General features: G+C 46.0%; 1 protein-coding gene across 3 annotated transcripts; it reads right to left on the bottom strand.

Moving 5' to 3' along the window:
* Positions 1-189,380: 189,380 nt before the first annotated feature.
* SLC37A2 (solute carrier family 37 member 2) lies at positions 189,381-1,117,929 on the bottom strand. Of its 3 annotated transcripts, XM_078682150.1 has the most exons (21): positions 1,117,818-1,117,876; positions 1,117,265-1,117,356; positions 1,054,010-1,054,091; positions 1,000,324-1,000,414; positions 926,991-927,069; positions 788,864-788,999; positions 702,591-702,667; positions 653,404-653,570; positions 611,606-611,643; positions 546,500-546,517; positions 545,804-545,971; positions 524,540-524,630; positions 466,518-466,580; positions 454,734-454,819; positions 453,761-453,809; positions 367,681-367,754; positions 354,841-354,919; positions 327,718-327,815; positions 285,969-286,024; positions 284,796-284,870; positions 189,381-189,766 (listed from the first exon to the last, which is right to left on the bottom strand). In XM_078682150.1, exons 2-20 carry the CDS (start codon positions 1,117,321-1,117,323, stop codon positions 284,822-284,824), a joined length of 1,560 nt encoding a protein of 519 aa, XP_078538276.1. In that variant the 5' UTR covers positions 1,117,324-1,117,356; positions 1,117,818-1,117,876; the 3' UTR covers positions 189,381-189,766; positions 284,796-284,821. The 3 variants fall into 3 exon arrangements, with proteins under 3 accessions (XP_078538276.1, XP_078538275.1, XP_078538274.1); XM_078682149.1 differs by lacking the exon at positions 284,796-284,870 and having other exon boundaries at positions 1,117,818-1,117,929; XM_078682148.1 differs by lacking the exon at positions 1,117,818-1,117,876 and having other exon boundaries at positions 1,117,265-1,117,470.
* Between the last annotated feature and the right edge of the window lie 35,504 nt (positions 1,117,930-1,153,433).

Here is a 1,153,433-nt window from a genome sequence, read left to right as displayed (position 1 = left end):
CCTCACTAGCCAGTCGGCCCAAGGGTAGTGAGTGGTGCATGGGCCTAGTCTTTCTGTGGGGTGTCTTGAATGTAAACCTTATGGCATTGGATTGTGGTGATTTTTGTGTGTTTTTCGATTTTTAGGGGTATTGATGGGGCATGGCCATGTGGGTGGGGGCCATTTTGAGGACTGGTACAGGCAGGGCCCGGCCATGTGGTGGGGGTCAAGGGGCCATTTTGAATCCAGGCAGTGTGCTTTGTGCCATAGGCCTGCATCCAATGTGCCTTGCTTTCATCCATTATGCCCAGGGGTAGTGAGTGGTGCATGGGCCTAGTCTTTCTGTGGGGTCTCTTTAATGTAAACATCATTGAGGGCATGGATGGCATTGGATTGTGGTGATTTATATGTGTTTTTCGATTATTGGGCTGTTGTTGGGGCCTTTTGCCCAGGGGTAGTGAGTGGTGCATGGGCCGAGTCTTTCTGTGGGGTGTCTTGAATGTAAACCTCATGGAGGGCATGGATTTTTTTATTTTTTTTTTTTAAACATATTTTTATTGCAGAGTTAGAAACCACAGGATACAAACAATCAACCCGTGCCCCCGCGACACCCCACTGTCCAATAATAAATCCAAACTGTACACAGCCATTCAGCCCGCATCCCGGAGGCCGGGCGGCATGTTGATCCAAGCAATAGGAGAAAATCACAGTGCAAGTCCCACAGGGACCATGGTCGAAAAGCCATCGTACGTATCTGCTTTTTACCCCCCCCCCCCACGACAAAATCTCCGTCAGCCATCCCAAAACTAATGCAGTAACATCCCGCGCTTCGGGGCCCCCCTAAGCGCCCCCGCCCCAACTCGCCTGGCCGCTCCCCCAGCCCTCCCCCACTGCCCCAGCACGCAACCTCCCTAATAGAGCCTAGGCACCCAGGCTAGCCACCCCCTAATGGCTTCCGTCCCACCCCAAGTCCCATAAACCAGTCCCCCCCAAGGCCCCCCCCCCCTGGCAACTGCTAGGAGTACCCCTCGCCCTGTCGAGTTGGATGGATCCACCACAGCGCGGAAATTAGCTCTTCTGTGTGCGCCCCGTGGTGTCCACCGGCTCAGTTCTCTCCATCCCCGTCATCCACCATAGAGTCACGCAAGGCCTGCACCACCTGCTCCCATGCACGCGCCGCGTCCAGAACCCTCTCATTCCCCAACTTAACAGCCTGTTTCATCCGGAGCACACTCTCGCAAGCAGACCACCGCAGCAATTCATTCCTCCACCTACGCAGCGAGGGCCCCCCCCTGGACTTCCAGTGCCACGATATCTCCCTCTGCGCCAGTATCAGACCCAGGTCAATAAATTTGCTCGTCACCTTGGTGCGTTTGGTGTGTGGGAACCAGAGCAACAGGCACGCCGCCATATCAAAGTCCACCTCCCTGGCAGACACTTCATTCAGGAGTTCCCCTACCTCTGCCCAGTAGGTCCCCAATTGCGGGCACCCCCAAAACAAATGATCCATGTCCGCACCCAAAGACGAACACCGTGGGCATCGGGCATCCGGCACCCGGAAGTACCGCTGTAATTTCTCCGGGGTTAAATAGGCCCTATGAAGCACATAGAAATGCACTTGTTGAAAGCGCGCATTTCTCGTGCCCTTCCACGTACGCCGCAGGATGTGTCCCCACGCCGTATCCGGTATGGGGCGGCCCACACTCTCCTCCCATTTAGACTTGAGCCCCAGGAGCGGCTCCAGACCCTCATGCAGCATCCTATTATGGAGGCACGTCACAGCCTTAACCGTACCAGCTGCCATCACCACATATTGGCACGCCATAGTCGTCGTTGGTTCTACGAGCCCCCCTTTCCAGTGCTTCTGTACGGCAGCCACTACTGCCGCGTGTAGGAGGAACCCCCCGTCAGGCAGCCCAAACTGGTCCCGGAGCACCTCAAACGGTGCCAACGCCCCATCTATGTACAGGTCGCCCACCACCTGCAATCCCATCTCTTCCCAAGCCTGCAACGGGGACCAATCACCCCCGTGCGGCAAGGCCGTCAGCATGCCGATCGGAATCTCCGGTGCATAAGGCCGCGAAGCCCTCGCTCTCCGAAGGCTCCTCTGCCAACACAAACGGAGCGTCCTTTCCTCCACGGTGAGGGCCCGCAACTCAAGCCTCTGCTGCATGATAATATAGGACAACACATGGCGTTGCATCCCCCGATCCCGGTCCTCCTCCGGACCCCTGAACACCCTAGCCACGTTCTGTGTTAGAACCTGCAGCTGTGCCGCTAGGTAATACAGCTCAAAGTCAGGCACAGCCATACCCCCTTCCATCTTCGGGCGGAGGAGCGTGGTCAGGGCCACTCTACGGCGGCCATGCCCCCACAGAAAGCCAATAATCATCGACCTCAGGTCTCTGAAGACCCCTTGGGGAATCCATATGGGCAGCGTCCGGAAATAATAGAGAAAGCGGGGGAGTGCCACCATCTTCAGAAGGGCAATCCTGCCTAGAACCGTCAGCGGGAGGGTCGACCAGAAAGACAAGCTGCCCCGCAGTGCCCGGACACAACGACCAATGTTGCCCTCCAATAGGTCTGCGGTAGCGTGGTAAATGCGAACACCCAGATAGGTGAAACAAGATGGTTCCCACACCACGTCCAAGTCTCCGTCAGGAGCAGGTGAACCCGCTCGCAGCGGGAACACACAAGTCTTCGCCCAATTGACCTTAAGGCCCGACAGCCGGCCGAACTCCGACAGCAGCTCCATAGCACCGGCCAACGCCCGGGAGGTGTCAGCCAGGTACAGGAGCAAGTCATCCGCATAAAGTGATATATAATGCCACTGCTCGCCCCTGGCTATCCCCAAGTACACGACACCCGACCTCGCATGGACCGCTAAAGGTTCCATTGCCAGAGCAAACAACAGGGGAGACAGAGAGCACCCCTGCCGCGTGCCCCTGCCCACCGGGTACGCCGCAGACACCAGGCCGCCCAAACGTACTCTCGCCGTCGCCGATGCATACAAGACCCTTGTCCACCTGCGGAACCCCTCGCCCATACCAAACCTCTCCAAAACTCCGTCCAGGAACGGCCATTCCAAACTATCAAAGGCCTTCTCGATGTCTACAGATAGGACCGCAGGGGCACCTTCCCCGTCCAAGATGGCGTCCATTATCCCCACCAGTCGGCGAACATTCAGCGCCGTGCTCCTCGTGGGTATGAACCCGGCCTGGTCCCTATGTACCAGGCCCGTCATATACGGGGCCAGCCTGGTGGCCAGTATCCGGCTCAGAATCTTATAATCCACCGTCAGCATGGACAGCGGGCGGTAAGACCGCACGTCCGCTGCGTCCCGGCCTGGCTTCAGGAGCGGCACAATCAAGGCCTCCCGCATGGATCCGGGCAGCGCCCCAGCCTCGAATGCTTCAGCATACACCGTCAGCAGTCTGGGCGTCAAAATATCCGCATACAGCTGATAAAATTCAATCGGTAATCCGTCCACCCCGGGCGTTTTGTTGCGGGCCATATGCTTTATGGCCGCCCGTATTTCCGTGAGCGTTACCGGGCCGCCCAGTTCCTTCGAGTCCTCCTCAGCAAGGACCGGAAGCTGCCTCTCCCCCAAGTATTCCACAATGTCCTGGACCCCCACCTCCAGCTGACTCTGGTACAGTTCCTCATAGTACCCCCTAAAGCACTCCAATATCGCTGCCTGGTTGTACACCATCTCCCCCTGCGCAGTGCGAATGCCGAGGATCGGGGAGCCCCTAAGTTCCGGGTTGGCCAGTCTGGCCAAGAGGGTACCCACCTTGTCCCTTTCCGCATGCGCCCTGACGATATACTGCTTATAGTCATAGCATCGCAAACGTTCCGTCTCAGTGGCAACCACCTCCTTCGCTTCTAATAGCTGGGCTTGTAAGTCCGGTCTAGCCGGCCTGCGGCGCTCCAGGTCCCTCAACCTATCTTCCGCTGTCACGAGGTCATTCAACACAGCCGTGCGAGCATTCGAGAACCTGCCCAGACACACTCCCCTCGCCACCACTTTCATTGCATCCCATTCAATGGACCTACTCGTGGCCGTGCCCGCATTCATTCCGAAATAGCTATCAATGCCTTGCCGAACCACGTCTTGGAAGACAGGATCCTCAAGTGTCTCCGGCCGAAGCCGCCACGTTGGTATAACTGAGCGCTCCCTCTGCCACTGAATGTGCACCAATAGGGGATTATGATCTGAGATAGTCCTAGCTAAGTACTCCGCATGGGAGACCAACGGAGCTAGGGATCCACCACAGAGCACCGAGTCAATCCTGACATGCAGGTCATGAAGCGCAGAGTAAAAGGAGTAATCCCTGGTCTCCCTGTGCCGCTCCCTCCAGACATCCAGCAGCCCCCACCTATCCTGCCAGTCCTTCCTGTGCGCGGTCAGCCTGCGCACCGGGGAGTCCACCAGAGGGGGATGGGACCTATCCAGAGCCACATCAGTAATCGAGTTAAAGTCCCCCCCTAGCACTATCGGGCCCGCCAGGAAGGAGGCTAACACCCCTGAGAGGCTATCAAGATATCGAGCTTGATCAGTGTTTGGCGCATACACACAGCAGAAAACCACATCCCGGCCATATAACCTCCCCTCCACCGCCACAAACCGGCCATCCGGATCCACTACTTGATTCGGCAATTGAAAGGGTATCCCCGCCCTCACCCAGATCAGCACCCCCCTGGCATACGCTGAGTAGGTGGTGCCAAACACCTGGCCCCGCCATCTTTTCTGCAAGGCAGTACATTCCTTCTTAGTGAGATGAGTCTCCTGAAGCATAGCAATCTGAACCCCCCTGCGTACAAGATATGCATGGACCTTATGACGCTTCACCATAGTTCGCAGCCCCCGGACATTCCACGTTAGGCATTTCAGATTAGGTAATGTCCCCATTCCAACTTCGTACAGTCCAAATCAAATAACGAATGTTCATAACCCCCCCAGTGCAGTTGCCCCCCCCAAACACACCCAAAACAGAAAAACTTCCCAAACCCCGCTCCCCAGGACAGAGCACACGAACCCAATGTCCGCCCCCATCCAAACCTTGAAACAACTTCTCACACTCATAACCCTGTGGTCTCCACCACAGGCGGCCTTAAGGGCCCAAGGGGGGTGAGTCACCGCCGACCTCAGCGAGCGGAGCCCACGCCCCGCGCCTCCATCCCTCTTGAAGCACAGATCCCCCCCTCCCGGCGTCCCGGCCCCCTATCAACAGGATACCACCCCACCATGAAGTCCCGATCTAGCTCAATCCAACCCAATGTCAGCCGCAAAAGATACCATCCGAGGTCTGTGGGGTCACCTCCGGCCCCTTCGAACTGTCCGCTTCTGAAAGTTCCTCTCCCGACCTGCCGCCTTCTCCTCCCGAGTCAGTGTCCGCACGTTCACTGTTCTGTTGCGACCCCGTAATGGCCGCCGTCGCTGCGAGTGCATCCCTCTTTTCCGCCGCCATTTGGGCCTCCCGCCTCTCCCGTTGGCGCCTGTTGCGGGATCGGATGCGTTGCGATTGTCTCACCCGGGGCTGCTTGGGCTCATCTCGCCTGCTTTTATGCGATCTGTCCGTACCCGCCCTGTATAACTCCAGCCATTGCCAAACCTCGTCCGGAGTCTGAAAAAAGTGCGTAGACCCATCCAACATGATCCGCAACTTAGCTGGGTAGAGCAAGGAGTACTGAATGCTTTCCTCCCTGAGCTCCTTTTTCACTGCCAGGAACGACGCCCGGTTTTTCTGGACCATTTGGGTGTAGTCCGGGAAGATCGTAACCCTACTATTCTCCACGTCATAGGGGCCCGACATCCTGGCCCGCTGAATGAGAAGATCCCGGTCTTTGTAGAGGAGGAGTTTCACCACCATCGGGCGGGGGGGGCGACCAAGCCCCGGTGGGCGAGCAGGTACCCGGTGGGCCCTCTCTAGCGTAAAGAAAGGAGTGAGCCCCTCCGGCGCCACCACAGTGCGGAACCAGTTCTCCATATAGGCCACTGCATCCTCCCCCTCAATCCGTTCCGGAAGGCCGACGACCCGCACGTTGTTCCGCCTATTGCGGCCTTCTGCATCCTCCGCCCTCCGTTCCAACGCGTCCAACCGGGCCAACATATCAGTGATCTTATGTTCCGCGGCCACCACCGACGGTTTCAGGTCCAGCAATAGTTGGTCATGGTCCTTAACTTTGTCCGCTAGCTTCGCGTGATCTGCGCGCAGCAGCCCCAGGCCCACGGCCACTTGGGCGATGTCTTGGTGCAACACGTCCTTAGTCGAGGCGATCGCATCAAGTATGGCATCTAGTCGCTGGTTCAGCCGTTGGTCTCGATCGAGCTCCGAGGAGGGACTCTCGCCCAGCTGGGTGGAAGTTGCCGAGTCCCCCTCAGTGCATCCCGCGGCCATCGACCCACTCGTCGCCGCCATTCCAGGGTGCTGCGTCACAAGTCCAGGAGCTCGGTTACCGTCAGCGCCCGTGGGCAGCACCGGTCGCCGGCAGTGCAATGTCTACACCGACACTCACAGGCACAAGAGCCACGGCCTGCGACGCCCACTCCACTCGGCCGCCCCCACGGGAGCCTGAGGGGAAGAGGAGAAGTCCCAAGACGGTATCCAGCTAGGGTCCCCAAGCTCCGGACGAGCCAAGGCAGCGCACCACGGCCTCAGATCACAGTCCCGCCGACCCTAGCGCCCCAGTCAGCGGCTTGCAGGATCTCTCGCCAGGGTCCCTCGCCAGTCGGCGACAACTCGGCTCAGGGCTGAAGTTCGGGGCCTTCCGACCTCCCCGCCGCCATTTTCTTCGCACCCTCGGCAACACCTCAGCCGCTGCTTCAGCACGGTCTCCTCGGGGGCGGCAGTCCCCCAGCAGTTCATCAAGTGCACCCAGCTGTCCCCTCACACTTCAGAGGGCAGGAGAGTCGTCTCCGGGCCGCCCAGGGTTCCGAAAACAGGAGAATTAGCGGGATCCTGCGCGGAGCTACGAGCTCACGCCGCCATCCCGATCGGCGTCCAAGCCACGCCCCATGGAGGGCATGGATGGCAATGGATTGTGGTGATTTTTGTGTGTTTTTCGATTTTTAGGGGTGTTGATGGGGCATGGCCATGTGGGTGGGGGCCATTTTGAGGACTGGTACAGGCAGGGCCTGGCCATGTGGTGGGGGTCAAGGGGCCATTTTGAATCCAGGCAGTGTGCTTTGTGCCATAGGCCTGCATCCAATGTGCCTTGCTTTCATCCATTATGCCCAGGGGTACTCAGTGGTGCATGGGCCTAGTCTTTCTGTGGGGTCTCTTTAATGTAAACATCATTGAGGGCATGGATGGCATTGGATTGTGGTGATTGTTATGTGTTTTTCGATTTTTGGGCTGTTGTTGGGGCCTTTTACCCCGGGGTAGTGAGTGGTGCATGGGCCTAGTCTTTCTGTGGGGTCTCTTTAATGTAAACATCATTGAGGGCATGGATGGCATTGGATTGTGGTGATTTGTATGTGTTTTTCGATTTTTGGGCTGTTGTTGGGGCCTTTTACCCCGGGGTAGTGAGTGGTGCATGGGCCTAGTCTTTCTGTGGGGTCTCTTTAATGTAAACATCATTGAGGGCATGGATGGCATTGGATTGTGGTGATTTTTATGTGTTTTTCGATTTTTGGGCTGTTGTTGGGGCCTTTTGCCCAGGGGTAGTGAGTGGTGCATGGGCCGAGTCTTTCTGTGGGGTGTCTTGAATGTAAACCTCATGGAGGGCATGGATGGCATTGGATTGTGGTGATTTTTGTGTGTTTTTCGATTTTTAGGGGTGTTGATGGGGCATGGCCATGTGGGTGGGGGCCATTTTGAGGACTGGTACAGGCAGGGCCTGGCCATGTGGTGGGGGTCAAGGGACCATTTGGCAGTGTGCTTTGTGCCATAGGCCTGCATCCAATGTGCCTTACATTCATCCATTATGCCCAGGGGTACTCAGTGATGCATGGGCCTAGTCTTTCTGTGGGGTCTCTTTAATGTAAACATCATTGAGGGCATGGATGGCATTGGATTGTGGTGATTTGTATGTGTTTTTCGATTTTTGGGCTGTTGTTGGGGCCTTTTGCCCAGGGGTAGTGAGTGGTGCATGGGCCTAGTCTTTCTGTGGGGTGTCTTGAATGTAAACCTCATGGAGGGTATGGATGGCATTGGATTGTGGTGATTTTTGTGTGTTTTTCGATTTTTAGGGGTGTTGATGGGGCATGGCCATGTGGGTGGGGGCCATTTTGAGGACTGGTACAGGCAGGGCCTGGCCATGTGGTGGGGGTCAAGGGGCCATTTTGAATCCAGGCAGTGTGCTTTGTGCCATAGGCCTGCATCCAATGTGCCTTGCTTTCATCCATTATGCCCAGGGGTACTCAGTGGTGCATGGGCCTAGTCTTTCTGTGGGGTCTCTTTAATGTAAACATCATTGAGGGCATGGATGGCATTGGATTGTGGTGATTTTTATGTGTTTTTCGATTTTTGGGCTGTTGTTCGGGCCTTTTGCCCAGGGGTAGTGAGTGGTGCATGGGCCTAGTCTTTCTGTGGGGTCTCTTTAATGTAAACATCATTGAGGGCATGGATGGCATTGGATTGTGGTGATTTTTGTGTGTTTTTCAATTTTTTGGGGTGTATAACTGATGTTCCTCTGTCTTCCATTGCTTTTAGGTGCACAAGAGAACCACCAGTGCCGGGAAGAAGTCCTGCAGCGGTGTGTGCAGCACAATGTCACGCGATGTCACGTGTGGCCACAGACAAGACAACTCTGCAACTCGTGCAACTGCGGCCTGCTGTTCTGACATCTGAAGAAGATGGGCCCAAAGAAAGGTGGCCGTAGCGCCTCAGCGAAGAAAGTTGCCAGTGCCACTGCCAGTAAGAAGGAGCAGAAGAAGCAAGTGGCACCCCCTACCAAGGAGACGGGTGTGCCCACCGACACCTTTTTTGGGGAAAAAAAACTACGCTTGCAGCAGCAGCAGGGTCCGCCGGGGACCAAGCTGGAAGCAGCACCTCCGCCTCATTGGGGTCAGTGCCACAACGCCAAGTTAGGTCCAAGACCATGAGTGCTGCTGCGGCAGCTACTTTAGTTGTTCAATCACCATCGACCAGTGATGTTGGCTCATCACAAGAAAGTACCATCCAATCAACGGCAGGTGTAACTCAGCTGACGAGTGTCCAACAATCACAGCCGCAACGACAACCACAAGTGCAACTAGTACAAGCGCAAGTACATGGGCAAGGAGAGGCGCAAGTACATGGGCAAGGAGAGGCGCAAGTACATGGGCAAGGAGAGGCGCAAGTACATGGGCAAGGAGCGGCGCAAATACATGGGCAGAGAGAGGCGCAAGTACATGGGCAAGGAGAGGCGCAAGTACATGTGCAAGGAGAGGCGCAAGTACATGGGCAAGGAGAGGCGCAAGTAGAGGTTCATGGAGTGGCACAACTGCCTACAACGCTTGTTCCTCCAGAAGTAGGGGCACAGCAGGAAATTGATATTCAAGTGGAGGTATCATCCGAGGAATCCACTCCTCCTGATGTTGATCCATTGTCTTCCAGATCCCCAGTAAGAAAAAGGTCAAGGAGGGCTGCTACTACTACAAGTTCTTCTTCAAGCCCCCTTCATTCTGATGACCTTGATCTTGATTGGAACCCACCAATGCAGTCTGACAGTGAGGCACGCCATGAGCGGACAAAGGTAGCTAAGCCGAAAAGGAAGGTTCCCGCAAGGCTTCGACTTATGGTTGCTGACGATGAACAAGAAGTGGTGCCTTCTGCTGCTGATGAAGAGTCTGACGATGACCCAGTCATCACAGATGTCACTCCAGCCACAGCGGGCATGCAGCAGACAAACATTTTAACCCTAGCCCAAATGGCTGCTGAGCAGGATGAGGGCGGCGCGGCACTGGTGATACCACCACCAACGCAGTTAACTACAACACAAACAAGACCTACAGCTTCCATATTTTCTCGTCAGAAGGGCCGGTAGGGACCTCCATCCAGCTCGACCCCCATTACCTCAAGTAGTGGTGCTGTAAGTCAACTACAGGGAAAAATTCAGCCACGCACAACCTACACTTCATCTGGCATTGGAAGTCAAAGTAGCACGTCCTGCACCACCAGCAGACATCTCCAGTCCCCAGTTTGGGACTTCTTTACTGTTAGCAAAAAGGCGGTAAACATGGTTGTTTGTTCAATTTGTAAAGTATCAGTTAGTCGGGGTAAGCTTGGTACCAACTATGGTACCGGAGGCCAGAGAGGTCATCTCAAAAAACACCACCCTATCCAGTGGTATAAGCACCTAAGTGACATCGATGAATCCAAAACAAATCCAAATGTATCCCTTGATATTGCATCTGATGATGTTGAGAGGCTGATCGTGCAGGGGGGGAGTGAAGAAGCGACAGGCATTTTTTCTGGTACACCCAGTACCCCTGGCAGCAGCACTGCAGTGGTAGCGCCCACACCCTCTACCCCTGCAACATGTATGAGGCACACTAAGAGTCTGGAACACACCAATGCAAAAAAGTAAATCAATGAGCCTAACTGGTTTGAAGTCTGCATCAACATCATCATCATCACGTAAAACGGTCCAGCGCACCATTAGCAGCATGTTTTGGTCGGATCCGCCATTTGAACGCAACCACCCAACGGTGCAAAGCTGGCTAAAATGCTAGCGCTGGACCTTCTGCCTTTCTCTTTCGTGGAAGGGGTGGGTTTTCGTGAATTGGTGGTAACAGTCTGCCCTAAATGGAAGGTTCCTAGCCGGTACTATTTTGCAAGGGTTGCTGTTCCAGCACTACATCAAGATGTGCTGGAGGTGATTGGCGCAGCTATTCTGAAGAGTGCTGTTCACACTATCCACATGACAACAGACATGTGGACCAGTTGCCAAGCCCTTGATTACATGTGCATCACTGCACACTGGGTCTCTTTTGCAGGGGTCGAAAGACAGTTAAAACACAAAGATGTTGACACGGAGGACGTTTTTCAAGCTACTCGCAAACATGCAACAGTAGGCATGTTTGCCATGGAGAAATCTCACTGCACCTAACCTTTTGGAGGAGTTTAACAGGAAGGTCAATAAATGGTTGCATCCAAGAAACCGCACAGTCACAGTTAGTTATGTTTCCTCGGATAATGGCAGTAATATAGTTAAGGCCATGGACAACGGTGGCTATTTCAGAGTGCCGTGTTTGGCGCACAGTATTAACATCGTGGTGCAAGCCTTCTTGAAAGCAGTAGAGCCAGTTGTCAATGTACTGACCCGGTGCCGAAAAATCTGTACCCATTTCAACCATTCTTTTAAGGCCCGGAAGCAGCTGAGGAGCCTTCAATATGAAAGTAAACTGCCAGTCAAAGGACTAATCCAGGAGGTGGCAACACGTTGGAACTCAACCTTTTACATGCTTGAGCGTCTGTCTGAGCAGTGGGAGGTAATACATGAGTTTGTCTTTAAACTGGGTCTGTTCACAAAGACTTGATGCTAGAGTTGGAGGAATGGAAGCTAATTGCAAGCCTGACAGACATGCTTCGTCCTTTTGAGCTCTTCACGCGTGAAGTCAGCAGGGAGGACTGTTCTTTGACCAAAGCTATCCCATTGTTGCGCATGCTAGAGCACCAACTGAAGGAGGTGTCTTCAACATTCCGAGATGATGGTGAAAAGCGAGAAGCATATGGTTTGGCGCAGAAGTTATTATGGCACCTACTTGACAATGAAAGGCTTAAAAAGATACATACAGAACAACATTACATTTGTGCCACTATTCTTGATCCACGGTACAAAAAGGCACTGCCCACCAATACTTTCTTTCCTTTTTCGGAAGCAGAAGTTTCAAAGTACAAACATTGGCTAGCTGTGTCAGCCACTCGGTTCGAAAGAGAGCGGCAGAACATTCAAGGAGGCAGCACAAGTACAACTGAATCAGCAGGCCATCCGGCGTCAAGTTCCACTTCTCAATCCGTGGCCGAAGGGAGTCACTTTCCCTCACAGCCGTTAACGACACCAGCAACCATATCATCACCCTCACCTGCACCAGGCCGCAAACAAATATTGTCGTTAGGGGATTGGCTAACTCAGCAAGGGTTAGCTCGGTCCACTGATGAAAAGGTCTCAGATGGTACGCAAAGTGGATCAACCCTGGAGAACCTTGAGTCGGTGGTGCAGGCCTATCTGGATGACCCAACAGAGGTCTGTCATGATGAGAACCCACTGAGATATTGGTATACGAAAAGCTCAAAATGGCCACTGATCACCAACCTGTCTCTAAATTATTTGTCTTGCCCACTCGCAAGCGTGTCTTCTGAACGTGTTTTCAGTGCTGCTGGTGCCATTGTTACTTCAAAAAGGACCCGCCTTTTGCCCAAAAATGTGGAGAGGTTAACAATAATCAAGATGAATCAGCACTTCATACCACCCGATTACAAAATACGTGAATGCACGCAGGAAGAAGAGGACACCGACTTAGGTGATGACGACGACGGAAGTTCTTCTCGGTCACCAGACCTACTCCCGTCTCAATTCATAGACTTGGAGGACGAGCTCTGCTTCCCTGACAACGAGGACTGAAAATTGCTTCCTTTTTTTCCTTACTTATTCACTTTTATTCCTGTGTGTCTTTCTTTGTTTTGATACTTTTACCACAACAAAACTCTAATCAACTAATCACAATAAGTCTATCATCAGCACTGTCTTCATCTTATTTTCCGTATTGATTTGAAGGTGCCACAGTCTGCATTCAGATGTTCACATGTTCACAACTCCATTATGCTCCTCTATCCTCCTCCTCCAGACTTCCCCTATTCATTTTCCTCAAGGCAGATGGATGGATTATGGAGAAAAAACAAACTTTGTCTTCGTAGACGAGTCCCCTCAAGTGGGACTGAAATAACTGACTGACTGACTACATGCTTGCTGATTGTTGACAGACCTACTTCTGAAATTTACAGGAGAGGCTGCCCTGTGGGCCCTCACTTTCCGAGGAAGATGCGGACATAAAGTAGAACAGGTAATGAATAATGAGAAGATGGCATGCAGTGGACAGCAATGGCTGTCTGTCTCTGTTGAAACCAATTGCTGTTTGTTTTTTGTGAACAGCTCAATTTGCCATGTTTCCAATATACCAGTATTGCAGGTTTTTGGGGGTTTATTTGGGGGTGTTCTAGATTTGCGGTGCTGGGTCGGGGGTCTGGGAGCACTGCTGGCACAGTCTAATGTTGATTGCATTTGTTTTTCAGGAAATCCATGGTGGAAAACGGGAGTTATGGCCTAGCTGCACAGCGCTTCTGGAGTGATTTTGGAATGAGGCCTAAATATTTCTAAGTGTGAGCTTTTCCGGTTTTGCTTTTTGCCTGTTTGGGGGTCTTCGACTTGTTTCCGCCTGGGTTGACGGGTCTGGGGCCATTGCTGGGAAGGTCTAATACCGGATAAAAGTGGTTTGGAGAAAAGACATGCTGAAAAGCGTTTTGTCACTTTTTTAACTTAGGGCTCGTTAGGGTTAGCACTGGCAGCAGTATTGCATGTGTTTGAGAGTGTTCTAGATTTTTGCAACTGGGTTCTGGGGTCTTAGAGCACTTGTGGGAATGTGCAATTTTGGTTGCAAGTGGTTTGAATAAAATCCATGGTGGGAAAGGGGGGATTTGGCCTAGTTAAAGAAAGCGTTTGCCACTATTCTTAACTTAGGGCTCGTTAGGGTTAGCAGTATTGTATTGCATGTGTTTGGACGGGGGTTCTAGATTTTTACGACTGGGTGGGGTCTTGGAACACTTGTTGGAATGTCTAATTTTGATTGCACGTGGTTTGAAGATAATCCATGGTGGGAAAGGGGGGTTTTGGTCATACTTTCTGAGTGCGTTTTGGCACAATTTGAAATTAGGCCTCTGCGAGGTAGCAGCAGTATTCTGCAAGTTTTTGGGAGGGTAATGTGGGGTGTTCTAGATTTTGGGGATTGTCATCTCTGAAAGTGACAGTATAATTTTTGCACTACACAGCGTGCCTTATATATTTTTTTTCTCCGAGGTGTCTTTAACACTTACTGTTGTGTTTTTCCATCATCAATTACAGGCAGGCTTTTACCCTGTGCCATCGATGTACTACTCAGGTTTACAATTATCGATCCGCAAATCCGCATCAGCCAGGCAGTGGACAGTCAGTGTGTCTGGTCACCAAGATTGATCGACGGAGCATTCGATGGAATGAAGGAGTACCGCGAATAAGAGGAATGGCTGGATGCATCAACTTCACAAATTCAACGGGACAACTACAAAAAACAGTAACAGTATCCAAAATTCTCCTTATCTTTTCAATGATATTCTTGTGAACTTGAACTTACTTCTACGAGTGTGACTCTGTGCGTTTCTTTGATCTCTGCTTCAAATTCATCCCTCCAGCTATTTGATACGTCTTTGCTATGTTTAACACTAATTTAATGTTCTAAGTGTTTATTGTCTGAGGGCAGAGAGGCAAGTGAAATTGCGTAATGACTGCAGCCCTGTACTGCCAAGTTTGCCAACTTGTTCCTTCGTAGTTACTAGTAAGTTGCAGTAAGTAGTAGTACTACTTTTCAGTAAGCTAACTATCCATTTACTAAACAACTTCTGGCATGCAGTAGTGCACTTCCTTTATGTCCCTTTAAAGGTTTATCGATATCTTCAAATCCAAAGATTTGTTTCTCTTCATTTGTTGTTTGACTGTCCATGCTGTGTTTTTTTCATCTCTACCAAACTTTCCCAAAAAACCCCATTCCCATCCAATTTTCAAACCCTAACCCTCTTCCCCCGGGCTGTGTGGTATTTCACTGATGTGTGACTGACAACAACAATAAATTCCACACACTTGCTGGGGAGGATAAGGTCAAAGCAACCAGAAGTTCATGTGCGCCATCGTGGATTGATAATTAGAACATCCTCCTCCTACACGACGTGAACAATCTAATGCTTAATGCTTACCTTACGTTGGCACTGCTTAGGCTACAATTTAGGGCACTGTTCTGTACCATACTATCTATTGTACAGTTTCTAATGCTATGCTCAGGCCACTCAATGTTTAATTTCCTCTTTTTTTCATATGGTGATACTGCAAGTGTGTACCACTACTGCCACCAGCACAACAATGATATTGCATCCGTCGAGGATTCAAGTCAACAACCAACCTTAATCACCATTTGCAATGCAGCCAGCCCTGGGGCTACCCCGATTCTCAAACACGAATCGCAGGTAAGATAAGCATTTTGGAGAGGTAGAATAATGGGCTAGGACTGGGAGGAGAGCAGAGATTGCCAGTACTACTAGTAAAGTACTAGTAGGGCTACTGAATTCACTAACTCGGTTACTGGCACTTTGGTACATTTCAGGACTAGATGTTTCATTCATGCTGGTAAGTTGGAAGAAACCAAACGTCCAGTAACCACCGCCCACCCCCACACAAAATAATATGAACGCATATACTATGTTTTGGTATGAAAAATAATTATTAAGAAATATATTGAGGTAGTCAAAAAATTAACCCAACTCACCCCCCTACCTAACCCCAACCAATGTCCAAAAGTCCCCTTTCCCAAACACCCAATTCCCACCCCCCCAACAGTCTTTAAAAAAGGGGCAAGAGACAGTCACTTCCTCCGGTGGCGTAGTTTTGCAAGCTGTTGCTTCATGTCCCGCTGCTTTTTGCGGAGGTACCGGAGCTGGCGCTGATGTTTCTCGGCCAACCGCTCCAGGTAGTCCACTCTTTTGCGTAGTCGGCGCACACAAATGATCCAGGATCTGGGCGGGCCGCTGATGTTGTTGCTGCTGTGCGGCGGCGGGGGGAGGCTGTCGGGCCACGGCTCCGTTTGTCTGGAGGCTTCTGGCTGGTGGACCCGGGGGCAGTGGAGGAGGATGTAGATGTTGATGTTGTCTCCTCATGCTCCCGAGCCCACAACCGCCGATACTCGACACAAATAGCCTCCAGCTTACGGGCCCTGGCCCGGACAGCCATCTCCTTACGGGTGAGCTTTTTGGGAGTAGCATCTATGAAGAAAGAAAGAAAAATACTGTAGCCAATAGTCCTTAACAAAGTCAAAATAATTCAACGGAAGGTTGACACTCAGTAACACCAGCAAGTAGTAAACACAGTATAACATTTTGGCCTGTACATTTCCGCCGTCTTTGTAAGCCTGTGACACTGTGAGTTTCAGGAATTCCACTAGCAGCACTATAGGTGGACTCACTACTAGTACATACATAGTCAGATAGTACTAAAAAATGCCTTTTGTACTTTTCTTCTCTTGTTTTGCAAAAGAAATTACTGGTACGTGAACTTGTGGTGGCCACCATAATGGCAGCTCACTCAGCTTTAACCCAAGAAATACAGACACAGGCCATGATGATGCAGACTCGCAGTACTTTAAGCAGTACATGCAGGTGGGAATAGGAATGTCTTACTTTTCTATAGGGGTGGCACTGCCACTGGCCATACTTCATCCACTCAGCGTCTGCTCTACTACATCATACACCTCTGCTATCGACGAGGAGGATAAAGAAGATAACATCCAGGCTTCCAAAGTACGTCTATGATTCTTCTTAATGTCTCAAATGTACCAACATTTCTTTTTGTCAACAACCAACTAACACCCTTTTCATTATATTTTGGAAACCGCCGTCTTCTTTCTTATGTTTAAGTGCATTCAACAAAACCATTCTTTACAGTCATAAATAAATATTAAGACTCGCTCGTCCTTCGTTTAACCCTTCTTTAACTTTTCGTTCTTCACATCGCTAAACTACATCTGATCTGATATGACTTGGCTTCACAATAAAAATTTGCCAGCTGAGTTCAAGTGAAATAGAGGGGGCCATTGGTTACCAGAGAAGTACCGCCGCTAATGCTATTACAAGTCAAGGTTGACTGTCTTCTCCGTGATAGCCCAAAAAGTAGTTATAAATTAGTAAATGTTCTTGACAGTACAGTGTACTTATAGTGTACTGTGTACTACTGTACAGTACATCATACATCCTTTACGAGCCTACTCAAAAAACTTCAATAAGTAAGGAGTATAATAACTTACCACCATCGGCCGCCGCTGAGTCTTCCCCCCCAGCTCCTCCTGTTGGCGCCACCGCATCCAGAGTGGACCCCTCCGCACTGCTGGCCCCGGCACTGGTGGTCATCTGTGCCGCATCAGATGTTGTGACGTCTAGGAAAAACATGTCATATTTTCAGATGCCATACACAACACCCTATTTTGTCTCGTAATGGAAGGAAATGTTACATAACACATTTTTTATTACTGGGATTGAAAAAAGTAACGGTTTTGGGGAGGGTGTTAACCTTTTAGATGCTTATTCCATTAAATGCTACACTTCTTCTTATGACAACGGATGAATGCTTGCTTAACGTGCACCATTTTTCTCATTACAGAAAGAAGATTCCATTGCCCTTCTGCCAGACGATTCACCAACTACTACTGAGTCACCACCAGCAGTACTTTAAAGAAGGTGGGGGCTCACGCACAGTTATTCTACTAATTTCCTGTGTCTGTTACTGTTAACTATTATTAAGTTTGAGCCATACTAATTTCATTCATGGGAATGTTGTTTAAACTTTAACGTCATCTTTATCCATAAGAATACTACGCTATTAAAAATAAAGAAACAATGTTTTCATTTCTCAATTGAAAATAAAACTTTAAAACTAACAAACACTGTGTGGTTTTTGTTCACGAGTGAGTGAGCGGAAAGGTTTGAACTACTGCACTTGGCAGTCATGTTTCAGTGACTCAGATAGGCCGGGACTCGGAGGTAGTCTTCTTCTGTTCTTCTGGGTCGTAAAATCATTGGTCAGACATTCTAGATAGTCGGTCAGGGGAATGGGGGTTCAACTTCTGGTCAGACTGAGGTATGTAGTCGAACTGCACCTATCATCAACAATGTCCTATTTATCTTGTCCATACTTCTTTGTGTGCAGAATAGTCCCTGAAACACTAGTGGTATGGGATGTGCTCCTCCCAAATCAAAAAGGCAACTGCTACCTTTTACTTGGTGTAAAGAATGACATTTTGTTGGAAATTGTCAAAGCACTTACATTAAGAAGACTGGAATAGACAGCAAGGGCAACCCAGAGGACTGCACTCAGTGCCTAGAGCTATTGCTGTATCAGAGTTTTGTTTCACACCATTTGCCGAATGGGCAAGCTTAGCTACCTACACAGACCGACTCATAATTGTAAATAGTAGTAGCACAGAGAGTGATGGTAAAGGCAGGATAAGAATGTAGAAAGTAGTCTACATTAGAAGAAGATCAAAGACTATTTTGTAAAACAGAGAATTATTAGGAACCACTTTGTAATGAATAGGAGCTGTGAAAGTTAGGGAAGTATAAGTATTAATATAACAATAGAACAACTTACTGGGGCCAGCAGAAGAGCCTGCAAGGGACTGAGCCTCTCCACCTTCTGCCACCGGAGTCTCTGTCGCCGCCGCCGCCTTGCCCCTGGGAGGTCCTGGTGATCATGAAATAATGAAACACAACATGGATGATTGTTTTTTGGGAAATATTTGATTTCTTTGTACTGAATCGAAAATTATGTTGGGGAAACAAATTAACATCAATTGCATCTGATCTGGTCAACTAGGAGGATAGTAGTACAGTTTTGCAGGATTCACAGACCATCTAATAGGAAAGTTATGTAATTCACTAACTACATCAACAACAAAAAGGTTCCACTACGACTGCCATCACTCAGCAGCACGAGACGTCGCGTGACAGACACAGTCCGTCATCATGATTGCAGACCACTAACAAATGTCCTATAACAAGTAAAAAATAATAAACTCAACGTATCAATCCATCACTATCTCATCAAAGTGGCAGCAGCAGGAGTACAAAGAAGGACTATACTTGAGTCTACTGTCTCTAGCATTACGCAGTAATGCTCTCAAGTGACTAAAAAGTTGCAAACAAGTAAGCATAGTAGCAACGCCAATAACCAGGCGAGCACCTGCAATGACAGAAGCTATTTAAACATTAATTTACCTGCAATGTAATCGAATCAGCAGCATTCGTACTTTTCAGGAAAAAAATAGATTAGCAATATAACAGAGCAGAAGGAAAAAAAGTAGTTATTAAATAGCTACTTACCAAGGCCAGGGATCTCCACACCGAGCAGGTCGACCATGTCATGCTCCCGGTCCAAGATGTCACTCTACCGGTGCGTCACTTGCTGGTAGGTGCGCCGGACCCCAGACTCCTTGTACATGCGCCGGCACACCTTCTCCCACAGCTGGCGACGCTCCCGGAGGCCGTAACCGGAAGCAATCCGCCCACCTGCTGCCACGGTTTTAGGGAGGTGGACTTGCACAAACACCATCAAGGCGGCCACCTCCACCGTGGAGAAGATCTCCCTGGCCTGGACTTCCTCGCCCCTCAAACGCCCGCAAGGGAGCCGGGTACGGGGTGCTGGGCCCTTCCCCTTGCCCTTGTCGCCTCCCTTAGCCATGGTCCTGGGCACAAGAAGAAGGAAAGAAGAATAGGTGTGAAAAAAAATAAGAGAGAGAGCAAAAGAAATAAAGTAGGTAATAAAGTAACAAAAAGTAAAAAAAACACAAAATATAGATGTAGGAAATTGAAGAGAGAGATAATAAGCAAAAAAAGACAAAAAAAGTTCAGAAAAACCTAGGATTACGAAGATGTGAGATGGATAGAAAGGTAGCATGCCCAAAACCATAGCAGTGAATAAAAAACAAGATGGGCGCGCCCGTAGAGGACCGCGTGGGTAAGTTCACGCGATATTTTCCCCGCGAGCACGCAAAAACGCCCATGAACACGTAATCGCGCGCCGCATACATCGCGAGCATGCAACAAGCGCCCGGAAATGGAAACACATCACGCAAACAAGATGGCCACGCCCATACACGACCGCTTGGGCAACCTCGGTGTCGGTGCGCTGCAAGCGGTCCGCAAGTAAGCAAAAAAACGCGCGAACACGCAAAAAAAAAGAAATGAGCAAATTCGCACGAATTTGCGGATTGCAAGTTCGATTTCGCATGAATACGTGCCCCCCCGAATCACGCGAAATGGCAGAAAAACGACTTTTGGAAAACTGAAAGCACTTAGCAGGTGCAAAAGTTCAAGCTAATCTGTAACCATTCCCTGTAGTGCTTCCTGAGGGGCCCCTCCAGAGTTCAGTTGCCTACTTGCAACTATTCTCTGACCCTGCTCTGACCCTCAAAGCAGGGTCAGAGAATAGTTACAAGCATGGCACAATGCTCCTGTAAAAAAATAACTGCAACAGGAAGCACTTACAGCTAAGGAAGCAGGTGGCAGTGATGAACCAGAGGGTGGCAGGGATGAAGCAGAGGGTGGCAGTGCTGAACCAGAGGGTGGCAGGGATGAACCAGAGGGTGGCAGGGATGAACCAGAGGGTGGCAGGGATGAAGCAGAGGGTGGCGAGGGTGGCAGGGATGAACCAGAGGGTGGCAGGGGTGAAGCAGAGGGTGGCAGGGGTGAACCAGAGGGTGCAGTGAGGAACAAGAGGATGGCAGGGATGAACCAGAGGGTGGCAGGGATGAAGCAGAGGGTGACAGGGATGAACCAGAGGGTGGCAGGGATTAACCAGAGGGTGGCAGTGCTGAACCAGAGGGTGGTAGTGATGAACCAGAGGGTGGCAGGGATGAAGCAGAGGGTGACAGTGCTGTACCAGAGGGTGGCAGGGATGAAGCAGAGGGTGACAGTGCTGTACCAGAGGGTGGCAGGGATGAAGCATAGGGTGACAGTGCTGTACCAGAGAGTGGCAGGGGTGAACCAGAGGGTGGCAGGGATGAACCAGAGGGTGGCAGTGATGAACCAGAGGGTGGCAGTGGTGAACCAGAGGGAGCTGTGATGAACCAGAGGGTGGCAGTGATGAACCAGATGGTGGCAGTGGTGACCAGAGGGTGGCAGTGGTGAACCAGAGGGTGCTGTGATGAACCAGAGGATGGCAGTGATGAACCAGAGGGTGGCAGTGGTGAACCAGAGGGTGGCAGTGATGAACCAGAGAGTGGCAGGGATGAACCAGAGGGTGGCAGGGATGAACCAGAGGGTGGCAGTGATGAAGCAGAGGGTGGCAGGGGTGAACCAGAGGGTGCAGTGATGAACCATAGGGTGGCAGGGATGAACCAGAGGGTGGCAGGGATGAAGCAGAGGGTGACAGGGATGAACCAGAGGGTGGCAGGGATGAACCAGAGGGTGGCAGTGTTGTACCAGAGGGTGGCAGGGATGAAGCAGAGGGTGACAGTGCTGTACCAGAGGGTGGCAGGGATGAAGCATAGGGTGACAGTGCTGTACCAGAGAGTGGCAGGGGTGAACCAGAGGGTGGCAGGGATGAACCAGAGGGTGGCAGTAGTGAGTGCTGAACCTGAGGGTGGCAGGGGTGAACCAGAGGGTGCTGTGATGAACCAGAGGGTGGCAGTGCTGAACCAGAGGGTGTCAGTGGTGAACCAGAGGGTGGCAGTAGTGAGTGCTGAATCTGAGGATGGCAGGGGTGAACCAGAGGGTGCTGTGATGAACCAGAGGGTGGCAGTGCTGTACCTGAGGGTGACAGTGATGAACCAGAGGGTGGCAGGGATGAACCAGAGGGTGGCAGGGATGAACCAGAGGGTGGCAGGGATGAACCAGAGGGTGGCAGGGATGAACCAGAGGGTGGCACTGGTGAACCAGAGGGTGCTGTGATGAACCAGAGGGTGGCAGTGGTGAGTGCTGAACCAGAGGGTGGCAGCAGGTGTGAACCAGAGGGTGCTGTGATGAACCAGAGGGTGGCAGTAGTGAGTGCTGAACCAGAGGGTGGCAGTGGTGAACCAGAGGGTGGCAGTGATGAACCAGAGGGTGTCAGTGGTGAACTGGAGGGTGGCAGTGGTGAACCATAGGGTGGCAGTGATGAACCAGAGGGTGGCAGTGATGAACTAGAGGGTGGCAGTGGTGAGCCAGAGGGTGCTGTGATGAACCAGAGGATGGCAGTGATGAACCAGAGGGTGGCAGTGGTGAACCAGAGGGTGGCAGTGATGAACCAGAGGGTGGCAGTGATGAACCAGAGGGTGGCACTGGTGAACCAGAGGGTGCTGTGATGAACCAGAGGGTGGCAGTGGTGAGTGCTGAACCAGAGGGTGGCAGCAGGGGTGAACCAGAGGGTGCTTTGATGACCCAGAGGGTGGCAGTAGTGAGTGCTGAACCTGAGGGTGGCAGGGGTGAACCAGAGGGTGGCAGTGATGAACCAGAGGGTGTCAGTGGTGAACCAGAGGGTGGCAGTGGTGAACCAGAGGGTGCTGTGATGAACCAGAGAGTGGCAGTGGTGAACCAGAGGGTGGCAGTGATGAACCAGAGGATGGCAGTGATGCACCAGAGGGTGGCAGGGGTGAACCAGAGGGAGCTGTGATGAACCAGAGGGTGGCAGTGATGAACCAGAGGGTGGCAGTGGTGACCAGAGGGTGGCAGTGATGAACCAGAGGGTGGCAGGGATGAACCAGAGGGTGGCACTGGTGAACCAGGGGGTGCTGTGATGAACCAGAGGGTGGCAGTGGTGAGTGCTGAACCAAAGAGTGGCAGCAGGGGTGAACCAGAGGGTGCTGTGATGAACCAGAGGGTGGGAGTAGTGAGTGCTGAACCTGAGGGTGGCAGGGGTGAACCAGAGGGTGGCAGTGATGAACCAGAGGGTGGCACTGGTGAACCAGAGGGTGCTGTGATGAACCAGAGGGTGGCAGTGGTGAGTGCTGAACCAGAGGGTGGCAGCAGGGGTGAACCAGAGGGTGCTGTGATGACCCAGAGGGTGGCAGTAGTGAGTGCTGAACCTGAGGGTGGCAGGGGTGAACCAGAGGGTGGCAGTGATGAACCAGAGGGTGTCAGTGGTGAACCAGAGGGTGGCAGTGGTGAACCAGAGGGTGCTGTGATGAACCAGAGAGTGGCAGTGGTGAACCAGAGGGTGGCAGTGATGAACCAGAGAGTGGCAGTGGTGAACCAGAGGGTGGCAGTGATGCACCAGAGGGTGGCAGGGGTGAACCAGAGGGAGCTGTGATGAACCAGAGGGTGGCAGTGATGAACCAGAGGGTGGCAGTGGTGACCAGAGGGTGGCAGTGGTGAACCAGAGGGTGCTGTGATGAACCAGAGGATGGCAGTGATGAACCAGAGGGTGGCAGTGGTGAACCAGAGGGTGGCAGTGGTGAACCAGAGGGTGCTGTGATGAACCAGAGAGTGGCAGTGGTGAACCAGAGGGTGGCAGTGATGAACCAGAGGGTGGCAGTGATGCACCAGAGGGTGGCAGGGGTGAACCAGAGGGAGCTGTGATGAACCAGAGGGTGGCAGTGATGAACCAGAGGGTGGCAGTGGTGACCAGAGGGTGGCAGTGGTGAACCAGAGGGTGCTGTGATGAACCAGAGGATGGCAGTGATGAACCAGAGGGTGGCAGTGATGAACCAGAGGGTGGCACTGGTGAACCAGAGGGTGCTGTGATGAACCAGAGGGTGGCAGTGGTGAGTGCTGAACCAAAGGGTGGCAGCAGGGGTGAACCAGAGGGTGCTGTGATGAACCAGAGGGTGGCAGTAGTGAGTGCTGAACCTGAGGGTGGCAGGGGTGAACCAGAGGGTGGCAGTGATGAACCTGAGGGCGGCAGTGGTGAATCAGAGGGTGTCAGTGGTGAACCAGAGGGTGGCAGTTTAAACCAGAGGGTGCTGTGCCCACATACACAACCGCATGGGTAACTTCGCAATGCAAGCGGCCCGCGAACACGCAAAAAGCCCCACAACACGCACAAATGGCCGCGAACACGCAAAAAAACAAAAATTTGCAATTTCGCGATTTATGCGGATCGCGAATCCGCTTTCGCGCGATTTCGCGGACCGCGATTTCACTGATTTCGCCCATACTTACTGACAACACTATCCCTTCACTCTGACGTATGGACACAGCTGTTGCTGCAACTGAACGGAAGCATCCAGGCAATGCACGAGCAACAGAATCAAGTACTGCTGAAAAATATGCACAGGGACGCTGCTTCTCACCATGTGTCTGCACTAAAACTGACAATGCGCATCCATCTTTCTCATGTACATAAAGTGTAAAACCCTTTGTGTAATCTGGAGTGCCTAACGCTGGTGCAGAACAAAGAGCTTGACGTAACTGATGAAAAGCATTCTGACATTCATCTGTCCATGGAAGGGGCATTGGAGTGTCTTTAGTCAAAAGCGCTAACAGGGGTTTAACAATGTGTGAAAATCCTAATATCCATTGCCTGCAAAACGAAGTCAGACCAATGAATGCACGGACATCTTTCTGAGTAGAAGGTACTGGTGTATCTAAAATTGCTTGAATGCGATCTGAGGTAAGTGCACGGCCCTCCTTAGACAGAAGGTGACCTAAATAGGTAACCTTCGGTCTACAATATTGTAATTTCTTCCGTGACACTTTGTGATGGTGCAATGCAAGAAAAGAAAGCAAAGACAAAGTAAATTTTTCACATTGTTTAGGCGTATCGGCTGCCAACAAGATGTCATCGACATATTGTATGAGAGCCACTCCTTCAGGTAAAGCAAAAGAATCAAGCTGTCTTTTCAATGCTTGGCTGTAAATGCTGGGACTCTCAGTATACCCTTGAGGAACTCTACAAAATCTGTACGATCGATTATTCAAAGTGTAACCAAACAAATATCTGTATCAGGACGAATAGGGATCGAAAAGAAAGGGTTCTTCAAGTCTATCAGAGAGAATGTAGTCGCTGTCGGAGGAACCAAAGTAAGAAGTGTTGTTATGTCAGAAACCACCGCATATTGTGGTATTACAATCTTGGTAACTTCTCGTAAATCAATAATGAATCTGTAAATCCTAGTGTCAGTATCTTTTTTAAAAATGGGAAGAATAGGACTGTTGCAAACATTGTAAGGTACTTCCTCCACAACCCCCACTTTAATTAAATCATGAACAATGCATATAAGTGCTTCTTCGCCTTCCTGTGAAATTTTGTATTGAGGCAAGCATGGCAATGAAGCGCCCTCCTTGACACTAATATGCACTGGTGGAATAACCATTTGCCCTACATCAGTGTCTGAATTAGCCCACAAAGTACTAGGGAGTGAAGCTAATGCTGTATCCTCTTTAACAAGACAAGATCTCTCAATTGTGGGGTAATTGTCATTCAAAATAACACGTACTCCTTCAGGAGAACATCGTATCGTAGCCCTGAAATCCTTGAGCATGTCAAGACCCACAATATTGTCTGGTGTATTCGGAGAAAGCAAAAATGGACATGGAGCAGTAAACTTATCAACATGGAATGAGAGTGGTTGGGACAATGGGCTAAGGGAAGGTGTTCCATCGAAACCTAACGATGTAATGGTTGAGCCAGACAGGGGAGCCCTTGGAACCAATTGTTTAGATAAGGCGCTACGGGTAGCTCCTGTATTAACCAGAAACTGAACAGTAGAACCCAAAACATGTGCTGTAACATAGAGACCCCTCTGATCTACTGGAACTTCAACTGATTCCTTACCCCATCCTAGGCAATCCTATGCATAAGCAGAATCTTGAAAATCAGACGGCACATAGTCAGACATTTGATATTGGTTTCGTCTATCAAAAGTGTTAAACCCATCCTGTCCACGTGTATTAGCATCAAACCTAGCACGATCGTTCGTGCTTCGTGCTTCCTCTAGGCCCTGAATATCCTGAACGACTTCTGCTGAGGACGCAGTACTGGACAATCAGAAACCCAATGTCCAAATTTCTTGCAATATGCACACTGGTCAACAGACAAATTCGAACGAGTATATGAAGGAAAAGACGAACCATAAGATCCACGTCCACCTCTATCATTACCTCTAGAAGGTGGACCATAAGCCTGAGCCAACATAACCTTTGTTTTTAACTTTTTAGTCTTTTTATCCTCATTGCCCTTCGCTTCTAATTCCTGACGTTCATAATACTGAGCCATAGTCTAAAGAGAAACCGGAGAAGCCGTAGTCCATGAACTCTCACTGGCCTTTAGGCGACTAGCTATTCCTGGCAACAGGTTTGCGACATATTTATCGACAATTAGATGCCTACCCATATCATCTGTCAATGACTGGCCACTAAAATCGTGGAATGCCTCCTCAAATCGTGTAAAAAAATCCAAAACTGATTCATCTGCCTTCTGCTTACACGACGCTAAGACAGTCCAATCTATCTTTTTAGGGGGAATAATCGTTTTTAACCTAACTAATATAGCTGCAAGAAGATCTGAAATTAATTTACACAGTTTCTGTGCTGGTTCCCTCTCTACATCCATTTGTTTTAACTCTTTCCATAACGCCCCCAAAGTCGCACGATCATCAACTTTATGCACAGTTCTCCACATGTCAGGCGGTAATATCAACCCAAAAAACATGTCGATGTCGGGCAAAGTCATAGTACAAGAGCGAATAGCTCCCTCAACTTCCTCATGAAAAGCGGCTGGATTCTTCCGCGGATCAGGCAATGCATTTTTAAGAGCCATAACATCCGCTCTGTTCCAAGGAGTATAGACTCAATTATAAATAAAATAACAATTAGCATCGACAGAACTCTTATCATCATCTGTTTCCTCGCCTCTAGGAGGAACATACAAAGGCGTGGCTTCCCGCATGGGTTTCACATGAACTATCATAGTCTTATCTGTTCCGAAGATAGAAGCTTGTGCCACGCCGGTCTGAGATGTTTGTGCAGCTGCTTCTAGTGCCTTTTTCTCCTCTCGCAAACGGACTGCATCAGCACGCAGTTTAACCAAATGCCTGATTGTATCAGCCACCCGAGAAAATACAAAAAGGCCATCACGCATTTGTTTACAATCCTGTGCTACATCATCGAGCTCTAATTCATCAGAATGTTTCCTAAACCGCTCAACAACTTCTGCGGCAAATACCTCAGTAAAATATATTTGCTCCCTTTACTGCCAACTTTTTATGTCATCTAAAAGCTCAGAAGCAGGGGCAGTACTGCGAACGGCTTATCGGGCAGCAGACCTAAGCTCAGACGAACGCTGAACGGGTAGCATAGAACGAGTTTCCCTTGCTTTCTCCTGATCTGTAGAAAAGTCCTCACCGGACTCATGAGTAGAAGAAGGGAAAATATACGGAGGTGGAGAACGATCTAATAACAAGAAATCATCTTGCGGTTTATGAAGGATGGGATAAAGGGGTTGCCTAACAGTGTATTGGCCAGTTACCTGCAAATGGCGCTCCCTATCCTCTCTATCTTTCAGTTCTTTTATGTCCTTATTTTTCAACTCTAATGCTTTCACATAAATGTTTTTTCGCTGTTCTTTTTCAATCAAGGCTTGCTCACGCTTCATTCGTTCACACACTTCTTTCTTCCACATTCGTGCACAGTCAAACATATCTTGCCTAGTCTTCCGCTTAAACATACATTGTTCCACATACTGAATATTTCGTAAATCAAATGACCCATGCATAGGCCAACGCAACTCAGGATCCTTACGAGTATATTTATTCCATAACGTGCTGTACATTATAGAAGAAATACCATGCTTAATATACATGTCCCTATTAGGCGTCCCCTCCGGGGGGGCCGGTTGTGCTTCATCGAGTCTCAAACTGGTACCACTACAAAAGCAACACATCCTACGAAGTGAGCTAGAAACAGGCATGCCAAAAATCGTGCAGAATATGCAGTATTATAACCAAAGTAGCGCTTAAGGTAATCTTTGTATGTTACGCCGTTCAAATCAATTCAAAACAGAGAAAAATCTCCTCATTACCTGTCTATATAAATTGAAATTTATATATTACACATTTCCAAATACAAATATTGGCCAATCATACACATCCAAAGCCACAGTAAGCATTACTAAACTACCTTACCAATCCCAGGCATCAAAACCAACAGCAAGTGCCGTATAACGACTCTTACCAATCACTTGGTGTCCAGATTCAAACTGCCAAGTTCTCAAATCGACCAAATGGTCACTGCACGGCGAATCAACAGAAGAGATCTCAGTCGAGGACCGGCACCACCTGGAGGGTCAGATCAGAAAGAAAGGAAAAACGCCGTGGTTGCCAAGACGCGGGTTTCCTCGGGCAGCGATCGTTCAAAGCGAGATTCCAATCCTTTGTTTCGACCACTCCTTCGGGCATCCAAGCCGCCTATGAGCCCCTCGATGGGCGCCAATTTGTAGTCGTGGGCCTCAGCAAGGCCTACCAGTGCTAGGGGTTCGCCCTTCTCTACACAGAGTCCTCAGACCATAGATTAGAAGTTGGCACAGAAACTGGAATAGAAAATACAAGATTTATTAAACCTCATGAGGTGGAACTACAGTCACACAACACCCTTCGTTAATGTATGAAGTAGCACACTGAATGGAAGGAGATTGGTCCTTTTGTACCCACACAGGGGCTCAAAAGAAGGCGGTACAAGTACAAGAAGAAGGTGTGAGGTGCATATAAGGTCATACAGAAAATGCACAGTCAACAAGTGGGAGGAGCTAACAGTTGCTAATTCTGGTGAACACATCCTGACAGTTACAGACTAACAGCAGCTGCATGGACAGCTGCAAGCTCAACTGAGCATGTGCGAAGCAGAAGAAACTAAATAAAATCTGTCTCTAGGCAGATTCCAAGAGCAGACAACAGCAAGGTAGGACAGAGCACATGGCATGCACGTGGTATCACATGGCAAACAAGATGGCTGCCAGAAATACAAAATGGATTCCACAAAACGGATAAGATAACCTCTAAATACAGGATGGCTTCTGCTAATGCTAACCCAATCGCTGCCAAATTACAACAGATTTACAACTCAGATACACTTCTATGTACACCTTCTTTGCCATGTAGGATTTAAATGTATACACATAATACACTGTAACCTCTACGAGTGCAAATGCTGGTATAATGCCAATTTATTATCCCTTCTCTCTTCCCTTTAATCCCTGTTTTATCAACTTTTGAAACATTAGACACTGTATAGCTAGTATTAGATCACTCGCCACCACAAGCCTACTCTGATGTTTTTAGCCATGGGGTTGGGGGGGCGGTGGGTGGGTGGTTGGGCGGGACTTGCTTGAAATGGCTCTTTATCTCTGTACTATGACTTTTGTACTTTCAATAAAAGAAAAAAAGGAAAGTAATATTCATAGTGGCCCTTGTCATAAAACATACTAAGCAACAAACTACAAGTAATGCCATGCGTCAAAGGAAGATGATGCTATCTAATACCTTCCTCCACAGATGCAGGCAACTGCATTCACACATAACAGTCTCTCACATCCATCGTAGCCACATATTCATATAGCAGCTTCACATGTGCATTATGCGGGTAATCGCCTCCAGACAAACCTACATGCAACATACGACTAGTTTGATCTAGCATAGCTTTTTCAGCTCCTACGATAACCTCTTTTGTGCTAGAAGTAGGAGGTGTGGACGTCCCTTGAGCTCCCACTTCCCCAACATCTGCCTCCTGTGAAATGATTACAGATACAACAACAACTACTTTTTCTACTATCACTCCTACAATAAATGTGCCTATCACACAGACCTACGGTTCGCACTTCCAGACTCCATCTTCAACTTGTCGGTTCAGCTCAATGAGAGGATACACAAAAGGCTCTTCTTTCCAGGGGCGTAACACAGGCCCCCGTAGCCCCCGTGGTGCGGGGGAGCCACAAGATCAAGGGGCCCCCTCAGCACTGCACTCTGGCCAGAGAGCTCCTTATTGAGCCTGGAGGGGGTCCCTCTTCGTATCGTGCAGGGAGGCCCCCTCAATTTTCATTACACCAGTGCTTCTCTCCAACACAAGTTGCTGCTCAAGCAGTTCAAACACAGTTCATTGAAGTTCTGGAAAATCATTCACAATTCAGTTCCTCTGACCTTATTTACACAGTCCAAAGAGATTTCCCTAGCCCTCTTTCTTCTTCTACAGGAAAAACCCTAAATGTATTCTTCTTAAACTCGGACCTATATTATCTTCTTTGAGACATTTATTCACAGTTCACAGTTCATTCACAGTCTCTCACAAGCTCAGAAACAATTTCGATTAACACACGCTGCAATATTTCATGACGAACAGCTACGATCTCCTGAGCTGGTGGCCTATGTCCAAAAGTCGGAAAAGACAATTCCTGAAGGATCAGAATCCGCACTTTGCTCAATATTGGAGGTCTTTGGACGGTTATTGTCAACACTCCCTCTATTTCCAGCCCAGGAACTATCAATCCCACCTCAATTTTCAGTTAGGGTGTTCTGTTGATCACTCATGAAGACCTCAGTCTTCCAGTCCCCACGACTCCTGGTATCTGTTCCAAGATAAGTCCACTCTGGGGTGGCGCATTTTTGACAAGACACTCTTACTCTCCTCGACCTTCTTGGATCCTCCTGAGATTGCTCTACTTCACTCAGCTCGGATTCAGAAGTCTCTGACACAGGAGCAAGATCTCTCTTAGGAGGTAGTCTTAAATTCAGCCTTCCTTGTCTCAGAGGCAACGATTCTTCTAAAGCCTCAGCTTTTCTCCTCTGCCCCCGACCAGCTTGCACACCAGTTACTTCAGCTGAATCTGACTGTATACCATTTGCAATGTTACCTTCTCTCTCAGAGTCAATACCTGGATCTTGTGTAGCGTAACCCTTCTCAGCTTGTTCTGGTGGACCAGCTTTGTCAGCAACCCCCACAGCTTGGCTTGCCCTCTCAAGTGGCCTTGCTGCCACAGCTGGATTTCCTTCTACGAGAGGGGCTGTTTCTTCCAGGGGGTCTGAAACTCTGCGAGTATGGGAGGCATGTATCCATTCCGGCAAGCCTCCACACTTCACCACTGTATTTCTCACCAGAATTACCTGGTAAGGACCTCTCCAATGGGCATTGAGGCAACTTTTCCCCACATGCTTACCCAATCACCTGGGCACAGGTCATGGCATAGGTCCCTCGAGGTTGGGTCAGTTGCAGCTTCCTCCTGGTGAGACACAGAACGGACCACATCAGCCAGTCCTTTGCAATAGTCAAGGATCAAATCCTCGTTGATGTTTATCAAGGCTGTAAATGGCACTGCTGGTAACAGCATAGCCCTCCCCATAAGGATCTCGTGGGGTGAAAGGCCAGTCCTCCTATCAGGTGTACTACGAACACTAATCAACACCAGTGGCAATGCATCCATCCAATTCAGAGATGTAGACGAAGACACTTTTGCCATCCTCATTTTCAAAGTCTCATTAATCTGTTCCACAATATCAGAAGCCTCTGGTCGATAGCTACAATACAGTCTCTGGTCAACATTTAAGGCAGCACAAAGTAACTTCATGATTTCACTGTGGAAATGTGTTCCTCTATCCTACTCCAATGAAACTGGAAACCCAAACTGCGGTATCAACTCCCTAAGCAACAACTTTGCCACTGTAAGGCTATCACACCTTCTCGTCGGGTAGGCTTCCACCCATGGTGAGAAAACACATACCACAACCAAAATATACCTCAGACCATTACAGCTAGGCATCTCAATAAAATTGAGCTGTATTCGAATTGAAAGGCCCTACAGATATCCCAATATGACTCAATGCAACCACAGTCTTCTTCCCAGCTTTTATCTGCTGACACGTGACACACCTATGACACTGCTTCCGCAAATGCACGGAACCGTGGATTGTACCACATCTGTCTGAACACTCGCACCATAGCATCCCTTCCAAAGTGCACTGCTCCATGAATCTGTCTTGCCATAGGACTCAATAAATCATCTGGCAACACTGCTCGACCATCATTTGAAACAACCCAAATCCCTTCATCTCCTTTCTCACATCTTGCTCTGCCACACAGCTTTTTCCTCTTCTTAGCCTATCCCTGTAGACACTTAAGCTCATTCCATGTGTCTGCCATGGCTAACATCTTGCTGATCTCGGTTCTTTCTGTACTCTCTCCCGTATAATCTCCAGTAAAAATGCACCCTTGTTCAGCTCAAAAACGTGCAACTTCATCTGCATACCTATTCCAAAGAGAAACAAAGTCATTTCCTCTCCCATGGACTGCACATTTCACCACAGCAATTTCTCGTGGACGTTGTAAAGCTTCTAACAATTGTCTTACATATTCCCCATTCCTAATGGGAGATCCTGATGACATTAGGAAACTTCTCTGTGACCATAGATGTCCGAAATCATTAACCACACCAAACTCACCCTGACTGTCGGTGTAAACAGTGACTCAGATTTGATCAGCAGCCATACAGGCACGAGTCAGAGCAATGATTTCAGCTACCTGTGTGGAGTATAATCCCTGTAAACAAGCAGCTTCCACAACTCCAGAAATGGTACACACAGCAAATGCTGCTCTCAAGTGACCTACATTGTCTCCTAAGCATGAACCATCTACGAAAAAGACTTCATCAGACTCAGTTAGAGGTCCATCTACAATGTCAGGCCTCGGTTTGGCGCAAAATTCAGTCACATCGAGACAGTCATGGTCCTCACAATCAAGAGCAAATAAGGTACCCCCTACTTGCTTTCAGAGGAGGGGGAAGTAAAAAAGGCTAAGAAAGGACCTCTATTCTGACGTATTTTATTTTACCATTGGCTAAAAGGCTCATACAAGAGACATGTCCCCAAATCATCTTCTTACAACATTTTCTGTTTCATAGAAATGTGTTTTATTATTTATAAAAAATATTTTTTTTCATTTTTGTATATATATATATATATATATATATTCGTTTTTGCATATGCGTCTACTTAGTCATCATAAATAAACATACATATACTTACAAATTCATGTACAACAAATCAGAATACAAACTTAAGATACAATTTACACAAGCATGAATAACCCCACAAAAAATCATCAACCTACACTCTCACCTACCAAACCTATTCAACCACACTGATATTCATACAGCACAAAAATAGAGGAATCATGGGAACACGCTGAAGGAACTCGGCTGCTACCAGAGTTAATTGCACGGACGATTTCTAAGAGCTTCTTGGACCTTAGGAACACATGGTTTCATTGCACCACGGCTAAACTATGACGAGAACTAAGATATGATTTGCCCTCCTCTTTGGATAGAAGAGGTTCATGCATAAAAAATCCTTTTAATGAATAAAAATCTACATAAAGAAAACGTACGGATGTAGTCCAACAACTAGTTGGCAACCATTTTACATTCAATTCGGATAAAACCTGCTAGCAAAGACTGGAACATGCAAATGCAGGGCCTCATACGGTCTGTGATTCAGATACGTCTCAGCCACATATATATCTGCTGAGAGCTAGACAGAAGTATTCAGATAACCCGTCCTCTTTATCTTTGATATCAAACTGATTCTGTAGTTGGTCCTGATGAAGGTGGTCTGAATCATTCGCCACCGAAACGTCCGTAAACCATTTCCAGATATATGGGAATCCTACCAGAGGCAAAGACAAGAGAAGAGTTTGATGTGACGAAGAACTAAATACTGAAGTGTCTTTTTAGAATCCATATAGGCTCCCGTAGATGCTTTGAATTTTTCCTTCATTCTTGTGTTGTATTAATGTCAGTGTGGTTGAATAGATTTGGTAGGTGAGAGTGTAGGTTGATGTTTTTTTGTGGGGTTATTCATGTTTGTGTAAATTGTATCTTAAGTTTGTATTAGGATTTGTTGCACATGAATTTGTAAATATATGTATGTTTATTTATGATGACTGGGTAGACGGATATGCAAAAAAAAGAATATATATATATATATTCACTGAAAAAACCATAGGTTATAAACCATATATAGTTAGGAATTAGCATTTAAAAAACCTTACTTTACTCACACAAAACCATTGAAATTCCATATATAGTTAGTTGTACTAACTATATATCGCGCACCCGCAATCCACTGCTGATCATGTCACATATTACATCATTCATGACATGGTCAGTGACATCACTGATGACATCACTGATGACATCTCAAATGACATCACTGATGACATCACTGATGACATCTCAAATGACATCACTGATGACATCACTGATGACATCTCATTTGACATTACTGATCACATCACTGATGACATCATTCATGTGATAATACGATGAACCTCTTCAGACTCTAATATAACCTTAGATACACTCAGTGTAAACACAGACTCACAGATTGTCACTCATCCATGAAGTTACACACACACCTAGTCAGTCATGCAAACAATCAATCACACCTCCATTTCCTTAACTATACAGTTAAACACACCTTACTTATTCAAACATATACTAAAACATATTTACTCACTTATACAATCCTGGATACAAGTTCACAATGATCCATACAGCCACTCACACATTCACTGGCTCTTATGCACAGTTATTTATATATGTCAACTCTCACATGTACTGTATTTTACATATGTACTTACTTTGACATGTAGCACTGAGATATCTATTCACTCACCAATACAGTCATGCACACAGTCAACCGCCCATACAGCTGTTTCCACATGCACTTTTGAACCCATACATCTATGCAGAGAGTCATACACCTCCCAGCCACCCATACACACTCTCAGTCTCCCATACAAATACTTGGGCAACCAATCAATAACCCATATAGTTAATCATATAGCTACTGATCAACACATGCAGCAGTTTACAGAACAACAGACATAATGATGCACAAATTAAGACAGTTTAGTCACTAACCCATGCACTCAGTGAGACACATTTAATCACTCACTCATACAGTCAGTCATGCACCTACTAAATCCTTTGTTCAGACACTTCTACATCCACTCATTCTTCAATATGTAAGACATATTTTAACTTTACAGAAACATACAGTCACTGGATGTTGTCATCAGTGATGTCATCAGTGATGTCATTTGAGATGTCATCAGTGATGTCATCAGTGATGTCATTTGAGATGTCATCAGGGATGTCATCAGTGATGTCACTGACCATGTCATGAATGATGTAATATGTGACATGATCAGCAGTGGATTGCGGGTGCGCGATATATAGTTAGTACAACTAACTATATATGGAATTTCAATGGTTTTGTGTGAGTAAAGTAAGGTTTTTTAAATGCTAATTCCTAACTATATATGGTTTATAACCTATGGTTTTTTCAGTGAATTTTCAAGGTTTTGTAAATGCTAATTCCTAACTATATATGGTCTATAACCTATGGTTTTTTCAGTGAATATATATATTCACTGAAAAAACCATAGGTTATAAACCATATATAGTTAGGAATTAGCATTTACAAAACCTTGAAAATTCACTGAAAAACCCATAGGTTATACACCATATATAGTTAGGAATTAGCATTTAAAAAACCTTATTTTACTCACACAAAACCATTGAAATTCCATATATAGTTAGTTGCACTAACTATATATCGCTTACCCGCAATCCACTGCTGATGATGTCACATATTACATCATTCATGACATGGTCAGTGACATCACTGATGACATCACTGATGACATCTCAAATGACATCACTGATGACTCCACTGATGACATCTCATTTGACATCAATGACCACATGACTGATGATATCATTCATGTGACAATACAATGCATCTCCTCACATTTTAATATAACCTCTGTTTCACCCAGTGTTAAATACAGAGTATAATTTTTGAAACCATTGACACACCAATACTAGTTACTACATATGTACTCACTGATTCCTACGTCTACACACACATTCACTCATTCACCCATACAATCATTCATACATACAATCACTCATCTTTACAACACTATCATATGCACTCATACACCTATACAGACACTCACACTCTGCCACTCATCCATGGAGTTACTCACACACCTAGTCAGTCCTGTAAAGAATCAATCACACTTCCATTTTCTTGTCTATACAGTTAAACATAGAGCACCTTACGTTTTCAAACATATACTAACACATACTTACCTTGTTATACAATCATTGATATAAGTACACATTGATCTGCACAGAGTCACACACCTCCCAGCCAGCCACACACACACTCAGTCTCCCATACAAATACTTGGACAATCAATCAATAACCCATATAGTTACTCATATAGCTACTGATCAACACATGCAGCAGTTTACAGAACAACAGACATAATGATGCACAAATTAAGACAGTTTAGTCACTAACCCATGCACTCAGTGAGATACATTTAATCACTCACTCATACAGTCAGTCATGCACCTACTAAATCCTTCGTCCAGACACTTATACATCCACTCATTCTTCAATATGTAAGACATATTTAAACTTTACAGAAACATAAAATCACTGGATGTTGTTATCAGTGATGTCATTTGAGATGTCATCAGTGATGTCATCAGTGATGTCACTGACCATGTCATGAATGATGTAATATGTGACATCATCAGCAGTGGATTGCGGGTGCGCGATATATAGTTAGTGCAACTAACTATATATGGAATTTCAATGGTTTTGTGTGAGTAAAATAAGGTTTTTTAAATGCTAATTCCTAACTATATATGGTGTATAACCTATGGTTTTTTCAGTGAATTTTCAAGGTTTTGTAAATGCTAATTCCTAACTATATATGGTTTATAACCTATGGTTTTTTCAGTGAATTTCAATGGTTTTTTAATAGCAAATATCTATAGCTGTAAAATGTATTCTTATTTAAATCCAAAAATATATTTTATATGTTTATTAATAATTTTTTTTAAATATTTTTTTTGTTTCGCTCCCGGTCCGCGGACCGGGAAGCTTCCCGTTAGCTCAATTTGATGCCGCGACCCGGTCCGCGAACCGGTAAAAAATCAACATAGTGACGGTATCGCGTTGCCGCGTAATGCGTCTTATGACGTACTGCGTTAGCGCACCCGGAAGTGCCCCGGGGCGCGGACCGAGGCGCGAAACGCAGCTCCCCGGAAGCGATCCGCGGCGCGTCGCGAAAACGCGACGTATCGCGTTGCCGCGTAATGCGTCTTGTGACGTACCGCGTTAGCGCACCCGGAAGTGTCCCGGGGCGCGGACCGGGGCGCGAAGCTTAGCGACCCGGAAGCTAACCGGGGCGCGTTCCGCAGCGCGTAACATGAGCGTGAGAGGTCATGTGACTTGTTAATAAAACTTTTCATTGGTTCATTTCACTTTTGGTTTCATAATGATGTAGGGCTAGGTCAGGTGACCTAAAAATAACACTTTTCATTGGTTGAGAAGTATTGTTTTTCCCAAATGATGAAAACCCCTCCTTCTTTCCTCACTCTGACTTTCATCATTGTGAGAGGAAGACCTATTTTGCTTGTTGGAAAATGGCTTCATTGGTAGCTTCAGCTGGTGGACCCCCACCACCACCTCCACCTCCTCATGGGAAGAGAGGACCACCTCCCCAGGTCATTACCAACACTGAGGAGGAAGATGAAGAAATGGATGAGGAGGGAGAAGAACCACAGTTCTTAGAAGAGGTGCCCCGGGTTTCCAGAAAGAAAGCCAGTTTCATCTGGCAGTTTTATTCGATCCCTCGTGGCCAAAAAAAAGTCAATGCGAGGTATGTAACGATTACAGTATACAGGTGGCGGTGTGTGTGTTGGTCGCTGTATTGCCATATTGTTTTAAGCTGTACCTTTGCTGATTTTAAAGCATTTATGATGAACATGTAACTTTGCCTATTTGCACATTCACTCTTCAGTCCGCGGCTGATTTTAAAAGCGCGCCGGACTGATCACTTTTAAAACGCTTATTCTTACCTTTTGTTTGCAATACCGCATTTCCTACACTTGATTGCCCTCGTGGTCCCGGTCCGCCCCGGCTTGTGCCGTTTGTTGCGGAGGACCAGTCCGAGGTGCGCACTTCCTGGAGCCTGACACCACTTCCGCCCTGCGCTAGTCCTTGCAGGTGAGCGGTCTAGTGGTCCCTCGCCCTTACTACTTAATGGGGGAATGGAGGAAGCGCAGCGGACGAGCGCAGCGGGAGCGCCGACTTCGCGCCGAAGTCGCGCACAAGTCAAGCCCGTCTGCGCCCGTCCGCGCCAGTGCGTGCCCAGGGCCCAGCCTCGCTGCCCCAAATGGTGTCACGTATTCCCGTACTGCTCTATTGCGGCTGCGGCGTCCCCCTTGTACCTCGCACCTTGTGTTTAACTGTCACAATGCGCCCATTTCATGTCCTTCCTGCAATCTGTCACTGGAATCTTCATCCTCGCGGATAGACTCTATGTCTTCTACCTTTTGGAACCCTGCCCCCCGGCGCAGTTCTCTCCCTTTTAATCTACCCAAGCCCGGTCCCCTCCTGAAATTTATTAGTATTAACTGTCGTTCTCTCGCAAAACACAAGAGAGACATTTTTGATCTTCTACAGACAGTTAGCCCAGCGGCCATGTTTCTAACGGAAACATGGTTAAATGACAGCTCTGGCCCTGATATCGCCATGGCTCTCCCCAATGACTACACCTACGTTGGGCGTAACCGGCCTCTTAAAGAGGGCGGGGGAATTGCCATAATTTTCAGGAGAGAATTCTCCTGTAAATGGGAAGACCTTGAGTTCCCTAACTGCGAAGCTGGTCTTTTTAAATTATCACTTTCCCCACACTTCACTCTAACCGGCACGCTGATTTATCGTCCCCCTGGTGCAGCGAGTAACTGGGCTTCTTCCCTCCCGGATCTTGTTGCCCCACTCCTTGCACAATCCAATAATTTTATGGTTATTGGAGATCTTAATATTCATTTTAATTCTGCTTCGTGTGCCATTTCCACACGTCTTTTACAGGATCTGGCAGCTTTAGATCTCCATCTCCACAACTCTGACCCCACTCATAAGGCCGGCAACCTTTTGGACCCTATCATTTCTAACCTTTCGACCATTTCGTATCAATCCTCTATGCAGGTCCCTTGGTCGGATCATTTTATTGTAAATTTTTCTATTGAAATGGCTTCCTCTAACCCTTCCATGCCCACCCATCCCCATAAAGACAGTAGGAACTGGAAACGCCTGGATACAGACAAACTTAATCTGTATCTCTCTAATTCCAAGTCTTCATTGTCCACTAACTTGTCTACCAAGGAGCTACCCTCTGTTAAACGTTGGTTGACTAATGCTTTGGATTCCTGTCTCCCAACGCAAAAGAACAAATTACATATTCTTCATCCACCTGCTCCCTGGTTTACTGACGTCCTTCGCCTAGAAAAGTCCAAATGCAAAAAATTGGAACGCATATGGCGCTCCAATTATGATGCTGGTCAGAAAGCGGAATATAAGGCCGCTCTTAAAAACTACCATGCGTCATGTGATAGTGCCAGAGCTTCCTTTGCGAACACCACGCTCCTTACGGCACAGAATAGACCTAAGGCTCTGTTCAAAATCGTGAAGGAGCTGTCAGGTGCATCTACTGTACCCAAGGCCCCTACGCTCGATACCCCCCAGTGTGAAGCTCTGGCCAATTTCTTTGTCGAAAAGATCGAGAAGATCTATGATTCCTTTAATTCCTCTCCTGCTGTGTCCACCCATGTTGTTTTACCTACATGTATTCCCCCACTTGTCACCTCTGCCTATTGTACTTCCTCGCCTCCCCAACTCCTTGCTTGGGATCCCATTTCCCCTCTGCTTCTAGGGAAATATTTACAGGACATAAAATCTGGGTCTCCGCTTGACCCCATGCCCCCTCAAATCCTGAGCTCTTTGGACCCTACCCTACTCCTTATTATTTTGAAGGTCTTGAATGCTTCCCTTTCTGAAGCTATCGTGCCCAACGAATGGAAGCACGCCATGGTGGTCCCACTATTAAAAAAGGCCAACCTAGACCCTAACAACCCATCTAATTTTCGCCCTATTTCGTTACTTTCATGTTTCTCTAAAATCTTGGAGAAACATGTTAATTCTCTGCTTAATTTTCATGTGGAATCCTCTAACTTTCTTCATGGCTCTCAATCCGGGTTCAGGGCTGGCTTCTCGACTGAAACCACTCTCTTAGGTGTGTCAGAATCCATCAGGCAAAAAGTGGACAACGGGGAGACTGTGGCACTCATCTTGCTTGATTTGAGTGCCGCATTCGACACCGTCTCCCATTCCATCTTGTTGTCCACCCTGAGAGAGGCGGGTGTTGATGGTGCTGCCCTGGCCTGGATCGCTAACTTTCTATCTAATCGCACGTTTCAAGTCTTTTCCTCTACTTCTGTTTCTTCTACCTTTCCCTCTAATCACGGTGTTCCACAGGGTTCTATTCTCAGTCCTCTTTTTTTTAATTTATATGTGAGACCTCTTGCTTTTTTGGCGGAACAGGCAGGTCTCTCTATATATTCCTACGCTGATGACACTCAAGTCATCTACTCTCTCTCCACCAACAAGCACCTCCCTTTCTCTTCTCTTCAAGCTGGACTTAAACAGATTTCGGCATGGATGTTGGAGCACAAATTAAAATTAAACGGGGAGAAAACAGAACTGCTTCTGTTTGGCCCTGACATCCTGCTCTGGGGCCCACAACATTGGCCGCCGGAGATGGGCCCGCTTCCCGCGCCAACTCCTGCTGCCCGTAACCTTGGGGTCCTCTTGGACAACCAATTGTCTTTCAGGCAGCACGTCGTGAAAGTCTCTGCCACCTGTACTACCATCATCAGGTGGCTTAGGAAAATCTCATGGATGCTGCCGGTTGACACCTTGAAATCTGTAGTCCAGGCGCTTGTCATCTCACGCCTGGACTATGGTAACATCTTACTTTTGGGTGCCTGTAAGGAGGTCACTAAGAAGTTCCAGGTAGTACAAAATATGGCTGTTCGCCTTATTTGTAATCTACCCGCCAGATCCTCAGCCTCTTTCCACATGCGTAACCTACATTGGCTGCGGATCGAGAGCAGGGTTAAATTTAAGGCACTATGCTTCATGCATAAAATCATGACCGGAAAAGCTCCTCCTTACTTATCTAGTTTGGTGCAGCAATATCTTCCACCGCGCACACTTAGGTCTTACGCCCAGAATAAGTTCAGGATACCACGCATCAAGAGAGCAAAAATGGGAGGTCGCTCATTTTCTCTGTTAGCTCCCTCTCTTTGGAACTCTTTACCCCTCCCTCTGCGTTCTGAAATGTGCTTCCTTACCTTCCGTAAGGGAATCAAGACCTGGCTTTTTAATATGTAAGTTCGCTGATTTGACTCCATCCCCATTTTTGGCATACTGTTTTATACTCCCAGCGCCGGGAAACCCACGGGTAGCTGAGCGCTTAAGAAATGTAATAATAAATAAATAAAAAATAAATATGTCACCTGCCGCATATGCAAAGAACAATTGTCCAGAGGGACGGACAAAAAATATAGCTATGGAAATCACACAATGCACAGGCACATGACAAGGAAACATCCACTAAATTACAGCCGGGCGGAAATAAGGGATATGCTTGACAATCCAAGACCAACTCCTGTGGCCAGACCAACAATACCGATTTCTCTAACACCAGAAGAGGCACGGGAAACTGTGCCAAATATTCAAGAAAATTTTGGGCACATGATTCATTTATGTATGCACTGTCGTGCATTATTAGCTTGTGGCAACATGAGCATCAATGCACTCAATCTGGCGTATGAACACCATGATTGCCCTAACCGCCCCCAGTAATTTTTTTTTGCTCCTGTTGAGCCCTTTTCAACGCCTGTTTTTTGTTGTTTCCCCCCCCCAAAAAAAACCAAAAAAAAATATAAAATCGTTCAAAAAATACAAAAAAACCAAAAAATGTTCAAAAAAAAAAAAAAATATAAAACAACAAAAATATTTAAAAAAAAGTTCTTTTCAGAACTACCTTCCCTTTCAAAAAAAATTGCTAGAATGTTTAGCACTCTGGCAAGCTCTATTTCTTTTGGTTCGCTCCCGGGTTAGCTTCCCGGTACGCGGACCGGGAGCTAACCAAAAAAATTAAAAAAAAAAAAGTGTAAGTATAAGGAAAGTAAACAGAGTGATGTTAAAAGAAAGACAGCTATAGGGAGTAAAGAAGAGATACTGTTTAATAGATCTATTTACCGAAGAAAAGACAGAAGAGGGTATAATTGTGAAAAACAAAATAGATAACGAAGTGAAAGAAAAAAAAAGAGAGTATAACATTAACAAAGAAGAGTTTCTTGGAGAATGTGAGTGAATGTTCAAAATAAGATTAAAACATGAGGAATAACAGAGAGAAAAAATAGAAAACAGAAAACAAAAAATAACAGAAAAAGATTAATTGAAACAGCAAAGAAATGTAAGTAACATAGAGCCATATCATCAACATAGGCAATAAAAGTTTTGCAGCTTTTATTGGCAGAAATGTGTCGCTAAAGCTGCTTTTGTGGCAGAAAACTGCCGCTAAAACCACTTTTGCACCAGTTTTCTGCCAATAAAAAGAGCAATAATTTTATTGGCTGTGTTCATAATATTCCCCTTAGTGTGCTTCAACTACACAGAGAAAGCATTATGAACAAGTAGTGATAGAGTGATCAGTCAAAGACACTAAGAGTAATAGAGACGGAGTGAGTGAACAAGAGTGAGGAACTATGAGAAGAGAGGGACTGAGGAAAAGAGTGGAAGGAGTTGAGTAATTAGGTAATAGAGAAAGGAATGAGGAAAGTAGCAAAGGCAGGAAACTGAGGGTTAAAGAAATGAAGCTGTGGAACTAATAGTAGGTGAATGTGATAGAAATGTAACGAAAAGAATACAAAACATTTACCTTATAATTGTCGTTAAATTACTCACTTTTTGTTTTTATACTTTCAATCTGTGAAAGAGAGAACAAACATTTGAAAAATATTAAAACATGTATTTAAAAATTAGAAAAGACAAGGGAAAAGATTGAAGGACAAACAGTTTTTCAACAACTTTGACACTTACAGAAGCTTCTGCTTCTCCAGGCCCCCTACACAGTCCTAAAGATATACATTTTAAACTAACAGTATCTTGATGCAGATGAAGTGAGGCCTATCTTAAAACATGGTGCATCTTTTGCATTGCTGTTGTTTCAGAAAAGTGTCGCAAGACACTAAAATTTTAAATAATTGCTTCAGGATGCCAATAAGATGTCTACTATCCAGAGGTTTGTTTGAGGTGAGGCCTACTCAGGGTTGCAGATGAGATTTACACTTGTTGAAGAGTACAGAGGAGATAATACATGTGAAGGTCTACCAATGAAGTGAGTCATGTCCACTGCACTCTTCAACAAAGTCCAAACCTCCTATGTTTCCCTGGACAGACCTAAACTTGATCTGCACAATGTGATTCGTAATGATAGGAAACACAGGTGATGTAAATGAAATACGTGCAATTTATTTTGCTCATTTCACAATCACATCACTTGTGTTTCCTTTGCTTAGGTATCTCATTGTGCAGATGTAGTCCAGCATATGAAAGAATACGCAGAAGTGCAGCACTGCATGCAACAACTTTGACACTTACAGAAGCCTCACCTTCTCCATGCCTCCTACACAGTTCTACATATACATCATAAATGCAAACAGTACAGAATTAATTATACATGTTAAATGGTTTATTTTTGCTGTTCTCAGAATGTATCAAAATTCACTAAAAACAGTGACTTGAAGGTATTCATCATATAACAGCGGGGAAAAAAAAACACAATCAAAATGATTGTGTTTAAAAAACCCATACAACATAAGAAATCAAAATTCAGAACTCCTTAAAGTTAACTTACTTTCCATGACGTCCAAGGATGTCCTATGAACAGCTTACACTCTTTTGTGCTGTTATTACTTTCAGCCCGCCACTTTCTGAAAGAAAATCTCCATCGTTTTTAAAAACACGTTACATGCAATAAATGACTTCTTGCTCTCTACCACAAGTTTCCACAAGGCCAAATCTGGTCAGAGCCATTTATAACTCTTGGATTTCTTGTAAGCCAATCCCGTCATTTGGCATTTCCGCAACTTTCAGAATTAAAATGTTGAAGATCATTTTCACAATCCTGGAATAGTAATATCTTCCCCTTCTTGCTCAGTCATGTTCTACATTTCCTATGACACTGATACTGCTTACTATGAAGCAGACTTACACTACCTCTATGACTACTACAATTATTTAATTCTCTACATCACTTTTAATCACAACGCAATGTAAAACAGTAGACAGCATTGCAGACTTACATTCCCTCTACTCCATGTTTTGATTGGCTGCTTCAATTAGCTTATAAAAAGAAACAGTTTTTCTGAACTCATTCAAAGTGCACGTATTTCTCCATGACGTCCAGTCCTATGGTTAGAAGTTATGTCTCTGAACTACACTTATCCTCAAGGCCAAATTGTGTAGGAGCCATTAGAACTTCTTGAAATTCCACAGAGCACATCCCGAGATTATTTCCCTAAAATTTTGGTTTTAAAAACACCAGGTAAGAGTTTTTAAGGTCATACGGCAATTTTTTTGTGAAAATTAAAACAGAATCATTGCAGAATGACCAGCCATTTCTAGACTTTAAATAAGCTGTGTAATGTCCTGATGTTATTGAAGGGCCGTCATGATATATAATTGCTGCAGTTACAAAAGTCCTTCCTGATATTGACAACTGCGAAGCTACAAAATTTTTAATTAAAGTTGTCAATTTTGTTCCATCAGGCCTACATCGTTGGAACATTAAAATGACATACTGGCCATATGTTCGTATAAATAATGTGGACATCATTTCAGATTTACATTGGCTACACTCCATGTTGTGATCAGCTGCTTTTACTAGCTTATTAAAGGAGACTGATTTACTGTCTGGCAAAGTTAAATATATAAATCTTTCTGAGTCTACACTAGTAGTACTTGATACCATACAGTTCTCGCAGTCATGCTGCCATTGATAAGAAAGCCCAAACAGCTGATCTACATCTACACCTTCAGCATGTAATACATCAAGCATATACATTAAAAACTCCTGACAATCTTGCTGAATATTTTGAGAGAATTGTGTTTGGCCTGAACATCTGTCTAACAGATTTCGAATTTCAGACACACTTTCTATGTTTCTTCTATCAGTGCTACATTTCTCTAACACAGAATTTAACAAACTGCAAAATCTTTGATCAGAATTGACCACAATCTCTTCTTTTACATTTTCTAGAGAAAACAAAACATTAACCACTACATTAGCATAGCAGTTGACACCAGAACTGTTTTCAAATTGAAAACCAACAACATCTTCAACAGAATCCTTTTTGTTTCTGCTTGTAATTTTAGGTTCATCGACTTTTCGTCTTTTTGCTACAACCTCCCCAGTATTGGTCACATTTCTTCGTTTCCGGCCTACCACACGTTTCTCAAACAAAGGATACTGAGGCAAATGTGGTGTATACTCTCTTCTTAACCTATTGTATTCCTTAACACAATCTAGATCAGCACAAATGTTTGTGACATCACACTCAATCAAGTACAATCCCGATAAAGTTCTAACTCGTGACAATGCCACATATGCCATACCCTCCTTGAACACAGAACTGCCAATATTCACCAATGCACTGTCTACACTTAAACCTTGCGATTTATGGATTGTCACCGCATATGCCAAGCAAACAGGAAACTGCTTACGGCGAACATATAAGTCTTTTACAAGCAAAAATCTAGCAGAGCAACGACCAATTAGCTGTACTTCCTCAATGCCATCAAATTTAATTTTTAAAAATTCAATTCCATCTCTATTTCTGTATTTTACAAAATCAACAACATTACCCATTGATCCATTTACCAGACCTCTTTCAACATGTAAATTCCTTCTTAAAATTATACGGCAGTTCAAGCACACATTCAGAGTCTTTTCAAAACCTGCAGTTTTAGATATACTCTTCTCTAATGAATCCAATTTTGTTTTCAGATTCTCAGACAAAATAATTGTTGATCCCATATGCTCTACTCTGTCAATAGCTTCCAGTTTCACAATCTCTTGCTTTTCTAAATGCAACATTTTGTTGTTGAATTTGGCACATTCTGCAAGAGTTGGCATCAAACATATTCCAGATTTCTTATCAGTAATTTTCTGAAAAATATTCTCAGGCACAACATCTTGTTCTGGATATAAATTTGACAGTAATCGTGCATGTAAAGCTTCTTTCCCATGCTCGGTCACTTTTCCAATTCTAACATCTTGTAGAATAGTCTTGTAAACTTCATCCTTCGCCTGACGCATATTTTCATGCAGTTCAGCATAATTGAAGTTTAACCATATATTGACGTTGCCAATGCTGCCTAGGCACTTCCTGGTATCTTCATGCGTGAGCATTTTGAACACAGGTTGCCCTTTCACTGGTGTCAGCTGCAGAAGATCTCCGAAAACAATGATGTGTTTGCCACCAAATAACACATCATACTCTGTTTTGAGAACTTCTTGCATTCTCAAATGCACAAAGGCAAGCATGACATTGGAAACCATGCTTACTTCGTCAATGATAAGAAGTTTCATTTTCCTCAAGATTCTTGAAACTTCAAAACAAGCATCTCTAGATAGCTTGTGATATTGTAATTTGTTGTCATGCTCCACTGGCAGCATCAGTAAACGATGTAAAGTAATCCCTTTAATGTTATGTGCTGCCAGTCCAGTTGGAGCGGTGACAACACAAGACAGCGATGACTCTGTCCTTTCCTGCAAATAGCATGAAATTGCTTTAATGAGGAAACTTTTTCCAGTTCCCGCTTCTCCACTCACGTACAGTCGGACAGGCTTCAACGACGTACATGAGCACTCGTTCTTGTCATGACTTAATCCATGATCAATTTGCATGGTAACTTCGTCATATATTTTCCTCTGCTCAACGTTGAGTTGTCTTTCCAACTCTTCTAAGTTAACCGCATCCTCCTGAGCATGTGCCATGGCTCTTTCCACTTCATTCATGGCAGTGGCAGCTTCATTTTCGATAACAGGTCCTCCTAGTGGATCCTGACTCAATGAAGCAGAACTCTGACTGTCCTGAGAACTGTCTCTGGCAATCTCGGCTGCAATCGTTGCTTCCTGCTCAATTTCCGCATTCAACATTTCTACATATTTGGGAAAAGCAGGACATTCTATGGTCTCCTTGGCGGCATTGAAAGAGTCTTCGTAACAGAGGAAATCTCCAAGCAGTTCCTCTTCTGCACGCCAAGGCTTGAAAAGTTGCAAAAGTGCTAAATAGAAAAACTCCTTTTTTTCAGGAGATTCGCCACTCAATTTTCGATGGTTTACCAAGTGGCATTTTCTTTGCTTGACGAGACATCCCTCACTTCCTATTACAGCATACACTCCTTTCTCAGCATCTTCTTTGATGTTCCTCTTGAATATGTAATTTTGAAGAACCTCATACAGACAAACATTGTCGAGGTGACTGCTTCTATTTGGATAATATGTATCCAACATGTTGGTCTTCAAAATGTCGGTACTGTTTGGCTCCTTTTCCGCCAAATACTCAATTTCCCGCACAGGTTTCAGAACTCGATTACGCGTTGCAGCAAGACCAAGACTCGCCCAAACGATACTCCTGGACTTGGCATAGAGACTTGCTGAAGACAACCGGTCAGAGCATTCGTAAGCTCCAATTTCTCGATGCGACAACATCTTCAGACTGAAACTGTACAACTTCTTGCTGAGGCTCTTTTCATGGGAAATGTCCTCCCACATATCCTTCAATTCTGTCTTCTCTTTTTTGGTGATGTAAGACGTCACATACCGAGCCACAGCCATACAGTTATCAGCCACAAACTGTATATCCATGTTAGCATTCCACATGGACAAAATCACCGGGTTGTAGTCGTTGATGTACTTGGACTCTTCGTTCCTCTTCAAATTGTATGTGTTTTTAGGTGATTTCTTCATGACATTATGTCGCAGCGAAGACATCAAACTGTTTACTCTTCCTTTAGAAATCACCGGTCGTGGAAAACCGAAACGACATTTGGTGTAGAACTTGTCCTTGTTTCGGAATTTACGACAGCAGTACTTTCCACATCGATGGCTTTGGAAACGCAGAACTTTTTCTCTTAGGCTTTTCTTCTCCTTTGCGTTTGGAACAGCACACGTAGAATACTGTTGGATGAAACTCATCACTGAGTCTTCTGGATCCGTTCCAAATTTAGGTGCATCCTTGATCCACAGCAACATATGTATATGAGGAGCACCTCTTGCTTGGTACTCCTTTCTCCAGAAGAAATCCAACACCTCTCCAAGAGGTGGATTCTTCTTATTCATGATGAAAGACATCATAGCTTCAAATCTATGATTGAAGTACCTACATACATTGACTGGATCCAAAGAGCACAGTTCTCCGGGTGTCTTGAATTCGATGTTATCTACGTTAGCATTTGCCTCTCGTAGAAATTCAAGTAAGTCTTCCCAGCCATACTCGGCACAGCTCAGAGTGAGGAACCATGTGGGAGTACCTAAGTTCCTCAGCATACATTTTAAATCACCATGACGACGGTACCAGTACTCATTAGTACCACGCTGACACGCCATGAGATTAATCAGGTGAGAATCCAAAATACTGTCTTGGACATTGACTTTATCCATAAAGTCACTTGCCGAGATGTTTTGCATGTGTATACCACTTTTCAAGATGTGGTTCACTGCATATGACAGTCCAGACAGATCGCTTTCAAACAGGAGATGAAACAAATAGGGAATGCATTGTCGAAACCTAGCATCTCCTGCATACAATCGCAAAGTCCGGTATTCAGAAGCAGGAATTTGATGAGGTCGCTCATCATATCTTCCTCCCTGACCTGTTGGAAAAAGCTGTGGGAAACACCGAGCTTCCAAACTTTCCAAACTTTCCTCCCAAACACTAATGGGACTCCCTTTGGCTTGTTTCATTTGAAACAACTCAATAGCATTCCCCATGACTTCCTTGGAATGCAAAGGATGAACACTATAATGTTCATATATTTCTTCACTAGTAGAGGGTTCTACTTTCTCAATTTGACCAGCACACAAATCGCTATCCTCTTCCTCACTTACTTCCTCTTCTGCAACATATACATTCTTATAGTATTTATTATTTTTTTTCAAATACAATGTTGCCTTTTTAACTTTCCTAACATCTACTAAATCTTGCCATATTTTCTTATTCTTTGTCGGAACCCCATTAACTAAGATAACCAGAGGTTCCTCTTCCACTTTTTCTACTCCAATTGTGTTAATGTTTTTCTTCAAATCTAGAGGCAAATAAACAACTCTTCCCTTTAATCCTCTCTGTAAATCTGATGGAGGCAATTTCCCTGTCTTTGGCTCCATTCTTACAATAGCCTGAAAGGTATGGATACTTTGAATCAAAATAGATTCATAAGTATTTAAATCCTTCAATTCAGAAGGAATCTCAACCAATTCCAGATTATTATGAACTGCTCTAGCAGGCATCTGGTTTTGATTTAATTTGCAACAACAATAAGTACACACACGTTGATCCAATCCCAAATCAAAACAATTTTCTACCATCAAGTATGTTGCGAAATCCTTCCATTCACTATTATCTTTCCCTTTCACTTTTTGCATATAAATCCACTAACTTAGTCTGATTCTTATAATAAGTGCGTCGACAACACACACAAGTGAAATTAGGCCTCTCACTTGATTTCACCTCAAACGTCGCAATTTCCCTCTGGAAATTATCTGTACTGGAAACCTGTACACTATCTTCCACATGACCCTCTTCTTCTTGCTCAATTTCAACATTCTCCTCTTTACTTCCAAAGTAACAAAACTCAATTTCTTCACATATATTCTTCACATCTATTTCAGAACCATGCAAAAGAGCAGCGCATAATTGTTTAAGCATAATTGCTGGACTCTTAGCATAATACAACATTCTAACTAATTTCCTCACTTTTCTTGCAACAACCTTATTTTCTGCTTCAAACTTTTCTTATTAAATGACCGTACAAAATCACAAAGCAAATTGATGGAATCCTGTCGCAAACTGCAAATACTACTACACTTCCAGGTGTACACAGGACCCTTAGCACGTCTTCCTAAAACCTCATTACCTAACACCTCTTCTGCCTCTGTTGTCACAAGTTTTTCTTTTTCAACTGGACAACCATCTTTCACTTCATAAGCACGACCACTGGTGTCAACTGCATGCACCAAATCATTATCCTGGAAATAACTCTCCTCATTAAAAAATGCCTCACAGCTTGAACTATGCATCCATTCTCCAGAAAAAACTTCACAAAAATTACTACGATTAACTATTCTCTTCCATCTACTATTTCTTTTGAAATCATAAATTGCCTTGTTTAGCTTCCTAATTCTATTGATTATCAAAATAAATAACTTACGTTTAATTTCAAATGCCTGATCAATAACTTTCTCAACTTTTTTTTTTCTCTTATAAAAAACCAGTTTCTGTTGACCTTTCTTAATATTTTTTAACAAATTGCCAATTATCCTGTTGCGGAACATTCGTTTACGAATCTCCCTAAACTGTTGTTTCCTTCTACTATCATGCACAGAGTTATCTCTTGCTCTAGCAGTAACATTTTTGATTGGCCTTTCCTTTCCATTTGAATTCCTTCTCGTTTTATGGACTGAAACATTTTCTGTAGTAATATTTTTTTTACTACACATATTTCTTATGAAATATTTTGTGCTCTTACCCGGTGCTTTCTTCGTGACTTGACAAATCTTTTTGTTAGAGGACTGCTGCTTATTTTCTTTCACCTGCTGTCTTTGACGTTTTGCAGCCTTTCTCTGTCTTTCTATTGTTGGCATGGTGAAATCTTGAAATGATCTGCAGTTGAATCTGTGGTAAAATATAATAAAAAATGTTATTAACCATTATTACCAAACAGTAAAACAATAACAGTGATCAAAAACTTAACACACTACTTGACATTTTAAATAGAAGATTTTTTAGTCCTTGCAAATTTACAATACAGAAATAGCAGAAAAGAAATGACATTTATATTTATGTTACCTGTGCTATTTTATATGTGAATCTGATCTAATTTTATGAGCATATTTTAATATTTTATTGAAGACACTACACATAACCTGCTTTTGAAGGTGTCTTTATTTTTAAATTAAACGGTTTACCTTTTTAATTTTTATTAATTATAAATTTTAAAAATAAATGTTTATATTTCCATAGGCTCAAGCAGGTCAGCTTCCCATCCTATGTCATATAATTCGGACAAATCTGCATCCTCATCACGCTCTTCTTCATCCTCAGGATTTAAATCATCCAAGGGATCAACATCCACTGATGTTTCAATTACAAGTTCAATGATGAGGTCAAAATCAACTGATTGCAGATTGTCGCTCATGTTGAGGTTGTCTTTATCTTTAAAGAAAGATAACAACAATGAGATGTTGCAGAGTAAGAGACAAATCTCAGAGATTATAATAGTAAAATTGTTTAACAAGAGTAATATTTTGCAGCTATTATTTAGCCATGTCCAGCAATGCTGAGCAGGTGAAGACTATGTCTAAATTTTCAGTGAACAGGACTCATCTCTTCTTAACCTTGGATAAGCCTCACCGACTCTGTGTGTCCTGCACATACTTAAATGTAAAGGGGCAGATTTATGTTAAATGGCACATCCCCAGGCATGCACCAGTTAACGTGCACCACTACTCTGCCACCCATGGTGTGCCGTATTTACAATCAGATAGGAGAAAGCTTCGTCAAAACCCTGCGCCTGCTTTAAGCAGGCATAGGTCTTGACGCAACATTGTGGAGATGGGGCACCCCTGAGCCTTGCTTGAGCTGCATCGCACTTGCGATACAACTCCAGCAATCACTACCTTTACAGCACAGATACGTCACGCATCTGTGCCATTTTTGCCCCATGATGCCCCGTATTCTAAATGCAGCACACCATGGGTGGCGGAACAGCGGCGCAGGATGACTGACACATCCCTGGTGATGCACCAGTCATCATAAATCTATCCCTAAGCTTCTTATCTTGTTACAGATGAACCGCCATATGTAGCATGAAACTATTTTGCATTTCCTAAATAGCGAATTTTAAGGAATAAATAGCAATTCTTTACCATTCCTAATTTGCAATGAGCAAATTGCTAATTGCAAGTTACCCATTCATTTCCATGGGCTAGGAGGCTCATAGGAATGAAGGTTTAATTTGCGATTAGCAATTTGCTCATCACAAATTAGGAATTTTTCCAAGGGTGCAGGGGTGTCTCAAGAACACCCTGCTGCAACCCTGAAAAAGAAATTTGGGGGCATATGGCACACATACATGCCCTAAGGGCATGTGTTGGCGTCATATGGCACCTTTTGTTTTTTTGAAAAAAAGCTTTTTGAAAAGAATTCACAAATTACCACCAATTTACCACAATAGTTTCCAAATCCTTAATGTCATTTTTTACATATTTTTTGTTTGATACATTGCATTTAAGTAGTCACAAAATTTGCAAATCCTTCAGTGCAATTGCAAAATAAGGAATAGCAAATTTTGCTACTCCTTATTTTGCATCAAACTTGTTTGATACATACCATTTGTCTAATTAACATTCGCAAAGGCCGAAATTCGTAGAATTTTGATCTTTGCGAATGCTAATTAGCTTGATACATATGGCCCCAAGTGAGGCCTGTCTTGCGACATGGTGCATCTTTTGCATCACTGCTGCATCGGTTTCATGTGGTACATTTTTTTTACACCATGACATATCTGCCTAAATGCATCAATTTGTAATGTTGTCGCCTCATAGCAAATCTTTTGCACCGCCGCTGCATCATAAAAGTGACGCACAGTGGCACAAAAGAGGCATACACCTATCATAAATCTGTCCCTAGCATTTTAAAAGATTAATCCAGGATGACGATAAGGTGTGGCCTATCCAGAGGTTTGTTTAAGGTGAGGCCTACTCAGGATTGCAGATTAAAGTTACGCTTGATGAAGAATACAGAGGAGATAATACATGTAAAGGCCTACCAATGAAGTAAGTAATGTGCACTTTATTGCGCCAGTCATCATAAATGTATCCCTAAGCTTCTTATCTTGTTACAGATGAACCACCATATGTACCATCAAACTATTTTGCATTTCCTAAATAGCAAATTTTAAGGAATAAATAGCAATTCTTTACCATTCCTAATTTGCAATGAGCAAATTGCTAAATGCAAATTAGCACCGCCGCTGCATCATAAAAGTGACGCACAGTGGCACAAAAGAGGCATACACCTATCATAAATCTGTCCCTAGCATTTTAAATGATTAATCCAGGATGACAATAAGGTGTGGCCTATCCAAAGGTTTGTTTAAGGTGAGGCCTACTCAGGATTGCAGATTAAAGTTACGCTTGATGAAGAATACAGAGGAGATAATACATGTAAAGGCCTACCAATGAAGTAAGTAATGTCCACTTTATTGCGCCAGTCATCATAAATGTATCCCTAAGCTTCTTATCTTGTTACAGATGAACCACCATATGTACCATCAAACTATTTTGCATTTCCTAAATAGCAAATTTTAAGGAATAAATAGCAATTCTTTACCATTCCTAATTTGCAATGAGCAAATTGCTAATTGCAAGTTACCCATTCACTTCCATGGGCTAAGAGGCTCATAGGAATGAAGGTTGCAATTTGCGATTAGCAATTAGCTCATCACAAAATAGGAATTTTTTCAAGCGTGCAGGGGTATCTCAAGAACACCCTGCTACACCCCTGAAAAAGAAATTTGGGGGCATATGGCACACATACATGCCCTAAGGACATGTATAGGCGTCATATGGCACCTTTTGTTTTTTGGAAAAAAATGCTTTTTGAAAAGAATTCGCAAATTACCACAAACTAGAAGTTGGTGGTAGTTTCCAAATCCTTAATATCATTTTTTACATATTTTTTGTTTGATACATTGCATTTAAGGAATCGCAAAATTTGCAAATCCTTCAGTGCAATCGCAAAATAAGGAATAGCAAATTTTGAATTAAGGACATTTTAAGTAATTTCCACATGTGCAGTGTTTTCAAATTATGATTTGAAAATCGTTTTTGGGGAAAAGTAATGGTTTGCAAATTTATGACAAGGACATAATGGTGTATGCTTCTCTATAAGGCATTTCAGTGTCTCTGATGTCATTTTTCCCATATTACATTATAAGACCTTTCCCCATGGAGCACATTCCTTGTAAATATGCTCCCACCTGTGCATGGTGAATTTAGATTTTGACTGTTTGAGTCACATACCCATGTTAAAAGTCACCCCAAAAAATTGCAAACGCTTTAAAAAAACACATTCATGTGTCTTAAGGACATTTTAAGTCATTTCCCCGTGGACAGTGTTTTGTAAGTGGCGCAAAAGAGGCATACACCTATCATAAATCTGTCCCTAGCATTTTAAATGATTAATTCAGGATGACGATAAGGCGTGGCCTATCCAGAGGTTTGTTTAAGGTGAGGCCTACTCAGGATTGCAGATTAAAGTTACGCTTGATGAAGAATACAGAGGACATAATACATGTAAAGCTCTACCAATGAAGTAAGTGATGTCCACTTCATTGCGCCAGTCATCATAAATGTATCCCTAAGCTTCTTATCTTGTTAGACATCAACCGCCATATGTATCATATAACTATTTTGCATTTCCAAAATAGCGAATTTTAAGGAATAAATAGCGATTCTTTAACATTCCTAATTTGCGATGAGCAAATTGCTAATTGCAAATTACCCATTCATTTCCATGGAGCAGGAGGCCCATAGGAATGAAGGTGCAATTTGCGATTAGCAATTAGCTCATCGCAAATTAGGAATTTTTCCAAAGGTGCAGGGGTGTCTCAAGAACACCCTGCTGCACCCCTGAAAACGAAATTTGTGGACATATGGCGCACATAAATTTTAACAACATTCCTTTACCTCAAAAACGATTTTCAATTCATAATTTGAAAACACTGCCCACAGGGAAATTACTTAAAATGTCCTTAAGACACATGAAAGTGTTTTTTTATTGCCTTTCCAGCATGGTTGGGTCACTTTTAACATGGCTATGTAACACAAACATTTAAAATCTAAATTTCCCATGCACAGGTCGGAGCATATTTACAAGCAACTTGCGCCACAGAGAAAGGTCTTACATTAAAATGAGAAAAATAACATCAGGGACAGTCAATTGCCGTATAAAGAAGCATACACCATTATGTCCTTGTCATAAATTTAAAAACAATTCCTTTTCCCCAAAAACGATTTTCAAATCATAATTTCAAAACACTGCACATGGGAAAATTACTTAAAATGTCCTTAAGACACATAAAAGCGTTTTTTGATTGCCTTTGCAGCATGTTTGTATCACTTTTAACATGGCTATGTAACACAAACATTCAAAATCTAAATTTTCCATGCACATGTGGGAGCATATTTACAAGCAATTTGCGCCACATAATTCATAATTTTCTCCTAAAAGCACACTATTCTCTATCTAAATTAAAGAAATATTTTCTCACCTTAGCAAATACTTTGAGTTTGAAAACAGTCTCAGAAACACACCAATTTGTCTTCAGCAGAGCAAAAGGTATGCACTCCAGAGTCTGCAGCTATCAAAAGCACAGAAATGCTGTAATTCTTCACACATATCTCTCATGTCACCCAATCAAAACTCTTCCCTCACTTTTTTTCAAATGAAAACCCTTCCCCCCTCTGCCCTTTCTGCCTTTTCTGCATGGCAACCACCTCTTGGAAGACTTCTGGTGTTTGCAAGTTCACACAACTTTGTTGCAATTGAACTCTGAACTCTCAGTGCACCTGCATATCCAGTGCATTCTTTCATTTAATGATTTTTTATTGACCTTTCAAAATACATCTTTCAAAGAACACATCCGTGCACCCTAACTTTCTGTTTTCAGCAATCAAAATCCACCAATCACTGTTACTGCTTCATGAACACAGAAACTCCACAGTTTTTTTCATTTTAAACTCTCATTTTTTCAACTGCCATTTCATTGCCACACTTCATCTGACTGCAGGAGAACCTTCTCTCACCATGTTTTCTGTCTGGATTGTTGGACATAGTTATATTCACTGGGCTCAAAGGTACGTTGAAAACAGGAAATTACCTAACCTCAATTTACAAGATGTGGAAATTAAGTGGTTTGGCCACAGAGGATTAAAATGTCACCAATTGATACCATTGGTGAAAACCTTTATGCATTTGCCCAAACCTGACCTGTTAATTGTGCACTGTGGAGGTAATGACTTGGGCACTTTGACTGGTGTAGGTCTGGAAATGCTTTTAAAGGACACCTTTGAGCAATTAATGGCACTTTTTCCTCAGACTGCCTTGGTATATTCAAATATATGCCAAAGACAGAAATGGAGGTGGTCAAACCAATTTTGTCCACAAATTGAGAAGTCGAGGAAGCATGTAAACAAATCTGTTTCAGCTTACATGAGAGACCATGGAATGGGCTCCCTGTACAACAATAACTTGCGTTACTACATGCAAGATATCTACAGAGGAGATGGAGTTCACTTCTCAGATGAGGGCAACAGAGTTTTCACTCTGAATTTAAGAATGTGCATTGGTACCTACTTATAAGTACCTAAATGTACCATAAACCCAAAAGCTCTTCTCAGAGCTACCCTACATCTGATCACTCACAATTATTATTTTACTCTAACATTTTTCACTAATTTCCAACAAAGTACGCTCCCTGGGGCGCTACCCGGTACGCGAACCGGGAGCTAACCTCGCGAAATTTTTTTTAAAAATGTTTTTTTTTCGCACATATAAGCCTCCTCAGCCACCCTCAGAAAACCTAGGGGGTCAAGATAACTCTACCGTGCCCCCTTCTACCCATTCTGAACATTATTTGCCCTCCATCTTGTATCTTAATTCGACCGAAACACAAAATGGTGGACTCCCGGAACGCTTAAGGTTCGCGAACCGGGGCGCTCAACGGTTCGCGTACCGGGTCGCTCTCTGGGAAGCGCACCATCAAAAAAGGTGGGAAAGTAGTTCACAGAAAAGCCACTGGAGACAATTTCACCAAATATAGATTAGCTCATACTACATACCAATCCCTACCATTTTCACAAATTTGATTGGAATTCCATTTAGTCATTTAGCCTGTAGACCTCTCTAAATACCCTGAGGTAAATTACTTCACAAAACACATCTGAAGTGTTGGAATTGACAACCAATGAAAATGTTACTTTCATTTTCTACTTTTTTTACCTGACATTTCATTGGTTATATACCTGAATATATATAAAGGAAGAGAAGAAAACACAGCCATTTTGACTACTACTTCTTGCTGTACATTTCAATAGTATTTTCACTAATTCCTTCAACTTCTTTCTAAAGGTAAGTTTTTATTTTTAAAACTGAAGTATATTGTGCACTATAAGTTAATATGGTAAAATTTTTCTGATAGATATATACTATCCCTCTGTAGTAGTTATAGATTTAGAGAGACTTCTCTGTTATAGTTATGGATGGAGTTAGGCTTCTCTTGTATAATTATGAATTTACTTACGTTAAATCACATACACTTTTTTATATTCCTACTTCCACTCTGATACTATACACTGCCCAAAGATAAATTCACTGATAAAAAATGCCTATCTAAAATTATTCCCAACATTGCCCTATCTCTACTAATATATATTTTTTTAATCCAAATTTCAGGCAAAATGGAAGGCGAAAACCAAGTTTCTTTTGAAATGGACCTGCAAGAGAGCAGCCAAGAATTGATTGATACAATTGATCAAATTGACATTGAATTTTTCGATGAAACTTGGGACAATGAACTACTGCAATGTGTACAAGCAGTAGATAACCTCCTTGCAAATGAGGACATTTTACACCCTCAGAGACTACAATGTATATTCCATGATAATTATGAAATTTCTGACAATGAAATGTTAGAAAGTTTAATAAATTATGAAACACAATCACAATAAAAAAAAATGCTTAAAAAATAAAGAAAATAAAAAATAATCAACAAAAACAACAATCAATTAACATACAGCATTTGAAAAGTCTATCATTCATTTTTCATTGCAGTACGCTGCCCAGAACGCTTCCCGGTTCGCGGACCGGGCGCTCCCCACGCAAAAAAAACAAAAAAATGTTTTTGTTTTTTTTGCCCCGCGGGGCCCTTTTAAAACCTCCACATTAAGCCTAGGGGGTCAGGGAGGATCTAGTATGCCCCCTTATGGTCATTTTCGCCTTTGTTTTGGCCTCCTCTTGTCTCTCAATCCTACCGAGAGACAAGATGGCGGCCGCTCCGGACTGTTTAGAATGTTGACAGACACCGGAGAGCCAATCAGCTTAGCTACGCGAAGTTCCGGTACGCTTAAGGTCCGCGGACCGGAGCGCTGCCCGGAGCGCGCTTACAGATATATATCTTTTTTTAAACGTTAATTTCTCAAAATCCACTGGAGCACATATATTGAGACCTAGAAAAGGCACATCGGGCTACCAGTCCCTACAATTTTGCCAAGTTTCATGCAAATCCATTCAGCCGTTCGGGCTAAAAGTGAGGCCAACCGCCCTATGGAAAACTCAATGTTAAAAACACGTTTTGGGACCCCCCTTTTTTCTCGGCCCCCCCTTGACGAAACCCCCCCAAATTTCCAAGGGCTGCTCAGAAACAAAATGTTCCATTTTCCAGAAAATTTCAGCCAATTCCGTCCACAAACGCCAAAGTTATTAGACATAGAATTTTCAAAAATCCCATAGGGAAAAAATCCTAACTATATATACCTACTGGCGACCGCCAGTAGGTAATATATATATATATATATATATATATATATATATATATATATATATATATATATAACATTTCTATGGCAAAATGAAACCCCTTATTTTGTTCCTTTTCAAATTAAATGTATTAAGTGTTACCACTTTATTCCAATCAAGATGACTTCAGGTGTGCCATACTTTTGTCATAAGTAAGACTGTTAGCGTTCTAGTTGTTCTTTAAAACACTCTGGGACATTCTGTCACTGGGCTATAGTTGGGCTACATCTGGCTGATATTTGGGCTACATTTGTTTTTTTTTGTCTCTGGCGGCCATCTTTGGGCTACATTGGGCTTCATTGGGCTTCATTGGGCTACATTGGGCTACATTTGGGCTCCAACATATATATAGCCCAATGTAGCCCAATATATATTTTTCAAAGTTAATTTTCGTAAAAACCACTGGAGCATATATCTTGAGACATAGCAAAGGCACATCGGGCTACCAGTCCCTACAATTTTGCCAAGTTTCGTGGAAATCCATTCAGCCGTTCGAGCTAAAAGTGAGTCCAACCGCCCTATGGAAAACTCAATGTTAAAAACACGTTTTGGGACCCCCCTTTTTTCTCGGCCCCCGCTTGACGTAACCCCCCCAAATTTTCAGGGGCTGCTCAGAAACAAAATGTTCCATTTTCCAGAAAATTTCAGCCAATTCCGTCCTCAAACGCCAAAGTTATTCAACATAGAATTTTCAAAAATCCCATAGGAAAATAATCCTAACTATATATACCTACTGGCGACCGCCAGTAGGTAATATATATATATATATATTATATTCACTGAAAAAACCATAGGTTATAGACCATATATAGTTAGGAATTAGCATTTACAAAACCTTGAAAATTCACTGAAAAAACTATAGGTTATAGACCATATATAGTTAGGAATTAGCATTTAAAAAACCTTATTTTACTCACACAAAACCATTGAAATTCCATATATAGTTAGTTGCACTAACTATATATCGCGCACCCGCAATCCACTGCTGATCATGTCACATATTACATCATTCATGACATGGTCAGTGACATCACTGATGACATCACTGATGACATCTCAAATGACATCACTGATGAGATCACTGATGACGTCATCCAGTGACTGTATAATTCTGTAAAGTTAAAATATGTCTTACATATTGAAGAATGAATGGATGTATAAGTGTCTTGATGAAGGATTTAGTAGGGGCATGGCTGACTGTATGAGTGACTGATTAAATGTGTCTCACTGAGTGCATGGGTTAGTGACTAAACTGTCTTAATTTGTGCATCATTATGTCTGTTGTTCTGTAAACTGCTGCATGTGTTGATCATTAGCTATATGATTAACTGTATGGGTTATTGATTGGTTGCCCAAGCATTTGTATGGGAGACTGAGTGTGTGTGTGGGTGGCTGGGAGGTGTATGACTCTCTGCATAGATGTGTGAGCAGTTGATTGACTGGATGTATGGGTTCAAAAGTGCATGTGGAAACAGCTGTATGGGCGGTTGACTGTGTGCATGAGTGTATTGGTGAGTGAATGGATATCTCAGTGCTACATGTCAAAGTAAGTACATATGTAAAACACAGTACATGTGAGAGTTACCATATATAAATAACTGTGCATAAGAGCCAGTGAATGTGTGAGTGGCTGTATGGATCATTGTGAACTTGTATCCAGGATTGTATAAGTGAGTAAATATGTTTTAGTATATGTTTGAATAAGTAAGGTGTGTATAACTGTATAGTTGAGGAAATGGAGGTGTGATTGATTCTTTGCATGACTGACTAAGTGTCTGAGTAACTCCATGGATGAGTGACAGTCTATGAGTGTCTGTTTACACTGAGTGTATCTAAGGTTATATTAGAGTCTGAAGAGGTTTATCGTATTATCACATGAATGATGTCATCAGTGATGTGATCAGTAATGTCAAATGAGATGTCATCAGTGATGTCATCAGTGATGTCATTTGAGATGTCATCAGTGATGTCATCAGTGATGTCATTTGAGATGTCATCAGTGATGTCATCAGTGATGTCATTTGAGATGTCATCAGTGATGTCATCAGTGATGTCACTGACCATGTCATGAATGATGTAATATGTGACATGATCAGCAGTGGATTGCGGGTGCGCGATATATAGTTAGTGCAACTAACTATATATGGAATTTCAATGGTTTTGTGTGAGTAAAATAAGGTTTTTTAAATGCTAATTCCTAACTATATATGGTCTATAACCTATGGTTTTTTCAGTGAATTTTCAAGGTTTTGTAAATGCTAATTCCTAACTATATATGGTCTATAACCTATGGTTTTTTCAGTGAATTTTCAAGGTTTTGTAAATGCTAATTCCTAACTATATATGGTCCATAACCTATGGTTTTTTCTGTGAATTTCATTGGTTTTTTAACAGCTAATATCTGTAGCTGTAAAATGTATTCTTCTTTAAATCCAAAAATATATTTTATATGTTTATGAATAATTTTTTTTATAAATATTTTTTTTTCTTCGTTCCCGCTTCGCAAATCGGGAAGCTTCCCGTTAGCTGACCTTGATGCCGCGAAATAGACCGCGAGCCGGTAAACGTTTCTTTACCGCAAGTGCCGCGTTACAAAACAACATCGTGACGCCTCCCGTCCGCATGACGTTTCACGTTGTCGCGTGATACGTCATATGACGTACTACGTTAGCGAACTGGTACGCGAAGCGAGTCGCAAAGCGCAGGTTTCTGGAAGCAAACCGGGAGGCCCTGCAAAGCGCTTAACGTAAACACAGCAAGTCATGTGACTTGGTAATAACACTTTTCATTGGTTCATTTCACTTTTGGTTTCCTAATGATGTAAGACTAGGTCATATAATCTAAAATGAACACTTTTGATTGGTTGAGAACTCTTGTTTTTCCCAAATGATGAAAATCCCTCCTTCTTTCCTCACTCTGACTTTCATCATTGTGAGAGAAAGACCCTTTGTGATCACTGAGCAATGGCTTCTTTAGTAGCTTCAGCTGGTGCTTCCCCACCACCTCCACCACATCCAAGGAAGAGTGGACCACCTGCTCAAGTTATAATTCAACAAGAAGAAGAAGAAGAGGAACAGGAGGACGAGCACGAAGAGAGGCAGTTTTTGCCTGAGCAGCCCAGGACGTCTCACCGGAAAGAAAACTTCATTTGGCAATTTTTTAAAATTCCCAAAGGTCAGAAAAAAGTAAATGCAAGATACGTAACTTGCCTTATATGTCAAGATAGACTGTCCAGAGGGACCGACAAAAAATACAGTTTCGGAAACTACACAATGCATCGCCATATGACTAGGTGGCATCCTAACAACTACAGTGCTGCACAGTTTCGGAACGACCTAGATAATCTCCCTATTATGGCCAGAAGATCTGTTGTACCAGAAGTAACGGGACCAGAGGGCAGGGAGATGGTGCCAAATATACAAATGAGATTTGGTGATGTAAAACACATCTGCGTATTTTGCGATGGATTCATTTCCTACGGAGAAAAAAGCATCACTCTGATCAACAGAGCTATTGACTATCATATGCAAGTTTGTACGAAACGCCCAAAATAATAAATACTTCTTTTTTTTGTTTTGTTGCTCCTGTTGAGCCCTTTACAATGAATCGTTTTCATTGCCCCCTCCAAGAAAAACCCAAAAAAATATAAAACTGTTCCGAAAAATTCAAAAACAGTAAAAAAATGTTCAGAAAAATAAAAAAAAATGTTCTTTTCAGAACTACCTCCCCGTTATTAAAAAATTGGTACAATATTTGGAACTGTGCCAACCTCTATTTCTCTTAGTTCGCTTCCCAGTTCGCTCGCCGGTATGCGAACCGGAAGCGAACCAAAAACAGTAAGTATAAGGGAAGGAAACAGACACTTATGTTAAAAGAAAGACAGCTATAGGGGAGTAAACTAGAGATACTATTACCCGTAATCCACTGCTGATGATGTCACATATTACATCATTCATGACATGCTCAGTGACATCATCAGCAGAGGATTGCGGGTTTTTTGGCAACATGCCTTATCCACGGTTTAATAACGCTGCCTTTTGCTTTATATAAGTTTTCAAATTGTATGAAATATATACCAATAGGTCGTTATGAACCTTTAGGTAGTGCTTTTCTTCATGAGGTCTGGTCGCTTCCATACACATACAGATGTTTCAAAGATGATCAAGAAGTTTATCTGAATGGAGAGGAATGCACTGAGACGCCAGATCATTCACTAATGTGTAGGCACATACAGTTACACGGTTCATGCAACAAACACCGACCAAATATGGCTTGCGTGTTGCAAGGCACGCCATTTCCTGCTATCATCCCCACGTTCAAGTTGTTGGGAAATGGTAGTTATTTGATGCTCAATAATGAAGATTGTTCTGAGTTAATTAAAAGTATTCCTTTTATCGTAACAGTAAGTGAACGGGTTATTTGCTGCAGAAATGTTCTATTTCCTCCCACACATGAACATAGGGAGTTTTCAATCTGGCCACAAATACCAACCTTGGGACACGTTTCAACGGCATGGCAAGAATAAGAGCTCTTTTGTCTCAGAGAGAGGTGGCCTTGAGTTCGGCCCGTGAAACTTTCGTACTTCACATAGCGAACACCCGTACAGAGGTGCACACCCTTTTCAATTAAGATTTGCCTTTCAATTTCAGCAACATGTTTCCGACTATCTTTAACGCATCCTCCACAAAGTCCCTGGCGCACTTTTTTAAAGTTGTTACCAGTGGTCTCGTGACTTCATTTGAGAAAATCTTTGGAGTCATCCCTGCTTCCTTTCATTCTATTTTCTCCACTCTGGTTCGTGGATTGGCATTTTTACTTGCATTACCAGCGGACGCTCTTGTGCTTTTTTACATTTTTAAATATGGATGTCCCTCCTATGCAACCTCCCACCCTGCAGCTGCTGACACTGTTCCGCAATCGCATGCTAGAATATTATGGCACAATGCCGTTGGCGATATTAAGCACGGCATATGGATTATCTTTTCGATTCTCCTACTTCACCTGTGTCCAGCCTGTATTTCACTGCCTGACCTGTGATTTCGATTGGGCCATTGATTTGTGTCTCTGCGGACCGGTTTCTCCTGACGTCGACTTTAATCAGCTGATGACTCCTATCATTACTCACGAGTTGGTTTGTCCTGGCGAAAGGATTATGGCTGTGGCATTGATGCATGGACTACTTGGTCCCTGGAATTTACTGGCGGCAGCACAGTCTTTCTTGGAACAGAGCTTTCTTGAAAACCCACCGAGCTGTCCTCTGATGGTGATAGAGGATCCGGTGCTGGGAGAGCACGTATGTTCTTTTCCGCTTTTAAATTGGATGGCTGAACTGTTTTCGGATGAAGACGGTGACTTCCTATTGGAGGCTGTTGCAGCTTATTTTGCATACACAGTTATGTCATAGACCTTTTTCATGTTTGATATGCTGAGTACTAGCATTTCATTGACAATTCATTGACTTATTTGTCAAGTTTTTATTATTTACCTTGCCTATTGGCTTAAGACTCGATAAAGTACTTGGCTGTTTTATTTTTCTTTAGCATTAAATTTTCCTAGTTTTTAATGCTTTACCTTGCGGACCGTCCACATATAAACTTGCAATCTGCTCTCATGAGATGGCACTTCTATTATCTTATTCAGTTCGTTTCCGGATCATGGGGAGGTGTCATCTAGGTCCTGGATATCTTTACACCGTGTTAAGTTAGCATGGGCTCATTACCGGTTTAAACGCCATTTTTCCTTTTTTGCAACTTCTGCACACGACACTTAGTTGTTGCTTTAGCTTTCCACCTAGTAGTTCATCGTGGTTTACATGAGAATAATATGTTATTGGTCTACTATCTGCTTTACTTGTTAAACTATATCTGTACAGTGAGTGCTAAAGTTTCAAGAACAACACGATACAGAATTGTTATGAGGTCTGATCTCCACGACTTCATACTCATAACATAAGTGCAACTTCTGCCAATTCTGGGCATGAGGCGGGTTTTATATTGCTTTGCCGAACACACATACACAACAGTTGATGCGGTTCACATGAAGAGAGAGCTGGTGTATGCTGATGTGATTCCTTCAAATCTAAGACACTAAAGTATGGGCACGCCCTAAACCAACACAAAGAGACCTTCTTAGCAAATAATATAATATGTGTATTAGGGAGGGTGAGATATAAGCAGCCGCGGGCCGTGGAGGGAGTTACGATGGGGCAGGGAGGCGGGGAGGGGGAGAAGCAGGGTGGAGCCCTCTCTACCTTGCCCCTCCCCCTCCCTGCCTCCCTGCCCCACCGTAACTCCCTCCACGGCCCGCGGCTGCTTATAAGTGTTGCTAACTCTTATTCATTTACAGCATGTTAACATACTGTCACCATTCGCTTTTTATGTACTAGTAACTATGCTGGTAATTTTGCTACTGATAATATGTGTACTTGTATTCTCCACCCTGCTTCTCCCCCTCCCCGCCTCCCTGCCTCACCGTAACTCCCTCCACGGCCCGCGGCTGCTTATAAGTGTTGCTAACTCTTATTCATTTACAGCATGTTAACATACTATCACCATTCACTTTTTATGTACTAGTAACTATTCTGGTAATTTTGCTACTGATAATATGTGTACTTTTATTATCTAAGGTACTACGCCTGAGAAGACGGCATTAGTAAATAAACATTTCAAATACACATCTGTTCTTCTTAACTCCATGTTCTGGTTTCTAAGAAATCTATAACGACCGACTGTTCATGAGTTCCACGTATCCTGAGGTACTATAAGTTCATATTCTGGATTGTCTAAACATTGAGAGTTTGTTATATCCAATGTGACACTGTACCTAGCTTGCTAAGGAGTTTTTCATTACTAACGTGAGTTTTGGGACACCCTAATTCGCCGAGGTTCCAATCCTCTGTCCACAGTTCTGTGTGAGAACAGAAACCCTGCGACAGGGGCACCCCCGACCCTTGCTGGAGCTTCATCACACTTGCGATACAACTCCAGCAATGCATTCGCCGAGGTTCCAATCCTCTGTCCACAGTTCTGTGTGAGAACAGAAACCCTGCGACAGGGGCACCCCCGACCCTTGCTGGAGCTTCATCACACTTGCGATACAACTCCAGCAATGCGCCACCTTTACGGCACAGATACATCACGCATCTGTGCTGTTTTTGCCCCATGATGCGCCGCATTGTAAATGCAGCACACCATAGGTGACGGAACAGCGGCACAGAATGACTAACACATCCCTGGTGATGCGCCAGTCATCATAAATGTATCCCTATGCTTCTTATCTTGTTAGAGATGAACCGCCATATGTATCATCAAAGTTTTTTGCATTTCCTAAATAGCGAACTTTAAGGAATAAATAGCGATTCTTTACCATTCCTAGTTTGCGATGAGCTATTTGCTAATTAGCCGAATGTAGCCCAATGAAGCCCAATGTAGCCCAATGTAGCCCAAAGATGGCCGCCAGACACACAAAAAAACAAATGTAGCCCAAATATCAGCCAGATGTAGCCCAACTATAGCCCAGTGACAGAATGACCAATCAGCTTCGCAAACCTCCGTTACGCGAAGCGGAGCGCTGTTACAGATATATATCTTTTTTTGAACGTTAATTTCTCAAAATCCACTGGAGCACATATATTGAGACCTAGCAAAGGCACATCGGGCTACCAGTCCCTAATATTTTGCCAAGTTTCGTGCAAATCCATTCAGCCGTTCGATTATTATTATTATTATTTTTTTTTGCCCCGCGGGGCCCTTTTAAAACCTCCACATCAAACCTAGGGGGTCAGCGAGGATCTACTATGCCCCCTTATAGTTATTTCCCCCTTTGTTTTGGCCTCCTCTTGTCTCTCGATCCTACCGAGAGACAAGATGGCGGCCGCTACGGACTGTTTGGAATGTTGACAGACGCCGGAGAACCAATCAGCTTCGCTTCACAAAGCTCCGTTACGCGTAAGGTCCGCGAACCGGGGCGCTGCCCAGTCCGCTGTTACAGATATATATCTTTTTTTAAACGTTAATTTCTCAAAATCCACTGGAGCACATATATTGAGACCTACAAAAGGCACATCGGGCTACCAGTCCCTACAATTTTGCCAAGTTTCGTGCAAATCCATTCAGCCGTTCGGGCTAAAAGTGAGGCCAACCGCCCTATGGAAATTAACATGGGAAAAACGTGTTTTGGGACCCCCCTTTTTTCTCGGCCCCCCCTTGACGAACCCCCCCAAAAGTTTCAGGGGCTGCTCAGAAACAAAATGTGCCATTTTCCTGAAAATTTCAGCCAATTCCGTCCACAAACGCCAAAGTTATTAGACATAGAATTTTCAAAAATCCCATAGAGAAAAAATCCTAACTATATATACCTACTGGCGACCGCCAGTAGGTATATATAGTTAGGATTTTTTCTCTATGGGTTTTTTGAAAATTCTATGTCTAATAACTTTGGCGTTTGTGGACGGAATCGGCTGAAATTTTCAGGAAAATGGCACATTTTGTTTCTGAGCAGCCCTTGAAAATTTGGGGGGGGTTCGTCCAGTGGGGGCCGAGAAAAAAGGGGGGTCCCAAAACGTGTTTTTAACATTGAGTTTTCCATAGGGCGGTTGGCCTCACTTTTAGCCCGAACGGCTGAATGGATTTGCACGAAACTTGGCAAAATTGTAGGGACTGGTAGCCCGATGTGCCTTTTGTAGGTCTCAATATATGTGCTCCAGTGGATTTTGAGAAATTAACGTTTAAAAAAAGATATATATCTGTAACAGCGGACCGGTTAGCGCTCTGGTTCGCGGACTTTTCGCGCAACGGAGCTTTGTGAAGCGAAGCTGATTGGTTCTCCGGCGTCTGTCAACATTCCAAACAGTCCGTAGCGGCCGCCATCTTGTCTCTCGGTAGGATCGAGAGACAAGAGGAGGTCAAAACAAAGGGGGAAATAACTATAAGGGGGCATAGTAGATCCTCGCTGACCCCCTAGGTTTGATGTGGAGGTTTTAAAAGGGCCCCGCGGGGCAAAAAAAAAACAAAATAATAATAATCGAACGTCTGAATGGATTTGCACGAAACTTGGCAAAATATTAGGGACTGGTAGCCCGATGTGCCTTTGCTAGGTCTCAATATATGTGCTCCAGTGGATTTTGAGAAATTAACGTTGAAAAAAAGATATATATCTGTAACAGCGCTCCGCTTCGCGTACTTTTCGCGTTACGGAGCTTTGCGAAGCTGATTGGTTCTCCGGCGTCTGTCAACATTCCAAACAGTCCGTAGCGGCCGCCATCTTGTCCCTCGGTAGGATTGAGAGACAAGAGGAGGCCAAAGCGAAGGGGGAAATGACCATAAGGGGGCATAGTAGATCCTTCCTGACCTCTTAGGTTTGATGTACCATTTTGCCAAGTTTGGTGTAATTCCGTTCAGCCATTCAGGCTGTAGACGTATGTAAATGTCCTATGGAAAATTGCATGGGGAAAACACATTTGAAAGTGTTGAAATTTAGAACCAATTAAAATGTTACTTTGGTTTTGTATTTGTGTGTGATGAAAGTTAATTGGTTATGTATATATGTCAAATGAGAGGAAACCACAGCCATTTTGTGATACTACTGTCTGAGGTACATTTGTGAGGAATTTTTGGTGGTGAATTTCTGGTGTTTGATTTACACAGTACTAACACTTCTGCTACTTTTAAAAAGGTGAGTTGTTAATTTGTAAGGGGAACTATGTTGTACACTTGAAGATAATTTGAAAAATGTTTTCTGTTATTTATTTGCAGTCCTTCTGTTATACTAAATACTTGATGAAGTTAGTTTTATATTATGTATTACTAAAAACGATAAATGAAAGTGATTATTTTTTTCTGCAATTTACAGCAAGCAATTTCAAAATAAAATGGCTCACAATGAAGAGACCGTGGCAATTTCTTTTGAATTGTCCACTACATTGATTGAAATTGAGAGCACCAATAATGAAATATTGTCACAAGGAGGACATGACTTGTATGATTCCATTAGATTGATTGAAATGGACAGCACCAAGAATGAAATATTGTCACAAGGAGATGACTTGAATGATTCCACTACATTGATTGAAATTGAGAGCACCAATAATGAAATATTGTCACAAGGAGGAGATGGCTTGTATGATTCCATTAGATTGATTGAAATGGACAGCACCAATAATGAAATATTGTCACAAGGAGGAGATGACTTGAATGATTCCACTACATTGATTGAAATTGAGAGCACCAATAATGAAATATTGTCACGAGGAGATGACTTGAATGATTCCACTACATTGATTGAAATGGACAGCACCAATAATGAAATATTGTCAGAAGGAGGAGATGACTTGAATGATTTTTTTGATCAATCTCTTGATGGCGAATTTATCGAGTGTTTGGAGACCATAGAGTTACAAGAATCATCATTGCAGACTTTTAATGAGGAGATTCCAGATGAGATGATTGAAGAGGAAATTACTGATGAGGACATGTTACTAGTTGTTTCAAATTTAGAAAATTCTGAAGAATAAATTTATATTTAGAAATCAAAAATTGTTTGAGACATTATTTATTTTTATTTTTAATTTATGAGGTTGTAGCGAAGTGATTGTAGTATAAAATGAGACTTATAGTATAGAGTGCAACATTTTTATGTTACATGGTAAGTTTACTCATATTTACTTCCCTTCTGCCACTATATTATCTCCAATGTGTATTTGACATGTCTTCTTCATCTCCGGCCTCCTTTCTCTCACTGTGTGTCTCCGATGCATCTTATCGCTGGTATTTTGTGTAATTACAGAAGAGAGTAAAATAAAATAGTTCGGAACGTGAAAAGGGGGCAAAGTAGAGTACTCCTCACCCCCTAGGCCTTTTTAGGCGGTCCCAAAAGGATCAGTTTCTGCTTTCCTGAGAGATTATGGTATGAGTTCCATATACCACAATAACTTGCATTACAACATGCAAGATATCTATCTCCTATTACCAACTTTTGGAGATATTCGCGCTAAGCGCGAATATCTCCAAAAAGTAACACCTGCCCTGAGCAGTTCTTAGCCATGTTATCCAATGGGAGGTGGATAACATGGCTAAGAGTATTAGCTCGGTAATGCATGAATATCGCTGACTTTTTAGCGATATTCATGCATTGCGGCCGTTTATTATCGCATTTGCGATAAACCTTGATAATAGTAAGGTTTATCTTCGATAATTTCTGACGATGCTTAGTGGTAAAAAATTGGTTGGTAAGCATCGTTAGCGATAAATATCGCTTAACTTTGGTAATATGCCCCAACGTCTGTTAACGTTCGATTCGAAGGAAATGAGGAAGTGTTGAAAAACATTGTCTGCGCCATCTTGCCTTTTTTGAAATGCCACACTTTTGTCGTGCACGGCAGCCATTTTAGATGTCTTGACCAGACCCACTCTCTGCACGCTGTCGATTCGTAGCATGGCTCCTCACCCTCGTAAGCATCTCCCCCAGGCACTGGTCACCACCGCTCTCTGTCTTATGCATGGGCAATAAACCTTCCCCCATCTGCGCTGCTCTTCCCTGAGAATCACACTCTGTGCCCGCCCGACACCTCCCTTTCGCCCTATTCACTACCGCACCCTCTGACACTCCTCTTCCTCTGTGTCCGAATGTCCAGGCCGGTCCTAGGCTATCAGCTAGCCCTGCAGATGTAGTTTATGGCCCCAGCTGTAAAGAATCACCCCTCTTCAAAGGAGTTATAGTAGATCAAGGCCCACACCCGATGTGATCCGTCACAGCACACGCGTTCCTACTATCTGAAAACCATCCTGTATTGTGATTGGGGAGGGGACCGAGCCTGAAGCGGAAGATTCCAGGAATGACTCTTTGTACATCAAAGTTTTTACAATTATGTGTCACATTAAAAATATATAGCACTCCAACAAAGTAGTAGGAATATAAAACTTTAATAACATATAAATATATACAACAAAACAAAAACAGTAAAAACATTTAAACAACGAAGAGACCGTGGCAATTTCTTTTTAATTATCCAATAGATTTATTGAAATTGACAGCACCAATAATGAAATATTCTTGTCAGTAGCGGTCTGTTGTGCGAATAGTTCCAAGGCAGCAGAACGCGCTGAAATCTAGATGGCACGAAAGTGATGTCTAGTAAGTTGCCGCCCAGCAAAAAACGGCGTGGGGCGCCGCGGGGGTGAGTGAGTCCAGTAGGCACCACAGCTATTCTTACCGGCATTGCAGAATTACTGCTGGGGACAATGCCTGTGCTGTAGCAGGGTCACAGCAGAAACAAAAAGGATTCTGTTGAAGATGTTGTTGGTTTTCAATTTGAAAACAGTTCTGGTGTCAACTGCTATGCTAATGTAGTGGTTAATGTTTTGTTTTCTCTAGAAAATGTAAAAGAGGGGGAGGCAGTCCAAAGTTCCGTTAAAAGGGCAAAGGAAAGGATCGGTGGTTTGAACTATCAGTCAAAAAGGGGAGGGGGTGCAATAATTTTTCCTACCGGGTCACACTGTGCTTTCACCGGAAGTAAGGTCTGCAGGATTGTAGTAATTCAAAGTGAGGCTGGCGCCAGCATGGGAGCGCCGACGTCCCGCGGATACAGTTTCGTCACTCCACGGGCGATCATGGCAGTCATTCCCCATCGGGGGTCGGAGACTCCCGCGGCTCCTCTAGAATCTTCAAGGTCGTGGAGGACTACGGTGGTGGAGTCAACCAGTGACCGGGCCATTTCTTTATGTTGGGCCCGCTCTTGCCAGGTCGACCGCCATTTTGAGAGTTCGGCAGCTACCGGCGATCGCGGGGTCACATGAGCGGACGGGCTCCACCCTGCCGGGCGAGACGTTGCAGCATGGCCACAGTGGAAGAACCGTTATCTAGGTCGTTCCGAAACTGTGCAGCACTGTAGTTGTTAGGATGCCACCGCCTGGAGCGCTGAGGGTGCAGCTGGGAAGCCTCCACCTGGGGAGGCGGGAGAGGCCTGTTCGCACCGTCTCTCCCTCCCAGTGCACCCCACGGCGTCTCGCTTGAGATTTGTTATGGCCGGACCAGGCGATGAGGACGAGGGGGGGGTCGGAGGCATGTGCAAGACATCCCCCTCCAGTGTTGTCGCAGCCATTATAAAAGAAAGAAGTGTCCCGTCCGTCTTCGGGCCGGGCTTCCGGTGGATGTCGGCCGGACGCCCCTGGCTCTGGCCCCATGAACGGGTTTCTTGGTTTATCGGCTGCAGCCGGATCCCGTCGGCCTCGGCCCCCCGACCGTTGGTGGTCGGACCGGAAGAGCATGTGGCGGGACTACCTGCAACTCTCAAGGGCCACCGCGGCCGGACTGGGAGAGAGAGGGGAGGGTCGAGGAGACATTCCCCCCCCCTGCAACTGTTCAGCGTTGTAAAGGCAATCCCCTGGCCGGGTCCCGCTGGTCTCGGCCTCTCCTCCGGCTACACCCTACGTTAGGATCTCCTGGCCGAGGCGTGGCAGCAGGACCTGCCTTATATGGGCTGCTCCCGGCTGGGCGTAGCCGGAACCCTGCCCCACCTTGGAAGTTTCCAGAGTGGGGGTGGATGTTCTACTGACTTGCATTTTCCCTAGTCTATCGATTTTTTTGGCGTGGCAGGCGGTGGGACAGCGAGGGGTGATTTGGTTTCTCTTACTGTTTTTCTGGTCTCTCACCACTGGCATATTTTAACGTTTTCTTGTTTCTAGGACATTAATAGGTTTTATCATTACGTTATGTTATCGTTTCTTTGTTCGTTGTTTAATAAAAGTTCATGTTCATCAGTGGCCTACTGATTTTCGTTTTCCTATTTTTTTCTTTCCAGGTTGTTTCATGGTAAAGTTTCTGTTAACAGGATACAGTGATCACTTCGTTATTATTGCATATGTCCTTTTCACTAGGGGTGCTCTCTGGTCGGGCCAGATGACGTATCTCTAGTAAATGGTCCGGGTGAAAAAGGTGCATCAATCAGTGGGGAGTAGATAGGCATGACAGATTACAACGGGGGAGAACGGTCCGCATTACGTACCCTTTCACTACTTGCAAAGATTTTCCTACGTTTATTTGCAAACAGGGAATACCTCCAAAAAGAACTAATTCCCAAACAGTCAATGTTCGGACAATCAATCAATCAATGAGGAATGAAATAGGTACGACGTGTTAAAGGCTTGCGTTACCTACCCTTCACTATCTGCAAAGGGAGATAGAATATTCCTATTCTTCCTCGTTTGCAGGTAGAGAAGATCGTTAAGAGAATTAACTTCGAACAATTCAATGCTCGATTGAAACAATCAACAAGGGGTACTGTGAACACAAATGAACGCCGCTTATATACATACGCATTGCTATTTTCAACAGGTTGTTCCTAATGTTTCTATTTTAGCGAGGTCAAAAGAGATCCCATTAGTGGCCTACTGATTTTGCTCGATTCCTTTTGTTTTTTTACACGATTTTTCGCTATCTGCAAAGACTAAACAGAGTATTGCGACTCTGTGCTTGTTTGTAAATAGAGAATGAACCAAAGAGAACAATCAATCAAATGGAGAGAGAAGCAGGCACGACGGATTACAAAGGGGGAAAGGGCTGCGTTAACTACCCTTCACTATCTGCAAAGAGAGAGTACTCCTAATAGAAATGAGGGGTGGGGGGCAGCAATCAAAGCAGATCAGTGTGCATAAACACGAAAAAAACAATTCTTACCACGTACTTGACATTCGACAGCTTATGATATTTGCTATTAAAAAACCATTGAAATTCACTGAAAAAACCATAGGTTATAGACCATATATAGTTAGGAATTAGCATTTACAAAACCTTGAAAATTCACTGAAAAAACCATAGGTTATAGACCATATATAGTTAGGAATTAGCATTTAAAAAACCTTATTTTACTCACACAAAACCATTGAAATTCCATATATAGTTAGTTGCACTAACTATATATTGCGCACCCGCAATCCACTGCTGATGATGTCACATATTACATCATTCATGACATGGTCAGTGACATCACTGATGACATCACTGATGACATCTCAAATGACATCACTGATGACATCACTGATGACAACATCCAGTGACTATGTTTCTGTAAAGTTAAAATATGTCTTACATATTGAAGAATGAGTGGATGTATAAGTGTCTGGACGAAGGATTTAGTAGGTGCATGACTGAATGTATGAGTGAGTGATTAAATGTGTCTCACTGAGTGCATGGGTTAGTGACTAAACTGTCTTAATTTGTGCATCATTATGTCTGTTGTTCTGTAAACTGCTGCATGTGTTGATCAGTAGCTATATGAGTAACTATATGGGTTATTGATTGATTGCCCAAGTATTTGCATGGGAGACTGAGTGTGTGTGTGGCTGGATGGGAGGTGTGTGACTCTGTACAGATCAATGTGTACTTGTATCAATGATTGTATAAGAGAGTAAGTATGTGTTAGTATATGGTTGAAAACGTAAGGTGCTCTATGTTTAACTGTATAGAGTAGAAAATGGAAGTGTGATTGATTCTTTACAGGACTGACTAGGTGTGTGAGTAACTCCATGGATGAGTGGCAGAGTGTGAGTGTCTGTATAGGTGTATGAGTGCATATGATTGTGTTGTAAACATGAGTGATTGTATGTATGAATGATTGTATGGGTGAATGAGTGAATGTGTGTGTAGACGTAGGAATCAGTGAGTACGTATGTAGTAACTAGTATTGGTGTGTCAATGGTTTCAAAAATTATACTCTGTTTTTAACACTGGGTGAAACAGAGGTTATATTAAAATGTGAGGAGATGCATTGTATTGTCACATGAATGATATCATCAGTGATGTGATCATTGATGTCAAGTGAGATGTCATCAGTGATGTCATTTGAGATGTCATCAGTGATGTCATCAGTGATGTCACTGACCATGTCATGAATGATGTAATATGTGACATCATCAGCAGTGGATTGCGGGTGCGCAATATATAGTTAGTGCAACTAACTATATATGGAATTTCAATGGTTTTGTGTGAGTAAAATAAGGTTTTTTAAATGCTAATTCCTAACTATATATGGTCTATAACCTATGGTTTTTTCAGTGAATTTTCAAGGTTTTGTAAATGCTAATTCCTAACTATATATGGTCTATAACCTATGGTTTTTTCAGTGAATATATATATATATATATATATATAACATTTCTATGGCAAAATGAAACCCCTTACTTTGTTCCTTTTCAAATTAAATGTATTAAGTGTTACCACTTTATTCCAATCAAGATGACTTCAGGTGTGCCATACTTTTGTCATAAGTAAGACTGTTAGCGTTCTAGTTGTTCTTTAAAACACTCTGGGACATTCTGTCACTGGGCTATAGTTGGGCTACATCTGGCTGATATTTGGGCTACATTTGTTTTTTTTGTCTCTGGCGGCCATCTTTGGGCTACATTGGGCTTCATTGGGCTTCATTGGGCTACATTGGGCTACATTTGGGCTCCAACATATATATAGCCCAATGTAGCCCAATATATACTTTTCAAAGTTAATTTTCGTAAAAACCACTGGAGCATATATCTTGAGACATAGCAAAGGCACATCGGGCTACCAGTCCCTACAATTTTGCCAAGTTTCGTGGAAATCCATTCAGCCGTTCGAGCTAAAAGTGAGTCCAACCGCCCTATGGAAAACTCAATGTTAAAAACACGTTTTGGGACCCCCCTTTTTTCTCGGCCCCCGCTTGACGAAACCCCCCCAAATTTTCAGGGGCTGCTCAGAAACAAAATGTTCCATTTTCCAGAAAATTTCAGCCAATTCCGTCCTCAAACGCCAAAGTTATTCAACATAGAATTTTCAAAAATCCCATAGGAAAAAAATCCTAACTATATATACCTACTGGCGACCGCCAGTAGGTAATATATATATATATATATATATATATATATATATATATATATATATATATATATATATATATATATTACCTACTGGCGGTCGCCAGTAGGTATATATAGTTAGGATTTTTTCTCTATGGGTTTTTTGAAAATTCTATGTCTAATAACTTTGGCGTTTGTGGACGGAATTGGCTGAAATTTTCAGGAAAATGGCACATTTTGTTTCTGAGCAGCCCCTGAAAATTGGGGGGGGTTTCGTCCAGGGGTGTCGAGAAAAAAGGGGGGTCCCAAAACGTGTTTTTAACATTGAGTTTTCCATAGGGCGGTTGGCCTCACTTTTAGCCCGAACGGCTGAATGGATTTGCACGAAACTTGGCAAAATTGTAGGGACTGGTAGCCCGATGTGCCTTTTGTAGGTCTCAATATATGTGCTCCAGTGGATTTTGAGAAATTAACGTTTAAAAAAAGATATATATCTGTAACAGCGGACCGGGCAGCGTCCCAGGACGCGTACTTTTCGCGCAACGGAGCTTTGTGAAGCGAAGCTGATTGGTTCTCCGGCGTCTGTCAACATTCCAAACAGTCCGTAGCGGCTGCCATCTTGTCTCTCGGTAGGATCGAGAGACAAGAGGAGGCCAAAGCGAAGGGGCAAATGACCATAAGGGGGAATAGTAGATCCTCGCTGACCCCCTAGGTTTGATGTGGAGGTTTTAAAAGGGCCCCGCGGGGCAAAAAAAAATAAAAATAATAATAATAATAATCGAACGGCTGAATGGATTTGCACGAAACTTGGCAAAATTGTAGGGACTGGTAGCCCGATGTGCCTTTGCTAGGTCTCAATATATGTGCTTCAGTGGATTTTGAGAAATTAACGTTCAAAAAAAGATATATATCTGTAACAGCGCACCGCTTCGCGTACTTTTCGCGTTACGGAGCTTTGCGAAGCGAAGCTGATTGGCTCTCCGGTGTCTGTAAACATTCCAAACAGTACGTAGCGGCCGCCATCTTGTCTCTCGGTAGGATCGAGAGACAAGAGGAGGCCAAAGCGAAGGGGCAAATGACCATAAGGGGGCATAGTAGATCCTCGCTGACCCCCTAGGTTTGATGTGGAGGTTTTAAAAGGGCCCCGCGGGGCAAAAAAAAAAATAATAATAATAATCGAACGGCTGAATGGATTTGCACGAAACTTGGTAAAATATTAGGGACTGGTAGCCCAATGTGCCTTTGCTAGGTCTCAATATATGTGCTTCAGTGCATTTTGAGAAATTAACGTTCAAAAACAAGATATATATCTGTAACAGCGCTCCGCTTCGCGGAGATAAAATTATATCTGTATTACCTAGCTGTTGCTAACACCAGTTAGCGACGGCTAGTAGGAGATAGCGACCATCTTGGGCCCCACTTTGCATGTGAGTGATATTTATCACTAATGACATGCAAAGTGGGCATGCCAAGATGTTAGCGACTGGAAACAGTCGCTAACATCGCTATCTCCTATTATCAACTTTTGGAAATATTCGAGATAAGCGCGAATATCTCCAAAAGCTAGCACCTGCCCTGAGCAGTTCTTAGCCATGTTATCCAATGGGAGGTGGATAACATGGCTAAGAGCATTAGCTCGGTAATGCATGAATATCGCTGAGTTTTCAGCGATATTAATGCATTGCGGTCGTTTTTTATCGTATTTGCGATAAACCTTGATAATAGCAAGGTTTATGTGCGATAATTTCTGACGGTAAAAAAATCTTTGCAATGCATCGTTAGGGATAAATATCGCTTAACTTTGGTAATATGCCCCAACGTCTGTTAACGTTCGATTCGAAGGAAATCAGGAAGTGTTGAAAAACATTGTCTGCGCCATCTTGTCTTTTTTCAAATGCCACACTTTTGTCGTGCACGGCAGCCATTTTAGATGCCTTGACCAGACCCACTCTGTGCACGCTGTCGATCCTTAGCATGGCTCCCCACCCTCGCAAGCATCTCACCCAGGCAGTGGTCACCCCCGCTCTCTGTCTTATGCATGGGTAATAAACCTCCCCCCATCTGCGCTGCTCTTCCCTGAGGATCACACCCTGTGCCCGCCCGACACCTCCCTTTCGCCCTATTCACTACCGCACCCTCTGACACTCCTTTTCCTCTGTGTCCGATTGTCCAGGCCGGTCCTAGGTTATCAGCTAGCCCTGCAGATGTAGTTTATGGCCACAGCTGTAAAGAATCACCCCTCTTCAAAGGAGTTATAGTAGATCAAGGCCCACACCCGATGAGATCCGTCACACCACACGCGTTCCTACTATCTGAAAACCATCCTGTATTGTGATTGGGGAGGGGACCGAGCCTGAAGCGGAAGATTCCAGGGATGACTCTTTGTACATCAAAGTTTTTACAATTATGTGTCACATTAAAAATATATAGCACTCCGACAAAGTAGTAAGATTATAAAACTTTAATAATTTATAAATATATACAAGAAAACAAAAATAGTAATAACATATAAACATTTTTAGGGAAAAACAACGAAGTAGCGGTCGGCTGTGCGAATAGTCCCAACGCAGCACAACGTCCAGATTTCCGGCGTGGGGCGTCGCGGGGGGTGGGTCATCAGTAGCAAACTGTTGTGCGAATAGTTCCAAGGCAGCAGAACGCGCCGAAATCTAGATGACACGAAAGTGATGTCTAGTAAGTTGCCACCCAGCAAATAACGGCGTGGGGCGTCGCGGGGGGTGGGTCATCAGTAGCAAACTGTTGTGCGAATAGTTCCAAGGCAGCAGAACGATGGCACCAAGGTGATGTCCAGTAAGTTGCCGCACTGGTTTTGGTATCCTACAATGCTGCTCCGAATAACGGCGTGGGGCGCCCCGGGGGAGGCGGTGTGAACGGGCCTCTCCAGGTGGAGTGTCATCTGTTGTAGTGGGGCGCCCCTTTACCGTTTCAGTTGCCATTCCGTCCGTTTTTGGTCCACTGTGTCAAAAGCCGCAATTCAGCTGAGTTGCGCCCACTCTTGCGGTGCAGCGATAGGCGGCTGTCACAGGACTCTCAAAATGGCGGCAGGCTCTTTCCTTTTTGGGCCTGGTCCACTGAAATGGCCCTGGGACACCTTGGAAATCGGACGCTTGTCTGCTAGGTCTTGGACCCCATTCTCGAAAGCGTCCCCTCCGCATTGAGAATTCATCAAAAGTTTTGGGGGCCCCGACTCCTGCAGGCTTCTGGTGGGGAGCGGCTGCCATGATTGCTCGCGGAATGACCACGACGGAGCTACGAGATGGTGGTGCTCTCATGCTGACGCCAGCTTCAGTCTGAAACATCCAGAAACAAGGTGGGGCTTTCATCGTTTGGGAAAAAAAAAAAGTTTTCATCCAATGAAAAGTGTTGTTTTTAGGTCATATGATCAAGCCTTCCATCATTAGGAAACCAAAAGTAAAATGAACCAATGAAAAGTTTTATAAACAAGTCACATGACCTGTTATGCGGCATAGGGTATAAAATGCGGAGAAAATACGTTGGCACGTGAGGCGGCGTCAGTAGCGGACCGATGTGCGAATAGGCCGAAGGCAACACAACGCGCCAAGATCCGGATGGCACCGAGGTGGTGTCCAGCAAGTTGCAGCACTGGTGTGGCCATCCTACAATGCTGAAAGTCGGCGTGGGGCGCCCCGTTGGCCTGTGAGTTTGCGTCAGTAGTGGACCGATGTGCGAATAGGCCGAAGGCAGCACAACGCGCCAAGATCCGGATGGCACCGAGGTGGTGTCTAGTAAGTTGCCGCACTGGTGTGGCCATCCTACAATGCTGAAAGTCGGCGTGGGGCGCCCCGTTGGCCTGTGAGATGGCGTCAGTAGCGGACCGATGTGCGAATGGGGCCAAAGGCAGCGCAACAATATATTCTGAATTGAAGACACCACAAGGCGCTGAGATGCCAAGTTCCAGATGGCACCGAGGTGGTGTCTAGCAAGTTGTGGCACTGGTGTGGCCATCCTACAATGCTGAAAGTCGGCGTGGGGCGCCCCGTTGGCCTGTGAGATGGCGTCAGTAGCGGACCGATGTGTGAATGGGGCCGAAGGCAGCGCAACAATATTTTCGGAATAGAAGACACCACTAGGCGCTGAGATGTCAAGATCCGGATGGCACCGAGGTGGTGTGTAGCAAGTTGCCGCACTGGTGTGGCCATCCTACAATGCTGAAAGTCGGCGTGGGGCGCCCCGTTGGCCTGTGAGTTTGCGTCAGTAGCGGACCGATGTGCGAATAGGCCGAAGGCAGCACAACGCGCCAAGATCCGGATGTCACCGTGGTGGTTTCATAGTTGAGAGGCACTTCATCTGCAGTGGGGCGCCGAGATCCGGATGGCACCGAGGTGATGTCTAGCAAGTTGCTGTACTGGTGTGGTCATCCTACAATGCTGAAATGTAGTGGGGCGCCCCTTTACCGTTTCAGTTGCCATTCAGCTGAGTTTCGGCTGCTCTTGATGCTACAGCGACAGGCGGCTGCAAGAGGACTCTCAAAATGGCGGCCTGTTCCTTGGATTTGGGCCTGGTCCACTAAAATGGCCCTGGGACACCTTAGAACTCGGACGCTCGGTACGTTACACGCTTCATCTGCCACGATGAACTCTCCAGAGGAACCGAAAAAAAATATAGTTGTGGTAACTATACCATGCATCGTCATATGGAGAGGTGGCACCAATTAATTATAGTGCTGCATAAAAGAGAGATTTGGAGGAGAACCCCTGACCTGCTAGTACATTCATCAAAGAAGTGGCACTGAGAGCTTCAGAGGCAAGGGAGACGGTCCCAAATATTTAGAAGAACTTTGGAAAGATTAAAATGACATGTTTAGATTGTGGCAAATTAATTTCATGTGGACAGATGAGTGTTACTCTAATAAATACAGCATATGAACGTCATCATAGTCGATGGTTGGTAGAGACATTTTGACTATATCCTGGACCTGCCCGTCCTCGCCCAAAATGGCGCCGGAATAAATGGGACTCGTAACTCCTTGTTGTGTACTGGTTGCAGAACCTTGAAATCACGAGATACGTATGCAGTTTTGAAGCACATGGCGGGTGGGGACGAGAATTGATTGAATATTTCGACATCCCTATTGATATTAAGTTCTGATGTGTTATTGATTACTGTACTGTTGAAAGTTCGAATTAACGTCACCCATGGTACTTGCCCGCAAATGTATATCTAGATAATTTTATTGTAACTGGCCCTGTCGTATTTTAATTATAAAATGTACGTCCACCGATTCCGTAACTGTTAGACACCTTAGTTCTTGCAACCTAATGGCCCGCCCGTTACGTTCCTCTACAGTGTAAATGTCTATTCATCAAATACGATTACAGTTTGCTCTGTGGCAGGCCCACGTGGTTATAGGCTCGTATTTGTATAATGAAATTTTCACAATAAAGGTTTTTAAAAGAAAACATGGTAGTAGTATATACATTGGTAAAGTTTTTAATAATAGTCACTGTTTTAGAATCATTAAAAGGCAAGTGAAATAAAGCAGACCAATTACATGAAGGGTAAAAGGTATAATACGAAGGAACGCAGTAAAGATAAATGGTCAAGGGCTGTTGTGTTTTCTATTCCTGCAACATAAAGTGATCGATAAGAATCTCATATTCAGGCGTATCGGCGACTAAGACAGCAGATCGACCCTCTTTTGCTCAACGGCTCCGTCATGGGACGAAGAAACGCTCTTTTTCTCAAAAAAAGAATATATTTTACTTGCAGGACAGTTGTAAATTTTCCGGGAAAGTACATTAGCCTGGAACATTATAACATATATTTAAGAAAAAATAATGTTCGGAAGTAATAAAAAGCGTAATTTTTAGGTCATATGACCAAGCCTTTCATCATTAGAATAAGAAAAGTAAAATGAACCAATGAAAAGTTTTATTAACAAGTCACATGACTTGTTATGCTTACGTTACGCGCTGCGCGCCCCGGATGACTTCCGGATGCGCTAACGCGGCGCGTGATATGACGCATTACGCGACAACGCAGGTCCAGAATATAGTCAAAATGTGTCCACCAACCAGCGGTCGGAACACAACCCCTTTCAGCAGGCTAAATAGTTCTGTTAAATGACAACAGAAGGGACAGGCAACAAGAACCATTAGTCAAAGAGGGGAGGGCTAGTTCTTCTCTACCGGGTTACATTGGGGCGCTACCAGAACTGATCGAATTGGTAGTCTACAGTGTTTCTGGATGTTTCAGACTGAAGCTGGGGTTAGCATGAGAGCAGCACCATTTCGTAGCTCCGTCGTGGCCATTCCGCAACCAATCATGGCAGCCGCTCTTTATCGTTATTTTGGGCGGGGTGGGTGGCGGAGCCGAGCTGTTTTGCAGCCATCATTGTGTGGAGTTCAGTTCATTTCACTAGTTTTGTATTTGTCATGAGGGGTTGTTCCTAATGTTTCTATTTTAGCGAGGTCAAAAAGAGATCCCATTAGTGGCCTACTGATTTTGCTCGATTCCTTTTCTTTTTTTTTTACACGATTTTTCGTTATCTGCAAAGACTAAACAGAGTATTGCGACTCTGTGTTTGTTTGTAAATAGAGAATGAACCAAAGAGAACCAATTCTAAAACAGTAAATACTTGGATAACAATCAATCAAATGGAGAGAGAAGCAGGCACGACGTATTACAACGGGGGCAAAGGCCTGCGTTAACTACCCTTCACTATGTGCAAAGAGAGAGTACTCCTAATAGAAATGAGGGGGGGGGCACCATTCAAAGCAGATCAGTGTGCATAAACACGAAAATGTTTTCACTTACCACGTACTTGACATTCGACAGCTTATGATATTTGCTATTAAAAAACCATTGAAATTCACTGAAAAAACCATAGGTTATAGACCATATATAGTTAGGAATTAGCATTTACAAAACCTTGAAAATTCACTGAAAAAACCATAGGTTATAGACCATATATAGTTAGGAATTAGCATTTAAAAAACCTTATTTTACTCACACAAAACCATTGAAATTCCATATATAGTTAGTTGCACTAACTATATATCGCGCACCCGCAATCCACTGCTGATGATGTCACATATTACATCATTCATGACATGGTCAGTGACATCACTGATGACATCACTGATGACATCTCAAATGACATCACTGATGACATCACTGATGACATCTCAAATGACATCACTGACGACATCACTGATGATATCATTCATGTGACAATACAATGCATCTCCTCACATTTTAATATAACCTCTGTTTCACCCAGTGTTAAAAACAGAGTATAATTTTTGAAACCATTGACACACCAATACTAGTTACTACATACGTACTCACTGATTCCTACGTCTACACACACATTCACTCATTCACCCATACAATCATTCATACATACAATCACTCATCTTTACAACACTATCATATGCACTCATACATCTATACAGACACTCACACTCTGCCACTCATCCATGGAGTTACTCACACACCTAGTCAGTCCTGTAAAGAATCAATCACACTTCCATTTTCTTGTCTATACAGTTAAACATAGAGCACCTTACATTTTCAAACATATACTAACACATACTTACTTTCTTATAGAATCATTGATACAAGTACACATTGATCTGCACAGAGTCACACACCTCCCAGCCAGCCACACACATACTCAGTCTCCCATACAAATACTTGGACAATCAATCAATAACCCATATAGTTAATCATATAGCTACTGATCAACACATGCAGCAGTTTACAGAACAACAGACATAATGATGCACAAATTAAGACAGTTTAGTCACTAACCCATGCACTCAGTGAGACACATTTAATCACTCACTCATACATTCAGTCATGCACCTACTAAATCCTTCGTCCAGACAGTTATACATCTACTCATTCTTCAATATGTAAAACATATTTAAACTTTACAAAAACACACAGACACTAGATGATGTCATCAGTGATGTCATCAGTGATGTCATTTGAGATGTCATCAGTGATGTCATCAGTGATGTCACTGACCATGTCATGAATGATGTAATATGTGACATCATCAGCAGTGGATTGCGGGTGCGCGATATATAGTTAGTGTAACTAACTATATATGGAATTTCAATGGTTTTGTGTGAGTAAAATAAGGTTTTTTAAATGCTAATTTCTAACTATATATGGTCTATAACCTATGGTTTTTTCAGTGAATTTTCAAGGTTTTGTAAATGCTAATTCCTAACTATATATGGTCTAAAACCTATGGTTTTTTCAGTGAATATATATATATATATATACACAAAAATAAAAAAAGATTTTTTATAAATAATAAAACACATTTCTATGAAATAAAAATGTGTTAAGAAGATAATTTGGGGAAATCAATTAAAAAAAAAATTTAAAAAAAAGAAGATAATTTGGGGACAGGTCTCTTGTATGAGCCTTTTGGCCAATGGTAAAATACAGTAGGTCAGAATAGAGGTCCTTTCTTATCCCATGGTCTTCACAATCTTCATCATCAACATTTGTCAAAGGCATTAAAGTAGCTGGATTTAGGACAGAACAATGTTTCAAAGTCCCATTCACTCAAGCAAGTATAGCCTGCTCATAGCGTGTGAGTCTATTGTTCGTCATATGCTGTGTCTTAGTACTCGTCATCAGGAGCTCAACTGAATGTAGAACAAAAACAGTAAATGGATGACCCATAACAATACTCTCACATCTCTCAATGCTGACACCTGTTGCAGCAACGGATTTGAGACATCCGGGCAACACTGAAGCTAATGGATCTAAAGTAGCTGAGAAGCAGGCAACTGGTCTACGGACTCCTCCATGACTTTGAGTCAGTACTGACAAAGCACAACCTTCTCGCTCATAACAGAACACTGAAAAGAACTTGGTATAGTCTGGCATCCCCAGAGCTGGAGCACGACGTAGATCCTCTCTCAACTCCAAAAATGCTACTAGACTGTCATGATCCCCCGATACTGGATCGCTCACATCCTTGTGCGTCAGCCTCGGTAAAGGCTTCACCTTTAAGGAAAAGTTCGGGATCCACTGACGACAGTACCCAAGCATTCCCAAAAACATCCTGACTTCCTTCTGTGTGGTGGGCACAGACATTTTCATAATCGCCTCAATCCGATCTGGCGATACTTTCCTTTTTCTATTCGATGACCCAAATACTGAACCTCAGTCAATCAGTACTGTAACTTGTTCGGGGACACCTTGTGTCTATTTTCTGCTAGATGGGTCAGTAAGACAACAGTATCGATCCAGTATACCCTAGATGGTGCAATTCAATTTACACAAAAGCTCATGACCCAACCACCAGACTGGACTTGAGTTGCATACCACAAATTGGTGTTGATCATGAAAGGGCCCTATCATCACAGGCATTGGTTCAGTCAATGGATTAGTCATTTTCTTATTCGCTACTCCTACGACTTGAATCCATTGTTCCGAGAGGGGTAAGTTGGGAACTACTGCAGATCTCACAGTAGAACTGGTAGCACCAATATCAACCAAAAAGGTAGTTGGGTGACCATCAACATCTGCCTCTACATACGGTCCTCTCTGATATACCTCCAACACCATGTTAACTCACGATCTTCCAGTCGGAAAGCAAATAAAAATTGGCTCTCCGCATGTAATGGGATCAAAAAGAATGCTTGACACAAATCAATCACAGTAAACCATTCAGCTTCACATGGGATCTGGAATAGTATCACCAATTGATTCGGTACCACGGGACAACATGGAACCACGATTGTGTTAACCTTTCGCAAGTCCTGCTTGATCCTATACTTCCCACTCGGTTTTTGCAGTCCCATGATTGGTGAGTTACATGAACTCCCCATTATTTCTTTCAGAATTCCCTGTTCGATCATAGACTTGATCACAGGCTTGATTCCTGCAATTGTCTCCGGTGACAGATTATACTGAGGTGTTCTCAGAAACTCAGCATTGGGTTTGACTTGGATCTTTACTGGCTCAATCCTTTGATTAGTCCTATTTCTTCCCCCATGAAATCCCATACGTCCAAAGAGACAGAGTCCCTCAGGTCGAGTGGGAGTTCCTCAACTGTCAACATAGGAAATTCCTCTATACACAAATTCTGATTTACCACCTTAAATGTAGCATCATCATCACTAGTCTGTAGCTCTACTCCCTTGGGCATGCAATAGAGGGTGCAATTCAATTTACACAAAAGCTCATGACCCAACAAACAGACTGGACTTGAGTTGCATACCACAAATTGGTGTTGATCATGAAAGGTCCCTATTATCACAGGTATTGGTTCAGTCAATGGATTAGTCATTTTCTTATTCGCTACTCCTATGACTTGTATCCAGTGTCCCGAGAGGGGTAAGTTGGGAACTACTGCAGATCTCACAGTAGAACGGGTAGCACCAGTATCAACCAAAAAGGTAGTTGGGTGACCATCAACATCCGCCTCTGCATACCGTCCTCTCTGATATACCTCCAAGACCGCTCCAAGGGTACAGTCTTCCTCCCCCTCAGACACCGTCATTGCAATGGGTCTGAATCAAGTTCATAAAAGGTCTCAATAAAGGGCATCTGCTGGTAAGTCTGGTTCCCCTGTGGGATTCTCGGTGGCTGGGGAACTTGTACCTGCAGACCTATTGACACCCCTTGTACAGATCTGGGTCTCGTCACTGTATTGATGACCTCAGACGTCTGTGCCCCTTCCTCCTGCTGAATCTGATTAGCTGGATTCGATCTACACTCATGCTTCCAATGCTCAATCTTGTGACAATTATGACATGCAGTGGTATTCTTTAGCGTGGCAATATCTATTCCTGTTTTAGGATCTATGGGTTTCCCTTTTTCCTGACCTAATGTATTCTGAGTCCCTCCTTGATTATTTCCCTGTCTTCTTCCTAACGTTCCTCCGTTTGACTGTGTCTGACATTCCTGTTCATCATTCTGCATTTGGACCAGCATCAGCTTATCCTTAAGCTTTTTACGGTTCCTGTCCACTTCATCGCTACAGAATCTGGCATACCGCAGGATTTCATCCACTGATTTATTCTGCCAACAAATCAAGTGCTGTTGGATCATAAGGCTAACTTCTGGTCCCAATCCCAACACAAATTTGAAGACGAACTGTCCCATATCCTTTGGGTCAAGGGTATCCAACCCACTGTACTGCTTGAAGGCTTGCAAGAGCGTCTCATAGTAGGCATGTACAGTCTCCTTTGGCTCCTCAACAGTTCTGTCTATCTTAACCCAATCAATATCTTGTGACGAAAACTTTGATTGCAACCATGTGACTATCTGCTCATACTTTTTCATAACCACAGGAGAAGGACTATGTGTAACAGAATATCACTCAGGCTCCGAAGACGACGAATCAACAGCAATTTTACAAGCTGACCACAAATCATTTGGTACCACAATATCAAACAATGTATCCAAATTAATCCACAGTACTTTGGAAATTTTTACAAACCGATCATCTTGTTTTTACCACTCAACAGGTTTTTCCTTCAGCCGAGGAAAATCATTGGTAAACACTGCTAAGTCACCTCTACTCTAAGGCACATGCACATACCCTTCGCTCGGTACCTCTTATGATGGAAAGGGCTCTAATCTCATTGTTGAACGTCCCTGAGGTGGCTTTTCTCCGATGCTCTCCCTGGCACTCTTCTTCTTTGAGCATCTTTCTTCCCACTTGTCAAGCATACTCCACGCACATATCCCTATGATCAATTCTCGATTGTGTGTTTTCAAACCTATAACTCTTTTCTCTTCTAGTTCCTGATCACTGTAATTTAACCTGTGATTTCCCTGTAACATCATCATTTTAGACAAATCCACATCATACCTCTGTGCCAACTCTGTCAATTTCTCATGTGCTTTCCTTGCCTTGCGAGTTACATCCTTTGCCACAAACAACAAATCATCTGGCTCATAAAGTTCGATCCTTTCTAAAGGCAAGTTCCCACTAATTATCTCCTCTACTTCTGCCTTTAATCTCACTACAGCCAGTACCTTGGCCCGCAGATTTTTTTAATTGTTTTTCGACTCGACGCACTACTCGATTCTCCACTCTCGCTACCCTGATCTTCCAGCTAATTCCCTTCCATTAAGTTCCGTGAGACAGGTTGACTCCCCGAAACTCCTGGACTACTACTACCTCCCATCATCCTTGTACTAGGGCCTCTCACTGGGGGTTCCCACATCCTCAAGTCAGAGCGTGAATCAGCCAAGGACCCTGTCTTCGCTGTTCTCTGTTCCACCTGTCCCCTAGAGGAATCTGCTGTGGCTGGCAATGGCGTACTTGATTCTATGGGCCTTGAAGGGTGACCACTTCCACTTGATGTACCATTCCCTCCAGAACCAGTACCCTCTCCCATTACTGACCGTACTAGACTTCCATTTCCTGTCTGATCTTGATCGTATACTGACACTATAGGACCAATGGTAACCGGTACTGTAAGAGCTTCCGGTAAGCTGGTAACTGTGTTAATCTCATTTGCCTCCATTCCTCTCAGTGGTTGTATCCCCATTCTTTCTGTTCCCTCTGAAATCCCCTCCTCTTACTCCCACAGTAGAATTTGTCGATGGAGGTGGAGGCACTGTCAAGAACCTCTCCAAAAGACTGTCATCTGTGTCGCTATAATCTTCCTCTTCTCTTTTGGGCATCTCCCACCTTTACTAACAAAGGAAAAAACCTGGCTTCCTCGATGGTGTCTACCCTCCATCTTTTCATCAATGCATGAACGGCCAGCCAGTCCCGTAAATAGTAGATAGAATCCAATCACTCGATTTTATACACACAGTAACCCACGACCTGCGTTGGTCACTCAAACATTCACTCTTTCTCCTATCTGGGTCGGGTTTGTCGATGACGTCTCATGACTCCCACAATCAATGGTCGACAATTACGGCTCTGGGTGTCTTCTACACCATAATCTATCTATCCCAGGATCTTAGGCTACTCATCGAGCCTGACATAAAGAAATCACATGGACCGCGCACGCTAACAGTCCAAGACCACAACCACTCAACTCTCATTTCCCCTCCACAAGACATCACACAATAAAATCATCCCCACAATCTAACAACATCCCTATTCATATTCACTCCTCTGCGAACTGCTGCTTCCGCCACACCATCACTCTCCGTCGGTCTCCGTCAAACACGTTGTTCTCCTCTCTCGATCTTCTGGACAACCATCTCTTGGGCTCTATGGGGTTTTCCAAACCTTTCCCTAACTTCTCCCCTTACTACAGAGGTAACTGTCCTCTCTCTACCAACTGATAAGGCTTGGTTTCCCTACAGAAATTTTAACAAGGAACCTCAGGTCGATGTCGACGAAGTCGACCGTGGGACCAGAATCTTATTCCGCGGACGTTGCCTATTTTATTAATTAAAGTATTAAATGTATCTGGTGCAAGAAACGTGAGCACGTGTTAAGAATTTGAACTGTGAGAAAGCAGGATGAACAATAAGGTGAGTAAATTGTACTTGAAGTCACCATGATGTGACAGAGCCACCCCCAAAGCCCACCAATCATTTGCTTAGATTTTGGTAATGTTTCAGTTTATGTGGGACGGACATGTACGTTTGAGGCAATAACTGGGGTGCCTTAAGGGATGTGGTAGAGACTTGCATGGAGGCAGAGTAGACGGGTGAATGTGTCGCTGTTCATTGGGTTGGAGAGAGGAGTAGCAGTGTACCTTCCCCTGTTCTACCTTTGGGTCTAGAAATCTTTGTTCTTTGATCCTATTACAGGGAACCCCATTATCTCCTAGGATGAGGGGGTGGTTTTCCACAAACCAATAGGTTTGTATTCTGTCTCTGATTCATATATGCAAATTGTTTGCAAAAGTATTTTATTCCTGTACTTTTTGTCTCTCCACCTATCCACTCCGTTTGACAGATTGAACGTATTATTTTAAAGGAAACTATTGTCTCTTCATCCATCCCCTCCATTAGGTGTATTCAGTTTTTGCATATTATTTTGCTGAAACTTCTGTCTAATAATCTTTCCACTCCTTCATGCATAATGTCATTGATTTAAGAGATGTTTGTATTTCATTTTATGTTGCTGAAGGGTATCTTTCCCTTTGTGAGTTTCATTATTTGCATTTTTGACTGTATGCATTGAGCAATCCGCATTTATATCAAGATAAAGCTTCATAACTTTCCTGAGTGTGTAGTTAACTGAAAGGATAATTTAGATAAGATAATCATTATCATCAACTATTCAACTAATTGGTCCATCGACCAAGTAGAAGGAAAGTTGATTAATTAAACTAGTAGGTATCCTAAATGATGTTATACATGGTGTACAGAAAAGAAAAGCATTGAACTTAAACAAATTGACCCCAGCGCATCAGGGATTCTGGGTGAATGTGTGTGGGCCATTGTAATTGTATGAATTGAGTATTGATCCCGGTTTCAGGTATTCAACTCGCGCTGGATCTGTTTCTTGGTAGCTGAGCATGGTTTAATTATTGATTAGTTTGGTAATGGTTATTAAATATATGTTATAACATGAAAAGTTAGTATCTTGTTTTATGTTGTCTAGAAGTTCAGGTACAGAGATATCTGAGGAATCCCAGGAATGGAATTTAGCCTGAAGTAGGCAGAAGAAAAGTGTGGTAATGAAGCCACACTGCAAAACTACATTGTCTGTTGTAATAATACCTAAAAGCTATGGAGGGCTGTAGGTGTTATATTAGGGAAATTTTGTATATAAGTGAAGTGTCTGGAATACTGAAATGTCCACTTCCGAAACTCTAACCTTATCCCCAAGACAGTAACAAGACCCCTTTTCAAGCCAAAAAGTCCTATTGTGAAATCTTGGCCTTATACCTAGAGGAGTAATAGGTCCACCTGGAGCTTGTGTGAAGAGTAAAATAATGCTGGTCGTTATTAGGACTCGTAGTGAAGGAAAGTCTCAGAAAAAGGGAAAACTATCTCTTTTTTTAGTGGAACAGACAATGTAGCATTATTTTTGTGTTGTTACTAACAGAAAATTTTAATTAAGAAAACATTGCTGTATTATTTTGTGAATGGAGGGTCAGTAGAAGGAGCAATACTGTCGTCAGAAAAAGGTTGTGCTGACATTGGTCAGACAGCGGGCGTGTATTGAGCTGTGGTTGGTTGGTTAGTGTGAGCCACGCTAGCTTTGGTTGAGACTTTGCTTACGTAGCAGTGCTCTGATTGGTTGGTTGGTGTGAGTCGCGCTACCATAGGACGAGAGCTGACAAATAGAATACTTAGAATTACGGAAAGTTTCCTTGTTTATTTTAGTGAGGAATGTTGGTGTTAAGGATTAGAAAAATGAAGCTGCTAAAGAAAATAAATATTTTTTTCAATAAGGACAAACCGGTTGTGACTAGAGAGGGAATTCCGATTCCGCCCCCAAAAATGCCTGCTTCTTATATGATGTTGGAGCGAGGATATCATACGTGTATGTGGTTAGAGAATTGGGAAGAGTATACAAAGCATGATGGTGTCATAGCATTTCCACAGCATGGTACATTTAATGTAAGGATATTGCAGAATCTGAGGAATTGAATGAATGCACTAGAACCAAATTCGAAACTGACACAGTAGGTAGCTTTAGAAGGATGGGAAGTTGAGACATTTGAAAGAGAGAAATATAGGGGAGGTAACAGGAGATACAGGAATTGGGATGTATGGATATCCTCTTGAAAGTAGAGAAGAAAAGTTGAAAAGATGGAGGAGAGCCGTAGTAACAGAAGATTTGTATCCAGTTTTAGTTGCTGATGATCAGACAGGAGGAAAGTGTAAAGAGAAAAAGAAGAATATAGAGACTTCTAGTTTTAGGGATGTCCCGAATAATTCTGAGGATGATGAGTTGGTGGAGGATATGATGACTAAAAGGATATGGAGGATATGATGAGGATATTGAAGGATATGATGTCATAAGAGGAAAATTCAGGGGAAATAACCCCAAGTGCTCCACAGATGGAAACCCCACTGACTCCCCAGGTTACCGAAATAGCTAGAGTGGTAAGAGAAAAAGAAACACATTTGTTGAATAAGGCAAGACCGGAGCAGGTTCAGAAAACAAAAAAGTTAAGCCTGAATGTGGAAGCATTGACAGTATCAGTGAAAATTGGTCCTGTAGTTCCTTTGTATGGGGAAAGACAGAATATGTGAAAAAGTGAGTTAATCAACAGTTCCAAAAAGTGGTAGCAGGAGTGGAGTGGCGACAGTAATGACTGAGAATGGTGAAGGTGATCTAAATAAAACAATATTAGATCTTCCAGTATGTGAGCTGATAACGGAGACCCCCCCAAAGAGGTTATACAATTAGATCCGAGGAGAATACTCCAGTAGCAGGAAGTTTAGCAGGTCCTTCACCAGAAGAATTCAATGATTGGATAAAGGAATTGACAAAGCCAAGACCACACCCATGGAGTAATAATGTGAGTCAATTAAAAGTAGATTTGGAAGAAATGATCATCGGGACAATAAGTCCAGGCAGGTTAGGGACTTATCGAGATGATGAACTGCTGTTTTTGTGTAAAAGCATTACTTGGAGAGCAAAGAACTTAGATGAAAAGATAACTGAGGCTGATAGTGAGTACGGAGTAGACATAGAAAAATCGAAAAAGTTGCAGAAGTCATACAGGTTGGCTTTCACTGATAGGACTTAGATAGTTTGAATGCGTATGGAAAAAGACTACATGTAAAAGAATTGATTAATATTCTGAAAAAATGGGGAGATGTAGATCGATGGAAAATTAGATGGGCGAAAAAGAAGGAAGAAGCAGCTAGTAAAAGAATATCTATGTTTCTGTTAAAAGAGACAGAAGAGGTTAAAAGGGTGTGTCCGATGAGAGAAGTACTAGGTGTTTGATATGTTCATGTCCCATGGTCAAGACATGATATGTTGTCCTTCACAAACAATTTTGCCAGGTTGAGAGAGAAACCAGTTGAATGGTAAAAACAGGTAGAAAGGTTTGTGAAAGTCTTGAAGGTTTAGTTAAAGGAGTTAGATGGATTGTTTGAAATTGTTGTTACTGCAGATCTGTGGACAGAATGTCAGATCACTGTAGATTGGCCAAAAGAAGAATATCCCAGGGACCCAAAAACAGGTGCACAATCGGATGAAGTGATGAAAAATTATAACCAAGTAATCATATATCTGAAAGGGAACATTTCCCCAAAAGAAACAGAATGGGTTAAAATCGACAGAACAACCCAAGAATCAAAGAGTCAGTACATGGCTACTACAAAAGGTTGTTGCAGGTATTTAAACAGTATAGTGGATTTGAAAATATTGGAGACAAGGATATGGGACATTTTGTATATCGATTTGTGTTTGGATTAAAACCAGAAATTAGTAATATGATTCAACAGCATTTGATTTGCTGTCAGAGCAAAACGATATACAAAATTTTGAGATAGGCCAAGTACTGTAGTGATGACATAGAATCGAGACATAAAAAGTTAAAAGAGAAAATGATGTGGGCACAGGTAAAAGTGGCAGAACAGCAAGAGATGAATAATAGCTCTCAAACTGGTAATCAGACGGGTGGTCAGAATCAAAATGGGCAAAATTCCAGTGGAGGGAAAGGAAGAGGAAAAATGGATAGAGAGGAAGCTATGAAGAAATTTCCTTGTGATGCATGCGGAAATCTTGTAACATCAGAAGAACGAGTGTAGATCTGCTAAAAAGATTAATGAGGGAAATAAAACAATTTGATTCCACAGATACATAATGAGGTTGGTGTAAATCAACAGCTGCAGCAGCAGATAGTTACTCAGCAGTTACAGGTGCCACAAGCTCCCATGCCAAATATTGTGAATGCTCAAGTGCAGAGGTTCAGTGTGAGTACTGGACATCGCAGAGGTGACCAGATTGGTAAGAATTCAACTGTACAAATGGTTCCATAATATTGATTGCAGGGCAATGAGAATGATTCAGACTCATCTCAATGACGGTGCCTGAGGGTGGAGGAGGAGTGTGTACTTGGCACATCCTTGGCTGTAGATCAGTCAGGTCCATGTGTTGACAGAAAGGTGGAAGGGAATGACATTACATTCTTGGTGGACCCATGTGCTACCCGTTCTACTGTGACAGCAGCTGAAATTCCAAACCTCCCTCTCTAGGGAGAAACTATCCAAGTTGCAGGAGTCTCAAATAAGCATATTAGAATGCTAGTCACAAATCCAATAGAAGTTCACATTGGTAACTTCAAAGACATGCATCGGTTTGTGGAATGTGACTCGAGTCCAGTAAATCTCTTGGGAAGAGATTTGTTATGCAAAATGAACTGCACCATCTATTGTACTCCAGATGGAATTGCATTTCAGACACCTGATTAGGATGTTGAATCTAAAATTATGTTAGTGAAGCAAGGAACAGAGGTGGATTAGTTGTTTTCTTTCACTTCTTACAAAAGAGAATCTGCCTGAAGAATTAAAAAGTGCAGTGAGATCAGATACGTGGGATTTTTCAGGAAAGGAAATTGGCCTAATGACAAATGTAGATACGATTCAGATTACTGTGAAAGATGGTGCTATATACCCAAACACACCTCAGTACAAAATGAGTCCAGAAGTAATTGCAGGAGTCACTCCTGTTAGTGACCAAATGATTGAACAAGGAATTGTAAAGGAAATAATGAGCAGTCCTAGTAATTCGCCTATCATAGGTATCAAAAAGCCCAGTGGGAAATACAGAATAGTGCATGATTTACATAAAATTAATACAATTGTAGTACCTCGTTGTCCAGTGGTATCGAATCCAGCAGTAATTCTTTACAAAATTCCCTGGGATGCTGAATGATACACAGTTATTGATTTGTGCCAAGCATTTTTCTTGATTCCATTGCATCTGGAAAGCCAGTATTTGTTTGCCTTCTCGTTCGGAACCCGCGTATTAGCATGGTGCCAAGTTCCTCAAGGGTACACAGAGAGTCCCTCAATCGTCAATCAGATCTTCAAAAAATGTCTGGAAACTTTAGTCATACCAAGAAATTTGGTTTTGGTTCAATACATTGAGGACCTACTAGTGGCATCAAAGTCACGAGAGGCATGTGTGACAGACACAGTTACTTAATTGAACCACCCGGCACAGGAAGGACATAAGGTGTCCCCAGCAAAACTGCAATTTTGTAAATAAGAAGTCCAGTACCTAGGACACAAGATAGAGAAGGGAGTTATAAAGGTGACACCAGAGAGAGTTAAAGTGATCAAACAGATGAGTCCACCCAAAACACAAAAAGAAGTACTGATGTTTCTGGGAATGGTTGGATATTGTAGGCAGTGGATCAGTGGTTTGTCACTGATTGCAAAACCTCTACAGAGCTTAACGCGGAAGGATGTGAAAGATCCGATTGCTCTGGATGATGAAAGTATGGAAGCTTTTGTAAAATTGAGAAGCTGTCTTTCTCATGCACCTGTATTGGAAATGCCAGATTATACCAAGGAATTTGCGTTGTATTGTTTTGAGAGAGATGGGTGCGCACTTTCAGTTCTAACTCAGAAACATGGAATGGCATGATGTCCAGTATCATATTTGTGAGAAGTTGGCCTGGTATATGATGTTCACTATTCTAGTGAGCACCTTGCACCAGTCCAATCAACCCTTATGGTGATGGTTGTAAAGTCAACCTTATAGACCAGCTATCCTAGTGGTAGCATGGACAAAAGCAGTCTTAGGCTAAACTCAAGAGGGCATGTGAAGCCAGCTGTTTTACCATATGCAAACCTTTTAATACCAAATGAAAGGACACCACACAGGTTATATATTCAAAATATATATGTATTTATTTCTAAATTAATCCCCTTAACTCTTTATGAGCACAGGAGCACAGGAGCACAAGAGTATAACAAGTAACTTAATATAACATACACAAGTTGCACAAATATGGATAGGCCCTGGTGGCCGGCTAAACCATATACTAAAATAGTGGTATAAGAACCACGTCACAAACAATGGTAAGGCCTAGGGCCTTGGGAATCGCTGGGGATACACTGGACTAACAGCAGTTAGGAAGTGGGAGGCCTACGGGATGCGGGTGCAGTGTCTAAATGCACATGCGTGCACACATAGAAGTCAATGGGTGCGTAAAGTTAGAAAGTTAAAGATTTAGGAGTCTTCCGACTGGACTAGAACTAAACCACTTGAAACTAGAACACTAGGAGAGTTACTCTTTACAGGAGCACCGCAGTACTCGCGTTACCTCACCCACGGGAAGCGGGTGCATAGGTGTCAAAGTGTGTCGGTTTTCGTTGTGGCGTTCTATGGAGCCTTGGAGAAAAGATGCTGCGGGCGACCAGGAGAGAAGAGTGTTGGATCCAAGGGTGGATCGAGGATGAAGAGTACCTGAAAGCAGAGGGGACAGAGTCTGGGTCACTAGCCAGTGACCAGGAAGGAACCAGGCGATGTCGGGATGCAATCAGGTGATGATGTGAAGGGAAACAACTCTTACAACGCAACTATTACACCGCACACCGTTACAACGCACACCATTACAACGCAGGATCCGTTACAACGCATGCCTTTACAACGCATGACATTACATAGCAGATGCTATTACAACGCATGCCATTACAACGTAAGTATTGGTAAGTATGTTATTTTTTTAAATCATTTTTTTAAAATGTAAATTAAATAAATTAATTTAAGTAATAGTATATATTTAATTTTGGATTATGGGGTACAGGGGTATTTTTAGGTTTCAGGGCTAGGTATGGGTTTTGGGGTACAGGGGTATTTTTAGGTTTCAGGGCTAGGTATGGGTTTTGGGGTACAGGGGTATTTTTAGGTTTCAGGGTAAGGTTTGGGTTTTGGGGTACAGGGGTATTTTTAGGTTTCAGGGTTAGGTTTGGGTTTTGGGGTACAGGGGTATTTTTAGGTTTCAGGGCTAGATATGGGTTTTGGGGTACAGGGGTATTTTTAGGTTTCAGGGCTAGGTATAGATTTTGGGGTACAGGGGTATTTTTAGGTTTCAGGGCTAGGTATGGGTTTTGGGGTACAGGGGTATTTTTAGGTTTCAGGGTTAGGTTTGGGGGTACAGGGGTATTTTTAGGTTTCAGGGCTAGGTTTGGGTTTTGGGGTACAGGGATATTTTTAGGTTTCAAGGCTAGGTTTGGGTTTTGGGGTACAGGGGTATTTTTATGTTTAAGGGCTAGGTTTGGGTTATGGGGTACAGGGGTATTTTTAGGTTTCAGGGCTAGGTTTGGGTTTTGGGGTACAGGGGTATTTTTAGGTTTCAGGGTTAGGTTTGGGTTTTGGGGTACAGGGGTATTTTTAGGTTTCAGGGCTAGGTTTGGGTTTTGGGGTACAGGGGTATTTTTAGGTTTCAGGGCTAGGTTTGGGTTTTGGGGTACAAGGGTATTTTTAGGTTTCAGGGTTAGGTTTGGGTTTTGGGGTACAGGGGTATTTTTAGGTTTCAGGGCTAGGTTTGGGTTTTGGGGTACAGGGGTATTTTTATGTTTCAGGGCTAGGTTTGGGCTTTGGGGTACAGGGGTATGTTTAGGTTTCAGGGCTAGATTTGGGTTTTGGGGTACAGGGGCATTTTTAGGTTTAAGGGCTAGGTATGGGTTTTGGGGTACAGGGGTATTTTTAGGTTTCAGGGCTAGGTATGGGTTATGGGGTACATGGGTATTTTAAGGGTTCAGGGTAACGGGTATTTTTAGGGTTCAATTGTTAAATAAATAATTTTAAATAATTTAAATAATTAATTTTTATAATTTTATTATTTTTTAATATTAGTTCTTTAATACTAATTATTTTTTTTAAATAAACTATTTTTTAAAGTATATATATATTTACAAATTAATTATTAAAAAATAATGTAATTTATTAAATTAAATAAATTTTAATAAATTACATTTTTTTTAAAAATAATATACTTACATATACTTACGTTGTAATGGCATGCGTTGTAATAGCATCTGCTATGTAATGGCATGCGTTGTAAAAACATTCGTTGTAAATGTATCTGCGTTGTAAAAATTGCGTTGTAACGGTGTGCGTTGTAAAAGTTCGCGATGTAACATCATACATCCGTTGTGAAGCTTGTCTCCACTGCCACGTGGACCAGGAGCTGTCGATGACAATCAGGAGCTGGATACTGACTGTCCCACAAAGGCTCTCGCTGTTGGCGGTGTCGGATATCGATTCGGAGTCAACAGGCCTTGGCAAATGCAACCCACGCAGGAATTGAAGATGGCTTCTGGATCAGACCAGCAAGGTCTGATGGGCTGCTCCTTTTCAGGGGAGCAAGGGCCAGTCTGGAGCAACCAGACCAGCATTAGAAATTTAAAGGTTCATCGTCACAGAGGCCACTAGCCAACGGGCAAGTGACCAGACAGACGCGCCAAGCAGGAAAATGCAAAAGGGCCCCACGCAGCACTCAGTGAGTGGGAGAGGTGATCTTCGGTGCAGTTGGTGCTCGGGGCTGGGGATTCTCAATCCCCAATGCACAACTTCAAGGGTGCCTCAGAAGTTGCACGGAAAGCGATTCGCTGGCTTTCCAAGATGGCCGGTCCCACATCTCTCATCGCCTCCACGGGTCTCAGTTTTGCTGTGGCTGTGGATCGGGCTATTGGATGTCTGGAAGTCCAGTTCTTGTCAGGCTCTGTGTTCAAGCTCCAGCGGGAGCAACGACAAAGCAAACCATTGAGCGCTTGATGATGCCTGCTTGCACAGGGTGGTCACTCCTTGACCACAAGGGAGATTCTTCAGTCTTCTACGTCGAGTAGGATGTCGAAGGGTCCAGACTTTTGTATCAGAGTTTCAGTCAGAATTATCTAAAGTCTAAGGACACAGCTCCTACCTTTATTTCAAATCAAGGGGATGGATTACCTGCTAGGTCCCTCCTATGGGTGGGACCCAGGAAGGGGGTGGTTACACCCCTTTCCCTTTGTCAAGTTTCGTGCCAGAGCTGGGGCTGGAGTGCCCCAGCACCGGTTTGAACTGGCCTATGCATGGGACACCTTGTGTGCCCCAGGCAGTGTCTCGTTTCATTCAGCCCTCCCTGCCCCAATCCACTATCTCCTGTCTGGGGTGGTGCTAGCACCTCCCTGTGACAGGAAACCTATTGTCCAAGCCTCCCTCGCTGGAAGGGCTCCCAGCAGCAGGAGGTCAGACTTGTGTCTGTGGCAGCAGCATCCATTTTGTGATGCTGAGGCTCTGGTTAACTTTAACCGGGATAAATGGAAGTAACATGTCTTCTCCCTCTAGAAGGGTGGAATGCTACCCCTGTCACCAGAACTGGCGAGGGGGTAGTATTCCAAAGCGTATGACACCTTACACGACATGTTTTGATAAAGCCAAACCAAAGTTAGCAATAACCGCGAGGATTATAATGCACTTAAGAGTATATGGTATGGCAATATCCTGGAACAGCTATAAGGACATGGTTCCGAAAGCTGCAGACAGGCTCAGCTCATGCTAGAGCACCATCTCATATAAAACCAAGCACTCTGACTTCAGGATTGTTAAGGCCTGCCATAGGAGTGATTTATAGGTGCATATGTGTCCAGATAAGGTTAGATATAGGAATACTATACCTAAGCAAGGGGTGATTACACGACCTTGCCCCAGCTGAGTGATCAGCCAGTTGTGCCAGTTTGGATGGCCAGCCAGGGGTGGCAAAAGATATGCTGCAGCCCCTGGTAGTACAAAAACAAAGTGGAATCCACTAGGGCAGTTTGAGATGGTCCCTATTGTGGTAGGGAACACTCAGTGTTGTTTAAATACCCCTCACACACCAACAGGCCCCTTGGTGTCATGCTTCATCATCGGGGTCTTCGCACCCCTCTACGGGATGCGGCGTGCTGCAACCGACGACTACGTCATCGGGACCAGGCAGCAGCGCGGACCACAGCGGCATGTTTGCAGGTAAGTCGGCGGTTCGGGGGGAAGCGGGGCATCCTCTCACAGTGACGAAGGGCAACAAATATGCTGACGAAATTGCACTTTTCTGTGCTCAAAACGAATTGGCTTTAAACAGATCAATTGAAAGAGGGAATACCGAATGCCATCTTCTGTTTACAGCAATATATGAAACTTGGGAAGAAGTTAGACAGATGCAGGAAGAAGCAAGTGAAGAGGAAAAAGAAAGATGGAATAAAACAGGCTGTAGCAAAAGAGCAGAAAATGAACTATGGAGACCAGTGTTGCCAGATTCTTTTATTTCCCACATGGCCAGAGTTTACTATGGAATTGCTCAAGCTGGAAGAGATGAAATGATCAGACTTTTCAAGCAGTCATGGTACAACCCAAAATTCAGGGTCATTGCAGAGAGCCTTTGCCAGAGGTGTATCTCTGAGGCCAATCCCACAAGAAGAAATAATAGCCTTACTGAGGCTAAACTGATTTTGAAAGAACTGATTCCTAGGTTTAGAATTCCAGTCACTTTAGAGACAGATAGAGGAACACATTTTAATAATGAGATAATTCGGCTGATTTGTGCAGCATTTAAAATTTAGCAGAAGCTGCATTGTGCCTATCAACCCGAAGCATCTGGAGTGGTTGAGCAACTCAATGACACTATAAAATCCAGGTTAGGGAAGGTGTGTGCATCCACATCACTAAAATGGCCTGACGCTTTACCCCTTGTACTGATGAGTCTAAGAAGCATACCTGACAAAAAGACGGGATTAAGTCCTCATGAGATCCTCACGGGAAGAGCAAAGAGACAAGCATACATACCAGAAAACAAATTGATGAGTTTATCTGATGATCTTGTAATCGATTATTGCAGCGGATTGGTTGACCTGGTACATTTTGTGACTCACCAGGTTGGAGAAGACGCCTCTACGACACAGCCAAAACAAGCTCATGATCTGAGTCCAGGCAAGTGGGTTTGTGTCAAGAAGCACGTAAGGAAGACATGCTTAGAACCCCGGTGGAACAGACCTTATCAAGTCGTATTGGTGACAACAACGGCAGTGAAGTGTGGTGGTTTACTAAATTGGACTCATGAGAACCACACCAAATGAGCCTTAGGTCCACTTGAAAGACAAGGAAAGCAGCTACTGGTAAGACAAGAACAAACACCAGTGGTTGAAGTGTGTGAAGCTGATGAATCTAGAGTGACAGATTCTAATGATCAACCAGATGATGAACAGCCAAGCACAAGTCAAATAAAATAGACACCAGACACTAGGTTTCAAAAGACTGCTGTTGAGCCAGAAGAAAGTGAGTTCACTGCTAATCAAGAACCTAGAGAGTTCACAGCTGATCCAGAAACAAGTGAAATTGCTATTGAACGAGAAGGAAGTGAATTCACGGTTGAAAGAGAAGTTACTGTCGAGACAGCAGAATTTGCTGAACATCAGGAAGAAGAACAAATCAAAGAAAGGCCAAATAAAAGAACTTGTAAACCAGACACAGAAGGAGAAAAAGTAGTTCAAACCAAGAAAAGATGATAATTGGCCATGTGAGGAGAAAAGACTGAAATACACCCTAGTGAGAAGAAAGTCAAGAAGAAGACCAGAACAAAGTAATGGGGTCTCAAGTCAAACAGAGTCAGGAGAAGAACTAGTACGAAAACCCAGAAGAGTGAGAATTCCAAGAAGAAAATACAAGGCACCAGAATGAACCTACGTTACTTTGGAAGAAATTGAAAGTTCTGATCCGAGTGAAGAAAAAGACAGTTCTGACACTGAGCAAGTTGATGAAAACAGATTGAGACCACCTTAAAAGAACTTTTGGAAATTAAAGAATGGTGAAAATTGTCAACTAAAAGAAAAACTGAATGACTCACAAGACCAAAAGAAAATAATATAAAAAGAAGGGGGTAAAGAGGAAAGCCAGTAGGTGTAGGATTACACCATTATTATTATTTTTTCCAGAATTTTTATTAGTATTCGTAAGTTTCAATAGATTTTAATTTTTTAATCTAGTCTAAAACGTAGATGTATTAAAGCTTGCTTATGTAGTGCCTTGATGTTAACATTATGTGCATATTGCTAACTGTCCTTGTACCTATTCTAATCATAACTAATGATGGAAACAATACTAATGATGTAACAAGAGAAAGCATGAGTGATGTCACTAATGAAAACCCTCACACTGAACTAGAACCCTTGGATGGAAGCATTCTCCATCATGATAAATCAATTAGTGATTTCTCGTTGAATGTGTTTACCAAGTTGTTATATGAATGTATAGAAACCATGAACGTAAGTGATTGTTATGTGTGCATGCAATTACCTTTGTCTGTCTCAGAGGGGGTGTTCTATCACCACCTACATTTAACTTTTGGTGTGTCTTGCAGTGTATTAACCAGCCTTTTTTACATAACAGGGAAACTTGAGTACCACTAGTCTAACATAGATTTATTATTTTCAGAAATACCGGTGATTAAAGAGCTGAATAACGTCTTCAGTGGCACAAAAGCACGATATATTGAGTTCTTCCATATCACTGAAACTTGAGATGTAGAATATGCTAATAGGAATAACTTGATCTGTAGTTTGCAGGTGGAAGAGATAATTTTCATAGAAATGATAGAAGGAAGAAGAGAAAGTTTCCAAAGAAAGGCTGCTGAACAGAAGTCACGGGTACCTCCGTGGGCTTTTAGAGAAGGAGATTATGAGAAAGGTGAGACATACCCTGCAATGTCCCTGGACTGGGCCCAGAAAGGAAAAAACATGTTTGCTTATCACAAAAACTATTTATAACAATTACTTTATTGGTGGTAGTGAAAGTGAGCATACTTTCCAAATTACTGTAGGTTGGGGATTGAAAGGTGGAACTTTGGCAAAAACTGGATGGCTGGGGGATACCTTCCCCTCTCCTAGACCAATTAAAGAACCTGCACACTAATAGATGGGTCAGGATAAAGCTTAGCGAAGGTCTACATGCATCAAAAACAATCTCTACCACTAAAGTGCTAAAACAAGGGTGCGTTCTAGCCCCCTTGCTTTTCAATCTTTTCTTAGCGTATCTTCCAGGGGAGTTGAATAGTAGCGCAGCCCATGCACCAAAACTAGGAAATACGACTTTGTCAAACTTGCTTTACTCAGACGACTTAGTTCTGATAAGTCGGACCCCAATTGGACTTCAGCATCTACTGGTTACAACTCACAGATTTTCACAACAAAATGCACTAAAAATAAACTTCAATCAAAAAAAACTTGGCAGCCAACTAACACAAGATGAAATATCTTAATTGGTTTCTCGATTTCCATTGTTTGGACCAAGTAGCAAGTATCTAGGGGTAATACTGGATCAAAATAACTAGTCGAAACTGCAAATAGAGTCTTTGCAGAGAAGGTGGGTAATGATCTATCTAGCCATAAAGCACTGAAGAAGCTCTTACCTGACCTGACGCTCAACCCTTTGCTAAGCGTCCTGCAAGCTAAACTTCAGCCAACAATAACTTATGGGAGAGAAACGATGAAGGGTAAAGACGCAACAATCCTCGACAATATAATATCCAACTCTTACAGAGCGATCTTTCAACTCCCCAGAAACGTTTCCCCAGCCCAAATACGGTTGGAATTTGGGCTTCAAAAACAGTCACTGGAACGAAGAGGAGCATATGTGAAATGTTGGCATAAGATCAAAGGCGATGAGGAAGGATCCCTGAATGACCAACTCTGGATGGAACTGTCTCGCTCAGGAAAAGTGCCAGCAAGAGATTATCTCCAGGAATCCATAAAACTTCTAGGTCTAACAGACTTGTGGCACACCTCGATGAATCATCGCGCTTTAAAAAAAACTGTAACTAAAGTAACACGCTTATTATCCGCTATAGAGCATAAAAAACATTAGCCAAACGATCTCACGTCTGAGTGGTCCTAAATACGTACAAAGCAACTCTACTTGAAAATGGGAATACAAATTAATATCAAGGAAAAATTCCTAAAACTCCGACTGGGGGTTGGGCCCTTTAATCAATCACTACCTCCTTCGGGAGACAAAAGGAGGAGACCAGCCGTGTCGTTTATGCGGCTGTGGTGTTGAGGATGTTATCCATGTTATATGTATCTGTAACACGCTAAACGATATAAGGATATCCTTGTTAAAGCCAGTGTTTAGACAGTATGGAGCTAGGTCTGTAGACTGCGATGTGTAATCATTACTTCTTTGGCGCCGGGAGACCCCCTGTGGGTAGCTGCGCGCCCTATAAATTCAACTACAATACAATACAATACAATACAATACAATACTGTTGTGTCAGCTAATTAAATTCCTTGACATAACCGCAAAAAGATTGAAACACCGGACTGAGTTGGCCAAGGACTAATTACTACATTAATAGACATAATTTCTACAAGAACGGACACAGTTGAAACAAAACTTATAGTCAAACATGTCCAATGTGCAGAGCAGACATTTTTAATATTTTGAGCATTTCTTCTAATCATCTGAATGACTTTATTTTTATTACTTGTTTTTGATAAATACTGGGAATTTTTAATAATGTTTTTTATCATAAAAGTGTAAGATAATCTATTTTAAAAGAATCAGTGTATGCAATGGTTTCAATTAATCAAGCATAATAAAAATAAATGTCAAACTTCAGGTGGAACTGATCCTATCTTTCCAGGAGTCTATTATGTGTATAACCTATTATAGATTACCTGCACACTGGTAAGGACGTTGTTATTTTACTATTGTCTTGCCTAAGATCTGTCATATGGACCGAAGTAGTAATCAACTCAACAAACTAAAACAAGGACTAACAAGCACTAGAAGAGCAAGTTTCTCAGAAATAGTAGGTGATATTTTGGTGCACTGATACCCTCAGTTGGAGTGGTCCTGAATTCACACAAAATTTGAAAATTGTCCACAGTGGTTGATCGTTTATCAACGGATACTGCTGGTGGGTTTTTGATGATTGACACTGAAATTACTGTTGGTTATGTGCAAATGCTTTACACACTGCCTCTAAGATAAGCCTGACTGCTTGTGCCAAGCTACCAAGGGGGTGAGCAGGGGTTATTTTAGGAGTGTAACTCCCTTATCTGGACCAGAAGGAAGGGTCCCTACTTGGACAAAGATGCAAACCCTTTCCAAATCGAGACCCTTATTTCTAACAAGAGGCATGTTGAGTCCTAGATGCTTTAAAACTACTTGTTCATGGGAAAAGACCTATGCCGACAGGTGAATTGGGCCTCAAAATATAAAATGAACGCCTTAGTAGAGGTGCACTGTGTGCCTTATAAACGTATGCCTTATAAACAAAAGACCCTAAGTCCTGTTTCTGACACAACCTGGACTCCTCAGTCCAACCTAGTAAGCACGAGTCTCACTTAAAACATTTTTTATTTCAATTTCTCCCTCACTGAAACACAAAATGGATGTCACTTTTAGAGTCAAGTTGTATGTCTTATTATCAAGAATAACATGGGGCGTGGCTAAGCGAGCCACGATGGCGGCCGCGGTCTGCTGAGGCTCCACGACCGGGCCGCCTAGAAGTTCGTCCCACCTCGTTGTCCAGGGGAATGAAATGAAATGAAATGAAAAGAAGTTTTATAACGCGCAAACTTAGCCCCAAAGGGCATCAAGGCGCAAGAAAACAAACATAAAATCTCAGACTGCCGAATGCAAGGCCACTAGTACGCCTGAGAAAAACGCCAGGTCTTTAGGAGTTTCCGAAAGACCACCAGAGAAGACTGACTGGAAAGTTCCGGAGGGAGGGAGTTCCAAAGTTTGGGGGCCAGGGTGGAAATGGCTCTACCTCCCCACCTTGCCTTCACAAATCTTGGAACCGAAAGCAGCTTCTTGGAGGCTGAGCGGAGAGTTCTACTGGGAGTGTAAACACACAAAAGGGACCTAATACCCTCTGAGCCTGAGCCATATACAGCTCTGTGGGCCAGGCAAAGAAGTTTAAAGGAAATCCTGGAGAGTATCGGGAGCCAGTGGAGATCCTTTCTGGCCTGAGTTACCGAAGCTAGCCTAGGAAGGTTCAGGACCATCCTGGCCGCGGCGTTCTGCACCATTTGGAGGAGATGGATGGAGCTCTTTTTAATGCCGCTGTAGAGGGCATTACAATAATCAAGCCTAGATGAGACCAAGGCAACTGTTGCTTGTCTCCGTGCTACATGGGACAGATACGGGGCAATCTTCCTCAGAGTTCTTCTGATGGCACAACAGGTGGACACCGTTCTGTTGACCTGAGAGTCAAATGATAGAGCTGAATCGATTAACACTCCGAGGTTTCTAGCGGAAAGAGTAGGATGAGGGCATTCCCCTAAGGAGGGTGGCCACCAGTCCTCAGACCACAGGTTCTGATTTCCTCCAAAAATCATAACCTCCGACTTTTCCCCGCTCAATTTTAGGAAATTTCGCACCATCCATTGGGAGACTGCCGCCATGCATGCTCTAAATTTAAGGGCTGAATCGCTTGCTGACTGAGTGATGGAAACCATAATCTGGGTATCATCGGCATGCAATAGCACCTCAAAACCGAAAGATCTCACCTCCTTAGCGAGTGGGGTAACATAGATGTTGAATAATAGAGGACTCAACGAAGAGCCCTGCGGTACCCCACAAAAGACATCACCCTGACGGCAGACTCCTCGCTGATCCCATGGATGCTGACAGCAGGCGCCCTTCCACGTTATCCGCGGAGATATGGCAGATGGCATCTGTTCCTGAACTTGGTCCCAACATGGCAGACACCCGATGTTAGCCCGGACTGACCTGTGGAGTGAGGCAGGGCCTGAGATATCCCGCCGGAGGTGGCTCTGACAAGCGCTGGACACCTGAGCGGTGCGTGGGACTCCTGCGGCGTCCCTAGCTGCCACCTGCCATGACACTGCTGCATACCGGGGGCAAACCGGAGAAGGCCGGTGGCCGACGGTGGCGGCCGGTGCTGCCGACGGTGCCGCCGCGAGACAATCTTCGTCCACCAACTTCGGAGGCCATACGGCCATGTCAGCGGGAGACGGACCTGGACCCGAGTGCATTGACGTGCCCCCCCTTGCTGGATGCACCGCTTCGCACCAACGATGGCCTGACACCAAGATGGCGCCCGTGAGGACACGCTCCCTGTGACCGATAGCCTCAGGCTCCAGGGACAACAACGAGTGAAGGCACGGCGGGTAAGCGACACGCCACAGACTCTCCGCTACTCCTGCAACCCCCTCCTATCCAGCCACGCCACTCAAGGGGCCAGAACACAGCCGACTCCATCCGGACCAATGCGGATTCGTCCCCGGCAGGAACACATCCCAGAACATCAGACGAACGTTCCACATTCAGGATCAGGTAGGGGACACTTTCCCCATGCGGCCTGTATTATCCTTGACCTTGAAAAGGCCTTTGACACCCTAACCTGACCATACTTATTTGCTGTCTTGCATCGGGCGGGGATAGGTCCCACCCTTCTGCGATATACCAACCTGTTATACACGAACCTCACGTTTCGGGTCCGGCTGGGTCGACACATTTCATCCCCACTACCGGTCAGGAGGGGTACTAGGCAGGGCTACCCCCTGTCCCCTCTGATCTTTGCCCTGGCAGTGGAACCCCTGGCGATCTGCCTACGTCAAGAGGGAGCCGCCTGGGGTATACCCATAGCGGACACGGTCCACTGCGTTTCCATGTACGTGGACGACCTCCTTCTATATATTAGGGATATCACGGTGGATCTGACACCCATATGGACGGCCTTGTCGGAGTTCGCGGAGGCGTCTGGGACAAATCCACAATCTATCCCCTCCATCACTCCCTCACCCCACGAGAGATACACATCGGTCCACAAACTTTGCGCTGGAGCACGGGCGCTCCCCGTTATCTCGGGGTCCGCCTATACCACTCTCCCACTGACATCTACGAGGGCAATCACCGTCAGGTGTTGGCAGGCATTCGATCATCAGTGGATTTTTGGAGACGCCTTCCGATGGCACCGATTTGTAGGGTGGCCTTAGCCAAGATGATCATCGTTCCTCGGCTATTATATTACTTTACAAATCTGCCAGTTGTCCCACCCGGTAGCTTCTTCCGTGAATTAGATGCACTCCTCCGGGCACTCATATGGGGGATGGGCCGACACCATATCGCACTCACCAAACTACAGCTGCCTACCACCCAGAGGGGTCTGGGCGCCCCCGCCTTTGAATCGTATTTTCTGGCCGCACAGCTTCAGTGGTTGTCGTACTGGATGGCGGGTCGTCACACCGGGGAGACCCTCACTATGCAGGGCCCTATTCCCGTCCCCAAGCTCCGTCGGCTGTTACTCCCGGGCACCAACCCCCACCGGACCTATCCCTTGCAGGTATCGGTAGTCCGCCGATGTATGCAACGGATCAATCGCATCGCGGCAGGGGCCCCGTGCTACTCCCCACGGCTGCCGCTGGTCGGCTGGCCAACCGGAGAAACCTACTTCACGCCCGTAATGCTTTGTGAGTGGACGGCAACCAAGATCACGGAGGCGGAGGGGTTGTTCGCGGACGGACAGCTTCGTCCATACGAACAGATCATGGAGGACTATGACCTCCCCCCTGGACAGTTTCTAACCCACCGACAACTTATCCCGGCCTTTCGCCCACATTGTGATCTTCACCTCGGCGAACCCGCAACACACCCAGTCATCCACTCTATCCTGTACATGGGCATAGGCAGACATCTTGTTACCTGGCTGTATAAGTCAATATACGCGAGCTTGCGCACAAGCCCTTACTCACTTTGAGAACCACCTGGGAGGATAAATTCGGACGCCAGTTACATGATGGGGAGTGGGCCAGAGCGCTAGAATTCCCTAAGAAGGTGTCCAGAAACGCGAGATTCAAGAACATTCAGTTTTACATCTTACACAGAGCATATCAGACACCAGCATGACTCCAGCGCTTCTACCCCGATACGCAATTCCTCTGTCCTAGATGCCATTCACCAGATGCACACTTCCTACACATGTTTTGGAGCTGCCCGGCTTTACAGTCGTATTGGTCCACCATCCTCGCCTCTGTCCGCACACTCACGGGACTCGCAGACTTAGACTCCTGGGAACTAGTTGCCCTGGGTATATTCCGTAGACCAAAAACACACAAAGTACAGGTCCGCTTTGCAGCATTATCCCTGCTTCTAGCTATAAGAAACATCGCCATGCAATGGCGAGCAACTTCGGGACACCCTTTGGAGGCATGGGTGGGGGCAGTACAGAAATGGGCGCTAGCGGAAGAGGAACTCCTGCGAGAGGAGGAAGCCAAGGGCCACCGTAAACACCCCATATCCCTGGAGTGGGCCATACTGTCTCACCCGTTTAAACAGGCCGTGCACGCCCTACCATCGATGCCTCCCAGCCCACTCCCGCGCGCCAGACAACACCTACACCGCAATAGGGTCCAGTGGCGGTTATTGCTGTTCGCGCCCCTCCCCCGTCCACGCCCACCAGCGGTCACCTGAAAGCTCCAGTGTGCGCCGCCCGCTGCACCCTGATTGAAGGTACACTCTAACAGATTACAGCTGTATGCTTTATGCGCCCCCCTCCTGGCTCGTAGCGGCTGCTGTCCAGACATTATCCATGATCCTGCATCCCGAACCTTGTCTCCACCCCTCTTCTTCTCCCCCTCCCTCTTCCTCCCCATACCAAGGCCATGGTTTATTCCCCCCAGTTTTTTCCTTGGACTCGCATCTGGACAATGTCAATTGTACTAGCATCGTTATCGCTCCAGGCATGTGGAAACACTCTATTTGTTTGTCTTTCTTTCATGGTGTATTCATCCCACTGTGATGCCACCAAATGCCTCATGATGTACTGTGAGTACTTTGAAAATGTTAATAAAAAATGTTACAAAAAAAAAATCAAGAATAACGTAGTCATGTTCCTGACAGTCATGCGCACCTGTAGTAAAATTGCTTGGTAACAATTTCAGCATTAATTCTTTCACCCAAAATCTACATGATGCATGCTTATAGTTAATCTATAAATTGGAATAACTAGCGTAACAATAAACCTATGGTTAGTGATAATCAAATCACAAAGAAGTAAGAGTGTACTCATCTGAAAAGGAGCAGACAATAGAAGAGGAATGTAGCTGTGTGACATGGACATATATACTGTGTTTAAGATTCTAGAATTTAACTTTTAACTTTGTGATGTGTTTAAGTTCTTTAAATGTCTGCATTGAGACAGCAATAAAAGATTATTGCATGGCGTGGCCAAGCCGAGCACCAAAATGGCTGCCTAATCTCTCGGCTCCGCCTACCAAGTACAAAATCCGTTGAAAATCCATATTAATCTGCCTAAAGTGGGGCTCTGAAACATGATCTGCAAATAGGAAGGGCTGCTGCACACTTTGTTACCTCCCGCGGCCAGTAAGGAGGCTTGGAACCTGAACGGCAAGAACTATGCCATCGGGCCAGACTGAGGCGGGGCGCAGCACCGCGGTCTGTCGACCAAGAGGATTGCCTGTGGCGCACTCCCATCGGTGCAACTGCCTCTGGGAGTGGGGTAGGAGAGCGCCTGAATCGACACCTTGCCGAACTCGGAGGGAAGACCCAGGCCGCGATTGCCGCCATCTGCTTGCCGCTGATACTCCGGGACGCGAAGGAACTCAGAGCGGAGTGAGGACCCGGGAGGCCGGCATGTACGCCATAACTATATCAGCTTCGGATGCAGCGCTGACCTCCGTGGGAGCGGACCACACACCTAAAGTGCCTGGGGGGTGGAGTAGGCCGTCATCGACTGGGAGGAAAGAGCAGTGCTGGGTAGAACATTAGACCGTTAAAGGGTCATTAAGACTTCACGCATCAACAAAAGCAGGGGGCCGGAAGCGCGGCGCCACAGTGCTTTAAGATCCGTAACATGGCCGCATGGTTGCTGTAACTGCTCCTCCTTATGGATAGGTGGGATCTCAGGCTGATCTCCTTATATATTTTACATCAGACAAAAGGCTCACAAATCAGGGTGCTGCTGTGATCCTCCACGGGTGCCTGGTAACATTATGCTGCCGTCCCGCCCTACCACCAGCATATAGGTGCGACGCACGAGAGCACTGCTGCCTGCCAGCACACGCCTGCGGGGTGGACCTCCTTTCCTTCCCAGCATTGCCTTCTGTGCAGAACTGAGGAGCGTTTCTGGTGCAGTCTACTACGTGCTTGCTCACTCCCTGGTGTTAGAAAGGATCCCAGATGCAGGATATCAGAGGCCTGCTTTCCTGCACTCACAGGGCTGCATTGTGCAGAAAGGCGAACTTTGGAGGTTCTACTGCTGACTGCTGTGCGTAGTGCCTGACACCAACCGCAAGAGAGCCCCGGGAGGGATCTGCATACATCATGGCAGGGGCACGCAGTTCAAAGGCATCCCTCCAGGCCAAAGTGACGAAATACACTTGGGAGGGAGACCCCGGCACGAGCCTCAAAGGGGGGTCAACCACGACCGACAAATCTAAGCCCGGTGGGAAGCAGGAGGACCCAACGTTACAAGATATTCTTGAAGCCATCACCACTGTCCCCACGTCACTGGAGTTGCGTATTGACACAGTGTCCACCGAAGTGTCTCTTATCACAGAAGATATGGGCTCAATTAACTCGCGATTGAAAGACGTCGAAATCAAGGCGACCTCCCTGGTGGAAGACATGTCCGAGCTGCAGAAAAAGATGGAGGAGCTACAAGCACACGCTGCAAAGCTAGAAGCACAGTTGGATGACTATGGGGGACGCTCCAGATGCAACAACGTCCGTATAATTGGCATACCTGAACAAGCGGAGGGACCATCGGCGGATCTATTCGTGGAGGAGCTGATCACTACTTATCTCAAGCCAAAGGGAGTCTCCAATTTCTTTTTGGTGGAACGAGCACACTTCTTGCCAGAATCTTCAATTTCCGTGTCAGATTTCATTGAAAAACTGCTCCTAACTACCATGGGAGCTGAGGCATTCTCCGCACATCTTATCGTGGAACGCGCACATCGTTCCCTTGGGCCGAGGCCGAAACCAGGCACTCCTCCGAGGCCCATCATTGCGCGTCCACTGAATTACCGCGACCGCGATGTGACACTGCGTGCAGCACGCGTCAAACAAACTCTGGTGGATCATGGGGTGTCCTTCTCGATCTTTCCGGACTTTACTCCAATGGTGCAGGAGGAGCGGCGCAAGTTCATTGAGGTAAAAAAGAAACTACGTGCACCACAGATCGATTATGCCTTGCTATATCCAGCGCGCCTTCGGGTGACTCACCAAGGGAAACAACGCTTCTTTACAAACACACAGCAAGCTGAGGACTACTTACGATCGCTGAAGCGGACGCAGCGGGGAGTAAATGGACGGGACGCAGGCCAACAAGAACATGACCAAGGCACGGAGGAGGAAGCCGGAACTGGGGCAACCACCAATTGCTTTCACTTCCTAAGCACTGCTGTTGGCAATACTAAAGTGAATTACGAAAAAGGTGATGCCACGGTATTTTCTTCAAGAAAAATTAATTATGAGGACAAAAACTATTAATTATCTGTCTCGTCACAACATAAGTTGTATGGTATATATCTGTCATCAATTATAACGTTCATCCAATGGTTATTACCAACAATTATAAATACAAAAATAGAGAAGGAAAAACACACAATAAAACAAAAATTCAATTTGTAAATTATTTTTTACAGATCCTTTTTCATTTTATACATTATTAATACATATCAGCCTACCAAACAATATTCAATCTTGTGAGGAATGACGTTTTAGAATCCAAAAACCAAATATTTTATTCTAGATCTAAGCGGTCCAAATGTCCTAATGTTGTGGACCCTTAATCCAAGTGTTGTGTAAGAAGCCCAATGTTTTATTTACAAGGAAAAAATGGCAGTGTCTTTTCTTAGACTAATTTCCTTTTCGAACACCAAAATAACAAGGAGCATAAGAAGCCAAACAGGTTTTTGTGGCTCCAAAACTAAATGATGCTCCTGGGGAATATATCCACGCAATCTCCAAATCAAAACAGGTGTCGAAATTAATGATAACTGTCGACGCGTTTCGGCCTTTCAAACAGTTTTAGGCCTCATCAGGACAAAGGGCAACAAAATTCATTTAAATGATCCTACAAAAAACAAAAATTAAACACAATCAATAATAATCAACTTGTAAAAAATTAGAAATTTGACAGTCAGTTCCACGGACACAGGCACCCATAGGGGCCACTCCCACTATAAGAAGAAAAAATACTCAAGGTTTTGGTATCGGAAAGACTATTTACACACCGGAAAAAGAAAACGTGATCAGAAAACCATCACCATAGATTACTATTCTTATTTACACTCATTCTGTAAAGAAGTCATACAATAAGAAAGCCCTTTCATCACCGTTTCTAATGCCAAAGTGTAAGGATACACGAGTGAATAGACCCAAAAATGTTGGACTAGCCAAGTCCTCTTTACATACCAGTAGGTCATTATCCAAATACAAAGGCCAATTTCAGATAGGGTGGTCGAAGGCTGCGGATATAATTCGGAGATATACCTAAAGCCAGGAAGAACTTCCTTTATTGTGCACATCTGTGCTTATCCACATTTCGTTCTATTCTCAAAACTGTGATCCAATCACCTAAATCAATAGATATTGAAGAATTTGTCATAAATGGCCCTCAGCCGCTCCACCAAATTAGTACAGTACTCAAAAAATGCCACACTAGTCGAAAGTAAAGCTGTATACTAAGTGAAAAGTGGCGCTTAACATTCAAATTCACAATGCTCAAAAGTCGCCCCATACTAACGGTTACGCCCGGATAGAATACCAAATATTAGCGTAACCATCTACAATACTAAAGCCTGGTGAGAAACTGTAACTGAGATCGAAGAGTGGATAAGTATCCCAGAAGGACTGCTGATGTTCCAGTGGTAATGTATTCCGGGACCCGCTACCCCCACCTCAATTGGAGCCTAGAGGTCGCACAGGTCCAGAGGCTCGAGGTGGGGAGGGCGGCGGTGTAACCCTCTAGAATGGCCCCCTACGGGTATTCCCCTGAATTGGATTGTATTTGTTGGGGAGGGACTGCGTTCATGTTGGGGGAAAGGGGTAGTGGGTGGGTAGACTGGTCTGGCAAGTTGGGGCTGCTTCAGTGGGTGGGGGTAGGGTTGGGGCTGGGTGGGGGGACGAGGGGGGACATGTTAACTGTGTTCTAGTCAGAGCAGATGCACAAGATGGCACTATACAGGACTCTGATATGTGGGCAGAGGTTGACGAGATGCGGACTGGGTGGTACTGCCTGCTCATTATTGCTTCTATTTGTCACTGGTGAACCACCTAACAAACCTTTAATGGTCATAATCTGGAATATTAGGGGTCTTAATGATGCTCGTAAATGTAGGCAAGTATTTTCTTACCTGGATAGGCACAAAGCACAAGTCATGTTACTGCAAGAAACACACATTCCCCCGCAGGCTAGTCCTTCCTTTGCCAACAGATGGGCTGGTGGTAGGTATTTCTCATCCTATTCTTCCTACGCCAGGGGTGTTGCAATATTAATTAAATGAGCTGTTCCATTCACATCCCTTGGTCAACTGGTCGATTCAGCCGGGCGTTATGTGATAGTGTTGGGGAGACTGGGAGACGGGACGGTTACCATTGTGAATTGCTATGCTCCCAATACTGACGCTCCGGAATTTTTCACAATGTTATGGGGTAAGATCCTGGATATTGAATCCACTCACGTCATCTGGGGAGGGGACTTTAATGTGGCACTAATACCTACACTGGACAGGGCGGATGGTTTGGCACACTATCATCCTAAAGCAAGGGAGGCCATGCAGGGTATAGTGGAGGAAGGATCCTTAGTTGACAGCTAGAGACATAAACATCCTATGACACTGGAGGGCACGCACTTCACATCAACAGTAATCTAGACGTGCCCATGTACCTGTATATGACGTGAAGTGCGTGCCCTCCAGTGTCGTAGGATGTTTATGTCTCTAGCTGTCAACCAAGGATCCTTCCTCCACTATACCCTGCATGGCCTCCCATGCTTTAGGATGATAGTGTGCCAAACCATCCGCCCTGTCCAGTGTAGGTGTTAGTGCCACATTAAAGTCCCCTCCCCAGATGACGTGAGTTTAGCGGTTGGTGTGGCTGCTGCAAAACATCTGGCCCGCCCTTACTCTGATCATTGTCCTGTATTAGTCACACTGACGGTGCCTGGATTTGACTGCCCTAGGCCAACCTGGCGGTTACAGCCCACTGCTTTGCTTGATACAGCCTTTAGAGAGGAGTTGCGTGACGACATACAGGACTTCTTCCCACGCAATAAGGGTACTGTCGACAGCGTTGAAATGGTATCAGAGGCCTTTAAGGTCACAGTACGCGGGTGGTGCATAGCAAAGGGGTTTGGAGTACTCCGTGACATCCAACGCACAATACAAAAACTAGAGGTTGACCTGAAAGAACTAGAGAAGAGGATACAAGAGGGAGACAAGGCTGATGCGCAAAAAGAGTTTCGAAACCAAGCTGTCGGAATATGATGAGGAAGCCAACCGGGAGTCAAACTTCCGGAGTAAAGACTGGATTGCTCGAAAATATGGGGAGGGTGAACGCCCAGGAAAGGTCTTACCTGAAATCATACGAAATACGCGAGGCACTAATACTATACTCGAACTTTCTGACAGTAATGGGGAGGCTTGTAGAGATAATGCACGCATCATGGAAGTACTTACCGGGCAATACCAGAGCTTATACACTACACGGGTCGCAGGCACTGTCGATTTTGATGGCTTCCTGGGAGACGTGGCCTTATGTTGGCTGAGCGATGTACACAGACAGTTTCTGAGTGCACCACTGGAGTTGGATGAAATCAGGGAAGCGATTATGTCTTTAAAAAATGGGAATGCAAAAACAACAGTTGATGGACAGAATGCAGAACAAGGTCATACATTCACCCCAGTACAGAGATCTGGGCCTAAATCCATCGTTTTTTTTGCTCACCATGCCATTCCAGTTTGAACCTAGCCATATGCAAATCAGTCTTGACCCTGTGACCCATGGGAACAGTCCAGCCCGAACTGCCAGGCCAGGTCCTCCCTGGACTGGAAACAAGCATCCAAGGACCGGTTTCGGGCTTTCAGCCCTCATCAGCCTGGATAGCTTGATACCAGTGGCATGGAGAGTACGGGACTCACGTCTGAGCATCCCCTCCCTGTCCCACTCGGGGTGACAATGCAAAAACAACAGTTGATGGACAGACTGCAGAACAATGTCATACATTCACCCCAGTACAGAGATCTGGGCCTAAATCCATCGTTTTTTTGCTCACCATGCCATTCCAGTTTGAACCTAGCCATATGCAAATCAGTCTTGACCCTGTGTCCCATGGGGACAGTCCAGCCTGAACTGCCAGGCCAGGTCCTCCCTGGACTGAAAACAAGCATCCAAGGACCGGTTTCGGGCTTTCAGCCCTCATCAGCCTGGATAGCTTGCTTCCAGTGGCATGGAGAGTACGGGACTCACGTCTGAGCATACCCGTCCCACTCGGGGTGACAATGCAAAAACAACAGTTGATGGACAGAATGCAGAACAATGTCATACATTCACCCCAGTACAGAGATCTAGGCCTAAATCCATCGTTTTTTTGCTCACCATGCCATTCCAGTTTGAACCTAGCCACATGCAAATCAGTCTTGACCCTGTGCCCCATGGGAACAGTCCAGCCCGAACTGCCAGGCCAGGTCCTCCCTGGACTGGAAACAAGCATCCAAGGACCGGTTTCGGGCTTTCATCCCTCATCAGCCTGGATAGCTTGATTCCAGTGGCATGGAGAGTACGGTACTCACGTCTGAGCATACCCGTCCCACACGGGGTGACAATGCAAAACATGGCTTGGCAGTTCAAGCTGGACTGTTCCCATGAGGCACAGGGTCAAGGCTGATTTGCATATGGCCATGTCTGAACTGGTGTGGAGTGCAAAAAAACAATGGATTTAGGCCCAGATCTCTGTACTGGGGTGAATGTATGACATTGTTCTGCATTCTGTCCATCAACTGTTGTTTTTGCATTTGTCACCCGAGTGGGATGGGTATGCTCAGACGTGAGCCCCATGCTCTCCACACCACTGGAGTCAAGCTATCCTGCCTGAAGACGGCTGATAGCCAGAAACCGGTCCTAGGATGCTTGATTCCGGTCCAGGAAAGACATGGCTTGGCAGTTCAGGCTGGACTGTTCCCATGAGGCACAGGGTCAAGGCTGATTTGCATATGGCCATGTCTGAACTGGGGTGGTGTGGAGTGGAGTGCAAAAAAACGATGGATCTAGGCCCAGATCTCTGTACTGGGGTGAATGTATGACATTGTTCTGCATTCTGTCCATCAACTGTTGTTTTTGCATTTAAAAAATAGGAAGGCGCCGGGACTAGACGGAATACCGTCGGAATTCTACAAATCTTATATAGGCATTATGGCACCGGTATTGCGCGAAGTCTTCGAAGACGCATTGGAGGGAGGTACACTACCACAATCCATGCAGAAGGTACTGATCACTTCTCTTTTGAAACCAGGGAAAGACCCCATGGAGTGTGATTCCTACCGCCCCTTATCCCTAATTAATTGCGACGCGAAGATTTTGGCCAAAGTACTGGCTACACGGCTGTCTTTGCTGATGACTCAAATAGTGCTTACGGATCAATCGGGGTTTGTCCCGTTGGGAGCGACCAGTCATAATCTCTGTACCCTGTTTTCACTTACACAAACAGTAGCACCGGAATTTCCGCTTGCTCCTGTGTTCTTGGATGCCTCCAAGGCGTTTGATTCCGTGGAGTGCGAGTGGTGCTACCTTTTTACTGTACTGCAAAAGATGGGCTTTCCACCTATATTTCTCGCGTGGGTGCAACTATTATATAATAAACCCACCGCCAGAATACTAGTGAACGGTCATCTTTCACCCACGGTGTCTATAACCAGAGCACACGGCAGGGGTGCCCACTATCCCCCTTCTCTTTGCCATTGCAATAGAGCCTCTGGCATGCAGGATACGACAATTACATAGGGACAGTGCATTCCGATGCCTCCAAAGACAGATCTCGGATGACGTAACTCTGTATGTCACTGACCCGCAGCACAGACTAAACGCCCTGTGAAGGGAATTTTTGGTTTTTGGCAGACTGTCGGGCATAACTGTAAATTGGAGCAAATCGCAGATTTTTCCACTGACCCCAGCAGTGTTCGAATTCCCATTAGATTTTCCTATTGAATGGTGCCACTCCGACCTAAAATACCTGGGGATCCGGGTTTCGAGAGACAAGGATGAGATATTACGGAAGAACTATGGCACAGCTATGATGAAACTTAAGGACACCATTACCCGCTGGAATGCGCTGCCCTTATCAATGGCGGAAGAGCCTCGCTTATTAAAATGGTTGTGTTACGCGAAGATTCTTCTTCCTTAATATACCTTACCACCCCGGGCATTCTTTTTCAAAACTTTGAAATCAGAACTGATCAGGCTGGTCTGGGAAGGGAAGCAACCGAGGCTCCAGTGGGCTGTCATGGCACAGCCATATAGCAAAGGGGGCTTCGATATCCCTGATTTCGAAGCATATTATCTTAGCGCTCAAGCGCATTATCTCTATCGCTGGGTCAGGCCCACACGTTATATGCCGCAGATAGTAGCTGAAGACTGGATTGCACAGCCTCTGCCCCTAAGCGGGGCCGTTCATGGACCTGCCACTATTCTCGAGACACTGCCAACCATTGTGTCGTGCACTATCGATGCTTGGCAGAGGATATCGCACAAATTGCAGATTCCCATATTGTATGCACCGCGTATGCCCTTGACGTATCACCCCAAGGTGACTGTGATACAAGAATCTGGATTTCAAAAATTATGCAAACGTCTTCACTTGGCAACGCGGGGAGATTTGTTTGTAAATGGAGAGTTTCGAACTAAGGAACAATTCTTTGGAGATACTATCTCTAGTCCCCTAGAACTCTTTCATTAAATACGGCTACGGGAGGGAATGTAGGCTCTCCTCTCCGATTATCCACGGGAGCCGGACGGTATACCGCCCCTGAATGTCCTATTGGGCTGCACCTTGTATCCGGCATATACAGTAGCCTTCGTATTCACACCCCGGAGGTGGTGGGTTCGGCCAGGCAACACTGGAGTGAAGACCTAGGGCGAGAGATAACGGACGAACAATGGGAGTATTGTTGTGATGTAACAGGACGTATCACTTCCAGTTGTCGATTTAAAATTATACACTATAAATTCCTGCACAGAGTTTATTACACACCTGCCAGGAAGTATAGATTCAAGCTCTCTGACACAGACCACTGTGAAAGATGCAGGCGACCGGGGGCTGGTTTTTACCATCTGGCCTGGGAGTGTCCACTGATATGGTACTATTGGGAGCAGATACATGAAGCACTGAAGAGCATGTTGACTTTGAGCTTTGAGAAGGACCCGATCACTCAACTTCTAGGATACACAGCACACATACCTTAAGGCAGCAGGAAATTCATAGATATTGCTCTATTGCTAGCTAAACGGAAACTTGCATGCCGATGGGGGAGGGGGAGAGCCCCTAAGTTCAAGGAATGGTTACAAGATATGATATATTGTCAGGGACAGGTTGGAATCTATGCTGAAACACAACCAGTGACCTCGAGGCCCAAAGACATATGGGGACCGTTACAGGACTATATGCTACAACAGGGACACACTGATGAAAATGGTGAGGGTGAGAAGGGTGAGGCTGGGGAAACCTCCAATTGGCACTGAAATTTACCTGAATTCAATGTTGATTGTTAAGGATGAGGCTGGGTGCGAGGGCTGATACTAGTAGAGCTCCTATGATGACTTTTGACGGGCCATTCCATTATGTATAATATGCCACTACTCACATCATGTCTCGGATTCAGAGACCCTGTAGGATTCGTTTATGGTCTATTTATGCTATTGTCATGCGTGTAATGTTACAACTCTGCTCACAGTAAGGTGATCAAGTAACAGATTTTGTACTGAGCTGTCTACCTGCTACTTGCGCTGTCATTTTGAATTGTAATTTTAAAATGTCAAAAATAAAGTTTAAAAAAAAAAAAGATTGTGGAGTCTATTTGGTAGATAAGGATGCTCTGACAAGGTGATCTTTAATGTTTCTGTTATTTTGGAAATCAAAGAGTTCCAGTGTCATGCCGTCTGCATTCAAGACTGACCGGTGCATTTCTTAACTTGGTTTGAGACTGGGGAAAAGGTAGTGACACAAATCAGGCGACAGCTGTCTGGTTTGGAGTTAGGGCACAGAAGTGCCTCACAGGGACAATACTACGCAGGCTTGAGCGACCTTTTAATGAGTTTGCGTGGGTAGCCCCTACTGATGTGGTTAGTGGACAGGATACCTGGTTCATCAAAATAGTCCTTTTTTAGAGAACTATTCCTCCTTATTCTTGAAAATTGAGAGATGGGCAAGGAGTCTCTCAGCACATGTGGGTGGTGACTGTTATAAGCCAGCAAAGTATTTCTCTCAGTGGTTTTGCAGAACAGTGTGGTGTATCTTGGGACGCCTCCAAAACCGGGGGCAATAAGCAATGATCATTAGGTCAAGGAAAGCTATATGTTTGTGGTAATGTGTAAGTGTAAATTTTAAGCCGCTGCAGTGTGCATTCAGCCACTCATGAAACGTGATGAAGCTAGTTTCGGGGCCTTTACAAATCAACAAAATGTTGTTGATTGATCTCTTTCATTCTACTACATTGGAAATTAATCTATTGATTTCAGTTAGGATCCTGCTTATTTCTAACCACTCCATATACTGAAAGGCAAAGTTCGGGGAAAAACAGCACCCATTGATGTAACCTTAATTTGTTGGTAGAACTTACCATCAAACGAGAAGAAATTACGGGTCAGACAAATCTTGAGGACTTGCAGAATGAATGAATGATGTTGGGAACCCTTCTGCTTTACCTGCCTCTGTAAAATTGATAATCAGGGCTTGGATTTTCTTAGTGGGGTCTGACGCCAATCTCATATAATGTTCTGTGTTTGACAGTTGCCAGAGTATTTCATATTTGTATGTGTCAATGTCCTGTAGGAGGATACCACCCCCCTTATCATCAGTTATAATGATCAAATCATCATTCAGTTTCAATTTCTTCAGAGCACTTTTCTCATGAAGTGGAAGATTGTGTGAAATGAATCTGCGTTTCTGTTCTAGCCCAAGAACGTCTTTTAATACAAGTTTCTCGAATGCTGGTATCTCTGCCTGGATGCTACTCTGTGGTGGAGAAAATGTCGAGGGTGGACACAATGAAGTGTAAGCTGTGTTGGTGAAAGTAGGTTTATCCTGAAAGAAAGCCTGTAATCAAATCTTTCTGAAGGATCTGAGTAATTCAGTTTGTAGGTCCAACAAATTAGGTCTGACAGTGGGTACTCATGAGAGGCCTCTTCTCAATAATGAAATTTCTTCATCAGATAGTTGGTAGTGAGAGAGGTTGAAAATAGGTATTGTATTTCGGTCAGTCATCTCGTTGGTGCTAGTAGTGGGTGCATTATTACTGTTTACCACTGGTAATACCTCTGACTTGTTTTTCGGTCTCCTGGGGCGCTGTACCGTCTGGGTTGCCGGCCTTGCCCCCGGTTCTGGGGGCGTCCCAAGTCCTTCTCTAAAAAATTGTTGTTGCTGATGTTTCTATTTTTAGAGGTACTTGGTCCTTCTCCTAAGTCTGAATTTTCTGAGGATTCCCCATAGGTGTCTGAGAAACCCACAATGGTGGTTGTTTTGTTATATCTACCCCACAGGTGTGGGGTTTTGCGGTTTGTGTATGCCCTATTGGTGTAGAAGTCTTCAGTTAGGTAAGGGTAAGTTCTTTCAACCCTATACATTTTTATCTCCCTTTTGACTTTGGTAGTTTTCCTATTTTATTCTATCGTGTGAAATTCAGAGACTGTTTTCTCTACCTTTTCAATGAGGCTTTTTGCATCTGCGATGTTGCTGTCTGCTTTTATTTCTTTTTCAATATTCTCTATCTCGACTAAGATTTAGCTAATCTCTTCCGTAGCTATATCTAAACCAACCACCATCCAGTGCCTCAAGCAGGTAGTTCCAATGTAACTGAAACCATTCAGATATTTTTGTCGTCGGTAAAGACCCCTGGAATATTCCATACTTGGAGGCCAACTGGTATTGTGTCTGCTTTGAGATATGTGGTATGCATGCATACCATCAACGGAAGTCTTATGAGCTTTTTCTTCGTTTTTTCTAATTGCTCAAATATTGAGCTGTCTGTTGAGTTAGAGGCTTCTGTTGTCTCTGAGAAGAGTGAAGGGCCCTCAATGATTTTTTTACTGTAGTTATCCGAGGACAAAGGAACATGGTGTGTCATACTCTATGATTGTGTGGGTGAGCAGGAGAGGGAAGAAGAGGGGGGAAAAACCAGGGGGAAGAGGGGGGGAGAAAAGGAGGAAACTTACGAGCCGGGAAGGGGGGGGGGTGTGACCCACTAAAACATAGTAGGTGCAGGATATGGTTAATCCCTACAATCTATTGATTGCGCTAGAAGCAGATTATAAAGAGAAATGTAACATACTGTATACATGTTGGAAGACATGTGCAACTAAGAATCCAATCCATATCTTATTTTTAGGTCGAGGGACCTATAAGCTGCGAAGCAGCTTCCGGTCCGGAGATTTAATGTGACTTAGTAGGGCTTCAGAACCCGCCTCCCTGCTCTGTCTCTCCACCATTGGCTGGCTTCCTAAACAAAGGCCAGCCATTGGAGGAGAGAGCCGTCCCTCCAAAGAAGCCCCGTCTTTTTCGGATTCGGGGGCGTAAGTTTTGCTGTTCTTAGCTCGTGACGTCGTCCGTCACTCAGGACAGCAAAACACGCCCCCGAATCCGAAAATGTTTCGAGCTTTGAGGCCGCCATTTTGCTGTTTGTTAAAGATGAGGTAGGTCGCCTGCTCCCGCTGTCCTCGTTCCCGCCGTGCACTGCTCCCGCTCTCCGTGGCTCCCGCTGTCCTCGTTCCCGCCCCCTCCCTCTGTTTGTGTCCTCTGTAGCTCGTGTGCGCTGTGTATCCCGCCATCCCCGTTTGCGCAGTGTGTCCCGCGCCATGTGTCCTGCCACGTCGCAACGGGGGCACAGGAGCCTCTAAGCCTTTTAGAATTGTGCTTTACATCAGTGCTGCAATGTTTTAAAATACAGAACTCATGCGTTCTGCTCCACGCTATGCTCCACATAGCGCCATGTGTACGCTGGGCCAGCGATGAGCTACGTTCCACATAGCGCCGGGCGTGCAGCCTCTGTGCCCTATCCTGGCACGCGGCGATAGGAACAATGTTCCACTTAGCGCTGTCTGTGTCCTGTCCTTGGGCCGTCAAGGAGCTACGTTCTGCAAAGTGCCGTCTGTGCCCTATCCTGGACCCGATGCCATCAGCATGTGACCAGAAACCTGCCCTTTAATGAGAGCTCAAACTTGCGCAGTGTTTCTCTCCCGATAACATTACACGCCCGGGGGGCTCGAGGGGCTAAGCGTGGGCGTGGGTCCCCAACGCAGGGAAAGAAGCATACATATCCGTTTTAATAGTATTATTTTAAAGGCATTGTATACCGTCATGTCAGCCATTTTAATTTTCAAACCCCTAAAAGCATCTAATGTACAAGATACATATCCCTATCTGAGGACCCCAGTTTTGGGGTCCAGGAGGGAGCCGCCCCACACTCGCTCTGTTTATCCTAAATTACAGGCCGTACCCCTGTTCCAGCACTTGCTTGTTCTGCATTATGGCTCCCCGGGGCCCCCCTCACACGTCTGTTTTCTGTGTCTCACAAGGAGTACAAAGTGCCTTGACATTGTGATGGCCGTTTCCTGTGGATCCTATCCCGCCCCCTCACCCCTCCCCCTACTTGGAGTGACCCCTGGCCAGGGGCGTAATTTAGGCTCCTGCAGTTTATGCTGCCGCAGAGGGACCCAGCCGCCAACCCCCTAATTCTCCCGCACAAGGAGTTTGTATAGCTGTGTCTTAAAACATATCTTATATCGCCGCTCCTCCACAGTCACCCTGGCTTGCACGCGCTGCTATTATGGAATTTGCTCTATGCATTTATTAATTATTAGCCATCTCTCAAAGTAAAGCAATGTGAAGTGCGATCTGTGTACCCTGTCAAAAGGGAAGCATTAAACACATCTTTGTTGCAACCCGAATGATCGCGGCCTCTGCGGGCACGTGGCAGGCCGGATACCCAGGTCAGCCTGCAGCGGGGCCCATCCTTTTCACTTGACCAGCGCGAAATGTAGCAAGGAAGGCCAGCATTCGCAGTTTGTCTCCTCCGAGAGATGTCAAACAAATGCTGGCTTCTCTAGCAGACCCGCTTACATAAGACAAAGAAGGCGGGCCTTCCTGACGCTCCGCAAGGGAGATGTAAAACGCCAGCTTTCCCGGCGTTCCACAATTTAAATAAAATGTCAGTTTCGCCAGTGGACACTGGGATTTTAAATGACAGGTTTTGTGTTTCAGCGTGCCAATGGCACCAGACTCGTTTTTTCGATGTCAGGTGTAAACCGACGGATACTTTAGTGGTTCTGCCCTCCCTCTCCCTTCTGCCCTCCCTCTCCCTTCTGCCCTCCCTCTCCCGCCTGCCCTCCCTCTCCCGCCTGCCCTCCCTCTCCCGCCTGCCCTCCCTCTCCTGCCTGCCCTCTCCCTCCTGCCCGCCCTTTCCTCCTGCCCGCCCTTTCCTCCTGCCCACCCTTTCCTCCTGCCCACCCTTTCCTCCTGCCCTCCCTCTCCATCTCTCTCTCCCTCCTGCCCTCTCTCTCCCTCCTGCCCTCCCTCTCCATCTCTCTCTCCCTCTTCCTCCCCCTCTGTCATCTCACTGTGTGTGTGTCTGTCTGTGTCAGCCTTCAGCCCGGGCTGAGACAGCTTCCTCAGCGCGCACACCCAGACAGCTGCACCAAAGTACTTAGCATATCTTTAAAAGACCATTTACATGTTATTGAGGCTTTGTTGTAGCGCCCCTGCATCTCCACTCTGACAATCACCTCTCGCCCGGCCCCACAGAGCAGAGGCTTTGTCGTATTTTACCTCTTAGCGCCCCTGCATCTCCACTCTGCTTTGTGGGGGCACTGGGAGCAGTGATTGTCAGAGTGGAGATGCAGGGGCGCTAAGAGGTGAAATACAACAAAGCCTCTGCTCTGTGGGGGCCGGTGGAGCGGTGATTATCAGTCTCGGAGTCGTCTTAGTCAAGCGCTGCTGATTATCAGTCTCGGAGTCGTTTTAGTCAAGCGCTGCTGCGGCGGTGTTTGCTAACATTATTTTTTTAAGCACAGGTATGATTGCAAGGTCCGCGGGCCGCCAAGGAAGGCTTGCCGGGCCGCTGGCGGCCCGCGGGCCGTACTATGAGTACCCCTGCTCTAGAGAATCCTTAAAACTGCTGAAGTTTACTTTGTATGGCATGTATTTTCTTTCCTTATCATTTCTTGGGATCCCTGACAGTGGTTGAGTACAAACTCATAGATAAAAGCACATTTCATATCTGCAGGGTAGGGTTTCGCCAAAAAAGGTTAGGTTAATCTCAATTTGTGAACCATGATTAGTGAGAACAATGAATAGATGTTTGAGCACTCACCCAGCCCCCTCTAAGCATAGTGGTGTAACACAGGCCCCGTGGTGCTGCGGCCCACAAGCTGCAGGGGGCCCACTCAGCACAATACTCTGGCCTGTGAGCTCTGGTGTGCACACAACATAAAAGAAAATAGCTACTAGCTTTTTTTAAACATACTTTTATTGGTATTATTCATGTAATCATTACAATCGAGCATAGCATTATTATAGGTTTCAGGAATCATCAACATAATACACAGTTGGTCTTCCAATCTTACATTCAGTGACATATGACTTTTCCACTGTACTTGCTATAGTCAAACAGTGTATGTATGTATTTTATGTATGTATTTGGTGTATTTCAATGTAGCTTTCCAATATAGGATGGCTGTTTTGAGCAACAAGGGTATTTTAGAGACAGGCAAAAGCAGTCTGTGCTTGCTCCCATACTCCCTGGCTGTGCTTGCTTCCCCACCCCCTGGCTGTGCTTGCTTCCCCGCCCCCTGGCTGTGCTTGCTTCCCCGCCCCCTGGCTGTGCTTGCTTCCCCGCCCCCTGGCTGTGCTTGCTTCCCCGCCCCCTGGCTGTGCTTGCTCCCCTGCCCCCTGGCTGTGCTTGTTTTCCTGCCCCCTTGCTGTGCTTGCTTCCCTGCCCCCTCGCCGTGCTTGCTCTCCTGTGTGTGTGTGTGGCTCTGGGTGTGTGTGGCTCTGGGTGTGTGTGTGTGGCTCTGGGTGTGTGTGCGTGTGTGGCTCTGGGTGTGTGTGGCTCCGGGTGTGTGTGTGTGTGGCTCTGGGTGTGTGTGTGTGTGGCTCTGGGTGTGTGTGTGTGTGGCTCTGGGTGTGTGTGTGTGTGTGTGTGTGGCTCTGGTTGTGTGTGTGTGTGGCTCTGGGTGTGTGTGTGTGTGTGTGGCTCTGGGTGTGTGTGTGTGGCTCTGGGTGTGTGTGTGTGTGTGTGTGCGGCTCTGGGTGTGTGTGTGTGTGTGGCTCTGGGTGTGTGTGTGTGTGTGGCTCTGGGTGTGTGTGTGTGGCTCTGTTTGTGTGTGTGTAAATGCAATAGGTCATGCATTTGCGAGCGATTAACCTATTGGCATTGCAAATGACAATGCCATTTATTTAACGATTAAGCTATTGGCAATGTAAATGACAATGCCATTTATTTAAGATTAAAAAAAAAATGTCATGAGCAATGCCAATATCTCTACCTTTAATAATGCCGAGACCATTGCATTGTAAATGCTTGTTCTAATTACTTCTTGTGAATCGAACGAAAGTAACGGTTAGTCCCAAAGGAATACTCAAGAGCTGACACTGATGATTCTGCTTTCTTGTTCTTTCTATTTCAATGGCTGTGTATCTTAATGGGTGTGCTGTAGGATCACACTTTGATTCTTCATATCACATTGGTTCCAAGAATGACTTCCGTATTCATTATTGTAGCTTTTCTCGCGTCCAAATACTTCTGTTCTGGATGCTCTCTGCGTAGCTGACTCGACTGTGTTGCCTCTCATTAGTTTAATGCATACTACCTTGGTTGTGCCAAGAACCACTTGCATTTATATTGCACACGCAATTGTTGTGGGGTATTTTTAAGGACTGGAACACACTGGGGCTCTGGTATGTTTACTGCTGTTAACTAATTTCTACACGTGAGACAGTAAGTGCCCTTTATTAATGAGATGGTTATCTCTTATGTTGGGAAACTACAATGCTGGCTAATGCGACTCAGTGACAAGCGCTTTGCGTAAACACACTCCCTTACGGCTATTACGCTTTAGAGACGCGTCCTGTTACTTATGTGGAGTTTCACCACAGCAGCTGCTTCAACTTTTCAGGATAGGAGCTGGAAATTAAGTTGCATTGGGTAAGTCGCCATACAAATGATTTATTCTATATTTGCAGCGGGCTGCTAACATATCCTTACAGCCTATTACCGTTACATTACAGATTTCAACTGATGTCCGTTACCACTTAGAGGCTTGACATTTTGGCTTCTGACTCGTTTATCAGGACGATTTTTCCAGTTGACCGGCTTTACTTCTAAGAACGTTTTTACATTTGAATAGTATTAGTTACTTGGAGCTTGTATCAATTTTCATTTGTTGGATTACGGTAATATTTCTCTACTTTTGTTAATATTTATTGCTTATGGAGTACGTATTAGGGATAGCCAAACAACTGTCTTTTAGTTCTTGGCACAGGTTGTTCACTGTCGGTTTGCGTTTCTTTCTTCTTGGACTCCAGCTAGTTACTGAGGCTCTTTTAAGTACAGCCAATTTTAGTACTGCCGCCTGATGTATTGTTTGACTAACTTTGTGGTCAACGTTTTTTAAACTTGAGGATCCCCTATTATTATGTTATTACATTTTGAAACGTAGCAACTACTAGTTTTGAGAGGGGTATATGGAAGACAAATTTTTCACTGTTTATATGTGTCTTCCTTTTAGCGACTACTTGGGTATATTGCGACATTCATATTCATATCGAAATTGCTACACACCTTTGATCGTTCGCATTGGGGAAGACTTGATTGTTTATTACTGATATTTCTGCATACAAATGTCAATCTAAGGTACTTGCAGAACACATTTTCCCCCCCTCTTTTTTCCCTTTTTAGGTCGAGCCTGTCTCATTCCGCAGGAATGGATAGGATCGAATTCATGTCGGCAAAATCCTCTTCAAACTAAGGGGTTTCAGCCCGGCGTTTTCTTGCAGTTCACGTGAACATGCACGAGCATTCACGGCCAGGGCTTCTCCTCCCCTAGCAGCACTCCTCCCACACCAGCAACTCCCCCCTCCCACACCAGCACCTCCCCTCTCTCTCCCCGCAAACACAGCCTTGCCGTAGCAGCACTCCTCCCACACCAGCACCTCCCCCCTCCCACACCAGCACCTCCCCTCTCTCTCCCCGCAAACACAGCCTTCCTTTCATTTCTCCTCCCCCTCCCCAGCCAGCTTCCCCCAGGCCGTGTTCCCTCAGATATGCTATTGCATATCGTTTGCTACCTCTTGTATTTTGTTGCTCTTGATCCTTGCACAACTGTCACTATTGTCTCATGTAACGTAACGTTTGCTTTTGTAACATGCTCACTTGTAATTTTGGCTTCATGTATCTAAAAACGCCTCCCTCGCGCTCCTTTCTCCCTCTCTCCCGCTGCCTAGTCCTCCCACCCCCTCCCTCTCCAGCGCGCGCTCCACTCGCATCTGTCTGCTGCTCCCCCGCCCACCCCCCCACTCCCCCAACCAGCAATTCACACACAGCAACACCACTCACACACGCAACGCAACTCATCCACGCAACCCCACTCATCGACGCAACGTCACTCATCGACGCAATGCCACTCACACACGCAACGCCACTCACACACGCAACGCCACTCACACACGCAACGCCACTCACACACGCAACGCCACTCACACACGCAATGCCACCCACACACGCAACGCCACTCACACACACAACGCCACCCACACACGCAACGCCACTCACACACGCAACGCCACTCACACACGCAACGCCACTCACACACGCAACTCATCCACGCAACCCCACTCATCGCCGCAACCCCACTCATCGACGCAACGCCACTCACACACGCAACGCCACTCATGCACGCAACGCCACTCACACACGCAACGCCACTCACACACGCAACGCCACTCACACACGCAATGCCACTCACACATGCAACGCCACTCACACACGCAACGCCACTCACACATGCAACGCCACTCACACACGCAACTCCACTCACACACGCAACGCCACTCACACACGCAACGCCACTCACCCACGCAATGCAACTCACCCACGCAACCCCACTCACCCACGCAACCCCACTCACCCACGCAACCCCACTCACCCACGCAACGCCACTCACACATGCAACGCCGCTCACACACGCAACGCCACTCACACACGCAACGCCACTCACACACGCAACGCCACTCACACACGCAACACCACTCACACACGCAACGCCACTCACACACGCAACGCCACTCATCATATTGTGCTGCAAAACTAAATACTTATAAGGTCCCACAAGCGAGACCTATTGGCAATGCCAATGCTTGTTTCTTCCTTTTTCTTTCTTTCTCTGTATCTAACTCACATAAATTAGGTCTTCAAAAGGGAGAACTCACTTGGGTGTTTGCTTGGATTATGGTTCACTCTTTTTATTCTAGTTACACGCTGGTGATCTTATGATCTTGTGATGTGGGTTTACTCTGAGAACATTCACAGATTTTCTCTCTTACACATGGATTTCAACACTTCTGCTTGGATCTAGCCATTTTCTGGCTCCTTTTCCAGTGTGCAGTTTTCCACTTTTCCAGTAATGGAGTGTTTGACTTTGGTAGACTGTAGAAATGATTCCCTCTTGTATTGACATCAAACAACGTGTCATACTATTTTGTCAACAGCCTTGAGAAAGCCGTCTAACGATGAAACACGTGTCGGCTGTGTATTTGCTACATCTACGTGTCAAAATTTTGGAGAATAGTCCACTATTGATCAAGACTACTCGAAACTGACTATTTTATCTATTGCTGAGTTTGAAATTAAACACATTACTGGCTTTTGTCGGTCAGTTGGAACTTTTTAGTGCTGTGCTCTGTCGTTCAATTTTCAATGATTAATGTGTATGGAGGAATTGTCTATTTCTCTTTGTATTGAGTGGCACTCTGGATGGCAAGTTGTTTTACATTGAGCACGCATAGGGACATTTTGTGATCTACATCTGCAAACAAAACAGAGGTGCTGACTGTCTTTCTTTGAAACCACTGCTATCATTTCTTTACATTACCCATCGTAGAGTAGGCAGCAAGTTGTTTCTGGATAAGACTGCAGGCAGACGCATACGCAATCTCACCAACAGATACATCAACTGTAAGGAAACCATCTCCTAAAATACACATTAGGAAGGAAATGTATTTAGCTTCATCGAGAAAACTGTCCCATTCCCTGGAACATAACATTTGGAGTCTTATCACTGTTCCCTGAAGCCAAACCCTTCCTCATTAATCCTGATGTTGACAAAGTTTAGACTATCGTTTCACAGTGCAAAAGATGACCATGTGCTGGTAAAGGCCATCCCGTTTGCTGAGCTAGATCTTCTGGCCCCTCTGTTTCTGCAACTCCAAGAGGAGCATGTTTCTGTAGGCTTGCAGATTCTGGTGACACTGAAACAGTGCTTAATTTTTGCCGGTGGTTGCCAGTGCTCAGCACAGGTACTTATTTGGTTTTCGGTGCTCCGCACCAGCACTTAATTGTAAACACCCCACTTAGGACAGTCTAACACATGATGGCGCTGCTCATGTAATTTAGAGATGAGCAGAACAACGGTTGTTTATAAATACAATTTACATTAAAAATTATTTATACCTGCCTCTCCAGTCATTCCTTTCGCTTTGGGGACCTAGAATAATATGAACTGTTGCACTTTCAGGTGAGAGAAATGGTTAGTAGTTGTTTTGGCAGCGATGACAGATGTGATGGATGGTGCAGGCAGCAGTGACCTCCTGTTCAGGGCCCTGGCACTTATTATTTTACAAATTAAAAACTGCTCTGAGCCAAACATGTGCTGCCACCCAAAAAGAAGTCAAAGCCTGACAAGATATTGTTCCCTATTTGGTCAGATCCTCCCTCAGTACAGATGCACACACTGTCCACAGAGGCCACTGCACCTCCATCGTTGAAGTCTACCATGCCTGCAGGATGCTCTTTGTGTGATGAGGGAATAAGGTAAGGTGAACTTTATTGATGTTCTATTGGCAAAACACTGCCATAGAACTCTAAGAATTGTCTTGGTTAAGGAAGATGTTTGGCTCTAACTCAGACTTACTCACAATCCTGTCAAAGAAAATGGTCATACAGAGTGCGATGATTCAGAGGCTGATAACCTGATACTGATGCTGATCTATCTGGGATTGACCTTGCCCTCTGTAGAGGCAAAGTCTAACATTTTGACTTAGATCTTACAATCCACTTCTTCACTTTCAAAGACCTTGCTTTTTTTCAATGATTCCTCCTGGATCACGTCATAGCTGTGTGGCACAAACCTTTTTCAGGTACACAATCCACAGTTTGCCAGATGGAATAGACCTGCTCTGGAAAATCCAAATTTTTTGCCCTCTTACCAGTCACTTGAACGTCTGGTTGTTCATAGGCCGTCCACTACGCATAACCTAAATGTCTTCCCTATGGTGCCACTTGGACGGGAGTGGAAGCAACATGACTTGATAAGCTGAAAAGAGTTTGCTTCTGGTATTCTGTACTTCAACAATGCTATTTCCGCCTACCTCTTGGGTTGATATGTTCCTCAATGTAGAAATTGGTGAAATACAGACTTTTCAGCTTGCCATTTTACTTGGAAAAGCCATTTCTGTCCGTAGTCAATTATAGCTTGGATGCATCAAACAAATCTTGAAGTGTGGACTGGGCTCTGCGGAAACCCTGGTTTCATCTATGGACCCAGCTGTTATGCTGCGATGACACACTTGGATATGTTTCACTAGATTCCCTGGAGATATCCTTGCCATGCTCACGGACATGCCCTTTATTGTCGAACAGCTGTCAAGTAGAAAGCAGACTCCTACCTAGAGTGCTTCAAAATAGTAAAGATCCAGTTCATATGTTGGGCATTGCTTTCCCAGTACATCAGTTCTCACAAACAAAACAGGATGTTTTGTAGCCATTTCAGGTTTATGGAGTTGCAGCAGAGACAAACTCCTCCCCGCATCCAGACACACCAGCAGACCTACAGCTCCTTTCGAAGTGGGGTGGAGGGATAATCTAGGGGATGAAACAGCACATGATGCAGTCTCCCCTATCCTCTGCCAGCAGTGATACCACAAAACCTCTCTGGCTCCCCCTCACATTATCTTTCAGTGGGTGGCGAGAGTCTACCATTTCTGAGCCCTTCAGGAAGAGAGCAGGACAGATCACAGCCATGCAGCTAATCCGAAGGGCCTAAGCCCTACCCTTCATTTCGATGCCTTCATTCTGCCCTCCTACAATGATGTGTTCTCTGGGACACACTTTAAATTGTGAGGCAGAGATTCTTGCACTGTTGAATAAAGCAGCCATAGAGGTGATGACTCTGGAAGAAAGTGGCATGGGGTTCTATGTTGTTTACTTGTTGGTGCCCAAGAAGGACGGAGGTCTGAAACTCAGCCTGGATCTTCACCTTATGAACCTGTTCATACCACAGGAAAAGTTCAGGATGCTGTCCTTTGGCCTTTGGCCTGATTGACATTAAATGCAAGAGGTTAGTTGCTGGCCCATGATCTTCAGGATGCCTACTTCTAACTTCTCCAAAAGATGTTACCTAAAGCTCACAGTGGGATTTCGGTGCTATCAGTTCCCAGTTCTAATAGTTGGACTGACAACCGTTCCATGTGTCTTTATGAAAATGCTGGTGATTGTGACGACTTCATGTATTTCTGCCCTTGCCCCACTATCTAGTGAAGTCCGAGTCCCCTGAACTGTTTAGAGAGCACCTCCAAAGGACGATGACTTTCCTTCACCACTTTGGCTTTGATATCATCTCCTACAGTTCCACCTCTCTCCCACGCAGAGGCTCACCTTCATAGGAGCCATATTTAGACACTTTTTCTCCACCCAGGGATTGGTATAGTCAGGAGATGATACTGAGATTTCAGACTTAGGCGTGGATCTAGATTCTACAAGTCTTGCGCCTGCTTGGCCCTACTGGTACCAGAAGGAGGATGAGAGCCCTTCAGTTGTGTAGGAGTCACAGTGGTTCCAGCATCAAGAGAGTCTCGCGGCTCAGTTCCAGATCTTCCACTCTCTTCATCTGGCTCTGCACTGGAGAAGGAACACCCCACTCTTTGGAATGTCTTTTCATTCATCAGCAGGCTCATGCTACCATGGTCACAACGCCTCCTTGTGAGTTGCCCTTGTAAGTGATTTGATGGGGTGGGCCTTTGGTCAATGCAAAAAGTGTCTGCACATAAGTGTTCAGGTCCATGTTACAATGAAGGCGTTTCTCACTTCCATCTCAGGCAGCACTATTGTGTATATAGAAAGTTTTTGTCGTTATATGTGACACGATGCAGACACTGTTGGACAAAACTACCACTGCACATTGTATCTACTCAGAGGGCTGTGAAGGATCATGAAATATGTGTTCAGAGGTGATTTGCCTGTGGAAGTTGACTGTATAACATAGAATTTCCAGGGCGTGGCTCACCCAGAAGGCTCTCTCAGTGCGAGGGCTGATGGCCTCAGTTACCTCTAACTAAATGACCACAAGTGGAAACTTCACCCTGAGGTGAGAGATGCTGTCACTACAGTGGGATTTCAATTCGTGGATCTATTCACCACAGCCTGTAACAGGACATTGTTCAGTTTAATGCTGTACACCCCACTTTGACGGATTCACTGGAGGGTGCTGTCAGGTTCAACAGGTCTCAGAGCCTGCTGCAAACATTTGCGTTGATCTTGCTTCTGTCAAAAGTACTGCAGAAGTTATAGAATAAAAAACAAAAGATTCTGATTGACCCAGACTTAGCTTTGAGATACTTGGATGCAAACCTGTCGGCACACAACATTCAGCTTCTGCTTTCGTGCAGTGAAGACCTGCTTGTTCACCCTGATCCCTTGACACTACTGTTGTATTCGGGGAAGCCCACTTTCAAAGCCACCTCTGCAGGTCTCTGGGCTAAATTCATTCAGGGATGTGAGACGAAGGCATCATTCCGCTTTAATCTCACCTTTCAAATGTATTGCAATATGTGTTGAGCCTTTCACAGAAGGATCTAGTGGGGACTAAAAATAGTAGCTATCTGTCTGCTTTATCAACCTTTCTATTTTCGATCAACACTAGTGCCATATGTTTTGAATGTTAGCTTTTTTGTTTCCTAATACCACGTTCCTCACTTGCATTTGAATTTGAATTTTATTTTGACTTTCTTGATGGCTTTCTCATTCCTGCCGATGCATAGTTGCCCAATTGCATTTCTTACCAAGGCAATTGTGTTGGTAGAAATTACTTCAGTGTGTAGGGTCGAAGAATGTCAGGCACTAACAGTTCATCCACATTGTACAGTTTTCCACCAAGAGAAGTTGGTTTTTAGGACCTCCCATACTTCTTACTCAATGTGGATCTTGCATTTCATATGGCTATTACATGCCTGTCTTTTTTTTTATCTCCTCTGTATTCAACCAAGGAGGAGGAACGACTGCACAGACACGACCCCAGGTGAGCAGTGTCTTTACTGTATTGACCACAAATGTCAGAGGGTAGTGTGGATAATGAGGTTTGTACCTTTTTGTGAACTGCCCAGAGCTAAATAGTACAAAGCAGTGACCAAACTCATCATTTTGTTCTGGGTTATCTTCTGTATCAAAATCTGTTACACGCTGTCCAAGAAAGGTCATTTGAATTCACCTCAGAGCTGTAGCTGCTCCTTGACTCTCTTGAAATCTATTCTAGTTGCAGACATCTGCCAGATGACTACATGGTCATCTTTGCATACTTTTGCAAAGCAATACAGACATGCAGTTATGGGAACTTTGCCTGAATTGTGTTGCATGAACCACTTGGCTAACTACCAGTATCCCATCCTACTTCCCATGGAAATTATTACTTTAGGAAATATTATGGAGGCCAGAAATCTGCAAAGAAGATTCAGCAGAAGTAAAAATGTTATTCCTTAAAGTATCATATCTTCAGTAATAATATTTCTGGTTGATATATAAACCTTCCCACAAATTTCTCACAGCCCACAATCACCCCTGAAAAGTTAATGTCATGACAAATAATACCCCCCCCCCCCCAATGTGTTCCTCCCCACTCGCCCCACGGAGTGCGGAGAAAGTTCAGGAACTGATGCCAGTATGCCTAATATATATGGTGTGGTTTATCATGTCCCAAGAGAAAGTTGTGGCTAAAACTCTATGGTGCCACCTGGCAGCAGTGGAGAGCTATTGCTTGGGATAACCTTTATAGACCGGTCTGAAGCTATAAAAGCTGACACAAAGACATGATGGATGGAGATCTGAAACCTTTCAGACACTCACCCCCAGTCAAAGATCTGGGTTGATTCCATCATCATTCTTTAGCTCACTTTGCCAGCCCAGTTCAGACCGAGCTCTATGCAAATCAGTCTTGAACCTGTGCCTCATGGGAACAGTCCAGCCTGAACTACCAATCCAGGTCTTCCCTGGACTGGAAACTAGCATCCTGGGACCTGTTTCGGGGTAACACCACTCATCAGCCATGCTAGCTTGAATCCAGTGGCAAAGTGAGCAAGGGACCCATGTCTAGGCATACCCTGCCAATTTAGGGCAAATAAAGCAAACACAAAGAGATGATGAACAGAGCACTGAAACTTTACAGACATTCACCCCCAGTCACAGATCTGGGTTAATCCATCATCGTTCTTTAGCTCACTTTGCCACCCCAGTGCAGACCCAACAATATGTAAATCAGTCTTGACCCTATGCCTCATGGGAACAGTCCAGCCCGAACGGCCAAGCCTGAAATCGCCTGGAATAGGAAAGTAAACTTCAGGAGCGTTGACATTTTCACCAGATTTTCTTTCCCTATAATAGTCAATGGGAGATGGGACCAACTTAACATCAGGTTGAAAGCTTCTTTCATTACCTTAGAGAAAGTTTCCCCCAGAAGATCCTTGATGTTCTGGGTAATCTTCTCTTTTCTGCAGGTGTTTGGATTTGTCTCCAAGTTCCAAACCATGCTAATTTTTTGCCCAGTTTACTGAATACCCTGCAATAAGGCCAAATTGTAGGGTTAAGTGATTTAGTAGCGGAACCACTGCCTTCAGGTCTGATGTATAAACCATCAAGTCACCTTTTTCTCCCAACTCTTATATCTAAAAGGGCGTATACGGCTTGTTTGCCAAAGGTTCAATATATACATTAAAAAGAAAAGGGAATAAAGGGCAACCCTGTCTTGTCCCCCTTGATATACTAAAGGGCATCTAAAGATTACCATTTGCCAAAATTCTAGCCCGCGGTTTTCTATATCTCATGGCCAAGTTCCTACAGAAATATTCACCTAGATTATACAGCATTAGGAAGCAAGATGGCGGCCGTGACCTCGGCCGAGTAAGCTGGTGTTCAGCTCCTCTGGTCCATGGCTACCCTCCTGTCCTAGCGATTTCTACAGAATACCTTTGCCATTAAAAGATTCTCAATATAGATACCCCTCCTTATGGCGCTCACCTCTCGACTGGACTCTGTGAGATCGGGTCTTGCTGTTAAGCTATTCTGGATTTGGCGGGCAGCTCTTTACTCCTGTCCGCGCGCACCTGGTTTGGCGTCCCGGGTAGATCAGCAGATATACGGGAGTAGCTGCTCTTCGAGCTACGACTCCACGTCCTCATTGCACAACATGCCCCCGAAGCTTCTAACAAAGGCGGCCGCCGCAGCTCTGAAGACCCGCGGCTCCGCCCGAATCAACACAGAAGCCGAATCCAAGGCTTCCGTCTATGCGGGGGCAAGCGAGAAAGGACGTTTGGCGGCTGCCGCGAAATCTTCTCCTCCATCATCAAAGAAAGAACAAACGCTGCCGTAGCTCTTTGATCGACTGGGATCAAAGGAGAAAGTAGCAACCTCGCAAAGCAGCCCGGAAGGCATTTTGAAGTCGCAGGCTGCTTTAAAAGGATTAAAGGCGAGCAAAGATTCTGGCGGTAAGGAGGGGGCTCCTGCGGTGGTTATTGTGCCCCCAGAGTTGGTGCAAACGGCCCAACGGCAACAAGCAGCTACAGCTCCTGATTTAGATGTGACTGTTATTGATGCTGCTTTACAGATGGGTGCTGAAACTGTTCATGCAGTGTTAAAACCTATAGCTGATCCTCTATTACAAACCACTGTGCTCTCTGACTCTAATAATCATTTGGAGGGTTTATCAGAGCAGATATTAAGTTTAGCTTCTGCCAGTTCTTCAAACTTTCTCCCCCAATGCGTTCTGGGAAATGTAGGCCAGGCTGGCAATCAGCTCATTTCTGCTCTAAAGCTGAGTGTCAATTCAATGACCCCCCCACTTTAATAATCTTTCGGCCGAGCGTTACTTAGATACAAGGGGATCGGAGATTAGCGAGACCACTGATAAATTCTATTCAGTCTCAGACCATTCCGTATCGGAGGAGGACGAGGATGCTGAGCCCCAATGGTCGGATTTTCATAGTGAATCTGGTGATTGACGCCTTAGCGAGGCTTCAAGGGCTCTGAACGCAGTTGACCCCACTGGTACAGTTCTTAAAGCTTCTGGTGCTAAAGCATTGGCATCGGTAACTGATATAAGTTCGTATAACACCTCACCAGAAGATTTTGCAATCAATAATGGCCCTACAGCTGGCAACTCCCAAGGTCCTGCAACAGAAGCTTTTGAAGAGGTATCCCTCTCAACAATCTATCAAACTATCATCATGCATAGGGAGGCAACAAGGCAGGAGAATATGCGTACACAAGGTGCCCGTCGTAAAATGCAGAATTCTCTTCGCCGAGTCATTAAAACATGCACAGACACCTCAGCAAGTGTTGGCGAAGCCGAGGAGCGGATCTCGGCTTTAGAGGATGCCGCAGTAGCCCAGAAGGAACTTGTTACGGAGATTAAAGAACAGCGTAAGGATATTCTGTGGAAACTCTCTGATTTAGAGAACCGAGCAAGAAGAAATAACCTGCGAATCTTAGGTATTGATGAAAATAAAGAAGGCGAGGACGTTCGGCAGTTCATAGTGGGAGATTTTTACTGAGGCCTTCCCAGAAGTCACCCAATGGGACTGGAACTTAGAAATACAACGAGCACATAGGTTTCCATTCCACAAAAAACAGTCCTCATCTAGTAGTAACAATGCCTATCCTCGCGCCATCTTAGTTTGTTTTAGCAACTTTCTTGCTCGGGAAAAAATATTCGATTTAGCCAGACCAAATAAGAAGCGTATGGCCAAGAATTGTCAATTTTTTGTCTGGCCCGACTTTTGTTCAGAAACAGTGGATCGTCGATGGCATCTCCGTCAGCTGATATCCTCATTTCAGGCTAAGGGAGCCCAGGCATTTCTGCTCTTCCCAGCAAAGCTAAAAGTTCTCTTCAAGGGCCAAACAAAGTACTTTCTCTCTGAGATATCCGCAAAGGAGTTCTTGGACACAATCTAGTTTAAAAGGCCTTATGCATCTTATTCAACTGGGATAGGAACACCTTTTTTAAATTCGCAGAGACTTAAGATTACCTGATTGTTCCATATTTTTTCTTTTCAGTATTTTTATTTTTTAGATTGCAGGGTCATCTGTAATGTTCAGACAGGGGGGACCACGGACACAGCGGAGTGTGGGTGCTCACCAACTTAACCATCATAAGGACCATGGTCCTGCTGCTCCACATGGGGGGTGAGGGGAGTGGGGGGGAGGGGTGTGTGCTTTGGGGTGGGGTGTGGGGGGTGGTGTTTTGGTGGTGGTCAGGAGACTGTTTGTTTTCATAGGAATGTGCTCAAGCTCTGAAAGCTTGCTCTATATGGTCCTAATTGAAATATCGTGCAAATTCATGCTTGTAGAATAAAATGTTCTCTCTACTAGTAAAGTGAGTTTTCTAGGCTGTTGGTTCTTGATAATTTCTAATGGGGGGGATCGACTCAGTTGTGCGACTTGGAATATCTGTGGGCTGAACGACCCTAAAAAACGCAGGATCTTCCACAAAATACTCCAAATTATGCAGATAGACTTAATCTGTCTGCAGGAGACCCATATTCCTTGGAGTAGTCGAGGTCATTTAAGATCTCCTAGGTATGATTTAGTCGCTTGTACTCGCCAAACATCTACAATTAGGGGTGTTGCTATCCTGCTAAAAACAGGGGTTGGGCTGGTTAAAAGAGTGAAAGAATACAATTGTGGCAGATGGGTTGTTCTTGAATTGGCGGTAAATAACCGTCTTCTGTCTATATGTTCGATTTACGCTCCTAACCTGGATGACCCCCAAATCTTCAGGAATTTAAATGTAGAATTGGCAGGGTGGCCCCACCCAATGTTGTTTTGTGGTGATTTCAATATCAATATCTCCAGTCAAATCAATATATCAATGCATCATAGCTATGTAGGTCGGAAGCCCCAAGTTTTTAGGGCTCTTCAGACCCTCCTTGTGGAACATGGCCGGATTGACGTGTGGCAGTATCATCATCAAAATAAGGACAGACATACATTCTATTCCATTCCGCATAATAAAATGGTGCGGCTTGATTATATTTTTATGTCCGATCAATCTGTCGGATCTGCTAAGATTGAAATCACTCCCAGGACCATATCTGATCACAATCCCATAACTATTAACCTCCCATGGGATCGCCCTATCAAACAGATCAGATCATGGACCTTCGAAAGGAAATTGCTCTTAGATTAGCAATATCAGGAACAGATGACTGCTTGGATTGTAGAATTTTTTAATTTTAATAGGGGCACTGCTTCTACCTGTGTTGTCTGGGACACATTTAAAGCTGCTTTGCGTGGAGAAACTAAAAGACTTGCTTCTTACCGCTGGAAACAAGCGCAGCAGGAAATTAAACATAGATTAGAAACACTTCGCCAAGCAGAACTTGATTTAAGCTCTAATATTCGGCTGGGTCAAGATGTGGTCAGCAGCCAGAAAATGGTCGCAATAGCAAAGTCTAATCTGTTAGAACCACTTTATAAAGATCTTGCAGTTAAATATATCCAATTTCGAACCTTAATGTATGAGTTTGGGGAAAACTCAGGCAAGGTCCTGGCAAAGAGATTACAACAAAGGGCCATGGCCAATCGGATTGTTCGAGTTGTCGATCAATTTGGTACCGTTCAGGAAACTCCTAGTGGTGTCTTAATGTTTTTGTGAATTTCTATTCTAGCTTATATACAGAAGATCCTACCATTACCCTGCAACAACAAGCTAATATGGATCCATTTCTTTTACCCTTTAGACACTCTGAGGGTCACAGCAGAGCAAAACGAAGTTTTGTCTGCACCTATTAGCTGGGAGGAAGTTAAAATTGCTATAAAATCCCTTTCCAACGGCAAAGCAGCCGGTCCTGATCTTATTCATCTAGAGTTCTATAAAACTTTTTCATCAGTACTTAAGCAAGAAATGTTAGATGTTTTTAGGTCTGCGCAAGCCGGGGTCGTTCCTGACTCTTGGTGACTGGCGATAATCGTCCTTTTTAAGAAAAAAGGCAAGGATGAGTTGAACCCATCATCATATCGGCCAATAGCACTCATCAACACCGATAGCAAAATCTATTCTAGAATTCTAGCTTTTAGATTAGCTCAAATTATTTTCCCTTTGGTCTCGCCTCGTCAACGCGGGTTTATTCCCGGTAGGGACACAACCGATAATATTCGGTGTGTCATCGCTCTGCTTGATTGGGCTAAGGCCCCGGGCTCTCCTCTTGAGGTGATCCTGTTGGACGCCGAGAAGGTGTTCGACAGGGTCTCCTGGGGATACCTGTGGGCCGTCTTACGTTGGAAGGGATTCTCTGTTAACTTTATTCAGGCCCTTCAAGCCCTGTACCTGGCTCTATCTGCTGCAATCCGTATTTCAGGGAGGGAGTCAGAGTACTTCGCTATTAGCAGGGGGACTGGACAAGGTTGTCCCTGCTCTCCCCTCCTTTTTGCCTTGTTCATTGATCCCTTCCTTAGTATGATCGAAAGGTCCCAGGGCATCTCTCCTGTCAGGGTCCAGGGAGTTGAGTACAAGTCATTGGCATATGCCGACAACATTGTTGTGTTAACTGATAATGTTGGTTCGTCGATCAGCGCATTAGAGATTCTTGCGGGGCGATTTGGCGCTATATCTGGCTATAAGTTAAACGTCGCAAAGACCCAAATTGTTCAATCTGTAGCTATGCCCTTGTCACAGGCTCCTGTAGTTCCAGAGGCTACATACTTAGGTGTGCAAATTTCGGCCGATGTAGATCAGATCCCTGATCTGAATTATTCTCCTATAATTGATTCACTTCACATTAAGTTAGAGAGATTGGATCATCTACATATTTCGCTTTTTGGACGTTGTAACATCTTAAAAATGCTCGTCCTCCCGAAATTTCTATATCTTTTTAGATCTATACCACTCCTAATTCATAAGGCAACATTAACAAGGGCAGAAAGGATATGCCAAAGATTCTTATGGGGTTATCGCAGACCAAGAAGGGCGGCAAAGTGGACTTGTTTACCACGTGAGTGTGGCGGCTGGGCAGTTCCGAATCTGTTATTTTATTACTGGGCCGCTCTGATACAACATTTTGGCGTTCCCTTGCTGGGTGATTCAGTTGATACTCCTGTTCATATGTCCTCATCTATTTATGCAATATCGCTCGGCGATGCTGCCAAAGGAGTTCTAACTCGGGTCCTCGAACCAAGCTATTACAAAAAAACGAAATGTAAGGTTTGTTGGATCCTATTTTCGGTCTGGCAAACAATTCGTCACCACTTTCTTATTTCAAAGCATAATTATTATACTCCATTTAATGCTCCAGGATTATTACCCCCAATATTTCAAGAGGGTGTGACCATAAAATGGAGCTCTGCTGGCTGGAAGGAAATTGGGGATCTGGCTCAGTTAGGCCAGATGGCTTTATTTTCCTATTTGAAGGAGAAGTTTAATTTACAATCTAATAATTTCTTTAAATATTTACAGCTTAGAAGCTTCCTTGATAAGAATCTTCCTAGAAATCCTAATATGTTCGATAATATTACCATTGTCGAATTAATACGAAGAAAGTCTAGTTTAGGTGCTTTGTACCAGTGTTTTCTATCTCAACTCCCTGATGATCTAGATTTTCAGAATAATAAGTGGGCTGTTAAATTCGGGGTCCCATTTGTAGATTTAAAAATTCCGTTAGAATTAGCCAGGTCTGTTTTGGTTTCTGGCACGCTTCGTACTCAAAGCTATATGTCAATGTTTAATCTTTACCATACCCCTGCCAAACTAGCCAGTTGGGGAGTTGTCAGAGGTGCTAAAGGATCCTCCTGTGCTAGATGTAAATTGTTCTCTGCTGATTCTATCCATATGTTCTATGCATGTCCGGGTTTAAGTCCCTTTGTAAATGAAATTGAAGTTTTTATTAATCAGTTAGTTCAAATTCCTGTCAAGATCTCAGCGGAGCTAATAATAACTGGGTATGAACATTCAACGCCCCCTGAAAGAACGAGACACACTCAAGCTTTTTTGCTTATTGCAATGGCCATGATCAGACTGTGTATCACATCACAATGGTTGAGCGCTGTGCCCCCCATTTTCTCTCATTGGAAAGCAAGGATGCTTGCATGGCATAAACTGGAGACGTCGGTCCAGTCGCTGAGAGGGAGGAGAAAGCGTTTGCTTGCCTCTAAAAATTGGGCACATTTTGAGAACTGGCTTTCTAACTAAAAAATTACTTTATTGTATTGTATAACCTTTACTTTTCTTTATGTTCCTTTTTATGACATCTCTGGTGTTTTTCTTTATGTATAATTCTATGTTTTACAGTCTCCTGCCATCATGTTTTCTCTAAAGGAAAAAATAAAATTAAGTTAAAAAGAAAAAAAGATTATACAGCATTAACAGTCTGCAGGTAGGCCAAATTTACTTGATCAAAGGCTTTGCTGGGGTCTAGTGTAATAACTGCTAGAGAGACTTCGTAGGTACAAGCTATATCGGCTGCCCCTATTACATTATATGTCAGTTCATGTAACCCTTTCTGATCTACATACCGCGCCATTCAGTCTCTCTGCCAAAATGTTTGCAAAACTCTTATAGTCGCATTTTAATAAAAAGGTGGTCCTGTAGGAGTCACATAATTTTAAGGGCTTTACTGGTTTCCGAATTACCATTACAGAGGCCTCATCCCAGGATGCTGGCAATTCTGCTCCATTCTCAAAATATTCCACAAATAATTTTGTCATAAATGGCAAGAGAACCTCCTCCAATAGTTTATTTCTAATTGCAACCTATCCAGTCCTGCTGCTGTGCCCGACATCCCTGCCCTGATTGCATTCTTAATCTCTGTGGTAGTTAAATTGCTGTTTATCACTGTGTTAGTACTTTCTCAAATACTCTTGGGGAACATCCTGATCCTCTCTCTCAGTAACTACTAGCTCCTCCTGATATAACTCAAAGTAGTTTTGAAAAGCTGCCCTTAGTAAGAGTTCTACCGAAGGCTCACACCTGACTTCTATATTAAAAGACCTTGCTTGTTCTGTCTTGGCTTTCCATGCTAGCAGTTTTACACAGCCCTCTCTATACTCAAAATATGCGATTTTGCTTGCCTGCCACCTTTTGTTTAACCTGTCTTCTACGAGACCAGACAAATCCGCTTTTACAGCTTGCAGAGAAGCTTGTAGAGTTAATTTCTCCCTTTACCCCACAACACCTAAATAACTCCTTCTCCTTCTGCTTGAATACTACTTTCTAGCTAATTTACTTTAACTATAAACTTTTACCTCCTGAGTATTTGCAGACTGGTTATTCTTCCCCTCAAAAAGCCCTTATAAGCATCCCATACTATTCCTGCTGGAGCACTATCTATATCTGTGGAGAAAAATTCCGTAGACTCCATTTTAAGCACCTCTATCGCTGCCTAATCTAACAGCAGAGTACGATCCATTGTCCACCTTCTTTGTGTTAATCCAGTAGACACAGACAGGAAAAATGAAACTGCAGAATGATCTGATAGATTGTAGTGTAGTTCCTATTATCCCAATAGGCTCTGCGCATTGGAATAATATCTTCAATAGTATAGACCTAGGGCAGAGGTTAACTAGGTCTTCTACCGACGATATTAGACTTAAGTTTTGTGTTTGTGCCAGCTAGCTCAGAGTTCACTAGAAACTTTCTCGAATAGGCAAGGAGGATTTTAACCTCCCTGGATAGACAAGAAGGGATTTAGTTTCTGACAACCATAGAACATGACAACTTTGCTCTCCCCTAATCAAGAGTGTATCTCTAGAGTTGTGTGAAAACAAAAGACAACTGATTTTACTCAGTCAGTTCAGTGCATTCTTAGTTTCACCAGATTGTAGAGAAAAGGAAGAGACGGGCCTGTTCAATAAAAGAGGTTATTTATTGATCAGTCTCTTTTCTCATACAAGAGAAATGAATCGCTATTATTGCAATACTTGTAGTTAAGTAAAGTGCATACAGTAAAGACAGAATTATAAAATAATACTGTAAAAGCATTGATATGGTTTCTGAGCCAAAAGATACTTTAAAATGGATAAAATATATACATACATATATACATTTGGCTAATCGTACTCAACTGGTGCTTCTAACCACGCCTACCCCAGTGTACCTGACCGAAGCCTAATACGTGGGCGGGAGTAGATAAGTAGCAGTTTAAGTTAAGTTTGTTTGCCAAGGGACTGATTCGAGAATTCTCTGCAAGGGGTTATTCAGTTCTGTACCTGAGATCTAGAATGATGGAGGGCTGGTATCTCTTATCCCGGGTCTTGATATTCCAGCTGCCTGCGAGGGCTGCTTGGAAGCGCCGGAGCTGGATTTCTCAGCAGGAGAAAGGCAGCGTCTCGTTCTCAGCGCGTCAGGAAGGCGGGGCAGCGCCTGTGGGCTTCGCTCTCTGCTGGGCTCCTCAGCAAGTCTCGCTGCTCCGATCTCGTCACCACCGCATGTGTTTGCTTAAGGCAATGTCGGTAATATTTATACCTGAAAGGTGCCGAGATTGACGTAAGGATGGACATATATACGTCAATAAGGATGTCATATGAACGGGCTCGTTCGCACATTCTTTTGCTGAAGTTCTCGGTGAAATCAAAACAATGGTTATGGGAATTTCCCAGGTCGCTGTAGGTTTGATTTGTTTTGAGAACTCCGTATGCCTTATCAGGGGCTGGAGGAATATCGCTTGTCTAATTAGATGGCATGCGTTATGACCTAATCAGATAACGCGCTTCTGTGCCGTGGTGTGGCTTAATCAGATAACGGTTTTTGCACCGTTAGATGGCTGCTAGTTAATTATTAACCAGACCAGGGTCAGGAATAGGGGAATCGATACAGTACCTATAGGAATACATCACACCCACTCCACGTAGACTATGTCCATATTTACAAATCTAGGCATAGTGAAACCAGTAGCGTTTGTGTATATCGTACCACCCCAAAATACATTCATATGTATCCTGAAAATTTTGAAACATAATCACATGTACTATCACGTGTACTATATGCACAAGCAGTCTAATAATGCTAAACATATAACGCATATTTCTAAATTCAGCATGAATAAATGCGAAAACCACACATGAAATGGCTCTTAATACAGAAAAAAAGTGCGAGACCATTTCATCACAATCATAAAGTTATGTATAATAGTGCTAGAGGATAGCGAATGTCTCGTGACTACCTAAAATAGAAATTTAGTTCTCTAAGAATAATGTCTACTTTAAGCAGAAGATAAGTGTCCCAAAAATCGTAAATATTTTTGAATTGGGAAAAAAGGTTCTTGCAGTCTGAAAAACTGATGAGAAAAAATTTTCATATCGCTTTTTAAATGTTGAAGGCCAAATTCAGGATGTAGGGAACTCCGAGTTCTAGTTTGCTCAAAGTTATTCCTGCTGCTCTGGTGAAAACATCATATCATTTAGACTGTTGAAAAAACTGTCAACAGCTTCTTGCGTAAGTTCCACTAATTCGGAAAAGGTTGTTACCATGCATTCATGAGCCTGAGCATGATTGCCTCCATTGATGTTTTGATCAGCATAGCTGACTGAAGGTCGTACCTGATCGATGCTGCTTTCATCTTGTACTTCACTACCCCTCAATCGCAGTGGTGAAGTCTCCACGAATGCCGTCATCAGGATTGGTAGCCGCTGGGGACAGCACAATGCATGAGCCGTTACCGGACCCAACAAGGTATCTGCGTCCATTGGCACATCCGATTGTAGTGCCAGACAGGTGTCCAACACGCATTCTTCGCCGCATAGCAAGCACCTTAATACAGGCATAACACAACTTTGCCACATTGGTCTAAATGAAAGAGACCAAGTCATGTTCAGGTCTCTAAGCCGGGATAGTCCAAGGATTTTAGTTACCCGGTCCCGGTAGCCAATGGCTAGGATCATTTCTTCCCTTGTCGCAGGTGTTTTGTCTGTGACATGGTTTGCCATAGCGAAATAACAGGATCAAAAATAGAATACCCGCTACTAGTCCCAAAAGGAGTGGAAGTCCGCCAAAAATGGAATGGACAAAGTCTGGAAAAATACCCAGGATGGCTTTGAATGGAGTTAAAGCACCCGAAAACACTGCTTTAAATACACTGGAGACACCAGTGGTATCAGAAATATTTAAGATTTCGTTCAGTATTTCTGCGAAATGTATGGGGGAATTAGTTGATAATAATGAATGAATCTCTTCTGTTGTCCTTGCAACTTGGAGATCATACGTTTCTTTTGATGACGTGAGCCTGGTCGGCGTCTGTAGGAGCACAGTCTTCATTCTGCTTAAAGTATCTATTCGAATAGAAGCAATTTTCAAATCGGGCCATAACCTTGCCTCCCTGTCTGGCGAATCGTTCGGGAACAAAACTCGTTCACAGCACATGACCTTCCTAGTCACGGTTATGAGATAAGGTTTTCCGGGCAGCAAACTACAACATCTGCGATCTACTATTAGAATGTAACTCCCGTTCGAGAGTCTCCTAAAGAATGGTTCTATTCGTGTTGCAGGTGTGCCTAGCTGATAACATGAAAGGTTATTTAAAGTCCCTTCACAGGCTCCATGCAAGCTAATACCCTGACACAGAAGTGTACCACTTAGTGATCTTGCACAATTATTGCCACTGAGAAACACTTTCTGGCCTTTATTACTGACACATTCGTGTGTATAGGGCAAGTTCCATATTGACTTAATGTATCCTTTACCCAACCTTTCATACTGGCCTGCCTGTATATATTTTTGGCAGAATTGAAACTGGAAAGTAGTTATCGGAATATTTATTATTCCATGTATAATCCATTCAATGACAGGTCGTTCTGACATTGTCAATGGTAATCTCTCAAGTTTTTCAATGCTCAGAATTGTATAGTCAGCACCCTTCTGTGCCAAACTGATTTGTTTATCAGTAAGGTTAAAGATATTAAATAATGACGTTGTGTTGATTAAACGCCAAGGCACATAGCCAGAACGCAGATTTTGTAACGTCCAGCCAAGCTGTACAATAGAACGCAATTGGGACTGACCGTGTTGTAACATCAGTAAGTCTTGCGATATTATATCGATTGCTGAAGACACAATGCTGTCCAGAGAATATATTCTGGAGGACAGTCATTAACCCATTGTCCACCACAGAAAGTGATTTTTCCAAATTAATACGGTCAATTTCCCGTATTTTTTCTGCTGTCTCAATTTGAGTTACTTTCCAAACTTCGTTATAAGCTGCATATATAGAGGCCGCTATGAAACGTTTTTGACGCTGTTTGCGTGGTCCCAATATGAAATCACGCAAGTTAGCACCTTCTGTAAGTAAAGTTAGGTGTTGCTTAATTTCAGCCAGTGTGGACGTTTGTAGCCATTGAAGGCAGAGCTTGCCCACGCTGTAGGTGGTTACTATCCCTGGATGTTGTCTGAGAATATCTAGGGTCTGGCCTAGTCAATGTGAACCCCTGTTTTTTGTTCAGGAATCTGTCTTGACAGTTATTTGTATCTGTGGGCCAGATCAACCATTTTTTCCATTCAGGATGTGTTCTGTTTTGGTTTAATATATGGTTTACGTCTATCTCATCATCTATAGAGCTATTACTGTTCACTGTTGGCTTTGGAATAGACGGTTTGTTCAAATCTTTGATTTTTGCTAAGCCAAGACAGGTAGTTTGTTGAATAGTGTCATTCAAGAATATAATTTGTTCTGGGATCATGCAGGCTCTAAACAATGATTCTATACCTTGTACTTGCCAATCTCTTGTACCCCAAACAGTTTTTGCTTCAATATTATTGTTCCAGAAATCAAACCCAAATGTATTCATTTGTTCAAAGAATGAGTCGGAATATATCAATTTTGTGTTTGTAAGCATGGTCTTCATACCTGTCTTATTTGTCAATTTGAAATAAAATGTTTCTGGATTACTTGTGTTAAACCCTGAAAAGCATGAATATTTATCATAAAATGTTTTTGAGCTGTCTTTTGGAGGAGTAGCACAATGTTCCCATTGGTTATAATTTAAAAAATGTCTAGGTTGAGCAGATTTATGTAGATAATGGTTACCATAGTGGTTATAGCAGAACATCTGATCATAATTAGACGAACCCTGCAAATAATCATGTTCTGTAAATTTAGCAGACATCACAAGATCAGACATCATATCATTAATACTTTCAGAGTCCCAATCATCAGCAAATGAGCTCGGTTTTACAAAGTCACTCAATGAGATCTTGAATTGGTGCGGATACTTCAGGATTTCAACCGGACCATAGATTTCATAATCAGTTTTGTCCCATGCTACACCGCCTGGTATAGGATTGGCTGTGAAGTTCACCGAAGAAAGTTCTCTTTTCTCGATGTGTGAAGATGTGTGTGGTTTAAGGACCAAGTTGATTTTCTGGCTTGCTGTGTCCATTTTAGCATATTTTCCTTCAATGAAATGTCCCAAGCATAGTACCATGATGAGCCAAAGAATGAGGATAAATGCACCTAAGGCCACCCAAAATTCAATCCATGGAGAAATCAGATAGGTTTCTTTCAGCTGTTGAAGAAGTTCCTTAGCTTTGTCTTTGAAAGTTTTTGTTGATGGCTGTTTCTTTGCTTCAATCAGGTCTTCAGATGAATCATCGAAGTTGATGAAGTAGCCGGATGCTGTTCTGTCAATTGTTCCAATTGTTTTTGGATTTTGCTTTGTTTCATTAGCAAAGTCTGCAGTTACATCATCATAGGTTGTTGTTTCTTGATGAAAAGTTTTAATTTGGGTTTTAAGAGGTTCAAGTTCCATTGCTTTGTTGCATAGTCCTTGTTGATTCACGGTAGATTTTCCAAATGTGATCAGTCTTCCAGTTTGAGCCTCTGTATTCGTAGCAAACATTGGTGTTCTGCTACTTCTTGGTAGTCCACTTGGCCTACTGTTTGTTATCGGCCACATGATTGTCGTTTAACCAGGTCGATCGATACAACTCGGTTCTCCTTTTTACCAGCAAGGGGCGGTAGTACTACTGATCTTGTCCCGTTGACAGACAAGACAGGAACTGCTTTTCTGTAAGAAGGCCCAAATTCCTTCTTTACCGCGATCTTCTCTCTGACTAGATCCCCGACTTTTGGAATCCAGACAGGCCTTGCTGGGACAGGTGGTTTCTCTTCAGTGGTTGTTGGCTGTTGTTTCAACTTTATGTTGCTCAGGTCTTTTCTTGTTTCATTTAAGTCCTGTAAAATAGCCAAACGATCTTTGATATCAAAGCTTTTGTCTTTAACCACTGAAGTCTGACTATCAAGATCTTGGATCATCATTCTAGTCCCGAACAATAGTTTGTACGGACTGAACCCTTTCAGAGAATTCCTTGGCAGGTTATTTAGACTACGTTGGACACTTATTAAATGTTTGACCCACCCAGCACGCGAACCTAATACCTTTGCTGTTATAGATTGCTTTATGTCACGGTTTTTTCTTTCTACGATTCCGTTTCCCTCGGGATGAAATGGACAAGAGTACCGCAATGCAATGCCCATGCTGGTCATGGCCTCCTTATAAGCCCGGGAGCTAAAAGCAGGACCCTGGTCAGAATGTAGCATGCCAATTGCGTATGTGCCGATAAAGACTCGCAAATCTTTTATAACAGTTCGGGCGTCAGCCGATCGCTGGGGCCACATCCATATGAATCTCGTGCATGAATCCACTGCGACCAAGATATATTTATAGTTACCATCCCTTTGTAAGGGACCACAGTGGTCCAGGTAAACACAGGCTAATGGTTTATCTGAGATTAGAAGGGGCGTCTGTGCTGGTCGTTTCACCGTTGATACTTTCATTCTTTGACATGTTTCACATTCTAGAACATAGTTCCTTGTTTGTCTTCTCATTTGTGGCCACCAGTATCTCTGTTTTAATAATGATACTGTGGATGAAACGCCAGCATGTACAGAAGCAAGCCCTTCATGTGCCGCTATGATGAGTCCTAACCTATGTTCCATGTTTGGAATTGCCCTATCCCCCACTCCAGGGATTCGAGCAAACGGAACATTATTTGCATCAGTTATGTATGAGTACTTTACTGGAAAGCCTTTCGGGAGTGTTTCTATCGCATCTTTTACTGTAGCGCTGACAGCCTGTAATATTTCGCTGTCTATTTTTGTTTTTGACCGGGTGATAGCAGCTACTGAAGCCGTTTGCACTGCTGCCTTCGCTGCTTCGTCAGCCAATGAATTCCCTGCAACGTGAACGCCATCACGTTGATGACTCAGTGTATGTATCACGTGAGTCCTTTGTAGTTCCTTTTGCAAAAGAACTACTTGTTCCCAAAGCATTTTATGTTTGATTGTGCAACCTTTTGCATCTTTAAAACCATTCTGAACCCAGATCTGCAAGTACTCATTGTAAGATTGGACGCAGTAATACGAATCGCACACAATAAGTGTGGGGAATTCTCGATCGGTATTTTCAAGCGCCATCTTGAATGCTAGTAGTTCTGCTCTTTGAGCTGTACAGTCTCCTAGAGATTGCGTTTTAGTGACCACAGGTTTAAATTTTCCTTCGTGCCAGCGACCTTTAACAATCGCGCACGCAGCACTGTAGGCTTGCTTACCCCCCACTGCAGGTTGTGCTGATCCGTCTGTATATATTATACAGCCGTAGTGTTCTAGAGGCAGAATTTCGGTCGGCGGAGGACATTCGAATTCATATTGGAGAAATTCTTGTGTTTTTAAATTGGGATCAAATTTGTATACCACGTCTGTTGCAGCAAGAGAGTTAGCCCACTGTATCCATCTTGGATGGAGTGCTTTAGCATTCGGAATGCTTGCCTTGGTTACCGCCTCTAGAGCTGGTATAGGTGTCACGATGATTATTCGTTTACCCTGTGCTAGGGCCCGCTCCTTTGCTACAGCAGTCTGTACCGCGGTCAGAATTTTTTCCGTTGGGCTAAATTTCATTTCAGCTTTTGTGTACAAATGTGATTTGTATGCTGTTGGTACCTTCTCTCCCTCATTAGAGGTCAGGTATGTGAATCCGCATCTTCCTGGGATGATTCGAATCACAAGGTTGCGTGTGTTGTCACGTGTTTGTAGTTTTGTTTTAACTAACATATCTGTTTGTAAAGATCTCAAAATTTCTGTGTGTTTTTGAGTCCAATTGATTCTTTTAAAATCTGGTTTTATTAGATCATAGAGAGGTTTAATTCTCTCTGCATAATTTATAATGTAAGTTCTTCCGAAGTTTAGGAAGCCTAGAATTGATTGTAAGTTTTTCAGTGTTCTAGGTGCTTGGATTACAGCACATTTCTCTAGGAAATTGTCGGACAGGCTTTTGCCTTCACTTGATAGTACATATCCTAAAAACAGGACTGTTAGATGGGCAATTCTTGACCTTTTAAAGTTGAATTTGTAACCCTCTGCTGCGAACCCAAGTATTATGGTGTTCACTCTCTTCATTTGAGTATCCAAGTCATCGTCTGTTAGATAGATGTCGTCGACATAAGATAATGCCTCGTCATCATATGTTTGTAGTAATTCTGTTACTCTCGCTGAGAATAATCCTGGGCTGTTTTTGAACCCCTGGGGCAAACGACAGAAATTTTTTTGCGTGCCATTTATTGAGAACGCCATCAAATATCTGCTCTCTGGTGCTATATTTTGACAAAAGAATCCATTAGAAATGTCTAAGGTTGTTTTGTATTTTTTGCGCACTATGTTATTCATTAGTGCAGCACTATGCGAGTTTTGTACCGCAAATGTTTTGCAACATGAATTAAGGTGTCTGTAGTCCAAAACAAGACGATATGAATTGTCTGGCTTGGAGACAGGAAACAAAGGGTTGTTCATTTGTGAGGTGCAAGTTTCAATCACCCCCTGGTATTCAAGTTGATCTAGGATCTCTTTTACCTGTTTTTTAGCTTCTTGCTTAATCGGGTACTGCCTCTGTGCAATAGGTTGTGATTTTAACTGGATTTTGTGAGGAGGAGAGTCCTCATCCCATCCCACATGATTTTTATATAAGGCAGGGACTTGAGCTACTGCCCACTTTCTTGCAAGTGTATATTTTTTATGAATTGGAATATGGTTTGAGAAGGCAGGCATAATTATTTCTTCGCCATGTGGGCACTCCCTGACAAACTCTGGAGGCCAGTCTCGTTCAGCTAGAAGGATGTCATAGCCCTTGGAGAGATTATCCCAAAATAGACCCCTTATTTTTCTAGTCTTATCCCCTTCTATACGCAATGTTATTTCATATATTTTATGAGGTTTGCTAACTCTGGTATCTGCAGTTTCCACCTGAATGTATTCATTCGTGTCCACTGTCTCCAGATGATTCATAAGGACTTTGCGAGCTATGCTCACTTCTGCTGCGCTGTCTAGCATTGTCTGAGCCCATTCTCCGTTTTTCAGCTGTGTCCTCAGTATTCTCGGCATTGTTGATTACTTTAATACTGGCTACCTTCTTTTTTGGAAATTGTAATTTTTTATTCAGATGAGCAGGTTCTTTGTCTTTGGACTTGACGTGCTCTTCCCTGTGTTCTGATCGTCCTCTTCTTTCCGATTTCTGCGAGGAAGTCTGAAAAGATTGAGAGGGACGTGTATCAATATCTTGATATCTATCAGGTTTTTTTATATTTTCCCTATTTCTAAGGTTGTATTTTTTTACAGAGGGCTCCCTTTGGGGAGACTTGCATCCTTGATCAGGAGATCTTTCTCTCCGCCGAGGAGACCTTCCTCTGGACTGGAATCTTTTTTCTTTAGGATTGGATTGTTTATATCCATCCCAGCTCTTTTTTTGATTGTTTAAATTATTTTTTATAAATACCTTTTCAGGACTTTCAACTAGTTGGGGTTTCACTGGTATTCCACCCAAACTATCTCTTCCTAGTTCTTCATAGGATTTTTCTATGATTCTGGCAATTTCAGATGGTTGGTCTGCTATATTTGTCTCTTTTAACCTCTGGCGAATCGCCACATTTGCTGCTTCTCCCTTTATGTTGGCTAATAATATTGCAGAGACCTGCTTGAAATCTTTCAGTAGTTTCATACCGAGAGTTAAAGCGGGTTCTGGACCGTATTCATCTTGAATCTGTTTTAGCACATCTGGTATTACTGACATGGATGGTACACCATGTGTTTTTGTGTAAATGGAGGCAAAGACTGTTCCCCAAGTGTCACAGTCCTCCACATGTGGTGCGATTCCCATTGGGAGACAGATAGTCAGAATCCTATGTTTCTCAACAGGGGTGGTATCTGGAAACACCGCCTCTATTTGAGTGATTTTTTGTGCTAGCCAGAAAGGAATTTGTTCCCGTTTTGCGGGTACTTTACCTAGACAGGACTGTATGTTCTGAGGTGTAATTTTATTTGTGTTCCCCTGATGATTGGTCAGCTGTGGAATTTTAATAGCTGGTTGGATTGTTGAAGTCCGCATTACATATTGGACTAATTGTCTATGTATTTTTATTAATTGTTTTAGCTGTGCTAAAAGCTCTGGTGCAGGCATTTCTTCAATGTCTGGATGTGGTGTATATCCGGCTAGGACCGGCCACGTTGCTCCTGGTCTAACCTAGTGGACCGAGCCTGGTGATGTGATTATTATGTTTTAGGGCGCCATGAAACAAGAGCAGGTGCTCTTGGAATTTGAGTGGTATTTCCACTTCCTCGAAAGGAGTGTACTCACTAGGAGGTTCCTCTATTTTGTAATAGTGGAAGTCCTTTGTTACAGCGTTTGCTGCTGGAAAGTTTATCCATGAATAGAATACCTCTGTCTGACGATATTCGTGTGCCTCAATTACGAATATGACTGTACCACCTCTTGGTGTCAGTCCATTTTCTATAAGTTTTAGGGTTATAGATTTCCTTATGTTGACCGGGATGAGTATTGCATCTGGGTCATTTTCCAGCAGAGTATTGTCTGCTACTAGGAGTTCAGCTGCTAGTCTAACTGTCTCCCTTTCTTCTTCACTTTCTGTCATTTTACTGACAGGAAGGGTATTCTGTTTGTTTGCAGATCAGGTTTCTATGGAAACAAAGATTAGATGCACAATATTTTGGAACAGTGTATCCTTCAACGTTGAATTAACCAAGAACCATACATAGGAGTCTCCTCCTGCGAGGTTTGGCGGATATGACCTTTCACCCACTCCAGACGTCTTTGGAGTATTATGGGAAAAAAGGGGGTTCTGTGTGAAAAAGCACGACTGAGTTACTCTAATGTCTTGCGTTAGTTTTATCGCCTATCCAAACGTTTGGGCGCCATGTAGTGTAGTTCCTATTATCCCAATAGGCTCTGCGCATTGGAATAATATCTTCAATAGTATAGACCTAGGGCAGAGGTTAACTAGGTCTTCTACCGACGATATTAGACTTAAGTTTTGTGTTTGTGCCAGCTAGCTCAGAGTTCACTAGAAACTTTCTCGAATAGGCAAGGAGGATTTTAACCTCCCTGGATAGACAAGAAGGGATTTAGTTTCTGACAACCATAGAACATGACAACTTTGCTCTCCCCTAATCAAGAGTGTATCTCTAGAGTCGTGTGAAAACAAAAGACAACTTATTTTACTCAGTCAGTTCAGTGCATTCTTAGTTTCACCAGATTGTAGAGAAAAGGAAGAGACGGGCGTGTTCAATAAAAGAGGTTATTTATTGATCAGTCTCTTTTCTCATACAAGAGAAATGAATCGCTATTATTGCAATACTTGTAGTTAAGTAAAGTGCATACAGTAAAGACAGAATTATAAAATAATACTGTAAAAGCATTGATATGGTTTCTGAGCCATATGATACTTTAAAATGGATAAAATATATACATACATATATACATTTGGCTAATCATACTCAACTGGTGCTTCTAACCACGCCTACCCCAGTGTACCTGACCTAAGCCTAATACGTGGGCGGGAGTAGATAAGTAGCAGTTTAAGTTAAGTTTGTTTGCCAAGGGACTGATTCAAGAATTCTCTGCAAGGGGTTATTCAGTTCTGTACCTGAGATCTAGAATGATGGAGGGCTGGTATCTCTTATCCCGGGTCTTGATATTCCAGCTGCCTGCGAGGGCTGCTTGGAAGCGCCGGAGCTGGATTTCTCAGCAGGAGAAAGGCAGCGTCTCGTTCTCAGCGCGTCAGGAAGGCGGGGCAGCGCCTGTGGGCTTCGCTCTCTGCTGGGCTCCTCAGCACGTCTCGCTGCTCCGATCTCGTCACCACCGCATGTGTTTGCTTAAGGCAATGTGATATTTATACCTGAAAGGTGCCGAGATTGACGTAAGGATGGACATATATACGTCAATAAGGATGTCATATGAACGGGCTCGTTCGCACATTCTTTTGCTGAAGTTCTCGGTGAAATCAAAACAATGGTTATGGGAATTTCCCAGGTCGCTGTAGGTTTGATTTGTTTTGAGAACTCCGTATGCCTTATCAGGGGCTGGAGGAATATCACTTGTCTAATTAGATGGCATGCGTTATGACCTAATCAGATAACGCGCTTCTGTGCCGTGGTGTGGCTTAATCAGATAACGGTTTTTGCACCGTTAGATGGCTGCTAGTTAATTATTAACCAGACCAGGGTCAGGAATAGGGGAATCGATACAGTACCTATAGGAATACATCACAAGATGAGCACCCACATGTGCAATTTTTCACATGGTTTCTAAGCCCTTGGTGCACTAAGAAAAAATAAATTCTCGATTGATGTCTATATTTTTAATTGTTGTACGTAAAACCCTTCCTGACTCCCATCCTCTCCCTCCATGTATCACATAATCCCAAGTGTGCAATGGAGACTTTAATTAGGGACATCTTACTGTAAGTAAATGTTTATTGTTTAGTTAATTAAAACCATAACAATGTAAAAGCATTATGTTTACAAAACAGATTAAAAAAGAATCAAACAATATATCCGTTTTGTTGCTACTATACACCCATAAAATGTCATTGTTAAAATTCAATAGCCATGGGTTTGTCCATTTTTCTTTTACCAGAATTCTGATCCTTTTAACAAAGCTTTGAAAAAAACTTTGAGGAATTTGATCAGTCTACCGTTCAGTTGTGGGTCTGAAGGATTTAGGCACGCAATTATAGCAGCTCTACAGGACCTAATGCCTCTCACATTAAAACTTTGTTTGAGCAGAATGTCTCGTTCATTGTGAAGTTTATTGCAAGTACAAATTACGTGGATGAAGTTCTATTTGTAGTAATCACAAAGCCTGCAGGATTTAGGACCAGAATGCACCCAGGTCGGCTGATCTGCTATGGATGGTAATTTTCCAAAACGTAATGTCATTAGTTGTTTTTTTATGTCAATTGAAAATTTCAAATTCAGGTATGACGCCGGTGCAAGAGACTTGTAATTGTTTATCACCATCCAACCATGCGACCTTAACCTAAAGATGTTTTTGTCGGTTTGTGCTGAATGGGTTTTAGCTGCTTTGTTTATAGCTTGTTTGAAAGACTGGTACGGCACATTTTTGTTCCATAAATCAGTTGTACAGGTTATTAAGAGAGATTTATACAGGTATTGATTAAAAGGAGAGTTTCTGTCCTCGTTTACTTCGGTCCATAGGGCCTCATTAATTTGAGATGTGGTTGCATTTTGTTTCAGCCAATACCAGGTTTTTACTGTAGCATATATTCTCCCTATTTCTTCATTTATTAAGCCGAATTCAAGCCGGACCTGTGCCGGCGAAGCCGACCTTTGTATCTGGAAAACTTTTTTATAAATGGATGCTGTTAATTGGTTTAAAACCTCTCCGTCTTCTCCATGAAACGCAACGCTAGCATACGTTATCGATGGTAGGATTTTCGCCGTCATTACTGCGAGCAGTGGTTGGTATGATGGGCCCTTCAACTTTTTTGCCAGTTGACTGAAGGCGAATATGAGGGCACTGGCTCTCTGAATCATGTACTTTTTTTGTTCTATATGATTTTGTGAGTTGTCATCATAGAATCCCAGGTACTTATGTGTTTTAACTTCCTCAAGTTGGTTGCCGTTAAGCCAGATTGTCTGCTTACATCTCCGCTGACTGCCAATCACCATGGTTTTGGTCTTTGATGTATTTATTTCAAGTTTGTTTGCTGAAATGTAATCTGATGTTTCATTTAAAACTCTTTGAAGACCGATCTTGGTCTGACTCATTAACACCACATCGTCGGCATATGAAAGGTGGGTGAGTACCAGTTTGCCAAGTTTCGGCGGGTGAGAGTTAATGCAGTCTAGCCTCTGTGATAGATCTGACATGAACAAGTTGAAAATATGTGGGGCCAGAACACATCCTTGCTTGAGGCCTCTGGTTGTTATCAGCTTCCTTGAGAGTCTGGACCTATCACCTATCTTAATTCTCAACCAGGTGTTAGAGTAAAATAACAGTATACCTTTTAGTAGCCTTTCAGGTATGTCCCATGCTTGCAACTTTTTCCACAGGAGGTGACGATCAACACTATCAAATGCTGCCTTTAGGTCTATAAAGGAGAGGTAAAGTTGTTGTTTGCTCTGCTTACACTTTTTAGCTATTAGAGATAGAGCTAAGATGTTCGTTATCGTCCCTATTCCTTGCCTGAAACCTGTCTGGTTAACCGGGATAAGGTTGAGGTTGTCAGACCAATCCTTCAGGTCTTCTAGCATGAGTGTTGCATAATATTTGGCTTCAACGTCCAGGAGTGCTATTAACCTATAGTTTGATGGATTAGTTCTCACTCCTCCTTTAAAAATAGGTGTCAATATCGAGCCTTGCCAGTTCGATGGTATGTAATTTAGCAGCTCTATTTCTTTGTATAGGTTAAAAAGATGATTGCCCCAGAACGAGGTGTCATGCTTAAAAATTGCTTGAGGGATTCCATTAGGGCCAGGAGCACCGTCACTTCTGCCTTTCTTTATTATACGTATAACTCCTTCACTTGATATTGATGAATGGCTTGTCGCTGTTATCGAGGGATGAATGCCATTTTTCCCCAGCGGCTTCCCTTCTTCCTCAATTTGCTTTGCCTCAGCGAATTTCTTTCCTCTCGTGTGAGGTGTAGTGTCCTCCCCAGAGCCGTTTGGTTCAGTTTCGCCTTTGGATATATCTTTTCCATCGGCCTGGGCCTGGGAGTTTACATCTGGCGTGTCTTGGGTGACAGGTTCTGTGAACTTCGTAGTTAGAAATGAGAGTGCGTTCACCGGCCTGTGTAATTTGTTGATAATTTCCCAGAACTTGTTTGAATTCGTTTTCTTAGTGCTACAAAGCAGTTCGGCCCAAAATTTATCGTTGCTCGCTCGTTTTTCTTCCCATAGCTCCTTTTTATAAATTTTCCTTAGCTGCCGTACCCTCTCCCAGGATAATTGGTCGGGAACTGTTCTTTTTAGCCTCCTAATTGCTTTTTTAAGTTTGCATTTCAAGGCTCGCAGCCCAGCCTTTGTTGTTTTTTTTATTCGGGTCTTTTTTTTTTACCATGAGTTTTAGTCTGGTGTTGTCCAGTCGGCATTAATGTTATAAGGTCTGCCGTAAATTGTACCCAAGCTTGAATTTTATTCTGGGCCTCAACTTTACTTGCCGTTATCTAAATTTTTATTTCGGACTGTAGTGTATCGATTGTGTCGTTTGACCATTTTAGGCGTTTTAGGTCAACTGTGTGTAAATTTCCTTCAATTGTTGTGTTTACCTGATGTTTGGTGATTTTTAGCCTGAAGTGTATGTGCTGGTAGGAATGGTCACTCCTGGTTGTATACTCTATTGAAAAATGGGAGAGGAATGGCATCAATGATACTGAAATTGCTGTATAGTCCAGTCTTGATCTAGTCTTTCCACCATGAAATGTGTGTTTCGGTGGGAAATCGTCAGTTGTTCTGCCATTTATTACTCTCAGCCCAAGAAACTCTAGAGCATTTACCAGCCCTTGACCAACGTGGTCCGCTGTAGGTCTCATTGGCTGATATTGCTGTGGAACATTCCAATATATATTGTCAGATTCTAACATGTCATCTTCGTCCGGGGTATGTATTAAATTGGAATTAAAATCCCCTGTAAGTATCAAATCCCATAAGGGGTTCATACTCCTTATGTCTGTGATGATTGCAATCAACTGAGCATTGTGGGCTGATTTTTTCCTTACTAGGGGATGTGTATATGTATTGATCAGCAGGACGGTTTTTGTTCTACCTACTGGCCCAGATGTTAATTTGATCAGTTGAATATTAGGTCCCGCTGAAGCCAGCTGTTCAGTGTCAATTGTTAGCTCTATAGCTATATAGACTGCCAGTCCCCCTTTGGGCCGTCCGTAAATTTTCATTTTAATAGCTGGAACTGTATAGTGTATGTAATTAGCCAGGGGGAGGGCTTCCAGAGCCCAAGTCTCCTGGAGGGCTATTATATCATATTTGTCCCAATTGTTTGGTTGACACCCATTTTCTAGCCATTTCTTGGCCCCTGCTATGTTCCATGAGAGCATTTGTATGTTTCTTAGGTCTTGTACGGCTGATGTCTTTTCCAACGGTCAATGGCATAAATTCGAACTTAGCGCTCCTGGCAGCCAGTGCCAACTGTCCTGGACCACATCCTTTCCCGTTGCCAGATCGTTCTGTATGTCTCTTGGAAGGTTGCTGCCTATTGCTCCTTTGAAACTGTATGTTTGTTCTGCATAATTTCTCTTTGATTTTGACCATAGCTTTTGTTATAGTTAGAGATAATGGTTAAAGGGCCAGGATAGCGTGATGTCGTCGGTCTTGACAGTTTTATTCCCCAAGCTTCAAATTGTGATTTGGAGTTCCTAATGTGCTGAACATCTTCTTCGGTCTGCCATTTGGTCAGTGTTTGTTCCTTGTTTTTTTGGTTTCCCTTTAATATGAATTTTACTGCCAGTAAGTTCTGCGAGGTCAGATATTTTAAGGCTGGAATATTCGCTGTTAATTTCAATATATTCCCCCTGTTCAGTATGTCTTGTGGCCCTTTTGAGTCGTATTCAACGTGTTAAGAGTAATTGCTGTTACGGAAGCAAGTTACAATGAACTATCTGTAACGTTGGGTCTTCATTAATGTTATCGACTGTAATTTGTTTCTTGTCGTCTTTTATTTCAACTTTTAAGTTTACATATTGGGTCTTGTTTCCCGATGTAGTGTTTAGAACCTGTTTGTCTACCGAAACAATGTTCTCCTGTAGGCTTTCTGCATTATGGTTAGTTACTACTTCCTGGTCCAAGTTCCATCGACTGATATCACCTATCTGATTCAGTTGTGGTTTCAATGGAATTTTCACCATTTGAATATTTTCCCCAGTACCAAACACATAGGTCTCAAGGTTATCCGTTGTCTGTCCTGCTGACAAGCTGTCTCTGAGTTTTTGGGTCTCTGGCCTTGAGCTGTCTTGTTTTTTGTGTACCATTTTTGGCTCTCGCCACCCAACCTCACGCGTTTCCGTGGGAGAATGATCCTTTTTTTCCCCTCTATGGTTGTTTGCAACCTTGATCTCCACAGTTGTTTGAATAAGGGCGTAGAGAGCTGTAGGATTGCTAGTAGTTGGACCTGTTTGTTCGTGGCTTATCGGATCTTCCTTTTTGGGGTCGGTGCCTTGCCTGCTTTTGTTCTGAGGTTCTATGGATTCCTTTATCTTGGTCGTTTGTATGTTGCCAGTTTTGTTCTATACTTGGTTAGATTTTTTTTTGGTCCATGTTTATTATCTCCTTTTCTCTTCATCGTCTTCTGTGAGTCCTCAAGATTTGTGACTTGTACCGAGTTTATGTCACCTCCTGATCCCGAGTTATGATTTGCTTCTGCTGGTATATCCTTCTCTGCCTTTTCTGGCTTATTGCTGCTGGGCCGATGATCATCTGTAGCACAACTGTCTGTTGCTACATTACTCGTCCTAACAGCGCAAAAAATTGGGTATACCTTAGTAGTGAGCTGCGTCGTTAGGAAAGACGTTTTATTCCTAGCTTTCCTGTCGCGGTTATTTTGTTTCCGCGACAGCTTTGGTTCTTTGTTGTTTTTTATCCTGATTTGTTGCTTCATTACTTTTTGTTGTTTGATAATCTACCTCAGCTTTGCGAGGAGCCGGGCTTAAATGGACTTGTGTGTTTTCTGGATTAAATTAAATGTGTTCATCTTTGTTAACTCTCTCTTCCAAAGTTGATTTATTGATTAAAATTATCTGTTCCAAAAGTTTTGGCAGAAGACTTAATTTATCAATTATTGGGCTACAGGCACACTGAACTGAATATTTTGCTTGGGCTCTTGTACTCAAATTATTCATATTGTCCAGTTTGGTGTTGACCCCTGCTATTTGAAGAGCTATGATATTCATTAAGTCTATTTTTATGTCCATTTTGTCCGTTTGCATATTAAATGCCTTTATTGTGGTCTGCAATGTTTGTAGTAGAGATTTAAAAATCTCCGAAAAACTACTTTGGTCATTAAATGTCTCTCCTTGTCGAAGCTGTGATTTTGATTCATGGTTAGATTTTCGATCTTGATTAAACAGATAACTAAAGGCGTTATTATTGGTGTTTGTTTGAGTGGTTTTTAATTCATGTGAGTCCAAGTTGTCTTGAGTATTAACGTAATGCTTGCCCCCCGTTGGGGCGCTTGTTTAAAAAACAGATGTTTGCATGATGTCTTTAGTTGGTACAGACATTGTGTCTAACTGCCAAGGGTTATTCTTGCCTTCTGGGTCTTCTTGGTCTACCTGATGGACCTGTATGACTGTCTGTAACCTTGTGGTTCTAACGTTGTTGGTTGCTGGCTTAGGGGTAGAGGATGAGAGGTTTCCCTGGGGTGTTTTAAAGTTTGTTTTGGGGGAGTTTGATTTTTCCCTGCGTCTGAGCACTTTTAGATCGTAAAATTGCGAACCTACTAATGGGTTCTTGTGGTCTAATCTTTCTTCCTCGTTGTTTTTTATGTTGTCTAAACTATTTGTCCTGTCGGATGGAAGCAGTTCATTGCTCAGGAATATTTCCTCTTTAAATGTCATTCCTAGACCGGCTTCATTGTTCATCTCTACTGGGACCACCCGATTTAAACCAGATGTATCCGTATCCTGAGTCGGTTTGTGCGTGAACCATTAATTGATTGAACCGTTTAAGTTTTGTATGGAGTTGTTTTGTGGTTTTTTTTCCCCATTAAGAGCTGAGGTGGCTGTCCGTGGGGCTAGAGGAGTCATGAGACCTGGTATCTCTGCTGTTGTCGAGTAAATAGCTGCACCAGGGTCTTTGAGTAGTGAGAATCTGTCACTCGAGGCTGACTTCCTTTTGGTGCCTTCCTCTATGTTTCTAAACATTGTTATTAGTGGTGATATTAATGGGCTTTTTTGCTTGAAGTCACAGCCTTCTGATTTAGTCGGTTGCCTTTTTCTTTTACTTAGCTTTTCGCTCTTGGTCTTCTGGGTTAGGGTCTGTCTGACTCTTCCTGATCTCATTTCACCCTCTCTGTTTTCTCCACAAAGGACCGAGCCAGCCACTGGCACTGTTGTCACGGGCTCCCCCACCTCCTCCCCTGCTGGACGTACAGCCGAGTGTGTGGGTCCTGTTACCCAGTTGCCCTGTGGGTGTCTATGGGCACCTGGCCTCGTAGCCTCCAGGCAGCAAGCAAACTGCTTTAATAGCTATGTGGCAGCTCTGAATGTGAGCACTGTGGCGGGCAGGGGGCCGCTTGCCCTGCACCCTGTGCTGTGTGTCTTATGGCCACCTATTGATGCCGCGGCCTTCCTGCTTCTTTCCAGCAGCCGTTCCCCGGAAGTGCTTCCGGCTGGGGCAGGGCTGAAGCAGTCCGTGCGATAGGCTCAGAAGAGGGCTCAACCTTAGAGCCTAGAGCACAGGTTATGTTGAGAGATTGTTTGGATTGTTAAAACAGTGATAAGGTTTGCAACTCTGTAGCAGCTCCGTAGCGGCTGTGTAGCACTGTAGCGACTTCAGTGATAACAGCAAAGAGATTCTGATCTGGCAGCGGAAGAAGGATTGAAGTGGGGGCAGAACTGCAACGGGTGTTGGTGTGGTCTACCCGCTTCACCGCTCGCTGTTCACCCGCTATCTCCTCCGCTCCTAAATCTCAGTTCCCTGTGGGCGGGAGGAGGGCGGCAGCAGCGCAGGCTAGCAAAACAGCTCGCAAAACTGTGCGGTGCAGGAGGGGGCGGCTCACCATGCTTTCCTCGCTGCTTGGATTCCGTCTGATGGTGCCTGTGCAAGGCACAGCAGGCCACGGCAGTCGCAGCGGCAGTGGCTGGCCTCCCAGCGGGGCTCTCCCCGCAACACTGCAGCCGATCGGCCGCTCTTGTCACTCACACCGTGCTCACTGTGCTCCGGTCCGCACTCTAGTCTCGCTACTCCAGACTGGGCTCACCCCAGACGCCGCGCTCACCTCCGTGCCCCGCCGTGCTCCTCCTTCGATCGCAGAGCTCCGAAGCCGCGGCAGGCTGCTCCACGGAACCCGCCCCGCTGGGCAGAAAGATAGAGGCGGCTCCTGCCGCACCTGGAGGCTCCCCGGCGGCGCCAGCTGCTGCAGGCTTCTCCGCGGCACCAGCCTCGTCGGGTGGAAAGTTAGAAAGATAGAGGCAGCTCCGGCTGCACCGAAGGCTCCCGGAGGCTCCAGCCACCACGGACTGCTCAGCTGCTCAGCACAGCAGCTCCGGCAGCGTGTGCGGCGGTGTGCACACTCCCGGCGCTCTCTATCTCGTCCTTCTCGCGTCTGGTCTCTCCCAAGCTCAGAGACTGCAGCAACTGTGCTGTAGCTGTAGGTGGTGATATCCGGGGTTGCAGTATCAGTGCTGCAGGTCTCTGGGGGTTACTGCATGCGTGCTCCAGGCGCTGTCATCTTACTGTTTATAGCTGACCTACTGCTGACGGAGCGATCCAATGAATTATCTAAAATCACATTAGAGAGATCAGCGGCGAAGGAGTGGAGACGAAGAGGACGGCGCACAAGAGCAGGAATAAGAACTAACATTATTGCAGGTGGTGTTTGACCAAGCAGAGGGGTAGAGACGGTCTGAAAAGATTACGCAGACAAGTCAGTTGTAGACACTGTTTGACCAGGTCTGAAGAAACGTATGGGGATGGGCGGGAAATCGGGGGTCGTACTCCTCCTCTGGGTTACTTTTCAATAGTTTAGTAGTTAGAGTATGGGGCGACAGGCACACTGCGAGTTGGGGGCGGATGAACACCGTGAGCAGGGGTGCGGGGAGGGGGGTGGTAAACGGGGTTTGTTTGGGGTGGCATTTTCTGTTATTTTTTTGTATTGTTGGTTGTAGGCATTGCATTTCAAGGCTTCGTTCAGAATAGTAGCATGTTTAAGGTGCAGGCACTACAGAGGAGACTGACTCATTTCATGTTTTATGATGGGGGTAAGGGGCTGAAGGTATTAAGTTGGAATGTAAATGGGTTGGGGGGCAAAATTAAACGTAGTGTGGTTCTTCAATTTCTTAGACGTCACGCCCCGGATGTAGTACTGCTTCAGGAGACACATTTGGTGGGGAACTAATGCAGGGCAATGCACAGAATGGGTTACCGATTAGTGGCGCACGCGGTATTCACTTCAGGGTCCAGGGGTGTGGGGGTTCTGTTTAGAAAAACACTCCCGATGGTGATTGACTCTGTTAACGAGGATGATGGGGGCAGATATATAGGGGTGTCAGGTCGATGGGAGGGGCACACCCTCTCCATGATGTCGGTGTACGTTCCCCCAGGTATGCAGGCAACCACATTTGTAGATTCATGAAAAGTCCTTCTGGACCTCCCGAGGGGTCCTTTGATTATGGGAGGTGACTTTAATGCTGTGGCTTCCTGAATTCATGGATGCATTAGGTTTGGTCGATGGTTGGAGATTGCTTCACCCGGACAAACGACAGTTCACCTTCCACTCTGGGGCACATGGTAGTCTCCCATGCATTGATCACTGTTTAGTGCCGGCGGCCCAGGCATATTGCATCTAGAGGCTACACACCTAGCTAGAGGCATATTAGATCATTCGCCACTCTGGGTCAGATTCAATATGACCTCGGGATCGGGCGGTAGGATAGCCCCCATTAATCCCTGGTATATGCGCAATCCTACCTGCTGAAGGCGTTGGAACGCTATTTTCATGAGAGTGAGGGATCGGTGTCGGCTCCACTTTCGCTGTGGGAGGCTTTTAAGACAGTCATAAGGGGCCAGGCTTTGTCACTGATGGCAGGAGCAAAGAAGGATCGGAACGAAGAAATTGTAAACATAGAATCTGAGATTGCTCATATTGAGGCGGAATTGGAGCAGGAGGTGACCGGTGCTAAACTGCATGTCCTTAATCTCAAGCAGCTTGAGTATAGAGCGTTAATCACTGAAAGTGCCAAAGCCCTAAGTAGAGAGCAGCAGGGCGGTTATACGATGTCGGAGATAAGGCCAGGAAGCTTATCGCCTGGTTATATAAGAAAGACAGCTGATCGGGTGGTTCCGGAACTTGAGACGACGGAGGGAGAGCTAATACCAGACCCCCAGGGCAAAGTGGATACTTTTGCAGAATATTTTCGTATAGTGTATACCTCGGTCGCTGGGCGGCCTGAGGAGGACTCTCACTTGTTATTGCGTGATATCAAACTCCCAGGCATGACTAAGGAAGACCGTGATTTTATGGATAGTGCCCTCACTATAGATGAGGTGGCCCTGGCAGTGCGCTCTGGTAAGGCATTAGGCCCTAACGGACGCCCAATTGAGTTGTATAAGCTTAGGCCCGATGGGAATGCCCCTTATCTTAGAGATATGTTTGTAGCAGCACAAGAACAGGGAGTATTACCGTATGATCAGAGAGTGGCGTCTATCGTAGTTATCCATAAGGAAGGGAAAACAAAGACCCAATGTGCCTCCTATAGGCCTATCTCTTTATTGAATGCGGAACCGAAGATTCTTGCTAAATTATTGTCCAACAGGCTTGTTAAGGTTAATAGTGGTCTGATACATGCTGATCAATCGGGTTTTATTCCCCATAGAAATACTGCTTTAAATCTTCACAGGTTACACGGGGTGTTGGCCAGAGCTCATACCCTAAAGGAACAGGCTATAATAGTGTCACTGAACGCAACAATGGCCTTCGACACAGTAGAATGGCCGTTATCTGTGGGCAGTTTTAGCTAAGTTTTGGATTTGGACCGGAGTTTATTAGTTGGGTACGTCTGTTATATACTGAACCTCTTGCGCAGGTGGTAGTGAATAACCGAGCTGCGGCGACATTTTGTCCGGGGCGAGGCACCCGACAGGGGTGTCCGCTCTCTCCCCTTTTATTCTCACTGGCACTTGAGCCCTTGGCGGCCTGGATCCGCTGGGAGCCTTCAATTCGTGGTATTCGATAGTCCCCTCAGGTAGAGGACCGGATCTCCTTATACGCGGATGACATTCTGCTTTATTTAACCTCACCCAGAAGGTCCTTAATTGTCGTCAGTGATGTTTTGGCCTCCTACGGTAAGAATTCGGGGCTCACTATAAATTGGGGGAAATCCTATCTGTATGTTCTGAGTGGTGACACCCCGATTCCCCCACGAAATTGCCCGATTCAAATCGCTACTGATGGGTTTAAGTATCTGGGGATCTTTATTACAATGGATCCCACATTTCGATACGAGAAGAACCTCCTTCCCCCTTTAGTTAGATTAAAAAGCGACGCAAACAGTTGGAAGAAGCTGCCTCTTTCCCTGTTGGGAAGGGCGGCCCTCTTTAAGATGATGTCCCTACCTCGTTTTCTTTACGCCCTCCAGAATACATTAGATATAGTTCCGGACAGTTATTTCCGTGAGGTGGAGGGGGTGCAGCGTAGTCTATTATGGGAGGATAGACCTCGTATTCCTTTGGCTAAATTGACGTTACCATGGTATGACGGTAGTATCGCCCTCCCTGACATCAGAAGATACTCTTTGGCTTCTCAATTGGCAGCCATAAATCAGGGCACTTATGGGCCTGGTTCGGACCCTGGATATGCAATGGATAAATGGCTACTTCCGGGTGGAAATTATAGTAGAGCTTTCTATGCCAAGTCGGCAGGGAAAAGTTTGACGGGACCGACAAAGGTAGGGGTTCGGATATGGCACGATGCCACTAGCTCTTTGGGGTGGAGAGGCCGCCTTACGCTGGCTACTCCACTATTTGACTCGGACAGACTGGGAAAGCTTTGGTACACAAAGGGTTTCGATAAGTGGGACTTGATAGGGATTGCTAAGATTGGCGATATTTGGGTCAAGGGCAAGATTAAGACGTTTGCTGAATTACAAACCGAATTTGAGTTGAATGGAGCGGAGTGTTTCCGCTATGCGTAAGTTAGGCATGCTCTACAAACGCCGATACCGGCGGAAGAGGAGATACCCGAGGCCTTGCCATTGGAGAATAGAATATTGGATGGGCATCTGCCGGATAGGACCATTTCCCTCATTTATAGGAAGTTGATCAACCACAGAGCAAACCTCCTTGTAGAGTTGAGGGATAAATGGATGAGGGACGGTATTGAACTAGATGATGAAGACTGGCAATCGGCCGTGTCCTCCCCGCGGGAGGTTGCGATTCCAGCGCGATTGAGGCTAGTCCAGTTGAAAATACTACACAGGGTGTATATCACAGGTCCACGCTTGGTCCGGATGGGGCTATCTGAAGAAGGTTTGTGCAGGCGAGGGTGTGGGCAGGTGGGCACGTTCCTGCATATCCTCTGGGAATGTCGCTATATGGTGGATTACTGGTGTTCGATATATGATGTTATGCGAGAGGTATTGGGGGTGACAGTGTTACCAGAGGCTCGGAGATGTCTCCTTAATATCTGGGAACCTACAGATCTAAACACAGCACAGACCAGGTGGGCCACTCTAGGGGCAATGATAGCGAAACGAAATATAGCACAGCAGTGGGGATCCAAGAGACCGCCCACACTTGAGGAATGGAAAGGGAGCAAGGACTGGTGTATGTTTCAGGAGAAGACTGTCTATCTGGCTAGAGGCCGACCTCGTAAATGGGTGACTGTTTGGGGGTTGTGGAATCGATACAGGGGGGAGATTTGTGTACCACCGGTTGACTCTATTTTGGATATACTTGCATCCCCGTGACCCTTGTATGTAAAAATATTTTGGTCCCCACCCCTCCTTTCTTTTCACATCCCCCCAAGTATTATTGATATGTTGTAATGATGTGTGGGAACCTCTGTTCTATGCACTCATTTGAATGCCTTGTATTAATAAAAATAAATAAATGTAAAACAATTTAAAAAATCACATTAGAGTCGCCGGCCACGATGCCAGGATCCGAGAAATTCAATAATTCTGTCAACAAACCCCTAAATGGCCTTGCATCATCAATATTGGGGCCATAATACCCAACCAATGTATACCTTGGATTATACATTTTTCGCCTCACTATCACCGATTTGCCTGTACTGTCCACTATACTGTGTTCTATAATAATATATAGATGTTTCTTCATCAGATGTGCCACCCCCTCTATCGTCAACTAATGAGTAGTGCACACCACCTTCTGAACACAACCTCTGGCTTTAAATAGTTTCCTCAATTCACCCTCTGTAGGTGCATTTCTTGTAGGATGACGATCTGAGCTGGAACATCTTTCAAATACTGCAAGATCTTTCACACTTCGGCCATTGACATTCCATGATAGTATTTCTACTCTAAATCTCTGGTCGCCAGCCATTCTCTATTCAATATTATCCCAGAAGTGGAAGCTCCATAACCAATTTCTAGTCGATGAGGATTGTTTTTTATTTTGACCCCTCAACGCTCCCCACCCAGTGCCCCTGTCCCTAACTATACCAAAAAACCTCCCCCTCAGCCTGGAGAACCCTCCTTCCTTCCTCAAGGCTTAAGCCTAAGGGGCCTCTGAGTAGGGATTATCCTTCATGAAATATCCACTTCAGTTTTACCTTCGGGACATATAACTCTTTCCTAGTAACTAACCCTATGAATAAGTAAATGTGAATAAGTAAATAGAGAGGTGTGATACAGAAACAAACAAAAAATCTGCAGTGAAAAAGAAAAAAGGAAAGAAGTAGGGGAAGGAACACCCCTGACCATGATATATAATTAACTACCATTGACGCTGGAGATATTTCTCATAAATTATTCAACTTCCTCAGGTCTCCTGAAATTCTGCATTTCATTCTTATGCATCACTCGTAATGTGGCTGGGAATTTTAACTGTGCTGTAGCTCCTAATTGCTTCAAATTTCTCCCTAATTCCCATTATTTGTTTGCAGTGATCTGAGAAATGTTTGACGTTATCCCATCCACCTTGAGAGAATTCAATTTTAATGCCTTGGAGCAAATGTCTTCTTTAATTTTATATGTTTGAAAGTGAACTAGGATTTTCTGGTCTCCGTCGTTTGGGTTTAACTTGAAAGGATCTCTATGTATCCTATGAATGTCATTAATAATATCCTGTCGTGAGCAGTCAACTTGTGTCCCAACTATAATCAATTTTGCCACTAAATTGTTTAAGGTGTCCCCTTCAACCCCTTTCTGGAATTTTCAACAAGCTCAAATCATTTCTTATTTGATTATTCTCCAAAGACTCCAGCTTTTCCTGCATGCTAGCCCCACTTTCTTTCAGGAGTCCAATGCTTTCCTTATTTGCCCCGGTTTGCAGTTCTAAATCCTTAACTGCAGACTCCAACACTTGGATCCTAATTGCTAGGTCCTCAAACTGTTTTTCCAAATTGTCACAGGCCGTCCTTTTATCCTTTTGATTTGTCTCTGAAGTCTCAAATATACTCATTATTTCCATAGTTAGTGTCTGGAACAGCTCTGCAACTAACTGTGCTGAGGCGTGTGTTTGAGATACTTCAGCTGCCTGTACTTGTGGCATCTCAGTCTGTCAATCTATCCCCCTGTACTGAAAAACGGTTTAGACTGCCACCAGGTCAGCTTTTCCTGAGGCTGCATTTTGTATATCAGGGTTGTCCTCCTCTAAATTCATGCCCTTTGATTTGTCTACAGTCAGAGACTGAAATCTATTCAAACTTAACAAGTCCGACCTCCCTAAATTTGCCATATCACTTTTCAGTCTTGGACTATGTGCAGCTACAGCCTCACTCATCAAATTGTCCTGGGACTCTCCCTGTTTTTCCTCTTCCCCTTTTTTCCCGAATCAAGGTTTTGGGCATCACTTTAAAAAATGTTCGTAACGAGGGGGTAATCTTAAACTTTTGCCCTTGGACCTCTGGCCTTTTTAGGTCTCGTGACCTTAAATGCGCGCAAGCGCATTGAGGAACGAGAATTCAAGTGCTCAAAATGCTCATGAAACCACCAGCTTTTTGCTGGCGTTTTCATGCAGTTCATGTGAACCACGTGTTCAAACATGAACGCGCATCAGCCTCCCTCCATTTGCCGCACAGCACATCAAAGGGCTTCGCCCAGCGTGCGCTCTGCGGCTTCTCGGCTTCTCCTCCCCTAACTTCCTTGCATTTCTCCTCCCCAGCCAGCTTCCCCCAGGCCGTGTTCCCTCATCCCTCGCACCCCCTCCTCCTTCAGCTTATCACATTCTTCAAACTAAAAATGCGTCCCCGCTTGTAGCATGCAGGGGCCTAAAGTGATTGCATTAACCAAACTAGTTTTCCTACCCAATTTTTTTTCCGGACAGATAAAGGTAAGTTGCATTTATATTTTCCATTTAAGGTATGTGCGTTGTATTGTGTATGTCTGTACGTAAACATGTACCAAAATCCCCCAGGATCAGAGTTCACTTACTTTTATTTATGCACTTTGACTGCTGCCCAGATCAGTGATGAGTGCTTGGCAAAGAATAAATAGTAATAATAAAATACATTTTCATGCAGATTTTAATAATGCTAATCAGTAAGTGGCCACATCAAAGGCTCTGTGCCACTTTCACCCACACAGCAACACTTACAGACACGCAACGCCACTCACACCCACGCAAGCCCGCTATCATCCACGCAACACCACACTCACCCACGCAACGCCACTCACCCAAACAACACCACTCACACACGCAACGCAACTCATCCACGCAACCCCACTCATCCACGCAACCCCACTCACACACGCAACGCCACTCACACACGCAACGCCACTCACACACGCAACGCCACTCACACACGTAACGCCACTCACACACGCAACGCCACTCACACACGCAACGCCACTCAGACACGCAACGCCACTCACACATGCAACGCCACTCACACATGCAACGCCACTCACACATGCAACGCCACTCACACACGCAACGCCACTCACACACGCAACGCCACTCACACACGCAACCCCACTCATCCACGCAACCCCACTCATCCACGCAACCCCACTCATCGACGCAACCCCACTCACACACGCAACACCACTCACACACGCAACGCCACTCACACAACGCCACTCACACACGCAACGCCACTCACACACGCAACGCCACTCACACACGCAACGCCACTCACACACGCAACGCCACTCACACACGCAACGCCACTCACACACGCAACACCACTCACACACGCAACGCCACTCACACACGCAACGCCACTCACACACGCAACGCCACTCACACACGCAACGCCACTCACACATTTACAATGCCAATAGCTCAAACTCTCACAACTGCGAGACCTATTGCATTGAAAATGCTTGTTTGTAATCTTACCCTATTACTCCTCGTACTTTCGCCTTTCAATGTCTGAGCTGCTAAGGGCTCCTTTATACACTTTAGTGTGCTCTCTTGCAGTGGTCTAATATCAGGGGTAAACAGCTCCTTAGTGTACCCCTCAGCTGTTGCACTTCCCTAAGCTTATCTTTTGAATTTAATAACTTCTCTTGTTTTTTCTAAGAAAGTGGTCCCGGTGCTTGTGCGGTTACTATATTTCCCTCCTCCAGGTTAGCCAGTGGTATTTCCCCCCCACGCCCCCCCCCACTACGCCTTGCACTTGGCTGCCGAGTATTTCGGTTTAAAGAGTGTTGGCTGCATCCACTTCCCTTGACCTTCTTTCTTAAAACTGCCTCTGAATCGGTCTTCAACACCACGCTTTCTACCTCCTTCTCACCAAAGTCCTCCCAACAATCTAGGCTGCCTGTACTGTCTCTGCCCCTCCTTACCTGGAGGGAATCCACACCGCAGCCCTGCTGCCCCTATGGAGCTCTTGCGCGGCTTTGATCCAGCACAACTTAGCGCCTGGAGGCTCGGTGTATGCTGTGATCAACGTTACTGAAGGTGACTTTAAGGACCCCTCCATCAGCGGACCACAACTCACCCTTGTTCCCTACCACAGCAGGTAGGTTTAATTATTCAACACTAACTAGTCCCCTGTGCCTGATTTTACTCCCGACTTCGGGAGCGCCCGTGACGCGCCGCTAGCCAGCCGCCATGTTCTCCATGACTCCCCCTCGCTTGTGCTGTGCTTGTGAAATCTATTGTTTTTAATATCAACTTAAAAGGGGCTCACATCCCGCCTCCCCTCTTTCCTATCTTTTCATTTGTTCACTCCATTTCTATTGGCTGTAGCATATCCCCTACATTTACCAATGTGTGTTCCTCATCTTCTTTATTTCCCGTGGCCGAAATACTGTTAACATCCACTTTGATGGAACTATTTATTTATGAAGTTTTGCCTCTTCATGCTTTTTTTCGTCTTGCAGCAGTTTTATATAGTGCAATTTATCACCCAGAGATATTAAGGGATTTGCCTAGAATAACAGAATGTGGACCACTGAGGCTCGAATGGGGATTCGCAGCTCTCGAGTCAGCAACTCTTCCCCCTGCACCACATCCTCTCCACTCCTGTGATGCTTGTTCTATTTGGGTTTCTCTCTCTTTTCTACATAGTCTTCTTTCTTTCCTAACTCTCGTGGCAGGTTTAGCAAGTCCTCTTTTTACTGCTCCTTAGTAAAAAGACAGTTCATTGTCAACGTTTACATTTTTTTATCCCAGTCCAATGCCTGATTTTATTTCCGTGCCAGATCACAGATGTATATTTTATGTTGCTTCCTAAGAGAACCTCCAGCTGTCCCTGACTGCTTTCTCGTACATAGGGATATGCATATTTGTTACTTGCTTTTTAAACTTGCTTTTCGGTAAAAGTTACATTTTATCAGTGTGCTTCGAAAATCAAATCTAGTACAGCATATTCAGAAATAAGGTAAATAATAGTGACCACACTTGATGTGAAAAATGCAGGGCTGTGGAAAGAGAAATTTGCCACTTACGTGAATTCAGTCAGTCAAAAGTACTTTATTCGGTTAATTTAAAAACCATAAAAGCATTCTATACACAAATTTGAATTAATGAGACAATAATTAGCAGCAAAAATATCAAACCTTAAATAGTGATCAAAAACGATCAATGACATTATAAAAGCCTCAAGTTCTTTTAAAATGTATTAATAAAAACTAGATCATAAAAATCATTTACATTTTTTCCTACTTATTCTAACTGCTGCAGTAAGAAAGCTGGCTATACTAAAAATCTCCCAAACATTTGATAACAGCTGTAAATACAAAAGTGCTGGTTTAACTTGTAAAAAACCTTTATCTTTTAAGATTGGGAGGATAAAACGCTTCGAAATGTGCAAAAAATGCTCACAAAAGAAGATAAAGTGCAATGTATCCTGGGTGGAAAAGTCATCACATGAACATCAACCCAAATCCTCCACCCTCCTCCATCCCGGGGGATCAGCAAGAAAAAAATGTAGCTGATTCAACCTAAATCTTACCAGGAGAAAGCGGTGGTTAGGATTGGATACTACATTCAGGTAGGGTTCAGTTGCACAGGATGTATTTAACAATTGGTGAGCACATACAGTTGGTTTTGCCAGCTCCCATTCTTCTCTTTCCATAGAAGCCATGAATAAATAAGATTCCTTCGCCCATTTCATATCACCTTTTACAAGCTTATCTGGTGAGTTAAATAACTCTGGCCGTCCCAATTTCACTGCCTGCCTGTGGACGTAACTCAGCCAGGGGATACGATTCACATGATCCAGAGCCAGACAATCTCTCATGACTTCACGGTTCAATGCTAATTCAGGATTTAACCAGGTGGAAATCCATTTCAGGAGAGGTGCTATAGAAATTAAGTCTTCCACAAAACCAGTACCAGTCTCCTGATGAATTATATAGGCTGGCGTACATTGTGGGACCGATAACATGTTTCTTAAGAACTTATTCTCAGCTACTTTGATTTTCCGTTGCGTCTCTAAACCCCCAAATATCAGCGCCATATGTTGCAAGAGAGATACATTTTGCTCCATATATTTTTAGCAAAGCTTGCATTGGTCTGGCCCCTAACCTGCGTGCAAAGCCTAAAACTGCAGATGTGGATCTAGCCAAGACATTTCTCTTAGCATGTATTTGCAGGATCCATGTACCTCGATCATCAAATATGATGCCTAAATAAAGGAAAATAGTGACCCTGGTGATCACATTACCTTCAAAATGGAGAGTTTTAACCCTTTGAGGCTTTGGGCCAATTATCATAATATGAGATTTTGAGAAATTGATACTTAAGTCCAGGGATTTCATAAAAGCAGCAATAGAATTTAAAGGAGTTGTAACACGACCACCGTTCTTGCTAAAAGGGCAGCGTCGTCCACGTAAAATAGTGCCGGGATCAATCGTTCCCCCACACGCGGAATGTCTTTACTTGCTTCCCCTAGAATTTGATCCAAATTATTAATGTAAAGGGTAAAAAGTAGGGGGGCCAAAAATGCACGGGGGGCAAAGGCCAGGTACTGGGGGGTCGAGGCAGAAGGGGAGCACAAGCGACATGGCAGACACACTCGCCACGCATTATACGGAGCAGAGGCAGATCCTGTCAGAATTATGGGCAGAGAACATATTGCAAGCCACTCATAGCAATGATATTGTGGTCAACCTGTCCTCTTATGAACTCACACCAATTGAACGTGGAGTGCTCAATAAGGGACTTGGGTTTGTCCCCACACCCAGACACGACTCCTTGCTATGTAGGATTGAGATTTCTGAGATGATGAGGAAGATTAAGTTACACAAATTCTTTGCTGAGAAAGAAAAAACTCCCTTGTCATTATTCGATACCAATTAACATCGTCCATCTACTTTCTGTCCGCCTACCTCTCTCCTGGGTCCGGAGGTTGCGGTATTTGAACAACGAATTGTACAGGAGATAGAATCTCTTGAACAGCATCAAGAGCGCCAGCAGGGTCATAATATGACCAAGGAAGATTGGCTGGCCGTTAGAGCTTTACAACAGAACACTGCTATTACCATCAAGCCGGCCGATAAAGGCGGGGCCGTAGTCGTGTTGAATACCAAGGATTACGAAGCAGAGATACTTAAACTGTATGTCCGAATGAGGTCGCACACTGCTCGTCCCAAGCGTGTGACCCCGGAGCATGATGGTCGAAGTAGTCGGTATCAGCGGGTGCGCTTCTACCCGAGTGTTGAGTCTTGAGGGTGTTCACTGGTGTGCTTGCCATCCCTGGACACGTGTTTCGCGTTCATTAACGCTCATCAGCAGGGATTAGGCGTGTGCACGGGGTTGCTGCGTGGGCTGCCGAAAATATTCGTAGGTCCAGATACCTCTTAAGGCGCGCAGGTGCGTTATCTCGAGGTCGTCACCTCCACCGGCTCCAGGGAGCCTGTATAAATAGTTTGTCCGAATGAGGTCGCACACTGCTCGTCCAATCAGCGTGTGACCCCGGAGCATGATGGTCGAAGTAGTCGGTATCAGCGGGTGCGCTTCTACCCGAGTGTTGAGTCTTGAGGGTGTTCACTGGTGTGCTTGTCCAGGGATGGCCAACGCAACAGTGATTTTTTGCTCAAGACCCTGGCAGAGGCGCACCCGCTGATGCTTACTTCATGGATCACAATGCTTTGGGGCAACACGCTGATAGGACAAGCAGTGTGCGACCAATTGGACTTTCTTTTATATTCAAGCTCCCTTGAGCTGGTGGGGCTGACGAGCCCGGGTTACGCACCTGCGTGCCACGAGTGGTACCGGACCTGAGGATATTTTTTGGCAGCATACGCAGCACCCCTACATATATGCCTATTCCCTGCTGACGAGAGGTAACAACCTCGAAACACGTGTCCAGGGATGGCCAACGCAACAGTGATTTTTTGCTCAAGACCCTGGCAGAGGCGCACCCGCTGATGCTTACTTCATGGATCACAATGCTTTGGGGCAACACGCTGATAGGACAAGCAGCGTGCGACCAATTGGACTTTCTTTTATATTCAAGCTCCCTTGAGCTGGTGGGGCTGACGAGCCCGGGTTACGCACCTGCGTGCCACGAGTGGTACCGGACCTGAGGATATTTTTTCGCAGCCTACGCAGCACCCCTACATATATGCCTATTCCCTGCTGACGAGAGGTAACAACCTCCAAACACGTGTCCAGGGATGGCCAACGCGACAGTGATTTTTTGCTCAAGACCCTGGCAGAGGCGCACCCGCTGATGCTTACTTCATGGATCACAATGCTTTGGGGCAACACGCTGATAGGACAAGCAGTGTGCGACCAATTGGACTTTCTTTTATATTCAAGCTCGCTTGAGCTGGTGGGGCTGACGAGCCCGGGTTACGCACCTGCGTGCCACGAGTGGTACCGGACCTGAGAATATTTTTTGGCAGCCTACGCAGCACCCCTACATATATGCCTATTCCCTGCTGACGAGAGGTAACAACCTCGAAACACGTGTCCAGGGATGGCCAACGCAAGAGTGATTTTTTGCTCAAGACCCTGGCAGAGGCGCACCCGCTGATGCTTACTTCATGGATCACAATGCTTTGGGGCAACACGCTGATAGGACAAGCAGTGTGCGACCAATTGGACTTTCTTTTATATTCAAGCTCCCTTGAGCTGGTGGGGCTGACGAGCCCGGGTTTGCGCACCTGCGTGCCACGAGTGGTACCGGACCTGAGGATATTTTTTGGCAGCCTACGCACCACCCCTACATATATGCCTATTCCCTGCTGACGAGAGGTAACAACCTCGAAACACGTGTCCAGGGATGGCCAACGCGACAGTGATTTTTTGCTCAAGACCCTGGCAGAGGCGCAACCGCTGATGCTTACTTCTTGGATCACAATGCTTTGGGGCAACACGCTGATAGGACAAGCAGTGTGCGACCAATTGGACTTTCAGAGATACTTAAACTGTTGGAGGTCCGGACTAATTACCTTCCCCTTGTGCGTGACCCGACCCCTGAACTTTCTGAAACTATCAAGAACATGGTGGCGGAGGCTGTGGCCGAGAAGTGGATCACCTCAAAGGAAGCAGACTTTATTATTAACATCAAACCACGGGTACCGGCATTTTACATCCTGCCCAAAATGCACAAGCCCCAACGCCAGTCACCTGGCCGCCCAATTGTTTCGGGGATTCAGTCAGTCCTCGAACCTCTTTCTCAGTTCGCAGACTTTTTTCTGAGGGAAGCTGTGGTTACACAAAAATCTTATGTACAGGATACCACTGATATCCTGAACATTTTGAAAGATACCGACTTCGACCCATAGAATCAATTATTGGTGACCATCGACATTGAGTCGTTGTACACCAGTATCCCCCAGGATGCCACGCTGGTGGCAGCAGCGAGGGCTCTGGGGTCCATGCAATGGTTTTATGATACACCGCAAACATTTGTGATGCAATGCATCGAGTTGGCACTCACTAGGAATTTTTTTTAGTATAGGGGCCAGCTTTATTTGCAGACATCGGGGACCTCGATGGGGGCCACATTTGCTCCCAGCCTGGCCTGCATATATGTGGGCCAGTTTGAGGAAAATGTGGTCCACCATGCTTCCAATCCATACCTGGGGAATATTTCCTTATGGAGGCGATATATAGATGATGTCCTCTGTATCTGGACAGGTACAGAGGACCGGCTCAATACGTTTTTACAGTGGCTCAATCAAGCTGATTCTAGCCTGAGGTTCACTTGGACCATCAGTAATGTATCAGCAGTGTACATTGATGTGGACATTGTTGCAGTGGACCATAAATTGGCAACCAGTGTGCACCATAAGAAGACTGATAGAAACTCACTCCTCCATTATCATTCCTTCCATCCCAGGGCACTCCGGGATAATCTCCCGGTGGGACAATTTTTGAGATATCGGCGTAACTGCTCTACCACCGAGGCTTTTTTTGGATCAATCAGAAGAGCTCGTGACCAAACTTAAAGAAAGAGATTACCCAGTGAAGGTGATTAAACATGCACGCAAGAGGGCATTGAATACTCCGCGGGAAGCTCTTCTGGAGAGAAATGTGAAAGAAAAGCAAACCTGTCTCCCTGTGATCCCTACGTTTGACCTACTCTCTACCAGAATAAGAGAGATCATTAGAAAACACTGGTCCATTCTGGACACAGCTACGAACAAGATGCCGGCCCCGCGGTTTGCTTTCAAAAGGGCATCCAATTTACGTGACAAGCTGGTCCATACCCGGTGCCCCAGTACTATTCAGGCTAGCACCATTCCAATGGGACACTATCCATGTGGAAGCTGCTCTGTGTGTGGTCTTACATCGGCCACAAAGAGTGTCACATTGCATGATGGAAGAACCTGGTTCTTAAATCGGTTCAGTAACTGCAACACGTCGCACGTGATTTACAGACTGACGTGCAGCTGTGGGCTGTGTTACATTGGGCTAACTACGCAAAGTAAAGATCCGCATACAAGAACATCTGAGCACGATCAGAGCCAAGAAACTCACCACCCGGTTGGTACAACACTTCACGGAACAGGGACATGATCAGAAAGATCTTAAATGGACAGTCTTAGAGAAGGTGGTAGGTGACGCACACAATCTGGAAACCATCTTAGCAAGAAAAGAGGCCAAAAGGATTTTTTCAGAGAAGGCAGATCGAGAAGGGTTGAATGAAAATATTGAGTGGAACAAAGTGAGTAGGAGGTGAACCTGATACTAATAGAAATTACCTCGCAGGGAACATGTCCGATTTTTGACCTATCAGACATACAGCACCACTAGGTATTGACACCTTCATTCCCCCCAGCTTGAAAAATATCCTACAAGTGCAGTACATCAGGGTTTAACGGGGGATAGATCTAGCAATGTGGGGGAATTTTTATCTCCCTAGAAATTGCCACCCTCTGCCCCCCAGGGGTGTTGGAATATTTACTTGAATTTTCTATACTCCCGCATTTACTGATTTAGTTATATATATCTCTAATAGAGATGTGGTGTGACTCACATATAAACGCTGCTCCCCCCGCTTCCCGCCACTCAGTTAACCTGTCTGTTGGATTCTAAATTGATTGCCCATTCCATAATCTCAGGGCGGCCCATTGGATAGTTGGACCATTGGTAGACCGGGTTAGGATTTTTATCCCATTTTAAGATGGCCGCGGTTAACTACTAGCATACATCGCGTCACATAGCGTGGTGGGCGGTGTCGCTATTTCCTCCTGGTATTCCACAGAGAAGGCTGGACTCCCAGTATACCGGGTCCGGGCTCTTGGGATTTCAACCCATTTCAATATGGCCACGGAGTATACACCGCGTCACGTAGCAGGGTGGGCGGAGCCACGTCCCCCAACTATTTCCAGATCCTTTTGCGAGTTTCCGGTGTGGATCGTCGTAAGCGCCGGAGGGACGCGGCATCAGTAAGGTAGAATGCGTGTGGAGGAATGAATGAAGAGAGTTTGTAGTACGGTACAGGGACGCATCCATCTAGGTGCTGACCACTGGGCTGAAGCCGACGCCCGTTTTGAATGTGCCTGGGACAGCATTATAGAGAGTATTTAACAGCAATGATTTAGTTACGTTTGCTGCCCGCCCCCGGGGAAACATACAGTGATGTGGTAGCTCTGTGGGTGTGGAGATTGTCGCACCACGACGTATCGTTTGACTACACTTTGGTACAACTGGGTGGTGCATGGTTGTGAAGTGCTCAGAATCAGTCAGCAGACTGTATAGGGCTATATATTCAATTACAGACGTGACCAGCGTCATTCTATTGTCGTGTTGATTTTATTTAGGTGGCTCGAAACACTCCGAGCTAGTGGAGGACACGTGATCACGTTACACGGGGTCCGTTGCATGATTGCTGGTACATGATGACCGGGCGATCATAAGGTAAATATTAGTCCGTGACAAATTCAATGTGTGGTTTTAATGTGTTTTGATGTGCCTTGAATAAAAACCTTCGGATGAAGGGTAGTACATTGTAGTACATTCACTGCTGCGCTCTGGTTTTTACATTTACACAGGTCCTTTAATTAATAAGGTGTGAAGACTGAGAATAGAGAACCCCATCTTTGCCCTGAGGAAGTTGCTGAAATTGGAGCAACGAAACATGTCGGCTCTAAATAAACAATGATGGTATATAATTAACCATTTTTTAATTAGGAGGCTTTGCAGCACCAGAATAAAGATAGACAGCTAGCAAACCTCACCAAAATTTTATCTTTTCTGCCGAACCGATTCTTGTGGTTCATCTCTTTTTATGGGGTCATGGGTATATTTATACACAGTTTCACAATAAGTGTTGGTATTCGTTCACTGTTGGTTTATATGTCACTATTCTCACTTGTGCACATTTGAATGTCTTTGTGTACTTTCTTTTTACCTCACACAGAGAGAGTGACCGATGATGAGAAGTGGGTATACCGGTTATTGTTAACCGGGAACCCCTTCGGGTGATTCAACCGTGAGGCACTCTCTCTGCTCTCACTTTAATTTTTTGGTTGCAGTGAGTAGTGGCCTGTGTTCACTTTTGTTCATAAGCTTATGCATCTTGACCTGGGGAATAGTGTTATTTTACACATTCAGGGAATCTAGATTTATGATGATATATCAGACCCCTCCTATTGGTCTATTATTTTGATGTTTTTTGATGATGTAGGGCTCTATTTGAATGACAATGGGCCAAAATGCACCCCTGCCTAACACCATTGGCAATGCGTATTCCCTGGGTGCAGTTACCTCTTTGATCATATCTCACAGTGGCCGTCAGATCCCTGTGCAGATCGGCAAGGAAATGGATGATATTCCTATCTACACCTAGCTTGAGAAGCATAACCCATAGTTTGGACTTATTTACTCGGTCAAAGGCCGAGGAAAGGTCCATAACCGCCAGATAAAGTGCTCCCTTCTTGGCAATGGTATACTTCCCAATTAATAGGTGCAGTTTGAGGCATTGATTAGTGCCTCTTCCTTTCCTAAATCCGTATTACAGGTCTTATAGGGTTTTCGTTTCAGATAGCCAAACTGTGAGTTTGCCGAGTACCACCCTTCCAAGCACCTTTACGGCAGAGTCCATAAGTGAAATAGGTCTGTAGCAGCTTGGGTCCCCTCTATTGCCTTTTTTGAAGATAGGGACAATAACTGACTCAGACAAAGAACTAGCTAGGCCTATTTTATAAGCCTTATTAAAAACATTGGCCAATATTTTAGACCAAAGCATTATATCAGATTTAAAAAGATCGTCTGGAACACCATCTGGTCCGGGAGCTGTGTTACTGGTCATTTGGTTTATAGCTCCTGCTACATCTAGCTCAGTTAGCGGCAAAGTATATGCCTCGACTTCAAATGTAGTACCAGAGGGTCCTTGGGTGGCCTGATTGGCATTAAATAGTGCTTGATGCACAATCTTGCCGCTGTAATAAAAGGTGATCTTATTGCCAGCTTTTTGGTAATTATTGGATGAGTTGTTTATTTATCATTTCTTCTCCTCCACCCCCACGAAATCTGTGCACAAGTGCATATTTCTATGACAAATGCATTAACCCACTGCACTGTTATTTCTCTGATGGGGAAGCCATCCTAAACCATTTCTTAATATCTTTTTGTGAGTAAATTCAGTTGTGATTTGTGTGTGCCCTCAGGTCAAATAAAAGATCAAATATTTTCAGGCCATCTCAGCATCCCACCCTTCCGACGCTGATCAAATAAGTATCATTGCTTGGCCAGTAAAATGCCTCCAGGGCGCCAGAGAGCAGCGGCTCTGTAAAATTAATTTATTATGCTCAACAAACCAGAGATAGATAGGTAAAATCCTGTGTTACGTCATTTTATTGTGTGCAGTGTGAATAACCGTCTCTTCAGGGGTACCAGCAGGTACTGCCTCAAAGCTCAGCAGGGTGTTGCCATAACACTGAGCACACAAGCACCAGCCCCTGGTGCAGTCAGCTTTCGGATGAAAGGAGTGTCTCGCACTCCCACCACGCAGTCTGTGGTGCTGATAGGACAAGTAAAGCCTTCCCGTGGGGGAGTTCACTTGCACGCCTTTCAAGACTAAAGAGGAATGCTTTATAGGTCTCGCTAGAGCCCAGTGCATGCGCTGGGCTAGCGAGACACTTAGTAAGCTGCTTTTGGAAGTGCTTCGAAAGTGGCAACCAGCTTACCTTCACGCGTACAAGCACGAGCGGGACGTGCACAGCACTTTTTTTCGGCGCGTGCGTGCGCACAAATCACATTTTTTTTTTTATTATTTCATTTCGCGGACCGGCCGCGCAGCCAATGCTTGTTACTTTTACTTTAATCTTGTTTCTATAAATCGGTTAAAAAGGCACCAGCGTAATGCAAACAGTCATGCCTCCCTTTGCCAGGCCATCGCCCTGAGGCTATACTTGGCTGGGGAGGAGGTTGGAATAAGTCAAGGGGCCCGCTGCGGGCTGGTTGTTGGCACCTCAGCGCCTGAGTCTTTCAGACTTTAGGAGAGGGGTTTAAGCATGATTTACTCCTTTCCTGCCGAATTTAATTTCGTTCTATGCCCCTTGTATTTTTGCCATTCTCTTTCCATGTGGTAGTTCTCTTGCTTGAACATTTTCTAAAAGCATAAGCACCGACTTGTGGGTCAACACGTTTTTCCCCTAAGTTAACTCTATGCATAGTGTGGACCAACCCGTGGCCAAGAAAGGGACTAGCGTCAGTCCTGTGCTTGTAGGTGCCCCCTAAACCTTTTGGCAGATGATAAGATGTACCCTTACAAGTAAAGGTGGAAATGAATGCCTTACCGTCCGATCACTCAAGAAGTAAACACACTCCTGCACTTTACTGCAGTAAGGAGACACCTTGCAATAAAGGGCACTATACCATTACGCGATCACTACACACCAAAGCTCTCTTTCTCGTCCTTCCTCTCTTTCTTTGTCACCTGCTCTCCCCTTCATTTTCTGCTGTGCCTCCTTGTCTAATAATTCCATGATCTGCCCATCCTCTCTTCGCCTACCTTCGTCTTCTCACAGCTCGCACCCACCTACTAATTTCCCTCCTCCATCTACCCCCTCTCCTCCTCCTACCCCTCTCTCCTCCAGCGTCTTTCTTTGTATATTCAAACCCTCGTGCCTTCTACCTCTGTCGCCCTCTCCTCTCTTCTCTTCAATCCATCGTCCAACACCTTTCTCATTTTCCTTATGTCCGTTCTCCCTTCCTTTAACTTATTGTCTCCATCACAACATCACTCTTATCGCTTTCCTGCCTGGTTACCCTTTTTTCACGGGCATCTCATTTAAACTGACATTATTGATCTCCACTATTATGTTTCTCCCCCTCTCTTCCCCTGCTCTGCTCACCCAGTGTCTCATGCTTGCCACTGTCATTACTTTTCTCTTTTCTTCATTTTGTTTTTTTCTTTGCATCTTCTTTTAGCCCCTCTTCCTGTCTACTCCACTCTTTTCCATGATGTCATTTTCACTCTCAATGTCTCCTTTTTCCCTCCTTGCCTTCCATCGTTCTCCCTCCCTTAGCCCCTGCTGGACCCATGCTTTAAATGCGCTTTTCTCTCCATTTCTTTTTTCTTCTCTCACTTTTAGGTCTTATGCATCTGTCCTCGTGTTCCTTCTTCTTCTTTCTGTTTTCCTATTCCCCTCTTTTCTTTCTCATCCTTTCTCGTCTCCTTCTATGCTATTTTCTTTCTCCTACGTCTCACTGTAAGATGGTGCAGGCATATGAATATGTCAGAAGGCTGGATAAGGATGAATATCTGGTTCTTCCTGCTCTCTCCTCCAACATGATGTTAGTGGACTAGTTGAGATGACGCAGGGCTAAACCTGCAACCAGCAAGTCCTACCATTTGCACCATTGTCCTCCTGGTATCACGATCTGCCCCACTGCTAGCCCCTCAACAGTTTTCTACCGAGTGAAAGGGCAAAAAGTGCAAACTATAGAAAGTAAACTGTGGTCTGAGGCCTTAGTTATGAGCTGGCTAGCTAGGTAACAGGTGCTATTTATCACACCCATTAAATACGGATTCCCCGGGGTGGGAATTTAATGGGTACTACAGCGAGCACCTAATACCAGATTTCCTCATTGCATAGGGAAATAATGAGCATTTTGTTGCTTTCCACACCAAAATCTACATCTTCCAGTTAACTGATCTTTTCACCTGGTAAATATCAGCAGGATTGACCTGCTAATATATTTAGTAAAAACTCAGAGGGTGCAGACAATTCGTACCGACAGTAAACGTTTTCATGTTTCACAATTAACCCCGGCACTCCTAATCCAGGATATGTGTCCAGATTTCTTTCTATTGCTGGAGCTCCTTAATGGCTGATGAGACCCTGGTAGTAAAGGGGTAGCAAAGGGGAATCTAGGTATGGCAGCTGCTGGTCTTTGTTACCCCTTCTGTTACCCCTTCCTAGAGACCTGTAGGTGATTGAGCGCGTTACAAATCCAAATTAACAATAACAACAATTCTGTCATCCCTGTCCCAGATCCCTTTAGCGGACCCCACTGCACCGAGCTGCTATGCCAGCAGGCCCTTCCAGATCTGAGAGCTTCCTTTTTGTGATGCTCTCTGTTTTTAGAAACTAGTTTGTCCTGCCTCCTGTTTCATCCTCCCATTTGCAAGCATATATTATTTCTAAATCAGACTACTTGAACTAGTGTTTAGCAGTTGTATAGCTCTTCAGTTTCTGACTGCACAACACCCATGAAAATGTGCTGCATGGCTAAACACTTATAAAGTCCCAAAGGTGAGACCTATTTGCTATGCCAATGCTTGTTTTCAATCTCGAACTGATAACGGTGTGTACTGACCCCATGTCATTCCGGTGACTTCCAGTCAGTCCTGACGTTTCAGTCAGTCACTCCTTCTTTCTGAACTGCTGCTCGGGGAGATACCATTTTTCAAAGCACTGGGTCACTTTTTGCACCCTCGCTCCATATCAGGTATGCGCCACTGTTTCCAGTCCTAATTTGAAAGTGGGGAATAATGTGAAAAAGCATTGGCATAGCCAATAGGTTCACTTTTGGGACCTTATAAGTATTTACTTATCCAGCACAATATCCTTGGTACACCAACATCAACTGTTGCAATGGCGAAATACTTAGAAGGTCCCAACGGCGTCTCGACCTATTGGCTATGCCAATGCTTGTTGTAAATTCAATTCGGAGAAGCCCAGCAAGGTTTTTCACAACTTGACCACAATCAATACAGTGTTTTAAAAGCGAAGCTGAGAGGGATTTCAAAAATGCCTCTTAGAAAAAATCAAAACGTGTGTGCTGATCACGCCTTCTCTTTCAGAGATGACCAAATTCTGGCTTACTGCATGAATAAATTTAGAATCGCCAGCAGTGGAGAGAACTCTGTGCTAATGTACTAGCTGCACGGGTACGTGGGCTGTGGCAAGGATGAATCTCGGTCCATTGTCTCAGTCTTTCCTACTTCCGAAAATAGGATTTCTTACGTTTGCACTGTGTATACTGAAGACTGAACATGGTTGCAGGAAGGGGCAACCGTTTTAGCTAGATGAAACATTGTTGTAAACAGAAGTCCTTGAGCCAGGTGTATTATGAGGTTACTTTATTCCGGTTGGGTTGCAGGTCAAGTCATTAAGATGGAAATACAGAAGCCATAGTGAAGACCCACCAGGAGTGACCTCCTTGTCACTCAGCCTGCCTGGTGCCAACTGCCAGTCGTGACCAGGGCAAGCCCCCAACACTCCATGATGTCACCAAACATTCTAGTGGTGACATCATGTGAGTCACAGTGGAATCCCATGGACTGAAAGGAGACAGGCTAAATATAACACTTATCTTGAATAAAGACCTTGAAAACAAACAGCCTGGCGAGAATGGCATCTTTATCACATGCGTATCAACATTTGGAAATTCAATTTTATCACCATAAAACATTAGTAAAAAGATGCTGGCATGCACAGGGATGTAAATATAAATCTAGTCGTGTTTTTAGAACCAGTGATGAATTACGGTGGTTAGCACTCTTCTTTCTCGCAATGATACAGTAAAGGATTCATGGGTCAAAATGCAAGCAATGAACTTGGACTCACTTATGACTGGCTGACTATTTAAAAAACATTCTGACATCACTGGACCTCAAGGTCGCGGCATTGTGGTGTACTTCGGTGTTTGCTACTTGAATACCCATATTTTAGCACATGTGTAATAGAACATGTGCTGCACAGAGAAAAGTTCATGTGTAATTGACATGTGCTGCACAGAGGAAAGAAGCCCAGGGCTATTTCACACATATGGTATTGAAAAGGGCTTACGGCCTTTAAAAAAGACGCGACAATAGACACGTAGGAGAAGCAGTGATACAAAACCGGGCAGTGAAACGGGATTAGTCAGAAAAGGCAGGGTCACTCACTGGTATTTAGCCCTGTTGTGTACACGGTGTACATAAATTTGCAAAGTGTATACCTGGATTAAAAAAACATAGTTAATAGTCCCTCCCCCCGCCTTCCTCCCAAACAGAAGCGGAAGCACAAAGTGTTCGAAGGTGACTGGCCTGGCCTTTCAGGATTGGGGCAATGCCAAAACTTATTTGCATAGCGCTGGCCTTTGTCTAGAATGGCACAGTGGGTGAAAAACTATGAACTGGAATGCTGTCCAGAGTGGCCGCTGATGGCTGAGATTAAATCACCTATTCTTTGCATCACTTTCTTCTTTGCTGAAGTAAGCACACCTGCAACCAGTTAGCTTTTAGCTTGCAAAAAATTGCCAGCATAACTTCAAGTATGAGAATGCAACATGCTTATTGCAAAAAATACTGGTATAGGTTCCATAGACAACACGGAGCAACCTGGAAGCAATGCATACTGCATCATGCTTGCCACCTTATTGAAAATATATCCACCCAATGAAATTATGTTGAAGTGGTGTCCAAGAATCTGGCATTATTAATCATGCATAAGTAGGCAGTGTAATAAAACATCTCATATGATTGAGGCTGAGGTCTGACAGGATGACTCATCGACTGCGCAGCTGAGGAGCCTATAAACCTTCCCTTACTTGGGTATTATATCAAACAGCATTGCTCCTTCTGCCTCGCTCTCTCTGGCTCTCTTGTCCTTACACTCCTGGTTTGATCCCACCTCTGACACTTCGACATTTGTATGAGTTTAGGCATGGATGTTGCAGGTGGAGTTTGCTCTCTTGGAGTGGCTGTCTGCACGTCCACTCTTGATCGCTGCATCCGTGCCTGTGCAGAGGCCTCCTTCTGATGGGACCACTCAATGCGGGTGCAAATTACGCACCCACTTATTTCCATCCAAAACGAGATGGGCGCCCTCCCGTTCCCATGGTGTCTCAGACACCAATCGTGCTCTCATGCTCCTAAATGCTGCTTTGAACATGTATGGCCCTCACACTCTGGGAGTGAGAATCGCATGTGCACGTCACTGATACATTAGGCACTTTATGTGCCATGCGCAAGACACTGGCCACTTGGGGGAGTGTCCAGGTCCCTGTTGTGTATTCTAAATTCTGCACACTCTTAACTGCTTTTTAGGTTTCACCTGCACAGGGTCTCCGCTGTGCTTGTGAAATCTATTGTTTTTAATATACATCTTAAAAGGGGCTTACATCCCACCCCCTCACTTTCCTGGCTTAACATTGGTTCCTGTGCTTGCCACTTACTTTTCCTCCATTTCTATTGGCTGTAGCATATTTTCCTGCATTTACCAGTGCTGGTTTCTCCCCTGCTTCTCTGAACTGTTTTCCCGAAGCCAAAATACTGTTAACATCTGCTTTGGTGGAACTATTTTGTCCATAAAGTTTTGCTAGCGCAATTTATCACACGGAGAGATTAAGTGATTTGCCCAATCCCAGGATGTTGCGCCACAAGACTCAAATCGGGTATCATCAGCTCTTGATTCAGCAGCTCAGGCTGCTTCTCCACATCCTCTTCCCTCTTGTTATACTTGTCAGGGAGTTCTTCCCTCATCCCGACAGTAATTGATAACAACTCATTATTCATCACATAGGGGAAACCGATGCATTACCAATGCTTGTTAAATAAATGCAGGGTCACATTTTCTTTTTAAAGTTATGAAAGGCTGTGTTTATTTTACATTATCATCATCAGGCTGAAGATAGCAGAGCCTGATAATGATCAGTGCTCAATCAGCTTAATGACCCAGCTCAGGCTTGGGCACAGAGGCGAAGAACTGAAGCACTGACTTATTTAACTCTTATACAAATGTCCTTGTCAACTCAATATTCAAGTCTCGGCAGGGACGCTCAACATCCTGTGATTCTGGGTAAATCACTTAATCTCCCCGTGCCTAACAAAATATGAATGTGTCTGTCTGTAACGCAACTGTTCATGTACAGCACTCTGATACCTTCAGGTCTAGTTCGTGCTATATAAAACTAAAACAAAATAATTATATATTAGAGCATGAGAACAAAATGATGTTTTTGAATGATTTAAATGGGAGAAAATTTAAATGAAAGGTTCCCTAATGATTAAGTTAACCCTGCATTTTATATTTCTCTCTTTTCAAAGTGTTATATTTACAAACAGCAGACCTTCTTCTCCCAGTGGCCAGTAGCACTGTGTCATATATATATATATATATAACTGAAAAATACAGTATTTTTTTAAAGAGGGAAATTTAAAGTTCAGACAAATATTGCATACTTTGAATATTTTTGCAGAACAGTCTCCTCCACTTAAAAAAAATGGCTGTATGTTTATGTTATACAAGTAACGTAGCCACATATGGTGAAAGGTATGTCCTGTGCCACAAGTACATATGACACAGGCTCTCAGTCACCAATATACATGTATCCCATTCATACAAACACACTTTTATACGTGCCCAAATCCCACGCTCCCACTGACACACATGGAAGCACGATCACTGTGCCCCTAGCCAAAGTGTCTGGCTCAAATGACATTAGCCTTAACCACTTAAGCGAGACAGCAATTCCGCCGCGGAGCGGTGGTTTTATTGAGTGGTAGGTAGTGCTTGCGACGGCCGTTGGCCGACGGGCGCATCGAAAGTTAATGAAGCTGGGCATGTGGGTGTCTAGTAACAATGTGCCAGTTGTTTAGCCTTCAGTAGCTCACCATGACTTTCACGGATCAGATGTAGCGCTCACTACAGAAAAGGTTAGAGACACCTGGGCCACTGACTACTGAACGCTGAACAAGAAAGAAATCGCTACCTTAAACCCATTTGGTACTCAACATCCACCCACTTTGTGGTTGTACAAGACACTTGAAAGTGGCTGCAATGTAACGTGTGTGGTGCCATTTAAAAACAAATGGAACAAAAAAAATGCACTCTTCGTCTTGCTGACTAATAAAATTACGAAGGGCAGAGAAGCATATAAATGGGGTTTTGCTCGGCAATAATAGTATTACGTCACCCTCCGGCACTCAACCCAAAATATGAAACAGGCAGGATAGGTTTGGAAACTTTTTAATAGGGAAAATGACAATCAACCAAGACCAATAATTACCAGACAGCAGTCAAGTTTTGACAATCAATAATTACCCGTTAAAGTACAGTACATGCATACGATAAAAAAACGAGGATTTCCAATATTCTCTGGATTTGAAATGCTACCCTTCGTTTCATGTACAGAAAGATGTGCAGATGATTAACACACGTCCGCGTATTTTATTTTTTCATGTTTGAATTTGAGAGTCTGTGCGACTTGCTTTCTTCTGCCCACCTTTGAAGCAGCAGCATCAAAGATAAACAGTCAGCACCATTTCACTGAACTCCGAGACATCCACGTTGTTCGAGAAATCCATGTTATTAATTAGCTGCTCAGATTTCTTTAAACCTAAAAGATGAAAACAAAAATGACAGTGTGTTTTCAGAGGGGCTTGTTAAACAAAAATATACGTGAGTGCTGAGCTATTATGGAATGCTTTATTACGTTTGGGAAGGAGTCATTTATTTTCACATCCGTAAGTGCATTGTAAGGAAACATTAAATGTACTCTCATCCTGCTATTAAATCATAAATAAACTCAGGTGCAGCTGTGCAAGGCTATTCAGGCTTTGTGGTCTGCCATAAGCCTCATCCATATGTAAAGAAAAAAAAATGGAACATCAGAAAGCATGAAAGAAATGTGAACACCAAAAAGCTGGAGAAAGGCAGTTATGGAAAGAGGGAGATGGACGTGAAAATTATGAAGGGATATGCAATTCAAATAAAAATGGCGCCTAAAGTTCCTGGTAAGGGACAACTCTTACCCAAACTACCTGCAACATCACCAATAGAAGTAGTTGCCGATCCTGTCCACCCAATAGCTGAAATATCCAAGTTTCAGTCATGGAACCCTGAGATCCTGTTCCAGGGCTCACATGTCGTATAACTTGTAACAAATGCTCCTGCCAGATACTCGTTGAGAGTTAAATTGTGAAATGCCAGAAACAACAAAAACCTCAGACCGCTGGCTAAAGGAATGGTAAGATGGCCCGCTGGACACAGTGTGAGATTGTTAAATGCCAGCAACAATTAAGACGAGGGACCGCTGGATACGGAATTCATAACATGGCCGATAGTACATGAGAAAACAAAGGAAGATGGCAGCACGTAGGAATAATATGCTCCAGGTAGCTCCATGTGTATGCATGCACTAAACGTCAATGCAAAGTAGATGTTCTTCAACTGCATCAAAGAGGTGTCGTTGGTCGTCCCGCTGCACATTCTTGCAACCCCACAGAAACGATAAGAAGACGCACACAGCCTCAAGGAGTAGTCTCATTCTCGAAAATGTAGGGCTCGTGCTTAAGATTCAAACCAAGACATGGCCCGTGCCACAGTTACCAGACTTTCACTGCAGGCCAGGCAAAAATAAACTCACCACAGTGACTATTTGCCACCTTATAGTCCGCTCTGGCCACTGGTTTAGTAACCAGTTAATAAAACAGTATAGTGCAAGTCTCAATTCTAAAGTAAATGCAATGTTTACTGCACACCACTGATATGCCACCATAACATGGTGCATGCATTATCCATCTTGTCAGCATTGCCCGGTTTCCGTGAAGCAAAAGCTGCTGATTTCTTCCATCCAAGCACTGACAGATCCTTGAAAACACAAAGTTGCTGGTTATGTTCAGAACACTGCAGGTTGTTTCCATTCACATGAATATCAGTTCATGTAACTAACAGATGCAAGCCCCGGCTGGGCCTTCCGAAATAGAGGACACTGGTGGGGCTGCAGGGTGTTCTGTTACTGTGTGAAATTGTATTACTTAGCATTCTTAGTTACATCAATAGTTCAATCTTCAGTTTCCTTTAGCTATATTCAGTAGATACATCAGTTTACACACATGGCCATGACTCCAAATCATTGCCAAAATGTTTTAAAGAAAATCTGGTAAGTGAAGTGTTGTTAACCACTTCGGCGCTCGTGACGAGCTCAGCTCGTCATGAGTTGCGGCGCTCGTACGCTGATGACGAGCTGAGCTCGTCATGTAACGCGGCTTTTAAAAAAACGCAGCGCACAGCGGGAAAACCGCTAGCGCGCATGCGGTTAATAGAAGCTGCTTTCTTTCTACTTAGTTGCAGATAGTACATCTATAGCTAGGTCCTGAGTATAGCCCCACCAGGAGCTGCTCAGCTCATACTCCAACTGACACTCCTCACCTCACAGGTACCCTAACATTCCATTGCTTCACCACGACTCCAACATTCCACACAGCATATTCTCATTGGCTGAACAGCAAGGGCCAAAGGATCAGGGAAGATGCATAGGAAAGTACATCAGACATAACAACGGCATTAGGAGCTGCTGGCTCATCTGGCTTCCCTCGTTAATGTTGATGCCGCTATATATGCAGAGGTTTCTCAGTGCTGCAAGGGACCAGCAGGTGGGCCATGAGCAGGCAGTCTTTGTTTGGCCTAGCGAAAGAGTCAATAGGGATCTTTAGGGGGCATCAGGGCCAAACGAGCATTGATGTCTGATAATGTTTGTAAAATGTATGTAGCACATGACCTAAATACAGCAGGTTGCCCCCTGTCCCTTGGTGATTATGGCAGACTAGTTTGAGTTGGTGGTGTTAGAAAGGTGAAAAAATAACACAGTGGGCAAAAGGAGGTAGGATAGTTCTATTGTAGCCTTGTTCCCCATTAGTATATCACCATAGGGTATGAAAAGGATAGTGAGAAAGGAGACCTCACTACTGATTTGATGTTCCTACTCTCTGGTGGAGAGTAGGAACATCAAATCAGTAGTGAGGTTTTCTGGTTCTCATTTGAATGCAATCAATTGGTCAGGAAGAACAGCAGGGAAAATGGAGGATGTCTCTGGTCGTAAGGATAGAAGCATGGCAAGTAATCACAACAATCCTAGAAGACATCAAAAAGTATGAGAAGCTGCATGGGTGGATGCTTCAGATGCTTCAGATGCGTACATTGAGACAGGAGACAAAAACAAAACCGGTGATACGAGAATCAAAGGGTAACAGCAAGGAAATAACAGAGGATCAATAAACATTGAAACTTTGCAACAGGAAGATAAAATACTGAGTGACATCAAGAATTGGCTACGTAGAAGGGAGATGGCAAAGTGGAAATATGCAGTTCGGTGTTGCTTTGGGCAGGATGGGGTTCAAACTAGGACATGAGCCAAGTGTAAAAATAAAATGGGGATAGGGGTGTTAAGGAAGACAGATACAAGGATAGAATTTTTTTTAAAATGGGTAGCTGGAAATTAAAGGAATAAATAGGATCATGCAGCCATCAGCCTGATGACTGTAATAGTGAGGAAGAAGGGAAGATAAAGATAAAAAGGAAAAGTTTGTGAAGAGAGAAATAAAGACATATGATTGATGACAAGAGTGTCGGAGAGACAAACCTGAATGAAAAAGGCATTACAAAAGCTTACCCAGTTTATAGAATCTAAAACAATTTTGCCTTCAATTCAATCAGATTTTCGTCCTGGTTTTAGCACTGCACTCCAAATTATTGGTTGCCCCTCCACCCCACCACGACTCCTACTGTGGAGGTGAGGAACTTGGGGGTAACATTTTATAAGTATCTCTCCTTCAACCCATATATTAGGAAGATTAGTGCGACTTGCTTTGGAGTACTCAAGTCCTTACAAAAGACTCTTCTTACCTGCTCACATAAGGAAATTATTGTCCAAGCGATGGTGACCTCCAGGTTGGACTATTCAAACTCTCTATACTTGGTAATTCCCTGAAGGCTCCTAAACAAATTTCGGTTGGTGCAAAATGCGGCAGTTCACTTGATCTCAAAGTGCCCAAGAAGACAAGCTAAACGACTATGGGAACAGGAGCTCCACTGGAGTACCAGTGAGTAAAAGGATGATTTTTAAGGCCCTGTTGATCAAATTTAGAGTTATACAAAATGAGGGTCCTCTCTACCTGTGCAGTACATTTAGCAAATACAGTTCCAGGAAAGATCTCTCCAACCTTAGAGTGTGGAAAGTCAAGAGAGGGGTGTGATCTATTTCTTCTGTTTCCTTTCAGGCAACAAAATTGTGTAACGTCCAGCTAATGATGTTTTTTTTTTTCCTGCTGGGTGCGCCGAGACACTTCTTCGGAAGCAGGTATCGGTGCTTTCGAAGTAGCACTTCATTTATTCATATGTGAAAGCAATGATGCTAAAGAAGGGCAGAGAAGATACAGAAGATAGTGGAGTCAAGGAGAAGGAGCAGTAGCAATTGGTGAAGTAGTAGTACAAACTGAAGTGCAGGGAACAGGAACAGGTCAGTTTGCAAGGAATGAGCAAAAATGAATAAAAGGAGCGATCACTGTGAATGTTTGACCATCAACCAACTAAAGGAAATGGTAAGCAGCAGGGCAGGAAGGGACAGGATTGCAACAGGTGAAGCGATGGACAACAAGGAAAATAATAGAAGGGCAGACAAAAGAGATAGTTAAGAAGAGAAGAAAGAAGAAACCAGAGCTGGGCAACTTGTTTAGGACATGATTTAGGTATTAAAGTTGCCACTTCAGTAAAAGCCGGTGACATCATGTCTGGGGACAGATGACAACAATGAGGATATAGCAGAGCATGTGTGACAGGAATGGAGGGACAAAGTGCTAAAATAACAATACTTCAACACAGAAAAAGAGGTAGAGATACCATAAGACAATTCATCCACAAAAATAGGTGCAGCGAAGCTTCTTGAATTGGATGTGAGGGCTATCTCTGATGACGCCAATTCTCCAAGAAGAGATGCAATACCTAGTCTCTGCGTTTGAGAAGCTGTATTTATGTAACTATGCCTTTGACAGGTGGCATGTATATGACTAGAGGTTTGGAAAGCATAAAACTGAGAATCTAACAGTCCGCGGGCAAAAAGTTAATAGGAAGTTGGGATGGTCACAACTGACAGACATACCTACTCTATGGGGAAAGAACCACCACCCCCAATCCCTCCAAACAACGGGTGAAGGGCACCCAGAAAATAAAGAAACTTTGTGCTAACAAGTTAATGCTACATAATCCCAGTGTGGGGCAGAATGTAGGTACATCCATCAATTAAGCAAGTGTGATTAGGGTCACACTCAATGTTGCACTGCATTAGTCAGTCACCCAGCAGGCACTTCAGTTACAGAAGCCTAGTTCCTAAAAAGTCATATAGTTCAAGGGAAATCAGGGAGTGGCCACAAGAAAAGGAACTCAAGTTGAGGTGGGTGGGTGGCTGGAGCACACAAATGGAGAGGCATATTATTAAATTGTAGAGTAATGCAGGGAAGCCTTCTCAGAGGGATTGGAATCTTATGCACCTGCCATTTAGTCAGATTTGATAAACTATCTGTAGTCAGCTGAAGACAATCCTAGCATGAAGACAGAAAGGAATGTGAGAACGGTATGCTTATTCTTAGCATTGCAGAATTTTACATCAAGAAGGTGACTCTCAAAATCGCCAGAAAGAGAGGACTGAGTTGCGTCTTAGACACCAGTTGAGGAAGCAAAAAATTGGTTAGTGAAAGTAAAAAGGAACGAAGCCCTTCTGCGGCAAGTCAACAACTTCAGACTTCAGATTGGCGCAGGATATCCCAGAGAATTATTATGTGTTATGTTCAAATGTTTCAGAACATTTTTGTTGTAACAATACAAGAAAACACTTGTGAGTTGCAGGTGATGCAACATTATTTTGGCTGAATGTTCCCTGAATGGCTTAATGGAGCTTCCACCCCTTCTCTGCACTCCCAGTATAACAAGCGTCTATGCAATTTAGATTTTTCTGCCTCTGTGCATAAGAAACGTGTGTACACTCTGGACCTCTAGAAAATGGATTGAGATCCAGAGCAGAGCTCTGTGGACTGGAGGAGCACACCAAACGGACTGGAAAATACTGAATGCGGTGGAAGCAAATTATTATAGATTTAGGAGCTGGCTTTTCTATCTGCTGAAGGAGTGGCCTACTGGCCTCTCCTCTTAAAGAACAAGTTACATGCCTTCAATAACGCTCCTTTAAAAAAAAAGAAACTATCTAGATGCAGATTCCTCACCTTTACAATATTCCCCAGGCAATCGACTGAATCCGTTACCACGGCAGGCAGTGGAGGCTTGTGGCTCTGCACTGAGGCGGTTCTCTGGCAATGACGTGCAGGCTTACATAGGCGCCACTCCCACATGCTGAAGACCTTTGCTTTTGAGGCTGTCCACACCTCCAGATTCAGAGCCATAAGGTAAATTGGTGTGCAGAACCCTAGACTTGGGATCTTATTAATGGACACAGTCCAATCACAGAACTGGGAGAATGGGAGGGTCAGTGAGAAATCTAGATAGAGTCTCTACCAGAAAGAGCATTACCAAAGATACGTAACTTACTCTTCTGATAGAGACTTCAAGCTGCAGATTCCGGGCTTTTTGAATAGATACCAAAGCGATACCTATTCGGAGGTAGGAGCTGAGAATGGACTCAAACCAGAAAGTCATGCAGGACCAAGTGGGAAAAATGCCCCTAATGGCGAACCTGAGTGCCCAGGCAATAATGGTTCCTGAATGTTTTTAAAGATGGCCGTGTAGCCACCTGGCAAATGTATACAACAGTGTCTCTTTAAGCCACCGCAGTGGTAGAAGCTTTGGCCCCAGAAGAATTAGCAAACAGTCCTCCCAGAGGCTGCTTTTTGGCCAAAGCGTGCAAAAACAAAGATGGTTCTGTTGGATAAGATTCGTCATCAATTACCAAAAGCAATAGTAGCACAAATGCTTATGAATTGAATTCTTACTGTGGAAATAAACCACAAAATATGTAGTCCCAAATAACACAGTTATTGGATGAATGAAATGTATTCATAGTCATTGAGTAGCAATACATCATATGATCAAACAATATGGTGCACCATATGGGCTAAGTGAAAAGGTGCTCCTGCAGTGTATCAAAGAAAAAGAAGTGATTGAACATATACAAAAACAAGAACACAAAACTATTCAGATTCTTTGATGGCCCTGTCCGCTATATCCATATTTTCAGTTTCTCATAGATAAGCTACATTTCATCTGCCTTTAAAAACACATAAATCAAAGTTTTGGTACAGGCATTATATGAACTGTCAAAGTTTCGACCTTCATATGGAACAACCTGTGTATTAAAATATACACTGTTAGGCCCCATTGATCAGTGAGTGCCTCTAAAACAAATATGCATTTCACCTGGAGCTGAAGAAAGGCATGTACAACCTTCTTTGGGCGCTCTAGAAGAGCGTGTTTCCCTGTACTGATAACATAACGAGCTGAGTTAAAAAATGAGAAAACAATAATGTAAGCACTAGGTGGTATGATAACGTGTTAAACTCACCTACTGTATCGGAAGATGTGTTCCTCTCAGTATCAAAAGTGGTGGCTTTAGTTGCTCCTCATGTAGAGGGGCCAAATATAAGGAAGAAGTTTACAAATCAAGTATCAAACCTAAATGTAAGACAGTAATGGGACGGCAAAAATATATGCAACAAAGGAATCCAGTTACCAATTTGAGTAAAAGATGCCGGTTAATCAATTACATGCATCTCTTCTCAATCGGAAATGCAAAATAAAATATGTAAAATGAAAAGGAAATTAATAAAATGGGAGCAATTCAAAAACAGCATGAATGAAGGGTGCTGGAGGTCTCAGTTCAACAGGCCTCCTTCTTGCTATCACGAGAAATTGTCTTGTGTAGGCCACGTGGCATCCCAAGGATGATGGACAAGGGAGAAGTGGCATGCCAAGGTGGGCATGCACGTTTCCTGCTAGGAAATCACTAACTCCAAGATGGCCGCTGGAGGGTCAGTGGTCCATGCTACACTGGAGCCAATAATCCTAGATATAGAGATATAGGTTCAAGTAAAAAATGCAGAGATGATGTGTCAAAACTTCATAATGTCCTGGAATACCACCATGTCTCAGTGCTACAGTTGTGCACAACTTAGTAATGGAATGTTGTAACCGAATGGGAAATGCCCAAAACAGCTATGGGGGCAAGGCCAACTCTGTGACATCAGTAGTAATATTCAAATATATATATAATCCTGGGCGTAGTAGGCGTAGTGGGGCTACGCGAAGCTACGCGAAGTGGACCAGAAACTACGTCCACCTACGCACTTCGCGTAGCCCCACTACGCGCCACCCGCCTCCCTCCCGCCCTCGCTAAATACCACCCGCCTCCCTCCCGCCCTCCCTAAATACTGAAATAATTATTTTAAAAACAATAAAACACCACTTACCTTGTCGGCTGCGTCTCCGGGGCTCCTTCTGGTAACCGCGCCGCCATCATGGATAGTAATGCGCATGCGCGGCCGCCCGTGCATGCGCATTTCTCACGAAATTGCGACCGGTGTGTAGCGTTAACCTTGGTGATGTAGGTTCGGTATGGGCCCCAAATGTCCACCGATCTGGATGTACTGGGGACCTCAGTGGAGTGATTCTTCACAGTTAGTGCTACAAAAAGCCATGCCTTCAGCTGTGGGGGTCGTCTACTACCCCACAGTAAAGCGATTTCCCTCTTGGCTAACAAGAAGCTCAAGGCTGCAAGTTTCCTAACGGCACGAGGGAAGTTGGAAACATAACCTAGCAACGCAATCTCGGGGGTAGGCACCAGGTGCATGCCCAAGATATCGCTTAGAGTTTTGTGTATCTGACACTAGTATTCATGAAGAAGGGGGAATGTCCAAGAGAGGTGAGCAAAGTCGTCAGAGGGGGCCTTACATTTTGGTCAGTGGTGGGGACGACCTGGGTCAATTCTGTGAGAACGTGCAGGAGTATGATATAGTCTGTGGAGAAATTTTAAATGAAGGAGTTTGTGTCTACTATTTAGGGAAACTTCTTTGGTAGCCCTACAGCACCGCCCGACTGGTCGTCTAGTAATATTCAAATATAATTGTTTGACCCATTTTGCTGAAAGAGAAGGCCATCTCACACCAAGAAGGAATCTAAGGACAGACAACTGTGTCTCTTAGATCTGAATGCAGTTTGGTTTTAGAGCAATCGATACTATTGCAAGTTGAGTTTACACTGTGAGCATATATCATAGGGACAAATCTCTAATTTTTTACCAAAGATTATTGAAAACATTGGGCTCCATCTATAATCTGAATCAAATGGCACAATAGCTAGATCTTTTTGGATCTGAATACCCAGTGTTATTTCAACAAATTGTTGCCGTATATACACCAGGGACATATATCCTAGGGTCAAAAGTCACAATTCATACCAAAGTATCTTAAAGGCATTGTGTTTAACACAGGTTTGAAGAAATTAGCAAACAAGTTGCTGTTTTTCAACAGTCGGTGAAATTGATTGTATAGATCTCTGAGAAGAGACTGGGTATTTTTCCTTCCTCTCCACTTTTTATAGTGGTTTGCAGTATTTTGAAAAGAAATTGATTGTATATATGTTTCTTAGACTTACGAAGTGGTATGTTGAACGCGATGCCTCGCAGCAACTGTGCCTGTTTGTAATTTAAAAAATTCCCTCGGTTTCTCTTGTTTTCTTGCCCGAGCCGCTCTTTCCCTCCCATTTGCCATCCACTTCCTGCCTCCTGCTTGCCCCACCCACTGTCTATTAATCCTCCCAGGACCTACTTAATCGAGACCGCAGAGCAGCCGCGTGCAGCAGGCATGCCACCGGCATGCCAAAGGCAAACCAGTCTGTAGCCATCCGCGCCAGGACTGCGCCCAGCACCAGGAACCCCGGATCTCCCACATCCCTCAAACACTACCTTCAACTCCTTGAAGAGACAAAAAGGAATGCCCTAGCCGACTGCATCCAGGCCAGGTTGAACCACAGCAAAGAACTCTTCAACATCGCCAGAGAATTTTTCAACACCTCAGCCACTGAAAACATAATCACCCCTTCTTAAGAAGTCTGCAACATGTTGGCAGGCTTCTTCCATGACAAGATCTCCACCATCTACAAACACTTCGAACCCCAACCCACTGCTTCTGACACCCTCAGCCTCCTTGCTCACTCAGACGCCAACGTCGACCATCGGATCATTGTCTGGGACCTGCCCACCACTTAGAGCACTTCAGCCATCATGCACTATTGTCCACTCAGGACAACAACGGATCCCATCCCCACCTGATGCTCAACCTTGGGAGCAAGTCGATCGGCAACCAACTCCCCACCATCTTCAACGCATCCATCTTTACAGCCACCTTCCTCGAAGAATGTGAACATGCAGAAGCCAAACCCCTTCTCAAGAAACTATCCTCTGACTCCAGCGAACCCAAGAACTACTGTCTCATCTCTCTACTCCCCTTTACCACCAAAGTCCTTATGAAAGCCATCAATCGTCAACTCATGGAACATCTGAAGAAGAACAATCTTCTGGACACATCCAACCCGGATTCCGCTCCAACCACAGAACCGAAACTGCCCTGATCACCTCTGCAGACATCAGAACCCTCCTAGACTGAGGAGTAATGGTGGCCCTGATCCTCATTAACCTCTAAGCAGCATTCAACACCGTATCCCACCATACCCAGATAAAGAGGCTTCATCACATCGAAGTCCAAGGAGATGCATCACCTCCTTCACTGGAAGAACCCATGGAATCCAACTACCACCATTCACCTTGAAACCCAAGAACATCACCTGGGGTCCCCTCAAGGTTTGTCCCTCAGCCGTACACTGTTCAACACCTACATGACCTCCTTGGCTAACATTGTCCTATTCCCTGGACTAAACATCGTATCCTACGTACACACCTAGCTCATTCTCTCTCTTTCTGAGAACCGCTCCACACTATGGCCAACTTCCACTGGTGCATGACCAGCGTCGCCGACAGGATGCCTGGCTCAAACTCAATAACAGACTAAACGCAAGTACTGCTCTTTGGGTCCAACTCCTTCCCTTGGAACTACTCTTGGTGGCCCTCCGAACTAGGACCCTCACCCACCCCAACAGACCATGCATGCAACCTCGGGATCATCCTGGACATCAAGCTCACCATGAAACGCCAGATCAATGTAGCCTCTTCTGCTTGCTTCCTCACTATTTGCATACTCCATATGATATTCAAATGGCTCCCCGTCAGCACCAGATGAACCATTACTCAAGCCCTAGTCACCAGTCACATGGACTACGGCCACATACTCTACGTAGGAATCACTACACACTTCCTGAGAAGACTGCAGACCATACAGAACTCGGTTGCCAGCCTAATCTGTGACCTCCCCAACTGGACCCACATCCCTCCTCTCCTCAAGAAGCTCTACTGGCTTCCCATTCAGTTAGATGCCAATTCAAGATGCTGACACGCACCTACAAAGCCCTTCATATTCAAGAACCAGCATACATCAAACCGCTTAAATATCCGCCAACCCTCCAGACACCTGTGTTGCCTCCTCCCTTTCCCTTGCGCACACTCCTTGCATCCACTGAAGCAACAGTGGAGGACACTCCTCCTTTCTCGCTGCAAAATCCTGGAATGACCTTCCATTCCACCTTCTGATCACATCCTCTCTACTGGAATTCAGGAAGGGACTCAATACCTGGCTGTTCAACTGAGTACTCCTGAAACAGCTACGCTCTCAGTGCCTGAATACACTTGTGGGCGCTTAGCCAAGCCTTATAAATCCTGTTTGATTGAGTGATTCTAACCTAGCAGGAAGCATGCTTGCATACCAGCGTGGCCATTATCTGTTGGCCTTGAGATGCTGTGCTGCACACACAAGACCATTTGGAGCAATAGCTGTTCATGTTATTTTTAAATTACTCCCATTTTATTCATTTACTTTTCCATATCTTATTTAGCAGTGCCAAATTGGATGCGACGCATGTAATTAATCAAAGAGCATCTTTTACTCAAATCGGTAAGTAGTTATGTGGATTCCTTCATTGCATATATTTTGTGGTCCCATTATACTCTTGGACATTAAGCTTTGATCCTTGATTTGTAGAAGTCTTCCCTATTCTTGACCCCTCTACATGACGAGCAACTCAAGTCAACATCACAAAATAAAATGATGGCAGGAGTATCGAAACTTTTCAAACACTCACCCCCAGTCATAGATCTGGGTTTAATCCATTATTATTGTGCTTGCCATGTCACTCCAGTTTGGCCCCAGCTATATGCACATCAGTCTTGACCCTGCTCCCCATGGGAACAGTACACCCCGAACAGCCAAGTAAGGTCCTCCCTGGAATGGAATAAAGCATCCTGAGACCGGTTTCGGGGTATCACCCCTCATTAGTCAGACTAGCTTGAATCCAGTAGAGCAGAGAGCAAGGGACCCACACTCTGGGCGTACCTTAGCCACTTAGGGCACACATAGCAACATCACAAAATAAAAAGATGGACGGAGTGTTGAAACTTTTCAAACACTCACCCATCAGTCACAGATCTGAGTTTAATCCATCGTTATTTTGCTCGCCACGTCACCCGTTTGGACCCAGCTATGTCCAAATCAGTCTTGACCTTGCTCCCCATGGGAACAGTCCAGCCCAAACTGCCAAGCTAGGTCTTCCATGGACTGGAATCAAGCATCCTGTGAATGGTTTCACGTTATCACCGCTTATTAGCCAGGCTAGCTAGAATCCAGTGGCGCAGCGAGCAAGGGACCGATGTCTGGGCATACCCTTAGCCACTTAGGGCACACATAGTAATATCACACAATAAAATGAAGGACAGAGTGTTGAAAGTTTTCAAACACACACCCCCAGTCACAGATCTCCATGGAATCCATTTTTATTTTGCTTGTCACGTCACCCCAGTCCTGACCCTACTCCCTATGGGGACAGTCTAGCCCGAACTGCTTGAATCTGGTCCTTCCTGGACAGGATTCAAGCATCCTGGTACCGGTTTAGGGTTATCACCTCTCATCATCCAGCTTGAATCCATAGGCGCAGCGAGCAAGAGACCCACAACTGGGGATACTCTTAGCCAATTACGACGCATATAGCAACAGTACAAAACAATTTGCTGGACGGAATGTTGAAACTTTTCAGACACTCACCCCCAGTTACAAATCTGGGTTTAATTCATCATTATTTTGATTGCCATTTCACCCCGGTTTGGACCAAGGTATATGAACATCAGTCTTCACCCTGCTCCCCACTCAATCCATCAATTTTGATACAGAGAGGAGCACACCTTCAAGATACAATAGGTGGGTCTGATACATTTTGTTATACCTAGAGCTTCCATTATTATTTTTTCATTTCTTAACCCAACCTGTTACGTTATCAATGCAGTGATATATGCTCTTCTGGTGGAAACAAATAAGGTCATACACACCTTTCTTTGGCTCCAGCTGAGCCTCAAAGTTGTTATAGAGGCACTCCATGACCATACACATTTCTTATTACATGAGGCCTGACAGTATATATTTTAACGCCTTAACCGCGGCGGCAATTCTGCCACGGTGCGGGCGTTCTAAAGGGCGGGCGGGGCTGCGACGGCCAACGGTCGTTCACAGCACCAGGGAGGGAGTGCTCCCATCGGCTGTTGGGAGCACGGAACGGGTTAATACACAGGTTGTTTCATACCCTTGTCCCGATGAAGACCCGGTTACATGCATAGAAGGGGCACGCTTCCTTGGAGGGTCAAAATGTCGATGATTCATATATTGCCTGCACCAAAACTCCGATTTTTGGACATTTATAGACAGGGAAAAATGAACCCATCTATGAGAAACTGAAAATAAGGATATAGTGGACAGGCCCACCAAAGAATGTGAATTGTTTTGTGTTCTTGTTTTTGTATATGTACAGTCACTTCTTTTTCTTTGATGCACTACACAAGCACTAATTCACTTAGCACATATGGAGCACCTTATTGTTTGATTATATAATGTATTGGTACTCAATGACTTCGAAATACAGGGAGGAAGCAGCACTTGGGGAGGAGTCGGGCGCGACATCGGTCAGAAAGGCATCAATTCGACGTCAGAAAAGACAATTGGCGCTCCTTCTTCAAGTGGTGATGTCAGATTTGGCCTTGACGTGCCTGGGGCCGGCGTGGGTCCTGGCACTGGAATTGGAGTCGGAACAAGCGGCGGAGGCCAGATAGATTTGGAGTGTTCATCTGGCACCAAGGATGAACAAGCTGGTGGTATCCTAAGTGAAAGGACAGTCAGCTCCTTGAGACATGTATGAGCGCCCCAGAAAATTGTTGTGATCGGAAGAGCTGGAGCAAGGCTCCATGGAACTAGTTGACCTGATGTGGCGTGGCTGAAGGCCCAAGAAACGTGGGTTGTGCCAGAACCAGCTGCAGGATCAGCTTGGAAGTTATCTGACTCTGGGAGCAAGAGTGAAAAGGGTGGGGCTATCCCTACGCTTGCTCAGGCAAATGCGGGTGGTGCGAGAGTGTAGACTCCTGCTTTTACTTCTTGTGTTTCTTACGCTTACATAAGGGCTTGAAGTGCAACAAAGACTGCCCTCTGCAGCAGCTCCACTGACTCTGTGAATGGGACCGAGTGTGACCTTAGACGCGGAGCTTGACTTGGAACAGTTCCATTGGTTTTTTTTAATAATATCTTTTTGTTTTTACTTCAGCACAACACCCAGAAAACAAATAAGCACAGATAACATCTCATTACTTTTCCGATGCATAGTACAGTAATGTATAACATTGAGGCCTCATGTGTGTCATCCTTTGCGGTGTTTGTGATCTAGGGGTTCTCTTTCCCGATGACCTGCGCCCACCCCACCCTTCCCTTCGGCCAACACCACATGTATGGACTCCCCCCATGTTTCCTTCCCAGGGACGTCCAGTTTGGCTGGGTGCTCAGCTAGATGGGCCTGCAGTGGATCCTATATCTTGTGTGGTCGGGAGGTAATCAGCATCATTTCGGCATATGCAAGTAGTTGCTCTTGGCAGAATACTAGGTTGTGCATCCATTCCTTAAACTTAGGTGCTCTTCCCTTCCCCCATCTGCAGACTATTCTGCGTTTGGCTAGTAATAATCCCAGCGAAACGTATTTTCTGACTGAGGGTTCTATCTCTTCTGTGTACCCCAGCAGCACCGTCAGTAGGGTGTCCAGGATTGGAGAGCCAATCATCTATTCCAAGGCCCTCCAAAACGTTTTGCTAGTTTCCCTGAATAGGCTCACACTCCCATGCCAGGTGTAAGAATCCAGCTCCTGTTATATCGCATCTATCACAGCGGTCATTATCTCGGAGCTGGAATAGGTGAAGCCAAACCGGTGTATAGTATAATTGATGCAAGTATTTAAAATGTATAATACGTGATCTACTACTAGCCAATATCTTCCCAGTTTGCTAGCAGCAATATCTCCATTGTTCATCACTAAGAGGGGTCCTCAAATCCTCATCGCAATGAGCTAATGAGCTCAGTCTCTCATCAGGGCTTGTTGTCTGAGTGGTGCGGTAAAGCATGGAGACCACGTGTGTGGGTGGAGAGCTTTGTAGCAGAGCGTGTAATAGGGCCAGGATCGTAGGCTCAGTGGGAAAGTCAGAGGTGGCAGGTCTGACGTCCTGCCATAGCCGACATACAGCAATAAGTCCACTGGGGTTGGCTGATGATCTCGGAAAAATGCGTCACGGGTATGAAAAGTTCAGCTTTCGTATAGGTCTCCCCATGTCAGCTTCCTGGTTTCCTGAAGCATTTGTCAGCAGCTCACCTCATGTGTAACTGTGAGGTCTGGATGATGCTGCGTAGGTGTTTGTAATCCCTTAGCGATGTTCTGCCAGGCTATGTTTGTGAAATCAACTGTAGTTGGGTATTTACCCGTGGGCTTCGTGGGGGAACCCAGAAATGACGTGGTCGGGGTGGGAGACATGTATCCTTGTCCACAGCTAAGTGGGGCATATACGGTGGTGGTTGTACCCAATGCGCTGCAAAGTGTGCTTGTGCGCACTGAAAGAGTTCCATATAGGGTGCCTCGAATGCCCACTGGTAAAAGGCTGGGTCAGGACCTCCCATTTCAGTTTCGGTTGTTTCCCCCCCACGTTAGGCGACTCAGTTGTTGTCTGAGAGCTTTGAAAAAGTGCTTGCTGGGTGCATAGGGAATATTAATGGAGAGGTAGAGTAGTTTCGGAAAGATTATAATTTTGATCAAAGAGATTTGTCCCGCTAATGAGAGGGGCATAGAGACACATCTCGTTATGGATTCTGTCAGGGTCTCCAGTGCTCGTCCATAGTTATTCCACATTAGTTCTGTCTAGTCAGTTGTTATCGTGATTCCCAAAAAGTTTACATCAGTCTCACGCCAATTTAGCGGGTAATCAGGAGAAAATTGTTGGACTGCTTGGGTAAGGGGGAAGATTTGTGATTTTTCCCAATTGATGTTTATTCCCAAGAGCAGTCCGAAATTTATAAATTCCCTCAGTAGCGGGTTGAGACTGAAATTAGGGTCCTGAAAATATAATGTAATGTCATCAGCATAGAGAGACACTAGAATGTGTTTGGAGGGGTACTGCAGCACGTATTCCCTATGGTGCTGAAAGAGTTTGGCCGCTAGTGCCACTTTGGCCAGTGCAAAAAGCTGGGGCGATAGTGGGCATCCCTGCCTTGTTCCCCCTTGTGATTTGAAAATGGGGGGAGCACATTCCATTAATCAATTCCTTGGCCTACGGTTAATTATAGTGGTATAGTCAACAAGGGAACCCGTCTAGGTAGCTGTGGACCTCGGGTGATTAGTATTTTTATCAAGAACAAAGGTCCTAAGCTTATCAGATAAATTCATAAATGGCGAACATAGACTTAAATAAGAACTATGGCTCTTTTTTCCAATGTCCAGCCGGACAGGGAATTATTTATTTTCAGAATTGAACACAAATTTAAGGATGCGTGAAACACGTCATGAATCAAGACACTGGGCACAAGCCTGTACCAAGTGAAGGAGAGGGAACAATACAGGGAAAAATAAGAAAAAAGGGGTTTGACAGGCAAAGGAAAAGGAGCAAAAGGCGGCTTACAATACAATGCAATCTTGTGTAAGCACAACCCAACAGTTACTGCAATAATATATACAATTGAAAGATGCAGTACTGTTAAGACAGTCGACGTGACGTTTCGATCCCTAGCTCCAAAATGTTAACTGGGATCATCTTCAGGACTAGTTAATGTGCTATTGCCTGGGTCGTTAAAAGCCAGATCGCGATTCGAGTTGGTGAGCGAGGCAACTAGATGTAGTACCTCGGAGGTGATGCGCGTCACCTTGAGGGGTGAACGTGGAGCCGGATGAGGCTTCTTTAGAGAAATCAAGTCGGCGTTCTTTGTTCAGGTATTGGTAGCCTGTACGAATTGGAATGGGGGCCAGCTCCAGATGTGAGCCTGGAGTGGGTTGGGAGAGCGGCGGCTGCAGAGGTGCGCAGTCAGTTTCATACAGATCCTCAATAGGATCACAGTGTTTCAATCTCCGTCCGCGGAGCACAGTGTACCGACGGTTAATTATAGAGCAGCTGGACCCAGGATAAAAAGGGAAGCAGGAAACCGATTCGGCGAAGCACGCTTGCGAGATTATCCCACTCGAGGGAATCGAATGCCTTAGCGGCATCTAAAAAACCCGCCACTGCCTCGAAGTCAGGGTCTATATCTTGCATAAGGGCAAAGAGGGTGCAGAGGTTGTGAAAGGTCGTTCGCCCGGGACAACCCCCGACTGGTCAGGTAGTACTAAAACGTTCATGAGCAAGCTCCGCCGGTTTGCAAGCACTTTTGCTAGTATTTTTGCATCACAATTTATCAGCGATATGGGCCTGTATGAGTCACATCTATCTTCCAGCTTCCCAGGCTTTAGTAGAGAGATAATGAGTGCTTCTTCCAGTGTCTGTGTAAGGACTCGCAGCTCTCCGGCCTCCTCATATACCTTTTCAGTATTGGGACTAAGCAATCGATGTATGTTTTGTAAAATTCTGCGCTGAGGCCATCGGCCAGGAGCCCAGTTAGGGCGCAGCTGCATTATCCCTACTAGGGTCTCCTCTTCTTCGAGCTCAGCAGAGAGGAACTCTCCTTGAGCATCACCCAACCTAGCCAGTGCTGTGTCTTCAAAGTAAGATTCAAATGTTGTGGGTTGTGTCATGTGTGTGGTATACAGGGAAGTATAAAACATATGAAAAGCCCTCATTATGTCTGGAGTGTCCCTACACACCCTCCCATCTGGTTCTGTTATCTCTAGTATCGTATTAGAGAATATAGGTGTTCGGATTAGCTCCACAAGGGCTTTTCCTGGTCTCTCCCTCTCCATCTTCGGGCCTGATGGTATTTTCTTCAAAACAAGCATTCTCTCTTTGCAGTGCTTTGATAGTCAGACAGTGTGTCTCTGATTTTTCCCCGCTACTCCTCGCTAGCGACATTCTCCAGTTGGGTCTTGATTTGTCGGATGTCGGTTTCTAATTTTCTGAGTATGGTGCGGATGTCTCTTAGTATCCCCCCCCTCCGTTTGCTATACACATCCCTCGGATAGTAACTTTAAAGGATTCCCATACCGTGGCTAGCAAGGAAACTGTACCTATATTTTGCTGGAAAAAGTCTGTGATTTCCTGTTGCAGTTCTAGTCTAAATGAGGGGTCCATGAGGGCATGAGGGGGAACCCTCCAGGACTAATAAGGTGCGTCATGCTTGGGGGGGGGTCAGCGTCATTACCACTTGAGAGTGGTCGAAATACGTGCGAGCTAGGTGGCTCACTTGTGTCAGCCAAGGCCTCACTCCTATAGAGATCAGCCAGTAGTCTATCCACGACCATGAGGAGTGTGCTGTAGAGTGACATGTGCCTTCTCTGCTAGGTAGATGTAGGGTGTGCTAGGCATCTATCAGTATTCTTTGACTTTGTCTCGCATCTGTCGTTGGGCACTGGTGTAGTGAGGGGCCTGGGGCTGTGATCTGCCCATAACCGGGTCTAGCGCTATATTAAGGTCCCCCCTATATAACATGAGTGGATCCTATGTCAATTATTTTCCCCCATAGTTTTCTAAAGAAGTGGCAATCATCGCTACTGGGTCCGTAGCAGCACACCATTGTAATGGATTGTGACGCTAGTTTGCCCCACATGAGGCAGATTCAACCCTGTGAGTCTTGCTTGGAACCTAAGGCCACGTACGGAACACCCTTCTTTACCAGGATTGCCGTTTCTCGGGGAAGTGATAAAACTCTGGTGAGCTGCACAGGGAGAGACAAATGCGGTCGGGCTGAGGGGCTCAGGTGTGTCTCTTGGAGCAGAGTGCAGTGAATATTGTGTCTGTCTAGGTAGGCTAGAATATGTCATCGTTTGTGTGGGTTACCCAAGCCCCAGACATTCCATGTTATAAAGTTATATCTAGGTGGGTCGGGATGTTCTGTCATTACTGTGCAATTTGGAATAATTAATGTGGGGGTTCCTCTTATGTTCCACCAAGCTGTCAAATTTCGATGCTTCAGTGACTATTTTCTTGACTATTGCAATTATCAAGACCATTTTCCCATCCTTTCCCCCATCCTACAACAGCAGCCCAAACCTGCTGTAATACACATTCTCACCCTTCCCACCACACCAGAAAACTCCAACCACAGTGTTACAACCATCAGTGACTGATATAAAATTGAACAATTAAGCTTCGGGCAGAGGTACCACACTGCTGGTGAATTGCCACCAATTCCGGGCTCCCAGCAGCTCTTAAATGGGAACGAGTGGAGCGGGGTCTCTGTGTGCAGCACAGGCTGGGCCAGGTACTGTGCAGTGGGAAACTTAGAAAATGTTGTGACTTAGCCCATCTGAGAGTACTGAGAACATTATTATTTATTATTATTATTTATTGCATTTGTATGGCGCTACAGCTACCCTGAGGGTTTCCCGGCGCCCTGAATCAGCATTACTTGTAAGCGAGCAGGAAGCAGTTAGATAACAAGGTTCTAATCTTAGTTGAAGAGGGAGTGAGTTCCACAATGCCGGCGCTATACAGGAGAAAGAGCGCCCTCCTAATCGAGCTCTCCTTACCCTGGGCACGATACATTTTGTTTGACTTGCTGAGCGTAAATTCCGCGTGGGCAAGTATTTTTTAACCATTTTACATAAATACTTCGGGGCTATTCCTGCATTGATCCTGTACATATAGCACAGTGCTTTAAACTTTACTCTGCTGGTCACCCTCAGCCAGTGTAAGTTTTTAAGATGTTCTGTCATCCTTGTTCTTCCTGGAAGATTGAGGAGCATTCTCGCTGCAGAATTCTGCACAACTTGCAGTTGGTTAAGTGTGCTATTCGTAGCTCCCAAAAATAGGACATTACCGTAGTCTAATCGTGACATAATTAAGGCCTGTATAACGGTCCTTTGTGCCCTGTCTGGTAGTTGCCACAAGATTTTTCTCAGCCATTTAAGGATGAGGAGGCATGTGGAAGCCGTTTTAGCTATGTGTGTCTGCATAGACATTTTATCGTCGATAATTATCCCCAGATTGCGTGCAGATTGTACCGCAATTAGGACCGCGCCCATCTCCTCGGGCCAATGGACTGGGCCCCAGAGATTCTTTTGAGTGCCAAAGATTAATAATTCTGTTTTGTCTCCGTTCATTCTTAATTTATTTGTCTGGAGCCAGGCGGCCATTTTAAGTAGTCCGGCACGGAGAGGAGAGACATCAGATTTATCTGGGGAGGAGAGGGAGAACACAAGTTGCGTGTCGTCCGCATAGGAATAAATGGTGAGACCCATTTCTTCGGCAATTTCGGCTAGGGGTGTGACATATACGTTAAATAGAAGGGGACTCAATATGGAGCCCTGGGGCACTCCAAGCGGAGATGTGTGTATCTCTGATCGATTACTGTTGGAGAAGACCTGGTAGGTTCGTTGCCGGAGGAATTGCTCCAGCCACTTCAGTGCCTTCCCCTTGATTCCAATATCTTCCATGCGCTCGATGAGGGTAACGTGGCAGATGGTGTCAAATGCGGCACTCAAATCCAAAAGGATGAGTGCCGCCGTGCCTCCCCCATCGAGTTCTTGGCGAATGATTTCTGTGACCCCAAGTAGGGTGGACTCCGTGGAGTGACCTACCCTAAAACCAGATTGAGAGAAGTGCAAAAGATCATTATCATTGATGAAGTCTGAGAGCTGCCTATTAACATGTTTCTCTAGGATTTTAGACAGGATCGGCAATAGAGACACTGGGCGAAATTTGGAAAACACCTCGGGGTCACTATTGACCTTTTTTAGTAAAGGGACCACCATAGCGTGTTTCCATTCTTTAGGTAGTTGAGCTTCCTGTAAAGAGGCATTTAACTGCATGCGTGCGGGCGGAATTCCGCCCGTACGCTGAGATTTTCTAAAGCGCACTTTACGTGACGAGCTGGGCTCGTCATCAGCGTGCGAGGAGGCTACCTGATGACGAGCCCAGCTCGTCATCAGCGTAGAAGGGGTTAATAGTGCTCTGAGTACCTAAAGAGTGGGCGTATCCAATTGTTTAAGGACGTGCGCAGGCAAAGGATCTAGGGGTGAGCCAGATTTTATACTGCTCAGTGTAGTTTTAAATGCAGGCACGTCTATTAGTTGCCATGTTCTGATTTCTTGTTTCAAGGGGGTCTTTTGTTGGTCCTCTATAGGAGTGGTAGGGGAACTACTTTCAATACCATCCTTGTATGGTGAGAAGTTGACATATATCGTGGCTATTTTGTCATGAAAGAAAGTAGCTATATTGTTGCATTGGGTAGATGACAGAGTAGGAGGTTCCGGTAGAGTTGCTTTTCCTGCTAAATTCTTTAGGACCTTGAAGAGCGTCCCTGAGTGATTCTGGGCTTCTAAGATCTTGTTTTTGGTAAAATTTCCCCTGGCAATTTTACATGATAGATGGTATGCCTTAAGTGCTAACTTATATTTTTCTTTGTTGTCGGGATTATAATCTCTTCTCCATAGTCTTTCTAGTTTCTTACATGAGCTTTTTTCTTCTTCTAGTTTGTCCGAGAACCAGGGCGCAGAGGGACTGCATAATTTTTGTTTACTTAAGGTCGGGGGAATAACCGTCAGAGCGGCGTCTGATAGCCAGCTATTAATTCTATCATGATCCTCAATTGTAATTTTATCAACCTCAAAGCCAGGATTGGATTTGGATAGTTGTTCCTCCAGATCTGTGATACAGAGTTTCTTCCAGTTTCTAAACCATAAATCTGTTTTTTTTAGGTTTCTGTGCGCAGGAGCCCAGATGGTAAATTTGCTGAGAAAATGATCAGACCATGCAATGGGTACTGTCGACTCCCATTTAATACGGTCAAAATTAGCAAATATGGGGTCCAGTAAGTGGCCAGCTTGATGGGAAGGGCCAGAATTCCATAGATGAATGTTTAATGCCTCCAAATCTGAAATAAAATTGGCAGTCATTGGCCAGTTAAGGTTATCTAAATGTAAGTTTAGATCGCCTAGTATGGTAAACATGGATGCTTCAAGTACGAGAGGTGCTAAAAGATCGGGAAGGGCCGCCGCCCATTCCCCGGCCGCCCCCGGGGGGCGGTATATCAGGAGTCCTGTGAGTGTGATTTGGGGCGTCAGTGTAAGTTTAAATAGTCCGGCTTCACAATAACCTAAATTCGCCTCTGTCCATTTACATTGGTATATATTTTTTAAAATAATACAGATGCCTCCTCCTCCTTGATTTACCCGATCTTTTCTCACGATCGAATAGTTGGGAGGGAGGGCAAGTGCTACGTTTGGACCAGAGCTGTCTGTTAGCCACGTCTCAGTGAGAAATAGCGCATCTGGCTTCTGGTCGTTTAGAAGATTAAAAATATCATTTTTATGTTTTGGGAGTGATCTGCAATTGGTAGTCAGGAATTGGGCATCTTGATTGTTAGGTTGATGTAAATTGGGAGGTATAGAGTTTCCTGATTCCCCAGTAATTCCTAATCGTGCATGGGAGAATGAGAGCTTACAATGTGGACAGTAGCTCGTGGGGTTGTCCGCGTGGAGTATCCTGCAGGTGTCATCGAGCCTTGGCCTAAGGGCTCCTAGAGTGTCCCTCGAGTATCTTATGGCTATACGGTTTTGGGCAGGGGTTGTGGCCCCTGGTCCCTTCCGGGCGCGGACGGGCGCAGACGGGCGCGCCCGCTGCGCGACGAGCACATGACCGTCTAAAGTAGTGCTTCCCCAGGGTAGCTCCCGCCCTCCGACCCGTCCCTGCCCCGCCTTCACTCCCTCCACCTCAAGCGGGACGAACCCGTGGTGGAACGGGGAGCCGGCGAGCAGAGCCACGGGCGTCAGTGAGGCGGCAAAGAGGTAACTCGTGTTTTCAAAATTAAATCTTTAAAATCACAGTTACACACAATATTAAAATTCCTTCACTATAAAATCGCTTTAAAATCTCTGCAGGTTCAGTGCAAATAAACAAAGTGCAGACAGTGCTGGCGGCAATATCGTGGTCATACAACCGCCCGTCTTACTGTGTTACTGATACAGCGAGTCCCTGGGAGGCTCTGCACTAAGTAGTTCTTCCCCAGGGTAGCTCCCGCCCTCCGACCTCTGACCCGTCCCTGCCCCGCCTTCACTCCCTCCACGTCAAGCGGGACGAACCCGTGGTGGAACGGCGAGCCGGCGAGCAGAGCCACGGGCGTCAGTGAGGCGGCAAAGAGGTAACTCGTGTTTTCAAAATTAAATCTTTAAAATCACAGTTACACACAATATTAAAATTCCTTCACTATAAAATCGCTTTAAAATCTCTGCAGGTTCAGTGCAAATAAACAAAGTGCAAACAGTGCTGGCGGCAATATCGTGGTCATACAACCGCCCGTCTTACTGTGTTACTGATCCCAGTGAAATAACAAAGAGAAAAGAAAAAAGGGAGAAGCGAGGGAGTCAGAAGGGAATGATACGAACAGTAAAAAAGAAACCTGGTTAATTTAGGGATGTCCTTTCGGGGTGTCGCAGGAGGGCACATCGGGTCTACCTCAAAGGTATGTATGAGGGTGCCCGGAGCTCATTCTGTTGTCCCATGTGTCCAATACTTTACTTAAGCATGTTCAATCTCTGCAGGTGCATTGATGGATCACAGTTTTGTGCATTCCTACTTGCGAGCTGCAGCCTGGCCAGTGGTATCATACTCAGTCCGAAGCGTCGAATCCAGGTTCCATTTAGGTCCTCGGCTGCGCGGTTCAGCGCCAGTTTCACCTTCCTCAGTTAATCCTTCTCCGACATCAACAAGGGTGAGCGGGAATGACTCCCAGGTGTTCCTGTATGGGGAGATTGCCTGTTGATGGTTTTCAGGAAGTCTGCAGCCTGCTAGGGATTTTTGAAGGAGAGCTGTTTCCCTTGACATATGCTATGCTCTATCCGGATAGCATATGTAATGCCTGCTGAAGTTTCTTTCTAACTTCCAAAAATTTATTTCGGGCCTCCTGTACCGCCATGGTAAAACTGGATATATAGCGATAGCTGAGCATTCAAAGGAGATGTCGGTGCTCTTTAGCAAGCTCTAGGGCCGTACCACGGTCGCGATAATTTAGTAACCTGGCATTGATGGGCCTTGTGGGGGGCTCAGGCTGAGGATTCTGATGTTATTACGGCGCAACCGTGATTCTGAATCTTCATTTTTTGCGGCTATCACCTTCGTCAAACGGTCCATGTTTAACAGTTGCTCCTTATTTCCGGCATCTGCGTCCTCTAAATCAGAGATATGGTGTTTCTTTGATGCGTTCATCATGCTGCTCCAGATTATGAGTGATTGTGTCCACCCGAGCACTCATATCATTAATTTTTGACTCCATAGAGGTGAGACTATTTTTCATCATGAGGAGTAGCTCTTTTAGGTCATTCACTGAAGTTTGGCCCTCTGCATGTAAGCTTTCTGCCATATTGTCCTCTGGTTCGCTATTTTGCATGCGAGTAGACTTTTGGAACTCAAATTGCAACTTGGTTTGCTTGCCATCGGCCTTTCCCATTCTTCAATTTCGTCACCGCCCTAACCAAAAGGTGCCTGCCTCTTATTGGTGTATTCTTGCTGGACTAAGTTTTATTGTTGTGGCTAGATCGTGAGCAGAGAAATGAGGGGGGGAAGTCCTTCACTAGGCCCAGTGTCGTTTTTGAATGCAGGAGGCAGCGATGTTGCATTTCTGGTGTGCTGAATGATGTATGCTTTCCCATTTTCTAGCCACCTCTCTGTATTATCATGGCTCCCCCCCAGCAATTAGCTCCTTGCATGTCTTTCAGGGCTTTTCCATTCTGCAGCATCCTGATACGCCCCCTGATCGTAGTAGCATGGGTTGTGGCTCCACTTTGTTCTCTTGTTGCTGTACTTTGTCAGGAGCGCTTTGAGACCTGTCGGTGAGTTGGCGCGATGCAAAACTCAGTTAACAATAACAATAACAATAACAATAACAATAACTTTAGTGGGTCACGCTAGGCAGGCAAGCAATAATCGGCGTAGTGTCCCCGCAAGGGATGGGGCGATACATGCCTTGCACGGTTCTCCCCCCCACATTTGTATCTCGCTCTGCATTCCCCTGCTCGATGCTCTAGTCCTTAGGGGACAGGGATCGCAAGGAAGTGTCTTGAGTGTCTCGTGAACGTCCGCGGGGGCAGCAGAAGCACTTACTTTTCTCAGTGCTCTTTTCCGAGCGATAGGCCGCAAGCACCTGCACCTGGGCCAAGCATAGCCGCTGGCACAGCACTGTCTCCCACCACAGGTACATTGATTTCTGTCCGCCTCCACATCTCCCCGTATCGTCTCAGGCTGGCGATGACTTTGTTGGCTATAGTGTGGTCGCCTGGCTGCTCGTCTCGTCAGCTTTTTTACCGCCCGTCAGGCGATCCCTTTTCAGCGCTGTCCCTGTCTCGGATCAGCCCCCATCTTAGACACTCTGCGTCTGTTGTCAGACCTACTTTCATGCTTGGTCTCTCCTCTATGCTTTTTTGGGCAGCTTTATCTCTCTGAGCTCGCAGCAGGTCACCCGCTTCCTCATTGCGCCTTTCAGCTCCCAAGTTTGGGCGTTTGTCACAGGATATTGATGTATATTGTTCCCGGGCGGCAAGAGCCTCACGCAAGTGCAGCCATCTTGCTCATGTGCCCTCTAGCGTCCAAGGAACAGTCCCATTGTTAATTCGTTTTATGCTTGGTGATGCTAAGCTTTGCCTCAAATGTATCGGTCTTCAGGTTCATTTAAATGCAGTCACCAAAGGCCTTTGAGTCTTGGCTTGACCCCAGGCACTACAGACACACCTGATGGGAATCTGTCACAGACATTTCATTGCAACGGTCCCTACAGGGCTTGAAACCTGTTGTTTTTGGGGGTTAAATCATTTGTACACTGAAGAACTGTGGAAAATATTGAGACGTCTTAGAGACAAGAGGGAGCTCTGGATTTATGTCTGGTGGAGATTTTGTACCAACACAAAATGGAAGATGAGGAGCGACTGCAGGAATCCCTGTCTGGTGGAAAACTGGAAATTGAGTTTTGTGCGTAATAAGATTATTCAGGAATCTCCCGCACCTAGTGTGTCCATAAAAAGGTCGACATGTTTCAGCCCTTGTGTTTGCCCCTGTAACTCATTTTTAACGTACCTCGAATCCAGACCCAATAAAACTCAAACCTGGCTATACGAGGGTTTTTAACATTTTTTGAGACCCTTATATCACTGATCACTACTGCATTAACCAGGGGTACGCCTCCGGGTGGAGGAAGCATGAGAACTAACCCTATGATGATGCTGTCACGTTCAAAAGAGTAAGGCGGAGAATCAAGATATACCGCCCCCACTATCAACTGTACGTGAATGAGTTTTTTTTATCGGTATACTAAACAAAATATTAAAACCCTGGTTACGCAGGACAAGTGATCCGTTCCCCTCTTGATTTTTTGGTATATGTATTACCAACAGCAGCAGGGCAGGAGGAGAGGCAGGTTTCAATTTTTGAGGCTTAATTGCAGCCTCCGAGACTCAGGTAGACATTATGTGTAAAAAGCCAACAGTTCGTAAGGCATTCTGCTTTGTGGACTGATCAATAGTGCAGGTGTGTGTTTCTCTTGTGATTCCTCTTTTGCAATATTATTATTATTAAAATTTTATATAGCGCACAGCTACCCTGGGGCATCCCGGCGCTTTGAACAGAGCATCGACAGTTAAAACAATGAGATGGTTAGGTCAACTCACGCAGGAAACAGGTATGTTTTCAGACCTTTTCGAAAGCGCAAAGTGCAGGTCTCGGCACGAAGTTTTAGGGGCAGAGAGTTCCAGAGCGTTGCTGTGTGCACAGAAAATCGTCTCCCGCCCGTGCGTGATCTTTTTACTCTCGGGACACGGAGCAGATATTTCTGATCGGACCTCAGCGCTCTGTTCGCTTTGTAAGGCACTGCCAAATTTCTTAGGATAGATGGTCCGTTACCCTGAAGAATTTTGTGGGCGATGCAGAGTGCCTTGAACTTTACTCTCTCCCGCACCGGTAACCAGTGCAGGGCCTTAAGGGCGGGTCTAGCTGATTCGGTTCTGGGGATGCCCATGAGTAATCTGGCCGCCGCATTTTGGACCTGCTGTAATTTGCTAAGGGTAGATTCAGGGGCTCCCAGGAAAAGACCATTACTATAGTCAAGGCGAGATGTTATAAGACCCTGAATCAGCAGCTTCCTCGATGGAAGAGGAAGAAGCGGGAAGATTTTACGAGCGGCCCGCAGCAGGGCAAAACACACTCCTGCAGTTTTTTTGGCTTGAGTTCTGAAGGAAAGATCTTGTTCCAGCCAGACTCCCAAGCTCTTAATCTCCTCTTTCATGGTGGGGAGATCACCCATACAGCTCGGCCAGCATATTCAACAAGTTGTGTTGTTGCATGATGCTCAGTACAGCCTGAGAGAAAAAGAAAGCAAGACAGAAGGCAATAAAGCAGGCAAGAAGAAAATAAAGCGAGGTGTCAAGAAAGAAACCTAAAGAAAGAAACAAACAAAGAAGGAAAGTGAAAGTGAAAAAAAGAAAGAAGGAAGGAAAGGAAAAATAAAAGAAAAAAAATAAAGGGTTAGAATAGGAAGAAAGAGAAGAAAGAGCAAGAAAGGAAAGAGGATAAAATAAAAGGGCAGGAAAGAAAGAAGAGGCAGAAAGAAAAGAGGAACAGAAATAAAAGAACGTGCGAAAAAGAGTGAAAGGTGAGTAAGAAAGGATCAGAGAAAGAATGAATGAGAAATAAATGAGAAAAGGAGGAAGAAGAAAGGAAAAATACAATGTAAAAAGAGAATATCTTAATACAGAACAGTTTCAAATGGACACAATCTGGAATGCTGTGAAATAGCAGCAGTCAAAAAAGCAAAACACTCCAAAAGGAAATTACAACTGCACTGGCTAAAGCTGGGATCTGATAAAAGACAGAATGTGCATCATAAGTGTCCTGCTATCACATCAGGCTCAAAACACAAATGCAAAACTCAAGTAATAATTATAAAGTAAAAACAAAAACGTTGGACGAAGATAGGTGGCTGAAAGTAAGTACATCATACACGTTTTAGTAAAATCAAAAGGTCTTGGCTAACGCCAGCCCTTAAAATATTAGGTAATGTGGACAGGCATAAGAAGACAAGTATGGAAAACAGTTTGAGGGGAAAAGAGCTGGTGAATGAGTGATGAATGGGATTTATTGGGCAGCGGATGACAAAAAAAAGAGGAGCAGGAGAGAGACAAAGAGTAAAGTGGGAAAGTGGTAGAGGAAGTCTAGGTAGAAATGATGGCGAATGGACAGAAACTGGAAGTTCACAGATGGGTAGGGCTTTCAAAACAGAAATGTGGTAATAGAGGTACCTGCAGTAAATAACAAGTAGTGATGTGGGATAGTGAGAGGCATAAGGCAGGGCGGAAACAAAACAGCAGCAAGGTGGGCCAAATGTACACTACTCACCAACGAAAACTATGGCATTTGTAAAGGCAGACCAAGCAACTAATGAAAAGTGGGGGGTGTGTGTTCAAAATACACGGACGGAATATAGCATGCCTCGCAGAGCAGAGCATTCATACAGCCTCTAGGCTTGACCTAAAAAAGCATTGTCAAGGAGTTTAAGTATGAAGACATATGCTGTGCTGTAAATACACGTGCAAATATGTCCAACAATGGCCCATAGGACAGCAAATGTTTTCAGATGTATGCTAATCACTTTGTTTCTGCATGGAATTTTCATACATCACTACAAACCTTTAGTTTAGTTTTGCATGTATGCACTTTTTTCATCTACTTGTTTCAGTAAACCTTTGCATAATGACCACCTTTACACAATTCCGCACATTACAATCCCCTGAACTGTCAAACTTGTTGATTTCTTAGGATCATGCTAGGAAAGCATGGGGACGATGCAAACCTCAATAAAATAATAAATGTGCTTACCAGGTTGTGTAATACGAAAAGTGCACTAATACCGGACACCTCAAAGGGTTGACAAAACCCTCTTAAAGGAAATACAACAGTAAGATGCTGATTTACAGTACACAGGCAAGTTCTTGAGGAAATCACAGCAGGAATTTAGAATTCCACGTCTAAGAATAGGAGAAGTAATTAACAGAATGTAAACAAACCAACTTTTATGCAAGGACAGATGCAAAAGTACTCAATAGGAGCATATTTGTCGTTTTCATATTTCAGGCAGCAGGCTTATATTTATGGGAGATCCGCAATAAAAAAATCATAGTGCAGGGGCACACTCAACCCCTACAAGTTGTCGTTGGGAAAACTGCCTATTGGTTTTGTGTTGCATAATGGCAATGTTTTATTTCACTCCCACTATCCAGTTCTTGTGTATCACATAAATCATAAAAAAAAAAAAAAACTTGTGGTTCGAAAGATTTGTTAAAGGAAAAGGTAAGACAAACACGCCATACGTTACCTGGATAACAGAAAGGAGAGGTTACCTGGTGAGGAATTTCGTCAGAGCGTGACTTGCTCTGTAAGCATTTGCATTTTAGTAGTAGTTAGAGAGTGTATTGCACATCAAACAAATCAAAATCAGAGGTCTCAATAGGGAAATTTGTAAATTAATCTGATTTAAATACACAATTTCCATTGTTTATGAATTCAGTGTGATTATAATAATGGATTCACAATCAATCTGATTAATTTGCTAGCTGGGTAGATCATTTCTCGATTGCTGTTTCAGCACTCTGAATTATAACACTTTCACCATATCAAGTATATGAGACTTACATTTGGTTAACATCAATCAACACATTTACATGTACAGTTGGATCACAAAGCATAGTTCGATATTTTAGGTGTAAATAGGAATAGTGTATGTTTCCAATTATAATTATGGCCACTGCTCTAATTTGTTTCCTTAATTTATCTTAAGCTTCGACCTGCTCTGCCTTTATCCGAGCGTCATATGCCTAAAGATACACAATAGTACTCTCTAGATCACGGGTACTCATAGTACGGCCCGGCAAGCCTATCTTGGCGGCCCGTGGACCTTGCAGACATCGTACCTGTGTTTTTTTTGTGGTTTTTTTTTTTGAGTGTCAGCTAACACCGCTGGTTGCAGAGAAACTCTGCTCTATGGCGGTCGGGCGATTCCAGGGCAATTCCAGTGATAGTCACAGTGGAGATGCAGGGGCGCTTAGTAGAGGTGAAATACGACAAAGCCTCATTAACATGTAAATGGTCTTTTAAAGACCTGTGAAGTACTGGGGGGCGGCTGTGTGTGCCTGGAAGCTGCCTCAGCCCAGGCTGACACATGCTCGGGGTGAGGTGACAGAGGACAGCAAGGAGGGAGACAGAAGGATAAGGGAATCGCCCGACCCCCATAGAGTAGAGTTTCTCGGTAACATACTAGATACGTTTGCAAATAAAAATATTCAATTCGCCAAGGCCAGGCCTACAGACGTTGTCAATGTTCAACTTATGTTGAAACCTGTAAATTATGCAGCATGTTCGATTATGTGGCAAATAGAGAAAATCCATAGGTATGCCGAGTACACAACATGCAATGTATAGCACAGGGTACATATTCAGTGAACAATGTGCAGCATAAGATATTTACACACTGTACTGTGCTGAATGCACAGGCTGCTCTTGGTAATATGCAAAGTGCATTATATACAGCTTTGAGTACATAGTGCTATGTAAGGTGCCCATCAGATGATTTTCACACATAGGATAGCCTAAATATGACACTTAATATACATTACTCAATACATACCACATATTACACGCCTTTGAATGCAGAGCATAAAATACCCTGCGCAAGGTATGGATAGCATAATGGAAAGTGTTCAGCATATCCTGACCAGTACGCAGTAATCATTACTTTATACACATGGTGCATAAGCACTGCACATCAAAAGCTGTATACGAATCTCAAAATACAATCGCGTTGTACACAGCACAGACTGGGAACAAGGGACAGCCAACACATACTGCGCAGCCAGATGTACAGATGACAACACACGAAGAACATGACACACAGAGGCACATTCAGAATCCAAGGTCCAGAGAATGAAACACATGCCGCAGTGTGGGATTCATAACAAGCCTGCCTCACAGTAATGGCACAGCACCATGAACAGTCTTTGCGGCACGTGCTATACAACCCATGCTTCAAAGCTCCGAGCACACAACGAATGCTCAGATAGGGGACACATCGAATGGTACACTGCACAGGAGGCAGTGTACACCCTGCAGACCCCAGGATAGGAAGTGCATACTGAAGGAGGGAGACAGAGGCAGGGTTGAATTGGGATTGAAAATCAACCCGGGCACGCAAAAAAAAAAATTTAAAAAAAAATCGGCCCACATTTGAATAATGCCTTTCCTCAAATGACTGCTTCGGCGTAATCTTATAAAAAAAGCAGGGGAAAAAAAATTGTACATGTTAGTTTACACTGCTGAAATACACCTGGAAACAAGCGAGGTCACGTCTACTCAGGCCCCTGGCCCCCGCTCAGAATGTGACCACGTTAATAGGCCTGCCAGCGAGATAAAGGGAGTGACACCTCTGCCTGTTGCTAAACAGGAGGTAACAGGCACGGCCACCCAGACACCCACTGGGTCGCTGGCTGTTCGAACAATAGAGACAGCGCCCAAATCGGCCCCCAGACTGCTCAAAAAAGCATCCCACAACAGGAACTCGGACACCGGCCCCTCGGGCATTGCCCGAATGCCCTCGTCACCAATCCGACGCTGGACAGAGGGAGGGAGACAGAGACAGACAGAGGACGACAGACAGAGGCAGACAGACCGAGGGAGACAGAGGGAGGGAGAGACAGAGGGACGGAGAGACAGAGGGAGGGAGAGACAGAGGGAGGGAGAGACAGAGGGAGGGAGAGACAGAGGGAGGGAGAGACAGAGGGAGGGAGAGACAGAGGGAGGGAGAGACAGAGGGAGGGAGACAGACAGAGGGAGACCGACAGAGGGAGACGGAGACAGAGAGGGGGAGATAGAAAGAGGGAGATAGAGAGGGAGACAGAGGGAGGGAGACAGAGGGAGGGGGGAGACAGAGGGAGGGAGACAGAGGGAGGGAGACAGAGGGAGGGGGGAGACAGACAGAGGAAGGAGACAGACAGAGGGAGGAGAGAGACAGAGGGAGGAGAGCGACAGAGGGAGGGAGACAGAGGGAGCAGACAGAGGGAGACAGACAGAGGGACAGACAGAGGGAGACAGACAGAGGGAGGGAGGGAGACCGAGAAAGGGAGGGGAGGAGATAGAGGGAGGGAGACAGAGGGAGGGAGACAGACAGACAGAGGGAGGGAGACAGACAGACAGAGGGAGGGAGACAGACAGAGGGGGGAGACAGACAGAGGGAGGGAGACAGACAGACAGAGGGAGGGAGACAGACAGACAGAGGGAGGGAGACAGACAGACAGAGGGAGGGAGACAGACAGACAGAGGGAGGGAGACAGACAGACAGAGGGAGGGAGACAGACAGAGGGGGGAGACAGACAGAGGGAGGGAGACAGACAGACAGAGGGAGGGAGACAGACAGACAGAGGGAGGGAGACAGACAGACAGAGGGAGGGAGACAGACAGACAGAGGGAGGGAGACAGACAGACAGAGGGAGGGAGACAGACAGAGGGGGGAGACAGACAGAGGGGGGAGACAGACAGATGGGGGAGAGACAGACAGATGGGGGAGAGACAGACAGATGGGGGAGAGACAGACAGAGGGGGGAGAGACAGACAGAGGGGGGAGAGACAGACAGAGGGGGGAGACAGACAGAGGGGGGAGACAGACAGAGGGGGGAGACAGACAGAGGGGGGAGACAGACAGAGGGGGAGACAGACAGAGGGGGAGACAGACAGAGGGGGAGACAGACAGAGGGGGAGACAGAGGGGGGAGACAGACAGAAGGGGGAGACAGACAGAAGGGGGAGACAGACAGAAGGGGGGAGACAGACAGAGGGGGGGGACAGACAGAGGGAGGGCAAAAGACAGAGGGAAGAGGGCAAAAGACAGAGGGAAGAGGGCAAAAGACAGAGGGAGGAGGGCGACAGAGGGAGGGAGACAGACAGGGGGAGGAGGGCGAGGGAGGGAGACAGACAGAGGGAGGGGGACAGACAGAGGGAGGGAGACAGACAGAGGGAGGCACACAGACAGAGGGAGGGGACAGACAGAGGGAGGGGGACAGACAGAGGGAGGGGGACAGACAGAGGGAGGGGGACAGACAGAGGGAGGGAGAGAGAGATATAGAGAGGGAGGGAGGATAGAGAGAGAGAAGTGCATACTGAAGGAGGGGGACCAGAGGGAGGGAGACAGAGACAGACAGAGGGAGACAGACAGAGTGAGACAGACAGAGGGAGGGAGACAGACGGAGGGAGACCGACGGAGACAGACAGAGGGAGGGAGGGAGACAGAGACAGACAGTTGGGAGGGAGACAGACAGTTGGGAGGGAGACAGAGAGGGGGAGATAGAGAGAGGAAGGGAGACAGAGAGGGAGATAGAGAGAGTGAGGGAAGGAGACAGAGAGAGGGAGGGAGACAGAGGGAGGTAGGGAGACAGAGGGAGGGAGGGAGACATAAGGAGGGAGGGAGACATAAGGAGGGAGAGAGACAGACAAAGGAAGGGAGACAGACAGAGGGAGGAGAGCGACAGAGGGAGGAGAGCGACAGAGGGAGGAGAGCGACAGAGGGAGGAGAGCGACAGAGGGAGGAGAGCGACAGAGGGAGGAGAGCGACAGAGGGAGGAGAGCGACAGAGGAAGGAGAGCGACAGAGGGAGGAGAGCGACAGAGGGAGGGAGAGCGACAGAGGGAGGGAGAGCGACAGAGGGAGGGAGAGCGACAGAGGGAGGGAGAGCGACAGAGGGAGGGAGACAGACAGAGGGAGGGAGACAGACAGAGGGAGGGAGACAGACAGAGGGAGGGAGACAGACAGAGGGAGGGAGACAGACAGAGGGAGGGAGACAGACAGAGGGAGGGAGACAGAGAAAGGGAGGGAGACAGAGAAAGGGACGGAGACAGAGAGAACGAGGGAGACAGAGAGAGGGAGGGAGACAGAGAGAGGGAGGGAGACAGAAAGAGGGAGGGAGACAGAAAGAGGGAGGGAGACAGAAAGAGGGAGGGAGACAGAAAGAGGGAGGGAGACAGAAAGAGGGAGGGAGACAGAAAGAGGGAGGGAGACAGAAAGAGGGAGGGAGACAGAAAGAGGGAGGGAGACAAACAGAGGGAGGGAAACGGAGGGAAACAGAGGGAGGGAAACAGAGGGAGGGAAACAGAGGGAGGGAAACAGAGGGAGGGAAACAGAGGGAGGGAAACAGAGGGAGGGAAACAGAGGGAGGGAAACAGAGGGAGGGAAACAGAGGGAGGGAAACAGAGGGAGGGAAACAGAGGGAGGGAAACAGAGGGAGGGGAGACAGAGGGAGGGGAGACAGAGGGAGGGGAGACAGAGGGAGGGGAGACAGGGAGGGGAGACAGAGGGAAGGGAGACAGAGGGAAGGGAGACAGAGGGAAGGGAGACAGAGGGAAGGGAGACAGAGGGAAGGGAGACAGAGGGAAGGGAGACAGAGGGAAGGGAGACAGAGGGAAGGGAGACAGAGGGAAGGGAGACAGAGGGAAGGGAGACAGAGGGAAGGGAGACAGAGGGAGGAGAGACAGAGGGAGGGGAGACAGAGGGAGGGGAGACAGAGGGAGGGGAGACAGAGGGAGGGGAGACAGAGGGAGGGGAGACAGAGGGAGGGGAGACAGAGGGAGGGAGACAGAGGGAGAGAGACAGAGGGAGGGAGACAGAGGGAGGGAGACATAAGGAGGGAGGGAGACATAAGGAGGGAGGGAGACATAAGGAGGGAGGGAGACATAAGGAGGGAGGAGAGTGACAGAGGGAGGAGGGAGACAGAGGGAGGAGGGAGACAGGGGGAGGAGGGAGCGCGACAGAGGGAGGAGAGCGACAGAGGGAGGAGAGCGAAAGAGGGAGGAGAGCGACAGAAGGAGACAGAGGGAGGAGGGCGACAGAGGGAGGGAGACAGACAGAGGGAGGAGAACGACAGAGGGAGGGAGAAAGATGGAGGGAGAAAGAGGGAGGGAAACAGAGGGAGGGAAGACAGAGGGAGGGAAGACAGAGGGAGGGAAGACAGAGGGAGGGGAGACAGAGAGAGGGGAGACAGAGAGAGGGGAGACAGAGAGAGGGAGGGAGACAGAGAGAGGGAGATAGAGAGAGGGAGGGAGACAGAGAGAGGGAGATAGAGAGAGGGAGGGAGACAGAGGGAGGGAGACAGAGGGAGGGAAGACAGAGGGAGGGAAGACAGAGGGAGGGAAGACAGAGGGAGGGAAGACAGAGGGAGGGGAGACAGAGAGGGGAGACAGAGAGAGGGGAGACAGAGAGAGGGGAGACAGAGAGAGGGGAGACAGAGAGAGGGGAGACAGAGAGAGGGGAGACAGAGAGAGGGGAGACAGAGAGAGGGGAGACAGAGAGAGGGAGACAGAGAGAGGGAGGGAGACAGAGAGAGGGAGATAGAGAGAGGGAGGGAGACAGAGGGAGGGAGACAGAGGGAGGGAGACAGAGGGAGGGAGATAGATAGAGGGAGGGAGACCGATAGAGGGAGGGAGGGAGGGAGACAGATAGAGGGAGGGAGACAGACAGAGGGAGACGGACAGAGGGAGGGTGGGAGACAGAGGGAGGGAGGGAGACAGAGGGAGGAGGGTGACAGAGGGAGGAGGGCGACAGAGGGAAGAGGGCGACAAAGGGAAGAGGGCGACAAAGGGAGGGAGACAGAGGGAGGGAGACAGAGGGAGGAGGGAGACAGAGGGAGGAGGGCGACAGAGGGTGGGAGACAGCAGAGGGAGGAGGGCGACAGAGGGAGGGAGACAGACAGAGGGAGGGGGACAGACAGAGGGAAGGATGGAGACAGAGGGAGGGATACATACAGAGGGACAGAGAGAGAGAGATATAGAGGGAGGGAGGGAGAGAGAGCCAGAGAGAGAAAGAGACAGAGAGAGATAAAGAGAGAGAGAGAGAGAGGAGAGTAAGAGGGAGAGAGAGAGAGAGAGAGAGAGAGAGAGAGAGAGAGAGAGAGCGCGAGAGAGCTGTGTGCATGCCGGGTCTGGTGGCTCAGTGGACGAAGGCGTCCGCTGCAGGGGCCTGTGTTCAACCTCATAGTCACAGTTTTGTTTTGCTCTAGCCCGGCCCTCCTCCCCCACTGACCCCACCCCCACCGGTGCGGCCATCGGCCACAAACCACACTGTAAATTTGGCCCCGAGAGACAGTTTGTGAGTACACATGCTCTAGATGCTACTGCAGACTACTTCCTGCAATGCAAGACAACTGTAGGAAAGTAGGATCTTTCTGGCGTAAATACCCCCACATTTTGCCTGGTGGCAGTGTATTTTGATTGTAGTACACTGGGATCCTGCTAACCATGATCCCGGTGGCAGTGCCCTCTCCTCTAAGTTCTATGACAACTACTTTGTACACCACACAATTGGTATACTGGGGCAACATTGTAAGTCCCTAGTATATGATACGGAGGAATCATACCCAGGGCATTGATACATCAGGGGTATCCCATGGGCTGCAGCATGTAGTATGCCAGCCAAGGGAGCCCACGCAAACTGTGTCTGCAGAGCTGTCATTGCAGTCTGTGTGAAAAGGTGCATGCATCTTTAAATTTGGATATAGAGTTTTCCTTATATTCCGGTAACTGCACTTATAACCTATAAGTAACCCCTAAGGTTGGCTCTTCAGTCCTAGGGCAGGGTGCATGGCTCTAAATGTGTGGGTACCCCTGCATGAGCAGAGGTAGTCCTACAAACCCAGACTTCCTTTGTTGGGCTTTGTAAGTGCGGGCAGCCATTATAATGTAGTGGACACTGGCTAGTCGAGATGTCCAACTACATAATGGCTGCCCCCAACCGAGTCATGTTTGGTATCAAACATGTTGGACCCATGCAACAACACTGATTCCATTGTTAGTAATATGTAATGTAATTGAGGTTCCCCACAGGACCCCCAATACCTACCTCTGTGGCCTCACAGGGTCTGACTACCTACCTGTGCTGCTGCTGACCCTAGACAGTGTTCTGCCCCATGCTGATCATCTTAACTCGGGCGGGGGAGCTGAATAAAGGATTTCCTCTGAAGGAGACGTGAGAACACATCTGCTTTAGAATTTGGTAGGGTGGGGGCGCTTCAGTGCGCCACCATACTGCATTGAAGGGAACATTTGGTGCCCTCCTTGCATAAACCAGTTTTGCCCAGATCAGGAGCCCTTGGCTCCCACTCTGGCATGAAACTACGTAAAGGACAGGAGAGTGTTCACCCCCCTGATGAGATCATCCCTAGGGAAGTGCCCTGAGCTCTTTCAGGTGGTCACTCGATTCTGCCATGTTGAATCTTGGCCCTTGGGAACATCTAACTGGTCAAGCCAGCTGACTAGCGTCACTGACACCTTCTGAAGGCTGGTCACCACAAAAGAGGTCCTTCCCCTTCTTAGGGCTACTTAAGGGCTCCCCTGAAGGTGGGTCCTTAGATTCATCCCGACAACAACTTTTAGAACTGACTGCCTGTGTCTGAAGACTGGTCAAAGACTATTCTGTTGGTGGACACTGGAACTCTGCTGTTCTTCAAGCCAGGACCTACGACAAGACTGCTTTTGGTGCGGAGATTCCTGCTGCGTCTTCGCTCCTGTGCTTCAACTCCATGGCCATGCATCTCCCGAGTCGCCAAGGAATCAGCCTGCATTCAAGCCAGAATGAATTTCTCTTGGAGTGAAGGTGTCGCTTCCCTGCATACGCAGGCACCTCTACGACGAAGACTGGTTTGCTGATCCTGTTGTCACACGGACATCGCCCAGCTCTGCAACACAGGTGAGGCTTTGTTGGTTCTCCAGAGGCCTGACCAGTCGCCCCTGCAACTTGAGTGACTAATCCCTCTCCAGTCGACGTAAACCTCCCCTGTGCACCACGTCTTTTGTCGATATCAAGACTTGATGGCTCTCTTCACGGAAGATCTCCAAGCTCCAAGTAGCCCCAGCCTCCTTCACAGCACAGCTCCCAGAATGTCGTCCTGCTGGCACCCTCTAAAACATGGACCTTCATATCCTGTGTGCAGCTGAGGCTTCCCTGCAACCTGGTGTGCCTACTGCCAGAGGGTCTTTGAGGGGGCTTCTGTTTGCTAAGGGCCGGCCCTGACTTATCCTTCCCGGGTAAGTCCCACAGACCTTGCGGGTCTGCAACAAAGCATCTTTTCCTGCAAACCATAGTTTGCGTTTGCCTAGGCTTGTTGGTGGTCATGCCGACCACTGGCCTTCCTGCACTCCTCAACAGGCGTGGGACAGCTCATTAACAGCTCCTGGGCTTTTACAACACCGCCTGTCCCCATAGCTCCTGCTTTATCCGCACCGTGCTACAGCAGGAACCTTTGACAAGGGTTGGTATTGTGCATCCTGGTCACCTCCAGGTGGAATGGACTCTGTCCTGCATGCTTGCTGTTTCTTCTTGTATGGAATTCACATCATGGTTTCACCGACCCGGCACATGAGATGCTGTAGCTGGGATCTTCTACAAATCTCCATTGGTGTCTACAGAGGTTCAGACTCCACTTCATCTATTTGCTGCTAGGCTCCCTGGTGTAGGTATCCTGGTTCCTGGGGTATCCATGGGTGGGGTGGCTCTCCAACCTTCCTTGAGCAAGTGGTTCCTTCAGGGTCCTTTGGAATTGTCATAGAACTGTAAAAATCCAACTGCGACTTACCCTGTGTTATCATATGGATGTCTGACCCAGTGCAACCGTTCTGCACATAGGCGCCTCAGAGTCCCTGGCTACTCACCTTGGGTGTTTCTGTGTTTCCCCTGGTGTCCTCCATCCTTGGGTACTTGTCCCGTTTTGGTACTTACCTCGCATCCCACTCTTATGGGCACAGGTGTATATCATCAGCCCTGGCACTCTGCTTTGTGGGTAACTTTTGCTCACCAGCTGACTTTGTTTGAAAGCAGCAGCGGGGGCCACGACTTGGTGGAGAACCACGCTCCCCTTCTACCAGCAAACTGCCTAGGGCTATTTTCGTCACCTCTCGCATTTAATGCTTGCAGCTGGGGGCTTTTGCTCTGACTATCGGAGGGAGAACTTCTGTGTCCACAAGACCTCGGGACACAGAGGCAGCCTCCCACCACGCCCCCACAGGTGTATATCATCAGCCCTGGCACTCGGCTTTGTGGGTAACTTTTGCTCACCAGCGGACTTTGTTTGAAAGCAGCAGCGGGGGCCACGACTTGGTGGAGAACCACGCTCCCCTTCTACCAGCAAACTGCCTAGGGCTATTTTCGTCACCTCTCGCATTTCCCGCTCCGCGGGAAATGCTCGCAGCTGGGGGCTTTTGCTCTGACTATCGGAGGGAGAACTTCTGTGTCCACAAGACCTCGGGACACAGAGGCAGCCTCCCACCACGCCCCGACAGGTGTATATCATCAGCCCTGGCACTCAGCTCTGCGGGTAACTTTTGCTCACCAGCGGACTTTGTTTGAAAGCAGCAGCGGGGGCCGCGACTTGTTGGAGAACCACGCTCCCCTTCTACCAGCAAACTGCCTAGAGCTATTTTTGTCACCTCTCGCATTTCCCGCTCCACGGGAAACGCTCGCAGCTGGGGGCTTTTGCTCTGACTATCGGAGGGAGAACTACTGTGTCCACAAGACCTCGGGACACAGAGGCAGCCTCCCACCACGCCCCCACAGGTGTATATCATCAGCCCTGACATCCCGCATCGCGGGACGAGCCGGGCGAAGCCCGGGCAAAGGGCGGGCCCTCTGTGGCCGTCCGGGGCTGTGCGAGGCTGGGCTGGGACACCCCTCTTAATTATATCATCAAGACTTACAAAGTAAGACTTTGTTTATCACCAGTATTGTGCTCATGGGCTTTGCAATCTATATTTAGATTACTTTCTTCTTGAGAAATATTGTGTGTGCTTAATTTCTGTTACTTGTGGTACGTGCTCTATGTCAACTGATATGACAGCAAAAGTGAGTAAGTCTAGAAAGTCCATGGTGGGAGGGTCCATTACAGGCACCTTAGATCAATTCATTATAAGGGCAGCATCTGTATTAGAGAAAGAGATCGCAATTACGGAGCGTCGCTTATCCATGGAACCTGTATATAATAAGCGGTCCTCCTTGGGGCCTATTAAGTATGCTATTACCCCCCCAAGATTGCTAATAGCATCTCGCAATGATAAGATTCAATCTACTATGGGCAATACTTCTCCTAATATCTTTTCACCAGATTCCTCTGGTGTCTCAAATAGGGATAACACTGAAGAGGATTTAAGCGCAGACCCTATTCTGGAAATCATATCAGAGGAGAGTGATTCCTCCTCTCTCTCTAAAATATCTACTATACATATTCCTCAAGTGATTCCCAATGCTCACGGTCCACCCTCTAAAAGAAAGCGTAGGGGAATAAATCATAAGGGAAGAGCGGCAAAAACTCTAAAACTGCATGTTACACCACCAAAGGAAAAGATATGCCCATCCAGAAATCCAGGTGTAACCCCCTTATCTCTATTGCCCCCCCAGTCACAATATTATACTGGATAAAACTGAGCAAATGTTTAAATCACTAATCATTCCATTAGTTGAAAGGTTAAAAAGAGTAGGGGAGAAGTTGGAGACATTAGAGGAAGTGATAAGATCGAACACTATACTGATCAATAACCTGGCCCCCATCCCTCAAAATTGTACTCAAACTATGCCCCTAAATCAAGGTAACCAAATAACTACATCTAGCCTCATAAATAAAAATCCTGAGAATGAGGTAGCTCAGAAATTAGTGCCTCTTCCACCAAATACTACCCAATTGCAGAACAACAATATTGAACCGCTAAAGCAGAATGAGCAAATCAGGCTAAGGCGGGTAAATACATCTCCTAACTGCAACAGGGAAATGAAAAATAGTGGAATAAATAAACGGGTACCTTGCATAGACTTGCCACCAGAGGCTGCCACATATGTAACTGTACTATTAGGGGTCCTCGAACTACCTACAGGGAAAAAAGAGGGATACTACGAGTTGAAAAATAAAGTAATGCATTGGTTAAGCAATAATATACAGCTGCCAACAAACATAAACGGGGAAATTCTTCATGTAAGGAGAGTGGCTGGGACATCGATCAAAAAACTTCGCAGGGGATCTGATTAATGTGAACTTTAGGGACAAGCGTGTAACCTCGTTCCTCCAAAGCTGGCCCGGCCAAGTAAGGGAAGGTGGCATAGTCTTGCGGGACCTGTCATTTTTCTACCCAAGACTGCAAGCTATGCCTTGGACAAGATGCTACCCAGGAGATACTCATATAGAAAGACCAACAATTGTATACTACCCAGATGACCGTCCAGTAGACTCTTTTTATAACGATTTTAATATCACAACATCAAACCAATTTGCATTACTATCGGGTCTAGAATCTGTTGATTGACTCTCTAAAAAATCACTCAGATTTCCCGTAAGGCAAAAGACACCAGAAAGCTTATCTATTAGAACCAGTGTTCTTAATGAGGGGTTGGGGGGAAACGGGTATGTTCAGAAACTACTCGTAGAGAAAGGTGCAACGTCCAGTTGTGGACGCAGTGCTAATAGGCTGGTAAATCACACCCCTAACCTACCTGCCATAATGGCAGCCATTAACACAAGTGGCTTCATTGGGAACCCGCATACTACGATAGAACAACTGAGGGGTATTCTGGTAATTAATGAAACGGGTGGTACCTCTACCCCTGTAGACAACGGGGATTTGAGCCGCATAATGTTTTGGAATGTGGCAGGACTCAGAGCTAAAATAGCAAACCCAATTTGGGTAGACACCATAAATGAGTTTGATATCCTGTGTATTCAGGAGACATGGTTAATAGCGCCACTCCATCTTCCCGGCTACAAAAACATGTTTACACCGGCAGTGGAGGTTGCACATGGCAGGGCTAAAGGTGGCCTGTGTACATTTTTATCAAACCAGCTCCAATACCAGAAAGTACAATTACTTTCTAGTAGTCCGTATTATCAACTGGTGAAGATGCATATAATTAAGCAGGCCTGCATCTTAATTATTAATTTTTATAATAACATTTCCCCTATGGATATGGAAGTCACATTAAAAAAACTGGGCAATGAGTTAAATAAAGAAATAGACAACAATCGTATGGACATATCAGTCATCTGGGGAGGTGATTTTAATTGCACTATCTGCAAAAAGGCTAGACTGGGAGTCTGTGGTATTATGCTTGACCATGATAGCGATTTAACACATTTTGAGCACTCTATATGCGGAGATTTGTTAAACGATATCATGTTCTCAGGGGACCTGTAGTACGCAAATGAAGTTGGCCATTTTGAGTTCCCCTTTGAGCCAACTTTCATAGGCAGGGGCACATCCACTACCATGGACTTTATCCTAGTCTCTGCTAGCCTTGGACACTTAATCAAAACCTGTCAAACCTTGGCTAGTGCATTAAGTGACCATTATCCCCTAGTCCTGGAGATTTTAATCCCTCTTCGGCAAATGAGCCGTGGACAACCACCCAGACAGAATGTCTCTGATGTAACCATGACAAGATAAAATGGCTACTCTCTTAAGTGGAATCAGGTGGTCCCTGGCGATTTTTTGACTAATCTAATATCTAAGTGCCTACCTAGTTTCCTGGCTATACTGGACGATAATTCTAATGGCCAAGATATTATAGATCAATTTAATAATATTGCCTGTCAAATTAAGGAGAACCTATGGGTGGACCGAAAAAACCGCAAAGGAAAGACTAGTAGCTGGTTTGATTCTGCATGCACAAAGGCCCACACAAACCTTAAACATGCGCTACATGCCGTTCCCGATGATCCTATATTGGTTAGGGATCTTCGGAGAAGGAATAATCAAGCATTGAAATACAGGAAAATAACAATTAAAAGGGAGGCCTGGGAGGCGCTGTGGGAGGCTTCTCAGAGAAGGGACGTCACCGCGTTTTGGAAAGCTGTGAATGTTCCCTTCTTTGGTGATAATACTAAAGCACGCATTGAAACCGCCATCTCCGAAGATGTGTGGGTAAACCACTATTCTAAACTTTATAGTACCATTGAAGGTGGCCAACAATTCCAAAACCAATCTTCGAGGAAGGGAGGTGCAAAGGTTTTAAAATTGGATGTTACACTAGAAGAAGTAACTGTGAGTCTAAAGGCAACCCGGGGAGGGAAAGCCCCGGGACCAGATGGAATTCCATCAGATTTGTTTAAAAACAATTTTGACCTTTGGGGGCCTCTGTTAGTGCAATTATTTAACGCGACAGCGGAGAAGGGCATTCTACCCTCATGGTTTACATCTGCCATTGTGCCCATATTTAAGAAAGGAGACAGACAAAACCCTATAAAATTTTAGGGAGAGTTATCTTAAGCAGACTACAAACTTGGGCAGAAGATAACTGCATTATTAGCGATCTCCAGTTTGGGTTTCAAAAAGGAGTAGGAACGATTGAGCAAGGGTTAAACTTATTTATGCTTCAGCAAAAATACATCAGGGCAAGGCGGGAGCGTATTTATTTTGCCTTCGTTGACTTGACTTGACGTCAGCGTTTGACTGTGTTTCACATAGCCAGCTATGGGCCATTTTGGGAAATTTGGGTGTTGAAGAAAATATAATTCATTTTCTTATGGAATTATATTCAGGTGCCACCGCAACAGTGCGTTATGGGAAAAATGGGGAATGTACTAGATCATTTGGTATTGGGCGGGGGGTTCGCCAGGGGTGCGTCCTCGCACCCTTCTTATTTTTAGTGTATATTAACGGCCTGGAGGAAGCCTTATTAAAATCTTCAAAGGATATACCTATGGTAGCTAGAAGACCGATCCCTGTGCTTCTTTACGCAGATGATGCGGTTATTATGGCCCGGACGCCTATAGCATTACAAGGTCTCATAACATCTCTTAACACTTTTATGTTAGATCTAGACTTGCACATTAATTGTACAAAAACATTCTCCATGAATTGCGGTCCTGGAGCTAATAAGAAGAAAAGGGCTATTTACATTGATGCTAGTCCCATAGATTTCACCCCAACTTTCTCATATTTAGGGATTCTATTTCATGAAGCAGGCACATGGGCAAGTGCAATAAAAGCTAGGAAATTGCTTTTTTGTAAACCAATTATGGCCCTAAAATCCTTTGCGAAACAAATGGGGAAAAAACCAACGGTTGAACTTTTAAAATGTTTTAATGCAACATGTAATTCAATTGCTGTCTACGGTGCTGGGATATAGGGTTATGAAAACGTAAGACCAATCCAGGTAGCGGAAAATATGTTTTTGAGGTACATCTTAGCTGTACCTGAGAGTGCCTCAGGCTATACCTGTCACATGGAACTTGGTCAACCTTACATCGAAGACACAATTAGGGTCCAGCCAATTTTATTATGGCACAGGGTCTGGACCAATAATGAATGTGTACTAAACCGCGCCATTATAAAAGACGTATTAAGTCTAGATTATGTAAGTAAGATCAGGTGGTTTTCATATGTAAAAGATTTTTTCCAGAAACTGGGCTGCCAAAATTATTATGATGATCCCCCCTCAATGTGTAATATTTCTAGGAAAATACTGAAAGTGCAATGCATGAAATATTTGGAAAACACTAGAGCTAGCGAGGAAGTAAAGAAAAAGTCTGTTGCTGCTCACCAACTAGTATTGGTACAGGGGAAAATCCAACCATACCTAACCCTAACGATGAAAGAACAAGAGCGGTTCATTTTAACTTGTTTTAGTGTCGTGTATTTCTATAGGTTCTGAATCAGTCCCCCTATTCCTGACCCTATTCTGGTTAAACTAACTATCAAGTTAACTAACAGTCAGCCCATGAGGCAAGAAAACCCCCATGATGCAGATACCGTTATCTGACGCAGTCACACTCCGGCACAGGAACGTGTTATCTGATTAGGTCATAACGCTTGAGATCTAATTAGACAAGCGACATTCCCCCAGCCCCTGATAAGGCATACGACGTTCTCATAACAAATCAAACCTATGACAACCTGGAAAATCCGTGCGGCCATTGTTTTGATTTCACAGAGAACTTTAGTAAAGAATGTGCTAACGAGCAAGTCGTATGACATCTTTATTGACGTATCTATGTCCATCCTTACGTCAATCTCGGCACCTTTAAGGTATAAATATTGCCGACCTTGCCCTATGCAAACACACGCGTGGTGACAAGACGGAGCAGCCATACTTGCCGAAGCCGAGAGCAGAAGCAGACCCCGCTGGCAGCAGCCCCGCCTTCCTGACGCGCTGAGAGACGCGCTGCTATCTCAAGCCGAGAGACCCAGCACTGGCGCTTCTGGGCAGCCCTCGCAGGCAGCCTGGAATTTCGAGAGCAGAGAAAGAGATACCATTCCTCATTCATCCTAACTTCCAGGTACAGAACTGAATAACCCCTCACAGAGAATTCTTTAGTTATTCACTTGGCAAAAACAAACTTAACTTAAACTGTAACTTTCTATTCCCGCCCACGCATTAGACTTAGGTCAGGTACACGGGGTAGGCGTATTTAGAAACACCAGTTGAGTACGTTTAGTCAAATGTATATGTGTATGTAAATATATTTTAATCATTTCAAACATCATATGGCTCAGAAACCATATCAATGTTTTTACAGTATTATTTTATACTATTGCTTTTAATGTATGCACTTTACTTAACTATAAGTATTGCAATAATATCGATCCATTTCTCTTGTACGAGAAAAGAGACTGATCAATAAATAACACCTTTTTATTGAACACGCCCGTCTCTTCCTTTTCTCTACATTCTGATGAGACTAAGAATGCACGTACTGACTGAGTAAAATAATTGCCTTGTGCTCACACGACTCTCGAGATTGACTCTTGATTAGGGGAGAGCAAAGTTGTCATGTTCTATGGTTGTCAGAAACTAAATCCCTTCTTGTCTAATCAGGGAAGTTAATCCTTCCTTGAACATTCGAGAAAGTTTCTAGCGAACTCTGAGCTTAGCTGGCAAACCCAAAAATTAAGTCTAGCATCGACAGTAGTAGACCTAGTTAACGTCTGGCCTAGGCCTTTACTGCTGTAGGTACTATTCCAATGCGCAGAGCCTATTGGGAAAATAGGAGCTACACTACATGGCGCCCAACGCGTTTGGAAAGGGCGATAAAACTAACGTAAGACATTTAGAGTAACTCAGTCGTGCTTTCTCACTCAGACCCCTTTTACCAAATACTCCAAAGACGTCTGGAGTGGGTGAAAGGTAATATCCTCCAAAACCTCGCAGGAGGGAACTCCTATGTATGGTTCTTGGTATAGTCAACGTTGAAGGATAAACAGTTCCAAAATATTGTGCATCTAATCTTTGTTCCATAAGAAACCTGATCTGCAAACAAAAGACATAAGCTTCCTGTCGGTAAAATGGCAGAGAGTGATGATGAAAGAGAGGCAGTTAGATTAGCAACTGAACTCGCAGATGCTGATGCTACCATGCAAGCAGCAGACGCGGATATAATACTCATTCCGGTCATCAAAAGGAGATCTATAACCTTAAAACTTATAGAAAATGGACTGACACCTAGAGGTGGCACAGTCATATTCGTAATTGAGGCACACGAATATCGGCAGACAGAGGTATACTATTCATGGATACATTTTCCGGCAGCAAATGCTGTAACAAAGTACTTCCACTATTACAAAGTAGAGGAACCTCCTGAAACATACACTCCTTTCGAGGAGGTGGAAGTACCACTCAAATTCCAAGAGCATTTGCTCTTATTTGATGGCGCCCTAAAACATAACAATCACATTACAAGGCTCGGTCCTTTAGGAAGACCAGGAGCAACGTGGCCGGTCTTAGCCAGATACACACCACATCCAGACATCGAAAGAATGCCTGCAGCAGAGCTGTTAATACAGCTAAAACAACTACTAAAAATTCATAGACAATTAGTTCAGTATGTAATGCGGACTTCAACAATTCAGCCAGCGATTAAACTTCCACAGCTGACCCCTCACCAGGGGAACACAAATAAAATTACACCACAGAACATCCAATCCTGCCTAGGTAAAGTTCCAGCTAAACGGGAACAAATACCATTCTGGTTGGCACAGAAAATCACCCAAATAGAGGCGGTGTTTCCTGACACCACCCCGCTGGAAAAACACAGGATTCTGACTATATGTCTCCCAATGGGAATCGCACCACACATTGAGGACTGTGACACTTGGGGTACAGTCTTTGCTTCCATCTACACAAAAACGCACGGTGTTCCATCCATTTCGGTAATACCAGAAGTGCTAAAACAAATTCAAGATGAATACGGTCCAGAACCTGCTTTAACTCTTGGTATGAAATTACTAAAAGACTTCAAGCAGGTCTCGGCTATATTATTAGCCAACATAAAAGGTGAAGCAGCAAACGTGGCGATCCGCCAGAGGTTAAAAGAGACAGATATAGCAGACCAACCAGCTGAAATTGCCAGAATCATAGAAAAATCCTATGAAGAACTAGGCAGAGATAGTCTAGGTGGAATACCAGTAAAACCGCAACTGACTACAAGTCCAGAAAAAATATTTTTTAATAATAATAATTCACCAAAAAAGAACTGGGATGGAAATAAACAATCCAATCCTAAAGAAAAGAAATTCCAGTCCAGAGGAAGGTCTCCGAGGCGAAGAGAGAAATCTCCAAACCAAAGACAGAGGTCACCACAGAGTGACCCCTCTGGGAATAGATATAACCTTAGAAATAGGGATAATATTAAAAAACCTGATAGATATCAAGACATTGATACACGTCCCTCTCAATCTTTTCAGAATTCCTCGCAGAAATCGGAAAGAAGAGGACGATCAGAAGAGCACGCCAAGTCCAAAGACAAGGAACCTGCTCAGCTAAAAAAGAAATTACAATTTCCAAAAAAGAAGGTAGCCAGTATCAAGGTAGTTAACAATGCCGAGAATACTGAGGACACAACTGAAAAACGGAGAGTGGGCTCAGACAATGCTAGACAGCGCAGCAGAGGTGAGCATAGCTCGCAAAGTCCTTATGAATCATCTGGAGACAGTGGACACGAATGAATACCTTCAAGTGGAAACTGCAGACACCAGAGTTAGCAAGCCCCACAAGATATACGAGATAACATTACGTATAGAGGGAGATAAGACTAGGAAAATAAGGGGACTATTTTGGGATAACCTCTCCAAAGGCTATGACATCCTTCTAGCTGAAAAAGACTGGCCACCAGAGTTTGTCAGGGAGTGCCCTCATGGCGAAGAAGTAATTATGCCTGCCTTCTCGAATCAAATACCGATTCATAAAAAATACACACTTGCTAGAAAGTGGGCAGTGGCCTTAGCACCTGCTTTATATAAAAATCATGTAGGATGGGATGAGGATTCTCCTCCTCACAAAATCCAGTTAAAATCACAACCAACTGCACAAAGGCAGTACCCAATTAAGCAAGAAGCTAAAAAACAAGTAAATGAAATACTAGATCAGCTAGAATACCAGGGGGTGATTGAAACTTGCACCTCACAAATGAACAATCCTTTGTTTCCGGTCTCCAAACCAGACAATTCATATCGTCTAGTTTTGGATTACCGACACCTTAACACATGTTGCAAAACCTTTGCAGTGCAAAACTCACACAGTGCTGCACTAATGAATAACATAGTGCGCAAAAAATACAAAACTACCTTGGACATTTCCAATGGATTCTTTTGTCAAAACATAGCACCGGAGAGCAGATATTTAACTGCATTCTCAGTAAATGGCACTCAAAAACAATTCTGTCGGTTAGCCCAGGGGTACAAGAACAGCCCGGGGGTATTCTCAGCGAGAGTAACAGAATTACTACAACTATATGATGATGAAGCATTATCTTATGTTGATGACATTTACCTAACAGATGATGACTTGGAGACTCACTTGAAAAGAGTGAACACCATAATACTTGGGTTCGCTGCAGAGGGTTACAAATTCAACTTCAAAAAATCCAGAATTGCCCATCTGACGGTCCTATTCTTAGGATATGAGTTATCAAGTGAAGGTAAAAGCCTGGCAGACAATTTCCTAGAGAAATGTGCCGTAATCCAAGCACCTAAAACACTAAAAAACCTACAGTCAATTCTAGGCTTCCTAAATTTCGGAAGAACATACATTGCAAATTACGCAGAAAGGGTCAAACCCCTTTATGATCTAATTAAACCAGACTTTAAAAGATCCAGTTGGACTCAAACACACACAGAAATTTTGAGATCCTTACAAACAGACATGCTAATTAAAACAAAATTAGAAACATGTGATAACACACGCAACCTTGTGATCCGAGTCATCCCAGGGAGATGCGGATTCACATACCTGACTTCTAATGAAGGAGAAAAGGTACCAATTGCATTCAAATCACACTTGTACACTAAGGCTGAAATGAAATTTAGCCCAACGGAAAAAATTCTTACAGCGACACAGACAGCTATAGCAAAAGAACGAGCCCTGGCACAAGGTAAACGAATAATAATCGTGACACCGATACCAGCCCTAGAGGCGGTAACAAAGGCAAGCATTCCAAATGCTAAAGCACTCCATCCGAGATGGATACAATGGGCTAACTCTCTTGCTGCAACAGACGTGGTGTACGAATGTGATCCTTACTTAAAAACACAAGAATTTCTCCAATATGAATTTGAATGTCCTCCGCCGACCGAAATCCTGCCTCTAGACCAATACGGCTGTATAATATATACAGACGGATCAGCACAACCCGCAGTAGGGGGTAAACAAGCTTACAGTGCTGCGTGCGCGATTGTTAAAGGTCGTTGGCACGAAGGGAAATTTAAACCAACCCTCACTAAAACCCAATCTCTAGGAGATTGCACAGCTCAGCGAGCTGAACTACTAGCATTCAAGATGGCGCTTGAAAATACCGATCGAGAATTCCCCACACTCATAGTGTGCGATTCGTATTATTGCGTTCAATCTTATAATGAATACTTGCAGATCTGGCTTCAAAACGGTTTCAAGGATGCGAAAGGTGGCACAATCAAGCATAAAATGCTCTGGGAACAAGTAGCTCTTTTGAAAAAAGAACTACCAAAGACTCACGTGACTCACTCACTGAGTCATCAACGTGATGGCGTTCACGTTGTAGGGAATTCATTGGCTGAAACAGCCGCAGCGGCAGCCACTAAATCGGCTCCCGTAGATCGAAAAAAGCGTACATTAAAATACATTGACGGTGAAACAATGCTGGCGGTGAAAACGTCATCAAAAGGCGACTGCTCAGCGTTTCCGATCAACTATCCACTCAATTATACATACATAATCGATGCAAACTCCGTCCCTTTTGCTCGAATCCCTGGAGTGGGGGATAGAGTGATTCCAAACATGGACAGGAGAAACTTGTTAATCGCAGACGCACACATGGGCGAGGGTCACAGACACCTTAAATTAAAAGATTCTCTGGAAGAATTACAATCACGGTACTGGTGGCCAGGCATGAGCCTGCACTACACCATGTTTGTAAAAAACTGCCCAAACTGCAACAGAGATCGCAGTGGGGAGAGAAGCAGTTTAATACCTCGTCGTATCAAGGCAGATAATATTACCAGCAAAAAGAATGGCTTGCGATTAACATATACAGGCTAGTTTCCACTTATAATGTAGATCACCAGCACTCGGCTGACGTCCGGACTATTATACAAGATTTGCGAGTCTAAATGGCATATACGCTAAGAGCATGCTACGTTCGACCATTGTTTTCACTCAGGCAATCCAGCCTGGGGGGGAAACATGGCCAAATGAGCACAGCCCAGCGGGAATCTTCTCACTTCCTTCCTGAGGGTACGGGATGGTGTAAAGAAAAAACCAAGGCAGAAAGCAATCTATAATGGAAAGGATATTAGGTTCGGGAGCTGGGGGGGTCAAACATCTAATAAGTGTCCAACGTAGTCTAAATAACTTGCCAAGAAATTCTCTGAAGGGATTCAGTCCGTACGAATTATTATTCGGAACTAGGATGTTGATCTCTGACCTTGATAGTCAGACTTCAGTGGTAATAGAAAAAAGCTTTGATGTCAAAGACCGTTTGGCTATTTTGCAGGACCTAAACAAAACAAGAAAAGACCTGAGCAACATACAGTTGAAACAACAGCCAACAACCACTGAAGAATCACCACCTGTCCCAGCAAGACCTGTCTGGATTCCAAAAGTCGGGGATCTAGTCAGGGAGAAGATCGCGGTAAAGAAGGAATTTGGGCCTTCTTACAGAAAAGCAGTTCCTGTCTTGTCTGTCAACGGGACAAGATCAGTTGTACTACCGCCACTTGCTGGAAAAAAGGAGAACCGAGTTGTATCCATCGACCTGGTAAAACCACAACATGTGGCCGATAACAAACAGTAGGCCAAGTGGACTCCCAATAAGTAGCAGAACACCAAGGTTTGCTACCAGCACAGAGGTCCTATCAAAAAGGCTCATCACATTCGAAACGCCTGCAGAAGAACAAGAAGGACTATGCAACAATGCAATAGAACTAAGACCTCTGAAAACCCAAATAAAGACATTTAGCAGAGACACACCAATCTATACTGAAGTACCAAGTGAAAATGCAAGAAACAAAAATCCTGAAGCAATTGGAACAATTGACAGAACTGCATCCGGGTACTTCATCAACTTCGATGATTCCTCTGACGGCTTCAGTGAATCAAAGACACAGCCATCATCAAAATCCTTTAAAGACAAAGCTAAGGAACTTTTGAAACATCTGAAAGAAACATATCTGGTTTCTCCATGGATTGAATTTTGGGTGGGTTTTGGTGCATTTATCCTCATACTTTGGCTCATCATGGTATTTACTTTGGGACGCTTCATTGAGGGAAAATATGCTAAAATGGACACAGCAAGTCAGAACATCAACTTGGTCCTCAAACCACACACATCTTCACACGTCGAGAAAAGAGAACTTTCTTCAGAACTTTCTTCAGCCAACTTCACAGCCAATCCTATACCTGGTGGGGTAGCCTGGGACAACACTGACTATGAAATTTATGGTCCGGTCGAGATCCTGAAATATCCACACCAAATCAAGATCTCTTTGAGTGACTTTGCAAAACCAAACTCATTTGCTGATGATTGGGACTTCGAGAGTATTAACAACATGATGTCTGACTTAGTAATGTCTGCTAAATTTACAAAACATGATTATTTGCAAGGTTCTACAAATTATGATAGTATGTATTGCTATAACCATTATGGTAACCATTTTTTGCATAAATCTGCACAACCTAGAAATGTTTTAAATTATAATCAATGGGAACATTGCGCTACACCTCCAAAAGGGAGCTCTAGAACCGTGTATGACAAATATTCATATTTTTCAGGTTTTAACATAAGTAATGCTGAAACATTTTATTTTAAATTGTCAAACAAGACAGGGATGAAAACCATGATAACAAACACAAAATTGATATATTCAGATTCATTCTTTGAAAAAATGAATACATTTGGATTTGATTATTGGGACAAAAATGTTGATTTGAAAAGTGTTTGGGGTACAAAAGAATGGCAAGTACAGGGTTTAGAAGCTTTGTTTAGAGCCTGCATGATCCCAGAACAAATGATATTTTTAAATGACACTGTTCAACAAACCACCTGTCTTGGCTTAGCCAAAATCAAAGATTTAAATAATCCGTCTATTCCAAAGCCAACAATGTTTAGCAATAACTCTGATACAGATGAAGAGATAGACGTAAACCATATATTAAACAAAAACAGAACACATCCTGATTGGAAACAATGGTTGATCTGGCCCACAGATACAAATAACTGTCAAGATAGATTCCTGAATAAAACACAGGGTTTTAAAATGACCAGGCCAGACCCTAGATATCCCCAAAGACATCACCCAGGGATAATAACAACCTACAGTGTGGGCAAATTATGCCTTCAATGGCTACAGACTTCCACACTGCCTGAAATTAAGCAACACCTAACTTTACTTACTGATGGTGCTGACTTGCGTGATTTCATAATGGGACCACGCAAACAGCGTCAAAAGCGTTTCATAGCAGCCTCTGTATATGCAGCATACAATGAGGCCTGGAAGGTTACTCAAATTGAGACAGCAGAAAGAATACGGGAAATTGACCGTATTAATTTGGAAAAATCACTTTCTGTAGTGGACAATGGGTTAATGACTCTGTCCTCCAGAATTTTTTCATTGGACAGCATTGTGTCTTAGCAATCGATATATTATCGCAAGACTTACTGTTATTACAACATGGTCAGTCACAATTGCGTTCCATTGTACAGCTTGGCTGGACGTTACAAAATCTGCGTTCAGGCTATGTGCCTTGGCGTTTAATCAACACAACGTCACTATTCCAAATCTTTAACCTTACTGATAGACAAATCGGTATGGCGCAAAAGGGTGCTGATTATACAATCTTGAGCATTGAAAAACTAGAAAGATTACCAATGACAATGTCAGAACGACCTGTCAGTGAATGGATAATACACGGAATCATAAATATTCCAATCTCAACCTTCAGGTTTCAATACTGCCAAAAATATATACAGGCTGGCATGTACGAGAAATTGGGAAAGGGGTACCTTAAAACAACTTGGAACCTGCCCTATTCACATGCATGTGTCAGTAATAAAGGACAGAAAGTGTTTCTTAGTGGCAACAATTGTGCTATGTCACTAAGCGGCACGCTTCTGTGTAACGGAATTAGTTTGCATGGAGCCTGTGAAGGGAATTCATACAACCTTTCATGTCACCAGCAGCCCGGGACTCCTTATCTAGTAACTACAACGGCGAAGGTCAAGTGCTGTGGACGCTCTTTATTCCCCAGCTCCTTTCCAGACAGGGAGGCAAGGGCATGGCCCAGTTTGAAAATTACTTCTATTCGAATAGACACTTTAAGCAGAATGAAAACAGTGCTTCTTCAGACGCCTACAAGGCTCACGTCATCAAAAGAAACGTATGATCTACAAGTCGCAAGGACGACTGCAGAGATACATACATTATTATCAACTAATTCCCCCGTACATTTCGCGGAAATCCTAAGCGAAATCTTAAATATTTCTGATACCACTGGGGTCTCAAAGGTATTTAAGACAGTATTTTCGATGGCATTAACACCATTCAAAGCCATACTGGGTATTTTTCCAGATTTCGTCCATTCGATTTTTGGCGGACTTCCCCTGATCCTGGGACTAATTGCAGGAATCCTATTCCTAGTCCTTATTTTTCGTTATGGCAACCCATGTCACAGATCAAACTCTCGCGACAATGGAAGATACGATCCTAGCCATTGGATACCGGGACCGGATATCAAAAATCCTGGGACTCTCCCGGCTTAGAGACCTGAACATGACTTGGTTTCTATCATTTCGACCAATGTGGCAAAGGTGTGTTTTACCTGTACTAAGGTGTCTGCTATGCGGAGAAGAATGCGTGTTAGACACCTGTCTGACGCTACAATCGGATGCGCCGGTGGATGCAGATACACTGTTGGTTCCTACCAAGGTTCACGCTTTGTGCTGCCCTCAAAGGCTGCCAATCCTGATGACGGCATTCCTGGAATCTTCACCACTGCGATTGAAGAGTAGTGAAGTTCAAGATGAAAGCAGCATCGAACAGGTACGACCTTCTGTCAGCAATGCGAATCAGAATGTCAATGGAGACAATCATGCGCACGAATGCATGGTTACACCTATTTCCGACTTAGTGGAACTTTCCCATGAAGCTGTTGACAGTTTTTTCGAAAGCCTGAATGATATGATGTTCTCTCCAGAACAGAAATAGAGACTTTTGAGTAAACTCGCACACGGCGTTCCCTGAATTCGGCCTTCAACTTTAAAAATAAAGTCACATGAACAATTTCACTCCAGTTCACGGACAGCAATTTTTTCAGCATGGCCCTTAAAATATTTTTCTACATATTTTTTCCCGGGACACTGATCTTCTGCTTAAAGTAAGAAACTATTCCTAGAGAACTAAAATTTCTATTTATAGATACTTTATAGACTTTAGCTGCCCGCTGATAGGTTCACAGATATTTTATTATGTGATGAAATGGTCTCGGACTTCCTTTCTGTATAGCCATATTAAGAGCCATTTCATGTGTATTTCTCATATACCGATAAGCAATAATGCATAAAAATGCGTGTTTACTTTTGCATTTGATTCATAGCTTAAGTGCATACAATATATATGACTGCAATTTTTCAGTATATTTGAAAATTTCGAAATGCATTTATGTATTTTGGGGTGGTAAGGTATACACTATACTCTATAGTATGTTGTACTATGTTATACTATGCATAGATTAGTAGATATGACCATAGTTAGCGTGGAGTGGGTGTCGTGTATTTCTATAGGTTCTGAATCAGTCCCCCTATTCCTGACCCTATTCTGGTTAAACTAACTATCAAGTTAACTAACAGTCAGCCCATGAGGCAAGAAAACCCCCATGATGCAGATACCGTTATCTGACGCAGTCACACTCCGGCACAGGAACGTGTTATCTGATTAGGTCATAACGCTTGAGATCTAATTAGACAAGCGACATTCCCCCAGCCCCTGATAAGGCATACGACGTTCTCATAACAAATCAAACCTATGACAACCTGGAAAATCCGTGCGGCCATTGTTTTGATTTCACAGAGAACTTTAGTAAAGAATGTGCTAACGAGCAAGTCGTATGACATCTTTATTGACGTATCTATGTCCATCCTTACGTCAATCTCGGCACCTTTAAGGTATAAATATTGCCGACCTTGCCCTATGCAAACACACGCGTGGTGACAAGACGGAGCAGCCATACTTGCCGAAGCCGAGAGCAGAAGCAGACCCCGCTGGCAGCAGCCCCGCCTTCCTGACGCGCTGAGAGACGCGCTGCTATCTCAAGCCGAGAGACCCAGCACTGGCGCTTCTGGGCAGCCCTCGCAGGCAGCCTGGAATTTCGAGAGCAGAGAAAGAGATACCATTCCTCATTCATCCTAACTTCCAGGTACAGAACTGAATAACCCCTCACAGAGAATTCTTTAGTTATTCACTTGGCAAAAACAAACTTAACTTAAACTGTAACTTTCTATTCCCGCCCACGCATTAGACTTAGGTCAGGTACACGGGGTAGGCGTATTTAGAAACACCAGTTGAGTACGTTTAGTCAAATGTATATGTGTATGTAAATATATTTTAATCATTTCAAACATCATATGGCTCAGAAACCATATCAATGTTTTTACAGTATTATTTTATACTATTGCTTTTAATGTATGCACTTTACTTAACTATAAGTATTGCAATAATATCGATCCATTTCTCTTGTACGAGAAAAGAGACTGATCAATAAATAACACCTTTTTATTGAACACGCCCGTCTCTTCCTTTTCTCTACATTCTGATGAGACTAAGAATGCACGTACTGACTGAGTAAAATAATTGCCTTGTGCTCACACGACTCTCGAGATTGACTCTTGATTAGGGGAGAGCAAAGTTGTCATGTTCTATGGTTGTCAGAAACTAAATCCCTTCTTGTCTAATCAGGGAAGTTAATCCTTCCTTGAACATTCGAGAAAGTTTCTAGCGAACTCTGAGCTTAGCTGGCAAACCCAAAAATTAAGTCTAGCATCGACAGTAGTAGACCTAGTTAACGTCTGGCCTAGGCCTTTACTGCTGTAGGTACTATTCCAATGCGCAGAGCCTATTGGGAAAATAGGAGCTACACTACATTAGGTTGAATATCTTTTTTAGAGTTTTAAGTTTCCCCGTTATGAATTCCTGGTCACATGATTTAACTAAATGTCCCTGCGATGATTTACCTGCCCAATCTGACATGCATATCCTATTTTTCTGTAAGTTTTATAAAGCAGCACATAAAAGACTGATTGTACCTATCTTAAAGGTAATGGGAGTTAACCGATGTCGTCCTGCTTTTTTAGCACTGCAGAAATTAGATGTAATTTTAATTGTGGCTTCTATCGCTGAATTTCTTAAAATTACTTTTAGATTACGTAAATCAATTCGCATTTAACTACATTGTATATAAATTAATTTTAGTTGTCTTGATGTTTCATCTGTAATGTACTTTCTATGTATTTGAATGATTAATTTTTATATGTACTTTTATGGTTATTTGATTTTAACCGAATAAAGTCGAATTGAATTGAATTGACTGCATCATCTGCATATAAAAGTACTGTCAAGACACAGCTGCCCCACCTGTGGTAATCTACGTTTACGATACAACTGACCACAGATTGTTAACAAAGAGTTTTTTTAATTGGGGCCAAAATACAGCCCTGCCGGACCCCTCTTTGTATTTGAAATTAAATTGGTGAGTGCCCTTTAAATATTTTGAGTAACGTACCTCAGCCACGCTGTCTCTGTGGAGGTCCCTCAGAAAAAAACAATATCTCGGTCAACCTCCATGGACAGCATAATCTACCAGAACTTGGCTCTGTTGACACAATCAGATGACAAATCCATGAAATGTAAATGTAAATGTAAATGTGTGTGTCTTGTAAAGCGCACTGCTACCCGGAGGCGTCCTGGCGCTATAGAACGCTGGGGAACCCGTCCTGGCTTTCCCTGTGAGATGTTCCCTTCCTGGGTATCTCCAAGGTGAAACCAGGCATCCCCGGCGTTTGTGGGGGGCCGTTGTGGAGATGAGGCAAGCTAATGCCCAGAGTTGCCGAGTGTGATCCCTGGTTAGAGTAGGCACCAAGGCGAGAATTATCGAGTCCGCTGACCCTGGTTCACGACCCTGCCGCGTCGGGGATTGAACCCTGGTCCCGGGCCGTCCTCTGCTTCCGGTCTGCCGCCTCTAACCAGTGAGCCACACCACTCCACCAGAATGCCAGATGGAAAGAACCAGGGCGGGCAGGAACAGGTTAAGTTATCTTGCCAACTTTAGAAAGATGCCAGGGAGGCTAGATTAAAAAACAATGAAGGAGGGAGGCTTGGGAACAACCCCATCAGGCGTCCATGACAAATAACTCTAGGGCTTTTTGGATGGTAATTAATGCCCCTTTTTTTAAGCTTCCTCAGACCCCAGCTTAGATACTCATGTGGATAAAAAAACCTGGGTAGCTAATTTTTTTAAAACTATTTGGCCCCATAAGAGAGGGAACCCATTCCTCTCTGAAAGATACTATGTCAAACACACAGCCCATCCTTGAAGTTAGGCAAGCTCTGCTTCAGTGCACTATTAATAAGGCCCGGATAGTGTTCCAATGGACTTTTTCTCTGAGAACCCATACCTTTGGGGACCTGTCCTGACTAATGTGGTTGCCAGTGTGGGGCTGCCAGGCTCATGGTCAAAATCCATTATAATCCCCATATAAAAAGGGTGACAAATCAGAGGCAAAATCTAAAGGCCCATCTCATTATTAGATAGCACTGCCAAAAATATGGGTCAAGTCTTACTGAAAAGACCAGAGGAATGGGCCACCCAAAACAATGTCCTGATTCCGGTCCAATATGGTTTTAAAAGGGGAAAGGAACATTGGATCAGTGCCTTAATCTGAGTTTGCTTATCGTCAAATACACCCAAGCCAAACAAGGTACGCTTTACCTGGCTTTTATGGACCTATCTGCAGCCTTTGATTGTGTTACCCAACCCTACTTATGGAGAATTATGAAGGAGATGGCATTGATAAGGCAATCATCCTTTTCATCAGACAGCTATATTCAAAGCCTCTGCTTGTGTCTGGTATGGGAAGCAGGGAGAGTGTACCAGGTGGTCCCCAATTAATAGAAGGGTTCAACAGGGGTGCGTTATTGCCCCAGTTCTTTTGTAATCTGTATTAATGCTGTGGCGGCTCCCCTGTTACAATCCACTCTGGATGTTCCAAAGATGAATCAGGTTTGCATTCCCATACTCCTCTATTCAGGGGATGCAGTGCTAATTGCACGCACCGGCCTGGCGCTTCAGAAACTCAGAGGCGTATGTGAATTTTATGCAAAAAATTAGACCTCAAACCAACGAGGTGAAGTCTTATATTTTAGTCACTGGACAAAAGATAAAGAAAGCACCATCTTTTTATATAGCAAGCTGAAAAGTGGCACAGACTGACATGTTTTCTTATCTAGGGGAGACATTTGATAGAATGACAACATGGATCCATATGGTGACTAATAGGGGTTTAATGTTGGAAAAAAGTATTATTGCTTTGTATTCTTTTATGAAAAAAGCTAGATTCGAAACCATTAGACTTTGTTAAAAAAGTGTACAAGGCTTAAATCACCTGAATAGCTACCTACGGGACTGCTGTTTGGGAACATACTAACCCTGCTGCTCTTCAAACTATAGAAGACACTTTCTGGAAAAAAATTGGTAGGCCTTCCTAAAAGTTGTTCTAATTTTAACTGTCACCATGAATTGCATGTCCCCTACATATCTGATCAGATTAGCTGAGCTCCAATTATCTTATGGCACTCTATTTAGAGATGTCACTCGGTCAATCTTACCCAACAGTTAATCAACGATTGTCTTACCCTGGAACATGCACACAAGATTCCCGGGATTTTATATGTCAAAAGCACCTTAATTTCCTTCGGTTTAGAACACATATTTGAAAAATTAAGGAACTGCTGAGTATTCCAAAAAATGTAATCAAAATCTGATTCCTAAACATAATGGCTAAAGAAAGACATAAAAACAACAGCACCAAATATATGGTGTGATCCTACCTAGAGGGGCTGGTTCCTAATGAGGGGTCAGCCTTATATTTATCATTCATGACAAAATAATGTCACAGTCATATAGTACCGTCCCGACGTTGTCCGGGTATGAAATAGAATGTGTGTAATGTGTGTATTTGGCAAGGGTAATTTATTTTAAAATCTCGCGGTAGACAACATTTTTTGTTTCATTAGAATAGGGACGGAGAAGGCCCAGCTGCAGACCTGGTTGATGTTAGCAGGCGCGTGTAATTGGTGTAGTGATCCGCCGCCTGAGCCCGGCTTCAGCCCTGGTTGATGTTAGCAGGCGCGTGTAATGTCGTTGAATGAGAGAGTTATCAGCCGTGGGTAAATCCGTTTAATGAGAGAGTTGAGTGATAGCGAGTAGGAGAGGCTGCAGTAATTGTCCCCGCAGACACGCTCATTTGGGTGTTCCCCCGCTTGAGGCCCAGATGCAGGCCTGTTTGATGTTAGCAGGCGCGTGTTCCCCCGCTTGAGGCCCAGCTGCAGCCCTGGTTGATGTTATCAGGCGCGTGTAATTAGAGTACTGATCCGCCGCCTGAGCCCGGCTAGAGCCCTGGTTGATGGTAGCAGGTGCGTGTAATTTCGTTGAATGAGAGAGTTCAGTAACAGCGCGCAGGAGAGGCTGCAGTATCGTTACTTACCAGGCCTCCAGGTGAACACGTTTGTCACGTCCCCAGCACACGGCCACAGCAGACGATCTTCTGATTAATGTACCACCCACATGGCATGAAGGGCGGAACGTAGCACAAGCCCCCAGCGTGCCCCTTGATGCGGCACAATTGTGTTCACATGGCATGAAGGCCGGACACACGCCCCCAGCGTTTCTCACGCCGCCAGCGTGCCCCTTGATGCTGCGCAGCAACGTAATTGGCGCTTGTATGTATGACTCACATGGCATGAAGGGCGGACACACGCCCCCAGCGTTTGTCACGCCCCCAGCACACAGCCCACGATGTGATGGCCGTACCACACGCCCCCAGCATTAGTCACGCCCCCAGCCCACAGAACAACGCAGACACGCCCACAAGGGACTACTTTGCTGGCACAGTTCTTTTACCTTTTAAATGTATAGAGGAGTTGGCCTAACGGCTAAGGCGCTCGACCTCGGACCTGGGGATCTGGGTTCGAGTCTTGGTAAAGACGCCAAACATCCTGTGATTCTGGGCAAATCACTTAATCTCCCCGTGCCTAACAAAAATGAATGTGTGTCCTCATGTAACGTAACTGGTGCTATGTAAAGCGCTCTGATACCTGATTCAGTTCGGGTCAAGTTTGCGATATATAAAACTCTGCCAAAAATAAATAAATAAATAAATAAATATGGTGGCCGTCTGCATAGCCTATGTCCTTCTGCTGCAACGGCCCTTTCCAAACGCTGTATTGGGTGTTGTGATTGGTGCTGTGGTTACTGAGATTACCCGCCTCAAAGGTTTGGGCTCTCTCTTTATAATATTAGTATGGATCAAGGTTTTGTTTAAACCTCATCCCTTGCATGTTGGGCCATCTTAACAGGAATGTTCTCTCCAGAAGCCCTGCCCTCTTGCTCAAGTGATGGTGTCCCCACCCCCAATCAAACCTCTATATATTTTTTTTCTTTTGCTAATTTTACTTAGAGCACCGTAAAAGGTTTATATTCCCAATTATGCACAAATACACATTTAGACAATGACGTCCAGGACTGTTTTTTTTTCTACAAATGCTGTCTGATCATTTTGTTTGTTACTGTGTTGCATCCTTTTTATTCCTTTCTTTAAAGACTGCTAGATTGCACAAAAGCCTGGAATAAACCATACGTCTGTTTATCAGTTTTTATTGATTGTTTTTAACTGGATATTTTATCGGATATATTCAGAAAATTGATGAATTTTGGTATATTTGTACTTTTATGATCTGTATGAAATTGGATCGAATAAAGTGATTTGACTTGACTTCGTTCTCTTGGGAAGTGTTTTGAAATTGCAAAGTGAATTGAAACTTTGTTTCATTTTGAGAGTTCCCACTCGCATATCAGGACTACTCGACACAATATCGGTTACTTTGGGAACATCTGCCTGAGAAACTGTCCATTCAAAACCACTCATGTGCTCTGCTAAAGGATATTCGTTTATGAGCATACATCTACCAGATGGCCTGACAGTTTATGTATTCTGCACCACCTATATTCCTAAAAAATGTGTCTTCTTTTTTCTGCATGATAATCACCCTATACGAAATGATCAATGGACTGAGTAGTCTGACCTGATGAGGTGACCCAGGAGGTGTCACCCCGGAACTTGTGGATTATATTATTCATTGATGGAACGGAGAGACACTCGTGCTTTTTTCTCTTAGATGGGGATTATTGATTCTCCTTGCTTTTGGAACTTCCTTTTCGACTCTACTGGTTCTCCTTTCGACTGACGCATACGCTGTGTGCGCTATTTCCTGGACTTTCTTCCCTGTCATGGGAGAGAGCCTTTGAGATGTCATGGTTTATGTCCCTTCCTGGACTTTCCTGAGCTTAGTAATTAACAATAACTCTGAACTGTATTTGCTTATCTGCACTCTGTGACTTTAAATGCCTGATATTGATGAATTTGCCCTTTTAAATTACTGATAAAAACCTAACCTTAATTAATCCTATTCTGTCTCTCCATGATTTGTTTCCAATGACTGACTGTGCACTACAATTGAATATTAATGAGGGAAGAGAATTCTAATAGAGAGATCTCTGGACAGTAGATACCAATGTTTTTGTTTTGCATAGCCTCGACTGAACTTTGGGTTTGCATGAACCTAGTACGACTGAATTTCTGCAGGAGATTTGGTCTAGCTGTGATAATACTATAATTGTATAGTTTAGTTTTGAGAGTTATATATATATGAACCTAATTACAAGTTTAAAGGTCAGTTATCCAATTCCTGGTTCTCAATGGATAACTGAGTTGGATCCCCTATGTCCAACTCCTCTCTGCACTATTCAAGATCCATCGGAAGACCAAGTAGATAAATCCAAAGTGAAGTGTTGGGAGATAAAAGGAGATAAAAGTAAATGGGCCCAGTGGCGCTACAATAGTTGGTCTGGTAGCGGGTCTGATGAAGGTAAGATATAGGGGGGTCCCTACAGAGATCCCTATTGATATTTCCTGTCCAAAGATTGCCCACACCCGCTCAAGCTCCAAGCCCATGTCTAGTTGAAGGAGACCAAGTGCCAGTACTGACGGAGGAGTACGATTAAGATGGTTTTAAGCAGTGGTGTGTCAATAGGGTTGTGCGATACAAATGCTCAGCTTAGATTGTGGTATTGTGAAATGGCTTTATGAGCAGGGCCGTTTCTACCATTAGGCAGGACTAGGCACTCGCCTAGGGCGGCAAAATGGGGAGGGCGGCAAAAGACAAGAGTTTGTGCTGACCCTATCCAACATTTCACAAGGCTGTACAGTGTCTGTCAATAAGGTGTTTATGTATATAAACAAACTGAGATGCCTTTCGAACCGTTGAAAACGAATATATCTAAAGGACAAACCTTATTTAGCTATAGGCAAAAAATGAAGTTTTCTCTTTTATATGCAAAGAATAAGAACTGTACTAAAAGTTACTGATTTTCCGAGTATTATGGTTATGTGCATATACTTGTTGCTGTTTTGTGTGTACAATGGCAAGTTTTGTCATGATTTACGAACATTGTGTACAGCGATTACAGGTGGCGAGATTTCTTTTTCCAAGATACGCCCTTTCTTACAGAGCATGTAGGTCCATCTGTCGCACCTGGCTAGTTTTCAGACTAGGTCACACCGACGGAAGCATTTCCTTCAAATTCAGGAGCAAAGACAAGTTTTAAATTAACCAACAGGCTACTTTGTCTGATGCTACAGCGGGAAACATTGTAAGTAGAACAAACATGCAGAAGTGGAAGATTACGAGAGGTTAGTGCACAAGAGAAATGTAATGCGTAACACATCAGAAAAATAGGTTTTTTATCTGTTTAGAGTCTTTGGCCAGGCCCAGCCAGTAAACTATGGCATTGTGCATGCTGACTGCGCAGGAGAGACGTATGTATAGGAAACAGGTTTAAGTGAAATATAAACAGAACTATGTGAGATGACAACAAGAAATACTAACCCCATAGATAAGATCTGGGGTGGTGTCATGAAGCCGTGTGTTCCCACAGGGCACTGATGTCTTCCTGTTTATGCGAGGCACTTTCTAAAGTGCATACAATAAACTTGGGTTGTTTTCAGGGTTAGAACATGTGCTGCAGAGAGCACCACTTGATAACAGTGGGAGGTTACGGGAAACATCCTTTACAACAAAACTTTTACAACGCAGTGCTTTTACAACGCAGGTTTTACAACGAAAACCATTACAACGCATTGCGCTGGGGGGCGCTCTAGGATAGGGAATAGATTTAATTTACTATCCAACACCTTCCCTAGTGTTCACGGGGACTGGAGTTGGAATAGTAAATTAAACTATTCACTATTCAGCACCCCAAAGCGCTATGCGTTGTAAAGGTTTGCGTTGTAAAAACTGCGTTGTAACAGCATGCGTGGTAAAAGCATGCGTTGTAACGTCATACATCCGGAGGTTACTGCCTGTCATTCTAGTCATGCTGCTTGCTGCACATCCTCTGAGAAATTCTGAGTTAAGTGTTTGTAATTTTTGTTGTTGTTGCAGTTTATATACCGCAAACTCGACCGGAAGGTATCAGTGCACTTTACAGGAGCACCAGTTGCATTACAGATTTACATGAGGACACATTCATTTTTGTTCTTTTCTAGACACTGGGGAATTAAGTGATTTGCCCAGAATCACAGGATGATGGAGCCCCCCGCCAAACTCCAATCTGGTCCCCAGCTTAAAAGTTACAATAAATTCACCTAAAAACAAACACACATCTGTGCCCTGCACAAACACGCACCCACATCATAGGGCCCTGTATTTGTAGTTCAATGAATGCCCATTCAATAACAAAGTGCATTCCAGTTATTGTGGGTGAATTTGGTACACTATATCTGGGCTGCGTCACCTGCTTATCAGCATGCATAGAACCGGAGTGATGTACCTTGGCACCCACAAGCCTCACCTGTCAATGAATTCTGAAAGCCTGGATGATAGGGGGAGAGAGTAATGGCAGTAAAAGGGAGGGGGTGGCATTTTTCTATTCTCGCCTAGGGTGGCAAAGCACCTAGAAACGGCCCTGTTTATGAGGTTATGCAAAGTGATTAGAGTCCATGTTTGAGGGATGCACTTTATGCAGTAAAGTTGAAGTTGTTATTGGATCCATCCTGACCTTAGATCCTGGTATATACATCTACGGGTGGTCTCAGTGAGGCATACGCAGAGTAAGTTGTCTGCTGTGTTACGAAGGTGCTGTTCGCTAGACGTTGGTGGCAGTACCACTAGGACAAGTAAAAATTTCTCTGTACGAGTGGGAGTTTGTTATTACAATTGTTTTCAATGCACAGGGAACATTGTATCAAACTGAGTGAGATTGCCCTTTTCGAGGTTTCACTTGACGTGTATGAAAAAAATAGACTAGACCATTGTATTTGGTTATACTTTTTTTGCGAAAGGATCTATCATTTCTTTAGTGGAGTAGACCGAGTTTTTGAAATAGCTTGCAGTGTGTCAAAATTTTGCCTAGAGAAAACACGCACAAAGGATTGTAAAGGAGGGGTAGGCGAAGCAAGGAGTGAGACTGACGTCACAGTGTGCTGCGCTGGTATTAATTGGTTAGTGTACCGCAGAGCTGTGATAGGTTGATTATGTCACAGAGTGCCGCACTGGTAATGGTTGTCAAGGAGCTAAACAAGGACGTGTTAGGGAAATCGATTTGGGAGAGTTATTTGTGAAAGACAAGATTTATAATTAGCCGTAAAATGAGGGTTTTTGAAAAATGTGAGGAATTGATACAGGGGATGCACCTATACCCACTTGAGGGTACACCAGCATTGAGAGGATATCACACGTGTATATGGCTTGAAAATTGGATGAAATACACTACAAACAATGGACCATTAGCTTTCCCACAGTATGGAACTTTTAATATAGGTTGTCTTGAAATCTTGAGATGACAACTGTATGAGATTAAACCACCTCCTAGGCATATGCAGTTTGAGGTGCTGAGTGAATGGGAGCATATCGCTCATCAAAAGGAGAAATAGAAATGCCAGGGAAGGTACAAGAATACTTTAAACCGATATGTCAAGGCTAGATGGTATGCTAAATAGAAAGCATGGAGAACAGTTATAGCAGAGGAAAACAGAATGTATCCTGCAATAGTTGCAGAGAAAGAGAAAAAAGGAAGTGTAAGGAAAAGAAAAAGCTTCTTTAAGAGACAAAAACACTAGATCTGCATGGAGACAGCGATCATACATTTGCTGATGAATTTCTAAAATAATTATTACTGAATCGTCGACCACCTTATAATGACAATCAACCGTAGAGCTTAAAAAATTCTTATTTGGGGAAAATCCCTCATGCACCTGCTGTGCCCATAGATTCAGTTCCACACACACCTTTCACACCAGTGGGTGGAAATATAGGGATACCTGATCTTAATAATCAGATTGTTTTGAATGCACCAGATGCTTTGACTTTCCTAATGACAATAGATTGCGTAGTTCCCTTATATCAGCCTGGGACTACAGGAAGAAACTAAATACATTGTCTGTCCTCGCTGGGATAAATAGTTCAACTTCTACACATGCAGATTTGGGATCGTGACAGCCTACCCAAATGACTATAGTCCCTACTAAAGCTGATAACCCTTGTGGAGCTAGCGCTGGTTCGAGTGTACAATCCACTTGATTAAATTTGTCCAGTGGAAGATCAGGACAGACCCAAACTTTCTATGTTTGGGAATGGTATGGTAAGTTCACCAAGAGTAACTCAGAATGCTACAAGAAAACACTTTTCCGATGGGAAAGCCAGACTCTGACGTGTTACTTTTACATTCTACACCTACTTCAGGAACGGAAGGTCAGCATGGGGATTTACTAGGGAATTCAAAAGAAGGGCAAACAGGTCCCACATCTCAAAATGTGATGATTGGCTTAAAGGTATAGTAACTTCTGTAAATGACACAGGTGTCAGAAATAATGGAAGGAATGCCTCAGATGGAAAAAAGATAGGTCCCTTGATGTCACAAGACTCAACGTGGAATTGGAAGAAATTATTATAGGAACTACAAGCCCTGCTACAATAGTTGCTTATCAGGATGATTAATTATTTGTCTGCAAAGATATCAACAGACATGCTCGAAATACACATGAAAAGTTGTTAGAATTGGCACTGAAATATAAAGTGGATGTTCAAAAGTCAAAAACAATACAAAAATCCTATCCACTAGATTTCAGTGACCAGGATATTGAAAACATGAGACCTTCAGGATTGAAGCTACAGATTATAGAATTATTGGCTATCCTTAGGAAACGGAGAGAGTTGGAAAAGTGGGAATTTCGATGGGCTAAGAAGAAGGAAACAAAAAGGATTACCATGCAAATGTTCTGGTCATTGAAGATGATGAAAGTGAGGATGCTTCATATGATAAAGGTACCTGGAGGAGGATATGTACATGTTCCTTGGACTAGACTACAAATTGTCCTTTTCAAATGATTTTCCGAAACTGAGAAAGAATCCTGTTGAATGGTACAAACAAGTTGAATGGTTTGTGAAGGTTTCAAAGGTTTTGCTGAAAGATTTTGATACTTTATTTGACATCGTGGTCCCGAATGATTTGGGGCAGAGCGTAAAATTGCTGTTGGTTGGCCTGAAACCGAACTAGTTAAGAATGCTTGCACAGTTGAACCCTCTCCAGAGGTGATAAAGAAATATAACCAGGCCATTACTTATTTGAAATGGAACATGTTTCCCAAATAAATTGATTGGGTAAAAATTGACAGGACAACTCAAAAATTGAAGGAGACAGTTCATGCTCACAATGAGAGGTTATTACAGGCATTCAAGCGGGTCAGTGGAATGGAGAATGTGTCTGAAAGAGATGAGATATTTTGTTTGTGTCAAGGCTTCTATTCCATTCCATTGCAAGAGGACAAGTCTTAGACAACCTTAGAAAGCTGTCTAAGTGGTAGCTGTGGAGAGCAGCTTAGTCCAGAAGGAGTGTAAAGCAGCTTGTTTTACCAGAATACAATCTTATAGTATAGATTAAGTGAAAAAGAACCACACCAAGTATTTATAAAAAATATGTATTTATTATATAATACTCTCTAGTACGTTCCAATTTCTCCAACACGGAGATGAATTAAATACACACAATACATTAGCAAAGAAACACAGTAAATGGCACGAAATACACATTGGCCCCAGGGGGGGACCAAACCATATACTAAGAAAGTGGTATAAGAACCACGACTCGAGTCAAGACAGTGTTCAGAGCACCTTGAAATGCTGGGACCTCAAGGAACCACCCAATGTGAGAAGATAGGGACCCCAGGGAGAGCATGTGCAGTGTGGATACACGACCGCTTGTTCCATACAACTCTATGTGCAAGTAGCGGTTGGATTTTTAAAGATTAATGACCCTCACTAGTGGAAGAGAGAAGGTTGGACAGCCACCCCACCAGTGGATACCCTAGAACCCACATTACCTGCACCAGGGAAGCCGAATGCATATGCGTGCATTGGTGTCGGAAACCAGCGCCGAACCCAATGGAGGACTTAAGTAAAGGGCCGCTGGCTAGGAAGGAGAAAGTGTCCAGTGGACTCTTTCTTGATGAGAGGTACCTGCAAGTAGAGGGGACAGAGTCTATGTCACTCAGGGGTGACCAGGAGACTTGGAAGACAAATGCCCTCCGATGTCGGGTGTTGCAGGATGGATGACGATGACCGTGACTCTGCAGCAGTGAGGACCAGGCTATGCGGAGGAGGACCAGGAGCTGTGCACAAGCTGTCCCATGAAGGATGTCAAGTACTGAGGGGTCGGTGTCTGGCAGGGGCATCAACAAGACTTGGCAAAGGCAAACCATGCAGAAATCAAAGATGGAGCAACGTAGGGGCCAGCAAGGACCAGCGGACTCAACAAAAGACAGGGGAGTCAGGGCAGGCCTGAGCAATCAGGGGAGCCCAAAAGAAACAAGTGTGACCCTCAAGTGGACCCACAGGCCGGAGGCACTGGAGTCGCGAGAGGACCTCAAGCAGCTCACCAAAAGATACTGGCCACGATGGGCACATTGCGGTGTGGCTGAAGAGCTGAAGATTTGAGTCACTGGAGGTGCTTGAGGTTGAGGCTACTTGGAGCCCGAAGATCTTCTTGCAAAGAAGCCAACAAGCCTTTGAAACTGCAACTTGGACACAATGGTTATTGCAACCCCCACAAGGGAAACTGGCCTCAAACTCGGTGAGAGGACAGGGCAGGCCTCTGGAGCTGTGAAAAACCACCACCTGTGTTGCAGAGCCCACAGAGTTTGGAGGAGCTTAGAATCTACAGACCGGTTGACTTAGTTGCAGTACCTGCAAATGGAGGGGAGTGACTCCTTCACTCCAAGTGAGATTTCTTCAAGTGTCTTTGATGCTTCACAGGCCTTGGAAGGTTTCTGAATGATGCACAGCCACAGACAATGCAGCGAAGGAGACGGAATCAGGCCCAAACGAAGTCCAGAGTGCCCAGACGGTAGAAGTGTAGTGGTGTCTGATCTGAATCTTATCCCACGACGAATCTAGGGACCTACACCCAGGTAAGCCCTTAGGTACCCTAGGGAAAGGGTTGGGAAGATTCAGGAGTCCCACCCAGGGGAGGGTCTGGACAGGGAGGAGGTTACTCCCATGTCCTCTGTCCAGTTTTGTGCTAGAGCGGGAGCCAACAGCTCCCATAACTGGTTTGAACTGGACAATGTACAGGGACACCAAGTGTGCCCCTCATGCAGACTTTCTGGTGCTGGCAAGGGCACCCACCCGGTCCCAATACACTAAATCCTGTCTGGCAGGTGGTCACACATCCCTGTGACAGGGTGCCTATTGTTCCACCTACCTCAGATCGAACTTTGCTCAGCAGCAGGAGGGCAGAAATGTGTCTCTGGTCGGCAGCAACCATTTTGTGCTGTCTGGGTCTAGAAGGTTGGAACACAGTGAGCCGGACGGATATTCCAGTGCTTGGAATCATACTTCCACACCGTTTACGGTATAATGCATGCTTCAGCCCACGGAAGACCTCCGGGGTACCTATGCCCTGGGTACCTTAGTACTATATACTAGGGACTGATAAGGGTACCTCAGTATCCAATCTGAAGAGTACCCAAGCACTCAACACAATCATTAAGGGAGAAAGCAGGCAGACTGGGGTCCTGATTAGCAGAATCCCAGTCAAACTAGTCAAAATACAGCTTAGCACCTGGCAAAAAGTGGGGTTAACCACAGAAGTAGATGCTACTTTCCTACACAACCCCCCCCCCCTCCCACCCCCCCACCCCCCGGAAACGTAAGGAGAGGAGACTAACCTTTCCCAGTTGAGTCTTCATTTTCTAACTGGAAATATCTGGATAGTCCATCTGCATTGGCATGGTTACTCCTAGATCTATGTGCCACTGTATAGTCCACCCCTGTAGGGAAATGGACCACCTCAAAGTTTGGGGTTTTGACCCTTCATCTGTTTAAACCATAAGAGGGGCTTATGGTCTGTCTGAACAATGAAGTGGGTGCCAAACAAGTATGGCATCAACTTCTTCACGACCCAGACCACAGCAAAGTCCTCCCTCTCTATAGCTGACCAACATTTCTCTCTGAGGGTCAACCTTTTGCTGATAAAAGCTACTGGTTGATCCTGGCCCTCTGTATTTAGTTGTGACAACACAGTCCCTACCGCCAACTCAGATGCATCTGTTTGGACAATGAATGTTGTAGAGTAGTCAGGACTTAGCAGAATGGAAGCAGTGCACATGGCCTGCTTGAGGTCATCAAATGCTTTTTGGCAACTAACTGTCCACTGAACTTTCTTGGGCATTTTCTTTGATGTACGATCATTCAAGGGAGTCACTATGGACCCATATCCTTTGACACACCTTCTGTAATACCCAGTCAGGTCAAAGAAAGCTCTGACTGGAATCTGGGTAGTTGGAGCCACCCATTCCTTTATGGTCTGGATTTTGCTCTGAAGTGGTTGAACCTGGCCTCCACCCACAAGCTGGCCCAGGTAAACAACCTTACTCTGCCCTATCTGGCACTTAGTAGCCTTGATAGTGAGGCCTGCCTTCTGCAGAGCCTCCAAAACATTCTTCAGGTGGACTAGGCGATCCTCCCAGGTGGAGTAAAAGCCGGCTATATCATCTAGCTATGCTCCACCATAGGCTTCCAGGCCTGTGGGAACTTTATTCACTAACCTTTGGAAGGTGAAAGGTGCATTCTTCAAGCCAAAGGGCATTACAATCAATTGATAATACCCACTAGGGGTTGGGAATGCTGTTTTTGGTTTGGCATCCTCAGCTAGTCTGATTTGCAAATAGCCAGCAGTAAGGTCAAATGTGCTTAAGAACTTGGCTGAGGCCAAAGTGTCAATAAGCTCATCTGCCCTTGAAATTGGATGAGCACCGGTCCTAGTGACTGCATGGAGTCCCCTGTAGTCCACACACATTTTCATCTCTCTTACCACCCTTGGTGTGAGGTTTAGGTACAAGGACCACTGTGCTAGGCCAATGGCTATCTGCGGGCTCATTTACTCCCAACTCCAGCATCTTTTGCACCTTTGTCCTGATGCAATCTCTGACATGGTCAGGCTGCCTGTAGAATTTATTCCTGACAGGTAGAATCTCAACAGTGTCCACTTCATGGGTACACCTGATGGTTTGTCTGGAGTCAGAGAGAACATATGCCTTTATTTACCTTCTTGCGATCGATCTGCTGTTGATCAGTGAGGCTGCCTGCCAAGGCTACACCATCAACTGACCAATCATCAGGGTTTTGTGAGAGGAGATCAGGGAGAGGGTCACTCTCTTCCTCCTGTCCCTCATCAGTTGCCATGAGCATGCCCATGTCAGCCCAGTCAACAAAAGGTTTTAGCCTGTTCACATGAAGTACCCTGTGGGGACTTCTGGGAGTGCCAAAGTCCACTACATTGGTGACCTCACCCTTCTGTTCAAGTATGGTATGGGGTCCAATCCATTTGTCCCGGAGAGCTTCTGGAGCCACAGGCTCAAACACCCATACCTTCTGGCCTGGCTGATAAACACTAGAGAGCGTAAGGAAAACCCTACGCTACTTGTCGACCAGCTGTGGGCAGAGGGCCTCTATAAAGTATTCAAAAGATCAATCATAAAAGTTATTCATTTTTCCTCCTGGTTTATTTTTATGCAATAAACCATGATTTATCATGCAGTTTCGATATCAATGTATATTACATGATTTTCTAGTCCATCAAAACAAATTATACATTCAATATGTGAGTTCTTTGTTCACTCGACTCAATTATATCAAATGAAACATTTTAGATTACAGAGCTCAGAGTAATACCCAATGCATTTCGGGTTCTGAACTGAACCCTTCATCAGGGGATAAGTACCACAGTTTATTTATAATGATACAAAATTTCTTGATGATAGTTGTGTGGTTCCTGTTCGGATGTAGAACACAGAAAACAGCAGACATTTTTTAATGCTTCACATTTCATCAACATGCAGTCAATTCCTGCTCTATGTTGATTTGAGGTAAAACTGGGAAATGACACCGCAGACACCGAAGGGTAGAAAAAAGGTAAAGAAAAGAAAAGAAAAAGACAACTGATGCAAAGTGAAATGAAAAACGCCACCCGTGTAAAATCGAAAATATCGTTCTAAGAGTGCATCACTCAAGATATCTGATACTTGATAATCGACAAAGGGATCTCTGTGATAGTGAAAGTGAGAGGAGTTTCCTATTCTTCACCTAACGTGACAATAAGGCTCTTCAGTGCGATTATCACGGTGCTTGTGCTCATAGAGGAGTGCTCGGTCTACAACACATGCGAGCAAAATGTAAACCAATAATCCAAGTCCATCTTACCGAACACTCCGTTTAAAGTACTCGAAGTATTCAATATATGACCACAAAGAAAAAAGACAAAAGAAACCGGCAGACCACAGAGGACGGTAAAGAAATGAAATCGCTAGTAGTGAATATCTCAAAGAGACCCTTGACCCATGATGAAGAAGCTATTCTAAGCAAAGGAATATCTTTTGCTCCTACATACGTATCAAATGCCTTGGAAACTGAGGTGACTCTTTAAATTCATGCGGAAGCTACGGTTAAGATGGTTCTTTTCTAGCATGGCTACACAGAACGGAGTGGAACCGAAATTACACAAGTTCAAACCAAAGAGTAAATTCATTTCACCTATCTCCCATAAAACTTTGGATACATTTGAAGTCCTAGTGAAAAAGGATATGGTCCACCATCTCAGTCAAATCTTACCACAAGGGAGTGACGTATTTTAAACAAGTTGCGACAAGACAAATCTATTAAATTTCATCCCGCCGATAAAGGAGGTGCTTTGATGGTATTGGACACTGATTATTATATCGACAGTGTGAATCGACATGTATCGGATAAAGATACTTACATCAAGTTGGATCATGATCCCACGAAAGAAATTCTACTGACGTTAGGAGTCATATTACAGAAAGCATTTGATAAAGGTTCTATTGACGACAACACAGAGAAATTTCTGTATAATTCTACTCCACGGGTTTCTACAATACACATGTTACCCAAAATTCATAAGCACAAAACCACACCTCCATTTAGACCCATTGTAGCAGGATGTGGAACAATCAATGAACCATTAGGATACTACTTAGACTACCATCTTCAACCACTTGTACAGGCATGGGTAACCTACGTGAAGGACACTACGGATTGTTTACACAAGCTGGAATCTGTACGATATTTGTTTTTACAAGACATTCATATATGCGCTATAGATGTGTAGCATTGTATACCTCAATAGCACACAACGAAGGCATCGAGGCATTAGAATGGAGACTACTTCAATCCAATCAGATATTTCGGAAGAAAAGAGTATCTTTCTTTTGGAACTGCTGCACTTCGCGCTATATCATAGCTACTTTACCTGGCAAGGAGACCATTACATTCAACGCATGGGAACCTCCATGGGATTTCCTGGAGCGCCCTCCTATGCAAATACTTTTATGTCACACTTTGAAGAACTACATATACTATTGAAAATACATTGGAAAGAGAATGCGGCGCTTTTTATCCGTTACATCGATGACATTTTAGTCATCTGGACAGGTTCGAGACAATTGTTGGAAGAGAGCATTAATGAACTGAATCAATGTAATCCCAGAATCAAATTCACTTTTGAAATAAGCACTGAATCCATTAATTTCTTAGATATAGAAATTAAGAAAACAACATTGGGTTTAGAGACAACAGTATACAAGAAACCAACTGATGTGAACAACGCCCTATTATACTCAAGTGCACATCCACATGCTCTAAAAAAGCATTTACCTATTTCCCAGATGATGCGCATGAAAAGTATCACTTCTGAACCAGACACATGTCAGAGATTGATTGAGCACCAAATGACAGAGTACAAGGACCGAGGATATCCGGAAACCATATTGAAGGAAGCTCAATATAAAGTTTCTCAAACACCTCGTGAAGACCTTTTGAGAAAGAAAGATAAATCACCTATGAAACGAGAAGTATGCGTCATTAAACACTCGGTTCAGGCATCAGCAATTAGGGCAATCATCAGAAATCGATGGGAATTGATTGAAAATGAGCCGGATTTCCAACAAGTATTCCAAGGCACTCCATTGTTTGCGCATACAAGGGCAAGCAATTTAAGAGAACTTTTGAAACCTGAAAAAAAAGCATCTCATTCCAAACACAAGGGCATGATGAAATGCTATAACTGTGGACAGTGTGGCAATGTTATGATGGGTAAGAATTTTACACACCCTCATACAGGTAAAAATATTGAGTTGAGACACACATCAGATTGGAATACAGAAGGGGTAGTGTATGCCATAAAATGCCCGTGTGGGCTAGTATATGTGGGCAGAAAGATAAAAACACGGATAGTGGAACATAAAAGTCGCATCCGGAATAAGAACACGAATTCATCACTAGCAAGACACTGGATAGAAACACCTCACACGATCCCACAACTGCGATACACAATTTTAGAATGTATCCAACCAGGTTCAGGCATTGACCAAAACAAATGTTAGCACGTAGGGAAACCCACTGGATAAAATCTTTAGGAACTGTGATACCAGGAGGTCTTAATGACCACTATGAACTACTATGTTATTTGTAAACGTTTGTTGCATTGTCATACCTGTTAGATTGTGAGGGAATGCACTGCCTCTTTATTCTTTCCCTTAATTCATTAATTTTGACTTTGTTTATTTCACGTGTAATAGCACTTTGCGCTAGGAACAGCAGAATACTAAGATGACGCACAGTCATTGAAAATGGACTTGTTTGCCTCTTCAGGATTTTAAATTCTAACTTTTACTTTATTTCATGTTTACTTTGCATGGGCTTTCTATTTTTCGCACGCTTTCACAGTGTGACTGGTAATCACATGTTTACTCATTTTTTAAAAAACAGAGCGCTGGTCGCTCTTTTTACACACAGTAGAGTTGCACCCGAGTATTTGAGCAAGTAGTCCTTTTTTAGTGTTGTTGGATACATAGTCCATTTTTGATGGGTATGGTTCCCAGGTAGAACCTTTAAATTCTTTCGATCATGTGACCTCGGTTGCGAGTTAAGCCTTTGAAGAGACGTTATGGTTGCGGCGTTCCGCGTAATTTGGTGAGTGCCCATGAAAGTATTCTATCGTTTTGGATTGATAGATAAATATAAGAAGGGCAGATGGTGATTTAACCTCCTTTCGTGTGTACGATTATTTGCAGAAGCATTTACGAAGGAGTAGAGTGAATCTCGAAAGGTTTTTTCAGGAAGAGTCAGGTACGAACCTTTGAGTTTTTGGCAATCAGATGAGAATATTGGAATACTCAGGAACTCTCTTATACGTATTGTCTATTTATTTCAGGACTTCTGTTGTCTCATTCAGTGGTTTTCTTTGTGGTCATATATTGAATACTTCGAGTACTTTAAACGGAGTGTTCGGTAAGAGGGACTTGGATTATTGGTTTACATTTTGCTCGCATGTGTTGTAGACCGAGCACTCCTCTATGAGCACAAGCACCGTGATAATCGCACTGAAGAATTGTCACGTTAGGTGAAGAATAGGAAAATCCTCTCACATCACACTTTCACAATCACAGAGATCCCTTTGTCGATTATCAAGTATCAGATATCTTGAGTGATGCACTCTTAGAACATTATTTTCGATTTTACACGGGTGGCGTTTTCCATTTCACTTTGCATCAGTTGTCTTTTTCTTTTCTTTTCTTTACCTTTTTTCTACCCTTCGGTGTCTGCGGTGTCATTCCCCAGTTTTACCTCGAATCAATTTAGAGCAGGAATTGACTGCATGTTGATGAAATGTGAAGCATTAAAAAATGTCTGCTGTTTTCTGTGTTCTAGATCCGAACAGGAACCACACAACTATCATCAAGAAATTTTGTATCATTATAAATATATTGTGGTACTTATCCCCTGATGAAGGGTTCAGTTCAGAACCCGAAATGCATTGGGTATTACTCTGAGCTCTGTAATCTAAAATGTTTCATTTGATATAATTGAGTCGAATGAACAAAGAACTCACAGATTGAATGTATAATTTGTTTTGATGGACTAGAAAATCATGTAATATACATTGATATCGAAACTGCATGATAAATCATGGTTTATTGCATAAAAATAAACCAGGAGGAAAAATGAATAACTTTTATGATTGATCTTTTGAATACTTTATAGAGGCCCTCTGCCCACAGCTGTCCGACGAGTACCGTAGGGTTTTCCTTACGCTCTCTAGTGATTTATTCATTATTTGAGGGCTTTGGGCACGTGCTCCCACACTTGTCAGCACGCAAAACATCACACACAGTGTAGACTTCAGGCGAAATATTGATAAAACTAGGTGTGCAGGCCCACCATTACACATATTCATCTGGCTGATAAACAGTCAGGACAGCATCTTGGTCATGCCAAGCTTTTTGGAGTTCTTGGCTTGCTTCAAGATTTTTGCTAGCCTTCTTCAAGTACTCAGCCATGCGGGAGCTCAGACCAAGTATATAGTCCACTATGTCTGGTTTTGGCGGTTTTGAGAGGTAACTCCCACCCCTCCTTCACCAGACACAAGGGACCCCTAACTGGAAGGGGTACTTTGAGCTTTTGGTCATTGTGCTACTGCACCTGCTGCACCATTCAAATCATGAACCTATTGCCTGCTAGATAAATTCACTTGTGAATGTTGTTTAGAAGTAACATTTGGCAATAATCTGGATTAAGTGGGTTCCCTAGAGCTTTTGGCCCCAGAACCACTGCGCTTGCTGCACCATTCAAATCAAGTCCTTTTTAACTGCAAGGCAACTGCAATTCTGTCTGTTAAATAAGTCAAATATAGCAATATTATGTGTTGAGAGGTGTTCAGATTTTTTTGGGGGTCCAGTGCTACTGCACCTGCTGCAGCATTCAAATCATGACCCTGTTGTCTGCAAAGTAACTGCACATATAGAATAAAATATAGCAATATCAGCTGTTTAGTGTGGTGCCTGGAGCTTTTGGTCCCGGTGTCCCTGCACCTGCTGGACTATGGAAATCATGACCATAGTGCTTGCTAGATAACTGCACTTATGACTGCCTGTTAAATTGTAAAATATAGCAATATTACATGTCTTGAGGATCTCTGACAAATTGTGGACCTGTTGCCACTGCACCTGCTGCATAATTTAAATTAAGACTCCCTTTGGGGGCGTGGCTAACCGCCTAGGATGGCAGTCGCATAACTGAAGAGCTCATGGGCCGGGGCCTGACTTTACTGTGTCATCCACACACTCAGCGGCGCATCCGCCCAGTTTTCTTAGTGGAGGCACTCCAGGCATCGGGGGCTTGCTCCAACCCTGACCTTGCGCCATATCATCGCCGCGGAGCGGTGAAGTTCCCTGCCCCCTCAGCCTTGACTCAAAATGGTGGACCAAAACTCACCGCTGCCCCGCAAGATCTGGTGGTGGACGCGGTGTCGGATCAGGAGATCCTGGAGGCTGCCCCTGGTCCTGCTGAAAATCCCAGAGGGTGAAGCAGGGATGCGCCTGGGCTGGCACTGCTGTGGACTGCATGTTGCTGAGAGCTGCTGGGCCAGTGCGGCCGCACCCGGGCCTTTGTGCGGGGTTACCTACTCTTGCCCCCAGTACACTCGGAACCCAGACTTGGTGAGATCACCTGCATACCTCGGTTAGAGGCCGAATCAGCAGCCACAGATACTTTGATATCAGCATGGAGGGAGGACCAGCCCTTGACGAAGCAGCGCAGCAAGTGTGACAGACCTCTAAAGTGAGAGGCTGATGTCCTAGCAGCTTCCGGAGAGCTCAGCAAGCGCATAGATCCCCGTCACAGCCCACAACCTCACCTTCCCCTCATCCTTTTTCTGCAGTGAATTGGGCCGGCGGATACTTGAACAGGCGGTGCTTGGGAGAGCGGGGTTACAGCTGCACGTGTGGCGTTGGCTGCAAAGTTTGTGGCCCTGGTGAGCGGGGCCTGGTTCTGATCTGGATCTGGCATGCCCAGCATATATGGACATTGCTGATCCTGCAGACGCTGCAGTGCCTTACGGAGTAGTCAGCACCAGTGCACAGAATGTGCACTGCTCAATTAATCCTTTTATGCATGGCTGCAGACCTAATCCTATGACCCCGGCTGCCGCAAAGATTTGTTATCATCGGCAGATCTAGTAGATGCCCTGCAAAGACTGTCTAGGGAGTGCAAGAACAGGGGTGTTACACCTGTCATTTTGTGCATCAGAAACACACCTCATATCAAAGTTTGTGCTTCGGCCCCTGCCCTGAGGGCAGTGCTTGCAATGTCAAGCCGCAGTAATCTGATGAGAGGGACCCTGAGAGGACACTGCACACTGACGCGCGTACCTTTCCCATGAGCACTGAAGATGATTTGATAACCCCCACAGCGCTGTGCCTCCTCAAGATAAACTAGACACCATACTGAAGGAAATCAGGGAGTGTTAGAACAACAATTAGAGTTCCTTGCCACAGAGATTACCCTACTCTGAGTGGATCACAAGAAGCTTGCATATAAAGTTAATACTAGCAAAGCAACACTACATGAACTGGTCCCTTTGCGGAAGAAACAATCCGAAGCGGCGAAATGGCTCGAGCTTCAGGTCTCCATGCTGCAGGACAAGGTGGAGGTCGTGCTGGAACACCATCTGCATCATTGGGCTGCCTGAAAACAGTGGGGGCCCAGAGGGCTTTCAGAACCGTTCTGCGTGGAGCGAGTGCAAATTGCCCCAGCCAAGATGAGAGCACCCCCCCTTGCTCTATAGTAGCCCGAATACTCAACTACAGGGACAGTGACAATATTCTTCGCACTGCGCTTGAAAAGGGACAAATCCTGCATGACAACACACGTTTCTCCTTGTTTCCTGACTACACCTTACATGTTCAGTAGCAACATGCGTCATACCATCGGATCAAGCAACACCTTTAATCCCTGAATTTGAAATATGCCCTATAGTACCCTGCCCGGCTCAAAATCATTCACAAACAAAAAGCATCTTCTTTGACACTCCTGCCAAGACGTGGGAATGGCATGAACATACCTTCCCTGACATCCCCATTTCTGAGGCCCTCAGGAGTCCAGCTACATAGGTCGCACGGAGACCGCAGATAAAGGCTCGGCGCAGGAAACCGGGACCCTCGACCAGGACCTATTGCCCACCCCTGAACAGATGTTGTAGGGTCAACGAGCAGCTATATGATCTGCAGTGACACTTCGGGAAGCATGTCAATTTACAGATGAAGAATCCTCATTCGGCGACATGATTGACTCAGAAATCGACAACATCCAGCTGCTCTTCCCCTCTAGGACACCGCAGATGGCAAATGACTTGCTGGGTTCAGGGGTTGCAGGTTGGGACCCAATAGTATTGCAATTTACTCTCCTGTGCTACAGCATTTGTGCCTTGACCGACAGGACACAATCCATTGCTAAGTGTAAATGCCCCTGGGTCCTGCACAATACATCTCAGCAGGTATGTTAATTTGATAAACTGTAGGGGAATGGATGTTACTACTGACACATTACTTTGTTGTTGGTACACGGGTTGTCCGGGCCCCGGGGGCCGAGAAGCAATATCCTTCTAGGCAAGCACGCTAGAACTTACTTGGTGTACCTGTTGACTGTTGCGCCTACATGACACCTTTGTCAGGTGCACGTTGCACAACTAAATGGTTAAGTTATGTTGCTATTTATGTTTGGTCGAACAATGTTCTTCAGTTGGTCCTTGTATTCGGAATTTCTCGGGGTTCACGATGGGTGTCACACAAATCGGACCGACATTATAGACTTGAATTGAGTGGGTGTACAGAAATTATAACACAAATAGGATGTGCACATGGCAGCAATTCAACTATATAAATTCACCACTTAGAATGTTCATGGGATGGAATCACTTCATAAGTGGCACAGAATATCAGGGTGTGGCCTAACGAGTTGGCCGAGTAGACACTGTAGAGGAGAGCTCCTGCCCCAAAATACCGAATCCTTAAGATATCCTGATTGAACTGGCACAAGAACCACTGCAAAAGCTGTTGGAAGGTATTCTGACCCAGCAACAATGAAAGCGGAGGGCAGCCACCAAGAAACAGCGAAAAACGGAGCATAAAGAAAGTGTGAGGTGAGCCTGGCGCAGTAATGGCACCGCCTGACCCTAATGCCTGTGATGAACGAAGCGGCCGAATACGCTTATCGCATAACCCATGAAAGGGTTTGAGCTGCTGTTATAGACACAACGCAGAAAGTGAGTCTGACCCCCATGGAGACTGCCATGAGACTGCCATGAGGCTGATGGCAGAACCCAGTGGGTCATTAATAAGAATCGGGACATGAGCGGCCTGAGCCTGGCAGGGTGTGGCCTGCAGTGCGTCACTACAGAGACGGCCGGGAGGAGTGTGCGGCCCTCCGATTGCCTCAAATATCACCATCGTGAACCAGTGAAAAGCATCCAGCGGAGAAGGAAGCAGGGCCCGGGTGTTGGGACAGGCACGGGGACCAGGTAATTAATAGAATAAGGGCAACAAAGTTTAGAGGCCTCTGCACAAACAGCCGGGACAGATAGGGAGAACTCGGCCATAAAAACAGATGCTCATAAGTGGCAGACACGGCGGTGTGGCCAGACAAGGTGGGTGAAGAGTAGTGTTCAGAAAACACTGAGGGGGGAACTAACAGGCCCACCCACGACACTGCTAAAAATGAGGTCTGCAGATGAGCCCACCTTGCCTAATAAATAGCCAGTGGCCAGAAAACAAAGGCCTACGGACTAACTACAGCTGCTAACTTCTAAGCAATTAAGAAACACCTCCCTTTAGCTGTTGCTGGGAGCAAGGCAAAGACAGTGGGACGCAGAGCAGCTGTATCATGATTTGACAACAGGGGTTTTCCGAGGAGTAAAGGTGAGCTATAGTGGAGGGGCAGGTTTCCCCCCTTCCACCAAAAGTAACTGAGAGGTATGGAGGAGTGCTTACCCCTGCGCAGAAAGTACAGTCTCAAAAGGACATTAACGCACAACCAGAAAATGGTCAAGGATAAATCATCGAGGATGGGCAGGCTAATAAAGATTTACAATACACTGACCCGAGCCCTGGACCATCAAAACAGGTTAGAAGAGACTCTGAAGATACAAACAATCAAAGCGCTACTACATTAGACAAGGCAGACATACTGGAGGCCATCAGAGACTCCCGAGTGGCATTGGAGACGAAGATGGACACAATGGCAATAGACATAAACCACTTATGCCTTGACCTTCGAAATTTAATGGAAAGAGTCACGAATACTGAATAGGAGGTTGTGACACTACGCAAAGAGGTCCAGAGGCTCTGCACCACGGTCACCATCCTACAAGCTCAGTCAAACCGTACAGAGTTGAGAGTGGAAGACGCAGAAGGGTTATCCAGGAGGAACAACCTCAGGTTCATAGGTTTTCCTGAAAAGGCAGAAGGGCCAGAAGCGGACTTATTCCTGGAAAATTGGATTAGCACGGCCTTTGACAATATCAGACTCTCAAAGTTTTTTTACTATAGAAAGAGCCAACCGGGCCCTGGGGCCCCCAATGAGCCCAGGATCACCACCCAGAGCCCTGATAACGCCTGTCCAATTACAGGGACCGGGACACAGTACTTCAACATATCTGTGCTAAGGGCCCACCTCAATACGAAGACCGCACAATCCAAATATACCCAGATTATACAGGGAAAGTGTAGGATCTCAGAAACAGATTCTTAGGAGTTAAACGGCACCTGTGGGAACACAATATCAAATACAGCCTAATATTCCCTGCGCGACCCTGAGTGCAATAATATGATGGTAGAGTCCACTTCTATGAAACACCTCAAGATGCAATAGACTGGATGGACTCCCTGGGACTGGCCGGACCAGATTAAAACAATGGGGTTCGTAGCGGAAGAGACACAGACGACAGCGTGGTCAGCGCCTAGACGCAGAAGGGAGAAGACCAACTTCACAAGTTGGCGCGGATAGAGCATTACGCACCAAATTGGCAACAAGATCACTACAAAACCAATACTCCCCACTATGCTTTGTTCGTCAGGAACAAGGAGTTATTGGGTCCCGATCCCTTGCAGACCGTAATCATGGAGCAAAATCTTGATATTTTACTCATCCTCGACAATGGTAGACCCGTTCCCCATTAGAGACAATATGTTTCAAGGTTTGTCAGGACAGTTTAGGATTGTCACTTTTTTCGGAGAAAAAATTCCAATACAAGGCAATGTTATGAGGCATTTATGAGGTTTGACTCTTTTCCAGAACTCAGAGTCGGGTGCAAAGGTGTATACAGAAGCAATGTTCCATAAATCAAAGAGTAAAGGTTACAGCCAACATGTATTTCACCCCCTTTAAGCGGCCGTCCGGCCTGGAGCTTCCTCAGGGCGTTGTTGTATGGACAGGACCTTATATCGTCCCATGTTACACGCTGCAATAAGACTGATATTTGGAGTTAAAAGACATCTCGTCATATGCGTCTGTCATGTGTCAGTCGGCATCAGCCGATATAAGGTCCTGCCCTTGAACCACTCTGCTTTGTGCAAGAGACCCAGACTGATGGAACCCCAGAAAAGTAATGGGGGAAAAGGAAGTGAACACCCAATGCAGGATGGGTCTCGGAATCATGAGATATTGCACCAATGACCTGTGAATAGACAAGTATAATGGGGAACATAATGTGCAGATACAGCACAGACGGTTGAAACCTCTGCTGGTGATGAGTGGGTGCTGGGGAGGATAGAAAAGGGGAAAACAAGGAGGAGTGGGAAAAGCGGAGTACTGCTAAATTGATCCAATATGACACTACCACGCATATGGGTGGTCTTGCTGAGCCCAATTGGTCTTGCGAGATAGCACGGTGTCTGGTGGACTGGCCACACAACAGAGTATATTTACTTGGGCTAGAATGGACTTTAACTTTTGTTTTTGAAAAGATAAAAGAGAGGTATTAGGGAGGGGGTGGCACAATATAGGTTTGGAGCAGATTCACATGTCTGACCCCAGGCCGCTCCCCACGCCGAATGGCTCCCCTGGTCTGCCCGAGTCTCTGGCCCACTGCTCCGCCGGCTCGCCCCTGGTAACTGTGCTCCTGTCCCCCCTGCACTGCCATCCTTTTCCTTTCCTGGTACTGTATTTGTATTTGCGTCATTGTTAATTGCATTTTCGCTAGTGTACTGTAATTCAGGCGCCCCTTGCACCCCTGCCCTCTGTGCCCCCCGCTTCCCGCCGCTGCTCCCCCGCGGCCCCGCCCCCTTTTCCCTTCTGTATCCCCTGCCACTTGCCCATTGGCCGCCCCGCTCCCGCCTCCCAGCTGCTTCTCCCTCCCACTTGGCCTCTTATGGAGGCCACGTGGCGCAGGTGAGTGTGACCTGACCCCAGGCCGCTACCCACGCTGCACGACTCCCCTGGTCTGCCCGAGTCTCTGCCCCACTGCTCCACCGGTTCTCCCCTGGTAACTGTGCTCCTGTCCCCCCTGCACTGCCATCCGTTTCCTTTCCTGGTACTGTATTTGTATTTGCGTCATTGTTAATTGCATTTTCGTCATTTGTATTGCATTTTTGCTAGTGTACTGTAATTCAGGCGCCCCTGCCCTCTGTGCCCCCCCGCTCCCTGCTTCCCGCCGCTGCTCCCCCGCCCCCTTTTCCCTTCTGTACCCCTGCCACTTACCCATTGGCTGCCCCGCTCCCGCCTCCCAGCTGCTCCTCCCTCCCACTTGGCCTCTTATGGAGGCCGCGCGGCGCAGGTGAGTGTGACCTGACCCCAGGCCGCTCCCCACGCTGCACGGCTCCCCTGGTCTGCCCGAGTCTTTGCCCCACTACTCCGCCGGTTCACCCCTAGTAACTGTGCTCCTGTCCCCCCTGCACTGCTATCCTTTTCCTTTCCTGGTACTGTATTTGTATTTGCGTCATTGTTAATTGCATTTTCGGCATTTGTATTGCATTTTCGCTAGTGTACTGTAATTCAGGAACCCCTGCCCTCTGTGCCCCCCCCACTCCCTGCTTCCCGCCGCTGCTCCCCCGTGGCCCCGCCCCCTTTACCCTTCTGTACCCCCTGCCACTTGCCCATTGGCCGCCCTGCTCCCGCCTCCCAGCTGCTCCTCCCTCCCACTTCGCCTCTTATGAAAGGCGCGCCAAAAGCAAGCCCGTCTACGCTCGGACCGCGCCCAGCGCCAGAACCCCTGGCCCCAGCTGTTGCCAGGACACCCGACTGAGATACGACACCGCCACCCTCACCGCACTCAACACAGGACGACCTGCCGCATGCCACCGAGCCACTCCGAGGCGCACCCACGGACCCTTCACCTGCCAAGCATGCAAATTCACCTGCCTCTGAACCTGCACCCCGCCCACCAAACACAGCAACAACAACAACCACCTCAAGTGCATCCTCCTCAACACCCACTCCGTCCACAAACATACCGTCGAACTCTGGGAACTCCTTGATACAACAGCACCAGAAGTCGCCTTCCTCGCGGAAACCTGGATGAATGCCTCCTCGGCCCCCGACATTGCCATAGCCATCCCGGACGGCTGCAAAATCACCCGGAAGGACCGCGTCAACAAAACTGGAGGAGGAATCGCCATTATCTACAGGAACAACATCAGCGTCACGACCAACGCCGAGACACACTCAACGCCGCCGAACACCTACACTTCCAGATCCACACCGACCCCCAGACCACCCTGAGAGGAACGCTCATTTACAGACCCCCGGGCCCACGGACACAATTCAGCGAAACCATCGCCGACTTCATCAGCCTGCACGCCCTAGCCTCAGCAGAGTACATCCTCCTAGGGGACCTAAACTTCCACCTGGAGAAAAACAACAACAACAACACCACCACCCTGCTCGACAACCTCGGACTCAAGCAACTGGTGGACACGCCCACCCACCTCGCGGGCCACACGCTCGACCTCATCTTCTCCGCCAGCAACCATGTCTCCTTCAGCCACTCCACCAGACTACACTGGACCGACCACAGCTGCATCCACTTCACCTTCAAGAAGACCACATCCCACCACCACACGCTACAGATCCCCCTCAGATGCTGGAGCAAAGTCACCACAGACCAGCTGACCACATCGCTGAGCCAGAACCCACCTGTCGACACCCTAGACACCAACAACGCAGCACACAATCTCGCACAGTGGATTACCAACTGTGCCAACGACCTCGCTTAAACTGAAGAAACCCCCAGGCAAGACTAGCAACAGAAAAACCTCATGGTTCACAGACGGCCTCAAAATTGCAAAGAAATCATGCCGAACCCTCGAAAAAGCCTGGCGCCACAATCGGACATCAGAAAACATGACAGCCCTCAAGAGCGCCACCCGCGAATACCACCAGATGATCCGCACCACCAAAAGGACATCGTTCAAAGAGCGGCTGGACAACCACACCCACAACAGCAAGGAACTCTTCAGCATCGTCAAAGAGCTCTCCAACCCCAGCGCCAGCAACATCGACATCACACCGCCGCAAGACCTCTGCAACACCCTCGCCACATTCTTCCACCGCAAGATCGCAGATATACACAACAGCTTCGGTCCCCAGACTCCACCTCCAGCCACCAAACCAACGACCCCCACCACCCGACACAGCGCATGGACCCCTATCAGCACTGAAGACACCACCCACGTCATGAACACCATCCACTCCGGCTCCCCCTCCGACCCATGCCCTCATCATATCTTCAACAAAGCCGACACCATCATCGCACCCCACCTCCTTCACGTCATTAACAGCTCCTTCGTGGGAAGGCGGACCTGAACGTGCAGAACGTGTTGATGCGGTCGCGGCTGGTGGGAGGAGTCAGCTGAGCCGCTGAGCGGTGTGTGGTGGTTGCTGCGGCTGCCTGAGATTGCACGGGGCTGCGACGGGCTAGTGCTAGTGCCATGGCCCGGTTGCGACCTGTTGCTGCGAGGTGCTGTGTCCCGTGGGGGAAGAGGACAGGGACGCGGCGAGACAGCGAAAACACGGCCAAGTAAGTCGCCAAGGGGCGAGCGGTGGTGTCACCTTTGTGTGCTTTGTTGAAATACAACAGCGGAGCGAAGCGAAGCTTTGACGTAGCTACTCTTAATAACTAAGACCCTGCTCCCCCCCGGGGGCGCATTTGAGCACTCCTGTTAATCCTGCCGCTAATCTGCCCTAGTCCGCTCCCGGACCACTTCTCCTTCGGCCTCACCCAAGTCTCGGCTTAGTGTGGGTCCCCAGCAGGGTCGCCCTCAAAGTGCCCTTAGTGGCCGCACCTCAGGCCCCAGGTCTCGGTCCTGGCAGCCGCGCACCCCGCGCCGTCCAGCCCTGCTCTCCGGCCTCCCACTGCCCCGGGCAGCTCAGCCATTTAGGGCGTTCGCTTGTAAGGCCCTCCAAAGCTTTGGTTCTGCTCCCTCCGCCCCCTCCAACCCTCTCTGCCCGTTGCTACCACTGCCGGTCCCACTGCCCTGATTGCAACTGATGCCGTGACGCCCCCCCTTTTTTGTGCGCCCCCACTTGGGCAGCTGTGGTGCCGCATTTGGGGGGGTGTCTAGGAGTAAAAGTACGGACCTCAGGCAACTGGTGCAGTTGAGGCCGGTGGACAGGTGTTCTAGGGCGAGGAGTTGAGTAGGGATTAAGTGTGCGGGGGGGGTGCCCACGCGCGCAGCACTGGCCATTGATCGTGTAGTCTATGACACCACAGGACAAGATAAGACAAGATTAGACAAGACTAGCAACCTTGCTCCAGAGTTATTCTGGCCCTACACGACCCTTGACACAACCCCTGACAAGAGCCTGCACGACCTCTCTGCGCCTCTTTGAACCCAAGTACAGTACTGTCGGCAACACAGAGAGCGTCCTGAAGAAGGTCCATCTGTCCTAGTTCCCAAACTTACTGGCTTTGAATAGCCCCACCCAACAACAGAAGCTATGAGATCTGGGAAAATAAGAAAAGTCCCCTCTTCACTAAAACGGAAGAAACACAAACAGTTGACAACTGATGTGGAGTGCTTACCGGACAACCACACGAGTTCACCGACTGCGACGGACACTCAGAAGGTCCCTAAATCACCATTGAATGCACGGCAATACACGAACAATAGGAGTACGCACACCAATGGTACTCCATCTTTGATCGGTTTAAAATCCTTCACCCTTTTAGACTACTTCAAAAAAGCTCCGGGCGGTGCCAACTTCGCCTCTTCCTCCCAATCCTCAGAGGCAACTAAGCCCTGCGACGCTGACCCATCTGCAGAGCTAAGCACACACTTGCCACAAACATTGCCAACTTCCATCAACAAGCCTGCCCTAGCCCCGGATGTATACTTCCTTGGGTCTGTTTCCGCCGATCAGAACACCGCCCTGGGGGCCCTGTGAGGGTTACCCAAATTCCCCTATCAAGCTATCAATTTTCCTTAAGTCAGCCTCCACCCCTCCATGACATGAATCTGGGTTTTGTGGGGTCCTTGGACCTTTTCTGCCCCGGTGCCACTGCACCTGCTACAGCATTCAAATCTAGTCCCTTTTTTGTATTTCAAGTCATTTTAATTGAGATTTTCCAAAAAAGTAGCAATCATAAAAAAGGAGGAGGATAAGGCAAAATCAAATCCCTTTTAACGGCAATTGTGTCTGTCTGTTTAGTAGTAAAATATAGCAAAATTAGGTGTTTGGTGGGGTACCTAGAGCTTTTGGTCCTGGTGTTACTCCACCTGCTGCATCCTTCAAATCATGACCATATTGACTGCTAGCTAAACGCAATTGTGACTATCTTGTTTAGTAGTAAAATTTGGCAATATTCTGAGCTTAGTGGGGTCCTTCGAGTTTTTGGCCCCAGGACCACTGCAGCTGCTGTACCATTCAAATCAAGTCCCTTGTAACTGCAATTGTTACTGCCTGTTTAGTAGTCAAATATAGCAATATTATGTGTTTACAGGAGTTCTGACAACTTTTGGGCCTAGTGCTAATGAAACTGCTGCACCATTCAAATCATGACCCTGTTGTCTGCAAGGTAACTGCACTTGAGGCTGCCCATTTAGAAATAAATATAGCAGGGTGCCTGGAGCATTTGAACCTCGTTCCACTGCACCTGCTACACTATTGAAATCATGACCCTGCCTACTAGAAAATTGAATTTATGACTGCCGGCTTACTTGTAAAGTATAGCAATATTAGCTGTTTAGATAAGTTTTGACACATTTTTGGCCTGGTGCACCATTCAAATCATGACTCTAGTACCTGAAAGATAACAGCACGTGCCAATGTCTATTTGGTAGTACAAAATAGCAATATTTGGTGTTTAGTGGAGTTATGACAAAGTTTGGCTCCAAAACCACTGCACCTGCTGCACCATTTAAATCAAGCTCCTTTTAACTGCAAGCTAACTGCAATTGTGACTGCCTGTTAGTAAAATATAGCAATATTAGGTGTTTCGAGGTGTTCTCATAAATTTTAGGCCCAATACCACTGCACCTGAAGCACCATTCAAATCATGACCCTGTTGTCTGCAAGGTTTTTTTTAATTGTTTATAACACATTATTGATTTTCTTAAAATTATCAGTTGCAGCTTCCTTACAACATATATTATATCCGTACAGTACTAGAAAGCCAATTATGTAATCACAGACACATATAGACCAAGCATTGGCATAGCCAATAGGTCTCACCTTTGGGACCTTATAAGTGTTTAGCCATGCAATAGCCATGCAACAGTTAATGTTGTTGCAGTAAGGATATTGTGCTGCATAACTAAATACTTATAAGGTCCCAAAGGCTAGACCTATTGGCTATGCCAATGCTTGTTCTTTCAAGTTCTGCAAGACTACCCAATAGGTTTTACGGTTGTACTTCCGGGTTTATGCACATTTTTATTGATTCAGTTGTCAGCGAATGAAAGTTCTTGCTATTTTAGCGTTGATTTTGAGTTTATCGTTGTAACTTTGGATAGCGCTCGTATTTTGGCGTTTGTGTCAGTAGGTTGTTCCCGGCTTTTGGAGCCAGGCGTTTGCATTTTCAGGGAGTTCCGAAGCAGGCATGTCATTCCCCAAGGCTCCCATTAAGCGTTTCAACGAACACGTCGGTGAGTAACATTGTAAACTCTATTTTTATTTGGTGAACGCCCGTGCTGTATTAAGCATTTTATTTTGCCATCCACCAGTTTATTTCAAGTAAAAATAAATCTCTGTCCGTTTACTCTAAACATAAGGGCGTACGAAAGCTGAGTTTTATGGAGTTGCAGGTTCATACTGCAAATGCCTTTACCCCAATTATCCAAAAGCCAGTAATGTTCTATTTACCATGCATATTGGAGGCTGAAACTAGCTTCACAATTATTGTTTCGTTAGTCATAGTTTCCCACTTCCACATTGCAGAAGATACCTGGGAGCCAATTGTCGCCATGAGAACAAACATTGTTTAGATCTGGTTCATTGTTCACGTAAGTTTCAGAACCCAGCAATGATGATGTCTTGAGAAGCGCGTGAGAAGTATAAAAAGCCGCCCGCGATGTAAGAGCGTTTATCAATTCCCTCTCGCGCTCACAGTGACACTTCATTAGGCTCTGGTATGTATCCTGGGTAACGGGAGACAAGGTGGCGCTAGTTTGTGCTTTCTTTTGTAAAAGGTACAAGAAGAAATATATTAACAACGTACATACACATGCAACACATTAAAAATAAAACAAAAAATATATAAACAACTGCAATTGAAAACACCATGTATCTGCTCATGTTAGCCCGTTACTAAAATGCTAAATAAATAAGCCCTCATTCAAGCGAGTTATACTTTGTACAGAGTCGCACACACGTGCAATACTTCTTGAATAAGGCTGGCGCAAGCTCAAGTGGGCTATCAATGATTATTTGGGGAGTCGATCATTTTCTTATAAACGGAGTATTTACCAAGGAACTAGAACACTTTACTGCGGTCGCGAAAGTGAAAGCGACATAACCCGATACTAGAATGCAGCTAATTCGAGGGAAATAAAAACAAGTTTGACGAGAGGCAGCAGGGGGAAAGGAGAGAGGAGGGGGCCTACGCCTGTTTCCCTTGCCGGAGCGAGCTTTGAAACCATCTGTTAATTACAAACAGATGGCTTCAAAGCTCGCTCCCGCAAGGGAATCGCCAAACGTGCATGCGTTGCCATTCAAAGCAATGCAAAGCGTTCAAAAGTGAATCGATTACTAAAGATCTTTTTCCTATGCAGCGCGCATGAGACCTAAAAAGCACGTTTGGATAGCGATAATATCCAATGGTTTCATGGTCTACCTTTTTTTTACTGGTGTACATTGTCTGTGAGATTTCCAGCTGTTCAGTCTACACAGTATAGCATAGTGATTATTATAAACTGAACATTTCACTCTCCCCGTTACCATTAACAAACCAACTAACTAAGTCCAACACCACCCACCCCTTTCCCACGCACAGCTCTTTCTGCATTTGTTTAATTCAGTCAGCGTTACAGTACAGCACAATTATAGGCATGAAGTACATATACATGAGCAAGCTCCTACAATATAACACAATGAGGTATCAACCCGATCACATCACTTAGGCTGATAACCCGTTCTCAGTAATTGTATAATAATGTCATCCCTACGGTATCTGTGACTCGGTCGCTATAAATTCTTCTAGCATTCCATTCCATTCTAATGAGATAGGTTTTTTCGTAATCCTCTCTGTTCCTCACGTTTGAGTTCTTCACTTTTGGCTCTACCCCACTGGACCACCTTATTATACCATCCTAATACTGTGGGTGGTTTCACCGCCTTCCAGCGCATTGTTATCGTACGTTTAGCCAACAACAATGCCATATTGGCAAATTTATTTGTAGGACCCTTTTTCTTACATCTGGAGTTCACTCCCAATATACAACACTCTAGTGAGTCTCCTCCGCCCCTAGGGGCGACCGTATTTAATATGGTACGTACTGCGGCCCAATAGTGTGCTGTTTTTGGACAAGACCATAACATATGAAGCAAATCAGCATTTGGGGCATGACATCTAGAACATGTGTCCACTGTATCTGGAAACATCAAACTTAGTTTACAGGGAGTCAGGTGTGCTCTGTTCTTTATCATGAGTTGTATAAATTTCAACTTTGGATTACGTGACACCGTTTTCAGATATTCCAATCTATATCCCCACTCTTTGTCCGTCAACTCTTGGCCTATATCAGCCTTCTATTTATCTTGTAGTATTTGTAATGAGGTGGCAGCATGTGTTCGGATTCCCTAGTACAACCATCGGGTCAGGTGACTACCATTCCCCATGAGATACTGCTTGTGTACTAGTTTGTGTCGGGGTTCTGCCCCAGTTGGTGCCCATATGGTCCGAACATATCTGCTAATATTTGCATAGAGTAAGAATGATGTATTAGGCACACCTTGTTCCCTTACAAATGTGTCATGAGTCATTAAGGTGTTATCCAGGAATAACATTCCCACTGTATTTACGCCCTCGTCCACCCAATTAGTTATATGTTGCGATGTTACTGTACCTAGCGGTAGAGGAAGGCCCAGCAATGGTATGGTGGAAGCATAGGGGACTAATGTTGTTGTCTGCAAGGTAACTACGCTTGTGACTGCCTTTTTAGTAGCAAAATATTGCAATTTTAGGTGTTTAGAGGGGCACCTGGAGCTTTTGGTTCTGGTGTCACTGCACCTGCTGAACCATTGAAATCATGACCCTGTTATCTACAAGGTAACAGCACTTGTGGTTGTCTGTTTAGTTTTACATTTTAGCATAAATCTGGGTTTAGTGGGATCCCTAGAGCTTTTCGCCCCGTTGTCACTGCATCTGCTGCACCATTCAAATCAAGTCCCTTTTACCTGCAAGGTAAATGTAATTGTGACTGCCTGTTTAGTAGTCAAATATAGCAATATTATGTGTTTAGAGGAGTTCTGACAAATGCTGGCCCGGTGCTACTGCACCTGCTGCCCCGTTTAAATCAAGCCCCTTTCAATTTCTAGGTGACTGTAATTGTGACTGGATGTTTAGTAGTCAAATATAACAATGTTATATGTTAAGAGGAGTTCTGACAACTTTCGGGCCTGGTGCTACTGCACCTGTTGCATCATTCAAACATGAATGTTGTCTGCAAGGTAACTGCCATTGTGGCTGCCTATTTAGCGGTAAAATATAGCATAGCACTATATCAACTTTATTTTTACGGCACAATGTCTATTACAACATTTAGAATTTGATCATAATGACCAAATAGAGTAAGTTAAAAAAAATCAATCTGATAATGCCCGCAAAGTGCAAGGAAATACCACTAACGTTCTAAGGCTAAAGCATCTGCTTTACACATCTAAGTAACAGAAAACAAAAATTCCAGCTTACTGTTAAAAGCGGTCTGCCTTATCCGTGGAAGATATCCTATCTTGACAGTGAATGGGGCTTAAACAGTGTGAACAGCTTTAGTGAAAGTATTGTAAATGCATACAGCCAGGGGAGTTTAATAAAAAAAAGTTCCTCACAAAAGTGAATGAACACATGAGTTCGACAATGGGGACTGATAAGAACCCCATTTTAAGATATATTAAATACAAAAGGTTTCATAAGCACAGCGTGCAGGGGAAACCTAAAAAGGTGCACAAAAGCGGATTTAGTGAAAGGAGCTGGTTGGTAGCAAATTGTAGTTAACGGGCCTACCAACGATTTTTTTTTTTTAACTGAAATTTAGAAACAAACAGGAGGGGTAGGGGCTTGGGAGCAAGTCAACACCACTGACAAGCGGCAGTGAAGCATTAAAAAAAAGTCAAGCAGAAAGGGTAGGTGGGGGTGGTAGCAAACATGCTTAGAGGTTTAGAGAGCAACACCGTGTGGGGAATTTTGAAGCAGCATATAGGGGAGAAAGCATGAAAACAATCCCATAGAGCACTTAAAGCAAAAGGAAAAAGTAGTTCCCTGAATGTAGGCAGTGGAAGGATACAAGTTATCCATTCAAAAGGATGGTAAAGAAGCTATGCTCCACAGGAGAAACAGCCCGAAGAAGATGAAGGGAAGGCAACAATTAGGAAGCAAGCAAATGAGATTGACAAGAAACCCAACCAAGGAGAAGCAATGGACCCATGCAATGCGCACTGTAATTACTGGTATTGTACAACAATATTTTTTTTTCTTTAAACAGACAGCTAAATCTGTCAGTTAATGAAATCTAAAAAGGATTGTTTATTACAAGTCTGTTTCTAAAAGTTGGGAAGATGGCGATCATAGCACAGCAAACCTTTTGTTGATAGAATTTCTAGTAAGCAAAACACACACTTTCGGGCACAGCACTTTAAAAAAAATGTATGGGACATAACCACCAAATAACCCTTCCATTCTTTGGAAACCTTACATGCAATATGAATATTCATTCATATTTAAGAACTCTCAGCAGATTTTCAGCTGATGGGCCAAATGGGCAATTGAGCATTTGTCAGTGGTCGAATTGGACCTTTGTCAAACAACAAACTATACTTTTATCTCCCCAGATAAGTTTGAGTACCAATGGGGTGATGATGTAGAAGACGCTTCTACTACCGGTGCTGCTTTAACAGAAGCTGCATCAGGGTACGAATCCATGAACCCTTTACAAAGGCAAATGTTACACCCACTGTTTTCGTAAACAACATATTTTTTATTACACCTGTTGAGGTAACACCAAAAATGTAATATGGGCCTATGCTGGTCGTGTGGTATGCATAAACACATTTTGGTATGTATCAAATTTGACTATCAATATACGTACTCTTTGGAAACAAGTAAGGGTTAAGAATCAAAATTCTACATACAGCTCTACCCTTGATCTTAATAAACAAATCTTTAGTTGCCTTCTACTTCAACAAGGGATCTACTTGTCATTGGAAACAACGTCAACAACTTTCGTTTAATGCTAGTGCTTTGAACTGTGCTGAGGCCTAAGCGTGTCCGCATGCCATCATTTTCCATGTAAAAAATCTAAATGGGACTCATTTACAAAGTAAAGCCAGTCAAGGATGCCACCCATCTACACCTATACATGATAAACTAAGTTGAACAATGTGCACCTAACACAACCACAACCATTGTAGGATGGTTATATATATTTTTTAAGTCTCTCTACTAGCACCTTCTAGAATGTTTTCACGCATGTATAGAAGACTGTTGCATCTGCTGGAATGCATGAACTTCTTAAACCCAAAATAAAAAGCTCCTTCTCTGTTAGTAAAATTTTGCGACTGTTTATGTTCAAAATCTACTCATCTATCAGAGTTGTGAAATTCTTACAGCCGGAAGTGCAGAAACCTCTTTAGAATGCAAAGTAGACTGAAGCTGGAGCCTATCGAAAATTATTTTGTGGTTAAAAAGATAGGCAACTGTCACATTTAAAGCCCCATTGTATTTTTGTCTCCAAGTAACTCATAATGTGGAGAATATTTAGACATGAGATGTGAGTAATGCTTTCCGGGCCTATCAGCATGCCAGTCACCAATCTATTTACCAGGCGCATCTTCTGGTTCATATTGATATTGCCATTAGGATCAATCAAGCTTTGTACTTCATTGTTGAAAATGATTTCATAAGGCACCCAACTTTCATGATTTTAACACTGTGATGTATATTATACATTGAAAGAAAAAGTGAAAGAGAAACAAAGCATTGGCATGCATTTTATACTGCACCACGATTTAGTACAGTAACAATACGTGATTCAGTAAAATAATTTGCACTTCTTCACCCAAATCAACCCCAAAATAAAAATCAATGAATAATTTGAAATGAACCGATCCATAGATTTGCCACACCATAGCTGCGAACACAAACGAATAAATACTGAAAATACTTACAATTTACAACACAAAGGTTTTGTCAATTACTTCGTGTCATCCAATGCTAATTTGGACTTTAAAACCAGAGCCGAGCTATGAAGACACATCAAGGACAGCCTTTTAGCTACATACGAAGGCACTTCATGTTTTCAAAAGAATTACTTACATTAGCCTGATCTTGACGATCGTATACAAACAATTTAGTCTTCCCAGGGAAGATTATAATTACTAAACCTTGCCACTTGATAGCTACTGGCGGGATTTCCACTGAAGAAAGGCTATTAGGTAAAGCCATCTATCAGAGTAAGGAGCGGTCACTCCATCCTAGTGGCTGATGGGTCACTCACTGCCAGGTGGGGCCTTACTGGCCCAGTATGCAATCCAGGACTATCGCATATGTGGACTCCCTGTCAGTAAATCGGCAGTGGCCAAGAGAGGCCTAATGTGTAGCCCCTGTTTACGCACCCGTACACATTACGTCCTGCCCTCTGCTGTTGCCTGCTACTAATTCTGGGTTAGTATCATGAAGCCAGTGCCGCGTAGGCACAGGACACGTCTCTCTGGATGGGACCAGTTATTTGCTGGAATATTGTTCAACAGTGAATGTTGGAGCAACAGGCAAATTCCATGAAACCAGATCGAATGGAGGGGGCTCAACCATCCTCTGAGATAGAACAACATAGGCCAGCTGTGTGAGGTGGACAGCCTCTCCCCCCACCACCCCATTTGCGACAGGCTAGTCAATGATCTGTCAAGAGGAATTCTTCCATTTTTCATGCCTGGGGCAATTGTGTTTACTTTCTGCAATTTCTCATCTCCTCCATTAAGGTCAAGTGGAGATATGTACCACCTGTCTGGCTGGATAAATATACTAAATGAGTGTTGCTATGCTTTTAGTCATCATATAGGTATTCGGGAAGAAATCTCTGGTCTTCGCGGGTATTTTGGATTAAAGAGGACTTGTCAACAGCTAGGAAGCCATATGACAGGAGCAAACAGAGACTCTAATTCTATGAATTTGGGCAGATGCGTCTGAACCTCAAAGGGGCAGCAATTAATTCATAGCACGTGGCCAGAAAATACCTTTAAAGCAAATGGTTTTCCCATCACCCTGTCCGTATCAGATAAATCTAATATTTCTATATTTGAGTCTCTCTCTATTTCTCAACCTCAGTGTTAAATCATGCATACCCTCTCCGTTTTGTGCACCATCCACAAGTCTCCTTGTACACCAATCGGGACAGAAGCTGCAATAGAGTGAAAAAGAATGGTGTTATAATCTCATACAAGCAAAAAAGCCAAAGGAATGAGGGGGGGGGGGAGATGGATGTTATTCGCATGAGATCACAGGGCAGGAAAAATGATGCACCACGAATTACAGTGAATGGAATGTAAATGATACCAGTCTGGTTCTAATCAAACCAAGTCACAATGAGTTCTACGACCTTGACTGTGTAATAAGAATTACATTCATTCGTTGCATCTCCTTAAAACGACTGCATTTTAGCTTACAGAGTCACGTTCTATCAATCGGGCATTAATCAAAGTTATTATCGGACCTGCATCAGGTCGTCTTCAGAAAAGCACTGCGTTGTGTAGAAATAGTTTGAACAATAATTTGTACTATGTCAAAGAGTCACAGGTAAACACAATACCAACGTACAGAGTTAAGTTGTCAAGTACAGTTCCGGGATCTCTGGAGTTTCGCACTTACTTCCACACTTGTACCATTCTAATTGTGGGAACATCACTTTACAAGAGTGTTTCAGAGTATAGTGGCATAGAGTACAGTGACATTGAATTCAATGGCGTACAATGCAGCGTCATAGAACACAGATGCATAGATTAAAGTGGTGAAAAGTAGAGTTCAGGGGCAAAAAGTGGCGTAGAGTGATGCAGCGGACAGCGGAAGTGCAGGGGCAGAGGGTGCAGTGGCGTAGAGTGGACTAGTGTACAGTGGAGCAGGGCAAAGTGTAATAGTGCAGAGTGGAGTGGTGTAGAGTTCAGTGGCAGAGGGTGCAATGTTGCAGGGTAGTGGCAGAGTTCAGTGGAGTGGCATTGAGTGCAGTGATGAAGAGTAGAGTGCAGTGACTTAGCATGCAGTGACAGAGTGCAGCTACATGGAGTGCACTGGTGTAGAGTGCAATGTTTAAGAATAAAGTGGCATAGAGTGCAGTGGCACAGAGTGGAGTGAAGCAAAGTGAGTAGAGTAGCAGAGTAGATTTAAAGAATTATCAGTGGCAAAGGTATCAATTGTGCGAACCAAACCGTATCTCCATGTAATTTATAACACATCCTGTGGTGTTCCAAGGGGAATGAGTAGTCACCTATATCCTTTAGTGCCGAGTGGACGATGTCCACAGCCTGATATCAGGTCTGGTTACAACTGTGTGAAATTACCTGTGACACACTACAAAATGGCCGCTGTTGTTTTAGATATATGTAGTGGTATGTTGAATTTCTATTTTGTCACCATATTGGTGTAGTATTGGTCTTTTCGATTTGGATACGGGCGAGGGTTACGTGGACATTCTATAGATTCAGACTCAGTACATGTTTACTTTATGGGGAATAATGATACACATAAGAGTTAGAACATTTTTACATCTCTCTATGCGGATGAAAGCACAGTGAGATGGTAATCGTAATGAGTATAAATATCTTACACAAGATGTCGCCGGGCATACACGCCGGCTGACATGGATAATGGGAGCACTGTCGGAGCGCATGGGAAATTCAAAATAAGATAACATTTAATGATGACATCGTCTGTAATGTAAGGACATTGTTTAGTATGCGGTTGGCTAGATATACTTAGTGGCTCCCGATACATGAAATTGGATAATATGTGGTTTTTGGTACAAGACTTGGGACAACTTTTGAGTAATTTACGATATACACTCCTGAACGGGATGTATGTCATAGCACTGGGATTTGTATTCTGAGGTACAGCACAGTAATGAATATTGACTGGAGGGCAGGAGTTTGGATACATGTAGAGTAAATGTTAACTGATTTTTATATAGCGCTAATCACCAGCAGGTCTCTAAGCGTTTGAGAGAGAGTCACCAGAGGTCCTCATGGGTGCATGGCCTTATAGTAGACCAGTTAGGCCGCGTCTAGTGCCTCCTTAAACAGAAGGGTCTTAAGCTGTTTCCTAAATGGGAGGAGTGCTGGTTCCTTGCGCAGGTAATCGGGCAGTTGATTCCAAAGTTGTGGGAGCTGGTTGGAGAATGCTCAGCCCCCGTTGGATACAGTTTTGTAGCCTGAAGTGGCTAGGCGGCAGGGCTCGGAAGATCGCAATGTGCGGCCTAGAACATAGTTTTTCAGACATTCTTTGATATGGGCCATGGTTTTGCCGTGGATTGCCTTATGGGCGATACAGAGGCCTTTAAATCTAGCTCTCTGTTTAATTAGAAGCCAGTGTCATTTGCGCAGCAGGGGGGAGGCGTGAGACCATCTTGGCAGCCTAAAAATCAGTCTTAGTTCATAGCTATAATACAGTTATACAGACTTTTTATTTCTTTTTGATTCTAGGTTATGTATATTCCTTATTTTAAACCTACCCAGAATACTAAGATTGGTTTACAGTGCATTGTAGTGGCTTACCGATTGTTACCTAAAGGACATTATTTTCACAGTATAAGAAGTTTGGAATCCTTTGATATACTCTGCTGTACTGACATGGAGATACACTTGGTGAGTGTGTTTAGAGGCAACTTTACAAGAATATTATATTTTTAACTACTAGCAGTTATTGTATTACTATCCGTTTAATTACAGATGTTTCTGGACGATGTATTGAGGGAATTGCATATGGTTCTTTTGATTATTAAGACCTGTGGATAGGTGAGCTGGAATACAATAATTAGGGCACACTACTTACTTAAGTATGATTAAGTATAACCAAGAGTGGTTTATACATGGGTGCACTCTGCCAATCGGAGCACTTACATGATGCTATAACTATTTGAAATCTAATGAGACATTGCACGGCATCGCTAATAGCATGGAAATGGCAACACTGGACACTTATCTTGACTTTGAAGGGACCTTATTTCATTGGTGGCAACTATGTATTTCAAACCACTTTCCTGAACCCCATCTTTGCTTATGTATGGTCAACTAATCCTAAATTGCATGGAGTGTCTCTTGTGGTGATGCCTTTTAAAAGGAAGTGTAACAACACAATGCTTTTTATATGCGTCATGGAAGACAACAATTTGGTTTATTTCTTTTTGTAGCCCTGATTAAGTCAGTTTGGTTCATGTACCTATGACTAAAGAGGTGTTGGCTACGAATTGTTACTGGCTACGAATTGTGATTGAAGCTTATTCTGAAAACTCCAGAAGTGAATTACAACTAACTGTGAAGAAGGAAAAATAAAGCAAACACAAGGAGATGATGGCCGGAGCTCTGAAAGTTTTCAGACACTCACCCCAGTCACAGATCTGGGTTGAATCCATCATCATTCTTTAGCTCACTTCGCCACCTTAGTTCAGAGCAACCTATATGCAAATCAGTCTTGACCCTGTGCCTGATTGGAACAGTCCAGCCAGAACTGCCAAGTCTGGTCTTTCCTGAACTGGAAGCAAGCATCCTGGGACCGGTGTCTGGGTAACACCCTTCATCAGCCAGGCTAGCTTGAATCCAGTGTCAAAGTGAGTAAGGGACCCACGTCTGGGCATACCCTGCCAACTTAGGGCACACAAAGCGATGACACAAGGAGATGATGGACGGAGCGCTGAAACTTTTCAGACACTCACCCCCAGTCACAGATCTGGGTTGAATCCATCATCATTCTTTAGCTCACTTCACCACCTCAGTTCAGACCAAGCTATATGCAAATCAGTCTTGACACTGTGTCTCATGAGAACAGTCCAGCCTGAACTGCCAAGCCTGGTCTTTCCTGAACCGGAAACAGAAACCGGTCCCAGGATGCTTGTTTCCAGGCAGCTGCGGTGTCTGGTAGGCCAAGACCTAAAAATGGGATATGGAGGGAGCTGCAGACAGAAGGGGTGAAAAACAGTACCCTGAATCACGTCGTGAGCAGCGGACAGGCACTGATTCAGTTGAATTCATCTGTGCTTGATCCTTGCTCTACAGCAAGCATCGGAAGTGATGTTTCGGCACCACTGCCCAATTAAGAAAGCTGCAAAGTAGAGTGTGGCTGAAGCAGACAAATTATAAGCAATTTGCAGGTTCCAAGTCCTTTTTGTAAACAATTGTGTCTCGCAAGCCAGACGCAGGTGCTAGTGCATGTTGTTCGCACATTCAACCCTAAAAATGAAAGCCAAGAGCCTCTGCTCAATGCAGAAGCTGGAAGGAGGCTTTGCCATTTTGAACGTAGCATTTTCTGGTGATCATACATGAAGCATCTCTAACTGATTATCGTCTTAGTCTCTTCTGCATACAGCAGGTTACCAACAGTAGGAGTAATGTAAAAAGAGTCATATGATCATTACTACATTTTGGGAGGTTAAAAAAGGATTGGAGGGGGCGTGGCTTGCGCGCCGGTCGGTGAAGACGCACTCTCCGTGAGCTCCGCGACGGACTTTCTTCACGGATGCCGTGAGAGCGCTCTTTCTTCTTTCTGGACGTCTGAAACGGCTCCACAGTCGGCGGAAGGCTTCGCGACCCTGATGTTGCCGACGGACGGGGATTTCGTGCCTTGTGGAGTCTTCTTGTCTAGTGGTAACTTTTCCTCCTAACGCGACGCGGGCGGCCGCCATTTTGGCCGCTGAGCCAGTGTCGTCGTTATCCTCACCGCTTTGACTCCCTGTGGCTTATTTGGCAATATCCATCTGCTGGTAGTCAGACAAAATATCGAAATTAAAATATCGATATACAATAATATCGATGTTTTAATATCGATGGTATAGTATATCGATGTGCCATAATATCGACAGACAGAATATCGAGATTAAGGTATGTATGTTAGTAATATCGAAATTTTGTTTTTTAGTGTTATGTATTTTATTTTGTTGTTTATATGTTTGCTAAATATGTTTAGAAATGTATGTTTGAAAATTAGTAATTTTGTTAACATTTTGCGTTTTAGTATTAGAGCGGGTTGTGGGTTTATAGGGGAATAGGGTGGGAAGTAATTTAATAATAATTAATTAATTAATATAAGTTTGTACATATTTTTAATTAATAATTAATTGGTAATTAATTAATATTAATTAGTTAATTAATTAATATAAGTTTGTACATATTTTTAATTAATAATGAATTGGTAATTAATTAATATTAATTAGTTAATTAATTAATATAAGTTTGCACATATTTTTTATTAATAATTAATTGGTAATTAATTAATATTAATTAGTTAATTAATTAAATATAATTTTGTACATATTTTTTAATTAATAATTAATTGGTAATTAAATAATGTTAATTAATTTTGGGTAAAGGAGTATTTTTAGGGTGCAGGGTCAGTTTTCAGTTCTTGGGTAAAGGGGTATTTTTGGGGTTCAGGGTCAGTTTTCAGTTTTTGGGTAAAGGGGTATTTTTAGGGTTCAGGGTCAGTTTTCAGTTTTTGGGTAAAGGGGTATTTAAGGGGTATTTTTAGGGTTCAGGGTCAGTTTTCAGTTTTTGGGTAAAGGGGTATTTTTAGGGTTCAGGGTCAGTTTTCAGTTTTTGGGTAAAGGGGTATTTTTAGGGTTCAGGGTCAGTTTTCAGTTTTTGGGTAAAGGGGTATTTTTAGGGTTCAGGGTCAGTTTTCAGTTTTTGGGTAAAGGGGTATTTTTAGGGTTCAGGGTCAGTTTTCAGTTCTTGGGTAAAGGGGTATTTTTAGGGTTCAGGGTCAGTTTTCAGTTTTTGGGTAAAGGGGTATTTTTAGGGTTCAGGGTCAGTTTTGGGTTTTTGGGGTACAGGGGTATTTTTAGGGTTCAGGGTCAGTTTTGGGTTTTTGGGGTACAGGCGTACAGGGTAAAAATAAACTAAATTTAATTTAAATCAATTAAATGAAATTAAAAAAAAAAATACATTAAATTATTAAGTTTTTAATTTATTTTAAATGTATATGTATTACTTTTAATTTTTTAATTATGTTTTAATGTTTTTATTTAATATTTGTTAAATTATATGTATTTTAACATTATTTTTACATTATTATTAATACATTTAAAAAAACGATATTTTTATTTTCGATATTTTTGTACTACGATATTAAATTTGATATTTTTGTACTTACCTTTATGAAGATATGACTCCGATATTTTTGATTTCGATATTTTTGTGTCGATATTTTTGTATGTCGATATTCTGTCTGTCGATATTATGTCATACAACCCCATCTGCTATGTCCATCTACATCACCAATATGGTATTTTCTTGCTGCTGCTCTGCCATTTTTTGCCCCTTCTCTGTTTTTAATGTCTAACTCAATATTTTCTGACAGAAAGAGGTGCTGCCATTTTAGTAATGCCGAATTTGGTCTGACTGACTTTTTTTTTTCCCCCCACATATGCTATAGTATTTTACCACTTGTTGTCTTGACCATATCGCTCAATTTTCCTCATGTTCTGCTCATTATCAATGCACTCTATGAGGATGGATATTATTTTTTTCAAGTTTTAACGTGACATCCCGTTGTCGTATCTCCTCATACCTCAGTGCCATCTTTTTTATGCGACCTGCGTTTTTCATTCAGCTGGTTCAGTGTATCTACTAATATTCATATCTACTATCTGCTGTGCAGTATCATTCTTCCTGTTTATTCTTCGGCACGCCTTTTGGCCCCTGCTCACGCTTTTACCATGGCCAACAACTCCAAACTATCTCAGACTGGTACCAAACCTAAGCGGCCTAAGAATGATCCGCCCTCCCCCATTAAGTCTTCCTCTAATCCTGTTCTGGACTCAATCCTTGAGGAGGTTCGCGGCCTCCAACCGTGTATGATTGCGACTAATGACAGGCTCAAACAGATTGAAGACGCTGGGTACTTATGGAGGGCAAAGTCTTATATTTGGAGCAAAGGGTTAGTGACATTCAAGATGCCTCGACTAAAATCCCTCTCTTAGAGCAAGATATCCACAAACTCAAGCTGCACACGGAGGATTTGGAAAATCGTAATCGTAGAAACAACCTACGCGTTTATGGTATTCCAGAAAATGTGGAAGGTCCTGACATGGTGTCTTTTTTACAAAAATTCCTACAGGAACTTTTGGATCTCCAACCTGCGTCACGCCATCTTAACATTCAAAGAGCTCACCGCATTGGCCGTATTAACTCTGCTTCTAACAAACCTTGTGGCATTATCATGCTCTTTCTAGAATTCACGGAGCTAATGACTGTTTTAAAAGCTGCCAGGCTGAAACGCAGTCTCCAGTGGTCTGGTCACAACATCTTCATCTCGCAAGACCTCTCGACTGCGACTATTGCTCGACGCAAAGAATTCTTGAATCTCCGACCTCTTATGCGACAACTTCACATTCAATATGGCATCCTTCATCCATGCTTCTGCAAGATCACTCATAATGGTTGGACCCGATCATTTGATGATCCTCAAAAGCTTCATGCTTATCTACAGAGTGTTTCTCCTTCAACGATGGACACTGTTGCCTAATCTTATTTCTTGTTACTTTTCCTAATGTTCTTACATGTTTTTTTTCTTTCCTTCTCACTGTGGCTCTATGCTTCTCTCATCTGTCTCTTTTTGACTCTTCTCTTTCGTCTTTTATTCATATTCTCCTGTTTTTCGCTCTTACAATCTTCTTTTTACCCTTTTTATATGTCCTTTTTCTCGGTTGCTCATGGAGATGTCTCCCCTACCTGGCGTATCCTTGCCCCTGATGTTTTTGTTATTCGTTACTTCTCGGATCAGGCTTCTGTGCCTTGATCTGTTTACTTTCCTCTTTCTTTTATCTGTTCTCTTTTCTCACTCTCCTCTTCTCTTTTCTCTTTCTTTTTTCTTCTCCTTCCTACTTAATGTTTTTTTTTCCTCTTCTACTTTACTCTACATTTTTCTCTCCCTCTGCAATCTCTTTCTCGATTGTTTTTCTTCATAGTGTATTTCGTCATTTTGACCAGATTTTCCTCTTCAATGGTGCGTCTCTTGAGAGCTCTCTTCACACATATTTTATGTCTTTGTTGTTTTCTTCTTTGTAGTGACTCCCTTGCAATGTGTTCTCTCCACGTGTCGCCCATCATCCCTTTCCTCAATGGTGTGTAATTTTGTCTCATGGAATGTGCGAGGTCTTGGTCACCCTGTCAAGCGTCAAAAGGTATTGTCTCATTTATCCAAACTTAGTTCTCAAGTTGTTTTTCTTCAGGAAACGCATTGTTCTGATGTTGAATCTCTTAAGTTGAAGAGACAGTGGGTGGGCCAGGTTGTATTTTCTCCTGCTATTCTTAAAAAAGGAGGGGTTGCTATTTTATTTCATAAAGCTTTGAATGTACAAATTGTTTCATCTCAGCATGATGATGAAGGACGCTGGGCAATGGCTAAGGTTATTATCCATAATAAGACATTGGTTCTGCTAAATATTTATGGTCCGGTACGCCCTGACCCTAAGTTTTGGAATGATATTAAAACCCTGATTTCTTCCATTGATTGCCCCGATTTTGTTATTGCAGGTGATTTTAACCAATGGTTAGACCCTTTCTCCGATAGGTTATCTTCCAGTAAATTTCACCCTGATAAATCTCATAAGAGCTTCCAATCTGCCATTGCCTCGCGTCCTTTGTATGATTCTTGGAAATTATGTAACCCCGATGTGTTGGAATATACCTTTTTTTCTAATGTTCATCACACCCGTTCCAGGATTGATTACATTCTGGTTAGTAAATCTTTACTCCCCTCCATTCAAAAATCTGAAATAGGTTCCATATTTATTTCTGACCATGCCCCTGTTTATACCACACTTGATCTATTCCCTTATTTCCTCTAAATTTAGTCGTTGGAAGTTTAAGGCCTTTCTTTTATCTGACTCAGTTTTCTTGAAGGAAAGTGTGGAATTTTTCAATGAATTCTTTACCTTTAATGATCCCTCTGATACCTCCATTCCGAACAATTGGGATGCTTTTAAAGCAGCTTTCCGAGCCTTTACTATATCCTATGTTGCTAAGAAAAAGAAAATTAATAGGAAACAATATGACGACCAACTTCAGAAAATCAAACACCTTGAACATTTGTATTTCTCCTCTAAATCCTCCACTTCCCTTCAAGCTTTAATCTTGGCCAAAACAGACCTCAATAAGATTATTACCAATGAGGCATGTAATACTCTCCTCAAAATTAAATCCAAATTCCATGGTGGCCAGAATAAAGCAGGAAAGATGTTGGCGAACTACTTGAAAATGAAATCTGAACGTAAAAATATAGGCCCAATTTTTAATGACTCTAAATAAATTGGTCTCGACAGATGAAGACATCGTCAAGGTTTTCCATTCCTACTATCACTCCTTATACACTGATGACACTAACCCCTCTGAGATAAACTTATCATCCTTCTTTAAAGGCCTTCCACCTCCCCCGTCCTTTCCGGAGGATTTTGCTCTCCTGGAAGAAGAAATTTCTCTTCATGAAGTGACTCGAGCCATTAATTCACTCAAACGATCAAAGGCTCCCGGACCGGATTGCCTACCCGTTGAATTTTATTCCTCGTTTCACACTTTTTTTGCTCCTAAACTCCTTCAACTCTTCAATTCCTTTATTTCAGAAGCGAAGGCCTCTGGGTCTTTTTTGGATGCATTAATTATCATAATCCCAAAACCTGATAAAGATCATACCCAATGTAAAAATTACCGCCCTATATCCCTCATTAATTATGATTGCAACATTTTTGCTAAGATTCTTGCTTCCCGCCTTGATTCCCTTATCCCCCGTCTAATTAAAACGGACCAGGTGGGTTTTGTGAAGGGTAGACTTGCTGCGGACAATGCACGTATGTTCTCCAATGTCATTGCCCAGAGTAAGCATCTTAAAGTCCCCTTAGCAGCACTCTCCTTAGATGCTGAAAAAGCTTTTGACCGTATCAATTGGCAATTCTTGTTTCGTACCCTACACTGGTTTGGTTTTGGCCCCTCTTTTATTTCAATGGTCAAACTCCTCTATTTCTCTCCCCGTGCCAGTATTTTTGTCAACAACCAATTTTCCAAGTCCTTCGCCTTATCTAGAGGCACTTGTCAAGGTTGTCCCCTCTCTCCACTATTATTTATTCTTTGTCTCGAACCCTTTTTAGAAGGAATCCATTCTAATCCCAACATCACTGCTTTTAAATTGTTTTCCAATGAAACCAAATTGTCTGCATATGCGGATGATGTCTTGGTATACATGTCAAATCCTGAATCCTCCCTTCCACCTTTTATGGACGAGGTCCGATTATATTCCTCTATATCGGGTTATAAATTGAATTTGTCCAAAACGGAAGTCCTCCCACTTAATTCACTCTGTTATCAATTTATGTTTAATAATACTGATTTTGCTTGGTGTCCCTCTAAAATTAAGTACCTTGGTATTTGGTTTGCACCCTCCCTCAGAGATACCCTTAAACTCACATTTCTTTCTCTCGTAAACAAAATTAACTCCCTTCTTCAAACCTGGTCCCCATTATTTCTTTCTTGGTGAGGTAGACTGGATACGATTAAAATGATGATTACCCCTCATGTTTTATATGTCGTTTCTATGCTCCCCTTCAAAATTCCGACTTCATATTTCTCCCGCATCAACACTATTTGTTAAAAACATTTGTGGAATAATAAGCATCCTCGTATAGCACTGTATAAGTTGATTTGCCCCAAATCTGAAGGTGGGGTTCGCTTCCCAAACTTTAAAACTTACCACTCCGCTTTTTTGATTAAACAATCCTTTTCCTTGGCATATGATTTTGCTGATACTCCTGTACCTACCTGAGTTCTCCTTGAACGCTCTCTTCTCAAAGATTTTCCATTTCAACATATTGTTTTTATGTCAAATTGCTCTTTTTTAACCAAATTCCCTATTTTAAAGTACTCCCAAACAGTGTTACATAATGTCTTCTCCTCTAACATGTCCCCTTTACAATGTTTTTTATTATCTGTTTGGTATAACAAATTTCTACGATATAAAGGCAAATCATTCTATTTTAAGCATTGGAAGGAAAAGGATATTTTATTTGTGCATCAATTTTTTGATAATGATTCTATCATTACGTTTCCGAAATTGCAAATTTTATTTAACTTGCCCCGTCTTATGTTACTGAATATACCATTATTACGTTTGCCATTCAGTCATACTTAGCCTCCCTCTCATTGCCCGATGTCTTACCCTCTGCTGTTCCTTCCTCTTCCCTTTATCCCTTCTTCTCTAATCAACTACCTAAAGCTGCTTTTGTTTATACATTATTGATGTCCAATGGTACAGAACGTCCTAAATCCATGGTTGAGATTGCATGGGAAAATGACCATGATGTTTCTTTCTCTGTCCTGTTGTGGGATCGCATATGGTGCAAGTTGTTTAAAGTATCACCTGCTGCTCGTATTACCCAATCTTTACTCTTCATATATCACAGAGTCCTTATTACCCCTGTACATATTGATAAGTTTTCCCAAACATCTTCTCTACTTTGTTGGTCATGTTCCAAAGAAACTGGTTCCCTTAAACACCTGCTATACGAATGTCTCCCCGTTTTATCATTTTGGAAGGAAGTTTGGAAGATATGTATGCAAATATTTTGTTGTTCTGCTCCGTTATCTTTACAGACTATTTTCTTAGGATCGTTGTCGTCTGACATTGATATTATCTCTTCTTCTGCTAGATTGTTGGATTTGTTTATTTCTCTTGCATTTAAAGTTATTTTGTTATGTTGGAAAGATAATTCTAAAATCTCAGTTCACACTTGGTGGAACTTTGTTTGTGACGAACATAGAATTGCTATCGCTTCATCCTCTTCTATCCCCCTGAAAATTAAATCTGATCTCCTTTGGCTCCCTTTCACTTCTTATCTTTCTTCCAACCCTCTTCCTTGAATGACTCTTAATTTTCCCACTTACTCTTACCTTCTCCTATCTCTCTTCTCCCCTTCCCTCTTCTGCCTTTTCTTCCTTTTCTTTCTTTTCTTTTCTCACCTTCTCTTTCCTATTCCTCATATCTACCCCCTTTTCCCTTTTTTCTTTTATCCATAATCCTTTTATTACTAGCTATCATACTTATCGCATATGGTTTGTAATCCTTCTTCATATTTTTATTCCTTCAATTATTTATAACATATGTATTGTTTTTTTATCCAAAATGCTAATAAAAATTTCTTAAACAAAAAAAAAAAGATTGGAGGTAAAATCATCTCATGTGAATGTAGCACCATAAGGCCCACCACTAAACTAGGCATTGTATCAGATGGGAAGACAAACTTAGCTAAGCAGAATCTTTAATGCTTTTCGAAAAAGCTAGAAGTGGGTTTAACTTCCTCAACTTGAGCACAGCATTCCACGGGTTGCTCACAATTACTGGAAAAGATGTACCTCAGCTTTTATCCTGATGAATTTTGGAGAGCCCAATATATTTTTGCCAACTGATCTCAGCACCCTATTGGGCCAACAGGGTTTAAATCAACATCTTGAACATCTTGGATATTCTGGAGTCATCCCAAAGTAGAATTATGAGGTAAAGTATCTTAAGTTGAATCCACCATAGCCTCTATGGGGAGCCAATGCAGTTTACAGTAGATTGAACATAATATGGGCTTCCCCAGGTAAATCAAAAATAGTTCCTGCCAGCAAATGTTGCAACACTTGAAACGTTTTAATTTCATTAATTTTATCTGGGGTTTATGTAAAAAGCTACTGAATCCCTTGCATACCTTCAGTAGCGCTTTTGAATAGGTGGTACATATAGAAGTGGCTGTAGCTACCGAATAAATGAGCTAAAACAAGTGGATTGGTGCCATATAATTATCCACTTCTGTCAGAAAGTGGTGCCCCTAGATTGTGGTCTGGCGCCTCACGCCATCATGAGTTATTTTGTGTGCTAAGCTACATGTATTCAAACTCAGAACTTCAACTGTCTCCTTTAAAATAGTGAAACCGTTTTCCCACACACTCATGTTTTCTTCCTGGTTTCAACATCTACCAAGGAGTCATCCTGTTTAAAAGGCAACTTTTTATTAGAACGAGGAGGTTCAAGGTACGGGTGTTGAAGGGTATAGAGTGACATAACAGTGAAAGAACAGTCAGGCATGGAAGTGGTAAAGCAAATGAGTTAGAACATTATATTCATCTAAACAGTATGTATTTGGGTGGTTCTACTATCAGAGCTGTTTAAAAATAGCTGGGATGCCTGGAGGGGTCAAACTTGAGAAAAAGATGATGGCCAGCAAGATGGGCGACTAAATCAGGTCTTAGAGAGTGGCTTTTGAGGGCTCTTCTCTAATCCTACAACCTCCAGCAGAATTGTGCAGTCAAAGATGACTAAAACACACAATCATGGCTCCTAAACTGATGTAGAACTATGGTGAGAAATGCTAGTGACATCTGCCGAGGATGAACACATGCGGGCACCCCCTTGGCAGAGAGTGCATCACATGTAGTGAACGCCCCTGTGTGACTGACAGTGGAGTAGATGGGGAGAGCAAACAGAGCAGTTCAAACTCGCTCATGGACCTGAACACCTGTAAGGAAAGCGGGGGTTGGAGCATCTGTGGAGTGACCATGGTGACAGGAGAGGAACGACCAGGCGCCTGGAACCCGGACTGAAGCAAACCACCTGCCAGCAAGCGAAGACTATCAGAGTAGTGCTGAAACTGCTGAGGGGCCTGTAGACTAGAGGAGACAAATTGTAAGGCAAAGGAGCCTAAAACCTGGGGGTAAGCAAATTAAAGTGAGCATTGAGAGGTACACAGAGGTGTCGGGAGGATAAGTGTCGGGGCTACTGTGGGCTCCATAGACGTAGGAGATGAGCAGTGTGGGGTGAGAGATGTAGCAACTCGCAAGTAGCCAGCAAGCTCTGGCAAATACAGCAGATACCTGAAAGAATGTGTCACATGGTCTGATAGAACCACTGCAGGAAATGTGAAAGAAAGCAGTGACGCCCTTTAAATCTGGGAGTCCGGGACAGGGTGTCTGATGCAGAAGCTTGGGTCATCACTATATCAATGAAGTGTGCAGAGGAGGGAGCCACATTAAAGGAAAGTAGATATGACCTAATGATTCTGAATACAGCAGCTAGAAGAAAGAGAGGGATGCCTGCTCCAGTGCTTATCTGAACGCACCGATCAGAGACCCCTGGCATGGAGGTGCTGTAAGAGAGGAGATCACGTCTAACCACTGAAGGTACCAGGACATAAACTGAGCACAGGAAATTAGACCTGCTGATCCAAGCAGGGAGGAAAGGCTGGGGAAAAGCCAGTGAAAGCCAAAATGCAAACATAGCACGGCACTGGTAAGGTGTGATACTTGGGACCCTAACACGGTGATAAGGAGGAGTCATTAACTCTGGCAACAGTGGGGCAAACACTAGCAGGAGGGTGAACCAATTGGCAAGAGTTACGAGAGCTCTGGAGGATTATCTGTGGAGGTGAGCACGCCATCATCACGGGGAAGGATAAAGCAAGGAAACATATGCAGACTAATCTATATTTCAGTAGGTGGAAGGGCAAACAGTAGACCACATAGACATTGGGGGGGGGGGGCTAGTAGAAGTGGAGCAAAAAATAAAGGAAATCATGGGGTTGTCCCAAAGCAGCACTGGATCCTAAAATTGACACCATCACTACTGAGGTCTATTTGATGCACACCGATATGAGAATAATGGCGGATAGGGTGAAACTAAGCAGGAACGGTAAAGAGTTACTACAACACAATTTAAAAACCCTCAGGAACATGGTATCGTGCTACTTGACTGTACTGAAAAGTTGGAGGCAAGAGTTGAACATGCAGCGGGTTGCTCCAGGCAAAATGATCTCTGAATCACTGATTTCCTTGACAAAGCTGAGGGATGATCGGCTGAATTATTCCAGGAGAACTAGATGCAGAATGTTCTCAAAGCCAAGGGGCTTTCTGCTTTATTCACTACTTAAAGAGGGGAAACAACCCTTACAACGCAACTATTACAACGCACACCGTTACAACGCACACCATTACAACGCAGGATCCGTTACAACGCATGCCTTTACAACGCATGACATTACATAGCAGATGCTATTACAACGCATGCCATTACAACGTAAGTATTGGTAAGTATGTTATTTTTTATTTAAAATGTAAATTAAATAAATTAATTAATTTAAGTAATAGTATATATTTAAATTTGGATTATGGGGTACAGGGGTATTTTTAGGTTTCAGGGCTAGGTTTGGGTTTTGGGGTACAGGGGTATTTTTAGGTTTCAGGGTTAGGTTTGGGTTTTGGGGTACAGGGGTATTTTTAGGTTTCAGGGCTAGGTATGGGTTTTGGGGTACAGGGGTATTTTTAGGTTTCAGGGCTAGGTTTGGGTTTTGGGGTACAGGGGTATTTTTAGGTTTCAGGGCTAGGTTTGGGTTTTGGGGTACAGGGGTATTTTTAGGTTTCAGGGCTAGGTATGGGTTTTGGGGTACAGGGGTATTTTTAGGTTTCAGGGCTAGGTATGGGTTTTGGGGTACAGGGGTATTTTTAGTTTTCAGGGTAAGGTTTGGGTTTTGGGGTACAGGGGTATTTTTAGGTTTCAGGGTTAGGTTTGGGTTTTGGGGTACAGGGGTATTTTTAGGTTTCAGGGCTAGGTATGGGTTTTGGGGTACAGGGGTATTTTTAGGTTTCAGGGCTAGGTTTGGGTTTTGGGGTACAGGGGTATTTTTAGGTTTCAGGGCTAGGTTTGGGTTTTGGGGTACAGGGGTATTTTTAGGTTTCAGGGCTAGGTTTGGGTTTTGGGGTACAGGGGTATTTTTAGGTTTCAGGGCTAGGTTTGGGTTTTGGGGTACAGGGGTATTTATAGGTATCAGGGTTAGGTTTGGGTTTTGGGGTACAGGGGTATTTTTAGGTTTCAGGGCTAGGTTTGGGTTTTGGGGTACAGGGGTATTTTTAGGTTTCAGGGCTAGGTTTGGGTTTTGGGGTACAAGGGTATTTTTAGGTTTCAGGGCTAGGGTTTTGGGGTACAGGGGTATTTTTAGGTTTCAGGGCTAGGTTTGGGTTTTGGGGTACAGGGGTATTTTTAGGTTTCAGGGCTAGGTTTGGGTTTTGGGGTACAGGGGTATTTTTAGGTTTAAGGGCTAGGTATGGGTTTTGGGGTACAGGGGTATTTTTAGGTTTCAGGGCTAGGTATGGGTTATGGGGTACATGGGTATTTTAAGGGTTCAGGGTAACGGGTATTTTTAGGGTTCATTTTTTAAATAAATAATTTTAAATAATTTAAATAATTAATTTTAATAATTTTATTATTTTTTAATATTAGTTCTTTAATAATAATTGTTTTTTTTAAATAAACTATTTTTTAAAGTATATATATTTACAAATTAATTATTAAAAAATAATTTAATTTATTAAATTAAATAAATTTTAATAAATTACATTTTTTTTTTAAATAATATACTTACATATACTTACGTTGTAATGGCATGCGTTGTAATAGCATCTGCTATGTAATGGCATGCGTTGTAAAAGCATTCGTTGTAAAAGTATCTGCGTTGTAAAAATTGCGTTGTAACGGTGTGCGTTGTAAAAGTTTGCGATGTAACGTCATACATCCCTTAAAGAGGTCACAGAGTGATTGGGCCACCACTGCGACCTAGAACACCACCTACGGAACTTACTGCTTGGCTGTTCAACTGTCAAGATAGGGACAACATTTTGCAGCAGCGAAGAGGGAGGGAACACCTCGCCATGATAATCAACCCTCTGCCATATTCCCGACTATACAAGAAAAGTACAAGATATGCAAAAGTCTCCCTTGAAGTAGAGGAGAAACTGAGGGCACTAGAACTTCAGTAGAGTAATCTATCCAGTGAAGCTTAGATTCCTGGGTGGGAAGACACTCTTTTCCATGACGGTTCAGAGTGCCTGGGAATGTCTCGATAAATGGGACAAGGATCCCCCAGGGAAGAACCAAAATAGAAGTTACAAATGAGAGATATTGAATACGAGATTAGATAGGACAACAAGAAACAAGGTGGCATTTGAGGCACAGAACACTGCTAGAAGAGCAAGCAGGATAGCTGTCCAAAGGAAGGAAACAATGATTTCCCCTGAGCTAAATACTACAGCATAGAGGAAACCGATTACAATGAATAGGATGTATGACGTTACAACGCATACTTTTACAACGCCTACCTTTACAACGCGGTTTTTACAACGCATACCATTACAACGCATAATGCTTTTAGGCGCTGGATAGTGAATAGTTTAATTTACTATTCCAACTCCAGTCCCCGTGGATAGTAGGGAAGGTTATTGGATAGTAAATTAACCTATTCCCTATCCTAGAGCGCCCCCCAGAGCAATGCGTTGTAATAGTTTGCGTTGTAAAAGTTGCGTTGTAATGGTAGGTCGTTGTAAAAGTTTCGTTGTAAAGGTTGTATACCCAATGAATACAATAGCATCGCGGACTCTGTTAACTGAGATGTGTCTGGAGATAAGTGGCTGCAACAGAAGCCCAGAAGCGTAAGAGTGGTTAGATAAATTGAGCAAAGAAGAGGATTAAAAATATGGCCAGGGTATTTCAGCTCATTCTCAAATCTTAATCACAAGACATAAAATAGATGGGATTAAATAACAGAATGAAAAGGTGTAGACCCTGCGACGTGAGACACACATTAGACAGCTGGGTGGTCAGTTTCACGGCTGAAAGTTACAATGCCCGATTTGGGCTGCAGCTCTACATTAATACCAGCCCCTATGAATTTAATATACTTAGGGTTTAAAAGGGCTCATTCGAACAAGTAGCTAAGGTGAGCAAGGAGGGTCACCTAACCTCTCGAATGTTGGAGGACAATTTGTTTTTTACACTTGGTTGTTGTCGATCTTGAAACATATAGTGCGCTGGGGGATACAGAGAGAGGGTTGCAAGGGGTAGAATTGAGGAAATAATCTGGTCACAGTCAGAGACTATGTAGCAAAATGTTGTGTGCAGATGTTCTGTTAGAAATATGAGTCATTAGTATGGAAATCTGCTTGCAAGAGAAGAAGGTAACTGATATGAATATGTGGTAGCTACAGGTAAACTTGACAAATATGGAAGATGAATTGACAAAATGGAGGACTGGCAATATGGAGTCTCAAGAATGCAGATCATGCCGTTCCCAGGTATGGGAGGAATGACTGACTGAAGACACTGAGATGGGAGGAACAATGAAACTGCTAACTTGAATGTTAGAGGCCTCATCACTTCCCCCAAGCAGTAAAGAATACACTCTTACTTAAACAGGTACAGTGTTGCAGTAGTGATGCTTCAGGAGAAACACTTGGCACTGGATAAGGATATTAAAGTGGGTAAATTATGACATTGCAGCTTCTTGTGGCTGCCTACTAGATTTATGCATCAGAGGCTGTGGCGGGTAACAGCAGGAGCACCAACAAAAATGTGCAGGGTGAGACATACCACAGGTCCAAAGTGTGTATATGGTACACCCCCTTGGAATAGATAGGAGATTGAAGGTTTGCTGAAGAGATGAGGGGCATAACCCAAAACTATTTTAACTTGAAGTGCAATTAAATTGGGGGGCAGGACTAATGAGGAGGAAAACTTCAAAGCAGTGTTGCAAGGAGAGTGCATGGCTAAAACGCAGAGCATTAAATTGAGTCTAAAAGCACACAATGAGAGTGGGAGATCATCTTGCACCCGCTAGAATTGGAAGTTATAACTGATCAGGGGACATTAGCTCAAATAGTGGAAACCAAAAGACATTTAGAGGACACACAATTGCCTTTGATAATTGTATGCGCATGTGTTAGAGACAGCACCTACACAGGGTGGAAGATAAAATAGGCTTCTATTGGTGTGGCTGTGGAGCTCTCTATCCTCAAACACTTGCTTTGTAGTACTACTCTCACCAGACATCCCAGACATCATCACTTATCACAATCTTGATGCCTTCTTAATCAAAAAACATGGTTCATGTTCACATCTGCGCACATCCTAGATGTCTACAGCATCCATCATGTGGACTGAGTGGATAAAAAGGGAGGAGCCCCTGCTTTCATCCATAAGCACTCCTACTGGTACTGGTCCTGCTCCTTAGGCAAGAAAGCAACAACTCCATGGAGCTGCTGACAGGTCATTCTCACTCTCACTCTCTCCAGCTCAGAAAGCCACTGTCCATCTCATCTACCGGCCTTCAGGGCAGAACAAGGGCTTCAATGATAAATTCTTGGATCGCCTTCCCTCCTCATCCATCTGACATGCCATGGCTTGTGTGACTTTAAACTCCCAGGCAACACAAGCTCAGAAAAAACAAGAAACTTCCTCTTCAACCTCATTAATACACTCAACATGGTAGAGCATGTAATTCAACAAACCACTCCAAAGGGCACATCCTTGACCTTGTCTTCTCATTATCACTAACACTCCAATGCAAATCACTCATACCCCTGGACTGGACAGACCACTTTAGCATTCGTATTTCCGTGCTCAGCGTCCTACCCACAAACCCAGATCAACACCAAAGAAAAACACCAAAACTTCACACACTTTAAAGACTTCTCCATGGACAACCTAATGCTTGGACTTAGTTCTCACCCTACGAACTCCTCATCTGTTACCAACACCCTTCTAAACAACTTGAATAATGTTTGGGAACATTATTAACATCTATGCTCCAATTACAACATGCAAGTACAAGCCAACGCCTTCAACACCATGGTACTCTAAAGACCTTGCTGGCAATAAACTATTCATCCACACACAGGATAGAAATGAATAGAAAAACAGAACTCCTGAGGTACTATTTATACTGAAGTCCCTCTGCTCAACATGTAGACAGGTTATCACCTCAACCATAGCAAAATAGTTTACTAACACCATCAATCAACCAATCAACCAATCAATCCATTAGTGGTTTGCAAAGCGCGGCTACTCACCCGTGAGGGTCTCAAGCTGCTGGGGTCCTGCTGATCCTTCTGGGTGTGGGGGTTCAGTCGAAGAGCCAGGTCTTGAGGGCCTTCCTGAACTGTGTCAACGACGCAGATTGCCTTGAGGTGGAGGAGTAGGGTGTTCCAGGTCTTGGCGGTGAGGTAGAAGGATCTTCCTCCGGCTCTGGTCTTGTGGCTCCGTGGGACAGAGGCCAGGGTGGGTTGAGTGAAGCGGAGTTGTAAAGCGGGGGGGTGTGGAATGCGAGGTGGTGGTTCAGTTATTCAGGTCCTGCGTTTTAGAGAGCTTTGTAGGCATGTGTGAGGAGCTTGAAGGTGGTGCTGTTGTTGATAGGGAGCCAGTGGAGTTCTCTGAGGTGTTGTGTCATGTGATTACACAATGAAGCACTTCAGTTCAAAATTACTAGAGACTGCCAAGTTCTTCTGTCCGGAATCCTTCTCTATAGACCCTCTGGAGGCAATAAACATACATTCTGCCAGATTTTTCAAGTTTTAGCAGAGAGTAGTCTCCTTTCTCAATTCTTTACTGTTCTTGGAAACTTCAACTTCTATCTTGAAGCCTCAGATGATAAACACGCAGCCAATCTCCATGATATTGCAAATTCTCTAGGACTAGAACAGTTAGTTAAGGAGCTTACACATTTAGCTGGTCACACTCTAAACAGCCTTTTCTTTAATGATCCACTTTTAAAAATTAGCAGTATTCTTCCAGTGATTTGGTCCGATCATTCGGTTATCAGGTTTTCTACTGAAAATCTAAGCAATCAGCCGTTTAGGTAGAATGATCCAACCACCGTCAGCTATATAGACTGGAGCAACATACATTCTGCTATTCTGGAACAGTCCTTAGCTGAGCACTACCATCCTTCACCAGGTGAGGCAGAGGTAGCTGCTTATAGGAATTATTTGTCTGACACCTTCAGGGAGCTAGTTCCAACTAAAAATAGGCGCTCCTTCAGCAAGGAGCCTACGGCTCCCTGGTTCTCTGAAGCCCTGAGGCTTGAAAAGCAAGCATGTAGAAGGCAAGAAAGTATTTGGAGTAAAAACTATAATAACCATACGAAACGTCTATGCCAGAAGGCCTTAACTTCATACAAAGATCTCATAAAAAAAGAAAAAGAGTAGCTACTTCACCCAGACAATTGACAAGGCATCTAACTCTTCAAAAGAACTCTTTCAAGCTGTCCAGAGACTTACAATCATATCTAATAAAACTAAGCCTTCTGATAATCAATCTTTTTGGGATGCTCTCGCTGCCGCCTTCAAGGAGAAAGTAAATGTTATTTTCCAGGACTTTGATAAGGGGGATCCCGATCCTACCAGAACTTCTTTTGATAATATATTAGGTGACTGTTCATTTACACACTTCTCTGCCACCTCACCTCAACAAGTTAGTTCCCTACTCCTGCAAGCTAAATCGGGCTCCCTCCAAGACCCTTGCCCGGTAAAGATCTTGAAACTGGTCCCTGACACTATTGCCGGGAATCTATCTCAGATCTTCAATGCCATGTTTGCTACTGGTCCATGAAAGGGGCAAAGGGTTCGCCCCATGCGACCGCACTGTTGCATGGCGCCTCTCTGGCAAACACTTTATTCGTTTTAATTATTTTGTTCCAATATTTTACTTCTTCAACCATTTTTAATCTGTTTGTCTGAAATTATCTTCCTTTTACTTCCATCCACAGACGGGATATTAATGCCATTTTCAAGTTTAGTGAGAATGCTGTGCCCATCCGGACCTCTAGCACAAACACGACAGATGTAGGGGTTCTTCCAAAACAGCGTTTATTAAAAACCAATTCATTTCGAGCATCTAGTGCTCTTCGTCAGGGTACGCTGTTTCAGGCGTTTTGCGTCAGCCCGATTCGTATACCTGTTTGCTACTGGGACATTCCCTACTGGGACATTCCCTACAGTCTGGAAACAAGCTTCCATCCTTCCTCCCTTAAAAAAGCCCAACCTAAGAGCAGACGACAAAGCCAATTATCGTCCTATTGCTCGACTACCTCTCCCTGCTTAAATTTGCGAGAAAATAATGAATCTGGAATGGTCTAAATACATTCTTCGACAATCAGTTATTGGACTCTTCCCAATACGGTTTCCGACCAGGTCACGGCACAGAAATTTCTCTGATCAAGGCAACGGAGGAAGTAAGGAAGGCAGTCGATGGTGGAGGCTCTGCAGTGATGATTTTACTAGATTTATCGGCTGCTATCGATACTGTTGATCATACCACTCTCACTGGATGCCTAAAGGAAATAGGAGTTATGGGGGTTGCTCTTGAGCTTCTTTCCTCATTTCTCTGTGACCGATCTCAAACAGTACTGCTAGGAAACGTTAACTCCTTACCCATCACTCTACCTTGTGGAGTTCCACAAGGGTCTTCCCTTAGCCCCACAATTTTTAATATTCAGATAGCAAAATTAGCACCGTTCATAAGAAGTTTCAATTAGGAGGTAACTTCTTACTCTTTTGATACTCAGCTAATAATTGCTGCAGCTCATGATGACTCATCAGGCCCCCTAAAATGTTGTAACTGCATCAAGGCAATCAACAGGTTGATAAGTGGGAACTGCCTGAAGCTTAATAAAGGAAAAACAGAGATTATGGTCTTTGGCAATCCCTCTCCAGCTTGGTCGACTAGTTGGTGGCCTGCTGATTTGCCACAACCACCACGCCCTGTGCCTAAAGTTAAGAACTTGGGAATCATCATTGATGACAACCTGAACATGAGCGCTCAAATATCATCAGTCACTTCTGCAGCTTACTATATCATTAAAATCAGAAAAATTCTCCCATTTATCCCAGACAGCCACAGAAAAACTTTAATTACCTTGCTTGTACTTCCTAGGTTGGACTATTGTAATATTCTTTATCTGTTTTAGAAAAATATATGAATCGACTACAACTAGTCCAAAATACTGCAGCTACACTTGTTCTTAATCTCCCTAAATACCATTCCATTAAGCAGGGTCTTCGCAAGCTGCACTGGCTTCCCATGCGCAGCAGGGCTAAGTTTAAGGCCTTATGCCTGGCCCACAAAGGCCTGCATAATGCAGGCCCTGATCTCCTCAGGTTGGCTTTTAAGAGATATCAGCCTAATATAGATCTCAGGTCCACCAAGGCCAACCTGCTAGTGGTGCCGACATTTAAAAAGAAGCACTGGGCGGCAGAAGTATAGTCCTCAATACCACAAACTCTGGAACAGCCTCCCACCCCACCTCAGAGCTAGCCCCTCACTCACATCATTCAGAAAGGAGATAAAAACCTGGCTATTTAACATCTAAGTCTTCACTTTCCGACCTCACCCGATAGCACCTAGACACCTCTGGTAATCGCGCGCTTTAAACATTTCCTAACATAAGATTAGGCAGGGAATGTCGAGGACAAGTCTGGCTGCTGCGTTTTGGACATTCTGTAGTTTCTGGAGGTGTTTCTGGGAGACACAGGCATAGAGTGTATTGGCGTATTCAAGTCTACTGGTGATGAGTGCATGGGTGACCGTCTTCCTGGATTCTGTTGGGAGCCATCGGAAGGTCTTACGAAGTAGGCACAGCGTGTAGAAACAGGATGAGGATACTGCGTTCATTTGGCAGGTCAGGAAGGAGTGGACCCAGTCCAGTGCTTAGTCACGGATGCCGACGTCGTAGAGTCTCGTGATTAGGGTGCAGTGGGACATGGTGTGGAACGTGGCAGAGGGGTCCAGTAGGATGGGCGCTGTCATTTCTCCCCAGTCGATGAAGGAGCGGATGCCGTCGGTGGCGGCGAGGAGTTCAGTCTTGGTGCTGTGGTTGCTTCAGAAGCCCAATTGGGAGGTGTCAAGGACATGGTTCTCTTCGAGGAACTTGAGAGTTGGGCGTTGATGGCTGTCTCGACGACCTTGGCTGGGAAGGGGACGAGGGAGATGGGTCTGAAGTTCTTGAGGTCTGTCAGATTGGCGGTCAGTTTCTTCAGCAGGTGTTGATCTCGGAGTGTTTCCAGTCATCTGGGTAGGCAGCGGTTTCAATAGAGCAGCTGATGGTGCGTCAAAGCTCGGGGGCGATTGAGGCGGCTGCTCTGTGGAAGATGTGGAACAGGCAAGGATCCAATGAGGTACCTGAGTGGATGCTCTGCTCACCTTTGACGACACGCTCAAGATCATGAAGAGTCCAGTTGAGCACGATCTGTTGGGTTACATCGTGGTTGTGTGCAGTGGTGGGTGGGTTGGCGGGGTCTTGGGTGTCGAGACCATCGTAGATATGCCTGATCTTCTGGTGGATGAAGGTACTGAGTTTGTTGAAGAGGTCTTTGCAGGGTGGGATATCTGTGGTCTCGCTGTTGGGCCTGGCAAACCCCTTGACTATGGCGAAGAGTTCCGTGCTGTTGTGTGTGTTGGCATTTATTCTGTCTTGGAAGGCCGTTTGCTTTGTGGCTTTGAAGAGAGGTGGTGGTCTGTGTGGACAGTGAATATGAAGGTTGCGTGGGTTTCCGGGGTTTTGTTTTTCCTCTATCTCCAAGCAAAGTCGTTGGTGGGTGCATCTGGACTCATAGGGGGCAGGAGTGAACCAGCTGGCTTTCTTGAAGTGTTGCTTGCTTCGTGTTATCTTGAGGAGTGCCAGGGTGTCGGCCCAGTTGGAGATCCATTGGTGAAGTTTGCGAGCTGCGGTGTTGGCATCTGTTGGTGGGGTGGTCGTGACGAGGAGGTAAGCGAGACGTTCTTCGGTGGCCTTGTTCCAGGAGCGACGGGGGAGATGATAATTGTTGTGGTGTACGGTGGGCGCGGCAAAGGCAAGATGCATGCAGTGGTGGTTGGTCCGGAGGAGCTTGGTGGTGTGGCTGTAGGTGATGTTCCCGCTAGCGGAGAAAACGGGGTTGACCGTGTGTATGGCTGGGTGGGTCGGTAGGGTCACTAGCTGCTTGAGTCCGATGTTGTCGAGGTTCTACAGTAGAGAGGTGGTGTTCGGGTCACTGGAGTTGTCAAGGTGGAAGTTGCGGTCTCTGAGTAGGGTGTACTCGTTAGATGCAAGAGCCTGGGGTGCAATGAGGTCTACAATTGTATTGGTGAATGGTGGGAGGGGGGAGTCGGGTTCTGTAGAGGAGGGTGCAGCAGAAGTAGGTCTTGGGGCTAATTTGGAAGTGGAGATGTTGTTCCATGGTTGTCATTGGGTCGTTTTAGTGCATGGTCAGTCGAAGGGTTTTCTTGTGGACGATGGTGATGCCGCCTCCTGGTCGGTCGGTGCGGTCCTTATGGTTGCTTTTGTAGCCGTCGGGTGATTGTAATGTCCGGTCCAGAACTGGGATTGGTCCAGGTTTAAGTGAAGAGGGCGATGTGGGGAGAAGCGGCGTCCAGGAGGCCCTACATTTTTGTTGCATGTTTGTGGAGGGATTGCACATTGAGGAGGATGGAGTTGATTCGGTCGGTTGCACTGTAGGGCAGCGAGGGGAGTTGGTGTGGGTGGAGGTGTGGTTGCAGTTACGGCAGGCGGGTCAGTGTGTCTCCTTCGGTGACGCTAGGTGACAAGAGGTGTGGTGTCCAGAGATGAGGGTTAGGAGGGTGCTAGCATCGTAGCGGTGGAAGGTCAGGGGACCAAGGTCCCTGGCACTGGGCACAGGCCAGGTGCAGGCCGGCGCAGACAGGCTTGCCTTCAGTGCCACAGTGATGCGCCCGCTGTGCATCCGCTGCCAATAAGTGATGCTGCAGGGGGGCTGGGCAGTTAGGAGGCGGGAAAATGAAGGAAGGCAGACTAGAGGAGGGCAAGAAGCTGAAAAGGCAGAGGCAGGAAAAATGAAGGAGGGAGAGAAAATCAGACAGAAGAGCAGTCAAGCAGCACAGCAGTGACGCTCTAACACTGGACCACCAGGGATGAGGCGCAGGCAGGAGCCTGCAGGTGGAGGAGGGCCTCAAAATCCTTTCCTCTGGGTCGGAAGCACCAGCATGGACAGCAGCAGCTACCAGAAAGAGCTGTGCCGTGAAAGGAGCAAGTCCACTAAAAGGTTAGTGGACAGCACTTTCACCATGCAGTGGGCGCTACTAAAAAGTGCTGCGGGGGGTGAGGGCGGACAGCTGGGATGCAGGAAAACGCAGGAAGGGACCCTGGAGCGGACGGGCCGAGGGGAATGCAGCAGCAGGGCCGACAAAGGTGAAAAGCAGACAATGAAGGGAAAGAAAAGAAAACAGCCGGAAAGTAAGAGGCAGAAAAAAGAAAAGAGAGAGAGAAAGGGAAACAATGAAAGGGAAAAGAAAAGCAAAAAGCCAAAAGGAAGAGGAAGGAAAAATGAAGGAGGGAGAGAAAAGCAAACAGAGACAGAAGGGCAGTCAAGCAGCAGAGCAGTGACGCTCTACCACTGGACCGCAGGAGCCTGCGTGTGGGGGAGGGCCTCGACCTCCTGACCTCCGCAGCAACTCGGACAGCAGCAGCTACCAGATGGAGCTGCACTGTGAAAGGAGCAAGTCCACTGAAAGGTTAGGGGATCATTACTGAAACCACATACAGAAGCAGAACGCTGTTTAAGGCAATCGAGCAATGCATCAACACCCTAATGGACCCACTTATTCCTCAATTCACTGAAAAGTTCAATGCCATCAATCTCTTCTTCGGAAACAAAATACAGAAGATACAAAAGCACATCAACCAAACCAAACCTGCTTCAATTCCTAAATCCATTTGTTACCGTAGAAACCCGCAATGGTCAACCTTCAAAGCCCTATCTCTGCCAGATCTTGTTGACATACTAAATTCTCTCAAACTCTTTCTTTGATATTTTACCATCAACCTTCATCAAAGCCCTCTCTGGGTATGCTGTCTTACCACTACTTACCAGAGTCACTATGTGTCTCATGCAAGGTATTTTCCCATAGGCTCCAAAGACAGCCAGATCCTCCCACTCCTAAAGAAACCTAAACAAGACCTGGATGGCTTTGCCAAAAAAAGCAGTCTATGTTCAACTCCAGGATCACATCAATGCTAACCATCTCATGCACAACTACCAGTATGTATTCAGATCACACTACAGCATGGAGACCACAACCCTACACATCATAGATGATGCCCTGTCACCCACAGATGAAGAGGAACCCTAGCTCCTGATACAGCTGGGCCTCTCAGCAGCCTTTGTTACAAAAGATCATTACACCCTTTTACGCACTCTGGAGTCTTGAATGGGATTGAAATGCAGTGTCCTTCACTGGTTCTCCTCCTACCTTTCCAACCAGTACCAGTTTTTACACATTGGCACTTCTTGATCACAAAAGGTGCTTATCACATGTGGAATCCCCCAGGGCTCCATACTGTCAACTTTACACTTCACATGGAGTCACTTGAAACTCTACACACAGAACACATTAACCAAATTCACCAATATACGGATGATACACAACTCTATTTTAGAGTCTCTTCTGCATTTGACATCCGATGCTCCAAACCCTGCTTGCACATCATCCAGACCCGTTATTTGCCAAGAACAATAAACAAGATACAGTACAAACCTGATGTAATGCCATGAACCATGACAACTTTTAACCCAAACTTTCACCATACAAGTCACTTTTATTCAACCTAGACATCAACCTCACCCTCAATGCACACACTACCAAAAAATAGACTGTCTACTACCCGCTCATTTCTCTAAAGAAACTCAACCTATTTCTCCCAGAAAGTGGTTACAAAAGTGCTGTTCAAGCCCTCGTATTCTCAAATCTGGATGGTGATAATACCCTACTCAATAGCTTCCCAAATGCCACGGGACACCGTAACCACCACAGCATGTCTCATCTGAATAAATATGATCACATTACCCCCATCCAGGTGGAACTCTGTTGGCTGTCTTTGGCAGAACCACACCATCTTCAAAGTCAGGAGGATCATTTACAAAGCGATCATGACCAGCAACCCTACGTATCTTGCAGGCAAGTTCACGATCTGTGGTAGATCTCAGCACACCAGCAGTCAGGACACCATCAGACTGCAGACTAATAATTTTAAAAAACTAAAAATTAGACAGCAGACCATTTTCATCCATGCACCCAGGATCTGGAACACAATCCCCATATCAACTAAAATCGGTCAAATGCTGCTCCAGTTAATGAAAGAACTGAAGACTTAACATCTTTAAAAAACACTACATCACAATGTATTAACTAACCACATAACAGCTTCCTCTTTCCTTACTAGTGGACTTTATGCTAGTCTTTAACCATGTACAGAGTTCTGCTGTCTTTTGGCAGAGATTGCGCTAATACTGTATACATAGCTTAACTCCTATGGAGCAGTGGGCATGGGGCTCACATTAGGGCGCTGAACAGAGGAAAACAAAAACAGAGCATACAGGTCCAGTGGTTGAACTATATCAAGCTCAAGTATGAGTTTCATGCGTAGTAGGAGAATGTTATAACCATCGTGAAAAGAGGGGAGACAGTATTATCTACACAAAACTGAATAATTTTACCAAGGTTATCATTTTTATTTGAACTTTTTGGGCAACATCAACTGCCATAGCTTACATTCTTAATCGTCGCACACCAAGCCATGTCGAATTTTAGCGAGATTTAATTCTGCCACTAACAAACCCAGGTCATAGAAGATTGTATTTCTGGGTAGCAACACCCTATATTACCATAATGACTGTCTGCTCCATTACCATTTTTTTTATCTTGTTTATTTATTCGTTTTTTTTGAGAGGAAGAATCCAAATAGAGATTGTACATATAACAAGCTAGCAGATGTACAATGTATTTCCATATTACAACTATTGTCTCAGTTGTAAATCAATGCAGCTCCAATGAATGAATGAAATGAAATGAAAAGGGGTTTTGTTGAGCGCGACTGCTGCCCTAAGGCGTCCAAGCGCTAAAAAGAAGGATAGTGCCTCATGAGGCCACAGCTCGGGGAAGAGTTTAGTTGTTGAAGAGGAAGGTTTTTAGCTGCTTGCGGAAGGATGACAGGTTGGAATTTGATCTTAGGTGTATAGGGAGTGAGTTCCACAACTTAGCAGCGTTGAACGTGAAGGATCTTCCTCCTGCTCTTTACCTTTTGATCCGGGGGACTACCGCCAAAAAAGCTTGAGTAGAGCGGAGCTGCCTGCTGGGGCCATAAGGGGAGAGAAGGGAGCGGTTGATCTTGGGACCGGTTCTCCAGAAGGCTTGATGGGACACGCACAGGGCCTTAAATTTTATTCTCTCCCTAACTGGGAGCCAGTGTAGGGTTCTCAGTCCAGTTTCTATTGAAGCTCTGCGTGGGATCTGAAGCAGCGTACGTGCAGCACAGATCTGGACTCGCTGAAGTTTTTGCAACACATATTCAGGTGCCCCCACGTGCAAGGCGTTGCTGAAGTTGAGTCGAGATTGTATTAGACCCTGTATCACGATCTGTTTTGCTTCAAAAGGAAGGACTGGGAGGATCTTTTTGAGCATCCTGATAAGGCCAAAGCAGGTTGCGGATGTTTTGATTGCCTGGGTGTTGAGAGTTAGGGATTTATCCAACCAGACCCCTAGACGTTTGATATTGTCTTTCGGGGTAGGCGGTGTGCCCAAGCTGATGGGCCAAAGGTGATCGATGGTCGGCAGCGCTGGGGGACCGAGTAACATAAGCTCGGTTTTGTCCCCGTTGAGTTTAAGGGAGGAAGTTGTCATCCAAGCCCTTACCTCCTCCATGCATGCCGCTAGGTTGGTCTGTGTTGGCACGCTGTTCTTCTGTGCAAGGGACACCACTAACTGAGTGTCGTCCGCGTATGAGAAGATCTTGATATCATATGGGCGGACGATCTCAGCCAGCGGCTCCATGTACACATTGAACAGCGTGGGGCTCAGTGACGAGCCCTGTGGTACCCCACAGTCCAGAGGCCTGCTAGTGGAGGAGGAGTCTCCCTCAAAGACTTGAAAAGTCCTTCCACTCAGATAGGATCTCAGCCAGGCCAGAGCATCCCCGGACACTCCCAAGTTGGAAAGTCTACACAGCAGAGTTTTATGGCATACCGTGTCGAATGCGGCACTCAGATCAATCAATCAATCAATCAATACATTTATATAGCGCACTACTCACCCGTAGGGTCTCAAGGCGCTAGGAGGGGGGGTGCCATTACTGCTCGAACAGCCAGGTCTTGAGCTTCTTCCTGAAGGTGAGGTGGTCCTGGGTCAGGCGCAGGTCGGTCGGGAGGGAGTTCCAGGTCTTGGCGGCTAGGTAGGAGAAGGACCTTCCTCCTGTTGTCGCTCTTCGGATGCGTGGGACATCGGCGAGGGCGTGGCTGGTTGATCTGAGGTGGCGTTTGGGAGCGTAGAAGTTGATTCGGTTGTTGAGGTAGCTCGGGCCTTGGTCGTGCAGGGCTTTGTGTGCGTGGGTGATGAGACGGAAGGTGATTCTTTTCTTGACGGGGAGCCAGTGCAGGTCTCTCAGATGTCCGGAGATGTGGCTGTTTCGTGGGAGGTCGAGGATGAGTCTGGCTGAGGCGTTCTGTATCCGCTGGAGTCTCTTCTGGAGCTTGGCGGTGGTTCCGGCGTAGAGGGCGTTGCCGTAGTCCAGTCGGCTGGTGACGAGGGCCTGGGTGACGGTCTTCCTGGTCTCGGTGGGGATCCACCAGAAGATCTTCCGTAGCATGCGTAGGATGTTGAAGCATGATGAGGAGACGGCGTTGACTTGTCTGGTCATGGAGAGGGAGGAGTCCAGGATGAATCCCAGGTTGCGTGCGTGGTCCGTCGGTTTGGGTGCGGTGCCCAGGGCGGGGGGCCACCAGGAGTCGTCCCAGGCGGAGGGCGAGGAGCCCAGGATGAGGACCTCCGTCTTGTCTGAGTTCAGTTTCAGGCGGCTGGTAGTCATCCACTCGGCTACATCTCTCATCCCTTCGTGCAGGTTGGTTCTGGCGGGGTCGTTGATCAGGGAGAGGATCAGCTGGGTGTCGTCGGCGTAGGAGATTATGTTGAGGTTGTGTTTGCGTGCGATGGCCGCGAGGGGGCTCATGTAGACGTTGAAGAGGGTGGGGCTCAGCGAGGATCCTTGGGGGACGCCGCAGATTACTTTGGTGGCCTCTGATTTGTACGGTGGTAGGCGGACTCTTTGTGTTCTTCCGTCGAGGAAGGAGGTGATCCATTCCAGTGCCTTCTCCTGGATTCCGATGTTGCCGAGGCGCTGTACTAGGGTGCGGTGGCAGACAGTGTCGAACGCCGCGGAGAGGTCTAGGAGGATGAGGGCCGCTGTTTCTCCGTTGTCCATCAGGGTTCGGATGTCATCAGTGGCAGCGATGAGGGCGGTCTCTGTGCTGTGGTTGGCTCGGAAGCCAGACTGTGAGGGGTCGAGGGATCCATTCGTCTCGAGGAAGGCGGCCAGCTGTTTGTTGACGGTCTTTTCGATGACTTTGGCCGGGAACGGGAGGAGCGAGATGGGACGGTAATTCTTGAGTTCGGTGGGGTCCGCTGTAGGTTTCTTGAGTAGAGCGCTGAGTTCCGCGTGCTTCCAGCTCTCCGGGAAGGTGGCGGTGTCGAAGGAGGTGTTGATGATGTCCCGCAGGTGGGGTGCGATGACAGCATCGGCCTTGTTGAAGGCGTGATGAGGGCAGGGGTCGGTTGGAGATCCGGAGTGGATGGAGTTCATAGTGTGGATGGTGTCTTCGGTGCTGATCGGAGTCCAGGCGCGGAGGGTGGTGGTGGGTGGCGTTGCTGTGGTTGTGGCGTGCGTCGGTTGGATGCTGAAACTGTTGTGTATGTCCGCGATCTTGTTGTGGAAGAATGAGGCGAGGGAGTTGCAGAGGTCTTGCGACGGGGTGATGTCGTTGTTTCCGGCGTTGGGGTTGGAGAGCTCTTTCACGATGTTGAAGAGTTCCTTGCAGTTGTGTGCGTTGTTGTCTAGCCGGTCCTTGTAGGCATTTTTCTTGGTGGCGCGGATCAGTTGGTGGTGTTTCCGGGTGGCGAGCTTGAGGTTGGTCATGTTGTCCATTGTTGGTTCCCTTCTCCACGCTTTCTCGAGGGCTCGGCAGTTCTTCTTGGAGCTCTTGAGTTCGTCGGTGAACCATGGGGTTTTTCTGCTGCCGGGTCTGCTGGGCGGGGTCCTCAGAGGGGCGAGTTCGTCCGCGCAGTTGCTGATCCACTTGGTGAGGTTGTCGGCGGCCTGGCTGGGGTTCGCTGAGCCGGCGGGAGGGTGCTGGCTCAGGGAGGCGGTGAGCTGGGCGGGTGTGATCTTGTTCCAGCTTCTTCGGGCAACCTGTTGCTGGTGGTGGTGGATCGTCGTTCTTTTGAAGGTGAAGTGGACGCAGCTGTGGTCCGTCCAGTGGAGTCCTGTGGCGTGGCTGAAGGCGATGTCTTTGCTGGATGAGAAGACGGCGTCGAGTGTGTGTCCGGCGAGGTGGGTGGGGGTGGTCACCAGCTGCTTGAGTCCAAGGTTGGCGAGGTTGTCGAGCAGGGTGGCGGTGTTGCGGTCGCTGTTGTTCTCCAGGTGGAATTTGAGGTCCCCCAGGAGGATGTAGTCGGCGGAGGGGAGGGCATGCGGGCTGATGAAGTCGGCGATGTCCTCGCTGAATCGTGTGCGTGGTCCTGGGGGTCGGTAGATCAGGGTGCCTCTGAGGGTTGTCCTGGGGTCCGTGTGGATCTGGAAGTGCAGGTGTTCGATCAAGGAGGATAACTGCCACTGATCCTCCTCGATCCAGAATCCGCCTGGCTTCTTCCGTTACTGCTAGGAGGGCCGTTTCCGTTCCATGTTTGGGACGGAACCCTGTCTGCGAGATATCAAGTAGGTGGTTAGACTCGAGAAATCTGGTTAGGTGGAGGTTGATATGCTTCTCCAGGACCTTACTCGCCCATGGCAGCAAGGAGATGGGGCGGTAGTTGTTGAGGTTATTAGGGTCCAAGTTGGGCTTTTTCAGGAGTGCTCTCACCATAGCTTTCTTCCAGCCGAGTGGAACATTACTCTTTATTATGGAGTTATTGAGTAGCTCCATAAGGGTGGGAAGAATAACTTGGCTGGCCGCAACCATGGTGCGGCGTGGAGCTGGGTCACAGGGGGATCCTGATTTTACTTGGAGTGACAGGATTTCCAGAGCCTCTAGGTCTAGCAAAGGGAAGTGGTTCAGAGTTTCTCGAGGAGAGATCTCTACCTCCCTCGGGGGCTGGGGGGCATCAGTGGGTGGGTCTGGAATTGTGTTTGCGAGTGTGACATAGATTTTATTTATTTTCTGGAAGAAGAATTCGGCTAGGTCGTTGCAGCGAGCGGTGGGATTGTCATTGGAGAATAAAGGTGGGGGAAGCTTGGTTATGCGCTTGACTATTTGGTAGATCTCGCTCGGTTTCGACCTGGCCCTCGTTATTTGTTCATTATAATAACTGGATTGTGATTTTTTTATTTCAAGTTTGTAAGCTTTGATGGCTTCCCTGTAGATAGCTTTTTCTATGGTGGCGTACTCCAGACGCCACTTCCTTTCTAGCCTCTTGCAGTGGCGCTTTTTTGTTCTGAGCTCCTCTGAGTACCATGGGGCAGTGACCCGTGGCCTTTTTAAGCTAACTTTCCGAATGGGTAGTATGGAGTCAAGAGATTTCCGAATCCAGTTGTCAAAGTTCAAGTTGTCTGAGAGGGCGTCCTGTGCGAGAGAGGGTCTAGAGTCTGCCAGGGAGCTAGACCATTGTTCTAATGGGATCTTGGACCAATTCCTCATTTTTCGCAGAGTCGGAGTACACCGAACGGGTTTGTAGATGGACCAGGTGAGGGGAATTAAAAAATGGTCGGTCCATGGAAGACGAATAGTGGGGGCTACCTTGAGCTCAGCGAAGTTGCTGAACACAGGGTCGAGCAAGTGCCCCTTGATGTGCGTAGGGGCTTGAACTAGTTGCTCCAACTGAACTGCGGCCAGACTCGAGATTAGCTCATTTGCTATGCTATCTGAGCTTTCATCAAAGTGGATGTTAAAGTCACCCAGCAGCGTAAAGTTGGAGGGGGAGGTAACAAGTTCTGCTGCTATTGATGGCAATATAGTATGGAATTGGTTCAGAGGACCAGGGGGGCGATATAAAAGGGTTCCTTTAAAGCTCTCATTAGGGGTGGGTTTTAGGGAGAAGGACAGGCTTTCGCAGTCGGGGACAGTGATTGGGGTGCAATGGCACTGATATAGATCTTTATAGATAATTGCAAGTCCCCCGCCTTTCCCCTGTGCCCGGTCTCTACGTATAATCGGATAGCCCGGGGGGGGTGCTTTTATCAGGTCAGGGTCGGAGTCAGGAGTTAACCAAGTTTCGGTTAAAAAGAGTGCATCAGGCGCGAGTTCCTCTAATAGTAGTGCGATTTCCGTACTGTGCTTTGGCAGAGATCTACAGTTTAGGAGAAACATTACAAAGTCCTGGAGGTCGGTACTTACCTGGCCAGTATTAAGCCTCGTCTTGCAGTGTGAGCAGAGGGTAGGTAAGTCAGAGGGGTGGTATGAGTGACGACATCTGTTTCCTGAAGGGGGCCTTAGTTTGTAAAGGGAGCTTGCGTTATATACCTTCCTTGGTATCCTGGGTGGAGGACCAGGAGTTGTGGCCCCTTGCCCCGGTCGGTAGCAGATGGGCGCAGACGGGCTTGCCTTTGGCGCGTCTTCGGCGCGCATGCGGCGCGCCCGCGGCGCGGCCAGGACAGGCACATCGTTTAAGGGGAAACAGAGGGGAACGTGGCCGAGCAGCGATGGTCGTGGCCTGGGTGAAGGGCTTGCTCGTGATGGCGGCAATCTTGCCGCAGCGTTCAATCTGCTGCGCGAGGCAAAAGTGAGTGAATTCCAGGCAGAGAAGGATTTTCAGGTGCAATTATTAAAACAGAACACACAATAAAGTTTTAAAATTAAGCAGTACTCTCGGCTTCCGCCTCAAGAGTCACTTTCTGACTAAAACGCGCTGAGTGGCTGGCGCGATTTAAGTAGTGGAAGGGGGCGTGGCAGAGCGGGGATGGGCGTGGCCTGGGTCGAGGGCTTGCTCGTGATGGCGGAAATCTCGCGGCAGCGTTCAATCTGCTGCGCGAGGCAAAAGTAAGTGAATTCCAGGCAGAGAAGGATTTTCAGGTGCAATAATTAAAACAGAACACACAATAAAGTTTTAAAATTAAGCAGTACTCTCGGCTTCCGCCTCAAGAGTCACTTTCCGACTAAGACGCGCTGAGTGGCTGGCGCGATTTAAGTAGTGGAAGGGGGCGTGGCCGAGCCAATAGGACCGCACAACATATAAAATTGCTGATCTGTCTCGCAACCTCAAAGGGACATCTTAGTGAGAGGTGGGCTGGGTACTTTCTCGAAGGGGTGAAGAGTCAGAATCTGTGGCCTGGTTTTCCGGGGAAAACTCTGGGGTGGGTTGGTCAGTCGGGAAAGCAATGTCTCCCACCTGTGGGCCATCAGGTGACGATGTATCCCCTGGCATCCTTCCTATGTAGTATAGCTGCCTTGGCCCTGGCCCAGTGGATTAAAGTGCTTAGCCAGTGTTCTGGGCTTGGGGGAGCGTAAAATATCTAACGTGCTGGGATATATTTTTGGGCCATGATGAGGTCTAAATTAAGAAAGCGTGTTGGTATTTTGCTTTTATGCTGCCTGTCGTATATACCCAGAGTTTATTCTTCCCAGGATGAGATGCCCCGGATGCCAGTCACTCCTTCCAGTTGGCAATGTATAGTGGGCTAGTACATACGTATCTGTGGGAAATCCCATAATATAGGCCTTAAATACGCGCCCAGGGGCGCAAGCTTCCGAGGCACCTGGGAAGATGCGTGCTAGATGTTTAGGGGACAAGTATGCTCGGTGGGGTATACAGAATTGAATGAGTTTGAGAAAGTCGTTGCAGGTCACCTTATGCGGGTAGGACAGAACCCTTTCCCATTCCTTGTCATGGAGCCTACTGACAAATTCTACTTCCCACTTGTCCCTTAGGGATTGGAAGGATGTCTGTGTATGGGCTGTGATGGCCTTGGTGAGCTAGCTAATCAACTTGCAACCCGTACCCATGGTGTGTAATGTTTGCATCAATTGATGTGTGGTTGGTTCAGCCCACTGAGTTGCCAAGCATCACCAGTTGCTCTCTTCAAGGAAGCACAGAGGAGGAAATGGCTCCCCCTGGACCTTACAATCCTGCCTCCCCTTACCCCCATGGCACCAGCCAGTGAGGTGGCCTATCTGAGTCAGGAATCAGAGTATCAGAGTCACAAAGACATAAGAAGGGAGGTGGCCAGTGTATCAGATTACCTTCAATAAGCATGAGAGAGCTACCCGCAGGATTAGGCGTAATTTGTGAGGCAGACAAATGTTTGGGTGCAGAAGTCAGAGGAGGGCCCTCATAGTTAGTAGGGGTCAGCGGGACCTGTGTCCTCTAGGTTGCGGTCCATCAGCCTGTAAGACAGCCACTGCAGCTGAGCGGCCAGAAAATAGTGTTTAAAATTGAGGGCTCGTAGGCCACCCTGCTCCGGGGGAAGCTGAAGTTTAGGTAAGGTTACCCGTCTGCACAACTTATTCCAGCAGAGATCTCCTAAGAGACCTAAGGGGCTCCCAAAAAAATGAGCAAGGAAGAATCCTCGGAAGATTTGCAAAGTGATGAAGAAGACTGGGAGGATCATAATTTTTTTAATCGCCACTCGGCCCGCCACTGATAATGGAAGAGATGTCCAAAAGGGAAATCAGTGCTCTGATAGAGGCATCCTTTGTTGACAAATTACCGTAAAGCAGGTAAGCAGTCGTCTGAAAGACCAGAATGCCCAAATAGTGAACTGAGGGGTGTTCCTATCAAATGGGGCCTTCAACAAAGTCTGCGACCAGCACTGTGGCCTTTGGTACTATTGGAAATAAACAGGACTCATCCCAACTGACCTTCAAGCTCATCACATGGTTGAATTTGGTGAGGAGAGATGCAATAGGGCAAGTTCGGAGGTGGTGTCACGTAAAGAGAGAGGGACATCATCCGCATATCCGTGGATGGCATGGGGATCCTCTAATAAGGGGATTCCCCAGACCATGCCACCCATCCTGGACCTGGAAGCCAATGGCTCTATCGCCAGGGCAAACAGGAGAGCACTCTCTGCTGGAGGTCGATAGAGGTCAGCATAGTATGAGGTGAATCCTTTGTGTATCTCCCAGTGAAGGTAAATGAGCCTCCTGTGTGGGCCTCTGGTGTCCGTCACTGGAAGCTAATTAGTATTTCTATTGGCCAGCCAGGCCAGTAAGAGGACCGACTTGTCAACCTCCAAATGTATCCTGTCGGCATAGTCTACACGCTGAAGTAGCTGGGGGAGTTGGGGGTACTGGGTGGCCCGCCTCTCTATGTCTATATACTCTCGCTCAGCTGCCTCAAGATCGCACAAGTTTCTGTGTCAAATCCCCACCATCGTTTGCATGCTCTGCCCTAAGACGACTGCCTTAAAGGCCTCCCGCTCTGTCACTGAGGAAGAAACTGAACCCTCATTGAGTTAAAAAAAGTCCTAGATCTTATTAGCCAATGTGGCACCGGATGGAGGATCCTCAAGGGTGGAGGGTTGTAGCCACCAGGTGGGCATCAGGGATGGATTCCTACCCCACTGCAGGTCTAACAGTAAGGGATTATGATTGGTGATTTCCCTACCAAGGTAGTCCTGCATGGATATGAAGGAGCAGATGGAGTGTGGGCAAGCTATATGATCTAAGTGAGCATTGACCCTGTGCGCCTGAGAATAGAAAGAAAAGAGTCTGTTGCCCAGTATAGTGTCGCCATTCATCCAATGAGGCCCAGAGTTTTAACCAGAGTTGGAGGCCCTTAGTGGCAGTGGGGACTGACCAAGGTTGGGTTCAGACAACTTATACATTGCAGTATGTACAGAGGGAAAGGTATACAATCATTACATAAGAGAGGAATGACACGGGGAGGACAGGCCATCTTGTTCATTGCATCGAGGAGGTGCACAGATCTCTCCTCGATAAGTATTCCACGGGGGTTCAGGACAGAGTTGAAGCCTCCCCCTAGGAGCCAGGAAACATTGGCCTATTTTGGCAGACTCAGGGAAAGTTCCTGTAGAAATGTGGGTTGCTGTGTAATGGGAGCATGTATGCTGCACATCAGTATATGATTACCATTTAGACATGCCTCAAGGAGAATGTATCGACTGTCCACATCCACTTCTAGGGACAAGACTTCAAGGGGAGTCCCCACCCGAACCCAAATAGGTGTTCCTCTTGAGTAGGAGGAGAACTTAGTCATGTAAATTGGCTTCTCCACTGGTTTTGAAACTTAGCCCCTTTTGCCTGCATTATGTGTGATTCCTGCAGTAGGGCAACATGACCAAAGCTGAGATACAGGAGGACGGTGGCGTGGGGAGAGTTCTATCAGTTTATGCAATGCCATGCACCGTTGAGGGAAGAGGGTCACCTGCTGAAGCAAACAGGCATCTGACAAAGAGGTGGCTGTAGAACGTCCGGACTCTGAGATGGCTGTGACCGAGTTGGCGTGATCCTCCTGTAGGTCACGAAGCATCGCAGCCACTCCATGATCGATAAGCAGATATCATTGACCTGTTCAGGGGAAGGCAGACCCAGAACCGGGAACTGTCGGGGTCGGCTGCACCCGGAGAAGAGATGGTACCTAGCCCACAGTTTGGTGGCTCTTGGCTCTTATGCAGAGCAATTGGGTTAGGTGTTATGATCTTCAACCAGTCTCATGTCTCTGTTGGTTCGAAAACTAAATCACTTTCAGTTTGGAGGAAAAAATATATATATATACTTAAGGCCTAATTATCTTAATTTGTGTTTGACCCCAAGGAAAAAAGCCCCTTGGCCCTGGACAGTCAGGGTATTGTCCAGGAAAAAAAACATGCAGTGGTTATTACAGAAGAGTGGATGTGTCTGGTGAGCAGCATTAAAAATTGAGTTGCGACACTTGAAGTGAGGGAGATGGGCACCTATTGGTCACTGGGGGGCCATCGTGGAAACGTGGTGGGCCCTTTCAATGGAGAAGAATGGGATTAAGGTCCTCCATTGGTACCAAGTCTTTAAACCACTGCTCCAGATAACCAACCATGTTACGGACCTCGCTGCCCTCAGGAAGGCCGACAATACGTATATTACTGGCTCTTTATTCAGCGTCTCTAGGTGGTGTACCTATTTTTTCAGGCCCCATAATTCTTTTGAATGTCCAAGGCCTGGGTCTGGAGGTCAGCAAGGGAGCGTTCTGCAAGGGCGACCTTTGCAACCAACTACCTGTGATCCTGTCGCGGAAGATTAATTTCCTCCCTCATCGTGTCTACTTTTGATATGTGGATGAACCTCGAATTTGAGGAGATGTTATCCGGTTTATCTGGGTGTTGGGGGGCCTGCTATCGCCTCCGGGTCCTGGTTGATTGTCTGCAAAGAGCTCCACTGTGTCCTAATAGGTATTGTGTGTCCTATAATGCCCTGTATGGGCTTGCGATAGTGCTACCCTCCGGCCAGATTGCCCCACTGCAGTCCCATGGTGAATGGGGAGGAAGCACAGGCAGCCCGATACACTCCAGCCGGTTAAATCTGTTGCTAATGGAGGGACACACAAGGGTGGACCCGCTTACCCCGCCTTTAGTGCATGCCAGCCAGGTATGGCCTGGCAGGCCGGAATGTTCTCCCCTCTCCAGTTATTGGGGGCCTCACTCTAATAAAAAGAAATAGGAGGGTCTCAGGCCCAATCCGCCCAGCAGATGGGATGCATGTCCTTCCTGAAAGAAGAACCGCAGGAGCAGTCCAGGCTGCAAATGGGATAGGTTGACTCGGTAGGCGTGGCCCCTCACCACATGTCATACTGACGGGCACCAGCCCCTCAGTTAGGCCTCTGCCCTCAGCAGTCACCAGGGTAGGTACGGTGGGAACCTCGCCACCTTTGGCTCATCTCAGGGAACACTGACGTGCAGCAGTCATGTACTAAAGTAGTTGCAATAGCCCAGTGTCAGCCCTAATCACGGTTGCTTCCTGGGCACACCAAAGGAGTCCTACAGTGCCCACACTCTCCCATCCCTCCCCCTGAAACACAACAGAGGTAGTCTCTGGGGTTTTCGCTGGGAATATCTCTACGCTAGAGCTGCCAGTCAGGGGTATCGGCAGAGTACGGGAAACAAGCTCGGAACTCCTTCTCTACGAGCCGCCATGTTTAGCGTCCCGGCCATGCCCCCCACCCTTCCCCAGGAATACCATCCGAGTTGGGATCCCAGACCAGTACTCGGACATCTGACACCCTTCCAAAACCTTCTAACCAGGGCACTGCGATAGAGGAGGGTAATATGTTCCCTCATTTACATATTCTCTCAGGTAGTCATCATCAGCAATGCTCCCAATCACCGCTTACTGTGTTCTTGTGTAGTATACCTTTTGTAGGATCTTCAGATGCACCAGCCTAAACCCGAATGGAATGCCTCCTTCCTGGACTATAATTTTGTCTCATTACAGTCTTCTACATTTAATATGCTCACAACCCCTTTCCCATCGATGCAATAATTTGGCAAGCATTTCATGAACATTATTAATCAAAGTTTCATGTATGCCATATGCTGGTTTCCTTAGAATCGGTTCTGGCAACACCTTATATTCCAATGGAGTACTATGTTGTAGATCTCGGAGAATGTCATCATACTTATGTAGGTCATACTTTAATTAAATATATCTATATTGGTGGAAGGACTTTAAGGAAAACTTCTTATGCAAAAATGAAAGGGTTTTGAGCCACTCGCACCCCACCCATCTACCGCTTAGGAGATATGAATCAGGCCCCAGCCATGGAATTCCTTCAAATCTTTGAGTTTCCCTGACAAAGTTGCATTTCAGTGTGGTTTTCCACAGCTGCAATCCCCTTCTTTCTAGCAGCACCTGCAGTAGGCTTGCATAATGGTAGAATGGGCTGGAAGAAAAGTTGGAAGTCTTGTAGTATAGATGGCTCTAGGATATCCTCTTATGCTTGTGGCAAGACTATCAATGGTCAATAGGGGATTCTGCTAGGAAGAAAACAGTAAATCACTCAGAATCACTAACTGAGATGCCCAATATCATCTCACCATATACGGAAGAGCAATCTCACCATCATCTACACATCAATAGAGGCAGGCCAGTGATATTCCAGAAGCACCTCCAGTGCACAATGGGGTGTAAATCACTCCTAGTTCTAAATAAATATCACCATGATCCCAGAATAGATTCTTCTGCAGGACACAAATATACATGGTGTGTCCATCAATTTTAAGAGGGCAGTTGTTCCCAGAAAGCAGTAGTAAAATATCATCCAGCCCAAGACATCCTTCCAGAAGAGGGACAAAATGTTCAGTAAGTTTGACTGAAACAAATCCCTTATTAGCAGTCATGAAAAATACCCAAATAACAAAATCCCTGAATGGCTTCTCAGAGTGGACATGACATGTGAGACATAGGCCACTGTATCCACACACCCTTGTTAAGGGGAAAAGCATATATTTGTGCCAGTTTAAATTAAAACCAGAGTTTCGTCCACAAAGCCTAAATATATCTAGGCGTGTGGCTACTGTGGCAGTGGGGTCATCTATATAAAGTAGGCGATGTGCATATAGCAATATCCTACTGTCCCAAACTGAGGCTCAATAGCATGACTTCTGATCCAGCAGCTACTGTTTGGAGCCTTACAGTGAAAAGACTGAGGATGAGGTAGGGGAGGACTGATGAATGGGAGGGTTCAGCCTTCCCTCTCTGCAGATCGAAGGCCGTGGACATCACTTCATTAACCTTTAACATAGCTCTTGGCTCCTCATATGGCAAGGCGATCCATGAGAAAAAAAATAGTCCTACACCTGTGTAGCTTAGAACATCAAACACGCATATACATGCATCAACAAATATTTTACTTGGCCTAGTGAAATGAAAAATTATGTGCCCCAATGCAATACTAAGCTAGGTAAGTCTAAATCTAATTTTATGCTGCCCATTTCACAAATGTCTAAAGTCATCGACACAGCAGCGACATCCAAAAGGTTGTCCCCGCTATAAGGCTGGAGCCCATACTATTCCCTAGTCTGGAGTACGATACAAGACAGAAAACACGTAACGATAGTAAGCGACTTACCAGACAAGCGCATATGTCAGCTGTAATTAACATGTAGAAAACACTGCTCCATCCATATGGGGAGATTACCCCTGCCAGCAAGGGTCCCAAAGCAGCACCTGGAAACAGAGAAGAGCACCTACGGTCATCTCAAAAGGATGCACAAATATCAAGTTGCTGGTTTCCAACACAGTCTAATTTCATGTGGCTTTCAGACTTATATGAGCTGTGATCCCCTTCCACATTCACCTAAAAATGCTATTAAAAGTTAAAATAATATGAAATTCAAAAAAAAAAAAAAAGTCACTTACCTTTGCTAATGCTCTTTTCGATGGATACTCAATCTCACCACAGATTTCTCACCTTATGAATCTCCCCAGGTTTGAGACTGGATCTGGCAACTCTTGCAAAAGCTCATGCATGAAAGCGGTGCCATCTGCCTCCATCACAAATTCGAAAATCACACTGAGCCATATATAGGGACACCTCTGCGGGCTTGCATCAGTGCATTCATTTCTCTTTTCCACACCCTCAGATGCAGAGCATGACAATGAGACAGGAAACACTGCCAATATGCAGACTCCAACTGGGTACCCTACTAACTCCTAAAATTCCACTCCACAGAATGGGGAGAAATACATGTGGTGAGGTTTTCTGGGGTTAGAGTATCCAACAAAAGTATTGTGTTACTTACTTTGTAAACATCTATTCGTGCATATAGTGCTGTAAATTTACATGCTGTGCATGCTCCTGCCGCCTAGAGTTGGGCTTGGATGTTTACAACTTGTTTTTCTTCTAAGACTTTTTTGAGTCACGAGATCCAGTGGTAAGTCATGAGCACCATCTTCAGGTTGTAGTTGAGTCATACAGTGTTCATACTGATGACAATGCAGTGTTAGCGACAATTAAATAAACTATCCAGTATATATGTGTATATTATCTGTAACAGCCAATGACGTCCGGAGGGGTGGGTGGGTCCATGTGAATTAACAACAATACATGCAACAAATAGATGCTTACAAGTTAAGTAACATAATACATTTGTTGCATGTGTGGCTGTAGATATACATGTGGTGCACAGACTGTTAAGCAATTGAATTTTGGAAGAATGTTTTTAGTACATTGTCCAAAACATTTCTGTTGGCATCCACCCAGTAGTGTTTTATAAATGTGTGTGGAGTTGCCGAAGTAACTGCTTTAGAAATGTCAGCTACAAGAATGCTCCCAAAGAATGCCATGGAAGCAGGCTTCTTCCTAGTAGAATGTGCTTGTGGAGAAACTGGTCGCAGACTCTTTGTTTGGCGTAGCAAATATGAGTGAATCTGACTATCCATCTAACAACACCTGCTTTAGATATATCATAATCCAGTCTGGGTTTAGAGATAGCTCTGAATAGTTGTATTTCCTGAATTATTTGCGTCTGTCAATAAAGTATAGTAATGCTCTTTTAACATCTAAGGTGTGTAGTGCCCTTTCAGCTACTGATCCTGGATTGGAAAAGAAAACTGGCAGCTCAATAGTTTACAGAGATGGAAAATCAACAGAACATTTGGTAAACATTCTGGACTGTGTCTTAAGACAACCCTGTCTGTATGCATTTGGAAGAATGGCTCTTCTAAGGTGAACGCTTGTATTTCACTAACTCTTCGCAAAGAAGTGATTGTAACTAAGAACACCACTTTTCATGAAAGGTATTGAAGCAAGCAGGAATGTAAGGATTCAAAAGGGGGTCCAATGAGTCTAGTTAGTATCACATTTAGATTCTATACTGGGGCTTGTGGTGTTCTTGGAGGTATTATGCTTTTCAGACCTTCCATGAATGTTTTGACATCAGGTATTTTAAACAGTGAATGATTATTTTTTTTAACACATTTTTATTCGGTTTTTTTCAATTAGGCTTTACAATACAATATGCAGTGACATATGCAGAGATAAATACCTCCGTTAGTTGTTCATATACCCATAGTAACATGTCAAAATCTGTAGTACAGCACATACAGTCTTTGACCATGTAGGGGCCAAGTATAATTCCGAAGTAAACAATATACTGCATTCTGCTAATAGTTACTCACATCTTTGCTATCCATACATACCCTCCATTATCATCCCACCCACAACTATCCCTCCCTACAAACTGTTAACAATGAACTCGGCTGCTACATTCCTATTTATGCCGCCGGGACTAGGTCTCAAGGAGTTGCCAAAATAGCAGTGAGTCAGTGTGTCCCTAGGCATGGGGTGGGGCCAAGAGGAGGGGGGGAAGCAGGCAGGGGGGAAGCAGGCGGGGGGGGGCCCGTAGGAGGACAACCAGCACTCAGGAAGGTGGCTGCACAGTCGGGGTGGGGGAAGAAGAAGGGAGGAAGACCCAAGACAGTGAGGGAGAGGGGGAGGAAGTGGGAAGACACCCCTTCTGGCCAAAAATGCAATTCCCCATCTAGTTCGGGTTGCTGCCCATAACCTAGACTTAGGCCGATGCGGCCTACTCAACCGGTAGATCTAGGGCTGCATCCACATCATCCCCTGTCACTGCTTTAAATTGTTCTAACACGAATGCCCAATCAAATGCTATTGGTTTTTTCCTCAATCTCCTATATTCCTCACGGGCCAGTGTCTCCCCCTCTGCTACCGCCCATCTAATGACCTCCTCTCTCCAGATGCCCTCTCATGGTGCCCTGCACGATTTCCACCGCTGTGTTATTAGTCGTTTAGCGAGCATCAGAGCCAACCCAGCAAAGCGACGCAGCAGTTTTGCTTTCTTCGGGAGAGGGAGGAGACCCAATAAACACACTTCCATGACATCTCAACCATTGCGCTCAGTCAATGCGAACAATCCACCGACAACTTCAGACCAAAATCACCCCAGGACAGAACATGATCATAACATATGTGTAAAATCAGCAGGATCGTGAGGCCATCTGGGGCAGTGCGCAGCAGCCAAGGGGTACATTCTATGAATAGCCTGCCGAGTAAGATAGGCCCTGTGCAGTATTAGTAGTTGGATGGACTTCAGCCGGAAATTACAGAACACGCGACGGGGATGTTTCAGGCCAGCATCCCACTCCCTGTCCTCCAGTTCCCTTGCCAGTGCCAAATCCCACTTATGACGGAGCAGCAACAGTGGTACCTGCAAGTGTTCACGCAACCCATGATGTAGCCAGCATACCAGGTGGCGACTATGGCCCATGATGTGCAGGGACCGCAACAATTTAAATGTAGGGGGTTCCGTCTGCGCCACCAACCAATATGGTGCCTCACTCGTCCCCATAGAAAGGACGTGATCAAAGTGTTCAGCGATCTTAAAATCCAGGCCGGTAAGATCACAGGAATATTTACAAAATGATATAAGAGTCGAGGTAGCATGACCATTTTGGACACTGCTAACTGGCCTGCCAGGGTGTTCCAGAAGGCGACCTGCGATCGGAGCGAGTTGATAGTCCATACCAAATTCCTGTCTATAGTGTAGGCGGAGGACCTATAAAGTTGAATCCCCAGATATTTAAACGTTACGGGTTCTACTCTGAACTGTTCTCGCCCAAACGGTAGGTGGGTCTCCTCGTACGTGCCAGAGAAGGAATATGCCTCCGATTTGGCAGGCATTAAGGCGCAGCCCAGAGAAGTCACCGAACTACGAGAATACACCGGCAACGACCCGCATGTCCACGCCAAGGTCCTTAAAATATAACATATTGTCCTCGTCGAGTGAGACCGAATGTGTTATTGTCTGCATAGGTATACCATATGGGGCCATGACACAGCGCAAAAGTTGCACGATTGGTTCCAATGCCAAAACAAACAACAGGGGCGATAGGGGGCAACCCGGACGCATCTAGATACGATAGACCGGTGATATGATCAGTCCCGATTTGGCGCGAGCAGTGGGGTCTGTGTAAAGTAGCTGAATCCATTTAAACAGTGAATGATGTTCCCTGTTTTGCTGGTAAGCAGCATTGGCTGCAAGATGAAGACATATGAATGTGTAAGCTGTACCTGACCATTCCAGATGTAGTAGTCAGCATAACAGGTTTTGAACTGTAGGGGTCATAGGATCAATGTGTTGTGTCATACAGTAACAGGCAAATCTTTTCCACTTGGCTGCATAGCATGTTCTACTGGTGGGTCATCTTTGAAGAATGTCCATACATTCTGATGGCAATTTTAGGTACACAAACTCTAGGACTTCAAGAGCCATATGTGTAGATTGAGCTGCTTTGAATCCGGGGTACCTGATTGTGCCATGGTTTTGTGTGAGACGATCCTGCCACTTGGGGGATCGTCGGCTGAGGAACGACCAACAATTCGAGCAATGTGGTGTACCATGGTAGCCGTGCCCATGTTGGAGCCACCAGAATTAGAATGAGAGAGGTTTGCCTGAGCTTTCTAACCAAATTTAATTTGGAATTAGTGGGAGAGGCGGAAAAGTGCAGGCAATGATCCCTGACCAATTATTTCACAGTGCATTGCCTAGTGACTGTGTGTGATGATACCTGGAGGTGAAGTGTTGGCATTTTGCGTTCTCCACTATTGCAAACAGATCTAACTTTGTTGTGCTACACAGTTGAAAGTATTGATGGAGGACTTGTGGGTGGAGTCCCCAATCATGGACTTGTAGCTGTGTCCTGCTTAGGAGGTCCACAGAGATGTTGTTTACCACTGGCAGATGTTCTGCAGAAGGTGAATATTATGTTGTAATGGCCATTTACATATGTTCTGCGCTAACTTAGACAACATTGGAAATAAGAGCCTCCCTGTTTTTTGATGTAATACATCGGTGTCATATTTTCTGTTTTATATAGGGACAACCTTGTGATGAATGTACGATAGAAAGGCCTTCAACATCAGTGGAATTGCAAAGAGCTCTATATTATTGATGTGATGAGTTTTTTTTTTTTAACAGTTCACAGTCCTTGTACTGTCATTTCCTAAATGTGCGTCCCACAGCCTGCAAGTGAAGCTTCAGTGGTAATGGTCACTTGCGAATACCGATCCTTTAAAGCCCTTCCCTGCAGTAGATTGTTGCTATTTCACCACTGCGGGAAATGGTGAACTGTGGGTTGGATTAACACTAGATGCTCCAGACTGTCCTCTGTCAGTGACTATTGTGATGCTAAACACTTCTGTAAGGGGAGCATGTGTAGTTTTGCATGGGATACAACAACTATGCAAGAACCCATCATGCCTAGGAGGTGCATTACCATCCTGACTGGCAGGCGATGATGTGGCTGAAAAAGAGGCAGTTGGTTCTGGAAATTGAGAACTCTCTGGGATTGGGGTAAGCTTTGGCTGGCACAGTGTTCAGAATTGCACCCAAGTAGGGTTGGATTTGGAATGGCTCCAGGTGGGACTTAATCACATTTAATATGAAGCCCAATCTGTGGTGCAGGGAGATGGTGGCTTGTATATACTGTACACATTTGACTCTGTTTGCACTTTTTATTAGCCAATCATCTAAATAAGGGAAGACATGAATACCCTGCCTTCTCAAGTGCGCTGCCACTACTGCCAGACATTTTTGTAAAAATGCTCAGGGCTGTTGTAAATTCAAAGTATAATACTATGAATTAAGAATGGTGGCCATTTACCACAAATCTCACCTACTGTGGCATGCTGGGTGGATGTGAATGTGGAAATAGGCATCTTTGAGGTTAAGGGCTATTATGAACTCGCCTTCCAGCAAACGTGGGATTAAATCCTGAAGTGTCACCATTTGAAAATGTTCTGATCAGATGTATCGGTTAAGCAGTGGCAGGACTAGAACAGGCTGCAACCAAACATCCTTCTTAGGAATTAAGAAGTAATGTGAATATACCCCACTGCCCTGATATTTTCTTGGAACTGGTTCAATGGCCTCTTTGGTAAGAATCCCTTTTACTTCTGCCTTCAGAAGATATAACTGTTGAGGGCTGAGGAAGTGTCTACATGGAAGAATGTTTGGTGGTGATGATATAAGGTCCAGAAAGTAATTGACAGTACCCAATGGTCGGACGTGATGTCTGCCCTCTGCGCCTGGAACCTCAGAAATCTCTTCCTGATAGGTATTAGATGGTCGCGGGAGACACACGGAGAGTAATTGCTTGGTGTTGGAACTGTGCTCTAGTTGCCGTGCCTTTACCTTTCCCCTGTCCCATTTTCTCTGTATGAACACCTACCAAACGCTTTTCTTTCCCGTTGATGGTAGGCCTGCGGCCGTCTCTGGTAAGATTGTCCCTGGTCTGTGATGGATACTTTGCCCCCACCCCTTGCCTCTGAAAGGATTTTCTCAAAGCGGGTTTATGCAGCGCACTCATTGCTTTTGCTGTATGTGTGTCCTTTTTAATAATTCCTAACATCTCATTGAACTTGGGGGGCAAAGGGATGTTCACCATCAGTGTGTGTATTCGGATAGCAGAATTGATGCCTCTTGCTTAAGTGTCAGCCGCATCAAATGCACATCTAATTTTTTTCCTTCTGCTAGCAATTCTTCCCCTTTCTTCCTATATTCATCTGGGAGGTGCTGGAGGACATCTTCCATCTCATCCCATTGTGCCCAATTGCGACATTGCCTCATAGGTACTTGAGCCTAACACTGGCCACGCCATCGCGAACCATTTTTCCCTTGTCCTGCCTAACCACAGGCCCATCGAATTGTTCACGGACATCCGACCGGCCCACTCCGTGTAACGGTCCCTTACCCAACCAGGAGTCTAACCCTCACGGCGAATTCATTGCCCGTGCCCTACTCACGGCTCATAACTCGATCCGGAGTCCTCCCTTGCCAGCACCAGACTGCTACAAGCAGACGTTCGGAGGCCATCCCGCACTGTCTGCACTCTCACCAGACACCTGGCTGGCTGAGTTCACTTCACTTGTGGCCTTTTGTTTCTCAGGCATGCATTAATTTTGTCCTGATGATGATCCCAATATCTTCGCAAAGGGATCGAAATGTCGTCACACAACCTAATTTAATTGTCAAGTTTAACGGTGTTGTTTTCGTTTTGCTTGTTTAAACCATTCACATTGCAAACAAGCCTTTTTGCCCTGCCTGTATGTTTTTTTTCGTTATTTTTTTTTACTGTAATGTGTAGGACGCAGGACTTTGTCCCACTTTATCTGTTCTCTCAAGATCCTTTACCTGCTATTCATTAAATCTCACTGTCCAGCTGGACAGCAGGAATATAGTATTGATTCTAGTCTATATTTATTATTTGTTTATATTAGATCTCTACCAAGGGCCACTGTTCTTACAAATTACCGATGCCCAAGGCCCTTGTATATCACATTGGGTCCCCTTGTCTTGTTTAAAAATGCACCAAAAGTTAGGATTATCTATAGGCACCCTTTCCCCCACATTAGCTCAGAGGCTGTTTATATAATGAAAGAGCGGTTCCAATTGCACTGTGCCAAAGGTGCACAGCTGATACAATGGTGTGTCTAGAGGCCTAGAGCTGTGTCCAACCAGACAACGTAAATGCAGGGGCATCGCGTACTATATGCCTAACCTTGGTAAAAGTGTATGAATAACATGACATTAAAACCTACTAAGAAATTAACTGTATGTGCAACTACTTCGCAGTATGTTATCGCATAAGTGTAAAGCATGTAAAAAGTCAATTATTTTAAAAGCAGCCAAGCTAAATTGTGAAACTAAAACGGAGACTTAAAACGGCCCTAAGGTAACCTCAAGGCAGTAGGATTCGATGGGGAGTCACCTCAGCACCGTTGGTGCCACATTACATTGATTCTCGTAATTCATCTAATGATATCGGATGGCAGGTACTGGAAGTCCCGCAAGCATCGCACAGAGGACGGAATGATGCCCGCATTCTACGGGAACTAGAATGCCAATAGATTATCCATTGTGATTCATTGACAATGGTCTGAACTTGAACTAAGAGTGGCGGCGACTTGTTTCCTTACTCCAGGATTGATCTATGTACTCATGTAATTATCATGTACTTGATCATGTTTGTGTTTCCTGATGTAATCCTTGATCTCTGTGTGGTCTTTTATAGGGTCACATAAACATCCATTTGTGGGAATAAGGACTCAGATATTGTCCCACTTTGTGACTGCTTCAGTAGATTGGAGTGAGACCTTTTTGTTCCCCTTTGGCCGCACCCCGGAGCTGCTTTTTATCTTTATCTTTTTCCATTTCCATATGTTTGGTGTAGAATTTTTACTGTACTACTCCAGGCCATTATTCAGGCCTAGTTCCATCCTTCAGTTCAATATTAGGCATAGAATTGTTTGGACCATTCCCGGCCCCTATTTAGGAGTGGGTGTCTTTGTTATTTTTGGGTCCATTGCGATTGCTGGAACGTTTGCGCGCTCCAAGCCTCACTTTCATTTTGATTCATTCACATTCATGCACCAGTAGGATAGTGGGGGTTCTCACGCCACACTGCTTTGTTGTGGCCTTTCTGGCTGCTGTCGGTGGGTTTGAGAGGAAAGGTACCGTAGGATGTAGTCTACAATTGCCATCAGGAGCAATGTTTTTTATATGTCCCTGCACACATGGTTCATATTGATTATTGTGCTTACCTTTGTGATAACATTCACCGGTTCGGTCTATGCCCCTGGGTAAGTTACTCTATCTTTTATACTCCATGGTGATATTGTTACACTTCCCTACACTTCCCTACGGTAGGGCTGGTGTCACATGTTTTGCACACTCCTTCCTCCATTGAAGGTGGCACATGATTCCTCAGGTGCAGAGTAATATTAATTACACCTTTCCGCCGCTTTTTGCTCTGGATCTCCTTAACCCTTCTTAATTCTGTTTAAAAATACAAATTTTATTACAGATGCTCCCCTCATTGCCCTGGTTCTTATGAGACCGGGCTATCTGTCTGGGTCGAAACGTCGTCGATGCAATTAACAAACTTATACACCAAATAGCCTTGAGAGGGCTCATAGACTTCAATGCTGTTTAAAGATTTGGGAGTGGTTTGTTAAAAGAAACACACATGTATTTGTTTGATGCATACTGCCATGGTTCTTAAGTTCAATGGGGACACTGTACACTTACTTTTGATAAAAATGATATTAATAAATTGTCTTATGCTATTCTCTTCTTTTGAATGAACTTAATAAAGATGATCATAATCATTACTGTACAGATTTGAAAACAGTTATTGTTGTGTCCCATTCTACAACTTGTACCCTATATACCTGTTGTAAATGACACCTAGGAGTGCCACTGTTTAGTTGTGCTGTTATTTGGGCAGCAGATATTCCAGAAGTGGAAGCTTAAGAGGCGGGCGGATGCTGAGGGTCAGTTCCACCTCCTGACCCAATCTGGGGCCACGAGAATAAGCTGTGCTCTGTCCTGCTTGACTTCCTTCAGGACCTGTAGGATAAGCAACATACATGGAAAGGCATATAGGGGGCTGAAATCTCATTGAAGGAGGCTGAAATCTCATTGAAGGAGAACCCTAGAGATCCTCAAGGAGGAAACTTTAGAGTACAAAAAGCATTACACTTGATATTTTCGGTGGCAGTGAAAACATCTACCAAAGGCATGTTCAACAACACAAAACTACTCTGCGCCACCTCGGGATGCAGACAGCACTTGTAACCTACAAAATGACGCCAACTGAGATTGTCGACCCTGATGTTGAGGAAACCCTCGAGTTGACTCACTAGTCCAGCCACAGTCTCATGACCTTCAGAGAGAGGGCACAAGACCTCACTCTGCCCTGCTGGTTGCAGTACCACAAGGAGGTTGAGGTTGTGTTGTTTAACAGTACCTGGATAAACCTGTTATTGCTGGAAGAGAGAAATGCCTTAGGACCAGACTTTGGGCAAGCCTTTCTAAAAAAAAAAGAAAAAGTTAAGCAATGCACTGCTTCTATAGAGGACCACATTGTCCAGGTTAACTGATCTAACCAAAAAGAGACGCATCCGTCAACAGCAATAACTCCAACACCAATACCTCTGGGTGAGGAGGAGAGAAGGGCCTTCTCTAAAACAGGTTTGCATCCAATGTCCACCACTGGAGGTCCAGGGCCACCTAAACAGAGATCCAAATGTGGTCTGTGAGTCAGTCCCTGTGAATGCGCCACTTTAGGGGAAGGTTCCAATGAATGGCCCGCAGGTGCCAACAAGAGTGAGGCACAAGGGAGCTGTGACCAGTTAGTGGGCAAGATGGCAGTGTAGAATCTCTGCTAATGTCCACCCTGTACCTCAGTAATTCACCTTTTTCAGAACTAATGTACAGGATTCTGCAGAATGGGTTGGGGGTGGCAGATGCTACTACGGAGCACCCTGTGCACCATCAGAGCCTGAGAGACTGAAGCTCTGACACCCAGGGAATCAGATGCAGCGGGTCTTGAAGGCCACGGGCTTACAAAATGGAGACACCATGAAGATCACCTGATCCTGGAAGGTGGAATGCTCTTAGCTTGGGGTCTGGGGGTGCTCGACTCTCCTCATCCCCTGATGACAGTAGAGTCTGGTCGTTTGGAGGAGTAGGAGACTGATGCCATCACTTTTGTTATACAAGGATGCCTTGTGTCATTAAAGTTAATGGCCTGATCATATTGGGGCACATGGATGGAGCCACTGCCTGTATATGACTGGCTGAACTGTGATCTGAAGTGTGCTTTGACAACGCTTGATCCAAAAGAGTAGGAGTACTTTTCATCATTAAATTGAGCTGCATGACCACTCTTGCGATTGCTTCTGTTCTTATGGGTTTACAATAACTTTTGTGAACTTATCTGCTAAATCTCTGTACATTCCTTTTGGTGTTTGGATCAATATATTAACAATTTAGCAGAATTACACGGAAGTGCATCTAAACTCTAATTGGTCACTGCAGAACATAAGTGGTGCTATATTTTCTTTCAGTATTTATGTTCAGTTAACTTGTGGGGAAATGACACTAAACAAACAAAGCTCATGTTTGAGAACAAAAAAATTGCACAGATATGATCATGAATTATCTAGTAAGGAGTCTTTTAGCTTTGATCAGCCTGCAACCACAAGGAAGGATATGAAAGCCATATTACAGGAACTCAAGCATAACACAAAGGAAATTTACCACAAAATGGATGCGTTGACTCTGCGGCTGGACCAAAGGAGTGAACGCCTCGACGGACAGGCCACCAGATCAACTGATGTCAAACAGTGAGTCTTGAACTTAGAAGATAGGGCGAAATCTACTAATTTGCATCAAAAGGCTTGAGAATAAAATGTCAATTGTTGTCCAAAATGTGAAGATGTGGAGGCGTGCTCAAGGCACAATAATAGTTGCCTGATGGGCATAACAGAATGCAAAGACATGTCAAACCGTTTATTACGAAGCTCCTGTCTGACACGCTCAGTAAGTAAAGCCCCTCATAGTGCTTTGTTATCAAAGGGGCACATAGATTCCTTGATGAAAAACCACCTGCATGAATCATTGTTGCCCTATTTAATTACAAGGACCGTGATTTCATTCTGTGGATAGCCGGGAAAAAGAAATCAATTGAACATCAAGTGCCCAAAATGGCATTTTTTTCGATTACACACTGACTGTTCAGGAAGGTAGGAAAACATTAATCGGGGACAAGAAACAGTTGAGGGCAGCAATCTTGAACTATGCCATGCTGTATCCTGAGATGTTGCATGCATTTTTCACCAAGGCTGTAGACACCCTATGATTTCGCAAACAATTGATCAAATATAAAAGAATTACAATCGGATGAGAGAGGCTTTATGTCTCCGATGGGTGATGTGGAATTGTTTTTCCCTTGCTCAAATGTTTATGTTCAATGTAGACAACAACTTTAATATGTCTAGATGGAAATGACCATAGCCTATTGGGTATTTAAATGTCTGATGGGGAATGTGATGCAAATTAGAAGTCCTTTTCATTGGCTATACTGGTGAAAGTACTTTGCATTAGTTGTGAATGGCTCATGCCCCTAAGTATAATCAACACTTTGTATTTCTTTTGAGATTTTTGTTTTGTATTTGTTAAACAATGTAATGGGTTGCTTCACAGTTGGGGGAAATGGTGTGAGTGGAAGGGGGCTTGAAGGGCAAAGCTGGGTGGGAAATATTGCTGTTTTTAAGGTTCTGGTGATCAGATATGCTAATTATTGTTGGCACTGTAATGCAGTTGATTTATACCACGAGGTACTGTTCTTCTATGCATCAATCACATCATAATATAAGGTCTTAAGTGCTTGACTTGGAATATACAGGGACTCAATAATCCTAAAAAGGTCAGTTTAGTACTGGTATATGTAGACTTTGGATTAATGTTACCTTACTTCAAGAGACCCATTTAGACCCCGCAGGTCTTCTTGAGTTTGCTTCTCAGGGGGCTCCTTCAGATATGTTTCTTTATATGGTTCGTATTCTAGGGATATTGCTGTCCTAATCAGTAAATTAGTACTATGTACTCCAATTGACATTCAGAAAGATAAATTAGTAGGGTTTTTCAAGTAACTGGCTATCTATGTGAACAAAAATAAACTCTACTAAGCATAAATGCCCCCAATGTGGAAGTACCACAGTTTCTCGAGGACCTTGACATATACGGCTGCAGAACTGTGGGGGTGCTATAGTTTTATGCGGCGGTGATTTTAATATGGGGGTCGAACCTGGGATGGACAGATCATGCAGCTCCTCTAGGATATGCTCAAAACAAGTAAAACTCCTTAAATGTACACTAGATGAGTACCAACGGTATGACATATGGCGAATCGTAGGGGGGATGAAATACTTTTTTCTTTTCAGTCCACTGTCCATGATAGTAATTCTAGGTTGGACTATAGGTTCCCTGGGGGTGAAAAGTTTATATACATAGGATGACTATTTCTGCACATTCTGGGTTCTATGTGATACATGACATCAGATTGGTAAAAGGATGGTAAAAGAGTGTGATATGTTGTAGTTCGAGATGACCTACGAGGCAAGGCTGTATTCTGTTGACTAGGACAATTAACAAATTACAGTTAGGTGGTGGTTTAACCGTGCTGCAAGATGGCTGCTTGTTAAGCGAGCTCCGTCGGCCGAGGCCTTAATTAATCCGTACTGCTGGAGAGCCACCGAGGTGCCTGAATTGCCTCTGGGCATTGCCTGAGGGGGGGCTGTGCTGCGGGCGAGCAGCCGCCCGCTGCTGTAAATGAAACCGTAGCCGAGACGCGAGCTTTTGGAGGAGGTGGCCTACACGCCGCAACACAACCCCATACTAGAGAGGCAGAGCGAGCGAAGCTCACCGCCGGCCGACAAGTGGAATTCTAGATGCGGGTCCTGTTGGCTGAGTCGTGGAGAGGCGGCAACGTAAGGAGGGCCTGCATCGCCGTGGAACCATCAACCTTGTCAGAAACCGCCTGGGCACCCTGAGAAGAGTAAGGGTTGTCACCATCCTGAGACCAGGCGGACGCAGCCTGGATTGAGCAAGCGGAGATGCTGCAACATTACACCACCCAGCAAGAGGAAAAAAGGTGAGAGACAGACCTCCTCAGCTTAAAATCCTCTAGGCGAACTCCTGAACCGGTGGCGAAGCGGCGCCCGAGCACAAGACTCGTGGAGCTGCCCTCTGCGGAGCGTCTGTCGGGCTAAAATATCGGGCCTGCTGAAGGTGAAATTTTAAAAGCAATGTGACATCGGAGTCTGCTGTGGCCTAGAGTGAGCCTACACTACACTGTACCTCTGGCTTGATCATCAGACCCACATGGGAGCAGGAGAAGACACATGTGTGGCTAACACCCTACTGACTGTGAGTGCATAAACTTTAAACATTGCACCTGATTGCAATATAACTTGTGAGTTCCAAATCGCTGCACTGCGAACCTCATCTTGTGTTGAGGTACATTTGCCCGGACGGGGCTAGGCCTCGGGGGCTGGTAACTGCGGCAGTTTGGAGCTTTGGGCTTACAGCACGAGGAGCCTCTGTGAGAGGGGTTAGCACACTCTCTACGACACCATGGGCAAACAGGACGCGAAACAACCAAAACTTACCTTCGAAAACAAAAGGCACACAGGGTTAACAGAGTCTGAATTGAAGAGGGAGGCCGATCGTCAAGCTACTACTCATTTGGAGGAACAGGGGGAGGCTCTCCGTGGTTACTGCTGGAAATGAGAAACAACGATGGGAGCACACTGCTAGCCTCTCCTCCGGATCGCCCCTCCGCATTCTGGTATATGCAGTGCGTATAACTTGAAGAGTTTAGGAAAAAGTTTGTGAGTGTTTCACCAAAGTTGGTGCAAGTAAGTACTTGATATTGCGGTGTGCGATCCATTGCGGTTGATTCTACTGCTGGAAATGAGATCCAGCCTGAAAACAATTGACACTAAGCTGGATATCCTAACATCTCAAATAGATGCAGTCAAAAAGAAAGTAGACAAACACGAGACGCAGCTGGATGTGTTAGAAAACCAAAGCTCTGACCGCCATGAGTTCCAAGTTGAAACTAAAGATCGACTACTGCAAATGGACAAGATACTTGGTCTGATCAGAGCAAAGAACAAAGATTTAGAAGCCAGATCTCAGCGAAATAACCTTCAGATAACTGGAATTCCCGTGACAACGGCTATCTCCAAAATGGAAGTCTATGTGGACAACCTACTACGCGAACTCTTTGGCCCGGATCTATCTGCAGTATTAGCGGCTGAGAGAGCAAGCTGGGCCCCAGGCCACCTATCGGAGCAAACACCCAGGCCAATACTTGTTCGGGTTTTATACTACCAGGACCAAGACACTATATTGAGACTTGCAAGAGAGCGTGGGTCCACCAACCACAAAGCAAATAACATTTAGTTCTATCCGGATTTCACCCCAGCAGTGCAGGCAGCCCACAGGGAGTTCCTGCCTGCGAAGCGCATCCTATTGCAAGCCAAGAACCTCTACGCCTTACAATACCCTGCAAAGCTTAAGGTGACCTATGAAGGTTCTGCTCATATGTTCACAGATGCCAAGCCTGCAATGAAGTTTGCTAAGCACGTACGTGGGAAGATGAAGAATGCAAACAGATCACCTGATGAGCACACAACAGAAGCTGGATTAAGTGATAATGACTAACTAACTTTTCTTTTCCTGCAACATTGGTTGGAACTTTGGTCTGCCATGCATGTAAACTTGTGGAGGTTTTGCACAGATGCGCAGGGTTCTGGGAAAGTACACTGTACTTTGGCTGCAGCCGGGGTGCGAAAACAACCCCAACATTTGTTCATAAATTAGTGGCTCTTCGCCAATAGCTCGGCCACCCCGCCACTGGCAGGGTAGTATGCCGGAGACCCTACACCCCCCAGGGAGAGTTCCCGGTTGCTGCTTTTGTTCTGATTCAGGAGCATAATGTTTTTTCTGTTGCTTGGGTGGGAAGGTAACTCACAACCTGATGGGGGTTCATGTTGGAGGGGGGAGGGAGGGAATGTTTATTGGTATGGTTTTAGCCAGTGCTATGCTACAAAACCACAGCATCAGGAAGAATCGACACATGTCGAACATAAGACACACGCACACCGTGGAAGGGGATGGGGACATACAAACACTACTACTAAACAATGGACTGGGTTTGGGGGGACACTGTTGAATACTTTACTTTAACATGGGCTTGGTCATGTCATGGGCATCACTCTCGGAAGCATTTAAGGTGGTAATAAAGGGCAAATGTATTGCACGACAGGCTGGGGTGCTGAAGGCAATCAGGGGCACACTTGCTTCCCTTGAGGCACATATCAGGGAGCTTGAGACATAATTCTGTACTCCTGATGATCCAGTCTATGTAGCTCAACTAAACGAAAAGCTGCTGGAGTTTCAGGAAGAGGCACAGCGAGAGGTGAAGCTTATGGGCAAATACACGCAGGCTAGAAGATAAGGAGAAGCGTACATTACTGAGGCTCGGGGTGATAACCAGACACTGATCAGATGCCTGCAAGCAATCCAGATAGACTCACACAATTTTACGCCAATTTATACACAACAATGCATCAAGCAGTCCCGGAAGGCTTGCAGTTTTTTTTGGAGTCCCTAGAGCTACTCTGGCTGAGTGGGGGACATAGGGAATATATGGATGTTCCGTTCTCAGCTGAGGATGTCATCCAAGTGATTCAAGGTCTCCCTTCAGATAAAGCCCCTGGCTCAGATGGTCTGACCACAACGTTCTATAAAACCTATGCAACAGAACTAGCCCCATGCAGGAAGCCACCATTATTACATTGCTAAAGCCCGGGAAACCCAGTGATGAGGTAGGCTCGTACAGACCCCTATCACTTATTAATGTGGAGGTCAAAATTCTTGCGAAATTACTCGCCAACAGACTACAGCCATTGTTTCCACTAACTGCACGTCCAGACCAGTCAGGTTTTATACCAGAGAGGTCTACAGCACACAATATTCACACATTTTTCACTGTACTGAACTATCTACATCCCAACACGCTAGCGATTGCTGCCTTTCTAGATGCCACAGCCAAGCGAAAGAATCTAGGACTGCGTCTCTTTGCGGATCTGTATCCCCAGGAAGTATTCAGAGCACCACCGGAGATCACAGAGGGGAGGGATGGGACATTCTCAGAGCTTTTCCTTTATTACAAACTTAGTGCAACTTGCAGGTAAATACACACAACCTTCCCTCCACCCCGCCCACATTAATGGCACTTGAAAATTTTATTCAGACAATTTCCCCCTGGAACCTCATAAAATGCTTATACAGTAACATGCAGAACACCGCTCCCATAACTAGGCCAAAAGCCTTTCAGGGTTGGAACTCAGACTTATAAACACAGGTAACAGAGGATCAATGGGCTTACTGTTGTGGTCAAGTTACGGTACTTTCGCCCAATTACAAATTGCGTTTGATCCATTTTAAGTTCATCTATCGCTTTTACAGAACCCCTTCGAAGCTACACCGAATGGGAATCAATGCAGACAACCAATGCTGGAGACGGGGTTATGCCCCGGCCACGTTCATACACATGGCCTGGAGCTGTTCCGCTCAGGCATCATACTGGGCCAGGATTTTTAATACAATTCATGAGATGATTGGCACTCCAGCTGCTCCAGAGCCGCTTTTTGGCTTACTGGGCTAGGTAAGAGACACGCCTGTTGAGACCCGGAAACTACATGCCATGCTATTGCTCTTGGTGAAGCATAGGGTAGCTATACACTGGGGAAGGAGGAGGATCCCTACTTGGTTGCGGTATGACACTTTCAGTCATACACAATTAACAACATTGTGGGAACTAATGCCACCCGCTACTAGGCCAAAAGACATTTGGGACCCGTTTCTGGAATGGGCAAGCTTGCAGCGAGCCGAGAGGGAGAGTTCTCTAGGACAGGTCAGTTCCCCAGTAGTGTAATTCTACACCCAAGAGTCAGGGATCGCACAGGGCAGAAGCCGTACTAGTGATACCTAAGCAAGCCAGAAATCAGCAGTCCATTATTTGTCAAACTGCCTGTTCCCCATGCAGGAGCTACCCAGATTCCTAAATCCCTCTGTATCAAATGTTATTGCTTGCATTGTACTTGGCAAGATGTTTCATGCGATCTATCCATTTCGTCTTTAAACACTGGCTACTATATGTGTACTACCTGTGTTGTTGCTATGCTCAACTGACTAAGTTGTCGTGTTGTTTTTTGTATGACGGTTATATTGAAATGTCAATAAACCAAAATAAAAATATTACAGTTGGAGTTTCAAGACCGGGACGATAGAGAGGAGATCTATTTGGGAAAACATGAGTAGGCTTACACTATGGTGATGGTGATAGACTGAGCAGAAACTTGGCACAACTTTTAAAGAGTACAGAGAGATATACACTGACAATAATGTAAGGTCATGGGCCTACTGGTGGAGGGGGGGTTGTGGGGACATTGGACGCTTTTTTGATGAGAGCAGAGTCAGTTCTGACTCATCAGATCCAGCTTACTGAAAAAAGAATTTCACTGGACACCTTTGCGCCCCATAAACGTTCCTCAATGGGAGGCATTGTTATGGCTAAATCCCCCAAGGGTGTGCAGAATTCTGTGGATCATCTGTGTCTTACCGCCCCTGGCTGTAGCAAAAATGGGAATTTAGTTGTCCTCCCTGACTCCTCGTTAGTGGCACCAGAGGCGACCACAGTTGTGCAGATTAAAGCTCCAAGCAATCAGGCCTCCTGAGAAACCCGCTCCAGAACTTAATAAAGGATTGGCCATGAATCAGACTCATAACAGTGGTAAAAATGGTAATCACACTAGTGTGAAATTTGGGGATGACCCTGGCCAATGGAAGCGATTGGAGACTCTGATGACTGCTCTTCTGGGGCTGGGGCCCATTGTATGTAGACTAAGTTCAATTGAAGAAAAATTGCTATCATTTGTGAACTTTGGGAGCTCTGCAGCAAACCAAGGGGCATGTAGGTGTGCATGTGTCACTCAGGGGGAACCTGTGGCTCTAGCCCCATTACCCGTAAATGTGAATAAGGGGAGGAAAAATTGGGTTACTGAACAGGCTACCGGGAGAAATTTTATGTGCACTAGAATCCCACATGTACACTCGGAAGTATCCATACCTAATGTTACTACTGTTGTTAGGGGGTTGAGGGACTCAATGACGGGGCCCATAGGCAATCCCTCAACACGCCTAACAGACCCTGCAAGGCCAGAAAGGGGAGTAAAGGGAGACAATGCACGGCCACAACCAACAGAGATGTCCTCTCTTCTCTAAGCATGCAGAGTACACCAGGCCTACCAGTTTTAGACCTACCGCCAGAATCTTGCCCGTTTACAGTAGTTTTAACTGGTGTCCCAGGACACATAAGCCAAAAAGAGGAACCCTTGACACAACTTATCAACAAGGTGGTGCAGCGAATGGGTAGGAATGCGGGGTTCAATATTAGAGACTATAGACACATCTTGATGGCGAGGAGGGTGTCCTGGATCGGCAGAACCAGGAAAGCCTTCCCAGGGGACTGTTTGATAGTGACACTTAGGCATCCTGATCTCGTGTGCAAGATCCTTTTTCAGAGTAATAGGTCTTATCAAGCTGAGATGGACTCATGCGTTACATTGCTCCCGTTGGGTTTTTTCTATAGACCCCCATCCTTCCCGAATCAACATTATAGAGAAGTGTGTCAACAAGAGGGTGCACTCGGGTGGGCCAATGCACCATTGCAAAATAACGTCTTTGCACCACTCAGAGACCTAAATGATATTGATTAACTAGGTCCATTGTAGGAAGTTGATAGAATTGGTGGTACTCCCGCAATTAATCTAGGTCGTGGGAGGCGGGGAGAAGAGATCATCTCAGGGACAGTGGAAGGCCATACTATTTGTATTCAACAGGTTGTAAATGCCCACACAGGTAGTGGTTCACACACGAATGTTCCCATGTCAAATAGTATCCAGGTAATCGATAATGTAGCAAAGCCAAACGGGAGAGCAATCAAACATTTTTCATGGAACATAGCAGGCCTATCCACTAAATTTAAGCATGCAGAAAGGCTACTTTATATACATGATTTCCAGATTCTTTGTTTACGAGAAACATGGGAACCTGTAAATAATAATTTTTGGGGGAGTGATATAAAACCTTCTTTTGCCCAGCACGGAAGGCAACGTCAGTGAGAGCCATGGGAGGGCTGGTTATATATGTTTTTCTTACCTTACAGGCTAGATGGGCAGACTTGGCCTGGGACTCTGAGGTTGCGCAGGGGCTCACCTTTTTTACTAAAGGTTACAGGTTACTTTTCATACATTTTTATAATGCAACGTCACATGGACAGGGTCTCGCAAGCCTGCACGATTTGGATGCTAGATTCACACAGACGCAAGAGCGAGGGTTGACGGAGCTTCAGTTAGTTTTAGCAGGCGATTTTAACTGCCACCTCTGCCCAAACCTAAAAGCATCTTTTGGGGATTGGTCAACTTGTATGTTTGAGGATGGCTCACAGATGGAACATACAAAGGAGGGCAGGGAGCTATGTGGCTTATTAAACATGCATGCGCTAACGCATACTATGGATATGATTGACGTCCAACAGAATAAATTGTTAACCCTACATTTAAAGGCAGCGGATGTGCCTCTTCTATTGATTATATTTTTGTCTCTAACTCACTTAGAAATAGTGTGTCCAGGTTTAGTATCAGTGACAGTGCTTTTAGTGATCATAACCCCCTCGTCTTATCCTTGGTGGACGTTTGCCACCACTATGAACCGCCTGGAATGAGGGGGGGGGGGGCGGGGGGGAGGCCATGGACCAGGGCAGGAGGCTGCATTGGACACAGGTCAACAGAGAGGTCTTTTATAAATCCCTTTTAAAAGAAGGTGAACAGGTAATTTTAAGGTGTCTAGACCTAGAAGTGGAAGGGCAGAACTAGTTGAGACTTTCAAACAGGTTGCTCAAACAGTTTATACCTTGCTGAGAGCCCCAGTGCTTAGTGTCAAAAGAGATAACCCGAGATGGTTTGACCCACAATGTTCCCGTGCTCTTAGAAAGCTGAAAGATGCCCTAAAGACCTCCCCAAGAGATAGAGATTGGGTGTCCGTTTGCCGAAAAAATTACAAGTTAGCTGTTAAGGGACGTAAATGTCAATTACATAAGCAAGCTTGGGACGACTTGACAGGCACTAACATTGAAAGACTCCAACGCTTTTTGGAGAGTCATAAATAATCTGTGCTTTTAAGACTTGAATAAACCCGGGCTGAGTAACAACATCCTGCAGGAGCAATGGTATGAGCTCTTTCAAGGGCTCTATAATTACAATCCAAGTACGGATCAGCTGCAGGAGTTTAACGGGGAGCGGGGATACCCCCACTGAGATTCTTATTGAGTGAGGTCAAAACAGGAATTGAGGGTCTAACCAGGAACAAGGTGCCTGGCCCAGATGGGATCCCACCTGACCTTTTTTATAAGTAACGTAGATCTCTGGGCTCCAATCCTGACTAGGGTCATAAATTCAGCAGTGGATACAGTAATTCCAGCATCCTGGTCCACAGCAACGATTGTCCCCATTTTTAAAAAAGGTAATAAGGATAAACCACAATGTTACTGCCCAATTTCTGTTATTGATGTGTCAGCAAAGGTACTAGGGAGGGTGGTTTTAAGTAGGCTGACGAACTGGGCTGATGAGCACCACATTATAACTGATGTTCAATTTGGTTTTAGGCCAGGGAAATCTACTACTGACCAATGCCTTAATCTACATCTTATTTCAGCCAAATACACAGTAGTCAGCCCAGGGACGATGTATTTGGCATTCATGGACCTCACTGCAGCTTTCGACAGAGTCAATAGAAGGAAATTGTTGGCAATAATTGGTGGGCTTGGCGAGGACCCCGGGCTTATTCACATCTTAAAAACCTTGCACTTGAATAGCACTGCTGCGGTCAGATACAGTCAGGTTGGAAATAAAACAGAACCTTTTACGTGAGTGGTGTCAGACAGGGTTGCATATTAGCTCCCTTTCTGTTTACGTTATACATAAATGGTCTGCATCGCGCATTAAGCACTTTACAGGTAGACACCCCAAGGATAGGTACCCGTGGAATCCCAGTTCTGCTTTACGCAGATGACGCAGTACTCCTTGCACGCACCCCCAAAGGTCTGCAGATCTTAATCGATGGGTTTGTATCTTTCATGGAGAATCTGGATTTGTCCCCCACCTTGGCAAAATCTTATGTCATGGAAGTGGGCAAAAGCAAGGTAAATCCTATAATTATACAACTGGATCTTATTGTCTAGGAAAGGTACAGTCCTTCTAGTATCTGGGGATTTTATTTGATGGGCGATTACATTTTAAATATTTATTAAGATAAGTGCCGAACCATGGCTAAATGTACCGGATCAATAATGAACTTTACACAAAGGCTAGGATGGTGGTCCCCAGAGCAGATCCTGAAACTGTATAGTTCCATGTGTTGTGCTAAAGTGCTGTATGGCAGTGAAGTGTGGGGATTCATCGAGGCGAATCAATTACAAATAGAGGAGAATAAGTATTTCAGGCGGATGTTAAAATTCCCACAGAGCACGCCAGCCCACATTGCACATAAAGAACTGGTGCCTGTTACATTATGGATAGGTGGGCTGTCAATCCCCTACTTTGTTGGGTAAAGATCTGGTCAAATGAGGAGGCGGCATTAAGCAAGCAGGTTATAGAAGATTGTCTTTCCCTGGACCATGGACTCAAAATTCCCTGGCTAAAATATGTGAAGGAGTCCTTTGAGAAAATTGGATGTGCAGATTTATTTGCTAACCCCTTGAAAATAAGCATGCAGGATAAGGCCCTGGTCAAGGACCGGTTCTTTAAGTATGCTTCGATGCTTCGATGCTCCGAGGAGACAGAGAGCTGACCAAACCGTCGGTGACAGAATACTTAGTAGCCAGGTCCACCGAGGGCATTGAACCATACCGGTCCTGTATAAGCAGTGCTCATGATAGACTTTTAATGACTTGGTTCAGGTTAAATCTTTTGCATCATATTTTAGCAGAGCCGGCAGGGTTTACACCGCCCTCAGAGATGAAGGGGCCCTGTGGCTGCGACCATAGGTCTCCACAGGACACCCTTCACTTTGTTTTACTTTACCCATTTTATCTACATCCCAGAAGATTTTACTGAAGGGCATTTTAAAAAAAGCCAGATTTAAACAAGCACAGGTGGCACTCTTATTTTTAAAATTGGCCCCAGATGCTTTTACACTTTTTTTGCATCACTAATTTTTTAAGGGCTGTATTTAGACTAAGAAACACAAAGGGTAGCGTTAACTAAGCCTGTAGATGAGGTGGACTGAAAATTGATACTTGTATAGCGCACTACTCACTCGCAAGGGTCTCAAGGCGCTTGTACGAATACCGCTGTGGAACCCATCCTGGCTTTCCCTGTGAGGTGTCCACTCCTGGGCACCCCCAAGGTGGAGGCCAGGCATCCTTAGCGTTGTGGGGGCCGTTGTGGAGATTAAGCAAGCTATTGCCCAGAGTTGCAGAGTGGGACTCCATGATTGGAATAGGCACCGAGGCGAGAATTATCAGGTCCGTGGAATTTTTTAGCCCAAGACCCGCCGAGGCGGGGAATTGAACCCTGGTCCCGGGCTAGACCTCTGCATCAGGGTCTGCAGCTCTAACCTAACTGAGGAGGGATCTGTTATAAGTGATGTGTATGTTTTTATTTATGTATTGAAATAGCACTATGTAGATTTGAGACTGATGAATTGTTTTTTGTTCTTTTTAAAAAAAATGTTTGAACTGTAACCTCCATGGATAAACTGTCACTTTTATGGTATTTTTATATGCCAAATAAAGAATGTTGTTAATATTAATATTACTCAGGAGAGGGGCGGGCCAGCAATCTCAGACACAGAAAAAGCTCAAACCTTTGTCAATTTTTATTAGTGGCTCTATAGGGCCGAACCAGTAAATGTGCAAACTCAATTAGACTACTTACATCGAGTGGAACTCCCTCAAGTGGCGGCAGCGTAAAATTAGATTCTGGGGGTCCTATAAGTGAGGAGAAGGTCCAGACAGCCATCACAGCCATGAAACTCCATAAGTCACCAGAGCCTTATGGTCTCACATACCACTTTTACAAGACATTTAGCTCCGACCTAGTACCTCCCCTGGCAGCCCTTTTTAACCACATGGCTGAAGCTAGTGCGGACACCCCCTCCAAGAGCAAAGCACTGTTATCGATCATCCCGAAACTGGGTAGAGACCTGCGCTCTTGTAGCGCATATAGGACTATATCGTTGCTCAACTAAGATGCCAAATTGTACTTGAAGATACTAGCTTCCAGGCTTGACGATATGCGTGACCTGATCCACCCGTATCCGTCCGGCTTTATTAAAGGCAGACAAACGCATGATAATCTGTGAAAGGTGATCCACCTGGTCGAAAAACTGCATGCAAAAACAATACCAGCAGTTTTGCTGGCCCTAGATACAGAGAAAGCCATTAATCGATTGGATTGGTTCTTTTTATTTCATACCTTCCGGCACTTTGGCTTCTGTCATCAATTCATAGCCATGGCACTGGGTGACTATGCCGCCTCCCGAAATAGGGTCTAGGTCAATGGAGTGAGCTCTGATCTTTTTCTCTGGGGAGAGGGACAAGGCAGGGGTGGCCCCTTTTCCCGCTTTTATTTGCCTTTAGCACAGAACCCCTAGCAGCCAAAATACACACAACACCGTGGATTCTAGGGCTTAATTTTGAGTCAATAGAGCATAACATCTCCTTATTCACAGATGATGTACTGCTGACGTTTATCCCCCTGGGACCTCGCTGGAAACCCTTCAAGATGAATTGTGACAGTATAAGAAGATGGTAGGATTTCGTATTAACCTACACAAATCGCCTTTACTCAATCTGACTATCAACCCCTGACATGGAAACCCTAGTGACCACTACCCCTTTCCAGTAGGCTAAATAAAACATCACTTACTTATTAAAATCACTCCTACAATATCGGACCTGTATCTTGCCAATTACCGACCACTCCTACAACAACTAAAAGCGGACCTCAGACAATGGGCACCCATGTTTATCTCGTGGCTCGGACGCAAACATGCCATTAAAATTACTGTCTTACCCAGGCTTCTAAACTGCTTTCAAGAACTCCTCATAGAATCAGATCGTGGGCACCTGCCCACCCGGCACTCACTGGTAACACGTTTCATAAGGCAAAACCATATGGCCCACCTACCATACAAAACATTAAGACTACAGAAAGACTCAGGTGGCTTAGCCCTTCTGGACTTCCATTTATATTGCAAAGCAGCACCGTGGAGAGTTTTCTCAGAGTGGTCGCCACGCGGTGGTGAGTAGATATATATGTGGGATGTATTGTGAAAACCAAAGGCAGATCGTTTCCCCCAATACATACTTGAGTACCCCCATAAAAACTGACTCAAAGTTTGGAATGAGGTGCAGAATGGTCCACTTTTCCTTCCCCCTTCATGCCAATTCATTATAACCCAGCATTTCTGCTTGCTTTTCAACCCGGAACTTTCGACACCTGGAGGGAGGGGGGAAGTCTTACCATTTCTGACCTCTTTCACAAATGGAACATCCTCACTTTCGAGCACTGTTAGCAGGACTTCCACCTCCGGACTCAGAACACTAACACTATGCACAACTGCAATACTGGGTACTCCACCCAGATATCAGAGCAGCTGCCACTACAGACCAAACCCCCTACTGAACAATTTGCCAGACGGGCAGAAAATTATAGAGGTTGCATCTCCTTTCACTACTCCTTGTTGCTCGTCACCATTCTTACCCCACAGCAAATTCTTGAGGAGACAATCCATTAAGGAAAGTGGCGCAAACTCTAGTGATATATTCCATAGGTATGAGGGAGGCACATTATAAACTACTTTCCGACTGGTACCTATACCATACCAATCTGAAAACAATCTTCCCACAAACTTCCAAACTATGCTGGAAGGGATGTGGGTTGCTGGGCAACTTTCATCACATATGGTGGGATTGACCATTTGCCCATTATGGTCCACAAATCAGAAACATCCTGGGATACCCAATGCCGGACAACCCGGGCTTTGCACTATTAGGATTGTAGGATGACACCCTTAAGCACCAAACTGTGGGTGATAGGGCAATAATATGGCTGAGTCTGGGTGCAGCAAAGTTGGAGCTAACCTTTCCTTGAAAGAAAAAAGAGGCCCTGTCGATGTCTCAGAGGCACACCAAACTCTGGCAGGCCATCAAGATGGAAAAAATGCCAGACATCTTCTTGGAAAATTATAAAAACTTTGAGTACACTTGGGGCCCCTTGGTGACATATCGCTCCAGAGGTCTGCCACTATATGCCTGCCCTACACGTATGAGGGCGCTTCACCTCTTCCAATTCTAAGAGCGTTGACTGCTGCTTCATCAGACAGGGACTGTTACCTCCTTCTCTGAGCAACGCTCTCCAGATGACCATCCTTGCCGTGCGCCACCTCCTATAAAGTCAAAATGTGACTCAACGATGCACCTCAGTTTCAAGGGTTTTTGTTTGAGGGTAGGGGAAGGTTTCAGTGAAATTTTTGTTCAATGATGTGATTAGCTTGGCAGCAATATAAGAATCTGTAATGTTTATTAGAACATTTCCCTCCACGAGAGAAACTGTGCATTATAATGGCTCTTTTGCGGTAGGATGATGGGAGTTGATATATGCATAAACAAACTAGAATTTTGACAACAACAAAAAAACAATAACGCATTGGTACACATACCTATCATCAAATAATTACTTTCCTTGCTCATGTAGCCACATCTGATGAGTGGCGTGCAGAAGTGTTGATTTTGCAATCAACATGAAACAATGCAAAGGTCATTTAACCAATGGCTCTTAAGAATGTTATCAATGTATACCTTGGAGAAATCTTTGTATGAAAAAAAAGGTCGTAAAGCGATGTAGTAAGGTAAAAGGATCAGGGCACCGGTAGAGCATTGGAAATTAAGAATAGAGGGGTAATCTAGTCTATAATATTATAATAATATTTATTTTTGTCTCTTGGCCAGCTCCCTTTTATTTTCTTTTCCCTTTTCATTTCTTTTTTCTTCTTTTTTCTTTCTCATGATCGTTTTTGTGTAATGATTTTTGTGTCTTGAGAATTCTAATTATTCAATGATGTATATCTGCTGTATGGAATATGTATATGGAACGAAATAATTGGTTGGAACTGTGTGGAATTGTATTATCTGATGATGAATAATAAAATAAAGATAAATAAAAAAAAAAAGAAACAATGCAAAGGTTTTGTTTCCCCAGTTCTGGAATGCAACTCACGTGCCGTGCTGCTGTTGACAAACAGTTCAAAAATGGTTTGAAACCCTATCTCTTTTGTCATTTTCTGTTACTTTGTTGTTTTGGGTCTTTTAATTCTCTTAGCTCCATAATGCCTTAGGTGAACGTGTCTTGGAGCGATATAAGTAAATAAATAACTTAATGTTTGGATTTGTTGTTTCACCTCTCCCACTGTAGCTATGGACCTAGAATCCCCACCAATGTTTAGTGCTGCTGGCTTACAGCCCTGCTCCTTGGTATATACTTAGTTCAGAGTTACGTCTTTTCAAATCGAGAAAGGGGATAGCATAACCAATTTTAAGAACGAATGTCAGCTGTGAGATACAATGCATGATATTTTCTTCAAATGACTACTAGTCTCCTTTCAAATCACCTAAGATCCGATCTGTGAACCTCACAATGAATCCTACAGCGCAAACTCCAAACATAATTTGGTTTCACTCCACTCACCTATGGAGCCCGTTCCATCAATAATAGCTGCCACAGTTGAAAGTGCTTTTGCATTGCCGTGAAGAGATTCGTGCGTGCCCTGTGGGAGAAAACATTTCAAAATAAAACCCAAAGTAGAACACTCTGTAAATGTGGAAAATCAAAGAATCGCTTCTCGATGGGGGAACATAACAGCCTTAAATAAAGATATTGCACATTAAGCAAGAATAAAAACAGATCAATGCACATAAGCTATTGGTCCATAATGTGCAATGTAGTGAGCTCTGTGTACCCCCAGAAAATTTGATCAGCTTTTGTTTAAGCAGTCAGAGTCCATAGTAGAGTATTTGTGCAAGAATTGCGCTGTTTTGATTAAATATCCTCTTAAAGCCCTAACCGCTTTTCCATTGAGTGAGTGTATCTTTGCATGTGGCGGACGATTTTTGGCCAGGATGTCCCACTGCTGGATAAGTAAGGTGGTCAATCAAATGCAATTCACCATGAACGTTGGGTGTCACAATCTACGTGCCAAGGTGATCAGTTATAGTGTAGAGTAGTAAATAGAACAGTAAATCACAATGCCTGTCAGAAACATACTCATTAGCCGCTGCTGCTACATCATAGCATTGATTTGCTGGATTCAGAATATGTTCGAAATCCAGTAACCCACTGCTACGATGTAGCAACTATGGAAATAAGTTGTTATCCACTGCTACGTCATAAAGTAATTCTAGGCTGCTGTGGCTGGGCTCTCTTAGAGAAGAATAGCCTGCACAACTTCTGGACGGGAAGGAAGGGAAAGTAGAGAGAGTGGTGGGTGTAGAAGGCAGAAGGTCTGTTTTTTTTTATATATATATTTTTTTTATTTGAGTCACAATTCCAATCAATGACATTAATACACACATATTGAAACCTCAGTATACAACGATCTTATAATATAGCTACATTTTTTTTTCTATACTGAACTTCAGCCCTCCTCCCCCACCCCAAATCTCACATGGCAGATAGATTTAACGTCGATACAGCAAAAGACATGTTCAATATTTTACACACTGCAATATCAGTTCACAACATCACTTTTTTTTTTTTACTTGAAGGACAATTTACATACTATCGCTAATATCATATCCGGGTGGCTTAACAGATACATGGTAAGTGGTGCCCAAAACTCTTTAGGTCTAGATGCCTCTGGAAGCTCCTCAGCATACACATTTAGTTGTTCCTTACATTACATTCCAATGCATAGCCACAGCCCACTTAGCATACAGGGTGGCAATAGCTACTATTCGTCAGTTTCACGGCTTCAATCCTTTTAGCAACCCATTAAACATATTTCTGGTGTACAGCTGATATTTTCTGATATAATTTCAGTTAATATCTGCACCACTCATTGCCAGAATTTAGGTATCTCAGCACATTCCCATGCCAGGTGTATAAATTCCGCACCATCCAGCCCGCATCTTGTCCATTAAATCAGGATCTCCCTTTGAGCCTTGTCCCCCTAGTCTATTACACGCTATCATAGACATTGTGAACCCCAATATAAAAAACACAATAAACTCCTCCCTCTCCACAGCAAAGATTCCAGTAGAGTGAAAACTTGCTGCGGTAAAACCGCTCCAAAAGAATCAACTGGCGGATCCGACTACTCTTTCTAACCTACACCCCATCTCGCTCCTCCCTAGTCTGTGTAAGCTGACTGAAAAATGTGTCAATAGGCAACTTACAACATTTTTAGAGAAAACGAATTTGCTGCACTCTAATCAATCAGGTTTCAGAGCGCAACACTCTACAGAATCTGCACTATTGTATACGACTGAAACCCTAAGAGCAGTCCTTGACCAAGGAAAGAGAGCAGTCCTGGTGCTATTGGACTGGTCGGCTGCTTTCGACACGGTCCCGCATGTCATTCTCCTAGACCGCCTTGCATCATCTGGCATAGCTGGCACTGTCCTAGAATGGATAAAGAACTTGTTATGATATGAAGGCACAGTAGACCAATGAATATCTTCAAGTTGGTTTATTCTTCATCAGAAAGAACCTGAACAGCTTCTTGCCAGACACAGCTAGGCCAACTGCTAATGATGCCACGGAGGTGACATCACATCAGAATCTCTAGTGCATCATAGAGATGCCCCATTCTAGACAGTAAAACATATGTACACAGCTATACGGCCTAACATGGAAATACACATCTTCCCCCTTTACAATTAAAAACAAAAAGAAACTAACCAGGAAATAACTAAAATAAAACAATATCTAATAAACGTTAAAAAAAAATTAAGATACATAATCACTCAGATACGCAGGCAACCTTCTTTCACTAGCACCCCTCAAAACACGTGAAACATCAGACACATCTTCCTCCCTTACAGGCATACCCTGATCATCAGATCCAATTACCTCTTCAAACGAAGAAGAATCAACCTCCTGTTCAGTAGAAAACTCAGCATCCTTCATTAACATCCATGGTGAACATTGCTCCCCATCATACTTACCCTCCGAATTCTCCACATGTTTGCAATCTCTCCTTTGATATAACGCCACCCGCCTTAAATTCCAAACTTGACCATTAGTTAATCTGACCCAATTGCTGCCCACAGCTTTCACTTTAAACGGTCCCCTAAACTTATTCACAAAATTGCTATGTCCTCCAGGTTTCACTTTTACCCAATCTCCAACATTAAAAACTGTTTCTCTCCCACCCTCACCTTCTCACCCTGAGAATCTTTCCCATTTGGCTTTTCCCGCATCCAGGAAGGAAGTAACTTAGTGCCAGCCTCCCTTCCCCGCATCATTCCAAATGGACTTTTCCCCAATTAATTATTCACTGTTGTGCGATACGCCCAAATCATTTCACTCACTGACTCCAGTACAGGCATACCAGCACCATAGGCTAACTGCATGGTACCTTTAACCATACAGTTAATGCGTTCCACAAGTCCGTTTCCTTGTGGGTTGTATAGTGAACAACAAGAATGCTTTATGCCAACCGAATCTAAAAAACACTTCATTTCTGTTGAGGTTAATTGCGTCTCGTTGTCAGTCAGTAGAACATCCGGAAACCCTTCCCTCTTAAAAATCTCAGACAAAACAGCTATGGTTGCTTTGGTTGTAATACTACTCATGAAAGCAACCTCCACCCATTTCGATTTTGCATCCACCAAAACCACCGCATACTTCTCACTCTCTCTCAAGAATGAAAACGTCCCTATAAAGTCTAGACACACCTTTTCCCAAACGTTGTCAGCCAATCAGATATGCTGGGGCTCATTAGAAGATTCAATACCAACCCTCAACCTTTTCTCCGACTCCTTGCACGCCACACACTTTTCTACCCAATCCTTCACCTGCTGATCCATTGACGGCCACCAATAAAATTCTCTCAATCTCCTTATGGTCATTGTTTGCCCCATATGACCCTCATGTGCTATACTAATCAGTCTAGCACGCAAACCATGCGGCGGTACATACTTGTCATGACGCATAATTACACCATCATCAGTAACCGATAATTGATCCACAATCTTCAAAAATGGTCGCAAACCAAGTGGAACTGAACTTTCCCTTCTGATATCACCCTTCATCATCCTACAAACACCTATCAAAGTTGCATCCTCTTCCATCTCCTTAATCCAAGTCTTCCTTTGAATTGCACCTTCCAAACCTTTTAAGGCATCGTCAACACCAGCCACAACTTCCTCCGTTGAAAAATCAGAAACAACCGCCTCCTTATCCGGAAGCCTTGACAAACAGTCAGCAACCCTGTTGCGCCAGCCTGGAACATACTCTACTTACACCCAAATTCTTGCAACTTCACAGCCAGTCTTGCCAATCTACCTGAACAATTATTTATCCCCCCTGGACCCTATACTTTCAACAACGGTTTGTGATCTGTACGCAATAGAAAATGACTGCCCCACAAGAATACCTTAAAATGACTCGTAGCCCAAGCCGCCGCCAAAGCCTCCCTTTCTATAACGGAGTAGTTACGTTCAGACTCAGACAAGGAACATGAAGCAAACTCCACTGTCCTTTCCACTCCCCCACGCACTTGTGCCAAAACTGCCCCAATGCCCACCGCACTGGCATCCACAGTAAGAATATTATCAAGTCCATTCTGGAAAGGAGTCAACACACCAGCATTAACTATTTCCTTTTTGATTAATTCAAACGCAGATTGTTGTATTTCACCCCAATCAAACTTTTTACCCCTTCTCAAAAGCTCCCTCAAAGATTCTGTCTTATGTGAAAAATTCAGTACAAACTTTGAATAATATTCTACTAAACCCATGAAGGATCTTAAAGCATCTCTGGCACACTTGCATTCACAATTGTGCTAACCAAGTTTTCTTTTGGTCTAATTCCTTCCTCAGTAACTAAATGACCCATATACCCAACTTGTTGCATTTTAAATTTGCACTTTTCTCGCTTTAGGGTCAATCCAACCTTCGTAATCCTATCCAACACCTTTGCAAGGGCCTGGTTATGGTCAAAATCATCTTTGCCAAGGACCAATATATCATCTTGGAACACAACAGCCTTGTCAACACCTGCCAAGATCGAATTGCAGCTGAACACAATCCAAACGGGAGTCTACAAAACTGGAAAGTGCCCTTCCCCGTGATACATTAAGTCAGTGATTTTGATTTAGGACTAAGTTCAACCTGGTGGTATGCACTCCGCATATCTAGTTTGCTGAAAACTTTTGCACCATCAAGCATTAAGATCAACTCATTAATGTTAGGCAAAGGGAACTTGTCAGATATCACATTTTCATTCCATCTTCTCAAATCCACACAGAATCTGAGTGAGCCATCCTGTCTGTTCGTGATAACAACCGGACTTAACCATTCAACAGCCTCTACTGGCTCAATCACTTTGTCATGCAAAAGCTGTTGAATAATTTCCTTTACCTTAGCCCTTGCTGCAATGGGGACCCTTCTAGCTGTGTGTTTGACCGGAATCGAATTTTCTTTTAATTTAATGACATGTTGATCATTTTTTAACTTTCCCAGTCTAGGCTCAAATACCCCACTGAATTTATCCAATAAATCATTCAAACAATCAACATTACAAGCATTCACAGTCATGACAGGTATTTCTGCAGTGGGATCTACCTTAATGCCCAAGTCATATTGATGTGGCCAACTCAAAATTGGCGGTCCTTCTTCAGCCACATACATTTTCCTGTGAGTTTCTCTCCCACCAAACACTATCTTTGCTTCCATGTACCCTACCAGCTTGATTTCATTCCCTTGATATGATTTCAAAACCACATCAGATCTAGATAATGAACTACTGTCCCATGTTTTATCATAAATATCTTGTGGTATAATGGTGTACAGTGATCCAGTATCAACCATCAAAGAAACAATGTTTCCATTTATCTCAAAATCAGCCTTTGGTCGCGTTCTCCTTTTCTCCAGACCCTCCACCTCGGCCACATTAATATCATCATTAACCACAACAACCCTGTAAGTGGAGGTAGAATCATTCACACATGCTACTTTTTCATTTTGTTGTTTGCACATGTGTGCCAAGTGTCCTTTTTTTCCACACTTTAAACAATCCTTCCCAACGGCATAGCACTGTTTTGAGTCCCACATCTGAGGCAATGTTTCGCTGCAATCTTCCCTGTTGCTTTATTGAAATTCCTCTGTAACTTGTTTTTATTATTATAATTGTTTTGGCTCTTATTTTTAATAGCACAAACACTCTCCGAATCATCCTCCAAAACTGCGACCTCTTTATCTTTGTTGTTATTGGAATTTATTTTCATTTCTCTCATGCACTTCTCAGACTCCTCACGACTTTTGCAATGGCTATGGCATCTTTCAGTGTTGGATTGCTTGAAGCCCATAGTCTCTCCTGAGTTTTTTTGCAAAAACACTGAACGATTAGCTGGTCACGAATCATTTCCTCTTGCATTGCGCCAAATTGACATTTAGCTGAGAGTTCCCTCAATCTGGCTACAAAATCATCAATACTTTCACTTTGTCGTTGAGGCTGTGTATAAAATTTGTGTCTCCTCATGACCACATTAACATGCTTGGCAAACCTCTTTTCCAATTTCGTCACCGCTTCCTTATAAACATCATCCATTTCTTCTCCATCAGGAAGATATTTAAACGCATGTTGTCCTTCTTTACTAAGGCAACCCAAGAGTAAAGCTTTCTTCCTAGCAGCTGGAAACTTTGTACGATCCAAGGCCACTATATAATTCTCAAAACAGCCTATCCAGTCTTCCCATTCAATAGGAGGCTCGCCTGGAGACATTAGAAAAGTTGGAGGAATTACAATGGCAGTGCTCACATCCATGTTTCTTACGCACTACAAATTGTCTCCAGAGTATGGCAGCAAAGCCTTGATAATACCTAATAGAAATGAACACTTTTGAGCAATGAGTATGAACACTGCTGACCAGTGAAAATGAACACTGCTGCCCAATGAGATGTCAGTTTACAAATTTTCCTGTTTCTTTCTCTTTTTACTTCCTTAAGAAATATTAAAATGTGAACCAACACTGCTGCAGCCCCTTAAAAGTGAGTATTCATCAAGTTTTTCTACTCTTTTTTATGTTGTAGTCAGTTATTCAGCAAGTCTGGTGTTTCATCACCTAAAATAGTCAAAAATCTAACTAATATGGGCTGTTGTTTAAACCGATGCAACCTCGTGACTGTTTTTTTTTTTATACACTGCCACTCACAAGTTCAAGCATCGTTGCCACTTCACCCTTTGTGCTTTTTATTTTGATTTAATTATCGTATTGCTAGCACTTGTCACACTGAAGGAAAGAGTTCTCCCTTTCCTTCGCGCCTTGTTTACTTTCTAATTATCCTCGCTCCAGTGTTCGAGCTTTGTTTTGATTCAAAGGCTCGAAAGATCGCTCCTGCTCGAGCCCTTTCTCGCTCCTGCTCGAGCTCTGTCTCGCGCTTCACTGCTCGCGCTTTGTTTATTTTTGAACATCGGGCAGAGTTGCAACTAATACCTCGCCCCTCAGATGATATTGACTAACAGTTCTAGCTGACTGTTACTTTCCAAATGAAACATGAATTTCAGTGTACATTCTTAATAAATCATGCCATTACTTTCATCACTTTTCTTCTGGAAGTCTTTCCTGCATTTCCATTTAATAATTTACGATCTTTCTAAACACCTTTGCGCAGACTATGCTCCTTCGTGCTCAGGTTTCTTAAAACAATTCAGATTTCTCCTTTCTTTTAGCAAGCTAATAACGCATTTGTCAAAATGAAAGCAGATTTTGTGTTTTAAGTCATCCTGCGCACATTTAATGTTATTGAAATTTTGCCAAAGCTACAAATCTTATGACACAGCTTTCTCCACTGTATAAATGTGGTGACTGGATAAATAAATAAGTCTCTTTAAATAAACTTCCAGTGATTGCTTAATTGAAATGTAGAGAGTGGCAACAATAAACCAAAGTCAAAGTTGATGTCGCTTACCAAGTAGCAGGTTACCATAGTAGGTCAAATCTCCACAATCTTTCACGAGTTTTTCATTCAAGTCATAATATTAGTTGTTGTCTTCCATTTCTTTACCACAAGGGGTAATATTCAACGAGTTGGGTTCTGTTCCCCCTTAGTTCAGGAAAATCTATCTTCCTTGATAAAAAAACCTTCATCCAGCTGTCTGGCCAAGAAGTAATCGTCGCCAAATTTGTTATGATATGAAGGCACAGTAGACCAATGTAATATCTTCAAGTTGGCTTATTCTTCATCAGAAAGAACCTGAACAGCTTCTTGCCAGACACAGCTGGGCCAACTGCTATTGATGCCACGGAGGTGACATCACATCAGAATCTCTAGTGCATCATAGAGATGCACCATTCTAGACAGTAAAACATATGTACACAGCTATACAGCCTAAAATGGAAATATAACAGAACTTCCTGCAAGATCACCGTCAAGTGATCACACTAGGCTAATATAACACTCAAGAAAAGGCACTTCAATCAGGGGTTCCCCAGGGTTCGAGTCTTAGCCTGACCCTCTTTAATGCCTATATGACCCCACTGATTAAGCTAATATCGTCCTTTAACATAAACACTATCTCATATATGGGAACGATAAGCAGCTAATCTTGGTCTTGGACAATGATACTACTCAGGTGGAAGAAAATCTCTGCAATTGTCTTACAGCGACGTTCAGTTGGATGAATAATAACCACCTGAGGTGTAACTCTGAAAAAAACATAATTGTACCATTAGGCCAACAAAACGTTTTCTCGCCCAAACTCTGGTGGCCAGCGAATACTAAACCCCCCCCACAAAACACAGTGAACATGGTTAGAAATCTTGGAATGAAATTTGACATCACCCTATCGTTTAAACAGAAATCCCTGGCACTTGCTGGTACCTGTTTCCACATTATAAAATGCCTTAAAAAATTATTCGATCTGATTCCCAGTTCAGCAAGGCAAACTGTTGCCCTTATCACCTCCAGGCTAGATTATTGCAATAGTCTCTATGCAGGAACTAATAGATCAGTCCTGCACAGGCTCCAGATGTTCCAACATGCGTCGGCACGGCTAGTACTGAAATGGCCCAGGAGATCATCCGCAACAGCGGCGCTGGTTATCCTACACTGGCTACCAATTCACAAACGTGTCTTATTCAAGGTCCTTATCATCACTTTTAGGGCTTTCCATTTTTTGGGCCCCGAATACCTTCGAACTGGTTTTAAGCGCTATTTTCCCTCCCGAAGCTGAAGATCAGCAAATGCCAATCTGTTGAAAATACCTGCCTTCAGATTGGTGTCAAAGGGAGGAAAATTACTCACAGTCTTAGGTTTAAAGGCTTGGAATAAACTTCCCCCACAATTTCGCCAGATTACATCAGAGTCCCTGTTCAGGAAGCACTGAAAACCTGGATCTTCGGTGCACCGGACACTCTCTGCAAAACACTGATCTGATCTCCCATCCTTACCATTAGCAGTAAACCAGCTCTTTTTTTCCATCTTGGTTTTCCGTCTCAGTGCCAAGATGCTCCTCGGAGTGATAGTCACACTATACAAATACACCATTACATTACATTACATCTTGGACATCTAACTTCCTTTCACAACCCATACTTTTTTTTATTGCACTGGGGTATAGTAAACTTGGTGTAGATATTTAAAGTGAATGATACAAAGATTGCAATTAGTGGTGAAATGCCCTGTCAACTTACAACAAACCTCCCAGTCCTCCCGGGATATGGGAAGCGCAAGTACTGAGTTCCAGTTATCTACTGCAGTGGAAGCCTCCCACTCATTCTCGCGTCGAGAAGCACTATATATTCCCACTCATTCTCGCGTCGAGAAGCACTATATATTTTAGTGATCATCCCCCCACTTTCCCCACTTTCCAGCACCGTCTGTAGCTCTCTCAGTCAAATTGGTTCCTGCGGGAAGCTCGGGCTTAACGAGCGCAACGCCGCTCACAGTCTAGCATATACAAAACTTTGCATTGCTCGGTATGGTCATCCTACTTGAAAATCCTTTAGAGATGGAAAGGTACCATTCTTGTACATGTCACCTAGCTTGGTAATCCCCGCTGTCTGCAGTACCTCCAAGGCTCCACGCTCCCTCGTCACTGAGATTGCAGGGTGGGCAGCAATTGGCATGCCAGGTGCATATATATCTCTCCCTGCGTGAGCAGCCAGTACATTCCACGCCCACACAGTGCAGTTGACCAGGTTAATATCTTTCCTATTGCTTTCCTCACATTCATATAATATTCTGGCCGACAGTGGCGTTGGGTGCACCCTATCCGCCTCCACCGCCAGGTGTGGCATGAATTTTTGAGGGAAAAACCAATAGAGCACAAATTGCGCCTGAGCACAGAAGTAATAGAGACGCAGATGTGGGGCCTCGACCCCCCCACGTTCCAATGGTAGGGACAGTGTGTTCAAGCTTCATCTTGGCTGCTTACCAGCCCATACCAGCGACAGCAGGCAGGACTGCATTGAGTTTTATTGGGACATTAACAAACAAGTAGAGAAGCTTGGGAGTATAGCTATTTTTATCACAGTAATTCTGTCCACCAATGACAGTGGCAAACGCGCCCAGCGTGTTATTTGCTCTGTAATCCCAGTTACCGCCCGCCCATAAGTCATTGTTAATACGGTTTCGCGATCTCTGTGCACCCACACTCCCAAATACTTTACTGGGTCTACCGATCAGGATAGCGGATACTCCAACGGGAATTGTTGCGTACTATCATTTAATGGAAGAATAGTGGATTTCGGCCAATTTATCCCCAACTCAGATTGCAGCTCAAAAAGGACATGCTCTAATAACACAGGGGCTAAGTGGATTGCCGGGTCCTGCACATACAATAACATATCGTCCGCAGAGAGGGCGATCACTAATGGCCTTTGCCTGAACCCTAGTGCGGTGTATGCATGTTTTTGGTGGATTTTACATGCCAGAGGCTCTAATGCGAGTGCGAATAGCATCGGTGACAGTGGACATCCCTGCTGCGTTCTTCTATGAATTGGAAATGGATCAGTCACCCACACATTGACGCGCAGCCTAGCACAGTCAGTGCACACTTTCACCAGGCACAGACACCATCAGTCGTCAGTGCACGCTTTCACCGAGCACAAAAACCACCAGCCGTCAGTGCACGCTTTCACCGGGCAACAAACACCACCAGCCGTCAGTGCACGCTTCCACCAGACACACACCACCAGACGTCAGTGCACGCTTTCACCAGACACACACACACACCACCAGCCGTCAGTGCACGCTTTCACCAGGCACACACCACCAGCCGTCAGTGCACGCTTCCACCAGGCACACACACCACCAGCCGGTAGTGCACACTTCCACCAGGCACACACACCATCAGCCATCAATGCACAATTTCTACAGGCATACAAACCCCCAGCCATCAGTGCACACATCAATTGTTAATGCATCCACAATTAACTATTGTAGCAATCGCAGTATGGCACACTTTACTTTTAAACATATTTATCTAAAGCGCAGCATGCCACCATTGCTACAATGGCCTTCAGTGGGTTGACTATAGGGCCAGGCATGCAACCAACTTCCCAAATGAAGCCTAACACCCACCACACACAGCCTTCAGCCGTGCTGGGTGGAAGGTTGGCTACAAGGCCTGGCCACAGCGTGGGGTTGGCTGCACGCAGAGGGTTGGCGGCAGGACCTAGACACAGTGGGCAAACCCCACCCCGCACAACCGAAGGCCCTGCGCAGTGTGGAGTTGGTTGCCTTTGGAGTGTTGGCCATAGGGCCTGGTTGCAGGCCAGTCCTTGTGGCCAAACCCCCTCCGCGCAAGGCCTAAGGCTGTGGTCAGCATGGGCTTGACTGCATACCAGGCCCTGCACCAAACCTCATGCTGTACATGATCAGTTGTACGTATGGTAATAAATTATTACTTTACATTAAAACAACTAGAAATTCATTGAAAATCAAAGGTTAAAGTAATTTTATAGTTCGGTGAAATGTTCAGTAACAGCGTAACGTTTTAAACTCTATAAACCGCACAAATTACCCAGTTATAGTTATCTCAAGTGTCTATAACTCATGTCCTAAGGAAACTTTAACTCGCGCCCTCGCCATGCACTGCTGATTACCCCACATATTACATCAGTCATGACATCTTCTATGACATCATTAATAATTTAATTGCAAATGTTGCAGTAATAATATCAAACTTTTTTTCTGTGAATATGTATATGTGTGTATATGTTGCTATGGAATATATATGTTACCACTTTATCTGTCTTTTATGCGATTGCTGTTATTTAATAAAATCTTATTTCAATGGAAGACTGAGAACAGGCTGTGAGAAGCCCGCAACGCCAGCTCTATTGTTTGCCTTCTGCTGGGGTGGGACTCGGTTCTCCATCCTGCACCTGTGTCTGGGAGGGGCCTTACTACCACAAAATCGACATGGGTCATTGGCCCTTGGGTGACAAGGTCGAAAACTTTTAAGGCAGGAGCTCATACTTCAGCGAAGGTCCCGGTTTTCCCCTACCTGGGAATTCTATTTGACCGTAAACTTAACTGGAAACAACTGATGGAAGGAAAGTTGGAAGAAATTAATAAATCCATGGGAGCTATAGCCAACTTTGCCCATAGGTTGGGTTCTTGGTTCCCAGGGTTGAGCTCACAAAACCAACGGTGAAACAGTGCAGGGAATTGGAGAAATACCTATCGACCCTTATGAGCGCTTCCAATAGATTTTTGGTAACTCAATTCAGATGTAATCAGCTCCATCATCTCCTGGCGTCTCCGCCTGGTTTCTTACACTCAAAAGTGAGAGGGTCCTGTGGCTGAGATACTCGGTCTCCACAGGACACCTTACATTTTGTCCTTTTATGAAAAATATTTTAGATATCCCAGGAGATTGTTCCTTAAGCCCCTTTTAGAAGCTATGAAGTTTAGACAAGCCCGTGTTGCACTTATGTACTTACAGCTTCCTTTTTGTTGGCTGCTTTTAGATCAAGAAGTTCAAGAAACGACTGACAGCCTGTTGGACTCTACGACTTTGCACTTTTTTTTTTATGAACCATAACTGTAATGATGTGCTTTTTATAGAATGTTTCTTTTTATCTTTTATGGTTGTGATTACTTCCGAATAAAGGCTTATTTACTATTATTAATTCAATTAAATAACTCTTCATGTAGCCAGCAAACCACTGGAAAAAAGAACAACTATTTCCATCACACCATATTACATTATATTGTAAAGGGAGATCAGAAATGAATAGTCCACCCATCTGAAAGCAAACAGCCCCGAATACATAAATACATACTGATCATATTGCTTTGAACTGTAAATATTCAAGAAAGAACGATTGAAATACAATACTTAGAGGAATCTTACTAGATCGGCGGACACTGCAGTCGTTATGAGTGCATAAGGACCATTTACCAATGCTCCACAAATCACAAGAAATGCTGCAAGAGGAAAGAACACCATGTTAGAGATTAAAACAATACACGATAATCCCCGAGTATGCAACCATTATATTAAAGCAAATACATAGGCATAGGGAGCAGTGCCAAAGCCAGTAGATCAGGCTATTTTTAAAAGGCACATTTAATTGTCTTTAATAATCTGCGCTCATCACTTTTTCCATGCAGATGACAATACCTTTCTTAAATCATGTTTTGCATTTTCAAAAAGAATAAAACAAATTAGTTCAAAAGTTACATACATCGAACCAGTGTTTAAGTTTTACAATTATACAAAATCTATCTGTGAATGTCAGTTATCTCTTCTATTATTTGCATTTGCACTCTAATTCACATATTCAAGAAATGCATCTTGGTTTAGAACACAATGAAATCCAGAGGGTAAACAAAGGATTAACTATGGGGTAGGACAGAAATAAATGGGAATATAATTGGAGAGAAGGGAGGTAAGAAAAACTGAACTTAAAACATTCTAGAGTTCTGTGTTCCAGCTGGAGGATTGATATATTGCAAACGCCAATATTCATTTGGTTTCTTATACCTGTAGGGTTAAACAACATTGCCATCACCTTCCTTCGTCACCCACATTCGTAAAATTGAGGAGCAACTTTTCCACTGCCTGTTTTACTTCTCCATTCACAATACCCTTCATTATATCTAGGTATAGTGATCCTGCCTCGATCTTTGCCTAATTTATCCCTTCTGATCTTCATTAGGTCGAGCCTAAGGGCAGCGTGCATGCACTGCTCGCTCTGCTAGGCATGCTGTATTGGAGTATGCACTGGAAGCGCCTCCCACTCTCCACCCACATTTGTCATTGGCTTGTGCCATTGTCCTTTGTAAATGCTGGCTTCTGATTCGTAAATAGTTCTGATTCGTAAATAGGCTTGTTAGTCCCTCTCGGTACCTCCTTGTCTGCATATGTTACCTGCCATAATGGCTGGACCTTTTACTTGGGTTATTACACAGTCTACGTTATAAGTTGGTGAGCACTATATTCTTTATTGACTAATGGGGAGAACCTGCACAGGAACGCTGGGCACGCTTTTCATTTCTTATTTGCAGTACCCAACGTGGCTGCATGGGTTTTTCCCCCTATTTATTAACTTTGGTTATACTGCCAGCACCTGCGCTTTAACTTTTAACATCGTGCGCTAAAGTGCAGGTGCTGCGATTGCTTCAAAAGTAAAGAAATAGCAAAAAATGCACCTTTTCTTTTTTTTAATTCTTCACTTTTGGAGCTATCACGGCACCGGCGATTTAGCTTAAGACATTTAACGATAAAGTGCGGTGCTACTGTTGTAACAAAAGTAAATAAATAGGGGGGGGGAAAGTAATCGGCCGCCATGTTTTTTTTCCCATTTGTTTACTTTGTGTTAAACCACGATCCTTTATTTTTTGTGGTCTCACCTTCTTTGAGTGACCTGTGGGAGCCATTCCATGACTGCCTAGGTGCCCATAGCAGGAACGCATTTAATTGTGAAAGTTTGGTTTCCAGTAGTAACCCGTTCTCTTAGAAAGAACTGGCCGCTGGGTGAATTCCATTCTGACAAATGACTACGGGATGGGGTAGCCTGGCCCTCCAACTCAGTGAGTCCTCCGCTCACGGTGTTATCCCCACAAATTGACAAATAATTCAGACATGCGTGAATCTTTAGTGCCAGGACACACCGTGTAACATAGCACTTTATCAAGCACCGCATTTGTTTTACCTGGCATTACAACTGAGTGAGTCGAATAGTCGTCTATTAAACATGCAGCAATCTGATGGTTAGACGTCAATATCCCGGCCAGGGCAATTTAGCTTTTTAGTCACTTGTTACATTCGGTAATTGTGCTTTCTGCTATCCACAGTGCTTAGGAACGGCAGAAATGGGGAATGAAACGCAATATTAAACACGTCATTATTGGAAGACCTGTGCCCCCACAACAAGCTACTGAGACTGTATTACAATACTGTAAAACATTATTTAACAAAGATAATCGCATGAAATCGTCATCATCTCGAGGTTAAACGAAATTAGACATATGGCGTAATAGACGCATCAGTTGGTTCTTTATCGCCAATGCCTTGTCCAATCATCAAGTTAAGATCTCGGGCTTGATGGGAGGCTGTTGTTTCATGAACCGGAATGCTTACTCAGAATTCCTTTTGCCTCTCTTAAAAGCAGCGTGCAAAAGGCCTTTCTTGATAGATGTTCTAGCTGCAACAAAGACGGATGAGCGAAGTGTATTTTCTTTGTTGAATTTTTGAAGGCCTGTTAAGTTTCTGTTCTAGTTATGACAGGGGACACTGTCACAAGGCCTTTTATGTTATGCATTCAGCGCTTCTCTAGAAAATGCGTTCACAGGCTGTTTTATCTTCCAGTAAGATCTGAATACGCGAGTGTTTGCCAAGGTTCCTTTTTTCCCTGTTAATTAGCACACCAATTAACAGCTGTACATTTTTGCCATGCAATATGATAATATACAACAATATATAGGGCAATCGACCATCATCTGTATGTCTTCTAGAAGCTGTTTGGTTTGTTGTGAACCAGCATTTTCCATGACGTAACGGAGTGTTTACTTTGAATTTCCTCCTAAATGAGAAGGCCATCTCTCCATGCTGAGAAAAGCCATAGTGCCAATATCGGCCACACTCACAGCCCTCCTGCAGCAACGTACACGTAACATAAATAAGCAGACAAGACAACTTTTTGGTGGAGAAAATTGCTGCAGGTTTATTAGCATACCAAATATGCCAACATGGTAGGTTATCTTACAGGCGATCCAAAGGCAAGCCGCCCCTCGCAGCCTACCACCTGAGGGGCCAACTTGCATAGTGGCCTTAGCCAATCGGTGCTTAGCGGTTGGGGTGATGGGATAGCCCCTCCCACTTCCGGTGAACCATTGGTCCACCATATAACTCACACCCCCCACCCCCCTACGAGGGGCGGAGCGTTCAAGCGATCCCCGGTTGTACAGGTTTCCAACCTCCCGTAGGCCTGATGGGGTGCCGTCGCACCCCAGGTTCCACCGCACAGACTTCTTGGGGATATTCGGCCTCAGCACCCTTTGTGCTCCTGAAGAGGGTACCCCTGAGTACCTTTCCGCCTCTGGATCGCCATGTAACGCCGCCACAGCCCTGGGTGTGGCGACCGTCGCAGCCAGGGCCCCCCCACCAAGGCCGGCATTCCTACTTACATCCTGCTATTTCTAGGGCCTCTCCCCTATCCAGCAAGAACAGGTCCATGCTTATACTGGACAGATGTACCCCATCGTCCTCAAAACACCCTGTGAATTCGGCGTGTAGCACCCAAGTCTAATGAAGCCAAGTCTCCTCTGCCCAGTGAATTTATGCATAGCGCAGATGAACCTCCTGCGCGCAGGCTCCATCGCCTCCCCTGCCGAGCTCCCTGTCTCAGGAGCCGGGGGTGATTTGCGACCACTGAGCTTTACCTGTCCCCCACTGGTTGCTAATTTGCACTGTGTGGTCTTTGTGGTCTTCTTCTCTGGTGCATTACTTCGCCACATTGACCAGACAATTTCATAGTTCTTTTCAAATTATCCCTGGTGCACATAGCAATGGTGTCACAACAGGTTTGAGGGAATAAGTGTATGGTGCCCGTCATTAGACACTGCACCATTTCGTGAAGTGTCAACCTACGCATCCTACCCTGCTTGCTGAACCTTCGACTGGTCCCAGATGCCCGGACCCTGCTATCCACCTGTGTCCCTTGATACTTACACCAGTAATGGTGTCGAACTACCAGATTGTGTGTCACCTGTTTCGCTTTAGTCCTTTTGGTGGATCCGGTGAGACCCTTCTGTGTCACTGCAAATGCTGTGTCACACACTTCAGCCCGATAATGCCCTTGCCCGTCCTTCAAAGACACCTTGCAGCCTGATTTTGGGCTCAGTACACCCCAGTCTGTGTTTCTAACATTTATCTCCTCTACAGGCTCCAGATAGTGTGAGTGGCTATCCCTATCCCGGCAAGGCCTGTCAGTGGCCAATCCCCCTCCCCCTTTGGTGACTATACTGCCAAGGGATATGTGACCTAAGTACGGGTGTCGTCGCATATTTGCTGTGAAAAAAGGGGGGGGAAATCGCATGAACGAATACTTGCCCCTTCTTGAGCAGTGGGAACGCTAAACAATCCTTCTTCAATCAGTATAGCCAAATTATGCTCTGACCCCATGTTCACCTCAGTATATTGCACCCCAACCCACACATTAGCTGGCAGCTTCTGCCAATGCCTGGCTATAGGGCTGGAGTTTTTGTCTGTCCTGGATAGTCTCGAGGATCCATCTCTTGGTGCATGCTTGCAACCCTTAATATTATCACAATAGTTGGGACGAGTCCACTGCCTGGCCGTAAGCTTAGCTGAGCCCCTGCCGAAATCGCCTGCCTGTGCAAGCACACCAAGCTGACTCCCTCGGCATCCCATCCCTTTAACACAAGGTTTACCTCTTTAGTCATATCAATAATTGTCTCCATCATGCGTTAAGGCTAGTATGAGATATGCTTAGACAACATCCCTTCTAATACACCGTGCAAAGTAACTTTTCTATTTGTCTCTTAACACGTCGCCCCGTTTGGGCACCCTATCCAAATGTATATATCATGTAGTGCAACTTGGAACACTATTACTTTCTCACTACGTACTTCCAGGCATGAAAATACTGCCTAAAATCTCCCCACCTTAGTACCTGAATAACCACTAAATAAATACTGTCTCAGGCAGAACGATTACTAGTGCACCTAGCCAAGGGCCCTCCACTGCGTGTGAACCCCTGCAGTTCATTTTAGACTTGTTATTACCTGCCCACATCTGGACCCTACAAGTAAAACCCAGCCAAATCAATCGCAGGCCCTCCTGCTAAGACACAACCCTATCTGGCCAAAAACGTGCCAATAAGTGTCCAATTTATTCTGGGCACCAGAAATTAAAACAAACCGTTAAATCCAAAGGCAAGTCACTAATGATCTTGACGTACTCCGTGCCTGTTGTAGTGGTCCTCTCTGAAAGCCAGACAGTGCTACTTAGAGACAATTGAGGGACGGTGCCGCGCACCTGAAACAACCACCCTGACAAATGAGCACCGGTGAACTTGCTGCTGAAAATAGCAGTGGCGGGCCATAGCCGCACTACCGGAAGTCCAGACTTGACTTTCTCACCTTGTGGGGTTAAATCAGTTACCAATTTGACAAGTGTGTACCCTGCAACTAACTAGGTGGGGAAAATGTAAGGGCCCCTCCCCCTTGTGTGACACAGGTGGATTGCTATGACAGAAAGATATAAAAACCGTGTACGGTTTCTGCAAGTTATTCTGGGCAACAGAAATTAAACAAACCGTTCAATCCAAAGCGATTTAAACAAATAACAGCTTTGTTGTATCAGCCAAACCAACATTGGAGTCATAGCCGAAAGGACCAAGTGTGGGCCAGAAAGGAGGAGGTATATGAGAGGCTCCTGCAGGCCCCAAGGTTTGTGCAACTTGCTGCTGCCTCCCCATAATGCCAGTGGCCCTGAGTTTAGGCAAATGGTGATGTTATGATACAACTTGAGTTATGTGTGCACAGTTAAATCCGTTGGTTCTTATTTCAAGCACCTGTGCACTGACCTGTTCTGAGCAGTACGCTGAAAACCAGCCATGCTGCAGTCTGCCCATGAGTTTATAAAGCTATCAAAATTAGAAAACCCTGCTGCTGTGGAAACTTCTGAGGCTTTGCCTGTGGGTCAGGATTTTTAGTGTGTCCGGGTGTATTTCCGCACAGTAGGTGAAAGGGGTTCAACATAGCTGATTAAAACAATTCTAATAGCTGATTAAAACAATTCTACTAGCTGCACTTAGGAACGTAATGCACTCTCACGAGCCCTATTAAGTGGGTACATACACATAGCCTGCTAGTAACATATGCTTGAGATAATTTTGCCACTTGTATACATGGACCTAACCATTAGTACATGTCAAAAGGTACTATACCCCATAATACTATAGTGCGATAAGCTTTTATCCCGCCATCGTTGTCGTTGTGAGGCTCCCTGGCGCATCCGGGCCAAAATTTTGCGCTATCCAGGAGGCTGTAACTAAAATGCATGTTTCAAGTAACAAAAGTGTGTATTGCTGGGTCTTATTAAGGCAGGGGTAAAGTATTTTTGGGTCTCTCCCCTGCTACATTCAAATTCCTATTGCAATCAAGGTCAAATCTGATGCTACATGAATGAAAAGTCGTCCTGTAATCACAATGTACCAGGGTCGATAAAGTCAGAGGCAGGCAGGTCAGTCCTGTATTATGCTGGAGTGTCCTGGACACTGTGTACCTCCCAATACCTTCGTACTTCCCTCGAGTCCCCAGGCAACCCCGCCGGGTACCCCTTAAAACAATTGTGTAACTTGTCCTGTGCACGATGTGTGTGAAGGAGAGAGAAATGCGTGGCTGCATAACATTCAACAAAAGTGCACCCTCAACGATCCCTAGCAACGTGTGTGCCACCTAATTAGCGCTGGAAAGAGCTGGCTTCTAGTGCCCCGCTTGCGTGATTTTTATCGCCCTTTTCCAGAAAGGAGATGACTGGACCACCTCAACCTTATTGGCCTCTGGGGCTCGGAATGCTTAGGATGAGTGCTGACTGCTCTTTAGAATCCACAAGGGTTATCCTGGATCCAAAAGGAAATCATAACTGTGGGTGCATGACACCGCCCCTACCCTTCAGTCTACCACGTATAAAGATGCTGCCCTGCTCTCAAATAAATCATGTCTTTTCGGCTGAGGATCCGAATATCCCCCGTGGCCCAAAGCAGGCGCGCCACGCCTTTAAGTAGTTTATTACATTTTTTGCTCTCCATTACCGATTGATCCCTTTATATAACCATTCCCGTATGACATGTAATAAAACCGGAGCTTGGCTGTATTAATTAGTTGTATGACATCAGCCCGTAGCCTGCCTATGGCTGAAAATAACCAGGTACACCTTTAGCTGTCGGTGTTCCTCAACTGGACTGCTTATCTTGTGCCCCTTTAGTGATAGTGCAGGGTGAAAATTACCAGTGTTACGACACTCTTTTACACTAGTCTGATGTTATTTACTTATATACCAAACCCATACTTTCTTAATACAAGCTCTATCATAGACAATCACCTCTTAATCTGTTAATTTATCAGAGAGGGCTGTGCTGTTTTACATAAGGTTCAACATCACAAGAGGGTAATTTAAAATTTGTCAGACCTGTCCCATATATGAAAATATTTCACTGTCCAGGTGCCTGTTGCCAAGCGCTAGAAACCATCCAACTTAAGCGCAGCGAAAAACTGGTGGGGCAAACATAATAGCTCTATATCTATCCTTGCTACAAAGCGAATTGACGAGGGGACCATAACCCCCGCTAGGCCCCTGCCACCCAAATAGGTTAGAGGGAAGGACAATTGACTGAGTCAGCACAGGGACGGCCACTGCCGAATTCCACTGCAATCTCTGATAGGTTACGCGCCCTTTGCCCTCTCCTCACACTACACAACTCCTCGTCATTACATTCTTGACTATCAATCAGGATTGACCCATGAGGGTCTCAATGCGCTGACACAGTGCAGAGGGAAAAAGGTGGACATACACTACTTGCCCTCAGCTGCTCACAGTACAGTGTTATAGACCAGTGGGGAGTGCACCTGCACTGTGCACCAGCAGCAGAACAAGTCACAAATGATAGTACGAAATAACCGTGCCAGCCAAACGACGGTGCAGCTGCACTGTTTGCCATCAGCTGCTCGCCCCCTTGCCTCACTATCGGCCCAAGTGCAATGGAGCGCTTTACTAGTGCATCAGTTGCATTACACAAGGTCAGATTGATTCATTCTTTAGACACAGGGAGAATCCGTAAATTGCCTAGAATATAAAGTGTGTCAAGCCAACGCTGGGGCCCAAGCCAGGTTTCCATGTACCAGTCAACAGCTCTGATTTTACTTTATGACCCAGAAGATATTTTGAAATCCATACTGTCGCCACAAAAGTCTGCTGTGATTAATACCGAAGTCCCGCGGGTAAACACTTCTCCCTCTCTCTCTCTACTGCGCGTCTTAAAACGCGCAAGTATTGTATTGGGATACATCCGAGTGCCCTAGAGGGTACATAACCATCAGAACTAGATGCGCATTAGTCCGCGAGACTTTTCATACTACCAAACATTCCCGCATTTTAAAATGCACTCAAGCCTCAACCGTCGGTGCCTTAACACACGGAATTATCACACAGTCTCACCTGCAAAATTCCGATAAATAGAGACTTGACATGAGGACAAATTCGTCAGTGAATATACCCCCCTAAGAAGGGGGAAAGCCGAGAACATAAAAAATCATATTTCCGAAATCAACGCCGCCCAATACATTTGCATACATTTCCACACCTTTGATACGACAGAGAAGTAAGGGAGCCAGGAGTAATCCCAATGTCCCTGTTTATTATAAAGTACACCACATCGCTGTCTCGTACCAAGCCCCGAGCAAGAAGGCAGCAATATCCCCCCTTCCCTATAAAACACCCTTGGAAAAACCTCACCGTGAGAGTAATGCGGTCGCTCTACCGCTTGCAACCGGACCCTTAAACTCCCATTCGACACACTCAGCCTGCTGCAATCGATATCAGTTCAGGTCGGGGATGGGCCCAGTCTCCCATGCTTGAGTACAGTTAAAGAAGGCTGCCTGTTGCCTAGAAAAGACCTGGAGAAACTCCAAATCTACAGAAGCCCACAACAACTTCAGAGCCGCCACCAATGCTTACCACCAACTCCTCAGAAATACGAGAAAAACCACTATCAAAGACAGAATCTCCACACACGCACAACAGCAAAGAGCTCTTTAACATCATCAAAGAGTTCGCCCAACCCACCACCAAATCTACTGACACCCCCTCACAAGACCTCTGCAACAAACGCAGCACCTTTCCCCACCACAAAATCAAGAACATTTACAACTTCGATGAAGAAAGCCAACACTCTCAACCCTCACCAGCTGTCCCGACACCCAGAAGCCAACGATCGACAGCTGGACAGCCCTCACCACCGAAGACACACTGAAGACGATGAAGTAAATCCACTCTGGGGCTCCCAGGGTCCCCTGCCCCCACCACATCTTCAACAGAGCCGCTGACACCATCGCACCCATGCTTCGACACACCATCAACCGCTCTCTGGCGAACGCCTCCATCCCCGATGACTGGAAACACGCTGAGATCAACCCCTTCCTAAAGAAGCCCTAGGCAGCCCCTACCGACCTCAAAAACTACAGGCCCATCTCCCTGCTCCAGTTCCCAGCGAAAGTCCTCAAGAAAGCCATCAACAGCCAACTCGTCGCCTTCTTCGAAGAGCACAACATCCTCGATTCCTCCCAATCTGGCTTCAGAAAAAAACACACAGTACACACAGTACAGAAACCGCCCTCCTCGCCGCAATGGACGGCATCTGCTCCCTCCTGGACAAAGGAGAGAAGGAAGCCCTCATCCTCCTCGACCTTTCAGCCACCTTCAACACACAGCACCCTAACATGCAGACTTCATGAAGCAGGGATCCGGGACAAGGCCCTTGACTGGATCCGCTCATTCCTCTGGCAGAACGCAGCGGGTCCCTCCTTTCCTCTCCGACCCTACACCAACCACCTGCAGAGTTCCCCAGGGATCTTCCCACAGCCCCACGCTCTTAACGTCTACATGGCTCTACTCACCTCCATCGTCAGAGCCCACGGCGGACACAACATTGTTTCCTACACAGACGACACCAAACTCATCCTCTCCCTATCCAACTAACCCAATGCAGCCAAACACAACTTTCAAGAAGGCATGGAAGCAGTCACCAAATGGATGAAAAACAGCTGCCTACAACAACACAAAACAGAGGTACTCATCATGGGCCCACACCCTGACCCCTGGGACGACATCTGGTGGCCCCCCGCCCTCTGAAGCCCGCCCACTCCCAAGGACCATGCTCACAAACTCGGAATCATCCTGGACTCCGAGCTCAAAATGGACCGCCAGATCAACTCTGTTGCATCCTCCTGCTTCCACACCCTCCACCTCCTACGCAAGACCTTTAAATGAATCCCCCTCGACCACAGAAAGACCGTCACTCATGCCCTCATCATCAGCAGACTCGACTACGGCAATGCACTCTACGCCGGAATAAACAAAAACCTCACCCGCAAGCTACCAAACATCCAAAATGGAGCTGCAAGACTGGTCCTCAACCTGCCAAGAAACTGCCATATCTCCCAGCACCTCTGCACACTCCACTGGCTCCCCATCGAGGCTAGAATCACCTTCAAGATCCTCACGCAGGCACACAAAGCCCTCCACAACGCAGGATCAGCATACCTGAACAGCCGACTCGCTTTCCACGCACCCCAAAGGACCCTAAGATCAGCCCAGCTCTCCTATGCCGTGGTCCCCCGTGTCAGAAAGACCAGATTGGGAGGTCTCTCCTTCTCCTTCCTCGCAGGCAGAGCCTGGAACGCCCTACAGCTCCACCTCAGACAGACTACATCACTCCCCATCTTCATGAGAAACCTCAAAACTTGGGTCTTCGATAGACCTCCTACTTGATGGACTGGAACCTGCACCTCGCCCTCCTCCCCAGCGCCTTGAGATCTTTACAGGTGAGTAGTCGTGCTGAACAAGTACCTGATTTGATTTGATTTGATACAGCAGAGGAATCGCTAAGCCAAAAATCTTAAACTGAGATCTGATTGGGTGTCACCACCTCAACCAGGAAGTTGTGGCAACCATCTTAGGACTCGCAACTCAGTACGGAGTTCTAAAAACACATAATAAGAAAGACATAAGGGGACTGGGCAGGAATACTCTGACCCCCTAGGCCTGGTAGTGGGGTCCCAGAGGAAGCATGAGGGGAGCCGGCTGGGTCGCTGGGCTTCTTCCACGGCCAAATTTGGACCATTTGAATAGAAAACCACCAGCAGCGTGTCATCAGCTTAGGAGACTATGGACATGTGAAACTCCTGTACAATTTCCGCCAACGTATGCATACAGACTTTAAACAAAGTAGGACGGAGTGATGAGCCCTGAGGCACCCCAGATATTTAGAAAAGAAGTGAGCCAATTCAAGGGTTTGTCTTGGGTCCGAACTTCCCTGAGCTCTTCTATCAGAATTGTGTGATCTACGGCAATGAACACCGCACTTAAGTCTAGAAGCAAAATTGCGGCAGAACCACTCTGATCAAGTATGCTTTTAAGCTCCTTAGTGACCACTAGTTGAGCAGACTAAGTGCTATGCTGTGCATAAAAGCCCATCTGTGTAGGATGCAGATAATGGTTGTCTTCCAACAAACATGACAATGCATAGTTGACAGGTTTCTCTAGCACTTTTTCTAAGAAAGGTAACAACGAAATAGGACGGCAGTTTTTTTTTGTTGCAAAAACGGTTTTTATTGGCAATCAGGTGGAAAGATACATTACAGGATAAAGCAAGTCAGGCATCAGGTAACGATGCGATAAAACGGCACAGCTCCAACAAGACACCTTTTATAATGAACAGTCCCCAACTAATCCCCCCCTCTCCCATATTCCCCCCCCCCGTAGCCATTGTGTCGTGCTCTCCCCTTCCAGTCGATGACGTGTTAACAGCACTCGTCCTGAATAAGGCCCACAGTGGAGGGTAAGAGGCCCCCCTCAACGGAGAGTCCCGCCCCCCAGATCAGTCAGCAGTGAGTGTAATTAGTGTGTGCACCTTGGGGAGTGTAGAGAATCCCAAGTTCGGTGCCCTCACCTCGGGGTCCCCCCCTCAACCTCGCTCTGGTCTCCATCCGGCAATTGGAGCGCTACCACCAGGGCCTCCCACGCCCTGGCCACCTCCAGCGCATTGTCATTGTCAAGACTCCTAGCCTGTCGCAGCCGCAATGTACTCTCCGCTTTCGCCCAGCGCTCTAGTGCGGTCTTCCAGCGCAGGTAGCTGGGGCCTTGAATTGACTTCCAATGCATGGAGATCTCCCGCTTAGCCAGTATTAAACCCAGGTCGCAAAATTTGCTGGTAACTCGGTTGCGTGGGGTGTGAGGGAACCACAACAAAAGGCATACGCCCATGTCAAGATCGATCTGCCGGTCCGTGACAGCATTCAGGCAAGACATTACCGCCTCCCAGTAATCCGCTAGCTTGGTGCAAGTCCAGAACATGTGGGCGAAGTCCGCATCCGCGGTCCCACATCTGGGGCAAAGCGAGGAAGCCCCCTCGAAATACTGCGAGAGCTTCGTCGGTGTTAGGTACGCTCGGTGTAGAGTGAAAAACTGGACCGTTTGAAACCTAGCGTTCCTTGTGCCCTTCCATGCTCTGCGCAGTAACTGTGGCCACACCGTGTCAGGGATAGGACGCCCGATGTCCCCTTCCCATTTGGCTCGCAGCCCGTCTAAGGGTCGCAAGGCTGTAGATGTCAGCCGCCGGTAAAGGCACGTGACGGCCTTATAAGTGCCAGCGGCCGTCACCACGTACTGGCAGCACTCCGAGGTCGGGGGTTCAGTGAGCCCACTCCTCCAATATCAACGAATACCTGCCACCAACGCAGCATGCAGCAGGTATCCACCCCTCGGCAGACCGTAGGAGTCCCGCAGCTCCTGAAACGGGAGCAGCGAGCCGTCCCTGTAGAGGTCGCCGACCGCATGCAGGCCGAGTTCCTCCCAGACTGCCAGGGCGGACCAGTCGCCACCATGAGGGAGGGCAGTGCACATCCCGAGCGGGATGTCTGGGGCGTAAGGGCGAACAGCGCCGGAGCGCTTGTGCGCCCGAAGCCAGCAGCTGCGGATCGTCCGCTCCTCCAACGTAAGCAGAGCAAGGTCCAGTTTCTGTCCCAAAACAGTAAAAGAGATGAAATGTCTCGGGAACACTTTGTCTGGCGCGTCCTCCGGCCCACGGAACTCCAAAGCCACTGCCTGGGTCAGCCACTGCAACTGCGCTGCCAGATAGTACCACTCGAAGTCCGGGGTTGCAAGGCCCCCGTCCGCCCTGGGGCGCATCAGCGTGGTCAGCGCAACCCGCCTCCTGCCCGAGCCCCAGATGAACCCCGTCATCAGGGAACGGAGTCCACTGAAAACCGATACGGGTATCCAGACCGGCAGAGTGCGGAATAGATATAGCAATCGGGGAAGCGCTACCATCTTCAGCAGCGCGACTCGACCCGCGGCCGAGAGCGGCAGCGTCTGCCAGAAGCCCATGCAACCCCATAGGTTCCGAATTGCCCTGTTGATGTTACCGTCTAGGAGGGCCGCAGGCGAGTGATAGATGTGTGTGCCCAGATAGGGGAGACAGTGGTGCTCCCACTGCAAGACACCCTCCAGCTGGGTGTCATCGGTCCTCGGAATCAACGGGAAGAGGCAAGACTTCCCCCAGTTGATTCGCAGCCCCGAGAGGTGACCAAAGTCCGACAGGAGCTGTTCGGCCCCGCGTAGAGAATCGTCCGCGTCTGCCAAGAACAACAGGCAATCATCCGCATAGAGAGAGATGTAGTGGGCGTCGCCCCTCAGCGGGAGCCCTGCATACGCCCGTCCCAGCCGGGCATGCGCCGCCAGCGGTTCTATGGCCAGTGCAAATAACAGGGGTGACAGAGAGCACCCCTGTCGGGTTCCTCTACCCACCACATACGAGGCCGAAATGGTGGACCCCGTTTTGACCCGGGCTGTGGCCGCAGCATAGAGCAAAGCAGTCCACTTCACAAAGCGTTCACCCAGCCCAAATGTCTCCAGGACACGGAGCAGGTATGGCCATTCGACGCTGTCGAACGCCTTCTCGATGTCAATTGAGAGGATTGCGGCATCCGGAAAGCTGGCGGCCTCACCCCCCATGATCCTGAGCAGCCGGCGCACACAGGTGGCAGTGGTGCGCTGAGGAATAAAGCCCGCTTGGTCGCTATGCACCAGGGAGCGCATGTGGGTCAAAAGCCGCGTCGCGAGAACCCGGCTGAGGATCTTATAATCCGTGGTGAGCATGGAGAGCGGGCGGTACGCCGAACGGCAGCTCGCATCAACCCCTCTCTTCAGTAAGGGTATCACCAAGGCCTCGCGAGTAGACGCCGGCAGGCGCCCCAGATCCCAGGCCTCTTGGTAAACCGCCCGCAGTCGGGGGACCAGCACATCCGCGTAGGCCGCATAAAATTCTATCGGGAGGCCATCCGTACCCGGAGTCTTTCGGCGAGCCATGTGTTTGATGGCCACCCTGATCTCACCCTCGGAGACATCTCCGCCCAGCTGCGTCACGTGCTCCGGGTCGAGCTTGGGTAACTGCGCCGACACCAGGAACTCCTCCAGCCCTGCCGGGAGGCCCGGCATCCTGCTCACGTAAAGGTGTTCATAATACTGAAGGAATTGGTCGTTAATGTCTAACTGCGTGTAGACCATGCGCCCCTCCGGGGTGGCAAGCGCCACTATAGGGGAGCCACGGGCCCCAGGACTGGCCAACCACGCCAGTAACGAACCCACTTTGTCCCGCTCAGCGTGAGCTCGGACCAGGAACTCCTTATAATCAAAGCAGCGCAGCTTTTCCAACGCCGTCGCCACCACCTCTCGCGCCTCCGACACCGCGCCACCAGCCTCGGGGTCCGAGTGGTTGCGCCGTTCCTCCGCGCGCAAGCGGTCCTCACTGCGTTCCACATCCTGCAGCAGGGTCTTGCGGACACCCGCGGTGGCCGAGATGCAGACGCCCCTAACCACCGCCTTAAAGGCGTCCCACTCCACAGCTCTGCTGGAGGCCGTGTCCACATTGGTGTCAAAATACCCCTCCACCCCACTACGCACACTTGCCTTAAATGCCGGGTCCTCCAGCGTCAGTGGGTTCAACCGCCACGTTGGAATAGCTTGGCGTCGTCGCATCCACTGTACCGACACCAGGCAAGGGTTGTGGTCAGACACCGTTCTAGTCAAATACTCGCTATGGCGGATCAGGCTCTGGATGTCCAGTGAGCACAGAATGCTGTCTAAGCGAACATGCAGATCGTGCGGGGGGGAATAAAAGGAGTAATCTCTTTCCGACGGGTGGTGGGTCCGCCACGCATCGAGTAGGCCCCAGCTACCCTGCCAATCCCTCCTACCCTGCGCTAACTTGTGAGCCGCAGCCTGCGCCAGTGGCGGGTGTGATCGATCCAGTTCCACGTCCAACACAGAGTTAAAATCCCCCCCAAGCAGGACCGTGCCGGCCAGAACAGTCGCCAGTTTCCCAGACAGTCGCGCAAAGAAGGCAAGCTGGTCCACATTCGGAGCGTAGATACTGCAGAGTGTCACGTCCCTCCCATCCAGGCGGCCCTGTACAGCAACAAACCTTCCCTCAGGATCAATTATCGTCACCAGAGGCTGAAAGGGAACCCCCGCCCGGACCCATACCAGAGCCCCCCCGTGCAAACGCCGAGTAAGTGGTACAAAACACATGCCCCCGCCACCTGCGCTGTAGGGCCCGCCCCTCAGATTGATCAATGTGAGTTTCCTGCAGGAAGGCGATCTGCACCCCCCTGCGGACAAGATGTGCATGGACCCTGTGGCGTTTCAACATGGAATTCAGACCCCTCACATTCCAGGTCACACACTTCAGGTCAAGGAGGGTCCCCATATCTCAGAACAAGCACAACCCCAAAGAAGGCAACTTCCGCACGCACACTGGCTACTCCCCATGAAATGAACCCCGACACACCCCAACAGCCCCAGATCCCACCCCTCCCCAGAATAGGTCCCCAACAGCAGAAACCCATCCAAAAAAGTAGCACCCAACAGCAACAATCCCTGGTAACTACCAGAGTCCCACAGTAAGTGTGGGAAAAAATGAGGGGGTGGCCTGTTGCCTCTCTCGCCAGACCGCCAGCAGCACACTCCCCCGAGTCAGTGAGGCCTCCCCTACGCGCCCCACGCCGCCCGCATCCCCTCCACAAGTAAAACAATCAACACTACAGGTGGTGGCTGCCCAATTCCAGTCCCAGGCCCAGTAGGCCAGTGTCGCCATCCCAGGGCACGAACACAGCAGGTCATACGATACCAGTTCAGGAGAGCAGTAGCTTCACTCGTCCATCAGACCATCTGCAGTCCCAGGCGTGACATGCGGCGGTGCGGGGACCCCAATCACCGATTCCTCCGAGGTCCCCCCATCAGTGCCACCTCGAGACCCCGACTCCACCGCCGTCGCGGAGTCCAACGCCTGGGAGATGTCGGAGACCGCCTGGAGGGCATCCCTGCGTTCCTGCTCAGTCTGTGAGACCGTGGGAGTCCGAACCTTCGGCGGTCGTTTCTTGCGTCGCCTGCCCCGTCTAGGTCTCGGTGGCGCCCGCCACTGTTCCCCAGGCGCGTGATGTGCATCCGCACCGGTCTTGTAGAGCTCCAGCCAGTCCCAGACATCACCGGGGTTGTCATAGAAGGAGGATTTGCCATCAAGCATGATCCGGAGGTGGGCTGGGAACAAGAGAGAGTAGCGGACGCCCTCCTCCCGAAGCGCCTTCTTGACCGCCAGAAAAGTAGATCGCTGCCGCTGGACCTCCAAGGAGTAATCAGGATAAATGGAGAGCTGGGCGTTGTCCACTTTATAGGGTCCCAAAGCTCGCGCCCTTTGCAGAATGAGGTCCCGATCTCTGTAATGCAGCAATCGCGCCACCACCGGGCGGGGAGGCCTGCCCTCGGCCGGGGGGCGAGCTGGCACGCGGTGGGCACGCTCTAGGGTGTAGAACGGCGACAGCCCCTCCGGGACAACCACGTCCCGTAGCCAGACCTCCAGGTAGCCCAGCATGTCGGCCCCCTCGATTTTCTCCGGCAGGCCCACCACGCGAATGTTATTGCGGCGGTTTCGCCCTTCTGCAGTGCACCCGCTGCTGCAGCTCCCCCAGCAAGGCGCCAGCCGCTTTCGATGAAGGTTCCAGCGCCTCAATCCGGGTTTCGGTCACTTTGACCCGATCTGCCAGTTTGCCGTGGTCTGCACGTAGTAGGCCCAGGCTCGTGGACACCTGCCCGATATCACGATGCAAGGCCTCCCTGGTATCAGCGATGGCCTTCAGGATCTGCTCCAGCTGACTTTGCGGCAGACCCGCCGCCGGGTTAGCGTCCGGTGTGGGGCCCCCATCAACCACAGGCCCCCCAGCAGCCTCCGGGGGGGGCTTCAAGGGGCGCTTCCCCATGGGGGCAGCCGCGTCTCTCCCCCGCAGCACCAGGGTCAACGCCTTACCCCGCGTACAGCTCGCCAGATCGCAATCCACGGGGCCTCTTGACGTGCGGCACTCCCTCCGGGTCCGCCGGTCCTCAAAGCCAGCCACTCTCCGACGATGCCCGGGACCCCCTCGAAACAATCCAGTCCTCCGGCCACCAAGGGCCCCCCTAGCGGCAGCACTCCCTCAAATCCAACTGCGACATGCAGTTCCGTCAGTCCAAAATGGCGGCAGGGCGGCCCTGCAGGGACCCAAGTGCACGAGGGCCAAGGTATAGCGTGCCCGGGCCCCAAGAGAGGAGCCCCCGGGCGTCCTCAGGCGCCGGGCACCAGTTTGCCAGTCAGTGGTGGTAGGGTCCCTCAGCTTAGGATGACCAGGGGTCGCGCAGGGGCATCCCCCCCTAGGTCGGCGGCCTCACAGTCCGGATGCACCACAATCCCGGGGCTCGCAGCACTCCACTCCTCCTGCTGTCACCGGGCCGGTCCGCACTCCGAGCCTGCGCTCCACAGGCGGTGCACAGCGGGGGCCCCAAAGCAAGCCGGGAGGGGGGCAGCGCCGGTCGCCGCTTCCCTGGCGGGCCGCGCAGGAAGAGGTCCGTTTCCAAGCGTGAGCCTCCCGGTCGGGCAGCAGTAGGGCCCCCCCCCGGGCCGGGCGCCTCACCTGGATCCCCCGCGTGCAGGAACCCCCGACGGGTCCTCGCAGGCACCCCACAAGGAAGCGGGTCAAATTCCGCCACTGCGGTGAAATCCTCGCCCAGAACTCCCGGTCACCCGGCAGTCAGTGGCCGGCCAAGTAACGTCGCAGGTCGGCCGCCGGAGTACCCGAGGCCGGGGACGCAGCTGACCTGCAAGGCCGCAATATGGCCGGCGCCGCCCAGCAGTCCGTCGGTGCGGCGCGGGCTCCACGCAGCCGGGGGCTCGCCTCCGCTGCCTCCGGTCAGGTCCCCAGGAGTGCGTGAGGAGACACGGGCAGTCTCAGGGCGCCAGGGCCTCCAGGATCAGCCACGACAGGATTAATGGGGGAAGGCCGCTGTGGAGCTCAGCGCTCACACGTCTTCCTCCATCGGCCACCAAGCCACGCCCATAGGACGGCAGTTGACCAGCATCGCCGTGTCTAAATGGGATTTCTTCAACAAAGGCCTGATGATTGCATGTTTCCAAATCTTTGGAACTAGCCCTGAATCTAGTGATCGATTGAGTAGCTTGACTATCGATGAGAGAATAACCTCCAAACCCTTAGATAAAATATGAGGTGGCGGTGGGTCTAAAGTGGATCCTGATTTGATTTTACTGATAAGCGCATTCAATACTGGGGAATGTGTTAACCCTTTCCATGCTGCTGTCGGCCATTGGCCGACGGCTGCACTAGCTCGCTGGTGCTGCCGTCGGCCAATGGCCGACGCGGCTCCGCCCGTTTTGCGGAAGCGCCGCACTTCCGCAAAACGGGCGTCGCAGCCGAGGGGTTAAGGCTGGGAGGTGGGAATCACAATGACACCCTCTGTCTGACTCAGGTCTACAACTATATTGCACCAGAGTGAGTCCTAAATCTCTTCAACTTTTTTCTGGGGAAAAACGCATGCTCATTGCATCTTTTCCTAGCAGATTGCAGAAAAGTGTTACCCTGTTCTATTGTTGTAAGTGTTTTAAAGATCTTAAATAGTTCCTTAGGGGAATTTGAAGCCTGGATGATCATCTCCTCATAGTAATTAGCCTGAGCTTTTTTAATTTCATTATGATAAAGTCTGATGGTAATTTTATATTCACTTTTTAGAGATTGATCATAGGATTTCCTCTATTTCCCCTCGAGACCAAGTGAGTATTAAACCAAGGGGCTCTTTTAGTATTCAATTTAGGCTTTATCCTAGACTTTGGGATACATTCATCTAACATATGTTCCATCCAATGTTCCCATTGAGTTTAAGCCACCTCCAAAGTTCCCTTTTAATGTGGGCTGGAGGCCTTCAAGGTCTTAACCCAAGTTTTGCTTACAAGCTTAGACCAGCTCTGCACAGGGCCAGAGAAGAAATTAGATAGCATTCATGTTGATATCTTTGTCAATGTGAATGGTATAAAATGATGATTTGATCACGGTACAGGGATCGGTGAGTTGACCTCAATCTTTAGATCATTAGAAAATAATTGGGTCAAATATGTGTACTCTCTCATGAGTGGGGGCACCTACTTGTTAGATTAGCTGCACCGCATCCAAGCCCTGTGACAGTCTCTAGTGGAAGGATTATTCGCTTTGTCTAAGTTAACCTTAAAATCACCTAGGATAGTAATGTGACCTTTCCTCACAGCTAGACTCGCTAAAATGTCTGGTTGGACATCAGTGAATTTCATACTCAAAACCGGAGGTCTGCAGATTAGGGCTACCGAAAATGTGCACGTTGGAGAGAATGTAATAACAAATTGGAAAGTTTCACAATCCAATATTGGGAAAAGTGTGGTGACACATATTATGCCAACTTTCAATATGATGGCAATACCACCCCCTATTTTGACTACACGATCCTGTCTGCATATTTGAAATCCCGGAGGAAGGGCCATTAATATATCAGGTGCAAAAAGAACAATTGATAAACGGAATGTTGAACAATGTCAAATATTCACACCAGTACAGAGATCTGGGCCTAAATCCATAGTTGTTTTCCTCCCCATGCCATTCCAGTTTAAACCTAGCCATATGCAAAGCAGTCTTGACCCTGCTACCCATGGGAACAGTCCAGCCTGAACTGCCAGGCAAGGACCTCCCTGGACCTGAAACAAGCATCCTTAGCCCCGTTTCGGGGTTTCACCTCTCATCAGCCAGGCTAGCTTGACTTCAGTGGTAAGGAGAGCACAGAACTCACATTTGGGCAAACGCGGACCCACTTGGGAGACAAATGCAAAAAGAACAATTGATGGTCAGAATGTTGAACAATGTCAAACATCCATTCCAGAATGCTTGTTTACATTCCAGGGAGTATACCCGGCTTAGCAGTTCAGCTGGACTGTTCCTATTAGGAGCAGGGTCAAGACTGATTTGCATATGTCTGGGTCCAATTATGGGTGGTGTAGTAAGCAAAAGAACAAATAGATGTAACCCAGATATGTGACTGGGGTGAAGTTTGATTCATTCAGCATTACATCCATCTCTTGTTGCCACAGCACTTTTCGCCCTAAGTGGGATGGGTATGCCCAGAAGTGAGTCCCATGCTCTGTGTGCCAAAGGATTCAAGCTAGCCTAGCTGATGAGGGGTGTTACCCCTAAACCGGTACCAGGATGCTTATTTCTGGTCCAGTGAAGATCTGGCTTGGCAGCTCAGGCTGGACTGTTGGGGAACAGGGTCATGACTGATTTGTATATGGCTGGGTAAAAACTGGAGTGGCGTGGTGAGCAAAAGAATGATGGATTAAACCCAGATCTTTTTGACTGGGAGCACATGTTTGTATTGTTCAGCATTATGTCCATCATTTGTTCATTTTGCTTTTGTTTCCCTGGGTGGGAAGGGTATACCAAGACGTGGGTCCCGTGCTCACTGCCCCATTGGATTCAAGCCTCGCTGATGAGGGATGTTATCTTGAAACTGGTCCCAGGATGCTTGTTTCTGGTCCAGGGAGGACCCGGCTTGGTAATATGGGCTCGACTGTTCCCATGAGGAGCAGGCTAAAAACTTCTTTGCATATGGCTGGGACCAAACTGGGGTGGCGTAGTGAGCAAAAGAACAATGGATTTAACCCAGATCTCTTGACTGGGGTGAATGTTTGATTCATTCAGCATTCCGTCCATCACTTGTTGCAGCAGCACTTTTTGCCCTAAGTGGTATGGGTATGCCCAGACGTGGGTTCCTTGCTCGCTGTGCCACTGGATTCAAGCTAGCCTGGCTCATGAAGGGTGTTACCCCAAAACGAGTCCCAGCATGCTAGTTTCCAGTCCAGCAAGGACCCACCTTAGCAGTTAGGGCTGGACTGTTCCAGTGAGCAGCAGGGTCAAGACTGATTTGCATATGGCTGGGTCCAAACCGGGCTGGTGTAGTGAGCAAAAGAACAATGGATTTAACCCAGATCGCTTGGCTGGGGGTGAATGATGGATTCATTCAGCATTCGGGCCATCATTTTTTGCCGCAGCACAATTAATACATCTGGGAAGAACACATGATGATCCAGGTTTCCATAACAAACAGGACATCCAGATGTTCCTCCTCTAACTGTAACCTGGTCTGTGTTTTATGACTTATAAGTGTTCTACTGTGAATTAAACTCATCTTCCACAGTTCCCTGTTTGTTTGTGTTGCTTGTGTTGTCTTACACCACCGTGTGTGCTCATTTAATACACAATTGCAATGAGCACATACCCCTTCACTTTTATCCAGGTTGTCCGTCCTAAGCCTAGAACCACACTGTGACCCAGGAAGTTGCCTGAGCGACAGTAACTGTTCTGTCATGTAATTTTGTATGTGTGGGGGTAGGGGAGATTTGGGCAGGATTCCTAGTGATGAAGCAAAGCTTCGCATTTGCGACGTGCTTTTGTCATGAACCTCGTTAATGTGTAATAACGTAATAAGTTGTACGTCTTACTAACGTTTGTTTTATGTTTAAACGAGGTCCCCCGAAGCTTGCCTATGTGTTTTACTAAAATAATTAACTCGAGTCTTTTAAAATGGCCGCTGCTTGGAAGTAAGTGTCTGCGCATGCGTCAGTCACACTCACGTGTCCTGATGTGTTTGCAGAGTTGGAGGGAAATAGTTGCGCATGCGTAATGCATAGCTTTGCCAATAACGTGGTACTGCTCGTGCCACTGCTCTTGTATCTGTTTATATGTAGCTAACATTTAGACTGCATAAGTATATTTCTTAGTGATAAGTTGAAAGTACAAACCCTGTGATGTGTTTTCATAATGTTATTTCTCTGTATTAATTTGTTCTCGCTTACTTTTCATGTACTGCGGGGACCGGGGGTCTGTCTGAACTGAGAGCCATCTTGGAGGGTACTTGTGCGCAGACTCGCCGAAAGTCATCACGGCATTGAATAACTGCCAAAGAAGGTTGATACCAGAAGCAAGCCTGGGAAAGCAGCACCTTCGCTTGCAACGTCATGATATTGTTCTATTATGTTGCAAAAATGTATTCTTTGCCTGTATTCTGCGCAACTTTCTCATGGGAACCCCAATCTTGCTAGGCGGTGCCCTGAGATGTAAATAAGGCCTCCAAATAGTGTATTCTGATTGGTGTGTTACCCAAATCCTATCTTAGGACCAATCCAAATTGAGGGATTCTGACACTTTGCAACATTGGGGGGTGGTACACCGTCTCCAAACTGTATATCTACCCTGGGTTCACCTAGGGAAATTGTCCGACTTGTCTGGTTTAGCTGACCTGTCACTGACCCATCGTACTCAATAGGTGACTGAAGATACAGAGCGCTGCGGAGCACTCTGTCTGAAATTGACCATAGACTAAGGTTTTACTGAACCTTAAAGTGCTGGCGAAGCACTTTGCTGGGAGTTCGCTGACCCAATCGGGGTCTTGATCGATAGCTGCAGAGAGGGTGGAGCGCAGGCGTTGCTTCCAAACTGCGGGTGCGGTCCTGTCCTGGGCGGTCCTGTCCTGAGGGTTTCCTGTCCTGTCCTGAGGTCCTGTCCTGATTCCTAATCCGAGGGTATCCTATCCTGTCCTGGGTGTCCATTCTGCACCTGCTGTCCTTTGAGGGGTATCCTTCCTTGAGGGTTTCCTGTCCTTAACTGACCCGTGGCCAGGGTTTGGTTTCCACACCAGTCTAGGTAAATATTGCTCTAAGTTCTTTAAACTTGCACCTTCTAATTTTTCTGTCTTTTGCTTTAATAAAGACATACCTTTGCATATGTCGATTTTTCCATGCTTTGCCGCAAACTATTGAATCATAAAGTCATTTGCATATTTTCATAACGTTTTCCCATGTTACCCTACCTGTTAGAAATCATATTTTGCGTTGCAGTTTGTCATTTTCTGATATGGTCTAGAACGGCCTTACTTACATTTTCCAAAGAACTTTTGCTCTAAGTGCATAGCGTTTCCTGATGCATCCCATATTAGCATTTCCATGATTACCCTGACTCTATTTCTCTATAGTTATGTACTTTTCATTATCTTGATTATTGATTGCCTTATTCTTGTAAACTTGATGCTTAATGAAAACGAACTTTAGATAAAGCTTTTAAAACTTCCAGTTGTCCGTGGTCATTTTACAACAGTATTGAATGCCAATTTGAGTTTGTATTTTACTGCCTTTCCTTTTACAGCTAGCTCCCTGATCCGTTGAGGTCATAGGTACCCGTGTCGGTGAATGGTAAGTCGGGTATACTGAGTAATTACAGTAGGGAATTCACACAAATTGGTAGCAGCCCGTGAAGTCACCCTGTCAATGAATATTGTGAATTGAAAGTATATGGGCCCGAAGCCGGAAACGGCGAAATTATTGGCTGGGTGACCTCGCGCGCTCTATCAGTTTTTCTGGCTAGCAGAGGATGGTTAGGGACTAGTTGAGGGTTAGGCAGGATTAGTTAGGCTAGCTAAGTCGGTAGCTGCTAGTATATTAATGCTGCTACAAGAGCGGCCATTCCGAGGGACCTGATCAATCTCTTGTGAATACGCTGCTTTGAAATTCATGAATTGTTTTATCACTGTTATTCTTGTTCTTATATTGTTATATGTATTAATCCATGCGTTTGTAAACCGTCTCGTTCATTGTTGTCCGAACTCCCCGGGGAATTGAAAAGGCAAGTGGTGAATAGAATCCATTGCCTTGAGGTCGCAGGCTTAAGGAAAGTTAGGTGCAGGTTAGGATAACCGGGAAGCACTAACTAGGGTTTTTTCTGAATACATGTGTGAATAAATGTCAGTAACGAGGTTCATTGGCAAAATTCCCATAGTGGCGTAACCTAGTAAGGGTCACACCGGAAGAGTAGCAGGTTCCTCGGAGCTTGGGTGAAAGCAGAGGGGTCCGCTGGGAAACCTTAGACTCGGATATATCCCAGAAAAGTGGATGAGTTTAGGGGAATAACAGGTTCACCGATGCTAGAGTGAAGGGTAGGCGGAAGAGATTTACCCGCAGCGTGTGAAAAGTAAATGGAAGTAGTTTACTTGCAGTAAAAGAAATCTTTCCTGTCTAGACACTTGAGCACTGTGGCGAATGTGTATTCGTTGTAAAATAACCAAGCACTAGCACTTTAGAAAGAAAGAAAGTTTCCGTTACCTTGTGAAGGGAGGGAGTCAGCCGCGAAGCGTCTCTGACGTCACTCCGTGCCGCGCTGGGATTGGTAGAAGCAGCGGGCGGGTAGCCGGGCTGGAATTGTAAAGGAGGGGTGAAGCGCCGGAGCGTGAGGACAGTCTCACGAAAGGGCCGCGCACCCATTGGTCGAAACTATTTGAACGCGTGCACCCCATTGGTCGCACGGAATTGCAAGGCGCGTTCTGATTGGAGGTGACATTGTAAACAGAGTTAAGCGTAGAAATCGTATGTGGCACTCGTATTGTCCAGAGATTAGACCCGATCCAAGAAGCCAAGGGTTTGAAAGGGATCAGTGGAAAGCCAATAGATACGATATTATGTACGGAACTAAGAGAAAAATGTCCCTTGTAAATAGGGTAAAGAATTATTTCAAAACGGACAAACCAATTAAGTCCAGAGAGGGCGTTATTGTCCCGCCACCGAATACTCCTGCCTCGTTCATGATTATTGACCGAGGGTACAATACATGTGTGTGGTTGGAAAATTGGGTAAAGTACACAAAAGATGACGGAATATTGGCCTTTCCGTTAGACGGTACCTTCAATGGTAGGATTTTATTTAATTTGAGAACCCGAATGAATGGATTGCATCCCAGACCGAGGCTAACGCAGTATGAGGCATTAGAGGAATGGGAGATTGAGGCTTTCGAAAGAGAGAAGCCCCGAATGGACAAAGGTCTGACCAAGTGGTATCCAAGGCTGAAACAAGAGACCAGGGATAAAAAGATGAAACAGTGGAGACAGAGCATGATTGTTGAGCGTCTGTTTCCCATGATGCCAGCAGGTACCCCTTCTGCAGGAGAGAAAAGGGCAGAAAAGAGTAAGCATTGGGGAGCTATTGGGGAGTCGGACGATGAATTATTAGATGTTATGTTATGTTATGTTAAGTGCGTTTTGAGCAGCGCGCTGACACCGAAGCTTCCTGGCGCTGATAGACAGAATAGATGAGGGGGGAGCAGAGTTGGCGAGATCTAACCAGAGGTGGGGAAGAGGTGGGTTTTCAACATTTTCCTAAAGGTCAGGAGGGAAAAGGAGGATTTAATGGGGAGAGGGAGAAGGTTCCAGAGTGCGGGAGCCAGGTGAGAGAAGCGGCGACCGCCGAATCTCTTGGTTTTGCTCTTGGGGGTGATCAGCAGATCTCGGTGAGCTGATCGAAGATTGCGTGTGGGACAGTGAGGGCGAATGAGGGATTTTAAGAAAGCGGGACCAGGGCAGTGAAGTGCTTTAAAGGTGAGGCATGCCACCTTGAAGGCAACCCTACGATCGACTGGGAGCCAATGAAGGCACGTAAGCAGAGGCTTAGCTGATTGCCATCTGGGAGTGCCATCTTTACGAGAAGTCCGCCCCCTTATGATGAGGGAGCCCGACTTTCCAGTACAGGAGAAAATCCCCAGCGTCCATCTATTAAGGAAGAGGACAGATCCCTAAGTAGGAGGGGAGGTGGTCAGGTACTGCCCTATTTTGAGAATCCCGGACCCGCGGAGGTACGAGAGATATATCCTAGAGTGCCTGTGAGCCCGGAGGAAAAATATTCCCGTGAAAGAGTTTTTTTTTCCCGGACCTCTTTATGAAAACGAAGAGAAACCATTAAGTTCAGGAATGCCCATTTTACAGCCTCCCTATGGGGAAGAGCGCAGATCATTTGGCACAGGAACTTTGTTCCCAAAACCAAATTATGGTGGAGGACCAAGTGAAACGCATCCTACTGCCCTGAGTCTTACCCCTCACCTGACCCCACAGATGATACCTGACCGGACATTAGGAAGAGTACTAGATGAAAGGGAGCAAGAGGCCCTAGCTAGACAGAGAACAGAAATAATTCAGAAAATCTCCCAGTTAAATACCAGTCCTGAGGCTTTGACTATTCCGGTAACAATTGGAGCAGTGGTTCCATTGTATGGGAATAATGAAGGAAGTTCAAACCCTCCAGTCATGAACCCAATCATGGCCCCACCGAGGCAGGAGCCCCTACTGATAGACGATCAGTCCAGTGAGTGCGAGTCCAAAGTTGTATTTTTGGACCTGCCAAACAAACAGACAGGGAAGGGAGTGCAGAAGAGGCATAATCCTTTTAATGCGAAAGAAATTAAATTAGAATCAACGTCAGGTACTAGGAGTGTCTCTCTGGTAACTCCGGAAGAAATTGAAAATTGGAGTCGTGAATTAGAAAAACAGGCTCCGCAAACGAAACCTTTAGACCTCTACAAGCTGAGGGTAGAAATAGAGGAATTAATGGCAGGAAATGTGGGATTAGACAGATTAAACACCTATTCTGAAGAAGAGTTGCTGTTTATGTGTAAAAGCCTTACCAGAAGTACCAGAGTGCTCCACGAAAAGCTGACAGATACTGCAGCTAGTATGGGGGTAGATATTTCCCAATCCAAGCCCTTGCAAAAGCCTTACAGAGCTGAATTCTCAGACAAGGATATAGAGAACTTGAATGTGTCAGGGAAGAAGTTGCAGATTAAAGAATTGCTTGCAGTTTTGCAAAAATGGGGAGACGTGGAGAAATGGAAAAGCAGGTGGGCACGAAAGAAAGAGGAGGCTCGATCCAGACAAACGACCCCTGAGTTCCCTTTGAGAGAAGTAGACAAGCCCGAAACATTATGCCCCATGCGTGAAGTACCAGGTGGGAGGTATGTGCACGTTCCATGGTCCAGACAGGATATTGTGTCCTTTACTAACGATTTCCCGAAATTACGCAAGAAGCCAGTTGACTGGTACCGGCAAGTGGAAAGGTTCGTAAAGGTGCAAAAATGCCTGTGGAAAGACCTGGATGGATTTTTCGACATTGTGGTTCCGGTAGATCTATGGACCGAGTGTAAAATTGCCATAGGCTGGCCTAGTGAGGAGTACCCAAGGGACTCTAGCACAGGGGAGCCGTCGATTGAAGTGATGAAAAAATACGAACAAGTAATGCTGCATTTGAAAAATAAGGTGCCAGCAAAGGAAACTGATTGGACCAGGATAGATAGAACCACGCAGGAGAGAGACGAGACAGTGCACTCCTATTATGAAAGGCTGTTGCAGGTGTTTAAAACATACAGTGGTATAGATAACATCGAGATGAAGGATATGACGCATTTCATTTACAGGTTTGTAAACGGTTTAAGGCTTGGAATTTGTCAGTGGATAAAGGATAACAAAATTTGTTGGCACTCCAAAAAGATAGACGAGGTCCTGCGGTACGCAAAGTACTGCGAGGACGAGATGGCAGAAAAGAAAAAGGCTCTCAAGGAAAAGGTCATGTGGGCTCAAGTGAAGCTCGCAGAACAGCAGGAAAAACAGTTGAGTAACATGGTCAAAAACACTCAGAACCAAGGTCCTGGGGGTGGGGGAGGAGGTAAGCCCTGGCCCAAAATGAGCAGGGAGGAGGCTATGAAGAAATTTCCCTGTCACCAGTGCGGAGAAATTGGACACTGGCGTAACGAGTGTCCTTATTTGCCTGACGATAACCCCAAAACCCCTGATTTAACTCCACAGACGCAGAAAGAAAGACCAAGAAAGACTCAACCACAGGTAAAAACGGTTCAGGTGCCCCGAGCTCCTAAGCAAGTACATAAGGGAAAAAGCGCAGAGGGTGATGAGATAGAAGTCTGGGAAAGCAATAAGAACAGAAATGCAGTAACTTCGCAGTATTTGCTGAACGATACCTTCCTTTGTGATGACCAGTGCTGACGGGGCCTGAGAGGGGAGGACGAGGAGTGCGTACTTGGCGCCTCCTTGCCGGTAGACCAGTCCGGACCATACATTGAAGGAAAGGTTGACGGAAATGATGTCACTTTTCTGTTGGACACTGGCGCTACCCGTTCTACTGTGAGAACAGTGGACGTTCCAAACCTACCCCTCTCGGGAGAAGCCATCCAAGTAGTGGGTGTATCTAATCAATTGATTAGTACTCCTGTTACCAAGCCCATGGAGATCTCAATTGGAAACTTTAAGGAAATGCATAGATTTGTCGTTTGCGACACCAGTCCAGTAAACTTACTGGGACGTGATTTGCTGTGCAAAATGAACTGTACCATCTTTTGCACACCAAAGGGTGTTGAAATTCAGACTCCAGATGAAGACGGCATTTATAAATTAATGTTAATTAGACCTGACTCAGAAATTAAACGAATGACCATGCAGGATTTGCCCAAAGAACTCCAAGAAGCAGTGAAGCCAGAGGTATGGGACTTTACTGGGAAAGATGTAGGGTTAATGAAAAACGTGGACCCCATACAGATAGCAATCAAGGACAATGCAGTATACCCCAATACTAAACCCTACCGGATGAATGCAGAAGTGAGAGCAGGTGTCACTCTGGAAATACAGAAATTGCTAGAAGGAAACATCATACAGGAAGTAATGAGTAGCCCATGTAACTCACCGATTATGGGCATCAAGAAGCCTAGTGGCAAGTACAGAGTAGTGCAGGACCTACGAAAAGTCAACAAGATAGTAATCCCCTGCTGCCCTATTGTCCCGAACCCAGCAGTGATTCTGTATCAGATTCCCTGGGATGCTGAGTGGTTCACTGTGATAGACCTGTGTCATGCATTCTTTTCCATTCCCTTGCATCCAGATAGCAAATTTCTTTTCTCATTTGCCTTCAATGGTCACGTGTATGTCTGGAACCGGGTCCCTCAAGGGTACACAGAGAGCCCCTCTATCTTTAATCAGATCTTGAAAAAATGTTTGGAAACTTTGGTCTTACCTGGAAACTCTGTCCTAGTGCAATACATAGACGACCTCTTGGTGGCGTCTAAAAGTCATAGGGATTGTGTGATTGACACCATTGCCCTCCTGAATCATCTGAGTGAGAAGGGACATAAAGTGGCCCCTGACAAATTACAGTTCTGTGCAAAATCAGTGAAATATCTGGGGCACCAGATAGAGAAAGGGGTCAGGAAAGTGACATCAGAAAGAGTGAGAATAATACAAAAGATGCAGTTACCCCGTACTCAGAAAGAGATCAGAATGTTCCTGGGAGTGATAGGATACTGCAGGCAGTGGATTCTGGGATTTGCAGTCCTAGCTAGGCCCTTGATAAAAATGACCAAGAGAGGAACACCAGATATTGTAGAATGGAATGATGAAAGCTTAACAGCCTTCACCAAACTGCGAAATTGTCTGTGTACAGCACCGGCATTGGGAATGCCAGACTATACTAAAGAATTTGCCCTTTTCTGTGACACTCGCGATAATTGCGCGTTGTCAGTCCTGACACAAGATCATGGCACAACGAGAAGGCCTGTGGCATATTTTTCTGCCACCCTGGATCCAGTGGCTGCTGGATTACCAGGTTGTCTGAAAGCGGTAGCTGCTACCTGCGCAAGTTTAGAGCAGAGTGAGTCCATTGTCATGGGACATCCTGTAACTGTGTATGTCCCACATGGAGTTGTAATTTTACTGACCAGAACAAAGACTCAGTATCTCACCCCTAGTCGGCTGACTAAATACGAGAGGATTCTTGTGGGTGCTGCAAATGTAAACATTGTTAGGTGCAGTATTTTGAACCCTGCCACTTTACTCCCCGACCCAACGGATATGGAAGGTGGAGTGGATGATGAACATGATTGCATTGATTTAACAGAATTCAATACCAAGCCACGCCCAGATATAAAGGAAACACCATTGCCTGTGCATGACAAGGAATTATTTGTAGATGGTTCTTGTCTAAGACATGAACAGGGAGGCCTGAGTGCTGCCTATGCGGTAGTCTCCTTAACCAAAATTGAAGAAGCAGGTTATCTATTTGACATAAAGTCTGCACAAGTAGCCGAATTGATTGCTATGATAAAAGCTTGCAAAATTGGGAAAAACCTACGCATAACAGTGTATACTGACAGTCAGTACTGTTATGGGGTTGTGCATGACTTTGGCCAGTTATGGCTACAGAGGGAGTTCCTGACTTCATCAGGTACCCCTATTCGAAATGGAAAAGTTGTTCAAGACCTTTTAGAGGCAATCCAGTTACCAAAGGAACTGGCAGTGGTAAAATGTGTGGCTCATAAGAAGAGCATGGACACTGTATCACTGGGAAATGATTTTGCTGATCGAGTGGCCCAATGGTGCGCCAGAGATCGGTATATCGTAAATCCAAAACGAGGGGGGCCAGGAACCAGCTGCCAACTTCAGGTGTTTGAAGAAGTGCCTACATGGGATGAAGTGAAAGAGTGGCAGCAGGCGGCACCTTGGCAAGAGAGAGAGAAGTGGAAGGAGGATGGGTGTAGACCAAGACGTGTGGATGGTGTCATCTTAGGTCCAACTGGTATGCCTGTGTTACCTAGACACTTACTTAGCACAATGGCGAGGTTGATACATGAAGGATCACACATTGGTAGGGACGCCATGATTCTAGTGTTCCAACAGACTTGGTACAGTAAAAAGTTCAGGAAAGTAGCAGAGTCCCTCTGCCAGAGGTGCCTGTCATGTCAAAAGATGAACCCAGGGAAGAAAACTGTGGTGGAACTGGGAAAAATTGGGAGGTCCGGGGGTCCCTTTGTGAGAATACAGGTTGATTTCATCACCATGCCCCGTTGTGAAGGGAAGCGATATGTCCTTGTCATGGTCTGTTTATTTTCGAAGTGGGTGGAAGCTTTCCCTACTCCCCAAAATGACGCAAAAACAGTAGCTAAGTGTTTACTAAAAGAACTGATACCTCGGTTCGGGGTTCCAGTCACTATTGAATCAGATCAAGGCTCACATTTTCAGAATGAGGTGATCGCCGAACTCTGTAAGGCCTTTGGAATATCACAAAAGCTTCACTGTGCATACCGTCCAGAGGCTTCTGGAATAGTGGAACAAATAAATGGAACTATCAAAAACAGACTAGCAAAACTGTGTGATGCATCTAAAATGACCTGGGTGAAGGCCCTGCCCCTGGTCCTGATGGGACTCAGAAGTGTTCCTGACCGCAAGACAGGCCTAAGTCCCCATGAAATCATTATGGGAAGAGTGATGAGACAAGCATGGGTGCCAGGAAGCAAACTGTTGAGTATTACTGATGATTTGGTACTTGAATACTGCAAGAGATTGGGTGACCAAGTGCGTTCTATCTCTCGCCAGATCGGAGAAGACGCCATCCTCAATCCAACGACTCCTCTCCACAAACTGGTCCCGGGAGATTGGGTCAAGATAAAGAAGCATACTCGGAAGAGCTGCCTGGAGCCAAGGTGGGGAGAGAAACGTCAGGTGATCCTGGTAACTAACACAGCAGTAAAATGTGCAGGGGTTCCACGCTGGGTACACGCCAGCCACACCCAGAAGGTATTTACAGACGAGGAGCCTGAAGAAGAAGGGCGTCCAGCGGAGGACTCTGCAGGAGCCAGACCAGAAGTAGCTGACGACGTACAGCCCAGTACCAGTCGAGCTGCAGAATCAGCAGATGTTGGCCCAAGAATAGTTGATAACGAACTACCAGGAGCCCAGCCTGCTGAAGGGGTCCAAGATGCTGAGCCAGAAGTAGCTGAAGACGAGCTGCCGAGCATATGGCCAGAGGAGTGGATTCCATTGATTGATCTCACTGAAGATCCCATTCGAACAAGTGAGCGACTTTGGGAAGGTAGAGAGTGGAATAGAGAGGAAAAGGAAGGCACAGGCGAAGAACCTCAGGATCTTGAGATTCACATCAAAACTGAGGAAGGAGAAGGTCAGACAGGGACAGAACAAGTAACAGGGACAGAACAAGTGATTGATACAGAACAAGTGATTGGGACAGAACAAGTGGTTGATACAGAACAGGTGATTGATACTCCTCCACTGACTCCTGATGTCGGGAAGGGACAGACTAGACATAGCGTAATAGTTCGAGCAGAAGAAAATCAAGAGATCGAAGTGCTTGAACAGGATCAGATAGGATTAGAAGAACGTGTTCAGGAAACAGAAACAGAGACATTTGAAAAGCAAAAACAAAATTCTCCTGAACAAGGCCAGATTAGTAACCAGGCAGAAGAAATAGATGCTAGCCCTGGAAATAGTCAGATAGAGGAGGAAGAAACTGAAACAGAATTGCCACAAACTAATGAAAACAAAAGGGCAAGAGAAGAAAACGAAGTCTTGGTACCCACCAAAAGACTTAAGAAAAGAAAACACCTTGAACCTGGATACATAAAGAAATTGAGACTGAGAATAAAAACAGTAGAAGAAAAACGTGCAGAAGAAAGGAGAAGTGCTCGCATAGCAGAACAACCCGAAGATACCTCCAAAAGAAGGAGTGATCGAATAAAGAGACAAAACAAAAAGTACAAGTCTCCTGAATGGACGCTTGTTTTGGAAGAATTTGAAGATCTTGATCTAACTGACGAAAGCGACGGAGAACCCGTCCCTGAGTACTCTGCTGAAGAAGAAGACGAGCCACCGTGAATTTGCACAAAGTAAGCTACTGGTGTAAAGACACAAAGAGGGGTCGAGAAACTTCTTCTGAGCCAAAATGTCTGATTCAAACGTGAATGGTAGACCTAGTTGCAGTCGTTGCAAAACATGCTGCAAGGTATGTGTATGTAGTATAGTTATACTGATATTACTCTGGATAGGACTAACAGTTTTCATTCCTTTTGCGGTGAGCAAAAATACTAATATTGTCCCTACTGAAATTGTAAATACTGACAGTGAGGAGCTGACAACACAAAGTGTAGCAAGACATGAGAGAGCACTGAGACAAACAAAACAAGACTTAGAAGCATCAGATGAGGGAGGACTACATTATCATGGAATTAAGAACAGAACGCATTTAAATGTTTTCGCAAACTTGTTAATACACTATGTAGAGACTATGGAAATTGAAGATTGCTATGTCTGCATGAAGCTACCTACCTCTGTAGCTGAAGGCGTGACATACCATCACTTGCCTCTGACATATGGAATTTCCTGTAGCATTTTAGCTAGTTTATTTTACAAAAGAGGACTGTTACAGTACTATTACTCAAACAGTGACGTGATCTTTTCTGAACTTCCTATACGTGGGAACTTGAATCCTGTACATACCAAAAGTGACGTTACTCGCTATATGGGTGAATACTTTCTGACTATAGGTAATATAGACCTAGGTGACGCACACAGAGATAACTTGACCTGTTCTTTGCGTGAGCAGGAAAAGATGTTCCTGAACATGGCAGAGAAAAGGAGAATAAAAATAAAAAGAAAGGCAGATGACGAAACACAGAAAAGGCCAAAATGGGCTGAGAACATGGAAGGCACCTCAAATGGTGGAGCGGGTCCTGCTCTGTTGCTGGATTTTGAAAAGAAAGGCAAGCTATGTCTTCACCGCGAGAAGACTAGCTATTATAATAACATTTTCATTGGTTCCAGTGAATGCGAACATAATTACAAGGTAATTGGAGGTTGGGGTTTCAAAAATGGGTCAGAGCCTGTGTTTCCTGGAATTTATTATATTTGTGGGGACAAGGCTTATTTCAAATTGCCGGATCACTGGTATGGAAGTTGCTATTTTGGCATTGTCTTCCCGAAAATATACCATGTGAACAAAGTTGCTGGAAGCAGTGAAAATACTAATGGCTTAGTGCGTAGTAAAAGAGAAAGCATAGGTGAAATAATGGGTAGTATTTTCAGTGCACTGATACCTGGAGTGGGAGTGGTTCTGAACACTCACAGAATTTGTAAATTGTCCACTATAGTGGATGTGTTGTCTACTGACACAGCTCATGGATTTCTGCTGGTCAATACCGAAATGGTTGCGATCAGATCAATGGTTTTGCAGAACAGACTTGCTCTTGACACCTTATTAGCAAAAGAGGGCGGAGTCTGCCGGATGTTGAAGGCGCAACATTGTTGCACTTATATTCCGGACAAAAGTGTGCAGCTCAAAAGATACGTGAAAAACATTACTAATTTGGAAAGGGAACTCAAACCACTCGAGGTTGACAGTGCCTGGAAGAGACTGGTAGATGGTCTCTCAAATGTAGGTCATTGGTTTGCTAGCTTAGGTAAAAGCTTATTGTTTAAGATACTGATGCCAATTGGAATTATAGGTCTTATCGTATTTTTCATATTTGCCTGTTGCAAATGTCGCAAGCACACTGGAAAGCATCAAGTGAATGCGAGAGGAGTGAAACGAAGTGTGGATGAACTTGAATTAGAGGAAATGAATAATAAGATATACAAAAGGGTGAAGAATTCTCACCCTACCAAAAATGAGAGAGAAAAGCTGGATAGCTTGCTGGAAGAGATAGAGATGTATAAGGTGTGACAAGTTGGCATCTGGTTCCATTTATTTTTGTGATGATAGTAAATATCATCAAAGAGGGGATTGATGAAGCAAAGCTTCGCATTTGCGACGTGCTTTTGTCATGAACCTCGTTAATGTGTAATAACGTAATAAGTTGTACGTCTTACTAACGTTTGTTTTATGTTTAAACGAGGTTCCCCGAAGCTTGCCTATGTGTTTTACTAAAATAATTAACTCGAGTCTTTTAAAATGGCCGCTGCTTGGAAGTAAGTGTGTTTTCATAATGTTATTTCTCTGTATTAATTTGTTCTCGCTTACTTTTCATGTACTGCCGGAAACGGGGGTCTGTCTGAACTGAGAGCCATCTAGGAGGGTACTTGTGCGCAGACTCGCCGAAAGTCATCACGGCATTGAATAACTGCCAAAGAAGGTTGATACCAGAAGCAAGCCTGGGAAAGCAGCACCTTCGCTTGCAACGTCATGATATTGTTCTATTATGTTGCAAAAATGTATTCTTTGCCTGTATTCTGCGCAACTTTCTCATGGGAACCCCAATCTTGCTAGGCGGTGCCCTGAGATGTAAATAAGGCCTCCAAATAGTGTATTCTGATTGGTGTGTTACCCAAATCCTATCTTAGGACCAATCCAAATTGAGGGATTCTGACACTTTGCAACATTGGGGGGTGGTACACCGTCTCCAAACTGTATATCTACCCTGGGTTCACCTAGGGAAATTGTCCGACTTGTCTGGTTTAGCTGACCTGTCACTGACCCATCGTACTCAATAGGTGACTGAAGATACAGAGCGCTGCGGAGCACTCTGTCTGAAATTGACCATAGACTAAGGTTTTACTGAACCTTAAAGTGCTGGCGAAGCACTTTGCTGGGAGTTCGCTGACCCAATCGGGGTCTTGATCGATAGCTGCAGAGAGGGTGGAGCGCAGGCGTTGCTTCCAAACTGCGGGTGCGGTCCTGTCCTGAGCGGTCCTGTCCTGAGGGTTTCCTGTCCTGTCCTGAGGTCCTGTCCTGATTCCTAATCCGAGGGTATCCTATCCTGTCCTGGGTGTCCATTCTGCACCTGCTGTCCTTTGAGGGGTATCCTTCCTTGAGGGTTTCCTGTCCTTAACTGACCCGTGGCCAGGGTTTGGTTTCCACACCAGTCTAGGTAAATATTGCTCTAAGTTCTTTAAACTTGCACCTTCTAATTTTTCTGTCTTTTGCTTTAATAAAGACATACCTTTGCATATGTCGATTTTTCCATGCTTTGCGGCAAACTATTGAATCATAAAGTCATTTGCATATTTTCATAACGTTTTCCCATGTTACCCTACCTGTTAGAAATCATATTTTGCGTTGCAGTTTGTCATTTTCTGATATGGTCTAGAACGGCCTTACTTACATTTTCCAAAGAACTTTTGCTCTAAGTGCATAGCGTTTCCTGATGCATCCCATATTAGCATTTCCATGATTACCCTGACTCTATTTCTCTATAGTTATGTACTTTTCATTATCTTGATTATTGATTGCCTTATTCTTATAAACTTGATGCTTAATGAAAACGAACTTTAGATAAAGCTTTTAAAACTTCCAGTTGTCCGTGGTCATTTTACAACAGTATTGAATGTCAATTTGAGTTTGTATTTTGCTGCCTTTCCTTTTACAGCTAGCTCCCTGATCCGTTGAGGTCATAGGTACCCGTGTCGGTGAATGGTAAGTCGGGTATACTGAGTAATTACAGTAGGAATTCACACAAATTGGTAGCAGCCCGTGAAGTCACCCTGTCAATGAATATTGTGAATTGAAAGTATATGGGCCCGAAGCCGGAAACGGCGAAATTATTGGCTGGGTGACCTCGCGCGCTCTATCACTAGCTCTTGGACCCAGTCGGGCTTTGGGGCGCCTACGGTGCGCAAGCAGCGCACCAGCACCCAGCTGCCATAAGAAGATGTTGATGGCTGACTACTAGAGCTGCAACCTTCCCACAACTCTATGGCAGAGAGGATAACAATGGCCTCTATATGGTTATAGAATAATTAAAAAGAAAAATGTAATACGTTCCCCCAACAGTAGAACCAGTTTTAAGAAAAAGAATTAGCAGCAGTTTAACACAGTTTTTTGCAATTTAAAAAATCCCAACACTTGAAATAATTAGAGCTTAAAAACATATGTCCCCTCAGAGCAGCGCTCTCATCTGTACTCCCGCACCCGAGCCGCCATAAAAAGATGTGGATGGTCCACTATTAGAGCACCAACCTATCGACAACTCTATGGTAGAGAGGGTAAAAAGTGCCTCTCTATGGTTCGGGACTTCGTTAAAAAACAAGCATTTGCAATGAATTCGGTCTCGCTTTTGGGCCTTATATGTATTTAGCTATGCAGCACATTAGCCTGGGTGCTGAAACATCTACTGTTCTTGAACATGGAGGGAAAGTAAGCACCAAACTGGGTATGGGAACACATGGAGAGAAATATTGCCTTTCAGAGGGAAATGGTATAGTCCAAAGCTGTGTTTTAATTTAAAAGCAAGGCCTTCTGTGGTCATATCACTGAAAATGCAAGATTTGAAAAATATATTAGTCTACAGGTGCTCGTGGAAGATAATTTCTATTGACTGGAATCTAGAGAATGCTAAAGTGATTCTGGTATGTTACTAACCTCTGCTGGTTGTTTTCTATAAAGAAAGGTAAATAGAGGCAGTTGCCAGAAAATAAACCTAGGAAGTCCCTCAGCAGAAAGCAATTCTGGTATTTTACTGATCTCTGCTGGTCATTTTCTATCAAGACAATTAAATAGAGACAGTTAAACAGAAGACAAAGTCCCTAAGAGGAAGCAGACAAGTCCTAGGGCTGATCTCCAGAGCCCACAAAGTACATACACATATAAGTATATACTAAAGTATATACTAAAGTATATATACTAAAGTATATACAAGAGGTCGCGAATGCTCGACCCAACGAAATAGAATACCTTGCCCCAACACTAGCAGCAGTCTTAGCAAAAAGAATAAGCAGCAGTTTTTTTATAGTTTTTAGCAATTATTAGATCTCAACACTTGAAATTATTAGAGCATAAAACCAAATTTCTCCTCCTCTGCAGTGCCAAGAGTTATTGACCTGGGGATACAAACGTACAGCTTCAGTTACAATTAAAAAGGATCCCACTTTATATCCATATACGATAGGAAACATTTATTTTCTGATGGAACAGCACGGAAATACTGAGCAAGGTTTGCCTTTCTTTCTGAGCTATGTTATCTGAAAATAAAGCACCAAGTTAGAGAAATATCAGGTTCAACGAAATTCAACCGCATACAACTCGGAGAAAATCGGAGTTACATATTTGAAACGTTAGACTCCTGCTTCTGCTAGGGGATTTAATATGTAATAATTGGGGGAAAAGTCTAACCTGATTAATGTGTTTTGCGTTAATGACCATTACGTTACCTCAAATGCAATGCACTTATTTGCAATCCTGAAATGTAACCTTTTATTACAAACCCATCCCTCTCAATTTATTCGGCGATTAGATTAAAAATATATTGCATACCACAATTGACCAGTAGAGGGAGAGATGTGATCACATAACACTTCTCATACTACCCATTTGAGATGCATCTGTACATTCGAGTCGGAACACGAACACTACCGGATTTCATTCACTAAGTTGCACGAGTTGACTTTAACTATTATTCTAAACTAAAACAGAACCTCGGCTCTCTTAGGAAACCGAGGTATGTTATAACTTTGAACACCACGGTCGCAAAACACACAAGCAAGCACCGACCCATCATGATATGGCTATAAGGGAGTTGGGAACACAACATTTCCGGCGATGGGGGGGGGGGGGGGGGGGGGGGGGGGGAGGTAGAGACACCAAGATATGTTAGACGGGCACAGATGCACTGAAAACATATATAAAGGCTTTACAATTAAACAAATATTTTCCAAAAAGTTTTGTGTTAAGTACAGATAATTTATATCACTAAACTAAGTGACATTTATTGGATTCAATATATTTGTTAAACTTGAAAGATTCAAGAACACCCCAGGCCTATGCGTATAGTTGTATTGTTGAATATGAATCAAGTATATTTCATATTCCTCGTACAAAAGTGAGGTTCGTAGAGAGCGTAGATCCTGTAATGTGCTCTCAAACTGGATGGTTAAGTAAAATGATGCACAGTGAAATAAATAATGGTTCATGAATCACATCATACGGTGAAGAAACAAACCAGTTCCAAAGACTTCATCCATATTTTACAGAAATATGTAACCTAATCATCACTATTGCACCACAACCAGAACTCCAGAGAGCTCTAGGTTCCCAACAAGAGAGAGATGAACAAAACGACGAAGCGTGCGCAAAGAGGGAAGCTCTGCACATCCGTATCCTTTAGACCTTTAAGAATGATATCTGATCCAAGGCATGGTGCAGGCGTACATATATCCTATCTATTGGTTTTACTTATCAATCGAAGTGAGATACCCCTACATCTTATTCAAATCCCTACTCGTTGCTATTGATCCTACCACAGACTTTTGCCAGCGAGAGAAGTCAATAAAAAATGTTTTTCTACTAGCCAGGGTACTTTTAATTTTTTGCCTTTCACTTATTTAGGTCCCTACACTTTTTTTTCCAACCACTTTCACTGCCTATACACTACACATAGCCTATTGTCACAATACCAAGTGCTCCCGCGTAGCTAGTAGGTCGCAGCACGCCCCGCACCGTAGAGGGACGGGAAGACCCCATGATGAAGCATGACACTAAGGGATTCTTAGTGTGTGAGGGGTATTTTAAAAACACATAGTGCTCCCTTTTTTTGCCATTTGCAAAAAGAGCCGTTCCCACCACCTTTAGATAAGACAATTTTCACAAAAATTAAAAATTAAATTTTTTTTGCACATTGATAGAATCATATTGGTTATGTAGTACTGATAATAACCATGATAAAAGGATACATCCACTTCTTGGCACCTGAGGCATGTGTGTAGGGTCTGGGAGTACCTTAAAAGGACACACTTGGATAAGAAAGTGTATCCGTTTAAGGTACAAATGATGTATGTAATGCAATTGTAGTAGTTTAAATCTCGCATTTCTTGAGGCTTTGGAGGTGTGCGGAAAAGCCATTTGCCACTCCCCATCAGTGAGATCAGTTTCTAGAGCACTATCCCATTTTTGTCTAAAGTCCACCAGGCCCTTTTGCTGTGGGGCTCTGACCTCCTTGTTGAAGGTTGTTGCTGAACGCCGATTTCCACTTTCTGTCATAACCACGTGTAATACCTGGATTGTCCTAGCCAAGAGCACAACTAGACCTGAGGCAGGGGCTAACTCTTCCAGCCAATGGGGCGGGACAAGAATTTCAAGCAATGTGGGAGGAGATATCTTTATAGCCACTGTGAGGAAAAGAAGTGCTAAACTGCAGTTTAAATGTATTGAACAAACACAATCCGTATTTATGCTAAGATTCCTTTCTTGGGCTCAGTGCTTTGGTGGTGCGCCTACTTGCTGAGCCCATGATATTGCTGCTTGTGGTTTGAACCATTTCCTGCATATGGATACTTCGGTGTGTGACTTGTTTATTCTGCTATTCAACTATTGTTTGACTGAGACATTGTCTAAAGGAGTACGAGTCAAAGTCAGGCGGGTTTTTATGATTAAGTATGTTTTGTTTATTGTCGGTTTCACAGTAACACTTGAGGTTGAAGGAGGGGATTGGGTGCAATAGAGAGCGAAGGTAAAAGTGAACGAGGGGGTAAGGGTGGTTCGTACATTCGTTGGGAACTGAATGGAGCTAACATAAAGAGAGGAGTGAGACGATGATCTGGCGGATACAAATCATGCAATCTGCTTCAGCTATGCGCCCTGAGGTGAGGCCTCGTGCATGCCGCGCTGCCTGGCCATGACATTGTGTTAGAGTCTGCGCAGCGACTCAGAGCCCCGTCGCCGCACATTCTTCACGCGCCTCACACTGACTTGCCGCCTTCCTGACTCGAGAGTCTCGTGCTGCTGCATTCAATCCCGGCCCCCATGCTGCCACGGTGATTGATAGCAGTATCGACTGCTGGTGGCGTGCCCTGGCAGGTGACAAAATGCGTGACAATGCATTTCAGTGCGGTGATGCGGATCACCGCACTGAAATGCATTAGCGTCACACCTGTTGCGTGACGCTTGGCAGGACTGGCTGCACTCTGATACCGCCAAGTCTTTTTAAAATAGATAAACTTTCTTCTGTTATGCTTTACAGTCCCTCAAACAGGCTACAGTTCTTTTTTCCACTTGATCTTGTGTGATGCACATCGAGCTTTCTATGTTTAGTAGATGGGATGATTACCAGTATTACGGGCACGGGAGAGTTCAAGTAATAGTTGTGAAGGTACTCCACTTTTAAGCCACTGTAGTCTGAAAATCATCTCACATGAAAATTACTTTTGTTTCTGTGCGTCATCCATAACAGAATCTGTTTTGGTAGTCTGAAAGCAAATTATTTTCTTTGAATGTAGGCTTCTATTTTGAGATAGATATTTAAATCGTTCTATCCTTTTGCTTAACACAGTCTGTAATTAGCAGGACTCCCGGTTTTACAGTACTTCTTTTTTTTCGCATTTCTGTCTGTAGTTATCCATATTCATTTTTTGTTCATTTTCATAAATTTGTATCCATATTTATTTTGTGCTTAGTGCAAAAAATAAAGCTGCAATGGCTATATTTCCAATTTTATTTAACCAACAAATGGTTACACATCTTTAAATGTTCGTTGAGCTTTAGCCATTTACAGTACCAATACAGTAATTTGTAATCATTTGCATTGTACAACAGCTTTAAAAGCTGTACTCCTGCATTTATTTAAGCCTCATTAGGAAATCTTTCATCTTTTTTTCACTCCCCTACCTGTCATTCTGCACAGCTATTGACCTAGCCCACGAGTGACAGTGGTGAGCATCATCCAGCAGAAAACCTATTTTCTGCATTTTTCTATATTTAAAAATAAAAACAGACATGAAAATAGATTCTTTCTGTCAGGATGTATCTGTACAAATTAGTAAAAACAAAAACCGGGAGCCTTAGTTATTAGCCAGCGGTTAGAAGGCTCTCTTGGCTCAAAGCCTGTTTGGTTTAGGGAGGGTTTTATTTAAAAAAAAAAATGTATGAATTTTTATTTTACAATCCAAAACATACAAAACATACATAATACAAAAGAAACAATAATGAAAAAAAAAATTGCGCACCATTATAAACATCCATCGCATATAAATGAATATAGGAGTCCATAGTGCAGCGATTATACAATAATGACAATAATAAAAAAAGAAGCAATAAAAAATAAACAATAATAACCAATACGAAAAAAGAACATATCCCTAATGTGCCTGGTGGATAGTATGGAGTCGTATCAAATCTCAATTAATGACACATATCGTTACATCTATACCATACTCATAGGCCAGCTGGTGCTCAACCCACCAACTAGTCTGAGTCACTCCGCTCAGTCTCAGCAGCCCTTCTCTGGAGGAACTGTCGTAGAGGCTCCCATATATATTTTGGACGTGAAGCTGCCAGCAGTTCCTCTGCATAAGTTTCAATATTATCTTTGCAGTATATAAGATCTTTGAGCCAGTGGTCAACCTTAGGCGGTCGTATGCCGCCCCGCGTTTCGCCAGAAGCAGTGTCAGCCTTACAAATCTGCCACACACCCCCTTTAACTGCAGAACACAACATAGCAAACAGACAGTCGGGATACACTGCAGGTCCAGCCCAGTCAATTCCCCAAGATCTCGTACCACTCGTACCCAATATTCAGCCACTTTGCGACACCCCCAAGCGAGATGGATGAAGTCTGCGCCACATTGCCCACACCTCTCACAGCAATCCGAGTCACGTAAGCCATACCTGTGCAACCTTGATGGTGTATAATAAGTTTGGTGCATACATTTAAAGGGAATTATCCGCAGGTTTCCATTCATGCCCATAGTGCCCGTTAGTTCGCATGCACCGCCAGTCTTTTTCTGGTATCGGGGCGGGTAAGCAGGCATTCCATCTCTTCCCAGCTCCCAATAGGTATATCCCCACATTCTGACTTATCATTCTATATAATCTGGAGACTAATTTCTTGTTGGAGGGAACCGTGAGTGCAAACTGTAACGATAGCAACATAGGAGGCTTAAGGGGGAAGTTACATAATGCGTTCTGACTGCATGCCTAAGTCTATGCATCGCGAATCTAAACAGCAAGGTGGGATTGCTTATATATTGTAAAGTGTCTGGTGTGTGGAGCAATCCCTCCGAATACTAGTCCTGCATGAGCTGAAGGCCTGCTTCTTTAAGAAGCCTCATTGACGGCATCTCGTGTGTCACTGACAATGCAGCATGCTATTCTATATGCAGAGCTGGAGTGTAGAGGTGCAATTTACGTGCTAAACGTCCAATCTCTTACCATGCCGCAATCGTCGCGTCTACCACATTAATTTCAGTTTTTGGAATTCCACGGGTCGCGTGTGTAACAATGCTATGTAGCGGTATTGGACTGACGTCACCCTCCTCCACTGCAACATGTGGCGTGTAGGCATGTGGTCTCACTCAATGATATAGATATTGAGCCTGTGCGCCTAAATAGTACACATAAAAATCTGGGACCCAAATCCCCCTCGCTCATATTCGCTAGTGTGGACTGACCAGCTCACCCTGGCGTGCTTCCCTCCCCAGACCAGCCGAAGAAGGGCCTTGTGAAGATTAGTGAAGAATACCCTCGTTAGAACAATTGGGATGTTCAAAAAGAGATATAAAAAACGCGGAAGTACCACCATCTTTATTAAAGCAATACGCTCCGCCAGAGATAATGGCAGGGCCACTCAGGTTTCCACCTGCTGATCCAATTTAGCGCAGGCCCGGCCATAGTTTTTACGTATGACTACGTCCGAATCACAATGAACCCAGACCCCAAGAAATGTAACCTGATCGACAGACCATGCAAGTGGATAGTCCATGTCGGGCGGATGTGTAATCTCCGTCAGAGGTATGAAAATGGACTTTTCCCAATTCACCGCCAGTCCCGACATCCTGCCAAATGGAACATATTCGCGCAGCAACTGTGCTAGAGATCGCAATGGCTCTCGAACGAACAGTACCGTGTCATCCGCATATAATGAGATGGCTACCGGGCGAACATTAAAATTCAGAGCTGTCTCTCTATGCCTCTGTCTGATGACACACGCCAACGGCTCAAGCGCTATAGCAAAGAGCAGTGGTGATAAGGGGCAGCCCTTACGAGTGCCCCTCTGATTAGGGAATGGGTCTAAAGTAATGCCTCCAATTCGCACTCTGGCCGAGGGTTCAGTGTACAGCAACTTAACCCATTGTATGAACACTGGTGGAAAGCCCATGCGCCGTAACACAAAAACATATATTTCCATTCTATGGAGTCGAAGGCTTTCGCTGCATCTAGTAGGACGGCCGCAGCGGGCAAGCTCGGCTTCAATACATGTAGCATAAAAGAAATAGTTCGCAAATTGTGCGAGGTAGAACGGTCAAGTATGAAACCCGATTGGTCCGATAACACCAAGCACGACATCAGCGGTTGTAATTTAAAGGCTAGAATTTTTGTAAGAATTTTGGCATCAATATTAATCAGTGACAGGGGTCTGTACGACTTACATCTGTCCGGATCCTTATCTTTTTAAAGCAGTGTTATCATCATCGCCTGTCAAAGCGACGGCGGCAGAATTCCAGACTTGTGGGCCTCTGCAAACATCTCCAGTAGGTAGGGGACCACCGGATCTGCGTACGTTTTATAAAATTACACCGTAAGTCCATCTGGACCCGGCACCTTCCCGTTAGACATAGCTAATATTGCTGTCTGTATGTCTTCCGCATCATTTGGTAAACTCAAGTATTTCCTGTGAATGTCCGACAGCCAGGCACACGCCACGTCCTCTAGGTATCCCTCAATTTCTGACTTTGCGGCTTCCCCGCAGTTGTGTAAAGCTCTGCATAAAAATCCAGAAACTGTTCGGTGATAGTAAGTGGATGGTAATGCTCCGTACCCCTTGAGTCGGTAAGCTTGTCGATATGAGGCTGTTCCAGACGGTCTCTTATTTTATTCGCCAATGCGAGGCCTGGTCTCGCTCCCTCACCATATCTAAAAGCAGTGTGTCTGCGTGACATATATCTCACTTCATTGTCAGCAGTGGTATTATATTTCCGTAGTAGCTCATGCATACGGTAGAGAATATCAGCCGAAGGGGTGGTGTTATAAGCATGTTTCAGATCACACAGGGCAGTTTCTATTCTAGCTAATTGTGTCCTATGATCTTTCAGAATGCCCGCCGTGGTACTGATACACACTCCCCGGATAGTCACCTTAAAGGCTTCCCACAATGTAGAGGCATTATCCACAGTTCCTCTATTAAGCTGAAAATAATGTGTTATCGCCTCCCTTATCGTGGTCTCAAATACTGGATCCAGTAATTCCTCCGATCGCAGTCGCCAAGTGAAGGGACGGTGTATCGCAGTTGGGATGTGTATGTCAAGGAGTACCGGGTTATGGTCCGAGAAAGTGCGAGGTAGAGTAGTGATCTCTGACACCCAATCAGACCCCTCCTCCCCTAGCAACCAATAGTCCAACCTAGACCAGCTATTCTATAAAGGTGTAGCACTGGTACCCTCTCTCACCAATGCTTTGCAAATTCTCCACACATCTCGTAGTACGAACTCTAGCATGGCATTAAGCACAGTCTGAGCCATCCTGGGGTCCAGTTCGACATTGGATTGGATTTATCCAACTCTGGGTCTAGATATGTGTTAAGTTCTCCTCCCCAAAGTATGACCGCATCTGGCCATTCTCTCAGCTTACCACACATCCTCAAGAAACATTCAGGATCATCCACGATTGGACCATACATGTTCAAAATAGTCACCAGTGTGCCTCCCAATTTTTCCTGTACCATGGCGCAGCGTCCCTCTGCATCTATATGCGTCTGGAGTGGAGTAAACACAACTCCTCTCTTAATCATAATCAATACTCCTCTGGCATAGGACGAGTAGGAAGAAGCAAGTCTATAGCCCGCCCATCTGCTAGCAACCCCCTGCTCCGTATGTTTTGTTAAATGCGTTTCCTGCAGCAGAGCGACATGGATATCGTGTCGGGACAAGTAGGCTAGGATCTGTCGAGTCTTCTTGGGAGAATTTAGGCCCTGCACATTCCAAGTCAACAGTCTGTACCGATCACCCATCCACTGTCTCAGCATATGCAGTACATAGAGCGACTGGCAAAGTCCAGCACAGCAAAGCAACAACAGTGTACTAAAAAACAGGACAGTAATAGATCTAGACTCTTGCTGTAAATGCCAATGAAATACAAATCGAACAAACAAAAAACAATTCAACATTCCACTCCCCCCTTCCTGTGCCCCCACCCACTCAAGCCTCCCAATTAGGTCGAGAACAATTCCCACCCTCTTCCCCTTCTCTGTCCCAAACTCCCATTCAGTCTACACAATGGGAACACCCGTTCGGGGGGAGGGAACTGCAGCGTACACTCACCACGTGGTGAGGGTGCCAGGCTGACGTTATGTAACCCACCCATACAACAGCCTTCATTGATTATGGTGACATCTGGCATACCACGTATGCCCATTTAGAGAAACTAATAGTATTCAACAGAGCAATGCGAAACAAGAAAACTATTCATGTCATCATTTAACAATGCCCTCAAACAAAAACCCTCTATGAACAACAGTTACATCGAACCGTGAATCATGCATATGACATTATAAAGTCATTATATCTAGTCCGAGTCCTCTGGATTTGAGCGGGCCGCCGGACTGTTGTGTCCGTTCCAGTTTTGTCTGGACTTGCAGTTGTGTTTTGAGAATTTTAGAGCAGACTTTGAGTCCGTAAAAAAAATGCGCCTGGCCGTCGTGTGATATTTTCACTTTAGCGGGGTATAGCATAGTATATGGCACAGATGCAGATTGAAGGAGTTTTTACACTGGCACAAACTCCCTGCGTGCTGCTTGCACTGCAGGGGTGTAGTCCAGGAAGAAAGATAGTGTGTTCCCACTGTGTATTACGGGACTCTTGGCTCTGGCCTCCCGCAATATGGCGTCTCTATCCGCATAATTCAGCAAAAGCGCTATTATCGGGCGCGATGGTGCACCCGGTTTAGGTCTAGGGCCTAGAGAGCGATGCGCCCTCTCCACAATCATAACGGACGACAGCACTGGAGCAAACAACTCGCGCAGAAGAGTGTATGTATGTTTCTAGTTTTTAAATAGCCGTGGATTCCGGCAGACCAATTATGCGGAGGTTATTACGCCTAGATCGCGCTTCCAAATCCTCATTCTTGGCTTTGATTATCTCTAAGATTTTTTCCATCTGCAACATCTGGGTGCGCGACTCCCCCTGGGAGTTCTGAGTGTCTGATAACCTATTCTCCAGGACATCCAGGTGATGTTTGTGAATGTCCACTTTCTTTATCACCGCGTCTAGGCTAGAAGTGAGCGCATCAATCTTGCTATTGATAGTCTTTAGCCCTGAGCGCAATTCAAGAAGGATGGATCTGTTATCGTCCTCCTGATTTTACACATTGTCCGGGCACCTTGCGCTGCAGTCTGATCCCCCATGCCCTCGGCTGCACGAGTACTACGCTTGGATTCAAATTGCAATTTCGGTTGCTTGGTGTTAGGCTTGCCCATAATGAATTCTATCAAAGCCCACAGATTGCCAATGACAGAGTTAGACAGAGCCACTTCAAGTAGCCAGCAGGTGTGACAGTGCAAATATTGATCCCTAGGTATAGGCAGCTCAAGATGGCAGTGCGCCACGCCCAGAGCTCCGGCAGCACTGACCGCAGTGTATGTGACTCCTGCACCAATGCTGTGTGGCACCAGCCCCTATCAGGTAGTACCACACTACCCACTGCGATATATGGTAGGGAAAGTCAGGGTCCAAGGGCCCTACCAATATCTTCGCCCTTGACAGATCCTCCTGTGATAGACAGTGCAGTTCAGTGAAATGCAGCTCTCTTAGGGACCTGTAGTGCCACAGCCCACACGCAAAGCCCAGGCCAGCCCACAATCCGCGCGCCCAGAGCACCAACAGCACCACAGTCGAGTCCGCTGTCCAGGCAGGCCAGACTACTGCTGCGATGGCCAGTTAAGCACCCCTGCGCCCACAGACACGCCGACTGGACAAGCGCTCCGCTATGTAGCAGCGGACCTGACCCCCCATCCAGCGCCCTGCCCCACCAGGCCGCGCGGCTGCACCCGGACCCCACCCGCACCAGTATACCAGGGTGTCCAGGCTCAGCCGAGCGCCCCCAGCCCACACGCAACACCGTCAAAGGCGCCACCACCTACCAAATCTCTCCGGGCGTACAGGTATCCAGCACTCCTCCGCCCAGCGTCTCGTCGTGTCGCCTCCGCAGACCTCGCCACACCAGCTATCGGCGTCCGGCCTCCAAAGGTCCCCGAACAGTGAGGCTGCAAATTGCCCACAGATCAAGCCGCCTCGCCTCCCGCAGACGGGTGTTGAATTGATGCAGCCCGTGGGTGGGGGAGGGGTGGGGAGTTCAGATATGACCCCTTCCGGCAGTCCGGTGTCCCGGCGGCTCTCCTCACTCACACCGTCCCACTACTCCGCCTCCTCAAGTTCAAATGCGGGCAGCCGCCATCTTCTCCAGAGTCTGGTCCAGAGCCCCGCTCAGCCAAACACACCTTCCAGGACTCCAGGAACTCTACAAATAGCACCGATCGTGCTATAGATGATTCTCCATTGCTGCGCTTAGTTTCAGGCCATATAGGTGGGGATAAACACTGGGATTTGCTGAGTAAACCAGCCTCCCTCAGCAGGCAGCCATTCCACTATGCACCGTAGCCACGCCTACCTTAGGGAGGGTTTTATGTAAGGCATTTAGAGTTCCTTTGGGAAAATACCTATATTCCATAAATTGATACAAGAAGAGTGAATTTGGTGGGTAGGATTTAATGCAGGTGTGACCTTCAAACAGCAAAGGCCAGTGGTAAGGAGGCCTTCAGCTGTACGGCCAAGGAATATGAATATTCTAAGGTACTACCACTTCACATATTATGGCTGGTGGATCCTTTTTCCCCTGAAATACTCGAGCGAGGCTGTTGTTTTTAACCTCAAGGCATCTGATCAGGTCGGCAGGACCCACATCAGCATTCTCTATTCAAATCATCTGGCCCATGTTAAGGGCGTTTAGCCACTCACAGCTTCTCAGAGAGTAGGTAGGTTCTCCAGTACATAGGGCAGATCACCCTTTAGCAAGGCAGACATCAAGTCGCAGTGATCGTTCACTTTATTTGCTCCTGTCAGCTTTCCATGCTACCACCTCATTATTCTTGTGAAGACAAAAAAACAAAACAAAGCTACTCACCATTTGGAGGATGAGGAGCTGCTACTCTTAAATGTGTGCGCAATGTAGGGACGAGCAATGATTGGGAAAAAATTATATTTACACCAATGATTATACATTGAGACACAAATATTTACTTGTTTAGTATCCACATTATAGCATATTTTCTGGAGTCTACTAAACATATATGTATTTAAAATACCATAAGATAAGCCATTTAATTTAGGAATAGATAATATTGCCTGAAGATGCTATTAGACTGAGAATGTTCCCTGCCAGGTTTTCAGTCATGCAGCCATGTTCTGGGTGCCCAACTGGGACAATTTTTTGTACCGGCTTTGGCTCCAGGCTCACGCTAATATAACAGGTGCAGAGGCTTATACCTGTCCCCGACACAAAGACCTGGAACATCCTGGGACCTGGAGAAATGCACCAAGCATGCCCTCATTTTGCTAACAGTGGACTAACACCCCTGACATGGGTTTAGCATGTACAGTGGCGGTGGCAACATACTGTGTTTTGTGAATGCACAGTTGTGACCAGACCGTCTATCTGTGTTGCCGACCTCATTTATGTAAAGTGCTGCTTCAATGTGTAACCTAGATCCAAGTACTAACATCCCAAGTAGATTTTGTGGGTTTGTGACTTGTCTAGTGCATGCAGTATGTGCATGAGTGAGCCAGAGTAATGGAGGCCTGGGGGTCCCATGTTGGAAGCTCCTAGCCTGCTCTTGTGCACAAGCTGTAGGTGAGATTGCTTTCACAGACACAGTGCAAGAGTATCATTGTCAGTCCTGAAAATAGAGGGAGGAGACACTGTTTCTTTAGAAATTCACTTAAGTGGCTCTTGCTGAGTGGACTGTGTATTCGTTTTCTCATGGTACTGCCATTTGGTAGGTGGTCGGGGTGGGACTCTGCTTTCTGTTATTCAGGGTGAGAGAGATCTTTTAGGTGAGGTCAGTCTTTTGTCGTCATCCTGATCACTTGGGTTGCTGGTGAAAAGACAGTTTCTGAAACACCACGCCTCTTTCAGTCTCTGTTGTAGGTACTCCAGGCTGGAGACTACACTGATGTGGAGAGCATCACTTTAATCAAAGGCTGTGCCTGGGGAACAGCCTAGAGAGGACACTTGACAAAAGAACTGCAGCAAACCTGTTTTAAGATTGCATACAGAGAATCCACATTCCCTATCTGTATTGATTGCATGAAAGTGGGAACTACTTAAATCCTTGTCGCTCCAGTTCCAAGTCCTTTCACCAAGGAGGGTAGTATTCTGAGCATACTCTGGGAACTGTTGTACAACCAGTACTGGTGTCTGTGTGACAACCAGCTTCCAAGAGGAAAGGGTACATCACCTGGAGTCTTTACTTGCTGGAAGAGTTGTACCCCTGGCCCTAAGCACCCGGAAGGCAGCCTGCCTGCTTAGAAAGTGAAAGAGCTTGTCAAGTCGTGGGAGATGCAGCTGTCCAGGGAATGCCACAAACCACCAGACTCCAGTGTGGAGGGTCTACCAGGAGAAAGAAGACAGCAGAGAGCGATCTACGAGTCCAAAGAAGGTGGGTTTAGTCTCTCCAGAAGTGCAGTTCCAGACAGAATCACGGGCGGACAGCCACCTTGCCACTATACAATAGGAACAATCCCAGTTGCCCTCACTGCTCAAATCGAGAGCGGTGCCCATAGCGAATACAGCCACCGAAATACAGAGCTGTTCCTTTGGCTGATGTCACCGCAGAAGTCAAGAATTGTGTACGTTGTGGACTTCGCCCTAGAAGCCAAGACTTGTATACATGGATGTCACCACTGCAGTATCTACAAAGTGCATCCCAAAAGACTTGTATACATGGATGTCACCACTGCAGTATCTACAAAGCGCATCCCAAGACTGCTAGCATGCTGCTGTGAACCCTGTGTAAATGGCAGTCCATCTGCCACCCAGTGACTCAGAAATGGGCCTGATGACTGCCATGAGCTCCCATTACCTTCATTCACTGAGGGACTCATGGCTGCGACTCTAGCTGCCATCTGCAACTATGCTGTCTCATCCTAGAAGCAAATGTGATGCTGAAACACAGAGACCTGCATTGTGGTTAGACTGTGTCTAGGAGACTGAACTGAACACAAGCATAATTTAACTGGGGTACCTGCACCTTAGCCTTGACTAATGTCTCACAAAACGAACCTAACTGGGACCTGCTGTACTCACAAGAGGAGGGACTCAAGTAAATGAGATAAGAGAAAGATAGTAAAGACAGTATGCATTGACACAAGTGGCAGTTTATTTTGTTGCACCTGCTGCAGTATAGCATTTTAAGCGTGTCTATTAAAGTATGTTTCTTATCTAAATAAAGTACTGGTTTGAATAATCACATATTGCTCTGCTGGCTGATCTGAGTTTCCATACCCCTACACTGCCTCCCTGAGAAGCGCGTGACTGCTCCAATGTGCTACCACTTGGAATCAAGTGCTGAAAGGGTTGAATGTGGCCCAGTTTGGGAAGCCAAAGTAGGACAGACTTTGGGTCATTCGAGGCAAATCACCCCTGCGCTACAGCTGAGTGCCAGCAGCTCCTGCTTGCTGCATGCCCCCTGAACTGGATCCGACACATGCCCTCTTCCAGAAAGGCTATGTATTCTGAGTGTTGAACTGTACACAGTACGCCACCTAAGTCTATATAGTAAGTGTCATTCAATTAATACTAAGTTCTCAATGGGAGTCAAGGGCACATTGGGTGCACGAAGGAACAGTGCAAGAGTATTGGCACTAAAGGCATTAAAGGAAAATAATGAATACAAGGTGTTTTGAATCGAATTAATATCATTATAAAAACCACTTCAATACTTTCGGATAAGCACCTGTACTCTAGAGCACATGACATACATCAACGTGTTATTCTTAAAGAGTTTAAGTATTTAAGTTAATAAAAAATGCCGCAATGTGTGTTTTTGAGCACCTTCCTGGATGTGTTTCAATACTTCGGAGATGTACTTTTTAGGTCTCGTTTGAAAGAACAGCTGTTGCCATACCTTGTGTTATTAACAGAAAAAAAGCTCTAATATGCACAACTGTCAGAGAAACTTTGGCTATGCCCACATGTTTACCTTGAGTAAGGCATTTGATTGGGCAGAACTTGTGTTGTGCTGCAGAGAAAGAGAGCAGTGCTTCTTGCCCTCCTATTGACTCCTGAGTGGTATCCCCTCTCTTTACATGGATACCTCATGAAAACACAATAACGTGTCAGTGTGCAAGAAAAAGACCCTCCACAACGATGTGATATTACTAAGAATTTTGTTCTGTGAGCAAGCACCAGTATAATCGGGAGTAGTATTGGTGAAAAGAGCTACCCAAAAAGTGATTTTCCCCATCCAAAAAGGCTGCTGTGTCCACTGTGATGATGCAGTGGCAACTGAGTCTGTTTTTGCATTAGTGACATTCAAAACAAGAAGTCCACCTCATGCCAGTACCTCCTCCTATACCAACCTACAGCCTAAGCTCAGTCTCCCCAACTTCACCTGTCTCTACCATTTGCCTGAGGGGCTTTCCCTTTTCATGTCTGCCCTTGTATCGATGGGGATCACAAATATAAGAGCTAAGTTGTTGCACTATTCACTGGTTTGTTCCTGCGTAACAGTGCCGGGCTAGTTCCCAGTGTAGCTTCAATGTCGAGTTAGATGCACTAGCCTGCTACCAATCACTTAGGATGTGCCAACTCCATGGGCGCATCCAGGGGCTCACTCAACAGGTGCACAAGCAGCCAGTGCACTCAAGATGTGCAGGAGTCAGTATCTGTAAGGAGGCTAGTCAATATGTTCACTTCTACTTCGATCATAGGGTCATTTCATCTTCTGGCACAATTGAGAAGGTAAGCCAGCGCCTCCACTATATGTCCAGTTTTAATAAATGTTTTTAATTTGAGTTGGGCGCACTAACCTGTTACCGGCTGCTCTGAATGCAGTAGCTCCAAGCAGTCACACGAGGGCTCACCCAGTGGGCGGGCGAGCAGCCAGTGCACTAAGAGAATGCAGGAGTCAGTTCTCATAAGGAGGTTCGTCATCATGGTCACATTAATCTCCCACCATGGAGTAATTTCACCTTGTTGTGTGATAAGGTAGGAATGCCAGCTTATCTACTATGAATTTGTAGAACCCAACACTCCCTATAGAGCTTGAATGACCACCACCCAATTCCACTTCAACCGCTCCTACAGAACCCACATGTCCCTTCTGAGCGGCCCAGTTACTCATCTCAGTGGCTCAGGCATTCACGCAGGTTGGGTCTGCCTCATTTCCATCAAAGATAATTTAGTCTGTTTCCTAGGCCCGGTATCAGCACCAAGCACCATCTGGTCCCAGAGAGAGCAAGCAGAGTGGGATATCTACCACCTTCCAGATTTGCCATCACAGAGTGCAGTCTACCTCAGTGGGAGCGCTCCCACCTACCCGTTGCCTCTCCTAGCAAAGTGGCAGACGTGCTGAGCTGAGGCTCCCACCTAGGGCACGAATCTCGCCAGTCCCACCGCACCTAGCTCACCCAAACGAGCCTGTTGCTGGCGGAATGGCATGGGAGCCCATTGCTGGGTTCCCCAACATAATTCCACAGTGATCTCCTGAAGAAAACGAGCCTAAGTGAATCTGGCCCAAACGGCAAGATAGCAGCAGTCGGAACCCGAGGCTGATAACCGGCATGGCGAGTGCGGTGAACAAGATTGAGGTTTTGCGCCCGGACTCGAGTTGGACAGAGGCGGAAGATAAGGTGCAGGCAGAACCGCTTGTAGCTCACGGAGGTCAGACAAAGCTTGAGGTGAGCGAGAATCTGAGCAGACCCCTGGCGCCCCCCTCCCGCCCCACACTGTGATCAACAAGTGCAGTCGAGTAATGTGCCGCATATCCACCCAGCAAGAAAAGTAGCGGTGTTGAAGAATTCCAGCTGCTGCCCCGTTAAATAAGATAAGCGGGTAGAGAAACCGGAGCGTCCAGAAAAGTGTAAAGGTCCGGTATGCCTGGAGTCAAGATGGCAGCCGCCCTCAACCTCACACAAGCTCCGTGATCAGCGAGTTCCACAGCACTGGTTGAGTGATGGCCCCAATAGCAGTTTCTCGACTCCCCCCAGCTCCTAGTGAGGGGCCAGATAAAGGTATTTAAAGTATGCCAGTGCACCCAGGAAGTGATAGAGGACAGGTACGCCTAGAGTCAAGATGGCGGCCGTCCTCAAAGTGAATTGATTACAGAGCTCAACTGGTGCCTCAACATTGAGAGAAAGGGACCCCAATAACAGCGCCTCGGCCCCCTGGCTTCGACTAAAGGCCAGACGAAGTGGGGGCGCGATGCGAGGGTGGGGCCCTCAAGAAGCAGGCACACTGGCTCGCTCCTTCCCCCCCCCCCCGTTCTCCAGAGCGTAGAGGACAACAGTGCGCCACATGGCATGAAAACTAGCATAATAACAAAACGGTCACAGACTGGCTCCCCCTGGTGAGTGGCATAGATTAATACTGGCGAGCGGAAGTGGCCTCCAAAGGGTCACAATACATGCCTTGAGGACAGGAGTGCAAGATAAGATGAAGAGAAGCCCGATTGTGCACAGCAAAGAACACAGCGAGGAAGCACCATTAGTCATAGATACCTGGCCTGGATGCCCCAGCAAGCAGTGAGGCCAGAGAGCTCCTCACATCTGCATTGCACAAAAAACAATCCCCCGCCCCCCTCCACCCCCACTCCGCCAGCGAAAGATTAAAATGGGAACTGGCTGATTTTAACTCCAAGGTCAAAATTCCTTGCCTAACCTCATGATGGCTTCCACGGTGGTCGACCACAACAGTGGACATCAACCAGACCTCAAACGCGTCCCCCTTCCGGCCTACCCATCAGGATACTGAATCAGTGAACCTACCTCTGACCGTGGAGACCTAGTTTTTTGGCCGATGCCCGGTGGAGCTACTTGATAGCTAAAGAGGAGATGGGCGATGGACTACCCCCTCGGCCATCACCTACCCAGCCAGACTTTGGGCAGAAATGACTGCGTCTCTCCTTGTATTCTCCCTCCTACCCCTTTAATCCACCCCCTTTACGCTCCATTTATCCCTCCTCTTTAATCTTTAATTGTTTTCCCGTTGAGACCTAGCTGTTTGGCTGATGCCCGGTGGAGCTACCCGATAGCTATAGAGTAGATGGGCTGTGTACTTCCCCCTCGGCCATCACCAACCCAGCCGGATTTTGGGCAGACTCTCCTTCATCTCTCCATCCTATCTACCTCCTTCCCCGTTACCCTTCTAAACTCCATTTATTTCGTCTTCTACACTCTTGAAACTTTTTCCTAGTAACCGATGTAACTTGTAACTGATGTACTTTGCAATTTTGTGGAACCTTATGTAAAGCGCTCTGATACCTCCGGGTCTAGCCAGCGCTATATAAAACTCAAATAAATAAATACATTAAAAAATACCCGCTCCTCCAGCACCTCTCAGATAGGTCTCCTCTCTTAGCTTAAGGTTCCAGGGACAGCCTCATGTCAACTTCGTAGCAAGCCTTTCCTCTGTGGCACTTCCAAAATCGCAGATGGGCCCCAATATGCCTTACAAGGGTTATTTTGCAATCCCCTGCTCCAGATCAGCTGAAGTCCTACTGCAGCAGATCACTATCGATAACTTAAGTGAGCCGAGGCCTCAAAGTTGGATCAATGCGAGCCCACCATCTTTGCCACGATTCCCATACCCGAGTCCAGGATGCTTATTATGCAGTTCAAAGACTATGATTACATCCATTTCTCCTTCATTTAACAACAAAGGTCAGTGCAGTGTGTTCAGTTATTTAATTAGTGTTGGTGTATCAATAAAAACAATAAACTCTGTTGAATGGACTCTTAGGGGCACATGCATCATTGCATTTTGCAATCGCAAAGAAACAGATTTCCAGAATCTGCCCCTTTGCGACCGCAATTTTTGCATTTGGGATGCATGATCGCAAATGTAAAAATCGCTATGTAAGTAATCGCCAACTTTCAAAGTTACAAGTTATACACACACATGCCCTTGGGGCAAGTGTGTGCGCAACATGGGTGTACATAACAATTTCAGGGGTGCAACAGGGTGTCCTTTTAGCACCCTTGCATCCTTGAAATTGCATGCGCAATTTGCTAGTACCTATTGGGTACCAGCAAATTGCACAGGCAATTCCCATTGATTCCTATGGGCCTAGGAATGACTAGCAATCAATTCCTTAATTGCGACTTGCAATTTGCGACTCGCAATTAAGGAATTTTAAGGAATCGCATTTTTTTGCAGATCCTTCATGCATTGCATTTTGCGATTTCTAAATAGCGAATAGGTAAAATTTGTTGTTTAGAAATCGCAAAATGCGGGCTTGATTCATGTGCCCCTTAGTTCCTTGTTTGCACTTTCATTTTGGATTGTGTTTTAGTCACCAGGAAAAATCCGGTGGCAATTTAGCGACTTTCACTTACATAAACCTGGCTATACCTGACAAAATATCACGTTTGATGAGGGGAGAGAGTGTAGCACAGAAAGTAAAGATAGGGTGTGATGGGTGGGAGAAGACATGCTTAGCTTTAAAGAGCAAGTCACTTACCTTCAGTTTTGATTTTTATGGTGAGTACTCTATCTACCTGCAGATCCTTCACCTCTTGAATCTCCTTCAGGCACAAGACTGGATGCAAGAAAGTTCAACTGACTGTCCTGTGCCGGTGCATGGTCCCACGACTCAGACACCACTCTGAAGCCTACTCTGTATCAGATGTTACAGTACAGTACATGGTGCTACCTGACACTCTGAGGTCAGCCCTCACTCTGATTTCCATGCCCTTAGCGGGGCCTATGAACTGGACAGCATCAAAAGTAAGGGAGTGTATGAAACTAATTTAGGATCTTATCACTGCAAGGCTTCTGAGAAACTGAGAAAGGGGAGCTAGGTGGTTTGGTATGGAACCTGCAGTTCGAAAGATCGTTACAAAAGATAACATGTTCTACTGATGGATGCTGCTACTGCAGATTCTTCACCTCTTGAATCGAAACCTAAGGAGTACTCTCTAAAAGGTGCTACTGAGCACACAACTGAGCCAAGAAGTCTTGTACAAATCTAACCATGTGGACCTCAGAGTTAAGGTAGTCATTCCTGGTGAAGGTGTGGACAGAAGTCCAAATCCCAGCCTAAGCAAGGTCCAGGACTGCAACACCCCTGAATAATGCAGCAGCAGCCTTCATGACCCCACTTCCTTAGGGGCACTTTACTTTGAATGATGAGAATACGCTAGCCGGTAGTAGTCAGTTACTGGATCTCCTTGCCCTCCGTGTAGTCAATACGAACTAGCCAGTCAGGCAATGTTGTCAAATGTAATGAATGTAAAACTGAGGGTAAGGGTCCAGACAGAACAGTCTTCCATCCTCTGTGGCAGTGTACAGAGGTAGATATAACGATCATAAGATATTGGATTGACCAATATGAAAAGGGGAGAAAATCACTGAGGGAAATAAAGAATATGACCAAGACACCAACTTATCAGAAACTAATGCGTGAAGGGCAGATGCACAGGCAAAGGTTGCCACTTCCTAACATGTCAGAAAGAAGTAATGAACATCAAAATCCCTGCAAAAAGGAAACTATGGCAAGCGACAACTGTGCATGGGCTTGAAAGGTGAGCTCCTAGGAAATGTAAGCACCAAATTAAGGCTCCACAGAGATAAGACAAACAAAGAAGAAGAAAACATACAAGTCAAACCATTCAAATAATACAAGGATGATCCATGAAAAATCCAGAGGTAAGCCTTGCCAGGTGGAAGTTATTGAGAATTGCAACACATCTAATCACCTTGCCTGAAGGTGATCCAGCTTCTCTTTGGCGCACCAAAAACTAAACCTTTTCAGCGACTGCCATGCACAGTTTGACAGAACAGCGCATAGCCAGATAACGTCCCCCACCTTAGGAGGTAGATCAAAGGTACTCCGTTTGCCCAGTTCCACCTACAGACATAAAGATACAGGCTCTAAAGGTTCAGATGGAGGATCTGCCCCTCTCATCATGAGAGGAGATCCACAGAGAGTGGAAGGGAAGGACCCAGAGAAAAGCAAAGTGGGAATGTGTCCCACATCCTTGCTGGCTAAACTGGCACAATTAAAATTACCTACACTCAATCTTAACAAAGCTACTTCAGAACACAGAGAATGGCACATAAGTACAAAGGTTGAAAGTCCTGCGTCTCTAAGAAGCCCGAGCAGTGGGAACTACAAGGGTACAATAGTTGGTAGGCACTTTAGTGAGGCCAACAGATACACTGGATATGTGCCATGCAGAGCAAATACGGACTGATCCACCTCTGGGTGAAGAAGTCACAAGTGATTGGCGAAATTATGCTCATCAAGTTAGTCCGCACTCACATTTAGTGAACCAGCTGGGTGATTCACGGTCAACCAGACCTCAAAGCTTTCACCCAAAGCCACAGCATTAAGAGATTACAGGCACAGGCACCAAGACTTCATGTAAACCTGTTTGTAGGACTATCTAAAAAAAATATGTATCGTATCTTAAAAGTCCTACACTGTCTGTGGAGAAGGAAAGATATTGAGGGCACCCATGCCCGCTCTGTCTTGAGGAAGAGGAAGTTTGAGTAAGGTGAAGGTGCGATTTTTGAGTTGCTGATGGAAAACCCCAAGTCAAAGAGTAAAGAGAACATGCACTGGAGATGGTCCAACACCACCTGAGGCAAACAAGCATTCAGTGACCATTCATTAAACATGGGAAAACATATATATCCTACAAAGATGTGCCTCAACAGCACATGACCTTCAAGAAGATACAAACTGCCTATATTAGGCCAAGCAGCAGAAATGGTATGTAATCCATAAGAGGTCCAAAGTTTGCTATGTAGTAGATTGTAGGTAAGAGGTTTATTAAGCTTAGTTACAGGATGATAAGTAGGATAATAGGTTCAGTTGTTCAGCAGTTGAGCCCCCACCAGGAGCAGCATCCTTGCTGCTCAAACCAAACACTCCAACTCTCTCTCGCTCTCCACCACACCAGGCATTTCAGCCTTCCGCTACCTCATCAGGCATTCTAACATTCCACACACATCCCATTCATACTGGATGAGCAGCAGGTAGCTAAGGGAAAGGATGTAAGCAACATTACAAGCTACAACAAACTGCAAAAATGATAGTTAGTTAATCCCACTATGCAATGCAGAACCTGCCTTTGCGTGGCCAGGACGCGAAGGGGGGAGTGGCCAGGACGCAAATGGAGTGAGACGTCCATGCTTGGGTCTCTGCTCCACTGTGTTCTGCTGCTGCTGCTCCCTGCCACCGGGACTGCTGACTGGAGCAGGGGTGCCTGTCTTAGAGCTGTGCTGCCGAGGGGTCCCCCTGGACTGTGGAGGGGGGGGGCTCTGTGGTGCTTGGGAGCACGGATCCCCTGGCGGCCTACGAGGCGTCCTCTATTCCCGCAATCTTGTGGAAGCAGACCCGGTCTTGGTGCTGCAGCTGGGCGGAGTACTCTGGCCTCTGGGCTGGGGCTGCAGGTGCCTGCAGCTGTCCCCAGAATACCGCCTGTCCCCCTGGGGGTAGACCGGCCGCAGTGGAAAGCTGAGAGCCACCCTGCGCTCTTACCTGGGTCCCAAGGAGACGCACCTTAGCCCGGTGGCCGGGCCCCGGGCAATTGTAGGGAGGCAGTGGGGCTGATGGGACGCCCTGAAGATGGGGAGCCTGTTTCGAGAGCTCCGAAGCGGCGGAGATCTCCCGAGCTGTGGACGGTGGGCCCCTGGGGACTGGTGACTTGCGGGGTGCCCCTCTGGTGTCTTCTCGGCCGTTAATTTCTAGGGCGGTCCGGCCCTCCAGGTTTGGTCAAGCACTGCACCCAGTCCGGAGCGAAGCAGGTGCAACGTGGGCCCACCGTAAGAATTCCTATGCTGGTGCCAATCCTCCTGAAGCTTGTCAGACGCCGGGGGTGCTAGGGGAAGCCCTCGAGTTCCAGCGTGATCTGTAGGAGGACATTTTGAGGCCTGCTGTGTGCAGTGCGTGGGGACACTTATCGGGGTGGCAGAAGGACTTTGGGCCCCTTTGGACTTTGGGGGAGCACTTCAAAGAGCGCCTGCCCACCACTATTTTAGATGATCTGCAACAGTGGGGGCCACAGTTCATTGCCTGCGGTTGAGGGGGGTAGACGGCTCCCTTCCTTACGCCTGCATAGCGTGTGGGGTGTGAGTGGTGCTTACCCCTTTTGGACGCAGCAAACATCAAGAGACGCTTGTAACGGCCCTTGTGCATGCTGGATAGGGAGAGCCCGTGGCGCTTTCGGGGAGACTGTGGCGTATGCTGGCCCAAAGATGTGCTTGTGGCGGCAGCCTTGCTGGGCAAGTGCCCTTCTTTCAACCTCTGGTCCTGCGCTGTGGACTGTTGTGGGGGTGAGACCCCATGCCATCTGTTGTGGTTCGCCCTGACTGGGCGCCGTGCTTTAAACCTGTGTAGCTCGGGTCTATCTCTGCCAAATAGGTGGAAAGACTGTGAAGCCCTTGTGGGTCATCTGATGCTCCCCAAGAACGACTCTCAGGCTGACCTGCACATGCGAAATAACATCAGCCAAACCTTTGCCCCTCACCACTCTTCCACTCCGTCTTTGGGGACTGGCCTCTCTCCACCGCTGGACTCCCGGTCCCATAGAGCACTTTACTATGCCTCCTAAAAGTAAAACAAATAAAGACACTGAGTCTGCCACAGCTTGTGACAATCCAGTCACCTCCCTCTGGTCTAAAACTAATTCTCAGTCAAAGGAGGATTCTAACTCTTCAATACTGGCATCAGGGAAGTCCAGCTCGGAGGTGCCGATCACCCAGGCATTCATGGCGTCTTTCCTGCAGGAAATCAAGGATGAGATCGGCTCTCTCAGACAGGACTTTTTTAATTTACATTTTTTTATCGTTCGAGAATGGTTCCCGAGGCTGAAAACTTTTTTTTTTAAGTTTTATTGAGCAGTTCAGAATATCATAGCACAGATTGCCATTGCAAGTACATTTCAAAAAGAAAGCTCTGTAAACAATCAAGGATGAGATCGGCTCTCTCAGACAGGACTTTAAGGCTGGTCTGCAAGATATACATGGCAAGGTCACGGAGATAGGTGGAATGGTCGATGATCTTGAACGCACTATGGACACTAGAGCAGAGGATCATGAAAATCTGTGGGAGAGAATGATGGAAATAGAAGAGCAAAATATTACCCTACAGTTGAATCAAGGAGTCCTGGAAAATCGCAGTCGGCGAAACAATTTACGCATCGGGGGGTTCCGTTGGGAGAGGAAGGCAAAGACATCCTGGCGTACACAGCAGAACTCTTAAACGCCAGAGAGAATGAAGAGGTGTCACCGCCTATGCCCGACAGGGCTCACCGGGTCTTTGCCCCACGCATTTGGCCTGACTTCTTCCCGGACATCCTTACTACAGTCCATTACTTTGCTGACCAGGAAGCTATGTTGAAAAAGGTACAAGGGATTTAAGCGGTTTCATACAATGGGCTATCTATCCAAATTTTCTAGGACCTGGCACCGGCTACACTTCAAAGGAGAAAAGACTTCAAGACAGTCACGGATAAGCTGAGGGACCTCAACATCAAGTATTAGAGGGGCCATTTCTTTACCCTGATATTTACATGGGAGGGCAAAAGGCAAGACCTCCATTCACTAAGACGCAAAACAGCTCCTGCAGCTCCCTCTGGAGCCTAAGGGAGGTGACCTGTCTTCACCCGAGAGCGTTGAGATGGGCCTCTTCGCCCAATATGGTCCACAGTAATGCCTCCTAGATCCAAACGCCGCTTACAGGAACTTGATTCTTCCCAAGTTAAACAGGACATCATTAGCCTCATTCGCTCCCTGAGTGGCTCTTCCTCTCCAGCTAGGTCACCAGACAAAAAGGACTGAATGTTTCCTGGCTGGGTTAGGTCTTTGACCTGCCAAGGGGTCACTTGTGCCTTGACTTTGATGAGGTGCTGCTTTGGTTCTGGAACAGATGTCCTGCATCCCGTTAGGGGACGGTTGAAGACTAAAGCACCGCATATGCCCTCAGAGGACATCAGCACCAAGTTTGCAGCTGATCTTCTTGGGATTGGCCCGGTGGTTGACGCAAGTATCGCTGTCCCCTAACATTATCACGGGATGGTGGTGGCGGAGGCCCACAAATTTTTGTACGACTGCCACATACCCTCTTCGGAGTCCCGCATGGGAGTGACATTTCTGGAACGGCCCGTCTGAGCGACATTTTGCTGTTCTTGATAGACTCTGACATTGCCTGACCCAGTTGGCCATTTGTTGTTGTACCTTTTTTTTCTCTTCAGTTTTAATGGCTTGTTTTTTCTCCTTGGATGCGCTGTCTTTAGGGGCTGGGGGATGAGAGTAACTTAGGGGGCTTTGCAGCGAATGGCTTGGGCATGTACTGCCACGTCAATGCTTTACGATGGCCCTTTCATCTTTCTGGATGGGCGGGGGGCTTGGGGAGAAGGGACGCGGGCTCATAGTGTCACTGAGTGGGTTGCGGAAGTTGTAGTTTTCTATCGGTAGTATTAGGACTAGCCCCATTAAGTTTCTCTCTTTATATGTTAAGGGACTGAACTCCCCTAACAAGGGGCGTCAGGTCTGGCGATATCTTCTTCACCACAATCCCAACATCATTTTTATTCAGAAGACTCACTTGCTTCCGAATGACACTCGCCTTATGTCCCATCCCAAATATCCCACCCAATATTGGGCCTGTGCATCTTCTAAAACTGGGGGGTATCAATTTTCTTTAAATCAGACTGGCCTGAGATAAAAACCCACAGACATGACAGACAAGGGTAGGAGGTTTATTAAGGCACATATGGCTTGGGGTGGTGGTCTTTCACCTTTGTTTACATATATGCCCCTAACTAAAACTAGGATGTTTTCCTATGCCTACACCTTAGGGAGCACCTACAGTCAGTCACAACTCCAACTATCCTCGGAGGAGATTTTAATTTGGTATAGGACCCAGAGTGTGCGCTATACAAGATTCTTTGACTTTGATGCTTTTAAATCTACTATTTGGGGAGTCATCACGTCTATATCGATTGCCAGGACCCAGGAGGCTCGGTTTGTTGAAACTACTCTCTATAGGGATATCAAAACCATAAAATGCAGGTATCATCTCCATCCGTCCACAATAAGCGACGTCTAGCTGAACTGCGAGGGCAATTGCATTTAACCGTACCAACAAGGCGGAGAGACTTCTACTCAACCCAAGCAGAAGTTTTACACAGGGGGACAAGGTTGGGGCGTGCCTGGCACAGGTCATTCGAGCGTAGACTGCGAGAGCACACATTGCCAAACTCAGGCGTCCGGATGGCTCATGGGCCATTTCAGATGCAGATGAAGGCCTTAAACTGGAGAAGTTCTATGGAATTTAAATGCTCCTTGTTCTCCTGAAGCTGTTACTGCCTTTCTCAATTCTTGCCCCTGGGACTCTATTGATGCCCACTTTACGAAACTGCTGGAAAACCCCATTACCAATGATGAAATTGCTATGGCTTTGAAGCAACTCCCACTTGGCCTGATGGACTGCCAGTCACTTTTTACCGTTTTCTTTACCCGCAGCTTCAAGATCATTTGCTTCACCTTTTTAATAGTTTCACAGACCTCTCGGGTCTCACCCCAACAATGAATGAAGCGGAGGTGGTAGTTATCCCCAAACCAGGTAAAGACCATTCCCATATCACCCTATTGCTCTGTTAAACACCAACACAAAGATCTATACGAAAATCCTAGCCAACCGTCTGGAACCCCATCTTCCGGGTCTCATTGACCACGATCAAGTGGGGTTTATTTGCCATCGCCAGGGGGCGGACAATATCCATCGGGTAGCCCATCTCGTGGAAAAGGCACGCTTTAAAGATATCCCTGCCTGTCTGGTCTCCCTCGACGTGCAGAAACCCTTCGATCGAGTGGACTGGGGATTCCTTAAAGAAGTATTACGGGGGGCTGGAACAGGGATGATCTCCAAATTGATGTCACCTTATGCGGAACTCTCAACCTGCATACATTTTAATGGTAGTCTCACTGCCCCTATTCCCATCTACCGGGGCACCAGACAGGGGTGCCCGCTTTCCCCTCTGTTGTTTGCCCTGGTGGTGCAGCCCCTGGCCATCGCCATATGTCACGATCTGAACATCTGGGTATTCCAATGGGTGGGTATGAACATAAAGCCTCCCTCTTCGCTGATGACTCCTTCTCTCACTATCCACTCCATCTACATCCCTCCCTGCTGTGGCTACTCTCCTGGGGGCCTTTGAAGATGATTCAGGATACTGGATCAATCTTGATAAATCTCATGCCCTTAACCTTACTCTCCCGGCCTTGGAGGCCCAGGACTTGCAAGACCTGATGCCGGTACAGTGGACAGACGTATCGATTCGGTATTTGGGCCTAGACCTGACCCCTACACTCTCTACATGGACTTTGTCCAACTGGCCTAGATATAGGAGCGCTATCCGGGAGGAGAGGCACAGATGGAAGGGCCTTCCTCTTGCTTGGTTAGGACGTATCAACACCATTAAAATGTCTCTTCTCCATAAAATGTTATACCTCTTCCAAACCCTGCCCACTCCCATACGACAGGCTGATATTCTTGCCCTACAACGTTACTTTACTAAATTTATATGGGGGGAAATCCCACCCACGCTTTTCCAACAAGATTTTAATGCTGCTTCGTGACCGGGGTGGACTAGCGTGCCCCAACCTTCTGGAATACTATTGGGCTTGTCATCTTCGATATATCTCAGAGTGGGTGGTTCGTGAAAGCAAAAAACATTGGTTCCACTTGGACCGAGCAGTATCCTGTAGACCTTTATGGGACCTGGCACGGCTTCCGCGAGGGACGCGCCCCGTAGCGCCTACATAACGACTCCTACGAAGACAGTACTAGAGATCTGGTACAAGTTGGCAATACCCCGAGGCCTGACAACATTTCCCATCCCCTAACACACCTACAGCCGGTAATCCTATGTTCACTCAGGCATTTAGTACATGGACAGAGGGTGAATGGCGGGTTATTCAGGATCTCTTTCAGGGCAATGACTTTCTCACGTTTGATCAATGTAGGCAAAAGTTTCATCTCACAGGGGGCACGTGTGCAATATTAGCAGATACACCACTGGCTTAGCTCTCAGTCCTACATCCAGGGAGCCACTAGACAACTTACTGCCTTTGAAGCCCCGGTCCGTAAATTTGAGGGTTCGAAGGGCCTGATTTCTAATACATATTCCGTCTTACAGCATTCTTAGCAGCCCACAACCCATGGATATCAGACGTGGTGGGCTTCAGACCTGGAAGAGGATGTACCTTCTGAAGGGTGGGCTCGTCTATGGCGGGATGTCACAAAGATATACCAGAGAATACTACAGAGTGAACCAGCATACTAGTTAATGATGTGGTGGTATGACACCCCAGACCGTTTGACCCAAATGTTCCCAAACTCCCCCCCGACCTGTAGGAGGGGCCAGAGACATAGAGGAGACTTTATTCACATATGGTGGTCATGCCCGAATATCACAATGTTTTGGAAGGAGGTCCTCAGCCACATCAAAGAGGTGGTGGGATTTCCTATTCCTTCCTCCCCGTCAGTCACGCTTTTAGGCATTAAACCCTCAACACTAAATGCTATGACTTATGCAGACTGGCGCTTGATTCTCCATTTGCTAGGAGCGGCTAGGAAGTCAATACCTCTAGTTTGGAAGACACCGCATCCCACCCCCCTATTGCCAGGTTTCTTCAACTGTGGAATGCTTTAGCCCTTGAACTGATTACCGTCCGCATCAATCATACAGATACATGATTCACCAGAACCTGGCAGCCTCTTATATAATATTTCACCAAGACCAGGCAATCCCGATTGGTACACCCAATCTTCGGGACTTGCAGTTGTTTGAGGATTCCCTTGAACCATACTCCCGGGGCCAGAAACTGGATTCTCCGGAACGACTTGCCTAAATCAGATGACCTGGCCTTTTACGCCCTGATGCCCCCCAGCTTCCATTCACGGACCTAATTCCTCTCAGCGCATCCACCTTTTTCCCTGAGAGAATTTCCCTCTTGGTCCTTTTTTCATTTTATTCTCTATATATAATTGATGACAGTTCCCGGTTGCTTTCCTAACTCGAGGGCCCTCATAGATAAAGGGAGGAACTTGTATATAGCGATGCTATGCATAGAGAGTCCTCAATGCCTCCACCGCATTGCCAATGATAGGCTCATGTTCAACACTAGGATTACTGGGAGCCTCCTTTTTTTTCTTTTCTTTTCTTCGCTTCTAGGTTTGTCTCTCTTTGCTCCCTTTGCAGTGGGTCTATTGTCAGGATAAATGGAGATGGGGTTCAAGCGAGTATTGTTCTCCTCTATTATGGTATAGGTCATAATGTAGGACCTTATAGCATTTGCGTAGGTTAGCTGCCGATATGTATGCTTTTATTAGGTTGTTGCAGCATGTACCATGGAATATGGGCGTATTTAATGGTTTCTTTACAGGGACATGAGTCTTCAAATTGTTTGGTTTGTGTTGTTTTGTCTTGTATTCAATAAAAGCAATTTACATTAAAAAAAAATCTATCTGGCTAGTAGTCAGGTTGAAAAGGCTGGCATTGCTGGAAAGTAGTTTCTGTATTTTCTATACTGCTACCGAACTGGCCAGAAGGATAAACCAACACTGATGGAGGGTCCCGTTCTACCATCTAACACCACCAGAAAGGAGAGTTCTGACAGCCTTGGTAACATGAAGGTCTGATGTAGGCCCCGCGTGATAAAAATAATCTGAAAACATCCTAAAATAACTAGCCTCCTCCATTACTAAACAAAGGCCCCAGGGCCCACTATGCATGCAGGCTTACACACACACGTTTCTGTGCACCAAGTAAAACAAGGTGAAAATAGGCCTTCAAAAGAGTGTTTTAAGCTTCACTGTCAGCTCCCAGACCAACACACACACACACACACACACACACACACACACACACACTTGCCCTGGTACACGTGGTGCAGCTTCCAGAAACCCCTGCTAACGTTATATTTTGAAACATAGCTTGCACAAGTATAAGCAGCAATTTCTAGCAATAAACAGCATCTATCATGAGAATTCACACTTTCAGATATATAGAAATGTGCGTGGCAGAAAAATGTCCTTTTTTGGTAATGTACAACATGTAACCATTGTGTTTAGAAAGGTACAAGATGTTCCGGGAAATGTTCTCTTTCAAAAAGTACAAGATGTTCCGGAAATGTTCTCTTTCAAAAAGTACAAGATGTTCCGGAAATGTTCTCTTTCAAAAAGTACAAGATGTTCCGGAAATGTTCTCTTTCAAAAAGGTACAAGACGTTCTGTCCTAAAAATGTACGGTACATAATGTACTGAAAACATTTCCTTCCGGTGTCCAAAACACTTGTGGTTAAACCACCTGCACCGTAAGGCCAGGGGCCAGCGTCATCATAGAACCCTAGTTCCTCAATTTTGGGTATATCAAGCCCAACTGTCAAATCTGAAATCAGAGCTTTCCTGCGGATGCCCAGCTGCATGAGCGTGGAAGGTTCTCTCGGCTAGCCGAAGACTATCTGACTTGGGACGTCGACGCCTCACTCAGGTTGTGGATCTCCCAGGGCAGATAGCCCATCTCTCTATCTAGATCTCTGACCCTTCAAACTATCTCTCTTCATAAAAATATTCCTGTATGGTAGGCTCCTTTAACATAGGTGACTGGTCTCACTCTCAGCTATTACCAGACACTGAATTAACAGCAGAATGTTCTCTTTTAGCTAATTCTACTTACGCCTCCTGTGCCCTGCCCGCATAATCCAGGGCTCTGATAGAAATGTGCAATCTATAACAATGGACCTGTTCTAGATGATTGCCCCATAGACAGTTGGGTTCCATGTTCTTGTACTCAGTAGTGTAGAACCTTTGATCATCTGTGTCAGTGTTCTTTCAAATATGTTCCATTCCAGTATTACTTTGAGATATTTTGAGCATTAGTCATCCAGCATTTTTGCCAGACAGAGCGAAGTCTGGATCATATTTAGAAAATTACATTGTTGCTTGAATTGATATGCATTTAGCTCTCTGCCTATTAATTGAAAAATAAAGTGCCACTCCACTTGAACGTCTGGTATCTTACATTTGTATTCCTTCTCTTACTCAGTGAAGTGCTGTGATGGTGATGTGTGAATTTAAGTCACACCCAAAAGTGGTGACCACTGACCGAAGGGGTCAAGACTTTCCCCTTCACACGTGGCGCCCAACTTCATCGTACCTGCCTGATCCATTCTGAGGAGGAATTCGGTGGTCTTCCACGAGCCGCATTGGGTGTCCCCGCCGCAGCCTCTTGCCTACCATTGGTGAGTCAAGGACCGTTTTACTTTTTCCCCCTTGGGTCCCGGTGTTGGCTACTTGGCTGTGTGCGGGCCCCGATTGCTTGGTTCTGGGCTAGACCCCTGACCCCCCCCCCCACAGAATTGCACATGGTCACGATCCAAGAACCCTCTGTGCCCCTCAGTGGTCACATTTTCAAATTTGTCATTACGATTTTCATGTCAATGATTCGGCGCCTCATTTGTGCACATATCTGTTCTTAACAATTGCTGTTGTGGGTTGTGGTTTGTCGGTGTCAGACAATTCTCCCTCTGTCGGTTCCAGGCCGAGGAGGGCGCCTCTGTGGTTACTTCTTTGCTGTCAACTTCCCCCAGATTTATGATCCCTCTCGACAGTTAAGTCTGTGAGCTGGGTGTGGTCCGGACATTACAGGTCCTGACTCGGGTTTGAGACCCACCCTGCCCCGTTTCTGTGGGCAGGTTCCTGATCCCTCTTCCAAGTCGAGTCTTGGGAGCTGGGTGTCCCCTGGGATTATCCAGGGTCGGAGATTCTAGGTTCTCCACTGGGGGTCGTTTGACTCTGACTTTCACACTCTGGCATCCTTGCCACCTACCTTTACCACTGCCTACTTCCCTTCAGTCCTTTGCTACATTACTACTCCACCACCCACCCCTCCCTTCACTCCACTTCTCAGCGTTCCTGCCCACCCCTCCTCAATGAGGGCTCTGCCTTCGCTTTACTTTCCTCCGGACCTATTTTTACACGGTCTAGCTGTATTATTGTACATTTCCCTGCTGCCCCTACCGCCACCCAGCCACCGCCCCGGCCAACGCCCACGGACTTCCTGCACTTCACACCAGCGGCAAGAGGAACTGCTCTGTGCTCTCTGTGGTTCATACAGCACCTCGCCCGCTCACTTCCTCCCCTGGCGCAGCAGCGCCACTCTGCCTCACAGCTGCCACGAGCCCCCACCCTTCCTTAACATTTAACACTGCACATTTTCCCTCGCTCCTCTTTTTCTCCTCTTCCGTGCTCCTCGTTCATTCTTTTCCTCACTGCCACTTCAACACTCCTCTCTCTCCCTATCCATACCTACCTCTTTCATTCACGGCACCTTGTTCTTTCCCTCCCTCCTCGTAACATCTATCATTGCTGCTGACATTATTTTACGCTGTCTCCCTCTCGCTCTCCTGCTATTGCATCTTTACATTGGTAACGTTCATTCTTTCGCTCACTAAATTCTCCACTCTTTCCTTTGCCAGCATTGGTTTTCCTGACAGCTCTGTTCTCTGCTCTTCCATTACTGGAATTTCATACCTAGCCCGTGGATATCTTCAGGTCATTGATCACATTGTATCTTCAGGTCATTGATCACATTGTCAAACAGGGACATGTCATATCTTGAGACTTGTTCTGGTCCTCCAGTGGTGACATACTTTTCCACATCGCTTCAAGTAGTGAGATTTAATATCTAGATCGTTCTTTTATATCTTGCTGAGTCATCTGTTCTTCTACATCGTTTTACTTCAGGATGCATCCTCTGTATGTCATCAGTATTTATTGTTCTGTCATCATGTTGTTCATTATGTACTATGGTGATTATTGACCTTCTCAATTTCATGTTTTGTTCATTTGCCCTGCTCTATGTCACGTGTGCTCTTGCATTCATGTGCTTTGTGTAAGTAGCAGCTCTGCTTTGTGACTACGACACCAATTCCCTTCCCTGTGACCCAGTGTTCCCTTACGCATATCTCTGCCTTGTCCCTCACCTAGGTATAGTGTATCACACGCCTTATAAATACCCCATTCCGCGCACGCCGCAGTGGTCACATTTCCGCATTGCCCTTCCTTTCTCCACACATACAACGCCCAATTTGTGCCAATCATTTGCTTCACAATTGATTGCCAAGAGGAGGGAAGATTCCATTTATCTTCCCCTGCCTCCCTACATCCCTTGCCTATACGTGTTATGCCTTACACCCGCCTATTTCCGTAATGTCCACTAGCCCCCCACACATTCACCAGTGTACCATTCAGTTCCTTCACGGCATCCCTGACCTACTTCACAATTCCGCAACCAACGAATTCACATCCCTTACCGACAAACACCGCACCATACTCACAGACGCCTGGACACTTTTAGGAGCTAACTTTACACCAGGCACCCAACTTAACATCTCCACCCAAGCTCTTGATAACATTCCAGACATATCTCTTACCCCACCATCCCCAGACACCGCTGCCCCTCAGCACTTATATACAGAGGACACCTCTAGTTCGGGCTCTTCCACCCTATCTGTTCCCCACTCACTTCCCTCTGAATGCCCACAGTACCCACCCATTCTCATCACTGACGACGAATCGTCACGAGAGTCAATTCTCACCATTAACGACGATTTCTCACTAGAATCAATACTGTCAGGTACCACATTTGATGAAATAGTATACATCCCACCGCCAGTAGGAAGAGGACCAAACTCTCCTCAACCATCCGGCCCCAACGAAGATACATTACCCCTTTTGAGAGCACTTCTGTCTGATCCCTCATAAAATCCTGGCCCCAGCATCCTGCCACAACCTGCAGAGTCCATCACACTGCTCCAACTTTCACATAAGGGAATGTGTGATCATCCCACTGATCATATCACCATATTCCTGATAAACAATAACGTTGTAGGCATTTCTGACGGCCACCCCTCTTGTTTCGTCCACGTCACACCCCTCAGTAGCACTGTTCTTCTCTCAATATTTCGGGCACTCAATATCGATTACGCCTACCCTCGTCACGTCACTCTATCTCTCGCACCAGCATTTTCACGCCCCGCCGAGCCTGTAGTAAAGGCTCTCCCACACAAACAGTTCCACGCACCACCGCCCCCATAGTAAAGGATCACAGCAGCACTCACTACACCTCTGCATCACCTGCCTATCAAATCACAGGAAAGAAACCCCATGCAGGCTCTTCAGGCAGTTTACGAGAAACGAATATTTGGCACGTCAGTGCATAGAACTCCGGAGTGGATCTATATAAGGATCCGCCTACTATCCCCAGGCCTAGAACTTCCCACTGTATTCGAGTCCTCCTGGCCACGGAACCCACTGCAAAGCAAAATTCGCAACGCCTTTGCCCGTCACAATCTTGAATTCCCTGACTTCTCCCCAGAGGGAAAATACAGGGGACCGGACGAAATAGAGTTAAGAGTCATACTCTACAACATCGTCTGTACTGAAGTAGGAGAAGAACTCATCAGAGACCTGCCTCCTCACGATTATAGTCCTGCACAAACTTCACAGCCCACCGACCCCAGCCCTAACAACAACTAGGCGACAAAAACAACCAGGCAGGGGTGCTCAGTCTCTCATACATACATCAGACGGTATCCCACACAGGGTTGCAGCAACCATATAGGCACTAGGTAACCTCATGAATAGGATACAGAATCCCACCGTGTATAAAACACCGCACGGCTATCACATATATTTTATTGTGCATCTTGCAGATTTGGGAGGACCAGCAATCCTGTCAGGATTCTTCCCCAGACACCCACTCCAGTCTCAGATAGCACACGCCTGCTTTGGTGGCCAACTCCAGTTCCCTGGCTGCACCCCCACACAAAATAGAGAGTTGCAAAAGGAGGTTTATGACCACGCCCTAGCAGGAGTAGCAGAAGAACTCGTGCCTGATCTCTAAGAGAAGCGTGGCCAATACCCCGCATCAGAACCCCTGCCTTGCCGGCCCACAAATATCTCGTCATGGCAACACCACTCCAACATGTCCTGAAAACTTTCAGTGCCCAAGAAAAACGCATACTCAAACACTGTAGGGAGCTTCACAAATTAACACAGAATATGGATTATCCGTGGCCCTCTGAAGGCTCTTTTAACATAAATACTCTCGAGCACGCCACCACGTTCCTAAACACCAAATATTCTGGAACCAAATTACAAAAAAGGAAAGAAACCTTGGCTCTCTGGCGTATTTTTAAAGAAAACACGCAAGAGCATCCTGCCACCCTGCCCACTGCACCGTCTGCGCCCCCACCATATCAGGCCAGTGGCATGTACCCTGCCCGAGGATCAGCAAAGGACAAAGAACTAGATGTACAGAGCACAACTAACTCCTTACCCACTGTCGGATACGACCAACTCCCAACTGACCTTTTTTCCACACCCGAACACCCTTCACCAGGTGGTGACGGTAGTACTGCGTCATTGACACCACCCGGCACCAGCAGTGGCCCAACAACACTCGAGACAGCGTCAGCTCCGGCTCTAGTTAGTCCCCCACCAGGTACACCGGTCACCTGTGGCAGTCCAATTTTGCACGCCACAGTGCCAGGGTTACCAGGGCAAATAAATGCGCAGTTTTCACTACAACTGAATCCCACTTCTGTCTCAGCCCTGCCTGTCGAGGAAGGAGAGGAGGCAACCAACAATGTGTCCGTCACCTCATCAAACAACTCACGCACGTCATCTCACCACTCATCCGACTCGCCTCGCCAAACACTCCCTCACTACCCCGATCTGAACGGCCTCCGTAACATGACTGCTCCACAATTCCCGGAGCAGGAGGCCACCTCACGAGACCATATGCCCTTCTGTGGTCCACGCACAGGGGAGCCACTGATCACATTCTCCACTGTTCAACAACAGAATAAGGAAAGAGAAGTACAGGGCCCACCAGCACCATACCTAGTCCATTATGACAATTGGAGAGCAGCCACAGAATTCAATAAAAGTTTAGAGTGCAGTCCCAATGGAAATACACGACCTGATACGTTCCTCCGAGAAGGGCCACACAGCCTTGAACACGACGATATAACCTCGGTAGTCCGACGCGCCTCATTAAAATTAGAGCAGATAAGTGAAAGATTGTCCGACACCCTCAAAATTGCCCACTTTCACACACCAAATACCCAGGCAACAATGAACACTTCGCGACCACACTCCGAACACGCAGGCATCTTTGAAAGCATGGGAGGGGATGGGGAACTAGGCAACAGTTCACAGCAGACGGCCCTTCTCCCATTCATACCTTTGCCAAGTGCGGATCCCTCCCTGGACATAAGAGATTATGAGGGGCGGCCGGAAGTGAACTACCATAGGTCCCCCTCCCTTTGTCGCCAGACAGCTACACCCGACAATACACATACAACAGCTGGAACAGCTCAGCTCCAGCCCACACCCCCAGACATCCCCCCACGGCGTCCCGCACCTGTAGTCGACCCGTTTGCCCCACCATCCGCCACAGCCTTAACAAATTCCTCCAGCCAGTCACACGCCATAAGTGGAGCAAACACATCAGCAAACCCATTCTACCAACATCAGGACTTCCAAAACTCGGGAGGTGTGGGTGGGGCCAAGAAAAAGAGAAAAACAGAGGTACAAAGACTTGCAGTATTAGGAACACACGGACGACCAGAGGACATCGCATACGATGCCTCGGGCAATGACGCTCCCATCAAATACCAAGTCACTGGCACTGCATCCATGCGAAAAACTCGAGCTAGAACAGGCAATGGCATGTTCCTTAGCAGGCCTTGTGCCCTGAGGGACAAGGACCTTACCCCCAACCAAATAGTGGAGATAGGTGAGAATTCAGACTTCGCTGTCATCCCCTTCACAGACAACCTGGCCGGCTGGACAGAGTCCCTGGCCCCGCAGATGATCCCCTGGCCGAGGGAAGGGTCTTTCGAACCACAGCATATGGCCACAGCTGTAGAATGTATCCTGGAGGGTGTAGGGGATGAAGACTGGGACTACGACTACATGCGAGCCAGTCTCGAGATTTGGCAGAAATATGCCATAAGATATGACACCACAAGACCGAAGTATCCAGGTGTAGGGATTAGCCGCCAGATGCCGCTAATATACAAAACTCCAGGAGCCCCCGCCATATATAACTGCTGGTCCTATGCAGAGAAGGAAGCCATTAAAAGGAACCTTCCACCCCTCACAGAGGGTGCCAGCAAATGGATAGTGGCCTTAGAGAAGAATACCACAGGCACCAAACCAGGGATTGGAGACATGAAAAGTTTGCTTATATCCATCATGGGAGGGGAAGCTGAAGAAATTTTCACAAGTATTAGTAGAGGACTAATAACAATGAACGAGACAAAATATGATGGGGAACCATTTGATAAAATAAGGGCGGCAGTCTGGACTAAGTTGAAATTAAAATACCCCGATGTTCCCGATATCGGGTCTCTCATGTCTCTGACCATGCAAACAAATGAGGACCCTAGTAAGTTCATTTCTAGAATGAAAGAAAAGTGGCATCAAGAGCTAGGTGACTCCTGGAATACAACCGGAGGGAACAGTAGGCTCTTTTACCACATGGTGAAGAGGGGACTGCCAGACGACGTGCAAGAGAAATTAGATGGGGTAGTAGCCATGGAAGCAAAACCATGGCCTGAGATACAGGCCCATATCATACATTTCTGCAAAAAGAAAATAGAACAGGAAAAAAGTAGACAACTAGCCATTGAAAATGCAGCTGCAAAGCTAGTACAGCAGAAGCTTAATAGGAAAAAGGATACAGTGGACAATCTCATGCTGGCGGCACCAGTCAGCCAAATGACAGCTGTCGCCACCTTTCCACAGGACGCTCGAAATGTGCTCGCCAACAATACCCAGTCCACTCCCCAGCAAGTGCAGCAGCCTGCCGCACAATATGCACAGGCACAGCCGCCACAAACACAACCAGCCGTGCAGTACGTACAGACTTCACCACAGCCAGCCATACAGTATGTGCAGACTCCGCCACAACAGACAGTACAGTATGTGCAAGCCCAGCAGCAGCCCACAGTGCAGTACATCCAACAGCAGCCCCCGGTGCAGTATTTAGCACCACAACCTGCCTACAGTAATGACCAACACCAGTATTACAACAACAATAGAAATACAGGGATGCAGGGAAGGGGCAACGGACAGCAAAGGGCCCAACTACAGTCAGGCCAACGTACATGCTTCTATTGTCACAAAGTGGGGCACCTGCTAAGAGAGTGTCGCTCTAGGATTCGAGACCAAGGCCAACAAGGTATGGGTCCCGGCCAGCAAGCACCCCAGCAGTTCCAAGCACAACAACAAATGTATGCCCAGGCACCCCAGATGGTGTACGCTTATGCCCAACAAGCACCACAGCAGAATATGCAGCTAGCACAGCTCCAGACACCTGTAATGACCCAAGCTCAACAGCAATCCACAATGATGCAAGGTCCCGTGCAACTGCAGCAACAGTTACCCTCATACCAAGTGATGCCTCAAGCCCAAGCTGCCCCACCACCAGGTGGTGTGGTAGTCACTTCCAATAACCCATTTGCACAAGGCACCATCCAGCAATACTCACGCTAGGACAGCCCACAGACAACTCTTGTGTGCCCAGTTTTATCATGCATCATGAGCGGTGAAGATGACCCCACCGTCCTGGTCACGATAAATAACAAAACATATAGCTTCCTCATTGACACAGGCGCCACGTACTCCTGCATTACAGGCGGACACCTGCCTATTTCTGATCAAGTAGCGGACACACAGGGATTCTCTGGGGCAATAGCAAGGGTCCCCTTTACAAAGCCAGTACCCCTGCAAATAGGAGACCGGGTGCTAGAGCAACAACTGCTTTATTCACCACACTCTCCAGTCAACCTTTTAGGGAGAGACCTAATGGCTAAACTGAACATGACTATTCACTTCCATGAGAACGGAACAATGGTTTGCTCTATACCTGGCACACCCTTGGCAAGAATGATGGCACTCACTGCTCAATCTTCCCTGACAGATCAAATGAGGGCTCGCCCTGTGGACGAACAAGCATTCTCCACTGCGGTACACATCATTGTAGCCAACACACCCGAACTACACCAGCGCACTGTCCAGCTCCCCAAGGAATTTCTCTTTCGTCCGGAGTCCCAGCACTTTCAGATATGTGACAACAGCATGATCCTAGGCATACGTGCTCTTCACATTACACCTACATATGGGGCATTCATAGCAAGAGACGACAATATGCGCTCATGGGCCTGTGTGATTTTCATTGAGCCCGGACACCAAGTGAGGGACATTTCAGATGAACAGCTCTTTGGTGATCCTGATAACTATCCAATAACAGAGATTGTCTACAAGTATGAGGTACCCCTGTCAGCGACAGTGGAAAAAAGAACACCCACTGCCCCGCAGAAATATGACTCAGTGCGTGAAGCCGACTTAGCCCAAGTCCCGCCACACCTGTGGACCACCGGTCCTAATGACGTGGGCCTCATCCGTTCTGCCACTCCAGTTAAGATAACACTGAAACAAGGCGCGATCCTGCCCAGAATAAAACAGTACCCACTTTCCAAGGAAGCAGAGGAAGGTATTGCCCCAACAATACAAGCCCTGCTAGATCAAGGAGTCATATACCCATGTGTATCTCCAGTTAACACCTGTCTTTTTCCTGTGCGCAAAGGTAAAACCAATCAGTGGCGCTTAATTCATGATTTGCGCCCAATTAACAACATAGTGGTACCAGAATTTCCCATTGTCCCAGACCCTTCCGTCATCCTCACCAATGTTCCCCCGAATGCACAATACTTTTCGGTGATCGACCTGAAAAATGCGTTTTTCAGCGTCCCCCTCCACCCAGACAGTCAGTACCTATTGGCTTTCGTATTTGGCGGGGTGCAAATGACGTACCGGCGTTTGCCTCAGGGGTACTGTGAGTCCCCGAGCGTGTTCAACCGCGTCGTCAAAGAGGACTTATCGAACTTCCAATGTCACAGTACCTTACTGCAGTATGTCGATGATATTTTGCTCTGCAGCACTACAGAATCCCAGTGCAGAACTGATACAGTCTCTCTGCTCACCACACTAGCTCACAGAGGCTACAAGGTGGACAAAAACAAACTTCAGTACTGCCAAACAGAAGTACAATACCTCGGTCAGTTAATATCAGCATCAGGGAGACGGGTCACGCCAGACAGAGTTGAAGCCATCAAAGGGACATCAGAGCCCCAAACTGTCAAGGACATGCAAAAGTTCCTAGGATTAGTGAACTATGTCCGCCAGTGGGTCTTTGATTTTTCCACAATAACTGCCCCTCTGTTGAAAGCAGTTAAAGCAGCCAAAGACAGACGCAACAAAATAGACTGGACACCTGAAATGACAGCATCCTTTAAACAACTCAAAGATGAAATAACAAACGCACCAGTGTTAGGCACACCTGACTACACAAAAGAATTCTACCTGTTTACCCACTGCAATGGCCAGGTCATGACTGCCGTCCTCACTCAGAAATACCCAATGGGCCACAAGCCCCTTGCTTACTTCAGCGGAATGCTAGATTCAGTCATGAAAGGTCATTACCCCTGCGAGCAAGCTCTTGCTGCGGCAGCCTTTGCAGTGGATAAAAGCACACCCATTGTCATGGGATCCCCGTTGACACTGTACACTGAGCACGCTGTCTTTGCCATAATTCAGAAAGCCAAAACAACATTGACAACACAAAGAGTGTCAGGTTATGAAGTCATACTGTCATTGCCCACCCTGAAGGTTGTTAAATGTCACACAGTCAACCCAGCCACATTCTTTGCCCATCCCATTGCCGCATCCGATGAGGACACCCATGACTGTGCCACATATTGTCCCGATGAATCAGGAGCAGCAAAAGAGGACCCCCTGCCAGACTGCACTGTATATTTTGTAGATGGGTCCTCCACAATAGACCAAGAAACAGGGATCAGATACACAGGAGCCGCAGTGGTTAGGGCTCAGCAGCATGAGTCCTCTGACTCCCTAGACATTGTACAACAAATTACATTGCCATCGCACTACTCCGCCCAAGCCGCTGAACTAGTGGCACTAATTGCCGCTTTAAACAACGGGGCTGGTGACCGCATCACTGTATACTCAGACTCTGCATATGTCACAACAACAACACACTCGAGCATCTTGCGCTGGAAAAGGCGCGGATTCCTCAAATCAGATGGAACACCGGTATGTCACAAACTATTGTTGGAAGAACTAATAGAAGCCCTGACACTTCCAACAGAGGTAGCCGTTGTCAAATGTGCTGCCCACACGAATGGACAAGACTTTGTGTCCAGAGGCAATGCTCTGGCAGACTGGGCAGCCAAAGCTGCAGCCAGACCCCCCCTACCGTTCACTGAGCATGACCCGCACAACACCCCAATTTTACTTGCCCAAGCTATAACACCAACAGAACTGACAAAGACAAATGAGGACAGTGTACCCTTAACACCATACACAGAGAACAACAACGACACAAACACCACCCCTATTGATCCAAATGCTTCCTGCCCACTCGATGACACACAACAATACGATATCATTGCCCAATTGCATCTCAGAGAGATACAAGAAAGTGCACCACCACAAGAGAAAGAGTTATGGAAAAAGAGGGGAGTACAGCAGGACCCTGCTGATTTTATTTACAGACAGACCATGTCCGGAAAACCTGTCATGCCACAAGCCTTACTGCAGGTAGCATTAGATCAACTTCACCTTCCCGCACATGTCTCCCGAGATAACATGTCCACCACATTACAAGCAGACTGGTTCATTCCCAATGCTTATGAACTGATACAGCTCTTTGTTAATAAATGCATCATTTGCCAACAGTATTCCCCAAACCCAACTCTCAAAACTGTTGCCTCCACTATTCCTAAACCTTCTGGCCCATTCAAAGAACTCCACCTTGACTATGTCGACATGATTGATCGGTGCCAAAATTACCGATATCTCATCGTGGTAGTATGCCCCTTCTCACGGTGGATCGAAGCTGGACCATGCGTCCACTGCGATGCCAAAGCAGCAGCCACATTCCTGCTCCGTGACGTCATTTCCCGCTTTGGAATTCCTTCCGCCATCAGGACTGACAACGGGAGCCATTTTTCAAACGCCATCTTCTCCTCTCTCACCACAATGCTAGGCATAAGACACAAGCTGACATCCGCTTACCACCCCCAAAGTAATGGCATCTGTGAGCGCCTCAATGGCCTGCTCAAAAACAAAATAAGCAAAATTAGCGCCACCATCGGCAAAAAGTGGCTCTACTGTCTCCCACTGGCCCTCTTCTCATTAAGAAATTCCCCAAGCTCGGATCACCACCTCACACCCCACCAACTTGTCACCGGACGATCCATAAATGTAGCAGTCCCTCCCAGCAGGCCCAAAACTGATAGCGAGTCATCCTCTGAGATTGTTAAAGCTGAGCTTTATGACTTCTTGTGCACACTAACCCGCGCTGCGCAGTTCCTCTCTGTCCAGGTATCCAGAAGGAAGGAGAAGGGCCCCATCGATCCTGAGCTCCCACCTATCCGTCCTGGAACTCTGATCTTTATCCGGAGACACGTCAGGAAGTGGAAAGACCCCAAATTTGACGGCCCCTTTTCAGTGACTGATTCATCTCCAACTGCCGTCCGGATAGCTGAACGAAGGGCATGGATACATCGGCGAGACGTTCGGCTCGCTCCTGTGCCTCCGCAACAATAAACAATGAACTAAGAGAGGAAAGAGACATGCCCATGGTCCCCCTGAATGAGGACAGCGGTTTCCCGTCCACTGCCGAAGAAGAAGAAGAAGAGGAAGAAGAAGAAGACACGCCCGTGCTGACCCAGGAATACAGCAGTTACAATGCGAAGTTATGTACTCTTGTCACATTTATGCTTTGTATCATTGTTGGAGTGGCACGAATAACTTTTAATTGGTGCGTCTATTTTTTTGCTGTAAAGAGCTTTAATGAGATAGGCAATAGAAACACCTCACCATCCACTGTTTCAGCAACCGTACCAGCGGTCACACTCAAACAGCAGACAACAACACAACACACACTAGGTCCTGAACTCCCAGAAAATAGCACTGCTAACAACATGTCCGTTAGTGTACACCTTGAACTCTCACCCAGTACCCCAGAGGAAAGGACTAGCCCCTGGAAGATAGCTACCAACGCCACAGAACTAGCGTCCCGCCAACGCCTTCCCCGTCACCATAGAACACGCCGATTTGCTATCGCCCCATACAGAACAAAACCTCTTGTCCCCCGCAAGAATGCTAATAACCAGAAGGCAGGGCATAAAACATTCCAACATCTTGTGCAAATACAGGAAGGTCTAGGGCCCATGCTCAGCCTGCCCCAAGTAGTAAGGGACCATTCAGTCCATTCCTCTCTAGTGGACAACTCCTGGTACAGGGACATGACAGCAGTAGGGAAAAGAGTAACAAATGAGTCTTGCTACGTATGCTCCTACATTCCCCATGCAGTAGGTGCTGACAGACTGATTTTTCCCAAGGAAGTCCCACCGCACATAGCCATGTGCCTTCTGCACTTGTACCTCTGCCGGATATTAGGGCAGATTAGGGTCCTTTCAGCCCAAAAAGTAGTGCTGCTTGTAAACGCCACCAAATGGGATTACATTTACACGGTACACCAGGTTGTCACCGACGCAGCGGAACTTAGGGAGGAGTTCAAGGAAATGCGAAGGTTAGGGGTACAGGACATAGCGTGGCATGAACGTCGTATTAAGTCACGAGGGTACATAACGAACCTCAAACCCCGGGCAGGGTGTGAAGTAGCATTTAAACACCCCCCAGGCCCACACAACTGCCCATGTGCTAATAGAACAATGCTACGCCTCCTAGCACAGGTCTACCTTAACTACAAATGGCAGAGCCCCGGAGGGTTTTTGTGTAAGGCGGCAGCCTTGGGACCCCCGTGGGCGGACTGGAATGAAGGGGATACGTGTGATCAAATATGGGCTGAGGAGAGCGGGAGGTACACATGGAGTGGGGAAGGAATGCCAGAACATAAAAAAGGATTTAAACTAAAAAACCCTTCTCTTTGTTTCATAGGAAATGGCTCGGTGGCTGTTGGGCGCAACACAGACTGTAATTCCACGATTTTCAGCTTCGATATGCAGTTCGGCACCACTACTTTAATGGATTATTACTGGGCCTGCGGAGAGCACCTCTATATCCAACTACCTCCTCAATGGCTCGGACTGTGCACTTTGGTGACTTTGCATGAAATTCACCTGGTTGTACCAACATCAAATGCGTCCCACATCCTGTCACATCCAATGACAGGTGACCTGACATTCCTCCATCGACACCGGCGAGCAGCAGAGTATTTCGCAACTGAAGCCCGTGGCAAGGTCCCAGAAGAATTCCGCCTCTTCAATGAGGCCCAGCTTTTCTTCGGAGGGGCAGTCCCATTGTTTCAAACTCAGGCTAATGCCCGCTGGCTGGAAGTAACTCGCTATGAAGTCATGAAAGCAATCAACAGCACCAGGGATGGCCTAAATGCAATTAGGGAAGAACTGCGCCCACTACGACTAATGGTTCTGGAACATCGCTACTTCCTCGACATGCTAACGGCCAAAGATGGTGGTCTGTGTCATCAAATTGGGAAATCCTGCTGCACTTTCATACCTGGGAACGACGAGGACAACGGATCAATATCAAGGGCCATTGAGGAATTGACTAACTTGGGAAAAGAAATGATTGAGGAAGGAGGTGCCCCTGCAGACATTATTCCAACGAACTGGTTCGACTTTGACTGGATGCCCTCCTGGCTAACTGCTATTCTAAAACTAATGATACCAATAGTCGGAATTATGGTCTTTCTGTGTTGCGCCTTTCAGTTAGGGAGTCACTGTATCAAGAAATTGAGTACAAAAGCTGTAGGGATGAATTACGCTAGGACAGGGATTTACGAGATACCAAGATATGAGGGCATGGATCGGGCTCCTGGGGATGGGAATGGAGAACAGGTACAAATGATCAAGCTAGTACAAAATAGCACACATCCAGCACCACCTGCCACACACTTTGGAGTACCACCAGCCCCACCTCTCCCTCAAGGTAGAAACACAATAAGTAACAACACTGCAGCTGCCCGGTATGAATGCCTGCTCAACAAAGTAGGTCAACAGTATACCCAGCTACTAAGGTCAGACGAAGACGTTGCACGACCAACCAGTTTTCAGTGCTATGTCAATGACATGCCATGGATCCCACCCCTGGCAGAAAATTCAACAAAATACTCACTTAAGAGTATGTTCATAAATGAACAAGAGGGGGCAGATGATGGAGGGTCCCGTTCTACCATCTAACACCACCAGAAAGGAGAGTTCTGACAGCCTTGGTAACATGAAGGTCTGATGTAGGCCCCGCGTGATAAAAATAATCTGAAAACATCCTAAAATAACTAGCCTCCTCCATTACTAAACAAAGGCCCCAGGGCCCACTATGCATGCAGGCTTACACACACACGTTTCTGTGCACCAAGTAAAACAAGGTGAAAATAGGCCTTCAAAAGAGTGTTTTAAGCTTCACTGTCAGCTCCCAGACCAACACACACACACACACACACACACACACACACACACACACACACACTTGCCCTGGTACACGTGGTGCAGCTTCCAGAAACCCCTGCTAACGTTATATTTTGAAACATAGCTTGCACAAGTATAAGCAGCAATTTCTAGCAATAAACAGCATCTATCATGAGAATTCACACTTTCAGATATATAGAAATGTGCGTGGCAGAAAAATGTCCTTTTTTGGTAATGTACAACATGTAACCATTGTGTTTAGAAAGGTACAAGATGTTCCGGGAAATGTTCTCTTTCAAAAAGTACAAGATGTTCCGGAAATGTTCTCTTTCAAAAAGTACAAGATGTTCCGGAAATGTTCTCTTTCAAAAAGTACAAGATGTTCCGGAAATGTTCTCTTTCAAAAAGGTACAAGACGTTCTGTCCTAAAAATGTACGGTACATAATGTACTGAAAACATTTCCTTCCGGTGTCCAAAACACTTGTGGTTAAACCACCTGCACTGTAAGGCCAGGGGCCAGCGTCATCATAGAACCCTAGTTCCTCAATTTTGGGTATATCAAGCCCAACTGTCAAATCTGAAATCAGAGCTTTCCTGCGGATGCCCAGCTGCATGAGCGTGGAAGGTTCTCTCGGCTAGCCGAAGACTATCTGACTTGGGACGTCGACGCCTCACTCAGGTTGTGGATCTCCCAGGGCAGATAGCCCATCTCTCTATCTAGATCTCTGACCCTTCAAACTATCTCTCTTCATAAAAATATTCCTGTATGGTAGGCTCCTTTAACATAGGTGACTGGTCTCACTCTCAGCTATTACCAGACACTGAATTAACAGCAGAATGTTCTCTTTTAGCTAATTCTACTTACGCCTCCTGTGCCCTGCCCGCATAATCCAGGGCTCTGATAGAAATGTGCAATCTATAACAATGGACCTGTTCTAGATGATTGCCCCATAGACAGTTGGGTTCCATGTTCTTGTACTCAGTAGTGTAGAACCTTTGATCATCTGTGTCAGTGTTCTTTCAAATATGTTCCATTCCAGTATTACTTTGAGATATTTTGAGCATTAGTCATCCAGCATTTTTGCCAGACAGAGCGAAGTCTGGATCATATTTAGAAAATTACATTGTTGCTTGAATTGATATGCATTTAGCTCTCTGCCTATTAATTGAAAAATAAAGTGCCACTCCACTTGAACGTCTGGTATCTTACATTTGTATTCCTTCTCTTACTCAGTGAAGTGCTGTGATGGTGATGTGTGAATTTTAGTCACACCCAAAAGTGGTGACCACTGACCGAAGGGGTCAAGACTTTCCCCTTCACACACTGAGAGCGAGCGCTGGTGTGATCATTTTTAAATTGCGGATTGTCTGAGGTGGAGGGGTAGAGAGTTCCAGGCCCTGGCTGTGAGGTAGGTGAATGATCTTCCTCTGGGTCTGTTCTTGTAGATTTGTGGGAGAGAGGCCAGGGCTAATTGGGCGGAGTGGAGTGGTCTGGTGGGAAAGCGAGGCATTGGTTCACATATTTCAGAAGGTTGAGAATCCTCATATGCATATCCATCGGCTTTGCCTGGATATCTCCTGAAAGGCCAGTGGGAGGCATCCAAGCATGTTTATTTATGGTCACAGAGGAATACTTGGACCTGATCAGAATCTATGGCATCAAGAAACAGATCAAAGAATTTGATTGGCAGGCTCAGATACATTTGAGGTGCCTACTTCAGCAAAGTGGCCCCTTAAACAGTCCAGCACAAGCAGGACTGCTCTCTCTGTCATCCCATTAAGGCCAAAAGGCAGGTGCCAATGCATGAACCAAGAGCCAGACTCCCAAATGAGAATACTTTATTTCACTGCTTCAATCAGATTAGCGGACCTGGCGGTGGAGTGGAAGGGAAATAATTGGGGCAACATTTTGAGTAAATGGAAGACAATAATACAAGACCATCAGGCAAAGGGTGAGAAGAGAAAAAGTTTGCATCTACTCAGTGACAGTGAGCAACCTGGCAACCTGACAGTCGGAAAGGAGGCCAGCTTATCCCAAGACATTACAATAGGATTATAGAGGGCTTTACTGAAAGACAACAAGAGTTCTGAAGTGGAGAAGCTCTGTTTGAAGACTTTTGACAAAAAGTAAGCTTTAACCTCTTCATCTGGCAAAGGTAATCCAAGGATTTCAGTTGCCTTTCCAAGACCACATCAAAAGAATGAATGTGGGGCCCCAATGCACAGTCTGGGTCAACCACTGAAGAAAAATAAAAAAGCTGGTATATTTGAGGTCTAAATAGAAACATCATGAGGTAGTGGCTCACAAAGAGGCTTGTCATTAAATCTCACTTTTACTGTTCGTTGAGCTTCGGACAAAATGTTCTGTCAGCTCTGATAGTGGATCTGAAGCTGGCATGACTGGCCCCTGGTCTGGAATGGCATCAGGAGCATCTATAGGGGTTGACTAGTGAATGGGTTGGGCCACCAGCAGAAGCAAAGTCAAACATCCTGTAGAGCATTGTGGAGTCAGAAGGTGCACCTGAGGAATTCAAAGGAGGTCGGAGGATAGCCATGTTGAATGCGGTCTTTTGAACAGGGTCAGCACCAGAGGGTGAGAAAGCCAGAAGAGATTCCTGTAGCACTGGGCATGGTGCTAGAATGGAGCAGGGCTCCGGCAATTATGCATATGTTCTCCAGGACAGGAATCAAAGACATCATTAAGGCTGGAGGTGTGGAACGGACCCTTCGACCAAGCATCTTGTCCAGCGAATGGGAGACAGTGAAAGGAAGTTGAGTCCTTCGTTTAGTGCTTCCTTTTTTGTGGGAAGATTTTTCCAAAGAGGAAGCCTTCTTCCTAGACTTAATCAGAGAACAAAATCTAGGACAGGACCTGGAGAGAGGACAGCCTTTTGTTCATCACGTGCTCTATCCATTCAAGAAATTGCCTCCTGTTCCTTGATTGCCTTTTACAATACCAAGTGCCATGCTTGGGTTGCCAGGTTCCATAGACAGGCTTTAATGTGTTCCAAAATGGACCTCCAATTGTAGCTGGAGTGACATCTTTTAAAACCTGATGCATTTGGAAGTGACATTTTTACTATTAGCATTGCAAATATAATATTGAGCAAAATCCAATGCAAAGCACTATATATGGCTCCATGATGTTACAGCCAGATAAGGACCAGACTGCAGTCAAGAGGCGATAGCTAAAGTGAGGGAGAGCTATTTAAACTTTTCTAAATCAGATACAATCTGTAGGGAGATTCAAGAGACAATACATCTGCAAGTGGAAGTATCCATCAGAAAGTTTATTCAAACATCTAGGAACACATGAAGAAATTGACAAAAGTGGGGGTCTGTGTATAGCAATGTAAAAGTAAATGCATTGTTCTTACCTATTGTCGTAGAAACGCCTGTTGACCCAAAATGATTGTACAAAAACAGCTAAAAGAAAACAAAAAGGCATTTTTGTTAGCAGGCAGTATTGTTTAAGACAGATGATGCCCATTTTAGGCAGCAATTTTATTCTGATTGTTGTGTGCGCACACCAGCATGTTTAGCTAAAGAGCACAGGAAAAAAACAGGCAGAGAGTTTCACAACGAATTTTTCGCCAGCAATGACCTTAGTGGTTCCATCTTTTTTTTTCAATATAAAAACATACGTCCAATATTTTTAATTTGTTTTGGTGAAAGAGGTGTTTCCTTTTGGCCTTTTCAAGGCAGGTAGAGAGCCCACACCCGTAACCCTGCACCCCTCTTAATTACCTTAAATATTGCAGAGCACCCCTATAGTTACAATCGGAGTGCAGTCAAAAATGTAATATCCCTGATCAACTGGTGAATCTGTGGTTTTATATTTCTATCCCATGCCTCTGGGCATCCAGCATCACATACATGTCCAGATATCTGAACTCACCTGTGACCAACCAAATTCTTGAGGGGGTCCATTCACTGGGAACATGGACAACCCGGTTCTGTCAACATGCCAAGCATGAAAACCTGCCAAAGAATTGCAAAATTTGCAACCCCCTTGGAGAAGACTACTTTGAGTCCCCCCAAAACATCAGTAGATTGTCAGCATACTGCACCACATTATCTGTTATTTCTGGTGCCCAGTCAGAACCTTTTATTTAGGTATCCCCTCGATAAGTGGATCGATACCAATGGAGAAAAGCAAAAGGAATAGTGGGTTAGCCCTACTGGGTGTGTTGTTGATTTTTAGCAAAGCATTATAATACTTATACATGGATAATTTCTTAATGCCAATTTGGATGCAGTCTTTAGTCATTTAAAATAGAATTCTCAAGACGGTCATCGACAAAGGCAATGATTCTGTGATGGGGCCATGAGGTTGAATTACATGCTCACCATCGGAGCAGCAAGAATCAGCATCACTGTGCAAGTTGTGGCTCTACCACCAGCATAGTCCGACACTAGCCCAGCCAGAATGCCTCCTGCAAAGAAAGAAAAACATCTTAGGCACTCACTTGGTAAAAATGATGAAAGCACATAATGATAGTACTTATGGTGGCCTTGCAGAGAGCTTGATCTGGTTCAAAAAGTGGGTGGGAAGATGGCGGACAATAGTAGCAAAAATAAACTCTAACTATTTCTGCTGGGGTGCCCCATATGCGCAGGCAGCCAGGACCAGATGCGGGTATGCAAGGAGAAGAGAATGTGAGTTGCCCTCGTGTGGGCCTGAGAATGGAGCCTCATGCAAAATGAGGAGGGGCACCAGGGTCTGGAGGAGGTGTGCACAAGAACCAGCAGATAAAAAAACAACTGCTGACAGAGTGGAAACGGATGGGGGGAATACAATAAAGAACACCTGCTTATTATTGCAGTTCATTGAGACAAATGGACCCAAGTGCATCTCCCTACCATACTAAAACTAACCAAAGAGATTTGCCTGCAGCGGGGACATTAATGAGAAACTGGACATTGGAAACACTTGCACAAGTAGGAGGGCACTCACATTAAACCTATGCATTGCAGTAGGCCCCAATTGCGGCACCACAAAAAACGCTGTCAAGAGTCCCCCTCCCAAGTAACCAGCAGAGTAGAACAAAGCCTTCAGTCAACCCACCATCAGTGAAGATGGGCAAGAATGGCGCAAAGCTGAGAAAATTACAGTTGAATAAAAAAGCAAGGGACAAAGAGCCGAGACCTCACCAGAGAGATACAATCAGATGCAAGATGAAAATGCTACTAAAGGAGATAGAGAGTAACCCAGAAACTACAAATGTGAAAATAGACACTTTCACAGAGAGAATCAACCAAATGAAAGAAAGACTGGATAAACAGTCCCCAAGACTGGATGAGGCCCAAAAGAAAATATCTGATCTTGAGCATGAAAGTAAATAAAAAACTAGTCAAAATGACACAAACCTTAGAGTCAGTTAATATAAAGAATTGGAGGGGCGTTCCTATCACAATAACACTAGCATTGTGGGCACAGCGGAAGGAAAAAATGCTAAAACAACAATTGAGGGACAGAAGGCAGAACAATGTCATACATTCACCCCAGTATAAGGTTCTTGGCAACACAACGCCTGAATTTCACTCACCCTGCGGGCCGATGTAATGGCCACGAGGAACGCCGCCTTCCAGGACAGGTGCTGCAACGAAGCCTTATGAATAGGTTCAAAAGGCTCCTTCATCAATCTGGACAGCACCACATTCAATTCCCATGAAGGCGAAAGGAAGCCGGACAGGAGGGAACACTTTCTTCCAGCCTTCCAAAAAATCTTTAATCACAGGGATCTGAAAGAAGGAAGTCTGTGAAGGGCATTTCCTGTAGGCAGTCAATGCAGCCAGATGAACCTTAATGGAATGGACATTAAGGCCAGACTGCGCAAAGATGAAGAAGATATGGAAGGTTGACAGTTTCCTTACATGTCGTGGGGTCATAGTTCTTGGACTTGCACCAGATGCAAAACCTCTTCCACTTGTAAGCATAAGAAGTCCTAGTGGAAGGTCGCTTAGCCTTCTTCAGTATGTCCATGCAATCTTCTGGGAGATTCAAATGGCCATATTGCACTATCTCAGGAGCCATGCCGCCAAACTCAAAGATGAGAGGTTGGGGTGCAACATCTGCCCCCCGAACTTCGTGAGAAGGTCCGGCCTGCACGGCAGCTTCATGTGAGGAAGGAGAGACCGGTGAAGCAGGTCCGTGAACCACCACTGTCTGGGCCATTCCGGGGCAATCAGTATCATCCGAGCCCTGGACTGGGACAGCTTGATGAGCACCGTCGGAATCAGGGGAATGGGTGGAAAAGCGTACAGAAAGCTGTTCGACCAGTTGATCCATAACGCATTCCCCAGCGTCCCCGGCTGGTAGTACCTGGAGGCGAAGTCTCGGCATTTGCTGTTTTCAGCAGTGGCGAACAGATCTACGTCTGGAGTCCCCTACCTTGCGAAGACTTCTCCTAGTACTTTGTCGTTTATGACCCATTCGTGGTTTTCCTGAATCAGTCTGCTCAGTGCGTCTGCCTGAACATTCTGCACACCTGGAAGATGGGTAGCCGTTATCGTAAGTCCCCTGGCCAGAGCCAGTGCCAGATCACCTGCGCCTCCTGCGACAGGGTGCGCGATCTCGAGCCTCCCTGCTTGTTGAGGTAATACATCGTGGTCGTATTGTCCGTTTGCACAAGCAGAGAGTTGGTCTGAAAGGACGGAAGAAAGGCCTTCAGCGCCAAGTGAACAGCTCTGAGTTCCAGGAAATTGATGTGGTACGTGGACTCCGTCTGGGACCACGTCCCTTGAATCTGTAAGTCTCCGGAGTGCGCCCCCCAGCCGTGGAGAGACGCATCCGTCACGATAGTCTGCGTGGGAATGTCCTTGTGGAAGGGAACCCCTCTCAGGAGATTCTCCGCCGAACACCACCACTTCAGAGACTGAAGAGCATGTAGAGACAGTCGTATCCTGTCGTCCCAAGACCCTTTCCTCTGATCCCACTGATCCTCCAAGCACTCCTGCAATGGTCTCATGTGCAGCCGTGCGTGTGGCGTGAGGAAGACACAAGAGGCCATCTATCCCAGTAGAGAAGACACCGTCCTCACTGTTGTAGATGGAGTGGTCATAAGAGCCTGAGCCTTCCGAAGGAGTGATAATCGTCGCACCTCCGAAGGAGACACGCTTGCTGATAGCGTATTGATGGAGGCTCCCAAGTACTGAATGCACTGGACCGGAGTCGGGACAGACTTGGACATGTTGATGTGCAACCCAAGCTTGTTCAAGAGAACGCACGTCTTCTGGAAGTGCGCTTGAGCTTCCGAGAAGGAGGAGGCCTTGATCAACCAATCGTCCAGGTAAGGGTAGACAAACACCTTGTTCTTCCTTAGGTGTGCGGCTACCACTGCCATGCACTTCGAGAATGTCCTGGGCGCAGACTTCAGTCCGAATGGCAGTACTGTGTACTGATAATGATTGGCGCCGACTTGGAATCGCAGGAACTTCCTGTGTTTGTGTGCAATGGGCACATGGAAGTATGCATCCTGTAGGTCTATGGCACACAGCCAGTCTCCCTGTTGCAGCGGAGGATAAATCTGATGCAACGACAGCATGCAAAACTTTTCTCTGCGAATCCACTTGTTTGCTTGTCGCAAATCCAGAATGGGCCTGAACTCGTTCTTGTCCTTTTTGCGGACCAGGAAGAACCGGGAGTACAGACCTCTTCCTCTTTGAGACAGAGGTACGTCTTCTATCGCCCTTTTTCTTAACAGGATATCGGCCTCCGCCTGGAGCTCGCGCAGCTGAAACTGCGAGCTGACCGGAGAAATTGATGGAGGCGGGCTGGTGAACCGAAGACTGTATCCATTGCAAACAATATTCAGCACCCACTTGTCCTGAGTAATTTTTCTCCACTCTGCCAGAAAAAATTTAACGCTTCCCACCACCGGAGCGGGTAACGGATGTAGGGGAAGTAACAGCTCAGGGTCGAGACCCAGCCGCGCCCTTGTTCGCTGTAGAGGACTGCTGACCTCCTCTACCCTTCTGGCGCTTCTGGAAGGGCCTCCGGAACTGCTGCTGTTGTTGCTGCTGCTGTCCCGAAGCCTGTCCTCGCCCTCTGCCCTGCGCCCCAAACCGTCTCTGGAACGGGCGGTAGGCTCTCTTTTCTTTGGGCTTCTCCAAGCCCACAGCCGTCAGAATCTCGGCCTCCGCCTTCATGCGGGCCATCTCATCATCCGCATGTTTTCCGAACAGGGTCTCCCCCGAGAAGGGCAGATTAGCCACTCGCTGCTGGGCCTCCGGCTTGGGTGATGTGAGCCTGAGCCAAGCATGGCGTTGCTGGTTGATCCCATGACAGTAGCTATGGGCCGCCAAAAGAGAACCATCAGCAGCCGCGCTGATGACCTGGTTCGAAACCAGCATCCCTTCCTTCTGGATTTCGAGGAAATCCTCCCTCTTATCTCGTGGCAGGAGTTCCGTGAACTGCTGGAGGGATTCCCACAGGGCACGATCATACCGCCCCAGCAAAGCCGTATCGCTAGCGGTCTTCATGGCCGTAGCTGCCGTCCCACAGGCCTTCCTGCCATTTGAGTCGATCCATCGGCTCTCCTTATCCGGAGGCACGGTAGAAGACGGAGAGGTAGAATGTTGTTTTCTGGCTGCCGTCACTATAACGGAGTCCGGAACAGGGTCAATCCTCAGAAAAGCCGGGTCGGAATCCGGAGCCCTGTACTTCTTAAGAAGACGGGATGGAGCGGCTTTCGTCACTGCAGGCGTGAGGAACAGCTCCTCCGCTGGCTCTACCAATCCTGGCATGAGCGGTAGTAGAGGGCGAGACAAATGCTTCTTGTGAAGTGTCTCGAAAATCACAGACGTCGTAGGTGTTGGAGCAGTCACCGTGATTCCCAATTTTGCTGCACCCCTCAGGAGAACATCCTGGAATGTGCTGATGTCATCCACGGTAGACACCCTCGTCCCCGGGGAGTCTGACAAGGTCGGGGAGTAGGATCTGGTTCTGGAAGAGTCCGTGCGGGACCGTGATCCGCGCCTCCTGTGGCGCCGTCTTGACCTCGTAGAGGATCTGTGACGACTGCGCGACCTCCCTCTCCGTCCGGAGCGGGATCGCGACTTCCTTGGCTTCGGTCGCCCTGCCGGTTCCACCGGGACGGGAGACTGTGGCTTGGATGGTGCCCTCGGCCGAGGGGTCCCCTTAGGAGGAGTCGGAAATCGTGGTAACGAACCTGTCCTCGGAGGAATCGGAGGAGGCTTGTCAGCCGGCAACTGGGGTTGCGGTTGAGGCTGATGAGGAGGCGGAAGTGGAGGCGGTGTGGGAGCCCGCGGAGGAAGACCTCTCGGTAACGGAGGAGGAGGCGTAACTGTCTTTGGCCTAGCAGGGGTATACACAACAGAGTACACCGAGCCCGGTGACCCGCCCTCCTTACTAGGCTGGGACTTTGGAGAGTCTTCCATAGGCCCTTGACGCCTGCCAGACTGACTCCTGGCACCAGAACTCCTTTTCGTCTTCCCGGCGTCGAAGAACGGCGACCAGACGGCGAGCGGCGGCCCCTCGATGGAGAGCATCGGCCCCTCGACGGCGAGCTTCGTCTCCTCGACGGCGAGCGCGGATCCCTCGACGGCGAATGCCTTCGCCTCGACGGCGACCTTCTTTGCCTCGACGGCGACCTCCTACGCCTCGACGGCGATCTTCTCCTCGACATCAAGGATCCCCTCGACGGCGACCTTCTCCTCTTCGCCGACGGCGAACGGCGGTGTCGCCTCGACGGCGAGCGCCGACGCCGGGCCTCTCGACGTCGAATACACGACAACGACGAAATCGTCACCGGAGACTTCGACGGCGGTCTGTTCAGTTCCCTCGACGCCGAGCGTCGATGTTGCCTCGACCCAGAGCCCTGGGGAGACGGGGAACAGACTGCAGTCATCCCTCTCGACGTCGTGGTCCGTGCAATCGATGCCGACGGAGAATGGGGACGTTTGCTGGTCTTCCTGCCCCTGGGGAGCCCCCCAGTGGCCTCAGCATGGGCAGATGAAGCCCTTCCAGACCCACCTTGTGCCTTCCGTCTTCTGTCTTCGAGGCCCTGAAGCCTGATCTTCATCCTATCCCCCAGGGTCCTGCTAGAGAAACCCTGGCAGATGTCACACTCCTCTGGGACATGGGATGAAGGAAGGCAGATGATACACACCTCGTGTGGGTCAGACTTGGCCTTCTTCCTGGAGCACTCAGGGCATTTGTCGAATAATGCAGGCATATTTGACAATTAAAGAGTGCACCCAAAGACAAACAGGAAGAAACAGCAAAGTATTTCAAGAAAAGCACTCAAGTAATCTGAAAAAAGTGAAAAAATCACCAATAAACCCTTGAAAAGGGAGAGCTCAATGTTCCAGGGTCCTGCTTGCAGGAGCGGGAAAAAAGAACTGAAAGTAAAAGGGACCTGCAGTGCATTCTGGGATACTGTGAAGTTCTGGAAAGTTCTCTTAAAGGCACAGTATCCTGTTCTGAGCCACATAATGGCAGCCTATGGGGCTTGTCTGTCCATGTCTTCGTCTCTATCATTCCAGAGGGTTTTTGCTGTTAAAGCAAGGGAAATCTGGACAGGCTTTGCTGTTTGTGGAATTTTGGTGGAATTTCTAGTTGAAGTACTGGACAGTGTAGCCTGTGGATATAGGCTGCATTATCTGCCTTTAATTCTCTCTTAAGTGTCATTTTTCGACACCTTAAGAGAATATTTTTGATTGCTCCGGGGTCCCCGCACATGGGCGGGACTATTCACTAGATTATGACTATACACAGAGATCCTCTACTACAGAATGATGATATATTCAACCCAGATCTGTGACTTCGGGGGAGTGTCTGAAATGTTTCAGCGCTCTGTCCATCATCTCCTTGTGTTTGCTTTGTTCGCCCTAAGTTGGTAGGGTATGCCCAGACGTGGGTTCCTTGTTCACTTCGCTACTGGATTCAAGCTAGCCTGGCTGATGAAGAGTGTTACCCAGAAACTGGTCCCAGGATGCTGATTTCCGGTTCGGGGAAGACTTGGCTTAGCAGTTCGGGCTGGACTGTTCCATTGAGGCGCAGGGTCAAGGCTGATTTGCATATAGCTGGGTCTGAACTGAGGTGGTGAAGTGAGCTAATGAATGATGATGGATTCAACCCAGATCTGTGACTGGCGGGTGAGTGTCTGAAATGTGACAGTGCTCCATCCATTATCTCCTTGTGTTTGCTTTGTTAGCCGTAAATTGGCAGGGTATGCCCAGACGTGGGTCCCTTGCTCACGTTGCCACTGAATTCAAACTATCCTGGCTGTTGAAGGGTGTTACCCAGAAACTGGTCCCAGGATGCTAGTTTCCGGTACAGGGAAGACCTGGCTTGGCAGTTTGGGCAGGACTGTTCCCATGAGGCACAGGGTCCAGGCTGATTTGCATATAGCTGGGTCTGAACTGAGGTGGCGAAGTGAGCAAAAGAATGAAGCCGGGCATCCCTGATGTGCAACAGGAGTCGAAGACTCAGGAATGATGTCGACAAAAGTTGACAAAAAGTCAGTCAAAAAGTGACAGGAGGTACCGCTCTCTCCAGATCTGTGCTGGCTGGCACGGAAAAGAAAGAACAGTGCGCGAGGGTGGCGTCTATGTAGCTACTGCAACATCATCCTGGAGACCACGACGCCAACAACGTATGCAGAGTCGACCGACGCCACCTTCCGACGCACAGGGGTACTGCTGACTAAAAACTTTCCGGATCCAGTCTGATGCCTGGGGATAGTTCTAAGGTAAGGAATCTATAACTAACGGTTTCTTTCAGATATGTTGGTTAGGCTCCCGCCCCAGGATCACCTAGAACCCCCATTTGGCTGCGCACCCCGATTAAATGGGGCCTAGCCTAGGACTTGCAAGGAGTCAGGCGAGACAGCTAGGACATGGGCGACAGAGTTGACATGTTAGAAACATACGAGGAAACAACTAGGAAAGAGGAGCTAGAGCAACTACGTCAAGAAATAATATGCCTCTCAGACAGACAAATCAACCTCCAAGCTCACGCTGAGGATCTAGAAAACAGGTCGAGACGAAATAACATCAGGATACGGAATGCACCTTCCTTGATGGAAGCAGGAAACTTGGAGGAATTTGTTCAGGCCCTGTTTGCTCAGATCCTAGGTGACATGTCCGGTTCAGATATCCATCTAAACCGAGTTCACCATGGGGGGCTCCCAAGAACATCCCTAACATGCCACCCCGTACATATTCACCTGTGTTCACAGCTTCCCCTTGAAAGAATGTATACTAAGAACCGTAAAAGGGAACTGACGCAACATTCTTTAGGGGACAATTGTTGCAACTGTACCAAGACCTGGCAGCAATAAAACTCCAGAAGCGGCGAGAGTTTCGTCCAGTGACCTCGTTTCTCAAAAAACACGATGTCTCGTATGCCTGGGCCATCCCTTTTGCCTGATCTTTGAATGAGAGGGGAAGACCCGCAAGATACGCTCCCTCAGAGCAGCATGCGACCTGCTCCAGATCGGGCTAAAGGGACTCAGGTTGGGAGCACGGAAAAGGCAGTGGCCGGGGCAGGCCAGTAGGAGAAACAAGAAGGCCCTGAAACCGAGGCCACTGCACAGGAAAGAAAGGCAGTGCTCGAGAGCATCACTGGGGGCACGGTGTCGGGGAGGGGGGGGGACAGGCTGAACCAACGAAGCTCGCCTGATTGCCAAGGGGACACATAACGGACGCTATTGGGGTTCGTGAGAGGAGTGGTCTTCACGATGCCCTCAGACCACGATGAACCCCATCAGGAAATTCTCTCGTCGGAGGGCAGAGACCGCCTTGAGGGGCCTAGCCCTCCTGGAGACATTATTCAAGACTGCAATAAGTTCTGTTTTAGGGTGTTTTCTATTTGAATGTTTGTTCATTAAGTACCAATGAGCAATGCATGGAGGGGTAGTTAAGAAATCCCTTCCAACAATTCAGGTCTCCAGTTTGCTGGCCACCCTGGTGAGAGAGACGACGGGACAAGCCACTCTAATAAAGCAAGCCCCCACATATCCACTATGACTAAGGATGACACACTTAAAATTATCTCGCTAAACGTTAAAGGGTTGAACAACCCTGTCAAGCATAAGGCAATCCTCTCCTACCTTTAACACACCAGAGCGGACATTTGCCTCCTCCAGGAGACACATCTCTTGGCCGGAGATTCCCAGCGGCTTGAATCCAGATCCTTCCCTCAGCAGCTATTCTCTTCAATGAAACGCAAGGAGGGAGTGGTGGCTATCTTATTTTCATACGCCTTCAGAGGCACTATTGGCCCTAAATTAGCCGAACTTAAAGGTCATCTCCTAGTTTACTAAATACAGCTGGGTATGCAAACAATAACTCTGGGCACCCTGTATGCAGGAATGCTTTATTCGGAAGGCACTAGACGAGACACTCACATTGCTGGACGGACTGGTTCTGATAGGGGGATATTTTAACACAGCCATAGATAAACCCTTACATCCATCTCCCCTCAGGGAGGTGGGGTCTGGGTCCCTCTCGGAAGAGGACGTTGTATGGCTGAGGGAGACAGGGATGGTGGACTTATGGAGGGCCAAACACCCAAGCACCAGGGACTTCACATTTTATTCTCACATCCATAAGTGTTATGCCTGAATAGATTATTTTCTGGGCTCCCAGGACCTATACCAGGTCCTTTGCTCGGTGGCGATAGAACCAAGAACCCTGTCGGACCATTCAGCCCTTGTTTTAGAGATACATTCTCCCCTACAACACCAGGCACCACGGCAATAGCGCCTAAGGGAGACCCTATTGCATGTTGATGCGATCTAAAGAAGAGCAGCAGTAACGGAGGGAGAGAAACACCACTACCGGTTAGTGTTCTGCACGGAAAGGACATCGCGCTACATTTGAGCTATAACCCCGTCGGAACAAAACACCCGGGGTCTACAATTAAAAGGCACATGACTTTAACCAGCTAAATCCTGCATTTAGCGGCCTAAAAAGAATGGGGTCTCGCATGTAACGTGGAGGTGAGCAGCAAACAGGCAAGGAAGACTTCCAAGTTGGCATTTTCACGAGACAAGGCTCGTGCAATTACAAGATTATATTCTGCAGCTCCTCCTTTCTTTGAAATCATCTGATACAATGACAACGCCCTGAAGAGATCCCAGGAACTGGTGTCCTGGAATCGAAACCCGTCTGCATTTAAAAAGGAGCACTTTTGGCTATTCAAAACATTAAACCAGCAATCGCTGGTCCAAACAGTGGTCATTTATTGACTAAAACTCCTTCAGTTTTGAATTGATTCAAGCATCAAATTTCAAGGCACATGATTATATGATGTATGGTCTTGGTTATTAGTCTTGTGTTTTATGTAGGATGTTAGTATTCATTTCATTTAATGTTTTTTGTTTTGTCATCATCTGTTTGCAAATTGTATTGTAGAATAGTGTAAATATATGGATGTACAGTTGTCTGATTTGCCCAAAAATGTTTTCATACAAATTTGAAAAAATAGATATAAACAGTTGGTATAAATAAAGTTACCTGGTCAAACTAGATAATTGGTGGTTTGGCCTTTTGAATCCTGTTTAAAATAATGGTGGTTTAGGCAGTTTTGTGTTTTTCTCTGACCCTTTATAAACAGCATAATGTTTACTTTATGTTATTTAAAATTAAAATGAAGTTTAACTAGGTTTCAATTTCAAAATATGTTGTTGCTGCACAAAAACCTTAAATCTTACAAGGCTCTGGTCCTCATGGATAAACATTTGACAACCACAGTCTACAAGAGGTTAAACAATTTATAATGCATTGCTTTTAATATTAACTAAAACTACAAGTAAATATTTGCTTCCATTTAATTGGGGCCGTTCTATCATATCTATGTTCAAGTTATACAAAATGCACCACACACACAAACCAAGTATCCTCACTTATTGAACTTTCATTATTTTGTTTATTTAGACAAAGATTTATAAAATGTTCTGCTAACTATGTTCAGAACACAGTAACAGGACTTCATAAATTGAAATAAACACAAAATACATGTAAATCTACACAATATGCACCATAGGCAATATATTGGTGTCGGTCCATTATTATTTATTATTATTCTAGGGTTTTATATAGTGCTAGCTAGACCAGAGGGTATCAGAGCACTTTACATTTTATGAGACTAAGTTTTACAGCATTATGGTAATGACGATAGGAGAGATGAGAGACTGAAGTGGGTCAGATGACTGTTTCAGAGGATTTAGCAGACGAGGGTAGGCTCTTCGAGAGTCATAGATCAGTTTGTGTTTGTACTGAAGTAGTTGTTGAGTAATAGAGATGCGAGGTAGCGTTTGAAAAAGGGAAAGGAGGGGTTGCCGCGGAAATCTTTGGGGAGCTAGTTCCAAATATTAGGAGCATTACCTGAGACACAGCGAACCGGAGAGGATTCCTTCTTCAGCTTTGGAGGTATAAGAGGGAGAGAGTTTGGTTTCAAGGCATCACACCATTCATCTTAATTCGGACAGGCGGTGTAATTACCTTTCTCCAACAACCCCCATTCCGTTGGGCAGTCTGTCGAAGATTTCTGTCAACGAAGCAAACTGGGGATCCATTGTCAGAAAGCTGGCAGTCCCCCGACCCTAAAGAGGACAGCTGGACGCTTGGTTTGCTAGACAGGGTACTGCGTCACGCTTGTTACAGAGGCCCCCATCTGCCAAACTCTAAAGCTGGCCCTCGATATATAGACAGTGGAGTGGTGTGGCTCACTGGTTAGAGGCGGCAGACCCGGAAGCAGAGAACGGCCCGGGACCAGGGTTCAATTCCCGACGCGGCAGGGTCGTGGACCAGGGTCAGCGGACTCGACAATTCTCGCCTTGGTGCCTACTCTAACCAGGGATCACACTCGGCAACTCTGGGCATTAGCTTACCTCATCTCTACAACGGGCCCCCACATTCGCCGGGGATGCCTGGTTTCACCTTGGAGATACCCAGTAGGGACCATCTCACAGGGATAGCCAGGACGGGTTCCCCAGCGGTCTACAGCGCCACAACGCCTCAGGGCAGCAGTGCGCTTTACAAGACACATACATTTACATTTTACATTTACAATGTGAACCAACTTCACATTTATCATTTTTTTATCTGACTTTCGAATTAAAGATTCATCATTGTACATTTATGTGTAAGACAACAACTAACCAGCAATTCCTCCAGCATCAAATAGAGTGGACATGTCACCAGCCTGTCGTGCATCAAAATGTCCTGTAAAAAATAAAGTAGAGGTGAAAACAATGTGACACAGTAGGACATTTCAAACCTTATTCACTGGTATAAGGGTAACTTCTAGCATACATTATGTTTGCGAATGCCCAATATCTTTGGTCTTGTCAAATTCAATAAAGTCTAACAGTGTTTGTATCAAACTGTGCATTAGCATCATGTTGCTCTAATGTGCTTCTGGATAAATTCGGTGCAGGGATGTCACAATCATTTTTTTCTGACAGTGACATCCATATCCTGAATTTCCTCCCATTTTTGCACAAGCAGATTTGTCCCCTATTACCCCCTTCCGCTTTTTCCATCCTAGTGACTCTCATTAAATCTAGGGATTGCTTCCAATTTTTATAGCACACTCCCTTCCAATATTTTCACTTCTACTGCTTTGGTTTTCGTGTTTTAGACGTAGTGGAACATACTGGTCACTAGATTCACTGAAGCTTGCCTGCACTCCTGCCAGCCTAGACTAAAAATACAAGAGGTTTCCAACTTCTGGCATCCAGTCTCTTTCCCTCACTACTGTGTTCCTGCATTAAATGGTATAGAGTAAAATGCTTTGCAGCTATGAGACTGTACGGAGGAGGTTTTGATCTGATCACTGATTATGGTTAGGGTACGGTTTTACGTTTAAACCTATAGTAACAGACAAAAAAATCACTGAAAGTAAAACCGTCCTCATCACAGCAATATATATAATGACTGAAACACCTTCACAACCACAAACTAAAAGGCTATTAGAAGAAAGCAAAGTTAGATAGAATGAGTAATTTTCATTCTTTGCAGAAGGGACCAACAAAATGCAACTTTGTTGTACAAGGTAGCAGCAAGAATGACTGTTCTAAGCTTATTATGCTTGAGTTTTGTTGTTTAAGGATGTTACTAAAACATGTTTTCAGCTTCCTTTTGTTTCCTCCAGTTTTGTGGATTAGGGTGCATGGTTTAAACGCATGTTTTAGATTTGATCTTAACACTGTAGATCAAACAGTATTTGATCTTTTGGCAGTATCTAAATCTTTCACTGATTGGTAAAATGGCTAGCTCATAACAATCTTGGCCAATGTGTAGTATCACATTTACACTAAGACACAGAATAGGCAAAAGCCTTTGGTACATCGACCCCCTTTTCTAACAAGTCAGCATTGATAGCAGGACAACTGTCAAATAACCCGGATTTTTTCAATTCCAAAGTATTTTTTTGGTTTTATGAAAAGAAACAAGCATACAGTCAGATATCATGGGCAACTGACTTTGAAATGCCAGGCATATGATATACAAGTTACATGTGAAGTGCTGTTGATCTGCATACACGTATAACAACTATATCAATGACAGTTAGGTAAACAAATCAATCAAGCTGGAGATACGATATACAAGTCATAAGTATGAGAGCGCTGCAGGTCTAGGTACCCACATTACAAACAACCTTTGCAGTAAGCCACGAAGATTACGTAATCAAATAGGACCAGGGCTTTCTTGACTTGTATGTTTAATATCTAGCAAGTGTATATTGTCCCGAGATGTAGATCATAATGATGTACTGTCTCTTAATAGTCAAGAGAAACCAAATGTGAAAAAGTACTGGGAAGAAGGGCATGGTGGGATATCTGTATCTAGGAGTGAGTATTCCGGTTTGAGAACCTATTATAGGTTGCACTGCAAGGCCTTACACATTTTAGTTCTCTGTAGTTATCTAAGGATCACCATACTGCACTGGAAATTGGGGGCCAGACTGGTTTTAGGACTGTAAGCTATGTCCCCCTCGAAGATATGAGACCCATGCTCACCATGTGTGATGGGATAGATGGTTGAATGATTTCCATTCGGAAAGTATGACTTTTACTGCAAAGGTCTTGCACTGCCATATGGTTGGCTTCTAGGGTCTAAGTGATTGCAGTGGTTTAGGGACCAAGTACTACTATGGGAAAGGTTAAAGCTATAGGTATGTTAAATATTGCTGACAGCTGGTTTTGTATCGGTAGCCAGAATGAGTCAAGAAACGTGTTGGTGTGACCCCAGCTCTTGGTTGCAATTTCAGAATTTATTGTCCTCTCATAAGTTTAATGACTGCAATCTGGGTGGGGTCGCTTGCAGGAGATTCACTGCAAGGAATTTGGACTGTATAAGAGAGGGAGCGATTTTATTGCCTATAGAGAGTTTAAAAATCTTTCGCCAGTTATCGCAGTGATGTGGCCAAATACCTGTGTGTCGAAAGGCTTGCACCATTTGGTGCGTAAAATCGCATTCTGTGATGGTTGTGGGTCGGGCAAAAACGTGCAAATTTTAGAGGCAATATGTCTTTATTGTTGCCATAAGGCGAGTCGGGTCACTAGAATCAAGTGTTTAGAATGGTTGAGCTTGAAGAGTTTACCTTTATTCTTTAGGAAACTGTAGCAGTCTAAGTTGAAGAGGTTGTATGTTTTGGCCAGTGCTAAAAGGGGGAGTGGACTATTGTTTTTGTCGTAAAGGTCCTTGATTAGCCTGATACCTTTGGAGGCCCACAAAAGTGCAATTGCAGTTGTGACTTCAGCACAGACTTTTGGATTGAGCCATAATGATGCCCTGAGGTTCTGTGGTTTTCGACTTCGCTTCGTATTCAGCCGCCATTTTGTGTCCAGTCGCCATTTTGTGTTGCCTTTACTCAGGCAGCACGACGAACATGGTGTTTTTGCCTTTTCAGCTATTATGCGTCTCTTCTGTTAAAAAGTACCCCCTTGTCCTTGCTTACGAAACGAATGTCAGGGTCTGGCCGAGTTTGTTAATCCATGTCTAGACTGATTGATCCTTGTCTTAGTTGACTGTTTGGGTCTCACCATTCTTCCTGTACTTTATCTTGTTTGACTGGCCTTCGCTATTCTCTCCTTGTATTCTCCTATTACACAACTATCCTTTGAAACACGCAAATACGTCCTGCCACCTGCAAATTGAATTACATGCACTAGCATTGATTAACTTGAGGGGAGGAGAGACACGGGGTCTGAAAGAAGGGCGTGTTCTAGATACTTGATAGCTTGTTTTCGAACTTTTCCTATTCGTTAGTTTTGTATGTTTTGGGAGTAGACATTGTAAATATGTATGCTATAAAAGATTGTGCGCCACGGAGTTAAGTGGCAGTCTCCTAAGAATATACTTTTGTACTTCTTGGATAACTTTGCTTAGCTGCAGCTAATAAACCTGATTTTCTACGCCTAACAGAGTGTCTCGTGTCTCTGCCCGACAAGGCAGGTGAACCCGGAGATATTAGGCGTGCCCTGCGCCGCTAGGCCCATAAAGCCCGGTTCTCCAACTGGCGCCCAACGTGTGGGCGGCTTCAGTGGTAGCGGTTCAGCCCGAGGGTCGTGAGGAGCTTCGCAAGAAAATTCTGGAGGATTCGCGAACCACGTCAAGCGACTCCTGTATGTCGAAGTGGACCGAAAGTCTTTTGCAGCGCGGCTACTCCTTTCCAACGGCTGCTGACGACTGCTGCCCTGACTGCCGCCCTGCCTTGGCCCTCTGATGATGATTGGTATCGCGAGACGTTAGACGGACATCTGTTGGCGTGAGAAAACACTTAGTTAAGTATTCGTGGGTAGCGCCCACCCTTTTGTTTTGTTTTTGTTATTTGACTTTTGCATTAGTCGAAGCCAAGAGGTAAGTACGATTGTGCTGTGATCATTGCCTTAAACCCCTTGAAGTTTGTGAATAGTCCAGTTCGTTACAAAATGCCTGGACTTCGTAAGTTTAGAAAGTTTTGCTGTCTTGACTGTAATAGGGATTCCCGTCTAGAGGACTCTTGTCCGATTCCTCCGGTTGGAACTTCCACTTATGAGCTCTATTCGAAACATGGTCTTGGCCCTATTATTTTTAATGAAACATGGATCCGATATACAAAGAATGATGGAGTTTTGCAGTGGCCACAAAATGGTAGCTTTGAGCATGACATATTAGATAATTTAGAAGCAATTTTGTTTAAGAGAAAAGCCCGGCCGGCAATGTTTGACTCTTTCCGCCTATGGCGTAAGGAAGCTAAACAGAAAGAAATCAAGCAGGCAAAAAGAGATAAGAAAGCGCAAGATATGACGATTTTACAGGCTGCCCAACAGTTTAAGAATAATTAGACTGATCAGATGATTGAAGTCTCAGAAAGACAGCATCGTATGGCAATAGATAGATGTTATCCTGTGTTGTCTACTCCCCCACAGAATAAAGATCTTGACGAAGATCCCTTAATGTCTCATTTGTTGAGATTACCTCCGCCTTATGTACAAGGTGCTAATGCACCCCCATTACAACCTATTGTTCAACAAGTTGTTCCACAATTACCTCTTCCAGTATTGCCACCTCCACCTCCTTTGCCACCGACTTCTGTACCTCAGTCTCCTTTACCGTCAGTTTCTCTTACAACTGTTGACCCTTCTCCTGCTCTGCTTAATACATTGATTCAGAAAAGGGGGTGGTGGTGATGAACAGAGTGCCTGAATTAAGCAGACCACTCTTACCCAGTCCAAAGATCAGGGCTTGATCCATCACCGTTTTTTAGCTCACTGCACCATCCCAGCTCAGAACTTGGCTATATGCAAATTAGTCTGTTCCTGTCCCAGTGCATGATGGGAACAGGGCAAACCAAACTACCAAGCCAATTCTTATACTGGGAAGGAAACAAGCTTCCGGGGACCGGTTTCTGCCATTTCAGGCGTCGTCGGCCCGGCTTGCTTGAATCCTGATGGTGCAATGAGCAAGGGACTCACATCTGAGTATACCCTTCCACGCTTATGGTGGACAAAATGATTCAGAAAAGGGGGTGGTGATGAACAGAGTGCCTGAATTAAGCAGACCACTCTTACCCAGTCCAAAGATCAGGGCTTGATCCATCACCGTTTTTTAGCTCACTGCACCATCCCAGCTCAGAACTTGGCTATATGCAAATTAGTCTGTTCCTGTCCCAGTGCATGATGGGAACAGGGCAAACCAAACTACCAAGCCAATTCTTATACTGGGAAGGAAACAAGCTTCCGGGGACCGGTTTCTGCCATTTCAGGCGTCGTCGGCCCGGCTTGCTTGAATCCTGATGGTGCAATGAGCAAGGGACTCACATCTGAGTATACCCTTCCACGCTTATGGTGGACAAAATGATTCAGAAAAGGGAGTGGTGATGAACAGAGTGCCTGAATTAAGCAGACCACTCTTACCCAGTCCAAAGATCAGGGCTTGATCCATCACAGTTTTTTAGCTCACTGCACCATCCCAGCTCAGAACTTGGCTATATGCAAATTAGTCTGTTCCTGTCCCAGTGCATGATGGGAACAGGGCAAACCAAACTACCAAGCCAATTCTTATACTGGGAAGGAAACAAGCTTCCGGGGACCGGTTTCTGCCATTTCAGGCGTCGTCGGCCCGGCTTGCTTGAATCCTGATGGTGCAATGAGCAAGGGACTCACATCTGAGTATACCCTTCCACGCTTATGGTGGACAAAATGACCCCCTGTTCTGAATCTGCTTAATACATTGTCTCCCATTTTACTGTCAGATTCTCCTACAGCTAGAAGACGGTTAGTCAATACTGTTTCTGGTCTTTTATCACCTTTCTTTGGGTCTCTTAATTTGACTCCTATTTTGTCCCGAAGGCAATCTTGTAGTCAAATCCCAGACTCTGATTAACAATTTAGGTTAAACTCTCTCGCTCACAATTGGATCATGAGTGGTCCACAGTATAGTGTGCGCGATATCCTGGATACTTTCCTTCAGTGGAATGCGCCCATGCAGAGATATGTTTTTAATGTTATGTGTAATATACTTGTTAAAGGATGGGGTGATATGGATTTGGATTTACCTCCTCAGGGTTTGTTTGACATACAGGCTAAATTTGATAAAGGACTTATTGTGGGTCCTGATGTTGAGGAGGCCTTTCAGACACTTGTCACTTTTAGGTCTTCCTTTTTCTCTCAAGCTTCTCTCGAACCTGATCCTGCGGTTCGGCGTAAAATAAAACACTATCCTATGCGAGAAGTTCCTCCAATATGGAGAGATGCGGTTCCACAGGCAGGTAATGTTCCTGGTGTCCCTGCTCATTTTCAGCGCATATGGGTACATGTCCCCTGGAAACGATCTGAAGTCTTGGCGCTCAAATAGTCTTTACCGGACCCTCGTAAGAATCCTGCGGTGTATTATAAAGAACTGTCCCAGACTGTTGATGTGTGTGTTATGAATTTGGCAGATATTGATTTGTTGATGGGAAATGTAGTGCCTCAAGCATTGTGGGCTAGGATTCGTAGGGAAGACCACGATCAAGCTTTAGGTGGTAATTGGGCTGCTTTAACTGCTGCGGATGCAGCACAAGTAGGTGGTGCTAAACCCGATGATTTGATCACAGAATTGCCTGGTAGAATACAAGCTTTAATGAAAACGATGATGCCAGCCTTACGGGTTAACTGGGATAAGTTAGCTGCATGTAAATAGAAGAAAGATGAGTGTCTCCGATTTCTTTACTCGTTTCGAGGAGACGTTCATTGACCACGGTGGTCAAGATATGAGTACGGAAGGTGGACAGCGATTATTTGTGGATACATTCGTATTTAATTTACTCCCAGAATTATCGTATAAATTAAAAGACTCCGAGAGTTCGTGGGCCGTTTCATCGTCTGCCCAGATATTAGCTACTGCTCAGTATTATGAGAATAGGGATAAGGAAGAAAAGGATAAAATGGAGAAACAGACTAAAGTGTTGAAGACGAAGGTTCTTTTGCAACAAGCTTATCCTCCTCGTTCTGCTCAGCGTCAGTTGCAACAGCCTCCACAGTTTCAAAGATTGTTACAGAAACCTGCACCTTTTGTTCCGCGACCTTTGTTGGGTCCTAATCAATGTACCTATTGTAAAGAAGAAGGTAATTTCAAGAGTAGTTGTCCGGTTTTATTACAAAGTAATGGTGGATTGCCAGGGCGAGGCCGTGGTGGTTTTCAGTCAGCACCAAGAGGTAGAGGGCGAGGTGCGCCGTCACAGACGCAGCGTCCCTCTCCCCCTCAGTTTTCCCCGAATTATTTTGACCATCAGAATTCTCAGTCTGCACAATATTACAATGATGATTATTGTACTGAAAGTGAGAATCAGGATTTTCATACTAGCTAGGACAGCCATGGACAAAGCAAGGGAGTGGTATCAGTTCCAGTGGATCATAATGGGCCTTATGCTAACGTTATTGCATTGGGTGTTACAGAGCCATTCCTTTTGGATACTGGTGCAATGAGAAGTTCTATCATTCACTCCAAACTCCCTGGGGCACCTTTGTCTGGCCTAACGAATGTTTCTGTAGGATTCTCTGGCGCCCCAGATCGCAATCCGGTTTCTTGTCCTTTGCCTATTTCCATTGGTCCTTATGATTTGGAAGCCCCGCTCATTTGAACGACTGGTTGCGGTGAGAATTTGTTGGGTTTGGATTTATTGAAACGTCTACATGCAACGTTGTATTGTTCTCCCTCTGGTGTACATCTTACTTTGGGTGATAGATTGGTTTCTCCTATGTATTTGTATAAGGATCAACTGCCACTTCAATTGCGTTCACTTCCTGCTACGCTTTGGGCCACTGGTCCGAATGATGTTGGTTTGCTCAACATTCCACCTTACGTGATTACTGTCAATCCTGATGTTAAATTGCCATGCATTTCTCAGTATAGAATAAAATAAATAAATAAATAAGATTTCTAACGATGGCGAAAGAGCTTTGTTGGCTATTGTTTATGATTTATATTCAGAAGGGTGTGGTCGAAGAAACGAGAGGAAATGTTTGCAATAGTCCTGTTCTGCCTGTTCTTAAACGTACTGATCCTTCTAAGCCTCCTGTATACCGTTTTGTGATTGATCTTCGAGAGGTCAACAAAATTGTTGTCCCTCAGTTTCCTGTTGTTACGGATATTACTGCTTTGCTCACAATGATACCTGCTTCGGCCACTTGGTTCTCGGTTATTGATCTTAAAAATGCTTTCTTTAGCATTCCTATTGCTGAGGAAAGTAGGGATCTCTTTGGTTTCTCTCTTGGAGGCCGAAGTTTTCGATTTAAACGTGCACCCCAAAGTTATTGTGAAAGTCCCTCCATTTATAGTCAGGCTTTGAAATCCCAGCTTGATGCCTTTTCTTTGCCTCCAGGTGCTACTCTTATTCAGTATGTGGACGATCTGTTAGTGGCTGCCGATTCGGAGGAGGTTTGTAAGAATGCGACTGTTTCGCTTTTGCATCATTTGTTCGATTTACATCATAAAGTGTCACCTTCCAAATTACAATATTGTCGCCAAGAGGTTACCTATTTAGGTCATCTCTTGTCGAAGGAAGGAAGGCGATTGACTCCAGAACGTATTCATGCAATTGCACGAATGTCTGAACCATCCACACAAAGGGAGGTGCGTGCCTTTCTGGGCATTACCTCTTATTGTAGACAGTGGATTCCGAATTTTTGCCTGTTGGCCAAACCTTTGTTGGCACTTACTTTGAAAGATATGCCCCAACCTCTTCCTTGGACTGATGAATGTCAGAAGAGTTTTTCTGACTTACGTACTGCTCTGTGTTCTGCCCCTGTGTTGGGTACTCCGGATTACAGTAAGCCTTTCACACTCTATGTGCATGAAAGAGAAGGTTGTGCATTGTCAGTTTTAACGCAACAATTTGGAGATAAACAAAGGCCATGTGCCTATTTTTTGGCTACATTGGATCCAGTAGCCAAGGCATTGCCTAGTTGTCTCAGAGCAACAGCAGCAGCAGCGATTTCCATTCGTCAATCTGCTGGATTGGTATTGGATCACACTCTTATTGTTATGGTACCACATGCAGTGGATACTCTCTTGAATAAAACCGAAACGCAACATCTCACGAGTGCTTGCTTGTCTGGGTATGAGTTGACATTTTTGGCTAGTCACATACATATCAAACGCTGTAATGTTTTAAATCCAGCAACATTGTTACCTATTTCAGATGGGAAATATACACAAGAACAGCATGATTGTTTTCTTCGTGCAGAAGAAGAAACTAAAGGCAGGATAGATTTAAAGGACACACCACTTGTGGACCCGGATGGGATTCTATGGGTGGATGGGTCTTGTTTCAAGCTTACAAATGGCGAAACGACTGCAGCTTACGCTGTTACTACTTTGTATACAGGGATGTATGACGTTACAACGCAGGCTATTGCAACGCCTGCCTTTACAACGCGGTTTTTACATCGCATACCATTACAACGCATAGCGCTTTTGGGTGTTGGATAGTGAATAGTTTAATTTACTATTCCAACTCCAGTCCCCGTGGACACTAGGGAAGGTTATTGGATAGTAAATTAACCTATTCCCTATCCTAGAGCGCCACCCAGCGCAATGCGTTGTAATAGTTTGCGTTGTAATGACCGCGTTGTAATGGTAGTGCGTTGTAAAAGTTTCGTTGTAAGTGATGTTTACCGTATACAGTAGTAGAAACTGCACGCATTACACAGAATTCAGCACAAGCGGCTGAGTTGATTGCACTGACGAGAGCATGTGTGTTGGCAAAAGGAAAGAGAGTGACTGTTTATACCGATAGCCAATACGCCTTTGGCGTGGCTCATAGTTTTGGTCGTTTGTGGAAAGAAAGAGGATTCTTTACTTCCCATGGGACTAAAATACAGCATGGTCAGTTGGTAACTGACCTTCTTGAATCACTTGCCTTGCCTATCCAGACAGCGATTGTAAAATGCAGAGCACATAAAAGGATCACTGATGATGTAGGTTGCGGGAATGCGTTTGCAGACGAGGTAGCAAAAGAAACAGCGAATGATGTTAAGAGTCGGATGTATGTTGCAGGTCCTGCAAGATGGGTCAGAGAAGTAGGTATGTGTGAGGACACAGTAGAAAGTGTGAAAATGATCCAAGAAGAAGCAACTGAGAAGGAATTGAGTAAGTGGAGAGAGAGTACGGGAATGTTGGACGCGACAGGGTGTTGGACGGAATTGTCAGAACACCAACGTTGGTTGTTACCAGATGGTTATGTACTGCCTGTAGTTACTATGGCGCATGGTCCAGAGCATATCAGTGCGAAAGGAATATGCAAGCTTTTGGCTCCAGTATGGCAGAATGAAGGTATCCCCAGATGTGCGAAAAATGTGGTAAAGCATTGTATCGTTTGCTTGATGCATAATCCAGGAAAGGGAACCCCGACAGGTCATTTTGCTCCCCCTACGTATCCTTTTGAGGTCTTACAAATTGATTGCATTCATATGGAACGTTCCAATAACCTCAAGTATGTCCTGGTGGTGGTTGTGCCTTTTCCAGATGGATAGCGGCCTACCCCCTACAGGATAATACTGCTTTGTCCACTGCCAAAGTCCTCTTGAAGGAATTTTTCCCGAGGTTTGGTTTGCCGCGCATTGTCTGGAGTGACAATGGAAGTGAATTTGTAGGTCAAATTATGCAGAAGGTGTGTGCGGGTCTTGGCATTAGGCAGAAATTCCACGCGGCAAACCCTCCTCAGTCAGCGGGTTTGGTAGAGTGCTATAATGGCACTCTCAAGCTCAAATTAGCAAAGATTCAGGCCAGCATGGGTCTTGCTTGGCCCGATACTTTACCTTTGGCACTTCTCTCTACGAGAACTGCTGTACAGTCTCGTTTAGGACTTAGTCCTTATGAGGTCGTATTTGGGCGCCCAGCCAATGTTTGGGGAGTCCCTCGACCTAAAAAGTACTCTGACATCCCATACCCATTGTTGGTTGATTACTTACATGACCTCACCACTAAATTACGTGTTATTCATCAACAGGTTCAAAACGCTTTGCCGCAGGCTTCCTCAGATCCAGGTCATTCCATACAACCTGGAGATTTTGTTTGCTTGAAGAACTTCCAAAGCAAGAAGAATCTGGAACCTCGTTGGGGACCCCGGCGACAGGTGCTTCTCGTCACACGTACAGCTGTGAAGGTCGTTGGGAAGAAAAACTGGTTCACGGCGTGCACTGTAAAAGGGTACCTTTGCCTTTATCTTATGACCAGTGGGTCCGAGAAGGTGTAGGCGACAGTGAGAGTGAAAAATTACCCCGATTTGTACCTTTCAGTAGTGCACGCCTGGACTGGACAAGTTCTGAAAAAGAAGATGACTACATGTTGCAAGAAGCTGTACCAACAAATCTGCGATTGAATACCACGTACCCAGAGACTTTGTTTCGAGACCAACCGATACCTGGCAAAACACGGTACAACCTAAGACCTAGATTGACTAAAAACAATTGAACATTTTTCTTTTTTATCTCTTGGTTATTTTTGTTTTGTTGTGAAAGACCTTTCCTTTTCACTATCCATCAAGTTGCAGGGTCACGGTATGAGTCTTAGGCTGTGACCTGAGTAGTGACATAGGTCTGCAGGACTTGCAGTGTCATAGGACGGCTAATAACCACAACTAAGTGATCCAGGAAGATTACCGTGAGCAACGCCTTAGAGAATGGATAATAAAGTGGAAGGGAATGATAAGAAAGTTGCAATGAAAATCAAGTACATGAAATTATTGTTTAGTCGATGTGGCGTAGCACTATGTATCTTAGTATGTTTATGTATTTTATTAGCTTGTGTGGGTTGGGTTGTCCACACTATGCAGCAAACACCTGCTCCAACTTCTGTTACTTTGCCTTTTTCTACTACTCTCTCCCTGCACAAGTTCTATACACTCCCAGATCATGAGCAAATTAGGAGAACAGAGTACTTCAACAATTCATTCATCCAGTTGTTACATCAGCATCAACTGGTAGTCAACACTATTGATTGTTGGGTTTGTGGGATTATGCCCCATAACGCTGAGAAAGGGATGCCATATTTAGTCCTTCCGTTTCCTTATGAAGGTTCTGCTTGGGCTTATTTGGCTATGTTTTCTAATGCACACCAAAATCAACTTCGACATCCTCTTGGTGGTCCATATAATGGTGGAGTAGATTTTAGTCATAGTTCTTTGATAAAGGGAATAGTGACTATGGCTAAAATTGCCGAAATGTGTAAGATTCCCGTTGATGAGAAACGAGCATATGACGGTTGGAACGTGACTCGTTACGTTACTAGCCTGACTGATAAGGCTAGACAAAGAAGATCTTTGCCAATTTGGACCATACCTCATAAAGGTAACTTATGTCTGCAGATAAATGATCAGAATAAAAAGAATAAACAGGAAAAGAGTGTTTGTTCCCATACATATATCTATTCACCCTTGATTTCTTCACCGTTGGTACCGTCTCAAGGTACATATTTTGTTTGTCATGATAGAGCTTATACATGGCTTCCCACTTATTTTTTAGGAACATGTTATGTGGCTTTTCTTCTTCCCCCTACATACACTGCTCCTTCAGGTAATTACAGAAAGAGATATGGCAGAGGGGTTATTGACTCTAAGGATACCGTTGGACAAGAGGAAGGAGACTTTATCAAAGGGTTTCTTCCCTTTTGGGGCCCAATGGCCAATAGCAGAAACATTAGACAGCTAGTTTGTGTTGTTGAGGCTATGATAAATGTAACTTCCGGAGCCTTGAGTAATCTGACAGCCGAACTTCAGGCGGATGGTCTTATGACTTTGCAAAACCGAATGGTTTTAGACATTGTCCTTGCAGATAGAGGAGGAGTCTGTAAATTGATTGGGTCTAGTTGCTGCATTTACATTCCTGATAATGCCCCTACAGTATACCGAGCCATTTCTAAGTTACACGTGATTTCCGAGTCTATTCTCCAGGACACAGGAGATTGGTCTGTGATGGAATGGTTTTGGGGACTACTGTCCACTTGGGGATGGAAAGTGTTAACTTTCCCCGGGATGATTTTAGCCATCATTTTCTCTTGTTGTCTTTGTTTGCAGTGTGGCCCCGCCATCTGTGGTCTTTGTGCCACCTTGTGTGTCCCAAAGCCTGTGTCACAGAAAAGAGAGAACATTAAAATGATGTTGCAGCAACAGCTCAATGACTTCATGACCATTGACATTGACTCAGACTAACTTGACTCCTTTGTGTTTTGCCTGAGTAATGGCAAAAGGAGGGTCTGAGGTTCTGTTGTTTTCGACTTCGCTTCGTATTCAGCCGCCATTTTGTGTCCAGTCGCCATTTTGTGTTGCCTTTACTCAGGCAGCACGACGAACATGGTGTTTTTGCCTTTTCAGCTATTATGCGTCTCTTCTGTTAAAAAGTAACCCCTTGTCCTTGCTTACGAAACGAATGTCAGGGTCTGGCCGAGTTTGTTAATCCATGTCTAGACTGATTGATCCTTGTCTTAGTTGACTGTTTGGGTCTCACCATTCTTCCTGTACTTTATCTTGTTTGACTGGCCTTCGCTATTCTCTCCTTGTATTCTCCTATTACACAACTATCCTTTGAAACACGCAAATACGTCCTGCCACCTGCAAATTGAATTACATGCACTAGCATTGATTAACTTGAGGGGAGGAGAGAACACGGGGTCTGAAAGAAGGGCGTGTTCTAGATACTTGATAGCTTGTTTTCGAACTTTTCCTATTCATTAGTTTTGTATGTTTTGGGAGTAGACATTGTAAATATGTATGCTATAAAATATTGTGCGCCACGGAGTTAAGTGGCAGTGTCCTAAGAATATACTTTTGTACTTTTTGGATAACTGTGCTTAGCTGCAGCTAATAAACCTGATTTTCTACGCCTAACAGAGTGTCTTGTGTCTCTGTCCGACAAGGCAGGTGAACCCGGAGATATTAGGCGTGCCCTGCGCCGCTAGGCCCATAAGGCCTGGTTCTCCAACCCATCTGGAAATATAAACAGATTCCGGCAAACGTTTGTCTAGTGGCTTTAGCGCCTTTGCAGTGTCCAAAAGTATGCAATGGGACTGAGCTGGAAAACATTTTGACATTGTAATAAAAGAGGGCGAACTAAAAGAGGAACATATGTCACGTTCAATCTTAAACCAAAGTGGGGTATTTGGTGTTTCTGGGATTATTCAGGCAGTGCCTTAAACCGCCAGGAAAGCGGATTAGTAGAGGTTCCAATTCGGTAGGTTACAACCTCCCAGAGGGAAGCTCATCCTAAGGGACTTGCATGAGATCCTTTTATCATTCTAAAGGAACTTTGAGGTGATATTATCTATTTCCTGGAAATAGGAGGGGGAGAGTTTCTAGGGTAGCATGGATGACAGAAAATCCACTATTGGAATGATCCATATTTTGAGCACTTGAAGCCTTCCCCACCACAAGATAAATTTGGGCGATCATGTAGTCAAGAGATCTCTAACTTTGGCGATTGTCTGTGGTTCATTCTAAAGTAGTGTGGCTGTTAGGTTTTTGCAGAACTAAATCCCCAGATATTTAAGGCATTTGGACTGCCACTCAAGCCTGAGTCGCCTAAGTGTGATGGTGGTATAGAGTGCTTAAGGGACATACCTCAGTTTTGTCCTTATTTTAGGTATATCCAGAGACTCCTAAGAACTTATGGATTATTTCGATGATATTCTGGATAGCATTTTCAATGTCCTATAAGATGATAAGGATGTCATCCACTTATGCTTGAAATACATAAGTGACGAACTGGAGACCTTTGATATCAGGCGCACCGTTAACGAGTAAGGAGTCACTAGTAAGTAAAGTGTCTTTTACCTTGGTGTAAATCAAAATATGTGGAGGTGGTGCAGTTAATCCTGATATTTGCTATTGGATTCGTGCAGCGTGCCAACACCCTACTAATAAATGAGTTGCCAAGTTTATGGTATTCAGGCACAGTGTAGAGAAAAGTTAGGACACTTTATCGAAAGCCTTTTCAGCAGTGAGTGTGATTGGCGTTGTCAGGAGTGAGGACAAGCGGGTGTTAGAACTGGGATTTCTGGTTGGCTAAGGCTTATGCCAAAGCCAGGCAGAAACCACCATTCTAGTCAGGGCAAGGGGGTCACACGCCAAGATAACCCCTGCTCACCCCCTTGGTAGCTTGGCACGAGCAGACAGGCTTATCCCGAAGGCAATATGTAAAGCATTTGCGTACGCACACAACAGCAACAACATCCTAGGCACACCACAAAAGGAACTCCACACAAGGTTATATAAAAATAACTTTTGTACTGTCAAAACACATCAGATAGTAATCACAAAATATACATTGTGCCAACTGGCACGGGCAATATTCACAAGGGATTATTTACACCAGGACAGGGCCACATGGGCCACTGTCAGAATCAACATTTAGCAGAAATAGCACTTCTAGAACAATGAATAAGTGTAGTACAAAATAACAATTATAGACCACAACCAGTAACTACTGGTAACAGATAGGTACACACTACGCAATACTAGTAACCATAGGCCTCGATCACGCATGGACACATAACCTTTCTAGTATAACATACTAGGCAAAGTAAACTCCTAAGCATTAACACATTTAGAAGTATAACACAAGCATAAAGGCAAAGCACATTACGCAGCAATCACATTAGGCCTAACTAGTATAAATACAGTAGGCAATCTCCTCGCTAGTCTAAACACATCAGACTCTGCCTCCTAAGAATAAATCACATTTAGCGGCGTACCTCACAGCGAAGTAAACTCTCACTGGCATAAACCCACATAGGTAAAATAACCTCATAATCATAGTAACATCACATTGCGCAAAAATCACATTAGGCAATTACCATTCTAAACATAGTAAAATCACATTGCGCAGAAATCACATTAGGGCCTTGCGCCCTACCCACATACCAGCCCCCTGGCCAACTGGCCATCTCAAGAAGGGGCTCAAATGCCCTGTGTCCCGAATGTCAGGGCGCGCTGCCAATGCATCGCCAGTCAGGGGTGCGCCACTGGCGCAAACCTAAACGTTGCAGCTGCCAACTAATTGCTGAGCAGCTGGGAACAGTAACAGGGTCTAAACGTTGCAGCTGGCACTAAGTGCTGCGCAGCTGTAGAAGGCCTGGCACCACTGTGCTATCTCTGTCCCTCACAAGGACTTTCACTCAAATGGCGCCTAAATGGTGCAGCTGCCCACTAATTGCTGGGCAGCTGGGAAACAACAACACTATGACAGGGCCCTCACTGACCCTAGAAACCAAACTGCGCCCACTGTTGGAGCCTTCTGGCTCTGAGAATACACATGTCCATTTTGGGTGAGCTCTCTAGGCTCTGAACAAATCTGCGCCCACACGTTGGAGCCCTCAGGCTCTAGGCAACCAAAAAAATGCGGCTTGGGCCCTCACTGGCCCTCTATAAACAAATGTCACCATCTGGAGCCATCTGGGCTCGGAAATAAGCAAATGGCCCCTTAACTAACTTAGGCCCAGTATAGGGAGCGCACTGGCATTTTAAGAAAATAAGGCCCCGCTAGAGCCACACAGGCTCTTTCAATAATCATGCACCCCTGTCGTTGGAGCGGCCCTCCGCCATCTGGGGCCGCTCGGACTGTGCACTACATCGTAGAGTGCGGAGAAAGGCCCCTAAGCCCCCACACTGGCCCTCCCCGAGCCTTCACTCACCGGGATCCTGGAGGTAGGCTCCGCTGCTTGCAGGGGACTCCGCTTCCTCTGACGGCCTGGCGCTGGGGCTACCCGCGGGACTCCCTTTTTACCACGAGGTCCCGCAGACACATTTCTAGATCGCGGCCCGCTCCGGCCGCCTCCTCTTCACCCGGGACCCCTCCTGGGACCCGGGGTCTTTTTGCAACATGTGGGGCTCTCCCTTCCACACGGGAGCCCCGCCTCACATCACCAGCGGCATTTCTTTCCTGGAGGCGGCTGTACGCGGCGTCACCCTGGCCCCCTCCTGGGTCCCGGGATCAATTCCTTCATGCCGCAGCAGCCATGCCTCTTCTCTCCGCACCGCAGGGCTGTTTCCTCTCTGTGGGAGCCCCGCGGCAATACGCCGCATCACTTCCCCTTCGGTCTGGGAAGCCTCGCCCCCGGCAGACCAAGCCTCTCTCTCCTTCCGGGTCGCGCTAGGCAGCGGCCCGGGGGGAGGTTGTAAACGCGGCTCGGGCTGCGGCGGTGAATCCTTTTGGCGGCATAAACGGGGTAGCACCCGGATTTTAAAATAACAGTGGGGAAACAAATAAGCAGGGTAGGCTCCTGCAAAAAATGCAAATATGCACAAACGCATCGCCATAAGCGGGGTGAGCACTCGCGATGAGCCCAAGAAGGGGGGACTACCAGCACACGATGCAGCCCAGCGCTGCAGGCATAAAATGGCAGCGCTTTCTAAGCGCTAGGGCAGAGTCACGGGCCTTCTCCCTAGAAAACGATCCCAGGGTGCTTAGGCTTCAACAAGCCTGGGCAAAGGCAAGAAAGCAAGGTAAAGGATCCCAAAAGTCCTGGGCAGCAAAGGCCATCAGGTATCCAGGGGCTGGGCAGGGCCCAGGGAGGCAAGCCTTCCCCTGGGCCCCAGCAGCAGCACGCCCCTGGTAGATTCAAGCAAGAAACCAGAACATTTTACAAGAGTTCATAGCCTCTTTTTATACACAAAAATCCCTTTGTCTAAAGGTGCAGGGTGGGGGCAAAACCAGGCGCAGCTGGTTTTGGAGCCCTCTCGATGGGCTCAGCTCCTCTCACTATTCACTGGCCAGGCTAGGGTAATTAAACGCACCACGGGGGGCGGAGCCAGCATTGTGTGGGGAAAGCCCAGCCCTATTCAGGTCCAAGGTGCACCCCTCCCTCACATTAGCATGCTAATATCTCCACTCACCACCGGGGCAGACCCATCCAGACTCTTGGAGCCAGGCTCACCAGCCAGCTCCAGCCAATCACGTGCCAGCACACTCACTACACACGCACACCCATGTCTAGAAGTAGCACTTCCACATTAGACACATTCACGCCGCACACATCATTGCGCAGCATTCAATATCACGAGTTCGCACATACCAAACTCGACCCTGCACTCCCCACACATCAGGAACTACCATGGTCACTCATATTCCCCATGCATTCCTATGGGAGGGCAGGTCACTCTCACACATACACAGAGAGCTCATGCACTTTACACTGTACCATTGTGAAAAAGTGCGCAGAGGCCTAAAACCACCAACACCAGGTTACAGAAACAGGCTAGGAAAAAGCAAAAAGTTTCGGGGTGAACCTGCCAAAAAGGGCCGGGTCCAACAGCGGGCCTTTTATATTATATGGCAGAATATACTAATGTTGTCTCTGGCAAGACACCCTTTGACAAACCCCATTTGGGAGTTATGAATAAGCCTGCTGGCAAAGATTTTGGCAAAAACTTAGCTTCCATATTTAGAAGAGAAATGGGAAGAAAATTCTTGGGGTCAAATTGATCTTTGCCCTCTTTGAAGATGATCACTACTGTGGCTTGGAAGGCCATGCCAGAGACCTTGCTATGTAGAGCAAAGTGATTAAGGGTATTTTTGAGGTGTCTGATGACTGCAAATGTGATGGTTTTATAAAAACAATAGGGCAGCCGTCAAATCCTGATGCCTTCCCTGAACAAATAGATTTTATTGCCATAATAATCTCCTCAATTTCTCTTGGCTAATTCAAGCACACTTTATCATCTTCGAAACTGAGGGAATAGGGAGGGAATTGAAGAACTCTAGGCACTTTGTTTTATTGCATGACAATTGTGGAATGTAAAGCTTCCTATAAAATTCTTTAACGACCGTAAGAATTTCTTTGGTTTCAAATTTTCAATAACCGTCTTGGGCCTTAATGTGAGTAATTTGATTGCTGAGGTTGTCAAATTTGAGAGTGGTGGCAAGCATTTTGCCGGGTCTGTTCCTGAGTAAGAGTTGTCTAGGTTTAGGGCATTTACACCGGGGTAGGCCCTGTTACTCACTATGGAGTTAAAGGTACATTTTAACTGCTTGATATCTTTAAGTAGGGATTTGTTGTCAGAATGTCTAAACACCTCCTCTTTATTTTTTATTTCAGCGCCTAGCAATTGTAGTGTTCTCTTAATTTGCACTTTTTCTGAACATTCGTTTAATGATGTGCCCTCTTATAGAGCATTTAAACGTGTGGGATCTTTCTTCGAAGATGCCTTGGAGTACTGTTTCTAGTATCTGAAAGAGACACGTTAGTGATAGGTATATATATAGAATATCCCCAGGCGTCAGACTGGATCCGGAAAGTTTTCATCAGCAGTACCCCTGCACATCGGAAGGTGGCGTTGTGTGGCTTTGCGTCCGTGGCTGGCGTCGTAGACGTCCCTTTCTGCTGGCTCCGCTGTCGGCGCTGCCGGCAGCTCCGGCACCGGCGCCGCCCGTGGCTCCGATCCCGGCACCGCAGTGGGTTCCGTTCGTTCCGCCACTGCCTTTGCCCGGTTTTCTGGGAAATGTTGCCCCTGGTTGGGACTCTCATTGGGACACAGAGCCGCACCGGCCCCGCCCGGTGCCGTTCAACAATTTGTATTCCCCTGTCCCTCCTCCACCTCCGCAGCCTGTTCCACGGGCAGTGGAGGAAGGGAACGACTGGGAGGGGTCTGAGGACCCTCTTGCATAGCAGTGCGGGTCGAAACAGGAATGGACAGAAGAGATAGAGGATGCCGGTGGCCTTGACCTCTCCTCTGACCTTGGGTTTCTTTCTCCTCCTGCTGTGGCCACGGAGGAGGGTGCTACATTCACTGTGGTGCTCCGTAGAGCAGCTGAGGCCCTTGACCTTGATCTGCCTACAGTGACCCTCAAGACCAATATCTTCACCGAGGTGCTTCAGCCAGCAGCAAGCTCTTTGGAGCCCCTGCTGCCGTTCAATGAGGCTTTAACTGACGTCTTGATGGGCACCTGGTCTAGACCAGCCACAGGGGTCCCCGTGGATAAGAATGTGGCCAGGCGCCATCGGCCGGTTCGGGTGACCCTGCTTTTCTGTCCGCCCACCCCACCCCGGAGAGCCTGGTCATCCAGGCCTCCACTTCCCAAAGCGCATTCCCTACCGCTCCGCCAGATAAAGAATCCAAAAAGCTGGAACAGTTCGGCAAGAAACTGTTTTCATATGCCAGCTTAGGGCTGCGGTCGGTGAACACGGCATGCCTCTTGGGCCGCAATCCCCACGTTGTGTGGGACATGGTTGCGCAGGTGCTGCCTCAGTGTCCGGAGGAGGTTCGGACAGTGCTTTCCCAAGCTGTTGCGGAGGGGAAATATGCAGCAAAGTTCACCATCAGGTGTGGACTGGACACCGCAGACTCACTGGGTAGGGCGATTTCCACAACAGTGGCGCTCCGTCACCACGCCTGGTTGCGGTCCACTGGATTTTCAGGGGATGTACAAAGTTCTCTTATGGACATGCCCTTTGAGGGTACTCGCCTGTTTGGTGATAAGGCAGATAGTGCACTGGAGCGTTTTAAGGACTCCCGGGCTACGGCCAAGTCCTTAGGTCTCTCCACCACGCGCCCGGCCACGTCTGCTGTTCGTTCCTTTCGTGGCCACGGAAGGGGTGCCGCCGGCACGTTCATTTAGCCAAAAACTGTGCAGAACCAACCTCTGTGCCGACGTATTTCCAGCCGCGGCGGGACAGGTGCCAGCGTGCGGGTTAGTCCACCTCCACTCCCGCAGCATCCGCCTTCCTAGTTCGAGCTTTGGGGCACACCCCACGCCGATGGGCGGCAGGATTGGCCATCACCTTCTTCACTGGCATTCCGTTACCTCGGACAGGTGGGTGCTGCAAATCGTCCGAAGGGGCTACTCCCTGCCCTCTGAGTCTGCCCCTCCAGCCATGCCACCTCAGTTCCACCGCATGTCGGGGACCATTTTGCGCTTCACCAGCAGGAAGTCACGGCCCTCTTGGCCAAGGGGGCCATCAAGTGCATTCCTGGGCCAGAAGTAGGATGTGGTTGTTATTCCCACTACTTTCTGGTCCACAAAAAGGAGAAAGGGGGCCCGCGTCCCATCTTAGACCTCAGGAACATCAACCGCTTCCCCCAGAAGGAGAAGTTCAAGATGTTGACTCTAGCTCAGGTCTTAGCTGCACTTGACCCTGGAGACTGGATGGTAGGGCTAGACTTGCAGGACGCATATTTTCATATCCCCGTCCTGCCAGCCCACCGGCGTTACCTGCGGTTCACGGTAGGCCAAGAGCACTTTCAGGTTGCCGTGCTCCCCTTCGGCTTTACCAGTGCCCCTCGGGTGTTCACGAAAGTGATGGTGGTGGTCGCAGCTCATCTGCGCAGATCAGGGGTCCCAGTCTTCCCCTATCTCAACGACTGGTTGTTGAAGGCGGGCTCACCCCAGGTTGTCGTCTCCCACCCCCAGACTACGTCCAACCTCAAGAATTTGCTGTGGTTCTCCATCAACGTACCGAAGTCGCACCTGAGTCCCTTTCAGAAGCTCCCCTTCATCAGAGGGGTTCTGGATTCAACGCAGTTTCAAGTTTATCTTCCCGAGCAGCAAGTGCGGGATATTCAGGCTCTGATTCCGATCTTTCGGCCTCTATCCCGGGTTTCAGTCAGGAGGACCCTCCTGCATCCTGCTAGTGCAAGATGCTATATGGCATATGCGGGCTCTGCGGTGCGATCTGAAGTTCCAGTAGGCACAGCATCAGGACAACCTGTCCGATCACGTCCAGATCTCAGAGGGCACCGCACAACAATTGCAGAGGTGGCTCAAGAATCGCGATTGGGTCAATGGCAGATCCCTCTCCCTTACCCAACTGGAGCACACAGAGGTGACGGATGCGTCCCTCCTAGGGTGGGGCAGCCACATGGGAGAGGCGGAGATCAGAGGCGTCTGGTCTCCGGCGGAGTCTCGGCTCCACATCAACCTTCTGGAGCTTCGAGCGATCCGACTTGCACTGAAGGCATTCCTTCCCTCTGTCCGGGGAAGTGTAGTGCAGGTGTTCACGGACAACACCACCGCCATGTGGTACTGCAACAATCAGGGTGGGGTGGGGTTGTGGACCCTATGTCAGGAGGCTCTCCGCCTCTGGACATGGCTGGAACATCAAGGCATTACCTTGGTGGTTCAACACCTGGCAGGTTCTCTGAACGCCAGGGTGAACAAGCTTAGCCGCAGTTGCATGACTGATCACGAATGGCGTCTGAACTCAGACGTGGCGCAAGGTCTCTTTCTGCAGTGGGGAGAGCCTTGATTAGATTTATTCACCACCGAAGAGAATGCGCAATGTCATCAGTTCTGCACATTGGAATTTCCAAGGCAGCACTCGCTCTGCGACGCATTTCGTCATAAGTCGAGCTGCGGTCTGTTGTACGCCTCTTCGCCTATACCACTTCTGCCCAGAGTGCTGAAGAAGATTCGGCGCAACGGGGCCCCAAGTCATCCTTGTGGCTCCGGATGGGGCACGAAGATACTGGTATTTCGAGCTACTCAGCATGCAATCGATCCCCCAATCCGACTGCCTCTTCAGGAGGATCTTCTGTCGCAGCAGCAGGGGACGGTTCTCCACCCGGACCTGTCCAGCCTCCACCTCCATGCGTGGAGAGTGAGCGGCGACAGTTGACAGGTTTCGACCTACCTCCCGAAGTCTGTGATTTCATTCTGGCAGCCAGGCGTCCCTCCACTAAGACGGTATATGCCTGCAGGTGGAACAAATTTGTGGCATGGTGCACAGCAAAGGCTGTGGATCCCCTTTCTGCCCCTCCTTCTGAGGACCTTCTGTTCCTTCTTCTTTGGCCCAGCAGGGCTCTGCTCTGGGCACTATCAAGGGTTATCTCGCTGCCATTTCCGCCTTTCTAAGGTTTCCAGATCTGCTTTCTCTTTTTAAGTCCCCGGTTGTTAATCACTTCCTGAAGGGCATTACACACATGTTTCCTCCTGTGCCCTTCATAATGCCTCAATGGGACTTAAATCTTGTCTTGACCTATCTGATGTGCGCTCCCTTTGAGAAACTTCATAACTGCCTCTTACGTCTTCTCACTCTAAAGACAGCTTTCCGGGGGGCATGGCTAAGATGGCGGAGTAAGAGGTCGCACATCCCGAGTGCCTCTCCGTACCTGCCCTACCCGGACTGTAAATCGCAGCACTTCTCCCCCCCCCCCCGCTTAGTCATAGCAGGGGTGGGAGATGGTGGTGAACCCCCTGACTGCCTGGGGAGCCGAGACAGCCACTCCTGGAGCGACGGAGACAGTGCTCAGCGGGGCCATCAGAGTGAAAGGAGCAGTGACGGAGGCCGCGCAAGCTCGCAGTGTGTGGAGGGAAGCCCCGGAGGTGTCTGAAGAGGTTCCCGGGGGCGGCGCTGGCCCCTGTATTGACCGCTGTGGGTTCCGGCAGCCTCGGTGCTGTTTCGGAAGGGCCGCGGCTGAGGGCAGGTGTCAGGCGGAGACCCAGCGGCGGAGGCGCACCAGGACGCCGGCGGCGCCAAAATCGAGGCCGGGGATGCAGCCTAGTGCTGGAAGTGCCCGGGCCTGCCCACGCTGCGCAGCTCGGCATGCGGCCCCCATCGCACTGACGGGGGCTTGGAGGAGCGCCGAGGGAGCAGTGGGGCGACCCACTCACAGCGGTCTGCTCCTCCCCGACAGCACGACGACAGGAGAACCCCGGGAACAGAGAGAGGGGAGGCCCGAGACCGGAGGCCGACCCGAGGGACCTAACCCACGTGGAAGGAGAGCGACGGGCCTTCGCCTGACACACTAAGGGCCTATTACCCTCTGACCCGGAGCGGCATGAGAGGTGAGGTGCAGCGGGGGAGCAACGACAGGAGTAACGGCCCCCGCACCGACTCCACAGGCCAGAGCCCCGGGGGTATCCACATGTGGGGGCCCTGAACGTGGAGCCCTGAGGCGGACGAATACGCCCCACAACCAACCCAGCGATAGAGTGGTGCACCACCAACGCGGACAGGCACGATCACCAGTAAAGAAGGGGGCCTGAACCCGGTTCCCCTGGTGGGGGTGAGGCGGCAGGGGCGGCCTAGTCATCCGGCACCCAGAAGAAAGCCCCATAGTAATCTAAGACAGCGCAGTACCGTTACAGTGGGTGCGGAGGAGGGGAGACCCTGAAAACAGAGGATACGGGCTCCTCCATACCCCTCATCGGCGCAACCAGATGCCCCAAAGGGATCAGTCCGGAGGAGACACCAGGGGCCCGAGGGGCGAACGGGGTGCGCATCGCCGGCCAGCCGGACTCACGTGGGAGCCCCTGCGGCCTACCCCGCAGTCACAAGAGAGGCGAGGTAAGAGAAAGCCTGCATTAAGCAGCCACCCTCACGTGCCTACCCGACCGGAGCGGTGAGGAGATCGGAACCCCCGGGGGACTTCGCCGTTTGGGCTGCACCCACATCGCACAGACCGGGTGGGATGCCTGGGGGGTCTCTGCGCTGCCCCCCCTCTTTCCACCCGGAGCTGGGACGGGGGAACAAGACAGTGACCCAGAGGAGAGGAACCTGGGCCGAGCTGAGAAGGCTGCAGGGTCAAAACCCCACCATGAGACACGAGATGGCGGGCCAAAGGGGGAAAAAAGGAGAACGCACCCTCCCCGAAATGCTGGGCAAAGGACAGTTGAAAGCAGATAAAGGGCAAACATCCCCGGGCGCATTCAAGCCCCACCAAGAGCAAACGAGGGGGAAGTGCCCATCACCAAATCCTTTCTGGAGACTCTCTTCAACTCACTTAGGGAGGACTTCCATACATTGAAGCAGGAGGTCGCGGGGGAAGTCCGAGAGATTAGGAGGGAAGTTGATGGCCTTGGCGAAAGGGTATCAACAATGGATGAGGCGGGACATGCAAGGGACGAGGAAATGGAACAGCTACAACAAGAGGTAGTTTCCGCTGAAGGAACAACAAGTTGACCTCCAGGCCCACGCCGAGGATTTGGAAAATAGGTCCCGGCGGAACAACATCCGGGTCCGAGGCGTTCCACCTAAAGAAGAAGGCGCAGATATCACGGGGTACCTGCAAGCCCTATTCCAAGACATCCTGGGCGAACCTGGAGACTTTGCAATCAGAATAGACAGAGCGCACAGAGTGGGTCCTATGCGGCGGACATCAGCGCCCCCTCCGGACATCCTAGCCTTCCTACCGGACTACCCTCTCAAGGAACGCATCCTCAGAGAGGCACGGCGACAGCAACCCCTGCGGTTTCGGAGCCACCCGGTGGCCCTCTTTCAGGACTTATCAGCAATTACACTACAAAAACGTAAGGCCTTCAAAGTGGCGACGGACTTTGAGGAGCAAAGAGACACCATATGCCTGGGGACACCCCTTCCGCCTCATCTTCCGGTGGAACGGCGCCCTGCATCAGCTCCGCTCCCTTCAGGAAACATGCGCCCTGCTGGGCATCAACCAGACGGAGGAGGGCGCATCACCGGAGCTACCTGGGCGGCCGTCTAGGGATGGCTGGCAGCAAATTGTTTGGCGGCGGTCGTCGGGAGCAAGTTCAAGGCCCGACGCGCACACCATCAAGACGGAGATGGACAACGCCATCCTAGAGGTGGCCAAGGACACCGCTCTTGCAGACTGATTTGCCTCCGGGGGGAGAAACCATCAGCATCAGTCATTCCGCAGGTCCGGGGGAGGGTGGGCGGGTGGCACCACGGGGAGCGATGTGGCTGGACGTCCACACATGTAATACACCACAGACCTGCTCTGCAGGGAGGCAGGACTGGGACTATGTTCACTAGTTGGGGCATCACACGGGGGGTGGCGGAGGTGGGAGGGTGGAGGGAGGAAGGAGTTGGGGTCAGGAGTTCTGGGGGGACGGGGCAGTTCTGGAAGGGGGGGCGGTGGGGAGGGCTGGGGAAGCGGGTAAAGTTTTGGGGAGCGGGGGTTGGCGGGAAGGTTGTTTGGGGCGGTACCCCTTGTCCACCTTTTTCTTTTTCTTTATGTTTACTCCTCGCACACCACTCAGGGCTCCGAAAGCAACCCTGATAAACGATGATGCACTCCAGACTTAAGGTCCTATCCCTAAACGTGAGAGGGCTCAACAACCCCGTTAAGCGCCGGGCGGTGTTGTCCCTCCTAGAGCACTCCCCGACCCAGAGCAGTAGTAGCCACCGTTGCCCGAGTGGAATGGGCGCGCAGACCTACCGGAGGCTCCTTCTTAGCCAAGGAATACCAGACCTTGATGCACAAAACGACCCACCGAGAGATGGTTCGCTTGTGCACCGCCCGTCCCTTCTTAGCACCTGCGTAACCAACAAAGAGCTGGTCATCCACCCGGAACTGTCATGTGAGGTCTAGGTAAAAAGAGAGCGCATGTTTTGGGTCCAGACGGTGGAGCCTCTCTTCCTCTTTCGAGGGATGCAGAGGCGGAAAGAAGGTGGGCAAGGTGATTGACTGCCCGATGTGAAAGGCCGTATCCACCTTGGGCAGGAAAGAAGGACGAGTCCTCAGAATAACTTTGTCCGGATGGACAGAGAGGAAAGGAGGCTTAGAAGAAAAGGCCTGGCGCTCACTCACTCTTCTGGCAGAGTTGATGGCAACCAGGAAAGCAGTTTGAAGAGTCAGAAGATGGAGAGGGCAATTATGAAGTGGCTCAAAGGGAGCGCACATCAGATAAATAAGCACCAAGTTCAAGTCCCACTGAGGCATCACGAAAGGAATAGGAGGGAACATGTGTGTGATGCCTTTCAAGAATCTATTTACAACAGGGGACTTGAAAAGAGAAGGCTGATCAGGAAGCCTTAAGAAGGATGAAATGGCCGAGACAGACTTTGATAGTGCCCAGAGCAGAGCCCTGCTGGGCAAGAGAAAGAAGAAGGAGGAGAACCTCTGAAAGAGGGGCAGAGAGTGGATCCACAGCCTTTGCTGTGCACCATTGCACAAACTTGTTCCACCTGTAGGTATATACCGTTTTTGTGGAGGGACGCCTGGCTGCCAGAATCGCATCACAGACTTCAGGAGGCAAGTCAAATGGCCTCAACTGTCGCCGCTCAATCTCCACACATGTAGGTGGAGACTGGACAGGTCGGGTGGAGGACCGTCCCCTGTTGCTGCGACAGAAGTTCCTCCTGAAGAGGCAGACGAATCGGGGGATTGATTGACATACTGAGTAGCTCGGGATACCAGTATCTTCGTGCCCAGTCCGGAGCCACAAGGATGATTTGGGCCCGGTCGCGTCGGATCTTCAGCACTCTGGGCAGAAGTGGTATAGGCGGAAAGGCGTACAACAGACCGCAGTTCCACTCGCGACGAAAAGCGTCGCCTTGGAAATTCTAACGCGCAGAACTGATGACATTGCACGTTCTCTTCGGTGGCAAATAGATCTAACCAAGGCTCTCCCCACTGCTGAAAGAGACCTTGCGCCACATCCCAGGTCAGACGCCATTCGTGATCCATCATGCACCGGCGGCTGAGTTCGTCCGCCCTGGCGGTTAGGAACCTGCCAGGTGTTGAACCACCAGGGTGATGCCTTGGTGTTCCAGCCATGTCCAGAGGTGCAGAGCCTCCTGACAAAGGGTCCACGACCCCACCCGCCCTGTTTGTTGCAGTACCACATGGCGGTGGTGTTGTCCGTAAACACCTGCACTACACTTCCTCGGACAGAGGGATGGAATAACTTCAGTGCAAGTCGGTTCGCCCGCAACTCCAGAAGGTTGGTATGGAGCCGAGACTCCGCCGGAGACCAGAGATCTCTGACCTCCCCCCATCCCAGGAGGGATCCATCCATCACCACTATGTGCTCCGGTTGGGGAAGGGAGAGGGATCTGCCACTGACCCAATCACGGTCCGTGAGCAACCACTGCAGCTGTTTTGCAGTGCCCTCCGAGATCAGGACATGGTCAGACAGATTGCCCTGATGCTGTGCCCACTGGAACTTCAGGTCCCACTGCAAAGCCCGCATCCGCTACCTGGCGTGATGCACCAGCAGGATGCAGGAGGCCATCAGCCCCAGGAGCCGCAGGGTCATCCTGACCGAGACTCAGGATAAAGGCCAAAAGATCGGAATCAGAGCCTGAATATCCCGAACCCGCTGCTCCGTAGGATAAACCCAAAACTGCGCCGAGTCCAGAACCGCTCCGATTAAGAGGAGCTTCTGAGAGGGGCACAGGTGTGACTTCGGCACGTTGATGAACCCCAGCGAGTGCAGGATATCGGCCGTAGTCTGGAGGTGGGAGACGACTGTCTGGGGCGAGCCCGCCTTCAACAACCAGTCGCCGAGATAAGGGAAGACTGGAACCCCTGATCTGCGCAGATGAGCTGCGACCACCGCCATCACTTTCGTGAACACTCGAGGGGCACTGGTGAGGCCAACGGGGAGCACGGTAAACTGAAAGTGCTCGTGGCCTACCATGAACCACAGGTAGTGCCGGTGGGCCGGCAGGACGGGGATGTGGAAATATGCGTCCAGCAAGTCCAACGCTACCATCCAGTCACCAAGGTCTAGGGCAGCCAGGACCTGAGCTAAAGTCCGCATCTTGAACGGAGGAAGCCGTTGACGCTCCGGAGGTCCAAGATAGGGCGCAGGCCCCCTTTGCCCTTCTTGGGAACCAGAAATTAGTGGGAGTAGCAACCACGTCCTACTTCTGGCCCAGGAACGCCCTCCATGGCCCCCTTGGCCAAGAGGGCCGAAACTTCATCCTGCAGAAGTTGCAAGTGATCCCCTGACATGCGGTGGTACTGCGGTGGAATGGCTGGAGGGGTGGCCTAAAAGGGAAGGGAGTAGCCCCTCCGGATGATTTGCAGCACCCACCTGTCCGAAGTGATGGTGCGCCAGTGGAGTAGGTGATGGAGAGTCCTGCCTCCAACTGGCGTGGAATGGGCCTGAAAGCTTGGACTAGGAAGGCTTTGAGGCGGATGCTGCGGGAGTGGATGTGGACTGACCTTGCCATTGTCCCCCTGCACCGGCACAGCAGTTACCACGTCGGCGACCGCGTTGAGGTTGGTTCTGCGGTCTTTGGCTGAACGAACGTGTGGGGGTACCCCTTCCTTGCACATTTATTGATGTTGGTATGTTAAAACACCATGGTACCATCCCATGTATTAATGAACGATATGTTCTCTGTATTTACCTTGTGTTCCACCCTACGTATCAATACATATAGATGCATTTTTGTAAGAATTTATGAATACCGGGTTACTTCTCTGTCCCCCCTGAAGTGTCTGTGAACCACCATTTGATTGTAAACTTCTGTGATATGATTCTACACTCTAACTGTACATTGATTGATTGTTTGTATATATTTTTAGGATTTTCCCCTGATGAAGGGTACCTCCAGGTCCCGAAATGCATTGGGCACCATGTCGTGTGAAAATTGCATCAACAGTCTTATGAGTGATTAATAATTCTGTTTCCACATTCGACCAAGAGACGAGTCAGCAAAACTTATGGTTTTCAACGTATGAACTGTGAAAAGACCAATTTTCATTTATTGTTTGTATAAAAAGATATCTTGAAAGAATATACATATATCATACAGATATGCTAGAATAAAACACTTAATGTGTACATGAACATTTGTGTATAGTACTGATTACTAGTAACATGTTGTCATAGCATTGGAAAAGGGTTTCTTTTCCCCATAGGAACAGTGCACTCTACAAGCAGGTTTTCCTGCTTTCCTTCATGTGTATAGCCCCAGTTTGTGTCAGCCAAACACAAATCTGTAGAGAAGCACCTTTGGATTACATTTATATTACATTGTGGTTATATTTTGAGTGCTCCTCAATTCTCACACTTTAGGTACCCCTTCCTTGGCCACGAAAGGGACGAAAAGCAGAAGCCCAACAGGCCTAAGGACTTGGCCGTAGCCCTGGAGTCCTTGAAACGCTCAAGAGCGCTGTCTGCTTTGTCACTGAACAAGCGACGGCCATCAAAGGGCATGTCCGTGAGTGTATGCTGGACATTTTAATAACAAAAGGGAGAGTGAGGGAAAAATATACAGGCACTATGTGAGGTGGGAACTCCTGGTCCCCCAACTAATTTACAAAAAACAATGGAGGAGTAACCCCTCGTAGCTAGAGAGGTATCTCTCTGGCAATGAGCTTACGTGCTCTGGTCAGCACAATGTGCCCCAACCTGCTGTTGGATAATACATATCCTTATAGAAGACCCCTCACTCACCAACCTAGTTGGTGACATGCTTCATCATCGGGGTCCCACCCCATAGGCCGAATGCCTATAGGGTGTGCTGCGACACCTGATTACAGTGGAGCTGGTTATATTTCTTTTATGTGTTCAAAAGCTATCAAAAAATTGTATTAAAAAGGGCCAACACTACTCACTGCAAGTATTTTATTCTTGAGTGCTTGAACCCTTGTTAAAAATTAAAGTGTGGCACCTTTGCCTATTTAAGTAGGCTTTGGTGTCATAAGTAGTATTAAAATATATTAAAAATAGCAAAAGTGTGCTATGTGAATGTGAATTATTTACAAACTATCGGTTAAGAAGGTCTACATGTTTCAACCCATACATAAATTCAAGGGTTTTCGTCAGGACCGTGGTGTTTTGAACTGGGTGGTCCGCCCTCGCTAAGGGGCGTCCTGCCCTAGTTCAAATAGGAAACCGCAAATTGCGATTTCGTGAAAAAAGTGCGTTTTTTCTTTTTTTGGAAAAAACCTGTGAAAGACAGGAAGACAAAAAACAGGAAGGGATCACATACTGGGGATAGACAAAATGAATATACCACATTTAACACATAAGTTAATGGTCATTACCACACTCATAGAATCCAGGTGTGTAGTCATGCCAGCATTTCAATATCAAGTGTAGGTTTTGTCTATTGCGGTCATGCAACAGTACTACAGTGATAAATTGCCGGGTTGTGCCTTTTAATCAAAGGACCGGCGCCAAAAGGAGAGGTGTCGAAATAGTTTTGGCGGCAGTAAATATCATGTGTGAAAAAACCAGAGGTCGGTAAATGGGAGAGTGATCTTATAGCGTGCTGCGATGTGAACGGCTGCCAGGAGTTGGTTGTGAGCAGTCGTGTCATTGCCGCCATAATTTATGGAAGCAACCAAATATTGTTAATTGCTTACGCTTGGAAGCGGAACTATCGCTTCATGGGCATCAGCGTTACCAAGATGACAAGAGTCCGTCTCCTGTAATTGAGGAAAACAAAGAAAACATATTTCGAGTGTCAGATAAGTACTTTCTAAAGTCTGACCATCGAGAGCAACCTCTGGGAACCTGCGGTCTATCGTTTCCGCGTTCCGATCCGACCGAGTTTGCTTACTTGTAACTTCTGATCGTCAGACAGAAAACCTACTTGGTTCCTGCTCTGCATGCCCCGTGGAATGACTCGGGTGCCTGAGCGCTGCCGGTAAAGTGAACCTGCTCGCACTTCCTGGTGGGGCGTGGCCGGGTCACGTGGGCTAGACACGTGATCCGGTGGTAGCCAATCAGGATACCTCGTTCGACATAGTCGAAGGACTGCTATGTCAACAACACTCATTGTTTATATCGCTATGGCGATTACATTACTGTTTTTGAATTCGACGGACATGATCTGGTTGATTTGTACGTCCAGCGTTTTTGGGAGAATAAAAGATAGACAGACAAGGGGAACTTTCAGGGTAAATGCCACGGGTTAATTCTATACTATTTGCCGATGCATCCAGGCAAATAGCTTGTCATTAAGGTAGTCGTAAGGGATGTGAATCGGGATAATGATGGCCCCCCTTAAGTCATTACATTATTCCACGGTATATTGTCATTCAGCCCGGTTTTGTGGGTGGAAAGTCTGTAAACCCACCTCTGTTCTTTTTCGAATAGACGTTGGGTCAGGTTTGTACCTGGTTTTACTTGTTCAATGATTGTCCATTGTAGGTCATCCGGGGTGTGACCTGCGGACAAAAAATGTTCAGTGAGTTTTGTATTCGTCTTTTTGCATCTAATGGTGCTCCTGTGCTCTCCGACGCGTAGTTTGATCTTCCTACTGGTCATTCCTACGTAATGTAGGTTGCAGGGGCATGTCAATCTATAGATGACATTTTCGCTATTGCAGTTGGTCTGCCCTCTAATTGTCCATATTTTGTTTGGTTCCAGAAGTAAGGTTTTTGTATTCGTGGTGAAAGGGCAAACACTGCAAATTCCGCATTTATAGTGGCCTGTCACCTTTGGTAAGCCCCATAAGTTTGTTTGTGTTTCTTTTTCTGGACTCACCATTAGGGGTCTTGTGTTGACAACTGCATCTTTTATGCTTCGTGCCCTTTTAAAAGAAAAGAGGGGTTTTTCCCATCTCAGATTGCCTGTGTTCAGAATGTTCCAGTGCTTTTTTATTATTCTTGACACATCGTTGGATATTGTGTTATATGTGGTAACACACGTCAAGGGGATTTCATCCGACGTCTTTTCTTTTGGTTCCAATAAAGCTGCACGTGGTTGATTCCGCGCCCGCTTTTGGCTTTTTTGGAGAATTCTGTTAGGGTAACCTCGGTTTTGAAGTTTTTGAGAGAGATCATGGGCTTGTTTCTTATAATCTTCCAACTCACTGCAATTCCTACGGATTCTAAGATATTGCCCATATGGTAAATTTTCACGTAGGGGTCTGGGGTGGAAGCTCTCAAACCGGAGAAGGTTATTTTTTGAAGTTGGCTTATAATGGGTAATGGTAGTCAGTTTTCCTTCTTTTTTTGTAATTTTTACGTCTAGGAAGACCAAGGTGTCAATGTTTTTTTCATATGTGAACTCAAGTGATTGTCACGGGTATTAATCCAGTTGAAGAAGGAGGTCAGGGATTCCTCTGTACCCTTCCATATGGTCAGCACATCGTCGATGTATCTGCGCCATAGTAGGATATTGGAACTATAGGGGTTTGTGTCACTGAGAATATATTTTTCTTCAAAATCATATACATACAATCCCGCTATGCTTGGAGCAAAAGAACTGCCCATGGATGTCCCTCCTGTCTGTAGGAATATTTGGCCTTCGAACTCAAAATAATTCCTTTTGAGTGCTAACCTTGCACATTCCAGAACAAAATTCTTTGGTGTTCTAGACGTCCACGTTTCTTTTTCTAGAGCTCGTTCTAGTACTTCCAGGGTGGCATCCTGGGGGATGCTGGTGTATAGGCTCTCAATGTCGAAACTCACCAGGATGGTGTCACTATCCACGGTGAGTTGGTCTAGAATCTGTAATAGACTTTTTGTGTCTTGCAGGTATGTGCTGGTTTTCTGCACCATAGCTTTGAAAAACACGTCGCAGAATTGCGAGAGTGGTTCCAGGACTGACCCTAGGCCGGAAACAATTGGCCTGCCTGGCGGTGGTGTCCTGTTTTTGTGTATTTTTGGGAGTGTATAGAAGTAGGGGATTTTCCCTTAGCTTTTGCAAATGAAATTTGCCTCCTGTTTGGATATGAATCCCTCAGTTTCACCGTATTCCACTAGTGATGTTATCTCACTTTTCAGGTCTTCTGTTGGGTCCATTGGTAATCTGCGATAGCTGTTATGAACTGCTAGAAGTCGGAGACACTCATTTTGGTAGGCTGTGCGGTCTTGCACCACAATCCCTCCGCCTTTATCCGCAGGCTTAATGACAATAGTTTCACAGTTACGCAGAACGTCAAGGGCGGTTCTTTCTTGGTTGGTCAGGTTCATGAATGGTTTCTTCGGTTTTGTGTTCTCAACTTCGTTGAAAACCGCTTGCTCGAACGTGGAGATTTCCACGGGAATCAGATGTTGTGGTGGGGTGAAAGTGGCTTTGTTCCTCAGTCCTGTTTCATTAGGGTCTGGGTTCTCTTCTGTGTTGGGTCTTTTGTCGAAAAAGGCTTTTAGTCTCAGTTTTCTAAAAAACGAAGAGAGTTCACAGTGAAGTCTGAATTTATCTAGATTCGCTGTGGGTACAAATCCTAAGCCCTTGTTTAGGACCGATTCTTCATCGGCGCTCAGTGGTCTGGTGGCAAGATTGGTTATCAGGTTCTCCGGTTGCTCGGTCCTGCTTGTTGAGGTTTGGGCTTGTTCTGGTTCGCACTCGGATCTTCCGGTGCCCAGTGTACATGTCCTCCCTGATTCTGGTTTTTTCTCCTTCCCCTTCCCCTTCCGCCCCGGTATAAAAAAGGCGGTGTGTAGGGGTTAGGTTGAAAGAATGGTTGCTGGAAAGGTGGTTGCCAGCCGTACATTGGCATATTATGTGGGTTGTAGTATGGGTCAGGTGGTCCTTGCATTGGTACTGGAGCAAAATGTGCCCAATTGCCCTGGCCTCTACCACGTCCTCTCCCTCTCTGTTTGGTATTGCCTCCACTCGAATTCACACTGGATTTGGATGTGTTACTTGATGCGGTGCTGGAGGCATCAGAGTTATCTTCTCCTTTCGATGGTGGGGTGAACTCTGGATCAGAGTATGGGTATGCCTTAGTATAGGAGAATTTCTTTAGGTCTTTCTGGAACTTCTGCACTTTCTGCTGTGTCAGATTATCTTTGTAGTCTGTTATTTCTTTGTTTAGCTCATCTAGCTTTTTCTTGAAGCCTGTAATGGTAGCTTTCATGTTGCCTTCTGTCACCTGGATCTCTACTTGGATTTTTTCTGATAGTCTTAGGGCTGTTTTTAGGATAAGTACTATCCAGTCGTGCGTGCAGTGCCACGCTATTGCTGCCCAGTCTTTTCGAAAAGCTTCATCTTCAAGGAAGATGCGAGGTGCATTTGAAACTAGTAACCCTTTTGGTGCCATGCTGTTGCTCAAATATTCTTTTAGAATTGTCCCGTGAAGGATGGTACTGATTCTGTTTCTCTTGAGTTCTGTTAAATTCTCCCAGTCTTTTGTTGTCGAGATGCTTTGTGCTATGTTAGCATCTGCGAACGCAGATAGGTCACTCATTATCTCATCTACCTCAGCAGAGGTATAGGAGAGGCCCTGGTTTTCAGGCCATGTTTTCGAAGGGTATGGCCAGTGTTGTGCAGTGTCTAATATGTTTTTAGAACTCTCGCAGCTGTGCGCTGCCTAAATCTTAATAACAAAAGGGAGAGTGAGGGAAAAATATACAGGCACTATGTGAGGTGGGAACTCCTGGTCCCCCAACTAATTTACAAAAAACAATGGAGGAGTAACCCCTCGTAGCTAGAGAGGTATCTCTCTGGCAATGAGCTTACGTGCTCTGGTCAGCACAATGTGCCCCAACCTGCTGTTGGATAATACATATCCTTATAGAAGACCCCTCACTCACCAACCTAGTTGGTGACATGCTTCATCATCGGGGTCCCACCCCATAGGCCGAATGCCTATAGGGTGTGCTGCGACACCTGATTACAGTGGAGCTGGTTATATTTCTTTTATGTGTTCAAAAGCTATCAAAAAATTGTATTAAAAAGGGCCAACACTACTCACTGCAAGTATTTTATTCTTGAGTGCTTGAACCCTTGTTAAAAATTAAAGTGTGGCACCTTTGCCTATTTAAGTAGGCTTTGGTGTCATAAGTAGTATTAAAATATATTAAAAATAGCAAAAGTGTGCTATGTGAATGTGAATTATTTACAAACTATCGGTTAAGAAGGTCTACATGTTTCAACCCATACATAAATTCAAGGGTTTTCGTCAGGACCGTGGTGTTTTGAACTGGGTGGTCCGCCCTCGCTAAGGGGCGTCCTGCCCTAGTTCAAATAGGAAACCGCAAATTGCGATTTCGTGAAAAAAGTGCGTTTTTTCTTTTTTTGGAAAAAACCTGTGAAAGACAGGAAGACAAAAAACAGGAAGGGATCACATACTGGGGATAGACAAAATGAATATACCACATTTAACACATAAGTTAATGGTCATTACCACACTCATAGAATCCAGGTGTGTAGTCATGCCAGCATTTCAATATCAAGTGTAGGTTTTGTCTATTGCGGTCATGCAACAGTACTACAGTGATAAATTGCCGGGTTGTGCCTTTTAATCAAAGGACCGGCGCCAAAAGGAGAGGTGTCGAAATGGTTTTGGCGGCAGTAAATATCATGTGTGAAAAAACCAGAGGTCGGTAAATGGGAGAGTGATCTTATAGCGTGCTGCGATGTGAACGGCTGCCAGGAGTTGGTTGTGAGCAGTCGTGTCATTGCCGCCATAATTTATGGAAGCGACCAAATATTGTTAATTGCTTACGCTTGGAAGCGGAACTATCGCTTCATGGGCATCAGCGTTACCAAGATGACAAGAGTCTGTCTCCTGTAATTGAGGAAAACAAAGAAAACATATTCCGAGTGTCAGATAAGTACTTTCTAAAGTCTGACCATCGAGAGCAACCTCTGGGAACCTGCGGTCTATCGTTTCCGCGTTCCGATCCGACCGAGTTTACTTACTTGTAACTTCTGATCGTCAGACAGAAAACCTACTTGGTTCCTGCTCTGCATGCCCCGTGGAATGACTCGGGTGCCTGAGCGCTGCCGGTAAAGTGAACCTGCTCGCACTTCCTGGTGGGGCGTGGCCGGGTCACATGGGCTAGACACGTGATCCGGTGGTAGCCAATCAGGATACCTCGTTCGACATAGTCGAAGGACTGCTATGTCAACAACACTCATTGTTTATATCGCTATGGCGATTACATTACTGTTTTTGAATTCGACGGACATGATCTGGTTGATTTGTACGTCCAGCGTTTTTGGGAGAATAAAAGATAGACAGACAAGGGGAACTTTCAGGGTAAATGCCACGGGTTAATTCTATACTATTTGCCGATGCATCCAGGCAAATAGCTTGTCATTAAGGTAGTCGTAAGGGATGTGAATCGGGATAATGATGGCCCCCCTTAAGTCATTACATTATTCCACGGTATATTGTCATTCAGACCGGTTTTGTGGGTGGAAAGTCTGTAAACCCACCTCTGTTCTTTTTCGAATAGACGTTGGGTCAGGTTTGTACCTGGTTTTACTTGTTCAATGATTGTCCATTGTAGGTCATACGGGGTGTGACCTGCGGACAAAAAATGTTCAGTGAGTTTTGTATTCGTCTTTTTGCATCTAATGGTGCTCCTGTGCTCTCCGATGCGTAGTTTGATCTTCCTACTGGTCATTCCTACGTAATGTAGGTTGCAGGGGCATGTCAATCTATAGATGACATTTTCGCTATTGCAGTTGGTCTGCCCTCTAATTGTCCATATTTTGTTTGGTTCCAGAAGTAAGGTTTTTGTATTCGTGGTGAAAGGGCAAACACTGCAACTTCCGCGTTTATAGTGGCCTGTCACCTTTGGTAAGCCCCATAAGTTTGTTTGTGTTTCTTTTTCTGGACTCACCATTAGGGGTCTTGTGTTGACAACTGCATCTTTTATGCTTCGTGCCCTTTTAAAAGAAAAGAGGGGTTTTTCCCATCTCAGATTGCCTGTGTTCAGAATGTTCCAGTGCTTTTTTATTATTCTTGACACATCGTTGGATATTGTGTTATATGTGGTAACACACGTCAAGGGGATTTCATCCGACGTCTTTTCTTTTGGTTCCAATAAAGCTGCACGTGGTTGATTCCGCGCCCGCTTTTGGCTTTTTTGGAGAATTCTGTTAGTGTAACCTCGGTTTTGAAGTTTTTGAGAGAGATCATGGGCTTGTTTCTTATAATCTTCCAACTCACTGCAATTCCTACGGATTCTAAGATATTGCACAAATGGTAAATTTTCACGTAGGGGTCTGGGGTGGAAGCTCTCAAACCGGAGAAGGTTATTTTTTGAAGTTGGCTTATAGTGGGTAATGGTAGTCAGTTTTCCTTCTTTTTTTGTAATTTTTACGTCTAGGAAGACCAAGGTGTCAATGTTTTTTTCATATGTGAACCTCAAGTGATTGTCACGGGTATTAATCCAGTTGAAGAAGGAGGTCAGGGATTCCTCTGTACCCTTCCATATGGTCAGCACATCGTCGATGTATCTGCGCCATAGTAGGATATTGGAACTATAGGGGTTTGTGTCACTGAGAATATATTTTTCTTCAAAATCATATACATACAATCCCGCTATGCTTGGAGCAAAAGAACTGCCCATGGATGTCCCTCCTGTCTGTAGGAATATTTGGCCTTCGAACTCAAAATAATTCCTTTTGAGTGCTAACCTTGCACATTCCAGAACAAAATTCTTTGGTGTTCTAGACGTCCACGTTTCTTTTTCTAGAGCTCGTTCTAGTACTTCCAGGGTGGCATCCTGGGGGATGCTGGTGTATAGGCTCTCAATGTCGAAACTCACCAGGATGGTGTCACTATCCACGGTGAGTTGGTCTAGAATCTGTAATAGACTTTTTGTGTCTTGCAGGTATGTGCTGGTTTTCTGCACCATAGCTTTGAAAAACACGTCGCAGAATTGCGAGAGTGGTTCCAGGACTGACCCTGCCCATGAAGCGATAGTTCCGCTTCCAAGCGTAAGCAATTAACAATATTTGGTCGCTTCCATAAATTATGGCGGCAATGACACGACTGCTCACAACCAACTCCTGGCAGCCGTTCACATCGCAGCACGCTATAAGATCACTCTCCCATTTACCGACCTCTGGTTTTTTCACACATGATATTTACTGCCGCCAAAACCATTTCGACACCTCTCCTTTTGGCGCCGGTCCTTTGATTAAAAGGCACAACCCGGCAATTTATCACTGTAGTACTGTTGCATGACCGCAATAGACAAAACCTACACTTGATATTGAAATGCTGGCATGACTACACACCTGGATTCTATGAGTGTGGTAATGACCATTAACTTATGTGTTAAATGTGGTATATTCATTTTGTCTATCCCCAGTATGTGATCCCTTCCTGTTTTTTGTCTTCCTGTCTTTCACAGGTTTTTTCCAAAAAAAGAAAAAACGCACTTTTTTCACGAAATCGCAATTTGCGGTTTCCTATTTGAACTAGGACAGGACGCCCCTTAGCGAGGGCGGACCACCCAGTTCAAAACACCACGGTCCTGACGAAAACCCTTGAATTTATGTATGGGTTGAAACATGTAGACCTTCTTAACCGATAGTTTGTAAATAATTCACATTCACATAGCACACTTTTGCTATTTTTAATATATTTTAATACTACTTATGACACCAAAGCCTACTTAAATAGGCAAAGGTGCCACACTTTAATTTTTAACAAGGGTTCAAGCACTCAAGAATAAAATACTTGCAGTGAGTAGTGTTGGCCCTTTTTAATACAATTTTTTGATAGCTTTTGAACACATAAAAGAAATATAACCAGCTCCACTGTAATCAGGTGTCGCAGCACACCCTATAGGCATTCGGCCTATGGGGTGGGACCCCGATGATGAAGCATGTCACCAACTAGGTTGGTGAGTGAGGGGTCTTCTATAAGGATATGTATTATCCAACAGCAGGTTGGGGCACATTGTGCTGACCAGAGCACGTAAGCTCATTGCCAGAGAGATACCTCTCTAGCTACGAGGGGTTACTCCTCCATTGTTTTTTGTATGCTGGACATCCCTGGAAAAAATGGCGGACCTCAGCCAGGTGTGGCGACGGATAACCACCGTCATGGAAATCGCTCTGCCCAGCGAGTCCGTGGTATCAAGTCCACATCTGATAGAATAACGTGCTGCGTCCCGTCCCTCAGCAAGAGCCTGGGTGAGCCGTGTCTGGGCCTCCTCCGGACACTGGGGCAGCACATCCACTACCATATCCCACAAGTAGTGGGTGTAACGGCCCAAAAGGCATGCAGTGTTGATGGACCGCAACCCCAGACTAACTGAGGAGAACAGTTTCTTCCCAAACTGATCAAGCCTTTTGGATTCTCGGTCTGTGGGAGCAGTAGGGAATGCAGTCTGGGACGTAGAGGCCTGGATCACCAGACTCTCGGGGGTAGGGTGAACGGACAGGAAGCAGGGGTCGCCCAGAGCCAGGCGGTGGTGTCGGGCCACGTTCTGATCCACAGGGGGCACTGTGGAGGGCATGGACCAAGTGCCCATCAGAACTTCCGTGAGGGCTTCAGTGAACCGCAGCAGAGGCTACGAAGAGCTTACTGGCGGTTTAGGCACCTCGGTGAGGAGATTAGTCTTCACTGCCGCCACACGGAGCTCAAGAGACAAGGCCTTGGCTGCCCTGCGCAACACCACACCATACGTAGCACCCTCCTCCGTTGCCACGGAGGGAGGAGAGATGAAGCCAGTGTCAGGCGATGTGTCAAGACCACAGGCCCCCCCTCAGCTCGTCTGCCCAGTCCCGACTTAGCTGGCACTGCAGTGCCAGAGGGTCCTCAGACCCCTCCAGGTCCTCCCCTTCATCAGTGTCCTGATAAACAGGCAGAAATGACGGAGCCGGGTCATAGGAGAATTACTCACTGTGAGAAGTTGGCCTGGTATATGATGTTCACTATTCTAGTGAGCACCTTGCACCAGTCCAAACAACCCTTATGGTGGTGGTTGTAAAGTCAACCTTATAGACCAGCTATCCTAGGGGTAGCATGGACAAAGCAGTCTTAGGCTAAACTCAAGAGGGCATGTGAAGCCAGCTGTTTTACCATATGCAATCCTGTAATATCAAATGAAAGGACACCACACAGGTTATATATTCAAAATATATATGTATTTATTTCTAGATAAATCCCCTTAACTCTTTATGAGCACAGGAGCACAAGCGTATAACAAATTACTTAATATAGCATGCAAAAGTTGCACAAATATGAATAGGCCCTGGTGGCCCCTAAAACCATATACTAAAATAGTGGTATAAGAACCACTTCACGAACAATGGTAAGGCCTAGGGCCTTGGAAATCGCTGGGGCTACACTGGACTAACAGCAGTTAGGACATAGGAGGCCAACAGGATGCAGGTGCAGTGTCTAAAGGCACACGCGTGCATTCATAGTAATCAATGGGTGCGTAAAAGTTAGAAAGTTGCAGTTTTTGAAGTCGTCCGACTGGACTAGAACTTAACCACTTAAAACTAGGACACTAGGGATGTAAATCTCTACAGGAGCACCGTAGTACTCTCGTTACCTCACCCACAGGAAGCGGGTGCATAGGTGTCAAAGTGTGTCGGGTTTCGTCGTGGAGTTCTATGGAGCCTTGGAGAAAAGATGCTGCAGGCGACCAGGAGAGAAGAGTCCGGTTGGATCCAAGGGTGGATCGAAGATGTAGAGTACCTGAAAGCAGAGGGGACAGAGTCTGGGTCACTAGCCAGTGACCAGGATGGAACCAAGAAGGAACCAGGAAGGAACCAGGAAGGAACCAGGCGATGTCGGGCGCAATCAGGTGGTTGTTAAGAAGCTTGTCTCCGCTGCCACGTGGACCAGGGGGCATCGACGATGACCAGGAGCTGGATACGGGCTGTCCCACGTAGGCTCTCGCTATTGGCTCTCAATTCGGAGTCAACAGGCCTTGGCAAATGCAACCCACGCAGGAATCGAAGATGGCTTTTTACTCGGACCAGCAAGGTCTGAGGGGCCGCTCCTTTTAAGGGGAGTGAGGGCCAGTCTGGAGCAACCAGACCAGCTTTGTAAATTCGAAGGTTCGTCGTCACAGAGACCACTAGCCAACGGGCTAGTGACCGGACAGACGCGTCGAGCAGAAAAATGCAAAAGGGCCCCACGCAGCGCTCGGTGAGTGTGGAGAGGTGATCTTCGGTGCAAAAGCTGCTCGGGCTGGGGCTTCTCAATTCCCAATGCACAGCTTCGAGGGTGCCTCGGGAGCTGCACGGGAAGCACTTCGCTGGCTTTCCAAGATGGCCGGTCCCACGTCTCACGTCGCCTCCACGGGTCTCAGCTTTGCTGTGGCTGTGGATCAGGCTGTTGGAAGTTTGGAAGTCTGGAAGTCCGGTTCTTGTTGATCTCTGTCGCTCGAGCTCCGGTGGGAGTTACGACAAAGCAAACCTTTGAGCACTTGATGGTGCCTGTTTGCACAGGGTGGTCACTCCTTGACCACAAGGGAGATTCTTCAGTCTTCTACGTCGAATAGGATGTCGAAGGGTCCTGAGTTCTGTTTCAAAGTTTCAGTCAGGATTATCTAAAGTCTATGGACACAGCTCCTACCTTTATTCCGAATCAAGGGGCTGGATTACCTGCTAGGTCCCTCCTATGGGTGGGACCCAGGAAGGGGGTGGTTACACCCCTTTCCCTTTGTCCAGTTTCGCGCCAGAGCTGGGGCTGGAGTGCCCCAGCACCGGTTTGAACTGGGCTATGCATGGGACACCTTGTGTGCCCCAGGCAGTGTCTAGTTTCAGTCAGCCCTCCCTGCCCCAATCCACTATCTCCTGTCTGGGGTGGTGCTAGCACCTCTCTGTGACAGGAAACCTTTTGTCCAGGCCTCCCCTGCCGGAGTTTCGGTCAGCAGCAGGAGGCCAGACTTGTGTCTGTGGTAGCAGCATCCATTTTGTGATGCTGAGGCTCTGGTTAGTTTTAACCGCGTTTACTGTTAGCAACATGTCTTCTCCCTCTAGAAGGGTGGAATGCTACCCCCATCGCCAGAATTGGCGAGGGGGTAGTATACCAAAGCGTATGGCACCTTACACGACATGTTTTGATAAAAGCCAAACCAAAGATAGCATCTAACCGCGAGGATTATAAATAATGCACTTAAGAGTATATGGTATGGCAATACCCTGGAACAGCTATAAGAACATGGTTCCGAAAGCTGCAGACAGGCTCAGCTCATGCTAGAGCACCATCTCACATAAAACCAAGCACTCTGCCTCCAGGATTGTTAAGGCCTGCCTTAGGAGTGACTTATAGGTGCATATGTGTCCAGATTAGAAGGTTAGACATAGGTATACTAGATCTAAGCAAGGGGTGATTACACGACCTCGCCCCAGCTGAGAGTTCAGCCAGTTGTGTCAGTTTGGATGGCCAGCCAGGGGTGGCAAAATATATGCTGCAGCCCCTGGTAGGCCTTGGATGCACCTATGCCCTGGGTACCTATAGTACACTGTACAGGGGCTCATTAGGTGACCCAATCCCAATCGGTTATGTACCTAGGGTACATGGAGTCCATTTTACAGAGAGAGCAGATAGCCTGGGGCCCTGATTGGCAGGATCCCAGGCCAACTAAGTCAAAAACCAGCTAAACACAAGGCAAAAAATCTGGGGTAACCAAAGTCCGATATCCATCATCCTACACTCACCCACCGACTCCAGAGATGGCGCCAAGCAGCGCCGCTCCGACTCCGGATCCGGAGGGGGGTGAAGCCGGGGACGGCGTCATCCGAGGACGGCGCCGGGAGTAGCACCATCGGGGTCGGCACCAGCGGAGGAGTTGACCGGCCCTCGACTTCCTCCTCGACTGGGACCTCGAGCGGCACGGAGCCGACTGCCAGATCTCAAGAAGCTTTCATGACCGCTCCCGCCTAGCCTTCGACGTCAAGGCCCAGCAATCGGGGCACGACTTGTCGTCGTGGTCGGCCCCTAGGCAGTAGAGACACCGGTGATGGGGGTTGTTAACCGACATCAGTCGGTGACAGGCGTCACACGGCTTGAAACCGGGCATACCTACTGGCACCAGGAGTCGAAGTTGACTCGAAAAGAGATTGTCAAAAAGACCAAAAAGTTAGTCAAAAAGTGACTAAGGGTAATAGCTCTTCCCAGATCTGCGCTTGCTGGCACTGAAAAAAGAAGAACTGACGTCAGTGGGCGAGGGCAGCGTCTAAGTACTCTGACAACGTCATTCCGGTGATCACGACGTCGACGACAGACGCGGAGCTGCAGACAACGCCTACCGGCGTGCAGGGGTACTGCGGACAAAAACTTTCTGGATCCAGTCTGACGCCTGGGGATATTCTAAGGTAAGGAATCTAACACTAACGTATTTCTTTCAGATGCTATTAATTAGGGCTTATGTTGTGCACCAGTCTTTATTGGGGTTTGAACCCCATCTTGGCAGTGTAATAAACACATGGGAATGAGCTCTTCTCACTAAATTTAGACTGGGATCCATCTGTTGTCACTTAAAATTCCCTTGGTGCCAATACGAAACAAGGTAATTCAGCATTTGTCAATGTATTGCATTGTCTTCTCAAACCTTGCTGCATTTCACAATGTTTGCAATTTTGCACGTTTTTTGCAAGTGTTATGAGCCCTTTACCTTTATCTAAAACACCTTTTGAGAAAACTGGTTTTAACAGATTTAGACCCACCTGATGCTATTTGCTAATGTGCTTTTTCAGGGTGGGCAATTTTTTAAGTCCGCCAGTCTAACCGTAATAGTCTGTTATAATATTGTAAACTTTACATGATAGAAGTAACCTTAAGACTAAGAATATTTTAATTATATAAAATCTGTATTTTTGATTTTAATGTTTTTGTTTATAACCTGGTTTTAGTATGTTGATGTTTTATGTTTCTTCTTATGCACTTTTCTGATTATATTTTAATAACAGAATAAAGGATTGATTGGATTCTACTCAGGCCTCGGACTGAATCCGGAAACCTTTTTTGCACTACCTCCTGTGAGATGGTAGGTGGTGCCAACGGTCTCTGCAGCCACCTTGGAATGCCTATGTAAGTGACAACGTGGGGCTGCACATTGGTGCCAGCCCGCACGCTGATCTAGGTTTACAAGGGTAACTTCCAAACATGAGACAAGGAGAGACTGAAAATTTGGTAGAGGAACACTGTCCTGAAACTCAAATGGGAAATTGTAACTTATCAGATGTCTACACTGCAGAATTGGTAGAAGGCTGATAAGTGAAAATTTATGATTAGATAAGAGTATCTGCCAGCAAGAGCGTTACTCAAGGTAGGGAACTAGTACTATTGATGAATATTTCCAACAGTAGAATCCTCACCTTTTAAATAGATACTAGCATAGTACCACCCTCTCTCTAAACCCCAAGGTGGCTGTTCTGAATGGCCTTTACACCAGAAACTTTGGCAGGACAAAGCAGGCAGAAAGACCCCCCCTTGTGGACCTGGGCGGTAATACATTAGTGCCTGATGAACATGTGGACGGATGCCCATTTGACAACCTGGAATGTACAACTCCAGTAAACCATAGTGGCCGCTTTGGCTCTGGTGTAATGACCCCAGAGGCCCTCAGGAGGCTCTCTTGGCCAATACCTGGCACATCCTGATACCAAGGACAATGCATCCCGAAAGGGGCAGTTTGTGAACTGCCCATTCCTCCTTTACACCAGCAAAATCAACAAAGAGTCGGTCATCCAATCAGTGCTCCTTAGACCAACTGGTATAAAACATGAGGGTTCTCTTTGGGTCCAACTGGTGAAGCCTCTCCTCCTCTTGGGACAAATGTGCTCAGAGAGAAAAAAGCAGGAAGCAGATGAAACTGCACCACATGAAGGGCAAGACCATGTACACAACGAGGCATTGGATGACTATGTCCAAAGTACCAACTTGTCAAAGAAGAAGTTGGCATAAGGAGGCTGCACTGACTTCGCCTGCAGTTCACTGCTGTAACGCGCAAAAGCGACTGAAAGGAGAAACATGATTTTATGAGAAGGGAACGTCAAAGATAAACAAAATAGGTTCAAAAAGCTTGCACAGTATGAATAAAGGACCAAGTTAAGGTCCAACTGAGTCATAATAAAAGGTGCAAGAAGAAATATAAACAAGCCCCTTCAAAAAATGCATCATAACCGGTGATTTAAACAGATGGCTGATCAGGCATATGCAGTAAGGCCTGACATGTATTCTTTAACAATGCCCAAGGCAAAGCACTACTTGGGAAAAGGCAAAACAAACAGAAGTACATCGGAAATCTTCGCCTGATCCGGATTGACCCAATCGACTTTGCATCAGACTACAAACTTTGCCCAGCGGCAAGAGTAGATCGAGTTTGTGGACAGACGGCAAGCAGCTGAAATCATATCCACTACTTTCTCAGGCAGGTTAAAGATGTTCAATGTTTCCACTCAATATTCATGCAAAGACTTGTAGTTTGCAGACCCCGCCCTGTTGCTAAGGCAGCAGGTCCTCCTGCAAGTCAAGCAGTCATCCTTCACACTCTATTGAAGATTCCAGGAATCCTCGTCTGATATAAGGAATTGGCAAAGAGGCAGCCCCAGGATTGAACCCTTGTAGGCAGAGGATCCACTCTAGAGCCTGCATGTGCCAATGTGCATGAGGCACCAAAAGAATTTAGGAGGCCTGGAGACCAAGAAGTCTCAGAACCGTCTGGACCAAGAAGGAGCCCGAAACATCTGAATCATACTCTAAATGTTCCAGATTTACTGTGGGGGTGGAAAGGCTTTGAAAGCCACACTGTCCACAATGGCACAAAACAGGTAATCACTTGCACGACTAAAGGTGAGATTTTGGTTCACTGATGGAGAATCCAGGAAACACAGCAGTGAGATTGTTGTCAGCAGGTGGTCTTTGAGTAACGGTGGTGAGCCTGCATCCGACAGTCAATTATCAAAGTATGGGAATTCGTGAATTTTAGACTTTCGAAGTTGAACCACGAGCATTGCCATAACCTTTGTGAACACCTGGGGGTCCAAGGTGAGGCTGAAGGGGCAGGACAATGAACTGGAAGTGTGTCAACCCTACAACTAAATGGAGGACATTCCAGTGGGACTGCTGGATGGGCACATGGAAGTACACATCTTATACTCTCAAGAGTCATGAAGGAACTGGACGGGCAGATGAAGAGGAAAAGTAGGCGACCTCTGGTGATAGGTAACACCCGAACAATAGCCTCTGAGTTTTTAGTACTGTTGTAAAACTGACAGGCTGGAGATAGTAAACCTATTAAGTGTGCTGAGTCACGTCTATGCTTGAAAAGCTCCAAGGCCAAGCTTGCCTTTTCTTCAAAGATAAAAGAACCATCAAACTTCATATCCTTTAGGGATGACTGCAGGTCTCTAGAAAAGCCTATGGTGCAAATCCAGAAATGGTAATAGGCTGCATCCAACACAGTCCAAGGTGTCCAAGCCAGCCCATAAGTGCGTAGCTGCATTGTATCAATCACAAACAGTCTGGGCAAAGGTATTCTTAAATTCCTCTGGAAGAGCAGGCAAGAACTCAATCATCGTGCCTAAGAAGGCGCATGTGTACCACCCCAGAAGGCACGCAGCACACAGTGACCATGGAGACAACTGGCAAAGGAGAGGATTCTTTTTAACACTGAGTTAATATGCGCTCACTCACTGTCCGGTGGAGGTAGGATTTAGGGTTTACATTACTGGCAGATGCCAGTACACCCAAACATTCTGGCATTCGATGCTGCACAGGAGGGCTAGATCTGCCAGGACAGGTCTGTTGTCCCTAGCAATAGCCCGACTCACTGCCAGTGTTGAGCATGGCTTGGACCAGACAACATTAAAGCCCCCATTAGGACCTTGATAGATGGAAAAAGTGGAAGAAGGCAGGCAGGCAGGCAGGAGCAAACTAGCCATAATTTCTACAGTGGACAGTTGTGATTCAAGTACCCCCCTTGGCCCTACCATGAAGAAAGAGGTGCTTTCTTCAGTAGGAGGGCTCACTAGGAGTTCCGACAGTCTTATGCAAGCAGTCATGGCCACTAGCATTTTGTAGGTCCAAATACAAACTAACAACATTATACTGATTATTCTTGTTATCTTCTGTAGAAAGCCAAAATGGTTCTGTTGGACTCTTTAGTTTATGGTTTATTGTGGCTCAAATTCTTTATATTGATCACTGATCATTTGTCCTTCAACAAGTACAGTTTGACAAATTCATTGAATCTAAAAAGTGCTGACGATGCAGTGCTCACATGTGTGACATTGTGCAATGTTTACAATGATACATATATAAAATCAGGATGTCCATTACAATTTGTACATTCAACTACAGTCCATTCTCAATTCCCAGATTCTTGTTTCAAATAGAATTGTGTAATAGACAATCCCATATAAAACTGTTGACATTTTGACTCTGTAACCAATGTGTAAGGGTCTGCTCAGGATAAGAAATGCCATCTGGCACTTCACCTATCAGGGCAAGAGTATAACCAGAGGCCAATATTACTGTTGACAACAGACTAATCTGATGCAATGCAGGAATAATTAACAAACCAGAATGCTATCTCCCAGCAGTACACCTTGTTCACATGCAGGGGTATCTGATCCAGACTAGAATAAATCAATTAAAAAGAAATTCAGAAAGAGATACCCATAGTCATATAATCCAGCTACACAGCTACACCCCCCCCCCCATTCGCCCTTAAAACAGAGGATGTAATTTAGGAACAACTACAATGAACACCCAAGAATAATGGTGGGTTCTGGGTTGCCACTCATTAGGTGATGTCAATCATGTGTTTCTAAGAGACTGCATGCCATCATGAATCCAGTTAGAATAACAAAGACTTCGTGGAGGTCAATACATCCTGTTTTGGTATTGATAAGTATGTGAATCTACCAGAGTGCCTGTATACTACGCATCTGATAACTGGCAAGACCACCCTGAATGTGGGTTTCGATCTGGGTTACCTCTTGAACGTGACTCACATCACTTGTATGCATTTAATCACTGTGTGAATTTAGCCTGGTTATTTTAAGCCCTTGTATGAATTCTTTTTCACTCTACTTTCTCTTTGATCAATGAGGAGAGTGCTACTCGTCTCTCACCAAGTGAGTTCCAGGGTCAATCGTATGCCTTATGGAAGCAGTGCGCAGTCCTCGCTTGCGACTATTTCTGCTTTTGGAACCGCTAACACTCTCTCAGTCGTGTTGCTGCAGCATGCAGGACTCAGCACATCTGCCTCTACTTCCATTAGAGGATGAACCCAACATGTCAGGAGAGAGATACTTGTATTTCTTGCGTCCCCCTTTGTGTACTTGGCTGCTAAACCAGTCTCCTAGACCTCCAACACAGTATCATGTGCTGTGTCAAGGCCACTAGCATTCTGTAGGTCCATATACACCTCAGCTACTGTGTACTGAGGGTGAGCAAATTATGTGCCTCCTTGTCATCTTCATCATGTAATGCCCTGTATAGAGTAGGAATCCAAACCAATGATGCCCTCTAGTCATGTTAGTATTGACATCAAGAAAAATGGCATAGTGGGGAAGTCCTTCGATTTCAAGGGTTGAGCTTTCTGAATCTCTAGTGTTTGACCAGACACAGTGTTTGAATCGTATCCAAAACATAAGCCCCTATCAAAGTCAGTGCCAACCTGGATGAAACAAGCAAGGTCTGAGCAAAGGTGTGGTGGCATGGCCTGACACAGGCAAGGGCCGGGGAGCAGGCCCAGCACAGTCAGTCGGTGACGGGGCTCCACAGCGGTGCGGAGAGCGGGCAGGGAGGATGGGTGGGGGAAAAAGTTGTCAACAAAAGTTGCAGCATAGCATACATTTCAGTGTCAACCCTGAATCAAAACAAACATCTCTCCCGTCGCCTCTAAGGTTTTCTTAAATACATCGCCTGTAACCGATCTGCTCCTAAATTTGTACATGCTGCTATGCTTGACTTTAAAACCTCTGTTGCCAACCTGTCCGCATTGAGAGATTTATACAGGGCCATTTGAAGGTCCTATTTACTAACGTTGGCGATCCTTCTGGGTTTTCACATAAGTGTTGGTAACCTATTTTCGGTAGACGAGATTCCACAGTTGCCAGCCATGGAATACTCTTGCCTTTTTTCCTCATGAGAGACAGTCTCTAATATTATCCTTAGTGAGATTTGCCTACATATTCCTCCAAAGTGCGAGCCATAATAGTAGAGATCGGGTGTATATGTAATCCCTAATATACGGGATATTCAATTCAGTATGGGAAATAAAATTAGATGAGGAAATGGGAACCCCTAATACTCTTCTGCAAAACCTGTTTTCTTCCACTTGAATAGAATAGAATTACACTTATTAATGCTCCAAACCTTTGCCCCATATGAGCCTGTTTTACACTGTATTTTAAAAATCTACAGAAGAGGGAGAAGGGCTCCTCCCTTCCTTAGCTGTGGCAAGCGAAGCAACGAGTTAACTGCTCTTGATAATTCATAGCAGCTCTGTGTAACATGTTCAGTTCATAAACCATTACCTGCAAACATTATTCCCAGATATGAGAAAGTGTGACTGCATTTTAGAGAGGCCTCAGCCACCTTAAGTGTTTCCAGGTTTAATTTCTTCAGTCCACAGGTCATTCTGTATGATTTATTTTAAATGGGTGTGTAAATACAGGGATTTTATCAAATTTACAAATCCGTACACTAACTGTCGTAAGGCCCTTGGGGTATGTTCCATTAAAACTGCATCGGAAGACAGCAGCAAGGGTAGGAAGGAGCCTGGAACTTTGGGCACATCAGGAGTAGTAGTAAGTAAAATTGGGTGAAGATCATTTATGTATGGAATGAATAAAAGTGCAGCTAAAACACATCCCTGTCTTACTCCCCAAAAAATGTCAATCAACCAGGACACCAGACCTTCAGTATTTATTCTTATTCGGGCTTTCCAAACCAAGGGTTAAAAGAGTAGACCACAGCTCCGAACGGTTTATACTATTGAATGCTATGCTAAGGTCCATGAATGCCAAATATATAGGGGAGTTTTGTGCTATCGTATATTTGCCAATCAATAGGTTAAGATTGAAACATTGCGCTACCATACCAATCTTTGATCTGAAGCCTTACTGACATTGGTAAAACATAGCTTTCTCAGTTGCCCATTCTTTAATCTAATTGCAAAGGGCCTTTCCCAGAACATTTAGTGTAGTGTCAATTATTGAGGTTGGCCTGTAACAGCTTGGCTCTGAGTGATTTCCCTTTTTAAAGATTGGTACTATTATTGAGGTTGACCATGTACTTGGAACAGTAGAGTATCCTAAACCATTAAAAATTCAATAGCAGCGGGTCCAAACGCCTGGGTTTTGTTTAAAAAGACCAATCAGTACTCCATTGGGACCTTGGGCCTTTCCCCGATACTCTGATTTATTGCCTCCTCGAATTCCCACAGAGTTAATTCTATTGGGGTAATATTTGTGGGTGGCGTATATTCCGAATCGGTGGAGACTAGCACGTAGATGTTTGAGAAGTGCTATTCCCAGGCCTCACTCGTTATGTTACAGTTAATTTTTCCCTCTGCCTACTTAAATTGTTTGATTTCTTTTACTGCTGCTCAAAAATGTATGCTATTCTTATTCTTGGCAGTCATGGCCAAGGAATCCCATTGCTGGTCTAGAACTTCCTTTTTTCTGACAACGGTTACCTTCTACATATTCCTGGGGGAGGCTTTAGGAGCATGACGTAATTGGCTGTTGGTATCAGAGCATTCCTGGCTACACTTCTTTGGTTTACTGCTGTGGGCTTTTATAGGTTTCATATGCTCTTTTTAAATGAGGGAGCAGAGTTGTTCAAAGGCTGTAATAACTGGATGAGCCGTATGCTCTTCGCTAAGGTATGCCATAATCACTGGGAAATTCTTTAGTAACTTTCTGGAATAGAGTGGCAGGCATCAGATGAGGGTTCAAGGCTACTTGCGACAAGTTCCATCATAGTGTGGTCTGGGGGGCCAGGGAGAACACAACCTCAATTGGGCTGTGATCTCCAAAACCAGATGCAACCACTTTTACTGTTAGCAGCAGATTTGGGGATACAAAAAGATAGTTAATTGTAGACATGAAGCCTCGGCCCTTGAAGGTAGGTAGTCCTTCTGAGCAGTTACCTATCAAATCCATAACGTTGTTAAATCACAAGTGGCCAAAAATTATGCCAGCTCAAGTTCCTTAATGCCGGATCTGTTCTGTACACAAGGAGTACTGATACAGACAGTAGTATTCGGGGAATAGGAATGGGTGCATGCTGAACTCAAACTAGCATTAAAATCACAGCCGGAACAAAAAACAGTCAATTGGCTGCTATCTACTACTGCACTCTGTAGGAACAAAATGTATTCAAACAAAATTGGAAAATTAGTATTTGGTACATTTGTAAAATCATTATTATAAAAGTTGAATACATTTATAGTGGGGCCTCTCTGGCACCTCACTGCCTGGGTGTGGTTATTGAACGGCTCTAAGGCCTTCACACAGCCTCCTGTTTTGATATTCACCCCGATAGCTAGCCCTCCTACTGCACGGCCTGATTTCGAGGTGATTGCTAAATTATAATAGCAAGCAAAACCATCAACAAATATATTGTGGGTAGTCCAGGTCTCTTGAAACATTAAAACATCAAACTGGCTAATAAAGGTAAGTCATTCCGAGCTCAGTAGTTTAGAGTGGAGTACCGCAACATTCCAACTCAGGATTTGTAATGTTTAGTTATCATTGCATGTGCTCTTGGTTGGTGCAACTACAGGGAATGACTCAGTTGAAATAAAATGTGGGCCCACCCTCATCTATTGGGTTAGATCTCAGTCAGTCTAGTCTATCAAGGCCTTCTAAAATAGAGAACATTTTACTGTGTGGAATAAAGGCTTCCTCATACTACTGGTCTGCAGAAGTAACCCAGAGGGAGGTGACAGATTTTGGAATTAGGACCACCACAATCCTCCTGCAGTTTTAACATATTACGCACGCTCTGGGGTCTGTCAAAATTAATAACAATACAGTCACCCTCAATATCTTTGTTCTGGTGATCAAGCCACCCAACCCTCAGTACCATAAAAATGTCCTTAAATCTTGCTGAATTAAAATGTTTAGTTAACAGTCCCTACATTTGTTCCTCAGTTCCCCCATGTTTCACTTTGGGATTCCCTCAGTGGGGGCATACCGCCTTGGACCACTATATATGGCCATACTGTAGGTGACAAGTCTAGTTGATCCATGCAGGGAAAGTGCCCTACAACATGCGGGCGGTTTTGGGTACGATAGCAGGTGGTAGACGATTCCGACCTTGTCCCTCAATCAATGGGGAATTCTGGTTCCATTTGTGTAGTGCTTTTTTAGTTGCGGTAACTATATCCCCTACGATGATTTGTTTAGAAGGCTGGATTAATCTGCGGAACTGCTCGGTTGGGGCTACATTAGTTAATCCATCCCATGAGGGTAAATTTAGTCTTGGGTGTAGAGGACCTATGTTTCGCGGAGTAGACATGGGGTGCACTGCCACTATCTTCAACCTCATTGCACGCAGTACGCAGGTCTAAACTGTGTCCAGGCTGTTCTCGATGTTGACCAGCCATTCCAACAATGGCTTAAGTTCATCATCTAGTATGGTATTAAGTTCAGAACGTTACTGTTCAAAGAACAGGGGAGCTGAGAGCAGGCCAGCAGTTCCCTCAGTGTCCGGGATCAGTGTATGGGTGAGTGTTGTGCATTAGGGGCTAATGCGGACTGTAATGAGTGTATCCAGGTAAGAAGGCGGCTATTGGTTCTGTCGACTCGGCTAGGCTGCTTCCTTTCTGTAAGCATCTTTTCACCAGTTGTTCTATCCCTCTTTACAGCTGGAGCAGCAGAAGGGCAGTGGTCCATCACCAATGTTGTAGGCTTAAGAGGAACCGAATTATGAGCTTGTTCTATGCTTTCACTTAATTCAAGTGTCCTCTGTTGTGAGGAGGTAATTTCCTTAGATTTGGTTGTACAAGACAACTTTCCACCTTTGGCTTGGGCATTGGCAACCTCTCAGGCCCCGGTGATAATCTACGCTCTACTAGGTTAATCTCATTGGCAAAAGTCATTGAGAAGGCCACCAACAGACAACTGACCCACTTCCTGAAAGAGAACAACGTCCTGGGCCACCAAGATCATTTTGAGAGACTATTGTTTGAGCTTGCGTACTACTAGGGAAATCAGTGGGAGTGGCGGAAAAGCGTACACAAATCGGCCTGACCAGTTCATCCATATCACATTGCCTTTGGATAACGGGTGTGGAAACCTGGCGGAGAAGGTTAGGCATTTTGCATTTGCTTGTGTGGCGAACAGATCTATGTCTGGTTGACCCCACCTTTGGAAAAATGGTTGAAGAACTTGGGGATGAAGTTCCAATTCATGTATCTGCGGTGTCTGTTGACTTAGCAGATCCGCAATCTGATTCTGAACGCCTGGAAGATGTTCTGCTAGAAGGTATATGTTTTGTGGAATGACCCATCTCCAGATGTTTTGTGCGTGCTGGGACAGCTGCAAAGAATGTGTGCCTTCTTGTTTTTAAATGTAATATATGGCTGTCAATTTGTTCGTCCGAACTACGACAGTCTTGTACTGTAGGTGCACTTGGAATTACTTTAATGCTTGAAATATTGCTAGTAATTCTAGGTGATTGATGTGGAGCACTTTCTGTTGAGTAGTCCATTTGCCTTGAATTGTGTGGTTGGAGAGATGGGCTCCCCAGCCGGTGAGTGATGAGTCTGCTGTTAGCACTATTTGTGGAACCGGCTCTAGGAACGGCCACCCTTTGGACAGGTTTTGTGTGTTCCACCACAGCAGAGAGCAATATGTGCGACCGTCCACCAACACAAGCTCAAAGACAACAATAAGTTGTCCTTGAGCTTGGTTCCACTGACGTGCTAGGCATTCCTGTAAGGGGCACATCTGTAGTCTAGCATGAGGTACGATAAAGATGCAAGAGGCCATCATTCCTATGAGCTGCATGAATACCCTTGCTGGGAGGGAATGCTGTGGTCGAAATCTGCTGATTAGTGTTTGCATACTGGCTATCCTGGCTGGATTGGGATATGCCAGAGCTCTGGAGGGGTCTACTGTGGCCCCTAGATACAGATGTATGTGGGAGGGCTGAAGGTTTGACTTGGGGTAGTTTAATGTGAATCCCAAGTTGTGTAGCAGCTGGATGGTTTGATGAGTGTGATGAACACACTGGGAGAGTGACTTGGCTTTTATTAGCCAGTCGTCGAGATATGGAAAGACATGGATTTGTTGTCTTCTTAAGGGTGCTGCCACCACCGCAAGGCACTTTGTGAACACTCTAGGTACGGTGGTCACCCCGAATGGAAGAACTTTGAACTGATAGTGTTGTCCGTCCACTATGAACCTTCGATACTTCCTGTGAGCAGGACGTATGGGTATGTGGAAGAAGGCATCCTTGAGATTTAGTGTGGCAAGGAAGTCGCCTTGTTGCAGGAGTGGGAGGCCCTGTTGGAGAGTGATCATATGAACATGATCTGACTGTATATAGAGATTGAGGTCTGAGGTCGAGTATTGGCCTTAGAGTGCCGTCCTTTTTGGGTATTAGGAAATACAACAAATAAACCCCTGTTCCTTGATGCTGTAAGGGAACTGGTTCTATTGCATGATTTCGAAGCAATGAGAGAACCTCTTGTTTTAAGAGCGTGAGGTGTTCTGTGGACATTGTTCGCTGTTTGGGTGGTATGGTGGGCGGGGTTGTTGTAAGTTCCAGGCAGTAACCATACTGGATAATTTGCCCTACCCACTTGTCTGTTGTGAAGAGATTCCAGACAGGTAGGAACTGCGAGAGTCTTCCTCCGACCGGAGAGGAATGGTGGGAAGTCACTGTTTATTAGTGGGGGAGGCGCAAGTGTTGTCGTTGCCTGGGTCTCTCCCTTTCTTGTTATGTTCCCTATATCCTCCTCTGTTGGGGGATGTTTGTGTGATGTTTTTGTAGGAAGAGGAGGCGGTGTCTGTTGCAATGTTTTTAGATGCTCCTCCATAGAAGGAGCGACTAAAGGACCCATGTGTGGATGGATACTGTAATGCTCCCATGGATTTAGCAGTCTCTGTGTCCTTTTTCATCTTCTCCAGAGTTGTGTCCACAGCTGGTTCAAAAAGTTGTTCCTGATTGAACATCTGGTTGCGGATAGTTGTTTTACCTCCTGTTTAAAGCCTGAAATGCGTAACCAGGCATATCGTCTGAGTAGCACACTAGTGTTAATGGACCTAGAGGCTGTGTCTGCTGCATCAAGGGCACACTTGATTGATGCGTTGGTTATTAATTTGCCCCTTGAATTAAATCATTTGCCTGTGTTTTGTATTGATCAGATAAATGTTGTAATAGGGTTTCTAGTCGGTCGCAATGAGCCCTATCATACCTAGCAAGTAATGCTCGGGTGTTGGCTTTGCGCCAGTGATTAGCTGATTGGGCAGCAACTCTTGCCAGAGGCATCTAACAACTTCTATTCCTAATCCGGAGGTGGTGCGTCACCGAGGTTTGAGAGTTGGCACGCTTCATAGCCTTAGTTACCACTAGTGAGTCTAAGGGTAGCTGCCCTTTGATGTAGTTGGTATCATCTGGGGCAGGTTTATATTTTTTGTCAATCCTGAGATTGAGAATTCTAGCCCTCACCGGGTCTTTGAATATGTCGGGGGCATGTTTAATGACCCCTTTTAGCATAGGCAGGGTTTGGACAGTTTTTTGTGACTGTTCGAAGGTGTCTAGAAGGAAGTCCTCGTCTGCAGGGTCTGAATGCATGTGAACACCATGGTAGACAGCAGCTCTATTTACAAGCTGACCTAAACCAATATTGTCATCTGGGGGAGATGGTTTTGTTGGATATGGTGGGGATCAGGGAGGTCTGGGAAATCTATTGGGTCATCATAATCGCCCCAATCATCCTGTGGTGTGTCCGTGTCATCATCAAGGTGAGTGAAAGGGTCATTGTTACCTCCCCACCCCCTAAATTATTATCATCATCATCATCATCCTGTTGTGGTGGTGGTGAATGAGGTGGGAGGTTTGGAGACTGTGGAGGAGAGACAGGCTTAGGAGGAAGAACAGGCTGAGGAGGAATAACAGGAGAAGAGGGTCTTATAGGTGAAGTGGCACAGTGTTTTTTCTTTACAGGCACTGCAGGAGTGTCTGTTGTGTCCAGCTTCCTCTTGTTGTGTGGAATAGTAGCCACATGTCTTGTTTTGGGGTCTATATAGAGTTTTTTCTGCTTGGGATCGACAGGATCCCGTCGAAAAAGTTCATCTCCTTCAGTGACCACTTTCGGTACCGACTTTTTCGGATCCGAGCGGGGTTTGGATTTCTGCCCCGAGGCCTTAGGACGTGGTTTGGGGTCCTTTAGCTGGACTATGGAGCCGAAATCTTTTTCAGTTCCGAAAATGTTGGTTTCGGATCCAAGTGTTTCAGCGTGGAGGTGGTCAGTACCAACTTCTTTTTGGGAGGGGGCTGCTCTCCCGTCTACGGTGCCGAAGGCACCTGCAGGACACTGATATGCGGTTTGCTCGGTTCCGAGCTACCGGAAGGTTTGTCCTTTATCTTTTGACCGGGCCCCAGGGTGGAGCCTCTGAAGGTTGTTTTCGGTCGCCAATGGGCCAGCAGGTAAAGTCTAGACCAGGGCCATCTTTTTTATGGGTGGTGATGGGGTAGGGGCAGTTGTACTCACTCGTTGACCAGGAGTGATGTGGTCGTCTGAGCCTGAGTCGTCTGCTTTGGATTTCCAGGTCCTCAGATACCTCCTCCGGGACATCGGGGCCTTCGTCGAAGATGTCTACCTGTGCCGGAGTGCACCATGATGTGTCGTCTGGCCCGACGATCACGGATGGTTTTCTTGGATCGAAAAAGGGCGCAGGCCTAGCAATTGTTCTCATTGTGCTCGGGCGAGAGACACAGGTTACAGACCTTGGGATGGTCACTGTGTGGGAATTTCGCTCCACGCTGGGGGCATTTTTTGAATGGAGTCCTTTCCATGAGCTCCAGGCCCGAATGGCATCGATAGGCCCAGCGGCCCGCGTCGACGCCCGGAATCGAGTAGTTGAGATGTGCGTCGAAGATTACGCAATTGAAAATAATACCGTTGAGTTGTAGATCATTTTTGGCGTCGAAAAGGTTTGGAAATACGACACCGGAACGCAAAAGTTACATCCGAATCCGATGGTGAAAAAAAACAATCTAAGGATGGAGTCGATGCCCATGTGCACTATCGTCCAAGGGAGGGGTCGCCTATCTTGTGACTACAAAAGACTCTTCCAAGAGAACAACAAAGTGCAAGCATCCAAGCCCAACACCAGATGGCAATCTATGCATAGTGTACAATCTACAGCTCATATGCCTCAAACAGAGATTTATTATCCTTCTCACTGGCCTTTATACTGGGAAGCACCATGGTCACACTTCCTACAAGGATGATTTGAGACCCAGCTTTATGGCCAAGTGATCATGTTTGTCATGCTTTGCATGCTGTTGCTTTTGTAATCGAGGGAGACAGCACAACTGAGTGCAGCACCCAGCTCCAGGACTATTCGGCCCTTCAATGTCCAATGCTGTCACTACCAGCCACCTCCTTGGTAAGCCTAAAAAAATAGTCCATTGCATAGTGCCAGAACAGAGTTCTCACAGACTCAAAGACACAGTTTCATATATTAGCTTTTCAATTGACGATTTAGTGAACTCTATGTTAAACTCCAGATTGAAAACACTGACTGAGATCTAAATAAATGGAATGCACTATCTAAGATAGCTGTGCAACCTAAATATTTCTTCTCAGAAGAGCTTAATTACGGTGCACCGGTGATTCATCACATCAGGTATTAAAACTCTACTTCAACAGAATTTACCTCCAACAAAGACAGAACCCTTCATTCAAGTGAACTTACCAACATTTGCAATATAAAGTGGTAGCCAGTAGAGGAAGGTATAACTGACCAGTTTGGCAAACAGCAAACACAAAGCAAATTCCACCACTCCCTAAAAATGAGAAACACAGAGTGTGAAATCAATTATGTCATATGGTACGCTGCATTTCTTTTTTTCTTTTTATATTTCTTTTATTGATTTTAACAGTCAATGAACATCACAATTCAGCAAAAGGTCCAGTGCCACCTCCCCAGAGAAAGAGAAAAGCATGCTACAATAATGTGTTTTGTCAAAGGTACAGATATGTCATACAGACATTGTAGGGAACATAGCAGATCCATTTTGAGCCATGTAACACCTTCTTAGTACCATGTTCACTCATGTTCCATAACCGGATCCTCCATTTCCTGTTTTAAGGGGACTTCCACCAAATCCCACTCTATTCTACCCCCTTGACCTACCCCATTTTACACCAATCAATGTCGCACCCCACATTCAGCTCGCACACATCTCTCAAATTCCCACAGCCTTTGTTTCTGGGTGGAAAGCTGATTGGTCATCCACCTCAATGCTATGCATTTTTGGTTATGGGCACTCCCAGCTTCAGCACCTTTTCCATATTTTTAATATGATTAGCCTGAGTCACCAGGCCCAATAAGCATAAATGGATTGGGGGGATAGAGCTAGTTCAGTCAGTTACTCCAGCCCCTCAACAACTTCACCTCAAAAACTTTCAACACCAGGGCATGCCCAGCACATATGTAAGTATGTTCCTATAGATGCTCTGCACTTGGGGCAGTGCTATCTTAAGTCTAGCCTGTGCAACCATTGTAGTGTAACAGAGTCCCTGTGGACACACGTGTAATGTATCAGTTTCAAGCTTCCATTGCATGTTACTTTTCTACAATTACCTAATATGGATGCCCAGTCCCTCTCACTAATCTCCACATGTAAATCATTTTCCCATTGTAATTTTAGGGTTGTGATGTGGGTATCTGTAGGTGGCAACAAAAAGGGGTATATCTGTGTTATAAATTTAGCTCTCCCTCCAATATCTTGCAGCGTCTTTTTAAGATGTGCGTTTCTGGCTCTTGTGGAAACCCCACCCAAGCTTTACAGAAAGCCGCTTCTAGGCCTGTATACACTAGAAAGCATCCACCTGCAATACCCCATCTAGTGCAAAAGTCTGCATACAACATCATCTGGCCATCCTTGTATAGGTAACCCAGAGTAAAAGGGCACCTCCTTCACCTCTGCGCCTGAAGAATAGGTGCAGTTAAGGGCTAAGCCCAGTATACCAGGGGACCAACTGTTGCATATATATGTACTCCTCCCCTTCTCTCCTCAACATCTGCCCCCATAATTTTAACAAAGTTTTAACTTGCATCAGCAGAGCTGCCCTTTCCTTACAGGAAACTAAGTGTAGCGCCAGAAGATCTCGAGGTCGGACCAAACGCATCAGTACTACAGCTACTGGGTCAGTGCCCCCCTCCTTAAACCATGGCAGGGTATATTGGAGATGAGCTGCCCAATAACAAGTCCTGAAGTTTAATGCTTGCAGCTCTCCACAATCCCTTGGGATGGCTCGGTACTTCAAGATGATTTGTGTCCTTCCATGCTCCCAATAAAGTAATTTGAGTAGCTCATCCATCCGGCAGAAGCAGGGCTACCGAATGTACATTGAAATGTTTTGTGACATATATAGTACTTATGGTGGCATAATCATCATAATGACAGCTATGCGCCCCATAAGGGACATTGGGGATCATAACCATTTACGTACACTCCACTCTAGGCCCTCCAACAAGGCTCCCACATTAGAGTCATAGATCTCAGTCATATCAGAGCTCAGATACACTCCCACATACTTAACCAGTGTCGCCTGAACCTTAATATTAAGTAGGTTTGCGTCTGCAACCAAATTCACCTGTATGGGGTAGAGTACAGATTTGTCAGCATTCAGTCAGAACCAAGAATGTACCCCCACCTCAGCTAGTCTACCATATAACGCTCGCCATGAAATTAACGGGTTCCTCTGGGTCAATAGAATGTCGTCAGCATATAAGGAGAAGACTTCCCATTTGCCCACCAATAGAATGCCAGCGTCCTGATGTCTGGCACATATAATTTGAGCCAGCAGTTTGATGACTAAAGCAAATATCAGTGGTGAGATGGGTCCCCCTCCCCACCGAGCAGCCGTCTGATACTCTGTGTGCCACTTACACTCTCGCTCTGCTGGTGGTGTTAAGGAGCTTCACCCACCTCAAGTAGTCCAGACCCAGATTGTAGCGTTGAACCGTACAGAACATAAACCTCCAGTCAACCATATCGAAGGCCTTATGGACATCCAAGCTGGCAGTAGAGCAGGGTTCCTCCGCTTTAGTGGCATGTTCCATAAAATAAAACTCCTTCCATATATTAGTGGTGGTGGTACAGCCCCCCACACATCCCACCTGATTCGTTTGTATAATCCTCCTCACGCTTTCACCAGTCTTTGAGACAGTATTTTCTCCAGGATCATAGCATCTACCTTGATCATTGAGAGGGGGCCGTAGGATTCTCAATTGTTGGCATCTCTACGTGGTTTAGGTAGGACTACAATATTGGCCTACCTAATGCCACAATATCTCCGACAAAAATGCTTTCATGTACATGGCTAGTAAAGGTGCCCACAATAGATCGCCATGAGTCTGATAAAACTCAACACAGAGCCCATCACTACCAGACGATTTCCTGAATTCATGTGCTTAATGGCCCTCCCTATATCTGCTTCTTCCAGAGGTGTATTCAGTAAATCCCTGGTATCCTCGCCCACCCTGGGTAGCAATGCCTCATCCAATAAGGCAGTCATACCCGCCTCATCATGGTGGCCCTGTTGCACATAACACGCCGCACAGAATTCCACAAACCAGTTCAGAATACATTCCCGGGACGCCACGTTCGCTCTGTGCCCGTCCTTAAGAGATACTTCAGCGTTCTCTCCACTCTCCAAGTTAACTAACAACGTTAGTAATCGGGCAGACTGATCTCCCTGTTCGTGTTGTGTTTCTGAGTATTTTTTATAATCATGCTTTCCCAGAACGGGGTGAGCTTCATCCAACTCCTCTTGTAAACAGTGTTATGTTCCCAGATGTTCCCAGTGTTATGTTCCCAGATGTTCCCAGTGTTATGTTCCCAGCCTGTCTGAAAATGTCCGCCATCTGTTGTTCCAGTCTCATGACTGTGTAAGCCAAGGACTTCCTGCCCCCATTATGTTGTGGTCATACACTTCCCCAGTATAGTCACCTTAAAGGCTTCCCAAGGTACTCCAGCAGATTACACCATTCCTTTATTATGGTAAAGTATTCCTGCTTCCCTAATTTTTTCCAGGAACACCTGATCAAGGAGTGCTCTGGGCTGGAAGTGCCACTGGCGCACCGGTGCTAGTTAGGCCCAGCCCTGCAGCTCCACCACTAGTGGGATATGGTCCGATAGTGAAAGGTCCAGGTACTGGGTCTTCCAAAACTCTGTGCAAATCTGTTCAGAGTGAATGAACATATAATCAATTCCTTAAAAATTCCCATGCGGTGGGGAGTAGAGGAATAACCCTTTGTCTGCCCATGCTGGGCCCTCCATAGCTCTAATAAATCAACAGTGCTTTAGATGACCTACCTAATGTCCTGGCAGTGGTCATATAGCTGCCCAAAATTCTATCTAGTACACAGTTACAATTACCCATCCATATAATATCATTATGTGTTTTTAGCGACAGCATGTTCAGCACTCCATCACAAAAAATCCAGAGTGTTTATTTTAGGATCGTATGTGTTTAGTAGTATTTTAGGTTTTCCACAGATCTCCCCAACTATATATAGCCACTGCCTTCAGTTCAGCCTCCACTTTAAGTGGGACACCAGCACCTACCCTCAGCAGCACCTCAAGTGCTGAAGAAGTGAAGCTGTAATACCACAACCTGCCCCCTACATAGCATGTATATTTTGGTGTTCCTGCAGCAGCAGATGAAGCTGCTGCAGCATCATTAGCCGTATCTGATGCTTTCACAAGTATGACCATATTCTCTGCTGCTTAATGGTGTGCTGTATCCCTTTAACATTCTAAGAAAGTGTTATCCCACCCATGTGTGTAGGAGGGAACGCGTTCTGTTATCATGCCAACCAATCATTCTCTATAAACTGTATAGCGTCTTCAGCATGATCGAAGAAGTGTCGCTTCCTCTACACATCCACACGGAGGCGCGCCGGGGGCAACAGTGCACAAGGCAATCCATGTTCTCTCTGAGCTTCCCTTTTACTTCCATGCACAGTCTCTGTCTTTTCTGAGTTGACATGCCGTAGTCAGGATAAAGGGAAATCCTGTTCCCATTGAATTCTACATTGCCTTGCTGGATAGCCACCATCAGTATACCCAGCTTGTCCTTGTATTTCAACATCCTTGCGACCAACATACATAGTAGTGCACCAGTTTTTGGCCTACCACCAGGGGTTCTGCATGCTCTGTCCACTGACCATGCTCCCTTGCCGTCCAGCCTCGGTAGGACAGTGGGCAACCATGTTTCCAGGAATTGTTCCACTGGTGCGGACTCTGTTCCTTCCAGGAGGCCAAGGGTGCGCACATTGTTGCGTTGAGATCTATCTTCTAAATCTACTGACTTGGCTTCCTGTATCTGTAGACGTTTTTCTTGGTTGGCTGCTTGGCTAATGTACATTCCTAGTATCTCATCTGTTTCCTCAGCCCTGGTGCCTAGGTCTTTTACACATTCTCACATCTTGTCCATGTTTTGGGGCAACAGCACCACTGTAATAGCCCCCCCCCCCCAACTATCATTTCCGTGATGAGTTTGTTACCTCCAAGTTTAGGTTCTTTATTCCTTGGTTAGAGGGAGGTACAGCCTCCCCCATGTCAGATTACTCATTAGGAGTCCAACTCTGGGTCATCCTGGCCAGTCTCTTTTCAATTGGATGGCCAGTTTTAAGGGCCTTTCCTGGGCCTCCCTTGGGTTTAGGTGGCATCCTTGTCCAGTGACTCAGCTCCATTAGTCCCCCATCTGAGCACCCCAGGATCGCCATTTCACACTCTGCACCCCATGGTCAGCCAATCAGAGTTCCTCAGAATATATAGCAGGATCAAGGATTCATTGCATATTGCATATGGAATAGGGGGGCACCGTCGGAGCATCACCGGGGCAAGTCGGCACATGCGGGGAGGGTACAAGTGCCTCAGCCTCTGTGAATATCACTCGGACTCCCTTGGCGGTTTAAGATTATCTCCCTCGGTCCGCAAGGCAGCAACCCTCACCATTAGCCTCCAGCCAGGCATCCTCTCTGTCAGGTGCGCTCCGGATGTGCACCGCTACTGGGGTATACGCTGTTAAAACGTGGGGGGTTGTGGGGGGGGGGGAAGAGTATCGCTTCTTTCTCCATTGTATATCATTGGGCTGCCAGTCTCCAGGTCCAGCATATGGTATCACTGATACCTCCCCCGGGGGCACTAGGCCGCACTGCTCACCTCTAGTCCTCGCCGGGTCTCTCTCTGCACTGGTCCGGCCCAGCACCCCTCCTGAAGAGGTCACGCTGGCCATCCGGCCCCGGAGCGTTGTTTTAGCTTTGGTGCAGGCACCAAGCCAGTTGCAGTCATGCAGCGCCCTGAGCCTCTCACTCCATGTGCCCGGGTCCCAAGCTCCAGAGTTCGTCCAATGCAAGCATGACCGCCCGCTGCTGGCACCCTTTGCCATAAAATCGCAGCTTCTACTCAATCTGTGCCCGAGGTGAGGGCTACACACCCTAGCACCAGTCACTCCCAGATTACAGTTGATGGGACCAAGGGGGTTCCTAATGCATTTGTTTGTCAGAGCTACGGGTGGCACATCTGTACAGGCAGCCATCTTGGCTCCTCCCCAGTACACTGCATCCCTGCATTTCAGAACCACTTTCTTCATCCACTGTAATTATAAAAAAAAAATGGATCCTGCTTTTAAACTATTTATGTCCCCACGCATCAGACTATCTGCAACTTGGAAACACCACTACTTACTGAGAATCAAGATGGCGGATGCGTGCGCATCCGAGTGAGCAGCAGAACCGTGCTTGCTGCAAGGCGCTCTCACCTGTAGCTGTTGTCCGGCGCTCGCTCTCCTTTCTCGGACACTGACAGAGGTGCTTGAGAGCTCTGGGCGGATCTTTCATCTCTAGTTTCACGAGCATGCGGCAGGATTTTCTTCACAAATATCGCCGGTACTTGCAAATTGCTTGGCGTTTGGCGGCCGGTACCTCGGGGCAGTCTTTGAGGCGGAGTCAGCTGGGCGCTGGACGACTGCTGTGCTGGGCTCAGGATTCCTCGAAACCAGGTTACTGGCGGACAGTCCAAAGGCGAAGGAGCGCTGGGGAGTCGGTCACGGATTCCCTCGGCGAAACCAGGTGTTACTGACGGGCAGTCCAAAGGCGAAGGAGCGCTGGGGAGACGGTCACGGAGACGAGGACCGGTGATGGGTCCCAAACCAAAAACACGGGCAATGACTGCTGCAGCAACTATTACCGGTAAGCCAGGTAATCCTGGAACTGCCTTAAAAGTTGTAAATATCGATTTAGAATCCGTGCAGGTTGACAGTACTTTGACTATTCCGGCTATTCCCGCTACTCCTCTCAAGCTGCCCGAAACCGATCCATTGCATGCTGGGACCTGTAGTGGTACTGCTCCTAAAAAAATAACTGGTATGTTTAAAAAGGGAAATAAGACATTGAATAAGGAGAAGGAGAAGACTACTGGCGACCAACTGGGCGATTCTGAATCTCAGCCGATAAACTCTGGAGATAATCTTGCCGAGGCCGTCAGTGGCAGCGCGAATATGGAGGCGTTGGCTCCTCCTTCTGGCTCTTCGATGGTTTCACAGACTGCTACCATCCAAACCGCAAGCATTGCTAGCAAGGGCACAGCTACTCTCTTTGATCAGGGATCAAACCCTCAAGGCGTGACTTCTGATGTTATTATTGCTGGCAGCACTATTCACACTAACTCTCAGGAGGAGGCTGATATTATTGGGGACACGCAATCAGTTGACTCGGCAGGGAATTTTTACTCAATGTCGGATTTATCTACTGCATTAGAGCTGGAGAGTTTGGACGGGGAGTGGAGAGATGACGTTAGCGCCTCTAGCTTAACTGGTGGGGCTCAAGAAAGATCCAGCTCTTCCATTGAAGAGGGAGTAGATAATGGCGACTCTCCTTCTGCTCGAATGGAGTGGGGGGCTGAGGAGAACACGGTTCTTAGGGGGACAGGTAGCGGGATCTCCCCCTCAGAACTTGAAGCTGACAAGAATTTGGGCTCTCCTGCTCTCATTACCTCTGCTGAGAACATTCCTCCAGATCTGGCTGATTCGTCTCAGAGTTCTCAGACATCCGGGACTACCCTGGATATGCTGTATCAAGTGATGGTGCAGCACCGGGAAGAAACCAGAGCTGAGAATTTGCGTACGCAAGCAGCAGTACGCAAACTTCAAAACTATCTAAGGCGAGTAGTAAAAACGTGCAATGAAACATCCGCTAGAGTGCAGGAGGCTGAGGTGAGGATTTCTGCTATTGAAGATGTCTTGACTCAGCAAGGCTCTCAGCTTTCCACTCTTGCTAACTTAAAGGAGGACTTCAATTGGAAGCTGGTGGACTTAGAGAACAGGTCTAGGCGCAATAATTTGGGCGTTTTGGGTATTTCCGAAGGAAGTGAGGGATCCAATGTCAGGCAGTTTATTATTGAGCTCTTTGCTGAAGCTTTCCCGGAGTTAACCCAGTGGCAGTGGGACCGGGAGCTTCTGAGAGGTCACAGATTCCCTTTCCAACGCAATAAGAACTCTGGCAGTGCCTCTAACAACCATCCAAGAGCCATTCTGATCTCTCTGAACAACTTTCTGGCACGTGAAGCATTGTACGATCTAGCTCGGCCAGATCGTAAACGAAGGGGAAAGGGTCTGGATTTCTTTGTTCGTCCTGACTATTGTCATTTTACTGTTCAACAACGATGGCAGTTTCGCCAACGTATTCCTTCATTTCATGCAAAGGGAGCCCAAGCCTTCCCTCTTAATCCCTCGAAACTTAAGGTTATATTTAAGGAAAGAACACATTTTCTAACTTCAGAGAGCGCAGCAAAGGATCTATTATCCAAAATGTGATGTCTCAAACTGTTTCTGTCTTTTTTTGATTGCAAGGCTGAACCATTGGGGGTTTATTGTGTTTACTGACCTGCTTGGACTTATAATCTTTGGTTCTCCAGTGGCTAGGCCTTTCTTTCTTTCTATAAATTAATTCTTTTTTAGGTGACTGTTTAGCAGATGGGAGTGCGCAGCGAGACGCATTATGCTTCTCAGACCATCTTTTCTAGGGACTGCTCAGTCCCTTTGCCTTCTTTGGGTGGGGTTGGTGTTGGGGGTGGGAGGGGGGGTTAGGGGTAGGGGGGGGTGTGGTGGTGGGGCAAGCAAGTACAGGTTTATTGCAAGTAATTGGCATTGTAAGATAGCTGGAGAAGACATGTTTGTTTGTTATTATCAGACAGGTTTAAAGCGGGGGCTGCTAACTAAAAGTGAGACATATAAGAAGTGGGGAAAACAAAAAATGCAAAAAAAAAAATTGTAAATGGCTAAATTAAGGATTTGTTCTTGGAACATCTGTGGCTTGAATAACAAGCAAAAAAGGGGTATGTGTGCTCAAATCATTTATAGTATGAAGATAGATGTTTTGTGTTTGCAAGAAACACACCTGATCTTGAATAATAGAAAATGGTTTAATGATCTGGGTATGCATCTCCTGGGATGCACAAGTCAAGGTACTACTACGAGGGGAGTGGCAGTGCTTATTAGGAAAGGGCTAGGGTCTTGCAATCGTATTAAAACTGATCAGTATGGAAGATGGGTCATAATAGAACTCTCTATAGATGGTAAGCGGTTAACTATTTGCTCAATGTATGGCCCAAATTCCGATGATCCTGATCTTTTACATTTTCTAAGTATAGAGTTAGCTGGATGGCCCACTCCATTAGTACTGTGTGGGGACTTCAATATTCATATTGATAGAGCTTTTGATATAAATTCAGAGACTCCCTATTCTGGGCTTAAGAAGAAGATTTACAAGTCACTAAGAGGCTTAGCTATAGAGTTTGGCCTATCGGATGTGGGGTTTGTTAAAAGAGACATGTCACCTGGGTATACATTCTATTCAGCCCCACATCAGAAAATGGTTCGTCTAGATTATTTTTTTATTTCTTTGACACTTTTGAACAAAATCACCTATGAGATATTCCCGAGAATAATCTCAGACCATAATCCTATATTAATAGAGATCAAGCAAGGATCTGGCCCATCCCCGATTATAACTTCCTGGACATTCGAATGCAAACTTTTGGCAGACTCATTGTATATCGAACACATGTCTAAATGGATTAAAGAATTTTTTGATATCAATCAAGGTACAGCTACTACTCAAATGGTTTGGGATTCGTTTAAGGCCGCGGTCCGGGGAGAGACTCTATCATACTCTATTAATAAACAAAGGTCCTCTCGGGTTAAACTCGCTACTTACTATAAGACAGTACAAGAATGGGAGGCTAAATTAGTTTCAGCTATCACTGCAGCTCAAGACACTGAGCATATCAAATCAAGACTGGCTATACATAGTCTAGGCTGCATGAAGTCTTTGCGAGGAAACTGGCTGAGCAGGCTACAGTGTTTCGCTCCCAAGTTTATGAAGTGGGGGAAATGACAGGACGGATCTTGGCCAAGAGGCTCGGGCAGCAGGGAGTATTTAATACCGTGAATGAGATTCAGGATGACTCGGGACTAATTTATAGTCAACCTGAAGAAATCCTGGAGGTCTTTCGCTCATTTTAGAGTAAACTTTATGCGGAGGAAAATCTATCGTATTCATCGGAGTCCCTGCTAAATTTTTGTGGGACTGATAATATCTCTAAGTTAACTGATGTTCAATCTGCAGCACTAGACGCAGAAATTTCATGGGATGAAATAGAGGTGGCCATTCTCTCGCTGGCCACCGGGAAAGCTACAGTGCCAGACGGTATACCCTTAGAGTTTTATAGGGTGTTTAGACATCTCTTGAAACAAGATCTCCTTCAGACCTGTGTAGAGGCTCAAAATGCGGTAGCACCTCCATCTTGGAGCCAATCAACAATTATGGCCTTCCTCAAGAAAGGTAAACCCCCTCTTCTTCCCTCATCCTTTAGACCGATATCGCTCATTAATGCGGATAGTAAGATCTTTTCGAAGATCTTAGCATCCCGCATATCGGGGGCAATTTCTACAATAGTCTCGCCTCTCCAGCATGGTTTCATCCCATCCCGGGATACCTCGGACCATGTTAGGCGCGTAATCACCTTAATGGACCGGGCCAAAGTGATGAGATGCGATCTTGGCATTACCCTGTTGGATGCCGAGAAGGCATTCAACAGGGTAGCCTGGTCATATCTGTGGGAGATGCTAGCAATGAAAGGGTTTGGCCCACAGATAATTTTAGCTTTAAAGTCTCTTTATTTGACACCCACATCTTGTATAAAAATCGGTTCAAAAAAATCTGGCCTTTTTTCCATTTCCAGAGGTACCCGTCGGGGTTGTCCTTCTTCCCCACTTTTATTTGCCCTTTATATAGATATATTTTTAAACAAACTGAACTCAGCATCGGAAATACCACCTGTTTCTGTTGCCAATACCAATTATAGAGCGCTCGCTTACGCCGATGATATAATAGTGCTTACAACTAGTATCCAGAAAGCTCTCCCAGTGATAGAGGACTTGGCCACTCACTTCGGGGCTTTCTACGGCTATAAGTTGAATATAGCGAAAACTCAAAATGTATTTATAGGTCAGACTCCCCCTCCCGTCGATTCCGCTAGTACCGGTAGCAACATATCTGGGTATCAAAATTACATCCCCTGTATCAGATATCCCAGCCATAAATTTTAACCTGGTTTTTCAAAAGGCAAATACTACACTTGAACGGATTGATCATTTTCATTTATCCTTATTTGGCCGGAATAATGTACTCAAATGATTATACTTCCCAAATTTCTTTATATGTTTCGATCTATCCCTTTTGAGTTTCCTTTGATCTTGTTTAAGCAATTGGAAAGAATGACATCTAGGTTTCTTTGGGGCTACAAAAAACATCGTAGATCATTTAAAAAGATGATTCTACCAAAATCTAGGGGGGGGGTGGGGAATTCCATATTTTTTGTACTACTATGTCGCGTCCGTTTTACAGTTTCTCTCTCCTTTGATTATTGGGGAAAAAGCAAGGATTCCTCAGAATCATTCACCTTCAATATATGAACTTATGGGGGAGGAGCCAAGCTCGCGTCCGAGATGGCCGCGTTTTAGCTCGGCTCCGTTCGCTTTCCTGTCTGGAACGTCTATCCTGTGTTTTATCCTGCCCCGGGAAGTATTCTTTGATAGACTATGGAACTACGACATTTCACAGGCACTTACCGTTTGATCCGTTTGTTCCTGGGTGCCGCGGATCCTGAGCTGTGCCCTTGTCTGCTTCGGGGCCTCCGGAGCGAGCGGGCCTGACACTCCTTGGCGGCACCCGGGCGGGACGGAGCGCTGTGGCCGGCACTTGGTGGCGGTGTGGGTTCGGTCGGAGAGGCCGATGTGCAATTAGACCGGTAACGGCTATCCGGGCCTGGTCCGGCGGTCCTGCGGCCTGGTGTTGGGGCGCTGCCTTCCATGGACGGGGTTGACCGTGTATGTGGCTCGTCTCCCCTTTGTTCTCCGGTCCGGCCATTTTGAGTCCCTCCGCCCGGACTCGGAGAACGGAGCCGGTGGCGTGTGGGGAGCCGGCGACTCGCCTTCTTCTGGTGGCCCCCCTTCCTGCTCTGGTGGTGCCTCTGCTGGTGGTCGGCTGTATACTGTTTGCCCCGCTGGTGCCCGGACGGGGGTCGGAGTTTGCCGCGGCCCCGCCGGGCTTCTAAGATGGCGGCCGGCCCCATGTCTCTCGGCCTGGCCGAGACTGGCGATGCTGGTCCGCCGCATGGCACGTTTGCTGAATACCGTAAAGGTGATCCTACGCTTGGCGACATCCTCGCCGCCTTGCGCTCCTGGGGCGCTCCCATGGGCGCACTTATCATTGACCTGGAGGAGGATCATTTTGCCGGGCCTGCTGGGCCCCCCTTGGTTGGTGCGGCTTCATCTCTGTTGTGTGCTGCTGGAACTTTCCTGGAGGTCGTGGGCCCGGCGGCTGCCGTCGGAGTGGGTGTACGGATCTCTGCTGCCCGCCTTCATCCTGAGCTCCCCCCTGTGCCGGGGGTCCGCCGGCCGGGTCCCGTCCGGACCGGCCTCGTTGGATCTCCCTTTCCTTTTTTGCCTCGAATGGCCGAACGAAGATCCTGTGATTGCTCCGCCGGATCGGCGTTCCTCATATTGTCGCTGGAACTGTGCCTGCATTGCCTGATGTGGTTGCCGTCCCTTCCTGTTCATCCGGGTCGCACTCGATATGGCTTGTGTGGCTTGCCGATCGGACTCCCTGTTATTCACCTCCTGTTTCGCATGATTTGGTTCTTTGTGCGTTGGACGACTACAGCTTGTGATAAACAAGGACAGGGTTGAGATGAACTTGCCTCGGTGGACTATTATCTTGCGGTATGGTCGGATGATCCGTTTGTAATTGTATGACTATGTTCGATTCTCCTTCATGTTCCTGGAGTTTATCCTTGTGCTTACTATCTTCCCGTGGGCTCTGAGTATTTTCGGACAGGGGGGAGGGAGCTGATGGGGTTTTGATAATATGGCTCCTCTCCCGTTGTTCCTTCCCTGTTTTCCCTTCTTCTTTTTGTCTTTGTGGTTCTTTCTTACTTTTCTCTTCTATATTTCGGGTTCTGATTAGGGCGACAGGCACGCTGCCGGGGGGTAGGCCATAGCCTTCTGCAGGGGTGCAGGGTGGGATGTGCGGGGTGGGGGGGGGGGGTCTGTTGTGTTGTGTTTTCCCCTCATTCTTTTTGGTTCTATGGCTCTTATGTATCCCCTCTTTTTCGAGACGCGGTGTCGGCGTGTGGCCCCCTGGGGTGTGTTTGCTAGCATGGGCCTTCTGGTATTCCTGCCGTCACTGTTTACTACGCATTCATTCCTCCTGTTACCATTAGTTCCATGTACCGGTCTATTCTCGAGTGCTTCGTTAGCCGTGGGGCGCGTGCAGTGATGCTGCGTTCTTACTTCTCCCCCCTTTTTTTTCCTATGTCCTTTCCCCCCCCCCCCTTTTTTCTCCTCTCCCCCTTTTTTTCTTTCCTTCCCCGGGTTGTTGTAACAGAGGGCTCTTTGTTTTGCAAGTCTAATTTTAGTTTTGTGTATTATTGTGTGTTTTTGTAGTGGTGGGAGGGCGCTGGGCAGCGGTTGCAATTGCTTATTATTGTGGGACTCACGTTCTGCCTTTACCAAAATGTAACTGTTCTTTTTGAATTTTTTTTGCGTTTCATACTTCTGCTTGCTCGCGGCCCACCACGGCCCTCTGGACTTTAAGGATTACCATTATTCTGCGACACCCTTTTTTCTATTATAAAATCAACCTTCTCTCATCCTGTTCGTGATGTTTGCTCAGTGGCTTTTTGCCTTTGCTTCTTGTATGGATTGCTGTGATATCCTCTTGATGCTTCTGTACTGCCTGATATGTTTCTTTCATTGTGGTGGCCGGCCCGATGGGTTGGAGGCCCGTATCTGTGAGCGCTTTCTGTACAATAAAGGTTTTAAAAAAAAAAAAAAAAATATATGAACTTATAATGGGAGAAGAGTGTCGGGGCTGCTTCCTCAAAAATACAGAACCAAGCTACTACAAAAAAAACTAAATTTAAGACACTGAAAGCAGCCTCTGGGGTATGGAAGATAGTTAGGCCTCAACTGGGAATTATGAAACTTTTGATCTATTCACCCCTCTCTGCCTTTAAAATATTTCCACCTGTGTTCCAGGATTCGGTTATATCTCGATGGCGAAATAAAGAAATCTATTGTGTGAACGATCTATGGCATCATGGTTGGTTACTTACCTTCTCGGAATTAACAGATAGATATAATCTTTCGACTCAGGACTATTTTAAATATTTACAGATCCATAGTTTCTTCAATTCTTTGTCATCATTGGAAGTTTCTGGCATTGTCAGGATCCCACTTATTGACAATCTGTTTATTAAAAAACGGATCGGTCATTATTATAGAGTTCTTCTGGCTACATGTCCAGATGATTTAGCTGCTTATGCAGCAAGATGGGCCGAGAGGCTAGGTACTGAAACTATCCGCCTAGAAGAATCAATTGCTTTGGCTAATACCGTCTTGATTACTGGCAGATCGCGCACTCAGCACTACATGGCCCTTTATGATTTATATTATACGCCCTTGAAAATTTCTAAATGGAGTGCGACGGTTGGCATAGCATGTAATAGGTGTGGCTGTCAGGCCGCAGACTCGATACATATGTTTTTTGCTTGTCCTCTGTTAGCTCCCTTTTTAGAGGCAATTCAGACATTCTTGATTACAGTTTTATTTGATGTAAGTTCGGATACGTTACCAGAGGGAAAACAAGCTCTCTTATTTATATCTATGGCCATAACTAGGGCCTGTATTACACAAGAATGGATCAGCCCCTCTCCTCCTTCATTTGAAGCTTGGAGAGCACGTCTTTTAGCCTCTTATAATATTGAGGAAGCTATATATAGAACAAAAGGTAGAAGGAAAAGATCCTTTGGAATGAAAATCTGGGACCCGGTTCGGCAATGGATTCAGGGGGAGTTGGCTTAATTATTTTAATTTGTCACGGTATATATTCTACGATGTTTCTTTTTGGAATGTGTCTTTTTGTTCCCCTGTATTTGTTGTTTTGCTGCTAAATCTTATTTTTTTTGTATATTTGTTGTACTAGCTATGTTGCAGTAATCTTGTACGGCTTGCAATAAAAGTACAAAATGATAATAAAAACATTTTTAAAAAAATAGAGAATCATTCATTTCAAAACTTTATTCGATTCATAAAATGGATCATAAAAGTGCTGAACATACAGATCATCATACCTCATAAAAAAAGAACATTTTGAATACACAATTTACCAAAATTTGTAAGAGACATAATAAAAGGACCATTATAAAAATATAAGTACATAGTTTTGGCCAGAGAACATTATATACATATTAGTACTAACCATAGCCCTTCCTAATCTTTAACGAAACTCTGGTAAAATGTAACATGGCGCAACAGATTTCAACAGAGGATAGTGATGACAGGTAATCATACCCTTCCTTATAAGTGCAAAATTGCCTCCCCTTCAGAATTGGTTTAATAAACCGGATTCTTGGTTCTTGATATAAGGAGCAAAAGAGGACCAGATGGATGGTGCTTTGGCTAACCCTGTTATTACATGGACAAGGGGGCAGCCTCTCACACCAACCCTCTTGTTTCGGGAAAGCAAGCAGAAAATGCAGAATATCCAATCTAAATCTTGTTAGTAAGAATCGCCATTGAACATTGAGAGTAAATGTTAAATAAAACTGAGTTTGGGGTTTACAGACATAAACATTAACATCGTCCAAAGATGGTGAATTCAATGATTTCCAATACATTGTCTTTATGACCGCCTTTTGGTTTCCCTCTATTTTTTCTGGCTTGTCATAAAAGGAACCCAGGCCAATCGTATTAAACATGTTACAAACATAGGACAACCAAGGGATCTGTTTTGAATTTTCTAAGGCCATGCAATCACTGATAATATCTTTAGTTAGTTGCAAGTCTTCAGATCGCCATATTTTGCCCCATAACAATAAAGGGGACAAACGAATAATATCAGAAACACTGACCAATCCCATTTCTTTGTGGCAAAAGATGTTAGAGCAACCTTTGGGAACTGATAAAACCCGTTTTATAAAATTATTTTCCACCACTTGTATCACAGTTGGAGTTTCAGTCCCCCACACCCCTGCCCCATAAGTGGCCACCGATAGACATTTAGATATATAGAGGGTTTTGAGGTGCTTTACATGTTTTTGGCCCAATTTACTACAAAAAGGGAAGATGCCTTCTATTGCCCGGGTCGCACTCTGGGCTCGAACCTTCATAAGTGGAGTCCAGCTTAGTTTGCTATTAAACAAATTACCAAGATAATTAAATTTCTCCACTTTTCCAATTGTGCGATTATTTACCACAAACTTCCTAATGCTTGACCCTTTGGGACCACAACACATTACAAAAGATTTGTCAAAATGTACCTTCAGGTCGAGGTCCAGCATGAAAGTATTGAAGGCATCTAAACATACCTGCATGCTATTCCCAGTCAAGGTCATTAAGACAGTATCGTCTGCATAGGAAAGCATGGGAATACTTTTGCCATTAATTTTTGGAAAGTCGCAACCATGGTCTAATAAGTGCTTTTCTAACCCGTTTGTGTATACCAAAAAGAGGAAAGGCGCCAAAATGCATCCTTGACGCACACCCTCAGTTGATGGAATCGATTCTGTCATTTCGCCTCCAGGGCCAAATCTAACTGATACAGTTGTTGCTGCATGTAGCCTTCGAAGCAATGTAACCAATGATTCCTCGAAGCCCATGTCATCCATCATCTGCCACAACTTATGTCTGCAAACAGTGTCGAATGCACTCGACAGGTCCATGAAGGCAAGATGTATTGCGGACTTTTTTGCCTTCGTGTACTTGCCTATAATTAGTGCCAAGTTCAGGCACTGCTCGACAGTCCCCTTTCCTCGCCTAAATCCATATTGGGAATCAACTATGAGACCTATTGAGTCTGCCCAGCTTTCTAATCTAGCTAGGATAACCCTGCCCAGGATTTTACATGAGGCATCTATTAGGGATATAGGACGATAGCAACGTGGATCGCACCTATCACCCTTCTTGAAAATAGGCACTAAAATCGCCTCCTTCCAGGAACCAGGGATGCGCCCAACCACAACAGCCTTAAATACATTCAATAATAGGGGTGCCCACAATTTCACATTGTGTTTAAAAAGGTCCAAGGGTACAATATCTGGGCCTGGAGCTTTTAGTAATAAACCCTTCTCTATAGCTTACTCAATCTCTGTCAGTGTAAATGAAGAGCTGAGGGTCAAAGCCGAGGGAGATGACGCCAGTTCCCCTGTACTATCTGAACTTGCCGTTATTAAAATAGAATTTGGATTAAAGATCTTAGTAAAATGTAGGACCCATTGTTCAGCGGTGAGCTGCATCGCTATAGTTTCTTTATTATCATTCTTAAAAAGGGGGCGATTTAGGACCTCCCAAAAGAGTCTACTGTCTTTTAGATCTGCAGCCTTTTCAAGGTCTTCCCAAGCATTGTTTCTTAGGTCCTGCTTTCTTTTTACGATAGCCTCCTTGTAGGCCTTTCTACTAGTTCTTACCAATTCCCTATTTCTTGGTTTTTGGTGCAGGGCTAGTTTTAGGGATTGGTGCGTGGCAGAACAAACAGAGTCAAACCATCTAAAGGCCTTTTGGCCACCCTTTCCCTTGGGTTTCCTAAGGTGCTTTGCTACATGCCCACATAATTTCTCAAAACACTCAATAACCTTATGGGGGTCAGGTGCTGGGAGTAGACATGATTCCATTTCCGATTTACAGCTAACAAAAATATCTTCCTCCAATTTTGTCGCATCTACCTTCCCCCATTTTAAACTAACTCCCTGATTCTTGCTGTACTTAATTGGCTGGTCCCAAATCTTTGGTGATTCTTGTACTGGGAGGCACAATGACAACATTAGGGGGTTATGGTCACTTGCGGGATTAGCCACCACCTCGAGCTTTTCAACATATTTAAGAAAGTTACTGGATACAAGAACAAAATCAATGGTACTCATCTCTCCCCTTGTACCCTGAAAAGTTGGTATTTGTGGTATGTTGGGGGCTGACCAGGGTTCAACCACACACAGGTCATTCAAGATGATAATATTGTTCAATGCATCCCCCTGGGGTGTGTGTTTGAAGTGGATCAAGGGCTGTGTGTTTAAGTCTTCCAGTCCACACACATTTGAATCTCCAAAACTGCACAATGAACAGTTGAAATCGCCAACCCAAATGATAGGCGATAAAGGGTGCTCGCTTCGTACTTTACCCACTGCATCCTCCAGACTTTCAATTACCGATGTATCATGAACATTAAAGATATTGTGATACCAATTGACTAACAGTACAGGTTCTGGGAAAAGATGTTCTAGTAACAACAATTGATACCAATTTGTGTCCACCAATTTCGAAGTTATCAACTTCTGTAGTTTTATGGACAACGCTGTCATTATGCCGCCCTTTGCCCTCCCAGATGTCGATGGAACAGCCAAAACATTAAATGATTGAAAGCCCTCAATGTCATAAGCAGTCCTTGTCCAAGTCTCCTGTAAACACAGGATCCCCTGGGCTTCTACATAATCCAACCACGCATCATCCTCCAATCTCCCAGCAAGTCCAGCAATGTTCCAAGATATTAGAGACAGCCCCGGTTTCCCATGAGTGCTTCCCAGGATGTCTCCTATATTTGAAATGTTTTGTCCAGACAGTAATGTGTGATTCTCACGACCCAGGATGTTATCTCCTCCACTAGTAACATCATTCTCTGCACATGGGGGGCCGATACTCACAGTATCACAATCGCCAGTCACCGCAACTTGATTGATATTGCGGACTATCCCCGTGTTTTTACTCTTTCCCAAATCTGGCACGAAAGGTACATTTCCCCCAGACCTAGATGATGGTCAATCTACACCGTCCATACCCATTAATGGATCGAAGCGGTTTCTCAATGGGATATTATTATTAGAAATCCATCCTGGGTGTTCTTCGCCCTGATACCTTGGTCTTCGTGGGTTATGCGGGACTTGTGTAAAAGGACCCATACTCGGTGGTCCCATAAAGGGGCCATTTATCTCATGCCAAGGGCCACAATAATTTTTTTTGCCTTGGTTAATGGTCAAGTTATGTACCCAACCCGAGTGATTACTGCCGTGTGGTCTTTGCCCGCAATGGTTGGGGTTTGAGATGGTATAATAAAGATTTGGGTAGAAATATTCAAGTCCCACACACTGGATGTCCCCCATCCTACCGAACCTTGCTTTGCTACAGATCATATCCTTAACCCAGATGTCTCTAAAATTAATCAGGATACAATCTCCCTCCAGATCTTTCTTACTTGGCCCAACCCAGGGGACCCTCCGTACACTTAAAATTTTTGTAGCAGTGTCTTGGGAAAGGGGCCTGTTATTGTTTAGCCAAAATTTGGTTTTATTTAGAAGGTCCTCCATTTTCTCATATTTATTCGCTGCGATTTGTGGAACACCTGTCAAAATTGCCATATAGGGAGCAGCCTCAGGGGGTATATTTACATAGATTTGTTTACCAGGCAGGGGTGTTTTACTAAGGACTAAGGGTTTACTAACCGGGGTTTCTTTCCCCTCAGCATTTAGCATGGCTGGGGCAGCTGTATTTACTGGAGTTGCTACCATCAAAGAGTTCTTTAGCTGAGATCCCACAGTAGTTTTAGATAAAGTAGCTGGCACTATACAAGGGGTAATACCATTAGAAACTGCAAGAACTGCAGTTTTCGCTTGCTGAGATTGTAGCTGGATTTTCTCAGCACTCTTTTTTAATGTAGTAATGTTATTACACCCAGTAGCAGCAAGTTGTTTACTATTACTATTACTATTATCTACAAGACTCTCCAATAGAGCTGTATTTTTAGATGTTAAGAACTCTAGTTGGTCAAGTTTTAAGTTAATAATTTGGGTTTTTTCCATCAGGGGAGTCAGCATACTTTTTACCAGCTTCTCTAGACTGGCCATAAGATCCTTATCTTGTGTATGGGTTGGTTTTTTGTCCTGATTCGAAATACTTTTTTCCCACTCCGAGAGCTGAGATCCTATATGTGAGAGTTTCACTTCAAGGGGAGTTAACAGTTTCTTGAGTGTTTCCCACACAACAGTCAAAAATTCTACATCTTTCCCTTTTATGATGCAAAGTGGAACCCCATTAGTTTCGCTCTCTATTACGAGATTAGTGTTTTCTGATCTTAGTTCTGGGGGCTGAGTGTTACTCACTGGGGGTGGATCTAATGGTAGCAGAGATGGTGCCTTGGTGGATAGTTGTGCCTTCGCAATCTTTGCTTTTTTCCTTGCGTAGGCTGTTATGTATTTACGCTTCCCTTTATTGTATGGCCCTTGTTGTGGGATACAAGAATTCACCCCGCCCGTTCCATTTCCATAGATTTGGGTGTTTGCGCCGTTCCCAAAGGGCCGCCCTCACCCTCCTTCTGTTCCCCATCAACCCCGACCATTGAAGTTATTAAAGAATTAGTAGATACTAGTGGCGACCCCCCCTTTAATATAGATGTGGTGAGTGCTAGTGGCTGGTGAATATCTGCCTCGGTTAAGATCAGGGTAGCAGCGGGGCCTATTGGACGGTCAGGTGTTTTAGCAAAAGCTATAGACCCCAGGGAAGATTTTTTGGCCGCTGATAACTCCTGTGATAATCTTCTAGCAGCATCTAATTCGATGGACACTCTGTGCTGCATTTTGGCAATCTCAGTGTCAATGGCTGTATGGGTCCTGGTGATAAAGTCATCCAGTGTACCATTTTTCAGTTTGGACTTAGCTGCCCTATCTTTATACTCACGAATTGACATGGTGGCTGGTCAAATATTCAAACTGGCAGAGCAGATATTTACCGAGGGTTGGGCCAAGGAGAGTGGCCCAGTCCAGTCTCTCCCAGCCTCTAACGGCCTCAAACGGCCCGCTCTTTGCCCGGTCTTCGCCCCGAGCTGCGTCCCGCGCTGCGGGAGAATAAGACCTTAATATAGAGTGCGTTATGGGCGGGGGGCTGTCCAACAGGGAGAGCGGACCGGAAGCTGACACTCGGTCTCGCAGGGACTCCTGGGTGATGGAGTCCCTGCACGCTCGCAGCCCTGCTAAAGCCCTCAGCCCGGTTTCCTCACTCCTCGGCGCCCCACAGGATCAGGTGACCAGCCCTCACTCTGGCCGGCGATGCGGCACCCGAGAATCATTATAGAGAGTACGGTGAGCCATAGTTGTGAAACTCCTTTACAAAACTGTCTGTACTCATACAGCTAAATATTTTAATAAATAAGCTACAGGTACTGCTTGTCACTAAAGTAAAAGAGTACAGAAGGCTTTGAAATTTCCCAGCTGAGAATTTTCAGAATCCTTTTAATTGGAAACTTGCTTCAGAAATGAGGGCGGAAGCTTCATCACTGGTCCAATCTTTAAATGTGTCAAGTAATTGCGCAAAGATGTCATTAAATGTGTTTTTTACTAACCGGTATTCTGAGGGCTCCGAGAAAGCTGATAGCCTCTGGATGTTCAACTGGACGCGATTCGTTAATAGACACCTCAACTCTAGTCTCTATGCGGTTGTCATTGTGGAAAATCTCCTCAGTGCTGCTGTTTGGCAGTTGTGGATTCTGCAGGTCTTCTTCGGAGTTATTCTTAAATACACAATATATAAAATACAAACATTTCAAAACTGAACAAGTTAACCAATGTGGTCACTTTGAACCATCTATGCTTGTTTCTACTTTAAACTTAGGAGCAAAATCCAGCCACATAAAAGTATGCTTCTCCTTAAACACAGAACACCATCTCGCTGGCCCCAATTTTCAATTTTCACAAACAGATAGGACATTCATGAGGTTCCTGTTGTATATATAAAATTCTAATGTTTACCAGTCAACCTCCTCTGTACATATGCACACTGCAAACAAGCATATTTCTATGAGAATCCTTGATTAGTTATGTTGCTCAAGGGCTAAAGGCAACTGTGTACGCTGAAGAACCAAGTCTCAGGATATTTTAATTAATATTCTATCCTTGACCATCAATCTAGGATAAAGTAAACTACACTGCGAGATACTTTTCCTTGCTATCTGGTACCCCAAAATTAGAACACAAAGTAAAAATTGCTGTAAAAGTACTACGAAAGCGAAAAACCAGATAATGCTCATTTTGGTTCTTACCTGCAAGCCCTCGGTTTCCTAGAAGGGTCAAACAAGAATCAAGATTAACCATGTGGACAGAAATACATTATTACATTATTTATAGACTTTATACAAGATAACATTCTAGAAGTCAATTGAACATTTGCTAAAAAAATCAAGTCTGTCTACATGCATAAACATTTTCGGATACATTATTTATATCTTCAGTTCTTATGATAAAAGAAACCTCATGAAAATTCAAGTGTTCGCAGTGGGCACCAAGATGATATGGCATGTTCTGCCCTGCTCTCAGAGCATCAATTCTGTGTTCTCATTTTCAATATGACAATTGTGTATTTGAGCTGGCATCGATCAGCCTATGGAGGGAGCCACTACAGCAGAAGAAGCAGGAGTGCACAAGCAAAAATGTCACCAACCCCCAGTGGATGTCTGGATGTGACATCACTGGAGGATATCCGTAACCATCTAGCACACAGACATGAGCTCCAGGTATTTTTTCAGCTCCACATCGAGGTGTGCAAAGAGGAACTTGGGAAAATCATGACAGCAACACAAATATCACACAGCTTGGGGACCTTAATATTCACAACATTAGACCACAGGAAAGGAGGAAGGTGCTGAGCAATCTGCTGGAAATATTGTTACCAAAGGCAAGTAACTTTCTTCTAGTGGAATGCAGTACCTAGGTTGGAGATGGGATTATGTAGTGCTGGATAATCAAGGAAATCATACAGTGCCTAAGAGGTGAGGGAGCAGTGCTTGGCAAAAATATGCAAGGACTACCGGGTAGTGGCTAGGGAGAAGTCTGCAACCAACAACTCTTCAAAGAGCAGTGCAAACAGCCAAGTCCCAGTTGGAATGAGCAAAAATACCTACTGGAAGGTCTTTCTTGGCCAAAGAAAAGCAGTTAATTACAGAGGATGGCAAAGTCCCAGTTCAACAACATCTGGCTCAGGGATAGCATCTCGAACAGGTCTTGCCAGATATACAGGTTTGGAAGCGAAGATCAGTACAGGCCTCAGGACTCATCTGTGAGGAGGTAAAGGAAGTAAAATCCTTGTCTGCCTCTTCAAGAGGCACCACTCCTATGTCCCCTTTGTCCAGCAGGGCAAGGCCTTCCATCTTCAAGAGATAAGGGTCGGCGAGGGAATAGAATAGCCTCCGCTAATCAGCTGGACAACCCAGTTTTGTCAGCTGACGCAATGCCAAATGCTTCATGTGGCCTGGCAGACTTGAAATTATAAATTTTGCATGTGCCCAGAAGGCATAGATTTATTGGAGTAAAAGGCAGGTGGCTTTAGTTGTTCAGAGCGCCAAGCTGGTGGAGACAAAAACTCTGCAGCTCAGAGCATTAAGCTTCTTGGACTCCTGCCCAGAAAACATATAGGAAAGGCTTTCGAATTCTGCTTTGAAGACGTTAGAACAACCAAACTTCATCGATGGATGAGAGGGCTAGAACGGTGGACCAACAGGAGCAGGTTGAAAACTGCATATGTACTGCAGGGGCAAAAATAAAATGTTTTCATGCAGTTTAAGAAGGTCTAGTGGAGCCTCCTTAAACAGAAGCTGGGACTCCGTAAAAGGTGAATCAGAATGTTAGATTTCATTGTAGCAGATGGCAAAGTCCATTCCGAGGTTCCGCTGCCTTTTGAACAACTGCTGTGAAAGATGCCACTTCCAACAAAGTAAGGGCGGGAAGGTGGGGGGAGGGGTGGGGTAGGGTAGGAAATGTGGTCTTCATTACTTTTTACATTAAAACTCTTACAACTTATTTCCGGGTGTACTTATCACCTCCTGGGTACTGTACTTAATTTTGCTACACACTTATGGAGATAGCTGCCACAAAAGCATTAAAATTCACTAATTTCAATTTACTAGGTGTTCACAAACTGCACTTCGATAATAGAACATGCCTCGCTGTGCTGAACTTCCTAAATGACATAGAAAGAACTGAATTTGTGAAACGAATCACAATCCAGATGTCCTCCGCTGCCTACATCTTAGACCTAGTGTTTTCAAATCTTCATAACCTTCACCATGTTTGGATCATTATGCCATTCCACTCTACAGTTCTGCTAGAAGACTGCGCCCCCACATTTGTGCCAGCTTTGCTGACTAGAATATAGCCCAAGCTCCTGTCTATTAATTTCTACAAGACCTTAGTTGCTGCCAAACCAAATCTTTCCACCCATTTGGCTGAAGCTTACTTAGCGGTTAAGGGATGGTTTACCTCTACACGTGATAATATTGTCCCCTAACAATATCGTCCACTTCTAGATGCTCTAAAGAAAGGCTGGAAGGTCTTGCAATACTTCTTTTGCAAAGCTTGTGATATAGAATGTAAATCACTCTAACACGGTCACCAACACTTAGCATAAAGTCATTTGGCAAACACGTATGGAAATCTATGCAGAAAGAATCGAGAGAGCATCCAACTCCATTAAGGAGATATTATATCAATATTAACTTATGAAGCCCTCAAACACCTATCTATCAGCACCTTGCTTGATTAACAGGTGTAACAAACTCACTGTTTTCGGTTTCCAAAATGTAAATATTTATTCTACTTTTCCTACAAAGGCAAAGAACAGCTCCTTTAACACCTTGACCGCTGCGCCGCTGCCACGCCCTGTGCTGGACATTCCAGAACAGGGCGCGGTCGTGACGGAACCGTTCCGTCATCAGCACAGCTCAGCCGTGACTGATGACGGAACGGTTCCGTCACCAGCATGGAAGGGGTTAATCCGAAATACCAGACACTGTGTGCCCCAGTCTTTCAGATGTTAACCTCATCCAAAAGGGAGATCTGCATAATCTTTCAACTCCATCGAGTCAGGGAATATATGTTATTAGAACGCATGTGATACATCCCATGCCATTACAACGCGGTCGTTACAACAACTGCGTTGTTACTTTGCATACGATTACATCGCAAGTCGGTACAACAACTTGCTGTAAGCGGCGTGCTGGATTAAGAATAGTATAATTTACTATTCCTACTCCAGTTTGTGCAACAGCAAGGAAGATGTTGGATTGTAAATCAAACACCTTCGGGCCCTTATAGCAAGTCGTTGTAACAACTTGCGATGTAATCGTATGCGATGTAACACGGTCATTACAACAACCACGTTGTAATGGCATGCAATGTATCGCATGCAAAATAAGCGATGTATCCCCAAGTCAGGCTCCCAATTAGACCCCGCTTCTTCTCACATTATCAACAAAGGGTCTTCAAACATCTACCCTATGTTGTGTGAGTATTTAAATCTTTTGATCTCCTCTGCGTCAGTCCTCCAATCATAGAAGCAAGCTGTTATCAGCCCAATTATGAAGAAATAAACTTTGGAACCCTCTAGAATAGAAAATTATTGTCATATCTCCTTGCTATCTTATAGGCCAGGATGGTGGAAAAACTGAAAAATAAGCAATTTTCAAGCTATCTTGAAAACCACCAGTTAATTCATTAGTCGCAATTAGGCTTTAGACCCCTGCATAGTATTAAATGCGCACTTCTCTCAGTTACGGAGAATCTACAGTTAACACTAGACCAAAGGGGTTTTTCTCCAGCCATCCTGCTTGATCTAAGCGTTTTACACAGTTTCCACTGCACTTATCTGGCTTGCTTCCTTCTTTAAAAATTGCTCTCTTCAAGTTGTGATGAAACCTTTTTGCTATAAGTCACTAAAATTATCGTAGGGTAGTCCATACAAGGTTCCTATAAGTACTATACTTTTTCAATATTTATAGATGCCCCAAGCAGATATCATGGTATCATTCAGTTTCACCTTACATATGCTGATTAAACGCAGCTGGATAGATCACTCTTTCAAGACTCGGGTCATTGTGCAACTCAGCTGAAAATCTGCCTCTCTTTGGATGCTAAGTGGAAGGCCATAACTGACACAGGCAAAGATGGAAAAAAAAGACCAAGGTGATGGCACTCAATCAAAAGTATGGTCCGCTGTCTGGTGGCCTGATTCCCTGGGCTCTACTGCCACTCTGAAGGCCAAAGTGATTAACGTAGGTGTCTGGCTGGATCAAAAACCTACTTCTGACCACCAGATTAAAACCCTGCCGGCTATGGTCACCTTCAGACTGGACTACAGCAACGTTCTTTACCTAGGTCTCTCCCAGATGTTGAGAGAAACAAGACAAGATGCGTAAAGATAGATTAACTCCGCAGCTTGTCTATTTTGGATCATCCCCAGAAGTGTTCCTATTAAGGCCTGTCTCAGAGACATGCACTTGCTATCAATTGGCGCAATTGGCAAGAGGATCCAATTTAAGGCCTTGTTGTTTGCCAAGGGTGCTTGTTGGAATATAGGGTCTAGTTATCTTCACAGTTTTATTATGCTCTACCTTCCTGCAAGAACCTTTTTTTCCTCTTACTCTCTGTTGACTGTGGTTACTCAAATTAGCAAAACCATAAAGGGAGGGCGTTATTTCAGACACTTAGGGCCCCATTAGGATGGCGAGCAGATCGCCCCCGCAGGGCCGGCGGTAGTCACTGCTGGCCCACGTGGTGCATTGAAAGGCACAACCTGCAATGTTACAAATTCGCCATGCGCCCGCCGGTGTGGCGGGCGCATCCTAATTGGGAGTGTGGGACCGCCGCACCCTCAGCGGGCAATCCCGTTTCCCGGGGGTAAGTCCGCCCACCATACTAATGACTCCCTTAGCCTCCAAACTCTTCAAGAGCCTTCCTATTCACCTCTGAAGGAGCCCTACTAAACAAAATGTTAAAAAACACCTTATAACCTGGTTTTCCAAATTCTATTTGTTCATCTGCTAGTGCTTCTCCAGACAGGATCCGAACGCTGAGACGCGCTGATTGAAGCAGTCATGTGCTTTACAAATTTATAAAATTACAAATTACAAATGATACCTTCCCCTGATGACTCCTTGGCTGGTGTCAGCGTCAGATCTGATGGCCTGACTGCTTTAAAATCAGCATGGAAGAAGAGTGTGAGTTAAAAGGGGACGTCAACTTAGCTGCTTTCGGCTTCACCAAAAGGGCCAGGGTGGAAGTCCATGAAGGTGCAGCATGCTAGACCCTCTTGGGGAGTAGGCCAGAGGTGTGTAGAGCGATCCTGAAAAAATATAGCTAGCAAGTGGACTTCAACCTGCACAGGGTTGGACAAAGAAGCCTCATGGAACCATGTCTAAAATTTAGCATGGGAACCTAAATGAATAAGTGGACTTCTCTGTCCAACTGTAATGTTCATGTTTTTTGTGGGACGATCTCTTAGGAGAATATTTCTTGGAAGGTAATTATCCGTGAGAAAGGATCTCCGCTGTGAGTCTTCATCTAGCTTCAGCCCACAATAAGTAGGCCTCGCACCCCCAATGTCCCTCAGATGCATTAAGTTACCAGTGTCACAGGCAACATATGCTGATCCCATAGTCAGCATACAGTCTCTGTGGGCTCGAAAGGAAACATTTTCACGCAATCATCTGCAAGGCTTGGAGCCAGAGGCCCTATAAGGGGGCATTTGTCCTAGCCACTGAGGTATTTGTTTCTTGGAAGGTGAATGATCTGTGGGATAGGAATTTCCACTATAAGTCTTCATGCCATCACTAGACCCCTCACCCCCGATGTGCCCTGGATGCATTAAAGCACCAGAGACCTAGGCTGGTGCATCATATTTTGATCCCCAGACACTACATTCAGTTGTGGTGGAGTTGAAAAGGAACATCTAAATGCAGAATTATCGGCAACGCTTGAAGCTGAAGGTTCTATGGAGAGATATTTGTCCTAGCCGCTGATACATTTGTTGGTAAGGCACCAGGACCACATCGATGAAGTGCAGAAAAAGAAGAACTGAAGTCAGCACACTATTTTGGTGATGTCACATTTGGAGTTGGGAGTAGTGGCTGACAGTGCTAGTGAGTCACTGCTAGGGAAAAGTGTTTTCAGACCAGTCTGAAGTAGGGAATTAGTATTCATAAGTTGAAGAATGTGCAAGAAGAGGTTTTCATTAGAACTACACAATGGTTGCGGGGGTTGGCATTGGAGTGCGGGTTAGTTACAATGACACATAGGTGGATAAAGGCTAGGGTGTTATAAAGTTGGAGCCTGCAGCTAGGAAGAGGGAAGGTGCAACAGTGGGTTGATGAGCAACAGCCACTCCGATCTACAGACTGTACATTTCTATTTGATACCTTATTTACTTCGTTGGTGGGAATGATATTTAATACATGGTAAGCATTTAACCCTGGTAAGTAATATCCTGAGATTTCTACTGGCCATGAGCCTTCTCCTGACACTCATTAAGAGAGCTAGGGTTTAAATTAAATTAACTAATTATTTAATTAAGTGAGCCAGGGTTTAAATTAAATGCAGCGGGCAGATGTAGTGAACATGCATTTTTAAATCTAAATAGAAATATCCCTTAGCAAAGTCCCACTTGACATTATGAATATCTGAACTAGGCAGGAGGAAAAGGGGCTACTGCTCTAGATGGGATTGTCTGGGAAAAGTAGTGATGGTTCAGAGATCTATGGATGAGCCAGAAACACTGTGGACACAGTTGAGCAGTTACAGATGAAATACTGCCTAACTCCAGGGACTCTATTGAGTCCCCACCACAAGTGGTGGGGTTTTTATTCAAAGAATCCTGTTTTGCATGATCATGGTAAAGAAGGATCACTAAGGCAGGAGGTTGGGATATGATACCAAGGGTAAATAGTACTACTGTGACGGGGAAAGTCGGAATCACAAATGACAGGCAAAGCCTTCCTTTACTCCCCTTAAGAAGATGCATTAAGGATCATGAATCACTTCTCATGGTAGTTTACTCCAGGAAGTACAAAAGGTCAGAGAGGTATTACTTGCTAGGTGTAGAGGCAACATTCCAGAGTGGTGGATCTCCCTCGAAATACCACTTGCAAATCAGTCTGCACTGCTGGCCCTAACAAGTGCACTCCATCACAAGCAGCTAATTGCAAGCAAATCTACAGAAAACTAGTGTCAACAACTGCTCAGACAGCGTATCACCTGCTGCTTCTCAATGGCAGTGTAGTAAGCGGGGTGGGTTCCAAAATGCCCTCATCCACGAAGTTGGACACCACCATTTATTGAAAGTGATTTCAAAAGAGGACTTACTTTGACATCTTCACTGTTAACCACCTTGGAAAGTCAAAGAGAATAGGTAGTTTGCAGACTGATAGGACTATGAGCAAGACAAACGGGTAGACGAAGGAGAATGGGAGGGAAAATGAAAGACACAATAATGGGGGGGGTGGCATTCCCAGTATTTTGCAACAAATCCTGATGGCAGTACAGCAAATAAACGTTCTTCAGAAAATAACATTGGAGGAGATCTAATTTTTTTTTAATTGGAAACAGTTGCAGTCGGAATGGAGAACTTGACTGAGCACTTTTCAGGGATGGAGGGAAAAAGTGAATAAACTAGCCAGTACTTCTCTTCGTGTAATGGTGAGCCTGCAGTTCCTTTGGAGAAGGTTGTGCATAAAAATGAAGAATTAGGCAAGCATACTAGATGATCAAATAATCGTTTTGCTAGCATAGTGGAGGGTGTGGAGGATTCCGCTGTCATGCTACCCTTTGAGCACTTGGATAGAGATATCTATTCTGGAATAAATCAGGGAAATCCAATTCAGGATCCAAAAATCACTAGTGCACACAGAGTTCACTTTCATAACCCCAAAGAAAGTGCCATCCTCTGTCACACAATCTAGAGTTTGATTCCTTGATTATCCAATTGATGAGGACATTCCAAACAAAGAACCATAGTCAAAATTATTCAAACTTAAGTAAAGTAAATGTTTTGATACTGAATTATAATACAAACAGATATGCTCCTTAATTGCTCATTAACAAAAACCGGAGCTCAAGCCCACATCAATTATTAATCTTGTAACAAACTACTGTGGAAAAAGCATTCACATTCTTGTACCAAGTAGAACAGACAACCTCTTTGGTGAAAATAATTAAAACTGAGAAATAACTTTATTGCCTTGTTCCAGATATACAGAAACAACTATAAAGTTGGACTATAAGAATATTTTTTTTCTGTCCAAGATAATTATATTCGATGTGATCTAAGATGGGGTATGCTCAGGCATAAAGGTGATGGAGGGGTAAGCAATCAGTGTTGGATCCCCTTCCGCATGAACTGCACATCTTTGTGTGGGAACCCCACAAAAGCATTCTTGTAGCTGTTTGGGAGGGGTTAAAGAAGGCAGTGGAGTGTGGGCCATTCGTGGTGGGGCAACAGTTAAAATTCAAAAAGAATTTGAAAAAGTAAAAACAAAAGTAACAGTATGATTATCTGGTATATGGGGCATGTGTAATTATTTCTATCCTCTTTGTTACTATGGCTAATTTATGCATCCTTATTTGGAATATCAATGGTCAAAATTGTTTGGCAGTTGATCAGAGTGGAAATTCTGGCACATAAGGCCGGAGTGCTTAAAAGTGACCAATATTGTCTATAAGGGAAGGAGTGCATAGGGCACATTCTATGTCAGGACTGGAGGCGGGGATTATACCTCCTTTCTTTACTTTATTTATACAGCAGCCATCATTATAAAGACAACACAAACTACGTTTCCCATGAACATTTGGGGAAATGTAGGTGAAAAAAAAGCATCCAATCAGGAAACAGTCCTGAAATCCAATCAGGAGGCCCATTGGCCCAACATAGTCCTGTTTCAATGCCCCTTCCCCTCTTTCTTCGCTGCTGCGCAGCCAAGACAAGTACCTCAGATACTGTGCTTCTATTTATTGTGTTTTTCTCCCCATTTCGTAGTTTTTTGCATTTACTTATTGATTGATATTGTTTTTATTCATTGCTTATCCACTGAGTGTGTCGCGCGGCGCTGCCACGTCTGTTATGCGTTTCGTGGTTTCTTTTCTTTGGATGTCTAACTAAGTTGTTCATGCGGCGCTGCCGTGTTTGCTACCGCCGCTTGTCTTCTATTTTAATAGCAGTTCATGGCTGTGGGAGTGCTTTCCGCTCCTACTCTGCCCGTTCTGGTGCGGCTCCAGTCGCTGACCCTCCTGCTGCTAGAGGGCGCTGGAGGGGGTGCATGACCACGGCACGCACATTTGAATTTTCTCACAGAGGAATTCGCGTGCTGTGATCCCCGAGTTGCCGGCCTGAGGTAGATGCCCCGGTGGGGTCAGTAAGCCGATTGGGCTCTTTCCTATAGATTTCAATGCCAATCGCGCTCAGCTTAATGCTCTGCTGCCTGTGGGAAGACAACATTGGCTGCAGAGTCTGTATTGCCCTTTTGTTTTACACCCTTAAGGGTCAGTAACCTTCATGTCCCAGGGGCCTGTGCGGACACCAACCCAGGGCGGCTCCCTGTGGCTTGTGCACCACAATAGTGTCCTAGGGCTGAGACTCCCTCTAAAGTTGAGAGTTCCTCGCATAAAACATTTTAGGCTGCCACCCAGCCCCCCCAGAAAAAGTTTGACGCCTAATAAGAAGGCTGCTTGGTCTGTCACCCAGACCTCCTTTATTAAGTTAGCACCTCTCTAGCCCTTTGTAACTCCCATTATAGACTATGAGGATGACTCCCAAGGGATGGAAGACCCTCTAGCCAACTTCCCTTGGGACGATGACCTTTACGATGCTGTGGAAACCTTTATTTACTGGGTGGTGGCGGAAACCATGAACCCTTTGGAGGAGAGACTCTCCCACCAGATTGCCCATGCATTGGCATAACCTGATCCCCCCACTCCCACAGTTCCCCTCCCCCACTGAGCCACCCCCAGCTAAAACGGCCCCGCGATACAGGGGTGGACCTGAACATCTTTCACAGGCTCAAAAAAGCTTTCCTGGCCAGCCAGCATTCCTTACCGGTAGGAGACGAGGGTTTACCGACTCCTGTTAACTCTGCCCCTTCGAATGAGACAGGAAATATACGGATAATGAACCCAGGCCGTTCAGGCAGTGGTTTCCCTCCCGCCCCTCTCAGACCACCCAGGGCACTTCAGACATGCTCGACCCGGACGACATCATTCACCCTCGGTCTTCCAAATGGGCCCCAGCTGGGTAAGTCATAAGTTCTGTGACAGGGTGCATTTGCAGGCCGCTAGAGAAAGGCCCGTAACTGCCTCCAGGCCAAAGTGGCTCACACCCCAGAAATTGACACACGTGTGGCCACCTTCCTAGAGAAATTCAAAAAAGATCCCAAGAAAACAATGGATAGGTCCTGGCGGGCATGCCAGGAAAAGCTCCTAGATACTCTGGGCCCACTCACAAAGATCCTGGACATGGTCGAAGAGGCCAAGCTAATGAGCTCCCTGATTTCCCCAGACACACTTTCAGGGTGGGCACAAGGAGCCATTTATTTTGGCAACGCAAATTGTGCCCTGTCCACTGAGCATCGCCACTCCCTTCTTATTAAGGTGTACCTCAAGCTGGGAGACCTGGAAGATTCAGAGGCAGGGGCATTGAGCAGGAATGACTCTTTGGTAAACCATTTGTCAAGGAGCTGTGAAAATTTGTGAACACCTTTACCTCCCTTGAAAAAGCCCAGACATCTGTTAGAAAGATGTTCCCTCGGGTCTTCCATTGGGAAGGTCGAGATAGGGGCCGCTCGACCGGCTGCCTTCCAACCAGTACCCTCCAAAGGGGCAATGCTCTAGGCAAGGACAGTACCAGGACCATTCCCGGTCCGGGAATTTCTATCCCACGAGAAGCTGATGTGGAAAAGGCAGAGGATACAGAGGAGCAGCAACCTCCTCAAGCCCCAGTGAGTGTTCTCCCTTCTTCCCACTTAAAGGTAGGGGGGAGGCTGGTGAATTTTTTTCCAGACTTGGATTTCCATTATAGGGGATGCGTGGGTTCTTCAGAAAATTCAAGGATTCCACATAGAATATCTTGGAGAACCCTCCCAATGAGCCAGACCCACCCCATCCAGTTCTCAAAGCAAGAGTCCACACTGGTGAATGAGGAAGTCGCATCCCTCCTTACCAAGGAGCTATTTCCCTTTCCCCCTCACCCCCGTGGGTTCGTCAGCAATATTTTTATGGTAGACAAGACTGACGGGGCCAAAGACCAGTGATAAACCCCAGCGAGTTCAATGAGTGGCTGGTTTACCGCCACTTCAAAATGGAGGGTATTCACCTCCTCAGGGATGTTCTACAGCTATTGGACTGGATGATACGGCTGGAACTCAAAAGATGCCTACCTGGTCATTCCGATTTTCCCACCTCACTGCCGGTTCTTCCAGTTCATTTGGCGGCATCAGACGTACAAGTTTTCTGCGCTTCCCTTCTGCCTATCTTCAGCCCCTTGGTGCTTCACCAAGGTTCTCAAGTTGGTGGTGGAATACCTCAGGGTACGAATGATTGTGTACTTAGACGATCTGCTCCTTATCGACCCATGTCCACGTCAGCTGCTGTCCCACCTACGAATGGGGGTGGATCTGCTTCAGAGCATAGGCTTTGTGATCAACGAGAAGACGTGTTAGAGGGGGGCCCTAATTTATGTTACTGCATTCACGGTTTTTGAACTGTGGGACTTATTTTTGTAATATTTTTGGTGTTTTATAAATTAATCTCTTGATTGCCTGGAGAGATATGTGCACTAGTGTGTTTTCACTAGGTGGAGGATCTCTGGTTAATTTGACTTTATAAGAAATCCCTTTTCCCCTTTCTCTTTCTTTTCCTTTTCTTGCTTTCTTTCTATATATTTGTTACCTTTTGAGTTAAGCTTTGATTAAATTGAGAGAGGTATTTACGCATATGATAAACATCAAGTATTGTTAGCTATTCCCTTTAAAATGGAGGGTCTACAGACGTTTGGGTTTACAGACGAAGAATTCAATTCACTATTGGGGCAGGTGGCAGACAGTACGAGTACCCCTACGACTACATTGGGTGATAACAGTGAATGGCAAAATCTTTTGAATATCAAGAAAAAGGTAAAACGCATTGAATCACATGCCTTCTACATGCTCGAATATTTAAAAGTGGGAGTGATCCCATCGGGTCTTAAGAGTTCGTAACGCACCGGCATTATTTATTGAAATCCGAAAGTTCCTGGAGCGGTGGTCACTCATTTCAAAGCGCTGCTCCAGGGACTGGATTATGCTGATTATTGAAACTGCGAAAGATCTAATGGTAACTCTAAATCAGGAAATCTTAACTTTGGAAGAGAAACTTCAATCTTCCAATGCAGTGGAAGAAGCAAAAAGTAAATTAGAGAAAATTCAATCTGAGATGAAAGATTTTGATACATATTTATCAAATAAAAAAAACAGAGAAACTGAAAAATGATGTACGTTGGTTTACCAGAGAAAAAATCTACCCATATCTTAACCCCAATAACTCTCAAGGGGGGAATCAGGGAAATTACACCCCAAACTATAACAATAGCCATAGAAGGAATTTTACCAACGTTTCTGACACTGGCTCTTCAGAATCTGACACTGATAATTACCAAGATCAAGGGGCAGGACATTACAACTCTAGATCCTTTAGAGGCAGACAGACCCATCAGAATGCCCAGAGGGAAGACCGTACACTGGCAACAAGACAGAGGTGGTATGCAGATGATGAGCCCACAACCTCAGCAGCAATACGTCAAAACACGAACCCAGCAATACTGGTGGTAGACAATGAACTGAACGAGAACTTTGAGAATTGTAAAGATATATTGCCTATCTATAATCTGTCATCTACTAATCTCAGTAATGAAGAATCTACATTGCTGAGTCGAGGATTATCTTTTGTTCCCTGTACTCCGCTCAATAAATTCAAGCTTCATAAGATCTTTTCTCCTTCTTTAGGAAGGTCAGATTAAAAAAGTTTTTGAGGGTAGAGTAATGGAACAAGAAAGTGAGAATTTATCTGGATGCAAACCCCCCTCAGTTTTTTACGCCCACATTTGACATGGTAGGACCTGAAGTCCAAATGTTTTAACGTAGGGTGATGCAGGATATTGAACATCTAATGACAGGAACAAATAAACCTTGTTTTAACTTATCTTTACAAGAGAATACAGCTTTGAAAAAAATCGAAACCAATATGAATTTGGTGATTACACCCTGTGATAAGGGGGGAGGTATCACAATATTTGATAAACAGGAGTTTGACAGAAAAATGTTGGAGATGTTGGCCATTAAAGAGCATTATAGAACAGCCCATCCTAGAGAATTACAACGACTAAATACAACAAATAAAAGAACTAACACAGGAAGCGTTACAAGATGGTCTTATTTGTGATGACGAATATGCCTTCTTAAATAAAAAATGCCCAGTAGTGCCAGCTATGGATGGGCTTCCTAAAACACATAAGATGCGACCAATAATTTCCACGATAGGCTCAAGTGCCACTCTCAAAGTACGTGGACACATTTCTGTGTCCCTTGACACAGAAATATAAGTCCTTTATTCGTGACACTGGGGATATGATCACAAAGACAGAAGATACTGTATTTAATTCAGCTACAGACATCCTAGTAATGCTTGACATGGAGGCGTTGTATAACAACATACCTCAATGTCAAGCGTTACATGCAGTGGCATCTCTGCTACGTAGGTATCCCAATGATGACGATTCATAATCCAATGCTTGGAGATTGTTCTACGGAATAACTTTTTTGAATTTGATGGTTCCCTATTCAAGCAGATAAAGGGCACGAGCATGGGGGCTTCTTGCGCCCCCAGTGTAGCCAACACGTCCATGGGCGAGTGGGATCTGAGAAATATCTATAATGAAACTGCCCCTTTTTTTGAAATAATTTTTATGGCGGAGATTTATTGATGACATTTTTTTTGTATGGCGAAGGGAAAAGACGCAACTAGAGGATTATATCTTGTCGCTGAATTCAAGTGATGTAAATTTGAAATTCACCTCTAACTACAGTACTGAGAAAGTTGAATTTTTGGACATTGAGATTAATGGAAGCAGTGGAAATTTAGAAGTTGGTTTATTTAGAAAACCAACAGCAAAAAATACCATCCTACAATTTAGTAGCTTCCATCCCCATTGTCAAAAAGACTCTATCCCCTTTGGGGAATTCCTCAGGATTCGTCGCAATTGCACAAACTTATCTGATTATCAAACGCATGGAGAAGCATTAAAAGAAAGACTAATAAAACGAGGTTATCCACACCGCTTGATACGCCAGGCTTTTAAGAGAGCCAAATTTTATGATCCAGACTCTCTATTAAGTGGAACCAAACGAGAACCTCATGGTAAAATAACTTGTGTCATCAACCACTCATCTCTGAATTATAAGATCAAAAATATTATCAACAAGAATTGGAGAATTCTTGATGTAGAAGACGATGAGACAAAATTTCCAAAACCACTAATAGCATATAGACGGAATAGAAATCTGAGAGACCGTCTGGTTCATACCAGAAATAAATTTAAGCCGCGTGATACTCAGACATCTATCACTGGTCTTCCCGTTATACAGGGTAATCATAAATGTGGGTCATGCCATGCGTGTGATGCTGCAATGGTAACCGATTCTATCCTTTATAATAATGTGAGTGTGAACCTAAAATCATTGACTAATTGCAAAAGTAGCAACATCATCTACCTCCTCTTATGTCCGTGTGGCCTCGCGTACATAGGTGTGACGGGACGAGAATTTCGTACCCGGTTTAGCGAACATAAATCTGCTGTGAGGATGAAAAAAATAACAGCCCCATTAGTACGACATTGTTTAGATACCAACCATAATGAATTAGATTTGAAATGGTGCATATTAGAGAAAGTCCAGTACAAACCAGGCCAACCGATGGAAAGCACACGAAAAAAACGTGAAAGTTTCTGGATTTTCCATTTAGACAGTGTACATAAAGGATTGAATGAAAATATAGCATGGTATGTTACTAAGAATCCTTAGAACATACGTATACTCATTCCTGCACGCTGTTTGTTTGAGTTGGCTTGTACTTGGGCGACTCTAATGGTAGACACCATTAGCAAGGAGTAGAATAAGTACATATGGTGAAACCAAATCATTAGGAATAAGATGACCTGTAAGGAGTTCTTAATTATATCGGAATCAGTGTTTTCAGCTATCCATTAACTAAGACACATCCTAGCAATTGATCTAATTAACAGTGCTTACTAGATGTGGTCACTTTGTTTGAGAAACACGACTAACAACCAGTATGAAATTGGCCAGAAAACACTTTAAAATGACGTGTGTTCATGATGGGACTGCCCCATCTGTATACCCTCTTATAAACATATAATTTGATCTCGAGCTGATCTCTAGACATACCTTCTAATGGTTATCCTGGCATGTATATTGCCGAAACCATGTTTATCAACTGCAATCTATAATGGTGAGATGTTTGAAGTAGCATATTCGAGAACAATAGAGTCCGCTTTTTAATCAAAATATTATGCTACGGACTTATTTTGGTCTAAAATAAAATAATGTGTATCTACACCTGCTTGCACGTTAGTGATCTATCAATATAAATAGCCCGAAAGAGTAAATAAATCCCATTACAAGATGGCGCCCGTATTCGCATTGTAGGAAGAGGGCAGACGTGGGTTTGACGTAATTCTACGTACTAACACTCCACGTGACTCCTTGCTTCGCGCCATATACCGGTATTTAAATCGGAGTTCAGGCGGAGCCCCGTTTCTCGGTGTTTCACGGATGAACGCAAGTCAATGAAGATACCACAAAGAAGATGGTGAGTGCATGAGACTGGAATGATACAGAGTGGGGTGGGTTTATATAATTTTAACAACGGGCTATTCACTATTTAAGCATATAGATAATATATGAGCTGAACGGTGCTCGTTGTACTATCTGATATGAGCAGAGCACTATGAAATTAAATTACCTTCTCATTCCTAGCGCCATTCCCTACAGGGGCTGTAAACATTTAAATCTACTTTTAACATGGTCGGGAGAGATAGGTAATATTGTATACTCATTGTACTTGAAAGCTGAATGTAGCCTCCTATCACGATCTCAGAAAGTCATCGGCAGCATAGTCATAATACTTTGTGGTTCGATACTATTCCTAACAGGGTTGCTTTAACCACTATGGGCCAGATGTAGGTAATTCCTATTTACTGACTCGTAAATACCGACTCATACCGAATCGGTATTTAAGAGTCGGTAAATAGGAAGGAGGCAGATGTAGGTAAAAAATTACCGAATCTGTAAGAGTCGGTATTTACCGAATCTGTAAATACCGATTCGGTATTTCATGTTGATTCCTATGGGCCTTGAAGCCCATAGGAATCAATGTGAAATACCGATTTGGTATTTACAGATTCGGTATATTTACCGATTCGGTAAAATACCGAAGTGGTAAATTTACAGAATCGGTAAATATACCGATTCTGTAAATTCAGACCCACCTACATCTCAAAAGCCAAATACCGGTCGGTAACGGCCGAAATCGGCCGTTACCGACCGGTATTTGGCGACCTACATCTGGCCCTATGTGCTTTGACCACTATGTGTATAACATGGTCTGTACAGATAGGTAACTGCTTAGACCTGTGTTACTTAGGGAACAGGATGTAGTCTCATATTGCGAACTGACATAGTTAATGACAGCTTACTGATAACTTACTGTGAGCTTTCATAAAATCAGCCAAACTTCTAGCAGGATCTCACTAAGTGATGAGGATGTTAGGAATAGGGCTTGCAGTAATAGACAACAGCAAAGATTCTTGGTACGCAGGAAATAAGATGTAGCTTCTGAGATCGGACTAAAGAATCTAATGGCAGTCAATCAGGACAAGAAAATTATAACTGTTATGGAGAATAGTTGGAATTACAGCGTCTTACTATTATTAGCAATTAGAGTAAAATAGGGACCAGTATGGGTTAAATGCTGTAGATCTATGTTTTTAAACTTGACATGATAGAGTAGTGAAGTCAAAGAAATATAATAATGGTTAATTTATTGTCCTTACTAGGTTTGTTGTAAAACATCTCCTAACGACTACACAATATAGAAAATAAAAAGATCACCTCCACTGCAAATAACCTGAAGAAACTAATTAAAAACCAAGCTTTAAACTAAAATAAGGTTAGTTTGGGTTCTGATTCCACAGGGGACTTCATTAGTCAGGTTTCAGGTTTTAAAGTCTTTATTTCGATTTTTACATCATAAAAGACAATTAAAAAAAACAATAAAATAGGATACAGTTCTAAGTTTAAGAACATCATAATTACATGATACAAATCATCATTAAAAGGGAATTAAACAATATAATAAAGACCACTTATACAAAAACCCATTAAGAATCAAGATGCCTGTAGCTGTTTTGCTCTAATAACCCATGCCCACCCCAGGAATTTAGCAACACCTACAACCACCGCCTCGGAGGTGGTGGTACGTAGCGCCCACAGCGCCTCAACACTCCCACAGCTGATTGCAGCCCATGTCTTCTAAGATTGTTTTTACTTCACGGAGCCAGGGTATTTTATTCGATCCCCGAATCGATCTCACTGCCTCTAATTTCCTAGCAAAGAGACTTAGATCTGGAGATGTCCAAATGCGTCTCCACAGGGCTACTAACTGATATCGGACCAAACCTAGCTTCCCTGCGTATGAAGTACACCACCCAAGGGTCCTTGAAGGATATGATAATACAATCCCCTTCTAAGTCTTTAGTACAGTGACCCACCCAATCAACTCTTTGCACGTTCAGTATGTCTGTGGATGAGGAAGGGGGAAGAGGACGATGTTTATTTAACCAAAATACAACTTTGTTTTTGAGATCCCCAAAGTGTTCAGTTTGGTCCTCCCTAATGGGTGCAACTCCTGTTAGGACGATCGTATATGGGGTGGCTTCAACAGGAAGGTCTACACTCGGGGGACCCCGGTTTTTTACCTTTAGGGAGGGAATGGGAAGATTGGAGGATCTGCTCCCCAGTACTCCATTAACTCTATTGGGCTGTATAGGTAAGATAGAATCACCCCTCGCAAGGGCTTGGGCCTGCATAGCCGCAGCGGGCTTCAGGGTACTTGGCTGACCCAAGGGATTGGGTTTAGAGCTAGCCTTCTTTAAGACCTGTGTATTTTTGGCCAACGAGGGTGGGTTTACGCTGTTCGCGATTCGACCCCCTACCCTCGTCCCCACGGGTTGGTTTGAAGCGGGTCTTATGGATGCTGGCTTAGTGGGTACTATGGAAGAAAACTTACCCGCGGGCACTACTTCCTGTAAATTAGAATTACTAGGGGGAATGGAATTCACCATAGCACTTTGAGGATAAACTAGTTTTTTTAAGAGACCAGTGTTGGTGTTGACAAGATTCTCAAGTGCATCCATTTTTGCGGTCATCAATCTTGTTCTTTCCAAAACGGGCAGTAAAAGAGTTTTAAATAAAGCTTCCATTTTACCCAACAAGCCATTGTCGCTACTATAACACGTAGGACAAGGATCTGAAAGCCCAAAGGGATGCTTTGGGGGATACGGGGGATCATCTAAGACCAAGCAGGGGGTGCAGTTGAGATCGCTTCGGGAGTGGTGGTTAGGTGAGATAGGCCATTGGTTTTTAAAATCTTAGTTACACCTCCCCTCTGATGGCCCTTGCGTCTCTTCCTCTTACGAGATAGGTTTCTCGTAAAGTCCTCGTCCGAGGAAGAGTCCGGCTGGGATTGACTAGCCAGGAGCACACTACCCTCAGCCCCACTGACTTGTAAATTACCAGGGTTGATCTCACTATCAGAGGAGATCAGAAACGAAACCTCACCCTCCGCCTCTCGATGCACGTCCACCGGTGCGACAACCCAAAAAAGGCTAGCACTCGGTACCGGTGCATCTGGGCTAAGTATTGTAGCAATTTTGCCCAGCGAGGAGCGTTTCCCACTGACTAAATCAATTGAGAGCCGTTTTTCGGCTATAGCTATCTCTTTTTCCAAGATACCTGTTGCCCTAGTGATGAAGGCGTCCAAGGGGCCCGAAACCACCCCCTTAGATGTCTGCAACTGAACGGATCGTTCTTTACCAGAGCGTAAAGGCATGATTTATACCAGTAACGATAGATGGGGGTATAATAAGTTAATTGATAGACCAGATCAAAGGGGGATGGCCCAACCCAACCTCGTCCGACCACGGACGGCCACAGACGGTCCCGCCCTTGTCTCGGGCTTCTCCCGGCGCGCTCCCGCGCAGCGGGTATAAGTCCAGTTCTTATTGGGTAAGGACCGCACAGGGGGCGGGGCTAGCAGGGAGAGCGGGCCAGGTGGTTCAAATTGGGCAAGCAGGGATTCCTGGGAGATGGAGTCCCCGCACTCATGCTCGCAACCCTGCCCTGCCCCTAGGCTCACCAGTGACAGCAGTTATTTCCAGCAGCAGCCCTCCTCCACGAAGCGGGACCCGCGAAGCGTGTTCCGCAAGTGGGTGTCCAAAAACACAGCAGACAGCCCAGCAGGATCGTCCAATAGTGCAGCAACCTTCCAAGGGCACAAACGCGGTAAGAGTCCCGCCGGTCAGCAGCCAAAGAGAGTTTTTTAAAGACCTGTGTGCAGGGGGCGGGGCTAGCAGGGAGAGCGGGCCAGGTGGTTCAAATTGGCCAAGCAGGGACTCCTGGGAGATGGAGTCCCCGCACTCACGCTCGCAGCCCTGCCCTGCCCCTAGGCTCCCCAGTGACAGCAGTTATTTCCAGCAGCAGCCCTCCTCCACGAAGCGGGACCCGCGTAGCGGGTTCCACGAGCGGTTGTCCAAAAACACAGCAGACAGCCCAGCAGGATCGTCCAATAGTGCAGCAACCTTCCAAGGGCACAAACGCGGTAAGAGTCCCGCCGGTCAGCAGCCAAAGAGAGTTTTTTAAAGACCTGTGTGCAGGGGGCGGGGCTATCAGGGAGAGCGGGCCAGGTGGTTCAAATTGGCCAAGCAGGGACTCCTGGGAGATGGAGTCCCCGCACTCACGCTCGCAGCCCTGCCCTGCCCTGCCCCTAGGCTCCCCAGTGACAGCAGTTATTTCCAGCAGCATCCCTCCTCCACGAAGCGGGACCCGCGAAGCGGGTTCCGCGAGCGGTTGTCCAAAAACACAGCAGACAGCCCAGCAGGATCGTCCAATAGTGCAGCAACCTTCCAAGGGCACAAACGCGGTAAGAGTGACTTCATTAGTCAAATGAATGCATTATACTGAGTCTCATTATATGCATTCTTTCTGCAGAAATTTTGATTATATATTGTATTGATGAATGTCCTAAACAAGAGATAAGGAAACGTCGCCCTTCAAGCATTCTATATCTACCTTGTGAATAGGTAAGGAAAGCCTCCATTTATTGGGCCCTAAAGGAGTATTATCATAGCTAAAACTTTGAGAATGATTCATGTCTGTTATCACCATAGGGAGAATAAGTGAATAAAGGAGCTGCGCTACCACTGTTAATTCATTTATACATCACCAGAATCTTAAAAGGGTAAGACTGCATTTATGCAATAGTGGGCACTGTAAGAGATATCGTGGGAGACAACTTTCCTCTTTCTCTCTGGCTTTTTTCCAAACTTTCTTATATTTTCCATTTTTTAACTCTATACTAAACCTGTTGTTATGTAGATATGCGGTATAGACATTTTCCTGCTACATCACTAGTAGACTTATAAATTGCCCCTATACAATGTGGCTCTTTAGATTTAGGTGTACACCATCCAAACAAATCTCATAGCTAATAACATATGACTTTGCGCCTATTTATACAGACATCATTTCCCATTGTATGTTGACAGGTTGGTGCGCATATACTCTAGTGCAATCAAGAAACTATGTGAGGTTGTACTAGATTAAATGGAATTGTTTGTCCTTCATATGTAATTAAATGGCATAGATACATGAAGTTATCTTTGTAATTTCAGATACCCTGGGTCCACACAATAAGGAAACAAACTTTTCTCTGTTGGTCCTGAGGAAGGTGGTACAAGTCCACCGAAACGCACGTCGACCTGGCGTGGAAATTCACATTACAATCGGTGTCACCTCAGTCACCGAAAAAAGAGATTGTTCTTGATGAAAAGTGGAGTGTATGCAAGTGTATGTGTGAGTAGTAGTATGAGTAGTATGTGAGTGTATAGAGATGTGTGGCATGAAGCGTTTCTTTTGATATGTATATATAATTTGAGAATAATATGTACTTGATGTTGTGTATTTTAATGTTTATATGAAATAATCAAATGAGTTTAATGGATTTAAAAAGAAAAAATATATAAAGAAGAAAAAAACTTATAATACAGAAAGTATCTTGTGCTATGTTTTGAAGGACCATTTGCAAAGTAGATGAACTATGTCATAAGATAAAAGAGTATTCAGGCCATGAGGGAAATATTGCTTTGCTGTTTTGACGTTTTCCTCTCTTTTCCCTGGCTTAAAGTATGTTAGAGGGGGTCCCTAATTTATGTTAGTGGGCCTTCTCTCTGCATTGATTCAGGCCATCTTTCCTAGACCTCTCCACTACTGGGCACTGCAGCGTCTGAAGGCTAATCACCTACGCAGAGGTTGTCCCTACTATCACAAAGTGTTTCTTTCTGAGGAGGCTCGAGAAGAAATCCAGTGGTGGTTAGAACACATGGAGGCCTGGAATGGTCAAGCAATCTTCGGATAGGCCCCAGACTTCGTCATAGAATCCAATGCCAGCAGGGTAGGCTGGGGGCCAGATGCAGCGCTTTTTCTATAGGTAGCTTGTGGTCTCCAGGCGAACAAAGTTTACAGATCAACTGCTTAGAACTTCTGGCAGGCTTTTTTGCAGTCTGCTGTTGGATGAGAGATTCTATCCAGTCATGTGTCCCTCTGAAAATGGACAACATCTTTGGGGTCCGATATATCAACCATTCAGTATCGGTCATGGCGCAGTACTTGATTGCCTGGGAGAAATAGGTGGCAGACTTCCAGTCCTGCAACTTCAGGCATTCCAGTCTTTGGAAGCTCAACCTGGAGATTTTTGCAATATTGAGAGGCCTTTGGGGTCCATTCTCGGTGGACCTTTTTGCCTCGAGACTAGACCACCAGCTCCCTGCTTCTACAGCTGGTGGCCGGACCACTTACAGTGGGCACAGACGCCTGCCTCCAGGACTGGAGTCGGGAGAAAGGGTATGCTTTCCCCCCTTCGCAATGATCGCAAGGGTGACGGCGCAGGTCAGGAGACAGCGGGCGGAGGTGGTTCTTATCATCCCCCTTTGGAGATCGCAAGTTTGGTTTCCGGGTCTACTGGAACTTTCCTGGGATTCTCCAATCCTACCTCCCACCCCCCATCCTCCCAGTTTCAGACTCTCCTCTTGAATTCCGACCAAGTTCCCCATCCATTGATTCAGGGGAACTTGTTGTGGCTCATGGTGTGGTAGATTACCGGGGACGATGAGAGGTCCCAGGCCTTTCATAAAAGGCTGAAACCTTCATGTTCAAGGCTTGGGCAGACAATATTGTCAAGAGATAGAGATCCGCATGGGGCAGGTGGCCCCAGTGGTGTATGAAAAGGAGTCTTGATCCCCTGGATGCAGATGTAGTGCTCATTTTGAATTTTCTAGCACATTTGGCTTCTAGCGGTTTGGCTTACAGATCGATTAACACCTTCCGGCAAACCATTTTAGCCGGCCATGTACTGATAAAAGAGGTGGCGGTGGGGGAGCACCCACTTGTATGCAGATTGTTATGAGGTATCAGGCTCTCCCTACCTCCGGAGCCCCACTACTCAGCTCTTTGGAATGTAAACCAGATTCTCAACCTGTTCCTTTCCCGGCAGCTGAGTCGCTTTCTGTCAAGGAAGGAATTGTCCGCTAAGCTGGATATGCTGCTCTGCCTTATCTCTTGCCGCTGCGTCTCTGACGTGAGGGCATTAGATATCACGGGCATGATATTCGCTCCTACCAGAGTAGCGTTCACTCTCCACAGAAGAATGAAGTGTCACACAAGAGTCATCACTTACCCAGATTTCCCAGACTCTCCTAAGCTGTGTGTTGTCCGATACCTGAAGGCAAATGAGGAAATGTCTGAAGAGTTTCATCCTCCAGGGGAGCAACAGCTCCTCGTTGCTTTGTGTAAGCTGTTTAAGGCAGTTTCTTCCCCCACCATAGCTAGGTGGATTAGATGGGTAATGCAAGAACCTGGTATTATCCTTCGGGATTTTGGGGCCCACTCAGCACGAGGTGCCATGGCCTCCAAAGCATTTGGCTTGGGTGCCCGTTTGGAGGAAATCCTCAACGCGGCAGATTGGTCTTCGGACTCTATCTTTAAGAGGTTTTACTAAAAGCCGGTGCTGAACATGGGTTATTTTGTGATGAGCAAGCTGTACACTAGCATAATCCTAGCTTCCAGTCCTGACATAGAATGAAAAATGTCCTGTCTATCGTAACGGAAAGTTTCAATTCTATTAAGGATTTGGAGGCGTGGATTATACCCTCTAGAGATACCCTAAGAGGATGGCCCTCCCTGTATAAGAGTAAGTAATGCTGCTTGAGTTTGAAATTGTCTTGTTTGATGCACTTGGCTCTATTGCACAATAAATGCTTTTGCTGCAATTTGTTCCACAGGCTTTAGTGGTTACATGCTCAGGTGGTGACAATGCCCCTTTATCTTAATACGATCTGATGCAAATAAGCAGGATTCATAAAGGTGATCCAACCGCTGACCTCCCGTGACGAAAGAGGGTGAAGGGCCAGTGAAGAAGGACTATGGGCCGACGGGCCTCCTGTGTAGCGATTCTGAGCAGCAGGCGTAAGGAGGGGAGTCGAAGACGCTACAAAACTACAACTCCTAAAAAGCCCTGGGCTCTAGCAGTCCGGAACCGGCGGATGGGGGAGGGGTATATAAGCGCCTCCCAGGAAGTATGAGGTGCTTGTCAATCTTACCGGATTCCGAGCCTGAACCCGACCTCACTCTTCCTTGAGGATCCTGTCAGCTGAACCCGCGGACGCTTTCCTTCCCGCTATTTGGATTCTGCCAGCTGAACCCGCGGACGCTTTCCTTCCCGCTATTTGGATTCTGCCAGCTGAACCCGCGGACGCTTTCCTACCCGCTATTTGGATTCTGCCAGCTGAACCCGCGGACGCTTTCCTTCCCGCTATTTGGATTCTGCCAGCTGAACCCGTGGACGCTTGCCTTCCGGCTACCGGTTGGAGGAAAGACCTAGCACGGCCGTGCTAAAAACCTTGTGTAGATTATTTTAGTTTCCCTTTTGACCTTATTCGTTTCTATAGCACCGGTGTACTTATTCCGGTCTTCCAACCCCGACTGACTAGAAACTACTTTTGCACTGACGAGCAATCAGCACGCTCGGTGACGCCTAGTCTTCACCCAAACTTCGGTGCAGTCCTCAGAGTCCTGTGCGGTAACAGCCAGAGGAGCATCGCCCGAGTTCCTGACCCTTTCCTCCCAAGAACCAGCCTCGAACGCTGTAGGGCATTCAGTGAGTGTTTCCACACGTACCCTTCTACGTTATTGTCTAGCATCTTCATCTGAACATAGTAACGGTGTCCTTTGTTTTCCTAGCTGCGCAGAGCCATGCTAGACAGACCAAGAGGGTGCCCCCAGGAACAGCCCCTTCCCTTTTCCCCCGGAGTGCTATCTGTCTCCAGTGTGTCTACCACATTGGGAGGGTTGGCATTTAAGGGAATTGGGAGGTATCTCTTCAGACTGTGGTCCCCGTGGGCAAGAAAAGACAGGTTAGTGGCAACTCCGTACTTGTTGGGGTTCCTACCCGTCTGTACCGTGACAGATTGACAAGCCCACGACAGTTGCCCTGCCTGGACCATGGATACCGGCGCAGTACTGGCCTCTTTACTTGAAAGCTTTAACGTGCTACAGCAAGAGGTGCATGCCTCCAGAGTAGAAAACCAAGAGATGAAAAGAGATATGAACACCATGCGCAGGGAATTCGCAGGATTAGCGCGCAAAGGCCCTGGAGCAGGGTCCTACATTCGGGAGGCCACACTCCCTCCACCAGGACACCCCACACCCCCTCCCTCTTCCCCGGGAGCGACAGGAGGTGGATTCTTTGCTTCCACTGCAGGTCCCTCGACCTCCACGGACCAAACCCCTATGGTCCATGCCATACAAAACCAGGGCATACCGCTAGCCCCTCCAGAACGGTTTTATGGGGATCCCAAGAAGTTCGAGACTTTCCTGAACCAGTGCAGGCTCCATTTCCTTTGTAAACCCACTGTGTTTAGGGACGATGCTGCGAAAACCGCTTTCATGATGTCCTATATGGGTGGGAATGCGGCCAGCTGGACCATCCCTCTCATGGAAAGAAACGATCCTGTGTTACACCAATTCACTGACTTCTGTATAGCCTTAAGGAAACTGTTTGATCGCAAGTCCCACATGTTGACCTTGGATAAGGAACTGCTTACACTGCGACAAGGATCACAGGACCTGTTATCCTATATCACTTCCTTCAATCGTCTCGTGGTTGAAACAGATTGGCCACAAGAAAAGAGAACCTCCTTGTTCTACCAGGGCCTAAGAGGAGAATTGAAAGACGTGCTTTCCCAGGTGGTCCAGTGTTGTATTGAAGAAGTTACAGCGGCCACATAAGTATAATAAATAAACTGTGATATTTATTATGAGCTACAGTTATCAGCTGGTGTCCCTCTCCAGGCTAGCAAGCAACTTGCATACCAAGCAAGAAGAGAGAACACCGAAGAGGAGAAAGATCCAAAAGGAATGCACATGTTAAAGAAACAGAGATCAGAAAATAATAACATGAAATAACAAGATACAACATATCCTCATTCCTTCATCTGAAAGAAAAGAAAGAAAAGAAAAGAAAAAAAAACTAAGGGTCATCACAATAGTAATCCCTCAAATAAGAAGGAGGTCTCCTAGTTCTGCTCGAGGAGCTACAACCCTTCTCAGAAGAAGCATCACTCACCACTTTCCCACCAGCAAACGCATCACTCGCACCCACATCAGAATGTCTCTTGTAAAGAGCCACTCTTCTGAGATTCCAGTGTTCACCATTAACTAAAACAACATACCTTTCATGAACCGATTTTACCTTGTACGGCCCCCTAAACTTAGTCAAACCACCCGAAATCCGCCCGGGTTTCACTTTGACCAAGTCATTGACCCTGATACTGTGAGAGAAATCCTGCATTGATTTCTCAGCTTTCTTCACACCACCTGGATTTCCCAAACTCACACACTCCTTCATCCATGCAGGAATTAACTTGGTGCCAGCTTGACGACCTCTCATCACTGTGAAAGGAACCATACCAGAAGAATAATTTTCAATCGTGCGTTATGCCCAAACTAACTCCTCCACCATGCTTTTCACTGAGCCACCAGTCGCCATTGCCATTTGGATTGCACCTTTTACCATGCGGTTAGCCCTCTCAACCATTCCATTGCCCTGTGGGTTGTAAAAAGACGTCCTACTATGAACAATCCCACTGGAACACAGAAACTTTTTCATTTCCTCAGAGGTTAACTGAGTCCCGTTGTCTGTAATAAGCTTCAAAGGAAACCCTTCCTCCCTAAAAATCTCTGTTAACAACTGAATTGTCATCCTAGTGGTTATCTCTTTGCAGAACTTGACAACTAACCACCTAGAATAAACATCTATCAGAACAAGGGCAAATCTTAAATCCTCAGTAAGACCATTGAAAGGACCTACAAAATCTATACAAACAGAACACCAAGGAGCAAGAGGGTCTTCAATAGATCCATGAGGTACCCGACAGCCCAACTTTAGCCTCTTCTCACTCTCAAAACAATCGGAACACCTCTCAACCCAATCAGAAACATGTTGATCCATTGACGGACACCAAAAACATTCCCTCAATCTCTTTTTAGTGAGCGACTGACCCAAATGTCCTTCGTGTGCCAATTTGAACAGTGTGAACCTCAAATCTTGTGGGGGAATAAACTTGTAACCCTTCATTATATATATTCTGCTCTTGGTCCAAAATAGACAGCTCATCCAACACCTTCAAAAATGGCCTGACAGCACAGTCAAGGGTGCTCTCCCGCCTTGTCCCCTTAACAATCAACTCCTTCACCTTAAGCAACACACCATCACTAGCCATGCACTCATCCCATTTCTCCTTTCCTATTGCACCTGAACAGAACTCAACAACATCACCAACAGGTGCTACCGAACCCTCACACAAAGATGACTCAACACCAGTCCGATCAACCTCCTGCCAGGGTAGCGGAAGTCTCGACAAACCATCTGCCAAATTGTTCTTCCATCCTGGAATATACTCCACCTTGTATAGATACTCTTGTAGTCTCGCAGCCAACCTTGCTAACCTCGCCGAGCCCTTCCATGTTCCACCCGGCGACAATATCCTTACTAAGGGATTGTGGTCAGTTTGTATCCTGAAAAGAGATCCCCACAGATACATCCTGAAATAAGCATACCCCCAAGCTGCAGCAAGAGCTTCACTCTCTATTATAGAGTAATTCCTCTCCGAAACAGTGAGGGACCTGGATGCGAACGCAACTGTCTTCAAACCAGAAGAATGAACCTGTTCAAGCACAGCACCCACGCCAACTCCGCTTGCATCAACAGTCAAAACGGACTCCATTTTAGTATCAAAAGGTGTCAAGATACCAGCTTCACATATCTCTTTCTTTATACCGACAAACGCACTCTCCTGTTCCTCTCCCCAACTAAACCTACAACCTTTCCTGAGTAGTAGTCTTATTTTCTCTGTCTTGTCCGCAAAATTTCGAACAAATTTCACGTAATACTCTATGAGACCGAGAAACGACCTTAACTGATTCCTATCGACAGGTGTTGGTGCCTTCCGTATGGATTCCAACAATTCACGCTTTGGCCTCAAACCATCCGCCGACAAGGTATACCCAAGGTACTCCACCTCTTCCACCGCAAACTTGCATTTGTCTTTCCTTAAAGTTAACCCAGCCAACTCCATCTTGTTTAGGACCGCCTTCAAGATTACATCATGCTCCTCCTTAGTTCTGCCAAACAACAACACGTCATCTTAAAAATGAACAACATTTTCCACCCCCCTCAACACCGAACCCAACATCCGCTGGAACACTCCAGCTGCCGACGCCAACCCGAACGGCATCCTGGTAAATTGGTAAATGCCCTCAGACGTGATAAATGCCGTCAGATGCTTTGACTCCTCATGGAGTCTGATCTGATGGTAGGCACTCTGTAAGTCTAGCTTCGAAAAGAATCTACCACCTTTCAATAACAGTACCAACTCATTAATATTGGGAAGAGGGAACCCATCCACGATGATGTTACGATTAAGTGTGCGTAAATCCACACAGAATCTGTATTTGCCGTCAGATTTGGTCGTGATCACGACTGGCGAAATCCAACTTGAGGTTTCTATCTGTTCACTGACCCCTTGTTCCAACATTTCACTCAACATTCTTTTAACCTCAGCCCTAGCTACGATTGGTAAATTCCTGACCTTGTACTGTAAAGGAACAGCATCAGGCTTTAACATGATCCTGTGCACATAACCTTTCAACTCACCAATCTTTTCCTTAAACAACTTAGGCATCCCATCAACAATTGACAGGGTAGGCACTTCATCCACCACCATCACTTGATCATCAGCCCTTGGATTCAGCACAATATGAAGATCATATTGGTGTCCCCATCCCAATATTGCTGGACCAGACTGGGCAACATACACCTTACCCCTCACAGATCTTCCTCTGAACGAAATGACAGCAGACATGAACCCCAAAATCTCAATCCTTTCACCTTGGAACCCACCAGGATTGATGTCTTTCGGTTCTAGCACAACCTTAGGCCAATTCACACAAAATAAGCACACGGGAATAATGGTCCATAACGACCCAGAATCCACCATCAACTCAACTAGCACTCCATCAATTTCAAACACTGCCTTTGGTCTCACCCTCCTCCTAGGATTCATATCTAACTCATCATCACTCACAACCAAAATCTTATTTGCTCCTTCAACGCTGTCAACTGTTGCGACCTCTGTTTGTTCCCGTTGTACAACCGCAACCTTCCCTTTAGTTACAAACTTACACATTCTCGAAAAGTGTCCCCGCTTCCCACATTTCAAACAATCCTTGTCTAAGGCAAAGCATTTTTTATAATCAGAAGTGTGGTACGTGCTTCCTCACCTTGAACACATTCTTTCTCTACTCTTATAAGAGTCACTATTACTATAAGTATTATTCAATTTTTTGCCTACAAACTTCTCACTCTTCTCATAGGATTTCTTTCCACCCACAGCTCCCACTTCCTCAACAACCTCTACACACGACACGTTTTCTTTCGAACTATCCTTTTGTTCCATTTCCTTCATACATGCACCAGATTCTTCAACAATCTTCGCAATGTCAATGGCATTTTGCAAAGAGGGATTCTTCGCTGCCCACAGCTTCTCTTGCATCTTCTTGTTCCCACACTGGACGATGAGCTGGTCCCTTATCATTTCGTCCCTGATGTTCCCAAAGTTGCATTTCAACGACAACTCTCGTAGACGAGTAACAAATTGGTCTACACTCTCCCCTTGACGCTGAGGCTGTGTATAGAACTTGTGTCTTGCCATAACTATGTTCACTTCTTTAGAGTATCTTTTTTTTAAACAGGCTTTAGCTTCCAGATACACATTGGTAGGTGTGGCGCCGCGGCCAGGGCGACTGACTCCGGAATCTGGGGATCAGGGTTCGATCCCCGGCTCCGGCGGCAGATTAGCCCAGCACCATGTGACTCTGGGCAATAGCTCGCTTAATCTTCCCGACGGCCCCCAGCGCCTAGAGACCCTTACGGGTGATTGTGCGCTTTACAAATGTGGACTATTATTATTATTTATTATTGGTAATTGCCCTTCCCTCTGCATTGGTTCCTGGGGACAAAAATTTAAAGGCGTGTTGTCCTTCTTTCCCCAAAGTACTCAGTAATAGTGCCTTCTTCCTTGTAGCACTAAAGTCCTTGCCATCAATTGCCTCGATATAATTTTCGAATACCTCAATCCATTCCTCCCATTCAATGGGAGGGTCTCCACTTTGCTGTAAGAACAATGGTGGCATGACTACACTATTGCTCTCCATCTTTGTAGTTACACTTATACTGTGCTTCAACTGTAAGCTTATACTGTGCTTCAACAGTAAGCTTATACTCTGCTTCAACTGTTCCACTTATACTTTGCTTCAACTATATACTTATACTGTGCTTCAACTGTAAGCTTATATAGTGTTTCAACTGTTCCTTGAACGAAATATTTCTCGTGACCAAACTCGATTTACTTTTTCCGAATAAAAATGAATAAATCCACTGCTCCGCAAGTTGCACAGAACCCTGCAAACTACCGGAGTTAAAAATTGTTCGTCATTACTCACGGTGCCGTTTTTTATTCTTTTATTTCCTTGCGCCGTCTCCCTTTCGTGCTCGTCCCGCGTTACTTAGCAACCATTCGTATTGCAGGAAGCGGAAATATGGCTGCCGTCACGTAAAGGATGCGTCAGCACGCAACGTCGGGACGCTTCGTGATGAGGCAGAGGCTGCTGTCCCTCGAGTCAGTGAAGCAACAATGGCAGCATTCTGTTTTGCAGCGTTCCCTTGAGGAAGCGTTGGTGCCGTTTGAATGTCGCACAATTCCGGCCGTGCTTTCCGGTAAGAGTCACAGCCTAAATGTAAATCACCTTTTTGCCGACAATGTCCGTTCAAAAATGGTACAAGCAATGTTGTTCTTCTCGATACACGGATAGTAAGATGGGTTAAAAAAAACTGACAGTACTCACTCCGTGTTTCTTTGACTCCTCAGCCGTTCACTCTGGCCTCACCCAGATTAATTCCTCTGCTAACAAAACAGTCTCAACACAATTCAAGTTGGTCACGAAGCACAGTAGTTGAGCAATATAGACAGATTCCTCTTTGTCATTTACTCTCCGTTACCGGATACACGCGTGGTTCTCTCCACCAGCTGTTTACACATTCCTCAGTAGCTTCTTCTCCAATGCTAGCCTTCCATCGCCAAAATGTTGTATTGAAGAAGTTACAGCAGCCACATAAGTATAATAAATAAAATGTGATATTTATTATGAGCTACAGTTATCAGCTGGTGTCCCTCTCCAGGCTAGCAAGCAACTGCCATACCAAGCAAGAAGAGAGAACACCGAAGAGGAGAAAGATCCAAAAGGAATGCACATGTTAAAGAAACAGAGATCAGAAAATAATAACATGAAATAACAAGATACAACATCCAGCTACCAGCCACCTGTGAGGAGTTGATCGATCTTACGGTACAGTTGGACCATCGGTTGGTGGAAAGACGAGGGGATCGGAATAAGGGCGAGATAAGGGGTTGGTATCCCAAACCGAAACCCCTTACGGACGAAAATCCCAAGCCTACCGACGGTACAGAGCCTATGCAGATCGGGGGTATTCGAGGCCCCCTTACTACGGAAGAACGTGAACGTAGGAGGAAGATGAAGCTTTGTTTATACTGCGGCAAGAGCGGTCACTTCATAAGAGAGTGCAAGGCCAGGGCCCAACAACCAGACAGAAATCCGGTTCCACGTAGAAACGCTGCTCTGGGAACTAAAGAGGCATCGGAAAACTGAAGAGTCCGAACCAGATCGAGATCACTGGGTTGGACGCAAGACACACACCGATCTCCTCGTTACTTGCTAATACATTGATGCCAGCTGTGGCCAACCTCAACCTGACCGTCTCATTGTGGGTTGAAGAAGAAGAAGTCATCAAAGTGGATGCCCTACTGGATTCTGGGGCTACCGGTAACTATATGGATATCGAGTATGCACGCTCCTTGGGGATCGCATGGGAAAAGAAAGAGGAACCGGAGTACGTGAAAGCGGTGGACGGCTCCGCGTTATCCTCGGGACCCGTAGTAAGGCATACTCGGCTGCTGCGAATGCACATCCTAACAGAACATTCTGAGTACATCCAGTTTGACCTAATCGCTGCTCCACAGTTCCGTCTCATCCTCGGTATGCCATGGCTGACCTTACATAACCCCACCGTGAGCTGGACGGCACGCACGGTATCCCTGGACTCGGCTTATTGTAGGGAACACTGCCGTCATCCTCTCCCCTTCTCCTCAGAGGCAAAGGACGGAGAATCCTCATGTGCACATTTCCTGGCCGCAGCTTGCGCAACAGAACTGACGTGTAGCGCCACCACCCTGCCAGATGACTATGCGGAGTTCCGCCCTCTGTTTGATAAACAGAAAGCCTCTCGTTTACCACCTCATCGGGTCTATGACTGTTGCATAGACCTACTACCTGGTGCGGCCATTCCCTGCAGCAGAGTCTATGCCCTCACTGAAAAAGAAAACACGTATTTGAGAAACTATATAGACGACAACTTGGCCTCTGGTTTCATTCGTCACTCCACGTCCCCGGCTTCTTCGCCCCTGTTTTTCATTCCGAAGAAGGATTGTGCTGAACTAAGAACGTGTATTGACTACAGGGCCCTGAATAACATCACGGTTAAAAACAGGTATCCCCTACCGTTGATCTCGGTACTGATGGACCAGTTACACGGGGCACGTTACTTCACGAAGCTGGACTTAAGAGGGGCCTACCATTTGGTCAGAGTCAAAAGAGGAGACGAATGGAAGACGGCCTTCCGGACTAAGTTCGGCCTTTTTGAGTACAGAGTCATGCCGTTTGGGCTTTGCAACGCCCCGGCAGCCTTCCAGTATTTCATGGACGAAGTGTTGAGAGGATTGCTAGATACCATCTGCATGGTTTATATTGACGATATCCTCGTCTACTCTCGTACTTTGCAGGAACATGTAGAACACGTCAGAGAAGTACTGGGTCGGCTGCAGCAGCATAACTTGTATGCCGAACTATAGAAATGCCTCTTTCATACACAGGAAGTATCCTTTCTGGGATACATGATCAATGCTAACGGCTTTCAGATGGAGGATGGTAAGGTAGACGCCATCACAAAATGGAAGACCCCTCAGTGTGTCAAATCCATACAAAGCTTTCTGGGATTTGCTAATTATTATCGGCGATTCATCCAAAACTTCTCCAAGATCATCCATCCCTTGTCCAAACTGTTGAGGAAAAACGTTCCCTTTCACTGGGGTGAGGAAGCCGAACAATCGTTCCGGTACTTATAAGAAAGATTCACACAGGCACCGATTTTGAGACATCCAGATGCACGACTCCCTTACATACTGGAAACTGATGCGTCCCAATATGCTTTGGGAGGGGTCCTGTCACAAAGACATCCCACGACAGGACAAATCCACCCAGTGGCGTTCTACTCGAAAAAACTTAGCCCTAGCGAACACAATTACTCGATCACAGACAAAGAGTTACTGGCTATAAAGAGGGGGTGCGAAGAGTGGAGACATTACTTGTTGGGAGCCCGTCACCCCTTCGAAATCTACACGGACCATCGGAACCTACTGTTCCTCAAAAGGGCCAAGGCACTGACACCGCGACAGCTCCGCTGGACTCTCTTTTTCGCGGACTATGATTTTGTCATCAAGTACCGCCCAGGTCCACAAAATGGGAAGGCCGACGCTCTCTCTCGGAATCAAGACATCCATCCACAACAGACAGCTGAAGACATGGAGCCGCCATCCATCTTGTCCGAAAAAGCCTTTCCAGAACACACAATAGCCTTGCTCACGTCCTCTGATTTCCTCGAGGATCTCAAGGTTTCAGTGGCAGAGATTGACGACAACGCCTGGCTCCAAGAAGACCCCCAGTGGCGATCAGTGAACGATGGACTCCTGTACTATCGTCATGCCATGTATGTACCTGACCCAGGGTTACAGATACAAGTGCTGACTTGGGCTCATGACTCCGTGTTAGGAGGCCACTGGTGTGTGTACAAAACCATCGCCACCATAGAACGCTCCTTCTGGTGGCCATCCGTGAGAGACGACACAAAGAAATACATCAGGAACTGTTCGGTGTGTGTTCAAGGTAAGGCGCGACACAGCAGGCCGACGGGGCTCCTCCGTCCCATACCCATTCCACCCAAACCATGGCATACCGTCTCCATGGACTTCATAGTAGAAATGCCCTTGTGTCAAGGAAAAACAGTGATCCTGGTCCTAGTAGACCACTTGACCAAAATGGGACATTTCGTACCGTTAGACAAGATACCAACATCAGCAGAACTTGCAATGGTGCTGCTACAACATCTAGTCAGGGTCCATGGTGTACCGAGTGTCTTCATAACCGACAGAGGGGCGCAATTCACTTCTCGTTTCTGGAAGGCCCTCTGCGAGACTATGCACGTCGACGCCAGGCTATCCACGAGTTACCATCCACAAACAGACGGCAAAACAGAACGCCTCAACCAGACGGTGGAACAATACCTGCGTTGTTTCTCCTTACAAAACAGAACGGATTGGGTCACACTCTTATGGCTGGCTGAGTTCACTTACAACAACTCAGATCATTCGACCCTGGGTTGTTCACCATTCTTCTGCCTTTTGGGCTACCACCCAAACATCCTTCCCTTCGAATGGCCTGTTAACACCAATCTTCCCAGCATTCAGGAACATCATGCACACATACAGGTGGTCCGCCTTGATGCACTACGCCATTTATCTGCTGCTCAAGAGACACAGAAACGTTGCGCAGACAAGAAACGCAGTCCAGAACCAGAATACCACGTTGGTGACAAGGTATGGTTATCGACCAAAAACATCCACCTTAAAGGCATCAATAAGCTAAAACCTAAATACATCGGCCCTTATAGCGTGGTGGAAATCATCAATCCTGTAGCTCTGAGACTTGCTATCCCTCTCTCATGGCACATCCACCCTGTTTTCCATGTGTCTCTGCTCCAACCCTGTCCCTTAGACACTAGACTAGCCATCCATCCACCGCCTGTGCTAGTGGAGGGATTAGAGGAGTACGAAGTACAAGAATTGTTGGATTCTAGGATACATCGGGGAAGGGTCCAATACCTAGTGAGTTGGAAGGGATTTGGAGTTGAGGACAGGTCCTGGGAGCCAGAGCAGAATCTCCATTGCCCTGAGTTATTGGCTCAGTACCATCAGGCCCATCCAGGCAAACCTGGTCGACCGCCGAGTCGGCAGTCCTTGAGAGGGGGTTCTGTAGCGATTCTGAGCAGCAGGCATAAGGAGGGGAGTCGAAGACGCTACAAAACTACAACTCCCAGAAATCCCTGGGCTCTAGCAGTCCGGAACCGGCGGATGGGGGAGGGGTATATAAGCGCCTCCCAGGAAGTATGAGGTGCTTGTCAATCTTACCGGATTCCGAGCCTGAACCCGACCTCACTCTTCCTTGAGGATCCTGTCAGCTGAACCCGCGGACGCTTTCCTTCCCGCTATTTGGATTCTGCCAGCTGAACCCGCGGACGCTTTCCTTCCTGCTATTTGGATTCTGCCAGCTGAACCCGCGGACGCTTTCCTTCCCGCTATTTGGATTCTGCCAGCTGAGCCCGCGGACGATTTCCTTCCCGCTATTTGGATTCTGACAGCTGAACCCGCGGACGCTTGCCTTCCCGCTACCGGTTGGAGGTAAGACCTAGCACGGCCGTGCTAAAAACCTTGTGTAGATTATTTTAGTTTCCCTTTTGACCTTATTCGTTTCTATAGCACCGGTGTACTTATTCCAGTCTTCCAACCCCGACTGACTAGAAACTACTTTTGCACTGACGAGCAATCAGCACGCTCGGTGACGCCTAGTCTTCACCCAAACTTCGGTGCAGTCCTCAGAGTCCTGTGCGGTAACAGCCAGAGGAGCATCGCCCGAGTTCCTTACCCTTTCCTCCTAAGAACCAGCCTCGAACGCTGTAGGGCATTCAGTGAGTGTTTCCACACGTACCCTTCTACGTTATTGTCTAGTATCTTCATCTGAACATAGTAACGGTGTCCTTTGTTTTCCTAGCTGCGCAGAGCCACGCTAGACCAGACCAAGAGGGTGCCCCCAGGACCAGCCCCTTCCCTTTTCCCCCGGAGTGCTATCTGTCTCCAGTGTGTCTACCACATTGGGAGGGTTGGCATTTAAGGGAATTGGGAGGTATCTCTTCAGACTGTGGTCCCCACGGGCAAGAAAAGACAGGTTAGTGGCAACTCCGTACTTGTTGGGGTTCCTACCCGTCTGTACCGTGACATCCTGATTCGATGTTCAGGACTGTTTCCTGATCGGATGCTATTTTTTTTAACTACATTTTCCCAAGTGTCCATGGGAAACTTAGTTTGTGTTGTCTTTAATATGATGGCTGCTGTATAAAGTCCTTAACCCCTTGGCTGCGGGGGTTTATCCCCCGCTATGCTGGGTGGCGGGGGGCACGCACAGCGCCCCGGTGCTGATGACTAGCTCAGCTCTTCATCAGCCACGCTGCTCGTGGTCTGATGACGAGCTGAGCTCGTCACGGCCACACCCGTTTCCTTAGAACGCTCAGCACAGCGGGGGAATTATCTCCTCGTGTGAGCGTTCTAACGGCCATGACGAGCTCAGCTCGTCATCAGCACACGAGCACCGTGGCTGATGACGAGCTGAGCTCGTCATCAGCATGGGAGGGGTTAAAAGAATTGAAACTTTGTTATTATAGCTAGGAATGTTTTCATTCTACTTAATTTCCTTCCGAAGGATTGCAACCTTGATTAGGCCCTGTAGAGGCAAAATCATTAAAACTTCTGCAGAATTATGAGGATGATGTTTTAAGTTGATACTCAGCAGTACATGATTTGTTTATCTACAGTCATGCTGATAACAAAGCTATATTTGAGGAGGGCCCATTAGAGCTTTCAGCATGAGCATGACAAATTATTCTCTGCAGGGATTTCAACTGTATTTTTGATCCTAAAACAGATAAAAACGTTCCTAGATCCTAACAGAATGCCAAATGTTCACAAGGCTCTTGTCACGCTTTATGGAGAATCTTCATCTGGTAGAAATCTCGACAATATATAGGATCAAGAGGTAAGGATTAACTTATTATTACCTTCACAAACAATACTCTTGAATTGATTAGGCTTCTTATATCATCAGGAGCCATGGCAAAGACTTCAAAACATATCTTTCACAGGATTTACGCCAACCACAGTCGAGTGGGATTAAAAGTTATTAAGCATAAGTACATGCAGCAAGACAAAGTAATACTTATACGTTAACATCCAGGATCTACATCCATAAGTACAGCCTGGGACGCACTGAAAGTCTCCAAAGGGTCGAGGGGTAACATTAAGATATATGATGTTTAAGAACACAAATATAAGGAAGGCGGGCACTGCCATCAGAAAGCAACTTCTGTGTCTGGAAATTGAACATGTCAATGCTTTACATTTGAGTATAATTGCGGAGGAAAGTATAGATTCCCAAGTTACATCTTCTAAGACATGACTATTATGACATACTTGAGAGAGGGCGGCTGCCACATAACTAACTAAGCTACAAATGGTCTATGAATATAGTGAGACTGCAGGGCATACAGCAGCTTACTAAATTCAGGATATGGTCACTTTTAATAGGATCAGGTTCATTAAAGATGAAAATAGACACTTGGTTTCTGATCCAGTGAGAATACAGGAACAGTTCCAACTCTTCTATTGTAATCAGTATACTGATACAATTTGGCGCACAATCTCTGAGATAGAGATATATTGTCTAACAGTTCTGACAAAGAAGTTTCCCTCTAAAATATATGCAAAACTAGACATCCCTTTCATTCTAAACAAGATATTGGGGGCAATGAAAATGTTTCTCAGAGTAGAAGTTATGGGACAAGATTTTACTCCTAATGAGCTTCCTAAAACATTCACATCCGTTTTAGTTTAGCTCTGACAATTTATGCTAGCACTTATACCATGGATAACTTGCGAAAGAAAACGCAATCATTGGACCGTGTCAACATAGTAGTATTTCTTTAAAAGGGAAGCTCAGAGTGTATAAAGTGTCATCTAGCTTTATTTCCCTGATAAATGCAGATGCTAAGATATATTCTAAAGTTTTGGCTATGCATCTTACCGTGGTTAACAGGAGCACTGTTTACCCACAGTAGCCTGGACGGATCATGTCAATACTGTGCTAACCCTTTCTTTATTGCCACCAAAATAATAGGCAGTGATGTTGGCATTATTCTATTAGATGCAGAAAATATGTTGGACAGTGTCTCCTGACGATACCTCTGGGTGATCACACAGCATATGGGTTTTGACCTAATCATTAAGTGGATACAAACACTATGTGGTAGTGCATGAAAAAGCACTGTGATTACTTACAGGCATGGCTTTGAAACCAGTATGTATTTCCAGAGGTACTCTCCAATGGTACCCTGTCTTCCCTGTGTTATTTATTATCTCCCCAGTACCTTATTTAGAAAGAATTCTGTATATTCATACATAAGATCTATAGTGTTCAATGGGTATACACTTACATTGTCTGCTTAGGCAGAAAAATTCCAATTTATACTACAGCTGTCACAGAGGCTTAATTAGCTATTTTGGTTGAGGCAAATTTTTGTGAAGTATATGGCCATCAAAACTCAATTAATAATGAGCCATTATTTTGGTTTAGAAGATGCGCAAATTGTTCAGGATGCTACTTATTTGGGAGTAAAGATTACTAACAATGATGGACTAATGGTGAATAGAAACTATAATACGCTCCTCAGAGTTGTTCTACTTCTAAATGCAATTTCCACCAACTCCACATCAGACCAATCTGTCAAAATGATTACACTTCGGAAGTTCCTCTTTTTAGTTTGCTCAATCTCATTAGTGGTGCCAAACCGTGCACAGTCTAAATATCAAATTTTTATTTTGACCTACAGTAATATCGAGTTGTAAATATCGTAGGGACAGAATATCGAAATCAAGAATATCGACGACCAGAATATCGACCTTAAGGTAAGAAATATCGTTTAGTTAATATCGAAGTTAGTAATATCGATAGCAAAAATATCGATGTTACTAATATTGATATTTATTTTAGTGTTATGTATTTTATTATGTATTTTATATGTTTGTGTTTATTTTTTTTGTTAATTATTGTACTAGTTTTAGAATATATGTATAACATTTTTAGAAATTAGTCATTTTTCTTAAAGTAAATTAGGCGTTCTAGTACCGTAGCGGGTTGTGGGTTTATAGGGGAATAGGGTGGGAAATAATTTAATTATAGTAAATAGATAAAACAAAATAGGAATTAGTAATTATGTGTAAGTAAATTTTGCGTTTTAGTTCTGTAGCGGGTTGTGGGTTTATAGGGGAATAGGGTGGGACGTAATTGTAATTAAGTAATTATTTATTTTTATTTATTGGTATTGATAATATTATATTAAATATTGTTAATTAAATTATTGTTATTTAATAATTAAATTATTCTTATTTAATAATTAAATTATTATTTATTTAAAAAAAATATTTTGATTATTTGTAAGTGTTTTTTACCCCTACACTATCTAACACTTTCCCTACTGTTGCACTCTCTGGAGTTGGAATAATAATGTTTACCTCTACGCTATCCAACACTTTCCCTAATTTTGCACTCTCTGGAGTGGGAATAGTATTTTTGACCACTACGCTATCCAATATTTACTGTTTTGTTAATGTAGTGTATAATTAAATTTGTTTTTAAATTGTATTTGTTATACATCTTTTTTATATTTTTATTAATATTTTTGTTGTATGTGTATGTATGTATTTATAATGTATACAATTTTTTTAACAATGTATAAGCTATTACAATAAATATTTGTAAATATTATTAAGTATATATATATATATTATATTTTATATGTATATGTGTATGTGTATTTTTTTACATTATATGTATTACTTATAATTTTAAACATATTTTTTATTATGTTTATTTTAAATATATGCATTTACTTTATTTTAGTTTATTTTTAAACATTTAAAAATCCCAATATTTTTAACAATATTTTTGACAACGATATATTTTTTCCGTTATTTTTGTACTTACGATAATGTAGATAAGACTTCGATATTCTTGACATCGATATTTCGCCTCAGATATTTTTGACGTCTATATTCTGTCAGTGAATCGTGCCAAACACCTTTTTTTCTAAAGCGAGAGTCAGTTATCAGGAGTGCTTCTACAAAGTAGCCAGGCATGCTATAAGCTTTAGGAAACTTTATCTCCAGGCAGAAGGGCTTTCCATACTTTTCAATTTTAGTTGTGGAACGCTATGATAGTGACTCCTGCTAAATCTGTTTTCTGCAGTGACCTACATACCACATTTCACAAAGGCTTATTAGACCCTGCTTCTGGTTGCTTTCTCCATAATAAGGGTCCAAATTACAACAAAAGCGTGAAATTCAAAACTATCCAGTCAGCTTATAGAATATGGAAAGTCTGGAGCTGGGGGTTTAGAATCACTCAAGGTATACTGCCTTAGGGGGGGAGTTTGCATGATCCAATATTTATTATGAATCGGTTTTGAATTATTTGTTTTAGAAAGGTGTGCATACTTTGTGCTGCTTTTAGAAGAAGGGTTCTATTTCAACATTTCGTGAACTGCAGGCATCTCCCACATTCACATTTTTCAAGGACCTACAAATTATCAACCTGGTCTTCATCATAAACTTTATATAGCTGAAAGCCATAAAAGTAAATATCATAAAAAATACTTCATGCAATATACCTTAAAATCACATTTGAATCAGTTCTCCTGCACTTAAAAATCCTGCTGGCAAAAAAACTAAGTGCATTGTTCATTGAAAGGAGATATTATCACGGGGACATTTAGGCAGCATAGAATTCAATATTCACACAAGATGAGAGACAAAAGAATAAGCCTTCCCTAGCTCTCCTAACTCAGACTTTAGACCCCACACAAAGAGAAGTACAGAAAAAAATGATGTATAAGACAGACCACTACAGAGCGGATAGTATCCAAATGAAAAAATATTTTTTAAGTGGTGTGCATCACAGGGAAGAATACCAAATGGGAGTAAGTCCTAATAAAAACTATAACCTTAAGAAAAAGCCTGCGGGCTTTCCTAAGACTGCCCTCACCAACTATGCAGTGGTTTGCTTTATCATTGGGTCGCAACCAACACCCTGGTGCAGACCAACACTCAGGGTAGAGGGCTTACTTTTTTTAGAGAGAAGAAAAGAAACAAGCATTGGCATAGCCAATAGGTCTCGCCTTTGGGACCTTGTAAGTGTTTAGCCATGTACCACATTATCACCCACCGGGCAGATTATGGATCTGATGCAAGCCGGGATCTTAGGGCAAGATTGAAATCTATTGTAGAGCAGGATTTGGAGAGATTGCAGATAGCGGAAGGAGTAAAGGCCTTGGGTCTGAGGCAGACTCGATCTGGATCCAGTAGACTCTGGGAAGTCTGAGTCGACCACGGATTTAAGTGCAGACCAGAGATCTAGTCCAGTGTGGGCATTTGATGCATGCTGTAAAGGACTGATGCAGGATGGGGATACACTGCTGGCTGGGGATCAAGTGAATGTGAGAATCCCGTGCAGACAGCTAATATGCAGCAGAAATAATCCAGCGCATGCTGAAAGCCTAGTGGGGCCACAAGAGGTTACGGATCCAATAGATCGCGAGATCAAGTGCAGCCTGTCCGGCCCACATACACGCATGTAGATCCCGAGTGTCAAGAGCAGCAGCACACCGGTTGATGATGATGTGTTGTTTTCTGTGGCAAAGCACACAACCCTCTCTTTTAACATCAAACATTTACATAAATAAACTTCATGAGTTTGAGCTCCGGACAGAACTTGTACACAAGTTTTTTAAACGTAAATTATTGTGGAGAAAGCCGACTTCATGCTGACTTTGTATCCCACGCGCTATAAATAACACGTTGACTTTACATGCTGCCATTAAATATTATATTATGAACATTACTACTTCTTCAATTCAACGTCAATAACATTTGTTTGCAGTCACATTATTGTAAGTGACTATCCTTATGTTTTGAAAGTGAGTATTTAATTTACCCTTTATAGTCTGTGGAAATAATTGCTAGGCGCACTGTTTAAGATGTTTAAGATGTCACACCATTAAGAGTGGGTTAAAAGCTTCATACTCTTGTTGCAGGATGTTTTAACGCTTTGGTTGTTTCCAAGTTCTTGCACTTGGACTTTGGGGGTTTCTGGATGTAATATATTGCACTTACACTAACAACAGTGCGCTTAGATTACTATTTCTTTTTGATATAGTCTGGAGCTCCGAGTCGCTGTAGAAACCTGGACCGGGCATCTGGATCGAATACTGTGTACCCCAAAACACCATGAATGCAGTCGTCATATGCAAATATTTTCAGAGCACACACAATTTTGCTTCTAAAATAAATTATTTCCCAACTGTCCACTTGCTGTTTTGTCAAATGTAAGATGTGAAGTGTGACAAAAAGATTCATAATAATAAAGCGCACACGGAGGAGGAGCCAAGATGGCGACCGGAGCGGACGTGTAGGCTACCGGCTCCACCAGCCCTTGAGCCCCGCATTGCTATCCTGCCTGGAATCCTGCTCTATTTTATCGGATGTCAGACCGGGACTGTGTGCTGACTTCGCCCATGTTTCTCCGGAATCTCTGCTCGTCCGGAGCTCGGAGATAACCTGATAACCATCCCGATACCTTGGACCCCGGTGTAAACCGCCGCTCGCTGCCGGACCTCGCTGGAGCGGTGACGGCCGGCCTGCCTGCATGACACCTGGAGCCTGGGAACAGTCGCTTTCTTTATGGGTCACGGACCGCAGTGAACTGGTTGCCGTGGACAGCCGCCTACCGAAACTACCTCGCGCTTGGAGGGCAGATCGCACTGCATGAACGGTTCCTTTGTTCAGTGCTGGGTGAGTGCTGCTTGGACTCCATTGCGGGGTTTGCCCGGAATCGGTGGATCGCCCATTCGCCCTGACTACCTGTCTTAGCCGATGGCGGCTCCTCGCTGACGACGCTGGACTGCAGCTGGCGGCAACGGAGGATAGGGCAGTTGTTGATTCATGCCGCACCCGCCCATGCTTTTGCCGTCGGATTATCGGCATGATGGATATACCCGCTGAATCGCGGAGTGGAGAAGATAGCCCACCCTCGCCCTGGGACTGCTGCACCGTATCCGGGCTGGAGACCGAATTGCATATACCCTCTTGTGATCCAGATACAGGGGGACCACAGCCTGCACTGTTCTGTGGTGATATCCTGACTGCCCTTTGTGATCTGCGATCGGAGCTGTATCTTGGCTCCCGCAGGCTAGGCGAGAAGCTCGATGGTATAACTTTCGATTTAGAGCGGGAGCGGAGGGACTGTTCCCAGCAACAATTGTACACTCCCTTGTTGGTGCCTGAGTGTGCTACTGTGTTTTCAAGTGCTTCCAGCGGTGGTGAGACTGATGACGACTGGATTGGCGTCTGTAGACTGCCGTTTACCGGCTCTGCCTGTGATACTTTGTTTCCCCATCCGGGGACTGCTTCTTTGTCCTTGCTCCCATTGTCATCGACAGGACTGCCGGCTAAGCGACTTCTGGCCCCCTTTAAGGCTCTTTCACTGTGGCCTCCGTTTTTTCCTTTGTGGAGCTTGTACTACCAGAACAATTCGGAGGCTCCCTTTGCTGAGATTAACGGACTTTTGGGTATTTGGCACCGTCCATTTTGTTTCTACGAGTCTCCCCCTCCCTTTTGGCGTCCATCTTGTCTCTTTGTTTCAGAGGGGGTTGGCATTCGTCGAGGGGTTTGTTCAGAGGGGCATCCGAGATCGGGTCAGGGTTAGGCGGTTTTCTATGTGGGATTGATTTCTTGACTGGCGGGGATGGGGATGGGACTGCTACGTATATGGACTGTATGAACCAGACGCACAACGAGATTTGATTCTCCCTATCTGTACTTGTATTTGCTATTTGCTGCTTCGCTTGTGATAGCTGTGGTGGGGATGTATGGGTGGCTGGGCGGACCGGGAGCATTTAGAACTGGCCCTCCTCTCAGTTCCTTCGAATTTTTTTTACCGATGATAGATAGACGGGGGAGCAGGACGTTGGCTACGTTTCGTTGGGGGTCCGGGATGGGGTGGCTGATACGATTCTTACTGGCTGTTTTGGGTATTTATGGATGGCCCTCTTCCGGTAATATATGCCTTCTTTTTCTTTCTGCTCTTTTCTTTCTTCTTCATTTCGGGTACTCTTTTGGGGCGACAGACACATTGCAAGGGGGGGGGTAGGCCGTAGCCTTTGCATGCTTGTAGGGTGGGGGGATGTTATTTTCTCTTTTTGGTTTCTATGGGCCTTTATTTTTCTTTATGAGCCTTTTTCTTTCCCCTTTTTCTTTGGGTCACTGGTGTTAGTTGTAAGGGGGTGGGTAGCACCTGGCGCACGACGCGTTCTGCGATGGTCAATCCTTTTGTACTGTTGTGATGCCGCCATTTTGAAGATGTCTTTATGCTTGCTGGATTCTTTGCTGTGCGTTGCCCACTTCAATTTTGCTTGATATGTTTGGTCCTTGATCCTTTCTAGTCTTTCCAGCTTACTATTCTTTATTTACAAGAAAAAAAAGGAAAACCTTTAACGACGAACCTTCCTCTCTCCTGCTTGCCAGTAATACATGTCTTCCGGTGTGACTCGAATCAACTTTACTTTGTTTGAAATACTGTTGCGATGCCGTATTGTGTGCTGATGTGCTCCAAAACGTTGTTGAGGCCGGCCGGATGGTTGTAGGCCCGTATTTGTTTCTTAACATTGTGCAGTAAAGGTTTTTAAAAAAAAAATAAAAATAAAAAAAAAAAATAATAATAATAAAGCGCACACTAATGTTTGACACAGCACTTCATATCAGAGGTACTGTTTGTAAGCGCCATCAAGGAAAGGTCTTAGCATTGCCCAGATTAAAGGCACTTTATTTCCTACAGTGGGAAGAACGGAAGACAGAGTCTAAAGTATCAGTCTTGTGATCTGCGTGTTATGGCAGCAAGGGTTTTACTCCCTGAGCCATGGAGCTGCATTACAAACCACTTAAAAATAAGTGTTGATACCACCAATGAGAACCCATTTTACGAGCCTTACAATAACTAAAGATTGAATTGCCTTGCAGGATAAATTCACATTGCTTGCAGCAAGTGCACAACCCACAGAGCTACTTTAACAGGACTCCAACCTGATTTACATCAGACTCTGTCATTAACACAGTGCACCACCAAACTATCCTTTGTCAACTCAACTAACGTGTTGTGTGCTGGGAGGCGGGGCACTTTGCTTCGTGGCGCTCCTGCATCAGTAAGTGTGGGCACCCACTGCTGAGGCTGTGTGCGGGATTAGAAACGGGTTTTACCACAAATGAAAACCCATTTTACAAGCCTTACAATAGCTAAAGATTGAATTGCCTTGCAGGATAAAATTCACATTGGGTAGCAAATAAAAAACCCTCTAAGAATATGACACACACAGCTCAATGCCCGTTGCCATTATTATCCTATTTTCTGTTGTTATTGTTGTATGCTTAGTGTTCCAAAGTGCTATGAAGCTTGAAGGCAGCATGTTGCCACCGAATAAAACACCACTGCAATAGAAGAACCCGTGATTAGGTGCTGAGTGGCACCCACTGGGAGATTTGCATCTCTTGTTCTGTCACCTACACAAGGCCTTCAGCTGCAGACATTGCACAAAGTTACTACAAATGTGGCGCCCTGTGTTCGACCTGCGCCTCTCTCTCTCTCTCTCTCTCTCCGTCGTGTCCCCGATTAATATATGAGCCGAGGTGTGGAGCTTTGCAAGCTAAGCACAATACCTGCTGTGAAATATGGACTTTTCAGAGTATATGCCTCGCAGGGCGTGGTGAGGAGGGAGGGATTATCCGCCCTGTGTGTGATTGCCCACGTGGACTCCCTACCCCCACAACATGCATGGACCAGTCCAAGTCTGATATCACAGGTATTTACGTGCTACGCCACCAGGTCCTATGTTTTTTACAGTCACATTTCGGGACTCCTTGATCTGTCGCGGGCCCGGACAGGACACTCTGCCACCGCCATGTTCCCTGGGGGCCCGCAGGCACCCGGCTGCTCTTGGAGGCGGGTGGGTAGCCTTGACAGCCACCGGTGCTCCATTCTGGTCACGGCCTCCCGTGGTGGAAGGCTAGTTTCAGCATGCTTGCCAAGGATGGTTGTGTCTTTCACCAAGGCCCTGGTTCAATAACTCAATGATGAGGGCAACTATAAAGTGAAAATGCCGCTAAATGTGCTGCAGAAGGAAGCGGCCTGCGCACCAATAGCAGAGCTCTTTCCAATGACCCACAGCTGAGCCATCTCCTCATCTGACTTACACGATGTAACGAGGCTGCAAACTTTCACGAAAGTGAAAGCTTTTAAGACAAGCCCGGGAGTGGCGCACCCACGCTGCTGTAAAAAGCCAGGGCCAGCACGAGCGCCATCTGTTTCCAATTAACGTGAACGTGAGATGTGGGCGCAATAATTGGAAACAGAAGGCCCTGATGCTCGCTCCCAAGCACCCTAATCCACTAGAGAGAGAAGGTGGGACATGCACATGCCTTTGGCCAATTGCGTGCTGTCTTTCTTAGAAAGACGCATGCAAAGGCCAATAGCGGGGGAAGAAAGCAAAAGCACACGCGCACAAGCGTGTGTTCCAAAGTTTAAAGCCCTTACTAAATGTCTCGCAGACCAGCGCATGTGTGCCAGCTCAAGCGAGACCTAAAGAGGAGACAGTTCTTCAAATGAGGGATCCCTAATGCAGAAAGGAATAATGTTTAGGTGAGTGGCCGAAAACAGTACTGAACTCTGGACAGTACCTCTTTTTCCACAATCCAAGCCTCTAGTTTGGCTACCAGGATACTGCCTACTATTTTGAAGGAGCTATCTAGTAGGGAGATTGGGTAGTAGCAACTCTGATAATGTCTATTCCTCTTTTTAACGATGGGGACAAGCATCTCCTCCCTCTATGATGGAAGAGGTTACCCCCTCTTTATACCTGCCATTTTAATCATTGGTTAGTTTTGGGGTTCATAGGGCAACATTATCTTTATGTAAATCTAATGGCACCCCATGAAGCCCAGGGGCCTAATTAGGGGTATTTTATTAATAGCAGCAATTACATCCCTGACCTCGATAGCCTGGCTAAATTGGTTAAGGGTCTCATAATTGCAGGCTGCTGCTCTCCTGATTTCTGGGATAGTACCCTTATTACGTTGGTCAAAAATATTAGTGAAATGGTCCAAATAGTCTTAAACAGGTATAACGGAGGCCATTAAAGGTTTTTCATACCCTGGCAAAAATAGCTGATTAACCACTTACCAAAAGGCTGCCCTGTCCCTCAGGATAGCTGCCTTGTCTAGCTTCGCCAAAGCTTACTTTCTTAGCTCTGTTCTCCTAACCTCAAGCGTTTATTTATAGAATCTTCTGGCACATGTAATATTTTCCTTTGAGAGCAGGGTCTTAAATACTGCTCGTTTTAATTGAATTTATTGTGGACAGCTGTCCATGCATTATCAAACCAATCCTGCCAAGGGGACATTTTGGAAACATTGTTTATTATAAGCCCCTTAGCCATAAATGTACATATAATATTAAAAGCTGTTAGGATATTCTCTGGGGTTTTATCAGAGGTCGTCAAAGATAAAAACCTATGACTATTTTCTTTACAAGCCTATATAAAAAGGCCTCCTTATGGACTCTATCCCATTTTAATCCAGTGCCTTTGTATCGTGAGTATGTTAAAGGCAAGTTCTCTCTGTACTCTTGAGCATTAGAAAGATCTAGATCAATGATCATAACAAGTGGATTGTGGTCGCTAGCACAGGAACTTTCAGCATTGTAATCCCTCAATGAAGCAGTTAAATCAGAGGGCATAATAATGTTGTCTATCTCACCCCAGTTGTTGGCCCCTTTGTAGGTTTGAGGGAGGGGTCCTAAATCCTTTAGCAAATGACAAATTTCTACTTTGGCCTTCCCATAGGGAACATGCTGAAAATGTAAAGTATCCATGCGTTCGTCACATAAGAACAATAGGTTAATGAATTACTATTTCTACACAATCGCAGGTTGAAATCCCCCACCGATATTAGTAAGACCTCCTTGGCATGACCATTATGGAAATTCATTAAACTACCCTCAAGATCTACTATACTAATAACACGTGTGTCTAAAATATTACTATAAAAATTAACCAATAGAACAATAAAGGAGTTGTAAATCCGCAATAACACCTGTTGATAATGAGTAGTAGCAGCAATTACTTTTGTTAGCAGAACAATTAACTACACGGATATCAAAATAGCTAGCTCCCCCTCCTTAGCCCTGCCTGCACAGGATGGTACGGCTGGGCTGCAAATAGATGAAAAATTGTTCAAACTCAAGTCCTCTGTAGCCCAATTTTCCTGCAGACGTACGATGTCTGCTTTAATGATAACAGTTAGACACACAGGATATGATAGCTTCGAATGAATACCAGTAGTGTTCCTGCTCAAAACTGAACCTAGGAAAATCAACAGGAACATAAAGCCTTGATTAACATATCAAGGAAAGCTGTATAAACTGCCTCTATACGAACTTGACATCCATTATTTATAACAACATTAGATGAAGGTCTCTGAACCACTGATTTAAGAAGTATTCCTTATAATTGTTCCAATAGTTTTCCAGGGAGGCATTACTACACTCCATCATTCTGAGACATAACATCTTCCGGGTAGCTGATCTTAAATTGCAACATTTCAAGGCAATTAACAGATTATACTCTATTTCCTTGCATCTGTTTAAAGGGGAAATGTAGAGATGACTCTGAATGTTCTATATGAGAGTTTGAAGATGCAGGAGAGAGCCATACATTCCCAATTGTAATGCACTACATCAGTTCTGGTAAGCAGTGACTCCACACAGAAAAAACATTATACAATATGAATTTATCTTGACAGCACAGGAAATCATGATCAGAAATGCTGGATATAACCCTGAAGTGGTAGCGTAATCAGCTTGATTGCCATCATGATTTCATTACTGCTAAATATTGGATTAGTCATGAACCACCCAAGTTGAAGCAGTGGTGGACTACTCTGACACACCTTTGAGCCAGAGGATACAATCTATAAGGCTATGGGCAAAAACAGGATCATCTGGGACACTATTAGAGTGTTCTCAATATCCACACATTATAGATAGATACATTTATGGTCTATTTTATTCGATTTATCACATGTTCATTTCTTAGCTTACACTGATTGCTCCTTAATAACAATATCGTCCTTATGAACTTCGCACCAAGCTAGATTTGCCTCTTTGCTTGTTATCATTTAAAAAGTGTGAAATTTTCAAGATTTGATTGATCAGCTAGATCATTTACACCTGATGGCGTTTTATTCATGCTTGTATATGGGGTGATGGCTCAAACCGTACAAGGCATTTATTGGGACATTAAGACCTACCTGCAGGTTCAGTTGTTTATTTCCTTCAAGAGGTCTTTAGCTCATGTCTTCCTACCCACTTCCGCCAGGCTGATTCACTGATTCATGCAAGAAGCAGGGAGATCTGGGGCCCATTCTGCTAGTTATTCCACTGCCACCAAATCACTCTCCTCAGGTACTAGGGTGGAAGATATAATTAGGTTCTCCAATTGGTCATCTGCTACTACTTTCAAGAGCTTTAAATGCAGATATGAGTTGGGTGTGCCTATCCTGACCTTTCACAGTTCATTTTTTCCCCAAACTTTAAGACTTGGGGACTGTGCTCTGAGTCCTATAGTGGTTGCCACCGAGAAATATTGTTCCTGTGCGATCGCTCGTTTTCAGTATGGATTGGTTTCCAGTTCTGGGTTGTGTCGTGAGAGGAGGAGAGACTGTGGTGACGGCGGCATTAGCAGATGCTAGTAGCGGTGCAGCGGGCAAGCAAGCAGTTTGGCCCACCAAAGGACGCTGGTAAAGGGCCAAATCAAAGCATCTGAGCCGATCAGAGTGCTGGTCCCCTTTTTGGTCCATGGTCAGCTGGCACCGCGGTTTATTGAGTTGCCAGGCGGGATGTCGGCATCAGTGGCGGCTCCTCGACCACACCTCAATTGGCTGGAAATCCGCTCTGCAACAACAAGTGAGGCCACTTCCAACGGGCACCCACAGTGAGACTGCAGTGAGCCAAGCGGTGCCAACTTATTCTTAGAGCACGTTACCGCCTCTGCTAAACAGCAGCTAAATTGAGTAAACTGACTAAACTGACTGATACTGATACTGCAACGGCAAGCGCGGGCACCATTAGAGGCCGGCTGCAGTGAGCGATTGCCTTTGGTTGAATTGCAGAGGCATCCCAATAGATCAGGCGCAGCCTGCATCCATGCCAAGTGTGCTCGCTTGCCCCTCCCCCTAACTTATTTACTCTTATTTAGTTTGCTCTTTACCACCTGCTATCTGCCATTTGCCATCTGTAGTTACATCTGGGGTGTGCCCCATATTACTCTGCATCATCTCATTACTCCTTAGCCTCTACATTTGCCACAAAAGACACCGTAGGACGACGAGGCGTTGGCCCTGCAGACTGGCATTGGAGATCTGGTTGAAAGGCAAAATCCTTAGCCAACTGAGAGACAGCTTTGAGTTCTCTTGAGGACCAAGTTTCTGGTAGCAGCAGCAGCAGAGCGGTTGGCCTATTAAATTTCCGCTCAATTTGTGATTCACTACTTACTACTGTGATACATCATACTACGTTCTATTTTGAAAAATGTACCTCAGATGGGAACTGTCCCAACAAGCTTGTTCTGTTAAAGAGGAAGACATCTCTTGCTCTACAAAGTGTGTATTAAGAGGTCGAGAAAGGAGAGACCACCTTTCCCTCCCATCAAAGAGGAAGAAAAATATACAACAGTTAACAAACCCAAACAAATTAAAAATAAAACAAACCGGTGATATCCAGTCTCTCAAATAATCTACGGTCCATATATTTGGGAAACCGATAAAGTCTCCAACAAAATTTGACTTCATGAAAGACCCAACTGGAGCCATGTTAACGTTATTAACTAATTCATGCGATGGGTAAATCAAGTGTAGCATCCATTAATCAAGGAGTAAAGGAACTCGGCCAGTATAAGCTGGAGGCGGAGCTAAGGTTAAATTCAACTGAAGAACTAGGCGACCACTGGGGTCAAATAACAGACCTAGAGTTGCTAACTATTCCCCTAACTGCACATTTGCCACATGAAGTTCAAAACTACATGGGGCAATTGACGGGAGATATTTAACAACTATTAACAACAGGGCTGACAATGCCAATTGAAGTGCAAGTAAACATAAGAAAAGCTAATGGTGTGGAGCACCCAATTAATCTGGCTCCAACAAATCAACTTCAGCAAGAATCTACAAAAGAAGGGGTTGACTGGGCTAGAACCACAAGTGATGATAAAATCCTTCCCAATTACCTGCAATCGGATCTTAATCTGGATACAACAAATATTGTCCAAAAGTTGGACCTGGAGAATTCTAAACAAAATAATGGGCCTCAAAATAATATAGATGAATACAACAGTAAACTGGAAGCCTTGCAGCGTTGGGGTACCCAAGTATCAAAAAGAGGAATGGAATAGTAGACTACAATTCAATGGCCTACACGAAAAGGGGCACGATAAGCAATGTCCCTTAAATGAAGCCCACAAAGAACAGCCATTTATAAATGGGCAAAGCCAAAGTTCGGGGGCACAAGAAATTAGAAACTGGAATTTGCGGTCAATTTGGGATCTATTTTTTAGAACTTCCCAACTAACTCTGGAAGCTTTAACATATCAGTCCAATGATATAAAGGTGCAAATAGATCTTTTAAGTGCTATGGCATCCTCTGTATCTGGAATTGACCGGAAGATAGCAACATTAAATAATCTAATAATAAGGGCACGAGCACAACCAATATCTTCGTATACAGAGTGCAATTGTGCCCCATTCATTAATAAATTAGCCACTGTTCCTGATGTTTTAAAATCAATAATTGATGATGTGAAAGGAAATGTATTCAATGTTGGAAATCAAGCCAGCCAGAGTGATTGCTTACCTAAAGGTGTGACTAAAAGTAATGATAATATTGAAGTAAAAGAACATTCTAAATATTTAAAGGCAGATAAAACGAATGATCAAGCAGTGGAAATTCCATGTTCACCACAATTAACAGCTTTAAATGCATCACCATAAGTTCACTTATCCAAAAGACAGAGGAAAAAACAATGGAAAGCCAGAAATAAAGTCTCCAAAGCAACAAAAAACATAATTACCTCGGAAGTAGAGCGAATAAATAGAGGAAATAACCATGAACAAATATTAAACCAGGAACAAGATGTCAAAGAAAAGTTACCAGGGAAACCTTTCTATCCTTTATTTAATTAAAAAACTGTCAGAAGTACATGCAGTCATAAAAAAAAACAAAGTCATTAATGAGCCAATAGATAACATAGAACAGGTAAATAAGGAATAAAATCAGCTCTCAGGTATGTCTTATGTGGAAGAAGTTAAAGAAATGGTGAAAAGTAACATACCGCAGTCGGAAAAGAAAAGGACAAAAAGAGAGCGTGTTAGAGTGGCTCATGAGAGTATAGAAACACCAGAAAACTGGAAGGTTAGTAATATTCCCACGGGATCAGGGAACTGAGGGAAAACATCCACTTAAACAACAACAAAAACATCCACTTAAACAACAACAAATATGGGCTCAGGAATTATGTAAACACATCGCAAATTGAGTACTATCAAGAAAAAGACGAAAATTGTTCACAACAAATTAAGAAAAAAAATCTTGGTAAAAAAGAGGGAGGGATACAGGTCATTTTTACGCCGGAATACAAATCTAGGGGTAGCAATGATATATTGAATCGTGGAAACATTTTAAAATTGTGCAAAGCAGTACCTTCATTAGAAAGAATTAGAAGTACTGAAACAAAATCAATTAAATTTCAAGCAAGTAATCGCAATAATCCTGAATCAACACTGGTAACCTGGACAACTACCGCTGCTTGTCTTATTATACAAGAACACAATCTTTTTCTGGATTGGGGAATAAAAGTAACAACTCCACTCCAACCCTCTTACCCTAGACCATTTATCTCACCAAAATTACAAAATAAGAAGCAAAAGAGAATAGAAAATAACCAGAAATGGTCCATATTAAGAAATCTGATAGGTATGACAAATGGGCAAGCTCTGAGATCACTAGAGGAGAACAAAGGTGATATATCTGATATAGTACAATTTGTCTGGCTGACTTCAGATCTACATAATGTCAGGCAGGACTGACGAATTGCAACTGGTGTTCCTAAGAAGGGGTCAACAATCCCAATTGATAACATTAGAATATGCTCCTGGAATATAAACGGTGTTCAATCAAAGGTCCAGAATGAGCAACTACCCTCCCTGTCGGACCATTTTCAAATTATCTGCCAACAGGAGACCTGTATATTTACAACAAGGGGTGGTGAGGGACAGAGTCTCTGAATTAAGCAGAATACTCTCACCCAGTCAAGAGATCTGGGCTAGATCCAACACCGTTTTTTAGCTCACTGCCCCATCCCAGTTTCAGAACCTGGCTGTATGCAAATTAGTCCGTTCCTGTCCCAGTGCATGATGGGAACAGGGCAAACCAAACTACAAAAGCCAATTCTTACACTGGGAAGGAAACAAGCTTCCGGGGGAAGTAATGCCAGAAACCGGTCCCCGGAAGCTTGTTTCCTTCCCAGTGTAAGAATTGGCTTTTGTAGTCTGGTCTGCCCTGTTCCCATGATGCACTGGGCCAGGGACAGACTAATTTGCATACAGCCAGGTTCTGAAACTGGGATGGTGCAATGAGCTAAAAAACGGTGTTGGATCTAGCCCGGATCTCTTGACTGGGTGAGAGTACTCTGCTTAATTCAGAGACTCTGTCCATCACCACCCCTTGTTGTAAATAATTTTGTCCACCCTAAGCGTGGAAGGGTATACTCAGATGTGAGTCCCTTGCTCATTGCACCATCAGGATTCAAGCAAGCCGGGCCGAAGACGGCTGTAATGCCAGAAACCGGTCCCCAGAAGCTTGTTTCCTTCCCAGTGTAAGAATTGGCTTTTGTAGTCTGGTCTGCCCTGTTCCCATGATGCACTGGGCCAGGGACAGACTAATTTGCATACAGCCAGGTTCTGAAACTGGGATGGTGCAATGAGCTAAAAAACGGTGTTGGATCTAGCCCTGATCTCTTGACTGGGTGAGAGTACTCTGCTTAATTCAGAGACTCTGTCCATCACCACCCCTTGTTGTAAATAATTTTGTCCACCCTAAGCGTGGAAGGGTATACTCAGATGTGAGTCCCTTGCTCATTGCACCATCAGGATTCAAGCAAGCCGGGCCGAAGACGGCTGTAATGCCAGAAACCGGTCCCCGAAAGCTTGTTTCCTTCCCAGTGTAAGAATTGGCTTTTGTAGTCTGGTCTGCCCTGTTCCCATGATGCACTGGGCCAGGGACAGACTAATTTGCATACAGCCAGGTTCTGAAACTGGGATGGTGCAATGAGCTAAAAAACGGTGTTGGATCTAGCCCTGATCTCTTGACTGGGTGAGAGTACTCTGCTTAATTCAGAGACTCTGTCCATCACCACCCCTTGTTGTAAATAACAGGAGACCTGGGCAATTGTACCTTTCAGGTTAGAAGGTTGCAAGGGCTACTATTCGTTGGCAACGAAAACAAGTATATATGGCAGATCCTCTGGGAGTTTGCCCATTTTAATTTCAACTGAACTAAATATGGAGAGCGAGATGGATGCTCAAAGTCTAAAGGACTGTTTGATTGTCAAGATATGTTACAAAGAACAAAAATAATTAACTCTTGTAATAAATAATGTATATATTCGCCCTGAGACCGGTTCACGAAGAACAATGGCTAAGAGCCTGACAAATATGATATTACAGCAATTAGATAAGGACATCCAACCTGAGATCATCATCACGGGTGACTTTAACATGAACATGTTGTGGTTTTACTTTAGAGACGCTGAAGTTCAACAACAGAACCATTTATGGTCAATCCCCAGCCTCCCACTTACAACGGACATTAAGGAAGGAAAGAAAGATAAATCTGTGTGACGGGGCATGCGGACCGACAATGACTATCCCTACGGACTGGTGGTCCGCCACCCCCCCTCTCACCTTGCCCCTTTTCCCCACAGCTACCGCCTTGTCCTTGGAACGAGGAACCCGAGTCCGGCTGGCCGGATGACAACACCACGTTCGGCCCCTTTAAGAACACGGACCAGGAAGAAGAGACCACGCCCCTCGACAGCGTCATCACGTCAAAAGGAGGAAGTACGAGAGACAAGACGGATGGCGTTTCCCTGGAGGTAACGGACATCGTGGAGGACAGACGGCGGTATCCTGAGTCGAGAGAGACCGAGAGCGACATGCCAGGAGGCCAACTGTTCAACGCTTCGCCCCGCCACGTTCCCACGGGAGGAGCGTGGTTACAAGAGGTACGGGCCGGGTAGCGGGTTGGGTCGGGCGGAGGAGCCAGCCCCGTTTATAAAGTGTACAGCCCTATGTATGGTACCCTGCCTGATCACGTGCACTCCTACCACTCCCCTTTGATTGAGAAACGTGCACCGTATCACTGTTGTTTTCCCTCACTCCCGGCCCCTACGAGAGTTCCCAGTACCACACAAGTATCTGACTCAAGTTTCCTTTCTTTTCGGTACCGGAGCGGACCACGGAGTGGAGAGACGTCCCCTCCCTGAACACGACTGCCCTGACCACATACCAGGAACAGCCAAGCTGGAGAAAGCTACCGTTTCTTTGGACCCTGCAGTGCTTGCTAGAGAACGAGCAACCCCCTTAATGGAAAAGACTTACATACTAATAAAGCCTTCCCTGAAACCTTTACTCAAGGCGCCAATGTTTCTCTTTACCCCGACGCCTATAGTCAGTCCCCACTCAGTAATCGAAACCCCGCACAACCCGACCCCCTCGGGACAATCTGGTAAGAGTTTCTTAAAAGAATTAAAAACTATAGGCTTAAGGCTGCTAAATTGGCATTTTCAGCAAAACACGCTATCCGCTTGGACCTATCAAGCAGGCGTCAATAAGTCCAGAATAGATTATACAATAGCATCATTGGACTTCGTTCATAAAATTTTGTCTTACCAGATAGGTGGAACAAACAGGAGTGATCATAATCAAAAAATAATAGAGCTAAACTTAAATGGTATGAGGCATGTACATTACATGACACTTCCGAGAGACAAAACAGAAAATTATAAGAAACAATGGCAGGGTCATACTTTGAAGGAGACTTCTCTAACGCTATTGAAAAATGGTCCCTCTTTACAAAGAAATTAATCTCCAGTCAGTCTCAAAAAGATGGTAATAAAGGGCAGCAGAAAAGAAAATCACTGGCAATGGATAAAATATTGTCCGAATGTCATCTATTAAAAACTGAGCATAATAGAACCCTAAGACTGATAAAGAGGTACCCAGGCAATTTAATCTATGGCGAAAAACTTAAAAGGATAAATGCAGAAGTAAGAAAATGTACCTTGAAGGACAAAATGCAAGCAAAACAAGCGCTATGGGCAAAAGCTTTATATACTTGTAAAAGGAGTAATGCAAGAGAATTCTAGGTTCTAGTAAATAAATTGAATAGAGCTAGTAGGAAATCTACTTCTTCGACAGTCGCTGAAACAGAATGGGTTACGTTTGTAGACATGCATTTGAATCACAATCCAGGCATGGTTAAGAATTACATCACTGAGAGCATATGTGCAGCAGAGGAGAATAAGAATATTGATACAATAACGGAAAGCCAAATATGCAAACTTATTAAGAAACAGATATCCAATGGTACACCTGGCCCAAAAAGGATTCCAGCTGTGTTTTATAAGGACAAAACATTATATTTGTCAAATGATCTAACACCAGTCTTCAATCAAGCACTGCAATCAAGGACCATCCCAGAGTCCTGAAAGGGTTCTATAACTTCACCCATCTATAAAAGTGGGGATTGGTCACTTCCAGACAACTATAGGCTTCTTACGCTGCAAGATATTGAAGCTAAGCTTTTTGCATCTATTCTCCTCAAAGAGTTCATAGATTGGGCAACAGACAAGCACTTAAATTCCGCTGAATCAATCGGGTTTCGTACAAGGCCAAGGGACGGCAACAAATATTTTAATACTGGGAACATTAATGGAAAAATATAAAAAGAAAAAACAGCCATTATATTTATGTGTCCTTGATTTTAAATCCGCCTTTGACTGTGTGGACAGGCACATTTTAGGGAGGAAACTGCATCACTATGGTATTAGTCCCGGCCTTCTAAAAGCAATTCAATTGTTATATACTGAGACCTAGACTAGGGTTCGCCTAGGCAACGGACCAAGAATTACTAGAAAAATTAATACACCCCAAGGCTTAAAGCAAGGTAGTGTTTTAGAACCGTATTTATTTAATTTATTTTTGTCAGACCTCATGGTAACATTGGACAACGAGATTGCACATTCACCGAAGCTGGCAGATAAACAAATATCAAATTTATTATATGCCAAAAATGTCGTTCTGCTAAGTCAAGCAAGAATAGGGTTGCAGTGATTAATAAACAAAACTTCAATGTATGCAATTGAGAATAAATGATAATAAATTAAACAAAAACTAAAGTAATGGAAGTCAGCAATAAGGTATTGAAGCGCAGTAAACCTAAATGATATTTGCAAATGCGGCAACTAGCAAAAGTCCAATGCTATAAATACCTTGGCATACTGTTTGATGAGAATAGATCTTTTTTACACCATAAAACACAGATGAAAAATAGAGGCAACCGTTTACAAGGGGCCTTTCGCTTACTTTATAGCTCCTTGGAAGGTCCAACTTATCTTCTACTACTAAAAGTAATAAAAGCAAAATTGCTCCCTAACCTTAGGTATAAAAGTGAAGTTCTCTGTGTTTGGACTCTACATTATTAAATAATGCTGTCACAAAAACTTTTAAATATTTGTTTCGACTTCCATCCAATGCATCGCCTGCTCATATCAGGCTGGAATTTGGCCTCTGCCACCAACAAATTGCAAGGATGGGTCAATATGTAATGACCTGGAAACAAATTAAAACTAATAATAATATAATCCAATGTGCTGTCTTCTGTGGCAAGAGATGCAACAGAATCAAGTCGTCCTTTTATAAATATCTTCCGATGGCTTTGAAAGAATTGTCAATTCTTGAGATGTGGGAAATGTCTCTTAACAAGTTTTTAAGAAAATAATTAACAAATCAGTAAAACATCGATCACTGCTGAAAGACAAAGAACTGTTTATTAAGCGATCGCATGCATGGATGACAGTGAATGAATACACGAGTCTTACAGTTCAACCATATCTAGAAATACCTTGGACAGTACAAACCAAAAATATATTTATGAAAGCAAGATTCAGCAACTTGGCAGGCTTAAAACATGCGATGCGTCGGCTGAGACCATCTACACCGACTCCCTGCAGATTATGCAATTTATGGGAAGAAAATATTATTCATTTGGTTTGCATACGTGTAATAATGACTGCTGAAAGAAAGCGAGATCTAAAAAACTGCTTCATTGATAGAGGTGTTCGCACATGTAGACATGCTATGGTAGTTTGATTTAGACCTACGGACATTATAATGAACGCTAATTTTACCAAATTTTTGATACTTGTAAGCCCAGTAAATTTGGAAGTTTTGAATAGCTAGGGATACATTTGCACTATACAAATGAATTTGCACATAAGTAATTACATTTTAAAGGCTATTAACCATACTATGTTTTATATATATGTCTTGTAAAAATGATGTGCTTGCACACTAGCCTCAGTTTCCTGTCAGGGGGTTGTGGTCTTTGCCACGGAGAACTTTTGAACCACTTCCCTTACCTGTTGACGGCGATATTCTCCCGCGGTCTGCCACAGGTGCAACCCTCCTTGCTGGACTGCACGCCCTGGTGGGACTCGGTGTCCCAGGGTACAACGATGAAAATTGCCTGCAGCTGTAAGGGAGGAGGCGTGCCCATCGTGCTACAAAGCGTAGCCTCGCCCCCGCTGCATGGGCCGCGCACAGACGAAGCCCGGACCAAGGGTGGGCCAGTCTGAGCCCGTCCGAGCTCAGAGGAGGATGGGCTGGGCCCGGGCTCTTGGTTTTGATCCTCAGGGTATTGTGACATTTATGGTATTTACACTAATAGTAATTGTAATTGTGTTTATTACCCTGGTCTAGAAGCGGTTGTTTAATACTCTGGGAAAGTATGGTTAAAAGGAAGGAGACATGTGCATTGTCAGGGGTGGGCATCATGGGGACTCTAGATGCATTTTTAACTAGGGCCGAATCAGTTTTGAACCATCCAGCGGACCGAAAAGAGACTCTCCCTGGATACTTTTGCTATGCAGAAGCGCTCTTCAATGGGTCGTTTAAGCTTGGCCAAATCCGCTGTAAACCCCCCCCCCCCCCCCCCCACCCCACCCCCCCGAGTAACTGACGAACATTTGCATACTGATCCTGGGAGACCGATCACGGCTGGGGTAATGGGAGAGCAGATAACATTGTTAACAGGCTGTGATTCTGCTAATATGGTAGAATCTATTAGCGCTACCCTTGTAACAGCACCAGAAGTGCCACTGCCGATGGTTATGTCTCTAGAGCCCTCTGCAGCTATTGCTCCCATTCGCCATCAACAATATCCGATTCGGAGTTCATATGGTCTCAACCAGATCCAAAAAAAACACATGGGGGGGGTTTGACAAGGTCGACTATAGTAGCTAACGATGAACTGTTGGCCAAAAGGAGTAGGGGAGGTGTCTTGCAAAAGTGTAAACAGAAGCCAAAGTCAAAATCAAAGCATCAGACCCTCAAACAACAAACCTCTGATTTATTGGCTGAGGAAGCCGCACAAGGTTCAACATTGCAACCTATGCTTAAAAAGAGCACATATACCACGTTGGTCCCCGATTGTGACTCTGAACAATGGAAAAGGCTTGAGAAACTAGTTTAAGTACTATTAAACCCCTTACTAAGCAAATTATTGTCAATTGAGGAGAAATTGTCACAAATTGAAAGGTTAAATAGATTATCGCCTAATGCTAGGAAATATTGCTGTAAACGTGTAGACCCTGTAGAAGCTGAAGATTCTGATACCCTAGTGATATCCACGACAAGTGGACCCTCGCCGGTGCAACCCATTATAGCGGTTTCTAGTCCAGGTGCATATATTTCTGTGGCAGGTGTTAATAAGGGGAAACAGGGTGGGAATGTAAACCCAAAACCCAATTCTCAGGCAAATCCAACAGCTAATACAACAGGAGAGGGTTCAAGTACTGGACTACCACCGCATGTGGGGCAGAGGAGGGCCGATGCTACGCATAGTGGGGGAGTTCCAAGGCGACCCCAGAATGCGTATCATCAGTTAATCCTCCCTGAGGCATCATCCCCGCTTGTATTGATATTAGGAAATATCCCTCCATTGAGAGAGGATCAGACAGAATCCACTGCCCAATTTCTGAATAAGTCTTTGCACTGGCTGACCCATCAAGTAAATACAGGAGATATTCAGAGGGACTTGCTCGCTAGCCAACTTATAATGGCTAGAAGAGTAGAGTGGTTGAGACCAGGTCAAAAAACACTGGTGGGAGATTGCGTGGTCTTAAACTTCAATAACCGCTTTATACCTAGATTTCTCGTAGATCACCTGGGTTGGACTACAGGGGGTGGCACCCAAATTAGAGCACTGCCTTATGCATTCTTTTTTTAACCATCATATGTATCAAATCCCGAAGTTGGCGGAATGGGTGCACGCGCGATTGGTAGTGCCGCAAAGCAGGACACATTGGGTAATTTTGGATACATGGGAGTAACAATAGAGAAAAGGTTTGCTCCCCTTAGCGGCTTAGACCATTGTGATTGACTAATTCTCCCTGAACATTCTACTCCCGCGAGTAATAATGGGATAGTCGTGTCCCATATTGCAAAATCGAATAAGGAAAAAAGGAACGACCAACTCTGTGAGCAGACTGGTGCCATAGAAACGATGAAACCAACTACACCTGCATTATTATCCTATATGTCCTGGAATATTGCAGGGCTAATTAATTAATTAATTAATTAATTAATTAATTAATTAATTATGTGCTTATATAGCGCTGGAATCACTCCCGAAGGGGTACCTCCGCGCTTCGACCGCTGCGAAACCCTTCCTGGCTTCCCTGAGAGAAGGTCCCTTAATGGGTATCTCCAGGGTGAGACCAGGCATCCCCGGCGGTCTGGTGGGGCCGTTAGTGAAGATGAGGCAAGCTAGTGCCCAGAGTTGCCGAGTGTGATCGCTGATCAGAGTGGGCACCGAGGCGAGAGAATTATCGAGTCCGCTGACCCTGGTCCAGAAACCTGCCGCGTCGGGAATCGAACCCTGGTCCCGGGCCGTCCTCTGCTCTCGGGTCTGCCGCCTCTAACCAGTGAGCCACACTACTCCACCGCTACAGTCTAAGATAGAGTCCAGGGACTGGCAGGAACTAATTGAGCAGAATGAGATTTGTGTACTTCAGGAGACGTGGCCTACCAAACCAATACATCAATTAGGATACCTAAATTTTTATAAACCAGCAATGCAAGGGCAAAAGGGCAGACCGTCGGGGGGTCTAACCATATGGGTCAAGCAGAATTTGCCCTTTAGTATATGCACAACCTCAATTGACAGCCCAGATATTATGGCCCTCTGTCTAAAAGCTAATCCCAACACACTCATAATTGTTGTTAATGTTTATGCACGGTGTCTTAGTGGTGGGAGACAGTGTAACACAGTTGACATTTTAGAGGACTACGTGGGGGGATTGACCGGTGTCCCAAATCTAATTATTGCAGGGGATTTTAATACTAACTTTGAACCCCTTGATAATGAAGATTTTAAATTGACAGAGGGGGAAAACATGTTATGGAGCGTTCCCATTTTAGAGCTGCCCCCAATAAAACGATGGATGGAGGCAGCTCTTCAAATAAAAGCATTGTGTATGGAGAGGGGGCTTAGAGCTGTAAATGGTTGCCACCCTCTGACAAATTGGGAGCGAACGCATTTAATAATGGTGTAAGCTCAAGCCAAATCGACTATATACTCTTCAATTTGGAATATTGGTACCGAATTAATGATATGTTGATTCTGGAGAGAGCTGAAAGTGACCATAATCCCCTTTTACTAAAGATGGAAACCATGGGTATAGCCCAACCACCAATCCCGGTCCAGCTATGCTCTACCAGAGAGGTTTAGTTGTGCATTAACATGAGAAGTATAAAATGGGATAAGATAGTGAGTAATGAGCAAGCACTCATGGGTATAAGGACTGCTGTTTCAAAAACACTGGGAGAGCTACGAGCTATTACCACAAATCCTGAGCTAAACGATAGAATTACTGATCTGCATGAAGAACTATTTTGTAATATTTGAACTTTTTTCCTAAAACCAGTTAGTGGCATGAATAAACAGAAGAGCAAAGATGCCAACTGGTACTATAAGAACTGTAGGGCAGCCTATAAATCATTGGCAGTTGCTATTAAACAAAACAATTGTGGTCTAGCTAAGCTTGCCCAGAAGAAATATAAATCAGTAATGCACCAAGCAAACAAAGGACTGGGATGAGCAGAAATGGGCGGACCTTTATGAGGCAAGCAAAGAAAGGAACCAACAGTCCTTTTGGCAACAGGTAAAATGGGGGAGAGGGGGACAAGCACCCGTGCCCCACAACCATATAGCTTCAGAGGCGTGGGTCTGTCATTATGCATCACAATTTGTCCTGTGGGCAGAGGGTGAGAATGAGAATGTCTACACTGCACCGACCTGTGCCACTGTATTACAATTTGCAATGGGAGAAGTAGAAACAGCGCTGGGTTCAGTCGCCAGTGGTAGAGCTCCTGGCCCTGATGGCGTACCGGCCGACTTGTTTCAAAATAATAGGGTAATCTGGCTAGAGTATATACGGATACTAGCGAACACAATTTCTAGTGGTGCAGCGATTCCCACTTCCTGGAAGGGTGCCGAGATTTTACCGCTATATAAAAAAGGCGATCGTTCCTGCCCAGGTAATTATCGACCATTCAGTCTCATAGATGCCATCCTATATATTATAGCAAGAATGGTACTCAATAGAATATTAGACTGGATTGTGGATAAGGATATATTGTCTCCATTGCAGGCAGGATTTCGTACCAATGTAAGCACTGTAGATGAGGTTTTTAGGAGTATTCTAATATATTGGTGTATTGTGTGCTGGCTGGCGGGTTCATTATTGCCGCCTTTGTGGATCTAAAATCCGCCTTTGATTTGGTGTCTCGAAATAAACTCTGGGGGGTTTGTAAGGATCTAGGTATGCCTGCAGAATAACTATCTGTTGTGATACACCTGTACACAGAGAATTATGCACAAGTACGTTTGAGTACTCAGGGCAATGTGACCAACCAATTCCCTGTATCTAAAGGGGTTCGGCAAGGGTGTGTTTTGGCACCAACATTATTTTCATTGTTTATTAACGGAGTTGTAGCTTATTTCTCTATGTTACTGTCCGATGCACCATACCTTGCAGGTGTAAGAACACCTATACTTATGTTTGCAGACGATATTCTCATTATTTCTAAAACCTAGAGTGGTTTGCAGAGGGCCTTGAATAGGTTTGAGGGATTTTGCAGGGAACGTGGGCTGGAGATAAATGCTAGTAAAACCAAGTTCATGGTCCTCCACAAGCACCGGGCCATTAAAGAAAGGGTGTTGTTAAATGGAGTACACCAAGATCAAACTGATGTTTTTAATTATCTGGGATTACAATAGGGAATAAACTTAGTTGGAAGCGCCAGATAGAAACCATGGTCTTAAAGCACGGTCACCTTGCTGGTGCATTGTTGAAGGAACACAAGTCGTCATTGACCCAACGCATTTATCCACTACTCAAGATTTACAATACTAAGGTTATCACCTCTGTAACCTGAGCTATGGGGGTTCGATGATCTGAGGCCACGGGGTTTCGATGATCTGAGGCCAATATCTTTGGTGCTTGGTGCCAAATGTAATTGGTTTACCATCAAGTACCCCTTTGCAGCCGATCTTCTATGACCTAGGTTGCAGTAGACTGGTTGAGGACGCCAAATTTCGTCCAATTGCCTACTGGTGCAGATTATGTACTACCCCCGAGGTATTGAATTACACCGCCACCTTAAAAGATGTATGGGCGGCTGACACCTCATGTAAAATTAAGTGGTTGCAAAATTTTAAAACAACGCTTATTTTTATGGGAGTTCGACATCTGTAGGATGACCCAGAGGTTCAACAATTCCCTTAAAAACAAATGACGAACTGAATTAATGTTTATAATGTATTTTTCGGTATTATCTGAGGGAATTGTCTGAATAAGATTATTAAGAATTTTAGACTTATTCGCTATGTTTTAACAGGGTGTGTATTAAAGATTGTTTTAATTGTAAGATTTTTATTAATCATACAATAACATTTTTACTTACTTACACAAGAGAAATCTTTCTCTTGAGGCAGTCAATCAAATCCCTTGGATCGGCGGTACCAACTCTGGTACTGCAGATGTTACATGGATAAGAGAAAAGGCTACCTCGTCTAATTAGACTTTTAAAAAACAATGTTTTTATCTCAGACTTGTGAATTATTTGTGGGTCCCAAATAGCGGACACATCTGAAAGTGTTAACCCTTTCAAACCAGCTCAGCAATTTTTTTGATACAATAAACTCTCATAAATTACTGAACACACCAAACCAATAAAAGCATGATTTCTGATTAAAGTTCTACTTCCATGACAAATTATCCATAATGATTTTCTTCTATGAAATGATCAAAAGAAAGATTGAGTAGAGCTTCTTACCGGTGAGTGGCAAATGACAACTAAAAAACTAGATCAAAACTCATCGCAACCTGTGGCGCAGGAAGCAACAACTTACATGCTTAATCATGAGGAAAGGAGTAAATTGAGGTTGCCACATGAGGCACAAAAAGTGCAGCTGGGTCGAAATAAAATGTAACAGCTCTCCCATTGTCAGCACACTTGTCATGTTCAGAGTTTAACAATAGCCTCATTACTTTACCTCGTTATATCCCAAATTGGTCCACTTAACTGATCAGTGCATCTTCATACATCCACAGGCTTTGGTATACCCTTTCCGCTCTCCGCATAACAAACGTTTTAGAGACATCACTGAAGAGCTTTTAAGAACCATGACACATATTACACATATTACACAAATTTCTGCTTGAGAGCAGGATAGTCACTACCACAACAGAACAATTTACCAAAGATGTTCCTATCCTACAATATCATACTCTCAAAAATGGAAGTTCACAACTAAAAAGCAAATACTCACATGTTGCTGAGGAAGAGAACATCCAACATCATCAGGGTCTGGAAGTAAAATAAGAAGACTCATAAATCAGATATAGATATAATTCATGCTGGTGATGCGTTTCATTACAAGTGTTTTGCACTAACATGATATTAATGTATCAATATGCAATTGCTATTTATGGAAAAGAAAGCATGTTTAATTATGTTTCGATTGACCATAGCTTATGTAGGCCTGCATTTTAAATTAGGACAATTTGTATTTCTAGGTGAAGCTGAAGTTCTAATTATCGAATGCAATATTAGTTTGCTTTCTTTCTCATGTAAAAAAAGGTTTTCTTTTTTTGTATGACCATTGAATATTTTATTGAGTAGTGCATTCACAAAGATATCTGCAGAGTACAGGCTGGTCCCTGTATCTGATCCTGTTACAGATAATGTAAGCTTAAAGGACACAAGAGAAGCTGTATTAGAAGGAGTCCTGAGAACTTAACAATTATATAATTGTATCATCTTGCTTTAATCTATGTGTAGGTATGAAAACCGTTAGATATGTGCTTTTAATACAGTGCAGATTTGAATAGAGTAGGCTTAGATTCGGATTCAGACTTAATACAGACCAGGAGATTTTACAGTGTTCTCCCAAATGAGAGAACGGACTTTCCTTTAGCTCTCCATTCAAAGTATCTCCATGTCAATTTATCCTCTGATATATTGGTTTATAATTTTATTTTGATTTGCATTTTGATAATCTGATTCTAATCTTATTTTTGCCTTCTGTTAGATTTTAACCTTTAATAAACCTTTCTAGTTTGAAAATGTAATCATTCTCTGTCTTTCTTCAGAAACCTTATGTGCTTCTCATGTATTAGATTAGATGCATTGTTTTGTTAACCAAGCTCAGTTGTGGACTTCGATCCATAAGATAGTGCTTTATGGTCCCTTTCATTTGCACAAAGAAAAGTCCTAACAATTCTGGTGCAGAGGATGGTTTCCAAATGAGGCTTGGATGATTTAAATTCACCCCAAACTTAAAATGTTGCCCCAATTTAATCTGCGTTCCTGATCTTCCGAGATCCTATTTAGATTGATGGGGTTCCAGCATTCCTGAAAGTGGTTGCAGTATCCTAGTAGGAGAGGGTAAATATCTTTATGCAGTTTTGGTTGAGAGTCACAGTATTTGCGATTTTTAATGATCTGTCTTAATTTTCAGTTGCTGTGTATAATTTGGGCCAAGAAGTCGTTTGCGTCGAGTTTGAAACTTTGAGTATTATTTCATGTTTAGTGCTTGCACTGCGCTTATTGGGGTTAATGTGCTTATTGTTCAGAGTTGAGGGTTTAGGTCATGATAGCCGTAGAAAGCCAAGATCCTGGGCTAGGGATATTCAACTGATGTTTGCCATGTCTGTTAAGGATGAGGTGTTGGACTGTAGAAACCCTCAGCCGCACCAAAGATAGAGACTTATTAAACTTCTGATGCAAGATTGTACCAACTGAGATCGGTGCTCAGTTCATCCCTTTTGCACAGGAGTTGACCGCAATAATTAAAGTGGGTTTCCCACCGGTCGAGAACACGCTGTGTGTGTTTGGTAGTGCTAGCAGGGTACAAACAGTATTGTATTAGTCGATATTTTATTTATGCAGAAGCAGATCGGAGAGGATTGAGAAACGAGGTGCTGTGCTGCAAGCTATAGGTGTTGCATTGAGATTGCTCGTATAGGTTGTGTGACACACTGAGATTGGCCATTATGTCATTTGGTCTTACGCTGCAATCGGTTGGTTCAGTGTTGATGTGCAGGAATTAGGTGGTTGGATTGATGAATACCTCATTGTGATTTTCTGGAAACTAGAGGTCATTTCAATTTCAGATTTATATATTCTGTGCTTATTTTGCATGAGTAGCAAAGATGAAATTCTTTAATGAGGAGGCTCCTCCAGAGGGCACGTCCGCATGCAATATGGCTACTAATATCGGGCTTCACCAATGTGTTTGGGTCAAACAATGAAAATCTGACAAGAGATGTATGAAATGAACCCACAAGCAAGACCTGCTTTGAAGCGCTGAATGCATGGGAACATACTGCTCATGCAAAAGAAAAACAGAAAAATAAAACACAAATGAGAAATTAAGTCTGTAGTTGGCTGGGGTCAATATGGAATGCCAGACGACCATGATGGTGACAAAGTGTGCTTGAGCGTATGGGTGTTTATCCTGCAATCGCAAAACCAACATCAGAGAAAAGCCTGCTGAGTTTCAACAGGAAGCCCTTCATGAGACTTGTATTCTACATCGGCACACTCAGGCTAGACAATATGGGGAGGGTGATCGCCCGGGTAAAACACTTGCTACCCAGCTATGATCTCCTAGGCATTCCACCAATATTACAGAATTGATTGAAGATGAATCCACCCCCGTCCACTCCCTGATGGCATTGCTAGAGGTAATGTCCTCTTTTTATGGTCAGCTATACTCTACAACCCCGACACTGGACCAGGCAGAACCTTCTGAATATTTTGATACTGTACAGCTTTTGAGGATGAATCAAGCACATCAAGCCTATCTCGATGAGTCTATTACTATTGAAGAGATTATACAAGCTGCAACACCTACCTGGGGACAAAGCCCCACATCTTCTTGCTATGTTTCAGGACTCTTTATCTAAAGGGATCCTACTGCCCTCATTGTGAGAGGCTGCGACTATTCGCTTCTCAAACCTGGGTAACCTGCCAACCTCTGTGATTCATCTCACCCTTTATCATTGATCAACGTCGATAATGAAATGATGCTAAAATCCTGGCAAATAAGCTGTAACCACTCCTACCAATGATCATGCAACCAGATAAGTCTGATTTTGTTCAGGTCACTCAACTTCCTATAATTTACGTGCACTATTCACGGTGATGCACCACCTCTACCCCCAAGTTTCTGCGGTAGCTGCCCTGTTAGATGCCACTAAGGGTTTGACTTGCTGGAACGGGCATACCTCTTTCGCTGCTAGTTTTAATCCACCTTTATTAAACAAATATGCTTACTCTACACATTTTCCACTGCACGAATATGGTTGAATGGGCTCATATATTATCCCTCCCGATATCCCGGGGTGCGTGTCAAGGCTGCCCTCTCACCGATCTTATTTGCCATCATGACAGAACGACTTGCCGTGAGACTCAGCATCATGCTAACAGGGGTATTGGCTTTACCACTAGAGACTAGTAATAACCATGTACGCAGATGACATTACACTTTATGCTCATGATGCAGAGACAAATTTAGTTCCCTTAACGCCTGAGGTGATACGCTTTGGTGGGTTGTCAGGAATACACATAAATTGGGCCAAGTCCATATTATTCCCCCTTACCAAACACTGCGACAATTTCCAGCTGAATATTCATTGAAATTGGTAGACAGTCCCGTTAAATATTCGGCAATAAGGCTTAGTCAGGATACTGAGGATCTATGGAGTCAAACTATGATTGAGTTGTGACGTGGTTGGAAAAGAGGATACCCTATTGGTCCAGACTGTCCTTGTCTCTGGGAGCCAGATTAGCAATAACAAAAAATGGTAGTCCGTCCTAAACTCCTTTATCTCTATGTCAATATCCCACTCACATCTCACTTCTTTAAACGTTTAAAATCCTGTATGGCTAATTTGATATGGGCGTGGAAACATCCAAGAACATCTTGGGAAATTCTCACTCTCCCACTGGCACAGCACGGAATGGGTGCTCCAGACCTCACATTATATGCTTACTGTGCCCAAGCCCAATACCTCCATTATTAGATATACCAGAACCATTATCAACATGTAGCAATTGAAGTCACCAGGCCGCTCCATTCCCCTTGAATACTGCACTCTACTGGCCTTACAAAAACCCCGGGAGAGATGCCAATACAGTGGAAACTCTATGATGGGCAGGCAAGGGTCTGAGGAAAAGGGTGAAACTCAAATATCTCTATGCTTCCTCCATCCCACTAGTTAACAACCCTCAGATGCCACCCCTCTCAGAAAGAGGAGCAATTATGTGTTCACATAAACATAAGGTAAAACTATTGTTAGACTTATACCCAGACAAACAGTTAATTTAATCCTTAGAGGTGGTGGGGGTCCTATCAGTAAACCCCTTGATATCATATTATATCAAGAGCTGCGAGCATCATGCAGTGCACTACGCAACACATTCCCAGGGCCACCTCCTACCCTCCTGGCACTGGAACATATACTTACAAATCCCCCCTCCCGCAAATTAATAATACACCTCTATAACACTGTGCATAGATCTTCCCGGTAATTGTCCCTAAAGCTCTGGAGCAATGGGAAGTGGACACTGACCTTGTCATTACGGACGCACTACGGCTCTATTGTTGTGGACAGCTAGAGCTCCTGTCCCTATATTATTGAAGCAGATTAATCAATTTAAAATTATTACATCACATATATATCGCACACCTTTACAATTGTTTAAAATGGGATTGGCCCATTACTTATGTTGCTCACGCTATAGGTCTCCACAAGCTACCTTTCTCCAACTTGCTTGGCAGTGTCTAAAGAATGCATTATTTTGGAGGGAGGTGTGTCCACACATACAAATGATTACAGGTCAAGAGATATAATGTTCTCCACTGGTTTGCCTTTTGGGCTATGTTAAAGATACTTCACCAACATTTTGTCGCCTCACCGCTATGCTGCTCCTGCTGGCAAAACACTGAGTAGCTGTGCACTGGGGCAGACAACCAGCTCCCACGATCACGACATGGCTACAAGACGTCACATATTAGCAAGAGCAACTATCTACTTTTTGGGAACACATGCAGCTCAGATCCAGATCTAAAGACATTTGGGAATAGGTTATGGCCTGCCTTAGCCAACAGGATTCCAACACACCAGCATTAGTGTCATCGCAATAGCGGCCATGTACGCAGGAAATCCAGCTCTCACCCTTTTGGCCCTATGATCCCAAATTAGATCTCTCGAACTACCCAGATAAGCATGCCACTGTGGAGTGTTGAAACGTCCTCAGCAGCCCAATATTGTTTTGCATAATGATATGTCAACAATAAAATATATTATCAAAATCGCATTTGTCAATGCATGTTATTTACACTGGATTGTGTATGCGTGTTAATGACTATGCATGTACCCTCAATACTCCTCTTTCACTTTCTTTTTTGTTTGATTTGTTGTCTTGTTTGGTTATTCAGACCTCTTTTGTTGAATTATGTTATGTTTGGGGATTCCATATAGACAATGTTGCTTATATTGATAAATGGCAATAAAAAAAAAAAAAAAAAAATACAAATATATATATATATATATATTACCTACTGGCGATAGCCAGTAGGTATATATAGTTAGGATTTTTTTCCTATGGGATTTCTGAAAATTCTATGTCGAATAACTTTGGCGTATGTGGACGGAATTGGCTGAAATTTTCAGGAAAATGGCACATTTTGTTTCTGAGCAGCCCCTGAATATTTGGGGGGGTTTTGTCAAGGGGGGGCCGAGAAAAAAGGGGGGTCCCAAAACGCGTTTTCCCCATTCATTTTTCCATAGGGCGGTTGGACTCACTTTTAGCTCGAACGGCTGAATGGATTTACACGAAACTTGGCAAAATTGTAGATATGGTTTGCCCGACGTGCCTTTGCTATGTCTCAATATATGTGCTCCAGTGGATTTTGAGAAATTAACGTTTTAAAAAATATATATATCTGTGACAGCGCTCCGGTTAGCGCCCCGGTTCGCGTACCGGACGCGTAACGGAACTTCGCGAAGCGAAGCTGATTGGCTCTCCGCTGTCTGTCAACATTCTAAACAGTCCGGAGCGGCCGCCATCTTGTCTCTCGGTAGGATCGAGAGACAAGATGTGGTGAAAAACGAAGGGGGAAATGAAGGAAAGGGGGCAAGGTAGACCCCTCCTGACCCCCTAGGATTGATGAGGGGGCTATTAAAGTGCCCCACGGGGCAAAAAATAATTTAAAAAAAATTGCGATTTTTCGCCGTAGAGGCGCGTCCCGGTACGCGAACCGGGCAGCTAACCGGGCAGCTAACCGGCAGCATAACGGGAGTCTGAGGAGAAGCTGATTGGCTGTCAACATTGTAAATAGTCCGGAGCGGCCGCCATCTTGTCTCTCGGTAGGATCGCGAGACAAGAGGTGGGAAAAAAAAGGGGGAAATGAAGGAAAGGGGGTAAGGTAGACACCCTAGGATTGATGAGGGGGCTATTAAAGTGCCCCGCGGGGCAAAAAAAAAAAAAAATGTTTGCGAACGGGAGTCCGCCATCTTGTGTTTTTGGAGCGTCCGGTTCGCGTACCGGGTAGCGTCCCGGTAAGCGTAACAAGGGGAAAACTAAGAGAAACAGTAAAAAAAAATGTAAGGGAATAGATTTCCACCAAACTTGGCAAAATTGTAGGGACTGTTTGTTTGATGTGCCTTTGCAAGGCCTCAAGATATGTGCACGTGTGGATTTTGTCTAATTAAGGTTAAAAAAAATATATATATCTGTAAGCGTGCTCCGGCGCGCTTACGTTACAGGTTTTGTTTGCGCTGCAGAGCCGATTCGTCGCGGTTATGCGACGCGTCATGAGGCGTCTCACGTGGCTACGTGATACGTCACGTAATAAAGAATATATTTTACAGCTATACATATTAGCTTTTAAAAAACCAATGAAATTCACTGAAAAAACCATAAGTTATAGACCATATATAGTTACGAATTTGCATTTACAAAACCTTGAAAATTCACTGAAAAAACCATAGGTTAGAGACCATATATAGTTAGCTGGACATTTTATTGATATAAAACCAATGAAATTCCATATATAGTTAGTTGCACTATATATATACTATATATTTCGCACATCCGCAATCCAATGCTGATGATGTCACATATTACATCATTCATGACATGGTCAGTGACATCACTGATGACATCACTGATGACATCTCAAATGACATCACTGATGACATCACTGATGACATCTCATTTAACATCAATGATCACACCACTGATGATATACTTCATGTGATAATACAATGCACCTCCTTACACTCTAATATAACCTCTGTTACACCTAGTGTAAAATACAGAGTATCATTTTTGAAACCATTGACACACGAATACCATTTACTACATACGCACTCACTGATTCCTACGTCTACACACACATTCACTCATTCACCCATACAATCACTCGTACATACAGTCACTCATCATTACAACACTATCATATGCACTCATACACCTATGCAGACACTCACACACTGCCACTCATCCATGGAGTTACTCACACACCTAGTCAGTCCTGTAAAGAATCAATCACACTTTCATTTCTTCATCTATACAGTTAAACACAGTTAAACACAGAACAGCTTAAATTTTCACAGATATACTAACACATACTTACTCACTTATACAATCAAATCCTTCATCCATACTCTTATACATCCACTCATTCTTCAATATGTAAAACATATTTAAACTTTAAAAAAACACACAGACACTGGATGATGTCATCAGTGATGTCATTTGAGATGTCATCAGTGATGTCACTGACCATGTCATGAATGATGTAATATGTGACATCATCAGCATTGGATTGCGGATGTGCGAAATATATAGTTAGTGCAACTAACTATATATGGAATTTCATTGGTTTTATATCAATAAAATGTCCAGCTAACTATATATGGTCTCTAACCTATGGTTTTTTCAGTGAATATATACATATACAGATATATATATATATATATATACATATATATATATATAGACAGACAGAATGCACATGCTTTTAATTGAAATTCACTGAATTCACTGAATTTCAATTAAAAGCATGTTCTTCACAGTGCGCTTCTCGCCTCATTTCCTGCCAGTGATCAAGAGCTTACATAGCTTGAAACGCGTATGGCTTTGTGAACGCATGGGGCATTCTGTCTATGTTTCCGCCTGTGGTGCAGTGTGCGGATACCTGGAGGTGTGCGACATCCTAAAGGGCAACCTTGTGGCTAATGTTATGCGGCTGGTCCGGTCGCGTGGATGTCCTGACGCCGAAGTGGCGTTCCCTGGTGCCTGTAATTCAAGCGCCGTCATGGGACCGAAGGGGCCTTGCATTTCAGGAAGACTTCGGCAGCATTGACGGGGGTGCCAACATGTTTTTCACCCTGATGAACTTTATTTTATTGAGGCAGAAGCGTGCTAGCCACTTGGTGAGTGAACGATTAAAGTCCTTGGTGGCAGCATTCGGACTACATTATCCACAATGCCATTTGTGACGCCCACTGGGGCGGGACTTTGAATTTCAATTAAAAGCATGTTCTTCACAGTGCGCTTCTCGCCTCATTTCCTGCCAGTGATCAAGAGCTTACATAGCTTGAAACGCGTATGGCTTCGTGAACGCATGGGGCATTCTGTCTATGTTTCCGCCTGTGGTGCAGTGTGCGGATACCTGGAGGTGTGCGACATCCTAAAGGGCAAACTTGTGGCTAATGTATATATATATATATCTATATCTAAGCTGCAAGATTCAGTTGTCCTTTTAATATAAAATAGAGCACTCATGGGGGAGCCATAAATGTTTTATCCGGCAAACAGCACGGCAAAGCAAACGCGTTTCGGAGTAATCCTACGTCAGTGTTAAGTATAATCACTGCGAGGAGGCATTTTAAATACATTTCCATCAGCAATGCAACAATAATGATGACGGCATCTCAGATCGAAAAAGAAAACATTTTTAGTGGCAGCCATCGTGGCATGGTTATCAGTACAATTCATTACCATCAACCCAAATGCTAACTGTAAAGTTTTCATATGACCCAGTAAACATTACACTTGCAATTATATCGCAATCTCACATTGTTCACCAATTAATGAAATCATCCCGTAACATACAAGCAGCAATTATAGCCGTGTATCGGCTGACATGTGACATATGGATGGGGGATAGATTAGCCACATTTGCTAATTTACAGAACAAATACCAACTAGCACAGACCGAGGCCTATCGCTACCTGCAGATTAGTCATGCAGTCAAAGCAGCTTTGCCCAAAGACACCCCTCTCCCTGAGGCCTCTCCACTGGAGGACCGACTGATACTTGACCCCATGCACAAAAAGGCCGTATCTCTCACATACAAAAAGCTAATTAACAATCGCCCAGACCCCTTAAGGCGTCTACAACAACTTTGGGAGGCAGATTTGGGAGACTTAGAAGATGAGGACTGGTGTGATGCTCTAGCCTCTCCCAAGGAAGTGGCGATCCCTATGAGATTGCACCTGGTCCAACTGAAGATCCTGCATCGTGTACATCTAGACGCTGGGATTTTGGTCAAGATAGGAAGGAGGACTGACCCCCTGTGCCTCCGGTAATGTCACCAACCGGGAACCTTCTTTCATGTTTTCTGGGACTGTTCGATTGTGAAACAGTAATGGATCAGGGTCACGCAACAAATGGAGAGGGCGGGTGGTAAATCCCTTAAGGCCTCCCCACAATTGTGCCTCCTTAATATCTGGGAAGCTACTGACTTAATGCAAATAGAGCAAACATGGGCTTCGCTTGGGTGGGCCATTGCAAAACGTAACTGTAGCAGGCGCGGGAAGGATAGGCAATACGCTGATTCTAGTAGTTCTAGGTTTTATTTTGGAATACAGTGAATCTGAACTTTTCTGTCTAGTGATTCGTGCAAGTCTGGGAGAACGGCTCCTCGCTGCTTTCCTGATGCCTGAATCCGTGGAGGCTGTTCTCCGTCCTCGGTCGGGTGCCCGCCGAGGAAGGTCTCCGTCGATTTCCGTGGTGCCCGTCAGTTGCCGGAACAGGGAAACAAAAGGCAAGAAAACGGTGTATCAGTGCCCGTTCTGTATTGTGTATTACCGGGAGGGGAGTGAGGGACCAAACACACGTGAGACACTCTGTACCTAACTGCCGAGGTGAGGGGTTTTGTGCTCGGGGTAGGGGAAAAACACCAGGGAGTTAGGGATCCCGGGTTTAGTCCGACGTTACTGGTTTACGAGTGACCCAACCCCTTAACTTGTCACGCACCTGGTTAAGCCATACACCTCCCCCGGGTGTATGGCTGGGCGGCTCGTGGTGTCGTTGGCCTCCTGGCGTCCCTTCTTTAACGTCCTCCGCTCGGTCCTTCTGCTGTCTCTCCTCGGACCCGGTCTTCCTTCGCACCGCTCCGCTTCCGTCTTCTTTCTCGTCTCTCCGCTCGTCCTCCGTATACACGTTCTTCCTTAGCTCCGCTCCGCTTCCGTCTTCCTCCTCGTCTCCTTCCTCGCTCTGGGTGAACAAACACACCCTTGATTCGTCCATTCCGGCATATGAGGTTTCCGTGTCCTGACGAGACTCCTCCCACTCCGAAGTCCATTCAGAATTAAAGAGCCAGTGTGTGGATTGCGTGTCTACCTCTGTTTCAACGTTCTGTGGAGAGGAAGAGGTAGTGTTTAACATTTGACTAGTTTCATATCCTTTACAGTCATTTCTTCGTGCTGACCCCGCTGTGTTACACACCTCCCCCTCCGGACACTCACGATCGGGGAGTGGATGACGGGATAGGAAGTCCGCCCCAACATTCTCACAGCCTTTGCGGTGATGTATAGAAAAGGAGTATGGTTGCAGTGAGAGGAACCACCGCAAAACTCTCGCATTATTATCCTTATTGCGTGCCATCCAGAGTAAGGGAGCGTGATCAGTGAACAGTTCAAAACGGCGGCCTTCCAGGTAATATGCCAGTTTTTCAATGGCCCATTTAATTGCCAGGCATTCTTTTTCGACAGTTGCATATTTCAATTCCCTAGGGAATAACTTCCGGCTGACATATAAAATTGGGTGATCGAGGCCATCCTGACCAGTTTGGGAGAGCACTGCCCCAATCCCGTAGTCCGAAGCATCAGTGTGTAATGAGAACGGGTGAGTGAAATCAGGGGAAGCCAAAACTGGTGTAGAAGTAATCACGGACTTCAGAACTCTAAATGCCTCCTGCATCGGTACGGTGGGACGTACCGGTGAAGATGCTCGCCCAGCGTTTTTCAGAGCGTCAGTGAGAGGGGCTGCAATGTCCGCAACCTGTGGGATAAAGCGTCTGTAGTAGCCCACTAGTCCCAAAAAGGAACGCAACTCCCGTCTTGTGGATGGGAATGGAGTGTCCGCAATGGCCCTAACCTTCTCAATTTGAGGTTCAATCAAGCCATGTCCCAAGACATATCCAAGGTATTTAACTTTATGGAAAGCTAGTTTGCATTTCTTAGCGTTGACAGTGAGGCCAGCTTTCCTCAGCGCTTTCAAAACCACAGACAGGTGTCGGAGATGAGACTGCCAATCTGGACTGTAAATCACAATGTCATCCAGGTAAGCCGATGTAAAATCCGACAACCCCGCGAGAACAGTATTCATCAGGCGCTGAAATGTAGCCGGCGCCCCATGAAGGCCAAATGGAAGGACCGTGAACTCAAAATGACCCTCCGCTGTTGAGAATGCCGTTTTTGGGATGTCTTCGGGTCGCAGAGGCACCTGCCAATACCCTTTAGTTAAGTCGAGGGTAGAAATGTATTTGGCCTGTTCTAGTCGCTCAATTAATTCGTCCACTCTAGGGATGGGATACGCGTCGAAGAGTGAAATGTCATTAAGAGCCCGAAAGTCCATGCAAAACCTTCGACTGCCATCGGGTTTAGGGACCATTACAATGGGACTAGACCAATAGCTTTTCGATGGGCGAATCACCCCCAATCGCAGCATTTCGTCAACTTCAGCTTTAATCGCAGCTCTTCTGGCTTCGGGGATTCTGTAAGGTTTAATCCTAACCTTTTTGTTGGGTGGTGTGTGAATACAATGTTCCGCTAGGGAGGTCCTTCCAGGTCTGTTGGAAAAAACATCCCCGTAAAGTTCCAAAGTCCCCCTCAGCTCTACCTGTTGTCGGGCCTTCAGTTCGTCATTATGAACAAGCATGTCAATAGTAGAGCCCTCTAATCCTGGTGTAGTAGCCACATGGACGTTCGCAGGAGGAGGACCCAACCACTTTTTCAGCAAATTTATATGATAGGATTGCTGCTTCCGTGGCGTTACCTGCAATCTATAACTAGTACTCCCAATGACCCCCACCACTTTAAAGGGACCCATCCACTCAGCCTTGAATTTATGGGATGAGGATGGAAGGAGAACCAAAGCCCAGTCCCCGATATTAAGGCGCCTCCATTTTTTCCCTTTATCGTAACTAGTCTGCTGTCTATGCTGACTAAGCTCAAGATGGTCCAACGCCAACTCCCTTAGTTTACCCAATTTAGCTTTCAGGTCCCTGGCGTACTCAAGAGTAGTCTTCGCCTCCTCTACCTGTTCATTAATCCAGGCATCCCGGGTCATTTCCAGCAATGAGCGAGGTTGCCGACCATAAAGCATTTCAAAGGCTGATACACCCAGACTACTCTGTCTCTGAGCCCTAATGGCGTATAGTGCTAAAGGTAACATCCGATCCCAATCCTCCCCACTAACCTCCATCATTTTACGAAGGGTGGATTGTAGGGTCCGGTTGTAGCGCTCCACCAGTCCGTCCGTCTGCGGATGGTAAACTGAGGTACGGATCTGGTGGACGTTCAACGTCTCACAAATTTCCTTCATCAATTTTGACACAAATGGCGTGCCCTGGTCGGTCAAAATCTCCTTCGGAAAACCAACCCTACTAAACAACTCAATCATTTTGTCACCGACCTGTCTGGAATTGGCCACCGACAACGGAAAAGCCTCGGGGAACCGTGTGGCATAGTCAACAACAACTAAAATGTGTTGGAACCCCTTTTTAGTTTTAGGCAGCGGTCCGATGAGGTCCATGCCGACCCTCTCAAAAGGTTTGCCAATGACTGGTAGTGGTTGCAAAGGGACTGCCTGTGGTCTAACCATATTCATCTTCTGGCAAATCTCACAGGACCTGCAGTAAGATTCGGTATCTTTATAAATACCGGGCCAAAAAAATTGCCTGAGGATATTCTGTGTTGTTTTCTCGGCGCCGGAGTGACCGGCGACGAGATGGCTGTGAGCAAAGAAAAGGACCTGCTCTCTGAATGAGACAGGCACCAATAGTTGGGCGGGTTGCCCCTCGCCACCTATTCTATACAATAGGTCATCATCAATAATAAACCCTGGAAAAATTTTTGAGTCTACAGCTCTCTGATGCGCCTGTTCCCACGCGTTGAACAGAGTGGGATCACTGATTTGCGCAAATTTAAAGCCTCTATCCATAACCCAAGGGTCATGTGTCAAGAGCGAGTTCACTGTCCGTGGACGTATACCGGAAGAGCCAAAACCATTAGAGCCTCTTTCTGTGTCTTCCAGCTGGCAGAGTACTTCCAGCCTAGTCTCAGCTATACACTCACAAATCAATTGCGCCACTCTATCGCCTTTTCTCACTTGGAAGGCTTCTGTACCAAAATTAAATAGGAGGATTACAACGTTACCTCTATAATCCTCGTCAATGACCCCAGCCCCTACGTCAATAAAATGCTTTGCTGCTAGCCCTGATCGTGGAGCAATTCTACCATAGCACCCGGGAGGGACTGCAATTTGTAGGTCAGTTTTGACAAGGGACTTCCCTTTGGCAGGGACCACATAATCATATGCACTGTAGAGGTCATAACCGGCTGCTTTCGCAGAACCTTTAGTGGGGGACGTCGCGTTACTAGTCAACCTCCTAACTTGGAGGCTAGGTCTAAGCGGACGTTCAATTAGGGTGTTACCCTCCTCCCCTGTGTGACACACTGTTTTTAGTTTATCCTTGAACATGTTCAGGAAACTAGGGTTATCTGTCCCAATTATGAGGTCTTCGGGTAGGTTGGACATTACTCCTACTCTTACAGTTTGTGGGGGCTCCCCAGTCTGTTCAATTACAATGTCAGCAATGGGGTAGGGCCGGATATCCCCATGAACACATTTGATGTTTACTAACCCCTGGGAAACATATTGTCCTGTTCTGACATAGGGAGTTTGGACTACCGACTGTCGGCAGCCCGAATCTAACAAAGCTGATAATAGATGACCATTGACTTTCACACTTACTCTAAAAGAGCCACCCATCTCTGCGGAAAACAGTACAGCCCTAGGGAGGTACCCGACCTCCATTGGTTCTTCTTCATTCCTTTTCTTGGGACACATCCGGGCAATGTGTCCCCATTGACCACAGTCGAAACATTGCGGCCCTGTATTTGCCGTGTTCTCAGTCCTCCATGTACGGGGACGGGCGGTATCTCTTCCTCGTACCACCGGTTTCTCCAGTCGTACTGCTCCCTTCCTTTCCATCTCAAACGGAAAATTTTTAGGTTGAGCCCGGGTAAATGATGAGGCCATCTCCACTGCTTCTGTGGTTGTTAAATTGTTATGTTGGCGAAGCCACTTTTGAGTAGCATAGGGAAGGGCCTCAAGAAATTGTTCCAAGTATATTCGGTCGAGTATTTCTTCTTTCGTGCTGGTGGTGGGTGTTAGCCATTTGTCTGCCGCCATTTTTAATCTCCCGAATAAAGTTTTGGGATTTTCACCTACAGATCCTCTCTCTTTTCTGAACTTTAGGCGATATGCCTCGGGATCTAACCCCAAATGATCTAGGATTATTTTTTTGATTTCGACATAGGTGGTGTCTCCTCTTGGATTTGCTACTTGGTAAGCAGCCTGGGCTTCTCCGCCTAAGAGAGGTGCCAAAAAGAATGGCCATTTTGCGACTGGCCAGCCACAGGCCCTTGCTGCCCTCTCGAAATTTAACAGAAATGCGTCGGGGTCTTCTCCCTGTCTATATTTTTGTAGAGACACGGCCGGCGCCCCATGGGTTAGGGTTCTTTCCGTTGTCCCACCCCTCGGTACTGGGTCCACCCAGGGTTGTTTCTCTTCAATGGCTTTCTTTAGTATCTCTCTGTCGGCTTGTGCAGATACTAGATGTTGTTCTAACACCCACTCAATTCGTCCTTGCCCCTTTACTAACTGTTCTACAACTGTCTCCATCTTGACTCCGCAGATGGTGCCTATGCCCGCATTCTCCACCACTGTAGCAGGCGCGGGAAGGATAGGCAATACGCTGATTCTAGTAGTTCTAGGTTTTATTTTGGAATACAGTGAATCTGAACTTTTCTGTCTAGTGATTCGTGCAAGTCTGGGAGAACGGCTCCTCGCTGCTTTCCTGATGCCTGAATCCGTGGAGGCTGTTCTCCGTCCTCGGTCGGGTGCCCGCCTAGGAAGGTCTCCGTCGATTTCCGTGGTGCCCGTCAGTTGCCGGAACAGGGAAACAAAAGGCAAGAAAACGGTGTATCAGTACCCGTTCTGTATTGTGTATTACCGGGAGGGGAGTGAGGGACCAAACACACGTGAGACACTCTGTACCTAACTGCCGAGGTGAGGGGTTTTGTGCTCGGGGTAGGGGAAAAACACCAGGGAGTTAGGGATCCCGGGTTTAGTCCGACGTTACTGGTTTACGAGTGACCCAACCCCTTAACTTGTCACGCACCTGGTTAAGCCATACACCTCCCCCGGGTGTATGGCTGGGCGGCTCGTGGTGTCGTTGGCCTCCTGGCGTCCCTTCTTTAACGTCCTCCGCTCGGTCCTTCTGCTGTCTCTCCTCGGACCCGGTCTTCCTTCGCACCGCTCCGCTTCCGTCTTCTTTCTCGTCTCTCCGCTCGTCCTCCGTATACACGTTCTTCCTTAGCTCCGCTCCGCTTCCGTCTTCCTCCTCGTCTCCTTCCTCGCTCTGGGTGAACAAACACACCCTTGATTCGTCCATTCCCGCATATGAGGTTTCCGTGTCCTGACGAGACTCCTCCCACTCCGAAGTCCATTCAGAATTAAAGAGCCAGTGTGTGGATTGCGTGTCTACCTCTGTTTCAACGTTCTGTGGAGAGGAAGAGGTAGTGTTTAACATTTGACTAGTTTCATATCCTTTACAGTCATTTCTTCGTGCTGACCCCGCTGTGTTACAGTAACATTGCCCCGAAGTGGGGTGTGGGGACGGGTCCGAACGTGACTGGGCAGTTGACATGGACAGGGCAATGCTTGCCGAAAAAGATGTCTTCAAACATAAGGGCTGCCTATGGAGAAATGGGACTCCAAATGGGGGAGGTGGAACAGATACAGGGGTACCATTTGCTTGTCCCCCACTATTGAACTGCAACGTGAACAGGATAGACTGATGGATATCTCTGAGGTGGATGGTATACCCCCACCCAGTACTGAATAAGACAGTCACCTGCAGGCTGATTGTCAGGGGTGTGCATCTTGGTTTGGCGAGTTTATTATGCTATGTATGATCTACATATTGTATATGCCGGAACATATTGGTCTGATGGAATGGAAGGACCTTTACTGTGTCACCCTGGTGTCAAATGTATTGAAAACTGTACACATATGCTGTGGACTTCTACACTGTCATATTGCTGCCTTAGGTTTTTTTCTTTTCTCAACAAAATGTTTATATATAAAAAGAAAAAGAGTGATATGTCTGCTGTATACATGGGTTTAAACTGTTTTTGCATTCGTTGAGACAGCACTGTATTTAAACTCCAAGAAAGTATAGGAGCAGTTCTTGGGGGAGTGACTCTTTTTACTCCTGCCAGAAATCTTTTGATGAGCAGTCTAGTAAAGAAACTCTTGCATGCTTTCTCTCGTGTATGCCACTATGGGCGCGAGGTGTACCTTTAGGCTTGAACATTTTTTGTTGCTGTCTAAAAGGTAGTTAAGGTACTTAACTACTGTTTCTTGTGTATTAATTATAGTAGTTTTGTTATTAACGGTGCACCAGGTGGTATATCGCTACCATTTAGCTGTATAGCATTTCCTTGTTGACTGCTTTCTTGCCTCCTTCAGAATCTCCATGGTCCTGGAAGGCAGTTTGAGGTGCCCAAATTCTATGTATTAAGGCGCCAGGCTGCTAATTGTAGCGTTGCTGGTTCCAGGTGGTAGATTTGTCCCTGTTACATTGTTAGCAGGTCCATTTCTGCTTTGATCCTGATCATCTCTCCTTTGGAGAGTTCTCGGAGAGTTGAGAACCATGTCTGTCTTGGCCAATGAGGGGCAATCAGAATCATATTTGTTCCTGGTTTGCTTGCCTTTTGTAGTACTCTTTGCATCAGGGGAATTGGTGGAAAGGCCTAGACAAATGTTTGAGACCAATTGAGTGAAAGTGCATTTCCCTTTGACAGGTGGTGTGGAAACCTGGATGCAAAGTCCCGGCATTTCTTGTTCTGGATTGTTGCAAAGAGATCCTACATTGGTGTTCCCCAAATGTTGAACAGGTATTGTACTGTTGTTTGCTTTAGCTCCTATTCGTGTGAGCAACTGTTCTGTCTGCTTAACCAGTCTGCTGTGATGTTGTCTACCCCTGGTAGATGTACTGTTTGCCGATTGATTTGCTGTGGTATTGCCCATAGCCAGATTTCTTGCGCCCGTTTGCTTAGGGGGAAGGATTTCGTTCCACCATGTTTGTTCAGGTAAAACATTGTCATTGTGTTGTCTGTTGGGATCAGGATGGTCTTTCCCTGAATCTGTTTCTGAAATGCTTTGAGTGCCAGAAGGACAGTTTTAATTTCTAAGAGGTTGATGTGTTTTATGGAGTCTTTCTTGCTCCATCGCCCATGAGTCTTTAGTTTGTTCAGATGTGCTCCCCAACCACTGAGGGATGCATCCGTGGTGATTGTCAAAGATGGAGTTGTGTTTTTGAAAGGTCTTCCCTGTGCTATGTTGTTGGATGTCCACCATTGTGTTTCTGTCTGTATCCTTTGTGTAACAACCACTAGATCTTCCCAACTCCCTGTGGCATGTGACCAGCTGTTGGCGATCCATTCTTGGAATGATTGCATGTGTAGTCGAGCGTGAGGGATTGAGTGGTATGCATGATGCTATCATGCCAATTAGTTTCATTACCTTCCTCACTGTCAAAGACTGTCCCTTTTGGTAAAGGGCTGTTTAGTTGTAGATAGCTTGTATCCCGTTTTTTTTGGGATATGCCCTTCCGTTCCTTGTATTTAGTCTTGCCCCCAGAAAGATCTTTTCCCTTTTGTGGGTTTGTTGAGGATTTGTTGTGGTTTAGGGATAATCCTAGGCTTTGAAGTGTTTAAATTGTTTTTGAAACCTCTTTGTGGCTTATTTGTCTTGTGCGTCCCCTTATTACCCAATCGTCCACATAGGGGTATACATGGATCTTATTCTTGTCTTAGGCATGCGGCCAGACTCTTTGTGAACACCCGTGGAGCTGATTTTATTCCAAACAGGAGTACCTTGAATTGGTAGTGTGTTACGTTGTATAGGAATCTTAGGTACTTTCTGTGTGTCCTCTTCATTGGAATATGTGAATAGGCATCTTTAAGGACTATTGTTGCTAGGAAATCTCCTGTTTGAGTTTGTGGGAATATTTTTTAAAGGGTACACATTTTGAAGTGTTGTGTCCGTATGTACTTGTTTATGAATCTTAAGTCCAAGATTGGTCTCAGGGTTAAGTCTTGTTTTGGTACTAGGAACTATGGTGAGTAGTTTCCTTTGAGCCGTTCTTGTTTAGGTACTGTTTCTATTGCTTGTTTTAGATACATTTCCTTGATTTCTGCGTTTAGCAGTGTTTACTCGGTTTTTGATAATTCTCTTATTTTGGGTGGATTTGCAGGTGGTGTCTGTCAGTTCTACCCAATATCCGTGTTGAACCAAGTTTTAGTATCCATTTGTCCGTTGTAATCCTTTCCCACTGTTTGAGGAAGAAGGATATTCTTTCCCCCACTGGTGTTTTGTGAGGGCCCTTTTCTGTGTTGGAGTCAGTTAGAGGTATTACCCCTCCCTCTGGAGGTTTGGCCTCTTCCTCTGCCGTTTCCTTGCCCTCGTAACGGCTGCTTTTGTTGTTGCCAGCCCTGGTAACCAGACTGTTGACCCATTTGTTGGCTTGTGTTTTGCCCCTGGGATTGTTGTGGCATCTGTTGGTTTTGACTGAAGCTGCCTCTTCCTGTGGTCTTTCTGTTCGGGAAGCCTCCTCTCTTGAAAGATCCTCTGTATTGTAGGGCCCCCGTTGTCCTGGCTGTTTCATTATCCTTCTTGATTTGCTGAAGGGATTCATCTACTTCCTTGCCAAATAACTCTTGTCCGTTAAGAGGCCTGTCGATGATAGATGTCTGGACCTCTTGCTTGGATCCAGAGATCTTGAGCCAGGCATGTCTCCGGAGTATAGTTCCTGTGCACATTTGCCTGCTTGCGGTGTCTGCTGCATCTAATGCCGATTTTAGGCAGGTATTAGCTAATTTTTTTCCTTCTTGGACCACCGTTCTTGCTCTTTTATTGTCCTCCTCTGGGAGTTTGTTTATAAACTCTTCCATTTCGACCCACTGTTGGTGGACGTATCTGTTCAGCGGGGCGTTTGAGTTGGCAATACGCCACTAGCTGCTGCTTCTTTTTCCATTCTTCTCCCTACCAAGTCCATTCTTTTACTCTCCTTTTCTGGCGGAGGTCCCGTATTGGAGACTGCGTTAGCTCTCCTTTTGGCTGTTACGATGATGGAATCTGGTGTAACGTTGCCCTGCATATACTTTGGGTCCTTTGAGAAGGGTTGATATTTTTTCTCCACTCTATGAGTTACCCCTCTGTTAGATGCTGGCTCCTTGAAGGCTTCATTGCCTTGGTCCAGAATACTAGGCAACATGGGCAGATATTGTGTGCCCTTAGTTGTAGGAGCGAGTGTTTCCAGCAGAAAACATGAATCCCCCTTTTCTTCCTCTAGGGGCACCCCAAACTGGTTTGCAGCCATTTTAACAATTTAATTGTAGGAGACAATGTCATCTGGGGGAGATGCCTTTGAGGGTTAGTTGCAGATCTCTTCCTCCAGACTTTCGGTGTTGAGATCGTTCCATTCGTCCTTTAAGTTTTCTTCGTTTTCCTCTTCCTCTGGTACGTTATCGTATTCCTCAGGGTCTTCGCCTCGAGGTTCTGGGGTCGGTGGGGACTGGAAGATATCGTCTTCCTCCTCTTCTGCGTCTTCCGCCTCTTCGGCGTCGACTGTTTCCGGTTCAACTTCAGGAGCCTTAGGGATTCAATACTCCTTTAGTGACCCGTAAAACTCCTTTTTCCTTTGCAATAGCGCAGCCATTTCCTCCTCAAGTCTTCTTTTCGACTTCGAGGGCCCGTTCGGCGTTGGATGCCGGGGTCTTCCTTTTCTTTTCGACTTCGGTTGACTTTGGCATCGATGCCTTTTTAGCGGGTTCGGTGTCGTAAACCCTTGGCTTAGGAGCCTTATGCGACTTCCCCTCTTTGGCAAACCTTAGGTGGGTGCCAGGGGTTTCTTTTGGTCGTGGCTGACCTTCGATTGTCTTTTTGTTCTGTGTCTGGGCGGCCTTAGCTGTTTTTGCTTCGTGGCCCTTCGGTTCCGACGGATCTTTTGTTCTTACCTTGTCTGACTTTTTCTTCGATTTCTTTGCCTTCCTTTAGGCACATCTTTTTTGGTGTCCTTTTCTATAACCTCGACGTCCGATCCTTCATGTGTGGATTCCGCAGGAGCTGCGCACTCCTCTACATCGCTCGAGAACCCCATCTTGCTCATAGAAGGTTTTTTTCATCGCCATCGTGGCGTAGTGGGTCAGTCTCTGATTTCGGCATGTCCTGAGAGTCTTCGGCAGGAACGCTGCACAGGTCTCACAGTCTTTATCCTGGTGATCCTTGGGTAGGCAGAGGTTGCACACGGTGGGTGGATCCCATTGTGCGTATTTGTGATGGCACTTAGGGCAGAATTTAAAAGGGATCTTCTCCATGGCCCCTACCTCGCCATTTGTGGCCCGAGGTGGTCCTCTAGTGTATCAAAACTCGGGCCATTGTGCTTCTGTCCACGACTCTGTGTCGGTGGTTAGTCTCTTCTTGTTAATCCTATCGATGATGATCTTCTTTTCTTGAAGTTTTCTTGGGAAAACAAACTTTTCTTTGAAACTTTCCATCTTGCTTCCAGACCCAATGGCGGGAAAAATAATCTGAAGCTGGCCACCACGTATGTCGACCTCCAGGATGCCATCTGACGTCATACAGGGGACACCAAATGGTGGTCGACAGCAACCAAAACAAGAGAAAAAAACAAAAAACAAAGACAATTCCGGATCCAACCACTAGATGGCGGAAAGAAGCACAGCATGTGAATCCAGAAAATGATTCACGCTGCAAAACAAGCACAACCCTGTGCTCTGTATTGCCACCTTTTAAAACTGCTAAACACATATTAATGCTTTGTCATCTATATTAATACGTTTTTATGTTCATGCTTGTGCCAAGAACATTCTTTTTCTAACTGCACATCCATTTGTATTTGTAGTTTTATTTTAAGATTTTTAATAACCACCCTTTCATATTACCAGCACCTGTGTGCGTTGTGTTTTTTTTGTTTTTAACATATAGCTTTAGCATAAACTTCTGTTTGTTAAGGTCCTGAAATTACACTAGTGGGCGTTTTGCAAAAGCATGTTGTTGCAGAAAACGTCAACTTTAAAACATATTACTGCCGATATACAAAAAGGTTTTTATAACCCAAAGGAGTTAGGTCCTTTTTGGACGTGGACGAGGCTGGACCATTTATAATTGCAATAAACACACAAATGCCTAGACCACTCTTTTTTTTTAAAAGAACAAAAACAATGAATGAAGGTCAAGAATACTCTTTTATTGAATTCTGACGTGGTAGTTATATTTTATACCTTTGACTTCTTTTTTTACTTTCAAAGTTTTTTTACATATATATATTCTTTAGCAAAGATAGGACAAACTGTACATATATATACACAATACTATACAAACCAATTCATAAACAAAACATGTCACAATATATCTACACAAACTCAAAAAAAATCATCACAACAAAAAACACATTAAATTGATGTGTACTTGATCTCAATAAATGAGAGACAAAATCAAAAGGAGGAAAAGAAAGGCAGGAAGTAAGGAGAGCATAAGGAGTGGAGTCAAATTAATGATACTCTTTCATGATGTTAAAGCCAACAAATAGTTCTTGTAAGTAAATTATTCCTTCAAATGTGCCTCCAAGTGTGCCTGTGCCTCCAAGTATGCCAACGCGTTTCAATTACAGGAAACCAGTTCCTGGAATCTCATCAGGGCCTTTTTTCTTTTGTCTGTATGATGTAGACAACATTCCAGTTACACAAATAGCCAATGCAATATCTCTGACTATAGACTACATACCAGAATTTGGCGGTGGACTGTGAAAGATTGTCTTTTTGTACTCTGAACTTTTTCTTTCTTTGAACCCCGACGTTTTAGAAGTGTAAGGAGCGGGGGGCTGTTAAGAAAATGCGCAGTGTAAATTAATCAAACCTAGAGCCTCTCTAGCCTCATCTAAAAGCCGTTGTGTGGCCTACCTTTATATTCGTAGTTGGCAGATTCCCTTCCAATTCTTCGCGTTAGATGTGGAGTTAACTCAACACATGTACACTTTCAAACGCTCCATGACGTAAAACTACAGAGCTGCAAAACATTTAAAAACGTTTCAATGCTGCTGGCCTGCCTCTCAAACAATTCTTTTGGAGGGCTCCATAGGAGGGTCAAGGCTGATTTGCATATGGCCATGTCTGAACTGGGGTGGTGTGGAGTGCAAAAGAACTATGGATTTAGGCCCAGATCTCTGTACTGGGGTGAATGTATGACATTGTTCTGCATTCTGTCCATCAATTTTTGTTTTTGCATTTGTCACCCCGAGTGGGACGGGTATGCTCAGACGTGAGTCCCGGGCTCTCCACACCACTGGAGTCAAGCTAGCCGGGCTGATGAGAGGTGTTACCTCGAAACCGGGCCGGTCCTCGGATGCTTGTTTCCGTTCTGGGAAGGACATGGCTTTTGTAGTTCGGACTGGACTGTTCCCATGGGGCACAGGGTCAGCGCTGATTTGCATATCGCCATTGTCTAACCCAGGGTGGTGTGGAGTGGAAAAACGATGGATTTGGGCCCAGATCTTTTGACTGGGGTGAATGTGTGACATTGATCCACATTCTGTCCATCACTGTTGTGTTTGCAATTACCGCTCTAAGTGTACTGGGGATGCTCAGACGTGAGTCCCAGGCACTCCACACCACTGGAGTCAAGCTAGCCGGGCTGATGAGAGGTGTTACCTCGAAACCGGGCCGGTCCTCGGATGCTTGTTTCCGTTCTGGGAAGGACATGGCTTTTGTAGTTCGGACTGGACTGTTCCCATGGGGCACAGGGTCAGCGCTGATTTGCATATCGCCATTGTCTAACCCAGGGTGGTGTGGAGTGGAAAAACGATGGATTTGGGCCCAGACCTTTAGACTGGGGTGAATGTGTGACATTGATCCACATTCTGTCCATCACTGTTGTGTTTGCAATTACCGCTCTAAGTGTACTGGGGATGCTCAGACGTGAGTCCCAGGCACTCCACACCACTGGAGTCAAGCTAGCCGGGCTGATGAGAGGTGTTACCTCGAAACCGGGCCGGTCCTCGGATGCTTGTTTCCGTTCTGGGAAGGACATGGCTTTTGTAGTTCGGACTGGACTGTTCCCATGGGGCACAGGGTCAGCGCTGATTTGCATATCGCCATTGTCTAACCCAGGGTGGTGTGGAGTGGAAAAACGATGGATTTGGGCCCAGATCTTTGGACTGGGGTGAATGTGTGACATTGATCCACATTCTGTCCATCACTGTTGTGTTTGCAATTACCGCTACTACTGCTAGGCATTTTGCAAAAACCCTTGGTGCTGTAGTTACCCCGAAGGGGAGAACTTTGAATTGATAGTGGTGACCTTCGATTGTGAACCGGAGGTATCTCCTGTGAGATGGATGTATAGGGATGTTAAAGTATGCATCTTTGAGGTCTAATGTAGCATGGAAGTCGCCTTGCTGGAGCAGTGGGAGCACTTGTTGTAAAGTGATCATATGGAAATGCTCTGATAGTATGTATTGGTTCAGAGGTCTTAGGTCCAATATTGGTCTGAGGGATCCGTATTTTTGGGGGATGATGAAGTATAGAGAATATACTCCTGTCCCTTGATGTTGAAATGGGACTGGCTCTATGGCACCTTTTTGTAGCATGGAGAGCACCTCTTGTTGTGATGTGTTCTTTGGACATTGGGCGGTGTTTGGGCTGTATGTTGGGTGGAGTAGAAATGAGTTCCAGGCAGTAACCATTCTGGATAATTTGTCTCACCCACCTGTCTGTAGTGATGGCGTTCCAGAATGGTAGGAATTGTGTTATTCGCCCTCCGACTGGTTTTAAATGGTCTGGAGGGAGTGTGAACAAGTCACTGTTTGGTGGTGGTGGAGGCTCTGGTGTTGTTACCACCACGTCCTCTGCCTTTGTTATTGTTCCCTCTATAACGTCCTCTATTGGAGCCTCTATTAAAGTTGCTTTGTGTAGTACTTTTAAATGAGGAAGAGGCCTGGGATGCTGCCTGAGCCTCGAAAAGAGGAGCGACGAAAGGAGCTTTGAGACTGTTGAAATTGAAGTGCACCCATGGACTTAGCGGTGTCCGTATCTTTTTTCATCTTTTCTAAGATGGTATCCACTGCAGGGCCAAACAAGAAATCCTGGTTAATGGGTTGATTGAGTATGGTAGACTGCACTTCATTCTTAAATCCAGAAATGCGGAGCCAGGCATGCCGGCGTAGTAACACACTAGTGTTGACAGACCTAGCGGATTTAACCGCTACATTTTAAGGATGCATTGGTGATGAATTTCCCTTCCTGTATTAGTGCATTTGCTATTGCCTTATAGGGTTCTGGTAGGTGTTGTGATAACCCTTCCAGTTCATCATAGTGTGCTCTGTCATAGCGTGCTAGGAGAGCTTGTGTATTGGTAATTCTCCATGTATTAGCCGCTTGAGAAGCTACTCTTTTGCCTGAGGCTTCTAAAATCTTTGACTCCTTGTCTGGAGGGGGGCATCACCTGTTATTTGCGAATTCGCTCTTTTCCTAGCATTAGAAACAACTAGAGAGTCTAGTGGTAGCTGAGACTTGATATAAGAGGGGTCTGTAGGGGCTGGTTTATATTTCTTTTCAATTCTTGGATTGAGTACACGTGCTCTAGCTGGGTCTTCAAAGTTGTCTGATGCATGCTTTAGTACTCCCTTTAACATGGAGTATACGTAGTCTTCTCTGATGTTGGGAAGGTGTTAAATAGGAACTCCTCCTCTATAGGGTCAGTGTGCATGTCTACTCCATGGTACTGAGCTGCTCTGTCTACTAGCTGGTTAAAAGCGACAGTGTCGTCAGTAGGAGATGGCTTTGTGGGGTATGTGGAGGGATCGGGTATGGGTTGTGTATCATATGGGTTATGGGTCGAAGAATCCAGGCCAGTAGTCATCCAGACTTGTCACCCTCTCGGTGGAGACGCTGTCTGTACTGGCCCAAAGTGAATTTATCAAGACGGGTGAGAATGTCGTGGACAGACACCTGAGCCGCCCTCTCCGCCTCCCGACCCGAGATGTCAGGATCCGGCCGAGTCTGACAGTGGCGGAGCACATCCTCCGCATCACGCAGGTCAGATAGCAGCAGCCTCCGGACTCCATATGTGAGGCCCATACAAGCCCCGCGTATCACTGCCTTCAGGGCCTCCCATCTGGTGGAGTAGGGTAGGTCACCAACCTCCCAGTTCAAGTCAATATAGTCAGACAGGGTAGTCGCCACGTGATCTCTTCCCACCTGGTCCTGGAGGATGTCGATCGGCATCCACCAGGTACGGGGACGGGCAGCCTGATCAGCCCATTGCGCCATACATGTCACTGGGGCATACATAATCTGACAGAAATCGGGCCTGGTGGGTAACCGTTAAAGTGAGAGACGGAGCAACATTGGCCGCAAGGACGCGGTCCAATCTACTATGGGTGTTGTGCATCGGGGTGTAACAAGTGTATAGTCTCTGAGTGGGGTGGCCCATTCGCCACACGTCCACAGCCCCCAGATTATGCATTACTTCCTTGAGCCGCGCCGTCATACGTGGCTTCGTGCCAGAGCGAGGAGGATGTCGATCCATATCCGGGTCTAATACGCAGTTGAAATCTCCAAACCATAGGAAGGGAGCATCTAAGTCAGATACAATGAGATCCTGAAGGCGGGAGAAAAAAATTGGGTCATCAACATTCGGTGCATAGGAATTCAAGAGTAAGAATTCCCTGTCATCCAGTCTGATCCGCAAAAGCAGATACCTGCCTTCGATGTCTGCTTCAACATATTGGACAGCACAGGGAATCCCAGGCGCCACCCAGATAAGGACCCCCCTGGCATACGTGGAGAAGGAGGAATGAAACATCTGGCCTCTCCATTTCTTGGACAGCCGCTGAACACCTTCCTCATCTAAATGGGTCTCCTGGATACACGCAACGGAGACCCCATGTCGCTTGAGGAAGGAGAGGACCCTGTGTCTCTTGGTGCAAGTACCCAAACCGCGCACATTCCAAGTTAAGAATTTAAAACCCATGTCTGATGATTGTGCCCATCCGGGCCGTTTGATACATACATTGCGACCTGCCCCCCCTGGGCCCAGACACTGGCCAGGACGGAAAAACCAGCCCACCCAGCCAGCCACATAGAGACCTGAAACACAATACATTCAATGCCATTAACATCGTCCGCACCCACCCCATCCCACCCTCCAGAAACCCCCAACTCGAAACCCCCTCAGAAACACTCCTCCCACCCCCACCCACGAGCAAGAAGACAGCAACAACCAATAATGCTACCCCGCCCTTCCCCTGCCAGTGCCAGGACGTACACAGCCACCCCATTCAACCCACACTCACACACAACCAACCAATTCCACCCACCCCCCCTCCCAGATCCCCATGAGACCCAGCTTTCCAGGACAGTCTCAAGGCATGACCGTCGGTAGCAGCCCCAGGTCAGGCTAGGCATTCGTCTATGATATGGGGACTCCACCCTGCATACCTCTGTCCAGTGAGATGCAAGTCCTCCGCTCCACCCAGCCATCCGAGGACTCCCAGCAGGAGTTAGGAGTATCAATGAACCATCGATAGGCTAACCACATGCCCTCCGAAGCGGAGGACACCAAACCATAAACAAGACAGTACCTCAGGCTGGTACCTCCTCCAACTGCGGCTCGGGAAGGGCAGTTTCCGGGATCACCGGGGCCGTAGAATCTGTATCCGGCATAGTGTCTTGCAGGGTATCCGGGACCAAGATCTCCCCAGGGGCAGATGCCCCGGGGGACTCTGGAGGGGCCCCCGTTGATGACGATCTCATACGGAGAGCGCCATCAGCTCCCACTGTGACTCGAGGCTCCTCGGAACCCCGTGGCCGAGAACGGCGTCTCCCTCTAGCACGACGTCGTTGCTGAGGACGGGTCCCCCACGACTCACGGGGACCACTGCGCTCACCGGGGGGTAGATCGTCCCCCCTAATCTCCAGCCACTCCCACACCTCCGCTGGGGATTCAAAGAAGTGCGCACAGCCCTGTGAGAGCACCTTGAGCTTGGCCGGGTATAAGAGCATGTATTGGAGCTTCATCTCCTGAAGTTTTTGCTTTACCCCCAGGTAGGACTTCCGCTGCTCCTGCACTTGGTGGGTATAATCAGGGTAGATGGACACTCAACTGTTCTCTATCGTGAGAGACTCCACTTCTCTTGCAGCCTTCAGGATACAATTACGATCTTTATAGTTCAGGATCTTTGCGATCAGAGCTCTAGGAGATTCACCCGGGAGCGGAGGGGGGACCCGGGCTCTGTGCGCCCGCTCGATGACGAAAACACTGGACAGGCCATGTGGACACAGCTGGGTGCGGATCCAGGTCTCTAGGAAGCGCTCCGCATTTCCCGCCTCCAGTCGTTTCGGCACTCCCAGGACCCTAATGTTGCTGCGACGGGCCCTACCTTCCGCGTCTTCAGCTCTTCTCTCCAATGCTCGGGTAGTGGCCGCAAGGTGTGTGACCGTCTTCTGCAAGGATGTCACCTCCCCCTGCAGTTGGGTAATGCAGCAGATTGACATCACTGGATACAGTCTCTATCTGCCTCTCCAAGGCACAATGGGCTCCCTGTATAGCCTTTAATATCTCCGCTCTGGAAGGCTCTGCTGGTCCATCTCCACCGCCCTCCGGATCCGTCTGCCGCGTCTTCTCTTGTTTTTACTGTAAACTGCTATATGTCCTGTTTCAGGTTCTACATACAGTCTATTTTGGCCTGGGCTCACTGGATCAGGATAAAAAAGTTCTTCTTCTACTGTCCGTGGCTTTGGCGCCGAGATTTTCGGATCGGTCACTTTCTTGTCCTTATGTTTCCGTGGAGCTGTATCCGGCTCGACGTCTTTTGTCGGCTCGACAGCGGTTTTCGGGTCGACGTTCTTGTTTGACTCAACGGTCTTTTTCGGCTCTACTGTCTTTTTAGGCTCGATGTGCTTTTTCGGTTCGACAACTTTTTTCAGGTCGACTGCCTTTTTCGGTTCAACGGCCTTCTTCGGCTCGGCGGTATTCTTCGGCTCGATGCCTTTCTTTGGGTCGATACCTTTTTTCGGGTCGATGACCTTTTTTCGGGTCAACGGTCTTTTTTGGATCGACGACCTTTTTCGGGTCGACAGTCTTCTTAGGATCTACGACTGTCTTCGGGTTGATGGACTTTTTCGGATCGACGACCTTTTTCGTGTTGACGCTCTTTTTCAGGTCGACGATTCTTTTGGTGTCGGTGCCCGTTCTCGGCTCTGTGGCCTTTTTTGAATCAACAGTCGTTTTAAGAAGTGTTTTACTTGGTACCGGTGTACCTGAAGGCTTAGGTGCAGTCTTCGTATGCCGAGCCGGAAGGCGGGCTTCTGAAGCTATGTTTTGGTCTCGGCTAAGGCTTTTGGGCGATGTTTTGAACGGAGCCTTGGATGGAGGTGGAGGCAGGGTAGGGGCTTTGGTACTCACGGTTTGCCCCAGTGTAATCTCGTCATCGGAGTCCGACTGGTCTTCTACGGTGACTAGCTCTAAATCGGAGTCCACTGCCTCTGGAAGTTCATGTTCGTCCTCGAAAATGTTTTCTGGTTCGGGTGCCTGCCACTGTATCTCTAGTCGGGCAGGTCTTTGGTTCCGGATAGTCTTCTTCGGCCGGAACGGAGCACAAGCTGGGCAGTTTTCTTTGTTGTGCTCCGGAGATAGGCACCTGTTGCAGGAGGCCCACGTGGCGTCGAAAAGGCCCAACGGCCCGCGTCGATGACCAGATATAGATGGAAAGAGTTGTCGAGTCGAGGGATACAGAGCAGAAACAATACCGTCGAAAGTTTAAGGTTTTCGGCCTTTGAATCTTGGAAAACTTCAGTCCCGAAGTTGGAGTTGTCGAAGTGTATCCGAACCCAATGGCGGAGAAAAACAATCTGAAGATGGAGAAGATGCCCATGCGCACTGTAGTCGAGGGGAGGAGTCACCTATCTCCTGATACTTCGAAGACTCTTCCAAGACAACAAGGTGCAAACATCCGGACCCAACACTAGGCGGCGATCTATGCTAAGATATGAATTCGGCAGCCCACATGCCTCGAACAAGTAGCCCTCACAGATGTTAAAATGGGACATGAGGAAGCCTACAAGTCCTGAAGCAAAACCCCAGGGGAGTGAACAGGTTGGAGAAAGGAGGGACGAGAAAGTCAAACTACCCTCTAGTAAGCAGAGATTTGTACAACTAACTAGGCAAATCAAAAGCGATGGGAGGAATCAAAGCTCACAAGGTACATGCTGTGAGAAGTTGGCCTGGTATATCCTGTTCACTAGTTATAGTGGACACCTTGTACCAGTCCAATCAACCCTTATTGATGATTAGGTTAAAGACAACCTTTATTGAAAGCTATCCTAGTGGGAGCTATGGAGAGCAGCCTTCGGGCTAAGTCTCGAAGGAATGTAAAGCAGCTTGGTATACCAGATTATAACCTCCTGAATGACCAAATGAAAGGAGAACCACACAAGGTATATATAAAATATATGTATTTATTACTAAACACTCTCTACTAACCTCTTTATGAGATAAGAGAACAAGGTACACAATAATTAAGTACTAGAACGACAGTAAATAGCACAATACACAGCGGGCTCCAGAGCGAGACCGAACTATATACTAAGAAAGTGGTATAACAACCATGACTTGACTAGACATAGTGCCTAGAGCACATAGAATCGCTGAGACCCCAAGGAACCACTCAAGGTAGTGTCACAGGGGATCCACGGGGGACACGTGTAGTGTGAGAACACAACTGCGAGCTCCGTACAATCCAATGGGAAGGTCGCAGTTGGAATTTTAAAGATTAAGGACACTTAGGAGAGGACTTATAGCAAAACCTTTAAAACTTAGAAGGTTTTAAGGCCAGCACCCACGTGCGCATGGGCGTACTCATGTTACCTAACCCAGGGAAGCAGGGTGCATAGGTGTCAAATGGTGTCAGGAATCTTAGTCAAATTCAATGGTGTGATGCTGCAAAGGGTGCTGCCGTGAAGAGGAAAAGTGTCCGGTGTGATCTAAGCCTGGATCAGAGTTGTGAAGCACCTGAAAGCAGAGGGGACAGAATCTGGGTCACTTGCCAGTGACCAGGGGCTCGGTAGACGAATGCCCACCGATGTCAGGTGTTTCAGGTGCGAAGAGGTGAAGCTTGACTCTGCTGCCGCGGAGACCAGGAGACGTCGACAACTACCAAAGTCTGCAGGAGAGCTGTCCCACAAAGGATGTCGAGTGCTGGGGGATAGGTGTCCAGATTAGAGACCAACAAGCCTTGGCAACTGCAACCAACACGGTGAGAGAAAAGATGCTTCGGTGAGGACCAGCAAGGTCCTGTGGACCCCCCAAGCTATGGAGAGTCCGGGCACATCTGGAGCAACCAGGAAAGCCCACGGAAAGTCAAAGTTACCTTCACAGGGACCCACAGGTTGACCGACCAGGGATCGCGAAGGGGCCTTGAAAGGAATCACAAAATACCAGCCCAAGGAACACTCGTGGAGTGTAGGCTGGTAATCTTTGGTGGAAACACTGCTCGGGGTGTGGACTACAAGGAGCCCAAAGCACAGCCTCAGGGATCGCCAAAAAGCATATGCTGCTGCAAATGTGCACGGTGTCCAGGGGTCAGGTTGCACGGTCCCCACGAGGGCTGCGGGTCTCAGGTTGGCTGAGAGCACTTGTCGGCCTCGGGGAAGCTTAGGAACCCACTTCCTGTGTTGCAAAATCTTCGGAGTCCTTCAGGAGCTGCATAGATGCAAACCGGTCAGATGTGTCGATGTGCCTGCCTTGCAAGGGAGTAACTTCTTTACTCCAAGGGAGATTCTTCAGTCGTCCAGCAAAGCGTAGATCGTTGAAGGATGCTTGGTTTCTGTAGCAGAGTGTAGTCCAGGTAATATCTAAAGTCCTGTAGCCAGGGGATCCTACTTTATACCCAGGGAAGGGGTGAGACAAACTCTGGGGATCCATCTATGGGAGGGTCAGGACAGAGGGGCGGCTACACCCGTGTCCTTTGTCCAGTTTCACACCAGTGCACGGGCTGATAGCCCCTGCAACTGGTTTGAGCTGGACTATGCACAGGGACACCAAATGTGCCCCCAGTGCAGACATCAAAGCACTCTTGGAGTGCACCCGCCCATCCCAAATACACTAAAGCCTGTCTGGTAGGTGGGTACACCTCGCTGTGACAGGAAACCTATTGTCCAACCTACCCTGCTGGAGTTTTGTCCAACAGTAGGAGGGCAGACACGTGTCTGTGGCTGGCAGCAGTCATCTTGTGATGCCAGGGTCGAGAAAGCTGGTACCAGTGTAGTCATATTTCTCCCTCTAGGAGGGTGGAATAATACCTACCAGCCAGTACTGGAGGGGAGGCATGATTCCAAGGTGTTAGACACCAAACATGAAATGTTTCCTTGCAGCCATTTCAAAGTTCGCATTTACTGCGAGGTTATAATGCACTTAAGAGTATATGGTTGGCTGCATCACAGAACAACCCTGAAGAATAGATTCCAAAGGCCGCAGAGGGGCCTTGCTCATGCGTGGGCACCCTCTCACACAAAACCCAGCACCATGACTTCAGGATTGATAATGCCTGCCATAGGGGTGACTAATAGGTTTATATGTGCAGTGATTTCAGGTCGATATAGGGAACCTATATCGAAGTAAGGGGTGCATACACCACCTTACACAGGCTGCTGTAGCAGACTTGTGGTGTCATTTTGAATGGTCTCCCAGGAGTGGCATAACACATGTTGCAGCCCCTGGGAGGCCTCTGGCGTACCTATGCCCTGGGTATATAGTACACCATATACTAGGGACTTATAAGGGTACCCCAGAATCCAATCTGGAGTGTACCTAAAGTACATGCAATCAATTTATAGGAGAAAGCACCTAGGCTGGGGTCCTGGATAGCAGGATCCCAGCCAGACTAAGTTGAAAACAGTGAAACATCAGCAAAAAGTGGGGATAACTATAAGAAGCAGATCCTACTCTCCTACACATACAACAGATCATCCTGACAGCGCGAGTACTGTCTAGCTCCGACCTAAAAAAATGACATACAGAAGTCTAGAAGGGAGAAGTGGGAGTCACTTGAAGAAGCAGAAGAGGTTAGAGAAGAATGAGAATGCTGTCTCTGGTCTCTCTCACCTCATTCTCCCTTACTCTGTAGGTGGAAGCTTTGCATAAGGTGTTACAAGAACTTAAGGACCCAGGCCAATCAATCAGTAGATTTCTAGAGAACTGCTTATCACCGTTGATGGTATCCAGGCGCTGGCAGGGTCCAGTTGCTTAGCGAAATAGCCACGGTCTTCAAGTACTTTCAGCATTCTGGAAGAGGTGAGGAGGTCTGGAGATGAAAGGGTAGCTCGTTCCATGTCTTCGCTGCTAGGTAGGGGAAGGAGCGGCCTCTGCATCTGCTACGTCAGATGCGGGGGTCAGGGTTGGAGAGAGGGAAGCAGAGTGGAGGAGTCTGGTGTGCTGAAGGAACTTCAGGCGGTGGTACAAGTAGGCTGGCACAAAATTGTGCATGACCTTGCACATGTGGGTCTGTAGCCTGAACTGGCGTATTTTCTGTACTGGGAGCCAGTGGAGTTTCCAGAGGTGGAGGGTCATGTGGGTTTGTCTAGAGAGATCCAGTACGAGTCTGGCTGAGGCGTACAGTATGGTCTGTGATGGTCGGAGGAGGTGAGCTGTGATCCCTACATAGAGAGTGTTGACGTAGTCCAGTCGGCTGGGGATGAGGGCTTTGGTGATGGTGCTTCTTGAGCTCTGGGGTAGCCATTTGAATACCTTATGAAGCATGTGGAGGATGAAGAAGGAGGAGGAGGAGATCAAGTTGACCTGAGTTGTCTTGGTTACCTTGTTGTCCAGAATGACACCTAGGTTCCTAGTGTGGTCAGTGGTGGTAGGAGTAGGTCTGAGTTCAGAGGGCCACCAGGATGTGTTGCATGGGGAGTATTTGTTTCCAAAGGTCAGTACCTCTGTCTTGTCGGTGTTGAGCTCCAGGCAGTTGTCCTTCATCCAGTTGGGAACATCTGTCATGCAGTTGTGGATGTTGGTCTTGGTGGTGTCTTCGGAGAGGGAGAGAATAAGTTGTGTGTCGTCGGCATAGGAGATGATGTCGACTGTAGGTTTTTTTTAAAATATTTTTTTTTAATTTAATTTTTCTAAAACCTTTAATGAAAGTTTTTCACATCAAGTTACAAAGGTTTCTGTCAAAACTTCCGCAAATAACAAAAAGAAGTAGAGAAGCCACATCAGTTATCAATCACAGAAAAGCAGTTATATAATGGCGGAACACCATTAAACAAAGAGGAGGGGCAGGGGACGAAAGATGGAAGGGTAAAGGGGAGACACGGGCGGGGTGGGGTACCAGCAATGAGAACGCGAGGGAGCGGCAGAGAGCAGGGAGAGGAGGGTGGGGTACTACGGACCAGCACTGGCTGCCGCCACGGGCAGAGTGCCTGTAGGGAGCACTGGAGAGGTCGCACAGGGAGAGGCGTTCCGAGAAAGGAGAAAGGAAACAAGAGGCCCCCAGCTATCACGCGGCCGGCCCGTAACAGGCGATAGTTCCCAAAATTCTGCCAGAAGCGTCCTCAAGCCATGCACCAACCTTAAGTGCGGGTCTCCGGCCCCAGTGTATGGCAACTCTGCAACGCGCGAGAACAAGCAACATATCAATGAGTCGGTGGGAGGCGTCAGGGCAGTGCTTAACCAAATCTAGTAGGCAGGTCAATGGGTCTGGCAAGACGGAAGAAGAGGTAATCTCAGTGATGACGGCACACACGTCGCACCAATATGCCGTAACCGAGGGACACTGCCAGGCGAGATGAGAGAAGCCCGCCGCTGGGGATGAGCACCGGAGACATCTGTCACTGGGGACGAGACCCATTCTGTACAGCTGGACAGGGGAGTGGTACAGCCTGTGCAAATATTTCAAATGTATAAGGCATAGGCGATAATTAGGAGATAGACGCTTGGGCTGTTTACAACAATACGACCAGTCCTCCAGGTAAAGATCGACGCCAAGGTCCTCGCTCCAAGCAATGTGGGCACGATCAGTAGAGAGTGAGGACGCCGCAAGTGTGGTGGCACAGAGCCTAGAAACCAGTTTGCGAGGGGAAGTGGACGTGTATGCCAAGTCGAGGGCGGCAATCGACAGGGGAGGCTGCAGGAACGTGGAGTGTAGATCTAGACAAGTCGCCCTGAGCTGATAGTAGAGCAGTGTGTCCATTGAGCCAGACCCAGCCGGAAGCGAAAAGAAATCGCCGTTGGGGTAGAGGTCTGACCCAAGCCGGCCACGCGTTTGGCCATACCGCCCGTGCCCAGCGAGGGAAAAGCCGGGTGGTATGCGACAGGTATGGCACTGACGGGAAGCAGGCTGGAACCCGAATACTTTCTAAGACTGTCCCAGGCCCAGCACAGGGTCTCCACCGTGTCAATCTCCCCGCGCGGCGGTTTAGCAGGAGCAAAGATAGCGGTCTGTAAAGGTAAGGGGGCAGCAAGGTCAGCCTCCACCACTACGTGGGGTTGGAACGGTGCTGGGGGCAACCTAAAGTGGAGGAAGCTGGCTTGGGCACTAGGGGCGTATAATTTGAAGTCCGGGGCACCCTTCCCGCCGCACAAGAGGTTGAGCGTGAGGATATTATGTGCCACCCTAGGTTGACGACCGTCCCAAAAGACGGAGATGATGAGGGAGCGGAGTGCGCGAAAGAAATGAGACGTAAGAGGAATGGGGACATTCAAGAATAAATATTAAAATTTCAGGAGCACTACCATCTTAGCGATGGCAATACGACCCGCCAGAGATAGGGGTAATAGCCGCCAGAGGAGTAGCTTGGTCTCCAGCGAGTCGACCGCCCGGTCGAATATAGCCTTCCAGAGTTCATCAACACTCCTGCTGAGCCTAATGCCCAAATACCTGGCAGGCCTCGATGCCCTTACAAAAGGGTAGTCCAGGGTGAAGTGGACCGTGGCATCCGTCAAAAGGAAAAGAACAGACTTACTCCAATTAACTTGGATGCCGGACAGACCGCCGAATCATACGACCTCGCAAACCATGGGCCAAGGTTCTTTTCAGGGTGGCAGACAGTGTGACGTTGTCCGCATACATGGAGACAACAAGGGCTCGGGCTGCAAAGCCCAAACCTCTCGGAGTGTGGTGCTGCCGGAGTCTGGCGGCAAGGGGGTCCATTGCCACCCCGAAAAGCATGGGTGATAGTGGGAGCCCCTGCCTAGTGCCCCTGGAAACAGGAATGGGCTCCGAGATCTGGCCATTGACACAGAGACGGGCAACAGGACGGGTTTAGAGGAGGAGGACTTTGCGCAGAAAAACCGGGCTAAAGCCAAGACGGGGAAGGAGATAAAATAGGAAGGGCCACTAGAGAGTGTCAAAGGCCTTGTTGGCGTCCAAAAGAGCCACCTCGGTCGGCAGAGCTGGGTTGATCTGATGAAGTACAGTGAATATCGTGCGGTGGTTATACGACGTTGGGTGCCCCGGAATAAAACCGAAGTGGTCCAGGCGAGCGATCATGGGCATGAGAGGTAGAAGGCAGGAGGCAAGAAGCTTAGCAAAAATCTTGTTGTCGGTGTTAATGAGGGATAAGGGGCGATAGGAGTCCAATAGTTCAGAGGGCTTGTCCAGCTTTAGAAGCAGAGTCAGCAGGTCCTCTCCAAGTGATGGAGGGAAATGGTCCGCCTCCAAGGAGTCATTATACATGGGCGGCGAGGTGCAGGACGAGAATGGGCACAGAGGTTTTATAAAAGGACGCAGGTAGGCCTTTGGGAGCCAGGCGCCTTGTCAGCGAGCAGGCTGTTGATGTCCTCTAAAATCGCCTCCTTGGAGAAAGGTTCATCGAGGTCTTCCCGATGACCGTTACTGAGCCAGAGGTGCTCCAGGGTGCCATTGTACTGGTCCAGGATGTCGCGCGAGGGGGTGATCCCGGCAGTGTAGATTTGAGTATAAAAGGTGGTAACCCGAGAGATCATTTCAGTGGGAGAGGTGGTGCCCTCTGGACCCCCATCCTGCAAAGCTGTGATAAGAGAGGCGGCGTGAGGCTGCCGCAGAAGATTGGCCAGAGTTTTACCTGGGCGGTTGACCTCGCCATAATAGGGAGCCCTGGCCTCCCTACCCGAAAAAGGAGAGTTCCCTGTCAGCTTCTTGCTCGAATTCAGAAAGTTTGCCTTGGATCTGTACAAGGGTGTCTAGGTTGGGGCTAAGGGATTGCAGGGAGTGGAGAGCCTTAATTTCTCTTTCTAGATGCTCCAGGGTGCCGCAAATAAAGCATAGAACACCAGACTGCTTAGAGATGCATTCGCCCCGGACCACCACCTTGAAGCCCTCCCATAGGGTGGAAGAGGAGTCCACGGATCCAGCGTTAAGTTAAAAAAAAAATTCTATTGCAGTCTGCAGCTCAGCACAGAACACAGAACACAGAATCGCGGAGCGCGTTGGGAGGCAGGCGCCAAGCACACATACGCTCTGGGGCGTGCGGGGGGGGAGATTGAGGCAAACGGGGGCGTGGTCAGAAAGAGTGCATGCCATGTGTTCGACTGAAGTGACCCATGAAAAAGCTTTGTAAGTGGTGAGCCAGAGATCCAAATGGGACCAGCAGCCAGAGGAGTCAGTTATGCAAGTGCCCTCACGCACGTCCGGGTGAGTGTGGCACCATGCGTCCAGCAGGGAATTGTCAGTTAGGAGAGAGCACAGGAGGGAGGTGGAGCATGGGTGCAAGGCGTGGGGCCCAGAACAATCCAGAGTGGCCAAAAGTGTAATGTTAAAATCACCCCCCCCACAGCAAAGCGGCAGGTTTCTAAGGAGGATATGTGTCGCCACACCTGCGTTAATAAGTCAGGGTCATCAATGTTAGGGCCGTAAATTGCAGCGAGACTGAGAGGCTGGGTCAAGACGGTACCAAGCAGTATGATGAAGCGCCCCTCAAGATCAACAATGGCTTTAGTGGTGCACCAGGAGAGCCCTTTGCATAAAAGGATAAACATCCCACGGGAGTAGGAAGAGTAGAAAAAGGAATTAATGTCGTCCCAATGCCGAGAGTATAGCCTAGAGGAGGTAGGTAGCAGGAACCAGGTGAGTTTCCTGGGGGAAGCAGATGTCAACCTTATGGCGTATGAGGTGAGTATGTACTAGGCGAGCCTTCATAGGGCTAGGCCTGGGAGAGAAATGCTGGATGGTGGCGGACGTGAAGTGGAAGTTAGGAGTGCTTGGGGTGGGAAGTGCAGCGAGAAGAGCGGTGTTGCAAACAGCACTGTACATAAAAGGTCAAAAAACAAAAACCCAACAACAAGCCTCAAAGTAGAGGCAACATAACCCAGAGAACCAATACTAACCCCCCAATCAGGTTGAGAGACCCAACCCAACTACCCACCCCCCAAACCCCGCCCCCCTCACCCTGGTACTCCCCAACCGGGATGGGAAAAACCAAGATAGAGATGGAGGGAATCATCCCACAGAAGCGTGGCTCAGGTCAGCGAACACCCCTGCCTCAAGGACAGGGAGGCCAAGTCGTGGGTGAATGCAGACTATGAATAAAGGAGAGAGAGAGACCCAAGAGAGCACCCAGCATCTTGGGGCCCGCAAGTCACTTGCGATGCAATTACAGAGCAGGAAAGTGACGTCGCTGTGCAGGCGAGGAAGAAGTGGGGGGCTGCAGGGTTGAGCGTAGGAATAACACAGCAACTGGAAAGATTTGCAGAGCCCATGGACAAGGGTTTGAAAAACCAGTCAGTGCAGCCCATCAAAAGAGCCGAAATTTATATGGAGATAACCTCACCTCGCCTGGCACTCGCTCAGGTTCAAGAGAGGCCCCGCTCTGTCCGTCGGTACCTCCTGCTGCCTTCGGCTCAGAAGTACCGACGGACAGAGCGGGGCCTCTCTTGAACCTGAGCGAGTGCCAGGCGAGGTGAGGTTATCTCCATATAAATTTATGGGAGATCTCTTTGTGTATGATGATTAAGACCACCATGTAAAAATACAATTCGGTTAGGTCTTTCATTCTTTTTCACTTCACTTTATAAAGTTGCAGTAGTGTATTTCCAACAAGGTCCTGACGAAAGCCCTAGATGGCTGAAACATGTTGACCCGTTTTACAACTGATAGTGTTATTTGTTTCACACACTACCTTCACTCTGCTTTTAACCTTGCCAGTGTGATGACCTCCCCCTAATAAAGTTATTTCTTGGCATCACACTAGGTAATCTTAATACACTCACCTTTTCACTGGTTCACTAAATCCTTTCTCAACACTGCAACAATACTCTTCTTCCCAACCCACCTATACTCTTTGTAGGTTTTCCATCACTGGTGGTCCTGTCACCAGTACTCCTCTAAATACTATCAAGGGGTTACTGAGCAGATACCAGTTTCAAAACCCAGATGATGAGATTCCGCCAGTGGGTGGGCTGATGGGTATTTTCTCAGCTCTTTTTTGCTTTCTCCTCTGGCTCTCCTTACACAAATTACTTTTGAATTTGGTGGCTCATTTGCAGCCTTTCTTTAGACCCTGAGCATCCTTTTTTGTGTTTGTAATAGTTAGACTGGGGGATAGGATGCCAGCTGGTCTTTAAAAACTCCCCATAGACCCTTCCTACGTTGTGTTTTCTGCTTTTAAAAATGCTGGCCAGAGGTACCATATAAGTGTTGAAGAGGGTGAGCTAAGCGAATCCTTGGGGTACTCCTCAGATAATTTCCTTGGGTTCGGAGGTGAAAGGTGGACTTTTTGCACCCTTTCGGAGAGGGAATAGGCGATATATCTGTGAGCGGCTCCTTGGATGCCTATGTTGTGCAACCTTGTGTTGAGTGTGTAGTGGGAGACCATATCGAAGGCTGTAGAGAGGTCTAGGAGGATTAGAGCCGCAGTCTCTCCTTGGTCAGGTAGGGCTTGGATGTCGTCAGTGACCGCAATGAGGGCATCTTAGTGCTGTGGTTACTGCGGAATCAGATTGCGAGGAGTCGAGTTGTGAGGTTCAATTCCAGATGAGAGAGAAGTTGCTGGTTGATGTATTTTTCTAATACTTTGGCCAGGAACAGGAGCAGTGTCATCCGTCATAGTCACTGAGTTCGGTGGGGTTTGCAGATATTTTTCTGATAGGGCCTTGACCTCTGTATGTTTCCAGTCCCTGGGGAAGGTGACCATAGTAATAGAGGTGTAGAACAAGTAGGTGAGTGTGTTGCTGATTCTGGTTTCGCCTAGGTTGAAGATGTGGTGGGGGCATGGGTCGTAGGGGCCCATGAGGGACAGAGTTTATGATGGAGGTTTTGTCTTGTCTGGCAAGCTGGCTTTATTCAAATGTCTGTGGAGGTATCAGGGATATTGCACAGCTTGAAAAAGTCAGTGGCCTTGGGCTGGGCTTTGAGGTTTCTGTAGATGTTGGCAATCTTATTGTGGAAGTGGTTTGCAAGGTTGTCGTAGAGTTCTTGTTTGGGGGTAATGTTGTTTGTTGCATCTTTGACGATGTTGAAGAGCTCTTTCCTGTTATTGGAGCTTGGCTCGATGCATGAGGTTAATGCTTTTCGATTCTCTCAACTGTCTGCGGTAGAGGTTGAGGGCTGTCTTGAAAGTGGTCTTGTTGGTCATGTCCTTGCTGATGTGCGATCTCCTTTACAGTTGTTTACAGTGTTATTTAGCGGTTCCAAGGTACTCGATGTACCAGCTAACCTGCTTGGTTGACCTTCTGTGGGTGTTGTAGCTGATGGGAGTGATGCTGTTGGTGCAGTTAGTGATCAATTGTTGAAGGTGAATGTGCTATCAGAGATAAAACTTTAAGAATGAGTAGCTAAATCATAACAGAGTCAAATCAGCCTTACATTCAATGGACATTGATAAAATAAGTAGAGCTCAGTCTAATAACAGCTATGAATATTCTGCATGTAATGCGGAGACTGGCTCAACTAATCAGAATTGTAGCTTTCATGCAATTTTAGGTTCAGTAGCATGGGCGTTATTATAGATTGAGACAGTGTGCATCTCTATTTGTCGGGGCTAGTTGAGATTAAGGACATCGTCCAATAGCCTAATTTTTCATACACTGTTTGGTGCTAACACCTGATGAATGCATTTTCACTCATTATGCAGCCTCACCTTCAGCTTAAGCTCATATCTGCAGGTCGGGCAATTAACAGAGGTTACAGCTGTTGGCATTGGGTGTCAAGGACACTCCAGTTTGTGGTGTATATTATATACATTTTCAGTTCTAATGGAACTGTTCCTTATTTACTGTACATATTAGCAATAGCAACTCTACCTACCACCTTTTTCACTCCATTAATAAGAGGAACAGATCATGCCCCTTTTTAGGTCTCGCCTGCGTTGTAGCACATGCGCTACTCGCCTTGGCAAGACCTATAGTCGTTGGTTTTCTATCGGTGTTCTTCGGAAACGGGGTTTGTGTCTGCCCTGTCGCCTTTAGACCCGCCCACCCTGTCTGGAGATTCTGCTCACGCACGGCTTCAGCACAGCACAGGACCTTCAGGCAGTCTCCTAACACGGTAACGCCTCCTCCCTCCAAGATGGTAATTAGGTGACAAACGCACCAAGGAAAAAGGACAGTGAAAGGCACGAGACAGATAGGCTAATTGTATGCATTTTAAAACTATTAATAATCAATACAACTGACTCCAAATTAAATAGTTCTGAAATGAACGATTAATACACACTATCCACTCTAATTCACATCTCACTATTCCGAGATGGCCATCCGCTTTTCGACCTTCCACGCATGCCCTGCAAGTGCAATGTCAGGGGACGACAATACTAAGGTACCGCTTATTTCCAGTTTCGGCCACCTTTGAGTGGGTCCTTTAAATATTAATGTTTACGTCTTATATACATTTGGTAATTGGAATATACAGACCGCAAAGCTTTCGTATGTTTGGGTCTGTAAATTATGCAGTGCAATATTGTACAAACCATAAGGAGCTCACTTTTGTGTATTTTCATGATGACAAAAAAAATCACTTTAAAACGGCAGCCATAATGAAACTGGGCTTAATTCGAAGCAGCCTTAGCCACTGAAATTGGCCATGCCTTTCTGCTTTCAAAATGGATTCTGTTAAAGCCCCCAACCAAGAAGCAGCGAGTGAATATCTGTCCTGTCCAGTTGCAAGGAGCAGAAGCCGGATTTCGTTGGCACTTTGCTGAACAAGCATTTGCAATGCAATAGGTCTCACATTCACCCGAGTTTGAGCTATTATTGTAATTGACAATGCCTTTTATTTATGCTTTTAAATCCAAAAGATAAATAAAAGGCATTGTCCTTTGCAATGCGAACAGCTTCAACTCACGTGAATGCGAAACCTATTGCATTGCAAATGCTTGTTAAATAAGGCATCTTCAGGCTCTCAACAGACGTGAAATGGGTATAAAAGTAGACACTCACCCTTCTCATAAATAAGAAACCCTACCCATAATGTGTACTTACACTCAACGAGGAAAAAGAAGCATATCACCCCCAGGGCAGCAATGATAATTCCAGGAACAATGAACGACAAGCCCCAAGATGTAGAAACAAAGGCCCCTGCGATCAAGGATCCCAAAATATTTCCAACAGAAGTGTGGGAGTTCCAGACCCCCATGATTACACCTCTCCTGTAACAAGGAAAGAAATAAAGTTAAAGAAACAAAATGTATGTATGCACTTTTATTCATTTTAATAACCTTGTGCTTGTAAAAGATGACAGTGTGAAATAACATGAACTAATTTAAATTTCACCATTAGTAAAAAAAAAATGTAGGCGTGAGCTACAAGCACAAATACACACACATTTATGAGCTTGTGGTACACAATGCTTGAACGCACCTCATGTACTTTACAAATCTGAGATTTTATATTTTAGGAGAGCAACTGCCTGCCCCCAAACGGTGAAGTGGATATCAAGGTTGAGCTACAACATGACCTTGTACTAGACGCTGGGCTTTGGTCCCACAGCGCTGTTGTCTCCAAAGCAGGCAGGTGGGGTGGGGTGGGGTGGGCTGGGGGAGACTGAAGTAGAGTGGAATAGATTGGAGTGGAGTGGGGTATGTTGCAGTGGGGTAGATTGGAGTGGGATGAGGTAGATTAGAGTAGGGTGGGGTAGATTACAGTAGGGTGGGTAGATTAGAGAGGTGTGGGGTAGACTGGAGTGGGGTGTATTGGGGTAGACTACTGTGGAGTGGGTTAGATTGTGGGAGAGTGGAGTGGGGTAGAATGGGTAGAGAGGAGTTTGGTAGAGTGGAGTAGATTGGATGGATTGCAGTGGGGTTGAGTGGAGTGGGGTGGACTGGAGTGGGGTAGATTGTGGTAGATTGGAGTGGGGTAGATTTTGGTAGATTGGAGTGGTGTAGTTTGTGATTGAGTAAAGTGGAGTAGATCAGAGTGATGTTGGCTATATTGGAGTGGGGTAGATAGGATTGGAGTCAGATAGACTGGAGTGGGGTGGGGGGAGAGACCAGTGGAGTAGACTGGACTACAGTGGAGTGGGTTGCATTGGGGCAGAGTGCAGTTGATTTGGGGTAGGCTGGAGTGGAGTGGGGTAGACTGTGGTACCTTTGAGTGAGGTAGGGTAGAATGGAATGAAATGGGGTAGATTGGAGCGGAGTAGACTGAGTTGAGTGTGGTAGATTGGAGTAGAGTGGGGTAGACTGTAGTGAAGTTGAGATGCAGTAGCTTGGGGTAGATTGTCGTGAAGTTGAGTGAGGCAGATTGGACTGAAGAAGACTGCGGTTGATTGGAGTGGAGTAGAGTGGAGTGGAGTAGATTGGAATAGGTAGATTGGAGTGAGGTAGATTGAAATAGAGTGGGGTGAGAGGAGGGGTATAGAGTGGAGTGGCATGTTGTAGAGTGGAGTGACGTGGTGTGTCCGAGAATGGAGTGGCCTGTCAGAGTGGAGTGGCATGTCGTAGAGTGGAGTGGCATGTCGTGGAGTGGCATGTCGTAGAGTGGAGTGGCATGTCGTGGAGTGGCATGTCGTAGAGTGGAGTGGCTTGTCGTAGAGTGGAGTGGCATAGTATGAAGTGGCGTGGCGTTGAGTGTCGTAGTGTGGAGTATGCATTGGCTGGTGGCACACTGCCATTACATACAACACATTTTCAATTGAAATGCTTTTTACATTTGCTCAGACATGCAGTTTTACTGCGCAAAAACTATGTGTGGAAATGCCATCACCTAGTGTATTGATGTGTTTTGAACATATTTTTACATTTTTTGTTTCCACTACACTTCACAAATGCAAGAAATAAACTTCATTTGTACTTTCATAATTCTGATATATTCTGAAATACCAGCAAATATTTGTCATATGCCAGATTGTGACCTAAATTCTTTCACTTTGAATATAAGAGAAAGAAAAGTAAACACCAATCAATCAATCAAGAAATTTGTATAGCGCGCTACTCACCCGGAGGGTCTCAAGGCGCTAGGGGGGGGGGGGGTCTGCTACTGCTCGAACAGCCAGGTCTTGAGTTGCTTCCTGAAGGAGAGGTGGTCTTGGGTAAGACGGAGGTGGATGGGGAGGGAATTCCAGGTCTTGGCTGCCAGGTAGGAGAAGGATCTTCCTCCCATGGTGGCTCTCCGGATGCGTGGAACGGCGGCGAGGGCGTGGTTGGTGGAACGTAGTTGGCGGGTGGGAGTGTAGAAGGTTAGGCGGCTGTTGAGGTACCTGGGGCCCAGGTCGTGGAGGTCTTTGTGTGCGTGGGTGAGGAGTCGGAACGTGATTCTTTTGCCGACGGGGAGCCAGTGCAGGTCTTTCAGGTGTCCGGAGATGTGGCTGTGGCGGGGGATGTCCAGGATGAGTCGTGCGGAGACGTTCTGGATCCGTTGGGAGTCTTTTCTGCAGTTTGGCTGTGGTTCCGGTGTAGAGGGTGTTTCTGTAGTCTAATCGGCTGGTGACAAGTGACTGGGTGACCGTCTTCCTGGTTTCGGTGGGGATCCATCGGAAGATCTTTCGGAGCATGCGTAGGATGTTAAAGCATGAAGACGAGATGTCGTTGACTTGTCTGGTCATAGACAGGGAGGAGTCCAGGATGAAGCCCAGGTTGCGTGCGTGGTCCGTTGGTTTGGGTGCGCTGCCTAGAGCCGGGGGCCACCAGGAGTCGTCCCAGGCAGATGGTGAGGATCCAAGGATGAGGACTTCCGTCTTGTCTGAGTTCAGTTTCAAGCGGCTGTTCTTCATCCACTTGGCTACTTCTTTCATCCCTTCGTGTAGGTTTGTTCTAGCGGTGGCGGGGTCGTTGATGAGGGAGAGGATCAGCTGGGTGTCGTCGGCGTAGGAGATGATGTTGAGGCTGTGTTGGAGTGCGATGGCTGCGAGGGGGCTCATGTACACGTTGAAGAAGGTGGGGCTGAGTGATGAGCCTTGTGGTACGCCGCAGATGACTTCGGTGGCCTTAGATCTGAACGGGGGGAGGCGGACTCTCTGGGTTCTTCCGGCGAGGAACGAGATGATCCACTCCAGTGCCTTCTCTTGGATTCCGACGTTGCTGAGGCGTTGTGCTAGGGTGCGATGGCAGACAGTATCGAACGCTGCGGAGAGGGCCAGGAGGATGAGGGCCGCTGTTTCCCCGTTGTCGAGCAGGGTTCGGATGTCGTCAGTGGCTGCGATGAGGGCGGTCTCGGTGCTGTGATTGGCTCGGAAGCCGGACTGTGAGTGGTCGAGGGATCCGTTCGTCTCGAGGAAGGCGGCCAGCTGTCTGTTGACTGTCTTCTCGATGACTTTGGCAGGGAACGGGAGCAGCGAGATGGGGCGGTAGTTCTTGAGGTCGGTGGGGTCTGTCGATGGTTTCTTCAGTAGGGCGCTGAGTTTGGCGTGCTTCCAGCTCTCCGGGAAGGTGGCGGTGTCGAAGGAGCAGTTGATGATGTCCCGGAGTTGGGGTGCGATGACGGAGTCGGCCTTGTTGAAGACGTGGTGCGGGCATGGATCGGTTGGTGATCCGGAGTGGATGGTGTTCATCGTCCGGATGGTGTCTTCGGTGTTGACTGGGGTCCAGTCGCGGAGGATGGTGGTGGGGGGCGTTGGTTCTGTGGTTGGGTGCGTGGTCTGTTCGCCGAAGCTGTTGTGTAGGTCTGCGATCTTGTTGTGGAAGAACGCGGCGAGTGAGTCGCAGAGGTCTTGTGAGGGAGTGATGTCGTTGTTTCCGGAGCTGGGGTTGGAGAGCTCTTTGACGTTGCTGAAGAGTTCCTTGCTGTTGTGCGTGTTGTTGTCTAATCGTTCCTTGAATGCTGTCTTCTTGGTGGTGTGGATCAGCTGGTGGAGTTTGCGGGTGGCGTGCTTGAGGGCGGTCATGTTGTCTGTGGTCGGGTTCTTTCGCCAGGCTTTCTCGAGGGTGCGGCAGTTCTTCTTGGAGTTCTTGAGGTCGTCGTTGAACGACGGGGCTTTCTTGCTTCCGGGCCTGCTGGGATGGGATCTCAGGGGTGGGAGGTCGTCGGCGCAGTTGGAGATCCATTGTGCGAGGTTGTGGGCTGCTTGGTTGGGGTCCGTTGATCTGGCGGGCGGGTTCTCGTTCAGTGAGGCGGTGAGCTGGCTGGTGTTGAAGACAGAGCATTACATTTGACCAGTGGTGGCTCCTCTGCTGAGGCGGAGGAGCGTCTCCCCACTCACTGCTTTGCGGCAGCGAAAGAAAATAATAATAAAATGAGAATACCTTGATTTTTTATCATTTCATTTGATCCTGCTGCAGCAGCATGGAGCTGGGGCTGCTCTGCTCACAGAGCAGGGGAGGAGTGGTAGGCACATTGAAGTGCACATGACGTTTTGGCCGGCCAAACAGTCATGCTCACTTAGCAGGTCCCCAGTCCCCGTCTGAGCGACAAACTACCGCACTTAGACAAATCACAACACTGCATTGCAGCTTTGTGACTGCAATTATGGGAACCAATAGCAATACTGCATTACAGCATTGTGATTGGCTCAAGGGAGTCTGGCTGCCTCCCGTTCGGCAGACTTCATTTGTTACACCCCCTTACTCCCTCTCCTCCAACCCCCACCCTCCCAGACCCATGCTTGCTGGCTGCCAATGCATTTGACCTCTGTATTTGAAGGCGCAGCAAATGTGACAAGATAAGAAAAAGATTTAAACCCCTATTTACAGAAAATGAGCAACCAGAAGGGTACAGTTAGCAAGGAATGCTTTACCAGATGGACAAACCAAGCTGGACAGCCTAAAACAAATAAAGCCAGCAAATCGAAAGCGAGAAAATGTGAGTTATAAGCCACAAAGCCAATGGTCAGCAGTGGGAGGAATGTATTCCCAGGTAAGTTTTCAGAATGCCCACAAGATGTCAACAGCAAACCAGACAGCTGCACTGTCCGATAGGCTTCAACCTAAAAAGGGGACCCAAACACAAAGGTAAATTCCATGTTGCAGGCATGGCCACACCGGAAGATTGCACATACTTAGGCTTTGGCACAAGGGAATGTCAGTTAAACTTGACATATTAAACTATGACTTACTTATATCAGTCGGTTTGGAGCCTGTACTACTTTAGATTCAAGTGTTATGCACACACCTGCCGTCTAGGGTTGGTTTTAAAATGTTACAGGTTTTTCTTCCGAGTTTCAAGGTGACTTGTGACCTCCCTGGAAATCCAAAAAGAACCAGAACACAGGCTCCGTCTCTGATTGAGTTGTTCTCCCGTAAGAGCAAGTTATGTATAGAGGTGTAAAGAATTAGAAAGTCTGAACTATAGAACAAACATACAAGTAACGAATTCAGTTGAAAAATATATGATTGTTCTCTGTATCCCCTCGTGCTCAAATCCTGGGAGGTGAGTAGGATACATGAGAATTCTCAGCACTACAGGCTGCAAATCAACTGTTAAAAGCAGCGGCGGCCCCACTGGCTGAGAGCCAGCAGCTGAAAAATAAAACAATATTTTATTATTGTTTTATTTTCAGCTGCTGGCCATGCCGGCATGTGTAGGGCAGGACAGGGGTCACAGGGAGTGGTTGTGAACTTCTAAGTGCGCATATCTGTTCGGCCGGCCGCCTTAGGCTGGCCAGATATGTGCAGTTAGGTTTCTCAACGGGACTGTATTCTACAGCCAGTTGGAGAAATGGCATAGACTCCTTCGGCCACATGCATCAAAGTGCCCATTTGTGATTTCTTAATTGCGAAAATTAAGGAATCGCAATTAAGAAATCGCAAATTGGTATGCATTAAAAAAGCGCTTTTTTTTGCGATTTCTTATTTTTCCTTAATTGCGATTCACATATTGCGAATCGCAATTAAGGAAAACCCTTCCCATTGATTCCTATGGGCCAAGAGGCCCATAGGAATCAACGGGAAGGCATTTACAATTTGCGATTTTCAATTTGCGAATCGCAAATTGAAAATGCAATTTCAAGGGTGCAGGGGGGGTCCAAAGAACCCCTCCCTGCACCCCTGAAATTAAACTTAAGTGCAATTTACACACACACATGTCCCAAGGACATGTGTGTGTGTAACATGCAACTTTCAAAAATGCATTTTTGAGCATTTTTGAAGGTTTTCAGTAAATTAGCACGAGGTTCAACCTCATGCTAATTTACCCCTTCCAAATTGAAAATTCGCAAATTAAAATTGTTCATGCATTGCATTTCAGAAATCTGAAATTGCGATTTCTGAAATTGCATCGCAATTTTAGAAATCGCAACATGATTGCGATTCCTAAAATTGCGAAATAGATGATGCATTGCAATTTTGATAATTGCATTCGCAAACGGCCGAAAATTGCGATTCGCACCGTTTGCGAATGCAATTATCGTTAATGCATGTGCCCGCTTGTGCCTGAGCGGAGTGTCAAAGCAGGCCACTCAGGCCAGCAGCTGGAAGGTTGGGGACTGTTGAGAGCAGCTGCAGCAGAACGGAGGACAAGCGCGAGGTGGCCACAGGATCAGGTAAGTTGATTTATTTATTTATTTAAATTCAGCCCTCACCCCCCCATCCCCCAACCCCCCCTTTGCACACCTCCGGCTGCCGCCACAGCTGTTGCTGTGCTGGCGCCCCCTACTGCATATTGTCTGCAGCCGCGACTGGTTAAAAGTAAGAGAACATATTCTGTTTGCAGCAAGTACAGTTGGAGATACCATTCTGTGCACAGACTGCAAAGCAGTATGCAAATCCCGTATGTGGTGGCATGCAAGCAGAAGCGGAAGACTTTGAAATACTGTTGAAAGTAAAGTCTTCCTCCCTTACACTTCTCGTCCAGTATGAATGTCCATATAGTAACACCTAGTGAATGTGTGTATGAAAGTTAGCATAACAGCCTTACTAATGTGTGCTTTTGGGATCTAAACAAAGCACACCACGGTTGCACCTTTGTTATGAATTGAATAAGCTCTCGGTATGTCATGAGGTATGAATTCTGATTAAATTCGGATTTACATATTGTGGATGAAAGGTTGATGTTAACGAACATTGGTTTGTCCTCTCTTACTTTTTTAGGCAAAGGTGATAGGCTGAAATGTGTTCTTTTTTGTTGTGTTTTGTTTTTTCTCTTGTTTTCTTTCTTTTTGTAATGACACCAATGAACTTCAATAAAAAAAAAAAAAAAAAGTATGAATTCTGCTTTTTAGTAACAAAGCTAAATGAATCTAATACATTAGATTGTGCAAAAAGCAACAAAGAGTGGTTTTATTTTTCTAATGGACGAAGATTGTTTCAATTTCCATACTATGTAAAGAATCATTAGCAGTCAGAAAAAAGCATAGGCATATATCCCTGACCAACTTATCCGTAGGGCATTGCCCATGGTATCTGCGGATGTGAGTACCTGGAGGCAAAGCATTTCACATTTTTGTGGGTAGCAAGAAGGTCAACTGTTGGGGTCCCCTATAACAGGAATAATTGTATAGAGTAGTAGTTGATCTCTTGGAGTGTTCTGCTCAGCAAATCACAAAGTCAGTGGATACGTTCTGCCAGTACGTTTATTTAATGACAAATACTTCAATGCCAAATATTCTGTTCTAACCAGGGGCGTAGATTAGTCCGTGAGATTCAGGGGGATGAATCCCAAATTTGCAAACTAATAAAATGGGTAATATCAACACAGGCTTAGCAGACCAGACACTGGGTCCCCAGACCCAACTCCCAAGCCAATAATGCGTTTATTTGAGGGGTGTTACACCCCAGCCCCCCTTAAACGACTACCACTGGAGGGAACTTGGATCGTTACAAAAAATGCTGATCCTTTGTTTTTAAATGCAGTTTAAACTGGTTATGTCTGTGTGAATGAGTACCACTTTGTTTTTCAGCATGGGTAAGAATGTTTGAAAAGCTCACTGAGGTGTTGTGAATTCATTTTTATCAATGTGTAGGATGCGCCCTTTGGACAACCACCATCCCAGGCAGTTAGATTGGCTAAGTGTGCTCGCCACCCTGAAAGGGATACATTTAAGGTTATTGTCACTTGCCGCTACAGGTCGAGGAACCAAATGCCCAGTAATAACTTTTTTCCTCAACCATTGCAATTTGCGCTTATCATTGGATTTGCTAATACTAGATTCTCCAGTTTTGAGGTCACTTGTGACCATTGGATGGCTAAGCCTTCCTGCAAGAGACCCATGTCTAATCTTTTGTTTAAGATCAGGGGGAGAAAGGTTTCCAAATGTTTAGCATTCTTATTGCCATAGGACATGATATTTGCTAAATGAGAAGGGGCCTTTGAAATGCCACTACACTCTCATTGCTTGGATAAGTTCTCCCTGGAACAGCATTAAGTGCTGTTCCTAGGAAATCGTTGAAGATTTAGCTGTGACTGTTTGCATTTATTGTTAAGGCTAACTTGAGCGGAGGTTGAATAACTTTGTGTGAGACAAGGCATTGTTTCTGACTTGGCTCCTTTACCAGACAATCATCCAAGTATGGGAACACCTTAATGTTACAAGCATGTGCCAGATATTTGGTAGACACTTTTGAAGGTGTTAGTCCAAATGGTAACATTTTGAAATGTGAATGAACTTCACTTACCACAAACCTCAACTACTAGCAATGTGTCTAATGAATTTGGCTGTGGAAGTATCCATGATTCAGGTTGAGTGTTTTCATGGGATTTACCACAGTCAAGCGAAGGATGACATCCTGCGGACTGAGCATTTCCAAGTGAATGGAAATCAATTAGCAGTTGAGCACTCAAGTTCAGAATTGTTCTTAATGTTTTGTCCTTTTTGTGGATAAGAAAGAATAGGAAGTAAACTTATTTTATAATTAGGCCCTTTTTGTAAAAGTGCCTGCAATTTTTCCAATAAAAGGTTCTAATGATTTAGACTTCTATGATGTTGTGGAGGTAGATTTGGAGGGAATGTGTGAAACGCCAAGCAATACCAGTTGGAGATGGTGGCCAACACTGACTAATCTAAGATTATTTTCTCCACTGGAGGAAAGTATAACTCCAGTCTTCCCCAAGCAGATGAGGAGACAATGATGGTCAATGTTTGTTGGCAGAGGTAGCTCTGCCTAGTACACCTCTGCTCTTTCCTATTCCATTGTCGCAAAAGCTTCCCCTGAAATATTGTGGCTATCTAGCAGACTGTTGGCTCTCTTGTAAGGCTGCTTGTTGTTGTTCATACTCTTGCCTTTTAGTACCTTGTCCTGTTTTTTGGGAGACGAGCATGACTGTTGCCTACAAAATAATGTTATTTGTTGTTTTCGATGCCTTAGGCTGCCCAAAGTTGTTTTTGGTGTCCTTGTTTATTTTCTCCAATAAGTTCTCAACTTGGGGGCCTAGGATTTGATATAATGGTTATCAAATAAAGTATGTTATAAAAAAAAAAGTTCTCAACTTGTGGGCCAAAGAGGTATTGCTCATCAAAAGGGTAAACAGCGTTTACAACGCAACTTTTACCACGCACTACTTTTACCACACAACTTTTACAACGCAAGTCGTTACAAGGACTTGCGCTGGGGGGCGCTGTAGGATAGGGAATAGTTTAATTTACTATCCAAAACCTTCCCTACTATCCATGGGGACTGGAGTTGGAATAGTAAATTAAACTATTCACTATCCAGCGCCCCCCAACGCAAGTCGTTGTAACGACTTGTGTTGTAAAAGTTCCGTGGTAAAGGCATGCGTTGTAAAAGCATGCGTAGTAACAACATCCACCCCATCAAAAGGCAAACCAAAGAGATGCTGTTTGACCATTGGCTTAAACCCAGAGACTCAAGGTCATGCATGGCATCTTAGCAAGACATTGGTGTTCATTAGTCTTGAAGCTGTAGTCCCAGCATCTAAAGCATAATGAATGTTGGTATTAGATAGGATTTTCTCTTGCGGGTCCTTTGGATGCCCTTTTCTGCATGCATCTGGGAGATGCTGTATCAAATCCTTGATCTATTCCCATGTATACATGTTGTGTCTTGAGAGTAAAGACAGTAAATTTGCAATGCACCCCAGAATAAAAGCCCACCTGCTGAAACACTTACCAGCAGTGTCAATCTTTAAACTTTCTCTGTACAACTGGAGGGTACCTTGTGTTTCCTACATTAGTAGCCTTTACCTGCAGTATTGATGATCAGGAAATCTTGTGGCACATGGATCCCAATGTAAATAGGGTCTTGTGGAGCTGTATATTTTTGTCTCCACCCCTGGTGTTACCACTCGGCCTTAACAGGGTCTTTGAAGTTCTATGTTGAATACTTCATCATTGTCATCAGCATTGGGAACATTTGTGTACTCTTTTCCATTTTGGACACATTTTCCATTTACTCTATTCTTTCTTTACATGCAGCTGAATATGGGGATGGGCATTTTATCCCACCATTACCGCAATATAAGCTGATGTATTTTTAGGTGGGGAAGCCTTAACTTCGTTTAGCTATAGAGAAGGATCGCCTTACACGTCTACTACCCTATAATCATGCTAAGTATCCTGTTGCTGCTCTAAAGCTGTTGTGTGATCTTTCAGCAGCACTGGATCTAGTGTGGATTCGGACTCTGAATCTGAAGGCATAGAATGTATTCAAAGCAATGGTGAGGGAGTAGAGGAGGAGAAAACTCATCATGCTGACCCTTCGGAGCTTGGGTGTCCATGGTGACGAACTTGAACATATATTTCAACTCAGACTTATTAGTTTCAAAAAGGGGCACAAATCCCTTCACGCTACTTAGTGTGCATGTACGACCAACTGCACATGCTGGCCGCCCCTCCTGCTCCCACGGGAACCTTTTGGACATCGAGCTGCAAAGTCTTGAGCCCATGCTCCAATGTCCTGTGTTACTTGTTTCGGCAGTTAGATGCAACTTTACCGCCCTGGGACTGGGAGCTGGGTAATTTGTTGTTACTGCAGATCCAAAAATCATGCACGACACACAACACATGCATAGTTTGGCCACTAGATTCTGCACTGAGAGGGCAAAGCCTAACCCCTCCCTGCCCTCCACGCAGCTGCTCGACTGTCAACCCTGAATGGCTAAGTTATAGATTCTAAAGTGGAATGTCCGTAGGATGGGCATGGCAAAAAAGCATCACTTGTTCCATTATTATATTAAGTGGAGAGGCCCATATGTTTTTTTTTTTTTACACTCAACTTGTCGCCAAAGGAGAAGACCTCCAAAAATAGTCGAGTGGCAAATGTTACAGCATGACCTACTCAGGCTCCGCCAGAGGATCACTCATATGGATTCAACCAATTGCGCCCATAAGGAGCATCTTGGTCAAGACTGATCTGAAAGGAAAATAGGTGTTTGTGAAGGAGCAGCTGGATAGCAGGGCACTGGTGCTGGGTAGCGTCTACATACCAAAAGTGTTGCAGCAACAATTCCTGGCCCATGTGCTATCACTTCTGACCATATGGTCCCATCTACCCAGGATTATAGGATGTGACTGTGTCCTAGACATTCGAATGGACAGATCCATCACCCCAACCCTGCTTCATCACAACACAAGTATCATCATACTTCACCCAATCGCTCACACGCTGGTCTTTGGTCAACATCTGGAGTACATTATACCTTACCACTAAGGAGTACTTCTCCTACTCGCCACCACATGATTTGAACATGCACTTGGATCGCATGCTCTGTAACTGCACTATACAACTCAAAGTCACTGGAGGTTTTGTATTTAGGGAAGACCCTGTTGGACCATAACCCACTCCTCCTGCATTTTCATGGGGAGAGCCCCTCCCGCTGATGCCCACCTGGCGCATGCAGCCCATGCTGCTAGAGCACCTGCCATTCTGTAAATTGACCCAAGAAACCATGACGAGTTACATCACTGAAAACAGCAGGATAGCCACCATGTGAGTGGTGAAATGGGATGCCCTTAAGGCAGTCATAACTGGGCACTGCATACACTCTGTGTGGCTGCGTGCGGCATCCTGCACCAGGAAATGACTCTGTTGGAGACCACCTTGAGGGACATCAAAAGAACCACCAGGAGGACGCCTTGGCAAGGGAAGCTCTGACCATACAGAGAGATCAATAACACCCACCTGCTATACTCGGTCTGCTGCACAGATTATGGGGGTATGTGAGAAGTTGGCCTGATGTATGATGTTCACTATTCTAGTGAGCACCTTGTATCAGTCCAAACAACCCTTATGGTGGTGGTTGTAAAGTCAACCTTATAGACAAGCTATCCTAGGGGTAGCATAGACCTAAGCAGTCAGGCTTAACTCAAGAGGGCATGTAAAGCCAGCTGTTTTACCATATGCAATCCTTTTAATACCAAATGAAAGGACACCACACAAGTTATATATTATAAAAATATATGTATTTATTACTAGAATAATCCTCTGTACTCTTTATGAGGACAGAGGCACACGCGTTTAAACAAAAGCACAGTTAAAGATACAAAAGTTGCACAATTATGGATAGGCCCGGTGGCCACTAAAACCATATACTAAAATAGTGGTATAAGTACCACGTCTCGAACAATGGTAAGGCCTAGGGCCTTGGGAATCGCTGGGGCTACACTGGTCTAACAGTAGTTAGGACGGGAGAGGCCCGCAGGATTCGGGTGCAGCGCTTAAAGCACACGCATGCACCAATGCAAAGTCAATGGTGCGTAAAAGTTACAAAGTTACTGTTTTAGAAGTCTTCCGACTGGACTAGAACTTCCCCACTTTAAACTAGGACACTAGAGGTGTAAACCACTACAGGAGCACCGGAGTACTCTCGTTCCCTCACCCACACGAAGCGGGTGCATAGGTGTCAAAATGTGTCGGGTTTCGTCGTGGAGTTCTATGGAGCCTGGAGATGAAGATGCTGCAGGCGGCCAGGTGAGAAGAGTCCGGTTGGATCCAAGGGTGGATTGAAGATGTAGAGTACCTGAAAGCAGAGGGGACAGAGTCTGGGTCACTAGCCAGTGACCAGGATGGAACCAGGAAGGAACCAGGCGATGTCGGGCGCAATCAGGTGGTTGTCGAGAAGCTTGTCTCCCCTGCCACGTGGACTCGGGGGCATCGACGATGACCAGGAGTGGATCACGGACTGTCCCACGAAGGCTCTCGCTGTCGGCGGTGTCGGCTTCCGGATCGGAGTCATCAGGCCTTGGCAAATGCAACCCATGCAGGATTTGAAGATGGCTTCTTACTCGGACCAGCAAGGTCAGAGAGGCTGCTCCTTTTCAGGGGAGTGAGGGCCAGTCTGGAGCAACCAGACCAGCAGTGTAAATTCAAATGTTCGTCGTCGTAGTGACCACTAGCCAACGGGCAAGTGACCGGACAGACGCGTCAAGCAGGAAAATGCAAAAGGGCCCCACGCAGCACTCCGTGAGTGTGGAGGGGTGATCTTCGGTGCAAAAGATGCTCGGGGCTGGGGCTTCTCAAACCCCAATGCACAGCTTCGGGGGTGCCTCAGGAGCTGCACTGGAAGCACTTCACAGTCTTTTCAAGATGGCCGGTCCCATGTCTCACGTCGCTTCCACGGGTCTCAGCTTTGCTGTGACTGTGGAACGGGCTGTTGGATGTCTGGGAATCCGGTTCTTGTCGATCTCTGTCGCTCGAGCTCCGGCGGGAGCTGCAACAAAGCAAACCGTTGGGCGCTGGATGGTGCCTGTTTACACAGGGTGGTCACTCCTTGACCACAAGGGAGATTCTTCAGTCTTCCACGCCGAGTGGGATGTCGAAGGGTCCAGAGTTTCGTTTCAAAGTTTCAGTCAGGATTATCTGCTAGGTCCCTCCTATGGGTGGGACCCAGGAAGGGGGTGGTTACACCCCTTTCCCTTTGTCCAGTTTAGTGCCAGAGCTGGGGCTGGAGTGCCCCAGCACCGGTTTGAACTGGGCTATGCATGGGGAGCCTTGTGCGCCCCAGGCAGTGTCTAGTTTCACTCGCCCTGCCTGCCTCAATCCACTATCTCCTGTCTGGGGTGGTGTAACCCTTCCTGTGACAGGATACCATTTGTCCAGGCCTCCCCTGCCAGAGTTTCGGTCAGCAGCAGGAGGCCAGACTTGTGTCTGTGGCAGCAGCATCCATTTTGTGATGCTGAGGCTCTGGTTAGATTTAGCCGCGTTTAAGTAAAGCAACATGTCTTCTCCCTCTAGAAGGGTGGAATGCTACACCCGTAGCCAGAACTGGCGAGGGGGTAGTATTCCAAAGTGTATGACACCTTACACGACATGTTTTGATAAAGCCAAACCAAAGTTAGCAATAATCGCGAGGATTATAATGCACTTACGGGTATATGGTATGGCAATACCCTGGAACAGCTATAAGGAAATGGTTCCGAAAGCTGCAGACAGGCTCAGCTCATGCTAGAGCACCATCTCACATAAAACCAAGCACTCTGCCTCAAGGATTGTTAAGGCCTGCCATAGGAGTGACTTATAGGTGTATATGTGTCCAGATATAGGTTTAGACATAGGTATACTATATCTAAGCAAGGGGTGATTACACGACCTTGCCCCAGCTGAGTGATCAGCCAGTTGTGTCTGTTTGGATGGCCAGCCAGGGGGGGCAAAAGATATGCTGCAGCCCCTGGTAGGCCTTGGATGCACCTATGCCCTGGGTACCTATAGTACACTGTACAGGGGCTGATAAGGTGACCCAATACCCAATTGGTGATGTACCTAAAGTACATGTATGTGAATTTAGAGAGAGAACAGCAGGCTGTGGGTCTGATTAGCATGCCAGAGCCACATTAAGTCGAAAACCAGTGAAGCAAAAAAGCAAAAATTGGGGTGACCATAGGAAAGCAGACCCTACTCTCCTACAGGGTATCAGGCAAAGATGCTTGGGAAAGGCAACAAGCCAGCCACCTCTTGGTGTGGCTGTTGAGAAGTGAGAGGGACACTACACCAGTTACCACTATCCGGGGTTCCTGGGACATTAGTTGTTACGACTTATGATGAGATTCACAGTGCCTTCTGAGCATATTACCGTGTGATCTACAACCCACAACCTGAGGACCAACAGCCCCAAGTTCAAACATTTCTCTGTGTCGTCACACTGTCAGTGGTGACACCAGAGTAGAGAGAAAGCCTGAACAGCCCCCTCAATGAGCAAGAAATACAGCCTGTCATTCACAACTCCCCCATGCACAAAACCCTGGGCCTGGATGACCTGCCCATTGAGTTCTATAACGATTCAGAAAAGGGGGTGGTGATGAACAGAGTGTCTGAATTAAGCAGACCACTCTTACCCAGTCCAAAGATCAGGGCTTGATCCATCACAGTTATTTAGCTCACTGCCCCATCCCAGCTCAGAACCTGGCTATATGCAAATTAGTCTGTCCCTGGCCCAGTGCATCATGGGAACAGGGCAGACCAAACTACCAAGCCAATTCTTCACCAGAAAGGAGACAAGCTACCGGGGACCGGTTTCTGGCACCACCACCCCCTTTTCTGAATCATTGAGTTCTATAAGGCTTATGAAACAGCAATAATCCCAAAATTGCTAGAACTCTACAAGGGTGCCCTCACTGCTGGGTGTCTACCCCTGACACTCCGAGAAGCCCTCATTGTCTTACTCCCGAAGAAAAGACGGGACCCCCTTGAAGTTGCATCTTACAGACTACTGTCCATTCTAGGTAGTGACTAAAAGATTCTAAGCAAGAATGTAGTGACATGAATATTGGAGCATAGACCGACCCTGCTCTTCGCTTTGGTAATGGAGCAGACTGCACAGTCACTCCATCAGGCAGGTGGTGCATGGGGTATGCCCCTCTAAAACACGGTTCATGCCATCTCCCTGTACATTGGCAAAATCGTAGTCTATGTTAAAGATATCCGGGAGGGCACAAAATAAATAGCGCATGTACTAGACACCTTTTCATCCGCCTTAGGATTGGGAGTCAACGGAGCCAAGATCTGCCCAGTCCTGCTTCACCCGGACTGTCCCCTACAGCACATTGAGGTTGATGCCCACACCATCCACTGGGAGCCTCGCACTTTCTGATATTTGGGCGATTACATTGGAACATTTGCCTCAAGACCTCCTTAACGGAAACCTCACAAGGGCGATCTCCTCCCTTCTGCCCAAAATTGCCTTCTGGTGCTCCCTTCACCAGACCGGGCAGGGCCAGGTGTCGCTCTCTAAAATGGTGATGCTCCTGTAACTCCTGAATTATTTCACCAATGTGCCAGTAACCATCCCCTGCAACAATTTAAGTCACCAAATGGCATTCTGAGTGGCCTCATATGGAATTGGTGGAGACGCAGGGTGGTCTTAGCCAAGCTGCAGCTCCAGATTGAGTGAGGGCGGTTGGGTGCCCAGTGTTCAAGCACAACTACCTGGCAGTACAGCTACAGTGGCCCACCCACTGCCTGGCCAGGTGCCATTTGGTCTAGATAGGACTGGAGGCTGATGACAAGGTGCTGCGACTCGTGCAGGAGCTATTTCTCCCCATCACTGTGCTGCCTGCACCAACTAGTGGCCTCCTGTGTGTGGTGCATGTGAGCCACAAAAGGGCATTGTGGGTCATGTCGTACATGCCATAATGCTCCAGGCAGATCCCTGTATGCAATATATGGGCACAAATTGGTCGAAGGAGGTGGAGCCCTGGGAAACAGCAGGGGTGGGAACCCTAGGCGACCTGTTCCATGATGGGGCCTTCATTGCCTTTGACCAACTGGTAGAGCAGAAGGAACTCTGGGTAGGCTTGCTTGAGAACTGGAGCAACTTGACAGCATAGTTGACACAGCCTGACCTGCACCTGCTGGCACACACGCTGCACACAATGGGTACAGCCCAAAGGTTTATCACCTGGCTTACCAGGGCTCTTGCAGACAAAGAAGAATGACATTGGCTGAGAGATGACCCCCAAGGAAAGAGACTGGATACTAGTGCACCTGCAAAACATTTACCGTAACACCCACTTCTAATACATATAACATAACATTCCAAGCAGGGCATATCTCACCCCAGCTAAGCTACACAAACTCGGCCTAGTGACATCACCCAACTGGTACGCATGTTACATGCATTCTGGAGTTGGCCTGCCACTCACACCCTCTGGACGAAGGTCACCAGTATCCTCGCCAGAGTCACAGGCTGAACAGACTTAGATGGCATAGCCAGCAGCATCCTTGGCCTATACAACCGTCATATAGAAGGCAGTGCCACTACCCCATTCATCGAAATGGCAGTGCTGATGGCACACAGATGATCACAATGCATTGGAAGGCGAGCAAACTCTCCAGCAAAGGAAGTTGGCAGGCGGCGACCATTAAATGGGGCAGGGCCGAAGACCCTGCACTTCACCACGAGGAGGCTTGTGGAATGCAGAAGTGCCTCATTGTGTCTGCATGGGACGACCTGCTGTCCGCCTCCAGGGCACGTCAGACAGGGACTCTGCTCTAGAGAGACTAACAAAGCACACCACACCCATGGCCATAGGTATTGGGTTACTAATGTATGTGTGTTGGAAATGATCTGTTTGATGCACAACAGTTGGGAGTATAGTAAATGTTTCAATGCTGGTTCGTAGAAACTCTGATAAAGCAAGAAATTATTTCCATCAGTGGGCTTGCTGTAAATAGCCGTTTGAATTTGTCCATCTGTTAATGCCACTGTGACTTCCAGAAATGATGGCCTTAGGTATGAACCGAGAGGTAACTTCTAATTAGGGTTTTGTAGTAATTTCTCTTCTTCAAACATTCTCATATAGAGGAATGTGTACCTTAGGATCTGTGTAAATCCCCATGGATGTACTTGTTAGTTGTAGGTATTAGTTGTCATCTCATTTAAAATGGTTATGATACAATGTGAAATGTAAAAGTTCCAAGATTAAGTTCTTCAAATCCTCTGGTAAAGTGGCTTGAATCAACACCTGTTTCACTGCTTTAAGTTCCACTTCAAGGGGTACTAGGTGAAAAATGATTCTAAGTCTTTGGTACATAATAGTTTGCCCATCAAGTCTAGTTTTGCCAATCCTTGTAGTTTCATTAAAAAATCTGTGGTCTCCTTCAGATACGATTGTGCATATGGTTGTAAATGACAGTCAAGGTATTAACCTATTGGTTCGTGTATAGAACCTTCACTTGATATAATTGGCTTGAATGGAGGATTTTTGTAATTGTTGTGTATCTTAGGTAACATGTAAAGTGAGGGACTTAAGATGAATCTTGAGTTAGGTACTTTGTTACTGTTTTCATGATGGTTCCTTACATTAAGGTCCCGGCTAAGAATTGTATTCAAAGTGTCTGTAAATACTTTGGTAGGATCCGTATGCAAGTTCTTGTAAATAACACAATCATTAACATGTGCATTCACACTTCATCTATAGAACTCATTATCCATGACAACCAAAGCTCCCCCTTGTCCGCCATACTGAAGATTACGGTGGAATCGTGAGCTAATTTTTTAGAAAGATTTTGTTCTTTGTTAGTTACTGTTGGACTGGGCCCTTTTTGCAGGGTGATCCCTGAACTTTTTGCCTTCCCTCTCTATGTTTTCTGACCTGTTGTTGGCTGTTTTGTGACTCTGGGCACTTTACCAGTGTAAATGTAAATTGATACTTGTATAGCGCACTACTCACCCGCAAGGGTCTCAAGGCGCTTGTACGAATACTGCTGTGGAACCCATCCTGGCTTTCCCTGTGACGTGTCCACTCCTGGGCACCCCCAAGGTGGAGGCCAGGCATCCTTAGCGTTGTGGGGGCCGTTGTGGAGATTAAACAAGCTATTGCCCAGAGTTGCAGAGTGGGACTCCATGATTGGAATAGGCACCGAGGTGAGAATTATCAGGTCCGTGGAATTTTTAAGCCCAAGACCCGCCGAGGCGGGGAATTAAACCCTGGTCCCGGGCTAGACCTCTGCATCAGGGTCTGCTGCTCTAACCATTGAGCCACACTTCTCCACCACTGATCAGTGCTAAAGTGCATATGCTCTCCCTATTGTAAATTGATGTATGAATTAGTGATTCCATCATTGGCTGGTTTGGTTTACTTATCAGACCCTAGTACAGTGCACTGAGAGTAGCCAAGGGCTTGAAAACCAAATGCTGCTAGTCGGCTTGCAGCACTGATTGTGCCACCCACAGAAGCAGCCTGTAAAAATGTGTCTAAGGCCTGCCATTGCAGAGCCTATGTGCAGTCAGGTACTGCCATGTTGACTGGGCAAGTGCACCCACTTGCCAGTCCCTAAACCTTCCCTTTTCTTCATATCAGACAGCCCCATGGTAGGCCCAAGGGCAGGGTGCATTGTAAGTATAAGGTAGGACATGCCCTGGTGTGCGGCATGTCCTAATAATGAATTACAGCCATTTTCGTTTTTCACAATTGCAAGGCTACCTGTTCTCCATAGGCCAGATTGGGCAGTTAGATTATTACATCTTATAGTCCTAACTGACTCAGGGAACATGGTAGAAATTCGAGTTTAGTATGCCTGAACTCAGAATGATAAAATACGTATTTTAGTGAAGTTGGTTTTAACATTCAGTGTTTGAAAATATCCTTTTTAAAAGTAGGTATTATTTTTTGTCTAACTATTCAAGCCTGCCTCGGCTTGGTTGTGTATTCCTTGTCTGGAGTTTGAGTGACAGGGCTGGGGGATTCCAGGAGACAGGGTGAGTCAGCCCAGTGGTGAATAGAGAGATCTGCATCTAGATGGGAGGGAGGAGTTGCACCTGGGACCTGAATAGGCCTGTGCCTTCCCTCCACAATGCTGGCTCCGCCTCCTGTGGTGCATCTGATGTCTCTGCCCTGCACTGTGAAAGGAGAGAAGGAGTCGTGTCAATAGAGTGCTCCAGGGCTGTGCCTTTCCTCCACAATGCTGGCTCCACCTCCTGTGGGGAGTCTGATGTTTCTGCCCTGCACTGTAAAAGGAAAGAAGGAATCATGTAAACAGAGTGCTCCAGAACTGGTTTGGAATAGGCAACAGCCCCTCTGCCCACAGAGGACAAAGGATTTTGTGGTATAAGTATTGGGACCCTGATCCCAAGAATTTAGATCACTTTTGGACAACAAGAAGACATTTTTGCTGAGGAGAGGAACCTGAAGAAACTGAGGAGAGGCTATCCCTAAGCTGAAGTGCTGCTTAGGGGATTGGCCTGCAGTGGTTGCCTGACTGCCAAAGAAAGGAGTAAGGACTTTGTGTGCTTTATTCAACTTGTAAGGATCTCCAAGGGCTTGTGAGAAGAGCTTGCCTCCTGCTGAAGTCTCAGGGATGACAGACTTCAACCCCCAGCTCCCCAGAGTTCTTTGGAAGTGCCTGCTGCTGTTTTGGGCCTTCTGAGGGACTGCGTGTCGCAAGGAGCTGGAAGCACGACTCAAGAGGGAGACACGTGTCGCCGTCGCAGCCGCTGCGTCGCATTGTGGATGTCGCCGCTGTAGCTGTCGCATTGCACCGCATCTCAAGAAACATCCCACAACCCTGAAGAAGCATGTCGCCATCGCAGCCACTGCCGTAGCATTGTGGATGTCGCCGCTGTAGCTGTCGCATTGCAACGCATCAAGGGAAGCGTCTCGCAACGAGGAAGAAGCGTGTCGGCATCGCAGCCGTCGCATCGTGGATGTTGCCGCTGTAGCTGTCGATTTGCACCGCATCAAGAAAAGCACCTCGCATCCACGGAGAAGCGTGCCGCAGTCGGAGCTGCTGTCGTCGCATCACAGAACAAGGGTGTCGCCGCTGCAGTTGACGCATCGAGTCGAGACGTTTCGCAACATCGGAGAAGCGTGCCGCATCAGGAAAAACTTCCTGTCTTTATTTCTTTGCACCGGATCTTTGCTGCATCTTCATCTCTGCAACACTTTCGTTGTGGAAGCGTGACGCATCGTAAGGTACATTGACTCAAAGTGTCACATTTAAAGAACTAAAGAGAACTAAGCTAAACCTACCATTTTAAGTACAGTATTGTGGATTTTTGTCGTTTGTGGTCTTGTGTTAAATCTATATTAAAAATACTTATTTTTAATATACAACTTGTGTGGTGTCCATCTGTAGTGTTTTCACTTGATTACTGTGTGTGTTCACAAATGCTTTACAGACTGCCTCTGATATAAGCCTGTCTGCTGGTGTCAAGCTACCAAGGGGGTGAGAAGGGGTTATTTTAGGAGTGTACCCCCTTACCCTGACTAGAGGCAAGGGTCCCTATTTGTCACAAGTACATACCTGTGCCAACTAGAGACCCCCACATCTAACAGTTACGTTCAGATAGTTTTATTTACTGGATGTGAATAGTCTCCTGATTGTTTCAAAAGTGTTGAGTCTTAGGACTCACCGGTGTGATATAGATTATCTTCTATTTGAATTCCCTATAAAGTACCCCTTACAATACAGAAGTGAAAAAAGCTTAGCAATCACCTGCAATTTGCGTGGTCTGTCATGGAATGTCTCGCAGCAAAGTCTCAGGGCCACAGCCTATTGTGCATAAATCAAATAATGGCTTATGCAAACATCGAATTGAGTTCTTGCCTCATAAAAATGTAACTAGCCTCTACAGCTCACCGATCCTGCTGCAGCCATTTTTCTTCCAATGTGCAATACCTTTCAAGTCATTCACGATCTTAAGCAAGTGGGGACCCCAAAGCTCTGCATTTGGTGAAAAAGGTGCACCTTTAAGGATTCTCTTCACTGTCCATTCCCAAATCAGAGACATATTTCTTATCAGAGGCAGGACAGCAGAAGTATCTGCAACTGGAGACAGTAAATTCTGCCACATGAGCCACCCAGTAAGTGGTACTTCCTGTTTGGCAGTTAATCCAGATACGGACAAAGATGCTGCAACTGTATTGTCAAATAACGCTCAAAATCCAGAAGTGCCACCCCTAACTTAAAGTTAATTTGTTTCTAGGGCAGGTGCTGGTCCACAGTACAGAAGTGACCATTTGGAAGGAGCAACAACATGCCCTGAAACACATCGATGAGGCAAGGGTGCACAACCATCTTATCCTGACCAATGCTACCTGCCCCATTAGAGACCGTGGTAGGCTAGGCCAAGATAAACAATCCGCAAATCACCTCCACCAAGCTACCAATATTTAATAAGAAGTTGTCCAGCTTCATGTTGGCATCCTGGTTTCCCAGCTATTTAAAAGCCACAGGCTGCCACATATAGCTCAGCTCGGTCTGTCCACGCCCGTCAATGTACCCAGAGGAAACAGATGAGACTTTGACCACTTAGTTTGCTGTCTGGCATGCTGACAAACACATCCACTAACTCCAATAATATTGGGACTAATCTCTCAAATAGGCCTAATACACCAATATATTATCTGTACAGAAATACCACAAGGGTCATGTCTCCAGTCCAAACCCCACTTTAGCCTTTCCCTCCTATGAACTCCTGCCAATGGCTCCACAGCAAAGGCAAATAGGATAGGAACTTAGCAGAGTCCCCACTTTTCCTAAATAACTCTTTGTTTTTATCCTTGCCCAAAATGAAACAGACAAAAATGTGTATCGCCTAAGAGGCTCAAAAAGGGAAATTCCAGCCTGTTGATCAAATACCTTTTAAATATCCAGAAAGGCAATGGCATAATGTCCCACATCATGTTCCAAACTATGCTTACCATGGTCTAGCTCAGAGGTTCTTCGCATGTGGTCCAGTGACTCCTGGAGGTGTTAATTAAATAACACATTTAATCATTAGTGTGTTTGTTTGACGAATGCTTGTTTCTGTATTATTTGTATATTGTTTTGCAGTTCAATCATCGAAAATGCTTAGGCTGGGATTCATGCCTTCCGATAATGACTCAGTGGAGAGCACCGGATTCCAATATTGCTTCAGGGAGGGTCCCTGGGTTCCAACAATGCTTCAGTGGGCATCCACAGAAGTCAAAAGGTTAAGAATAGGCGGTCTAACCTGTGCAAACTGACAATCGAGCACCAGCATGACATAAAACTAGACTTGTCTCGATGACCCATGAATGGGACCACCTTAACGTGTCTCCCTGCTAATGCCTGAAGAACAACCTTTTTTTATTAATATATGTTTATTATTATTCATGGCAACAAATAATCATGTTTGGTAACTGTTGGGTGAACAAGTAAACGGTTTGAAACAACATATATTTATGCCCCAGTGAGAGCACTCAGTATTTTTTATCATACCATATGGTTGTAATGTTACAAGCTCTACAACAAATGAAAATATGTAAAACTGTTCCCACAACCCAATGGCTATTTGCAGTATATTCTCTGAACATCAACAATTAGTAACATTCTAGAGCCCATACGAGGGAGATAGAGCAAAAGACGCAGGAAACCACATTCATGGAGTACAGGTTGCAGGCTTGGGACAGATAGTGTTTTACAGTACCATTGTAAAGAGGTGGTGACGAGACAAATGGACATTATGTCACGGAACACTACAGAATGGACATTGCTCACAAATACAACGCCCTATATCACATGGAAGTGCCGGGGGGGGGGGGAGGGAGAGGGAGTTTAATTACCGCAAAGTTACAACAGGAGTTTTTCAATAGTAATCTAGAAATCAACGCTAACGAGAAAAAAAAAGAAAAAAAGAAAAATGGTAATGTTGTTGTTTAGACCGTACTGGAGGAATAAAATATTATGTAACTAACTGAGGAAGACATGTACATATTCATAAGTGTGCCCTTGATATGACAATAAAAATATTTAAAAAAATAGTAACATTCTAGAGAGGGGAAAAAACGACACAAACACTCAACCTTAATCTAGAACCAAGTCTTACCCACATTCCGAGATAATATTACTCGTCACCCTATTAATATCATTTATATACATGGAAATGTCAAGGAGGTACACATGACATCAGTTTCTGTGATCTTTTAACATTCGGCTCCTGGGGGTATTTATCAGACACCCTTCCATATTCACCAGAAAAGCCTCCCATATGTTGTGTGATGAACCTTTTCCAATGGGTTTCCATATTTTGACCTCCTGAGTCCATCGTTCAACCACACCTTCAACCGTGGCACTCTGGAGGCCTTCCAGCACATGGCTACACGCCTCTTCGCCATCACTAAAGCAGTCTAAGCACCGCACAGCGGGCTTCTTACTTCTGGTTCCTTACTAATGATCAATCTCAAAATTCATCACTGATGGCCTATATGACCTGTAATCAGCTGCATCTTTACCCGGATCATGCACCTTGATCATTAGTCCCTCAAACCCAGGGTATCGGTCCAACCCTTCAATCATTTATCCATCACTGCGCACACAGATAAACTTCAACCGGCAATGCCACCAGCTTCACAAGCAGCTTGGAGCCTAATGCTAGACCTTAGAGAGCGGTCCATCAACTTCTCGTGGGCCAGTGTTGGCAGCAGTGTGCTATCCAATGCACTGCTATGTGCTCCGTGCACCCTGTCCAGTTGTGCAGACACTTTATGCCGGTATCTACTAAAGACTCCGTTTATAGCTGTTTCAGAGGACTGAGTTCCGCCTGCTTCACCTATCACATTCAAGATGGGTTTTCTAGGGCGATAATCTGCACAATAACCAGGCAAGCATCCTAATTGGCCTTTCGCCCACCCTGTGAAGCCTCTGCTGGGATGATGTGTATAAATATTTATTTAGTCTGTTATAGAGTTGCCCCACAATTCTCTTCTTATTGATCTTTTCTAAAGATGTATCAGATGAAGACTCCAATTGGTTCAACCGTCGACCGTCTGAACGCCTTCCACTTCAAGGTCGGTCTCATTTTACCTTCACTGCAGATCCACTCCAAAAGTTTCACTCCTTTTCACTTTCATAACATCTTTCATTGTTTGGGACTTGTTCTCCGCAGTAGCTGTTGAACTTCACTTGACATAAAGACTTGTAAGTAGTTTCTGCGTTACACACATTTGGAACTCATCATTCGGTTAGCTTTCCGATCAGTCTCCAAGTTGGCACACAGATTCTGCCATTAAAGAATGATCTTCCAGTATTTACTTACGCCGAATATGTATCTCAACAATTCTCACACAGCACACGACTATCAAAGAAATCAAGTCTACTGCTGAAGACTTGGAAATGGGAGTAAAAAAAGAAACACTTGCTTTATGATACATTTCTCTCAAAACGTCCGCCACATAATGCTTTCGATCAAAACAGCCAGCTGTGCCGAACGTTTGTACTCTGTTCCCACATTAAATATACCTAGCCATCATGAATGACAATACGCATTTGAACTCACCTGCCCATATTATGTGACTATCCAAACAGGGCAATACCACACCATCTTGTTTTGGAAAGAAAGCCATGTCAATCATATTTAGTACGTATACATTGAGGAAACTTATTTCCATACCACCAAAGTCAGGTAACCATCAGACCAATCACATCAATCTTAGTCCAGGTAGCCACCCCTCTAGAGAACACAGACTATGAAGAAGAGTACAATTGTGCCGCCCACTTAGGATGTACCACTCCATTTAATTGAGTTTCCTATATGAGCTAGAGCCCACTGGAAAGAAATTACAGCATCTATGCCACTTAGTATAATTATTCAAGGTACCTATATTCCGAGAGGGGGCGGGGATTGTAGAAGAAGTGGTGCCAGGTAGAGCAGGCCCCGCTGCAGCCATCAGGCCAAGGGCCTCCTGTAGCCTCCCAGTCGTTAGCAGCACGACATGCTCATCAATCCAAATGTACTACGCCGCATTAAACAGCACCCACTCAAACATCTATAACACACCAGAACATCCACCACCGATACAGACCATAAAATCAAACATCCCCAAAACAGGCGGTCTTTTTGCTCCTACCATAAACACAAGACAAGTCAAAAGTCCAAATTGAGAACCTTGATCATTTGGATTTTCACTGATCAGAATGATCATATCCCCTCCCAACACAGACATATTAACACAGAGCATAATCACCATTCAGTCGCTACTAGGTGCCCCAGTATAGCATTCGAGGGCCTCCCACATACCAGGACATAGTCCAGAGGAGTACTATGGGGGCCAGGAGGTTGCAGTAGCTGAAAAGAGCAGCAGCGAGCCTCCGTTCCAGAGATGCAGATAAGCTTCTTTTGCCAGTGAAGGGGCTGCCATTTCCCTGTATCAGCAGTGAATCCCAGTTTCTCGCCTATAGTTTCTATAGAAGTTCTATTTGTTGTCTCCAGTGGATCCCTCTTTTTATTATGGCCCACCCTAATAAAAGTAATTTCCACCAAGACAGTATAAATTGTGATTTTCAAGGGCAATTCTTGAGTCCTAAATTGCTTGCATGAGTTCTGTCAATATAGGAGGAGTCCTACCCATCTCTTTATTATGTGCTGGTTGGGAAGACGATGCCTGCTGTATTCCTGCACTGGTAATGTCATACATGATCTTGTTGGCTTGTGCAGCCTAGATGCCTGTCATGCATAACCTCTGACATTCAGAGAGGTGCCTAACTGTCAAGTCTCTGCCAGCAATGCTAACACATTGTGGTATATTCAGAAGCATAATATAAACTAGACATATAATCTCTGATAGGATGTTTTCTTTCTATATTGAGTTACCAGTGCTTGGGGCTCTCGGATAGCAAAATCCTTGCATTGAGTCCGGCCACTGCTTATTGTTCCAGAGGCTAAAGTTCAGTCCCCCACCACAACACATTTATGCCTGGTCACTCCAGAGGTCTGTTCGGTTCAGTTTTCCAGGCATGCAGAGTGCCATTAATGCCAAGCCAGAAAGAAGAAGAAAGCCCTCCACCAGACCCCCTAAGAGTCACTATCCCACTGCACGTCTTGCAGCTATTATTTAATTTAACCTATCTTGCAGCTAATATTTAATCTAACCTATCTGGCAGCTATTACTTAATCTAACCTATTTTGCAGCTATTGCTTAATCTAACCTTGAACACAGGCCACTAGTACAACTCTTCCCCAGTTATAGAGCACTCCAGAACATGCTCTCCCAGCCAACTGTACCGAGCATGCAGAGCAGCTATGTTCAGGATAAAATCATATACACGATCGACCACGCGTGGACTGCAGGTCCACCCCAAGCCACCTTCCTTGAGCCAGGAACCCCCAGACTGATCAATGTGCAGCCATCGTCCCACTCAGTCCTGACCTGGAGAAAAACCAGATGAGGAGGTTAATTCCTTCTAAATGCTCGGCTGATGCCAGATTACCAAAGATATAAGCAGGTAAACACCTCACTCACTAGAAGGGATTTCAGCGTTCATCAAATGGACTTGTGTGTCAGGATTGTCACAGGATATGAAAGAACTTGCAGAACTATCTCGTTTCACGGCTAGTCAGTCACACTCCCTCTGTTGTTTTTCATCTTTTCCAGCATCTCATCTAATTGCAGTTCAAAAAGGTGCCAGGCATCAAAAGGTAGACCTATGAGGTGTTGCTGAACCTTTAGTCGAAAGCCTGAAATCCCCAGCCAAGCATAGCAGGATACTTATGTTGACTAGCCTGGAGGCTGTCTACACCATGTCCAAGGCACACGTGATGTTGACACTGGAAATAACTTTGACAACCTCAACTATCACCTTTGCCCTCTTTCTGTATACCTCAGGGGGGTGTTGCATGATATCCTCATCGTCTCCCACTGTAACATGAGAGGAAGGCAGCAGAATTTCTTCCTCATTGCAATGAGTTTACCCACAGCATCAACCTTCTTGCTCTGTGTGTCAGGCAATGGAGCGTATTCTATTCCCTGCTATATGGAGTATGGAGAGACATTGCAGCAGATAAATATAAGATATTGTGATGAACACTTACATTTATTTTCCATCCCTGGTGTTACTACCCTATAGGAGGCTGCACAAGAAGCTCATTGCTACGAGAGGTTTAAAACAGTTTAGTTATCCAGGTTTCCATATACAAAGACATCCCGCATTTGTTGAAAGACCTTTAAATGTGCAGCCTTTGCTAGCATATCTGTGGCCAGGGGTTTTGAAAGCAAGCAAGATATATTGCCAAAGTTCCCTTTTCCCTTGTTGTGCAATTTCCACTAATCAGTGGGAACTGCACTTTTGTGGACAACATACACTTTGGATGGTGCCAGACTGAATCTATGCATCCCCGCAGGGTATGTCGTCCCTTGGACCAGCCAGCTCACAGTGCCTACATAAGCCCCCCTAAACCTAGACAGGTGAGCGAACAGTTCTGGTAATTACTGAACAAAACAACTCTGTTCCCCCAGGAACCATGGTGACATGCCTAAAAGTTTTCGCTCAGACACTCGTGCCCTGTCACTCAAAGAAATATACAGAGAACACACAAAGGGATGTTTTTCAATATTTACTGAAGCAAAGTGATGTTTATATAGAAAGTATGTGCTGCAATGATCAATAGACAGAAGCAGACGAAAGTTATAATGAGTGTCAAGACAGTGAATAAAACGAAGAGTACCACCATCTTGCTGAGACCACATATATATGCATACATATACTGTATTATAGCAGTCTATCCTACTCCTATGATTCAAACACTAACCTACTTGTCTAAGGTGTAAATGTATGGTCTGTCAAGAAACCCCTTCTGCAGTGGCGTCACTAGGGAGGTGCGGGGGTCCGGACCGCACCGGGTGACACCATCACCTGAGGTGACACCAATCACGCACCAGATGATTGGTGTCACCCCCAGGTGATCGTTGTTAGTGGGACAATGCGGCTGCGGCTCACTGAAGCTGCGAGCCCGGACGACGCTGCAGCAGTCTAGAGTTGACGGACAGCCTGCAGGCAGGCCCAGTCAACTCTAGACTGCTGCCGAGTCCGGGCTCGTAGCGCAGTAGCAAATAGTACGCATGTTCCTTTTTTTCTAGGCTGAGACCGGGGGTTGCTTCAAGCAGCAACCCCCGGTCTCCTATGGGCAGGTAGTAGTGTTCCTGCTCTAGCCAATCACAACGCTGCCATTGCAGCTTTGTGATTGGCGCAAGAGAGGGAGGCTTCATGAAGCCTGCTTCGCAAAAACGCGGCAGCCCAGGACCGGTCAGGAGCATTGAGGCGGCGCGGAGCAGGACCAGGCGGTAAGGTAAGTTCTTTTTAATTATAACAACCACCCCGCCCGCCACGACCCCATCTGCCATGCCATTGCACTCTCATTTTGCTACTCCTCCCTTTCCCTCACACATGTCCCCTTACACCCCCCTCTGCCTGTCTTTCCCTCCAGTCGTGAGGGGGTGACACCTTTACCCGCACTGGGTGACACCAACCCTAGTGACGCCACTGCCCTTCTGGATGATCTAACCCCTGTAACTGGTGGGTCAGAATGTAGTAACCCATCTTGGTCACAAACTGGAAACCCCTCATGGAGAAGTCAGTCAGCTGCTGGGTGAAAACCTCAGCATTCAGGGACCCCTCGAAGTCAGCACAAGTGTCTCCTCTGGCTATACTTTAAAAAAAAAAATAAAAGCTTTATTCATCATTTTCAATAAATTATGCACATCAGGTAAGTTTATAATATGTACATATGGCAATTGTAGTAAAAATTAAACAGTCACACTATACATTGATACAACAGGATGTAAAATCATAAAATGCAACATGTTCCGGGTCCTTATCTGCGGAGGGATGCTGTGGGTTGGGTCTACAAGCATCGGGAATGAGGCATATGGCTGTGAGGTCAGCCCCTGTGGGCCCAGAGGGGGTATTACGGCATCAAGTACGAAATAGTGGCATTATCGGCTGCCACACCATGCAGATATCCCTGCCCCATAATTGTCAGTCGCGGTCAGTTGTGTTGGAGTGGAGCAGATATCTATGTAGGGGCTGTCAAATGTCTTGAGGGCGGGATGTTGGCGGCTGCAACTGGGCTTATAGTTTGCTGGTTGAATCACAAAAGACAAGACTCTTGAGCCAGTTTGTTATAATAGGGTGTCATGTACCTCCCCAATGAATGGCGACCTTTCGCTTCGCAAGTAGGAGTGGATTGCAAGAAATATTCCTGTTTCCTTGGGGATATCATACACATATCACAGCAGGGGGTCAGGGATCAGTGTTGCTTCTACCATCTGGGAGATGAGTGCAAAACCGTCAGTTCAGTAACTGCCCACATGAAAGCACAGCCATGCCTGGTGCAAAAAAATCGGTATCATCAACATGACATTTGGGGCAGTTCGGTGTGCGGAGCGGACAGGATCAATCCTGGCCTGGAGTTCGGGTGTCTTGTATACGTGGCGTAGGAATTTGAAATGCAGTAGTTTGTGTCTGTTGTTGGGAGGCGGGACTAAGTTGGTCTGCATGCAACAGTAATACCAAATACCACTTGGTATGGAGTGCTGCAGGTCCTCTGACCAAACCTCCCACAGTCGGCCATCTGCAGTGGGCAACAATTCTTGACATATGCAATACAATTTGGAGACTAAGTGCTCGCCAGTGTCACCCTCAATGAGGGCAGTGAGAGGAGTAAAGTTGCCAGGAGCTATGGGGTAGGTTGGGACATGGGCCCTCAGGGCGCACTGTACACGAGGCAGAATAAATCTGTCCAACAGTGTGGAGTCAGTGAAACCAGTGTCCTCCAAACAAGAGATAGTGTGACCCTCGGGGAAAACTCTCCAGTGGTGTGCAACATGTATCTGCTGAGTGTGCGCTTGACAGTAGAGTCTACCATCGGGGGAAGCCATCGTTTGCTTGCAGGCGGAAGTGCAGGTGAGCACAAACATCTCCACTCCCAGAAAGCACTGCAATCGGCGCCATGCCCAACAGGTGGTGGAGAGTGGCTTGATGTTCCTGGGATCCAGGGGCAACCCAAGAGGAAGAATGACATTGAGGGGTTTGGAGTCAGCCAGTTCCCTATTGAGCTGTAAGAAAGCCCAGCATCCCCATGGTACCAATGGTATGCGTTCTGGCACAAAGTTATTAAAAATAGAGATGAAAGTGGGGCACGCCGAAACCTCCCCTTGCATATGGTAGGGTGAGCGCCCACCATTCAACACATGGTCTGTGACTGGCACAGATCAGGCTCAACAGGAGCCCTCTCAGAGTAGCAAAAAAAGACATTTGTAAGAGGGATGAGTATGTTAAGAAACAGATGGAGAAATCGAGGCAGGATGATCATTTTAATAAATGCAATGCGCCCACCATCGATAACTGCAGTCTAATCCATCGTTCAATTTGTGATGTTAATTTATCCACAGCCAGGCCATAGTTGAGGCAAAGGACCGGCTCCTCATCGCGATGGACATGGACACCCAAGTAATTGACCGTGTCACTACGCCAACGCAGTGGTATGTGGCTGTAGAACTGTTGGGCGGACTGTCAGTGGAATGAGTTCAGAATTATTCCAGAGTGAGAAGTTGGCCTGATGTATGATGTCTCCAATTCTGGGGGCACCTTATATCAGTCCAAACAATCCCTTATGGTGGTGGTTGTAAGTCAACCTTAAAGACAAGCTATCCTAGAGGTAGCATGGACTAAGCAGCCTAAAGGACATGTGAAGCCAGCTGTTTTACCATATGCAATCCTGTAAAATCAAATGAAAGGACACCACACAAGTTATATATTATAAAAATATATGTATTTATTCTCAGAATAATCCCCATTACTCTTTATGAGCAATGAAGCACAAGCGTTTAAACAAAAGCTCAATATAACATATGAAAGTTGCACAGTTATGGATGAGGCCGGTGGCCACTCAAACCATATATCAAAAAAGTGGTATAAGTATCACTAATCTATCAGTGGTAAGGCCTAGGGCCTTGGGAATCGCTGGGACTACACTGGATTAACAACAGTTAGGACGGGAGTAGCCTGCGGGATTCGGGTGCAGAGCTGAAAGCACACGCATGCACCAATGCAAAGTCAATGGTGCGTAAAAGTTATCGAGTTACAGTTTTAAGAGTCTTCCGACTGGACTAGAAGGACAAAACTTTAGACTTAGACACTAGAGGTGTAAACCACTACAGGAGCACCGGCGTTCAAGAGTTACCTCACCCACAGGAAGCGGGTGCACAGGTGCAAAGGTGTGTCGGGTTTCGTCACGAAGATCTATGGTGCCTGGAGATGAAGATGCAGCAGGCGTCCAGAAGAGAAGTGTCCGGTGTGATCCAAGGGTGGATCGAAGATGTAGAGTACCTGAAAGCAGAGGGGACAGAGTCTGGGTCACTAGCCAGTGACCAGGAAGGAACCAGGAAGGAACAGGCAATGTCGGGCGCAATCAGGTGCTTGTCGTGAAGCTTGTCTCCGCTGCCACGTAGTCTCTGTGGGGCACCGAGGATCTCCTGGAGTGAATCACGAGCTGTCCCACGAATGCTCTCGCTGTCGGCGGTGTCGGCTTCCGGATCGAAGTCAACAGGCCTTGGCAAATGCAACCCACGCAGGATTCGAAAATCGCTTCTTACTCAGACCAGCAAGGTCTGAGCAGGTGCTCCTTTTCAGGGGAGCGAGGGCCAGTCTGGAGCAACCAGACTAGCAGAGCAAATTCAAAGGTTCGTCGGTACTGGGGCCACTAGCCAACGGGCAAGCGACCGGACCAACGCGTCGAGCAGGAAAATGCAAAAGGGCCCCACGCAGCACTCGATGAGTGTGGAGGGGTGAGCTTCGGTGCAAAAGCTGCTTGGGGCCGGAGCTTCTCAAACTCCAATGCACAGCTTCGAGGGAGCCTCAGATGCTGCACGGTCAGCGCTTCGTAGTTTTTCCAAGATGGCCGGCCCCACGCTTCAGGCCGCCTCCACGGGTCTCAGCTCTGCAGGGACTGTGGATCGGGCTGTTAGAAGGCAGGCACGCTGGGTCTTGTCGATCTGTCGCTCGAGTTCCGGCGGGAACTGCAACAAAGCAAATGTCGAGGTGCTGGATGGTGCCTGTTTGCACAGGGTGGTCACTCCTTGACCACAAGGGAGATTCTTCAGTCTTCCACGTCGAGTGGGATGTCGAAGGGTCCAGAGTTTCATTTCATAAGTTTCAGTCAGGATAATCTGATGTGCATCTGCACAGCTCCTACCTTTATTCCAAATCAAGGGGCTGGATTACCTGCTAGGTCCCTCCTATGGGTGGGACCCAGGAATGGGGTGGTTACACCCCTTTCCCTTTGTCCAGTTTCGCGCCAGAGCTGGGGCTGGAGTGCCCCAGAACCGGTTTGACTGGATTTTGCATGGGACACCTTGTGTGCCCCAGGCAGTGTCTAGTTTCTTTCAACCCACCCTGCTCCAATCCACTATCTCCTGTCTGGGGAGGTGTAGCACCTACCTGTGAGAGGAAACCCTTTGTCCAGGCCTCCCCTGCCAAGTTTCGGTCAGCAGCAGGAGGTCAGACTTGTGTCGGGGCAGCAGCATCCATTTTGTGATGCTGAGGCTCTGGTTAGGATTAACCGCGTTTAAAGTAAAGTAACATGTCTTCTCCCTCTAGAAGGGTGGAATGCTACCCCCGTCGCCAGAACTGGCGAGGGGGTAGTATTCCAAAGTGTATGACACTAAACACGACATGTTTTGATAAAGCCAAACCAAAGTTAGCATTAACCGCGAGGATTATAATGCACTTAAGAGTATATGGTATGGCAGTATCACTGGAACAGCAGTACGGAAATGGTTCCGACCACTGCAGACAGGCTCAGCTCATGCTAGAGCACCATCTCACATAAAACCAAGCACTCTGCCTCCAGGATTGTTAAGGCCTGCCATAGGAGTGACTTATAGGTATATATGTGTCCAGATAGGTTTAGATATAGGTATACTATATCTAAGCAAGGGGTGGTTACACCACCTTGCGCCAGCTGAGGGATCAGCCAGTTGTGTTGATTTAAGTACCAGCCACGGGTGGCAAAAGATATGCTGCAGCCCCTGGTAGGCCTTGGATGCACCGATGCCCTGAGCACCTATAGTGCATGGTACAGGGGCTGACAAGGTGTCCAGTACCAAATTGGTGATGTACCTATAGTACATGTCTGTGAATTTAGAGAGAGAACAGCAGGCTGTGGGTCTGATTAGCAGGCCCACAGCCACATTAAGTCGAAAACCAGTGAAGCAAAAAGCAAAAATTGGGGTGACCATAGGATAGCAGACCCTACTCTCCTACATCCAGTTATTCTGGAGCCCGAGAATAGACCAAATCTCTGGGCTCAGGTTTGCACAGGATGCCAGAGAAAAAGCAGGATATCATCTGCGCATAGTGATAGTAACAGCGGGCCTGTATCAAACTGTAGCCTGCACCAGATGTGTTTCGCCAGTAAATGTTGAACTAGTGGATCCATCACTATTATAAATAGAAGCATTTTAAAATAGTAACGGTCCCTAGGTATTTCAAAGGTATTATCTGGTAGTGAAATATGGGGGTACGTTCCAATAAACAGGCTTCAGGTGGCTGAAAATACGTTTTTGCGTCAGATCCTGCGTGTTCCTCAAAGAGTGCACGAAGAGTTAGGGGATGATTTTTTGGAGGATCAAGTAGCAATTAAACCTTTACTGTGCGGGATAAAGATATGGACTAGCAAAAACAAGGTTTTAAATAGTCTGATTCTCTGGAGCATGGCAACAAATCCCATGGTTATGTTATGTAAAGGAGTCTTTTCAGGCTCTAGGGAGGTCAGATATTTTTCTTGCACATGATACTGTAAGTCCTAGGGATGTTAATTTTATAAACATTTTTCTGCTCATCGTGAAAATATTGAGCCAAGAAAATCTTCCGTGAGGGCTTATGGCATGTTCAAGACAGTTTTGGGAATGGAACATTACCTTTTTGCCCTCAATAGTGCTCACGATAGATTTTTAATCACTCGTTTTAGATTTAATTATCTCCAATTCCTTTTTGCATCCCCAGCAGGTTTTTTCCCTTCTAATCAAACAGGTCCCTGTGGCTGCGATTCTAGATCTCCTCAGGACACGTTACAATTCGTATTATTGTACACATTCTTTTCTTTGCCAAGAAGACAATATCTCTATCCCCTTTTAAGGGGTTTAAAGTTCAGGGTTGCACTCTTGCATTTACAGCTGTTGCCAAATGTTTTTCCTTTATGTGCAGTGACAAGCTTTTTGCGTGCCGCTTACAGGTCTGGACTTTTGAGACCAGATTGAAATGTGCTTGGTTTGTGCCTTCGCTGTACTTTTTATGTTTATAGTATGTACGGTTTATGAATTTGTGAGGGTCTTTTTGATTAACTCTTCACTATTTAACATGGGATGTGTATTAGTCTTATCTATTATCTTAAATTATGATATGTCTTTTTTAATGTATTTTTTTCTTGTATGTTTGTATCTTTTATGGTGGCATTTACTACCAAATAAAGAAAGTATTATTACAATAAATAGAAGCAGGGAGAGAAGGCAACCTTGTCGCGTACCCCTGGCCAGTGTGAACGGAGCAGTTAGAGAACCATTGGCATGGTTAAGAGCCATTGGGCGGGTATAAAGGAGCTGGATTAGGGATGTGAAGCCACGTCGAAGCTCAAGCTTTCGCAACGTCGCTCATAGAAAAGGCCACTCGAGTGAATCAAAGATCTTCTCTGCATCAAGCAGGGCCACATTAAGCGTGGACCTCCGGGGAGATCCTACTGATCACAAAGAACAGCATGCACAGATTAATAGAGGTAGAGCTGACGGGGACAAACCCTGCCTGGAGTGGGGAGATGATGGTTTTGAAATGGAGGAACAGTCTAGTTTCTAAGACCTGCGCAAGAAAATTAGTAACAACATTCAGGAGGGACAGTGTTCTGTATAACTTGCAGTGCTGCAGGTCTTTGCCTGGCTTTAACACCAGGACTACAATTACCTCACGTAGTGTGGGGGGCAAGTACTCGCACTTCCAGGGATTCAGTGTAGAGCACTAGTTGGCTGCAATGAACAAATGTTTGTAAATTTTATAGAATGCCCCCGTAAATACATCCGACCCTTCCATGGAGTCAATTGCGGACACAATCTCCTCCACTGCAATGGGCTCGCTGAGGAACTGCTGCTGCGGAGAGGATAGTAGACCATGGCGACCTCCTGAAAGTAGTCTGCCAGACTGCGACCCTCCTCGACATATCTGAAGGCATAAAGCTGTGTATAATACCACAGCAGCTCTGCCAGGATATCCTCTCCATCCGTGGGGCATGTGCCATCCTCAAGGGTGCGCTCAGATATGTAGTCACTACCCAGCTGCAAACAGAGCAGTTTCGCCAGAGTGCGGCTGGGCTGCTTGCCATTGTCATACCGACTTGCCCTTGCGTACTTCTCCAGAACCTGCACCTCGCGATCTGCGAGGTCTCAGAACTCCCCCATGGCTTCTGCTCGAAGATCTAACCCATCTGCTACCATACCCTCTGATGCCACTGCGTCAATACGCCAAAGGGCAGTCTCCACGCGCTCTAGAGCACGCTGTATGTCATGTAGTAGACCGCTGTGACGCTATGCCATGGATATATGCCTTAAAGACCTCCCATTGGTTGGCCTACGTGACCACTGTGCCCTCAATGAGACTCACGCGGGTGCTTTGACTTAGAGAGACGCTGCAGCAAATATCGCTTTTACGCGTTGCTGATCCTACTGGATATTTAAGATCGTGAGACTTGAGCCACTTCCGATACACATATTCTATATATCTTTCTGGGCGGACACAGTTAAAATATTGAGAGCTCTCGAGACTTGAGCCGAGACGGTGGCACCTACCCCACCCCCTCGGGTGGTAGTGTGGGTGGGCCTATGAGACTTGCCCTAGATTGGGCCAGGGTCTCGATGACTAGAGTACCCATGTCCTGATGAAGCCTATATCGTCTGGCTGAAACGCGACCGCGACTGCATCGACACCGCTTGCTTCGAATGGAGTCCCCTAGTTAAATTCAAGAAAGATTTGATTTTCTCATAGATGCACCAACACAAATGTAGGCTGGGTTGATGTATTAACGCCTTGGTGCTTTTTCATTTGGGACTACCTTTTTATTGTATACTCCACTCTAACTTAAGAGGAGGTACATATGTAAATTGGTGTGTACATATATATTTGTATATATTCTTTGTCCTGAGGATACATAGAAGTGTTTTTGATATTGTAAATGTTTTGTATATTTGTATATAATGTACATGTGATGTGTTGTATATAAACTGTTATTTGTTGTGCCTCACTGGCTGCCCGCTCATATATGTGTATATGAATTAATAAATACTCTTCCTTGGTTTAATTCGTTAATCACAAGATAATTAATTGTTTCTTGTTCGATAATTAAAAGTGAATTGATCCCTTCAGTACCATTTTTCTCTACTTTTTCATCCTTGGATGTCTCCTGCTCAGGTATGGGAGGGTGAGGTGGGCAGTACCCCTGACCATTTTTTCTAGTCTCAATAAGCTCAAAGTCATCTGTGATGGCAGTTCGGAGTTCGTCCGAAAAAAACAAGTCCAGAAGGAACTGACTAGGAAAGTGCCACACCCTCATTGCGCCGCCCAGAAGCAGGACATTAAGAACCACACAAACGGGAGCGTGATCTGATAACGTGCAGGGAAGGCACTTATCTCAAAGAGAATGTGAAGTGCCTATATCTTACTGAATGCGAGTAGCATGGGGCTTACTGCTCGAGGTGCTGAAGGGGAGTCCAGGCCTTGGTTAAGCCATAGGGCGAAATCACCCCCAATCAGAAGGTCTGTGTCTGTCAAGGAGTGCTGTCAAATTTTGAAAGAACTCGGGAGAGTCCACATTTGGCGAGTAGACATTCAGGAGCAGCACCAACATGCCCGCCAGATGGCCGACCGCGCCCAAGGCCTCATATCTCCCCTCAGTGTCTGAAAACTATCAACGAGAGTGAAGGGGCCAGAGCAGTAAATTAGTATACAGACTCCACAGGAGTACGAACTGTAATTGTAGTTAAACCTATACGATCCACATGTAGAGGCGTCAGTCAGGGAGGGGCGCTGGGATATGTTTGTTTTTGGTAAAAAAAAGCTATTTTAACCCCGTGCCTGACCAAGTATTGTAGCAGGAACTTGCATTTGCGTGTGTTATTAATGACATTAATGTTCCAGGACATAAAGGGTATCTCGAGATCCCCAGCAAATGTAGACTCAGCTACAGGCATGTCCAAAGGTGTTTAGGTAGGACCTATTAATTGCAATATCACAAACTTTTCCAGAAAACTGTGCACATTTAAAAACCGAAAAAACAATCCCCCTACCCTACCCATCCCAGGCAAAAAAGCGCTGGGAAACATTCCAACATGAAGCAAAACAGAAAAAATCCCCCAACTAGTACAAATAACATATTGGTGTACACCGTGAGGGGTGGGAAACACACACCAACATCTGGTCCCCATTGTAAAACACAAGTAGATAGTGGTAAAGCGGAACAGAAGTGTGTGTGAGGGGGCACAACAGAGTGCATGGTGAACACTAAGGCGGGGCTTGTCCCGCCAGACGTCTTGGCGGGTCAATCAATCCCATTACTTGGGCGTGGTTTCGTGAGGGCTTCGCAGTTCAACTCAGCCATCATGACAGAGGAACGAAGGAGAGGTGCAAGCTAATGTCTTGCTCTGAGGCCGAAGACGAAGCCCAAAACCAGGGCGCAGGTTGCGAATATCGGTTAGAAGCCTGAAAGAGATCAGAACTGTTCATGGCCTGCAGGTCAGGGGGGACCAGGCCGGAGAGCCCACAGGAGTGTTAAGGCGATCTTTGGCATGCCTCTTGGGCCTCCGTAGGGGTGTCGAATACATGGGTTCCACCCTATACATCCAAATGTAAGCATGCTGGGTGAAGCATGGTATCCCAGAGTCACATCTACCCGAGCATGGCCTTCACAGGCCTGACTCCGAATCTGGTTCTACATTTGGGTGGGATGTGTGCAAGTAGGAGTATGACCGAACAGAGGAGTCCGGAAGTTTTGTGAAAGGAGATGCAACTGTAAGGTGGTTGAGGGAAGGGCTATGTTGTACAGTGCTTTGAAGGTATGGGTGAGGAGTTTAAACTGTGCGCGTTTGTGTATCAGGACCCAGTGGAGCTCTTCAAGAAGTGGTATGGAATGAGTACTGTATAGGAGGTTATGGGTAAGTCCAGCTGTCGAGTTCTGGGTGGTTTGTAGACTATTGGTGATTAGCTTGCTGATTCTGGCATAGACAGGGTTTCCATAGTCTAGTGCACTCATGATGAGGTCGTATGTGACTCTTTTGCAGGTGTTTTTCATGAACTCTTTGAAGATATTCCTCAGAATCTTCAATGCGTGGCACCAGGAGGCGGTGATGGTGTTGACTTGCGCGGTCATGTCCCTCTTGTTATCTATGATGAACCAGAGGTTCCTGGAGTGGGTACTTGGGGTGGATGTAGGTCCTAGTTCAACCAGCCATCAGACCCAGTCCTACAGCAAGGAGTTGTTGCCGAAGATCACACGTGTTGAGTTTAAAACACTTGGACTTCATCCAGTTGGCGACTTCCAACACGCAGGCAGTGAACTTGTTTGTGTGTCAGGAGTCTTAACCAGGTGGAAGGGTATGAGTCGGCGTAGGAGAGGGTGCCTAAGTTGTGGTTGCAGATGACTCTCTCCAGAGGGAGGGTATGGCTGAGAGACCGAACCATGCTGTAATCCACAGATGAGGGTGGGGGCATCCAACAAGTAGGGGGCCAGGCTGACTGAGTCCTGCCACTCAGGAAGGAAGGTGCAAATCCAGCAAAGAGCTGGACCTTGGATTACAATCTCTTGTAGGTATTGGATGAAGATTGGTTGGGAGACCGTGATTAATGCAGCAGATAGGTCCAGGAGGATGAGAGGCGCTGTTCTCCTCTGTCCAGGATCGTCAGTGTCATCTGTGGTGGCAATGAGCATTGTTTTGGTGTTGTGGTTGGGTCTGAAGCTGCACAGTGTGGTGTGGAGGAGTTGGTGGTTGCCGAGGTGGTCAGTAAGACATTTGTTGGTGAGCTTCTCTAGGGCTTTTAGCTAGGCATAGTAGGAAGGAGACAGGTCTGTAGTTGGCGAGCATAGATGGATCTTGTTAGAAATTCGGTCTCTAGTTGGCAGAGGTATGCACCCTGTCCAAGTAGAGACCACAATCATAGTCAGGGTAAGCTAGATACACACTAAAAGATAACCTATGCTCACCCTTGTGTAGCTTGGCACAGAGCACTCAGGTTTATCTAAAGAGCCACTGTGTAAAATATTTGTGCACCACACACACACACACACACACACACACACACACACACACACACACACACACACACACACACACACACACACACAGTAACACAATGAGCACACCACAAAAATAGTCAAAGCAGATTTTAACCCCTTCCGGCCGTCATGCATCACGGTGGGCGTGTGCTGATGACCGCTGGGGGGCGTCATGATCCCGCCCACTCTTTAAAACAGCCGCACAGCGCGAAAATTTACAGCGCATGCAAGGGGTTAAAACAGAGAGAGAATGTTTTTATAAGTCAAACAAGACCAAAATGACAAAAATCCAATAAGTATAACCGGATTTAAGAATTTGTAAAGAATAAAGCAAAAATAGTGCTAAGAAGTCAATAGCACTAGAAGGTTACATGAGGTTGCGCTAGACCGGGGTAAATTCAAAGTTCAGGCCAACCCTGATGGAGGGCAGGCCGGCTACAGGACTCAAGACAGGTCCCATTGACAAAGTGCCTTGGATGGAGCATGCATCGACGGCTCGATGTGAGGAGTCAAGGAGGCGGGGCATCGTCGATCAATTGGATGGAGACAAAGCCTTGGCGCCGATCCGCACAGTCAATGAAGGCTTTGGCATCGAACCCCTTTACGTTGCAGGCGATGCATCGTAGTTGAGCCATACAGTCCGGCAAGACAATGTCAGCGATTGGCTCCTGCATCGAAGAGCACTGCCTCGGTTCTGATCAGAGCAAAGTTGTCACTGCTCCAATTTTGATGGTTCTGGACAACAGAAATCACCTTGCAAGAGCCCAGCATCACTGGATTGGCACCACTGGAGCAGGACAGTGCTCACAGATGGCAGAGTCCCTGTACTGTTGAAGAAAGTCTTTGATGGCCTTGAGACTTCAGAACAGGGGGCAATCCAGCAAGCCCTTGGAGTCACTTTGGGTTCAAGTGAGATGGGCCCAGTCCTTTTCCTCAGCAGGGCAGAGGGCAGAGATCAGCATGCAGCAGTGCAACTCAGAAAAGAAGAAAGCAGTTCCTTCAAAGCAGCAGTCAGGCAAAATGGCAATCCTTGTAGCACAGCAGTCTTTACTCCTGGCAGAGTTCTTCACAGGTCCAGTAGTGTCAGAGCCCCAGTGAGTATACCAGGTTGTGACTTTGAAGTGGGGATGACTTCAAAGCAGGCCCTTGGAGTGCACAGGTCCCCTTTCCATCCAGTTCTATCAGGATATCTGTGGGGGGTAACCAGAACTTTGTGTGGGACATAGGAAACTGCTCTTTCAGGTATAAGTGTTTGCTCTCCTTTCCTCGTCCTGCACAGAAGCTATCAGAAATAGATGAATGCAGATGATTTCCCTGCCACACCCCCCTTCCTGTGTGTGTGTGGCTGTCTAAAGGGAATGCACAAAGTGTAGCTATCACCCACCCCAGACATGTATTGGAGACAGGCTACAAGGCACACAGAGCAGTAAGATAAGAGAAATGTCCACTTTCCAAAAGTGGCATTTCCAATACATTAATGTTAAGTCCAACTACACCATTCCAAAGATATGAAACATGATTTAGTTACTCCTTTCCAATCAGGAAATACAACTTAAAAGTGTTTTAAGGAATTACCAACGATTGCCTATGAGAGGAGTAGGCCAAATGTAGCTGTTTGTCACTATCAGGAAATGTAAAACCTAAAAGTACGTCTTACCTTTTACTTACAAAGCACCCTGCCTTTGGGACTACCTAGGGTCAACCTTAGGGGTCAACTAAGTGTAATAAAAGGGGACCTTAAGTCTTCGAAAGTGGTTTTAAATGATACGTCAACATGGTAGTAAACCGCACACACAGGCTTTGCAATGGCAGGCCCAAGACAGGTGTGAAAGGCTACTTGTGTGGGTGGCACAACCAGTTCTGTAGGCTCAATAGTAGCATTTAGATTACAGGACCAGAGTATATGGTATACCACTTCAAAAGGGACTTATAGCAAACTAAATATGCCAATCATGTATAAACCAATGTCACCATGTTTTGGGGAGAAGCACATGCAATTTAAAACTGGTAAGCAGTGGAAAGTGCTCAGAAAAGGTGGAGGTAAGCAGACAAAAAGTTGGGGGAAGACCACTAAAGGATGACAGTTCTAACAGCTCTGTGGAGTTTATCACGAGTGGTGGGAGGACTTTGTGAGTAGCGGGCTTGGGCCTTCTCATTTGAAGCTAATGTCCTATCCCCACCCAGTGGTGAGGTTTGGTGATATTATTTTATGTTCAGTCTTGTTAGTGCTTGAGCCGGTGAGAGTCTGCTTTGCATGAGGGTCTTCATGTTGGTGTCCCTCGGAGCCTTCTGGCTCTTTTCCTGCATCACTGACTGTGGGAGAAGCTTATGTTTTTGGATTCTTTGTTCTCTTGTTGCTCTCCAGTTGCCTTTTGTGGGTGTTCCTAATGAAGGTCTCCACCTCCTCTATGCACACTGGCTGTGCCCTATGCCTTTTGTGCTTCTAGTGCTTCCTGACTTGGTTTGGCACTGAAACTTGGGGCATTGTTGACTTTCTGGGTATGGTCCTTCTCACTCTCTATGGGCTGCATTGGCTGGCAGTTGATGCTGGTTCTAAATGCTTTGGCATATGAAATTACATAAGGACTGGGAGGTACAGTGAAGTAATAAGGAGATAATGTTCTGATTACTTACTGGTAATCCCATTAAGCGGATTCTATTTCGTTCTTATGACCTTCCGACAAGCCTGCTTTGTGCACTGCTTCAATCTCAGTCTACTGGGCTTTTTTTTTTGCCTTTTTTTTTTTTTTTGTAAATTTTTGCAGAGTTTTATATAGCGCGAACTAGACCCGAACCGAATCGGGTATCAGAGCGCTTTACATAGCACCAGTTACGTAACATGAGGACACACATTTGTTTTAGGCACGGGGAGATTAAGTGATTTGCCCAGAATTACAGGAGGTTTTGGCGTCGTTACCGCGACTTGAACCCAGATCCCCAGGTCCGAGGTCGAGCGCCCTAGCTGCCTTGGTAGTCAAGAAAGGAAAATGCTAATTACCAGTATGCATCTGTTCTTGGCATGTAGATCTACAGATTACTACACTTTGCATTAGATCGCCACCTGGTGTTGGGCTCGAATGATTGCATGTTGTTGTCTTCTTGGAAGAAGTCTTTGTAGTCACGAGATAGGTGACTCCTCCCTTGGACGATAGTGCGCATGGGCATCGGCTCTATCCTTAGATTGTTTTTCGCCATGATGGGAAATGATGGAGTCAGTAGAAAGAAAGAAAGGATGTCCATGCGTGTATATCTAATTAAGATAAAACTGGAACAGATACAGGTCCCGGCGAGGCGGGAGGGCGTGTAGAAATCTGCAGCTCTACATGCCAAGAACAGATGCATACTGGTAAGTAGCATTTTCCGTTCGAGGCATATGAGCTGCAGATTCTACACTTTGCATCGATTGTGCAGCAGTGTCTCCCCTAGCGGTGGTCACCTGTGTCTGTTGCAGTAGTTTGAAAGAGTTTTAAGGACAGCTTGGCCTACTGCAGCTTGCTGCTTGGCTTGCACATCAACACAATAGTGTTTAGTGAAGGTGTGTTTTGTAGACCATGTTGCTGCCTTGCAGATGTCTTCTAGGGGAATGTTCCCTAAGAAAGCCATGGAGGCTCCTAGTTTGCGTGTGGAGTGCGCTCTAAGACGAACTGTTAATGTGCATTTTGCTTTATGATAGCATATTTGTATACATTTCACAATCCACCGTGCAATTCCTGATTTAGAAATGGGGTTGCCTTATGTGGTAGAGAGAAAGCTACAAATAGTTGCTTTGTTTTGGGAAAGGACTTGGTCCTATCGATGTAATAGAGAAGAGCTCTTTTGACAGCTAGTGTGTGTAAAGCTCTCTCTGCTACAGAGTCTGGGTTTTGAAAAAACACTGGTAACTCAACAGATTGGTTTAGATGAAAAGGAGTAATTACTTTAGGAAGGAATTTAGGATTACTTCTTAGAACCACCTTTTTATCGTGTAATTGTAAGAATGGTTCCTGTATAGTGAAAGCTTGAATCTCACTAATTCTTCTAAGAGAGGTAATAGCAACGAGGAAAGCTGTTTTCCATATGAGAAATTGTAGTTCACATTTGTGTAAAGGTTCAAAAGGGGGTCCCATGCGCCTGGTAAGAACAATGTTTAGGTTCCACACTGGAGAGGGTGGTAACCTAGGATCAATAATTCTCTTTAATCCTTCCATAAAAGCTTTTATTGCTGGTACTCTAAACAATGACATATGTGGTCTGTTTTATAGATATGCGGCAATGGCTGCAAGATGTAAACGTATAGATGAATATGCCAAATTACATGTTTGTAAATGGAGAAGGTAACAGATAATATTTTGGATGGAAGCATCTAAAGGATCAATTTAATTATTATTGCAGTAAATGGCAAATCTTTTCCATTTAGCAGCATAGCAAGCTCTAGTAGTAGGTCTTCTGACTTCTTTAATGATATTCATAGAGTCTGGTGGCAGGTTAAGGTAACCAAACTCTAAGTCTTCAGGAGCCAGATCGCCAGATTCAGTTGACTTGGATCTAGATGCCGGATGTCTCCATGGTTCTGCGTTAGCATGGATGGTGTCAGAGACAATTTTTGGTGTGGAACTAGAGAGAGTTCTAGCAGTGTGGTGAACCACGGTTGGCGTGCCCATGTGGGAACTACCAGGATCATTAGAGAGACTGTTGTCTAAGCTTGCGTACCACTAGTGGTATTAGTGGGGTTGGCGGAAAAGCATATGCAAATCTGCCTGACCAGTTCATCCATATCGCACTGCCCTTGGACAACGGGTGTGGAAACCTGGCAGCGAAGGATGGGCATTTTGCGTTTTCGTGTGGCAAACATGTCTATGTCTGGATGACCCCACTTGTGAAAGAATGGTTGAAGAACTTGCAGATGTATTTCCCATTTGTGAATCTGTTGTGTCTGTCGACTTAACAGATCGGCTATCTGATTCTGAACTCCTGGAAGGTGTCTGCAAGCAGATATATCTTTTGTGGAATGGCCCATCTCCAAATGTTTTGTGCGAGCTGGGACAGTTGCAGGGAATGTGTGCTTCCTTGTTTTTGTATGTAGTACATGGCTGTCATGTTGTCCGTCCGGATTAAGACAGCTTTCTTCTGTATGTGCACTTGGAAGGACTTCAGTGCCAGGAAAATCGCCAACAGCTTTAGGTGATTGATGTGAAGCACCTATTGTTGACCGGTCCATCTTCCCTGAATTGTGTGGTGGAGCAGATGTGCTCCCCATCCTGTGAGAGATGCGTCTGTTATCACTCTGGACAAGTTTTTGGTGTTCCACCACTGCAGAGAGCGATGTGTGCGGCTGTCCACCAACACCAGGTCTGTTAGTTGTCCTTGTACCCTATTCCACTGATGTGCTATACATTCCTGCACTGGGCGCATTTGCAGTCTTGCACATGGTACAATAAAAATGCAAGATGCCTTCATGCCTAATAATTGCATGAACACTCTGGCTGGGAGAGAGTGTTGGTTTTGAAACCTTGTGGCTAAGGCTTGAATGCTCTGTATCCTGGCTGAACTGGGATAAGCTAGAGCTGTATTGGTGTTTATGGTAGCCCCTAGGTATTGATGTACATGAGAGGGCTGAAGATATGACTTGGTGTGGTTTATTTGAAACCACAAGTTGTGCAGTGTCTGAATTGTGTGAGATGTGTGTTGAACACACTGGTTGAATGACTTGGCTTTTATGAGCCAATCGTCTAAGTATGGTAAGACGTGGATATGTTGTCTTCTGAGATGTGCTGCTACTACTGCTAGGCACTTTGTGAACACTCTTGGTGCAGTTGTGACCCAGAATGGAAGGACATTGAATTGATAGTGTTGTCCTTCTATCACAAACCTGAGATACTTACTGTGAGAAGGATGTATAGGAATGTGAAAGTAGGCGTCTTTGAGGTCTAGTGTAGTGAGGAAATCGACTTGTTGCAATAAAGGGAGCACTTGTTGTAAAGTGACCATGTGAAAATGGTGTGAGTGTATATACAGATTGAGAGGCTTTAAATCTAGAATTGGTCTTAGTGTCCCATTCTTTTTGGGTATTAGGAAGTAGAGTGAGTAGACCCCTGATCCTTGAAGTTGCAATAGAACTAGCTCTATTGCATCTTTTTGCAGCAATGAGAGAACCTCTTGTTGCAGCAGCGTTCGATGTTCTGTGGACATTGTGCGCTGTCTGGGTGGTACATTTGGAGGGGTAGCTGTAAGCTCTAGGCAGTAACCATACTGGATAATCTGTCTTACCCACTTGTCTGTTGTGATGGAATTCCAGACAGGTAGGAACTGTATTAATCTCCCCCTACAGGAGTGGTATGCTGTTGGGGGAGCTGAAGGAAGTCACTGTTTAGTGGTGGAAGAGGATCGATTGTTGTTGTTACCTCAACCTCTTCCCTTATTGTTATTACCTCTGTAGCCCCCTCTAAAGTATCCTTTATTAGAGGATGCTTGTGTATTTGTCTTAAAGGAAGCTGAATTGTCTGCTCCAGCTTGTTTGGATCCTCCTCTGTAGAAGGAGAGACTAAAGGAGCCTTTCGCCTGGGTAGACTGCAGAGCTCCCACAGACTTGGCTGTGTCAGTGTCTTTTTTCATTTTTTCAAGAGCTGTGTCTACTTCTGGACCAAACAATTGTTGCTGGTTGAATGGTTGATTTAAGATAGTAATCTGTACCTCTTGCTTAAATCCTGAAATGTGTAGCCACGTGTGACGTCTAAGGAGGACACTGGTGTTTATTGCTCTGGATGCAGTGTCTGCTACATCTAGTGCACATTTAATGGAGGCATTTGAGATAAGCTTACCCTCTTGTAGGAGGTCATCTGCTTGTGCCTCATATTGGTCAGGTAAATGTTGTAAGAGCTTCTCTAGCTGATCATAGTGTGCCCTGTCGTATCTTGTGAGGAGGGCTTGTGTGTTAGCCATGCGCCATGCATTGCTAGCATGGGCAGCTATTCTTTTCCCTGAAGCATCTATGATCTTTGATTCTTTATCAGGAGGTGGTGCCTCGCCTGATGTTTGGGAGTTTGCTCTTGTCCTAGCGTTTGAAACTACTAGGGAGTCTAAGGGTAGCTGTCCTTTAATGTAAGCAGGATCCGCAGGAGCTGCTCTGTACTTTTTCTCTATCCTTGGGTTTATGATTCTAGCTCTTACAGGATCTTTAAACACTTCTGGTGAATGTTTAATGACTCCTTTAATCATTGGCAGTATTTGCACAGATTTGTGGGGTTGTTCAAGAGTGTCTAGTAAAAAATCTTCTGCCTCATCTGAATGCATGGTGACATTGTGATAGATGGCAGCCCTATTAATTGTCTAAACCCAAGATTGCCTTCTGGAGGAGAAGGTTTAGATGGATATATATGTGGGTCAGGAATATCTGGTATATCCTGATTTTTTCGGCTCCGGGCCTGGTTTTTGCTTGTCTTTAGCCTTAGGAGCTGTTGTATAGTCCTTTGGCGTACTTTTCCGCACTGAAGGTATTGTTTTTGGAGTCAAGGCCTGGTTCGAGGGCTTGGAGGCCTCGGAATCAGGATTTGTGGGTTTCGGCACCGAAGATTTTGTGGTCGAAGCAAGCTTCATTGGTTTAGGTTCCATCTTTTGTGTAGGAGTCAACGCTTTCTGAGTCTTTTTCGGAACCGGGACTTCTTTTAGTTTCGGTGCAGAGGGAGCTGACAGTATCGGCACGTGCGGTTTGCTCGGTATGGAGCTACCGGAAGGCTTTAATATTTTCTTCAGAGCCGGGCTCGATGGCGGGGCTTTCGAAGCAGTGTCTCGGTCTCGACTGGGCCCGAAGGCGGAGTTTTGACCTTCGCCTTTGGTTTATGGGTTGGGGCTAGGGTAGGGGCAGTCGTACTCATGCGTTGACCTGATGGTATGGAATCATCAGAGTCGTCTGCCTCAGATACGATCTGGAGATCATCGGAATCTTCCTCGGGGACACATGGACCTTCTTCGAAGATATCCACCGGTTCCGGAGCTGATCTCTGCATGTCGCGTCGACGGGCCCTCCGATCTTAAATGGTCTTCTTGGATCGAAAGGATGCACAAGCTGTGCAGCTGGACTCGTCGTGTTCAGGTGATAAACACAGGTTACACACCTCGTGATGGTAACTGTGTGGAAATTTTGCTCCACACACGGGGCATTTCTTGAATGGTGTCCTTTCCATGAGTTGTAGGCCACACCATGTGGGTGGGCCCAACGGTCAGCGTCGACGATCGGAATCTAAGTGATGAGGTCGAGTCCATGTATATTGAAGTTAAAGTTTGTTTTAGAGGTTTTTGTGCGTTAAAGTCTTTGAAAAGTAGATTTTCTAACCGCAGCGGAAAAGTTGCATCCGAAACCAGTCGCGGAAAAAAACAATCTAAGGATGGAGCCGATGCCCATTCGCACTATCGTCCAAGGGAGGAGTCACCTATCTTGCGACTACAAAGACTTCTTCCAAGGCGACAACAACATGCAATCATCCGAGCCCAACACGAGGTGGCGGTCTAATGCAAAGTGTAGAATCTGCAGCTCATATGCCTCGAACAGAGGTTTCTGGATAGAGGGGGTCCTTTGTAGGCATACCTGTAGAGAAGTTCACGTGTTTTATTTTAGGTGGGCAGGCAGCAGGGTGACTGTGTCACACTTCCTGACAGTAGGAATATGAAGAGGAAGTAGAATCATAGCGATGGGATAACTGGTAAGTACTCAAAGCATTAGAACAACAGAAAGAATCTACAGCATTTTCCTATGTGCACCAGCATACAGCTATCAAAAATGCACATAGATCCAGTGTACCAGCTGGTTGTGGGTCAGTAAAATAGCATCCCCTCACAAATTGGCAAATAAACATAAGCTTCGGTTACAAAATACGAATGCACCTATTTGTATCATAGAAATCACGAACTTTACATTCACTGAAGTGCATTTTAACATACTGCAACCCAATGCATTGGTGTTGTCACTATTTTTGCCTTCTTGAAGACAGAACTCTTAGGCTCTTGATATATCTTCTGTGCTAATGCACCACTATGTCAAAACAACCCTGAATAATGAAAACAATCAAGTAAAATGTGGAACTTCTGCAGTTTCAGTGGAAGTGGTGCATTTGCTGATCCAATTGTCTGAACTATTGTTTTGTTTCCCTTCTTACAATGGGTTGATCATCCCATCAAAATGTCTAGAATTTGAGACACAGCAGATATCAATTTAGGGTTTTCGAACCATCTTTTATAGAAGGAATTAAGGATATTAAACATTGAGCTGGTGAGATTAACTGTGCAGAGAGAAATACAAAATTGAGCCAAATTGACATTCATAAGTGCAATGACAGAACCGTCAATGTGCACATCTTAAATACTAAAATGTGATACTTCGCAGCTGTCCTTACCTTCCTTTCCCAAACCAGTTGCCCATACATGCTACCACAGATGGCCAGCCTGTGGTCTGAGCCAAACCATTGATAATCTGGAGGGAAGAAAAACGTAAGGGGTCAGATTTCAATTGGCACACAACAATATCTATTTCGTTAAGAGCATACATTCGAAGTTCTTTCAAAGAACCTTTGGTTTTGTTTTTTTACAGTAAACACATCGCTCAAGGTTAAGAAAGCTCAACACACATTGCTCAGGGTTAAGGAAGCTAAACTCGTAAACTGATGAATAGGAAAAAATGGAGTATACCAAAATGTAACACTGTTAAGAAGTATTCTCAGGCACGGTAAGTATTCGGAATATAATTTGTTCTTAAATTGAGGTACAACACACCGGCTGGAGTGGGGAGCAAGCGTTGCAGCCTGTCAGATAAGAATGCCACCAACTGTCACAGCGAGAATATCAGCTGGCATTATAGAATGACAGCTGATGTCAAAGCAGGGTGAGTGCGAGGGAAGGGGATGTGCAAGGAGAGGAATGGGAGCCTAAGGGACAAGCCACCAGTAACAACTATTGAAGTGCAACACAACACATCTCCTTCCCAACAGGAAAACAGAGAAACATGAATAGTTGGTAGAGCATATAAAGTTTGTTCAACCAAACAGCATAATTATTTACTTACAAAGTCTTTGAACTTGTTAGACATACCAACTGTGCGTCCACATCTGCTGGTAGTGTTTGCTTCTATCACTGGACCTTCCTCAGGATCCTGTTCTTCCTCAGACTGTCCGGTACCCTCAGCACTGGGGAATCGACAGAATCACTGCTGCTAAAATCTCTGTTTTCTCCTATAGATTCTATTTGATTCTGGTTAGAGAGAACATTGGCTGCTGCACTTTGGGTAAGTTCAGGTCTACTATTCTCTTCTCCCTCTTTCTCAGACTCTTCTTCAAATAACCAGTCAAAGTTCATTTGCTGATCGTAAGCCACACATGCATCCTCTTTGTCTGATCTGTCTGTCCCAAAGTCTTCGACTGTTTCTCTCTCCCTAATGTCCTTCCTCTCATATGCATACTGCAGAAGCATGTCACACTTTCCCATCGCTGAGAAGTGCAGAATTACAAAATACTTTCTCAGCAACTAATGGCTCTGTAAATCTGTTCTGCCCTTTCTCAATGAGTCCACTTCTTTTTACCCTTACTGTATCTCCTTCTTTGATAGTAAGTGGTTTACATCTATGTTTTACGTCAAAACGTCTTTTGCATTTATTTTGTGCCTTTTGTAGTTCCTCCTGCCCAACTCTGCCGACCACTCAGCTTTTCTAGTTGTCTTAAGCCAACCCACATTATCTTTGGATAATGGTGTCCTACCTCTCTTCAGTTCGAAAGGGTTTAGGCTTGTGCTCACCATGGGTGTTCTCCTGTATGCCCAAATCATTTTCTTTACTTCCATTTTCCAACATAGCCCATTGTTGTTGGCTAGTTGTATAGTGCCTTTGATTACTCTGTTAGATCTTTCCACTGCTCCGTCTCCTGCTGGATGATATACAGAACTGGTTATGTGAGTTATCCCATTCCTATCTATGAACTGTTTGAAGTTTGCGGAGGTGAATTGTCGACCATTGTCACTTACGTTTTGGGTATACCTTCTCTAGTAAAAACACGGTCAAGAAACGTGACAATGTCATTTGCTACAATTTGGTGCAATACTTTGACCTCCGGCCATTTAGAAAAATGGTCCACCAGAACCACAATATACACATTTTCCCCCTGGTGCCGTAAGGGGCCCATTACGTCTATGCCCACTCTCGCCCGTGGCATACCCGGGCAAGGCAATGGTTGCAAGGGTGGTTTCAGTGTAACTTGTGATTGGTCAGAATTTTCACATTGGACACAGTCTCGGACTTTCCTCTCAATTTCTAAGTCACAACCTGGCAACCAGTACCAACATTTTATTCTTTGTTTTGTCTTGTTGATGCCCATATGCCCCTCATGGCAAATTGCCAGGATTCTGCCTTTTAGTGTTTCCGGGGGTATTACCTTCCTTTGTCTCAAAATGAGTCCCCCCTCCACTGATTATTAATTTCTGAGTTCGAGTATGGTCTCAACTCTTTCTTGACATGCTTCTTGCTTTGCCAACCTTTTACAATTTGTTTGGTTACTTCCTGTAGCACCTCATCGTGTTCATATTCCCTCACCCATACAACTTCATGTATGCTGGGGAACTCTTCGCTGATGTATATATATTGGCGGAAATAGTCCAAACCCCACACACATGCCAATGCCTCGCGCTCAATCACCGAATATCTTTCCTCGGTGCGGGTGAGTGACCTTGCTGCAAAGGCAATTGTTACTTCCTCACCTGCTATACTGATCTGCGTGAGCACCACTCCTAACCCCCACCACTTGCATCCGTCGTGACCACGCTATTGAGACTCGGGTCAAAACCTTGTAGGGGCGGTGCTTCGCAAATTTCACGTTTATGAGCCACAAATGCTTTGTTGCAGCATGGTGACCATTCAAACTTGTTTTTAGATTTCAGTAATGGTCTAATGTTATATTTTTTTGTCGAAAAATTCCTCACAAACTTTGAATAGAATTCTACCAGCCCTAAGAAGTTCCTCTTTTGTTTGTGGCACTGGTGCATCCTTAATGGCGTTAACTAATTCCTTCTTAGGTTTTATGCCCTCTGGTGTGATTTCGTGTCCCAGGTATGCCACTTTCTCCTCTGCGAACCTGCATTTTGCATACTCTGTGGTAAAACCACAACTCTGTAGGATATTTAGTACTTGTGTTAACTTCTGTTCATGGTCAATTTGATTTTTTCCCATCACTAAGATGTCATCTTGGAAGATGAGCACATTTTTGACACCTTTAAAAATGTCATTCATGAGTCTTTGAAATCATGCTGCAGCTGATGCCAGCCCAAAAGGTACTCTCCTAAACCTATAACACCCGAATGGCGATATGAAAGTGGGGAGGCACCTGCTGTACGGATCTTAAGGAACCTGGTGGTACGCCGCTGTTAAGTCGATTGTTGAGAATACCTTCATATCTTTTGTCAAGGACAGCATTTCATTTATTTTAGGCAGAAGGTACTGGTCTGTTATAATACTTTTGTTTAGATCGTACAAGTCTATGCATAATCTTAACCTGCCATTGGGCTTGCGGGCTTCCACCAAGGGTGCAACCCATTCCGATGATTTGGTTGGTTCAATGATGCTCGCCTCAAGTAGCACACCTAGTTGCATCTTTACCTCCTCTCTCAAAGTGAATGGTATGTGTTGCACCTTATGTATGCTTTGCACAGCATCTTCTTTTAGTTTTATTTTGTGTTGAAACCCTTTCAACGTACCAATAGTGCCGTTGAAGATTTTTGGGAACTTGTTTGCTATAGCTGAACCAAGTGTTTTATCCTACTTCGTCAATAACACAGGTTCGGCAGATTAAGTGTAATACCCAATTTTCCTTGGTCCTTCCACCCTAACACCGATGGTCCCTTAGCTGAGACGTATAGTTTACTGGTGGTTTCTCTGTCCTTGAATTCAAATTTAAATTCTCTATAACCTACTAGCTCTATAGGTTGTCCTGTAAATGTTTTAAGCGTGATATCTGGAAACTCCATGGTTTGTCCTAGTGCGTTCTGAAAATGTTCTCTTCATACCTTTCGGTTGACTATTGTACAGCATGAGCCTGAATCAGCTACAATTTCAATGCTCACTCCACCAATTGCAACTTTACACATGGGTTTCCTCTTCTTATTTTTCTCTTTTTCTTGTTTCTCAGATTCCTCATTCACATTAAGTATGCACAAATTATAATCTGAATCGTCAGAGGATTCCCAATCATATTCTGCGTTTGCCTCAACCAATCTGACTCTCGCACTCATTTTTCTGTGACACGCTTTCTGAAAATGCCCCCCTATACCGCATTTACTATATTTGACATTTCGTGCAGGACATTAGCCAGATGTCTGTGACTTCCGCATCGGTAAAATTTTCTTTGCAGCCCATCTTTTACTTCCCGTTTCTGATCATATATCGTACTTTCTCTACTTTTGCTCCTGCTTTTGTCTTTAAGGCTTATCCTGCTACCACTTATTTTAGTCACTACATTAGGTTCCTCCTCTTTAGTTTTACTTTAATTAATTACTGCCTTGGCACACCTTCCTGTCAATTCTGATCGCTTAACTATTTCTATTACATTATTAAGTGTTTTTTCTCCTTTAGCCCATAGCACATCCTGAATATTTGGGTTAGCTGCACACATTACGATCTGGTCTCTAATTAAGTCATCATGCAGTTCCCCAAATTCGCATGTAAGTGCCAAATTTTTAAGCATTGAAACATAGTCTTCTATACTTTTATCTTTCTCTTGTTTGCGGTGGTAAAAATTATATTGGCTCACTGCAACACAGACGGTTGGCTTGTAATAACTGTCTAAATCTTCCAATGCATTTGTAAACACATGACCCTGTTTGCCTTCCCGTACCTTCTTATTAATTTTATTGTATACTTTAAGTCCACCAGCCTCCAAACATTGTAGTAATATTTTCTTTTTCTTTTCTGGCTTAGGTGGTTCATCCTCTTCATCACATGTAGAAATGTAGTTGTTAAAATGCTCCCGCCTTTCTTCCCATTTCAATAGCAGCTCACCAGAAACTGCCAAAAACGCTTGCGGGGGTGCCAAGTTGTATTTGTTACTACTAGCCATTATTTATTGAGATGGCACTGCATAGTTAAGTATCTCAGGAATGTTCCTCAATCCCTAATATGCTTATTACACAGCTCTCAGTAAGTTTTCTTTTGCATACAGTATATACTATTTTATTTTTTCCTTTTCCCCACAATTCTCACTTGTATTCCTCACATTTCAATATCTTGCCAGTAGAATCCTCCGAACAATAGGCTCTCAAATGCCCCAGTATCGTGCCTCCTTATTTCCTCGTTCGAGTAATTGACATGCCACTTTCTCTGCTTTTAATGAATTTTAAAATGGCAGCACCTATGCGGGCTCACAACACGTCGAAGTCTGCACTGCAGACCTGAACTTCTCCTAAAATGGCTTCCGCACAGCGCGCTTACGTCAGCGCAACAAGCTAGTCAAAATGCGCCACAGTCTCGATTGTAGATCTCCTCACGTTTCACCTCAGCCGGCCATGACACACTTCATTTAATGTTCACCACAGTTCCGACTTGCTTTACATTTAATTACTTTCTGCCGCTATTCACTGCCTCACGCTGTGATGCATGTTTTCCCTTCGGTCACACTCCATTCTACTTTCCTCACCTTATATGTATTTATTTAGATTTTGAAAGTTAACACCTCCTCAAGATTCACTCTTCATTCTTCTTACTTTGGTACTTCTTTTTAAATTCCTCTTTGCTGTTTTTCTGCTTCCAATAGTCGATGTATTGTTTAAATCAATGTCTTTTCCTTTTCTGCGTGGATTCTCCGGTGTGCCGCCTTCTTCACATTGTCGCCATAAATGTTAAGAAGTATTCTCAACAACAGACCGTAGCTAACATAGCAGCGACTATACACAGAATCTACGACGTGGGGGACAAGGCAGGGAAAATGCTGGCCTGGTTAGATAAGTAAGGGGGTGGCAATAGGAGCATAATCCACCTAAGTGCAGCGGACGGGACGCTACTCACACTCCCGGCAGCTATAGTTGGTGAACTGGCGGACTACTTTCAAAAGATATACACCCAGACTGTAGTGGTGACGAAGGAGGCGGCATTGAACGCCCTCAACACCATACCGACACAAACACTTCCACCGGAAGCGATGGAAGACCTAGAAGCAGCACTCACGACGGGCGAAATACAATTGTCCATTAATGCGATACGATCTGGCAAAGCACTGGGCCCCAAGGGGATTACCATAGAATGGTATAAGGCAATGTCGGAGACATTGAGTGCGCCGCTACTGCCATGTATATGGACAGTCTGGAACTTGCTGAACTCCCACTGGATCAGCGAACGGCGACGATTGTGGCGATCCCGAAGCCCGGCAAACCAACAACAGAATGCACCTCCTATCGCCCAATATCACTCCTCAACGCGGAGGCGAAGATCTTGGCGAAGCTCCTGGCTAATAGATTGATGCCCCACCTCTCGCAATTAATCCATCCGGACCAGTCGGGCTTTATGCCTCACAGGAGCACCGCGTTAAACCTTCGCCGGGTCCATGGAGCACTGGCGCGCGCACCACACCTGACGGCATCGGCAGTAATATTGTTCCTGGACGCTAGAATGGCGTTCGACATGGTCGAATGGCAATATTTATTCGCAGTACTCACGCACATGGGATTCGGCCCCAAATTTATATCATGGATACAACTCCTCTATTCGAACCCGCTGGCACATGTTACGGCGAACGGTCACATTTCACACTCAATACAGCTGGCCATGGGGACACGCCAAGGCTGTCCTTTGTCGCCCCTGCTGTTTGCCCTGGTGCTGGAACCATTGGCAACTCTAATTAGGACTACTCCGCTGTTAAAGGGCATCAACTGGGGAGAGGGCTGGGAAGACAGAGTCTCCCTTTAAGCAGACGATATGCTGGTCTATCTGATGGAACCAGAACGTGGCATACCGGCACTCCTTGTGTTATGCGACAGCCTTGGAATGGTGTCCGGATATACAATAAACTGGACAAAATCTGTAATTTATGTGTTGCACGGCCCAACACCAATCCTGCCCCCTGACTGTCAGCTGGTGATAACGGGGTCCTCCTTTAAATACCTCGGTATACATGTCACTCAGGACTCGTCTGAGTTTTACGACAAGAATTTGAAGCCTCCACTGGAACGCCTGCGACGCGATGTACAACATTGGAAGGCCCTGCCTCTGACACTGCTGGGGAGGGCAGCGCTATTTAAAATGATGGCACTGCCACGCTTCCTTTATGTGCTGGAGAATACTCCTTACTTAGTGTCACCGCGCTATTTTCAGCAGGTGACAACCCTGCTCTCGGGTCTGCTATGGGGAAACCGCCCTGCAAGAATTGCTCACGCGAAGCTGAACAGGAACTGGTACGAGGGAGGGATTGCGCTGCCGAATTTGCAGATGTATTACTGGGCGACACAACTAAAAATCATCAATCAATGGCTACATGTACCCCAGGACGATCCAGCTTACCGGGCCGACCGAGCGCAATTAGGCACACACAGTTTACTGGCGGCGCTTTACCACACAGGGCTGGCGGCAAAACTTATAGGACCCACAAAACACACCGTGGCGTTATGGCATAAGTAGCAGGCGCAGGAGAAACTGAAATGGAGTGGTAGACTTACTAAATTGACCCCACTGTGGGACACCAAGGCACTGGGTGATTTACGGCGAAGCAAGGGCTTCACGCAATGGGACAACATCGGCATTTCAACGGTGGGAGACTTGTGGGCAAAGGGGACTGTGATCCCCTTCTCACAGCTTCAGCAACAATACAACCTAGGCTCAAACGAAACGTACAGATATGTTCAAATTAGACACGCACTACTGACAGTAATTCCGGAGGACACAGAAGTCCCCGAATCCGCACCGATGGAAGACCGATTGCTCACTGACTTTATGCAGCATAACGCAACCTCCCTCACATATCGCAAGCTGATCAACAACATGCCTGACCCCATGAGCACACTGCGAGAGAAATGGGTGGGCGAACTGGGAGACATGGATGACACTGACTGGAATGCGGCCCTGGCGTCCCCAAGAGAAGCGGGCATTTCGGCCAGGTTCCGTTTCGTGCAGCTTAAGATACTGCACCAGATCTACTACACTAGGACCACCCTCCATAAGATCCATAGGGCGCCACATCCCTACTGTCTCAGAGGGTGTGGGGAGGAAGGGATCTTCCTACACACTATTTGGGAATGTCCCACGGTGGTAGACTATTGGAGGTAGGTAATGCGCACCATCTCACAAACACAAGACGTCTCCTTACCTCCAGACCCCCGCACAGGTCTACTGCATGTCTGGGACAAGAATGATCTAACCCGTCAGGAGCAGCTCTGGGCCACTATAGGCATTATGGTTGCTAAAAGAGATATAGCGCAGAAATGGGGGCAACAGATTCACCTACCTTAATACAATGGTGTAAAAACATGGATATGCTAATGCTGATAGAAAGAGCGGTCTATACGACGAGAGCAAATCCCCATAAGTGGAATAAAATATGGCTGCCTTGGAATGCATATCGGGGTGACTTGTGTGACTCACTGCCTGAAGAGGACCTTACCAGTTCAGATGAAGAGGGAGAGTAGGGTTGAGTAAGCACTACAGATAGACGAGGGTGGTAGTAATAATGGGTTACGGACGATGAGGAAGCGGCCTGCTAACATGCCCCGGACATAGCCAGTCTACGCGACACCTGATACGACCGTGGATTCACACTGTCAATGTACTGCTATAGAGCACCGTGATCACTGCCAAGTTTTCTGATCAAGTGTCCATTGTGATGTTTCTTTTGTATGTTCTTTAGACAGTTTTAAACCATAAAACAAAAGTAAGACAAAATTCTCTCTGAGTACGCAATGGTTTATTAATTGATGCAGTTATTCAATTTCACGCCGCCGGACCTGACGTTGTCGGCTGATGGGCTGTGTAAATTACTAACGAAGCAGTACCACTTTAAATCCCGCAGCCGGCCCCCGGGTTGTAGGCTCATTGCTGTGTAATGATGTTTTGGTACAATAAAGGTCTTGCGAAAAAAAAAAGAAAAAAGAAGAAGTATTTTCAGGCACGGTTATAATTTATTCTTAAATTGAGGTACAACACACCGGCTGGAATTTAGTTACAACACACCAGCTGGAGCGGGGAGCAAGCGTCGCAGCCGGTCAGATAAGAAAGCCACCAACTGTCACATAAACTGTCAAAGCGAGAATATCAGCTGGCATTATAGAATTCCAGCTGATGTCATAGCAGGGTGAGCGTGAGGGCAGGGGACGCACGAGGAGGGGAACAGGAGCCTAAGAGACAAGCCAACGGCAACATCTATTGAAGTGCAACACAACAAACACATTAATTAATTAGAGGCATTAATTAATTAGAAGAAAACACATTGGTATCAAAGACATAGCCCCTTTCAGGAATCTCACTACTCAAAAAATCATATGGGTGTCAAGGTAACATTGTACTCTTGTCTAATTACCTAAGACAAGTACAGGGGACTCGGAAAAGATGTCCTCTTCGTAGTCTCAGTGCATGAGGGTATCTGCAGAGTATTGAGAGAAATCCTTCTTTTCCCCAGTGTAAAGTAGTTAAAGGGCATGGGCCTCCTCCAAGAGGCTCTCTACTCAAGTTCATCATAACAAGAGGACTCTTTCTAGAAGATTGTGACTAATAAAGGTAATCTCACGAGAAACCGTTTCCTAACATATCCTTCAGAATTGAACTAGAGGTTTAGGTCAGAGTGTTTTCAATATTCTTCTCCCTGTCTGATGCACAAAGGGAAGTATACTGCACCACTCTGCCACACCTCTACATGTTGGGGTTCAGCCTATTGCCAGATTCTTAGGCAGTAAAAGTGACCAACATACAGCTTTGTCTCTCCACTACACAGCCTTCTCTGAAGCGTGCTCCCAGGGCGTTTTCTGGACATGAGACAACGATTTTTCTCCAGCTGCAAATCATTGGTAATTAGTTCACACATCTTTGGCTGTCCGGATCATATAAATAGGGAATCTATCAAAGTTTCCTGTTAATGGTGCACTCCAGGGATCGTCACAAAAGTACCTGACGCTATTGCATGTCTCCTATCAGTCTTGGTGCTTTCACATGACAGACAGACCATAGGAAGAACTGAAACGGTGTCACTGAGGTATTTCAGAATAGATGGGGTTTTAATGTAGTTGATGATTATTGTTTTTCAATAATTAATAGTGGCAACTACGTCCACTCACTACAACTGAGTGGCATCAACACTTGATCGTCCCCAGTTATCCCATCATAGTGTTTCCTCAGGTACATTTTGTCAACCATTATATTACCAATGCCATATTAAAGGGCAAGAGTACATTTAAGTTCAGAGTAGGGGGGCCTGGCACTGAAAAGGAAATTACATTTCTAGTGATGAGGTAAAAGGCATAATGAGGTGAGGGTGTTGAGGTATTAGAAATGTACATATTAAGAATACACTGACAGTGTAGAGGTATTGAAAGTGTAGGTAACAGTGTATGGGTGGAAAAAGTAGAGGTCGGAGAGGTAATGACAGATTTTTATGACGCACATGACATTGCCAGCAACAAACAAACAGAGTAGACCTTCACACCACAAATAAAAAGCTTGAGATAATAAAACTATTTGGTGGTGCCCAAAGATATCGCCAAACGCCAGTGCAATAAGTAGGCACAAGACATTCCCAAGGTTTGCAATTATGTTCTGACTAACCACTCCTCAAAAATGCTCTCACTTGATACGACGTATTCCAACATCTACCACTCTATTGAAGGGTTCCCTTAGAATTCTACAAACATGGAAATCCTACTTTCTACACAAGTTGAATGCCATAATGAGTTGTATAACATCTTAATGAGAGACTAGTGCGTCTTCCTCCAAACAAGGGAATAAAAACAGTGCTAATCACAGTATAGGACTTTCAATGAAATGGGGGAGGTGGGGGTGTGGCTGGTGAGATCAAGATGGGGGACATGCCTTACCATCGCTCTGCAAAATGCCCAACTAATCCCATGATTATACCACCAGTGATTGGTCATTAACACACTGGGGTATGGTCGCTGACCGCCAGAGGGCCCCGGGATAGCACTATTGGCCTTCTGAAGGCAGACACACCGCAGAAAGAGAGGTATGTGGTCACAGGCCTGGCCTGGCTTCAGAAGGACGAGCTGAGGCGCGGGTTGCCGATCAGGTAATGGCTGAAAATATCTTGCAGGAGCTGCGGAGGCTCGAGTGGGAGGACTGCGCCACTTGCCGATAGTCCGTGGAGGGGAAGCTGCAGCAAGGATCTGGCCGAGTGTCTAGGACCAGACCGCACAGGGGCAGCTGATGGAGGCAGTCGAGTGAGGAGGTAGGCCGGATCATGACGTTCGGACTCCTACGAGGTTGAGCTGTGGGTGGCACCTGGGCTCGGGGTCTGCAGTGACACTTCAGGTGGAGAGGAGAAGCAGGAGTGCCGGGGGAAACGGCCTTTACAACGAAGCCGTTTCCCCGAAATCTTTAACCACGCATGCAGTACAACGCATGCGTGGTTACAACTAATGCCTTTACCACGCATACCTTTACTACGATGTTTGTAGTAAAGGCATATGTGGTAAAGGTAAAAAGAAAAAAAGGGGGGCTTGGGGGGGTCTCCCCCCCAAATAAAACAACTCACCATAAGTCACGTCGGCGTCAGCGTCGTTTAAGAGAAATCGAAAAAATGCCGTTTTCTCTTAACGACGTATGACGTCACCACGCAATTATTCGAGGAAAAGTTTATCCGTGGTAAACGAATTCCGTTGTAACGCATGCGTGGTAAAGGCATGCGTTGCAACGGAATTCGTTGTATCATCATATATTCGAGTGCCGGAGCTCGCTGCGGGACCACTGATTATAGTCACGAGCCGAGGAGAGAGACATGGAGAGTCGGCCAGCAGGGACATCGTGTTGGATGTGAGGTGCCCTCCCAGGCTTGAAATTATTCCCTAGTTTGGCCACGCGCGGTTCCAGGCTCCAACACGCACGCTCCCCGGGTGGCATTCCTGCTGAGAGAAGGGAACACGTGACTCACGGGCCGCTGGCATGGTTGTCCGCTGGGGGGGGGGCACGGAGGGGCGCTTGCCTCCCCCTGGAGCACCCCTCCTTGCCTCCCCTGCGGACACCCATGCTTCAGAGCTGTTCCCTGCCAGAGGCCTCTACTCCCTGATGGGGCGCCTTGCACGCCTCCTCGCAGCCCCACCCGCCTATTGTCATTCTGTCTGTGGATGATTATCACATACAGAATGACAATGGCCAGTTTGAGCTGCTAAAGCATATATCCCACCCTGAACCAATGAGGCAGCTCAGCGGGTTGGGTATGCGCTGCAGAGACCAGCGGACACAGAGCAGTGTTGTGTGTGCCATGATCGGGTTTTTCTCCTGAAGGCCATGAAACGGAACAGGCTCTGCCTCGAGTGCCACTTGACATCACCACTGCTAGAGGTGGTGCGGAAATAGACCCAGCCCCTTCAAACTCGGGCATTCTGGTTCGTGCAGTCCTTTCCTTAATCAGCCATAGGTGAAAGTGCAAGCTGCATCCGAAGAGGAAGTGGCAAACTAGGTCTGGACACCAAGACCTCCTTTTAACACTGCTACCCTGGGAGCAAGGGGTCTTCTGAATGAAGTTGGGGAGGTGATGGGGGGGGGGTCGATGCATTAACCTCCCAAGTCAAAAATTGAGGTTGCAGCATAGCCCGGATTTCAGAACCCACTAAAACGTACACAGTCTTGTGTCAAAAACTTATCTATCTGCCAGTATCTGGCAGGACGTCTCGCTCACTGCCTAATATCCCTCTGTACCTCACACCTTGTGCTCACTGCCTTACATCTCTCTGTACCCCACACCTCGCGCTCACTACCATAACATATCCCTCTGTACCCCACACCTCTCGCTCACTGCCTTATATCCCTCTGTACCCCACACCTCGCGCTCACTGCCACAGCATATCCCTCTGTACCCCACACCTCACGCTCACTGACACATATCCCTATGTATCACACTCCTCACACTCAGTGCCTGATTGCTCACTTTACCCAGCCATTCATCTTCTACATGTTCTTTCCCCTTCCACTCGTTCTACCTCTGTTCACCCCCTTACTTCTTTTAGTACCTTACTCATTTCTCAATACCTCTACTTCTTTTCCTCTTCAGTAACATCTCGCTGACACATCTCTGCACTTCCTTTATATCAACGCACCCATCTACCTCACTTGTCTACCTCAGTCTTTATTATTCCCTCTTCCTCAGCTGTCTCTACCCGTCTATGACACACCTCACCCTCTCTCTACCTGGCCCTCATGTTCTACGACTGCGTTATTCTCCCCTCTCCATCTTTGATTTACCGGTCTCTGCTCCTAAATATTTTTCTTCTACACTTCTTTGTCTACCCTTCACCCCTCGCTACCCTTTTGTTTGCCTCACTACGGACTTTACCCGACCCACCTTTCAGTGCCTCTTCCCATTTCGCCTCTCTCCCTCACAGCGCTCTTCTAGCATGCATCTGTTTCTCCCCTCACCACCATGCCTGCCTCTACCCCTCCTTACCTTTCTAACCAGCCTAACTTTCTACCTTCCTGTTATTCCTGGTAGTGAACCTTTCATTTCACGCCTCCGGTTGTATTACATATGCATTCAAATTCAGTAGGTCATTGCTGTGCTCCCAACCCGACATCGAGACTCAGTCCCCTAGCCTCTCAACATGCCCAGATATAGCAACAGCAAAACACACAAGATGATGGACGGAATGTTGCACAATGGCAAAACATTCACCCCCAGTCACAGATCTGGGTTTAATCCATTGTTATTTTGCTCAACAAGCCACCCCAGTTCAGACATGGCCATATGCAAATCAGTCTTGACCCTGTGCCTCATGGGAACAGTCCAGCTTGACCTGCCAAGCCATGTCTTTCCTGGACCGGAATCAAGGATCCTAGGACCGGTTTCTGACTATCAGCCGTCTTCAGCCAGGATAGCTTGACTCCAGTGGCTTAGTGAGCACGGGACCCACGTCTGGGCATACCCTTCCCACATAGGGTGGATCTCTGTACTGGGGTGAATGTATGACATTGTTCTGCATTCTGTCCATCAACTGTTGTTTTTGCATTTGTCACCCCGAGTAGGAAGGGTATGCTCAGACGTGAGCCCCGTGCTCTCCACACCACTGGAGTCAAGATATCCTGGCTGATGACGGCGGATAGCCAGAAACCGGTCCTAGGATGCTTGATTCCGGTCCAGGGAAGACATGGCTTGGCAGTTCGGGTTGGACTGTTCCCATGAGGCACAGGGTCAAGGCTGATTTGCATATGGCCATGTCTGAACTGGGGTGGTGTGGAGTGCAAAAAAACAATTATACTCTTATCTTAAACGGCATAATGTGCAATTGGCACTCCTAAAAGAGTCCCATTTAACACGCAAGGAGTCCACTAAGCTACAGCACAGGTGGAGGGGACACATCTACGCCACAAACCACTCCACATTTGCCCGAGGAGTACCAATATGGGTTCACCCAGCCACCCCCCCTTTTAGTTGAGGAGGTGGTAGTAGACGCTGAGGGGAGATACATTTTCCCTAAAGGTGGATTAGATGGAAGATATCTCCTATTGGGCAACATCACTGCACACAACACGGACCAGGGGCATTTCTGGAATGGTTATCCACAATACTCTCTAAATGGTGTGATTTACCCTGGGTAAAGGGGGGTGGGCTTCAATAATGTTCGAGACATGACACTAGATCGGTAGTTTCCACCACTCAGCGGCACAATGGCGTGCACAGGAGCCTCACTGCTTCGGAGTTAGGGCGGTGGATGGGGGTTGGTGGATATTCGGAGACACCGCAACCCTAGCACACAAGAATATTCCTTCCATTGCGCCCGCGTGATCTACATGTTCGTCTTGACATAGTTTTATGTACACCCAGCATGCTGCCATTTGTAACTTAGAGCGGTAACTGCAAACACAACAATGATGGACAGAATGTGGATCAATGTCACACATTCACCCCAGTCCAAAGATCTGGGCCCAAATCCATCGTTTTTCCACTCCACACCACCCTGGGTTAGACAATGGCGATATGCAAATCAGCGCTGACCCTGTGCCCCATGGGAACAGTCCAGTCCGAACTACAAAAGCCATGTCCTTCCCAGAACGGAAACAAGCATCCGAGGACCGGCCCGGTTTCGAGGTAACACCTCTCTTCAGCCCGGCTAGCTTGATTCCAGTGGTGTGGAGTGCCTGGGACTCACATCTGAGCATCCCCAGTACACTTAGAGCGGTAACTGCAAACACAACAATGATGGACAGAATGTGGATCAATGTCACACATTCACCCCAGTCCAAAGATCTGGGCCCAAATCCATCGTTTTTCCACTCCACACCACCCTGGGTTAGACAATGGCGATATGCAAATCAGCGCTGACCCTGTGCCCCATGGGAACAGTCCAGTCCGAACTACAAAAGCCATGTCCTTCCCAGAACGGAAACAAGCATCCAAGGACCGGCCCGGTTTCGAGGTAACACCTCTCTTCAGCCCGGCTAGCTTGATTCCAGTGGTGTGGAGTGCCTGGGACTCACGTCTGAGCATCCCCAGTACACTTAGAGCAGTAACTGCAAACACAACAATGATGGACAGAATGTGGATCAATGTCACACATTCACCCCAGTCCAAAGATCTGGGCCCAAATCCATCCCTTTTCCACTCCACACCACCCTGGGTTAGACAATGGCGATATGCAAATCAGCGCTGACCCTGTGCCCCATGGGAACAGTCCAGTCCGAACTACAAAAGCCATGTCCTTCCCAGAACGGAAACAAGCATCCGAGGACCGGACCGGTTTCGAGGTAACACCTCTCTTCAGCCCGGCTAGCTTGATTCCAGTGGTGTGGAGTGCCTGGGACTCACGTCTGAGCATCCCCAGTACACTTAGAGCGGTAACTGCAAACACAACAATGATGGACAGAATGTGGATCAATGTCACACATTCACCCCAGTCCAAAGATCTGGGCCCAAATCCATCGTTTTTCCACTCCACACCACCCTGGGTTAGACAATGGCGATATGCAAATCAGCGCTGACCCTGTGCCCCATGGGAACAGTCCAGTCCGAACTACAAAAGCCATGTCCTTCCCAGAACGGAAACAAGCATCCGAGGACCGGCCCGGTTTCGAGGTAACACCTCTCTTCAGCCCGGCTAGCTTGATTCCAGTGGTGTGGAGTGCCTGGAACTCACGTCTGAGCATCCCCAGTACACTTAGAGCAGTAACTGCAAACACAACAATGATGGACAGAATGTGGATCAATGTCACACATTCACCCCAGTCCAAAGATCTGGGCCCAAATCCATCGTTTTTCCACTCCACACCACCCTGGGTTAGACAATGGCGATATGCAAATCAGCGCTGACCCTGTGCCCCATGGGAACAGTCCAGTCCGAACTACAAAAGCCATGTCCTTCCCAGAACGGAAACAAGCATCCGAGGACCGGACCGGTTTCGAGGTAACACCTCTCTTCAGCCCGGCTAGCTTGATTCCAGTGGTGTGGAGTGCCTGGGACTCACGTCTGAGCATCCCCAGTACACTTAGAGCGGTAACTGCAAACACAACAATGATGGACAGAATGTGGATCAATGTCACACATTCACCCCAGTCCAAAGATCTGGGCCCAAATCCATCGTTTTTCCACTCCACACCACCCTGGGTTAGACAATGGCGATATGCAAATCAGCGCTGACCCTGTGCCCCATGGGAACAGTCCAGTCCTAACTACAAAAGCCATGTCCTTCCCAGAACGGAAACAAGCATCTGAGGACCGGCCCGGTTTCGAGGTAACACCTCTCTTCAGCCCGGCTAGCTTGATTCCAGTGGTGTGGAGTGCCTGGGACTCACGTCTGAGCATCCCCAGTACACTTAGAGCGGTAACTGCAAACACAACAATGATGGACAGAATGTGGATCAATGTCACACATTCACCCCAGTCCAAAGATCTGGGCCCAAATCCATCGTTTTTCCACTCCACACCACCCTGGGTTAGACAATGGCGATATGCAAATCAGCGCTGACCCTGTGCCCCATGGGAACAGTCCAGTCCGAACTACAAAAGCCATGTCCTTCCCAGAACGGAAACAAGCATCCGAGGACCGGCCCGGTTTCAAGGTAACACCTCTCTTCAGCCCAGCTAGCTTGATTCCAGTGGTGTGGAGTGCCTGGGACTCACGTCTGAGCATCCCCAGTACACTTAGAGCGGTAACTGCAAACACAACAATGATGGACAGAATGTGGATCAATGTCACACATTCACCCCAGTCCAAAGATCTGGGCCCAAATCCATCATTTTTCCACTCCACACCACCCTGGGTTAGACAATGGCGATATGCAAATCAGCGCTGACCCTGTGCCCCATGGGAACAGTCCAGTCCGAACTACAAAAGCCATGTCCTTCCCAGAACGGAAACAAGCATCCGAGGACCGGCCCGGTTTCCAGGTAACACCTCTCTTCAGCCCGGCTAGCTTGATTCCATTTGTAAATTAGGCAGACTATCTTTGCCGCACAAATTTTGACCACAACCCGCACTGTGTGTCCGATTCCATTATGGCAACTGCAGTCCACCCTTCTGTTAAATATTAGAATGCAACGTGAACATTACCGGCACCATCTTGTCCCACTTAGGCCTCTGCGAGCGCAAGCGGCAGCCATTTTAGACACTGTGGCCATTTCATAACATTGCCGATCACCTGCACGTCTCCCCGACCTCCCAATCATCCCCCACGCGGTGGCAGCCCCCAAGCACACATGCTAGAGTCATAAAGCATCCTCAGCGCGACCATGCCACGGAGCCACTTCCCGTGCCGAGCCCACATGCCCTTTCATCTCTTGCGCACGAACAGGCCCTTCGATAGTCTCCTCCCCTGCACCTGGCTGTTCGATCCGATCCCAGGCCATAACCAACCCCTGCGGATACAGTTTATTGCCCCCGTACAGTAGGATCTCGCCTCCCATCAAAGGAGCCGGAATTAATCAATGCCACAACCCCATGAGATCCGACCGATTGCGCGTATTTCAGCTCCTGCCGGAATGCCCAGCTGCGCGATAGCAATCACCTACTGTGGGGTGGGGTACAGTACTGTCGATATGTGTGGGAACGGGCCTGAAGCGGGGATTCCAAAGATGGTTTACAATACATCAAAGTAATGTCAGGGGTTGGCCTAACGGCTAAGGCGCTCGACCTCGGACCTGGGGATCTGGGTTCGAGTCTCGGTAACGACGCCAAAAACCCCCTGTGATTCTGGGCAAATCACTTAATCTCCCCGTGCCTAAAATGAAAGTGTGTACTCATGTAACGTAACTGGTGCTATGTAAAGCGCTCTGATAACTGATTCGGTTCGGTTCTAGTTCGCGCTATATAAAACTCTGCAAAAAAAAAAAATGTGTTACACTGCAATAAAGAGTTAAAATGTATATAAAAGGCCAGGCCACAGAGATGCAGTAGAGCACCTCGAGACGACACCCAGCTTCTCTGACCTGACGTGTTTTCCATCGAAGAAATAAATCAGTTTCCTGCTTTCCAATTTCCAGCGCCCGCCTCTTTATTTGATAACTACGGAGTGAATTAGAGGCAACTAACGCCAAGCAGTGCTTGAGGATATCTGGGGAAAATCTGCTTATTCATCCACCCTTTCGGGAATCTCTTCACACAACTATAACAGACTACTTTATGCATAACACAGATATTGCGATGTCCCGTTTGCAGGAATGGGGCGCATTTAAAGTGGTGCTCAGGGGGTGACTGCCTCAGAAAGGGATGTGGAATGTGGGGACAAGTGGAGAGAGCCCTCCAAGAATTGGAGCACAACTTAATATCGCTCGAGACGCACACGATTTCTGACCCTACTTGCTTTATACAGCACTCGACTGCGAAGACAACACATGCAAAATTAATTGAAAGGCTGAGATGCCTCAATTATGAGGCGCACTTCGACAAGGCACATGCGCTGGCGGATTGCTCTGCCACTTTACTGGTGTGGCTGATCCGACAGGAACAACCGCGCAATCCCATTACTGCATTGCACTCCCCTGACGGGTCGACAATATCCACCCAGCACGAAATACACAGGAAAATGGTTCTACACTTAACCTTGTTATATCAGTCATCCCTGGTGGCATCAGACTTGGAAAAAAAATGAGTTTTTGGATGGACGTCCGTTCCTTGAGCTTAATCCTGATCAGCGCACTAAATGAGCCAATAATACTAACTGAAATGGTAAGGTGTTGTTTCCAGATGGCTTCCCAGCGGAGATGTATAAGGCATACTCAGGTCTTTTAGCACCAAGACTGCAGAAAATATATGATGAGGCACTGCGTCTACAGTGTCTACCAGCCTCTATGTGCGAGCCACGCTGGTCACACTGCTGAACCAGACAGAGACCCCACACAACTTTGCTCTTACCGCCCGCTGGCACTATTGAACATGGACTATAAGGTTCTGGCAAGCATACTAGCAGGACAGCTGGCACCTTTAATGCCCTATCTAATACACGAAGACCAGAATGGGTTTGTCCCAGACCGGTCCACAACACATAACTTGCGCCCACTGTTCCAAGTCAGGCACTATGCCCTTCAGGCCTGGCCCAGTTCCGGCTGTGTGGTGCTTGATCTGGAGAAGGCACTCAACACTGTGGAATGGCGCTTTATCTTCAATGTCCTGGCCAGATATAGACTGGGTACGTATTTTATCATGCTGGTGCAGTTACTATACAATGATCCGGTCATCAGGGTGAGGTCTGGACACATGGTGTCCCAACGTATATCAGTGAAAACAGGCACTAGACAAGGCTGCCTCTTCTCTTTCTACTGGCAATAGAGCCTTTAGCATTGGCGATGCGAACAGCTGCAGCTCCTGGAGGATCTCTCTGGGAAATGAAATGCATGTAATCTCCCTAAAGGCTGATGATCTACTAATATACATAAAGAATTCAGGAATTGTGCAGGATGTTATACCTAATACACATAATCGTTTGGCACATCTCTCTGGACTGCAAGTTAATTGGGATAAGACTTGCTTGTTTCCATTTGATCCTACCACGCCAAATCAAATGTTCACCATCAACAAGATCTGGGTATCAGGATATGGCACGTAGAGCAACACCTACTGATGGCAATCTCACTAGGGTGATTGCTTCTGTATCTTCACAGATGATGTTCTTGAATACATTAGCTCTGTTGGTGGTGGGAAGGGTGTCACTTATAAAAATGGTGGTGCTTCCGCATCTACTATACTATTTTACAAACCGAACAGTTGTATTTACCACCATTTTTTTTCGGCCAATTGAACGCTTGTTCTGAAAGCTAATATGAAGCAACACAAGATCTAGGGTGGCGCTCACAAAATTATATTTGCCATCGTACCAAGGAGGGCCCACAGTTTCTAACCCAGATCAATACAACTTAGCATCCCAACTTCAATGGGTAACATGCTGGGTGGCAGGTCTATATTTAACAGACATGACAAGCAAGGAGGTAGCATAAAAGCATTAACTGAACATAACATTCTGGCATTACACCCATGTGGTACGAAGATTAGTCCTCGCTGTTTGTTGCTGCGCTTAACCTATAGGTATTATCGTTGCTCCTTATATCTCACTAAATGTATTAGACTTTATGCACCAGCGATACCGCTGCTTGGGACACCGAGGGGTAGCAGATTAACTGTATGGGCTGATCTTGATGCATGACATGCGGCGGGTCTATACACCTTAGGTGACCTTTACATAGACGGGGCACCCATATTGTACACTGATATTACGCAGGAAGTAGGAAGACGTCCAGGGAGCTTCCTCATGCATTCCTTGTGGATGAGCCTATTGCAACGCAGCTGGGGAGACATTACACAAGAACGACCAACCAATTTAGTACTCCAATATATACATGTCATGGGAAATTGCAGGAATCACACCTGTTGGTTCGTAGATGCGATTCGCTTTCCCACAGCAACCAATCTTACACCGCTGCGGACAAAGTGGTAACTTGAATTAGGCTGCAAGGTCCACCCAGATGAGACGAACGGGGTGGGATGCTCAGTATATACAGGCATAATTAACGGAATGTCAATGAATTGGGAAAAAAAAGAAATTCTGCAATCTAGAGACGAGCGGTGGGAGTCCGGGGAGAGGCGGAGGGGAAGGGGGGTGGCTCAAGCGCGGAACTACCTGAAGTTTGGTAATTTTCGTTCCTGTTGATGGGTTACAAATTATATGTTCTTTCATAATATGTTTGAAGCTGGTGACAATGGTATCCTACATTTTCTCTCCTGTATAGAACTGCCATGTTTAGTAAAGCGAACCTTGGACTAACCTAGTTACTCCTAGTGTAAACATGATTACAACTGTTATGCAATTTAGCTTACTGATGCAATCGCAAGTTTGGCGATTATAGAAGTGCAGTCAGTTTGTAAAGAGGGATCTAGGGACGCATATGGCTATAAATGTACACTGTAGAAATAGCAAATGCTGTGGAGGGCAGCTAAGGAGATCCCCTGGGGTGACACTGGGATTTATGCAACATTTATGTATGTGGTATACAGGTGAAATTTGTTTTTCCACTGCAAACATCAATAAACCGATCAAACAAAAAAAATGGGACTTTCAATTAAAATGAGTAGGACTTTATTACGACCGCTCATAGTGGAATTCTGAGTTTGCAACCCGCACCGCACCCACATCTGCACTTTTTCAAGTGGGATATGCCTGAAAAATGCCCAGAAAAATACTGGGGCATGCAGATTTTGGTGCAGTAAGCATAAACATCTGCACGGTAGATGCCCCATTTTTACAGGGGTGAAATCAGAATAGATGATAAATATCTTAACTGCTATATTATGATAGGTGAGGAATTGGATTTTAGAAGATGCAATAAATATTTATCTGGGGCTGGACCACACATAATGAGGAACTTGGTTTCTTCCGACTGGCCCCACAACATCATTCTCACCAACTGCAGTCAATAGAAAACTTATCAGATGGCTTGCTCAATTGATTCAAATCCTTCTGGTTTGATCAAGACCTGTACAAAAGAGCCCAAAGTGTGTCCTCCTCTCAGCACACTGACCCTATTACGGGGCCTCAGTGGACTTGTGCCTCTGTCAAGCCAACAAACCCAATTATTGCCCTTCTGCAAGGGTTTCAAAGTAACTGATGTTTGAATGAGCGGAAACCATCAGGAAATTAGAAAGGGCAAACTCTTAAATACTAATCAGAGGCAACATCATTGCCTCAAGAACATGAACGCTATGCCACTCCACCATCTTTGGTGAAAAGGTACCCATGAAAAATCATGTGAGAAAACTGGGACACTTGAGAATAACAAGTGTTCTCTCTCACCTCAACTACAGCAGCATCTACTAGGTTGTGGGAACTTGCAAAAAAATTTACCCGGGGATCACAAAGTTCGGCCTGTGGCATGCCCGAGGGCTGCACTTATGCCAGCAGGTCTAGGGTCGGGTGATAAAAGGCGGATGTTGGGGGACGAGAAGCAGATGCATGGTGTGGACAACAACCCGAGCCTCTAGTGACTTCTGTCTGCCACCAGGGAAAGAGATATTCATCTGGTGGCTGAATTGCAAAATGTGAAACCAGAAAACCTGGTATCAGTTCTAGCTTCCCTACTTGATCAAATTGTGTGATCTTAGGCAATCGGTTAATTTCACTTTGCCTCCTATTTCTTCATTGCCACATATTAGAGCTTCTTAAAATACACAAGGTCAGGGTGTGTGCTGAACAAACCTTATCTTGTGTTTTATTTAATAAATTATAATGTTGTTCCAATTATAGAACAACCAAGGTTACACAAAAGGTGCCCCTGACCAATGACTAGCCTCTTGGTTCACTAATGGCAATGGCATTGTTTTCAGAATGGGGGTGGCATGGATGTTTCCAAGATCATGTTTGAAAACGATCACTGCTAATAAAGGCCTTTCAATGCAGTGATATGATCAGATCTACTAAGGTAACACTCTAGTGCATGTAAATAAAATACACTTTTTTGAAGTTTGCTGAGAATTTATCATGTTTTTAAATGTTTAGTGCAAGATGTCTTTAAAACTAAAGGTGTTCCTAAAGATAAGTTGTCTAGGACCATTACTTTAGTTTACAAGTAAATAATGTATGCCCGTTTTTACCGATTTATGAATGTTCCCGCTCTGTCAAATAGACAGCAGCCAATGGGGCCACAATTAAAGGTCAGGAGAGCCGCATTCGGCCCCCGGCGTGCTTTGAGTATACCTGTTCTAGGCCATCCTGCTAGCATACTAAGTGAAGAGGCTACAAGAAGGTGAGGATGTTGGTGAGCGCCATATAAAACTACAGCCATTCCTGCCATATAAAAATTTACACTGGCCCCTGTTCAGTTAGTATGCCTGCCTTGTAGATGAAAAGGAGTTTCCGCCCGCATACTCTCTGCTGTAATCAAGCCACTTTCTAGTGGTAACTAGGATTAATTGCAAACATAGATGTGACTATCTCTTCTTTGCCACAATTCTCATTCTGTGGAACTGTATGCTTTTAGAGTTTTGCAGTGCCCCTTTTCACATGGAAAACCTACATTGAAAACATCTCTTCTGAGCTCCTCTCTAAGCATTTCTTCCACAGCTAGCCAATAAAACCAATACAACTCAACCAGACCTGCATTACGCTCTCAGTTGCATGAGGCTTCTTGTATACTATATGTCCTTACATTACCTGTTGCTTGAGAAAGCGCTAGAGTGCCCTATCCACAAACAAGGCAACTATTTCCAAAGGTGGATGTTCTCAATGTAACATTAAGGCTCAAACGGCTGATCAGACTTACTCTCTGTTGCTTGTCTGGGGCGAGATAAGTAGGTAGAGGCCACTGTTGTGGACTTCTTGTTGTCTTCTGCACACACAAGCTGGTCTTATGAGGTGAACTGAGTGTCGAGTTAGGCTTTTCAGAATGCCTGCCAATGTTTTTTCATTGAAGTATAGAAAAAGTGTTGGATTGAATGCTTGAATTAATCTCAGCTACTGCTAATTACTCGTGGCCACATCCTAGTCTATCTGTATTTTGCCCATCATGCAACGTTAGACAGGAATCATTTATTAACGTGTAAATCTTTATTGTTTAAGTTATTTAAAACCATAACAATGTCATAATACAAATATGGTATCCCTATAAAATGATTAAAAAATATTTTTAAAAAAGAGAAAAAACATGTTAATTGTTTAGTCCTAAAAACCAGAAGCGGTATCCTTTTCATGAGGCCAATTTAAAGTATGTTCATAATTCTGCAACATCATACTGTTGTCGAGTTATAGTTTTTGCAGCTAGTGACATAAAACATTTTAAATATTTTTATAAAATTGCAATAAAGTTCTAAACATTATTGTTATTGAAATGCCACATAGTTCTTCTCATAAAACAATAGGAATTTCATCATTTTACAGGTAAGCTGATGGTCTGTAGTGCCAAGTCCTCTAATGATTGCGGATCTACAAGTTCGAATTTCTCTGTCATTAAAAGCCTTTGTTAGTAGAATCATTCATTAGTAAATTAGTATATAAGGATTCACTAGGATGCGTACCCAAGTAACTACCAGTGGCTGAAATGAATTCAAGCATCCCATCCATAACCTTTTTTTGTATATAATAATGTGTCATCCTAAGTGGGGTGGGTACACCATGGAGCACACTGTCACTGGAACCAAGCTATACCTGGCTGATGAGCCCTAATTAATAGAAAACTGGTTCTAGGTTGCTTGTGTTCCATGTCAGGGAGAACAAAGTCTGGCAGTTTGGGCTGGACAGCTCCAACCGCAGCAGAGTTAAGACTGATTTGCATATGGGTGGGTCCAAACTGCTGTGGCATAGTTTGCAAAATAACAATGGACTGAGATGCAGCGCCAAGTAATTACGAGTGGCTGAGATTAGTTCAAGCATTTCATCCATTACCGTTTTTGTATATTGTAGTACCTTTTCTTATATGCTGCGTCTATTTTATTTACAGTTCTTCCAGATTTCGGCATACTGCTGCTACCTTAACCCACTTGCAGAGTGTTGGAATTTTTTTTACCTTTACCCTCCTGTCTTTTGAACCCGTTTTTGCAGTCTTTGTAGGCATCTTCAATTTTACCACTGCTAAACAGTGCTAAAGTGCTTGTGCTCTCACCTTAAAACATGGTACAATTGCATTACACCCAACTGGCCTATTTAATGTACTTGTAAGTCAATAGTACAGCAGCACTACATGTGCTTAGGGCCTGTAAATTAAATGCTACTAGTGGGCTTGCAGCACATCTGCGCCATCCACTTGGGTAGCTCTCTAAACAAGTCCCAGGCCTCCCATTGCAGCCTCCGTGTGTGCAGTTTTAAACTGCCATTTTGGCCTGACAAAATAAATATTTGGCCAGGCTGAAACCTTCCTTTTTTAGGTCTCGCGCCTAGCATTGCAGTGCACACCACTGCTCGCGCAGCACAAGACCTCATGTAGGGGGTTCAGAAAGCTGAGCACACGCTCATGAGTGTGCTTTTGCTTTCGCCGGCTGGAATTGGGCAAAGGCGGAGCATGTCCCGCCTTTACTCCGCTCATTCCCATTCGTGTCTGTTATGCGCAGCAGCATGCGTTCGCCTCGCTGCCGTGCTACCTCGCCCCCACTCCTCTGTGGCGCACGCGCACCACTGGTTGTTATTTGGCACACAGCTGACATACACAAGGCTTATAAAAATAGGCAATGTAGTATTCAACAGAAGAGTTGGACACAAGCCAAGGAAGAAATGTGTTTATCTTCCTATAAATCAGGTAGAGGAATGTCTTTTTACTTGAAGGAATGCCAGGCACTCACTCTTGCAGCCAGCAGAACAATTAACTGTGCTGTACCCAAAGCAACGACGAGCACTTAAGCAACAGACTAAGAACGTTTACGCACAGCAATGTTTTTACACTCTGAAATAACAGGAATGCTTTTGGATTCCACAGACACATTTCAGTAAATGCAGGTTCTTGATAATCCCGAGGATTAGTGGGGGATGAACGGCGGCAGGCACGAGCAGCAGTCTCAGCTTGCCCTCGTGCACCTGGGCCGGTGTGTGCACTGCAGCCTTTTGTTGGCACTTTGGACTAGCATATTGTTGCTCTTTGTAGCTCATAAACACACCCTTCAATCAGGAGTACTATTTCAAGTATTTACTGCGGAGGAGATTAAGGGCGTGGACATCAGCGCACACACAGGTCTGGGTGACCTATCCTCCGCTATGCAGCGGCTGTGCAAGGCAAGGACTGAGTGTGAGGAAGGAAGCGAGCACGTGACGACATTGCTGAACACAAAGTTCAACACAAGCACCACACCAGCTAATCAACACGAAGGTCTACTCCAACTGGTCTACTCTGATGCCGGCAAGAAGTATTGCTTTCAATTCTCAATTACATAACAGTCTTAGCATTGTATGCTCCCGCTGTTATTTAGCCACGTATCAAAGGCCGATAATGTTTTTAAAATTTGTAGCATGAATCTTTATAGATTCACTTGCTTTGCACGCTTCTGACCCTTAGTGGTAGACTGGGAAAAGTACAATTTGATGTTTACAAATGTTTTATTTTGTTATCAATGGGTGTATGTGTAAAGAGATCCCTGTAAGACCCGACCAGAGCTCTAGAATGCATAACTGGTAGGCACCACCTTTGCATTGTTTTTTCGCACCATCAGGACCGTGCAAAGAATCTCAGAGGCAGCCAATGGCTGTAGACAGGACAGCAAATGTTAACTTTTGGGGGAAATCGGCAACCATCAAAGTTGTATGAAAATGTTTATCAGTTTGTATGAACATTTTGTTTTCTGCAAGCCGAGTTGCCTTCAAATGATGTAACACTTTTCTAAGATTTTCCCCAGCAAGTAAATATTTATATGAAAGTAATGTAATTAATTACTATGTAAACAAGCATCTGCAATACAAAAGGTCTCGCATTTATGCGAGTTTGAGCTATTGACATTGCAAATAACAATGCCTTTATTTTAGTTTTTGTTTTAAAAACATAAATAAAACGCATTGTCATTTACAATGCCATTAACTTAAACTCGTTAATATTTGAACTTAATATTTGTTCACACTGTTGTGAAGGCTACTGTGTGTAGGGCTAGGCACAAGCCCCTTGTTCCCATTATGCAAAGAATGTAGTTAGAATAGTAAATGATCTAATCACACTATATCTAAACCCTGCAGTACAGATGTAAAAACTCCATTTCTTTTTTGCACATAATTCATCACTCTCTATCAAGACAGGACACTTTTGCCATCACCAACTTCTTCTGGAAGGATCTTGCAAGAGAGTACTAAATTCCACTAATTTCTCCACCTGTTTATTTCCCCCTTTTCGTTCATACCATTTTTCTTTACCTTTCCATTTTCCTCTTTCTCACTCCCGTCTCCTTCCCATTTCTTTATTGTTTTGACCTCCTATCTTCTATTTTCCCTTGTCTCTACTCATCACTATCTTCTTTATCGGTCGTTCTTTTCCCTAGCCGCCCTTCTCTTGTACTCTTAGAATCCTCTCCCCTCCCAGTTTTTGCCTTACACCTTAAACTCCCTCCTGTTTCTCTTCTTCCTATCAGTACCTTTATATAAGCATTTGCAATGCAATACTTCTTGCATTTCTTAAAGTTAGAGCTGTTGGCGTCAAAAATAACCATCATTTTTACTTTTGCTTTTTTATAGTAATAGCAATGCCGCTATGCGAATATATTCACAACACTGTAAATAAAAAAACAAAAGTAAAAAACATTGTAATTTTCAAAGTCAACAGCTCTAACTTTAACAAATGCGAGACCTATTGCATTGCAAATGCTTGTTTTGCCTAGAGGAGGCAGGCTGATGGGAAGCATTGTATGCAGACAAGCACAAGCACCATATAGACACAGCCTCTGTTAGTGCCGTGCGACTAGAATTCACGTAACCAATCACACAATGTGAATAGTTGTGTTTAGAATAAGTGTGTGTAAAATGTCACACAAGGCGATAGGAAACACTGCACTATTTGAATTATATGCTTGGTATAGTATGCACACATTGCAAACTCTGCACTGCTATATTTCCTGCCTCGTGTAGAGAACATTTTAAAATAACACTATTTGCATCATCCGATTACTGCAGAAAACAAGCATTGGCATAGCCAATAGGTCTCGCTTTTGGGACCCTATAAGTATTTAGTTATCCAGCCCAATATCCTTGGTGCAACAACATCAACTGTTGCATGGCTAAACACTTATAAGGTCCCAAAGGCGAGACCTATTGGCTATGCCAATGCTTGTTTTACATATATGTCAGCCCTAGGGTAGGCCCTGACCAGCCCAGAGGGCCGGGTGCACTATATTTAAAAAGTAGGACATTTACTTTTAAGTTTTACATGTCCTGGTGGACAAAAACATTGGTGGTACCTTATTACATTTAATAGGCTGTAACTTCTTACTTGGAGTAGGTGTGCGGGTTGAATTTGATGTCTAAAGAATTGTAATTAAAAGCGGGCTTTAATGGTAAAGTCGAATTTTAAGTCACAATTCTAAAAATGCTACTTTTAGAAAGTTGGCATTTTATTGTCATAAACATCATACAAAATAGAAATGACCGGTCCTCTGTGTGTTGCTGTACTAGTAACTTAGAAAACAGGACTCATGCAAAAAGTAAATGAGTTACAACTGGCTGAGATATTTCCATCAGCCCACCCTTCTGGCGGAATCTCATCATATGGGATTTGTTAATCCATCCAACAAACCGCCCAAACCATCAAATGACGGTGCGGATATGGATGTGAAGTAGAAACTCTAGCCAGAATGTTACTCAAAGGGTAGTGCTAAAGGTGTGTAGTGCAGTGCTATAGTGAAGTGAAATTAAAATTAACGACTTAGACAAAAAATATGTTTCATGAAGATTGGTGACCTCCACTTCCTCTCGGATGACAGAGAGAGGTACCGACGGACAGAGCAGGGCCTCATATTCCCGAGCGGTTGCCGGGTGAGGTGAGATTTCCAACTAGGCTGAAACATGTTGACCGTCCTGCACAGCGCCATAGTGTAGTTATATATTCAGGCTACCTGGCGTGGTTTTAACCTGGAAACTTAGACAAAATATATGTTTAATGAAGATTGTCTAAGTCGTTAATTTTTATTTCACTTCACTATAGCACTGCACTACACACCTTTAGCACTACCCTTTGAGTAACATTCTGGCTAGAGTTTCTACTTCACATCCATATCCGCACCGTCATTTGATGGTTTGGGCGGTTTGTTGGATAGATTAACAAATCCCATATGATGAGATTACGCCAGAAGGGTGGGCTGATGGGAATATCTCAGCCAGTTGTAACTCATTTACTTTTTGCATGAGTCCTGTTTTCTAAGTTACTAGTACAGCAACACACAGAGGACCGGTCATTTCTATTTTGTATGATGATTACGATGTAGGGAACTGAAATGACGGGTTGTTAAATTTTTTCCCCTTGACCCTTTTAAAATTTCTATTTTTCGGGATTTTATTGTCATAACCATTTGGTGCCTGCAGCCTGGTTCTGGGCCACATGACTAGGTGTAGCTTGAGCTGGTCTTTGTGACTGCTCACAGACAGTGAGACAAAGGAAGATAGGTTCTGGCAGGATGAGCCACTCCGATTTAATGAAGTGGAGAAGAGGTCACCTACTAGTGAGGAAGATGGCCGCCGCGTGGGAGCCCCAAAATGGAGCTCCCAGATTGAGGATTTTGAATCCATGAGGTATCCTGTACAATCCCTGCAATCCAACCGCAATTTTTGAATGAACTATATCTGCTTAACATGAGTAGTTGGTTTTGCTATACTCGCCCAGTTTGGCTCTTTCGATTCACCGGGGAATGGTAGTCCGATTGGAAGTGCAGAAGGAACCTGCCTGACGCTGGCCCAGTGGAAATACCTGGTCGCTGGACGGCACATGGGTGTGCCATTCCCTCGTTATTTGGAGCTGTGGGGTAACCTGGATAGATTTACATCACAGTCGCTGGCTCGCAGGAGCCGGCTCCATCTACCGTCTGTGGGCTGCCTGCTGGTTCAGCTGATCGGATAGGTGAATCTTGGACCCCGTGATCACGGAGCAGCTGGGTGGGGGTGGGGGGTGCGGAGGAGAGAAAGGGGTAATCTACCTGGCGGAGTCTGGAGGCCAGCTCCCCCTTGTGGGCTGTGGGGTGCTACCTCATATGCAGAGTGCGCCCATGCAGTGTTGCAGTCCTCGCCTAATTGTACATATGGGGAGCCTTGTACATATGGGGAGCCTGTCCTGTTCCTTGAGAGGCCTGCCGCGTGTATGCTGCTCTTGGGTGCATTCGCTGTATTACTCACTAGAGCCCTGGTGGTCTGGCTCTCGCTTGTTGCTTGGGCCCGGAGACTGATCTCAGAAACCTTCCGAACTGTTTTGGTCCGCCCACCGCCTTGCAGGCACAACGACGAGGAGCGGAGATCATGGGCTTTCTGCCCTGATGATATTGCACTGGGGCTGATTGCCTCACAAATTTACAGTGCGACGCCTGGGAGCCTTTTGCCAGCTGCTGATACTCAACTTGAGCTTCTACCCTTGCTCTGGGAGGAGCTTATCATTGTACAGGGGGACTTTTCCCCTGGAACTTGTTGGGTCACAACTTTTGACGCTTTTGTGGGCTTGGAAAACCGCTACATCTAGGGGTTTGAAAGTGCTAATTTCCCTAGTAGTCTAGGCTCCACTGCATCAAGCCCTATTGTTCTGGTCTGTGAACAGAAAGGTTGAACCCTTTGCTGGCTATTTTGTGGGGCGGCCATCTTGGAATGGTCATGCTGCAATAAGGCACATTTTAGTCTCCTTTCAGTCTGGGATGAGAAAGAAAGTTTGGACTTTCCCCCTGGCCCAAACGAGCAATACGTCACACAACAAGCCTACTCATTAACCTTAAATCATAGTACTTTCATCAACTAGTCATTCGGCTAACCACGCTCTTGATGCTTTTCTAACACCAAAGGGTCTAATCACATTCATGGGAACATATCGATAAATTGGAGAGATCACCATTTCATCCACTTTAGCCTTAACTTCCTCGAACAATATATCTTCCACTGAAAGTACCACAGGCTTGCCTAAATGACACTGGAAAAATCTTCCTCAAAAAATTACAGGAAAAACCTACTACCGAACAACCACTTATCTCAGCAAATTAACTCCCTAATTTGGTTGACTTGATGTAGTGTTACCCAATAAAACAACTTTACATGGACAACATTGCAAAAAAGCGGAATAGTTCATTTCAGATGTAAAGCCATTCAAAATGTAAACAAGAAGGCTCAAAAAGGCAATGAAAGAAAACACACAATCAGAAAAACAAACATTTGACCCCAAAGGCAATACATAAATCCACTATCAATAAAGCGAGAGCATTCAACTATTTTCATCGTATCTTACAGCTAAATCCACTACTGAAGTTTGATTTGTAAATAATTTCTGAATTGCATAATCTTGCAAGTGCATCAACGGCTGTAGAACAAACGAGTAACTATGCAAAACCCTGATCGACAACGTCATTTAAAAGTCACCAGCCTTGAAAAGCACCGTCTTGTTAAAGAAAACAATTAAGTTCCTCTGCTTCCATTGACAGCTACTCATTCCTCAAAAGCACAACTAAATAGTTGTTGCTTCAACATATTACTTATAAAAGAAACCAAAGATCTGATCTATGCTATACACAGAGCAGGAATTCCGGCAGACCTTTGTCCTCCACAAATACATCAAAGCACATTTCAAGAAACCTCTGCAGCCATTCGAGATCAGTTCATACTTATCAAGAGGAGAATTCCCAAGAGAACTAAAACCATCCAACCATTATACCGATATTAAACAGCAGGGGCTAGAACACTCAGACTCAGCAAACTACAGATCTATATCTTGAGCTTAAGGAAAAGGCACTCTACTTTCAGATACCCAGCTTTATGAAGCAACCCAACCTTCTCTTGGACAGTCAGGCTTTAGACCAGGAAGAAGCAAAAATCAATAAAATCCGCATTCATCAGGGAGGACAAAAACACATATTTGACACAGTGGACCACTTACTATTGTAACAATGACTAAATCACACAGGAAATGTAGGTAATGTCCTCCCCTGTATAAAACATTCGAGACAGAGGGGCCCAAATTGTCACATTTTCACTTTTCTGCTCTCCACCATTCACCTCTAAGGGAGGTGTTCTACAAGGATCAACCTTTGCTTCTCGACTCTTTAATATAAACATGACACCACAACTTGAACTCACCTTCTTCAGGCTCACTAGCTATAACTATACAGAAAATGCTCATATCATCTTCAAAGCTGAACAAAATCAGACTGAAAACCCTCTGGCCTAGGCAATGGCCTCATGGTACTAGACCAATGGCTGAGAAAGATTCACCTTGAACTTAACTCTGCATAAATGGTAATTCCTGCCCTTGGCTATTCGCATTATCTCAAGCCAATGTATGAGCTATCTACAAGTACTCAAAAGAGATGGCAACATCTACATAAATGTAGGTCAAAACTCTTGCTTTAACCATGGATTCCAACCTATCGCTTAAAATCCAAGTCAACAAAGTAACCAGAAGTGCCTTCTTCACAATGAAAACATTACCTCTCTATCCTTACCTAGGCCTGACACAGAGTTCAATCTCAATAGCCCTGGAGCCACCACTTCTTGACTATAAGAATGGCCTTTACATGAGATTATTACAAAACAAAAGGCAAACTACAACTCAAAAAAGTGGCAGCTAGACGAGAAGTAAACCTGGGCAGAGAGTATTGCATGACAAAACAATAAAAGGCCACTATGGTGTAGGGCTCACACCATGCCTTTGTTGAGACAGGCAAGAATGATAGGATAAGCACAAATAATACATTTAGACACAATGAATGTAAATAGTATGGTTATCCTGTAAAACTGACAGACTTATCCCTCCTGGACCTACACTGTACCCTGATATAACGAATAGCAAGGCGTGCATTTAAACATCATACTACAAACAGATTTCTGCCAGACTATAACCAGGATGTGTTTCAGTTCTACCGCTAGGAAGCACTTTAGTTATGCACTCATTATCTACATGCAAATAAGCACAAACATACACATGTATTGCTTATTTTTAATATGCATAACGGTATAAATATTTTTCTACAGGTCGATTTTCCTTTTTTCTAATAATGTATGCATTGTACATATTCCTAAAGCTCGAAAATATTACAAAGCAGCAGCTGTTTACAAATAGTGTCCATTATTTGTGAAAGAAAAGCGGCCAAGCACCACTGCGGGCTGTAAAAAGGACCATCTGGATTTAAAATGAGTTGGATGAAGCGTAAGTGATCTTGACAGAAAAAGGCTAATTTATCAAGTGATGAGACTTAGAAGCCAAAAAGGCTGTGGGGTCGGACTTGCCTATAGAGCAGTCTGGCAGTACCAGAAGGGCTGGACTGACAGGCTCGTGTGTGGGAAGTTTTTGGCTGTTTCCGAGTCTTTTTTAGGTCACTGCTACTACCAACAAACATTACCTGTGCAAGCACACATGCAAGCAGTGCCGCATACCTTAGAAGACCCCTAAACAGTGTCTCAAACACAAATTCAGAATTACCCGATTTGCAATTAGTGGGCCACTCTCCAAGCTATCTCAGTCGCTAGTGGCAGCCACTTATTTTGGGGCTCAAGCCTATTTTCTGTCCAAGTACGACCATGGGCGCACTAGGAAGTCCGTATGAAACATTGGTTCTTATTAAAACGTGTTTATTTATCACACATACTGGGGCGGGGTGAAAAACCGAGGCACGGGTTATAACCAGACTAGGAAATTTCATTTTAAGGAGATATATCTGTGCAGCACAGGAACTTGTGGTCAGCATCCTCAGCTAGAACAGATTGCACAATCAAAAATGGGAACTTAGTGACGTGACTCCAAATAGGAAACATTGCAAAGTAGTCACAGCTAGGAGTCATTTCCTTTTTTAAACATTTGTCCATGCACTGTAGCGTTCACACAAACGAATGTACTCTGCAGACTGCGATGCGGTGTGGGTTGTTAGGTACTGCTACCATGAGCAGCAAGGTTACTGATTTGCATTACGTGGGCTTTTGGGGATGATTTGGAGTTTGGCGGACAGGTACTTTGTTGTAACAGCAACGGATTAGCCTGTCCACCAATCTCAAGGCAAGCCCAATTGGTTTGGAGCCAGCGGAGTAAAATTTACTGCGTTGTAAAACTTCCTGCCAATGTCCTGGAGTAGGCATGGTCTGAGAAAATCAAGCCACAGCTCGTGCAGGTAAAAGCGGGGGGGGGAGGGGGGGCAGATTTCAACAGACGACAGCGGAAAATGTATTATTTCCATCGTAGACGTCTGTCGAATCCCTCTCCAACCCGGCCCCACTGATTTTACCTCTGTGAACCACGGCTGCCTATCCGATTGTGCACCCTATTTAGAGTTAACAGTTGTATTTTTCTTTCTTTTTTTTTTTTACTATGCCTCACCGCCAAGTATATTTTGGGGGGAGGAATAGAAAAAAAATGACAGGCTTTGGCAAAGACAATAGGTCTCGCCTATGCATGAGCTATTAGCTTTGCCAATATGATGTACAGCAGCCTGGCTAAAAGTTAGTAGCATAAGGGAAAGTGGGGTGGAGTGGAGTGCAGTGTCACGGAGTGGCGTAAAGTGGAGTGAAGTGTTGTAAAGTGGAGTGGATAGAGTGGAGTCTCATGGAGTAGATGGTTGTAGAGTTCAATGGAATAGAGTGGGGTGGCCTAGAGTGGAGTAGAGTGTCAGACTGGAGGGATGAAGAGTGGCGTGGCATAAAGTGGAATGGTGTAGAGTGGCACAGAGTGGAGAGGCGTACAGTGTTGCAGACTGGAATGGAGTGGAATAGAATAGAGTAGATTAGAGTGGCATGGCGAGTCTCAAGTAGAGTGTCATAAAGTGAAGTAAAGTGGCATGTCAGAGTGGAGTGTCTTAGAGTGGAGTGGAACAAATTGAAGGAGGGTGGTGTAGAGTGAAGTGGTGTAAAGTGTACGGTCATAAGAGTGGAGTAGTGTAGCGTGGTGTGGTGTGTCAGAGTGAAGCAGCGTAGAGAGGAGTAGAGAGTAGTAGAATGGAGTCGCATAGAGTGAAGAAGAGTGTCATGGAGTGGCGTATAGTAAGTGGTGTGGAGTGGCAGAAAGTGGAGTGGAGGAGAGTAGCCTAGAGAGTAGTGGTATAGACTGCAGCAGAGTAGAGTGGAATGCCATTAAGTGGAGTGTCGTGGAGTGTAACAGTGGAGTAGTGTAGAGTGTCATGGTGCGGCACAGAGTGTAAACGAGTAAAGTGTCATGGATTGGAGTGGCGTCGAGTAGTGATTTGGAGTAGAGTGACACAGAGTATCGTGGAGTGGAATAGAGTGGATTTGAGTGTTGGAGTGTTGTAGACTTGAGAGGCACAGAGTGGCAGAGTAAACTGCTGTTGAATGGAACGTCATAATATTGTTGAGTGTCGTCAAGTGTAGTGGAGTGTGGTGGGGTGGATGTGGTGGGGTAGAGTGTCGTAGAGTGTAGTGGAGTGTTGTAAAGTGGAGTAGAGGGCCATAAAGTGGAGTAAAGTGTCGCTGAGTAGAGTATGCATTGTGTAGTAGCACACTTACATTAAAAACAGAAAGGTATGCAGTTCCTAGTGAACACTGTCGGTTGATGTGCAAATAGTGTGTTGAGAAGTACACATTAGAGGCAGGAGGAGGTTTTCTCCTTTTGGAAAGGGACTGTCACACATCCCCCATCAGTGGGGTGTCTTGCTTCATCATTGGGTCTGTTCTTTATCGGGTCAGCGCTGCAATACCCGATCGGCGACCTTGTTGGGGCCTTTTAGCAGAGATCTTTTTTCCTTATGCCGTAAGGTGCAGTGCGTGTGAGGGCCCTAGTGAGTGTAGATGTAGTAAGTAAAGAAGTGAGGCTAAAACAGGAGGTAGTGGTCCACCCAGAACTATTTTAATGATTGTGGCCACTTTCCTGGTTAAAAACGTGAATGTTGCGCACCCCTGTTATAAGGTCATGGGGACGTGCGCTATCGGGGTCAATATGTCTCTTGCCATTGTTTCTATTTGAAGGCAATTCTTCAGGACCAATGCAAGATCTATCCACACTTTTTGGTAGTGGTCCCTAATCAATTAAGTGACCACCCATACAGCACCCTAAAAAGTGGTACCTGCAGATCTAGGAAATCAACCTGTAGGGAAAAGGGGAAGCATAGGAATATATCAGAGCATTGCAGAAACATACTATACTGGTATTGTGTTCTTATAGTAAACAAGCGTTTAAAAACAGCAACGTTAAAAAGCAGCATGAAACGTCACTGCAACTGGTACAGATGCTGCCTACGTTAAGGGAACTCACCCCATTAGGGTCAGATTTTTGTAGCGTCGTTTTTCGGCAGGTGTTAACACTGAATAGGGCAGTGTCCTTGGAAAGGTGGGAGATATAAAGGAAAGTTCATATCATGATTAGTACAGTTCTTCAGAGCTCAATGAGATGTGGTACGTTTAAGGCTGAAGCACCCCAAGAGTTAGGGTCGATGTTAATGAGGAGTGTGTGTCATATTTTACCAAACCCACAGTAGCCAGAGAAGCCCCCTCATACTCACCCCCAAGCCGCAAACACGTAGGTAACGCTGAGGGACAGACTCGGGTGCCATCACTCGCTACGTGAGCCAGAGAACAACCTCCGCATTCCGTCAGCAACATCGCTAACTACGTACGTTGGAAACAAACACGTACATAACCACGTCCACATACCGGAGTTTGAACGCCTTGACTCTGCGTCACCAATGTTTGGCAACGCACTTTCTGCCACTCCCAACTAGGCGCAAGATCGGCCACGCATCTCTCGCCATTCCCAACATGGCACCGAGCGGTATCTGGGTTCACGCTCTATACAATGCATACACGTAGGAGGAAGTACCCGCCCTCCTAGCTGTCCACCTAGAGGATATACGGAACAGCACTCGCACCTACCAGTATCCTACCAGGACCAGTAGAGTGAGGGTAGGTCTTCCCGCCAACCACATGGATTCAGAAGTAAGTGCTATTGCCCTGGTGGGTAAGTTTGGCGATTCCACCACTCGCATCAGGGACTACGTAAGACTAGATCTTTGAGAGCTCACACTGCTCACTCAGACTTTTTGTGTCCTGAGACGCCTTTCTTCAAACCCATGTGCTTATACACTACTGGACGCCCGCAGAGGGGTGCGGCTGCACTGGGGACTTTAGGGCGCTCACTCACAAGCCTAAGGTGGGTCCATTAGGACGGTTTCCTACTTACGTAGTTAGCGATGTTGCTGACAAAATGTGGAGGTTGTTCTCTGGCTCACGTGGCGAGTGATGTCAACAGAGTCTGTCCCTCAGTGTTAAGTATGTGGTTGCGCCTTGGGGGTCAGACTGAGGGGGCTACACTGGCTACTGTGAGCTTGGTAAAATATAACAAACGCTCCTCATGAACATCGACCCTGACTCTTGGGGTGCTTCAGTCTTAAACGTACCACATCTCATTGAGCTCTCAAGTACTCTACTAATCATGATATGAACCTTCCTTTATATCTTCCACCTTTCCAAGGACACTGCACTATTCAGTGTTAACACCTGCCGAAAAAACGACACAACAAAAATCTGACCCTTATGGGGTGAGTTCCCTGAACGAATGCAGCATCTATACCGGTTGGGCTGCCGTTTCATGCTGCTTTTTAAACGCTGCTCCAAATCGCCTTGTGCATTATCACAACGACCCGGAGTGATGCATGCCTTTTATCACTTTTGTTTACTATTAGAACACGAGACCAGTATAGTAGGTTTCTGCAATGCTCCGATATATCTCTTTGCTTCCCCTTTTCCTGACAGGTGGATGTCCTAGATCTGCAGGTACCACTTTTTAGGGTGCTGCATGGGTGGTCATCGGAGGAGTCAGCACTTTTGGCAGAGTCCCTGGGCAGCCACTGCACGCAGCACTTTACTAAGGCTCCTGGAGGGGCTTTTAAAGACCGGCGGCGGTCCCGCTATGGGGGGAGACGCATCTGAGGAGTCAGCACTTCTGGCAGAGTCTCTGGGCAGCCACTGCACACAGCACTTTACCGTCGGAGTGGCTTTCAAAGACCGGCGGCGGGACCGCGACTCGAGACGCACGCGGGGCGTGCCCGGATGCGGCCCGGGACAAGACTGGGCCAAGACGGGCCAGTCGTAGCTCGTCATAGACTGGCAGAGACTGTACTGGGCCACGGCGCTAACATTTGTTTTGAAAGGTACTGTGACTCCAAGATTAATTTGTATTAATTGAGTAGCATGGACGTACACCCACTTAGCTTGGAGAGAAATCGATCTTGGTGTGTGAAGTAATAGGTGTACGGTAAACATTAAGTACAATTCAGGCAGAAACCGCAACTGTAGTGGAGGTGACGGTAGAAGGTAGAATAGTCACTTTGTGGAAAGAGTAAACATGGGAAAGAGAAAAACAATGAGTCTCCCGAATAAAAAGCAGGCCAATACAGGGTCACACCTATGCCAGACATTACTTAGCTATCTAACTGGAGTAGAGGGTGCTATTGAGCACCAGATTATTACTGTTGAAGAGGTCTTAAACCTTGGTCATTCAGGTTTAGTGGGGCAAATGAACTGGTTAACATATCAAGCGAAGGGCCTGCACTACCCATAGTTGTACAGAGGAGCTTTCAGGGAACAAACGGTTGTGTTGTAAACACACCAGATAACATATCAGGCAGCTATTTAGAATCTGATAGTCAACCACCGATCAAGAGCAAGAAATCCCGATATTTCGACTTATACACAAGGGGATAAAGTTATAACGGACTCAGTGATAACCCCTAAGGCACGAAAAAAGGTCACCAGGAAGGATAAATCACTATTGACACGAAACGTTGTACATGGGGGAAATCAAATAGCCAGTGCTAACTTACGCACACAGGAGGAGGTGTTAAAGTTAAAATTCAAATTGGATGCTTTAGATTCCTTTCTCAGGGAAAGCCTGGGCAGCTTAACACATAAAATGGTTCGATGGAAGAAGTGTTATCTAAATGTGTAGCTAAACTTCAGTCCCCCAGTAAAGAGAGAACAACAGCAAAAAAGGGTATCCAGGCTCAACTTAACAACAGTGAGAAAGGTAATAATATTTCTCCCGTTTCTAGCCGTCCTGAGGAATTATCTTTTGCTCCTCAAAATAACGTCGAAAATATCTCCAATGCGATACCCACGATATTCGTACCCACTACCTCGACCGTTCCAATTATGTCGAAACATCCTGTAGAGACAAACGGTTGTATCGCCTCTAGCCAGCTGAACGGAAACGTGGAGGACAGACATACAACACGTTTGGACTTACCTCCCACCGCGACACCGTTTGTGGTGGTTTTGACAAACGTCCCCAATTTACAGACCGGGGTAGAGAAAATGTGGGAGATATTACGGAATAAGTCACTGCATTGGTTCGGGGTTAGGACTGGTATCAACATGAGGTTATTTGATTAATTCAAAATGCTCAGAGTTGGGCGGGAAGGGACGTCCAAACATGACAGGAGATTGCGTTGTGTTGACATTTAAAACTCCCCATTTAGTACAACTCATCCTGAGTAGAGCCGGAAATCATTCTATCCTTGGGCAGGGTGTTAACTTAGTCCCCTTAGGCTATTTTTATCAACCTACACCTCATATTGCCCCAATATATAGGGATCATGAATCCACTTACAATAGGCATTGATTTGACCGCCCAAATCAAAAATTGTTTTGATGCCCTTGCCAACCTCGAGTCAGTGGATTGACAACAAAAGGTTGTTCTTATGCAGTCAGAGATTTCAGTTATAGTGAAGGGACTTTCAAAAGAGTCTGTATCGGTGACCCCAGCTGGAAATAACATTACTGTTCCAAAGGTCGACACCAAGTTAATGAATACAGAGACAGCAGTGACACAGTCCTAAATACCACGGCTGCCTTCATCGTATCCCCTACTTTACTTGTTGGCAATACATCAACGAGTAGGGATGAAGGAGGGGGGCAAACCATCGCACAGGAAGATCAGAGAAATGTCAGTTCTTGTTTTAGAATGTGGTGGGCTTACAATCCAAGGCGACAAACAAAACATGGTTGGACTTAGTGTGTAGTTTTGACATTCTCAGCCTGCAGGACACCTGGGCGGTTGAACATAGGAAAAATTGTTTTAAATGTGTCCGATCCGTTTCATCAAATCATTACTCTTCAGACAGGTAAGTGTTTTGTATAGCATTAGTGAATGTCTATAATAATTCTGCAACAGAGCAGATCGGGAGAAATTTAAGACCGCTAAGCAGCGAACTGTATCTTTTACAATCGTGTCCATCCGAAGAGACTTGCATTATATGGGGCAGGGATTTTAATTCATCTATTTGTCAGTATGCTAATAAGGAGGTTTGTGGCATAACATGAGAAAGATTTTGGTTTCTCCCATTTTCCCCACACTCTGTATGGGGATCTTTTAAATTACTATGTTTTCACTTGACATAGGTTTTGTCAACAACTTATGTTCTCCCTCTGTCCCTTTTCAACCCACTTTTAATGGCCGAGGTATTTTCTCAACCATAGATTTTGTAACAGCATCAAGCAGATATTTTACCCATATCAAGGATTTTACCACACATGAGATCGCACTAAGCAACCATTTTCCTATTGGTATTGACGTGATGGTGCTTGATATCATAAATACCAGAGGCACTTCCACGCATATCATGGATAATATCACATTAAATAGACAAAAAGGTTACACACTTAAATGGATTAATGTGGACCCAAAGGTTGTCACCCATAAAGTGGTCATAAAATGTAAAGAAATGCTTTTATCTTGTTTAGATGAGAAGTCATCCCACCAGGAAATACTAGAAAATGTTTGTTATCACAAGCGTTAAGGAAACATTGCATGTGAAAGCAAGAAACAATACGAAACATAAGCAAGGGTGGTTTGACAATAATTGCACAAAGGCATATTCTAAGCTCACAAATTTTCTACATGCAATAGAAAAAAAACGGGAACAGATTAGATTGGCTAGTGATTATAAGAGGGCAATAAAAGCAAGGAAGAAGGCCCTAAAAGAGGAAGCTTGGCAGGCCTTACATGAAGCTTCTGTTAATCGCGATTCCTCCTCCTTTTGGAAGGCGGTTAACGCACCGTTTTTAGCCGAAGGTCACAAAGCAACCGTAGAGATTGCCATCCCTAAACATGAATGGAAACGACACTTTGCTAAGTTATATAATAACTCACAGACAGATGAGCAGGGATCTTTATTGTTGTACACATTATCGCCTTGCCTCGGGCTGTAGAATGTGGAATCTGGAATCATGCATTGCATGCACTTGATTCCAGATTCCGATCATTCCTACGAGGCGGTTGCTGAGGCAGGATGCTATGAAACTTCCTCGTTCATAATAAACCTTGCTACTTCTCACTTACCTAGTCTCCTGAGGCTGATTCAATCTACAATATATTGGCGACGATCCTGTGAACCCCTTCCATTGCTGCCAGCCCTCTGCCACCGCGTCCCTTCAACGATTGATGCTAGACTCGATACTGTCTCCTCGAGATTGTTCAGCGACTCGACGACTCTTCCCGGAGTGTCACTGCTGCTATCCGTGTACTGCTGTGAGTTCGTGCCTTTTCCTGATTATACAAGGTAAATTGTCCTTGTTCTGAGTTTGTAACCGTCGTTTCCTCGAACTCCTACCGCGAGACACCACGAGACTTCTTCACGCGCACTCCAACGCGAGCTGCAGCTTTCAGCCTACGCGCACACTCGCGTGCCTTCACTACGTCATTACGCTTCCAACCAGCACGCACAGCGGCCATTTTCTGCACTCTTTCTTTTGCCAACCAGTCTTTGCCAATCACGACGCTGTCCCTACTCCAGAGCCATCCTTCCTACGCTATCTTGCTGTAGAATTCAGCGGCGACAGCGCAAGCATAATTGTTTATCACTCACTCTTCAATACGAAGTGATTTACAAGAAATTTAGTTTATAAAGATAAAAAAAAAAAAAAAAAAATTATTTTTCTCATTTTCAAAGCTTGCTACAAAGACTGTGTTTTACAAGGAACTGTTCCATTACGGTCAGTTTTTACTGTACCAAATTATCCTGCCTCAGCTTAATTCCACATATAATATTTACAAAAACTTATTATGGCCACGACAGCAAATTCTACCATTGCACCACCTCCCCCATTTCTGGCCGAGGGAGATACACCTATCTTGGAGTGGGAAGAATGGATAGATGTTTTTGAAAACTATTTGGAAGCCATTGATGGCCTTAGATTTCATTTGTCTCGAAAAAAAGCAATCTTATTGAACTCACTAGGAAAAGGAGGTCAACATGCTTTCAAGTTTCTGCCTGAACTACGTGGTGCAGATGGTGAGCTGGTTGATAATCCATATATAGAAGCAAAAATGAGACTTGAGAAGTACTTTGGGAAGAAGGTCAATATCGTCATGCAGAGACACAAGTTCTATACTATGCCTCAAAAGGACAAAGAATCTGTTGATCAAATGATCACACGGCTAAGGGAACTTTCGTTGAAGTGTGACTTTGGTCCCATGACTGATCAAATGATTAGAGATCAACTAATTGTTCAATGCAAAAATAAAAGGATGCAACAAAAACTTTGGGCTACAAAAAATCCAAGCTTAATGGAGGCTATAGCAATTGCAAAAGTAGTGGAAGAATCCGACAGGTGTATGGAAGAAATGCACAGTCTGGAAGTGAAGAAGGACGATTCTGTTAATATAGTGAACAAAGTGGATACAAATTTTACTTCTACAGATGTCAAGCCGAAAAACTTTGTTCCCAGTGAAGTTAAACCCAAGTTTTCAAACTTTAAACAGAGAAACAAAAATAGTGCTTCTTTTGGGAAAAGTAAATTTATAGGTTGTTTCCGCTGCGGCAGCATGGCTCACGCAGCTGACTTTGCAGGGTGTTTTGCTAGAGACAAAACCTGTATGAAATGTGGTAAGAAGGGTCATATTAGTAAGGCCTGTAGGTCGCCTTCTATCAATAAGGTTGCCTTTGTTGATGATGACTATGTTCCTAATGAAATGTCCTTATTCATTGAAGGTTGTGATGATGTGGGAACATGCCTTTGCGTTGTTCTTCAAAGGCCAAAAGCTATTTTTGTTGTAAATGGAGTTGCCATAACCCTCCTAGTTGATCCAGGATCTATGTACTCTATTTTTCCCATATGTTTATTTAAGAAACACTGGCCCAATGTGACACTTCATGTAAGTGACATTATTCCGAAAGGGTATAGAGGGCAAATCATCAACATTATGGGTGTTATGGATGCTTCATTTGAATTTAAAGGCAGATGTTCTTCTGGTAAAGTATACATTTCAGATGAAGGTCCAGCAATTTTAGGCTGGATACAACAATACGACTTACACATCATTTTAGACCCGCGGTCAGCATAGAGTGCTCTAGTCATTGATGAATTTCACAGTATTAATGTCATCCTAGATAAGTTCTCTGATGTCTTTCGAACAGATTTAGGCAAATTAAATGGCTACATGCATGAAATAAAACTTAAAAAAAGATGCTTCTCCCGTGAGACACGCTCTCAGGAGAATTCCTATTGTCATTCGTAAAGAGGTGAAGGATATGTTAGATGACATGCAGAAGCAGGATATTATAGAGCCTGTAGAAGTTTCAGAGTGGCTTTCGCCTGTTGTTATCACACAAAAAAAAGATGGAAAACTGCGTTTTTGTGTGGACCTTAGGTCCCTCAACCAGAATATTATTGTGGATAAGTTCCCCCTCCCTAACATTTCTGAGATGGTGCTTCTAATGAACAAGGCAAAATTCTTTAGCAAGCTAGACCTCCGTTCAGCCCATCACCAAGTGGTTTTACACCCTAAGTCCAGAGAACTTACTGCTTTCATTACTATTGAGGGGGTTTTCCAATTTAAAAGATTACCATTTGGGCTGGCCTCTGCAGCCAGTGTGTTTCAGCGCATGATGCATTCTTTGTTTAGAGAATTAAAACAAGTCCATTATTTTCAAGATGATGTTTTGATAACAGGAATTAATGAATCTGAACACAATGATAATCTAGCCAAAGTATTACACATATTTTCTGATACTGGTCTCACTCTTAGAAAAGATAAGTGCCAATTCTTGTTAACAGAAGTAGATTATCTAGGATATAGCATATCACATTCAGGTGTCAAACCCAAAGAAGATCTATTAAAGGCCATCAGATGTGCTCCTCTTCCCTCAAATAAGGACCAATTGAAATCATTTTTGGGGCTAGTGGAGTATTACTCCAAGTTTGTTCCTAATTTTTCTCACAAAACTGAAGCATTGAGACAGCTTCTTAAAAAAGGTGTGCAATTTGACTGGGGTCCACGACAGTCTGATTCTTTTGAAACAATCAAACATGAGATTGTCAATGCAGGTATTCTATCCACATTTGAACCGGGTAGAGATACCTTTGTGACTGTTGATGCCAGTGCATACGGCATTGGAGCTATTCTATCCCAAAGAAAGAGTGACACGGAGAAAGCGGTTGCTTTCGCTTCACGCACCCTTACGGCCTCTGAACGCAATTATGCGGTCATAGAGCGTGAAGCGTTAGCTGCTGTTTGGGGTGTGTCTCACTTTCGCACATATGTATGGGGCACGCATTTTTCATTAAGAACAGACCACAAGCCTCTCCTCAAAATACTTTCACCTGGGGGTGCCAGTAAAGGTTCTCCTCGCCTGATGAGATTTGCGGCAAAATTACAAGAATATGATTTTTCTTTACAGCATATCTCTGGGTGGAAGAACGTTCAAGCGGATTGCTTGTCTCGCCTTCCTATTGATTCTGAAGAATGCCTTGATTTTGATGATGAGACTGTATGCTTAGTTATTGGTTTTGATGACGCTTGTTCAAGTTGTTTTAATTCCATCTCTAGAGAGGAGTGGCATCGGGCTGTTATAGCTGACTCAGATTTTGCGGAATTAATTAATGCTATTCGCCATGGGTGGAAACGAGAAGGTGACGTTAAACCTTCTTTACGTAGTTTTGTGAAGCTGCAAGAAGAACTCAGTGTGGGTAGTTCTGATGATTTTGTCTTGAGAGGAGAACGGTTTATACCTCCACATTCCCTTAAGAAGAGACTTTTTACTTGGGCCCATGAAGGTCACCTTGGTCAGAGCATGACTAGCAAACGTCTGAAAGCTAACTTCTGGTGGCCAGGTCTAGATGATGATGTGAGGCGATGGGTTGAAGACTGCTTAATGTGTAAAGAGAGTGAAAAAAGATTGAAAGTACATTCACGTCCTTTAGGGTCAATTGCCAGCAGTGGGGATTTACCTTGGAGCAAAGTTTGTTTGGACTTTATTGGTCCCATGGACTATTTGTCTGCTGATTGTCGCTTTGCGACTGTCTTAGTGGATGTTTGCTCACGATGGGTATGTGTTGAGTTCATGAAAAACATAACCACTGAAAGTGTGATTAGTTATCTTAAATCCATTTTTATGAAAGAAAGTTTTCCCTGTATAGTAGTGACAGATAATGGTACGCAATTGACCTCTTCCTCTATGCAGATGTTCCTATCTAACCACGGCATTAGACACATGTATACCTCTTTATACAATCCACAGGGCAACGGTATTGTGGAGCGCATGAACAGACTGATCAAAGGCGTCATTCAACTGGCTGTGCAGAGTCAACATAATGTTCGTAGTGCTGTGGAGGAGGCTGTTTGGTCCTACAATACTACTGTTCATCGTATTACCAATAAGGTTCCCTTTGAAAGCATGCGAGGTAGGGTTCCCAAGACTAAGATGGTCCCTCAGTGGTTGTCCGAGCTTAAGTCTCGAGGGATTGAGAGTCCTAGTACCAGTTCTGTAAATGACGGAAGTTGTTTCAAAGGAAAGGTTGGTAGAGTAGATATTGGTGACTATGTCAAGATCAAGTTAGGTAGGAAAGAGTTTGGGGTGAATAAGTTTTCAGATCCTCTTAAAGTTAAGGAAGTACACAAGTGGCATGTTGTTCTGGAGAATGGTCAGAATTGGAATTTCAGAAGGATTGCTTTGTTTGCCAAAGAGAATAGTGGTGTTGCCAAGGATGTTTCCAGTTTTAAGGGTGCCGATTCTAATCCTGAGAGTACTTCTTTTGCCAATGATTCTGGAGTCGCTGTCAATTCCAAAATTATCCCTGATGGGTCTGGGCGAGTAAATGAGCGAGTAAATGAGCCTGTGCAAGAAGATTCTCGTTCCTTAAGATGGCGTAGTACTCCCAAGAAGTATGATGATTTTGTAATGTATTAGTTATACTTCATTGCTTTCCTTGATTAGTTATATGTACCTAATCTTAGTATGCTTCCACTCTAAAATGTTTTCCTGTTTCCAGTTGGAAGAATGATGATTTTGTAATGTATTAGTTATATTTCATTGCTTTCCTTGATTAGTTATATATATATCTAATCTAAGTATACTTACACTCTAGAATGTTCTCCTGTTCCCTGTAAAATTTTATTTGCTCTTTGCTCACCTTACTGTTCTGTAACTCCATGTTCTGTCTTTGTCCATTAAGAAAAGAAGATATGTTGTACACATTATCGCCTTGCCTCGGGCTGTAGAATGTGGAATCTGGAATCATGCATTGCATGCACTTGATTCCAGATTCCGATCATTCCTACGAGGCGGTTGCTGAGGCAGGATGCTATGAAACTTCCTCGTTCATAATAAACCTTGCTACTTCTCACTTACCTAGTCTCCTGAGGCTGATTCAATCTACAATATTTATCAATTGGGGCCGAAATAGAGAACTGTGTAAGGCATACAGGTGTACCTTTAAATATCACCTTAAGTGAAGTCAACACAGCCATTACTCAAATGCCGGCCGGATGGAGGGTTTTAAATAATACGTATTTTATTAGACAAATACACCAGTGCAAAACGGGAGAGGCTATACCTGACTTTTATTGATTTAACAGCGGCTTTTGACTCCGTGAATCATGGAAAGCTGTGGTCGGTTTTAGAGGGGATTGGAGTTGACGTTGGAAAATCAAAATTTTAAGGCAGCTATACTCAGGGGCAATCCCAGGTTATGTTATGGGAGGGGGGCGAATGCACTAACAACTTTAAAGTAATGAGAGGAGTTAGACAAGGGTGCATCATTGCCCTGTTCCTTTTTACATTATATATAAATTAACTACAATCTGTCCTGGTCCAGGAGTGCAAGGATTTACCAGTCGCAGTGACACGCCCTATCCCGGCACTCATGTATGCGGATGATGGAGTCCTGATGGCCCGCACACCGATCAGTCTCCAAAAGGTTGTAAAGGTTTTTATAAATGTTATGTCTAACTTTTTTTTTTTTTTAAATAATTTTTATTGCAGTTACGCACATACAGTTCGTCACATGTAGTAGTTGCTTCATAAAATCGTGCTGATATCTAATATGCTTCGTCAAACAGTACACAGCCGTCATGCCCACAACCCGGGGGTCGGGCGGCGATGGTGTCTCAGCTCTGCCCCGCCCGACGTTCCAAAAGGAGGAGTGGTTAGTGTCCGGAATGTTGTGCATAACTACTTTTGAGTCCTACCAAATTACGCGCCAATCCCCAACTCCCATCCCCTGCGCTAAAACCTAAAACTCCCTTCCCTATCCCGTCCCTCGCACCACCCCCCGTCTAAGGCCCTGTTGCAGTCATTATTGGATTGCTGGCGCCAGCCTCCCTGCATACCTGTCGCTCCTCGGTCCTCAGCCTGCTTCTTCCTCCCCATCCGCCCCGGGGATCCCCTCCTCCTCCTCCGCCTCGCTGTCCCTGAGCGCCTGCACCATTACCTCCCATGATGTCGCGGCGTCAGCTGCTGTCTGGCTAGGGGTCCTGCGCGCGAGCTGGTACCTATGCGTGCTGTCAGCCGTAGCCCATTTGAGAAATTCCTGCCGCCACCTCCGCGGAGTCGGTCCCACCGTCGACTTCCAGTTCCTAGTGATCTCCCTCTTAGCCACCATCAGGCCCATGTCGATAAACTTACTCGTAAGTTTGTTTTTAGGGGTATGAGGAAACCAGTGCAAAAGACATTCCGCCGGACCATATACTATGGATCTGTCAGTCACCGCATTCAGCACCTCCCCGACTTCATGCCAATAATTCCGCAGGGCTGGGCACGCCCACAACATGTGCACCAACTCTGCCCCCTCTGCCGGGCATCGGGGACAGGCCGCCGTCTCGTCGCCAAAATACCGCCTAATCCTACCCGGGGTCATGTATGCCCTATGCAATACATAGTAGTGAATCAACTGAAACCTGGCGTTTCTCGTGCTGTTGCGAGCCCGACGGACGAGCTGTGCCCACGTCGTGTCAGGTACGTCCCTTCCCAGATCCGCCTCCCACTTGGCTTTTAGGGATGTGAGAGGGGGGATATTCTCTCTAATCATTCGGCCATAGAGGCACGTCACCGCCTTGATCGTGCCCGCCGCCATCATGGTGTACTGGCACACCGCTGCCGTCCCAGGTTCCTCAAGTCCCGCACCCCAGTGGGCCAGCATCGCCCTGGTTACTGCCGCATGAAGCAGAAATCCCCCTCTCGGAATGCCGAAGCGTTCCGATAGTTCCTGGAACGGGAGCATCGCGCCGTTCTCAAAGAGGTCTCCAACCATAAGTATCCCAGCTTCCTCCCACTCCAGTAGGCGCGACCAGTCGCCGCCATGTGGTAAGGCCGTTAGCATGCCCAGGGGGATCTCAGGCGCATACGGGCGCTGGATACCCGCCCTCTTGTGGGCCCGGTTCCAACATTGACGGTACGTGCGCTGCTCCAGCGACAGATCCCTATTGTCCAACCGCTGCCGGAGGACTATATACGCCAGGACGTGTCTGGGCGTCCCCCGCAGGCTGGCATCTTCCGGGCCTCGAAACACCCTCGCTACCTCCTGCGTGAAAGCCTGTAGTTGGCCTGCCAGGTAATAAAGCTCAAAGTCCGGCACCGCCAGACCCCCCTCATCTTTCGGGCGAGAAAGCGTGGCCAGCGCTACTCTGCACCGTCCCGCACCCCAAATGAACGTAGTGATTTGGGATTTAAATAATCTAAAGAAGGAGCTAGGTAGCCAAATCGGGAGCGTCCGAAAATAGTACAATAATCTCGGTAGGGCAACCATCTTCAATAGGGAGATCCGGCCCGCTACCGACAGTGGCAACGTGGCCCAGAAGGCCATGCAGCCCTTCAATCCGCGTACGCAGCGCCCCAGGTTGCCCTCCAGCAAGTCCTCCTGCCTATGGTAAATATGGACCCCCAGGTATTTAATACAGGTAGGGTTCCAGGCCACCTCTGACCGGTGAAGCGGCTGGGCAGCGCCCTCCAGCAGTGGGAACAAACTCGTCTTGGGCCAGTTGACCCGCAGGCCCGACATCTCCCCGAAGCTCTCCAGTAGGGCCTCCGCTCTCCGCAAGTCCTCAACACCGTCGCAAAGGAATAGTAGTAAATCATCGGCATATAGCGAGATGAATTGTTGCCCGTCTCGGGCCCGCACTCCACGGATGTGCCGTCCCGTACGGGCCGCAGCCGCCAGCGGCTCAATAGCCAGCGCAAATAGAAGCGGCGAGAGGGAACAACCCTGTCGAGTGCCTCGCTCCACCGGGTAGCGTATGGACACCGTCGGTCCCACCCTCACCCTTGCTATCGCCCCCGCATATAGGACCTTCGTCCAATGAATGTAGCCAGCTCCCAGGCCAAGGCGCTCCATGACAGCATAGAGGTAGTCCCACTCGAGGCTGTCGAAGGCCTTTTCAATGTCAACCGAGAGCACCAGTTCCGCCCCTGTCCCGCCGTCTAGCCCGTTCATAATACGGACAAGCCTTCTGATGTTAATTGTGGTGTTGCGCTGTGGTATAAAACCGTTCTGGTCGTCGTGCACAAGCCCCGCCATGTGAGGTAGGAGCCTCGCCGCTAGTATGGAGCTGAGGATCTTATAGTCCGTGGTGAGCATAGAAAGCGGTCGATAGGACGCTGGGTCGCTACCCTCCCTGCCGGGCTTCAGTAGCGGGACCACCAACGCCTCCCTCATCGACTGCGGCAGTCGGCCCGTCGCCTTGGCCTCCTTGTAGACGGTCAGGAGTCGTGGCGCCAGTGCGTCCAGATATTTGCAGTAGAATTCTATGGGGAGCCAGTCTATTCCCGGTGATTTGTTCCTTGCCATGCGCCGCACCGCTGATCGTATCTCCCCCACCGCAATGTCCGACCCTAAGTCTTTCGCCTGCTCATCTCCCAGCCGGTGTAGGGGTAGGTCAGCCAGGAAGGGTTCTACCAGCCCCATCCTGTCCCCCGGGGCACTCTTATACAGGCCCTCGTAATATTCCCGGAAGCCGTCGACTATGCCCAGTTGAGTGTGTTGTAGCACGCCCGCCGCATCCCTCAGTTGAAGCACGGGAGCGCAGCGTCTCGTGGGGTTCGAGAGCCATGCCAGGAGGGTGCCCGCCTTATCGCCCTCGACATGGGAGCGCAGCACATACCGCTTGTAGTCAAAGGCCCGAAGCCTCTCCACTTCAACCGCTACCGCCTCCCTAGCCGCGCAAAGTATCTCTTGTAGTTCTGGGTGTCCAGGCCGCCCCCTTTCCGCCTCCCTCAGCTTTTCATCCGCCTTAGCCAAGTCGCTCAACAACACTTTCCGCACCCCTACATAATCCTTGATACAGATACCCCTCACCACTACCTTAAAGGCGTCCCATTCCGACGCCCTAGAGGTCGCCGTCCCTTCATTTTCCGTGAAATAGAGGGCCACATCCTCCGCCAGGGCGCCCCCGAAGAGGGGATCCTCCAGGGTTTCAGGCCGTAGGTTCCAGAGCGGAACCCTGGGCCTCTCCGCTATCCACGCCAGTCGAACTAGGAGTGGATTATGGTCCGATATCGTCCTCGACAGGTACTCCGATCCAGTGACGCTTGGCAGCACCTCCCGGGAGCAGAGTATCGTGTCCAATCGGACATGCAGATCATGCAGGCCAGAGAAAAAGGAATAATCCCTGTCGGTCGGGTGCTGCCCTCTCCAGACATCCATTAGTCCCCAGCTCTCCTGCCATTCCCTCCTACCCCTCGACAGCCTGTGAACAGGAGAGTCACGCAGAGGGGGGTGGGACCTATCCAGCAAAGGGTCGGCAATGGAATTAAAGTCGCCCCCCAGCAGGACCGGGCCCGCCAGGGAGTGGGCCAGCGTCCCTGAGAGCTTCGCGAGGAAAGCCAGCTGGTCCGTGTTTGGGGCATAAACACTAGCTAACACTATATCTCTACCTTCCAGCTTCCCCTCCGCTACCACATATCTCCCGTCCTGATCAACCCATTGACGCGTGAGCTGGAAAGGTGTGCCTGCTCTAACCCAAATGAGCACTCCCCGCGCATAGGCCGAGTAGCTCGTGTAATAAACCTGTCCCCGCCATCGCCTTTGCAGCGCCGCCCCCTCTTGTCGTGTAAGATGCGTCTCCTGCAGCATCGCAATGTGTACCCCCCTGCGCACTAAGAAGGCGCGTACTTTGTGTCTGCGCTGCATAGTATGTAGGCCTCGGACATTCCAAGTAATACAGGTCAACCCATGCACATTAGCCATTGTCCCAGCAATCCGGTCGAAACTCTTCCTCCAGCTCCAGCCCTTCGACGGTGGTGGTGCCCCCCCTGAACAGAACAAAACTTCCCAACAGCCCTTCCCATGGTACACCCAGGGTCAACAATTCCGAAAAAGATAAACAATCCCCAACTGTGGAGCCCCCCCCCTCCCCCAGAACAGGCCCCAATACCGAGATATCAGTCCCCATCCAAACTCCCACACCTGATGACCCAGGTCTCAACTACACAGCCGTAGCTGTGGGTGCCTTAAGGGCCTACGGAGCGCGGCTTCGTCCAAAGGGGGGCCGCGCCGCCCAGCTCCCCGCCTCCTCCCCAATTCCCAAGAACCATTCAGCCCTGAGCCCCTTGGTGTGCCCCGACCCCCGCAATGCGCATAGGCAATGGTTCCCCTCGCAGCCCTTCAAACATTACCCACATAGCAGTGCCAGCAGTTCATATGTTCAGGATCTCGTCCGCCGTCTGCGGCGTCACCAGCGGTCCCTCCGCGCGGTGAGTCCCCGAAAGATCCGACTCCGAGCCAGAGGCCGATACAAGAGTGTCCGAGTCCATGGCCCCTCTAGACCCGGGTCCCTCCGCTCGTCCGAGCTTCTCCACTTCCAGCAGCGCGGCCTGCCGTTCCGCCTCAGTTTGGGATGTTGTCGGACCCAACTTCCCCCGCCCTCGATTCCATAGCCTCCTCGATTTCCTCAGCCGTTTGGGCGACCGCTCCCGCTCCTTCTCCCGCTCCTCTCTCACCTTGGCGCCGTCAGTCCCGGCCTTGTATGATTCCCACCAGTCCCAGGCTTCCGCCGACGTAGCAAAGAACATCGCCTTGTCGTCTACCACCACCCTGAGCCTGGTCGGGAAAAGCAAGGAGTAGGCCAATCCTTCACTGCGCAGCTCCTTCTTGATCGTGAGGAAGGAGGCCCGTTGTTTCTGCGTCTCAAATGTGAAGTCCGGAAAAAGCGTGACTCTACTGTTCGCAATCTGGTAAGGGCCATCCCCTCGAGCTTTCCGCAGGAGCAAATCTCTGTCCTTGTGGTGCAGCACCTTGGCTATGATCGGTCTGGGTGGGAGCCCAGGCTTGGGAGGTCCCGAGGGGACTCTATGGGCGCGCTCCAGGGTGAAGAATGGCGAGAGCCCTTCCGGGGCCACCACTGTTTTCAGCCAGTCCTCCATGTAGGCCACCATGTCCCCCGTCCCCTCCGCCTCTGGTACGCCCACGATCCGCACATTACCGCGTCGGCTTCTATTTTCTGCGTCCTCCGCCCGCCTCTCGAGGGTGCGTATACGGTCCAGGGCCTCGGTCAGCTTACTCTCCATCGCCTTGTGTGCCGGCGCCAGATCGTCGAGCACCACCTCCGCCTCCTTGACCCTGTCCTTCAGCTTGTCGTGGTCCGCTCGGAGCAAGCCCAGCCCCGTCGCCACCTGCGCTATATCGTCATGTAGCGCGTTTCTAGTGGCCGTTATGGCGTCTAATATTTTATCTTGCAATCGTTGCAGGTCAGTTTGTTCAGCGGGGCCCCCTTCTGCTGCATCCGATTTCGCCACTTCCACCACCTTGGCTCCTGGCTTCCCCATATCAGCCGGCCTCTTCGCCCACGCCGTACTTGGCTGTCGCCTGTCCCCGGGCTACCACCACGTGGCTAGTTGCTGCGTGCAATGGGGCCCTACCGCATCCACACTGCGCCCCAGAGGCAGCTTCCGCCGCAGTGTACGACCCTGTGTACCGCGGAGGAAAGGTCACTCCGCTCCTGAGCGGCTTGGTGGGCTGGTCATTCCACCGGAAGGCCGGCTCCGCCAAAGGCCCTTCTCCGGCCCACAGGCTCCGCCGTTATGCCCCCCTGTGCTCCTCGGGTCACTGTTGCTGGGGCGAGGGGGGGGCCCAACCCATACAGCGCCGTGCTCCGTCTCTCGTGAGCCCCCTCTCCGGCCGTCCCCGCTCACCTGCCGGCTCTCGTGGCGCTCAGGGCTGGGATGAAGATCCGGGTCCCACCTCCTCAGCAAAGGAGTCTGGCCGCAAGCGTCGCCCGTGGCGGCTCCCCCGGGCAGTCCTCCTCAGCCGCTCCCGCAATTGCCGCTCACCGCAGCCGGGGTTCAAGGACCGTCTCTCGCCGGGTGGGGTCCGCCGACGGTGGCGACCGCGCCTCCTCTATGTGCGCCGGCAGTGCGCTCCGCTGCCCAGCCCACCGCTCTTCAGGGCTCCGCCGCGGCAGCCATCTTGCGCGGCGCCTTCCTCCCCTCCGCTCCAGCGGCCGCAGCAGTCGGCTGTCGCACACGGCGCTGAGACGTCGCCGGCCGCTCAAACCTCGGCAAGGTGGTCACCGCCGGTCACTCTACCGGCGCCGGGGCACACACGGACTCGTCGGCCCTCCTTTCAGGATTCTCGTGGGGAAGACGCACGGAGCCCCGAGCTCACGCCGCCATCTCCCTCGGCGCTCAAGCCACGCCCCCCATAAATGTTATGTCTAACTTGGGACTTACTGTGAACTGCTAAAAAACATTTGCAATGAATTGTGGAGAAGGATCGAGAAAGAAGCCCAATAGGCTTTTTATTTACTCAAAGGTAATAGAGAATACTAAAACTTTCTCTTATTTAGGGATATTATTCAACCAAACTGGCACATGGTGTCAAGCGATAAAAGCGAGAAGGCTGCATTTTATTAAATCTCTGATGGCCATACTAAATTTCAGCAGAAAAATAGGAAGACGTCCCCCTGCAGAATTGTTAGAGTTATAGGGCAAAAAGTGTGGCAATCGTCACCTATGGAGCTAGAATCTGGGGTTACGAAGGGGTAAAATCACTACAATCTGCAGAAAACAAGTGTTTCAGGTCCCTCTTGGCAGTATTAGGCAGTACATCTACCTATATATGCCACCAAGAACTAGGTATGCCATACCTGGAGGACGTTATTAAGATTCAGCAAGTCGTCCTCTGGCATAGAAACAGATTTTAATCTCCTCATTCTGAAAGACGCATTGGCGATAGATAGGGTCAATAATATAAGGTGGTTAGCATATGTTAAAATGTTCCTGTTTAAACTAGGCCATCCTGAATATTATAATAATCCAGACACCATGCGTAACGTGTCTAAGAAAGACCTTAAAGCAAGCTGCATGTGTTATTTGGGCGAAATTAGAACAACAATAGAATTAAAGAAACCAACGGTTCAAGCTCACTATATGGTCTTGGCTGCTCCACTCATACAACGATATATTGTATTCGTAATTAACGACTATGAGAGGTTCTTGCTAACACATTTTAGATTGAATATTCTTCATAGATCTTTAAGTTTTCCTGTACTAAACAATTTGTTGAGAGTTTTAAGTAAATGCCTATGTGACGCTGCTGCTGAACAATCCACGATACAAATATTGTTCTTCTGCCAATTTTATTCAATCCCTAGAACCCTAGAAGAGGATGGATTATCCCCGTTTTAAAAAGATATAGTCTGAGACAATGTCGCCCCGCATTTATGATTATGCAATTGCTAGACAATGAATTTACTATTGCCTCCATTACAGCTTTTAAAAAAAATATTTTTTTAATATCGCAATATCGCAAATATCGCAAATCAATGTTGATGTAATTTTACGAACTGTGGTCTGTTACATCTATAAGGTGATTGTTATTGTATTAACCTGCGTTCTGTGCTTTTATGGTTGACTTGTACAGTTACCGAATAAAGACTTTTTGATTTGATTTGGGTGGTCACTTAATTAATTGATTAGGGACCACTACCAAGAAGTGTAGATAGATCTTGCATTGGTACTGAAGAATTGCCTTCAAATAGAAACAATGGCAAGAAACATGTTGACCCCGATAGCGCACGTTCCTGTGACCTTATAACAGGTGTGCGCAACATTTGCGTTTTTAACCAGGGAAGTGGCCACGTTCATTAAAATAGTTCTGGGTGGACCACTACCTCCTGTTTTAGCCTCACTTCTTTACTTACTACATCTACACTTACTAGGGCCCTCACACGCACTGCACCTTACGGCATAAGGAAAAAAGATCTTCGCTAAAAGGCCCAACAAGGGCGCCGATAGGGTATTGCATCCGACTTGATAAGGAACAGACCCGATGATGAAGCAAAACACCCCACTGATGGGGGCGTGGGGGTGTGAGGGTCCTTTTCCAAAATGAGGAAACCTCCTCCTGCCTCTAGTGTGTACTTCTCAACACACTCTTTGCACATCAACCGACAGTGTTCACTAGGAACTGCATACCTTTCTGTTTTTGTTGTACTCAAGGGCTTGTATGCTGGACCTGGATAAATATATCCCCCAGTCCCTCCTTGTTAGAAAGCACATTTACATTCCCATACCCAGCAAGATTGTCACATAAATCCTCCCACATTGCAGTCAGAGAAAGAAAAGTAAACAGTAAGCTCCCTAGAAAACAGATGTCTGAATGCAAAGCAAATGTGACAAGGTAAAAATAAAATTTAAAGGCGGTTCATTGCTCATTCACTACAGCATGGTTATTTTCGAGGTGTTTCAGCATGTCCCACTCCCCTCTTTTTAGTGCCTAGAGCATAGTCACGAAATTGATGAAGAGGATTGTTTACATTATGCTATCAGTAAAGAGCACACACCAATATAAACAAGCTCAAAGACAGAAAAAGGTTTCTCACAGGCATGCAAGATTGAGGAACCAGTAGTGGCAAAGATGGTTGGAATCAGTCAAGCAGAAAGATAGGAGGCCAGAAACCAGCAAACAAACAAAGGGGATAACTGAAAACATATGTATTCTTCTGAAGTGTTTCCCAAAAAAGAAAATGTTCCCAGATAGAGAGCACTCATTGATGTATAGAAGGATCCAGTGAAAGAGATGGTAAGCAGGCTATGTTCCATGAGAGGGACAAAGAGATGCTTGAAGGCTTAAAATAAAGCCAGTAAGCAGAAAGGAAGCAAAACCAATGATAAGCAATGAGCGGAATACAAGAAGTCTTTCAGTCTGGTAGGCTTCGACCTAAAAAATGACCCTCACATAGTACACAGCAAATCTGTGATTGTATTGCAATATTTAACTTGTTCTTTTGTACTACAACCTTGAATTAAATGGTCCGGTCGCTGTCTTTTAACTGATTTTAAATGTGAATACTTGCATTGTAGTCCTGTGCACTGTATTATAGGTTTTATTTAAACCAATGTATGAGGATCTGTTATGTGATTTTTAAGCTGCTTTAAACTGCTTTTATGGATTTTTATAAAACAACTCCAGCTTTGGGAGTTTGTTGTAAAGAAACAAAAATAAACATTGCAAGTTTTGATGGCTAGCCTTCACATTTATCTTTTCGTCAAACTTTACCAACATTGACCAGAACCGCAATGACGGGGGTTCCTGCCAAAGCAGGCAGGCTTCTCTAAATCAGACAACCTATCTGCCTTTACTTCCTCTACAAAACCCCAAATCAGGCCCTCTGTCGACAGTGGCATAGTGGGTAAAATCATCAATGGGTTAGAATAGTACCCTGAGCGATTGCCAGTGGTTAAACTATTGGCAAGCATTTGTACCTGACTTGCCTCGCATCTCCCCTTAATCACAACACACCAGTTGGGGGGAGACTTTAGGTGTTTCTTCCCTTTTGGGAGGAAATCTCCCCAGATCAATAGGTTCTAACCATCACTGAGCACAGCTACAGCCTCCCAATAGGGAAGAAAATCCGAAGGTTCCCCCCAACCCCCCCCGCCAGGCACTCCCGGCAGGTAGAGGCTTCCTTGCCGGGAGTGCTTTTGCCTCAGCAGCCATTTCCTACCAAAAGGAACCCCATGCGAAACCTCTGCCTCCCTGTTGTCGAGAACCCTGATGCTGATGATGATAGGACTAGATTGGTTCTAGGGAAGTGGCTTAGGACCCACCTCTTGCTTGCTGCTTTGGAAAGGAGCTCCTGCCAGGAGGAACCTGTAGGGCATTCGCGGTTTCTGTATCTTTAATTTTCCAAGTATTGTTTCAACCTGCGATCTGAACAGGTGTTCCCCGTCGAATGGCAGCTTGACAAGGTGCTGTTGAACCTCCAGCTTAAAACTGGAGACATGAAGCCAGGAATAGTGTTGGATAAGAAGTTCACCTCTCTGGCTGCTCTATCTACCAAATCAGAGGCACACCTAACGTTGAGAAGGGGAAATCCATCTCCAACACCACCAAGTTCTCTCCCTCACTATTGTATTGGTCAGGAAGGTGCTGGAGGAGCCCCTCCATCTCCTCCTAGTGAGCTCTGTCATACTGGGAGGTGAGGGCTACTGAATTGGTGATGCACCAGTGGGTGGTTGAACCCACAACTACTCTCTTCCTAGCAGCATCAATTCACTTGCTCTCCCTGTCAGGAAGCAGAGTATCACATGTGGCCTGGGCTGCTGCCCTTTTTGTGGAAGTGGTGACAACCAGAGAATCTGCTGGGACATGACCCTTGATATAGGAAGCATCAGAGGGCACTGGTGTATATTTCTTTTCAATATGTGGTGTTATAACCCAGATATGGCAGGTCCTTAACGATCTTAGGGGCTAATTTGATCCTCCCCATGAGCATAGGGAGATATTGTAAGGAACGCTTCAGTGTCTAACCTAAAAATCCAGGGGTGACTTACATCTCAACCATATGCTAGGAGGCTGCGTGTTGTATCAGACTGTGGTACGCCATGGTGTCATGTGGCAGGGAGGTCTGGACTCGACATATTCAAAATCAGAGTCTGACTGAGAATCCACGTCATAATCCTCCCAAGGATCATCTGAGGGATCAGTGTAGACTGGGGCAAAGTCTACAGCTGGGAAGTAGGGGCTATGACTGGCAGCATTGGAGTATAATTCCAGTGATCCCTAAGGGAAGGTTAGAGGAGGTGAGGGAGGTGTTGGTAGTGGAGGTGAAAGTGGAGGAGTTGAAGGTGGTAGGGGGAAGAGGGGAGAAGGTGAAGGAGGAGCAGAAGCTTTGTCCTTAGCCCTCTTGGAAGGAAAAAGAGGCACAGTGTCTAGTGGCATGACGTCTTTGAAGGCAAGTCTGCTGGTTTCTAGCAGGGTCTTTTCGGAGGCAGACATCTTGCCTGTGCACAGATGGATGATAATCCACCTTTTCCTCTCATCAAGCTCCTTTCGAAAACTAGCCTTTCCTCAGTTTCAGAAATAGACAGCTTCGGAGGCAAAGGCAGTTTCAGTGAGGACGCCAGATGCTTCGGTGCCAATGGCGCTTTTGGCCTCGATGGAGGAGCCAGCTTTGAGATTTCAGAGAAGATGTGAATTTTTGAGTCTTGCTGGGGGGTCAAGGTTCTTAGAAAGATCTTTCCTCACCTCCGAGGCCTTGCTTCAGTGTCAATCAGGCCCAAAGGCAGTGGTGCACCTGAAGGTGCTGGCGGCTTTGGAACAGGGCTCATCAGTTGGCTCATGGAGGGGGCGGTGCTCGGCACCAATGGATAGCTGTTTCTGGGCTCTGAAAGAGGCCTGATTGTCAAGATGCAGTGTAGTTCCTATATCCCTGATAGGCTCTGCACATTGGAATAATATACACTATAGTTGTGGCATAGGACCGAGGTCAGTATGCCTCTATCGAGTACATTAAACTTAATTACTTGTGTGTGCTAGCTAACTAAGAGGTTACTAGAAACTTCTCGAATAAACAAGAAGGGATTAGTTTCTGACAACTGCATAAACATGACAACTTTGTATCCCTTAGAATCGGAACAGTCTCAGAATCATGGAAACAGTAGATAACAGTTTCACTCAGTCAATCGTGCATGCTTCGTTTCTACAGGTTTTACACAGAAATAGGTAGACGGGTGTTTCAATAAAAAGGGCTTATTGAACAGTCCTATTTCTCGTGCAAGACATGTGAACTGTTACAATCGTAAGACAGAATGCGAAGTATAATACGTACAGCGTTAGCAGTGAGATTAGATAATACTGCAATAGCATGGTTTGTAGCTAGGACATATATTTATAAAAATACATACATAAATAAATAACACAGGCTAAAATGTGATTACTCCTCTGGTGCTTCAAGCTAGTTCTACCCCAGTGTACCTAACCTAAGTGTAGTACGAGGTAAGAAGTATGTGCTGTTTTTCTATAGTCTAGTTTAACTATAGTTAGGATTGGTGTTGCCAAGATTTGCCAAAAGTCCCTCTACGTTCTAGTCTGCTCCATACCTTAGAATGAGAGAGGTTGGAATCTCTTTCCGGGTCGCGATCTATAACACCCCGCAAGGGGAGTCAGAAACACTAGAGCTGGATTCTCTGCGAGGAGGATGACAGCGTCTGGTCAGTGCGTCAGGCGAGGACTTTAATTCCTTCCGAACTTGCCGCGGCAAGCCGTGTCGAGCTGTTTAGCTGAGCCATAGTTTGCCATGGCAAGTGTAGGTATATTTATACCTCGAAGGTGTTTACGAATGTCAGTATTGACGTAAAAGTCGGGCAGAGGAACGTCATGAATGAACCCCTAAGGAATAGATGTTCATGCATAATAAATGAGTTCTTGGAGAAATCAATAATCCAAGAAAGGGGAAGTCTTAAAGACTTAAGTCTGGTTTTCCAAGAACTCGTTGTGAGGTGGATGGACGGATGTAGGTGGCCATGCCTGTATTTGGTTAGCATGGATAATGCCTAAATACGGGTTGGATTTCTATGTCTAAATATGGGCAATGCGAATTGTGCCTATATTAGGGCATATATCGGGAAAACTATATACGGTATCTAAATCAACACACAGCAAAGAGTACTCACAAAGGGCATGGTCTCAAATTAGGACTCGGGTTGACCAAGGAGGATGAAGCATCCTCGGTTGTCTCTTCTTCTTCTAGAAGTTCTTATTACTCTGACTCCAAGACGTCAAAGTCAAATATTTTGGATCTGGGTTGGCATGCCAGAGGTCAGGTAACTGACCGGATTTCTCTTTTTCCCATCAAGAGGATCACCGTTGCCAATGAGGTCTGGCATTTCCAAAGAAGATTTGGACATTCTGTTGTCGGCCAGCCATCTGTCTTGTCAGTGTAGCAGGGTTTCCTTGGTGAGAAACGCCGAGCAAAAGTCACACCGGCTCTTATCGTGCTCCGCCTAGAGGCAGGGATTAAGGACGGGGTGGAGGTTGGCCCAAGGGGAATTTAGAATACCACTGCGGAGATCCTCAGAAGTCATTCCAGCACCTCAAGTGCATCTTCATTCTCCACAGGTGGTCTGGAGAATGCAGTGGCCCAAAAGGCCTCAAGGGCCAAGTGGCCCAGTTGCTTAATGACGAAGGACTTGAGAAGTGGAGCAGGCACCATAAGAACAAAAATGCATCCAACAGTTTCTCACAATAGGATCGAAGGCAACAGACTCCAGGGCCGCAACAGGAACCAACAAACTTGTTGAGACCAGGAGCAACTCTAATTCCCTTCCCCATAGTAATCTATCTACCACCCCCATACATTTCAGAATTTAAGCAGGCAGCCGCGACACTTGTATGCCACTCTTCCTGCAGTAATAAATAAATCCATCCCTCTCTTCTATTCTGTGAGATCCGGCGTCACGTGAGACCCCCATTTTCTGGCCAAACCCCACCAATCCCAACTTGCACAACGGTAGTTTCATGCGTAGTAGCTCATATTGCTAGGTATGCCCAACAGGCAGGGCACAAGTCCTAAAAAAAAAAAAGAAGTGGGGGGACTAACCTAGTTAATACAAGTGGCATCACGGCACGTGACATCATGGTGTGTGACATTGCGGAGTGTGCTATTACAGTGTGTGACATTACAGCATGTGACATCACAGGAAGTAGCATCACATACAGTGACATCAGATCCAGAGCCCTCACATATATGTTTAGCAGGTCTATCATGAGTACATTGGAGCACATTTCAAGTATACAGGGAAACCCTCCTGATTTAGGCAGAAGATTCACACTTTTGAAATTTACACATAAAACAATCTTGCCTTTTGTCAGCGTAAACTTCATCTACCCATAGTGCTTTACAAGAAAAAATAGTGGTACTTAAATTATTTCAACGCCTCCTCTATGCACTATATAAATTACATTTATTTTGTGTAAATACAGGAAAAGACCAACACATCTGATTTTCTTACAGTGCATGCATATCCCCTAAACAGGGACTGAACAAAGTGAAAAGCTGCCACTCTTGAGTATGTGTGAAGTGCTAACAAGGTGTGAGCCTTTCTTTCCCCCTCAGCTTTATTTGCATCAGGTGTGAGGCTCCTGCATCGAGCACGCGGAAGGGCGCTCCCGGCGCAACAACGTACGGGTGGTGGGCCTGCCGGAGGGCGAAGAAGGGAAAGACCCCCCAGCGCCTTGAGACCCTCCGGGTGAGTAGTGCGCTATATAAATGCTTTGATTGATCGATTGATTGATTGACCCGGAGCGATTCACCGAGAAATGGTTGCAAGAAATCCTACCCCCGGGAGTGCTGTCCCCGCACTTCGCAGTCGAAAGAGCGCACAGGGTGCCGATGCAGGCGCCAAGGCCGGGGGCCCGACCCCGCCCGTTCCTCTTCAGGCTCCTCAACTACCGCGATCGAGATGAGGAACTGCGCGAGACCAGGAAACTGGAAGATCTTACAGTGCGGAACAGCTGCGTGATGCTCTTTCCAGACTACACGGCAGCGGTGCGGAGGAACACATACATGGCGGTGAAAAAGACACTCCGAGAGCTCGAGTTGCCTTACTCTTTGCTATTCCCCTCCCGTCTCCGCCTCCGCGTGATCTCGAAGGATGGTGCCCGATTCTTCGACACCCCGTCGGACGTCTGGGACTGGTTTGAGGACAGGTCAATCGATGGGAGCGCGGCCCACGGACTCGGCGGATGGCAGGAGCAGCGATCACGGAAGCGTCGGAGGAGAGGGGGCCGCCGAGGCCCAGGTCCTGCTGCGCCGAGCCCGGAGAAACAGAGAATGGAAAGGCAAGACGCCCTTGATGCGGTGGCGACTCTGGGAGTGGTGAACGACGCTGGCCGCATAGACTCCCAGCCACACAGAGATCTGAATACCATTGGCTCCTCATCCCCATCTACGGTGATCTCCGAAGACATGAACATGCCAGTGGTGACGCCCCAAACAGCTGACCAACTCATGTGACAGACTACTGGTCCCAGAAGGCCCATTAGGGGCCCCACCTTGAGTACACTGTTCATTGTATCCTTTAAGTACAAGTGATGTACCTGATGTTGTATCTGGTGGGGGAAGAAGGGTTATCTGACATGTATGCGCATGCGGCTTCACGCTGATCATTAGCCAGGCATCAGTGAGCACTGCTGCCGACCCGTAGCGGAGGCGCTGGTCACTTACCTAGCCCCTGGTCTCCGCTCCTGCTGACCCACACGGACCCTATGCGCTTACCCAAACTAGATCCCTTCTGCGCTTTTTCTTGATAGATCAGGGGTCCGCGACTGGGGTGGGTATTAACTGGGTTGTTGGCAACACACTCACCCAGACAGCCACTGCGCTGACTTCCCACCTTCCCAAAGGGTGGATCTTGTCGAAGTTTGGACGTACGCCCGCTGGGGCCTCGCCCTTTTAGTTCCAATGTTCTTTTCAATTATTTCCTGTTTGGACTGCGGCACATTGACCTTCTCCCTCCCCCGGATGTTGTCCGTTGCCCCCCGAGAGGCGCTCCCCTGGCAATGTGAGGACACGTCTTACACAGACACATGACACATGACACACACTAGTATACTGACATGGAATATCTGCGGTATGCACACACCGGCACGGAGTTACTCAATCTTCTCCTACCTACAGAGACATGGGGCGGGGATCGCCCTTCTCCAGGAGACGCACATGACACGGACCGCACTTGATAAGCTCTGTAGGCGCTAGTGGGGACAAATTCATGGTACCACCTTCTCTGCGCACGCGCGTGGCACATTGATATGGGTGAGAGCAGGCGTCCCGCTCATTTGCAAAGACGTAAAGGTAGACCCAGAGGGAAGGTATTGCCTACTGCAGGGAACGTTAAATGGCCAGGAAATCCTGTTAGGGTAATTTTATGCCCCAAATTCGGACCAGCCCTCCTTCCTAGTGACACTGAACCAAGTCCTGCATCCTTATGCTGGTCTACCATGGCTGTTGGGTGGAGACTTCATCATGGTATTAGACGTGTGGCTAGACCGCTCTTTCCCCCCACTTCGAGCTACAACAGTGGCGTCCAATGCACAAGCGTTTCGGGACTGGCTTGCACACTGGGAGGTACAGGACTTATGACGTGTGCAACACCCCACAGACAAAGTATACTCCTATTATTCCTCAGTGCATGGCCTGCATGTCAGGTTAGACTGGATCGTTGGCACCCGGTCGCTGCTCCCCTTAATTACAGAGTCGGAATACTTGGGGAGAACACATTCCGATCATAACCCACTGCGGTTCAGCCTCGGCTGGGAGGCGGACAGCTCACCGGTGCCCACGTGGAGGCTGCAGCCTGCCACGCTTGAGGACCCCGAGTTCCGATCCTCGCTGGGCACTGCTGTCCTTGACTACTTTGAGATCAATGAGGGGTCTGCGAGCAGCGCTGCGGTGGAATGGGACGCTCACAAGGTTGCCATTCGGGGACACTGCATGGGAGCCTCATGGAACATACGTAAAACACTGTCCACCACACTCACGCGCTTGGAAAATGAGCTCATACAGCATGAGAGGGAGGGCGAAGGGACTGGGGAACACGCACACATGCTAAGAGGCCTACGTGTTAAGCATGCAACCCTTATGGAGCAGCTGAGTTGTCATAACTACACGGCGCACACAGCCCGAACACACGCCAGGGCGGATACTGCTGGCAGACTACTGGCCTGGTTGATACAAAGAGAAGGCCAGGGTGCCCCAATAGGTGCTATCCGCACGTCGGAGGGAGTGATGGTATACACGCAGCGCGAGATACACAGTACCCTGGTTGGACACTAAACACAATTATATAAGGCTCGCTGAGTTGGTCACAGTCATCTGTTAGAAAACTTTCTAGACTCGGTCACCTTACCCAAGGTCTCAGAGGAACACCAGAGCGTCCTTAACGCACCCCTCACTCTGGAAGAAGTGGGGGATGCGATCCAGTCCCTGGCGACCGGGAAAACACCGGGGCCCGATGGTCTGCCTGCTGAATATTATAATTATTTACAACAAGGGGTGGTGATGGACAGAGTCTCTGAATTAAGCAGAGTACTCTCACCCAGTCAAGAGATCAGGGCTAGATCCAACACCGTTTTTTAGCTCATTGCACCATCCCAGTTTCAGAACCTGGCTGTATGCAAATTAGTCTGTTCATCACCACCCCCTTTTCTGAATCGTTTTTGGCCACTATAGGTGTGGCAGGGTATACTCAGACATGAGTCCCTTTCTCACTGCTCCATCAGGATTCAAGCAAGCCGGGCCGAAGAGGCTGAAATGCCAGAAACCGGTCCCCGGTAGCTTGTCTCCTTTCTGGTGAAGAATTGGCTTGGTAGTTTGGTCTGCCCTGTTCCCATGATGCACTGGGCCAGGGACAGACTAATTTGCATATAGCCAGGTTCTGGGCAGTGAGATAAATAACGGTGATGGATCAAGCCCTGATCTTTGGACTGGGTAAGAGTGGTCTGCTTAATTCAGACACTCTGTTCATCACCACCCCCTTTTCTGAATCGTTTTTGGCCACTATAGGTGTGGCAGGGTATACTCAGACATGAGTCCCTTTCTCACTGCTCCATCAGGATTCAAGCAAGCCGGGCCGAAGAGGCTGAAATGCCAGAAACCGGTCCCCGGTAGCTTGTCTCCTTTCTGGTGAAGAATTGGCTTGGTAGTTTGGTCTGCCCTGTTCCCATGATGCACTGGGCCAGGGACAGACTAATTTGCATATAGCCAGGTTCTGAGCTGGGATGGGGCAGTGAGATAAATAACGGTGATGGATCAAGCCCTGATCTTTGGACTGGGTAAGAGTGGTCTGCTTAATTCAGACACTCTGTTCATCACCACCCCCTTTTCTGAATCGTTTTTGGCCACTATAGGTGTGGCAGGGTATACTCAGACATGAGTCCCTTTCTCACTGCTCCATCAGGATTCAAGCAAGCCGGGCCGAAGAGGCTGAAATGCCAGAAACCGGTCCCCGGTAGCTTGTCTCCTTTCTGGTGAAGAATTGGCTTGGTAGTTTGGTCTGCCCTGTTCCCATGATGCACTGGGCCAGGGACAGACTAATTTGCATATAGCCAGGTTCTGAGCTGGGATGGGGCAGTGAGATAAATAACGGTGATGGATCAAGCCCTGATCTTTGGACTGGGTAAGAGTGGTCTGCTTAATTCAGACACTCTGTTCATCACCACCCCCTTTTCTGAATCGTTTTTGGCCACTATAGGTGTGGCAGGGTATACTCAGACATGAGTCCCTTTCTCACTGCTCCATCAGGATTCAAGCAAGCCGGGCCGAAGAGGCTGAAATGCCAGAAACCGGTCCCCGGTAGCTTGTCTCCTTTCTGGTGAAGAATTGGCTTGGTAGTTTGGTCTGCCCTGTTCCCATGATGCACTGGGCCAGGGACAGACTAATTTGCATATAGCCAGGTTCTGAGCTGGGATGGGGCAGTGAGATAAATAACGGTGATGGATCAAGCCCTGATCTTTGGACTGGGTAAGAGTGGTCTGCTTAATTCAGACACTTTGTTCATCACCACCCCCTTTTCTGAATCGTTTTTGGCCACTATAGGTGTGGCAGGGTATACTCAGACATGAGTCCCTTTCTCACTGCTCCATCAGGATTCAAGCAAGCCGGGCCGAAGAGGCTGAAATGCCAGAAACCGGTCCCCGGTAGCTTGTCTCCTTTCTGGTGAAGAATTGGCTTGGTAGTTTGGTCTGCCTTGTTCCCATGATGCACTGGGCCAGGGACAGACTAATTTGCATATAGCCAGGTTCTGAGCTGGGATGGGGCAGTGAGATAAATAACGGTGATGGATCAAGCCCTGATCTTTGGACTGGGTAAGAGTGGTCTGCTTAATTCAGACACTCTGTTCATCACCACCCCCTTTTCTGAATCGTTTTTGGCCACTATAGGTGTGGCAGGGTATACTCAGACATGAGTCCCTTTCTCACTGCTCCATCAGGATTCAAGCAAGCCGGGCCGAAGAGGCTGAAATGCCAGAAACCGGTCCCCGGTAGTTTGTCTCCTTTCTGGTGAAGAATTGGCTTGGTAGTTTGGTCTGCCCTGTTCCCATGATGCACTGGGCCAGGGACAGACTAATTTGCATATAGCCAGGTTCTGAGCTGGGATGGGGCAGTGAGATAAATAACGGTGATGGATCAAGCCCTGATCTTTGGACTGGGTAAGAGTGGTCTGCTTAATTCAGACACTCTGTTCATCACCACCCCCTTTTCTGAATCGTTTTTGGCCACTATAGGTGTGGCAGGGTATACTCAGACATGAGTCCCTTTCTCACTGCTCCATCAGGATTCAAGCAAGCCGGGCCGAAGAGGCTGAAATGCCAGAAACCGGTCCCCGGTAGCTTGTCTCCTTTCTGGTGAAGAATTGGCTTGGTAGTTTGGTCTGCCCTGTTCCCATGATGCACTGGGCCAGGGACAGACTAATTTGCATATAGCCAGGTTCTGAGCTGGGATGGGGCAGTGAGATAAATAACGGTGATGGATCAAGCCCTGATCTTTGGACTGGGTAAGAGTGGTCTGCTTAATTCAGACACTCTGTTCATCACCACCCCCTTTTCTGAATCGTTTTTGGCCACTATAGGTGTGGCAGGGTATACTCAGACATGAGTCCCTTTCTCACTGCTCCATCAGGATTCAAGCAAGCCGGGCCGAAGAGGCTGAAATGCCAGAAACCGGTCCCCGGTAGCTTGTCTCCTTTCTGGTGAAGAATTGGCTTGGTAGTTTGGTCTGCCCTGTTCCCATGATGCACTGGGCCAGGGACAGACTAATTTGCATATAGCCAGGTTCTGAGCTGGGATGGGGCAGTGAGATAAATAACGGTGATGGATCAAGCCCTGATCTTTGGACTGGGTAAGAGTGGTCTGCTTAATTCAGACACTTTGTTCATCACCACCCCCTTTTCTGAATCGTTTTTGGCCACTATAGGTGTGGCAGGGTATACTCAGACATGAGTCCCTTTCTCACTGCTCCATCAGGATTCAAGCAAGCCGGGCCGAAGAGGCTGAAATGCCAGAAACCGGTCCCCGGTAGCTTGTCTCCTTTCTGGTGAAGAATTGGCTTGGTAGTTTGGTCTGCCTTGTTCCCATGATGCACTGGGCCAGGGACAGACTAATTTGCATATAGCCAGGTTCTGAGCTGGGATGGGGCAGTGAGATAAATAACGGTGATGGATCAAGCCCTGATCTTTGGACTGGGTAAGAGTGGTCTGCTTAATTCAGACACTCTGTTCATCACCACCCCCTTTTCTGAATCGTTTTTGGCCACTATAGGTGTGGCAGGGTATACTCAGACATGAGTCCCTTTCTCACTGCTCCATCAGGATTCAAGCAAGCCGGGCCGAAGAGGCTGAAATGCCAGAAACCGGTCCCCGGTAGTTTGTCTCCTTTCTGGTGAAGAATTGGCTTGGTAGTTTGGTCTGCCCTGTTCCCATGATGCACTGGGCCAGGGACAGACTAATTTGCATATAGCCAGGTTCTGAGCTGGGATGGGGCAGTGAGATAAATAACGGTGATGGATCAAGCCCTGATCTTTGGAATGGGTAAGAGTGGTCTGCTTAATTCAGACACTCTGTTCATCACCACCCCCTTTTCTGAATCGTTTTTGGCCACTATAGGTGTGGCAGGGTATACTCAGACATGAGTCCCTTTCTCACTGCTCCATCAGGATTCAAGCAAGCCGGGCCGAAGAGGCTGAAAAGCCAGAAACCGGTCCCCGGTAGCTTGTCTCCTTTCTGGTGAAGAATTGGCTTGGTAGTTTGGTCTGCCCTGTTCCCATGATGCACTGGGCCAGGGACAGACTAATTTGCATATAGCCAGGTTCTGAGCTGGGATGGGGCAGTGAGATAAATAACGGTGATGGATCAAGCCCTGATCTTTGGACTGGGTAAGAGTGGTCTGCTTAATTCAGACACTCTGTTCATCACCACCCCCTTTTCTGAATCGTTGCTGAATATTATAAGGCCTACAGGGATACCCTGGCGCCCTTACTCCTTCACCTGTACAATGAAGCAATAGATGAGGGCTCACTACCCCTGTCCATGTGGGAGGCCTTCCTGGTCTCATTACCTAAGCCGGATAGAGATCTGACAAACTTGGGCTCCTACAGGCCATTAGCAATGCTCAATGTAGACTACAAGATCCTAGCGAAGCTGCTTGCTGACAGGCTAGCTTTAGTTGTCCCGCATCTTGTGCACACGGATCAAAATGGGTTCGTGCTGGCACGGTCCACATCCTTGAACCTTAGGCGGTTCTTGTGTATTGCGGCTGAGGCAACGAAGAAATGGCCAAGAGCGGGATGCCTAATACTCGACCTGGAAAAGGCTTTAGACTGCCTGGAATGGGGGTACTTGGCCGAGGTGCTGATGAGATTTGAGTTGGACGTGGACTTTCTCAAAATGGTCGACCTCCTCTACAAAAACCCTGTAGTCCGCGTGCGACTGGGCCCTTACATCTCCGAAGCGATGGCGGTGGGCAGGGGCACTAGGCAGGGCTGCCCCCTGTCGCCCCTACTGTTCGCACTGGCGATAGAGCCTCTAGCAGCGGCGCTGCGGCAGACCTTGGGTGCGGGAATCCCCCTGGGGGACGCAACGCATCAGGTTTCCCTATACGCCGACGACCTACTGGCCTTTGTGCGGGATGTGACCTGCATTCCGAAGCAGCTAGCTCATTTACTGAACCAGTTCGCAGAAATCTCAGGGCTTAGGGTAAACGTGACCAAGTCCTGCCTATACGCGTTCGACAGCGGGGTGGAAGATCCGGAGAACTGCCTGGGGGACACGAGAGTCCAGTGGAAGGCCGCCACCTTTAAGTATCTGGGGATCCAGATCTATCGCCAACCAGCTGACCTATTTGACGGAAACCTGGGCCGGGCGGTGACAGCACTCAGATCTCAGATAAACTTTTGGTCCACGCTTCCGTTGACAATCACTGGCAGAGTAGCCCTTGCCAAAATGGTCATGCTTCCCAGGCTCCTCTACTACTTTGTCAATCTGCCACTATTCATCCCGGCCCCCTTCTTCTCCAAACTCAACGTGGTCCTACGGGACTTCATCTGGGGCGCATCCCAACATCGGCTAGCACTGACGAAATTATTTCTGCCAACGGACAGGGATGGACTAGCTGCCCCCTGCTTTGAGCACTACTACCTGGCTGCACAGCTACAATGGATTGTCCGCTGGCTGGTTGATAAAGGAAGGAAAGACACTGCTACGCTCGAGCCACCATACTCCTTGAGCCGGGTCACCAGGCTCTTTCACCCGCTGACGGCGCCCGAGAAACCCACCCCGCCACTGCTGGCGGTGGCGTACAAATGTTTCCGCAGAGCCCTGTTCCTCACTCGAAAGGTGGTACCATACGCACCTGCTATACCCTTGGAGGGCTCTCCAGGGAGTGGGGGGGGGCAATCACGCACCCCAGATTGGAGCACTGGAGTGACGCGGACATCCGAACACTGGGAGATCTCTTTAGAGATGGAGCGCTAGTGGCCTATGAGACACTGGTATCCGAGGACGGGCTACCTCCTGGGGGGATCCTGCTGCATCGCTCACTCGTAGCGAAAATGGCGGCCAAATGGGATGACATGGCAGCAGAGCCTGACCAACATCTAACCGTACAATACCTGCACGTTATGGGGAGGGGAGGGCACCTGGTCCGTTGGTTTGCTGCGTCGCTAAGAGCCCACACGGAGATGAATTTGGCAACACTTAGAGGCAAGTGGGAACACGATATGGAACGAGAGCTGACGGATAAGGAATGGGAGAGAGTTCTTAAAAGTCCGGTTCGCATTCCCCGAAACATGCGCTTCCGCCAGATACAGCTCTTCATTGTCCATAGAGCCTACCGTACTCCGGAGCTAATCAATAGGTATTTTCGCCATTCTGACACGGCCTGCCCTAGATGCGATGAGCTAGATGTAGGCCTTATCCACATGTTATGGAACTGCCCTAAATTGGGTGCTTACTGGAATGCGATTTGTGAAATGCTTGGGTTATGCACGGGTCGAACCATTCCCTTTAACTGGCCCGAGTATGTCTTGCATCACTTCAAGAGGTCGCCCAAGGATAAGGCATCTTCCCGCTTCTCTGATGCTGCAGCGACCTAGGTGGATAGACGGAGGGACTCGGGCGTACCGTGAGATACCTTAATGTCCAGATACCATGCTACGCAACATTACAGCCTTTAGACATGTGGGTCCGAGATGTATAATTATTCATTGATGAAGTTACACGAGTGGGGCGATGCCGGGGGGGGGCGGGGGGGGGGGAGAATCCGCACACGCGAATGTAAGTGATTTGCCGCTATTGTTTAAAGTGTTGTTTAAGTTTTCTTTTTGTCCAAATGTTAGATAAATGTCATTTCTAGACGCATGCCTATAGCGAAGAGATCCACCCCATGAGCATGCTATTGTGCTAGACTGACCTAGAGACTGTCATGAACACTTGCAGAAGGCACCGGAATGGGCCCCATACGTGCTTGTCAGATCTGCTCACATGCACCCCACCTATGTGGTGCTGTCAGCGCGGAGACAAGATTTCATTCTGTATTGCTCTGAGATATTTGTATGTTAGACCGTCGAGAGCGGAATGTCATGATAAATCGATCATCCATTATAATGTATTTCGAAAATCATAAAATGCTAATAAACAGATTTGACAAAAAAAATCAGGTGTGAGGCTCCTGACTGCTCCCAGCCAAGAGACTCGGACAAAAGGAGGCCTGATCACCCCTCAAATTCGCCCTTCGTTATGGGACCAGCAGGAGTCTTAAATAAGAAAGCCCCTTCCTCGCCTGCATGTTGTTGCGATCGAAAGCAGACAACATCTAGGCGCTGCTGAATGTGTCCGGTGTTTGAAAATTACACCGGGACGGATTCAGCATATTTTTCAGTGGGGCCCCAATTCTTGGCAGGGTGGCAGCGTCCACCATGTGAAAATAGTGGGCGGACACCGTCCACCCGTGTGTACCCCTCCTCCCCCCACTCGTGCCCTGCTAACAGGATGTACTTGGGGTCATCAGGAATTTGGGACTCAAGGATTGCAGTGAAACAGCATTTTTCACCACCAAATCTCATGCTAATTAGAAAAGAAATCCAACAGAATAACAACATACCTTGACATCCAATTTACACAAGAAATGGGCCCAAAAGTATCTTTCGCCAATTATTCTTTTGAAGAATACAGGAACTGTATTGGACACATTGGAGAATGGAAAGTAACTTGAGACTAACCCTATCAACCAATACTGCTCCTATATTCTTTTTGTTCTTAACACATCGGTTTTTTCGTCTGATTATTTTCTATTTCATTAAATAATCTTGACCTTCAGGACCTATAGTTTGTATGCAATGGTTTTCTTTTTTAAAGGAGAAAAATGCAGACTGCCAAAACTACTACTGGGACTCATAACTACATTCCCTAATTTCTCTTCCTCTGTCCCCAAACTCAGTCCAACTACTCGCCTCCCTTGCTTTCTCGCTTGTTTATCAAAAATAACTATTGCACATTTCTCCTGTAGGCTCATAAACCTTTGTTGTGGCTTGTCTGTCCTCAAAACATCGCATCTCCTGAAAAATGTGGCAATATATGGCTCAATCATAATTGTTCTCTAATGGGTACACTCTTACATTACGTCATAGAAATTGCTAGGGGTGAACAGCCTTTACGATGCGGCTGTTACACCGCCGTGCCGTTACAACGCGGTCTTTTCAATGCAAGTCGTTACCACGACTTGCGCTGGAGGGCGCTGCAGGACAAGGAATTTTTTAATTTACTATCCAACACCTTCCCTACTGTACGTAGGCTGGTGTTGGAATAGTAAATAAAAAAATTCCTAAGTCCGCACCCCCTCCAACGAAAGTCGTGGTAACGACTTGCGTTGAAAAAACCACGTTGTAACGGCACGCGTTGTAAAAGTACGCGTCGTAATGCCGTACATCCATTGCTAGGATGTTGATTGAATATATACATGCACCTCCACTTCCTGATTGATTACAAAAGCACAGAAAGAGACAGCGGCATGTGAGTGTCACCTCATGTGATGCTCATCTAAATATTTGTAGCAAAGCTATGGTGCCTTACATTTATTTTGTAATTTCAGCTTGAATTGTTCATCCTCGACATAGGAAAGAATTGTGAAATGACGGCGGACATGCCTTAGTATGAGCAACATAAATGTATTGTTCACTACAGGGTCACCAAGTGAAAAATGAATAAAACACCCACCCCTTCCCACTCCGCCATCCCATTATCAGTGCATGCTGTGGTAGCGCAGGTCACTTCAGGTCGGCCAATGGGCACTCAAATAGACCAGAAGGAGTTTCCAAGTCTCCAACCTTTGCAGACACTCCAACTCTTTGGATGAGCCAAACAACATCAAGAGCATAGAGGCAAAAGGACTGAGACCCCCATCTTACTCGACATCGAGAAGGCGGAGCCAGTGGGCAAGAACACCCAGGTCTTTAAGGTTCAGTTAACTAATTCCACCTTGCCTTAGACCCAGGGACAGCCAAAGCCAGTTGGGCACTCTGGGTTGTGTCGCTGAATGTGTACAGATTTATGTATATGAAGGTTTCACAAAGTCACAAGTTTGGTCCTATGCTCAAGAAACTAGGAATTATATCCTTCCGATGTCGACCTCATGAGTACCGTTGAAAAAAATAAAATGCCTTTGTTGTGTTGCTACATGTTGCTTTGCTAAGTTAGCATTTGCGGCACCATTTTATGTGCACCCGCCATTTCGAGCCATAATGGAAACTAACTTTTCTCCGTCTCTGCTAGCAACAGCCACCATGAATATTGTTTTCTTCAAGGTTGGGCCTCGCTGTACTAATGAATACCCTGTCTTGTTATGCATACCTTTCCCACTAGATAGAGACTTTGGCACCGAGATAGTGTGTGCCCGGTCTCAGGATCGAAACGTATCCTTCTGTACCTTCTTTGTGTAGCTGGTCATGCTGGAAAATTCCAGTTCGGGTGTGTCATCATTGGTTCTAAACTGTACATAATGTATCACCATGCTTGCTGAAGTCAGTTCCTCTGCAGCAATCCCAGGAGGTTGGTCGGGCAGGACTCCGCTCGAGTGTACCTGAATAAATATACTTGGTTTGTATTCTCTACTGTCTGACTTTTCATTTGTTTGGAAAGCTGAGAGGTGGCCGCGAGTGACACTGGTGGCCCTAATCGGATCACTTCCTACAGTTGCCACCCAAACAGGGACCCCATCAGGTGACCCATCCTTGCACACGGACGTGTGGGGAGTTCGGGGCCATCGTCGGGTCGGACGGACGTACCAGGGATCCCAGCACGAGAGCTTTCCTGATCTCGCAGCTGCCCAGTCTGTCTGAAAGGTCGGTGCCTCCTCCAGCAGTCATCCCTACTGGGGTCCTGAACGGCGAAACCCTTGGATCTGACCATATGGTCTGAAGAGTCAGCAGTGGAGAATAAATTCGTTTGACATGTGTGCACCAGGTGAGTTTGTTTTGGTTCTTTGTGAATAAGGTACCATTTTGGTTTGGATTTGGTGCGATTTGAGGACCACCTTTGGATTTGATGTGGTTTTTTGGACCGCTTTTGGTACGAAGTGTTTGTGAACACTCTGCCGGGCAACAAAACGAATTTGGTATATTATTTAAAATGCCCGGGTGTAGTAAATTTTGGGTTTCCTGCTGTCGTTGTTCTGCTGATGCTCAACTGGAAAAAAGTTAGCCGGCGCCTCCAGAGGGTACTCCGAATTTTGACATGTATGTGAAGCATGGCCTTGGCAGGATTATGTTTAGTACGCTATGGCACGAATATACAGGGGACAATGCAGAGTTGCAGTGACCGTTGATGGGCACTTTTGATGAACAGAAAAATGCCTTTTTACAGGAGAAATTATTTGCAAGGAAAAGTAGGCAGTCTATGTTTGATTCCCTCAGAACATGGCAAAAGGAGGGTAAACAAAGACAAATGAAAGCATGAAAGAGGCCCGAAAAGGGAGAATGCAAACAGTGACTCAGAAAGCTGCAGCACCCGATAGAGAGAAGCAAGAGATAGGGGTTAAACGTGCAGATAGGAAATTCCGATTACAAATGAACAAGTCTTTTGTGGCCCAAGATGAAAGTGATACGTTTGTGGAGCAATAATTAGATACCCGGCCGCCACCCCCTTATGCCCCGCAGAAGATATATCCTGCTCTTGCCTCACAGGACCAGCTGTCTAGTCCTCCTGTCTCTGCTGTTTCTGCCTCTGTTCTTGTTGAGCAGACTGCTCTTGCTATGGCACCTCCTGTTATTTATTTGCCCTCGCCGTCTGTGGCAACTGTGACTGTTAGTACTCCTGTGGCACCTATTGCTTCGGTCTCTCTCTCTCCAGCTCTTACCCCCACGGCGCAGCCGACAATGACATTAGTGCCCCCCTCTGTTGTTGCCCCCGCTGTGTTCCTCCATTCCCCAACATCACTGAGTAGTAGGCGGCCCTAAAAATAGAGATTGGACAACATTTAAGGAAAATTTGGGGCGGACGTAGGTCCGATCTGATGTGGGAGATGCAGAGAAACAGGTGGTGGCTAATCAGGCTGCACAATGGGCTCATAACGCCATTTATGGTGCAGAAGATATAGGGAGTGTTATTAAAGATTATGAGCCTTTTGTACAACAACATGCCCTTAAGCACATGTCGGCTACTTTGATTGGTCTTTGGGAACAGTGCTTTCAGGGTACGGCGCTGCAGATTATATATGATATTAGGGATCATGTTTATGTTACTGATATAGAACCTGCTCATGTCTTTGGTAATGTTGCAACGTTGTTTGCTTATAGGGCAAGGTTGCTTGTGAAGAGCCCTACCCCGGTAACTCAGTATCCAATGCGGGAGGTCCATCCCATCTAACTTCCAGAGATCCCAGAGCTAGGGGCTCAGCAAAATTGTGTTATTCAGCACAGAGTAGAGGCCCGTTCCCAAGAACAATGGGTTTATACTCCCTGGAAAAGGAGTGAAGTCTTGTCCTTAAGACTCAGTTGCCTGACCCTAGGAAAAAATCTCACCGCTTATTATAAGGAGCTGACTGAAGCTGCCTCTTCGTCAGTCATGACGCTTGCTGATATTGAAAAGTTTTATGGTTTACTAGTTCCAGTTGATATTTGGAGATGCGTACACACCCAAGAGCATGTTGCAGAGTTGGGTGGTACCTGGGATCAAATGAAGGCCTGGGATCAGGAACAGAAGCCAGGTGATAAGCATAGGGCGGAGATACTCTCCTTGCCTGGCCGCATTTTCACGTATATGCATTCTATTAAACACTCCGAGGAAGGTTGATTGGGACAAGCTGTCGGCTTGTCCCCAGAAGAAGGCTGAGAGTGAGTCAGACTTTTTTTACTCGATTTGAAGGAGTGTTCTTGGACTAGAGTGGACAGGATTTGTCGATTGAAGGTGGTGTGCAGCTGTTTGTCAATAGATTTGTTTCCAATTTGTTTCCTGAGATTTTGACCCGATTGCAGGCTTCTGAGAGCACTTGGTCCACCTCTACCCCTTCTGTTATCTTGAATATGGCACAGTATTATGAGCACAGGGAATATTAAGAGAAAGAGAAGATGGGAAAGACGCATAAAGATTCAAAGACGAAAGTGTTGTTACAGCAGGCTTCTAGGAGGAAAGGTAGAGGGCGCGGTGGCCTGCCAACAGCTTCCATGCACAAGCAGACCAACAAGCTCCATGCCTTTAGGGCTGAATCAGTGCGCATATTGTAAAGAGGAGGGGCACTGGTGTAGGGAGTGTCCGGTACTTTTTCAAAAGGTGGCGGCCCCTAGAGGACGAGGTTCTTATGGAAGGGGTCATGGAACCGGTGGACAGGACAGGGCTTAGAATGCTGTGACGTCGCAGGTTCGTTCTGAACAGAACTATTTTGATGACACTCAGGGTGGGCAGTATTACAATGATGACTATGACACTGATGAGGTAACAGGAATGTCTTACAGTTTGGACAGCCAGGGACTGAGTGAGGAACCAGTCCAGTTACCTGTAGATTAGCGCGGTTGAGCATGGTTTGGCTAAAGAGTTTTTGGTGGCTACAAGTGCAACAAATATTTCTATTTCTCGTTCTTTGGTCCCTGTGGCGGCTCGTTCTGGCCATAATAATGTACCGGTAGGTTTTTCCAGTGTACTGGTTGTAAGCTCCATTTCCAAACCCCTTGCGCGGACGATTGATCCTTTTATGGTGGATTCGCCATTTTTGTTGACATTTAATAGTGGAGAAAATTTGATGGGCTTGGATTTATTGAAATAATTGCACACTAAAATATACTGCTTTCCTGAGTTTGTCTACATGACAATGAGTCTTAATGTTGTGCGGGCTACACAGTGTCTGCCTAAAGATGCGCCCTTTCCTGCAGAGTTTAGGGATGTGCCACACACACTGTGGGCGGTGGGCAACACAGATGTGGGTCTGTTGCAGATATCACCAGTTTCGATACGTGTCAAGGAAGGTGCTATTTTACCCCGTAATCCCCAGCATAAAATACCACAGGCAGGTCAGCGTGCTTTGATGCAAATTGTGCCGGATTTGATTGACAAGGGAGTGGATGAGGAGACTGCTAATATTTTCAATAGCCTATTCTTCCCATCCTCAAAAGAACACCTTTGGGTTCTTCCGGTGACCAACAGAATGTTTATCGTTTTGTGATTGACTCGCGTGAAGTTAACAAGATAGTGATTCTCCAGTTTCCGGTGGTCCCACTCTTGACAATGATTCCTTCTTCTGCTAAATTCTTTTTCTGTCATTGACTTGAAAAATGCATTCTTCAGTATCCCCATTCATCCTGGCAGCAGGTATCGGCTCGGATTCACCCTAGCTGGCAGAAGTTTTAGATTCTGTCGCGCTCCTCAAGGCTATACAGAAAGTCTGATGATTTATAGTCAAGTATTGAAAGGTCAGCTGGTTCCTTGTTGCTCTCCTCAGGTAATGTATTGCTCAAATATGTTGATGACCAGCTTATCGCCTCGGACACAGAAACGGGTTGCAGTATTGTCGAAAGGAGGTAAAATATTTAGGTCACCGACTGTCAAAGGAGGGTAGGAGATTGACCCCGGAGTGCATCAGTACCATTGTTAAAATGCCTACTCAGCGAACTTCGAAAGATATGCGTGCTTTTATTGACATTACTTCCTCTTGTCGCCAATGGATCTCAAACCATTCCCTACTAACAAAACCCCTACTTGCACTATCCACTAAAGATGTGTACAAACCCCTGCCTTGAACGCCTGACCGTCAGCAGTCTTTTGAGCAATTAAAGATTGGATTTTGCTCGGCTTCTATGCTTGGTACATCTAACTATACCAAGCAGTTTGTGCTGTACGTACATCAGACGGGTGGTTGTGCGCTTTCTGTTTTAACATAACCATTTGAGGATAAGCAATGGCTGTGTGCTTATTTCTCTGCTGTGCTTGAACCTGTCGTGTGAGCCCTTCCGAGCTGTCTGAGAGCAGTTGCGGCCGCGGCGGTCAAAATACAAAAATTGGTAGGACTCGTTCTCGATACTGACCTCACAGTTTTGGTACCCCATGCTGTGGATACACTTTTGAATAAGACGAAGACCCAGCACCTCACCAGTGCACGTCTGACCGGTTACGAGCCAACACTCTTTCAAAAGCACATTACTATCAAACGCTATGCCACTCTGAATCCAGCCACGTTACTACCCTTCCCTTTTGAGGATGAGGAGATGGGCGTACAAGATTGTATCTTTCGAACGGAAGAAGAGACGAAAGGACGGGTAGACCTGACTGATGTTCCCTTATCTGACCCCCAAGGGGGACTGTACGCCAATGGCTCTTGTTTCAAATTACCAGATGGCACCACCACTGCAGCATATGCAATCACTACGCTGCGCACGGTAGTTGAGACTTCACGAGTTCCCTATCAGTCCGCCCAAGCAGCTGAGTTAGTTGCCTTAATTCAAGCCCGCAAGTTGACTGAGGGACTGGTTGTTAATATTTATACTGACAGCCAGTAAGTCTTTGGGGTCGCCCATCATTTTAGGCGACTCTGGGCCCAGAGAGTGTTTCTTAATTCCCACAGGACATGCATTTAGCATGGTCCTCTGATATATAGGCTCTGTCCACTTTGACACTTCCTAAAAAATTGGCCATAATGAAGTGCAGCACCCATAGGAAGGTTACTGATAATGTGGGAAAAGGGAATGCTTTTGCAGATCAGACATCTAAGGAAACAGCCTGAATAAAGATGAAAGGAATGTTTGTAGCAGGTCCGCCAAGTGGGTGCCTGAGTTCTCCATATTTGAGGATACACTTGAAAATATGAAGGAGATACACCTTTAGGCCACGATAGAGGAATTAGCAGTGAGGCAACAAAGTACACCAAACAGGAATGATGAGGGATGTTGGATTGACAAGTCAGGGAAGTATGATGGATATTGCCAGATGCAAATGTTCTTCCTGTGGTCACAATGGCTCATGGACCAGCCCATATTAGTCTAAGGGTATTTGCAGGCTGTTCGACCTTGGGGGGCAGAATGATCAAATATCCAAGACTGCTACCCATTGAGTGAACTACTGCTTGGTGTGCATGATGCACAAACCTGGGAAAGGTATCCCTACACCACCCGGTAATTTTGCACCACCTACATTCCACTTGGAGGTCCTCCAGCTTGATTATATGGAATTAGATAGGGTCACTAACTTGAAGTACATGTTGGTGGTTATCTGTGCATTCAGTAAATGGGCTGAGGCTTACCACACTAAAGAAAATACAGCCCTTGCGATAGCTCCTGAAGGAGTTCTTTCCTCGCTTCGGTTTCCCCCGTTTTATCTGGAGTGATTACGGGAGCCACTTTAATGCCAGGGTCATACAGCTAATATGTGATGGTTTGCACATACAACAGAAGTTTCATGCTGCAAAACACCAGGTTTGGTTGAGAAGTACAATGGTACTCTCAAACTTAAGTTGGCAAAAATACAGGAGATGACAGGGTTACAGTGGCCAGATGCTTTACAATTAGCTCTTTTGTCAATGAGAACAACAGTGTGAGAAGTTAGCCTGACAAATGATGTCCACTAGTTCTAGTGGGCACCTTGCACCAGTCTAATCGACCCTTATTGATGGTGGTTGTAAAGTCAACCTTAGAGAAAGCTATTCTAGTGGTAGCATGGACCAGCAGTCAATAGGCTAAGACTTCAGAGGGCATGTGAAGCCAGGTGTTTTACCAATTATAATCCCTTAAATATCAAATGAAAGGACACCACACAAGGTATATATCAAATATATATGTATTTATTCTAAACACAACCCCTCTGCACTCTTTATGAGGTCAGAGGTCAAATTACATCACAAGTTACTCAATTAGCATACGATAAGTTGTACATATACAGTTATGCCCTAGGGGCCTCACGAACCATATACTAAGAAAGTGGTCTAACAACCACGTGAGAGTTAGAAAGCAGGCCTAGGGCCGGTAGAATCGCTGGGGCTACACTAAACAACCAAAGGTTAGGAAGTAGGAGGCCCACGAGAGACGCGTGCAGTTTCTAAACACAGTCGCGAGTTACCAGTGTCTAAACACAGTCGCGAGTTACCATTGACTTATAATGGGAAACAAAGAAGTTACAGTTACTGTTTAAGGACACTTCCGGATGGACTACGACAAAACCCCTTTAGACTAGGACACTTCGAGAGTCAAGACCCACGGGAGCACAGAAGTACTCGTGTTACCTCACCCAGGGAAGCCGGGTGCATAGGTGCCTTTTGGTGCCGGGTTTTGTCATCGTTTTCTATGGAGATCTGCAAAGAAGTGCTGCAGGCGACCAAAGGAAAAATGTCGGGGTGGACCAAGGCGTGGATCCGTGATGTGAAGAACCTGAAAGCAGAGGGGTCAGATTCTGGGTCACTAGCCAGTGAACAGGAAGGACCCAGGCGATGTCACTGCTTGAAGGTGAAGAAGGTGAGCTTGTCTGTTTAGCCACGAGTTCCAGGAGGCATCGATGATGACCAAACGCTGGATACGAGCTGTGCCACAAAGGATCTAGTTGACTGCGGTGTCGGTATCCGGATTGGACCCAACAAGCCTTGGCAACCGCAACCAACGCAGGATGTTGAGATTGGCTCTGTTGCAAACCAGCAAGGTCTGTGGCGCTTCTTTTTAGTGAAGCTGGAGAAAGCCTGGAGCAACCAGGATCGCAAGTTAGATTCAAGATGGCGTCTTCAGGGGGCTCACTAGCCAACGGGCAAGGAACCGGGAAGACGCATCGAGCACAAATGTAAAGGCGGGACCCACCGGATACTCGTGGAGTGTGGGGGCCTGAGCTTCGGTTCAAATGATGCTCGGGGCTGGGGCTTCTCGTACGCCAATGCACAACTTACTGAAGATTCAGGAAACAAGTGCAGGTAGCAAAATGCAGGAAGTGCAAGATGTTCGGTCCCACGTCTCTCGTGTCCGCCATGGGTCTCAGCTTTGCTGTGGATGTGGGTCGGGTCAGAGAAGTCTTGAAGTCAAGTTCTTGAGTCGCAGAGTTCCGGTGGGAGACTTGAAACTGCAGACCGGCAAAGTTGCTGATGGTGCCTGTTTCAACAGGGTGGTCACTCCTTGACCACAAGGGAGATGTCTTCCGTCTTATAGTCAGAATAGAATGTCAAAGGTCCAAGAGTTCTGTATCAAAGTTTCTTACCAGGATAATCTGAAGTCCTGGGGACACAGCTCCCATACTTATACTAAGGATGGGGGCTGGATTACCTGCCTAGGTACCTCCTATGGGTGGACCTGAGAAGGGGGTGGTTACACTCCTTTCCCTTTGTCCAGTTTCGCGCAAGAGCTGGGGCTGGAGTGCCCCAGCAACTGGTTTGAACCGGGCTATGCATGCAGCACCTTGTGTACCCCAGGTAGTGTCTAGATGCATTCACTGAACAGGAAACCTCTTGTCCAGGCCGCCCTTGTTGGAGTTTCCCCCAGCAACAGGAGGTCAGACTTGTGTCTGTGGCAGCAGCATCCATTTTGTGATGCTGAGGCTCTGTTTAACTTTAACCAGGAAAAGCAGTAACATACACGTCTTTTCCCTCTAGAAGGGTGGAATGCTACCCCCGCTGCCAGACTGGGGGGGGGAGAGGTAGTATTCCAAAGTGTTTGACACCTTACATGACATGTTTTGATAAAGCCCAAACCAAAGTTAGCATTAACCGCGGGGATTATAATGCACTTAAGAGTATATGGTATGGCTATATCATAGAACAGCTATAAGGAGATGGTTCCAAAAGCTGCAGAGGGGCTCAGCTCATGCTAGGGCACCCTCTCACATAAAACCAAGCACTCTGCCTCCAGGATTGTCGAGGCATACCATAGGAGTGACTTATAGGTGCATATGTGTCTATATATAAGGTAGATATAGGTATACTATATCTAAGTAAGGGGTGATTACACCACCTTACCTAGGCCGTGTGAACAGACCTGTGGTGTCAGTTTGGAAGGCAAACCAGGGGTGGCACAATACATGCTGCAGCCCCTGGTAGGCCTAGGGTGCACCTATGCCCTGGGTACACTATACAGGGGTTCACAAGGGTGACCCAGTAACCAATCTGGTATGTACCTAAAGTACATGGTATCAATTTAGAGAGAGAACAGCTGGGCTGTGGGTCTGATTAGCAGGCCCACAGCCACACTAAAGTCGAAAAACCAGAGAATCACAGCAAAAAAGTGGGTGTGACCATAGGAAGCAGACCCTACTCTCCTACAAACAGCACACTCTAACACAGGATTGTCACCCTACAAGGTAATGTTTGGACGCCCGGCGAATGTCTGGGGCGTTCCGCAGCAGTGTAGGTATTCTGAAATTGAGTATCCATTATTGACAGATTATCTCCATCAGTCAACTGAAAGTTTGCGTTCTATTCACCAACAGATCAGGGACACACTTACTGAAGTACCTGGGGGGCCTGGACACGATATTCGGCCTGCGACTGGGTCCTCACCAAGAATTTTCAGCGGAAAAGGAGCCTGGAGCCTCGGTGGAGGGGGCCGGAGCAGGTCCTCCTATCTACACGTACCGCTGTGATGGTCGCTGGCCGAAAGAACTGGCTCCATTGCGCTTACCTGCGGCAAGGTACCCCTGCCTTTACCCTACGATCAATGGGTGAGGGATGGTATTGGAGACTCGGAGTGTGAGAGAGTTCTATTGGAGACTCGGAGTGTGAGAGAGTTCCACGATTCATTCCTTTTTCCTAAGCCAAGCTCACATGGACCCAAATAGTTGCCGAAAATAATGGAGTGCTAAATGTGGCAGTTCCTCCAGAGATCAGAGCCATTAAGGAGCCCCTTTCCACTGACCGCTCTGTGCCTGAGCCCCTTTCCACTGACCCCTATGTGCCGGAGCCCCTTTTCACTAGGTATAATTTGTGCCCCCAAAGGAGGAGCAGTGCACCGAAGGAGAAGTCAGATTAGTCAGGGACAGACTGTGCAAGTTAGGGCGTACTCTGCTGTAGTACCAACTGTGTTAGTTTAGGGCGAGGTGAGATTAGTGCACTGTTCTGATAGTGGACATGATAAATTGAATGTGCCCTCCTAGAGAGGGGTGCATTATACTGCTCAGCGTGGGATTCTTTGAGAGCTAGAACTGAGCGGCTCAACTGCTGGTGCTCAAGAGCGCCAACATTGATGAACAATAGGAGCCTGTACCAGTGAGTCTCAGACAGACACTGGGATCAATTGCCTTTCTTATTACTTTTGCTACGCCCTCTCCCTTTTCTTTTTCCTTTATAATGTGTCAGTTTGGTCGGCCTATTACTGAGGAAGAACAGCCATTTGCACCTCCACGTCCAGTGCGGGGTTGGTCCAAAAAGTAAAATAGTTTTTGTATCAATAGTTGTGATTGTGCTAATAATTGTTTTGGGAAAATCCTGGTTTCTGGATGAGAAGTATCCTGTACATTCTTCGGTGGGTACAACATCCCCTTCCCCTGAACACGTTTTTGTTACTGTGGCTCCACACAAGGCAACGAATAGGTTGTCCTATCCGAGAGTGTTTTTATACAAATGTTACACCAAGCTCATAATGTGTCCAACACAAATAATTGATGAGTTTGGGGCTTGCTTCCCTCAGTGACTCAAAGTTAATCATTTGTTGTCCATGCCACTGTCATAGATCAGCATTTGTAAGGGTTGGCTTGAATTGCTCAGTATGGTAGCTCATCATCCCCACTTCTCTACTATGGATAGGACACATGCGGATTCTCACAATATGGTACAGAATGTACAATTCCATCACATCGTTCCTTCTGCAGGACAGGCAGGACAAAAGATGCTATGTATATTGTTTTTAAGGTCTTGTATGAACGCATACAAAAGTGTAAAGATGAGGCATGGCTTCAAATTGAATTCCAGGGATTTAACACATCTGAGTATTTCCAATCTATCCAGGCTTGTAATGTTACAAAGCACCAGCCGATACCAGTGTCAGTAGTCAACAAAACAGCTAGTTTCTGTGTTCAGAGGACAGAGTAGATGCAATCCCACAGAGGAATTGAGAAAAATCGATAGTCCGCCCTTAGTATCGCCCCCTAATGTTTATTTTATATGTGGATCCCACGCTTATGTATGGCTTCCAAAAGGATGGTCGGGTAGATGTTACCTCTCTTTCCTCCATCCCCTTGTATATGTTACTCCATCCAATTATCACAAATATCAGCAGTTGCCATGTAAGAGCACGCACCTAGCCCAGGATAAAAGGGCCATTGACCCAAAGGATGTAGTTCGGACAGATACAGCCACACAGCAATTTGAATATGCTACAAAAGGTATTTTCCCTTTTTGGGGTTCCGTTGTCGATAGTCTCCAAATTCATCAGCTCACTAGAGTTGTTGAGGCAGTTATCAATACAACGGCTGGGACAATGACAAACTTTACAGCTGAGCTCCAGGCTACGAGATTAGTCACTTTGCAATACAGAACGGTGTTAGACGTCATATTCGCTGACAGGGGAGGGGCCTGTTGCTTCATTGGCAGTAGCTGTTGTGTATACATACCCGATTAAGCTCCCAATGTTTATTCAACCGTACATAAATTGCATAGGTTATCAGCTGAGATACAACAAAAGACAGGAATATGGAAACTATCGGTTTGGTTCTGGAATATATTGGTGACGTGGGGTTGGAAGATCCTCGTCTTTCTCATTGCAATGTCGGGTATTATGTTTACATGTTGCCTTTGCATACATTGTCCCCCAACTTGTTCCTATTGTGTACAAGCTCTCACCCCCAAGCCAAAGATACCAGTTCCTGACGCAAGTACAGTAATTATGGAGATTGACTAGGGCACCTTTGAGTCCACATTTTCCCTTGCAGTTTCTATCCCTGATAATAAGTATGTGGATTGCTCCAAGTGTTGATGTCCTCTTGCTTATATGAGAAATAATGTCCTCCTCACCCAACATGAAAAATGGTCTGGCAAATGCTAAAAGGAGGGTGTGTTGGAATAAAATAAAATGCCTTTGTTGTGTTGCTACATTTTGCTTTGACAAGTTAGCATTTACGGCACCATTTTACGTTCAGCCGCCATTTTTTCCTCCATCTCTGCTAGAGACAGCCACCGTGAATTTTGTTTTCTTCAAGGTTGGTTCTCGCTGTGCTAATGAATACCCTGTCTTTTTATGCATACCTTTCCCACTGGTCCAGCGATGGGTGGAGGCAGAACGACCTTGGCACAGAGATAATGTGTGCTCGGTCTCAGGATCCAAACTTATCCTTCTGTACCTTCTTTGTGTAGCTGGTTCGAGCTGGAAATGTCAAGTTCGGGTGTGTCATCATTGGTTCTAAACTATACATAAGGTATTGCCATGCTTGCTGAAGTAAGTCCCTCTGCAGCAATCCCAGGAGGTTGGTCAGATTGGACTCTGCTTGAGTGTACCTGAATAAATATACTTGGCTTGTATTCTCTACTGTCTGACTGGCTCTTCATTTGTTTGGAAGGCTGAAAGGTGGCCGTTAGTGACCCGGGTGGCCCTAATCGGGTCACTTCCTTCAGTACACTGAGAAATACAGAAACTTGCAAGAGCCAATTTTGTTTTGTTGAGGCCTATATTATTTGTCATTAATTCATTTATAAGAAAAGTGCAAGCCAGTTTCTTATCAAACTGAAACAGCAGCTCCTCATATCCAAGAACCCTTTCCTTCTCTTCTTCAGCTGCCGTGATCACTCTTTCAACCGCTTCTGTAACGGATGTTTCTACCCAACCTCATTCTGGTGCAATGACTCAAAATGTATACATTCCAGCGCTCAGTCTGTTTTTCCCTACTAGTGTAGTATCCTCAGTTCTCTTCTGCATTTGCAGTCTACATCCTCACCTCTGCACTCTTTCAAAACTGGTTGTGTGTACAATCTTTCTGGCCCACTGCTTCTCTCTTTCTATTGCTTTTTTCCTCCTTATTTTTTGCTCAATCTCACTATCGTTCTCTTTGTTGTGGATCTTTTTCTTGATCTCTTTCCTTCTCTCTCTCCATCCAATGGTAGAGTCATCCCTTCATGAATATGTTTCAATGCATCCCCTCTCCCAAACCTCCATGATGATCTCTCTCATTCGTTTTTTAGATACCGCTCAGCCCCTCTTTCTCTTCCATTTCTATTAGTTTCTCTTTTGGTCTCTGTCTTCTATAGTCTCTCTTCTTTTGTTAACGTATGCACATACATTCTCCAATGTTTGTGTTTGTAGTTAGGTTTTCAGGGGATATATCAACGAACCTCACTTAGGCAGTGCCATACACAGAGACATACACAGAGACATTTTGGTATAGGACAATCCAAAATGTAGCTTTATTTTAGGTGGAACAACAAATGTTCCTGGTTAACACTTCTGTTTAAAGCAGCCATTAAATGGTTGGTATAACAGAAGAAACATCTACATGGAAAAACTGCAGCAGATGCTCGACAGAACATGAGCCATCTCACCTGAATAATGATATAATACCATAAGGAGTGAATGTTCCAGAAGTAGCCCAAGCCAAAGAGAGCAGTGAAAAGTCCACTTAGCACCATTCCGCATGACAGGTAGTATCGCAAAGGAAGGCGCTCACCAAAAATACCACTGTGGGAAAACAAAGAAAACAGAAGTTAATCGTGGATGATTTTTCAACAGTGCTGAGCCCTGTACTATTATAAGGAGCGTAATGCATTATAGCATATTGTGACCCTATGTTATGCTCAAGTAAAGAATGATGATGCTGAATGTGGAGGGTAAGATGGTTGTGGTGGCCAACTGGTGTATACTTGGCTGCTGTTGGTTGGAACACACAGCTGGAGTCCGGAGGAATTGCAGCTACTGATGCTCACATACATTCCTCTTTGTGGTGAAATATGGGATGAAAGGGATGAAAGACCTACATTGTGAGAAACTTTTTTCCTGGTGCGGTATTACCTCACCATAACAAATTCCACGGGGCGAAATGGGAAATAATGCAGCACACTTTTCCCCCAATTCTGAGCTGCAAAATCGAAATCTTGTTTTCTGTCTCAAATTCCACCAGGCCTTTTACCAGGTATATTAGAAGCAGGAAAATGTTTCCAAGTGAGTGGTAAATGTGAACGCTATTTGTAATACATTTTTCAAAACCCTGTTTGCACCTGATACAATATTACCCCACATCTGGGAATGTGGGCCTGGGTGTTTTGTTGTGGTTAGCTGAACTTCAATCATACATCCTACAGCAATATTTTACTTAATGAACAGAATTATTTCAGCATTAGCAAACATAATTCTGTATTCACAATTTCCAGCAAAGTACTTTAAAAATGCATTACATCAACCATTCATTAATGAACTTTATTCGTCTTTTCTGATAAAAACCATAAAAGTCACAAATCACAAATACGACAATACAAAAAACTCCCAACCAATTAATATCAACAGTCGTCAAGTAACATATACAATTATCAGACACATTTTTTAAAGATAAATAAGTGAGAAAAATCAGAAGGTCTAATAAACGCAAGATGGTAGTCACAGCTAGGTCTAAGTTTATTTGCGGCCTTTAAAAAATTAAGGACATACCATAACGTAGGCCCTGAGAGCAAAGCTAAAAATGTAAAAGCGGGACATACTTGATTAAAATGTAATGTTTTTAAAATTGTTATTATGTAGGTCTTCCTCGGTACCTCATAATAACTGCAAAACAAAAAAATGGATCATGTCCTGCAGGGACTTGTTATCACAGCCACATGAAGGCAAAGTCTAATCTTTGCTGCTCTGTCTGGGTGGGCAAGGAGGAGATAAAATAAGTCAAAACGGAAACTTGTCAATAAAAAGAGGTCATGTGTTAGAAAGACCTAGGAGATATGGTTCAGTTGATTGTACAGTTTTCAAAATGTATTTCCGTACACTGGGTTTCATTAATTCGTACTCCTCCCTTTTTACTCCCCGGAGTCTATAAAAATACTCCTTGGCCCAGACTAAATCTTTCCTGGTAATAATATCCGGGTCACTAAAGAGGCCCGCCCTTCCAAGAGTCCTAAACCCTTCCCCGGGACTATGGTGGAAAGGGACAAGGTACTAGGGAGGTACTCGCTAATTGCAGCATTTATAACTGAGGTAAGGATTGGCACCCATAGCTGTGGATTAGATAGATAAAGATCCGAAGGGATGCCATCGGGTCCAGGTGCTTTGTTCCTAGACAACTCTACTATACCCTTGCTGACTTCCTCAGCTGTGATAGTAAAGGACGACTTCCCTCCAACTTCAGCTTGATATACGTCTGCTGAGCTGCTGAACATTTCCTGGAAATGGCCAACCCAATTCCTCCTTTGTGATATGTGCATCTAAGGCCTCAGAGTTTTCACCTGTCAGAAAATGACAGTTGACAATACTCCAGAACTGGGTACTATTTTTCAGGCTACAGGCCTCACTGAGCTTGCTCCAAGCCTCCTCCTTTAGCTCGGCCTTACGCCTTGCTAATTCAGCTTTATATATCCCTTTGCACATTGGTACCACAGCAGGGTCCCTTGGGATGGTGCCTAATGCACCCCTCAGGTTCTTAATGCACCCCTCAGGTTCCTGGCCACAAGGGAACAGCCATGGTCAAACCAACTTGTGGTTCGACCCTTCGAGGACATAGGTGGTGCCTCAAGTAAGTGTCCAATTGTACGTGAAATGGCAGGGAATACCTCCAGTGCAGCCCCTGCCTCCTCACATCCAGGTGTACAGATATGTTTCCCTCTTGCACTTAGCCATAAGGGACTCATAGAAGGAATCCGGAGATATTGGAGCCCACCTTAGACTTATGCGCTGATCTGTTGCCCTTGGTGTTTCCCTGGGAACTCCCCTATGGGTATTCCGATACTTAGGCCAGATGGACGAGATGCACAGCAGGTTATGGTCGCTATAAATACTGTCTTCAACAGAAAAATCTAGTAGAAATTGAAAGAAGGGTCTGGAAACAAAGATAAAATCAATCAGCGTTGAGCTCCCCCTTCCAGTGAATGTCGGGTGTGAGTGGCTCCTACCATGGGCCTCCCTGGTCCTTCACATGATTAAATCAACCTCATCGGCTAGGGCACTAAGTCTATCTCCCTGTAGGGTGTGTTCAACATGCAGGCCCTCCATCTAAGGGCATCCTATGCTGGTTATAGCACCTGCATCGATGTCCCCGCAAAGATAAATATTAAAATCTCCTGCAATCATGAGATAGCCTTTCAGGAAAGCCTTAATGGCAATATTCCTTAGAAAAGTGTCCATAATGCTGATATATATAACAGTTGGATGCACGGGATTAGCATTATAAAAGTTTAACAAGTTTACCGGCCCCTGGGAGAACGATATAGCTTGCTTGCAAAAATTATCAGTTGGTAATTACTTGAAGCGGCATGGTATGGGCAGGGAGACGTAAATTAACAGACCGCCCTTAGGTCTACCTGCCAGTGAAGGAATAGCTGGTATGAAAAAGGTCTTGAAGCCCTCGAGAAAGAAACTGTTAGTAGTAGGCCACGTCTCCTGAAGGCATATGACGTTAAATCCTTGTATAAAAGTAGTCCATTCGGGGTTGTTCATCTTGTTTGCTAGCCCGGCAATGTTCCATGAAATAAATTTACAGGCTTAACCGTCACCAGACTCTAAAGAGGGAGACCCTATATTCCCTCCATGTGAGGATGCTATCTCTACAGCCTCTTTATCTGCGAGTCAATCGCAGGCGTCCAACGATTCCAGTGGTGCAAAAGAGTTAAAAAGGGGAATGTCTTGGGTTACCACCTGACGATCCTGCGCGAGACGTCCAGGATAAACTGGGAGACTCCAGATGCCTACCCTATTTTTCGTCGGAGCGCAGGTAAAGGATCTGTTGAAATACCATAAGTCGAAGGCCATAATAGTCGAAGGGGACCCACCCAAGTTATTTTGTAACAGCGAGTGTGAAGTTCTCTCTACTAGATAAGGTCTGTTGAAGTTGACAATTACACAGTCTCCTGCCAGGTATTTGGTTGACCTACCCACCAAGGATACTCTTTGCACCATATTAATATGTTTCTCCAGCCTAAGTCCAAGAGACATGTTACGATCCAGCCAATGCAGGACCTTGTCCTTGAATTGCTCAAATTCCTCAACATCACCCAGGGGGAGCGCAGGAACATTACCAAGTACCAATATGCATGGAGAGGATTCCGGGGGAAGGTCTAACATTGGTAGCCTCTACCTCAAACTCAGCCCCATGTGTTCTAATACACGGGGCTCTGGGTGAGCAACCCCACCTCTTACTGCTTTTCCCACTGGGGTTTGGCTGGGCTGGAACAGGCTGTGGGGCACTGTGACTTTGCTGCCCCTACTACACCCGTTGGAAACCATTCAAAGTGAGAATTGAGTCCTCATGTCCTGTGAATCGCTCTGGACAGTGTGCTCACACAGCCCTTTGTTGTGTCCCTCTTTCTGAAGTGCTGCTTTTGGTTTTTATCTCAGACCCTCACAATCATTTAAACCCAACATGGAACCTTCCTGTTACATGGACTGAGACCCCAGGGCATTGCTCTGAGAATTAGAAGACACTCAATGTGCCTCCTACTCAAGAGAGTGGCTCTGCCCTTGCTCACAGAGCTTCGGGCACCACTGAAGGTGGTGGAAGTTTTATTTGTAGTTGAAGGGACAGGCCTTCTTTTGTGACTCCTTCAGGCTGGGATACTGTAGTAACTTGGAGTAAATGAACATATTTACAACCAAAGGATACTACAGATACCTAGTAACCTCCCGTATATAGAAGGTTCTACCACTCTCTCATAAGAATTTGCGTGGCACATTGTTAGAATGTGTATGTATGTAGAAGGCATAGTGCAGAATGAGCATGGAGCTGTGCGCATGAATTATAAGGTGGACCAAGGAATCCATTTTAGCTACCTCTTTGTGGGCAACACAAATGGTGGAGGACTTTGTGCAAGGCTACCCAACTCTCGGCTGACAACAGAGGCTGCATCATACATTTCCTTTCCCTTTTCATATGTGATTATTGTAAAGGGCTAAGGTGTCCTGTGGCGACGGTGTGGAAGCGTTACCCATACTCTTCCTTCACTCCCACTCCCCTAAATACTTTTTGATGTACAACGTTTTACTGAATGTGGAGCTTCTAGCCAACACCACCTCCTGGAGTAAGCCTTATATTTCTTTTGCTCACTATCCTGAGAATTCGGTGCTAAATTGGAGTACCTGGGGATCAAGTTTGGGGTCCAAAATTGCAGCTGCCCCAAGACACCAGTGGTAACAACTGTAGTTTCCATAACAGGAGATCTGAATTCTCTGTAACCTTTAAATCCCCTAGCATTGTCCAACCATCATCCTAAAGTGATACTTAACTAGTTACACATACTATGGCCCGTTGCTGAGGTCTGTACAAAGGTAAAAAGGTAACCCATTTAATAAGACTTATTTAATTAAAAAAGCTGCATATCAAAACCGGCTTACACACAAGACCAAGGAAATTCATTAGACAGTAAAAAAAAAAAAAAATAGAGATCTAGAGTATAATGATAGAAGTAATTTCATACTTAATATTTATTTATTTTTTATTTTAGACGTTTTATATAGCGCTGGCCTGACCCGAGAGTATTGGAGCGCTTTACATAGGATACATTGCAGAGACAACAAACTAGACAAGAGAATGACACAATAATAATGCAGGGCGTTGTTGAGGGGTCAGCTTCGTAGTCAAGGGAACATCTGTTTCGTAGTCTCGCGGACAAGATGATGGAGCGGCGCGGGGTGACCGTTACCCCACTCTGAGTGCTCCTATCGACTCCCTAGGGCACGACTGAGGAACAGGATTTTGAGTTGGCTTTTGAATTTTACAAAGGAGGGAGTGGTTCTGATGTGAGGGGGAATGGAGTTCCAGATTTTGGCGCGCTTCCGCCGAAGAAGGAACGAGCCGCAGTTTTTAGTTTTCAGAGTTTTTGGCAGGATGAGGAGGAGGGAGTTTGAGATTCTGAGGTTCCCGGCCTGACCGGCTTTTTTGAGTTTGGCCGCTAGGTATTCAGGTTTGCAGGTATGCAGGGCTTTATGAGTGAGGCATACTGTTCTGAAGCGGATCCTCATTTCAACTGGGAGCCACTTAAGTTCACTGAATGCAGGAGAGATGTGGTAAATTTCTTGATTCCGGTGACCATTCAGTTTTGATGGGAGCTAGGTGTGACATTGCAATTCCTGAGAGGACTGCATTACATAGTCCATTCTTGACAGCACCAGTGTTTGAGTGGCCTGTATGAGATCACCAGGCGGAATGAAGGGTTTTATTTTGTTCAGAAATTTAAGGTTAAGGAAAGCTCTCTTGGCCAAACTCTTGATGTGACTGGTCATGTTTAGTTTCGGGTCTAGTGTGATGCCTAGTGATTTGACACAGTCAGCTAGGGTGAGATTCCTGTTGAGCACATCTACAGCTTTTAGCCATTCAGCAATTTGAGGATTCTCTCCCTTGTTCGAAATTATAAGTATCTTGGTTTTGTCAGTGTTGGACATCACTCAGTATGTCATGGAGTCTTTGAATGTCACTGAGGGAGGTGGTTTCCAGATATATTTGAGTATCGTCTGCTTAAAGATGGAAGCGGATGTTGGTTGCTCTGAGTAGCTTGGTGAGAGGTTCCGTGTAGATGTTAAAGAGTTGCGGGGAGAGCACTGAGCCTGGAGGGGCTCCCTTGTTGATAGGGTGAGAGTCTGAGAGTCAGAGGCAAAGTTTTTAATTTTTATTTTTTGAGTGCAATTGTGTAAGAATGAGGAAAACCATTGGGGGAACGCCTCATCAAGACTGGCTCTTTCTTGGAGAGCCCTAATGAGGAGCTTGTGGTAAACTGTGTCGAATGCTGCCGATAGGTCAAGGGGAATGAGGAGGCAGCATTGATCAGAGTCTAGTGAGTGGTGGATATCGTCGATGATGTTGAGGATCGCGGTTTCTGTGCTACTGCCTTTTCTGATGCCAGATTGGTGGGAGTCCAAGAGATTGATGTTATCCAGGTGTTGGGTTAGCTGTTAAGAGTACGCACTTTTCTAGGATTTTGGACAGAAGGGGAAGGTTAGATACAGGTCTAAAGTTATTCAAATCCATCGTGTCAAGGCCGCGTTTTTTCAATAGGGGTGTGACTTGCCCTACCTTAAGGCAGTCTGGAACGCCTCCAATTTTCATGGAGCTGTTTATTATCGTGCACCAAAGCGGTGCTAGGGAGTGCTTCAGCTTTTTGGTTAGTAGGGGTGGAATGGGGTCAAGGACATGGGACGAGGGTTTGGAGGTGGAGATCAGCGTGATTATGTCATGTTCCTGAATGGGGCGGAACCTTAGCCAAGAATTGGAGAAGGGGCAAGGAGCGACAGCGACCGCCCCGGGCGTGATGCTCTTAGTGGGTCGAGTGTTAATGGTGTCCAAAGAGAGTTCGATCTTAGTGATCTTGTCGTTAAAGAAGTTGGCGAAGTTGTCACAAAGTCCGTTGGACGCCTGAATTGAAGAGGTCACGGGCTTGGAGGTTTGTTGCCGGACGATGCTATAGAGCTCTCTGGATATGTCCCTGTCCTTTTCAATTTCTTTTCCGCAATGATCAGAAATTTCACAAAGTGGGCACTGGGCATGGCATTGGTTCCTTACATTGATACCAAAACAGCATTTCCTTATGACTGAATGCTCAGTGTAATAAAGAGCCTTTTTAATCAATGCCTTCTGTTATTTAACAATACTTGGCAGAAGCATACATTATGTTGAATAGACTCTAGCGTAATCACAGAGCCTGCATCACATTCCCAAGTTACTGTTAAGTCAATCAATCAAACTCTATTCAATTTGGCAAGCAAATCATAAAAGCACATAAATGACAGTACATTCAATATAAAATGTGTCATGAAGTAAACATACATAATTTAGGTAAAATACTTAAGTCATTTCGAAGAGAAATATGATAATAGGAGCTCAGCATATCAAAACAGCATGAGTCTCTTTTTTAACCATATAGTAACATAGGTCCAAGTAGGGTTGCACAATAAGCAAGGATTACCTGTTGATAATAGTACAGGTGTGGGCCCGCTTAGCAAATGTATTGTCCTCCAGAAGGGCGCAAGTGTTCTTCGTGAGGAGTCTCAAGTCCCAAAGCCCACCAGTGTTTTCCAGAGGTTCCTTAATAGCAAAACCAACAACACTTTACCCAAGAATTGTCGAACTGGAGCTTTATTGCCTGCGGTTTTGATTACTTGCAACAGCAGATGATCTAAAGTGGCAGGTTGTGCTTGCCAGAATTCAAAGCACATCCTCCAAAATTCCCCCTGACAGGCAAACATTTGGTTCACCAAACCAAATTCGTGATATATTTGAGCTAGGAATTGTGATGCGGTAGCTAGAAAATCATGCTATGTGCGGTGGAGATGAGATTATCCAGATATTTTGCATCTCTTCCCAGCAGAACATAAGAACCATACGTAATAGTTGGAATTAGTTTTGCTCAAATGAATGTTTAAAATAGGTGTCATGGTCCGACCCTTAAGTTGGTTCAACAAGGAGCAAAATGCATGGAGGAGAGTGAGGGCTCTCTGTTCTTTATATATTGCTAGTGGGAAAAGAAGGAGCCTCAGTTGCCAAGCACTCCATGGTATTTGTATTCCAATTTATCCTTAATTTGGTTACCGTTCAGAAACAAGGACCGTTTTTCTTTACCTAATTCCCATAATCAAGATTTTAGTTTTCTTAAGATTCAGCTTGAGATTGTTCGAGTATGCATGTAAGGCGTTCAAAAGGAGTTTGGGGGCGATTCTTGTATATCTCAATAATAGAACATCGCCCACATAGCAAAGACTGTTGATAAAACGGCTCCCAATTCTTGGAGGGTGAGCAGAGGCTGTGTTAAATGATATGGATAGGTCTGCCAAAAAGATGATACACAAATTCAGTGATAGTGTTATATTCCTGAGTTAGGCCCATGTAGCAAAGCAGCTCATTCCTTACATTGTCCTAGAAAATAACATTTCAGTGGTGAACCTTTGCACACATTTGCATGCAAGACAATGTAGGATTAGTTTCTCTGAAGCTACTATGTTTACACATCCAGCTTCGCACAACATTATCACGGTGGCTTAAACATCATGTACTAGGCCTCTCTACGTAATAGGTGCAAAAGTCGTCCTATTTTTATCCATGGGGCGACAGCACTAGCTACATATCCATAACATCACTACTATAGCGTGCACATGGTGAAGGCTGCTTTTATTATAACTAATAGGCATCACGATAGATGGGCAGATGAGGCACTTCTGCTGACACTGAAGGTCCGTGCATGCTGAGAATCCACCACGCACTTGTCTGACAATCCGTGAGGGGTGACCAACTGGAGACAAAGACGGATCCCTCACTCTAACTGATCAGATAATGGGGTTGGATCATCCTTTGCAGGGATTGTTGGCTCTACACCCATACACCCTCTAGGTACTTGGGGAAGGGTCCGCATTGTAGGGGTGTATTGCTTCGCCCTCCCAAATAATCGAAGATACTGCACTCCCACATGGAGGCACAAACATGGTGAAGTAATAAAAACACTGGAAAGGGATTTCACTCTTATAAAATTAGGCACATCAAAAGACAGTTTTCAGAATAAGGCATGGGGTTTTATTTGTGCAACGCTCTCTGACAGAAAGGTGATCCAAGATGTTAAATGAACAACGTTCAAATGTATGTATGTATGTATGTGTGTGTATATATATATATATATATATATATATATATATATATATATATTCACTGAAAAAAACATAGGTTTCAGGCCTGATATAGTTAGGAATTAGCATTTAAAAAAACTTAGAAATTCACTGAAAAATCTATAGGTTTTAGGAGTGTTATAGTTAACTGGACATTTCACTCCTACAAAACCATTGAAATTCCTCCGATATTGTTAGTTGTACTAACTACATCTCACGCACCCGCAATCCACTGCTGATGATGTCACATATTACATCATTCATGACATGGTCAGTAACATCACTGATGACATCTCAAATGACATCACTGATGACATCACTGATATCATCCAGTGAATGTGGTTTGCTTTGTTATTTAAATATGTATTATATATATATAGCAATTTGCATTGAAGAATGAGTGGATATATAAATATAAATATTTGGATGGAGGATTTAGTAGCAGTGTTATTGACTGTTTACTTGACTAATTTATAGTGTCTCACTAAATATAGTGGATAGTGACTAAACTGTGTGAATATCTGTATCACTTTGTCAGTTGTAAACTGCTTCTTCAGTTGGTTACTAGCTATGTGAAAGTCTATATTAGTTATTGATTAGCTAACTAAGTATTTGTATGGGAGAGTGAATGTGTGTGCGGTTCGGTGGGGGTGTCTGACTGCCCAAAGATGTGTGAATAGTTGATTCAGTAGGTATATGAAGTTACAACTACATGTTCTAACAGTTGTTTGGGTGAGTGAATATCTTTATGGGTGTGGTGATGAGCAAATATATCTCTCAATGGTACATGTCCAACAAACTAGAAAAATAAAAGGCAGTGTATGTATCAGTTGTTGTATATAAATAAGTATACATAAGACTCAATGATTGTATGAGTGACTGTATGGATAACTGTATACTTGAAATAGTGATTTTATAATACACTAAGTATGAGTTACTATCTATATGAATAGATGAAGTGGTGTTTGTATAAATGTGTAGCTAAGTCAGTATGTAAGTATGATCCATTGTTTGCATAAGTGAGTAGGATGACTTCATAAGTGAATAGGATGTGTGCTGGTGTGTAATCTCGATATAGGTGTATAAGTATTTTTGATAGTTTTCTATTGTTCATTGACAGCTTGTATGAGTGAATCTATAGGTAAGTGATTAGATATGTGTATACATCTAGGAATCACTGAGTGGGTTTTTAGATACTTGTATTGCTGTGTCAATGGATTCAAATATGATACTCTGTATTTTACAATGAGTGATGAAAGATTTTACTAATGTATGAATAGGTGTATATGATTGTCATGTGGATGATGTCATCAGTGATGTCATTTGAGATGTCATCAGTGATGTCACAGACCATGTCATGAATGATATAATATGTGACATCATCAGCAGTGGATTGCGGGTGCGCGAGATATCGTTAGTACAACTAACTATATCGGAGCAATTTCAATAGTTTTGTACCAGTGAAATGTCCAGCTATCTATAACACCCCTAAAACCTATAGTTTTAGCAGTGAATTTCTAAGGTTTTTTAAATGCTAATTCCTAACTATATCAGGCCTGAAACCTATGGTTTTTTCAGTGAATTTCAAAGGTTTTTTAAATGCTAATTCCTAACTATATCAGGCCTGAAAGCTATGGTTTTTTCAGTGAATTTCAAAGTTTTTTTAAATGCTAATTCCAAACTATATCAGGCCTGAAACCTATGTTTTTTTTTGTGAATTTCGAAGGTTTTGTAAATGACAATTTTTAAATGTATTAATTGGTTATTTTTCTAATACTGATTTACTACATTTTTTAAACAATTTATTTTTAGATATTTTATTTTTTAAATTACAATACATATTTTTTATATAAATTGAAAAAAAGGTTTTTAAAAATATTGAAATTGTAATATTTGTTTTTTTAATATATTTTTTAATTTAATTATATTTTATATAGCAGGCAATGATATCCTATGGAAGGAAATTCAAGTTACCCTAAGTACGGTTAGAATTACTTTTTAGGATCAGTAGTGGGCTGAAAGATGCAGCACTGAGGTCTCTCCTGATAACAGGTGAGTAAATCGGAATTCGTATTTCGGCTGATTTTAGAGGAATTTTTTAAAGTTCCAAAACTCGACACTTAGAAGAATTTCCAAGTGAAACCAGTCAATGTTAGCCATGGAAGGACATTCAAGTTACTGTAAGTATGGTTAGAATTACTTTTCAGGATCAGTAGTGGGCTGAAAGATGCAGCACTGAGGTCTCTCCTGATAACAGGTGAGTAAATCGGAATTTGTAGTTCGCCTGATTTTAGAGGAATTTTTTAAAGTTCCAAAACTCCACACTTGGAAGAATTTCCAAGTGAAACCAGTCAATGTTAGCCTATGGAAGGAAATTCACTTAACAGGTAAGTAGTGTTATCATTACTTTTCTTACTCAGTGGTGGATCCTGGATCCAGCACTGGTGCATCTCCTGTAAACAGTTGAAAGAATGTGCTTAAGTCATACAGGCAATTTTTTAGGAATATTTTTAGTTTGTGAAAATAGACACTTAGAAACTTTTCTGGTGAAAACCAGACAATGGATTCCTATGGAAGGAAATACAAGTTACTGGTAAGTACGGTTAGAATTACTTTTCAGGGTCAGTGCTGGGCTAAAAGAAGCAGCACTGAGGTCACTCCTGATAACAGGTGAGTAAATCGGAATTCGGGGTTCGTCTGATTTTAGAGGAATATTTGTACGTTTCAAAAATCAACACATAGAAACTTTTCTGCTGAAAACCACACAATGGATTCCTATGGTAGGAAATTCAAGTAACTGGTAAGTACGGTTAAAATTACTTTTCAGGATCACTACTGGGCTTAAACTTGCAGCACTGGGGTCATTCCTGATAACAGGTGAGTAAATCGGAATTCGTATTACGGCTGATTTTAGAGGAATATTTTAAAGTTCCAAAACTCCACACTTAAAAACTTTTCTGGTGAAAACCACACAACGGATTACTATGGAAGGAAAGTCAAGTAACTGGTAAGTACGATTAAAATTACTTTTCAGGATCAGTACTGGGCTTAAAGTTGGAGCACTGAGGTCACTCCTGATAACAGGTGAGTAAATCGGAATTCGTAGTTCGGCTGATTTTAGAGGAATATTTGCACAATGCTGAAGGAAGGGGGCGGTGCCTGAGGTGACATGTGTGCAAACACGCCCTGTGGCGTGTTTTAAGTTGGGGAATTAATTCCTCTTCATTCCTGAGGTCCCATGTGGGCCAACTAGCCCACCAGGTACCTCCAGTATGTGCCAGGGAGCTGCGTTGCAGCGAGGTGTTCAGAGGCCACGCCCCTTTTTACAACACTCTGCAACGCAGCTTTGTGGCACTTACTGGAGGTACCTGGTGGGCTAGTTGGCCCCTAGGGGACTTCCGGATTGAAGAGGATATAATTCCCCAACTTAAAACGCGCCACAGGGCGTTTCTGCACAAACATCACCTCAAGCCCTGCCCCCTACCTTCACCACTGTGCAAATGCGCCCTGTGGCGCGTTCTAATTTGGGGGAATAAGTCCCCTTGAATAATGGGAGTCCCTGGGGGCCAACAAGCCCACCAGGAACCTCCAGTATGCGCCAGGGGGCTGCGTTGCACAGGTGTAAAAAGGGGCGTGGCCTCTTTACACGTCTCTGCAAGGCAGCCCCCTGGCGCATACTGGAGGTTCCTGGTGGGCTACATGGCCCCCAGGGACCCCCAGTATTCAACGGGAATTATTTCCCCATCTGCAAACGCGCCAGGGGGCGCATTTACAGAGTGGTGCCTTAATTCTTTCCCGGGGATCAGCAGGGTACGCGTACCCTACGGTGCCCCGTGATTTAAAAAAAAAAATTGGGGGGGCCTTGGGGGTCCTTGTGGGACCCCCTGAGCAGGCCTAGGGGGTCAGGGTGTTTCTACCCTGCCCCCTTTTAGAGTTTTTCGCGTTTCTTTTTCTGTTTTCTTGTGCCTCGGTTCTACCGAGGCACAAGATGGCTGCCAACACTTCCTGCATTGGAATGTTGACAGAAAGTTGACAGCCAATTAGCATGCAGCTCGTGCTCGTAATGGTACGCGTACTATCCTCGGAGAGTATTTCGTCTATAGATACATCTATGATTTTACTTTTGGTTTTCAAAGAAACTACTGAACGGATTTACACCATTTAACAAAAAGCGTAATCTGCTAAACAAATTCTACCTTTTTGCCAAATTTGGTGTAATTCCGTTCAGTAGTTCGGGCTGTAGCCTCACTTAAAGGTCCCTATGGAAAATTGCATGGGGAAAACACGTTTTGGGACCCCCCTTTTTTCTCAGCCCCCGCTTGACTTATCACCCCGAAACTTTCAGGATAGGAGCGGAGCGCCCCATCTTCTTGGAGAATTTCGCGAAGATTCATCGACTGGCGCCAAAGTCATTCCAAATAGAATGTTGCGGATTTCCTATGGAAACTAGGTCCTAACTATATCTACCTACTGGCGACTGCCAGTAGGTAATTATATATATATATATGTATACATTCACTGAAAAAAACATAGGTTTCACACACGTTATAGTTAGGAATTAGCATTTAAAAAACCTTGCAAATTCATTAAAAAAAAACATAGGTTTCACACATTATAGTTAGCTGGACAGCTAACTATAACTCGCGCGCCCGCAATGCACTTCTGATGACATCACATATTACATCGCTGATGACATGGTCAGTGACATTACTCATGACATCACTGATTACATCTCAAATTACATCACTGATGACATCACTGATGACATCATACAGTTAATGTGTGTCTTTCTGAAAAATAAATATTTTTTCTATATGTATATCTAAAGGTCGATGGAAGAATAAATGGGTAAATAAGTGTTCAAATGGATTTGTTTTTGTAAAAATGATTGCATAACTGATTTATTAAGTGTATCTTAGGGAATACATGTATTAGCGAGTAATGTTTAAATATGTAAATATCTGTATCAGTGTCTCACTTTGTCTATAAGTGGCTGCATGGGTTGGTGAGTAGCTACATGAGCGTCTATATGGGTTATTAGGTGTTTTTTTAAGTATCAGTATGAGTGTCTGTATGGTTCGGTGGGGGGTATTACTTAGCGCATAGATGCATGAATGAGTGACTCACTGTTTGTATGTGTTTTGAAGACAGCATGTGTGCAAACTGTATGGGTGGATGAGTGTGTGTGTATGGGTCTGTTAGTGAGGGAATGACAGTCTCAATAGTATCTTTATGAGTAACTACATATGTTATTGCGGTATGGGTCACGCACTCCTCTTTATAAATAGGTTGGATAACCTGTGGTGTGCCTCAAAGATATCACCCCCTGACGAGAAGGTGTTGTAATCAATACGTGGTCAGTGGCACTTAGGGTAAGTGCCAACTCCTTGAGCACAACCTTTGTGAAACGAAATTCGTCTCTGTATTGAATGTATATCGTATCAAAATAAGGTTTGAACCAAAATTGCATCAAGTTTCATTCATGTTTAATTCACATGATTTTAGTATCGTTCATTGCATGGTTTCATTCCAATGCTTCATATTTGAAATCCACTTTAGTATATGCATAACATCATCATTTCCCAATGCATTTCGGACACAACGGTCCTTCATCGGTGGAATCCTGAAAAACAATAATCCAATCTAAGTATGGTCCACCGAGATCAAATCAAAACATATAAATACATGCAGGTACATCCATTGATAAGTTGAATAAAAAGTAATTGAACGTTAAAAAAAAACCAAAATGTGTGATCATCAAATGCGTGTACTCCCGTTGATACATGAATGCCTTAATGATTTATAGATTATCCGACGGATCAAACGAACCCAGTGCCATTATAAAAAGCGCTCAAACCAATCACCGATATTCGGCCAAATTAAAACCATGTGCGTAATGTGACCAAAATTAATGCCCAAAATCTAATACAGTCATGCAAGCCTCGTGAGTATGGAAACTTACGGATAGAGTAGAGCAAGATCCCGCGTCTCACTCGTGTGCCCTTCGCCGGTGAGTGCAAACAGTGTGTTGCGTGAAAGCGGTCAATCAGTCAACTCAGGTTCGCTGCTGTGGAAGTGGTCATTAAGCGTGAAGACAGAGACAATAATGATTTTTTATTGCAGCGTGAAAATCACTGGATAAAATATCTTCAATCCATGAAACCGTCCGGTCTTAATGACTGGATGGAATTTACATGTTATCTATAGAGCACCTTGTGGATAATGACATTTTCTGATATATTTATTTTATTAATTTAAGTAATGAATTATCACAACTTTTCTTCATGTTGCAGGAACTTTCACATCATAGAAATAATTGCCACTTCATGTTTTAGGACTGGTTCTTTACAATGTTGATACACTATATGTTTCATTAACTTTTCAGGTTCTGTTACACTTATCTTCGGTACTTTCACAAGATGGCCGCCACTCGGATAGTCCGCTTTTTATGTTTTTGGTTTCACTTGATTCACTTCCGCTTTCACGCAACATACTGTTTGCACTCACCGGCGAAGGGCACACGAGTGAGACGCGGGATCTTGCTCTACTCTATCCGTAAGTTTCCATACTCACGAGGCTTGCATGACTGTATTAGATTTTGGGCATTAATTTTGGTCACATTACGCACATGGTTTTAATTTGGCCGAATATCGGTGATTGGTTTGAGCGCTTTTTATAATGGCACTGGGTTCGTTTGATCCGTCGGATAATCTATAAATCATTAAGGCATTCATGTATCAACGGGAGTACACGCATTTGATGATCACACATTTTGGTTTTTTTTAACGTTCAATTACTTTTTATTCAACTTATCAATGGATGTACCTGCATGTATTTATATGTTTTGATTTGATCTCGGTGGACCATACTTAGATTGGATTATTGTTTTTCAGGATTCCCCTGATGAAGGACCGTTGTGTCCGAAATGCATTGGGAAATGATGATGTTATGCATATACTAAAGTGGATTTCAAATATGAAGCATTGGAATGAAACCATGCAATGAACGATACTAAAATCATGTGAATTAAACATGAATGAAACTTGATGCAATTTTGGTTCAAACCTTATTTTGATACGATATACATTCAATACAGAGACGAATTTCGTTTCACAAAGGTTGTGCTCAAGGAGTTGGCACTTACCCTAAGTGCCACTGACCACGTATTAACTACATATGTTTTAATCTAGTATATGTGAGTATTGATGTATATAAGTGAATATATGTGAGAGTGAGAGATTGGAAGAGTTCCTGTAGAAATAAGTATGTGGTTCTATAAGTGATTGTTTAAGAGAGTAAGTATGTATACGTTTCTGTAAAAGTAAGTGTAGTGGTGTGTGTATAGCTGTATATGCAAATAAATGAATGTTTGATAGTTTATTTGCATGTGTGAGTATGTGTGTGAGTAACTATGGATGAGTGTCGGTGTGTAACAGGATGTATAGGTGTATGAGTACATATGATGAGTGAGTACTTGTATGAGTGACTAAATAGAACTGTTGGTGAATGAGTGGATGTGTATGTAGATGGTGGAATTACTGAATAGGTTGTTGTAACTGGTATTGGTATCTTCATTTTTTGAAAAATTTTAGTTTCTATTTTTGAATGTGTGTATCAAAGGTTATATTACGCTGAGAGGAGGTCTGCCACTATTTCACAAGGATTATGTCATCAGTGATGTCATTTGAGATGTAATCAGTGATGTCATGAGTGATGTCACTGACCATGTCATGAGTGATACTAAAAAAGAATGGTATCCTGAGCACTCCTATAAAGTGTGAATTAATAAAGTTACTTTTGGTCGCCCACGTCGTCGCACACAGTCATGAGCGTGCCTTATGAACAGTAACAATTGTTGAGTTTAGACTCGCTAGACTCCAGACGGGTTCCCAATTCACAATGAAAACGTGGTTTTCTATGATAAGTTCATCAGCTTTTTATTTGAAACATTCAAGTATGCCGTGATTCATTTGTAAATTTATACAATTTTCTTCGTGTTTAGCAACATAATCAAATTCTTATGCCACTGACATCAATATGAGTAATGCGCCATTTTTTTTACAACACCCAATGCATTTCGGGTCGGAAATACATGACCCTTCGTCAGGGGTCTGTTAAATGAAAACAAAACAGGACCAGATTAGTCACTCTGCATACTGTCTCAATGTGAAATACATTTGACACATAAAAAGCGAAATGCACAGTAAAACATTCGTCTGCCAAAATGCTCGTAAACCATTTTCTCTAATAATCAGGGTCATGTGTGCTCCCATCGAACTCCTAAGTCATTAACAGCAAATTGTAGGTCTGCGCTACCTATTCATTATGAGAGCTTTAAAGTTAAGCATATCGTATATCAATAACACGCCATGTTAACACCCCAAAGTAACACTCACGTTAATCTTAGCGCGGTCGCGCTTCCCGGTGGATTCAAAACTGTTTCCTGACTGCAAAGCAACAAAGCTTCTCGTAGGTTTACTTGAGTTACACGTGATCGCGGCATCAACCAATGGGGTTGAAATACCGTGGTCATGTGATATGAGTACAATGACTTCACAATCTGAAGGCGCCATGGAGGACGACTAAAACTACATTACCCATGGTTATCTCACTCGATTATCATTAGAACCATACGATGACATTGACTGAACTAGTGATTAAAATGCAGACGCTTGAATATATGCCAAAAAGAATAAACAACAGCATCCAATTTTAAAACGAACATATGATGTTATACATTACCACCTTCTTTGGGGGAACAGAAATGTGCTGAAACACTGGCTATAACTTCAGTTCTGTTATAATACCCATGCATACTCAATACGATCATTTAAACCCCAAGGCAGGGTGGAATTAAGTCTCTTTATCCAATAAAATTCCGCTCTAAGTCTCTGTTTTATCGGATCCATGTCTGGGCTCTGTATGATCGACTCGATGACCATGAATTTTAATTGCGATATCTGATGATTCATCTCGTTCCAATGGCTTGCAACTGATGATTTAAGATTGCGTTGTCTGATGTTACTTTTGTGTTCCGTGATTCGGATTTTGACTTTGCGTTCAGTTTGGCCAATGTATATTTTGCCACATGGGCATTTGATCATGTATATACAGTTAGATGTGTCACACGTACTGGAATGTTGCAATGCAATTGAAAAACCCTTAGTAGGATGCGTGAGCGTTTTACCGCAGATGACATTATTGCAATGGATGCAATTGAAACATTTCGCCATGCCTTTCCATTTGGTTTTGTCTTTAACCGGTGCATTTAACAATTCTTTTAAATTTTTTGATCTTTGATATGCAAAGGTAATGTGATCATCATATAATCCTTGCAGATCGGGTTCCAACTGTATCAAATGCCAATGTTTGATGATGGATTTTTTGATTCTGGCCGAGTCTGATGAATACTTGAGTACACACACAGTTTTTTGTTGTTGAGATTTTTGCCTTCTCTGTGTTAAGAGATCTATTCTCTTGATTTTGTCTACTTTCATCAAAGCGTGCTGCAGTACATCATGTGGATAACCTCTTAGTTTGTACTTTGTTGTCTGTTGTTCAAAGGATTTGACTAATTCTTGTTCTGTAGATATGATTCTCTTCAGTCGTATATACTGAGACATTGGCAAATGTTTTTTCAATGGCTCTGGATGAAAACTTTGGAATGCCAAGCATGCATTTCTATCCGTTGGTTTATGAAAGACTTTGGTGCTAATATCTTGATTGTTTATGGTGATACTCACATCCAGAAAAGCTATAGTTTCTTTAGAGATGGTGTGGGTGAACTTGATTCTCTCATTCTGGTTGTTCAAACAATTTATGTTATTGACCAATGTATCTTCTGTACCGTGCCAGATTAAAAAGATATCATCAATGAATCGCTTGAACATGATTATGCCTGCTTTCCACTCTGGATTATCCAAGATGTAGTCTTTCTCGAATTTCTGCATGAAAATATTCGCATATGAGGGGGCCCCCCCAAAGCCCATTGATGTGCCGTTAGATTGATTGTAAAAACGACCATTCCACTCGAAGTAACTATGGTATAGTAAATTTGAACCAAGACAAAAGTTTAACTTTCCAGAGAGCAGACAAGGGCGGTGCCCTTATAGTTATGGACACTGAATTCTACAACTCAAGTGTTAATGAGCATGTCCTAAATCAAGACATATACCTCCCTCTCAGCTCGGATCCCACACAAGAATACCAGAAGGTATTATATCAAATCGTGGATCACGCGCTAACCATGAAATGGATAACTCAGAAAACCCATGCCTATTTTCACATAACACATCCAAGAAGACCGCAACTGTATATGTTGCCCAAGATCCACAAAGACCCCATCAAACCGCCGTTTAGACCCATAGTCTCAGCCTGCGGATCGATCTCGGAACCAGTAGGTAAATTTGTAGATAAATTTTTGCAACCGTTGGTCCAAAGTAGTGAGACATACATCAAGGATACCACAACTTTTTTGAACATGCTGAATGAAGTCAAATTGCTACAAGGAGAGTCGTATTGTCTATGTACTATCGATGTAGTGTCTCTGTACACTTCTATTCCCCACAGGGAAGGCATTGAAGCATTGGAATGGTGTTTATTACACAGTGATCTGGAAGAATATCAGAGACTTTTGATATTGGAGTTGATGCAGTTTGCACTATACCATAGTTACTTCGAGTGGAATGGTCGTTTTTACAATCAATCTAACGGCACATCAATGGGCTTTGGGGGGGCCCCCTCATATGCGAATATTTTCATGCAGAAATTCGAGAAAGACTACATCTTGGATAATCCAGAGTGGAAAGCAGGCATAATCATGTTCAAGCGATTCATTGATGATATCTTTTTAATCTGGCACGGTACAGAAGATACATTGGTCAATAACATAAATTGTTTGAACAACCAGAATGAGAGAATCAAGTTCACCCACACCATCTCTAAAGAAACTATAGCTTTTCTGGATGTGAGTATCACCATAAACAATCAAGATATTAGCACCAAAGTCTTTCATAAACCAACGGATAGAAATGCATGCTTGGCATTCCAAAGTTTTCATCCAGAGCCATTGAAAAAACATTTGCCAATGTCTCAGTATATACGACTGAAGAGAATCATATCTACAGAACAAGAATTAGTCAAATCCTTTGAACAACAGACAACAAAGTACAAACTAAGAGGTTATCCACATGATGTACTGCAGCACGCTTTGATGAAAGTAGACAAAATCAAGAGAATAGATCTCTTAACACAGAGAAGGCAAAAATCTCAACAACAAAAAACTGTGTGTGTACTCAAGTATTCATCAGACTCGGCCAGAATCAAAAAATCCATCATCAAACATTGGCATTTGATACAGTTGGAACCCGATCTGCAAGGATTATATGATGATCACATTACCTTTGCATATCAAAGATCAAAAAATTTAAAAGAATTGTTAAATGCACCGGTTAAAGACAAAACCAAATGGAAAGGCATGGCGAAATGTTTCAATTGCATCCATTGCAATAATGTCATCTGCGGTAAAACGCTCACGCATCCTACTAAGGGTTTTTCAATTGCATTGCAACATTCCAGTACGTGTGACACATCTAACTGTATATACATGATCAAATGCCCATGTGGCAAAATATACATTGGCCAAACTGAACGCAAAGTCAAAATCCGAATCACGGAACACAAAAGTAACATCAGACAACGCAATCTTAAATCATCAGTTGCAAGCCATTGGAACGAGATGAATCATCAGATATCGCAATTAAAATTCATGGTCATCGAGTCGATCATACAGAGCCCAGACATGGATCCGATAAAACAGAGACTTAGAGCGGAATTTTATTGGATAAAGAGACTTAATTCCACCCTGCCTTGGGGTTTAAATGATCGTATTGAGTATGCATGGGTATTATAACAGAACTGAAGTTATAGCCAGTGTTTCAGCACATTTCTGTTCCCCCAAAGAAGGTGGTAATGTATAACATCATATGTTCGTTTTAAAATTGGATGCTGTTGTTTATTCTTTTTGGCATATATTCAAGCGTCTGCATTTTAATCACTAGTTCAGTCAATGTCATCGTATGGTTCTAATGATAATCGAGTGAGATAACCATGGGTAATGTAGTTTTAGTCGTCCTCCATGGCGCCTTCAGATTGTGAAGTCATTGTACTCATATCACATGACCACGGTATTTCAACCCCATTGGTTGATGCCGCGATCACGTGTAACTCAAGTAAACCTACGAGAAGCTTTGTTGCTTTGCAGTCAGGAAACAGTTTTGAATCCACCGGGAAGCGCGACCGCGCTAAGATTAACGTGAGTGTTACTTTGGGGTGTTAACATGGCGTGTTATTGATATACGATATGCTTAACTTTAAAGCTCTCATAATGAATAGGTAGCGCAGACCTACAATTTGCTGTTAATGACTTAGGAGTTCGATGGGAGCACACATGACCCTGATTATTAGAGAAAATGGTTTACGAGCATTTTGGCAGACGAATGTTTTACTGTGCATTTCGCTTTTTATGTGTCAAATGTATTTCACATTGAGACAGTATGCAGAGTGACTAATCTGGTCCTGTTTTGTTTTCATTTAACAGACCCCTGACGAAGGGTCATGTATTTCCGACCCGAAATGCATTGGGTGTTGTAAAAAAAAAAAAAAAAAAATGGCGCATTACTCATATTGATGTCAGTGGCATAAGAATTTGATTATGTTGCTAAACACGAAGAAAATTGTATAAATTTACAAATGAATCACGGCATACTTGAATGTTTCAAATAAAAAGCTGATGAACTTATCATAGAAAACCACGTTTTCATTGTGAATTGGGAACCCGTCTGGAGTCTAGCGAGTCTAAACTCAACAATTGTTACATGTCATGAGTGATGTAATATGTGAAATCATCAGCAGTGCATTGCGGGCGCTCAAGTTATAGTTAGCTGAACTAACTATAACAGGGGAATTTCAAAGGTTTTGTATGAGTGAAACGTCCAGCTAACTATAACATGTGTGAAACCTACGTTTTTTTTAATGAATTTGCAAGGTTTTTTAAATGCTAATTCTTAACTATAACGTGTGTGAAACCTATGGTTTTTTCAGTGAATTTGCAAGGTTTTTAAAATGCTAATTCCTAACTATAACGTGTGTGAAATCTATGATTTGTTCAGTGAATTTGCAAGGTTTTTTAAATGCTAATTCCTAACTATAACATGAGTGAAACCTATGGTTTTTTCAGTGAATATATATATATATGTGCACTGGAAAACTAAACACCCACTTCCCTTACAAAGAAGTGGAAAGTTTGCATTTCTGCAGCCTTTCTTATTTTTCACCTTATTCATTTTCCGCTCAATCAACACATCATCCACACATACACACACCTACATGCTGCCTTTCTTGGCAGGGGTTATCAATTATTGTTCTTTAATTCAAATTCAAAGTGCAGGCCTTTATCGAGCCTTTTTATTGTAACAACTACCCAGGCCGAAGTCACAGTGAAATGTTCACACTTGCTCCCTTTCTTGGCTGGGTTATCAATTATTCTTCAATTTGATATTCTGATTCAAACTCAAAGCCCTATATCGAGCCTTTTTGTTGTAACTACTGTTGCAGGGATTCTGCTTCTACACAGAACTGTGCATAAAGACTTAGGACCTCAGTGAATTACGGTATTCCAAAACCCACCTTAGTACCCAAACCCCCTAACAGACTAGCAATCAGTGACTCATTGGTTCTTCGTCCTATAGCAAAAAACCCAATGACTAGTCAACCTAGAACATGCGACTTAGATTAAAATATACCTAGATTTCACCCTCCCTACCTAGCAGGTTAGTTTATAACTACAGAAGGTCTCAAAGGATTACATGGGCGGACCCATACCTCAGGTACTCAGCAGTAGTGGATCACATTGAGTTCTGCACAAACTGTCAGGATACGAATGTTCTCCAACTGTGTGTAATCATGCCTGCACACTGCATTATTAAATGCACCAGTATAAGAGGGGGCCACAGCTACATATGTGTTATGGCTCGAACGTACGAGGATCATTCCGAATAACAGACACAGTCTCCAAGATAATCTTGATGTTTCATGCTCTCACTATACACACTAAACTAGCAAGGCAGTCTACAAATGTAGCATAAAAATTATTCTCATGTGAAGCAAAATACTCAGCCTTCTCTAAACAATAGCGCAAGTGCGTGTCGTGTGCAAAGCATAGCAGGAAAGCAAAAATGGCGTTTAAGCTTCTAATAAACCCATGCTAACTTAACACGGTGTGAGTGCAAGGCTCAGCCCCACGGCACCTTTCCTTGATCGAAGCATGTGATATAAACGTGGGCTAATTACGAACGCAAAGTCCAAGCCTGAAAAGCAGAGTCAAGTTCAAATTTGAAAAAAAATTATTCGCTGTTTCATAGAAAGCAGTAACTAAATAATAAAGAATAGGTAGAAAAATCAAAGAGTCTTATTCCAACAGCGTATAAGAACAGTATGTAGCAACAGCCTCCAAGAGGAAGTCATTGTTCTCATCTGAAAACATTTCAGCCATCCAATTCAATAGTGGGAATAAACATACATGTTCCTCAACGACCGGAGCCTCTATCACCATCGGAGGAAAACTCGGGTCATCTTCAATGTAACCGAGTGCCAAGAAGTCATGCGCCGCTGAAAAAACATTCCAACATCCCATTATTCCATGTATCGCTGCTAAGGCCATAATCCTGCCGCCAGAACAGAGCAAGTCATGAACCACTAAGGGGCTCATCAGCTGGGAGACACCGTACCACAGAGACACAAATCTAGGGCCCAGTCCAAATCGCAGCTCAGGCAATGGAAGACAGGTTGAACGCATGTGAAAAAGGAAAATCGAAATGATAATCTATAAGCTGCACTCAATGTAGCCAGAGGCAGCGCACCGTAATAACTAAGCATTCGTTTGCGCACCAGCAACAGCCGAGAAATATTGTCGTGTGCTGCAGGATGTGCATCCATATTTAAGTAAACAAATTAATAGAAGCACACCAGCAACCAATGCAAGTATTAAGGGGAATCCACCAAAGAGGCTGGAAAAAAATCAAATTACAAAATGCCTAAAAGACACCAAATATATTTTGAAAAGAAGTCACAAGGCCACTGCTTATAACTTTAAAAAAGTAAGGTAACTCCGTAGTCAAGGACGCAGTAAAGATAGTCTGACTTAACTCCCCAAAATGCAGGGGCACGTCTGTATTTAATAAAGTATGCACTTCTGTGCGGGTGTTTGCTACATGAAGGACAAATGTTTCTCTAGCAGATGTAAGAGCAACCTGTTTTTGAGACAATAGTGCTCTTATACAGCTCATTTGGTTGACTCTGCTTTCAAGGTCGGAATTGACAGCCAGAAAGAAACATCCAGCTTCCCATGCAGAGGAGTGAACACAACTTTTTTTATAGCAAACCACACGCTCAGTTACCGTAATCATGTAAGCAATGCCTGCTAACATCACACAACAATCTGCATTATTTCAAAGTAAATAACTCCCGTTTGCCAGTAAACTGAACGTTGTTATGATAGCAGGTGTCGGAGTGCCTTTCAAAACTCAGGGCAAATTAGGCACATCTTGATTACAAGAGCCATGCAATTATATGTGTCTACAAATTAAGGAGTGATCTGGTGCTATTCTGCAATCCAAGCAATTCAGATAAAATTATTTTCCCTCCCTCAGGCACCTATATGTAAAAGGTAATAACCAAGCTTCATGGAGATAAGCGCTGCCTAAAGATCCATATCTGCCTATAGCATAGTATTTCATGCAAACCTCAAACTTAAACAGGCTAAAAGGTAACGTTATGATACGGTGGATAAGCCACACAGCTGAATCGGATCTCCAATGAGTGACCACTTGTAACCATTCTCATAGCGCGCCCTGTGCTCTGATTTGACAGTGAGCGAGTGATCGCACCATAGTTTGTACTGCTAATCATTCTCAGCATACGCTACGATTACGCTTTCACGTTACGCGTCGCATCAAAGCTTCCGTGTGACGTCATGTACGGCGCCCCATACGCCAAAGACGCAAATGTTTTTAATTGTTTAAAAACATATATTTATGTATTTAGTGAACATACTAACAGAATACATTATATAGGGTAGTTATTAAAATAGTTTTTTTAAACTTTAAACAATCGTATATTACTTTTGAAAGCAATTACACAAATCAAGGTGGAACGTCATGCGAACTCGAAGTACGCAAAGCCATGTGACTTTAAAAGAAGAGATTTGATTGGTTCATAACACTTGCTATTCCAACTGTTGAAAGTTGCGTCCCATTTTAATCATTCTACTTTGACTTTCTAAGAAGAAGCATCTCTTCTGAGAATCTTGTCAAATAGAAGGAAGATTACCATAATAACAGCAATGGACTCATCTTCCAGCCATTCTTCAGAGGAATATTTCATTCATATAGAACCTCCAAAGAAGAAGAAAGAAGCTCTAATTTGGCCGTTTTTTACTTTTCCAGAAGGGCAAAAAAAGGTTAATGCTCCAAAAGTAACCTGTAAAATTTGCCAAACAACTCTTTCAAGGAGTGATCCATCCAAAAAATACTCCTTTGGCACAGCAAATATGGAGCGACACTTGAAGAACCTGCACCCCAACCACTTTGCTCGAGCTGCAACACGGAGGTTGCAGGACAACCCAACTGCTACTGCACCAAGAACATCAACTGCTGCAGCAGCATTTTCAGCAAGCAGTCCACACCCACAATATGATCCTGATTTAAAATTCCATGCATTTATTGCAATAAAATTTTGTGTTACGGGGAACAGTCTATCAACCTGATAAAACGCAGAAAGCAGGAGCATCGCTGTCCTCGACATTAGTTTCTTTTTTTTCATTCTTTTGTTCCTGTTGGACACTTTTTGAGTTCCAGTTCCATTTTTTTACTTTAAAAAAAAAACTGGATGACAAACACAAAAAAAAATAGAAAAGTAAAAACACAAAAAAAAACAGAATTATACGATCTGCTCCTAATAACCACACGGACACGGAGCTAAGAATATGAGGATTTAATGTCCCGAGCGCCGGGAACGCTACTTGCCCATTGCTAGACTCGCGACAACTCCCGTGGCCGCCTACGTTCCCAAAATTCACTGGGCGCACGCTCTGGTAATCTAGAGCGCGTCACCACACAAATGTTTAAGGAGCTGCAAAGGGACCCCATCCCCGGGAGCTAATTAAGAATAAAACATACTTCTAGTTTTTTTTTTCCTTTTCCACCGCGTACGAGTACCATATTCGTACCCCGCGTTTTACTTTTTATTTTATATTTGGGGCCGAAAGATCCATGTGGGACCCCCTGAGCGGGCCTAGAGGGTCAACATGTTTCTACCCTGCCCCCTTTCCTTATTTTTCAACTTTCTTTTACAATTTTCTTGTGACTCGGTGCTACCAAGGAACAAGATGGCTGCAAACACTTCCTGGTTTGGAGTGTTGACAGACAGTTGACATCCAATCAGCATGCAGCTCGTGCTCGTAATTGTACAGATTTCTGTACGCGTGCTGTACTTAGTCTCTAGATATCACTATGATTTTACTTTTACTATTTTCTCAGGAACTACTGAACGGATTTACACCATTTAACAACAAGCGTAATCTGCAAACCGAACTCTACCTCTCTGCCAAATTTGGTGTAATTCCGTTCAGCCGTTCTGGCTGTAGCCCTGGCTAAAGGTCCCTATGGAAAATTGCATGGGGAAAACACGTTTTGGGACCCCCCTTTTTTCTTGGCCCCCACTTGACGAATCACCCCCAAACTTTCAGGGAAGGAGCGGAACGGAGCAGGTCATTTTCTTGGAGAAATTCGCAAAGATTCGTCCACCAGCGCCAAAGTTATTCCAAATAGAATGTTGTGGATTTCCTATGGAAACTAGGTCCTAACTATAACTACCTACATACCTATATATATGCGCACAGGCAATAATAACACTTATAAGTCAAATGCAACTTTTAAATGCATGGAATAAAATACTAGCAGACAATACTGGACGTCCACTGCAAGAAATGAGCACTGTTAAATGCAAGTAATCAGAAAGATATATACACTAAATACATCCAGAAGTTTATAACCACTGGAGACTTGAATGTGCACACAGACACACTCTCACATCAACTGCCAATAATCAAAAAATAAAACGTCAACGGCTGCAAACACTGCATCTCAGCCCACTCCAGACTGGGGGATTCACAGCTGGGATCAAGAGATTCAGCAAGCTGGGAACTCCTACACTGAAGTAGACGCGTCCCCATCCATTGTGGTCCATAATCCCGATTTCCAAATCCACAAACCCCAGTTTAATAATCTCAAAACACTAGAAGTTTCTGCGCCAAGGAAACTTACTGGAGTTGGCCACTCTCCATGCACACAATCCAAAGGCAAAGGAATTCTCATGTATTCTTCTCAGTCCAACATGTTCCAAGCCCTTATCTTAGCAAAGTAAAAATCTCCATAAGTACAGAAAACAACCTTGAACGTAAATAGCCTAAACAACTTGAGTGATCTGGGGGCCTGCCTGTGTGCGCAAAGCTCAAGCTAGACAAAGTCAGAATTCAAGATGGTTTAAGGGCACGTCGAAGCCAATTATAAGAACTTCATAATACTGCCCAATGTCCAACACAATGCACATTTGTGAACCGCTGTCTATAACACTACACACTTCATCTCCCAATGTACAACATAATGCACATTTGAGCATCACTGCATAGAACACTATACTGCATATGACGTTGAGACATAGAAGTACATTCCACACCTTTCTCTCTCTCATGCTTTCAAATGCACATCCCACACGTTCTGTTCCTGGCAAGCCTGTTCTACTCTGTGAAAACTCTCTCACTCTGAAGCTACAAGGATACATGAAAGAAATCTTATAGGAAAAATGTGCACATGCAGGAAACTGGATGTTGTACATTCAGGCTAGGGTAAAGAAAAATACCAAAAGTCAGTTAAAACAAAGGTAGTCAAAGGTCATCACGGGGTCCCAATATATGGGAGTGCCTCTGGCACTACAAGGCATACCTTAGATTACCATACTGCATATATGCCTACATATATTCATTGCTTCAGCACAAAAGTAGAAATGGATCTACCGTTCACTCTCTTGGTGCTTATAATCTCCTTTATTTGCTCTGTCTCTTAATCATTGCAGCACATGTATTTTATACAAGAATAGCATTGGTTCAATAAACATATTGAAAAACTCCCACGGTTTATTCTGTATATTTCTCTGGGAGAAAGGAAGCACAAGTGACTTAGCAAAAGATTCTGTACTGTTTCCACAATGCCCGAGTGATAAGGGCATCATGTTCAGTGGTTGCCAGAAACTATTCACTCCCTGGTAAGTTGGGGGGGCTTACAGTGGCGCTGTGAGCTAGTTGGCCTATAGGCCAACATATCCTGTGGGGGTGTCCAGAACCAGTCTAGGCACCAAGCCCTTAATTTATGTTGTCCAAACAATTCACAGATCCTACTGATTAATAGGAACTACACGACATGGCACCGCCAAAGTTGGTTAGGCACTTATTTAATGGTCAGATCTGAGTAGTTCAGTCAAGTCAAGATGAGCTTTATTCGATATTACACACAGTGAATAATAAAAGCATACAAAAGAAAATAAATAGTTCAGATTAAAAAAACAATAAATAGTAGTTCAGTCATGCTTTCTCAGAGACCCCTACTCACATTAAACCAGAAACGTCTACAGTGGGGAAGGGAATTTGCCTCAACTGAGTAGATAGGTCCTATGTATTGGCTGTAGGTTTTATCAAGCTTGGAAGATTAAAGATGTTCCCCACATTATACAAACAAATTCTCAATAAATTCATTTTCATAAAATATTTTCTCATTATTTAACAATGACCGACCAAGCTGATGATGTTAAAGAACAATTAGCTACTTTAAATATTTCAGAAAATTGCAGACAGGCATTTACAATGAAATTATTATAACATGGCCTCCTGGCAACAGGTGGAGATGTTACCTTCGTGGTTGAGGCACATGAAGCATTTAGGACTGAGGTATTCTATTCTTGGGTTAGATGCCCAGCTGTAGATGCACGCACAGAATTGTTTCACTCTTACACTAAAGATGAGACACCAGATGAATACTTTCCATATGTGGATATAGAAGTCCCATTAACTTACCAAGAGCATATAAATGGATTTAAAGGTGCCCTTCCCACACTGTAGAAAACGTGAGATTCAGTCTTCTCAGTAAAGAAGGAGCGACCTGGCCGGTGTTAGCTTTGTATACACCACAACCATCAGCAGAAATGTGCACACTATACCAAGATTTAGTGAGCATTTACAGAAATCTTACACAGTTCATAATGTGAACACTTAAAGTTCAACCTGTGAGGGCTGTTCAGGCTGCCCAACCTCAATTGGCTACCACGGGTATCAGCCCTCAAACGCTGAATGACGTAATGTGAAAGATTCCCACCAGTCGGGAGCAAGTACCGTTCTGGATAGCACAAAAAACAGGACAGCTTGAAGCGTTTTTTCCCCATATGGGCCCACAGGAAAAATACAGGATTTTAACAGTTGCCAATGTGAGAGGCTCTCCAGATAGAAGATTGTGACACTTGGAGTACAGTTTTCGCTGTAGTTTACATCAGAACTCATGGTACCCCTTCAATAGCAGTAATACCAGAAGTATTGAAACAAATACAGAATGAGTACAGGGCAGAAGCACCCCGGAATTAAAGATACAAATAATGGGCAATTTTGCTCAAATTTCTGCAATCATGCTAAACAACATACAATGGGAGCAGCCGCGATGGCCATACGCCAATGCCTGAGGTAATTCACTCCTATACAACAGGTGAGAAAGTTACCTAAGATTATCGGAGAAACATACGTTTCTCTGGGAAGAGATAATATGGGAGCCAGACCTGGCAAACCAGTGTTTAAGGGTAATTCTGAAAAGGATAACTAAGCAAGCACCCGAGTCTTCCCAAAACAAAATGGGACAGTAAACAAAAAAATAATAAACAACAATCACGGAGTGGGTCTCCTCAACAGGAACGCACTGAAAAGAGATACTATCTCAGAAACTGTGATAATATTAGAAAACCTGACAGATATCAGGATACTGATACACGTTACTCTCGTTCCTTTCCGGATCAATCTGAGAAATGCTTGGAGAGAGGACGGTCAGAGCAGAGATCAGACGAGAGAGGCAAGCCGAAAAGGGTGACATGGCACTTCACCTACATCCTCAAACAAGAAAATAAACAAAAATCCACAAAACCTCAATTAAAAAATTAAAAGCTAGTTAGGGATTAAGATCAGAAATGCCCAGGATGCGGAGGACACTGCTTCTGAATGGGGAATGGGGAATGGGCATTGACAATGCTGGACAGCATGGCAGAAGTCACAATCACTCACCAAAACTGGTTGGATTTTCTGGAAGTAGTGGTGCTGAATGAGTATATCACAATGTAAACATCTGATACAAGAATAATTGTCACACATTGTTTACACAAAATAACGCTCCAAATAGAGGGAGACATACAAAGACAGGTTAAGGACCTGATAAATGGGCAAGACATTCTTTTGTCTTAAAAGGATTGGCCACCTGAGTTTGTAATAAATTACCCAATGGGGAAGAAGTAATTTTACCTGCTTTCTTTGACCTCCCCAGACCTGATCATTCTCGCCTCGTGCCTAGTCTAATCATGGGTCCCACTCTGTGACTCTGGGCAATAGCTTGCGTAATCTCCACAACGGCCCCAGCAGCGCTCGGATGCCTGGCTTCACCTTGGGGGTGCCCAGGAGTGGACATTTCACAGGAAAGCCAGAATGGGTTCCACAGCAGTATGAATACAGCGCTACGAGACCTCTGAGTAGAAGTGCGCCATATAAATACAAATACATTTACATTTACATATTTGACCACATTCTCTGAGCTACGGTCTCAGCGGCAATTTTGTCATTTATCACAAGGATGTAAGTATCGCCCTGGGCTGTTTTCAACCAGAGTAACAGAGTTACTTCAAAGTATTGATGAGGAGGCTGTGTTCTATTTGGATGATATTTATCTGACGGACGATGAATTAATAGAACATTTGGCTAGAGTGTACAAAATAAAAGTGGGATTTGCTTACCTAGGCTACAAATTTAATTAAAATAAAATCTAAAACAGCCCACCTCAGTATCCTGTTTTTGATCAAGTGAAAGCAAAAGACTGGTGACACATTATTTAGAAAAATGTGCTCTGCTCCAACCTCCAACTGCTCTGAAAAGACTCCAATCCATTTTTTGAGATTTTTTAATTTCGGCAGAACTTACATTTTGGATGAAGCAGAAAGGGTAATGCACTTGTAATATGGCAGACAAGACATCAGCCACATTTGCGACGGACCATCCCATCCACCAAACTCTAAGTAAGTCCCTTAGTTATGGCCAACAAAGTAGAAACATGCTTCCCTATCACCCAGCTACAAAAGGACCACGAGAGTATCCATCAATCAATCTGCAAGGAAACTTGAGTTCAGTTACTCCATCTCTCTGAAGGCCCAGAAGCATCTCTGTTATCAGTGAGGGTCGTTTCACTGCCTTCAACTGGTGGAGAGCTGTTCTCTGCTTTCTAATTATAAACAGTCTTGCAGTCTTTCCTTTCTTTGCCACAAATCTTAACTTTTCTGTCTGAGGCCATTGCATTGGAAACTATATATCAGGTCCATCTGCTGCCCGTTTATGTTGTGCTTCATCTTGCTTTTCCTTTCATGGAAACATTATTTAAAAACTATGACCTCATCTCTAAGCAATGTTTTGAGCCTTTGATACACATATTGTTGCTGCAGAAGTGATTTTCAAGATCTTTAAATTCTTCCTGGAGGATGATATTCTGTTTTTTTAACAATGATCACTTTGTTTGATGAATTTTTGTTTCATCAATCTGTTGCCTCCAAATTCCTCTCACCTAGCTCATTGATCTTCTTAACCACCTTAAGCGCTTTTATAATATCCATTTATTTTCAGTGCTGTAATTTCTGACTTGAGCCCCTAGAACAGTTGTACCATAAAGTCCTTGGTGATCTCAATTGTTCTATTTTTAGGAGCAGTAGGTGACAGGCCACCTGTTGGCAGAGTCACTCTTATTTGTAAAAATCTTTTTGGGCAGAGCCAGCCAGGGGCTCTTTCATAGATGTCCCTTTTTATTACATGTGCTAGTCATTTCCACTATTGGGCAATTATTTAGTTAATTTATTTCTGGCTATCTAGATTCCCTATGTTGGTTATCGTTGTTACTATATTCTTTTCAGGATTCAGACCCTACTTTAGAAAAAAATTACTGCTGTTCAAAACAAAAATAACTCGGCTCATGGGTAGTGAGACAGAGCGAAAAAGTGGGATGTCAAGTCAAAAACTCTGGATGCGAAAGGACTATTGATGTTGTAAATGTACATGCATGTCCTTGTTATTGATAAGCTGGAAGCAGTGATTAATAAAAACAAGTTGAAAAAAATGTATTTCTGGCTTGCTTCCTTTATTCAGAGGTGCTTTTCTCACGCGATTCCTCGCCCCAAACACAGCCAGTCTGGGTTCAGGGGGGTTTGTTTGCTCATTTTAAGAGACACAAGTATCAATTTCCTTTAAAAATCTATGCAGTGAGAAGTGCGATATTATACTTCACTCTAACTTAAGACCTCCTCTGTATGGAGATTAATCCTTTTTGCTGAGTGATGGGGTGGATCAGTGGTTTGCTTGCTATATTTTGCAGCTTTCCCCTGGTCTTTGTCTTCTGTTCAAAACTAGTGTTTCTTTAGCTATCGGCTTCACTGAGACTTAATTATTTGGGTGTTGAATGCCTTGCATCTCAGTTGCTTATTAGCCTGAGGCCCTTTATATAGATTCACCAGGGTGGGACTGAGAATGGCCCTCTCTACAGATTATCCAACCTCTGAGCATTACAGATGCCAATGCATTCTGATGTTTAATCTGTAAAGGTGGGGGAACATACTTTTCTGCAACCCTGGATCTCTAAACTATATATTATGTCCTATGGGGATGGAGCATCACTATAGCTCCCCTTGCCACTGTGAGCTGTGGAGACCCGGGTCCATGCATGGTTTGTTCTGTTCCATATTTAGCTTGCTCACCACATCCCACCTCTCTAGAAAGTCAAATGGTGTTACTTCTTCTGCAAGAGAAGGGCCATACCACAACACTTTTCAACTAACTGATGCTCCAGCCGGCCAAGCTCACCCACTGATCCTTCTGTGCCCTGCCTATCTCGGGCATCTTATGCACATGGCACCTCAATTGCGCATCATTTAGTCTTCCTCAGAACTCTAAAAGTTTCAAGTGCTGCTGTGTTGTCATCTCCTGGACTCCATCACCTTGAGCACTGGTACAACGCAGCCCTAGCTCTCAACCTCGGTTCAGACAGGGCTGTGAGGCAGGATGGCCTTAAGGAGGACATCAAGCCTGAGTCTACACATGTCTATGCTGGCAATGCTACCTCCCTTCCCCCAAAGTTTTCTCTTTCAGACGAATGATTAAACTGATTAGGAGTTCACAATGTCAGCGTACTCCTGGGAGAGAGGTATCTCACTAAGATTGCAACAAGAGGTAAGATATGCAGAGTACATACAGATCTCTGAAGTAGATCCATTAATGCATTAATATAACTCACTGTTATTGGAAACCCTTACCAATAAAACACTTATGTAGGTGCATTAGTCAGCAAGTTTTTAAATCAATCACACGTAGCCAACACCTAGGGCTGTCTATATATTTGTCTACTAAGCAGTCTACTGAATTATTACGCAAGCATTAGAAACAAAGACCTAAATATTAGAACTTTACAATATGTATCACCCCATGCGGTAACACATTTACATTAATTCCTGCCGATCCATTGCCGCTCTTCCTGTTTCTCCACTCGATTCAAATATGGTTCCATTTGAGCCTCTCAGTTCTCAATCACTTCTTTCAATGTTTGCCCCTACTTCTGGACAACTTATCTTGTTTCCTTTCACTCTAATATTCTCTTTTCCACTTACATAGCTGTGCCCTCATTCTGTTTTGTGACGTGTTCTTTGTGTGTTTAACTCTGTTTTCCAGTCCCCTGTTATAGGTCCCCTTTTCTTGCGGATTGTTTTACTGGCTTTTACACTAACTTCTAGATGTTCTACTATGGTCCTTCTTTCACTCCTCACTTTTGCGGTGTGGGTTGGAAAGGTAAAGAGAAACTCTTACACTAAATATCAGCCTCTCCTTTACTTGCCACCCCACTTTCATTCTGCACCATCATGTGTATAGATACTGGGACTGGGACAGGTGTATCAGAATGATTTTTATAAAGATTTTGATATTGAGCTCCAAGATTATTGTAAAGAGCAATGAAGAAGACTGGGGGTGAGCAAGGCAATTGTGAATGTAAGGCTCAGTCAGCTTTCTACATCCATGTTCAGCAGGGCCGGTTCTAGGATCTTTGGAGCCCTGTGCCGAAAGGGAATGTGCAAGGCTCCTCCAATTTGCATATGTGACGTATTCAGGGCTTCAGAAGCTGCTTTGTTCAGACTCCTCCTGGGCTGAAGCTCCTCCTCTCAGCCACCTACAATCACCTCTTTCACAGCCCATTTCAGGCTGAAGGTGTGAGAATTGCTTGGGGCTGAGATTTAAACCTGTTGGTGCGCTAAAGAGCTGACAATGGGCATCTCACAGGGTCTCTGAATGGGCAGAGGGGCAGGAGGCCTAATTGCAGGACACACCTGCTAAATGCCTCTCCTTGCAACTGGGACACCATCCCTAAGAGGCTCAGGGAAGGATCCTCCCCGCCATCTCATGGGCCCAATTGCAAAGAGATGCCTTTCTTTCAATTGAATCTGCAGGAGTACAAGAGAGCTGGTGGTGTGTTGAAGTGGTGCAGGCCCCATGCTGGTGGGCGGAGTGTGAGGCCCTGGGCAGCTGCCCACACTGCCCTTGCTTAGTGCTGGCCCTCGTGTTCAGTGGTAAACCTGCCTATGAGGATATGGATGTGTATGAATACAGGCATTTGCACTGATAAGATAGAATAATGTGTTAATGCATTCTTTGTGTAATTCGGTGTGGGCCGAGGTGAGGTGGCCAGCATGTCAGCTTCCCTAACTGTTTCCTGTGGAAATCCTAGCTCAAACGTTCTACATACAACATGCCAACCAAAAGGCAATGACATTTCAATGTAGAACATTGACGAAGAACACAACACACTTTATTAGAAGCAGCAATAAAATTGTCAAACATATGAAACATCAGTAGATCATCATACAATTCATACAAATCAACAAAATTCAATAAATTAGATCTACTATCTGGCTAATAGCATTGGCTAGATGATTACGTGGTATACCCTCAATGCTATTCATCGTAGTCATTGAAAAGTCTACAGCAAATGTATATTTCATGAACGCATTTTGGTTAAAATGGACCTCTTAGCTTGCTAAAATTTTGAGTACGATGTGCCAAATACATCTGCGTTTCACAACAAAAAATGCCCATCAGTTATTCAATCCACAGGTGTATATCTGGGTAATTACCAACGCAATCGGTTCATGATCTACACACCAGTGATCAGACAGCGAGGACAGAGAATTTGTTATGAATCTGAGGGGGTAATCTTCAACATTATAAATAAACTGTCCTGTGCAATTTTGATGGACCCAAATTCGGCTGAAGAACCCAATCAGGGTGAGCCCAGTCTTGGGTCCCTAGTGTTCTGTTCAGGGAGGACCTGGCCTGACGGTTCGAGCTGGTCTGTCCTACTGGAGCTGAGTCAAGACTGATTTGCATATGGCTGTGTCCAAATTGAAGTGGTATGGTGTTCAAAAGAACTTTTGGTTAGAATGCTTGCCCAAGCAAATGCTAGTAGTTAGACTTGTTGCAAGCATTCCTCCACTCACTTTTAGAGTGTTTGGCAATTTTAATGCCGACATCCAAATAGATTATTCCAATAACATCTTTCCAAGAAGGCATAAGACTGGTTTAAGTCATCTGTCATCGAATGACATGGATCAGCTCATTCTACTCGAAGATCTAATTCAAAGATCTTCGCCAGTGGTAAAGAAGTCAAAAATACACCGATAGTGGTGTAGCTTAAATTTAGAAACTGTAGCAACATGTCACAAATTGTTCCCGATTAATTTCCATATTGAACCATTCAGACAATTCCAAGTTCCAATCAGCGAAATGTTTAAAGTTAAACTAAATAAAATGACATTTTAGAAAAATACCAGTAGTAAACGGAAATTGCACTTCCGGATTAGGACTTTGAAAGTATTAATATGGTTTTAAGCATTTAAGAAAAATAGGAATTGGAGACGATGCATATATTTCGGAGCTCCAAAAAAGGTTTAAGAAGCCATTCTGGTTTTGCTGGTAAAAAAAATGTAAATTAGAACTAAGCCATGACAAACACGGTTAAGCTCCAAAAAAATTCAGGCAGTGTCGAATTATGCCCAACTAGCAGCCCGCCCCGACCTTGTCCGGGAGCAATCAGGCTTCCCCGAACTCCGCCCGCCCCGACATAGCAGCCCGGCCCCCGCCCGCCCCGGCCTTGTGAAGCAGCCCGGCCCCCCGCCCGCCCCGACATTGTCAAGCAGCCCGGGCCCCCGCCCGCCCCGTCCCCCGCCTGCCGCGACCCCCGCCTGTCCGGAGCCTTACCTCAGCCGCCGCTCCTCCCCCGGGCTCCTCATTTCACCGCTCCGCCGCTCCTCGCCGCTTACCGCTCCTCCCGCCTGTCCGCCGGTCCTCACCGCCATTCCGCCGCTCGTCACCGCTCCTCCCCCACGCCATGTCCGCCGCTCATCCTCGCGTTCCTGGACGCCGCTCCTCCCCGCGCTCCTGACGTCAGCACGCATGTCGCGGCCGGCGCTACTTCAAAGGGACTACTTTTTTTTAATGTTAATTTTTTAAATAACAAATATTTTTATACTTTATATAGCCTATGTCCATCTGCACACCCTGACGTTTAAAATGATGTATCGGGTGTGTGGATTGGCGCTGTGGTTTCCGAGTTTACCCGCCTCAAAGGTGCAAAGTTCTTCCTTTATAATAGTAGTATAGATGTCAGAATATTCATACGCCAGCTGAATCTTGTTGTTTGCAAGTGCTGCGACACCTACGGCACATGTCTCAATGGTCTCTGAATTGGACATGTCTAGGATGTAGTCTGGGTTAACATATAGAAATAGAATTATGAATTATTGGGGCTGACAAAGTAGAAATTCAGGGTTAACTAAACATGTTGCACTAACGTATTCAGCAAGAGAGACATTTTAATCAAACTGGTCCTACCCACCAAAGAAAGAGGCATCTGTTCCATTTTTTTTTTTAGACGGAAGCATCCCTGAGCATTGCTTCATAGAACGTTCAAGATTCTTGTATTTCTCGCAGAGACATTAGTTGGTTAACTAAATAGGGGATGAGGGTCTTGTTGCTTGGCTTTATGCATCCCATTTTAAGAATGTATTTTTTTCTTTTAAGTTTAAAGCCGGAAATGGAGCCAACATGCTCAGCTTGGGCCTCTATTTTTGGTAATGTGTGTAGCAGCCCCTAAGTGATGATAAGTAGTTCGTACTTTGAATTCCCAATGGAGCAGCAGTACTGATTGATTTGCAAAGGTGTTTTACAGAAGCATTGAAAACTGCTCCATGTACAGGGCAGAAAGAAATAGAAAAAGTAGACAACACTGCTGGGTAAGATGTCAAATGAGGAGGATGGGTAGCCTGGAATGTTAAGGTGGCCTGTCAGGCTTCAGAACAAAGACAGGGACACTGGACCAAGTATTCAGATTCCTTCTAATTTACTAGAAGGTTGTGGTGCTAGGCAGAGGCAGTCTTTATTTAGCAGTTATTGATCTGAAGACTGCCTTTGACCTGGTTTGACCTGGTTCCCAGGTCCAGGCTATGGGATACGCTTGGCATGATGGGCGTACCCCATTTTGTTCTTAACTTACTAGTCCGGCTGCATGAAGGGAACTTTGCCCAAGTCAGATGGGGTGAGCAGGGTCAACTTACAGAGCGCATCCCTGTCAAGAGAGGAGTGAGGCAGGGATGCGTTTTGGCTCCAACCCTCTTTTCCCTATATGTGAACGGAGTAGTGGACTTCCTTCTGGAGGAGCCGGCTGACTCACCTGTTCTGGGGGGGGAAAGATACCAACTTTGTTGTTTGCAGATATGTTGTTGATATTGTCGTGGGGCTTGGCCTTGCATTCACACTGTGTTAAGTTGGCATGAGCTTATAAAAAGTTTAAATGCCATTTTTCCTTTCTGCTGCCTTCTGCACACGGCACACATAATACATGTTTAGAGTTTAGCAGAGTGTTTTGCTTCACACGAGAATAACATGTTTTTCTGTACTAGCAGCCTTGCTTGGTAAGCTTAGTCTGAACAGTGAATGCCGAGGCCTTCAAGTTTATTTCAACACAGTGGTTGTTGTTCGGACTGATCAGCGCACTTTCTAGATTTGATTTGATTTGATTCGATTCAGATTTGTAAAGCGCGTAGCTACCCAGGGGCGTCCCAGCGCTGATACTCGGCCTCCATGATCCAGAGGGGGAATAGTTTTATGGGAAGAGCCAGGTTTTCAGTAGCCTGCAGAAGGCCAGTAGATTGGTTTCCGTTCGGATGGAGAGCGGAAGGGCATTCCATAGATTAGGGGCATTATATGAGAAGAGACGTCCCCCGGAGCGTACTTTTCTTATTCTGGGGACGCTGGCCAAGGAGAGGGTATCTGATCTCAGCTGTCTGTTGGAATTGTGGGGCTTAATGAGGGGTCTCAGGATGGGGGGGCCTCTGCTATGAAGTATTTTGTGTGAGATACAGAGGGTTTTAAACGTAATCCTTTCTTGAATTGGGAGCCAGTGCAGTGATTTGAGGGCAGGTTTGGCAGAGCATCTAGGTTTTGTCCCAGTGAGGAGCCTTGCGGCGGCGTTCTGGGCACATTGTAGTCTGTTGATGACCGATACTGGGGCACCTAGGTACAGGGCGTTTCCGTAGTCCAGTCTTGAGATAATTAGACACTGCATTAGCAGTTTCCTGGACTGGAAGGGAATTAGGGGGAGGATTTTTCGTGCTGTCCGTATAAGGCCAAAGCATGTAGCGGCGGTTTTTCTTGCTTGGACTTTAAAATTAAGGTCTTGGTTCAACCAGATGCAAAGGCTCTTAATTTCAGTTTTGGGGATGGGGGAGACCCCATACAAGGTGGCCATGAGAGAGAGGGGGGAAGTTTGCGTGGGTCACCAAGTAGAAGGATCTCTGACTTCTCTCCGTTAAGTTTGAGGCGAGAGTCGCACATCCATTTTGAGATGTTCTGGAGACAAGTGGCCAGGTTATCCAGACATTTGGTCGACTTGTTTATGGAGACGACCAGTTGGGTGTAGTCAGCGTACATGACTACCTTTATACCAAAAGGTGTCACGATATCTTCCAGGGGGAACATGTATACGTTAAAAAGTGTGGGGCTCAAGGAGGAGCCTTGGGGAACCCCACACTGAAGTGGGAAGACTCTGGAGTTGACAGCACCGTCGGCCACCTCGAAGGTTCTGTCTTCTAAGAAGGACTTGAGCCAGGTCAGGGCGGTACCAGAAATTCCAGCCATGTTAAGACGGTGGATAAGGATGGCATGGTCCACCGTGTCGAACGCGGCACTCAGATCTAGGAGGATCACTGCCACTGATCCTCCTGCATCTAAGATGGCTCTTGCTTCTTCGATCACAGCCAGGAGTGCGGTGTCCGTGCCCTGTCCTGGTCTGAACCCTGTCTGGGAATGACGAAGGAGGTTGTTGGCTTCTAAGAAGGTGGAGAGTTGGTGATTTACGATCTTTTCAGCCACTTTGCTAATGCCCAGGAGGAGTGAAATTGGTCTGAAGTTAGACAGGTCAGCGGGGTCAAGGTGAGGTTTTTTGAGTAACGCGCGAACTGTTGCTTTTTTCCAGTTGGTGGGGACAATGCCTTGGGTGAGAGACGCGTTGATTAGTTTGGTAAGGGGGGAGGACACCGTGGAGGCTACCAGTTTTAACTTGTTCATGGGGGCTGGATCTGTAGGGGCTCCACTCTTCACAGAATGTAGAGTGGCCAGAAACAGCTCCGTGGATACCGGGGAGAAGGCTTTGAGGTGAGGAGGGGCCTCAGGGCACATAGGGGGGGCAAAGAGTCTGGGAGTGAGCTGTGGGTGGGGAGTGTTTTCAGAATATTGTTAATTTTGAAAGAGAAGAACTCGGCTAGCTGATTGCATCTGACGCCTGACGGATCCAATGTGGGCTGTGGTTCCGGGGCTTTTGTCAGCATGCGGACAATGCGGTAAGTTTCTTTAGAGGAGTTTGCAGCGGCTAGTATTTTTCCTTCGAAAAAAGCCGCTTGAGTGCTTTTTATGCATGTTTTATAGTCCTTCATGGCTGACCTATATTCACTTTTACTCTTTGTAGCCCAGTCCTTTCTCCAAAGGCGTTCGAGCTTTTTGCATTTTTTTCTTAATTCGCACAACTCCGGTGTAAACCAGGGTGATTTGAAAGTTCCCTTCTTGCTAGGGAGTGGTTTATTGGGGAGGACTGAGTCTAGGGATTGCTCGATCCAAGTTCGGAGTTGGAGCTCCGCCAGGGATGGATCTGAGTCAATATCAGGACCAGTGGTTGCCAGTTCGTGTCACCAGGCTACCGTGTCACATTTTGGCCATGGGCGGGATGGCGCCTGGGGGTGGGGGGGGTCTGTCCGAGGCCTCAGAGGAGATTTGAAGCTTGAAAGGGATTAGATGGTGGTCTGACCAGGGCAAGGGGAGGGGCTTGCTCACTAATAAATCGGGGATGTTCGTAAAGATGGGGTCCAGCAGGTGACCCTTACAATGGGTCGGCTGAGTAATTTTTAAGTGAAGGTTGAGAGAGGCTAAGTCTTCCTTAAGATCGTCTGCTGTTTTGTTTGCCAGGTCATCTAGGTGAATATTTAGGTCACCTAAGAAGGTAAAGTTGGGAGATAGGCAGGCGAGGGAAGAGATGGTTTCCACTAGGGAATTGCAGAATTGACCATGCTGCCCTGGCGGGCGATAAACAAGGATGCCCGAAACACATAACATAACATAACATAACATATATGCAGCTGTGGCCACCTCTGATTTGGGCGCGTTTAATAATGCACTGCATAGGCATGCTCACACACACTTGGAGAACATTTGTATGCTGAGAGCTGGTGCAGAATTTGATGTGATCCACTTCTGCTACATACCAGAGGTATGGGGCCGCCTATGTAATCCCAAAGAGACCTTCTGTAGATATAAATTAACCTACTAGCAAGGGAGGGTGAAATATAGGTATATTTTAAACCTGTTTCCATTTAGCATTATAACATGCTTTCTCCCTTTGTATTTTATGGAATAGTAACTATGTTGATAATCTTGTTGCTTATAATATGTCTGCTTGTGTTATCTAAGATACTGCGCATGAGAACACGGCATTAGAAATAAATATATCAAACTTGCACGTGTCTTCATTTACTCCCTGTTTTGGACTGGTTTGTTAGTATAACGAAAGAGTGTTCATGTGTTCCACATTGCCCGAGGTAATCTAAGTTCCATGTTCTGGGTTGTCTAATTATTGGGGTTATGGAAGAGTCAATGAGACACTGATGCTAGTCTGGTAGGGGATTTTGGGTACTAAGGTGAGTTTTGGCACACCCTAATTCACTGAGGTCCTGAGTCTCTATGCACAGTTCTGTGTAGGAGCAGAATCCCTGCTACAATATCTAAGACACCAGCTGGGTTACAGCGTCTTATTGATAGATTACATTAGATTGTGAGAACCGGGGTTTGATTATAAATGCCAACAAATCCAAATTTATAGCTTTTAATCCCCATAGGACATGTAGGAATGGCCCTCTCCTATGTGGAACTGCCCTTGACAAGGTCGTCACTTTTGATTACCAAGGTGTAAGATTCTCTGATTAAATGTCATAGAAACCCCACCTAGGCAAGATGTTGATCCCACAAGCGTACGACAGGTGCCATAGCAAGAGAACATCACCTTTCCCATACTAGGCCCGTATCTCCAGCCCTCCAGATATATGACACCAAGGCTGCTAGCGCTTCCCTCTATGGAGCTGAAGTCTGGGTATTCGATAATCTTGACGAGCTCCAGAGATGGTAATACAAATTCCTAAGAGATCAAATAACAGCACCAGAATACACCCCCCTCACACCACTACTAATGGATATGGGCAGGCGATCAACAAGTGATGTAGCTAGGTTGCGTCCCCTGCTCTTCTAGGCCCGTATTAGGAGGACCCCTGAGCTTTCTCCCTACGCAGAGGCCTCACTGAGGTTATTAGCCTCGACACTGGGGGGGGGGAAATAGGCTGGATACGTGACATTAAGAAAATGTTAACTGCAATTGGGCTTTGTGGCTGTTGGGCTAGCCAAGAGCCCCCAAGGGGAGAAGTTCTTAAACGCTTGTACTGGGAATGGGTGGACCAGCGAGAGATCAGTAGACCCAATGTGGGTAAGTTGACAACTGAGTTCTATTCCCATAAACAAAGCAAATACTACGAGCCTTACCTTGATTTAATCAAAGTACCTAGAGACAGAATGCTCTACATGCATTTTAGGTATGGCTCCCTTACAGTGGGTGAAGTGATAGCAAAATGGTCCGTAAATACCAGAAAACACTGCCCTAGTTGCAAAGCCCCTGTGGAAAGTATTGCCCACTTACTGTTCGTCTGCCCAGCGTACAAAACATCACGGAAGAAATGGCTGAGCCCGATCTGCAGGCAACTTAGTACACAGGAGCATCATGTTGCACTTCGAATTCTTAAATCAGATTCTAGACCTTTTTTATCCTGCTGTGTAGCAAAGTACCTGGGGCAAGCTTGGATGATACGGTGGAAAGCGCTTGTGAGAAAGACCTAGCTTCCATTGCACAGACAATAGCTAAGACCTAAAAGCCTTAACAGCATTCCTGTCAATATCACCTTGCACAAGCACTTTATTTCTTTTTTAACTCTTGATAACTGTTGCAAGTACATGAAAAGTCTCCCCATGTATTGCACTGTGTTTAAACAAAATGATGAAATATGGTCTGTTTTTTAACCAGATTTAGGATGATCAAGTGTATATTTATTACTGGATCTTCTTTTACCTATACTTATTTCATTGGCTATGTTATCTTTGCTCTATGTTGCTTTTATGTCTTTTTATGTCGAAATAAAGCTTGTGATGCTAATGATGTTAAGGTGGCCTGTAGCGACTGGCACAGCACCTAACTCCAACCCATGAACTGATGGGGAATCAAAACTATCACAAAGAAACGGCCACTCAACTGATTGACAGTTTTTTGGAACCCAAAATTATAAAAGCAGGTGTGTCTGAGCCTTGTTCAACCCAATCCATCAATCCTTCAGCGACAATTGTTTGGCTAATGGTGTCTCTGCCAAGGACTGTGTTGCAATATAGACACCAAGTAGAAGGTTATATTTAATAGTCAATCAGGCATTAATTTGGTATAATTTTATTGTCTAAACATAGCATAGAGATTGGGCTACATGATCCTAATTTCGGGAAAAAAAAATCATAATTCAGATGTTGCACTTCGCGCTTCCTCCAGCATTAATGTTACAAGTTCAACAATAAATATGGAAGAATCGACTTCATAAGTGGTTATTGTTCACTCTGTACAGCATCTTGCTTAAAGGGGCAATTTTTATAGCAGAGAAACCACCGACCGTGGAACAGGAGCTAAAGTGTAGATATCTGAAGTTCAGCCAAGGACCGAGGTAAAATGTAATTTGAAATGTTGGCTATTACTTTGGAAAGAGACTCATCCAATAACCTCTACACATGGAGATGTTGGTTGTACTCTGCAAATACTGCTGAAGTACCAGGAGTGATTGAATGGGCATTATCTGCTTTGTCCAGGATCTCTCAAATTAAATTCGGAGTATATGATGAGCCACACCGCTCCTGTTTTGTATCCATGTTCGAACTCATGAAATCTAGAGAGAATTAAATTTGTTGGCAATGCCTTCCACATGAATGGGAGAAATATGTGATCTTCTTCAACAATCTTTACTCGGTCAAACACAGACCACAAAAGATAAATACAGATAAAAACAGCTAAGACAATACTGAAATGCAACACAATAATATCAGCCTGTTACAAGAGATAGGCACAAAAAGGAACCCGACTCATGTAAATCCACAGTTCATGAGGTCTCAACAGCATTCAGATAAGGCTTTCACATCAAACACCCAGTCTATAAATAAAAGTCATAAAAAGTCAGATTCAGATGCGGACTATGTATTTATCAGATTTGTATCAGAGACTTGACCTCACATTTATCAGAACAATGAATTGTTCAACAGAGCTCCTGTTTATTAAGAAAAGATCTCTGGAGCATTAATAAACAAGCATTTACAATGCAATAGGTCTCGCAGCATTAAAGTTTGAGTTATTGGCATTGTGTATGACAATGTCAATAGTTTTTAACTTTTGCAAATGTGACACCTATAGCATTTCTATTGCAATTTGTGTTGTATTTACGTGACTTAGATGTATTGATATGATATTACAAATAACAATGGCTTTTAATTTTTTTAAATAATTAATACTTAAATAAAAGTTATTGTCATTTATAATGACAATAGCTTAAAATGTTGTAAATATCTTTTGTAAATTAGGTGCCATGCTTACCAGTAAAAGGCTGGCTCTAAGGGAGTCTGTTTTCGGTAAGAATGTCAACAGGCACCAAAGGCATGCAGCTGCTGAAGATAAAGTGCGGCGGCAGTTGTGCCAATTTTAATTTTAAAAATAAAATCATGATTCTGGGCAAATTAGTTGACCTCACTGTGCATAAAATTGTAAATATGTGTGGAATGTAACGTGATTGTAAATATATAAAATGTAATAACACAAATGTGCAAATCTCCTGTTCATGCTCTGTTACCAACCATGTGGGTTTTCTTTAGATCCATTCAAACATACGTACATTATCTGGGGGTGAATGTGTGTGGGTGTGTGTGTGGGGTTGGGTGTGGGTGTGTGTGTGTGTGTGTGTGTGTGTGTGGGTGTGTGTGTGGGGGGGGTGTGGGGGGGTGTGTGTGTGGGGGTGGGGGGGTGGGGTGGGGGTGTGTGTGTGGGGGTGGGGGGGTGGGGTGGGGATGTGTGTGTGGGGGTGTGTGTGTGGGGATGTGTGTGTGTGTGTGTGTGTGCGTGTGTGGGTGTGTGTTTGGGTGTGTGTGTGTGTGTGTGTGTGTGTGGGGGGTGTGTGTGTGGGGGGTTGTGGGGGTGGGGTAAGTAGTGTGTGTGTGGGGGGGGTGTGGGGTTGTGTGTGTAAGAGGTTGTGTGTGTGGGTTGTGTGTGGTTTGGACTAGCTCGCTGCGCTCGCGTTACCGTGTCCCTGAAATTTGTTTCACAAAAAGGTGTGTCACCAACATGAAAAGTTTGGAAAGCTGTGATCTAGAGACTTGCCACACAGCATCTCACAACCTCACATACTTGCATATCCTTACCACAACATGATGCAGTCAACATTCCTAAACATTTAACAAACAGAAAATAAAGTTCCTGAGGCGTGTTGACTACCACAAGGCACAGGGGAACATGGACAAGGGAATGATTGTGATGTGTGAAGCACAATCAAAAACAATGAGTAGGCTGTGACTCTTGGCGATTTGAGTTTTGTACATAAGACAGTGATTCCACCATCATCGCAGAAAATCCAAAGATCACCGGCTGCACTGCTGCAAGTGTTTATTAGAGAATCGCTTATCAAGATGACCAATGGGCAGACAAAACATACACTGTATAAAGCATTTACACAAATAATAATTTAATACAGCAACAGTTGACACATAAGAAACACCACATACAATTGAGCCACTTATCATCATAAAGCCAATCCTGTTTGAGAAGTTATTGTTAACATGCTAATTTTTAGGCACATTTTACACGTTTATATTTTCCTGTATGATTCTTAGGTGCAAGAAATGGATGGGACAAGGAGTGTCTAAGGAGCAGTGTTCTCATTTGTTGTCTTGGTTATGTTTATCTTGTCCTGGTATGCTTTTCTCATCGGCACTTATCTGTAACTAAGTTTGTAACTCAGATGTTGGTATCAGTAGGAAGTGGCAATATATAAATAGGATTGGACGTGGTATAAAACAAAGAAATTTACTGAGAAACAGTAGAGACGATGTATTGCAAATGGTTTGGCTGTGAGACCGATCTCCCTTTTCCTTGCAAGAGGCATCTCACTATGCAGTATTTTAAGGCAGACTTGTTAGTGAGCTAGCTAGCAGTTTCTAAAGAGACTCCCATCTCCATCTACAGGACACAGGCTTCCTCTCAGACTTTGCAGTTTGGGGATAACGATGGTGAGGGAAAAGCTAGTTAACATCACCGCAACACACTGAAAATCACCCCACATTGTGCCATACACTACCCATAACCTGCCACACAATAAGGAACTTTAAATACTGTATGCAACCAGAAACCGTCAGGCGTAACATCAGCGAATAGACAGACGGCGAAGTCTTAACGGGAAGAAAAAGAGAACAAGATTTGTGCAGAAAATGCCCCCGGAATCCCGCCGCGGCCGCACCGGAAGTCAGGCAAGGTCGCCTGTGACGGGGGCGGGGCCGCGTCCGGATGAGGAGGCAGGCGGAGTCAATGCGTCTCGCGGCCCGGGGCTCCTGTGAGCGGTGGAGAGCCCCGGGGCCGCCAGCAGGAGGTTGCGCGCCGCGTGCTGAGAGCAGAGTCCCCCGAGATTGCCCAGGTAAGTTCAAAAGGGCTGGGGGGGCTTGGTGCACTTGTGTGTGTGTGTGTATGCTCGTGTGTATATGTATGTGTGCGACGGTGATGGGGCGGGGGAGGCCTCGGTGCACTTGTGTGTGTGTGTGCGCGCGTGTGTGTATGTGTTTGGGGGGGGTGTCTCTGTATGTATGTGCATGCGTGTGCCCTGGTGTGTGTGTTTATGTGTATGCGCATGCGTGTGTTGTATTGGAGCTGCGCGCATTGCAAGAAACTTGCAACAGCGCTCGTACTTGTGCAAGTTTGAAATCGCCTCCGAAGACATGCGCGCGGCCAGGATTGTTTCCTGGAAAGCAGACACGGCAGCAATAGGTTCTCGGCGAGAACGCGCTTCCGCACGCTTAGCCGAGACCTAAAAACTCAACCAGGTAATCGTTTAGTATTTTGGTGGTTTGGTACAAAAATATCACTTAATGCATTACAAACTTAAAGTGACTTGTGCACATGTAAACAAGGATTCTGTGGTAATATCCTACAATAAGAAGGTATAAATTCTATTGAATATTTTTGCTAAAACTGTAGATATCATGCTAACTTTATGTACTGAAGAGCAAAAAATATAAAACCTTTAATAAATTAAACCGTTAAAGTGTCTAGTGCATATAAGAAACAAAATACCGCCATGCTATCGCAAATATTTAACTGACTGTGCATTCAAAAACGAAAATATCATTACACCCATTGAAAATCTAAAGTGTCATGTACATGTGTAAAACAAAATACCATCATGATATCACATATATCAGATTACCATTTTTTTAAACGCTATTTCCCCACTAAATTTCTCATACGTACAACAGCTGAAACAAATGTATAGACCATCAAACAAGTATATTCTGACTGCAGAAGCTGTAAGTAAAATAGGGCAGGTCTACAAACTTCAAATGTTTAAAAATCTAAATACCGGAAATAGAAATTATTTCCTGGGAACAGAATATAGGGAAAGTAGGGAAAAGGACAGATCATCTCAATTAAAATGGGCTATAGTAAAGCGCTCTTGGTCTGGATTAAAAGAGTACAAGTCTTTTTTTTTAAACCCCAAATTTGCTAAAGAGGGTGCACTCTTCTTTTGTACAAAACCTAAGATGATGGGCTCCAAAGCTAAAAGAATATTAACAGTTTTCATAGCTTCCTAAAAAGTGACCTAAGGAATGATCGATAATTAAAATCTAAGAATTAAGTGACATTATTTTAGTACGTCAAAGCAAAAGGTGCGTAAAGTACACCCGAATGTTCAAACTAGTAGTATTGCTGCGGACTACTACATCCACAAGAGTAAGAGGAGCATGTTCTGAGAACATTTTAGATGAAAACATATTAGAGATTTCTGCCAATGACTGACTAACAAAAAAATATAATTGATGCAGGAACATTGTCTATGGACTGAAGAGATACAAGTGTTCGCTTGGGAGTGTTTGCAAGTTTTGTAGCTAAATGCTCAGAAATTTCTGGACAGCTTCTCCATGCACACGTCATACTTCTTGGAATATTTCAGGTTCAAAGGTACTGACCATGCTGCTCCTGTCATCAATTGTGGGGCAAATAGAAGCGAGGGGTTGACTAGGAGCTCCAGCAACTATTAACTGTAAATACACCACGTTGTGATAGCACTAACCCTCATCACTCCTCTGGGACTGGGCACAGACGTAAGCCTCTCCAGACATTCCGGTCTCTGTAGTTTTAAGATTATTCCACAATTCAATACTGTGCAAGTAAGGAGGAACATGTTTAGTTCCTTTGGTGGGATGAACATTCGAGTTGTTTTTGAGCAGGAATGTCTTGGCAGATTGTCTTTGCTGTTTCAAAGATTATTTTGGAACAAATGAGGTGTTTCGTGTCTGGTCTCCATTAGTCCATTATTAGTCCATCATCTGTGTCCTATATGCTGTTGCCATTGGCTTGTAGCATGTAGGATGCACGTGGAATGACTGTGCTCGGTATTGTACCAGAGATAGTAAGTAAAGCTCAGTGAAGGATGGGCTCAGCTACTGCCACAGCTTTTATTGAGTAACTTTTTAGTCAAATTATAGAATACAAGAAGGTTGAATTTTTTTCATTAAAGATACCTGAATTACTTAAAGTTACTGCAACTGTCCCCCTTACTTATTTAACACTTTGACCGAGGAGTATCCCTCAGATTAATCTGACGCCGGTGCCATTTAAATTCTCGGTCTTACAAAGGAGTTCAATATTTTTTTAACTCTAACAGATGACTAAATCCAGCACTGCCATAAATGCAAACCTTCCCATGCAGACGCAAGCTGAATCATGTAAAAAAAAAAAGTGCCACAGGAAAGCAGTTTTGAAAAACACACATTAACCGTGACTTCCCCTTTCCTCTCACTGGGTGCATCTTATCCTGTGGAACAATATCTCACAAAGTATCGAGACGAGAGCCACAAACAAACAAATCCCCTTCTTACACTCAAATGTGTCACCTGATTGTTGTGGGGATTAGTTGAAGATGTTACTTAGAAATGATCATGAAGTTACACAGGCTGGGCACACAAAATGACTATGTCCATGTATGAGACATCAACAACAAAAGAGTGTTCCTGTTCTGTTTGAGGTGGAAAAAAGCACAGAGCACAAGGAACCAACAAAGCCCATTTAGTTTGTTAGGAAAGCCCTCACTCACCGACCTGGTCGGTGACTTGCTTCATCATCGGGCCCCACCGGGTGTGACCGAATGTCACCCCGGTGTGCTGCGACGCCAGAATTACTGCGGAGCTGGTCTTGTGAGGGTGGGAGGGCTATGTGAGAAATTACGTGAATAGTGTAAAGTGGTGACTTAAAATTGCCTTGTATGTATCAAAAAATTAATTTAATCAAAGATCATCAAGGACAAAGTTAAAAAATGTGATGGTGAGTAGGGCCAACTAATTGAATGGTCTACTCCCACTAACATTAAGTGACAACGTGAATGGTCAACATGAACATGTTTCAGCCGGTGTGGTATAATTAACCTGGCATTCGTCAGGACCTAGAGTGTAAACCTCGGCGGTATGGGCACTCTAAGGCCCACCCAACCAGAGGACTTGAAAGTTAAAAAGTCTGTGAAGTGCAAAAAACAAGGGGGGCGGGCTTCACCACCCGAAGGTAGGACGCACACACCTCCTGTCTCTAAAGTTTAGAGACAAAAAATAAAAAGCACTTCACCAGGGATGAAAATCCACCCCATAGACCGCGGGAGGGAGGGGACGGCGCATTTGGCACATCGCCCACGACGCCCGTCTCCTGCAGGTACACCTATTCAGCCCTCGGGACCGGGTCTCGTCCATGTATGCCCACTCCCGGAGTGAGGTGGATCCATGCATGTATGTATGTATGTATACACGTGTATGGTATTTCCACAGCACGAACTTAGCAAAAAGGCAGCAGAGTGCTGTACGTGGTCAATGATCTAAGATTTAATGAGGATTTGTAGGACTAACTTCAAAACATGTTCCACAAAAAATAAAAAAAATAGATTTAAAATAGGTACATTGAACAATGAGGGTAAACTAGTTAAGATCCAGCTTTCCAGGTCCTCTTTCCCCAGATTCCTTCTTCTGCTGGCAACTGTCCACCCTTTATCTCTAACTCGCATACTCTAACGGCCTAACGTGTTCTGCCACTGTGCTCAGGGACGTTGTCATTCCCGCCACTGCCATCCCTCGCTTTAGCAGCTACAGCAGGGGCTGGGTCTTTAGGAGTCAATTTTATCTGCAACTTGGCAGATAAATGTCATAATTAATGCAACATGGAAGAAAGGAAGATAGGTTGATTAAAAAAGGAAAAGGATGAACGAATAGATGCATGAGTGGGTGAAATAATGGATGTATTAGTGGGTGGATGAAATGATAGATGGATGAGTGAGCGAAAGAATGGTGGGCGAAAGGATGGAAGGGTGGGTGAAAGGATGGATGGGTGGGTGGGTGAAAGGATGGATGGGTGGGTGAAAGGATGGAAGGGTGGATGAAAGGATGGATGGGTGGGTGAAAGGATGGGTGGGTGAAAGGATGGGAGGGAAAAAGGATGGAAGAATGAGTGGGTGAAAGGATGGATGTGTGAAAGGATGGATGATTAAAAGGATGGATGAGTGAAAGGATGGATGGAGAAGTGGGTGAAAGGATGGATGCTTAAAATGACGTATTGGTGTTAAAAAGGATGGATGAAAGGATGGATGGATGGATGGATGGAGGGATAGAAGTTTGAGTGGGTGAAAGGATGAGTGGGTAAACAGATGGGTGGATGAATGGGAGAAAGGATGGGAGAAAGGATGGGTGGGTAAGAAGATGGGTGGGTAAAATGATAGGTGGAGAAGTCGGTGAGAGGGTGGATGGATGGGTGAAAGGATAACAGTAGATGGCAATATGGTAGGATAGATGGTTGAATGGCACAGTAAAAGGAAATCTGTACAGATGGATGGGTGAAAGGATGGCAGACTAAATGTAAATATGGATGGATGGATTGAGAGTAAATAAGGCAATAAATGGAAACCTGCGAGGATGGATGGAAGGCAAAGTAAATAGAAATCTGAGAGGAGGGGTCACTGGATGGATGGACAAAAGGACTAATTGATGGATGAAAGGCATTATTAATGGATGAGAAAGTCAAATGCTTGAAGTATAGGTGGATGTATGTATGGATGGATGCATGCATAGACTATGGATGGATAGACGGAATGGCCGATGGATGGATTGGTGAAATTGAATGATGGATAAAAGAATGTATAAATGACAATGCAAAGGTAAAATGGGTACATGAAACGCATGGATGGAAGGGTGAACGGATGAATGGATAGATTGTTAGAAACAAAGGAGCTCTTCTAGAGAGGTTAGGGTTCACTAGCGTGCTTGCTTGATGCCATCAGACCTTTGGTTCAAAGTGGTGGGTATTTTACATTTCTGGCTATTATCTCGTCCATGCTTATTCCGTTCTCAACCCAGATCTTCCACTCTCACTGATTGTGTCTCATCTCTCCGCCTTGTTGCTCCTCTTCTACGTCACCTCCAACACTGCTGCGGAGCATTTACATACTTCTTTGAGATGGCAGCTCATTTTGCTTTAGTGCCTGCGTTGATAGGTTCGTATGGTTGTTGATTCTGGACATCATTCGGGGAACAAATGATTTGAGGGACTTATACCAGAAGACCTACCTGTTACTTATCTTCGTGTTTTAAACAGTAAGCAAAAATGTTACACAAATGATACGTTTTATTGTTAAATAAGCAATTTTTCATTTTTGCATGCTAACAACACTTTGCCAAACCCACTTTTCGCCATTATCTACTCTTTCTTCATTTTTAAATTTGTTTTAAAGTAGTATACTCTGAGTTTTGAGATATGTAGGCCGCAGAGCTTGGCAGAACACAAAGGTGCCCCTTTAAAAGCAGCATTCCCTTCCAATAAACGTCTTTGTAATACTACTGACACCTCACCCGATCCTTGCATGGTTGACTCTAAATCTAACAAAATGAGGCTGGTCAGGCCGTGGAGGTTGTTATTTCTACTGGTCCCTGGTCGCAAAATCCAGAAGGTGGCTATATTTACCATATGAGTTCATATCAGAAGGACATAACCTTGCTAATCCTAGGCTGTCATTTACCAGACATGCACTGTCTGGTACATACAGTCTTGGTTTGTTTCAAGATAACTCATCACACCTAATGAAAAACAAGCATTTGCAATGCAATAGGTCTCGCATTAGCAAAGTTTGAAGTTGTTGGCATTTTAAATGGCATTGTTTTTTATCTATTTGTTTTTAAAAGCATCCGTGGTGCATTATTTATTATAGTTTTATGTAGCACTATGTTCTAACGTTGCATTAGGGGCGAATTTACACATTCCGTGCTGCTTGACTCCCGCACAATAGGAGCATCAGCCGAGAGGCCACTATTTGAATGGGCTCAATAACAAAGCTGTATTTAACTGCCTTGAGGACACCTCTATTTGGAGGGTTGAGGCTAAGTACTGTAATAATTCCCGCATCTCCATGATAGTCATTTTCCTGACAGTGGGGGGACGGTGCGCAGCCAGCCCTGCTAGGGTTCAAACTCACACTCTGCAGCCTGCGAGGACCTTTCTCCAGCAGATGTGTGAACCCACTGAGTTACCTCCTACCACCATCATGCACTCTGGCAGAAGTTACGAGGGGTCAGCTGGGCTATAGCGCACACGAATCGCGATGACCTTGAGGCGCTTTCAGGCAAAGTCCCATCTTAAAAGAGTGAGAAATGCTACAGCAAGTCAAGGGTCCATGATAGTGCTACAAGGTGTACATCTGACTGTTGAGGCAAGCTAGTCCAGATGCATTAGGGGCGAATTTACACATTCCGTGCTGCTTGACTCCCGCAGAATACGAGCATAAGCTGAGAGGCCACCATTTGAATGGGCACAATAACAAAGCTGTATTTAACTGCCTTGAGGACACCTCTATTTGGAGGGTTGCGGCTAAGTACTGTAACAATTCCCGCATCTCAATGATAGATGTACTTTTTAGTGTACTTTTGATAAATATACAAATATATTTTTAAAAACTATAAGGAAGCTAACAAGAATGCGTTCTTAAATTATAATATTAAAAGTACCTTACCGTATATTTACGTACTAAATATAGCAAGGCTTTCAGCTTTCCAATTCACCGAAGTGTCTCCGTTGGAACAAATGTTTTCAAATGCTTGCTTGTGTGTGCTTAAGTAGAGGACCAGTGGTCCCAAACATTAGCAAGGATAGGACAATCCAAGTGAATATAGACCAAAATTGAAATCTATATTTTGCTGTCCAGCCGGACAGGTTTTTAATAGCATAAATGGTAATATATATCAAAAATAGTAGAGCAATTTACCAAGCAGGACACAGCCTGTGTCCAGCTATCACATATATAAAATCAAATGACATACATACAAAGGCAAAGAAGGGCAGTCTGTAAGTATTTCACAGTTATAACAGACAATGATATGAAAAATACACTTTTTTGTGATCTTTCCAGTACATTATATCAATCATCAAGTGTAAAATGTCGACGACGTTTCGATCCTTTTAAATTTAAGATCATCATCAGGACTTACAGATGCATGCCTAAAATATTAGTTGCCCAAAATAGAAGTACAGAAACAGAATATAAATTACATTACAACAACAGAACATTCAAAAATAAAAATCGAAGGGATTAAAAAAACCATTACATAGACAAAACATTCCGAAATAAAGAATGCAAGGGGAGAAAAAAGGGGGGAGAACAATAAACATGTTAGAGTAAATCATAATCATATGTTGTATTTAAAAAGTCTGACATAGCTACAAAGGAGAGTTTGAGCGCGTGCAAGACCCAAGTGATCCTGAGAAATAATCACGAAATACCATGAAACCTTCTAAGGTGCATGCTATAACCAGAAAGATAGTGCAGCAAGTCCGCCGTGTAAGAAGAATGGTACTGGAATGAAATGTTAAAAGTGCTAAGAGGAAATAGCGTTTACCAAAAGTCTCGAAACAGAATAGACATGAATCGGTGAAAAGGAGAAAGGTATAAAGAAACCGCCGTGATCGCCCTTGAAGTGCCATTCTATTCAAAATTCGAAAGGGCATACCTCGATGTTTAAGCAGGGGGACAGAGTCGTCTACGTAACAAAGGTGGGACCCGGGAGCTTATTTCATATATACGGTCCTAATTTTGAGAAACTTTATGTTTACACTCACACTAATTGTAAAATTGGGATTTAATTACCCCCTATTTTCTCAAAATTAGGACCATATATATGAAATAAGCTCCCGGGTCCCACCTTTGTTACGTAGACGACTCTGTCCCCCTGCTTAAACATCGAGGTATGCCCTTTCGAATTTTAAATAGAATGGCACTTCAAGGGCGATCACGGCTGTTTCTTTATACCTTTCTCCTTTTCACCGATTGATGTCTATTCTGTTTCGAGACTTTTGGTAAACGGTATTTCCTCTTAGCACCTTTAACATTTCATTCCAGTACCATTCTTCTTACACGGCGGACTTGCTGCACCATCTTTCTGGTTATAGCATGCACCTTAGAAGGTTTCATGGTATTTCGTGATTATTTCTCAGGATCACTTGGGTCTTGCACTCGCTCGAACTCTCCTTTGTAGCTATGTCAGACTTTTTAAATACAACATATGATTATGATTTACTCTAACATGTTTATTGTTCTCCCCCCTTTTTTCTCCCCTTGCATTCTTTATTTCGGAATGTTTTGTCTATGTAATGGTTTTTTTCCCCCTTCCATTCTTATTTTTGAATGTTCTGTTGTTGTAATGTAATTTATATTCTGTTTCTGTACTTCTATGTTGGGCAACTAATAGTTTAGGCATGCATCTATAAGTCCTGATGATGATCTTAAAATTTAAAAGGATCAAAACGTCGTCGACATTTTACACTTGATGATTGATATAATGTACTGGAACGATGACAAAAAAGTGTATTTTTCATATCATTGTCTGTTATAACTGTGAAATATTTACAGACTGCCCTTCTTTGCCTTTGTATGTATGTCATTTGGTTTCGTATATGTGATAGCTGGACACAGGCTGTGTCCCGCTTGGTAAATTGCTCTACTATTTTTTATATACATTACCATTTATGCTATTAAAAACCTGTCCGGCTGGACAGCAAAATATAGATTTCAATTTTGGTCTATATTCACTTGGATTGTCCTATCGTTGCTAATGTTTGGGACCATTGTGTTTTGAAATACGATATACTCCCAAAGGTCCAGACCAATTGCTACTTTTGGGTTCCCTTGTTTTTTGTAATAAGTAGAGGACCAGGTCATAAAAGCTAGCAATAAAAGGAGGATGGGCTGTGGTGTTTTAGAAATGCATGGAGTTGGTGTAATAATCGTTATCTGTATGTGAAGTTCATGTGAATGTTTACTGGCGTACTTCCTTTGTTCTGAACTTCCACATATAACAAACGGATACTATAAATAATGTTACGTGTTTAAGGGCCCCGGTACATCATGTATCTCAAATTAAGCCCTAGGAAAGAGCATTTAAGCAGCGCAACTGAAAGGCGCGCCTGCTTTAGGCTGCTTTCCCTGCATCTGCAAACAATTTTTTTGTGAGGAAGTATCACCTAAAAGTTAGCTATTTGGAATTCCACACGGAGGAATATTTATTTTGCAAAATGGGTGTCAGATATGCATGCTGTGTAAACCCAACAAACAATCTGTCTGACAGCCTTGTCTCCTCAGGGATTACTCAGGTGTGGGGTGGCATTTTTTGTAATGCACAAAGAGAAAAAAAACGCTCTCCATCTGTTTTCATTCAGCCACTTGTTAGAATTAGCTTAGGTCATGATTAATGTTTTATTCCATGCTTTTGGTTTGCTGGCTACGATTTCGTTTGTCTGCACTGCGGCTGAGCTCTGTCTAATGTGCCCTGTAGAAGGTAGTTTTAGTTATGAGTATATTTGATGGACCATGACTACTATTTAAGACATGGGTACTCACAAACTTTCTCTCAGGGGCCAAATATACAGTGTGGTTTGTGTCCGAGGGCCGCACCAGTGGGGGCGGGGTCAGTGGGGATGGGGGCGGGGCTAGAGCAACAAAAAAAACTGTGACCATGAGGTTGATCACAGGTCCCTGCAGCGGACGCCTTCGTCCACTGAGCCATCAGACCTGGCATAAACACATCTCTCTCTCTTTCTTTCTTTCTTTCTTTCTCGCTCTCTCCCTCACCCTCCCTCTCTCCCTGTCTCCCTCTGTCTCACTCACTCTGACTGTCTCACTCACTCTGACTGTCTCACTCACTCTGATTGTCTCACTCCCTCTCTCCCACCCTCTGCCTCCCACCCTCTGTCTGCCTCCCACCCTCTGTCTGCCTCCCTCTGTCTGTCTGTCTCCCTCCCTTTCTCCGTCTCTCTCCCTTTCTCTGTCTGCCTCTCCCTTTCTCTGTCTGCCTCTCCCTTTCTCTGTCTCCCTCTCCCTTTCTCTCCCTCCCTCTGTCTCCCTCCCTCTGTCTCCCTCCCTCTGGGACACGCCGCCTCAAAACGCCTTCCCTGTTGTCCTCCGGTGCTCTATGTTGGTCCCAATGGTTGTGATGTCACTGAGCACCAGGCGGGGGGTTGCGTGGCTCTGGGTCTCAGTTGAATGGGCTTGTGTCCACTGCGTACTCTGGTCTCGCCTGTTAGCTTGTTGATCTAGTGGGGTTAGGTAGCAACCCCCTCCTCCTCACTCCTCAGGTTGCTGGTGTGGCCCCCTCCCATGCTTCACAGGTACGAGCAATGATGAATCACTGCTTTACAGGAGGGCACGCCACTCAGATGCAGGGAGCACTCGCGTCAGGCTGGGACATCCCCCGTATTTTATGCCTTCTTCTGTTGTACGACGAGGAGGGATCCCGCTGCGCTCGCACAGATCACACTGTGCCGTCCAGATCCCCGGAGTGCAGCCGCGAGCTGAGCTCTCTGGCCAGGAACTGCTCTGGCACCACCTTCCTCCCCAGCGGGCCCGCACTATCCTCTGTGCTCACTGGTCTTAGAGGGGGGGAACCCGTAGAGCTCCGTATTCTCCCCCGACCCTCGCTTCGTAGACCGCATCACGGAGCAGCATAGAGGACTGGGCCACCTCATCAGCCAGCAGGCATTTTGACACTTACCGGGCTATTGGATGCTGAAACTATGACATTTCACAATTCAAAACCCTACCTCTGACATTCCCGTTTTGAAAAATGAGCATGCTTTTCTCAAAGTGACTTTAACCGGGACTGGCAACTTTAATACATTTTATTTTTCATTATCTGTTTTTAAAATATGCATAACTATGTACTTTTCTTACTCTTAACACTTTTTGCATATATTTCAGGAGCTAAGCATACCAATGAGTCATACAATGTTTAGTTAAGAACTTGTGAATAAACACATATATACATTTTAATTTCTTATGATAACGTGATTGTTTTGTAGCATGAATTTTCATTTGTATTTTCACATGAGGTAGAGTTGTTTTCTGCCACTCAGAATATATTAATTATGACTGTGTCTTGTAGGTGCTGATTACGTGACCTGGGTTCATAGACACTGGTCATTTCAATGGAAAAAGTTTACGGCTTTAAGGGAGCAGGGGGTCTGCATGGATCTGCATCGTACAGCCCCCAGACTTCTCAGAGCGATCTTCTCCCAAAGGACCCCTCCTACCAGCCGCCCTGGTTGAGGCAGCTTCCGGGACACACACAGCCGCACTCGAGCAATTAACAGGTCTTTAAAAGACCATTTGCATGTTAATGGGGCTTTGTTGCATTTCACCTCTTCTTAGGCCCCTGTAGCTCGACTCAATCACTGGAATCGCCCTGGCCCCGCAGCAGAGTCTCTCAGAGTCTCTCAGAGTTGCGCTGCTGAAACACTCAGTGTTTGCAGACACTCAAAAAATGTTTTCCAAAAACACAGGTACAATGTCAGCAAGGTCCGCGGGCCGCAAAGGAAGGCTTGCCGGGCCGCCAGCGGCCCGCGGGCCGTAATATGAGTACCGGTGATTTAAGATGTATCTGAGCTGCATGTGCACGTTGTATGTTCTTTTAAAAGTGTGCTGTAGGCCTGTCCTATGGATCATCGCAAGGAAAGATATCTAATGTCCTTAACAATAATATGGAGTGTAGACCGCCATGTACATTTAGAGATGGCTTTGATAATGGAAAAGGCACAAAAATTCGATGTGGTATCAAGCTACTAGGCAGGGACGCCCAAGGCCCCTCTGGAAGTGCAGCCGCTCTAGAGCCCCTTGGTCTGATCTCTGGTGTAGTACTGGTGAGCATCTAGGTGAAGTGTCTGTTGGACTGGTGCGAGAAGTGAGCCCCACTCCGGTGCCATATGCCTGGAGGTAGCAACCCTCCTCCCAGGTGTCGTGTGTCGGAGAATAGTGTGACCGCACCCCATTTCCATTCTCACTTCACAGGGCACTTTGTGCTTCAAGAGTGAAAAGTGTGCTGTAGAATTTCCTCCATTGAAGAACCTCCAATCCAAACTCACCTGGAGGGAGTTTGGTTGTCTCGGTCACTATCGTTTCTAGCAGATCAACAACCACTAGTGCTGTATTCAGTGCACATGTGCAGTGTGTTTCTGGCACATATTGGGACAGGGACAGTGAGAGTTGAGCGGTCCTAGTGAAGACTACAGTTTTACATTGAAACTCATAAGTTTGAGTTGACCTGAATCATTTAGCTTTAGACTAATTCTTCCTTTCATTTCTTTTATGTACCTAGGACAGGATCTGTGGTCTATTGGTGATTAGCACCTTAAGACTGGTTCTATAGAAATGTTCTATATATATATTCTTTTACTAAAATTCCATTAAAGTGCCTCTGCTTAGCCTCAGGACGGTGCCTTTCCTTTTGCTGTTTCGGTACTCTAAAACAGGTGGGTTTTAATTCACTTGTGAAATGGTGCATTTTTTCATCTGCTTTTCAAAGTAGGAGATAAAATAGATTTCTAGGAGTGTAAATAATTTATAGAAAGCACTTAACTTTTAACATTTTTGTAAAGGGTTATTTCCTTGAATCAGCAAACATCAGAAAGAGGCTGAAGGTGGGAGGTCGGGGGAGATACTCTCCCCTGCTACAGTGTCTGCCGGCAGACGCTGGAAGAGAGCTGCACCCCCCGTGCCTCCGCTCTCTGTGCCTGCTTCACAGCTGTGGTGAAGAATATTCTTATCTGCTTGTTAAAATATACAAGCAGATAAGAAAAGTTCTTTACCACAGTCGTAAAGCAGGCCACGGTGTCCGGAGAGGCTGTCCGAAAAACGGACAGGATGGCACCTGAAAACCCTCCTTTCCATTGGGAAGCCAGTGTTTACAATAAACGCTGATGCTACCCAATGGAATGGAGGGGCGGGCTTACACTACCCATTTTCTTACAATATCTCTTGCAGTGCTTGGCAACAGTTTTGCTGCTCCGCCTACCCGAGACCTAAAAACAGAGTGTGGGTCGGGGACGAGGCAGCAAATAGGAAGGGACGGACATGGGTGAAGGAGAAGGCATGCAACACACAATGGGGAAGGACAACACTGACAAAGGAGGTTGGGAAGGAGTTGTAGGGGACGTAAATGGACAGTAGAGCGTGGGTGAGACGAGTTGGGAAAGTAAACAGACAGCGGACGGTGGGCATAAGGCTTTAGGGGAAGAAAGTGGACAATGCAGGTTGAGCGCAATTGGACAGTCCTGGGGCAGCAAGCTGAGAATGGAAGGTAGGCTGGAGAAGCAAGCTAAAAACGGAAGTTGGGCGACCAGGTCTGGGGAAGCAAGCAGACAGTGAAGGCAGGAGGAGATACACATGGACAATGAAGGTCGGGTGGGAGGGGATATGGAAACACGGACAAAAAAGGGAAAGAGGGGCTTGGGAATCAAACAGACTACAGAGGTCAGGGGGATGGGGCTAGGGAAGCAAACAGACAATGGAGGGTTAGTGGGCAGGGTTGGGGACAAAGGGGGTGTTGCAAAAACAAGAATGGCAAGGGAAGGAAGCAAGAATGGCACCTGGGACAGAGGGAGAAAGAGTAACATGGAAGGAGGTGGAGTATACGACTGTTGGAAAACAAATGCCCTCTTGGATAATGCTTAAACAAAACAAATAGCACCATAGCACCTGAGAAATGACCAATGGAAGAACCTCACAACAAGGAATTAACACTTTTGTTTTTAATTGTATTTTTGTTCATTTTTTTTTTTAAACCTTTATTTCACAATTCTGCAAGGACACAGCATCAAGCCTACAACCCTGAGGGCCGGCCGCATTGCTCACAAGTGCATCTGACCCCTGTCGTAGTAACACAGCCCTTCAGCCGACAACCCAGGGTCCGGCAGCGTGATAAAGAATAAAAGAAAAAGGGATACATATCGATCCTTCAATTCTTACCCAGGATACTCTGTTGGCCAGGTGTGTTACATATACTATGAAGCAACATACAGTCCCCCCCCACCCCCAGCAACCCCAGGATCTTGCTAAGTCCTAATTTCCAACCTCAAATAGAGCAGAATACATAAACCCAAAACAAAACAACCCTCAGAACCGAGTGCAGCTAGAACGTGTCTAATAAATGTACATAAATAATATGGCATACAGAAAGAAACGCAAGTCAATGAAGGCATCATCAGTATTCAACCGAGGACAGGAGTCCGTGTGTAGCGAAAGGCATGCAATCTGTTCTGGCGATTTCCGCTAATATCAATATATGCAATACCACATCTACAACCAGGCAGACAGCAGCGCCTGCAGTAACAGCAACTTGACATCAACATATAAGTGAGGCATAAACAAGCAGCATCTATTATCATTCATCATTGAGCTTGGACAGCATATATGCGGTGTAAGGGCCCCAAATGTCTCTTGGATGCGAGGCAGATGGTAATTCCTCATAATAACAGAGCAACTGATCACGGCAGTATGCTAAATCTGGCAACCAGCGTTTAACATCAGGTGCATTCCTTCCTCCCCAGCAGACAGCCACCCTTCTCTTGGCGAGTTGTAACGCTAAAACTACCAAGCGTCTCACTCCCGCCTGTACACCCGATACAATCCCAAGCACACATATTCGCGGATCACAAGCAACAGCCACCATCGTCATTTCAGACAACGCTGTTGTCACACCTTCCCAAAACTCAAATACCCGGGAGCACGTCCAGGCCAAGTGCATAAAATCAGCGTCATCCATCCCACATCGCAGACAGACAGCAGAGTCACGCAGCCCATATTTAGTAAGTTGTGCAGGTGTGTAGTACCACTGATGTAGAAACTTATAATGTATAAGTCTAAAGTTACCATTAGCGGCAAAACTGCCAGTCATATTGCAGCATTCAGCCCATTCTACGTCCGTCAATGGCTCCGTCAGACATGCATCCCATCGGGCTTTCGCAGCCACATTTATACCCCCTTCATCCATCTGTGAGGCACGATACAGTCGTGAAATCAGCTTCACACGGCCAGTCGCAGTGTACAACAGTTGCAATGCACCCAGCACAGGCGGCTCCTCTGGAAAAGTGGGATACAGAGCACGCACCGCAGCACGCATCCGAACATATGTAAAGGTAGCCATAGCCTCGTTACCGCCGTGGTCCAACAGCATTTGCAATGGGAGAAACTGACCCGCTGGAAAGACATCCCCCATGGTTTGTAATCCTGCACCCTGTAATATCTGAAGCGCTCCTACTTCACTCGACACTGAAATGTCAGCATGATGCAACAAAGGCATGGCAGAAGCATATAGCGGCAGCCGGCCCGCTCGTCTCCCTAGCTCTTTCCAAGCTTTAGCAGTGCACTGTACCGTGTCCACCTCGCCCTTCACATACACTGAGTGCGGGTTCGCTATCATTGCTTTTAGAGGCAACGGGTGAACCGCCCCCGCTTCAATCGCCACATGTGGAGTATATGGTGGGGACGAAATCCAGTATGAGGCAAAGTGTGCTTGAGCACATAAATAGTACAAACGCATATCTGGCACAGCAAACCCGCCCATCTCATAAGGCTTGGTCAGAGTGTTCCACCCCACCCGCGGCTTCTTGCCCCCCCAGACCAAAGTGATCAACAAAGATCGGAGCGTAGTAAAAAAGTGTGTCGTCAGGGCAAGAGGAATGTTAACAAAAAAATACAAAAATTTAGGTAACACCACCATTTTGAGTAGGGCAACCCGATCAGCAAACGATAGGGGGTAGGCGCGTCCAGCGTGCCACCTGGTCTTCCAGTTTCGAAATCGCCACCCCATAGTTGGCCCGAATTATTTCCTGGGAATCTCTGTGCACCCAGACCCCCAAGTATCTAACTGGGTCCGTGGCCCAGGCCAAGGGGAACTCCAGTTGAAAGGGTTCCGTAATGTCCGTCAATGGCAATATTACAGATTTATCCCAATTAATAGCCAAACCCGAAAAGCGTTCGAACCGGACAAATTCCCGGAGCACCCCTTCCAAATACCTCTCAGGCTCTCTCACATACAAAACCATGTCATCAGCATACATGGAAATAGCTAGTGGCCTTTGTTGGAACCGGAGCGCTGCCGCTGCATGCCATTGCCGCAGTATACCCGCCAGGGGCTCCAAAACGATGGCAAAGAGCAAGGGCGAAAGTGGGCACCCCTGCCTCATGCCCTTCCGAATAGGAAAAACTGCTGACACACGCCCGTTAACGCGCACCCGAGCAACCGGATTAGAATAAAGTAGGCGGATCCAGGAAGTGAAGACATAGGGTACTCCCATCCGATGCAGTACCGCAATCATATATCGCCAAGCTATAGAATCAAACGCTTTGGCAGCGTCCAGTAAAACCGCCACAAGTTCCGGCTTGAGTAGATGCAGAACCGCAAACAAAGTTCTCAAATTGTGCGCTGTGGAGCGCCTAGGCACAAAACCTGACTGGTCCGGCAATACCATGACGGGCAGTATCAAGCACAGGCGCGTCGCCAGCACCTTGGCAAGAATCTTTACATCTGTGTTCATCAAAGAGAGCGGTCTATTTGACTCACAATTATCCAGAGGCTTGCCCGGCTTCGGAAGGGTCACAATAAGGGCCTCACGCATCGTTGCCGGCAGTTCTCCCTGATCTAAAGCCTCAGCAAACATTGTCGCCATGTGAGGTAAGATTAAGTCTACATATTCTTTATAAAATTCAGAGGGCAAGCCGTCAGTGCCCGCAGCCTTACCATTCGGCAATGCAGCAATCGTGTCCCTGAATGCTCCCTCCGTTATATGGTGCATTAAAAAATCCTGCTGCCCCTTTGACAACCAGACCAAAGCTACATCCTCCAAATAGTGCGCTATGTCATCTTCGTCCGCCGTTTCACGATGCTCATACATTTGTGTGTAATATTGTGCAAAACAGTTCAGGATACCATCCGCATCCGTTACAGATCCCTCCCCATCTGTTATTACTTGCACTCCACAGTGTTTAGCCCATGGTTCCCTGATTCTGTCTGCCAGTCCGCGTCCCGGTCGACCGCCTTCCCCATAATATCGCGCCCTAGTGCGCTTGGACAGATGCTGCACCTCCTGATCCGCTCGCTCATTATACTCAGTAACTTTAAGATGAATAGCAGCTAAAATAGAATCTGCCGGTTGCCGTTCATAGAGACGTTCCAGACCCAGCAGTTTGCGTTCTAATCTGGCCATTGAATCCCGCAGTGATTTAAGTACACCCGCCTGTAGGCCAATGTATGCCCCACGCACTGTAACCTTGAATGCCTCCCAAACTACGCCCATATCGTCTACTGAGCCAACATTCTTGGTAAAATACAAATCAATTACTTCCCGCAAGCCCTCGCACAACACTTGATCTAATAACGCCGCAGGCTGCAATCTCCACGAAAATGGCGCATGCGTTGGCAACATCACTTCCATTAGCACAGGCGCATGATCGGACAACGTGCGACGTAAATGTTCCACCTTCATCACCCATCCACTAACATCTTTCGACACCAGCCAATAATCTAGGCGGGACCAGGTATCATGCGCAGACGTGTAACAGGTACCCTCCTTTGCGCCAGGGTGCCCAAGGCGCCACACATCCACTAAGCCGAGCTCATGCATACCATCCTGCACCGCTCCAATCGCTCTCTTATGTGGGCACAGTCTATCAGCCTTACGATCCAGCTCTCGATCTAAGGTCACATTCAAATCACCCCCACAGACTATTGCCGACTGAGGCAAGGCATACACCTTATTCCATAAAGTAATATAAAAATCAGGATCATCTATATTTGGTCCGTAAACGTTAACCATTGTTATCAGTGTACCACACAATTTGCCATGTAAGATAATATATCGACCCTCTGTATCAATGTCCTCATATAGACTCACAAAAGGTATGTTCTTCTTAATCAGTACCATGACACCCCGGGCATATGAGGAATACGCAGTCGCGTCCCCGCCCAATGTTTAGCCACTGCTTCCGCAGCCTGCCCTCTGAGATGAGTTTCCTGCATAAATACTACCTGCACATCATGCCTATTCAAATACGCCAGTACCTGTCTGGTCTTCTGCGGCCTATTCAATCCCGGCACATTCCAGGTGAGCCAGGTAATCTTGCCTCCCCTATCCATGAGAAACAACTGCAGGCAACACCTGATACAGAACCAACGGACTCCTTCGTATCCAGCAACAACAAGGCAAGTCCCATACCTTCAAAAACCAATGAGAAAGCTCGCAAGCACAAACCATAGAGCTGCACCCGAATAACCCCCCTTTTCCCCAACTGCATGACAATGAACAAACCCCAATCCCACACCCCTCCCCCCACATACCCCCACCCACTTCAGCTTCCCCAACATGCCAAAGCCACCCCCTACCCTCCACAACCCCCCCCCTCGCACCAACTGCCATCCAACTGTGGGGTACTCCCATATGTGGGGGCGTAGATGCACAAACTCCCGTAATAAGAAAAACGGAAGGTGACCAAGCTACAAGAATAGCATCCATCGTCCACAACTAATAACCTGCAACCCGTTACCTACTCAGACCCAAAACAGCATAACATGAGAGATCAGAGCCCCTCCCCAGTATCAACACCATGAAATCTCAATATAACATTCAGAATCATTGCTTCACAGCACCCATTACCCCCAGCTGCGCATGCACAATATCATAGTCATATTATTAAACAAAAGCAACATCGCAATGGAGGAATCAGGTCCAACTGAAAGAAGATCCCAAGAACCACCATGTAGGCAGTTCAGCATAGCAGATGGCCAAAATTTTACGCACAGAGTTGCAGTCAACTATCCTTGCCCATCTCATCTCCTCCGCAGCTGAATCACGCTTGCGTTTTTTCTGTTTCTTAGCATAGTCCATCGCGGCCTTCGGCGAGGTGAAAATCTTATTATCCGAAGGTGCACCTATGCGCAGCCGGGCAGGGTATAACATGGCGTACTGTATTTCTTCTTTCCGGAGGAATTGTTTTACATTGTTAAATTCCTTCTGTGCAGCCTGAACCGCCACAGTGAAATCTGGAAAAAATTCCAGCCTGTTTCCCTGGTATTCAACAGAACCTTTCTCACGTGCCAATCTCAAAAGAACATCTCTGTCTCTGTAGTTCAGTATGCTAGCTATAATGGGGCGCGGAGGCTCGCCCGGCACCGGCCTCTTCGCTAAGGAACGATGCGCACGTTCCACAATGAACAGTCGAGAAAAATGTTCAGCCCCAAAGATGTCAACAAACATACGCTCCATAAAGTCCTCCATTCTGCCCACATTCGTAGACTCCGGCAGCCCCGTGACGCGGATGTTGTTGCGCCGGGACCGCGCCTCCAAATCCTCATTTTTGGCCTGAATAATCGCAAGAACCCGCTCCATGTTAAATGCTTTGTCAGCGACAGTTGTAAGACCATCCTCCGTGGCCGAAACCCTCTGTTCCACCTCGCTCATTCTCTCATTCTGTCTCTCCAGTTGCGTGGACATGTGGTCGAGCCTGTGGTTCACCGCCTCCATAGTGCCTTCAATCGACTGCAACGTCTTCTGCATGGCAATGAGTGTGGCCTCCAAGTTCGGTGAACCCCCTGACGCTCCCGCAGTTTCAGCATCAGTCGTGGCCTGTGATGAGGACATCGCCGATTTGCGCGATTCAAACGTAATCTTTGGTTGATTCCGTTCAGGCCTGCCCATGATGCCAACGTCTGATTTAATCGCTACGATACTTATGAAGGGTACCTCTGAGATTGCCAAGCAGGATAAGGGAGGCCGTTTATCCCAACTGGTGGACCCCGCAGCAAGACCTGCAGCGGTGTAATACCGCAAGCAGCCTGTATCAGGGCAATGGCAGCCACCTATCTCCCCGCTTCAGCAAGAGGCCAGGCTGCCGCAAACCGTTAGGAAACAAGCTGTCGTTTAGGTCAGGGACACCGCTATTTACAGCCGTGACAGACAGTGTCCAGGCCTCGATGGTAGTGTTGTTCCCCGGCGGGGGTGCCGTCTCAGCACGCCAATGAAGGACCGTGCGGCTGAGCGTCTTCTGCTGGCCGATGTCGGGGATCCGCGGCCTGCACACTGAGGACCACGTGTGGATGTCCCACTATTGGGCCGCTGCCTCCCGGGCCTCACCGGCGATGTCAAGTCCCCCAACCACCGCTCACCGCACCTCCGTAGCCCGCCCCCACCCTCGCCACCCACAGCTTGCGCAGCCGCGGCCCAGCAGCAGCCGACCGCCACCTCCGCAGCCCCGGCCTCCGCCGGACCCCAGCCCCACTCACCGCTGGCAGGGCAGCAGGCCCATCACAGCCGGCAAACGCAGTCCCAGGATCAGTAGCCGCAGCTCCCGGCAGACGCCTCTATATTCTCCGCTCTATATATATCAGCAGCCGCTATTCACCACCGAGCCTCTGCACTGCCAGTTGCCGCCTTCCGTTCTCCACTCCAGCCGCTAGATATTTCCCCGCATGTGCAGGCCAGCGCAAGCCGCCATTTGCTGAAGCGCACGGCAGGGGTTGCAGGCTCACAGTCCCCGGCAAGGAAGGTCGCCTCCTCCTAGAATCAGGTCAGAGCAACGCTGCTGTAGATGAGACATAAATCGCCTCCAAAATATCAGATTTTAGACGATGGATGATGCGGATTACGGGCGGATAGTGGCTCGGTCTGGCAGAGCTTCACATAAGTGCGGCCATCTTGCCGTGCGCTCTCTAGCGCCTCCCACGAATTAACACTTTTGAATGGCCAAAAGATGGTTTTCATGCATTCTTGAAAAAACATATCTCAATACCAAAATAAACCTCCTGGTAATATGAATGCAGTCTCTCGTGTCTAAAACAATACTGCGAGACAACAGGACACTTGTAATCACGTGTACAAAATTGTTGAACGGTAGGACAAGAAAAAGGAAATACTGATGTGAAGAATGTAACTCGGCTTTCATCGTGTTTGCGACGAACGTCCAGACCTTGTTTGGAGCCCGGGATGCCCGTTTTTTCGGCTGCCATCTTTGGAGGAGATTCTGAATCCTTAATCCCCCGTTGGATACCTGGACACGCTGTGCCTTCCTTCCATCGGCCGGTTGCGACATTGGAAGCGCGACACGTAACTTGTGAGATTCCGTGAACCAGCATTCACCAATAGGAGACTCCACTTCATGAAGTGAGCCTGATGCTTCCGTGCTTCTTTCAACTTGGATTCCCGAGTGTATCTGCTGGAATTTATCTGTATGCAGCTTCTGTATTGGGTCTTTTACGGCTTTACCAGAGCGAAGCCTTGGATTTTTAACTTGACCCATAGCCCCCACCCCGCCTCCCCTTGTATGCGTGCCTCATCAGTCATATCTGTTTTTGTCCTACTCATAGCCTCATTTAAGGTTCTATCTATTTTGACTTGCACATGGATGGAGCTGCCTTACATGAACTGTATTTTAATCTGGATCCGTTATATCGACAGGCTACTCTGTATATAAATTGATGCTGCTGTATATATAAATTGCTACTGCCTTGTCTTTCCCCACCTTTGCAGTTTAGTTGCAGAGATCTGTTGTTTTTAGTGCCCCGAGGAAGGTGATGGCTACTTGTTAGCCGAACACTGAAACGCACGTCGGCACCGTGCAGGACAGAGACCAGTGGACAATTCCTTGTGAATATTGATGTACCATTGCCCTATCCACTACTTATTTTCTGGGTCTCTACCTTTCTTTTGTTGTATTTGGTTGTTTATATTTATTGTGTCATTGCCGCATGTGAGTGTTTTGAGTGTGTTTGTATCCAGATGGATGAGAATATGTGTGCATTTTTTAATTGTTGTGATCTCTGCCAGTGGGGATGAAATAATTTTCACTGATTCAATATGAGAATATATGTTTTTGACTTTAAAATGGTCTAAACAAATTTTTAATCTGTCTTTTTGAATGTTAGTAGCACATAATACATTTGTTTTTTGTATCTTTGTCTTACTTACCTTGTGATGCATCCTTTGATAAATTAAATAAGTTATATGTACAGTACCTCGAATAAATCTTGATTTTTTTTAATGACAATTTTGTTGTTTATGATTTGTCGCATTCTTACTGGATTCTAACCTTATTTGGTTTCTGTTATTAGCCTTCGAAACATGGTTACACTCCATTATTATCATTAGGCAGGAGACAACTGTGTCCCTTGCTTGCGAGGGTACTTGCCTCTTTTTCTGTGAAGAATGTAGTAGACAATGCTTGCCCAAATTATTGCTATCATTAGCTTCAATTGTTGCTAAGAAACAAATAGTAAACTTGTAACGTAATCAAAAGTTTTTCACTGAGTGATTTCTTGCTGACTTTATCGCCTCTATATTAGCATTATAATGACTTAGTGGACAAACGCTGTTATTTTCCATCCACAAACAAGTTCTCAAAGCAAGAAACAGAAGGGAGCATTTGGGAAGTTGGCAAAAGTAATATTGTTCCTCCCTGGCATCAGATCGGAGCGCAAAGTAGTAGAACCTTCATCTTGCATAAAGAAGATGTAATCAGAAAGCAGCATCGACTGACATTGGGGAAATGCTTACAATGCCAGGAGGCAGGCTGCTGCTATTTGGAGCCGCGCTTTGAAATTCAATCTAAACAAGTCTGCTAGCCTCCCTCTGTCTGCGGACTGCTGGAGCTCACGCACTGTGCACGCACTCGCACCCACGCGGGCTCGGCAGTTGTTTCCAAAGCAGTTTGTTCCCAGTCTAGCGCGGACACCCGCGTCGCACCGCAAGCCACGCAATTTCACCACAGAGCAGTGCTGGCCGGAAGAACACCTCCAGACTCGCGAATGAGGCCGGGGGAACCGTTCCTTTCTCCTGCAAGGGCCAGCTCCTTGTGTGTTCCGAGCAGGGAGGGAGCGGGGGCGAGGAGAGGCTCCCTGAGCAGACGTGTGCTCCAAGGGGGGTGGGGAGCTCAAGGGAGGAGAGGCTGCCCGCGCAAATCACAGAGTCTGCCGGGATCCTCCTGCCCTCCCCGTGACCCCATGCGCCTCTGTGCTCGGTGCCTGCTTCACAGCTGACGTGAAGAATGTTCGTATCTGCTTGTTAACTAAACAAACATATAAGAATAGTCTTTATGCCAGCCAGAAAGCAGGCTACATTGTCCGGAGGGGCAGTGCGAAAAGCAGAAAGGGTGGCACTCAAAAGCCCTCTTTTCCAATGGGAAGCCAGAGTTTAACATCAACGCTGACACTACCCAATGGAAAAGGGGGCGGGGCTGACAGTACCCTTTTTAAAAACAATATCTCTCGCAGAGGCGTCGCAGCAGCTTCGCTGCTCCGCCCATGCCTCTACGAGACCTAATGATCTGTAAACTGAGAGTCCAGCAGTGGAAAAGTGATGTACACTAGACCTGGAGTCATGTAGTTACCCACTATGGCTCCCACCCTCTGGTTTTAAGACCAATCAATGACATTAATTTGTGGCTCAAACCCTAAGAGGTCCAGTGCACTCCCCATTTACAGTATTTTTAATTTGACTGTGAGACCATAAACCAGGCACCAATTTCAGCCAAGTTCGCCCAAAATATTATGGACACCAACCTCCACTTCTTTCAAGGCTCCGAGATTCTCTATTCTTCTTGGGAGTGTCAGACACCAGATTGGGCTTCCAATTCATGGTGAGTGTGTGCTTGAGCTTTATTTTCTCTCCGATCGTTGGCATTGACAGGGTTGCTATCACTTTTAACTTACTGGTAGTATCTTTTGCACTCATTGACCATGATGGAACTAGCAACAAAGCTCAGCGTACCAGGTCAAAATGCTGGACAAGGATTTGGGGCACAAACGCCAACTAGAATCAAGGTTGTGCTAATCACCTTGAGGAAGATGGAGGGCATGCAACAATGTTCAGTCCGATCCTAGCATCACCAGTCCCAATGACATCCAACCTCAATTGCTCACTTAACCTGTGGGTATTCAAGCATCTTGCAAGCAAGGTTTTCCTTTAGAGCCAGCCATTGGGGTTTTCAGCACATGGAATTGTTGTTTTTGTGCTGCACAACATCAGTAGGGACCTCTATAAACTTTATGGCACAGCCTGTAGAGTATAATTGTTTCTGAACAACTGGCAGAATCAGATAAAGTCCACACTGACTTTCATTACTGTCATTGACCGGTGCTACTATATACCACTGGTCAACCAAGAAGAATTTAAGTATTATTAAATAAAGGACATGTTGGTAGGGTTAAAGAATTTTAACAGCTGGGTTGGTTGATTAGATCATTTACTTCAGAAAAAAACCTATAGATTTCATCTGCTTGGGTGACAATGAGATAAAGGCCAGTGCAACGAATTGGCAGTAGCTCTTATGCTATAGTGTTGTTGAATTCTGCATATGGTTTTGATGCCTAGTTATGCAGAGCACAGTTTAACTCGCATTGATTAAGGGACAAACTTGTATTTAGGGTGACAGGAGCTACCACTTTAAAGATTTCTCCGCCGACCTCTTTATATCAAAGATCTCAATAATGTAAATAATAAATCGAGTGCTACCTGCCCTTAATGTTAAGCAAATGCAACATCCTACAAGGAGGTTTGGTTAGCCACCCTGAAAACGCATTGTTTTGATTTGCTTGCTTATTATTTTTTTTCTACTTGAAGTGGTTTGTGGAAATATATTTGATCGGTTTCGTGTTGCAAGGGTGGCGATTGACAGGTGAAGTCAGGTCCACTGTTTCTTCATATGTGAAAATAGCAGGGATATGATGGGGCTGTCTCCAGACGTCTTCTCATAATATTTAAACTTACCAAAATATCGATTGAGTGGAGTCACGGCTCAGAAAGCGCACACAGTTTCTGCTTAGTTCCAAAGGTCTCTTGTTGTGTTTTAAAGTTCATCCCAGAGGCTTTGAAGCACCCCCACTGTAATCTAGCAGAGGTGTGCATACCTCATGTGCATACTTTTTAATCTCCACTTTATAACGTGCGACGGATGGCCTGTGCATTGTTGTTTGAGAGTGACCATCAGAACCAGTTCTCATTGTGTGCTCTTGCTCATGTTCCTCTGAGAGGAATTCACCCGATGTTCTTTTCACATGAGGTGCTGCCTAGCTAAGGTTCACAGTATAAAGTTGTGTTTTTAGATAATGTTCTCCTACCCCCTTCTGGGGTTCAAAACACTCCAGTATGACTACTTACTAAGATGCAGGATGTATTAATATATTATTAATAAAATAGTTTCATTGGGATTTTTTAATGGATTGCTTCCTCTCATGTAGTGCTATTAGATCGAATGTTTTGTTTAGTTCCAAATTGCAGCAGTCTTTTTTCGCTTTTTGTGTTGCAACTATAAAAACGCAATCTAAACTTGCTGCCACCAGGGAATCTTAAGTGTTTGGGTTCAGCACTGTATGAATTTCATATTAAAGGCCACGGCAGTGTTTCTGAAACTTAGGTGCAGGCAATGGCTGACATTGTTACTTACTCCAGTCTCCCATGGGCAATTAACCTTTCCACTGCAGATGAGCAATGAGCTCAGCCCACTGGCTAGCCTGGGAGTAAATCTCACAGATAACATCATGGACCTGGCTAAAATGAAGACAGCGGGCAGTGCGGGCACCAACAACCAGGGTCTAGTTTTGCTAACAAATATTTTACTGTGCAGCCCAGTGAGCCGGCACAATTACTTTAGAGGGTGGCTGTCAGCTGTACATCACCGAATTATTTTAGTGTGCCTCTTTAGCACCTTTTGAATTCAACTCGTTTTTTATTTTTAGTTTGAGTTTTAATCGCTTCACTCTTTCTGTTACGCTTTACTTGTGTATCTGTAAACTCACAGTAGGTTGTTGATGATGGACTATACCCCTTCTGTACAACCCTGATAATAGCCACAGCATATATACATCCCCGCCCAGCCATTGTTCCTTCCCGATCGTACTACCAAATCTTCAACAGGCATGCTTAAAGGTCTAGTATTCAGTGTTTTATTTTGTATGTGACTTTAGGTCAAATATTTGAATACATATGTTTAGTGTTGAATGGCAAAGACTGTAAACAACTCAAAAGGAAGAGTAAACACCCAGGCCTAGAGCTAATGACAACTTGGAATGGGTAGCTGCGCCTCTTTGACTACCAGCCTTTCTTCTCGTAAACAAGGACTATAAGTACAAAGTTCATGCTTACCCACCACTTTCAGGTTTTGAAAACACATAAATAAAAAGTATGGTCATTCACAATGCCAATATCTGAAACTCTCTCAAATGCGAGACTTATTGCAATGCAAATGCTTATTTATTTTTATTTTTTTTATAGAGAAGTTGAGGCAATTTCTTGGTGAAAGGAGAGGGGCATAGGATTTCTCTGACCACAACATACAAAAGAGTTTACAATGGTGGATTTTCTCTCTTTAACTTACAGCACTACTATTGACCGGCAAATACACCAGCTGGGTGAAGGGAGCACTAAACCACAGGACGAGCTCTTAGGCACAGGATGAACTCACTGCATCTGGACAGATCCAGAATGGGAGGAGTCAGATAGTTACACTATAGGGTGTAAAAGCAGAGGACACAGCAAGCTCCAACATGGAATGTAAAGGTAAGTAACTCAAGAAAACCCACTTTGGGGCAGAAACTACATGCAGGACATCATTGGACTTTCCGAATTTAGGAGGTGGGACCTGAAAGGTGTTTTAAAAGTAGGAGACTTCAGGGAGAGATATGGGAGGATGTAGTTCACACAATTAAGCTAAGGAATTGAACTTCCCTAGATCATTTTTTAGATACTTCCAAATAAAACATGCATTGAATGACTAGGTCCAAATGTGGAAGGTGGTCCTTGAAGGCTCCCTACTGGAAGCTGGATCGTTGTTGGGCATAGGAAACAGTGGTGCTGTGTGAAAATTAAAACACTAACGAACAACACACCGAATACAACCAAAGACCAACAGGACCAACCAGTGGCTGCAACCAAAGAGTTTAATTGTATTTTCTTCAGGAGGATTTGAGGTGTGTGTGAGGGGGGGGGGGATGTTTGAAAGCCACAAAAATCAATGGAAGGGTTTTTTCCCCAGAAAATTGCCCTTTTGGTCCTGCCGCAGGTCTGCGGGCAAAGTGATCAGTGTAGAAATACAGCCAATAAAATGTGCGCATTCAAGAAGGGGGGTGGGACACTTGTTCAGCATTTGAGTCGCAACAGTTGAAAATACTGGGGATGACTTAGGTGGGAGGCCTGAATATATCCATATTGAATCCCATAAACAGCCCCCAAATCAATTTTTAAATGAGGAAGGTTGTGAGAAAATGTGTTCAACCCTTCATACAAGTGCTATACATAGCCTGTCTGGGGCAGACCTCAGCACGGCCAGGAGTGCTGTGCGGGAGAATAGTAACACAGCGTGCAACTTCACTGCAAAGACGCTGTCTATTCAGAAATAATTGGTGTGCTAACAATGACTACGTACGAGTTAAGAACATTCTGCCATAATATCACACAAGGAACCAAGTCAGTTACCTCCGAGGATAGTTCAAGTCAGCAAGGATTTCTCTGATCACGCAGAGGCAAGAGGTTGCTAGTAGAAAGGACTGGTAGAATGTCGTTGTACAGCACACAGCAATTTATTCCTTAATTACAATCTAATAGCAGACGCATTCTGATACCAGAAATGCCCTGAAAGAAGCACAGAACTTAGAACTTGCTAGAATTAATCGACTACTTCATCCACTAAAATTCTTCAGCCGAAATACAACTGGAATTCCCAGTGCAGTTTTTATAAGCATATTGGCGTTTACAAACTACACAAGTGCTTTTCCAAAGCCACACTTTTTTTAAGCTGTGCTAAGATTTTGTGAAATATCTGAAGGGTGAGTTCAAAGGAATAAAGGAAGAGGTAGCAAACGATACGTTACAAGAGGAAAAAGTGACATGTGTACTAATTACATAAGATACAAGTAGAGGTATAAAACTGCAATAAATGGCAGACACTCAAAACACAAAAACACACTGGGAAGGCACTCTATAGGCATGGAGTACAGAATTTCCTATAGCGGAAGAACTTCCTTCAGGGAATAGAGAGGGCGTGAATTAGATTTGGAATTGTCTTTGAAGGAGGAGAACTTTAAGGTCAGTTTTGAAGGATCAGGAAGAGTTGGTGACCCGGAGCTGATGGGTAAGTGAGTTCCAGATTCTCACTGCGTTGCCTGAAAAGGATTGGGCCAGCGATCTTTCCTTTTTGAAAGTGGGAGGTTCAAGCAATACACTTTCCGTATTACGTGATGGTCTAGAGCCTCCAGAGAGTTTCAGTTTACTCACCAGGTAGCGAAGAGAGGAGGAGTGGAAGGCTTTGTGGGTGATACAGGCAGTCTTGTAGATAGATCTTGCCTCGATGGGAAGCCAACGGAGGGTGGATAAAATGGGTATGATGTGGTCGCTTCTTTTGGCCCCATATATGAAACAAGCAGCTGAATGGAGAACAGATTTAAGGGGGGACAGGTGGGATTTGGGGAGGCCAGTAAGAAGAGAATTGCAGTAGTCCAATCTAGAGAGAACCAGCGATTGGACCAGGGTTTTAAGGACTTGCTCTGGGAAGAAGCGACGAATTCCCCAAAGAAGGCGCAGTTGGTATCAAGAAGACTTTGCAATGGAGTTGATGTGGGAGAGTAGATTGAGTTTTTTGTCGAGTATGACACCAAGGGATTTTGCGCTGTAGACAATGATAGGTTTATTGTTAAGTAGATTCATATGATCCATCTATGATTGAACCGGAGGAGGAGAAAGTGAGGAGGAGAGGAGGAGGAATTCAGTTTTGGAGGGTTTCAAAATCAGTTGATGAGTTAACATCCAGTTTTGAATGAAGTCGAGAGCAGAGTTTAGAATGGAGAGATCGTGAGTGGAGGCCACCTTAAGGTAGATTTGAGTGTCGTCCGCATAGAGATGATAGAGGGTCCCGGATTTACTTAGGAGATTTCCCAATGGTTCCAAATAGAGTTTGAACAGAGTTGGTGCAAGTATAGAGCCTTGAGGAACACCTTGACCTACCGCCAAAGGAAATGAAAGACTGTTCGCTATTTTGATCATTTGGGATCCATCAGAGAGGAAGGAAGCAAACCATTTAAGCACAGTGACCTCCATGCCCATTAACGGTTGAAGAGTGTTAAGGAGATTGTTGTGATTGACAGTGTCAAAGGCTGCAGAAAGGTCAAGGAGAATTAGAAGACAAGACTCCTCTGAATCGAGTATCTGCAGAACATCATCAATCACCTGCAGCAGGGCTGTTTCAGTGCTGCAGTTTTGAATGAAGCCAGACTGGAAATTGTCAAGAAGATCATTGTCCTTGATATGACAGGAGAGTTGTTTCGCTACACATCTTTCTGTGATTTTCGCAAGAAAAGGTAGGTTAGTGACGGGGCGGAAGTTGTTGAGGTTGTTCACATCAGCGGTGGGTTTTTTAAGCAGAGGGGTAAAATGCCCAGTTTTAAAGGAAACAGGAAGGGAGCCTTGACAGAGGGAGAGGTTAACCAGAGTGGTCCAATAGGAAAGAGAATGGGTGTAGAAGTCTATGGCACTAGGGATGGGGTCAAGAGAATGGTTGGAGGGCTTTGTTTCGAAGATGCATTTGTGGAGGGTATCTTCAGAGATGGGGTCAAAGTTCTGCCAAATGGCTAAGGATTTGCGCTCCTCTGGAGGGGTAGGATGAATGACCTGATCCACAAGTGCTTTCACTTTTTCGTTGAAGAATATAGTGAATTCCACTGCTTTCTTTGTAGAATCATCCAACTTGGAGGTTGGGGGAGAGCAGTATGGATTCTTGATGAGATCGAATAGTTTTTTGAGTCTAATTTTGGCTGAGTCAAGGAGGGTTCTGAAGTGCAATGCTTTTCCAAGGAAGATGTGCTTGTGGTACTTGGATCTTGCTGAACAAAGCGTGGCCAAATTATCGGTGGAGGGCGCTTGTCTCCATTGTTTCTCCAGGATTCTTAGGTAATTCCTTTCTTCATAAAGGGATTTGTTAAACCAAGGTGCTGAGGGAGTAGGCCTTTTCTTTTTGCTTTGAAGAGGAGCAATGTTATTGATTTTGACTGCAAGGACTGTGAGGCATTGGGAGGTGAGTTCGTTAACATCCAGGTTCGGGTCTAGCTTTGGAAGTGATAGCAAAGCTGAATCACAGAGGTTATCGAGTTCAATATTTTTAGTGTCACGGAACCGGGTAGTATCCTCTTAGGTTGGCCGAGAGTTATAGAGTGTGATAGGTGAAGAGAGAATGGTATGAGGAAGTGGTCAGACCAGTCTACATGAATAGGGATAGCGATAGTAAGCATGCCTGCTTTAGAAATAACAAGGTCCAGGATTGAGCCCTTAGAGTGTGTTGTTTCTGTGCAGTGTTGGATAAGATAGTTTGCAGAGAGGAAGGTTGCCAGCATATTTACAGAAGAGTCCTGAAGTGAGCCCCAGTGGAGATTGAAGTCACCCACGAAGATCTGATTGTCACTTTGCAAGTATTGGTCGCTGATGAAGTCAGTGAGTTCTTCCATAAACGAACGGCCGCTACTAGGCGGGTGGTAAATGGCATGGAATCTGAGGGGTGAGCGGTGGTGCATCTGAAACTCAAGAGATAGGCATTCAAAAGTGCGGAAGGAGCTGTTAGGAAAAGCCTTAAGTTGAAAGGGAGTTTCTAAAGATGACTGCAGCACCTCCCCCAACTTTGTCTAATCTGTAATTTCTAAATATAGAATAGCCTGTGGGTAATAGGAGAGCAAACATAGAGTGAGAGGTATCGTTGAACCAGGTCTCTGTAAGGAAGAGCATGTCAATGTTGTGAAGGTTGATGGTATCGGAGATTTCAAGTTTGTGTTTTATTGCAGATCTGCAGTTGTGGAGCAGACAGCGCAGCTCTGTCGAGACAGTTTTGGTGACGGGGGCACTTGGGCTTTGAGTGGTGATAGGGATAATGTACTTATACAAGGGTGCTCGAGAGGGTTTAGGTAGATGAGTGTTTCTGACAGAGGTGATGGTCGGAATAGTGTAGATAGTAGGGTTACTTGGAGAGGAAAGAGGAAGAAGGGTGGCGTTCGAGGTCTTGTGTATGTTCGCAATGTTTGCAGACGACAGGTTATGATTGGCTATTTTGGGGCGAGGTGCATCTCGTGGGAAGGTGAGTGTTTTCCAAAGGAATTGAGGTGTATGGAGAAGTGGAAATCTTGGAGCTTAAAAGTGAAATGGTAGCCTCACGTTGGGAGATGGAGGTGATGAGAGAACCTAGCTTATTTTCCAGAGAGAGTAGGACAAAGCACGGCATGTTGGGTTGCTCAATGGAAACAGGAGGGGGTGCTATTGGTGGTGGAAGGCAGGGAGAGGTGAGGGTATGGGGGGGTTGGGGTGCAGGATTCAGAGGTAGGGAAAGGTGGTTGTTGAGAGCGGGCGTTGGTGCATCAGAGGTGAAAGTAGAGTTGTCTTTGTTGACGTTGCAAGAAGGAAAGGAATTAAGGACATAATTAGGGGGAGATAGGGGAGGAGTGAGGCGGTGGGGCAGAAAGGGAGGGGGGAATGTGTAGAGTCATGGGAAGGAAGGAGGTTTGGGAGAAAGTGAGGAAAGGGGGTTGGAGAGGACCAGTCAGCTAGGTGAGGTGGATGTGAGGGAACGGGCACCTGGCAGAGTGAAGGCGGTTGGGAGACAGGGAAGTTGAAGAAAGAAAGTGGGTCTGCTAGGCCCGATGGAGGGAAAGAGTTAGCAAGGGGGTAAGGAAGTAGCACAGCATTACTGGAGGCGGTGGGGGGAAGAAGAGAGATGCAATGGGTTTGTGAAGAAATCGGGGTACATAGCGAGGGGAGGAGGGGGTAGAAAAGAGGAGAAGAGGAGGGAATAGGGGGAAAGTAAGGAAAGTTAACTAGGGGAGAAGGTTGGAGGAGAGGTGGACTAAATAGCGGAGTGGCAGATAGGGATGGAGGGGAGGAGATAAGATTAGAGTACCGGGACGGTGCAGTTTCAATGAGGAGCGTATTAGGTAGAGATAAGGCTGAAGTGATGAAGGGTGAGGCACACTGTAAGGGGGAAGAATGGGAGAGGGTCAACCTGTGCCTCCGAGGGTGCAGCCTATTGGAGTGTAGGGGGGTCAGGGGAGGAGATAGGGAGTAATAGGTGGAGCTGGATGAAGAATCAAGGGAGAACCAGGTCGCAGGGGAGGGGAGTAGGGAAGGGAAGAGGTGGTCAAAGAGATAGACAGGTGTCTTTGGCTTGGATCATGACAGTACCGTTGTTATAGAGTGAGATAGTGAGGGAGCCGTTAAAACAAGCAGAGGGGGACATTTTTAGCTGTTTCCCATGAGGGATAGAGGAGGAGGAGGTGACGTTAAGGGAATTATAAAAAGCATCATCATTGATAACTTTATTTCATAAAAGTGCACATAAAATACATCAGCACAATAAAACAATAAATAGTCATAAAATGTTAAAAAAGACTTAAACCACGAGTTATCTAGATACGAAAAATGGAAACAATAAATACAACAATTAGGTTAAAAAGGTTTGCCTCCTACGCCACATACTGAATAAATAACGAGAAACAGCAAACACAATGGGAGGATGGGTATCATAGGTCAGTACCCTGCAGGCCTGTGTAAAATGCAAGAATCCCAAATTCTTACAAATAGGAATCAGCCAACATTTTCTAATCGCAGAGTAGGCGGGGCAGAAAAACAATACATGAGTTACATTCTCACTTTTATAACTACATGCAGGGCAAACTTCGTTATTGGATTTTAGCCATTTAGATGTAAAAGACCTAATAGGTAGAGAGCCATGCCTTAGCTGGAGATATAGCTTTCGAGCAAGCGGGGGTTCAATTAAATCCAAGAATTCCTCAGTTTTGGATTCTGATTTAACTAGGAGGAACTCAGATGTCAACCTACCCAATGTTGCAGTGCTCGATAGCGTTTGAACGTTCTGCATATGTACATGAGAAAGGAGTTCATTCTTTGATATCCCTAGGCAATAAGTCTCAGGGGTTTCCCACAGTTCCAAAAGACCTAACCGGGTACTAGCAGTACGAATGTGCTGAAGCCAAGGGATCTTTTTGTATATAAGAAGAGACCAAATCTCAGAAAATTTCGCTCTATAAGCGGCCAGTTCGGGGACTGACCACAACCTCTTCCAATACATAATTGGTCTTGCACTTATGATCTCCTCTATTGGGACCATGCCAAGATCAAGTCTAAGAGGGATCAAAGGCGTACTAGGCGGTAACCCAACTAGATTTCTCACAAAGGACTGCTCTACCTTTTTAAGGTTCATTATCTGCTTGTGGCCCCAAAGTTCAGCCCCGTAAATTGCTGCCGTTCTAGCCTGGCGACAATATATCTCCAGAGCTGGGGACACCGGCCTAAAAGTTGACTCCCTAAAAACTTTGCTTATACCACCAGCAAGCTGAGATAACTTAAGTGTAGACTTAGCAATCTGCGTGTTCCAGTCAAAGTTCTCAGTCAGAGTAACACCCAGATATACGAATGTTTTAACCCTCTCAAGGGGGGTGCCATGTAAAACCGGGTTTGGGCGTACCCGCTTAGGGGGGTTAAAAATCATAAACTTTGTTTTTCCCAAATTGATTTCTAATCCCCGAAGCTCACAAAACTCCACAAATCCATCAAGGGTTTTTTGAATGCCCGATGATGTTCTAGACAACAGCAAAGTGTCGTCTGCGAACATCAGAGCGGGCACTCTGCCCGTAACTAATTTAGGGGCATCATTGTTTACCACACCATTCAAATGTTCCACAAGGCCGTTAATGTAGAGGCTGAATAGTGTGGGTGCCAACACGCACCCTTGGCGAACTCCTTTTTGGACAGGGAATTGATCTGTGAGTTCGCCATGCCTACCACACCTGACCTGGGCAAAATTGTTTACATGGAGCCTAGATAGAACCGCTAATAAATATGGCGGGAGTCCCAGGTCTGCTAGCACCCTCCACAATTTCACGCGGAACCAGATCAAATGCCGCCCGCAGGTCCACAAACACAAGGTAGAGGCTGCCACCCTCTACCTTTGCTGTTTTCCAATACAGGACCTGCAGGCGAAATATCTGATCTACGGTAGATGTGCCTGACCTAAAGCCTGCCTGGAGTATAGACAAGATCCCATTCTCGTCAATCCACCCAAGAATCCTGTCAAGAATAACCCTCCCCATCAGCTTTTGTGATGTATCAATTAAGCTGATGGGTCTATGATTAGAGGGGGTTAGTGGGCAACCCTTTTTTAAAATAGGGACAATTTCTGCTCCTAGCCAAGTAGGGGGCAGGTCGTCTCCCTGCAAAATGCCATTAAATAGAACGACCAAGTAAGGGGCCCAGATTTTTGGTTGTGCCCTAAACAAGTCCCCCGGCAATTTATCCAATCCTGGAGCCTTGTTAGGGGGCAATTTACCTATGGCTGTCTCAACTTCAATCAAGGTAAAGAGTTCAACTGGGGCGAGGCATGTCGGAACTACAGTCAACCATCCACGCTCTTCAGCCCCATTGACGCTTTGGAGTTACTGAGGTTCAAGAATACGAACAGGCGAGCCATCAAACTCAGAGGTGCCATATAGAGCGCCAAAGTGGCTTTCCCAGATAGAAGGGGCAATATTGGGGGCAAGGGCCTGGGTATGCCCACTAAGTCCAGTTGCAACAATGGACCAGAATAATTTGGAATCCTTACACCTAAGTGCAGATCCCAACTCCTCCCACATTGTGGCCTCCCATTCCTTCTTAGCATCACAGATTGCCTTTTTATATATAGTGCGTTGCACCCTGATGGCCTCACTATCATTAGTTTTTATTACTGTAAGCAAGGCCTTTTTGGCCTTCCGACAGGAGGTATTAAACCATCGAGAAATCGTGGTCTGGTGTTGATTTGCCCTTCTCACAGGGTACAGGATATCTTTTAATATGGCAACCAGTTGATTATGTATTTCAGTTGCCCTGCCCAAATGGCCAGATTTCCCCATCTCTTCAATGAGCGGAATAATAGTCTCATATAATTCAGAGAGTTTACTAGTGGATGCTTGCAAGTCTGGGCATTTAACCCTTCGCCTACAGTTTGTTATTATTAGTGGCACAGTAGCACAATGTTCAGCCGGAGTTGAGCCTTTCAACCCAAAGCTCCCCGGTTTAAGGGACAGAACTAGGGCATTATGGTCACTGTCAAACCTTTCAATGACCCTAAATTCGTACAACCTGTCCCAGTGCCTAGCCTCAATGAAGATATAATTGATTACTGAGGTCTGATTTAATCGATTAAACGTGGCACTACCTGGTCTATCAGGCTCCACCCTCCCATTGCATGCTCGTAATGATGTAGCTAACGCAAATGACTGCAATTGCAAAACAAGAGGGGTCCATACCTTGACCTGAGGAGTCAATGGCTCTGGGATGGCCCAAAGCAAATCAACATAATCCGGGTCACCAAAGTTCGGGTCCATGAGGGGCTCAAAATGACAATTGAAGTCTCCACCCAAAATTAACACGGTGGATGGGTCAATCGACTGTATGAGAGTTAGCAAACTTTCGACAGCCTCTGACTCAAGGCCCCGTCTAACTGGCCTTGTGTATACATTGATCAAAGCAATATCTGGCCCATTAGGCAGGGTCAGCAAAACACACTGGACATCCAATGAGTTAGTTAAAATTGGTGATGCCTTTACTCCCAGTTGCGTGCCAACCCATATAGACAGCCTGCCCGAGGGCCTGCCCCTATCAGTCATACTTGCGAGGATATGGTATGTTGCAAAACCCTGGGCTATACTTTCTTTTAACGCGCAGGTTTCCTGTAACATACAAATATCATGCAAAGCCATAACACTCTGGGATGGGCAATTTGCTCTTAAGTCCCGCCACGTTCCAAGATAAGATTTTAACTTGGGGAACGACCAGATCTTGCTTGATTGGTTCACAATCCAAGGAACCGGGAAGATCAATAGTAGCAGAAGAGCTAGCCTCTACACCTTGCTCAAGCTCACAGTTCAATGGATGTCGATCATCGGGAGAAGAGACAGTTGCAGACTGAGTGGTTTGTTCTGTTACCAAGATTTTTACTAAAGGGCTTAATTTTGCATTTGCAACTGGGTTGTCAGTAGTGGGTGGCGTATTGGTAGGGGGCCCAGTCTGTCAATCGCAATCATCGAAGCCCGAGAAGGCATCAAATCTATTTGCAACTTCCAGCGGGGTAAACGGTAACAGGTGGTCCAACCTCCTGTTTCTGTTTCTATAACTCCTAAATGGTACAGTGTCTCACCCAGGTACATTTTCAAAGGCCATGGGGTTAGATGCATGCGTCATATACCGATTATTAAAAGGTATAGGAGGTTAGTCTTGCAGGCAAGGTAAAGCTCCAGGGTACGTTATAGGGGTCACTAGCGATCTAGGATAAAAATAAGTCAATTCACAGGGAACGATGGAGTTGCCAACAATTCTTGGAGACCAGTTTAGAATGTATTGAACAGCTCTGGGATCTCTGAAATTGATAACAATTAGGTCCCCCTTTATGACTTTTGCTCTGCTTCCCAACCAGGGGAGTCGCCGGACATGCAGGATATCACCATTAATATTATAAGGAAGTGGTCGGTTTTGTCTAAGCCAGTGCATGGTTTTATTTTTTAACTGAGAAAACCCTTCCCTCTTACCATCCGCTAATGTAGGGACTCCCGTAAGGACAACCACAAAAGGAACCGCTTCTGGAGGTAATTCAACTTGACGCCCCCTATGGTTCACTGCCCTAACGGTGCTAGTACTTCCCCTCTCATCTCGCATATGTCCTGTGTAAGATTTTTTTCTCCCTTCTGAGCTTCACCAACAACAAGCGGTGCCAATAGTTGAAATACTTTGGGGGGTATTGCCCTGTGTTGTTTAGAGTTTGTAGGCTTGCTAGTTTGGTTTACACCCTTATGGGCAACAGGAGTGGGAGATAACACTGTGGCTGCGGGGGGCTGCGCCGGCTTCGCAAGGTCCTTAATTAACCCAGGATTATTGCTAATAGCCAGCTCTATGTTCCCCAGCCGTTGCTCGACCCTCTTCAACCTCTCTATTATAGGTAATATGAATGACCTAATTAAGTGTTCCATACTTTCCAAAGGAGCGGCAGACAGTGCTTCCATTGGCGGGCAATGTAAAGGAGTAATTAAACCTGGTGAAGTTAGTACGGTTATTATAGGGGCTTCTGAAGTTGGTACAGTTGCTATAGGGGCCGTTAAAATTGGCACAGTTGTTATAGAGGCCTTTGAAGTTGGCACAGTTCTTACAATAGCCTTTGTAGTTTTACCAAAGTCAGAATGACTTATATTGCTTCTTTGCGGATCACCACCCCTCTTTCTTCTTTTACTAGGTGGTGGACCATGAACTTTGGGCATCACTTGTTTCTTGGCCTTCTTTTTGATAGTCTCAACTACTAGTAAAGGTGGCTCGACTGCCACATCTGCTCCTATGGTAGAAGTGCTAGGAAGAGATATAACATTCGTGTACAGGTCGTTGGACATATCAAGTAGAGGGGATATATCTCGTAAGAGAATAGGAATGCTATCCATAGATAGGGGATCCTCATTTTCAATATGGGAGCTTACATCAAGTGGAGTGGTTTGTTTCAAAAAGTCCAAGGGAGGTCCATTTTTCATACATTCAACAGAGCGACGTCGCTCAGCCAACGCGCTCTCCCTTTCTATATCTGGAGCAACCTTGGTAAGGAGTAGTTTCTGTCCTGTAACTCCAGTTCTGTAGTAGGGGTATCTCTGTTATAGTCATAATCTAGTGAATAGTCCCGCCCATGTGCGTGGACCCTGGAGCAATCAAAAATAATCTCTTACAGTGTCAAAAAATGCAGAAATGCATAGACACTTAAGAGAGAATTTAAAGACAGATAATGCAGTCAAAAAAGGCTACACTGTCCAGTACTTCAACTAGAAATTCCACCACAAAATCCACAAAACAGCAAAGCCTGTACAGATTTCCCTTGCTTAACAGCAAAATTCCTCAGGAATGATAGAGAGAAGAACCTGGACAGACAAGCCCCATAGGCTGCCATTATGTGGCTTAAATAGGATACTGTGCCTTTAAGGAACCTTCCAGAACCTTCTCCCAGTATCCCAGAATGCATAGTAGGTCCAACTTAGTTTCAGTTCTTTTTGAAGGCGTAAAAAACGCCAGACCTGTAGCATTATGTACCTGAACAAATCTCCACCGGGGAGGCGGGAGGGCGCTTATGACTATAACAGAGATACCCCTACTACAGAACTGGAGTTACAGGACAGAAACTACTCCTTCTGTAGTAGGGGATCTCTGTGTATAGTCATAATCTAGTGAATAGAATGGCAAGCCCATCCCCACATCAAGCGGCGGTGGAGAGTATGAAATTACGCCACTATTGTGCGAACAAATTCCGCAGCGAAGCCTGCCCAACCTGAGCGTCTGCCCTGGCATCAGTGTCGAGGCAGTAATGCTTAGCAAAGGTATGGACCGACTTCCAAGTGGCCGCCTTGCAGATCTCTGCAAAGGGAACATTACGAAGCATAGCTGTCGTGGCAGCTTTGCCTCTGGTGGAATGAGCCTTAGGTTTACCCCCTAAGGTCTTATTAGCTTTGCAGTAACACAATTGTATGCAGGACACAATCCACCTCGAGATGGACTGTTTAGAGGTAGCAAGACCTGTCCTGACTGAGCCATAATTAATGAACAATTGGTCTGACCTACGAATATCTTTAGTCTTATCAAGATAAAACTTCAGCACCCTCCTCACATCCAGGGAATGTAAAGACCTTTCCGCTGGAGATGACGGATTCTGAAAGAACGTAGGCAAAGTGATAGTCTGATTGATATGAAAATCAGAAACAACCTTGGGAAGAAACTTAGGGTGAGTACGCGTAACAACCTTAGCAGCATGAAACACAGTATAAGGTTCTTGACAACACAACGCCTGAATCTCACTCACCCTGCGGGCCGATGTAATGGCCACGAGGAACGCCGCCTTCCAGGACAGGTGCTGCAACGAAGCCTTATGAATAGGTTCAAAAGGCTCCTTCATCCATCTGGACAGCACCACATTCAAGTCCCACGAAGGCGAAGGAAGCCTGACAGGAGGGAATACTTTCTTCAAGCCTTTCAAAAAATCTTTGATCACAGGGATCTGGAAGAAGGAAGTCTGTGAAGTGCCTTTCCTGTAGGCAGTCAAAGCAGCCAGATGAACCTTAATGGAATGGACATTAAGGCCCGACTGCGCCAGATGTAGTAGATATGGAAGGATGACATCTTCCTTGCATGTCGTAGGGTTAAAGTTCTTAGACTTGCACCAGATGCAAAACCTCTTCCACTTGTAAGCATAAGAAGTCCTAGTGGAAGGGCGTTTAGCCTCCTTCAGTATGTCCATACAATCCTCTGGGAGATTCAGATGGCCATATTGCACTATTTCAGGAGCCATGCCGCCAAACTCAAAGACGAGAGGTTGGGGTGCACCATCCGCCCCCCGAACTTCGTGAGAAGGTCCGGCCTGCACGGCAGCTTCATGTGAGGAAGGAGAGACCGGTGAAGCAGGTCCGTGAACCACCATTGTCTGGGCCATTCCGGGGCAATCAATCATTCTCGCCCTGGATTGGGACAGCTTGATGAGAACCGACGGAATCAGGGGAATTGGCGGAAAAGCGTACAGAAAGCTGTTCGACCAGTTGATCCATAAGGCGTTCCCCAGCGTCCCCGGCTGGTAGTACCTGGAGGCGAAGCCTCGGCATTTTCTGTTTTCGGCGGTGGCGAACAGATCTACGTCTGGAGTCCCCCACCTTGCGAAGACTTCTCCCAGAACTTCGTCGCTTATGACCCATTCGTGGTTTTCCTGAATGAGTCTGCTCAGTTCGTCTGCCTGAACATTCTGCACACCTGGCAGGTGGGTGGCCGTTATCGACAGTCCTCGAGCCAGAAGCCAGTGCCAGATCGCCTGCGCCTCCTGCGACAGAGTGCGCGATCTCGAGCCCCCCTGCTTGTTGAGGTAATACATCGTTGTCGTGTTGTCTGTCTCAACAAGCAGAGAGTTGGTCTGAAAGGACGGGTGAAAAGCCTTCAGCGCCAAGTGCACAGCTCTAAGTTCCAGGAAATTGATGTGGTACGTGGCCTCCGTCTGGGACCACGTCCCTTGAATCTGCAGGTCTCCGGAGTGCGCTCCCCAGCCCTGGAGAGAAGCATCCGTCACGATAGTCTGTGTGGGAATGTCCTTGTGGAAGGGAACCCCTCTGAGAAGATTCTCCTTCGAGCACCACCACTTCAGAGACTGAAGAGCATGTAGAGACAGTCGTATCTTGTCGTCCCAAGATCCTCTCCTCTGGTCCCATTGATCCTCCAAGCACTCCTGCAGCGGTCTCATGTGCAGCCGCGCATGTGGCGTCAGGAAGATACACGAGGCCATCGATCCCAGCAGAGAAGACACCGTCCTCACTGTCGTGGATGGAGTAGACATGAGAGCCTGAGCCTTCCGAAGGAGTGATAAACGTCGCTCCTCCGAAGGAGACACGCTTGCTGACAGCGTGTTGATGGAGGCTCCCAAGTACTGGATGCACTGGACCGGAGTCGGGACAGACTTGGACATGTTGATGTGCAACCCCAGCTTGTTCAAGAGAACGCACGTCTTCTGGAAGTGTGCTTGAGCTTCCGAGAAGGAGGAGGCCTTGATCAACCAATCGTCCAGGTACGGGTAGACAAACACCTTGTTCTTCCTCAGGTGTGTCGCTACCACTGCCATGCATTTCGAAAATGTCCTGGGTGCAGACTTCAGCCCGAAGGGAAGCACCGTGTACTGATAGTGATTGGTGCCGACTTGAAAGCGCAGAAACTTCCTGTGTGTGCATGCAATTGGCACATGGAAGTATGCATCCTGTAGATCTATGGCACACATCCAATCTCCTCGTTGCAGCTGAGGGTAGATCTGATGCAACGACAGCATGCAAAACTTTTCTCTGCGAATCCACTTGTTTGCCTGTCGCAAGTCCAGAATAGGCCTGAACTCGTTCTTGTCCTTCTTGCGGACAAGAAAGAACCGAGAGTAAAGACCTCTTCCTCTTTGAGACGGAGGTACGTCTTCTATCGCCCTTTTCTTTAGCAGGATGTCTGCCTCCGCCTGGAGCTCGCGCAGTTGGTACTGCGAGCTGACCGGAGGGATCGATGGAGGCGGGCTGATGAACCGAAGACTGTATCCATTGCAAACAATATTCAGCACCCACTTGTCCTGAGTAATTTTTCTCCACTCTGCCAGAAAAAATTGAACGCTTCCCCCCACCGGAGCGGGTAACGGACGAGGGGGAAGTAACCGCTCAGGGTCGAGACCCGGCCGGGCCCTTGGTCGCGGCAGAGGACTGCTGAGTCCCTCTACCCCTCTGACGCTTCTGGAAGGGTCTTCTGTACTGCTGCTGTTGTTGCTGCTGCTGATGTTGCCCAGAAGACTGTCCCCTTCCACGACCCTGTGACCCGAACCGCCGTTGGAACTGGCGGTAGGGTTTCTTTTCCTTGGGCTTCTCCAAGCCCACCGCCGTCAGGGTCTCCGCCTCGGCCTTCATCCTGGCCATCTCGTCATCTGCGTGTTTTCCGAAGAGGGTGTCTCCAGAAAACTGAAGATTCGCCACACGTTGTTGCGCTTCCGGTTTAAGTGACGTCAATCTGAGCCAAGCATGGCGCCTCTGATTAATCCCGTGGCAGTATCCATGCGCAGACAGCAAGGAGATATCTGCCGCGGCGCTGATGGCCTGGTTAGAGACCAGCATCCCCTCCTGGACGATCTCCATGAAGTCCTCTCTGCGGTCTCGAGGAACAAGGTCCGCAAACTGCTCCATACAGTCCCACAGTGCGCGGTCGTATCGTCCCAACAACGCCGAGTCACTGGCGGCCTTCATCGAGGAGGAGGACGTACCACACGCTTTCCGTCTCGCAGAGTCAATCCAGCGGCTCTCCTTATCCGGAGGCACAGTGGATGCAGGGGAGGTGGCATGAAGCTTTCGAGCCGCCGTCACAATCACTGAATCCGGTACCGGGTCCTTTCTCAAGAAAGCTGGGTCCGAGTCTGGAGCTCTGTATTGCTTGAGGAGCCTGGAAGGCACGGACTTCACCACTGCCGGTGTTAGGAAGAGCTGTTCAGCCGGCTCGAGGAGTCCTGGCACCAAAGGCAGTAGGGGGCGAGACATGTGTTTCTTATGTAATGTCTCAAAGATCACAGAAGTAGAAGGTGTAGGCGCTTCAACCTTGATCCCCAACTTCGCCGCCCCTCGCAGGAGGACCTCCTGGAATGTGCCAATATCGTCTATCGGAGACACTCTAGTCTCCGGCGAATCAGACAGCGTAGGCGAGTAAGAACGGGTCCCAGAGGCAAAACGTGACCTGGACCTACGCCTCATATGGCGATGCCTGGATCTCGAGGAAGATCCGCGTCCACTCCTAGATCTGTCTCTTCTACCCGAGCGAGACCTCGATCTCTTGGGCCTGGGACGTTCCGTCGGCCTCCCCGGTTCGGAAGCCTTAGGCTTCGACTTAGGAGTCTTCTTCGGCGGAGTCGGAAACTTGGGCATCGACACCGCTCTCGGTGGAACCGGGGGAGGGGGAGTAACCGGAACCGGGGCCTGCGGAGCCGGCAAAGGAGGCAACGGAGGAGGAGGGGTCGGAGCCCTCGGAGGTGGACCCCTGGGTAAAGGAGGCAGAGGAGGAGGTGCAGAAGGCTTCTTCGGGGTATATACCTCGGAATATGCCGTTCCCGGCGAACCATCATCCCGTCCGGACTGTGGGGAGCCCCCCACAGTCCTGGGCCTGGCCTTACGACCTCCTGACGCCGACGATCGGTGCTCAGACGACGACGACCGTGGGTCCTTCGACGTCGAGCGGCCTTTCGGCGTCGACCGTTCCACACTCCTAGATGTCGACCGGTGTCTACGTCTCGACGTCGACCCCGACCAGATGGACGAACCACGAAATCTCGACGACAGGCGATGGTGCCTCGACGGCGACCTCGACCTCTTCGTACGTCTCGACGTCGACCTCTTGGAATGCCTCGACGTCGATCTCTTTGAATGTCTTGACGTCGACGTCTTCGGCGCCGGAGACTTCTCCCGTCTCGACGGCGACCTCGACGACGAGGATCCCCTCGACGACGATGTCTTCGACGGCGAACGGCGGTGTCGCCTCGACGGCGAGCGCCGACGCCGGGTCCTCCGATGTCGACCACTCGACGCCGACGGCGACGACGAGGAGATCGACACCGGCTTAGACGGCGGCCTGTAAACGTCCCTCGACGTCGACGGACGACGTTTTCTCAACCCAGAGCCCTGGGGAGACCGGGAACTGGCCGTGGACCTTCCTCTCGACGTCGTGGTCATCGCAACTGACCCAGACGGAGAGCTTGGGCGTGAGCTGGACTTCCTGCCCCTGGGGAGCCCCCCAGAGGCCACAGCATGGGCAGTAGAAGCCCCTCCAGACCCACCTCGAGCCTTCAATCTTCTTTCTTCAAGTCCCTGAAGTCTGATCTTCCGCCTGTCCTTCAGGGTCCTGCCAGAGAAGCCTCTACAGATCACACAATCCTCAGGGATGTGTGAAGAGCGAAGGCATAGAATACAGACCTCATGGGGGTCTGATTTGGCCTTCTTCCTGGAGCACTCCGGGCATTTGTCAAATAATGCTGGCATTATGGACAACAAAAGAGTGCAGAACCCAAGAAGAAAGTCACCAAAGTACTTTAAAAGTACAAAAAAATCAAATTTAGTGAAAAACACCAACAAAACCCTTGAAAAGGGAGAGCTCAATGCTCCAGGGTCCTGCTTGCAGGAGCCGGAAAAAAGAACTGAAACTAAGTTGGACCTGCTATGCATTCTGGGATACTGGGAGAAGGTTCTGGAAGGTTCCTTAAAGGCACAGTATCCTATTTAAGCCACATAATGGCAGCCTATGGGGCTTGTCTGTCCAGGTTCTTCTCTCTATCATTCCTGAGGGATTTTGCTGTTAAGCAAGGGAAATCTGTACAGGCTTTGCTGTTTTGTGGATTTTGTGGTGGAATTTCTAGTTGAAGTACTGGACAGTGTAGCCTTTTTTTGGCTGCATTATCTGTCTTTAAATTCTCTCTTAAGTGTCTATGCATTTCTGCATTTTTTGACACTGCAAGAGATTATTTTTGATTGCTCCGGGGTCCACGCACATGGGCGGGACTATTCACTAGATTATGACTATAACAGAGATTCCCCTACTACAGAAAGTAGCTATCTAGTATACCTTTACTAATTCCCCCTGCCTTCACGGGTACAAGTTTTTCAAGGTTCGAGACCATGGTAGGCTAACAAAAAGTACAAACAAAAGGTCCTTGGCAGCGTGTTAGAGTGTAGGCCCAGCCCAGCCTCTTCTGGCCTCTGAGGGCCTAAGAGGGCCCGCCCTTTGCCCGGGTTCCCGTAATGCAGGGGGTGTTGCCAATTTCAAGCGCCTCCTGGCGCGAAAATCCCCGTCGCGGCTTCCGGCCGCAAGGCAGCTTGGGGCTTGTAGTTCCGCCGCACCGCGACCGCGCTGAGGGCTTCTGTGGCAGCGGTGGCGGTGGGGAGCCAACATAGAAAGTAGCAGCGTCCCGCCCGGCCAAGAGAACACAGCCAGGTAAGGGATTGCGGGTTACGGCAAGTTATGGCTCCAGACACCCGCTCCGCCGGGGGTGTTGCCAATTTCAAGCGCCTCCTGGCGCGAAAATCCCCGTCGCGGCTTGCGGCCGCAAGGCAGCTTGGGGCTTGTAGTTCCGCCGCACCGCGACCGCGCTGAGGGCTTCTGTGGCAGCGGTGGCGGTGGGGAACCAACAGAGAAAGTAGCAGCGTCCCGCCCGGCCAAGAGAACACAGCCAGGTAAGGGATTGCGGGTTACGGCAAGTTATGGCTCCAGAAAAGCTGGTGGACCAGGAGGGGATGAAATCATTTTTGAGCCTACCATAACGACCATTGTAGAATTGATCAACAAAAAGGGAATCAGGGAAACATTCAATGGTGTTATGCTTGAATTGTTTTGCTGAAGCATTAGCCAGGTTAGTAGGATATATGATTTTGTAGCCATTAATTCCAGATTTAGCTCGAGTGCTGGCCATGTTGGAAAAATGAGGAGAAGGAGGGTGGTGGGGATATGAGAAGAGTGTTACTAGGATAGCAGTGGTGAGGAGAAGTATAAGGACATGAATGGGGCACATATTCCAGAAGTCGGGTGAAGATACCCAAATTAATGTGCAGTTAGGGAAGTGAGACGATTAGGAACAGGTTGTTACTTCAGAACAGGACTGATTCAACAAGATAGGACTGAAGATAGAGCGGTGTAAGAGGAAGAAGGTGGTACAGATTCCAGTAGTCGAGAGAGGATAATCGCCATAATGCGCAGTACGGCTCCTTTGTAAAGTCAGGCATTGTAGACTCAAATCTCCTCAGTCATCATGAGGCCACAAATAATTGCTAATTGTCAACGTCAGTCAAGGAACCATGGTCAATACCTTGGTCTTGGGATAAGCGCTCACTCCAGGGGGGAGGTGGGGGGGAGAATCAGTGCTCACTCCAATGGCTACTCGGGAACTCACAAGGTGCCCCGGTCCTCAACAGCCACTTAGGTATGGCACTACAGATCTCTGGACTGCTCCGCCTTGCCTGTGTTCCAAGGCCCCAATCCACTGTACTCCAGTCCCGCCTCAAACCTTTACTGCTTGGGAGTCTCTATGACTCTGCTTGTATTTGATGGGCCCTTCAACTAGGTAGCTTGAGAGATTACTCATAATAAATTATCTTAATGGCGGCCATCTTAGGGTCAGGCAATATTTGATGCTCCTGCTGTCAGTGATATGGGCTGTTTTCATTGACTATGTCTTTCTGTATGCTTGTCAGGCACCGCACCAGCTCTTTTTATATCACCACGACTGACCAGGCACGTCCCCTCTTAGATTATTGCAAACTGGGGCCCGATCGCCGCGATCCTCTACCCACAGTGATTAGATCATTTTAGTTCTTATTCGTGGAGACTCACCCAGAGGGAGGTAATTAGTGCAACCATTTGGGAGTCAAGCATCAGGTATCTGTTCCCTTGATTTTACAATCTGGGATTATAGTGCTTAGATCATTTTAGTTTTAATTGTTGGATGTTGGTACGGGCATTTTGGAGTCAGGCGCCCGGTATCGAGATCTTCGTCTCCAGTTGTCGGGGCAGTGTGGGTGTAAAACTGTTTAAGTTTCAAGGGGCTGTTGCACAGTCCTTAAAATCCAATGTTCCAGAGGTTAGATCAATTCAGTTGACTACACACAGAATAAACCGATAGGAGGATGATAGTGCCACCATTTTGGAGTCAGGCACCAGGTGCCATGACCTGTAATTACTGATGTTAGGGCAGCGCGGATGAGAAGTTGTTTTATGTTACCAAGAGGCTGTAATAGAGAGCTTAATCTGTTTTTTGGGTGGGTGAGTTTATTGCAGTTGATTATTGTGGTTATTCACCCGTTGAGAGGCTGGGTCACGCAAGACTGTCTGCCATTTTGGAGTCAGGGGTCTTAACCAATCCTCCCCGTTACCATGGCAGCATGACTTTTAAATCAAGTTTTAGGCTTCACAGGGCTTTTTACTAAGGTGCCGGTGCACTGGTGAGTAAATCCTTTCTTTACGATTCGCAGGTACTCACCGGTGTTGCTTTGATGCTCCTCCGGGAGCTGCACTACCGCAGGGCGCTCTCCCAGCTCCAGGCAGCAGGCACAGGATCGCCTGCCCTTTTCCTTCCTCAGCTGTGCCTAGCGCCCAGAGCCTTGCTCTTCAGGTGTGGGCGCTCTCACAGCTCCAGGCAACAAGCACAGGATAGCCTGCCCAGTTTCCTCAGCAGCGCTTGGAAGCCGCCCGCCACTGCCCACACGCAGGCTCACCTGTGGGGAGGGGGGTGCTGCAACGCCTCAGTCCTCCGCTCCTCCGCGGGTCAAAAAGTCCTCCATGCTCAGCTGCCGGGGTACACAAACCCTGGCTGCCAGATACAGTCAGTCACAGACAGCCCTCCTGCCAGCATGGCACTAGCTCGCAGCTTTTCCCTTTCTGCCACTGGCTATCAGATTGCTGGCCGGGGCTGCACAAAATGGAGGCGGCGGCAGCGGTTATTGATCTTGTGCGCTGTTTCCGTTTTGTTCTGAAACCACCATCTTCTCTTTGTCTTGCTGAGAGGTTGCGTCTTGTTGGGGGTGGTCATCACAGCCCTATTGACATCCAGAACACCACACACTCCATAGGTTTGAATATTGTTTTTTGCCCCTTTTTTGCGCCCCCGCTTGTAGCACTAAAATCCGGGCACACTGATTTTCCTAGTGCTGGAACAAAGTAAAAACATGCAGCCTTTAAATGCCTAGATTAACCAGTTCCCAAATTGACATTTCTTTGAAGCAGCCCGGCACTCTGGCTGCCCCTCCATCACTGCACAGAAGACCCCTCCCTTCTGTTTCAGCTGAGCCATCTCAACTGCTGAAGATTTGTCGGTCAGCACAAAGGCTAAAATAACCGACAAAAGCCGTACGGGGAAACTTCACAGAAAAGACATTACAGTAAATTCACGGGCAGACCGCGAAAGTTACAGATAGTTGATCACCCTAGCTGGTGAGTGTTGCCCTTTGTTTACATGTATTATTAAAGGAATGTCAACATAAAGAGGAAGAGTGGGCGAGCTGCAATGCCTGCACGGAAACAGCATTGGAAAGAAAATTAAATGAGCAGGAAGCAATTACAAAAAAAAGAAGACAGACACCGAAGGCGGCACAAGCAGGGCACTCAGCCATCCCAGTTGTTGCTATTTCAGGAATGCAGGCTGCCGTGCTGAGTGCAGGCAGGAACCAGCTACCAGACAGGCGGAGAGGCCATCACACGCTGTACAGTGTGATGGCCAACAAAAACATTCTATAAGTGAAATTGCCAGGGAGGGAACTCAGCATACAAAGGAGGGACATTTACACAATGCACCAATATTTATAAGCCAGCATTTTTAAATGTCACACTTAACAGGCAATAGCAATTGAGAGGTGTGGTAAAAGTCAGAGAGATGCAACAGGTTGAAGCTCGACCTAAAAAAGTGTTTTATACATTAAACAGGAAAGAAAACATTATTTAACCAAAGACAGAACATTTTATTTATTTTGAATGTAAGAAAATGTATTATGGTATTAAGTGGTGCTATTTACAATTACTTTAAATACATTTGGGTGATTTCTTCACTATTAAATGCCCTGGTGTGCACCGGAAAACCCAGGCTAAAATGAAGAACTAATACAGTTAATTTTACTGTGAACTGTGTCCCAGGGAGAGGAGTGTATGAGAGAGGGAGGGGGTAAAACAGATGAGAAGGAAAGGAGGAGGAGAGTGGGAAAAGAAAAGAAAGTGTGGAATGAGTGGCTAAGAGGCAAAAGAAATCAGAGTAAGCAGCGAGTGTGGGGAAAAATTAGGAAAGTAGTGTAAGAGAGAAGGAGAAAATGTTAAAAGGAAAAAAGTATGAGGGGGTAAGAGCAGAAAAGAATGAAGGGGTAAGAGCAGAAAAGAATGAAGGGATCAGGTGAGATAGGCTAACGAATGTGCTGTAAAGAAGGAATAGAAGGTGTGAGAGGAAAGTCATTGTGGAGTGGATGTGGGGTAGGGGAGAAAGATGCAGTTTTGGGGTTGGAGATTAAAGTTGAAGTTGAAGTTTTGCCATGGCCCCAAAATCCTGGGATTGCAGGCAAATATTTTACTTACTTTGTGTGTGTGTGTAAATGCTATTATGGATTTAAGTGGTGTTATTCAAAATCACTTCAATCAAAACTTGTGAGTGATTTTTTTTCAGTATAAGAGCATCTATTAGTTATTAAGTGCGGTGGTGTCTATAGGAAAACCGAGGCTGAAATTAGGCAGTAGGTTGAAGTCTAAAATTGTTTACATAAATAAGTGAGCGTACATCTACACTCAGTACATAGTTTTTTTTTTAAAACAGCGTAACCCTACATAAGGAAGATACACAGTGTGGATGGCAACAAATACATGCAACACAAATGTGTCTTAGGTATTAAAGTGGAAAAAAAAGGTAACTGCTTATTTATGACACACAGTGAAGAAAAGCAATATAGTGTAACATAATTATTAAGTATAATACAGACGACTTTTAGTACTGGGTGTTATAAAAGATAAACAGCATAATACAGAACACGCACATTATAGAGAACAAACAACATTTCGTAGAATAAAGAAAAAATATATAGTTAAATTAGAGTAAAAATAATAAATGTGCGAACATTTACACCCAGTATGTTTAAAAAAAAAAACTAGTTTAACCATATCTAAGCCAGATATACATGCGGGGGCAAAAAAATACATATATTATAGAACGCGCACGTTGCACAGCATGCTGACAAACAACACTGCAAAGAATAATTAAATATATATAGATAAGGTACAGCAGAAATAAGTTTTACTTTAAAAAACAGCATATTACACAACTCAGACGAAAAAAAACATTGGCAAAAATAAAGGAGAAAATGAGCTGATTTTGAAGCTAGGGATCAAAGTTAAAGTGCCTCCAACTGTACGTAGTACAAAAACAAATTTGCACACCGTCTAAAGAACATTTTAGCCACAATACATTGACACCCAGTGCACTAAAACTATCAATTCACCACAGCATATTTATTATTACGCATTGCGAACAAAGCAATATCTATTGTGGAAAATTAATAATAAATATAACAGTTAACTTTCACTTCTGCACGTTATAGCACACAAACAGCATATTACATAACATGCTTGTTACACAGCACATTCTCTAACAACATCGCACAAAATAAAGAAAATATATGTATGTAAACTACAACAGAAATATGTTTTATTTAGCAAACAAACCGCATACAGCGCCACAGGTTGCACAAGCAAAACAAATGTTGTGCAGCCTAAACAAGAACAAACAAAGGCGATTTGCAAAAGATAAACAGGACATAGTGCCTTCTTCTGCAACAAACCAAACCATAAACAACACTGTGCAAAATAAAGAAAATATAAGTATATAACGTATATAAACTACAACAGAAATATGTTTTAATATAGAAATACGTAATTGTGAATTTCTAGAAAAGGAGTCTTTTGAAGAAAACAAATGGGAAGGAGGTAATGAATATAAAGTGTGATTAAATCATGGTGAATACAAAACAGGTAAAACTAGTTTAGAGTTTAAGCTATTGGCATTGTAAATGGCAATCCCTTTTATTTATATTTTGAGTTTTAAAACATAAATAAAAGTATTGTAATTTACAATACGAATAGCTTAAACTCTTACAAAAGCAAGACCGATTACATTGTAATAAAGGGCCTTCTCGACCGCTTGTTAGATTGTAAGTATCAGAGGAAGAGACCGGCTGCGATGTCTTCAAAGTAGTGATAAATAGTGCAGTGAAGAAGGTGTGAAAGTGTTGTAAATTTCACACACACACACAGAGTGTGAAGTGAGAGTTGCATATGATCCGAGCTATAAACACTAACAAAGCGCTCCAACACCTTTCGCTCTTTGAGTGTGCAGTGTGGCATTGCGTAATGTCATTGCTATCTTTGGTCTAATAAACACTCCAGCTGTAGTAGGGCCCTGGCTTCATCTCCTGGTGTAGGGTGGGCTGTGCTTTATGGCAGGCATGGAGGGAGGGAGGGATGGTCTCGGCTGCAGCTCTGGGCTCGTACTGTGCCCCTGCTATTACTTGTGAGCGAGAGGCGCTGAGGTGGTGGTATTGGTGGTAGTGCTGGTATTGTTGGTGGTGGTATTGGTGGCGGTGATATTGGTGACGGTGATATTATTGGTGGTGGTATTGGTGGTGGTTGTATTGGTGGTGTTGGTGGCACTGGTGGTAGTATTTGTGGTGGTAGCGGTATTGTTGGTGGTTTTGGTGGCACTGGTGGTGGTAGTTGTGGTATTGGGGTGATGGTATTGGTGGTGATGGCATTGGTAGTGGTGGTATTGGTGCAGGTTGTGGTATTGGTGGTGGTGGTGGTGGTATTGGTGGTGGTGGTGGTGGTATTGGTAATGGTGGTGGTATTGGTCTTGGTGGTCGTGCTATTGGTATTGATGGTGGTGGTGTGGTGGTATTGGAAGTAGTGGTGGTGGTATTGGTAGTGGTGGTGGTATTGATGGTCGTGATATTGGTGGTGGTATTGGTGGTGGTATTGATGGTGGTGGTCTTGGTGGTGGTGGTATTGGATTGGTGGTAGTGGTGGGGGTGGTATTTATGGTGGTGGTATTGAATTGGTGGTAGTGGTGGTGGTATTGGTGGTGGTGGTATTGGTGGTATTGGTAGTGGTGTTAGTGGTATTGGTGGTATTTGTATTGGTGGTATTGAATTGGTGGGAGAGGTATTGGTGGTGGTGGTATCAGTGGTGGTGGTAGTGTTAATAGAACAGGCTTTTGAAAACAACCCGTCAGATGTGCTGTTGTCAGCTTCAACCCATTAGCACACAAGAGGTTTCAGTTGAAGCAGCGCACGTCAGGCCAGCAGTAAGAGAAACTTAATAAGATAAATAGTGCTTAAAGACTTAGTAAATTATAGGTCCTGTGTAACAACCAAAGTAAAGCAGCCATGGGAGGTTACAAATGAAGACACAGCCATACTAAGGAGGGACTAACAAGCCTATTAACGAATACAAAGGCAGCATTTACGATAGACAATGACAATCCAATGAAAAATATGGGCGGAGAGTGGGTGTGGCTTCTTTGTCATACTCTAGTACAGCATTCTCGCAGAGTGGGCAGCGCATGCACGCTGCTGCTAGGCTCGACCTATAAACATAGTGTGTACTTCCCATACAAACTTTCAACTATAGTCTCAGTATGAATGTCAAAGTGCATCTGTGCCTCCAAGTAGTGCAACAGAATATTTAGAATGGCAAAGAAAGGTGTCTGCATGTCACAGAAACCAGGCCGTGTTGACAATGCTCAACTAGCAGCACAACCCTCCATCTCCGTCCACCTGGCTCCGCTGTGAGACAGGCTCAAGCTGGAGCCCTACGACTGATTGGAAGTAAGGGGGTGAGGGAGAGCAGAGACAGTGGGATGGAGAATGAGGGTAGGGGGAACAGGAGAGTGAAAGCAGACCAGTGTGGTGCTCATAAAAGAGCGCTGCACTGATAGAAACTAAGAGCTCATAGAAAGAGCTCTGACCTGCAGTTCTCCCCAGATACCAAAGCCCGTCTACAGTCGGAAGCCGCTGTGAGCAGCAGGCACAGACATCAGTGCCTACTTCTCTGAGGCAGGCTTCAGCATAGCCCCCCCTCTCATCTGCCTGGCTATGCTGTTAGACAGACCAGGCTGGGGCCTGCTAACTGATTTGGAGGGGGGAAGGAGAGCAAAGAAAGTGGGACAAAGGAGCCGGGAAATGCACAACAATAAAAGTGAAACCATGCAGCGCTTGTGCAACAGGCACAGCACTGATATAGTAAATCAACAATCATTAAAACATGCAGGGTGGTGGTTGGGAGGGAAGTGCAGGAAGCAGAACAGCTGCCCTCTAAACGCCTCTGATGATGAGCAGGATAAAAAGGCTGTGCGTGAACTAGGAAGCAAAAAGTGTGCCTGGAACAGCAGGTATGAGAATTTTGTTTCAGAAAATAGTGCTGACAGACTGTAAAAGTTACTGAGTAACATGAAATGTAAAAGCGCCAGTCCTCGTGGGAGGTAACAATAGAAGACAGTGAGGTACTAAGGAAGGGCTAATAACCCTATTAATAAATGAATAGTCAACATTTACAAAGGACTGTCACAACAGCCAATTACAAAGCTAGGTGGAGAGGGGGCGGAGCTTCATGTCCATACCTGAATACAGCATGTCTTGAAGGAACAGTGCAAGCGCTGCCTATACAAGACCTTAAAACGTGTCATCCGATGGGGGAAATTGCAGATGCAGTGTGTCTTTGTCCTCAGTGGACAAGGTACTTATCTTCAGTAACGCTATATCTGTAAGAGACATTAGTAGTGATAGATTCCTTACCTTAGAATTACACCCAGGCGTCAGACTGGATCCGAAAAGTTTTCGCCAGCAGTACCCCTGCGCGTCGGTAGGTTGCGTCATGCGGCTCCGCGTCAGTCGCTGGCGTGGTGGTTGACGAGATGACGTCGCGGACGCTACTTAGATGCTGCCCACGCACGCTGACGTCAGTTCTGTACACGATATTCCGCACCAGGAACGCAGAGCCATACAAGAAACTGACCACTAGTGCATTGAAACTAGGGCCCTGAAAGGGATGACCTTAACCCTAGAATCAGTTTGCAGAATGGGGAGGATGGGTGGGGCAGTAACGAATTTATCACTACTAATGTTTCTTACAGATATATCATTACCTAATGTAAGTAACTTGTCCATCTGAAAGAAACACATAGTGATAGATTCCTTACCTTAGAATAGATACCCCCAGCAATACCTACCCCGGTGGTGGGTCTGCGAACCAAGATCACACCAGAAAGTCCCGGAGAACAGAACGGCCAAAGAAGCAGTCTCTCCAGACTAGGCCGTCCAGGCAGTAATGCTTAGTAAACGTGTGCAGCGAGGCCCACGTGGCTGCCTGACAAATGTCTTGTAGGGGGACACCACGTCCCAATGCAGTAGTGGCTGCAGATGCTCCAGTGGAATGAGCACGCAGTCCCACAGGAGGTTCCTTATTAGCCAAAGTGAAACAGGCTTTGATACATAAGACGACCCCGCAGGAGATAGTCCTCTTATGCAGAGTGGAAACTTGCACTAATGATTATTGGATTCAACCTTTTATAAGCATCTAAACTTGAAATACATACTCTCTCCACTTAAAAAAAAAAAGTCCTCTTATGCAGCGCCCGAACTTTCTTAGTGCCAACATAGCCAACAAAGAGTTGGTCATCCACCCGGAACTGCTGAGTGTGGTTGAGATAAAAGGAAAGCACACTTTTTAGGTCCAGACAATGGAGCCTCTCTTCCTCTCTGGAAGGATGCAGAGGCGGAAAGGTGGGCAAGGTAATAATCTGCCCAATGTGAAAGGCCGTAACAACTTTTGGCAAAAAGGAAGGACGGGCCTGAGCACAAGCTGGAGTCTTACAAGAAAGAGCCTGAAGCTCACTCACTCGCCTAGCGGAGGTGATAGCAACCAGGAAGGCAGTTTAAGGTCAAAAGATGGAGAGGACAGTTATGAAAGGGCTCAAAAGGAGCACAGATGAGATAAGTAAGAACCAGATTCAAGTCCCACTTCGGCATCACAAACGGAATAGGAGGGAAAAGGTGTGTAATGCCTTTGAGAAATCTATTGACAACAGGGGACTTGAAAAGAGAGGGCTGATCAGGGAGCCTGAGAAAGGCTGAAATGGCAGAAAGATAACCTTTGATAATGCCCAGAGCAGAGCCCTGCCGATCCAAAGAGAGAAGGAACAAAAGGACCTCGGAAAGAGTGTACCATGCCACAAATTGTTCCACCTGCAGGCGTATACCACCTTAGTTGAGGGACGCCTGGCTGCCAGAATGACATCACAAACTTCAGGAGGCAAGTCGAAAGGAATCAACTGCTGCCGCTCAATCTCCATGCAAAGAGGTGGAGGCTGGACAGGTTTGGGTGGATGACCGTCCCCTGCTGCTGAGACAGTAGATCCTCCTGAAGAGGCAGTCTGATCAGAAGATCGATGCTCATACTGAGTACCTCAGGATACCAAACTCTTTGACCCCAGTCCAGGGCCACTAGAATGACTAGGGCCTGGTCGCACCGGATCTTCTTCAGCCCTCTGGGTAGAAGTGGTATAGGCGGAAAGGCATACAACAGACCGCAACTCTACTCGCAACGAAAAGCATCGCCGAGCAAGTGCCGGCTTGGAAATTCCAACACTCAGAATAGCTGACATTGCGAGTTCTCTTCGGTGGCAAATAGATCTAACCAAGGCTCTCCCCACTGCCAAAAGGTACCTTGCACCACGTCTGAGTGAAGACGCCATTCGTGATCCATCATGCACCTGCAGCTGAGTTCGTCCACCCTGGTGTTCAAAGAACCCGCCAGGTGTTGAACCACCAGGAAAATGCCCTGATGTTCCAGCCACGTCCAGAGGCGCAGGGCCTCCTAACATTTGGTCCATGACCCAACGCGCCCTGTTTGGTGCAGTACCACATGGCGGTGGTGTTGTCGGTGAACACCTGCACTACGCTCCCCTTGACAGAGGGAAGGAATGCCTTCAGTGCAAGTCGTATCGCCAGAAGCTCCAGAAGGTTGATGTGGAGCTTGGACTCCGCCGGATACCTTCCAAAAAGGCCTTCCAAAAAGGAGACGAACCACTTGAGGGCCATCCCGGTGGGGGTCTCCGGGATGGCCCTCAAGTGGTTCGTCTCCTTTTAGGAAGGCCGGTCATTTGAGGTATGGGAAGGCCCCGAGAAATCAACCTCAGTACCTCTCCAGTGCGGTGTGCCACAGGGCTCTTCGTTGAGCCCTACCTTATTTAACATTTACATGGCCCCCCTGGAGAGTGTGGTACTGCCTCTGGGTATTAAGATCATCAGCTATGCTGATGATACCCAGCTGGTAGTAGGTCTCCCACAACTGACTCACCATCCCGACCGGTTGCACACATGCCTGGAGAAGATCTTTACATGGATGTGTAGCTCAGCCCTCAAGCTTAACGGCTCTAAGACGGAACTGATGCTGCTGGGGAATTCTTCGCCTTCTCTATCTCCTAGCAGCTGGCCCAGTTGTCTGGGACCTGTGCCCACCCCCAAGCAGGAGATCAAGAGCCTTGGGGTGTGGCTTGAGCAGGACCTTTCTTTTAAAACACACGCGAAAAAGATCTCAGGCGTGTGTTTTGGCCTGCTCCGTTCAGCCCGGAAGATCTTACCTCTCCTTCCAACAGCCTCTAGGAGGCTACTCATTCAGGGGCTTATCATCTCGCGGTTGGATTTTAGTAATGCCCTATTTCTGGGTGCCCCAGAATGTACATTAAACAAACTGCAGCAAGTGCAGAATGCGGCCGCCAGGCTCCTGACGGATATCCCTAGGCGTCAGTCTGCTCGCCCTGCTCTAAAGGCGTTACATTGGCTCCCCGTCAGAGAGAGGGTCAAATTTAAGGCACTCTGTATAGCCCACAAACTTTTACAGGGGAAAGGGCCACCTATCCTTGAGGATATGGTCCAATCTTATAAGGCCCCCCGCTCTCTCCGCTCTGACCACCAACACCTGCTGCAGGTCATGAGGGTGAGGAAAGAAAGAACTGGCGGAAGACGATTTTCCATAAGGGTGGCCACCCTGTGGAATTCCCTCCCTCTGTACTTGCGCTCGGAAGCAAGTTTCTTACGGTTTCGTAAACTCTTGAAAACTTTTTTGTTTCCTGCCTGATTTCTTGTGCTGGTATGACGTCGCTCTGCTCTGGATGAGCGCGGGGATGCCTAATGGTAACCAGGCGCTATATTAAAATTCGTAATAATAATAATAATAATAATACCAGAGGCCTCTGATCTCCGCCTCTCCTATGTGGCCGCTCCATCCCAGGAGGGACGCATCCGTCACTACTGTGAACTCCGGTTGGGGTTGGGAGAGGGATCTGCCGTCGACCCATTGCCGGTCCGTAGGCCACCAATGCAACTGTTGTGCAGTGCCCTCTGAGATCTGGATGTGATCGGACAGGTTCCCGTGATGCTGCACACACTGGAATTTCAGGTCCCACTGCAGAGCCCGCATATGCCATCTGGCATGATTGATCCGCAGAATGCAGGAGGTCATGAGGCCCAGCAGACTGGCAGAGTGGGAAAGACTGGGGTTGCAGATGGCCGGTTACCTGTATGAGGAGGGGCTCTCTTGCCTTATCCAAAATTGCAGGACAGGTACGGCTTGCCCAGGGGTGGCTTTTTGCTGGATGCCGCTCTGGTATCAGCGATTCAGAAACACTGGGGGGAGAAGAGCTGCTAGAGCCTCAAACATCCCTGACATACCAATATGTAGTAATGGCCGCAGGGCCAGTAAAGGCAGTTACGTGCCTGTATAGGCGAATGGTAGAGGAGGGACTTCAGCCACTATCTCAGCTGCGAGGAAATTGGGAGGTGGACTTGGGCAAAGATATACCTGACTCGACTTGGGCTAAACTAGTGGAAAGGGCGTGGCAGGGTACGCAGAATGCTAGATTCCAACTGATCCATTTCTACATCATACACAGGGCATACTTAACCCCAGAGCAGATAAATAAATACTTCAATGTGGATTCGGCATGTTGCCCTAGATGTTGTTTGACTGCAGCAGACTTCCAACATATGATGTGGAGCTGCCCCCAGCTTGGAACGTACTGAGAGGAGGTGATTGAGGTCCTCTGTGGGGTGAGGGATAAGCAGATAGAACCCAACATGGGGGCATGCATGCTGCACTGGTTTCCTCATACAGCGCGAACTAAGGTAACAAGTAAATTCATTGACTTGGGGTTGCTGTTGGCCAAACGGGAACTAAGGAGAAAGTGGAAATACAAGCAGGGCCCTAGTGTGGAGCGATGGAAGGCGGAATTCACGAGTTGGGCAGCTAGTGAGAGTATGGTCAGGATCCAGCAGGCCAGGAGAGCGAACAATGAAAAGGCGATGAAAACTGCACAGGCATGGGAGGCCCTGGTGGCACTGCTGAAAGCGCCAGAATCGGACTCTGACTCTTTGGAGGCGTCTCAGAAAAATGTGGGAGCCCACAGACTATAGATAGGCTTGAGGTGTCTGCTGGGGGAAGGGAGCAAGGTCGGACATGGCAGGAATTGATTAACAACCCAAATGCAATAGGACACTGGCATACCCTGGTGTGAAGATGTTGATTGAAAATCCTGGTTCAGACTACTAAGAGCACACCGGTGGAAGGGGTTAGGCGGGGGCTTGGGGGGTGAGGAAGAGGCAAGTACCTGCGGGAGCACCAAGTTGGGCTCCAGGTATAATGTAGGGTGTATAAGTTGCAGGCAATGGGGTTGATATTGGTAAACGGTGTGGAGCTAGGACTCTTATAGCGATACTGATTCTGAAATAACTGCGAGCTCAACTGTGGGAAATTACTTTCTACAATGTATCCAGTAACCTGTATGGGGGGCTATGTTTGGATTGAAAATCAATAATATACTTAAAAAAAAAAAAATGAGGCCCAGCAGCCTCAGGGTCACTCGGACCAAAACCCAGTATAAGGGCTGAAAGATTGGAATCAGAGCCAGAATATCCCAGACTCGCTGTTCGGGAGGATAGACCCGAAACGGCACAGTTTCCAGAACCGCTCCGATGAAGAGGAGCTTCTGAGAGGGAATCTGGTGCAACTTCGGCACATTGATGGAGAACCCCAGCAAATGCAAGAGGTCGGCCATAGCCTGGATGTGGGAGATGACTGTATGGGGCGAGCCCACCTTAAACAACCAGTCATCGAGATAGGGGAAGACTTAAACCCCTGATCTGCACAGATGAGCTGCGACCACTGTCATCACTTTCGTGAACACCCGAGGGGCACTGGTAAGGCCAAAGGGGAGCACGGTAAACTGAAAATGCTCTTGGCCTACAATGAACCGCAGGTAACGCCGGTGGGCCCGCAGGACTGGGATGTGGAAGTAAGCCTCCTGCGAGTCCAGCGCTACCATCCAGTCTTATGGGTCGAGAGCAGACAAGTCCTGAGCCAAAGTGAGCATCTTGAACTTCTCTTTGCGGAGAAAACGATTTATGTTCCGGAGATCTAAGATAGGACGAAGGCCCTTGTACTTTTTTGGCACCAGAAAGTAGTGGGAATGGCAACCACAACCTACTTCTGGCATCAAAACGCCCTCGATGGCCCCCTTGGCCAAGAGGACCGCAACTTCCTGCTGAAGAAACACTAAGTGATCCCCAACATGCTGTGGCATTGAGGTGGCATGGCTGGAGGGGTAGTCTCGAAGGGGAGGGAGTAACCCCTTCAGACTATTTCTAAAACCCACCTGTCTGAGGTGATGGCGAAGCCTGCCGCCCACTGGCGTCTGATGGGCCTGAAAGTTTGGACTAGGAAGGTTTGGAGGCAGTGGTGGCCAGAGTGGAGGTGGACTGACCCGCCCGCTGGCCTCTTGTCCGCCACGGTGGAACCAGTGTCTGCGGCCGCTCAGCAGTGGTTGCTACGCAGGCTTGTGGCTCAGTTGCGAACGCTGGAGGCGCCCCTTCCGCTGCCACGGAAGGAGCGAAAAGCATCCTGCGGAGGAGGGCCGGCTGCAGAGAGCCCCAAGGACTTGCCGTAGCCCGTGAGACCTTAAACCACTCCAACACATGGTCTGCTTTGTCGCCAAAGAGGCAACGGCCATCAAAGGGCATGTCCATAGGTGTGTTTTGGACATCCTCCGAGAATCCGGTGGTCCACAACCAGGCGTGGCGTCGAACCAACACCGTCGTTGCCATAGATCTGCCCAGTGAGTCGGCGGTGTCTAGGCCACAACGAATCATGATCTTAGCTGCGTCTCTCCCCTCTGCAACAGCCTGGGAGAGAGTTGTCCCGGCCTCCTCCAGACACTGAGGCAGCACTTCTGCCACCGTATCCCACAGAGAGTGGGAATAATGGCCCAAGAGGCATGCAGTGTTCATGGACTGCAGCGCAGAACTGACCGAAAAAAAAAATCTTTGTTCCGAAAGGATCCAGTTTCTTGGATTCCCTATCCAGGGGTGCGGAAGGGAAGGCTGTCGGGGAAGCAGAGGCTTGGACAACCAACCTCTCAGGGGTAGGGTCTTGGGAAAGGAAAATGGGGTCACCTGGAGTCGGGCGATGGCATCGGGTCACGTTCCTATCCAAAGGAGCCCCTATAGTGGGCCTGGACCAAGTGCCCAAAAGAACGTCAGAAAGTGCTTCATTGAAAGGAAGCAGCGGCTCCGCAGAAGTAGCTGTGGCTGAAGCACTTCCGTCAGGAGCTTAGTCCTGACAGCGACAGTAGGGAGCAGTAGGGAGCTCGATGTGTAGGGCCTCAGCAGCCCTACGCAATACCACAGCATAACTAGCGCCCTCCTCCGTAGCCACGGTAGGAGGAGACAGCATGCCAAGGTCTAGTGAGGTATTTAGACCACTGGCATCCCCCAACTCCTCTGCCCAGTCCTGTTCAGACTCGCAAGCAGCTGCGAGAGGGTCCTCAGACCCCTCCCCGACCTCCCCTTCCTCCTCGGGCTGGTGTACAGGCCGAAAATAAGGAGTAAGGACATGGGGATAGAAATCTCAGAGCGGCATCGAAAACGTCATTGAGTGCCACCGGGCCGACTCCGCATCTCCTACTGGGCTGAAACCAGGGCCAATGTATTCGAGAGGAGCGGGCGACGTCGACAGTGGTGTAGGCAGGGTCGACGTCAGTGGAGGTGTTACAAGGTCAGCCGGCATCGACCGGGATCCAGGCATGGATCCAGGAGGGCTCGCGGTGCCGGGGCTGGTGGCGGTACTGGCGCCACCGGCGGTAAAAAGCGAGGACCCCCACTCGGGACCACGGGGCCTGAAGGCACACCGGCGGGGACCAGACGGCCCAAAGAGGCGAGCCATGGCCGACAGGAATTCCTGTATCTGGGCCAGAGTCGCCGACAAACCCGGAACGGACGGGTAGGTCGGCAGCGCCTGTTTAGGCTCTGCTGGAGCCGCGGGGGAGGTACCAGCCGCATCACGTCACGCGCCCGGCGAGGGGAAGTCTGAGAACAACGTTGTTGCTTTGACTTCTTGTGCTTCGCCTTACCTGACCCTGAGTGCGAAGACTGTGATCCCGAAGACCGATGGTGATGACACCATGCACGGTCCCTCGACCTCCCTCGGGACCGGGACCTCGAGCGACGCGGAAACGACTGCCGGGCTTCCAGCAACTTTCGGGGCCATGGCCAGGCAGTCTGGACACGACTTGAGGTTGTGGTCCACCCCAGGAAGAAAAGACACACTCTGGTGACAGTCCTCACAGGACTTAAAACCTGGCATACTAACTGCACCTTAGGAGTCGAAGACTTGATAAAAAAATGGAGACAAATAACCTCAAAAACTCAGTCAAAAATTGACTGGGGGTTTCCTGCTCTTCCCAGATCGAAGCTTGCTGGTGCGGAGAAAGTAAGAACTGATGTCAGCACGCGAGGGTGGTGTCTAAGTAGCATCCGTGACATCATCTCGGCGACCACGACTCTAGCGACGGACGCGGAGCTGCAAGACGCCGCCTACCGATGCGCAGGGGTACTGCTGACGAAAACTTTCCGGATACAGTCTGACCAACCCTTTGACTTCTTTTTTGAATGTGGCGATCAAGGGGTTATTCGGATTTCGGGAGGAAGAGAGTTCCATATTCTTGGAGCGAGACCAGAGAAGGATCTTTCACGCTGGCTTATTTGTAGGCTTTCCAGCAGGGATGCACTGTAAGACTATTCCACTTCGGAATCTTCTTCAGTGAGCATCCTCAAAGCCCTCAACTGAAAACATTGATTTGATGAGGCAGTTTCTGCTTTTTCCTGCCTGTTTTGGAAGAGGGACAAGATGTGCTGCCTTTAGTTCACTTACTTTTGAAACTTTTCTGAATGTACAAATTTACCCAGAACAAAGTGGAGCCAGGAGCAGAATAAAATCAAAGGGTGCACAGTAGAGTGTCAACACTGATAAAGCCAGAAAAGGAGTCTCCCCCCAGGCCCCACAGATTTAAATCAAGCAACAAGAGATAAATAACACCCTTACTAAACTCAAGTTTTTATTTACATCTAGGAGTTTGTCCAGTCAGGGCTTCATAATTTGCTCCAAATTTGTGCAGATAAGAACAGATGAGCCACTCATCCCCAAAACCCTTAGCACCAGCTACAAGTTATGCCCATGTGACTTTCTAACAGGTCAAATAGGTGGGATTCTGTTTGTTAAGGGCACTCTGATGAAAAATCTCTTTCAGCATATGTCTGCATGTCTTCCATGAATACCACCAGTGAATCCTTCACTCTCTGATGCTCCATGGGATCACTGGATTGCTAAGAGGATTTATGTTTTTTTATTTTAACATATTTGAGAAGCAGCACTCCTGGGTTCTCAAGAAAGTCCTTACACCGTTTCAGTCATAGGCTGAAACATGTCGACCTTGGCGGCACATGAGCGAATTTAATCATTCCAGCAGTGTTATGCTGTTTTTATTCCAAGCCCAGGGTCGCCCGAATACGTTTTTTTTCTCCAAACCCTGCAGTTAGATTTAATCACATTTTGCATTTGCAATGCTGCCCTCACCACCCCAACTTCCACAATTGGGTATTAAGAATATACCTCTCTGTTAGGCTTTGGGCGGGAAGCGGCGCAGAAGATAAGGGCAGTAGTCGTACTCTTGGTAACTGAGGCTTTATTGAAGCAAAGAGTTGGTCGGTACAGCTCTTCCCGTTAGAGTGTCTCCGTGGGGACCTGCTCCGGCTTCTTCGACGATGGTGTACTTTCTCCTTCTTCCGGGTCCCTTCCGGTCCTCTGGATGGAGCTTCTTCCCCCTCGGAGTCCGTCCCGGCAGGCGGAGTGGCTCTCCAGCAATCCCCAAAGAGAACAGAGGGAAAGGATCAGGTGTCTGTCCAACAAATGACTAATACAGGGCAGGGTGTGAGGGGATCACCTGTGCTCTTTGTATTCGGTGCTCTAACGTGCGAAGGGGGGGGGAATGTGCACAGGAAAGGGTACCGGGAAGGTTAGACGTCCCGTGGAGTCGTACCTAGCGTACGTTGTCTTCCCACCCAGCCCCGAAACCGGTCACGCACCTGGTTGAGCCACGCACCTCCCCTGGGTGAGTGGCTGGGCGGATCGCGGGAACGGTGGCCTCCTGGCTCAGCTCCGTCTGCTGCTGGCGCCGAGTCTGCGTCGTCCCGGTCGCTCGTTTCCTCTTCTCGAGGGTGGTCTGGACTCCAACGCCGAGCCTCTTCTCCCGTATTCCCCGGCCGGCTCCCGGTGGTTCTGAAGGCGGGTCCCGCTCTCTTCTCCTGCCACACAATCCTCGCGTCCTCAGCTCCCTCTTCACTCCGATCCGTTCTCCACTCTTCCGACCTCCAGGTGAACAAGCACACCTGAGAGTCGGCGGGCTCTCCTTTTGACGGACAGGTCGGATAGGGTGGCTCCTCCCACTCGGCTTCCTCACCAGATTTAAAGGGCCAGTCCAGGGCGTCCGCTTCGTACAAGCCTGCACCCGGGTCCTGTGATGCAGAGAGAGAGAGAGGGGGGGATGGTACAAGAGTTAGGTCATGCCTCCCCTTGGGCGGGCAACGGACTCTTGGGAGACCGGCACCGGGAGATGGTGGAGCCTGTGTACAGTCCGATGCCCTCCGGTACACCCCGTTACACACCTCCCCCCTAGGACGCTCCCGCTCGGGGAGAGGATGACGGGAAAGAAAGTCAGCATTGATGTTCTCAACCCCCCTCCTATGGTAGACCGTGAAGGAATAGGGCTGCAGCGCCAGGAACCAGCGCATGACCCTGGCGTTGTTCGACTTGTTCCTCGACATCCACAGGAGGGGAGCATGGTCAGTGTACAGGTGGAACGGGCGACCCTCCAGATAATAAGCCAGTTTCTCTATAGCCCATCTGACCGCCAAACACTCCTTCTCAATGGTGGCGTATTTGAGTTCTCGGGGAAAGAGCTTACGGCTGACATAAACCACCGGGTGCTCCAACCCGTCCCTGCCTACCTGGGACAATACCGCGCCAATGCCGTACTCGGAGGCATCGGTGTGAAGTAGGAATGGCACCGAGAAATCGGGGGAAGTCAGGACCGGGGTAGTGGTTATGATGCGCTTTAGGTGGTTGAAGGCGTCGACCATGCATTCAGAGGGTTTGATGGGTGCGTTTGATTTCCCGGGGTGGCGTAGGGCATCCGTAAGGGGGGCCGCAATGTCAGCAAAGAGGGGGATGAACCTCCTATAATACCCCACTAACCCTAGGAAGGCCCTCATTTCTTTTCTGGTGGATGGGAAGGGAGTGTCTGCTATGGCCCGTACCTTCTCTATCTGAGGTTCAATCATGCCATGACCCAAGACATAGCCGAGGTACTTCACCTTCTGGTAGGCCATCCGTGACTTCTTGGCGTTCACTCGAAGGCCCGCTTTCTCTAGTTCATGAAGCACCTGGTGTATGTGCAGCAGATGGTCCTCCCAAGTCTTGCTGTGGATGACAATGTCGTCTAAATATGCCGAGGCCATAGAGGACACTGGAGCCAGAACGGTATTCATGAGCCTTTGGAAAGTGGCAGGAGCCCCATGGAGCCCAAACGGGAGGACGGTGAATTCATAATGCCCTTCGTGAGTGCTGAAAGCGGTCTTCTTTTTATCCTCCTCCCTTAAGGGCACCTGCCAATATCCTTTGGTAAGGTCGAGGGTGGTAATATATCGGGTTTCCCCAAGGCGTTCGATGAGTTCGTCCACGCGCGGGATCGGGTAAGCGTCGAAGGCAGATATGTCGTTGAGGGCTCGGAAATCCATACAAAACCGCCGGCTCCCGTCAGGCTTGGGGATCATGACTATAGGACTGGACCATTGCCTTGTTGATGGTCTTATTACCCCTAGTTCCAGCATGTCCTGGACTTCTTTCTGGATGGCGGTCCTCCTGGCTTCAGGCACCCGGTAGGGTTTGATCTGTATGACTTTTCCTGGCGGGGTGTTTATGCAATGTTCTGTCAGGGTGGTTCGGCCGGGTATGTCTGAAAACAATCCCTCATGTCTGTGTAGGAGATTCCGTATATCCTCGAGCTGGACTTGAGTCAACTCCTCGTTAATGTTCAGCTGGTCTTTTGTGGAGAGGTTTGGGTTGGTACCAGTGGTTACCTGTACATCAGCAGGGGGAGCCCCTAACCATTTTTTAAGCAGGTTTATATGGTAGGTCTGAGTTTTTCCGGGTCCGGTTTGCAGGCTATAGGAGGTCTTCCCGATGGTTTTGATCACTCTGTATGGTCCGGTCCAACTGGCACGGAATTTGTGGGTGGAGGAGGGCAACAAAACGAGCGCCCAGTCTCCCTCCTTCAACTGCCTCCATTTCTTGCCCTTATCATAGGCGTGCTTTTGTCTCTGCTGGCTAACCCCCATGTTCGCGTAGGCCAGATCACGTAGTTTTCCCAATTTAGCCTTGAGGTTATGGGCATAGTCCAGAGTGGCTGATGTTTCCTCGGGTATCTCGTTTTCCCAGGCCTCCTTTGTCATCTCCATCAGAGAGCGGGGTTGGCGACCATATAGCAGTTCAAAGGACGACATACCAAGGCTGCTTTGTCGTTGCCCTCTTATGACGTACAGAGCCAGGGGAAGGATCTGGTCCCATTCTTTCCCATTGACTCCATCATCTTCCTCAATGTCGCCTTCAGAGAGCGGTTATAGCGTTCAACTAAGCCATCCGTCTGCGGGTGGTATACGGAGGTCCTTATTTGGTGCACATCCAGACACTTACACACCTCCTTCATCAGACGGGAGACGAAGGGGGTTCCCTGATCCGTCAGTAGCTCTTTTGGGAACCCCACTCGGCTAAACAGCTCAATCATTCGGTCGGCGACCTGCTTCGTGGTTGTGGCGGTGAGAGGAAAGGCCTCCGGAAATCTCGTGGCGTAATCGACTAACACCAACACATATTGATACCCTTTTCGGGTTTTAGGTAAGGGACCGATAATGTCCATTCCGACCCTCTCAAAAGGTTTGCCGATAATAGGTAGGGGTTGGAGAGGCACTGCGGGAGGCCTAGTCATGTTTTTCGTCTGGCAAATACAACATTCCTGACAATATCGGTGGGCATCCTTGTAAATCCCGGGCCAGTAGAAATACCGGAGAATATTCTGAGTGGTCTTTTCGGCCCGTGTGTGTCCGGCTACCAGATGAGTGTGGGCAAAAAACAAGATTTGTTCTCGGTAGGAGACAGGTACCAATAACTGTTCAGGCTCTTCTTCCTTCGCCTGTCTGTATAGCAGGTCCTTGTGTATGAGAAACCTGGGGAATCGGGGATGAGGGGTGTCAGTGTCCTGGTGGGCCTGCTCCCATGCGTTATACAGAGTAGGGTCGTTTATCTGGGCGAACTTAAAACTCCGGTCCATTACCCACGGGTCAAGAGTTAGAAGGGCTGGTTTGGGCTTTTGGGGGTTGTATTCTCCTTTCCCTATGCTCTGGTTGAACCACTGAAGAAACCGAGGGTTGTCTGTTCCTATGATCAAGGGTTCCGGTAGGGTTTGGAGGACGCCCACCCTTACCGATTGCTGGGGACCCCCCTTGGGGGCTATAGGTATCTGAGCAAGGGGGTAGGTTCTAACATCCCCGTGTACGCATCGTATGGCCACTGATTGGGGGGAGAGGTATTGGGACCTGAGGACATGGTGGGATTGAATAACGGACTGCCTGCAACCAGAGTCTAGCAAGGCTTGAATAGAGGATCCGTTCACCTGTACACTCACCCGGTATGTGCTCCCCATCTCGGCTGAGTACAGTACTGTACGTGGCAGGTATCCGACCTCCATAGGTTCTTCCTGTGTTTTCTTGGTGGGACAAAACCTTGCAATGTGGCCCCAGTTCCCACAATCGAAGCACTGAGGCCCCGAGGAGGTGGGGATCTCAGGCTTCCAGGGACGGGGTTTCGGGTGTTCGATGGGACGCGGGACAGGGCGTCTCTCTTGTTTTACTGGAGGCTTTGGATGGCGCTCCGGTTCCCACCCCGCGGGGCGGGGTTGGGCTCTAGAATAAGTGGTGGCCATGTCCACGGCTTCTGCTATGGTCAAGTGGTGATGTTGCCGAAGCCACCGCTGCGTAGCAAATGGGAGGGCTTCTAGGAATTGCTCGAGGTAGATGCGGTCCATGAGATCTGCTTTGGAACTGGTGGAAGGGGTCAGCCATTTGTCGGCGGCCATCTTTAGGCGTACAAACAGGGTTTTTGGGCTCTCACCCGGGGCACCCCTTTCCTTTCGAAAACGCAGTCTATAGGCCTCTTGATCCAGGCCTAGATGATCGAGAATGATTTTCTTCACATCCGGATATGAGGTATCGCCATTAGGGTTGGCGATCTGGTAGGCGGCCTGAGCCTCGCCAGACAGGAGAGGCGCTAAAAAGAAAGGCCACTTACTCACGGGCCACCCACAGGCCCTCGCGGCTCTTTCAAAGTTTAGCATGAATGCATCAGGGTCTTCCCCCGCATGGTATTTTTGCAGCGCCACTGCGGAGGAGCCATGGGGAATAGCACCGTCCCCTCTGTTTCCGCTTGGGGGTCCTGGATCCACCCATCCCTGCTGGGTTCCCTCTCTGGCGGCGAGGGCCTTTTTCAGGATCTCGCGGTCGGCCTGGGCTGATGTCAACTGCTGCTCGGCGACCCAGCCGAGTTTCTCCTGTCCCTTAATGAGTTCTTGAATGAGGGTCTCCATCTCTGTATCGGGATTCACACTGCCCGCATTCTCCACCACTGTTAGGCTTTGGGCGGGAAGCGGCGCAGAAGATAAGGGCAGTAGTCGTACTCTTGGTAACTGAGGCTTTATTGAAGCAAAGAGTTGGTCGGTACAGCTCTTCCCGTTAGAGTGTCTCCGTGGGGACCTGCTCCGGCTTCTTCGACGATGGTGTACTTTCTCCTTCTTCCGGGTCCCTTCCGGTCCTCTGGATGGAGCTTCTTCCCCCTCGGAGTCCGTCCCGGCAGGCGGAGTGGCTCTCCAGCAATCCCCAAAGAGAAGAGAGGGAAAGGATCAGGTGTCTGTCCAACAAATGACTAATACAGGGCAGGGTGTGAGGGGATCACCTGTGCTCTTTGTATTCGGTGCTCTAACGTGCGAAGGGGGGGGGAATGTGCACAGGAAAGGGTACCGGGAAGGTTAGACGTCCCGTGGAGTCGTACTTACGTTGTCTTCCCACCCAGCCCCGAAACCGGTCACGCACCTGGTTGAGCCACGCACCTCCCCTGGGTGAGTGGCTGGGCGGATCGCGGGAACGGTGGCCTCCTGGCTCAGCTCCGTCTGCTGCTGGCGCCGAGTCTGCGTCGTCCCGGTCGCTCGTTTCCTCTTCTCGAGGGTGGTCTGGACTCCAACGCCGAGCCTCTTCTCCCGTATTACCCGGCCGGCTCCCGGTGGTTCTGAAGGCGGGTCCCGCTCTCTTCTCCTGCCACACAATCCTCGCGTCCTCAGCTCCCTCTTCACTCCGATCCGTTCTCCACTCTTCCGACCTCCAGGTGAACAAGCACACCTGAGAGTCGGCGGGCTCTCCTTTTGACGGACAGGTCGGATAGGGTGGCTCCTCCCACTCGGCTTCCTCACCAGATTTAAAGGGCCAGTCCAGGGCGTCCGCTTCGTACAAGCCTGCACCCGGGTCCTGTGATGCAGAGAGAGAGAGAGGGGGGGATGGTACAAGAGTTAGGTCATGCCTCCCCTTGGGCGGGCAACGGACTCTTGGGAGACCGGCACCGGGAGATGGTGGAGCCTGTGTACAGTCCGATGCCCTCCGGTACACCCCGTTACACTCTCTTAGCACAAAAACATCCCTGAGCTCCTCTCTCTCAGTGAGGGGGTTGTAGCCCTTATCGCGACTAGGCATCACGATATGAGGAGGTTCCCCAATAATGAAGCATGCCACCTATGGTGGGTAATGGAAACTGTCCTACACAAGCATTGGCATAGCCAATAGGTCTCGCCTTAGGGACCTTGCAAGTGTTTAGCAAGAGCTATTGGCTTTGCCAATGTTTTTAAGCTATGCTGTACAGCTCTGTGGCTGCTGTGCAGCATGCTGAAAAGTGTAATAAAAAAGTGTTATAAGTATTTTTGGTACCTTCTATATAACCAAGACGACATTATGTAGAACTAAACAACCCTATTAAAAAAGAATGAACATAAAAACATTTTCTGTTTTTAAAACCTAAATAAAAGACAGTCATTTTCAATGCCAATAGCTTAAACTTGCGTAAATGTGAGACCTATTGCATTGCAAATGCTTGTTAAAGTTAGCAATTGGCCCTGGGCCTGGTTAGTAGAGCCCATGGTACAGTCAGTGAGTTACCACCAGTATCATTAAGCAAAAAATGGGCATGAACAGGGCAAAAGGATGCTTTCTAACAAAACCCCTACTCTGAAACAATATAAATAGTGTAATGTTCATAGCATACACAACTATTTTTTTTTAATTATGTGGTTTATGGCACTAATTTTTGGGTTTACAGCACTCAAGTAAATCCCACCTCCCTGATCTTGTGAGAGTTACAACCCGGGAAAAAGAATCACAAGACTATAGCATTGTTTCTATTGGAGGAGCCTGGGTGGATCTGAAAATCCTGAGACAGCAAAAATAAAAAATAAGGCTTCTGAATGAATAACCCTGTACACTATCCAAAATATAACGTCAACATCTTTTGAAAAATGGGCCCCTCAATTTAGAGGAAAGAATGTTCACTTTGTTCTCTGAGATGGAGAGAAGGATGCTTCTGATTTGATGTCAGAACTAGAAAATTGGATAAAGCCAGGAAGCAGCAGGATCTTGTCATTTGCTGAGGGACAATACAAAAATGATGAGGTGGAAGTGGCAACAACTTCAAGTGCTGGTGCTGCTAATCATTCTAAATAATAATCCATAGCGTGGAAACATTTTACACACCCCAGAGGGTAGAAGAGAGTGAAAGGCTGAAAGGTGATGTGCACTTTATGCAATCAGACCCTTCAGTGTATACATTGCAGGATGTATGGCATGAAAAGCATGATCAAAAACCTATGAACCATGAACTCCTAAGAATACCCCAAGGTAGAAATGCAAAAGCAGTGACAGAAGCACAAGGATGAGGAAGAAGACCAAAGGTTGCAGATGTTGTCCACATTCTGCAATAAATGCAAAAAAAAGTTTCAGGAAAACGAGAAAAAATGCTATTTCTTGTGCTGTGAACTAGCACCTAAAAGAAATACTACCAAGCATTGTGTGCAAGTTTAAAGATATAAAAAGCATCAACCCCACTGAAAATCAGTTCAAGAAAATAGTTTAAAAATTAAAAAGTAAAAAAATAAAAAATAAATGTGTAACAAAACAAATTAACCCAAAAAAGGGTTCCAATATTAAAAAGTAAAAAAAAAACTCCCACGAACAGCATGGCTTTCTGTGCAATGTGAGACTGGTATGCATCCTTTATCTATACAGCCTTTGGCCCTCGAATTTTCCGTGTGAAGCACAGGTACACTGGGCATCAGAAGCTGTGTCCTACTTCAGAGCACCTGCTTAGTAAAGGAATCCAAAAATTACTAGTTCACACTGTGGTGAAACAATTGATTATGACATTATTTTCTCCACAGCCAGTACAATGACAGTCAGGTAAAGAAACAGACCGGAAGGACAGCGTTGTAGTTAGTGGAATGCAGAAAGGCAGTGAGATTTAAACGTGTGATTCCCTTCAGGGGTGTTGTAGCAGTTCCAGCCGCGTGTCCACGAGAGCCAAGGAGAACCAGAGTGTGCTCTCCCTGGCACGCGTCCATCACTGACCTCTTGGCATATACACTGTGATATTAAAGCTCTGTCCTGGGTCACGTCCCGCGCGCAGGGAGGCGGACTGACGGTGCTGCAGGGCATCCATCTTGTGAAACAGGCGAACAGCTTTGTTCTGAGGGGAGAACATACACACAGTGCATTTCGAAGTGATCCGCAGGATGTTCAGGCGCGTTTGTGAGTAGCGCGCTGGAAACTTCAGAGCTTGGCTGAGCATCCACCTTGGAGATGGCTGCAATTGATATCCGTGACACTGAAAAATGATTAGTACATCGCATCTATGAGTGAGCTCACTGCAAGCTCATTAGAGCTCGGCAACAGGAAGGATTAAAGAAAGGCGAAACAATTAATGGAACACTGTTAGCCTGAATAAAAACAAGTGAATTTTAGCTGTTCCTTACCTTTAGATGAACTGCACTTCTCTTCTTGCCATCAACTTTTCAGTGCCCCTCCCTCCCACACTCTCTTACGCCCAGGGCACTCGGTAGTTGAAATAAATGTTAGATAGTCGATTGCTCATTTATATGTTCAGAAATTACTTATCTCCATCACGTGTATGGCTGCGGAATGCTCTGAAGCCCATTGGACCTTGTTTATACCACATGAATCTAATATCTGAATACATTAAAAACACCAAGAGGACTGTGACCATATGGCATATGATAGCATAATACAGGGCTTTAGATAATACTATTGGTAGAACTTTTAGCATGTGGTCTGTAGCAAACATAAAGATGACATTGGTTTCCTTGATCAATTTCCTTTGATGGACATTTTGTGTGGGATTTTGCTAGGGATGAGTGCTTACAGAGGCAGTGAGAGAAGTAGTTATTTAGAAGTTCAGGCAAACTGAAGTGAATCACTCGGTGCTAAGAGCATAGACTTTGAAAAGGAATGGAAGTAACAAATGCTGAATCTTTCAGAACTTTTGGGATTCTTGCTGTGCTATAATTTCCCCATGAAATACAAATCTCTCTCGTTCAGTGGTTTTGGGTGCTGCAAAAATGTAAAATCATCGCTTCCCGGCAGCTCCGAGCCAGCCCCGCGTACCTTTGAACGATCTAAAAACCTGAAATCAATTTAGAATACATTTTGAATGTGCAGACCTTAACAGTTAAACAAGAGCAGAAAGTACGTCCAGCTCTAACTTTATCAATATGTTCGGGGGATGAGTTTGGGGAGGCTGAGCAGAGGCAGGGAGAGAATAACAAATGACTCCTGTGCTTCGCCCTTCAGTTTATCATTGAGTATTTAAACAAGCAGCAACGGTAGCGGGGGATCAGGCTGCTTTAAATAAGCTCCAATAAAATGCTCATGGCTCCTATTGTTTACCTCCTATGCAGAAAGTTAAACAAGCTGTAGCCATTGCCCAAGTCTAGAACCGGGAGGAATAAAGTGGCAGAAGCGAAAACAAACACCTCACATTAGCGAGAGGCATGCCTGTGCAGTACAAGCATGTAAACAAGCTGCCGCCATTGCCTGAATGAGGGAAAAAAGTGCACACAGAGTAATTAAAACACACTGTGTAATGCCCCGATTAAAAGCTCCAATCTAGGTGGGCGTGGCTAAAAGAGGACAGGGCAGTAACCAGGAGGGACTAAAAGGCCTCCGTTACAATCCACAGTTTAGAATAACTTAGAACGCAAACTAACCAAAATAACGGGCGGAGCTGAAACACCACTTCTGAAATGTGTATTGATTCCAAGAAGCCCTTACAGAGCGGGCAGCGCATGCGCGCTGCAATGCCAGGCGAGACCTAAAAAAGGGACACTCCTTGGTGGTTAAGCTTCCAGCAAGGCTTTTAATGTACATAGACCTAAGGGATCCTTTCTGTGTTTTGATATTCGAAGTAGGGGAGCCAACCCTAGCAGGTCTCTAACCATCCTCTAGCCCTCCATTGTGATCTAATTATTAACTCAATAGCCATTAAAGGTGCATGTTTAAAATGTGCTGACGAAGGTAGTGTCCTGTCTGTTTTAAAATCTTTTCAATTTGAATCGTTTATCATGTAATGGGGCACATGTACTTTACAGTAGCTGAAAATGTCAGCTAAACAGCTATCACCATTTAATTGAACAATATGGTTTCTTGTTTTAGTTTACATTTCTGTACTGCTGAAGCATTCAGAAGGCTGATTCAGAGTACTAATCAAGCCAAAACCAGTTGTGAACTACTAGATAGATGCCAGATTAGGTGGGGGATCTTATTCACTTTAGCTAATATCTAACATGTGTACGTAATATGGGAAGCTGTTATGTGATGATCAAATCAGCGATAATCTGTATTTTCATCAATATTATTTTGACTTGCTGCCTTTTGAATACATAAAGTCACATCTCTCCTGTGTTAATCATGTATCTCACTGTGATCTTTCAAACTAATACCAATAATAAAAAATAAAAATAAAAAGTAAACCAAAACCTAACCACAAATCATACACTATGTAACACTTTAATGTAAGTATATATCTTCTGAAATCAATCTCTCAATTCCCTAATTTATGTATCATGCTACAAGGCAGACGTACCTAGGGCCCTGGGGAAGCAGTTATCCTGTTTACCTGTAAAGAGGTAGGAGGTCTAGCTGCACTTTGCAAAATGTAATTTTGCTAATGGTGGAGAGAAAGGAGAGAAAATATATACGGGAGGTATGCCAGGGATTACTTAGACATTTTTATAGGAAACTGGTGTTTTATGTAGTGAGCCAATGTAAGGGCACACCATGCAAAAAGTCCTCTAATAATCCCAAGAGGCCTATTTTGTGGTTGTGTGGTCGAGCAGCTTAGGCTTATCAGAGGAGAGTCCTGTTAAGCATTTGTTGTACGCACCGAGTCAATATATGAGACACACTCAAAAAGAAATCGGAGACCAATTTAGAAATAGAACACATTTTTATATGAATTTGGACACAAAGATTTTCGGAATCAGGTAATTACTTTCAGAGTTATGGTTTTGAAAAGAAAACAGTAAAAATTATCACATAACATTTTCTGAGTAATATCCTATGGGAGGTAAAAAACATATACAGCAAACATACTTGCAGGCAGTGTTCTGGAGGTGCCCTTTAGGACTTAAGGTGCTTAGGGAGTAAGGTCCAAAAACCCACCAGCACTTTGTGTTTACCTGCCCTGGGGTGCCCAGGTGCAGAGGTACTGGTCGGAATGGTAGCCTTGAACGTATACAGGACTTGAAGAATCCACTTGAAATTGCCAGTGAAATCTTAGCAGGTCCAGCTATTTTTAGCACTCACTCGACCGTGCTGGCCAGTAAACTTACCCTGGAAGAAAATGGTGTTCTGTTCATTCAGAAAGTGAATGAGCAATTAAGACGCCTTTAAATCATGTTTTAATCTTGACACATTTACTGACTGATTAAGGACAGAGATCAAATGTCAGTTTGACTTTTTAGGTCGAGCTTTGCTTGACTTTTAGTAAGGGGGTTTTCAAAGTGCTACCCACAAGCTTTTGCTGGCCTCAAGATTGCGTGCACGCGCAGCCGCCATCTGCCTTTCTTATCTCTTTCTCTGCATCGCTGGCCATTCCTTTCACTTTCGCGGCCACATCTGCCTTTCTTATCTCTGCTTGTTCCTTTAGCAATATCGACGTGCTTGATTATATCTTTTTCTCGCTTATATTTCAATAGCCCCTTACGCACACACTGGCATAATCGGTTCTGCCCGCTGTGCCTGATCATCACTTTTTCGGTTGGCGCCTGCCACGATGACAAGCAGCCTTGACCACATATAAGAAGGTCATAGACTTATCTACCACATACCCGATCCAACAATGACATTCTTGTTCTTGTTCTACTCTCCTCCCTGCTCCCAGTCCCAACCCTTATGTGTTTTCAGTATGTGACGCGGGGGACCCGGACGCGGGCCCCCCTGGCCTACCTTTTCATGTGTCTCCTCTGTTGTTTCAGCATACCGACGCCTGGAAAACCGCGGATGTGGTCAGCTGTCTGCCGGTGATGGAATGCGAGGAGCCCTGTACCTTTAAATGGGCGGCAGCAGAGCAGGAATCTGTCCAAGGCCGCTCCTTAAATACCGGCCCGGCCCCTGGACAGGTGTGTGTTACACCTGGAGGCGGAGAGTGGAGACTGGAGAGCGAGGACGGAGTGGAGTGGCGAAGGAGTGAAGACGGAGAGGAGTGGTGGCGGATCGACGAAGGAGACGGGAGAAAGTCGAGCCTGGACGGAGGAGAGTGGAAGAGAACCGAGGACGGGGCTGAGAAAGGAAGAAACACCGACCCAAGCGGGACGAGGCGAGATCCGGACGGACCCAGAGCGAGGAACGGAGGAGACCGCCCTACTGAGGAGCTAGACTGCAGCGACACGCCAGGAGGCCACCGAGAAGGCGCATCGCCCAGCCACGCTTCCCGGGAAGTGTGGCTAGGACAGGTACGGTCCCGCTTCCTGGGTTGGGCTGGACGGACTCTGGGCAAACCTCCGTGACCCTAGGGGACAGCGTAAACATCTATCCCCCTCTGGACTGTTTCTTTGTTCCCTCACCGTCCGGCACTTACCGAGGGGTAGATAACTGCACGTGTGTTTCCCTCACATCCCCTTCCTCACACTGATTGTGCTGGGACAACTGAGTAACGCTGATTTCCTTTCCTTTGCTGCACGTCGGGCGGAGCCCCACCCGACATCATCCTGACCACGGCGGAAGCTCGGACTACAACGCCCAGCAGGCACCGGGAGACGAGGAGGCGGAGCGGAGTGCGAGAGGCGGCGGAGGAAGCAGCAAACCCTCTACCGTTTTACCGAATACCTGCTGTTAAAAGGAGACTGTACACCGGAATAAAACCCGCTCTTCCCAAAACCCCGGTCTCTCTTGATTTATTCGACAAACACACCGACAGGCAAGCTGAAACCCCACACAATAATACCACCACCAACCTCTGCTAAAATCAAACCTCCTTCTGCCTCCTCTTTGACCCCATCAAACACCCCCTGTCAAGGTGAGTTGTGTCTTTTCATATCTTTTATCCTCGCGTACTTGTGTGGACTCTTGCCTATGTGCTTTGAGTTACACATATTTCTTTCTTTCCCCTTTCCTCCGTTCTGTGAATTTTTATTTCTGGAGGGCTCAGAAGACGCAGCTTTGATTCATGCGCATGCTTTACCGTTTCCACCTACATCCGAGCCCTTTCTGCTGCCTCAGCAGCACCCTCTCCACCCGCTCCTAGTCCAGCATCCCCGGGATGCAGCTAAAGGTGGCAGCGGCCGGTGGGTGTGATCTCTTTTCGCGCCCTCGCGCTGGGCAAATGCGGAAACAAACATGTTTACGCCCAGACCCCACATCTATAGGGCGCTGTTTAAAGTGAGCAGGAGGCTGGATTCAACAGGGAGTGTTAGTGCAGCCAGGTGGGGTAAGGGGCGCTGTTTCCCTTTGTGATTCATCTCTGGTTGTAGTCCATGTGGTGCACAGCGTGTAAATGAAACACATCTCTAAAAGTGACTTACAGCAGTGGTCGTTATGAGGAAAGAGTTATGAACAAAGAGAGGTGCTGAAATCTGGAGTCGCTTTCAAATATTTCAGTTCTTGTCAGCGCAGTTTCTGATAATGGGCTGTCCCTGCTGGTTCGCGCCTTTGCCTGGTGTCTTTGACGGTTTCAATTAGGAGGGAGGGTGAAACTTTGACCCAATTATCTAGACATTGGCACAATTTCTTCCCATTCCAGCAAGCAGCAGAGAGTGTGGGCACAGAGCAGGGCGCGTGAGGCTCCGCTGCTTTGAATTTGCTACCCAGAGGAGGTGAATAAATAAAACCACTTTATAAGCATATTTTTGTTACTTATAAAATGTGCATCTTTCATATTTATTACTATTGAGCTGAGTATTTCCAGATACATCGTTTATGTAAGAAAGGGGTTTGAGCAATGAAGAATGTTCAAATGTGATTTGGGGGGGGTCGGGGGGAGCGGTTGTTACCACCACTCGCACATAGTCATTCATCATTTGGTTTTATACATTGGTTTCAGCTCGTGCACTTGGTGAATCCTATCTCCACTCTGCATGGACATCCTTCAGCAGGGCACCGGTGGGTGGCATACAATATTTTCATATTATAAAGCCGTATGATAACTGGTTGGCATGTGGTAGCCACTGCACAAAAACAAATTTGTTTGTCACAAAAAGAGCGAGCCTTTCGTCTCTGTGTTCCAGACCCTTTTGCTGGTTCCACATTGGCTGCAACTGGGTCAAAAACAGTAGGGAGTATTGTTAAAGGATGGCTAACGTCTTACAAATAGAAGCGTCAGGCAGTGTGTGCTTTATATACATCCCAGGGCCCACGCTCTGCATGGTGATACATTCATCGTGCCTGGTCTCCGTTTAAGGGTAGTTAGAATTACAATGTGCAGAAGAATGCCTTTGTTTTATATTCTCAGCAAGTAACGATGTATTATTTTGAAATGTGTAATCGTTCTGAAGACCCTAAACCCTTACCAGTATCTAAATAGGTCTCCACCAAATGTTGTGTGTGAGCGTGAGTATAGGTGAGCCTTTATAGGAGTCTTTATAGCGCCTCGTTGCCCCAACGAAGCATTGCAGCATTGTCTCAGGATGGAGTGTCTAAAGGAATACATGAGCTCCATTCAGTGTTAATGGATATTTCATAGATGACCCTCAGAGCAGCAGTCAGCCCGGATTACCCGACCATAATGAAACAAACCCGCCCTTCTGCTTTATTCTAGACACTGTAAATATCAGAGGCTACTGTTAACAATTGAATTATTTGTTATTTTGTGGTCACTGTTTTCATAATTGCGTCTATTTCTATGCTTGTATGGCCTCGCAGTGATCTCCGAAATCTAGATCCTGGGAATTCTTGTTGATTGTATTCATCTTGACGTAGTGGGAAATTGTTGAATTTGGGATGATTGGAATGTTTGATGTAGTGTTAATTGGTGGTTGCTGTTGGTTCAATCGGGTGGAAATGAAATATCTAATCTTCAGAACATACCTAGTTTACGAGTGTGTATACCCTAGAACGCTGTTCTTTACTTCTTTGTACAAGGTGCAAGGTTCATCATTTAACTGGCCAAGTGTACATACGTTCTATCTATCAATCTATCTATCTATCTATCAAACTTTTCGTCTTGGGCCAATAACAATACCATATACAATTTGATTCAGCTAATATATTTTCCACGTCTCACACTTTCACTTTGTTTTGCAAAATATGCTCCTCTAGATAGGACTCGTATTCTAATCTGTTTTTGCTCTACAGTTTTAGGTGAGTGTGCCTGTTTGTCCACGTCTAAAAGGGACACATGTGCTAACAGCCAGCACCTGTAGTGCTCACCGAGGTATGTTTACATATTAGCATTGCTGCTTAAACCGTATACCTTAAGAATTAGGTATTTAATCAGGATTTACTTTTCCACTTCTCACTAGCTTGCAGAAGCTTGCTGAATACATCCTGTGTTGTCGCATTCCTTGAGTTGGTTTACAACCAGATCTATAGCTCCTCTTTCAGAGTGAGATAGATGCAATTGGATACATCTTCTTTACCAAAGTTTTTGCAATAGACACGCACCCGGGTGAAATGCTTTAGTTCAATCATAGAGTACATTTAATCTGCAAAGATCAGAGGAGATACCTTTGCCCTAAGGTCCCGATCAACTAACACCGATTTGCAAACCGTGATGTGCAATTTGCACATGTACTGGTTGCAATTGGGTGCCCACTTTATAATAAGTCCTCCGTGCTAAGTGTTCACTCCACACATTGAACTTCTGCAAGGTGTCGCAAAATGACCAAGTATTGAATATTAATTAGGGTGGTTAAATATGCAACCCCTGTGATTGTCCAAATTCAGGGATCATGGCCTTCAAGGGACAGCAGACCTCAGTCTCTTCATTTGCTTTTCCATATGTGAAACTCATTTTCTAAAAGTAGCCCACGTCCATTAAAGGGACTAGCAGAGGTTCTGACAAGGAGTGGAAGACAAAGTGAAGAGAATATTGATAACAGAGCTGGCCTAGATCAAACAGAGTTAGAGGAGAAAAGTAGGCCCGGGACAAAAGGTAAATTACACTGTCTTAATTTGTGTAATTTAAGAAATTTCAAATTACGTTTGCTATGTGAAATTCCTTGATTACATACACTTTTTATTTTTTTTATTTCTTTATTAGGTGTTCCTCCATACCAACAGATTACATACAATAATCAGCAGCAGTCTCTGTACCTCAGCCGAGGTGGAACACAGTTTTATAACAATACAAATCAGGATTCGGACCACTGAAGATTACATACACTTAATAAGAAAAATTCTGGCATTATGTCACTTAGAGTAATTATTTGCTATTTGCAGTATAAATGTAGTGCGAATGCACCAATCGTGGTACAAAATGATGGGGAATGCACAGGAGAACGAGAACGTTAGCTGCTGTTGTTCACGGTGCTTCTGTTTTTCTTGCACTATTATTTTAAATCAAAATGCATCCTTCCGTCAAAAATAGACACAAGGACCTATTTCACACCAAAATACTTTTTTGTATAAAAAAAGAAACAGCCCTCGATATTAAATATATTTGCAGATACATGTGTGTTATTGAAAGAGAAACTACTGCATTTTGCACACTTGAGCAATCTATGGTGGGTGACCTTCATAAGATCTCTACATAGCCGGTAGGATAATGACATTGCAGCACTTTGCAAAGTGTAAGTGTACATACACGTGCAGCCATACAATTATCTCAACGCACATTATGTTGGATAGCAAAAATGATGCTTTAGACGACAAATTGCAAACAGGTCACAGCAAAAACAAGCACTGGCATAGTCAAAAGGTCTCGCCTTTGGGACCTTGTAAGTTTTTAGCCATGCAACAGTTGATGTTATTGCACCAAGGATATTGTGCTGCATAACTAAATACTTGTAAGGTCCCAAAAGCTAGACCCATTGGCTATGCCAATGCTTGTTACTAATTGTTGCCTTTTTATTCCTGGCAAATGCTTTGAACTTTTCTTTCACCTAATTTAAACTGCTTGTAAATGAATAGTACAAGTATTTGAAAATATAACTGGAATTATGATTTTTTAGTTATAATTCAGAAGTGTGATGCAAACAAATATTTAATTAGGAGCAAAGTGAATCAGAATACTTTACTTGGTGATATGTAAATGACAAATATTTGCACACAATTTATTTACAAACATTGTACACTATATAGTTTTTAAACCACATGTCAGTGACAAATTCTTTGGCCATGTCATTGTAAAATCTGCTGAAAGCAAATTACAGTGTGCTGCTACTTTATGCTTTAGTTATGTATTTATTAAAAGTGATAGTTTTTACGCATAATTTGAGCACCAATCTTGCCCCCGCTATGATAACAATGCAGTTAATGAACTAAGAGGCTAGTCAATGATAACATGTATCCTTTATGAGGCTAGATTTGTATTCTATATGGCGTTAATGTTTAGTTCATTAAATCAAACAAAATAGTTTTCTTTATAGTAGACGTGCTGAACTTGTGTATTTAAATGTGCTCTCATATGTGATAAATAAGAAAAACGGCATCTCAGTAAATAAAAATACTTGCCCAGGATCACATAATTTGAAACCAGTTTATGGGTCAAGAGCATTATAATTAGGTCGAGTAGATTATTGAAGTTTTGGGATTTTTAAAGGCCCCTGGGTATAGTTAATGGTACCTGAAACAAAGAGGCTGCGGGGGGGGGAGTTATTGGTGCAGGGGGCCTCCTGGAGGGTCTGGGGTCTCGAAACTTGGCAGAAAGGCAGGGTTGACGTTCTAGACCCACAAAGACTTCCTCCTGACATGCCACTCCCTTGTGGGCCTGATGGCCAACAACACGGTGTACCGGACAAGGGCGGTTGGTGCCTGCAGAGGGATGGCTCCCCCAGCCCAAGAAAGGTGCAAGATGGTTGGCAAAGTGCCAGACAGTCCTCCACGTTTTGGGGAGTATGCACAGCTTTTGGAAGAGTCGAAGTACTAGCAGCCAGGCAGAGTTTTGACCCAAGTTCGGTGTAGGTCCTCAGTTCTTGCAGCGATGGCTCCTTGGTCCTTCTGTTCCCAGGTAGACAAATCTGCAGCTCTGGTATCGAAGGGACCCCTAAATACCCAATTTAGGGGCCTTTAAGGGAGTATATTAAAGTAGCCAATGGGCTACCTACCCCAGGGGGACTACACCCCCTATTGCCTTCTTCCTGTCGCAAGTAAGCATAACCCTCACCCAGAACTCTATTTTCCCTAAAAACAAGATGGTGAAGCCCTTTTCTGGCTGTTCACTTCAGGTAGCCCACCTTAGGGGGGCGTGACTAGCCTGCAAGTGAACCACACCTCCTGAATATCTAATTTCCCACCTGCTCTGGTGCCAAATGAGCCTCAAGGAAAGGGGTGGTGTTCCCCAGGCCTCGGGGGACGCTGTGCTCACGTATCAAAGGCAGCAGAGGATTTGAAGCTTCTGGCCTTGATATGCTAAAATCTCTAGCCATCCTGCTGGAGGAGGTATGATCACCTTCTGCCAGGCAGGATTTGTTCCTGCCCTCTGACAGCGAGGGCTCTCACCTGCAGGGGGTAAAAAACTAGACTTTCATGGCAGGCTGGACGATACTAGTCAGCCAGCATACTAAATGACTAGTAGGGATACAGGGGGCAATTCTAAGGTGCCCTCTGGATGCATGTCTTCATAAATCCGATACTGCCATCAGTACGAATTAAAACAAGATGTTTGATACCAAACATCAGTATTTCCAGTAAAGCCGTTATATAGCTGGGTAACTCATGATGACCAATGCTGAGTACAGATCTTTAAAATGGCTTCCTGATCCATTCCAATGTCTTAGCAATGGAACTAGACATAACAGGATCATATCTGTTCAATCTGTTCATGGAGATGTGCACTCACATGTAATATAATTAAGACTCCCTGTTTTCCGTTTTTACTGTTTTTTACAGATAAATGCAGACAGAAAACATTCATTTTCTTGTCTGTATTTATTTTTAAATGTGGATAAAAACAGAAATTGGGTTGCTTTTTGAGTAATTCTAAATACTGTCTGCCATGACTTCCAGGCCAATAGATGTGTGGATTGATAGATAAGGGGTTAAAAAAATAAAGGAATTTTAGTAAAGAGGCTTTAACAGTAGTAGATATGCACAAGGTTGATACTGATATTTGCATATTTTCATATAAGTGCACTGATTTATCTTCTGCGGGTGTTCACAGCACTGAAACCTGGCAGACATTCAAGCATGTGTGCATATTTATAGGTTAAATAAATGTGGAACTATACTAATTTCAGCTTCATTTTTCCACAAAACCCAAAATAATTATTGATAAATACAGATAAAATAAGCAAAAAATAAGTGTGGATAAATACAGACTGAAATGGCAAAAAAAAATCATAAAACCGCTAGCCCTAAATATAATGCACTGTACCTTAGGGCTCTAAGGCCTGATTTAGGGGTGACTTACAAACATATATAGTACATGCAGTGTACTTGGGCATTGCAAACAGGGAGTGGGCAATGTCGTGTTTTCCGAATGGCTTGCACCATTTCACTCAACCTGCAATGGCAGTCCGAATGCAGTTTGTGAGTGGTTCACTTTACCTGGCATAATAAATGCTTCAGCCCTTAGGGATCCTCTTTGGTAACCATGCCCTGGGTACCAGCGGTACCATTTACCAGGGACTTACAAGGGTGCTGAAGCCCTTGCCAATTGGGTTTCATTTTAGTATTGGTTTTGTTTTTAGGGAAAGAACATTGGCGCTGGGGCCGGGATAGAAGGGACCCAGTGCACTACCAATCAACATCAGTACTAGTGAGCGAAAAGTGGTAGTGAAGAGGCCTTTTTACCTGTTTCACTGGAATGAGGCTTACTGGCTCACTCATGTAAAGTTCTGTTGCTGTTTCCTTAACTCACCCTTAGCCTACATCAAGTTAGTACGTGGCGCTGTGTAGGGCACGTGTGAATGCTTATGAGTGACTTGCAGAGCGCATGGTTACCTAGAAAATGTTTTCCAGTGCTAGCCTCCTCACTAAACCTAGAACAATCAAAGAGTTACGTTAGCAATTATAGAGGTGAAAATAGCCAAGTTTTGAGCTGCTTCTGAAAAACTGTGAGCAATTTACAGGCTCTAAGCGAATGTGAGAGATCATTCCAAAGCTTAGGGTCATGATACACAAATGACCGGCCACCCAGGCGGGACTTTTTAATCCTAGTAACCATTGTCAGATCCTTATGGCTGGATCAGAGTGCACGATTTGGGAAGTTTCCAGACACCAATGGTCTCAGATAAGCTGGCCCTATATTAGCAATGCACTTGTACATGTAGCATAAGGTCTTAAATTAGACTTGCTGCTCAATAACCAACCATTGCAGAGCATGTAGCAAACTGGTGTGATCCAGTATGGGTGAAGTGATGGAGTTGCTGCATTTTGGACAATATTGGGACATTTGAGCAAGGGTTTTGCAACACCTAGATACAAAACGTTGCCTTAGCCCAGTCTGGAAATCACCAGAGCCTGGACCACTGTTCGTTGAGCAGGGACCGGGAAGCATGCCAAAATTGTCTTTAGCCTTTAAAGAATGCTGAAGCAAGTGGTGGCCACTTTGTTAATCTGGTGACTCATGGGACCACTTGTCATCTAGCCAGACTCCCAAACTTTTTAGCACCTGAACTGGGGAGGGGTCATACCCTTAGTAGATGGCCAAAGATTAGGATCCTAAAGGTGGGGTTGACTGCCCACTAGCAGAACCTCTGCCTTGTCCCCATTAAGATTTAGCGTATTGATGTACAACCAGGCTCAAACTTGGGCAAGACAGGTATTCAGGGCTTCCGCACTGCAGTTACACTTGGATGATAAGGATACCACAATTTGAGGGTCATCAGCACACGTGAATAGTCAAAGCACAATGGGATTCCACAATATCTGCAAAAGGCCTTACATATAGCTCGAACAGAAGTGGGCTAAGGTTAGAACACTGCGGCACCCCCAAGGCTAGAAGGTGTGATTTGGACCTGTACTGATGTGAATGCACCTGAAAAGTGCGATTATACTGAAAGGATCTTGGCCAAAACAAGAGTTTTAAGGCAGTTATTTGCCACAGCAATTTCATCCGAATATAATTAGCTCTAATAGTGCAACATTTTTACTGATAGTCATTTAGGGCCATTCAATAACTGTTTATCCTCAATATTGAAGGTTTATGGCATGTTTTTCCCAGGCCTTTACATAGTGTTTTCAATTGATGCAGTGAGTCATTGTACCACGGGCAGGGAGGAGGATTCTATGATGTTTCCTACATGTAGTAGGGTCTAAAACCGCCAATGCAGTTCTGATCCACGCATCTAAGCTGCAAGAGTCCACTTCAACAGAGTGACTCAATACAGGGCAATTAACTTAAAGTGATGAGTTAAAGGCAGGGAGATGCAGTTTCTACCAGTTCCTGCCAGTGGAACTCATCTGGCAGTCTCAAGTACAAGCACCTGTAAGGGCAAGGAGAAAGAAACAGGACTGCGAAGTGGCCAGACAATGGCAGGGTAAGAGACTGGTCAGTCTGAATATTACTGATATTCGTGAAAATAGGATCCAACAAATGACCGTAGAAGTGCGTGGAAGACTTGGAAATAAGCTGAATGTAAAGCGCTGCAAGATCCTCTATCACAGATATAGCCCATTTACAGGCAGTATTATGAAAATGGATGTTGAGGTCACCCAATATAGTAAAAGTTAACGGCATTGCCAGCTGGGAGATATAGAAGGGCTCCGAACAAGGGCAAGTTATAGGCTAGTGCTAGTGAGGGGAAAAAAAAGAGCTTCATAGTCCGGAATTAACAATGTATCCATTTTACACACAAAATGTTCTTTAAAAATAATGGCAGTATGTTAGAAATTAGATTTCTGGTTGGCTAGGCCTTGCGCCTAAGCCAGGCAGAAACCACCACTCTAGTCAGGGCAAAGGAGTTACACGCTGGAGATAACTCATGCTCACCCCCTTGGTAGCTTGGCACGAACAGTCAGGCTTATCCCAGAGGCAATATGTAAAACGTTTGCCCAACACACACACAACAGTGACACACTACTAGGCACACCACAAAAGAAACTCCACACAAGCTTATATAAAAAATAGCTTTTGTATTATCCTAAACACATTTGATCATAACCACACATATACACTGTGCCAACTGGAACCAGGTAGTAATTTACAGGGGATTATATACATGACAGGGCCAATCGTGCCACTGTCAGAACCATTAGAAAGCACAAGTAGCAAATATAAAACACAACCAGTAACTACTGGCGAAATACTGCACTCAGCGTCATGTTATGCATAAACACATTATGCATCACCATAGGCATAAACACATTATGCATTACATTTGACATAAACACATTATGCAATAGCATTAGGCATTACCTTGGAGCCTTGCACCCTGCCAAGACCATAAAAATGACCCCAGGCGAACTGGCCTTCCTCTGGGGCACAAATGCCCTCTGTCCCAAATGTCAGGACGCGATAATCACTGGACCTTCCACGAGGCCCTCCAGCTGCCAATGCAGAAGAAAATATGTGCACAATGCACAAGGCGGGGGTGCATCTCACCCCTTCCTCATCATGAAAATACCTGCTGTCCCCAAGTTACAGCTGCCCGCGCTCTCGCGGTGCAGCTGGGAAGACCTGCACCAAAAGTGCCGTGGGAGCCCCTCCTTCCCGGGGCTCCTCTCGCAGACTGCTCCCTTTGCAAATGAGGCCTCCCAACTGGCTCAAAAAGGAATAACCCCGCCGTTGCGAAGATTAAACAAGCACTGGCACTAATAGTGCCTTCGGGAGCCCCGTTCACTGGGCTCCTTCCGGCACCATTCACTTGGCATCAACTATGCTTTGGGAGCACCAATACTGCTCCACGCTCAGCCCCCACTCACCGGGCTCTTCTGGACTCCTCTGGTCTGTTTGGAAAGGGGGAAGGCACCAACAATGTGCCTCGGTAGGCCCTGCTCACAGGACCTCTCCAGATCTGCCCCGGTCTCTCCTACGGCCACCGGAGCCCCCCACTCTGTGACTCCTCCCACGATCAGGCATCCACAATGCCTGACTTCCGCCACAGCGTTTGGCAACCCACCACAAGGCTTTCTGGGGGCTGAGCTCCGCCCTCGGTCAGACAGTCTGCCTGACTTCAGGTTTTCGCAGCTCGGCTGCTCCTATCTGCGACCTAGAAGTGCGGGGTTGGCCGCCCATCACAAGCTGCCTCAACACATGCCCACCTCAGGGGCTCAAGGGCACAGGAATACAGGGTGGGCTCCCGCTTTGTCTCCGGGCACCGAAAGCGTTGGGTAGGCTCCCGCTTTGCTTCCAAGGACCACGGGGGAGTCCCCACACCGGGATCCCCTCCAGGATACTTTGCAGCCCAGCGCTGCAGGCCACAAGCACTGCTTCTGTCCAGGCAAGGTTGGAGTCCCCTTCTCAGGGGCTTCAGCTATAAAGGTTATAAAGGTATTGCGCTCATGAGGTGCTAGCAATCGCAGCCATCGCACGCCAGCACAACCTCAACATCATCTCTTACGCCGACGACACCCAGCTGATCCTCTCCCTCACCAGAGACCCCGACACCGCCAGAACCTGCCTACACGAAGGGATGAAAGACGTCGCCGAGTGGATGAAGGACAGTCGCCTGAAACTGAACTCGGACAAGACGGAAGTCCTCATCCTGGGATCTTCGCCCTCCGCCTGGGACGACTCCTGGTGGCCCCCAGCCCTGGGCACCGCACCCAAGCCAACCGACCACGCACGCAACCTGGGCTTCATCCTGGACCCCTCCCTCTCGATGACCAGACAAGTCAACGCCGTCTCCTCATCGTGCTTCAACACCCTGCGTATGCTTCGCAAGATCTTCTGCTGGATCCCGACGGAGACCAGGAAGACTGTCACCCAGGCACTCGTCACCAGCCGACTGGACTACGGAAACGCCCTCTACGCCGGAACCACAGCCAAGCTACAGAAAAGACTCCAGCGCATCCAGAACGCCTCCGCCCGACTCATCCTGGATGTCCCCCGACGCAGCCACATCTCCAGCCACCTGAGGAACCTGCACTGGCTCCCCGTCCACAAGAGGATCACGTTCCGGCTCCTCACCCACGCACACAAGTCTCTCCACGACCTGGGCCCCAAGTACCTCAACGACCGCCTGACCTTCTACACGCCCACCCGCCAGCTACGGTCCACCAGCCTCGCCCTCGCAGCCCTACCACGCATCCGAAGAGCCACCGCCGGAGGAAGATCCTTCTCTTACCTGGCTGCCAAGACTTGGAACTCCCTCCCCATCCACCTTCGGCTGACCCAGGACCATCTCGCCTTCAGGAAACAACTCAAGACCTGGCTGTTCGAGCAGTAGCATACCCCTCCCCCAAGCGGCTTGAGACCCTCCCGGGTGAGTAGTGCGCTATACAAATGGCATGATTGATTGATTGAGAGTCCAGAAAGCATAGCTGGGCCCAAGCAGTCCAGCTCACAGGGCCCTCCAGCAGAGGGGCAGCCCCTCGTGGCGGTTCCTCCTGGGGCCCAGCAGTTCAAGCACCCAAAACAGCACAAAAAACATGTGGTCACAGCCCCAATATTCATAGTACATTTTCCCTTTGTTCTGCCCTGGCACAGGACTTGGGGAACCAGTCTCAACTGGTTCTGGGGGGTACTGGAGAACTTTGTGTATAGTGCTTCTACTCCCCTTTGTCAGGTGTTGGCTCGGTCATCAGACACACCCCAGGGAGGCTGAGCCAGCATTCACCCTGGCAGGCACAGGCCTACTCAGGGTCAGGGGACTACTCCTCCCACTACTCCAAATGCAGATCTCCTATTCAGCCTAGCGCGGACTCACCCATGCCTCCTTGGAGCCACACACCTCACCAGGCCGTCACTCCAGAGCCAAACATGCAATACACATCAGGCAAGCAGACACATAGTACACAGAAATGCCAACTTCTAAAAGTACCATTTCTACAATAGTGAAAATAAATCTGCGCACACCATTACGCAGCATTTATTATCACTATTCCAAACATACCAAAATTGACCACGCTGCTCCTCTCATATGAGGAATTACCATTAAGACACTTATCAGGGAATCCCCAATGCATTCCTATGAGAGGGCAGCCTCACAGCAGTGAGAAGCCAAACTGCCTGTTTGTCACTATAAGGACATGTCACACACTTAAGGCACATGTTCTACCTTTTACCTACAATGCACCCTGCCCATAGGGTAAGCTAGGGCCTACCTTAGGGGTGACTGACATACAGTAAAAGGGGGGTCACAGACGTGGCAGTAACACTGCACGCACGGGCCCTGCAATGGCAGAGGTCTGAGACAGGTTTGAAAGGCTACTTTGGTGGGTGACGCAAGCAGCGCTGCAAGGCCACCAGTAGTATTTAATTTACTGGCCCCGGGTATATGAGATACCACATTACTGGGGACGACTGGTAAATTAAATACGCCAAACAGGTGTAGGCCACTCGTACCATGTTTACCACAGAGAGCACACACACTTTACACTGGACCACCAACACCAGGTCAGAAAAAAAGGCTAGGAGGAAGGCAAAAAGTTCAGGGATGACCCTGCAAAAAGGGCCAAGTCCAGCACAAGACTACAGTCTTTTTTTGTTTTCACAATCCATTCTCAGGCTACGATAATAAAGGAGGCAAAGCTATAATCAAATCAGGTCCTGAGGCAGAAGTTTGCCAAGTCTCTGTAGGAAAGACTGAACCAGGCCCATTATTTGTGATTACATTGAAAATATCCCAGTGATGCTTCACTAGCGAGCGGCAATGGAGATTAAAAACCTTGCGGCCGCTAAAATACTGGGAGGAATTAGCCTTGAAGGGTAGGTAGTCATAAAGTTGCATTGTGGGCGACTTTCTAGTAGTTCCAGCTCGATCTAGGTCTGGGAAAAGTGACAGGTTTATAATAAGAAAGCCTATCTGTGGTGACAAAGGCAGCAGCATTCATGGACTCTGGTCCAGCTCGGGTGCAGTTGGGACCAGATGGGACTAACTTTAGCAAGTCAGCAGCGCTTCCATGCCGCCGGGCAGAAATGAAGATATGGCACGCTAGAGCAACAGTAAAAATCACCGTGCACAGTTCTCTTCAACACGTTTCATTTATTTTTAGTTTTTTAAACATACAAGATTTTAAAAAACCAGGATCGACAGATCTTAGATTTCTCAGGAGAGCTGATATATCTGCACCAAAGCTGAATTTAAATACGCTGGTGTGGAGCAGAAAGGAGGATGCGGCGTGCTAGAGCGCCAACTGCACCGAGATAGCAGCCGAGCAAAAGTGGTCAACAAAATGTAATATTCCCTCCACTAAGTTCCCCACAAAGCAATAAAGAGCAACAGTAAATATCACAGTTCTTTTCACATCGTATTAAATAGTATTTTTTTAAAACATACAGCATTTAAAATAACAGGCTCGAGAAACCTTGGATTTCTGAGGATGTGCTGGATGTATGTGTGCATGTGAAAGGTACAATACATTGAGGTCTCTGGGATCCCTTTTGGGAAACCCAGGGTTCACAGGAGGAGCATATGGTGGAAGATGAATCCCCCTAGGCAGATTTGTGGATGACTGCATTCTTGAGAGCTGGGTGGGATACACACAAAGAAGAAAGACGAGTCAGGCTCTTCAGTACTCTTCAAAGGGTGCTCTTTGATTCATGGGGAGGTCACTGGAAAGGGGCCTGGGCACATCTCAGAAAGGAGAATGGGGGCTGATAAGAGATTCAAATAGAGTAGGGCTGGGGGACTGCGTTAAACTTTTGATACACTGCACTATGGCTGACAACCAGCTGAGAACCTCTAGTCACTTTCATGGCTGGTGTTGTTGATTTGGAGTCGCTCCTGCTACGACAGATTGCTCTCTGGAGGAACTGAAGGGCAGAGCAGTTCACACTTCAAATGGAAGCAGACCCTCAACACAAACTTCAATGACTCAGACCACAAATCACATTTTGTGTCTGGAAGTTGAATAGAAGGGGAGCTCGAGGCCCCCAAAATTGTTACCTGCCAAGCAGCCAGTCAGACTGTGCGAGGAGGAGAAAATCTGCAAGACTTCCGCATGTGACCAGGGCAGGGGGCTAAGCCCTGCCAGTCTCCCAGCTGGGTGAGGGGACATCACCCAGGCAAATCCAAGACCACCTGCCCCTAGAGCGCCAGCGCCTGACTGTTTACTTACCAAGACTGGTGCACCCTGTGAGGGAGAGGATGTCAATGGAGATAGCGAGGTCTAGTGGGGGATCTTGGCGAGTGGATCCCTGCGGCAAGGTGTGAGGAGGTTAATGCAGCACGGCCCATGTGCAGGTTCAAGTCAGCGACCCCATTTGCCAGAGGGGGGGGCGTGTTAAGTAGCTGTGCCTGGCCTCCCTGTTCTGCCAATCGGGCCAGGCATAGCTTGTGTGTGGAGTAAAGTCTGCAATCCATAAGTCAAAGGGGGCCACCGTGAAGAGGAAGATGCTGTCCTTTCGTTACAGTGTACAGAATAACATCAGGGACCCCCATATGCCAGCAGCTGGGAAAGGACAGGTACTGTTGCCTAGTTCAAGCTATAGCTGAGAGAAGAGGCTTCTGTGGAGGCCAGTGCAGGACCGAGTCCCCAGCTGAGGATTGGAACTGCAGTAGACAAAAACCCCCACCTGTCAGAAGAATCAGAGGAACTTACTGCCTTGCCAGAGGAAGAGTTGTGCACCCTGCAGAGCCACGAGTGCCACTCACCAACAGCAATCGCTGAAGCTCTCCAGGCTGCCCAATGAGTGGAGTGCTCCTATTGACTCCAGTTGTGTGATTCCTGAAGAAGATTGATCATAGGGCTTGAACGCCCTGGTGGAACTTGTCCTGCCATATAGCGCCTCAAGCACTCAAACACTTTTGACTTTTCAAAAGAATCAGAGTAGGACTCCAGCGACTCAGACTACTTGTGGTGCCAAATCTGAATGTCACCTATAGAGATTAGGGATTTACCCCTATCAGCATGGGAAAGGGAAGTGGGACATGCCTGTCGAACACTAGAGCCCTGACCAGAGGGATCTGTGTGTTTTGCTTGTGGATGCTGTATTTCCCTTGATGATTGTATATAAATACTCCTTTTATCATAAAAGCAAGTATCTGACTGGACAATCAATTATTGGTGCTATTAAATGTATTTTAAGTAGTGAGCCTGTGTTCACTCTGCTGTATCTACCACTTCACCTGAAGAGAAGCTCAGTAGCTTCTGCTTGCCTCGCTTTCCTCTGAAAGGGTTTCTGGCATGCATAAATTAAAGTTAAAATAAAATGTATAAAATAATGATGTGGTGAAGACAAGTTGCATCACTCATGTAACTGCGTCTATAGGACACCTATTTGCAGTTGTGACAAGATGTTTCATCCATACAGCCTATAGTTGTGAAATTATGTGTGATCAATACAGTTTTTAAGATAAGGTAAGACAGGCATCAACAAATAGGGAAGGAGTTCCTGAAATTAAAATGCTGTAAACTTCACAACACTGACTAGCAAAGGGCCAATGGGTTCATGATTCACTTTGTCGCAACAAAAGTAATTAAAGTATTTAGGTCCAATTCCGTTCAATCCTTTCATAGAGCGATTTAAAATAAAAACTTAGACAGTGATAACGTTCTAAAATGTGACCTACCTAGTTTGACAACAGCATTATCAGGTCATTCTTCTATCCCTACACCTCCTTTCACGATGCATAAATCAACACTTTGTGCCACCTACCTTCAATGGCTCTAGTATTGGATTTTGCCAGAAAAGTAGGATTAGTTAGTGAAAATACACCATAAAATGGTGAATTGTAGATCTCACAACCAAAACAGTGGATTGGTGTGAGCTATATCAAAGATTCACTTTTGGAGTCAACTTTCCTTGCAATTTAAACTCTTACCTGATAAACATGCCGATGGCGTAGGCAACAAGGAAAGCATTGTCTAGGGCACCAAAGAGTTCCTTGTAGTTAGAATTTTCTGAAAATGCCAATGGAAAACACATTGTTAAAATATCTCACCCACAAACTTGATAACTGTATTTAGAGTACATGAATAATCCATTTCTAATGTTCATGTCGGCATTATTTCTCAATACACTAGCTGTAATGCCAATCTGTACTATTTTCCATATGATTGAATTCAAAACAAAGTGCAAAGCAACATTTCAGTGTTTTATTGGTATACACAGTTAATGAATGCATCCATGCTTGAGGATTTAAATAATTACATGTTATAAAGATGTTGGCAGATTGGCTAAATAAAATGAGTCCTTCAGACCCTCACTGCAATTAGGACAATTTAACTCCGACACCCAAGACCAGTTATGTTTTGAAAGAAGAGATTTAGCCTCATGTCAGTGCTAAAGGAAAATGAAACAGGCACAGATCAAAAGGGAATCTTTCTAAACTAACATCAACTCGATTAATAAATTCCATTTCCAAGCCAATAAAATGCAGGCTTTTACACCTATCTTTTTGACAACACACCCACTATTTGAGGCACGTCTGTAGGAAACATCCAGAAAACTCAATGTTCACAAAACAGAAGGAAGGAGCATGAACTAGTCCCACGAGGAAGAAAAATTATGGATATGGGAATAAAATACAATCACAAGACGGCATTTGGCTTTAATCAGCCGGTTTTATAGACCCACCGTTCTTCCGAGGCCATCAAACAAAACATAAAGTGATATACAACATAGAAAAAAGTCCGATCAAGCAGAGCATGGAATAGTTTGGAGTGGTAACAAAACGTACTGCATGGCCAGAAAATTAATTTCAAGTTCACCTTCAGGACTATCCGGGTACATTTTGCATAACCTTTTATTTTCTGTAATATTTTAATGTTTGTAATCTTCCTAATATATTTGTATTTATGTCAGCATTAAATGTATATTTGTGCTCCTGCCCTCTGAAAAGTGCTATAATAGCCGTTATACAAGACTACATAAGAAACAAGCATTAGCAAAGCCAATAGCTCTCACCTACACTGAGCTACGGCATTTCTTTATCTATATTGTAAAGCTGCGCAGCATAACTGAAGGGAAAAAAATGCTATGATGCGTCCGGCGATGAATGCATTAGCACTTTTTTTTTCTTTACTTCCAGCCATGCTGCACAGTAGTCGCAGTGCTGCATCACATGGCTAGGAGTTATTCTCAAGCCAATAGCTCTCGCATTGGCAAATCCAATTGGCTTTGGCAAAGCTTGTTGATATATACTTTTAGAATGCCACATAGAAGCAAGCCACTAAAATCCGTCTTAGACCTTCAAAATTATTATTTATTCTGACAATTTAGCATGTTAGGGGTTTGCTCAATGAATCAATACAAAATCTGCTATCTTCGTAAATGCCTTCTTAATGAAACTATATCAAATACAGTGTGTTGGGTTTCTGCATGTTGTACATACATAGTGAACGTGCATAAAGGCAGAAGTAGCTGCACTATGTAATAACACCGCATCAGAACGGTCTTAAATGACATGTTCATTTTAAGAACACATTCACATCAGAGATTTCCACAGATCCACCTCTGGGAGAAAAGGGCAGCACAAGCATGAATTGGTGGTATTTAGAACATAAGCTGAAATAAAAGGTCTGTAAAACGATTTTTAAAAGGTTATGGAAAATAATGTAGTTCAGACACTATAGGTCGAAAAGCCTTCTAAGTATTGATGAATCACTTGGGATCATTAAATTCCGATTCATTGGTAGCTAACCATAAGAGTGAATATGCAGTGCCTTAGAGACTATGCTTTTTTCCATGGAAGTGGATTTATTTATAAAGTTTTATATAGCGTGAACAAGATCCCGAAGGATATCAGAGCGCTTTACAAAAGGGTGGAAGGAAGGTAAAAACCCAATATCAACATCAAGTAATAATACAAAACATGAATAATCGCATGATTCACATACAAATGTCACAAAGGAGATGCTGTAAAGATGAGCAGAGTCACGTTGTGGGATCAATGATTTTGAGCGACTGTGCCAATTGGTATCCTACAAATTCCAAAATCAATTAAGACGGATGCACATGCGAACTCCGCTTAACTTCATTAAGCTTTTTATCCATCAGCCACGCACTTGTAGGGAAATTACGAGCTCATGCTCACAATGTTAAAGAAACACTACATGTCCCAGAATTCAGTGTGCTGGTGGCGAAGACGTCTGAGTTGAAAGAGTGAAACATGACATGAGGTGGCTTTGGCAGCTTTGCTTGCTGTATGCAAACAAATGGGAGATTTTGTTCTCAAGAGGCAGGCATTATTTAATTGAAAATAAATGGAATGGTGGTCACAAAACCTTTAACCCCTTCGACGCTGATGACGAGATGGGCTCGTCATGGCGTAGCCTCCTCGCACGCTCATGACGAGCCCAGCTCGTCACGTAACATGCGAATTAGTAAATCTCAGCGTACGGGCGGAATTCCGCCCGCACGCATGCGGTTAACATTGCTTTCAACAGGCTGTCACTTCTGGAGGGGGAGGTGCAAATGAGGGGTGAGGCGGATGGATTTATCTACAGAAAAGCTTGACATGTAAACTAACAGTGCTAGGTATTCTGGGACTTGTAGTTTTGATTTCGGATTAATTTTCTAAATCGCCGTGAAAGAGCATAAACATTTCCTTCAGAATATAGCATTACTCATGACAAACCTGCCTTGAGCTTCAGAAATGAAACTGCATTTAAAAAGTGACATACAGACATTTGGTGCGGCAAAGTGAAAACATGAGGTTTTGATATTCACAGACTTTAGTTTAAAGAGGGACGGCAGTAAACCGGACCTTGCACACGACGTACCAGAGCTCGTGGTTTTTCCTGAACCCTCGCCTTTTCAGTACGCCACATCTGCTCTACTTATTGAACTTGTGGCCTTGGAAGAGAACTTGCCTCGCAAACCATCAGTGCTTGTGGTGCTTTCCCAACATTTTAGACTCGTACAGCTTTGCCTGCTGGCATCCCCACATTTATCGGGGACATTGCCGTTGACTACCCTGGCTTAGCCCATGTCACCATCGACCCCCACGTCCGTGCGCAGCAGGCACCCGTTGCCCAATAAAACAAACAAAATAATAATTTAACATTTGGTCACTCTCACGCCCTCCTCCTTGTTGTTTGAGCCCCTTACCTTGCCCCTGCTGGTGTTTTTTTATCGCCCGGCTCTTCCTCTTTTTCCCCCGTTGCCTGGGGAGCTGGGGGGGTGGGTCACTCGCTCTGGCCTCCTCTTTCCTCTGCTGTCCTTTGCTTCGGCGGGGCATCCTCCTTCTCCCGGCGGCTGGGTTTCTTTGCAGCTCATCACCTTTCATGGCAGCAGGTTCGCTGGCTGGTCAAGCCGATAGACGCGCCAAAACTTTTCCTGGGCTGCGTCTCAACTCGAAGGCCTCTGTGTCGCTCCCAGCTGGAACTCCTGCGATGTTCTACTAGCCCCAACATCCCGACAGATGGGGCGGGGGGGGCTGCTGTACACCCAATACACACTCCAGCAGCATCTGGTGGCAGGGGGGGTAAGGGGGGGTTTCAGCTGCAGGCCGAACTCCGGGGCAGCCAGGCAGCTTCTGTTCCGTGCTTCCTTGGCGCCAACGGACCTGAACAGACCGGCGGACCACCACAAAGGGTGCGCCTCGGGGCCCCTCCCAGCAGACCCAGAAGCAAGAAGGCATCCTGGTTCACCGACGAACTCAAGGACTCCAAGAAGACCTGCCGCACCCTCGAGAAAGCCTGGCTCCTCGACCAGACCACCGACAACATGACCGCCCTCAAACACGCCACCCGCAAGCACCACCAGCTTATCCGCACCACCAAGAAGAAATCTCTGAAGGAACGACTGGACAACAATGCCCACGACAGCAAGGAACTCTTCAGCATCGTCAAGGAGTTCTCCAACCCCAGCACCGGCAACAACGACATCACTCCGTCACAAGACCTCTGCGACTCCCTCGCCTCGTTCTTCCACCGCAAGATCACCGACATTCACAACAGCTTCAGCGCACCATCCACGCACCCCACCGTCGAACCAACGCCCCCCACCATCACCCTCCGCACCTGGACCACGGTGACCACCGAGGACACAGCCCGCATGATGAACACCATCCATTCCGGATCACCGACCGACCCCTGCCCACACAAGGCCGACTCCACCATTGCACCCCAACTCCGGAACATCATCAACACCTCCTTCAACACCGCCACCTTCCCGGAGAGCTGGAAGCACGCCGAGCTCAGCGCCCTACTGAAGAAACCAACAGCGGACCCCACCGACCTCAAAAACGTCCGCCCAATCTCGCTCCTCCCTTTTCCTGCTAAAGTCATCGAGAAGATCGTCAACAGACAGCTTGCCGCCTTCCTCCAGACGAACGGATCCCTCGACCCCTCGCAGTCCGGTTCCAGAGCCAACCACAGCACCGAGACCGCCCTCATCGCAGCCACTGACGACATCTGAGCCCTGCTCGACAACGGGGAAACAGCGGCACTCATCCTCCTGGACCTCTCTGCAGCGTTCGACACGGTCTGCCACCGCACCCTAGTTCAACGCCTCAGCAACATCGGCATCCAAGAGAAGACACTGGACTGGATCATCTCGTTCCTCGCCGGAAGAACACAGAGAGTCCGCCTCCCCCCGTTTCGATCCGAGGCCACCGAAGTCATCTGCGGAGTTCCGCAAGGATCTTCACTCAGCCCCACCCTCTTCAACGTCTACATGAGACCTCTCGCAGCCATCGCACACCAACACAACCTCAACATCATCTCTTACGCCGACGACACCCAGCTGATCCTATCCCTCACCAGAGACCCCGACACCGCCAGAACCTGCCTACACGAAGGAATGAAAGACATCGCCGAGTGGATGAAGAACAGCCGCCTGAAACTGAACTCAGACAAGACGGAAGTCCTCATCCTGGGACCATCACCCTCCGCCTGGGACGACTCCTGGTGGCCCCCCGCCCTGGGCACCGCACCCAAGCCAACCGACCACGCACGCAACCTGGGCTTCATCCTGGACTCTTCCCTCTCAATGACCAGACAAGTCAACGCCGTCTCCTCATCGTGCTTCAACACCCTGCGTATGCTCCGAAAGATCTTCCGATGGATCCCGACCGAAACCAGGAAGACGGTCACCCAAGCACTCGTCACCAGCCGACTAGACTACGGAAACACCCTCTACGCCGGAACCACAGCCAAGCTACAGAAAAAACTCCAACGCATCCAGAACGCCTCCGCCCGACATCCCCCGATGCAGCCACATCTACGGCCACCTGAAAGACCTGCACTGGCTCCCCGTCAACAAGAGGATCATGTTCCGGCTCCTCACCCACAAGTCTCTCCACGACCTGGGCCCCAAGTACCTCAACGACCGCCTGACCTTCTACACGCCCACCCGCCAGCTATGTTCTACAAGCCTCGCCCTCGCCACCGTACCATGCATCCGAAGAGCCACCGCCGGAGGAAGATCCTTCTCCTACCTGGCAGCCAAGACATGGAACTCCCTCCCCATCCACCTTCGGCTGACCCAGGACCATCTCGCCTTCAGGAGACAACTCAAGACCTGGCTGTTCGAGCAGTAGCTAACCCCCTTCCCCCAAGTGCCTTGAGACCCTCCCGGGTGAGTAGTGCGCTATACAAGTGTTATGATTGATTGATTGATTGATATGTGGGATGCATCCCTGGGATGTTCTACCTGGCCCACAACCTCCTGGTTGCGGTTGGAGGCCTCTGCCGAATCCTGCCCCAGAGTCCGTTCGGTGGGCTCTAGCCAGCCATTCCGCCACCGGACAGAAGGCTGCTGCATCACAATTTTTTGCTGCAGCTACGAGCAGCGTCTCGAGGGCTCCTGCTGCAAAGTTATTGCCAGAGCTGTGAGCGGGCGCACCTCCATCCTTTTGTCGTCGTCTCGAAAATCTTTCTGCGCCGCTCCCCCGCTCCACGATGTAGTGACGAGCTGAAGTATGGGGAGCGGCGTCTTATACTCCCCCCCACAATTTTCCCGCCCTGAACGGGCAGTTCTGCCATTTGGGGGAGGGTCAAACCTCACCTGCCCCCCCCCCCCATTGGCCAGGTGCCTATGCGCCATTGTGGCGTGAGGTTTTTTTTGCCGCTATGAAAGTGACCCCTTTTGGTTCTGGGCGCTTCTCGGCGGTTAGAACAGGATCCTTCCCGGGCTCTGGCGTCCGTTATGGCGCCGGCCCTCGAGGCCCCCTTCGGGGGCGGCCTCTGCAAAAAGGGACAGTCCCGACTCTCTGGCCTATTGGCCTTAAAGGTACTGTAGAATTAGCTGGTGTGTGTTTTATACTTTGGATATCACAACATCACAAATACTATTCGAGTTATGTAAAAATCAATTCACCCTATGAGGGATCAGCAACGTTCCTTTATTGAACGTGCCTGAGACCTATTTGCAGATTGAGATTTTCCTCGTTTTTATTGTCTCAATAAATAATATTGAAATCTAAAAATGCACAAGAAAGTTAATTTACTTTTCTTTCATTTAAAGCAGTGCTGCCACGTTCGTTTGTAGGGCATGCGTTTTTATTCCCTTTGTTTTTGTGGCACGTGCTTGCAATAAAAGAAACAAAAGGACCGATAGACTAACTTGCCAAGGTCAGATCAGACCTATAGGCTCTGTAGATGTTTTTCTAAGCGGTTTCCCAGACCCTTTTTTTGGCCACTTCCTAGTGCTGGCGACAGTAACCGAAACAAGACAGTAAAACGTTCGGTCCATGAGTCAGTATCGCTTTTTGACTGCCTATCGAAAGCAAGGCAGAACACGCTGTCTTCAGGCATCTCACGCATTTCCAAAAGGCAAGGGCTAGTATCAAGAGAAAAATTCTGTTACAATTCACACCACATGACATAAATTATAACATTAGTTCGGTCTATCGGTATCTTCAAACATTTACTTTACGTGCCAACCTCGTTTTGTTTACCCGGGTCCTTCAGCGAGCAGTTCATGCAAGTTTCAGGTTTCAAGAGTCAGATGCGATTTTCACAGCCGCTGGCTTCAACAAATGAAGCGTTTCTTCAAGCTTCCTGGAACAATTCCATGTGTACAAAACACACAACTGGCAGGTCCTATCAAACTCTCTTTAGAAGGAATACGACAAGAGCTCACAAGGCCTGCCTATGTCTAGCTAATATCCTTCCACCTGGCCTCACTACCTACCTACCTTTTTATACGGTATTGCTCAAGCACCCCCCTCACACCTCGTAAATTCACGCACCTCATCAACGAAGAAATCTGCGACACTTCTATTGAACTGATATGTACCTTCATTCTAAGCACGTGCGGCCGCTGTGCTGCAAACAGGTAGGTACTACTGTACAAGAGGAAGGAGCGGATGCTGAATTCTAAGGTGCAATTAACAATAATTTATAGGTGGGCGGCTCCACCGAGAACGCGAAATAAACTACAGCTTCCATAGGACTGACTGAAGTACTGGAAGAATCCGATCTCAAAGTTTGCCCAACTTGAAAGCATGTCCAGCAGTGTATCATCATTTTAGTATCTTGTATAATCTGAACGTATGGTTCACCTTACCCATTAAAAGCCAAGCGCCTCTTTTTAAAAGGAGTCTTGAGGTTCATCAGTGCAATCTACTCCCTTCCGGTTTCAGAATTAGCACACATTTGCCGATTTTAAATTGAAAACTTCTGAGACTAATGTTGGAGAGTGAACAAGATTTAAACTTTTAATGACACGAGAAACTAATGACACTTCTGAGAGAAAAATAACAACGCACACCAACTACATGTTCAAGAAAACACGACAAGACTAGACAATGCATAGTTACTGCATGGTAAAAGCATGCAGAAAAGATGTAGCCTAGATGATATAATTCCTGGAAATAATATAGATTGTGATTTACTAAATGGCAAATTACTATTTCATCAACGCGTGATAGAAATGTGTAAATGCTGAACTCTCACGGTATGAAGTTTACTTCTAATCATTCTTTATTATCATCTATATGTATTTAAATGAGTGAGAATGAATCCAATATGATTAAACCTGATTATGTTGATGAATTAAAGTAAAATGTATCTTTTGTGTGGGTAAAGTGTGCATCGAAATGACAAAGAAATGTAGGTGTTACACATCCCTTATTAATGATGCATCTGTGAAACTTTAAGAGATTGTACGTCACATGTGTGCTAATATTATACAGCTCAAACGATATTCTGAATATATGTTTTGAAATATATTTACATGTTGGTACATTCAAAAAGCAGTAGTGTACCATACCGATATATGTTATTTGTAACCATAATAAATCATTTCAAGTGCATCAGAGTTATACTAGAATCAGGACGTCTGTACATTGCCTATGAATATATGTTTAATAATTTTATGTATAACGTTTTATTAGCTCAAATTTATGTAGGCCTGACTGCATATGTGAAGTTTCTTGACTTGCTGAATCCACGACTCGTGAGAGAATTTGCCAATGTAACCAATAACGTGAAACAGGGTTTTCTTTCCTGAGTTCTCATGTACTCTACAACAGTGGTTCCCAAACCTTTGACTCCTGAGGACCCCCATTGAGTCACCACTAGAAGCCGGGGACCCCCAAGCAATTTGTATGATTTAAATTTTAAACATTAAAACAGTAATTCAAAAATAGATAAACACACATGTTCACATAAAACAAATACTCAAATTACTAAGGGTTTTATTTCGTAATACGAGGCTCCTGCTCCTGCCATGGCCAGACTGGAAACTGAAAGCAGCCCTGGCAAATGTTCTCAGACCAGTTCCCATACAGTGCATACCAAATGCAGTGAGTGAGACAGACTACTACAAAGGGGGCTTTGGGTGAATCTCCCCCCAAGAAAGTTAGGAAACAATGGTGCAGTCTAAAATACATTTATCATTATATATTGAATTGTATTAGCTTTTGACGAATAGTAAACGAAGACCTTACTATGCATCAGGATACAACAGTCTTTGTTGGGGTTCTTCAATAGTTCCCCTATTATCACCCTCCAACAGTGCCTCTCATTTCCTCATAGCCACGGGTGTCACATGTATTTCCTTTTTTTATAGCATCTCTCGTACCATTGTAGGATGTCAGAGCACGTTACATCACACACATATAGAGGCAATGAATCATACGTGAAAAGCAGTGTATAGAAAATGTTACTTACGGAAAAGGAGACTACAAGGAGTAGGATTCACATGTCATTCATACTGGTAGGAATTTTTAAAGAGTGCTTGGTCTGGAGAAGCACAAACTTGGGATTCAGAACATAACACAGTGGTTAGCATTGACTAACAATTAAAATGTATTTCCACCCAAATTAACCGTTTTAGCAGCAACAGGATAATGAAAGACTGGGAAAAACATAAGATACTAACTTGTACCATGCAGTTTGCAAGCAGCTCTCTGATGAAAGTTTATAGGTCACTGTGCTAGATTACGGGTGTCACTTATGAACTGCACAGTATCAAAAGAATATCTGTGACAAAAGCAGTAACCCACTCACCTATGCACATAAAATACTGTTTTTTAAAATGCATGGTACACGTTCTTTGCAGTAGGCATATTAACCCTCTGTGCTACATTAGATAACTCAAAGCTGCCACTGGACACAACTCTCATCTCTCTTCAGCAGGTACATTAATCCCTGGTATTATCTTGACATGTTTATTGTTGCTTGAAAACTGCTAATTACAGAAGGAACTTTGCAATGCTTTTAAAACTGCGGCCTGCGGACTCCCTGGGAATGTGTCACGGACCCCTGGGGGTCCGCGAACCACAGTTTGGGGAACACTGTGTAGGAGAGTAGGGTCTGCTTCTTATGGTCACCCCCACTTTTTGCTGTGATTCTCTGGTTTTTCGACTTGTGTGGCTGTGGGGCTGCTAATCAGACCCACAGCCCAGCTGTTCTCTCTCTAAATTGATACCATATACTTTAGGTACATACATGATTGGGTATTGGGTCACCTCTGTGAGCCCCTGTAGAGTGTACCATAGGTACCAAGAGCATAGGTGCATCCAAGGCCTACCAGGGGCTGCAGCATGTATTATGGCACCCCTAGCTGGCCATCCAAACTGACACCACAGGCTGATCACTCAGCTTGGGTAAGGTGGTGTAATCACCCCTTACTTAGATATAGTGTATCTATATCTACCTTATATATAGACACATAATAACCTATAAGTCACTCCTATGGCAGGCCTTATCAATCCTGAAGGCAGAGTGCTTGGTTTTATGTGAGAGGGTGCCCTAGCATGAGCTGAGCCCCTCTGCAGCTTTCGGAACCATGCCCTTATAGCGGTTTTATGATATAGCCATACCATATACTCTCAAGTGCATTATAATCCTCGACGTTAATGCTAACTTTGGTTTGGCTTTATCAAAACATTTTTTTTTTTTTTTTTTTGTGTAAGGTGTCAAACACTTTGGAATACTGCCCCCTGCCAATCCTGGCGACGGGGGTAGCATTCCACCCTTCTAGAGGGAAAAGACATGTATGTTACTGCTTTACCCGGTTAAAGTTAAACAGAGCCTCAGCATCACAAAATGGATGATGCTGCCACAGGCACGAGTCTGACCTCCTGCAGCTGGGGGAAACTCCAGCAAGGGAGGCCTGGACAATAGGTTTCCTCTAGAGGGAGGTGCTAGCACCTCCCCAGACAGCCTGTAGTGTATTGGGGCAGGTTGGGTTGAATGGAAAGATGCTTTTCCAGACACTGCCTGGGGCACACAAGGTGCTCCATGCATAGCCCGGTTCAAACCAGTTGCTGGGGCACTCCAGCCCCGCTCTGGCGCGAAACTGGACAAAGGGAAAGGGGTGTACCCACCCCTTTCCCATGTCCACCCATAGGAGGGGCCTAGCAGGTAATCCAGCCCCTAAAATCAGTATAAAGATAGGAGCTGTGTCTAGAGACATTAGATTATCCTGGAACAAAACTCTGAAACGAAACACTTGGACCTTCGACATTCTTTTTCGACTAGAAGACTGAATACATCTCCCTTGTGGTCAAGGAGTGACCACCCTGTTCAAACAGGCACCACCAGTAACTTGCTGGTCTGCTTTGTCGACGCTCCAGACGGATCCCGAAGACTCAGCGACTCAGGAACTGGACTCTCAGACTTCTCTGGCTCCGACCCACACCCACAGCAAAGCTGAGAACCGTGGCGGACACGAGAGACGTGGGACAGGACACCCTGGACATCCTGCATCTTGCTAACTGTGCAACTACCGAGGCACCCTCGCAGTTGTGCATTGGGGTACGAGAAGCCCCAGAACCGAGCGCCATTTACACCAAAGCTTAGCCCTCCACGAGTGCCGCGTGGGGCCTGCTCCTTCATTTCAGCTCGACGCGTCTTCCTGGTTGCTAGCCCGTTGGCTAGTGAGCCCTCTGAAGACGAACCTTTGAATTTACACTGCTTGCCTGATTGCTCCAGGCTTGCTCCAGCTTCCCTACAAAGGAGAAGCTCCCCAGACCTTGCTGGTCTGACCTGAAGCCAATCTTCATTTCCGGCGTGGATTGCGTTTGCCAAGGCTTGTTGGGTCTAATCCGGATACCGAAACCGCAGTCAACTAGATCCTTCGTGGGACAGCTCGAGTCCAGCTCCTGGTTGTCATCGACACCTCCTGGTCCTCGTGGCTGCAGAGACAAGCTTCACCTCTTCACCTGATTGCATCACGACATCGTCTGGTTCCTTCCTGGTCACTGGCTAGTGACCCAGACTCTGTCCCCTCTGCTTTCAGGTTCTTCAGTTCTTCGATCCACCCTTTGATCCACCCGGACACTCTTCCTTCGGCTGCCTGCAGCACTTCTTTTACATGTCTCCATTGAAAGCATCGACAAAACCCAACACGAAAAGACACCTATGCACCCGGCTTCCCTAGGTGAGGTAACTCTAGTACTCCGGTGCTCCCGTGGGTATTGACTATCCAAGTGTCCTAGTTAAAAGGGGTTTTGTCGTAGTCCATCCGGAAGTGCCCTTAAATAGTAACTTTGTAACTTCTTCGTTCTCCATTATAAGTCAATGGTAACTCGCGACTGTGTTCCCACACTGCACGCGTCTCCATGGGTCTCCTACTCCCTAACCTTTGGTTGTGTAGTGTAGCCCCAGCGATTCCCTAGGCCCTAGGGCTTTCACTATTCCTGAAGTGGTTCTTATACCCAGTTTTGTGTACACTCATCAAAATACTGTTATAATATTGCATCTTTTTGACCATGTACTTACTCAAATGAATTTTTTTGGCCCTAGGGGCCATATGGTTTGTGAGGCCCCTAGGGCAAAACTGTATTTGTGCAACTTATCGTCTGCTAATTGAGTAACTTGTGCCGCTCGAAGACGTTCCCTCCGTGTGCTTTGCTCCTGGGGATTTTAAAGGCTGCAATAATCGGAACCCTGACCTGTGCTGGATACAACAGTCTGCTGCCGAACTTGGGGCAAGTGGATTCCTTTGACATTCTTTCCATGTGGAGACGGGCGGGAGGACTGCGAGGCCCAGAAGTCCTAGCGCATCAACACCACCGCGCACCAGGCGCTTCTTCCCGCCCCTCCTCCCTGCTAACCCGGGCCATTTAAACATCTCGCGGCTCCCGCTACACGGGTGCCGCTTGAAGACGTTCCCTCCGTGTGCTTTGCTCCTGGGGATTTTAAAGGCTGCAATAATCGGAACCCTGACCTGTGCTGGATACAACAGTCTGCTGCCGAATTTGGGGCAAGTGGATTCCTTTGACATTCTTTCCGTGTGGAGACAGGCGGGACTGCGAGGCCCAGAAGTCCTAGCGCATCAACACCACCGCGCACCTGGTGCTTCTTCCCGCCCCTCCTCCCTGCTAACCCGGGCCATTTAAACATCTCGCGGCTCCCGCTACATGGGTGCCGCTCGAAGAAGTTCCCTCCGTGTGCTTTGCTCCTGGAGATTTTAAAGGCTGCAATAATCGGAACCCTGACCTGTGCTGGATACCACAGTCTGCTGCCGAACCTGGGGCAAGTGGATTCCTTTGACATTCTTTCCGTGTGGAGACGGGCGGGACTGCGAGGCCCAGAAGTCCTAGCGCATGAACACCACCGCGCACCTGGCGCTTCTTCCCGCCCCTCCTCCCTCACTAGCTACTTGAGTCACGCCCACTACGCAACCGCGGGACGCGTACGGGCACCGGGCTAAGCCCGGGCAAAGGGCGGGCGTTTTGAGGCCGTTTGGAGTCCGAAAGAGACCGGACCGGGCCCCCCCTCTTGGCCCTGTGAACCCGTAAGTGTAAGGATTGTGGGACTGTCTGACTCTTTGTCTTCTGGAACCTCCAAATTACTACTATTGTTTACCCGCTGTTGTGCCTTAAATTTGCTCACTTTGCCACGAATCTCAGTATGTCTACTAGAGGCTCTCGGAGCAAAACGGCAGTGTTGGACCTGGCCCTTTTTGGCAGGTTCACCCCGAAACTTTTTGCTTTTTCCTAGCCTGTTTCTGGAACCTTAGTGTTGATGATTTTAGGCCTTTGCTCACTTTTTCACTGTGGTACAGTGTAAAGTGCGTGAGCTCTCTGTGTGTGTGGTGAGAGTGACCTGCCCTCCCATAGGAATGAATGGGGAATATGTATGCCCATGGTAGTTCCTGATGTGTGGGGAGTGCAGGGTCGAGTTTGGTATGTGCGAACTCGTGAGATTGAATGCTGCGCAATGGTATATGCGGCATGATTGTGTCTAGTGTAGAAGTGCCACTTTTAGAAGTTGGCATATTTGTGTAATTTGCGTCTGGCGTGTGATTGGCTGAGGCTGGCTGGTGAGCCTGGCTCCAAGAGTCTGGGAGGGTCTGCCCCGGTGGTGAATGGGGTGTTTAGCATGCTGATGTGAGGGGAGGAGTGAGCCTGGGCCTGCTTGTGGATTGACTGTCTGGTCTGAGGGTCCTGAGTGAGGCTGGGTTTTCCCCACACAATGCTGGCTCCACCCCCTGGGGTGCGTCTGATGTCCCTAGCCTGGTCAGTGAAAGGAATTCCCTATAACCAGTTCTATCTGGTTCTCACACTGCCTGCACCCAGCTAGACAAAGGATTTCTCTGTATAAAAAGGGGCTGTGTCCCCTTCCAAATTGTTCTTGTTTTTGGACTTGAATCCTGCCAGGGGCGTGCTGCTGCTTGGGCTCAGGGGAAGGCTTGCCTCCCTGAGCCCTGCCCAGCCCTTGGATACCTGAAGGACTTTTTGCTGGGACCCTCCTTGCTATGGGGGTCATTTCTGGGGCCTCTTATGATTCCTAGGCCCCCTAGCGCCTTGAGAGCGCTTTTATTTTTGCTTTTCTGGGCAGAGCGCTGTCGTTGTCCCTTGGAAGGAAGCGCTCCTGCCCTTTTGTGTGCCCGTAGTACTATTTTTGGACTCGGGTGCCCACCCCGATAATGGCCGCTATTTTGATAGATTTTTATTATTGCAGGAGCCCACCCTGCATTATGGCCTTAATCATTTATATACCGAGGGTGGCCACCCCTCATTATGCCAGTTAAACCACCGCCGCGGCACCGGGATTCGGACGCCGTGGAAACCGGAAGTCAGGCGATGTTTCGCCTGACGGCGAGCGGGACTTCCGGTTTTGCAGGAAGCTCTCGCGCCCGCTGCCGGACCGGGAGAGAAGGAGAGAAGAAGGCACCCGGGAGATGGCTGCCGGTGCCGCCGGTGCGGGGCTCCCATTGCTGAGGGAGAGCCCCGCAGGCACCAGCCGGCAGAGGGCGGAGGGGGCACGGGGCACATTGCCAGTGCCCGCCCCCGCCGCAAGGGAAGGATCGCCGGCCTCAAGGAGGAGACCGGAGGAGTCCCCGTCACCCAGGACCGGTGAGTGGGGTTTTGGTGTTTCGCCCCTGGGGCGCTGGTACATTTAGGGCAGCCACAGAGGGCAGTGGGCCGCCCCAACGTTAGTACTGAGCCGCGGGGCTCCAATGAAGGCCCAGCAGTTGCTCTCCGAGCCCAGAGAGGCTCAAGGCGCCAGATGTGTTGCGAGAGGCCTGTGGGGCCTTACCTTAATTTCGAGTCCCCGACCGGGCAAAGCTTTGTTTAAAGCCCAGTGAGGTGCTCCATCAGCGTGACTGGGGGCATATTCGTTTAAGAGTCCCTGTGAGGGGCTCGGGGGCACAGTGGGTTATTACGAGGCCCCAGAGCTGAAGGGGCAGTTTATTTGGCGCCCCCGGCCCCAGGAGCATTGTCGTGTCTAGGGCCCTGTGTGGCTCCGACGCTCAGGGGGCATTTCTTCTGATCACGAGTCCCCAGAGGGGAGACTCCAACATTTGGGCATGTGTTGTGTCGGAGCCTGTGTGGCTCCCACATGTGTGATGTCAGAGCCTGTGTGGCTCCAACGTGTGCAGAGTGTCAGAGCCTGTGGGGCTCCAACAGAAGCGCAGATTTGTCCTGAGGGCTAGTGAGAGCCCTGTCGCAGTTTTGTCTCCAGCTACCCAGCAATTAGTGGGCAGCTGCACCGTTTAGGCGCAATTGGAGAGAGAGTCCCTGTGTGGGACAGAGATGGCACAGAGGTGCCAGGCCTTCTACAGCTGCGCAGCACTTAGTGCCAGCTGCAACGTTTAGGCCTTGTGATTGTTCTCAGGTGCCCAGCAAGTAGTGGGCACCTGCAACGTTCAGGTTTTGCGCCGGTGGCGCACCCCTGACTGGCGCTGCATTGGCAGCGCGCCCTGACATTCTGGACACAGGGCTCTGTAGTCCCTTTATTAGACGGGGGCTGGTATGTGATTTTATTTAGGCACAATGTGATTATCTATGTGATGGTAATTGCCTAATGTGAGTTTTGTGCAATGTGATGTGGTGCTAGGAAATGTAATGCATTTAATATGATTACGCACCTTGATCTTACACCTTTGAATGTTTGTAGGCATCATGTGTTTTTGCGCTATTGAGTTATGTTCTGGCACCTCTGAATGTTTTTATGCATCATGTGTCTTCCTTGATTTTACACCTCTGAATGTGTTGGCTTATGCATCATGTGTTTTTCCTTCCCTGGACCTCTGAATGTGTTTTTATTCATCATGTGTTTTTCCTGTGTTGCACCTCTGAATGTTTTTATGCATCATGTGTAACGTGTTCTTGCTTACACCCCTAAATGTATTTTATTCTTAGGTGGTTGTTCTTTCCAGTACATGTGGTCCTAGTGAGGTCCTGGTCCCCTGCGTGACATTCTCCTAAGGTGGTTAGGGTTGCGTAGGTGGTACTTACCTGTTACCAGTAGTTACTGGTTGTATGCTATACTTGCTAATTTGTGCCACAGTGATTTTATATCCTTTTATTCTAATTTCTGACAGTATTTCTATTTCTAAAAGTATTGATCCTGACAGTGGCCCATGTGGCCCTGTCTTGTGAATAATCCCTTGTGAATATTGCCCGTGCCAGTTGGCACAATGTACATGTGTGATTTCTGTCTGATGTGATTTTGACAAAACAGAAGTTATTTTTATATAACCTTGTGTGGAGTTCCTTTGGTGGTGTGCCTAGGATGTTGTTGCTGTTGTGTGCTGGCGCAAATGCTTTACACATTGCCTCTGAGTTTAGCCTTACTGCTCGTGCCAAGCTACCAAAGGGGTGAGCAGGGGTTATCTTGGCGTGTCTCCCTTGCCCGGACTAGAATGGTGGTTTCTGCCTGGCTTTGGCGTCAGCCTTAGCCTACCAGAAATAGCCAGTTCTAACAGGCAGCAGGTGTGGACAAGTTGATTGGTCCCTTGGACAACTTTACTGTTAGGGCAAATTCGTTCATTGACCAAGGGATTGTACTCATGGAACGTAGACTGTCCCAGGATCTGGCCCTTGCAAGGAGGTCATCTCTAGGCTTGATTGCAGCGGCTAAAACCCCTGCGCAGCTTAGGGACGCTGGCCTCGTTCAGGCCCCTGTGGATGTTCATAGCGTACCTAATGAGGTTGATTTGTCTGTGTCCCAACTTTTAACCGATTCCCAATTAAGTTTGACATTGGAAAAGACCACGGAAATGGTAATGAATCCAACTCCAGCTGATGATAGTAACATGCGGTCCAAGGGAAGGAGGAAGGGGGCCATTCCAAAAAAGCAAAGAAGGGAAAAGAAGAATATAAATAAGTCCAGGGAGACACTGCAATCCCCTAATAAAATACGGGAGGGACTACATCAATCTATTCCAACAATGCTGGGACAACCCTATATAGAAGGGATAACCGAAGATGTTAGTTCAGTCAGCATTGAGGCGTCAGCTATTCTGGTAGGTGACTCTAATGATGATGAATCAGATGGGTTACTTCTTACCAGAGTAGGTGAGCTCATCAAGCTGTCCCTTCTCCCTCTCGAAACTAGATTGTTGAATATAGAAACACTATTAGTTGACCTAAGCACGTATGTTAAGAACCCTCTGAACTTTGTGGCGCCTAAGGTGGGGGTAAATAAATCCAATCAGGCAATTAAATTAAATAACAAAAAGCCTGTATGCCCATTAGTTAAGCAAACCCCTAACCCCGTGGCACCCTCTAAACAGGCCCGGACTGGCCGTTGTGGGCACCGGGCAATCCCCCGGTCGGCCGCAAGGGTGGGGGCCGGTTTTGGGCCCTGGGGGCCGTTTTTGTTGCAGAGCCGTTTTTGCAGCATAGCTGCAAAATCGGCCCTGCAACAAAATCAGCTGAAAAGCGGCCCTGGCAAAGCGCTCGCCCCCCTCCCCCAGTCCGGCCCTGCCTCTAAACCAAAGACCCCTGTAGCTATAGAGAGTAGGCCGATAGATAAACCCAAAAACCCTAGTATTAATCGCACCCAGGGACAACAAACACCTAGGGTCACACCCGCGCCTGCTCCCGGGGACTGGAATAGGGGTCTAGTGGACGATAGACTCGCTGCTAATTTACCACCTGAGGCGCGCCCATATGTAGTTGTTATGACAGGGGTCCCAGAATTGACTGATTTTGGGGAGGAACCAACGTGGTCTTTAAAGAACAAGGTTCATCATTGGTTAACCCAAAACCGACCGCTCCCGCATAACCGGTCATCTAAGATCCTAATGGTGCGTAGGGTACCCTGGATAGGACGAGAAAGGAAATCAACATTTGGCGATTGCATTGTGATAAACTTCGAGGACCCTAGAACGGTTGATCATATTTGTTCCTGGAGAACACAAGGTAGTCACGAAGGCATTGAAAAAAATGCCTCTCCTTCTTCTATCCATCTAGGAGCTGTGTGGGTTCTGATTATGGGGGGAATTGGTGTAGAATAGGCCGCCGAGATTGGGGTGGGGATTGGGGGAACTGGGGTGGAGATTTTAATGGAAATTTTAACAGAAATTCTAACAATGACCCTGCTCCTTGGGACATGTGGAGAGGTGTCCAGGTTGCCAATAGATATAGCTGCCTGGAGATGGTAGACTGACTACCCCCGGTTGATGGAGATGTGCCTGTTCATCGAGAGGGACACACTGGTCTAAATGGGGACCTTGGACAGACGGCCTCTTGTGGTTTGGGGTGCTATTCCGCGGGGAGCACCGGGCCCAAAACATCACTCCCCAGTGGTTTGCCCCCCAAAGGAAACTTTATGCCCAGCTTGGGAGGGTTGAAAAGTCCCCCCCTTAAAGTCCCGCAAGCCATCGGGTTACCAAAATCCAAAATGGATAGTGCAGTCAGTGAGAGTTCAGCTCACCTTTCCCTCTCCAGCCCCACTTTATTAACTGCCATAAAAGACCTAGGCACGCCTTTTTATGAACAGAGGGCCAAGATGGGTGTACTGTCATGGAATATAGCTGGCCTGTCAAATAAAATTAAAGACCCAATCTTCCTGGCTCTTGTTGACAAATTTGACATTATCTGTCTTCAAGAATGCTGGGAGAAGGTGGAGTTACATCTGGAAGGTTACCGGACACATTTCTCGCCAGCGCAGCCAAACAATAGAGGTAGACCCTCAGGGGGATTATGCATGTTTATATCTAACAAGGCAAATTTAAGTAGCAAATCCTTATTAAAGGGGGTGAATAACCATTATTATCAGGCTCTCTCTATAAAGCTGGGTGGAAATCAATCTATCATCCTGATCAACTTATATATATGTGAGAAGTTGGCCTGATGTATGATGTCTCCAGTTCTGGGGGCACCTTATATCAGTCCAAACAATCCCTTATGGTGGTGGTTGTAAGTCAACCTTATAGACAAGCTATCCTAGGGGTAGCATGGACTAAGCAGCCTTAAAGGCTTAACTTCAGAGGGCGAGTGAAGCCAGCTGTTTTACCATATGCAATCCTGTAATACCAAATGAAAGGACACCACACAAGTTATATATTATCAAAATATATGTATTTATTCTTAGAATAATCCCCACTACTCTTTATGAGCAATGAAGCACAATCGTTTAAATAAAAGCACAGTGTAACATACACAAGTTGCACAATTATGGATGAGGCCGGTGGCCACTCAAACCATATATCAAAAAAAGTGGTATAACAATCACTAATCGCTCAGGAGTAAGGCCTAGGGCCTTGAGAATCGCTGGGACTACACTGGACTAACAGCAGTTAGTGCGGGAGTAGCCCGCGGGATTCGGGTGCAGTGCAGAAAGCACAGGCATGCACCAATGCAAAGTCAATGGTGCGTAAAAGTTATCGAGTTACAGTTTTAAGAGTCTTCCGACTGGGCTAGAAGGACAAAACTTTAGACTTAGACACGAGAGGTGTAAAACTCTACAGGAGCACCGGCGTTCAAGAGTTACCTCACCCACAGGAAGCGGGTGCACAGGTGCAAAGGTGTGTCGGGTTTCGTCACGAAGATCTAGGGTGCCTGGAGATGAAGATGCTACAGGCGTCCAGAAGAGAAGTGTCCGGTGCGATCCAAGGGTGGATCGAAGTTGTAGAGTACCTGAAAGCAGAGGGGAAATGAGTCTGGGTCACTAGCCAGTGACCAGGAAGGAACCAGGAAGGAACCAGGCAATGTCGGGCGCAATCAGGTCGATGTCGTGTAGCTTCTCTCCGCTGCCACGTGTTCCCTGGGGCACCGAGGATGTCCTGGAGTGAATCACGAGCTGTCCCACGAAGGCTCTCGCTGTCGGCGGTGTCGGCTTCAAGATCGGAGTAAACAGGCCTTGGCAAATGCAACCCACGCAGGATTCGAAGATGGCTTAAGGTCTGAGTGGGTGCTCCTTTTCAGGGGAGCGAGGACCAGTCTGGAGCAACCAGACCAGCTGTGTAAATTCTTAGGTTCGTCGGTTCTGGGGCCACTAGCCAACGGGCAAGCGACTGGACCAACGCGTCGAGCAGGAAAATGCAAAAGGGCCCCACGCAGCACTCGTCTAGTGTGGAGGGGTGAGCTTCGGCGCAAAAGCTGCTCGGGGCTGGAGCTTCTCAAACTCCACTGCACAGCTTTGAAGGGGCCTCGGATGCTGCACGGTCAGCGCTTCGTGGTTTTTCCAAGATGGCCGCTCCCACGCTTCAGGTCGCCTCCACGGGTCTCAGCTCTGCAGGGACTGTGGATCGGGCTGTTAGAAGGCAGGCACGCTGGGTCTTGTCGATCTCTGTCGCTCGAGTTCCGGCGGGAACTGCAACAAAGCAAACGTCGAGGTGCTGGATGGTGCCTGTTTGCACAGGGTGGTCACTCCTTGACCACAAGGGAGATACTTCAGTCTTCCACGAGGAGTGGGATGTCGAAGGGTCCAGAGTTTCATTTCATAAGTTTCAGTCAGGATAATCTGATGTGCATTGGCACTGCTACCACCTATATTCCAAATCTGGGGGCTGGACTACCTGCTAGGTCCCTCCTATGGGTGGGACCTGAGAAGGGGGTGGTTACACCCCTTTCCCTTTGTCCAGTTTCGCGCCAGGACTGGGGCTGGATGGCCCCAGAACCGGTTTGACTGGAATCTGCCCAGGGACACCTTGTGCGCACCAGGCAGTGTCTAGTTTCGTTCAACCCTCCCTGCTACAATCCACTATCTCCTGTCTGGGGTGGTGTGACACCTCCCTGTGACAGGAAACCCTTTGTCCAGGCGTCCTCTGCCAAGTTTCGGTCAGCAGCAGGAGGCCAGACATGTGTCTGTGGCAGCAGCATCCATTTTGTGATGCTGGGGCTCTGGTTATGGTTAACCGCGTTTTTAGTAAGTAACATGTCTTCTCCCTCTAGAAGGGTGGGATGCTATCCCCATTACCAGGACTGGCAAGGGGATAGTATTCCAATGTGTATGACACCAAACACGACAGGTTTTGATAAAGCCAAACCAGAGTTGCAATAACCGTAAGGATTATAATGCACTTAAGAGTATATGGTATGGCAGTATCACTGGTACAGCATTAAGGAATTGGTCCCAACACTGTAGTCAGGCTCAGCTCATGCTAGAGCACCGTCTCACATAAAACCAAGCACTCTGCCTCCAGGACTGTAAAGGCCTGCCATAGGAGTGACTGATAGGTATAGATGTGTCCAGATATAGGTTTAGATATAGGTATACTACATCTAAGCAAGGGGTGAGTACACCACCTTGCCCCAGCTGTGGGAACAGCCAGTGGTGTCGATTTAAGTACCAGCCAGGGGTGGCAAAAGATATGCTGCAGCCCCTGGTAGGCCTTGGATGCACCTATGCCCTTGGCACCTAGTTGCACTGGATAGGGGCTGACAAGGTGTCCAGTACCAAATTGGTTATGTACCTATAGTACATGTCTGTGAATTTAGAGAGAGAACAGCAGGCTGGGGGTCTGATTAGCAGGCCCACAGCCACATTAAGTCGAAAACCACTGAAGCAAAAAGCAAAAATTGGGGTGACCATAGGATAGCAGACCCTACTCTCCTACACAACCCCCCCCCAAACGCAGGGACATTAAACTTAACCTTGACCAGATAAGTCTTCATGTTCTAAGTGGAAGTACCTGGAGAGACCATCTGCATTACCATGGTCAGTCCCTGGGCGGTGCTCCACTGTAAAGTCCATCCCCTGTAGGGAAATGGACCACCTGAGTAGTTTGGGGTTTTCACCCTTCATCTGATTGAGCCACAAGAGGGGCTTATGGTCTGTCTGAATTAGGAAGTGAGTACCAAACAAGTATGGCCTCAGCTTCTTCAGGGCCCAAACCACAGCAAAGGCCTCCCTCTAAATGGCTGACCAACGTTTCTCTCTGGGGGTCAGCCTTCTGCTAATGAAAGCAATGGGCTGGTCTTGACCATCTACATTAAGTTGTGAAAGCACAGCTCCCACCCCCAACTCAGAAGCATCTGTCTGAACAATGAACTGTTTGGAGTAGTCAGGACTCTTAAGGATTGGTGCAGAGCACATGGCCTTCTTCAGGTCATCAAATGCCCTTTGACAGCTAACTGTCCACTGAACCTTTTTGGGCATCTTCTTGGATGTCAGATCATTCAATGGTGTCACAATGGACCCATAGTTCTTTACAAATTTCCTGTAATACCCAGTCAGGCCCAAGAAGGCTCTGACTTGTGTCTGGGTAGTTGGAGGAGCCCAGTCCTGTATGGCCTGGATCTTGCTCTCCAATGGTTGAACTTGACCCCCACCTACTAGGTGGCCCAAGTATACAACCGTGCTCTGCCCTATCTGGCACTTGGTAGCCTTGATAGTCAGGCCTGCCTTTTGCAGGGCCTCCAGAACCTTATTCAGGTGGATCAGGTGATCCTTCTAGGTAGAGCTAAAGACAGCAATATCATCTAGATATGCTGCACAAAAGTCATCCAACCCAGAAAGAACTTGATTCACCAACCTTTGGAAGGTGGCAGGTGCATTCTTCAAACCAAAGGGCATCACCACAAACTGATAATGTCCACTGGGGGTAGAGAATGCTGTTTTGGCCTTAGACTCCTCAGCTAACCTGATTTGCCAAAAGCCAGCTGTCAAATCAAATGTGCTCAGATATGTGGCAGAAGCCAACTTATCAATGAGCTCATCTGCCCTTGGAATGGGATGAGCATCTGTCCTAGTGACAGCATTGAGACCTCTATAGTCCACGCAAAATCTCATTTCTCTCTTTCCATCTTTGGTATGAGGTTTGGGCACAAGGACTACTGGGCTGGCCCAGGGGCTCTCTGATGGCTCAATCACTCCAAGTTCTAACATTTTCTGCACCTCAGCCTTTATACAATCCCTGACATGGTCAGGTTGCCTGTAGATTTTATTCTTCACAGGCAGACTGTCACCAGTATCCACCACATGGGTGCACCAGTTAGTTTGACTGGGTGTAAGTGAAAACATGTGTCTATGGGCATGCAGAATCTGTCTGCAGTCCATCTGTTGCTGGTCAGTGAGGCTGCCTGCCAAGGCTACTCCTTCCACTGAGCCATCATCAGGGTTTTGGGAAAGCAGGTCTGGGAGAGGGTCACTCTCTTCCTCCTGATCCCCATCTGTAGCCATGGGTAAACCCATGCTTTCCCTGTCAACAAATGATTTCAACCTGTTTACATGGAGCACCCTGTGGGGGCTCCTAGGGGTTCCAAGATCCACCAAGTAGGTGATCTCGCCCCTCTTTTCCAGTATGGTGTAGGGTCCAGACCATTTATCCTGGAGAGCTGCTGGGGCCACTGGCTCCAACACCCACACCTTCTGCCCTGGCTGGTACTCAGTCAGAACAGCCTTTTGGTCATGCCAAGCTTTCTGTAATTCTTAGCTGGCCTCCAGGTTTTTGGATGATTTCTCCATGTACTCAGCCATCCTTGAGCGGAGACCAAGTACATAGTCCACAATATCAAGTTTAGGCTTTTTGAGAGGTAACTCCCATCCTTCCTTCACAAAACACAATGTACCCCTCACAGGGTGGCCAAACAAAAGTTCACAAGGGCTGTAGCCAACCCCCTTCTGTGGGACCTCTCTGCAAGCAAAGAGTAAGCAGGGTAAAAGGATATCCCATATATGTGTGAGCTTTTCAGGTAATCCTTCTATCATTCCCTTTAGGGCCTTGTTGAATCTCTCCACAAGTCCATTGCACTGAGGATGATAGGGTGTGGTGAACTTATAGTTCACTCCACACTCTTTCCACATTGCTTTTAAGTATCCAGACATGAAGTTTGTACCTCTGTCTGAAAGTACCTCCTTTGGAAAGCCCACTCTGGAGAAAACTCCAAGTAAGGCCCTTGCCACAACAGGAGCTGTTGTGGTCCTCAGGGGAATTGCTTCTGGGTACCTGGTGGCATGATCCACTACCACCAGTATAAATCTGTGCCCAGATGCTGTCTGGGGATCCATTGGTCCAACAATGTCAATCCCAACTCTCTCCAAGGGCACCCCCACCACAGGTAGAGGTATAAGGGGGGCCTTTGTGGTGCCACCTGATTTGCCACTGGCTTGGCAGGTGACACAGGAGCGACAAATCTCCTTGGTATCTTCTGACATGTGAGGCCAGTGAAAGTGAGGGACAAGCCTGTCCCAAGTCTTGTTCTGGCCTAAGTGTCCTGCAAGGGGAATATAATGGGCCAAGGTTAGAAGAAAGCCCCTAAATTGCAGAGGTATAACCAACCTCCTGGTAGCACCAGGCTTGGGGTCTCTAGCCTCTGAATAAAGGAGCCCATCATCACAATACACTTTATGGGTACCTTGAGCATTCCCAGCAGCCTCAGCAGCAGCTTGCTGTCTGAGGGGTTCAAGTGAAGGGCAAGTCAACTGAGCCTTGCCCAGGTCTGCCCTTGAGGGTCCCCCTGTCCCCAGAAACTCAACCTGATCAGGTTCAAGCTCTTCAGAGACAGACTCCTCTTGGATCACAGAATCACCCTCCTGTGAGGTCTGATCCTCAACCTGGGGCAAGTGGGAAGGCACTGCCTTGACCCTCTTGCTCCTTCTCTTGGGTTGTGGTTGGTCTATTGTTTCAAGATCCACCACAGGTTCAGGTAGGCACTTCTTGGCCTGGGACCTGGTTACAGCAAGGACATGTGCTGAAATCCCTAGCATTCCTGCATGAGTCCTGTACTCCACTTCTGACCATAAGGATTCCTCAAGATCATTGCCCAACAAACAGTCAACTGGGAGGTCTGCACTAACAACAACTTTCTTGAGGCCACTTACCCCTCCCCAGGAGAAGTTAACAACAGCCACACTATGTGTAGTAGTGGCATTGCTAGCGTTGGTCACTAGGTAATTCTCACCTAGTATCATCTGTTCAGGGTCCACAAAGTTAGGTGTCACCATAGTGACACTGGCACAAGTGTCCCTGTAGGCCTGAGCCAGTTTCTCATTAATTAAAGGCGTCTGCCTGTACTTGCCCAAGTTATTAGGACTTATAGCAGAGGACATAGCTATGTCCCCCTCACAGATCAGAACTGCCTGAGTAGAGATTCTGACTAAGCCATACTCCATCTCAGTACCCAGGGTTAACCCCACTATAGCCTTGGGTTGTGCACTACCACTGCTAACTGTACTAGGGGGTGCAGGTGTCTTAGGGACTGCAGTGGTAGGAACTGGATTTCTCTTGGTGCATTCACTTCTCCAATGAGAAGTGGACTTGCAAAAGTTGCACCAAGGTTTCTTTGGGCCATCATTCTTCTTTTTCTTGTTACCATTTTGGGAACCACCCTCCTTATTACTATTTTGGGGGCCTGTAGAAGACTTCTGGTCTTTTTCTTTCTTATCTCCACCCTTCTGGTCTGCTTTCTTCTGATCACCTCCTTGGTTCTGGGGTTTCTGCTTAACCCTTGTCCTGACCCATTTGTCTGCCTTCTTTCCCAATTCTTGGGGAGAGGTCAATCAGAGTCTACAAGGTGTTGATGCAACAGCTGATTTGTACAGTTATTAAGGATCTGTTCTCTCATTATAAGATTGTACAATCCTGTATAGTCTGAAACTTTACTTCCCTGCAACCAACCCTTCAGAGCCTTAGTGGCACAATCAACAAAATCAGTCCAGTCTTGAGTCTGTGCTTTTTGGGTGTCTCTGAACAACAACCTGTATTGCTCAGAGGTTAGGCCAAACCCTTCAATAAGAGCACTCTTCAAGACAGTAGTTTTTAGCATCCTCAGGTCTAACTGTGAGGAGCTTATCTCTCCCTTTCTCAGAAAAGGAGAGCCACAAGATTGCTGCCCACTGATCTTGGGGGACCTGCTGTACCATGCAAGCCCTCTCAAGAGCAGTTATCCATTTGTGGATATCATCCCCATCTCTGTAGGGGGGCACAATCTTACTCAGGTTTTTATGTTCATAGGACCTGTCTTTATCCCTTGGGATAATGCTGCCACCAGTGGGAGTCTCCCCACTCAACTTCTGCTCTCTTGCAAAAGCTAGTCTAGCTTGGGCCAGGGCTAATTCCTCTCTTTCTATTTGGAGATTAACTGCTCTCATCCTGGCCTTATGCTCTCTTCTTTGAGGGGAAGTCATCCCTCTCTGTGATTCTCTTGAGGCACTAGAAATGTGAGAATCCCTGGAAGGGGTTCTCTCTCTCCTATTGCCTGGGAGAATCCTGCTATTGGGTCTGGGGAAGTGTCCTTCTCCATTCCCATGTAGGGCCAAGTTGGCTTGGCTAAGCCTTACCACTGGCACCTGGGTATCCCTCTGACCGTGATCTGACTCTTCACCTTCTGATTCAGGGTCTGCCTCCTCATTGTCTACTTCTGGGGAGGTGTTCTCATTATCTGGGGGATTCACTCCTTCTCCTGACACTGAGGGAACTATTCTATTTCTCTCAAGATCATCCTTTTCTAGGATGGCTATCATGATAGGAATGGTAGGGTTGTGACCCTTTCTCAGCTTCCTTGCAGTGCACAAGGCACTCAAGTCTCTGTGGCTGAATTTGTCATAGTTGGAGGTTGCCTGTGGAGGGTCAACCGTCACAGGTAGAGAGCCTGTAGCTTCACCTGTGCCAGACATGACTCTAGTGTGGTGTAAGTGATGCACCTACCTACACTAAGTGTTTTCCTACTGTACCTTGCTAGTGAGTTGTAGTGAGGGTGTGCTAAGCCCTACTACCTACAACTACTAAGTCCAGTAGAACTTAAATATGCTAAGCTTTTATTTATATGTACCTATGGTACTTAATGTGATCTTTCAATTTGATATAAGATTGCAAAGGTAAAACAACAGCAAAGCTCGAATCCGTACCGCTGCTCACCAATGTGAGAAGTTGGCCTGATGTATGATGTCTCCAGTTCTGGGGGCACCTTATATCAGTCCAAACAATCCCTTATGGTGGTGGTTGTAAGTCAACCTTATAGACAAGCTATCCTAGGGGTAGCATGGACTAAGCAGCCTTAAAGGCTTAACTTCAGAGGGCGAGTGAAGCCAGCTGTTTTACCATATGCAATCCTGTAATACCAAATGAAAGGACACCACACAAGTTATATATTATCAAAATATATGTATTTATTCTTAGAATAATCCCCACTACTCTTTATGAGCAATGAAGCACAAGCGTTTAAATAAAAGCACAGTGTAACATAAACAAGTTGCACAATTATGGATGAGGCCGGTGGCCACTCAAACCATATATAAAAAAAAGTGGTATAACAATCACTAATCGATCAGGGGTAAGGCCTAGGGCCTTGAGAATCGCTGGGACTACACTGGACTAACAGCAGTTAGGACGGGAGTAGCCCGCGGGATTCGGGTGCAGTGCAGAAAGCACAGGCATGCAACAATGCAAAGTCAATGGTGCGTAAAAGTTATCGAGTTACAGTTTTAAGAGTCTTCCGACTGGGATAGAAGGACAAAACTTTAGACTTAGACACTAGAGGTGTAAAACTCTACAGGAGCACCGGCGTTCAAGAGTTACCTCACCCACAGGAAGCGGGTGCAAAGGTGTATCGGGTTTCGTCACGAAGATCTAGGGTGGCTGGAGAAGAAGAAGCTGCAGGCGTCCAGAAGAGAAGTGTCCGGTGCGATCCAAGGGTGGATCGAAGTTGTAGAGTACCTGAAAGTAGAGGGGACAGAGTCTGGGTCACTAGCCAGTGACCAGGAAGGAACCAGGAAGGAACCAGGCAATGTCGGGCGCAATCAGGTCGATGTCGTGTAGCTTCTCTCCGCTGCCACGTGGTCTCTAGGGCACCGAGGATGTCCTGGAGTGAATCACGAGCTGTCCCATGAAGGCTCTCGCTGTCGGCGGTGTCGGCTTCAAGATCGGAGTCAACAGGCCTTGGCAAATGCAACCCACGCAGGATTCGAAGATGGCTTAATACTCGGACCAGCAAGGTCTGAGCGGGTGCTCCTTTTCAGGGGAGCGAGGACCAGTCTGGAGCAACCAGACCAGGTGTGTAAATTCTTAGGTTCGTCGGTTTTGGGGCCACTAGCCAACGGGCAAGCGACCGGACCAACGCGTCGAGCAGGAAAATGCAAAAGGGCCCCACGCAGCACTCGTCGAGTGTGGAGGGGTGAGCTTCGGTGCAAAAGCTGCTCGGGGCTGGAGCTTCTCAAACTCCAATGCACAGCTTCGAGGGGGCCTCGGATGCTGCACGGTCATCGCTTTGTGGTTTTTCCAAGATGGCCGCTCCCACGCTTCAGGTCGCCTCCACAGGTCTCAGCTCTGCAGGGACTGTGGATCGGGCTGTTAGAAGGCAGGCACGCTGGGTCTTGTCGATCTCTGTCGCTCGAGTTCCGGCGGGAACTGCAACAAAGCAAACGTCGAGGTGCTGGATGGTGCCTGTTTGCACAGGGTGGTCACTCCTTGACCACAAGGGAGATTCTTCAGTCTTCCACGAGGAGTGGGATGTCGAACGGTCCAGAGTTTCGTTTCATAGGTTTCAGTCAGGATAATCTGATGTGCATTGGCACTGCTCCCACCTATATTCCAAATCTGGGGGCTGGACTACCTGCTAGGTCCCTCCTATGGGTGGGACCTGAGAAGGGGTGGTTACACCCCTTTCCCTTTGTCCAGTTTCGCGCCAGGACTGGGGCTGGATGGCCCCAGAGCCGGTTTGACTGGAATCTGCCCAGGGACACCTCGTGCACCCCAGGCAGTGTCTAGTTTCTTTCAACCCTCCCTGCTACAATCCACTATCTCCTGTCTGGGGTGGTGTGACACCTCCTTGTGACCGGAAACCCTTTGTCCAGGCGTCCTCTGCCAAGTTTCGGTCAGCAGCAGGAGGCCAGACATGTGTCTGTGGCAGCAGCATCCATTTTGTGATGCTGGGGCTCTGGTTAGGATTAACCGCGTTTTTAGTAAGTAACATGTCTTCTCCCTCTAGAAGGGTGGGATGCTATCCCCATTACCAGGACTGGCAAGGGTATAGTATTCCAATGTGTATGACACCAAACACGACAGGTTTTAATAAAGCCAAACCAGAGTTGCAATAACAGTAAGGATTATAATGCACTTAAGACTATATGGTATGGCAGTATCACTGGAACAGCATTAAGGAATTGGTCCCAACACTGTAGTCAGGCTCAGCTCATGCTAGAGCACTGTCTCACATAAAACCAAGCACTCTGCCTCCAGGACTGTAAAGGCCTGCCATAGGAGTGACTGATAGGTATAGATGTGTCCAGATATAGGTATACTACATCTAAGCAAGGGGTGAGTACACCACCTTGCCCCAGCTGTGGGAACAGCCAGTGGTGTCGATTTAAGTACCAGCCAGGGGTGGCAAAAGATATGCTGCAGCCCCTGGTAGGCCTTGGATGCACCTATGCCCTTGGCACCTAGTGTACACTGGATAGGGGCTGACAAGATGTCCAGTACCAAATTGGTTATGTACCTATAGTACATGTCTGTGAATTTAGAGAGAGAACAGCAGGCTGGGGGTCTGATTAGCAGGCCCACAGCCACATTAAGTCGAAAACCAGTGAAGCAAAAAGCAAAAATTGGGGTGACCATAGGATAGCAGACCCTACTCTCCTACATATAACAACATCCCAAATGATGATCAACAGAGGGTCTTAGAAGATTTAAATGAGGCCCTGTGCAGAGGTACTGGGAGTGCTCAGAAGGAGGGACATATTATTGTCACAGGGGATTTTAATTGTCATATTTGCCCACATAGTCTTACTAAGATATGTGGATTGGTTAATCTTATGGGTGACACTTGCACCCATTTTAAGCATTCTGTGCTTGGGAACCTGTTTAATATCTTATTATTCAACTGGGACTTAGGCTTTGCCAACGAATTGTGTAGCCCGCAGATTACTTTCCAACCCACTTTTGTTGGGCGGGGGTCTCGGTCAGTCATAGACTATACATTGGTTTCTTCTAGCCATTATCGCAGTGTTCTCTCCTTTAAAACAGAGCACATTGCGCTCAGTGACCATTTCCCCATCAGTTCAACATTTGATATAGGACCGAGTGGATGTAGAGCCCCTAACGTAGTCGAAAATTTATACCGTCACGAAATTTCGTTGACGAGAACAAATGGCTACGCAATTAAATGGAACAAGATAGATCCTACTAATTTTCTGCAGAATCTTGTATCGACGCAGTTAGAGGATTTTATGACCTGTCTTGATGAACTTCCCAATTCTACCAAGGTCATTGAAGCCTTCCGTAAGATTGCAGTTACTATTAGTGGCAAATTGACTGGCACATTGCGGGAAGGGAGAAACCGTAAACCAGAGGGCTGGTTTAACCATGAGTGCATTATAGCACACTCTAACTTGATTCAAGCTCTAAAAAAGAAACCTAGAAATGTGTTAGACACTAGAATAGCTTGGGCTTTTTTTATAAGGAAACCTTAAAAAAATTGAAGGAAAGACCTGAAGAAGGCAGCTTGGGGAGCATTATTAAAGGCGAGTTCCCTCAGAGACTCCTCCGCTTTCTGGAAAGCAGTTAATGCCCCCTTTTTCATAGAAAGGAATACTGACCAGGTGGAGATCGCTATTGAGTTGAATGTCTGGGTTAATCACTTTACCGAGCTTTATAAGCGAGAACCCCCTACCATTCCTCATTACCCAACTCCTTCTGAGCCAAACATTGTAGAGCCTATTCCATCGGACCTTTTTCCATTGAATGTAGTTTTTTCATTATCTGAGGTCGAGACAGCAATAGCAGAAAGTCCAAACAGTAAAGCTCCGGGCCCAGGTGGCATACCTATTGACATCTACAAGGATAATATTACCCTCTGGGCACCGCTCCTGACTAACATTCTGAACAGTTTTAACATCAACTGATTTCCAGTAACGTGGCAGGAAGCTATTGTAGTCCCTATATTTAAAAAAGGGGATCGTGATGACCCCAAAGGTTATGGGCCTATATCTCTCCTAGATTCCTTGATGAAGCTTACAGGCAGAATTTTATTAAATACATTGCAGATATGGGCTGAGGATGAAGCGGTCCTTTCTACCTTTCAATATGGCTTCAGGTCTGGGCTAGGTACCGTGGAGCAGGGCCTCAACTTGGCCATGCTGATAGGCAAATACACGGCAGCCAAAGGCGGCAGCTTATTTAAGACTTTTGTTGATTTAAGCTCCGCCTTCGATTGTTTGAATCATGATATTATGTGGGCAACTTTGGCTGACCTTGGCATTGATGTTAATATTCTCAACTTTCTAAAAGAACTTTATAGGGGTGCGGGGGCCAGAGTCCGCTATGGGAAAAATGGTGAGTGTACCCCCAAATTTCCAATCATGAAGGGTGTCCGCCAGGGCTGTATTCTGGCACCTCTACTTTTTAACTTGTATATTAATAGTGTGGCAGCTCAGTTGGCTAAATTAGAGGTAGATTTTCCCAAAATAGACGGCAAAGTAGTGCCCATCCTATTGTACGCCGATGATGCGGTTATCATGGTCAGAACACAAGTAGGCCTGCAAAAGGCATTAACCTGCTTCTCAGCATATATGGGAGATAGGGGCCTTAAGATTAACGTGGGAAAAACATACATCATGTGTTGTACTAAGCAGGTAAAAATCTCCTGTCACACTCATTTAGGAAAGTCAAAGATAGGCTTGACAGATTCTTTTTCATACTTAGGGATTGTTTTTAATAAGAGGGGAAGTTGGAACACTGTCGTCATCTCTAGGAACTTTGCCTTTGCACGCGCTATTGGTGCTTTAAAACGGTTTGCAAATAAATTAGGTGGCAGGCCGGTACGCATTTTGCTCGACATTTACCGGGCCAAGTGCGTATCCACCACCATCTATGGTGCAGGCATCTAGGGGGTCGCAGATTGCCGCGAAGTTCAAGTTAAGGAAAATGATTTTTTGCGATATCTGCTTGCCGTCCCTAAGTTAACTTCTACTTCCTGCCACAAGGAGCTGGCTGTGGTCTATATATCTGACTTAATCAGGATTAGCCCTGTGATGTTATGGCACAAAATTTGGACTACCCCTGAAACTGTCCTTAATAGGGCTATGATCAAGGACTATATTAAGTTAGAAGGCTTGAAACAGATTCAATGGCTCTCCTATGTGAAGGAATTCCTTTCAATTATAGGGTGCCAGGAATTCTATACTTCTCCTCTTTCAATGTCATCAACCTCAAGGAAAGTCTTGAAGGAACTTTGTTGGACTTTTCTGGAAGACCTACGCTGGTGTGTAGAGGGGAAAAAGGCCTCTGTAATTTACCATCACTTGTTATTACAGGGCCCTGGCCTGCAGCCTTATCTTTCATCTGATTGTACCTGTTACAGCAGAATGCTTTTAACTCGTCTGAGAATTGGCAGTTTTTATAGAATGTTAACTTTCCCTAAGTCCAACGATTGGTCGATAACACTAGATAAGTGTCCGTGTGATGATTCCTCAATTCAATCTACCATTCATTTTGTCTTGTTTTGTAGATTTTATGAATGGGGACGGAAGAGATACCTATTACCCCTTTTGAGGTGTTGGAATTTGAGACAATGTAGACCTGCTCTACTCAAATAACTCATTTTACCGGATGAAATAACAACCATTGCTGTGACTAATTATCTGAAATTTGCTATCAAATGCAGAGCCACCATAGGATAATTGCAGTGTTTTTAACAAATGACCTTTTTGCTCTAGCGAAATCCCCATTATGAATTATGTACTTTTTTTATGCTATATGTTTTTAATGAATGTATATTTTTTGTATGTGCTTTTATGAATTTATTCTAAATTCGAATAAAGCTATCTTTGACTTGAGTAACTTGTGATGTACTTCGATTTCTGACCTCATAAAGAGTTTCTGAGGGGTTGTGTTAGAAATAAATACATATATATTTGATATATACCTTGTGTGGTGTCCTTTCATTTGGTATTCAAGGGATTATAATTGGTAAAACAGCTTGCTTCACATGCTCTCTGAAGTTTTAGCATAAGACTGCTGGTCCATGCTACCACTAGGATAGCTTGTCTATAAGGTTGACTTTACAACCACCATCAATACGGGTCGTTTAGACTGGTGCAAGGTGCCCACTAGAATAGTGGACATCATAAACCACGCTAACTTCTCACACACTGCTCTACAAGATACTTTGCTACATTTTTCATTACAGTCTGGAACATCTGCTGGGAAGCTGTCCTCTTGAACTTGTTTATGTGCTCTTGCTAAAGGAGCATTCTTCAGACGTTTCTCATATTGGATTGCTCAAGGACTGCATAATTGCCCCACCTATTTCTCTACCTTTTGTGTCTTCTTTATGTTGCCTGAAACTCGTCCTATACGAAATGACCAATGTACTGAGTGGTCTGATCCAATTAGGTGATTCAGGAGTTGTCACTCCCGGAACTTTAAGACGTTTTTTGTTGCCAATTTAACAGACAGTGGCTCTGTTTGAATTCTGATGGATAGGCTGCTGGTCATGTCCTTACTCTCAACGTACTGCTGACACAAACATATCGCATAGTGGAGACTTTGCAGAACTTCCTTAGCAATCTTGACTTGCCCGATGCAGACTCACATGGCTTCCTTTCCAAACTGACCCATATGCGCCCAGTGGTCTCTTCCATTTTGGGAGACTGCTTGAACTCTTGAGCTTTGGTATATTAGTAGAATTCGACCAATTTGTCTTATAACCTGATGCAAATTTGAGGATGCATTTGTTTCTCTTTAAATTGTGATAAGCCAGACTAAAATGACCATATTGACTCACCTGTCATGATTTATTTCCTTCCAATTGAATGTGCATTCTTAATTTGGGTTTACCAATGATGAGGAGAGATCATATTAGAGAGATCTCAGAGTAATAAATACTAATGCTATTATTCAGCATAGCTGTTAGAAATGGCGGTCTCTAGCTAGCAGAGGTAGGTACCTTTGTCCAAATAGGAACCCTTGCTTCTAGTTAGGGTAAGGGGGAGACACACATTAGATAACCCCTGCTCACCCCCTGGCAGCATGGCACGAGCAGACAGGCTTATCACAAAGGCAATGTGTAAAGTATTTGTACCAACACTCACAGTGGCCAGCACACTTCAGGCCCTTGGAGATCTCCTTCAAGCAGGGGACACAGCACACAGCAAAGTCCTACTCCTTTTCTTGGCAGAAACAGCAACTGCGGGACAATCCTAGACACACAGCAAGGGCAGTACTTCTCCTCAGTCTCGCCAGCTCTTCTCCTTGGCAAAGGTTCCTCTTGAAGTCCTGGAATGATCTAAAGTCTGGGGTTTTGGGTCTGATATTTATACCCCAAAATGTCTTTGTTCTCTTTGTGCAAGGAGCTCTGAGCCCAGCTCAAACCAGTGCTGTGGGGCACTCTTCAAGTGCACAACAACATCCATTGTCAGTGTGAGCCTTGGTTCCGGACACACCACAGGGGGGGCAGAGCCAGTATTGGGGAAGGGCAACAGCCCAATTCTGGTACAGGTGCTACTCCTCCCACCACTTCAAATGCAGATCAGGCCTATTCAGTCTAGTGCTGACTCATCCAGACTCGTAGAGCCACTGCACCGCCCCAGCCCCTGTCACTCCAAAGTCAGACAGTCAATCCACAACCTGGAAGAGGTACACAGGATGGTTGAACAAAAAAATAGCCACTTTCTAAAAAGTAGTATTTTCAAACACATAATTTAAAAACCATCTTTACTAAAAGATGTGTTATTAAATCCTGAGTTCAGGGATACTAAACTCCATTTTTCTATCTTATCCCTATTAGAAGATATGCTTGTAAAATGATACAAAGCATTCCCCATTCTTTCGTATGAGGCAAGATAGCCTTTGAAAACATTTTTTTATAGAGTTTTATATAGCGCGAACTTGACCCGAATCGGGGATCAGAGCGATTTACATAGCACCAGTTGCATTACATAAGCTTCAGTGGGAGTGCCCAATACCAGCTCCACAAGGCAAACTCCAGCAGCTCGAATCCTCAGGAGGGGCGAACCATAGCCAATGCCCAGGTCTGATCTTCCTAAGTGTGGATTTGATCACAAGGCAGTTCCTAATGTAAGGATATGCCTCCATGTCCGCAGTCTTGTCACAAATGGCAATTGATTTGAAAAAAAAAAAAACTTACAGGTAAGCAAAATAAATAATGCTAGGCCATGTCACCTACTGCTTCCTGTGCCTTTCAATAGTGAAAAAACGAAATTGGCTGTATTTTAATATCAGGACATTTGACATCCACCAGTACATGTCTAACCTTTCACATACAATGCACCCTGCCCAGGGGGGTACCTTGGGCCTACCATAGGGGTGTCCTATGTGTAAGAAAAGGGAAGTTTAGGGCCTGGCAAGTGGGGGCACTTGCCAAGTCGACATGGGCATTAACAAACTGCACGCAGGCACCGCGGTGGCAGGCCTGAGAAATCTTTTCAGGGCTACTCACGTGGGTGGCACAATCAATGCTGCAAGCCAACTAGTAGCATTTGATTTACCAGCCCCTGCACACTCAGTGCACTTCATTAGGGAACTACTGGTAAATCAAATATGCCAATCATAGATAACCAATCACAATTTACACAAAGAGCATATGCACTTTAGCCCTGATCAGCAGTGGTTTAGTGCCCAGAATCAAATAGCCAACAACAACAGGTCAGCAAAAAATAGCAGGAAGAAGCAAAACGTTTGGGGATAACTCTGCAAAATGGGCCATTTCCAACACAACCCCCTTCCAGCCTAAAGCCAGGGTAGACCAATCAATACCTCAATGGGCTTCCCGGCTTGTGGCGACAGAACATGGAACCTGGCCCACAGCAGGTGTCTTTTCCAGCTCTACGCCTTCCTGAACGTAGTTGAATCCCTCCATCCATGCTCCTAAGGCCCACTAAGCCGACACATGGGGAACCCTTCTCCTTACCTCGGGACCCCATGTGTGCAGCGCCTAAACTTACTTTGCTCACAGATGTGTCCCAACAGGCAGACAGTACTCACATGGCCAACACAATGGTGTGACTCCTGTCCCCCTCCCAGGGGCAACTCTTTCTACCAGGACAGCCAGCCACAGTGGCCACTGACAGCTCTCAGTGATGACAGCCAGGCCTCATGCCCTTCAGGCCTCTGTAAACTCTGCGGCGTAAGAGAGTGGGGGGCATAGGCCCAGGTACCTGGCACCTTTTCTCGACTCTCCCTCCTGCCAAGCCAGGCATGGCATCCGGACACTGGCCCACCAGATCAGGGTCTGTACCCTGCGACTGGACAGGAGACTGGTGTGGGCTCTCCCACACCCAGTCCTGCTCCCTGGGGCTCTACTTCCTCCCACCTGGAGCGGTGTCCCTAGAAGACAACTTGGTAGGGGCACTGTTAGCAGTTGCCCTTTCCTCCAGGTCAGGAGGAACACCCTGAACCCGGTCCTCCAACCCAGGGTCTGTACCCTTGGGCTGGACCTGTGCCTGGAAAACCCAGGACTTCCCGGGAGTACACCAACCCACCCCAAGGGAAACACACTGCTCATGAGTTGTACAAGAGTCTGCCTGGCGCAGGTCTCCAGCCTCCTGTCCATTTGACAGAGCATGAAGACCCCCCAGGCCAGAAGTGGCCTCACCGGGTCAGTCCTGGGGTGCTCTGACCTCAGAGCTGGCAACCTCTTACCCACTGGTCCTTCCTCTGGGTATTACATCTGCCCCTTACCCTTTCCTCTGGACACATACACCAGACACCAGAACTGGTGGGATGCTTGTTACAGAAGTCCCCCCTAATCGACCAGACAATGTGGGACCCCCTCAGGAAATGGCCTCCTGGTACAAACTATGCCCTCCTCCTGGTGTTCACTAATGGAACCAAACAGGCTCTGGGACTGGGTTTAGGGCACCCTGGGACACAGCCAACTCTCACTCCTTCTCCTCTGAGACAGGACATGGGACCCTACACCTCTCCCATACAGTAGGACCTATCTGGGCTACCATAAAACCTCTCCTAACTCTTGGTTGAGGAAAACCTGAGCCACCCCCTTCAGGATCACTCCCAAAAGCTTCTTCAGACCCTCTGGAGTCAGCCAAAACGTCTGCCTTCAGCACAAGCTCCCTGGAATCAGAGACCCCACACTCCACCTGGTGTTGTAATAGCTCAGGAAAACAGGGACTTAAAATATGCTCTCCAACAAATGAATCACGCAGCCCCCCACAGTTGCTAACCAAGCTACCCTTTGCCCAACCATCCAGTGCATCACACAAGTACCCCACACCACTCTCCTGAGGTTGGCAAGACAGTGTCTGACTGTCTATGTCACTCAACCCACACTCTTCTGGGGTGTCTCCACACTCACACCCCAGGACTATTACCATGGGGGAACCCCTCTCCCTGCACCTCTCATCTAGAGTCAGTAGAGTATCCCTCCCACCACAAGGAATATGATCCCCGGTGTCAGTTCCAAAATCCACCTCAGGGACACTGTACACCACTGGAGCTACCTCATAACCCTGAAGCCCTTGGTGTATGTCAACCTCCTCCTTCAAGTCAGGTGCCACATCTCTGGGCGTGTGTACTTCTCTTTCAGCACTAGACACATTTTTGCTGCCACCATCTGAGCTGGACTCCACCTTCAACAAAGCCAAGCTCACTTCATGAGCTGCACACTTTTTCTTTCCTTGGGATAAGGCCCTCTTGGTCTCAGCCCTCTTGAGCTCCCGGTCGAACTCGTTCAGCCTCCGCTGAACAGCCAGAAGCCACTCACTTTTCTCTGTTTCTCCCTCACTGTCAGAGAAGTTCTCTTCTTCAGTATCATCTGGTAGTGTTGCTTCCTAATGTACAACCTCGTAGGTATGCAGGCGTGCGCTCAGGATTCCTCCTTGTGGACCCTCTCTCCACAAGCAGCCCCCTTTGCAAAAAGCTTTTATCTCCTCCATCGTGCAGATATACAGGTGACAAAAGTGGACTTTCATTTTGCCAAGACTGCACAGGCGCAACACTAACTAGAGTCCCAGATTCAAAAAATACTTCCAGGAGGACAGCAAGAAACAGAAAACAAATAGTATGTGGTTGCGTGGTGGTCTGCACTAAACTAGTGGTGTACACCAATCACTGATGGTCAAGTACAAATGCAGGTTCAAATCCTAACAGCTGACTACCAATGTCAGAAATGAGGGTCTCGAGTTAGCAGAGGTAGGTACCATTGTCTAAGTAGGGACCCTTGCTTCTAGTCAGGGTAAGGAGGATACACACTTTAGATAACCCCTGCTCACCCCCTTGGTAGCATGGCACAAGCAGACATGCTTAGCCCAAAGGCAATCCGTAAAGTTTTTGTACCAACATTCACAGTAACACTATGAAAACACCAGTAAAGGACACCACACCAGTTTAGATAATTAAAGTATCTTAATCTAAACTAAACTAAACCAAAACTACAAAAATCCAACATACACAGTTAAAAATATGACTTTAGAAAGGTTTCAAGAACTTTTACTATAGAAAACTATGGATGCGTGACCTTTACACAAAGTACCTGAAGATACGTCAAAATTCACAAGGCCAAACAGCCGCAGGGAAAGGAAGCTTTGGAAAACAGCAATGCGTCAGTTCCTGAGTCCTTTGGAAGGCGTGGCGACAGGAAAAGTGATGCTTCAAATCCGGCCTGTAGGGGGAAGTGAGGCATCGAAATCCAAGAGGATTCTGGTCTGCGGTTGATGAGTGGAAAAACTTGGTGCACAGGTACGGTGTGTGGCACACCGGAGGTGATGCGTTGCTTTGCGAGGCTTCGGGCCATCCGGCGTTGGTGCCGGGGGTTGCCGGCGAGACTTCGCATCACCCGGCGAGACTCAGTGAGGCTTCGTGTCATCCGGCGCCAGTTTTGAGAGACTTCGCACAGCTTTGCAATACTTCATGTTGGTTCTTGCAGAGATTAGCTGCAAAACCCACCTCTGAGGTCCTGTAACAGGAAGGAGGCACCTCAGGCAAGGGTAGGACTCACAGATGGCAGAGTCCAGCAGCACCAGCCGATTTGCAGGAAGTCTTTTGAGTCCCTGAGACTTCAGAACAGGAGGCCAGCACACTTCAGGCCCTTGGAGATCTCCTTCAAGCAGGGGACACAGCACACAGCAAAGTCCTTCTCCTTTCCTTGGCAGAAACAGCAACTGCGGGCCAACCCTAGACACACAGCAAGGGGGTGCTTCTCCTCAATCTCTCCAGCTCTTCTCCTTGGCAAAGGAACTTCTTGAATTCCAGGAATGATCTAGAGTCTGGGGTTTTGGGTCTGATATTTATACTCCAAGAGGTCTTTGTTCGCTTGGTGTAAGGGGCTCTGAGCCCAGTTCAAACCAGTTTTGGGGGGCACTCTGCAAGTGCAAAACAACATCCATTGTCAGTGTGAGCCTTTGCTCCAGACACACCACAGGGGGGCAGAGCCAGCATTGTGGAAGGCAGGCACAGCCCTATTTAGGCACGCTACCCCTCCCCACTCCAAATGCAGATCAGGCCTATTCAGCCTAGTGCTGACTCATCCAGACTCCTGAAGCCACTGCACCTCCCCAGTCCCTGTCACTCCATAGCTAGACAGTCAATCCACAACCAGGCAGATGCACACAGGATGATTGAATAGCCACTTTCTAAAAAGTGGTATTTTCAAACACATAATTTAAAAATCATCTTTACTAAAAGATGTGTTATTAAATCCTGAGTTCAGGAATAGTAATTTCCATGTTACCATCTAATCCATATGGGAAGATATATATATTTTTTTTATTTAAGAAGTTTTATATAGCGCTAGCCTGACCGGAGGGTATCGGAGCGCTTCACATCAGTTACAGAGCAGAGAAAAAGAGAGCAGAACATAATACAATAAAGCAAGGCACTCCGGCCAATAGTAATCGTAATGACAGTGACGAAGAGTTCCATTTCAAGGACTTGTTGACACCGCATCCGAGAGGGGTGAGGTGTCAATCTCAAGACTCCAGATGCTCCTATCTGTTCGCTAGGGCTCGATCGAGGAAGAGGGTTTTGAGCTAATTTTTTAATTTAGCGAAGGAAGTAATAGTTCTGATGTGAGGGGGAATAGAGTTCCAGATTTTGGGCACGTTACCAGCGAAGGACCTGGCCGCGGTTTTTTGTTTTCGTGATTTTAGCGGGATGAGAAGTAGGGTGTTAGAGCTTCCGAGGGTCCTGTTCTGGCCCGCTTTTTTAAGTTTGGCCGCCAGATATTCAGGTTTGCCTGTGTGAAGGGCTTTGTGGGTGAGGCAGGCTGTTCTGAAGTTCGCCCGCAATTCTATTGGTAGCCACTTGAGATCTTTGAGTGCAGGAGAGATGTGCTCAAATTTCTTTATTCCCGTGACCATTCTGGCAGCCCTGTTGAGAGTTGTTTTCAGAGGAGCAAGATGTGTTTTAGCTATTCCAGAGAGGACTGCGTTTTCATAGTCCAGGCTTGACAGGACCAATGCTCGGGTAGCTTGTTTAAGATCTTTGGGCGGAATAAAAGGTTTAATTTTGTTCTGTAGCTTCAAGTTGAGGAAGGCGCTCTTCGCCGAGATTGAATGTGTTTAGTCATGTCCAGTTTTGAGTCTAGGGTAATGCCTAAAGATTTAACATAATCAGCCAGGGTGAGGTTCCCATTGAGCGCATCGATAGCTTTTAACCACTCTGCCATTTGTGGGTTCTCTTCTTTGTTTGAAATGAGGAGTAGTTCGGTTTTATCTGGGTTCAGTTTTAAGTGGTTACTTGTCAGCCAAAGTTGCACTTCTCTTAGTGTTTCATTGAGTCTTTGAATGTCTTTGACCGAGGAGATTTCCAAATAAATTTGAGTATCGTTAGCATAAAGGTGGCAAGGGATGTTGGCTTTTCTGAGTAGGGTGTTGAGGGGTTCTGTGTAAATGTTGAAGAGATGAGGGGAGACCACTGATCCTTGGGGGGACTCCCCTGTTGACGGGGTGGAGGTCGGACTCCAAGGTATTGATTTTTATTCTCTGGGAGCGGTTGTGGAGGAATGAGGAGAACCATTTGAGGGGCACCTCGTCTAGACCAGCCCTATCTTCGAGAGCCTGGAGGAGAAGTTTGTGGTCAACTGTGTCGAATGCTGCAGATAGGTCTAAGAAAATGAGGAGGCAGCATTGGTCTGAGTCCAAAGATTTGAGGATGTTATCTATTATGTTGAGGATCGTGGTTTCAGTGCTGCAACCTTTCCTGAATCCCGACTGATGGGAGTCTAGAAGGTTGGTGTTGTCCAGGTGCTGGGTTAGTTGTTGGAGTACACATTTTTCTAGGATTTTGGAGAGAAGAGGAAGGTTGGAGATGGGTCTGAAGTTGTTTAAGTCATTAATGTCTAGGCCTGGTTTTTTCAGCAGAGGGGTTACTTGGCCCACTTTCAGACAGTCCGGAACGATTCCGGTTTTTAGGGAGCTATTAATAATCCGGCACCAGAGTGGGGCTAGGGAGAGTTTCAGCTTTTTAGTGAGTTGAGCAGGTAGAGGGTCTAGGGCATGAGATGAGGGTTTGGAGGTGGAGAGAAGTTTGACCATCTCTTCTTCAGGGATGGGTTGGAAGAGTGACCAGGGTTTAGTAGTGAGAGAGGGAGCGCTACCAAACACCCCACCCAAGCTGCTATCGGAAAGGGGGGTGCAGTTGGTTCCGAGAGATCGCTCGATCTTGGAGATGTTATCAATGAAGAAGTTAGCGAAGTTGTCGCACCGTTCTTTAGATGCCGGCCCTAGGGACGTATTAGGTTTGGAGGTTTGGCATCTGATGATATTAAAGAGCTCCTTGGGTCTATTCTTTGTGCTATCCAGTGCGAAGCGAAAATACAAGGATTTTTTGTTCTTGATATGACTGTTGTATTTCTTCCGAACAGTTCTAAGTTGGTCACGATGAATGGTAGAGGGAATGGTCCTCCAGCGTCTTTCTGTTGCTCTTAGTTGTCTCCTTTCATCATTGATGTCTGAGTCGAACCATGACCTGAACGGAATAGGATGGGTTTTTCTTTTAGTTTCAGGGGTGCAAGTTGGTTAAGCAAGGTTACCATATTCGAGTTATAAAGTGTGGTGAGATCAGTTGTGGAGAGCTCGTTGTCGCTAGGAAGGAAACAATTTAGACTCTCTTCCATGACATCCAGGGCAATCTGGGTGATATTTCTGGACCATTAGGGGGGTCATGAGCAGGAGGAAGGATTGCTTGATGTGGAATAAAATCATGTGGTGATCAGACCAGTCAACTGGAAGAATGTTGTCGATCGCGATTGCTTCCCGGTGGGCAATGATGGCATCTAAGGTTGCTCCTTTGTTGTGAGTTTCTTCCGAACAGTGTTGGGAAAGATTATTGTCGCAGAGAAGATTATTGAGATTGAATTAGAAAGTTGTTGGTTTCATTCCAGCGTAGGTTGAGATCACCCAGGATTAGGTAGTTAGTGTCTTTAAGTGCGCAATGATCAATCAGGTTGGATAAGTGTTCCCCAAATGTGGGGGTGTTGCCTGAAGGGTGATAGAGAAGGTGACAGACTAAAGGGCTGTTGTCCTTAGTCTTAATGATGACAGTAAGACATTCAAAGGAGCTGTACTTGCAGGAGTCAGTTACAGTGATGTCTGGGTCATCCTTGGGGATGATGGCTACACACCCACCACGTTGATCTTTTCTATCTTTGTTGATGATGGTGAAACCTGGGGGCACAAGCATATCTAAACAAGGAGGGGAGATCTTATTTAGCCATGTCTCCGTGATGAACGCAATGTCTAGATCATGATGGGGGATGGCTTCTGCTAATTCCGTTGCATGTTTGGGAGCTGATCTACAGTTAATGAGCAGGCAGTTAGTGGATAGTTTCTTTTTGCTAGGACACTTTCCTGATGGGGCCCTGGGTATGGAGGAGAGGGAGGGCGGGGGTCTTGTGGCTTTTGTGGGGGGTATTCTCTTCTGAAGCCTGTGATTACTTGGATATTGGATTTAGGGGAGGCTGTGGGAGGAGAGTCGTATGTAGAGGCTGAGTCTGCTGCTTCTTCCGCAGACATTGCTGCTTTGGTCCTAGAAGGTCTTTGCGTCTGGGTTAAATCATCCTTAATTGGGGGACTCAGTAGCCTGGCCACGGGGGATTTGATTCTAGTGAGGGTCAGTAATGGGAGCTCAGCGTCGGTTTTTCTGGACCTCTGGAGGCGGTTTTCGAGGGCGGAAGAGGGCCCGGAATGGGGTTTTAGGAGGTTAGAGTTGGTCGGAGGAGAGGGCCTGGTATGGGATTGCTGAGGATTGGGCCTGGTATGGGATTGGATTCAAGCCTTGTCTAGGTTGAATAGGATTTAGTCAAGACCTCTGAATATTATTTCTAGCTGACTCTCTAATAGGGTGAGCCGGTGCATTATGTTTTCCGGGGCAAGGGGCATGCAGTTGTGGGTAGGGACAGCCCTTGAGGTGGGGGGAAAGATCGAATGGTGGGGTCCAATGCTAATTGGGGCGCTCAGACTGCAACTGTCCACGACCCTCAGAAGGGGGTCGAGTCGAAAGCTCTTCCTCAGTGGTTCTACAGGATTGAAAAGTGGGTCAGTAGACCAAGCTTGTGGAATGGTGATGGGGTGTGAGGGTGGGTGAGTCTGAGGGGTTGAGGGGGTCAGATCTACCTTGAAAGATTGACGGTCGTGATTAGTAGGAACGGTGGAGTGGGAGGGGCTTCTAGCGGGCGGGCTGAATGGTCTCACAAGGGAAGTGGGAGTGGGTATTTGCGCCACCTGGTGGGGGAAGAATGACCGGGGAAGATAGCCTTTCAATAGTGAAAAACGAAATTGCTGTATTTTGCTATCAGGAAATGTTACATATACCAGAACATGTCCTACCTTTCCCATACACTGCACCCTGCCCAGGAGGGTACCTTGGGCCTATCAAAGGGGTGTCCTATGTGTAAGAAAAGGGAAAGTTAGGGTCTGGCAAGTGGGTGCACTTGCCAAGTCGACATGGCAGTTAAACTGCCCGCAGGCAACACGGTGGCAGGCCCAAGACATCTTTTCTGGACTACTCGTGGGTGGCACAATTAGTGCTGCAAGCCCACTAGTAGAATTTGATTTACCAGCCCTGGCACACAGTGCACTTTACTAGGGACCTACTGGTAAATCAAATACACCAATCATGGATAACCAATCACAATACCAATTTACACAGAAAGCATATGCACTTTAGTACTGATCAGCAGTGGTATAGTGCCCAGGATCCTATAGCCAACAACAACAGGTCAGGAAAAAATAGCAGGAAGAAGCAAAACATTTTACACAGAAAGCATATGCACTTTAGTACTGATCAGCAGTGGTATAGTGCCCAGGATCCTATAGCCAACAACAACAGGTCAGGAAAAAATAGCAGGAAGAAGCAAAACGTTTGGGGATAACCCTGCAAAAAGGGCCATTTCCAAAAAGAGCTTTAACTGAGCGCTTGGTGTGATTGATTTTGGCTCGCCTACGTTTCTTCAGGACATTTGGGCTTGCAGTGATGTGATAATCCTATACCTTTATAGCAGTGTCCTGAGAGCAATGTTCCCTCTAATTTGTTTCCTCTATGTGCGGCAGTGGAGGGTCTCTGTGCGCTGCAACCATGGCTATGTGCGCCAAGAACTAAACCGCTCGTGTCTGCGGCGCCAAATACCCCTCGCTGCCCTGTGTCTCTGCCCGGTTTTCCCTTCTGTTCCCCTCGCTACCCCGTGCCTCTCTGCCCGTTCTGCCTTCTGTTCTTAGCTATTTTGCCTCTGTGCTGTTCGTTTTTGTGCCCGTGTGCCCTCTGTGCCACTTGTTTTTCCCTCGTTTTTGTGCCCCTTTTGCCTTCTGTTCCACTCGTTTTTCCCTCATTTTTTGTGCCTTTCTGCCCTCTGTTCCACTCGTTTTCCCTCATTTTTGTGCCCTTCGGCCCTCTGTTCCACTCGTTTTTTGTGCCTTTCTGCCCTCTGTTCAACTCCTTTTCCCCTCATTTATTGTGCCCTTCTGCCCTCTATTCCAATAGATTTTTGTGCCTTTCTGCCCTCTGTTCAACTCGTTTCCCTCGTTTTTTGTGCCCTTCTGCCCTCTGTTCCACTAGTTTTTGTGCCTTTCTGCCCTCTGTTCCACTTTGTTTTCCCCTCATTTTTTGTGCCCTTCTGCCCTCTGTTCCACTTTGTTTTCTCCTTGTCTTTTTGTGCCCTTCTGCCCTCTCTTCCAATTGTCTTTTGGGCCTTTCTGCCCTCTGTTCCACTAGTTTTTTGTTCCTTTCACCCCTCTGTTCCACTTGTTTTTTGTGCCTTTCTGCCCTCCGTTCCACTCACTTTTTGTGCCTTTCTGCCCTCTGTTCCACTCGTTTTTCCCTCATTTTTTGTGCCTTTCTGCCCTCTGTTCCACTCGTTTTTTGTGCCTTTCTGCCCTCTGTTCCACTTGTTTTTCCCTGGTTTTTTGTGCCCTTCTGCCCTATGTTCCACTTGTTTTTTCTGCCTTTCTGACCCCTGTTCCACTCGTTTCCCCATCATTTTTTGTGCTCTTCTGCCCTCTGTTCCACTCGTTTTTGGTGCCCTTCTGCCCTCTGTTCCACTCGTTTCTTGTGCCTTTCTGCCCTCTGTTCCACTTCCTTTTCCCCTCGTTTTTGTGCCCTTCTGCCCTCTGTTCCACTCGTTTTTTGTGCCTTTCTGCCCTCTGTTCCACTCGTTTTTTGTGCCTTTCTGCCCTCTGTTCCACTTGTTTTTCCCTGGTTTTTTGTGCCTTTCTGCCCTCTGTTCCACTCGTTTTTTGTGCCTTTCTGCCCTCTGTTCCACTTGTTTTTCCCTGGTTTTTTGTGCCCTTCTGCCCTCTGTTCCAATCGTTTTTTGTGCCGTTCTGCCCTATGTTCCCCTCGTTTTTTGTGCCCTTCTGCCCTCTGTTCCACTCGTTTTTTTGTGCCCTTCTGTGTCACAGCTCTTGTGTGCTGCGAGGAAAGTTTGGGAAACTCTGGCGTAGACAGTCTCCAAACACAGCGCGTGCTAAAGTACGCGCGGTGTTTGAAAACGGACTATGTTTTTGTTAGTAAATCGCGGGCAGACTGTGGCCTTTTGTTTAAGTATTACTGTTAATCAGAGCCCCTTCACGGGCTCTGATTAACAGCAGTACGTAAAAGGCCCCAGTCTGCCCCGCGCTTTACTAACAAAAGCGTAGAGATAGTTTCTAAACACAGCGTGTACTGTCTCTACGCTTTTGTTAGTAAAGCGCGGGGCAAACTGTGGCCTTTTGTTTAAGTATTGCTGTTAATCAGAGCGCGTGAAGGGGCTCTGAGTAACAGCAATACTTTAACAAAAGGCCACAGTCTGTCCGGCGCTCCCACATAGCCACAAGCTCCACCAGCCCCCGCCTCCTTACCTGCACTCCTCATGACCGCTCCGCCGCATCCAAAAGTGCCTCATGTTTGCACCGCTCGCTTCTTTAAAGCGGCCGGTGGCGTGACTCTCGTGCGACGTCCTGACTGTGTGCGCGCTCCACGCGAGGTGGTGCGTGCGGACGTCAGGAGCGGTGCGCACGCGGGCCCTAGAGGGAACAGTGCCTGAGAGTAATTTACATGAATCTGATTTCTAGTTTGTAGTCCAGTTATCAAATTCCTCGTCCTCATTGGATGACTGTCAGGATCCTTTAAGTCCGACCCCTCTTAGCACAAACAAGGTCCGTCGGAGGACCAAGGGAGTGGCACAAATAAATATAAAAGAAAGGAGAAAAAATTATGGGCCCAGCAACGCTATCTCAGTTATTCTTGTAGTGTGCCGGATGGTTACCTTTCTGATGAAGTATGTATATAGGGGGGAATCTCTACTGGGACCCCTATTGAGACCCCGATTAAAATTTGACCAATTCCAAAGCTCCTTCTATGTTCAGTTGAAGATGACCAAGTGCCAGTTTTAGAGGAGTACAACGAAGGGAACAAGACAGTGGCGTGAGTCTTAATAGGGTTGTGCGTTGCTATTGCTTAAAGCTTAGATTGAAGTAATATGGATGTGTGAGGTTATGCGAAGTGTTTAAAGTTTGTTTGATTGATGCGCTTTGTGTGGGTAAAATTGAAGTTGATATTGGGTCTGAAGTGGCCTAAGATCCTAGTATATACAGCCACGGGTGGTCTCAGTGTGGCCTATACTGAGTAACACTGTCTGCTGTGCTCTTGAAGATACTGGGAGTGAGACGTCATTGGCAGTACCACTAAGTGAAAGGAACTTATATTAGTGGGGTTGAAGACTCATGATCATTACAATTGTTCTCAGTGCACAGGGAACAGTTGTAACGATTAGAGTGAGGTCGCGCAGGTCGAGATTTCTCTTAGAGAATGTGTTGGATAGGAGGTAAATTTGTGTGTTTATTGAATTTTTACAGTGAGTGGAATCTATACTTTATTTTAGTGGATCAGACAGGGATTTTTCTGCTTGCATTTTGTGAGTATTGCTTAGAAGAGAACGAGCACAGAGAATCCTGACCTTCTTTAAACTCTGCTACACCAAGTACTCGCAGGTTGTTCCGTCTGGAACAATTCTCTAAATCTGTCAGTTTCCAATCAACATCCCGTTTAGATTTTTGCAGCATCTCGATGGCAGATTGTTGTTTAACCAGAGTCCTCAGCCCCTGAAATTCGTTCTTCTGCCTCCACTACTCTTGTATTTATCTCCACAGACGTTTTTACCACCCTTCTGACCGAATTCTGCAGTTTGCGGACCACCCCCTGCATGCGTAGGCTCTCAGCTTTTGTCTAGGCTCGATAATCCATGATGCTCTTATAAATTATTTCCAGAGTTACAGGGGTCACATCCACGTCTGCATCATCATTTACTGTGTTTTGAGCGTCTTCAGTTACCGAATTCCCAGTGGCTACAGTTTCCCATCTAGGTTGGGTGATTCCACCAGATACTGCATGTAAGGGACGATCTGCCAAGTCCAGTACCTTTTTCACCATTTCCTGAAAAGAGAATTGCTCTGATACAGGCTCTTCTTCATCAGCCCAGTCGCCTACTATACTTAACCCTTCACTTTCATCTTCCTCTTCATTATCGTCATTCTCAGGCTCCGAGACTGCTGAGAGATCAGACATAGAATAGAATTTGCCTTCTGAGGCGGCATCAGCATCAGCGTCCTTATCTGTTGAAATTACCATACTAGAAACTGCCTCAATTACTCCATCATTGCAGCAAGTAGATATTTGTACGTCTATTCCTTGGAGTGTACTTTGAGTCTCGACCAGCTGAATAGAAGGCAGACTGCGCACCTCGGGCATTATGGTGACTGCTACTGTTCTCTGCGCAGGGGTTTTAGTGCCTGGCCCCAAGTCTAGCCCCAATTCTGGCCCCCGGCCGCCGATCCCTTACCAATGTTTGCTTTGGCTGCTGCACGTTTATTAAAAATTGCCGGGACTGTGCGTACTTTTTCACCTGGTTCTTGCTGGACCATTAAGGTGTGCTCTTTCTGCTCTTTCTGTCACCGAACATTAGGGGTCTGGGAGGAGGGATCAGAGCCTGTTGGACCTTCATTACCCTGCCTAGCTTCCTCACCACCCGTAATCACTATTCCGTCCGTCACAACCGTTGAGCCCATCTCATTAGCTGAGCTCGCAGAGCTTGCCGAATCCGCCACAGTCGCTCCCCGGTTTTTTGTGCCTCTGCCTCTTGCCATACTGTCAGCAAATAGAAGATACACAGCGCAGAATGCCCCTTACCAGAACTCCACGCCGAGTTAAAGCTTGGTCTACTCCACACACCACGCTGCACCAAGAACACGACCTGAACCGAGGCAAACTGCTCTGCGTTCACTCCGCTCCGCCCAAGTGCCCTGGAGCGGGTTTTCAGCGGCGTGTCCTACCTCCAGTCCGCCACTATCTCTGCCTTTGCCACTGCTTCGGGACTTTCAAAGGTGCCACAGTTCCCTACACACCACTCCTCCAAAGCTGCACCGCACCGGATTCCTCCGCTGCACCTCTACACCTCTACTCCTCCGAGGTGCTCTGCTCCGCCTTCAGCCCGCCTCTGCCTTCACCACTGTGCGAGGAGCTGAAGCTCAGGAGCCGCGTCCGGCGTCCGTCTCCTCCAAACTGACCAGAAAATTTCTTTTACACTTCACGGAGACAGAGACATGCCTCAAGTCCTCCAGAGGGCATCTGCCTAAAGAAATACGCTCCGCTAGCCACTTCACACAGGTGGGTGCCGCCAGGTAAGGAGTCGCGAGGAGCAATCCACACACCATTAACACAGCCACACCAACGGCGGCCGCCATCTTGCCGTCTATGTGAGAGTGCATTTATGTGGGATAGAGCATGTGTGAGCATGTGTATGTTAAAGTAAGAAAGAGTGAGTGAGTGAAAGAGGGGTGCTGGAAGTGAGTGTGAATTAGTGAGAATGAATAGAAATGAGTGTACAGACTGTTAGAGTGTGAGGCAGTGTTAATGGACATTAATATGCGAGTGAGTTACAGTGAGTGAATGTAACTAAGTGAGAATGAATGCTTCATAGTGGTTGGGAATAAGTGTGACTAAATAACTGGGAGTAAGACTGCATGAAAGTGAGTTTGAGGGAGTAAGAAAGTATGAATAAGTCTAAATGCGAGTAGGAATGAGTGCATAAGTATAAGAACAAGCGTGTAAATTTGAGAATATGTAGGGCTAAGTGAGAAAGAATGAGTGAGTCCAAATGCGTGTGTGATCATTTATGAGTGTATCTGAGAGAGAGTGAATGAGTGAGCTAATGTAAGGCAGGATGAGAGAGAATGTGGTGTTATGCTTGCAAGTCCGCAGTTGGACCTGGCAGTTTGAAGGTCATTCTTGGTTTATAGAGCTTCCCCCAGGCAAAATGTTTGTACTAACATACTAGTGACAATTCTTATCATGATACTGGGATTAACATGCTAGAGTTATACCTGGCATATGGGGTCAGTCATGGAAAAATGGGGTCACTGGAGTACTGGAAGAAATTCTTGGCATAGTGGTACACATTGTAGAATGCTAGGACTGGCTAATGGTAATTCCTTACTTAAGGACTTAGAGGACAGCCGTGGCATACTATGGGAGAGCAACCATGGCCAAATTCCGGTCCTAACATACAAGAGGTAATATTTGACAAAAGGGTCACCCATGGTATGTGGACAGCACTAACAGAACAAGCATTGAAAATGCAATAGGTCTCGCCTTTGATTAAGTTAAAGCCATTTGCTTTTCTAATAGTATTGTATAGCAAAGCAATTGGCTTTAACTTAATCAAAGGCAAGACCTATTGCATTTTTGTATTCAAGTCTATTTTATTTTGAACACAGCGATAAGCCTACAACCTCGTATCGAGGCTTTGAGTGTGGCGCCAGAGCGGCCGGGAGAACAAACTTTAACACAGCGCCTTGCCTACAACCCTCTCAGGAGGGCCGGCCGCATGGCTTGCAGATGTAGTGTCGAAACTTTAGCGGCAGGCAGGAGGGTATCCGCGTTAGTAAGTAGGATATGTAAAGGGCAGATAGCCCGTCTGTCTCTAACTGCCCAACGGGGCGTAACCGTCTCAGAGAGAAACAAGTGCCATAGTGGCAAGTAGGAAGAAAGAGAGTGGGAAAGACAGAGAATCCTAAGTGGGGACATGAAGGGGGGGGAACAGAATAGCAGGTACAGGCGGTATGGTGAAGGGCAGCCGGTGCGGGGGCGTGTGTGTCTGTAGTCGCAGTTGCGTTGCGCATGGAGGTCAAGGATGCAGCCTGGCCGGATCTCTAGGGACAAGCGCGTCTTCGAAGAGGTGCAGAGTGCGGAGCCTAGTGGGCATGTATCGCGCATATTCTATAGAGCAGAGGTGTCGCACTAAAGGGTCCCATACCGCCTTGTAGCGCGTAGCCTGCGCCTGCAGCCGTGCTGTAAGGAGCTCCATCGCAAGGACCTGCCAAAGGTGCACAAACCAAGAAGCTATGGGTGGCGCCTCCATTCGCTTCCAGTACAATGCAATGAGCTGCTTGGCGGCACCCAGCATTTGGAGCGTGAGGATCCAGTCGCCGCGGGTAAGCGCGGCAGGGTGTATGCCAAGCAGGATCGTGTTCACTTCTTCGGGCAGAGGGAACCCCAGCACCCCCTTGATATGGCTAAGCACCTCCTTCCAGAAAACAGCAAGGGTCGGACACGTCCACCAGATATGCACAAAGTCACCAGTCGCAGATTTACACCTCCAGCACATCGGGGAAGCATTGGGGAACATCTGACTAAGGCGAAGAGGGGTGTAGTACCATTGTGTAAGTAGCTTGTAGGCATTTTCCCTCTGTGGGATGCTGCGGTAAATCTTGGGTATATCCCGCCATAATCTGCTCCACTGGGAGGGGCCGATGTCTGTGCCCGATGTTGATTGCCAGTTCCTCTGATAAGGGTGCGCTGGCGCCAAGGTAGGGTGCTGCAGTATGCTATATATTTGGGAGATCAGCCTCTTCAGGCCCCCGAGGGAGCGCGCCAGCTTCTCAAAGGGCGTGTGTGCTCGAGTAGCTGCTTGGTACATTTCGTCACTGGTAGTCCAGTGGCGTAGTTGTATATGTTGAAGGCTAGCCTGTGGCGGCACCCGGAATTCCTCCCTGCAGTCTTTCCAAGTTTTAGGCATGCCCTCAAGGAAGAGATCTCCAGCTACTCTACAGTCCCCTTGGGTCCATTGATCAAACGCCCGAGTCCGGTGGGCCGGGGGGAACTGCGGGTTCCCAGCTATCGGGGTGTGCGGGGACGGAAACGAGGTCAAACCTCTTGTCACTGCTATGTTGTCCCAGATATCTAGCACCGTTCTCGTGGGGATTGCAAGGTACGCACTTCTGGAGCGTGCCGCCCGCGGGAGCCAGGGTAGGTCCCATATGGTACGGCCCGTGACCGCTCGGTCCATATGAAACCAGTGTTTATCACTTTCGCGTGCGCCCCATTCCACCACGAAGCGGAGGTGCGCCGCCCAGTAATAGTGCACCAAGTTGGGGCATGCCAGGCCTCCTCTGTCTCTTGGCTCCATGAGGACCTTTTGCGAGAACCGGGGGCGCTTCCCTCCCCAGATAAAGGAGGTGATCTCGCGCTGGAGGCTCCGAATACAGTGCAGAGGAATAGGGGTGGGCAGGCATTGGAACACATATAGAATGCGAGGGAGGCTCGACATCTTGACTGCGTTGAGGCGCCCCAGCCAGGATAGCATCAGAGGTTTCCACTTCCTAAGATCCTCCAGCACTGCTTTGCGGCATTCCGTCCAGTTCACCGAAGACCAGGAGTCCAAATGCGGAGTAAGGGCGAGGCCCAAATATCTAATGTGGCTCTCCGCCCATTGATAGGGCACCGCCTCTTTTAGGTAGAGGACGTCCTCGGTAGACACAGTGAGGTTGAGCGCCCAAGACTTAGTATGGTTTATTTTGAGGCCCGACGCCCGTTCATATAGGCAGAGGACGTCGTGGACTGCCGGCAGAGATGTCCGAGGGTGTGTGAGAGTGAGGATCAGGTCGTCCGCGAAGAGCGCCACCTTATTGACCCTCCCCCCAAGGGCTATGCCATGTATTCTGGGGTCCCGTCTGATCAACGCCGCTAGGGGTTCCACTGCCAGGGCAAACAGGAGTGGCGAGAGCGGACATCCCTGCCTCGTGCCTCGGTGGATCGCCAGTGGTGGTGTTAACTAGCCATTCACCCTGATCCTGGCCTGTGGTCCCAGATACGGGGCCATGACGCTCGCTATCATTTTGGGGCCAAGGCCCATCTTCCGGAGGACCTCCTTTAAGAAGGACCAGTCCACCCGGTCAAAAGCCTTCTCCGCGTCGAGCGAGAGAAGGCACGCGGGGATATCCCAATGTCGCGCCTTGCCCACCAGGTGGGCCAGCCTGCGCACGTTGTCGGCCCCCTGTCGATCTCGGATGAACCCCACTTGATCCGGATTCACCAACCCCGGCATGTATGGGTCTAGTCGCTTGGCCAAGATCTTGGTGTAGATCTTCATGTCAGTGTTTGATAGGCCGATAGGAGGCACATAGCGCAGGATCCTTCCCTGGCTTTGGTATTAGCGCGATCTCCGCCATTCCCATGCCGGAGGACGGCCCCACCACGTCCGAGAAGGAGCTGTACAGTCTCAGCAGCTGAGGGTGAAGCTGGGTTTGGAAGATTCGGTAGAAAGATAGCGGCAAGCCGTCAGGTCCCGGGGTTTTCCCCATGGGAAGATCTTTGAGAGCCATAGAAATCTCGTCTTCTAGAATGGGCTCTTCCAGCTCCGCTGTTTGGGGTGGCGACAGGGGGGTCCCCTCGAAGTCAGCGAGGACGGACGCCCGCGCCTCCGCCGATGTAGGTTCCTCCGCGTATAGGGAAGTATAGTAGGCCACAAAGGCGTCCTGTTTGGCTCGCTCAGTGACAGCACACGTGCCATCATGATGTCGTATAGTAGCGATATGAGCTCTGGCTGCCCGTGCCCTCAGCCGTCCCGCCAGCTGTCTCCCCACTTTATCCCCCCTTCGTAGTATTTTTGTTTCAACGCAAGAAGGGAATGTTCGGCCTTGTTAGTGCGTACGAGGCGAAGCTGCCCCCTGAGATTGGCCAGCTTCCGTCTGGATGCCAGCGAGGGCCGCTCTCTGTCCTGCGCCTCCGCCTGTTTGATCTCACTTGCTAACTCAGCCTCCAGCTTGTATGCCGCCCTTCTCCTCGCAATCGCCAGAGAGGTGATGTGCCCCCGCATGGTGGCCTTAAAGGCATCCCACACGACCTGAAATGGCGTCTCCGGAATATCATTGAGGGCGAAGTACGAGTCTATGGCTTCCCGAATGCTGTCAACGTCTTCCGGGTCTCGAAGGACGCTCGGCGGGAGAGTCCAGCGTCGCTCCCGAGGGGCGCATGCCATCGGATCCTGCAACTGCAGTTCCACATGTGCGTGATCCGATATCGAGATATCGGAGATGGTAACCTTCAGCGTGTCCCGCGCCAGGTCGAGAGATGTGAAGAGGTAGTCAATGCGCGAGTACGTTCGGTGGGAATGCGAGTAGAAGGTATAGTCACGGATTCCTGGATTGTGGTATCTCCACGCATCCACTAGCCCTAAGTCCGTAATCTGGTCTTTCAGTGCGGCCGACATTGCACCCGCACCGCTAAAAGGCTGTGTCCCCACGATCCACTTCAGGGTCCCACACTAAATTGAAGTCCCCGCCTAAGATTGTGCGCGGCGCGTCAGACTGAAACTGTTCCCGTAGAAGTGCCTGAAGAAACATATCTTGCGACTGGTTGGGTGCATATACATTGCAGAGGGTGTACTGTGCTCCTCCCATCTGTACCGTGGCCCGGAGGAAGCGTCCGTCACCACTCTTGTAGGGCTTTGTGGATCCCCGTCTAATGCCAGCTCTGCATAAAATAGCCACCCCCGCCGTTTTAGTGTCAGCCGATGCCCAGAACTGTGTGGGGTACCTGGGGTGTGTCATGCGTCCAGTGTCTCCCCTCAGGAGGTGCGTCTCCTGAAGAAAGACAATGTCAGGGGAGTGTTGAAGGAGGTAGCGCCACACCTGGTTCCGCTTGTTGGGGGAGTTAAGTCCTTTGACATTAAGGGTCAAGAGTTTGAGAGGTGCGGGGATAGTCATCGCCATGTCACTAAGGGGAGTAAGGCCGCCTCAACACCCAGCATCCCCCACCCCATCATGCAAGGGGGGTTCGCTTCTCCCACCCACCGCAAACACGCAAGCACCCCCAGCAGCCCCCAGCTCGCCACAGCACACAACTGGAAAGAGAGCCAGGTAAAGGGAAAGGTCGAGTAAGAAGTAGGAAGAATAGAGCAGGCAAGAAAGAGGAGAACACAGAAGAAGTATAGAACCACAACAGGCCAACGTGGCCGTATTACAATGTCCCAGGTTCCGGGCATCCTCTACCCGAGGGTTTGGATGTACTCAGGAATGTCACTTCCTAGGGGACAAAGTGGGGGGTGTCTTCGTCAGAGAGATGAGTCTGTTACCCCGAAGTCCGCCTACCCCGCTGCTCGGGATTGATTCGGGGGCAAGTAGCGTGGAGGCAGTGTAGGGAGAGTCTCATCATAGTAAGCGGTTCAGCAATGCTAGGCCCCAACCCGTAAGACACCTTGCCCGGGCCACTCGGCCGCCAAGAGCAGACTGCAGTGGCGTCCACGGGAGAATAGCTGCGTGCCATTGCCGTCTAGGATAATCACTGTCCCATCGATGTCCCGGTGTGGCCACCCATCGCGCCTTGTCGGTCCAACTCAGAGGTGCATAGCAATGATGAGAGCGGGACCAATCACGGCGTGCGGGGCTCCAAGGTTCGATCCTCGCAGTCGTGTTCAAGGGAGCGGATGTGGTCTATGACGTCCTGCTTTGCCTGAGACATGGAGCCTGCGTCCATCGGGGGAGATCGGCGGCGTCGATTCACCGTGGTCCACTCTGGCCGGGCCGGGGGCCTCTTCGGGCGGTTGCTGCGAGTGGGACTGCTTTCCGGGGATTCCGAGAGCTTAAGCAGCTGCGCCGCCTCGTTGTAAGAGCGGATGGCTTTGCGTTTACCTTCCCAGCGAAAGATGAGAGCAAAGGGATGTCCCCACTGGTAGGGGATCTCGAGGGCCCTCAGCTTCTCTGTCACCGGGAGAAAGATCTTCCGTCTGTGTAACGTGTTAGGGGCCAAGTCCTGGAATATCTGGATCTTGTGGGCGCCATGCCGCAGGTCCTGCTTGTCCCTTGCCGCTTTCAAGATGGCCTCCTTTTCTGTGAAATAGTGCACTCGGGTGATGATGTCCGGAAGGAAGCCCGTCTTGCCTCCCGCTCCGAAGATTCGGTGAGCCCGGTCCAGAAGCGGTAGGGGGGCTTCCTTGTCGCCCCTCACCTCGTGCAGGAGCTGTGCCACGTAGGCCATGGTGTCCGTCCCTTCTTCTCCGAGTGGCACACCCCGTTTGCGGAGATTGTTGCGGCGTCCCCTATTTTCGAGGTCCTCCTGCTTAATCTGGAGTTCGATATTCTGCTCCTCCAGGGCTGCCACCCTCTGCCACAGTTGTTCTAAGTCCTCAGTGCGTGTGTCCACCAGTTTCTCGAGACCGTCTACTCTGTCCCCCAGCTCTGTCACGTCCGTACCCAGTTCTTTAACGCATGATTGCACCTCCGATCGTAGGGACCCTATTTGTCCCAGTTGGGCAGCCATACTACCAATCAGGACGGTCTAGTCTCACCCCACCTCCTAATCTATTTAGGGTGTAACTTCACGCGCAGCGGTGACGCGCAGCGGTAGCGCCTTGAGCGCGCCGAAGAGGCGCCAAAGAGAAGCCAGTCTGCGCCAGTCCGCGTCCAGACGCTTCTGGCTACTGGCCCGACATTATGGTAGGACGCCGTATTTGTTATAATGCCCCTTTCCTGCATTCTTCACGACCTCGAGTTGACTCACGCTGTTTACATTCGGTTCTCCCGACCAACAGTTGCGCCGGCTGTAAAACATGTCATTGGCGTGCAGCCGCGACTCCAGCCAGACACGGTTTTACGCACAATAAAAACATGTATCTTCTTAACTGCCGGTCCCTGCCCAAACACCATACGGAACTGGCGTTACTGATCGAGGAACTCAATCCTGAGGCCCTCTTCTTAACTGAGACTTGGCTCCAGGTACAAAACGATCCAGCAGTAACATGGGCTATCCCCCAGGGCTATACCATCAAACGACTGGACCGCCAGTCGGGCAGGGGTGGAGGGCTGGCCATCATATATAGAGATACCTATACATGTCGTGTCACCTCCTCTACCACGTCAGCCTGTGAGAGCCTATGCTACGCGCTCCAATTTTCTCCCACTTTTACTTTTTCCGGCATCTTAGTTTACCGACCACCTGGCCCACTTGGCAATTTCGTCACTGATATGACGGACTTGGCAGCTAACCTGGTGGTCACCGGATCTAATCTCACCCTGCTAGGCGACTTAAACTTGCATCTCGATGATCCGTTGGATGGCGCCGCTAATAGCCTCCGCTCAAATCTTCAGGCATTTGGCCTATCTCAAAAGGGGTTCCTTGTAACACACAACAAAGGACACCTCCTGGACCATGTCTATAGCAACCTTGACACTCTTCTGGCCAAAGCACCGATTCCACTACCTTGGACCGACCATTTTTTAATCCCCCTTACCTGGCCTATAGGCACCCCCCCTACACCACAAACCCAGGAGAAATATTGGGGTAGAAAGTGGAGCTCCCTATCGCCCCTTAAATGGGAACAAGTCCTCTCTAAAAATCCACCTCAAAAAACGAGCAACTCCAATATGGCAGCCCTCAACTTTGACAATTGGATCTCTGAGACTCTTGACCAAGTTCTTCCGAAAAGCTATCGGCAAGCTATAAAAAGACCTAAAGTGGCTCCTTGGTATTCTCCCTCTCTTAGAACTCTGAAACAAGGATGCCGCAAAGCGGAGAGAGCCTGGAGGAAAGATCGCTCTCAGATGAAGGGTTCAGAATACAGGGCCACAATTAGGCACTATAAAAATCAAATAAAAATCGCCCAAGCAGAGTTTTATGGCACTAAAATCACTCAGGCAGTGAATGCTCCTAGAGAAATGTTTAAGATCGTAAAATCTCTAATCTCTCCTCCCCCGGAGCTCCCAGCTGCGGATGGTGCGCAGGCTCGTTGTGATAATCTTGCCACTTTTTTCTCTCAAAAAATCCAAACAATATACTCCCTGTTTCCAACAGGGGGGAATGACCTGGGTCTGACCTCCATGTCAGATTTCGACCTACCTCTGTCCTGCTCCCTGGCCACCCTTCCCCTCCTGGATCTTGTTTCTTTGGATACATTGGTCCACAAAGTTACCTCTGGATCCCCGAACGACCCGGCCCCCCCACAGACCCTAGTTAAAGTGATGGACACTATTGGCCCGCACATTTTAGACGTTCTTAACATCTCCATCTCCTCCAACTCTGTCCCAGCCCCATGGAAGTGTGCGATGGTCAGGGCCCTGTTAAAGAAACCAAATCTGGATCACAATGACCTGTCCAATTTCCGTCCAATATCATTACTCCCTTGGATGAGTAAATTGGTAGAAAGACATGTCAACAAGGTCTTGGTGGACTATCTGGAGTCTAACAGCCTTCTGCGTGTTTCTCAGACGGGGTTCCGTCCTCAGCATGGCACTGAGACGGCCCTTCTGGCAGTAACGGAGGCAGCCAGAGCCATTATGGACCAGGGAGGAAAAACAGCCATTATCTTGCTCGATCTAAGTGCCGCGTTCGACACAGTTAACCATGCCACACTATTACATCGTCTGAAGAACATGGGTGTGTCGGGCGCGGCCCTTGCGTGGCTGACCTCCTTCCTGGACGAGCGATCCTTTCGGGTGTTTGAGGGTGAGGGGGTTTCATCTAAGCATCCACTTAGGTGTGGTGTGCCTCAGGGTTCTTCCCTGAGCCCCACCCTTTTTAACATTTATATGCAGCCTCTAGAAGGGATAGTCCACCCGTTCGGTGTGCGTATTATTACATACGCTGACGACACCCAACTGGTGGTCTCCCTGGACCACCCGGAGGGCTCCTCTAACAATCTAGGCCCCTGTCTAGAGGCTGTTGCTAAGTGGATGCACTCTTCCCACCTCAAGCTTAATGGGGAGAAAACCGAGATCATGTTACTGGGCAATTCTCCTCTGACCAACTTAATTTCCATCTGGCCCTCATGTCTCGGTGTCCCCCCCCCCCCTAAGCCCCTGATAAAAAGCCTGGGAATTTGGCTCGATAAAGCACTGGACTTTTCAGCTCAAGCCAGCAAAACTGCCTCCACCTGCGTGGGGCTGATGAAAATGCTCCGCAAAGTGCTCCCTTTGCTCCCAATCCAGGCGAGGAGGGTCATGGTGCAGGCCCTTGTACTCTCCCGCTTGGATTATGGGAATGTGCTATATCTGGGAGCCCCTGCGGCAGTGGTCAACAGGCTCCAGGTCACCCAAAACTGTGCCGCACGATTGCTGTTTAACATCCCGCGCTGGCAGTCCGCCAGGAAGGCGCTAAAAGATCTCCACTGGCTCCCGGTGGCTGCCCGAGCACAGTTTAAAGCCATGTGTATTTTACATAAATCTCTTCATCGAACAGGCCCGGCCATTCTACATCCTCTAGTATCACCCTACATCCCCTCCAGAGCCCTTCGCTCTGGAACACTGCATCTGGCAACTTCGTCCAGAGTCAAGAGGGCCAGATGGGGCGGCCGCTCTTTCAGCCATACAGCGTCAAGGCTCTGGAACTCTCTGCCTGTGACCTTGAGAGAAGACAGTAACTTACAATCCTTCAGGAAGGCCTTAAAGACCCACCTGTTTGCAAAAGCGTACTAACTACCCGTAGGTCCGACACAGTAATCAGTCTAAAGCGCTGCGAGGCCTCCGGGTAGTTATGCGCTATAGAAATGTAATTTTTCATTTCATTTCATTTCATTCATTTCATTTCAGACTTCAGGTCTGTCATGAAAGAGGACATGAAGGCCTGTGTCACCGGTGGGGAGTCGGCGACCGGCGGTGGCACTACTTCAGTCGACACCGCTGCTCCTGCCTTGCCCCACATGGTAACCACCGAGGTGTCCTTTGAAGATGTCGTCTGATCTGTCCTGCCTCCTCTCCCGCGAGTCATGGTTCGTCGTGAACGTGGCACCCAGCCACCCAACACGTCGTTCGTCGTCTTTAGCTCGGCACCCCCTGGTGCTGTAGAAGCGTGGCGGGAGGGTGGGACCCCACCAATCAACCACTCCCGTGACAAGCGCCTTCTCCCACGCCGTCCCTTGTCTCCCAGATGGTGGGATACGTAGGCCCTCCTTTCCAGGGAGTCGCCGGGTGATCTCAGTGGTCAGCGGTCAGTGGTATGGGGGCAGTTCTCCCTCCGGACACGGAACGCTGCGGCGCTCGCCCTCCACGCCAGTGACTGCGCCTCACAAAGGCGGCCGATGTGCGGGCCGCTTCTCCACCTCCGTCACCCCCCCTAGTTGGATCTCCGGTCCCTCTGAGAGAAGGAGGGTTACTCACGATTACGAGGGGCCTCTCGATCCTGCCTCGGGTCGGGCCTCCAGGCCGCAGGGGGTATGTTCTCCAGTAGGTAGTGCAGGCCGATCAGTTAGCCACTCGTGAATCCCCCACCAGCAGGGGGGGCGCAGGCCACACGCTCACTCAGCACTGGTCAGCGAGCGAGCAGAGGGGCGCCCAAACCGCCCCTACGACCAGCCAGGCGGCGGCAAGTGCTCAAGGGGCAGGTCAGGTGCCAGGGGGTCGGGGGCCAAGGTCCACTCCGGTGCTCCTGCAGGGCCGCCGTTGCCGGGCGTTCCCCGATAGTCCCCACAGCCCGCTGGGAAGGGCGCCCCAGACCCTGACGCCAGTGAGAAGAGTCAAGATGGCGAGCGAGCCCCCGCCCTGGAGGACAAGATGGCGGGCCGCTCCTCTAGCGCGCCAACCCCCAGCGCAGCAACTCAGGGCGCCTCCACGACTTCAGGCGGCGGGGCAGCAAGGGTCCTCCGGATGTAGGTCACCAGGATAGCCCCCCAGTGGACAGTGGCCCCACGGACGCTTCCCCCGAGAGGCAGCTGGGCTTCAGGACCCTCTAAAAGATGGAGGGGTACTCACTGTTCGGAGGGGCCTCTCGTCCCCGCCTCAGGCCTCTGGGAAGTCTCCACCAGCAGTGCAGGCCACACGCTCTCTCCGCACTAGTCCAGCGAGCGTCGTTACGGCCACCCAGGCGGCAGCAAGTGCATGAGGGACAGCTCCAGTGCAGGAGGGGTCGGGGTCCAGGACCTACTCAGATGGTCCCGTAGGGTCGCCTTCGCCGGGCACACACCGGTGCTTCCCACCGTCCGCTGGGTCGGGCGCCCCGGACACAGGCGCCGGCGAGGAGAGTCAGGATGACGGGTAAGCTCCCGTCCTGGAGGACAAGATGGCGGGCGATTCCTCTAGCGCGCCAATTTGCAGCGCAGCAGTTCAAGGCGCCACCCCGGCGCCAGGCAGCAGGGGTCCTCCGGGTGCAAGGGTCCGCCGGGTGCTAATCTCCAGGGCAGCCTCCCAGGTGTCAGCAACTCCACAGGCGCGCGGTCGGGGTCCGCTGCACCTCCAATGCGGCCCCGCCGCCACTCTAGAGCCGGGTCCCCCCCGTAGGATCAGCAGCCGGGATAGAATCACGTCCCTGTCCAGTGGCCGCTCCGTCTATGGCGGCTCCACCTCCGCCGTGTGCAGGACCCGCGACCGTCAACCCCAGCCGGAGTCTGCCTCGGTGTGTCCGGTCGTGTCGCCAAGGTTCCCCTCACTCAAAGCGCCGCCCGCCAATGAAGCGAGGCCGGGACGCGGCGGAAAGATGGCCGCGGTGCTCCGTCAGCCGGGTCTTCAAGCTCGCAGCCACCCCCTGTAGCAACCTCTGCTTTGAAGCGGCCACTAAACGTGTCTTCACTCACTCAGGAGCCTCGCGGGGGAACAGGGACACCAAAGAAACCCCCGAATAATGCTTTTGAACGCTTATTAGGGAAACGGGGCGACGGAGCTCGCCTGAGATGCGTCCGCTTACATCGCCGCCGTAGCCACGCCCCCTATTGCATTTTTAATGCTTGTTGATTTAGTTGGCAGGTATACGGTCTCCACCAAGTAGTGCCGACACCACCCACAGATGAAATGGTTGCATGTTGCGGAGCACTGTGGCTTCTGCAATGGCAGTATTTGGAGTGGTACATTCCATTATACAACGCTGCCCCTCAAGTTGGCACAGTGTACCTGGCCCACCTTCTCCAATCAATGACGTTCGTCCAGGAGGCAAACTTTAGAATGGTAGTTTCGACAGCAGTGTTGGTTCTTATGACAAGCAATGTGGGAACTATGTGCCCATTTAACAGTGGTTTTATTTCCTTACAGGAAAATGAGCTGCCGACCCTACAAAGATGTGACGATTTCCCACTGCAATGGGCGGAGTCACTTACTGTCTGTCAGTGACTGCAGGGGGGGCAGGATGTAGCCAGGTTAAATCACACCTGATATCAGGAGCTCAGGCAAGAGCCATGAATGAATGCTCAGCGCCGATCTCCGCTCTGTCCCAGAGGCCCTTCTTGCTGGATGGCTCCTATGGCCAAGCGCTTGGGACAGGGTCAGCACCGTTCCCTGTTCTGTCCAATCTTTTTTAGCTGCACTACTGCTAAAGTTAGAGCTGCTTGTCGTCATAGGGCATCACCCTGCCCCGAGGGGCTCCCAAAACAGATGAGCGGTTAGCTCATGCGAGTTACACAGCACAAGCTTGGGGGACCTCTCTGGGTGCACAAGGACAGCTCCTTTTGGACTGGTCACTTCTAAAACAAGCGCTCGCCATTCCAGCTGTTTATTTATGCATCGCACTTTCACTAGTGAAAGCGCAATGCAAAAATAAACACGCAGCGCCCTGTCTCCTTTTGGGATGGCCCATCCGGACTGGATCTCAGGGCTTGTTTATATAACAACCTCATAAAGATAAGAAACTGCTTCACGACAGCCGTGAAGCAGGCAATCCAGTCCAGATGTGCAAGACCAAAAGGCGAAAGAGAGGCAACGCAAACAGCTCATTTCCAATGGCAGGCCACCGTTTAGCATAAACGGTGACGCCAGCCAATGGAAATGAGGGGCGGGGATTAAAGCCCGCTTCTGAAATCTCCTTCATCACAAGAGTTCTCGCCGCGCGCTGCACTGCAATGCTACACTCGAGACCTCAAAAATGTGTCACTGGCCTACTGTATGGTGTTTTTGGCCTAAGAAGGCACCCATTGCATATGGGGGCCGGGGCATCTTAATGAGAGTAGATTCCTTTCTGCAGCTTTCCCCAGGACAAGGGCTTTACATTTAGGTTTTGTAAAATACATAATTTCAGCAATGCAATGCATATTCTTATACGTAAGCAATCAAATTTGTGCACAAGTTACTGCTTTGTTTTAATATTGTGAGTATATGAAAAATTGTGTGAGTGAAAAAACCTTAACCTCTGAAAGTTGCACAAGTGATAATGCCTTGCACATGATCAGTAATCAAATTGTATTTGCAATCAGGAATAATATATTCATATTCAATATAAGATGTATATCAATTTATGCATTTGAACTTAAATACTTCCTACGATCTATTAATAGATATACCATTGTGCTTTACACGGGGGAACCATTTAGCTATGGTCCTTTGTGGTGTGAATAAGTTAGGCAACCAGTGCTTTTCAGTGTTCTGTAGCACTACATTCTCTTCAGACAAACACATACTTTTTTTATATAATAACAAGAGGAATGAGTAGAGTTCCCTAAAATTACCAAATAAGTACCCTAAAGATTGTAGCCTCACTTCCTTTAACGATCTAAGGCCATGATGATGCCACTTCCGGTGATGTTATTAAGGTCAAGGGTGTATGATGTCACTTCTGCAACCTCTGGCGTTTTGATAAATCGACGTCCATGGCGTGCTGATACTTTATATAGAAGAAACCTAGCTGTAGAGGAATAGAGACTGTACAAAGGAAACACAGGACAGAAATAAAAGTGTGGGAATGATTTAAAACATATTGCTTTTTGTTGCTATATTTCGCATGCCAGATGCCGAACTTTCAATTCCCGTGTAATGCGTGTATGTAAATCTGCTTTGCTATTATTCTGTCTGACCAAAACTAAATAAAATGGTTTTCAAAAAGTGTGGGAATGATTCTGTTCTACATAATGCACGTGTAGATAGAGACCTGCTGCCTGCTTTTTTTGTTAATTCTCTTTGTAGTTAATGTATTTGTCTTCTACTATCCTGGCTTCTTGCAGTGTGTTGACACTTATATTGTTCAGTTTTTAAGCTGGGAGTGGTGCTATGTTTGTTTATATTCTTTATAAATCGGTATTTTCAGCAGAACATAATGTGAGTTACAAAAAAATATTTTCATGGTTCACATGTTGATTTTTCCTGTGGACTTGGCACATTTTAGGGCTCTTAGAGGCAAGACGGACCACTGACATGGTTTGGCTTGCCCACTTCTAAGATAGAGAACCACAAGATGGGAGTGTGGTGACAGAAAAACAGTAAACGATTCCCATCAGATGAGTTCTTTCAGTCCCATGAGCTGAGAAAATCCCATAAATTCTACACACAGCCTTAGAAGCATTCGTTTGAACACATTTGTAATTAAAGCTGAAAATATGCATTTGCGTGTAGGAAAGGAGTATTTGTGGCTGTGAGACAACCGTGGGCAAGCAACGAAAAGAGAACAGAGCTGATGTTGGGCGAGGGGTTCTAACACAAAGAAGCCCAAGTGGATGGGCATCATTTGGAGTACTGTTGCAGACAGTAGGGAACTCCCTGGGAGAACTGAGCTCACAAGTCACTTTGGAAGCCTGGGGCCTATGTGTGCATAAACAAATAGTTAAGGGAGTGGAGACTACCCTTCATAGGAAAACAAGGGATTCTGGTTACTCCCTTCAGACCGAATAAGTATCCATTGAGTTGATGAGCAGCCAAATGATCTGTGAGTAGAGTCCATGTTCAGCCCATTGCAACCTTCTTACACAGTGTATCCCATCTTGAGCACCTCCTGTCCACTGCAACTATCCTTCGCATTGCAAAGTGGCTGCGGCAATGCTCTCCCAGGAGCGCGGAGCGGACACTGGACCTTATGAAAGAGGTACAAAGTAAGGTGGCCTTTGGAACACAAAGGTGAGCATGAAACGATAAAAGAGGCGGAATAAACAGTGCAAGGGCGAGGAGGGATTTCAAGATTACGCGCAGATGGTCACACATGTTAATGTTTAATCAGCACAAATAGAAACTGCTGTTAAGACTTAAATCGGAGAATCAAATAGAGGCAGAGTTTTAACAACAGTACTATGAAGAATAATGAATAAATAAGACGGTAAGTTTCTCCTTCCTGCCTGATTAATACTTTTGTAGGTGAAGAGAGCGCTGACGGATCAAGTATTTACAGTAGAACTGCCTGTCAGCAAGCACCTTATCTCATTTCAGGATTCCACAGAAACTGCTTGACCCCAAATGATCAGCTCATTAGCATTTTACATGTATGCTGGGAATTGTAGCCGATTGCATTAATAACTAATTGGCATGTATATTTAGCCTGACTGAGCACTGGAGTCAGCAGCTAATGAGGAAGGAGCAAGTTGTAAAAGATTGTTTGCCGCCCATATGTTCCTGAGGCCACCGGTTACACATATCCTAAGTCGAGATAAGGGATTGGCACGCTTTCTCTCCACAATAGGCACTGCTGGCTGGAAAGTGGGGTCACTTGTGAAACATTTGCAGCACTATTGCTTGGAACCTCCCCAGAGGGCTGAGACGGATCCGAACATGAACAGATATCTCCTGGGTCTCAACTCAAGCTGAGCAATGCCGTATTCAGTGTGAAGAATCAATCGATGGAACAAAAACAGTAGGATTGCCCAAGGCTTTCGACATTTTCGCGCCGTTTTCATGTTAACGGTGGCCCTCGGTCAGGAGCACATAACATCAGTTTAGCATACGGGATACATTTAATACCTCGTTTATTAAGAACCCAAGATAAACTGGGAGCGTGATACAAGTGACAGTCCTCGCTCCACTTGGTCGACATGGATTGCACGATTCTCAATACTGAGGTCTAAGGCACAGATTACGATCCCCGGGCAGAAGGAAAAATACACTCACTGGTGTGACAAAGCAAGTTTCACTCGATCTACAATGTCGAAATTCAATATTGCAGGGGTCTCGGTGTGTACGGAAAATTGGAAAGGAGAAATGGATTTAGCACACATGCCAATGACGTAACTGTCTCCAAAAACTGTACAACAGCTGATGCAGGGACCAAACCAGAGGAGAAAGAAGAGACGTTCTGAGAAGTGTGAGGTAACAGAACACGGGCAAGGAAACACACGTGGTCTTTGAGAGTAACTGGCCATTATTTTAGAATTAGACTGCAGGATCACGAAAGCAGCACACCCGGAATTTACTTCAGGGTTCAAAAACAGAATTATGATGAAGTCACAAGCATCTAATTTCCTCCTGAAGGACACAAGTAGCCAGAGTAAAAAACACGAAGGGCAGAAACATCATCTCGTTTAATGAGATAACATGAACACAACATGTTCAAAGGACAAGGACCGGTGTCAGCTCCATTAAGGCCCCAATTACAACTTCTGCGGAATATATTTCCTGGGTGAAATTCTGTTCCACACAATTTTAACTTGGCTGATTCGACCCCACACCTGGATTCTATGGTTGCAGGAACTTCAGAACCACATTTACGGCCTGAAAATGCATCTGCTAAAATCTTGGGAAAGGGCTGCAGTCAAGCCCCATTCTCCGCTCCCCCCTCAACCCTCTGCCAAAGAATGGGTGAAGTAAAGAAAGTAATACTCTCTCCCGCTAGGCATCATTCTTCCATTTCCTCCTCGTCATATTCCTTCCCTGTCCCAAAAATTAGCCTTTGCAGATATTTCACACCAGGTCTGAGCCAGTGGTCTAATTCTACATCCCCTACTCTCCCTAAAGAAGCGTTAATTACGAGCAGAATCGACCCCTAGTAATTCTGGGTCTGCACAATTATTCCCCATTCCAAGGGGTCCAACTCGTATTTGCAGATATTCCCGGAGGCGGTTTTGGTGGGTATCAGGAATTCTGCAGCCTGATATCTCCACACAGAATTCATCACTATGTGTTAAACGCCTCTACACATCACCTGAATTTCATTCACTTTCCCAAAGGAGCTGCACACGATTCCCAATCAAATGATGCAGAGAACTTGGCCTGCTAAGAGGCGGATTTAAAGGGACGTGGCCTGGTGTCGAAAACAGAGGTGGGTTTGAGCCCCTTGGTGCCATTGTGGAAGCTGGCGCCACTACCTAGCCTGTTCAACTATGCTTAACAGCCATCCAAAGCCGGATGTGGAGGCCTAACAGCTGCACTTTTATTTGGGTCCAGTGGTGAGCGTTGTTTCTCCTTCAGGTGCGGCAGAAGCCTTGCTGTAGTTACAGTAGAAAAGGAACAATTAACGTATGCAGGGAAACTGGGGGTCATTGGCAGAGCCTCATGGACTCCACCAGAGGGAGGAGGACTGCTTCACCTGTAATCATCTGTGCAGAATGCTGAGAAGCTGTACGGCAGGTACCGGGCGAGGCCGGGCAGGAACGAGGCTGGAAGTGGTGGACAGAAGATATCCGAGGAATCCTAAACCCTGAGAGACTGCACTGCAAGGGAAACTACCGAAAAAAACTGCTGAAAATAAAAAAAGTGGATTACAAATCCTAAACTCAAATGTGCTGCACAAAGGGAGGTTAAGACCCTAATGAGCAACATAGATGTAAATTCCTGTTTCACATTACTTTTGACCTTTTAGGGAGTACACTGGCACTGCTGCAGAGGACAGCATCACAGCTAGAGGAACTGGGGCCCTGCACATCACAGACAAGAAGCACAAGGCTTCCGGCACCTGGGGCTGGCAGGCGCCGGACAAGACAAAAGAAGTAGAATTCGCCAAGAGTCTGCAAAGGACTAGGGGGTATCCAAAGAGGTGAACTTACTGACGGCAGAAGGATTACACTATGTACATTTCCCACGAAGCAGACACAAGTGATGGCAAAAAAGAGGCATACAAACTCCACATCTTTATCATTATTTAATATCACTGAGTGCTCCCGCGTAATCGCAGTTCGCAGCAGGCCCCGATCCGCAGCACACAGGGAAAAACCCCAATGACGAAGTATGACACCAATGGGTAACACTGGTGGGTGAGGGTTTTATAAGAAAAAAACAAGATTTTCTTTCTTATGGAGAGCTATTGAAGTAATTCTCCAATGGGTTCCCCTGTTGGTGTTAATACATGTTACGTTGAGGAGGACAAACACAGAAATCCTCTTCCTCTCCCCCTTCTTTTTTTACTTTTTAAGAATTAGGCATTTTCTTGCTTAACCATCTTGAGTGCCTCTGCTACTTGTGGATTCACAGTCTGGTTTTAGACTGACAGGAGCTGTATGTGCATTCAGTCCAGACACTCACACAAAAGGGGCTGAGGTGTGCCCTGCATATGCTGATGGACCATCCTGGGCTAGAGCGATGGGGAGAGTTGTCACTGACACCTGAATAGGCGGTGGCTGCTCTGCACAATGTGGTATCCACCATCTGTAGTGAAACTGGACCAGGGAGGGCAACACTGGTTTTACTGAGCAAGAGAGACTTTCTAAACAGATTCCAAAAGGAACAAGCATTTACAGTGCAACGGTCTCACCTTTGCAAAAGTTAGAGCTATTGGCATTGTGAATGACAACATTTTTATTTATCTGTTGGTTTTGAAAATGGATAAATAAATGGCATTGTCATTTACAATGCCAATAGCTTACTCGCAAATGCGAGACCTATTGCATTTGCACCCACACACACAGAGCCACACACACACACACACAGCCACACACACACACACACACACACACAGAGCCACACACACACACACTCACACACACACACAGAGCCACACACACACACAGAGCCACACACACACACAGAGCCACACACACACACAGAGCCACACACACACACACACAGACAGAGCCACACACACACACAGAGCCACACACACGACGTTAGAAGACTATTTAGGCATCTGTATGGGTTTTTATCTTTTGCACTATAAAAGAAAATGTAAAAATATCTTTTTACCAATGTAATACTATGTAAAGTGTTTGTGTTGATTTCGGTCCCGTGGTGCCCCCACTCCAAGGTCTCTGCACAGAACATCCCCAGCCTTCGCACCGGTATCTGCGAAACCCTCCCCTTAATCTTAGTGGTTCTTTCCCACTCCCGGCCCCGTACCTGTATGAGACTCCGAGCTTGCACCTCGCCCTCTTTTCTTCCAGTCTACCATTATCAAAATTTGTGCGGGCTTCAGCTACGCACTTGCAGAAGGAAAGATGTACAACGAAGGCGTGTTAACGGTCCGTCGTCTGAACACACAGAATATGCGCATGCGTGCTTGAAACGTGGAAAGCTCATTACGACCATCTTTGTTCGGCCTTCAACTGGCAAACATCAGTGACAGAGATATGGAAAGAGAGAAGAGACCAACACCTAACTGTATACAAAATGCGTTGCGCTTGCGCAAGACAGAAGTGGTGGTTTACCATTACCTTACACTTAAATGATCTGGTCCTGAACTCTGATGCACCGGCAAGCAGCAGTTTTTGAATCGCAGCAAGGTACGTTATTCAGGAAAAAATGGCTCATTAATGCACACCTACTTTTTCAAGGTTTTATCAAGCAGCATCTGAAGCATCATCAGATTCCCGACCCCGGCAGCGGGCGAACGCAGCCCTCTTCTCCTTCGCTTTTCTATTAGGAGCAGACACTGCATTGTATACCAGTCCCCTTTTCAGTTATTTACTGAGTCCGAACCTAATAGGCTATTTACCACTACCATTTACCACCTGCTCTTAGCAGATCGTAAATGGAAGTGGGAGGAGTAAGACAGGCAGGTGGTTCACAGGTATAGAAGGGCAAAGCTGGGGAGAGCTATCAGCTCCCTTCATGCTGCCTGGCTACATCTCTGCCTACAATCCCTAATCAGTCATCCACACTTTTATTTGGTGCAGATTTACCAGCCCCTTGTAAGGAGGTTCTTATAGTGCAACCGCTTGTCTTCCGTTGCCCTTCCACAGTGCCTTTAGAGAAAACAGTAAGCCTTGTTTGGTTCCGGGTACCCCCCTTGAATTCAGTTATACAAAGCAGGATTTCTCTCTCGCTTCTGGTTCTCTCAAAGAATGCATTAAGACAACACCAGCTTCCGGTGAGCCCTTCCCCAGAAAACGTCAGTGTGAGACCCCATCTTGTAATGGGAGTGCGCCCATTTTCAAAAAATACATTTAACACCTTTTGGCTAAACACAGAAAACAGGTGAGTCTTCGATCACTGCTGCCTTTATAAAGGTTCTACTTTCCTGGAACAAAGAGATTTAGCAAAGACACCCTTCAATTCCTTCAAAACTTACAAAACCACACATAATATTAACAATCAGGTAGTAAAGACAAAATGCATGCAATATATGTCCACAAGTCATGTGTCGGAAAGGAGAATGACTGTTTGACTGATCGAGTTTGGGGACGGATTTAAGACCATCCAAAACTCCTAGGGACCGAAACACCTACAGCACAGGGTACAGCCTTCCCTCTAACGCCCCATCCCAACACTAAACTGGATTGAGGCGATAAATCCATGAGAACATTTCTGTTACAATAATAACATAACTGCAGTCAGGAGGTGTGGTATTACCCATGGTTTTGGGATTTTTGTTCCATATAAAGGGGTTAATTTGCAGTAATTACATAACTCAGCATTTGACCTGCAGTTACAAGAATATTTTTTTTTTAACTCCTGCGGAAATCATGGTTTTTAATGCTATGATGTAATATTACTACATTTATAATGCAGTATTACAGTCACTCTAAATCGGTAGTAATGTAAGATATGCTGTATTTACAAATATGCTTCACACTCTCACTGAATTCAAACAGAGGAAAGTCAGAGATGCCAGTGCCATTTTCTAACTAAAGGAGCCATTTATATAATTGAACAGGGTTCAAATATATAAATGGTACAGAAGATGTACAATGATGGTGAAGATTGTTGGAAACCAGCAGTATACTAGGCATACCCACTAACACCCCCAACAAAACAGAACATGGGCCCAATCCCTCCTTCCGCTTTAGACTGGGATCTGAATTGAGTTCAGGCACAGGTCATCAATAAGAGTGAAGAATTATGCAAACCCAGTTTAAATATGCGAATCCCACAACACCCTCTACCTAACTGCCTTAATAAAAAGACCAAGAACCATGAGGCAATGTCTATCACCTTTCCCCAATAACCATTAAACTCATTGTGCCATGTGAAATGCATGTGTCAGTACACTCTACAGTTACCTATAAACTTTAATATGCGCCTGTCACTGATTTTATAACCCTTAATTAATACAACACCAATTAATACTGCAACAACAACCGCCATAGGCAGGGACCCCTACGGTGGTACTTAATGGTGAATGGAAAATTAGATCGGTAAAAACCATAGGGTAAAGCCTCAATATAGATACAGGCCACATGAATGTATTTGCTCCCAATAGTCCTGATTTATAAGTTAACCCGAGCTTATTAGTGACCAGAGTCCAATTGAATATCTCCATGAAGTGGGCAGGGGACTTAATTATGTAATGTCAGGAACCCAGGGCAGATTCTAACACAATAAACAGGCTTCATTTGGTCGATATATTGTGGAACCATCATAAAGACAAAGCCGGAGCCTTCCTACATTTGCACCAGGGCTTGCCTCATGCAAATTATGGAATCTCTTTGCCTCTGCGCCCGCGCCGTATTACAGACACAAAGGCAAACAAGCACTCAGGCGGCACACAGAGTGTGCCATCTAGAAGGTGGTGCACTGTCCCTGTGTCCCCTGATGGCAGCCCTCTGGCGGGGTCAAAGGGGGTCTCATGGACTCCCCAGACATCTTGCAGGTGGGTGCAGTCACTGACTGCACCCGGCTGCAAGGGGATCTCTAAACCCCTTTAAAAGTGCAGTTGGGTTGCTGCCTGCACTGTGAAAACACAGAGCGGCTGTAAAGCTGCTGCTCCGTTTTTCACAGGAATGCCCAAGGGCAGCATGAGTTCGTAACTGCCCTGGAGGCAGTGCATTCATGGTAATAGGATGCATTTCCACTGTTCGCGCCCAAAGCAAACAATGAAAATGTGCATTTACCATAATAAAGCCCCTGGAGGTTGGCAGCAGAAACCCTGAACTCAGAAGCACAATGAACTTTAATATATCCCACATACTTTGAGTATAATTGACACACCTCATCACTAAGAGCTATAGATGGTGATGCAATGAAGGTAGTTATCTTAAGAACATGACTGTGTAAAACAGAAAACTACAGCACAGATCAGAGGCCGTATTACGCATTTTCATTGTATGCGCTAGGCGTACCTTTTAAAAGGTGCGATGGCACAAACAAAGAAAATGCGCCCTATTACAATGAATGCACTGCCACAAGGCAGCCGCTCCATAATTCCACAGTGCAGGTGGCAAATCCCCTGCACTTTTGAAGGGCGTTAGAGATTCCCTTGCACGTGGGTGTAGTCAGTGACTGACTGCACTCGCCTGCATGGGGATGTCTGGGGGGTCCATAGCTCTTAAGGGGTGCACTGTGAGTGAGCCCCCCCCGAGAGCTTGGTGGCGCCAGTGTCTGTAATATGGTGCAGGTGCAAGAATTCCTTCATTTGCATAAGGCATGCCCCTCAGCAAATGAGGGAACGCCACTTGAAGGTAGCTTTGTTGCTTTAAGTGCACCAGTGCTATCGGTTTTACTGAAGGGGACCCACAAGTGTCTGCACCCCATTCTGTAATATCAAAGTGCCCCAGGGGTGCTCAAAGCGGGCGCAAATGCCCGTCGCGGCCCTGGGGCACTTAATCTAATACGGCGGCCCCAGGATGGACAAAAAGGTCTTAAAAACAGAAATTGACTGGTCTCTCAAGAAATAAAGATAGATACTGCTGATAAAAAGTGTAAATTATGGAGCTTGTATGACAGACTAGATAAATACTCGTGCACATCACTCAGACAGACGCTACCCAGGGAAGGAGATACATCTGGGGTAACGCTGGCCTGGCTTCTGGGGAGAGAACATCCTCTTTAGATCAATAGATTAACACGGTGGAATTTTTTCTTACCACTCAGAGCTACAAACGAGATACTTCACAGTTATGGCCAACAGCTCTAACCAGCTGGCAGTAGTAAACTCTGACCACATTCAAGATTATTTATTTAAGGCTGGACTTCCAGTACTCTCGGAGGTCTGGAAGGAAGCTTACGGGCGTGGACGTCTCCTGGACTCAAGCGGTATCAGCGATTTGCAGAGCTTAACAGGAACAGTACATGAACAAGGTCACAAAGGAGTATTAGCTAACACTAAAGTGATTAAAGTCCAAATTGAATAAGAGGCATGCTTTATAAACAATCAGATTCATAAACAAGCAATTTGGTTTGTAATGTAATTAGCTAATTTGTAATGGCATCAGTACCAATTGTTTTGGAATGTTTCCTGAGCTGTCAGCACGGGGAGACTCAAGAGCTTCATTAATTTTAATGTAATCCTTCCACGATGTAATATGTACAGAAATAGAAAGATTTTCCAGTTTGCAGTTTCTGTGGACCTTCCTATTTTTGCATAGCCATTTCGATTTGTAATGGTGCATTTGTTTTCCATTGATATAGCTTAAGAGCTCTTCTAGCCATTGAAAGGATAAGCAGAGCATCAGCAGAGAAAATGTTCAAATAAAATATAATCATCAGTACTCATTATCTTACCGAAAGGAGCCCAATCACACCAGGTCGTATCATTGATAGAGGTGTTCCTGTGTGGCCCTGGGACATTAGAACAGTTCATGTGCAACTGACTCTAAAGAAAGAGAAATAAAAGAATTCATCACATTTCAATGTCTTCATCAATAATTTTTCTAAAATGCAACCCTATTTGGGTCTTCCAAACTAGGTCATTTTGCAGGCGGTCTTCCAAAATTCCTTCACAATCTAGGTCTGTGTTCTTTCACTTATTAGAAGTTAGCTTAATGTTACTTGACAGTGGTTTCCCCATGTTACATTTTAAGGAGTTTCCTTACATCCCATTATTGCATCTTCATAAGAAGACCATATGCTCTTGCACTCATTCACAGTGCGCTCCCTTTACCTCCAAGTTGCTCTATTATTGTCACCATTGGGTGTCCAGTGGCTGTTAGAATGATAAAATAAACCAATAATGCAGCTTCAGTGGGTCTTGGTGCCATTGCACCTCCTGCACCAACAGAGGCTACACTCCTGAGGGTGTCCACTCTTCTGACCTTCCACCAATCTATCCAAATATGACCAGCCGCATGTGTGTGAAGTAGTTTAAGGGTGAATTAAGCTATTTTTGTCAGCTCCCTTCAGTTCATTGTTGTCACTTTGTAATTCAATCAATCCCACAAAGCTAGAACCCGATTGGGGTCAGACTGGCACTCGCCATTTATTGGAATACAGAGCACCACAGGTGAAGGCGTGAAACAAGGAACAGCTTGCCATGCGCCACTCTTTTGAACTTGTTGGACAGCTCTAACTGAGCACTCAAACAGAAATTCCCCGGAGGTGATCGAACCTTTTGTACAGCATGTAGTACAACCCATACTAAAACTACTCCATCCAGGTGCATATTACTAAAAGGCAACATCTGTTTCAATATGCAAAAGCACACTCAAATTCCAACACTCAAAAGAAAACTTGAATGTTTAGTTTAACTCCATCCACCCGTTTCAAATGTCAACAGGTTGGTGGCAACATGAAAAAGACTTCCATGAGCATAGACACCTAATGGTCTAGTCTGAGTCTCACCTCAATATTATTCTATGTGGTAAATTGGCAAATGAAGGATTTCTAAACCCCTGTGAATTTGTGACGCTTGTATCAAGGGGTTTCCACAACAATAATTGTTTGCATGTTCTCCCGGCACTACTATAATATTGTCTTGTAATCTTGTATTTTTTTTTACCTTTCTGCAACCTATCTGAGAAGAAAGGTGGATATTCTCTGAGAGTCACAGGTTGAGTGCCTTTGCCAATGTATGCTGTTGTAATTTATGCGTATTATTGTGTTCGGGTTCCTGGGTGGTTTTCTGCAATTTCCTCTCTGGGTTTCCATGCAGCTTGGTATGAAATTACTGTGCAGTTGATGTTCTTGCTGGTGTTGTAGAAGTTGCAGTTAGTAGCGACTGCGTTGAGATGTATGGATTGCTAATAATAGTGTGTGGTTACAGTGGAGACAAAGTAGTGAATATGTTTGATCACTGGAATGGGTGATTTGTCGAGAGTTCTTTATGGTATGGTGGCCAATATTGCTGTGCTCCACTGAGTTTGTAGAAATAGTGGTGGGACAGATTTTAGATTAGAAATGTAATTGAATCACGTCAGCAAACCAGAGCGATATCCTTTGTAAATTGTCCTGCCAGTTGTGGGACAATGATGTATGATATACTTGATGCACATTACTAATTTCAGAGATAAGCGCTTGGTGGTACTCTGCAGTATGCAACACTTCCATCTCTTGTGTCAATGACTGCATTCTTGTCTTCAGAATTACCCAATATTAAGAAATACAACAAAGGCTTATCGGGTACTCCGCGCTCTCACTTCCAAAACGTGTTTGTAAACTTATACACAGAAAAAGTGGGTTTGCTCAAATTGATCCGCACATCTACTGACTCTCTAAGTTCATAGAACAATTCTTTTCTTGTATTTCACTTAGTAAGGGGTGTTCATAAATGGTGTTTTACACCCACCCACTGGGGTGTCAATCAATCTATGGATCCGAGAGATCCAGACCTAATATTATATACACTACACCCGAGCACACCCAATCATTATTTCTATGATCCAATTATAGCATGTAATACATGTTAGCACATCACAAGGAGAGTCCTTTCTCATCATCAAACCAATCCCAAAGAAGTCCTTAGTCCATTTTCCTGAAATTCCACTCCAAAAGAGCTCAAGCCATACTTCACAATCAGGTCTTGTGTACTTTATTTCAAATACAAGAGTGTTGACACAAGCAGCAGCCGACGCGCGTGTTTGCCCGCAGGGCTCTTTCAAGGCTAAAAAATTTAGTTTTGTATCAAGGATTGTAGTATATGACTATCATGCGCAGTTCAATGTATTGTTGATCGGTATTCTTTAAGTAATCACCTTCCCCTGAAGGAGCAACTGTGCATCTTCATTGTTGAAGAAAATACTCGGATATATAGATATATATATATATCCAGCTCGCAATTCCTGTATCCGTGCCCAAGGAAAAGAACGGCACTCACAGGGCTTCGTTACAAGGCAGCAGTTGTATTTCAAACAGACACGTTTCATCACACCGGCCCTTCGACAATCGAAGAGAGTGAACGCGCCCGAGAGAACGCCTTCACATTACAGAATAGGCGCCTGGACTTATCAAGGTCCAAAGGGCCGGTGTGATGTACCATTGGTTTACATGATACTCCAGATAGCGGCGATTATATATATCCGAGTATTTTCTTCAAGATGGTAAAACGTAATTGGGCCTCGCATACCACAATTACGTTTTACCATCTTAGAACAGATCAAGATAAGCTCAGGTATAGACATTAACACAGCATTAGCTCGCAGGGAAACTCACAGGATAAAAATGCTAGGGACAGTGACTCCAGGTGGGCTCAACGATCATTACGAAATGTTATGTTTTCTATAACATATATTGCATATTCATTTACATTTCATTTTGTACAGGATTTGCACTCTTTCTCGTCATTATTTTTTCATCTCCTTAATTCTGTTGTATTGCTCTTGTGCATCACCTCAGTGCCGTTTCATCTCAATTTCCTATATATTTTATGTTGCATGTAGGCTTGGGGCTTGAATCTTCACCATGATTCTGTATGTACACTGGACATACTGTGGTGTCCCTTGAGGATATCCACCCTGGTATAGTAGGTATACACTTCCTGCTTTCTGGAAGCACGTACATTTCACCATGAGCTCGTAGTATCTCACACTTAGGCATTACGAGTTTAATAGAAGTTTCGTATTGCGTGTGCTAGATTCTGAGTACACATTTTTATGATGTCAGACTCACATGGAGCCTGTAATGTCGTGATGGTCTTATTATTACTCTTGCATCACTTAGCGCCAGGATGATTTTGTCCATTCACTTCATGAGCGATAAAGTTTTCTCAGCGTTATGCCCTGGATATCTTTTTAAACGTGGTGTGGTCCCTTTAAATGCGCACAGGATGCTGGGTGTGAGCGTGAACTCCGGCATAGCAGAGAGTCAGAGGCAGCTTGCAACCGGTCCGCGGACTTACTTTCTCGTTTAAAACGGTGAGGACTCTCTCAACTTGGAAGGTTTCACTGAGCGTTTGTGTTACGATTGCCAGAAGTAAGCAACGCAGCGTCTAACTTAGCGTTTTGTTTTCACCATTGTAGAACACGGACATGATCGGGCGTTGAATACGCTTGGGGATTACTTTGGAACCAGCTGGGCAACTGCATGACCACACGATGAGGAGTGTTTTTTCTACGTATGGGGCTAGTTTCTAGAATACTTGCGTTTCGTACACGTGTTTTGATTATGTATTATTTTATACTCAGGACACACTACTCGCTTTGAGCTCCGTAAGGCATACACTTAAGCAGTTCGCCCACCGCATACTTACAGGTAAGAACCCCATTGCTTGTAATTTTTCCTGCACGCTACCCTACACGGTTTGGTAGTGGCACAGAGGTGTTGTCGTTTTTTGTTTCAAGTGACACATGGTAGCTCGGTAGAGGGCAATAATCGCTCTCTCCAAGGGAATTTCCTCTGTCTTCCATCACTATTGTTCACCATGAGTCTACGATGGTTCTCTGATGTTTGATAGAGAGCACTTTATAAAGTTCTACGGACAAGTGGCAGGCTTGTTGTACAGTATATGAAGTCACCGGGTTTAGGCTTAGCAGTTACAACTTTATTTGTATAAGTTTCACTTAGAAGCACATTACCTCTTTTTCTTTTATATCTTTTATCTTCAGAGCGTGCAAATTCAAATTTTTCTATTGTAAATGGCATTATATCGGTTACAATGCAATTCATCGTGTTGTAGGTTTCCTGTGGAGAACGCAGCTGTATATTCTTAGCCTCAACGGACCTTTAACATTTATCCCCTGATGAAGGGTTCAGCTTGGAACCCGAAATGCAATGGGACCTCTCTTGCATAATCCGTTGATTGTATTACATGTCTGATGTGGAGTTTGATGTCGCACACAGAATGACTTTTGTAAAATTGAAATATGCATTGGAATTAAGTGCAAAAGATTTTTCTTTTTTGAACATTGTCAATTGATTCCACATATTGCTTATGCCAAGTATGATGCATTATGGAATGATAAACGTACATGCCTGAGAGAGTTTGACTTCTTTTTGATTATTTTGACTAGCCTATTGAGACAATCTTTTGTCTAGCACTGTGCTCCACTCAGGTCATGGTTTTCCACAGCTCGCTTTGATCTTTTAATAAACAGAGAGATTGGTGGGTCATATCTCTCCTTCTAGTGGATGCACGCATTTTGAGTTAAAATTGATTAACGTTTTGATTTACTAGGTTTACTGTAACAAAAATCAGGTGTGCAGAGACACTTTCCATTTGTGTAGATTGTTTCAGGGACAGAGCATAATAGGTTAAATGAGTCTGAACATCATATTAGGGTACCCTTGCACCGAACACTTACTCCGCCCTGCATCAGAAATTTGTAAAGATTGTTGGTCATTTTTAGCCTGGTCCACTCACAGGAAGATCAGTGATTGCCACATAAAGGACTTTCAATTTCAACTAGTGAACAATCCCTACTGGTGCCCCATGACACTTTAAGTTGTCAATCTTTACTTTGAACTCTTTTCTCAGTTGTGCAGCAGATAGTGACATATCTGAAAACTTCCCAAAAGAATAATTTTCTGAGATTTGATATGTTTCATCCCTTATTGAGCTGGTCAATATCTGCTTTTTTATACAGAAACCTCTAAAGTTCACCAAGATAATTCATGGATATTTTGAATTGGAAGGTAGAATGGTAATAACACATCCATGTACCTGGAAGATGTCCTTAACTGCTAGCTCCGGGGTCACATAATCATTAATTAGATCTGTAAATAATTAGGTGACCATCTGGCCATTCTCTTGACCCACTGGGATCCCAACGAAATGCAAATTAGAACGGCGAGATCGGTTTTCAACATCTTCAAGCTTTAACTGTCAATCAGCTAATTCCAATTGAAACTTCAGAGTTGTAAAGTCTACTTTAGTCTTAAAGTCATCTAAGTCGGATACTCCTTGCTCCACTTGAGTGATGTGGGCTGAGTACCTGGATGTTTGACTTAATTTGGTCGTTTGTTTCTTTATGAGCCTTTTCCTGTGAGATTTTCATCAGCCTGGTTTCACCTAGTATTTGCTGCAATATCTCTTCAATTGGAGGGGATCGAGCTGGGCTGGCAGGTGCAATTGGTCCATTGAGGTTGGCTGGGCCTGAGCGGTGGTCAGACCCGAAGGAGGATTCGCTTCTCCTAGAGAAGACTGCTGCTGTCTTTTATAGAATTGTTCTTTTCAGAGGGTATGATTAAACATCAGTAGTAGCACACACATTGTCTGGGCTAACCATTCCCCCATACAGGCCCAAAGTCTTGTTCTGGCTAGCTACTTCATCTATCTCCTCCCTCACTGATCATTTGGGTCTAGAGTAAGTTGGCAACTTTGGTTTAGTGTAGCAGCATTTCCCAGCATAGGTTCATGAGAGGTACCATCCAAGTCTTAAGATACATATGCGGCAATGGGCTGAAAGATTAGGGACTGTGATATCGATTTTGCAGCCTTGACTAAGTGCTTCCCCAGGCCGTTATTACCTACTCCCTCTCACGACCAGCATGTAGGGGGATGATTCAGACATCAATGGGCTGACGAGACTAGTTTAATTAAGTCCTTCCATGAAAGTTACCTGGTGTCCTGGAGCTGCTATCCCTTTTCAGTTCTCATCGAGGAGCTGTATATTTGAACAAGTAAACTGCTGCTCCTCATATGAGATCTTAGCTCCTGGCATCATGGCAGAACCTGTATGAGTGCGGTGCATGACACCTTTCGCGGCTCTACCTGGCACACAAGATTTTACTGAAGGTATCATGCTAGTCGCTTCATTTGATTGGGAGGAGATGCAGTTAGACTTGCTTTCAGACTGAAGAGAGCAATATGCTAGTGTAGCGATTACCCTTCAAGGCCTACTTTGGTTCTACCTTAGTTTCGCGTATTAGATTTTTAACACTGCCTTTGATTTGCACAGCCACACAACACATTTGCTTTCATGCCAATTATTTTAGGAATATGCTGTACATGGTGTTTGTTAATCAGTGATTCTTCTTGTGAGTCAGTCTGCACATTTTGTACTAGGTTGCCTGGAATACATAATAACATAATGTTGTGTTTTCTTTGTTAAAGCCAGAAACAGCTCCTAATGTTTTAGACATAACACGGTAGCACAACTGCAGCTTTCCAACACAGTAGTTTTATCATATAAACTGTATCTCGTCCCCTTGAGGGCAGAAAAGAAAATTCCAGCAGAGAGACCTGCCCTGGAACGAATGAAAGCAAAGCCTGACATGCAGCCTTGCGTAAACTGAGTTTATACTCATGATGCGGACCACCCAACTATATACATCAGGTATGGGGTCTGTTGCCAATCCCAGAGATCGCTTCTATATCCCTATGTTCTCAAAGTAAGGGTTGGCTTAGACAGATAGATAATTTGCCATGATTTGGATGTTTATTTTATAGAGCCTGAAAGTAACGCTAATCACTTTTAGTTTAATCTGCTTAGTCATTGTAGCACATTTGCTTTATGATAAACTACAATAGTTTCCATAAATGTATTGTAAACTTCCTTTGCGTCTTTCTTTTGTTTACTAAGGGCATGCATGAATGAGAAACGAAATGTGATTTTCTGTTTCCACAGTTCCCCCGGAGACTAGAGGGTCATATTCTAGGTTTGCCAAAATCCCTTGTTACTCTCAGAAGGTTAGGAGTTCAGGTGAGGCACTGTGAGCTAGCCAGAACTTGGGCTGACAGTTACAGTTGTTGTAGAGAGACTGAGTCCCTACATTGTGACGTCCTGTCATCCCAAGGCACAGTTCTGCTTACCAGCAGCATCCCTGCGACATGGCGCTATCAATGATTGATTAGGTACTACTTATTTAACTGGTCTGCTGAGTAGTACTTGTGCATACCTACAGAAACGTCTGTGGCATAAGGGATCAATACTCCACAATATTTTAGGAAGCACCTAATTTTTCTGTTGGTTGTTCAAGCTTGAACCTTTAAAAGGATTAGCCATATTAGTGTTTGCATTTTGTTTCCATTACTGTTTTATTATTGGTGCAGCCCCAGCCTACACCTATTGCTGACATTTGCAGACCTGCTCTCCATGCACATTTGATTTTACATGGCCTTGGCACTGTAGGCGGTGACATTCTTCGTGATTGAAGCCAAGGATGCCTATTGCTTGGAAGTCTTTTCTTTTTCTGTAAATTTTTCAGCTGTGGATGCTAATAAAGGCACACTTCATGAATACACTAATGTCGCACCACCACAACAATACAGAGCTTATCAGCTCTTAGAAATTCCACTTTCACATTGGGAACATCATAATTGGTTCTGTAGTGCCCTACTATACATACTTCTTCATGTACGCACATATCCCCTTATTAATAAAAGAGTCATCTAGCCAGCGTTAGCTGGTTATACTGTTGTGTAGTTTCCACCAATTAGTAGGAACTGAACATTCTGGACGACAAACATAGGATGGTGCCAGACTGATTCCATGTGCCCATACAGTGTATGTTGTCCCTTGGACCAGCTAGCTCGCAGTGCCACTGCAAACCCCCAAACCTAAACAGGGAGCAAACAGTTCTGGCAACCACTGAACATGAAAACTCTGTTCCTCCAGGAACTGTGGTGACAGACTTCAAACGTGTTGTTCAGTCACGTGTGCCTTCTTTTGCTCAGAGAAATATACAAAGAATACACTGAGGTGTGTTTTCAATTTTTATTGAACCATAGTGAATCTTGCATAGAAAAAGTTGGCTGCAATGATTGATAGACAGAAGTAGACAAGAGTTATACTAAATGACAGAACAGTGAGCAAAATAAATAGCTCCACCATTTTATCAAGACAACTTATATATGCATACATATAGAATATTATAACTATGTATCATACTGCTTTGATACAGAACCCATACCTATGTGTTTTAGGGTGCAGATGTAGGTTTTGCCAAGAAACCTCCACCTGAGAGGTTACCCCATTACCTAATGTAAGACCCCGTGTTGGTGACAAACTAGACACCTCTCACGGCGAAAGTTTTGGCATGCAGCAACCCCTCGAAGTCTGCAGAAGTGTCTCTTCTGATTATGTTAGGAAACAAAAAGGTTATATATAGAAAACGGTATCCTTATCTTGGGCCGAGATTGTGATTGGGCAGCCATTGTTTGCATTCCACAGATAGCTGCATAGTAATATGGACGTAATAAGAAAACACATTTGTGTCACACACGCAAGACCTTGTCTCTAATGCCAAAGAAGTACGATAGTATTCTCACCAAGTGTTCCATGTCAGCAAGGTCAGTATTTCCAAGAAACTAGTACAAGAGTCATGAATGCAAAAGGTCTATTTGGCAAAGAGAAGGCAACTTTAGGAAAGGACTGTGTACATGTAAAAATGGCATCCAATTCCTTCCGGGCCTACCTCGGGCACAGGACAATACACACCTTTCCATAATTTATAAAATCTCAATGCTAATGAGCTAGTACAGTTGTACAATGGTCTAGGTAGACTATATAGATGCTAAACCCAATTTATTTTGCACACCTTGATGGCTGTCCCAGCAAGGGCAGCTTTGGCAGAGCAACCTCAGTTGCCTGCAGTACCAACAATAAGTCCTGCAATTATTAATTCAATTATGAGTAAAATTCCCACAAACTGAGGAAATTATTTTTTGCATAGACCAAAATAGTGATCCAATTGAAGCAGTGTTTCTCATTACGGGACTACAAGACAAGCACAGAATATTGAGTATGTGCTTACCCCATGGAATGGTTCCCTAAATAGGTGACTAACACTTGGGGCACAGACTTTGCTGCAGTCTATACCATCATGTATGGTATGTTATCTAAGTCAGTCTTTGGGGAGGTGTTAAAACAAATACAGAACAAACGCAGGGCAGCTGCCGCCCTGGATTTGGGCTGAAATCAATGGGAAACTTTCCTGTGGTCTTCTCAATGATTCTGTCAAACATTAAAGGTGAAGCAGCATCTTTGGTTATACGCCAGAATCTCGCGCAGGTTGCACCAGTCAATCTGAAGTATATACTTCTATAGGTCGCAATAATTTGGGAGCCATAAGATACTGGGTGAATGCCTACCAACAGACCCCCAAATTTGTCCTGTTGGGAATACCCAAGGAGGTGGAGGTAACAAGAAGCAAACTTCTCTTCGACAATCTGGATCTCATGGTGTCAAAGCAAGATGTGGCCTAGTGGCAGGTGGTGAAATTTGAAAGTAGTGAGGCGTAAACGTTGAGCATAACTTTTATGTAGCGAGTGATGTGAACAAGTTCAACGAACCAACCTGAAAAAAGGGAGAGTCCCTCCCCAGAGAAAGAAATGAAAAAAAGATTGGCAAATGGTGTATTTTAAAGCAAATTAATGTAGCGATAAAGCAAGGCTTATAAAGCACTGGGAATGTATAGTCCTGAAGTATTAAACACATTAAAAACGGTCCCATTCAACAGCATGACAACTTTAGCCCTTTAAAATGTATGCTTGGCCAGGGTCTTGCATTGCATGCTGCATTAACCTTGGAAAATACGCTCTAACCATAATTCAAGAAGCACCCACAGCTGCTGACTGCAACCAGTCATATAAAAATATGTACAGACAGGTCTTTAAGTGAGATGAAAAAAGTGGGGTCTCTCTAAAATTGAACATGTCAAATACATTTCTGATATTCTCATAGTGTGCCACCTGACCGGAATTTTGATTTCTCTCTGAGAAGTAATTGTATCCAGATAAATGACACAATAACTGACATACACCTAAAGCCTGTCAGTATGATTGGTTTTGTCAATGGGTGTTACCGGTTTGAGATAAATGAGTAACAATGATTTGTTATAAATAATTAACATTGGTAATGTTTCAATTCTGAAACTGTAAGTCTGTGACTTTAATTGCATTGAGGCCCATGGGAGGAATTTAGGCCTTCAATTATGTGCTCTCCGTTAGATATGGTTTTTTTAAAACATATTTTATTAGCTTTTTATGTTTTGGATCATACAACTTATGACATATTGGCACAATGCTGTTTTGCTCATTTGTGGTATTTACACCGTCTGGTCTACTACGTTTGTAATTACAGTATTGATATATTAACATTAACAGTAATCCTTCATATGTACAAGTCATAGTACGTATTTTATGCCATGTGCTTTACGGTTTATAATGCATTATAAATTCACCGTTTCTAGCTAACCCCTTTTAACTCCCCCCACCCCGAACTTTCAGACTGCAGTATTCAATCTGTGACACATCGGTAGAACCATCATCAACTTTTTCACAGTTGTATCTCATATAGGTATATATATATATATATACAATTTCACCTTTATTACACGTAACTATAACTACAAGGCACGGGCGACGTATTTGACCATATCTGGAAAGCTCTTTAATCATTCTGTTCTATGTCGGCTGCCTTCAATTCTACCAGCATAACTTCCCAGTCCAACGATATCGGTATTTTGCGTAACCCTCTTATTTCTTCCCTGCCCAATATTGCACCTTCTGCACTGCTCCATCGTATCATTTCTGTACACCAATGCGATATGTTGAGGGGCTTGTTCGATTTCTAACGCATAGTGAGGGTTCTAATAGCTAATATTAACGCCAGGCCTATGAAACGGGATTGTACCTTGTGTTTAGATACCAGTTTGTGCAGCCCCAAAATGTATTCTTCCACGGTATCGTGGATCTCGTGTTTTGCTACTGCCCCGGTTATTCTCCTAACCGTATTCCAGTATCCCTTTATGACCGGGCAAGCCCATACCATGTGTATCAGAGCAGCCCCTTCCTTCTTACATCGCGAGCAGACATGTTGTGTTTGTGGGAACATCTTATCCAATCTACTCAGGGACAAGTAAGCACGATGCAGTATCATTGTTTGAATAAATGTGAACTTGGAGTTTCTCGATACCTTTCTGGATGCTCTATTATGGCCGTCCATTCCTTGTCTGTAATGTTTCTACCTATATCCCCGGTCCAGGCATTTTTTAAGGTTTCCAAGGGGACCCTTGTGTGGGCGCTTATACCAGTGTATAGCCAACGAATCAGGTGTCTACCTCTCCCCATATAATGCACCATCTTCATTAGCTCATTGCTGGAAGGCTCCCTCCTCTGCGGTGCCCAGTGTTTCTTCACATACTGAAACTGTGCGGCATGCATTAAGTACAGGTGAGCCGGGGCACCGGTTTCATGCACGAAGGTATCATGGTCCAGAAGCGTCTCATTATTGAATAGGTCTCCTACCGTGCTGACACCCGCTTCCACCCAAGGTGCTAGTCTGCGATTTGTGAGTATACCGCTTGCCAACGGGATTCCCAACAGTGGAACATTACTGGTATATGCCGTAGGTGTATTCGTGTATCGTAGTGCCGCTTTCCAGCATCTAAGCGCAGTATCTAATAAGGGAGGTAGGTCTCTCTGCATTTTATGTACAGGTAATAACAAAGCATGCAGACCTCCATTATCTATATCCTCCAACGTATATCCTATTTCCTGCAGATTGCGACCCGCCCCCCAGTATGACAACCACTGCAGTTTGCAAGCGTAATAATAGGCACGGATGTCCGGGACTCCCAGTCCTCCAGCACGGGTACTCACTTGCAGTTTTTTTAAGATGATACGCTGCCTACCCTTCCCCCATATCAGTTCTATTAATAGAGTGTTTAGCAAATTGAAAGTTGCTCACGGCACCAGTATTGGCAGACTAGTAAAATAATACAGTAAACGGGGCAGTACCACCATTTTTGCAATTGCTACTCTCCCCATTACAGACAATGGCAGTGCAGTCCAGAATGCGACACAAGATTTTAGGGCTCTAATCGCTCTATTAAGATTGTCATCCTCCCTCGGAAGTGGAATGATATTTGGGGCCCCTGGAATGAATACAGGGGGCCCCTGGAATGAATACAGGGGGAATATTTGTGTACCACCTGCAAATGTAGTCCTGGATGTTCCAACTTCCCCATAACCCGATTGAATAGATGTTTATGATATTGATGTATGGCTCCGCTCCCCCCCCCCCCAGACGAAGAATTTTTGTATTTAATATTGGCGTTGATTGGCCCCCTTCTGTACTCTGCACCGATGTATTTATTGATGCCTTGTTTTAATAAAAAGAAATATAATTTTTTTTTTTTTTTTTAAAGATTGCCATCCAACATGTCCGCATTTGTCCTGTAAATCTGGATACCCAAATACTTAAATGTGGTCGGAGCTATCTGAAGCTTTGCATCACCGAAGTCAATTTCTACTTCATCTGCATGTTCAGTGAAGAAAAATGCATGGGTGTTTAGAGCCAGATCCGACAGCCCCTCAAATTGTTTATACAAATCGGATATTGGGGTTAGAGGCAATCGGAGATCTCTGACATATACAATGATATCATCTGCGTATGCCGAAAAGAGGTGTGTCATAGTCCCTATCGGTATTCCCCATCCTAGAAAATCCGGTCTCATCTTTATTGCTAACGGTTCTAATGCTAGAATAAATATGAACGGCGATAACGGACAGCCCTGCCTTGTTCCCTTATGTATCCTATACTCATCCGATATGTGTCCACCCGTTCTTGTGCGCGCTGTCGGGGCTTTGTACAGTAGGCGCAGCCAATCTACATACCCCTTTGGAATTCCAAATTTCGGTAACACCTGAAACATGTATGCCCAGCTTATGGAATCGAATGCCTGCCTAAGATCCAAGGAGAGAGAACCTGCATAAGGAAACCGCTTTGGCGCTTCCGTCTTTAGATAATGTATTTTTCTAATATTTAGTGAGGTGCTCCGTGCCGGCAGGAACCCAGTCTGTTCTATGTGGATGAACCGTGACAGGTATGGTAGTAGCCTGTTGGCCAGCACCTTACTTAACATTTTATCCTCAGTGGATAATAACGAAAGAGGGTGGTAGTTAGCCATATCCGCATGATCCCTTCCGGGTTTCGGTAGCGAAATCACCAGTGCATGCGCAGTGGTGAGAGGCAAGGAACCCTTATCCCAAGCTTCTTGGAATAGTGCCATTAGTTGGGGTACTAATATTTCTGCATACGTTGTATAAAATTGAATGGGGAGCCCATCTATACCAGGGGTCTTATTACGTGGGATGCCCTTCATTGCAACTTTAATCTCTTGCGATGTAATAGGCCCTTGCAATTCCTTCTGTGCCGCAATTGGTAATGTTGGGAAAGTTAAGGAGGATAGAAAGGTCTTCAGTTGGTCATATGCAACATCTATCGCCGCTCCATATAATTCCTCATAGTATTTCCTAAAGGCACCATTGATTTCCCCTTGACTGGATACCTTTGTCCCATTCTCAGTGCTAATTTCACTAATGACTACTGCAGCAGGGGTATCCCAAAATTAGTCTAGCAAGTAGAGTACCTGCCTTATGCGCTTCCGCATGCCCACTTCTAGTATGTGCCTGATAATCTATATTTCGGAGCGTTTCCAGGAGTTCAGCATGCTTAATTCGTGCTTCTTGTAACAAGCCCTTCTTTTCGGCATCTGATACTGCCTCCTGCTCCAACCTGCCCATTGAGTCCTCTACCTCCGCCAATGATCTATGGATTTCCTGTCTTGCACCCACAGTTGCACTAATTGCTTTGCCTTTTATGACCGCCTTAAAGGTGTCCCATTCTATCAACCTACTAGTCGCTGTATTACTATTTTCCGTGAAGTAGTGTTCCATAGTTTGTAAAAGGTCATTGCGGAATACTGTGTCCTCCAACAAATGTGGCCATAACCTCCAAGTGGGGACCGGGGTGGGAATCCTGCCCCAGGTGATAACCATCTCCTGTGGGTTATGATCCGAGAAAGTTTTGGGCAGGTATGTAGTGTGTAGCACTTGCATAGCTATTCTATTAGAACAAAAAATTCTGTCGATTCTAGTGTGCAGGTCGTGCACCGCAGAGTAATAGGAGTATTCCTTGTGCCCCTGATGTCTCATCCTCCACACATCACATAACTCCCACCCGCCGCCCATCCCTTCAGTGCTTCGGCCTGTTTTAAGACCCCAGCTCCTTGCAAGGGTGGGTGTGATCTGTCCAATTGCACATCCATGACTGTGTTACAATCACCTCTTAAAATCCAAGGGCATGTATCCCACCCCACCAGCGCTCCGCTCACTGGGTCCCAATATTTATCTTGATCAAAGTTAGGGGTGTATATTGTACCCAACACCACTAATTGTCCGTCCAATGCTCCCCTCACAAATACATATCTGCCCAGTTTATCAATTCTCCGCTCATGTGCCACAAATGGCACACCATGTCTTATCCAAATCGTGGCACCCCTAGCATAATTAGAGTAGGAGGTCGATAAAACTTTTACTCGCTATTTCCTCCTAAGTTTCACCAGTTCACTTTCCACCATATGCGACTCTTGTAGGAATACAATCTGTGCCTTTCGGCGCTGCAAGTGTGCATGGATTCTATGTCGTTAGTGCGTCATGCCCATACCTCATATATTCCAAGTTACAACTGTGTATTTACCCTGTGCTTGCATTGTATCTGGCAACTACTCCATTAGTGTGTCAACACGGTTCCCAATGGTTGTAGTGGATCTGCATTAATATGAGCTCTGCAATCGCCCCAACCCCCAGCTTTCGCAAAAACTCGGTCTGATCTTTGAACTATACCAGACCATAACAGATAACCAAACAAATATATACATAACAGACATGAAGAGGGGCTTCGCCATGCGGGGGGCTGCTCCTGCGCTCTGCATGTGGTGTTATGCGACTACAACTTGCTACTCTCGAGCTACAACGGTACCAGGGCCCAAGAATTAAGTTTTACTCAGTATATTAATCTGACAGTGTTAAAGAGGGACTAACATGGTAACTTAACGCAGTTACCCTTGAGACAAAATAAACTGTACTTACACGAGTCCATCAACCAAACAGGTCTGTGATCAGCTGCGGGGTGGCCGAAGGGAACAATGCCACACTGCCCTCAGAGTCCGAGCCATGCGTCACTTCATCCTCCGATGAGGTTTCGTGTCCACCACTCTAGGGGCATTTGTGAAAGTGGCCGTAGTCCTGATTGCTTGCGTTTTTTCTGCCTTATCAGCTGTGAGGTAACGTGTACGTGCCGCCGTCCGACGTGATCTTCTGCCTCTGCGCCCCGTCGTGCCTCCAGTTTGGGATCTGCTTCTTTCCTCCTCGTGAGAGGAGTGCTCCGCAGAAGCAGTCAGTTCCATTTACTTTTAGACAGTCCTCCACATCCCCAGGACTCTCAAAGAAATAAGCTTTCTGTTCATGCATTATTTTCAGCCTGGTCGGGAAGAGTAGAGCATATTTCAACTGCAAGTCTCCGAGCCGTCTCTTCACTGCCATGAAGGAAGACCGTTGTCTTTGAACCAGCACCGTATATTCCAGGTACAGGGAGATTCTTGCATTTTCAAAGTTTATTGGCGCGGCTTCCATGGCCTTTTGTAGTAGAGTGTCCCGGTCCCGGAAGTTCAGTAGTTTCACTATAAGCGGCCTTGGCGGGGCACCCGGTCTCGGTCTTCCCGGGGGTATTCTATGCGCACCCTCAATGCAGTATTGTGTGGAGAGTCCCTCCGTCGTAACATAGTCCCGAAACCATTGTTCCATATAGCCTGTGGCGTCAGACCCCTCACTTTTCTCCAGCATACCAATCACTCGGATGTTACTCCGTCTCGCCCTCCCTTCTGCGTCTTCTACTCGTTCCAGTAGAGTGGCCACCTGTGTCTGTAGTTGTTTCACATCTGCTTCAGTCTGTTTCTGCTTGGGCAGAACCTCCGCCAGCGACATCGCGTTATCTTTTACTTTTTCTGCCGTTTTCGCGTGATCCGCCCTAAGCAGGTTCAGGCCAGTGGTCAGGGTCCCCATCTGAGTCTCCATCGCTTTTCTAGTATCCCTCACTTCGCGTAATATGAGGTCCAGTTTATCTTACGGGACAGTTAACATTGTGGCAGGGATGCAGTTAGATGCCGATGCACTGTCCGAAATATTCGCCAGGTCTTGTACCGGGTCTGTGCCACCTTGTTCCTGCTGCCTGGCTCTGTTCCGACCCATTGTGACTATTTAGCACAGCTACCAAGCACCACTACCGTATAGCTTATTTCAGATATTCCGTGTAGCACTCCATTGCGGCTGTACCTGTATTACTCCCTCCTGCGCCAACCGATAGATATTTCCAACACTAGTCTTATGATTCGATGATATATCTGGGCACCCGACTAGGCGATAGTTCTCGCTTCAGTAGACATGGATCTGCACTTGCATAGTTATATTGGGTTCATTAGTCTGCCTGTCCTACTCCAGAACCCTCTCACTGGGAGCGTCTGTGTCCTCCTGTAAATGTGCAGTGTGATTCCTAGCCCCAGACGCTAAGGGGGGGGACTATCCTCCCTCTGTGAGCCTCCAGAACTCTGGTCCATGGTTAAATAGATATGGATATGTCACACAGTAGATCTTGTACCATCTGCCCCGGCCTTTTTGTTGTTGGGTCACCTTTGCCACTCTATACTGTATTGTGGGAGCACCCCACTACTCGCCGCAGGTGATGTGATTTCCCTGGGGGGGCCCTAGGGTCGGGTCTCGTAATCACCGCCCTCGGTGTTAGGGCTGTGTGCTGCCGTTCTTGTTGAGGGTAGTGGGGGGGGCGTTCTCCGTCCCGCGCCGCAGTCGCTCCTGGTGAAGGGGGGGTCGAGGGGGGACGCACACTCTTGTCTCTCCCTAATCGGGTCCACGACTCACCCCGCGGCGGCCTGTGTCAGCACCACCGTTTCTCGCTCTCTTCGACGCAGTGTGGACCCCCGCCGCGATCTCGGGCTCCGAGGAGTTCCTGCCAGTTCGCGGCCCGCGTTTCCTGGAATCTGGGCCGCGGAACAATGGTGATTCTCCGCCCCTCTCTTTTCCACTTTATTCATCGGCAGGAGGAAGGAGTTTGCCACCGGTCCCCTCAGCAGCCCGGCCCTGCGTCTCCTCTGTCCCTCCGCCGGTACGGCTTGACTAGATGGGACCGCCGCAGTTTACCACACTCACCGGCGCGTCTCGACTCCCGAATCCGTTCCCTCCTCCAGCAGTCTGCCCATGCACGGGTCCCCCGGGTAAGCCGCTCCGGGGGCTAGAACTTCCTTCGGGGCATTGCTCTCCCTCCCCACAGGTACCTCTGTCCGTAGTGCAGCAGCAGACCATAACGATTCTCTTCCGATCTCCACACTACAGGCCCAAGATGGCGGCCCTCGAGTTCCTCTTCAGTGGGTCCCCTCCTCTCAGTGCCCAGTGCCGGCGACCCAGACAGGTCTTTACTTCATCTCCTGGCTCCCCGCCCTTCCGATTTCAGGAGCCCGCCGCTCGCCCTCTATCTTGTGCACTATAGATGTCTATCAGGATATTTGGTGGCCCTGGTCCGGAGCACGTCTACAAGACGACTGCCATGCTCGGCGCCTAGCCACGCCCCCCCCCACTCTGTTAGATATGTATCATTCTTTTTTCTGCATATGCTGTCCATCTGCACATCTTTAACCACCTCTCTTTCCTCATTAGCATCCTCTTTTCACTCTTCCCTGAAAGCACTTCCTTGCATCTCTGTCACTTCACCACTCACAAACATGCTCTGCAATCCCTCAAATGTAAGCACTCAAATTTCTCTTACTTTGCCTTATAAATATTTTAACACCTGTGAACCCCCTTCACAGACATATCCGCAGAATTCCAATTGCAAATGGAATACATAAACATTGTTCTGTGCGCTCTGCAGAGAGGCCAACCCACTGACATGCACTTTGTGTGGCTTCAGCCTTAGCGCCTGCACGCTTAATCAAAGCCCCTCATAAACACCTGTCATGGTACAAGCCTCAAAGTATTCACACAAAACAATACAGATAAACAACAAAATAATAAAAAGCCAGCTCTTGAGTAATGCTAGATTAAGTAAAGCATGTTAAATGAGAGAGGAACTAAATCGCTGAAATGTATTCCCTTAACGTTTTTAGCATTCATTGTTTGCAAGTCAATCCATGTTTTTGGCATCAGTGTTAACTTAGGGGCATGAAGACACGGCCAGTTTTAATGTCACACATCAGAGAACTGTCCACTGTAAGCACATACTTCTTGCGTTGCTGGACTCAGATATTTTGATCAACTTCGCAAGGGAACAAGAACCCTGCTTGTTATCTGTATCCATCTTGTGGAGGAACAAATACAGCAGCTCCACTCCTAACGGAGCAAGCAATCTGCAGCGAAAGCCTGGAGTGTCACAGTGGGGGAGCTTGGCATGATGAGGGGTCTCAGCACAATATAAATAACAACATTGGCTTGAAAACACTTACTATTACCGAGAACAAGGCATGAGATCAGACATGCTTGCATCCACTCTCACGTATGACGAAAGGGTGGAATCGATGCCTTTGAATGACGCATATCTGATATAATGGAGGGATGAATTCTCCAATACCCTAAACCAAGACACTGATTGCGTCACTAGCCTACAGAGTAGAAACAACCATAGACCACAATGGCAATGAAGGGCTTTAAAACAGAAAGTCCTGCTTCGTGCATCACAGTTCAGAAAGTTGAGCTATTGCCTGGCTTCCGTCTCCTCCTTCAGAGCGAGGTGGGGCAGGCAGCCTTAAACAGACAGCCCAAACTTGAATACATCAATTTACTTAGAGATACGACCGGATCTCTAAATAAATCTATCTATTTCATATGTTTTTATGTAAATGTTTAGGAATATCAGAGGGGCACAGCCCCTGAGCCCAAATGGAGAAGCCGACCCTGATGTGACCAAACACTGCCCCAGAGCCGCCCACCCTCAGAGAATGGAGAGTAGGGATGTGCCTCCATGTGCTGGTGGAAAAATCTACCTATAAGGCAAAAGGATGCCTGAAGAAGTTCGATAAAATGTTGGGTCCCTGGCTCAAACACTATGACATAGATATGGGAGATGATGGAGATATGCCCTCCACTATGCTTGAAGAGTACTGTTAACGAAGGTGGAGTCTTCGACTCACTGTTATATTGTGGTAGGCATGCTGATACTGTACTGCGTTACTGCTACCCTGTAGAGGGGGGGTGTGGTCTGCAGCCCAAGATGGTGGTCACTTAAGTGATGAGCTCCGGTCCGGGGCATTTTATCCGGACGCAATCCGACCTTCTCTGTCCTACCTGCAGACTTCAAACCACGCAGGACACTGCCGTCTCCTGCTTGCGGAGCACCACGCGCGATCCTGTTCCTCCCGGGGGCACACAGATCTGAGTGGCGGGCTGTGGGAGATTCTGGAGCGCTGCTGGGTCTACTCGTGGCGGAGGACATGCACATCCACGGCCTCGCCTACTTCTCCAGCCGTCTATTCTGCACTTTCACCTGGCTGGCGCCTTGACTCCAGCCCCCGGACTAAGGCCTACTTCCGGACACCCGAGACACAAGCCTGACCGGAGGCCCCTGTGGGGGCGCATGCGTCTCCCTGCCCTCCGGGGGTGCTGTGGACCCCCTCCGCGCTGTCTCCCATTGCCCTGCAAGGCTGCTTTCCCCGGGGTGTCAGCGGCCTGAACATTCCTGGCTGGTATTTTTTCAGACTCTGGCTGCGGACGGGGTGAGATCCTGACGTGCCATAGGACTGGATCGGGGGGTGGGGGACTGACTGCATGTGGCCCTGCCTGCCCTCTGGAGCACGCGGAACACCGTAGGGCCCGACGGTTACCCCGACTTGGATTTTACTGAGCTGGATCCTTTCACCGTCAGCCCCTTACGATTGACCTGAGTGGATTTTCTCTTATTGCCTAGTGCTGCTGTCTGGTGGTGGTGACCGCATGCTTTCTGGTGTGGCGCTCGGCTGATTGAGGTGTGGTTGACACTTGCGGTTGCTGGGGCTTGCTACCCGGCCCTACCACACCGCCGGCTATGGGCAAAGGAAGGCCTAGGGTGCCGACAAGGTCCGGGAGAGCAGGATCTCGCTCTCAGACTTTGGGTTATTCTTCCACCCAGTCCCACCAGACGGAGGGGGCTCTGGAGGCCAATACATCAGGGGACAAGCTGGACATGATTTTACTAGAGATTCGTGACTCCCGATCTGTATTGGAGGCGCAGCTGGGAATTATTTTGGTGGATCTCAACTTGTTGAAAGACGATCATAAGAAATAGTCTGAGATGGCCCGATTGACTGAAAAGAAAGTAGACACTATGGTTCCACAGGTACAGGCCCAAGAGGAGCAATTATAACTTATGCGTCAACAGATTGACTCCCTCCAGGTGCAAGCAGATGATGCAGAAGGCCGGGCGCCGGAACAACCTCCGAATCGTGGGGCTGCCGGAGGGGACGGAAGGATCTAAGCCGACGGAGTACATCGAGAACTGGCTAAAGACTACTGTGTCTCCCACCGAACTGTCCGCCCATTTCACGGTTTAGAGGGCGCATCGGGTCCCCGCACGGTGTCCAATTCCAGGTGCTAACCCGCGTCCCATCCTGGCCAGGATTTTAAATTACAGGGATCGGGACCATCTGCTGCAGGCAGCAAGAGATAATGGCCCTCTACAGGTTGATAATGTCAAGATTTCAATCTTTCCGGATTACACACTGACAGTCCAACACAGGAGATTTTCTTTTATGGAGGTGAAGGCACGTGCTCGAGCAGCGGGCCTGACGTTTGCCTTATTGTTCCCTGCTAAACTGAAAATCCTCCATGACCAGCGTTCCGTGTTTTTTGATACCCCCGACAGTGCGTGGGAATGGCTAGACAAACAGTTTCCTGATGTCCACCCGTGAGGCGCATGGACTCCTCACTGCCCAAGTCGCAACGCCCCCTCGAAGGCGAAAGAGGGGCCTTCTCACCCACAGTTCGATCTCCAGTTCCCTGGGTTGCAAGCAAGTACTAGAGGGCACGTTTTGCACCTCTCGCCCAGATATTAGCTCTAGCCCGTCTGAAGGGATGAACACCGACACTGATTCTGATGGCAGCGTTGCCCTGTTTTCTTCTGCGACCTCGCAAATCAGGAGTGATCCTCTTGCCTCAGCAGACTCTTAGTTCCTTGTTTTATTCTTTGTAGGTTATGCTCAGCCTCTTGTTGTGTTCCTGTCCGGATTAAGATCTATGGTTTGCTACAAAGGCCTTTGCCTGTCTGGCAGAACATTGTAGAAATTGTATGAAGTCACGTCAGGTGGGAATGAAGGAGTGAATTCCCTGGCCCGGCCCACATTCTGGGTGCTTTCTTGAGAGCTTTATAGCTTTTGAGCGACTATAGATGGTGTTAGCGTCCTTCCCCTAAGGCGTTAGCGCTGGTTGGATGTGCAGTATGTTCACTTTGTTTGCACGGTTTGGTCGAACGATGTTTGGGCGTTGGACCCAGTATTGGGACTCTGTTGAATTTGTTGTTGAATTTGTTGTAACTATGCCGCATGGTCTGGGGGTAGTGGGGGGGGGGGGGGGGGGGAGGGTGGGCATGGTTGGGATCCGGGGGAGCTTTCCACTTGATGATGCCTGCTGTTAATTCTTATACCTTTGTCTCGTGGAATGTGCGGGGTATGGGTTCCAGGCCAAACCACAGAATAGCTGCGCAGTTACATCATTGTAAGGCACACATAATTAGTTTGCAGGAGACTCATTTGATCCCTACTGAGACTGTGAAATTACAGAGAAGATGGCTTGGGCAGGTTTTTGCGACTGCTTATTCTGCCTTTACCAGGGGGGCTGCTATTTGGGTCCGGGCGGGCATCCCCTTCTCTCTTACCGAGTGCAAGATAGATGATCAGGGCCGGTTTGTCCTTTTGTTGGGTACTCTGGATGGCAGACAGGTTGTGCTGGGGTCCCTCTATGCACCAAATGTGGACCAAGAGGCCTTCTTTACGCGGAGTCCCATGTCCCGTGGCTTCCGGGGGGTGGCCTAAATGCAGTATTCAACATTGACCTGGATCGTTCTCATCCTCCTTTATTTAATACGGCGGTGAGGACACAGGCCGTAATCTTAACTCGAACATGCGGGAATATTCCTTTGATTCTTTACCCCATAAGTTGCACACACGTCTGGGTCATTTTCTCTGTTCCCCGGGTCTCGCCTCTTCTGTTGCCCACTGTGAGTTTCTGATTAAGGCTATCTCTGACCATAATCCCATAGAATTGCGGTTGAATTGGGGCCATTCTCCTGCTCCAATCCCAACGTGGAGAATGTAGCCTTTACACTTAGAAGACCAGGTTTATCGGGTGACAGCTATGGACCAGTTTTTTTGTGGAGAATGAGGGTACTGCCTCGTCCAGGGATATCAAGTGGGAGGCCTTTAAAGTGACTGTACGTGGGGTTGCCATTGGTACTTTGGCAGGATCCCGTAGGGAAATGATTAGGGACATTACTGACCTAGAGGGTGAACTACAGCCTCTGAAGGTGGCGGCTCAGGGGAGTGTAGACGGTGTAGGACTGCTTCAGTCTGCTAGAATTAAGTATGCAGAGTTGTTAGAGCGCTTACGTTTGTTGGACTTTGATGCTTACATGCTGCGAACACACTCCGAGGCGGATAGGGCGGGTACGCTATTGGCGAGACTGATCCGGCCTGCGATGAATCCCACTCCTGTTTTGACTGTCAATATGGTCACTAATGTATTGGTAACATCTCAGGATGAGATCAATGCTACGTTTCGAGATTATTATACTCGTTTGTATGCCGCCCCGTGCGTTGATATCTTGGCCCCCACTCTTTCCTTCTTATCCGAGGTTCAGCTTCCCACAGTTTTTAAATGCGATGGCCAAAGACTTGACTGCTCCGATTACTGCAGCGGAAATCCGGGAGGCGATAAAGGCGTTGGCCCGCAACAAGACGCCCGGCTCTGATGGTCTCCCTATGGAGTTTTATTCCACATTCGCCGATCGGTTAATTTCGAGGTTGTTACAACTCTATACTACTTCCCTAGAGCACGGGATCTTACCTCCCTCTACCAGAGAAGCGATAGTCACGGCCCTATTGAAACCAGACAAGGTACCCACTGAGCTTCTCTCTTATAGGCCACTTTCTATTCTGAACACAGAATAGAAGATAATCAGTAAGGTCTTGGCATCGCGTCTCCTTCACTCCTTCCCAGTTTGATCCATACGGACCAATGTGGATTCATAACCCAACGCAGTACCTCGTTGAATATCCACCGCCGTATATGCCAGCAGTGTTTTCTAAATTCAGCCTGCCCCCGTCCCATTGTGCATGGATTAACTTGCTGTATACTAGTCCTACGGCGCACGCTAAGATGGGTAGGACCATCTCTTCTTTTTATGTAATTTCCCGGGGTACATGCCAGGGCTGTCCCTTGTCCCCATGCTTTTTGTGTTAGCCCTTGAGCCTCTTGCACAGCACCTTCGACAGATTAGGATTCCTTATGGCATCCCGTTACGGTGGGTGGTTTATTCAGTGTCTTTATACGCTGATGACATGTTGTTTTATTTCCGTGACCTGAATGTTGATAAACGCACGATAGCTGCCGCCTTTTCTAGATTTGGGGAAATATCTGTCTTAGGTCTTAATGCTTCTAAATCTGTTGCCTTTGCTTTTTATGATACTTATGCGTCTCCCACTCTACAATTTGGTTCAATGCACTGCCGAGTTGAGCCTGTCACTTTTAAATACCTGGGGATTAATATTTATAGATCCTTCGCCGATACCATAGACGGCAATGTAGTTCGCACCATTAATTCGCTGATCTCCCAGGTTGCCTTTTGGAATTCATTACCATTGACAGTTGCGGGCCGCGCAGCGGTGTCAAAAATGGTTATGCTGCCCCGACTCCTTTATTACTTTGTAAATCTACCAGTGGTCTTGCCAGCTTGGACTTTTAAGGTGCTTGATATGCTATTAACATCCTTGATATGGAGAAAAGGCAGGCATCGTTTGGCGCTGTCTAAGCTACAGCTACCTAGTACAGCGGGAGGCATGGGGGCGCCTGATTTTAAGACATATTGTACAGTGGGCCAGTTACAGTGGTTGGCGGGTAAGAATTTATTCGAAATTGGGTACTCCTTGGACTTTTTAAAGCGCGGGCTCCTTCAATCGCAGCTCTGTCCGGGTGCACAGAAGTTGTGTGATCCTCCTTACTTACTGCAGGTTGCGCAACATTATTGGGCACAGGCGAAGAAGTTGGCCAGATTGCCTAATCCGTATGCCCTGAATATTCCTTTATGAGCATGGCCTGCTAGGCGTGGGGTATTATTGACAGTCCAGATACGGGAGTGGACGCAGGAGGGGGTAGGGACAATCAGTGATTTCTTTTTTGAGGGCCAACTAATGCCCCATGACAAGTTCACCCGCGCTCACTTGGTGCCTGCCACATTGTTCCTCACTCATGCTGCTCTAGTGCGTTTTATTTGAACCTTTTGGTGTGCGAATCAAGCAGAACCCTCAATTTTACAATTGCTGAGATCGCTACACATAATGGGGCATGTTCGACACTTGGTGCGTTGGCTTAACCGAGGTTTGAGAGAACATGTGCAGGTTCCACTACTACATCTTAGGCAGAAATGGGACTTGATCTTGAAGCGGGAATTGGAGGATAGAGAGTGGACTCAAATGCTAGAGCATCCCTGGGGAGTCTCTCGGAATTGCCGTTTGAAAACAATCCAGTTATTTATACTACACAAAGCATACCTTGCCCCGGCAACTATACGAAAAATGTTTCCTACGCCGTCTGCAGCGTGTCCGCGGTGCAAGACGCCTGAGGCAGATTTCCTTCATATGATGTGGTACTGTTGGATGCTGCGGGGATTTTGGTCGGAGGTTGTCCAGGGTTTGGAGGTGTTGACGGAGGGCAATCCGTGGGGCACCATTGAGGCCTGCCTTCTGGGATTATTCCCCCTCCCTAAGAAGTAGAAATTACTACGCAGCTTTGCAGGGCTGGCTCTGATGTTGGCAAAACGAATGATAACATAACGTTGGAAGTCTACTCTAGCGCCAAGGGTGGGCGTTTGGCGCGAGGTAGAGGGCACATGGGCGGATGCTGAAAGGGAGGCATTACACCGTGAGGAGTAGAGGGGGCTAGGAAAGCAACCGATTTCGCTGGACTGGGCACACTTGGTGGAGCAATTTAAGGCTGTGAAGGAAGCTGAGCCCAGGATATCGTAGGATGGCATGCGGGACAGTGGTGTTGTGGTCTAGGCACTGACGGACTTCAGCCTGCCCATGCTCTGTCTGGATGTCTCCCTGTCCCTCCCTTTTCCCCCGGCTCTGTTGCTTGGTCCTTCCCTCTCATTTGTCTCTCCTTTCCCCTGCTCCTTTCCTCTGCTCCCCCCCTTTATCTCCTCCCCCTCCCTTCTCTTGGCACTCACCCCCTTCCGGGGTTTCTCAGACCTAGAACACGCCAGACGTAGGAACATCAACACGGTGTGTGGTCACTGTAGCGGCGCTTTAGTTACCCGTTTCGTTGGGTTATTGTTGTGGGTAGGTTATGTTGGGGTGGGGGATGTAATCGATACTGCACCGGAAGTCACTTATTAGTGTTGTTTCATACCTGACTGAATGTACACTTTAGGCACTTCTGCTGTGAATAATGCGAGGTTATCTGCAAATTCCTAGTACTACTTGTAGTTTGGTTTCAAAATGCAGACGAGATCCATGCCAGACTACTTCCCAGTATGGATTCCAAAATGCTTCTGATTTACAGTGTACTTCTGTATGATACTTGCAGTGCTCAATAAAAACAATTTAAAAAAAATACCCTGTATGATTGTACATTGAATTTCACATAGCGTTGGTGATAAAGGTTTTGTATTATGTATTGTTCCACAGGTTCAGGTTCAAAAGCTTTATTCGATTTGTAGAACAAACCATACAAGCAGAACAAATACATATATAACATACATTGCTAAAAAAATGCATCGAGGTCACTGTGATTAAAAACAATCTAAAAAACTATTGTAAACATAGTGAGAAGAGGTTCTAAAAACATGATTTTGACCGGAGGAATTAGATTTGGACTATACAAATGCTGTTGCCTGATGAGACTGAATTCATTAATAATACATTACACATACACAGACAAATATACAGACAGGAAGCCAAAGTAAAAACAAAATACAGTCAGAAGTATCATAAGACTATGGCTTTCCTGGCAGCTGTACATTTTAATATATATGATGCTACGAAGAAGCAAATATCCATATCCTTAAGGGAGCATAATAGCTGTAAGGCATTCTTCGTAGAACGAACATTATATTTTAAAAAGACGGGTTTTAAATATATTACCCTAAAAGAATGATAGAATTTACAAAACAGTAAAAAATGGCAACAGCTCTGACGTGAAACATTATCACAGGGGCATGCTATATCAGATCTGGATTTCATTAGGGGAAATGCAACAAGGTGGTGTACGATTCCCAATCGTAAGCGTGTTAGGACATACCGATGGGAATTACGGGTAAGACCAGAGAGGTAAGGTTGGAAACCAATGGTTAGATTGCAGTCCCGATAAGTCATCACCGATTGCAACTTTCCGGACACGCTTGCACAACATTCTTTTTTATGATTTAAAAACCTTTGTTTTATGTCTGTTTTAGGGATTGAAACAACGGATTTAGGGTCAAGAAAGATGTTGAACTGAAAAAGGAGATAAAACCAATGATGTATATACTTGAGCCACATGATACGTGAGGAGTGGTCCAACCTAAGACAATCAAGGATTATCTCCTGGGTAAATTGGGTTTCAGTCTTGGCCCAGATTGAGCGCCAGAGCAGCAAGGGGCGCATTGCTGCTATATCCAAGATATATTCAATTCCTACTTCTTCATGGATCAGTTCTACTGATGCAGAAGGTGGTATACATAACAATTTTCTGAGGAACTTGTTTTCATCTCTCTGCATATTTGGACCAACACAGTGTCCCCACACCCCCGCCCCCTACAGCGCTGAAGACACACATCTAACATTATAAATGTTCATCATATCTTTTACACTCCTCACCCCAAGTTTAGATGAGAATTTGAAGATGCTATTGGTGGACCTCTTCGTTTTTAAACTAATGTTATCAAACTCGGGTTGCCATGACCCATTATTAGCAAAGGTGATTCCTAAGTAGCAAAAGGTTTTAACTTGTGACATCTTGACCTTTTCAATAAAAAAGCGGGATTGGGTTTTCTTAGCTTTCAACCCACAAGACATTACAAAGGTTTTAGATTTGTTTACTAGTAGTTTCCTACTTTCGATAAACAACATAAATCTGTTGATGAGGCGCTGTAGACCAATCTGTGTGCGGGATAATAGCACGGCATCGTCCGCATACAATAAAATTGGGACCGGTTTGCCTCCTATCATAGGTGCGTCTGCAGGGGTCTGGCACAGTATGGAATCAATTTGGTTAATAAAAAGGGAAAATAAAAGAGGGGCCAATACACACCCCTGGCGGATGCCTCTTGAAACTTTAAAGAAAGAGGTGCATTCGCCTAGGGATCCATAGCGCACCTTACATGACAGTCTCTCATATAACCTGGCCAAAAAATGTACAATCTCCTTTGGTGCTCCTGCCTCTAGCAGGACCTGCCATAAAATGGAGTGGTCGACCAAGTCAAACGCACTGCTCAAGTCAGCAAAACATAAAAACAGGCTCCCTTTTTTGACTTCCGTACATTTGTTAATTAAAAGATCTAAATTAACGCACTGTTCTAGTGTCCCCATGCCTTTTCTAAAGCCATATTGAACCTTGGTTAAAATGTCCTTTTCATTTGCCCAGATTTCCAGCCTCTGTAGCATAATTCGACTCATTACCTTGACTGAGGCATCCAGTAGGGAAATGGGGCGGTAATTACCCGCCTCCGATTTGCTGCCTTTCTTGAATATAGGTATGATGACCGACTGGCCCCAGGATGGTGGAGTACAACCCTCTGCTGCTGCATTGAACACCCTCACTAAAATGGGCGCCCACAGATTCATTTCGGTTTTAAGTAGGTCTATAGGTACTCCATCGGGACCCGGGGCCTTTCCTCCTCTACTGTCAGACAGACCTTCGTAAACCTCATCCAAGTTAATTCCCAGTGATAAGGGCAACCAGACTGAATCCTCATGGGCCGGTGTTTCTAAGGGCTTCCCTTCCGGGTTAAAAATATTGATAAAATGTTCTATCCATGCATTACATGCTACATAAGATGTTAATTCCGGAATACCCTCTGTGTTTAAAAAAGGGCTGTTTATAGTCTCCCAATAAAGTTTGCTGTTTTGGGTTTCCGCTGCTAGATTTAAATTGTCCCAAGCTTCTTCTTGCAGGACCCTTTTCCTGTTAGAGAGGGCCACCTTGTAGTTAGCACGCAAAGTTTTAATGTTATTATAATTGCGTGGTTTATGACATAGTGCCTTTTTAAGTTCGCGTAGGGACAAGGTGCAGTGTTTATCGAACCATCCCAACCTGGCCACTCTGGTTTTAGATTGCTTCTTTGTGAATACATCTTCGATTGTTGTATTTATCCTGATGAAGCTTGACAGCAGGGTTGCCGAATTGGTGACTTCTCCAAGGCAATAGGAAATCTCTTTACTACATTTTCCCACTACCTCCTTGTGTTTTTTCGCAGGATCAATTCCGGCCCATTTAATCCTTGGGCCGTTCGGTCTCGTGGGGGCTATATCGGTAGAGCAGAGTTCCTTATTGGATGACTTTATTCCCCAACCCAGTAGAATCAAAGAGACGCTGTTGTGATCACTTAGGGTTTCTTCCCTAACCCACAGGTTGGTGTATTCACTAGTGTTTGACAACAGAATATGATCAGTATTAGTGTTGGCATGCCTGCCTGTGAATGTGGGGCAAGTATGATTGAACTTGTTTCTATTACAACTAAGCAAATCTAGGTCAAATTTGGCTAACAGGTTATTTAATAACGTACCATAATTACAGTGTGGAAAGTCCAATAAAAATAAAAATAAAGTGCATTTTTTAATCAACGTTTTTAGCTGTGCCAGTAGCCAAAACCCTTTGGTAATACTAACATGATGTATGTAATGTGCTTAAAATGGATTTCAACACATCCCTCTTCATTCATTGGTTAATTGTCGGTCAGTCACATATTTCTTTCACCCACTACAGCATGCAGCAGTGGATCAATCTGCTTCAGCCACTGGCCGACTTCGCCAAGAGCACCAGCTGTCTACTCTTTAACAAGAAGCACAGCACATCCACACAAAGTAGTTCTCTTCAATGCCAGGGACGTCAATGGCAATATGAGCATTCTGAGACCAAATAATTCATTACGAACTTGGTCAACTTTTTTTTATATCGTTGAGGACCTTACAGCTCCTCCAACAAAGTTTTACAAAACCCATGACAAAATAACTAAGCACTGACAAAACCGAGAATCTGCAGTTGATGCCATATCTTTGCCAATGCCTGTTTCTTGGATAATTTGGTTTGGTAAAGGCAGCATATGCTATGAAATGTATTTGGAATAAACAGAGAGAGGGGGGGAAAAAAAGTGCCTGTAATTCAGAAGTAGAGAGACTGATACAACCAGTCAGGAGGATTTCATCTCTGAAAGTCAACGGGAGGTACAGCGACCTCTGCCGAATAGGTCTACAGTGAGGGGAAGCAACAAACCTTGCATTGTGTACAGAGTGACTGCAGTTCTCTTTGTGGCACAGGCAGGTATTACAACGTGGCTTTCAGATTCATTTTGGGTAAAACCATGATAGAGGGGGTGGTGTGGGAAAGGGGGTTGTTAGAAGAAAGTGGCGCTCTTCAAGGCATGATATATTCAATTCCAGTCTTTGAAGGCACTGTGTCCTTTTTATAAGTGTTCACCTATCGTTGTGCCCAGAAATGTTTTTCCAAAACCTTCCTTCCCCCAGCGGGACAGTGCTGATAACTACTAATCTGGCAGTAGCAAGGAAAACACTGGTATGAGCATAGTAGCCCAAATGGAAGTGTTGGGAGGGTTTTTAAAAACATAGCTTTAAGTGAGAACGTGTCTTTATCAACCTGAAGGTCAAATGAAAGGAATAACCTGTCCACGTGAGGTACCCAGAAAACAACTGAAAGTGAAAACAAATTTTCAAGGAGGCTTTTTGTGACATGAATGTTACACCACTGGATTTTAATAATTCTGCAACACGTTCAAGGCAGCAATGATGAGGTACGGTTTCATTCACATTCAATATGGGATCCTCTTACTCAAGACTGTAGCTGCATCAGAAGCCGCTGGAGCGGTGATGCAGGCATAATAAAGTCAAAGAACTGAAATCCAAACACTTCATACCCTTTGTGCACTCACTACTGGGATAAACTAAATGTCATCCAACCAACTTTCAGTGGCACTGTTTGAAGTTGTATCATTTCAGGAATAACCCGTTTCACTCCTAAGGAACTCCAATTGTTGTAACTTCGAGAATAGGTCAATGGCTGAAGACTTGTCCAAAAATGTGTGCATTAATGAAATTCAGGCATGGGGGATTGCTGTGAATTATCTGGCATACCAGTGTTACCATAAAATGGTCAAGCCATACGGAAAGGTTTAGAAGATGGCAATGTTTAGGTTTGCAAACGCAATCTAGGTAGGGTTGGGTGGCTAGGGGAGGGAGGATATCTTAAAGAGTTATGTGATTGGGAGGGCAATCCCAGCCCTTACTGGTGGGGAGTACCTAAAATATTATTCAATTTAGGGGGCTTGAATTTAGACATATTACCCCACTTCGTGACCCTAAGGCTACCATCAATTTGGTAATGTGCCATCTGATGAATTTGATAACAGACGTTTTTCCAGATATGTTGCCTCTTTAATTTCATTAAGTATAGTAGTATGCTTAGTAAAGAAAATATCATGTGCTGTTTCCATATTGCTTCCAACATCAAGTTAATATCTGTGCATGATTTATGATTGGGGGAACAAGTGACACAATAACAATCAATATTGTATATATACACACATTTTATATATACAGTCCCTAGAAAAAACAAAGCTTAAATAACATCATAGTTAGGTGCATTTCTCAATGATATTAACATTTTGTACTGAAAAAAACCACAGACATTCACCAGTTATAGTTAGCAACACTGGGGGACGTTAGGTGGCGCACGGCGGAATGGCCGCGGATTCGTGAGGCTCCCGCTGTCTGGCTCACAATCCTTTAATTATCCTGGTTCTACGATCCCCATATGTGTTCATTGGGGTCGTCTTTGAATGCCCTGTAGCTGGTGATTATAGCGATAAGACTTTTACGTCTCCCGCAACGATTCTGATGTGACTTGAGGCGGACAAGTATCCGGAGACTAGACCCGGCGTTGCAGTGGAGCTGGTGGTGGGACGCGGCGGCTATGCAAGTGCCGCAGTCCCTACGTGTTAAGTAGGCCTCGCGGAGCTGGGTGGGAGAACCCCAGACTCTTGGTACATGTGAAGCCCGAGGTGGTGGGAGCGTATGGCATAAAGAAGCAGAGGATTGCAGTGAAAAAACACTGCCTTAGACGACGGCGGAACAGTGAGTACAGGGAGGCAACGGCCGGTATTGCCGCCCAGTGAGCCGCCATTGTACGCGCTGCCCTACATTTGCGGACTCCTGGCTGCTGGGAGCTTTGAGCGCTAACTCTACCAGGCAAGCGAGATGACGAGGAACAGAAGCGGTGACGAATTACGCCCTTGCAGAAGGCGCGAGTCTCCCGCACAGTGCTGACGGGATGGCGGCGGGATCAGGGCAGCGCGCAGATAGGGCCGGCTGCTACACGAGTGCCGCGGCTGCACAGCCGGACACAGGCCTAGTCACGGAGAGGCGCCTGGATCGTGCGGGCCCTGGCCTAACACCCAGATCGAGGAGGACAGGCACAGCACGGATTTTCCTGGTCCCCATAAAACAACTGCTTCCATAACACGAGGGATAATAAATACGCAGCGATAATCAAAAGGCGCAGAGATACCTGGAGGGGGCGGGGGAAAATGATGGCGGCCATGTTCTGAAGCACCTTCCTGGGTCTGCTATCCCCATGGTGTGATACAGCCTGCAGTGCGGTTCGCCACGCGCCCTGAAGTTTCACAATCCACAGAGGGAGCTGTATTTTTGGGCAGTTATTGCACTAGGTCTCTCTTGTCCATACGGCTGAACTGGTGTGAGCAGCTGAGGGAGTTGGAGCATATAGAAGCGCGAAGCGAGGGTCCTGTGTGGTGCCCGTCCACTGCTTTCTGATGGTGCTCTGAAGACGGCGTGGCCCGAGACGCGCACACGGAGTAGTGATACCTGCTCACTATTGACTGTTATGCTCTAGACATTGCTGCTCAGTACTCCCCTGACCGGACATACCTAAGCATTCTGTGGGAGAGATAGCACAGATTTGGAGAGACAAACGCATTGGACCGACCGCATCCCTGGTGAAGTGATATAGCTGGGCGCAGGGAAGTGGATGACCGCCTAGCCTAAGCTGCCCGAGTCCTATAATATACAACAGCCAGGGACCAAGCTCGTAGAGCAGCAGAGACACATCACGGGTAGACTAGACTCTAGACAACCACGCCTCACCTTCGAGGCTAAACGTAACACGAAAAAAGCACCTATGGTGGAAGCAGATGGAGCGCCGGAGGAGATGGCTGACAGGTCGGAACGGTCCGAAGGTGACATGCAAACACTCCTCACGGAAATGCGACACGGCTTCGCAACAATTGCAGGGAAGGTCGACACACTCACGACATGGCTAGGCAACATTACGCACAAGCTGGACTCGCACCATACCCGCATCAAAGAAGCAGAACAGCGAACTTCTGACTCGGAAGATGTCACGGAACAGCTGAAGAGAGCAGTCACTCAAATGAACAAACTCCTCAAAATTATAGATGCTAAAAACGAGGACATTGAAGCTCGAAGTCGTCGAAACAACGTGCGAATTTTGGGAGTGCCGGAGAGTACCAACACAGGGCGCCTGGAGCAGTACGTCGAGAAAATATTGACAGCAGTCTCTGGTGAGGGAATACTATCTGCCCAATTTATAGTCGAGAGGGCGCACAGATCTTTGGCCCCGCGACCGCCTCCAGGAGCACCTCCCAGGCCACTTATTGCGTGCCTCCTAAACTACAGAGACCGCGACACAGTTCTAAGAGTGGGGAAGATACCTACCTGGCGTACCCCTATTACAGTATTGTTTTGGATGGTTGGGGGGGAGGGAGGGGTGGTGGGAGAGTTATCTGTCTGGCATGATTGGGATGCTGCAGTGGGTGGGGGGTGGAGAGGGTGGGTATTGTTCTTATGTACAAGTTGGAAAAATACTGCACATGGCCAGGTTAACTGGATTGGGGGCAGACAAGTGGTGGTTTTCTTGTAATGCACATTTGGTATATAACACACGTGACTTAAGATGGCGGGGGCTGACCTGGAATCGTCAGTGACGATCATGACTTGGAATGTCAGAGGGCTAAACGATGCGAGAAAATGCAGGAATGTTTTGGCATACCTAGAACGCCATCAGGTGCACATAGCATTACTACAGGAGACGCATATCCATCCACACTCCCATAACACTTTTGCCAGTTGATGGGCGAACGTCCAGCTATTTTCATCATACTCTTTCTGATTAAAAAGACCACACCCTTTGCGATCTTGGGAAACATCCTTGACCCGTATGGGAGGTATGTGGTGGTATGGGGTAGACTGGGGACTGAAACCATAACTATTGTGAACTGTTACGCCCCTAATGTAGACACTCCTGCATTTTTTACGACACTGTGGGGTCGCATGGTGAATATCGGATCAATGCACGTTGTATGGGGAGGTGATTTGAATGCGGCCATGAACCCTATAATGGATAGAGCTGATGGGATCGCGACCTATCATACTAGATCTAGGGAGGCAATGCACGGGATACTAGAAGAGAGTGGATTTTTGGATAGCTGGCGCTTTGCCAACCCTCTGAGACAGGAAGGAACGCACTTCACATCATACACTGTCACGTGGGCACGTCTTGATTACTGCTTCATCTCCAAGGAGCTGGGTACTGGTCTGATAAGGGCTAAGCACCTCGCCAGGACGTATTCTGATCATTGTCCTGTTTGGGTGCAGCTACGGTTGCCTGGGTACGATCGACCTAGGCGGACGTGGCGGTTACAACCTACTGCTTTGCTAGATGAGGTGTTTCGGACCAATCTTGGAGAGGAGTTAGAGGCCTTTTTCCCCCGAAACAAGGGTTCAGTAGATGATGTCGAAGTTGTGTGGGAAGCATTTAAAGTTACGGTCAGGGGAAACTGCGCTCCTTGGAGAGGGACCTAAGAGGGTTTGAAGCATTGATGGTACATGAAAGACCGGGCACTATACACGATGACTTTCAGACAAGCTCTCAGAGGAGGAAGAGGAAGTGGCAAGGGAGGCTAAGTTCTGAGGCCGACACTGGGTGGCAAGGAAGTATTGCGAGGGAGAGAGGCCAGGGAAGGCTTTAGCTGAGCTTACTAGGAACCCACGCTTCAATACATGTATCTCAGAAATAGACAGGCCAGAGGGGGGATGGGTCAGGATACAGAGGGTATATTAGAAATATTGCGACACACTATAGACAATTGTACACCTCACAGGCAGGGTGCGTGATGGGGATGGACGATTTCATGGCGGACATTGCAGTATGTTGGCTTAGCGATATACATAGGACTTTTCTCAGAGACGATCAGGCTTAACTATGGAACGGCAATTACTAAGCTGAACTCTAATGTTACACAATGAATATCATTGCCGTTGTCCATGGCTGGTAGAGCTTCACTTATTAAAATGATAGTCCTACCGCATTTCTTGTATCTCTTCCTAAATATCCCGTAGCACCCGGGTGCGTTCTTTTTTAAAACACTGCGTACCGAACTGATACGGTTATTCTGGGGTGGTAAACAACCGAGGATTGGGTGGTTGATACTGACACAGCCATATGATAAAGGCGGATTTGATATTCCGGACTTTGAAGGGTACTATTTGAGTTCACAGGCGCATTACGCTTATCATTGGATGGCACCTACGCCTTTCATGCCGCAAATAGCGGTGAAGGATTGGGTTGCGCACCCTCTCCCCTTAAATGGCCTGATCCATGGCTCTACTGCAGTCATTGAGACACCACCTACAACAGTGACATGCACGATAGACGCTTGGACGAGAATAGCGAAAATGTTTCAATTACAACTGTTGTACTCGGCACGAATGCCACTCGCCTATCATCCCAAAATGGTGCTCTTGCAGGAGAAGGGGTTCCAAACAATGTGCCACCGCCTCAAGGTTGTTACCTGGGGGGGGGGACTTGCTCCTGGAGGGGCAGTTCCGTACCAGGGACTCATTCTTTAAAGATGCTCATCCCACGCCGCTAGATATCTTCTACTATGCACGATTGAAACAGGGACTGAGAACCATTCTGCCGAACTTTCCTCAAGATCCGGAGAATTTTTCCCCGTTGCACAACCTGTTAGGAATGGGGGAGGGAAAGCATCTGGTATCCAGATTATATGGAGATATCAGTACACTGAAAAAGGAGGTTGAGGGTTCAGCTCGTGTGCAATGGAGTGAGGACATGGGACAGGAGGTTTCTGACTCTCAATGGAAATACTGTTGTGGGGTCACGGCGAACTTAGCAGCTAGCTGCAGACTCAAGATTATTCATTATAAATTCCTGCAACGGATGTATTACACTCCAGCCGAAAAATATAGGTTCAAGTTGTCTGATACTGACAGATGTGATAGATGTAAACGAGAGGGTGCTGGATTTCTACATCTGGCATGGGAATGCCCTACAGTTTGGGAATACTGGACACAAGTGCATGTGGCCCTTGAGGCCATGATAGGGATCACAATAGAGAGAGACCCCCTACTGATGCTATTAGGTTACACCATGAATATCCCCAAGCCAGTTAGAAAGTTCATGGATATAGTGTTACTGTTGGCCAAGAGACGATTAGTGTGCCGCTGGGGGAGGGGCAGGGCTCCGAAGTTTAAGGATTGGTTTAATGATGTTATACATGGTCAGGAGCAAAATGTCATTTACGCTGAAACACAACCGATGGCTTGTAGGCCTAGAGATATATGGGGTCCACTGAAAACTTACCTTCTATATGCTGCAGACTCAGACTCGGAGTCCATACCACACACACCTGCTTTGATGGCTGAGGAGGTAGAGGGCGAGGTGCCTCATGTTCCAAAGTAGATATGATAGATTACATTATATATCATGTAGGCACGATGCTTGAGTAATTATGTTTCATATAATGCGGAGACATAGCGGACCTGTTTCACACTACTGAGGACTGTAATAATGACGTTCTTTTTCGAACATGTCCTCTCGCAGCTCCTCCGTCCTGCCTTTGTTTCCTATGTGTTGTCCAGTCATCACTATATGTACTACATTGTCTAACTGCCCTGAACAGCCTATATCAATCGATAATAACACTAATGGCGATTGTCCTGATGCTACGTGATAATGTATACCACCTGTATTATTGTAACTGCTTGCCCTTAATGGTTACGTTGAGTATATATCGGCACATGTGTAAGTACCAATGTATGTTAAACCTGCAAAATGATATAAATAAAGTTTTTAAAAAACTGCTTATGACCTCATTCATGAAATTTTCTTTGAGATCATTTATGACCACTGATGAAATCTCAAATGACATCACTAATGACATCATCCAAGCTTCTTTTGCAAACATTGCTCTATAAACTAGTATGGCATTAGAGGCATGAAAGTGACAAAATAGCTCTGAATAATGTGAAGCATCCTTAATGCCATCCACTACAGATACAACTCTCTTAGGTGTATAAAGCATACATTATGTGCAATAGTGACCCTATACCATACACTTTACAGCTAGCACACTTCACATTAACAATCAACCACAGATTAATAGGAAACTCATTAAGTACGTTGTTTAATCTGTATATAACTGTTCACAGAAAGCCAAGTTTCAGAAAATTGGGAATGTCGGTTCCAAAACAAAATGACCTACTATGGACAGCTTTTATCTGGATCAAACCCCTGACACTAACCGAACCTATATTGAACAATGGAGTTGAAATCAGTAGAGAACTGGGTACTGTAAACAGTGCTTACTATATGGAGAGAGCTTACTCTATACCACACTGTTTGCAAAAAGTGAAAGGTTCATGAGAAATACATCCCGTAGTATTAAAAAGAATCTACTAAGAACAGTGCACACTCTATGCAACAGTTGCCAAACAAGGATTTGCAATGCAATTGGTCTCGCCTTTGGAACCTTATAAGTATTTAGCTATGCAGCAGATTATTGCCGGTACAGCAACCTTTACTCTTGTACTGTGCACTAATCAGTGAAAGGGTGCAGTACCACAAGCTGTCTCTTGGGACCTCTTTATAACACATAAGGTACTGCACCCTGCAACATGGTTAGAGAAAGGATATGCTGCAGCGGCAAGAGCTGGTGACTGGGGAGCTTGGGGTCCGTGTTCATGTTTGGTGTCGGCTCATCATCCTGTGATTATGGGCTGATCCTTTAATTCTACCCCGAGCGCCTGGATATCTGCGCTATATAAATGAAAGCTACTAATTTAAAATAATACTGCAGCAGTCACCCTCCAAATTGACTTGAAAGCACTAAACGTTCTATCATTCATGCATACAGCTTTCTGCTCTTGCCAGTCCCTTCAGGGCCCCCCGAGACCACAGACAACAAGCATTAAAAACGCAATAGGTCTCGCCTTTAATGAAGTTAAAGCCATTTGCTTTGCTTTACAATACCTTTAGCAAAGCAAATGGCTTTAACTTAATAAAAAGCCGGACCTATTGCATTTTCAATGCTTGATAATTTTCGCAATTGGCTAGTCCCCTTTCATTTTTTCCCCTTCTCCTTTTTTAAAATATTTATTTTTTATTTGTATTTTTTTTAGAACATCCTGTAACTCTCCAGACAGTGCCACCTGGCAACTTGCTTGCTGCTCACTTCATTTCATCTGCAGTGAACTGCAGCTGCTTCTTAACAGGGCAGCTATTTTGGAATGGTATTTTCTAGTGTGTGCAATTGCTACAATAGTACAAGATTGCTGTAACGTTCAGAAGTATTAGGTCAACCATCTTGGATCAGTACAACAGTGATACAGTATGCATGATACCATTCCAGTTTAGCCACTCACTGCGATATTTACTTTTTTTCTTCGTTTTTTAAATTATTTTCAAGTAAGAGTTCTTCGAAATACAATATTCATATTATTCAAATAAGAGCAGAAAGGGGAAGGAGAAACAGAGAAAACACAGCAAAAAAAAAAACCATAGTCACAAAAGGTAGCATGCCTAATCTAAAGCTGGTGAGATAGTTCATCTTTAACCAAATGTATGACACCCACCCAGGTAGAATGGACAGATCACTTCATCCTAAAGTTTTACACTGCTGTCATTGATAAGCCACAAATTCAGATCGCCTTGGCTACCAAAAGGAGACCTTGGCATAAACTAACCACGGAAGCCTTCAGAGACAAGTATAAAGCTCCCCTGTTTAAAAACTCTACAGAAGATGTAACAACTGAGCTGAATAGGTTTGAGGAGACGGTTAGGGAAGCAATAAACATCACTATCCCGCAGAAAGTATACAAACCCCGCCTGGCTAATAGGCAAGAAATATGGTTCTCTGAGGATTTGAGATCGCTGAAACAAAAAACCAGAAAACTGGAAAAACTGTGGAGACAGTCTCGGAGGCTGGAAGATAAAGAACTTCACAGATCCTCCCTTAAGTTGTACCATAAGGCCACTAGGGCTGCTCGAAAAAATCATATTGCAGCACAACTAACAGAGGCTGGGAAAGACTCTAAAGTATTGTATAACATCTTACAAACTTTTACCAGGCCGGTAGCCTGTGAGACTGCAGAGGTTGCTTCCCAAGGTTTGTGTGATGAGATCTCCCTATTCTTCATGAAGAAGATAGATGCAATCTATGAAAGGATAGTGGCTTCGAATACAGCTGCGGGAGCAGATAACATCTCTCAAACTAATGCACAACAGGTGCAACCTATTCAATGCCTTACAAGCTTTCCCCCCATCTCCTTAGAGGAGGTAACCTCACTGGTCACTCAAATTAAGAGCGGTAGCCCTCAGGACATCATCCCAGCCCGCATCATGCCTAGGTTGGCAGAAGTTCTGGGGCCAGGAATCCAGAATCTAGTTAACCTCTCTCTTAGTACAGGGGAGGTTCCTATAGACTGGAAAAGGGCGCTAGTGAGACCGCTGAGGAAAAACACTGCTATTCCCTGGACGGAACTGGCTAAACTAAGACCATCTCTCTCCTCCCCTTTTTGGGCATAATTATAGAGAAATTTGTAAATCGACATTTGTCGAATTACATTGAACAAGTAGGTGGATTAGACTCTTCCCAGTCAGGTTTTAGGCCAAGACACAGCACCGAGACCACCTTGTTGTCAGTCGCAGACGATCTACACATGTTCCAGGATAAAGGCCATTCTGTTATCCTGGTTCTGTTGGATCTGTCTGCGGCGTTTGACACCGTGTCACACAACATCATGACCACCAGGCTAGCTAACATTGGCCTGGAAGATCAGGCGCTGGCTTGGCAGAGGAGTTTCCTGACAGATCGCACTCAAAGGGTCACCCTGGGTGCTTATCGGTCAGAGGAGTTGGGGATCTCTAAGGGGGTGCCACAGGGCTCTTGTTTGAGCCCTACCCTTTTTAACATCTATGTGGCCCCCCTAGCTAACATCATGAGGTCCCATGGTTTCATCCCAGTGTCATACGCGGATGACACCCAACTCCTCTTTCCTTTTAAAATCCTCACGGCTGAGGTTAGGAACTCCTTTGCTCAGGGGAGAAAGGCAGTGGCTCACTGGATGGCATCTAACTTCCTGCAATGTAATGTTGCTAAGACGAAAGTGATGCTGTTCGGTGAGGCTAAACTTCTGTGGACCCCTGACTGGTGGCCTCAAGATCTGGGCCCAGTCCCGAGCCCAAGCAGGTGGTGAAAAACCTCGGCGTCCGATTAGACCAGGAGCTCTCCCTAAAACAACATGGCAACCAAGTGGTGGGTTCCTGCTTCCATATCATTGGGATGCTACGGAAAGTATTTCCTTTGCTGCCAGACTCTACTAGAAAAACCTTGGTGCAGGCTCTAGTATTGAGTCCCCTGGATTACTGCAATGGGCTACTACTGTCATCAAATGAAGCAGTAATTTCCAAGTTTCAGGTGGTACAAAACAACGCTTCTCGCCTTGTTTTAAACCAGCCCCCTCGCACCCCCTCTTAACCCCTTCTGACCATGCTGCACTGGTTATCCATCAAACAGAGGGTGAAGTTCAAAACCTGCTGTATAATACATAAATGTTTACAGGGGAAGGGCCCTGCTTATCTGTCCAATAAATTCTCTCTTTACACACCCACGCGCTCTCTGAGATCTAGCGAACAGGCCTTGCTGCGTGTTCCTAGAGCAAAAAAAGCAAGTCAAGGAGACAGAGCCCTTTCAGTTGCTGGCCCAACCCTATGGAATAGTCTCCCACTAACTTTGAGACTTTGTAAGTACCACCTCCCGTTTAGGAAACAATTAAAAACTTTCCTATTCCAAAACTGCTAGCATTCACTGCCAGTACTCGTTATTTGCATTATGGCTGCCAAAGGCGCGGAGATACTCCTTCGGGAGTCGATCCCAGCGCGATACAAACACGCAAATAAATAAATAGTTAAAAAAATAAAAGATAGAGAATCTAGAACTGGAGACTTAGATAAGAAAAATACATAATTATTCACTGTTAACGCTTTAGAAATCCCAACGGAGATTAATCCAGAATTTATCAAACTTTTTCGGCGAGGAACGACCGCCAACTATAAACAAGGGTAATTCGGACTCCTAGATCTGCTGGATGAGTGCACACCATTCAACTGCTTTTGGAGGGGTCACAGAAATTCATGAACTTGCAATACATACCCAGACACAAACTAGCATTATCGTAATTAGGCGCTGGTTACCTCTCCCTCATACTCAAATTTAGCTCTCAACAGTAGATGTCTTTAGTAGATAATAAAACTTGATGTCTCGAGCTAGAATACATAAACTTAATCCCAAACCCAAAATTCAGGTAAAACGGGCCATAACTCGAACATATGTAAAATAGCCGCAGCTCGAACGTTACACATGGGGCATCTGGCCTTATAAGAGACAGTATCACTCCCCTTCTACAGATTTTATCTTGAGTGTAATACAAAAAAAAAAAGACTCTCCGCTGCTGTTGTAGCTTTAAATTCATAAATTCATCTGAATCCCTGAGACTAGGATCTCAGATGAGAGCCCCCGACTTCACTTTGCTGCCAATAGCACAGCGTCATCTTTGAGGTACTGAGAAAGGCCTTGGTAGACCGTACTGATCAATGGTTTCCTGCCTGATTTATAATGTTAGTACGTAGCGCTGAGCCTTCCATGTCAAGTGAATATTGAAATCCCGACTGGATATAGTCCCTTACTTGTAAATACCTTAAATAAAATGGCGAGGAAGCTTGTACGTATCTTAGAGTCCTGAAAGAGTGAAGGGCATTCAGATCATACAGCTGGACCAGCATATGGACCCCACAGTGTGTCCAAGCCCTACAGGTTGAATCCGGAAAAATTGAGGGAAAAGCAGGATTATTCCAGAGCGGTGTATCTTTGTTTAGAAAAGTTATTTTTAAAACAGATCTCCTTCTGCACAGACCCGACGATCTAAGTCATAAAGTGGATCATACGTATACATTGACAGTTGACCTCCCCAAATTTCCTTCCCTGGAGCACTTCCACTGTTTATATTATTGATTTGACTGCACTTTAAGTGCCTTCTGTGCTGTGAATAAGAGGCACTCACCCCCCTTTTACTCTGGCAACTGGGCAATCCTCTTTTCTCACTTTAATTTTAAAGGACACTTTAGATTAGCAAGATGGTATTTTGCTTGGGTGCTATTGGCTGGTGTGAGGGCAGGGCGAATGATATGGGGTGAATTATTTTAAAACTGTTTGTTCTCTGCACTACAAAATGGTGTTTACTGTTCACCTATTGGATGATGCACAGTTGACACTCTCCCTTTGTATGGTACTTTGCTACATTACTTTGGACTCTCATGCTGTGTCCTACTTGGTAACATACTACAATAAAAATATTTTTTAAACATAACCATGAACCACCTGGAAATGCCACATGTGATGGACAAGATGAGGGATGTTGAGTACCTCTGCCATTTTGTGGGATCCTTCTAGTTGACACACTAAATGAAGTAAACACAGCATACACCCATCAAGCACCCGCCAGTACCATAGCATCAATACTTCCAGAGAGAGCGCATGAGCACGTGCAGTCCTGCCTGAGATTGTCACTGTCCATCAATTGTTCTTTTTGCATTTGTCACCCGAGTGGGACAGGTATGCCCAGACGTGGATCCCGTGCCCTCCATGCCTCTGGAGTCAATCTATCCTGGCTAATGAGGGCTGAAAGCCCAAAACCGGTCCTAGGATGCTTGTTTCCAGTCCAGGGAGTACCTGGCCTGGCAGTTCGGGCTGGACTATTCCCATTGGGCGCTGGGTCCCAACTGGAATGGCATGGTGAGCAAAACAACGATGGATTTAGGCCCAGATCTCTGTACTGGGGTGAATGTATGACATTGTTCTGCATTCTGTCCATCAAATTTTCTTTTTGTATTTGTCATCCAGAGTAGGACGGGTATGCCCAGACGTGGGTCCCGTGCTCTCCATGCTAATGGAGTCAAGCTATCCTGGCTGATGAGGGCTGATAGCCCGAAAACGGTCCTAGGATGCTTGTTTCCAGTCCAGGGAGGACCTGGCCTGGCAGTTCGGGCTGGACTGTTCCCATTGGGCACAGGGTCAAGACTGATTTGCATATGGCTGGGTCCAAACTGGAATGGCATGGTGAACAAAAAAACGATGGAGTTAGGCCCAGATCTCTGTACTGGGGTGAATGTATGACATTGTTCTGCATTCTGTCCATCAATTGTTCTTTTTGCATTTGAGACAGTCACGTAGCTCCAGCCAGGTTTTATGGTGGCACCCTTTCAATAGATACCAAAGACCATAAATCTCGCCTTGTCCATGTGACCTCCCTAGCTGAGGAATGATGCACTGGTAACCACCATGGACTCTGGAGGGGAACAGAGAACAGCTACTGCATGCGAGGTATATGTTGGTCATTCACTACTGTATGTCCCAAAAAATCCTCTCCCGAATTATGGGTCTTGATCTGTTGGGTTAATTGCAGGAGCAAGTTCCACTGAAGAGCCCCTTGTGTCAATTGACTTCGTGAACCAGCAGAATGCAGGAGGCTAACAGATGGTGCAGTCTCAAAACATCTAAATGCAGGAACATCAGCTTTTGCTCAAAACATCGGGATCACAGTCAGAATGCTCCAGGTTTTCTGTAGGTGCAAACAGGCCTTCAAAGAAACTCTGCCCCCCCCCACACCCCATGAATAGGAGCCTCAATGTGGCCATGGAAGGAATTTGGACTCAATAAGTGAGAATTCTAGGTTGAACAGTAAAGACATCATATTCTGCAGGTAGAAGCAAGCCCGCTTTAAATAGCCAGTCATCGAGAGAAGGGAGCATGCATCTGTCTAACATGTGAAGATTAGATGAGCCACTACCACTAATGGGACCTTCATAAAGTTCTGAGGTGCCACCATATAATCAAAGGGTAGGAATGTAGAAAGGGTGACAGTAGAAATGGCACGTTGGGAGAAAGCGAGTGGAAAAAGCTGCGTTTTCTGAGGAACTGCAAGATTTGTGCATGGAAGTAGGTGTACTGCAGGTCCAGTGACAACATTCAGTCATCACGGTCCAAGGCCTGCAGATCATCTTGAGTGTCATACCTTCAAAAGCAGAAATTTAGAATGAAGAGTTCAAATGCTGAGGTTCAGAATTTGGCGTCGGGTTACATCCTTTTAAAGGACCAGGGAGTAATAAGATTAACACCCGAGACCCTAGTCTACCTCAGGCACCATCTCAATCACACCCATGGAGAGGAGGGGAGTATGAGTTGCTAACACCAGCTTCAGAACCAGGGGAAAGGAAGGAGTAGAGCATAGGTAACTTGGACAGTTTGTAGGACCCATTGGTTTGAATTGATTGAACACAACAGGAACATGAAGTGATGCATCCAACCCCTACACTGGTAACACATGTTCACAGGTACTCATTGCTGCAATCTCTGAGGATAGCATAAAGTTAAACATTATCACTTGAAAACATAGCAAATGATACATTGTTCGAAGTTGCTGGCAGAGCTTCTCTCCTGAAAGTAAAAAGAAGGTACTCCGCAAGAAAGAACATGGCCGACTAACGTTGGCCGTTTCAATATGTGGCCTATGTTTACTACACTCGGTTAAAACATAAAAAGGGCACAGTAAATATATGTATGTGTTGCATTTTAATATCAAGCTTGCAAAACAACGAATTATGAATAATGTCTTACGTGATGAACATCTCCGGGACAGGCAGGCTGACAGTGGGCTGCCGAGTGTGGGCATAAAAAGGAGATCATTGCTCATGCCTAACTCCCACTCGGACACATTTCGGTGTACAACCCGGGACAAGTTTATCAATGTACGTATCATTATATTAATAGAGATGTATGCTCTTCTCGCACAATAAGTTACTTGAGGAAGTTAGACTATATGCAGCCGTATGGAATCCTCCACTATTTACACGGAGCTGACACCCACTTCCCTTATTCTCAGGAGAACAAAGACTGGGAGGAATTCCTGGTGTTAGCTTGTGTCCGAGGACCTCTTCTGCTGCTCACAGTTGCTCACATTGTATGGAATTGCGTAAACTTCCGATGTGGTCTTAGGCTGTTTTTAAACCTTGCCCCTCCTTGACAGCAAACACGCTATCTTTGAGAATAACCTGGGGTGGTGTTACGTTTACTGTAAGGGAAATACAAACTTCTCACACTTCTATCACTTAATGAGTAGGGAATGTGAAGCACTTTTATGCTTTGAAGTTTTTTAAAGAACCCCATACACATTGTCCTGCAAACTATTAACCCTTTAAAAAGCATACATCCCTTGCATTTTATTCCTCTCAGAGGGCAGTTTAACATGCCTGTCATTATGAATAATTGTTAAGCTCAATCACATTTCTGAGTATCTACATTTATTTGTTGTATGTCCACTCTTGGTACTCTAGCTGCCTTGTTTGGTAGCTTTGGGTGTAAGTCCAGCCGAGGTTTGCTCCCTGCTGGGTGTTTTCCTGGATTACTGCATCCTGTCTGTGGTAATTGTGGCTGTACTGTAAGTAATGTGGACAAGTCTTTGTGGCTGGGGCTCCAGGGAGGCATTTTTCCTTTATTAGCTACTAGGTTCCAGTGTGTTGGTATTAGTGGTGTCTGATGGCAGTGGTATTGGTGGCTTTGGTTGAGGCGATACTGTTGTAGATGGTGTAATTTATGATGGTGCGGTTGTACTGGTGGTGTACGTGTTGGTGTTGTTGTGATAAGTAAAAAGCGAATTAGGAGGCCATGTAAAATGTAAATGTAAATGTGGGTGTACTAGTAAAGCGCACTGCGACTCCATGGAGTATCCTGGCGCTGAAGACCGCTGGGGAACCCGTCCTGGTTTTCCCTGTGAGATGGTCCCTTTCTGGGTATCTCCAAGGTGAAACCAGGCATCCCCGGCATCTGTGGGGGGCCGTTGTAGAGATGAGGCAAGCTTAATGCCCAGAGTTGCCGAGTGTGTTCCCTGGTTAGAGTAGGCACCGAGGCGAGAATTATCGAGCCCGTTTTGACCCTGGTCCACGACCCTGCCGCGTCGGGAATTGAACCCTGGTCCCAGGCCGTTCTCTGCTTACGGGTCTGCCGCCTCTAACCAGTGAGCCACACCACTCTACATGTCTGAGTAATGTGCATTTTGTTGCATGACAACAGCATAAAAACCCGTCGCCTGAAGTAAAAGAAAAACAGGATTACTTTCTATACATGATGCATGTGTCAGAAAAACAACTTAGTGTGACAAAATGTGATGATTGGATGCACTTTTTAGATGTATAATGGTCCCTTGTGTACTATTGTGTTAAGGTTATTTGTATAGCGCTGTAATCACCTGTATGGGTATCCAGGCATTTAAAGCCAGTGGGCATGCGGCTGACGCCTGGAGGCTTTATCGAAAAGCAGGTTTTCAGCTTCTTGTGGGACTCCAGAAGCAAAGAGGAGGCTCCGATGTGGAGAGGGAGGTCGTTCCACGCTTTGGAGGGAGCGATAGGAGAAGGAACGCCCTCCAGTTGTTGCTTTGAGGATGTGGTGTATGCCTGCTAGTTAAAGTCTGGCTGAGAAGAGGTGTCTGGGAGGAGTGTAGAGGGCATGCAGTTTTTCAGGTATGCAGGGTCAGTTTTGTGCAGTGCTCTTTAAGTGTGTGAAAGCAGTTTGAATTGGGTGCATTTGTGGATTGGGAGCCAGTGTACTTCCCGGTGATGTGGGTGTGTCAAGGGAGGTTGAGTTTGAGTCATGCTGCCAGGTTTTAGACGTTATGGAGCCGGTTCAGTGGCTTCTTGGTGATTCCTGCTAGGAGCCTGTTCACATCTGCTGTCAAAAAAGGCCTGGGTGATAGTTTTGTTGATGTTCTCCAGAAGCCATCTGGAGATCCTTTATAGGCTCTTGAGGATGTGGAAGCAGGTGGAGAACGCTGCATTTACTTGGGCTGGGGTCGCGCCAAATCTTCTAGTGTCTGCCATGAGGGGAACGGCCTTCCTTAACCCTCCACACCGCACCTACCTTGCTCTTACCGGGGTCAGCTGCACTGCCGCTCCGCACCGCACCGCCGTGAGGGCGGCGGATGCCTACGATATCCAGAAGACCTTGTGTGGCGCAGGGCGAGTACGTCATCAGAGGGCGCCAGAGGCACTCTTAACCAGCGCGGCTCTCCTGCAGTCCGGGGCGTGCAAATCTTGCACTGCCTGCCGTGAGGGGAACGGCCTTCCTCAACCCTCCACACTGCACATACCTTGCTCTCCCCGGGGGTCAGCTGCACTGCCGTGTCGCACCGCCATGAGGGGAACGGCCAGGGGGCAGCCCACGATATCCAGAAGGCCTTGCGTGTCGCAGAGCGAGGACGTCATCAGAGGGCACCAGAGGCCCTCTTAACCAGCGCGGACCTCCCACAGCGCGGGACACGGCAAATCTTCTACTGCCTGCCGTGAGGGGAACGGCCTTCCTTAACCCTCCACACCGCACCTACCTTGCTCTCCCTGGGGTCAGCTGCACTGCCGTGCCGCACCATCGTGAGGGGAATGGCCAGGCGGCAGCCTATGATATCCAGACGGCCTTGCGTGGCGCAGGGCGAGGACGTCATCAGAGGGTGCCAGAGGCCCTCTTCACCAGTGCGGCCCTCCCGCAGCGCGGGCGGGCCCATCTGGGCCAGTCAGAGCCCGGAGGAGGCTGGGCTGGGCCACCCCTCGTTCAACTGAGACTCAATATAGACTAAGGTGAGACAAAATTTGCTACTTTTGTTTAAGATCTAAGACATTTCTGAATCTAGTCATGGGCAAACGCACTGGGGTGGCATGCTCCAACCCACAGACCACGACAAGCATTGGCAGCATGCTGGAGAGGGCAGTCAGTATAGACGCAAACAAAATAGAAATAACTGAGAGGCGTTTGTCATTGGAATTGGTGCCTCCACAATGCTGCTTAACTACTGGGGAAGCTACGGAAGACACCGCTGGTTATGTTTCAGCACTCAACACACAGCCTACAACTTTTTGTACCCAGCCACTAAACAGATCCAATAACCACAGCGAGTATAACAATGAGGCCCCAAGTAATGGCATACCGAACAGGGTTGACTTACCAATAGAAATCACGACCGGGGCAAAAAGGAAAAGGAAAGTAACTAAACCAACTACCTCAAAGAGGAAACAACCACCCCATGTAACCCACCCCGTACTGCCATTATTAAATGGATCCAGGGCTGCGCAAATCCTGCCAGCGACATCGTTAGCGACATGGCCCTTAAAAAAATCAAGGAAACAAACAAGGCTCTAGCTTGTTCTATCTGTACACAGTTTGACACTGCTATGGCTTGCCCTGAGGACAGTGGACTGGGAAAGACCCTAATCAACTCTATCATGGACACTGTATATGATCGCTTTTAGGATATTTTGGATAAGAACTTCCTTATTCTCTGGCAACGTTTAGATAATCTGGAAATGCTTGTCAATAAATTAAATTCACCGTCAACCGTTCCTCAAGTCAGCCCACAGAACAGGATGAACCTTAATCCTGCTGGGATAACTACCGCTAGTCAGGATCCACAGGTGTCAGTAATCACAGCTAATGTACCATCAGAAACTTGCGAGACATGTTACAAGGTTAAGGAATGCTTTTTAGTTAAACCAATCGTTAGTAATGGTACCCAACTCAGTACTGGGCAAATGAATTGTATACCTGCTATTCCACAGCACGGTCCTTTGTTTGTAAACAATGTCACAAGGAGCACTGAAGTGCGTACAAATTTGGGAAGTCTAGGGAGCAGCTCACATAGCGAGCTTAACACACAAAGCGGCGGAGTGCTCAATCCCTCGAGCATGGACACAATAGAGGGCAGTAGGGAGGTCCTTAGTCTCCCCCAGCTGCTTGCCCATATGTGTTGGTTTTAGCGGGAGCGCCCCCACTTAGAAATGATCAAACAGAATCCTGGTCGCAGCTGTGAAATAAATGCGCTGACTGGCTTGGGAAACACCAAGGGTTGCGGGCAGAAAATATCAATTATATAATTATGGTACGGAGGGTTGGGGGGGGGGTACCTCCCAAAAGAATATCAAGGGCGATTGTATAGTTATTAATTTAAAAAAAAACTTTGGTAAAAAGATTGTTATCAACCATGGAGGAGAACAACACAGTGCACCCCACTCTTATTTGTTTACTCCCATTGGGGTATTTCTATTAGCCTGTTTTAAATATGCCAAACAGGGCATCCCGGGAGGCAGCCCAAATGACCAGACTTAATAGGTTTTCTACCCTGTCCGGTCTTGATGACCAGGATTGACTGGATGTTTCCCCTCTACCTGACGCTATCACTTTGCCTCTAGTTGGGCCCATATGTCCAGGAATGGCTCATCAAACTATTGTCGAAACCGCCGAAAGAGAGCCAAATTTAAACATCCTGAGCTGGAACATTCCCCTTTTGGCTTCTAAAATCGAATCAGATGAATGGGTAACAGCCCAAAAATATGACATCTTAATGTTGCAAGAAACCTGGGCAACACGGGAATTATACCAAGAGGGGTTTGAATGTTTTAACGGAATTGTTCCTATTTCCAAGCAGTGTCGCCCGTCAGGCAGTCTTTCGATTTGGATTAATATTTCTGCAGGCGGTAGTGCCAAAGTGCTACCAACTGATAATGACAATTTTCAGGCATCGATTTATACTAAGGGTGTATCCATTTGCTTTATGAATTTTTATAATAATGATGTTCACACTGTCCCGAATGCAAATTTTATTAATTTGTTTAATTTTATCTCGAATTTACAAAGACAAAGGCTGTCCGACAAATTAGTTGGCATATGTTTAGGTGGTGATTTTAATGCAAAGATTTCAAATAATGACATGTTAGACAAGGAACTATCTGCAGATAAACGTCCGTGCAATAGGGAGACCGAATTGCTGGCCCACCTGTGTAATTTTAATTGAACAAATATAATGGAAATCGTGGCGGTACCCCATAAAGACCATCACATTGTACCAACATACAGAGGGCGAGGCTGTACCTCCACAATCGATTGTGTGTTTATTTCCTCTTTATTGGTAGACTGCCTGGTGAAAGATGAGGTTATACAAACGTTCCTAGGTGACCATAACCCCATTTCTACCACTTTAAGAGTTGCTTCCAGGCCAGACTTTGAGAAACAATGTGGGGCTAGAAATTTTGTGCCTGCAGCTGATAATTTGAGAGTGGTCTGGAGAGGTGTTAATAGCAATGATCTATTCTCTAGAATGATAAAAACACACCTAACACTTATCGATAGATGTCTGACTCCAGGCGATCATAACCCTAAGGTAGTTGACTCATTTGTCCAACTGTGTGGGGGCATCAAGCAAATGTTATCAAAACCAACAATCGAGCGCAATAGGGGCCCACGCTGGTTTGACAGTGCTTGCTCTAGAGCCAATAGAGATCTTCGTAAGGCTCTCGTGATGGACCCAAGGGATCAGACGCTTACACAATTATCAGGTACCAATATAAGCTTATTACAAAACAACGGAAACCAGTTGTCTTAAAAGAGAGATGGGATAACCTTGCATGTGCTGCCAAACTCAACAATGGGAATAGCTTTTGGCTAGCAGTGAAGGATATGAGATCAGCGGGCTTCACATTAACTTCTATAAGCTGTACAATTTCTAGTGAGGCATGGGTATCCTCCAAGATCTATCAAGCTACAACAGGGAATGAGGATCCACATAACTATCAAAGACCATCTAAGATTGAGATAACTGCATCTGAAGTTGAGGAAGCCATACAGCAGAGTCTGGGTAATAAAGCGCCCGGTCCCGACGGGCTACCAATAGACCATATAAAACATGAACCAGAATTCTGGGCACCCCTTTTACTTAACGTTTTTAATAACCTAACTGCTGCTTCAATTCCTTGCACATGGTCTACTAGTATTATAGTCCCTATTTTTAATAAAGGTGACCGTACCAACCAGAGTTGTTACAGACCAATCTCCCTGATTGATAATACACTAAAAATCCTTGGGAGAATCCTGTTTAATAGGATTAGGACCTGGGCTGAGGACGAACCTATCCTAAATTCCTGCCAACTAAGTTTCAGAAGTAAATTAGGCACTGTTGAACAGTGCCTAAACCTCAATTTAATTACTGGTAAATATAGTGTGGCATGGAAATCTCCTATTTATTTGGCGTTCATGGATTTAACATCCGCCTTTGATTTTGTAAACAGGTCACATCTTGGGTCTCTTTTAAAATATGGGTTGGACGAAGTTTTAGTTCACTTTTTAGCGTATCTACACAGGGACTTAAAGGCCCGGGTGCGGATTGGTAAAAACGGGGAGGTGTCAGATGACATTATTATTGGTAGAGGGGTCAGGCAGGGGTGCGTATTGGCCCCACTGTTATTTATTCTATACATTAATGATTTGCACAATTCACTGTCCAAGCTCACCAATGATGTCCCTAGTATTAATGGTAGCATTCTCCCCGCTCTATTATATGCAGATGATGCGGTCCTAATGGGCCGCACCCTAAATGAATTACGCACTTTAATAAAGGGCTTTGTTAATTTTATGGCTGTTTTAGATATTCGTACTAATTTTAATAAATCTTTTTTAATGGCATGTGGCCCAAAGAAGCACCTTATTAAATCATTTGCCATAGGAAATTAACGTTTTCAAAGCACCTGCACTTTTCCATACTTGGGTTTGGTATTTGCAGCTAACTCAGTATGGTTACTACCCCAACCTAAAAAAGTTGAGGCAGTACTACCCATCACTAAAAGTTTTAAACTACAATGCATCCCGGTTGCAACTTTTGGGGCAGAGGTTTGGGGTTTTTCAGGCTGCAAGGGTATCCAAAGCAAGGAAAATAAATTCTGCAGGAAATTGCTGGGAGCCCCGATCACTGCATCAAAGTACATCTGTCACGGGGAGTTAAATTTGACACATATTGAGGATTTCATTAGAGCACGGCCAGCCACTTTTTGGCTTAAAGTATGACAGAACCCAGCAGCAACACTTACAAGAAGTATAATTTCTGATTGCCTCAAATGCGATAAGGAGATGGATATACCATGGCTTTCTGCTGTATGAGAAAGTCTGTCTAGTGTAAATCTCGAACACCTCTTTTTAAACCCAAGTGATTTGGGTAGTGTAACTAAAAAATCACTTCAGGGGATGTTGTATGAAAAGTATAACACGTTAAGACATGATGAAGAGTTGTCTAAATCGTCAGTAGCAATGTATATGTCAATAGAGAATATGCCATTCAACTCGCCATCAGGTGATCTCTTGAAGAACATTGATCGATTGGAAAGAGGATTATTATTTCGCCTCAGAGCAGACACTATGAAATACATGCTCGGTTTTCCGTTAGGGTATAGTACTAAACTTGATCAAATGACGTGCTTATGTGATAACCATAGTAAACAAATCATGGCACACTTTTATTCTTTTGTAATTTTTACCAAATGTACACGAAACTGGTTTTTATTCCGTTTTTTAAGGAAACGGCCATTATTGACCATAAAGTAGCTTACACTAAAATTCTTAGATTAGCAGAAGATGCTTTGGTTATCCGAGTAAGTTCCTTTTTGAAAGCAACTGTTCGTGCACGCATTTCCGTGGGCGAAGAATGATGGTTGATTCTTAGCATGTTCCCACAAAATATGGTTATAAGTGAGTGGCAATAATTAATATATGTGCACATTCCATATGCCATGTTCCTTCCTTTTTATGCGTATTGTATTTTTATAGATTCTAAGTATTATGTACAATTGATTTACTTGACCTGTGCTTTTATGGATACAATTTATGAATCCGAATAAAGATGTATTGAATTGAACAAGGGCTGTCTTGTTGAACTTGTAGTCTATAATGATTCTCCTGGTTTCTTGCTTTGGTGGTGGGGCTGGGTATGGGTTCGAGATTAGTGGGCAACAAGGTGGAGTCCCAAGTGGATGTTTTCGTTCCAAAGAGGACTACTTCAAGATTACAAAGTCACTACTTCAGCAACGTGAGCACACTATAGGAGGCAAAAAAACACTTTTCTAACTTATTTAGCATATGATTGACAATGCCTCAAATTAATCACTGAAAGAGCCTTTAAAAAATGATCTAGTGGTTCAAGGACGCCAAGCAGAAGCTCACTGTGCGTACTATACACAACCGGTCTTGCTAGCAGTGCTGTTGACTCAGAACTAAATAAAAAAGCAGATAATGGAAATTCCTACATTGGAAAACTAAAAACGGTAGCACTTTGTAGGAGATCTTGAATAAATGCTACAGTGGGTACACAAAGGAAACCCGTTATATGCAGTTTTAGTGAAATAATCTGGACACAATTTGAAAATGCCATCACTTTTGTAGATGGCTTACACAAAAGCAACCCATGCACATATTTATACATTAGTGTTATTGTATACTCTCGCATAAATAAGATTACTCAACCACATTTTAATTTTATTATAAAATGGGAGTCAAACTTAGATGAACGTCTCTGGACACCCACATCAACAACATTTAACACATACCTTAACAATGCTAATTGGCTTTCGTGAGAGGTGAAAAGCAGTGTAAATCAAGAATGTCAGCCCGAGGATAAGGCCACGATACCTACAAGAGATGAAAATATAAGATAAATCGATTAGCATATAATACCAGAAAAGAGAAATTCTGATGTTACAATCACCTGTGAAACTTCATTGTACTGCTATTGCTTTGGGCAGCTTACATATAATTAAAGAGTATTCTTTGCTTAAATTGTTATACTTAACTGTATCGGTCAAGTGGACATTGCAGTCCAAAGACTACCCCATGAGATTTTAGAACACCTTGAAACAAAATTATATAGGTAGGAAGTCGCACACTTTTGCTATCCTGAGCAAGTCCTCAAGATTAAGAGTTTCTGCCACAAAAGGCTTCGGTTAGACCACCCACAAGGCAGTGAGGTTTTACTCATAAGAGCTTCCTTTAATCCACTTCTTTGAAATGTGAATCGTGACAGATGAATTGAAGAACCAGAGCGTGCCCTGGTCAAGCTACTAAACCATTCCGCCTGGTTTAAGAAATGGGCGTTTCACCCGAGAGTCCATTTGAACTATACTCAAGGTTTTCAGTGCCAGACTCTTCATGTAAGGCACAAGTGATTTTCCCCCTCAATAAAAACAAACTTCTTAGAATCGATAGCATTTAGCTATGGGGAAGATAGCAGGTATGCAACACTTCAGTCAATGATGTGATAAATTAAGAAAACTTTTTGGTAGAGTGCTAGCAAAATGAGGATGTAGAAAGGGAAGGCTCAATAGCCACTAAATTTCCAGTCTGCAAGGTAAGCAACTTCGAGTGTGTTGTAACACACCCAATAGCTTAGCTTTTTGCCATGCTAGCAGTTTCAGGGACTCTTCTTGCTTTCAGCATATGGGTGGTTGAATATAGTTAATTTCCAGAGATACTCCCAAACTGAGAATTGATGCGGCAACTTTAGTCTGCTAATGCCCCTACATACATCCAAAACCACAGTCCTTCCTCTCAAAATGCCATTATTTCCCTCTTCCTATCCATCAAAAAGTAAGTCCTGGAAGAAGCTATGTGGGCGTAAAAATGTGAAACATTTTCATATATGTATGGTACCGTGTGGAAAATCTAACGCAAATATTTACAAACTAAACACAATGGAGATTTATCAATAAAAATGGCGAAGAGTTGAAACAAGAAATTGGCAAATTATATCTTCTTTCTGCAGAACTCATTGCCGGATTGACATGGTGAGAGCATGCGCTTTCTCAACACTAAGTAGGATTCAGATTTGCTTTTGACCTCTCAAGTGATCTCCTGCAAAAAGTATGGCAACATCGTATGTGGCCTCTCAAAGAAATCGGCTCGAAGTTAAATGTGAAGAAAGGAATAAATACATAATTTATAGCACCAAGAAATCTCGTGTTTCTGGTCGGAGTCAGTGTGGTACAAAAGAGGAAATGGAGATTGTAATGGTTGAGGCATCTTGAGCATCTTTGTGATGCTCAAATCCTCTCCAGTGTTAACACAGCCAATGCCATCACTATACTGGGATGCATACATGTGATCCAGAGTAGACCAGCTCTGCCATGTACAACTGCTAGCGAAGGGAAAAACATCGAGTTCACCTAGGTATTACCATTATAAAAGTTTGGAATAATTAACGCAACTTATTTTTTGTGGTGCTCCTCGCTGGCCATGATATTTTTCTTTGGAGTCATTTTATTTTTCTTTGGAGTCATTCTAGCGAGGCAGTAACCAACAACCATGCCAATCTTCCTGGATTAACGCTCACACTCTTGTTTCAAACTAAGGAGTCCGATCCACTTAGAATGACATAAACCAAATTAAAGGTATCAAAACTTGACCATACCGAATCATAGGGATTCAAGGACAACAAATACTCTGCAATGATTAGTACTGGCATCATTTGCATGCATCCGTCCTACAATGTAATGTTTCCAACCTTCGCAAACATGACACCACCTATTGCAAAATCCCTGGCAGACTGTTGAAAACCACAAGAACTACCTTACAGTTTGACGGTTTACTGCCATACTCAAGCAGGATATTGGTAAAACAGGTCCCTGATCTACACATGTGAAGTTCAACAATCAGCACCATGACTATCGGTAAAGTTTCTGACTCTCCATCAGAGCAGTCCATACTGGTAGATATTCAGGAGTACAGTCTCAGTGCCCTCTACAAGAAGGAAACAACTCTCCTTATCAAACGTATTCTAGCCTACATGGTATAAGCTCGATTCCTCCTGAAACGCCAGCAAGAATTGACTGGAGAGCCTGCAACATGACATGAATTAATCCAACCAAATATAAGGAATCATAGCACAAGTACAAAAGAAGTACTTTAAGGATAACATGGAGGTTGCCAAAGGAAACTTCAGTAGATCTCGCTGTTCAATAGTTGGATGCACCTTTAGCCCAGGCCATCAACGTAACCCACCATTAGCTCCAGGTGGATGTGGGTAATGCACAGATCCTCCTTCAGACCCAAAAACCATAATGAAATCACAGAGTGCCCATATCGCATTTTGTGTGAGGGTGCGGTGAAGTGTACGTGTGTATTAAGAAATTAAAAGAGATGTCAAATGGTTACCAGCTAAGGTGGTAAAATAAGCAATTGTTTGAAAGTCTTGACGTGAACTAGAGGCAAAAGGTATGTGTATATTTGGAATGGAAGTGAACTACAAACTGCAATAAGGTTACGTGAAGTGGGAGGATGACATGTTAGAATCGTAATGGAGTGGAGAACTTGGCCAGAATTAGGGGTGGGTGAGACAAGGGAATCATGGATATAGACAAGTGATAAGATCTAATGGGTAAGAAGATAGAAAGATAAGAAAAACAGTCAGTCAAATGAGCTACACATACCTCTTAACATAGAAGACATTGTTCTACCAGTTTAACATATCATGCACAGTTTAGGGATGGTTTCAGCTCCAACTACCTTTTTATGTTTCGCGTTTTCGTATATGAGAAAGTGCTGGTTATGTCCTGCTCTGCATCGGGAGATGTGTTGCACTCTAAATAAAAATGTGAGTATATAATTTCATGCCCGTGTTCTATCATGCGGAGGGACTCTCTAGGTATTTTGTGCCCTGCTAGCCTTCATGCCCACAGAAACCCTATGTAAGGATATAAGGCTTGGCTAGGATACTTTTCGCACCATGCCCCCTGCTTCCTACTTACTGCTGCCTTAGAATAACAGATAAACTGGAAAGATGATGCCACAAACCATGTTTGCAACTGGATAAAGCAAAGCACAGTAGCTCCAAAAGGACTCCCTCCCTACACTGAGACAGGCAAAGCTCATCCAGAAATGTAGGTAATCGATGCAGAGAGCCCACATTTATTTAAATAAATCGATGGAGGGAAGGGATAGGAATGGCATTGGTCAGTTCATGCAGTAGTTTATCACATAAATGATCAGTTTTCGTTCCTTATTCACATTCTAAAACAATTATTTTCAAAGACTCTGCTGTGCAACTGGTGCCATACCCAGGACCTATTGTGCAACTATGCAGCTTTACTGCAAACAATTCAGTATAAATTTAGCAATCATTAGAAATTGCCTAAATGTTTTACGTGACACTGGCATTAAATTAATGACTGCCCATCTGTATCAGTAGGAAAGGCTGTTTGCTAGAATTTTGATTATCTTTTAAGCAGGATATTTTTTTTTCTTAACTCTTTTTATTTGTATTTTAGGTGATAGTTACTTTCGCCTACAGCAAAGCGAAAAATAAGCATGTATAAATCTTCATATAAGCGTCAAAAACATAAAACAGTAGTAACTTCTCTTAGTACGAGTCCCCCTCACATCCACAAACCACCATCCTCAGTGAAAAAAACAGTCAATGTAATGTTCAAATCTTAATATTACTTGCATCATTCAACCTTAGCTTGTATCCACTGGATAGCTGTTCATAGGTCTAGAAGTGATGCATTTGTGTATTATTCTCAGTATCTCTGGCTTGGCCTTCTAGTGTTGCAATATTTCCCCATTTCCAGAATACTAAACAACCTATTTCGCCTTTCTCTGGCAGTGCAAATTCGAGCCTTACCCCATGGTTCAGCGATCATTTGGATTACACACATAATGTCTATGAAATCGGGTTGCAAGCAGGAAAAATCTTTACTCCTGGCGGTTTTCGTCCATGTTTCAATCATTGCTTTTGTACAATACCGGAAAGTGACTGAAAGACCCACCCCCCACCCTCCTTTCAATCCTCGTCCCAGTTATTATTTTTGAGTAATACCAAAGAAAACACAAAGGTGTTAATTAATTAATATACATTCATTTCCGAAAGCCACTGACATGCAACGCCAAAGTAATTTTACATGCTACTACAAACTTCAAATGTTCACAACAATACTGAATACAGAAGAAGCAACACTAAAACCCGTCGCAGTCTGTAATGCTGTATAAAGGAATTTGGGAAGGCCCAAGTGACCGCTTTGCAAATTTCACTCAACAGAATCAATTTACCTTGAGTCCAAGAAGGTGCCATCCCCGAAGAATAGAGTCCCTGAACCCAACCCAGGAGAGGGGCTTCTGATACAGAATAGGCCAAAGTGTGTGTGCATCTTGTGACCCTGCAGACACTTCGCTCTAACCTGGGCATCAAAAGTGACAAGCAAACTATGAATTCATAAAGGGTAGCAGACAGATAGTTAAAGCCCCCCCCGAAAGACAACCAATGCCAGGTCTCCTTCGGAGGGGTATGTCACCTTTGCAACGCATCTTTCACCACCTAGCACAATTACCACGTGGTGTTTGCCACTCAGGTAAGTATCACGCAGTCTCTTTCAAAGGTACCTTTGTAACACAGTACATTACCACGCAAGTAGCTTATTTATTTTAAATTACATAGTGCATATCTCTCTCCAGGGGAAGGTGGCAGGAAGAATCAAATGAGGCCGAACTGCAAGGTATCTCAGTAGAAGGAATCACGACCTCCTGGGCCAAACAGGATCCACTTGAATCATGTCCATGTTCTCCCTCTGGTGTCTGGCTAAACCTCTGACGCTCCGCGTTGGGTGGGAGGGACATCCTACGCAGCTTTCCTAAATCGGGAGGTGGACTGCGACCTCAAAATGATGGACTGGGAGGAGGACGAAGAACTAATGCATTTACTAGGTCTAGGAACACTGTCCAATATTCTAGTAATTTGTAGTACTGACATAAGATGTAATAAAGTGAGTGTATAGTACTAAGATTGAACTATTTTTGGCTTTGCTTCCCTTCCTGTTGCTATGTTACCAACTGTTAGGTGTCCTAGTGAATAGACCTTCTCAATACCTTCTTCTGGTAGTTTGTCCCATTTAATTCTCAAAGTTTTTGCAATGGTGAAAGCTCTACATTATGGGTGCTTATATATTTCGGAAACTCGTATCTAAATGTTTAGTCCAGTTCCTCCATCAAAGCCGTTTCTCAAATGTTGTTGTGTCTATTGGTGTGTCTAATTGACTGGTGTAGGGGCCAATGTCTTATCGGATAGTAGTGTTTTCTTTCTGCTTCCAGTATGCAACATTCCACAGGGCTTGATTCCTGCTGCAACAAAAAGGTCTCCCACTCTTACACAGACCTCTAATGACCACGCCTGACAGGAGGTTTTATCTTCTGCCGGGCTAAAGTTAAGATTATTCATGATTGGTGTAAGCAGTGACAAAATGGTAGGTAAGACCAGTTGCACAGTCACTTTGTCCTAAACCAACAGTGTACCTCTCATGACAGGAAGGAAATTAGTCCCCAGGCCATGTATACATTTTCCAGCCACGAAGTTTTCCAGAACAGCTATCAAATGATCTTTAACTCACCACTACTTTTCGGTTTCTTCTTTTTTTCCCATTTTACCATGGAGCAAAGCTGAGCTGTCTGATACTATCACCCCACGTGCTTTAAATAAGGTTAGCAAACCTATCCCTGGGCAACTATCGACTAGATGTTAAGAAAACATGGTAAAAGCCCAATAACCAACATTACAATTGGGTAAGGCTGAGATGGGCAAGGCCACACGAATCCAGACAGCAAAGCTGATGAGAACAATATGGTTCGTGACCATTGATTATTGAATACTTTGCATTACAGAATTTTAAGAAATATTTAACAAAAACATTTGCCATTTGTTTCACATAATGCTAGACATAATGTGCCACAGTAAACAGGAGCATCACTTGCCACTCCTAAGATTCGGCTTTTTTTTGTTTTTTAGACATGATATATATTTGCCTCATAACACTTTTTATTAAATCCATTTTTTATGCTCGCCTATCAGTAACGCAAAGTATTCCACTCTTAATCAAAGTGTAGATTTTACTTAAGTTCAAAATCCATCAATGGGAAATCGCTGGGGTACCGGGTGCAGCCCGGAGCATTTATTTCTGGAAGTGGACTGCCCATAAGTAAATTACAGTCTAGAAGGTTGTATTTGACACACTGGAAAAGGGGATGAATATAATGACTAATGAGTCACCCTTGTTACATACAGAGGCATCAGTTTTAAGAGAAGGTGGATGAGCCCATAGAAACAAATGAGTCAACACCTCACTTCCCCATCATGTGATGGGCCTCTCACACTCATGCACATTTTTGCCAAATCAGTCACATGGCACACCAGCCTTTGATTTAGAGGAGATCGGGCTTAATTTGTGCCGGTGTTTGTCACAGGCACCTTTTTCATGACTCCGCCACCTATTTATGACAGTCCAGGACATGGTGGTGCTCCCAGGCGATTTTTGTTCTTAAAAAGCACACGGGATAAGTGTTTCCAAATTCAATATATAAAAAATATTCATACCAGGCTGCTCATGCCATTCTTACTGAATTTAGTAACTTTGTACAGTCCAAACTGCCACAATGGCAGGACTGTAATTTTAAGATGGTGTCGTTATTAGGGTATTTGGCAGCACTGGAAGGGACAATAGGTGGTGCACCCTGCAGTGCCCTCCTGAGGGTTATCTCTGGCCCGAGCACTTCATATTTTATAAATTAAGCACTAAGGTAAGGTTGTCCCCTTGTTATCAACCTTTAACACACTTTGTATTGGTTTACAACAAAGGCAGGACTTACACACAAGATGTACATCGACCATCCCTTCATACAGCATCCACCCACTGATACATGTCTCGAATAAGCAATATATGAAACTCCGAACATTCCCCTTCCCCTTGAGCCATACCATGAGTGATCAGAGCATTTCTGTTAGCATGAAGTCCTGGATTTGTGAAACGTCTCCAGAAGTTAACCCCTTACAAGCACCTGCGTAATGAAGACAACATACTATCCCAAATTTCTTCAGCATTGCCATCCTTTCAGGTCCCACCCTCTACCTGGGCACCAGTACTCCTCGGGAAGTTTATGGTCGATGGTGGCTTTGGTTCCTTCATACAATCAACCAAGTTCTTGTGCAACCTCAGGAGAACCTCGCCCACGTTTTACCTTACGAAGCAGTACTCCACTCTCAAAGCCTGCTCATCTTTCAAGCTCCCTACACAGGGCTTCTAGTCTGGGTCTCCTGGCAGCTTTCCAGCTCAGCGTGATCTCCTGCTTCGCAGGACCACGGCCAGGTCAATGAACTGATTTGTGATCTTACTTTTGGCTGGGCGCAGGAAGTAGGGGACATCGTGCTCATTAATATGAGTAATACAGGCCAAGACCTCCTCCCAAAATGCAGCCAGGGAGGGGCAGGTCCACACCGCAAAGTAGTATTTCAGCTCCGTCTACCCCAAACTAGGGCATTTGGCCCCCGCCATATGGGTGAATCAATTCACTCTACAGAGTGCAAAGTACGCTCTGTGGAGGACATAAAAGATATTTTTTAAATGGGGAGTTTCCAGACACCTTCAGGATTTGGTCCAGAATTTTCGCCCAATCCCCAGATCCTCTTCCCATTTCTCCCAGAGGCCAGTCAGGGGCTCCATTACATTGGTTCTAAGACTTCGGTAAAAGCATGAAACCGACATACCAGTGCCAGAGGTCATACAAATAAGATGACATCTCTGCTAAGTTGTGGTGTTCCACCACCCCCATCCTCCAATGCTTCCTAATCACTGTTATGATGGTTCTATGGAACATGAAGCATCCCCGTGAGAGCTCAAGTTCCAGCCTTAGGTATTCAAATGTGATCCACACAGCTGCGCGGAACAGATCGCCCACTCAGGCAATACCAGAAGCCGTCCACTCGGTCAATTTTTTTTCTTAAATCTGTTTATTGGCATTTTTAGTATTAAAGTACTAACAAAAACAATACTTGGTGGGCATTTCATTTACAGTGCAAAAATACAATGATACAGTGCATAAAGACCAAAAAGGATTCTAGGTTTCGAGTGTGGGTCACAGTACATTATGTCAGGCATCAACATGAGAGGTATACAGAATTACACAGCAGGTGACCTCGAGAGACACCTCGCTAATCTGGGATCCAGCAGCCTCCGTTTGGCAATTAGTTTGCCTGTTCGCCGCATAGGCGTCAGTGACACTTACTGTTTCTTTCAGCAGGTAGGATGTAAGGGGTTCCCAGATGTCCCGGGGCCGTGAGCGGGCAGGGAGTAGCTCAGCGTATATAGCATTCTGCTCCTGGCAGTAAGTGAGGTCGGCTAACCAATCCTTGAATTTGGGCCCCTTCCCCATCTGCATGCAATGTTATGCTTGGCGAGGAGGAGGCCCAGAGCCAGGAAACACTTAATGCTGCCTTTGTGCCCAGGGAGGTATCCCAGGAGGCCCATTTCGGGTGTAAGTTCAAACTGCCTCCAGTCATGTCCCCCAGAGCCGCCGCCTACCCCAGTCCAGAAGGGCACCACAGGTCTGCATTCCCATGCAACATGTAGGAACCCCGACCGTCTATCCCCCAGCGGTCGCATTTATCACTATCACGCAATTGAAGTTTGTGCATTTTCACAGGAGTATAGTACATGCGGTGAAGGAATTTAAAATGTTTGATCCTAAATCTGCTGGTACCTGTAATGCGCTCAGCCTGCTGGCAACAGAATGCCCAGGCTTTGTCTGTAATTGGATGGCTTAGTTCCATTTTCCATCCCGGTCGTGCTTTCAGGGAACCATTCAATCCTGCCCTGATGGTTGCCCTGAAGATGCGTGATACAGCGTGTGATGCCCCAGCCTGCAGTGTCAGATGCAGTGGGAGCAGTGTGGGGGGCTCCTCCGGAAACGCAGGTGTAGCGGCTATGACGCCCTGTCGCAAACGTAGGTAGAGGTAGTGGACCATGGTAGTGGGGGGGAGTGTCACCAAAGAATGGTGCTGCGCCTTTGAGTTGTCCTTCGAGGTACATGTCTCCCTAGGTATTCATCCCAAACCTGAGGATCATGCGCTTGCAGATGCCTTCCTGTGTGATGGGCAGGTTAGGCTGATCTCAGGGAGGAAGTAACGGGGAGTAAAGCATAGGTGCCTGGGACCGTTTGCCTATGGCGCGCAACACGTTGTTGGTGCATGCCACTTTGGACCGTGGTCCCCCAGCTGTTTTATTATTTACAGCTAGAAGTCCTGCGAGTGAAGCGGATACCATAAGCCCTTGTTTAACTGCCAGGTGAGTCATGAAGGTTGGGGGTGCAAGCCAATAAGTAGAATAGTGTTCCTGAGCGCTGAGATAGTACAGTTCAGTACTGGGTGCTTCGAATCCGCCCTGGGCGAACGGCAGCGTGAGGGTACTCCATTTGATCCTAGGCTGTTTTCCTCCCCACTCCAAGTGAATAAGCGGACTCTTCAGCTTTTGGAAAACAGGGGACCCCTATACATTATTAAGTTTGCTAATCATAGGGACAAACTATGGTTTTTAGAAAAAGGACATTAAAGCAAACTAATATATATATCCAGCCCTTGGTTTTGGTTATAGGTAATCAACAATCAGAAAAGCAACATATTGTTAACCACGGAAAGGATAATTTATATATAAATCATACCCAACACAAATTTTTTTTTTTAGAGAATATACACCTTATTGTCTTTATATAAATTATCCTTTCCGTGGTTACCTATAACCAAAACCAAGGGCTGGATATATATATTAGTTTGCTTTAATGTCCTTTTTCTAAGCGGACTCTTCAGTCTGGCAAAGAAGTGACGGCCAGGGAGAAGGGGATGTTTGTGAACAGGTAGAAGAATTTGGGCACAATGATCATTTTCATTAAGGCCACTCGGCCCGCAATGGAAAGCGGAAGAGCTATGCATCTGGTGATCAAGCTTTCTATCTTACCGAGGACCACTCCATAGTTTGCCTTCATAAGTTCATCTTTGTCTTTGGTGACGGTGACACCGAGGTAACGGACCTCATTGCACCACTGCAATGGGTAGTCCATTGGGAATGGAGCGGTACATCTGGTAAGCGGTAAAACTTGAGACTTTCTCCAATGTATTGTGATGCCGGAGAAGGCCCTGAATTTTATTTCGTGGATCATGGCATTTAACCAGTTTATGGGGTCAGGCACATAGAGCGTGATATCATCCGCATAGAGCGAGATCGAGTGGGGTAGTCTTGCGCATATTGTTTATGGTACTGTCGCAGCAAGGCAGCTAGTGGCTCCATCGTTATCGCGAACAATAGGGGTGAAAAGGGTCACCCCTGCCGCGTGCCCCTGGATATGGCAAAGGCTGGGGAGCGCTCTTCGATTCAGGAGTAGTGTGGTACTAGGAAGGTGGTAGAACAGTTTAATCCACATGAGGAACCTTGGTGGGAATCCCATGTGTGTTGAGATGGCAAATAAGCATCCTCATTCCAGGGAGTAGATTGCTTTGGTGGCGTCTAAAAAGACCGCTACCACTTGTTTGTCCTGGTCAATACTGTGCATGATAGAAAACAGGGTCCTCAAATTGTGGGAGGTCGACCGGCCCGGTATAAAGCCTGCCTGGTCCGGCCTGATAAGATTATACATAAAATCTTTGCATCACAATTTATTAAGGACAGGTGGCGGTACGAGTCTGGGGATTCCGAGGGTTTCCTGGCTTTTAAAAGTGAGACCAGCATGGCCTTCCGCTTAGTGGGTGGGACGGATCCCGCTTTGGCCGCGTCTTTATACAGGACTTTTAGGAAGGATGCCAGCGTGTCTATGTAGGTCTTATAAAATTCTATTCCGAGGTCGTCAGAACCCTGTGCCTTCCCATTCCCTATTTGCACTATGGCCTCCCGAATTTCGTCTGTGGTAAACTCAGACGCCAAAAATTCCCTCGGCCGGTCGCTGAGCCAGGACAATTCTAACTGCTGTAGGTATTGAGGATTCTCCTCTTGACGTATCGCACAGGACGTGTATAGTGTCTGATAGTGTGTGGCGAACACCCCCATGATGTCCGGTGTGTCTCGTGGGGCGTCCCCTCCCCATCACGAATCACTAACACATGGTTCGCTGTCTTTGGCGGCCTGATAGTTTCTGCCAACACTTTGCGAGGGCGCTCGCCCTCACCATATTTACGTGCTGCGAGATATTTTCCATGGAAGTGACACTCCCTCTCTGCCACAGCTTGGTACTCTATGAGGACTTCACGGATTTTGGCTAGGGCGGGCCGTCACATGCCTCGTGGGTGCTTGATTCCAGCTGCCTGAGCTGGTGCTCCAGACTGGCTATAATTGAGTGTTTATCTTTGAGAAGGCTCCCCGTTTTGGCTATGCATTGTCCTCTAAAGGCAACCTTTAAAGCTTCCCATACTGTGGTCAGGGAGGGGACAGAGTCAACGTTTAGCCTAAGGAACTCCTCAAGCATTTCCCCCAACTCGAATTGGAACACAGGATCAAGGAGCGCTGTAGGTAGGAGGCGCCACAGCCTGGGCTAGGGTGGCAGGCCCAGAGGGTTCAGCAACATGAGCACAGGGAAGTGATGAGAGTAGGTACGCACAAGGTGACGGGTGGAGAGAGCATGCACTGCTATACCCTGCGACACAACCCACATGTCCAGCTGAGACCAGTTATTGCGTACTGCCGAGTGATATATGTGCCTTCCCGCTGTGTGGGGTGGTGGTGGCGCCAGACATCTACAAGCAGATTGTCCGCCAGTATTTGCTATAGTTGTCGTTGTGCTTTGGAATAGTGGTGTAGCAGTGGGTGAGAGCGATCCCATGGGGGATGCAGTGTTAGGCTGAAATCGCCCCCCACCCCATATGACATGAGTCGATCCTATATTTACTATGCGCGCCAATAAGGTAATATAGTAGTCTTCATCATCTGTATTGGGCTCATAGCTGCAGACCAGTGTGACTGACTCGGACGCCAATCTGCCCCATGTCATCCAATACCTCTCCTGGGGGTCAAGTGCAGATCCCTCTTCTGTGTAGGGAACCTTTCTTTTAATAAGGATTGCAGTGCCTCTCGAGTATGCTGAATACGAGGAGAAGTGTCTAGGAGAGGCCCATCTATAGGCAAACTGGGGCTCCTGTGTAGGGAGTGAGTGCGTTTGCTGCAGCATGGCTATGCTGAAGCAATGCCTGGCCAGATAAGCCAGTATATGACGCTTTTTTCTAGGGTTGCCCAGACCCCTAGCGTTCCGGGTTTGGAATCCCATGTGTGCTTCTGTGCTGTCTTTTTGCCCCTCACCCACCATTACCTAAGGAACCGTGTGCAAGTGTGTAGAAAGCACATGTGCCCGTCTCCAAGTTTTTGCTGTTTATATGCGTCCAGTTATCCACTGCAAACTTAAGTATGCCCACCCAAGTTCCCCCCGCTCCTCCCACAACGGAGACCCCAACTTGCTGTGCATTATTCCCGCCCTCTGAAACCCTCCCAACACACTTGCCAACACCCCCATAGACTGTTGTCGAGTGGGCGCTTGGAACTGCCGAACCTAGTTCCATAACTACCCTCCCACATCAGCAACCCCAACTTGCCGTGCACGGTCCCCTCCCTCTTAACCGCTCCCAAAGGATCTATGAAAACCCACATAATCTGCGTCACCGGTGCCCAGAGTGGACAATGCACCATCGATGCTGTGGAATTACATAGCAGCAACAACACTATGACATGCTTGTACAGGGACATGTAGACGCTAATAAGAAAAGCAAATAATGTTCGGGTCCCAGGGTCGCTAGAGACGGTTTCCTGAAATGTCCCCAATAGACAACAAAGGAGGCAACAGCCTAACGGTACAGTCCCCAATGATGGGGGGGAAGAAGAGTACTCAAGGAGACGTGTGCCTCAAGGGGCTTGGCAGCGCCTCCTGCATCATCGTTCCATGCAGGAGGGGGCCCCGGAATGCACATATGAGTTCTTACAGGGTTCTCAGTATCCATATTCAATCTGGCAATAGTTTGGGAGGTCAAACAAGGACAAAATGTAACGTTACCTGCTGCTCGAAGCTTATGGTTATACCTGCAATGTCCGCAGTCAAACCTGCAGGGGGTGTTCAACGAACATCCGACCACTATCCCCAGTCCTCATCGTGATGTGCTGGGTCTTGCCTGCCGCTTGATGGGGAGCGCACCGCCCTCTTGAGCCAGCACTGTTTTCTTAAAGAAGTCTGCCGCCTGTTGTGGTGTGTTACAAATATGGTGCTTGCCATCATAGGTGAGCCGCAGATGTGCGGGATAAAGAATAGCGTATTCCACTTCTTGCTGTAGCTTCTTTTTGACGGGCACAAATTTCTTACCCGCCTCCTGGAGAGTGAAGTCGGAATATAGTGATAGAGCATTGTTCTTAAAAATAAAGTTTTTCATTTCCCTTGCTTTACGTAGCGCTGTATTGCGGTCGCGATAGTTGAGCAGCCTTGCGACTATGGGCCTGGGCGGCCCACCCAGTAGGGGTTTCGGCATCAGCGTGCGATGCGCCCATTCACCGATCAGCATTCTTGAAAAGGTCTCCTGACCGCAGCATGTGGTGAGCAGCCGTTCTACTCTGTCTTCCAACCGTCCGGTGTTGGTCGTCTCAGAGATGCCAGTGATGCAGATATTGTTCTGCCTGGAGCAGGCTTCGATGTTCCTATTTTTCGCCGCAATCACCTTCAGCAGCTTATCGGTGTCTGTGAGCTGGCCAGCCACCTGCGCATGGTCATCTTCAAGAGTGGAGATTCGCGTTTCCGCCTCATTTATTCTGCCGTCTTTCTTTTCGATCTTTTGAGTGATCTGGTCCATTCTGGAGCACATGGAGTCCATTTGTCCCTCAGTGGAGGCGAAGCTAGCTTTCACTGTGTTAAGTAGTGTCTCCATGTCCACTTCATCCGCATCTCTGTTCGCCTGACCCACACCATCTTGTTCCGCCTCAGGTGGCTGTTCTCTGGGCATCCTGCAAGAGTCGAAAGTGAGCTTCGGTTGTTTACCATCTGACTTCCCCATTATGTCACCTTCGTAGCTGGGGGGTAGAGTCACAGGTGGCTGCTGTACTGACGCACTAGGCACCGATAGGTGCGCGCATGTTTCGGCAGCTTCAGAGGCTATGTCGCTCGCCAGGTGGGTTTTGGTACTGATCAAGCGGGCAGAGGTTTGTGAAATCCCTCTGGGACAAGTGCGACGGGCTCCCCGGTCTCCAAGTGGGGCTTGCGTGCAGCTCTCTTTGTGGACCCGGGGATGCGGACCTCATAGTAGCCCCCGAGTGGCGCCAGTCATGCAGTGTGGTACCAGGCCTGGGTGTCGTCGGGCCCACTCCCTCCGGGTTCCTGCTACGTTGGCTGGGATGGCACCCAGTTTTGTTGCCACTTCACTGCCGCGGCAGCCCAATTTGTGCAGCGTCAGTATATTTCTTGTACATATGATGAGACTTGTTCTCCAGCTCCATGTAGCCCGGGTGAGGGTAAGTGGCTCCTACGAGCACCAGGGCAGCCGATCAATGGGCGTTGGGCAGGACACCGGGGCGCTAGCTTTCCAGGCCTCCTTACTGTCGGTAGTGTGTGCCCGGCGGCGGAAGGCGCGGGGTCAACGTAGGAGCTACACCTCCCGGGCCCTAAGGGGAAGTGACCATGAAGTCTCTGCTTGGGTGTGGAACTGTGGCTGCGCTTGCACCTTCAGCAAACTTCCAGACGTTTGAGAGAGGGTAGACCCGTGATGCACTCTGAGTGAGCAATTCTGGGCGCAGCGGGGACCCCGGTCCAAATTTCAGTAATCGCACTCCTTCCCGCCGCACCGGTGTCAGGGGGACCCAACCAATAGCATCTGGGGCCCGATGTGCGCGATGTGCCAGAAGCATGCAGCACGAGTCGAGCAGGCCGGTCCGTGAGGGGCTTGGGATACCGGGGCACAAACGTCAAGGCCAGTGTCTCCTGATTCCGCGCTGGGGCGTGCGTAGGGCGTTAGAGGCTCAACCCGCCGCCGCGCTAGTCGTTATCACAGCCGCACTCAGCTCACCGAGAACGTGGCCCCCGTGCCAGTCGCGGGCTCCAGTCTGCCAGCCAGTAGTGTTTGATGCATCTTCACAGCCCCGCAGCTCTGGCTAGGGCCAGCGGGTGCCTGAAAGGGTGCGCTTCTCCTTGGGCGCCTAGACAAGAGGCAGGAACTCACGTGCAAGGAGACGTAGCGGTAGGCCCGAACCCTTGGCCCAGCGTGCAGGTGTCACAGGTGGGGGGTGTCGCTGAGGCAGTCCGTAGCGGCTGCGCTTAGTGTCCGTCGCGCAGCTTAACTTTTCCCCGGCCTCACTGTCTCACCTTTTAGGAATGCACTTGGTGGCTCTTAGGTTTCTTGTGGCAAGAGGGATGGGCCCTCGCAGTTATATCAGCCCGGCCCGTGCTCCCAGTGGTGGGCCCTCTCCTTTCGATGCCTTGGTGATCGCGGCCCGACATGCAGGCCCTGGCCGCTTCCCTTGATTTCCCCAATGTACAGCAATGTGCAGCAATCACCTCAACCCAAGGCACGCCCGTGCATCCAGCGCTCTGATGGTCTTCTGTGGCCGGTGTCTGTCCTCCAAGCAGACGTGCTGCTTCTGATGACCTTCCACTTCAGTGTGGGAGGGTCACACAGTGAGAATGCCTCGTGATTATAAGATAATTGCTGGTTTGTGGCTCCAGGGCGGACGGAGCCGCACTACAGTGCAGCCATCTTGTCCGCAGGCCCCCTAGCGTCTCCCACTCAGTCAAGCCTTGCCAATCCCCTGACCCCATGGGCCAGCACCTACAGTGGTTTATCAGGAGAGTATGGGAGCCACGTATGAGTCTTTAATCAACATCTCAGCCAACACTGCCTCATAATCCGGAGCTCCCCCAGAACCCCCCCTTGGGGAAGCCGAAGGGGACTAAGGAGAAACTAGAACAAATGATGAAGCGTGGTAACAACCGGTCCTACCACTCTTTCTTGCACCTGCCTACAATCCACCATTTCTGTAAACCACTGCATCTGTGCCGCCAGAAGGTAAGCCTCGAAGTCCAGGGCCACCAACCAACCATGTGACAGAAGTTTGTAACTTAGCCAGCGCAACCCTTCGATTGCCCGATCCCCATATAAAGGCAATTGCGAGTGAATCAAGCTCCTTAAAAACACTAACAGATACCAGTAGTGGCAAAAAAATTGTATACAGGGAAGTACCATCATGTTGGTGATTGCAACTCGGCTGGCCACCAAGACAAGCAATGACCTCCACTAGACTATGCCAGATTGGAGGATCTGGATAGCTGCACCCACATTCCCATCTAAGGTGTCGGGTGTCCTGGTATATTTTAACCCCCAGGTTTTGCAAGCAGGTGGGCTTTCCACACCATCGCCTCGGGTCAAGGTCCGACGCAGTCCCACACATATAGGGAGCAACCGAGATTTCTGCCAATTAACACCAAAGCCTGATAGTGACACTAAACAATCCAGTAAGTCCATTGCTTCCATCATCTCTGTAGTGGCATCATGTAGGAACAATAGCAAATCAGTGTATAAAGCGATGTGATGCAACAAGTCTTGGACCTCCAAGCTCCTATAGGGGATTCCAGACCTTGCAATTCAGGGGGTCCACTGCAAACTTGAAGAACAGTGGAGATAATAATATTTGCCGGGTACTCCATACCACCACATACTCCTCCGATTTCACCCTACCAGATTTAATCCGGGCAATTGGGTGGTGTATAAAAGCCTGGTCCAGCTTACGAAACCGCTCCCCAATCTCATATTCTCTAGCACTGTGTAGGGGAAACCCCATTCCAGGCGATCAAAGACCTTCTCGATATCCACCACTAAGACCACTGCTCTCTGCTGATCACAAGTATCATCGCCCATGAGTGCTAATAGCCGTCAAATGTTAGCACTTTGTTGCAGCCCAGAATAGCCAGAACCCGGCTCAGAATCTTATAGCCAACGTTAAGTGTGAATAGTGCTCCATAGGCTTTACCATCAAGGGGATGCAGGCAGGCTTCAACAGTGGGATCACTAACGCCTCACATGTGGAAGCCGGTAACTGGCCAAGATCTGGAGCTGCCTTATGAACCTTCACTAGCTTGGGAGCCAGCACATCTGCGTATGTAGCATAACATTCTACTGCAAGCTCATCCTTCCCTGATGCTTTCTTCTGGACCATATATTTCACTGCAGCCCGTAAACCAGACATCGTAATATCTTCCCCCCAAAGGCTGCACCTTCCTCCAGGATGAGTGCTGATCGAGCGAGTGGACCCAGAAAGGCCTCAATCCTGTGCACCGATTGGCCAGTTGCACTCATATAAAGGGAGGTGTAATGCTTTTGAAAACAGTTATTTATTTCATCCTTTCTATAAAGCCTCTCCCCTGCTCTGTCTCAAGCTCCAATATCATGGAGCCTTTCTTATTAAGGTTGGCCAGCCAAGCTAGCAGAGACCCAGACTTGTCTTATTCGGCATGTTTCTGAACCATGTACTCCTGGTAGTCATAACATTGTAGCTTCTCTAACTGACCAACCAGAAGATATTTGGCCAAAAGGCAGTGCTTAATTTGTAAAAAATGAAGTGCCAGGGCCCTTCTCAGAAGGCCACTGCAGCATGCACCACCCATCCCCTACCAGTGCTGCCAATGGCTTCGCAGAGAAGAGCAGACACATATATAAACTCAGATATCCTCCATTCTGAGGTGACATCTACCCACTTGCTTGGCAACTCTACCAAGGTGGTAGCATTGCTGTAAATTGTTAAGATCCACAGGTGACCATAGTAATCTATTACACTTTTTATTATCCCCACGGGGAGGACTATCAAATAAAATTGATCATTTTGGGATATTTTCTTTCTCAGTTAGCAAAACAACACATTGGCCCTGATTTACCGTCTCAGATTCCTCTAGTAATCCCTCATCTTTGGCAGCAAATCATCCAACTATATTAAATTTGAGTCGTAGAGCGCCACATGGGTTCAGCAGAGTGTGGAATCAGAGGAAAGGAAACGTTCTATAAGGAGTTTAGACGTGGTGTTGGTGCAAGAGACTTGTGATGCAAGTCTCAGCTTTTGAGACCGTTTCCAACTTTTTAATATTAAATCGAGCATCTCAGACTTGAGTTGTGCAAAGGGCGGTATGACCTTATGGTTGCATGAGACTTGGAGAAAATGTCCATTCACTGGCAAAAGACGGCAGTAACGTTCAGGCTCTTGAATTGTGGATGGAATGTTGGAATTCAAATTTGAATCATAATTTGGTCCATTTCTTCCTATCCATTAGGCATGTTTGCCACATTTTATAAATGTATGCAGTACACCTCATTTGAATGGGAAAAACCTGCCCCTGCCTGGTCACAGATGTTTGCAATGCTATGATGGAAGTAAAGGTTGTGTCGGAGAGAATATTTAGTGAAATATTGTCATGTTTTGGAATCCCAGACCATTTAGTGGAGCATTGTACAGTGTTGGAACCTCAAAGGCGCATTGTGGATTGCTATTTAGATACCCAGGGACAGGATCTCAATGTTTTTGCAAATCATAATTTGGTTAATTTAAAACACTCATCTTTGTCAGCAAGAGGATAGACCGGTATTACAAATGTATTAACATCTACAGAACGTTGGGTCTGATTTATAGTTTGGCGCATGAGATACCCAGTCGCCAACGTGATGGATATCCCTTCCAATGTATTACAAGTGCATTATGTCCTTATGGCACTTGTAATATAGTGGTTGGGATACCCATCATATTTGTGACACAGTAGCCCTTAAATCAGCCCTATTATTATAAGATTGTGGCAGTACGACTAATATCAAATCCGGTTAGCAGCCATAATCAGTTACTCACCAAATGTCAACATGCACCACTACATGCTCTGAAGAATTAATGCTACACAGAAGAGGACAGGTCTCATATGAGGGCAGGGTTCAAAATAGGAGAACATTCACCAGCTGCTTGTGACAACTGAAGTGAAGAAAGCGAACAAATGTATGTTGTTCTTTTACATGGTTACTTCATTTGCAGCAGCTTTGGTCGCGGCTTTTTGTGACAGTTGTTCCTGCTGTGTTAGCAGATGTGTTTGCGATTGTGGCCCCTGCAGAGGTTGGAGCTGTGGCCCATGTTGTTGTGCCACTGTTGTAGCTGCTGTGGTCCCTGCTATGGCTGAGGATATTGCCTTTACTGTGGTTACAGCTGTGCTCACTGCTGTAGTCTCTGGGGTGTTCGCAGCTGTTGTAGCTACTGTGGTTACTGCTGCAGTCACAGGGGAGGTGGAAGCTGTCATTACTGCTGTGGTCCATGCAGTACTTGCAACATTTGTTACTGTGGCTGCTATTACTGTTGTGGTAAAGCTGATAGACCTGTTGCAGTGGCAATTCTTAAATCGATGCTTGGGTCCAACTCTCAGCCCTGCTATGACACCAGCTGGGAACTCAGCTTACATAATAGCTCCCATTATTGCTATGGTTCTTGCTGTTGCTAGTGTAGTGGTGGTGATTGTTGCAGCAATTTTAGCTGCTATGGTACCAACTGTTTCTGCTTATGCCCCAGCTGTGAGGCAGACAGTTATGACTGCTGTGGTTACAATGGTGACCACTGAAGTTGTCCCCGTCACGAGGCTGCTGTGACCACTGCTGTGGTCACCACTATGGATGCTGCCGTTACCCCCTGCTGTGGTGGGAGAATTATCCTTGCCATGTTGATGGGTGTGTGAGCGAACACAGGGGCATATGTGGTTACTGCTGTGGTTGTTAGAGCTGTCCTCGTCATGGTGGCAGCTACTTTTACTACTGTGATTCTGTGCTATGCCTGCAACAATTGTTAAATCTGCTGTCGCTACTGGAGTGCTGGTTTTAGGGACAGCTGTAGCTACTCTTGTTACTGTGGTCCTTGCTGTTTTGAAACTATTGTGGCTACTGCTGTTGTTGTTGTTGCCTTGGCAGTAGCTGGTTGGTGCTGTCATCTATGCCATGGTTACAGCTCTGGTCACTGCTTGGTTCCCTGCCATGGGGCAGCTTTGGTCACTCCTGATCTCTACGGTCAGTGCAGCTCTGGCCACAGCTTTGGGCTCTGCATGGATGGCAGCGGTTGCTGTGGCTCCTGCCATTACAATTGTTCCTGTGTGGTTACAACTCTGGTGATCACAGCGGTCCTTTTATGCTGGCATCTATTGCTGCAGCTACTGCCCTTGCCATGATGGCAGCTGTGGTCACTATTGTTGTCTCTGCCGTTGCACCAGCAGTGGTCACTGCCTTCATGGCAGCTGCTCCAGTTGCTATAGGCTGTGCCGATGTGGTAGCTGCTTTAGTCCTTGATGTGGATGCATGCCAATGTAAAGGGCAGCACTTGGGGGTCAGTATGTGTACAAGGGAAGTGCCATAGTGCAATTGAACAAAGGGACTACATTTGTAGCCCTGTCTCCAAAACAAAATAAAAATGTATAACTGCTCACATCCAGAATTAATTTACATTGTTGTATTCTTATTTGTGATGTTACTTGTGCCGGCCTCAACCAATTGCCAGTGGATGTGATGAATTGAAGCATTCCATCCAACACCTTGTTGTTTCTGCATTTGACGCTGTAAGTGCGCCAGGTATGCCCAGACATTGGTGCCGGGCTCAATGTGCCGCTGGAACCAAGCTATTCCTGGCTGAACAGTCTTAATTTGGGTGAAACCGGTCCTAGATTGCTTGTGTTCCAGTTCAGGGAGGACCCGGCCTGGCAGTGTGGGCTGGACTCCCATTGGACCAGGGTCAAGACTGATTTGCATATGGCTGGGTAAAAAACAATGGACTGGGATCCCAAATACATAGCAGTGTTCTCATTTTGTCAAAGCTCAACCTATCAAGCTAATCAGCACTGTGCTTCCTGTGACCAATCAGTAAAAGGGCTAGACTGCATTCGAACAGCGTTACTCGGCAGTGCCTTACCAGAAAATGATTGCACCTTTAAAGTTTAAATTTCATTTAGGCTACATTTGTAAGCAGCATTGTAAATTATAGTCTGAACAAAGCGGACTCTGGAAGAGGCTGTGGCAGAGCATAATAGGTGTAGTTATCTCCCAGTGCTTTCGCGAGCTACGCAGCGATGCACTATGCGGTTTTACCGGTTACTTAACACGGGATGCTACCACTTGATTCTCCTGTTGTACTATGCTGGCGCAGCTCTATGCGCAGCCTGACCTTGGGTGCAGTGCTGCTCTTAGGTCGTCGATGTCACTTCACTTGGGTGTCAAGTACTTCAGATGAATACACACCTATTCCAAACGTTTTGTAAATTCGGCCCCTGAGGTCATTTAGTAAGGAATAGCATGTGCCATGTTCCTGTCGTGTTCAGTTTGAGATGAGCAGTGCTTCTCCTAGTACGAAAGTCAGTGTGGGTAGATCTTCGCTGCACCTGGTTGACAGGTTGGGCCAGTGGGCTCGCTCTGTGTTCGGATCATGCTGGGCTAGAACCAATAACGCTGTGTACTGCCTTGTTCTTGGCCTATATTGCCAGCACAGACCCCTAGAGTACACCGGCCACTTACTATCAGCTGATCAGGCCGTGGTGCAAGAACAGGATAACAAACACAATCCTTGACTTTGTGTTCCTATGGCGCCACCTTTTCAGTCAAACAGTGGCAAAGCCAGTGGCGCTGAAATAACAGAATTGCCAAACTCAATGGTACTCGTTTGAATGGCCTTTGAAGGGTAAAACGCCGATTGAAGGTGCAGAGTTTCAGAACTTAGGACCATGAGGTCAAAAATAGATTCCTGGAGTGAATGCTTAAGTCCACTGGGCAACCAACTTTTGCTACGGAAACACTTAAAACATTTTTTATTTATTTTCAGCCTTCAGATTGATCCAGCTGGGATAAGACATTTTCAGGCAAACTGCAGGATATGTCAACAACATGTATTTTAAGCAGGCACATAACTGTAACAATCCCAACATAGGGCTGTTGACAGACTTGCTTGGAAGTGAATTCTCAGGAGTGGGGGAGGGGAGCAGGGAGACCGCTCTGTGCAAGAATTACTGAAGCTGTATTGATAGTGCACGTGGCGAAGACTATTTTGTCCCTTTCACAGCCACATAACTTATTGACATAATGGCTTATTGTGAATTCATTAAAATCATTACATAGTTCTAAAAGAAAAGAACACAACGGTTGGGTAAACATCCTGAAGCTAAAAACAAGTTAATTCGCTACTGAAATGAAATATCAAAATGCAGCACTGCAATTTTGGATGTAGATAACACAAGAAGGGAAAAAAAACAAGGCAGAGCCCCAAAAGCCTTTATCATGATTTTAACACAATCAAAAACGGAACCAGCCTCAACAAGTAATTGCAGGTGTTTGTCCTTAAAACTATAGTCTAACAGCACATATGCATTCACCGTTTATATACCCAAATTGGTGCAAAACACGAGGCTATGTTCTAAATTCATATATTACCGCAAAAAATGTAAAGGAATGGTGACTTGTCTTCGTCTGTGCTCGACTGTCTCCAGAACACCTTATTTAATAAAGGAGTCTTCCGAATGAATGACTAGTTCATTGCTGTGGGGACTGAATCCAGTAACCGTGGTGCCCTTCGTCCACTATCTTTATCATTCCTTTTCTAAGCATTACAGAGTTTTTCAATGAACTGGGTTTTAGCATTGCCTGCTTAATCCAGGTCATCTGTACTGTGAGTAGAAGTTCTGACTTGATTCGATTAAGGATCAACTGGTTTGTTTTCCTGAATGTCCATGGTAATCTCAGAAGCTTCCTCTAAGAGCACAGAGGTATCTAAGATCTTCCTCTTCGGTTTCTTCATTGTCCAACTTTCGTATCCATCAGTGTCACAAGAAATATCACTGCTTGTTGAATTCTACCTGTTGTTCTTGTAGAGGATTCCTTGTCTGCCATTGCAGCTCTGCCCAATGACATTCTTACTCATTAATAGTTAATCCCAGAAGACAGAAAGTCATCATCAACTTTAAAATTGAAGCTGGCTGCTGCACCAGCTATCATCACTTTAGTCTTTTTTACATTAAATCGTAGGCTCATACTTTTACTTTAATCCTTAATTTTTTCTTATGAGGGTTGTCAGATGTTCTTGCCTTTCGGCAATAAGAATAGTGTCTTCAGGGTATTTAAAGGCTGTTGTTTCCTCTGGCAATTTTAAATCCATTCTCATCTTCCATACCAAACATCTCTTATTACATATTGTGCATACAAGTTGAGAAAAGGCAGTAAAAGAATGGAGCTTTGTCCAACTCCTGTTCCAATCTACAACTAGTTTGCTTCACCATATTATGAACAATGAGATTCTCTGCATACCCAGTTTCTTAACCACTTGGATGCTAAGGCATTTTCCATCCTCCCATGTAATTTCCATTGAAATGAATGGGCACTCCATGACGAGTTACCCTTGTCATTAGCATCCAAGAATGTTCCACAATATGACACGGTCAAAACAATCATAGGGCTTGCTGTAGTTAATAAAGCCAAGTTTGTATTTCATTTTGGCATTCCTTGTCTTTTAGAATAATCAAGCAGGAATCAGCAATGTTGTCCCGTTTTTCTCGGCTCTTTTGAAGCTAGCTTTCATGTTAGTATTTCTTTCTGCGCACAAGGCTCTAATCTGCATTGAATTATCTTGAGTATTATCTTGCTGGCACGAGAAATTGTACATAAATGTGCAGTCTGTGCAATCCCCTTCTTTGGTAATGAAATGTAAACTGATCTCTTCCGATCTGTTGGCTATTGTGGGTTTTCCAAAATTGTGGCCACAGTTTTGTGAGCTCCCTAAAACGGAATAGTCATCTGCGGCTTGTTGTATTAACTGCAATGCCATCAATTTCTTTACCTTTCCTTCTTCCAATGCTGATGGTACTTCTCCCGTTATTAAAGGTTATTTTATGAAGCTCGTGTCGCATTCTTTCCACCGCAGTTTGATTTTATGAGCATAAACTATGATTTATCGATTACTACACATTGGTGAGGTGTAGCCTTCTACAAGTACACCCGAGTTTTGCCAAATTGATAACAGTCAGTGGAGGCAGCAAAATGAGTACTTTAAGTTGGACCTGTTACAAACAATAGGAGACGGCACTCATTTTTGCCTTACTAGATCTTTGAACCTAATGTATGAGATGTCTTAATCCCAGGCTGACTTTAACATCAAATAAAGATCTATGCAGGTACACGTTACAGTGATTATTTTTAAGGGCTTCACCTAAAGCTTCCCATCTCCTGCCATTCCAGGGCCTTCAATGTGTCAGAATCAAAAAAATCCGAATAGGAAAGCAAGTTTTGCTGCATGTGAATTTCTTTGTAATGAAAACTGTAATCTTTTTATCGGCCTGTTAGGAAATGCAGAGAAGGAAAATGCAGACTTTAAAAAAATAAAATAAAAAAAAAAAAGAATCAGTACACTTTGAAAGTCCAACCATATTTAAAAATTGACAAGGAAGAAGATGACCGGTTCATAAATTATAGCAGGAACAAGCTTAGCCTTTACAACAGTTATCATTTGCTCAACAGTTTCACCAGCACGTTTTGCGTGAATTCGAAATAGTGCCTATGTTAATCTAGCAGTCTGAATTTTCAGTGAGTTCAATTGACTTCTAGAATGTCCAACTTTACCCAGGACTTGGCTTCGAAATGTATATTAAAGTACTCACTAAGGGCCAAACATGAGAACCAACAGTGTAAAGCAGACACTTTCATGGACAATAGGTGTCTAATCAAAGTGTATTTATCTGTCATCAGTAGAGCACGGCAGTGGTAAAAACAACCACCCAACTAAATTACATACTCACCAAGCATTGGTAAATGCATTTGGTTTCGACAAAGAGATTAATAATACGTACTAAAGCAATGCAATAACGTGCAATACAAAGTCATGATATTACATTTCCAGTATATAGAAAGCCTCTGGAATGTTGTTGGACATTAATATCCATACCTAGCATTAAACGTGGACTTGTCTAGAATGTTGGCATGGATATACAGCTTACAAGGTTCTCAAGCGTCCCTACTTCTATCAAGTTTTTAAGTGAGAGTGTGCAAATAGACATTGCCAATTCTTTCAGGAGCTCACACCAGCCTTGATATGCAGGGACTCGGGTGGAATGTCTGTGGCTTAATAATCAAACTATTGATGGTGGATGAGCACGGAACTATTTAAATGTGATAATGAGTTTGCCCTCTGAAACCTCTCTACTTCTGGGGGAGGTGGTTCACTGAACAGCAGTGTGCGTTAATGTTGGAGTCCGAGTAGGCAGTCGCAGCCGCTTTCCTTGGTCCTTTAGTGATCGCCTTCTGGTGGTCTGCTCTTGCTTTGTTCTCCAGTTGTTCATACATGGCACAGGGAAATACACCTAGCCTGCTCGCTGGCTTGGCAACAGCACAGGAGCTTTTGAGGGACTCTTGAGTAAATGCCTTATTGCTAGTTTGTAACATTCGTAATTGCCCATAAAGACTGGCTTGATAAATTGCCGACTGTCTACATGGGTAATCATCTCGACATATTCGGAATATTATTGAAGTCACTGGTGTGTGAAAAGAGCCATTCATCTTAAAATCACGTGTCCACAGTGCCTATAGATGAATTTTGTTAGCTTCCCAAGGATTCGTTGCTAATTTAACTGAAAAACTAAAGAGATGTGTGTGTACAGCAGCGAGTGATGTGCAAGTGTGTAAGTGAAGCAATATGTCAGTGTGTTTCATACTGAAGAGATGTGTGAGTACAGCACAAGTGATGTGCAAATGTGGCAGTGAAGCGATGTGTGTGTGTTTCATACTGAAGAGATGTGTGTGAACAGCAGGAAGTGATGTCTAGGTATGGCAGTGAAGCGATGTGTACGAGTGTGTCATACTAAAGAGACATGTGTGTGCTGCACTGATGTGATGTGTAAGTGTGAAAGCGAAGCAATGTGCCTGTGTGTTTCATACTGAAGAGATGTGTGTGTGTGTACAGCAGCGAGTGATGTGCAAGTGTGCAAGTGTGTCAGTGAAGCGATGAGTGTGTGTTTCATACTGAGGAGGTGTGTGAATGTACAGCAGGGAGTGATGTTTAAGTATGGCATTGAAGCGATGTGTATGAGTGTTCCATACTAAAGAGATATGTGATGTGTAAGTGTGGCAGCGAAGCAATGTGTAAAAATGCGTTCACAGTCATAAAAAGTGACAAAGGCAACCTTCTTACAGGTTCTCACACTTTAACTTCCCTTTTATATAGTAACCAATTACAGAAATTCCCTCCAAAAAGGCCGTGCTACTGTGATGTGGTCCGTAAACAAACTTGGAATTGTTGTTTGTTCAAAATATGTTATTCCTGCTGCCAGCAATGAAAGCCCCTTCCAACACAGCCACAGAGGTAAAATTTGAAGTGCGGACATCACTGTGGAATTGTCCCTTCTTTAAAGGTTGGGGAGCACGACGGTTCCGTATTTTGGCAGGTCTTTTTTTACGTACTTAACCACCCAAAAAAAAAATCATGCGGAAGAGAAAACGTGGCCGAGTAAAGTGATCAGAGAGCAAGTTTAACAAGCATTGGCATAGCCAATAGGTCTCGCCTTTTGGGCCTTATAAGTTAGCCAGAGCTATTGACTTTGCCAATGTCTTCAAGCTGTGCTGTAGAGAAGTTGGCCCTGAGTGATGCTGTGGTGGTGCGGAGTGATGCCGTGATGGCGCTGAGTGATGCCGTGGTGGCGCTGAGTGATGCCGTGGTGGCGCTGAGTGATGCCGTGGTGGCGCTGAGTGATGCCGTGGTGGCGCTGAGTGATGCCGTGGTGGCGCTGAGTGATGCCGTGGTGGCGCTGAGTGATGCCGTGGTGGAGCTGAGTGATGCCGTGGTGGCGCTGAGTGATGCCGTGGTGGCGCTGAGTGATGCCGTGGTGGCGCTGAGTGATGCCGTGGTGGTGCTGAGTGATGCCGTGGTGGCGCTGAGTGATGCTGCTGTTGCGCTGAGTGATGCTGCCGTTGCGCTGAGTGATGCTGCCGTTGCGCTGAGTGATGCTGCCGTTGCGCTGAGTGATGCTGCCGTTGCGCTGAGTGATGCTGCTGTTGCGCTGAGTGATGCTGCTGTTGCGCTGAGTGATGCTGCTGTTGCGCTGAGTGATGCTGCTGTTGCGCTGAGTGATGCTGCGGTGGCGCTGAGTGATGCTGCGGTGGCGCTGAGTGATGCTCCGGTGGCGCTGAGTGATGCTGCGGTGGCGCTGAGTGATGCTGCGGTGGCGCTGAGTGATGCTGCGGTGGCGCTGAGTGATGCTGCGGTGGCGCTGAGTGATGCAGCGGTGGCGCTGAGTGATGCAGCGGTGGCGCTGAGTGATGCAGCGGTGGCGCTGAGTGATGCAGCGGTGGCGCTGAGTGATGCTGTAGTGGCGCTGAGTGATGCTGTAGTGGCGCTGAGTGATGCTGTAGTGGCGCTGAGTGATGCTGTAGTGGCGCTGAGTGATGCTGTAGTGGCGCTGAGTGATGCTGTGGTGGCGCTGAGTGATGCAGTGGTGGCGCTGAGTGATGCTGTGGTGGTGCTGAAGAATATCAAATTCCACAGCAAGGTGTGGATTTACCGTAAATGACCTTGTGGTAGCATACCTGGCAACTTAAACAAGCATTGGCTGTGCGAAAACGTCACCAGTCAGAGGTTTAAGATAAATTTGCAATACAATTCAATGATGCTAAAAACAATTGAAAGTTTTTGGACAGCACATTTGTACGAAACGGTGACTTTGGAACACGTGCTGGAGGAAACACTAGGGGGCAGTAGATCCACACTGACAATTTTAGCAGGGCAGACGTTCACAAAAGATAGAACGGCTTAAATGTGTCGTATGACCTTCTGCCTAAATAAGCACACAATAACACAAATTCACGAGCACAAATAAGCGGAAATAAGGCAGCGATTCCAGGCCAACATGAAATACTCAGAGCGAAAGTGCAAGTATTGGAATTGGTGAAAGAGTACAGGAAGAAAAAGGTAGAAGTAAAGAGAACAATCTGTAGCCCGGTTAATGACGAGGAGGGAGGGGGAGAAGGGTGGGGGTAGTGAGAGCAGAGAGCAGGGGGTGGAGGAGCATGGAAATGGGCTTAATGAGCCATGAAGGAAAGACAGATGGCGGCTGTGCACGTAACCGCGCGTAACCTCAAGCTTTAGGACACAAGCAAAAGCGTGTGGTAGGTCTTTTTAAAGCCTACTTACTAAATGTCTCGCCAGATCAGCGCATGCGCTGGCTCAGGCGTGATTTAGAAATACCCATGTTTTGCGGCTAAACATGGGACTGGTATCTATTTAATTTAAGACAGATTATTTTTGCGTTAGCGCCAGAAACACAAAAGGCACAGCAAATGTAGCTCAATATGTACGTCAAATAATTTGGGAGGTTGCCAACTTGGTTAAAGCCTGTATGTGAAGGTTCACAGGCAGTGATTCAGGGCAATTCATGCCATGTTTACAGCAAAATTCACATTTGCAAGTGTGAGCATGTAGTGTAGCATGGAGTGTAGGTATGGGCTTTCAAAACAGATGCGAGTGCATGGCAATTGGTTTCCATGGTAAAGATAGCCTAAAGGCATATAAAAAGAACACATCAGAGCTTTTAAGCTATTTGTTGCAAGTTTTTTTTTTACATTTTGAATAACAGTACATTAACAAGGTGTCTAGCAGTGGCAGGAGAGGGTTAAATAGTTAGTAGGGCACCGAAAAAGAGAATCTATTTACAATAAAAGGCCTCCTCACTAACAACATACAGAGCTTGTCATTTTGTAAAGTTTAAATAAAAAATGTCTTTGTAGAGCTCCTCATGTACGTAAAAGGAATTTGGATCCTTTGGTTATTATCTGGTACCACAGCTAATACGCTCTGTTATGTATGTTATGAAAACGGCACTTTTGAAACCCAGTAAAAGGCTCAGGACAGCAGAAATAACAGGAAAAGATACTGCAAACACACATATCCCCTCCCCAAAAACTGCTGTCTGGGCTTCACCTTAAAAATAGCGTGGCTCTAGATGGGATAAGCAAAAGCGGCATAGCCGGAAGACCCCCTGAAAGTGGCAGAAAATCAGGAGGAGTCTTGGGGGGCAGCCAAACGTAGGGAGGTCTGCCCCCAAGAGTGATTGGGGGATGGGAGTGGCCCGGGCAACTGCTCCTCCCCCTATGGGCTAGTTGGGCTATGTTATAGCCCAAAGAATATTTATGCCCCCATTTTGTTGGACCAGCCACCATTTTGTGGTATACACGGTATGGTCATGGGTATAGCAGAGCTTTTTTCTGGGAAGTAAGTGATTTGTTTTTTCCTCATCTTGGGTCATGACACTCACCCTCTGTACGTGCCTTTTGTTATCCCTGCCTCTGCTCCCGCCAGGTGTCCGGTCCCAGTCAGGGGGAGATTAGGGGCAAAAGAAGTCCACCCATTGAAGAGAACCTCAGCGGGGGTCGTGGTGGTGGTCTTCGAGTGCTCGCTGCCATTCCGGACCCCGCGGTATGTACATTGGCAGGGGGGTGAGGATCGGCCCGCTCTGGACTTCGGAGAGCGATCCTGAGGGGGTGTGAACCAGGCACAGGCCGTTAGCGGAGGCGCCTGAATGCGGTTTAGGTGCCCCACTGGATCTGGGGGAATTTTCTCGTTTGCGAGTCAGAGGGGAGCAGGGTGCGACAAGCTGCCCCCCTCAGAGACTGGAAATTAGCGAGTTGGTGCAAGCGGAGGGCAGGGCATTAGGAGGGTGGAAGGCCTCATACCGATTGCTTGAATTATTTTCACACACTGGCAAGGGAGGCAAACTATTACTGTATAGCGGCAAGCCTGGTTTCTAGGAGTCGTGATTACTTAGTTTAAAATCTGAGGTAACTGTTGTAGGGTGTGCTATTTTGGAAAGCTTGGGGAATTGTGAGAACAGCTGCTAAATTATGAGAACTGCTGCCATATTAATGACCCTGCACTGGGTGCAGAGCACTGTATTCGGGGGCATCATTTCTTACTAATTTTGGGAGCAGTTCCTTAGCTTTTACTCGGAGCAGGGTACCATTTCTACTTCCACTTCCAGGGCCCTTATATAGACACCCATTTTGATGGTTGAGCAGTCTAGGATTAGATTTGTGAACAATAGGCTATTTGAGGGAGCAGCCCAAACCCAGGAATGTCTGTATGTTGCCTGTACTTCTGGGGAGCTGCTGGCACACAAGGTCTTGGAACGCATGCCTGTTGTATACACAGGATCCCGGAGTCATGCCAATGGGGACGGAGCATGGCAGACATGATGGGCTTGGGGAGAGGGGCATTGAACTGCTGTTAGCAATATGCACAGGTCTAAGCAGAGGTTTGCTAAGATATTCCCTTTTTCCAATTTTTATTTTTGTTTTTCAGGTTCAGCTCCACGTTTGGAGGTCACCGGTGTGTCTGTTTGGATAATTGAGCATTTATTAGTACAATGGGATGAACAGCAGACAAAGAGGTGCAGACTCTGGGTCACTTTGGGATCTGCCGCTTAGCGCTTTCACATCAAATCGTATGGTCAAAGGGGGCCTGGAGTGGAAGCAACTGCTACCCTCCTGGAATAGGTTATTAGTGGGGGTGGGAGGGGTAGATGTCAGAAATGTACTATTACACCAGAGTGCCAATGATATAGCGGGGGTATTTTGCTCAAGGCAATGTAGGAGGACTTGCAGGCGGTTTGCGCCAATGGCAAAGTGGCTTGCTATGTGGAATGAGTTTATTCCCAGCAAAGAGTGGCATGGGGCTGTGAAGATGGAGGCAATAGGAAAGCAAGGAAAGGGTCAATGGAGACAGGACGTCTTTTTGAAGAGTCAATGGGGCTGCCTTTCAAATATTACGCTGTGGAGTCTTTAGGGCTTTGGCGTTGTTCTTTTTTAATTTTTTGCATGGAGTCGTAATTGTTTCAGGTTCAGGATTCCCTTGCGAAAACTCTGAAGGTGTCTTAGATTGGAGGTGGCAGAAAAAGGGGTAGTATCCCGTTTTCGGAGTGGCGGTTAGCAGACAAGTTGGCATGTTTTAGCCAAATGTATTCATTGTTGACAGAGGCAATCCAGGCTAAAAGAGTAGACAAGTTCACGCCTGGATGAGGTAAGATCTTTAAGGTGCATTAGGAAGTTAGGTTAGGTACAGGTTAAAGTTCACAGTAGGGGGTACTGAAATGCAGGTTTAAAATGTTGTGTGGGGGAACTTTTGGGGTGGGGGCGGTTTAACATAGGTAAAAAAAAAGAAAGTAAATGTAGTGCTTATATAGCGCACGTATCACCCCCGAAGAGGTCTCAAGGCGCTGTGGAACCCTTCCTGGCTTTTCCCTGTGAAGCCAGGCATCCTAGCGCTGTTGGGGCCGTTGTGGAGATTAAGCGAGCTATTGCCCAGAGTAGCAGAGTGGGACCTATGCTTAGAATAGGCACCAAGGCGAGAATTGTCAGGTCCGGGGAAATTGAGCCCAAGACCCGCCGAGGCGGGAATTGAACCCTGGTCCGGGCCAGACCTCTGCATCAGGGTCTGCCGCTCTAACCATTGAGCCACACTTCTCCATCTTGTATAGTGAAGTTGTAAGTAGGGAATAAGGCCAAGGGCTTTTAATAGTGATGTGCACCTGTATCTATAAAAGCAGCCTTTTTTTTACACTATTCCGTTGTCAGTGGTCTGTGCTGCTCCCCATATCCCCCAAGAGATCCTATATCCATAGTTGATGAAGTGTTGTTCAAATATCAAATGTATTCACACAGAAAAGAAATAAAGCGGCCGCTATTTCCAAACCTGAAAAGTCAATGGCGCTCCTTTCCACTCAAAACACAATACTGTGGTCTGTGTAAAAGTAACGAATCACCCACCAGTACGAACACTTCCGAAAAATGTAAATCATTTGTCCACAGTTACACAACTAGTAGTCCTGCAGCTTAAAATTAAGCATAGGCGACCTTGAAATAAGGGTTCTCTTACTTTAAAATACAAAACTTAAAGTACTCATGCACCAATGTACCCTATTTTGAAAGCTTTGCTACTGTAGTGGTTCCCAGAAACAAACCCAAAACTATTGGTGTTTTTAAAATATGTTAATTCGTCTTCCAAACATGAAAGCACCCTTCAAAACAGCCACAACACTAAATGATAAAGTGCGGCTTCCATGAAGAGTTTGCCTAGTTTGTGAGAATTCCTTTCTATATGAAAAAACAACAAATATTTGAAATAACATGGGAAACAAAAAAATCAAGATGAGTGCTATTTCGTTTTTGTACATAGCGCCCTTTCAACACCTACTTAGTAAATTATACTTATGAAAATGATATTTCTCTAACTGAAAGCGACTAGTATAAAGTCCTCCCAAGACTGCCATAATCCTGCAAGCTGAAATTAAATCGCAGTAGGTAGTTAACCTAGAAGTATCCCCCCTTAAAGCTACAGCAGTGCTCACAGTCGTAGTAATAGCAAGAGGAGGAGGGGGGGGGGGGGTGAAGGAGAGGGAAAAACATGCAGCCACAGACTGCCTCACATAAAATAAGTTCCACACAAAAGCATGAACACAGTACTTCGGTAGTGGGAACTGATAAGACTCCCATTAAACCGTTTAAAACCTATAATTCACCCCTCTAGCAGGCCTTTACAATTCGGTGGGCAGGGTGCTTGGTTCTAATTGAGAGGATGCCACTGAATGAGCAGAACACCCCTACAGCCTACGGAATCCATTCTCCTGGGTTGTCAGTGAGGCAGCCATTTACGACATATAGAGTGTCATTATGCGACCGGGTGATGACCAACTCTAAAAAGGCTGAAACTAACCCTATTGTGTTTGGTGACAAATATGTTGGAATCATACCCCCACACTGGTAGCGGGTGTGGGAGGTTGTAAAGTAGTAGTGGAGGCAGGTAAAGCAATACATATGAACTAAGTGAAAGCACAACATAACAGAGGTACGATTCCACCACTCAGAAGCGACCTTTGTTGGGTCCTTGGTGTTCCTGGTACCAACCTTCTAGTCCCGGGCAGCACAAAATGGCTGCTGCCGGCCAGAGAAACATTTCTCCCCACCTGCTGATGAACCAAGCTCGAGCAGGGGAAGGCAGAACAATAGGCATCCTGTCATAGGGAGGTGTGACCACCTCCATGACAGGATTTAGTGTATTAGGGCTTGGTGGGTGCACCTGCCAGCAACTGAAAGTCTGCATGAGGGGCACATTTGGTGTCCCTGTGCATAGTCCAGTTCAAACTGGTCCTGGGAGTCATTGGCTCCTGTTCTGGTGCAAAACTGGACAAAGGACATGGGAGTAACCGCCCCACTGTCCAGACCCTCTCCTGGTAGGGTCCCCTGAATCTGTCCAGCCCTCTCATGTGGGCAAACAAGGGTTTACCTGGCTGTAAGACCTTAGATCCGCTGAGGACAAGATTCCGAACCAGAAACCATTGAACTTCAAACGTCTGGACACTCTGAATTTCGCTGGACTGCGTTGGAGCCCGACTTTGTCTCCCTCTCAGTCTGAAGCATCATCTATGTCTGTGCACCATACATGATCCATACAGGACTTGTGAAGCATCAAGAACAACTGAAGATATCTCCCTTAATGTGAAGGAGTCACTCCCCTGCATTCACAGGCACCGCAACACTGCGGTCCGGTCTGCTGACCCTGAGCTCCTACGGACTCTGAAGGCTTCAGCCACACGGGAGGTGGGTTTCTACGTCCCTCGGGGTCAGAGCTGCCCTCTCACCAAGTTTGAGGTCAGAACCCCTGGTGGGGGTGCAATATCGAACTACTGTGCACTGTATACAACTGCAGATGCATATGCTTGTTGTCGTTTCCCGAACAAGTGCATTGGACTCCGAGTAGCCCAGACCTCTGGTACCATTTCACCAAGAACTCCTGCTTCCTCGCACCAAGTGCTCCGTGGGCTGCTGTTTGGAGAAATCGCTTCAGGTTCCCACGCGACTCCTGTGCCTCCCGTCTGTGGGTCCACTTGAGGGTCACCTTTGCTTTTCTTAGGCTCCTTTGGTTGCTACAGGCCAGCCCTGACTCCTCTTGCTGTGGCGAGTCTCCTGGACCTTGCTAGTCCGAACCGTATCCATCCTTGACCTTCTGCATGGGTTGCCGTTGCCAAGGCTTGTAGGTGCTTCCGCTGGACACAGACCCTTCAGTACACAACATCCTTCGTGGGACAGCTCGTATCGGGCTCCTGGTCATCCTCGACATCTCCTGGTCCCCATACCTGCAGAGTGAAGAACTCCATCAATGCACTTGAAGCACCATACATTGGTGGGCATTTGTCAACGGAACTCCTGGTCACTCCTGAGTGACCCAGACTCTGTCCCCTCAGCTTTCAGGTACTCTTCGACAAGAATCCACTGTTGGATTCCAACGGACACTTTTCTTCCTTTCAGCAACAGCTCTTCTTCAAAGTCCTCCATTGGGTTATACAGCGGTTTCCGACACCACTTCAGACCTATGCAACCGGCTTCCCTGAGATAGGTAACTTCTGTACCTCGGTATCCACGGGTGGGGTGGCTCTCCAACCTCCTATAGTACCTGGGGTTTCTTTGAAGTCCACTGGGAAAGGTCCCTAAACTCTAAAACTTCAATCGCAACTTTCCCATAGAATTGCAAGGAGCACGCGGTCGTGTTCCCACACTGCATCCGTCCTCCGTGGGCTCCCTACTTACTCACCTTGGGTGGTTCCTTGGGGTCCCAGAGATTCTACAACCTCTCGACACGGTCTTGACTCGAGTTGTGGTTCTTATACCTCTATTTTAGTATATGGTTTGGTCCCCCCATGGGGCCCGCTGTGTATTAGAGCTATTTACTGTCATTTCTGTGCTTTGTAAATATCTATGTGTAGGAAATACTGTGTCGTACTAGAGAGTGTTATATTAATAAATACATATTTTTATAACTACTGTGTGGCTCTCCTTTCATGTAACTAATACTAAAAGATTGGATTCTGGTAAAACAAGCTGCTTAAAAATTCTTCAAGACTAAGCCTGAAGGCTACTTTCCACAGATACCACTTGGATAACTTTCTAAGGTTATCTTTGACCTCTTAAATAACCATAAGGGTTTTTTGGACTGGTGCAAGGTGCCTATTTTAATTAGTGGACAGCATATACCAGGCCAACTTCTCACACACAGCACAAGCACTGTGAAGGGCAAAACCTAAAAAGATGCTTCCTGTTGTAAGAAACTGGATTATTTGGCCTAGATGACCTGCCCACCTCAAGCAATCATTCAAATCCTCATCAGGGTGAACCCTCCAAGTCACTAAATTAACATGTGCTCAAATACATTCTAGCTATAGTAGAGAGCAGATAGGCTTAACTTAAGCCAATGTGTAAAGAATGTATGCAGCACCAAAACAGTAATAAATTAAAAACGCAAAACAATAAAAATCTCAAATCGAATTAGAAAAATAGAGTACAATGAACAAAATGACAAAAATCCAATCATAAGAAAAATAACTAAAAAAAGAAAAAGAACACAAAGCACAAATGATAGGAAATGGTTGCGGTAAGTGGGACATGTGTGCAATTGACACACAATTGATGGACGGAATGCAGAACAAATCAAAACATTCACCCCCAGTCAAGAGATCTGGGTATAATCCATCATTCTTTTGCTCACCATGCCACCCCAGTTTAGACATGGCCATATGCAAATCAGTCTGACTGTGCCTCATGGGAACAGTCCAGCCCGAACTGCCAAGCCATGCCTTCCCTGGACCGGAAACAAGCATCCTAGGACCGGTTTCTGGCATTCCAGCCGTCAGGTAGGTTTCCTGTAGGAGGATCACATCAGGGGAGTGTCTTAATATATTGTAGCATTACCTCCATTTAATTCTGTCCCCCAATCCGTTTACATTCCAAGACAGGAGTCAAATATCAGAAATGGTTTTGTTAGTCATTATCAGGATGTATTACAGTCCAATAGTGTGTGGTTCCCGACACGGAGGTCTCCCTCGGAAGCTTGAGCATGGAACATTCACATGTAGCAGATCAACGTTAGCTAGTGTGGTACAATACAATTGGTACCCTTCTATCAAGTGAACTGAAGAACTGTGCCCTTCACATGACCCCCCCATCCTCCCCTTATCCGCCCGTTTACCAAAACTTACTATATTTCTTGAGAAAATAACCCCACCTCCCTGCACGACGAACTTAGAACTGTCTACTCCCCAAGCTTGGAGGGAGCCTGTCTCCCCACCCCAACTCAAACCTTATAGGGGGATTGTGGAAGATCTTGAGTGTCTCTCTCCGACTCACAGAAAACAAAAACTGAAAGATACCCCAGGCCCAAAAAGTAAAAGATTGTGCGTCTGGGGAACACCAATCTGTAGTGCGTACTCGCCATGGTATGGCACCCAGTCGTAGAATTCTAACATACAAGAGCCCCCAATGAACTGTACCTACTACATAGTATTACCAGCAATGAACAAGCAACATTTTTAAATCTTAATTTGCAGCATTTAGCAACCAAAATGTACTGTCACTGGCATTGGTATAGATCCTATGAAACACTTCTTGGCAATGTTTAGGGCTTTCAAGATTCTCTGGCTTGCTGCTCGTTGAATCTCTGGAGCAGTGTCTATGTCGCCTTTGTCATTCTGCAGCCCCATTGTTTCCCTTCTGTTCTCTATCCCTCCAGCCATTCTCAGGCCTACTCTGGAGTTTAGAAGAACCTGGTTTTTCCCTCAGATTCCACCCTTGGTTGAGCAGGAAAAATCATTGAGTATTTCACTGCTTTGTCTCTCGGTGCCTTTTTAACATACAAAAAGCGACGGCATTGTCTCTGAACCTTGAGTGAAAGTCAGGAAAGGTGGTTATTTGTGTGTTTTCACGGGTCACTAGACGAGCGCTACAAGGCACTTATAGGTCTGGGAAGGGCCACCGGACTAGGGCATCCTATTCTTTAAGTATGAGGTCTTCAAGAAAGAGGTCCACTCCTGGCCCCTCCCAATATGCGCACTTAATGACGGCCCCTACCTTCATAATCCTACAGTCGGGCCTCCATGATTGTATTGGATGTCTGAAGGTTATGGACTAGGGCCTTGAGGGCTTTTGTGTCTAGGTGGAGGGTGGTCATAGATGCTTCCATTTCTTTTACTAGTAAACTCATGGCACGGAGATACGCCCTCACCAGTGATCCCTCATTAGTGACCGAATCTTACGAGCCGCCGTCAAAAATCATGCGCCTCCATCAAAAAGAAAAATCGCACCCCCTGTATCGCCACCATAATATCTTGTAGTGTCAAGGGTTTACCACATGGGGCAGTTCATACTGCGGGCTAAGCCATCTCTTGGGCCTAACCTGTGGGCCAGAGTTTTCTGAGAATACAAATGTATCTAGCTTTGTCTGATGGGCGTCTCGCATACCCTTATGCCTGTCATGCTGCCACTGTGTGGGGGGAGGAGGGGACGGTTAGGAAGGAGGGACACTGGGGCTGCAGGGGTACTCATCGCCACTTGCCTGTGGGTGAAAGAGTACACACCATGCGGCCTGTCCACTTTCTCACCATGCAGGCACCACTTCCATAAATCTCAAGGGCACACATCCATGACTCCTCGTAAATGATTAGAAGCGCACCTCCATATATAGTGCCTGGTGATAATTGGATGCCACAGGTAGATGGGGCCCCCAAGGAAACAGTCCCGCACTGGATGAGCTAGGATCAGCCGCCATATCAGCGTGGGGCCGACAGATGGCCGGTGTGGTGGAGACAAGGAGAGCCAGTGGAGAGTTCTGGCTTGGGTCTCAAACGAGCACTGCATACAGTTTCAATAGCACGCTCTGGGAACACAAATTCTCCCCACAGAGATACGTCCTCACATCTCTTCCGCTCACCTGGTGGCCTATTTAGACTTGCTGCAGATTGTGCTTTGTTGAGGCTACCCAAAAGGAGCCCAGCGTCATATTAGCCCGCTGCTATGCCGGAATCTGGATTTGCAGTGTGGCTCTCCAGGGCTCAACTGTGTATGAGCATAGTGCATGCACCCAACGCGGCTGCTCCACCTGGGTCGCCTCCCTCGGCCATTGCAGGGGCTCTCGGACTCAGAGGCTATCGGTGTCCGTTGTCAACATTACCACGGTGGCTCGTCGGCAATGACGGCCCAAATCTAGACCAGTGCTTAATTTCTTTCACAGGGCCGCCGCCTCTCTGGCTCCCCAAATTATTCTTCTCGCACATATCACTAGGCTCAATGGGTTCCCCTCAAGCTAACAACCAATCAAAAGCCATTAGATTGCAGCTGGAGGACGGAATCATGTGTGGATATTGAGGGATAATGCGGATGGGAGATGGAGCCGCTCTAAGAAGAGGGTATCTTTCTTGATGGTGTATACATTTAAATCTTGCATTGCTTGACACATTCTTAACCAATGCACATATTCTCTTCCATTAGGCATTTTCGAACTGCACCCCTAGGTCACCCTCTCAAGCCTCCAGTGCAGGGGAACAGAACCCACCACTATCTACTGCCATGGCCCTGTATATGAGGGAGGCCATATGGTAGCCCCCAGCAAACTCCAACAGGCCTCAAAAGGTGAGTGACGTAGCAGGGGCTACTGGGAATGTGGGTCATATAGTCCAGACTATGGCTGCAATACAAGTGTGCTGCAAGAATTGGCCCTACACGGAAGCTTTCCTGTGCAGCCACAAAAGTGATAAACTCTTAAATGGGGGACAAGTCCCCCAACATCTCACAGTCTCTCACCCTCCAGACTGAAAGGTCAACAGATTCCCTCAGCGCTCTAAAAGCTTGAAGGTCCCAAAAGTTGAATTCCCTGGCGGTGACCCATTGAAGAATCCCTGGGGCGCTACGAGGACACTCTGCCCGGCTGCTATTCCTTACCTCTACCGACGCTACTTCTGGCCGCTCCCGCTTCGCGGGAGCCGCTGCGTGGGAGGACCACCCACCAACGTTGTTCGTTTTTCACCGTGTTGTTTGCTGGTCAGTGAGGGCGTGAGAGGCTGCAGGGGAGGCGCGCTGCAGGGACTCACTTTCCCAGGAGTCCCTGCGAGACCAACAACATCCGGTCAGCGCCCCCTGCGTGCCCCGCCCACCGCCGGCAAACAGGAGAAAAGGACCGTGGGGGAGGATACCAGCGTGACCCATTGAAGAATCCCTGGGGCGCTACGAGGACACTCTGCCCGGCTGCTATTCCTTACCTCTACCGACGCTACTTCTGGCCCGCTGCGTGGGAGGACCACCCACCAACGTTGTTCGTTTTTCACCGTGTTGTTTGCTGGTCAGTGAGGGCGTGAGAGGCTGCAGGGGAGGCGCGCTGCAGGGACTCACTTTCCCAGGAGTCCCTGCGAGACCAACAACATCCGGTCAGCGCTCCCTGCGTGCCCCGCCCACCGCCGGCAAACAGGAGAAAAGGACCGTGGGGGAGGATACCAGCGTGACCCACTGAAAAATCCCTGGGGCGCTACGAGGACACTCTGCCCGGCTGCTATTCCTTACCTCTACCGACGCTACTTCTGGCCGCTCCCGCTTCGCGGGAGCCGCTGCGTGGGAGGACCACCCACCAACGTTGTTCGTTTTTCACCGTGTTGTTTGCTGGTCAGTGAGGGCGTGAGAGGCTGCAGGGGAGGCGCGCTGCAGGGACTCACTTTCCCAGGAGTCCCTGCGAGACCAACAACATCCGGTCAGCGCCCCCTGCGTGCCCCGCCCACTGACGCCCTCTACACCTACAAATTAGGCGAAGGATCACCTCGCGGGACGCGAGCGGGACGCCCGGGGCGAAGCCCGGGCAAAGGGCGGGCCCTCTGAGGCCTGAAGAGACTGGACTGGGCCAGTCCCCCTGGTTGAATCATCATTCAAGTAAGAGCGTAAATCCCCCACACCCCTGGTGCTATCGTTGGAAGTGCCAGTCTTTGTGAACTCACCACCCTCTGCTATTTTATTGGACAAAGTTGGGGGTTTGTTGAATGGTACACTTGATGACTATTTCACTAAAACTGTCTCTGAAGGCACCAGAGTACTATCCTTAGCAGAACGCCGGGACGACCGCCGCCGTTCTATAGAACGGATTAAGAATAGGCCATTATCTGAACCAACGCCTGTTGTTACACCAGTCAACGACTTTTGTACTGATACTATGGAAGCCACATTAATTGAGGATAGTGTGCCCATCTTGTTAAAGGAATGTCTAGCACCCTCTATTGATTCAACACACACTGTCCCAGCTTCTATCACCCTTGACCCAAATAGTACCCCTTTTATAGCAAAAGTAATGATTTCACCAACACTTAGGCCTGGGAAGATAGTGAGAGGAAAAACACCCAGACCAGTGCCTTACAAAATTCATGGGCCACCACCGACCAAAAAGAGACGCAAACGATTGGACCCATCTAAGCCTAAACTAAGTCACACTGAATTCGGGAAAAAAAATCTAACTCCACCACCATTGAATTAGTGGAAACCTTGGCTGTGAAGGGAGCTGCAGAGTCAGTGCTAGACTCCTCAGCTCTCTTATTAACGACATCTCATTTGGCTACTAGTAATAATACGGAACATGCCATCGATGCTGAAGGGTCCACATTAACTCCTACTAGTAATTTACTAGACAGTATAGAACAAATTGTAAGGAGTTATACGCTAGCCATAATCGAAAGATTAAAAAGAGTGGAGATAAGACTAGAGAAAATAGAAGCGGACTTGGTTATACATGACAATTCGGCCAGGGCTTTAGGAAATAAGGGTCCATTAACAGCACTGGTCCCCATTAGAGCCTCTATCTCGGCTCATACTACAACATCGAATGTAGCAGTGGCAACATCTTCCATCACTACTCCCTGTTATAACTCGAAAATCGCCACATTAGTTGCAACTACCAAAAACCAGCCCACATGTACATTACCTAACCCAAACCAGACCCAAACAGTTAAATCAATACTACCTGTAGCTTCAAACTATACTCCTGATATCCCTGCTAACAACCAGCAAGCAAGGGTAGTGGGTAACTCATTGAATGGGCTACCTAGAATGGATGGGGAAGAAGCTAGATACACAAGAGGGGTTCAAGGAAGGAGACCACCCACAGAACTTCCACCAGAAGCTGTGCCCTATGTGGTGGTCCTCACTGGGGTACCAGAACTGTCCGGGAACAAGCGGGAGGGATTTTTTCAACTCAAAAATAAAATAATGCATTGGCTAATTTCACATAGACCAAAGCCCAGTAATATCAATGGTGAAATAATTCATGTCCGACGGTTGCCCTGGCTAGGAGGAAGACCGAAGGACATAGGGGGAGACGTGGTTGTGGTGAATTTTAGAGATAAAAAAGCGGTCCAATACATACTATCCTGGCCACATGGCAATGAGAATAGTTGTATTATACCTCGTCCACTAACATATTTTTATCCTAGATCCATAGTATTTCCAAATAAACAGGCAACTAACAATGCTCTTTTGAATAACCTTTCCTTCTTCAATTTGGAGCCTGCTAGAAATGTTGTTAATATGTACCAACCAGTATTAGCCCCTGTTTTATCGGGGTGGAATACCATACCCCCAAGATTAAATACAATTGAACACAAAAGAATACCTCACATCATCCCCTTCACGCCACTGGAAACTTCGAACAGGTTCGACGTTTTTGGTGGTCTGGATGAATGTGATTGAAGTTTAAGGAACAGGGAGGTTCTTAGTGGTGGGGCTAACAATAACAATACTGATGGAGCTAAGGATGAAGAAGGAGGTATATCCCTGAGGCCAGAAAATTCTGTTGCTATAATTGGTAGTGGGATTAATCATAGTTTGCCCTCACTTACACCAGTTGGCAATAGCGGGTTAAAGGAAGGACATTCTTCGATTAAATTAGTTACTTGGAATGTGGCGGGGGTGCGCGCAAAAATGTGTGACCCAGATTGGAATAGATATATGAACACCTTCGACATTTGCATGCTTCAGGAGACATGGGCCTCGGACCGGGTCCATAGAGTGGGATACAAAACATATCAAATAGAGGCTGTCCCCTCACTAAGAGGTCGAGCTGCTGGAGGCCTAATAATATGGATCAGTGTTTCCATTTCTATTGGTATTAAGATCTTAAATACTGATTCTCTTGAAATATTAGGCCTGGAAATAACTACAGAGGACAAAAGAGTGATTAATCTCATAAATGTGTATAATAGTCCCCATCCAACCTATAAGGTATCGCCATGTATCGAAAAATTGGAGAGTTTCATGGGCACCCTAGAGCCTGACGCAAGCGTAATCTTGTGTGGGGACATGAACTGTAACTTTGAACCGATTTCGGGCATGGCTAACCTGTACGAAGACGAGGATGTGGCTAATGGGATACCCCTTCTGATTGACAAAGGAACTGTCACTGGGACTACATTAGCTCTTCAGATCACTAGGTTGCTCACAAGTCATGGTTTGAGGGCCTGCAATGGGCGCATGCCTTCTGATAGCATGAAAGCACCTACCTTTAATAGGAGTAATTATAAAAGTAATCTTGATTATGTTATCGTCTCGTTTGACTTGTGGCAATATACAATTGGCTTAAAAGTTACTGAGAGGACTGATAGCGACCACTACCCATTAGAAACCAGCTTTCTGAAAAAATTATTAAATGGGCAGGGAAATACAGAGGGAGGTGACACAAATGTACAGCTACCAACACTAGATAACATTATTGTTAGTAAAAACAGAAGGGCTGTTAAATGGGCATACATATTGGAAAGGGAGGACCTCTTATCTAATATATATTTATTTATTTATTTATTTGCTGGTTTTTATAGCGCTTGAATCGACTCCAGATGGAGTATCTCTGCGCTTTTGGTGCCGGCTAAACAGAAGATGTGATATTGGAGCAGATGCTAGATCTCATTTTTAAATAAAACAGTTTTCAGTTGCCTCCTGAATTTCAAGTGCTCAGTACACTGTCTTAGGGACAGAGGAAGTCTGTTCCATAGTGTGGGTCCTGTAATTGACAATGCTTTATTCCCATGCCTCGCTTTCTTGGCGCGGGGCACCACTAAGAGCAAATTGTTGCTTGATCTTAGCGTTCGAGATGGCATATAGGGAATAAATTTGTTTTTAAGATAAGCAGGCCCTTGTCCATGGAGACATTTGTGGATCAGGCAAGCTATCTTGAATTTTGTTCTTTGCCGGATCGAGAGCCAATGTAATTGCTCAAGGAGGGGTTTGGATGGAGTCCTTGGCGGGGCATTCAGAACTAGTCGGGCCGCTGTATTTTGAATGACCTGGAGCTTAGCCAGCACACCTTCATTGGCTGAAAGCAGCAGGCCATTACAATAATCGATCCGACTTAGCACGAGTGCCTGTACTAGCGTCCTCCTAAAAGAATCCGGCAGTAGAGGGAAGACCTTGCGCAGCAGGCTGATGGTATGGAAGCAAGAACCCGAGATAAAGTTGGAGTGCTGTTTTAGAGATAGTTCTTGGTCCAACCGGACCCCCAGGTTTTTCACTATCTGCTTTGGTTCTGGGGCTGCTCCCAAATCCTGTGGCCACCAATCTGGGGCCCATAGCATCCTGGCTTCTCCAAACAGCATGACTTCCGTCTTGCTGACGTTGCACTGAAGGCAATTGGAAGACATCCAATGTGCCACTGCCTTCATGCCTGATGAAAAGGAGTTTCTTACTTCAGCGGAGAGGGTTTTAAAAGGGAAGAGGAGCTGGGTATCATCAGCGTAGGATACTGGGATAAACCCGTACCTACGCATCACTCTAGCCAGGGGTGCCACATAAATGTTGAAGAGGGTCGGGCTAAGACACGAACCCTGGGGCACCCCTTTTGATATCTCCATCTCCGCTGAACGATATGCACCCATGGTGACAGTCTGGGTGCGCTCGGATAAAAAACTCCTTAGCCAGGCAAGGGCTTTGTTCTTAATGCCAGCGTTCGACAACCGCTCAGTCAAGATGGAATGTGACACAGTGTCGAACGCTGCAGACAGATCTAAAAGAACTAAGATTACTGAGATGCCCTTGTCCTGGTACATGTGCAGGTCATCAGTGACTGACAGAAGGGTGGATTCAGTGCTATGTTTGGGTCTGAACCCTGACTGAGAGTAGTCTAGAGCCCCAGCAAGTTCGATATAGCTGGAGAGATGGTGGTTGACATGCTTCTCAGTCAGTTTTCCTAGGAAAGGTAGTAATGAGATGGGCCTCAGATTAGCCAATTCGGTCCATGGACTTTAGTAAACACATTTGAATCTTATTGTCCTTGTGGAAGTGAATATGGGGAATTTATTACCCTACACAAACTTTTTTTCAGCAAATTATTAGACCTTTTAACAAAAAAACCCAAAAAAGGGACCGGTATTACAAATGCCAAACCAGTTGGGAAACCATGGTATAACAAAGAATGCCGAGTTGCCAAAACTGCTTTGATTGAGGCAATTAAAAGAAAAACTCCCGTAGAAATTAAAGACAAAAGGAAATTATATAATAAAACACTGGTAAAAGCAAAATCCTCTTGGGACGACCGAATTTGGTCCTGTATTTTACAAGCGGCAAAAACTAATGATCAAAGGTACTTTTGAGAGTTAGTGGCCAAGGGGAACAAACGTGAGAAGGGCTCAAGAGAGGTCTTTTTAGACGAGGCAACGTGGGTAAAACATTTTACCAATCTGTACGCAGCTAAAACAAGTGAGGTTGCCCAGTCGGAAGAAATGATTTCTCCTCAGCCAGCGAATTTATATCCACCAGTAGTCTTTGATTTACACGAAACTGAGTTAGCAATTGCTTCAAACAAGGGAAGGCACCTGGACTTGATAAAATCCCAGGTGATCTCTATTTACATAATACTGATGTCTGGGCACCATATTTGAACCACTTATTCAATGCTATTGCGGCTGGAGATCAAATGCCAGAATCTTGGGATGGCGCAGAAATTATCACAATTTTTAAAAAGGGAGATAGAGGCGATCCAGCCAATTATCGTCCCATTAGTCTTTTAGACATAACTCAAAAAATATATGCCAGGCATATTTTAAACCGCATAAATACGTGGCTAGATGAAAAATTAGTTTTATCTAAATATCAGGCAGGGTTTAGGGGAAAAACTGGGACTATAGATCAGGTTTTAAGGTTATGCTGCTTGTATTGGAAATATGTCATCATCCGCAAGGGCCACTTGTATGTGACCTTTGTAGATTTACGAGCAGCATTTGACCTAATTCCCCGTGACTTGCTCTGGAAATCCCTGGTAGAGCAGGGACTTTCCGGGGAACTCTTAAAACTAGTGATGGGTCTCCACCAGGAAAATTATGCGAAGGTCAGATGGGGCCCTAACGGGGAACTTATAGATCCAATCCCAATAAAAAGGGGATTACGTCAGGGATGCGTACTTGCCCCGACACTCTTTTCCCTCTTTGTTAATGATATTGCGGGTTATATGGAGGACTGTGATGATTCGCCTCGATTGGGAGGGGAACGTGTACCGTCCCTACTTTTTGCGGACGACACGATCCTTATATCACAGACTCCAAGGGGACTTCAGATCTTATTAGACAGGTTCCAGCAATACTGTACTACAAAAGGGTTAGAAATTAGCACAAAAAAAACTAAATACATGGCACTAAACCCTCATAAAAGTTTTAAAAAGAATCTAATGCTAAATGGTCATAAACTTGGCTATGAGCAGAGTTTTACATACTTAGGGGTATTATTAGACTCAACTATGGGATGGAGACCTCAGCTAGAAAAATCTAAAATAGTGTTTAAACAAAACTGTCTCCCAATACTAAAGAGACACAATAAGTGTGTAAACAAGGCAGTAACCCCAGCAATCGAGATTTTTAGGTATACGGTCCAATCAGCTGTTTTGTACGGGGCGGAACTTTGGGGTCCAGTTTGTAAGATGAACTTTGAAACATTGGAAAATAATTTTATCAGGGGACTATTAAAAGTTCCCATTAACACCCCATTGGTTCCATTATTTTTAGATTTAAATATCAAGCATACCGACCATCATGCAATGTTGAGACCACTATTATTATGGGTTAGATTATGGATAACACCCGAATTGATTGATTATAAAAGCGGGTTGAAAGAAGTTCTGGACCTAGATAGTGGGAACCGAATCTATTGGTTTAAGCATGTAAGAGTGTGGTTCTTAAAAATAGGACTAGCACACTTCTGGAGTGAGCCGGAGACCTTAACCATGGCCTCTAAGAAAATTGTTAAGTTATCCTTCTGGTCTTATGTGAGCCATGACTCTGTGTACGTCAGGACACACGGCCCTTTAACCGAAACATTCCTAATGGTCAAAAATGTGGAACGTTTTGAAATATTTCTTGATGAGATTCAGCCGCCGCTGGCCAAAACCTTATACCTAAAATTCAGATATGGGACATTGAGAACCAAAGTAACAGAGAAAAACTGGGGGAAGACAAACAGCGATTACTGCACTTTATGTTCTACCAATATAAGGGAAGACGTTTTACATATTTGTTTTTTTGTCCTAGTTATGGTATACCTAGGAAAAAATGGATAAAGCCATTATGTTACAATATTGGCTCTAGTTCTCACAAGGAAGCTGGCAGAATTTTAAAAACCGACACTAGCCAAGCAATTGTGTTTGGAATTAGTAGATTTCTTCTGGCTGTAAATTTTATTAGAGCAAAAATGTCTCTTCCCTTTTAATTTGTACCCCATTCGGACCTGTTCACACCACGGATTATGTTTTAGTTTTAAAGGTCGTAATTTTAAAAAACCTTATGCCTTGGATGTTATAAATTCTGACTTGATTTAATGCTGTTTTAATAATTGTATAATGTGTTTTAAATTATTTATTAACTTGTGATAATTCCTAACCATGATAGATTGTCTTAAAATGATGACACATAGCATTGATTACTGTTTTTTGGTATGATGTAATGAATTTTATTTATCATGTATTTTGCATATCTTTTATGTTGCAACGCAACGAAATAAAGATCATTGAATTGAATTGAATTCCCTGGCTAAAGGGGCCCTAGCTAGGACCACACTAACTGTCCGCTTCCACAGGGAGGCAGTGTGCAGAATAAGATACGGGACCGAGGTTATATCCCACCTTCCCAACATTAGGAGTTGAGTGAGGGAACAGCACCTCCCCATGTCTTTTAAAAGAGATATCTTTCAAGTGCCCTCCTCCACTGACCAGTGTGCCAATGTTGAACACAATTAACTTGTGGGAGGAATTTAAAAAACTGCAGGATAAAGCCCCAGAAATGAAGGAAAAGTGGGTGAGGTCTTAATGTGCAAAGAATCAGTATAATAGATGAGACCTGTTTTACCTGATGCTATGGTTTCACCGCCGAAAATCTGTGTGCGGCGTGTGGCTCTGGTCCTGCATTGGCCTCGGCGTGTGGCTCTGGTCCTGCCTTGCCCGCGGCACCCCAGGACGCCGCAGAGGTGCGATTCCAGACGCCGCAGTATCACTTGGACTGCAGCTGCCGGGACCATAGAGCAGAGCAGAGTAGGAGGACGTGAGCAGAGCGGAGGACGCGGGGCGAAAATCTGTTTGTGGCTTGAGGCTTTGGTCCTGATCTGGCCTCGGCACCGCACCACTCCCTGCACCCCAGCTCACTCACCCATTTACTCACCATTGTTAATTGCTCCAAGTATCACACGCCAGTGCAGCATAGCAGACCGGCAAACCCCACACGCCAGGCTGCTGGCTTGCTATTCCGCTTTCTTGCCTGGTTCCCACACCTCTCCTGACAACAAGATCTCCGTGAAAACTCTGGCCCAAAGCAGTCTGTCTGCCCGCCCACTACTTTTCTTTCAGTTCTCAGCAGTTGAGCAGCTCTTCCAGGCCAAGCTCAGGCCAGGCTCAGGCCACCAAATAATTAGGATGGACTCGGTCTTGGACTTCCACTATAGCAGCAGCAGCAGCCGGGAGTAGCATAGAGGCACAGAGGAGGCACGGTGGAGGCCAGGAACTTCAGGGTCGCCTGTCTTCTCCAGCATCTGGCGCAGAAGGGCACAGCACAGACGGAAGGATGATAAGACTATTCGCCCTTTACTGCCAGTGGGGTGCTGCCCGGCAAGTGGGGCAGGGGAGTAATCTGGAGCAAACTACAGGAGGAGCCCCCTCAGTGCTTCAACCAGCAATGGGCCTCAAACGAAAAGGGTGAGTGCGCATAACCCCAGGGGAAACTCTCAAAGCCCACTCCTCAAAAAATGGGACCACAAGGAGCAAATATCTTCCAGACAACAGCAAGGAATTACTGCTGGATGCAGTACAAAAGGGCTCGATAATGTATTTCCTTAGGAAAAAGGACACTTCGAACCCGGACTACGAAACAACCCATGAGACATCCTTCGGTGGTTCACCTCACTGCCTGAGAGTGCCGCTAGCCAACAGTCCCAGCCCCAATGGGACGGGTAGAGGAACTCCGGAGTACACCCGAAAATGCGGGAGGGCCAACCCCCGAGCAAGGAGACTAAGGGACAGAAGGGAGAGGTGGGTGCAGTCTGCACCCTCCCAGACTCAACTCAATCTAAAGACACAATGTCAAGTCCAATTCTCCACCAAAGCCCGCTCATGAGGCAAGATGCCACCCCCACCAAGCTAAATGAACAGGCTCTAACCAGGGACACACCCAAGTTTGTGATAAAAGCACAAATCCATTAAAAAAGTTATCACGGTCCCGATTGCCAGAGTATGGACCCCGAACTAAACTGCTCAACCACGTAGTCATACTCAGTGGCAGAGGGGCCAAATTCCCTGGTGGGAGGAGACTTCACAGCATCATTCCTCCATATTCTGGGGCAGAAGATTGAAAGAACACTTGATTTAACATCTAATCTGCTGCTGCCACCAGCATCCTTACGGGGCACTAATTAAAAAGCCGATCACAACCTTAGGAACGCCAGGAACGTCAGCACAGACACGGATTCGGAGAGATCTCCCTCAATTGAGATAAACTCTTCCACTAACAAAGCCCTTCTGTGGAAGTCATCCAAAATGGAAGTCCAAATAGACCTCCTACAAGCCATCGCAGCCGTCTAGTCAACATAAGCACCAGGGTGGATGAATTGAACAACAGGGTTTATCAGTATTCAACTGCCAATCGGGGGGGACTGTACCTGCTGCTGCTCAACCCTTATGGAGAAATGGGCCTCGCTCCCCGAGATCCTAACGGACATAGTTGAGATAGCCAAAGGACGCTGGGAGACATCAATTACATCCAGCACTGAAGACTCAGAGCTGACCAACCGGAAACACCCGGAGGCAAAAAAGCCAGTGGGATCCCAAGTGGACCCAGATTCAGTGTCGCACAGCATAATGGGTAACCCTGGAAATGCCAAAGAGAAATCAAGTACAATCCAGGGACAGCGCGGGGGTGCGATATCCTGGCTGTTGACCCACATGAACACACCCTCTGTACAACCAACGCACAAGACTCCACCTTATCAAGGTGGAGCAATAAAGAAGCTAAGGAAACCACGGAACAAAAAAAAAAAGACAAGAGGGAGGCAATCGCAGTTGAGGAAGAGCATCCCCCAGCCCCTGCAGGGGATCACCAACCCTCCCCAGCTCTATCCAATCTTCATAGCCGAAAATTGGGGCAAAAAGGCGGCCCATGGCACTCTTCCCCAGGCAGAAGAGCAAAGCCAATCAAGGCCTCCAAGCACTATGGCAGTGATGGACCACAAACCAGCAGCAAGGACAGAATCCTTTGTAAATCCAGACCATTTCAACAGACACGTGGCATCAGTCACAATAAGTCAGCCACCGCACGAAGCAAGCCCCCAGACAGCGATAGCCATAACAGCACTGCAACCACCGGTCCTGTCCTCACATGAAGCAGAACTCGGACAAGAGGTCGAATCAAGGCTACATCAACTGGTCCCAAGCAGGACACACAACAAGTAAACGCATAAGCCACAACTCAGGACTGGGCCATGTAGAGCACTCCCCATATAGAGGAATAGTGGCTCCTATCCCATGCTCACCAACATTAGTCCAAGAGATAATTCTCACTCCCAGGTATCAAAGCACAGGACAGCACAACATCTTGAACAGGAGCAACATACTCCGCCTCTTCAAACATCTGGATTCCCTAGATCAAATACAAACGGGTGACATAGAATGGGTGAAATTCCTGAGTACAAAGGGGGACACACATGGGGACTCAACAGTGGTGAAATTAAAGCAAATAAGAACACAACAAGCCATCGTAAACAACGCTATTCAACTCGCTGAAGGGGGCATTGACGTTCAGGCGATGTCGAATCCAAAATATCCTCATGTCCTGGCACCAGACAACAGAGCAAAGGCCCCGTGGTCAATCCTACACGGGACAAATGGCTCAGGTGCCTCGGGCAAAAGTCAGACAGCCCCAAGGTCCCAAAGGGGATCAGGATTTCCTGCAAAAACAACCACCGGGTCATTAGTGCAGGCACCCCTGCCCTTAATCAACTAGGAAGGATAAAGGGGGGGAACCAGCATCCCTAACATTAGAGAAACTAGGCCGGCAGGGGCAGGAATAAGGCGAAGACTAGTTCACAAAGAGAAATTAAATTTTATCTCCTGGAACATAGCAGGAATAAGCAAAATCAGTGGCAACGAAAACCTGAGGCAATTTCTGGAAACTGCCGACATACTTTGCTTTCAAGACACCTGGGCCCTGGCCAGCACCTCATTGGCAGGGCACTACGAACACTATTCCAGCCGTAAAAAAGAATTTATTTGGCCGACGGGCCGGCGGCCTATCAGTTTTTATAAAGCATGATAGTGCTTTTGAATCTAAAACTATCAACTTAAACACAACAGGATTGCAAGCCCTACAAATCAAAGGCCTGAATATGAATTCACATCCTATGCCTCTTCTAATAATTAACTGTTATATAAACCCGGCCCTGCTTACCACAAAAGAGAAGCTGGAGGAGCTGCTGGGGAAATTAGAAGATCTCCTGTGTAAATATAAATCCCACCAAATTATCCTAGCGGGGGATTTCAATCTGAAGGATCTGGACACCAACAAATCCCCTCTCCTGAGTTCTGGCAGGGCAGCGCCCTAGATCGACTTCGTCAGCAACCACAACCTGACCTCAACCTACGCACTAAAGAAAGCCTACTCGAACACATGGGATCCCCCTCCTACCTTCACAGACATCTCAAGAATTGACTACATCATGATCAGCGAAGCACTGGCAGCTAGCTTGTACGACTTTGAAGTGGAAGAAAGGTCAGAAAGTGATAACAGGCCATTGAGAGCGGTCTTCTTGACGACAGTCCCGACAGCTCCACACTATCAAACCATTGGCACATCGAGAGGGGATGAAAATCACAGTGTTTTGAAGAGAATCAAATGGTCGCTCAAGATAGGTAACTCGTTACAAGCATGGCCGGAAGAAAAACAAGAAGGCACACTCTCTACGCTGACATCACCCACAAAAGCCTGGGAAGATATTGTGGAGGACCTACAAGAAAAGTTTGGGAACCCCCAGACAAAATACATCAGGCATACAGGACAACCATGACAGGGCAGGGGAGGCCTATTCAAAGACATACAGGTCTGTAAACGCCTCCTGCGCAAAGCCCTAGCAAAAAAGAAAAGAGGGGGCGGCGCTTCGGAGGGACCGACGGTTGCATCTCTAAAGGCAGCACCAAGAAAAAAAATCTGGGAACACAAAACCGCCATCACAGAAAGGGAATGGCTAAAAGTCTTTGCCCTGATAAAACGAAAGAACCCAGTCCACCTGTGGAGACATATAAATCAACTGAGCAGCAGAGGAATATCAAGAGAGAATGGAGTAGCAGAAAAGGACTGGCTGACGTATGTCAACCAGCTTTATACAAGTACCGCTGCCCACAAAGACAGTCCAGAAGTAGCCAGTGGCAAAGAGGGCCCAGACCGGCAAACAAACATCACTCAAGGCGACACGAAAAGCAGCCAAGACAACTGGCCTGAGGGTAATAGAACGCCGGCAGAATCATATGATGAAATACCAGCCAAGCTAAATCCCCATATGGTCAGTAAGATCATTAAGAACATGAAGAACGATAGGGCCACTGGACTAAATTCCAGCACCGGTCTTTAAAAAGGCCCCCGACTTCTGGGCAGGTTTGCTAACTCCCTTATTCATCCATACATTCCAATCTTCAACAACCCCCGATTCCTGGGGGGGCTCCATTTTGGTCCCTATTCATAAAAAAGGAGACCGCCTAAAACTTCCGAACTATAGGCTTATTGCCCTGCTTGACCTTGAAGCCAAGGCTTACGTGTGCCTTCTACTAAAGGACTTGGAGGGGTGGGCAGAAAAGAATAGCATTATACCATCTTATCAAACGGGCTTCAGGTCAAAGGCATCGACCATGGATAACGTACTGGAACTGGCCTATTTATCCACCCAGGCCACCACGAAGAACCATTCCCCACTTTTCTGCTGCTTCGTGGATTACAGCACAGCCTTCGATAAAGTGGTGCGTAGAAGATTATGGTGGAAGTTAGAAAACTGGGGCATTCCACCGAACCTATTGAAGGCAATAAGATCGCTTTATGAAGATACCCGAGTAAGAGTCAAAACCAGTGCCAGCACTGTGTCCTCGAAACTCAACACTGAGAACGGCCTGAAACAAGGTTGCCTGTTGGCTCCCATTCTTTTCAATCTTTACACGGTGGATTTGAGCGACGCCCTAAAAGGAGCCAGCCTAGTAACTCCAAGACTAGGAAATATGAAGTTGCCGGTGCTCCAATACGCTGACGACACTGCCATAATGGATCACACAAAAGTGGGTCTCCAAAGAGCCCTAACTGCCTTAAATCAATTTAATAACATCAATAATCTGACAGTAAACCAAGGAAAGACCAAGGTTGTCATCTTTGGGTCCTACCATCAGAAAAAGAAAGCACAATGGCATTTGGACAACCTGAAAATCAAGACAGCGGTGTCATACAATTACCTAGGGGTCTGGCTGTCGGATCGGGCTAAGCCGACTGCCCATTTGAAACATCAGAGCACTAAGGCCAACAGGGTCATATATTTACTCAAACAACTAAACAATCAGCTGACTAGTCCAACCGCCGGCCCAATATTGAAAGATATGAAAGCCAAACTGCTTCCTGCAATCAGCTATGGCCACCAGGCTTTCCCCGGGTCTCTGCAGGCCTTCTTAAATACAGCGCAATCTAAAGCTTATAAATCAGTGTTTCCAATCCCAAGGGCAGCAAGGCAAGCATTGGAGCTGGGAATGGCAAGGCCAGACCTGATGTGCCAGGGTGACATCATAAAACTGTACCTCATGATTTTAAGGGCCCCGGCCTACTCCTTAAAACTCCAACTAAAATCAATCTTTGAAGAGCCTTGCACGCCCTGGCATTCTGCACTCGATAAATTGATTGAGACATTGAATACAGTGAGAGAAAGCATATCGAGGCCGGACATCCCCCTGAACTTTTGGAAAAAAGTGATTAACAAACAAGTGTGTGAAATCTCATTTGATCTGGACTGCAAATTTCTCCGTTCAAGTCCACTCTTAGACTCCTTGAATAGTTCCTATAGAGTAGGAAAAACCCAGGCTTATTTAAGTGAAGCCATTACACCATCAGTTCGAAGTAAAATCTTGTCCATGAGACTAATCACCCTAGGAATTGTGGATTTTAATCCTGTGTGGGCTCGCAGAGGGGAAGCCACTAAATGCAGACTCTGCTCATACAAGAGGGAATCGTGGCTCCACCTGCTATGTTGTTGCCCCAGTCTTATCAAGGAAAGAAGGCGATTACTGCGTCCGATTTGCTCCACCAATGGAACAAAATCCTGCAGCGAAGCATCAGCCATGTGTTTTTCCACAAACAGCACGATGATTCTAGCCAGACTGGGGAAATTTGTCCATCATATTAGGACTGACTTAAAACTGGCAAATGAATGTAATAAAACTCTGGAGAAGATCACTGCAAATCCAGCGCAAGGATACGGAGGTGGCCTAGTCCGTGCATCGATGCTTGTCTGCACTTCCAGCATCCCAGTCAGAAAACCTCTCTCATGGTGAATAGTCTAGAGGCCAAGGGGAAGGAATCATTACCTGACAATGCCACCCATAGAACAACATGGGAGCCCGGGCCACCTTTAAAGCCACTCCTCTATAAACACTAACTCTGGGGAAGACCGACTTTGCTGGAACTTGGGGAGGGGAGTCAAAAGTTTTGTTTTTTTAAATTTAATTCATCAAAACATATTTTAAACCCCTGTTACAAATAATAGTTTTTAGGTCTCGGCTAGTAACACGCTGAAAGCTCGTTCTCGCCAGAGAACTATAGTCGCCGTCTCAGCATTCTGAGAACGACGAAGGGAGACAAGACCTGGCCGCGCGCAGCGTTTCCCCCTAGGATAACGTTGTGCGCGCGGCCAGGTCTTGTCTCCACAGCATTGCATGGCAGAACGGATCGCTTCGCGCGCCTCTCTGGAATGCAGGGGGAGTCTGCAGAGAGGCGCGCGGCGCTGATAAAAGCTTCGTTGAGCGGCCCCCTCCTTCCCGTTGCTGGAGCAGCTCTGTTTTGTTCCTGCATTTTAAAAACACACACAGACTCTTCCTTGTAAACTGTTTGAGTCAGTGACCTCCTTTGAATTAGGCAACTGAATGTGAATAAATCACAACAACGTTAATGATGTGCTTTATCAATGCCAGTGATCCTGCACAAATACATTATAAAGTGCATATTATACGGATTCATTTACATTCACTCAATGATAAGGAAAGCAGGAAGAAGAAGCAGCAATGACGCGTGGTCAGTCTGTGACAGAACGTGTTCACATAAGCGAACTACAATGATTTCGTAATCGGTAGGAAGCAAAAGTAAAGCAGCAAGCCTCCATCCCAGCTCTCGCAAAGTGACTCCACAATGCCAGCACCAGTCAGCCAGCACCAGTGGTTATGAGCTGGACTCTGAGGAAAACGATTTCTCTTTGTGTTTGGTCTGTTAATGGCTGTCTGGGAGCTCGTGTGCCTTTCCTTCCCCTCTTTCTCACCCCCTCCTGCACATACATCGGGGGGAAATCGGCGGTAACATCGGTCCGCGAAGAGGTGTGCAGTGGAGGTGCTACTGAGGTCTGCAGGCGAGCGGTGACGCAGTCCACAGGCTTCTTTGCTGGCCAGGAGGTGATCACCGTGCCATTATTCCGCTCCCCCCCCAGATCCCCAGGGGGTGTGCGTCGGCGGCCGGTCAGGTTGCGCGGGGGGGATCCCGCTGGAGACGGGTGGCGCTGGACTATTTGTGGTGCCTACTGGCTGCCTCACCCTCAGTAACGATAGGGTGCTGGGCAGTGTGTGGCTAGCGGAGAGCCTGGGGGAGTCCTCGCTTCAGTGGCCGGACCAGGTCATGCAAGCACCATCGGAGGAGATTAGAGCCCGGCACTAGGTTGTTGCCCACTCATCCTGATAGGCGCTGCAGCCAGTCTTTCTCCCCACCTATCTGGGGCTGTTAATAACATTGGTTGTCGGTCTTGACAGGCCGCGGGGCTGTGCGTACAGGGGGTGCTGAGCGGTGTGTGCGCTATCTAGGGGGCCATTGGCTGCGACTTTCACAGTGGCCTGCGACCCAGGGTGGAACAGACCTTGGGATTTAGCCTTTTCCCTTCCCCCCCCCCCGGCTCAAGGGGAGCTCACATTGTGGACCTCCTCCAGGACTCCTGGCCCTGGCTCTGGGCCATAGTGTTTCGTGGCAAATATCCTGACTCCTGGTGCTCCTTGGTGGTCCGTTGGTGGCAGAGCAGTGACCGTGGCCCGTGTCTGACTGGGGTTTCCACGTGGAGGTAATTGGGTGCCCATCTTCTCTCCCATACCCCCACCTGCTATTGCCCACTCCCATACGGCGGCTAAGTCGGGTCACAGGAGTCCAGCGCGGGGGCCTCCTTTGCCCCCCTCCCTCTCTTCATCCATATCCGGACCATCTGATGCAGTCCTGGTCAGTGAAAACAGAACCGGTCCCTGTCATGACAAGAGACAAGGGAGGTGGAGGTTCGTCCAAAGAGAACCCGATTGACAAGTTCACTGGCCCGAGGTTGCTGAGGGGTTCTCTGGGGGACCAAAAATACATACATATTTTCCTAAAAAGAAAATGATGGGTCACTATTGCAAATGCGCCAGGGTACAGGGAATGAGATACAAGCTTGTGGTTAGAGAGTTAAAATGTGCTGTACAGCAGCTTTGCGTCTGCTGGGACATCAGCGTCACAGGCTGTTCCGGACAAGGAATGGGTTACTTGAAGTCCAGCAAATTGCAATCAATCTTGTAGTATACATAGGGGTAGTATTCCAAGCATTTGCAATGCAAAAGGTGTCGCATTATTAAAGTTTGAGCTATTGGCATTGCTAAATAATGCAACACCAATAGCTTTTGTTGCAGTTGGTGTTGCAATATTTAGCAATGCCAATAGCTCAAACTTAATTAACCCGAGACCTATTGCATTGCAAATGCTTGTTAATTATTGTTCTAGCTGCAATATGATGGGCACTTTTTACTGTAATGATTTTAATTAATTGTACAGTTAATAAAAAATACGTAGTTACTACCTAGCTTTAATATTTCCTAAAGTGTATCATGTAGATGACAGATGATAAAGGGATAGTGACTGATGAAAAAGATAAGCGTAGTATTTCACAGTAGAAGGTGATATATTTATGCTACGATTCTTTCTGTAGGTATCATTTTGAATGATCTGACGATCAGAAAGCAGTCTTATCCTGGTAATTCCATTTTGCGACTAACATGACTGGTGCTTTTACCACAGTAAATGCAGAACTCAAGGCTATACATGCAATGGTTTTGCAGAACAGGCTTGCTTTAAATATATTACTGGCGAAAGATGGTGGAGCCGGCCACATATTACGTGTCCAGCAATGATGCACTTATATTCCGGATAAAAGTATTGAAATTGACATGTTTGTAACTAATATGATGTAACGTTCTCTTGAGGTCCACCTGGTGCTGCACCATAGGCTTGCATGCTACACTCAACTCCATCGAGCTCCTCAGATGTCAGTTCTCACTCTCTGCGCAACTCAGTCTCCTACGTTCCACCTCAACCGGTCTTGTTGCGTCCTCCTGGACAGAACAAGGACCTCAAATGAATGCTCAGATCTCACCACTTTGTATATCTGACATTCCCACACCACCATCCTTGGCTACTTCTACCTCCCAGCCAACGCAAGCATGACAAAGATAGAAGACAGCCTCCTCACCGTGGTACAGGATGTCACCCAACTAACACACTCCAGTGATTATCAAATTTTTGACTTAATTTTCTCAATGTGAGCAACTGTCCAATGCAAACTCCCATATCTCTGGACTGACTGACCACAACCAACGAACACACCAAGGTCAACCCAAATTAGATTTTAAAAAATCCTCAGATCATTAAAAGAATTCTCCCCCAACAAACTCAAGCTCAAACCCATCTCCTGCTCTTCCACCTTCATGGCTGGAAATAACATCCTTCTAAATGACTAATACAGTTCTAGAAAATCATTTGAATCTACGCTCCAACAAAAACTTGCAAATGAAAGCTGAACCCTTCTGTACCTTGGTATTACAAAGACTTCACGGACAACAAATACGTCATCTGCATACAGGTAAGAAAACAGATGAAAAAATCAATACCAACATCCTCAAACTACTGAAACCCCCCTTACTACCACAGACTGCTCATCATATTAGCATGAACCAAGTAGGAAAGCAACACCGACAAAAGCAGAACACTCCCCAAGACAATCGAGTATAGCATCACCCTCCCTTTCCCTCAGGCAGGTGGTGGGCTGCACAGATAGACGGCTTTAAAAAAAATTCAATTAAAAATAAAAGCTTCACACTGCATAGACAAGTGCATTACCATCAACATGTTCTACTACAAAAAAAGTATAGGCTGTATCTCTCTTCAGCTACAGCCATCCAATCTACAAAAACTGAAGGGATCCCCTCCACAGCTGGATATCCAGCACTTCCCAAAGCTTAGCTTCACCAAAACAGAATTCTAGCTATTTTCTCCAAGAACAAACATCAAGAACTAGTCTAACCTTGGCTCACAGACGAACCTAGATGGATTCCAACTCAAACTTTCTACAATGCCAAGTCACTCGATACACCCTACGCACCGACTTCAGTCACAAAGAATACACTGCGAAGAAACCAAGATGACTGGGTATCAATGTGGCTTAAGGGCAAGAGCAGGCAACCTTGAAGCTGGGGAACCAGGTTAGCGTCCAGCTGAAGCCTTAGGCATCCTGGGATTCTGGGCAAATCACTTAATCCCCCGGTGCCTAAAAAAAAAATGTATGTGTTCATCTGCAATGCAACTGGTTCTCATGTAAAGCGCTCTGATACCTTCTGGTCGAGTTTGCGCTGTAGAAAACTGCAACCAAAAAGAAACCTCTTCAGTAAGTGATACTGTTCCTTCTAGAATTCAAAAAAGCTGTTTGAACCCTTGTACTCTTGAAACTGGATGTGGCCCTGCTCCACAGCCTTTCAGACGCCACACTGACTCTCCTTAAAGGTATCCTACATGCCGCAGTACGTCCCATCAGGGGCCTGAAGAAATATACCCACATCAACCAGACCCTCATGAAACTCCATAGGCTCCTCTTGCTGACCTTAACCATCCTCAAAAGCAGCAGCATCATCTACAAAGCCATCACCACCAGCAACCCTGCATATCTGGCTGACAAGCACACCATCTGTAGGAAGGTGGCTACCTGACTATGGTTACCCCAGATTTTTTGCCCTGTGTTTAGCTGGTTTTTGACTTAGTTGGCCTGGTTCCCTGCTAATCAGGGCCCCGGGCTATCTGCTCTCTCTGTAAAATGGATTCCATGTACCCTAGGTACATACCATAATTGGAAATGGACTCCTTGTCAGCCCCTGTACCATGCACTATAGGTGCTCAGGGCATAGGTGCCACCAAGGCCTACCAGGGGCTGCAGCATATCTTTTGCCACCCCTGGCTGGTTCTTAAATTGACACAACTGGCTGATCACTCAGCTGGGGCAAGGTGGTGTAATCACCCCTTGCTTAGATATAGTATACCTATATCTAAACCTATATCTGGACACATATAAACCTGTGAGCCACTCCTATGGAAGGCCTCATCAATCCTGGAGGCAGAGTGCGTGGTTTAATGTGAGATGGAGCTCTAGCATGAGCTGAGCCTGTCTGCAGCCGTCGGGAACACATGCCTAAGCTGTTTCAGGATAATGCCATACCATATACTCTTAAGTGCATTATAATCCTCGCGGTTATATAGCAACTTTGGTTTGGCTTTATCAAAACATGTCGTGTAAGGTGTCATACGATTTGGAATACTATCCCCTCGCCAGTTCTGGCGACGGGGATAGCATTCCACCCCTCTAGAGGGGTAAGACATGTTACTTTACTTAAATGCGGTTAATTTCTAAAAGGGCCTCAGATCCACAAAATGGATGCTTCTGCCACAGACACAGGTCTGACCCCCTGCAGCTGACCGAAACTCAGCCAAGGGGGCCTGGACAAAGGGTTTCCTGTCGCAGGGCGGTGTTACAACCCCCAGACAGGAGATAGTGGATTGTAGCAGGGAGGTTTGAAAGAAACCAGATACTGCATGGGGAGCACAAGGCTGCCCCTTGCATAATCCGGCCAAACCGGTTCTGGGGCACTCCAGCCCCCGTCCCAGCGCGGCCAGGATCAAACGAAGGGGGTGTATCCACCCACTTCCTGGGTCCCACCCATAGGAGGGGACCTAGCAGGTAATCCAGCCCCCCAGATTCGAATAAGAGTGGGAGCAGTGCCAATGCACTTCAGATTATCCTGATGAAACATAAGAAACGAAACTCTGGAGCCTTCGACATCCTACTCAACGTAGAAGACTGAAGAATCTCCCTTGTGGTCAAGGAGTGATCACCCTGTGCAAACAGGCACCATCCAGCCCTCGACGTCTGCTTTGTTGCAGTTCCCGCCGGAACTCGAGCGACAGATCGACGAGATCAAGCTTGCCTGCCTTCTAACAGCCCGATCCACAGTCCCTGCAGAGCTGAGACCCGTGGAGGCGACCGGAAGCGTGGGGCACGCCATCTTGGAAAGACCACGAGACGCTGACCGTGCCGCCCACGAGTGACCCTCGAAGCTGTACAATGGGGTTTGAGAAGCCCCAACCATGAGCCACTCTTGCACCGAAGTTCAGCCCTCCACACTCGACGAGTGCTGCGTGGGGCCCTTCTGCTTCTTTTGGCTCAACGCGTTGGTCCGGTCACTTACCAGCTGGTTTGTGGCCCCTGTGCCGACGAAACTTGAAATTCGTCTTGCGATTCTGGTTGCTCCAGATTTGCACCAGCTCCCCTGAAAAGGAGCCCCCACTCTGACCCTCCTGGTTCGAGTGAGAAGCAATCTCCCGGTCCCGCGTGGATTGCTTTTGCCAAGTGTTGTTTGCTCCAATCTTGAAGCCGACAGCGCCGACGGCGAGAGCCTGCGTGGGACAGATCGTGACCTGCTCCTGGACTTCGTAGATGCCCCAGAGCCCACGTGACAGCGGAGAGAAGCTCCTCGACAACCACCTGATTGCGCCCGACATTGCCTGGTTCCACCCTGGTCACTGCTGAGTGACCCAGACTCTGTCCCCTCTGCTTTCAGGTACTTTTCGACTTGAGTCCACCCTTGGACTCCACCGGACACTTCTCTTTCACCCCGCCTGCAGCCCTTTCAGCTCCAAGCACCAAGAGCCTGCGTGACGAAACCCGACTCAACTTCGACCCTGTGCACCCACTTCCTGTGGGTGAGGTAACATTGCAACGCCGGTGTTCCCACACTGGTACACACCTCTAGGGTCTGTGTCTTAAGTTTTGTTCCTCTAGGTTCAGCGGAAGTGTCCTTAAACTCTAACTTTGTAACTTTCACGCACCATTGGTTAACATTGATGCATGCGTGCACTTTCTGCACTGCACCCGAATCCCGCGTGCTTTTCCCGACTTCAGCATTGCTTGTCCCGACTGCTCCCAGCGATTCCCTAGGCCCTAGACCTAACCACTGATCGAATGGTCCCTCTTATACCATTTTTTTAGTATATGGTTTGAGTGGCCCCTTGGCCTCATCCAAAATTGTGCAACTTTGTATGTTATACTGTGCTTTTGATTTAACGCTTGTGCCCCTTTATTCATAAAGAATACTGGGGATTGTTTTTAGTAATAAATACATATATTTTTATAATATATACTTGTGTGGTGTCCTTTCATTTGATATTACAGGATTGTATGTGGTAAAACAGCTCGCTTAACACGACCTCTTAAGTTAAGCCTTTAAGGCTGCTTAGTCCATGCTACCCCTAGGATAGCTTGTCTAATAAGGTTGACTTACAACCAGACACCATAAGGGTTGTTTGGGCTGATACAAGGTGGTTCCAGAATTAGAAACATCATATATCAGGCCAACTTCTCACCCCATCTCTGGCGGTTCTCAGCACACACACACAGCCAGGACACCATCAGACTAGAAAAAAAATGCAAAAAAGAAAAAACAAGGAAACAGACCTTCTCAAACTATGCACCCTGCATATCTGGCTAACAATGACACCATCTCTGGTGGTTCTCAGCAAGATTACAGCCAAGACACTAAGAATGGAAACAAAGAAGGGCAAATGAGAAAAGTCAACTAAACAGACCTTCCCATCTATGCACGTAGGCCCCGGAACATCCTCTAATCCATCAATACATCTTCAAGCTCGGAAAGAGCTCAAGGCATGACTCTTTAAAGAACACTATATCATAATGCAGTTAACAATCCACTTTCATTCTTAAAAGCTAGCTACCTTTTCAATCACACGACTTCTCTTTATCTTTGACCCAGTACAGCACTCTGCTGCTTTTCAACTATGTGTGCGGCTCACAAGTGTCACATGCTTACTTACATACATAATCAAGAAAGGAGTGACTATCCTATAAAAGAGAAATGCGTTGTAAATAAATAAATAAATAAAATATCTGAGGTGGTCTGCTCAAATCGGTTGTTACTTGAAACTTATTCAGCAAAAATGGCACAGCATTTAAGCATAGTTTGTGGATAAAATTGCAGAACACACAGATGAATCGGCAACTGTGGCGGTAACCGGTAAAGATTTAGAAACACATACATAGAGAAGCGAACATTGTGCTGTAACCAATACATTAAATGAACTTTTTGAAAGGTTGGCTCAGAATAGTAGCATTGTATGCATTATATAAAAGGTGGATTTAAAAGTTCTCACAGCCCATACAGCAGGATGGAAGGTAAACTATAAAACTATTTCCAAAGGCACCGTATAGACGGTAAAATATACATTAATATTTGAAAGAGAATAATATTTCCAGAGTAAAGGAAGATGTGCAAAGGCAAATACCGAGCAGCCGTGAGGAATGTCTATTAGGAAAGATTTGCAAATGCACACGACAAAGGATTACAGTTGGCAATGAAACACAAGTAAGTTCGTTCGTATACATTTACTGTCCGTCCACTATATTTTTACGGGGAATTAAAATATGAAATGGCACTCACAGAACAGGCTTTACGCAATGTAACTGGAATTATGTTTAAGATGAGGACCAAATTATGTTGACGGGTTCACTATATTACGAAGCAAGAAAAGTCAAATGATGTGGCTCACTGTGGCACATTTTGTTATAGTATTGCTTCATTATTTAGCCATTTTTTCATGTTAACACTGCCCGTTCAAAGGTTTCTCCTCATCAGTACCAGTAAATAGAGCAACATGCAACTAATAGGTGACCAGTCTACCTTCGCAACCACGGTGTAGCAACACCGCAAGAAACAAACTTTTTTGTTAAAACCTGCATATCAGGCAGCAGAAGATGGATTATGTGGCACATGCAGTAATGAATAAAACGAAGCGGCCGCGGAATCGCATGATTCCAGTGGCCCTGGCTGTTTATAATATAGAGTAAATGAAGATGTGAAAAGGGACTCACAGCAGCAGCATGGGCTGTCCCGTGTATAAGTGAACTGGGATTTGTAAATACTGAATAGCAGAAGGAATGTCACATACTTAAAAAAAAAAGCACGCTCAACTCAGAAATGATGGTTCCAAAGAAGCAGCCAAGCGGCACACACAGCTGACAGACGAATGTTTCTACTTCACTGTTCACTTACCAGCCGCCTGTGGAAATGGATCGGATGAGCCGGATACCGGGGGCCAGAGAAGACCTCATACTTCGTGACTGATATAAACACCTAGGGCGCCGCTAAAGAAATGGGAAGTAATCAGCGAAACGCCTTAAAGAGGTAAATGTGTAAAATAATAGCTACTAAAAATCTAGCCTACAAAAGAAAGGGGGGGCTGTAAAACCTAACGATAAAAAATGTATAAAATAACTCCGTGGTCTAAATCTTCAATGTTAAGATTAAAAATATCTGAACTAGCAGCTAGCGGAGTAATGGCCCTGATAGAAGCTCTAACTGTTTAAATACGCTTTGCAATAGAATGGAACCTGTCCCGGCTGGTCAGTCTGTCCTCTAATTTATAGAAGATAAAATGACTGCAGTTGTCGGTCATTCAGAACTGAGGTGCTCTGGAGTGAATCAGCTGTGTGGCGATCAGTCCTGCACGCCGCATGCCCAGGGCTGTTCCTAAACTCAGCACTACTCCCACGCTGCCTTGGTACCCTGCTTTGCGCCTACGCTGCCCAACTGCCTCTCGTCTCACCCGCCTGGTAGCTGCAGTCTCTTTTAAAGCGTCCCATGAATCCCGTCCGCCCCGAGGCGGCTGATGTACACAGAGGAGGAGGACCTGGGAGAAGAGTGCAGCGCCCAGACCAAACATGTGATTCAAGGGAGGAGGGCCGGGGCCCCGTAAGGGGCGGGGCTGGTTAGAGGCACGGGAGCTGCGTGGGGAAGTAAGTAACATGAATCAATCAGCCGACGGGGACTCACGCGGGCTGACTAAGTGAGCTGGAGACCCGTATGGATCCCACAGAACCGAATGAGCAAGGGGCACGAGACACCAGAGTAATGTAGGTGCGTGAGTAGGAGAATCGAAAGTGCCCGACAACCAACCATTCTGGGATCTCATCCTGCGGCATGGTGGTTCCAAGAACGACTAAGAAAAAGGCGCTTTAAATTTAATGCAACAGGGGGCCAACTTTAATGCGGCCTCGCACATCTTCAAGACTATTCAAAAATCCCCGCCCCCACCCAACCCTTCCTAACAAAACGTACTAAAATCCAATCGCAATTCTCCTCACTCAAACTCCTTTACAACTAGGGTGACCAACTGGCATAGGTGCACATTCAGGACAGCGAGTGTAAAAATTCAGGACAAAGGGTCAACATTCAGGACAGAAATTTGAGACAAAAGGTACGTTTTCAGACACATCAGAGGAAGTCGTACAATAGTGCAGGGCCGGCTCTAGGCTCACGGAGGCCCTGAGCAGGGAGTGTAGGTAGGGGGCCCGAGGCTGCCAAAACCCTGCCAGGGGCCGCCACGCAAATATGTATCTAAGGATATATATTGGCGTGGCGGCCCCTGGGGTTTGGCGGCCCTGTGCAGGTGCACAGCTTGCACATGCCTTAGGCCGGCCCTGAATAGTGTATAAGTAAGTAAATAGACAACCAACATAAGTGCAAGTCAAAATAAGTTTATATTAAGTTGAGACAATCGTGCAACTCACTGTTTTGGTATGTGCACACTTTTGAGCAACTGTGCAGGTCTTTTTGTGGTATTTCATATGATATTTTGTTTACAGTTTGGGGTTCCTTTTAAGTGTTGTCCCACCTGCACTGCAGGGGATGCAGAGGCCTTCAGCCTTCATTAATCCACTTCACCAAAGACCTCCCTCTGCACAGATTCCCTCACTAACCAACATCTACATGAAACCTCTCGCAGCCATCGCACGCCAGCACAACCTCAATATCATCTCTTACGCCGACGACACCCAGCTGATCCTCTCCCTCACCAGAGACCCCGACACCGCCAGAACCTGCCTACACGAAGGGATGAAAGACGTCGCCGAGTGGATGAAGGACAGCCGCCTGAAACTGAACTCGGACAAGACGGAAGTCCTCATCCTGGGATCTTCGCCCTCTGCCTGGGACGACTCCTGGTGGCCCCCAGCCCTGGGCACCGCACCCAAGCCAACTGACCACGCACGCAACCTGGGCTTCATCCTGGACCCCTCCCTCTCGATGACCAGACAAGTCAACGCCGTCGCCTCATCTCATCGTGCTTCAACACCCTGCGTATGCTTCGCAAGATCTTCCGCTGGATCCCGACCGAGACCAGGAAGACTGTCACCCAGGCACTCGTCACCAGCCGACTGGACTACGGAACGCCCTCTACGCCGGAACCACAGCCAAGCTACAGAAAAGACTCCAGCGCATCCAGAACGCCTCCGCCCGACTCATCCTGGATGTCCCCCGACGCAGCCACATCTCCAGCCACCTGAGGAACCTGCACTGGCTCCCCGTCCACAAGAGGATCACGTTCCGGCTCCTCACCCACGCACACAAGTCTCTCCACGACCTGGGCCCCAAGTACCTCAACGACCGCCTGACCTTCTACACGCCCACCCGCCAGCTACGGTCCACCAGCCTCGCCCTCGCAGCTGTACCACGCATCCGAAGAGCCACCGCCGGAGGAAGATCCTTCTCTTACCTGGCTGCCAAGACTTGGAACTCCCTCCCCATCCACCTTCGGCTGACCCAGGACCATCTCGCCTTCAGGAAACAACTCAAGACCTGGCTGTTCGAGCAGTAGCATACCCCTCCCCCCAAGCGCCTTGAGACCCTCCCGGGTGAGTAGTGCGCTATACAAATGGCATGATTGATTGATTGATTGACTAGCAACCTCTCATGGTGCCCCTCATAGCCAGGGCTCGAGTCGGGGTACCACGCGGGTGGACGGCGTCCCCCCACTTATTTTAACGGGTGCTCAATAACCTTAAACTGCAACTGAGTGCAGCCACCTTTCGTGACGTCACTTCCTGTTGTGACGTCAGCGTCCCCTCACTTCTTTTTTTAGGACTTGTGCCCTGCTCATAGCTATATAAACCCTCGCTTATGTGTATGTAATTTATTTTATAGTGCTGCTCCTCCCAATGTAGGGTGTTGAGCACTTTAGCTCACACACTTATTGTTCAGAGACAATGACTCATATAAGTATCTAAATCAATATATAGGTAATGTTACTTACGACAAGGAGGGCTACAAGGTATAGGAGTCAGAAGGCATGTATTCTGGTAGCTACTATATGCAGAGCGAAAGGAACTATGCAGCAGGGAGGGCCAAATTATGATGCAGAGTTGACTGAATTATATGGCAAGAAAAGGGAATTTGTGCAGCATAATGCTGCAAATTTTGTCATAGTATTACCATATCATTTTCTCATTTTTGCACATTTTATCACTTTTTGGTCATAGGTTGCACCTCATTAGTACCCATATAACACCCAAATATAGAAATATGCAAAGGAAGGTGACCAGTCAACCTTTATAAAGGGCCTTTGCAATACATCACTGCCTTTTTAGTTATTTTTTAACCATTTGAGATAGCAATTGTTTTTAAATTAGAATCTTCAGCTATATTCAGCTAATGATGGATTATGTGGCACATGCGACACATCCATAATCATGTGAAAACTGTTGAAGCTGCACAATTGCATAATTCCAGTGACCCTGAAATATAAACTGAGGATATAACACACAACATAGTGGTGGGGGTTGTCTTTACAATTATAATATGAATAAATACTTTACTCTGCATGTTACACTTTGTGCTTTACAAGAGGCCCATTATGCCTCTATGCTTCTTTATGATGAGTCAAAACCGGGATTAGTGAAACCTCAAATCTCTCCAAGAGATACATTAATCACCAGAGTTAAATAGATATTTTTGTTAAGGCCTGAAAAATGCAGTAGCGCAAAGCACTCCAAAGTCTTTGCCTTTCATCCCGTTGGAAATTTCAAAATGTAGCTTAGTCCTCCAGCACGGCTCCTCCACAAAAGCAGCATGCAGTGCCCTAGGCCTATGCAGAGGACGGCACGCCACATGCTGTAACTACACAAGGGCCCATTGCAAGGGAGTAGCCAGAAAAATAAAATACCCCGCTTTATATGGCACTAAATATAGGAGCAAAGTGAGCTATCCTGGTCTTTCCTTTTGAAATCTGTGAAAATTGTTCCCCTGATAAAAGTTTGCAAAAAAAATGCAAAATTATGCTTTTTACAGCAGGAAAGAAACTTGGTCAAAAACTGCATTTACCTATATTGAAGTTTGTCTTTTATTCTTTCCCTCTTTTCATTTTCTTTCTTTCCTTATGTCCTTCTTTCTATCCACCTTTGTTCTCTACTTTCTTCTTTACATCCTCCATTTATTTTCTTTCCATCTTTCTGTCTGTTCACCCTTTCATTTCGTCTCTGTCTCTCTCTATTCTTTCAATTTATATTTCATTTTCTTTTCATATTTCAATATTCCACATTAACATTAATTTGTGTTCCATTTTTTCCATTTGATCATCCTCATGTCTTTCCTTCCATTGTTAAATCTAAATCTTTCTCTTTCTTTCCAGCTTTCTTTCATTATTTGTATTCTATTCTTCCTCGCTTTCTCCCTCTAGTTGCTTTGTGCTATTTTTAGGTCCCGCCTAGCAGCGCGCATGCGCTGCACCCGCCTAGCAGCGCACATGGGATGCATAGGCAAACAGACCTTTAGCCGTTGATTCCCTTTTTGAGGCAAAAACATGCACGCGTTCCATTGCCTTCAATGGCAACGCGTGCACGTGTCGCGATTCTCTTGCGGGAGCGAGCAACAGCGCCATATGGTAATCGCGCCTTGCTGCTCGCTCTCACAAGGGAATCGCGTAGGCCCCCCTCCTCTCTCCCCCTCCCCCTGCTGCCGCGGGAGGCGCGCACGCTTGTATTTTGATGCCTCTGGCTTTTTTTCTGACCCTGAAGAGTGCTCCTGAAAAGGTTTAATGAATTCCTGATTACGTCTGTGTGAAGGCAGTGCCGCATGCTTAACTATGTAAAGGGCATACTTGTGCAGGCGAAAATGCTTCTAAATGAGCATAATTGCGCCTCTGCTGGTGTCTGGCTCTGCTCGGTTGGGTCAGGTGTCTGAATGAGTTTGTGCCGCATTTTGTTTTGTCCACATAGAGAATGAAAGCATGCTTGTCGAGGGAGTTGTGACCAGACACGACCCCTTGAATATGCCTTCTGGCCAACTAACAGAGACGTGTAAAAGCTCCAGTTCGCTCTCTTCCCCCTCCCCCCGCTCATGTCTGCTTCCCTGCCAAGCCCACCATGGTGCTCAGTGGCACAGCGCTGGGCATCCACTTTTTGCGTGGGCAGCCCTGGCACCCACACGCTGCTGCACCGGCATGAGAGCATCTCGCGGGGAGAGCCTGAGCGACTGCTGCGGCACACCCGTCTCAGCGACAGCTCAGTCTACAGCCGCTTCTCACATGCTCCTTAGCGCCCCATCCCCAGCGGCCATGACGGACAGCAGTCTAGTTAACATGCCGGACATGCGTGGATCCGAGCTCCCTCTTCATGACAGAGGTAAACAGTCCCGGCTCCCAGCACTGCACGCCAGCAAGGGGTGGCTTTCAATGGTGTAGCAGGTGCATTGGCACCGGGTCACAGAGACTGAAGGGGCCCTCTGCCCCAACTGCTTTACTCTGCTACCCAACGAACAGTCAGGGAGTCGTCGTTGCTTGCAATTTGGCCAATTTAACATTTGCCACTCCATTATGCTTCGGCTCACCCGAGGATGGCGTGTGCAAGGAATGGACCTAATTTCGGCAAAATTCTTCCAGGATTTCCAGCATGTCACGGTTCCTTCTTACATCCTCTAGTGAATCAATTGTGATATTTATTGTATTATTGCATTTTTTCAGAGGTCATCCCCTTTTAAGGTCAAACCCATCCTGATGAATGTGACCGCTTCCTTAAAGACAAATTGAATATTTTTCACGGGGGACTCGGCGCTACCAAACAGCACTGTTTGTTTTGTGGGAGTTGTAGTTTCTTTATTTGCACTGTGTGTGTATCTGGGGTATCCAAAGTGGAAATTGCTGTTTTCTAAAAAAGCAAACACTGGCTTATGAAGTCGAATGTGGAATGGGTTTCTTTTCAGCTTAGTGCTCACTAGTGGTAGTGACATTCCGTGAGCACGCACTCGCCCGGGCCGCCTCTAGGCGCTAGAGTGTGATTTGCATAAGCATTCGAGGTTGAAGAGCGTCACTGCTGATAGTGTTTCCTCTAGTGTGCCATGGGTGGCACCTGACTTTAGAAAGAGGACGTGACCAAACGTGGTTCAAGGAGACACACAAAAAAACATTTTTCTTGACATTTAAGAAAGCACAGGATGTTCAATAGCTGTGAGTTTTAGGGGTGTGATGGTTGCAAATTGTGTTGGTCCTGTCATTGGCAGCACTGGCAGGATCAAAGGGTGGTGCAAGGTGCAGTTGCTTTACAACGAGGGCCCTGGCACTTATTTGTTTACAAATTGAGCACTGCCTGACACTCCTGGACCTATGCTGGACACCCCAGTGACAGAGCTCATTGAATGCAGCCTTCCAGAAGAGGTCACGGGTGCTCCACAGACAGATCTGCCGGGTGGCTCCCTGTATTCCAAACATAGGGCACCAGCCCTGGGCTTCTCTTTAAATAGTCCCGGTTAATACAATATGTTTATCATTTGTTTTGAAGCCTTAGCTCATGATGGTAGAGGGTGGCTGGAAGACAGACGCCACATTAAAGTTCAGCTTGTTTTGGGCTCGAGGGCCCTAGACACCTTCGGGCCGAGCCAGAACCAGGCCTCTGGCTCGAGCCTTCAGTTCCTTCCCCACTTCTAAACGGGCGATAGTCACAAAGTTCTTAATGCGCAATCCAGGTTGGATCTAGACGTGGGTGAAATTGCTAACTTTTTACAGCAAAATTAAGATTTTGTAATAAATAGTAATTTGCCAGTAATTTGCAATTTTTTTTTTACTAACTAATCACTCACCCCGCATTGAAACTGAAAAGTCTTGTGAGACACTAACAAGATTGGTTTCAGTAACAAATGTCTCTCAGTGACACTTTTTCTGTGCATACACTGGTATGTTGCAAGACATTGCACAGCACTCGGATAAAAAAAAAAAATACAAGCATTTGTAATGCAACAGGTCTCGCATTTATGCGAGTTTGAGCTATCTGCATTGTAAATGACAATGCCTCTTATTTATGTTTTGTTTTTTGCAGCATAAATAAAACGCATTGTCATTTACAATGCCAATAGCTCAAAATCGCGTAAATGCAATACCTATTGCATTGCAAATGCTTGTTTGATTTACCATTATCATAATTTCCCTTTCTGTCGCCGCTTTTGTCTACTACAGCACCCCCCCCCCCACACACACTCAAGCTGCAGCATCACAGTGATTATTCTAGCTTATCTGCGAGTTACAGATCAAAGGAAGGGCCATCAAACACTTATCTCCCCCCCCATCCCCCCTGCTTCTCCATACCTTTGGCCCATTGTCATTCTTTAGGTGATAATCGGCCACATCAGAATGACAATGGGCCTGGTCAAAGACTGAACGAGGTCGGGGAGGGGCTGCTGCAGCCTCAGAGAAGTGCGAGCTGGCACAGCTGCCATCCCCAAAATTACGGACAAATGGCGTCCGTGAAAGAAATGCTCACGGACAACGGACAAGGGGCCCAAATAACGGGCAGTCCGTGAAATTTACGGACGGTTGGTCACCCTATTTACAACCAAATCTCGTACATACAGAACAATCGCCATCTCATTCCATTCATAAACCACTCTCAACCCCCCCTCTGAAAGTTCAACTGGGTCTGAACATGACCAACATTTCTTGCAATAACTTTAAAAATTTTGTACCAACAGCCAGCACCTGCTCATACAGTGACAACACAAACATAAGGAAACAAGCACCAAAAAATGCACCTGCCTCATTAAACTAATAGGGTGGGAGAGAGGGGGAAAGGATTTAAGGACGGTCCCTACCAGCAGGGGTGTACCCAACTCTAAAATGGCACCCTAACCTAATTTACCTACCGCAAAAAATGTCGAGAAAACCCAGTCCACGCCCCATTTATTATTTATTAATACATTTTGTATAGCGCTAGCTAGACCCAAAGGTATTAGAGTGCTTCACGTAAAGTGAAAATAAAATAACAAAGCTTTACCTATGATGCTAGCCACTTCGATTCAAGAGCGAGTATACATGGAGAGAAAGAATCATTAGGCAAAAAGGGTGGTTACAGTTATGTGGAATAATTGCAACAGCAAAAATTAAAGGAGTAAAAAACAAATTAGACAGTTGAAACAAATCAACCATTACAAATGGTCAAGTCATAAAGGGAGTGTGCTTTGGGACAAAGATCAGTTGGTGTGTGTGTTAAATAAATTGTTGGGTAGAAGGAGTCTCAGGGTTCTTTTGAAGCAGGGGAGGGAGGGGTTGTATTGGAGATCTCTAGGAAGTGAGTTCCATATCCTGGGTGCATTTCCAGAAAAAGATCGAGTCTGGGTGGATTTCCCCATGAGTTTGCGAGGTATGAGAAGAAGTGAGTTGGAGCTTCTCAGAGTTCTGGTTCTACCTACTTTTGTATGTTTGTTGTCAAATAGTTGGGGGAATGTGTGTGAAGGGCTTTGTGGGTGATGCAGGCAGTCTTGTAAATACATCTTCCTTCTGTGGGAAGCCAGTAGATGATCTTGAGGGCTGGTGTGATATGTTCAAACCATTTAACACCTGTTATGAGTCGGGCCACCATGTGTAGAACTGATCTTAGGTGGGTGAGGTGAATTTTCGGCATCCCTGTGAAGATGGTGTTCTTATAGTCCAGTTTAGTGAGGACTAGAGACTGTACTACCATCTTGAAACCATCAGTGGAATGAAAGGTTTCATGTTCTTGAGGTGTTTAGTGTGTAGAGTGCCCCTTTGGCTGAGTTTTGGATGTGATCCTTCATTGACATATTATCCAGGATGATGCCTAAGGACTTTAGGGAGTTGGACAGGGTGAGAAAGCAGTTTAGGGCATCCAGGTGTTTGAGCCAGTCTTGGATTGGTAGGGTGTTACTTATAGGGGAGAACAGTATTAATTCAGTCTTGTTGGGGTTCAACTTATATGGTTCGATTTAAACCAAGTTGTTATCTTGATCAGAGTGGTGTTAAGGTCTAGGATGTCACTGGGTGATTTCATTTTGTAGTAGAGTTGAGTGGCAATGGCATACAGGTGATATTTGACCCCTGCTTGCTTCAGGATGATTGTAAGGGGTTCCATGAAGAGATTGAAAAGGGAGGGGAAGAGAATTGAGCCTTGGGGTACACCAAGATAAACTGGTACGGGTTTATTATTATTAAGTGCACAGTTAATTAAAACATTTGCACAAAGTGCCAGTGTTTAAAGAACTTTACATGAAGAGTGACATAAAACAGTAATTGTAAAAGACTACATGTTAAGGATAATGTGGTGGGATACTAAAAAGCATTTTTGGGGTCTAGGTATCGTTTTGATAGGTTTCAGCTACTGTACTTTGTGTTGCTCCAGACTGCAGCTGTTCTCTGCTGTGCTGACATTGTTCATATTCAATCACTAAAATCATTACGTGACGGGAGTGCTCACATTTAGAGCCCACATGTAGTCTTTATTAGAGTTCTTGGAACTGAGCTGTGTGCAATGAGGTTAAAATGATGTTGATGAACTTCCCAGCCCTCATTACAATTTGAGCTGTGTTGTAAGTGAAGCACAAGTCTGATGCTTCCCTGCAGCGTCTAAGGAACTTGCACCAGCAAAGTGGAAGTAGAGGACGGCGTCAATCATTGACAAGGTGGGGGCAACAGCACAGCAGTTGTAGCCAAGTCTATTGTGCTGGTAGTTGCAAAGCCTGAAAGTTAGCTGCCAATTCTTCCGTCCCCAGATTGGGTTGAAGTCGTGCATTGGAAGGGCTAGCAACCTCATATGAGTAATCCTATTACAAGTCTGCGGTTGAAGGAAATAGTTGAAGTTTGATTGAACTTTCCCTTTAATGTACAAGGCGTCCAGGGCTTTAAAAAGGGTTTTTATGTGGAAGATATGAGTTGATTTTAATGTGTTGAAGGTAAGAAGTGAACCGTTTTAGGACTTTGCAGTTAATACCAGAGCGGTTCTTAAGTGTCTTAAGTAATGCCGGGTGATTTACAGTGTCAAAGGCCGCTTGTAGGTCAAGTAGGATGAATAAGCATGTGTTACCATCATCTACGGATCTGTGGATGTCATCTGGCATATTGAGCTTGGCAGTTTCTGTGCTACAGTCTTGCCTGAATCCTGATCAGAAGGTGTCATGGAGGCTGAATTCACCTATTTGTTGATCAAGTCTTTGAAGAATGCACTTTTCCATAGTTTTGGCAAGGAACGGGATGTTGACGATAGGTCTGAGGTTGTTGAGATCATTAGGGTCAGACTCAAGTTTTTTTAGTAGGGGTGTGATTTTTCCTAGTTGGAGGTAGTCAGATACACAGGAGAAGTGAGGGATGTGCCAATGATTTTTGTCCAGAGTGGGGCAATGATGTGGTTGAGATTTTGTACTATCGTGGATGGGAAGGGATAGGTTGTGTGGGAAGTAGGCTTCAAGTTTGCAATTATATTGAAGACTTTGTTTTCTGTAATGAGTTTGAAGTCAGACCAATTGGCATCATTTTTCAGTGGCGTGAAATCATGGTTGACATTAGTTTTATTTAGATCCATTTGGTCATTAGTAAGCTCAATGGGGAAGGTTAGGAGGTGTGGCAGATTTGAGACTTCAGCAAAGGATTAATCAATTTCTGCGACTTTATCATTGAAGAAGCTGGCAATTTCTTCACAGCGTTCTTTGATGGCTGTTATTTCGTGTAGTGATGTGAGGGTGGGCTGTCGTTTTACCAATGTTGAAGATCTCCCTGGGTCTATTCTTAGCCCGGTCAAGTCGATTGTGGAAAAAAGAGGCCTTTTCTCTAAAAATGTGATTCTTATATGAAAGCCGTTCAGTTCTAAGTAGTGCTAACTGCATTGTTGAGGGGTTCTGTCTCCATGTCCTTTCTGCCTGACTGAGTTGCCTCCTCTCGTTGTCTAGATCTGAGTTGAAGCAAGATTTTTATTGGATTGTTCTCAATGGTTTGAGTTTGAGTGGAGACACTTGGTCGAGAACCTCAATCATCGCTGTGTTATAGTGTGCAGTAAGGTCATCAACATTATGAGTGAGATGGTGACGTTGTAGTTGGGCAAAAATCCTGGATTCCAGTTCAGTTATTGGGACTTGTTTGATGTTCCTAATCCAATGCTTAGGTTTATCAATTAAGGCTGGGTGGCATCTGAGGTGGGTATCTATAAGTAACAGTATGAGATGGTGGTCAGACCAGCCAATGGGTGAGATGGATCTAAGGGAGACCAGCTCATTTGTGGTGATAATCACATCTAAAGTGAAGCCTTTAATATGTGTTTGTTCATTGCAGAGTGGTTTAAGTTCATTTATTTCGAGAAGGTTGGTGAGGTTCTGGATTGTGGTGTCTTCTGAGTTATTCCAGTGATTATTGAAGTTGCCCAAGAACACGTCCTTCATGTCATTGGGAGAACAGTGTTACTAGTTCAATAAACTCTTCTGCAAAGAGGGCGCGATCACCAGGATGGTGGTAGATGGTGTGCAGTTTGATAGGAGAGGAGCCTTTGACTGTAAGCTCAACTCCAAGGCATTCTAAAGTTGAGCATTCAGAAGTTTTTAAGATGGGAAGTTGTATTCCTTCTTTGTAAATGATAGCTAGTCCACCACCTGTTCCTTTACGTCTGTCATGACTAGTGATGATGTATGCAGGTGAAGTAAGCAGATCTAGAATGGGGTAGAGTGGCCAGTAAGCCATGATTCAGTGAGGAAAGTGGTATCTATTTCTTCACTGAGTATAGTTTCAGCAATATCTGTAGCATGTTGAACTGCTGATCTACAGGTAAGGAGCATGAATGAAAGAGGGCAGGGATTATCATTGGTAGCATGTGGTGTTTGAATGGTAGTGTATTGAGCAGGTGGTCTGGGCGAGCAGATAATTCTAGAGATTCCTTTTGTGCCCACTAATACTGGGATTGTGGAGGGAGGCTTATGAACCATATTCTGCTTGTTAGTGAGGTAAGAGTCACTGATAGCATCAAATTCTACTATTACTGGCTTGTGGAGGGGGGGTTTATGAACCGAATTCTGGTTCTTTGTGATTTAAGAGTCACTGATCGTATCAGCTTCCAGTGTTGAAATGGGGATGAGAGCTCAGTGTGTTCTTTGGGACTGACAGCACAAGGGAGTAGAGGGCCATAGGGTGCTTTGTTTAGCTGTAGGAGAATCTGTGTGGGGAGATAATTTATAAATATCTGGAGTGCATGAGTGGGTTAACTTGGCCTGGCTTGCAAGATCCTGTCTTAGATGTAAGATGTCATTATTTAGAGAGTCACATTTATGCTCAATTTAGTCCAGGAGTTAGGTAAGTGTGTCGTTTCTGCTTCCAACCTTGAGAGTGGGAGGAATAGCAGCTATACCTGAGTATAAAGAAGAAGAGTTTGCTATGCTCTTGGGTGGTCAATGTTAATGGGTCTGGAAGTGAAGGCTCCAGAGCCAATCCTAGAGCCCCTTGCCCCATGGATCCTACCACCCTCCTGAAAATTCCATGGGGATAGGGCATTTTGCCCACCGCCTAAAACAAAATCTGTCTGACTGTTGCCATCTTATTCAATTCATAAACTCTCCCCCCAAAAGTTCAACTGGTCTGAACATGACCAACAAGGCCAATCCTTTTAACTTCACTAAATCGTTTCCCACCTGGTACATAATCAGGAAGGACTTTGGGGTAGGGACATCCCATTACCAAACAATTTGGTTTGGGCAATATTTCGTGCCACCTCATTCCTCCTGTGCCAAACCATTTTATTTGGACCTCCGTATCAGGCAGCCCCAATTGACCTCTTCTCCTGTTTTCGGCATGTTTCACTTACCACTTCACAAAGGAGTACCTTCAGATACAAACCTGAATGTGCCCTCTGACTGGCCCACAATGCATTCTAGGAGAAAATAATTCATGTTAATGTGAAACATGAAAAACCCAGTGATGTAGCAGAAATTGCATTTTGTGTGTAGGGGTGCAATATAATCATACGTTCACAGCGCACCTGCATATAATCTTGTGTCGTATTAATATGAAGTATTAGAATTGTGGGGGTGTGGCCAGCCGGCTAAGATAGCAGATGTGTTCTAAGGAAGCTCCCCGTCTTGGCCCCATTATCTGATGACATTGATAAGCTCACACTGCCATCACAGGAAATAGAAGGAATCATGATGCAGCTACTGGTACTGAGTGGCCAGGTCTGTAAACGCTACTGGCAACAACGCCGTTAAAGGTTGAAATGAAGACAGAGCTGCAACAAGGCGGGGAGCACGCTGCCCCCGCAACTCAGCTGATCTGCTTCTGGTTGCGCCACACAGAGAGTGAGAGCTGTTGGCGCACACACCCGGAACGAGACTGACCTGCTGCACCAAGGAAGTGGCGGAGACTGGCTGGGAGGGAGCCCGGTCCCTGCGACATTGAGCGGCGGCCTCACCTCTTCATCCCTGCAGTGTACGTAACGCAAACGAGGAGGATCACAGGACCTCGGACAGCCACGGAGGTTGGCGCTTACTGCCTCACGAATCTGAGCTGGGATGTCCCAGATGATCCACTAGCTTTCACGCTCGGAGGCCCAGGTGATGAGAGAGGGGAGAAGGAAGCTGTCAGGCCCGAGGGCAGTGTCAGGCCTAGGCCTGCGGTGCCTGAAGGGTGGATGGAGAGCCCTATGATTGCAAAAACTGGCCCGCATAAGGTGGTGACTGTAGGAGAGTAGGGTCTGCTATCCTATGGTCAACCCATGTTTTGCTTTTTGCTTCACTGGTTTTCGACTTAATGTGGCTGTGGGCCTGCTAATCAGACCCACAGCCCTGCTGTTCTCTCTCTAAATTCACAACCATGTACTTTAGGTACATCACCAATTGGGATTGGGTCATCTTATGAGCCCCTGTACAGTGTACTATAGGTACCCAGGACATAGGTGCATCGAAGGCCTACCAGGGGCTGCAGCATATCTTTTGCCACCCCTGGCTGGCCATCCAAACTGACACAACTGGCTGATCACTCAGTTGGGGCAAGGTCGTGTAATCACCCCATGCTTAGATATAGTATACCTATGTCTAAACCTATATCTGGACACATATACACCTATAAGTCACTCCTATGGCAGGCCTTAACAATCCTGGAGGCAGAGTGCTTGGTTTTATGTGAGATGGTGCTCTAGCATGAGCTGAGCCTGTCTGCAGCTTTCGGAACCATGTCCTTATAGCTGTTCTAGGATATTGCCATACAATATACTCTTAAGTGCATTATGAACCTCGCGGTTAAATGCTATCTGTGGTTTGGCTTTATCAAAACATGTCGTGTAAGGTGTCATACGCTTTGGAATACTACCCCCTCGCCAATTCTGGCGACGGGGTTAGCATTCCACCCTTCCAGAGGGAGAAGACATGTTACTTTCCGTAAACCCGGTTAAAGTTAACCAGAGCCTCCGCATCACAAAATGGATGCTGCTGCCACAGACACAAGCCTGACCTCCTGCTGCTGGGAGCCCTTCCAGCGAGGGAGGCTTGGACAATAGGTTTCCTGTCACAGGGAGGTGCTAGCACCACCCCAGACAGGAGATAGTGGATTGGGGCAGGGAGGGCTGAATGAAACTAGACACTCCCTGGGGCACACAAGAAGTCCCATGCATAGGCCAGTTCAAACCGGTGCTGGGGCACTCCAGCCCCAGCTCTGGCGCGAAACTGGACAAAGGGAAAGGGGTGTACCCATCCCCTTCCTGGGTCCCACCCATAGGAGGGACCTAGCAGGTAATCCAGCCCCTTGATTTGGAATAAAGGTAGGAGCTGTGTCCTTAGACTTTAGATAATCCTGACTAAAACTCTGATACGAAACTCTGGACCCTTCGACATCCTACTCGACGTAGAAGACTGTAGAATCTCCCTGGTGGTCAAGGAGTGACCACCCTGTGCAAGCAGGCACCATCAAGCGCTCAAAGGTTTGCTTTGTTGTTGCTCCCGCCGGAGCTCGAACGACAGAGACCGACAAGAACCGGACTTCCAGACATCTAACAGCCCGATCCACAGCCACAGCAAAGCTGAGACCCGTGGAGGTGACGTGAGACGTGGGACCGGCCATCTTGGAAAGCCAGCGAAGTGCTTTTTTTGCAGCTCCTGAGGCACCCTCGAAGCTGTGCATTGGGGATTGAGAAGCTCCAGCCCGGAGCATCAATTGCACCGAAGATCACCTCTCCACACTCACCGAGTGCTGCGTGGGGCCCTTTTGCATTTTCCTGCTCGACGCGTCTGTCCGGTCACTTGCCCGTTGGCTAGTGGCCTCTGTGACGACGAACCTTCAAATTTTCAACGCTGGTCTGGTTGCTCCAGACTGGCCCTTGCTCCCCTGAAAAGGAGCAGCCCATCAGACCTTGCTGGTCTGATCCAGAAGCCATCTTCGATTCCTGCGTGGGTTGCATTTGCCAAGGCCTGTTGACTCCAAATCAAGATCTGACACCGCCGACAGCGAGAGCCTTTGTGGGACAGTCCGTGCCCAGCGCCTGGTTGTCGTCGACACCTCCTGGTCCACGTGGCAGCAGAGACAAGCTTCACGACATCACCTGATCGCAACCCGACATCGCCTGGTTCCTTCCTGGTTCCTTCCTGGTCACTGGCTTGTGACCCAGACTCTGTCCCCTCTGCTTTCAGGTACTCTACATCTTCGATCCACCCTTGGATCCAACCGGACTCTTCTCTCCTCGTCGCCTACAGCATCTTTTCTCCAAGGCTCCATAGAACTCCACGACGAAACCCGACACACTTTGACACCTATGCACCTGCTTCCTGAGGGTTAGGTAACGCGAGTACTGCGGTGCTCCTGTAGAGATTTACATCCCTAGTGCCCTAGTTTTAAGTGGTTAAGTTCTAGTCCAGTCGGAAGACTTCCAAATCTGCAACTTTCTAACTTTACGCACCCATTGCCTTCTATTGGTGCACGTGTGTGCATTTAGACACTGCACCGCATCCTGTGGGCCTCCCACGTCCTAACTGCTGTTAGTCCAGTGTAGCCCCAGCGATTCCCAAAGCCCTAGGCCATGATGTGGTTCTTATACCACTATTTTAGTATATGGTTTTAAGGGCCACCAGGGCCCATCCATATTTGTGCAACTTTTGTATGTTATATTAAGTTACTTGTTATACGCTTGTGCTCCTGTGCTCATAAAGAGTTAAGGGGATTTATTTAGAAATAAATACATATATATTTTGAATATATAACCTGTGTGGTGTCCTTTCATTTGGTATTAAAAGGTTTGCATATTGTAAAACAGCTGGCTTCACATGCCCTCTTGAGTTGAGCCTAAGACTGCTTTTGTCCATGCTACCCCTAGGATAGCTGGTCTATAAGGTTGACTTTACAACCATTACCATAAGGGTTGTTTGGACTGGTGCAAGGTGCTCACTAGAATAGTGAACATCATACACCAGGCCAACTTCTCACATTGGAGTGCAGCGGTTGGGATTTGAGCTTGCTGTTGTTTTACCATTGTAATCTTTGATATCATTTGAAAGATCACACTAGGTACCATAGGTACATATAACAAAGCTTAAAATACTTAAGTTCTACTGAACTTAGTTGTTGTAGAGGAAAGGGCTTAGCACACCCTGACTACAACTCCTAGAGAGGTTCTAGTAGGTAAACACTCAGTGTAGGTAGGTTGCACTCACCACACCTCACTAGTCCTGTCTGGCACAGGTGAACCTAGTTCTCTACCTATGGTAAGTGACCTTCCCAAGGCACCCTCCAGATATGAGATGCTCAATTTCCGAGAGATGAGGTCATTGTGGAGAAGTGTGGCTCAATGGTTAGAGCGGCAGACCCTGATGCAGAGGTCTAGCCCGGGACCAGGGTTCAATTCCCCACCTCGGCGGGTCTTGGGCTCAAAAATTCCACGGACCTGATAATTCTCGCCTCGGTTCCTATTCCAATCAGGGAGTCCCACTCTGCAACTCTGGGCAATAGCTTGCTTAATCTCCACAACGGCCCCCACAACGCTAAGGATGCCTGGCCTCACAGGGAAAGCCAGGACGGGTTCCACAGCGGTATTCGTACAAGCGCCTTGAGACCCTTGCGGGTGAGTAGTGCGCTATACAAGTATCAATTTCAATTTACATTGTGTACCTCCAGGAAGTTGAAACAGGGTTCCAACCATACCATCCAACACCTGATTGAAGTCCTAGAGGCAGGTGATCTAGAGAAGGCCTCTAAACCAGGTCCCTTAGATAACTCAGGTGAAGGTGTGCCATCCACAGAAGATGACCCCGTAACCCCAGAAGAGGAGGAGAAAGATTCTGATGGAGATGGTAGCCAGGTAGAAGTCAGGAGGCTTAGCCAGGCTAACCTAAGTTTACATGGGAATGGAGAAGTGTTTCACCTTTCCAGACCTAATAGTAGACTTCTCCCAGGCAATAGAAGGGAAAGGTATCCTTCCAGGGAGTCTCTCCTCTCTAATGCCTCAAGGGGTTCTCAAAGGGGAATGACTTCCCCCCCAGAGAAGAGAACATGAGGCTAGGATGAGAGCTGTTCAACTTCAGATAGAGAAAGAGGAAACAACCCTGGCCCAAGCTAAACTTGCTTTAGCAATTGAGCAAAAGTTAAGTGGATTAGATTCCACTGGTGGCAGCAATATCCCCAAGGATAAAGACAGGTCCTATGATCATAGAAACCTGAGTAAGATTGTGCCCCCCTACAAAGATGGGGATGACATCAACAAGTGGATAACTGCTTTGGAGAGGGCCTGCATGGTTCAGCAGGTTCCCCAGAGTCAGTGGGCAGCAATCTTGTGGCTCTCCTTTTCAGAAAAAGTAAGAGACAAACTCCTCACTGTTAGTCATGAGGATGCTAAAAACTACACTGTCCTGAAGAGTGCTCTAATTGATGGGTTTGGCTTAACCACTGAACAGTACAGGTTAATGTTCAGAGATACCCAGAAGACACAGACTCAGGACTGGACTGACTTTGTTGATTGTGCCACTAAGGCTCTGTAAGGTTGGTTACTGGGAAGTAAAGTTAAGGACTATACAGGATTGTATAATTTAATAATGAGAGAACAAATCCTTAATAATTGTCAGAACCAGTTGTTGCACCAACACCTGATTGACTCAGATCTGACCTCTCCCCAAGAATTGGGAAAGAAGGCAGACAAATGGGTCAGAACCAGGGGTAAGCAGAGACCCCAGAACCAAGGTGGTGACCAGAAAAAGGCAGACCAAAAGGGTGGAGATCAAAAGCAAAAAAAACAGAAGTCTTCTTCAGGCCCCCAAAATACCTCTAAGGAGGGGGGGGTCCCAAAACTCTAAGAAAAAGAAAGAAGGTCCAAAGAAACCTTGGTGTAACTACTATAAAACTGCCTCTCACTGGTTTAGTGAGTGCACCAAGAAAGGTACAGCCCCTACCACTGCAGCCCCTAAGGCACCTGCACCCCCTAGTACAGTCACCAGTGGTAGTTCCCAAGGCTATAGTGGGGTTAACCATGGGTACTGAGGTGGATCCTGGCCTAGTCAGGATCCCTACTCAGGCTGTCTTGATCTGTGATGTGGACATGGCCATGTCCACTACTGTGAGTCCCAGTACTTTGGGCAAGTACAGGCAGACACCTTTGATAAATGATAAAGTGGCTCAAGCTTACAGGGACACATGTGCCAGTGTCATTATGGTGACACCTAACTTTGTGGACCCTGGACAGATTGTACTGGGTGATAATTACCTAGTGACCAATGCTAGCAATGTCACTACTACACATAGCGTGGCAGTTGTTAATTTCTCCTGGGGAGGGGTAACTGGCCTCAAAAGAGTTGTTGTGAGTGCAGACCTCCCAGTTGAATGTCTTTTGGGCAATGATCTAGAGAACTCAGTGTGGTCAGAAGTGGAGTATAGGACTCGTGCAGAGATGCTAGGTATTTCAGCACATGTCCTTGCTGTGACCAGGTCACTGGCCAAAAATTGCTTACCGGAACCTGTGCTGGATCTTGAAACTATAGACCAGGCACAACCCAAGAGGAAGAGCAAGAGGGTTAAAGCAGTGCCTTCCCACTTGTCCCAGGTTGAGGATCAGCCCTCTCAGGAGGATGATTCTGTGATCCAAGAGGAGACTGTCCTGGAAGAACTTGAACCTGATCAGGTTGAGTTTCTGGGGACGGGGGGACCCTCAAGGGCAGATCTGGGGCAGGCTCAGTTAACTTGCCCTTCTCTTGAACCCCTCAGACAGCAGGCTGCTGCTGAGGCTGCTGGGAATGCTCAAGGTACCCATAGAGTGTATTGGGATGATGGGCTCCTTTATTCAGAGGCTAGAGACCCCAAGCCCTGTGCTTCCAGGAGGTTGGTTATACCTCTGCAATTTAGGGGCTCCCTTCTTACCTTGGCCCACGATATTCCCTTAGCAGGACATCTAGGCCAGAACAAGACTTGGGACAGGCTTGTCCCTCACTTTCACTGGCCCCATATGTCAGAAGATGCCAAGGAGTTTTGTCGCTCCTGTGTTACCTGCCAAGCCAGTGGCAAATCGGGTGGCACAACAAAGGCCCCCCTCATACCACTACCTGTGGTGGGGGTACCCTCTGAAAGAGCGGGGATAGACATTGTTGGCCCAATGGACCCCCAAACAGAATCTGGGCACAGATTTATACTGGTAGTAGTGGATCATGCCACCAGGTGTCCAGAAGCTATTCCCCTGAGGACCACAACAGCACATGTTGTGGCAAGGGCCCTACTTGGAGTTTTCTCCAGAGTGGGGTTTCCAAAGGAGGTTGTTTCTGACAAAGGTGCAAACTTCATGCCAGGATATTTGACTGCTATGTGGAAGGAGTGTGGTGTTAATTACAAATTCACTACACCCTACCATCCACAGTGCAATGGGCTTGTTGAAAGGTTCAACAAGACATTAAAAGGGATGATAAAAGGGTTACCTGAAAAGCTTAGGCTAAGATGGGACATCCTTTTGCCCTGCCTTCTGTTTGCTTACAGAGAGGTCCCACGAAAAGGGGGTTGACTACAGCCCTTTTGAGCTTTTGTTTGGGCATCCTGTAAGGGGACCCCTGTGTCTTGTGAGGGAAGGATGGGAGTTACCTCTCAAAAAGCCTGAACAAGATATAGTGGACTATGTACTTGGTCTCCGCTCCAGGATGGCTGAGTACATGGAGAAGGCTTCCAAAAACCTTGAGGCCAGCCAAGAACTTCAGAAAGCTTGGCATGACCAAAAGGTTGTGCTGACTGAGTACAAGCCAGGACAGAATGTGTGGGTGTTGGAGCCAGTGGCCCCAGCAGCACTCCAGGACAAATGGTCTGGACCCCACACCATTGTTGAGAAAAAAGGAGAGGTCACCTACTTGGTGGACCTTGGCACCCCTAGGAGCCCCCACAGGGTGCTCCATGTCAACAGATTGAAGGCATATATTGACAGGGCAGACATGGGCTTGCTCATGGCTACAGATGGGGAACAGGAGGAAGAGAGTGACCCTCTCCCAAACCTGTTGACTCAGAACCCTGATGATGGTTCAGTTGATGGAGTGGCCTTGGCAGGCAGCCTCACTGACCAGCAGCAATGGGACTGCAGACAAGTTCTACAGGCCCATAGACATATGTTTTCATTAACACCTAGTCAGACTAACTGGTGCACCCATGAGGTGGACACTGGTGACAGTCTGCCTGTGAAGAGTAAGATCTACAGGCAACCTGACCATGTCAGGGACTATATAAAGACTGAGGTGCAGAAAATGCTTGAACTTGGAGTAATTGAGCCATCAGAGAGCCCCTGGGCCAGCCCAGTATTCCTTGTGCCAAAACCTCACACCCAAGATGGTAAGAGAGAGATGAGGTGCTGTGTGGACTATAGAGGTTTTTAACTACAAAAAAACTATTAACTATAGAGGTCTAAATGCTGTCACTAGGACAGATGCTCACCCTATTCCAAGAGCAGATGAGCTCATTGATAGATTGGCTTCTGCCAAGTTTCTGAGCATATTTGATTTGACAGCTGGCTATTGGCAAATCGGGTTAGCTGAGGATGCCAAGGCCAAAACTGCTTTCTTAACCCCAGGAGGTCATTATCAATTTGTGGTGATGCCCTTTGGTTTGAAGAATGCACCTGCCACTTTCCAAAGGTTGGTGAACCAAGTCCTTGCTGGGTTGGATGACTTTTGACGATATTGCTGTCTTCAGCTCCACCTGGGAGGATCACCTGATCCACCTGAAGAAGGTTTTAGAGGCCCTGCAAAAGGCAGGCCTAACTATCAAGGCCACAAAGTGCCAGATAGGGCAGAGTAAGGTTGTGTACCTGGGCCACCTTGTAGGTGGGGGTCAGGTTCAACCACTGGAGAGTAAGATCCAGACCATACAGGACTGGGCTCCTCCATCCACCCAGACACAGGTTAGAGCTTTCTTGGGCCTGTCTGGGTACTACAGAAAATGTGTCAAGAATTATGGGTCCATTGTAACACCACTCAATGGCTTGACCTCCGCGAAAATGCCAAGAAAGGTTCAGTGGACAGTCAGCTGTCAAAAGGCATTTGATGACCTGCAGAAGGCCATGTGCTCTGCACCTATCTTAAAGAGTCCTGACTACTCCAAAGAGTTCATTGTCCAAACAGATGCTTCTGAGTTGGGGGTGGGAGCTGTGTTTCACAACTTAATGTAGATGGTCAAGACCAGCCCATTGCTTTTATTAGCAGAAGGCTGACCCCTAGAGAGAAACGTTGGTCAGCTATTGAGAGGGAGGCCTTTGCTGTGGTTTGGGCCCTGAAGAAGTTGAAACCATACTTGTTTGGTACTCACTTCAAGATTCAGACCGACCATAAGCCCCTCTTGTGGCTAAATCAGATGAAGGGTGAAAATCCCAAACTGCTCAGGTGGTCTATTTCCCTACAGGGGATGGACTTTACAGTGGAACACAGAGCAGGGACTGACCATGGCAATGCAGATGGTCTCTCCAGGTATTTCCACTTAGAACATGAAGACTTATCTGGTCACGGTTAAGTTTAATGTCCCTGCGTTTGGGGGGGGGGGGGGTTATGCAGGAGAGTAGGGTCTGCTATCCTAGGGTCACCCCATTTTTTGCTTTTTGCTTCACTGGTTTTCGACTTAATGTGGCTCTGGGCCTGCTAATCAGACCCACAGCCCTGCTGTTCTCTCTCTAAATTCACAACCATGTACTTTAGGTACATCACCAATTTAGATTGGGTCACCTTATGAGCCCCTGTACAGTGTACTATAGGCACCCAGGGCATAGGTGCATCCAAGGCCTACCAGGGGCTGCAGCATATCTTTTGCCACACCTGGCTGGCCATCCAAACTGACACAACTGGCTGATCACTCAGCTGGGGCAAGGTTGTGTAATCACCCCTTGCTTAGATATAGTATACCTATGTCTAAACCTATATCTGGACACATATACACCTATAAGTCACTCCTGTGGCAGGCCTTTACAATCCTGGAGGCAGAGTGCTTGGTTTTATGTGAGATGGTGCTCTAGCATGAGCTGAGCCTGTCTGCAGATTTCGGAACCATGTCCTTATAGCTGATCTAGGATATTGACATAATATATACACTTTGGAATACTACCCCCTCGCCAATTCTGGCGACGGGGGTAGCATTTCCCCCTTCTAGAGGGAGAAGACATGTTACTTTCCTTAAACCCGGTTAAAGTTAACCAGAGCCTCAGCATCACAAAATGGATGCTGCTGCCACAGACACAAGTCTGACCTCCTGCTGCTGGGAGCCTTTCCAGCGAGGGAGGCTTGGACAATAGGTTTCCTGTCACAGGGAGGTGCTAGCACCACCCCAGACAGGAGATAGTGGATTGGGGCAGGGAACGCTGAATGAAACTAGACACTGCCTGGGGCACACAAGATGTCCCATGCATAGGCCAGTTCAAACCGGTGCTGGGGCACTCCAGCCCCAGCTCTGGCGTGAAACTGGACAAATGGAAAGGGGTGTACCCACCCCCTTCCTGGGTCCCACCCATAGGAGGGACCTAGCAGGTAATCCAGCCCCTTGATTTGGAATAAAGGTAGGAGCTGTGTCCTTAGACTTTAGATAATCCTGACTGAAACTCTGATACGAAACTCTGGACCCTTCGACATCCTACTCGACGTTGAAGACTGAAGAATCTCCCTTGTGGTCAAGGAGTGACCACCCTGTGCAAGCAGGCACCATCAAGCGCTCAAAGGTTTGCTTTGTTGTTGCTCCCGCCGGAGCTCGAACGACAGAGACCGACAAGAACCGCACTTCCAGACATCCAACAGCCCGATCCACAGCCACAGCAAAGCTGAGACCCATGGAGGTGACATGAGACGTGGGACCGGCCATCTTGGAAAGCCAGCGAAGTGCTTTCTGTGCAGCTCCTGAGGCACCCTCGAAGCTGTGCATTGGGGATTGAGAAGCCCCAGCCCCGAGCATCAATTGCACCGAAGTTCACCTCTTCACACTCACCGAGTGCTGCGTGGGCCCCTTTTGCATTGTCCTGCTCGACGCGTCTGTCCGGTCACTTGCCCGTTGGCTAGTGGCCTCTGTGACGAGGAACCTTCGAATTTTCAATGCTGGTCTGGTTGCTCCAGACTGGCCCTTGCTACCCTGAAAAGGAGCAGCCCATCAGACCTTGCTGGTCTGATCCAGAAGCCATCTTCGATTCCTGCGTGGGTTGCATTTGCCAAGGCCTTTTGACTCCGAATCGAGATCCAACAACGCCGACAGCGAGAGCCTTCGTGGGACAGTCTGTGCCCAGCGCCTGGTCGTCGCCGACACCTCCTGGTCCACGTGGCAGCGGAGACAAGCTTCACGACATCACCTGATCGCAACCCGACATCGCCTGGTTCCTTCCTAGTTCCTTCCTGGTCACTGGCTAGTGACCCAGACTCTGTCCCCTCTGCTTTCAGGTACTCTACATCTTCGATCCACCCTTGGATCCAACCGGACTCTTCTCTCCTGGTCGCCTGAAGCATCTTTTCTCCAAGGCTCCATAGAACTCCACGACGAAACCCGACACACTTTGACACCTATGCACCCGCTTCCTGTGGGTGAGGTAACGCGAGTACTGCGGTGCTCCTGTAGAGATTTACATCCCTAGTGCCCTAGTTTTAAGTGGTTAAGTTCTAGTCCAGTCGAAAGACTTCCAAATCTGCAACTTTCTCACTTTACGCACCCATTGACTTCTATTGGTGCACGCATGTGCATTTAGACATTGCACTCGCATCCTGTGGGCCTCCCACGTCCTAATTGCTCTTAGTCCAGTGTAGCCCCAGCGATTCCCAAGGCCCTAGGCCTTACCATTGTTCGTGACGTGGTTCTTATACCATTATTTTAGTATATGGTTTTAAGGGCCACCAGGGCCTATCCATATTTGTGCAACTTTTGTATGTTATATTAAGTTACTTGTTATACGCTTGTGCTCCTGCGCTCATAAAGAGTTAAGGGGATTTATTTAGAAATAAATACATATATATTTTGAATATATAATCTGTGTGGTGTCCTTTCATTTGGTATTAAAAGATTTGCATATGGTAAAACAGCTGGCTTCACATGCCCTCTTGAGTTCAGCCTAAGACTGCTTTTGTCCATGCTACCCCTAGGATAGCTGGTCTATAAGGTTGACTTTACAACCATCACCAAAAGGGTTGTTTGGACTGGTGCAAGGTGCTCACTAGAATAGTGAACATCATACACCAGGCCAACTTCTCACAGTGACAGTGCGCAACTAGCTGGGGGGCACCCTCTTACGCCAGCTACTGTTTTAAGCCATGGACCCGCTGACTACCACATACTGAAATAATTTGTCTGTGTTCTCCTGTTCACCCTATGGCATTCAGCAGATGTCAACTTATATCCGTTGAAGCGATATCTGGCTAGTTAGTCATCCTTCCTCTGACTTACCCTTGTACCGGATGTAAGGCATTGTGAGCTCACTACGGTCCATTATTGGGCTCACAGAAAGAAACCTCCCTGAACCCTAAAGGAACCCCATTGCTTAGAACCTCGGCAACATCAGCCGTTAGCTGTGTGTTGGGCGAATACCTGTTGTCCCTACGCTCTGATACAGTTTATAATTGTTTTGATTTTTACTCTTTTCTTATACTTCTTCCTTCTTCATAACTTTTGTTAAAAAATAATAATATGACATCTCCAATAGTTAGGTTATGCAAGTACAAGCAGGTGCGGCCCCCATCATGCAGCCCCTGGCCAAGACCTCTGTCCCTTTCCCTACAAAAGCTGTGCACATGCATACACCCACCCAAATGAAATATGTCGTCCATTAACCTAATCACTTGTGAAGGGAATGCACACGCCTGGGTGTCGTTATGACACTTACGCCTATCTCAAGCGCACATAGTGTTGTTGCAGGATACACACAGCACACTATCAGACGTTTACAGACTCTGACAAGTCTATGCCAGAGGTTACTCCTCACATGCCAGGGGCACACTTATATAGGTGCGGCCAGTTTGCTGTTGAAGAATCTGTGGCAGACACAGACACGTCCCATGTCTTCGTAAGAGGCCGATTGGACAGAAGGCACATATTACCTGGGACTGTATGTGCCCCCAACTCAGATCAGGCAACCCTCTGGCACTTCCTGTCAGGTATACTGGCATGCTGGAGCACACTTACCTGGCTAATAGGAGGGTATTTTAATGCAGTGCAGGACACTTCATTGGACAGATCCTTCCCTCCTCTCTCGTACATGGCAGCAAACTCTAATGCTCCGACACAGAGTGACTGGTTACAATACTGGCACTTAACAGACCTTTGGTGAGTGTAACACCCAGAGATTACATTCTACTCACCACCGCATGACCACCATGTGGGCATCAACCGTTTTGAAGGTTCAACAGATTTGCTCTCTGTATGCAACCACACAGACTATCTGGGGTGGACTCATTCAGACCATAATCCTCATCTCCTCCAGGTCAAGTGGCCATACGCTGGCCAGATCCCTCGTGTCTGGTGCCTCTAGCCAGCAGCGCTTGAGGATCCATCCTTTTGTGCGGCTCTGAGGACTGCTTTACATACCTTCTTCAACACAAACACAGGTTTGGGTACAGATGCGGGGACGGAGTGGGAAGAACAGAAAGCGGTGATCCGTGGTCAGTGCCTGGGCCTGAGCTGGGGTATCCGTAAGCATCTGGATGGAGAAGTGACACCCCTCGAGCAGGCGCTTCTCCAACTTGAAACCGCTGCGGTGACGGACCCTGGCAGCACAGAACACCGAGGCGAGCCACGAACATGCAAAATTACTGGAGCGGCTGTGCTACTTAAACGATGCCGCTCATTCTGCTCGCACCCATGCCTCCGCAGGTCGCCTGCTGGCATGGTTGATTTGATAAGAGCAGACATGATGGCCGGTTCTCTCATTGCGCTTAGAGTTAGGTCTCCTGCAACACACTCAGCAGGAGATCCACAATAAGTTCATTAAGCATTACACTGCTTTGTACGGCTCACTCATCACTCTGGACCCGCTCACTCTAGAAGGGTTCCTATCCCCTCTCCACTACCCATACTCACAGCACAACAACTGGCAGAGCTGGAAGAACCAATTGCACTCTTTCAGATCCAGGCGGCTGGCCACTGGGAAACCACCCAGTCCAGATGGCCTGCCTGCGGAGTACTACAAAACATACGCCTCAGAGCTAGCTAATCACCGACTGGCCCCATATGAGGCATTGATGGAGACATCATGACTCCCAAAAATGTTGCGAGAATCTCTGCTTGTCTCCAGCAAGATAGAGACCCTGAGCTGCTAGGCTCCTACCGCCTTTTGGAATTCCTCAACACTGACTACAAAATCTTGGCTAAAATACTGGTAAAGCACCTGGGCCCCCATGTTGGTGCAAGCTGACCCTGTCTCGATGTGGCCTGAATGATCACTTTCTTCAACCGATCAGACATTTATACACCCTCCCCACTGCAAGAGTGATGATGGGTCCATATCTGTCGGGACCCATGGTCATCGGTCGCTGCACCGTACAGGGATGCCCGCTATCCCCACTTGTGTACTCACTTGCCATAAAACCACTGGCGGCAGGTATCTGCAAGGGGGGAGCTGAATGAGGCCTCCCAATAGGGGACAAGATGCACTCGGCCTAGCTCTAGGCGGATGACCCCCTTCTCTATGTTAGGGACATCAGGGTGCCACGCAATGATGTTGCAAAAATACTCACTCATTTTGCTTCCCTGTCCAGCCTATGTGTTAATTGGGCAAAATAATGCCTGTATCCATTCAACCCTACTGCCCCAGATCCAGAATTGACTATAAACGGAGAGTATGCAGTGGCAACGAGGGATTTCATCTGGAATGCCACATGCTGCTGAGTTGCGCTAAGTTATACCAACTGGGGGAACAGGGCGACTAGCAGTGCCCAACATGGAGCACTCCTATTTGGCAGCACAACTGCAATGGGTAGCCAAATGGGATAGCGGGCAACACTTGTGATACACAGCCACACACCAGCAGGTCTGGACATGCTCATCCATCCTGTAACTATCCCATCCCGGGAGAAGGGGCACGGCGCCTGAACAGTTGATGCTGGCAGTGGCCTACACATGGTTCAAAAGCCCTTATCTCTTACTAACAACCACACCCTATATGCACCTGGTTTGCGTATACTGGTCATGCCGAGAGGGCGAGGCAGCATCCCCAGACAGATCTTTCTACATGGGAAGAGGTGGGTCTGCAGACGCTAGCGGACCTCTACCATGATGGACAACTAACACCCTTCAACACACTAGAGACGGAGGATGAATTGCTGCAGGGATAGTTCCTGCTGCATGCCTCCCTGCTCACAGCATTACAGGCACCGTGGGGAGACGTGTCACAGGAACCTGCGACGCACTACACTATTCAATATATTCACATTATGGGCAAAGGGAGACACCTCGTTAGATGGTTTGCTGAATTCATACAAACACACAAAACGCAAAGACTGACCTCCCTCAGAAACTGTGGGGACACTGGTCCCCACCGCCCTGGTACTGATAAAGAATGGGCAATCATCCTGGAGGGACCCGTACTAATACCTAGGAATGCCAGATTCTGCCTCTTACAACTTTAGATAATTCATAGAGCATACCTCACACCAGAAAAAATAAACAGATACTTTCAATGAACTGACGTCACTGCCCTCGCTGAAAAATGCTGAATGTAGACCTAATCCATACGCTATGGGGCTGCACTGCCCTAACTGCCTACTGGCTAGCAGTCACCACTCATCCGGGGGATTGCACCGAACGCACAGTGGAAAACAAATGGGAGGTATGCCTCTTGGGTCTCTATTGCAGATCTAAAAAAACACAAAGTGACATCCCAGTTCATAGATCTAGGACTCATCACCCCTAAACGCCTGATCACTAGATGATGGAGATGTCCTGAAACCCCGCCTTCGGAAGCAACCTACAGTTCGAACGCAAACTGGGCGCAAGCAAAGCGCGTGTCTTTTTGACATGAAGGTGTCCTGGGGCTACGCAAAACCCTGAGAGAGAGCGCATGAGATGCTATTTTTCTGGACCTCCGAAATGCCTGACAAAGGCCCCAAACTCCACACGCAGGATCTGGGAGCGCTCTGGAGGCAGTGGCGACAGTACGCAGTAGACATGCTTACAAGATACAGAGACCAACTCACAAATTTGCATTCTAAATCCCAGTTCCCTTCACACTGGACCAGGTGAACTACTCAAACTGGTGGGGTAAATGCTGGCAATGCAGAACAGTGGGTGGATGGCAGAGATTGGAAATACCAGGGTTTACGTTGGGCAAGTTCACACAGTTAATACCCTGTTAGTTTCTCCTTCAATCCCTTCCTCCCCCTATCCCTCTCCCCTCCTTCCCCATCAACCCAATCCCACCTGTCCCACATATGCCGTACATGAACGCAAAGATCACTACAACAGGCAACCATAATTAGTCATAGAGATTCTAAGCAACAGGTGAGATGCAACAGTTTAGAATACACCACAAGTACAGTACTAACTGTTGATTGTAATGATCTTGTAATACCTATGTACTCCTCAATGACTAAATATGTACGTGCATACAAAATGTCCTATGTTAACTTAAAAAAAAAGAAAGAAATTTGAACAAAAAATAAAGTATTAGTATTGTGAAATGTATTAACTTGAAACGTGATATGCCTAGGCCATTGAAAAGTAACATGGAGAATTAACGTAGAAAGTGAATGTAACTAGCAGAAGACATTATGTGAAGAATTTGTGTAGTGAAACTGACAATTATTTACGTATTAAAAATGCTTATTAATCATATTGTTTAACATGTAGGTAATCGAATGTGTCTGATTTTTCTATGCAAATTCTCGAAGCTCATATGCTTGTTTCTTATGTTAGCAGGATGTTGTATGCCTGAAATGCATTTCCCTGGAAATTCTTGCTATAGAATTAATAGCTGAATTTCATGTGTGTTTTGGAGTTTGTTCTTTATCGCCTTTTGTGTTGCTGGTGAAAGAAGCCTTCTTGTTAGTTCTAATAATGTATTTGTTTTATTAGTCAGGCAAGGAGAGAATAAGTTACATTGGACAGTTGGAGTCGATAAAGGAAGGCCGCTTTACTTCTCACAGGAGAAGGCCTGGGAACCAAGGAAAAACAGGTGCAAAAAGAAGAACACTATTGTCCCATGGAAAACTACCTTTAGGACTATACCCAGAGCTAATTGCATAACCTGCAAAGACTCTTGGGAAAGATATCTGCAATAGTGCAATGGTGGGAGTAGGTAACGTGCCCACTTCTTCCTTTGCCTTCAGAGAGAGCATCTTAGAACAAGCTCTGTCTCAATAGGTTTATGCTATGTTACCCATCGATATGGGAGAGACGTCTTGCTAAGTCTCACCAGTCTGTCACCTTTTATTCCTTTTCCTCAAGATGCTTAAGTAGGGATGTCATCTTAGTGTCAGTGTAAGGATTGAATAATGATTTCTATTCATCATCACACGATGCAGGGAAACTTGGATCCATGCTTTCTGATCCTCTGCCTCATATTTCTTGAACTGATTGTTTTGCATTGGTACATTGTCTTAGTTGGAATACACATATTTGGATTTATGCTGATTTCGAAGTATTTTTACACTCTCATCTTGAGGTATCTTTATGTTCAGTTATTTTTGGCTTTGTAATAAATCAACTAACCTTACACAGTTGTCTGTGGTTACTATGTGTCTAGAGGAACTCTTGTTGAATTGTTTGGAAATAATAACAATTGTTTCTCCCCTCTACTCTTACATGCTGCTAAAAAGAACCATCGGATTGGGATTCTACTGTAGATCCAGAACTGATGGGCCCAACCCTTTTACCAGCCTGGTCGCTAAATCGCTGATAACAATTTGATTGCCAGCACCCTGCATGCCTGATGTCTGCCGCAGCCCAACCACAGCTTTCTGCCTCCATTGTCCCCCAATCCTGAAAGAATGAGTCACAAAATCCTGAGCACAGTCCCAGAGTACTGCCAGCTCTTTTCTCAAAACCCCCAACACTTGTGATGCAGTAAAAGGTGAATCATCCTCATGCTGGAAACCAACCATGACTTGCCTCGGGGCCACTAAGCTCTTTCTTCCATGCCTCTGTCCGTTCCTCCGCACACCACCGTCCCTACCAAAGAATGCCAAAACCCTGGCCGCCTTTTGTGTCAGAAAACATCTTGACTGACAATTCCATCTGCTGCCCCAGTACCACCATGGGAATACCATTGCATTTCCAGAGTGACATTCTTCAGAGGCTCAGATTCTCTTTGACCACCCACTTTGAGGCGCACAGAGTGGTGTGAGAGGGATGTGCCAAACAAAGCCCAACGCAATCTCCTGCAGAAGGTCCTACCCAGTTATCACAGCCGTACAAGCAACATTCAAATGACCCAACAAAACCTAAATATATTTCACTAACCCTTTCTTTCTGTCCAACATCTTGTCCAACAACTCTAAACAACACTGCTTATTTTCCTCCTGCAGCCTAATCTCGATCTTGACAGAATCCAAGTCAGTACCCAAAAAGTAAGCACCTGGACTGGTCCAACAGTTTTTTTTGGTGCCAAAGGAACATCCAGGTCCGCCATCAACTCCTGAAACAACAACAAACTTTCCTGACATTTACTGGTCTGCATTGCTCCTACTATGAAAATGCATCCAAAAAGTAGGTCATAAGCTCTTTCCCTGCCATATGTGTAAAAACCTTCTGTAAAAAGTACTAAATGCCTCAATCAAAGAAACAGAAAGCCCATAATGAGAGCCTTTTGCACAAAAAACATGCCCCCAAACTGTATGCCCCACAACTCATAATCCTCAGATTGGACCTGCAGTAAGTTGAAAGCAGATTTGACGTCACATTTCGCCATCAGTGCATCCTGACCCATGACAGTCACCAAATGCACCGCCGTATCCACTGATGTATGGTGCACTTTTTCTACACTCCTCAGAAATGTAATCGTTCAACGATGAGCCTTCTGGCCAGGACAGATGGTGAATCGAGTGAAACTCTCCAGCTTCCTTCTTGGGAACCACCGCTATTGAGGATACCCTCCAATTCTCCAAAGGCAAGTCCGAAAACGGTCCTTCCATCCTCCCTTCGTTCACCTCCTTCAAAAGCTTACTCCACACCAACATCTTCCGCCTCTTTACTGACTCGAAATTGTCTGCCCAGTGCCTTGCCCTGGGACACTTGTTGCACAACGGAAACCAAACTGAAAATCTGCCAACAACAATTCCTTTTCTTTTCCATACACAACAGCCCAAGCCAATAGTACAGCCTGTTCGCTCTAATTGGTGTAAATGCCTTTTCACATGGCATTCTGTCCCCTACCCCTACCTTGGTCGCTGGAACCCGACCACTGCCACACATATTTTACCCAGTTGTCCAAAAGTTGCACACTGAGGACCACACTGAGTGAGGGCATGCTTCCTGCCGCACGTCAAGCACTCATGCCTATATTTGCTGTATTCACACAAACATTGATCCCTGTTGAAAGAGCAACATGCCCCTCTGCTCCCCACCTAGCCCCTTACTGCTGCCCCCACCCCTGGTGGGGTGGGGTGCCCACGCAAGGGCATGTATATGACCGGCCAGCCATTCACTGTATAAGTCGATGGGGCTGGCCTTTCGATGTGTCATAATCTGTAAGTATAACTTATTATCCAATTGTACCCATCCTACTCAGCGAGGCGAGCCCTGAATTCCTCCTCTTAAATCACCTAGGCCCAACCCCCAAAGGTAACCTGTGCCTTATGCACCACATCAAGATATTTAAACAAAGCCAAACTTCTCTCTGGGTATTTTTTGCTGTAAACAATTGCGTAGCTGAGGAATGCCGCAGTCCAGTTCTCTATGTTGACTGGTACCTTGGGTCTGCGTGACAACTCTCACACTCCTCTTCTTTAGAACCTTCCTTAGCCCTACAGCGATTGATACACCAGGCTCCTGAGCTTTGCTAGTCACCCCACTCATTAACTTCTCTGTAGGCTTGACTACTTCTGTATCTGTGCCTTCATCCTGTACAGACCTGCCCTTCATTAAAATGAAGCCCAGTTTCTCCTGGACTTTAAATGACCGTTTCCACGGCCTGGACCCCCACCACAGTACCTGCCTCGCCAGACACCTTACCTGGCCTCAAGGTAGGGGCCCGCATCAAAGCCCTTCCTGAACCCGAGTTCGCTTTGTGAGCGGAGACTGTTCTTGCTGAAGTATCAGTCGCCTACCAATAATAAGTAGTACCCTGCTCCCGCTGCATCTCCTGGGGCGCCTGCCACCACCCATCTTCACCCCCATCAATCTTGGTAATCTCCCCTTTCTCCATTTCATCATCTCCTTACTCCATCTCCCATTCTGTCTCCTCACACCTTCCATCAACATCCTCACTTGTGCCAGGGACCTCACCATCTCCCACACCCAAATCACCAAACCGCGCATTGTTCAAATCTTGCAAAGAGTCTGAGTACTGCAAGGTAGGCTCAAATCCCTGTCCGTACCGCTGCTATGTTGGGTCCAACACCATTCCAGAGCCGGCTACACAGACACTTACTCTGCCTTTAGACTAGGGTTGCCAGGTCCCACCATACCCTACTGGCTTACTGGATACTGCCGCCTACAATGACCCTGCCTGAAATCCCTGACAGGCGCTAAATGGCCCCTGCACTGCCTCCCCCCTATAACTCGGGGTCCCATATAGCACCATACCCACCTGCTTGGGCCTCCATCCTGAAAAGCTTACTGCTCTAACCAGACAACAGAACACGCCATTGCCGCCTGTGATGGCATCACAACTTCATAACTCTGGGACGTATCCCCTCCCGATTGCCCGATCATAATACCCTGTGTCCCACCTGACTCTTGTGACACCTGCCCATCTCTCATGATTTTTTTCATATCCCTCCCTCCACTCTACATCAGAGTCTGCTTTCTCAGACTCAGTAGGTCCAGAGGCAGGCCCTGGGAAACTCTGTCCCAGCCCCCCAATGTCACATGGTTTGGAGACACCACGTGGCTGAGAGTCGTTACCACACTCTGAGGCCTCACCTGCTCTCCCACAGGTACTGCCGCTGAGGGGAAAGATGGCCATCGGGCTGCTGTTCCCGCGTGGCACTCACCAGTGGCCCAGGTAATTTTAAATTAGAGGCGACATGCGCCATCTGCCCAGGCGGGCCACTGCAGTGCAAGATATCGCAGCGGGCCCGGCTCCGTGGACTACTTGCCACTTGCCGGATTTACTTGGCCCCTCCTGCCCTCAACAGCCTTGTGGGGCATCGCTGCTCTAGACAGCCATGCTTACGTGTGGTTCCAAACCCGACCAGCTCCTATTTCGCTTTTTGTTAACTTAAGTGGTGGAGGCAAGCAGGCCATAACAGCCGCTGCCACTCCACCAGCAGATCTCCTCTTCAGGTGTTCCACAGTGGGGCCGCCTGCCTCTTTCAGGGCCCACTCCGCCAACAAGTTGACCCTGCCGGCATCCTGCAAAACCTGTAATGCTTGCTTAACACTCGAGGATAAAGCCATGGTAATGATCAGTAAACAACTCGCCTACCTAACAAACTGCCTAAAACCCCAAAAATCTAAGATTGGTCCCTACCAGCCGGGTTTTACCTAACTCTAAAATGGCACCATAACCAAATTTACCTACCGCTAAAATGTTGAGAAAACCCTACCCCGCGCCCCAAAACCAATTTTGGAGTCCCTGAACCATACCACCAGCCTGAAAATTCCAGGGGGTTGGGCATTCTTCCCACCACTCCAAAACCACACTCTCATACCTATCCTTCATAAGTCATGTTATATATAGAGGTGATCAAGCCAATAAATTAACAGGGAGAACCAAGCCAAGGGTCTAGCTTGGCTCTAAGAGCTTGTGCACAAGCCGAGCCCTGAATTCTTTTGGTATGTATCTCTACAACAAATGTTGTACACAAATATGATAGTCACTTCAAAATTCAAACAACTCAATTTCATCAACACGTGGAAGATTTTCACTTTACCACATAAGATTATATCACTACATTGACAGAAATGAGTAAAAGTGATAGTTTTAAAATATGTACGTACAAATATTCAGATCCCTATCCTGAGGACGGACAATGCCACTAGTACACTAAAAGGCAAGTCAATTGTCTTTTGTTCCCTGTATGTAGCCTAGATTCTAATTCATATGCAGCAACAATATAGGGTATTTAATCAAACACAAGGTTTTTGTAGACTGTACATCCCTAAGTCACATATTTGAAGGTGTTCTTGTAAGATACAAGGGTTAAAAAAGGCTTGGTAAAGTAAAACATTTGTCCAGGTTCACACAATTTGGTGAAGTGCTGAAGCTGAAATTGATCCCATGTTATCTGGTTCCATATTATAGCATATTGTGGCATTTAGCCTCTATATAGGGATAGCTCAGACTCTTGCTTGTTATACATCAAACCTAACGCCTTGTGTATAATTCTTAGTGCATAAGGTAAGATCATGGTGGCAGGCAGAAGCCGTAAGGGGGCTCGGCTTCTTTTGGGCTCGAGGATCAAAGGGTATTATAATAGTGGTAATATAACTCTACTGGCTAACAGTTCTGGGAGAGTTCTGCACTTTGTCCAGTCATAGTTTTTACTCATAAAGTAGCATAGAGGGTCAGTTTGCCTAAAGCAAAGTACATTGTGTAACCTGCAGATCACAGATTAGTATTTTCATAGCTAGATAAGTGGGCTACTGCGTTTGACACTGAGATCATTTTGGTACTTTCAGTCCCTAAGTTGAAAGCCTTCCAATATAGCACAGTTATCTATTTACCAGCCTGAAGGAGCTGCAAGCAAACCTCAACTCATGGGTTTAGCCCTTTGTTAGACCTGGCATTCCAGTCTTGGCTTTCTCTAACTTTTTCCCTTCGCATCTTCTGTTTCTGCTGACTTTTGTTTTGCTGGTCTTAGGACTCTGCATACTTAACCGTTGCTAACCAGTGCTAAGGTGCTTGTTCTCCTTCCCTAACACATGATAACATTGTCTGATACCCAATTTACATATTTAATTTACTTGTAAGTCCCTAATAAAGTGGTACTACCTATCCCCTGTAAATTAAATTATACTAGTGGGCCTTCAGCACTGATTGTGCCACCCACTTAATTAGCACTCTAAATTTGTCTCCGCCCTGCATTGTGTGCAGTTTTAAACTGCTAATTCTTGCCATGCCCAAGCCTTCATTTTTAATTCATATAAGTCACTGCTTGGGTAGGCCCTGGGCAGCCCATAAGGCAAAGTGCAATGTATTTAAAAAGTCGGCATTTCCTTTCATGTTTTTCATGTCCTGGTAGTGAAACACTCCTAAATTCTTTTTACACTACTTCAAGGCCTACCTCTCCTACAGGATAACATTGGAATTACCTTAGTACACTTTATACATTTTAATTTCCAAATGAAAACAGGTAAACCCAGAATGTTTGGTGTCTCTGAAATCTTATGGCAAAGTCGGATTTTAACGTGCAATTCTGAAAGTCACTTTTCTATAATTGGCATTTTCTTGCATTAGCCATTTGGTTCCTGTCTCTGGGTCATGCGACTGGGTGTGGGTGACAGTTGGGCTCTGTGTATTCCTCCTACACACATAACGGGGAGCTTAGCTGTGACTGGATGGGCCATGACTGGGAGGAAGGGAGCGAGGCACTGGGCCGATCCCAACTTACACCTGAATAGGCTATATCCTGCCTCTACCAAAATTGCTGCATACCCCCT

This window comes from Lissotriton helveticus, chromosome 3_1 (genome assembly GCF_964261635.1).
Source record: "Lissotriton helveticus chromosome 3_1, aLisHel1.1, whole genome shotgun sequence".
Taxonomy (NCBI): domain Eukaryota; kingdom Metazoa; phylum Chordata; class Amphibia; order Caudata; family Salamandridae; genus Lissotriton; species Lissotriton helveticus.
Note: the sequence above shows the minus strand (reverse complement) of the source record. Positions and strands in the feature narration are given on the sequence as shown.

Bases quoted from the DNA above. Each gene is read 5' to 3' on its own strand.
- SLC37A2 (XM_078682150.1), bottom strand. From the start codon at position 1,117,323: ATGAGGTCTTCTCTGGCCCCCGGTATCCGGCTCATCCGATCCATTTCC. The intron at 466,581-524,539 runs GTAAGTTCACTT...TATTTTTTACAG, and splicing joins ACTTTATATTGCAAATGTTG to GACATTTTGATGCACGACAG. The intron at 453,810-454,733 runs GTGAGCATGTAA...GTTTTCTTTTAG, and splicing joins TGATTCTTGCTGCTCCGATG to CTGTTTTTGTACAATCATTT.